This window comes from Achroia grisella, unplaced genomic scaffold (assembly GCF_030625045.1).
Source record: "Achroia grisella isolate CSIRO2021 unplaced genomic scaffold, CSIRO_AGI_Agris_v1 utg534, whole genome shotgun sequence".
NCBI lineage: Eukaryota > Metazoa > Arthropoda > Insecta > Lepidoptera > Pyralidae > Achroia > Achroia grisella.
Window position 1 is genome coordinate 980,152 of NW_026712920.1, and position 831,908 is coordinate 1,812,059.

An 831,908-nucleotide genomic window follows, 5' to 3' on the forward strand; every position below is an offset into this window, starting at 1 on the left:
CAATTTTATACTTCTATTCGCATAGTAAAATATTGTTTTATAATCTTTAAAATACAAAATCCGTAAGGTGATAAGTCCGCCATATGTACTTTTACCTTGGTATTTTGTGCTTTGAAGTTATATAATTAAATAAATAAAAATTAATTGAAGAGCACCTAAAATTCCTGTGGAACACCTGACCAGAGCAAACATCACTAACAAGATTTATATTAAGTTTTTTGGTCTTAGGTTAATAATATTGTTAGTAACAAATTAACATGACCTTGTTGATATCGTGAATAGAGCTGATTATATATTCTATGCAATTAGTATAATAAAATTACAGTAAATAATTATAATAATTCGATATCATCATCATTACATACTAAAAAATAAAGTCGCTGTCGCTGTCTATCCATCCCTATGTATGCTTAAATCTTTAAAAAATATCTTAAATAGATAGAGTGATTCAAGAGGAAGGTTTATATATATAATACATGTACACCCGTGCGAAGCCGGGGCGAGTAGTTAGTAAGTTATATATAAAGCGTCCGCCATTTTGTCATAATGTCATCCCGGGCTCAGCGTGTCGCCAGCTCCGACGAGGGGGGTCGCAGCTGTAACAAATTCAATTAACACCATGCTACAGTACGTGCCTTTGCTATTATTGTGTCTGCCAATGTCCTGCGGTTATTAAATATAACAATATATTGACTTCATATCGGTAATTTAAGTAGGCAGGTCAGGGGAACTGTCCAGCAACGCCAATAAGATTATACCTAATTTTATTTCTTTTCAGAACTTCGTAGTATAGTGGTTTAGCACTATTATGTTCTATTATTTTATCTGTGGTATTACATAATTAAGATACCATAGATTGTAAGAACGAATATGGTTTGTTTTTTGATCTATGGTCTACGTATATATGTAAAAGCCTCGAATTACATTGTCTAGTCCCAAGCTAAGTAGAGCTTGTGTTATGATAGATAGATATCTAATATAATAATAATAATATTCCTGGGCAACTCAACTCACACAGCGTCAATTAGTCCCAAGTTAAGCAGAGCTTGTGTTATAGGTACTAGGCAACTGATATAAATACATTTACACATTTTTTTTGCAACTACATACATACATAAGTAAACACCCAAATTATCGTAAATATATCTTGTATATAATATGAAAGTATAATATTAAACTACCCTGAAAAAAGATTAAAACAATTTTTGTTTGATTGTAAGCTATGTTTAGGTTGTAGGCTCAGATTAGGCAGTGAAATTACAGGTTAAGAGGCATGGCATGAGTACTCTGGAATGGCAACACATGTAGGTATTACGTAGAGCAGCGGTCTTCAACGTTTGACAAATCAAGGGCCAAAAAAATTTTTTTCTGCATAGCGGTCCGCATCATAGGTATTTTTATTTTCCATTAAAGGTACTTTTTATTACTCAATTGTTGTCGTTGTTGAGAGTGGGCCTATGCTGTTGGCGGGCCGCAGAAAACACATCGGCGCGGCGGGCCGCAAGCAGCTCGCGGGCCGCGCGTTGAAGATCCTTGACGTAGAGGATAATGCGATATCCGGAGTGAAGTATATGTATATAGACCACGGTTACGGATGCATTAAAAAATCTTATAATTTCTCGGCTTGTTCTACACTATAACACACATATATTATATATATATATAAATCTTCCTCTTGAATCACTCTATCTATTGCTGAAAACTGAATTAAAATCCGTTGGGTAATTTTGAAACATATAAGCGAACAGACAGTTGCGGCGTCTTTAATTTATGTAAGGACTAGCTTTTGCCCGCGGCTTCTCTCGCCTTAATTTATCCCCTTAGGGGTGGAATTTATCAAAATCCTTTCTTAGGGGATGCCTACGTCATAGTAGCTTTATGCATGCAAAGTATCAGCCCGATCGGTTTAAAATTGACAAAGTTTCATACAAACTTTCATCCCCTATTTTATTCCTTTGGGGGTAGAATTAATCAAAATCCTTTCTTAGCGGATGTCTATGTTACATCTACCTGAAAGGTTAATCATTGAGTACTTTATTATCTGTATTTATAGCACCTATCTATTTTATAAATAAAATTCTCGTGTCACAGTTTTCGTTCCCATACTCCTCCGAAACGGCTTGACCGATTCTCATGAAATTTTGTGAGCGTATTGAGTAGGTTTGAGAATCGGCCAACATCTATTTTTCATCCCCCTAAATGTTAGGGGTAGTCCACCCCTAAATTTTTTTTTTATTTTAAGGCAAAACGTTTGCCGGGACAGCTAGTAATAAATAAATGAATACATTATTAGCAAGAAAAATGACATTATTTAAATTTAAAAAAATAGACAATTTAGCGACTACGTTTTAGCCGCTATTATTTACGTTTATTGTGTCTTGTGTTCATGTTGCAGCAGCATCAGGAGAAGGGAGATGAATAGACCAGTTGTGGCTATTTACATGTTTCTATTAACGAAGTATCTACAATACATAAGAAGTATATTTACAACAGGCGATTCCATCTCGAATGACACGCCTGTTATTTTTCCTCTCAATGTCGTAACTAGGCAACGGTGTTGCCGCGCTATAATAGTTAATTCGCCACACCAGCTTCTGTGCATCCGAAATAGATATGTCAGTTACCAATAGAGTCATATGATAACGTGATGTACGTAGTGCTGTTCTTGTAGGTTATATATATTACATAAAAAAATCTACAACGTTAGTGACAAACACGGCATGTATTTTAATTAAAAAAAAAACAGGCATGTCCCATGCAAAGCCACTGTAGGTAAGTCAGTCACGATTAGGTAGGAGTCATGAAATAAAAAAAATACTTTCGGCCATCTTTACTTGCGTACCAGTTTCACCCGGAAGCGGGTCCCCCGGGGCCCCTCGTGTCGTCAACACCCCATTGTCACCAAGTCATTGTGCCAGAGCCGTAATTATGTAGCTATATAAGAGTGGGGCGCCATAATTTCAACGGTGATAGGGTGTGAAATGCAACATGCATTGTGATATTTTAGTAATGTGATGCTAGTTTGTATGGTTAGTAGATAAAGTTTACAAGTTTATTAATTATTTATACTTTACGACTATTATATCATAAAATATCTTAATCTTAATATTATAAACGCGAAAGTTTGTGAGTATGGATGTTTGTTACTCTTTCACGCAAAAACTACTGAACGGATTTTGATGAAACTTTACAGTAATATAGCTTATAGACACATCAGAATAATACATGGGTTATATTTTTTTATTGAAATTTATATATAAATTATAACGAAACTGAGTTACCTCTACATCATTGTCATTACTGCTAAAAACTGTATTTTTAATACAAAATAGGGTCGCATATCCCATTAACCGTTGACGAGTTATTTTGACACGATTCGTAATTTACCTCGTTGTATTGGATTCATGTTCATTCATGTACCTAAATGTATAAATGTCATCATCATCATCATCTCAGCCCGGAAGACGTCTACTGCTGAATAAAGGTCTCCAAAGATCTCCACGACGATCGGTCCTGCGCTGCTCGCATCCTTCGCCTTCCAGCGATCTTGACCAGATCGTCGGTCTACCTTGCTGGAGGCCTTCCCACGCTGCGTCTTCCGGCCCGCGGTCGCCACTCGAGGACTTTATTGCCCCAACGGCCATCTGTCCTACGAGCTATGTGCCCTGAATAAAAAATTACATATATATTGTATACAATATATACTTGTGTAGGTATACTTTATATAAATTAATTATTTGTTACTGTACTCTTGTTCTTTTCCTAATTTAATGCTTTTTTCATTTGTGTTGCCTTTATATGTAGTGATGTCTAATTTAACAAAATTAATCTGTTGTTCTGAAAGCCTATCTGTGGCTTAGTGAGTTTTTATGTTGATTCAACATGTGTTGAGTTTTGATTTTCTTTTAATAAATAAGTAAACGGTCAGACAAAAATTCTATAAACTTGCTTCTTTTGTAACTCTTATCCATTAACGAAATAGAAGCCCAAACAATTTTTTTTAAAGTCGCAGTGATTGTTTTATTTTTTATCTCTACAATTTGCAAAAAAGCAATGGCGTTTAAAATAAAATATTTAAATCTAAATTAAAAATGTATTTGCTGACGCGATGTAAAGTTAATTTTAATGCGTTTACTAACTCGTATATTGGGGGACTGACTGTTACAGATTGTTATTGAATTTAGTTTAACACCTAAATAGAAATATATAATACTTTGCATATCCAACGGCGAACATGCCGTAGACAGAGAATGCGACTATGAATTGCATAGACAGAGAAATGCAGGGTTGTAGCTATATCTACTTCTCCCTTTTATTAAAAAAAGAACGCCATGTTTTTAATTTATTTGTTTTTACTGTATTATCTACCGTATATTTTCAGTCCTTTTCCTTAGAGCTAATTTAAAAAAAAAAAGACAAGCATTTCATAGTTTTTATTCTAAAGTGTGTTTTAGTATTTAAAAAAATTTACGTTATTAAACGTAAATTTTTTTACGTAAGTAACCGTATTCGATAAAAACTAATGTCAAACAAACGTAAGTATTTTAAAATTTTTGTTAATAAATAATCACTATTTTGATTCTTTATGCATTGTGAATTCGCGCCATTTTGTTACCAGCGCCATATTATCTTTAGATGTATATTAAAGTCAGTATAGCTTTATAATTCCTTAGCTTACATTATTACAACTTATTTTTTTTTATTTTACATTTAAAAATATATTTTGTGACAGATTGTCTATTCCTATTAAATATCACAGATAATTAATACAAAATGAACGTAAATTGTAGATAATTCGTTCAAACATCGTAAACTGATGTCCGATCATTAACTAAACAAGGAGAGCTCGGGTTACTGTAACGTGGTTATTCCGCCCAATTACTCCCCATTAGCGGATCATTCCGGTTGGATCCGGTTTAATCCGCATATCAGGTTACCCCGCCACTGTTTAAAACCACTATTGTTTAGTTAATATTTTATGTGTGCTCTGTAATCTAATATAATGTACTATTTGAAAGCTTTTTCTGAAAGATTAGTGTTATAAAAACCGTAAAATCATTGTAGACAATAATAATGATAAAAAAATACAGTTTTTTAAGAAGATACTTAGTTAAAAGATATTTTATAACTGCGTTTCTACAAAAATCGGTAGGTTTATGTGAAAAAGTAGGACTATTTTAGCCTCTTGGGTGCTTATGTACGTCGAGGTCTTGTGAACATGACACGGTCTCGGTGGTCTAACGGTTCAGGGCATTTCCTTCACAGATCTCGGGTTCAAACTTTTGTATTCATGATTATATCATGATACAAAATCTGGGTGTTGTCTACGTATATTAAGTATGTGTTTACAAAAGAATAAATTTGAGTTTTATGTTATTGTATTATCGTATTAGAATGAAAAAAAAATCTATTTCTAATCACTTAACCTCACTTCATGAAAATTGTCATATATTGCGGACGAAGTCGCGGGCAGAAACTAATATTGAACAGATTATTTAATACTCGTTTAGTTCAATTATACTGCGTCTACCTGTCACTAGTGACAATTGGTTGGATCAGCTGCAATGGCCGGACGAGGGTTGCGGTGACGTCATCCTGGTCACGGACAATAGGGACAATCCGCTTATGACGAGTAAAAAGACCAGAATGAACTGCGAAAAGTAACTGATAAGAAACTCCGTGGTAGTATTAAGGCATATAAAATACAATAAAAATAGATACTAACATTATAAATGTAAAAGTGTGTCTGTCTGTCTGATATTTGTTACTTTGACCGACTGAACGGATCGTAATGAAATTTGACTTAAAGACAGTTGATGTCGTTTACCGTCTGAAAGGATCTGAATAAAATTTGACTAAAACTTATTAATATTATAAAAGCGAAAGTTTGTTAGTATGGATGAATGTTTGTAACTCAAAAACTACTGTACGGATTGTGATGAATCTTTACAGTAATATAGCTTATACATCAGAATAACATACAGGGTATAAATTTCATGAGAACCGCGAGCAAATTATATATTTATTGAGTTTCTTGCCAGTTCTTCTCCATTTGATCTATATACCGAACTCAACGGAAAAAAAATATAATGTAAAAACTTGAAGTTCATAAGCGGCTAAAATGTCCTTCATGAATAAAGTATTTTTCAATTAGAATTTCGAATTTGAATATAATTGGTGAATAATACCTAAATTTATGACCCTGGAAAATTAATACAGCGCCGTCTAGTCCCACGGCAAGCAGAGCATGTGTTATAGGTACTAGACAACTGATATAAATACTTACTTTTTTTTTTGTAACAGCGCAGACCGATACAAAGAATTCTACCCTATATATTTGTATTCATACAAATGTTTGTACCGTGCGAGGAACTAACCCGCGACCATCGGAAGGTAAGGTAGTTTAGTAAGTAGATTATCATAAGTGTCTGTAATAGGCATTTAGATATTTAGATTTTTTTTATATATTTATAAAGGTTTCATGGTTTAACTGCAATGTGTTAGAATCGAATAAATTCGCGGCATTATGTCGTACCCTATCTTATAATATTTATAAACGCGAAAGTTTGTCAGTATGGGTGTTTGGTACTTTTTCACGCAAAAACTACTGAACGGATTTTGACGAAACTTTACAGTAACAATATATATAAGTAATATGTCTTATGCATCAAAATAAAATATAGACTATATTTTTTATTGTTTTTTTTTGTGATTTTTGTCTTAAATTTATTTATTTTTATTTATTTAAAACAGAAAACATGTGTACCAATTCACTGAAGAAACGATGACCTTCAGAGAAGTATAAAACCGTGTTACGAATAACACATGCAATGACGTTACCCACATCACGTTTGTCTAATAAAATATAATTAAAAATTAACGCGAGTGAAACCGCGAGCATATCTAGTACATTTATAAAGGTTTCATGGTTTAACTGTAATGTTTTAGAATCGAATAAGTTCTCAGCATTATGTATTACCCTATAACAAATATATTAGTTAGTATTAGAGCAAATTTAAACGTTTTTGTAACGGGATGATGTGATCGCCTCCTCTCCCACAAGCGATTAGTTATCCCCACGCTTTTGTACAAAACATTTTTATTGTTCACAATTTGTGAGTACTTAATTCGTTTATTTTGACCTCTATTTCAATGTTACTAAAACACTCAACATGAAATCATGATATTGTTTAATAGTTGCTACTTTTTTTACACTAGCTGATCTAACTTCGTCTGTATAAGACTTACTCGACATTTATAATTATATTTCACATTATTGAAATAATATCTATTTAAAATTATACCTTATCTGTTATTTTGATGTATAAGCTAGGTATATTACTGTAAAGTTTCATCGAAATCCGTTCGGTAGTTTTTGTGTGAAAAAGTAACAAATATCCTACCATCCAGCTCTCAACTCACTAACTTTCGCGTTTATAACATTAGAAAGATACCTATTATACAGAGCCAAGACGGGGCGCTTTTTATAATATAGTTTGAGAGCATGATGGTCTAGTGCAGTGATTCCCAAAGTGGTCGATGACCCCCAGGGGTCTATGACAAACTGCAAGGGTTTTACGACAGCGGTCATCTTGTTGTTTTTACTTTATGTTTTTAACACTAAACTTTACTACAGTTAGAAATTTACAAAAAATCAATACCAGGTAAGAATGGGGGGTCTACCCAAAACCGAAAAATATGGCAAGGGGTCTACCACTCAAAAAAGTTTGGGAATCTCTGGTCTAGTGGTTAATTACTCATCCTCAAATCCAAAAATCGTGAGTTCAAATTGGCTGAGACTAAAACAAAGTTTGGTCATTTATTACGATTATTATCAAAATGAAGGCAGTATGATCTAATGAAATATGGTAATACGTAATCTCTAAAATATCGGCTTTACCTAAATATTTAAGTATTAAATGGGTACCAGGGGTTATTTAAAGATGTTATCTGTGTTTAAAGTAATGGAAGCTTAATCGTCACTTCCTACAAATATACATAAATATAAATACAAATACAATTATGTTAATAAAGTATAAATAGATAGACAGACCTAAATATATAATATATGTTTGTATTTCTATTTTACCTACAGGTTTTATAAGGTGTAATTGATAAGTGCATAGCGGAAACTAACGTTAGATATGACTAAGAGCAAACTCATGATATAATATATTTATAGAGGAGAAGGGGATTTTTAGTAATGGGAACTAGTAACTCTCATTGCTTACAATGTAGGTACCATGTTTGGTCGATGGCCAACGATGGGCCAACTGACCTGACATGCTTATCTTATCATCCTCCACTTGTGCCCCGCCAGCGTAAACTGTTAGCGCAGTCGGGTATACCATATATGGGAAACATGTAAAATTTATTTTAGCTATAACAATATCTTATCAAATTATGACTGTACTGCAATTGTTTTTGTGTTATTTTGTTGGGTATTGAAATATATTGTTTAAATTTGTATAAAATAAGTAACGTTTAAATGTAACATGTAAAATTATAATCATATAGAGTAATGTATGTAATGGTAGAGACACATAACAATTACTGAAACCTCGGAATGTATTCCTTGTATCTATAGTGTGAAGTATGTCACTTATTTATATTTTTTACTAATATTGTGAAACCTATTATTGCTTTGTACTTTCTGTTTTTATGTATTGTGTATGCTGTTGCTTTCAAATAAATAAAATCATGTATTGATAAAGTCAATATTACTTAAACACACAGGTGAAGTAAATATAAGCTATATAGCTATATATATATAAATATTTCTTATATTTTATTCTCAATTGAATCTGTATAGTAAAGTGGATGGTAGGGAAAAAATATTAATACAGAAATGTTGACGTGCATACGCGGCTAAAATGTCCTACAATTTAAACATTTATTCAGTTTATCTCTTATTCACTTCCGTTTCACGTAGTTGCCAGGAAACCAACGATTGAGGTAGAGTATAAAAAAGAGAGACAGAAAATTAAGAAGTAGTAGAAAGAGTATCATGTTATTTTTATTTTTTATTGTGTACCGCTACAATTTATGACTTGGGCCCCACACAGCGTGGAGGCGGGTGAGCAAATCCGCTTACGCTTGTGATTGACAGCTGACAGCTCCTGTGCAGAGGGTGTATACCAGTCGACAGTGTTACCGCCGTACAATGTGCTTATTTATTGTTTAACGATAACTTTTTGCGCAGGGATAGGGTGGTTAGTACAGGAAACAAAGTGTAGTTGTAACTAGTTGTGTCCTGTGGCGCTGCCTGCGTGTAATACATACCATGTTACTAGCTTATATATCAGAATTACAAATAGGCTATAATTTATTTATTTATTTTTTTGCACACAACAATGTATGCATGGCGTACTTAATGCCTGATGGTATTCTCTACCAGTCAACAGTCGCGTTGATCAGAAATAATAAGGCGGTGCAATTTAACAATTAATATATAAAGAAAAACAAATATAGATAAATACAGAAAAATAATATATATATACTTATAATTAAATATATAAATATGCATATATAGTCTCATGGGATATTTCTGCAGTTAAAAGTTAGGCTGAATACTGTTACAGAAATTTTGAATAATATTCACGCAATGATCTCTTCAAGGTGAATTTGGATTGACATCTTCTGAGGCCAATAGGAAGTGCATTCTAAAGATTGATAGCAGAAATAGTGAAAGATTGAGAAGAGAAATTAGAGCGATGAGAAGGAGTATACAGCAGGAGATTAGAAGAAGAGCGAAGATCACGAGAATGTGATGAACTTAGAAATTGAAATATTTCTTTGAGGTACTGAGGATATATTTAATGGGATATTATATAAATTAAAAATATAATGATAAATGTTATGTGCGAGTGATACAGAAAAAGTTGTGCGGGTCAGCTAGTAAATAATAAATAATTGTGGACAATTAAAACAGCGCCATCTAGTCTCACGGTAAGTAGAGCTTGTGTTATGGTACTAGACAACCGATATAGATATTTCGATTTTTTGTTGTTGTAAATACATACATAATATACATAGAATAGACCGATACAAACAATCATACGCATTATCATACATGAATACAAATGTTTGTGTCGTGCGAGGAATCGAACCCTCGTAAAGCGGTGTGCTAAACCGCTAGATCACCGACGCTGTGTTATTGAAAATATTATAATAAAAGTTTATGCTAGAAACAAATATATACCTATAAAACTTATACGTAAAATGAAAACAAAAATAAAATTATTATGTAAGTATAATAACATATCTAATACATTAACACTAACATACATGTCACACGTAAAAAATTTTTTATTTTTTATTTTATATAATGTGGCATTAAAAAACACATACAACCCTAAATATTATATCATAAGCCCTATGTTTAAGTAGCGATTTTAATTTATATGGCAAAACAATGTTTGCCGGGATATCTAGTAAAACTATAAAAGTATCAGTTCCCATGTTATACTTCACTATAAGTCAGTGAAAATGTTAATTAATAAAACATTTCATAATAGCTATTAATGTATGAAATTATGTATCTCTATGTATCTGAGTTAGACTTTTTTTTTGTTATTACACCGTATTACAACTAATTGGATGTTTATGCCAAGGAAAACAAGGGATTTAGACAATCTGCGCCGCGCGAAATCGTTGTGCCGTGTTTCCAATATACCACGTTATTTTATATGTTAGTTTTTACACAAATATCTTACAAATATTTCAGAATGACCATTGATGTATCAACAACAAAATGCCCTTTAAAAGTTTATCTTAAGGTAGATTTCCGGCATTTCTTATTTATTTTACTAGCGTACCGACCCGGCTTTGTACAGATGCATTACAAATCTTTTAATTACTCGGCTTTCTATATATATATTTTTTAAGGATGATAATGGAATGTTGCGCCCGCCTGCGCTAACGGTTTACGCTGGCGGGGCACCCGTGAAGGATGATAAGATGAACATGAAGTCAGATCAGTTAGCCCAAAGACAAATTCACAGGGAATGTATCACGATGGTTTCCAGGGGGAACCGCGTGGAGGTCAATCTGACATGGTACATTGCTAGCAATGGGTTCATTAGTCCACATTACTAACAACCCCCTTTCCCCCGGCTTTCTATATTATAATACGCATGTATTATACCTATAAACCTTCTACTTTAATTACTCTATCTATTACTGAAAAGTGCATTAAAATTCGTTGTATAATTTTAAAAGATACAAGCGAAACTATTCAAGGTTACTATTCCCAGCATACGAAGACACGGGCACAGCTAATAAATACATAATAAATAGTAATAATGATTTTCTCCCGCAATGACAAGTATATCATCTCAGAAAAGGGAGATATATAAAATATATAATATATATAAATCGACGAACTCGGTGGTCTAGCGGTCTAGTACACCGCTTTACGACCGATGGTCGCGGGTTCGATTCCTCCCACGGCACAAACATTTGTATTCATGAGTATGATTGTTTGTATCGGTCTAGGTGTTTTCTATGTATAATATGTATGTATTTACAAAAAAAACTATGTGTTTGTATTAGTTATCCTGTAAAATAAGCTTTAGCTAGCTTAATTTGGGTCTAGATGTGAATTATCCTGAGATTATTATTATTATTTATTTTCTCTCAGCTTCTGCTGGTTGTTTTTTTTACACTTACTTATTATTATTATATATCATTATAATAATAATAAGATGCAGAAAGCGGTGCTCTTAGATTCTGCCCGCATTGTACGCCGGTTTCTCTCCCTGGGGCCCTGAACCCCGGCCGACTGTGCTTCTGCCGGGGGTAAGTTGCCATCTCCTCTCCTTAAGAGGGGAGATGAGATTTTTTGGAAGTTAGGAATAATAATAATAATAATGATAGCTTGTATCACAGGGGCCACACTGTGTTTTATTTTTTAGTTTACTGTTTAAAATAGCTGATAATGTCAAATTAATTTATATAGTAATATGATTAAAAAAATGAATTCTTGTATCGTGCTATACAATGGAAACGCGTCACGGGATTAACGTCTCGCGCATCAACCGCGAACGTTTATTTTGCGTTAATGCACTTAGCTAATGCAAGCGAGCCCCGTCCCGCCGTATGGTATTCAATTCACAAGTAATGTATGTACGTAACACCTTACTAATCTTAGAAGCTTTTAGATTGAGGGGGCAGCCGCAGTCATCTGCAAAGGTTTTATAAGGATTACTTGTTACGACTTGTTAGATTGTTGATGTTTCATTTTCAGGTTCTTTATTATTAGTTAGTTAGTTAGCCTTTCCTTAATATATATATGTAATTTTGTGTTATATAAGTTTATATATTGAAAAGCGGAATATTGTTTTTTGTTTGCGTATAAAAAAGCTTTATAAATATCTACTTAGTAACTAAGAGCGATTTACATGCCTGCAGAGAAACCCCGATAAGAGTTTTGCAGGATAAAGATTGTAAACATTATGCAAATATATACCTATATATATTTGCATAATGTTTATATAATACATAATATATATATACAATAAAATGGTTGTCCATAAATGTTTTACTTTCTTAAATATATATTTTAATGGATAATACCACCAGTGAATATGATGGTTTCCACTGGGTACCGCGTGGAGGACAACCTGACATGGTACAGCAATGGTCGTCAGCCCACATTGTATATATTGGAAAAATTATACATTTTGAGCGCGTTTGACTACAATCTTGATCTTGAATCTACATCTGATGCAGTGATGATGCGGTTTATGCGATTTTACGATATAACAATAAAAATCTAAATATAAGGAACGACTTTTCAATATTACACTCTTAAGAGGGTATAAAATAAGGGCGATTTACCATCACGTGGATTGTGAGCTTATTTGTCACTGTAATTACACAAAAAAAGACATTTCTTTTTTCGTTTCAATGGCAACTGTAATTTAATGTTTGACAACCTCGGTGGTCTAGCGGTCTAGGTTCGAACCCGCGACCATCGGACGTAAAGCACACCGCTTTACGTCCGATGGTCGCGGGTTCGATTCCTCGCACGGCACAAACATTTGTATTCATGAGTATGATTGTTTATATCGGTCTGGGTGTTTTCTATGTATAATATGTATGTATTTAGGAAAAAAAAAAATTATCTATGTATTTGTATCAGTTGTCTAGGACCCATAACACAAGCTTTAGCTAGCTTAACTTGGGTCTAGATGATGCTGTGTGAATTGTCCGGAGATTATTATTATTATTATTTCCACCGTTTCACAATATAAATATCGGTTGTTATATAGTGATATAAGGACGGGCTTATATCACCAAGTCACATGTTCACTTCATTCTGTTGCATTTTCCAGATCTTCCTTCTAAAGCCTCAATATGACAAGCCATTACGCCATAACGCTTGTCATAAACATAATATATGGGCATTCTACAGCACTTATAGGTCTATAAGGTGGTACATCTGTTAAATGGCCATTAGAGGTCGCCCGTGTCATAAAGGCCGTATTAAAAGTCCAGCCGGGTGGCTCTGAATGCCTCGTTCACGTTTATTCGTCCTGACCACAAAGTTATACATGATTCATTGCGAGGAGAAGGCGATTGATCGCGGCTTGAGCGAGTTAACTCGCTATGTTACTTATTACGTATTGCTTTTATTTAACAGACTAATAGGAGATTTAGATAGATAGATAGACCATTTATTTGCATGAACAGAATATTTGTATAAACTTTACACTTTACAACAAACTGTCCTACAGTTTGGTGAGTCTAGCATAAGAATAAAATGGCCTTTCTTTGTTAAATAAAAAGAAATATAAAAAATATTTATTATTTTATTTATTAATAATTTATTCATAATATTATTATTATTACTTTATTTATATTAACTTTTAACTTTTAAACTCAAACTTTACTTTTTAATTATATAGGATTTAGGCTTGGCATCTAGTTCGGCTAAACATTTTGGAATTAACAAAAGATAGATATAAAATATGTTATGAGTAAATAGTAAACGATGAAAAAAAGAGATGTTGGCATACGTTTTAATACTACAGAGCGCAGTGACGTGTTTATAAAAATAGATATATATATAAAGAACACTTCTATTTTAAGCATAGTTAAACGAATATATAAAACTGTCTGTGATTCTCATTGTAGACCTACATACTGTCTCATTTTGGTATTTCATTAATAATGTTAGACATATACACCTACATAGTATATAATTTAAATAAATTGGCTATTAAAAAAAAACAGTTTAGTTTCTTGGCAGTTTATCTCAATTGAATCTGTATACTGAACTGGACGGTAGGGAAAAATACAAAAAAATTAACTATAATGTCCAATATGAAGAAATTATTATTGATTTCATTTGAATATAGAATCGATTGCCTTCAAACGTAATAAGATCCACAGATTCGCAAAACCGCGGTATTCAGACGCGAACAGTGTTGCCACATGTCACATAAACTAATCACCTGGTGATGTATGGTGACACAGCACTAATAAGTGTGCGGAGATACAATCACTCTTTGTGCGGTGGATGCTGCGCCCGCGCAGGATGACCACCGGTTGTAAATCCTGCAATTGCGGTTCACGTTAATTTTATAAGTTTGTAATAGACAGAAGGTTTAAATTTTTCTGACGGCCTCGGTGGTAAGTTTATCATATCGCTTTACTTCCGATGGTTCGATTTGGGTTCGATTCCTCGGACGGTGGAAACATATATGTATTCGTGAATATGATTGTCTGTATCGGTGTGGGTGTTTTCTATGTATATTATGTATGGATTTAAAAAAATATATATCTGAATATTTATATCAATTGTCTAGTACCAATAAGGTTGAAGAGTAATCGTCTGTCATGGTATGGACATGTAATGCGTAGGAACGAGGATAATATTTTAAGAAAGGTGTTACATATGAATGTGGATGGTTATAAGGGCAGAGGAAGGCCGAAAAAGAGATGGATGGACTGTGTCAAAGATGATACGGTAAGAAAGGAAGTAAACAACGCGATGACTGCGAACAGGGATGAATGGAAGCGAAAAACATATTTTTTTTTTAGTGGATGACAATGGAATGTTGCACCGCCTGCGCTAACGGTTTACGCTGGCGGGGCACCAGTGGAAGATGATAAGATGAACATGAGGTCAGGTCAGTTAGCTCATCGTAACAAATTCACCAGGAATTCATCACGATGGTTTCCAGAGGGAACCGCGTGGAGGTCAACCTGACATGGTACATTGCTAGTAATGGGGTCATGAACCCACATTACTACCAATCACCTTCCCCCCCGAAAAAACATATTACGCCTACCCAAAATAAATGGCATAAGGAAGAAGTAGATAATGATGTCTAGTACCAATAACACAAGCTCTGTTTACCGTGAGACTAGATGGCGCTGTGTTAATTGTTCAGGGATATTTATTTATTATTATCTTAATTATAGTGTTGCTGGCAGCTCGTCCATCATACTTATTATAAATTTTCTATATTTGATAACTGTTAATTTTGTCACTTTTGACTAGTTTCTTTTCCGCTGTGAGCCCTGGGGCCGTATTATGAACTCTTATTCCCATTCAGTTTAAGGCCGTAAACTGAACTGCCTGGAAACTGACTGGATTTTAAAGAGTTCATAATACGCCCCCTGTTGGGAAATCACACATTTATTAAAGTTATTCTGGTTTTTAATAAAATAGTATTCCCGCCCCAGTCATATATAGTCTTTTTTATTTCAGAGAGTTGCCAGATATTTGTGATTTTTAAAATAGTATTGTGACACTATGAAATAATCGGCGCGCACTACTAAATCTTTTAATGGACCAACCAGGACAATCCGATATATATATATACATAATACTAGCTGACCCAGCAAATGCTGTTTTGCCATATAAATGAAATCGCAATTAAAACATAGGGGTTGGTGATAGAAGGGTGAAACTTTAGGGTTGTATGTATTATTTAATCCTAAATAATAATTAAATGAAAATAAAATATTATGTCGAAAAAATAAAAAATATGTATTTAAGGGTGGATATCCCTTACCAATTAGGGGTATGAAAAATAGATAGTAGCCGATTCTCAGACCTACTGAATATGCATATAAATTTTCATAAAAATCGGTCAAGCCGTTTCGCAAGAGTATAGTAACTAACATTGTGACACGAGAATTTTATATATAAGATATATATTTTTTTTATGGAAGATAATAGACTGGTACACCTGTCTAGACAACACTCAGATAGATACAAAGAATCACAATGAATACATTTGCATCGTCCAAGGAATCGAAACCGTGACCATCGGAAGGCGGTTTACTAAACATCTAGACCACCGAGGCCGTCAAATGAATAGTCAATTTAATATCGCAATTTTTCTCATGCCACGTACCGGTGGGCACATTGCATTGGAATTCTCAGTTCATATCTTGTTCAGTCGTTCGCGAGTTCATATCTGTTGCCGGCACATAAAACATGAAATTGCTTTTGCTAAACTACCGTTTGAACAAAGGACCATGTGCGCATTGTATAGTTTTGGCGGTTGCCGTAAGTTACTAGAGATGCATTATTCATTACATAGTATAAAACAAAGTCGCTGTCGCTGTCTGTCCGTCCCCATGTATGCTTAAATCTTTAAAACCACGCAACGGATTTTGAAGCGGTTTTTTTAATAGATAGAGTGATTCTAGAGGAAGATTTATATATATAATACATGTATACCCGGGCGAAGCCGGGCCGAGTAGATAGTAATCTATAATAGAAAAATCGCTGAATGTATTGCTAAGCGCAAATCTCGAGAACTACTGAACCGATTACGCAAATTCTTTTTTTCGAATATTCCTTGAAGTACGGGAAGAAAAATAAAAAAAAAATGCCTGTAAAGATCTAAAAACAACACTTTTCTATACTACCATACAAAAAATTCGTTATAATACTCAAAAGTCAATTTGAACTTTAATACCATACCATAAAGTTAAAGTGTTAATGGAGAGGTTCAGTGATTATATGTATAATACATGCATGTATAGAACAATCCGGAAAATTCAAAGATTTGTAATCCACCCATGCGAAGCCGGGGTACCCACCCGGCTAGTAATATAATACCTTTAGACCAGTGTTTCCCAAAGTGGAGGGGGCTACCCGTGTGAGGCGTGGGCTCCACTTTGGGAATTGGATACTTTCTTTTTATAGTTTTTGTTTAACAAACAGTGTACGAACTTAAATGTATACTAAGAAAACCGCCACCTATTATTTAAATAATTAAATTATTTTTAAATTAATAAATTGGGGTAGTGTAGATGTTCTCTTTAATGTAGTCATTTTGTACATGTATGTTTGTTTGTATATATGTATGTATGTACAGACCAAATATTTTGTAATTACTTATATGTATATGTGTCCAACAATGTAATTGTTAGCAATAAATATTTTCTTTCTTTCATGACATTATTCATATAATTCTTCTAGAATTTACATGCGCACCAAGTGACGGACACAATATAGCCTATAGTATAAGTAAATTTATTGTATTATATTAAATATTGCATTGGTTATTATATTTATTAATTTATTTCTGATATCCATCCATATGATAATAATAAACAACTTATAAACTATGTTAGTAAATTACAATACATATATTGGTTATTTCAATTCATCTATCTAGGTCCACGTCCAGATGCACTGGCTCCGCAGCAGTGCAATGATCTCTAGTGGCCTTACTCTGGTGTTCACCATCCGACATATTTGCTATAATGTACTACGCTACTCGCTTATAACTTGCACCATACAAGAGGCGATAACAAAACGTCGCGTAACTGCGGAAGGCGCGACGGCCTCTGCCGAATGCCCCTTTGTGGGTGTCCAGAAGACCAGTGACAATGGACTAGTAACGCGTATTGGAGTGTGGACTGTAGCCGTGCTGGTGTCATCAATCGCCGTAAACCACAATACTAGAGGAATGTATGGTTGTTTATGAATTGCTCTAGACTAGTGCAACTATTTATACTATTGTTTATTATATAAATAGATATATTCTTTTCTAGCTGTACCCGCGACTTCGTCCGCGTGGAATTTAACTTCATTATTCTAAAATAAAAGATTTTTTCTAAAATATAAGTAGCCTAAGTTCCTCCCTATTACATCAGCTACCTGCCAGATAAGTCCCGTTGAAATCGGTCCAGCCATTTCAGAGATTAGACGGAACAAACAGACAGACAGACAAAATTGTAAAAAAAATATTTTGGTGTATGTACCGTATTCATATTCATATGCAAGTAGTAAAAAACAGTTATTTCAATATTACAAACAGACACTCCAATTTTATTTATATGTATAGATTCAAATGTAGAAATATTCTTTATTCTAATAAACTCAATACAAGCATTTTTAAATAGTCATATTTTTTATTCTACCACTCATTGGAACGCATATTCATCACAAGAAGAACGAGCAAGAAACTTGTATGTTGTTCTTTTGAATAAATAACAAGTAAGAGGCATGCGATAATCAACATATAAACCGTTACGCACTCATTTATAGTGCAATTAGATAATATTAACAGTGCTATGAATTTAATTTTTTTTCTATAAAAACAATTACTATATTTATTACTCTGAAGTCCAATGATATATGGCATTGAATTTTAAGGTAATCCTGTCTATTGGTCCGTCTTTTATACCGTTATATTTAAGAGCGCTATGAATTTTAAATTAAAAGTTTTTCCTACAAAAACATTATTATCACTTACAAACTCTTCAATTTTGTAGTAAGTAATTTTACAGAGAAAGTAAAATTGGGATTTAATCAAACCAAAAACCATTTATTAATTTATTATTTCATCAATTATTCAAAAATTTGACGTTCATTAGCGACTAAAATATCCTACATATTTCAGTCGCTTATGAACGTCAAATTTTGTGAATTAATAATTTTTTTCTTGCCAGTTCTTCTCAATTGAATCTCTATATGGAACTGGCAAGAAACTCAATTGAATTCCATTTTTTTAAAAGCCAGTTTATTTACATCGTACAAATGTTTGTACCGTGCTAGGAATCGACCCGCGATTATCTCAAGTAAGGGTGTCTTAAACCGATAGACCACCGACCGTACTTACTTAAAAATAAATTGTAAACAAAACATAAAACCAAATATATAGTCATCCAACATGTTGATGCAACCAAATGGCCTATTGAAATGCGTTTAACTGCATGCCTGGTAATTTCATGTACCATTACATTTAACTCTGCGGGCGGGTCTCAAAGACCGCGGGCCGTCTAACTAACCGTGCCTGAAGGGTTAGCTCTGTGATCGCAGACTACCCTCATTTCTGCTATTCTTGTTATCTAATCGAGCGTTGTGTATTAATATTTTGTGGTGGACAATATGGATTTCAAATTAACTTGTCTCCAACGTTAGAATTAATTCAAGAGTCTGTGTAGGGTTAATAATGCCATATTTAGTTAACTCTGTAGAGACTTTTGAATACTATTAACATTGGAAGGGTTCTTCGAAGAGTAACCTCGTCTAGAACCTGCCCAAATGCAGTGTAGGACGCCCCCTCCTGCCCACTATATAAAGCCACCAAACGTTATCTGTTGTGTGTTGCAATGTTAACTATAAAAGAAATAGGTGTGTAACATGACCTATACCTAAATGTTTATTTATTACTAGTATTTACATAATCTAATTGTACAACTAAGAAGAACCTAAAACTAAAAAGCTTGAGAAAGAAAAGAGATGATTATGATTACGTTTTTTTTAAATGGAAGACAAATATTTTCGGACAATTCTGCATGTGTTTAATATTACAGACAGCCTTGGTGGTCTAGTGGTTAAGCATTCCGCTTTACTATCCGGTGGTCGCGGGTTCGATTCCTCGCACGGCACAAAAATGTGTATTCATGAGTACGATTGTTTGTATCGGTCTGGGTGTTTTCTATGTATAATATGTATGTATTACAAAAAATCTAATTATGTATATCAGTTGTCTAGTACCAATAACACAGGCTCTGTTTACCGTGGGACCAGAGGGCGCTGTATTAATTGTCCAGGGTTATTTACTGATGTATAAGCTATATTAATGAAAAGTTTCATCAAAATCCGTTCCGTAGTTTTTGCGTGAAAGGGTAACAAGCAACCATCCATATTCAAAACTTTCGCAATTATAATATCTCTTATTTAATTTTATTTACTTAACTTAATTATTAGCTACCTCGGACAAAGATTAAGATTAAGTCTAGCTATTCAAAGAGGGAACGCTGCCAGTATCTTCGGAACTTTGCCTAAAGGGACACTTTTTAATAATATATTTTAGTTATTATATTATATTTTTTAAGGTTTTTAATTTTAGGTTCTTAGTTGTACATTTATAATATTAGTAAGATTATTAATATTGAATGCTTTACTTTCTCGTATTTAATTTAAATTTAAACCATCATCCTAACGGCCATCAAATTTAACCCTTCACAAATCACATTCGCTAAGCGACGTGTCGAACAACGATCCTTCGGGCCCGTAAACTGCGGCCGTGACGTATGACGCATTGTCTCGTGAACATTGCTGGTCAGAAACACCCCCAATAGGCATTTTAAGGGTTAAGATCAGTGAATAAGGTTTATAATCGGATGGTATTGTTAAAGTTCTAAGTTGCCACCGTAACATTGCTGGTCATAAAGACCCCAATAAGTATTTTACGGGTTAAGTGCAGTGAATAAGGTTTAAAATCGCATGGTATTGTATTTTGGACTGCAATAAAGTCCTAAGTTGCTACTGTGACATTGCTGGTCATAAGGACCACAATAGGCATTTTACGGGTTAATATCACTGAATAAGATTTAAAATCGTATGTCATTGTATTTTGGACTGTAATAAAGTGCTAAGTTGCCACTGTGATATTGCTGGTCATAAAGACCACAAAAGGAATTTTAAGGGTTAAGTGCAGTGAATAAGGTTTAAAATCGTATTGTTAAAGTTCTAAGTTGCCACCGTAACATTGCTGGTCATAAAGACCCCCAATAAGCATTTTACGGGTTAATATCACGGAATAAGTTTTAATATCGCATGCTATTGTATTCTGGACTGCAATAAAGTCCTCAATCGTGACATTGCTGGTCATAAACACCCCAATAGGCATTTTAAGGGTTAAGTGCCCTGAATAAGGTTTAAAATCGCGTGGCATTGTATTTTGGACTGCAATAAAGTGTAGTCGCGGCACGGTAGCGTCGTAGATTTTTACTTTCAAATTTACAAATGCAAAATAGCATATTGTATTCGATAGGTTATGTCGTTTTAGTGTTATTAGGGTTCCGTACGTAATCGATAAATGTTAACCCTTTGATGTTATTTTGTACATCTGTCTGTCATTGCTGATTTATTTATTATCAGAATCTAAGGTTTACGTTATTTATATTAATGATTATATTATGCAATTTTTTTTTATAGTTTTAGATAATATAAGTCGAATTTTAATATAAATTAAAAAATAATTTTATTTTCATTGTGAATATGACTTTGTTTAGCACATTTATGTAATGTCTAACTGTTGCTTGTTGGCTTCGCTCGCGTTAATTTATCCCCTTAGGGGTGGAATTTATCAAAATCCTTTCTTAGCGGACGCCAACGTCATAGTAGCTTTATGCATGCAAAATTTCAGCCCGATCGGTTTAAAATTGACAAAGTTTCATACAAACTTCATCCCCTATTTTATCTTCTTGGGGGTAGAATTAATCGAAATCCTTTCTTAGCGGATGCTTACGTTATAACACCTACCTGCATGCCAAATTTCAGACCGATCCGTCCAGTGGTTTGGGCTGTGCGTTGATAGATCACTATGTCAGTCACCTTTGAGTTATATATATTTAGATTTTTGTGTAAATATATTTCTGTATGAAGTAAAGAGTTGCATATTTTTTTTTATAATGACTCCAAAGCTTTGTCATTTTAAAATATTACTGCATTCAAATATACATGGGTGATCATATAAAAGTAGTATGTTAGTGCAATTTTATACATTTTATTTTATTTATGCGGCTTATACTTATGTAAAGGCCAGCTGCGGCCAACAGTATTAGAATAGTCCGAAAAAAAACGGTAAAACGTTTTATATTCATGAGTATGATTGTTTATCCGATACAAGCAATCATACTCATGAATACAAATGTTATGGGTGTTTTCTCTGTATATTATGTATGTATTTACAAGAGAAAATAGACAAGTATTTATATCAGTTGTCACCCAGAACACAAGCTCTGCTTAACTTGGTGTTAAGGGGGTCTTCCTATGTGACGGCCTGTTTTTTAGGGATATTTTAGGATTTTTTTTCTACGACCAGTAAATATTTAGAGCTTCAAGTTTTTTATCATTTATTAACACATATTTGGACAGTATAAATATAAAATTTCAGCTAAAAATATTCAGTCAAACTAGAGTTACAGCGCTCTGAACACCCCCGCCTCGAAAAAAAGAGCTCCCACTTCCTCCACGATTCCGGCTGATCGGCTTATCTGAAAAAAAAAAAAAACGGCGTTTTAATTTGTAGGCTTAAAAGCACGGAATGACCTATAATCAAATGAATATAAAAAAAATTGGATTTTTGATAGACATTTGAAATAAAAGTTGCAAATTAGGCGTTTTTTTTTTGTTTTTTGCTATAAAAAAAATCGAAGTTTTGAAAATTTTCGATTGATAATAGTTCATTCCATGCGTTTAAATATATTGAGTGTGCCCTGTAAATTTCAAGTAATTCGGTCCAGCCGTTTCTGAGATACAATGGAGGAAAGTTTGAAAAACACAGTTTTGAGAAAAACGCGTTTAAAGTTTCAAGTCCGTTAAAAACTATTAAAATATCAACTTACTCTCAATCGGCGATGCCTGGTCCATAGAGTATTCCTTCCTCTTCCTCGTGAAACTCTTTTAAAGCAGATTGTTCAGCTCTTGAGTCAATCCTGGCTTGTTTAACGACATCACTTACGCGCCGCTCAGAGCGTAAGATTCGCTTTTCATCCCGTTTCTCAACATACGCTTGGGCTTCACGACCAACAGGGCATCCCATAATCGACATAACTTTTAAAATACCTAGAAAACCTTCATTAAAGATAATAACTGCTAAGTAGCTAGCAATTTCAACAACTTTGGGACCAGAATGAAGATGTTTAGGAGCGAAAGTCCAAATCAAAGAATTCAAAGATTCGTTATTGTTTTGTGTCTCTGCTCCTAAACAACGAATTAATAATTCGTCTTTCGATAAATCTTCGAAAACCGGTTTGATAGCTTCTTGGACTTGCGGAATTAGAGGTGGTTTATCGTGATGAAATTGGTCCAGTTCATTATTAGCTTCAGCCTTACGCCATTTTTGGTGGGTAAAACGGTTTCCACTAAACTTTCTTTTTTTACTACGACCAGGATGAACATTTCCACTCGTACTTCCTTTCCGTCCACTCATTATGAAAAAAAATAATTTGTAGCTGTTGCTCTCGTCGAAGTTCAACCAAGACTAAAATAACTTCGGTAAAATATTATAACAATAGAAATTTCTGTTTAAGTCTGTAGAAACGTGTCTAAACTTGTATAAACAAATATATTAATAAAAGGGAGGCCAGGTATAAAGCCGACGGTACACAATAGGCCCGGTCTCTAACTGCTAACTCACCGCTCCGAACCGCTCTTTCTTTTACCTGCTGTATCTTTAAAACGACTTCGAATTTTCTAAAATCGCTTTACTACCGTATTCTAGACATGTTAAGGGAGCAATTTATGAAAAAAAAAATCGATTTTTTCAACCCATCACATAGGAAGACCCCCTTAAGAGGGCGCTGTGTGAATTAATATTACTGTTTATAATTAATTTTGTAAATGTATAGTCCGTGAATAATAATATTCTGAAAGAAATTTTGATTTAAGTTAACGGAGAAAAAGGAGCTTGGGACTAGATGGCGCTGTATGATTTCTCTTGAGATATGATACATTAATGTTTCTCTCTTGTGCCTATATCTATCGATATATATGTGAATGAGGCCTTTGTCTGTACCAATTGGCAAACAGATCTGCACAATGTAAATATAATGGAAATATTACAATAAGTTATTTCGAACTTAAGAGCGTATTCTTTATTCTATCTTACAAGACCGGCAACGCACTTAGAACTCCCCTGGTATTGCCTCCGCCCATGAGCACACGCTCATGGGCGGAGGTGATCACTTAACATCAGGTGAGCCGCAATTTAGTTTATCCCTTATGCTATAATAAAATGTTGATTTTTAAATAAAAGGCTGGCAACGAACTTAAAATTTCCCTGGTGCACCCATGGGCGGCGGTAATCACTTACCATCAGGTGAGCCGCAAGCTAGTTTATCCCTTATGCTATAAAAAATGTTTATTTTTAAAACAGTGTAATTTTAGTTGGCTGTATCGCTGTTAGATTTCGCTGTCAAATTCAAATTTTTCAAAATCAATTCATGTAGATCTATTGATAGACTCTTATGATATGTCCAATCTACCGTCATTTCGGTATGATTTCGAGATGAGAACTGACAAAAAACTCAGCTCGTATTCTTTTCAAATAAATATTGTACATGTTTGAATATTATGAATGAAACTCTTTATTGTTCCTCTCACAGAAAATACAGTTAGGTACACAATTATGTATAAAATGATTAAAAAAAAACAATAATAACATACAACATATTATTATTTCGAATATTATTTGTACAGAACCCTCGGTATAAGCTACCTATTCGTAATTTGCCGCGTTATATTTCATCGTTGCTCAACACTTGAGTGTTAGAGTTTGAACTTTTCAAAGATGGCGTGGGATTGGAGGCGTACGGTGCGTGTTGCGTTATTCATCTGGAATTGTCCATTGTTCGGATGGTGTTATTGTCACCATAGCTACCACCATTGTCGCTACCGTTGCTACATATGATTGCGGAGACTTTCGTTTCAAATAAAAATTTATACCCGATATTTATGGTGTTACAACTCACTGTTCCAAAGTATCGGTTACGGAAAGTATTTTATGGAGCAGGTATTAGTTTTTTTGTTATTGGTTATGAAAAATTTAAATTTTAAAATAATTGTATTTGAAAGTATTAACCACATAAAGAGGGAGATATATAAATAAAAATAATTAGGTATATCCTTGGACAAATTGTCCATTGTTCGGATGGTGTTATTGTCACCATAGCTACCACCATTGTCGCTACCGTTGCTGCATATGATTGCAGAGCTTTTGTTTTAAATAAAAGTTTATACCCAATATTTATGCTGTTACAACTGCCCTGTTCCAAAGTATCGGTTACGGAAAGTATTTTATTATTACTGTTATTTATTTATTCCAGGCGACTAGGTCCATATCATAAATACCTTATAGACTAACATACATATGAAATAATATTATAAAACTAATATACGCACTATCTTTTTAAATTTAAGCCAAAATCCGTTCAATAGACTTTGTCAGCTTATCTATGAAACGAAATGAATGTAAGCAATAAGCTTAAATGTGGTTCTTAAGAAGGTCTTTACTACATTACATGTGAGAGAGAATAACCAAATTGACAAAATGTGTGTACATTTTGTCAAATTGGTTATTCTCATAATTAAAAATTAAGTATCTATGTTTCTAATAATGTTATACATAGTAGTTAGATCTTGTCTGTGTGGTCACGGCACTGACGACGGCAATCTGCCACGGTAGCGCTGATACACCACACCCTTCGGCCAGTAGTCCTTCATGAAGTTGGGCAGCATGTTGGTGGGGACCCGGGCCACAAACGTCTTGAAATTCGCCTTGTGACTCGACTCCAGCTGCGTCACTCTCAATGTCAGGTTACTCTTGGTTCGTATATATGTAATCAACAATGGCCTGTTCCTTACTGACGTAATGTAGACAGGACAGGTACATTACCGTGGTCGGTGTAGCAGCATTTTATGGAACAGGTATTCAAATAATAATTGTGTTTAAAAATATTACCCCCATAAAAAGGGAGATATATTATCTTATTAATACTATAAATGCGAAAGATTGTGAGTATGGATAGATGTTTGTTACTCTTTCACGCAAAAACTACTGAACGGATTTTGTTGAAACTTTACATTAATATAGCTTACACATACTATATTAATTACAAGCTGTGCCCGCTGTTACACACGCATTAAATTTCAATATATAATTTATTCAATATATAATTCTGATCCATAAGCTATATTTCTGTACAGTTCCATCAAATTCCGTTTTGTAGTTTTTGTGTGAACGAGTAACAAACATCCATCCATACTAACAAACTTATACCATACCATACACACAAGCTTATGGGTCAGAATAATACATAGGTTATATTTTTTATTGAAATTTAACGTGGGTGAAACTGTGGAAATAGTACTAAATAGAATAGTAAATAATAAATAGAAGCTCTCCAATTCCCCACCAAATAACATTAATAACAAATAATACAGCAAATGGACGAGGTGACAACCCAAGAAAATATATAGATACCTACACGAGGAGTGATAAATCATAGTAATGGAACGACACAATGTTGTAACAATCAGAAGATGACGTCTCGAGACCACACCCCTCGAAGGTTTTATATCAACCAAACAAAGATGGAACTCCTCGGGATTATCGATCGAGGGTGGGTAGCGAGGGTGGCAGATATCAGAACAGAAGGCCTGTATACGAATTACAGATACTATACTTTAGCCACTTTCAAGTTTGGTACTGTAAACCATCTTAGCTTGCTTTACCTAGTGTATAACAATCATGATATAGTATAAAATAAAGTCGCTGTCGCTGTCTGTCCCTATGTATGCTTAAATTATTAAAACTACATAGATAGAGTGATTCTAGAGGAAGGTTTATATATATAATACATGTATACCCGTGCGAAGCCGTGGCGAGTAACTGGTTATATAATATATTAACAGCAGATACTATACTTTAGCCACGTTCAAGTTGGGTTATGACCTTCTGATATACTAGCTGTACCCGCAGTTTCATCCGCGTTTAGCACACAGCTTTTTTACGAATGGTCGCGGGTTACATTCCTCGCACGGTGCATACTTTTGTATTCATGAATATGATTGTTTGTATCGGTCTGAGTGTTTTCTATGTATATATTTACTTATTTATTATTTACATTGTGTTAAATTAAAGTTCTGTACAATCTAGTATGCCAGAAATAATCTCTTTATTAATTTAATTTTTTTAAATTTGTATTCACAAGTATTTTTTTTTACGTTCATAAGCGGCTAAAATGTCCTACATGAATAAATGATTTTTGAATTTGAATTTAAGTTTTTTTTTCATTCCTTTATATACACAACTACAAATGTATCAAAAATGTATACAGAATGTCGGAGGGAACTGGCTTTCGTGGCACAGGTTCACCTATATCGAAAGCCAGGGCTAACTATATTTAATTGTACCGTACATTTATGAAAAAAGTTTATTATTATTATTATTATTTATAAAAAAAATCTATGAGTGGATGTACTCATAACACAAGCTCAGTTTAACTTAGAACTATATGGCGCTGTGTGAATTGTCCTGAGATATTATCATATAATAACAGCTGTACGACTAAACTGTTAATATATCTTAATGAAAGTATTGAAGATAGATTTCAACGTGAAGCTTTTATTCCGCCCGCTCTTTTATCTTAAAAAAGCAGTCAAAGTCACGGATAAACGCTAGTTTAGAGATAATTAAAAAAAACATTACAATCGGGTGACAATTGTCTATGCAATCGTCAATAACAATCATTGGAATACCATCACCTCAGTAAATTAACGATAACTTTTTATCAGACAATTCCCATAACTTTTCTATAACTACATATTAATAAAGTTGGAGTGTTTGTTTGAAATATTGAAATAACCGTTTTTTACTACATGCATATAAATATGGTACATACACCAAAATATCATTTTTTACAATTTTTGTCTGTCTGTCTGTCTGTTTGTTCCGGCTGTAGTGTATGTGGAAACACTAGCAGTTTATTATCTATCGTCTCGAGCCGAGCGTACACGGACCGCCGTGCGCAAGAGGGAAGGGATTCCCTGCGCAAGCGCCGCGGAGTAAAGACGTGGAGCTATGGCTAACGAGCCGATATTACGTCGATAACAACTTACATACAAGAAGACATAAATAACAAATAAGTGAACACTATATGTGGCGACGAGGCAAAATGGATATAAATAAAGATAAGTACAAAATCATTTAATAAGTTATACATATACCTACGGGTACGGAGTAATTACAAATTTAGAAGGATTATGGTGGGGCCGCACGGGGAGCGAATTATATAGACCTATACAGAAAAAACAATAGCTGGGTAACATCGGTTTACGATCGATTTGCGCCAAGTACCTAATTATAAATTGTACTTGCTATACCTATAGTGTCTCTAGCTGGTAGGAATAGTCGTATTAATAATCATTGTAGTAATATGTTTACGTATATCCGTGATTTATTATTTTTAATGTGTGATAATTTATTTATTTATTAGCATACAAAACAGATTACAGTCAATATAATAATATAATTAGGAGCGTGTAGTTCGGTACAGAACTGGATTGTAATCCAACACTATGTATGCCTAAGAGCTAAATTATATAGACGCATTCAATATACGCTAGATAGCTAGATAAGGTTATATAATAAAAAGTAAACTAAATAGAAAATGATATATAACTACGTAATGCAATGAATTATCATGTTAACAGGATTTTATTTATATTAAAGAAAAGAAAATTGGTACAATGTTAAATATAATTTGTCTCTTTACGGTGGAAATTTAATTGTCTCCGGAACTGGACCAGCGTTGAATGGAAAATATCTATATTTCTATTCGAGACAAGAATTTCATTTCATAATGTGCAGTACAACATTATGAAATGAAATTGCGCTGACGTGGCACTGATGGAGTATGGTTGAATGAGCGGGGGGGGGATAGGATCGGTAGGCCCGTCGTGGTGGGTTCGTGTTAATTTGTCGCGATTGTTTCTGGGGGGAGCCGCGTGGAGGTCCCTCTGGCGTGATACATTGTTAGTAGTGGGATTATTTTAACAATCCCATTCCCCCTTCCGTATTTCCGTGTTGAAATAAAAAATCGGTAATGATTGTAGTTGCCGCTGCATGTTCGTTTCATGAGAGGACGGTGACGGTGAGATGTTTAGTGGGACATCATATTATGTGATGCAATAGACCTGTGGGTATGAAGTAAAATAGAGCACTGTGCGGACGACACGTTTGTTTTGCTTTATCTTTTCTAGGTGTCGATGCACTTTAATTACTTTTGGCAATAGGGCCGCCTTATTGTATTTATACAGATGTGGTGACTAGTGTTCAAATGTCACTATTCTCTTTTAGGGTATTGCTGCAAATGGAAGTGGTCTAAAGTTCCTCTTTCTAACTGTAAGGATCACATGATAACCTAATATTACATTTTGTACGGGATAATATTACGATGTTGTCGAGTGATACGATATTATTACAAATGATGGGGAGCTGACAATTGTACCTGCATTATAGTACTGATGTTGGGTATTATATACAAAACAACAATAGTAAAATCTAAAGTGGGGTGACACACACGGTTTGAGCAGTGCTTGGTGGACAATATTTATATTTGCCTTAATTGATTGCAAGTGTTGAAGTATCTGGGTAACAGTGTCCCATACATTTCGATGCGGATGAGTTGTTCGGAATACCTGCAGACTATTTTATTCTGGTATTCGAGCAGAGCCGCGAAGTAGTGTGGTTAAAATGTTTTTATTTGGCTTATGGATTATATAATTTATAAATAATAATTATTAGTGAGCATTCCAATGGATGCCGGTGGGAATTGCAATTGTTCTGCATAGGAAGGTTTTAAATGGAGATTAATTATTAGTTTGATATATTATGTTGGGGTCTACTATACATGTTGTGTAGTGCAAGGTGCCTATCTACTTGTCTGGCATATATTTAACAATTTGTGCTTTGTGTTAAAATGAAGCGCGCATCTACACTTGCGACCTAGAAGGCAATCTTTTGGTTTGGTGAATTTAGTGTCTAATGAATTTGTTGAAGAAAAACAAAAAACAACGTAGTCAAGAGGTTGAGATGCCGACTATTATATTGCGAGGAAGTGTGTCGCTAGTTATGGCCGGATGTAAGGTACAGGGGTGCTGTTTCTGTATGCGGTGTGTGGTTTCTATAGTCAGTAACACTAGAACGAGAAAAAGGATACCTAATTATGTATATAGAATTATTCTATTATTTTTACAGCAATGACAGTGATTAACTTTTAATAATAAGCTATAGTATAGTACAGTGGTGATGAGTATGTCTTTATGGAATCATATTTAAGATTCTCTCTAATTTAAAAATACCAGTAAATTAGAAATTGCACAATAATGGTTACATGAAATAGAACTACTATTAAGTTCTGAATTATTGTACCTACTCGCCTAATGCATTATGCGGATGAGTGAAGGGGTTATTAGAGTGGAAAAAAAAAAAAATGTTTTTATATTCTTTGAAGTTTCGGGAACATGGAATAGAATATGAATATTCTTTATTTAAAGAAGCTTGAATAAATAATAGGAATAATAGCCATAATTGCATTAATGTACCGCATTTAGTAGCTGTGGAATGGAGTTAGAATTTGTTTTGTGATCACATGCAGACAGCGCTGACAGCTGTTTTATATGAATGTGACGGGGATGTTGGAGCGATGAGGAGTCATTTTTAATTGACAGTTAATCCAGTTGCGGCTGGAGTTGTGTAGTGTCGCGATACGCGAAATAAGTGTATTAATGTGGTTTTGAGTTTTGAGATAGCTAATAGGAAATGATACCTGCTTCATTGTAGTATTTGTAAAATATATACATGTATTTGTTTATCGTAATAGTACTGGTGTTGGTCGCTCTCTAAATACTTTGGCCGCATTGCAGGGTAGCCAAAGACAAATTAGCGTGTTTTAACTTTTACATACGTACTACAGTGCAACCTCGATAAAACAAATCGAAAAAAAAAAATATATATATATATATAGTATATCAAGTAATTCGTTGAACTGAGATTTATTATGTTGAAGGTACGTTGGTCTAAACTTCGTTATAAAAAGGTAAAAAAAAAAAAAACCTGCTAAGCCATTTCAACTTGAATCTTTAACAATAGTGACGAGCAGCAGTGTTTACAAAACTTTACATTACTTTCCATCGAACAACAATTATTGTTCTACGAACAAAAGTACGTCGAAACATGTCCTGACATGAATCACATTTTATGAGATAAGAGATAAGTAGAGTTAGAGTCATACCATTGGTGGGAACATTATATAAAGGTTTTGGGTTAAGAAAATTCCTTAGAATGAGGTGTTTTTCCAAATTAAAAAAAAAATAATAATAATGTCGCAATGTAAAGGTATATTTTACATCGATTCTTATGGAAAATCCAAGGGATTACAAAGAATTAGTTAAATCAAGGAAGTCGTTATATACGAGGTATATTATTGTGAATGAGGTGCGTTATATTATGGCTGCACAATTATTATTATTATTACTAGATAATAATGTAAACCATGATGCATGATAGTAACAATTACTAACGATACATTATTGGAAAAATAAAATAGTTCTGAGGATACTATTAGTATTCCTATACTTTAGATTAGAATTATTTACTGGACATTCTTGTGGAGTAAATAAATCTGAAATATGTTTAATATTAGTAGTCATAAATGTATATATTGTGAAAATTAAATGGATAAGAGTGGCGTTTAATTGTGCTATAATTATAAAATTTGGTGTTTTGCAGGAGTTCATGATTTGCTTATAAATTGACTATTTGCTCAGATGACCTTAAAGAAATTAGCAAAGGAAGAAAAACAATGAGCATAATACTAATAACCAATACTTAAAGAGGATGAATTAAGAAGTTCAATGGAGTTATAATGACGGTGACAATAGCATTGATATTCTAAAAAAGGAGCTACAGAGGTAAGGTAGACTGGGCCGTCAAGCATTAAATTGCGTATTGACGGACAGGTTGCATTAAATTGCGTTGGCTGGGCCATCAGGCATTAAATTGCGAACTGATGGACAGATTGCATTAAATTGCGTTGGCTGGGCCATCAGGCATTAAATTGCGAACTGATGGACAGGTTGCATTAAATTGCGTTGGCTGGGCCATCAGGCATTAAATTGCGAACTGATGGACAGATTGCATTAAATTGCGTTGGACTGGGCCGTCAAGCATTAAATTGCGTATTGGCGGACAGGTTGCATTAAATTGCGTTGGCTGGGTCGTTAAGCATTAAATTGCGTATTAACGTCCAGTTTGTGTTAAATTGTCTTTGGCGGGGTCATCAAGCATTGTATTGTGTATTGATGAATGGTGTCCTATTCATTAAAGGTAAATTGATAGAATGTTGCATTAAATTGCGGTTGAATATAAGTAATAAAAAATTGCCAGTTTTAATGCATATTAATTATCGGAGTGAAATGGAGCGGATTCAGTAAAATATAATAAATCAAAAGTCATAGGACACAAATTAATTTTGGTCGAAAATATAATTTCTATAACTAATATAATTGACGATTGCTGGAGTACGTAGAGTCGCTGTGGTGATATATGTGGTATATGTCGATCACTCAAAGACTGGTCTGATAACCTTTCCTAATATTTTAGCACTAAATTAAAGCAGGTGATAAGAGAGATAATTTTGGTACGATGAAGAATGGTTATAGTTATACCCAATTAATACTACATGGACTGATATCAGATGTGTAAACAGAATATAGTGGAAAGTCGTTTGCAATTGTTGATGCAACTCTTGATATAATAATAATATTCTGGTATACCACCACAGGACCCATCAATATTTTATGGAATGATAATAATAAATAGTGGGGAGTTTTGAAGAAATTCCAGATTATGTTTTAGATAATCAGTTTTCAAATGTACATGATAAAGAAAAATACTACATGTAAATAACACGTTGCATGAGACAGAAAGAATGGAAAAAAATATAAGTATTTACCTTAAACCTACAAAATATAAAGTAGTGACTACTATGATAGAGATATTCTGGTCATAAACATACAACATTTTTTCAGAAGTGCTTTATACTAATCTTACATAATATTACACAATAACAAAGTGGAATAACGATTATATGAAAACAAATATAAAAGAAGAAAGGTGAAGTATGTGAAACACAGAGTAAATTGGAGTTAATATATAAATGTAATTTATATTCAAAAGAGGAGGAAAAATCACGGTGCTGGTTACGCTGGAAAGGCCAATCGCACTAGAGGCATTCGGCTTATGTGTGGCAGTATAGTGTCAAAATGAGTCCACCATCGTTGTAACGTAGCACACATGCCTCCAAGGAACAAATACCTAATAGAGTGGATTGATTCATGCTTGAAAAGAAAATAAACTTAAAAAGGAGAGAGATGTAGTGTATGTGGAAACACTAGCAGTTTATTATCTATCGTCTCGAGCCGAGCGTACACGGACCGCCGTGCGCAAGAGGGAAGGGATTCCCTGCGCAAGCGCCGCGGAGTAAAGACGTGGAGCTATGGCTAACGAGCCGATATTACGTCGATAACAACTTACATACAAGAAGACATAAATAACAAATAAGTGAACACTATACCGGCTAATCTCTGAAATTGCTGGACCGATTTTGACGGGACTTTTATTGGCAGGTAGCTGTTGTAATAAGGAGTAACTTTACTTAAGTTACTTTTATTTTAGAAAAATAAAGTTAAATTCCACGCGGACGAAGTCGCGAGTACATCTAGTATATCAATAAAACCGGTTTTACAGCTATAATTTTGCTGTCACGAACCGAACACCAGTCGAGGAGACAATTTTAATTGCGACCATAGTTATTTTAATGAAATAATTGTGCTCCCGCGCATAGAAGCTACTTACCCGGATAGGTGGCTAGCTTTTATTGCATCGCTCTGTGTGTAGCGTCTTATTTATAACACTTGTTAAAATACTTTAATATGAATATAATTGTTTTTTTATGCTATTGGAATGGCAAATATGTTGGTGGACCTCATGGTAAATGGCAGTTGTCGGTATACATGAACAGTGTAACGGTCATCATGATCTCACCTCCGAAACTGTGATAAATTCCTGGTGAATTTGTCGCAATGGGCTGACTAACCGGACCTATTCATCTTATCATCCTGCAATGGTTAGCACAGACGGATCCACTTATGATTATCAAGAGTTAAAAAAATACTTACCATTTTGTATCCATACTATAAGTATACAAGTGCGAGCTGATTTTGGTAGTCTGTAAAAAAATACACACTACGTTTCTTTTTTTTTTGGTTCGCTTTTCCCCTTTTTAGGGAAAGGCAAAAGGACTCAGCCCATACAGCCATTGTCTTCAGTAATATTTTCTTATATTATATTTTTTCTAATAATTGTCTTCAGAAGTTACAAATCTTGAAAAGTTGATATAACGTTATTTATTTAGTTTGAAAGATACCTGTCAAATTTACAAATCAGCAGGTAGTGACATTAGGTAGGTAGTTCAAATTAATGAAAATGATTTTTATTTCAACTTTACCCATCAAGCAGACATAGGTAAGCATTAAAATTAAACTACTTTTTTTTTTGAGGGTTGATAATGGAATGGTGCACCCACCTGCGCTAACGGTTTACGCTGACGGGGCACCAGTGGAGGATGATAAGATGAACATGAAGTCAGGTCAGTTAGCCCATCATGAGAAATTCAGCAAGAATTTATCACGATGGTTTCCAGGGGGAACCACGTGGAGGTCGACCTGACATGGTACATTGGTAGCAATGGGGTCATTAGTCCACATTACTAACAATTCCCTTCCCCCAATTAAACTACTTAGCTACGTACAGTTTTATCTGGACAAAATTATACTAAGTATAGGTATGTTTATATTTTATTATATATATTAATAGATATATTTATGTATATTTATGTACATTACGTGCACCACCTATCTTATCTTAATGTTACTTTCTCTACTGGTAGTCTGGAAGAGGTTGCTTAGCGATAAGACCACCTTTTATATCAGTTTATATAATATATCATTTTATGTGTTTTCTTTGTCTGATGCAATAATGAGTTTAAATAAATAAATATTTACTCCCAGTTCAGGATAACACACAATTCTCCATCTACAGTTGGGTTGAACTAGTTATTATTAAATTCCTTCTCAAGCTTTAAGGCTTATCGCCTTAACTTCTAAATTAACAATTCTTCAGATTTAATATTCTAGCGAGAAAGTAGGTACAGCGTAACAGAATATGCTGACACGATGGTCCGAATAAGAGGATTGTTAGTAATGTATTTATAACCTCATAACTAGCAATATACGTCAGTTTGACCTGGTAACTGTCCAGGTAAGTAGTCATTTGTCAACATAGACTAACTGACTTGAATGTATACAATTTATCATCCTCCACTGGTGCCCCGCCAGCGTGAACCGTTAGCACAAGCGAGTGCACCATTCCGCCTCCACGCGGTTCCTCCAGGTAACCATCGAGGTAAATTGCCATTTGCCAACTGGCTAACTGGCTTGAACGTATAAAATTTATCATCCTCCACTGGTGCCCCGCCAGCGTGAACCGTTAGCACAAGCGAGTGCACCATTCCGCCTCCACGCGGTTCCTCCAGGTAACCATCGAGGTAAATTGCCATTTGCCAACATAGGCTAACTGACTTGAACGTATACAATTTATCATCCTCCACTGGTGCCCCGCCAGCGTGAACCGTTAGCACAAGCGAGTGCACCATTCCGCCTACACTCTGTTCCTCCTGGTAACCATCGAGGTAAATTGCCATTTGCCAACATAGGCTAACTGACTTGAACGTATACAATTTATCATCCTCCACTGGTGCCCCGCCAGCGTGAACCGTTAGCACAAGCGAGTGCACCATTCCGCCTCCACGCGGTTCCTCCAGGTAACCATCGAGGTAAATTGCCATTTGTCAACATAGGCTAACTGACTTGAATGTATATAATTTACATCCTCCACTGGTGCCCCGCCAGCGTGAACCGTTAGTACAAGCACCATTCCGTTATAATCCATTAAAAATACTAGTTATTATTAAATTCATTCTCAATTCAAGCTTTAAGGCTTATCGCCTTAACTTCTAAAATATACAATTCTTCAGATTTAAGATTCTCGCGAGAAAGTCGTAACAGAATATTCTAACACAATCGCCCAAGTTTGTGGAATTAACTCGCTGCGAACTGTTAAGTAGATTACAGAGATGCAGTAATCAAATGAAATGTCGACACAATCTCGCGACGGTTGCAAACTCGAAAAATGCAAATTGCTCCGAGAATCCCTTGAAACAACCCAATCCTGGCAATATCCTATATTGGTCTGATTACGTGTTTTTATAGCGGTCAATCGCTATTGATTTTGCAATTGAAATACATGTTTAAGAGTCGATACTTAACTATAACTTTGCGTGGATAATCTTATATATAAAATTCTCGTGTCACAATGTTAGTTACGATACTCTTACAAAACGGCTTTACCGATTGTTATGACATTTTGTGAGCATATCGGATATCGAATCGGGCAACATCTATTTTTCATTCTCTTCAATGATAAGCGAGACCCACAAAAATTTCTTTTTGACAAAACTATTTATTTTATCAGGATTTGATATTAAAATAAATAAAGTCTTAAATTTTCACCCTTCTATCATTAACCCCATTAATGATAGAAGGGTGAAAATTTAGGACTTTATTTATCATTATTTACCAAAAAAAATTATCATTAATTATTTTTTAATAGCGACTTTAATTTTAAATTAAAATTAGCTAGTATTATAATACATTTTAATAATGAAGACCTATTAATAATAATATTCAAACAGCAACACACAAGTTTCTCGCTCATTCTTCTTCTGATGAATCTACGTTCCGAATGAGTGGTAGAATCAAAAATAAGACTAGTCAAGTGGTTGTATTGAGTTTACTTTAACAGAGATTATTTCAATATCTGTTTCTACAACACAAGCTCTGTTTACCTTGGGAATAGATGGTGTTGTTGTAAATTGTCCTAACATATTATTATTATTATTATAATCAATGTAATAAATCAAACATCTGTATTCGTGATTTCTTTTGATAAAAACAACATTGTTGCATGGCATTTCAATTGAATGCATACCCGCAATGAAGTAGGTAAGGGCCGAGCTACCGAACAAATCCAGATAAGAAATTATATTGTTATCTACTCTTATCTTATAAAGGGTTTAGGTAGTTAGATTTTTGTTGTTACTTAGAATTTACAGCTCTACATACGAATGTATACAAAATATAATCAATAACTATAATAAGGTTTTAATAAAATAATATTTTATGATAGGTGTTACATATGACTGTGGATGGTTATAAGAGAGGAAGGAAGGCCGAAAAAGAGATGGATGGACTGTGCGAAAGATGATATGGTAAGAAAGGGTAAATAACGAGATGACTGCGAACAGAGAAAAACATATTACGCCGATAAATGAGATAAAGATGAAACAGATGATGATGACCTAATTCATTCATTCATTCATAATTTAAGAGCCAAGCTATTGTCGGTGGAGCTCTTGCCACTGTCCACGATCTTCCATCAACCTCTATAAATGTTGGTACAATATGACTTTAATTTTGTTTTTAATTTACTTGATGTAGCTGTGCCTTGGTCTTCCCAAGGACAAAATTTAAAGATGATAAGAGATGATCGTGGAAAGTGGCAAGAGCTGTACTAAAAAGACCATGGCTCTTAAATTATGAATGATATAATGGACTGTTCCTTAATCTTCCCATTTATTCTCTCTATTTTTGCAAAAAATAGTTATAGGTAGGTACGTATATTTAAATAAAAATTAATAAATATATATTTGTATAAGTTTTTCTTACACCTATCACTGGTGTTCTTACTATGTCATTATAATGGCCTGTATGAAGGATATTCAATTACATTGCCTATTTCAAAATGTAGTTGAAACTATTATTAATTACTTAAATGAGCCAAACTTATAAAGGAATACAAGCATCCATATAGTATCTGAGATGTTGTCTGTATGAGAAAAATATTTGCAATAATAATTATAGAATGAGAGCCATTATAAGTGTGTATGTGTGTATGTACGTATAATACACAAATTATTACACAAGAATGCTTTTTTTTAATCATAAAATTGTCTGACATTCGTCTTAATGTCTCTAGCTCTATGTCAAATTTCATTAGAATCGTTGCGAATTTTAAACAAACAACCAGACATATTTATCTACGGTCTTATAATATTAGATTACACTGACATTTCATTCACGTGAGAATAAGTTAAAAAAAACCAATGTTTTTTTTGACGGCCCGATTCGAATCCAAGACTCGGGAATCTAACCTAAAACGGGTAGTAAGCCAGTGGGGCACAAATTGTTATTTTTCATACAACTGAAACTACCTATTACCATTCTGATACGTAATCCGAGTAAATATACGAGAAATACGACCTACAACCCTGGGGGGTGGTGATAGGGGGTCTGGGGGTTTAGGGTGCAGGGGTTGGGGGCACCTGTGTAGCGTTACAGCCGGCTGGGTGTGGTTTGCCGTTCAATAACTTAATACTCTGGAAAGGCTTTCACGCTGAAATCTCGCTGATGTTATACCGTGATCTACACGTTTTGATACTTGCTGAATATATTTTTTTATGATAATGGAATGGTACACCAGCCTACGCAAACAGTTTACGCTGTCGGGGCACGAGTGGAGGATGATAAGAGGAGCATGAGGTCAGGTCAGTTAGCCCATCGTGATAAATTCACCAAGAGTATATCTCGATGTTTTGTTAGTTAGTTAGTTCCGCGTGGAGGTCAAGCTGACAATCCTCTTTCCACCCATTGCTGAATATTTAAACAACTTAGGTTCGGGCCGAAGATTGTTAGTGGTGTGGTCTGTTGACCCTATTGCTACAAATGTACCATGTCGGGTGACCTCCACGCGGTTCCCGCTGGAAACCGTCGTGATAAATTCCTGATGAATATAATGAGCGAACTGACTTGACCTCATGCTCATCCTCCATTGGTGCCCCGCCAGAGTTAGCGCAGGCGTGTGAATAATTCCATTATCATTCATAAAAAAATAACTTGAGTCCTGAACCTTAGATCTCGGAGGAAACTACTGATATGCTAAACTGGTCTATATTACTATTCAATAAGGTTAAATTCATAAATATATATTATATCACGTAAAATGTATCAGTAATAACTAAACTTATAGGTAACTTATACCTATTTAATTTATACTTATCACATAAAACACATAATAGTTTTTTTAATTATGTAGAATAGAATAGAAAATGCTTTATTAAAATAAACTTAATTTAAGCATTTTGAATAGTCACCACAAATTTTTTAATCTACAGACATCCGAATGATCGATTCGGAAAGCTGTCTCCTCACAAGAATGAACAAGAAACTTGTATGTTGCACTTTTCGTTATCGTAATGTTATCATTATATTACAACATAATAGGTACCTATTAGGTAAGTAGAGTCTCTAGAAAGATATGTTTCTTTTGAACTACGTAATAAATGTCATAGCATAAAGATAAATTAAAATAACTGAAGTAGAAATGTCATATGTAAGTTGAGACGTCGTGTAACAGTTATGTTAATAAGTAGGTAAGAAATTATTTAACAACTTCAATATTGCTATTACCTACTTGTCAATTAGCGTTGATGTATATCGGAAATATTCTTCAACATCTAGTCGTATTTTGATTTAATGTACTGCAGCATCTGTAATTAATCAGCAGTCAGTCAACAGTGACGCGTGGAATAATCAGGTGCGTGAAACCTACCCGGCTGAATACGTGGATGTAGGCTATTAATTGCAGGTTTGCAGGTAATCGATCGAGGTAGAGACACGAGGTGCGTCGAGGGATCACGGCGGATCGGTCGGGCGGCGCGGGCGGTGTGCGTGACGGATCATGGCGGCGCGGGGGGCCGCGCCCCGCCGCCCTCGTTAAACGCGCCCGCCGGATATGCGCCCGGCGCGGTTGAAAGCTATCCGGCCCCCGAGCGGGCGGAGCGCGCGATTGGCCGCCGGGCTCCGCGCGCAGTAACCGATAGCCAATCGTGAGCGCGGCCGTATAACGCCCCCGGCGCCTCCGAGCCGCCGGCTCACACCGCGCGCGACTCCGCCGCGCACACTCGCACCGATGCGCGGCTCCTGGGACGAGTCCACGACGGCGGCGCTGCACGCGCGCATCCTGGACGCGCACCGCGGGCCCGCGGCCGACCGCGCCGCCGAGCCGGCCGCCTGCGCCGAGCCCGCGCCCGCGCTCGCGCTCAACGCCATCGAGCTGGCCGCGCCGACGCCGCTGCTGCCGCTGCCGACCCTCTCCTTCAGCGCTGCACAGGTCGCCACCGTATGCGAGACCCTCGAGGAAAGTGGCGACGTCGAACGACTCGCCAGGTTCCTCTGGTCTCTGCCCGTCGCACATCCCAATGTCGCCGAGTTGGAACGCTGCGAGGCAGTGCTGCGAGCTAGAGCAGTGGTAGCATTTCATGCGGGGAGACACCGCGAGCTGTATTCGATACTCGAGCGGCATCGCTTCCAACGTTCGAGCCACGCTAAGTTGCAAGCACTATGGCTCGAAGCACATTATCAAGAAGCTGAGAGACTTCGAGGACGGCCTCTGGGACCCGTAGACAAATATCGAGTCCGCAAGAAGTTCCCTCTACCGCGCACCATATGGGACGGCGAGCAGAAGACGCATTGTTTTAAGGAGCGGACGAGATCGCTTCTAAGAGAATGGTACTTGCAAGATCCTTATCCGAATCCGACGAAAAAGAGGGAATTGGCGGCGGCGACGGGTTTGACGCCGACGCAAGTGGGGAATTGGTTTAAGAACCGACGGCAGCGGGACCGAGCGGCGGCCGCAAAGAACCGCTCCGCGTTGCTGGGCCGAGGGTTCGCGTCGTCCTCGACTTACGACGAGGATTCTGCCGACTCGGAGATCAATGTGGACGAGGAGTAGCACGAGCACCGGCCACAGAGACTGATAGTGTAAATATTATCACGGTGATAAGATTTTTATACGGCGTGATGTTGGCGTTTCGACGCGGTTCACACGTTGCAGAGACGATTCTAGTGGCGTACAAACGATGCAATATAGACGAGAAGTTATCTTATTATTCTAGTTAGAGTCACAGATCCGTGATTTATGTGATGTTAAGGCATTGTAAACCAGTTTGTTAAGGGCATAATTGTATTGTTAAAAGTGTAAAGCGAGTGCTTGAAGTAATATCAGCATTTCTTCGTATCAGGTATGTACTACTCTATTTTGTAGTCACAGAAATAATTACTAGACTCTTGCCTTTAAAAGTAGGTCTTCGGGATTAGTTGGAAATTTTGATGCAATGGTTAGGAAAGTACAGTTCGAAGGTAACACAGGGTTATTATTTTATTGTTTCTAATCTCGTATACAATCATGCACCCCATGGTTTACCTAATTGTTAAGTGTAGTTTATTTATTTCATTTCCAATTGGAATAATTGATACGTTTAGAAAAGTTTTATGATTTTTTTAAAGAGAAGCATTTACTTTAAATATTTATACACGCTATTAATATTTTACCACTAAACATAGTCTCATATCACTTTTAGTTGTATCTACGTTAGTTGTCAGTAATGTACATAATTATGTTGATGAACTAGAATTCGTATGTACCTATATTGAAGGCTAATGAAGGTTTGTACCTGAACAAGAAACACTTTCTTCTTCTGCGAATTATATTTACCTAACTGTCTATTTATAGGTATCTATGAATTATTTATTTCCATTAAAGCAGCTGCTTGCAACAAACTCTAAATGCTGTAGACATATCCGTTTATTATCATCTGCTTAGTAATTGCTTATATTAGATTCAATTAGGTAATATTAAAACCGCAAGTCAATTTTTATTCTGTAACATTTTCAATTACATTTCTAGCAATATAATTGTATAAAATTAGATAAGATTCATTATTGGATTCAAGATTTACACAGTGTTTTAAATTAAGCAGAACATGTTTATTATTTATATCAATATTTCTATACGTAGAGTTATTTTTTATGTCTACAGCTGATTCTATAGTATAAACTTTGACTTCAACTCGGAAGTTATAATTTTCTATAAGTTGATCCTTACCGATATTTATTCCTACAATAGGACAATTGTATTTATTTTCCATTATTTAGATATTATTGAATTTTTATTTATATCTTGTAGATTATATACAAAATCTTGTGCATTATGGCTACCTACCTAATAAAATGCTAAATGGATGATTTAGGATGCGTATGTTAGGACTAGAGATTCATGAGAGAATTGTAAAAATGTATAATATAAATGCAAATTGTAAATACAATATCGACTTACATTACAGTCATTAAATTAAAATTGTTAATAAAATTATATTCGTAAACAAACAACTTGTATTATTTCATGAATTGGCATAACAAACTCCCGTTTCCTTAAAACATAAGTCTTATTGGGCATACATACTACTTATTGTAGTTATTTAGTAAATTAAGAAAAGAATTAAGTAAATAAGTACAACACACATGTATAAACATAATAAAAAAGAAAACAAGATCAAATCTGATTATATAAGTTACAACCATGCATCTTTATCATCATTACATAGTATAAAACAAAGTCGCTGTCTGTCCGTCCTTGTGTAAGCTTAAATCTTTAAAACTACGCAACGGATTTTGAATCGGTTTTCTTTAATAGATAGAGCGATTCAAGAGGAAGGTTTATATGTGTAATACATGTACACCCGGGCGAAGCCAGGGCGAGTAGCAAGTATAGTATAAAATGAAGTCGCTTCCACTGTCTGTACGCTTATCTTTTAATCTACGCAACGGATTTTGATGCAGTTTTTAGTATTAGATAGAGTGATTCAAGTAGAATGATTATATGTATAATACATGTACGAAGTTGGAGTGAGTAGCTAATTGACAATAAAATAGTTTTGATTATAATTATAAAATGATTATAACAAAGCAAAAGTTTTCATCAAAAACCACTAAACGAATTATAATGAAACTTTATAGGAATATAGCTTATACATCAGAATAACACATGCATTTTATGTGCGTATAAACGTGGTCTCAGTTAGTATTATATTAATAATTAAAAGTTGTATACCGGACAGACAACTAATAGTATTTTCTACCAGTATATATATTCATCTATGTTTTTTTAACATTTATCTCATAATTACTTACAAATAAATTAAATTGAAATAATTCACAATTTTTGCAAAATATTTCTTATCGTTAAGAATATATGTGCAACTAAATGAAATTACATAAATCACTTTTGCCACCTAATCTTTTCTATAATAAACAATCTACTAGTAAATGTGTTAAGTATAAAATAAACATTTTAATTTAAATGTTCTAAATAATTGAAGAATTATTTATTATTGTTTTATTGAACGATATATGAATGGCACAAGAATCCTTTTTTTATAACAAACATACTAACAATAAAAGTGTTAATTTTAAAATAAACATATTTAAGTATTCTAAATAATTAAAGAATTTATTTATTATTAATTTATTGAGCGATATATGAATGCCACAAGAAACCTTTTTTTATAAGAAACATGCTAGCAATAAAAGTGTTAATTTTAAAATAAACATATTTAAGTATTCTAAATAATTAAAGAATTTATTTATTATTAATTTATTGAGCGATATCTGAATGGCACAAGAATTCTTTTATTATAAGAAACATGCTAGCAATAAAAGTGTTAATTTTAAAATAAACATATTTAAGTATTCTAAATAATTAAAGAATTTATTTATTATTAATTTATTGAGCGATATATGAATGGCACAAGAACTCTTTTTTTATAACAAACATGTTAACAATAAAAGTGTTATGTTTAAAATAATATTTTGAACATAAAATAATAAATAATTACTTAAATTATTTAGAAATTGATTTTTAAGTTCTATATAATTTATTATCGGTTTATTGAGCGTACATCGCTCAATAAGCCGGTACATATGGTAGGCACGACAACTTAATTAAGTTAATGCTATAGATAACTTTGTATATTTACCATTCATCATTTGCGAAATGCATGTTCACAAAAAAATATAATAATTTATATAATTAAGATGTTAAACATTGTTTAAAATAAATAGAAATATACAGAAAATAAATAAAATAAACAGAAACCTTTAAATAAATATATATACTAATTATTTTAAAGAAAAGTAGATTTGAATAGTAGTTTTATTGGATTCAAATAATTTGGTTGAATATTAAATATATGTAGGTATATATGTAAGGTATTAAATATATTGTCAAAGCAAAGTTGGTCAAACCAAATTTCTAAAGATTATAAATAAATAAAAAACATATATGACCCATAATTTTTACATAGTATAAAATAAAGTCGTTTCGCTGTCTATTCGCTTAGATCTGTTAAACTACGCAACTGATTTTAATATAGTTTTTAGCAATGAATACCGTGATTAGAGGAAAGTTTATACATATGTATAATACATGTACACCCGTGCGAAGCCTGAGCAATATTATAAATGCAAAGGTACCTATATCTTTTTGTTTGATACCTTTTCACGAGTTAACGGGTGAATGGATTTTAAATTTTATTATAAAGATATCTTACTAATATTATAAACGCGAAAGTTTGTGTGTATGGTTCAAAATTTTTTCAAAATTCAAAATTAAAAAATCATTTATTCATGTAGGACATTTTAGCCGCTTATGAACGTCAAGTTTTTATTTTAGATTTTTTTTCCCTACCGTCCAGTTCGGTATATAGATCCAATTGAGAAGAACTGGCAAGAAACTCAATTGAATTACTTTTTTTTTTTGGTTGGCTAGATGGATGTTTGTTTTTAAACTTTACAGTAATATAGCGTATACATCATATTATATATAGCACATAGGCTATAATTGAAAAGATTTAATGTTATAAGTATAGATAATATATATATACATACTAGCTGTCCCGGCAAACGTTGTTTTGCCTTAAAATAAAAAAAAAATTTAGGGGTGGACTACCCCTAACATTTAGGGGGATGAAAAATAGATGTTGGCCGATTCTCAGACCTACTCAATACGCTCACAAAATTTCATGAGAATCGGTCAACCGTTTCGGAGGAGTATGGGAACGAAAACTGTGACAAGAGAATTTTATATATAAGACAAGATATAGCTATAATTAAAAATAAAGTAAAGATAGAATTCGACGAAAAAAATTTCGCCGAATTTCCATAATATCTTTTTAAAATAAGTGTAAATGTCAAGTAAGTGTGATGCAGACGAAGTTCCGCGGGTCAGCCGTGCACTTTGTGCGTATATCTAAGAATAGACAGGTATACGACAAACATGAACTATCTTCTATATAAAAAAATATTACAGAAGGGGGTGGCATCTAGCGTGAAAGTTCTCTGATAAAGTCGCCGGTAAATGCTAGGAAGAATAGAGGTATATATCTTGATAGAGCAAGAAAAAATTACCATGAGATGAGCCCTATCCTTAATTACCACTAATGTGGTATAAAATATTATACCTTAAGATAATTATATCTTCTGCTACATGAGTTTAAAAAAAATGAAATATTATAGGTACATAGTTATAAATATTTATTTTTAACGGTTTCCAATGTAGTTCGATAATTCTACGATTATAATTATAAATAATAGATAGAAATAGAAATAGTATCAGTTTCACAACAATAATGCAATATAAGTTTGTATTTTATTTATTTATTTAATTAATTAACACAATCACAGCTAATTGCCAACACGTTTATATTTTAAAACTATTTATACAACTTAAAATTATATGATGATAAAAATATTCTTATTTTAGTAATTATGGAAGGCTTCTTACTACTTACTTCTTCGTATAAACGTCAGCATCTTGGACCTTACCAAAAAATAAATTTAATAATTGCAATGCTCTCATAGTGGGAGAATCGCTAGCGTAGCTTGTGCGTACCGACGCATATATCTTTATAATTAAGCTGTATACCTATATATTTTGTATTTATTATAAATATTCGTCTTTTACAATCAGTAACTTTCTAGAATAAAGTGTAAATTATAATAATTATAATTATTGCGAGTCGGCGTCCAAATGAGGATCTCTATTGAAAATCATGTTCAAAGATCAGCGGGCGTATTATGAACTCTTATTCTCAGTTAGTTTACGGCTTAAACTGAACTGCCTGGAAACTGACTGGATTATAAAGAGTTCATAATACTCCCCCAGGACCAATTTAGGCCCGCCACCTTCTAGGCCAGTAAAGTAATATGGTTTATATATTATGTATATAGATGTGATGCATTTTTACTGTTTTTGTCCGTTTTTTAGTCTTTTGCTAATAGTCGTTTTTATTCATAAAGTTTAAAGAAAGAAAAAGAAAGAAAGAAAATTGTTTATTTGGTACACTGAAAATAATTTTAAAATTTTAAATTACATTTTTATATTAATAATTACAGTACCAAATAGGTCTCCGCTCAGCATATGTCGTGACGGAATGCCACGACGCTGGATTTCAGCGGATACCTTCATATATAATAAATATAATAAAATAATAATAATAATACACATACATACATAAATCTAGGCGGATAACACAGAGTAAACATTTACGACATACTATTTACTTTAAGAATAATTTATTATTTTTTTGGGCAGCTCAATACATTTATATGTCTTTTTACGCATTTCTTTGCTTTGTTGTCATTGTTTTTGGTATATGTGTTTATATATATTATTTTCTTTTGTTTGATTTTCTTGTTCGCTTTTTTTTCTCTTAATGATTTGTATTGTATTTATTATTTCTATTTATATGTTATAATAATTTATATGCTGCTGTGAGCATCGTCATTGTTGTGTTGTGATGTGTGATAGTAATAAATATTATTCTATTCTATTCTATTCTATTCTATTGTTAATTTGCAATTATAATAGGATTCGAGATAAGTAAAAAAGCATTAAAAATAAGTTTTTTTTATTCTACCACTCATTCATCACAAGCAGAACAAGCAGGTTGTTGTAAACTTTTTAAAATGTTCAATATTGCATTTTTAAGATTTCGTGTGAATACAAACTACCAAGTAGCAAGTTCTTTACGTTTTTCTATTAAAACCAAATAAACTTATTTTATTGGTTGATTTATTTATTGCAGTATAACGAAAATGTAAGGCATATCGAAACAGAATGTGGTTAAGTTTTTACAATATTTTTGTGACGCCCTGAAAGGTGATAAGAATATAGGCACAGGATCTCACAATATTTCTTTCTACTAATTTAAAACAAATAAGTTCATAACAATCGTATTGGTAGAATTAAAAAAAAATTTGGTCTAGCTATGGTAAACATGCTTCTAAACGAGCTGTGGTCGATAACGCGTTATTTATTTTCTTGCGTTCGTTTTACTTTTAACTTAATTGGTTTGAAACACCTTTTAGGTATTTACATATTTGAAGTGATCATAGATCATGATGAGGGAAAAATGAATTCATTCATTCATTAGACGGGCTCTGGTACTCTAATTACACTCTTGGGAAGTTCAAATTGCTTAATCGGTGTATATAACTCATTAAATCGTTCGATTGGTACTAATTATCGTTTTTAACATTTAACTAGCTATTCGTCTCGGCTTCGCCCGGGTGTACATGTATTATACATATAAACCTTCCTCTTGAATCACTCTATCTATTAAAAAAACCGCTTTAAAATCCGTTGCGTAGTTTTAAAGATTTAAGAGATTTATTTTTATACATAGGGACGGACAGACAGCGACAGCGACTTTGTTTTATACTATGTAATGAATATGATTTGAGAGTGTTTGATCTGCGAATTTAATATATTTATGTATTATATAGATTTGTGACTATATCTTTTGATTGAATAATCTCTATTTAATTAAATATAATAATTTAATAGCTGATATAATAACTGACGGCTTTGGTGTTCTACTGTCTTGTTTCCGATAATCCCAGGTTTGATTCCTCAAATTAACATTTGTATTGATGAGTATGTTTGTTTGTAACGGTTTGGGTGTTATCTATGTATATCTAAACTGTGACTTCACCGAACAGTCACTAGTATAAAAGTTTAAATAAAAAAATAATACTCATTTTATTAGTAACAGTCAGTTCCTCGTATGAATGAGTATATTACGGCGTATGTTGTATGCTCGATGATAAAGAAGCTATCTATGGGTAAAAGAGTTTTTTGAATTGTTGAAGTATTTTGTGCGTTTATCTATGGTATAGAATGGTAACATAATAGAAAAGGTGGACTTACCTACCACAAGCCTTCTCTACTACAAACCATAAAGTTTAAAAAAATAAATTACAGGTATAAATACCTGTACTTTATTTTTTATATGTATATTAAAATTACATATTTTTAAAAATAATTATAAATACCTGTAATTTTTTTTATATGTATATTAAAATAATTATCATTTAAGTTTTTCCATCATATGTTTAGTGCCGATAGTACAAGATCTACCTTATTTTGGATTACATTCAGTATAATAGTAATATAGTTTGTGGTCTCACTATTATTTATACTAGTGCATAGATTTTATTTTAAATCGGACCTGAGAAATATTAACTTTAAGTTAAACTTTTGAGACACCTGCATCGCTAAATACCCTCGTTTACTGAGAACGATTATCATCACAGCTTCGACATTAGGCACGTATGGCAACAGACGTCAGTCTATACAGCCCAAGCTCATTAGCTAACGATATGTCCGTTAATTTGTTTGAGTTGCAATTAACATGTCGAGTTCGATGCCCGGCTGTATGTTACTGTTGTCGAAGCTTTAAAACAATAATAAAAAAAAAATAAAAACCCGCGCTCTCGTTTGACAGCTCCGGCCGTTTACCAATTCGAATTTTAAATGATACTTAATTACTGCTGTACGATTGTTTGTTTTATCACAATTAGATAAGGTTTATTATTTAAGTTGAGTAGTTGACAAGTTGATAAGGTAAGTTTGTAAATGGCCGATAATAGCTCGGACAGTGTCAAAACAAACGATATTGTGGACTAATGTTACAAAATTAATAAGTCTGATTTGTAGTTTATTTTGTTAATACTCTATATTACATTGTGCATTGTGTTACGTGTCTGTAAACTGTCAAAGCATGAGCAACTGATCTGATATAGTTATACATAGTTACCTACTTATGTTTATCTATATATTACATATCCATCTTATATTGGATGTTAAATTATAAGTTTGAACATTATTAAGGGTTTAATTGAGATTACTGCTATACAACTTTCTTTTTATACTAAGATATGATATCACATTTATATTTTTTTATTGATGGAGCCGTATTTTACTAATAACAAATATATATTGTAACAAATTAATGTATTAAGATTATATTTGACATTGAGTAAGACTATAGACTATAGATATGTACCTATTAAAGACAAACAATTGGCTGTATGGTCTGAGTCCTTTTGCCTGTCCCTGAAAAGGGAAAACCGAACCAAAAATAAGACAAACAATATTAATCTATTCTCAATTTGACCACAGATAACCACAAACAAAAATTTATAGATATTATCTATTTATTCTGCGTTATTTAAAAATATATTGGTATTCTACAATCCTTCTCTATATATTCAAACTATAGAGTTTAGAAACTATAGAGCTAATACAGAATGCCTATATTTATTTAATTCTGTAAGTGTGCAAAATTTGAAACCCATCCATCCGCGCATTTTCATATAAAGAATGGTAAAAAATTTTGCTTTACATATCAACTATTTAATATAATAACGTGCACCACCTACGCTTTGCTTATCTTCATGTTACTTTCTCTACCCAAAGGTAGTCTAGAAGAGATTGCTTAGCGATAGGACCGGTTTCTGTATCAGTTTATGTAATTTATAATTTTATGTGTTTTCTTTGTCTGGTGCAATAAAGAGTATAAATAAATAAATAAATAAGCAAGAAGAACTATGTACGTTTGTAAATGTAGACATTTTGTTTAGTATCTACTAAGTTTACGTAAATAAGTACAAGAATGTTTCCTATTTATAAATGTATTTCCAAACAGCAGTATGAATTAAAAATATGATTGTGAAAAAATAAAAATAATCGTTTCAAAAAGGGAATAAAGAATAAGTTATCGGTTTTTTATTTGTATTAATAAACTTACTAAAAGGTTTCCTTTTTATATACAATAGGTATTTCTACACAACAGTATTTATTTATTTATTAAAGGAAAACCAAGGCTATTTATATATCTTATTTTATATCTTAAATAAAATCAATATTGACGTCATACTAAGCCACTGAAAGGCTTTCACTAATAACAACACACTAATTATAAAAAATTACATCACTACGTATAAAGGCAACAACACATTATAAAGTTAACAGAGAATATGAAATTAATTTTAGTATAAATTAAAAACTCATCATTATCTGCTTCTTCCTTATCCCATTCATTTGTGGTCGTCGTAATATGTTCTTCTCTTCCATTCATCCCTGTTCGCAGTCATCGCGTTATTTACTTCCTTTCTTACCATATCATCTTTCACACAGTCCATCCATCTCTTTTTCGGCCTTCCTCTGCCCTTAACCATCCACATTCATATGTAACACCTTCCTTAAAATATTATCTTCATTCCTACGCATTACATGTCCATACCACGATAAATTAAAAACTACAATGAAATTATAAAGGTCTCAAAAATAAAACACGAATAAGTTATCTGTTTTTTGTTTGGTGTTCTTGTAGAAACTATCTGTAAAGAGTTTCCTTAAATTACTTTCGTAATTTTCAATGCCTACTTTTATAGTATCTAATTTAAGATCGTTCATTAACATATAGCTAAGATAAGAAGATGCAATTTTGTTGTAGCTTATGTACAAGAATATTAATAATTCAAATTCAAAATAATAATTTCAAATAATGATTAAAGAAATCATGTAGGTCTATTACAGATTCTTATGATATGTCAAATCAATCAATAATATTAAAAAAAAAGTAAATTTAAACATTCTGTAGATTAGTATAAAAAAAAAGTTTTATTTGATAAATATTATTAAGATTTGAATATTATTTGTGTTATAGTTTTTATTTTTTATAATATATTGTCGACTATTCTTCCAAATTTGAATTTGGAAGAAAAGTTGGCATACGCTGAACCCTGTGTCCTTTTGCCTATAATTAAGTGCCCTTTAAAAACTATTTTTTTTTATGTAATTTTATTGGCAGCAATAGGTAATTTTTTATTATTATTCTTATAATTAGCATCGTATCTGTGATGCATCATAGTTCTAACAGACTATACACATTTTTTTGTCTTATTTATTTTAGGCCTATTGACGTCTCCATCCTCGCCGGGCACGGCGCCGGCGCTGTCAATCTGACAGCTTGTAACTCCACTTTTTTTTCTCTATTTTGTTTCTAAACAATACCATCCAGCCAGGTTTGTTTTACTTTTATTAGTTGACAAACGTTTTGTATTTTGTATGCCCGTTGATTCGGGGGTTTATTTTTATAATACGTCAAGTAGGCACGTAATACATCTGTGGTAGGATTGTTTGTTTTTCCACACTTGAATGAGGCAAAGGAAAGTATTGATTTTTTGAAACGATTTAATTAATGATGTGACGATTTTTATAAACTAAGTATAGCCCGCGACTTTGACAATTTTTTTTTGATAACTGAGTTGTTTTTATAAATAAACCTCATCTCTTTGATAATAAAGATTCTTAAAGATATTTATATAAATGTTTAACTGAATTCATAATTTCTTTTTGAGCGTCTGTCTATCTGTTTGTTCTTGCTAATGTCTAAAATCCCTGGACCACTTTCACTTGTATATAGCAATATTACAATAATTATAAGGAGTAAATTCGGCAACTTCAATTTTAGAAGTTTTGTTATTTGTAATTAAAAAATAGAGTAAAATTCCACGTAGACAAAGTCGCCGGTAATACCTAGTCAAGAATAAACTAAACAAAGCAATAACAATATCCACCAGTTACATTTAACACTATTTATATAATTACTAGCTGTGCCCGCGGTTATTGCCCCTATTGTTACTTGGTACAAAGGCGTCTGATGATTGTTACATGTATTATTAAGTATATAGGTATTACAAACGAAACATGAAATCCTTCCTTGTATTTAGTTTACCTAGATAACCTTTTGAATTTTCTCACACAATTTTCTTATCATTCTGTGGAAACTATACTTAAAATTTTATGAGAAAGATATTAAAGAGATAATTTAAGATATCATCCGTCAGTCATATCGTTCTTTGTGCTTAACAAAATTATGGTTTATGAATAGAGATTATGAGTAACGTTATTAGCTCCCCTCAAGGAGTCCCGTAGATAAATTAATTTCGCGTGTCGCCCTGGGCCACGTTGTAATTTCTGTCATCTGCTCCATCCATCACGGCAGACAGAGTATTACAAACACGCGAATTCGTTATCAACCATGTTTTAATGACAATTTTATTTCCCTATACATTTATACTAAAATACTATATACGACTTGAATGATATGAGATATTTTTTGCATTGAAATAAAACCTATATTTCAAGTTAGACCTCTATTAAATATGTAGTCTGGCCATTAATACTGTTGCAATTAAAAATAAACAAAATATTACATTTGTATTTGGAATCTGTAATTTTTTTCTCATATTCGTCCATCTAATTTTTAATTATGGAACAGGCAAAGATTCTTAGACCGTACAGCCACAGATAACATATGTAATAGTATGTTTATTATTAATTGTAACAGTATATATACATAGTCTATGTAAACATTAGAGGTACAGCCTAGTCTACTTTTAAATTTTTTCATATTTATGCAGGTAATGAGGCCAAAGGCCAATTCTTATGTAAAATTATTCATTATTGCTTTCATTCATGTTCAAAATTATTTTATCTGTCATTCTTCTATGAATTTAATATTATTGTTGTCAAATATTTCTGTGATATTAAAATGGAGTTTAGTAATAAAGAGAACTGAATCGCTGTGATTGTATTACATAAAGTTAACGTTTCGACTAGGTTGCACTAGCTAGTGACGGCTAGTGAAGCCGTGGTCACGAGCTGACTGACTAGCTAGTGCAACCTAGCCGAAACGTCGAGAGAGGTAAATACCTTTATTTGCCATAAAATTATTTGTGATCCGGTTAATAATTTAAATTATGTATATTAAACACGAAAGTTTAAAGATAACTGAGTAAGTATGGAGCCAATAATAACTTTAGTAGCTCTCAATCTGCTTAATATTAGGCGAATCTTTTGGTACCGGGCTATTGATAGCTACAATGAAACCTCTGTGACAGGAAAAGACATGGCCGTCCACATAGTGTGCGAATGAAAATGGCAATCAAAGCAGTGAGGGGAAGAATTCGAAGCAATCCTGTCAGAAAAAGAAATCAAAAGAATCTATCTCGGGATATGAAGATAGCTCCTAGAAGCATGTCGCGTATTTTAAAAGATTACTCAGAGTTTCAGCCTGTAAGAGATAAATAAAATAATAAATAAATAACCCCTGGATAATCAAGGACGTGCGAGGAATCGAACCCGCTACCATTGGAAGTAAAGCGGTGTTCTTAACAGCTAGAGCGCCGAGGTTGTCGATAAATATAACATGGGTGAAAATCGCAATTTGTTTCCGTGCAGTAGTTTTTTTTTCGGACTACTCTAATGCTGTTGGCCGTAGCTGGCCTTTACAGCTTCACCGGACGTTAGGGGCGAGTGCAGATGGCACTCCAAACCCGCGGAAGGACTTATGGAGCGGCTGAAGGCCAACTCCTGCCTGACGGATACGACTTTAGTCTGAGGGCACCACTAGGGGTTCGAACCTCGGGTCAGGCCGTCGTAATTTCGATCCCCGTTTGAATTGGAGGGGGTTTGAATGATGATATAAACATACCCCCAGATAGACTGGCCGGCAGACATGACGGCCTCGGTAGTCTAGCGGTTTAGCACACCGTCTTACATTCGACTATCCCGGGTTCGATTCACGATGGAAAAATTTTGTATTTATGATTAAATGTCGGAATAAAAAAGCACAAATTTAAGTTTAGGATCATCTCGATCAAGTCACCTTACCAGAAATACCGCATCGAAATCTGTCCATTCGTTTAGCAGTTATAATGCCACAGATACACAAACCTACAATATTTTTAAGTATGCCAAGTTATGTATACTTACAAGGAAAATATTCTAATTTGGACTGTCATTTATTTTTTTTGCTAATTATTAAACTCGTTAATAGTACATAGATCTTAATTATTTCTTTATACACAGAATTGTTTTTAAAATACTAATTAATTGAACGTATAATATCCTTAATGGTCATATAATGTTTTTAAAATCATCGGTTATTCTGTAATATTTGATAGCCGCGATGGTTTAGCGATACCACACCACCTTACTTCCGACGGTCGCGGGTTCGATTTTTCTCACAGTACAAACATTTGTATACATTAGTGTGATTGTTTTTATCGGTCTGGGTGTTTTCTATGTATATATAAAAAAATGTATATCATATATAAATATTTTATATTTTATTTTATGTATATTTATAAATATATTATCTATATAATTTATAAAATAACGTATTTATACATCTGAATCATTTCATCGTTACCCATAACATAAGCTCTGCTCAGCTTTGGACTAGATGGCGCTGTATTAATTGTCCAGGATTATTTATTAAATTTTTATTTAAATCAGTGCATATTCTATTTTTATATAACTATTAACTAATTGTTACACAGTTTACACTTTGGTTCAATTGTCATAAGGACAGTGCTATCTTTTATACAGCGTTCTAATTGCTCTGTGCAGGGGGAATGGGATTGTTAATAATGTAGATTAATAACCTTATTGCTAGCAATGTACCATGTTAGGTTGACCTCCACGCGGTTCCCCTGGAAACCATCTTGGAAAATTGCCATTTACCATGATGGGCTGAGGAACCTGACCTCATACTCATTTCATCCTCCACTGGAGCCCCGGCAGCGTACGATACCATTAGCACAGGCGAGTACTCCATTCCATTATCTTTATCATCATTAAAAAAAAATGCTCTGTGCATAAAAAAATATGTTGGTACACACAATCGCTTTGCGGTCATGACACTCGCAATATGTTGAAATATAAATGTATATTTAAATGTTTTCTAACCGCTGTCGCCTTGGTACATAAACTCTATGGTTTATGACTACACATCGCTACCCATAAATGTTTATGGGCGTACAGATAGATAGGTACAAATATATTAGATGCTTTATCATCACCTGCTTCTTCCTTATCCCATTTATTTGTGGTCGGCGTAATATGTTTTTCTCTTCCATTCATCCCTGTTCGCAGTCATCTCGTTATTTACTCCCTTTCTTACCATATCATCTTTCACACAGTCCATCCATCTCTTTTTCGGCCGTCCTCTGCCCTTATAACCATCCACATTCATATATAACACCTTCTGTAAAATATAACAATTATATTAAATTCTTTAACAATTTCTAAATGTTTTTAAGGTTGACCTTGCGTTAGGGATTTTTAAATTTAGTAATGTTTAGAAATGTAATCATCCATTTAGAAGATTATTTTAAACTATGCGACTGGTAGAAAAGTAGCGTCATCTATCAGGTCCAATTGTAATTTAAAAACATTCAAGAACCGATTGAAATACTGACAAAGTTTCATTTAAATCGGTTGCACCGTGTAGGCGTTAAGTGATCAACATACGTATTATATGTAGATAGGTATATAATATATAATGTCATAAAATGGAAGTAATTTAATATCCACCAATTGATTAAATAGAGTCAAATAGATTTTATATTGTAAAATATAGAGTATATCTAGTTTTTTTTTTAATAATGAAACTTCTTTTTAGTGAATAAATTTGATAATAATAAAACAATTACAATATATATCCTTGTCTCTCAATTCATATACCTAGATCTCAAATCACTGGATACGCAATATCTTAAATAGTTACATTCTCAGGCAATATCGCAGAAAATAATTGCGGAAGACGATTCTCTTAAATTCAAAGCACTCTAATATGTTATATCAGACTGCAGAGCAGTATAACGCTATGTCTGTGCCGAACGAAAAAATAAAGAGGGTTCGACTATGGCAATATTTAAATTTCGAATTAACAATTTCAAATATGGAGTTCAACGGCAATGAAAACATTTATTGGAGTAAGTGCGCTATTTAGCCGGTTTCTGTGTTTTGAGCAAAGCATCGTAGGTTCGTCAGTCAGGGGTGGCGGACTCAAGGTTGTTGTGAGAAGCAACACTCGTGCAACACCCGGGTTGAGTACCCCTGACACTGGGGTACAGGTGCAAGTCATGAAATGTAGAGATTGATTCATAATTTATTCAATATTATGGTAATTATAATTTATTTAATTTTGAATGTGTATATAAACAAAAACAAGCTAAGAACATTACACAAAAATGTATATTATTTTTTCTTTTTTATATAATAATAATAATCTCAGGACAATACACACAGCGCCATCCAGATCCAAGTTAAGCTAGCTAAAGCTTGTGTTATGGGTACTAGATAACTGATACATATTTATATAGATATTTTTTTTTGTATATACATACATATTATACATAGAAAACACCCAGACCGATACAAACAATCGTACTCAAGAATACAAATGCTTGTGCCGTGCGAGGAATCGAACCCGCGACCATCGGTCGTAAAGCGGTGTGCTATACCGCTAGACCACCGAGGTCGTCTTTATTATATAAAACCATATTAGACGTATACGTATACGTATGTTTCAAAAGAATTACATGTACGTGTAAAGCAGTAAGAATACGATACGATGCGTCACTATTTCTTCGGGATGGACGGATGAAGAAATAAACCATAAAATACTTATAAATAAATAATCCTGGACAATTAACACAGCGCCATCGAAATGGTATCGAATACAAATGTTTGCACCGTGAGAGGAATCGAACCCGCTACCATCGGCAGAGAAGTGGTGTGCCGCAACACCACCGAAGATGTAAAATTATATAAGCACAATTTATATGTATCCTAATAGATAGATAAATGCTTTATTCAATAATTACAAACAGATAGCATACGTGAGATACATTTTATAAATAGAAATAAAGTTTACAAATTAAATAATGCTGAAATAATAATATTACAAAATAAAATAAAATAAAAATGGATGTGGCTCTATGTGTCGCAATGATGAAGAGGCAACCAACTCAGCATGAAGCTACAGATAAGTCTGCAGCGCTGATATTCTGTTGGCTCCTATAATTAAATACATACTTACATACATATATACGTGAATATTTATATATCACACTTCGAGCGTTTAAACAATTATACAATTACAAAACATTATACAATATATAAATAGATTAAAAATGATGTGATGTGTTATGTTATACATATATTGTTAAACTATACATACTACGTACATATATAATAGGTGTTGTTGCATATATAAGGTCGCCGGCTAAACGCGTGAGTCAGACATTATTGTTCCTGACCATGCTTACAGACTTCGGTCGTTGAAAAAGACTCCTCAGTTAAAGGACCATGAAATAAAACATGCCAATATCTGATGAATTGCACCACCACCCTAGTCCGTTTTCAATTAACCGCTATTTGTCAAAGGAGTGCTGGCAACACCGACGCGACGTTTAGTATGTTTTCACAGTTTACTGAAGTGCGCTCCATGGGATTTCTCGTGAGGGTTGCAAGTGTCGTATTTCCGTGTTTCTTATTGGATTCTTGTTATGTTTTATTGTTGGGTGCGGTCTATTAATGCGTTTCCGAACACAGTATTAGTGTTGACTTTGAGTCGAGTGATGTTATATTAGTGTAGACCTCGGTGGTCTAGTGGTGTAGTAAATCGTTTTACTTCTAACGGTCGCGGGTTCGACTCCTCGCACGGTACAAATATTTGCATTCATGAGTATGATTGTTTGTATCGGCCTGGGTGTTTTCTATATATATTATGTACTTATGTATTTACAAAAACATTTAAGTACTTATATTAGTCGTCTAGTACCCATAATATAAAAAAATGGTGTTAGTCTTTGCGAGAATTGGCTTGAAATTTAATGTTCTGTATTTATAATATAACTAGCTTTTGCCCGCGGCTTCGCTCGCGTTGATAGATCTCTATGTCAGTCACCTTTGAGTTACATATATTTAGATTTACACGTAAATGATTAAGAATTAGAATTTGCATGCCTTGTGTATATGAGGCGAACATTACAAATGTTCGCCTCATATACACAAGGCATGACGCAGGCCTAACACTGTTAATGTTGAAGCAAATAAATTATCTGTCTGTCTATCTATGTATCAAGCTCTGCTTAGCTCAGGACTAAATGTGTGTGTGCAGGTATTAAAAATGGGACCCTTTTGAAGGGTGATGTAGTGTTTTTTTGTAAATTTAATTTATTATTGTGATTATTATATTCATAACAAGAGACACAGAAAAAATATTCTCAAGTATATATATGCCTTACAATGGCTGATCCAGCTTTGGCGCCAGGAGGGGGTCACGTAGTCGTGGTCAAGTTAAGAACTTATAATTTAATTTTGATAACAATAGATACAAATAAAAAGTAGGTATTTTAATAATGTACAAAATAATATTATATTAAATTAATTAAATATTAAAGGTATGTAGTTACATAAAGTCTGTATGGTGTCAAAATATGTATATAAATAAAATCATTATGTTCAATTAGTGGTCCACCTAAGTCCTGAAACCAGCTGGAGGGGAGGGGGGGGGTCATGTCCCCTCTGGATCCGCCGTTGATATCTTAAGATATGTATAAGGTAACACGGCAATGGAAATAACTGTTACGCACGAGTACTCGTTCATTACTGACTATCATTGAGTTACAGGATCTCTTACACCATAACGAATTAGTTATAATAATAGTGGTAGGTAGGTAGCTACACATCAGACTCAGGATCCGCTGTTGTCAGTACATCATCACCAGTAAATCTATAAGTTCATATCCCGGCGTTCCCCTCCTGGCAGTTCATTCGTATCGCATTATCGTGAAGTGATTTGTCGAGGGCGCTATCTTTGTACAGCAAACTCAATAACCTCGATTGCCGTCCACCCTTGCGTAATACGCGCAGAAGTTAGTCGTAAGTAGTTTTAGCTGACATGCATAGTAAAGTCAAAGTCAAAGTGATTTAAGGACATTTTCGACGTGCATAAGTACGTCTTACATACATACTTACTAATATTAATACTAGATTTATATTAATACGATATTTACTTACAAATATTAAGACAAACTTTCTGTCCCCAAGTGTCGTTTAGAAAAGTCAGTTGGTCTTTTATGGGAATAAGTATAAAAATTTACAATAAGGTACTAAAGGATATACTGAAATTACCCTTTAATAAATTCAAAACTTCTGTTAAATCGTATACTGAGCAAAGCCTCACTCCCTATTCCTCACTAAACGATTACTTGATGACGAGCGTGCATGACAATAGTTGATCATGCACGGGATTTTCATTTATTGTTAGACAGATATAGATATCAGGCTTAAAAAAATAACTAATTCAATTGATTTTCTTGTCAGTTCATCTCAATTGGATATATATACTGAACTGGACGGTAGGGAAAATAACAATGTAAAAAATTTGACGTTCATAATCGGCTAAAATGTACAACATGAATAAATGAGTTTTGAACTTGATATTGAATTTGAATTGACTAATATTGTAAATGCGAAAGTAATTGTCTCGATTTGAGATTTGGTACACACAAAGGATGTAGGCCAAAAAAGGAGATAGGATTTCTAATACGAAAAAAGGGTTGTAAGGGGTTGAAAGGGGAGATGAAAAGTTTTAAAAATAGAAATTTGATACTTTTTAAGCTGTTGATTAAAATATAAATAATAAAATGTTACCCTTAAGGAGTTAAGTAAAATAGGGGATGAAAGTTTGTGAAGCGAGAACAATGGCATCCATGTCCTTTTTGTATAATAATTAGCCTAAATAATCAAAAATGTTATCCATGATTAATATTTCAGGCGGAAGAAGCCGCAAGCACAGCTTGTATAGTATAAATATGACTAATAAATATATTATATATATATATAAATCAAATCAAATCGTATGTATATTTAGTTTTGGTGAGCATGAGATTGTTGCGTAAACATGTGCTAATGACACCTTACGGATTTAGACAAATAGAGAGAGAGAGAGAGAGACTCGTTCAATAAATATAGCTCATGGTCTATATTTATTGCTTTTGTGAGGGGGTAACTGTGTCCTGATACAGTGTCCCAGTGCCTCCGGCTACACCCGCCGACCCCGTAGTATGACACAGGATATTACCTCTCAGTAGGTACTGACCTAGTTACTAGTATTAACTACAGTCGAAGATAATGAAAATATAAATAAAATTGGACTGTCTGTTTGTAATATTGAAATTACAGTTTTTTACTACATGCATATGAATATAAATACGGTACATATATAAAAATTTTTTTTTTTTAATTTTTGTCTCTGTCTATTTGCCGGAACAAATGTTCCGGCTAATCTTTGAATCTGGACCGATTTTGACAGGACTTTTATTGGCAGGTAGCTGATGTAAGTTAAATTCCACTAACTAAACTACGAACAAAATTTCTTATTTTCGGATACAGATAAAACTAAAATTTAGAAATTATTATTTACGAAACTAATTTTAATATTTTTCTACACATCTGGGTAGAAAAATATTAAAATTAGGTTGTTGTTATAATAATAATATTATCTATTTTTTTGTTATATCTATAACAAAAAAATAGATAACATTATTATTATATATTTTTTTTATATTATCTATTTTTTTGTTATATCTATAACAAAAGAATAGATAATATTATTTTTATAACACTCACATACGCACTTCGATATTGAACTATAGATCAGTCTATAAAACTGTAATACATCACTTTGCTCAATTGTCAATAATTTCCGCCGAGTACGCGATATAAGATTTTTTTTGTATTAATTTCATTGGATTACGTTAATTTCGTTGGATTACGTTATCGAAGATTTCATGCGGATTCTTAATGTTTTTAAAAATATTCTGTAGTCTATGTTTATCAGGGGTCTATTTTTATAATATAACTAGCTGTTCCGGTTAGGACCAGCTTCGGGCGGACGTGGACTTCGTCCACGTGGAATTTAACTTTATTTTTCTAAAATAAAAGTAGCCTATGTTACTTTTTATTACATCATCTGACCTGACAAAGAAAGTCCCGTCAAAATCGGTCTAGCCATTTCAGAGATTAGCCGGAATAAGGAGATAGATAGACAGACAGATAAAAATTTTAATAAAAAATATTTTGGTGTATGTAGCGCATTCATATGCATGTAGTAAATAATGGTTATTTCAATATTAAAAGCAGACGCTCCAATTTTATTTATATGTATAAATGTAAATAATATCCGGAAAAAATCACATATTCATCATTAACAAGTGAAAATGTACTTTAACAAAATGTAGGTATTTAGGCACATTTCTTGTTACTCTCTGTTAGTTTAAAAATACAGTTCAAAAGAAAAGATATGAGATAGTTAATCTTTTTTGTTACACTCTTCAGTTAAAGAATACAGCTAATAAGAAAAGGTATACAGTTAAATATCTAAAGTAGTTTTATTACAGGCTTCCGTTAATCGACAAGTGTGTTGTGTGGGAGGTTTTTTATGACCGCACTAATCATGTTTTATGGGGAAATTATGCAAAGGTCGCAAATAGCGATGGGACCCGCTCACACGGTCTGATGGACGCACCATGGTATCTGCCGTTTACATTGCTCAATAAAATAATTACCTATATGCACTTGTTTTTTTATACATGATGGCAACGAAGCTTTTGACCCATCTGATGGTAAATGGTTACCGTAGTCTATGAACGCTTGAGATTTGAGAACACAGGCTCCATTATATCCATAGAATAGAATAGAATAAAATAGAAAATCCTTATTCAAATAAACTAAACTTAAGCAGTTTTGAATAGTAATAAATTTTACCTATATGCACTTGTTTTTTTATACTGATGACAATGAAGCAATGAAGCTTACGGTCCATCTGATGGTAAATGGTTACCGTAGTCTATGAACGCTTGAGATACCAGGCTCTATTATATCTATAGAATAGAATAGAATAAAATAGAAAATCCTTATTCAAATAAACTAAATTTAAGCAGTTTTTAATAGTCATAACATATTTTTTAATCTACCACTTATTCTGTCTCATCACAAGAAGAACGCGCGAGAAACTTGTGTGTTGCTCTTTTAAATAGTCCTTGAAAGTTTACATTTACAAGTCGAAACAAGTGAATACAAACCACCAACTAGCACTAATTTATTAGGATCAAATATAAATACATAATAAGATTAAATCAGCCGTAGTGATAAGAGCAGACCAGTCCCTATGAGCAGCAGCATGGTTTCTGCAGTTTATCATTGCTCAGTAAAATAATAATATCCAATTGTTTTTATACATAATGGCAATGAAGCTCACGGCTCATGTGATGGTAAATAGCCTATGGACGCTTGAGATACCAAGCTCCATTATATCCATATGTAACCACTGTGTAGCTTATAGTTTTTTTTTACAAGTAATATGAAGCGTCATTTTTTTTTATTTATTATCATTCAGAATTCAGAAGGATCATTACAATATTATTTATACAATAGGTACACTTTCTAGACAATATCAATCCTTTCAGTATTTATGCGTAGTCCTGGCTTCTGAACTAGCATTAGCCGTCTTATCTTCTACGATTGATGTAGTTCGCTTATATTTTTATAATAGACCAGCTGACCCGGCAGACGTTGGTTTGCCATATACATTCATAACGCTATTAAAAAAATAGGGCTAACATCAGACAAACATAACATCCTTAACACTTAGGAGTATATAAATTAGTTATAAAATTTCATAACAATCGGTCAAGCCGTTTCAGAGGAGTATGGTAACGAACATTCTGACACAAGAATTTTATATATAACAATTTACGTTATGTCTTCTATACGCCTTTTTCCACCATTGGCTGCACCGACCCCAGCGCTCTACACACAGTCCCAAACTATAATGTCCTACTATGTCAAGCTTGAGCGCATCACTAGTTTACCATCATCATTATTTCAGCTCGGAAGACGTTCACTGCTAAACAAAGGCGTCCCCCAAAAATCTCCACAGCGATCGGTCCTGCACTGCTCGCATCCAACGTCTTCCAGCGATCTTGACGAGTTCGTCGGTTCACCTTGTTGAAGGCTTTATATTTGAAAGTCTTATATTAATTATATTTGAATAAACATTACTTCTATTTCTACATAGGCGACGGTTGCCACTTACCATTAATGGTACCTTCAGATAGTTTGTTATTACAGTCATATAAAAAGAAAGGTAAGTCGAGTTACATAATTCGTTATGTTACTGTATGCTTCTACTAAATGAAGTTGGATGTAAAAACAATATTATACTGAGATGAGTACCCGGGCACTCAGACATTGAAGGCAATGAAAATACCGACAATGCAAAATTAAGGGCTAAAACCGACCAACTGGGCCCCGAACTGTTCTGTGGCGTGGTTCGTTGCCTAAAACTGGGACATCTCAAATTAATAACCAAAAGAGAAGCACTGAATCATTGGCAGGAAATGCCAGGATCAAAAGCTCTAATATCTGGCTACTCGAACAAATACTCCAATAGACTATTGCTATTGAGTAAAAACAATATATGCATGATGACTAGGGCCCTCACAGGACACTGCAAATTAAACAAGCATTGCAAACCTAGGCCTATGCACGACAAAAATCTGCAGATTTTGCAAAACTGAAGATGAAACGCCACGCATCCTATGTGGTTGTAGTCCACCCAAACGAAATATCTCCTTTGGAAAGTTTACACTCTTGCCTGAGGAGATAAAAACCATCGCTCCTAAGAATATCCTTCAATTCTTGTCCCTGGCGGGTCTAGGTAGCGAACTTTGAAAAGGGCGAGCACAATAGATATATATAGGTCGCAGTGCTAGGTACACCTGACAATAGCCCCAACAACCTAAATAAAAAAAACATAACTCGTTTTTTACAGCTCAATATCTTCTAGAATGTAAATTGTCTTCTGCGGAACCCTGTCTAAATATTCGTGTACATAAACATTCTCTGATCCCTGGTGTGGACAGCTTTTCCAATATCGATATCGATTAGACGTCTCTATTTTTACGCTTGATAGTGTTGCCATACGTTATAATTAAGTTATAACTAGTGCCAACAGACTGTACAGTTAACCCACAATTAACTTATTATCTCAGAAATGTCAGTATTGATTAAACTTTATCTAATAAATAGGTATAATCGTTCGTAAACACGTTATAATGTGCTCATCTTAATAAAACTACATTAAAAAAGGTTAATTTTTTATATCTATAAGTAACTGGAATATATACTGTAGTATCTTTCAACAGACTGTCGTTGTCTAGCGGTTCAGCACACCGACTTACTTTTTATAGTCACGGGTTCGATTCCATGTACAATACAAATATTTGTATTCATGAGTATGATTACAAATATTTGTATTCTTGTCTTGTATTCTACATGAGTATGATTGTTTTGTATATTTTTTGTAAATCTATAAGTATATTTAAGAAAAATCTGTATCTACATAATTACGTAAAATTAAGAAAATCTCAGAACCTTACTACGTTTTATTTATGATTATAGAGTTTCAAATATTTCGGTAGCCGAGGAATCGAACCCGCGACCATCGGAATTAAGTTGTGTTAAACCGCTAGACCATAGAGACTGTCAATACTAGAGTAACTAACTTTAACGATCATCTGTCAAATAAACAAACACGGAAATGACGCGAGGGTGTGTAATACAGTAACGGGGCGACCGGGCTGCGCGGCACGCTAACAGAATGTAAGCTGGCGCGAGATGCGTCAATTTTTGTCCAATCTCCCAGATTTCCGGAGACGGCGCTGGCTTCCGGCTGTACGGAAACGAAGTGAGACTAACCTTCGCTCGTTTATTCGCTCGCTGCATTATATAACCTGTCGATATAGTAATTGTATCTACCTTTTGTAATGTTTACAATCTTACTTTGATTTCCGCCTTCATACTTCATACCGCCTTACTTCCGATGGTCGCGGGTTCGATTCCTCGCACGCTACTAACATGTGTATTCATGAGTATCATTGATGTTTTCTATATACAATATGTATTTACGAAAAAAATATCTATGTATTTGTATCACTTATCTAGTACCCGTAACACAAGCTTTAGCTAGCTTAACTTGGGTCTAGATGGCGCTGTGTGAATTGTCCTGAGATTATTATTATTCAAATTGTATGTCGGAATGGAACTGTTCATAACATGACGTGACACAGTTACAGTTATTTAATTTAAAAAAATATATATGAGCTTGTGAAATAGATGACATAGTTTGTGCAGACAAAGTCATGGCTAAGAATTAGTATTGTACTAGCGGACCCGGCCACGCGTTGCTGTGGCTAAGGTTCTTGAATAAAATAATATTGCGACTATAAATTGAGATGCAAGCTATCCTATCATTCAAGTTGGATCAAATTGCACACAATGTGCAAATCAAATTTGCATTCGGTTTAGTAGTTTAGGAGTCCATCGCGGACAAACAACGTGACACGTAATTTTTATATATAACTAGATGTACCGGCGTATTCGTCTGCGTGGAATTTAACTATATTTTTCTAAAATAAAAGTAGCCAAAACACCAAAATAACATTTATTACAATTTTAGTCTGTGTCTGTCTATCTGTTTGTTCCGGCTAATCTTTGAAATGGCTAGACTGATTTTGAAGGGACTTTTTTTGGCAGGTAGCTGATGAAATAAGTAGTAACTTAGCTTAAGGTTATTTTAGCCAGCCAAAAAAGACATTTCAGAGATTAGCCGGAACAAACAAATAGAGGAACAAAAATTGTAAAAAATGTTATTTTGGTGTATATACCATATCTACATATATTCATATGCATGTAGTAAAACGGTTATTTCAATTTTATAAACAGACACACCAATTTTATTTATATGTAGGTATTATATGTATAAAGATAAAAATAACACGAATTATACTGTACGTACGCAATTACATGCAATTCCCCAAATCCGCATTTCAATGCCGTGGTAATACTAGGTACTATTATGCGACCTTGGTACTCGACCGCATTTTGTGTAAAAAAAATAATAAAAAAAACCACCACACCGAGTGGTAATGATCAATCCGTGATGTCACGCTGTAATATAATTATGTGAAGGTCGTTGACATCGTTACATTTTAACGCCTAATGGCCATTTTGTGATATACAAAATGGAGGTTTACTGTTTTTACTTGAAACCTCTTTATAGTGAAGAAGTTCAAACCTATTGAACTCTTATCTTTATGTATAAAAATTACGTGTCACGTTGTTTATCCGCGATGGACTCCTAAACTACTGAACTGATTGCAAATTTGATTTGCACATTGTGTGCAATTTAATCCAATTTGAAAGATAGGATAGTTTACATCTCAATTTATAGTCGCAATATTATTTTATTCAAGAACTGTCTGTTCGTTAAGACTATATGTTAACTATTTTATTGTAATCAAACATTTTAATGTGCAATTTGATCTAACTTGAAAAGTAGGATAGGTGTCATCTCAATTAATAGTCGCAATAAATAAAATTGGAGTGTCTTTTTGTAATATTGAAATAACCGTTTCTATTCTATTCTATTCTATTTGTCTGTCTGTCTGTTTGTTCCGACTAATCTCTGAAATGGTTGGACTGATTTTGACGGGACTTTTTTTGGCAGGTAGCTGAGGTGATAAGGAGTAACTTTGGCTACTTTTAATTTAGAAAAATAAAGTTAAATTCCACGCGGAGGAAGTCGTGGGAACAGCTAGTCTTATATATAAAATGCTCGTGTCACAATGTTAGTTATCATGTACCACTGAAACGGATTGACCGAATTTATGAAAATTTATATACATATTCAGTAGGTCTGAGAGTCGACTACTATTTTTCATACCTCTAAGTGATAAGGGTTGTTTGCACTAACATTTTTTTTTAACAATTTCCATTATAGTAATTTATAGCCGGGTCAGCTTGTTGTAATATATTTTATTAAGAAGGAATTCTTTAAGCATTTTATCAAATACTAGCTTTTGCCCGCGGCCTCGCTCGCTCGCCGTCCTTAGGGGTGGAATTTATCAAAATCCTTTCATAGGGGATGCCTACGTCATAGTAGCTTTATGCATGCAAAGTCTCAGCCCGATCGGTTTAAAATAGGCAAAGTTTCATATAAATTTCATCCCCTACTTTATACCTTTGGGGATAGAATTAATCAAAATCCTTTCTTAGCGGATGCCTACCTCATAACATCTACCTGCATGCCAAATTTCAGCCCGATCCGTCCAGTGGTTTGGGTTGGTTGATAGATCACTACGTCAGTCACCTTTGAGTTATATATATTTTGAACGGGACTTATTGAATTTGGTAAATGGTTACAAGCCCTTATGGCACATGGCTATAAGGGCAGGTACTACATAGTACCTGAGATTTTTTTTTAAAGTTTATAAAGTGTACAGTACCTGTATATTACAGGCTTTGCAGTAACAAGGGACCCCTAAAGCCGCGAAATCAGAACCTCAAACGCGTTTCAACTTTTTCAATCCACCGGGGCGTAGAACTTTTGGAGCGAGAGATTGAAACAATAACAGGGGTTGAAAAGTGAAATCCCGGGGGCGGCCGTCCCCTCAGCGCCCCACACCGCATCTTACCGTGTATTGATTCGATTTGCTCAGTTCCACGACGTTATATTGGATCAGAATTGATGGTTATTTTTTCGCTAGTTCTTTACCAATTTATTACTTTTGAATATTTTTATAATACACAAGTTTTTTCAGAAAATTCAAAAATAAAAATCAATATATCTTTATTCATGTAGGTAGGCTATTATAGACTCGTACGATATATCAAATCTACCGTCAGTTTGGAATACTTTCGTGATGAGAAGAACTGACAAGAATGCTGAGTTTCGTATTATTTTCTGATTGTGCATGTTAACAATAAAAAAAACATTTTTCAATTCAAATTTGAGAGAATACAGTGACCACCAGCATATGCTATAGCAATTTGGTAAAAAGCAAATAGTCTAATCAGTGTTCGTAACCCGCGTACGTTCACGAGTATGACAGATGAGCAAGCCATCATTGCAATCATATTAGCGGGAACACATTGATCTGAAATTTACAATAATAACAGAGCTATAAATTGTATTACTGTATCGCGGGAGTCCACAAAAGAATTTCCAGGTGTTAATAAGTACCTACTACATATCAGCGAGTACAGTAGAAATAACATATCATAAGAGTCTGCAATAGATCCACTAGAATAAAGATATTTTAATTTGGTTTGAAGGTTTTTTGATTTGAAAAAGTATTTTTTTACGCAACTTCGTCTGTGTCATATTTACCCCGTTTTTGCAAGATTTGCATTGCAGCTCCGCTCCTGTTGGTCGTAGCGTGATGTTATACCTCGAAATGGCTATCCAATCCAATTCAAGAATTTAAAAAAATAGTAATGTAGGTTGATGACCCCATAGATAGCAGTGGACCATATCAGGTTGACATCAACGCGGTTCCCCAACTGGAAACCAACATGATAAATTTGTCGTGATGGGTTGACTTGACCTGCTCATGTTATTTTATAAAGGGCATTGTCAGTAATGTGGACTAAAAACCCCATCGCTAACAATGTACCATGTGATACACGTGGTTTCCCCTCGAAACCATCGTGATGGTGAATTTACCACGATTTATAATAATAATAATAATAAAGTTTATATAATACCCATAGTCCTCTCATCGACAGGTATCATACCCACACACCTACATCATAGCCTGAAACAATTAGATATACAAAAAACACTTTACATCACCCTTCAAAAAGCTGCCATCTTAAATACTTGTCGTACAGTCCGAAAATTTCTCGAAATCGATGAAAATGATATAACACCAGTCACACCAGGCACACAATAAGTACACACACACTCACGCATACATACACGCGCACACACACATACACACACTCTGCACTTACTTGGTTTCGGCCCGTAAGTGTGAAGAAAACCAGCAATAGCTGAGAAAAAATAAAGAATAATAATAATAATCTTAGGATAATTCACACAGCTCCATCTAGACCCAAGTTAAGCTATCTAAAGCTTGTGTTATGGGTACTAGATAACTGATACAAGTACATAGATATTTTTTTTTTCGTAAATACATACTTATTATACATAGAAAACACCCAGACCGATACAAACAATCATACTCATGAATACAAATGTTTGTGCCGAGCGAGGAATCGAACCCGCGACCATCGGACGTAAAGCGGTGTGCTAGACCGCTAGACCACCGAGGTCGTCAACGATTGGCTAACTGACCTGACCTCATGTTCATCTTATCATCCTCCACTGGTGCCCCGTCAGCGTAAACCATTAACGCAGGCGGGTGCGCCATTCATCCATAAGAAAAATGTTGTACTGGAACAAAACATATGGCACTTTATAAGGACTCTGTGAATAATTGAATGATGATCTCCACCAGACAATGATAAAAAATATTAACTAATAAAAAATATACCGAAAGAACAAACGCGGAAGCTAAAAGAATTGCGAAAATATGGTCATTTGTGATCTGTACACTGATAAAGGTTTAAATAAATAAATATTATTATCCTCTTATATATAAAATTCTCGTGTCACAGTTTTCGTTCCCATACTCCTCCGAAATGGCTTGACCGATTCTCATGAAATTTTGTGAGCGTATTGAGTAGGTCTGAGAATCGGTCAACATCTATTTTTCATCCCCCTAAATGTTAGAGGTTGTCCACCCCTAATTTTTTTTTTATTTTTTAGACAAAATTTTTAGTTTCTATTTTTTTATGATACAACATACAATCCTAAATTTTCACCCTTCTATCATCAACCCCTATTTTTTTATAGCGTTATTAATTTATATGGCAAAACAACGTTTGCCGGGACAGCTAGTTATTTATAAAAAAAATCTATCTGTGATCATATCATATGTAAGAAGAATATTAACAACAATCGGTGGCATTAAAAATAATAGACATCTCAAAAGCAATATGGCACCAGCACTCAATCTGATTACTAAAAAAAATTAATTTGTAACTATGTTGCTTAACTGTCGACAATGGGATGGGTGGCGCCCATCGTAGCCTCTCGAGGCCTCTCGTACTCTCACTACTGTTACCAAATATCACGTATTTTACGGGACGTCCCACACTTCTAAATTAATATAATAAAAAAATATTTGTGAGATTTGTTTGTTGTAGTTTATGGGACACAGTCACCTAGATACATCAAAATAATAATTGCATTCAATAATGTCTAGTAAGACAAATTCAATATTGTGCACTGCTGTGTCTAAACTGTGTCACCCCACCTTACATTTTCCTATTTTTAATTAGTATATAAGATCATTATTTCTGTGTACACATTGTCAGTTTATCATCATCTGTAATATACATCGTCTCGACCAACAACATCTTATTATTTACCAGCAACATAGTTAATAGAGAAACTCAAACAATGCTTATGTTAATTTAATATCTTTGTTACCTTTTTGTTATATGTTCGTTAAAATTACACGTGACAGCATGTTTTTTTCGAGATTTAATAAATAATAGCTACTGCTGAGGGCAGGGCTGAGTTTTACAGCATTACCTAACGGTACGGGTCGATTGCACTTATGGAGCAGCTGAAGGAGTAGGCCTTCAGATACGACTTTCGTCTTAGATAGTTATTACAACATGATATCCGTAGTTACCTGCTTACTACTCGAGAATTAAAAAAGCTTATACTTAAAATTGACTGTTTTTGTCCATATTATTTTTACACAGTGCATCCATTTTGTTCTGGTCATCCTCTCCTTTTACATCCCTCCACATTCATATTAAGTACTTTCTTGAGTCTGTAGCAAAGTATAGTAAATATAAATAAAACGGGATAAAATATTGAATAGAGTAGAAAATCCTTTATAAAAATAAACTTAAATTAAGGCACTTTTGAATAGTCATACTTATTTTTTTTTAAATACACCGCTTATTCGAAGACACAAGTACATAAGTATTATTCTTCTAAGTAATTAAAATGACTTTTCTTTAATAATAAAGAGAAATAATTCCTCTATTTTCTTGGATCGTTTGTTTATCTCAGGTGTAAAAGAAATTTCTTGAGGATCTTGACCATTTTTAATAATATTTTTTTATACCAATTTACAGTCATTCTCATTTGTCCCCTTAGTCTGAAACAAGTTGGTGACCCTACTCTCAACGACATAATAATCGTCTGGGGCAGTGCTTCTGTGTAATGCCAAACCTCTTTGTTACAAACCGTCTTTCATCTCATTCTAACGATACAACCGTCTTGCTCGCACGCGGACGGTGATCGTAAGCTAATTGGACCTTTTTTTTCTAAACTGATAGTTTTGAGTAGATAATTTTAGTTGATGTTTTAGTAAGAATTTATATATCTTTACTAATATTATAAAAGTGAAAGTAACTCTGTCTGTCTCGCTTTCACGCTAAAAGTACTGTACCGATTTAAATGAGATTTGGTACACAGATAGTCTAGATCCTTGGAAAGGACATAGGCTACTTTATAATGCGAAATAAGGGTTTGAAAGGGGAAATAAAAATTTGTATGGAAAATCGACATTTTTGAAGAACTATGAAACTTTTTTTTAGTATTTTGGTTTAGAATATTCAATATTTTTTCTTAATTTGGTCAAGGTCACGATAATACGCGTACGATGTCGCGGGCATGGCTAGTTAAAAATAAATTGGTCTCTTTTAAGGGATATAAAATATACAGACGCTAATACAAATATAAAACTAGGTGTAAACCGCGACTTCGTCTGCAAAAATATTCATCCCCTATTCCACATTCTTTTAAACTACTTTATAAATACTACATAGGTCAGCGTTGTTTACAATCTATTCGAGGGGCTCAGTGGTCTAATGGTTTAGGACACCGCTTTACTTTCGATGGTGCGGGTTCCATTCCTCGCACGGTAAACATGTTCATGAGTATGATTGTTTGTATCGGTCAAGGTGTTTTCTACATATACTAGTACCCATAACACAAGTTCTGCTTAGCTTGTTAGTAGATGGCTCTGATCACTAGTGGGAAGGTCGTAACGCTTCCGGTAGCGGAGGTCAGGTTTCCACATTAAATGGTTGTAATGATGAGTGAAGTATGTGGTTTCACACATGCTAATAGTAGCGTAATTAAAGAAAATAACACAAATTTGTTAGATAAAAAAATAGACTTCCGCAAAGTAACATCTAATTCAATCAAATATATTAGTCTACATGTTTAGCACTTACTATCAGGCTGGCCGTTAGCTTGTTTGTCATTGAAGTATATAGAAAGAACAGTTTACTATCACAGCGCTGAATCTACTAAAACAGGGATGATCAACACGCGGTTCGCGGGCCGCTCGCCCCGTTAAACAAGTTTATACGACCCACAAGCATTTCTAAAATGGAATTTATTTTTTCGACTTCCTCCCATTAATTATAATAAAATGGTACATACTAAACCGAAACAATTTTTCTGACAAGTTACTAACTTGTTCACACATGTTGTATTTTTGTATTATTGCGTTTGTGACGCCGCATAGCTGTGAGTTTTTATTTTACATGTAAATTTATAGGTGTTTCTTTATGTGCACCTCAGACTTTAAACAGTGTCATATTTTGGAGATGTAGTAGGTCTACCGGATAGGGTGAAGTCCTATAAAGATCTCGGATGTATTATCAATGAACAAGATGACCACAGTATGAAATCAAAGGCCGTATTGAACAAGAGTGAAATGCATACATGAAATTGAGCAGTTCACTTTGCAACCGATCACTAAAAATAGGGTCCCGAGTTCCATTACTGCGCTGCTATGTTTTTTCTATTCTCCTATATGCCGTTTAAGCGTGGACTCTTACAGAAAAGAATACAAATATTAGAAATGTGGTTTTACAGAAGGATGTTAAAGATGTTCTTCGAAGAGTACAAAAAAAGATGGCACCTACAGAAGAAGAAACTTCATGTGCGGCCCGCTAAAATATTTAAAATTTAAATTGGCCCGCTGATGAAAAAGGTTGGTCACCCCTGTTCAAGAATCATTTCCAACATTAATACTGAGTATTGTATGATAAGGTGGCCGTATGTCACTCAAGCTACCGGCCACATTGTATGGAGTAGGTACATGTCATTAATCATGCTCCCTTTGTTATAATGCGATTTTCATTGTGCCTCCGCAACTCGTGAATCCATTTGTGTTAATGAACGCCGCAAGGTGGCCTTTTGGATTAATGATATTTTCATACACTTTTATTCCTTTTCTATCCATTTTATTGGCAATATGTTTATCTTTAAACAATAGTCCAATGTGTTATCCTATTTTACTTAAATATTTGTGCTCTTTCAATTGATGAGACTGGTCTAATGTAGCAGCTCTTAGAGGCTGTAAGAAATATAAATAATCTTCATTAAAATCAACTTAATATTTACTTTGGAATAGACATATTTTTTTATTCAGATTCGGAATTGAATGCAGCCACATCAGAAGAAGAATGAGTATATTTTAAAAAAATTGCCTGAATACAAACTGCATTTGGCAGTTTGTATTCAGGCAAAATTGACGTAAGTAAATAAATAGTTGGTTGAGTAACAAAATAAATAAGTTACAGTTATCAGAGTTGACCAGTTCCGTTCAGAAGCTTTCTGCGAATGTTTTTGCTAAGTCCTGGAATGGCATCCAAAACTTCTAAACAAAAAGGTCTCTTATGTCGGGAGAATCCTAGACTCTTCGATCCTTGCAGTTGTATAATGTATTTTCATCATAAAGTTCGAAATCAAAATAAGAACCCAAAGGGCTCAACCTTTTGTGTGCCCTCATATATTTTTTCCTGAGTTACTTATATTCAGATACAGTCAAAGCCAAGGTTTTGTAAGGTTGATAATGGAGTAGTGCGTGAGTCTGAGCTACCGGTTTACGCTGTAGGGGCACCAGTGGTAGATGATGAGATGAACATGAGGTCGGGTCAGTTAGCTCATCGCGATAAATTCACCAGGAATTCACCAAGCTGATTTCCAGAAAGACTGCGTGGAGGTCAATTTGATTAAATTGCTAGCAATGGGATTCATAAGGCAACATTATTAAAAATCGTCAAGACATTGTCAACACTGTGGTGAACATAACTCTTGGCATGTCCATATTTCGGGTAGTTATGTAGCTAAGTATACCTAAGTATACCTTTGCCACCACCGTAATATAAAAAACCTAAATATATTTGAACCCAACGTGGCAGGGCAAGCGTATCTCCACTTCTCCTACTAGTTTGGTTTGTTAACCGAGTTTTTAGCTTCGAAGAGTACTGACTCTTCGACTCTTCGAAACTTCATACTGATGAAGTTTACGTTGACATAAATGCATTCGAGACAAGATGGCAGCTGAGCATAGTTAGCCTGACGGTAACCTGGGAAGATGAAGAAAAATTATTGTCACCAATCTTCTTTCTTCTTCTTTCCTGAGGATGACATAATAGATGATGCTAACAAAGTGCATCGGCGCAAAAGAGAAAATAGTTAATGTGGGGTGATTAAGGAAGAATATTGTGACTAGTTTTTTATATTCCGAAAGTGACATAATAGATCATGCTAACAAACTATAATACATCGGACCAAGAGAGAAAAACTCGAAATCAAACCCTATACCAAACGACTCTAGGTCTGATTATGGCAAGCAAGTTATGAAGGTAAGACGATTGACTCTTTCAAGTTATTTATCACATACCAATATCCACAAACCGCTAAGTAATCCCTCTATTTTAAGACATATAAGTATGACCTTATTATAAAAAAAATAATAAAAAAAAGGTTGGGAAACAAGGATAATGTCGGTGTAAGTGTGTGAACGCGACGATGACGGTGCGGTACGCATGCGCGCCGGCGCCGGCGCAGCCCGCGTAATGGCGACTACAGACCAGGGTTGCCAAGCTTAAAATACCCTAAGTATTCGTAAGGATTCATAAAAAAAATGTTGTATCAAAATGTGAACGATAAAATGAATAGACTGTATATGTGTGATAAATCAAACAACGGATAAAAAATGCCAAATGTTTGTAATGTAAGTATGAATAGTAACTGCGACAAAGTCATAACAATATATAATGACAAGTATAAAAACTGTAAAGTCTCTGTAAAATGTCGTTTACATTCAAAATTGGTACAAAAATTGTACCTACTTGGGTCCCTAATCTAATAAATAATTTAACGAATTTTGTAGGATAAGGTCTCGAACTCGAATATGTGGGAAGAAATGTCCTCGTATCCAAGGCCTAAAATCTCGTTCTTATCCGACAATCCTCGTACGGTTGGCATCCCTGCTAGAGACTCCACGTAATGGCGTGCTGGGCGGAATTCGTCGTCGGATTTATATAGATTAAGAGATTGTTTGACGTGTTGTTTGTATTAGGTGGGAGAGCGTAGATATGAGTTTTTCTTTCTAGATTAAGACGAGATGCCCAATCTTTGTCGAATCAAAATACTTCCCGTACAATTTCTTACTGTCTCTCTTCCATTTTTAAATGTACTTTGATACCTAGGTGCTTTTTTATATTTATGATAATGGAATGCTGAACCTGCGCTAACGATTAACGCTGACGGCGCACCAAGGTTGGATGATAAAATGAACATAGAGTCAGATCCATATTCACAAATGTTGTACCACGATGGTTACCGGAGTTCAACGGTATATTGTGAGCAATAGGGTTATTATTCCCCCCCATTACTAACAATCCCTTCCCCTTATGCCTAAGTACTAGGGACATAGCCTCTATTATCTGCCTCTATGACCTTTGACGACCTCGGTGGTCTAGCGGTCTAGTACACCGCTTTATGTACGATGGTCGCGGGTTCAATTCCTCGCACGGCACAAACATTTGTATTCATGAGTATGATTGTTTGTATCGGTCTGGGTATTTTCTATTTATAATATGTATGTATTTACGAAAAAAAAAATATCTATGTATTTGTATCAGTTGTCTAGGACCCAAAAAACAAGCTTTAGCTAGCTTAACTTGGGTCTAGATGGCGCTGTGTGAATTGTCCTGAGATTATTATTATTATTATTTATTTTTTCTGGTTTTCTCCACACTTACGGGCCGAAATTATTATTATTATTATGCTGCTTGATTTGTAAACTAGGTTGGAGGGAATGTTATGGAGGTGAAAAGCAATTTACTATATCTCTACATTCTACTTACTACGATTTTCTATGAAAGCTGAATAAAGGGTCAATATTATTATAAATTACAGCATAAAGGAAGTGATAATCATTATAAGTTTATGTATATATAAGTTTCTAATTTAACATCCGGCGAGCCGGTAGCCAATCTCATACATATTGAAAAATCTTTGTAAGTGCGATTGCCTATCAATTTAACAAAAGGTCAAGATTAAAATTATTGTTTATATTTACAATATATTGGTAAAGGTTAGGTTACCGTTTATGTTATTTAATTATTAATAAATAATAACTAAAGTAACAGATTCTAATAAATAAAAGATTTTTAAAATCGGGTCTTTTATTTTTGGGCTTATCCAGTTAAAGCATACAAAAAAAAAAACAAATTATTCGTATGATTAGATACTAGATATCCATGCATATATAATATAAAAACTTGACGTTCATAAGCGACTAAGATGTCCTACATGAATAAATGATTTTTGAATTTGAATTTATAAGCAAAACCTTGTACCCCTTACGAAAATTACGCCTACGGAGGAGCTCATATTCCTCCATGGGCGTAATTTTCGTACACTTAATAGTTTACATAGAGAAAGAGTACAAATGCAATTATAATTATTTCTAAAATTATGCATATAAAATATATACATCTACACATATAAATAAAATTGGAGTGTCTGTTTGTAATATTGAAATAACCGTTTTTTACTACATGCATATATATATAAATACAGTACATACATCAAAATAACATTTTTCACAATTTTTATCTGCCTGTCTGTTTGTTCCGGCTATATCTGAAATGGCTGGACCTATTTTGATGGGACTTTTATTGGCAGGTAGCTGATATAATAAGGAGTAATTTAGGCTACTTTTATTTTAGTAAAATAAAGTTAAATTCCAAGTGGACGAAGTTGCGAGTACAGCTAGTCAATAATAAAAACATTACACACACTATCATGTATTTCATATAAACTCTTTTGTTTATTGTTAAAGTCTGTGCTCAGATTGAGAACAAATTAATATTGAATAAATTTGTCTTTAATATTATTTGTCTATAGTATATAATAAAGTAATTATGGTTGAATTTCGACCACTGGGTGACAACTAGTATCATTTAAATAAAGATTACTTTCCTTCAATTCAAATTAAGTCAAAAATCATATTTTTTAGTCAATTACGAACGTCAAAAAAGTTTTGTTTTATAATATTTTCGTTACCGTCCACTTCAGTATACAGATTCAATTTTCTAAAGATTCTCATGACAAGCATTGCACCTCGGAACCAACTCTCTAACAGTTCAATTACGTTGGTAGAATCTGTAAGGATCTGTCGAATCGCTCAGACGAAGGTTGTACAGCAAGTCAATTTCGCCGACACATTACAGCCCCGTCAGATATGTAACAACATTTCCATCAAAAATAATTCCCCGATACCAGAAATCGTGATAAGATCGCTTGGCGCATAAAGTCCTTAAACTAGTGGGAGAGATTTCGAGTGTTATCGCGTGTATATGCTAAATGCAAAACGATAAAGTTATGTATGCTAAATGGCAAAGGTATATATGGTAAATGGTAAAGGTATATTATGCTAAATGGTATAGGTATATATGCTAAATGCTAAACGATAATGGTAAGTAGTTTTGGAATAGCAAATAAATTGATTTCAGTTGACGTAAAGAGGTAACTGTCTCTTATAGAGATTGCACCAAAGCCGTCATGGAATTTTAACTTATGTATGTATGATAATGTCACAGGCGTCAATAGGCTACGGTAAGCATTTACCATCAGATGGGCCGTATGCTTATTTGCCACCATAGGACTTAGTATAAAAAATATACATTGTCGCATGTGGCAGACCGTGGGTGCATGACGCTGTGATATCCATGATGCTGTTTATGGGTTTATTTGTAGGTACTTATACATAAGCAATGATTGGAGCTTTCCCTCAAATAGGTTGATAGCTTGTTTACTTTTCTAGTTATATAAAATAATAATAAGATGTTTATTTTGGCATCATTGGTCCATTTGTTAGTTTTTTATTTAATCTATTGTTAGTAAAGTTCTTAACTCTAGCATTACAGTTACAGTCGTTACAAATTGTATGTTACAAATAATGCAAGATTAAAAAATAGCACTCTTTATCTATCTCACTTTATTGCTATTATAATTACATTAAAAAACTTGTGACAGTCAACTAGTTTGTCAACTTTGTTGACGGCTTCGTTGGTCTAGCGGTATCGCTGTTTGATTCGGATGGTCTCGGATTTGATTCCTCACACAGTTCAACAATTTGTATGATTGTTTTTATCACTGAGTGTTTTCTATGTACAAAACAAAATATCTAAGAATTTATATCAGTTATCTAGTACCAAGTACACAAGTTCTGCTTACCTTGCGACTAGATGACGCTGTAGAATGTCCAGGAATATTATTGATATGGTCATTAAAAAAGATAGCTTCAAATTATAGTATAGTATATGTATCTCGGCGTGCACATGCCTTATAGCTGTCGATTCGCGGATAGACTGGACCGTACTCATTACAGCATCAGAGTCGCACAGCGTGAGCTTGACTGAACACTGTATAAATTATAATGATCTGAACTATCAACCGCTACAAGTATGGAGGTATACCTGTATCGGTTTATACTTCAAACTAGCTGTACCCGCGACTACGTCCACGTATTATCACCTTGACCAAATAAAGAAAAAATATTCAATTATCTAATCCAAATAGGAAGAAAAAAGTTCATCGTCCTTGCTTCATAAATGATAAACTTACATCCCCTATTTTATTTTAAGAGTTATTTTTACAAATTTTGAATGTCATATTTATTTATGTTTCATCAACAGTTTAAAATATAAATTTCAAGCTTCTAATTTTAAAAATGACGATACTTCAATGCCCTTCTTTCCACGTTTCAACCCCTTATGACCCTTTTTCACATTAAAAAGTAGCCTATGTTCTTTCTCAGGGTCAACTTTCAACAGAAGTTAATAAGGCAATAATAAAAGAAATGACTAGACTAAGAGAATAAAAACCTAAAAATTTCTAGTAATATTGAGAATTAATAAGAGAATAACTAAATAATATATTTATTAATTAATAAAATAATACGACTGCATTCTCAGACGGAGTAGACAGCGACATTGTAAACTGTCGACGTCGTGGTGAAAGTACCTAGTATTCGACATTTTACTGACCCCAAAGTCGTGAGGTTGAATCTGTTGGATGCCAAAAATTTCATGTCATGACATTACTCCACCTTTGCTCATATTGTCTCCAATTAGTATCTAAAAGTACAATAAAAAGTTTAGTATATTTATGTACCATGTCAGGTTAACCTTCACGCGGTTCTGAAAATCATCTTGGTAAATTGTCGTTGCCAAGATGAGCGAATTCACCTGATTTCATACTCATCTAATCATCCCTCACTATTGCTCCATCACCGTAAATCGTTAGCGCAGGAGGGTTGAGGAACCGTTGATTTATCATCAATTTAAAAAAATTCAACAGTGGCTATGATCCCAATGCTAGCAGTAGGTATACCATGTCAGATTCAAGCGGTTCTCTCTGGAAACCATCGTAATAAATTCTTGATGAATTAGTCACGATGGACTGACCTGACCTCATGTTCATTTTATCATTATCCACGATGGGCTAACAGGCCTGACCTCATGCTCATTTTAGCATCCCACCAGCGTAAACCGTTACCACAGGCGGGTGCACCATTCCATTATCACCATTTAAAACAAAATGCTACAGTGTGATCACTATATCAGCTGTAAGTGCCAATGTGTAAAGGCGTCGCAAGTCTCACGGAGCCAGTTTGATTTCTAATGGCATATCGTTTGATCTCGTGATTCAATTAGTAGCAATGTACCATGTCATTTGACCTCCATGCGGTTTCCTCTGGAAACCATCGTAATAAATTCTTGGTGAAGTTGACACGATGCGCTAACCTGACCTCATGCCTGACTATCATCCTTTACTGGTGCACCAAATTCAATTTCATTCAGGTAGGTCTATTATAGAGTCATGATATTTTATTTCTATATATCCAACTGTTTAAACATAATTACATATCAAATTCAATTCAAATTCAAAATATCTTTATTCATGTAGGTCTATTACAGACTCTTATGATATGTCAAATCTGCCGTCGGTTCGGAATGATTTCAAGATCAGAACAACTAACAAGAAACTCAGCTCGTATTCTTTTCAACTAAATATTTTACAATAATACAGATTCATTTTTAAAATCAAATTTGGGAGAATAGAGTGACCACCAGCATACGCTATTGCAAAATCAAATAGCCTAAACAGTGTTTGTAACCCGAACAGACTAGTACCCATAAGCAGCACCCATGCAGCATGACATTACCACCAATTAAAACAAAATGCTACAGTGTGGTCACTGTATCAGCTGTAAGTGCCAATGTGTAAAGGCATCGCGAGTCTCACGGAGCCAGTTTGATTTCTAATGGCATATCGTTTGATCTGTTTACTTTCGAGTCATCGTAAACTCATATCGATTCTTGTTGCATTGACAGCTTACAACTTCGAATTTGATGGTTTAATATACAGATATTTTTTTTTGCTTCATAATTATTGGCTGGATCGATCAATATGTGCTTTGTTTGTTGGATTACAATATTTTGTTTAACATTTTTTACTTTATACGTATTATTATTATTAGACGTTATTATATTTGTATATGATCTCTTGATGGTAATTTCTCTGTTTGTAATTTCACGAGAACGACATATGTTTTCTAGCCGTTTCATCAAAATCCGTTCAGTAGTTTTTGCGTGTATACAATGTCCCATGAAAGATGTACTTACTTTTTTGAGACGAAAACTAGGCATATTTAATTTATTTTTATTCCTTGTATTAAAACCGTGTAAGTGACTATTCTTTGTAAATAAATTTAAGTTTTTACGTACGTACATTATATTTTCATATATATATTGAGAGGGAAAGCGTTCTCTAAGGGATTCGCGACACGGTAAATTATATATTGAACGAACTGCTCTTTTTTGTAATATAAAAATTGATTCTACAATATAGCTTCGCTGTTGCAGTATCAGTTAACTGTCTAATTTTTCTAGTTTTGGCCAGTGTGAATATATGTGGTCCCCACTGACAAACATCCATTCATCCATACTCGTGTTTATATTAGTAAGACTTATCTCAATTAACAATCTATAATCGGGTGGAATAGGCGATGAAAGCTTATACGGACGAAGTCGAGCGTAGCAACTAGTTTATATAAATAAATAAAATTAAAGTGTCTGTTTGTAATTACAAATTACATCATTTAAAAGTACATATACGGGACTTCTTCTTATGGTACTTTTCTCCAAATGTATCTTATTTTTCCCAACATTCTGAAGTCTGTATTTTGACAACAACTCAAACTGTCAAAAATTCCCTCTCAAAAACTATCGAATAACAAAATGAAGCAACAAAACGCGGCTTCACATCGAAACCGCCATGGAAATCAGTTAGGGCCTCGCCCGAAATCGAAAACAACAACTCATTGCGCCGTGATCTGTTTTTTCATCGTCTCAATAATAAATTTGGACACAAAATAAATAGTTAGACCCCGGCGTGCCGTAATTATGATGTTAATAAGTACAATGCCGCGATCCGAATCAATCCGCCGTCATTTACTTGACGTTTCAATCAACATAGCATTGTTTGTATTGTACGTTTAATATCCACAGATTGTGTTACTGATATACCGTTTTTTTGTGGGCGCATTGTGAGATGGCCGTCGTTTTTTGCTCCGTTTTGAATCTTGTGATGGTTTTCGTGGCCGGGAATTGAGATAGTATCTAACTGTATCGAGAGATTTATAATTTGTTATGAAATATTAGGCAGATGAGTTGTATACAATGGATATGAGCGTAATTATTGCATTGTTTGTTAATAAAATTAACGGTAGTTCGAACGTTGTAGGTTAATAATATAATAACAGTAAATAGTGGTCGCTCAGTGGTCGAAATTTGACCATAATAAATATAAAATTCAGTAAGATTATAGACAAATAATATTAATCTATTCTCAATTTAACCACAGATTTTAACAATAAACAAATCAGTATATATGTATGTCTGTATGTGGCAAATACATGCCGTTAGTTCGGAGTGGTTTCAAACCAAGAAGAAACGACAAGAAACTCAGATGTTATTTTTTTCTAATGAGCTTGTATTGAACATGATTATTCATTTTTAAATTGAAGACCTTTTGAATAATAATATGACCATTTGAGACTACTTATGTTAGACTTATACCATCGTACTACCCACCAGAAACTAAAATTGATGTTTTATTTCTGATTATCTGGATGAATGGCCGTCCTTCACCGTGCGTTTTACCAGAAACTTTTTGCTACGCACAACTACATTGTGGGTTACGTTGCCGCAATGGTATTTCCGAACCGATTCAATATTGAAACCTTCAAGAAAACAGCTCATTCCTTATTAAAAAGCTCGCAACGCACTTGCAATTCCCCTGGTGTTGCGGGCTCATGGGCAGCGGCAATCTCTTACTAGGTGAGCCGCAAGCGCGTTTGTCCCTTAAGCTATAAAAAAGAAATGTAAAACACTTTATTTGGATAAATATTTTGATAGTAACCGTAGAACAGAAGTAAAATGACATATATAAAGTATTTTTAATAATAAAGATTATATAGAGAATAGTGGATGGAAAATAGAATTTAAATACATTAATAGATTTTCTCTACGAGAGTCGTCAGTTGATTTAAGTTTATAGAAATCAATAAATTAGATATATTATTACAATGAGCGAAGTACTGTATATATATATATATATATCTCATGGCCTGGTAAATATAATTGTATGTACAAAAGTAAAAATAGATAACAGAAGAATGGCAATTACATGTAACATTATTCTACATAAAATAATAGACAAAATACATAAATCTTATCATAATCTTAATCATAATATTGTAAACACGAAAGTTTGTAAGGACGAATGTTTGTTACTATTTCACGCAAAAAATGCTGAACAGATTTTGATGAAACTTTACAGTAATATAGCTTATGCATCAGAATAACACATAGGCTATATTTTATATTGAAATTTAAGGCGGATGTAATCGCGGGCACAGCTAGTAATATTATAAAAGTAATAATATTATAATTGTCTCAATTTGTGAGTATTTAAGGATGTTTGACGCAAAAACTACTGAACGGATTGCGATGAAATTTTACAATATTATAGATTGTAAATCAGAATAACATTTAGGATATAAATTTCACGCGGGTAAAACCGAGGGCACAGCTAATTAATAATGAGGTGCGTCGTGCACAATTACAATTTATAGATTTCTATAAACTAGAATAATAAATAGTACTAGTTGATTATAAATTAACGTTACAGATCCGTGAACTATTTAATCAAACTATAAATTCCCCAGCACTCTGACATTTGATGTATGAGTATTACCGACTAGTTAATTACCTGAACGATCTTCAATATAAGAAAATTAATACTACAATTATTATGTTATGAAAATACGAGAATTACATCCTATTAAAACGTCCGCAATGTGTCTTAAATTAATTTACTACCCTACTGGTTTCCATAAACGTGAATGTATTAAAATTTCTCAAAAGAACTAAGTAGAGTACTTATTTATGTCTTCCTGTGCATGGCAACACTTGCTAGATATTACGGAATCCCTATTTCTTATAAAGCAATAATAATAAACTACTTATCCCCAGTTTTGGTCAACAAGTGACAGCTTAGCACTTTATACGGAACGTTTTACGAAAGAGAATGAAATACGATTAAGAATTATCTATTTCCCATAAATAGGTGTTGCAAGAAATCAAAAACATGCCACGTAGTGTTGCTATAGTAAAAAATAACAACAATGTGTGTAAGGGTTGAGAAATGAAGTAATAAATTTGCGTGCTTTTTGTCAATGGACAGTGCTCGGTCGCCATTTTGAATGCTCAAGTTTTTGCGCGGCAATATTTTGTATCGAAAATTATATTAAAACACCTGACTGGATCTACGGCGGAGGCGACAAAAAACGTCGACCGTTATGAATTACAATCTAATGACTCCTTCGATTCTTGAAAAAAAGTTGTAATAAAAAAAATAAATATACACGCGCTGGGTTTCAATTTTGGAGTCGCCACATGTCGACGGTGACTTGCGGATTTAAGCGAATGCTTCGATAGTCCACCATCCATTAGGATAATATTTGTGTAGTATATTAAATTAAGAATTTATGTAAATATATGTAAACTGTGGCTACAATAAGTAACTTAATCGATTTATTTTTATTAATCTTTGTAGCGTGCAATATAGCAATGCGTTCGCATTGATATGTTTTTATACTGTTTTTAAATTTTATAATCATATTCTTTGACATATTCTTTTTTGTTACTTTCTATTTATTATATATCGCTGTCATATTTGTCGCATTTTATTTTATCTTCGTATTTTATTTATTAAAACCTCAGTGCCTCTCACTCATCAGACACATCAGATACCTCCGCTTCAATCTTGATTAATAAAATTTGGACAGATTATGTGAATTGGTATGTTCATTAGTTTGTTATAATGTGTAGGATGATAGAACGAGTATGAAGGCTGGTCAGTAAGGTCGAGTCGGATATCTCTCTAGCGACGTATTCATCGCTTTGTGTGCAATTAACTGTGTACGATAGTCTCTGTTACTGAGAGACTTGAAAGCTATCATGCATGGTGACTCTCTAGCAGTTCATAAAGTTTGAAATGTATAAAAAAAAAAAACGAGTATGATGTTTTTTCGAGGGACTAGCGATGTATTCAGCAATTAACTACGATAGTCTCTGTTACTGAATGTTGGACTCTGCAGTTGGACTAATCCTTTGGCTGCGGACTATAGGGGACTCCAACTCCGCGAGAGGACTTATGCGGCTGAAAGCCAACTTCTGCCGGACGGACTAAAGTCTGAGACCCGGCCATCGTAATTTCAATCACCATTTGAATTGGACGGAGGATCGATTGGAGGGGCGAAGATGAGAAGGACCATCTAACGTGGGCTATAAGTAAACTTAATGTCAAACTCAATATGGATAGATATCATTCCATTCTGTCACTCATATCACTTGGATGGTTAATTACTTGGATATCAACATAAAAATATTGTAGAGGTTATCTTGGAAAAATATATAAAATTATTAATATAAGTAAATTATACAGTGGATGCGTGATATTACTAAGTGATTACTTCTGAAGGGTCGGCAGTCAGCCAGTACATTGTCAATAAAAACACGTCTTTCTAATAGATGTCCCAATATTGTGGCATATTTAAAATAATACATTGTTATAAATATTTATTGTTTGATTCCATCTTTACATAGTATAAAACAAAGTCACCGCTGTTGTCTGTTCGCTTCTACCTTTTAAATTACGCAACAGATGTTATTGTAGTATTCAGCACTGGACAGACCTATTCAAGAGAAAGGTTTATCTGTATACAAAATTTTATTTCAATCTATCCAGCTGTTTAAACAAAATGAATTATCAGATTTAATTTTAATTCAAATTCAAAATATTTTAATTCATCTAGATCTATTACAGACTCTTATGATATGCCAAATCTACCGTCAGTTCGGAATGATTTCGAAATGAGAAGAACTGACAAGAAACTCAGCTCGTATTCTTTTCAAATAAATGTTGTTACATGTTTACAATAATAAAGAATCATTTATTCAAAACTGAGAGAATAGAGTGACTATTAGCATATGCTATTGCAAAAGCAAAAAAAGTCCAATCAGTATTCGTAACAAGAACAGACCAGTCCCCACAAGCAGCACCCGTTCAAGAGTATGACGGATGGGCCAGCCATCATTGCACTCAACCGAACATATAAGCAGCCAATTCTTTACAAACATTTCGTTAAAAAAAAAAACAAAATAATAAAAAAAAAGTTAACGTTACTACATTCATCTTTTTTTAACTATTTTTGAATTCCCATATTCATAGCGATTATTTTTTTGCTCGTTGAAGAAGCTAAACAAGCATCTTGGGTTTTTCTCAACCAGACCGCAAAAATAAAAAAAACCATCAGTCATAATGAAAAGCAAAATTGTGTTGTAACAAAACATATAAACACAAGTGTATCCAATGAGATCCTCCACTTTTGTCGAGGTCTCATTATGCACTCAACCCTTTGAGATCCAACTCAAGAGGGCGTACAGACTGACAAAAGACAGTGGCATTATACTCCACTGAGTCGTGAATACCTTGGCCTTTATTGATTTAAAAAAGAAAACAGCAAAGAGGCAAATGTGTTTTATATAAAAAGCTATATTCGTTTTGAATAAACTTTTAATAGTAATCATAATTCAGGGGGAAGGAAATTGTTAGTAATGTGGACTGATGACCCTATAGTTAGCCATGCGGTCGCCTCTGGAAATCATAGTGATCAATTCCTGGTAAATTTAGCACAATGGGCTAACTGATCTTATGTTCATCTTATCATCCCCACTGGTGTCAGAGTAAACCTAGGCGAATTCACCGTTCTATTATCAATCAATAAAACTAATATAAAGGTATTTTAAATTAAAATAGAGAATAGTTTCTTACAAATCCAATTAACACTTGTCTGGCGAAAGTAAGCCGACCTCGTTGGAGATAATCTCTTAGCGCACATTTTCCTCTGCTCAATCCGTGGTAATCTCAAACCAGGGCTGCCAACCTCAAAAGAAATATTCCCGTAAGGAGTCATATCATATTTGACTTCCCAAATTTCGTACTTTTATCTATGGAAAATCTCATACAAAGAAGATTAAAAATCTTGGACAGGGATTACGTTTCTGTACTCACGTTTGGCCTCAACCTCTAGTATTTAGCTCTCAAACGCTGTACTTACACATCATTGTATTCGTTCCGTAGTTATTGCGTGAAAGATAAAAACATCCAACCATACTCACAAACTTTCGCGTTTATAACATAAATTAATAAGATTGAATGAGTAACGTTAGTTTTATTTTGACAGCCTCGATGGTCTAGTGATTTAGCACACCGCTTTACTTCCGATTGTCGTGGGTTCGATTCCTCGCACTTAGCAATTATTTGTATTCATAAGTATGATTGTTTGTCAACAAACTGGGTGTATTCTATGTATAATATGTATTGACTGACTTCCGTAGATAAAAATCTCGTACCGGGACTACGTTTTTCTTCTTACGGTTGGCTAAACGCTGTACTTACACCTAATTGTATTTGACTGATTTCCGTAGCCAAAAATCTCGTACAAAGAAGATTAAAAATCTCGTACCGGGACTACGTTTTTCTTCTAACGTTTGGCCACAACCTTTAGTATTTAACTCTTAAACGCTGTACTTCACATCGTGGAATTTTACTAATTTTCTGTAGATAAAAATCTCGTACAAAGAAGATTATAAATCTCGTACCAGGACGACGTTTTCTTCTCACGGTTGGCATCCCTGAAATATAAATTAACACGAGGGGACAAAACGCCACAATCTGAGCATTATTCCACCATTACTCGTGCTGTCGACTGATGTACTTACGTCATCCGACAGACCGGGGACGAATTAAAATAAATGACGTACGCATCGCGCCTCGGACCAATCACGGCGCCCCCGTGTTGCCAGTTTAAAAAATTAAAACACAATTTGTGGGGCGTAAACAGTCCCCGGCGCATCTCAATCTGTCAGAGTAAACAACATTGTTTATATTTCGGCTCCCGGTGCTCGTTCGTTTAATTAGTTTGTTCGACGCGACAGTTCGCTGTTTGGACATAGTTTAGGCTATATGCAGTTGTACAACTAAAAACTATTTGATATACAATATAACTATAGTTATAAATTGGAAATGCTATAAAAATTGCTACATATTATTTATTTATTTTTAATGCTTTATTACACCAACTTTAAGAGTAGATACTTTGAAAAATTTAACAATAGATTAAAGAAAGGAGAAGGTTCGGATAGCGGTCTTATCGCTGACGCAATCTCTTCCAGACAACCTTAGGAAATATAAAAATAAGAATTAAGAACTGGAGTTTTGCTTGTCTAAATCCAGTAGATATAGTCTTTTCAGGCGTTTTGTAACCTCTGATCTAGTTCATTGGGGTGGACACTCAGCCGAGCCTTGTATTTTGAGCATGTGCTAGCAAGCTCTCGTACTGTGATTAGGTTATAGGCGAGTACGGATGAATAGATATTTGTTACTCTTTCACGAAAAAACTACTGAACGGATTTTGATAAAACTTTACAGTAACATAGCTTATACATCAGAATAACACATAGGCTATAATTTAGAAAGATATTTAAATTGAGCGAAATATAATGTCAACTAATTGCGACGCAGACGATGTTACGCAAGTCAGCTAGTTAGGAAATGAATATGTATTTTTTTATTTTATATCTACCTGTATAATTTTGACGACCTCGGTGGTGTAACGGTCTAGCACACCGTTTAACGACCGATGGTCGCGGGTTCGATTCCTCGCACGGCACAAACATTTGTATTCATGAGTATGATTGTTTGTATCGGTTGGGGTGTTTTCTATGTATAATATGTATTTATTTACAAAAAAAAGATATATGTTATCTAGTACCCGTAACATAAGCTTTGGCTCTAATTTGGGTCTAGATGGCGCTGTGTGAATTGTCCTGAGATTATTATTATTAATTTAAAGACGAAGAAAAAATACAAATGATTATTTTAAGTTCATTTTATAGTAACTGTTGATTATTATTTTACAACCTTCCAGATCATTTTTCAAGATAAAAGATATGATAATTTCTCCGTGCTTGTCTTCTCTATTCTACATCTATGTACACATGTACATACCTGTAGTAGGTACTAAATCATCTGCTTCTTCCTTATCCCATTCATTTGTGGTCGTCGTAATATGTTCTTCTCTTCCATTCATCCCTGTTCGCAGTCATCGCGTTATTTACTTCCTTTCTTACCATATCATCTTTCACACCGTCCATTTATCTCTTTTTCGGTCTTCGTCTACCCTTATAACCTTCCACATTCATATGTAACACCTTTCTTAGGTTAGTTACCCAGTAGGTACTAAATATAGATACTTAAATCATTTGATCTACTGCATCTTTATAGACTGTGTGGATGCTTAGTTGCGTGTGCTTAGAGCTCGTTCAATTTGTGTGTAATTGTCAGCGACGCTGTCCACTTGTTAGAGATAATTCTCCCGTCCCGCGGCCGATGACGCTCCGTCCGTCTGTTTGTATTGACATCAATTCATTGTCAATGCGCTTTAATGCTTATAAACCGTTTAGTATAAAAAGTTGACGTCTCTCTTAATCTGTGTACAGAGTAGGTACCTATCCAATTTGTTTATTTTTTCTCGTTCTCAAGTTAGTTGAATTTTCTTTTATGTTTTCATTGTAACATTTTAATTGGTATGAAAGTTTTTATACTAAATGTATAACTATAAATATAGATGAATGATATAAATGTGTTTACGGAGAGATTGGATAACTGAATAAATTCCTCGTGTAAAGTTTATATGAGAATGCATTTATCTGATTTAGATTTTAAATTGGAAAATCTTGGAATGTTTCAAATTAAGTCAAATCGAAAATCATTTATTCATGTAGGATTTTCAGTCATTTATGAGCGTAATTTTTTTTGTATGATATTTTTTCATTATACAGATTTAATTGAGAAGAACTGGCAAGAAACTCAACAGAATTTCTTTTTTTAATGACAGTTTATTTATTGAATAGTTAGTTTATGAAATATTAGGTGTAGGTAAATCGATAGGTGATTCTTTTGGACGATTTGCGTAACAGGATGTTAGGTGGTGGTAAGGAGCACCGCACACGAGGCAGCGTTGGTGATAAGGCACGCCGCACACGAGGCAGCGACGGCAGCGCGCGCGGTATCACTCACGCTTCGTTTCGTGTAACGTGATATGATGCACGCTACTCGCAAGATTCGGGATTCTCGTGTTTTTGCACGGCGTGCGTTATGCACGCTTCGTTCGTTACACTACAGGACAATTGGAAAGGTACACCACAATTAAGACGGTCTCAATTTTCTGCAGGTTTTAGCACACAGATTTACTTTCGAAGGTCGCGGCTTCGATTCCTTGCAAATAACAAACATTTATCTTAATGAGTATAATCGTTTGTATCTGGGTGTTTTCTAAGTATATTATGTATGTATTTACAAAAAAAAGTATTTATGTATTAGTGTCAATTGTCTAGTACCTATAACACAAGATCTGCTTAGCTTGAGACTGGATGGATGCTGCGTGAATTTTTCTGCAATATTATTATTATCTTTTCATAGTATAAAATAAAGTCACTTCCACTGTCTATTCTCTTAGATCTTTTAAAACTACCCAACGGATTTTAATGCAGTTTTTAGCAATAATAATATAGTGATGATATAAATATAGTGATTTAAGTCGAAATGTATACATCTACGCCCATGACCCACACATATAGTTAAATATAGGTGAAATACAATATACATACTCTTCTATTTTGTGCCCCAAATTGAACACGTAAAACCGAAATTAATAATCTTAGTAATATTATAAATGCAATAGTTTTTGAGTAAGTATGATGGATAGATGTTTGTTACTCTTTCACTCAAAAACTATAGAACTGATTTTGATGATACTTTACAGTAATATCAGTTATATTACGTCATATATCAGAATAACACATAAATAAATAAATAACCCTGGACTATCAATACAGCGCCATTCTAAGTCAGTCCCAAGCTAAGCAAACCTTATATTATGGGGACTAGATAACTGACAGAAATATGTATATACGTTCTTATTAAAAACTAGCTGTTCCCACGACTTCGTCCGCGTGGAATTTAACTTTAAAAGTAGCCTAAGTTACTCCTTATTGCATAAGCTACCTACCAAAAAAGTCCCGTCAAAATCGGTCTAGTCATTTCAGAGATTAGCCGGAACAAACAGACAGACAAAAATTGTAAAAAATGATATTTTGGTTTATGTACCGTATTTACATTCATATGCATGTATTATAGTAAAAGACGGTTATTTCAATATTACAAACAGACACTCCAATTTTATAGTATATTGTATATCTATACATATAAATAAAATTGGAGTGTCTGAAAACTTAAAAAACACCCAGATCATTACAAACAATCATTATTACGATTACAAATGTTTGTTCCATGCGAGGATCGAACCGGCAACCATCGGAAATACTAAACCACTAGACCACCGAAGCCGTCAGGATCCAGTTTATCTTGTCCTGCACATCACTCGGTCAATACGACAGTATCGAGTTATCGGTATCGATTTCAGCTTCGCGTCACTGGGTTCGATGCGCCGGTCACCGGGCCACTGGGACCGCACCGTTTTTAACGGGTTATTTAGTGAAATAGGGCAGTTAGTTGCAGATTTTTTTATCTGCTTGTACGGACTGGTCTGCTCTTATAAATTTATTTATTTATTTATTTATATAACTTCAATGCACAAAATACCAAGGTAAAAGTACATATGGCGGACTTAACGCCTTAAGGCATTTTCTACCAGTCAACCATAGGCTGTGCAGAGAAAAACTGTAGGCGGTGCAAATATAATCAATAAAAACATTAGGTCAAAATAAAAAAAAATTATACATATACTAAAAGTAAATACATGTAAACACATGCATATACATACACAAATACACATATATATATAATATATAAATAAATAAATAGTTGTACAACAGTAAACAAAATTCCTAAAAATATAATTTAGAACAACATTTATTTAAAACAGAAAATGAAAAATAAACAAGAAACGTTTATGTTCTTCTTTAAATCTATACATTTATACATATAAATAAATTGAAGTGTCTGTTTGTAATATTGAAATAACCGTTTTTACTACATGCATATGAATATAGATATGGTATATACAGCAAAAAAACATTTTTTACAATTTATGTCTGTCTATTTGTTCCGGCGAATCTCAGAAATGGCTGGACCGATTTTTACGGTACTTTTTTTGGCAGGTAGCTGATGTAATAAGGAGTAACTTAGGCTACTTTCATTTTAGAAAATATAGGTAAATTACACGCGGACGAGGTCGCGGGAACAGCTACAGTAGGGCGCTGGGGTCGGTGCAGTCAACGATGGTGGTAATAAAAGGCTCAATATGAAAGTATAATAGTATATTATAAAAATACATGTCGTAACAAACCTAGTATGGTATCAGAAGGCAAGAGCAATAAAAGAATAACAAAACCATGCAAGCAACAATGACAATATTTTATATATATAATTCTCGTGTCACAGTTTTTGTTCTCATACCTACTCCTCCGAAACGGCTTGACCGATTCCTTTGAAATTTTGTGAGCATATTGAGTAGGTCTGAGAATCGGCCAACATCTATTTTCATCCCCCTAAATGTTCCCACCTTAATTGGGAGGTTTTATTTTTTTAAGGGTTGATAATGGAATGGTGCACCCGCCTGCGCTAACGGTTTACGCTGGCGGGACACCAGTGGAGGATGATAAGATGAGTAAGAGGTCAGATCAGTTAGCCCATCGTGACAAATTCACCAAGAATTCATCACGATGGTTTCCAGGGAGAACCGCGTGGAGGTCGACCTAACATGGTACATTGCTAGTAATGAGAGTTACTAGTTCCCATTGCTAACAATCCCCTTCCCCCCTTAATTGGGGATTTGGGCTATTGTCAGGTGCTATGACCTGTATAGATCTATTGTGCTCGCCCTTATTCAAAGTTCGCTACCTAGACCCATAAGGGACAAGAATTGTAGGATATTCTTAGGAGCGATGGGTTCTATCTCATCAGGATATGGTTGCCACTTACCATCAGGTAGCTGTCAGCCTGTTTGCCATTATAGTTGAATAAAAAACACGTTGTTAATTTTTCGAACAAGCGAGGCGATCGGTATTATTTTAAGAGAATTTAGTGTAATCACCGCTAACACCAAGCTGTTTTTATTAAAGTCACCTTATAACGGTGTAGACTTGAGGAAAATAGTTCGCGATTCAGAGAGCTCTTTAGTTCGCCGGTCTACTAGTTCTTTTTAGGTCGTTCGCTCCCAACTCGAGTCAGAGACAATGACAAAAGTGTCATTTTTTTGTGCGTTGTAAATATCTCGTTGTTTAGGTGCATAAGTTTTTTATCCGCAAATACAGTATATCTTGTTCTTTTTAATACAATGTGTTTTTATTTATTTCAGTAAATTTACTATATTGTATTTTTATTTATAAAACAACACACCTGTGATCTTGTGGTTTAACACATCGATTAACTTCCGATTCGCGGATTCGATTCTCTTGGTATTTTCTATATATATTATGCATGTGTTTCCAAAAAATATATTTTGAAGTATTACTATCAGTCGATTGGTACACATAATAGCTCTGCCTAGTTTAAAACTAGATGGCGCTGTATAAATTGCGCTGGGTTATTATTCTTCAATGTGATCTTGATGATCAATCTGAGTTTGCTCTTCTTCTATGTCTAAAATTATATCAAACGAAATAAAGAGAGGAAGATTTGCGATCCAGTGTAAACTAGTGGGAACTAGATCAAAAATCTTCTGCTCTTTTGTTAATTGGTAACATATACAAGGCTATATCGGTGAGATAGCGGCGTACGCAGCTCAGTAATTATGCATAACAATTGTGCTCTCCTCTTATGCGTATTATTTTATGGTACCAATGGAAGAGCGGAAGAGTTACAATCTAGTTCGCACTGGATTGCAATTCTTCCGCTCTTTAGTTCATCTTTAAGAGTTCCGAACTAGTTCCTTGGTGAAGTATACAAGGCTATAACGGTGAGATGGCGGCGTACGCATCTCAGTAATTGTGCATAGCAATGTTAACGAGCTGCGACCAGGGAAATAAATTTTCTGGATGCTCGCACCGACCATCCACCCAACAATCCCCACTAGTTTTTGTTACACGTCCAAGGAAACCTTTACCGAGCCGAATGAAGCAATAATACTTTTTTCCGATAATATTTCCTCTACTTGTGATTTCACTACTTTGTTGCTTTAAATGTAATATTTGTAATAAAAATGATGATAGGTATTATTTGACTTTATTACCAGCTTTATCATATAGGTTTACATTAAAAAAAAAAGTTTATTTAGTATTCATTATGACTAATATATAAATTAATTCGATTTTGACTAAAAATGTAGTCAAAATATAATTTTAGCATCGTCTGTCCATATGTATGCTTAAATCTTTAAAACTACGCAACGGATTTTGATGCGGTTTTTTTTAATAGATAGAGTGATTCTAGGGGAAGGTTTATATATATAAAACATTTACACCCGGGCGAAGCCGGGACGAGTACCTAGTAGAGCATAATCAAAAATATTGTAATTTGCTTGTGATTATGCTTAATTGGCCGTTCCATTATGATATATGTTTTTGCTGCTCAACAAATAGTGACAGCAAAATGAGTTGACTTGGTTACTGAGAACAATTATGAAGCTTGCAACCAAGAAAGGCAAGTTCGATTTCGGCCCGTCTACTTACACTGTGAGAATTGTGGGCGGGAATTTACTAATCTGTGGCCAGCCGGCGAGTAAACCATATATCATTGCTTTTTCATTCGTCTCTAATAGGCAAAGGAAACTAACTATGCTGCTTAACTATACTGACCATTAAGATGATGTATTACAATCATTACTACTGTTTCTATTTATAAATGATTAATGTAATAAATATATTTGCTTAGAGAGCGTTCTAGTCTAGTATAATATTCCAACTTAAACCTTAATCAATATAAGTTTGAGTCTGGTTTACACCAAGAAAATTAGTGATAATTTACTTTTATGACATACTCTCCTGTGATGCAAACACAAATAACAAATCCAAAGAACCGAAGACCGTGGAAGGCTCGTCTAATGAGTGGAATTGTTGTATCGGTTTGAGTGTTTTTATGTACAATATGTATGTATTAAAAAATATATTTATATCAGTTGTCGAGTACATAACATATGCTCTACTTAGCTTGCACCTAGATGGCGTTGTGAATTGTCCAGGTACATTATTTTTTTTTTAGCAAAATAAAAAAAAAACATTAACAATAAAAGAAAATTCTAACTATGAATCCTACACTATTTAAAATAGAAACATGCAAGTTTCTTTCTCGTTCTTCTTGTGATGAGACAGCTTTCCGAATGAGCGGTATATAAAAAAAAAGTTATGATTATTCAAAAGTGCTTCAATGTGTGTATTTGAATAAACATTTTCTATTCTATTCTATTCTATTGATTTCACTTAACATCAAGCACTGTTCCATTTAAACGTTTGAAATCGAGATAACAATTATCGAGGATACCGTATTAAATATCGTTAACGTATTACGTCGATATAATAATTAATGTAACCAATACCATACGGCCACAAGGAACAGATAATAAAGTCATTGCCAGAAAAATTGGTGAAGCGTTCACGAGACATTGGTTTATTGCAAAAAGAACGAGGGAATCGGCTAATGAGGCATAAAATTAGGGTCGGGATGTACGGAGAGCTACCCAGTGTGCTAGTATCACGTTACTATGCCGTAAGTTGTGAGCGACAGCGGATTCAGAGAGCATTTTTAAACACACGCATAACGGCAATATACAGGAAAGTAGTTAGTAATGGGAACTAATAACCCTATTATACTGTTTTAAATTTGACGCGGTCATTATTTATACGCATAATTAAGAAAAATCACGGGATCTTACTACGTTTTATATTTATTGACAATTATTTCAACCCCATGATCCCCTTTGTCAGCGGGTAGAAAAGAAATCTTTTTATGGGCAGACATATGCTCTACCTTCACACTTCTTCGTTTGTTGCTACTACTTCGATATTCATCTGCAAACTGTTACAGTAAACATTTTTCAATTTTGTATTGTTTTTTTTTTTGTTTAATTAAGACAATGTGATTTGACATTAGAGAGTAAATAATTCTCGATTGAAATTTTTATATCTGTATTTCAATCCCCCTCTAACCATTCTTGGGATATAATCCTGATGTTAATACTTTTGGTTGGTGTAGTTCAATCCAGTGATTCCCCCCGATCCCAACAAGTGTTCCGCTATGGCTGATTTACGTGCAAATAAATATAAAACGTGGTAAGATCCCGTGATTTTTACTAATTATACATATAAATAACCCTATTGGTAGGAATGTACCATGTCAGGTTGAGTTCCACGTGGTTCGTTCTGGTAAGCATCGTGATAAATTTCTGGTGAATTTACCACGATGGGCTGACTGAGTTGACCTCCATTAATATCCACAAATATAACATATTGTACACATACTATATTTTTACCTAAATATCTCGTCATTCAAATAGCGTTTAGTGAGTAAAGCTTTGCTTAGTACCTAAATATAATTCCAGTATATCCTTTGGTATCTTATTGTAAATTTTATACGTATTCCCATAAAATACCTATTGACTTTTCTAAACGACACTTGGAGATATCAAGTTTTTCTTTAAATCTAGTATTAATATTATAAATATTGCTGTTTTTTTGAAATAAGTGAAAAATTTTGTGCTCATATAGAATATTTGAGAAGCAACTTATTTATATAACACAAAAAGTAATTAATTCTGTTGGTAGTTTATCACTTGCGCCAAATACACTTCGGACCACATTATTAACACGTTTTACCGCGAAATGGCATGCGCTTTGTGCCCGCAATGTACGGATTTTTAGTAATCCGATATCAGTATTGTGGTTGTTTAGCGTTTTATTAATCCAATACCTTTTGCCTCGTCGAATGAACGGACCGAGGAACGCTTTATGAAATTTTGCACCTATTGTTTAAATAAGTAATATTATTAAACTGGGACAAGTCACAAAACACTATCTAGTCCCAAGTTAAGCTTGTGTTATGGATACTAGGCAACTAAAATACATAGATCCTTTTTTCTGTAAATACATATATAATGTACATACATAGGAAACACCCAGACCGATACAAACAATCACAGACATGAATACAAATATTTGTATTCATTAGTGTGATTGCGTTGTGATTGAGGCAATCAAACCCGCGACCATTGTAAGTAAAGCGGCGTGGCAAACCACTGGACCACCGTGGCCGTCAACTACATTATTAAAAAGGATATTCCTAAATGATTACTGAGTTAAAATAAGCTAAAGGTGTTTATCTGCGCGATATATATTTGTAAAAAGAAGGAATATAATTAAAGAATGAGTATAGGTGTTCAAAACTATGTATGTAAGGTAGTCTGCAACATTAGACGCAGGTTCGGTGCTTGCGTTGCTCGGATGGCACCTGGCTAAACGATTAAAACGGCCGGCGCCGCTTACATCTGACAAACTGCACGGCATTTCTTAATTTAGTTTACGTGGATACAAGTTTATCTGGAAGTATAGAGATCTACATTCTTATTTGTGTAAGTTACTGTCGTAGGTATTTTATGGGAATAGTTGTAAAAATTTACAATAAGAATCCAAAGGATATATTTGAATTACCCTTAAATAAATTCAAGACATTGTTAAATCATATTTACTGAGCAAAGCGATTACTTGAATGGCGAACGTGCATGTTAGACATAGACAGTTAGACACTTATATAAATATATATTGTAAACTAGCTGTCCCGGCAAACGTTGTTTTGCCATATAAATTAATAACGCTATAAAAAAATAGGGGTTGATGATAGAGGGGTGAAAATTTAGGATTGTATGTATTTTTGTATGTTGTATCATAAAAAAATAGACTAAAAATTTTGTCTTATATATATTGAAAAATAGATGTTGGCCGATTCTCAACTCAATACTCACAAAATCATGAGAATTTCAAAAAAAAAGTAATTCGAGAATTTTATATATGCTTTAAAAAAAAGTACTTTAATTAAGTTTCGTCTGAACTGGACGGTAGGGAAAAAATTAAAATTATAATGTAAAACATTTGATGTTCATAAGCAACTCAAATGTCCTACATGAATAAATGATTTTTGAATTTCAGTAGTGGGAACTTGTGAACCCAAGAAGGTATATTAAGGTTTCTTAAGGGTCTGGTGTTTCAGGCGTCCATAAGCCATAGTCCATACCAAAACCGTTTACCATCAAATGCGTTATCATATGCTTGTTTGCCACCTACGTGGTGTAAAAAGAATTTTTCATGAAGACTATTATATACTCAGACGTAGCTGAGTGTTTTCTTTTCTTATCAATAATCATGGAATGGTGCACCCGCTTATGCCAACGGTTTACGCTGGCGGGGCACCAGTGGCAGATGATAAGATGAGCATGAGATCAGGTTCGTTAGATAAATATGAATATTATTATTGCCATGCACATTTGTTGATTAAGTAATCGTTTAGTGAGTAATAGGCTTTGCTGAATAAATATAATTTAATAGATGTTTTAATTTTTAAAGGTAATTCCAGTATAACCTTAGGTACCTTATTCATAATCAAAATATCTTTATTCATGTAGGTTTACTACAGACTCTAATGTATATCAAATCTACCTTCAGTTCGGAATAATTTCGAGATGAGAACCTACAAGAAACTCAGCTCGTATTCTTTTCAAATATAGTATCTAAACTTAAAATTAAAATTATTCAAATATAGTACGCTCAACTTCATTCAAATTTGGGAGAATAGAGTGACCACTAGCATATGCTATTGTAAAGTTTTATACGCATTTATTTTTTGTAAACGAAACTTATGTCATCTAGTATACACAGATACTATCTAGTCATCTAATTCTTCAACAGAAACCGCAGTTAAAAACTTACAATTTACTTATAGAGTTTATTATTTATAAACGTTATGTTCACACAAAATGTATTCTATTTTAATTTCTATTGCCCACTGACATGCTAGCTCGTTTGTATGTCACTAATGAATACTTAATTGCCGGCATGTGAATGAGACTTTGTTGTAGGTTTCTGACCGCACAGAGGTCTGAAAAGGGCGTGTCTTTATTATAATTAGTTCATTATTGTGTCTACATGTTAAGGACTAGTCGAGGTTGGTGGAGAGAACTTAGAATAAAATCTAGTAAGTAGTAGTTAGTAGTAATTGATTTTTTTATTGTAATTATGAATAAAAACTATGGTAGAATAGCAGAACAGGTAAATACATTGAGCGGCAGATCGTTTTAAATTTAATGGATTTATATTTTGTTTAATTCCGCTTCAATTAGTATGTGTGAGACTACAAATATTCGGTGTGGAAACTTGACTACGATAACTTACTACCTTCTCTAATGGTGATCAAATTCTGACCGTTATAGAGTCTACACCTATATTGCGACACTGATCGAGGTCTCATCAGTCTCACACTAGCTAATTGTACCATAATTAAACAAAATAATATAAATCTATTAAATAGTGAAATCGACTTCAGAAAAATAACACCTAATTCGATTAAATGTATACGTTTTAATTTTGTTATACCTAGAAATTGTATCTGCTTATTCTTTGAGATAATAGTTATTCTTATTATTTCAACAGCTTCACACATTTCTCCCAACAAATAACTAGCTTTGTAATCTTTGGTTTGCAAGGTGAGATTTGACAGTAAAATGACATTTTCCTTAGTGTATCAATAATAATATTCCTGGATAATTCACATATACAGCGCCATCTAGTCCCAAGCTAAGCAGAGCTTGTGTTATGAGTACTAGACGACAGATATATATAATTGGATACATTATTTTGTCATTACATTCATAATATATTGTTGCCTCTTTCCTTTGTCAAAGTTGTATGTTATATATATTTATATATGAAAAGTGTGTATAAATGTTTGTTTGTATTATGAGAGGAGATCAATAAGGAATTTCATTTCATTTAATTTCAAATATAAATAGAAAACACCGAGGCCATAAACAAGAATACTCATGAATTGAAATTCTTGCATCGTGCGAGAAATCAAACCGGCAACCATTGCAAGTTAAGCGGTATGCTAAATTGCTAGACTACCCAAGCAGTCAATCGATATGTTTACTTTTTTGTTTTACTATTACTTATAATGTTAAACATAACGGTTTAGCACATCGCTTTATCCACCAGGACTTCAATCAATATTTGTTTTCTTTTTTTGTTTTATTATCATTACATAATATAAAACAAAGTCGTAGTCGCTGTCTGTCCGTCCCTATGTATGATTAAATCTTTAAAAATACGCAACGGATTTTGAAGCGAGTATTTTTTAACAGATAGAGTGATTCAAGAGGAAGGTATATATGTATATAATACATAGACACCCGTGCGACGCCGGGGCGAGTAGCTAGTTATTTATATATTGTTTAATTTTTCTCAAATCCTATTTAAAGGTAGGGTCGGCAACGAACAACGCACCCATGGTGTTTCGGGTGTCTATATGTTACAGTACCTGTTCACTATCAAATGGTATAAAAAAAAATATATTTCAGTATCAAAATTAATATTATTATTAAGCTTTTAAAGACTCCTATTCTATTCATTAATAACAAGATAACAAGTTCATCTTACTAGCTTTTACCCACGGTTCCGCTCGCATAACTTCATTACTGGCTGCCTTATGGCGCTGAAATAGCAAAATGTTGATATTTAATATTTGTTTTTTTTTAATACAAAAAGTGCTTGCTCTATGGTCTTTATAATACCTCCAAGAACACGTGTACAAAATTTCATGATGATCGGTTCAGTAGTTTTTACATGAATGCGTAACAAACATACCTACTTTCACATTTACAATAAGTATTTATTTCACTGAATAAAACACTTGATAAGGATATTTTTTGCACACCGTACCAACGTGTAAATGAATCTTTACCAGATCAGCATGCAATCTGATCTGCCGTTAATAAGACTGCGTTCGACCGAACTGAACGATGAAAATGTTCACTAATTAAGATGTACGCACTTACTGGTACTTAACGACCTCGGTGGTCTAGCGGTTTAGCACACCGCCTACTTCCGATGGTCGCGGGTTCGATTCCTCGGACGCCACAAACTTTTGTATTCATGAGTAGGATTATTTGTATCGGTCTGGGTGTTTTCTATGTATATCTTTACGGAAAAAAATGGCAAGAATTTCCTGCTGAAAGAAGTAAGAGTCAAAATAGGCTGCCTCGGTGATTTAGCGGTACAGGACAGCGCTCTACATCCGAAAGTCACGGGTTTGATTCCTCGCACGATACAGACATTTGTATTCGTGTTTGTTTGTATTGGTCTTGATGTTTTCCGTGTATTATCGCTCGGCAACGGGGAATTCGTTCCCACACGCTGGAACCTAAGCGGTCTCGAACTCACTCCCGTGTACAGTTAGATTGTAGTCCCGTGTATACATATATTACTAGTATGAAGTTTTTTTAGAAGGGTATATAAAGGTTTCTTAAGGGTCGGCAATCCGTCATGGGGATCCATGCGCCCTGGGGGAGGCCTGCGGATACTGCCGGTCTCCCACCGGCTATAACTCCTTGGTGTCCTCCGAGTGCCTTGGTACCGGGGTTACCGGATCGAGACAATCAACCGTGAAACATGAACGTCACACCTCTCGTAACCGTTTACCATCAGGGCCGTATGCTTGTTAGCCACCTACATACGGCCCAAAAATATATGTAGGTAACAATATATAACAAAATGTGAAAATGCAATATAATGTGAAAAGATAACTGCTTTAGTTACAATGTTGCTGCAGTTGTCTTACATTATTGGCATTTAACAAGACACGTACAAATTGTTACAAGAACACACTTATCTTGTTCATTAAGTTTTCATTATAATTGACTATTTAATAGACAGACAGATATAACTTTGTAAGGTGTCTGCGCCTCACTTTAACGAATATTTATAACTAAAATATCTTCATTCATGTTAGTCTATCAGTCTATTGGGGCCGTCCATTAATCACATGATCTTTTTTCAAGCATTTTTAACCCCCACTCCCCCCCCCCTACTCCCCCACCCCCACTCCCCCTCCCTCCCCACTCAAGTACACGTCTATTTTTAGTACCTACAAAGGATCTTAAATTTTTTAGAATATTATCTCTAAATACAGGTATAAACTATAATGTTATATTATTCTCCCCCCCCCTAGTGATATTAGGAACGAGTTTCATAATTAATGGATGGATGGTTTACTTGAAGTTTATACATACGTAAAAATCATATATTTGTAAAAATATAGAATACGAAACTACCCATTTAGGTAGCTGAGTTTCTTGTCAGTAACATAATTTTAAAGTATATACTTTATCCCGGTAACAAATAGGGTATTATAATATAATATTATATCATTAAAAATAAAATAAAATAAAATAAAAATAATATAAAATTAAAATATAATTGTAGAATAAATGTCAGTTAATATATTGCGGAAAACATATAATTATCCGTCCGTCCGTGAACAGATGTTTGTGGGGACTGGTCTGTTCACGTAACGAACACTGATTAAACTTTTTGCTTTTGCAATATCATAAGCTGGTGGTCACCCTCTGCTCCCAAATTTGAATTTGAAATGAATTTGTATTATATTAAACAACATATATTATAACATATAACATATAACATATATTTGAAAAGAATACGAGCTGAGTTTCTTGTCAGTTCTTCTGATCTTCTCATCTTGTCAGTCAGTTCATCTCGAAATCACTCCGAACTGACCGTAGATTTGACATATCATAAGAGCCTGTAATAGACCTAAATAAATAAAGATATTTTGAATTGAATTATTTCGATGCTTTACCTATATGTATCGTATGTCGGTGATTTACAAAGATTTTCCAATAGTGATGACTTGTAACAATCATCTGACCGCTAATAGGACTCGGAAATAGTTGTGACATCATCATATCTCTCATGAGAGACGTTTACAACACATTACAGATGCGTCATCCACATCAATTATAGTTCAACTTACGAGAAAACGTATTCAGGGGTACTGTTGAGATTTCTTAAAAAAACACACAAAGGTACATACATATTCTTTAATGATGTGAATGGTAATGGTAATGGTATGGATGTAGTTCCAACGAAACGGGGATGCGAGGATCCCTTGAGTAGAAACGGGGTATTAGTCTGCACTAACGGTGTACTGTAGGCGGGATGTAGTTCCAACAAAACGGGGATGCGAGGATCCCTTGAGTAGAAACGGGGTATTAGTCTGTACTAACGATGTACTGAAGGCGGGATGTAGTTCCAACGAAACGGGGATGCGAGGATCCCTTGAGTAGAAACGGGGTATTAGTCTGCACTAACGGTGTACTGTAGGCGGGATGTAGTTCCAACGAAACGGGGATGCGGGGATCCCTTGAGTAGAAACGGGGTATTAGTCTGCACTAACGGTGTACTGTAGGCGAGATGTAGTTCCAACGAAACGAGGATGTGAGATTTAGCACAGCTTCCTTACCCTCTCCCCTGTGTAGAAACGGACTCCCCGGGATGTATGATGATGTCTATAAACGCTGAAGACCGTGATATATCTTATTCCACATGTCATTGTCAGGTTAACCTCCACGCGGTTCCCATTGGAAACTTTCAATTCATCAAGACTTTATCACGATAGGCTATCTGATCTGACCTCATGCTCTTCTTATCATCCGCCACTGATGACACGCCAATGTAAACCGTTAGCGCAGGCTCCATTCCATTATCATCCCTTTAAATATGTATATATATATATACATAGACAACACCCAGACCGATACAAACGTTCATACTCATTAATACAAATGTTTGCATCATGAGAGGAATCGAACTCACGACCATCGCCGACTGTGGCATCAATGACTTCATAAAGTTTATTAAAATGTACCGATTGTTATCTTATTGCAAAACTTATTTTAGTTATTAACTATATCGATGATATTTTCTTTAAAGGAACTGGGGGAATTGCCACTACTCTAATTGGTAAGAGGTTTTAAGGTTGGCAACCCTTTTTAAGGAGGAGAAAATCTTCATAGTTTTAAGTACCTGTCCGGGATAACGGGTGGGATGAGATTTGTACTCACTAAAATCTCCATGCTGTTCTTCATTACGCCAAGGCAGTATACCACGGGAAATACGTTTATATTCTACTGCGACAGTTGTAACTGGCAACCCTAAGACGAATATTGTATTCTGTTAGTCTAGTACCTGTGGGTATGAATATTTCATTGTGCCTCAAATGTTGTGTGTGTCGCCGCCGCGTAACTAATGCGCGGTCGCAACCTCGCTCTTAAACGTTTTTCCCAATCTTGTCATTAGCGTTTGGGGCTGGTTTAAGTCACAAGTAGATAGCGTAGTATCTTATTAATATTATAAATGCGAAAGTTTCTGAATATGGATGAATGTTTGTTACTCTTTCACGCAAAACCTACTGAGTGGATTTTGATGAAATTTACAGTAATATAGCTCGGATATACATATATCGGAAAGGCTACGTTTTAAAAAGATATTATGTAAATTGTGCGAAGTATAATGATAAATCAAATAAGTGTAATGCAGACGAAGTTGAGCATGTCAGCTGGTAAGTAATCACAATGTTTAACTTAATTGTAAACAGTTATACATATTGGTCAATCTGTTGTGTTCATACAAGCGCTAAAAGGATATCTGTGGTTTTCTTTGGTAAAAGCAAGGCCTGGTTGCGAATTAACTTATATGATTCTCATTGTGTTTTGCGTCGAAATGTGGAGAAATAGAGTTTATAATATTAATAAGATAGTTTTTTTAGCTACTTCCGCACACAAAGATATTGTGAACACGAACTTTGCTTGATAGCATTCAATACGGCTAGTACCGGTAGAGAATGTCTATATTGTAGGATAATATAAATGACTAACTTACCAATCATTAGCAATATATTTCAATGTATTTGACACAGCAATAGAAAAACAATACAGAAAATAGTCAACAGTTGTAAATAGAAAACATGACTCAAAATAAGAAAGAGCTATAAAAGGAGGTCTGTCGCCAACAGCATTATCTACCAGTCAACCGTCCAGCTCAACGGAGTAAATATTTTCTGAAATGACCAAATAAAATCGTTCAAGGTTACAACTCCCCGCTACCGCTCATCACTTGCGGCATACACAAAAGTCCGTGGAATATCAAAGTTTTTCCCACTGGCGTGTAACGAGGCAGTGTATCAAATTTGATACATGCGGTATTCCGTTCACATACCACCACCGGCCGACCACGAATAAATGGACCGACGATAATGTTTATAGATGATATCTGTTGATGCGCTGACAGACTCTGATTGATGTCGAGTTGCGAACATGTTTTTAATCGCGTCGCTGTTCAAAACTCACGTTTAAATGTCAGGCGTTGATTCACTTTTCAGATGACTGTAGGTGACTGATCTGAATCGCCAAGATTAGATCTTTAACTGAATTGTATAGTAATAATAATCCTGGACAATTCACATAGCGCCATCCAGTCGCAGCTTATGTTATAGGTATATAGACAAGTGATGTAAATACATATATACTATAGCATTGTGCACGACGCACCTTCTTAGACCTTTATTGTATTTTTTTATATATATTTAAAATCAGTTTTTCTACGGTTCCATTTTTATTGTCAAATTTGAAATACATTGTCTTTACCACCAGTGACCGTTGTTTCTCTTATAACTAAAATTAAAAAATGAAGTATACAGTCCTTAGAAACATTAGTCATTAAAATATTATGTTTTTAATCGCGTCGCTGTTCAAAACTTACGTTTAAATGTCAGACGTTGATTAACTTTTCAGATGACTGTAGGTGACTGATCTGAATCGCCAAGATTAGATCTTTGAGTAGTATATAGCAGGGTACAATAATAATATAATCATATCTTAATAATATTATAAACCCGAAAGTTTGTGTGTATGAATGTTTGTTACTCTTTCACGCAAAAACTACTGAATGGATTTAGTTGAAACTTAACAGTGATATAGCTTATACATCAGAATAACACATAGGCTATAAATTTCACGCGAGTGAATCCACGGGCACAGCCAATAATAAATTATAATAACTCTGAACATTTCACACAACGCTATCTAATCCAATGCTAAGCTTTGCTTGTGTTGTGGGTACTAGACAACTGATATTTAGATATTTATTTTTTTGTTTATGTTATGACTACTGTACAACTAATGTAAATATAGTACAACTAATAAAAATATCTGTCGATGCGCTGGAAGACTCTGATTGATGTCGAGTTGCGAACATGTTTTTAATCGCGTCGCTGTTCAAAACTTATGTTTAAATGTCAAGCGTTGATTCACTTTTCAGATGACTGTGGGTGACTGATCTGAATCGCCAAGATTAGATCTTTAACTGAATTCTATATACTAGGGTATAAAATAATAACATCGTATAGTGTCTAGTATCCATAACATAATGCCTGATTAGCATGGAGTTATGAATACTTGACAACTGATGTAAATATTTAAATATACTTTTTTGTAAATACATGCATAGTATTGTTTAGAACTTAACTTAATGTTCTATCTCATATTGTATTATTTCACTGATAAAGGCTATAACTGAATAGCAGAGAGAGTGGACTCACTGCCCCCACTGAGTTATAGACCGTTTTGTCTCCTTTATTAGTTTTAAATTATATTATTGTAGGGGCAACAATTATATTATTTTTGTTTGAGACAAATAAAGATTATTATTATTAAAACAGCTGTTTAAATAATAGATATATAATTTCAGTTTAACATATATTACCAATAATTACGAAACAATGAAATATATTGAAGTTTGTCTATGACATATACTTTTTAATTGTCTATTTTTAATATAATTGTCATTGATTTCATTGTAGCGTAACGATGTCAGTTCACGGACCTATATAAAATATATACCTAATCTAAAATAATTCATTTTTATTATTTAGATATATGTATTGTTATACACAAAGTTGTGTTACAAACATATAAAACCTGGGTTCGAACCAGGGACCTTTAGATTTTACAGTTTTTTCAAGAGTTTTCTTCTCAACTTTTTTATATCTTAACCGACAATGCTCTTATCTTATTTTGTTATAACCAAAAAATTTTATTTAAAAAAAAAATGACTGACATTGTTGATTTGAATGACATTGACTTTTAAAGACGTATGTCAAATTGACGTACATCTTTAGAAAGTGACATTTCACATTACAGATTATATTAATCCAATAAATATCGATTTTAAATATATGTATGTTTTATACAAAATAAATTATAATTAATAAATAATGTTACAGTATATATAGACAGGTGGAGGTCGTGAATATATGGACTGCTGATCCTATCGCCGGTAATGTATGATGAAACGTTGACCTCCACGCGGTTCTCCCTCGGAACCATCACCATAAACTCTTGGTAACTTTGACTTGGCTAACTGACTGACCTCATATTCATCTTATCATCCTCCACTGGTGCTCTGCAGCGTAAACCATTAGTGCACGCGGTGCACCATTCCATTAGCATCCATTAAAATCATACATACAATAAATAGACAACACCCAGACACATACAAACAATTATACTCATGAATACAAATGTTTGTGCCGTGCGAGGAATCGAACCCGCGACCATCGTAAGTTAAGGTGCACTAAACTGTTAAATCACCGAGGCCGTCAAGCTTACCCTTTGTTTCTTGCTTCATATTTATGAGCACAGCTTGTCTTCTGGACATGGTAGATGCTTTATGTCAAACCTTGTCTTTATTTTCCATCAGGTGCATAGTTCCATTCCAGTTTCATAAAGAAATTAAAAATTTAACTTCATTTATTATAATTTGACGGCCTTAGTGGTCTATCGGTTTAGCACACCGCCTTAGTTCTGGTGGTCGCGGGTTCGACCTTGCACGACACAAACAATTGTATTCATGAGTATGATTATTTGTATCAGTCATACCATCTTTCACACAGTCCATCCATCTCTGAGGATTGTGTCCAATTTAACATACAAATTATTATCTAACTACTTAGAATTGATAATTGTTTCATCAGCATGCATTTAATAAGGACTTAAATTTATTTTGTTACCGCACTATGTCGTTTTTATTTGTTTGTTGTTTAATATTATTTGAATTGTTTAACTATAAACTAAACGTGTACAAAACGCTGCTGTATTTACTAAGCAATTTTATTTTTGCAAGAATATTGTCAAGGCTATACTAAATATTAGTTCATTAAACATTATTATCTCTTTTTCGGCCTTCCTCTGCCCTCACTACTTACTTACTACCATATCAATATATCAATATTAACCCTTAATTACCAGAGGGTCGCACAGACCGCCTCAGCGACATTAAGTGTTATTGATGTTTTAGACCCATCAACTACCGCGGGGCAAATTAAAGTAGCTATCACGCAGGTGTCAAAAGCTTTGCCGAAGTGGAGCAAAAAAGGTCATCAGCTATAAACCGCGGAGTCGGTGGATTGTGGGCACAGAGTATGTGACCGATACAGATGGTCCAGTGCCTCAAATAAAACTACTGTTCTTTGACATCTATATTTATACTAGTGACGCTTTCTCTTGCTTAATTACAACTAGCTGTACCTAGGACTTCGTCCGCGTGGAATTTAACTTTATTTTTCTAAAATAAAAGTAAGCCTAAGTTACTCCTTATTACATCAGCTACCTGCCAATAAAAGTCCCCTCATAATCGGTCCAGCCATTTCAGAGATTGGTAGGAATAAACTGACATTGTGTTTTGTAGACAAAAATTGTAAAAAATGTTATTTTGATATACATATATACCGTATTTATATTCATAATAAAAAACAGTTATTTCAATATTACAATAAGACACTCCAATTTTATTTATATGTATGGATGTATAGATTAATCTACGGGACTCTAATTTTTTTTAATGCTTAATGCAAGTAACGTAAGCATTCCGCATGTATTTTTAAAATTGATCAAGTATTTGTTATCTTTTATCAAGAAACATACTAAACCAAAATGTTTTATTATAATTTTTACCAATTATAACAACTATTGTATGGGCTACTAATACTAGGGTTAAAAGTAAAAAGTAAAACGGCACTTTGACAAAAGTAAAAGTGAAACTAAATTGGCACCTGCCAAAAAAAGTCCTGTCTAAATCGTTCCAGCCATTTCAGAGATTACCCGGAACAAACAGACCGAGAGAGAGAGAGATGAATCGATTTAGACAGAAAGAGACAAGATCAATAAATATAACTCATGGTCTATAGCTTTTTTGAGGGGGTAACTGTGTCCTGATACAGCGTCCCAGTGCCTCCGGCTACACCCGCCGACCCCGTAGTATGACACAGGATATTACCTCTCAGTAGGTACTGACCTATTTACTAGCATTAACTATAGTCGAAGTTAATGAAAAATATAAAAATATAAATAAAATTGGACTGTCTGTTTGTAATAGTGAAATAACCGTTTTTTACTTCACTATTACAAACAGACACTCCAATTCTATTTATATGTATAGATGAATATTAATTTGGACTTAGTATTACTTTTAATAAGAAATCTATGTCGTTAAGAGACGGTATCTGCCTAATTTTCACAAGGTGCATCTGTTACGGGTATTTTATACATTCAAGTGGGAGCGTTAGTGCGTTTTTTATTATTATGACAATATTAAATCAAACAGGCCTGGGCCTCCATGATTTATTGGCATCTCGATGCAACAGAGGCTTAGAAAAAGTGCTTTTTTTTAATCCAGTAAACTTGAGGCGGTAGGCATTTTATTCTGCTTTTAATTCATGACTGATCATTGTTAAATGATACCTTTATTCCTTACGTAATTATATTTCTGTCTTTTCTTTCTTCTTTATCTGTAATTTAATCGCGGGTTCGAATCCTCGCACGGTACAGACATTTGTATTAATGAATATTATTGCTTGTATCGGTCTGGGTGTTTTCTATGTATAGTATGTACTAGTTGTACCCGCGATTTCGGCTGCGTGGATTTAACTTTATTTCTCTAAAATAAAAGAATTTTTCTAAAAAAAAGTAGCTTAAGTTACTTCTTTTTACATCAGCTACTTGCCAAAAAAAGGGTCGTCAAAATCGGTCCAGTCATTTCAGAGATTAGCCGGAACAAACAGACAGACAGACACAAAAATTGTAAAAAATGTTATTTTGATGTATGTATTTATATTCATATGCATTTAGAAAAAAATCTAAGTATTTATATCAGTTGTCTAGTACTCATAATACAAGCTCTGTTTATCTTGGAACTAGAAATTGCTGTGTTAATTGTCCAGGGTTATTTATTTAGTTATATATATTAAATTAGTAACGCTTACAGCTTGTAACATGTTCACGCGTATGGCAACACAGTTTAAGATAAGTTAGCATGTAATAATAATAACTAAATATTGTTTTAAGTCAGCATCCACATGTTTAAAGCCTAGAGCGAGATTAACTTCGTCATTCGTGCAGCTTTACAATAGTTCGTTTTGCTTAAACAATACTTAAACGTGTGAGTCATTTGCTTCTAGAAAGATCTATGATGGGGTTCTAAGAATGCAGGACAAATGTCAGTCGGCGGGAAAATAATGGCGCGACAATAGGTTCTCGCAGATTATTTCATTATATACTAGCTATGCCTACGGTTCAATCCGCGTGAAATTTGTAGCCTATATGTTATTTTGATGTATAAGATTCATCAAAATACGTTCAGTAGTTTTTGCGTGACAGAGAGCCTCTCCGATCGATCCCCCGTCCAATTCAAACGGGGATCGAAATTACGACGGCCTGAGCCGAGGTTCGAACCCCTAGTGGTGCCCTCAGACTAAAGTCGTATCCGTCGGGCAGGAGTTGGCCTTCAGCCGCTCCATAAGTCCTTCCGCGGGTTTGGAGTGCCATCTGCACTCGCCCCTTAACGTCCGGTGAAGCTGTAAAGGCCAGCTGCGGCCAACAGCATTAGAGTAGTCCGAAAAAATAAAGTAGTTTTTGCGTGACAGAGTAACAAACATCCATCCATACTCACAAACTTTCGTGTTTTTAATATTAATAAGATATACTATCACAGATTACAAAGTAGATTGTTTTGTATGTCTATATCATTAGTATAAAATTAGCTGACTAGCTGCTGCCGCGCAACTTCGTCTGCATTACACTTACTTAATATGTATTACTATATTTCTCCCTATTCACATAATGTGTATTCTGATATATAAGCTATATTACTGTAAAGTTTCATCAAAATCGGTTCAGTAGTTTTCACGTGAAAGAGTAACAAACATCCATCCATATCCATATAGTTTGTTATTGTAAAGATACTTCATATTAGAAAATCATCACCAATATCACCAGGTAGGATGGTAGAGTTATAGCACGACTATGACAGTACCTATATATACCTTTATAGTACAAAGCTTTAAATATACATACTCTAGCTGTGCCCTCGGTTTTTAATTTTCAATATAAAATATACCCTATGTGTTATTCTGATGCATAAGCTATATTACTGTAAAATTCCTCAGTTTTAGCGTGAAAGAGTAATAAACCTCCATACTTACAAACTTTCGCAGTTATAATATTAATAAGATTAAGATATATGTACCTTTTCTTAGAGAAAATCTCTTACTGTGATGTGAAAATTCGATGGCGGTAGCCCAGCTATACACATTAAGAGAGAGAGTAGAGCTATCTCTATATAGGGCTATCTCTACTCTCTCTCTTAATGTGTATATAGATATCTATACATATCTACCTACACATTAATTTTCTGTGTGAGTGTACGTCTACATAAGTTTCGAGTTAAGTAATTTCTCTCGCAACTTGCACCATTCATAGAGTACAGGCGGCGGCGTAAAATAGTCACAGTAATTGTTACTTAAAATTCTCTAAGACGTTCATCTGAGCAGACTGTTAAAGCCAACTAAAAGGTAATGCTTCAAGTATTATATTGGTATTTACTATACGAATAGATATATTATGTAGCATCTTATTGTGTAATACATTTTACGTATTCGTTACCAAGTTATAATGCAAATTGGTGTTCAGTTCAATCAGGTTGTAACTGGAGCGGGTTCTTTATACAACTATTTAATAAAAAAAATAGTACTTTCACGTATGTAATAACAGAAATATTTATAGAAACAATGGTGGACAAGCTGCCAACAACCCAGGTAAAATTACAAGATATGGTAGCACAAGTCAGAACTTAGTACGCAGAAATAGCACGAATTGTCACTGATGGCGACAGTCGATGATCGCAGATCGTATGGTCGACTTAATAGGGTACATTCCTAGAAATGTACTAATTATTAATAATCCCTTCCCTCCAATACAGTGACAATTGCCACTTACCATCAGTTGATAATAATTACTTAGATGGTCTTGAATGGTCAAAATTCGATCATAATTAATTTAAATTATGGTTATGTTTCATTATTAAATAATATTAGTTTCTTCTCTATTTGGCAGATACGTGTGTGTATCAAATATATGGTAGTGTGTGTAATGCTAATGGTATTGAATTAATTTTATGAATAACTAGCTTTTGCCCGCGGCTTCGCTCGCGTAGTAGTAAATATTATTATTAATTAGGTGTAGTTTTTGCGGCTTTACTTTTGTTTAGCGTGTTAAAATTAGGGTCTACAAAATCTAAGAAGATTGATACCAACTTTCATCTCCTATTTTATCCCCTTAGGGGTGGAATTTATCAAAATCCTTTCTTAGGGGATGCCTACGTCATAGTAGCTTTATGCCGGCAAAGTCTCAGCTCGATCGATTTAAAATTGACAAAGTTTCATATAAAGTTTCATCCTCTATTTTATCCCCTTGGGGGAAGAATTAATCAAAATCCTTTCTTAGCGGATGTCTACGTCATAACATCTACCTGCATGCCAAATTTCAGTCCGATCCGTCCAGTGGTTTGGGCTGTGCGTTGATAGATCACTATGTCAGTCACCTTTGAGTTATATATATTTAGATTATTTTATTATTAAAAAAAACTATCGTATTAATATATGCATGTGTGTTATGTACGTGGTAGTATGTGCAACACTATCTTTATTGCTTAATATATTGTTACGCACAATTTTAAAAAATATTGCCAGTCTACAATTGTTCTCTCTATATAAACTGTAAGTGTGAAATTTCATACTCTTCCTTCCAAATTTCGTAAAAAGCGGTATCAAATTTTTGCTACCTAGTCGCAAGCTGAGCATAGCTTGTGTTTGGGCTTACTACGCGTTTGATATACATACTCAAATACGTTTTTTGTAAATGCATACATAATGTACATAGAAAACAGCTAGACCGATAAAACTAATACTCATAAATGCAAAATCGAACCCGCGACCATCAAAAGTAAAGCAGTGTGCTAACCCGCTATACCACCGAGGCCGTCAAACAACTAATTTCTTATCTTTACCTCCCATTGATTATTACCTATCTACATTTCATCGAGTATCTCCGTTCGAATACAGAGAGACCCTCGGAAATGGCGATGACAAGTGCCTTTCATAAAACTGTGATTTCTCGCCCAATTAGCAAGAAAAACAGCGGGCAATAATCCTCTAAACAACACTGGACATTGACGTATTATTGTATTTGGTCAAAATAATAACATCTATACTTTCATTGCGGTCGAAAAAACAATAGAGAGACACATTACACGATTCTATCACTTCTTATCTGTCACATATGGTAGTTTATTCTTTGCGTTCGATCGGCGTTTATGTCTGTATAGTTGTAGGTGTGTATGTAAACAGTAGGAGGCTTATTATGGGGCATCGTGAGAAGTGGACGCTTGCTCCTGACAAATTCGAGATGTAACAGTATTGTTCGGCAGCCGGCGGAGTGACGTGCTAAATTTATGGGAAGCTCTTCCGGGATATTAAAAGTAAAATAAATAAGAAATGCTCAACACTTCATTCCTAAACGCTAGACAGTTAATTCAAACATACAAAAGATCCATTGGCTAAATTTTATTCTCTCCTGATACTTATATTTATAATCGTGAGTATAATTCTTTCGTATATATATATATTATTTATTTAAACTTTAATGCACAAATCCATATAAATAAAATTGGAGTGTCTGTTTGTAATATTGAAATAAACGTTTTTTACTATATGGATGTGAATATAAATACGGTACATACATTAAAATAACATTTTTTACAATTTTTCTGTCTGTCTGTCTGTTTGTTCCGGCTAATCTCTGAAATAGCTGGACCGATTTTGATGGGACTTTTTCTAGCAGGTAGCTGATGTAATAAGAGTAACTTAGACTACTTTTATTTTAGAAAAATAAAGTTAAATTCTATGCGGACGGGTACAGTTAGTACAATATACATATAAATGTACATGTCGAACTGAACACGGTGATCTCTACCAGTCAACCATAAGGCAAACTGAGAAATTAGTAAGCGACGCATTATAGTAAAAACACTTACGTGGTAACTTTACAATAACACATATTATTAGACATACATACTTACATACGATACATATATATATACAAACTTAGATTACATATTTAGATGGAGGAAAATTACCCATGTATTATATATTACTGAACTCCTGGATTTATTGCAAAAAATATGTATATTTGTCTGTATTTTTTTATTTTTTATACCTACTACGATGGTGGCAAACAGGCATATGGCCTATCTGATGGTAAATTGTTACCGTAGACCATCTGTGGTAAATGTTCGCCTGAAACATCAGAGTGTCTCGTGCGCTTTGCCGATTTTTAAGAAACTTTAATATATTAAGGCTTTGTGGGGTCGGTAATAATTGTTATGTAAATAAAATAGACCCTCAACAAATAATTAGTATATTAGAATATAAGATTAACAAGAAAATGTATATATGGAACAGAGCTGTATAAGGCGAGTGACGTATGACGTGAGAATATTTCATAGGTGAACTACGGAACGTGTCGGTCTTATCTGTAAGCGGGCAGTTGTCATGAAATGAGGTAATGATGTGAAATGATTATCATACTAATATATATATGTCAATATATATATGTCCCCAAGTATCGTTTAGAAAAAGTCAATAGGTCTTTTATGGGAATAAGTATAAAAATTTACAATAAGATACAAGGATATATTGGAATTACCCTTAAATAAATTCAAAACATCTGTTAAATCATATTTACTGAGCAAGGCCTATTACTCACTAAACGATTACTTGAATGACGAGCGTGCATGGCAATAGTTTTCATGTTCGGGATTTTCATTTAATGTTAGACATAGACACCTATATAAATACCTATGCATTGTAAATGAACTGGATTTAAAAAAAAAAGTAATTCAATTGAGTTTCTTGCCAGTTCTTCTCAATTGGATCTATATACCGAACTGGACGGTAGGGAAAAAAAATTATAATGTAAAAACTTGACGTTCATAAGCGGCTAAAATGTCCTACATGAATAAATGATTTTTGAATTTGAATTTGAATTTGAATATACAGTACACCATAACACTCCCTTCCCGAGACCGTGTCGCGGGCGATAATAGTCCGGAAAGTGAACTGTCCTACCGCTGCGTATAGTAAGTGGTCTCTCAGGTGCGGATTGTGGTCGCTGTTGCATTGAAGTAGATTGCAGACTGGTGTCTTTGTCGCTACGTACTATATAAGCTGATTTCAACCGATCTATGGTGACGGTTAGCTCTTTGTCTTGGACTTCGATCTTGTACGTTTTAGATTCTCTGGAGAGAACTCTATGCGGCCCCGTATAGGGTTTCGAGAGCTTGATAGGATCTCTGCGTAAAAATACATATTCTGCACTGGAGAGATCTTTTGGAAGATAAAATGTTGGCTTATTGTGACACGGTGCAGGAGTTGTTGTAAGCTTGGCTTTCTTCCCTTCTTGAAAAACTCCATGTTGTAGTCTCTCGAGAAAACCTCAACAGGTAGTTCATTCCAGAATCTAAATGCACGGAGGAAATTCCTCTGAAACAGCACTGTCCGTGATCACGTAGGTAATTTTCATAGTTTAAATTCAGAATTTTCTTGCATTTCTGATTATAGATTTTTATGACAGAATATTTTATCTGCAAAGGAATTAAAAAATAAATTATTTTAATTAAAAAAATAAATAAAAAACTACTTATGAAGGATAAAATGGAAGCTCAAATTCAGCCACCATCACCAGCAAATTATAAAGGCTATAAAATCCGCCATTAGCTCTATACATGTTGTGAGAAATTAAATAAAACAAAACACTCTTAAGATCGTCGCAAATGACCGTCAATGAATATTTTTATTAGTGTCGGATCAAGTTTCAGAAGCGTATGAATTTCGTTAAGTTTCAATGAAAACACAGTAAGCAACATTTTCAGAATGCTTAAAAGTGAAAATTAAATTATATATATAAAAATAAATATATTAAAAGTAAATTAAAAGCAAAAATAAATATATTAATTATATATATTAAAAGTGAAAATTAATTTATACAATATATTTTTTTTGCGTTTATTAAACATCTTACTATTATTACAAATGCGAAAGTTTGTGAGTATGGATAGATAAAACTACTGAACGGATTTTGATGAAACTTTACAGTAATATATATACATATACGTACGTGTATACATTCACATAGATACACCAAGATTTTTAAAGACAGATCAATTTGCAATAAAATATCTGCTAAAAAGGACTCCACTCAGCATACTGTTGCAGCCAAAACTACAGCGCTGATTTTCAGCAGAGGCCTGAATTGTACTTTTTTGCTGCGTGTATGGCATATTTTAATGTTATTTTTTTTATTTGAAAGCTGCCTCTTCATATGTGTCCCCATTCAAGTTTGATCAAGATCTTACCAGTAGTTTTAGCGTTGAATAACCTGATTTCGTCTTTTTTTATGACGCGAACTTAATATTTTGAGGAACGTGTTACATTAAACATATGAATGTGGATGGTTATAAGAGGAAGGCCGATAAAGAAATGGATGGACTGTGTGAAAGATATTATAAGAAAGAGAGTAAATAACGAGGTAATTGCGAACAGGGATGAATGGAAAAGAAAAACATTACGCCGACCTCAAATAAATGGAATAAGGAAGAAGCAGATGATGATGGACCTAGATAATCAATATCATGACAATACATTCCTAATTTCTACGAGAGCAACCGATAACTTGAATTGCGTGAATAAAGTTACGAAAATTATTTAATACTAGCTGTGCCCGCGGAAATTTTCACCTATATGTTATTCTGATATATAATTCATCATCAAAAATTCGTTCTGTAGTTTTTGCGTGAAACAGTAACAAACATACATCCATACTCACAAACTTTCGCATTTACAATATCAATACAATTTTATAATACGCGTACCGTATTTTGATTTTTGAGAGTCGGATACATTAGCTTGTATTCGTATATCATGTTCCACGCATGGCAAAGAACGATGGTACTCCTGAATGGGAATCTTTTCTTTGAGACAAAGAGATTGGCAGGTATAGAAGTGAAATAATTAGTGCGAGTGTAGATTCATTTAACGCACCGTAATTATTATTTGAATGGGTAAGCAAATACCAATAGAGTTTGGTACAATTGTTAAGAGGTCTATGCAAATTTGATAATATTTGACAATCAAGATTTGATGACTTGACTTGATGTTGCGGGTCTATTTAAATATATATCATTTGTATTCATGAGTATCGTTGTTTGTATGATACTCATGAATACAAATGTTCATACCGTATGTCTTGGTGTTTTCTATTTACAATATGTGTAATGTATAAATACATATAATGTATAAATACATATATTTATTTACAAATAAAATATATCTATGTATTTATATTAGTTGTCTAGTACCCATAAAACAAGATCTGCTTACCTTGGAACTATAAGATGGCACTGTGTGATTTGTCCTGAGATATTACTATTGTGTACATTAAAAAAACATACCATCACGATTGTTGTCCTCAATGAATGCCAGTTGCATTGTCAACTGTCGATGTTCTGCTGAAAACAATACATGCCTATATTTCGCACGGTAAATTTTGCATAGTGGCAAATGCCATGAATTTACTGTGCTTGAGCCGGGTCCATTGTGTGGCAGAGAGGGATATTCCGAGCAGTTCCCGGGACTTGTGTCCCTGGTGTAGGTTTTAGGTATTCCTTTGCGGACGTACGTCAACACTCACCTTCAGCGCTCGTGTTTTTTTCCCTGTCCAGCCAAATCTGGTAGGAGCCTACTGGTGCTGTTATAGATTGTAAATAGATTATCTGTTTGTATAACTTGTATAAGTTATGTTTAAAAATGCAACATTTATTTAATAAAGGTATTACTATTAATTAATTGATTTATTTATTATTAATCTATATATATTTATATTGTTCTATACTATTTATATACGTAATAGGTTATGTTGTTCATTATTATCAATTTGTCATTATTATTATTATTATTATGTTTTTTCTGTTCTATTCTAGTGCCACCTCTTTCCACCTTTCTCTCTATACAAATGTTGCCTGGAAGAGATTGCATAATCGTTATGGCCGCCTTTTCTACCCTCTTAATTTTAATTACTCTATTAATTTTATTAAAAAAAAAATCTGAATTTTTCTGACGAAATTCCTGACGAAATCGCGGGAACAACAACAGAAACACACGCGGGAATAACAAATAAAAATTGTATATATTCTTGGTGCAATAAAGAGTATATCTATACATATAAATAAAATTGGAGTGTCTGTTTGTAATATTGAAATAACCGTTTTTTACTACATGCATATGAATATATATAGTGTACATATACCAAAATAACAATTTTTATAATTTTTGTCTGTCTGTCTGTCGGTCTGTTTGTTCCGGCTAATCTCTGAAATGGCTGGACCGATTTTGACAGAACTTTTTTTGGCAGGTAGCTGATGTATAAGGAGTAACTTAGGCTACTTTTATTTTAGAAAAATAAAGTTAAAAACCACGCGGGAACAGCTAGTAAATAAATAAATTACTTGGTGTCGTAATACCGTCTATTTTTTATCGTTATCTATATTTATACACGTCCATTTTAAATTTCATAATGCTTATCCCTTGCACCATAGTAATTGATTTTTGAATAGTATTCAACGCTAACAAGGCTGCTATCAAATATCATTCAACAAGATTAAACTGCGAACAAAACGGGAATATTAAATCGGTGTGATTTGAGCTGATCATTGGTTAGGATTAGACCGTGATAAATGATGCAGTCACTGAGAGATTTTAGAAGGCAGGAAGCTGTGTTTACTAATATATAAAAAGGTAAAGAGTTCGTTTGTTTGAACGCGTTTATATTTGACGGAAATGAAAAACACTTTTGCATTTCATAACCAATATTTTGAGGGTTATTTTTGTATGTATGATAATGGAATGATGCACCCGCCTGCGCTAACAGTTTACGCTGGCGGGACACCAGTGGAGGATGATAAGATGAGCATGAGGTCAGGTCAGTTAGTCCATCGTGACAAATTCACCAGGAATTTATCACAATGGTTTCCAGGGTGAACCGAGTGGAGGTCAACCTGACATGGTATATTGCTAGCAATGGGGTCAACAGTCCACATTGCTAACAATTTCCTATTCCCCCCATATTTTGAGGGTTATTTATATATATTGGTACATATATAATAACCTCAATATATTGATTTATATGTACGCTATTTCTGATGCTATGATTCTTAGGATTGGGAAAAAGAAAAAAGTCGGTATAAGTACAAATTCAAGAGATTACAAGAGAAATCGCAGACTATGTTTGTCTATACATATAAATAAAATTGGAGTGTCTGTTTGTAATATTGAAATAACCGTTTTTTACTACATGCATATGAATATAAATACAGTACACACACCAAAATAACATTTTTCACAATTTTTGTCTGTCTGTTTCGGCTAATCTCTGAAATGGCTGGACCGATTTTGACGGGACTTTTTTTGGTAGGTTGCTGATGTAATAAGGAGTAACTTAGGTTACTTTTATTTTAGAAAAATAAAGGTTAATAAAAGTTTCACGCGGACGGCGGAGCTAGTAACAAATAAAAGTGGTATATATTTTGAGAATGCAGTATAATTATTATTATCTTGTTTAATATATAATTGCAATTATATAAATATATAAATACATTTTAATTCTCTTTATAATTATTATGTTTGTTATTTTTTTAACTTTTCTTCTGTTTGCATATTACCTACCTGTTCAATATTTAAATCTTACCCTAGAGTTGCCTTGAAAAGATTGCTCCAGCAATAAGGCCCGCCTTATTGTAATTATATATGTGTTCTTTAATATTTTGTTAAACTTTTGTTTACTCTATGTTACAAATATAGTATATACCTATATATATTAAGTTGATTTACATTGTGTAGTAAAACGTCAGATCATTCTCGAACTGATTTTATTTTAATGAGGTAATTCTATATTCTAAAGCAATACAAACCGTGCAATATACCCACATAAATTAATATTATAAAATGATTACTATATGTATCCCTTAATAACGTAATATATTCATAAATAAGCATTATTTCTAAATCTGAAATATATATTATTATTATTATTTTATACATATATATATATATTCAACATGCCACTTTCAATGTGAATTTTGAGACGGAGGTTGTATAATCTTTATATTATTAGAGATACAGACAACAAACAAAGTAGGCACATAATTTGGATCACAAGAATAATAATCCAGTAATCAAAACCCGGCAATATCAAAGGGTTTATGAACAAAAGTGTTAATGTTAATCACAAACTTACAATGCGGGCATGAAACGCGTACAATTACACATTTCGAATGAGCACAGCTCACCTGTGTGTCTGTCTGTCCTCTACGATTAATCAACCGCGCGATTCTTGCCAATGACAGTTAATATCGACACTGTGCGTGCCGCAAGTGAGCGGAGGCAGCGGTTTTGTTTGCAAGAGCAAATATGTCGTGCCTTCATTTTCTATTTTCGTTTGTTGTTAAAAATCAATTTTGTTTTGAATCATTTTACATATTAATTTGTCATCATAAGGGTTATTATTTTCCATTTTTATTCGCAATGATATTTATTTAATATAATTTAAAATGGAAAATTACAAACTTGATGAGAATGATGACAAGTTTGTAATTTTCCATTTTTATTCGCAATGACATTTATTCAATAAAAAATAATTTATCTAAATAGTATCATTTCCCTTTTTTCTGTACCAATAGGTTTGGGGGTTGATAGTACACTCACACTCACACACACACACACACACACACACACACACACACACACACACACACACACACACTCCTATGATTACACCAACCTACTTAAATTGTAATATATCATAACAAACTCACTTAAAGTACACCTCAATATGGAAGAGGACACTGACTTCTGAAACACAGGTATTTTCTATACCTACCTCAGAATTCAGGGACTTCTTAATTATTTGTATTTGTAAAAAAAAAAAATATTTGACAATAAAGATATTATTATTATTATAATAGTTATTGTTGAGGAAAATATTTCTAATCAAGTTACTCAAAATCTTAGTCAAATTAAATATATATATATATTATAGTTAATTATATTTAAAGCGAGAATTCAATCTTAATATTAGTCAGAATGTGTTTTTACGACATATTCTGATACATATGTTTGTGTACTCTAAATAACCTACCAAATTTAATAGGCCTCTCCGGTAGAGGACACAACAATTCTAAGGTTCTATGACATCACTATTTAACTATAAAGCAGCCCATTGTTTCCTCTCTATAGTATTTTTTTTATTGTTTATATTTGGTATACATATTAGTTTATGTAATTGTTTATTCTGTGAGAGGAATAATAAAGAGAATTTCGTCCCATTTCTATTCTACCCGTATTATCCAAAATTTTAGAAAATGTTGTTCATGAACAATTTTCTTTCTATCTATACAGTAACAACTTACTATCTCCCTTTCAGTCGGGGTTTCGTCCTGCGCATAGTACAATTTCTGCCTTACTCAAAGTTCTAGATGACATTCACCTTGCTAAGGATAATAAACAGCTCACAATCCGTACTTTATTAGACTTCAGCAACGCTTTCAATTCTATTGACTTCGATATCCTCCTTGGCGTCCTTGATTCTTTTAACGTATCTCCACTGGTATTAGAATGGTTTGATTCATATTTAAGGGGCCGCAGGCAGTGCGTTCATCTGGATGGAATCACCTCAGACTGGTGCGAATTGACTGCCGGCGTCCCTCAAGGTGGCGTTCTCTCTCCCTTACTTTTTTCTGTTTTCATTAATTCATTGACAAAAGTACTCTCTTGCAACTTCCATCTCTATGCTGATGATCTGCAACTGTATCGCAGCTTCGAACTCCGATCCATAGATAACGTCATCTCCTTGGTGAATACGGATCTCGATGACATTTGTGAATGGGCTAAGGCATATGGTCTGCTCGTGAATGCTAAAAAATCACAGGTCCATCATTATTGGCAGCAAATATATGGTGAATTTATTAGATACAACGCACATACCGTCAGTAGTATATAATGGAGATATAATATCATGCGTTAAAACTGTAAAGGATTTGGGTGTTTACATAGACAGTGACCTTTCTTGGTCTTCTCACATTAAGCACGTTAGTAAGAAAATTTACGGGGCAATTCACTCCTTGAGGCGTCTTCAAAGTTTTCTGCCATTCAAAACGAAGGTCGAATTATCCAATACGCTCCTTTTACCTCTTCTTGATTATGCAGATGTTTGTTTTCTCGATGCCACTGTCGAATTGCTTAGCAAAATGGAACGTCTCCAGAACGTGTGCATTCGCTTTATTTTTGGTTTGCGAAAGTTCGACCATATATCACAGTACCGTAAACAGTTAAAATGGTTGCCCTTTCAACTACGACTTAACGTACACGTCCTCAGTCTTTTATACAATATATTGCATAATCCTTCTGCACCTTCCTATCTCCGCGAACGTTTCCATTTTCTCCATCCGACAGAAGTACACATTCGATCCCAAAATAGATTAGTCTTACGGACTCCTGTACACTCTGGGCAGGCATACTCAAACACTTTTGTTGTGTCGGCTATTAGATTGTGGAATTCATTACCACACGAACTGCGTGACAGCGCTAGCATTGGTATATTTAAAAGCCGCTTAAAAAAATATTACCTTTCACAATGCTGACGTATTATTATACATATATATGTATTACAATTATATATTAACCGAAACCTTATATATTATTTATGTACAATTTATGTATGTCTCTATATTTATATATTTGTGTATGTTTATTCCTTCTTATAGTGTGACTTATTAATATTTATATAATTTTAATGTCTTCCTTTCCCTTTTTTTTCTTCTCTTTTCTCGTACACGTATGTATGGCTGATCTAATGACCAAATTATCCTATAACATTTTCTAGGTTTGCTGGAAGAAATCTCTTTTTAGAGATAAGCTCGCCCTTGTACATTACTTTTATTTTATTACTGCTATTTTTTTTTTTCGTGTGTGTGTACAATAAAGAATAAAGAGGTTTATCATTTTATTTCAATATGAACGATCCTACAACCTAGGACAGATTACTTTGGAGGACTTTACTTCTAAATTAGGAGAGACGACCGTATACAGTGGGACAGTACTAACAGAAAGGAGATTTCAATATTAACTAGCTCACTTACATGAGGATATGTAATACTAATTTTGTGATTCTAGCTATACGCCATTTTTTAAACCCAGCGTTAATATAGATAGAATATAATTTATTTGGAACACACAGTAAAGAAAAAAGCATAAACAATATATTAAAGGACAACATGCATCGTTACGATATGGCAGCCTTATTGCTGAAAGCAATCTTTTCAATAATATATTCAAATTCAAATTCAAATTCAAAAATAATTTATTAATGTAGGACATTTTAGCCGCTTATGAACGTCAAATTTTTACATTATAATTTTATTTTTCCCTACCGTCCAGTTCGGTATATAGATCCAATTGAGAAGAACTGGCAAGAAACTCAATTGAATTACTTTTTTTTTTAAAGCTTCCAATAGACTATTACTATTGAGTAAAAAAAATATATGCATCGTGACTCGGATCCTTATTGGACACTGTAAGCTGAATAAGGGCATGGCGAAATTAGGCCTTAACGTAACATCAATCTGCAGATTTTGCCCAGCAAAAGAGGAAACGCCACTACACATCTTATGTGGTTGTAGCCCTCTCATGCATAAACGAAACGAACGAATCTCCTTTGGAAAGTATACACTATATCCTGAGGAGATAAAAAGCATCGCTGCTAAGAATATCCTTCAATTCTTGTCCCTGATGGGTCTAGGTAGCGAACTTTGAATAAGGGTGAGCACAATAGATCTATAAAGGTCGCAGTGTTACAGATGCACCTCACAATATCTATATATCGAAACCTCCCCAATAAAAATAATCCTCGCGTTGCAATTTCCGCTACCTCTCATAACTTAAGCATACCTTCAGTCGCTGTTCACGCTGCTTTTGATAGCGTATTGACGTGCGAGCTAATAGTGGCATGCACATCGCAGGTGGCATTATGCGAGTCTCAGTGAATCGGTGTGAATTTATTTCTGTCTGTCTGTCTATTTTAATTTATAACAACTTGTATGTATATCTAAGTATTCTGTAATAATGTAAAGTAACAAAATTGTTCATTAGCTGAAATGGGTTAATCAATTTAGTTATTTTTCTTCACCCGATAACAGAAAAGAATAGAAATTAAATAAAAAGAAATGTATTTCATCATCATCATCATCAACCCACTGCAGTCCACTGCTGGACATAGGCTTCTCCCAAAGCACGCCACTGGGCACGATCTTCAGCCCTTCTCATCCAGATTCTAGCCGCCACCCTAAAACCCGCAAAATTAACGGCTACCTCGGTGTCTAGCGATTTAGGTCACCGTTTTACTTCCGATGGTCGCGGGTTCGATTCCTCGCACAGTACAAACATTTGTACTCATGAGTATGATGGTTTTTATCGGTATTGGTGTTTTCTATGTATATTACGTATATATTTACAAGAAAAAATCTAAGTATTTATATCAGTTGCCTAGTATCCACAATATAAGCTCTGCTTACCGTGGGACTAGATGGCGCCAATTGTCCAGGGTTGATTATTTATTTAATACTAGCTGTGCCCGCGATTTCATCCGCGTTAAATTTCAATATATAAACTTCAATAAAATATATATTTATTATATGTATTTATTATATTCTGATGCATAAGCTATATTACTGTAAAGTTTCATAACAATCCGTTCAATAGTTTTTGCGTAAAAGAGTAACAAACATAGATACTCACTAACTTTCGCGTTTATAATATTATTAAGATTTCACAGCATACAAACCAACAGAATATATAATAAGCAAAGTATTTCGCATGAAACAAAACTCGTTCACACGTAATCCTTAATCCGTGACAGAGTGTCGAAGGATTTACTTCCTACCCCAAACAGAGGGTGGACATACCCTCCTACCACTGCAATCCTACCAAACTAGCTACAACGATATGTGAACCTTCCATCCTTGTCTAACAACATACAATGAAAAGAGAAGAGGGATATGTCCGAAACGTAATTGTGAGTTGTGACCGATACATTGGTACAGATTTGGGGATGCTGTGATTAATACAGTTCTTTAATCGATTACAAGTGACAGCCTGCGGTTTTCCTTGTTTGATTTGTCGGAATAAATACTTTTATTGTATAGAATATAACCACAGATTATATGAGGTGGGGTTTTATTAAGTGCTAAATCTTTTTATTATATGTATACTGGCTATTCGCCCCGGTTTCACACGGGTGTACATGTATTATATATATAAACCTTCCTCTAGAATCACTCTTTCTATTTAAAAAAAACCGCTTCAAAATTCGTTGCGTAGTTTTAAAGATTTAAGCATACATAGGGACGGACAGACAGCGACAGCGACCGAGGTCGTTGTTTACCTCAAAAATGTAAACGAAGTCGCGGATGAAAGATAGTCAAAAATATCATGTTTTTATACAATAAAGGAAGACAGTTTTATCCTTATTTTGGAATTAAATGGCGGCCTATTAAATTAACTTTTTTTTTTATTTTTTTGTATACATATTATTTATGAATCTGCATTAAAAAATACATACAAACCTAAATTTTCATTCCTTTATCAAACCCTATTTTTAATAGCGACATTAATGTAGGTATATGGCAATACAACGATTGCCTGATTCCAGTGTCGTAAAACATATTAATAAAAAATAAACAAACGGGTTATCACTATACAACGTTTGCTGGGTCAGGTTTTTTATGATTCTGCATTAAAAGAAACATACAAACTTAAAATTCCATCCCTCTATAATCAATCCCTATTTTTTAATAGCGAAATTAATTTATATGGCAATACAACGATTGCCTGATTCCAGAGTCGTAAAATATATTAATAAAAAAAAAACAGGACGGCTAGTCTTATAAGTTTAAGCAACCCTCAAAGGATGTTGGTGTAAATGAAAAGCACAACTCCATTACATCAAGAGTTAAGACAAAGCCTTCTAAGCACCCCTTATGGTAAGTGCACGCCATCTATTTGCACAATACAACACCCCTGTTGACATTTTATAGCTGCGACATGTTTGTGCGGGGGTGAGACTGTTTTCCTTTCAAAGTTTTGTCTACTTTTGTTAAGCAAATATTTGGGAAATTAGTCCGGTGTTCAATATCGCTAAGTATCAGATCAAGTGGATAAAAAGGGATGTAAAAAATGTCTGAGTATAAAATGTGTGCAGTCTGAATTTAGTTAGTTGGAAAATTTTCTATACAAACTCGTAGGTCTGTGTAGAAAATTTTCCTGGCAGATAGACTATGTGGTCTACCTAGGTTCGTATAGACATTATTAATAATAAGAATCATAGCCTGAAACAATTAAATATACAAAAAACACTTTACATCACCCTTCAAAAGGCTGCCATCTTAAATACCTGTCGTACTGTCCGAAAATTTCTAGAAATAGATAAATAGGATATAACACTAGTCACACCAGGCACAGAATAAGTACACACACACTCACACATACACACACGCGCTCACAAGCACGCACACACGCGCACACACACACACACACACACACACGCCTTTCTTACCCTTGGGCAATATACATTACGCCATTAAATCTTAAGTTAAGCATGGTTGTGTTGTAGCTACTAAACAACTGATTTAAAAATTTAGATATATATTTTTTTATGTATTATTATTGTATTGTATGTTGGACTCCAGTCTCCGCAATTAGCCTCTCATTCGGGCCGTTGTACGTGCAGAGCCAGACTGCTAAAGTAGTCAGCCAAGCTCCTCCCAAAAGCCAGAACTCTCTTGGTATCTTCACAGGCTTCACGGAGCGACCTCACCGTTCCGAGGATTGGTTTTCGTTGTGGGGCCACTGCTGTGCACTCTAGGATTACGTGAGTTTCCTCAGCTTCAAAGCAGCCCCGACAAAGAGGACTGTCTGTCCCCTTTGTCGGGGCTGCATCAATTGTGTACAGGTGTTTGTTTAATGGACAATGGCCCGTTATTGTCCCTATCTTATTTTAAGGTTATGCCTATCTAGATTAAGAAGGCGTTTTGTTAGTCGACAATCATATCTATAAAAGTTTTTACCATGCGAGGAATTGAACCTGCGACCATTGGAAGTAAAGCAGTGTGCTGCACCGCAAGATCACTGAGGCCATCGAATTACTATTCTTAGTAGTATCAAAATTCAAAATTCAAAAATCATTTATTAAAGTAGGACATTTTGGCCGCTTATGAACGTCAAATTTTTACATTATAATTTTATTTTTTCCCTACCAGTCCAGTTCGGTATATAGATATCAATAGCAGATAGTGGATATGAGCGAACTATGATTCATATAACCTGATAATAAACATAGCCACCACTGAGAATTTTCTTAATCTTTCCTAAAATTTACAAGTCATTTCAGAGACTTCAGTAATGAACGTTAATCAACTCTCACCTTTACAGAGAAAGTAATTAGGTTCGTATTATAAAATATTAAAATTCAAACAAGCTGCTAAAATCTCTAAATATCACAGAGATACAAGTCATTAACATTTCACGGGAGCTGTCCACTTGCCTCTTTGGAGGGTAAAACGGTTCGCTTTGACGGACATCTCAGTATACCCCTCTCTTTCTTACAAGTGTTAACTTGTGCGTAAATGAGAGAGAGGTGAAATAACTCGCTAGTGGTGTATGAAAATTGAATGCAAAGTCCTCTGTACAGGTTCTTTGTAAATAAAATTGGATATTCAGAGAGATTTTGCGGAAATCACGGCTATCCCGGCTCTGGTGGACTTGGGAACCTCTGCTTTATTACGTATCATGCTTACATATTGCCATTTGCTAAATGCTATGAAAAAATCTGTGAATTTCTTTATATGAATATCCATCAAAAGGTTACGTCACACGCTTTGCTACTCGAACAAATACTACAACGGACGGTCTCGGTGGTCTAGTGGTTTACCACACCGCTTTACGTCCGATGGTTCGATTCTGCGAACAGCACAAACATTTGTATTAATGAGTATGATTTTTTGTACCGGTCTGGTTGTTTTCTATGTATAATATGTATTTATTTACGAAAAAAACATAAATTATTTATTTGTATCAATTATCTAGTGCCCATAAAACAAGCTTTAGCTAGTTTAATTTGGGTCCAGATGACGCTGTGTGAATTGTCCTGGCATTATTATTAGCTACAGAGAAATCTTTCTGAAACTGGTGGACAAAACACTTAATAAGGTCCGACTTAGACTCCCTCAAATCCTTGTCAGGTACAGTAAATTAAGTTTCTGTTATGCGTCATGGCTCTGACAGGTCTTCACTTTACCTGATATACCTACATCAGGCTTTTAGTAAGTGTCAGATTGTAGTAGTTGGCAATATTTATTTATGACTAGCTGACCCCGCAAACTTTGTTTTAGCATAAATTAATTTCGCTATTAAAAAATAAGGGGGAAAATTTAGGGTTGTAAATGTTTTATATTGACGCATTATAAAAAAAAATTGTGCAAGTTTTAGAGGTGGACAACCCTTATCACTTAGCGGTACGATATTTATACGTATTTGTACATTATAAAGAAATAAAATTTTGTCCATAAATAAAAAAAAATGTTAGTGGTGGACAGCCCTTATCATTTAGGGGTATGAAAAATAGATAGTAGCCGATTCTCAGACCTACTGAATATGCATAGAAATTTCATAAAAATCTGGACATGCCTTTTCGGAGGAGTATGGTAACTAACATTGTGATGCGAGAATTTTATACTTATTAATTTTATATATAAGATTTTAAAAATAACATACAGAAAAAATGCTAAAAAATCTGATGGCAATAGAACTGAATATACAATGGCAGGTACAAACAGTGACAACTCTCCGAAATTTATTATCTCATATAGATACAGGTGTCATTCCAACATCCTTACACACTAGCCTTAACATATTACAAGTTCACCCACTTACTTTCATACCTCTCCAAAAAGCTGTAATACTAAATACTTGTATAATAGTCCGCAAATTATTGTCTTCCGTTTAAAAAACCTTCAATTCCTATAACTAGACCAATTCAAATAATCATACTCATGAATACACGTTTGTATCATGCGAGAAATCGAACCCATGACCGTCGAAAGTAATGCGGTGTGCTGAACCTGTAGACCTTCGAAATCGTCAAAATGCAAATAAGTATGAACTAAATGTGGTAGCTATATCATTCATAATGCCGTCACTAGAATATATCTCCTCTCCCTCTATAGTCTCCACTTTTTTCCCTCTTTTTTCATGTTGGTGGCGTTACTGTAAAGCCACTACCAACATGAAAAAAAAAGGATTTAACGGCCATTCTTGTATGAAAGCAGCGAATTAATGATAACACATATATTCTATTTTTTAGTATAAACAATTAATATAAGTGAGTTGTGCAATTCCTGTATTGGAGAATAGAATAGAAAAAAGAATAGAAAATCATTTATTCAAATAAACTTACATTGAAGCACTTTTGAATAGTCATTACATTTTTTTTAATCTACCGCTCGTTCGGAAATCTGTCTCATCACAAGAAGAACGAGCAAGAAACTTGCGTGTTGCTCTTTTGAATAATTTTATTATTACTTTACATTTTTAAGTTTAAGTGTGTGAATACAAATCACCAATTAGCACTAATTCAATTAAATACTCAAATAGAAAGAATATTGAATATATAACCAACTGGTTAAACAATTAATAAGAGGAAATCAGTCATAGTCATTAGAGCAGACCAGTCCCTACAAGCAGCACCCGTTCACGAGTATGACGGATGAGCCAGCCATCACTGCGCTCGACCATATTTTAGGGAGCCCAATGACCCGGCCCACCACGCCGCCACAAGTCTGGACATTTTAGTGAGCATGACTACTCAAAACACTAGACCACGTCAAAGCTACTCACAATTGTCATCTGATAGTTATAGTATTCACATTTTACATAAGAACTAATTAAAACATGTACATCTGCATCGAGCTATTATTTCAAATCTTCCCAATAGTCCGACAGACCTTATTAACTTAAATATACAAAATGTAAGCAATAACAATCCGACTAAAGGACTAAATGTTTTTTAACACCATAGAAGGGTAAGAAATATCGTCATCATAAAATTCCCTGAAGAATCGCCGCGCCCTCCGAGTATGACGGTCACGTGACTGCACCCTACAGTATGAAAAGATTTAATTTATTGGAAAGTGAAAATACTTTCCAATAAATTAAATCGGACGCAATACACGTCAAGTGTGATGGGGACGGAATGACCTCCTACAACGAAATTTGATTCCCTCAATTTTACATCAATATCGCATTTAAACCTAATCATAAAGTATAACGGGATCTTAGTATATTTTATAACAATACTAGCAGCCCGCCCTTGCTCGTATAATAAAAATGTTTTTTTTTAGTTTTTTATACGCTAGCTACTCGCCATGACTTCGCCCGGGTGTACATGTATTATATATATAAACATTCCTCTAGTATCACTCTATCTATTAAAAAAAACTGCTGCAAAATCCGTTGCGTAGTTTTAAAGATTTAAGCATACACATGACAGACAGCCACAGCGACTTTATTTTATACTATATAATGATAATTATTAAACGACGGCCACGGTGTGGTGTAGCAGTTTAGCACACCGCTTTGCTTCCGATGGTTGCGGGTTCGATTCCTCCAAAGGCACAAATAATTGTATTCATTAGTATGATTGTTTGTAACGGTCTGTATTATGTATATATTTACATAAATATATATCTAAGTATACATTATCAGTTGTCTAGTACCCATAACATAAGCTCTGCTTAGCTTGGAACTAGATGGCGCTGAATTGTATATAGGGATATTATGCATTATTATATATATATATATTATATTATATATTATTATACGATCTTTACAAATTGCAATAGGTATACCATGGCGTGATATTATTATTATGTATGTTAAATTGTAAAACATATATATAAATAATAAATATATATAACTCAAAGGTGACTGATTCACATAGTGATCTATCAACGCACAGCCCAAACCACTGGACGAATCGGGCTGAAATTTGGCATGCAGGTAGATGTTATGACGTAGGCATACACTAAGAAAGGATTTTGATAAATTCCACCCTTAAGGGGATACATTAACGTGAGATAAACCGCGGGCAAAAGCTACTGGACCGTAAAGTTGCACGAAATTTAAAAATATAAACTTTTAATCTATGGTGATAATATGACATGTATCTTATCACCCAATAATAAAGTATAAATTTAATGTGACTGTACATAATGAACGGCACTTAATTGTAAAACGAAAACACTGGATCCATTAAACGTGACCTAAACCACACATCAACCTGACATCCAAAGCTAGACCCAATTACAGACAACACCCGGTTAAATGCCAAGTATAAATTACACGAGTTGACATAATAAACAGCCATCCACATCAGGCATTACTTGAAAATATCTTTTATTTACTTCAATGCACAATTTTAATATATTGAAAATTTGCATAATTGAACACCTTGTATATTGGCGTGTTGTGACGTGTTGACTGGTCTATTGATAGGGATGCCAACCAATTAGGACTTTATAGGACGTGTTATCGCGTGATATGACAGTTGACGAGTCTTAATCAAATCAAAATTATTTGTAATAATTAATCAATACACACAATTATGCAAATTATCAATATATTAAAAACAAAATTGATAATTTGCATAATTGAACACTTTGTATATGTTGTGGCTTTATTATCACGTGACATGGCAGTTGACGAGTCTGAATGAAATCAAAATTATGTTTTTTATACTACAATAGTGGTAAACATCTGATGGTAAACAGTTACCGTAGACTATAGACGCTTGAATCCTGAAAACCAGGGGTGTCACGTGCACGTTGCCGACACTTACGAAACTTTAACATATCGTTCTTAAAAAACCGCATGCTAATCTCGGGAGAAAACTTTATTTACGCTTAAATATTATTATTATTTGAATAAAGAATTTTCTATTCTGTTCTAATTTAAAATACCATAGTAGGTATATCTACTTAACTGTAGACAAGGGAGGGAGAGGAAAGTTAGTAATATGGACAAGTCTCATTGCCAGCAATGTGACTTGTTCAGCTGAGCAGTAGATTAAAAGAAAGATAGGTGTAACTATTCAAAAGCACTTAAATTAAGTTTATTTGAATAAAGAATTTTCTATTCTATTCACAAACCTGCTCATTTATATAATTAGCAAGATATGATAACGTGTTTACACGTTAGTGTGAACAGTACTTAATGAAATAAATAGACAGCGACATCTTGTTGTCAATACCATAAAAACATAATCCCACGTCTCGTAGACATAGACAATTACTAGATAAAACGCTAGGAAATGTAAGATAACTGTTGATACTAATTGTCTGCCATTGTAAGTGTACGTGTAGGGTTGTATTTTTTGTTCTAACCCGTTTTGCTCTTGTCTATGCATTTTCTATTTAGCCCATTATCAGAAGTTATAATAAAACGCTAGTGGTCGGAATTCGACTATAATAAAAATCAAATTCAAATTAAAAAATCACATATTCGTGTAGAACATTTTAGCCGCTTATGAATGATTTTTTTTTATTATATTTTCTTCCGTACCGCCCTATTCAGAGAAGTCTGCCAAGAAACTCAATTGAATTACTTTTTTTTAAGCCAGTTTATTTGCAAAGTCTGTTTATATAGATGTCTATGTAGGTACTTAGTAATAACAAATATATATATTATAAGCTTTGTTGAATGTGTTAAAGCTTATTTAGTTTCACCTGTCCCATTGTCGGTCTGTTGGTCTGTAATAAAATCTTGCAAGTTAAATTTGATCTATTTTAAACATGCACTTTATTTTTGTTTATGGTATTTGTTTTTTTTTTTATTTAAAAAACACATTCTCATAACTATTAAACTTGTTTATATATGAAAGAAATATCCTATCTATACTTGTTAGAATATTTATTTGTTTATCTATGTATTTATACGTGCTGAATTCAGAAATGATAACTGTAGGTGCAGTTTGATACGATATTGAAACCTTCAAGAAAAGAGCTTATTCCTTTTTAAAAGGCCGACAACGTACTTGCAATTCCCCTGGTATTGCGGATGCTCATGCGCGGCGGTAGTCACTTACCATCAGGTGAGCCGCATGCTTGTTTGTCCCCTGCGATATATAAAAAAAAAGTTTACTATATACTTTTAAAGCATTTCATATAATTGAAACTTCCATAGAAATTATCATTAACTTAATAATAACTTCTAAATCATGCAACTACAAACATTAAATCTTATGTAGCCAGACGTATGCTATCGCGCCGCTCCGATCATAGGTGGCAATAGATATAAGGCCGGCCTTTTACCCAAGTTGAGGTTTATATGCTGTAAACACGCAAACCATCTTTAAGGCACCGCTGCGTAATTAAACACCTCCATATTAGAACTGTTCGCATCTTGCTGATGATCGGGACGGCCCGGCCGCGCCAATGTTAATTGTTACCCTACACTACGTGACACGTCGATAACTTGCAGTTCTGACACACGTGCGACACGGATGGTGAACTTGCATCTACTTCGCTTCTACCGTAGGATATACCTTTAAATAAATTTAAAACCATATTTATTAAGCTAAGTCTATTAGGGGGCGTTCATATATTACGTGAAATGTTTATGGGGGGGAGGGGTCGAGTCAAATCTCATCTAATGTTTCGGAGAGAGAGAGAGGGGGGGGGGGGTCTCGGCAAATATCACCCAATTTTTGTCTGATTGAAACAAAAAAAAATTTAGACTATTTTGGTCCATTTAATTCATATTGTATATGCTGATTACACTTCTAGTAATATTGATTACTAGTCTTAATTAGTCGTAAATAAAAGCACAAAGCAATTTTTTTTCTTTTTATAATAACAATTCAACGCGTTTACGTAAGAAACCCACATTTTGCAAAATCTCACGTGAGATTGGGGCATGGGGGAGGGGTTGAATAAAATCTCACGATACCTCACCATACAGATAATTAAAAAAAAACACCTCACGTAATTTATGCCCCCTTACTCACTGATTATTTATATGAGAAATGTGCTTGGCAATAGTTGTTGATACACGAGATTTTCATATAGTGTTAGACATAGACAATTATATCAATATACAAACTTAATAAACTGGGTTTAAAAAAATTCAATCGAGTTCTTCTCTGTTATTAATTATTATTGAATCTGTATACTGAACTGGTGGTGGGGAAAAAATGTTAATACATAAATTCGTCGTTCATAAGCGGCTAAAATGTCCTACTTGAATAAATCATTTTTGATTTGACGGGATTTGATTACATTATTAAATAAATAATATTTAGGTAATATTGCAAAGTGAATAAATTGAAGTTAGATTCAATAAAGAATTTTTTATCCTATCCTATCCTACCCTATCCTATCCTATCTCATTCTATCCTATTCTATTCAATATTGAATACTATAAATATTTTATTTATTTTTATTTACGTTTGACGAACTGCATCTCTGTATGTATTAGAAGCTAGGTCACAAACCCTTTGCTTAACGCGGAAGATCAGTTTTATCTGATGCTTTCGCGTTTGTTAGGCGGTTTGCACCTAAGTCAAAGGGGTATAGGGTAACCATAAATAGCGGTGAGGGCTGAAACGTGACCTCCACGCTTGTACCCGCCGTGATGTTAAACAATTTGAGATAACACTTAATAATAATAATTATCTTCGACAAATCACACAACGCCATCTAGGTCTAAGCTAAGCAGAGCCCGTATGGGTACAAGACGACTGAGTTTTACAATTATCATTTTTTTTGTGGCGCACTGAAAGGGCGTGGCAATATGCCACTATATATAACATATATATATGTTGTGTCATATTACATTTCTATCCGTTAAAACCTGTAAGTGGGCGTTCTGATTTAATTATGATTATAACTATGTTTGTAAATAGACTTGGTTTTCCGAAAATAAATAAAATATATACATAAATATTATATACAACAGGACCTTATAATATTAACGGACGGCCTCGGTGGTCTATCGGTCTAGCATATTCCTTTACGTCCGATGGTCGCGGGTTCGATTCCTCGCCTCGCTCGGACCAACATTTGTATTCATGAGTATGCTTGTTTGTATCGGTCTAGGTGTTTTCTATACATCATATGTATATATTTAGGAAAAAAATTCTTAGAGTTATCTTGTACCCATAACACAAGCTTTAGCTAGCTTAACTTAGGTCTAGATGGCGATGTGTGAATTGTCCTGAGATTATTATTATTATAATTCAGATATCAAAATGTGTCATCATTACATAGTAAAAAACAAAGTGGCTGTCGCTGTCTGTCCGTCCCTATATATGCTTAAATCTTTAAAACGACGAAACGGATTTTAAAGCGGCTTTTTTATAGATAGAGTGCTTTAAGAGGAAGTTTTATATATATAATACATGTACACTCGTGCGAAGCCTGGGCGAGTAGCTAGTATAATATATAACACATCTATATAAATAAAATGTAAACTATCGTAATATCAACAATTAACATAGTTTTTTATTTAACATTATACATAATTGTACAGTAATTCAATAAAAATAACTAACAATTTGTATCCATTACTTAATTTTAAGAATTGCAACGTTCGGCTTCCGTGAACACTGTGTTTATTTCACTTAAGGTGAGCAAAAACCATTGTTATTACTTTATAGCTTAGGGGACAAACGAACTTGCGGCTCGCCTGATAGTAAGTGATTACCGCCGCTAATGAGCACGCGCAACTCCAGGGGAATTGCAAGTGCGTTGCCGGCCTCTTGAATCACTCAATCTATAAAAAAAATCCGTTGCGTAGTTTTAAAGATTTAAGCATACATAGCGACAGCGACAGCGACAGCGACTTTGTTTTATACTATGTAATGATTTATATTAATTACATTACGTTATATTGTAATCATATTGTAATTTTTAAAATTTTCACAAATATTTCAAAATGTACCCTATTGTTATCTTTGAGATTATTTTTTATGTAATACCTTTACATAGATAGATTAGATATCTTGTAATTTGAATAAATTATGTTCTAATAATAATAATATAATATCACTAGATATAACACACAACGCCATCTAATCCCTAAACCTAATCAGAGCTTGTGTTATGAATACTAGACCAGTTGTCTAGTATTCATAACTAGAATTATTAATATATATATCTAAGTAGATACATTCATTTTTGTAAATACATAATATACATGGAAACTACGCATACTGATACAAACAATCGTACTTATGAATACAAATGTTTGTGCCGTGCGAGGAATCGAACCCGTAACCATCGGAATTAACCATAACATACACTCTGCTTAGCTTAAATCTATATCATCATATTTATTAAAGTTATTTTGTCGTTCGCAATAAACACGTGGTCTTCTAAACAATCTGTGGTTAAATAGTATATGTACCGTTTCAATCTCTTCCAAACTCTCTAAATATTCCCACACAGAACTCTGCATTTCGTAAAAGATTATTAACACGCAAGATTTGGTTAGAAATCACTAAATAACTGTCACCTAAGAGTTAGGGAGTGAAATATCGAGCTCCTAAACGAATCCCTAAGGACTTAGGAGTTACCTAAAGGTTGGTGAAAACGAATTTCATACTAGCGGACCTCTAAACTGACGTTAAGTGGCCCCTAAACTTAGGTAGACGTTGGTCAAAACAGGCATTAGATAACTAGATGGTTCTGTGGAATTTGTCCAGTAAAAATAATAAAAGATAATATAAAAATCTTAATTCTAGAATTCTTAGAAGATAACATAGAAATGGTATCAACGTCTATATATGATGTCGTAATGGCCGAAGAATTATTCATTCCTATAGGCGATGGTTACCATTTACCGTCAGATAGAACGGCAGCCTATTTGCCGTACCAGTTCTATAAAAAAATTAATAGTCTATAGTTAATATTTTGAATCTGTAAAGGACACCAAAGATTAAAATAAGATATCATTTTTAATAAAGATGAAAGTACGCCGGAGTTCGTTTCGTATTCGGCGCGTATCACTCTCTTATTGATTCCGAAAAAAACAAGCCACGGCGCACTGTGTGCAGATTGAGTTGTATTTCATTTAGGCGTTGGTACAAGGCCATAAGCTGTAGCGATTCTATATTTTTTTTTTTTGCAAGAGATAGTTTTTTTTTATTATATATAGCAAGATACGTTATTACAATTGAATAGTATACGTATCTAACTGAGCCGCGGTTACACTGATGTATAAGCTATATTAATCCGCCATTCCACCTCGCCGCCATTTTTTTATTGAAGTGTTTCGGCCTCGGTGCTAAAGAGAACCTGTAGTGGCAGTACTACAGATTCTGAATATATTATGCTCGCCCTTTTTTACAGTTCGCTGCCTCCGCCCGTGAGGGACAAGATGCGAAGTATATTCTTAGGAGCGATGGTTTTTATTTCCTCAGGTTAGAATGTATACTTTCCAAAGGAGATATTTCGTTTATACATGAATCGGCTACAGATGTGTAGTGGCGTTTCCTCTTCCATTGGGAAATATCTGCAAATCTTTGTTTAAGTAATGTAGTATGTTAAAGTATGTAATATTATGTTATCTGTGGTAAAGGTCTCGCCGCCGTAGCTACCCTTGTCGCAGGATCGTGTTCGCAATTAACCGCGATCCCAGCGGCGCGGTTGCACAAGCGGGAATCTTCTGTGACTTAGACCATTATTAATATTGCGGGTATGGTATAGTTGTACTTGTGCCGGCCGATATATCATGAGTGCGCGTAACAGCGGCGCCTGCGCACCACCGATTTATAGCGGCCGTAACGTTTAATTTGGACATAATTTAATTTGAACATGCCGCCATCCGAGTTAATTATGATATCTTGATATCGTACAGCCGTGTATGCTGGACTTAATGCGTTAGCTATTCAAAGGCATTTGCAGATATAAAAATTAAAACGACTGTACTTTGTTGCAATAGACTGTAATAAAATGCTAAATAATAACATGACTGTGGACAGTCTAGTGATAAAAAACATGTCATTCAAAAATATCCTAATTACTTTATTGAATATAGCTGTTTTCCGTGACTTTGTCTACACAGACTATAGTGTGTTTCAATATAATATATTAAAATGGTTAAAATAAAATTTTATCTTAGTAATATTATAAATGTGAAAGTTAATGAATAGGATGTTTGTTACTCTTTCACGCAAAAACTACTGAACGGTTTTTGATGACTATTTACAGTAATATAGCTTGTACATCAGAATAACATATAGGCTGTAAAATTCACCCGTGTGAAATCGCGGGCACAGCTAATAGTAAATAATGACGTGGTCTTTAGCACGACCATAGACAGTATAGTAATGACAAAAAATATGCCAATGAAGAATAAATTTCATTATTGAATATTTTTCGAAGTTTTTTGAAGTTTTCCGTAACTTTGTAACCTAATGTAAATGCTGCTAGACTATCAAGTCGTTTAACAGTTTAGCACGCGCGCCGCGTTACTTTCGATGGTCGCTGTTTCGATTCCTCGGAGGATGCAAACATTTGTATACATGAGTATAATTTATTTGTATTGGTCTGTGTGTTTTCTATGTATATTATATATGTTATCTAGTACCCATAACACTAGCTGTTTAATTTGGGATTAGACGACGGTGTTTCAATTGTCTTGGGATATTATTATTAATTCAGCGTGGCAGGGGGCGAGCCTACCGCGCTCACGGATTAATTTGGTTTGCTATCGGTGCTCCCATCACCGGAGAGTCAGTCAGAATTATAAACGAACACGCGAAGTTTTCGGTCACTACCATCAGATAGTATTAAAACAAATTATGGCGGAGAAATAAACAAACAGAAATGTGGACGGTAGGCGTATGCTGAGTTATGTCTTATAATTAAAGCCTACCATATACATGGCAATGGCTCGCTGTATAACTCCATTTGGTCGAGATAAACGTTCCGTTTCACGGGTGATAATTATTTACTGGTAAATTGGAAGTGTGATCGTGTGATATTGGAACGTACCTTGCATAGTACATACCATACTAACACCGTTATATATCTACTAGCTGTGCTCGCGATTTTACGTAGAGATATATATATATATATATATATAGCCTATGTGTTATTCTGATGTATAATTTTATTTATTCATATATTTTGTTATTATTATTATTATTATATTACTGTAAAGTTTCATTAAAATCCGTTCAGTAGTTTTTGCGTGTAAGAGTAACAAATATCAATCTATACTCACAAACTTTCGTGTTTATAATATAATATATAAGATATATTAATACGTGAAGTAAAAACTTTGTACACTTTTTACTAAATTTCTGGACGGAGAAGTGTAATTTCTTTAGTGTAACTTCGTGTAGGGAAATTTCGCACACCTATCAAAATAATAACAAAGCATCAAATATACATAAAATAAACCCATGTATTTGACATCATGCATATGTGGTATATTCTTTTGTTTATTGTTAAAGTCTGTACTCAAATTGAGAATAGATTAATTAGATATTAGTACTCACTGTAGTTTTTTTTTCAGACTACTCTAATGCTTTTGGCCGCAGCTGGCCTTTACAGTTTCACCAGACGATAGGGGACGAGTGCAGATGGCACTCCAAACCAAACGAAGGACTTATGGAGTGGCTGAAGGCCAACTCCCGCCTGACAGATAGGACTTTAGGCTGAGGGCAATGCTAGGGGTTAGAACTTCGGCTTAATTTCATAAGTAAAAGTATAAAATATAACAAACAACCAATAAGGATCTGTTGACACCTTGCAATGGGCAGGGCACATAGTTCGTAGGACAGATGGCCATTGTGGCAGCAAAGTCCTCAAGTGGCGACAGCGGAAGACGCAGCGTGGGAAGGCCTCCAGCAAGGTGGACCGACGATCTGGTCAAGATACGTGCAGCACAGGACCGATCAATTATACCGATAACATTTTCTTTTTTTCTTTTTGTTGATCCTTACTCCAGTTAAAATTATATCAAATTATACTCTGAAATGTAAATACATTATTTTTATTATACACACACCGCACAGACAGTCAACAATAATATTTCTCCTTTTTATTTTATATTTATTTTAATTATTATTTTCACGTACGTAAATGGGTTAAAGCTGAAAATCAGTGTTTTGTTCCCTGAACAGTGTTCCAACGACCTTTTTGTATTGCTACAGATCACACATAATAACACAATTTTATAAATCTTATGTTGTATTATGTATTGTCTATTCTTATGAACATGTTGTGTGTGATTAGTAACAAACAAATAAACGATATATCTATCTATCTATCTATCATCGTGGAGTTCTTAGGGGGAGGGCTTTGTTCAGCAGTGGACGTCTTCCGGGCTGAGATGATGACCTTGCAATACCCAGCATTGACACATTGAAAGTGTAGACATATCACAGCACAATTTTCTCTTCAAGAGTAGAAGATTTTGATATTAAAAAAAAAATCTGCACGTAAATCCTTTCTAAGAGATACTCATATTAAACACGTCAATTTTCCCAATCAACAACTCAACTACTCAACCATACAAACTGTTGGACTATGAAACCGCACTTTATTGTTCGTTCCCAATAAACAATACCCTGCTATAATCAATTGGTGCTAAATAACATAGAATCTAGAATTAATGGACAGAAACGAGTCATACAATTATGTATGGAGTAATGAGACGTTGTGAGGGGGAAAGGAATTGTTTAGTAATGTGGACTAATAACCCCATTGATAGCAAATATCATATCAGGTTGACCTCCACATGGTTCCCCTGGAAACCATCGTGATATATATTTTTTTTATTTATTAAATTTATTTGTTTCACAAATGTTTTTATTATCACATTTTTTCCTTTTTTTAGATTATAAATATATTATGTAGTACTTCAGCCGCGATTTGATACGGCCAAAGTTTTAATTGCATAATGTGTTCCTCTGGAGGGGATGCAAAATTATCGGAATAAATACATATATATTATATTATATTATAGTTATAGAATAAATATATATTTCGTGATATATTTTACATGAGGTTAGGTCAGTTAGTCCATTGTGGTGGGCTAACTGACCTGACCTCATGTTCATCTTGTCATACCGTTAGCGCAGGCGGGTGCACCATTCCATTATCATCCATAAGAAAAAAAAATGAAACGTGACCGTCTGTCCACGGCGATCCGGACGGGTGGACACCCTACCTCGGTAATTCATAATCCGTTTAGCATTTACACAGTAATGCCATTACTACTGACCATTCGAAAACAATATAGTGTTCTAAACCCGTCGCGGCTTAGTGGTTTAATGCTGCAACTTACACCAAAAGGTCAAAGGTTCAAATCTAGTTGACACTAAAAATTTATGTATATTTTATATTTTTAATTGATTCTCTGCTAATAAAACACAGATAACAAAAAAAAAAAATAATCGGACATATATAACTGCTTGTTATGACAGTCGTCAACTTAATTTTATTAAACCATATAAGTACCTACATGAGTCAAAACAAAACCAAAATCATTTATTCACTTGGGTCCCTTCGACCTGTGCACTGAGTTGAAAGTATAATAAATGATTAGTTATTATTATTATAAATTATTATTATTTTAATCAATTTAAAAAAAATCGTCTCTTAATTTCAACACTACGACCATTCTAAAAGTATACTCAAATAAAAACGTGTCTCATCAAATCGGTGTTAAGAAGTAACAAACTTTAAAAAAAACATCCGAAAAAACAACGAGGTTCTCACTTCTTAGTTAAATAAATTTATTTAATAATGAATACTTTTGATTTGTGACACTATTTCAACGGAGTTTAGATAGTCTTTTGTCTGGAACAAAACTAATTAAGGACCTCATCTTCCTTTTTTGATCAAAATGCAGTCAAACACAACCATAGAAAAACATATGATATCTACAACTCCATTATTTGTTTATTTATATATTTACTTTACACTAAATGAGCTGTACAGTCTCCCAATATGGGCCTATTGGGTAGAAGTACTTAGTGTATACAAATAAACACAATTATAAACAATAATTACTAATACATACACACTAATTACATAAGAAAAAAAGAAAAATAGTACCCAATCTTAATTATAACATTATCTATAAAAAACTTCTGTAAATGAACATAAAATAAGCGGTAATCCCTTGCACATTGTACTGAGCTATTAAAATCAACATTGCGATCAGATAAATCATTTAAAAAAAAGCGCTACAACCGCTATGCAAATGCGCTGCGCTCGCTGTAAGTTGCAAAAAAGATGATACTGATAAATATGCTTATGACCCTTTTACCACCCACCATAAGACCATACAGCTGCTTGATTCATACTATTGCTTGGGTGTATACTAGCGAATGCTCTGGGCTATGTTTTGTATAGAGCTGGAATAGTTGCGCGAACTCATAGAAAGCTGTATATATAATAAAAATTAAAAATTAAAAAGCCTTTTTATTTCTTGCTTATTACAAATTTATGGTGTTAGTAACTTAGAAATATATATTTATCACTATTTGTTAATTTATATTCAAGTATTTTTATTATTATTATTATTTACTATATGTATTTATTATTATTAATCTATTTGTTACTAATATGTATTTATATATTTACATATATTTAATTATCAAGAACCCCATTTTGGGTAAAGGCCTCCTCCAAAGATGTCCATTTGTCTCTGTTTTGTGCTACTAATGTCCAGTTTGAGCCAGCTACTCGTTTGATATCAAAGCGAGTCAAAGGTCTTCCTTTACTTCTCTTGCCTGGTGGTCCGCTCCATAAAGTTACTTGCGTTGTCCATCTCTGGTCTGTTACTCTCGCGATATGTCCTGCCCATTTCCATTTCAGCTTCTTTGCATAACTCTTAGCATTAATTGCTTTAGTTATCCCTCTAATCCTGGTGTGTCTTATTTTGTCTGATTTTTTAATATTAAGCATGCTTCTCTCTAGTCCTCTTTGACATACGTTGATTCTATTTGTAGCTTTAGCGGTGAATTTCCATGTTTGACATCCATACGTCAAGCATGGTAAGAGACTGCAATTCATAACTTTTGTTTATATAGCTATTGGCATATTACTTTTAAAAAAATTTTTAAGGCTCCAATATTTGTTGTATTCTTCTTTCTATTTCTAGTGTGTTGTTGTTTCTGTCAAAACTTATTCTTTTTCCGAGGTATACATATTTTTCTACATATTCCAGTGGCTCTCCATTAATTATAATGGGTACTTTAAAGCTGTTTGTCATTACCTTAGTTTTAGTGAGGTTCATTTCCAGTCCCTCCTTAATACTAGCACTATGTAAAGATTCTATCATGAACTGCATCTGGCAACCCGACTCTGAAAGTAATACCAGGTCATCTGCAAACCTAAGGTGGCTTAAATATCTTCCTTTAAGAAAGCTGTATATATAATATATATAATTCACAGTGCCCCATCTAGTCCCAAGTTAAGCTAGATAAAGCTTGTGTTATGGGTACTAGATAACTGATACAAATACATAGATTTGTTTCGTACTTCCATATTATGTATAGAAAACACCCAGAGCGATACAAACAATCATACTGATGAATACAAACGTTTTTGTCCTGCGAGGAATCGAACCGGAATTTTATCTCGCTGAAAATCCTATTCAAAAGAATCTATCTGACTAGAGATGATAAAATCTATGTCTAATAACAATGTACTTAAATAATACATAGAAAAAAATTTACTAGAATGCATATATATATATATTACAAATACATTCAGTAAGTATTCTCACTTCAATATACATCCTTAAAAAATACATTTATTTATACATACTTATATATACATAAACTAATTTTGCACGTCATTTCAAATGCATGTAATTTATAGCCTGTGTTAATCTGATTCAATAAGCTACAGTATTGTAAAGTTTTATTAAAATTAATTCAGTAGTTTTTGCGTGAAAGAGTAACAAACATCCATCCATCCATACATCCATCTACACACACACACACACACACACATCCGCGTATATATTTTTAGTAGAATATTAAGATCATAACACCTACAATACATTTCTAAGGACTAAGGTGTTACGCCTTAGCATCATGTAATTTTAATACTATAGTTATTATATGCGTAATACCTTTTAGAAAGCAAGTTGCTAATTACTTAATTTAATGAGGTAGAAGCATCTATGAATCTGTACGAAGGTAATGTATCTAGACAAGAATTCTAACGTGACCCCATAACTCGACATCTACATAAGGCAAGGTGCCTTAAGTAGATATCGAGTATACCTTCTTAGGAAAAATGCAACCATCTTAACAAAAACCGGTCGCGCTTAAACCAACCTCAAAATTAACAAATAATATGTTTTCTTTCAATTTTAGACAATTTTTTTAAAATTCTGGCATGGTAGAGAAAATCTGAGGAATTTTTAATATAAATTTCCGTTCGAAAATCGTCGAGAAAATATAATCAAGTTTCTGACTGTTTGTATATAAAATATAGTATATATGTATATAAATAGTTTTTATTACAATATTAGTAAGATTATACAATTTGTACTTACCACAGAGCAAACAAAAAAACAACCATACAGTGATGTTGCAATTTGTAGAAACACAACAATTAGAAATTCCAACTAGTTATTTACTTGTCTTTGATTTTATTTATCTATTACTTATCTGTATAAATTCTTCTGTATTTTACAGAAGTGTATTTGTCAATTTAAAATATTGTAACAGCATTAAACAATTATTGGAATGCCTAATTATTTATTAATATCCTCTGATCGATCCCCCGTCCAATTCAAACGGGGATCGAAATTACGACGGCCTGAGCCGAGGTTCGAACCCCTTGTTAGAATCTGTCAGGCTAATTATTATTTTATGGATCAATAAGCATTTGTCCGAAAAAAAAAAAAAAATTAATTGATTAATAAACATTCGGGACGAACTTCTTAGTATTCCATAGATTCACCGTGCGGATGCCGGGTCCATCTTGTGCCAGAGAAGGAAACTCCGAGCAGTTCCCGGGACTTGTAACCCAGGTGAGGATTAAGGGGCCGCTCTGCTGATGTAAGTTCAACGTTCACCTTCACCGCTCGTATTTCTCTATCCGCCGAGGCAATCTGATAGGAGCGTGCTAGCGTAGCTTTAGATACCCGTTTTAGTATCAAATATACAACATAACATTTACGTTAAAACGGGTTTTTATTTGCTACTTTTACTACTCTAAAGAACATTAATAATTCTCATTAGCAGTTATATAAACAACATAAATTGTGCCATAAATCTGTCGTTACACATTAAAACAACATAATCATAGACAACATCGGGTGTACACAAAATGACAATTAATTAAAGCACCATTATCTCTCTTCTTATTATCTATAGAATTTCTCATCCCACTTTTCTTAACACCGCTCATTGTTATCAGTGGGCATCGCAAAAAGTATCGCGCCGACAAAAGCCGATATAGTAACATTGCTGCATTGGAATCCGAAGGAACCTTAGCTCATTAACGCTTCTCTTGGGCAAATATCTACCACATTCGTAAAAGGTCTTATATCCTACACTTTATTCATTCTATACAAAACTCTATTCATATACCAATATAGTCTATATTAGAATGATTTATCTCTAATTTGTTTAATAACATAATGCTCTATGTGCCCTTCATAAAATGTGCAATTCAAACGCAATTTTATGCTTCTTACTTTAATGAATATAATCGATTATTGCCTTATGTCTTTCTGATATTGATTCGCATTTCATACAAAATTACAAAACGATTTCAGTGCAAATTATATTTATATAAAATTGAACTTTATATAACCTAGAAATTGAGTGGATAACACCTTGTTTATTGCTAGTTATTACAACGTTACAGGTAGGTTAGGTCATGCACGATGCACGATTAGTGTTTTTGCCCCGGCCGCGTAATTAGGGGCTATCGGCGGCACGTATGAAGACATAAATAAAATGGGAACGCTGAATTAGCCGCTTGCTAACTGCGCCGGTCTTGGCTTAAAATTTCGATCGCGCGATCTGCGCCCGCGCATCGCACTCAAAGTTGCGAGTGATCGAAGATTGTGTTGCGTGTGGTGTTTATTGGTTATTAAAATGTGTTATAAATAAAACTGATACTGTATCGCAATACTGTGTATCGTTTCAATTCATAACTTTTTAATGCTTTTTATTCGGTACATTTGATATACTTAATCGAATATTCGAATCTCGATCTTATTTTATACACTAGCTGTTGACCGTGGCTTTGTCTGATAGATATATAAATATTTACTTTATTTACATAAACTCATACACATTTTATACCATAGTATAAAACCTACTACAAAAAACTGTCTGCTTTTTGAGAGTGAAAATACAATTTAAAAAACTGAAATATAAATTCTTCATTCAATTAAACTTAAATTTAAGCACTTTTGAATTATCATACTTATTATTTTTTTCTGCCACTCATTCGGAAAACTGTCTCATCACAAGTAGAACGAACAAGAAACTTGCGTGTTGCTCTTTTAAATAATAGTTAGAATAGAATAGAATAGAAAATTATTTATTCATATAAACTTACTTTTGAAAAGTCATCATATTTTTTTTAAAACTACCGCTAATTCGGAAAGCTTACTCATCACAAGAAGAACGATCAAGAAACTTACGAGTTACTCTTTTTTACAGTTTGAATTTGAAGTGTGTGAATACAAACTAGCAATTAGCACTAATTCAATTAAGTACACAAATAGTGAAAATATTAAGTATAGAACCAACTGGTTGAGCAACTAAATAAGAGTAACTGTTGTAACTTTACACTTTTTAGTTAGATGTAGTTATATATTGTATGATAATATTTATATTGTACACCATTTTCAGGCCGAAGTAAAAGTAATTGAAATGATATCAAATTGATCGAGATTCCGCTTTAATAATATGAGTTGTCGTGAGATACTGCCGTTAAATGTTTTAAGTTTAAAGGCAGCAGTACACTGAGCAATAAAATAAATCTTATATATAAAATTCTCGTGTCACAGTTTTCGTTCCCATACTCCTCCGAAACGGCTTGACCGATTCTCATGAAATTTTGTGAGCGTATTAGGTCTGAGAATCGGCCAACATCTATTTTTGATCCCCCTAAATGTTAGGGGTACTCCACCCCTAAATTTTTTTTTTTATTTTAAGGCAAACAACATTTGCCGGGACAGCTAGTATAAAATAAAAATATCCCCCAATATGGCGCTAGATCTTAAGTTTGGTTAAGTTAATATATTAAATTTGTCTGCAAAACGAATACAAGAGGATTCTTTCTATAATTATTGGAGCAAAGAGGAACAAATAGTGAAACAGGTTGCTTTCTATTAAGCGTATTGAGATTTATCATAGAAATACATTGTGAACGGTTCAACTTTGATTAGGCAACTTTCCAAACCTACTAAATGTATACCTAACATTTAGTAGGTTTGGACATTTTACGTGTATCAGACACGTAAAATGTCACAATCAATCAAAAATATGTAACAAAACATCACCATACAAAATACAGGAAAAGAGGTATGACATCTTTGACCTCTAGATTAATGAAAGCAGACTAGACGAAAACTGTAGAAAGTGGATACACAGGTGACTCAGGTGATAGGTATCTCAGTCTCACCTTTTTCAGCCGCCAATCTTGCTTTGTAAGGTGTGTTTCGTTTATAGGGTCCTCTCGCCTCTCGCTATCCGTCCAATTCAAATCGAAATTACGACAGCCTGAGCCGAGGTTCGAACCCCTAGCGGTGTCCTCAGGCTAAAGTCGTATCCATCAGGCGGGAGTTGACCTTCAGCCGCTCCATAAGTCCTTCCGCGGGTTAGGAGTGCCATCTGCACTCGTCCCTATCGTTCGGTGAAGCTGTAAAAGCGAGCTGCGGCAAACAGTATAAGAGTGGTCCGAAAAACAAGTTATAGGGCGAAATTATTAGATTATAGGGCGTTATAGGTGTTAACACGGGTATCACATGATAACGTGGCGTCCTTTTTCGGACTACTACTACTATATAGGAGGTGAGTGCAGATGGCTGCAAATCCGCGGAAGAACTTATAGAGTGGCTGAAGGCCAACTGCAGCCTGATGAATATTTTAGTCTGAGGGCACTAAGGTGATGCTGTACATGAATATAGAGGATGGCTACCACTTACCATCAAGCCGTCAGGTTATTGACCATTACAATTATATAAAAAAACGCGTTAGTGTATCGCTGCCTTATTTATTACATGTATTTGCTATTAAAGACATGCGATCGTGTAAAAACTATTATTTAGTTATATCGCAATTATCTATAACAGTTAATTGTTTAGTTTTAATGATACTTTCAGTTAAATAATACCGTTGTACTGCACTTTCATATTAAATATATTGACGGGTTCGGTGCTCCAGCAGCAATCATCGGAAGATAGACGGTATGTTTAACACATGATCGCGGATTCGATTCCTCGCACGATGCAAACATTTGTATTCATGAATGATGATGATGATTGTTTGTATCGGTCTGTGTGTTTTTTATGTATAATATATATGTATTTACGAAAAAGAATATATATATACCTATTTGTCTCTGTTGTTTAGTACCCATAATCCATATTCTGTTTAGCTTAGGATTAGATGGGGTTGTGTGAATTGGCCAGGGTTTTTGTTATTATTATTATATGACTTGAGTAGAATAAAGTTGGCTATATGATAATATTACATAGTTATACTGAAGATGAGTTAAACCACTAATTAATTAATTAAATTATTATTATTAATCATCACATTAAAAATAACATAAAACGATTTTTTTATCACATTTAATTTATTAATTTAATGCATCCGCCTGCGCTAACAGTTTACGCTGGCGGGGCACCAGTGGAGGATGATAAGATGAGCATGAGATCAGGTCAGTTAGCCAATCGTAGTAAATTCACTATGAATTTATCACGATGGTTGCCAGGGGTTACCACATAGAGGTCAACCTGACATGGTATATAGCTAGCATTGGGTTATTAGTCCACATTACTAACAAATGCCCTTTCCCCCCTACAATAGAGGGGTACATCATTCATTGTCCGCTCGTTCAACCGAACAAAAATTTTTTTAAACTGAACTAATTTTCTCCTAATGATAACAAATAGGCAAACATAAATATTAAAAATGTCTGATTTGGATTCCATTGTTTGTGTCTAGAATACATAATTAAGTAATAAAGCATTAATGCTTCTAGAAACTTCGACCCTTGCAATTAGATAGTTTTTTTATATGTAACGAAGCATATAAATCATGAAATGCACGACATATGCATGGCGATTGCATATAATCGAAAATCAACACGTAGCCACCATTATCTTAACAAATCGGCAAAGTGTGAGTCGGACTTGCGCTCCGTGGGTTCCGAATAAATATTGTAAATTAATTTTGTATGTGTCATTTTATATACATAATTCTTATTCTTTATTCATCAATTACATACTCTGTGTATGTATTTGATGAATAAAGAATAAGAATAATGTCTGTACAATTTTTTTTCTGTATCACATGTATCATACATGTGATACAGAAAAATAATTGTACAGATAAAAAAAATAAGATAACTTTATGTGTCGCAATGATGTTAGAAAAATAATAATAAAAAAAGAAATGTCGATAATGATACGTTATATTATCACAGATATGATAAAATCTAATACCACACATAACATAATAGTAATACTAACTGCCCCGCACAACTTCGTCTGCATCACACTTACTTAACATTTATCATTATATTTCGCCCAATTTACATAATATATTTTTAATTTATAGCCTATATGTTATTCTGATATATAACCTATATTACTGCAAACTTTCATTAAAATCCGTTCAGTAGTTTTTGCGTGAAAGAGTAACAAACATCCATCCATAGTCACAAACTTTCGCGTTTATAATAATGTTAAAATTTCGCGTTGATTATAAGGAGAGGAAGCGAATTTTGTTATAATGCAAACAAATTCCATAATTTAGTATTCTATATAGATAGATAATTTATTTGCTTGGACATTTACAATAAAGATCTTACACGTGTTAGGTACAAATGTTCACCTCATATTCAGGAGGAATGTAAATTATAATTCTTAGTGATTTTCCAATAAATTACGTTATAGATACAGAAGATTAAATGTTAAGCCAATTCTCTCAAAGATTAATAGCATTTTTTAGCATTTTTTCTAGACTCTCATGGAGTACATATTGTATGAATAAATTTATGGGTTGTATGAATATATTAAAAAAGTTATGAGCACATGAGTCTAGTCGAGACAAGCCGCTAGTAAAGATTACAAAAATCGATTAACTGGCTATTTTACCACCTCTACGATCGATCTCCCATCCAAATTAAACGGGGATCGAAATTACGACGGCCTGAGCAGAGATTTGTACCCCTAGCGGTGCCCCCAGACTAAAGTCGTATCCGTCAGGCGGGAGTTGGCCTTCAGCCGCTCCATAAGTCCTTCCGCGGGTTTGGAATGCCATCAATGCCAGAAAAGCCTATTATAAGATAGATGAATTTATAGATGATAGCAATATATAGCAAGAATAAGTTTATTTGCGGACAACGCTTTCTTGATATATGGAGTGCCATCTGCACTCGTCTGTAACTACCATATAGTAATCGTGACCGGTGAAGTCATGCTCACTAAATGTAAAGGCTAAAATATGGTCGAGCGCAGTGGCGTCAAGTGCTGCAACATTAGAGTAGTCTTATTGCATATTTATATTTGACCCAAAAATATATTGTATTCAACTTGTAAATGTAAACTTACAAGGATTAATCTTGTGATATGTGCGATAAAAAAAATTGTCATGACTATTCAAAAGTGCTTAAATTAAGTTTATTTGAATAAATGATTTTCTATTCTATTCTATTCTATTCATCTGCATGAATCAGCTGCGGCCAACAACATTAGAGTAGTCCGAAAAAATATATTTACCAACTTAACAGTGCATGCATTATGTAGTGTATGCAAAATAGGTTTATTAGCCTTTAGTCGACAAACTCAAATGTTGCAAACATAAATTAATGTGCTCATACAACTCACACAACTGACACAACACATACACATTGGGTTAAATGTGTGTGTAATTATGTGTATACTGTGACCACAAAATTTATAGTGATGAAAATTTTAGTAGAATTAAATTTCGTAGGTTTATTAGAAACTATTTTAGATTACTAATAATTTATTTGTTTATTTGACGGTCGCGATAGTCTAGCGGCTTGGCACACCGCCTATCTTCCGACGGTCGCGTGCGAGGAGTCGAACCCGCGACCGTCCAATTCAAACGAGGATCATAATTACAACACCTTGAGCAGAAGTTTGAACCTCTAGCGGTGTCCTCTGACTCTGAACGATACATACATTTGTATACAAATTATTTTTTATATCGATTTGGGTGTTTTCTATTTTTAAGTATGTATGTATTTAAAAAATCTGTCTATGTATTTATATTAGTTGTATATATATTAAAGAGGCGGAAAAATCGCATTCAGACTCGATGGAAGTTAAAGAAATCGTCAATAAATAAGGCTTTTCTAAATTATAACCTCGTGTGAAACTACCCTCATTAATTTCTTGCTTAATAATCAAAACCTCAAATGAAAGTAAGTGCGACTTGTTTCACGCACATTTTATGTATGTAATTTGACTTATATATGTAAAAAATAAATATATCAATCCCGAAAATCCCGGGATTCATTAAATTAAATCCCAAAAATTACGGGACTAAAATATGACCGGAATCCCGGGATCGGGATCGAATCCTCTACTCCAGATGCGTCACCCTCATATACAGTACCTAATTGCAATGCTCCAGCTCACTCAACCTAGCTGCGAGGCGTCCTACACTACGTTTGCCAATTCGCGGTCACCATTCTATAACACGTCCACTCCAGCGAGCATCGGTTCTGCGACAGATATGACCATGTAACTCTAATCATTTAATAATGCTCATGTTGATTTAAATCAGGAATGAACATCACGCGGCCCGCGGACCGCTTGCGGCCCATTAAACGTGTTTATGCGGCCCGCCAAAATATTTCTATAATTGAATTTATTTTTTTTACTTAATCAATATATTGTTTAAAATTAATTATAGTAAATTGGTAGTACATATTAAACCGAAACAATTTTTTGTGAGGATGACTTGGTGACTACTCACTTGTAGGCGTCTTGTTCAAACATGCAATACGAACGTTTCCATTACTAATGTTTATATATACATATAAAAATTGAGTGTCTGTTTGTAATATTGAAATAACCGTTTTTTACTACATGCATATAAATATAAATACGTCATATACACCAAAATAACATTTTTTACTATTTTTGTTTGTCGGTCTGTTTGTTCCGGCTAATCTCTGAAATGGCTGGACCGATTTTTACGGGACTTTCATAGGCAGGTAGTTGATGTAATGAGTAACTTAGGCTACTTTTATTTTGGAAAATAAGTCAAATTCCACGCGGACGAAGTCGCGTGTACAGTTATAAGTAAAGTTTTGTACATTATTAATAGATTTTACATTATGTGCGGCCCGCCAAAAAATTTTATTAATTTTATAATTGGATCGATAGTTAAAAAGCTTGCTCAACTCAGATTTAAATAATTAATGATCCACAAAATATAATTAAAAATTATTGATGATACGGCCGCTAATTGGACGTGATGCGTGGATGATTAACTTTTTGTGCACAATTTTATTTCTAGATCGCGGTTACTGCAAATGTTTGCGTTCCTTTTTCATACAATACCTCGTGGTTATTGGCTTCGATAGAGATACCGATCTGCGGTTATATAACTAATTAATTAGATCCTATATTAGTAGGGAGTAATTATAGTAAAACAGTTTTTATCTTGAACCAATCGTATAAGCAACATAAGGTAAACTCATTTACATCACTCAGCAAAAAATACTACGGTTTGAAAGTTGGCAGTGCACATTTCTTTATAGGAAGGGGGAAGGAGTTGTTAATAATTTGGATTGATAACCTCATTACTAGCAATGTTTCATGTAAGGTTGACCTCCACGCGGTTCCCCCTGGAAACTATAGTGATAAATTACCATTGGTCAATATTGACTAACTGGGGGGAAAGGGAATTGATAGTAATGTGGAGTGATGATCTTATTGCTAGCAATGTACCATGTCAGGTTAACCTCCACGCGGTTATCGTGATAAATTCTTGGTGAATTTGTCACGATGTGCTAACTGACCTGACGTCATGCTCATCTTATCATCCTCCACTGGTGCTCCGCCAGCATAAACCGTTAGCGCAAGCGAGTGCACTATTTCATTATCATCCATTAAAAAATATGTTACAGCCCTCCTGTATTTTTTTTAAATAATCACTGAGGAAAGTTGCTTCGGTTAGCATTGTATAATTTGTTGCAGGATGGGGAGAGGGGGTTATTAGTTATGGAGATTCGTGGTGTTATTGCGAACATTGTACCCTGGCAGGTTGATCTCTGCACGGCAAATCTGCAACTGAAACTATAGTGGCTTTTAAAAAAAAACAAAACAAACACCAGCAATTCTACATTTCATTAACAAATATTTTGCTTACATTCTACTAATTGAGTAGTACTGTAGGATAATTTCATCTGGTTTTTAAAACTATACGATAGAGAACTAATTGTTAAAAATAACTTGAGAATTTTCTAGAACTTTCTCGAAGATTTCTTTTAAGGTTTATACCATAATGCGATGCTTGTAAAAACAATTCAGTAGGTAGTAGCACTTAAAACTGAATACCGACATTTAATTATATTCATATTACTATCTATTTTCCATAAACAAAATGACCTGCACTGTTGGTTTGTTGCCATGGCAACTGAATTATATCATAATCAACCATAATTAAAAAAATATACAAAAATAATTTAGTCTATATCCACCATAGAGAATAACATTAATAATCTGTGTAACCACATCAAAACTTAGCTATTTCTGAAGGTATTACGATCATGTAAGTATGTACATATAAATAAATATGAAGGTAGTAACAATACACTCTTTTTTGTGAACGGTCGGGTAAAAAAGCTCACGCGATCCGCGCTTGTTGGGACTAGAATGTAATTGAACCATTTAAAATTACTAATGTGGTGTCTGATGATTACTAATAAAATAAAAAAAATGCATCCATAATGTCATCAGAACAATTGACGTATCTGTAGTTGAAGATTCGATACGTAACATTAAAGTATCATAATTATTATATACTAGCTGTGCCCGCGGTTTCACCCACGTTAAATTTCAATAAATAAATATAGTCTATATGTACTGTAAAGTTTCGTCAAAATCAGTAAAGTAGTTTTTTGTGTGAAAGAGTAATGAACATCCATACTTACAAACTTTCGCTTTTATATCATATTGTTAAGATTATAGAGATATTTGAACTCATTAGATACATTTGAACCCAGAGAGGCAGTCGAGCTTACCCGAAATAATTTAGTTTGTTATAGGTGTTACCATCGACGGAAAGTCAATTAGTTATATTTCTAGTAAACGACAAAGTAGTGTGTAGTAACTTCTGTAAGTTACTACACTAAGTAAGTGATAAAGAAGCCAGATTCGTACTCAAGATCTTAGAGTCTACGTCGCGGTAGTAACCACTATACCTAAGAGTGTATGTAAATATGTATATAACCTAATATTTGTCCTAAATTATTATAAAACGATGTAGAGCGTAGTATTAGCGAATAGACGACATGCAAATGGGGCGGTCTAGCATAACGAAGATATTGCAGTTTAGACTGGCTTCCTACAGCGCGCGTGTGTCACGGAGGAACGGCCACCGCAAATGTTTCGATCATTGAATTTAAATTTCACTTAGATTGTGTTATAAACTACCTGAGTAGATTTACTCGAGACTACCACCTGGGGTTTTTTTTTATGGATGATAATGGTATGGTGCGCCCGCCTGCGCTAACGGTTTACGCTGGCGTGGCACCAGTGGAGGCTGATAAGATGAACATGAGGTCAGGTCAGTTAGCCCACCGTGATATATTTACCAAACATTTATCATGATGTTTTCCTTGGGAACCGCGTGGAGGTCAACCTGACATGGTACATTGCTAGTAATGGGGACATGAGTCCACATTACTAACAATACCCTTCCCCAACAGCCTGGGGTATATCACATTAAGGTTTCTTAAGGGTCGGCAACGTGATGTTACAGGCGTAGCCTTATGGTAAACGGTTACCATAGCCTTACAGAGAGGCAATTCAAATCTTATATTAAACAAATGTTATGTAAAAAAGCCTATTATAAGATAGATGAATTTATAGATGATAGCAATATATAGCAAGAATAAGTTTATTTGCGGACAACGTTATAATTTTAATTTTCATACTGCTTTCTTGATATATGATAGCGTAGCGGCTTTTGTATTGATTGCCGCATGCATCCTTATGTAAAGTGCGAATACTGTAACTACCATATAGTAATTTTTGTAGCTGTGACGTGGTCGAGTGGAATGAGTAGTCATGCTCACTAAAATGTCCAGACATGTGGCGGCGTGGTGGGCCGGGTCAATGGGCTCCCTAAAATATGATCGAGCGCAGTGATGGCTGGCTCATCCGTCATACTCGTGAACGAGTGCTGCTTGTAGGGACTGGTCTGCTCTTATCACTACGACTGATTTAATCTTATTGCATGATTATATTTGACCCAAAAAATTAGTGCTTGTTGGTAGTTTGTATTCACACGTTTCGACTTGTAAATGTAAACTTACAAGGATTATTTAAAAGAGCAACACACAAGTTTCTTGCTCATTCTTCTTGTGATGAGACAGCTTTCCGAACGAGTGGTAGATAAAAAACAAATTGTAATGACTATTCAAAAGTGCTTAAATTAAGTTTATTTGAATAAATGATTTTCTATTCTATTCTATTCTATGGACAGGCTACAGTTACCATAGTTAAATATTTTTTAAATACAAACATATTGTACCTATATAGAGAACACCTCGACCCATATAACAATTACACTCATGAATATAAATGTTGGTGCCGTATGAGGAATCGAACCAGCGACCTTCGTAGGTAGTATAGTATTTATTTTGATTTGTATTTGTTTTTAGTAGTATGTATTCTGATAGATATAGGTATTTTTAATTTATTAATATCATGAAGCCCCGGCTTCGCACGAGTGTACATGTATTATATATATAAACCATCCTCTTGAATCACTCTATCTATTAAAAAAAAACTGCTTCAAAATCCGTTGCGCAGTTTTAAAGATTTAGGCATACATAGGGACGGACAGACAGCGATAGCGACAGCGACTTTATTTTATACTATGTAATGATAATAATATTTTATGTTACTTAAATGCACAGCCCACTAATCTCAGTTTGCTCTATGGTTGACTGGGAGAAAATGCCTTGTGTTGTCCGCCATGTGCACCTTATTTTTGTATTTATGCATTAAAGTTTTTAATAAATAAATAAATAGATAAAGCGGTATGCTAATCCGCTAGACCACCGAGGTCAAAAATTGCACACGAGTGGCCGTACCACGGTAACCATCGTTCGGCCGGCGAACTAGATTTATTTCACTTGATGTAAACAGCACACGCGGTTATGCTTCCACGACTACTTAATTAGGTATTAATTAAAAATTAACAAAAACCCGTTTTAATTGTAAATTGCCTATCATATTCAGATTATAGATTGAATATGCATTTATTTATTTAAACTTTAATGCACAATATAAAATTACGTGCATATAATCTTAATCTTTATCTTATTAAAATTATAAACGCGAAGGAGTGTATAGATCGATGTTTGTTACTCTTTCACGCAAAAACTAATGAACGGATTTTGATGAAACTTTACAGTAATATAGCTTATACATCGGAATAACACATAGGCTATAATTTAAAAAGATAGTATGTAAGATGGGTGAAATATATATGATAAATGCCAAGTAAGTGTCATGCAGACAAAATTGCGCGCGTCAGCTAGTATAGTATAAAATTAAGTCGCTTCAACTGTCTGTTCGCTTAGATCTTTAAAACTATGCAACGGATTTAAATGCAGTTTTTAACAGTAGATAGAGTAATTCAAAAGGAAGGTTTATATGTATAACATATGTTATACGTATATTCTTTATTTCACTTTTTCTTAACAATAGAGGACGTATCTCTAAAAGAGATAGTTCTAGTCAACAGCGTGACACGTGAAGTGGTGTGTTGATCACTAAATTCTAAATAATAAATGTAAGAAAAGACAAAAATAAAAAGTAAACAGTTAAAAAGAGTTAAAGTCTAATACAATATTGTGATATAGTGATGCAAATCAGCACGTTCGATAGTAGAGTGTGCCAGCGTATGTTTTATATAACCACACGTAGGTCTCGCACTTGTTAATATATATAGTCTTCGTAATTAGTCTAAGCTAGAGTAAATTCAAAATGTAACAGTCAATATACAAGTTCCACCCTACTGTGTTTGTTTACATTCACCACCGCTGCTGTTATCACAATATATACTTACAAATATAATATGCATATAGACACAATATATAAATATTTAATACATAAATATGGATATATGTTATCTGTGCTAAAACTAATTACACTTTAGTATTGACAACAATTGGAATTTTTATAATCATTTACTATTTACTACTTTATACTATACGGAATATGGACGGTGAAACTGCAGTATATAAAGAAACGAATATTCATGAGTGTACAATAAACACTGTACAATTTTTTTTGTATTCCAATTACGATTAATTCAACAACAAGAGTTGACAACCCTGTAATTATCATAGACAAGTTTCGTATTGCTTCCTTACGGAAGTAATATATTAATACTATTTTTAGCGTTAATTTATGGTTATAAGTTTTTTACAGTGGCACGTATATAAATCAGTAGATAACATTTCAATTATTGACATCACATCCGGTTTTAGTCAAATTAACCATTCTAAGGATGTGCATTATATGCACGGCAATAAATATTATTTGATGATTGGATTTTAATCAAGGAGCGTTATTGATTTTTCCCGCCTTTTTTATAAAGTCGAATGCTTTGGCATTATACAGTAAAAAAGAATATATTGTTGTCGATATAAACTAGTTGACACATGCAATTTCGGTAGCTGCATATTTTCACGTTTGTCTAACATTTTTCATTGCAACTCCGCTCCTATTAAGGGTTGTGTGATGTTATATAGGCATTCTTCCGTAAATGGGCTATCAAAAACTAAATAATTTTCAAAAAATTGGTTCAGTAGATCCTGAGATTACCGCCCACTACCTCACGAACTACCTGTTTATAATTAGTAAAGATTTAGATGAGATTACAAATGAAATATTTAAAAAAATACTATTTAATTTGTTTAAAAATGAAGTTACGAATTTTCGAGCGTGACGTCAGAATATTTGAATATGGAACTCTAATAAGGCCTTTTATAAGCAGCATCACATGTATTATATTTTTTTCTTTTTATTGGCTTCAAACGTTGATATACTTGCCAGACAAAATTTAGGAAATTTGTTAGAATATTTTAATCTGTATCGTAAAGTAACCTACTCTGTACAACTTTTGTACTCTCTGTTTTTATATTATCTGTGATTATTTCTTTCACCTTGACCCCCTTCTTCCGGTTTGTTTAGTCAATCAAAGATGTAATCTTTTGATCCAATAAATTTTTAAATAAGTACATAAATATCTAATTATTTCACAATTGTCAAAAAAATTAAATGAATTTTGGATATGGAATAGCTAACATCTATATTTATATAATTTACGATTATGATAAACGAAGAAACTAAGTATCTATATACAGCCAAATCATAATCACTACATATATCCACTAGCTGACTCGCGTGAACTTCGTGTGCATCAGACTTACATATACCGTTATATTTTGCCCAATTTACATAATATCTTTTTAAATTAGGTATAGTCTTGTTGTTTTGATGTATTAGTAAAATTTATCCAAAATCCGTTCAGTAGTTTTTGCGTGAAAAAGTAAGAAACATCTATTCATCCATTCATACTCATGAACTTTCGCGTTTTTTTAATATTAGTAAGAAGGGGGAAAGGGGATTGTTAGAAAAGGGGATTGTTAGTAATGTGGACTGGATGGACTGATGGACTGATGATCTTATTGCTTGGAAGTCAACCTGACATGTAACATTGCTATGTTACATGTCAGGTTGACTTCCACGCGGTTTTCCCTGGAAACCATTGTGACAAATTCTTGATGAATTTGTCACGATGGGCTAACTGACCTGACCTCATGTTCATTTTATCATCCTTCACTGGTGCCCCCCCAGCGTAAACCGTTAGCGCAGGCGGGCGCCATTACATTATCATCCATAAAAAAATATTATTAGTAAGATCCGTGTAATCAATTTTGTAACTTTGTCAATTTTAAACCGATCGGGTTGAGACTTTGCATGCATAAAGCTACTATGACGCAGGCATCCCCTAAGAAAAGATTTTGATAAGTTCCACACCTAAGGGGAGAAAGTAACGCGAGCGAAGCCGCAGGCAAAAGTTAGTAGTTTATAAAAAACATAGTTTATATTAGGGACAATGCACTCAATAGTCTATACATTTTGCAGTAATTATCTACAGTAATTATCTACTGAACTAATTGCATATAAATATCGATCATCGCTAACCACATGTCACGCCGGATATGAACTGAACTGATCACGTAGTTGGCACGTGACTTCACTATGTTGTTTTATAAAGTTCCCGCCAATGTTATTTTTTTTAGATATTAATTACACTCAGTAATCTTAATAACATTATAAACGCGAAAGTTGTGAGTATGGATGTATGTTTGTTACTCTTTCACGCAAAAACTACTGAACGCCATAAAAATTTCAAGCCATAAAACCGCGAGCACAGCTAACTAGCTGTGTTATAACTATAACTACCTGTTACTGTTATGTATCTGTTATAAGTACTTCTGTTATCTATCTGTTATTTCTCTATCAATCACGATTATCTGTTATCCTTCAAAATAACAGTTGTCGGTACTAATTTTCATTGTGAAACATGACCTGTTCCACGCCGCCGTATTAGGAAAGTTCGCGTGCAACGCAACATTCTGTTATCTTTTAGACAGAATTGGAAATCTGAATATTACTGCGCGGCTTTATTTTTTTATTGTAATTAACAGTAATTAATTACTATAAAAATATCCTCAATATTTAATTATAATTATAGTTTATTTATATTTATCTGTTGTGTGCGTGCATATAATGATGAATGGCAAACATGCGAGTCAGTGGAATCTGTTCACTTGTCATTCCCTAACTATGTAATACTAGCTGTGCCTGCGATTACACCCGCATGAAATTTATAGCCTATGTGTTATTCTAATGTATAAGCTATATTATTGTACAGTTTCATCAAAATCCGTTCAGTAGTTTTTACGTGAAAGAGTAACAAACATTCATCCATTCATCTATCCATCCATACAAACTTTCGCTATTATAATATTAACAAGATAAGATTATATTAGTGTTTTTTTTATTATATTTATTTTACTTGGAGAAACCTGTCATTGAGACATACAATTCATTTTAGATATATCTATAGAAAAAATCTTTATTCATATCCACTGAGGCAACATTTATAGAATAGAATAGAATAGAAAATCATTTATTCATATAAACTTAATTTAAGCACTTTTGAATTGTCATAACAATTTTTTTATCTACAGCTCGTTCAGAAAGCTGTCTCATCACAAGAAGAACGAGCAAGAAACTTGTGTGTTGCTCTTTTAAATAATCATTGTAGGTTTACATTAACAAGTCGAAACGTGTGAATACAAACTACCAACCAACACTAATTTATGTTACAAACACGAAGGAACGTGTAAGAATATTATAAAAAACACACAACACTTTAAATTCCACGCGTAAAATATCTCCTCCGATCAAGAGCTAAGCAAACGGGAATCAAAATTACGTCGCCCTGACCCGAGCTTCGAACCCCTAGCGTTTCCCTCAGACTACAGTCGTAACTTATGATTTTTTTACTTGAATGGTATACATTCATACATACATACATCATTGCCTTGCCTTTATCCCATTATTTGGGGTAGGCGCAGTATGTCATTCTCTTCCACTGCTCTCTATCGGTCGTCATATCTGAACATACTATTCTTTTACTCATGTCATCTTTCACACAATCCATCCATCTTTTCTTAGGGCATCCCTTCCCTTTATATCCATCCACATTCATACATACGTACATGAATTACACATAACGGTAATTGGCATCCGATTCGAAATACTTCTTAAATGTGACAAAACCAACTGTTTTGTCACATTTAAGAAGAACAGTTAAAATATTTTTTATTATTTGTATCTTACGTTTTTTCTGAACTATGCTAATTCTGTTGTCCGCAGGCCTTTACAGCTTCACTGGTACAGCTTGATGCTTGTGCAGATGGCACTCCAAACACGCGGAAGGACTTATGGAGCGGCTGAAGGCCAACTTCTGCCTGACGGATATGACTTTAGTCTGAGCCCCGCTAGGAGTTCGAACTTCGGCTCAGGCCGTCGTAATTTCGAACCCCATCTGAATTGGACGGGGGATCGATCGTAGGAGTGTTTCGTACGTAATCTATCCTTACACATTTCATTAAGAAGATCTACAGCCGTCTTATCATGAACGAAACAAACAGACAGACTTTCGTATGTATTAATATTAGTATGGATGTAATAATTATGTTAATTTTATATAGCTATTACTTAATCAGCTCGTACCACTCTGTTATGTTAAATAAGTTAATCTATACATATAAATAAAATTGGAGTGTCTGTTTGTAATATTGAAATAACCATTTTTTACTACATACATATGAATATGGTACATACACCAAAATGACATCTTTTACAATTTTTGTCTGTCTGTCTGTCTTTTGTTCCGGCTAATCTCTGAAATGGCTGGACCGATTTTGACGGGACATTTTTGGCAGGTAGCTGATGTAATAAGGAGTAATTTAGGCTACTTTTATTTTCGAAAAATTAAATTAAATTCCATGCGGACGAAGCCGCGTGTACAGTCAGCTAGTATTAAATAAGTACAGGTTATCGTATTAAGGCCCCACGCATTTGCCTTTAATTACAAATAAGAGATAATGCCCATAAAGGTAATATTTATGTAACATAAGCGAATTGGAATAATCAATTTATTGATGCGTTCATATTTTTCATATTCAGTTATTGTTATAGTAATTGAGTTTGTAATTTACAATAATCTTATGATGAGACACGTTTTTTTTACTTATTTATTTAACTTAGGTTACTTATGGGTCACATTAAAAATAGCTTACAGACTAAAACAAATATGATGTAGCTATAACCACTGTCTCGCTTCCTTGAAATTGATAGCTACATTATTGTGGTTTCATTAAAATGCGTTCGGTAGTTTTTGCCTGAAAGAATAACTGACATCCATCCATCCACACTCCAAACTTCCGCGTTTATAACAATAGTAGAAGTAAGATAATAAAATATAAACTTATTGCCTGTACGCTCACGGGAATAACGACGGCAGTCTGCCACGGTAGCTCCGATACATCATACCTTCGGCCAGTATGGTTTCGGCCAGTCTTTCATGTGGGTGGGCATGTTGGTTGGACCCGGCCCACAAACGCCTTGAAACTCGCGTTGTGACTCGAATCCAGCTGCGTCACCCTCAATGTCAGATTAGTTCTGGTCTGTTTGTAAGCGAGAGAGAGGTCCACATATATAGAAATGTGGACTCGTGAATTGATACATTGGACCATGCCGTGGTTTTGACAATATCTCTGACAACCCCATCTATAATAACAATCATGAATATATTAAAAAAAAACAGGGTAAATATCTAGTTCGCATTCTTGGCTATTTTCTCCACCCATACGAATGAATTCCACAAAATATGTATCGATACAGAATAAATATAACCTTATCATCTAATTAAATGATAATAGACAAAAACTGTACCATTAGGGCATTGTCTGCACGCGGTACAAGTCACAAGCGATTGTGTTTTAATAGTTATTCATCATAATATTTTTTTTTTCACACAAAATTCTTAAAAATCACACATACGCAAGTTTTTTGCTCATTCTCCTTGTGATGATCTCGCTGCGTGTCTAATGAGTGGTAGAATAAAAAAATATGATTATTCAAAAGTGGTTATATTAAGTTTATTTGAATAAATATTATTTCTGTTTCTACTTCTATTATATACCAGCTAAAGCCCATGATCACTCTGCTTTTTTAAATAAGCCTATAAGCAAATATAAATTCAAATTCAAAATATCTTTATTCATGTAGGTCTATTACAGACTCTTATCATAAATCAAATTTACCGTCAGATCGGAATGATTTCGAGATGACAAGAAACTCAGCTCGTATTCTTTTCAAATAAATGTTGTACATATTTACAACAATACAGAGTCAGTTACATTCAAATTCGGGAGAATGAGTGACCACCAGCATATATTATTGCAAAAAACAAAAAATCTAATCAGTGTTCGCAACCTGAACAGGCCAAGCCCCACAGCACTCGTTCACGAGTATGACGGATGAGCCAGCCATCATTGCACTCAACCATATTAGAGGGAGCACATCGACCCAGTGAATCTGTTTTCTCGTAAAATATCATTGAAATGATATCGGCTCTGTATCACTAAAAACGGAACAAACAAACAGGAAGAAATAAAAATGAAAAATGGACAAAGTTTTCCGTTTATGATATTAGTATAATCATTGTTTATTTTCATAAACAAGTTACATCGAGATAGTTCAAATGCAATCTTCGAATCCTTTGTAGAAACTGTACAGTTGCATCATCGTTTCAGTAGTAGCACATTCAAATCAATTTATTCAGAAACATTGATCTATGATAGTAAATTGAAACTACAGATCCCGGTAGACGTGGTCCGCTAATAGAATGCCCCGAAAAAAAAACCCAATCACAACCAACCAGAAAATCATCAACATTATCATCATTACGTAGTATAAAATAAAGTCGCTGTCGCTGTCTGTCCGTCCCTATGTATAATAAATAATAAAATTTTTAAAACTACGCAACGGATTTTGATGAGGTTTTTTAATAGATAGAGTGATTCAAGAGGAAGGTTTATATGTATAATACATATAAACCTTAGAAGCCGGGGCGAATAGCTAGTTGAAATATAAACACAAAATTTCATCCAAATTAGTCCTACCGTTTAGAAGAAGCTATATGTGGAAAGAAGATTTGCAGAAGAATTATATACACATATTATGATATCAAATAAAAGTATGTACGTACAGACATGTTATGTACTTATCTTGTTAGAAAAAATAAACTGTATTCAAAATCTGTTACGCCTATTTTGAGTGTATCAATTATGAAATCAAATGTTTCCTAAATAATATTCCTTCAGACACTGTTAATAATAATTATTATATGAAACATAAGCGACAAGCGGAAGCGAGTTAGTGTATCCGCTCAGCGACAGAATAGTTGCTCGGCGCACGGAGTGGTGCGGTACAAAAACTAGCCCGGCCTGTTGTAACGGCAGGCGCGGGCGCATCGGCCGCAACGATGCTTCAGTGACGTCACGAGGATATATACAGAGTGGTTAATTCCTATTCAATGGTGGGGGAGTAGTTAGCCATATGAACTAAATACTCTATCACTTTATTTCAGACTGCTCTATTTATTTATTGATATCAAAACTATTCAAGCTTTACAGTTCCTGCTGTACTAATGCTGTAGACTACAGTTGGCCTTTACAGCTTCACCGGATGATAGAGGGCGAGTATGGATGGCACTCCAAACCTTTTATCCTGGGGATACGCTCGGGGTACATTAGCGCAAGCGGGTCCACCATTCCATAATCATCCATTAAAAAAAAAGTTTGATTAAAATCTCCAAAAATCTGATCACTCTCCACATCTATCCGCAAACTCAAAAATTTATTACGTTCCATAAATAAATCCTTGCTTCCATAAATAAAGATTTTTATGAGGGGCAGTCAATAACCGGTGTAAATAAAAACAAAAAACAGTATGTAACTTGAATTTAATATTAAGTTTTTCTTTTCTTAACATACATAATAAAAAATAAATATATTTATAGGCTAAAAAATTACAATTCTTTCTCACATACAAGAATTTCTGTCTGTCAATCTTTATTTTTAATTTAGACATACAACTATAAGTAAAAATTACTAACAGAAAACTCTTCTTTATAAAACTGCAGTACTTTTATATTAAACTGTAAATGTCAAATAAAAGACAAACATGAAGTAAAAAAAATATTAATGAGAATATCAGCTCTATATAGATTCCTCATATCACAAAACTGTTACAGAATAGCGATTTTTATGAAAATCAGTTGCAATTAGTTAAATAAGCAGCTCGGCGAACGGCGTCTGCCTATTAATTGCTATATTGATGAGTTATGATTCTTAATTAGTAATTGCACCCGTCTGTAGTCCCGCACCACTGCACTCGGCTTCACCCGCGACACGTCCTGCATTTATTTCGTCAATCCATTGGGTAGAGTGCGGTAATACCCACTCTGTATTTATTACATGGTAATTGCAACATTTTCTAAATATAATTCATATTATATACAGCAATAATGAAATAATTACTTATTCGGCTAAATCTATACATATAAATAAAATTAGAGTATCTGTTTGTAATACTGAAATAACCGTTTTTTACTACATATGAATATAAATACGGTACATACACCAAAATAACATTTTTTACAAGAGATTATCCGGAACAAACAGACAGACAGACAGATAGACAAAAATTGTAAAAAAATATTATTTTTTTTTACAAAATTTTTGTAAACTATCTGTCTGTCTGTCAAAATAATTTTTTTTTTTGTTCCGGATAATCTGAAATGGCTGTACCGATTTTGACGGGACTTTTTTGGCAGGTAGCTAATGTAATAAGGAGTAACTTAGGCTACTTTTATTTTAGAAAAATAAAGTTAAATTGCACGCGGACGAAGTCGCGGACTAGAGTAGTAGTAATAAGTAAATACAAAGTTTTCTTTTAGAGTAATCACCGCAGTAAACAGGTAATGTAATGTAAATTCGATTATATTTTTTTTGTTATATTATTTTTGTACTGCCAACAATTTTTCTACTACCTATGGATGACACCATGCGGTATTTTCTATACCTATCGCATGGTGTCAAGTCCGCCAAATATATTGTTACTTTTGTAGTGTGTGCATTAAAGTTATTCAAATTCAAATTCAAATTCAAAATATCTTTATTCATGCAGGTCTATTTCAGACTCTTATGATATGTCAAATCTACCGTCAGTTCGGAATGATATCGAGATGAGAAGAACTGACAAGAAACTCAGCTCGTATTTTTTTCAAATAATAGTGGAACATGTTTATAATAATATACAGTTTTTAAAATTCAATTTTTGGGAGAATAGAGTGACCACCAGCATATGCTATTACAACCTGAACAGACCAGTCCCCACAAGTAGCACCCGTTCACGAGTATGACGTATGAGCCAGCCATCATTGTACTCAACCATATTTGAGGGAGCACATCGACCCGGCCCACCACGCCGCCCGCCAATATATATATATATATATATATATCAGTAATCGAATATTACTGATATATATATATATATATTTTTATATAAATAAAATATATATATATATGTATATCAGTAATATTCGATTCTTTTCGATCCTTTTAACACAATAACTCACATGTGGTTTTTGATCGAATCACATTGATTTATGATACATCAATCTATCAATCGCTCAATTATAGATATCTGAAAATTACGTCTTCAATTAAACATTTCACACAAATTGACATCTGTTCTTAACACAGGTGTATATGAACACGAAATGTTTTCAACTGCTCAATAGATATTATCATTAATAGTAATTATCGTTGAAAATTAATAGTTTAAAGGACATATAAAAGGCAAAGCGACGTATTGATCGCAATCGCCGTTACGTACCAAGGAATACTTGTACACTGTACGTTTTTTGTCATTTAATTGTTTCTTTGTATGTTATAGATACGCACTTGTGAGATTCCTTGCAGTGCATTTATAATGTGTAAGTAATTTTCTTTTAATTACCATTCCAGAGACAACTGCTTCTTTATTCTTACAATATATATATACATATATATGTAACTCTGTCTGCCTGTCTGTTTCGCTTTCACGCCAAAACTACAAACGAATTTAAATGAAATTTGGTACACGGATAGTCTAGACCCTATGAAAGGGCATAGCCTACTTTGAAGGGTTGAAAGGGGCGATGAAAGATTGTATGGAAGTATAGCAATTTTTAAATTTAGTAGTATAAAACTTATTTTTTAGGCTGTTACATGTAAATAAATATGACATTAAAAGTTTGTAAACACCCTTAAGGGAGTAAAATAAAATAGGGCTAGAAAGTTCGTATAGAAAATCGTAACTTTTGGATCTAAAACGATGAAAGTTTTATCTTTGGTTTTTTGGGTTAGATTTATTGAATATTTTTTCTTTATTTTGTAAAGCTTAATATAAGGAGCGGACGGAGTCGCGGACAATAGTAGTTTTCTTTTAATTACCATTCCAGTGGCAATAAGGCTGCGTTTAATAAGGATATATGTTGTCTCACTAAAATGTTAAATAACGAGTGTGTGTGAGGCAAACGTATTGTTATATATTATACATTAATATCGCTATTAAAAATTGACGCTTTTAAATTCAATTTTTTTTTTTCAAATTCAAAATATCTTTATTCATGTAGGTCTATTACAGACTCTTATGATATGTCAAATCTACCGTCAGTTCGGAATGATATCGAGATGAGAAGAACTGACAAGAAACTCAGCTCGTATTTTTTTCAAATAATAGTGGAACATGTTTATGATAAATACAGTTATTAAAATTCAAATTTGGGAGAATAGAGTGACCCGCATATGCTATCGCAAAGAACAAAAAAAAATAATCAGTGTTCGCAACCTGAACAGACCAGTCTCCACAAGCAGCACCCGTTCACGAGTATGACGGATGAGCCAGCCATCATTGCACTCAACCATATTAGAGGGAGCACATCGACCCGGCCCACCACGCCGCCACAAGTTTGAACTTTATAGCGAGCATGACTGTTTCAGGTTACTCCACTACGTCAATTATATTATTTACAGCATAGGCTGTACCGATCACAGTTTTCACCCATTACAATATTAAATTTACATTATTTAATTTAAAAATATAACTAACACTGTGACGTCAGCATTTTATATATATATTATTTATTTATTTAAGTTATAAATACCTTATAGACTAACATACCTACATAAGAAATAATAATAAAATATAAATTCAAATTGTTCACTGAATCTACTTCACAAACACAAATTTCTCTATGCCACGGTAGTGCCGATACACCATTCCCTTCGTGAAGGTGGGCTCCTTCATGAAGGTGGGCAACATGTTGGTGATGGGTTGGCCACGAACGCTTTGAAAAAATCTATTCAAAGACCAACACACAAGTTTCTTGCTCTATCTTCTTGTGATGAGTCTGCGTTCCGAATGAGTGGTAGAATAAAAAATATGACTATTCAAAAGTGCTTGTATCGAGTTTATTTGAATAAAGATTATTTCTATTTCTATATAAAGCTCGCATTATGACTCGATACCAGCTTCGTCACCCTCAATGTCAGTTACTTTTGGTCCGGATATAGTCCACAATGTGCTGTTCCTTGGTGGCGTAGTGTAGGCGGGACAGATACGTTGCCGTGGTCGGTGTTACGACACGCAACAAGAAGTTAGGCCCAGTCGATGCAGTGCCACAATGGTTTTAATTATAGATAATGCTAAAGAAGCATATTATTTACGGGCATTATGTATTGGTAAGTGAAAATTCAAATGAATTTATTGAAATATTGCATTTTAGCTTGTCGTGTTTTTTTTGCTTATATCATGTATATTATACGGGTATTATTTACCTTTTTTGGTACCATATCAGGTCGACCTCCACGCGGTCCCTCTCACGAATACACCACGGTAGGCAAACTGACTTCATGCTCATTATATCATCGTCCATACAAAAAAATTCACATAATAGTATTGCCACACTTGTAGTATAAATGAACTGAATATATCATTATAATTTATGTGTTATTACATACAGACATACATAAATAAACATTAATATACATGTTCTATTATGATGTATGTAATGTGAAGTTTTTGATAGCATACCTAACCAGTTTAATTATGCTATACGTCTTAATATAAACGTTGTTTGCAATTCTGTTAACATTTCACGAATGTTAAACTAACATTTATATTCACATTGTATTTACACACAGACAACAATCAACTTGTTTATTATACACCCAATTAGGTACAACAGAAGAATGTGATAGACATTTTGACTAGTTATGCCCTCGCGCAGAAACTTAAATAATCATATTTTTTCGTACTACTCTAATGCTGTTGACCGCAGCTAGCCTTTACAGCTTCACCGGACGATAGGGGACGAGTGCAGATGGCACTCCAAACCAAGGAAGGACTTATGGAGCGGCTGAAGGCCGTCTCCCGCCTGACAGATACGACTTTAGTCTGAAAGCACTGCTAGGGGTTCGAACCTTGGCTCAGGTCGTCGTATTTTCGATCCCTGTTTGAATTGGACGGGGAATCGATCGGAGGATGTCCGTAATGCTCTTAATTTATATTTATTCAATTCAGGCTACTAATGAGCCATTTTTTTAATAGATGACAATGGTATGTTTGACCCACCTGTATACGCTAGCGGGATATACCAGTGGATATTTGAATTTATCTATTACAAAATAAAAGCCTATGATTTCCTCTTTCTCTCTTCTTATATATAAAATTCTCGTGTCACAATGTTAGTTACCATACTCCTCTGAACGGCTTGACCGATTTTTATGAAATTTTATATGCATATTCAGTAAATCTGAGAATCGGCTACTATTTTTTATATCCCCTAAGTGATAAGGGTTGTCCATCCCTAACATAATTTTTTTGGCCAATTTTTTTTATTTATATTTATTTATAATGTGACATTAAAATACAACACCAAATTTTCGCCCTTCTACTATCAACCCCTATTTTTAATAGCAAAACAACGTTTGCGGAGTCTGCTAGTCTAAATATATATAACTCAAAGGTGACTGACATAGTGATCTATCAACGCACAGCCCACACCACTGTACGGATCGGGCTGAAATTTGGCATGTAAGTAAATGTTATGACGTAGGCATCCGCTATGAAAGGATTTTGATTAATTCTACCCCCATGGGGTTGAAAGTTTGTATGAAACTTTATCAATTTTAAACCGATCGGGCTGAGACCTTGAATGCATAAAGCTACTATGACATAGGCATCCCCTAAGAAAGGATTTTGATAAATTCCACCCCTAAGAGGATAAAATAACGCGAGCGAAGCCGCGGGCAAAAGCTAGTATAATATAAGACTGAAATACCACAAATCTTATGGTGGTTTTATTTCGAATTAAAACCTCGTGAACGTAACAGTTAACGTGCTTGTTTCAACCATAACAACCCATTAACATCCTCCAGGCCACGGGTCATAGACTAGATGGCGATTAAAGTATCTATGACAGTTATTTATGGTTGATATTTATTAGCTAGCCTCGTAATGAATAAAGAAATTCCTCGTGTCATAAAAAAAATATTTATGAACTCAAAACGCAATGTAATTAGTCAAGGTTTTGACAGTAATTAAGAGAACTTAAGTTGTTAATTAGGATATATACTTTAGTCTATACTAGTTGACCCCTGCACTTGTCATTATATTTCGCACAATTTACATATCTTTTTAAATTATAGCCTATGTGTTATTCTGATGTATAAACTATATTAATAATAATAATAATAATAATCAAAATTCGCCATCTCAGTAAGCTAGCTAAATTTTTGTGTGATACAAATACATAGATAATTTTTTTTCGTAAATACATACATATTATACATACTCACGATACAAACAATCATACTCATGAATACAAATGTTTGTTATAATATTAACCCGCGACCATCGGACGTAAAGCGGTGTGCGAGACCGCTAGACCACCGAGGTCGTCTTTAATTTTAGTTTAATGTAAAGTTTCATCAAAATTCGTTCAGTATTTTTTGTGTGATAGAGTAACAAACATACATACTCACAAACTTTCGCGTTTATAATATTAATAAGATTAAAATGAAGCAATTAACTACAACTGATTTACTCTTATTTAGTTTCTCAACTTCTCGCTTGTGTATTTCATATTTTGGCTCTAATGTACTAGTGCTGGTTGGCAGTTTGTATTCACATATTTCAACTTTAAAACGTAAAGTTACAACTAAATTATTTATAAAAACAACACGCAAGTTTCTTGCTCATTCTTCTTGTGATGAGCTTTCCGAATGAGCGGTAGATTAAAAATTTATATATGACTATTCAAATTATATTTAAGTATATTTGAATAAAGAATTTTCTATTCTATAACAAACAAGTATGACTATTCAAAGGTGTTTCAGGCGTTCATAGGTTACGGTAACTGTTTACCATCAGATGGGCCGTATGCTTGATTGCCACTATCTTAGTATAAAATAAGAGGTGCTTCAATTTAAGTTTATTTGAATCAATAATTTCTTATTCTATTCTAAGTTAGAATACCATAGTATACCTACTTAATTGTGGACAAGGAGGGGAGAGGAAAGTTAGTAATGTGGACTGATCTTATTGTTAGCAATATATGATATATTCTAGGCGGTCCACTCTAGAATCCTGCGCTCTTCTAGAATGTGCAACTTTGGGCTAACATATCTGAGTTCTCTAAAAACCTCCTAACACATAGAAAAGTGTTTAATTTCTTTTTTTTTTTGTTATCTACATCCTTCAGCCAGCACTGGCTTAGAGTACTTCTTATCGCCTCAGTATATTTGTCAATTTCTCGTTAGATACTTATATATATGTATAAGTACGACTGTTAAAACTTATTCGTATGAGCTAAATTCCTGTTGTGGTGTTATTCTTAATAGATGTAATCTACAGTATAACCTTACTGCGTGACATCGAATGCAAAAATTGTTTTTGAAAAACATCTTATTTTATTAAGAACCGAAATAAAACAAAAACTATTTACTGAGTCAACGAGATTATAGTTTTATAATAATTTTCCTTTGCCGTCTCAGTCAGAAAAATAATATTTTCCCGCGCAATCTCACGTCATTCGAAACTTGACCTACGCGACACTATTCGAGAAAAATATTCGCGGTTAATTACGCGACGTATCGATACAGCGATGCCGTCGTCTGTGGACCGAGGCCGACATTTCGGCTATTCGATCGGGCCGAAACCGCGTTCCTTTTCACTTTTAATTGCACTGTATCATCGCATACTAAAATGCCCTTTAATTTTTTGCAAGCGGCGAACGTAATGACATAATCGTGCCGCTCCGCGGATGTTGCTACCTCTTTTTATCACTCGACATCTGCGGATTCCATGCCCGTTTAAGATAATATTGTAGGAGCTAGTGACGTTTTAATCTATCATTTATTATATGTACCTAGTGGTGCCTAGTAATCGAAATTCTACTATAATCTATACTATATATATATATATATTATTATAAAGCTGAAGAGTTTGTTTGTTTGTTTGAACGCGCTAATCTCAGGAACGAACTGGTTCGAATTGAAAAATTCTTTATGTACTTTTGTACACGTGATTTTGTACAATAAAGAATAAAAAAAACATCGGAATTAAAAGCATTAAGTAGATTATATATTACTTGATTACTTGTATGTTATTATATGTATAACTAGCTGTTCCCGCGACTCCGTCCGCGTGGAGTTGTACTTTATTTTTCTAAAATGAAAAAAGCCTAAGTTACTCCTTATTACATCAGCTGCCAATAATTACTTAACCGGAACAAAAGACAGACAAAAATTGTAAAACATGTTATTTTTGTCTATGTACCGTATTTATATTCATATGCATGTACTAAAAAAATGTTATTTCAATATTACAAACGGGCACTCCAAATTTATTTATATGTATAGATAACAAATAAGTTATATTAAGTTTACTATCGTATTTTTACCACGGGCTCCTAAACTAGTTCACACATAGTAAACTACGCTACTCTGTGCTCGATAAGGCCATCGGTCACATGCCAATGGCAATGGATAATAGATGGCCTAAAATGGCCCTCGCATCATGTCCAAATCGTTCTAAACGTATTTATGGATATCGCACGGCATACATAATAATGACCACAGACAATTGTGCAAGAGTATTTTTTTTTATTTTTTGGATACGTTAACATGTTACTGAAATATAAGCATTCTTTGTTTATTTTTGATGTAGCTTGAATAGTAAATATCTGATGACCTGATGGTCAGAACAACACCGCGGACATCAAATCATCCGCCTTCGATCGATCCCCCAATTCAAACGGAACTAGACGAACGGAACGAGATGAACGAAATTACGATGGTCAGTGCCAAGGTTTTAACCCTTGAAGGCCATAAGTCCTTCCTTGGTATGGAGTGCCATCTGCACTTGTCCCCTATCATCCGGTGAAGCTGTAAAGGCCAGCTGCGGTCAACAGCTTTAGAATAGTAGGAAAAAAATCAAATCATTGCTACGTCCCTTGTACATCTAAGTTGCCACTTCGGAAGACTGTGGGGATCTGCATCTACATCTTGTAAATTCCTTGTCATACAAAAATCTACACTAATATTATAAAGAATTAAGGTTGAAAGTATGGAGGTTTGCAGAGGAATTTCTGGATCTACTGAAGATATTTTGAAAATTCTTTAGTTTTGTCTTAGGAAGGTTATAGGCTATGTCTCACACTAAAACCAGTAGAAACCGAGCTGCAATAAAAAATGTAGCAAAAATGAGGGAAATGTAATGCAGAGGAATTTGATAGTAGCTAGGAAAATACAATAGCATCGTGATTCTATAGGTTACATTTGCCTAAATTTTAATTCAATTCGTTTTTTAAATCTTTATTACAGATTTAAAAAAAGAATTCAAAATACCGTGCTGTTATAGTTACGCGTGTTTTCATTTTTTTTTTTTAATGAGTACACATATATTTGGAGCGGCAAAGGAATTATATGCAATTAGCAATAACTTACGCAAACCTTTTAAAGTGTTTTGTTTTCAACAATGTACAATTATCCTCAATTAGACAGCGAATTACAATAAACTATTCGTTATTCGACTGTGTGACATTAATTACCGCTACGTCTGCAGAGCGTCTTTGAGTTACGTTTAAGTCGAAAAATCAGTACGCCGCTCGTTTTTGGAAACACTCGCTTTTGCCGATTCTTTTGCTTCATTTCATTTCATTAATTTCATTTCATTCTATGTTCTTATGATTATATACTATATTTATATAAATATACTAGCTGTCCGGGCAAACGTTGTTTTGCCCCCTAACATTTAGGGGGATGAAAAATAGATGTTGACCGATTCTCAGACCTACTCAATACGCTTACAAAATTTCGTGAGAATCGGTCAAGCCGTTTCGGAGGAGTATGGGAACGAAAACTGTGACAATTTTATATATAAGATTTAATTTAAATTACGTATAAATATGAAATTGTAATTAAATAGAGCTTTTAGTTCCGAATGCTCTTTGAAAAATAAAAATTGATTTGTCTGAGCGTATACCATCTTTTCTGTCAGTCTTTCCATTTTGTTTCTTTTTTAACTGACTTATTATAAATCTTATATGTATTTGAGATGGTCTTCCATATATTTATATATGACCAATACTCTCACAGTACAAGTTTAGATTTCGAAAAGTAAAAAATTCTTTCAAGTGTCATTAGAAAATATTTTTTGTTATGTATTATACGTACGTGTTACGTATTTATACGTATACACGGACAGAAATATCGGGATATGGAGAATATAAATAAATAACAATTATTGCAATTTGTACTTACTTATAATTATTGTATGTTAAATAATTTCTGAAGTAAATGAGTTTCGTTCGTTGCCTTGCCTATATCCCATTATTTGTAGTCGGCGCAATATGTAACCTCCACTGACCTCTATCAGCCGTCATATATGAGTTTACTCTCTTTTATAAGTACATCTGAAGTCATTGAGCATAAAAAGGAGTGTACTGATTTTGATTATTCTTTTTGCACTCCGTATTTTTTTATAAAACTTAGTTTTCATGTTGAGTAAAATATATTTGTTGTCGTCGTTTTGTTCGCGGCAACGTTTTCCTTTTTCTAGGAGATAAGAGATAGGTAGTGATATAATTTATATTCACATAAATTTTAGTTTTAGATCTGCAAATGTAACAGACAGACAGATAGACAGACTCACAATTAATAATATTAGTGTGTATGTAACAGCTGACGTTATATTAAGCCACAAAACACTTTTATCTCGACGTTTATCGGTACAACTTAAAAACGCTAAAGGGTTGTGTTCATATATCGATTTCGTAACAAAGGAGGTAATAAAGGCTCGCACAGTGTGGGTGTAGCGGAGCGGAAGAGTCATAGCCGGAGGCGGGGGCGGGAAGCTGATATTTATTGACAATGAGATAGCGGTGCCCCAAATATCTTCATTAGCGAATCGCTGTACTCATACAAGAATAGTGTGGATATTCCTTCTGTAAATTTACGAATACTGTAAATATTTGTGTATAAAAAATAATAATAATAATATTTGATGACAACAGCGCCATCTAGTTCCAAGCTAAGCAGAGACCATAACACGGTTACTAGACAACTGATATAAATACATATTACACTTTTTTTTTATACATATTTAATATACATAGTAAACATCTAGACCGATAAAAACAATCATACTCATGAATACAAATGTTGCAGTGTGAGGAATCGAACCCGCGACTCTACTGAATTTCTTTTTAAAAGCCAGTTTATTTACATTGTATATGTATGCTTATATAGGAGTCTATGTCTAACATTAAACGTAAATCCTGTGCATGAACAACTATTGCCACGCACGTTTGTCATTTATATAGAACTAGCTTTTGCCCGCGGCTTCGCTCGCATTAATTTATCCCCTTAGGGGTGGAATTTATCAAAATCCTTTCTTAGGGAATGCCTACGTCATAGTAGCTTTATGCATGCAAAGTCTCAGCCCGATCGGTTTAAAATTGACAAAGTTTCATACAAAATTTCATCCTATACTTTATCCCCATGGGGGTAGAATTAAAATCCTTTCTTAGCGGATGTCATAGCATCTACCTGCAAACCAAATTTCAGCCCGATCCGTCCAGTTGTTTGGGCTGTGCGTTTATAAATCACTATGTCACTCACCTTTGCGTTATATATATTTATATAGAATAGAATATAAAATCATTTATTCAAATAAGCTTACATTGAAGCACTTTTGAATAGTCATCACATATTTTTTATCTACCGCTCATTCGGAAATCTGTCTCATCACAAGAAGAACGAACAAGAAACTTACGAGTTGCTCTTTTAAATAATTTTATTATTACTTTACATTTTTAAGTTTAAATGTGTGAATAAATACATATTAAACGGCGTATCCACATTATGACCCAAAGAATTGATTATCAAATCTTACGTATCGGCTCACCGAGTGACCTCAAGTCGGGGGTGTCCATATTAGGGTCGGCGTGTCACGGGGCGTGTCGGGGGGGAGGGGGCCGCAGCGGGGGGGCAATTAATGGACCTCTAATTGTCGGTCGCATGATTGAGATATCCATAGTTGTGTCCGCAACGTGTTTTTATTTGTATACTAGCTGTGCTCACGGTTTCACTCGCGTGAAATTTGATGCCTATGTGTTTTTCTAATATATTAAGCTATAGGTATAGTAGATAATCTTTATGAAGGAGGACTACTGGCCGAAGGGTGTGGTGTATCGGCGCTACCGTGGCAGATTGCCGTCGTCAGTGCCCTGACCACACAGACAATTTTATATTAGTATTATAATATTCATTCATATTTATGTTAAAAAAATAATTATAATAAGAAGCCTGAAACAAATTAATTAATTAAAGAAAAATATTGTTGTTTTATATATGTTATATATAAAATTCTCGTGTCACAGTTTTCGTTCCAATACTCTTCCGAAACGGCTTGACCGATTCTCATGACATTTTGTGAGCGTATTGAGTACGTCTGAGAATCGGCCAACATCTATTTTTCATCCCCCTAAATGTAAGGGGTAGTCCACCCCTAAATTTTATTTTATTTTAAGGCAAAACAAGGTTTCCGGGGCAGCTAGTAACATATAAATATTTATAAACATACAACAAAACTACAGAAATAAGGCACAATGGGCGGCCTTATTACTGAAAAGCAATTTGAATTAAGAATTAAATAATTCATATAAAAAAAGATACAACCATTTATATACCTCCGTCCTACTAATATTATATTATCTGTGGTCCTACATACATACCTTTTCATAGTGATAAACTATATGTCATTAGATGAATTAAGTATTATGACATTCAAGCATATACCTACGTCCTACATACATAGCAATAGCGTAACATTTTCTGAAGACATCTAAGAAAATCTCAATTCTTAATTCATCTAATCACATATGTATGTGATTAGATGAACTAAGAATTTCGACATTCAAACATATACCTACGTCCTACATATATAGCAATAGCGTAACATTTTCTGAAGAGATCTAAGAAAATCTCAATTCTTAATTCATCACATATGTGATTAGATGAATTAAGAATTTCGAAATTCAACTATATACGTACTATATAATAGAATTACTTTTTCAATGTACCTACATAGACACTTCAGTCCGGCAGACAACAGCTTTTCAGTATTCACAGCGCGTGAAGGTTTTTCAGTTTACAAGGGGTGAGTTGTGATAAAAATTCATGTGGGGTTGATCTACGTCCAATTTGCATGTTTTATTGTAGTTGTACCTACTTTTTATGGCCAAATGCCATAGTGTAGAGAACTCGTGGAATTATGAGTGTAACTTTAAAAAAAACTGTCTTTGATATATATGGACGTAACAATTGGTTATATAAGGTGAGAGTTAGTAATTGGGAGTAGTGATCACATTGCTAGCTAATGTTAGTAAAAAAAAAAACAAAAATCAAAACCTTAGAAATGCACATACAGGATGTATGATGGTATCATAATAATAAGATATAGTAAATACATACACATTATAGAAAACACCCAGACTGATACAAATGTTTGCACAGTGCGAAATCAAGCTTATGCTACCCGCGACCATCATTTTTGTAAATACATGCACATTATAGAAAACATCCAGACTGATACAAACTACTGATGATGTGACCATCTAAACTAAACCACTAGGTCACCGAGGACTTCCATGCATATGCTACTAATTAGCAATTTAAGTATTATGTGCACAAAATTCTATCTCGTTTTTTGTCCTCTTCTCGCATTTGTTAAGACCCGTCTACAGAATAAATGCAGGTGTTTAATTAAATAAATAAAATGGTCAAGCATAAGGTCATGTACTAGATAATAATGAATAATATTGTATTCTAATAGAACTGGACATTTTAATCTATACATATACATATAAATAAAATTGGAGTGTCTGTTTGTAATATTGAAATAACCGTTTTTTACCACATCCATATGAATATAAATACATACACCAAAATAACATTTATTACAATTTTTGATTTGTCTGTCCGTTTGTTCTGACTAATCTCTGATATGGCTTGACCGATTTTGACGGGACTTTTATTGGCACGTAGCTAATGTAATAAATGAGGCTATTTTTATTTTAGAAAAATAAAGTTAAATTCCACGCGGACGAAGTCGCGGAAGCTAGTAATGAATAATCATCATCATCATCATCGCAGCCCGGAAGACATCCACTGCTGGACATAGGCCTCCCCCAAAGATCTCCACGACGATCGGTCCTGCGCTGCTCGCATCCAATGCCTTCCAGCGATCTTGACCAGATCGTCGGTCCACCTTGCTGGAGGTAATGAATAATATTGTATTCTAATAGAAGTGTGACATTTTAACATTTAATATTAAAGAAATAACTGTACCTAACTACGTTTTTATTATTACTAGTAGTCGACCAATGATTAAAAATCGACTATAATAAATTTAACATTCACTAAGACTATAGACAAATAATATTAATCTATTCTCAATTTGACCATCGACTTCAATAATAAATAAAAGAATACAAGTGTGTATGTGTATGTCAAATACATGGTAGTATATGTAACATTTTTAGTTTAGTTTAGTTGTTCCGGTTGCGAATAAAGATTATATATTAATTATATTTTATTATTATCAAGTGCAATGAAGAGTATAAGGCAAAGTTAATTTCTTGATAAGAGGATTCTCTATATATATTAATATACAATAAACTTGATAACATTATAAACGCAACATTATAAATGTAAATAAGAATGTTTGTTACTCTTACACGCAAAAACTACTTAACCGATTTTTAATAAAACATTACAGTATTATAGCGTATGCATCAAAATAACACATATAACGCAGGTGAACCGCGGGCACACACAGAGCTATTTATAAATGTTAAAAGAAAAAATATTATTAATATATTAACAATTGATTTCTTTTCTTTCTTACTTTCCTCCAAAATTTCTTATCAATTGGATTGTTAGGCTACAATGTAGCTGCATAAAATTAACTGGAATTGTGTCCGTTTACAAAAGAGAAGCTACATCATGTACCTATATTACACTACAATCTAGATAATAAAAGGTGATTTAGCAATGATATACAGCGTGTAGCCGAGCGGAGCAGGGGCGGGGGCGGATCTCTGTCGAGGTGTCGAATAAATCGCCCACAGAGATTGAAATCGACGTTTTTGTTTTATCTCGCGGGCCCGGATTGCCGCGGCCTCTTTTGATACTGATATGAAACCTGTGATATTAACGGGTTGATTTTATATTATAACAAAATAATTGTAGTGTCCGACTGTCCGACTCCGTTTGGGCGTTGCTGTATAAAGAGGAATGATAAAATAAATGATGTCTAAATTATACATTGTCTTTCAATGTATGGCGATTGTATGAACCGAATAAGAAATATGAGACTTTATTATATTTAAAAGAATAGACTAGAATATTCTTTATTCAAATATAAGATTATTTGAATAAAGAATATTCTATTCTATTCTAATTAATAAATAAGTTAACACTTTTGAATAGTCATACTTATTTCTTTTAATCTACCGCTCATTCGGAAAGCTGTGTCATCACAAGAAGAACGAGAGAGTAACTCGCGTGCTGCTCTTTTTAATGATTGTTGTAACTTTACATTTTTAATTTGAAATGTGTGAATACAAACTCCCAACTAGAACTAATTTATTAGAGTCAAGTCAAAAATTAATGTAACTATACTGTTATTTAATATTAACAGGTCACTGTGCAACTTCGTCTGCATCGCACTTACTTGTCATTTATCTTTTAAATTATAGCCTATGTGTTATTCTGATGTATAAAATACATTAATGTAAAGTTTCATCAAAATCCGTTGAGCAGTTTTTGCGTGAAAGAGTAACAAACATCATTCCTTCCATCCAGACTGACAAACTTTCGAATTTATAATAATAGCTAGATAAAATGAATCTAAATAATTTTTTTTTTATTGTCTCATTTAATTATATATTTTGTATTATATTATGTATATGATATATGTATGTATATATAATTTCAATAATATAAAAATTACTTCAAGTTATTTCTAATTTGTGTAATATATATATATATATAGATATTTATGATATGATAATTATATGTAGATATGTAGGTATATATTATTGTGTATTTTATTATAGTAATATATTAGAACATTATTAAATTTTAAATGATTTTTTTTATTTTTGGACATTTCAACATAATATTGTTAATTGCACATGTGTTACCCACTCACTACTAGCTATGCCTCACTGTTGGGTTGACTGGTAGAGATCTCTTTTAGAGATAAGTCCAACTTTGCTCACTCTAATTGCTATTTAAGTTTACTACTGTATTTAAAAGCGCAATAAAGAATATATAATATATTTGTAATTAATGTATTTATTGATAATATTGAATTTACATTTACCCATGAGCCGAGTATGTGGCCGGTATACTGTAACACAGGTTCCATACCATTCTCTTATAATATTTACAAATTATTTACTGTTAAAAAAATTGTGAATTGACAATTAACGCCTGATGATGCCTCGTTCAGAGGCGAAACACGTGTCGCGATATGGGTGTAGACTCAATAACGGTCGGAATTTGATCGCCACTGGAGAAGGTCGTAGCGCTGGTCAGGTTTCCACACCGAATATTCGTAGTCTCACACATGTTAATTGTAGCGGAATTAAACAAAATAATATAAATCCATCGAGTAGTGAAATATACTAATTGGATTAAATATCGAGATATAGCTTGGAAGCCTACTGCACTAGTACTAGCTGTGATCACGAGCTGTCGCAACCACGGCCAGTGCAACTATACTACCTATTTTACAATAATAGCCACTGATTAGAATATTTCCATGTGACAAAATTATAATAACATATGCTGATGGTCACTTTATTCTGCCTAATTTTGAATTTAAAAATGAATCTGCATTTTTGTAAACATGTATAAGACGTTTGAGACGTATAAGAGCTGAGTTTATTGTCAGTTCTTCTTAACTCGAATACTTTCCGAACTGACTGTAGTTTTTGATATATCATAAGAGTCTGTAATAGACTTACATGAATAAAGATATTTTGATTTGAAAATATATGAATAATGTGTACCAAACGCGAAGGTTAAAACATAAGCTTTTATCATATTTATGTCTGTATTTGGAATGTCGCTGACTTGTAACTAGAAATTTGTGATTTCTGATTTGAAACTTAGCGACACATATGTAGGTTAGTTAAATATCATATTTCTCTGATTTTGGAATGTCACTAAGTACTCTATGTACGTCTATGTTTGTCCAAATACATAAAAAGTGAATGTCGCTCCATTTTGTAGATGTGAACTGGTCCTAACGCATCATTACCATAATGCCAGTTAAATTCTTGTCCATTGTTTCATTATTTCGTATTAGGACCGAAGCAGATGTACAAAACATACAGCCGGCGTACACCTACTGATATTACGACACAAATTGTCACTTACAATAATCTATGGTGATACTAGGTATAGCAGGCGGTTTCGCTCGCCGTTTACTTTTAAAAGGAATTACGATTACCCTCGTCCCTTGTCATACTTTCTTTATTTACCGGTTATTGTTACACTTTTCTTTTTGTACAGCTAACAATGATAGCGTGATAATTCATTAAACAAATTGAAAGTTATCTAAATAAAAATAAAATAAAAAGATAAATATGTATGTATACATATATAAACTTCTGTAAACATTTACGCATGCCGTGGCAACCAGTAATGAAGTCAACACTATATACCTGAAATTTTTGCAAGTGATAATAATTGTAACCTCATAGTATATGTCTTGTGGGTCGCTCAAATAAATAAATAAACTGTGATAATATGTAGATATATTAGCAAACCGTATGTAAATATTTTAATTATGTATTTAAAATGTAGATTATAATTTTATTTTTGTTATTATTATATATTTGTATAGGCTATACTGTCTGTACAACAGCAAGAATTATGTCCGTATGCTTTTAAATGAATTTCATTTGTTTGTTAAAAAAAACCTAAAATACCTATCGACCTTAACAAAAAAATACAGTCCATGTTACACTACTCTCTGATAAAGTATTTGTCTATAGGAAAAATCTTTCCTTCAAATCATTTAATTACTTTCAATTTTATTCACTACAAATAATTATACAAATTATTTGCATTTCATATATATTATATAATATTTATTAGTAATCCTGTGATTGTTTTTTGACATAACTGCCCCACAACGCTTTCTGTATACCTAAAGGTTAGCTGGTGGAGAATGCCATATGGCATTAAGCTCGCCTTTGTACAAGTTATATTGTGCATTAAAGAATAAATAAATAAATAAAAAATAATAAGTAAATTATTTTCTGTTTGTTAATATTCAATTAACTCAATAGTAAAGTAGTCTAAATTTATTTATGTATATATAAAACTTCTTGTATGAATAGTGTTAATGTCATTTTATATGCGTTTATGGAAATAGTATAAAGTTTAATGACATTGCGCGGTCACCAGCTCTAAATAACTTCTTACCTTATCTAAATATAATAACTTCTATAGATTACTAGTAGTGACACAGTGTAATTGTAGTGTCCTAAACTAAGGACTTTTAAATTAAAAGGTTTCTTGGACTGTAAGTTAAATGTAATAGTTGAAATATAAAAAATACAGAGAATGATCGGATATTGTGCGCGCGTGTAGTATTCAGTGGCGAGATCAGAAGTGAGGGTCGGTCAGTCCGGTGCTATTCGCACCCCCTTGGAGCCGCACCTCGCAGCCAGTCCGGCGAGCCGACAATGTCCGAACAGTAATTAATAGGCATAATACATATTTAGACTGTTATAGATAATTAACAATGTTAAATGTAGCCAGTGTTATTTTTTTTTTCATCCCCCCAGGGTTTGGACTGTCGTCAGGTGCTTGGACCTGTAGCACTGGGACCTACATAGATCTACTGTGCTCACCCTTTATGTTAGCTGTTAAATGTGAGTGATAATTTTTTTTTTTTGGTTGGTATGAGCTCATGTCCGGTGCCTGGATCTGTAGCAATGCGACCTACATAGATCTACTGTGTTCACCCTTTATGTTAGCTGTTAAATGTCAGTGATAATTTTTTTTTGGTTGGTATGAGCTCTTGTCAGGTGCCTGGATCTGTAGCACTGCGACCTACATAGATCTATGCTCGCTCTTTTTAGAGTCCACTACCTAGACCCGTCAGGGTCAAAAATTGAAAGATATTCTTAGTACGAAATATGAAGAATAAAACTAGAACGCGATGCAACTTTCGTCACCTCCACTCGGTTCAACCTAATAACGATAATGTAATGATGCACCTGCCTGCGGTATACCCTGACGGGGCACCAGTGGAAGATGATAAGATGAGCATGAGGTCAGGTCAGTTAGCCTATCGTGGTACATTCACCACGGATGAACAGGAGATTAGTAAGCTATAACCACCGTGATAAAATCATGGTAAAATTACCATAATAGTTTCCAGAGGGAACCACGTTGTTCCCTCTGGAACAAACTCAATTAAATTTTTTTTTTTAAAGCCAGTTTACAATGTTGTTTTATAATTTTTTGTTCATAATGATCAGAGCCAAGACAGTCGAATATCATTATCACTTTTACTTCACATTCACAGAAAACATTATCTATTATTATTACTAACAATCCCACTAACTTCCCTCCATGATATTCCGTTAACGCAGGCGGCGTTCCATTAAAACATTATCCGTTAAATAGATCCACCACGATCTTATATTATTTTGAATACAAGGAGTGAGCAAGGGAAAGCGACGAAAGTATTCGCTAAAAAGTCGCATGCGCTGCTTACAATGTAAACTAATTACCGCCATATTCCGTGACTGAGCAAAAAATAGGTGTTGGCTATTTAATCGAACACTTCGCATGATCACCAGTGTCATAACACAATCAGCGTTTAATTATTCACTAGTAGTCCGTCCCGGTTTCGCCTATGAGATATTAACTTTGACTATTCTATCTTAATGTGTACAAAACTTAAAAGTTATTTATTTTTATTTATTGCGCCTTTAAAAATATACAATATGAAATACAATACACATACCTAAAAGTTACTCAAATCTCGATCGACGGTCACGATGGTCTAGCGGTTTAGCACAACGCCTCCTATCCGATGATCACGGTTTCGTTTCCTCTCACGATACAGACATCTGAATTCATGCGTAAAATTAATTGTCTAGGTGTTCTAAAAAAATATATATGGTAAAAAAATTAAAAAAATGTCATTGAGGGATATAAAATTCAAGCCAAGGGTACAAAATTACATAAAATATCGGTAAAGCTGTTTCGGAGGAGTTTAGTAAACACCATCATCATCATCATCATCGCAGCCCGGAAGACGTCCACTGCTGGACATAGGCCTCCCCCAAAGATCTCCACGACGATCGGTCCTGCGCTGCTCGCATCCAATGCCTTCCAGCGATCTTGACCAGATCGTCGGTCCACCTTGCTGGAGGCCTTCCCACGCTGCGTCTTCCGGTCCGTGGTCGCCACTCGAGGAATTTACTGCCCCAACGGCCATCTGTCCTACGAGCTATATGTAGTAAACACCGCGACACGAGGACTTTATATATTAGATAGATGTAAATATACAGTCATCACAAATATATTTGTAGCGTATAGCAAAGGCAGCAATCTCAGAATGCCGTCTCGGAGACAAGTAACAAAGTAACGTTGATATTGCGGCGTTCCTCGAGGCACTTTGTCTGTTGTATTCAATCCGGCGGCAGACCTCCTAAACTGCATTTTGATTGCCTATTTTGTGAGCGGTCCAGTAACTCCAACCTGCGGACAAAGGTCTATGAAATATAAAAGGATTTTGTTGACTAGATTGCATATTACGTAAATACATACTACCCAACTATACGAGGAATAATAGTGTCTCAGTGGTTGAAATTCCACTATAATTAATTTAACATTCAGTAAAACTATAGACAAATATTATAGACAACCAATATTAATCTATTCTCAATTTGACCACAGACTAGAAATAAACAAAAGAATGTCAAATACTTAGTAGTTAGCAGTCTGCACGCCTTCTTTATATAAACTATAACTTTGCTAATATATTCACGTACATTCATACTCATGAATTCATTATTTCTTCTGACTGTAGTCAGAATAAAATGTATATAAATATACAAATCAAGCCGTATAGTAACTATCGTTACTACAGTAACGTATATATAGTAACTATGGTTACTACGCTACGGCTACATTTATTTGCTTTTGAAATACTATACAAATTTAAAATATGTATAAAAACAAACCATTATACTCATGAATACGTTCTTTTTTCTGACTATAGTCAAAATGTATACGAAAAACAACTATAGCCGTGAACTAGTTACTATAGTTACTGCTGTAACTATATTGTAACTATTACTGTAGTACCTATAGTTACTATAACGTCTATATTTGTTTACTTCAATAATGCTATGTATAAGCATCACTTACGACGTTTGTATGCTCATGTATAAACCAATTGTATGCCCTAACCACTTCATTATCAGCCAACTGATATAGTAATTCACAGTTATTTGCAATTTTCTTTACAAACACACTAATATGATTAAAAACTGCATCGCTAAATGTACAATTTAAAAACTCATTTCACTTTTTAATAACACTGTAAGCAGCTGTTTACTCGACTCGCGTGTTAAGCGTGATATTCTATTACTGCCCGTGGTTCCGTACCACTTAGCATAATGTAGCCCATATTTTAATGTAACTAAAATGACAAGCAGCTAACAGACTAACTGATAGTAAGTTGGAACCATTATTATACATGCACTACGGACATCACGTTATAATATCACGTCCGTAAAATCTTATTGGTTTTGATGAATTGCCCCCTGTCATTCCGGCATACAACGATATGCCTGTTATATTATAATTTCACTGCCTTATCTCGCCGTTGAACCGAAACAGCTTACAAAGCAAGCTGCTTGGCTTTTTAGGTGATAAGTGAGACGGAAATTCATACGCAGACGACTTTTTACAAAGTCTACCTTAATAAAAAATTTACATGTTCATATTTGCTTCTTCCTTATCCCATTTATGTTAATTATTTCATTGTCATCGCGTTATTTTCTTCCTTTCTTACCATATCATCTTTCAAATAACGGCCTTCATTGCAGTGATCTTAATTTAATATTAGGTAACAACACCAAACATTAAAGAAACAAAGTTGCCTAATTAACGAGTAAACTATAAACTAACTAGTTAATTTAGTGACCACATCGCATAAATATACAAATAAATAATTATATTTTATAATTACTTACTGAAAAACCTTAAGAGATCTGCATATTTTTGATAAAAACCTTCTCTATAATGTTTGCTTAAAAACAAACATAATCAGATCCTAATGGGTGCAATTGTTTAGGAGCTACGATTCAACAGTCACACATATAGACACGTCAAACTTACAACACCGTTTTTTGGGTCAATCGTTAAACTGTCTGATCACAAATACAAAAATATATAATATACTGTAATATCTAGTCGTACATAAAATATTATATAATACTATTATAATAATAATCTCAGGACAGTTCACACAGCGCCATCTAGACCCAAGTTAAGCTAGCTAAAGCTTGTGTTATGGGCACTAGATAACTGATACAGATACATAGATTTTGTTTCTTAAATACATACATATTATACATTGAAAACACTCAGACCGATACAAACAGTTATACTCATGAATACAAATATATGTGCCGTGCGAGGAATCGAACCCGCAACCATCGGGCTTAAAGCGGTGTGCTACACCGCTAGACCATCGAGGTCAAATATTATTATAATAGTTTATGTACATGTAGACATTAGACTAAGGGACCCTAATAACAAACTTGTTTCGTTTACAAACACGTAATAAGGTAGAGGAGTGCATAGGTAATGTAATGACCTCTCTACTTACCAACCGGGTAATGTATTACTCCTTTACACGGCATTCTAAGGAATTCTTTACAGATATTTTAATTAGTATCAACAAACATACCAATATACATACATATGGCATTTAATCTATGTTTATTTAGGTATACTAATGGTCGCTGAAATTCATCATAATCTATTCATATAAATAAAATTGGAGTGTCTGTTTTCTAATATTGAAATAACCGTTTTTTACTACATGCATATGAATATAAATACATATAAATAAAATTGGAGGTATATACTACCAAAATAACACCAAAATTTTTTACAATTTTTGTCTGTCTGTCTGTCGGTCTGTTTGTTCCGGCTAATCTCTGAAATGGCTGGACCGATTTTGACGGGACTTTTATTGCCAGGTAGCTGATGTAATAAAGAGTGCCTTAGAATACTTTTATTTTAGAAAAATAAAGTTAAATTCCACGCGGACGTAGTTGCGGGTACAGCTAGTATAGTATATAATACCTAATAGTTTTTATTTTAAACCAGATAAACTGCTTTGGCTCATATGATCTCTCATATAATAAAAACAAAAGAGTATATTTGCGTGTGTGTGTCAAATGCATGGTAACGTATGTAATGTTCTTTTTATTGATATAATGTATTAAAATGTTTTTAAAGAAATAAACATTTTTACATTTACATTTTAATTTTCAAGGGCAATTCATAAATTGACTCTTTATTAAAGTTATATGGAATGTGAAAAAAAAAACAGTTATTATGCATAATTAAAAAAAATTAGCATTCTGAACTCCATCTCTATATGAACTATAAGTGCACGAAATTTCATAGGTACTCTTAATTTCGCGCAATATTCGTAAAAAAGGATTTTTGGTTTTTTTTTTCGGGCGAAGTGTTCACTTCACGTATTAATACATACATAGATGATGTATCATAGTATATGTATTTATAAAAAAAAATATCTATCTAAGTATTTATATCAGTTATATAGTACCTATAACACAAACTCTATGCTTAGGCTCTGCTAACCCCTGGACTAGATGGCAACAACAAGCAATAACCCTGAACAATTCACACAGCGCCATCTAGTCTCAAGACTAGATGGCGTTGTGTGAATAAACAACTGAGGTACTAAACAACTGATATTCAAATACTTTTTTTTTGTAAATGCATACATTACATACATAATATACATCGAAAACACCCAGATCAATACAAACATATGAGTATGATACTCATGAATTGAAATTGAAATTCAAAAATCATTTATCCCTGTAGAACATTTTAGCCGCTCAAAAAAATATTTGCTCCGTACGAGGAATCGAACCCGCGACCTCGAAAGCGGTGTGCTAAACCGCTAGATCGCCAAGGTCGTCGATAATAAACTATTAGAATATGATGCTCTCAAATTAATTATTAATATTATTACAAAGCTTGGAATTGAAACCTATTGTATCCCAGTTCAGTTAAAAGATCCATTATCCGCAACTAAACCTAATTATTTCCGCCCAAAATATTCCATCTAAACGTGAACATCCCGTGAAAGCAAGCTTTGTGTAGCTAACGTTGATATTACACGCAGTTACTGTAGTCTACGGTCACCAAACGTCCTGTTTTCCCAGGACAAGTCCTAGTTTATCTTGTATTCTGGGACGTCCTGAATAGTTTGTAAGTAGCGTCCTGGGCGTTTTAAATTATAAAATAATGTATACATACTGGCTGCACGCCCCGGCTTCGCACGGGTGTACATGTATTGTAATACATGTACACCCGTACGAAGCTGGAGCCTTATAAACTTCCATCTTGAATCACTCTAAAAACTACTCAACTACAAAATTCCTTGCGTAGTTTAAAAGATATAAGCGATGATATAAGCGAACAGACAGCCAATTCGACTTCACTTTATAATATATACAAAATATATAAAATATAATATAAAAAAATATTAATCTTTTAGTTACATGACTTTCATTTTACGTTTTTAACTACATATTAATATAATTATTACAACACTATTGCAGAACGTATTTTTAAACTGAAATGTCCTGGCGTTTCCAACATCATGTTTCCAACGTCATCGTTAGATTGACCTCCACGCGGTTCTCCCCGGAAATCATCATGGAAAATTGCCATTTGGCGCTGATAACTTTATCATCCTCCACTTGTGCCCCGCTAGCGTAAACGGTTAGCGAGCGCACCATATCATTACCATCCATTAAAAAAGTAAAAATCCTGTTTTTTTAATTTTGATGTTGGCAACCCTACGTAGCCAGTACACGGTTATCGGCCTGAGGCTGTCAATTATCTCGACAAAGCATCTCTGTATCGTCATCTCAATGTTCTCCTTCCTGAAAACGAAACATTGCAAACTTAATTCTCATTTGCTGCTGTACCAAGTAATTACTGTAAGCTTGAGAGTTTTAAATAGATTGTGTTGACTTTGTGGCTTTGTTATCAGACCTTAATTACCTAATTTAGTCTTCTTATAGACAGTATACGACAATAGGGGGGAAAGATGATTGTTAGTAATGGACTGATAGCACTGTACCATGTCAGGTTGACCTCTACGCGGTTCCCTCTGGAAACCATCCTGATAAATTCCTAGTGAATTTGTCACGATTGGCTAACTGACCTGACCTTATGTTCATCCTATTATCCTCCACTGGTGCCCCGCCAACGTAAACCAATAGCGCAGCTGGGTGCACCATTCCACTATCATCCATAAAAAGATATATATACGACAATACAATATACATATAACAGAACTGCAACCGTATATCTCAAATTATAAGATTGAAATTTGAAATACTTTACACAGACAACTGGTATTTTTTCGGACTACTCTAATGCTGTTGGCCGCAACTGGCCTTTACAGCTCCACCGGACGATAGGGGGCGAGTGCAGATGGCACTCCAAACCCGCGGAAGGACTTATGGAGCGGCTGAAAACCAACTCCCGCCTAACGGATACTTCCATCGTTCGGTACAGCTGTAAAGGCCAGCTGCGGCCAACAGCATTAGAATAGTGGGCAAAAAAATAGTTTAATTATGAAAATATAATAAATAAGCTTGCAATAATTTAATTAACTATAATGGTGCCAATTTTAAATCTTACTAACAATCCAGTGATGGGTAATATAGATAACAAACCAAGAGACGATAGACTCGCCCCTTCTAAAATATATTCAAATATACTTAACAAAAAATTTTATATCAAGTGTTTTATTCACAACATAATGTAGATAATGTAATTTACTAGGTACTGACTACTCCTTTTAGTTTTTAAGTCGTAAGTGTAATTGTAAATGTATGTATGTAATTTTTTGCATGATTATTATTTATTGTATGTATTTTTTTTTAATATAAGACAAGTATTTGGAATGTAAAGTTACTTACACATATTCCCGTCAAACAATATGTTACGCTTATTCAAAAAAAGCCACAGGCTCAGCTAGTCTTTTATAAACCACTTTACATGTCCACCATACATATATTACTCCCAATAAGTTATGTTCATTGAAAAATTATATCTCAACAAGCAAATAATTTACGTCGTAATCTGTTAGCAATTCTGATTTCACCGGAGCACCGAACCCCAAATAGGTAACTGGATACCCTAATCCCAACACAATTACGACGTCTGGTATGATCTAAATGAGAAAATAACCCAATGTTTCATGCGCCGCTTGCGCTGTTGAATAAGTAATGCAATCGAGAACCCAATTTGAGTCCTGCCGCAGATAGAAGACACGTACGTACACTGCAAATATAAGTTATTATTAATTTATTGATATTAAATATTCATTAAATACAATGTTAGAAACATTTTTGGAAATTTTTTAAATAAACTATTTGTCGCTTAGTTGTCCCCTCCCTCCTTTCACATTTATAATTCACTAGGTGACCCCGCAAATGTTGTTTTGTATTGTACATTAAAATCGCAATTAAAAAATAGGGGTTGATGGTAGGAGGTTGAAAATTTAGGGTTGTATGTATTTTTTTATGCCACAATAAAAAATAAAAGTAGGTATTTTTTTTTTCCCAAAAAATAAAAAAATAATATTAGGGATGGAACCCTTATCACTTAGGGGTATGAAAAATAGATAGTAGCCTATTCTCAGACCAGAATATGCGTATAAAATTTCATAAAAATCGGTCAAGCACGTGACATTGTGACACGAGAATTTTATATAGAAGACTAGCTTTTGCCCGCGGCTTCGCTCGCTTTAATTTCTCCCCTTAGGGTGGAACTTATCAAAATCCTTTCTTAGGGGATGCCTACGTCATAGTAGCTTTATGTATGTAAAGTCTCAGCCCGATCGGTTTAAAATTGACAAAGTTTCATACAAACTTTCATCCACTATTTTATGTCCTTGGGGGTAGAATTAATCAAAATCCTTTCTTAGCGGATGTCTACGTCATAACATCTACCTGCATGCCAAATTTCAGCCCGATCCGTCCAGTGGTTTGGGCTGTGCGTTGATAGATCACTACGTCAGTCACCTTTGAGTTATATATATTTAGATTAAGGATAAGGATTAAGATTACACTATCAAAGTTTAAAAACCAATTGTCTGCGTGTTTGTAAATTATGCGATATGTCGCAGACAGTGCGAGTACTAAAATAATTTCAGTAACAATACAATCTCCACGAAATCAAATCCCGACTATCATCTGGAGAGCATCAAATCGAATCAGGGACAATCCTAAGGACATATTGTTTGTTGCGGGGTGGATGCTGCGTCTATCTCTTGATACTCATCACAGGAGATACGAAGTGTATACCTATAGCGCAGATAACATAATATTACACATATAGTATCTATCTAGTTATTGTATTATATATCTTAGTTATTGTATTATATTTTTTAAGGTTTTTAACTTTAGGTTCATTGTTGTATACATTATTTTTATTTATTTATAAATTCTTTGATATTCTTTGATTAACATCTACAGTTATAATATCTTTGCATTGAACGTAAACTCTGACGGCTTCGGTAGTCTAGCTTTTTAGCACATCGCTTTACCTCCGATAGTCGCGGGTTCGATTTCTCGCACGATACAAACATTTGTATTGATGAGTATGATTGTTTGTATCGGTCTGGGTGTATTCTATGTATATTATGTATGTTCAAAATAAATCTAAGTATTTATATCAATTACAAGATCCTATCCTCTCTGTCCTACCAAAACAACCTGTCCAAACAATCATACTCATAAATACAAATGTTTGTACCGGAATTAAACCCGGGACCATCGAAAGAAAGGCGATCTGCTAAACCGTTACTACTACAATACGATATACGATGACGTATCATATTGTATGAAGTTGCAATAAAAAAAAATAGTATATCTATCAATTGTTTTAGTACTCATAACATAAGCTCCGCTAAGCTTAGGACTATAGCGCTGATAGCATTGTTTGAATCAGCTTACTCAAATGTTCAATAGCTTATAACTTTTTTACGAGTGAATAATACCTGAGTTTCTTGTGAGTTCCTGACTCTGTCAGTCAGTTCTGTCAGAACTGACGGTAGATTTGACATATCATAAGAGTCTGTAATAGACCTACATGAATAAAGATACTTTGATTGAGTGAAATAATTGAAATTAAACAAACACCAATTGTTTTAGTAAGATTAAAATTATTAATGAAGGTAACTGACGATGAAAAATCAGAGAGCCTGAACAAAATGGACGTCGAAACAAGTCCACGGCTCGCCGTTCGCAATTGTCGTAAAACTGAACAGTGTTGCATTGCAATGTACAAGAGCGGAACGTTGTTTAGGGTTACCACAATTCACATTAAAATTATGAATTTTGGGGTTGTAATGTAATGTAGTTTGATCTCAATTTATCTCAAACAGACTCTCATCTGACCCGTTGTGCGTGTAGAGCCGAGACTACAAAAGTAACCAGCCAAACTCCTCACGAAAGAGCAGAAGTCTCTTGGTATCTATACAGGCTTCACTGTGTGACCTCACCGTTCCGAGGATTTGTTTACGTTGTGAGGCACTGCAAGCACTCCAGGATTACGTGAGCTTGGTTGGAGCCTGAATTTTAGGGTTTAAACACAAACAGTTTTATGGTAAATGTAGGTAATTGTCTCTCTCAACGTTTCGACTAGGTTGCACTAGCCGTGGTGCTTACACTGACTTAAGAAATCAACGCTGAAATATTTATCTGCTCTTTTAAATATTGGTATGTAATTAAGTCTTTTATTTAATAGCGTATTCTTTAATAAAACCCTTTACCTTATTAACTTAAAACCATAGAGTGACGTGTATAACGAAAGCACAGATTGTTACATGTGTTGCCAGTCACAGTTTCCTTATAATTCCTATCTTATCTGTCCATTTTTTACATTTTTACGACAAGATAAGACGCATGACATCTTAATCCTTTGGAATTAAATTGACACACATGTACATATATATACACACAGCATGCATTCTTTCTACTCTTCTTCTGTTGGAGTAAACAGAAGAAGAGTAGAAAGAATAGAAAATCATTTATTCAGATAAACTTAATTTAAGCACTTTTGATTAGCCATACTTATCATTTTTTTAATTTACCGCTGATTGGAAAAATAATAATTATAGTACCAGTACTCTACTATGATATAAAATATCTGCTAACTTTTTAGCAGAGACTCGCTTAGCATATTTCTGCAGCCCAAACTACATTGCTTATAAACGTTGAAAAAAATAATTAAAATAAGCATTATTTGCTGGCAACCCTAGCACGAGCCGTAGGGTGCATTCAGGAGCGGAAATAACGCGATAATGCTCCTCTCTATCAACGTTCGTAATTAAAATTAGTCATTTTTGACGAATGCAATTCGCTCGTAACAATATTTGACGCGCCAGTGGACTGGTGTTGGGCCCGACTTTGATATTACATATTTTGCATTTCACTGTTGATGACGGCTGTGGCTGTCTAGCGGTTTAGCACACAGCTTTACTTCCGATCGCTGTTCGATTCCTGCAAACATTTGTATTTATGATTGTTTGTCATGATGATTATCATGATTATGACCGGTCTGAGTGTTTTCTATTTATATTATGTATTTACAAATATATATATATATATCTAAGTATTTATATCAGTTGCCTAGTACCCATAACATAGGCTCTACGTATCGTGGGACAAGATGGTGATGTGTTAATTGTACAAAGTTATTTATATATATTTACAACAAAACACAAATAGCTTAAGGTCAGGACTGTTATCAGAGATGGGGTAGTCAGAGACATCGTCAACTGTCGATGTTGTGGTGAATGCAACACTTGACTTTGTACAAAGTACCATAGAGATAACTCTATAGTCTGTCCTCATAATTATTTGTTTGTCTACCTTGTTAGTCTACCTTGATCGACTCCTCTCATATTCATGCGTATGAGCAACCGTTACTACCTCCAAAGTGGAGGCAGTTAACTTATAGGCTATTATAATACCATAAACAAAAACATCTGACCGCTTTTTTTTTCGATGGTCATGTTTCCGCACGGAATATTTGAGGTCTCACACATGCTAATGATAGCGGAATTAAACATAATAATATGAATCCATTCAGTAATTATTAATATCACTACAACCAGTATGTTACTGACGTACCTACTGGCCACATATATTTTATTATTAAGAACTTTCTAATAAATATTTTTGGCAAACAACAACACAGTCAAAAGGAATAAAAATAAAGAAGAGTGTATATTTTTTTTAAGTACTGCCAACAGCAAGGGACCAAGAAAGCGCCTAGCGAAATTAATCTAATAACTCCATTAGTCCGTTTCATTGTGATTGTCATTTTTTATGTTATAAATTAAGTTAGTTACAGTTAGTTAATATTGTCGAAAAATCATTTCTATTTAAGATATTATTAAAGTTATCTATCAAGTTGCCATACTTGCCATACTACCGAAATGACTTTAACAATTCTGATGCAAGTTTATATGCATATTCGGTAGGTTTGAGAATAAGTTGTTATCTATTTATTATACGCTTAAGTAACAGAAGTAAAAAAAAAAATATTTTTTATTTTTTGCGGAATTAAAAAATACATACAGTCCCAAATTTTCACCCTTCTACCACCAAACACTATTATTAGCACTACTATTTAATAGCGATATTAATTTATATGGCAACAACTTTAGGCAGGTCAACTAGTATACATTACATATAAAATTATTTGTCCTGACTGACTGACTGAAATGAATATAATATTAACAATAAAATATCTTAAAGAAAATATATATATATATGGAACAGAGCTGTATAAGGCGAGTGACGGATGACGTCAGAATATTTCATAGGTGAACTATGGAACGTGTCGGTGTTGTCTGTAAGCGGGCAGTTGTCATGAAATGAGGTAATGATGTGAAATGATTATAATACAAATATATACAGTACACCATAGACTATTAGAAATTTAATAAAGTTTGTTGCCAATTCTTCTCAATTGAATTTGTATACTAAACTGGACGGAAGCGAAAAACATTGATGCAACAAATTTATGTTCAACGTTAAACTGCTAAAATGTCCTACATTAATAAATGATTGTTTATTTTATTTAATTTGATTAAAATGCAACTAATACTATGCTGATAAACTGAAGTAGTGTCACGACCCAATAGTAACACATTCGCAAATAAGAAAAGTAAATCATACAATTGAAATTCATTTATCAACGCCTAACAGCTGTTCGTTCTGATTCATAAGACATTGACTTCGATTGTCATTAAATTGTTCAAGAGTTGTTACAAGTTCAAAAGTCAAGCTTTCATCTCCGGTGTGACTAGATTATACTGGGATTGTTACAGCAAATGATGGCATGTCTAAAGTAATAGGAAGGAATTATTTTTGTTTGTTAACGGTGTGTTGTTTAAACGCCAGGACACATGTTGAGCGGAGTGCGTTTATTCCTCAAAAATTCGATCTTAACGGATGGAGACTCGAATCTTCGTTAAATATCAAGCCGTTTCGAAGGAGTATCGTTACGAAGATTGCAAATCTGATCTCTAAGGTCGGTCCGCGATCTGCTCAATAAATAACTGATTAAGATATCAGCCTGTTATTCTATAATTTCACACCGTACAACCGAAATAGAGTTTACAAAATATAATATAACAATTCAAATATGTATTTGGATGTCTGTAAATACTTAAAGTGAGAGCTATATACATTAAATAACAATACCATCTATTATATACCACTTTGATAACAGATAAAGAAATTTTATTTCATTATAAAATAGGTGATATAGGTGAGATTGAGGATGTGGAGCTAAAATAAGTGCCTCAGACGTATTTTTTTGTTATTTTTTTATGGAGAATAATGGTTTACGCAGGCAAGGCTCCAGTAGATGATGACAGGAATTCACTGAGAATTAACCGCAATGGTTTCCAGAGGAGACCGCGTGGAGGTCGACCTAACGTGGTAAATTGTTAGTAATGAAACTACTGTTCGCCATTATTAAGAATGACTTTCTCCCACTTTTACAGTTTGCCTCTGGTAATAATGGCAGGCTCCTCCATTTCAACGTGAAGGTGAAATAGAGATGATCTAGACGAAGTCGCGGGTACTAGCTAGTATTATTATATAATTAATGTAAGTATCTTTTTATCTCTTATCTTTTTATTTGCATTCATTTTTTTGTATTGTTAAGTGAGTTCCTTAAACAACGGACCATAACCAACTGATTCTCTGTCGGATTTAAAAAAAAAAACTACAGATTTCGGACGGACGATGAAAACGTTTCGCGTGAAACTGAAGTAGGTAAGGTACTCGAACATTTAACGATGTGTCTTTCCGAATCTCAAGTGTTCATTAGTTTTTAAATGGATCATTCATAACATATACAGCTAGAGTTACTTAGCTCTCAGTCCAATTCATGTATATATTTCATTTCAATTTGTGATAAAAACATGTTATAAACAACATTTTTTTTTCTCAACACAGAGCAAAAAATCACAGCACAATCAGTCTCAAGCTTCAGGACTTGTGTTATGGGTACTAGACAAACGATAGAAAAACAATAGTTGAAGATAAGAATACTCATGTACCTACATTTTTTGTAAATACATACATAATATACATAGAAGGAAGGTTCATGCAAGACAGTTTCACTTAATGTTAGACATAGACACCTACATAAGTACAGAATGTAAAATAACTGGCTTCTAAAAACAGAAATTCAGTTGAGTTTATTGTCAGTTCTTCTCAATTGAATCTGTATACTGAACTGGACGGTAGGGACAAAATATTAATAAAAAATTTTTACGTTCATAAGCGACTAAAATTTTTGATTTGATTTGAAGCAGTAGAATTGAGAACCTTGATCTTCCAAAAGTCGCTTGAAAATACAATTTAATTATGTTAAAAATAACAAAACATCTCAAAATACAATTAAACACACATCAGCCCTTCGTTGACTTTTAAAAGTCAGTATTGAGAGGTCTATGAACGTTATAAGCATTTACAAAAGTTGCAATAAAACAATACATGAACGCTATTCTGAGTTTGATTCCCACAGCAGTTACTTTTAGCAATTTAAACGAACACAAAATATCCTTCAAACCCCTCTCGCAGTTGACTAATGAAGTGGTCGATTGCGAGCCCTCAAAACAAAAGCCGCTCAATTGATTTCTATTTTGCAAACAGCACTTCACTTAACTTTAAAGCACTCACTTAAAAAAGTATATTTTCAAAAGTCAACGTTTATTTCTGTTTCATATTCTAGTGCTGGTGTGTAATTATGCGTTTCACGTGGGAATTTGATTTAATTGATTTGAAAATAGTATTCGATATTTAAAATACTTATGTATTCCATATTTAAACTTATTACTTTTAAAGGTTGTGTGATCGATGAGTTGCCATTGATAAAAATGAGGAAATGTGATCTGGAAGAGATTATTTTTTATTTATTTAATAATTCCTTAGTTACTATTATTGCTATTTACATGCACTATGAATAAGTAAATAGGGAACACATAAAATACTTATAATGATATAAAAATTGAACTGTTATGGAAGTATTTGACAGCTGGTGTTACCAGCAAACTGTATTTGTAATTGTTCGTAATAAAACATAAATTCTAATGTAAAAATAGTGGTCCATAACACTATTGATTGAAATAATTTAAACAAATACTCAGTTTCAAATTATCATAAATGAAGAACGCGAATCCTGTGAATCAAATGTTTTTTTTAAATGTGTAAGTAGACAACCTTGTCTTATTGATAGAAAAAAAAACCTTAGTGATCAACTAAATTTTATTTTTTATAGTATTTTACACTTAATAAAAACTATTATTAATATAATTAATAGGGAATCATTTTATGTATATTTATATATTTTATTTGAAAACACTATTGTAATAATAACATCAGCTCATCCTCTTGACACACGTAATATAGTTATACACATCCTAGAATATACATCAATGTTGACGTTTTAAAAAATATCAATCACTTCCTGCGATTGAAGTCAACAACAATAACAGGATTTGCTGCGAAAAGGGCTGTTTAGTGAGTTCATTAACTAGTCGCTGGCCGAGAGGGGCACAGGCTGTAGTATGCGCAAGTGGTCCGCATTATGCTGTAATTATTACTAACTAGCCGCTAACTAGATTAATTTGTACCATGTAACAGCTACAGATAATTGAAATATTAATATATTTAATCAAGGAATTAAACAAAATAATCACCCTCCAGTAGTGAAATATTAATATCAGAATACTACCGAAAACAATGACTGTATGGGCAACAGCTACTATAAATATTTGAAATGTCAATCCAAAACAATAGCTGTATGCACAGAGTCCTTTTGTCTTTCCCTGTGACGGGAAAAAAAGGAACGGAAAAAATATAAAATGTCAAAATTGTTAAGAAATTTAAATTATTAATGATATATAACGATTAAAATGCAATAAGTATTTGTTATTGCATTGTTATTTTGTTATTGCACAAATAATTGATATAAAAATACAAGCTTAAAATCATTTATTTATAGGACATTTCACTCGTCTGCCAATATTTTTTTAATTATATTTTTTAACCCTACTTTAGGCTAGTATATTAATCTACAAAATTGGCAAGAGACACGTTACTTTTTTTATAGTAATTGGACAAAAAGTACATAACTTAACGATTATTTTTCCAAAGATTGTAAAATAACATTTACATAAAGTCCGTATAATACTTATTACGATAATAGTTCCAATAGAAATTCCTGCAGCTGCGCATAACTTAAGTAACGATATGTGACACAGAAACTGTAACTTACATTCGTAAGTGTCATATATTACTTCAATTATGTAAATAACTAATAGCTCTAAAATATTTGAAGAAAGAAAGAAATATAATTATTATCAAGTAATAATAATTTTGTGTAATATTATTGTAATTTTATAAAAGTATTTTAATATTAGGTTAATATAATAATATTTATTTATAAATGTATGTTACAGTTATATAACAACACAAAATTATACTTTTACGATATTAAATGGCAATCGATTGAATTTTATTAAATTAAATGGCAATATATAGACATTTTGAATTTGAATATGGTCCATACTCGGTATAAAGACACTGTGACAGATTACTGATACAGCGCTTATTCTGTAACCTTACGCCACACGGATGGCTGATAACCATGACCTTGACAGAAAAAAACTAACAATAAAAATAATAAAATGCGTATTCTCATTGCGTCGCCAATGGCAAAAGGAAAATAGTATTCTAAAAATAGAACGTTAGTGCTAATACATTAGAACATCGGTAGATACCCTACTTCTCCCTTCCTTTACCTCGGGTGGGAACTCTCCCTTGGTCCTCCATCCCCAGCCCCCATGCTGGGTTTTTATATAGTAATAGCTACTCGCCCCGTCTTCGCACGGGTGCATGTATTATACATATAAACCTTCCTCTTGAATCACTCTATCTATTTAAAAAAACCGCTTCAAAATCCGTTGCGTAGGTTTAAAGATTTAAGCATACATAGGGACAGATAGCGACAGCGACTTTAATTTATACTATGTAATAATGATATCGTTCCGACTTCGTACCTATGCATTACTAATCAAATGTAAATTAAATTGTAAATTAATGTAAATTAAATTGTAACGCTGTTGGTTTCTAATAAATAAATAAAAAAAAAAATAAAAAAATCTTTGAATGTTTCGGATTGTTCTATACTATAACACATATATATTATACACATAAACCTTCCTCTTGGAGCACTCCATCTATTGCTGGTAACTGCATTGAAATCCGATGTGTACCTAATTTAAAGGATATAACCGAACAGGCAGGGTCGGTGACTTTTTTTATACTACGTAAAGATAAAGTTTGTAAGTCTCTCTAATACTACTGACTGACAAAAAGTGTCCGTTCGATCGTTCGATAATTCTAAAGATTGCCTACATAAGACACATGCGAGCACGTCTACGGCAAAACCGGAGTTGAAGACAGTTACCGAAATCGACCGGGCATCATCATCATCATCATCATCAATTCTGAAGATATTTCCAGAGGATAAATAATGGATTACGGCCTCGGTGGTCTAACGGTTTACCACAGCGCTTTATTTCCGATGGTCGTGGGTATATATATTATGTATGTATTTACAAAAAAAATGTAGATATATAAATGTATATATTATAAAATGTATACATATACTAGTTATAGCTCTGCTTAACTTGGACTAGATGGCGCTGTGTGAATTGTTCAGGGATATTATTGTTATTAAATTTAATAAAAAAAATCAATTAAATAAACTAAAAAAACTGTTCCAATACTAGAATGTTTGTCAAAATACCTCCTTCCATTCAAGATTAAGTATGATTAGTAACAAATATACCATCATACTTTACATACACAATCCTACATGACTTATATTATCATACATAAAACATATACCCAAATTTGAATTTAAAAAAGAAACATTGTAAACATGTACAAACTCACTTGAAAAGAATAAGAGCTGGGTTTCTTTTTTTTTTTATTTGGTTCGGTTTTTCCCTTTTTAGGGAAAGGCAAAAGGACTCAGCCCATACAGCCAACCCAAAGCTGAGTTTCATGTCAGTTCTTCTTAGCTCGAATGCACTCTGAACTGACAGTAGATTTTGACATATCATAAGTCTATCATAGAAGTACGTGAATAAAGATATTTTGATTTTATTTTATTTGATACACTTTCGCATAGAGTCATCCAGTTGCGTTTGATTTTTGTATGCGCGATTTTTTATGCACCATCGGTCACGATCGCACAAGTTGCTTCGATATTACGATATTTGCTCAATCACAGGGGTGAGGACCTGGGGTGCGATGCAGCGAATATTTTTTACACCATCCACGTCGCGCCACGAATAAAAGATCAAGTGTCAACATTAGAAGATGTCTTGAATTAAATTGAATGTGAAATGGCGCTGATTTATCGCGTTAGTTTTTTTTTATGTGCCTGTGTGTGCATACAACGTGCCAATTATTGCCAGTCAAAAAAACTACAATATTTTTAAATCTAAACTATAATAAATAACAAAAGAACAGTTGGTATTTAAAACATCAGAAACACATTGAAAACCCTAAAATAACCATTTATCAATAATGAAACGAGTTAAAATAAATCCGTTACAAATGCTATTAAAGTAACGCATTCGGTTTCTAAACGTGGTCGTATCAAAGAAAATCGGTGACGGTAAGGCGGCCATTAAAGAAATTGGAAAAAGAAAAAATGTAAATGCATTTCCCGCCAGTTTTATGTTGCTATTCAAAATAGGAACGTATTACCGTGCCAGTGAAAAGAACTGTCTCAAATTACTTTACAGAGCCCGTCTCGTTTGCACGTATAGCTGTTTATATTTGCGTCCCTCTCTCGAGCTATACAAACTCGGATAAACAAATACAAAGGGCCTAATTGAGTAACTAGTAAAACGAGCGACTCTGTCGCGTCCCTTCATATAACTCGACTAAAATAGAAATGCGTCTACAATGATATGATAATTAAATTTTGAACTCTGTGACATTGAGATAGGAACTAAGTTAAGAATTATGGAGAGAATCATGAAAGTGGTCAGTATGTTAAATTTTCGTTGAGTCGTCTCTCAAGTGGTAAGGGAGTTCAAGTCCGGACAGGGAACTTAATTTGTCAACAATTTTCGATATTTGAATACGTTTCGCTGCTCAATGAGCTTCTGTCAGCTTAAATTGTTTTTCTTTCTTTTAAATAAATCGATTTCATTCCTTGAAGAATAAATTTGACTACTTTGTTAACGCGACTCTGAATACATTGTAAGAATGTTAGTATACCTCACATACATTTGGGTAAATCAATGAAATGAAATAAAATAAAAAATCATTCATTTTAGGACATTTTATCCGCTTATCAACGTAAAATTTTTGTATTATAATTTTTTTACCTATTATCCAGTTTAGTATATAGATTTAATTGAAAAGAACTGGCAAGAAAAAAACTGAATTTCTTTCTTTTCAATGCCAGTTTATTTACATTATGTACGTATGTAGGTGTGTATGTCTAATATTAAGTAAAAATTCATTGCATGACCAACTTTCATTCAAGTAATCGTTTAGGCTTTGCTTAGTAAATATGATTTAACAGATATTTTGAATTTATTTAAAGTTCATTACAGTATATCGTTTATCTTATTGTATTTTTTTTACTAATTCCCATAAAAGACCCATTGACTTTTTAAACGGTTACCTTTTTTTCGTGCCATAACAATAACACTCTTTTGGTTTAATATTTGTATCAGTTATCTAGTACCGATGACACAAGCTCTGCTTATCTTGGGACTAGATGGCGCTATGTGAATTGTTCACGGATATAGTACAATATAATAGTAATACTATGTAATATTATATTATCTGTGGTAATACTTATAAATATTTTTTTATAACGGTTATATAGACGAGGTTGCAGTCTGGAGATAGTGACTGAGTGTTAGGTATGTTTTTATATTTCTAGGAACTGTATTTATATTCGGGTTATTGTATATAAAAGTAGTATATTAAAATAATAGTAAATTTAGAAAGACAGAAGAAGAAACGAAAGAATATTATATCCTTCTTTCTTCTTTCTAGTATATTAAAATAAAAGTAAATTTCAGACATATATAGTTATGCAGAACGGTGTAAACTAATTAAGAACCAGGAGTACAACAGTTTATAAGGATACCTGCAGAAGAAGCCATTTTGTAGTTTTGTATTTTCCCGCGCAAACGTAATGCGCCACAGACGCAGAATATTCCATGGCGCGTAGCCGCAGTAGGATGACGAGCGCGTACAGCTATGCTGTATACGCGATGTTAATACTATAAGTATTAACACTGAGTAAATAAATTGGCATAGATCACCCACGTATGCATCTGAGCAGTCTGCACCCGACCACATCCGCCAATCAACGTGATCGGTACATCCTCATTTGAGCACAGGATGGGTCAATTCTCCCTCACGCCCATTTGTACTTCTATACAGCTATATTTGCTACTCATGCGCAGATTCTAGATATTTCCTTTTTCTTTTACTCATAGCTCGTTTATTTCCTTAAATCTCTCTATGGGGTTTTGGCACTATTAAGTTTGTATATTATAAGTTCTAGTTGATCAGTACACGTTTTTTTTTAGATAGAATTTTAAGTTGTTTTTTATGTCTTGTTAATTGTTAATTGTAAGCACAAATTTGTCACATAAATGTCGTAATTGCCTATAATTAAAGTTGCGCTTAGTAAAATAAATAGATTGTAATGTATTATATACAATGTAACAGTCTTGGTGTAAACCTAATAAATAATAAAAAAAAATACTCTAGGAGTGTGATCATTGTCTTGCCTTTATCCCATTATTTGGGGTCGGCGCAGTATGTCATTCTCTTCCACTGCTCTCTATCGGTCGTCATATCTGAACATACTCTTCTTTTATTCATATCATCTTTCACACAATCCATCCATCTTTTCTTAGGGCGTCCCCTCGCTTTACATCCATGTATGTATGTAAATATTTATTTATTATCAAACAAATTTAATAAAGAACAAAAGTATCATCAAGCTACAAGATTGTTTAGCAGTTGGTCTACAGTAAATTTTCATTCACGTATTGCTCTTATATCTTTATCTTCTGACTAAAGTTTGTCTGGAAGTCATTACATATCTATAAGACTGGCTATTGTACAAATCTATTTAAATATTTTAAATTGATCTAAACTTTTCTGTAAATAAACACGGACCGATTAAGTACTAAAATAAAAAATAAAAATATTTGTAGAAGAAAAAAAAGCAATAAAATCTGTGACCTGTAAATCGGACCAATTTGTAACTGTTAGAAGTATACTGTAAAGAGAGCGTCGGTATCTCAATCTCACCAAAATCAGCCGCCAACGAGCTCACAAAACAAATTTATAGACTTTTAGGCAAATTACGCAAAGAAATTGCAGAATAAGAGGCATGATATCTTAGTCCTCTGGGACAACGCAAGGGTTTCATAGGTGTTACTTAGATTAGTTTTATTTAGACTATGGTTAGTACCTACCATCAGGTGAGTCATCCGCTATGTTAACAATCCAAAAAAAATAAAAACACGCAATTAAGGTGATAGTCCAATAGGTTGTAAATGTCAAACGACTATGTACAAAAGACTACAGACTTATGTACAAAAGGAGTAATAATATAGATTTCACAACAGCAGTAGGTAAGTTATGTATGCAAAATACTTTATTTTTATACCTGGCAACATACAATGATTTTGACATGTCATTTTCACAATGGTAGTAATTTTGTTAATTTTGTGTCTCTCAACGAAAATATAAAAATTCATTCTAATCTAAAGATGAAAACCTGTCTTTAGCTAATAGTTGCGCAATATAAAACATAGAAGTAAACTGTATAACTGAACAGAGATTAAGTGCGTAGCGGTTTCTATGTTGATTGTCGCATGCCTAATCCTTGTTGTTAATTAAATATAAGTAAATCAATATTTATTTAAAAGAGCAACACACAAGTTTCTTGCTTATTCTTCTTGTGATGAATCTGCATTCCGAATAAGCGGTAGAATAAAAAAACTTGACTATTCAAAAGTGCTTATATTAAGTTTATTCGAATAAAGATTATTTCTATTTCTATTTCTATAGTTACATTAAAAATAAAATAATATTCAATGAAAAAATAATATATTCGAATTACAAAACACTTCTATTTTTAAAAGTTTTCCTTTTTGTTTTTATTAGTGCCAACTTGTCGACTCTATTTTAAAAAGTTACGTTAAATAATAATTGAACAGCTGCTACGTAAATTGTCTATGGAAAAAATATTACACATTCAATTCGCTCGAAGAAAATTAACAATTGTAAGTGTTTTATATAAATAAAATGTACAATAGTTTATATCGCCAAAATTAATAGCAGTTATTTATATACGTCACATAAATATGTTTTATAAACTTAATAGAAATATACTACATATTCAATTAGCAATTGTAAAGTTATAGTAAATGGTAGCCAGCTATCTAAATATATAACTCAAAGATGACTGACTGGCATAGTGATCTATCAACGCACAGCCCAAACCACTGGACGGATCGGGCTGAAATTTGGCATGCAGGTAGATGTTATGACGTAGGCATCCGCTAAGAAAGGATTTTGATTAATTCTACTCCCAAGGGGATAAAATAGGGGATGAAAGTTTGTATGAAACTTTGTCAATTTTAAACCGATCAGCCTGAGACTTTGCATGCATAAAGCTACTATGACGTAGGCATCTGCTAAGAAAGGATTTTGATAAATTCCACCCCTAAGGGGATAAATTAACGCGAACGAAGCCGCGGGCAAAAGCTAATTTTTTTTATAATTTGAATATGGAATGGAGTATTCATATAGCGAGGTATAATTGATACAAAGATGTCTGCGTAAGTACCTTTGTCTCATCCATATCAGTCAGTAGAGTAAAATCTTTGTAATCTGTGGAGGTAATAAGATATTGCAGTGAAATGCAGAATAATAATATCCCTCGACAGTTCATACACCGCCATCTAGTACAGAGCTTGTATTATGGGTACTCTATGGTTATAAATAATTTTATATACATATATATTTTTGTAAATACATATATAATATATATAGAAAACACTGTGACAAATATAAACAATACTCATGAATACAAATGTTACACCGTACGAGGAATCTATGCGTCATTTTATACATAATTTATGGTACAATATAGTACTACAAACAAAATGTTCTAACATTTTAAGAATGTCCTCAGAAATGGAGACACATATTGAATATGGTGAATTCATCACCCATCATCATTCCACACATGTATAACCTACAGTAGATATACCTAGTTATTATATTCTCAGCTCTTAGAACATTTTTAAGATGACAAAAAGTGGTAACACATCGTATGAATGTGAAATTCATCATCATCATCATTCTTCACATGTATAACCTGTAAATAAATTCATTATATAAATATTTATAGGGATTCGAACAGCGCTCCCCTCGTGCAAGCAGCCAATTAGTTAACCGCAGTGACAGAATCAATATTTATATTAACACCTGATGTTTGTTTGTGTGGTTCATACTAAACCACATAAATAGACTAGTTTTTATCCGCGACTTCTCGTGGAATTTAACTTATAAATATAATATAACTTATTTTAATAAAATAAATTAAATTTCTAAAATAAATGTAGCCTAGTTTACTCCGTATAATATTAGTTATCTGCCAGTAAAAGTACCGTCCAGCCGTTTCAGAGATTAGTAAAAACAAACAGACAGACAGACAAAATAAGTTTTAATTTATTTTTAAAATAGATAGTATAATATAGACATGTTTCGTTGCTGCTATTAAGTAATAATATAAATAAAAAGTACATACACGCTATACAAATTATTATACATCATATACCTTAGATATAGTAATATAAAATAGTAGATATATAAGTATATACACATCCCATACTGAACAGGGCCGTATAATTCGTCACCTTTGCCACCACACTTAAAAAAAATTATATGCATGTCTATGGATGATCTTAAGCAAGAACTAAGAACATATCTAAACTATTCGATTTCTACTGAACCGTCACACGTCACGCCACAAAACCGTTCAATAATAACGCCATAATTATTCCACGACAGCTCGACGTTAAAAATTATTTATGTTTATTTGATTAACGAAAAAAAACATGGCATCGCCACTGCTGCTTTCTTCGACAATTAACCTCCGAAGCGATCCGCTTAACTATACAATGCAATAAACGGAAGCTTCTTAAATTGTTTTCTAAAAACAGTTGGTGTGTTATGGCGGGAGTTTTGACAGGCGCACAATGGCGGCCGGCTACCGGCCACAATTATTATAATTCCCATAGCCGGCAGGGGTCAGTGAGTTGTAGTTTTAGTGCCAACGGACGTGGTTGTAGCCGGAGAATATTTCGTTGGATATTTCTATTTTCATAGACACAGTTGAGTAGCCCGTTTCACACGTACAATTTATCTATGGTTCTCTATTTTGTTTTTAAAAATAGAATACAATATTATTGTTTTAATACTTACTAGCTGTGCCCGCGGTTTGATCCGCATGTAATTTATAGCCTATATGTTCTGATGCATAAGCTATATTATTGTAAAGTTTCATAAAAATCCACTCAGTAGTTTTTTGCTTATATCCATCCATACCTACACACTTAAAAACTCCCACGTTTATAATATTAGTAAGACTCTTAAGGATATTGTAATCTAGTCGAAATGTGAGAGACCTTTATTTACCATAAAGTTATTCGTGTTAAGTTAACAATATAGTAATATTCTTATTTCAAAAATGATAAAAGTTGCTGTAAAGAGTCTGTATTGCCATTTATTATTATTTATACTCTTTGCATTATAATATTAGTTTAGGAGACTATTATCGATTTCTTACAGAAAGCTAAGATTAAGAAATTAGTGCTAAAAGGACAAAGCAGTTTTGTAATTAAAATATATTTATTATGTCGTGTATAGAACGGGCTATCGTCGGAAGAAACCTCAATAGATAGATAGATACAGTTTTACTTACGTTAAAGGGCATACATAAGGATAATGTAAAAACAAGTAGATACACAATGACATTGGTCGGTTAATAAAAGACAATATAGGTACAAAAAACGTGTGAGCAACGTAGTGTGCTCTATGATTCCTTAATTATCTACAGTAGACAAGAATTCCACATACATCTACTCTTATTCTCTCCACAGTTGATATACAAATAGTTTAAATAAACAAAAAAACTTACCTAAAATAAGCACTTTCGAATAATCCTTTTTATACTACAGCCGAATATTCGGAATACAGATACAGCAAAGAGCAATGCGAAGAAAATTGCCTAATGCCGTTTGAAACATGTCGCTGAAGCGTAGATTTTTTTTATTTTTGTTTATTTATTTTATTTAATTCAGGCTACATGGCCCATATTGTAAATACCTTATGTTAGTCTATAAGGTGTTTATAATAAGAATTTATAAGAAATTTTCCACGTATCAAAAAAAAACAATGAAGTTATAGATTATTATCGATAGATATTGGATATTACATCATATTCTGCATTTTTCTCGATTCTCAGATCATTAACCTGAGATAGGTTCGAATAAAACTAACTCTAACAATTTTATAATAATTATTGCGCTGAAGTTTTAACGATTTCAACGTGAAGTTCGTAACCTGTTCGATTCTCCGTCTTGTTGCAAAACAAATTACCCCATTTGTTATACTTTTCTACCCCATAACAGGGGTGAGAGAGTTCATGTGGCATTTTGTTGGGTTGCACTGTAAGCGTTTTTGGTAAAATTAATCAATTAATGTTTATATTATTTATTTACTCTTTACTACACCAGAAGTAAATTATACAGAACATAAATAGGAATAATAAGGTACAAAAGGCGTCTTCAGCAATCTCTTCCAAACAACCTTTTGGATACGTTAAACAAACAACGTCAGATAGTGGTAGGTGATACAAGAATGGGCTGGAGATATTATATATAAAAAAATGTAATTAACACATACTACCTACATATATACATTTTATATATTAATACATTCTTAAGTACATTTATTAATAACTATTTAATTTTAAAGACAACAATACTAAACTAATTATATAATTTACATAACTTAATTATACAACTACAACCTAAAATTAAAAACCTTAAAAAATATAATACAATAACTAAAATATATTATTAAAAGGTGACCCTTTAGGCAAAGTTCCGAAGATACTGGCAGCGTTCCCTCTTTGAATAGCTACACTAATTCTTTGTCCAAGGTAGCTGCCATCTCTTCGGTCTTCTGTGATGTCGACTAACCTTTTTGTTATTTCTTTGAAATTATTACTATCTTAAAAATTTATTTAAAATACATTCTTAAGTATGTATACACAAGTATAATATGTACTTGTGTATACATATATATAAATATACAATTATCATAACAAATATTAATTGATGGATTTACCATATAAATACTTTATAACAAAAGCATGTGCTTAGATACCTCTGTTTTATTTAGTTCTGACTAACTGTCTTTCTGCTCGAAGGGTGAAATTGGAGAATACTAGGAAAAAATTACGTAACCACAGTAAATGCTTACATTATTCGTTTTCTATTTATCGACGTTTGCCGTTCCTGTAACATCAGAATTTGCTTACATCTTTATTTCATTAAAGCTGTAAATTTAAAAAGGTTTTACAACATGGAATTTAACGCATTTACCCAAATAATAACAATAATATCTCAAGACAATTCACACAGCGCCATCTAGTCCAAAGATAAGCTGAATTTGTGTTATGGTACTAGATAACTGATACATATACATAGCTGCATTTTTTTGTAAATACATACATAATATACATAGAAAACACCCAGACCGATACAAACAATAATACTCACGAATACAAATGTTTGCACAGAACCTGCGAACATCGGAACTAAGACGGTGTGTTAAACCGGTAGATTGCCGAATAAAAAACAATTATTTATAGAATATACTTATTAATTAAAATTTTGTTTTTTTAGACATAACTTTAACTTGATTTTTATTAAAATTAAAAAGTTAAAATTTAGTAACAGAAACAAGATAAAGTTAGTCGTTTTTTACGTTAGTAACAGTAAATTTTTGTATTTCCAAAAATAAAATTGTTTAAAATTGAAAATTTTAACTTGTTTTGGGAATACAAAAACTAAGAGAAACATATTAATAATTAAAAATTATTAAATATAAATAAAACCAATTCACGGCATGTGAATCATTTCTAATAGTCCAAATATAGTGACATCCGCTGCCAGTGAGACCACGCCGCACCCCACTGTAATCGTGCACGACACTTATCACATTATCAAAAAGCGTCAAATCGCCGAATCCTTTGATCTGAGTCGTTCGCTAATTTGACAATTACACCGAACGAATAGGGATGGCTACAAGTACTTTAAAATGTATCGATAGTTATTTTACTTATTTCATTAGTGATGTCCATATTGTTTATAGTAAATACTCGTGTGTTGTATTGCTTTCTTTATATTTATCAATTTACACAGACAATATATTTTTATTCTCTGCCGTCATACCTAATGGCATACATTAGGTAGAGAAAAAAAATATTAATACAACAAATAAATTTCATCTTCATAAGCGGCTAAAATATCCTATATGAATAAATTATTTTTTATTTTGATTTTTTTTATTTAAAAAATATTTAAGACATAAATATATTAAAACTGTTGGTACCCATTATAATTTCTTTCTCACTATCTTTATGTTTCAAATTTTTATAATATTTTTATTGTATATTACCGTCCTGTGTATATAGCACACATATATAAACAGTACATTTCTACACACGAGTCTCAACATTATTCAACTTAATTTTTAATTTCGTTTAGAGGTAAGATAGATTTCTTTGATAAAAACCTTAAGAAAATATATAACTCTTGATTTTCTCAAATATTGAAAACCTTTACTAATGAATTTCGTTTGTATAATATATATTACTAGCTGTGCCCGCGGTTTCACCAGAAATTTATAGCCTATATGTTATTTTGATGTGTAAGCGATATTACTATAAAGTATCATGAAATGAACGGAATTTCACAGTAGCTTTTGCGAGAAAGAGTAACAAACATCCATATATAATCACAAACTTTCGCGTTTATATTAATAAGATATTCGTATTCATAACTTAATATCGATATATCGATACCGATCGACGCCAACCCTATTGTTACTTGGTACAAAGGCGTCTGATGACTGCGCCACGTGGCGGACTAAAACTTTATTCAGTTAACATTACCCGGCGATGTACCATGATACAGTTTCCGATTATTGGATAAACGTAGATTAGTCGCCTACACTAATAACCCTTATTTTACCGGTATTCTGTGGACTGGTTCATTCTTCTTGCTTCAATTTAACTGTTTCTTCAAATTTATCTAACATATGTTTATACAGTAATTAAAAGAGCGCTGATGACGAGCAGCGCAGGGCCGATCGACGTGGAGATCTTTGGGGGAGGCCTATGTCCAGCAGTGGACGTCTTCCGGGCTGCGATGATGATGATGATGATGATTACTGTAAATAAATTAATTTTATTTCATTTCACTATGTCGAGTAAGTCTAGCAATTCATTTAATTCAAAAATTTAAGTTTTTCTTACAAAATATGACAGAAAAGATTGTCTATCTGTTTTATTTTATTTATAACACGTTATTGCACCAACATATAAAGGACATGAACAAAATTAAAATAATAAAAAATGAAAGTAAGTACAAAAGGCGGTCGTATCGCTAATGTAATCTCTTACAAACAACCTTTGAAAAGAGAGTCTATCCTATGATAGAACGCTATAAAAAAGCTAAAATATAAATGTAGTTTGATTTTGATTAGCCAGTTACAAAAATAAATAAACAATTTTGATACTAACCTTTGTTTTAATTTTATTATATTACTAGCTGTTCCCGCGACTTCGTTCGCGTGGAATTTAACTTTATTTTTCTAAAATAAAAGTAGCCTAATTTACTCCTTATTACATCAGCTACTTACCAGAAAAAGTCCCGTCAAAATAGGTCCAGCCATTTCAGAGATAAGCCGAAACAAACAGACAGACAGCCTGACAGACAAAAATGGTAAAAGACGTTATTTTGGTGTATGCATGTAGTAAATATCAGTAGCTTTATGTTGAGTTGGATGTCTATTCACCTGTGCACCAATATTCTAACTAAACTTTCCATCAAATGAACCACAGCTTGTTTGCCATCCAATTTATATATATATTTTTTTTATAACACAGGGGACAAACGAGCATGCGGCTCACCTGATGGTAAGTGATTACCGCCGCCCATGAGCACCCGCAACACCAGGGGAATTGCAAGTACGTTGTCGGCCTTATGAAAGGAATAAGCTCTTTTCTTGAAGGTTTCAATATCGTATCGGTTCGGAAATACCATTGCTGGAAGGTGATTCCACAATGTGGTTGTGCGAGGCAAAAAGTTAAAATGAATGGATTAAGATAATAAAAGTCATGATAACAGATAAATGTACCGCGGCTGTCTTTATTCGTATCCTACCGATGCGATAACACTTATAAAATTATGATTTGGTTAATAAAAACAAACGATAATAGTAATTTAACCCCATACCAACACCACGCAAGGTGCATCACCTGCAATAATAGATATAAAATACATATACACGACTTATATCCCAGATGGGATAGTCAGAGATATTATTAACTCATCAAGAGTTAATAATATATCTGTATGTAGGAAACACAGCAACTCAAATTTCCATCAAATGTTAAAAGGGGAGATGTGAGGAATGGAAGTATTGTCATTCTTAAAGCTATAAGCTTGAAATTAATTTTTTAGGCAGTTAAATAAATATAATAAATATGACAATCATAGCTTGAATAAATAATACCCTTAAGGGAGTAAAATAAAATAGAGGATGAAAATTTGTATGGAAATTCGTTATCGTCGTCTATTCCACGTAGACGAAGTCGCGGGCACAGATAGTGTGTATAAATTCTACACCGACCACGGTAATGTACCCCTCTCCGATCGTTCCTCAGTCCAATTCAAACGGGGATCCAAATTACGACGGCCTGAGCCGAGGTTCGAACCCCTAGTGCTGCCCTCAGACTAAAGTCGTATCCGACAGGCAGGAGTTGGCCTTCTGCCGCTCCATAAGTACTTTCACGGGTTTGGAGTGCCATCTGCACTCGCCCCCTAACGTCCGGTGAAGCTGTAAAGGCCAGCAGCGTTAGAGTAGTCCGAAAAAAAAAGGTAATGTACCTGTCCCGTCTACATTACGCCACTAAGGACAGGACATTGTCGATTATATACGAACCAAGAGTAACCTGACATTGAAGGTGACGCAGCTGGAGTCGAGTCACAAGGCGAATTTCAAAGCGTTTGTGGCCCGGGTCTCCACCAACATACTGCACATCTTCTTGAAGGAGGACTACTGAACGAAGGGGGTAGTGTATCGATGCTACCGTGGCAGATTGCCGTCGTCAGTGCCGTAACCACAAAATCTATTTCAATATATCAATATATTAGTTTCATAATATTAATTTATATGTATGTTAGTCTATAAGGTCCATAATATGGGTCTGCAGCCTGAAATAAATAAAAATATATATAATTTAGCCTACAAACCTGTTAATATAAATAACAAAGCAGCATCGAAATGCGATAACCCTCCAGCCACAAAGACGGAGCGAGTGATGAACATGCCTACTAATTTCACTTCCAATTTGCAGATCACATTCTACCAGAATGTCTTATAGAAATCGGTGTACTTTGATATAGCATAATGTGGTGTTTCCTTGCACCGTTTCCTTCGCACAATGGGGGCTTTTATTTCATTCACTCATTCGTTCATTAGAGGAATCGCCGCGGCCATTATATGTTCATTTGGGGACGCATTCAGTGTTGGCATTCGGTGACACTTGCGGTTTCCTGAGCGTTTGTCAATTAGCCCTTTATTTTTAATAATGCGTGCCGCTTGGATGCCATCTTGCGCATATGCAGTTTTTTGATCAGAATAAAACAGTAGTATTGTTATCAGCGCATTCATTCTAGAGACGTCGAAGTCGGCACATCTCCTAATTGTTTACTATTTATTTATTACTAGACCCATTTTTTTTTCTTATGGATTACTATGCCAATATGACACCATGTCAGGATGACTTCAACGTGGTTGCTAGCTATAAGAGCAACACTAACAATCCCTAGGGGGGAAATGGATTGTTAGTAATGAGGATTTTTGACCCCATTGCTAGCAATGTACCATGTCAGGTTGACCTTCACGTGGTTCCCCCTAGAAACTATCGTGATAAATTCCGGATTAATTTGTCACGATGGGCTAACTGACCTGACCTCATGCTCAACTCATCATCCTTCACTGGTGCCCTGGCAGCCTAAACGGTTAGCAAAGGTGGGTGCACCATTCCATTATCATGTCTAAAACAAACGCTAATAATCCCCTTTCTCTCCACAAATACCATTTTAGAAATACATACAAATTAATGAATATTATAAAACTAATATATTGATATATGTATTCAAATTGTCTGTGGTCACGGCACTGTCGACAGCAATCTGCCACGGTAACGCTGATACACCACACCCTTCGGCCAATAATTCTGCTTCCTGAAGGTGAGCAACATGTTGATGCTCCTTGAAGCTCGCGTCCAGCTGAGTCACCCTCAATGTCAGGTGAGTCTTGGTCCGTATGTAGTCGACAATGTGAATTTATAATCATTAAGACAAGTTTTTTAGTATAACATAAAAAGCATGGGGGAATGAGATTATAAGTGATGTGGATTAATAATCCCATTGCTAGCAATGTAGGTACCATGTTACTTCCACGTGGTTCCTCCTAGAAACCATTGATAAGTTCCTAGTAAATTTGTCACGATGGGCTAACTGACTTGACCTCATGCTCATCTTATCATCCTCCACTGATGCACCGCCAGCGTAAACCGTTAGCGCAGGCGTTACAAATGCAACCGTTAAGAACTTGTCCACTCAACATATATAAATATGCATAGTAAATAAACTGGCATTTTTTAAAATAATAACTTCAATTGAATTTCTTGCCAGTTCTTCACAATTGGATTTGTATATTAAACTGAACGGTAGGGAAAAAATGATAGTATAAAAATTGACTTTCATAAGCGGCTAAAATGTCCTATTACATGAATAAAATTTGAACATAGATACTTTTTAGGTTTATTTTTAATATACTCAAGGCAAAGGTACTAAGAGAAACTGCTAAATGATCTACATTTAACCCTGAATAAAACCAGAGATATGTCAAAAATTTGAAATGATCACAATCGTGGGAACGCAAAAACGGACAGGTCAAGATACCCACCAAACACGCGTTCACAATACATCCTAAAAAATCATGAACACCAACGATTTACAAATTGAAATGACTATAATAGGAAACAGAACGCGATCCAACGCGTTATAAATTCACTCGGAGGCGAAATTAACTCAACAGGAGTTTATTTAAGGTGTCACCTTAGCACTTTGATCATTCGCAAGTTATTTTGCCGGTTCGCAAAAGGATTTTTCCTTTGTCAGCGTTCACATCGCGAAATGATTGACGGGTGATCCGCGCCGCGAGAATTCCGGCACCAAAACCCAATTGGCACACAGCTATACTGCCGTCAAACAATTTGCAACTTTACACCCATAGTGATAGGTAACAAAGTTTTATAACGTTACGCAAATGCAGTTTGTCAAGGATGTAATGTAACAAATTTACTTTTGTCAGCTTCAAAAGTGCATGTTCTATTTTCAACTGTAACATCTTTGTTTTAAGATATCAAATGTGATATCGATTGTAAATACAAAATGGCGGTGGTCTAATAAGCGCGCAGGTTCTCGGCGTTGGAAAATGAGTTTCCTCGCGCGGGGTACACTTGGGGGGCGCGGGCAGGGGGGAGGGGGGTATAATTGTCGCCGGATCAAAGCGCGGCGCGTCAGATCGTCGCAGCGCGGCGCCTTTTGATTGTTTTTCCCGAGCAATCGGCTGTTTTTTCCGTCGCCACCTGTCCGCGTAATAGCGTAATCGCGGATTATTTACGAGGACGCCTGTACGAATGTTAGCGGCAGAATGATACTGGTCTGGTGACTTAGGGACCATATATAAATATTGTCACACGTTTCATTTCACACAAAGACCTTAAAATTTTGTGACATTTCAAATCTAATATCTATTGAATTGAAATAGGAAATTAAACTATTAACGAAGTCTATAATAGCTAGTAAAATTTCAAAATATGCGACTTCACACAGGATTTACAAATGTGACCCAATGTAACAAGGATCAAGAAATCAGGAAATTCGTATGACGTAATAGTCCCGTAGATGGTCCCTTACATGATACGCGTTTATAGTAAAGTCAACGGCGGATCCAGGGGTCAACGGCGGATCCAGGGGTCATGGAGGTCATGAGCCCCCTGAGCTGGTTCCAGGACTTAGGTGGACCACTAATTGAACATAATTATTTAATTTATATATTTTGACACCATACAGATTTTATGTACCTAACTTTAAAAAGGAATAAGCTCTTTTCTTGAAGGTTTCAATATCGTATCGGTTCGGAAATACTGCTGGAAGGTGATTCCACAATGTGGTTGTGCGAGGCAAAAAGGTAAGATATATTTAAATAGTGCTTCTCTGGATGTCATCAAGAGAAGATGGCAATATGTACATGTATGTGTACAAGTTATTATGTGTTAAGTTTTTCAAGTGTACAATGAAGAATAAATATTTTTAAGTACAGTACTTACGTACATTAATAAAATATCAACTTTTTACTTGTATCTATTGTTATCAAAATTAAATTATAAGTTCTTGACTTGACCACGACTATGTGACTATGTGTCCTGGCGGCAAAACTGGATCCTCCCTTGAGTTAAGTTAATTACCTAATATTAAATACACATAATACTTATGTAATAAGACGACCACGCTTGTCTGGCGGAATAGCGTACTGCCCCATCAAACGATAGTTGTGGGTTCGATGCTCGCATAATACGATCGTTTATTTAATATCGATGTATATATATATCTATGTTGTAGGGTGTTAATTTTTAATAAGATTATGTGTTTCAAAAATATATTATAATGTTAACTAACCAATGTAATTGTAATCATCAGTTTTTATTTTTGGTGTTAATATTACAGCCTTTAACGTATATAAATGTTTTATCTATCTATATATATATAATAGTTACCACTTACCATCAGGTGGGCCGTCACCTTCATCAAGCAAGATATAAACCTGATTACCTAAATATAGAACCAGTTCAAGATAATCATTAATCATTCAGTTCATATCCCGTTTGTTTAATCAAAAAATCAATGACTATACCTTGTTATTATTCCTTTCCTTGATGAATTAAAAAGAGCGAAGTCATCCCTCATGTTTGTTTGTTCATATTAATATTGCTACTAGTTTTTACCGGCGACTTTGCCTGTTTAACAGGAATATCTTGGTTGACTTGGTAGGGAAAAAATATTAATACAAAAAAATGTACATTGACATTAAGATGTCCTACATGAATAAATGATTTTATATTTGACTAGCTGTTCCCGCGACTTCATCCGCGTGGAATATAACTTTATTTTTCTAAAATAAAAGTAGCCTAAGTTACTCCTTATTACATCAGCTCGTCCTCGTCGTAATAAAAGTCCCGTCGAAATCGGTCCAGCCATTTCAAACATTAGCCGGAACCAACAGACAAAAATTGTAAAAAATGTTGTTTTGGTGTATGTACCGTATGTATTCATATACATGTAGTAAAAAACGGTTATTTCAGTATTACAAACAGACATTCCAATTTTATTTATATGTATAGATTTGACTGCTATAAGAAAACGTATGTCCTTCCCCATAAACATTGCCAGATTTTTTTCAGACAATGTCCAATTAAGTAACTTTTTGAGTGAAATAAATGTTATTCGTTTGTTGAAAGTTTTTTTTATGGATGATAATGAAATGGTGCACCCGCCTGCCCTAACGGTTTACGCTTGCGGGGCACCAGTGGAAGATGATAAGATAAACACGAGGTCAGGTCAATTAGCCCATCGTGACAAATTCACTAGGAATATATCAAGATGGTTTCCAGGGGGATTCTGCTGTTGCTGTGGTGTCCACTGAATATAGATTAAATAATTAGTAGGAAGTCAAGAGAGATGCGTGCTTCCGTGCACCTCCTGCGTTTCAAACAATAGAACCGCGAAGTTGGAATGGCCATAGGTTGGTTGGAGGTTTTCCAGGGAGAACCGCGTAGAGGTCAACATACCATGGTACATTGCTAGCAACAAGAGCAGCAGTCCACAGTACTTACAATCCCATTCTCCCCAAGTGGGACTTTTAGAATTATCTTCTCTAAGCTTGTCTTAGACGTGACAATTCTATATGAATACAATATTTGGCAAGTTAAAAAGTGCAGGCAAGTAACGTAACGTAGTTTAAAATCAAATGTTACGTTTACATTCAACCGCTTCCCCTGCCACTCGCGCTGCCGGAAATATTACCGGGCGACAACTGAGTGTAAAAACACGCTGCCACTCGCGCTGCCAGTCCTTTGACTCGCACTCGAAAAACCGACAATCGAGGAGCGCCGGGCAGCGCCAATGGCATGGGAAGTGTTTCGACTCGTGTTGATCACTTCCCTGCCCACTCGGGCTGAGTGTAAACTGGGCAAAAGATGGGATGGATTTCTAGTAGGACTTTCTAATGACTGCAAAAAATGAAAAGATTCTTAATTGTATTTTTTTAATGTTTTAACCTGACAAATCAAAGGTTTTTTTTTCGGACCTAATGCTGTTGGCCGCAGCTGGCCTTTACAGCTTCTCCGGACGATAGCGGGCGAGTACAGATGGCACTTCAAACCCGCGGAAGGACTCATGGAGCGGCTGAAGGCCAACTCCAGCCTGACGGATAAAAATCAAGGGAAGGTTTTTATTCCATTCAACCGACTTCAAAAAATGGAAGAGATTCTCAATTTTACTGTTTTTTTTTTATTTGCCTTACTTTTTCTTTGTGGCCACACCTAACCAACTACTTCAAAATTATACTTACTCATATGTACACACGAGTATAATTTCGGAGTGGTTGGTTTCTATGTTTGCAATCAGGCGCCTATACCCAACTCGGAACGACATATATTGTTTTAAAATCGATCCCGTAACTCGAGAACTTGTGTTTACACAGTTTTAAAGACACGTCGACGAGGATGCTGTTAAATAGGGTTGCCACATACGAAAATAGAAAAATATATTTTCCATAATATAGTAACGAAATATGAAAGATTTTCTGGTGAATATAATGATGTTTCAGGAGTCCATAGGCTAAGGACAGTTTACCATCAGAAGGTCCGTATGCTTGTTTACCACTTGTTCTCCATTTAATGTATTCTGCACTTAATGAAAACTCTAGTTTTTCCAATTTTCCTTTATGGTGCAGAGACTTGGACAGTGAGGATGCAAGAACGCAGGAAAATTGATGCCCTCGAGATGTGGTGCTGGCGGCGAATGTTGCGTATACCTTGGACTGCTCGTCGAACCAATGTTTCCATCCTTAACGAACTCAATATCAGGGAGAGATTATCGTCGACTGTGCAAATACGAATTCTCAAGTATTTTGGTCACATTAGCCGGAGCGACCACTGTATGGAGCGGCTAATTATCCAGGTTCGGTTGAGGGCAGACGTTCTCGGGGTCGATCACCAACGAAATGGACTGACATTATAAGAACGGCTACACAGCAGTCCATGATACAATGTTCTCGTGCAAAAAGTACCCAAAAAGGAGCTCTTTCATTATTGTACCAGATGGAGGCAAATGCCCGGGCATTCTGCTGGGGTGAACCACCCCAGCGTCGTTCTTTTACCGGCCGACCTGCCCGCCGGCCGGAGGGCGGCTGCTCCTAGACCTCTTTCTCCAAGGACCACAACGATACCATATCACAAAATATACCATCATGAAAGCCACTCTGCCAAGAGTGAACGACTGGAGAAGTTTACCACCATCATAGTATAAAAAAAGAATTGTTCAGGACTACGTTGTTTATATATCCAATAGCCACATTATATGGTGACCCATTGGATGCAATGGGATTGCGGTGTTTAACAAGTGTCCTAGGCTAATTGCAAATTGCCATTTCTCACTACAAAGAAAAAACAACACGCCAGTTTCTTGCTCATTTTTCTTGTAATGAGTCTGGGTACCCAATAAGTGGTAGAATAAAAAAATATTACTATTCAAAAGTGCTTATATTAAGTTTATTTAATAAAGATTATTTCTATATCTGTAAGGGAGTTGGTGATAATAACAAAATAATTTCACGACTCACATCCTAGGTGGCGTAATTAGACTTTCCCAGAGGCATATCTCGGATTAATTTAAATTTTAACGGTGTTACCATCACCAGAGAGTAAGTAAAAAAATAAATTATCATAGAAAGTTTTTTTAGACCAAATATATCGTAATTTCGGATTAAAAGAACTTGGGCAATTTGTTTCTCTCATGTGCACAGGATCATAAACAAAAATTGATATTAATATAAACTTAATTATAACTTAAAATAGTAAAAAAAAATACCAGCTGTGCCAGTTATAGCAGGCTATAATAACTGAGACAAAAAATATGCAGAGTTTAATTAAAATCTATCCAGTCGTTAAGTAGTTTCCGCGAGACGGACACATAGACAGACAGACAGACCTTACCCAGCATTTATAATTTTAGCGAGCTACGATATTAACATAATTTTAATTAGTTCACTGTTATTTAGGCTGTTGAAAAACTTATTCAAAACTAGGGTGACCATACTTTCCACTTCGGGTGGGACAGTTCTATTTTCAGACTGTCTCGCTCTCCCCAGTCAGACCAAAAATTGCTCACTTTGCGATGATATCAATTTATCTTCAATCCAAATGTCTAGTGGTTGAGAACACCGTCCTACTTCCGATGGTCGCGAATTCACGGTGTAAACATTTATATACATACTCGTAAGTATGATTGTATCGGTATGTATTGTAGGTATGTATTTCCAAGTAGATTATGTATATATTTATTTTTGAAATATCAGTTGTCTAATATCCATAACACAAGCTTAGTTTAGGACTAGATGGCGCTGTGTGAATTGTCCTCGTTTCTAATTACTATCCTTTTAAATATCCCACTTTGATTACAAAATACTAGTCATCATTTTTAATTAAGTAAATTGATTATGTAAGTGTCCGAGATTGACAAAAAATCATGGTTACATTACTCGTAACTGACATTAAGGACACAATAATTTTAAGTGTCTCATACAACGAATGTTAAATTTTTGATATATTTTCCTATAAGGTTATAATTAATGCATTATACAACGAATATCAATTAATTTTAACAACTCGCCGTCCGTACGTCTAGTTAGTTGTAAAACATGACGCGTAATATTTATTAATTGCGTGTAATTGGTTGAAAATTAAATGAAAAAATGTTTATGTCTTTAAGAAACAATTGCATTTCAATAACGTGGTGTGGGATGACCTTGTAAGCATAGCAATTTCTGTGTTAGATACAACCCGTTCTTCCATGTACTTATTAAATCAAACTTAAAAAAACACTACGATAATGTGTTTTATTTTATTTTATTTAATAAGACAGATATATTTAATAAAACTTTAGATTAGTAAGATAGAGTATAATAACAATCTGCAATGTAAGTAGAAACGTATATGATCAAGAATATAATGTTACATAAATGTTTGTAAGTTTGTATGTTTCTAAATCCAATATATTTATTTTAGTAATTTTGCTATTTGTCAGTTTGTATTGTACACAAAATCCTAAATATGTAGTGCTGAACAATATTTATTTAAAACATCAATAATGCCAGTTTCTTTATCGTTCTTGTGATGTGTCTACTTTCCGAATGAGCGGTAGATTAAAAAATATATAATATGACTATTCGAAGATATTTCTTCGATTATTCATATATAAAATTCGACAATAAATTTATTCAAATAAACTTAATATAAGGTTATGAATAGTCATATTTTTTACTCTACCTTCTGCTACTCATTCAGTGCTTAAGTTTATTTGAATAAAGATTGTTTCTTATTTTTAAACTTTCGGGTTTAATACACTATAATAAAATATATAGTTATACACGAATAATTTTATCCTTATTAACCTCTCTCTTTACATCTTTATTTGCCATAAAATTATTCGTGTTAAAACCGTTTAACTATATTCATAAAGATATATAATTTGTGTCCGACGTAATATATATATTAATATGCATTTTGACAACCCTAATGCTGGTACGCACTGCAGAGAAATGTGACACGTTCAGAAGCTGTTTGAAAACATCTCTGGAGCAAGACAAACACATGCGGACTGCGTTCAATTCAACACAACAAGTACATAACCACAGTCTTCAAAAATATTTAATAATAATAAAAATCTCAGGACAATTCTCACAGCGCCATCTAGACCTAAGTTAAGCTAGCTAAAGCTTGTGTTATGTAGTAAACAAAACTGGGATATAACCATAGATTAATTAAGCATAACAGAGAATTGACTCAGGTCTAGAGCCAAATTAAAAAAAATGGATTTTCAAGGGTGATCAGCAATAATCGAGATGTTTTTTTTTAATTTTTAAAGCAAGATGAAAATAGCCTCGATTCTAGAATTCACTGTCGACTAGAAAAGGCAACAAAATAACATCTCTTATAAGGTATCTAAAAGACAAATTGTTACAATTACAATTACGCATATATCAAACAAACCAGCTATAACTCACACTCTCAATAATTCATGCAAAAAAAAATTAATAAGACGTATTAATGAATACGCAAAGTAGAAAACACAATTCACACTAACAGAAATAGATACATTGGTATACGAGGCAGTTTATAATCCACGATCCATAACAGACAGACAGATCGTTTGTTAAACAATAGACACGGTCATAGATTAATAATATTCTCAATACAGACAGTACAAATTGTATAGATAAGTTTATGCAACATGGTTAACAAATAACGCGCGCATTTTCAAAAATAGAATATCGTTTTTCCACAGGAATAGCAATTCACGTGAGTAGATACTTAGTAGATAAGGCAGTATCCTTTAAATTGTTAAGATTATTACTCTGTATTTTAAGTTTAGTAGTCTATGTTTCTTTATGCTTTTGTGATATTTGAAATTAATGGTGGAATATTAAAATTAATGTTAAGATTATTACTCTACTTGATTTTTAAAAATGGTACAAGATATTCAATGTAAAGTACTTAGCCTTTCTATTAATTGGGTGATTAGAGAAAACATATTATAGTTTATAATTTATTGATAAATGTAAAAAATACATTGAATTTGAGAACAACACTTCAGCGACATTTTTTTGGTTCAGTTTTTTCCATGTCAAGGAAAGGCGAAAGAACTCAGTCCATACTGCCATTGTCTTCGGTAAACTCCAGCGGCCTATAATATTTCTCATATTTGACATTGACACTTCCATTTGTCACAGACCATAGATGGAGTACGACTAAATTATGAGTCAATATATTCTATAATCTATCGAGTGTAAATGAAATAGGCATTAAATAATGAAATAGCATATCTGTTAAGAATGTTAACAATGTAGGAAACAACGACCGTAAGTTAATTATTATGCGTGCCATATACGGTCACTTAAAGTATTGTGTTCGCTCATTATTTTTTAGAGCGATTATTTTATAAGGCATTTACCAATTAGTACGACATGCGTACCGGCCAGTAATCCCGTGTGTGGAGTTTGTTGGAAAGAAACCGGCAAATTGTATTACGTGTTTCCAAATCGAAGGTTCTGTAGAAATAAATATTTACTTAAGAATGATGTACCCAGAAAATTGTATTAATTCTAATGATTTATATCAATTTTCTTGTATTGATTCTTTAAGTATAAGTAGGAATTTTGTGTGTATCTTTTTCTTACCATTTCACAACTAAACAGTTGGACTAAAGTAAATGAAATTTGGCTCAATGACTGAATCTATTGTTGAACAAAAATCATAATTTAGAGAATAATGTTTCTAACAATTAAGCTAATAAGAACAAGAATTTTGATATTTGGAACCCTCTCTTGTAACCATCTAACAAAGATATTTTTTTTTGTTTCCATTATGAAAATACCTACTAAATAATATATTTAAACTCAAATTAAATAAATTATTAATCGATAAATGTTATAGATACATAAATAATGTTTCTTTTATATGTGCCTTTTTCGCTACACCTCATTCTTCCTGTTTATTTATATTATTTTACTTATAATAATATTTAATATTTTGTCATTTAAATTCCATGATTTTTGTACCATTTAAGAACCTTCTTTGTACGCCACCTATCCTAAACATGTGGGATAAATCCATGCTTTACTTAACATGTGTTTATATAATCATGCAGGTTTCACAGATAAATAATCTACAATATGATTAATATTGCAGTATCTAAAACTATTCCAAACTTCAAATAGACAATTAATAGCAATGGTTCTAAAACATAACGCCGTAATAAACGGACCAAAGTCGTACCGTTAAATATTCTTTTTTTCGGACTACTCTAATGCTGTTGACCGCAGCTGGCCTTTACAGCTTCACCGGACGATAGGGAGCGCGTGCAGATGGCACTCCAAACCAAGGAAGGACTTATGGAGCGGCTGAAGGCCAACTCCCGCCTGACGGATACGACTTTAGTCTGAGGGCACTGCTAGGGGTTCGAACCTCGTAATTTCGATCCCCGTTTATTTGGACGGGGTGACGACGTGGACATCTTGGTATGGAACCCTAAAAATGTAATAATACTTTAATATTACATTTTTAATTGCCAGACGTATGAGGAAATGGCAGTATGTAATGTAATACATACATGGATTATATTTGTTATTCATTTTTTACCATTAAATAGAAATCTTAATTTATAAACAAGACGCGATTTATGGTCATAATGTAGTACTGTATTTTTTTTTGTGCGTTAAATTCTGAATTCTTTTTTATAGTATAGGAGACAAACGAGATTGCGGCTCCCCTGTTGGTAAATGATTACCGCCGCCAACAACAGGGGAATTGCAAGTGTCAATATTTTAAGGAGGAATAAACTCTATTTTATATATTTAACACATACATTATTATGATAATAATAACCCTGGCTAATTCATGTACCATGTACTGTACCATGTCAGGTCGACCTCCACGCGGTTCCCCCTGGAAACCATCGTGTTAAATTCCTGGTGAATTTGTCACGATGGGCTAACTGGCCTGACCTCATGCACATCTTATCATCCTCTACTGGTGCCCCGCCAGCATAGACCGTTAGAACAGGCGGATGGACCATGTAATGACATGGTCCACCCACCTGCGCTAACGGTATAAAATAATGTAGATATAAGCATCATCATATAAAATATATATATATGAGCTAAAAAAATATAAGCTGTTATAAATAGACCGAAATAGGTGTAGAAGACTTTTTACAAAGTCTAGTGTAACCTGATGATGCAGCTCGGATGAATAGATGGTACGTGATGGCTTCAGCAGATTACGGGATGTAGAAATGATAGATATTGCTCACTTTCTTAAGTTTATTGGTAAATATAATATGAACAACAATTTTAGTGAGTAAACCAAAAGTACGTTGCCTTGATCGATTTCTATTTTGTTTTTGAAAGTCTGTACATTATGTAGTGAATTCAAATGGATGGGTGTGCGCTCCAATCACAACGCTCCTTCTATATTGCGTTTTGTTACTGCTTGCTATACACAACACTAGTTCTTTTCGACCTTTAGTCTTTACAGCTTCACCGGAAAAAATGGAGCCGAGTTCAGATGGCACTCGAAACTCGCGGAAGGACTTATGCAGTTGAAGCCACCTTCTGGATCTGACTCCTAGCCATATCTATATACTAAAGTTGTATCTATAAATCAGGAATTAACCAGTAAAGGCCAGCTACGGCCAATAGCATTAGAGATTAAAAAACAATATTTTACTTATGTAAGACTGTCACCATGAACCCGCGGGCAAAACATACATTCTCGTTAAATGCAATGATCATTACGGGGTGCGACGCCCCCGTCCACCTGCAATTATAAGAGATGACTTAATTTCAATGGCTTCCTGTTAATTAAAAAAAGATTACTCCGTTTTTTTGCAACCGACATTTATGCAACTCATGGTGAGCGCTCGAGGTCGGGTCCCCACCCGAGCTTTTCACTTGTCATGTTTATTTAGTAGATTCATTATTAATTATTATTACCAAAAACTTATATTTAGTTTCTATTGATATTGACTCAATGTGTGTAATAATAGTATCCTAATTTACTTATAATATTGGCTAACTGCGATTAAAAGCACGGTCAAAATCGATCCGGTTTCAGAGAGTAAAAAGAACAAACGGAGATATTTAAATGATTTTTCATGCGACTTTGATATGCATTGAGTGAAAAGCTGTTAATTTATAATTACAAACAGACACATCAATTTCATAATAATCTAGGACAATTCACACAGCGCCATCTAGACTCAAGTTTAGCTAGCTAAAGCATGTGTGAAGGCACTAGACAACTGATACAAATACATAGATTTTTTTTTCGTAAATACATAGAATTTATACATAGAAAACACCCAGACCGATACAAACATACTCACAAATATAAATGTTTGTGCCTTGTGAGGAATCGAACCCTCGTCCATCGGAAGTAAGACGGGCTGCTAAATGACTAGACCACCGAGGCCCGTCGAATATATATAACATAATACTACCTCTATACTCTCAACAACTCGTATATTTATTATAAAAACTGTATTAACACGGTACTTGTGATATTTGCGGCGTGCTCAGCCAAATATTTTTCTCCATTACAGGGCACCGTCCTAAACAAACATCCTGATACCTTATGACATTAAACTTTGCAAAAACACCACAAGTATTAAATTACTGCATTTATCCTTTTCGGAAATTTCAAGTCTCACGTTAGGTGGCGCCAGTTTTTTTACTATTAACTTTTTTTTATGGGATAGTAGATAAAAGAGACAGATCATAAATATGATTGAGAATAGGGGAAAAATGTTGGAGCACTTGATACGACACGACGAACTTATGAATATTATTATCGAAGGAAAGAGAGGAAGGGAAAGACCAAGACACAGCTATATTAAGCAGATCAGGGAAAAAGTCGTGTCGTATCAACAATAAAAGAGATCGTTCAAAAATCGTGGAAAATGGCAAGAGCTCCACCGACAAGAGCGCGGCTCTTAAATTATGAATGAATGAATAGACCAAATGAGTTTAATGCTCACCTGGTGGTAACAGATTGCCACTGCCCATGAACACCCACAATAACGGGGCAATTGCAAGTAAGTTGCAGGCCATTTAAGAAGATCAGGGGAATTGCAAGTACGTTGTCGGCCTTATAAGAAGGAATAGGTAAACTATTTTCTTGAAGGATTCAATATCGAATTGATTCGAAAATACCATTGCTGGAAGGTGATTCTACAATGTGATTTTGCGTGACCAAAAGTATCTAGAAAAACGCTCATGGAATAGTACAGAGATGGGATTAGTGGTCACTACCACTACTTTGGCAGACATTTCATCCTGGTATACTTTGTACAAAGTCAGTAGACATGGATAGCTATATGACCCCTCCTCATTTCTACAGCCAAGCAACACTGAAACGCAAAAGTTAAATAAATTTTAGTAACTAAATAAAATTGACGGCCTCAGTGGTCCAGCGGTTTGGCCCATCGCTTTATTTCCCATGCACTGGATTTTCATTTAATATTAGACATAGACATCTATATAAACATACATTGTATATAAAGTGGCTTTTAAAAAAATCTATTGAGTTTCTTGCCAGTTCTTCTCAATTAGATCTATATACTGAACTGGACAGTAGAGAAAAAATTATAATATAAAAAAAAATTACATTCATAAGCGGCTAAATAGTCCCACATGAATGAATGATTTTTGAATTTAATTTGAATTTGAATAATTATAATTTTCTAAGAAATATCTTAATTGCTTCTTGTCATATTTATTTAGTGAGAGTCTAAAACCAGACGGGATCAAACGGAGGTGTCTCATTCTGTGGTGTGACGTGTGACGTGTTGACAGTGTATTTAGCAGTTCATTACAGCGCATGTCACTGTGATGTTAGTCATGCGATCACCTTACGACCCGCTATGATCAGGTTTCAGATTTATACCGTCCAAGCTATAAGAACTAGCGATTTTTTTAACTACGATGGTGATGCTATACTGAAGTGGCAATGGACAGGGCACATAGCTAGTGGGAAAGATAGCCGTTAGGGCAGTAAAGTGGCAACCACGGGCCAGAAGACGTAGCGTGGGAACGCTTCCAGCAAGGTGGACTGACGATCTAGTCAAGATCGCTGGAAAGCGTTAGTTCTAGACCGATCGTCGTGGAGATTTTTGGTTGTCTTTAATCAGCAGTGGACGTCTTCTGGGCTGAGATTATGATGATGACGACTACGATGGTGACAAACCAGCATACGGCCAAACTGATGGTAAACGGTTACCGTAGCCTAGGGACGCTTGAAACACCATATAATATTAACTGTGAACAATAAGCTAAGCAGAGCTTGTATTATAAATAGGTACTAGACAAATGATACAATTTTTTTTAATGCATATACAATACATATACAACACCTAGACCGATACAAACAATTATACTTATAAGTACAAATGTTATGTGTACCAGATAATTGACATAATTATAATAAACTTAAATTTTTTTTTTTGTAAACATACAAAGGAAATACCCGGACCAATACAATCAAACCCGCGACCATCACAAGTTAGGCGATGTACTTAACCACTAGACCACCGAGTCTGTCCGCTACATGTTATGCCTTAGGACACTCGTTACATCAGCCCGGCGGAGCTCTGAACAGCAGTGACGCGGGCCAACTGGCTGCCAGCGCCGGCGCCATCGCATCCGTTCTCTTGTTGTTCCTGTGCATCTTCATCTCGTATATAATTACTTATTACAGATGCATCTTATATATATATATATATGTATATATATATATATATATATATATATATATATATATATATATAAACTTAGTGGCCGCCGCTGTCTATTCGCTTATATCTTTTAAATTACGCAACGGATTTTAATGCAGCTTTCAGCAATAGATAGAGTGATTCAAGAGGAAGGTATATATGTATAATACATGTGTGTTATAGTATAGCACAAGCCGAGAAATGCAAGATTTGTAATGCATCCGTGCGTATCCGGGAGAGCTAGTTAAGTAATAATGTTTGTAATTGTTGAATAAAGAATTTATCTATCTAATATAATAAGGAATATGCATTTATGTGTTGCATGTTTATGTACATATAAATATAGATCAGTATATATATAATAACAACATCATTCAAACAGCCCCAAGATAAGCAGACCTTGTGTTATGGGTACTAGACAACTAAAAGAAATACTTATATTTTTTGTAAATTCATGCATAATATAAGAAAACACCCAAATAATAAAAAATCATACTCATGAAGACAAATGATTGCGCCGTGGGAGGAATCGAACCCGACGTAAAGCAGTGTAGAGCAAAACATATGTATTCCAAAAAACAAACCTTAAACATTCTTTGATACTTTAATGATGTGACACGACAAAACCCGTTGCTTAGTTTAGAAGATATAAACGAACACACAACGGCGGCGACTAAGTTATAAACTATGTAAAGATAACTGTAGGAGTATTTAGATATGTATTGTTTTTTTTATTACGTACAGAACAAAAAGCCATAAGAAAGAACATTATCAATCAAACAACGCCATGCTAGAATTCAATTAATTGAGAACACACCATACATTTTCCAAATCTAAACGTAAACCCGTGTTAATGAACCTCGACTGCAAATAACTGGACTAGTAATTCCAGCAAACAGCAGCTCGGTCATCTGACAATCAACCCTTCGCTGTTTGCGCGGTCGGAGCGGCCCTATGAATTATTCATACGCCGTGACAGCTAATTGTAATGAAATTTACGCCCCCCTCTGCCCCTCAAGTGAGATAAGCGTTGACTTACTTGATGCTCGGCGTTCGTATAATATAATGTAATAGGAAAAATGAACACAAATAGTTTAAAACATAAATATGTAGATGTACCTGCGACTTTTATTTTCTGAACTTTAATTTTCTAAATTAAAAGTAGCCTGAGCTACTCCTTATTACATCAGCTACCTGCCAATAAAAGTCCCATCAAAATCGGTCCAGCCATTTCAGAGATTAGCCGGAACAAACAGACAGACAGACAGACAAAAATTGTAAAAAATATAATTTTGGTGTACGTACCGTATTTACATTCATATGCATATAGTTAAAAACGGTTATTTCAATATTACAAACTGACACTCAACTTTATTTATATGTATAGATGTATAGATAACGCAACTTACGGCTCCAACTTGATGCTCATATTACTACAAATGTTATAGGATAAAAATATAAGTAAATAAACTGCAAATATGTGATTTTGGTTTTTATTTGATTAGAAAGAAACTAAAATGGTATTGAATTTATTATGGTAAAAATGAGATAAGTTCTTGGCTTACTTCATGCTCGGCGTTCGTACAATATAATTTAAAAAAAGTTACTTTAATATAACAATTTATAATAATAAATTCACTTAAAGTACACCTTAATATGGAAGAGCACACTGACTTCTGAAACACAGGTATTTTTTATACCTACCTCAGAAGTCAAGGACTTCATAAATTATTTGTATAAAATATGTGAAATAAATAAGTTATTAAATTAATACTATTATAATACAGGTAGGTATATGGGGAGAAAGGAATTGTTAGTAATGTGGACTCTTGACCCCATTACTAGCAATGTCAGGTTGACCTCCACGTGGTTCCCTCTGGAAACCATCGTGATAAATTCCTGGTGAATTTGCTACGATGAACTAACTAATATCTACCAATAATTGAATAGTTTTATCACTGCTGTATAGACATATTTCTATTTATTATTATCAACTTTAGGGCACATATGTATATAAGATATTTAAGAATTTATGAATGATAATAATGCATTTGTAGAAAATATCTAACTTAAAATTCATAGCGCTGACAATGTTATCTGATTGAACAGAGTTGGTTTCTATGTCGCATGCCTAATCCTTGTTAATTAAATATAATTAAAACAATATTCATTTAAAAGAGCAACACACAAGTTTCTTGCTCATTCTTCTTGTGATGAATCTGCATTCCGAATGAGTGGTAGAATCAAAAACTTGATTATTCAAAAGTGCTTATATTAAGTTTATATGAATAAAGATTATTTCTATTTCTATTTCTATTTCTAATAACAAATTTTATATTATAAATTTCTAAATATAAAACTATATCCCTAAGATAATGAGTCCATGTAAACCAAGCATTAATTGTAGCGTCAACGAGCAGAGTCTTATTATTTTATTAGTTCACGCGCGATTTAATCACGATTGTTGGTTTTGGTAAGTTAATAAGTGGGAATGGGTTGGATTGTACCCGCGTCCTCTAGCGGCGCGCGGTGTAATGTAACGCTTCGGTCAATATGACCGCGCACTGCAACTTAGGGTTAACTTTTTAGAAACATTACGCAATTATATTTATCACTAGCTGTACCCGCGGCTTCGCCCCTTTGATATTCTTAGCCTATGTGTTATTGATGTATAGCTGTATTACTGGAAAGTTTCATCAAAATCTGTCGGTCTAATTCGTTCTATTATATGATAATAATTTATTAGAAAATTTTTGAGAAACGTTGCGTAATTATATTTATTACTAGCTGTACCCGCGGTTCGCCCCTTTGATATTCTTAGCCTATGTGTTATTGATGTATAGCTGTATTACTGGAAAATTTCATCAAAATCTGTCGGTCTAATTCGTTCTATTATATGATAATAATTTATTAGAAAATTTTTGAGAAACGTTGCGTAATTATATTTATCACTAGCTGTACCCGCGGCTTCGCCCCTTTGATATTCTTAGCCTATGTGTTATTGATGTAGGTATAGCTGTATTACTGGAAAGTTTCATCAAAATCCGTCGGTCTAATTCGTTCTATTATATGATAATAATTTATTAGAAAATTTTTGAGAAACGTTGCGTAATTATATTTATCACTAGCTGTACCCGCGGCTTCGCCCCTTTGATATTCTTAGCCTATGTGTTATTGATGTATAGCTGTATTACTGGAAAATTTCATCAAAATCTGTCGGTCTAATTCGTTCTATTATATGATAATAATTTATTAGAAAATTTTTGAGAAACGTTGCGTAATTATATTTATCACTAGCTGTACCCGCGGCTTCGCCCCTTTGATATTCTTAGCCTATGTGTTATTGATGTATAGCTGTATTACTGGAAAATTTCATCAAAATCTGTCGGTCTAATTCGTTCTATTATATGATAATAATTTATTAGAAAATTTTTGAGAAACGTTGCGTAATTATATTTATCACTAGCTGTACCCGCGGCTTCGCCCCTTTGATATTCTTAGCCTATGTGTTATTGATGTATAGCTGTATTACTGGAAAATTTCATCAAAATCTGTCGGTCTAATTCGTTCTATTATATGATAATAATTTATTAGAAAATTTTTGAGAAACGTTGCGTAATTATATTTATCACTAGCTGTACCCGCGGCTTCGCCCCTTTGATATTCTTAGCCTATGTGTTATTGATGTATAGCTGTATTACTGGAAAATTTCATCAAAATCTGTCGGTCTAATTCGTTCTATTATATGATAATAATTTATTAGAAAATTTTTGAGAAACGTTGCGTAATTATATTTATCACTAGCTGTACCCGCGGCTTCGCCCCTTTGATATTCTTAGCCTATGTGTTATTGATGTATAGCTGTATTACTGGAAAATTTCATCAAAATCTGTCGGTCTAATTCGTTCTATTATATGATAATAATTTATTAGAAAATTTTTGAGAAACGTTGCGTAATTATATTTATCACTAGCTGTACCCGCGGCTTCGCCCCTTTGATATTCTTAGCCTATATGTTATTGATGTATAGCTGTATTACTGGAAAATTTCATCAAAATCCGTCGGTCTAATTCGTTCTATTATATGATAATAATTTATTAGAAAATTTTTGAGAAACGTTGCGTAATTATATTTATCACTAGCTGTACCCGCGGCTTCGCCCCTTTGATATTCTTAGCCTATGTGTTATTGATGTAGCTGTATTACTGGAAAATTTCATCAAAATCTGTCGGTCTAATTCGTTCTATTATATGATAATAATTTATTAGAAAATTTTTGAGAAACGTTGCGTAATTATATTTATCACTAGCTGTACCCGCGGCTTCGCCCCTTTGATATTCTTAGCCTATGTGTTATTGATGTAGGTATAGCTGTATTACTGGAAAGTTTCATCAAAATCCGTCGGTCTAATTCGTTCTATTATATGATAATAATTTATTAGAAAATTTTTGAGAAACGTTGCGTAATTATATTTATCACTAGCTGTACCCGCGGCTTCGCCCCTTTGATATTCTTAGCCTATGTGTTATTGATGTATAGCTGTATTACTGGAAAATTTCATCAAAATCCGTCGGTCTAATTCGTTCTATTATATGATAATAATTTATTAGAAAATTTTTGAGAAACGTTGCGTAATTATATTTATCACTAGCTGTACCCGCGGCTTCGCCCCTTTGATATTCTTAGCCTATGTGTTATTGATGTATAGCTGTATTACTGGAAAATTTCATCAAAATCTGTCGGTCTAATTCGTTCTATTATATGATAATAATTTATTAGAAAATTTTTGAGAAACGTTGCGTAATTATATTTATCACTAGCTGTACCCGCGGCTTCGCCCCTTTGATATTCTTAGCCTATGTGTTATTGATGTAGGTATAGCTGTATTACTGGAAAGTTTCATCAAAATCCGTCGGTCTAATTCGTTCTATTATATGATAATAATTTATTAGAAAATTTTTGAGAAACGTTGCGTAATTATATTTATCACTAGCTGTACCCGCGGCTTCGCCCCTTTGATATTCTTAGCCTATGTGTTATTGATGTATAGCTGTATTACTGGAAAATTTCATCAAAATCTGTCGGTCTAATTCGTTCTATTATATGATAATAATTTATTAGAAAATTTTTGAGAAACGTTGCGTAATTATATTTATCACTAGCTGTACCCGCGGCTTCGCCCCTTTGATATTCTTAGCCTATGTGTTATTGATGTAGGTATAGCTGTATTACTGGAAAGTTTCATCAAAATCCGTCGGTCTAATTCGTTCTATTATATGATAATAATTTATTAGAAAATTTTTGAGAACCATTACGCAATTATATTTATTACTAGCTACTCGCCCCTGCTTCGCACGGTTGTACATGTAATATATATATAAACCTACCTCTTGAATCATTCTATCTATTTAAAAAAACCGTTTCAAAATCCGTTGCGTAGTTTTGAAGAATTAAGCATACACAAGGACGGACAGACAGCGACAGCGACTTTGTTTTATATATACAATGTTATGATTCTGTGTATTTTAAAGGGCAAAACTCAAGTTATTAGTTCGTTCTTCTTGTGACGATGCGTTCCGTATGAGTAAATAAAAAAATGTGACTGTCCAAAATTGCTTGTACCTATTACATTTATTTATATAAAGAATATTTCTTTTTCTATTTATTCATACAGCTGCCTGATGTAATAATATTATTTTTTCTTAAACATCTGTAGGTACAATAATGTTATAAAGAGGAAAGATTTTTTTCTGTTTGCAATTAATATCTCCATATATTTAAAAAATACTTAACCGATTTTAATAAAAATTCCATTGTACGATGCCAGAAATTTTATAAAAATATTCAAATAATTTTGCATTTGTTCATTGCAAACTGAAAAAAAATGCAATGCGATTTAGGTATTATGTTAATATACCTATTTTATATCTGGAATGATTATATTTTATACTCACGAAGTTACAAGAACACAGGCCAAACCGAAGCAGGCCACTAGCTTTCTTTTCTACAGGAAATAGAGGATAAAAATACTATAAGAAATCCATATCTACTATCATCGTATAATTTCTATGCAAACGAAGTCGTGGACAATAACTAAGTACATATGGATCTTTTTCTACAGAAACTAAGCAGGTACGCATATTATACTATTATTATAAATTAATGAAATACAATACTTGTATCTAAATAGAAACGTAGATAAAAAAAACATACATACAAAGATATGCAAAGCAGCCAAAGCAACGGAAATAAACTTAAGCTCACGTTGTCTGAATCACCTAAATGAAGTCCCATTCCTTTGTTATGCGTTAAACTCAACAAACGAGACAAGACTAACGAAAATGACCGCAAAAAAATCTTATCTTAATACATTTTAAGTTCTCAACTCTCAATACAAGATCTTAACAATAGATAGGGCTCTGCCAACAGTAGGGTGTTGCCTCCGCAATGTCATTTTCTATAAAAACCCAACCATTTTAAATTCAGTACCCTTACAACTCAACTACAATCCATTTTGAACTCTGTACTATCGTAATAAAACACACTTTGCATATAACACGGTTTTGAGAATGCAAATAAATTGTTGTATTTTGTAATTTTGGGGAGAGTGGGGTGTTATCACTCTGTGTTGTGTGTCCATCTATTTACTAATGACTTCCGGCGTCAGGTGCGCCCCGACCTCCCCTTTCTAATGATTTTTTTATACACACAGCCAATGGAATGAAAAAAAGATACTTACCTACTCTGTAGAAACTCATTTGTGTGACAAGTGAAATATTTTATCTGTGGCCACGGACCGCGTCACGAGAGTTCCTCTATGTTCCATTTAATACTAATGAAATACACCCTGCTATTTTGAAATTAATCATCATTAATTCAACGTTCCATTTTAATTTGAATTTCGAACATATACCGCTGAGTTCTTGTTATAAATATCTATCTACTAATTACTTTATTTATTAAATTCATCAAATCGTAATATAATATTTTTAATTTGAATTTAGAACAGGTACCGATATTACGTTGAGTTTTGTTTCCTATTGTACTATTTTTTTTTAATAATTGTACTCTATAGAGTACCTACAGGTATCGTCATTGAATATTTTGAGATTACATTACAATCTCAAATATGTCAAAACTAAATTACCATTGACCAAATACCTAAATGTACCTAAACTAACCTTAGGTATTTAGCGTTTTACAAGGAATGTGTTCTCTTACCTTTTAACATTTTTTTTATGTTAATGATCTAACAAATTAATTAATAAATTAAGTAAACATTATTCTTTTCAGAGAGGAGAACAGTATGCATGTCGTCGTAATAGGATACTATTGCTATTAGGAGACTCATAGTCCTTACACAGACAGAATCTATAAGTATGAATAGAAAGAAAAAATGTTTATACAAAAAACTTGGCGTTCATAACGAGCTAAAATATCCTACATGAATAAAGAATTTGTGAATTTTCTTTAGCATAATTTTTTAATAAATCTTTAAAAAATAATGTTACGTAACGCTAACGATATTAGCTAAGCAAAATAAAATGGCTTCTATTAAGTCTAATTAATATTTGTTATCGACTCTAAGACTAAATAGTAGCAATATCTAGATATTTTTAATTTATTTTATCTACCATAATTTCTATAGTAAACAATTTGAATAACATATGGAGCTAGACTCAATAGTTGTATAGTTATATAGTCAACTCTAAATAATGTATGTAAATACCTAATTCACATGCTTATAACAACTGTTTTCGACAAGGAATATCAATTTCAATTCATTACCACACAATTTTTAACCATAACTCCACACATCAAAGACTACAATCGTTCGCGTTGCGTAAGAAAAACTAGGGTATCGCTTACAATACGCGTAGTAGGAAACAAAGCCGTAACGTCCAACAATAGAGTCTAAATTCTATGTACGTTTGCGAAGAAGAAGTAGAGTATCAGTTACAGGATTGGCTGACATCGACCCCGCCCAGTAGGGCAGTATCCATTTCACGCACACCTAAAGTCCACCCACAGTACCCAACACATAACGAGGTGTAATCAATACGTTCTAAGTGGCACATAGCCAATCGAAGACAATGGTCGTGAAGGGACGCTCGCCGCTCCCTACTATGTTGAATCTGTGGCTGTCATAAATCTAAGCCATAGACAACTTGTGACACATTCTAAATTTGAATTCAAATTCGTTTGCGTATACCGATCTAAAGTACTTAATAGCGTAGAGTATTAGGTACTTAGGTGCTGTCAGAAGTCGTTTTGGTTGTTTTTAATTCCAAATAAATAACAGAACTGGACAATTTTAGTGTTTAATTCAGTCAGAAATCGTAATTATATAAAAGAACAGTACGATTACTTAGTTACTTATGCATTACCTATAAATTGTAGATATATATTAATAGACATATAGCCTAACTCTCTGTTCACCACAGATGGGTGTATCTGCATGCAAATTTATAGCCTATTCCTGATATATAAGGTATATTATAGCTTATATATCGGGATAATATAAGTACCTAAGTTTCATCAAAATCCGTTCAATAGTTTTTAAGTGAAAGAACCAGAACAACAAACATCCATCCATCTACTCATAACTTTCGCCTTTATAATATTAGTAAGATAAACGTTTAACTTAGATAGAGGTAGTAGCTAAAGTATTATAAAGTTATGTATAAAAACACGACAATTATCTATATATTTATAGTGGTATAATGAAGTTTTTTAAGCAAAACTCCTTGCGTATCTAAAGTACGAAACTCTAGCCACCTTTGACTATATACAGCTACACTTATGATTTAAAAATATATAACAACTATACTGAAACAAAATAAACACTTGGCCGAAAAAAAAAATAAAAAAAGAATTGAAAAAAAAAACAAATAATTAGTGTATGAAATTGTATGAGATCTCAATTAGAATTCAAGTGCGTTTGCATACGTAATCGAGTCACGCACTGTCCAGTTGAAATAACATCCAGCATCCCGGCTATTTTGATAATCATACCGTAGACGCAAACAAATCCCGCGGACAATGGCGGGACGTGACCAGAGACAATACCGCCAAAACTATACAAACTGAAGTAGCCATAGACAAGAATGCGGCCGGTTTTGTAATCAATATGTATGACGAAGTTTAAGTTAGGTTATGGTTTGGTCAGCTGGCGTATTGGACACGAGTTAGTGTAAATAATAATATTATGATTATGATACCAGTGGATACTCTTTTTAGGATTCTGTAGTGAAACGATGGCTGTATGTTAGAGCTACAATGAGGGTCACTGGCAGTTTTGTATATTCTTTTATTCATATTTCAAATATGAGTATTCTTTTTATACATTTGTTTTTTTTTGTTGGTTCCGTTTATCATTGAATGGAAAGGCAACGGGAACTACGCCCATACAACCATGTCTGCATGTTTTTGATTTCCTTGATTTTCAATTTTTGGTATGTCTCTTATTGTTGAGATAATGTAGTTATATTTCCTGAAGAGACCGCGGGATATGTTCTTCACTATGGTAGATTTCAAGAAGTCTTCTGGATAGAGGAACTCGTTATAGGTAAAGAAAAAGTTTGACAGTTAAAAACTATGATTCCAATGATTGAGAATCTCCTGTGCTGAATGTAAAAAAAAGCTGAAGAAACACCTAAACTAATATAAACAATCAGGCTCATGAATACAAATGTTTGTGTCGTGCGAGAAATTGAACCCGCGACCATCGGAAGTGAGGCGGTGTGCTAAACATATTGTACCTTGTCTGTGGTTATGTAATAGGTATATATCAAGAGGACCCACTCACATTGCCATTTTTTTTATCTTTATTTATTAACATGAGACTATGGTCTCTTGTGCACGTCACATGTTTTGTCACTATTCTTCAAACAAATTACAACCACTCTCAAATAATGTACTGAATATACCCTTTTTTTTTTTATCGTATAGAGAAATCTTCAAAAGACCACCCCCCTGTATACTCAATATACGTAGGTATACAGGGGGATGGTAATAATAATAATAATAACAGCATAAATGCAATATGAAACATCGGAGTTCCAAGTTTAGCGGGCGCCTATAAAATATGCAGATACTACGTTGCCGTCGGAAGCGACCGCCAGTTTCCGGTGCAGACAGACCTCTTATCTATGCTTGCTCGTTGTTTATGGTTATTTAAGCGGGGGAATATGAATTTAATATTCACTATGTGGCAGTTATGGTTAAGGTATATATAGCTAAATGAATTTATATGTAACGTTAATGTTCTTGCAACTCTACTTTTCGAGAGTTTCTATACTTTTTTAAATAAAAGTGCAATTAATTTATCATTTTAACATTAAATGATAATATAAATATGTGTATGTAAGTATAATGTTATAGGAAAAGATATTAATTTGTCTTTTAAACCAAGTTTTGTCACACGTTACGCATGTAATGGTAATGTTCTTGAACTCTATATTCCTCTATAAATCTCTGCTTCTAGAGTTTCTATACTTTATTAAATAAAAATATAATTAATTTATCATTACGCATATATTATACTATCATTTAATATTAAAATTATATATACATACATAAGTATATCTATATAGGAAAAAATATACTTTTTTTAATCCAAGTTTTGTCACATTTTATTATGATTGTAATTTTAAAATTTAACATAAAATAAAGTTTTAAAGATTTTAATAGCTATTAGAAATTTCAGACATAATTTCATTTCAGTACAAGCAGCAAAATAAATAAGAAATTATTTCACATTGATTATATATAAGATCTGCAGGAGTAATATAGATTTTTTTAATGTAATTTAATTGGTAGATGGTCCAACTGATCGTAAGTGGCAACCGTCAAATATAAACATAAATACCATTCTATACTAAACTTGCTCATTCTTCTTGTGATGATACAGCATTTCTTATGAATGGTACATAAAAAAAAAGTTACTAAATAAATGACTACCCAAAAGTGCTTTAAATTAATTTGAATATTTTTTTTAAATTAGATTCTTTTTTTACTCATTTGTTTGTTGCTAAACCAACTCGTTGTGTTGCCATTCTTAAGGTTCATAGTGTCATGCCTTATTAGTCATTACTCTATAAATACTGCGATATTCACTAATCTTGATTGACATATACATTTTTATTAGTCTGTAATATACGCAAGATTGGCGGCAAAAATAGGTGAGCCATAGATAATTGATAGAGGCTGTGTATATTGTCTACCTCGTTTACATTTAAATTTGTAACACCAACTCAGTATGGCAGGTAAAACCTTGATATATGTCCTGTACCATTTCTACCTCGGTGTAAATAAATTCAAATTCAAATTATCTTTATTCATGTAGGTCTATTACAGACCTTATGATATGTCAAATCTACCGGCAGTTCGGAATGATTTCGAGATGAGAAGAACTGACAAGAAACTCAGATCGTATTCTTTTCTAATATTGTTTGCAATAATACAGATTCATTTTTAAATTCAAATTTGTGAGAATAGAGTGACCACCAGCATATGCTATTACAAAAGCAATTAGTCTAATCAGTGTTCGTAACCCGAACAGACCAATCCCCACAAGCAGCACCCGTTCTCGAGTATGACGGATGAGCAATCCATCATTGCTCTCGACCATATTAGAGGAGCACATTGACCCGGTCCATCAAGCCGCTACAAATTTGAACTTTATACCGAGCATGACTGTTTCAAATTACTCCACTACGTCTTTTATAGTAATTACAGGATAGGCTAAACATTTAAATTTGTAATACCAACCCAGTATAAAATAAATATGGCTGCAGATTATTCCAAGTAGTCAACTCGCGTATAATTGTCGCGCGCGTCCTTATAGCTCAGAGCCGGCGGCGGGCGCACTCGCCGTAACGAAGCCACTCCGTGAGTGGCAGCTGCCAGTCACATCCACTCGAGATTGTGAAGCATGTAGCAGATTTTTGAAATTCGAACCGTTTTTAATTTAAGAACCAAAATTTGAATTCGGTAGTACCAATATGCTAATGTTAGTATTTACTCAAATTGAAACCATAGATCTATCATTTTTTAGGCCTAATTCAAATGACTGAGTAAGAAATCACTATGTTTATGATACAGTTTTAGTTATTCGTCCCCGGAACAATTTTTTGTAGATAGGTCATTTTGTTAACCATTGGCATAAATTTAATTTGGGTTCCGCTTTTATAAAGTTGTGCCTAAACCCACAGATAAGATAATATTACATACTAAAGCGTAATCTTTATTTGGCCAATGTTAGTTTTTATTTAATTTAGTCAAAAATATAATCCTTTTTAGGAAAAGTTTATCTTTAATACAACATTGCTTTCACAAACTTCCTGTTTTGTTTTTTTTTATTCTGATTTTCCCTCTATATAAACTACAACTGATCCGCGCAACTTTTATCACACTTACATACACAATTTACATTATATATATTTAAATTTTAATGTGTTATTATGTGTTATGTGTTATTCTGATGTATAATCTGTAGGTATTACTGTACTGTAGTTTTGTGAAAATCCGTTCAGTATCCATACATCCATCCATACTCACAACTTTCGCGTTTATAATACCTATCTATTATTAAGATAAGTATGCGAAATATCAACTCTTCAAGCCGCGCAATTTTCCAAAAATCGATTATAAAATTTTCCTTCACATATTAATATATTGATATATTACTCACTGCCGTAATTAATTTAATTTACTACAACCAACAATCCATAGAGTAAGAGCAATATCTACTACCTACACCTACACTGTGGCAGTAAAAAAACTAATGATTCGCTCCCACTAAATCCCACAGATAAAAAAGAGGTATAGATCCACAGACCACTAACGAGGTCAATTTACGGGTCCCGTAATGAAGCAGTCGTCGATGACCGTTCTCGGCCTTCATCTGTCGTCTTGGCCTCGAGTCGGTTAATAATTATTATCAATTTAATTCGCCATTTTTATGAATTGCGACACTTCATTGGTCCGTTGTCGATTCTTGAGTTAACAATGTCATGAATGTACGGCTAATTTTAATATTGCTGTTTTAATTGACGTTGTCATTTTTAGATATTCGATTTAAATGTAATAAAATTTTAAATGAATAATGTATTTATAATGTAAAATTAAGGACTTGCTATTTAAATTTAATATTGTATACATTCTTGTAGATCATAGAGAATATAGTGCATTTTTTATAATGTAGGTACCTACCTATACAATAACATTAAATGTATACCTACACATAAAAAAATTTGAGTGTCTGTGAAATAACTGTTTTTTACTACATGCATATGAATATAAATGCGGTACATACACCAAAATAACATTTTTACAATTTTTGTCTGTCTGTCTGTCTGTTTGTTCCGGCTAATCTCTGAAATTACTGGACCGATTTTGACGGAACTTTTTTGGCAGGTAGCTGATGTAATAAGGAATATCTTAGGCTACTTTTAGTTTAGGAAAAATCTTTTATTTTAGGAAAATACAGTTAAATTCCACGCGGACGAAGTCGCGGGGTCAGCTAGTACATAAATAAAATTGAAGCATCTGTTTGTAATTTCAAATTTAAATTTTTCATATAAAAAGTACCACAACTGAACAACTAAACTAACTAATTAACTACTAAACAACTGATATAAATACATAGACATTTTTTTGTAAATACAAACATAATATGAATAGAAAATACCCAGATCGATACAAACAATCATACTCATAAATACAAATGTTTGTATCGTGCGAGGAATCGAACCCGGGTCCATCGGAAGTAAAACGGTGTGCTAAACCAGACCATCCCTATGGATGGCCGTCACTATGGATATAGACGATTTTCTCTATGGTCGTATCAAAATGTATCCACTCAATGTAATCTAATAACGCAAGTCAAAAACACTTACATTCACCCCGCGATGAACAAAATGGCGACTTAATATTTTTTACGAATGACTTTAAGGTTGAAAATCGTATAAAGAAATATTAACAACAGAGAAAATTACAATGTCATTGTACATATATTTCATACAATAGAAGTACATAGTTGGGTGTAAAATAACATTTTAAATAAATCTTTGTGATGGGGCGCCATAATAGCCATTACGAACTCTCGCAGCGACTGACGCACCCTCCGGTAGGAAATCAAAATGCGTTAGCTTGTGACACAGTTGCGTTTTGGACGTTATTATTACACCCTATATGGTATTGAAGAAATAGTTAATAAAATAATAATAATAATCTCAGGACAATTCACACAGCGCCATCTAGACCCAAATAAAGCTAGCTAAAGCGTGTGGAATTCATAGAAAACACCCAGACCGATACGAACAGTTATACTCATTGAATGGACTGCTTCGGTGCTGTAGCGGTTTAGCACACTGCCTTACTTCCGATGGTCGCGGGTTCGATTCCTCCGTCGGCACAAACATTTATATTCATAAGTATGATTATTTGTATCAGTCTGGATGTTTTCTATATCTATATTCTAGTACTTACCTACACATAAGCTTTAGCTAGCTTAACTTGGCGCTATGTGCAATGTCCTGAGATTAGTATTATTATTTTAATAACTATTTCTTCAATACCAATATGTTAATATATTAGTATATTATTTTTATTAGGAATACAAATGTTTGTGCCATATGAGGAATCGAACCTGCGACCATCGGAATTAAGGCGATGTGCTAAGCTAGATCACCATAGCCGTCATAAAATAATTTTTCGCGAACGAAGTCACGGATACAGCTAGAGGCAAATAATAAGAAAGTTAGATACATCTGATGGAAAATAATAACTACCGACCAATGCAAATTAGAAATATAAAGTAGGTATACCATACACGGCAACCATCAATCGTTACGTCGTTATGCCTCATAAGGTAAACACTAAATCAAATATAAATATTAAGTACCACACAACAATAACCAACGTTACTGTTCTACAACAAAAAAAAAGTATGATAGTGGTAAATCACGTGGCGAATCAATTTGACCTTATTTTAAGCGTCTACCTTTTAGCTACCTCAGTCTCAACTATTTCTATCGCAAAGTTCCTTGATGGCCGCTACAGTTCCAACTGTCGCAGGTTCGATTATAATAATGTCGCTTTAATTGTCAACAATTTGGTTTTTATCAATCTTGCTATTTGGCAGTTTGTCTGCACACAAAATCCTAAATATGTAATGTGGTACAACTTTTATTTAAAAGAGCAAAATGTAAGTTTCTTGGACATTCTTTTTGTAATGATTATGCCGCCTTTCCATTAAGTAAATGTGTTAGCTTATTTTTATTCAGTAATAAATATTAATCTATATATATATGTAACTCAAAGGTGACTGACATAGTGATCTATCAACGCACAGCCCAAACCACTGGACGGATCGGGCTGAAATTTGGCATGCAGATAGATGTTATGACGTAGGCATCCGCTAAGAAAGGAATTTGATAAATTCCACCCCTCAGGGGATGAAAGTTTGTATGAAACTTTATCAATTTTAAAATAGGGGATGAAATTTTGTATGAAACTTTGTCAACTTTAAACCGATCGGGCTGAGACTTTGCATGTATAAATCTACTATGACGTAGGCATCCCGTAAGAAAGGATTTTGATAAATTGCACCCCTAAGGGGATAAATTAGCGAAAGCCGCGGGCGAAAGCTAGTAATATTATCAACGCGAAAGTTTGTGGGTATGGATATTTGTTATTCTTTCACGGATTTTGATGAAACTTTACAGTAATATAACTTATGCATCAGAATAATACATAGGCTATATTTTTATTGAAATTTAACGCAACACAACCACAGCTATTATTTATAAAATATATTATTTATATGAAAATTAAAACATATAAAATATCATTTGACCGATCTAAGTATATTTGTTACGACCGTAGTAATTTATCGACGTATTTACCAATTCGTTCAAGAAACAAACGAAGTTACTATCAATTTCTAACGAGTGTAATCTGCTGATTGTAACATCGCCTACCATCTGAGCATTCGAGCCGCATCATAACGTACCAGGCTATATTTTTTATTGAAATTTAACGCGGGTGAAACCACAGCTATTATTTATAAAATATATTATTTAATGAAAATTAAAACATATAAAATGTCCATTTGACAACAGACGACCGTAGGGCAATATAATTTTCACAATAATTAATTATTGTAACATGTAATGCAGTCTGAATACTGCACGTCCAAGTAACACTGATGTGACCACACGTGCCGCTATAGTCAGGACACTCCCACTGACTATTAGTCTCGCAGTTCCCAATTGTCAAATGTGCGGAAATGTCCCGCTTTTGCAAACAGACAAATTACATAATTTTGACTAATTTTAATTATTGTAACATGGAATGCAGTCTTTATACTGCACGTCCAAGTAACGCCGATGTGACCACCCGCCCGCTATAGTCAGGACACTTCCACTAGCTGTTAGTCCCGTAGTTCCCAAATGTCCCGCTTTTGCAAACAGACAAGCGATATAATTTTCACAATAATTAATTATTGTAACATGTAATGCAATCTGAATACGTCCAAATAACACTGATGTGACCACAAGTGCTGGTATAGTCAGGACACTCCCACTGACTGTTAGTCTCATACTTCCCAAATGTCAAATGTGCGGAAATGTCCCACTTTTGCAAAAAGGCAAAAGACATTTTTATAATAATTAATTATACATTATTGTCATTGTGTTATTATCAATGATAGTGAAGAAAAAAAATAAAAATTAGAATAAGATACGGTGCCGGTGATGAAGCCTATGGACTCAAACAAAAGAAGAACATAAGAATTGAGGAGCTCGTGTGGCTAAAGACCATAAACAAGATTACAAAAGAATTGAGGAGCTTGTGTGGACTAAAGACCATAAACAAGATTTGACACCTGTGAACCAAAAAAATCTAAGTATTTAATTTATCAATATATTGATCAAGTGATGATCACTTGATCAATATATTGATAAATTAAATTAAGTTTTTTAGTGCTCAACCGTACCAATCATAAAAATTAAATTAATTGCATTGACAATAAAAACTGTAAAACAAAGTGATGGGACACTTGTGAAATAAATAAATAGCAAAATAATTAATTTACTTCAATATCAATCAAGATAATGTGATTCCGTTTTTTAGTTGCAACCGTTCCAATATGCCAAAAAAACGGTTACGTTACGTAACGTAACAGCGTTACCGGCCACCCGGCGCGTGCTAATGCTCGTCGAAAAAAAGGCAAAGGAAATTAAAAAAGTACAACTGCCCGCCGTCCGGGCCGTCGGTAAACTGAATTTCGTCGTTTTTCTCATTTCTGAACGAAGTGTGCAGAAGCGGTTAGCAATGCAGCGTGAATACTTATGAGGGACCAGTAATGGAATAACTAGATCGTATATTAATACTTGCCATATAACTTAATATCGCTATTAAAAAATTTATGGTTGTATGTATTTTTATGCCATATTATAGAAATAAATATTTTTTTACTAAAATATAATAAAAAATATGATGGGTGGACAACTCTTATCACTTAGGGGTATGAAAAATAGATAGTAGCCGATTCTTAGACCTATTGAATATGCATATAAAATTTCATAAAAATCGGTCAAGTCGTTTCGGAGGAGTATGGTAACTATTATGACACAAGAATTTTATATTTAAGATAATACTGCTATGTATAATATAATAATATAATTGTCGCTCAGTTGCCAAAATTCAACCATAAATAATTTAAAATATAAGTCATAAAATTATTAAGATTGTTGTAGTATAAAACTAATTTATGGTAACATACTGACAATGAGAACACATCATACATCTCATGTATATTGTTTATGGTTAGTCTATGGTTGAGAGAGACTTCTGTACTTACTTGCTGCGTGAACATTTTCTTGAAGTTTTGCTTCACGTAAATATTGCGAGTTCTAAACAGAACTCCTCCGAAACGGCTTGACCGATTCTTGTGAAATTTTGTGTATATATTCAATATTTCTCACAATAATACGTAAACTACTTTTCATACCCCTAGAGTTGTCCACCACATTTTGTTTTATTATACCGATAAAAATTTCATTTTCATTTATGCATTAAAAATATATACATCCCTAAATTTCCACCCTTCTACCTAAATTTTAACCTTTCTATGGGAAACAGTTACTGTTACCTATGGACGCCTGAAACATCAGTGGTGTCACGTGTGCGTTCCCGACCCTTAAAAAACCTTAATATATCCTTCTTGAAAACCCCCATACTGTAGTCTCTCTAGGAAACCTCGGAAGATAGTTCATTCCACAATCTAAGTTCATTACACAACATCTCAACAAATTCAGCTTATTATTAAATACGATTACTCAAAAGACTCATTCAATTTTCTTCAATTGACGTATTAAACACAGTACAAAAGCAACAGAATTAAATAATACAATTATAATAATGGCCGAATGTTTTACATTTCAAATACACAGAATGTCGCGAGTCCATTAACGTAAAACCGGTTTGCAGGCTCGTCTCGCGTGAAACACGAAACTCACTAATCGGATTTGGTAGGAAAACGACACCCCTATTAAATATATGCTGTACAATGCAAAATCAATGTCGAATATGCCAAGTAGTCTTGTGCTGCTCGACAGCGAACTGGTTCCGAAGAGCGCTTCTAAAGAACTACACGGACTAGTTTGCGAATACCTCGTTTTAGTTCGTCTGATATAGACGACAAAAATATTTATTTAAACTTTCATCAGTGTACAGTTTAATATAGTCCTTACTCCCAAATTAGCGTGAGCTGTATATAAGTTGCATGATATATGGAACGAGTTGTTCAAACAAGGGATTTTAGATCAATCAAATGTTTTAGGTATATCCACTATTTGAGCAATATATTATTGTATTTAACAATAAGATTAAAATAATGTACCAGCTAATTTCTTGCCAGCTCAACTGTCGTAGGTAGCCAAACTAAACAGAAAGAATAGTCGAAAAAAATATGACTTCTAAATATAGTTAAACAACTTCGACTTTTGATAAAATCTTACATGTACATATGTAAGATTTTATCAAAAGTCGATATACTATATATAACATTTATACAATATACTAATAAAATAATACAATAACAACAATATACTAATAAACCAATATAAAATACTATAAACACCAGAATATATATTTGTGTGCTAAAAATATTAGAATGCATATAAGCCTATAGATTGACAAAGTGATTTAAAATAAACTCGCGTAAGAGCCGTGTACTAAAGCTCTCCGAGTAACGAACTATTATGCGCAACACTAAACCCAAGTCGCCATTTTGTGCAGGTAACCTAAATATAATTTTGGCGGGAAAAAAACAAACTGCCAGAACGCGCCCTTAAATTAGAGACATATTCCATTACATGATACAATCGCAACAAAAATCCTCAAGTCTGTATTACAGCGAGCATCATATTTCTGTTGAATTGTTAGCAATAGGACACCACTCCTACCTGGACTATTATAAGGAATGATTTGATAAATATCTCAATAACGGTGTGAAATTTAAGGCGTTTATTTTCTAAATTATTTTATTGTGCTGTCGTTGAAAAAATGCAATGTGGTTATGAAATGGTTGTGGTAACCCGCATATACCCGCCTTTTGCTTTCAATTGAAAAAAAAGGTATACGTTGATTCTTTATGACATTTCTGTAATCTGTGAACTTTACAATAAGATTTTTTTTTATTTATGATACAATATTCAAATATGAAGAAGTTTAAAAGTAGACTAGGCTGGTCTAAGGATCTTTGCCTGTTCCATCACTGAAAAGGAGATGGACGAATATGGAAAAAAAAATTATGATACAATATGCAATAATCTATACCTACTAGTGATCGGCCAGTGGTCGAAATTCGAACACAATCAAAATACAAAGAGATCTTTGAACTAACAATAGCAAATAAACAGAAGAGTATATATGCGTATGTGTGTTAAATACATGGTAGCATGTGCAATGTTTTTTATTGATTTATTGTATTTTTTTAACATAATTTAAAAAAATATTAGCTGTAACACTCCTTCTCTATATAAACTATAAGTGTGCCCATTTTCATGCTCCTTCGTTTGCGCAATTTTTGTAAAAAGGGATACAAAAGTTTTGCTACACGTATTTTTCTAAACAATTGAAAAAAGATCATTGTGTACAAGACTTTCGTTAACAATTCCTTTTTTATTCAAAACATTTGCGTGATTACTTATTTATACATAATGATAAACGTTTTCTCTTCACAATCTGCAGTTATGACGTTACATTTGTTTATGTAAATTTATTTAATAAATATATTCTTTTCTATTCTATTCTACTATAAACAATTTTGTATAAAAACAATGTAACTAATCAAAAGTGATTATATTAAGTTTATTTGAATAAAGATTATTTCCTTTTTATGGACAAAAGAACAACGTGTCAATAAAATATATTCTGTTCTATTCCATTGTAAAAAAATCTTAGTACATAACCAAAATCGTGTATAAAGCAAAGCTACTGCAAAAAATCTTCTAGAACAGATAACAAATTTCAATCAGAGCGTTACATAGCTCCCAAGTGATACATAATTATTAATCATCTCACGACAGTTCCGCAGGGCGTCGTCCCGCCCCCTGTCGGGGCATTTACATAACAATCACACGATCCATCCCTCGACGGCTATGTGTTCCCTGTTAATAGATACTGCACAATGTGCCATTAACGACCATGCGATGCGACGATCTCCCGTTGCGGGCGTGCTGCGTGACTGCTGCGATTTAAGTTGACAGTGTGAGCGGTTCTTTATATGATTTTTTTATGGATGACTGACTCACTTACATGAAATTTATCATTATATTTCACCCAATTTATATAATATCTTTAAATTATAGATTATGTTATTCTGATGTATAAGCTATATTAATGTAGAGTTTCATCCAAATTTGTTAAGTAGTTTTTCCGTGAAAGAATAACAAACATCCATTCATCCGTCTATCCATGCATCATCATAAATTTTCGCTTTCTTCTGTCGGTATTATCCATCACAAACTCGCGATAAGTGCAGATAGATAAGAAGAAAGAAAGTTAACCAAGATATTCTTTAATAGCTCAGTAACTAAGAAGAATTAAGATTCTTTAGTTAAAGAAGGTAAAAATGCATCTGAAAACAATTTCGCTGACTTACTAGATTTATTCATCCGCTGTGACAGGAACCCCATCTTCACAACACGTAGCTGGATGTCGGGTGGATCTTATCGAACGATCATTTTGTTCCACCCCATGAACCACGTTGAAATCAAAAATACACATATACCTACTGGCAACACAGATACTGAACAGAAAATGTATTTTTATTATTGTCATAGATATTGAATTCTCCAGAATGGGGTAGAAGGAGATCGTTAGTAAGTCAGGGTGACCTACGCGGTTTTTTTTTTATAACATGATGATGATATCTTCTTCATTTTTGTGCAACGTCTGTTGAAATAAGTTTTGTACTGCCTTTCTTCATTAGTACGCACACCCAAAACTCCAGGTCGCGGTAGTATACTAACGCGACCTGGACTCCGCAATGGCGCTCGTAGTTCTAGCCCATTATAAAACCATACGTTGTACGTTGTTGTTGTATGGTTTTATAATGAGTAAGAATCCCATACGGGGTGTGTGTGTCCCTCTGGCTAAAGGAAGGTCTTTTGAAGATTTGTCTGTACACGTAAAAAGATACTTAGTTTAAAAAACTGATATTGAATAGCCCTAAAAAATATTTTCCAGGAAATGGTAAATAAATAGCGCTGCGTAGATAAATCCGTAGGAAACAACTAGTATAATATTATATCAACAATCCTATAATAAAACACCCTTGTCAAAAAAAGAAAATAAATATTATATTATATTATATTGACATACCTGTAACGAAATTCAATTGACAAACTGGAACAAATAAATGTGTCGATTTACCATTTTGCTCTCAAATTTCGTTAAGGCGCTTTCAAAAATGAGACTAACAATGTTAAATAAATAGTGTATAGCAAAGTTGCTGTTTTCGTCTGTTCACTCCTTCGCATACTTTTCCTATACCATACAATAGATTTTGATAGAAATACAATTATTTTGGAGATTATCCTTCGGAAGATTATTATCATAATCTAATTTGTATAACAAATTAACGGACCATCCAATTGCAAGTGGTAGGTAAACTGTATCGCGAGAAACTTGCCTATTGCTCTTTTAAATAAATGTTGTTTTAAGTAAATACACATCAACAAAGAAGGGGCATGCTACAGACAACATAGAAACCGCTAGGTTTTTTAGTGCAATCAGATAATATTGTCAGCATTATGAACTTTTAAGTTAATTTCTATTAAAACATTTATAAATTCTACAATTTTATAACAAGCATGCCTAGTGTTAATTTTAATTGTTACATTTTGCTCCATTTTCTTCAATTGTTGTACTACTACTGTTAGTCTGTTACATGCAACTTCGTGCGGGTATCATTTAACTTACTATATTACTAGCTACCCACCCCAGCTTTATATATGTAATGCATGTATACATGTAAGTATACCCGTTTGCAGGGGTATAAATGTATTAAACACATAAACTTTCTTCTAGAATCTAAATTCTACTGCTAAAAACTGCATTAAAATCCGTTGCGTAATCTCGTAAGACAAAGTGAACAGAAAGCACCAGAGACTTTATATTTAACTATGTAAATATGAAAATAAATAAAATTTCTAAAATAAAAGCAGACTAAGTTACTCCTTACAATATTAGTAATCTGAGAGTGAAAGTCCCGTTCAAATCGGACCAGCCGTTTCAGAGATCCAAACGGACAGATAAATTTTTTTTTAATTAGTGTCTCAATGTCGATACCGTTTATACTTACATATGAATTTAGAGAAAACCTTTTAATTTGAAATTTCAAATGGACATCAATTTTATTTATTTCTATACATTTTCACAATAGCCTTAAAAACAACCGAAAAAAACACTTTACTCGTACAATATTTTAGTTTCAATCACAGAGACAATATTACATATTTGAATCAACTGCCAAAAGGAGATCCTCAACTCAACAGTAGATATATTGGTTTGTTTGATTTTGTGTATTCATTTGAGACGTACAAATAAAGCATTATTATTATAAACATCTACTTATGAATCGATGAATGCATGAGCGGTATTAAACATTATCCTGGGATGCACTTCAAGTTGCATCGTTATCCGTGATGACTAGTTGATTCCTTGCGTTCGTCACTCGTCATTATGCACTCACGAGCTGAGTGCCTCCCGGCTCACAGAGTCCTTAATTTGTTTTCAAATAAACTCTCAATGCTTTTGTCATCTCTACTAACAATAAATACATGTTATTTTGATTTGATATGTATAAATATTTTTATGTTTCAAGCTATGGTTATACAGTATATTATTAGTATTCAATCAGTTTCGTATTTTAAACATCATTTTAAAAAATATTTACTTAAAGTACAAAAATCTTAAACGTGGCAGATAAATACAATAGTCATATATACATATATATTGATTAAATAAATAAATATATTCAAGCTATATTATATTACACAAAAGTCTTTCTATCAACACTTATTTTTCTTCTATTTATCACACATACTTATAATTCATTCATTTAATTGATTCTTCATTTTATATATTTAAATTCATCACGAATGCTATTTCTTTTTTTCAAGTGGCTCCACTGAAAATCAGCGCTGTAGTGACACGCTGCGGCACCAGCTGAGTGGAAGCCTTTTCAGCATAGACGATTATTAGTATTTAAGTTTTCTTTTTTACTCTGTACTCTTTTTTATGCTGAATAAAGGATTATTATTATTATTATTACATGTTTGTACATCCCGATTTTGTATGATTCATTTTAAGATAAATAGGTAAAGTCTGTTACTAGTAATTCATTCTATCTTCACAGGTAATTTCATTAGAATCTATTCAGCCTGTTTAGTCCTAGAAGGGTGACATTTTATTACTAATATTAATTAGAATGATTAATTTTACCGACTTAGCTTACGATCGCATCACGTAGCAGTCGTAAGCAATTTTATATTAATTGAAACAAAACAGATTGTATCTGTGCTAAAACTGTAAAGAGGAAAGATTTGTAGATATTTTTTTAATAGATGATAATGGAATGTTGCACCCGCCTGCGCTAACGGTATATGCTGGTGGGGTACCAGTGGAAGATGATAAGACGAAGACGAGATCAGATCAGTTAGCCCATCGCGACAAATTCATCAGGAATTTATCATGATGGTTCAGGGGGAACTGCATGGAGGTCGACCTGACATGGTACATTGCTAGCATGAAATAGTAACAAACATCTATCTATTCATACTTACTTTAACATTTATAATATTAATATGTAATATTATGTTACCTGTGACATTAGTAAGGTTCTAGTGGATATAGTAAAAGAAGTTTGTCATGAAAAAATCATAACAAAATTTTTACGTTCATAATGAGCAAAAATGTTATTTATGAATAAAAGATTTTTGAATTTGAGGGTCCTGTCCAACCAGCGTATACCATCATGGAGGCGGCATCATACCATTTACACCACCATGCATTTATCATCCACTAAAAACAACACGTTATATAATTCAAGACATACAAATCATACATACTACTAACCACAAACACATCCGTTTGCTTCGAATTATTGATAATACTGATAACAAAGTCACTCAGCCCAGACAAAAGATATCTATGTCGTAATTGCCCAGCATATTGGTGAAGACGTTGTTACTAAACGTACGTGTGAATAATCGAATATTATGTGTTAACGTTGAAATGGGTGTAAAGAATAATAACGTGCTTGAAGTGGTCTCCGGTTGGGAGGCAGTAGAACTAATATTTAAGTGCGTATTTATTGGACTGTGGCAATGCATAAAGATATCCGTGAAAATGCTGTGGAAGGGGCACAGGAGGAAATTGTTAAGAAATCACTCAACGATTGAGTTGACTGTGGACTCCTCTATTGGAACTCATTGTTATATTAAAGTTATGGTACGTCTTAAGTTCAAAATTATACATTTTTTTACATCCTACATTACTGACGACCGCGGTGGTCTAGCGGTTTAGCACACCGTTTTACTTACTATAGTTGCGGGTTCAATTCCTCACATAGTACAAATAATTGTATTCATGAGTATGATTGTTTGTATCGATCTGGATGTTTGCTATGTATATTATGTATGCATTTACAAAAAATATGTCTAAGTATTTATATCAGTTGTCTAGTACCTATAACACAAGCTCTGCTTACCGTGGGACTAGATGGCGTTGTGTTAATGTATTTATTTATTAACTCCTTATTACACCAAATATACATACAACGCAGGAATTAAACTTAACAGAGTAATGTATGTACAAAAGGAGGCTTCCAGATAACCTTTGGATATAGAAAAAAAAGATAGAAAGTGGTAGATGGCTCTTGAATTGAATAGTAATATAGATATAGTTAATAATATAGGAGAATGATATTACAACTGAATAATAGATATTATATTTATATACAAATGCAATATATATATACATATATATACACACAAATTTATAGGTAGGTAGTCTGAAAATGATCCGTTATCTTAATTTTATTTTAAAATCTACTGTATATAATTTTATATATGTGAGATATACTTGAATACGCTATGTGTATATCTAGCTGACCTATCAAACTTTGTTTAGCCACACAAATTAATATCGCTATTAAAAAATACATAATAATACAATTTAGGGTACCCAGACCTACTTATACTGAATATACATACCAGCTTACCTGGTATAACATCCAGTTACACAAAAACGTGTAGTTCTAATTGCTAGTAAATTTGAATGAATATTTTATTCCCTTATTACTTTATTATGTGAGGTATACATGTAATATTATCATATATATTAATACATGAAGAAAAAACTTTTAAACCCTTTTTGCGAAATTGCTCTGAGGAATATAAAATTTCATACACTTGTAGTTTAAATGTATAGAGACGGAGTGCACAAAATGCAGTGTTTCTCTTTAATGTATAAACTTCCTATAAAATTTCATATTGGATTTTGAACCAATCTGTTTACAAACAAAATAGATGAAGGATTGTTAGTAATGTGGACTAATGAATCCATTGCTAGCAATGTACTAATTCAGGTTGATCTCTACGCGGTTCCCACTGGAAAGTATTGTTATTTATTACTAGTGAATTTGCCAAGATGGGTCAACTGACCTGACCTCATGCTCATCTTATCATCTTCCACTGGTGCCCGGCTAGCGTAAAATGTTAGCGAGTGCGGGTGCCCCATTCTACTATCATCATTAAAAAAAAACAAATATGATCCGAGTACTAAGCAGAGGGATCATCTAGTACAGTGATTCCCAAAGTGGACGATAGCGGTCATCTTGTTGTTTTTACTTTATGTTTTTAACACTAAACTTTACTACAGTTAGAAATTTACAAAAAATCAATACCAGAAAGAAAGGGGAGTCTACCCAAAACCAAAAAATATGGCAAGGAGTCTACGACACAAAAAAGTTTGGGAACTTCTGATCTAGTATAATATATATACATGTAGTATATATTTCTTATGCCGTATCTTAGAGCAGGGATGGGCAACACACGGCCCGCGGACCGCTTGCGATGCGTTAAACATGTCCAGGCGGCCCGCAAGCATTTCCATGATTGAATTTATTTTTTCGTCTTTCTCCCATCTATATATTGTCATAAAATTAATTATAATAAAATATTATACTTATGTTATACCTACTAACAGATTTTTTTTTCTGACGAGTTACTCACTTGTCGGTGACTTATTCACACATGCAATTCGAACACACCGCGAGAAAATGAGTTTTTATTTCGCACTGAGTTTCGTATATAAAATCTTTTTTTTTTTTATAATTCTATTTTTTTGTTCTAATGTTTATTATTTACAGTACATGTTACAAGAGAGCACTGTAGCACAGGAGCACCTTATTTAGGTTACCAGGGTCCTTATTTTGTATTGCGCAACTTTCTGCCATTTGATTATCTAGCTAACTGACTTCAACTATTATGCACTGCTCCTTTATAATGTTGTTATGTTGTGGTTGTACAAATAAAGCATTATTATTATTATTACATATAAAAGAGTATCACTTAATGTGCGGCCCGCAAAAAATTGGTAAATTAAAATTGGCCCGTTGGAGAAAAAGGTTGCTCACCCCTGTCTTATACCATTACTACTGTTTGGTCTATGAAACTGATTTATCATACCTTCCTATATTAATTATTCAATGTTACTCGATATCTAAAGTACCTAATTTGTTATCTCTAACAGAACTTATTGAATTATTTGTAAAGGACTATCTATTTAAGAATAACCAATTATTTATCTACTAGTTTCTGCCTGTGACTTTGTCCGCGGGAACTTCATTGACAGAGTATAAAATGTAGTCATGTCCCTCTCCGTTCAAAACGCTACACGTGCACCAAATGTTATGACGATTGATCAAGCCGTAAAGGTGCGAAAAAATAAAAAACTAACTCACTTTCGCATTTATAATAATAAATAGCGACTAGCAGTTACTTGCAACTCTGTCTGTTTTTTTTAAATAAAAGATACAATATAATTAACTCGTAATACATGACTCTGTCTTTGTACTCCCGCTCTTTAGTCGCGAAAAGGCAATAAACAGACAGACAAAGGTGATCGCGGGTTCGATTTCTCTGATGAAGAAAACTTATTTTTTTGAAAATGAGAGTTTGTATCAGTCTAGGTGATTGATTGGTACATTTTTTTTATTAATATATACACAATATATATATATTAATAAAAAAAATGTTTTTACATATCTGTATCAGTTCCCGTGTACCCATAAGATGATGGGGCGCGTGAGTTGTCCTGGGTTGTTATTTTTATTAGTATTATAGGTAATATTACCTATGCCCGTATTTTCATATTGAAATCTGTGGCCTATGTGTTATTCTGATGTGTAAGCTATATTACTGCAAAGTTTTATCAAAACCAGTTCAGTAGTTTTTGCGTAAAAGAGTAACAAACATCCATACATACTCACAAACTTTTGCGTTTATTAAGAAATTTATATTTTTTGCAGGGTGTAAAATATCACTACGTAGAAAGCGGTCCGAAACATGGCCGAATAGTACTCATATTGGGCGACGCGCCTGACAATGGGAACCTATGGGGCCCAACATGGCCCACGGTGGTCAGGAGGCTGTCAGAAACTGGATATCATGTCATCAGTCTGGACCTCAGAGGCACGGGGGGCAGTGAAGGTGGCGCGAGATGGGACCTCTCACCACCTCAAGCGGTAGAGGAGTTGTCTGCATTAATGAGAGCACTTGGCGTCTCTCAGAACAAACCAGCTGTCGTAATTGGCTTTGGAATTGGCGGTATGTTGTCATGGTAAGCTTATTGTACTACTACTACTTACTTAGCCCCTCCGATTTATGTCCCGTCCAATTCAAACGGAGATACTACGACGGCCTGAGCCGAGGTTCGAACCCCTAGCGGTGCCCTCAGACTAAAGTCGTAGCCGTCAGGCGGGAGTTGGCGTTCAGCCGTTCCATAAGTCCTTCCACGGGTTTGGAGTGCCATCTGCACTCGCCCCCTATCGTCCGGTGAAGCTGTAAAGACCAGCTGCGGCCAACAGCATTAGAGTAGTCCGAAAAAAAAACTTTCTGTTAGATCCATACGTAATGAGAGGAAGGGATTAGTAAAAAGGTCGAGTCGTATTCATTGAACGGAACGCGAAGCGATCTTAGAGATCAGATTTGCACTCTTTAAATCTATCGATTCTCCTCCGAAACGCCTTGACCGATCGAGACCAAAATTTTATCGAAGATTCGAGTCTCCGTCGTGGTGGTCACACACACCTGGTGTGTAAACTACACACCGGCAACAAACTTAGTAATAATTCCTTCCTATTGCTTTCGACATTCAAATTCAAATTCAAATTCAAAAATCATTTATTCATGTAGGACATTTTAGCCGCTTATGAACGTCAAATTTTTACATTATAATTTTATTTTTTTCCCTACCGTCCAGTTCGGTATATAGATTCAATTGAGAAGAACTGGCAAGAAACTCAATTGAATTACTTTTTTTTTAAAGCCAGTTTATTTACAATGTATATTTATATAGGTGTCTATGTCTAACATTAAATGAAAATTCAGTGCATGAACAACTATTGCCATGCACACTCGTCATTCAAGTAATCGTTTAGTGAGTAATAGGCTTTGCTCAGTAAATATGATTTAACAGATGTTTTGAATTTATTTAAGGGTAATTCCAACATATCCTTTGGTATCTTATTGTAAATTTTTATACCTATTCCCATAAAAGACCTATTAACTTTTTCTAAACGATACTTGGGGACAGCAAGTTTGTCTTTAAATCTTGTATTAATATTATGAATATTGCTGTTTTTTGGAAATAAGTCAAGATTTTTATGAACATATAGGATATTTGAATATATAAATTGAGAAGCAACGGTGAGAATATTTGCCTCTTTGAATTTCTCTCTTAATGAGTCACGACTCTTCATACAGTAGATCGCTCGAACGGCACGTTTTTGTAATATGAATATATTTTTAATATCTGCCGCTTTTCCCCATAGTAATATTCCATAAGAGAGTAAACTATGAAAATAACTAAAATAGACTAATCTAGCAGTATCAGTATCAGTGTACTGTCTAACCTTACGCACGGCAAAAGCTGCTGAACTTAGTTTCGCTGCAAGGCTTTGAATTTGTGCACCCCATTGTGTTTTATTATCTAGTGTGATTCCTAGAAAGACAGTAGATTCTATAAATTCGAGAGATTCGTCATTTAATTTAATATTGCAATTAGTATTAAAACTTTTAGACAGAGAGAAATTAACACATTTTGTTTTTTTAGCGTTTAACATAAGATTGTTAGTTGTAAACCAGTGCAGGAGACGCCGCAAAGCACTATTTACATCGTCATAATTATTAGTCATTCTATTAACTTTAAAAATCAATGAAGTATCGTCTGCAAATAATACTATGCCGCATCTATCCTGCATGGCATATGGGAGATCATTAATGTAAACTAGGAATAAAAATGGACCGAGAATAGATCCTTGAGGTACACCCATTTGCACAAGTGACCCGTCAGACGTAGCGTTGCTAACCTTCACTTTCTGTATTCTATCAGATAGATAAGATTTTATTAAATTTAAAGCATTGTCTTTGACGCCATAAAAAGCAAGTTTTTTTAGCAATGTATTATGATCAACGCAATCAAAAGCCTTAGAAAGGTCACAAAAAACACCTATCGCATCCATTTTAGTTTCCCATGCAGCAAATACGTGTCTAAGCAACTCTGCACCTGCGTCTGTAGTTGAACGACCTTTGGAAAAACCGAATTGACTATTGTGGATTAAATTATTTAAATTGAAATAACTGACAAGCTGCATAGAGATTATTTTTTCAAAAATTTTACTGAGTGCTGGGAGTATAGATATAGGTCTATAATTTATTGGGTCACTCCTATCTCCAGATTTAAAAAGCGGTATGATTTTACTAATTTTCATTATGTTAGGAAATTTACCTTCATCTATACATTTATTGAAAATAAAAGCAAGAGAGGGCGCAATAATTTCCATTATACTATCTAGTATTTTAACAGATATACCCCATAGATCCTCTGTTTTTTTATTATTAAGCTGTTTGAATATTTTCATTATTTCTACTGATGATGTATGTCTAAAGTTAAATACAGCTGATGACTTGCTAACATTGTCTGTTAGTAAAGTTTCAGCAGCAGACGGGGAAGATTTTAGAGCCTGTGTCGTAATTAATGGAATATTAGTGAAATAAGATTCGAATGTATCCGCGACCTCTGTGTCGGAATTTACCAATTTGTTATTAATATTTAAAGCTATTTTACTATTTTGAAAATTAACTTTTCCAGTTTCGCTATTTATTACTTTCCAAGTGGCTTTTATTTTATCTTTAGATTTAGTTATTATTTTACCTAAATAGAGAGACTTAGCTGTATGACAAACCTTTTTAAATATTTTCGAATAAGATTTTACATGTTCATGAAATAAGGGATCGGATATATAGCTTCGTTTTTCGTAAAGTTCGTAAAGATTAGCCCTAGACTTATAAATACCAAACGTGGCCCAGTCACAAAACTTTGATTTTACACTAGTTGAAAAGGTTTTTGTTTTAAATTCACTGCTAGCTTCATGTTCAATTAAATTAAAAATATGTTCACATACAATGTCCGGGTCATATTGAGGTACTATGACACTAGATATTTTATGTTCAATTTTATTTTTAAAACGTGCCAAATTCTTTTGTGTTATTTGTCTGCATGTAATTGTTTGAGTCCCTTTGGATCCCTTAGTTTCAATTATAACTTTTTGTCCATAATGATCAGATCCAAGACAGTCGAAATTCATTTTCACCTTTACTTCACAATTACAAAAAACATTATCTATACAAGTGGCAGAATTTCCTGCGACCCTAGTGGGTTCTAAAAAAAGATTGTGCAAATTAAATGATTTAAATAAGTTAATCAATCTTAAGCTTATTGAGCATTCCGATAATAAATCAACATTAAAATCGCCACATACAAATAATGTTTTATTCCTCCGTGCGACTCGTCTCAATGCTTCCTCCATAGCCAGTTCAAAAGAATCAAAACAAGCCGATGGCGGACGATAAACGCAAATTATTATACAAGTAACTAATTCTACGCAAGATAGTTCAATTGTTTGCTCAATAGAAATATTTACAATGTCTTGACGGTTTTTATATTCTACATCATTTTTTAAAATAATAATTGACCCGCCATGAATGGCATTGTTCCTAGCAAAAAAACTAGCTATATTATAATGTTCAAAAGGACAAATTATTTCATATTGTTTAAGCCAATGTTCTGTCAGACATAACACCCGTACATTGTTAGATTCTAAGAATAGACTTAATTCTAATTCTTTGCTGGAGAAGCCACGAATATTTTGATGAATAATGACCATATCCTGTGGCTTAACCAATGTCGTAGATGTTAGTTTAAATTAACACATGTCACATTATTAGTATTATTACTAATATTACTAATTAAATCCGTTATACTACTTATAATGGGATCATAAATGTTATACGCTAGTAAACTAGCAATAGTCTTTTTTTGTTTTTTAGGAAGATAAAAATTACCTCCCGTCATATAATAATTTGTAACAAATTAGTTACTTTCAAAATAAAATATATCATTACAATGATATGTCATCGAATAAATTAAATTATTTATACTATAAATGAACTTATTCTGTTCATTAGTCAGGGATTGAGAGTAGGGAAATGCGCATAATAATATTTTACCTATACCAAGCTCCACTATATTATATAATGATTTTATTAAATTAACTATATCAGATTTACGCATATGCAAACAATTCCCTAACGCTATTACTAGGGTCGTGTGAATATCATATTTTTCATTTACTATATTTCTTATAATCTTATATATACCTGATCCCGGAAAACAATTATTTATTACTTGTTGCGAGAGACAGTTCGATAATAAACTACCTAAATCCTTGCCAAATTCATCTGAATAAATAATTGTTCTCCTGATGGTTTCATGTACAGTGCTGCATTTATTTACTTTTGTACTGTTTCGTGTGGGTAAACATGAAACGTCTGGTTCCGTGACGGATGAGATATCAATGTTCAACTGATTATGGTGGGACGGTTGGATATAGTTATCAGACTCTGGTGAATTACAGTGACATCTATCCGTAAGAGAAACAAACCGCTCCATGTTGTAGTTACCTAATTTTATTAAATTATCCAACTGATCAGAATATTCATGTATTTCATTCTTAGCTGATTCGTATTTCAAAGATAAATTGGACAACGAGTTCTCTAATAGTTTAATTTATTGTGATAATTCGTCTATTTCTAAATCTTTGTTATATATTTTTTCTTTACAATTATTTAATTCTATTGATAAGTCAATTTTTTGCTTCCTAGTAATAATTGATTTTAAACACTTTTTATGACTTTTCACTAAATTTTCTGATTTTCGAATAAATTTATTTAATTTTACATATTTTTTTAACTTATTACTACTATTAATAGGTACTTTATTAGGACTATAGGAGCTTGGTGTATTTGTCAAATCTATGGTCACAAGGGGCAGAGCAGATGTTTGATCACTAGTAGTATTTAACATTTCTGTATACAGATCCATGGTCTCGTTATAACTACTCAACCGCCTGTGATCCAACAAAGATTTATGTCATCATTTGATGTTTTTTTATGGATGTGCCCGCCTGCGCTAGCGGTTACGCTTGCGGGGCACCAGTGGAGGATGATAAGATGAACATGAGGAAGAATTTTTTCTTCATTGGGTCATTGGGCTCCCTAAAATATGGTCGAACGCAGTGATGGCTGGCTCATCCGTCATACTCGTGAACGGGTGCTGCTTGTAGGGACTGGTCTGCTCTAATCATTATGTCTGATTTCCTCTTATTAATTGTTTAACCAGTTGGTTATGTATTCAATATTTTTTCTTTTTGAGTATATAATTGAATTAGTGCTAATTGGTGGTTTGTATTCACACACTTAAACTTAAAAATGTAAAGTAATAATAAAATTATTTAAAAGAGCAACACGCAAGTTTCTTGCTCGTTCTTCTTGTGATGAGACAGCTTTCCGAGCGAGCGGTAGATTAAAAAAAATGTAATGACTATTCAAAAGTGCTTCAATGTAAGTTTATTTGAATAAATGATTTTCTATTCTATTCTATTCTATTCTTCAAATTTAAAATAGTATTACGTATTGTTTTAAATTTGAAGAAAAATTCTAGAAAAAATTATATACTGTTTTAATTTATACTATAACTAGCAACTCACCCCGGCTTCGCCCAGGTGTGTGGTGTTTGTATTATACATATAAACCTTCCTCTTGAATCGCTCTATTAAAATAAACCGCTACAAAATCCTTTGCGTAGTTTTAAAAATTTAAGCATACATAGGGACGGACAGACGGCGACAACGAATTTGTTTTATATTTTGTAATAAAGATTAAGAAAAGTCACAGGATCTTGCCACTTTTTATATATTTTGGCAATGTTTTAACCGCCATAATCACGGTTAAACAGAGGAGCGGGTAAATGGTAAATAATATGTATCTTTTATGGACAGAGCAGACATATGCGTCAACCTTCACACATCTTCATTTGTAGCTACTATTGAAACTCGCTCGATATTCATCTCGGCAAACTAATCACAGTATCTTCACGTACACTTAATACACTTTCTGATCACAATTTTTGTTTTTATTTATTTAAACCAATCACTGGATTCCAGGCATTAGAGAGCCTTGAACCGTCTTGCCGATTGAATTTTTAATATTTCTGTATTTCGATGGCCTCTCTGACCACTTGGTCATAAGTTTTTCCTAATTATACGTGTTATATATATTCATTAGTGTTAAATATATATACCTATAGGATTTAAGACTATTACACATTATTTAAGCCCCTAATCTATAAAATCTCGACCTACATACAACATTAATGTATTGGCTCATACATTATTAATCCAATTCTGACGTAACGGACGCAATGTGTCATGATTTTAATTTAAAAATTTTATTTCCTAGTATTATTATTATATAAGTGAAAGTGTGTTTGGATGGATGTTTGTTACATTGTCTCTCTGATCCATCCCCCGTCCAATTCAACCGGGGATCTAAATTACGACAGCCTGAGCCGAAGTTCTAACCCGTAGTGGTGCAGACTAAAGTCACACCTCAGAAAGGAGTTGGCCTTGAGCCACTCTATAAGTCCTTCCTTTGGTTTGGAGTGTCACCTGCATTCATCTCCTATCGTCCGATGAAGCTATAAAAGATAACTGCGGCCAACAGCGTTAGAGTAGTCCGAGAAAAATATTTATTTATGATCAATGAACGAACGGGAGACGTTGACTTCCCACAACTTTACCAAATATGTAATGAAAATCGTATAACTATATACAATACCTCACAATCCTTAAGTGGAAAAACAGACAAATATAAACAGCAACTTTGCTTTATACTATTCATAGATAGAGAGTAGTTTAAGTAAATGTTGAAAGAATGTACTTATTACCAACAAACTCTTATACAGTTTGAATACAAAAATTTTAATAAAAAAAATTATTCATGATATACATTTTAGCCGCTTACGAATGGTTACAAGTTTTTTATAATTAACGTATTTTTCCCTACCAACCAATTCAATATACAGATTCAATTAAGAAGAACTCAACTGAATTTCTCTTTTTTTACAGCCAATTTATTTACATTTCATACCATATAACTGTTTTGTCTAATATTAAACGGAAATCTTGTGTAAGAATCATTGCCTTGCACGTTTGTCATTTAAGTAATTGATGTAAATACCTACATAAAAATCTGCTCTAGAATACTATGAAATTTAATATGCAAGAATCAACCAGCAAGTAGTGAAACTTGTAATGTACCTACGGGTCACTCGTCTCGGAAATGAATTCTGCACCCATTAAGTTGGTAAACAATGTGACGGTGAAGATTAGAATCTAATTAATCATCACCAGAATCTAGCCCAAAAGGGAGATGATGCAAACCGCTACTACAAAATCCGTAAAAATTATTTATGTAATTACTTGATTCATAAATAAATTATTCACTAGTTAAAATCACGTATCATACCTACCTATACACGGCCAGTTCCGTATTGCGATAACAAAACATTAATTAACGTATTTTGGATTTAGATAATATCAGTTTAATGAACACAAAGATGATTTACATGTGTCAACATTGTTTTATCGAAGTGATCTTTGCATCTTACGGGTAAACATTTTTTTTTTACATAATAGCAATGACAAACTCTCTCCCCTAGGGAGGTGACCTCTTAGGGCGAGTAATAAAATTAAAATTACTTAAGCTTACTTAAAAAACTTGGGAAAATCTTTTTTTGTTTTTTTTTATTACGCATCTTACAGGTAAACATTTTTTATGTAATAGGAATGACAAACAACCGGACGGTAAATGGTAAGTCACTGTTACATGAACAGCGCCATTGATGTTATCATGCTAAAACTATAACAGATTTTGACATATATATTAACATAATATATAACATAAGTCTCTCTAAAATAATATATCCTCCAAATAATGAAATAATTTCTCAAATTTTTGCTTACATATTTAACTAACGCTCCTAAGAATATCCTTCAATTATATAAACAGGACGAACAGAATAGACCTATGCAGGACGCAGAGCTACAGTACCTACCTAACAATAGCCTAAAACCCTCAATAGAAAAAACTACGTAGGTTATAGAACGTTAAAAATTGTCTGAAGCCTAATACCTATATTTTATAGGTAAGGTTAATACATTTATTGCCATCAAATCCTCAAAATTGATACTATTATATTTATGTGTGATAAGTCTAGACTTATTTATCACGGTCTATTGTGCAGTTTACTGAACTGTTACGTATATTTATTTATTAAATAATTCCGTTAGTTACATATAGCACTCACATTTTGTTATCTCTGGCTACACCTGTTCGTTCACCTACTCCCGTTACGTTTCTTTGTTATTGTACCGTTTATTGTATAGTAAAAAGATAAAAAAGTAAAACTTATCTACTTACAATGGAAGAGTCATAATAAATTTAGATCTTAGAATGACTGAAAAACCTAATGTAGTGATTGTGACAACACCAATGGTTCCCCAGAGTCGGTTAGAATAGAATAGAAAAATTCTTTATCTATACATCTATACATATAAATAAAATTGGAGTGTCTGTTTGTAATAACTGCTATTTACTACATTCATATGAATATGAACACGGTACATACACCAAAATAACATTTTTTACAATTTTTGTCTGTCTGTCTGTTTGTTCTGCTAATCTCTGAAATGGTTGGACCGATTTTGACGTAACTTTTATTGACACTTAGCTGATGTAATAAGGTAAGTAACTTAGGTTACTTTTATTTAAGAAAAATTCTTTTATTTTAGAAAATGATAACTTTCATCCGTGTGGAATTTAACTAAATTCCACACGGACGAAGTAGCAGGGAACAGCTAGTTCAAAATAAATTTAGTGAAAATAAAAGTGACCTAAGTTACTTAGCTGATGTAATAAGATAAGTAACTTAGGTTACTTTTATTTTAGAAAAAATCTTTAATTTTAGAAAATGAAAGTTAAATTCCACGCGGCCGAAGTCGCAGGGAACAGCTAGTTCAAAATAAATTTAGTGAAAATAGTCACGTTTAATTTTTTTTATTCTACCACTCATTCAGAAAGCGGACTCATCTCTAGAAGAATGAGCAAAAAACTTGCGTGTTGCTCTTTTAAATAAATGTTGTTCAGCAATACACTTTTAAGTTGTTTAGAAACAAATAACCAAACGCTGTTAATTTGAAATTACAATCAGACTGTTCAAATTTATTTATATATTTACTAGCCGTCCCGGCAAACGTTGTTTGGCTTTAAAATAAAAATAAAAATTTAGGGGTGGACTACCCCTAACATTTAGGGGAATGAAAAATAGATGTTTGCCGATTCTCAGTCCTACTCAATACGCTCACAAAATTTCATGAGAATCGCTCAAACCGTTTCGGAGGAGTATAGGAACGAAAACTGTGACACGAGAATTTTATATATAAGATAGTATATTATAGTATCAGGTGAGTCGTAAATAATTTTCTCCTGTTTACTATAAAAATATGTAGGAAGGTGATAACAAAATACCTAATTAAGTTGACACAAATATTATTCCCGGCGCAGGGGTCAAATCCGTGAGCGGCCGAGAATTGTGTAGGTATACCTCACTGTTATCAACAATTGATAAACGACGCGATTTCATACATTCTTATTCTGTGTGTAATTGTAGTATGAGGCAAGAGTTGGCCTTCAGCCACTCCCTAAGTCCTTCGGCTGGTTTGAAGTGTCAAAAGTGTCGTTGTAAATAGTTAAAAAGTGAATCATGATAGGATGAGAGTATGGTCTCGCTTGTGAGCCCCTCATAGGAAATTAACCTGGAAATTATAATTAATTGGATAATCTAGTCAGAAACCGTGCGTAGAACCTACTTAATATTGCTGAAACGTTGCTGTCAATGAGGTCATTAACCTTAACACTTTTATATAATTGGTATGACAACATGTTGGCCATCCACCTGATGGTAACTGTCGTTTACAGTCATAACAGTACTGTGGACATCACGTTATCATCTGATATCTGATTTCCGTGAATAAGTTTCATAGGGGAAAGGGAATACTCCATAATCTGGACTAATAACCCCATTACTAGCAATGTACCATGTCATGTTGACCTCCATGTGGTTCCCCTGGAAACCATCGTGATAAATTCATGGTGAACACGGTGGGCTAACTGACCTGACCTCATGTTCATCTTAACATCCTCCACTGGTGCCCCGCCAGCGTAAACCGATAGGCGGTTGCACCTTTCTATTATCATTTATAAGAAAAAAAATAAGTTTAGTACAGCGTTTTCGTCTTTATAGATTTAGTACTTTTTGCTTCTAGGTATTTAGCCCACTGTCACGGTCACTTGATAAGCAAGATGGCCATTATTGGGGCACTTCATCCGAATCTCTACTGGCAGAATCCGCCAGTTTTCTGCAACGGCGCTCTACATTTCGTTCAGGTACATGATTAATCGAAAGTTTTTCACCTTATTAATAAAAACTAAAATCTATAAACCTACTTTAACCATTTAAATGTTCCGTTACTTAATTTTAGACTAGCTGGCCTACATAACTTCGCTTTTATCACGTTGTCATTGTTTATGTACCTAATATTAATATTTTTCATTATTTTTATTATAAAGTTATGTTTTTGCGTTATCATTGCATAGTATAATGACATTATTTTATGCATACGCTAGTGGTGGTCACTTTATTCAATCACTGTCATTGTATATGTTTATATACTTAGTATAATACGTATTATTATCAACGGCGGAACCAGGGGGGGTCATGGGGGTCATGAAGAAAAGAAAAGAGTATTTCGTCAGTCTACAGACTGACTAGAGACCTGACTAGAACTGACGAACGTCTGTTCGACTTGTAGATTTGACTTATAAGTGTTATTCTTTATACAAATAACTAGCTACTCGTCCCGCCTTCCCACGGTGTACATGTATTATGCATATAAACCTTCCTCTTGAATCACTCTACGTATTAAAAAAAACCGCTTGAAATTCCGTTGCGTAGTTTTAAAAATTTAAGCATACATAGGGACAGACAGACAGCGACATCGACTTTGTTTTATACTATGTAATGATTATGTATGTTTCAAACGCCGGAGCATAAGAATTTAAGAAAGGCTAAGGCGGGGTAGTTATGTGCCACAATGAAGGTTGGGAAACACTACTCTTGAAGTACCTAATGATGTGCAGGTTAATTTTCCAACAGGACACATTAATTATATTTTATGTAATGGCTCCGTTAATTGGTGTCGATGTTTATTGTCCTACAATTCTGGTATAATTAATGACCACTCTCACATCAAAACCTTTCCCCCGTTGATAAGGCGTGATAAAAGTTACACAAATTATAATTACCAAGCACCCAACATGTAATTATGAAACATAGGTATTTTATTTACACAGTGATAAGTTATTATGTATATGTATCTACAAGTGAAGGTAATATATGATTTTGATATGGGACATATTTTCGAAAAAAGCATCGCATTTTGAATATGAATTTTAATTTTCTTCTAAATTAAATTAAAAAAATCTCCACTTCTTTCTATATTAGATCTAATACATATCCATACTAATATTATCAATCGCGAAAGTGTCTGTATGTCTGTCAGTTTAGTAATAAAAAGATATTTTTTTATGACTCAATGTAGAAGTGAAAAAAGTTAAGAGTTCTCTTGATACCCACGAGGATAGCCATAGGCTATCGTTAATCTCAAAAAAGTAAACGAAGCCACGGGTAATAGGTATAATATATTAATAATTATGTACTTTGTCAAAATAACATTACTGGTTATACTTATTACTTATATGCATATAAATATATGTACAAACTAATATTACCTAATTATTAATAACACACGGTTACAAATACATATAAAAATGTCAAAGAATTCATATGAGAAATCATTATTACTCTTTGGATTAAAAAAAAAATATGTGTGGGTTAATATAGTTGATGGTTTTTCTTCTAGTGGCCATATTTGCCGGAGCGGTGGCTAGCTGAAGGCGAATTACAAGACGGCGAGGATGGTCGATGGACCAGCTCGCGGGCGTGTGATTGGACAGGCGCTCTCAACTATATCAGAGGTACAGCACTGAAATCTTATTTATGATCCCAAAATATATATATAGAAATAAGTAATATATAGAACTAATACTTGTTAATTATGTTAAACAATCACTGTAAAATTACATTTAAGCAATAAATTGCGTTTTATTTCATACTAGATGTGCCAGAGTCTGTTATAAATCTGCCAGAAAAAAGATTTAATTTCAAATAAAACCGTTCCTTTGCAAAAAGCTTACTATAAAATTGAAGAATTCGTTAACGATAATAATGTTTTTATAGAAAAACTTTAAATCCATAGCACTGACAATATTATTTGATTACACTAATAATGAGTGCGTAGTGATTTCTATGTTGATTATCGCATGCCGCTTACTTGTTATACTGTAATTATTTATATAAAAAAACATCTATTAAAAAGAGCAACACACAAGTTTCTTGCTCATTCTTCTTGTGATGAATCTGCATTCCGAATGAGTGGTAGAATCAAAATATGACTATTCAAAAGTGCTTGTAATTTGTTTATTTGAATAAAGATTATTTCTATTTCTATTTCCGCGGTTTCACCCGCGTATTCAATGAAATTCAATCAAAAATATAGCCTATATGTTATCCTGATGCATAAGCTATTTAACTGTAAAGTTTCATCAAAATCCGTTTAGTAGTTTTAGCGTGAAAGAGTATCATCCATACTCACAAACTTTCACTTTTATAATATTACTAGCTTTTGCCCGCGGCTTCGCTCGCGTGAATTTATCCTCTTAAGGGTGGAATTCATCAAAATCCTTTCTTAGCGGATGCCTACGTCATAACATCTACCTGCATGCCAAATTTCAGCCCGATCCGTCCAGTGGTTTGGGCTGTGTGTTGATAGATCACTATGTCAGTCATCTTCGAGTTATATGTATATATACTTAGATTAAGATTGCCATTCTTTCTTGCTATTGTTAAACAGGTGCCGCTTGGTGGCGCATCAGGTCTGGTCATATCGTGGAAGCACCAGTACTCCTGGTAGGAGCTACCACTGGCGCGGCTCTGGTAGTCGCTTCCGCACTCCACTGCAGCGCGTCCAAGATTCGCCTAGTGGATAAACCAGATCCAACCGACGAAAAACTGCCGGCGATAGTACTGGACTTTTTAATCGGTAAGATGCATTCATTCATATTTTTTATTTCTGAGACCTTTCTGTTTAGCACACCGCCTTACTTTTAATGGTCGCGGGTTCGATTCCTCGCACAGCACAAACACTTGTATTCATGACTATGATTGTTTGTATCGGCCTTTGTGTTTTCTATATATAATATGTACCTATCTATTTGTATCAGTTATCTAGTACCCATAACACAAGCTTTAGCTAGCTTAACTTGGGTCTAGATGGCGCTGTGTGAATTGTCCTGTGATAAATTCGTGGTCAATTTGTCACGATGGGCTAACTGACCTGACTTCATGGTCATCCTATCATCCTCCACTGGTGCCCCGCCAGCGTAAACCAATAGCGCAGGCGGTTTCCATTCCATCATCCATTAATCATAAGATAACAGAGCAACCACGTCTCAGATATATAAGAAAACTAGATTATTTTTCGGACTATTCCCCGTCCATTTTTATATATCCATTAAAAAAAGATACGAGAACCACAGATATATAAGAAAACTAGATTGTTTTTATATATTTTTCAATACAAAGGCAGTAGGTACAATTAAGGAATCACCTCACAATTGTAATCTAAATGCATGCAACGCCAGTAATAAAAATAATCTTTGTGTAATCTTTAAACAATAATATTGTAACATTATTGGCTCCTTATCTTAGAGATTACCGAATAAATTGAATAATAAAATATCTGCGGTCACCACACTGACGATGTTAATGTTAATCTGCCATAGTAACGCCGATAATTCTCTTTTTCTTTATACAATAATTATACTACATCAGGCGAGCCGTGAGCTTGTTTGCTAATCTAACTAGTACAAATAAATATACTTGAAACTACCTAATTTACAACCTTATTAAAAAGTATGAACTTTCCTCTTTTAAACTTTATAAACTGTGCCTGTGACATCATCCGCTTGGAAGAATAGTGGATTGGATAACATTTTTAATTCTTTAGACTAATTTATAACAAGCCTAAACAAATTTCAACGTTCTAGCCTCAAAAATGACGAATTTCTGTACAAACTTTCATCGCCTATTTTATTTTACCCCTTAAGTGTAAAATTTTTATAAGTTTTGAATGTCATATTTGTTTTTATTTAATCGACATCCTTAAAAATAAATTTCAATATTCAATATTTATTATATAAATTATTTCAATACAAACTTTCACTTCCCCTTACAATCCTATTTCCGCATTAAAAAGTAGCCTATGTCCTTTCTCAGTGTCTAGACTATCTGTGTACCAAATTTCATTTAAATCGGTTCAGTAATTTTGGCGTGAAAGCGGGACAGATAGACAGACAGCACCTTTGCACTTTCTGTTAGACCTATATTTAAAACTAAACCAAACTATATTATGTAACCTACTCCATTTATTGAGTATCTCCCCAAAAACGAGATATAATATCTACACAGGCATAAAATTCTATTTCGAATATTTGACAAAACCTATAACGTTTTAGACAGTGGAAAGGAGATGCTTCTAAAATCGCCTTACCCTCTACTCTTGGGTAATACTAGGATTTCCTAACATGTTATCACTCCCATTTAATACGTTCTGGGCTTGCACGTGATAATCGTATGATTTAAATACATGTACGATATTACGCGACACAAACAGCGTCCACTCTATTATCACACGAAAGTAAAATCAAAAATACATTGCTTCATTATCTGTGTTTATTTGCATATTTTTTTCTATTCTCTGTTGATACATCGTGCATTATTGTTTGGGTTTGAAGAGATAAGGTTATAATTGCCGAGATTAGAGAACTCAAGATTTGTTCGAACTCGAAAAGCATCCGGGAAAGATTTTCAAAGTTCTGAATGAATCCTTGGTAATTTTTATGTCAGTTACAGATTGAAACTAATCTAAATTAATATATAGATAAATGTTAATGTTAGTTGGACTCTGTTATCCGCATTGGGACTCTCATCTGGGCCGTTGTTCGTGTAGAGCCGAATCTACTAAAGTAGCCAGCCAAGGTCCTCCCAGAAGCGTGTCTTCCCGGTGTCTTCACAGGCTCACGGAGCGACCTCACCTATTATATATCAATGTGACCGATTTTTTTTACTAATATATAGACATTTTGTTCTGAGGGAAGTAAACTCCAAACCCACTGCAATTTGATATTTTTTTCACTGTGTGAAAGGTGGGTATAGGTTGGTAAATTAGTGTAAATTATTCCAGTGTGCAGACTTCTTTATTATGTCAGTCCATATAAAACACAAAGTAATGATCGTCTGAGCAAACCTCAGGCAAGTCCCCTATTAAATAAAATTAACTCCTAATCGATAAGAAAAAACCACGGCAATGCAAAATATATCAGACCAAATGACTAGTTCTGTGACAATTAATAATGTATTCATTTTGTTGCAGAAAAAAAAGCACCCATACTAAAGCAGCCTCAAGAAGTATCCAGAAGCATGTTAAGGGGTCTGCTGGGAGCGGTAGCCGACCGAGGGCGAGAACTCACCAGCAAGCTAATGCATGGTACCAACGACAACAGTTCATTAGTAATACCTGTTCAAGGATAACTTGGGAGAAAACAGTGGAATAACTTTTTATATACAAATACAAAAACATGACTGAGAAATAACGCAAGACAAAAAAGTGTTGTGTTGCTATCGTTTTCGTTGTCTTACAGTATCTTACAGTAAGAAATTTTGTTTTGGTTTTGTTGAATTCCATTGCTAGAGTCAATAACTAAAAATTCCCTCCTCCAGTGTGTAAGTTTGCTTTAAAGACGAGATTCGAAGCTGAAGTACTTGGTACTGAGGTTCCAGATTTTTTGCCACGAAGGATGTATACATGATGCTTCTAGTGACGTAAAATTTTATGATCTGTGGCAGCTTCAAATCAGAGAAATGCCTCGGTTGTTAAAATTGTCTTTCATGTGTGCAAGCGTAATTTTGTAATACATATTTAGAATCGAATAAGACAATTATAGGTTTTAGTTAATACTTTCGTTTATTGGTCGCCATTACTGTTAGTGTACATTATACTAGTTCAGATATTTTTAATTATGTTAAAAATATTATGAATCAAAAACAACATTATAGTTGTAACGATGTATAATTGAAGTCTTTAATACTTACCATTTTATATATTTTATAAAATGAATTGTAAAGTTAATTATGCATATATTAAAATATCTTTGTATCAGTAGTTAGTACTTAGGTAACATAAGATTGGAACTTAAATAATTAAAAAAGATTTATAGTATCTTCTTTCAGTTGTAATAATTTAAGTTCATCTCACTTTTCAGAATTATAAGCATATGTAAGCCTCGAACAATTTATGGATGAGTTTATTATTTGTTGAATAAGGTCATTCTTTATCTCTACATTATTCACAATAAAAAAAATATTATTAATATACTGTAGACATTATCTTTTGAGCCTATGTTGTGATTGATTGTATTACCTATAACGCCATATATATTATAACTTTATATTATATTATTATATTGTTACCAATTTATAGGTGGCAAACAAGAACTTGATGGTTACCATAGCCTATGGACGCCTGAAACACCAGGGGTGTCACATGCGCGTTGCCGACCCTTAAGAAACCTTAATATACCCTTCTTGAAAACCCCCATGCTGTGTCTCTCGAGAAAACCTAAGTTTAGCTCCTCTGAAACCGCACTGTTATTGTGGTAACCGTAATTAAGGTACTTTAAATACCACCAATGTGGTTATACACTCTGTACTGAATTTCACAAATAACCCTATCAAGTTCTTACGATTCTAATTGTGGTAATTTTTGTGAAGCTATTGTGGTAAACGTAACTAAAGTACTTTAAGTACCACTAATGTTCTTAAATATATTCTCGGTACTGACAGATTTTTCAAATAACTAAATAACCGTATCAAGTTCTTACCGGTTACCAATTGTGGTAACTTTACTGAGTTATTGTGGTAGCTGTAACTATACTTTAGTTAACTACTTAGTTAACTACTACAATGTAATCAAAATTTATAGTATGTATGTGCATCCATTGTTACTAAAATCCTGTATTTACAAAATATGATTATCATACTGTAAGAATGTACGTAGTAAGAAAGAGTTGCGAATTCATATTTGTGTGTAAGTGTATATATGAGTGCGTGTGTGTTTATATCTGTGCGAGAAGATTTCTGTAATTATTGAATCTCTACTGATACAAAGAGACGATGAACATAATGTTATGTAAAATCTACTATCGTTAAAAATATAATTATAAATTGATATTGTTTTTATCTTAGCGCTCGTATCACTTTGTTATCGCAAAACATTACCAAAGATAATTATTTATAAACAATTAAGACATTTCACCAACACATAGACATAATTAATTTATAAATTATCTTTATAATTTTATGTAAATAAAACTACAATAATAAGTGCAAACGCCTCTTTTAATACGCAATATGCCCACAAAAAGCTAACCATTTATAAATTTCGCTATCAATATATTATATTCACAATTCAATAGAATTTAAAACTGGTTTATGATTACAGTACATTGCACGTTCGACGCAATGTGAGAAACATATAGAAATATTATTAAAATTCACCTTCAAGACTGTTAGAACCGATGGGGTAAACAGTGATATTATGGCCATAGTTCAAGTCACTACCTCTTGATTTATTTTGTTTTATTATCGATATCTCTGTAACCGTAGTTAGTCAGAAATATAAAATTAAACACTTTGGTAAGAATAATTATAAGTAAGATACGAACTTACAACCTATAAGGTACATAAGATTATTTAATAATATTTCTATATTCATTATTTGTAATAATTACAAATTTTCAATTGCCTAATTAAAAGTATAGCAAGGAAGATACTTCATATCACATTAGCTGAAATAATGCGTAACAATATTACTACTGTTGGGAATTGACTTTATTTCTTTAATTAATTTGCTGTCCGTTGTTAAATAACCCGTTTATATGTGTGAAAAGTATTTAAACCTCTACTGTGAATAATATATTATATATACATAATTGACTGCCTCAGTAGTCTAATGATTCAGCACACTGTCTTACTTGCGATAATCACGGGTTTAATTGCTCGTATGACACGTTTCTATTCATGAATATCAGTGTTTGGGTTGGTCGGATGTACTATGTAGGTATGTTATGTATGTATTTACAAAAAAATATATTTAAGTTATAATTATTTGGTGGTCTAATACCCATAACATAATCTCGGCTTTGTTTGGTACTACATGGCGTGTAATTCACACAGCGCCATCTTTCTAGTGTTATTATTATTATTAAATAATATATATATTTTTTAATAATTATTATATAACATAAGATAACTTCAATTGTTTATAACTTCACTATTAATAACACTCTTCCCCAAAAACAGTTGAATAGTGACGACGTGAACAATTTTCAAACAGGTGTAATACATTCAAGACATTGAGTCTGATAAATAAATTGTTGAAACATCATAAATTTAAATAGCAACTGCATGAGACTCAAATAACGTACAAATTAATTTAAAAAATAAATGTCAACCGCCCAATACTCTAAATATAGTACCTACGAGTTTAAATGAAATATACACAAAACTATATCAATAGCTGTTATAGTTACGGTGACGATTTGTGGTAACTTTATTAAGTTACTGTGGTAATCATTTAAAGCACTTGAAATACCACCAATGTGCTTAAATATACACTCTGTAATGAATTTCTCAAATAACGAAACTATATCTACAGCTGTTATGGATAATTGACAATGTTAGCTGACATGTCAGTGATGACTGGAATAAATTCTAGAATTCTTGTATAACAGAATAGCAGAAGGTAGGTAGTAGACCACTTTGTCTCCATTCATACATTTAAACTTGTTATAACCATAAATTGTAACAAATCATTTTATAGTATGTAAAGATTTATTATCTTTACATACTATAAAACATAGTCGCCGCAGCTGTCTGTCCGCCTATATCTTTTAAATTACCAAAGGATTTTAATGCAGTTTTTAGCAATAGATAGTGATTCAAGACGAAGGTTTATACATATGTATAATACAGCGTGTTATAATATAGAACAAGCCGAGAAATTCAAACATTTTGTGTGGTAGCCAGTTATATACAAAATGTAAACAATAAAATTCTGTGTATATTCCATTTGCAACTCAGATTTGCAATTGTTGAAACAATATAGGCCGAGACACAATAATAGGCACACGTATATATATAGCACGTTTACTTACATTTTCTAGAAGTGTAAAAAATGAGATACTGTGAAGAGCGCTATACAATGTCGATTTGATTGTATAATTAATCATAACAAACCCAATCTACCTATTAGAATATTTATTAATTAACCCCTAATATATATATATATGTATTGGTAAATTTGTTAAAGTTCTCGCTATTACCCCACAACGCTTTCTTATTATGTCCTTAAGTTAGTTGGGAGAAAATGCCATAAGGCTCGCCTATTGTACAAAAGTTTTGTTTGATAATACAAAATTAAAAATAAATATTTGACACTTTCTTATTAATTAAGAAAACAGCATGAAAGAAAGGAACAAAATATTTCAATAACTAAATTGGGTTTATACATGGAACTTTAGTAATTGAATTTTGTAATCTACCGACCTTTTCACGGTTACAATTAAGAACTACAATGCGAACTAACCGCATCTGCAACTCTCAAATGGTTCATATAAAATTGCAAACCTATTTTATTCAGGTACAATTAAGAATTGTTACTAACAACCTTACTAAGCCCCTGGCTCTACACAATGAAACGAAATAAACGCTCTACGAAGTGAGGCAATTAACTTCAATATATTTTACAATTTTTTATTAACTTTTTAAATTACAAATCAAAACAACATTGCATAAGCAGACTAGATGCAGGCGATATATACTACTCAGTCAATTATTTAGAATACCAATGAAAGAGACAGATAATGGAAAGAGATAGACGTCGAAACTTGTTGCGTTTTATCAATAAATTTCATGTAGACATTCCGAATTACAACGTGCCTTTAGTCCAAGTAGTTCTTAACTTAATTAAAGTCGCTATAGTGCTGTATTTTACTCTAAAAACTATTATTTCCGTACACACAAAAATTATTAAGCAATAGATTACTGAAAGAACAGATTTAAATTTCGAATAAAAACCCGCGCAATTGTCATGACGCCATTTTGTGACGTCACTCGTATCACCTTTGTAAATTATGTCAGTAATAAGATGCGAGTAATGTTCTCTGTAGTCGTACTGCACTATAGGAGTTAATGAATAAGGACATGACAGATATGACGTCATATGATATTAAGAACCGCGCTCTTACCAGTATTTGTATTGTATTTTAATCAACAGATGACTCTCAGTTTTTTTGTCATAGTTCTACTACAGTGTACCCTTTTACATTTGTGTAATAGAACTATAGGATTACAAACATACAAAACGTACAGTTTTTTTTTTTAATTTAATTTTTTATTACAGTAATTTTTTTTATATACTGGAATAGCAACACAAGGTTTGGACCCAGCCTTGTTTTTTTTTTAATAATGATAAGAGTTGTCTCTTATCCATCGCTAATATACATGAACAATACCACGTATAACGACATCTCGTTGGAAGTCTAAAGACTAAAGAATTAAGCCTCCTGTACGGCATAACTTCACAGAATATATTATCAAGCAAATTACATACGGTTGCGACATCCATTCATATCCATTATTGTCTATGGAAGAAAAGGTTACTTCAAAATGCCTATCACACCTATCTAGAACATTCCATTGAACAATTTTGGCACGTTATTATTAGTACAACCTGACATCCATCTTACACAAATACTAAAGCCATAGTTTATCAGACCAATATAAACTTACAAATAAATAACTTTACACATAAATTATTGTACATCTTAATACTAACATTATACAAAGATTGTCGTAATGGCACTAGTTTTTTTTTATTCTATATTTTAGTCATCCGAATCTATTTGTTACTTAATTATAAAATCATTCTTTTTACAATTCCGTTATCAGATATTTAAGAATTTAAAACTTTAGCAAGTGGTCCAATTTTGTCTATGGAATTACTTTTTTTATATACAAATAAAACAAAGGAATAAAATCATAAATACATCAATCTTAGAATTATATTGTCGGTAAAACTATTTGAGATTAATTACTGTCAAATTCTTTATGATATAGATATGATAAGAAGGAAACAAAATAAATTATATTACGTTTATAGACATATTTTAAAATTAATAATACTTACCCCTAGTAGTTTAGTATACATTGAACTTACAAACACAAGTCTTCTTATTTATATTCTACAAAATGTATAAAATTTCAATACAATAAAAGTAATTTCTATTTAAATCTATATCTACTAATATTATAAAGAGGTATAGTTCGTGAGTTTGAAAATTCTTTTAGTGTTGAATAGCTCATTTATCTAGAAAGTATATAGTCTATATAACATCACGCTGCGACCAATAGGAGCAGAGTTGCAATGTAAATATTGAAATAACTGAGAAATATTGACGCAGATAAATTTGCGCGTAAAATGTATAAATGAACTATATAATAATGTTATTTTCCATTAAAATATGATTATAAAAATTCTATAACAGTTACAAATTAATAAAACATAAGCATTTTGTTCTAATAAATATGTCATTGGACCACTTTATATTATGTAACGTAAGAAGAATTATCTTTAGAAAACATTATCTACAGTATATAAATGCATACCTCAATTGATATAGTGGATAACTTAGTAACAATATAGTACAATACTCCAGCTAAATCTGATACAGCTAACATAAAAAATTGACAACAAACATATATTCTTACCACGTAACTAAAAAATACGACATAGAAACAGATTTGAATGGAATACCACAAAAATTAAGTTTCTATGATTTTTTAAAATAATTAAGTTTTAATTAATATAATTTAATTTAAGTTTAATTTAAGTAATTTAATACTTAAGACAATATTCATAGAAGTATATAAATTAAAAAAAAAACAATAATGAGGTTGAAATTCATGGAATATATGAAGTACAAAAAACAGTCATTTTGAAAATAAAACTTAATTATCGTATCGAGAATTCAATGATTTTCTAAGCATTTTGCTTTGACCATTTATCAATACATTAACATAAATAATATTAGCAGAAGTTAAAACTTTGTCAACATTTCGACTAATTAGATTAACTAACAAAGCGAGAACGTATCAATTTTATGTCACATTTTTTATGCCAACTGTACACAACCAAATTTACACTGTTGTTTCACCATTAACATCAACGTCAGAAATAGCTTCACTCACACAACTGTCACTATCGGCGGGCTTCAGCGTGACGTCACTATTCACTGTCACATCTAAGCCCATCTCCTTCCGCGGGGTCCTCTCTTTATCCCTACTGGTTATCTGCGTGTACAACTCGTCCAACTCACTAGCAAACGACACTGGGCTACTGTCACGATTCACTTCCGGACAACTCAACGCTGGCGTCGGTACGTATTTCCCTAGCTTCGGGTTACTTTTTATCGTCTTCCGCCAACCCGGATCGTAATTCACGTACTGGCTCTCGAGATTCGACACGTCTTCGTTACTGAAACTTATCTCGTTCGGACACATCGATGACGGCGAAGGGGCGTACAGGCCATGACTTCGTATACTCACCTCGGACATTTGGTAATTAGGACAGTAAATATCGCTTTCGTTCTCGAAGCCCTGTTCACTGGCGTTTGTGCTGCATGTTTCAAAGTCATACGTCGTTTTGGCCATGAAAAAACCTTCTTTATCTTCATCTATTTTTTCCTTCGAATCGGTCAAGTCGTTGTCTGGATTCTGGAGTAAGTTGTCCATTTCTCCCAAACCTGTCTCGTCTAAACGGTGCGGGGTGCTCGACCGGTTGATTTCGTCACTGTTCATAGTGCATTCTTCAGATATATCTTGTAAGGACTTATCTATACCATCTTTGGCGTCTTGCTTGGGTTGAATATAGTCTATATATTGGCCAAAGCTTTCTGTGTCAGTGATTTCATTGGTCGAGCATAAGGCACTGTGGGTCTCCTGAAACGAAGTCAGTTCTGAGTGAGTGTTTAATGTCTGATCGGAGCATGTATGTGGTAAGGCTATCTCTGAAGCTGAACTGTATTCTAAACTACATTGCTGTGAAATTGTTCGCATTTCTGGTTGTTCGCTTGCGTGACTTTGTAGACACTCTTCAGAGACACTGCTCCTTTGACAAGAAAATGGTTTTGGCGCATTAGCCTTAACAATCTGATGCTGAGGTACCTGAGTTTCAGGCACATTTGTATAAATATTCATAATCTGAACCCTAGGTTTAGTATCTTCGTTTTTGTTCCACGATTTCCTGTCCATTGAATATTTCTTATAGTTATCTTTCGGTTCCTCCTCCAATAAGTTTGGATTAATCACATTACGCGTTTCTTTGATCCCATTATTTGATCGCTCCACATGTATATTAGTATTATTGACTTTTGAACCTGAGTTAATAATATTTGCCATGCCACTGTAAGCTTCTCTAGTCGGTAACGGAAGGGAAATATGCGAATCATTATCACAATCTCTTCTAACAGGGAGTTCCAGGCAATTTCTCTTCATATTCTGCCTCTGTTTCTTAAAGAACTTCTTAGCGACATTCATTTGGTTAGGATTATAGAATATTTCTGGACCAACATTACCGTTTTCAGGATATGTCATCATCGAGTTATTTGATCTATATTGCTGTCTATGTAATACGACTAAATTTATATTTGCTGCTTTTCCGTTAGTGTTTTTAATATGATCTTTATGAAGTGTCTGTCCGTTTAATTCAGCTCCAGCTTTATAAGTTCCGCTATTATTTGTTTTTGAATTAGTTCTATTAGAACTTCTACTGCCAGATCTAGATCTGTTGTCATTGGGTATCGGAAGAGTCATGGGGGTAGTAGAAGTGGGTACACCAGGTAAATTCTGTTGATTAGTGTCAAAAACACTCCTATTCCTGCAGCACTGCTTACTCTTCTGCAGATAGCAATGCATCATCGACCATTGCGCTCTGACGTCACTTCTAGCAATCCCATAGAAGAATAGTATAAAAGTGCCCAATACGGTTGCGCAGACGGCGTAAATAATACTGCATATATCCTCCTGGTAGGGCAAATAGGCTGGTAGAGGTCTATACACTGTGATCGCCCCACAAGACCAAACAGACATGTACAAACACAATACTATAACTTGCGCACGCAACTGTATTATTGGAGTATGTTCTATATCATCAATTTCCGAATCCGCAGCAGACTTGATACTTCTTCTCTCCGTGCCCTCATTGGTCTGATTAGGTTCCCACATCTCTAAATCCACATTCTCAGTCGCTTGTGTCCCTTCTGATAATTGTACATTCATATTCCTGATTGTACAGCGTATGAGTAAGAATAATATAAGTAAGAATATTAGCAATATACCACCAGGTACAAATAAAGCACTTAACGCTGGAGCTGTACTTAAAAAGCATTGCGAATAACCTGCATAGTCTTTTAAGTTGACCGCTCCAGATATTCCGCATACAATCAAAGCTATCCCCCATCCTACTAAGTAGAGCCCTAAAATTGGCTTCTGTACCGGCACATCGGGAGGAATATCATCTTCTGGTGTCCTGACAGGATTGTGCGTCTTTGTCACCCATTTGTACATATTACTAGCTGATACGCACATCCATAACAAGCAAGAGAGAGACAGATAGTGTATCAGCAGTCCCAATATTTGGCATAACTTTATATCTTCCGTTTGGTATATGCCTAATGTGTACATGAAGCAAAGTAGGCCGATGGCTATCCAAGTGTTGATTAATGCGTGTTTGGTCTTCTTGGCCATTTGTATAGCTGGGTAACACATGATGTATGTAAGTGTAGCACAACTAACGCACCCGATTAGTATAAGGCTGCCGACGTATACAGCTGGATGGGAGACCTTGAATCGAGCTCCGTCCGTTCTAGCCCCATAAATACCAGTTTCAACGTTCTGCAGTAGTCCTACATATGCCAGTTTGGTGCAGCTTATGATAATCATATCGGATATAGCGTGAGTTATTTTGCAATCTGTAATTGGGAAATATAGTTTAATACATTACTAAAAATTTATACATAGTCCAGATACAAAATCATATGTATGTATGTATTTAAGTAGTCTATATATTTTTTTTTTATATTTTATGATATTAGTGGGCTAAATAATAAATACCTTATAGACTAACATATATATGAATTAATATTATAATCTTATATATAAAAATCTCGTGTCACAATGTTAGTTACCATACTCCTCCTTAACCGATTTTATGAAAATTTTATATGCATATCCAGTATATCTGAGAATCAAGTACTATTTTTCATACAACTAAGTGGTAAGGGTTGTCCAACCCTAACCTTTTTGTTTTGTGGAGAATTTTTTTGTAGCGAGCATTAAAAAATACATACAACCCTAAATTTTCACCCTTCTAACACCAACCCCTATTTTTTTAATAGCGATTTTAATTTGTGGCAAAACAACGTCTGTGGTGTCAGCTAGTATTAATACAAAATTGTCTCTGTGATCACGGCACCGACGATGACAATCTGCTACAGTAGCCCTGATATACCAATATTATTTATTTATTCCTTTGCACACAAAAATGTATACCTACATGGGGGGCTTAATGCCTGATGGCATTCTCTACCAGTCAACCTTTATAACATATTATGATCTGACGAATTTGTTAAATATTAGCAAGTGATTTACCCGTGGCGGTGTCATCCCAGCGCGGACTGCGCGCGGACCAGAGAGCGACACGTGCGGCCGACGGAGACGTGCGCGCGCGCAGCGTCGCTATCACCGGCTCCAGCAGCACCTCCCCGCCCCCCGCACCGCCCGCACCGCCCGCACCACCCGCACCACCACCAGACTCCCCTCCCGCTGTGGACCGACGCGCACCTTTAGTAGATACCTTTACACCTTCACTTCCCCGTCAAATCCCGTCCAATTCAAACGGGATCGAAATTATGACAGCCTGAGACGAGGTCGGAACTAGTCCGAAAAGTGCCATAAAACCCTAGTGCTCTCGCATCACTAGGGTTTTAGGGCACTTTAGCCTGAGAAGACTAAACTCATATAATATAATAATAATAATACAGGGCCATCTAATCTCAATCTTGTATTATTGGTACTAGATAACTGATACAAATACTAAGATACATTTTATATCATCATCATCATCATCATCTTAGCCCGGCAGACGTCCACTGCTGGACATAGGCCTCCCCCAAAGATATCCACGACGATCGGCCCTGCGCTGCTCGCATCCATCGCCTTCCAGCGATCTTGACCAGATCGTCGGTCCACCTTGCTGGAGGCCTTCCCACGCTGCGTCTTCCGGTCAGCAGTCGCCACTCGAGGACTTTATTGCCCCAACGGCTATCTGTCCTACGAACTATGTGCCCCGCCCATTTCCACTTCAGTGTCGCAATTCTTCGGGCAATGTCAGTCACTCTAGTTCTTCTGCAAATCTCCTCATTTCATATACATACATAATATACATAGAAAACACCCAAACACATCATACACATTAATACAAATGTTTGTACCGTGCGAGGAATCGAACCCCCCACAATCGGAAGTAAAGATTCCACGATTTTCCATCATATTCTTTATCGTTGACACAATGGATGCCTTACCCAACTGAAATCCAACAACCGGCGTAGTGATTTCCATATTCATGTCTTCCCTCTTGGTACTTCTTCCGTAATAGTCCTTCGCTCTGTAGCTCCAGTAGGGTCCGCTTTCGTTCTGCTCCGGCAGCAGAGGAAACAGTGATGCGTCCTCGTACATAGCCACCACTAGGTCTTGAGACTTGATCTGCAAGCTCCCTGATTCTGTTGTGCTGTACAGAAATGATTGTGGTATCTGGAAGATAATTATTTAGTTTTTAATGCCATTTTTTTAGCAAAGGGAACAAACTAGCTTGCGGCTCACCTGATGGTGAGTGATTACTGCATGAGCACCCATAACACCAGGGGAATTACAAGGTCGTTGCGTGTCTTTTAAGACATAAGCTGTTTTATTGAAGGTTTCAATATCCTACAGGTTTGGAAATACCATTGCTGGAAGATTTCACAAAGTGATTGTGCATGGCAAAAGGTTTCTAGAAAAACGCACAATCAAAATCGAACTCGCGACCGACTCGGGCAGTCATATACTGGACCTAGATGCAACACATTATAAATAAGATGCAAAAATAGTGAGGGTGGAGTACCTGCACGCTGGCGTGTATGTATGCGTCGGTGACGGTCAACAGCCGCTCCACGGTCCGGTTGGTGGTGGTGCAGTGCAGGCGCGGGGCGGCGGCGGGGGCGGGGGTGCGGGCGGGGGCGGGGGCGGGGGCGGGGGCGGGGGCGGGGCCGGGGGGCGCCGGGCTGTACCACAAGCACGTCACGCCGCTGAAGCCCTCGCGCACGGGGAACCGCTCCACGGCCAGGTTCGCCTGTACCCATATGTAGTGGTGTGATCGAATATGTGTTTAACGTAAGAACGATCAACATTAGGATCAAACAATAAGTTGAAGTAATACATTGCATCTCTTGAACTTATTTTTGGGTAAGGTCCGAGATGCTGACATGTACAAGTCTCGCCTTCTACAATTAAAACAAATAGAAAATATCTCTCTTTATATGGTCAAGTACATTACGATATAAGTTTGTTATGATGGTTATAACAAACGAGGCGGAATCCCAGCCGTAGGGAATTTCAGCCGAAGGCGAGAGCGTAGTAGAGTCAAATGTGTTAAAACGCACGTTTATCGTACGACGTTTTTCAATAGATTTAATTTTAAATAAACTCAACTTAATTTTAAACAAAACTATGATGCACACTGTTGCTTTCCTGCTGTTTTACTTTTTAAATCGGCGCGATTTTTTAAATCAAGTCAAGAGACTTGACTATTCAAAAATGCTTATATGAAATTTATTTGAACAAAGATTATTTCTACAAACCAAATAATTCCTTTTTATAATATTAGTATAAACGTGTGATCACCTTTTGTCCGTGCACGTTGTTGATGTATGCAGAGATGTCCTCTGCGGCGCTCAGCATTCGGGTGCAGGCGCCGTGCTGCTGCTCCGCCAGCGACAGCACCGGCTTGCTGATGTTCATCGCTGCACTTATCACGTCCAACAGTTTTGCACCTGGATATAAATTGTTATCTTTATTACTAATATTATAAACGTGGAGGTTTGTGAATATGGATTGATGTTTGTTACTCTTTCTCACAAAAACTACTGAACGGATTTTGATGAAACTTTACGGTAATATAGCTTACACATCAGAATAACACATAAGCTATGATTTACGAAATCTATATATATAAATAAAATTTGAGTGTCTGTTTGTAATATTGAAATAACCGTTTTTTACTATATGCATATGTATATAAATACGGTACATACACCAAAATAACAATTTTTACAATTTTTATCTGTCTGCTCCGGCTAATTTCTGAAATGGCTGGACCGATTTTGACGGAACTTTTATTGGCAGGTAGCATATGTAATAAGGAGCAACTTAGGCTACTTTTATTTTAGAAAAATAAAGTTAAATTCCTTGCGGACGAAGTCGCGGGTACAGCTAATATAATGATAAATGTCAAGTAATGTGATGCAGACGAAGTTACGCAGGTTCGCTAGTATTATTAAGCCTACTTAAAAGGCTTATTTATGCACACTATTATTGCGCCATATTCTCGGGGAAGGCATGTTTTGATTGCACATGCGAAAAAATCTAATTATGACAAATTTATCAGGAATTAACAACAATGGTCATTACTGCAACAAATGCTATTTCTAATCCCCATTCCTAGCCACTAGTTATACCAGTCCCATATGTCACTTAGACCTAACATAATAATCATTTTTGTTAAGTCCTGGTGATTTGTAAAGATTAGATTTTCGCATTTGCCTAGCCGATGGAGGTTAAACTATTAAGAAGCTACTGAGCTATCTTGCATTGGCATACCCGCTATAAATATTATTGTACAGTCGGTACAGTTGTACTTTTTTCAATAAAATACAGCCATATTTTATTGAAGAAAGTTTTACTTAATTTAACCCAGTTTTTTGCAATATTTTAGACATTTCATGAAGATAATAATTACGTAATAATTTCTTTTTATATTACGTAGGTGGCAAACAAGCATATGGCCCATCTGATGGTAAACGGTTACCATAGCTTAAGGATGCCTGAAACTCCAGGGGTGTAAGTGCGCGTTACCGAGATCCCGTCTCTATGTCACATGAGATTGAGCAAAATTAGAAAATACTCCCAATCCCCAATAAATGCCTTGCGTATTTATTGAATGTCCCCTTCAAAGAGATCAGTAAAATTAAAAACCAAGTTATTTACTCACCTAAGTCCCTTTCCTCGGTTATGTACTGCATATAATTTTTGATAGCATCCGCAATGAACATTACATCATCAGGATCTGTAATTTCAGCCAACGGATATGTCTTCTCCTGAATTAGCATCGCCAGTCTCTCCGTTGCATTCAAAGCAGAATACTGCACTAAACTCACATTCAATAAAGCAAATTGCTGAAGTAACTTGGTCACATTACTGATGTAGGAACATTCTGTTGTGTTTGCTGAGCCCCATGTAGCATTAGCATGGCAGTGCCTATAGGCTAAACCATCCCCATTCCTACAAGGTACTGCCGCAGTATGATTCAATAGCAGCTGAGGCCAGGAGTACAAACCTTTGTTGTTTATTGTATGATTGGTCATACAATAACGGGTTTTGTTTGAAAACACCAACACTTCAATAGTATGGTTGTGCCCTATGAAATTTGTATCGCTGTAAATACACGTCCAATTACCCATATGATGGTTTGTTATATTAGGAAAGTATACTGCTGTCTCGGCAATACCTTCTTCCATCATGTTTGTATTTGTAATATTGACATCGCAAACTTCTAACATTGGATGGACCCATTTCAGTTTATAGTCAGTCAAAGCTGATGCAAATGGTGCATTACATGTCAATGTAAGTGTATCACCTTCAAAGACAACTTGGTCATATGCTGGTTTCACTATTAAAGTCTTTGAAGGTAAAACATTGGTACATTCTGACAGATCTAAGTATATCCGCAGTTTTTTCACTACTTTTGTCGCCATGTTCTCAGGGAAGGCACATTTTGGATTGCCAACAAGTTTGACACTGGTGTTGGATGCCCAGTCTCCAACCCAGAGCATATTGCAGTCACATATCAAAGGATTATCTGATATATCTCTGTAATTAATAAACATAATAATTGTCCCACTGTCAAGCATTGCATATTATGAACTTATTTTTGAGTAAGATCGAAGATACTGATATATACAAAAAAGCCCTGCCTTCTATAATAAATAAAATTAGTTAACTATAATAGTTTTAAGATACAAACATGTTCACAATTAACTGAAAGTTTACATTGTGTTAATTCTATAAAAAATCAGGTACAGGTCTATTACAGATTTTTTATTTTTCCCAAAAGTAGATTAAATGTGTTAAAAAACTTTATACACACTACCACATGTTTGACACACACAACCCTAGAAGTATAGTCAATGATAATAGAATATTAATAAAACTTCAAACTTAAATTAATTATGGTTGAATTTCAACCACTGGGTGATCACTATTTATCAGTTAATACTTACAATTGTTTCAGTTCTATCAGATAGTCAAAAGTGCCAAACGCTAACACTGATATGTGATTTTGTGCTAAGATCAGTCGCTCCAAGTTGATAAGTCCCTTGAACATCTCTTTGTAAATCTTACTGATCTGGTTATTTGATAAGTCGAGCCTCTGTAGAGTTGTCATATTGTAAAATGCATCTGACTCTATTAAAGATATTTGGTTCTTGCTTAAGTCTCTGTAATATAAATTGTAAATAATATTAATTACTTTGAGGATCACAGTGGTCTAGAGGCTTAGTTTTACTTTCAATGGTCACAGGTTCATTACATACATTCCTCATTATCATTCATGATTATGATTGTTTTAATCGCTCTGGATATTTTCTATGTATTGTATTGTCATTATTGCTGTCAGGGTGTTTATCTATATGCATTATTATTAATCATAGAAAATGGCTATCAATTTGCCTAGTATGCATAATACAAGCTGTACTTTTTTTTGGTATTTGATGGTGTATGAAGATGTATAAATTCTATTGTACTCCTTGTTTGTTTATTTGAATGAAATTACAATATAGAATGGGTGCTAGTACTTAACAGTATGAACAAGGTACTGCCAATTTCACCAGGAATTAGAACAATACTCTATAGTTATAACTAATTTAAATTGTGACAGTATACTGTTCTCTGATTTAGGGTAATTCAAGAAACATATTTTACAAATTAGATCAAATTCAACTTACAATTTTTGTAAATTTGGTAGATGCAGTTCTCTTGATAATGTTGATATGGCATTACCAGACAAATTCCTGGAACAACAATCTCTCATTTAGAATTAAAGAAACTTTTAGATTCTTTTTTCAAATTATGTAAATTACTTACAGATTCACCACATTGGTCCATAATTTGCTTAAATCAATTTCCTTCAGTTCGGTGATCTGTGCCGGCGTCCCTCCACATTTTAACCTCAGGAGCTCCCCTGGCATGGGCTCGGGGGCTCCTCCAGGACCAAACATCAATGGCGTGTCGGTGGGTTTGTTGCTCTTACACAAACAGAGTGATGGACAATATCCAAGCACTCTGTACACACACACAAACACTAACAAAACAATCACCCGCCACTGCATGACGACTATTTCAGATAAAACTTTAATTAAATCTATGGCACAAAGCCAATTACGAGAAATAATCACATTTTAGAAAATATTTATTTCGTCAATGACAATGTTCAAGGATTTTCCCAATTTAAAGTGTAAACAGTAAGGATTTTCACAAGTGATCAGATAATTATAATACTATCAGTAAAGAGCTGTTCAAGATGTGTAACTTTGAAAAATAAACAACCGTGAAATAATAGACACAACAAGTAGCAACAAATCCGACATTTATAAAATTTTGACGGACTGAACTGAACTGATCGAAAATGAACACTTTGATTGATTTAGTTGAAGAGTGAGTGACTGGAACTTTGTACTGGATGTCATTTTTCAAACGCGTTCATAGAACGTCAAAATGATACCATAGACAACTGTCAAATCAGAACTCAAAACTGTCAGAACGTCAAACTTTTAAAACTTGAACCGTCTCTCTTGTTGACCGTTGCTTTTGTTTTCCTTTGGTTTTATTTTTACTATTTTCAAATGCCTATAATTATATATATTTATCATGATTGAACAAAGGTATTCAGATAATAATCAGTCAAAACGTGACATACCTTCCTTTATTGAACCTCGGCCGCCTCTTATATTGCATCCATTTATGAGGCCTCGCCCACAAAAGGGTACTAACTTGATGGAATTATACGAAGACGAATCTGTGAGTGAAGAACCTGAATTAGTACAAGTGTACCTACGGCTGAAGCCATATCATGCCCAGAATAATTTGTACGAAGTGCGCTCAGATAGAAATCTCATAACATCCGTGGACACTGCCACTGCTGGCCATGGCCGAAGAACACAGCACAACATATCAAAAATGTACACGTTTTCTCATATATTTGACTCTGAGACCACACAAAAGGTAAGTTTAATCTTTATAGTCCTTCTAGCCATAACCACAGACAGTTTTATAATTCTGTAATATGTGGAAACTACTGGAGATACTAATTGCATTTCAGTAGTAGGCTTGCATCAAAAGTAATAAAATATATGTTATATTTTTTTTTATACCACTTAGGTGGCAAAGAAGCATACGGCCCATCTGATGGTAAACTATTACCGTAGCCTATAAAAATGATGACCAATTTTTTCATCACACAATATTTGTAAGCAATTATTTGTTAATTAGGAGTAAATGTGTGGTCCTGGCTTTATTAAAACAATTTTTACAGGCTACTAACTTTTTTAAAAGCCTTCCAGGTTGTTATATGATTTAAATTTTGCTGCAATTCTCATGAAACATAGTGTTGATTACTTAATGAGCAGTAGCATCAATATTTTATCTACAAGTGGAAAGGCATAGGTATAAAACCATACAGTTTAATCTTAATTAATTTTCAATTTAAAGTTTGTGTTTTTTTTTTCAGGAAATATTTGAGCATGTGGTAAAGGACAATTTAAAGAAACTGACAGATGGTCACAATTTCACTCTACTGACATATGGTGCTTCTGGTTCTGGCAAAACATACACACTAATGGGCACAGTGGCATCTCCAGGTCTGGTACCTCGCTCCCTTGAGTATGTGTTCAGAGTGGTTGATGCTGCACAGCAACCTGTCTACAAACCTTCAGAAGGTGGAGCTGATAAGCTTAATAATGCTGAACAGGATTATGAATTACAGGTATTGTTTTTAGCTATTGTAATTATCTATGATAATTGATATTGAACACATTTTTAATGTAATTGGAATATACAAGCGGACTTGATGGTAAATAATATCAGTTGTTGATGTGGGTACTTTGATTATTATAATATAGGAGGTACTTAATAAAAATGAGATTGGAAGTAATGCAGTAATAGCTCAACATGGTTGTTTGTTTGATATTTCCAATACAGTCAGTTTATGATGACATTTTATATGCATATTCAATAGGTTTGAGAATGGGCTACTATATGTTTTTCATACCCATAAGTGATAAGGGTTGTCCACTGCAAAAAAAATATTTTTATTTTTTGGACCATATATTTTTCAACCTTTTTATAATGTGGCATTAAAAATACATACAACCTAAAATTTTCACCGTTCTATCACCAGCCCTATTTTTTAATAGTGATTTTAATTTATATCCATGCTCACTAAAATGTCCAGACATGTGGCGGCGTGGTGGGCCGGGTCAATGGGCTCCCTAAAATATGGTCGAGCGCAGTGATGGCTGGCTCATCCGTCATACTCGTGAAGGAGTGCTGCTTGTAGGGACTGGTCTGCTCTTATCACTACGACTGATTTAATCTTATTGCATGATTATATTTGACCCAAAAAATTAGTGCTTGTTGGTAGTTTGTATTCACACGTTTCGACTTGTAAATGTAAACTTACAAGGGTTATTTAAAAGAGCAACACACAAGTTTCTTGCTCGTTCTTCTTGTGATGAGACAGCTTTCCGAACGAGTGGTAGATAAAAAACAAAGTGTTATGACTATTCAAAAGTGCTTAAATTAAGTTTATTTGAATAAATGATTTTCTATTCTATTCTATTCTATTCTATCGCTAAACAATGTTTGCAGGGTCAGCTAGCGTCTCTATAAAATGCTTCATTTTATAGAGACACTAGCTGACCCAGAATGAAAGATCAAACTCAGTATCAGAGTTTCCAAAAAACTAGAACTGAATACTACAGCCTGGAACGACTAGAACCAAACACTACAGCCTAGAACAACTACAACCAAATAGCTACAACTATAAATAAACAAACATTAAATAACACCCCAATCCGGCTGGTCTCTGTGGGGAAAGATGACTATTACCCTCCAATAAAATGCTTATCTATCTATAATAATCATGGTTGTTCCAGTGGGTGAAAAGACTGAGGCAGGTGTCAGCTCCACTGAGAGACAAGTACCGACGCATGAGTGCAGGGCTCCGCAATGACTTCACAGCTAGCAGTTTAGACCTGTCCAACAGAACTAAGCACTATGTGTGGGTAAGTATTCTTGAGATATCAGTTTATTTTATACAAGCTATATACTGCTGTTTCTCTGTGTGAATTAATATATAAATGTATTTTATATATTAATCCAATATATGATCTATCAGTGTGCCAAATTTGATTTAAATATGTTAGTGATCTTTATATGATACAGTAACAAAGATAAGTTTTCAATAACTTTAGTATTTATAGTGTAGGTTTGTTAATAAATAGAATTACATTTATATTTAGAAGTTATTCAAAATATATCATAATATTTATTTACTATAGTTACTATAATTATTATAATAATAATAATCTCAGAACAATTCACACAGCGCCATCTAGTCCTAAGCTAAGAAGAGCTTGTGTTATGGTTACTAGACAACTGATATAAATTTGAAGATATATTTTTTTCAAAAATATGTATATAATATACATAGATTGGTACAAAAAATCACTCATGAATGCAAATGATTGAACAATGTATGTAGGAAATTGAACCTGCAACCAACAGAAAAAAGACAGTTTGCCACACCACTAGACAACCAAGTCAATATGCAATAATCTTTATTTTCAGGTATCTTTTGTAGAAATATATAATGAGGGAATATATGATTTGTTGGCAAGTTCAGACAGGAGATCATCTAGTAAACTGCAAATTAGAGAAGACTCAAGTGGCAATGTGTTTGTTAAAGTAAGTTATCTTTCTTGATGTCAGTACCTTGTGGGTTATACATACCAAATACCAAAGATATTCTGAATCTGAATGGCAGGGATAATGGGAGTTTTATCATGCAATTAACAGATTGTTAGTGGTAAGAATGGTCTATTTGTCTCACGGACAGTCTGCCACATTTGTTACGTCTAAAAGTATATAAGATTTCATTATTTTCGTTTATTTAATTTGAGCTGTTTTATTCTTGTTCTTATTGTGGGAGAATCGAACTAAGGACCATTAGGAAAGGAGTCAACATCAACATAATTCAACAATTAACATATATGCTAGAGGATTTAGCATATATGTTAATATGTAAACTAAAATTACAAAATTGTATAATTTTTTTGTTTGTAATAGATCAAGTCAAAATGTCTTGGAATTTCTTACATCTATAGCAAGCTATAATACCACCGGGTAATAACATGGTCTGCATTTGTTAAAAAAAGTTTGTAATACATTCAATCTTATAATACTGGCGCCTTTGCGAAGTTGGGGTGATGTTTAATATGATTTATACAGGGTGTGGTTTAGCTGATGTTAAATATTATGGTTGTTAATAATACAGGGTGTGACACAAGCGTTCGTACGTAGCGGCGAGGAGGCGTATGACGTGATGGTAGCTGGGAAGCACAACCTGCAGGTGGCCGCCACCGGTGTTCATGCGCACTCATCACGCTCGCACTGTATCTTCACCATCACTATGCTCACAGAAACTGGTATGGTTTTTGTAAATTGTTAATAGTAATCTTGCATAAAAACTTTATTTCTAACTTTTAACTAGTCATCAAAAATATTTGTTTTTTTTAATAAAAGTTTCCTATGATCATTCTAATACTTCCAAGAACATGTGTACAAAATTTCACGATGATCAGTTCAGTAGTTTTTGTGTGAAGGCGTTACAAACATCCCTACATTCACATTTATAACATTATTAAGGATTGTATAAAGTTGTAGCGTGATGATTATCACTTCACCACTATAGCGTTATGATGTGATTTATTTCCTGTGGTATGTATACAGGTGTAATATTTGAACTACATTAGTAAGTTTATTTTATATTATGCTACATTTCGTATTAGTAACACATACATTAAATGTGGAGTTGTAACATGGACTTTATTTACAATGGACTTAAAGTCATGGGGAGACGTAAACTAATGAGCCACTCCATTAGTTACCATTCCATCCAGTGTGGACAAAAATATTACAAATGTAGGCACCTATTTCTACAAAGTGCGAGCGAGAAGTATACCAGTGAAATTTCTCTACAATCCTAAAGATCTTAACCTGTTTAGAACTGCAGTAAACTTCATACTAGAAGCTGTACTAGCAGGCTCATATCTAGGTTGCGCAGGGAGTGAAATACGAGCTACGTACATCAGTAAAGGACTGCTCTGAGTTCCCTCTCTTCCACATGATGGATCCGGCACCTGCACAGTGAATCCATAGAATGCTAAGACGTTCATTTATCTTGAAGTTACTGGATATGAATATATGAGACTTACAAATGTAATTATATATAAATGCGTGTAGAGGGCGTGGCTCGCACCGCGTCCGTCCGTCTGTGCGACCTGGCGGGCTGTGAGCGAGCGCGGGCCACGCGCAACGCCGGCGCGCGCATGCAGGAGTCCCGCGCCATCAACTCCTCGCTGCACGTGCTCGAGCGCTGCCTGCACACGCTGCGTCGCCGCCAGCGACACGCCGGCGCGGTGAGTACTCTACTACTGGACTACTGGACTACCGGCGGTACGGTGTACTACGGCCGCGCGTGCAGCAGTCCCGCGCCATCAACTCCTCGCTGCACGTGCTCGAGCGCTGCCTGCACACGCTGCGTCGCCGCCAGCGACACGCCGGCGCGGTGAGTACTCTACTACTGGACTACTGGACTACCGGCGGTACGGTGTACTACGGCCGCGCGTGCAGCAGTCCCGCGCCATCAACTCCTCGCTGCACGTGCTCGAGCGCTGCCTGCACACGCTGCGTCGCCGCCAGCGACACGCCGGCGCGGTGAGTACTCTACTACTGGACTACCGGCGGTACGGTGTACTAAGGCCGCGCGTGCAGCAGTCCCGCGCCATCAACTCCTCGCTGCACGTGCTCGAGCGCTGCCTGCACACGCTGCGTCGCCGCCAGCGACACGCCGGCGCGGTGAGTACTCTACTACTGGACTACCGGCGGTACGGTGTACTACGGCCGCGCGTGCAGCAGTCCCGCGCCATCAACTCCTCGCTGCACGTGCTCGAGCGCTGCCTGCACACGCTGCGTCGCCGCCAGCGACACGCCGGCGCGGTGAGTACTCTACTACTGGACTACTGGACTACCGGCGGTACGGTGTACTACGGCCGCGCGTGCAGCAGTCCCGCGCCATCAACTCCTCGCTGCACGTGCTCGAGCGCTGCCTGCACACGCTGCGTCGCCGCCAGCGACACGCCGGCGCGGTGAGTACTCTACTACTGGACTACTGGACTACCGGCGGTACGGTGTACTACGGCCGCGCGTGCAGCAGTCCCGCGCCATCAACTCCTCGCTGCACGTGCTCGAGCGCTGCCTGCACACGCTGCGTCGCCGCCAGCGACACGCCGGCGCGGTGAGTACTCTACTACTGGACTACTGGACTACCGGCGGTACGGTGTACTACGGCCGCGCGTGCAGCAGTCCCGCGCCATCAACTCCTCGCTGCACGTGCTCGAGCGCTGCCTGCACACGCTGCGTCGCCGCCAGCGACACGCCGGCGCGGTGAGTACTCTACTACTGGACTACTGGACTACCGGCGGTACGGTGTACTACGGCCGCGCGTGCAGCAGTCCCGCGCCATCAACTCCTCGCTGCACGTGCTCGAGCGCTGCCTGCACACGCTGCGTCGCCGCCAGCGACACGCCGGCGCGGTGAGTACTCTACTACTGGACTACTGGACTACCGGCGGTACGGTGTACTCCGGCCGCGCGTGCAGCAGTCCCGCGCCATCAACTCCTCGCTGCACGTGCTCGAGCGCTGCCTGCACACGCTGCGTCGCCGCCAGCGACACGCCGGCGCGGTGAGTACTCTACTACTGGACTACCGGCGGTACGGTGTACTACGGCCGCGCGTGCAGCAGTCCCGCGCCATCAACTCCTCGCTGCACGTGCTCGAGCGCTGCCTGCACACGCTGCGTCGCCGCCAGCGACACGCCGGCGCGGTGAGTACTCTACTACTGGACTACTGGACTACTGGACTACCGGCGGTACGGTGTACTACGGCCGCGCGTGCAGCAGTCCCGCGCCATCAACTCCTCGCTGCACGTGCTCGAGCGCTGCCTGCACACGCTGCGTCGCCGCCAGCGACACGCCGGCGCGGTGAGTACTCTACTACTGGACTACTGGACTACCGGCGGTACGGTGTACTACGGCCGCGCGTGCAGCAGTCCCGCGCCATCAACTCCTCGCTGCACGTGCTCGAGCGCTGCCTGCACACGCTGCGTCGCCGCCAGCGACACGCCGGCGCGGTGAGTACTCTACTACTGGACTACTGGACTACCGGCGGTACGGTGTACTACGGCCGCGCGTGCAGCAGTCCCGCGCCATCAACTCCTCGCTGCACGTGCTCGAGCGCTGCCTGCACACGCTGCGTCGCCGCCAGCGACACGCCGGCGCGGTGAGTACTCTACTACTGGACTACTGGACTACCGGCGGTACGGTGTACTACGGCCGCGCGTGCAGCAGTCCCGCGCCATCAACTCCTCGCTGCACGTGCTCGAGCGCTGCCTGCACACGCTGCGTCGCCGCCAGCGACACGCCGGCGCGGTGAGTACTCTACTACTGGACTACTGGACTACCGGCGGTACGGTGTACTACGGCCGCGCGTGCAGCAGTCCCGCGCCATCAACTCCTCGCTGCACGTGCTCGAGCGCTGCCTGCACACGCTGCGTCGCCGCCAGCGACACGCCGGCGCGGTGAGTACTCTACTACTGGACTACTGGACTACCGGCGGTACGGTGTACTACGGCCGCGCGTGCAGCAGTCCCGCGCCATCAACTCCTCGCTGCACGTGCTCGAGCGCTGCCTGCACACGCTGCGTCGCCGCCAGCGACACGCCGGCGCGGTGAGTACTCTACTACTGGACTACTGGACTACCGGCGGTACGGTGTACTACGGCCGCGCGTGCAGCAGTCCCGCGCCATCAACTCCTCGCTGCACGTGCTCGAGCGCTGCCTGCACACGCTGCGTCGCCGCCAGCGACACGCCGGCGCGGTGAGTACTCTACTACTGGACTACTGGACTACCGGCGGTACGGTGTACTACGGCCGCGCGTGCAGCAGTCCCGCGCCATCAACTCCTCGCTGCACGTGCTCGAGCGCTGCCTGCACACGCTGCGTCGCCGCCAGCGACACGCCGGCGCGGTGAGTACTCTACTACTGGACTACTGGACTACTGGACTACCGGCGGTACGGTGTACTACGGCCGCGCGTGCAGCAGTCCCGCGCCATCAACTCCTCTACTATTGTGCTACTGGACTAACTAAACTAACAAATATATGTTATAAAGCTACAAAAATTTTTATTAAATAACAAGAAACGGAAATGAAATAAAAATTACCCGTAGATAAGAATTGAATTATTTAAGAACTTCTTGTTATCGATTCTTCTTAATAACTGGAAAGATTGAGAATCCGTTTTATTATAGAATCAAACCAGTCGCTGTTTTATTACCAGTTATCATGTATTTGTTTACCGTTGCTATAGAACACGACCAAACCACTCGGTGTGGTGCCCTACCGCGAGTCGAAGCTGACCCGGCTGCTGGGCGCCGGCCTGTCGGGGGCGCGTGGGGAGGCAGTGAGCATGGTGGTGACGCTGAACCCCGCGCCCGAGTATGCCCACGAGTCCCGCCACGTGCTGCAGCTAGCAGCCGTCGCCGGGGACATACGTTAGTGTATTCTCTATGCCTTTTTGTAATTATTTTGTGGCTACGCTTATAATGCGTTTTGCCAACACTCAACACCCTTCCATTAAGCGGTCAAGCATATTTAAATCTGTTGTCATATTTATATAAATGTTATCTGGAGAGCCAAAATGATTAATTTTGTTTATGATTCTATGACACTAGGAGAACAGATAGAAAAGGATTATGCCTTGTTGATACTCATGGTACATTAATAGATAATTTTCTCAGGAGATTAGAGCAATTCACAAAGTATATACCGAAATTACCTCTTAATAAATTTAGAACACACACACACTTATTGAGCAAAGCCTACTACTCACTAAACTATTACTTAATATTTATCGTTTATAAAATGAGCATGAACTCAAGAGTTTTGTTAACCCATCGTGGCAAATGGCAATCTACCACGATGGTTTCCGCATGGAGGTCAACCTGCATGGTATAGTACACTGCTAACAAGGAGTATAGTAGTAAGATTTTACAATAAAATATCAGAGTCTGTTATAAATCTGCCAGAAAAAAGATTTAAATGTCAAATAAAACAATTCCTTTGCAAAAAAGCTTACTGTAAAATTGAAGAATTCGTTAACGATAATAATGTTTTTATAGAAAAACTTTAAATCTATAGCACTGACAATATTATCTGATTACAATAATAATGAGTGCGTAGCGACTTCTATGTTGATTATCGCATGCCTCTTACTTGTTATACTGTAATTATTTATATAAAAAAAAACATCTATTAAAAAGAGCAACACACAAGTTTCTTACTCATTCTTCTTGTGTTGAATCTGCATTCTGAATGAGTGGTAGAATCAAAATATGACTATTCAAAAGTGCTTGTAATGAGTTTATTTGAATAAAGATTATTTATATTTCTATTTCTATTTCTATCAGTCCACAATACTAATAATCCCCTTCCCTAAATATAACTGTATGTTTTTTTACAAATGTAAGAATATTATGTGATGCAAATTTTCGTACTAATAAATAATTTTTCTATGCAGAGGTGAACAACACAATAGCAGAAACTACACTTGAAAGCAGTAGTCAAAACTCAACGATCACGTCGAGTGCTGAAGTTATGAGGCTACGCGCAGACAATGAAAGACTACATTATGAGTTGGTGCGGTAAGTACTATACTAAACTATCTGTGTCCGCGGTTTTACCTGCATGAAATTTATAGCCTAAGTGTTATTCTCATGTATAAGTTAAGCTATATTACTGTAAAGTTTCATCAAAATCCATTCTGTAGATTTTCCGTGAAAGAGTAACCAAATATCACTCATAGGCTATAATTTAAAAAGATATGTAAATTGGGCGAAATATAATGATAAATGTCAAGTCAGTGTAATGCAGACGAAGTTGTGCGGTTCAGCTAGTATAATTTATATTAGAATTGACAAAAATATAAAAATCATGGTCAAAATGAGGATATAATTTATATTATATCTCTGAGGCCGTGTGTAATGATTATTTTTATTATGATACAGTGCCCAATCTAGTATCAAAGAGCTATATGCGAACATGGAGGAGCGGCAGCAGCAAGCGGCGGCAACAATGCAAGAGTTGGTGGATGATGCCAAAGACATGACGCGGCAGTACTACGAGGCTCAGCTCGCAGCACAACGCTCCAAGGTACCTTCATCATCATCATTTCCTTAATATAAAAATCAAAAATCATTTATTCATATAGGATATTATAGCCGCTTAAGAACTTCAAATTTTTTGTATTATAATTTTTCCCTACCATCCAGTTCAGTACATAGAATTAATTGAGAACTGGCAGGAAACTCAACTGAATTACTCGGAACCTGTCTGCATTCTCATATATGCGTTATGATATTCTGCATTCCTGCAATAATCTGTAAGAAAAATCCTATGATAATCTGGAAGAAAAATCACGGTATCTTATCACGTTTTATTTATTTTCATTGAGTTCCCGATATTTCGACAGTGTTTCAATCGCCATGAGTATGGGTAAACTGAATAGCAGCGGGTAGATGGCCAATAGAATCTTTTGTGGGCAGATATATATGTCTACCTTCACACATCTTCGTTTGTTGCTACTATTAAGTACTTAAGTTAGTGTAAAGTGTAACTTAGGTACTTACTTATATTACTTATTCAGCATATAGGTTTTTATTTATACACGAATAGTAAAACTTACTGACCACCGGATGAAGTAGTAACCGTCGTCTATATATATCATGATGTTCTGATATGATAAACACGCTACTCCTCATGTATTCACTTAGCGAAGGGGGCTGTTCAAGTATTACGTAAGCAGATTTATCACAATTATTTACCCCCCATCCCCCTTGTCAGCAAAAGTAAGCAAAGCTCTTACCCCTCCCCCCATGCTTACGTAAACATTTCTCAATTAATGTATTGTTTTTTTAGCAAAGACAATGTGACGGTTGCCATTCGTGTAAAAAAGTAAATTACGACCGATGACGTAATCATCATACAGACTCCCCCACCCCCATGTCATCCAAAATAAGCAAAGAAAAGACCCCCCGCCCCCCTATAGTGCTTACGTAATACTTGAACGGCCCCAAGGACTCAAATGTCATGCTTCCATATCCTATAATTTCACCATTATCTCACTCTTCAATCAAAACAGCTTACAAAGCAAGCTGGTTGAATACTGAAATACGAGAAACTTAGATATTAATACAAACGATTTTTTTTACAAAGCTTACTTCGTGTCTAACATTTATACGTGGTCTAGAGGTTTAGCACAACGCATTATTTCTGATGGTCGCGGGTTCGATTCATCGCACGGTGCTAACATTCGTATTCATGAGTATGATTGTTTGTATTCTATGTCTAGTACCCATAACACAAGCTCTGCTTAGCATGGGACTAGATGATGTTGTTTTAAATATCCGTATTTTTATATTTAGATGGATGACCTTATAGAAGAATACGAGAGTCGACTGAAGGCGGCTGTTCCTGCTAACGCGGACTCGCAATTGCTTGAAGATAAGGTATACAGAAATCTGTTTTAAAACCAAGTTATAATAATAATAATAATTCTTTATTACGACGGGAAGGGTATTGTTGATAATGTGAACTAACGGTCCCATACTTAGCAAATGCACCATGTCAGCTTGACTCTCCCTGGAAACCACATAATAGCATCCATGTATATATATGCCAGAATATATATATATTGATATATGTATATATAAATGTATTGTTCAGTTTATTTTTATCATATTTCAGATTACAGAGCTGATGACAGAAATAGCTATATTAGAGGTAACATTCATTATATCCTTTCACATTAAATGCATGTAGAGATGACTCAAAATTCAAAATCCTTTATTCATGTCTATTGCTGTTTCTTATGGTATATCACATCTACCGTTAGTTTGGAATTATTAAGAGGTGAGAAGAACTGACCAAGAATAGCTTTATCTCTTGTATTGTTTTCAAATAAATGTTGTACATGTTTACAATCATACATATTCATTTTTAAATTCAAATTTGGGGAATAGAGTGACCACCAGCATATGCTATTGCAAAAGCAAATAGTCTAATCAGAGTTCGTAACAAAATATATGGCCACAATTTTGACTGTAGTAACATTATAATAATGTTGTAGGAGAACTTAACTGCAGAGCAGCTGGCACGAGCACGCGCTGAACAGGAAGTACAACACCTCAGAGCTTGTATCGACGAAAGAGATGGTATTATAAATTACATTACATATAATATTTTCATTGTAATCATTATTTTAAGACATGCTTAAAATAATGATTACACACACAACAATTAGATGTGCAGTCACATCAGTTGACGGTTTGACGGCCTCGGTGCTCTGCTAACCGCTTTAATTCCTATGGTCGCGGGTTCGATTCCTTTTGTTTGTTGCGTGTTTTCTAAATATGTATTTATAATAAAAAAATATATAAGTTGTTTAGTACCCATAACAGAAGCTCTGCTTGCTTTGGGACTAGGTGGCTTTGTGTAAATTGTCCAGGCATATTATTAAGGGGTATGGAATAGCCTCCAAAATTTTCGTAAATTGTAAATGTAATTTGTAAATAAAAAGCGTTACCAATATTGTGATAATAGTTGTAGAAATAAAACTATATTTAAATGTTAATACAGATTCTTTTATTTCAGAAAAAGCTTTTGAAGATACCAATTCAGAGAAACGTGAAGATGTAATGGTTTTGAGTGATAGTGAACATGACAGTGAGGAAGAAGATGATGACCCATGTAATGAGAGTCTTGAACCCACCTTTAAAAAGGAAGATATTAATCGCTCAATACTGATTAGGAAGAATTTAAATTCCCATAATACTTCTAGTGACTCAACTCAAAACAATAACCAATTTAATAAAAATGATACCATTTTTGAAAAAAGTAACGACACACTGATGGAGCATGAGGGTAGTGATGCTTCTGATGAAACTAGTAAAGATTCAACATGTGAGGCAGGTGATGACAGTCAATCTATACAAGGAGCCATAGACAAATCGCTTAATAATACTAAAACAGGACAGTGTGATGCTGAAAGAGAAAGCAATGGATTGCTAAATAAATTAAAAACTACCGATGTTAGAGGTACTTACTGTGTTCAAACATTTGAGGAATATAAAGTTGGCGACATAAATAAAGAAGAGAAGTTGCTTTCACATTCCAAAGCTCCTTTCTGTGTCAACTATGATTTTGAACAACTGAAAAATTCTGCTGTTCCGGTTATTGATACTGATGTTACTGAAAATGCATCAATAACCACAAAAACTGAGGAAAATGAGGAAAGCATTAAAAAGGACAATGATGTAAATATAGATATGAAAAAAAATGATATTAATGAAATAAATTCTAATCGAAAAGTATCACAGACTTTAGTAAATAAAATAATAAATTCGGCTAAATCTACACCGGGCGATAATTCTTTGACGCAATTTGAACAGTTGGAACTTGCAACTAACACCTGCATTGAAACAAAACAAGTAGGTAAATACCTCACTAATATCAGAATTCTTAATGAAAAAAGGACTTACTTTGATGAACAACCTGTTATAAATGAGAATAAAAACAAGGAAGAATCAAATACGAAACCCGGAAACACATATGATTTAAACTCTAAATTAGTTCTAGGAAAACATGTTAATATTGACCATATAGATGATAATATTAATCATAATAGTGATTGTGATATTAAAAAGAATCCTGAACTTTTAAACGACAATAATAATTTACTGCGCTCTCCGTCCATTGTAAAAGATGAAATAATAACCGACAATTTAAAACCTAATACTTTTAAAAAATTACTGGGAGAAAGCTTGACTAGACCAACGGATTTAGCATCTGCTCACAAGAGCATAGCTTTAACAAAAAAACATGACTCTGTTGATATATTCGAAGGATATGATTCACCGCAACAATTTAATAAAGAAATAGACGTGATTGAAAACGCACGTAAATCTATTGAAAAATTGGTATTAGCTCAAAAATCTGCAAGTAAAACACAACAGAATGTTAAAAAAGTAGATAAATTACTAACAAATACTAAAATCGTATCACCCATAAAAGATAGCAGACCGAGTATTTCAAATAAAATACCTACAATACTCGATAACCCTTTGAATAAAATGGGCATGGTGGAAGACAATTTAAATATACAACAAGGATCTACTATTAGCAATAATACAATAGAAGATTTCGATAATATATTCAAAGATATTACTGCACCTAGACCAACTGAATTTGATCTACTACTGCATCAAGAAACAAATGTTACAGGAATGGTAGATAATGAGAAAATCATGACACATAAAATTGATAAACTCACAATGAATGAAATCAAAATTGAAGCTCAAAAACCGACTGAAGTAGAAGATGTGAAATATAATTTAAGAAATAAAGCGTCTATGAAATCTGAAAGTCTTAAAGTTTCTAATACAAATATTAAGGATGTAGAAACAGATGAAGTATTATTTGAAAGTCAGGCTAAATGTGAAAGCAAAACTAAACCTAAAAGAAATTTGCGTTTAAGGAGACGAAAGAATCAAAATGAAGAAGAAAAATCTGATTCAGATAGTGCTAATTTGAAGGACATAGTTAATTTGCAAGAGGAATTCTCTGACGTTACACTGGACATTCCGCCGCCTGTGAAAATCGTTAAAGATATCCATTCTCCTGAGAAATGTAAGTTTGAGGATGAAAATAGGCCTCCTGTCTTAGAAATACAGAGTTGCCCATCGAAAAGGTTAGTGATATATGGATATTTCCATAAATACATTCATACTATACAGTCAAAAAACAATTAATAAATAAGAAAAGTAAAAACCTGATTATATTAAAACATCTACACAAATTAATGTTTTCTGCTTCAATTAACATTAATTTACGAAATTAGTTGCAAAAATTCATACCACAATTCACTTCTGCACTAAATAAAAAATAAAATATAATTTCAAATAATAGCCTTATTAAAATATTTTTTATCTGTGCAGCGTAACCCGAAGCCGTAGAAAGTTATTCACTCCGCGCGTAGAACCCCTGGAAGAATCTGTGGGTCCCGCAGGCGACAGCAACGAGCGAATCTACGTTCCACGACCATCGTACCACCGCGCGCGAGCACGCCGCAAGCTGTAAACGTTATACTTTAGTGGAGCTAAGCTTTTTCGTCCTTATATTTTTTTATCAAAGTAACAACCATATAAATAGCAGAGTTTATGTATTGACATTAATGTAACCCATATTAATTAAAAAATAAATAGTTATATTGTAGTTTTATTTTATAAATGATCTGCGCAACTTTCTTATGGCTTATGTACCTATTATTGTGATTATAAGCTATGAATATTACTGTAAAGTTTCATCAAAATGCGTTCATTCGTTATTGCATGAAAGAGTAACAAACATCCATCCATACTCACAAACTAGCATTTATAATATTAGTATAAGAGTATGTATAATGTTATCTGTGGTAAAGTAACATTACAGGAAGAAAACATATTACTGCATATTTAGGTTTGATACTGGCTCCTAATACTACTTGAAAGAACATTGGAAACTAGATTTCACAATTGCATGTACCTACCCACAGAAGCCAAAACGTTCTTTATTCGAGTTAATTGGTATAGTGATATCCTAAATTGTACTACTAATGCTAGTGAGTAATATAGTATGTATCATAAAAATACGACATAACTTTCAAATTATTTTTCTATCAAAATTAAAACAATTTTTATGAACAATGGCACATGATAACGTGATGTGGTAGCGCTGCTTATGTATATAGGTGACTGTAACCGATTACCATCGAAGTTAGAATTCACGATATTTTGGTGGGAGTCGGGATAGTAAAGTTCTAAAACCCAATGCTGTCAGTTCCAATAGCAAATACTGAAAAGTTATTTCCGTTCTTACCGTTATAATCTATTTTTCATCATTTCCTTTCTGGAAGCCGAACAGGAAACTATTTTTTCGGCTGTACGTGAAGTCACATCACTGGTTCATAGACAACTACTCCCAAATGTCAATGTCAAATCGAAGACATCACCAAATGCAACAATTTCGTCTGAATTCAGAATTGTTTACACACTTGTTGTTCAATATTCATTGATTTATTTTTATTTATTATTTGTTAAATAATATATTTCTAATTTATGAAATAATTTGCGATCATGGCAACTAACGCCAGAGTAGCCGTATCGCAAATATTGCGCAATAAAGACGAGGCTGGTGATGAGGAAGATGAACCAAAGAAAAAGTCACGAGAAGACTGGAGGAAAGCCAAGGAGTTGGAGGAAGCGCGGAAAGCTGGTACTGCTCCTGCTGCTGTCGACGAAACAGGTAAATAATCCATGAAAATAAACCTCAGTCTCACCTATTTAAGACCACAAACTGTTTGCTTTATAAGTTGTGTTTCGGTTGTTGGGTGCAGATTAAACGGTGAAATTACATAATAAGAGACATGATATCTTAGTCCTCACATGCCACAGTTACCACTTACCATTAGGATGACCGTCAGCCTGTTTGCAATTGCAATTATATAAAAAAATCAATCACGATAAACAAAAGCAGTGTCACTTCATAACCAAACTCATTGTATGTTGATCTCTGTTCTCTGTAACCTCTAATTTGGTGTCATTTTGCATACACCTATTTCCCTTATACTTTTATTGTTACATTGTACTTGTAATCATAATTAATGTTTATTTATTACACTTTTACATGGAATATACATACAGTTACAAGTATATCACTTGGTTTCCAGGGATAATGGTGTAACCTAACATGGTACATTAATAGCAGTGGGATCCTAATCCCGTTGTTACTGGAGTGGGAACACAACTACTATTTTAATAAAAACCAAATACTAGTAAAAATGTGTATTCTTCCCAAAAGGGCTCATAGCGAAGTAACAAAACAATTAGATAGTCAAAAGTGACATATAAAATATAAAGTTTATGTATAAAAAGAATGGTAGCCAAGCTGCCAGTAACACCCCTTTTTCCCAATAACTGTAAAGTTATCAAGCATCTACTGAAATGTGCCTTGTACAATGTAGGTACATCAAGGATTCCATTTACCATATTGTTGCTCTTTGACAGTACTGATAATCCCATCTGCAATATGTATTATATATTTCTTTTTTTTTGTCCATCTTGCTGCTTTATTCCACTTGAAGACTCAATATTTATTAGAATTTTTTCCATATATATCCTGCAATCAGTCAAAAACTATGAACAGATGTTGTAAAAGTTATGTCACAGGTAGAGTGTGATTCCGAGCAGAAACATGAGCATATCATTCTTAAGGTGGTTCTGATTAGTCATCGGGTTGCAGTACTGTACACCTTTTAAGGCGATGTATGTTGTCAGGGAAACAATTAACTATTAACATGTATTATATAAAAGTTAAATAAAAAATATTTATTTTAAAGGCAAGGACATCAACCCTCATATACCACAATATATATCCTCGGCACCATGGTACTATGGTACCTCTGGACCTACATTGAAACACCAGCGGCCCCAGGAGGACAGAGAAGCTGGATTCACAAAACTAGACACATATTATTACAAAGGAGTGGATAATGTAAGTTAATAATCCTGATCATTATAATTTCTCTTAACCATTTGAGTGCTATGGGCTTATACTCATGTACGCCTAAAAATGCCAAGAAAGATAATTGCTTTTGATGATATATATATTCCTGAAAAAAAATGTGTAAGTCTTCAAAAATGTGCCCAATTCTAATCACTTCTTCCCTGTGGAGCGCTTGATGGCAATTGATTTTGGGAGCACTGGCTCTTCTGGGGATTTTGGGACCATGCGCAGGAGCACATTCATACTGTACTGTAAGGGTTATGATTTCAGAAATACCCCTCAGAGCTTTGCCTGTGTGCTCATAACTTTATGAGTTATATATATATTGACTTAATATATATAGTATATGTCACTGGAATAATGGACCATTATATAGTAACAGAATTTCTAAAATCAATGCAGGTGGAGTTTGCGTTGCTTATCATAAAATCTGCTCTCTATCGTTATAATATTAGGGTACATATTATATTACCCCCATATTGAAAGATATATATATTATAATTACAGACAAAGGTAGTGACAAAATTCAGGAAAGGTGCATGTGAGAACTGTGGTGCCATGACTCATAAAAAGAAGGATTGTTTAGAAAGACCTAGAAAGGTAAGTGCATGTATAGTTTTAAATTCTACATTTTTCTATTTATTAAAAATAAAAAGATTGATAAACAACCTCTGCATGAGGTAAAAAACTAGTTGCAATATGGATGTAGAGTCCATAATCAAAACTTGATTACTAATAAAGAAGATAAGGCCAGTAGCGGTGTGCAGGTTTCCGCATTAAATATTTGGCTTGTGGTCTTACACAGTTAATAGTTTGAATTAAACAAAATAATCTAATTCCATTAAGTAATACTACTATATACAGTATAAATTAACTTTATTTCAATATCAATTCAATATTCGATAGTCTCGGTGGTTGGTTTAGCACACTGCTTTACTTGCAATGGTTGTGGGTACATACATTTGTATTCATAAGTATGATTGTTTGTATAAGTCTGAGTAATCCTATTGTATGCTATGGCAGTAAAATTACATATGGATGCATGGCAACACAGGAAGATCACCACAGCCGAGTTACTGGGCTGGCGTGGTACAGGTGAAGGATGATAATCAATTCTACATTTGCTAATATATGCACACAGGGCTGTCAGTTATAAGTTTCTAACTTATTTACTTTTTAAGTAAAAATATTCTGTTGTTTATCTTTTTACAGATTGGTGCAAAATTTTCAAATGCTGGTATTGCAGCTGATGAATTTCAACAACCCAGTCTGAATCTGAGTTATGACGGAAAACGTGACAGATGGAATGGATATGACCCGTCACAGCACAAGGCAATTATAGAAGAGTACCAGAAAGTTGAAGATGCTAAGAGGGAGTTACGGGCGCAGAAGTTGGAACAAGGTTAATTATTGTTTTTACATAATTACCCAACGATGTGTTTTTTTAATGTACGATAATGTAATGGTGCATCTGCCTACACTAACGGTTTATGCTGGCGGTGCACCAGTGGAGGATGATAAGATGAACATGATTTCGTTAGTCGTGACAAATTCACCAGGAATTTATCATGATGGTTCCCAGTGGGACTGCATGAAGTTAGGAGGCTTACTGGGGTTATTAACCCACAATACTAACAATCTCCTGCCCGTCCTTAATCAATGTGTTGACAAACAAGAATAGAATTCTTTTATTCCTTTGCAATCAGTATGTCTACTATAATCGGATTGGTTGACAAATGGCAATGAGAGTCTGCAGTCCATTGATTGCACGCAATGGACTGCAGACTTCTTATTTAATGACGCCCTCGGATATACATTCAGGAATTTAGAACTGGAGTAACATTTTAACACACAATTACACAAAGTGAATAAAAAAAAAAATGTTTTTTGAACGGGCTAGGATATGCATACAATAGGTATGATGAGGAAGAAAGGGGAGGGAGATTGTTAGTAATGTACTGGTGGCTACATTACTACCAATATCTGGTTGATATCTAGGGATTATTCTATACACTGAAGGAACTGATTTCTGATATACAGCTCACGCTAGTTTGGGAGTTAGGACTGCATCAAACTGTACACTGATAAAGGTTTAAATAAATAAATAAATTCATATATATCCACAGATCCCACTGCAATGGAAGATGACGATAACGCTGAGGAAGATGAAGACAAATATGTGGATGAAGTGGACATGCCTGGAACCAAGGTATGGTATATATATATTCTGTGTTACATGAAAGGTTTTGAAAATAAAACATTGTGTAAATAAAATTAACTATGAAGATTCACACAGCTCCATCTAGTGCTTGTGTTATAGGTAGTAGATATAAATACAGTTTCTTTTTGTAAATATATACATATTATACTTGAACACCTCCAGTCCACACAAATGATTATTTGTTCGTTCCTTGAGAATTAAAATAATATTCAGGCAGTATATGAAATATCATCATATATTTCCTTTGTTAAATTTAGTGAAGAAATATATAGAAATATATAGCATTGATAATCTGTGCCAATGTTTCATAGAACTAATCTGTGCCGGATACTGACATACTTTCTCTGTTCTTGTTCTCATTTATGAAAAAGTCTTTGTACTGTCTAAACACATGTTAGGTATGATACTGGGGGCTGTATTTATATTCGTTTTGTTGTATATAAAAGTAGTATATTGAAATAAAAATAAATTACAGAAACATAAAATTATGCAGAACAGTATAAAATAATTAAGATTCAGGTGTACAACAATTAATCAGTATGTCTGAATAAGCAGGCAGTCGTTTTTTATTTTCCCGCGCAAACGTAAAGCGCCACAGATGTAGAATATTGCACGGCGCGCAGCCGCAGTACGACAGATGACGAGCGCGTCATAGCTGTATGCGCGATGTTAATACTACTATGAGTATACATATATAACATGTGTTCATCAATGAAATAAAATCTATATGTGTATTAATTAAAACTGCATATTAATAACTGCCAACAATAATTTTTGCCTCTCAGGTGGATTCTAAACAGCGTATCACAGTGCGTAACTTGCGTATCAGAGAGGACACCGCCAAGTATTTGCGAAATTTGGACCCCAACTCGGCGTACTATGACCCCAAGACACGCTCTATGAGGGACAACCCCGACCCGGCGGCTGCAGAGTAAGCAAACCTAAACCGACTTTAAAATTGGATAGATTCTCAGTTCTAAATTACACTATTAGTCAAATAAAATATTAAATTAAACGATGACCAAAAAAATCAAGAGGACCGTTTTTGTGCAGAATATTTTACTCTATAATTTTTATTTAAAACATTTTTTCATATTTTTTACCATTATAGAGTTATTTTGAAAAAACTAAATCTTTTTCCACCCATATTATTTTTTAATTGTTTTATTCCTCTCTCGTCGACTTTTTTCTCGTCGAATTTCTTTCTGAATAATATTATTTAAGTATTTGCGGACTTATTTTTATATGTAGCGTCAAAATTTGTCACATCGTAGTGTAATTTAAAATTTAATTTTATGTGTGATAGTAATAAAAGTTAATCTTGACTCGATATGTGAACATACATTTTCTTTTGACATTTTATTATAGTGAATCATTATGATAAATAATAATTCACAGATCCGAGTACGCGGGTGAGAACTTCGTGCGGTTCACTGGCGACACGTGCTCGCACGCGGCGGCGCAGCTGTTCGCGTGGGACGCGCACGCGCGCGGCCTGGACGTGCACCTGCTGGCCGAGCCCACCAAGCTGCAGGTGCTGCAGCGGGAGTACCGCGAGAAGAAGGACCAGTTCAAGACGCAGGTACCCACCACCACATACACATACAATCATAACGCAGTTACAGATAGTGACCGTTCAAGTATTACGTAAGCAGATTTATTACAATTATTTACCCCCCATCCCCCTCAGCGATAGTAAGCAAACCTCCCCCCATGCTTACGAAAATATTTTTCAATTAGTGTATTGTTAAGGTTTCTTAAGGGTCGGCAACGCGTATGTGACTCCCCTGGTGTTTCAGGCGTCCATAGGCTACGGTAACCGTTTACCATCAGATGGGCCGTATGCTTGTTTGCCACCTAAGTGGTATAAAACAAAATTGTTTTTTTAGCAAAGAGCAGGGATGAGGGATGCCATTCGTGTAAAAAAGTAAATAACTACCGATGACGTAATCATCCTCTAGACACCCCTACCCCCATGTCATCCAAAACATACAAAGCTAAGACCCCCCGCCCCTCTATAGTACTTACATAATACTTGAACGGCCCCAAAGCAAGAGAAGAAGAACCAGTTCCTAAGTATCATTACACCATTAGAAATAGCAGGAGAAGTAAGACCAGTTCAAGACGCAGTTACCATCAACGACACACGTTTTAGAAGGGAGGTAATAGCAGGATGTATCTTGATACATCTTGCTCGACTTGGAGCATCCAAAAAGCGTTACAAAAGGTGTTAAAGATATCACGTGATTAATGGACGACTTTGTATTGTAGGTGAAGCAATCAGTGCTGGAGAAGTACGGGGGGGCGGAGCACCTGGCGGCGCCTCCGCGGGAGCTGCTGCTGGCGCAGACCGAGGTGTTCACCGTCTACAACCGGGACGGAACGCTCGCCCACGGCGCTGAGAAACAACTCGCCAAGTGAGGCCGCGACACATCTTATCTTACTAATGTTATAAACTAGACGTGCCCGCGGTTTCACCTGCATTAAATTTCAATAAAAAATATGGCCTATGTGCTATTCTGATGCATAAACTATACCACTGCAAAGTTTCATCAAAATCTGTTCAGTAGATTTTGCGTGAGAGTAACAAACATCCATACTCACAAACTTTCGCGTTTATAATATTACTAGCTACTCGCCCGGCTTCGCCCGGGTGTACATGTATTATATATATAAATCTTCCTCTTGAATGACTCTATTACAAAAAAAAAAAGGTTGAAAATCCATTGCTTAGTTTTAAAGATTTAAGCATACATAGGGACGGACAAACAGCGTGTGTGAGTGTGGTTGAATAGATGGAGGGATGGATGTTGGTGTTACTCCTTCACGCAAAAACTACTGGACGGATGTTGATGTAACTTTACAGTAATATAGCTTACACATCAGAATAACATATATATATGTAATTATAAAAGATATTATGTAAATTGGGCGAAATGTAATGATAAATGTCAATTGTGATGTCGACCAAGTGGACCATCGACGCCGTTTTCATTAATAAGTGTTAATTTTATTGTACTTATAAACATTATGATGAATATTCCAGGAGCAAATACGAAGAAGATGTGCTGATTAATAATCACACTGCAGTCTGGGGTTCATACTGGAAGGATGGACAGTGGGGTTACAAATGTTGCCATTCATATATAAAGGTATGTGTACCACAGTAAACTTTGTACAAAGTCATCTGCTTATTCACCTCTTACCTATTTCATTTCACCATTTAGCTTCTTCTGTATGCTTTATTTCGGTGGAAAGATTAAGTGTTAAAATTACTATAATTGTCTTTCGTATTTAATTCATATATTTTCATTTATACCAATATTAAACTTAGAATAGGGGACGCCCTAAGAAAAGATGGATGGATTGTGTGAAAGATGATATGAATAAAAGAAGAGTATATTTAGATATGACGACTGATAGAGATCAGTGGAAGAGAATGACATACTGCGCCGACCCCAAATAATGGGATAAAGGCAAGGCAATGATGATGATTAAACTTAGAATAGAAACATTCGAAAAATTCGCAAATCGCTTGCAATTCCCATGTTATTGCGGGTGCTTATGATCGGCGGTATTCACTTACCATTAAGTGAGCCGCTAGGTCGTTTGTCCCCTATGCTATAAAGTCATCACTATGACGACTTTATTCTTTGTCTTTTAAATATCACACAATTAAACAAAATGTTTAGTGAAATATCGAACATAGGCGACCAATAAAAATTGAATAAAAAAGAATATAATAATGACCCTGAACAATTTACACAGCGCGATCTAGTTCCAAGCTAAGCAGAGCTTGTGTTATGGGACAGATGAAAGAATGAGATAAATATGAGATAGCAGTAAAATTATAGGATAAACAGCCATGATGCCTTATTATTTCCGAATAGCAATATATGGGGTATAATTATATATTATACTACCTCTCCCTGCAAACGTTGTTTTGCCTTAAAATAAAAAAAAAATTAGGGGTGGACTACCCCTAACATTTAGGGGGATGAAAAATAGATGTTGGCCGATTCTCAGACCTACTCAATACGCTCACAAAATTTCATGAGAATCAGTCAAGCTGTTTCGGAGGAGTATAGGAACGAAAACTGTGACACGAGAATTTTATATATAAGATAATTATACCTCATATAATATTATATTAAATATATATTAATGAGAATGAACAAATCTAATTACAAATACCAATCGCGATTGATTCGACTTGTAACTACATTAACCTATTCGCGACTAAATTTAGAGTGACCGTCCACTTGCCATCCTGTTTTCTTGTACCTCTTGAATGCCGTTCTTTTGAGCCATCAACTGATGGGAAAGTACTGGGATATATTTTCCAAAATATCCCTGTATCCATGCCGATTGTGTAACTACAAGTAGGTAGTTGTATGGACCTAGGGGATTTATACCGGTAACACAGTAGTAAACAACGAAAACGTTATAACATTCTAAAAAATATAAAGCATACACACTACAAATAAAATGTTATTAATTAATTTTTACTTATATTGTTTAGATGTCATACTGCGTGGGAGAGGCTGGCAAAACTGTAGTATTAGATGTACAAGAACCAAATACGACTGCTACCAAAGTTACTGCGGAGAAGAAAGAAAAAGGTGGGTGTAAAAAGAGAAAGCATATCAAGAAGACTCCTCAATATCCTTAATCCTACTATTCGATAGCAAACACTTTTTTTTTATAATAATTCTCCTTTTTTCCTCTTTTTGAATAATGAGGTAGAATAATAATAATAAGGTAGATGTCTCAACTATATCAGACAGCAGTTTATACCTATCCTGTATAGAAACTAGTGATTAAAAGTTGTATAATATATTTTCAGCAAAATCAGACAAGTCTGACTCATCATCATCAGAATCTAGTTCCGACAGCAGCTCGTCAGACTCCGAACCAGAAATCAGATCCAAGACTGAGAAGACAAGCAAGAAGAAGAAAAATAAGAAGAAGGCGAAGAAAAAGAAGAAGAAGGATCTCAAGAAGGAAAAACGAGTGGAGGATAAGTTAAAGAAGGTAAAATTTCATATTTTAACGAAATACATTCAATATCCGTATATCAGTCTAAATTCATATAGTGTGACTCCCACCCTAAAATATATTTTTATTTTGTCAGATTTTTAGTAATTTTGTAATACTGTGAGTAATATTGTAATCTGTTAATTTTTTTATTTCATTTTTTTCACGAACTTCAATACATTTCCAAATGTCACACTTATCAAATTCCCCTGCCCTTCTATTATACCTTATGGATGGCTTTTTCCCTGCGATTGCGTCTGCTTTTTATCCTTCTTAACGAATGATGATCTTATGGATGACTTTTTACCTGTGATGCTTCTATTCTACATGCTTCTGCTTTTCTAAAACAGAATATCCGTTTTAGAAAACCAGATGCATGCATGAGCATGTAGATGTTCTTTTGTTTATTAGTTCGTTTTCATGTTACAATTAATCTTCATGTAAAATTTCATTAAGATCCGTTTTGGCCGTGGAAAGATAACAAACATACAGACGCACCTTCGCATTAGATAGATTGTAGCGGAATAGAAAATCCGTTTAACTCATACTCATATGTTTAATTCTATCACTCAGGCTTTGGAGAAGGAAGAACGCCAACAGAAGCGGGCTGACTATCTCCTATCTGTAGACGAGAGGAAACGTCCTTACAACAGCATGGTGGAGGTCAAAGCACCCACTGAAGATGAAATGGAAGCCTACATGATGAAGCGGCGAAGAGAGGAAGATCCCATGAGCCAATTTCTCTCATAAAAATGTTGCTGCAATTATTTAAGTTATAATTATGTATATAAGATATAATAAAAGGTTTATTTGACGAATTTTATAAATTTCATTGAATTCTGCCTTAGAATGTAGACAGAAAATACTGTGTAGATTCGAATCTTCGTCTATGTAATACAGCCAGAGTGAAATAGTTAAATAAAGGCCAAAAAGTTAGTAAGAAGTTAGAAGTAGGTAGAAAATGGGTTTTTTTAAGCAACCTTTTTATTTAAATGATAATAATAAAAATACGGTTATTTTCCTAAACAACTAGGTATCCTATTCAATTGATCCCATCTAATCCTTCAAAGGTTGAAGTAGAACGGAGGAATAAATAATGCACCATGTAATTTTAAAAATTGAACCGATTTCATATATTATAATTTATGTCTATTTATTCCTTTGTTTATAAAAATAAATAGATATAATATAATATCTTATTTTATTATATTAATGAACTAAAATGATAAACTTCTGAAGTGTGCTTAGGGCAGAATAACTTTCGTCTATAACAAAGTACCAAAGCAAGAATATGTATGTGCAAGATATATACATATTATATAATTGGCTGTTGAGTTTGAAATTTTCAAATAACAAATTTATATAACTATTTAAGGAACAATAAAATCCTGTTTTCACTACGATCATTCTGTTAATGTTGCTGTAAATAGTGATTACTTGCTCAGTGGTCTGTGTGTATTTAAATGTTGCGTACTCATTATGATATCACGCATTATATTATAGTATTCATAATCCGTCCTAGTAATAAACCGATTGATCTAATCTTAATACTTGCTTAATGCTTCGTTTATAATAGTAGCATTTTATAAATATATAGTAATATTTGGTAGTTTTTTGTTGCAGTAAATAAACATTTTTACCATACGGAATTAACGAATGACACTTCGCCATATTTCTGAAACGTCAATCAAATAATGTTTTGTTCGTGTCATTTTTTAATTTCATTTCCTATTTGATTAGTAGACCGTCCTATTAGTTTGTGATTGTTTTAATAAATATATCGTTATGATGGCTGAGGACACGACAGCCGATGCGACTAGAAGATTAAACGTTAAAAAACAAACGCTGGATGACGCTTACGCGGCACCGGCGAATTTCCTTGAAATCGATGTTGTGAATCCAGTTACTATTGCTGGTGTTGGGAAGAAACGCTACACGGATTACGAAGTTCGCATGAGGGTAAGTCAATGGACATCTTGTAATCAAAGTTCAACGATATACGAGCGCCTTACACATATCTGTTCTCTTTTGTGGGCGTATTTTTGCTTTGAGTTTGCTTGACGCGTCAACACCTCCTTTACACGGTTTTGGGAGTAACAAGATCTCTTTCTTGATTGCAGACGAACCTGCCAGTGTTCAAGGTAAAGGAGTCAAGCGTGAGACGGCGGTATAGTGACTTTGAATGGTTAAGAAACGAACTGGAAAGAGACAGTAAGGTGAGACGAATGCCATTAGTCATCTGCTGATAGTAGCACGTATTTGTGTTTGTTATCAGCATGCAATGCAGTGGTTAACGATACTTCATTAATAATAGCCATAATGCTTGAAATTTGTGTTTTTTTTTGTCTGTTTAAGTAACAGATGATTCATAATTTATCAGTTGTCATAATACACATGTGACGTTAAAAACATACTTTATAAACAAAGGAAATGTAAAATAATATACTTATCGTAATGTAACTCTTAAAAAATATCATTAAGTAAACACTGGGAGCTGAAAATAAGAAATGTATGCATTCTATACACTCATAAATAACCATTCTATTCTTAATTACAGTGTTATAGAATAAGTGGGTATCATATTAGATATATAACAAATGAAATGTAAAAGCATTACACTGCCATTCAATAAAAAGTTATGGCTAGTATCTGATCTCTCTACTAAACTAAATGTGCCATGTTCATACTTATTATATTTTGAAATAAACAAAGACAATATTAAAACATACACAAGTCAAGGACTTTTGACATCCATGTATTGATTTTGCTACATATTGTACAATTATAACTCACTATCAATTTTATAATAAACTATGAAAGCTATATAATACTAAAAGGGTCTTTCGTAATTCGAAGCAGTAGTTCCTGAGATGACATAAAAACAAACTTATTACTTTTATAATATTTGCATATGTATGTGTGACATGGATTGTTTATTGCTATCATTAAACAAGTTTCTAGTCCAAATAGAATAATTTTATTGCAACTTCCAAAATAAGTATTTATAGCACCTTATCAGTTAATGTGTAGTTAATTTATATATTTTAATAGTGATAAATAACAACATAATGCAAAACATTGTAAAACAATTGCAAAAAATTTAAAGGAATTGAGACAATGTGAGGCACCATACTCTATAGTAATACTAGGTGTCTCGAAAAGTTTTAATTTCTACATATAAATTAATGTTGTTATTAAAAAACAGGGGTTCATTGTAAAAAGGTAAAAATTTGAAGTTATATGTTTTTCAATGCTAAATTATAATAAAATAAAAACAAAAGATTTGTCAAACAATAAAATAAATATTTAGTGGATCAGCCTTATCATTAAGGGATATAAGAAATAAATGTTGGCTGATTCTCAGATCTACCGATATACACATAAAATTTCATAAAAAAAAAACTATAAAGCGTTCCGGAGGAGTTTGGTCACAAACACTGGGACACAGAAGTTTATACCACTCTCAACAGGACTATAATGATATCCCACCATATAACTTTTTTTAAAATATATTTGTTTGGATTTCATACAGATTGTGGTACCACCTTTGCCTGGGAAAGCCTTAAAGAGGCAGCTGCCATTCCGAGGTGATGATGGTATATTTGAAGAAGAATTTATAGAAGATCGCAGAAAAGGTATTACATCTTACAATTTAATAATTATATTAGAAACAATACTTTAATAGGATGGAAATTATACATATGTAGAATAAATAATAAGTTTTATTTTAATCACTTGTTTATTCTATTTGAAATTGGACCTGGAGTTCCCACTGCTGTAATTTAGTGTTTATATATTGCTATATTTTCATACCGTAAATTATACGAAATATGGCTAGCAGGGAGGATGAATGTGGGTGTTTGTGGGTATAGAGAAAGAGGCCCCATATATCTATACTCACCCCACGAGTCTTCTTAAAGTTTGTGTGATGCCATTCAAGAGGACTAAGATGTCATGCCTCATATCCTGTAATTTTAATGCATAATTTGCACTAGGGATGTTATGGATATGAAATTTCGGATACGGATATAGGAATTATTATTATACCGGATATGGATACGGATGTGGATATGATAATATTTCGGATTGTCTGTTAGCTGATAAAATTGTTACATAACGTGTCTCAATTAGGCTCCGTCCTTTCCGACCTTTCCGATATTATCCGAAACTTTATTTCGGATTCATCTACGGTTACGAATATTTTTTTTATATCGGATATCCGATAGTTTCGGTGATTATGGCTATTAGTGGAAAAAATATATAATAAATATAAACTAAATATATTTATTTATGTTTATTTTATTTTCTCTATCCATGCAAAGGTAGTCTGGAAGAAATTGCTTAGCAATAAGATCGCTATCTGTAGTTTTAATTATTAATATATATTTACTATTTTAATTATTTTCTATATTTGGTGCAATCAAGAGTATAAATAAATAATATATTTAATATTCCTTTCCAGGCCTAGAAGTATTCATCAACAAGATCGCTGGTCACCCACTAGCCCAGAACGAGAGGTGCCTTCACATGTTCTTGCAAGATCAAGTCATCGATAAGAACTACGTACCAGGCAAGATACGGAATACATAATAGCCAACTATGGAGCTTGCCGCATTCGACTTTTAAGACTATTCTGTTTATGTTTATAATTTATTTTTTTATTTGTTGTTTTACGGCTCTGGATACAAGTCCTTTTGAGCCTTATATAAATTACAGTCCAACTAGGATTGCCATCTATTTTTTTGTCGAGACAGTCCAGTCCAGTTGTGCAATACAGTTGTACCAATTTATAATTTTAACATATTCAAATTGAATAATAACAATTACACAAATTAAGTTTCATCTGTCATGATTATGATTATATGAGTACATAATTTGTCGCATCTGTCAAATACGAATTGACTTTAAATTGAGTCACAGAATCAAGGCCCTCATTTCGTTGCAAAATGCCGAAAAATGCACGGAAATAAACAAAAAGTGTTCATTTTCGGCGTAGATTCAATGAATACGCTGGTCTAAGTTAATTTACCTGTAAATAAAAAAAGTCTTGTTCTCTAGAACCAATGAATACAAAAATACGATATATTTCATAAGGTAGGCAAATTTTTAAAGTTATTTAGTAAATACAAATGTTTGCGTAATATATACGTATATTTACATTACTTTTTGTGTTTTTTGTAAATGGCAATCCTGAGGTATTTCTACCCCAAAGAAATGGAAATAAATCATCATAATACCGAAAACACACAATACAAAAAAATAGCTAAAGCCGAATAAAGAAATAAAAAAGGGAATTGTTTTAAAAGTCGAATGTTTATTACCGCTATGAAGTGATGAATTGTCGGATATAATAGTATCATAATCCGCAGTAGCATCATAGACTTGAAAAACTCGATCAGGTTTCCCGCCACTTCATTCCACAGACTAAAAAAAATACCATAAATAAATGTATTTTTAAAACGTTTTTAATAATATTTCATTTTGTAAAAATGGAAATGTGAAAATATAGTCTGATGTGTAATAGATCCGTTTGTTCATCATATAATTAAATCAATTAGAACAAAATTGTTTATATTAAGATAACGTTATCGTTTACAATTAAGCAATATTATTGGAATTGTTGAAATTGTTTATGTATTGGCTTCATATATTAATCAGTTATGTTAAGGATTTCTGTTAAATAAACGTCACTGGATAGTTAAATAAATTTTAAATATACTTTAGTTTTACTTAACTTCTTAAGTAAAACTTAAGTGGATAAATATAATATGAAAACGTATAAATTGTATTAAAAGTTTGGGATACTCAAAAAGCAAAACAGAAATCGTATTTCGACAGATTAAAACTTAAGCATTATTTTAAATCTCATTAATATAATTTATGATACAATTCATTAAGGTAGTTATTATTTATTGTCTTTACTCAGAGTTTACACATAATATACGTTACATATTAGAGGGGTTTCGTAATACAGATGTATTTATCCTATAATATGTTGACGTCATGCGAGAAATTGCAGGAATTTTATATAGATATATAACTAGATATAGTTAAGGATTGATTTCATGTTACGCCCGGTTTACATTATGCCAGTTACTGAGTCCAACATGACAGCATTCATATGTATTGTCAATAAATAAAAGTTTTTTTTTAATTTGAGGCATAGATATATATACAGATTAGATGCAGTTGATTTCCAAATGTGGACTGTGATTCCAAATTTGATAATTTGAATAATTTTGATAGCTATGTTGACTTTTCGTATAACCAAAATTTTAGAAGAAATATTTTCATCTGTCAACATTTACCATAGAAGTATCAATGCTTTCTTTGGCTAGTATTTACAAATTCAAAAATAAGTTTCTGACTATGTAATTCTTACTAAACTACCAATAATAATTATTTGAAATTTAGGCGAATTTTGAGCATTGTATTAGTGATATAACATCATATTTTTTTTTACAAAATGTATTAATTTCCCATTGCGAAAATTTGTATTGGCGATTAACATTCAAATGATTGATAATTCTAAACATCACTATTCTAATTTATATCTAATATCAACTCTACATCATATACGGTACTGGAATCAAACCTGTTTTAATATTCCATTTCCAAGCCAGTTAACTGGAATATTGTAATTTGGGTGCCATGACCAGTTCACGAACTGGCATCGGCCTGGTGTTGCACTATTAGAAAATTACGTTGCGTCATATCATTATTATTTGCAATAAATGATAATTTATGTTCTAAACGCTTCTCGAAGGTTCTCAAGCAGTTAAAAGGAAAGGCAAAATTAATCAAGTCTGAACCATTCGATTCCGTAGCCTAATATTATAAATTGAGGGTGTAGTATAAATAAATTGTGTATTGATGTTTGTTTGAGTGCAGACAGAACTAAGTGTTGGCGGTGACATATATATATACTCGACGGCCTCGGTGATGTAAGGGTTTAACACATTGCTTTACATCCGATGGTCGTGAGTTCGATCCTCGCATGGTACAATTATTTGTATTCATAATATTGTTTACAAAAAATGTCTAAGTATTAATATCAGTTGTCTAGTACCTTAACACAAGCTCTGCTGACCTTGGGAACAGATGACTGCATGAATAGTTAAAAAAAATGCTAGCGATCCGCCCTGGTTTCGCACGAGTGTAAAATTATGGGAATTTCTATTTATTTGGAAAATAAATTAGTGTCAAATTTACTCGCTGATTAACATTTCTGTAGAGGTGAAGGCGTGTATGAAATTGAAAGAATAGAATAGAATATTAAATCATTTATTCAAATATACTTACATTGAAGCACGTTTGAAAAAAAAATCTTATCAAGAAAACTACCATTTTAATTATTATATTCATCATGAGAAACTCAAAAATAGATATATTTTTTGAGTTTGTTATGATGAATAACTAAAAATGCTAGTTTGCATGTAAAAGAAAGATAAACGAATATTCACAATAGATGTAATCATTAATTACTATCTATCCTTGGATATTACAGATATTATCACTATAAATGTTATAGGTATACTTATGTATAATTGCTTTTATTGACCAATAAATTATATTTAATTTCGTAGCGTTAATATCATTGTAAGTCATATTATACTGGGAAAAATAGCGCCAAACAAAATTTTGAAAATCATGACCTATTTCCACAGCGCTCGTCCGAAACATATGGTAGTTGAATAGACAACTGTAGTAATTTTCCATTTAGTCTATGACTATTTTTTATATTGGGATGTTTGGGCTATTGTCTGTAGCACTGCGACCTACATAGATCTATTGTGCTCGCCCATTTTCAGAGTTCGCTACATAGACCCGTCAGCGACAAGAATTGAAGGATATTCTTAGGAGCTATGGTTTTTATCTCCTCAGGATAGAGTGTAAACTTTCTAAAGTAGATATTACGTTTATGCTTGAGTGGGCTACCACATAGGATGTGTAGTGGCGTTTCCTCTTCAGTTTGGCAAAATCTAAGTTCATAATTAAGTAGTGCTTGTGATATTACTAGATAACTGATAGTAATAATTAAATATATGGTGTAACGTCATTTGATATTTGTTCGCCGTCATAACGTCCATGCATTCTGTCCGCACTCAGCCCTATAAAACTTTACTTGTGATAACGTTATAAAATATACATTGATTTGTTTACATTTGATGGCCTCCAGTGTGCAAAGTTGATCGGTAGCAATTTTTAATTAATAGGGACCTGAAGGTCCCTCTATCATCAATTACGTCACATGTTAAGTAGAAATAGTGTAAAATATGTTAAAATACTTAGGTTTTTTTCACGGATGATAATGGAATGGTGCACGCCTGCGCTAACGGTTTACGCTGGCGAGGTACCAGTGGAGGATGATAACAAGATGAGGTCAGGTTAGATGTGGTTTCCAGGGAACCACGTGGAGGTCAAACTGACATTGCTAGTAATGGGGTAAGGTATTAAATATATAAAAACGAATTTTATTATTTTTAAACTTTACCACCTATGAATGTGGGAGTATATATTACTGAAATGGATGTGACGTCGACGACCTAGAATTGTTAATAACATACATAAGACCCCCGATCAACTAGTTCACTGTAGTGACGTCACGATGACGTCGGTAGGCAGCGTCGTTCACGTGTAACTAATTTGGAAATAGTTGAACACCAGTAAACATCGGTTACATTGTATTATGTGGATCATATATAGGTTAATAAATAAATTTGCTATCATGTCATATTATTGTTTTATTTGTCTTAACTATGACTATATACTGACTGCGCATTGGATATAGTAAGCAAGCATTACAGAAAGCTACGAACATATTAACTTTTCTAAATATTCGCGCCACTATTCATAAGAACCTTCTCCTGACAACAAATACAACAGTAAGAGTATTAACAAATACGGTTCAGCCGTTTACGCCTGAATCCGTGACAAAGGGATTCATTTTTATATATAGATAGAAATATATAATATCTTTATTCAAATAAACTCAACATAAAAACTTTGAATAGTTATATTTTTTATTTGGAACACAGACTCATAAGAAGAAGAATGATCAGGAAACTGGATGTTAATTGTAAAAATAATCCTAATTTATCTACTACTCACTACTTTAGATAATTTAAGTAGATATAATATACAGAGACTTGCACTATGACAAAAAGAAACACTTTATAAGTCACAATAATGTAATCATATATCTTACTAATATTAGTAACGCGAGTGTTGGATGGATAGATGTTTGTTACTCTTTCACGCAACAACTGCTGAACGGATCTACATGAAAATTTACAGTAAGTAATATAGCTTACGCACCATGAGAATAGCACAGGCTAAAATTTGAAAGGATATTATGTAAATTGGGCGAAATATAATGATAAATATGAAGTAAGTGTGATACAGACGAACTTGCGCGGGTTAGTTATTATTTTCCTATAGCTTGTTCAGATTTGACACTGTTGAGGAACCGGCCGCGCGCCGTGCTCACCAAGGAGTCGTCCTGTCTCCATAACCTCTGTCCCCTAATTTCTATCTCATCGTGCCAAGCCTCTTGAGTTTTCCTAATAAATACATTTAATTCTTATTATTAACATATTTAATCGGGTCTTAACACGAATCATTTTATGTTAAATAAATAGATTTATGGTAACACAGTCAGCTATTTTTGGGCCATGTATTTTATCTTTTCATGTTTCGTAGATACTTATTATTAATTAAATTATTGAATTATTACATAGTATTAATAAATTTATTATAAATTAAAGTCTTAACAATATATTTTATGGTAAATATAGGTTTAGTGTAGTTTGAAGGTATTTACCATTAATATGGTAAATAAAGGTATTTACTAACCATATTAATGGTAAGTAAATACCTTTATTTATTTTAATTAAGAACTATATTAGTAATAAATACCAAATATGAAAGTTTAAAAATAACTCGGCCTAGACGGTATCTTCGGTCTAGTGGTTTCGCACAGCGCTTTACTCTTGATGGTCGCGGGTTCGATTTCTCGCTCGATACGAATTGTATTCAGCGACTAGCGATATATAATAAACCACTAGACCACCGAGGCCGTCAAATATTATAACAATGAGTACCTGCAATTGTCAATGAGTGGCACAGTATTGGGGAATATGTTCTGCAGCAGCATCAGACAGGGCAGAACTACCACGGAGAGGAATTGAATCTGTTCAGCTGGTTGGTTGATGCAGCGGCGTCTGTCCATCATGCTAAGTGGCGTATAGCCCATCTCCCGTTCTTTATCTCCCTGAAGAACACTTCCTTCGTGAGTGATCATATATTTTATTTATATCAGGCTACTAGGCCCATATTATATATACCTTATAGACTAATATACGTATGAATTAATATTATATAACTAGTATATTGACATATTATAATAGCCTGTGTGGTCACGGCACTGACGACGGCAATCTGCCACGGTAGCGCCGATACACCATACCCTACGGCCAGTAGTCCTCTATCATGAAGGTGGGCCACATGTTAGTGGGGACCTGGGTCAAACGCCTTGAAACTTTCATTGTGACTTGACTCCAGCTGCGTCCCCCTCAATGTCTGGTTACTTTTGGTTCGTATATAATCGAATGTCCTACTCCTATATATATACATGTCTGGATATAAATTCCTACTGTTACAAATAAAAACAAATTTCTGATTATCGACAGATGACGATAAATTCGCCTTCTAAGAAGTTGTATTAAAAAATTCTAGAAGATAAGACTGAAGACTTCTTGTTGCGTTCACCACAAATTTGACTATCGATGTTGTTTTACAATTATGTTACTATATTTTTTTGGAGAGTTAACCACTTGGTAGTTTTTTTATAAGCAAATGTTCAACAGATTATCTACATATTGTCTGGAAGATATTTCGTAAGCGATAAGACTGCCTTTTGCACCCTATTACTGTATTAATTTAAATTCCTGTAGTACATCTGTTGCAATAAAGAGACTATACATAAATTTTGGATCAGGCGGTAGATTGATAGATTGAAGTACAATTACGACGGCCTCGGTGGTCTAGCGAGTAGCACACCGACTTACTTCCGATCGATCCGGTCGCGGTTACGATTCCTCGCAAGTCACAAACATTTGTATTTATGAGTATTATTGTTTATATTGGTCTAGGTGTTTTCTATGTACATTATATATGGTATTTACAAATATCTGTATCCCTATATACAAGCTCTGTTTAGCCAGACACTAGATGGCGCTTTGGGGATTGAGATATTTTTTTTTTTTCATTATAAAACTCGCACCTGATTATAAAATTCGGCATAAATTGATTCAGCTGTCGCCTTTGCAACGCCAAATGGTTTACAACAACCGGATAAATCACATGTTGTCATTAATATACCCTGCAACAAAAGGTCATTACATTAATGCAATATCTTGCGTGACTCAGTGGTCTATTACCAAGACTTACCCCAAAGGACGTAAGTACAAATCTGCACAATTTTTTAAAATTTTATTTCCACACTTACAGCTATTTTTACAGGTCTTAGCCTAATAAAAATAAATGTAGCTTATAATAGATAAAGCAATCTTCGTGAATTCATTCAGAGAATAAGAAAACAGATCTATTTGCTCCTCTGTATGGTTTAATATACGCAGTTTTTCTGTCTGATTCTGCTAAAAGGCAATAAAAAGAAATTTATTGAAACCACTGCGATATACTCGTCTTCAGACATTATCACTATACTACTGACAAATACAACGAAAAGGCAGAAATAACAGCAGGTAGTAAAACCTTCAACATCCTCCGATGTGAGTTATCAGTCCAGTCGTAAGCATGCTCCGCGACAAGAGGCGTGAGTTGCGCTCTTATTTGGAAGTACACTGCCAGGTCTGTGCACAGGATATTGTATTTTATTTCCTCCATAACACGATTGCGGTCCAAATCTGGTAACTTTCTGAGGATATTTTTGTTCTGAAAATATTTCATGTAGAATTCATGAAATATTTTAACAAAAAGACTAACAAAAATCAGATTATCATCAAAATGCCTGTTTCGATTCTATTTATATAAATAAATATAATTAAAGTGCCCCTATGTAATACAAAATTAACAGATTCTCACTAAATGCATATGAAAATATGAAAGTATATAAGGTACTTTCATCAAAATATTAATTTTTTTTTGCCTGTCTGTTCGTTCTTGCGAATCTCTGACTTTGACGGGACTTTCATTTGCATAAAGATAATATTATAAATTTTTTTAAATAATTTTACTTTAATTTTTAAAGTTTATGTTTGCCATTTCAGCTATACAATTAAAAAAAATATCAAAACCCTGTTAAATACCTCAATAATCTTCTTTGCGAGGAAATAGTGATGATTTTCAAGCATCGACGACTTGTACATTGACGCCAGCGGATGTTTGCACAGAGTTAGGAAATTGTTATTGTAACCTGGATGGTCCAGATCGTGGCACAGTCCTGCCAGCATCAGTGCTACCGTCTGTCAACAGCATCTTAGAATTTGAATAAGGCCGTTCGATATCGCCACATAAACTACGCCACAAGAGTCACATAATGAACGGGTGATAGATGTAAGGCATATTCAATAAATAAATAATCCTGGACATTTAACACAGCGCTATCTAGTCCTACGGTAATCAGAGCTTGGGTTATGGGTATTAGATAACTGATATAAATACTTAGGTTTTTTTTTGTAAATACATACATAATATACTTACATAACACCCAGATCGATACAAACAATCATACTTATGAATTCAAATGTTTACACCGCGTGAGGGATCGAACCTCCTACCAGCGGAAAGCGGTGTGCTAAACCGCTAGATCACCGAGGCCGTCTATGTAATACTATGTATACATACATCTATATAGTCAATGAATTTCCTTATTTATAGTAAGAAGGTTTTTATGAATGAAAAAAATAATAAAGTTGCGTGAAACAAAATAAAATTCATTGTGAATTCAATATTCAATTAATTCGAAGAAATAAGCATTTAGAGTAATAAATACTTCTTGCTTCTAAAATCGTTGTCACTCAGGTTACGAATAATTAGATTAAAGTACTAGAATGAACAGAGATTAAGTGCGTAGCGGTTTCTATGTTGATTGTCATATGTCTAATCCTTGTTGTTAATTAAATATAAGTAATTCAATATTTATTTAAAAGAGCAACACACAAGTTTCTTTCTCATTCTTCTTGTTTTGAGTCTGCATTCCGAATGAGCGGTAGAATCAAAGAACTTGACTATTCAAAAGTGCTTATATTAAGTTTATTTGAATAAAGATGATTTCTATTGCTATTTATATTACCTCCACGAAATCGAAGTATCCAGAATTGCTGTGCAATATTAAATACATGGTATGGGTGAAACAGAAGGCATGCTCCGAATTGTGGTAAGGGTTACGTCTGTAGCAGTTCAGTATTGTGACTGCAAAGTCTGCCAGCTGATGCCGCTCGAAGTTGTGGTCCGCAAATATCTCCATGAACATGTAGCAGATGAGACCTGGCATGTCTTCCTTGCTGCCTTCACTTATGTGGTAATCGTAACTGTTGAGGTGGCATTTACACATTTATAATAATAATAATATTGTCTCAGGACTGTTTACACAGCGCCATCTAGTCCCAAGCTTAGCAGGACGTGTTATGGGTACTAGACACCTCAAATAAATAAATAGATTTTTTTTTTGGTAGGTAACATATTTACAAAATATACCCAGACCGCTACAGAGTTACAAACACTCAAACTCATGAATACAAATGTTTGTACCGTGCGAGGAATCGAACCCGCAACCGTTGGAAGACGGTGTGCTAAGCCGATAGATCACTGAGGCTGTCAATATGATGAATATAGTTGTGTATAAATCAGCTACTTAGTAATTATTTACTTAAGACCATCACTTACCTTCTGAAGTTGTTTGGTGGCAGTACAATACCATTGGTCTCCATTAGTTCCTCAATATCATGCTTACAAGGCTTCAAGTGTAGACTGATCAAGTCTGAATACATCTTGTTTAAATTATCCTATAATAAATAATTACATATAGTAATTACTAGGATCGCCAACTGCACGTGAAACCTCTGACTCCGTAGAAGTACACACGCCATGGTAACCGTTCACCATCAAGTGGACCGTAAGCTTGTGTTAGGTTTTTTTATTAATGAAAGTTTTATATAAAATATTCCGTTAATATTGGCAAATAAATGTAAAGTGGCAACACTGTCTAATAGATTGATGCATGGATTGACATTGAACTGACGTAGCGGAAGTGGAAGGTTGTCGTAACAGAAATAGAAGGTTTATGCCGGTTTTAGTGCGGCAGAGACAATGGCATCAGTAACGATAGCAGAGTTTATGGAAATAAAAGTGGCCCATAAAACCTACACCTCAGTCACAAGTGTCGGGCACTACTTGGAGTTTCTCACCCTGCCTTACAAGAATCCGGTACCAATATGGTGGTTACCTGGATTGCTAAAAAATCTTCACTATCCTATTGGAAAGGGAATACAAATAACGAGCGGTCTGGTTGGAGTTTTACTGAACTTGTTTGCTACAATTTAAAAAAATATTATGACCAGAAGGAGACTGGGTGTGCTGGTTATTATAATTATAAAAAAGTCACTCACGTGATAAATCTTCTTTTGTTGCATATTGTAGAAGTGTACTATCAGGGAGCAATGGCTGATGAATACTTTGAATACAGTCTCGTCTTCCTTATTGAACGGCAATGCGTTTGTTTTATTTGTTAACTGCACTACACCTGGTGTATAAAAGGTTTACTCGCAATCGTTAAGAAATTTAAAAATAAGTAAAAAATACAAACCCCTAAATATATCTCCAATTCTTAAGTTAGATAAAGCTGTGATGCACCCTTTCTAGGTTTGTTAAGTTTAGCATTAGTTAATTATTTGTCCTCAAGGAAGTTCAGTTCCCCGGGGATTGTTGCCCCCGGAGCCAGGGTAAAGGGGCCCCGAGGCCCCAACCTGCAAACTTCTAGGGGGTTGCGTAAAACTTATGTTTGTTTAAAATGGTCATGAGTCAGTCATTCCAGTGCGTGGGAATAAATTCTTTGACGATATAGAGCGGTGCGATGAAAATGTTGGGCCATTAGCCTGATTGCCATATTATTGACATAAAAGAATATTGAATTCGAATTTTGTGAATTCCTTAGTTAAAATTAGTGTGTAAGGAAGTAATTTATTCACCAATGACTCCATGTTTGTCCACAATTGGTGCAGCGAGACACGTCCGTACGACTGCTCCCGTAGTAGGATCAATCTCCTTCACGAATCTAGGGTCCTTGTACGCGTCTCGCACATTCAGGAATTCTCCTGTCTTGGCAACTAGGCCCGCTGGCGTTTGTTCTTGGCTTAAACTGCAACATTATGCAACTGTTTAACATCTTAAATAACACAATAAGTAAGTTTGTTTGTTACCAATTTATTTCTAAATGACTTAAACGATCCATTAGGGAAATACATAGCGTTTGATAGAAAAAACATCTGTCAAGTTATATTAAAAATATGGGAATTTAAAATGTATTAAAGTCTTGCACAAGCAAGACTTTCAATAAAATACGGTCTAGCTTGACCCCTTCCTTCTTGGATGCATGGACGACCGACAAACAACTATTAAGAATGCGTTTCATGATGTAAAATCCCAAAATATAATAAAATAAACTTTCATTCTCCACTATCTTGAAATCATAACCATAAGGTTATGATAAATTTTCGCAGAAGCGACTTATGAGTATATAAGTGATATTGTAGACAAATTACTTTATTTTCATTCTCTTCTTTGGCATGTTTGTCTTCTCCGAGGCCCACCCATCGTCCCACATGTCGGCCTGAATGTGTTCACCCACGTGATACTTGTCGATGATGAAGAAGCTGCTCCTCATAGCACCCATAAACGACTTCACAATGGCCTACGTTAAAAACAATACACACGTCAAGAGAGAAGAGGATTGTCACTAATGAAGACTAGTGGCTCCATTATTAACAATGGGCCATGTCAGGTTGACCTTCACCTATAAGGAACCCATTCTTATAAATTCCTGTGTATTCATGTTAATTTTACCCTTGGAGGTACACTTTCCCCGCTAGCGTAAACCACTAGCGCAGGCAAGTGCACCATTTCAAAATAATTCGTCAGGGAGGAAGGAAATTGTTAGTAACGGGGATTCGTGGCCCCATTGCTATCAATGTACCATATTAGGTCACTACAGAACATAGTGGTCCTCTCTGTTCTGTGGTGACTCTGTAACACATAGTAATTACTATGGCCTTCGGTGTTTTTTTTCATAATGGATGATAATGGCGCATCCGCCTGCGCTAACGGTATATGCTGGAGATGATAAGATGAATGTGTGATCTGGTGTGCTATTCCATTATCATTCATATTAAAAAGTATAAATTGTCATACCAACATATCAGTCAACATGGTGTCGATAGAAGCCAAATCGCAGAAATAGTTTTGCAACAACGCTCGCAGTTCCTCATTGAGATGAGCAGTCTTCTGTAGCGTGACACGGGCTTGTGCCTGATGAACTGCAGCGCCGGCCCAGCATGCCACGCTTACTACTGTGTATACCACATTCTAAAAGGGTAGGAAAAGACTGTTGGTAATGGGGGGACAGGGGATTGTTAGTAATAAGGAAAGCCAGCGTAAACAGTTAGCGCAGGGGAGCACCATTCCATTATCATCCATTAAAAAAAACTGAGGCCAACCCTGGCCCCATTTTTTTTAAACCCGCCTGCGCTAACGGTGGCGGGTGTACTATACCATTATTATCCATTCCAAATAAAAAATGATTATGATGAGGGTTGGCCCCATTTTTTTAAGTTATAATAATGGAACTGTTCAGCCGCCTGCACTAACGGTATAAACTGGCGGGGCACCAGTGGAGGAGAGCCATCGTGGCAAATTCACCAGGAATTTATGATGATGGTTTCCAAAGTCAATCTTATTTGGTACATCGCTAACACTAAAGTTAATTCTAAATTATGTGGAGCCGTAAGTAAATGGAAGTGTACCGAGTGGTGAAATAAATATTAGAAATGTAAGCACATAGTAATTCGAGCTCACTTCATCGTAAGGTTCCGCGGTAGTTCTATACAACTCTAGCACAGCATAGCACTCCCCGTCAGGTTTTACCACCGGCATCAGCAATGCAACCTTTGCGTCTACCCACTTGAGCCCTTCTGCGAATCGGCGGTCGCGTTGCACATCTTCTAAAAGTAGAAACTCCTTGGTTGCTGCCACATGAGCTGCTGCTACTTTTCCTTCCTCTAAGAATGAGATATACGTATTTTTTTTATCTTACTCTGTTAAGTAAACTTGTCAGTTTGATTCTCTAGAATTCTAGATACATGGCAGCTCATGAGGAATGTTAACATGACGATGTGATGTCGCTGTTTTATGTTACTGTAGTTACTTAGTTACGAACGAAATATGAACATGCAAATTGTGTTTCTACACAATTTTGACAATAGATGATGCCTTGTATAAAATGAATGAATAAAATAGATGTTGTATAAAATGATTACTGACCAATGGGTATGTTGACTTCGTGTCGTTCTGGTGTCTTGGTATTGTGTGGCATCATGACAATTTCGTTTCTTAGACTATCAACAATGTATACGAAAACGCCTGAAAAGCAAACGCAAATAATGTGTTGTGGGCGTCTTAGGGATTTACAATTGAATGAGTAACCGTCGCATATTGGGGTGTGTTTTAGTTGACACTGAAATGAAGACGATATCGCTTACCTAGTATCTACTATACTGGATTAACTAAAACATTACAAATATTTGAAATTATTATCTTTGTTCTCTGTTCCGAGTTGGTTATAACTTGTTTTATATTTATGCTTTGAGAATGGTCTTCAAGTTCTGGTATTGTTGGAGAATTTTGATTTTGTAGCAACTAGCACTTTGCTACTGTATGCCATAGGTATGAAATAAGACTTTAATAATATTTCTGTAGAGTGAATATTCCAATGTTTGAGTTAATCTAGTATTGTACTTGGGATCCATGAGAGATGCCATAAAAATCTTGTTAACAATATCCGTGGTGTTGTTCACGTATACAAGCGACGATTACAATTTATTATCAGATTATTTGCGATTTCAATTACTAAATAAAAAATTGTACAATTAGATGTTATAAAACTTAAGGTGACAGTGTAGTTATGTACATAAAACACTAGTACCACTTCAATTTCACATACAAAAATGAGGGGGGCATGTTGGGAACTTACCGGCACTGTTAGTGACAGTCTTCAGAACCATAGCCGTTTCGTACAACAAAGAGTCAAGATCCACGCTGTCCTCTAAGAACACATTGAACCTGTTTATGTCTAGATATCTCCCGTCCCTTACTTCCTCATCTTTCAAACCTTTCCTTTCTATCTGCGCGTACGGAGCTATGACACGCCTGGTCACTTTATCCAGCTTATCAGAGGGGACTAAAAAATGCGAATGCACTTTGGACATGTTCGGACGTTTGTTATCGTCACTTTGATTTATGGTGTCGAGTCTGCTTTTGACGGATTTAGCATTTTTTGGCGTCGGGTCGTACATAATTTCGTAATATTTATATTACAATGATATATGAGGATTGTGTATTTTATACTACTTGTAATGTCAAGATAGCTGATTGACGTGTGAATTGACAGTTTATATTAGTTCTTTATATGAATTATTTTTAATCTTACATTATTAGTCAATAGATCAACACCCGTTATACTAGTAAACGAATGCGGCTCGTAGGAACTGGTCCAATCTAGTAACTGTGCTATGACTGATTTATTTTGTTACTCAACTAACTATTTATGTCTACTATTTGGCAGTTTGTATTCACACAATGTTCTTAAATATGTAAATCTGAACAACATTTGTTTAACAGAGTAACACGCAAATTCCGTGCTAGTTCTTCGTATGATGGGTCTGCATTTCGAATAAGTTATACAATAAAAAAATATGTTTCTTCAAAACTGCTTATATTAAGTTTATTTAAATATTAAATCAGTGCTATAGCCATTTAACATGCGGCTATAATTTATCACGGTCGTGAGTTCAATTCTTTTGATGCATAATTTTGATTGTTGTATTAGCCCGTATGTATTTACGGAAATAAATTGTTTAGTACGGTAGCAACGATGGGTTAGTATTACCACAGATAAGAGAATATTAGATAACAATAATCCAGGACAATCCATAGTGCCATATAGTCCGACGCTAAACAGAGCTTGTGTTATGGATATTAGACAACTGATACACATTTTTTATAAACATATCTATTATACATATAAAACACCCAGAACAATACAAACAACAAACATATTAGACATGACTACGTGATATTATCTTATCGGTAGTATTTGCGTACTGAAAAAAACAACTTATTTGTTTCACATTTTATTACAATTTATTAGAGAGGATTGTACCTGTCTTTTTTTTAATATATTGTACGAACACATAGGCAGTGGCGTAAACAAACCATCTGAGGCCTTAACAATCCGAAAATACCCTTCCTTTATCTAAAATAGACACTCGTTGCAATTAAATTGATTAAATACAATTTGAAATTAATATATAATGGAAGTAATTGATTGTTCCTGTAAGCACGGCCTTTTGAACCAGGGACCTCCAGGGCCCATGGTATGTTCCCGCTTTGCTAACCTACCGTTACACCACTGCAGTTAGAACACCTAATATTTACAAGCTAGAAGGAATTAATTGTGACAAAACATACTAATATATATATATTTAAATTGTCCAAAAGTGTAAAACAACGTAACAACCAAGCACTGCAATATAATGCAAATAATATAAAAAATATTTTCATTCGTCTAACACTGCATTGTGTATCACAAAATAATCTAATATATAAAATTCTCGTAATCTTCCGTGGTTATACTCCTTCGAAACGTATTGACTGATTTACATGAAATTTCATATGTATATTCAGTTTAGGTTTGTAACTAATTTTTATACCCCTAAGTGTTAAGGGTGAGCCACCCCCACAAATTCTTATTTTAATTTTTCGACAATATTTTTTATTTTTATTTATTTATTATTAGCTGTTCCCGCGACTTCGTCCGCTTGGAATTTAACTTTATTTTTCTAATATTAAAGGAGCCTAAGTTACTCCTTATTAACATCACATCAGCTACCTACCAAAAAAGTCTCGCCAAAATAAGTCCAGCCATTTCAGAGATTAGCCGGAACAGACAGACAGACAGAAAAAAATTATATAAAAAATTATTTTGGTGTATGTACCGTATTTATATTCATATGCAAGTAGTAAAAAAATATTATTTCAATATTACAAACAGACACTCCAATTTTATTTATACGTATAGATGTGGCATTAAAAAATACATATAGCCTTAAATTTTCACCCTTCTACTACCAACCCCTATTTTTTAATAGCGATTTTAATTTATATAGCAAAACAACATTTGCGGAGTCAACTAGTTAAATATAAGGACGTCTTCCGATACATTGTACAAGATCGGAATTAAATCAATCCATATACAAATTTCCCTGTACACGGAGGTATTAAATTTAGTTTAAACAACTTCATTGATCAATAAAACATGTTACAAAAGGCGAACTTAACACTAGAAGCATTAATGCACTAATTAATTTGACCAAAGTAAACTTTGTACAAAGTCTTAATTGCTACATGTGTAAATTATTTCAGCTGCCAAGTAGCGTGCTTTGTACACTGTGTTACGGGTGAGATAGGGTGTTGGATTTACAAGGTACTGAGCAGTGTTTCCCAATCTTCCTTGTGGCATGCCCCACCTTAGACTTCCTAAAATAATTATGCCCCTCATCCCCCTATCTAAAATACATAATTTTTAATATTATAAATTGAATTTTTCACTTACATACATAACTGATATGTTTTACGAAGAAATCACTATGATTATTAACGTTACACACTAAGTAAATTTTCAAAACATACAATTAATGTAATACTGAAATTCAAATTCCAAATAATTTTAACAAATTATTGAATATTAATTATTATTTTTTCTATATTAATTTAATTTTGATGATAAAACAAATATTTAAGAATTTCCTTGTTTCGTTTAACATGGCACGTTAGCACCAAGATCAAGCCTTTAAATGGCCCGGAGCAAAAGGGACTCGTGTCGAGTCCATTTTTTAATTACCCGGCTTCACAATCAAACTGACCCCGTATTGGGCGTGGGGCCCACGTTGGGAAACACTGGTATAGTGGCAAGACCTTAGTCCTCCAGAATCGCAGTTCATGAGCAGTACGATGAGTATTATCTGGTGACGTCATACCTGCATATGTATATTGATTAATAATAATAATTTATGAATTCCTCCTCTCAAACATGAAACTGGATGGAAACAAATACATATAGTACTTTTGGATAATACAATGCAAATTTACAATTACAATCAATTGTTGCGATGCGTCTGAAATAAGTACATATATGCTATAATACAGATATACTGTATATAAATCACAAATATCATAAGCAACAGTTTCCATTTTTCCATCATGCTATAGCTATTCTATTGTAACTACATAAGAAAAATAGCAATTATCTTACTGATCCGTGTTTAAAACACGGAGCAAGTGGGGTTGACATATTGTAAGAAATATATTCTCTACGTTAATCTCAGGACATCTCACACAGCGCTATTCAGTCCCAAGCTTAACAGAGTTTGTGTATATATATCGAACATAGCACAAACTCTGCTATCGTACATAGATATACATTTTTAAATATATTATATAGAGACAAAAAGGCGCTAAAGCACGCACGATTGACAGTCGGCGCGCGCGGTTTTTCTCGTTCGCTTTGTTTTCATTTACATGCACAGTCCTTTTATGTCAAAGAGCGTACGTGTAAAGGCATGTGTGTATTAATATAACCGGATATTCGAGCCGTGTTTGTGAGCCTTAAGGTAAAGTAAGGGACATTTCACCTAATCAAGCAAATACATCGCCTAAGTCACTATATTACAAGATTATTACTATCTGAACATTTACTACTGTACTGGCTATTAACATAGAGCTTGAAGTAGTGACGTGCATATATCGTATCGATAAAAAAATATGTATCTACAGATACGGATACCACTCAATAGCATCTAGAACAGTGTTTCCCAACGTGGGGCCCATTCCGCACAGGAGGGCAATTTGATTATTAAGAGGGGCAATTCGAAAATGGACTCTTTATAAAAATGATGAAAAGGAATAAGATATAAAATTTTTCATTATATGTTTTGAAAATTTACTTACTGTTTCAATAACAATTTCCTTGGGATTTCTCCCTAAAATGTATTATTTAAGTTTCCTAAGTGAAATATAATAAAATTATATGTTAATTGTGTGTTATTTAATGGCATAAGAATTTTAGAAATACTTTTTAGTGCCACGCATGGGGCGTGGCACTCGGGACATGGGACTAAAAAACTTGGGAAACACTGATCTAGAAAGTGACGATAAAAAATGCGTATCCGCGTACAGATACTCTCATTACTGTCTCGAAGGTAGTGAGTTTCTGACGCAAGTCGAGGCATTAACAACTATGCGACGAGGTATAGTAACGATATTTAATGTAATCACAGATAATATAATATATGTAACATATCAGGTCAATCAAAAAGTAATGTCCGTTACTTGTTGGTTATATCCATTAAGTCCGTAACTCTCTCGGATATCAATGGATGCGCATATTTGGCACATCACTAGTTTTACTACTAACATTTAATACATTCATTGAAATAAGTTTATATGAATGAAAGACTAGAAGTGAATGAGAATATGCATACTTAAAAAACTATTACAAAATTAAATCACAATGCAATCTACCTGTCTGATAACAAGACAGGTGAGAACAACCACAAATTGGTCGGAATGCTTCATCTCAACTGCCAGTTATTACAAATGCTAATTCTTAAACAATTCATTGTCAAGACAATATAGAATTGTACCATTCTCGGATTAATAGTTTGTCGATGTTATCCATCTACCACAGCATTTTATGGTTATTATGATCAAACAATTAAATGAAAAACTTTATATGTTGCATGTTATTAAAATGTAACATTCTCATGTATTGTTCATATATAATATACATGAGAATAATTATTATTGGAAGACATTATCAACGTAATTGTTGAATTCATGTCTGTACATTTGTGCGCGCTAATCTCAGAAACAGCTTAACATATTTGGATGCGGTTTTCACTAATCTATGGTAAGTTTCACTTAAAATATTTATGGTATTTCAATGGTTTGGAACAACACAATTATAAACCAATACTATAATACTATAGTGCATATATACGAGTATGTAGTCGCAAGTTCAACTAGTACCGAAATATAATTGACATATACATGTTTTTTGTAACTACAAATATTTTTTTTGTATTCAAAGAATAACATGTTTGAATACAAAGAAACAATTATGGAAATTACATGAGATTTTACTCAGCAAGCAAAACATTAATGCGAGAATAGTCTTAAATATAAGTATAAAAAGGCGCGAAAATTTGCATTCTCATGTCATTATATTATATATATAATAAATAGTGTACACTGATAATTATTGTATTCACCCCAAATTGAAGTATTAATATGCACTATTATATCTATGTACAATCAAATATGAAGAGAGTAAGAGCTGAGTTCCTCATCAGTTCTTAGCTCAAACTACATTCCCAACGGACAGTACATTACACTTATCATAAATGTTTGCAATAGACCTACAAATTGTAGAGATACATACAAAGATATTTTGATTTGATTGGATAAAATTCATAGAAACAAGTTCCATTCGTCCACTTTCCATCTGCACTGACATGGACAATTGTCTAATCGTACAAGACACAATTTTAAGGCCATGTTATCGGCTTCCTTTCTCGCTTAGCTGGCGGACCATCTATTGATGTTGTCTGTAAAAAAACATTTTTATTCAATAAAGCTGTGTATGTTACTAATTTTTACCCGCGGCTTATCTCGCATTGAATCCATTAAATAAGTATTGGAGATCATTACAATAGATATTTTGATTACTGGCTGTTAGATGGTGCTGAAGTAGAAAAATGTCGTTGGTTAATTTTATTTTGTTTTTTATAAAAAAAAATTGTTTTTTTAAATAAAAAGTATTCTATGTTCATTCTAATACCTCCAAGAATATGTGTATAAAATTTCATGATGATCAGTTCAGTTATTTTTGCATGAAAATGTAACAAACATCCCTACTTTCAGATTTGTAATATTATTAAAGTAAGGATGTATCCAAGAGAACACAAAAGGAAATGAGGGTGTCAGAAAAAGAGGTGGGATGACATAAGGGCAATGGCTGGACCAACATGGAGAAGGTAAGCATTGGACAGAGAACATGGAGTCTATTGGAGAAGGCCTAGGTATTAAACAAGCTAATGAACCTAGGCAGTGAAATAACAATAAACAAAAACAATATTAACTTTACCATCAGAATATAATATAAAGTCTATTATTAACTCTATTTTTTTTTTATAATACTGTCTTTCCAAAGATTGTCTGTAAGAGATTGCATTAGCGATTAGACCACCTTTTGTACTTAGTTTTTTTTTTGTTCATGTCCTTTATACATAATAAATAAAATATTAAAAAAACTGTTATGAGTATGATGGTTTATATTGGTCTAGGTGTTTTCTATGCATATAATGTATTTACAAAATAATATTTACATAACTATTTATATCCATTGTCTAATACACATAACACAACCTCTGCTTAGCTTGGGACTAATTGGTGCTGTGTGAATTGTCTAGAATTATTATTATTATATTTTCCAAGAAAACAATTTGTTTGTATATAAATAGTTTTAAGAACTTCTGTCTTAGTCTGTGTGTTTGTGTAGGCCATTCTCAGAAACTATTAATTGATATAATTGTACTTTTCATTGATAAATTGTAGAAAATAATAACACATAGGGTTTGCTTCAGTCAAATTAATTCACAATAACATTGAGTTGAACTGTTCATTATTATAAACACGACGCGCGTAATGCCGCGGGCAGAACTAGTTAAAAATGGTTTAGTAGTGATACATACCGAATCAATACACAGTTTTCGTTTGGACATATCAACAACGTTGTTTACAAATTCAGATTTGATATCTAATCTCACTAACTTCACGCGCCCGCACAATTGATCGGGAGCTGGTTTTAGTCTCTCTGTGGGCCATGGATGTAATTGTTTTCTATTACAATTTACATTATTTACGTTAATCAATACTGATTTTGGTTCAGGGCTCGTCTGACGGTTCCTATTCATTCTTCCTCTACCTGTATCTCTTGGTTTTCTTTGACCGAAGGGCACGCAATAACTGTGGAATATTTCTAATAACTCATGCCTAGGTATACTGTCCATATTTGTAAAATGCAGGTGCCTCTGTAAACAGTAAATACATATCAATTAAATTGTATTCCAAACAATAACAATCTATAAAAAAAAATAGATGCAGCAAATTACTTCATGTATAATGTGTATTAGTTGATCGTTTGTTAACAATTCCGGATGTAGTAACATGTCACACGGTACAGACATTATGGTTTTTATATATTACACCATGGCAAGACGTAATTATATGAATTTTAGGAAAATGTGTTTTAAAAACTTTTTGTTATCAATTTCATTGTACCACAAAATAAAACGGACTCCCTCCAAGAACTTTACATCAACTGTCAGTCGGTCAATCAGTCGGCTTATCAGCTGTTGCCTTCAGTCAAACTCTGTACGTCACAAATAAATGACGTTTGACGGTTACCACAGGTTAGGTGCGGTAACAAATGTAGAACAAGTAGTGAAAATTAGTTTTAACACATAAACGAGATTGGAACAGTTTCATATCTCGTTATATATATATATATACATATATAGTCTACGTCTACTCTTAAAACAAATACAATTATAAGAATAATAATAGAATGGAATAAAAAAAAAGATTATTTATTCCATTGTGATTCATTTGTTGTTAATCTTACTTGAAATATAAACAACTGTGTAGACAACTGCGTCCATATCAATAATATGTAATGGTAAACTGTGTATGTTTGTTTATTACTCTTTTGTTAATAAATGGGTGAAATTAATTGAATTTATGTGAAATAAATTATCCCATGAGGAGGTTAACTATGTCTCAAAAGATAATCGCAATAGCGGATAACACATAGTACCTATTTTATATATCAGAAAGTTAGAAAAGACTAAACTATTACAAAGAATTTAATACTTAGTGAATTTATTCCATTACAATTAAAATGTTATTTAAATCATCCTTGAAGTAATAATTAAGCACAGTAACACATTTTCAATTGGAACTAAATAATTTAAGTATCGGTTATCGTTACTAAATGTCATACAGACAGCACTAGTTGTGTTTTGTCTATGATTGTAGAACAAGAAAAATACAATTTTGTCTTCGGATATATGTCATATTTTGGTTTGGTCTCTCTGTCATTTGTGTGCTTCGATTGTTTGCTTTACTATTTCTAACGTTTATTTTATATTATCGCAAAGATTTTATTCGTATTAAGTTTCCTTTACGCCGACAACTACTCTGTTATTTTGAGCATTCGAACGCTTTCGCATAAACTCTAGTATTATAATAGTTGGATACTTTTGTTTGGTTTTAATTTTAAATTCAGTCAGCTCGTGTATATATACCTTCATGTTTCTATTAAATATTACTTGAAACAAATCTGTGCTTTAGTGATTTTTAAAACACGCAAATGCAAATTGCCGTTAACGTTTCGATGACAAAACTAGTTCGAGTTTCGGCGGGAGCGCGGTGGGACTATGTTGTTTCTCGGTGCCTTAACGATTGGTATGATAACTGGGCTGCAGAATGCCACCACCGATTTGCCATCGACGACCAGTGACGTCACGGAGGTCCCTGAGTCCACGGAAAAAGCGACCGAGATGGGGTTGCTGGAGACGACGAAGTTATCGGGACCCCAAGTGGAGGACTTTGTGAACGTTACCGTTCAGGAGCAGCCCTCGATGTGGGAGCTGTACCTACACCACTGCCCCAAATGGCGGCCGGTTAATCATGTATTTTTTCAAGTGGCCAATATATTTTTTCTGCTCTCATTCTTGGCGCCTCATACCCCAAGTGGGTTAATATGGCTGAGGGTGGCGCTGATCATTGGCTGCGCGTTCTCGGGCTTGTGGGCGTGGAGCGTGGAGTGCTACCTGGACGGTGTGCTGTGGAACAGTGCATTTATTGTGATAAACTTTGTGTACTTCTCAGTGCAGTTTTATTTGATGAAGCCCATCAAATTTCACAAGGACATAGAGGAGGTGAGTATCATTTTAATTACAAGTTCATTTCTAATTTTATTGTATGTATGAAAAGTGTTGTGGTTTAGTGGTTAATACCTCAACTAAATCCCAAAGGATGGAAGTTCAAATCTGGTTGACAACATAAATATTTGTTTATTAATTTCTATATCTGAATACATACAATACTGAACTGTATACAATTAAGTATAAAGAACTATTAGTACTAAAAAAATTGAGATATGGTTGTAGGTAGCCCACTGCCATGTTGGGTTAAGTTTTTAGTGAAATGTAGGTATGTCATGTGTTGCATTCATTACACAGGTAATGTAGACTTCTTATGTTTCTAGCTAAGTAAATTTGGTTTACAACAGTTATTGTGCCTCTGTCTACAACAATAACATTAGTGGAAGTATAACCATCACTCCTAAGAATTTCCTTCCATACTTGGCCCTGACGGGTACGGGTACGGGTAGCAAACTTTGAAAAAGGGTGAGCACAATAGCTATGCTATGTAGGTTGAAGTGTTACAGGTTTTAACATCAGACAATAACCCATAACCCTAATAAAAAAAAAATTCACTTGTGGCATCAGTTTGTTTGATTTTCCAGTTACATAAAAAACTGTTAATTATGTGTGCAATAATTAGATAATTTTGCTTATGTACACAATAATTAAACATCAAATAGGTACCATTATTTAAACAGAGTTGTTTACAAATGATTTACATTTGTCAAGTCATTATTTTACTTCTGACATTATAAAGCTACTGCTGTGCCCATAGTTTCACTCCCATGAAATTTATAGCCTATATGTTAATTTGATGTATATGCTATATCACTGTATAGTTTCAACAAGATCTGTTCAGTAGTTTTTGCTTGAAAGAGTAACAAACATCCATTCATACTCACAAACTTTCACATTTATAAGATATTTGAAATAGTTTGAAGCTACAGTTTTATTGAGAAACATAGTCTATTATAATGCCTAAGATCCAGATTTCTATTATTTAAGATTTTTATTTTGGACTACTCTAATGCTGTTGGCCCCAGTTGAATGTTACAGCTTTACCAGGTGATAAGAGGGCGAGTGCAGATGACACTCCACCTGGGGAAGGATTTATGGAGTGGCTGAAGGTCAACTTCTGGCTGACAGATACAACTTCAGTCTAAGGGCACTGCTAGGGGTTCAAACCTGGATCAGGCCATCATAATTTCGATCTCTGATCGAAATGGATGGAGGATCCATTGGAGGGGATTATTGAAGGTGGGGTTCGGAGGGGATTATTGAAGAGGCATATATTAAATGTGTATAACCCTGGACAATAACTGAAAAACAGTGATTTGTTGCTTGAGCAAACAATACACTGATGTGCTGCTATTTTTGTCTCACACGTTTTTTATACTTATATTGTTAACTGATTCCTGTAGTTGTGAATTTACTTTTCATCTTTTTCATTTATGTAACTGTACCTTGGGTATGTGCCATTTAATGCAAATAAAATTTTTATCTATCTATCTATCTATTAAAGGGCATCAAAGCAAAGATCCTCAATATCTGACATCTACTGGCTATTTTATTTTTTAGAGGATGATAATGGAATGGTACACCCGCCTGTGCTAACGGTTTACGCTGGCGGGGCACCAGTGGAGGATGATAAGATGAGAATGAGGTCAGGTCAATTAGCCCATCGTAAATTCATCTGGAATTTATCACGATGGTTTTCAGGGGGAACTGCGTGGAGGTCGACCTGACATGGTACATTGCTAGCAATGGGGTCGAGAGTCCACATTACTAACAATACTAATAATCCCTTTCCCCCCTCCACTGGCAATTACCTACGACTTTGTCTGAACAACCTTCATCCTATATTTAATCCCATTCTACAGATAATAACTTATCAACTATTATCGTAGGGTTAAGCTTTAAAATCCAGCTATGGCCAACAAGAGTTAGAAAAAAAATTATTTAATAATGCTAAGCTTAGATATATGTAGCCACTTAGAATCGTAACTTGATTTATGACACCGATCAACACAGTGGAACAGGCTACTTATAGAGAATTAGACTATATATGTATACGCTTGCAATTTCGCTAACATAGTCAACCTTATTTGGTCTATGGCCTTGGATAAAAAACTTGATTTTTATTGGCTCACAATACTATACGCGTGTTGATAAACTAAATTAGAGTCTTTGGTACAACATTTTACATTAACTTTTTAATTAACATATATTAACATATAACGATTATATGCCTTTTTCGTTCTTTTTTTTATCTTATTGGAATGGCAAAGAAGCTGACGGGCCGGCTTATCATTTATTATATTTATTTCGTAATTTGCAAATATTACAAAGCTAATTATATATTAGACCCCGCACTAGGCGAACTTGTATCGCGGGGGCCCCCAAAAGAATTTCCCGACGTTCCCGACCAGCTGTTCCCGCGACTTCGTCTGCTTAGAATTTAACTTTATTTTTCTAAAATAAAAGTAGCCTAATTTACTCCTTATTACATCAGCTACATGCCAAAAAAAGTCCCGTCAAAATCGCTCCAGCCATTTCAGAGATTAGCCGAAACAAACAGACAGACGGACAAAAATTGTAAAACATGTTATTTTGGTGTATGTATTTATATTCATATGCATGTAGTAAAAAACGGTTATTTCAATGTTACAAATAGACACTCCAATTTTATTTATATGTATAGATTACAGATCAGTAAAGTAGATTTGCAATATCATAAGAGTCTGTAATATACCCACACGAATAAAGATATATTAATTTGATTTAATTTGAAAAAACATTCGAGTTCAATTCTACATCTTGTACTGATTATATTTGAATGCCTTACTTTCTTTTTGTTTGTCAATAAAGAAAGTAAGGTATTCAAAATTTAATATACTACTAAATACACTATTTTATTATTGCCAACTTTTATTATGGTCAGGCAACTGTTGGCCTATATTTGATACAACACCAGCACCACCGAAATCATGTCCCTCACGTAACGCACGTAGTAAGATTTCATGCGTCTGAACCCTTAATTTCACTGCCAAAGCTCAACATATAACCAAAACACAATACATGTTGATTAGCGATTGAAAATTGTGAGACAGAGGTACACGTAGACAACTTAGGTACGGTAAAATAACATACGCGATTAAATAGAAAAAGGACATTGTTCAAAATTAGAACCTAGAATTATCTCCTTTTATATAAGTTAATTAAATTAAACGCGCCGTCTTAATCATTATCTAAATACTTTTAAAATCTTATATATTAAATTCTCGTGTCACAATTTTCGTTCCCATACTCCTCTGAAACGGCTTGACCGATTCTCATGAAATTTTGTGAGCGTATTAGTAGAAGTATCGTAGGTCTGAGAATCGGCCAACATCTATTTTTCATCCCCCTAAATGTTAGGGGTAGTCCACCTCTAAATTTTTTATTTCTACTTTAAGGCAAAACAACCTTTGCCGGACAGCTAGTGATATATAATACTTCTGGTAAATTTAAAACTTTAAAGGAACAATTAATAAATATAAATTTAAAAACTTTAAAAGCTTGTAAAGGCATGTCTTGTAAAAAATGTACATTTTAATACTGCCATTTTTCTATTTAACCGACGATATAGCACTACGAATGGAATTACCTACTCTCTTTTATGCCCTGTTGATACATTTTTTTCCTAAATATAATCTTATGTAATAATCTTCGCTTTGATCCATTAGTCGTACTTGTGGTAGGCGTTTGAGACATTTGTTAACTGAACTGACGGACTGAATGATTCTTAACGAAGTATTATATGAAGATCGTATCACGAAAACTGAGTTAGGCTATTTATTATCTCATATAAATATGAGCCTCGGTGATCTAGCGGTTTAGCACATCGCTTTACTTATCGCGGGCTCGATTCCTCGCACGGTGCAAACTTTTATATTCATGATTATAATTGTTTGTGACGTTCTGGGTGATTTCTGTATATATTATGTATGTATTTACAAAAAAATCTAAAGATTTATATCACTTGTTTAGTGCCCATAACACAAGCTCTGCTTACCGTGGGACTGGATGACCCTGTTAATTGTCCAAGGTTATTTATTTATTACTTAAGTAGCTTTGCAGTGAAATTACAGGAAGAGGCATGACATCTTAGTCTTCTAGACTAGCAACGCATAAACGATAGGGCACCATTTGATAACTAAATATGCGCAACGCTGTTCATGTAGGCGAGGTTACCACTTACCATTAAGTGGACAGTAAGTTTCTTTATAATTTTATTTATATAAAAACCTACTTCCTGTTAACATTAATTCTACGATTTTGTCATAAAATACCAGCAATTATGTTGCACGAAATTCATGTACCGTCCAACTCAGCGAACGGAACAGACGCTTTCCTTCATAATAATCGTACAGTAACCTTCATAAAAACATTTCCCGTATATTGAAAATGAATGGATAAAAGATGTTAATTCAGTTTTCTTCTTATGTAATGATAATTGTAAGTAGAGTGTAGGTTTCTGCACTGTCGAGCAAAACCTTCACGCGCCGAGGCCGTAGTGCCCCCAATTTCAATATAGCAATTTGACAGTTTTAATTGGGGTATTATTAATAATAATAATAATAATAATAATATTTATTCATGTGTACATTTTACATGTTTACCCTTTGTATTAATAGCTATTTCAAAAATGGAACTTGTGTGTAAAATGTAGGGAATAAATTTGTGGATGTATAATCGAAACGGTGGGCATTGGTGTAAATGAGAGTGTGTATGTATGAATATATGTGTGTGTGTATTGTTCATTTTGCAGAACTGTGTGTTAGCCGTAAGGTGGAAGTATTTGTTAATTATTTTTATTAATCTATATATAAGGTTATAAAGGCAAAGGAAGGCCGAAAAAGAGATGGATGGACTGTGTGAAAGATAATATGGTAAGATAGGGAGTAAATAACGAGATAACCGCGAACAGGGATGATTGGAAGAGAAAAGATATTACGCCGACCTCTAATAAATGGGATAAGGAAGAAGCAGATGATGACGATGTTAATCTATATACAGGAAAATGATTCCCTATTTTTTTATACTATATGATAAGGAAGAAGCAGATGATGACGATGTTAATCTATATACAGAGAAATGATTCCCTATTTTTTTATACTATATGATAAGGAAGAAGCAGATGATGACGATGTTAATCTATATACAGAAAAATGATTCCCTATTTTTTTAATATATAGGCGGCAAACAAACATACGGCCTATTTTTTTTAAGGATGATAATGGAATGATGCCCCCGCTTGCGCTAACGGCTGGCACTAGTGGAGGATGATAAAACGAGCATGAAGTCAGATCAGTTAGCTTGGCAAATGGCAATTTACCACTATGCTAGTATACCTCGGGGTACCACGTGGAGGTCAACCTGACATAGTACATTATTAGCAATGGGGTTATTAGTCCACATTAGTAACAATCCCTTTCCCACCTGTCAGACGGCATTCCCCGTGAAAGGCTGGACCAATTCCGCTAATTCTATTTTTATTGTGTTTGTTATTATCAGAAGGTTCTTAGAAAACGAAAGGTAAAAATATTGCGCAGTTTTTTTTTTCTATTAATTATACAGTTGAGAATTTAATATTATGAATATTGAATTCTCAACTGTATTATTAAGTCTATGTTTTGATACTATAATTGTAATGTGACGTCATAAAATGTAGGACCCTTCCGTCCATCCCTACCTAGAGGAGGGAACCCCGATCTGATTTTATCATTTTTTACGCGATGATTGTACTCTTCCAATTCCAAACTTTTGTTATACAATGTCACACTTTGTCCACTCCTCTCCCTCCCTTATCATGTTACATCATTTATGGATCACCTCTAAACACCAAGTTATATATTACCTTATTACCTAATATTTCAACTGACTGTACACCGCTATAATATTATGTAGTTTCAAAATACGAGTATGTAATTAAATGTAATATTCGTTCAGCGAGCGTGAACGACAATAGTGGTACCGTGGACATGGTGTTGTAACATGTGTTTTCTTTTTTAAAATCGGTTAACGAGGGTAATGTTAGAAGGGTGATATTTGAGGGTTGACTGAATGTGAATAAGGGCTGGGATTTGTCAGTTATAAAAAATAATTTGCTAGATACAGAAGATTTTTAGAATTTTTTTTGGGTGTTGGTGAAAAATTCAATATATAAAGTTATAGTAGATGTAGGTCCATCTTCATATGCTAACGGGAGCTCCTGACTCCGGCAATGGCGCTCGTAGCTACATAGTCTAGTTTTATAGTGGGTAAATTGGGTTAATTATAGTGGGTATAATATTCCAGTAGATGTAGATTATTCCATATAATAATAAAAAGTTCTATCTTCATTCCTTGGGATTATCAAACATTTAAAACTGCTTTTAAAACTAATCAATATTAATTAATAACCGATTACTTAAATAACAAATGAGCATGGCAATAGTTCATTACAGGATTCTCGTTTCATTTAGATAATCGTCTGCGTACTTCAGTCTCACCTATTTCAGCCGTCAACCAGTTTGTTTTGTAAGCTGTATTTCGGTTGTGGATTACGATTAAGCCATGAAATTACAGGATAAAATGGATGATATTTTAGTCCTTCAGAATGGCAATGCGTGAGCGGTATTAGCATCACATGATAACGTGATGTCTTAAGTATGTATACGACGGTTATAACTTACATCAGATGGTTTATTATATTGTGTGCTATTCCTATTACTTTAAAATCCTCGGAACGGTGAGGTAGCTCCGTGAAGTCTGTGAACACCAGGAAGCTTCTGCGCTTCTAGGAGGAGCTTGGCTGGTTACTTTACTAGTCTCGGCTTTACACGCACAATGGCCTAGATGAGAGGCTAAATGTGGAGAATAGAGACAGAGAGAGGGAGAGAAATATGGAGATATTACATTACATTTACAAAAATGTTAAAATCAATGATTAATTGGCGTTCCGTCAGACTTGAAGTTTCTTGCTCATTCTTCTTGTTCCTAATGAGTGTTAGAATAAAAAATATGACTATTCAAAAATGCTTGTGTTGAGTTTATATGAATAGAGATTATTTCTATTTCTACTCTTTATTAAGACGTACGACTCAGGGATCTAAATCTAGATAGTTAACAACCCTACTTGTGTCTGCCAAGATGCTGTGGTCGCATTCAGGCTTCAGTTTCGATTGCATAATCAAATAGTACTAATCTATTGTCTCTGCACCACGCTCTATAAGCCAGATATTGCTTCATCTCTTTAATTGCATCTGGAGTGTCAACTAATTCTGCTATTTTGAATTAATATCATCTCGTTTCAATATATACTTACTTGCTTTTCGATCCCAATTTAAAATATTTTTATTCCTATAAGTAGATATATTATAGACATTCCATAGGAATCTATATATTTATGGTCAGTTTAGAATGTCTATACATTCCACATTCTGGACTGACGATAAATAATAAGAATAAAGAGAGGAATATCGGGTGTAATTGTTTTAAAAAGATATGTTTTTGAAAAATAGAGTTTGTACTTTAAAGTAAGTGGAAAATCTATACATATAATTAAAATTGAAGTGTCTGTTTGTAATATTGAAATAAACGTTTTTACTACATCCATATGAATATAAATACGGGACATACACCATAATAATATTTTTTACAATTTTTGTCTGTCTATCTGTTTGTTCCGGATAATCTCTGAAATGGCTGGATCGATTTTAAAGGGACTTTTTTTAGTAGGCAGCTGATGTAATAAGTTAAATTCCACGCGGACGCAGTTGCGGGAACAGCTAGTGTATACATAAAAATAGAGGCCTAAGATATACTAGATCACTTTTTTTATCGCCTTGACTAATGCTAGACAAGCTAAGCTAACTGTGTATTTATGCCATGAAGTTTTAATAAATAAATACATACCTAATTAAATTATATGTACCAGTTGTAATGATCCCAGTAAAGAATTGTATAAAAGTATGGTTTGATCTCTTTTATTTAAAATACGGATGTGTACTCGCTTTTGATAGCTCAGGCATGAAATAATGTCAAAACGTTTGATCTTTACAAGTGAGTAGGTAGGAGAAATACATTACATAGGTACTATATAATTCACGTTATATATGGAGTATGGACGCTGGAACGATGGAAGTAAAAAGTTGCGACAGTAACATAAGTTGCAAAGTAATTCATTTCAGCATGTTGTAGGGATTACACAATGTTTCATAAAATGTATAGGACAGGTTCACGGATGGATGTAATGATAGAGGATGGCTGAGGAACAGATGGATGGATTCTAATTTTTATGCAACTGGAAGATATAATAATAATAATCTCTGGAATATGATCAAGGCCATTCTTGATTAAATCCATTTTGATGGTAGAGGATGACAGAGGAACAGATGGATGGATTCTAATTTTTATGCAACTGGAAGATATAATAATAATAATCTCTGGAATATGATCAAGGCCATTCTTGATTAAATCCATTTAAATGGTAGAGGATAACTGAGGAACAGAGGGGGGAAAGGGATTGTTAGTAATGTGGACTCATAACCCCATTACTAGCAATGTACCATTTCAGGTTGACCTTCACGCGGTTCCCCCTGGAAACCATCGTGATAAATTTCTGGTGATTTTGTCACGATGGGCTAACTAACCTGACCTCATGTTCATCTTATCATCCTCCACTGGTGTCCCGCCAGCGTAAACCGTTAGCGCAAGGGGGTACACCATTCTATTATCATCCATAAAAAAAACTGAGGAACAGATGGTTGGATTCTAATTTTAATGCAACTGGAAGATATAATCAATCAAATCAACAATCTCAGGACAATCACACAGTACCATCTAGACACAAGTTAAGCTAGCTGAAGCTTGTGTTATGGGTACTAGATAACTGATACAAATACATACATATCATATATAGAAAACACCCATACCGAAACAAACAATCATGCTTATGAATACAAAATGTTTGTGCCGTGCGAGGAATCCAACCCGCGACCATTGGAAGTAAGGCGGTGTGCTAAAGCGCTAGACCTCCAAGGCCGTTAATATAGATAGTATTTCTATGATATAGAGATCTGTGATGTAGACAGTATCTATGTTGAATTTTTTTTTATGGATGATAATGGAACCGGTCCAACCGCCTGCGCTAACAGATTACGCTGGCGCTGGTTTCAGTTACCCTATTGTGCCAAATTCACCAAGAATTTGTCGCGATGGTTTCCAGAGGGGACCGCATATAGGTCAATCTGATATGGTGGTCATTGCTAGCAATAGAGACGTTAGTCCACATGACATGCAATCCCCTTCCCGCTGTCTCACATATGTCTGCCACTAAGCATCTTGCATAGCAAGATGTATTCTGTTTAGTAACACATAGGTACTAAAATTACTTATAATTATCACTGAAATTAGGATGGAAAAATAAAGTACAAGATAAGTATAAAGAAGTAGAAGCCAGCCGTCACCTATTTTGTCGTTCTAATTACTTACATTTTTTTTTTTACAAAAACCGACTGCAATAACTAAAAAATAAATGATAACAATCTGAAAGTGTACTCTTTCAAATAAAAACGATTATATCAAATCGGTTTACAAATGACGGAGTGCTGAAGTAACAAACATTAAAAAAAACAGCCTACTTTTTTGGAGTTGTTTAAAAACAAATAGTTTCTCTTCTTTGTTGCGTTGTCGTGTAATAACAGGTTTATTCAGCTGTTTATTATGTGTACATTACTGTAGTGCAATTTAGTTATGGCAATCCTTTGAGGAATGGGTCAGTGGGGCACAACAGTGTGAATGACCTCGTGACGTCACGACTTGCAATAAAATGGGGTGAACTTTACAAGAGACGCGAATCGATGTAAAACTCACTAACGATGTTTGCTGAAGATTAAATTTTATTCTATAGGCATTAAGAATCAAAATATTACAGCTTAAATATAATTTTCCAAAATTATATTAGCTATATTTATGTGCTATTGAGGTTGACTTTGTAAAAAGTATATATAGCATATGCGTTGCGTTGATGCCTCAATCTTACCTATTAAAGCCGCTAAGCTGGTTATTTTAAGAGTCATAAGAAACAAGAAACGTGATATCTCAAGTCCTGTTCATGTTAGATTCATTTACCATCTGGTCAACCACCAACTTATTTGCCAGTGCAATTATATAAAAAAAATTGAATTAAATTTCATCTGAAAAACCGTCTCTATTAATTGTTTCATATATTTTTTGCTATACTTATGTCCTGAAAACCGTAATAGCATATTTCCTCGAGTTTATTCTAACGCCACCTACCACTCTTTCTCTTCTCTCCATTACTGAAAGCATGTCTGGAAGAAATTGCTTAAGCGATAAGACCGCCTTCTGTACCTTATTACTCTAACTTCATGTTCTTATATAGACTTAACAAATAAATAATTAAAAATAGTAAGTTTCTATTAAATGAATTGTGTTATATATACGTATTATATCATTGCTAGTTGTATATTAAGTCTCTTATTTTTTTTTGGGTCGCGTTTATGAAAGTTTACCGAATAAATTTTATTTTCTCTATCATCTCCCCTTTCAAACCCTTATTACCTTTTTTTGCATTAAAAAAAGCAAGTCACATGCTTCCTCTTAGGGTCTAAACTATCTGATTACCAAATTTAATTTAAATCGGTTCAGTAGTTTTAGCGTGAAAGCGCGACAGACAGAGTTACCTTCGCATTTATAATATTAGTAGGGATAAGGATGTAATGGATGTGCAGGGCCACTTATAAATAACACATGGTACTACATCGCGCCGAGCGCTCGCTTGGAAAATATCGATTTAATACTAACATTCTGCCCTAAATGCGATATCCAATTCGCTACACCGATATGTTAGTAAACAACCAGCTTTACTTAGCTAGCTTACTACAAAGTCGCCAGCTATACATAACAACCTTGTCTTCAGGCATGGTATCTAGAACGTACCACCGGCGTGCCCCAATCAGTTTCACTCGCATGAAATTGATTGATGATTATAGCCTGTGTTATTCTGATGTATAAGCAATATTACTGTAAAGTTTCATCAAAATCCGGTCAGTAGTTTTTACGTGAAAGAGTAACAAACATCCATCCATCCAGCGATCTTGATCAGATCATCGTTCCACCGTCGTCTTCCGGTCCGCGGTTGCTACACGAAGACTTTACTGCCCCAACAGCCATCTGTCCTATGAGCTATGTGCCCTGCCCATTGCCACTTCAGTTTCGCAATGCTTCGGGCTATGTCAGTCACTCTGATTCTTCTGCAGATCTCCTCATTTCTTTACGATTACGCAGAGAAACTCCAAACATAGCCCTCTGCACTGCTCTCTAAGTGACTTTGAGCTTATTTATGAGGTCCATAGTTAGCTACCACGTCTCTGTGTCGTATGTTATTACTGGCAACATACAGGTCTTAAAACTTGAGTCGTCTTGAGACTGCGGTAAAAGATATCAGAGGACGGGCGGTAGTGTTCTACTGAGTAACTACCATCATACTGCGATCGCCGACCCGCATGCCAAGCGTGGCGATTATGGCAATATCCCCATAAATGTAACAGCTAGCTAGCTACGAACAAAAATTCCTGCATCTTCAATGCAGTTTATCCAGTTAAATAAACGCACTACATATTACAAAACACTCAAGTCTCAAGTTCATAACTTTCCTACGATGCATCCTATTATCTTAAACTGTTTTCGTTATCTAATTATGTTAAGCGTCCCTCAAATTATGCACTTAATCGCATATTTAAATAGTTCACTAAATTACAGGCTTAAACCACCACTACTTGGAAGCATATCAAGATGGAGACTTCCGAAGTTTTAAAAAGTTCTAACTGGAGACTATTATGCAAACCCAATGAAACTCTATTACCTATTGCATAAAGTATATTTTTAATGTTGATGACAAATATATACATTTTAAATTTCAACATTAAGCGGAACATAATAATGATATAGTATTGAAAGAAGGGGATTGTTGATGTGAACAAATAACCCTATTGCTAACAATGTACCATCCTGGTTCACCTCCACTTGGTTCCCCCTGGAAACAATCTTGATAAATTCCTGGTGAATCTGCCACGATGGGCTGAACTGACCTGACCTCGTGCTCATCTTATCATCCTCCACTAGTGCCCCGCCATGATAAGCCGTTAACGCAGGCGGGTGCACCATTCCATTATCATCGAATAAAAAAAGATCACATAGTATTCTAGCTGACCGGCACAACTTCATAGTTTCACACTTATCCAATTTACATAATATCTTTTTAAGTCCTTTATGTTATACTGATGTGTAGGCTATATTACTGTAAGTTTCATCAAAACAGGTTCAGGTTCAGGAGATTTCAGGTAATGTTATAAGGAGTACTTTTATTTCAGAAATTTCATTTATTTTAATAAAAAACAGTTTAATTCTGCGCTAATGAAGGAAGTCGCGGTTAACAGCTAGTAAATAAATATTGTCATAAAGTTATCTATAATTACAAGTCCATAAACAAAAACCCTAAACCCCAGATCAAGCATAAAGCACGTTTTTGTCGTCAGTTTTTTTAACATAATACCTGCTCGCTGAATCTTTGCAGTATTTCTAAGGCCACGCCTCAATCCTGATAAATAGATTAACCACGACCCCTTATGTTTTTTATGGCTTTTATCTTCACACTGAGTTTTTTGTTACGGTCAAATGTTTTATGTTACACAAAAGATTTAAAGACCAAACGTTAAAAGACGTTTAGACGAATAACAAATGAAGGTCATTTTTAGGTTTCGACTAGGATATCTTACCGGCGCTGTAGAATTTGTACAAATATCTGTTTTACTTTACAGGATAGACTTGTACCTATCTCTCAGACAGGCTATTTATTATCTCATAAAACGTAAATGTAGTTGCAGGAAACAGTTTGTATTATATAAATCATACGAATACATAAATACAATAATATTAATAATATTCCCTGACAATTCACACCATCATCTAGTCCCATGTTAAGCAGAGCTTGTTTTATGTTTGCTAGAAAAGTGATCCAAATACTTCCTATTTTTGTATTAATATATATATAATATACACTAGCTGACCCTCACAAGTTCGTCTGCGTCGTACTTAACCAATTTACATAATATCTTTTTAAATTATAGACCACCAGACCACCGAAACCGTAGTACATAATGAACAACTTGATAAATAAATATAAAATGTATTTAAATTAATATAATAGAATAAAGTAATTGAGTAAAAAGAATATCTGATGTTCCATGGTGCTGGAACATCAGATATTCTTTCTACTTTTTACTTGTTTTTGTGTTTAAGCACCGGTTGCCAGTATCCAGCTCAGGTAGGTGTTGTCCTTCAGCAGCTCCATAAGTCCTTCCGCGGGTTTCGAGTGCCATCTGCACTCACTATCGTTCGGAGAAGCTGTAAAGGCCAACTGCGGCCAACAGCATTAAAATAGTACGAAAAAAAAACACTCAGCAAGTGCATGTTGTCAGTTTGACATTCCAGTTACGTAAAGAAATATTCTCTTTTATTACATTGTTTTTAGCCGCAAATTCGATTCTCGCCGTGTTTTTCTCGTCGGGTCGTCTACCTGCTTTCGTTACGTTACCTGCCCCTTTCAATAAATCCACTCAATACGATACAAATGATTGCTTTTGCATTGAAACATTTACGGTTTTCTTAGACTGTCTATTGTGCTTCTATTGTGCGGTTTTTACATTGTTACCAGTAATTTATAGTGTTACAATACTCTGTTTTCAACTGTATAAGACATTGTTACTGCAAATTACCGTTTTAATGTCAAAGTTCGTTCCCATTAAACGATGCGAAGGTGCAGTCATTTCTGCAAATGGTTTCTTATTGCAATCCATATAAATAATGAGAATTACCGTGGACAATCCACACGGCGCCATCTAGTTCCAAGTTGTGTGTTTATATCAGTTGTCTAGTACCCATAGTACTAGACAACTGATATAAACACTTATTTTTTTGTAAATACTTACATATTTTTATTAATTTATATATTAGCACACAAAACTGTTTAGGAGCGTGAAGCAAAAATAATGTTTGTACGTTTGTCTTCTATGCCTGCTGTAACAGTACATTTTTTATTTGATGTTAATGGTACATTGCTAGCAATGGGTTCATCAGTCCACATTACTTACAATTCCCTTTCCCTCATTAACATACACTTTGTAACGTCCACGAAAATTTGGTAAAAGATAGTTGCATATGAATTGCGGATTGATATTATATACTGCGGTTTTTGATATAATAACTCTATTTCAATAAATAATAAGGCCCAAATTATAACAGGTTACAACAGAATCCCGCCCACAATGACTAAACTAACGAAGTATTACACCAATTCGCCCACTCTAGAAAACGTTAATATCAGTTTTGATTTATAATAAAACAAAGAGTAAAGATTTATAACTAAACAATATTTTGTTGCTATAAATGTTACAAATTTAGTATGTTTCATATATTAGTAGTCGAAATACGACCATAATAAAAATACAAAAAGATCTTTGAATCTGCAATAATGAATATATGTATTTTACAATATGCTGTGTGTGTCAAATACGTGATAGTGTGTGTAATATTTTTTTTTAATTGATTTAATCTAATTTTTTCGTAATTAAAAAAAAATATTAGCATTGTGCACTCCTTCTCAGTATAAACTATAAGTGTGCAAAATTTCATACTTCTGCGTCCATGAAATTTTCGTAAACAAAGGTAAAAATTTTTGCTTCACGTATTAATATATAGATAGATGAGATAGATAATTATGTATGCTAAATCATAACACCACACAAACGCTTCATTTTGCTTTAATTCCTTAAAAATGGCATGATTCGTTTATCTCATAAAACACCTAAGAGGTAGACAGTAAGCACACTTAGATGCACAATTTATTCATAGAAACACCAAAAACCCATCTCGTTTATTATTCTAATGCTGTTAACCGCAGGTGGCCTTTGCAACTTCACTGGACCTGTGTAGAAAGTATTACAAATTTGCAAAAGGAGTTATGAGACATCTGAACGTCAACTCCTGCCTGATAATCCTTCAATTTAAAGGCACTCTAGCAGTTTGAAGAATCTCAGGCCTATATACAGTAGATACGATATTTTTTAGAATGAGACTGGAAATCGGGCGAAGGAAACATTTTTAGGCGTTGCACTGATTTCTTCGTTTCAGTGAAGCCGTTTTAATAATTGGATCGAATTTATCCTCACACCCTGCAACTTAAGTGGTCACGTACAGTGGGGTTTCAGAGAAATATCCTCACGCGAATATTCAGTCTGTGGAATAAATTACCTACCGAGTATTTCCCTAAAGACTACATCATGCGCATTTTTAAAAAGAGTGTATTAAACAAATCGAACAGAATTATTTTTGATTTGATTAACAAAATATTAAATACAAGCTACGCACCCCGGCTTCGCACGCGTGAACACGTATTATATGTATAAAACTTCCTCTTGAATCGCTCTATCTATTAAAAAAAACGCAGCAAAATCCGTTGCGTAGGTTTAAAGATTTAAGCATACATAGGGACGAACAGACAGCGACAGCGACTTTGTTTTATACTATGTAATTATTGCTAACTATGTAAATAGGGAATTTACATGCCTCCCAATAAAAGTTAAAATTGTGAAAATAAGTCCATACATTGCAGTCATTCAAGTATTTATTTTATAATAAGCTTTGGCGCAGTGTGTACATGTCTTAAATTTACCATCATTTAAATTTAAAACATTATTTGACAATATTATTAAAACGTACCTATACAATGCCCCACGAAAGATGTACTTACTTTTTTGAGACGTACTTGTCTTATGTACTTACTTGTGTAGTTATCTATATAATACAAGTTCTGCTTAGCTTGGGATTAGATGGCCCTGGGTGAATTGTCCATGGTTATTATTACTATGGTCTAGCGCTTTAGCACATCGCTTTACCTCCGATGGTCGCGGGTTCGATTCCTATCACGGTGCAAACATTTGTATTCATGAATATGATTGTTTGAATCCTTCTGGGTAAGTATAATATGTATTTATTTATAAAAAAAGTATCTTAAGTATTATCTGTTATCTAGTACTCAGAACAAGTTCTGCTTACCTTGGGACTAGATGGCGCTGTAACCCTGGACAATTCACTGTCCAGGGTTACTATTATTATTGTTCACATATATCTAGTTATACAAATATAATATATTCGTGAGTCAATTTAATAATTTTAGTATTGTCGTTGTTAGTTATGTCACTGTTTACATACAAATTGTGTTTACAATGCTAAGTTTCATATTTGCTTACGTTTGGCCTCAATTTCATGGTTTTGACACCTTGTTGCTGTAATATAATGAATAAAGTGAAGTAATCTATACAAATAAATAAAATAGAAGTGTTTGTAATTAAATTAACAGCTTTTCAATGCATGTAAAAGTATATACGGTACTTGCATCAAATATAATTTTAAAAAATTGTCTGTTTGTTCTTGCTAATCTCTGAAATGGTTTAACACCCATTTTAACGGGACTTTCACTCGTAGATAGCTAATGTTATAATGAGTAATGTGGTCCAATGTTATTTTAGTGATTTTAATAAAAAATGTGTTTAACAGACGAAATCGTGGGTAATAGCTAGTATTGATCATTTGTAAATAGACAAATAAGTTATAGTAATCTTTTTTATTTTTCCTTTTTTAACCATGATGGTTTTTAGGAGGAACCTCGTGGAGGTCGACCCGACTTCCATATGGTCTCACTAGGAATATGGCCCCCAGTCCCCCAACAATCCACTTTTACTCTAATCCTCTTCTCTCTACAAGTCAGTCAATATATACTAGATTTAAAAAATTCCATTAAATAAATTAAATGGTTGTAAAAAGAAATATTAAGTTAATGTATTGAACTTTAAATAGATTTTTTGTTTGTGAGCAATATTGGTCTCAATATCTCTGAAGTAGACACGGCCGCAGTTTGGCCAAAACACCGTTGTTTTTCTGATTTCATCCATCTTGAACTGCAGATGTGGCTGAATAGTTCAATTTGAATCAAATGTTAATATGTTTTGCAGATTACGTTTTTTTATACTATGACTATGACAAACAAGTATACGGCCCATCTGATGGTAAACGGTTATCGTAGCCTATGGATCCCCATGATTTCAATTTAAAACACCAATGATTTCACATGTGTATTGCCGACCCTTAAGAATCTTTAACATACTCTTCTCGAAAAGCCATTTTATAATTTAAGGCTAAAAGGAAGAAGTTCCTTTGAAACAGCATTGTTCGAGATCTTTTGGTTCCAGCGTGTGGGGATGTGTTCTAAATCCTAAGAATTTTATAAACGCCATGGATGTATGAATGGATATTTGTTGATAGGTGATGACGAATGGTTATAAGCACGAACATACGCAGAAGCAGGGACATCAAACACAAACTCTAACATTATTGTTTTTGGATTTTGTAAAGTTGATAAAGTTTGTTTATAATAGTTTTTCTTTCATATGTATGCTCAGATACGTTTTCATTCCGTTTTCATTGTACATACTTTATGCATGTAAATTATTATATTATATAGGAGACTCTCTACCCGAATTCACGAAGAAATGTGCGCTGTGGGACATATATAGTATGTAAAAGTTATAAACGCGTGATGAAAGTACGTGAGATATTGAGGACGGAAGGTTGACAACACTGGATTATTAGATAAGTTTTCCTTCCTTCACGTTATTTGCTCCTTCCCACCACTGGAATACAGGCGGTATTAATGAGAAAGTGGAGTGCCACAAGTTCTTGACATGTTTCTGTATATCGAATTGTTATCACCTCCGGGTTTAGGAGCGTAGTGTGGTACAAGATGGCGGCCTGTGATCAGTGACTCGGACAAAATAGGCATTGTACAAGCACCCCTCGAACGGAATGGACGAGTCACGTTATAATTGGGCTGCCAAAAATGTGGTCGAGCGCAGAGATAGTTTACTCATCCTTTCTACCCGTGAACGTGTGCTGCTTGTAGGAACGTTTACACTCGTATCATAAGGAGATAAAAGCCATCGCTCCTAAGAATATCCTTCAATTTTTGTCCCTGACGGGTGTAGTATAGCGAGCTCTAAAAAAAGGGCGAGTACAATAGATCTTAGTTCGCAGTGCTACAGGTCTAAGTACATGACAATAGTCCATACCCCACAATAAAAAAATACTCCCTTTATCAAGGAAGGATGTAGGCTATATAACATCGCACTACTGAAAAATGTAGCAAACAGTAGAAATTTGAAGCAGACGAAGTTACGCGGCTAAGCTAGTCTAAAACATGATCAGCCTACTAAATTTAATTAGAATTGATTTAGTAATTTTTGCGTAGTAGTAGATGAATAACAACATCTATTTCTGCTCACTAAATTTCACGTTTATAATATTAATAGGATTTCTCTAATAGCAAAGGTAATTCTAAGAACTCTGTAACTTATTAATTTAGGCGAGGCCTTCAGCACGAGTGAGTACAATATTAATCACCTATTGAATACGACTTAATCAAAAAGTATTCGAAACTTAACTAGATTGCTATTCTCCGCTAACATTATGAAATAATTCAAGTGAAAGAACATTGATTTGTTGTACAATCTTATTTACATTCAGTGAATTAAATTTTGGTTTAGCAAATTTAATTTGCGTGAATTGTTGATGTGAAATAAATGTACAAAATTCTCTCTATAATTCTCTCTAATCTTTATATAGTATAAAATGAAATCGCTTCCGCTGTAGGTTCGCTTAGATTTTATTAATTTATTTATTTATTTATTCATGAACAATGTACATTGTATTTGAATGTTGATACGATGGTTGATAAAATTAATAAATTTACATGTTGTCATTTTACAGAATGTCATTAATAACAAAAAAAAAAAAACATCAAAAATCAACTGAGTACAGGCATTTATCTATTAGTAGTGACTTCAATTTTTTTGTAAAGCAACTCAAACTATTCAATAATTTAAGATCCTTCGGTAACTTAGATCTTTTAATCTACGCAAGGGATTAAAAGCAGTTTTTAGCAATAGCTACATTAGATAGATTATTTTAACATAGATAGGTAGATATTCAAGAGGAGGGTTACTATGTATAATACATATACACCCATGCAAAGCCGGTTACCTCTTAGTAGCAGTTTTATATAAAAGGAATCATGAGAATTTCGTCTACCTACCTTCTACCTTCCTAAATTACTTTAATTTATAGCTTAAAGTAATTTTGGGAAAAATAATTCCAAATGACCCAATTTTACCCAGGAATTTAAAAAAGTGTGTTAATAATCATAGAGAAAAACAACTGTTCCTTTTTTTAATGTGATTTTTTTTTGCAGGTCTACGTGGCTCTCTTCAAGCCTCTAAGGGTGTCAAGAAGACAGTTTCGTCGCGTGCTCATGTGTATGAGGAATGTGCGACACCTCAAGTGCCATGAACTTTACGCGCATGAGAAGGTCACCAAAGTTGACAGTCTCTCGCTAGTGCTGTCCGGCAAGTGAGTTTGTTACGTTTTTGTCTACTACAGTAATATAAAGATTTATCCGCTCGAGGGCATTATCTCCTTTTACCGTTTAATCTTTAGGCGATTTATGCTTATTTTAGGGAATCTTTGATAAAAGGATACTAAATTGAATAGAGGTTAAGAGTAATGAGGAGCATTTCCCGTTTCCCAATCCGTTTGGGGTGTATTTTTCTAGACTTCTTTAGACTACATGTTTAGTATTCTAATATATACTAAGATATTCTACGAAGATTACTTCTTAATTCCTCCAGTTGGTTTACATGAAACATTACAACATAAACAGACACCGACAGTTTTTGCCTTTTTATGTAAAGATGTTGATATTAAACTGAGCCACAGCGAAACATTGCCTGGTGTAACTTCTTGTAATTATGGAATCATCTCATATCTGTTTTCATTATCGTATTTTCAATTTTAGCCTTTATTATTGTTAATTCTATTACAGTTCTGTTTTAATATAGATATTCATTGGCCAGATGTGCTAAGTTATATTTGTTTCTTATATTTCATTGAATGCTTTATAAATTATTTTAACTTAATTGAATTCCTACAATTTAGATTTATCGTTATATTTATATCTGGATCATTTGCATTTGTATTGTCTTTAATTGCGATTGTTTTCTAATTAAACGTTCTTGAATTACAAAACTACCTAATGGCTCCAATTAACCACTTTAGAGCATTTCTTAAAATGAAACGCAGTAATTTTTCTTTGTGAACAAGAATTTTGAAAGGATATCTGTTCAATATTATGTTACTAATAAAGTTATCCAAATGCTTAACAATCGTAGTATTGTTATGAAATTAAATAAATGAATTTAACTAGTCTTCTCACGTGTTAATTGGTTGAATTCCGACAGAATTTCAAATGAAAATTCCAATTTCTAATCGTTTGCCAAATCGTCTCGAGGGTAGCCCTGTTAGCATTAATTGTAATTCCAAGAACCGCATCTGGTTGTAAAATGATACGTTTTCGTTGGGGATGACATCATGCAGTGTAGTTTTGTGTAATGGCGATAATTCGCAGACTCATGTGATAAGCAAATGAATTGGTCGTATATACTCGTGTACATCCGCTTGTGTACAGCTGACATGTTGATTTACATAAAGAGTAATATATTACTCTTTATGGCCTATGTATAATGTATTTTTTGGTAAACTTTATGACCGTTTAGAAAAGTCTTATAAAAGCTACATTATTGGCAAGTAATGTGACATGTGTTATTTTACTAAGTATCGTTTAGAAATTATTTTTTTATGATATGGGTATGTCCTACATGAATAATGATTTTTTAATTTGATTTTAAAAAGAAATAAAATTACATACAATAATTGAATTTGTGCGAAGTAGGGACGTATCGTTAGTTTTAAATAAATTTGAAATTGCCTTGCCTAGCGACGTGCATTATTCTGTATTTGGCCAATTAGTAGATGACAATTATCCGAAGATTGAGCAACTCGGTCGAGGTTATTCTTGTTTAAACGTATATTGATCCAATTTGTCTTGAACAAACTCTTCATTGTACTAATTGGCAGCGTTTTAAGATAGAAATTAATTAATGTCGTCTAAAGGAAGCCAATTTATAACCATTGTGTGACTTTTTCGCCGATCCAAAACATATTTAATTAATAGAGAATGCCCATAACACTAAGCCTCGGTGCTGTAGCGGTTTGGCACACCGCTTTACTTCCGATGGTCGCGGTTTTGATTCCTCGCGCGGTCCAAACGTTTTGTATGTATTCATGAATATAATTCTTTGTATAGGTGTGGGGTGTTTTCTATGTATATTACGTATGTATATACAAAAATAAATGTTTTTGAGTATTTATAGCAGTTGTTTCGCCCTTAACACAAGTTCTACTTAGCATGAGAGTAGATGGCGTCGTGCGATTGTCCAGGACTAATAATATATTATAAAGAGAGAGGGACCGTATTTTTTTACGAGGAAAGTAAATCCCCGATTTTATTAATCGGATAAGTCTTATATTAAGTTTAGCCGTGACATACCGAAAATCAAATCTTACTACTATAATTGAACTTTTACATTATAACTACTTTGATATATTATAAATAACCTGGTTGCTTTGTCACGAAGTAAACAATAACTTAGGAAATAGGTCGAGCGTCGTGTTTAATTTTAGGCAGAATTCGAAGCAAAAAATCTATACTGTCATTATATTTACCACGTCCTCGTTAAGCTGGCGACCAGATAGTGAGGTTTCGCTGTAACCGACATTACAAAAGACGTATACACACTTTGTTTTCTTTTTATGTACGTTCCTGCAAGATTTTGTTAAAGTAAATTCAAGTATGGAATCTGAGCACTAGTATTAATTTTCGCTTCCATTATTTGTATCTACTTCTGGTTCCAATAATTTTCCTTTACGGCATTTTTTTGTCTATCTGGTACTGCAGTAAGTTCTATTCTAGAACGTATATCTAAAACTGCGTTAGCAGGCTCTTACCAGATTTGACTGAGCAGGGAGAGAAACATGAGCGGTGAAGATAAGTTTTGACGGACATACGTCGCTAAGAGACCCCTTAAGCCTACACCTAGTACACAAGTCCTGGGAATTGCTCGGTATGTCCAATCCATGGAATGGTAAAAATTCTAATAGTTTTGGAGGTCATAACTTGTGGTAGTAACCCACAACCAAACATGTTGGGGACTCGGGGTGAGCCCCTTTGCCCCGGCAAAAACTCAGACGGCAACAATTGAATTTAAGGCATAAGCATTTAAAGTTGCATAGATTAAAAAATCGAAATAATAATATATTTTCACGACTGTTATCCCAGATGGGACAGTCAGAGGGATTGTCAACTTTTGACCTCGTATTGAACGGAACTGTTGACATGTACCTACGCATTTCGCTAGGAATATTTAAATCCAAAGTGGCAAGGGGCCAGACTACATCTGTTTCTCGGATTAATTTAGTTTGTAACAAGCCTTCTAAGCCATCTGGTTAAAACGGACTGGAAATATGAAATAGACGGCCTAAAAAAGGTCATTAGTAACACAAACCCGGCGAAGTGACCTAAATAAAGGTCATCAATTTCGCGAATCAATAGGTTATAGGCTAATTTGTTTGGTAAATTTTTCTTCAAAACCTATATTTTGGAGGGATTATAGATAATATTTGAGAGACGTACCAGATAGTTGTCTGGCACTGTCAATACGTCAGCGAGTGAAGTTGTAAGACTATAAATCTAAACAGGTTTACCATTCTCGGTGCGAAATTTAGAAATTGCTATATTAAGATGTAAGAAAGTGCAAATAGAGTACAAAATAAAATGAAAACTATGCCCGGTGAATCACGATCATTGCGCAATCAGAAGCTACCGGTTTACAAAAGGCCCCAATCCTGCCAGTATTTAATGCTGATTTTGTAATCATTACGCTTATTAATTCGGTAATGTTGGATTACGTGGTTCAAAAGTCAGATCTCTTTAGTTTTCTAGATGCTGCTTGTGGGGCAAGTTCTGGCTGTTGATTGAATAATTTTGTAACATCGTTTGAATTATTTTAGGATAAAATAATGCAAACTAAATGATAGCATGTGTCCGTCCTCGGGATGGCATCTATCTTCTCGTCAAATTTTATTAGGATCTGTTCAGCCGTTTAATCGCGAATAGGGACCATAGTGCTAGACAGAAACACTTTCGAATTTATAATATTAGTATGAATGCTTTATGTTATTGAATTAGTATGAGTCATTGTATTAACTAAACATTTAATAGAAGGAATATCAAAGTGCCTTGTCAGTTCTTCTTGTCTTAATCATGATTATATTCCGAACTCTATTGTAGACTTGATTATCATAAGTGTTTGTAATAGATTAATATATGATTACATAGATGATTATATTTCCTTTGATTCTCGAAATTAATTATTCACAGTCCTATTATTATATTTATAAAACTGATACTAGCTAATAGAGTAGTCAGGGGTATTATAAACTATCAAAGTTGTGGTGAACGTAAAAGTTGATGCACTATTTTTGTGTCAAACCAGATACGGATTGTTTTGAAGTTAATGAATCGATGTATAAAACCACAAAACTGCGACCCTCTTAAATTGTCATCAAGATGGTCATACAAAAATTTTGAAATTTCATTAAAACATTTCCTTCTAGACCCAGTTAACGATGCGCGTTGATTCAGCAGTCATTGATGTCTTTATAAGAGTTGATAAATGATAGTCCATTTGAAAGCTTTTCAAAGACTTGTTTCTGACGATGCGGTTAGCCACTAACTCCATCTATTTAGGCTAAATTTAGCAATTAAGGTTTATGTTTAAGACGAAGTAACGACCCAAAACTGCTTTATTTATGCCTATATGTTATTCTGATGTATAAGCTATATTACTGTAAAGTTTCATAATAATCCGTTCAAATAATTTTTGCGTGAAAGAGAAATATTCATCCATTCATTCTCATGAACTTTCGCATTTATAATATTAGTCAGATTAGGAAAATAATAAATTGAGAGTTCATTTCGAGTATCATAATTATCATCTGCCCCAATTATGTAATTCGAATAGCAATCAAGCTGAAGGTACATAACGGTAGATGATACTTGAACTTGTATACTTGAACAGCACAACGGACATCACGTTATCATGTGATACTGTGAGCTGTGAGCCTGTCATACCCAGGTTGTCGTTCCAGAGGGCTATGATATGATGCTATAGTATTGTCGCCTTGCTTAGCGGCTGATATAGATGAGACTGAGGTGTGGGAATCTCAGATATTTTTGCAATAGAGCTCTAGTCTAGTTACGCTGGTATACTTATTACAACTTATCCTATATAAGCGACGATTTCCTCTGCTGCGCAACCTAGTAGGTAATCCCGCAGTTGTAGATCGTATAGGATTTAATATTCCACCGAATTACGTGAGAAGTGTTACACATCGGCGTGTCCGACTATTTGCAACTGCGGCAGCACGCACAAGCCACGCTAATCATTGTCCCACTATGCGAGCATTGCAATTATTAAATTTATTTTTAGGTAAGGTCCAAGATGCTGACGTATACACAGAAACCTTGTCTTCCATAATAAATAAAATAAGAATATTTTTGTCATTGTATAGTTTAAGGACTATATAGTAAAGTATAATAGTTTTAAAATATAAACGTGTTGGCAATTAGCTGTAAGTTTATATTGTGTTGATTAAATAAAAAAATAAAATAAATAAATTGTATTTGCGAAATTTCACACTTCTCCCTCCGCGGAGTTTTCGTAAAAAGGGGTACAAAATTTTTGCTTCTCGTATTAGTATTTAGATAGTTTAGATATAAGTGTATTTATATCTATTATGAGTGTTACATCAGTTGCTATAATTTTGTATTGCTGACTCATTTGCGAGCGATGACTCGTATAGATAAATGTTTGCAACAGGAAGGTATGTGCTATAATTGTGATACATTGATTCACCAAGTAGGGATGTCAATTCTTCTAGAATTTTTTTTGAAGTGAAACTTCTATATGTATAGAGCAGTGATTCCCAAGGTAGGGCCCACTCCCCACAGGGGGGTCATTTGATTGTTAAGGGAGGCATTTCGAAAATTGACTTTTTTTAGATTATATAGATCAAATTTTTCATTATGTTTTGAAAATTTTCATTAACAATTTCCTAGTGATTTCTTCCTATTATTTAAGTTTCTTAAGTGAACTATTCAATTTAATGTTATAAATTATGTATTTTAAAAGGGGGGCGGGGACATAAAGTTGTATAACACTGATATAGTGTGTATTAAGATTTTTCGGTCACGAAAAAGCGTTACCTTCGCGTAGAGCTGGTGACAATATATCGCGTTATCCGTTGAAGTTTCACTTTACTATGTGTCCCAGCAGACATTCCTTTTTTTTATGTAACTGGAATGCCAATCATGCTAACATGAAAGACATCACGTTATCATACGACGCCTGTGATATCATCTTTTATTATTAATTTTATTCTGTTTATTATTCATTAGGACTAACAAACAGTAACACAATATATTTTTAAATGTATTACCAACGACGTTAATCACAGTTTACTAAAGACAAGTTAACTGTTTGGCAGCAGAAATAACTTAGTTTTCTACTTAGATCACTTTAATCAATTATTTATATTTCACCTTATGTACAGTTCACCTCGATAAATTGAGAACTTATTATCTAGGTGAACTGTACTTTTTGATCGCCTTGGTGGTCTAGGTTTAGCACACCGATTTACTTCTGATGGCAGCGGGTTCCATTACTCGCATGATGCAAATATTTGTATTCATTTGTATGATTGTTTGTATCGGTCTGGCTGTTTTCTATGTATATTATGCATGTATTTACAAAAAAAATAAGTATTTATATTTATCTAGTACCATAACACAAGCTCTGCTTACCGTGGGACTAGATGGCGCTGTGTTAATTGTCCAGGATTATTTATTATCTTATATACAAAATTCTCGTGTCACAATGTTAGTTACCATACTCCTCTGAAACGGCTTGACTGATTTTTATGAAACTTTACATGCATATTCAGTAGGTCTGAGAATCGGCTACTATCTATTTTTCATACCCCTAAGCGATAAGGGTTGTCCACCCCTTACATTATCTTTTTTTTTGGGCAACAATTTTTATTTATATTTATTTATAATGTGGCATTAAAAATAATTACAACACCAAATTTTCGCCCTTCTACCATCTATCCCTATTTTTTAAAAGCGATTTTAATGTATATAGTAAAACAACGTTTGTAGGGTCAGCTAGTATTAGTGTTCTAGTTATCTAGTTATTACTAGCCAGTTAGTATTCTATAAAAATGTATAAACAATTCATTCTATAATACAATGGCCAGTATTAGACTTTCAACAGAAACAGGTAAAAAATAAATAGGTATAAACTTGAAATGCTGTGATTAATGTAATTGCGAGGAAATATATTTGTAATAATGTTAATCGTGGCCGTGACTTGGTTCGACTTGTGAACCCTGAACTGAACTGAACTGAACTGAACTGAACTGACCTGAACCCTGAGCTCGTAAATAATACTTCACGTTCTTGTTTTTATCTGCCCATTAAAGTGTATTGTGACGTCGTTATGCCTGGTTTCTGGGTTCCGTAGCGTAGCGGGTTACAGACAGTGGCTTCATTTTTTATATATAGTATTTTTTTTTTGTACATGATAATGGTGCACCCGCCTGCGCTAACGGTTTACGCTGGCGGGGCACCAGTGGAAGATGATAAGATGAGAATGAGGTCAGGTCAGTTAGCCCATCGTGATAAATTCATCTGGAATTTATCACGGTTTCCAGGGGGAACCGCGTGGAGGTTTCTGGGTTCCGTAGCGTAGCGGGTTGAAGACAGTGGCTTCATTTTTTATATATAGTATTTTTTTTATATGATAATGAAATGGTGCACCCGCCTGCGCTAACGGTTTACGCTGGCGGGGCACCAGTGGAAGATGATAAGATGAGAATGAGGTCAGGTCAGTTAGCCCATCGTGATAAATTCATCTGGAATTTATCACGGTTTCCAGGGGGAACCGCGTGGAGGTCCACCTGACATGGTACGTTGCTAGCAATGGGGTTGAGAGTCCACATTACTAACAATCCCTTTCCCCCTATATATGGTATTCTCGTGTCCCATTGTTAGTTACCATACTTCTCCGAAACGACTTGAGCGATTTTTATGAAATTTTATATGCATTCAGTAGATCTGAGAATCGGCAACTACGTATTTTCCATAACAACTAATAAGGGTTATCCACCTCTAACATTTATTTTTTTCTAATATGGCATTTAAAATACACGCAATCCTAATGTTTCAGCCTTCTAGCTCCAAATCCTATTATCTAATGGCGATATTAGTACTTTCATTTATATGACACAACAACGTAACTATAATAATAATAATATAATAATAATCTCAGGACAATTCACACAGCGCCATCTAGACCCATGTTAAGCTAGCTAAAGCTTGTGTTATGGGTACTAGATAACTGATACAAATACATAGATATTTTTTTTTTTTTGTAAATACATACATATTATGCATAGAAAACACCCAGACCGATACAAACAATCATACTCATGAATACAAATGTTTGTGACGTGCGAGGAATCGAACCCGCGACCATCGGTCGTAAAGCGGTGTGCTAGACCACTAGACCACCTGGGTCGTCACTGGTAATAATATAATATCTCACAGGACAATTCGCACAGCTATATCTATTCCGTAGCTCAACAGAGCTTGTGTTATTGGTTATGATAAGTGATATATAATAAGTGATATAAATACATGGATACTTTTTTTTTGGTAACCGTACATAATATATATAATAAACACTAAGCCTGACGCAAACACTCATGAATACAAATGATTGCATCGTGCGTGAAATCGAACCCGTGACCATCGGTAGGAAGACTTATTACCATTGTGTGCTAAACCACTAGACCATAGGCTAGAATCCAGGGTTATAATACATATATAGATGGTTAAATTCACGAAATCTCCTCTACACAGTTTCTACGAGTTAAAACGTTGATCCGATGTGTCCCATAAAAGTTTAACAGCTACATCTCTTATTCTGAGCTATAAAAATCCGCGTACATAAGTCCAAGTAATTGCTACGGTAAAAGCTGTATTTACGAGGGGCAAAATCAACACAGCTGCGAGTTGGCCTTATACGGAACAAGTTTCAACTAAGCGACCCTTTAATGGCACTCAGCCTGATGGTTGTACAGTATTGGACAGGGCTACCAACCGTATGAGAATTCTCGTATAAGACTTAACGGGAAGGCGCGTGTGCACGCTATAAAATTATGACATAGGTGTTGTTAGTTTTTTGAGTTGAGATAGGCCAAATAAACAAAATCAACACAGTTGCGAGTTGGCCTTATACGGAGCAAGTTTCAACTAAGTGACTCTTTAGTGGCACTCAGCCTGATGGTTGTACCGTATTGGACAATGCTGCCAACCGTATGAGAATTCTCGTATAAGTTTCGTAGGCTACCAACCTCCTTGCATTCACAACAGCCATATAACACAAATACATTTACTGAAGAGTATATTGTCAAAATGTCAAATTTATTTATTAGACTTAAGGGGAAGTAGTGTGTCCACGCTAACGAGCAAGTTTCAACTAAGTGACTCTTTAATGGCACTCAGTCTGATGGTTGTATAGTATCTGACAGGGACGACAACCGTATGAGATTTCTTGTATAAATCTTAAGGGGAAGTCGTGTGTTGTGCTATAAAATTACGACGTAGGTACTCTACAGTATTCGTTTTATCTGTATTCAGAGACCTTGCGTCTTGCCCTTACCCAGGCGTGATAGCAATACTTTGAATCGATATTTTGTCGTAAATATTTTCATGCGGCTCTATTCGGCTTTCTGTATTATTATTACAGTAAATATTTATAACAGGATTTATGCTGTTTCTCAGAAAGTTAATTAAAATTCCAGTTTCTTGCGCATTTTTTAAAATTTTTATATCGTTTTGGATTGTTCATGCGAATGAGGTGAAGATACGTCCTTTTATATTTTTGATGAAAATAGATTTTTAAGTTATTTCTAATTTTAAAAGAAACTTGTTTAATGAAAATCTGACTAGTGTGAATCTTTGATATAAGTATTATCCTATGCACGAAAATTAATCGAGTTTGATTAGTTATTGGATAAATATTTCATAGGATTTCAACGTTTTGAATGGAGAGCGGTAAGGAATATACATCCTTAAATGTTAACACACTGTATGACCACGCGTGGTTCTGCTGTATAGATGGGAAAACAGGGAAATATTTAATGTATTTTATTATTTGTATTTTGTGTAATATATGTAGATATCTATAGTAATTGTATATGTATGTATATATATATAACTTTTATTAATATTTATTTTATTTATTATTGTATATTTTATTATAATTAGAACATTATTGAATTTGTTGAATTTTAAATGTTTTATTTTTCTCAACTTTTAAACATTTCAACATAATATTGTTAATTGCACAGGTGTTACCTACTCACTACTAGCTATGCCTCACTGTTGGGTTGACTGGTAGAAATCTCTCTTAGAGATAAGTCCACCATTGCTCACTCTGTATATGTTTAAGATTAGAACTGTATTTAAAAGTGCAATAAAGAATATATTAAGATATCACACTTTTTTAGAATACAGACGTATTCTCGCTTTTTGTATGCTAAGTCGAGGTTTCCAACGACCATCTTCCTTTCTTATCGTATCTTTCCTAATTCCTTTCCCTGACCATCCATTTTTAAAAAGCCAGTAAGTCAAGACTTGCTTCCCCTAGACGGTGCTCATGGGCAGCGGTAATCATTTACCGATTTGCCGCAAGTTCTTTTGCCCCTATGCTACAAAAAACGAGATTTCGATAGGTCGGACTTTAATACGAGAACATTTTCATCGTTGTACAAGTTTGTACGATAGTTTGAGCTATACGAAACGATACAAAATAATAATGTACGGCTGTACTAACTATACTGTACTGCACTAAAAAATTATTGCAAATGATGTAACAATACTAATATAATTTGTTGGTTATTTGCAATAAAATAAGTTAGAGAGCCAAATCGAGTTAATATACGAGATTTTAAAGGATTTTATTTCTAGGCTAAATGATTTATGGTTGGCAACCCTGGTACTGGCAGGTTAAGCTTAAATGGGAGATAAATATAACGGTTCATATATGTCATTAGGGTTAGAATGAAAAATGCAAAATACAGATAACATACTATCGACAACAAATATGAATCCTAATCTACGAAGAAGTTAGTAGTGATTTTCTTACTCTTTAATGCGATGACAGATATCATGAGGGTTTTATAGAGGTGCCGATTAGAGTTGCAAAATCGATTAATCTTTACTTACATATCCATATTTTCGTGCTAATATTAGACAGGTTAAGGTGTGTCTATCTATGTTTGTTACCTTTTCACAGATAAAGAACTGAACGACTCTTGAAGACCCTATCCTTTATCTAAATATATATAACTCAAAGGTGACTGACGTAGTGATCTATCAACGCACAGCCCAAACCACTGGACGGATCGGGCTGAAATTTGGCATGCAGGTAGATGTTATGACGTAGGCATCCGCTAAGAAAGGATTTTGATTAATTCTACCCCCAAGGGAATAAAATAGGGGATGAAAGTTTGTATGAAACTTTGTCAATTTTAAACCGATTGGGCTGAGACTTTGCATGCATAAAGCTACAATGACGTAGGCATCCCTTAAGAATGGATTTTGATAAATTGCATCCCTAAGTGGATAAATTAAAGCGAGCGAAGCCGCGGGCAAAAGCTAGTCTCAGATATTAATCTGGAAGGGGCTGAAATAGGTTACGAAAGTTTCTGCAGACGAAGTCGTGGGTGACAGCTAGTTGTATTATACGCGCCATAATCATACTGTACTTATAGCAGGATCATGAACTTCGACTTCTTCCAACTTTTTAATAAGTGGAGCAACTTTGATGGGCAAAGAAAACTTCTCCAATCAGTTAAAGTTTTCTGTTGTTGTGTCTATTGTCGTAGATACTGAAATATAAATGTAAAGAGATGATGAAGACGGTGATTGTTTAATGATCACGGTTATTGTCATCAGAATGACATGTGTAAATTTTATTAAATCCATTAATAATATTCTTGGAAATTTATATTTCTTGAATGTTTAATGTTGAATTATATTTTAAACACGAGTATGTACATATATTTTTCTATTCTTTTTAAGGTGTAAGTTTTCAGTACTGAGTTTTGTTTATGAACATCCTTTTTAAACATATATAAAATCGTTATTATTAAAATCTTCCAAACAGAACAAATGGAATAAAGTAGACGAGAAAATCGTCCGTGTTTCAGAATAAAGCTATTATCGTCCATAGACAATTTCTAGAAGCTCATCGTTTCAATTATGCACTATTCATTAACTCCATTACACTCCGTCGGTTCTTTTACATCGTGCCATTAGTGTGTAATAAATATTATGAATAATGAGCTGTCGCTATTGGAATATTTGGATAATGTTGGGAGATGGCAGCGTTAAAGGTTTCGATGACGTCAACGCAACAACCCTGTGCCTTTGTTAGACTTTATTAGAAGTAGGGTTGTCAACCTTCCCCATGGACCCGGTGAAATGGTAGGGAATATTTTTTTTTTCGAACTAATCTAATGCTGGCCTAATGGTATACTCCAAACTTGCGGAAGGACTTATAGAGCGGTTGAAGGCCAACATCAGATTTACGGATACGCTAAGTGCACCGCTAGGGTTCGACCCTCGGCTCAGGCCATCGTAATTTCGATCCCTGTTTGAATTGGACGGGGGATTAATCTGAGTGGTTTTTGGGTTTATTGCTGTTAAGAATCCTGGCAGTACCCTAAATTGTAGTAGTAATATACTAGTAAAAAGCTTGGCAACCTTCTATAGTTGACGAGCGAGTTGCACAAGCGGCTTTGACTCAATATCTCTACCGCGATATAGAATAGGAGTATTCCTACAAGGTTTTTAGCTTGTAGTATTTTGGTAGTTACCTTTGAAACGAGTGGATCTCCATGATGGATTTAACACGCGTAAAATTCTAGGTAAGTATAAAGTTTTGGGAATGACTGTACATATTAAAATTTTATATTATATACGAATATTTTTATATAATATTCGTATATTGGTTCTGTACAAATTAAATTAAACGTAAATACTCAATTTGCACGCTAAAACTTTACTCATAACTTTTGTTGTGTGCCCCACCCCTGCTGAGTGTGCCGAGGTGTTTCTTTTGGAGGACTCCCTCCAAAAGTAACACTTCGGGGTTTTTATCGGGATTGTCATCCGGTAGAAGTCTGGCAGCACCCGTTTGTCTCGATGACAGATATCTCCAAGCAAGAATTCAGTTGGCATCAATTAGGACAATCATTTCAAACTCGTATAGATTTTAAAAACCTCACAGGTTGGCAACCCTGTTAAGGGCGACCTTTGTACGCCACTGAGCTCACTCGGGTATTATATTCGGGGCACACAACCGGGATAATGTCAAGGATCACGAATAGCTTTTATAATTATTTCGCTGTAGACGTGATGGAATCCCACCTAGGAAACGATTTGATTGTGATGACGGAATATTTATTATGCTTTGTTAATTTAAGGACTTTTGTTCATTTTTAGTACGACAGATCATTCGTACTTTAATCTATAATATAAGGAAAAAATAGATAGGTATTTAGTTAAAAGGTTACTCGACAATTTGAAAAAAAGAAGTGAAGTTAAAAACAATTTTTTACCTTGGCATACCAAACTCGCGGCCTCCGACGAGCATTCTGATAGGACAGACCCAATGAGATGGAACCTACCCTACATCATCTATAGGATGAGCTAACGACTTAGTTCAGTCTCTAAACTGAACTGGACGGTAGTAAAATTATTTGAATTTCGTAAGAGACTACATGAATATATGACTGGCTACATGTCCTATATTAATATTTTTTTTTTAATTTGAATTGAATACTGAAATGAAAGTGATAGCAGTAGCATTATGTTTTTAAATATTTGGAATTTTGTCTGTTTGGCTAAACAAGAAATTTTAGAAAATAACTTTACGAATCACTTGGATATTCGCAATACCTGGTTATCTTTGGCTCTAGTAATAACTATTAGTATCTTAAAAGTGCAGGTTCCAAATACTACTCTAATAAAACTATTTATATTTATATAATTTATTAGTACAGAGGCAAATGTTATTTTTTTATGTAAGTGTATTGCACATGGTAAACAAACTCACAGTTCATTTAACGGTGGCAACAGTAATCATGTCATTACTTGACCCCTATTGCGTTGTTATCGAATCAGCCGGTTAAAGTGGTTAAAACACGACCTCGGTGGTGTAGCGGTCTAGCACACCGCTTTACGTCCGATGCTCGCGGGTTCGATTTCTCGCACGGCACAAACATTTGTATTCATGAGTATGATTGTTTGTATCGGTCTGGTTTTATGTATAATATGTATGTATTTACAAAAAAAAATTATCTATGTATTTGTATCAGTTGTCTAGTACCCATAATACAAGCTTTAGCTAGCTTAACTTGGGTCTAGATGGCGCTGTGTGAATTGTCCTGAGATTATTATTATTATTATTAAAACAATTGTGATCCCCTAAAATTCTCATTTATATACAATTTAAGAACCACGTTCTTGTCGATGGAGCTCTTGATACTTCCCACGATTTTCCATCATCTTTAAATGTTGATACGACACGACTCCAATTTTGTCTTTTATTTGCTTGATATAACAGTGTTTTGCTCATACAAAAAGTGAAACATTACATAGCTATATCCAGCCCCTGTTAAATACTGTCTTCTAACGACCAACCAGAGTTTATTAAACTTTTGTTATTAAACTTTTTAATGTTGCCAGTGTTTGGTGTATTACTGCTAATACTATCATAAAATTAGGTCCCCCGTCGCGTCTATCCGTTTATTGTACTTATGTAATTAAAAAACTTTGTTCAAAAGAGATATTTTTTTAACATACAGTAAGAGGATAAAACAAATTGACTTCCAGGTTTACTTTCCTGTAACAAAATCTGCTCTTTCGCTTTATAATCTAACTGCCTACGCGCCCTGGATTTGCACGGGTTTACATGTATTATATATATGAATCTTCACCTTAAATCACTATCTTTGCTGAAAGTGTATTAAAATCCGTTGCGTAGCTTTGCTTAGTTTGAGACTAGATGGCTCTGTGTGAATTTTATTATAGTAGGTGTATTATTATTATTTGAAGAATTGATAATGAGCTATTTTCTAGACTCTTAGATGATAGGGACTACCTTTATCACCTATTGTAAAACAACTTTTGCCGGGTCACCTAGTATTAGTAAAGAAAGTGATACCAATTATTATATTTTTCCAGATTGGTGGTGTCACAGAACCAGAGGGCGTTACATATAGTGTTTCCCCACCACTTCTTAGACTCGCCAGAGTGGTTCGGGGTCTCCACTGACGAGTTCTTCCAGGTATTTTTTTTAATCTTGACAGATAAAGTTATCACAGCTATTAGAAAAAAAAAATTGATCATTGTTTATGCATTTATAGATACAAAACATTTCAAAAGATATTATGTAAATTGGGTGAAATATAATGATAAATGTCAAATAAGTCTGATGCAGACGACGTTGCGTGGGTCAATAGTAAATAATAGAGTTATCAACAAAGATAGAATACCATATGCAGCCAATAAACAGTATGGTATGGTACCACCAAATAAGACCAGTCGTTCACCTCGCCCACCCCACGCGTACAGTGGTACAAGGATAGTGAAAGTGTCATAAAACAGCGATTGTTTACTAAATGGCTGCGTGTGCGCAGCTGTTGCTTAAATCAGTTGCGGATGTAACGTGTCCATTTTCATTTATAATTGGATCCGTGTAATAATTAGTTTTTTATGTAATTTTAATGGCAAACAAGCTTACGGTACACCTGATGGTAAGCATAACACGCGGTGATATAGATAAACTTCATGGGCATCACGATATCAATACGCTTGTGATGTTGTTCATGTTTTCATTCTAGAGTACTGAGATGTCATTTCTAGTATCCAATAATTTCACTGACTAATCTCACCCAAAAGCAGCCCCGCATCTTAATTTTAATATGCGCCACACCCTTAACCCCTCCCTGCCCCTCGCCCCTTCGGCCAACACTTTTGCAATATACATATTAACATACAATTCGTACAAATGGGATTGCTGTTAATTATTATGGTTTTTAGCAGTTATACCTTCATTTTCAAATGCATTGAACACAAACGATGCATTTGAAATAATTTGCTTGACATCCGTCTATTCAGTTGTCAAAGATGTGTCAAAAATGATGAGCTGTGTATTCGTCTGCTGGCAATCTTCTGGCTGCCAAAAACAGAAACACAGCTTACAAAGGAAGCTGTTGAAATAGGCGTGACTGAGGTACTCAGAAAGACGACTTTGTAAAAAGTCGTTGCAGATGTAATATTTCCGATTGCTATAATTGTATCCATACATAAATACTGTGCAATTGACGACCGCGATGGTCCAGAGGTTTGGCATACGTTCTTGTTTCCGATGGAGCGGGTGCGATTCCTAGCACGATACATCATCTGCTCCTTCCTTATCCTATTTATTTGGGGTCATTATAATGTGTTGTCGGCGTTTCCTCACACGATACAAACATGAGTATGATTGTGTGTGTGTGTCTGAGTGTTTACTTTATATATGTATGTATTAACAAAATAATAACTATGTAGTTATAACAGTTGTCTGGTACTCATTACACAAGCTCTGCTTAGCTTGAGAATAGATGGTGTTGTGTATATTGTCCAGGGAGTAAAATAATTAAAAGGCACACCGCCTTACTCCCATGACGCGGATTCGATTTCTGTAAAATACTCCGCTTATCTTCGGAGTACTTGGGACTAAATGGCGCTAAGTGAATTATTAAAAAAAAATGTACTCAGTGTACTAATGTGTCGTACTGATGAACATTACAGGTGTCAATAATGGCTATGGAAGAGTCTCGAGTGCTGGTGTGGCATCGAGACAAGTTGAAACTGTCCATCATGTCGGATGCGTTCCTGCAGGCGGTCTTCGACCACATACTAGGTCGGGACGTGGTGCACAAGCTCATGCAGGTATGTAATGTATAATAATACTTATAGAAACTTGTAACTTTCCTGTGTCCTGCATGCTCATTGTTTTTTTATTTATTTCCTTTGTTTGTGGCAGTATATGATATTTTATTGTCAGATTATTACATATGTATTTATATATGTGTATGTATATATAATATATATATGCTCCACCCATGGTTGACTGGTAGATAATGCCGCATGGTGTTACGCCATATGTACTTTAAAATTATACATTAAAGTTTAAATAAATAAATAATAATATACTACACGTACACTTCATCAAACGCCGTAAACTGCTGTACTGGGTCACAAAATGAGAAATGAAAAATAAAACGTCCCATTGGCTTTTTGGCGAGATATTGCATCTCTGTGCATTTTCTGCCGCATATATCACGGGGAGTGTTCTGAGGAATTGTGCGGATTAATGCTCCAGCTGCTGAGTTTCAGCACCGTACCACTCGCCAGAAACTGAAGTACTATGTAGATCATCTGGATGCCGGTCCTCCACTGCAGTTTTCCAGGAATTTCTTGAGACGCACAACCACATTGTGGAATCACTTTCCAGCAATGGTATTCCCGAACTGATACGATATTGAAACTTTTTTTTCTTTTTTGAGCTTTTTCTTTCTTAAAAAGCCGGCAACGCAACGTACGCAATTCTCCTGATGTTACGGGTGCTCATGGGCAGCGGTAATCACTTACTATAGGTGAGCCTCATGCATGTTTGTCTGCTGCCAAATGTCGCATTTGAGGATATCTAAATTTGTACTTTATCCCTTATACCGTAAAAAAATAATTCCAACTACACAAAGCACTCTTTAGCAAATGCGAGGGTTTCTAATTTTTTTTTATATTCTCCATTGCAGGTGAGCGAAACTATGGCAGTGAGTAACGGCCACCTGCCAAACAGTTACGAAGAAGGTGAAGACAAACCGATGTTGGTGGTGAAGAAAGCGGGCGATGGTCCAGGCATCACCGCACTCTTAAACAGACAGCTACAAGGTGTGTATCCAATGATTGCTTCACTTGATATATGAACAATTGTTTTGACATTATAATCTCAAGCTGTATAAAATTCCAAATATAGAAAAATCAACTGTAATTGTATTAGGTGTAAAGTAGATTTTTCATAATTTGAAATTAGTGATTTAATGCAGTTTAGTATTATTCAAATTCAAATTCAAAATATCCTTATTTATGTAGTTCTATTACAGACGCTTATGATATGTCGAATCTACCGGTTGTTTAGAATTATTTAGAGATGAGAATTACTGACAAGAAACTCAGTTCGTATTCTCTTCACAAAAAAGTTGTACATGTTTACAATAATACATATTCATTTATAATTTAAATTTAGGAGAATAGAGTGACCATCAGCGTATGCTATTGTAAAAGCAAATAGTCTAATCAGTGTTCGTAACCGTAGGTATATTATAGAAACGATTTCACACGGGTGCATTTTTATTTTTTGGATGGTAGCAACAATATTAATACTAAAAACTTGACGTTCAATTGTTATAAATTATTCTTAATTTGTAGAATATCTAGTTGTTGTATTTTATATGCGTAGTCTTATTAAATACCTATCGCTGATAATGTAGCGTTCTTACCATTTACCGTCAGATTGACCGTTTATTTAATTGCTACTATTGTGGTATAAAAAAGGGCGTCACGCATAGACTATGATGATGCATAGGAAGTCTATGGACGCGTGAAACATCAATTAGTGAACTTGAATAGTTAGAAAAAAAAAACATATTAATATCAAATACTGTCCGTACTGTGGGCCTAACTGAAAATCAGCTGGAAACTGTTTCCAGCGTTATGCTGAGTTGTGGTCCACATTGACTGTTTTGTGATGTGTGCAAATTGTTGTTTATATATTTTATTGTTGTGTCTGGACGAGTCCATAAATTCTATTCTATTATGTAGATAACCAATAATAAATAATGTCAAAACAACTGTACAGAAATGTTTTTAGAAATGCATGATGGTCCGTATCAACGTAAATTAATTTATTATTAGACTGAAGCTAATTCATTCGAGCGTACCAATTAAAAGGTTACATCATTAGTGTATCATTTATTATTTTATATTATTTTATCTGCAGTGATTGTAGACGATGACGGTCTGGTAATTGCTTAGTAATTAGCTCCAGGCATTCGTTAATAATAGGTGTATAGGACTATGAACGCATTTTACTATAACATCCTCAATAATAATAACCCTAGACAATCCACATAGAGTCATCTAGTCCCAAACTAAGCAGAGCTTGTGTTATAGTACTAGACAACAGCCAGAAATACTGTATAAGACTCCATGTAGACGTAGAAAACTCCATGGCCAATACAAATAATCATACTCATGAATATAAAGTTTACAATGAGCGAGGATTCGAACCCTATACCATTGGAAGTAAAGCAGTATGCTATACAACTGGACTACCGAGGTCGTAATATTTCTTTTTTCTTATTAAATAACGTCAACTTCAGTAAGGGTTGCTAGCTTTAAAATAAAGGTGTAATCTAGTTCAGGCGCTAGCAATTAAAACAAATCTATTATTCTACTTATGTTCTCCTACATTTGCATAAGTTCCTGTATTTTCTTCAAGTAGTAAACAGATTTTTTATAATATTAACATGTTTCATAAATGCATTTTTATCTTTATGCGCTGCGTTGAGTGTGAATAATTCTTTATTTAACATGTTTGTAAAATGCGTTCTCGGTTCAATTATAATTCGAAATTTGTGCCCTGTAAGAGCACTCGCTAAAAATTGGTGAATGGTGTATATGTCGTTACACGTCATAATATACATAATCTAATGTTTTATAACTTAAGCATGTCTGTTTTGTTGCTATTATTTCTAGCTTAGTCGGCAAATGCTTGCTTTTCTTTTTTTATATTAAAGTTTTTATAACTTTTTTACTAGTTTAGAGTGTTATCAAGCAGACATGCTCAAGTTAATAGCAAAACCAATAAGGTGGTAATTGTTTATGTAATTAATAATTTCATACGTTATTTGCCTTTTTGGTTGATATTAATTTGTCAGTAGCCACATTTAAAAGTATTAAAGTTTTTTTTTATTATTATCAACTAGATGCCAGTCACGCATATAATTTTATGATATAATATATAGTTCTGTAATATAATTATAGTCTATGGAATTATGTATCTTTCAAACGGTGAATTTCTCAAGTCGGTAGTGGTTCTGGAGGTTATTTTTTTCATAACTAGAGTAATTTTTTTTATAATATTAGCATAGATTTGTTTTTGTGGCTACTGTCGAATGATAGCATAAATGTAATGACAAGAGGACTTCTACTTTTTTAGATATTTACAATTTAGAGTATTGTAATTGGCTTTAACGGTTTCTAGAATTTTCAACTTCGCACAGGACCTACATAGGTGCTCAAGGATTTGAAAGTATACTATATAGCCTATGTTACAGATAATGCAGGTTTCTGTAGATGTAAATAAAAGAAATAACAAACCACGATCCGACTTTGTCCCGATGTATTTTTATTGATTTATAATATTAATGTTCTGACATTATTATAAATAATATATACTCTTTGTTATTCGCTGATAATGTAGATTTTTGTAGGTGTAAATAGAATGTCCATTCTTATTGGCTGAATCTGCATTCCGAATATGGCATGGCAGTAAAACTAAAAATGGCTATGCAAATCTTTATAAGTTTATTAAATAAAGTTCTACTAGTATAAATAAATTAAAATTTTTGAAATTACAGATATACCTATATGATATAGTTAAGAGAAAAGTTTAATACCTTTAGTAAATTAGACGGAAGGTAGTAAAGTCCTCTTGTTGTCCGTACCGTGCATCGTATATGTTGTGCTTGTGCTGACGTGCGTGGTGTCGCCGCGCGAGCAGGCGAGCACGCGCCCCTCCTCCGCGCCGCCACCGCCGCCCCCGCGGACCCCTTCGCCCCCGGCTGCTGAGCGCGGATCCCCCTATATCACCCCCTTATTATACAACCCCCATATGTCATATACCCTCCTCCAACCCGAATCCCAATCTCACTACACCCTTTCCTTTATCATTGCCATTATTTCACTACCCTATTGATATATCTGACTTTGCAATACATAAGGGTACCGCTTTTTATATCTACACAGTGGTATTAATATATAAATGATATGGGTGTCACTATTGCTTAGGTTAACACTAATTTACTCTTTATTCTTATTTTATAGTATATTTATTAAGCTTAAATATTATTATTTTATATGCGCTCCGTTGGGTGTGAAACAGTCCTTATTTTTATAACAGCATAATATTAATTAGTGTTCAGTAATAACTGAATACAGTAATAGCTTCGATATTATGTACCAAAACATATATTCATTGAATGTTTAATAAAAGCGTCTACACTCGACACGAGTTGTCATCAGATCGATCGTACTAATCTGTTGGATCTTGCCATTTCACTATTGACAGTTTTTAACGTCCAGTGACATTTCTCTAAAATAGGTCACTTTTATAGTACAACCAAGAAAAATTCAATTAACAAATTCAGTCGTTATCTAGGCGCTTCTAAACTATACCCAAACTCTATTCATTGCCTGATGATGCCTCGTTTATAGGCACTTCCAGTAGCGGTGGTCAGGTTTCGGCACTGAATATTTGTGGTCTGACACATGCTAACAGTTAGTGGAATTAAACAAATGAATTTAAGTCTATTATAATAATATACATTCTCAAAGGTTATATTATTATCACATGTGAGGAGAATGTACTGTTTTGATACGATTATTCGGATATCAAACCATGTGTAGGCGCTATAATTAACAAGTACAAGAGGAACTAATATTGTTTTTTATTTTCTTTCTGTATATCCTTAGAAATTCCATCACCGGCTCTTCGCACAGACATCGAATCTTAATCCTTAAAGTCCAAACTACAATAAATATACATACAGTTGCATTATACGTAGTGTCTATCTATGTAGAATTAGATTGTTTATGTAGAAAGGAATACCACTTATATTAGTCTAACATATATATACTATATTTCATCTAATTCTACTAATTGCACGTTATATTTAATAATTTTATGTGTAAGTATTACGTATTAACATATCATGACATTGTTTTGTAAACGAATTTGTACTATGTAGTTATATATATTAATGTCATTATTGTTTGTATTTTGCATGAGGACGTCTCCATATTACGATTAAGGTTACCAACTTTATGTATTACTAATTATTTAGACTATATTTTCTCTTTCAAATTAATAACATGAAAAGGTAAAGATTAATAGCTAAAATAGTCACATATGTATTTTTTTGTGAAAGTAGTATTTCTCGGGAGATTTAAACATCTTGGGGATTATGATGTATTTAACATGTAGACATGATATTTCCATAATGATTCACAATTGGTAACCTTATCTACCTTATCATCCTAGTCCGATAGTGCTAATATATCTAATCTCTTTATTTAGAATATTATGCATGTGATGTATTAACGTATGTTTACAAAATGAGCAGATACTACTAAACTGTATTTTATGAATTTGTTTTATTAGTATCTGGTTATTAACCCTATGTGTGCTTTATTATTGTACAATATACGTAGTTGTTATTATTAAGTCTAGTTTATGTAAGGTATAATGAGCTTTATAAACGATTACTATCCTTATCGTCCTATCCTTAAACTCCAAATTCCTAAAGCATGTTTGGAAGATCAACATACGAAGGTAATTTTTTTTCTTTTCGTTATTGTTTTCACCCAAACGCACCCAATGAACAATCCAATGTTTTGTTTTACCAATGCTTCGTTTCACTGGGAGAGAATATAAGTATTTTGATGTCACTATAAAGTTGCTTAAAATGTAATAACATTAAGGAAGGGACGATGAGATCAATAAGAGATATTATTTGTTTGTACATAGATAGTTGTATCTATATTGTAAAGAACACGTTTAGAATTCACGCTATAGATAATGCTTAGCAAAATGACACGCACAATATCATAGACAAAATATTCTGGATAACGCAACAATTAACTGTGTTGTATATGCTTTACTCATAATAGCTAATTTTAATCTCCAACGCAAAAGCCGAGCCAAAACTAATGGACCGATTTTAAACTTATTTCTCATTTAAACATAAGATACAGTTTGGCCATATATAATGTCATGTGTGTGTCCAGTATGTCACGCTGTTGGGCTTTATTTTTATTTTAAATAATTAAAAGAAAAGTTTTATTGTTCATGTATGAACTGTTGCAGTTAGAAATCGTGTTATATGATTCATTATTAGAACTGTTAGTAATGAATCATAAATCATACACGATTTTCTATTATTTTTATAACAATAAACAATCGTATTAGTTTAAATTCGTATAAGAAATCGTAGCAACTTTGATATTAAATCCAGGTCATATGTTTTATTTTTAATAAATCTTACTAAGTTATTACAAAATAACACTTATATTTTTGGCTTCAATTTCACATACAATAAAAACAATTAACACCGTCGCTGTATTTGTGTGTGTGTTCAATTAAGTCACTGTTTTATATATATTTTACAGTATTAGAGAAAGTTTTTATACTAATTCCTTTGTCTCACGCATTCATTCTGTCGAAAATAATTTTCTTTGCATTCTGTATTCTAAGTGTGAAATGTGGCAGTGAAGTTACAAGGTTCTTTAATTTAAAATATCCTTATCATATGAACACAGAACGCGAGAGTCAAAGACAGTCGCATTCTGGCAACCTGACGACTGATTGTACTGACTGTATATCAGAGGCCTAAAATAGGACTGTAGTTAGGTGACACAGAGGAGGCGTAATTATAGAACAGACGATATTTTTTATTAATGAGAACCCTGAATCATTATACTTTTTGTGCAGCAACAGATCCAAACGCATGGCGACTCGGACGGATCGAGGAGGCAGACACCGAGACACCAGTGTGAGGACGCGCTTTGCACGTAGCGGTGCGCCCGCGCAGAATGCAACACGCCCGCCGCTAGTGCACGTGAGAATTAAGACTACATATTGACGCGCAATAGTGTCTACAAGAAAGTGATGGACATACTAATACGGTGTGGCCTTTCCGCTTGAAACTAGTATCAATGCAATGGATTTTGAAAGTGAATTGCCAGCTTTATGTCGAGTGATAAAACGCATTCCGAAATTGCCGGTCGTTATGATTTGCAATGCACAACTTTACAATGCAATATAAATTGTTTTATGCACAAATTTATCGTTAAACACAAAACATATTTAAAACAGTTTACAGTGTCATTCCAATGACAAGAAATAAATAATGTATAAAAGTTAATGAATAATAATTATGGTTGCAATGAAATATAAATTAATTACATTATTGACTGAATAGTTATTCTCATATCAAAAAAATACTCTAATCAATTGTTATAAAAAGCGTTTATTAAGTAGGTACAGAATTCTTCAAATATCTCTCAATTGAATTCATGCGATCATGCGCTCCGGTTAGTGTGAATAGGGCCTAATGAAAGTTTGCGTTATTTTTTATAAAGATTGGATATACTGTGGTGTTTATAGAATATATCAATAATAAGGTATCTAAAGCCATGATTTTGCGAAATGGAAACATGATAATAATTATTTTATGTATATAATATACATGTACGTAGATAGATATATAATTGATATTGGCCGCTCCTTTTGTATATAATGTACACATTGTCCCAACATTAATCGTAGCAACGGAATATTAGATTTCTTGTATATATTTATATTATATAGATATAGTATCTGGTGTGTACAAAATATCAATATTAAACGAATTTAAACGAAAATGTACTTTGTTCTAATGCAGCTAGAATTCAAATTGTGTTTATTTTTACTATATTTTGATCGTGATGTTTTTTTTAATACTGATTTTTAGTTCTAACTTTTGATGATCTGTACGTATCTAGTAAATATTAATGTGAAATATAAACATTTGGCATCTGAATTTAAACTTTGCAGCTATTTAAATATCGCCTTCTAAACGGCATTAATTAAAAAAGGAGAAATCGATTTTATTATTAGAGCATTAAAGTCCAATTCCCAATATTATGGAATTGAATATCGCATTTAAGACGAAACTGCTATAACACGCGGTGTATATTGACTGACTGATCTGGTTTTTATATTAATTGATCGTTAAAAGTTGTATTTACTAATTATATTTATAATAAACCATAAACAAACAACAGGTGTCTTAATCCTACAACGTTTTGTATTGCAGTTAGAATAAGGGATGCAAAAGGTGTTCGTAAAGAGTATACCAAGATAAGTCAAGTCATACACATTCATGTTGACCTCCGTGGTCTAATGGTTTAGCACATGACTTTAATTTTGATGGTCGCGGCTTCGTTTCCTAGTACGGTACAGACATTTGTATTTGAGTATGACTGTTTGTGTTGGGCATTTGCGATGTATATTATGTATGTGTTTACAAAAATATGTATTTGAGTATTTATCAGTAGACTAGACAGTCTAGTAGTGGTAGTATTTTAAGGAAGGTGTTACATATGAATGTGGACCGTTATAAGGGCAAAGGAAGGCCGAAAGAAAAAGAGACGGATGGACTTTGTGAAAAATTATATGTTAAGAAAGACAGTGAATAACGAGATGACTGCGAACAGGGGTGAATGGAAGAGAAAAACATGTTACGCCTACCCCAAATAAATGCGATAAGGAAGAGGCAGGTGATGATGTACGTATGACTGCGTCAAATTTAAAACGGTTTTTTTTATCTAGCTTTTAACTTGGTATACTCTATTCTAACCCAATCATAATAAAGCACAATTTGCAACTAATTTAGTATACTCAATGAAGCAATAAATACAGTTACATAATAAAGGTATTGATAACGGTGAGCTACTCATGTAAATGTGTATACATAATGTATGTTTGTTGGTTTGAATGTTATATGAATATACGACATTCCAAATTATATTATGTTGGGGCTAAATTGAATGTACGTAATTAATGTTAAGTCGCATTGACACGAATAGAATATGTTCAAACAAGTACCGGATTAGTTTAGTACCAGAAGTAGCAAATGTGTGCACTGAGGGACCCAGAGGTCCCGCTGTCTGAATATAATACAACAAAAAAATAATTTAAATATTTTTTAATTTGTACAACTTCTAAACCATATAAAAATATATTCATTTATAATAAAAAAACAATATTTACTCTAAAGAAAAATAAAACACAAACTGTGGGCCTCTTGGCAGAATTTGCTACGGTCCTCCCATTACCTTAATTCGGCTCTAAATAAACGAGTATGAAGTAATACGCATAGACTGGCGGGCTGTTTGAATCCACATTTTGCCACTGATATTGCCGATAGTTCCCTAACATTATTGTTCAAGTACCTTAGTTTACTCCTTGACGCTTATTGAAATAGTCTGATATAAACTAAATAAGACTGGTATCTAAGTTTGGAAGTTGTTACTCAGTTGACCAGTTAGCTTTGATAGGAGAAATGATGAACCGAATATATTGTAAACTAACAGTATGTACAGTATGTATTATATCCCAAAGCATTCTTACGGTACCTACCTACCCTAGGAAATTGGGCTATCCAACAGCGAAAGAATTATTCAATTCAAAATAGCAGTTCCTGAGATTAGCGTTTTCAACCAAACAGAATTTTCAGTATATAGGATTTGTATAAATATTTTTTTATTTGTAACTTGCAGCTTATATATACCTATATGTTCCTAACTGGTACGAGTATACTATGTCTGAATAATAATAGGTTCTGGTCGTGTCAAAGTGGCTTTGGAATCGCACTGCCAATGTAGAAATTGATTGTATGCTGCTTTGGTATTTGTAGATACGCTACTCATATTTTGGAGATCTGTATGATTTTGTAAAACAGTCCTACATGTGTATATATGTATACAGAAAAATGCAAATTCAGTAAATTGTCACTACAAACTCACGTGAATTCGTTACGTCGTTTTTTATATGAAAAATACTACACTATCAGAGCTATAGAATCGTAAAATTAAAATATATTTTAATAAAGAGAAAAATATGTTATGCTTGTTAAATATCAGTAAAAATTATATAATATTCTGTATAGTTTTGAGATTAATCTAATAAAATCATATGTCATTTCCAACCCATTTTATCTGAGTGTCTGATCTATCTTATTTCCTTATGCATTTCTATGTGATTCATTTCAACAAATACACATAGGACTGTTCATATCTGCACAGATCTTAAACATTAAATAAAAACTATTTGCTTAAAGACTTTTTTAACATTAACTCGGAGACAAATCCTTGGCATATTATACACTTGAATCTCTAATATGATTTTTATGATTACTGTTAAACTGTGATTTTTTTGGCACGACAAATTGTGATTATGTATAGATCTATTACTTGCCTTGATGTATTTCGTATAAAGAGCACCTGGTGTGTAGAATGCCTTAACAAATTGCCAATTGTGATGAATGCAAATTATTGATGTGTGGCATAAATATAATGGAATAATTGTAGTACTTGTTGAGACAAATAGAGATTAATGAAATAAAAGTAACAAATTGTGTAAAAATGTTTTTTATTCTTGCCACCCTTCTGCTAAACGAGATTTCTACAGCAGTTTGAGCATTAAGTTTGTCATGTAAATAAATAATGATGGAAGCTAATGGACACAATGGAATTAACAATCTCATATTTACATCATCTATATTTATAAATGCAAATAAATAATTGTAAAATATTATTCTATACTATCATGAATCATCAAAGGTCATCCTACCAACACCATGTTGTTTAATATACCTTCTGTACTGTTTATATTTATTATTTTCTGCCAACGCTTTTTTAGCCTCTTCATCCTTGATCTCTTTCCAAACCTTAAAATTCTCTTTTACCCACAACTCTTCCTCTAAAAACTCCTCCTTCTCTTCATCATCTAATGCATTGAATTGGTGTTTTCCTAACTTCATATATTTCCTAATTAAATACATCTTTTCCTCCTCTCCATATGGTTGTTTTAAAATGGTGAATTTCCAAAACCATCTCAAATACCAATATATATAATATACTATTGTGTAAGGTAGGATTATTAGTTGCACCCACAGTATGTCCACAACCTCGGGCTTTGCATATGCACCTTTGATGTCCATATTTTCCTCTATCACTCTCCGAATTATCCTGTCCTGCTCCTCTTTCTGTTCTGCCTTACTTTTCTTATTCTTTTTCCCTTGTTGATCCTTTATTTCTGCCTTAGCTATATCCAATGCTTTATTTCTATATTTTGGTACTGTCATAAAGTATTTTATAGCAGTGTCATATTTAGACCAGGCACTATAGTACTGGATGATGGATATTAAAGTTATAATGACTGATATTACGATCCTAACATCTACTTTGGGTGCCATGCGGCGCCGGTAGTATCTATAGTAATGAGCATAATACTCTTGAGGATTATCCAACATGTAATCATAATCTGCGCGCTCCTCGTCATCTCGTAAAATTTCATAAGCAGTGGCTATTTCCTTAAATTTCTCCTCGGCCAGCTTTTTAGCCTCTTCAGTTCTATGTAAGTCAGGGTGATGCTTTTTAGCCAATTGTCGGTAATTCTTGGCGATCTCATTCTTTGTAGCCTCTCTTGTGACTCCAAGTACATCATAGCAATTCACTTTTCCACAATAAATACCTTCCAAAAGATGATCGTGCGATGATACCGCGGTGATCTGGCACGTTACAGCGATGTACAAAATATATTTTATATATCGAATCATTTTGTGGCTTACAACATAATATATAATATCAATTTAATGACTAGATCAACTTATAAAATACACAGTTCTGAAATATTTTAACTAGAAACTATAGAAAACTTAAATAACAGTAGAAAAACAATTGAATTTTACGTGTGCAGTACAGAGCACAGATAAGTGATACAGAGTATGTTAGTCTGCCTAACAGTAGTGACAGCTCCCAAATTTTGACAGAATCGTACCGTACATACAGAATTTACAGTCATCATCATTACTAACTCCCTAGGAGAGACCAAGTGGATGCCTCCAGGCGAAACTTTGCCCCGGCAGCAACAACCCCCGGGGCATTGGATGGTTAGACACTCGTTGGCAAATATTAATAAAGCGTAAAATTAATATTAATATGTACAATAGAAATAAGATTAGAAATAAACTAAACTATATATATATATAATATACATTAACTTAAGATTTTGTATATAGGCCATATTTTTAAATTATTTAATTTTATATTTTATGTTAATAGATTTTACCAGTTTGGAATATAATCTCAGTGAAAATTAACCTTTACTCGAACGTTACATGTCAGTCAGCACTGCTGTCATTTTCCATATACTAGCACAGAATTGTCAATATTATACAGTTAATCTGTGATGTATGTTTAAAAAAATATTCAAGGAAATCTAAAAATCAAAACAAATCATGTGCCAATTTTATTTATCAAAATAAGATAAAGAAATGTTGGAAAACGTTTTAGAGAGTTTCTACGAAATAATATCGGCCTTTATAACGGGAGTGCATAAACCTGTAAAAGGACAATTAATTAAGAAACATTGTGAAAAGCTTCCAATACATGGCGACATCAGTTTTCCGAATGCTGTAAAATCGTGGCATGAATACTTAACTACACCCGTTGATATTGATCGAGAGTTCACATTACTAAGATTTGTGGGTAAAGAAGAGAAGGATTTAATTGAACAGTCTCAGAATTGGGTTTTACAAATACAGAGAGTGAATGAATGTAGAGAACGTGTTTACATATTTCTCGAAAGAACGCGCGCTATACACGTGGGGTTGTTGGAAGCTTTGAGGAATAACGAATTTATAGCGCAAAGTATACGAGAAGGAACATCAAGAGTTCTTAATGATCCGAATGATGAAAATGTGAACTCCATTACATCTCTGCGGGTGAAGTGCCTTACAAAAACAATACAAAACTTTTGTAGTATTCATTTAAAGTGCAAGCAGTCATCGCCTGTTATTTTAATTAGTTCCAAGTCTTCCAGTTGCGATGAAGGAGTCAGGAAAGTGTTGTGTGGTGCAGTGCTTAATGCAAAAACTGGTGTCAAAGAAATAAAAATTAATGCTGATGAATTTATTAGGTTTGTTGACTTTGTTATTATGTGATCATAACCAAATACCTATTTCATAAATTGGGTAAAATGATATGTAATGTAAAGTTACTTGAATATTATAAAGTGAGAGTAGAATTTATTATGAGGAAAGTAAACTCATAACCACTGCACCAATGTAAGGAATTCTCTATAATTCGAGAGGTACATTATTTCATAGTGATTAAGTTATTGCTATGTTACTATATACAAAACTCACAAGTTCTGAATTGAGGAAAGGCTACTGACTTATGAAGTTTGAAGTAGCTTTTGTCTATACCTTGTTCTATAGGACATCACAGAAACAACTAACTAATCAAGGATATGGTGTACAAAGTTGTGCCAAGATTGTCAAAGTGTGATAAATTGTGTTCAAATTAATTTGCCTATTATTTATATGTACAACAAATATTTGATTATATTTTCCAATAATTAATCTGTACATTCAATTTAATACAATGAAATAACTATTTTAAAATAAGGCAAGGCGAAATTACCTTAATAGCACAACAATAACTTACTATTACAACAAAACATAATAAAACAAATATCTTTTTTAGAATAAGGCAAGGTGAAATGACCTTAATAGCACAACACAAGTATGGAGTGAGGGTGACCACAGATTCTAAATGGAAAGATTTCATAGCACATATTGGAGAATCTGCAGTTGTGTTTGAGTTACTGCAAACGAAACCTAATAGTGCAGTCAAAATTAATTTTGATTGTTCATCAGCTGGTTCAAGCAAAGGTAAATGTTTATTTGTAACTATAACATTTAAATTAATAAATTTGCTCAGGTTTTTAAAACCAGCAGTATTTGCAGATACTACATTCATTCATTTCATAACTGACTACACTGTGGTTGATGGAACTCTTGCTATTTTCCACAACCTATCATCAATCTTGTTAGTTGTTTATATGACACAAGATAGGAGACACTACACAAATATTAAAAAAACTTGTAGTTATGGAGCTAAGACTTAAAACACATTCTTCTAGAAAATGAATTAACAATTCATACATTGCATTAGTAAACTAACTTTTGTGCAACTTCAAAATGAAATAGAAAAAACTGTATTCTTAAATTCAGATATTACAAAACTGCCAATGATAAATATAAAAATCCAAATAAAGTAAATATCCATGAAATAATCATCATATACATAACTATATAGAAATCTAAATAATTTTATTCTTATATTTCAGGAGCAGCATTCATTTTGTATAATTGTGCAAGATTACAAACAATACTAAGGACTTATAATGACAGAGTTATTGAAGGTCTATATCCTAGTTTACCTAAATTTGAAGATGTAGATTTCTCCTTGCTTACAGAAGAGGTAAATATAACTACAATAATTTCAATTCGCATATTGCATGGTGATCCATCTATTTTGAATGTAAATTTCTTTTTAATTTGAGCTCTTAAGGCATGAGATTTTGTAAAAGCAAATAAATTCAAAAAATAAAGTAAATACACTATTACATTGGTCAGTAAAGATATACAAAATAAGAAATATACTAAAGGCACCATAGAAAAAGGTTTAAGTAGTAGACAGGAAAAAATAGTCCTGTTTTCTCAATATAGTGTTTGATTTTTTTCAGGATGAATGGTGTTTGGTTTATAACTACATTTTAGGATTTCCATCTGTTATCAGCAACTGTGTTGAATTAAACGAGAAGTCGTGTGAATTTCGACCTCACCATCTCTGTAATTTTCTCTGTTCTATGGTCAGGGAGCTTAGTCAATATTATAGAAGAGTAAGAATATTAACAGTAAGTATTTTGTCTATGGTGTAACATAAAAAATTCTAGCTATTATCCCCAATAAATATAATTATAATCAATTTATAGTATTTTAGAATCTTAATATTTTAAAACTCTGTGTCACATAGTTTGTGTTAGATGGAATCCTAAACTACTGAATCGATTTTGAAGAAATTTAATTTCTACACTTGGTAGGTTTCGAATAGGTTGTTATCTATTATTTATACCCCTAAATGATGGGTAGCAAATTAGATGGATGTAGTAGAAGCTGGAATGTACAAAAAAAAAAATTTGTCTAGCTCTGGTGGTTGATTAGAATGTATTTATTCTATAAAAATTACATATTTATACATGAAATTGATGTGATTTTGTTTTTTACTGGATAATAGAATCACTTAATAAAAACAATAATAATACAATTATTAAAGAATACACTCAGCTTCTCATGTATATGACAGATTTTATTTCGGTTATTTATAAAGATGTATGTATTGTAACTCACGCTTTACAATATCGTATTTTATTACTCCGTCATCACAAAAACTAATCACTTACCTGCTAACAAATAATTGTCTCATAATGTTTTTTTTTCTCTTACAGGAACCAAGGAAACACCTGCTTCCCGTAATGTTCGCCCGCATACACATGCTGAAAATAATAAACGACACCCTTAAGACATGTCTACATATTTTAAACATTAAAAGTGTTTCACAAATGTAAACCGACATTTTATTTTTATATACAATCATTACCTACCACAGTTGATATAGAAAGTACATAAAATTAAATATTTATTTAAGATATTCAAATGTTTCGAAAAAGTCAATAAGGATTGAGGGAAAGACACTTTTAGAATTACTGGTCTAAATAAGCCGCTCTGCTGTGGCCGTTTACTTTTTTGCTTGCAGAATTTTGTATAAATACCCTGAAATCTAAACACTATTATCTGCAGTACTTAATATCAGTAACTGTAACTACTATCAGTAAGCAATTATAAACGAGGCTAATAAAAGCTACTGCTTTAATTGCAAATATTGATTTAAATCTGTATGAACTATATGTAGGTAGTGGCTGCACTCCAGTGCAGCACAAATTATTCAAAACAAGATGAAACTTGCTCAGTACACCACTCCGCACTACAAAGAGAGCATAGAAAAAAAATGTTTTGTTTGGAAACACAAAGTTCACGTGATTGACCCAGGTATTTTATTGTGAGTATTGGCGCGTCGCGATTGGGCGACCGAGCGGTGCACGACCGTCCCCGACAAATCACGAAGCGGTTTACACGATCGCGCGTCCCGACTCGCCTAGTGTGTTTTTGACATCGGTGAATGCAGTCGTGAGCCGCGGAGCGGATAAACATACTTTTATTTATAGTTTTAATCGAATAAACTCGTGTAACATTCGTGAATACGTGTGCAAACCGGGATACAATAAATATGAGTATTGCTGCACTGATCCAAGCTGCTGAATACATCGAAAGGCGCGATAGAGGTGAATTGGATTTTCTTTGTTTGAATTGTCAATCGAGTGCACTACACACGCACACGTCAACATGGCTCCCGTCTATTTTTGCCATGCCATAATCAGCTGATTTTGACGGAATGGCAGTTTTCTTTGTTGCAGAAGCGGAACACGGTTACGCGTCGAGTTTACCGGCGTACGAAGAGTCTCGGACTGGAAACAAGCGTCCGAAGACGAAGAAATCGCAGGGCAGCAGGTGAGTAGAGTGACAACTCGCTTTCAAACAGTGTTAGTGCAGTGAAGTGAAGTTTATGTGAAATTAGTGCATCCGTGGACGGTTACATTGTATGTTTTCTGTTCCAGGACCACTCATAACGAGTTGGAAAAGAACAGGTTAGTGGTTTTATGTATTTTATGACTGCCGGCTTGTCGTTTCGTTCGCGCGTGGCGCAGTGACCTTGCGAGCGTCTAATCCGATAGGGAAAGAGTGCATGGACGTAATAAGAGGAGCGGGCGGGGCAGATGCTCGTAATCGTAACCCATTTGGCAGTCTGTCGCGGCCGGCTGCTGCCTACTTACGTCACTTTGATCTTCCTCGTCACCTTAACCGGCAATGCACCGGCCGGTTCCTTGACACGTGCTTTGATTATCTTACGATTACACTGTTTATGTAGCCTAGGCCGTGCGCACTGGCCGCCGAGGATGGCTTGCGAAACAAATATATTACACCTTATTTACTGGAAGGAACCAGTCGCTACATTTGAATAGGAATTTAGAACCGGTAACTGTATACCGTAGGTTTGTAACTAGTTATTTTCGTTTACTAACGATATTAGTACTAGACCTCTGTGTTAGTGTGCTCCTTATTTTTATTTATATATTGTATTTATATATACAGTTTAGTAATTTAGTGAAGTAGCGAGTAATTTAGTATAGAATATTCTATATTTACGGTATTATGAAATCAACAAAAGTGTTGTTCAATTTGGCTGCTAAATCAGTAATTTATCAATGAAGTTATTATATCAGTTTAAATAAGTACAGTAGGAATGATTTGGTACGATGACTCAATTTTGGTATACAAATGTATACTTAACAGGTAGTGAGCGAATTACGTATCCACAATTTTTTGTCAATTAAGTTATTTACGTACCTATCTAGAATTCTAGAAACTTGGTGACTACGAAGCTTATTAATTCGATTAGCTATTTTACGTGAACCGAAGATTTTGAACTTCAAATTTTGTTGATGTGTGTTTTTGATAATCACGCGTCACAAATAATATTATAATTATATATTATGACTATAGGTAAATAAGTAATTTCAGACAAATTTATAATAGATAACAAAGAATATGTTGATTGTCTGTGAATACTTAAGATTTTTTATTATAATGAAAATAGATTGTCCATAGTTACTTCTGTTGCCATGTTTCCTGTAATTAAAAAAAAAGAAATAGGTACTTGCACAGATTCACACAAATATTTTGGCGGGCGGGTTTGCATAGAGTGCACAGATAAAACCTTCTAAATTAATCTATGCAAACAAACGCGAATATGCCATTCATTCATTTACTCGTAATAAGAGTTACGCTCTTTTCGGTGATATCTAAGATCTTCCATCATGGTCTTTAAATGTTGATACGACACGGCCCAATTTTGTCTTTAATTTGCTTGATGTAACTGCGTCTTGGTCTCCCCTTCCGCCAAACTAGAGAAATTTGTAACATAATTTTAATACGTACAATAATTCAATTCTTTGTTACGCTAGTATAAGCTCCATAATATAATGTAATGTTATATATAAAATTCTCGTATCGAGCTGTTTGTTACCAAAGTCCTATGAAAAAGTTTTCACCGATTTTTATAAAGTTTTACATGCATATTCAGTAGGTCTGAGAATCGGCTACTATCTATTTTTTATATTCCTAAGTGATACGGGTTGTCCACCTCTAACATTTTAAAAAAAATTTTCGACATAATTTTTTTTTTTATTATAATGTAAATCTAAATGTACCCTATTTTTAAATAGGGATTTTAATTTGTATGGCAAAACAACTTTTGCTGGGTCTACTAGTAATACCTATTTTAGTTTCGCGTTTAGTCTCTCATCTAGGCCGTTGTGCTATCAATCCAGATCCAGGTCTATTAGTATACTAAATTACATTAAATTCTAAAGTCATTTTTGCGATATAAATATATTCACGCCTGTTACATACCGACCTAATGTTGTGTTGTGATTACACATAAGTAATTGTGATAATGTATGTACATTACGTACACATGTATGAACATGTACCTACCTGTATGTGTATAATCTTATCAGTTTTCTCGTAATATATGTAACATTTTTATATCTTACTTTTAGCATACCCAGGTTATTTAAGTCCTAGGTACGTAGTAAAGAAATAGTATATATGTATATGATTATTCTTCGTATGGTAAAGAATCTGCTTTACCAGTAGATAATTAGAACTAGAATGACGAAATGAAATGAAATGAATGTTTTTTTTTTCATTTTTCTACCCGTAATTGCAGAAGGCAGTGAAACATGTTATTTATTCTAATACCTTTGTTACACTTAAATTGAATTAAAAATTATATAGACACAACTAGTAATATATAATTATAAGCCAAAAGCTTATAATTATATATTACTAGTTGTGCCCGAGGTTTCATCCGTATGAAATTTGTAGCCTATGTGTTATTCTGTTGTATAAGCTATATTATTGTAAAGTTTTATCAAAATGTGTTCAGTAGTTTTTGCGTGAAAGAATAACAATCAAACATCCAAACTTTCACGTTTATAATATTAGTAGGATTATAGAAAGAAACATAAACACTTCCTTATTATATGTACTACCTAAATCATTCTGACGTACCAAAACAACATTTTGAGCAATAGATTCACTAGGTGTTTTTTAATAATTTCTCGGGAAGTCCTCTTAGCAAATAACATTACAAATCCCACGGTAAGTTCATCGTGGGTTCAATTCCCGTATCGACATACAATTTTTACCTTTTTTTGTGCGCCATCGCGAGCATCCTCGTGCGGTCGGGCTACGCCCCCCATTGTTACATAGCGTGAGGTGACTATGCAATGAAACCGCAATTAAAATTGATTCCAGTATTATAGATACTTGATTAATGTGTAACAAGATGTACTGACAATAATAATAGTTTATTTCAACATTTACATATCAATACAACACAGTTAGTTATACATTGGACCCTGCGAGGGAAGTTACCTTCGTAACGGTAGGGAAGAAAATATAATATAAAAAATTTGACGTTCATAATCAGTTAAAATGTCCTACATGAATAAATGATTTTTTAATTTGACTTTTAATTAACAGAGTAACAACTGTTGTACAAGTAAATAACTTAGAATAACAGAGAAACAAAGTATATTTCTGATCAAGATAAAATAATATAAAAACACGTTTAATACAATAATATAGGTATATATATACGGTATGTAAACATTAATTTGAAGACAGACAAAATAATAATACACTCTGCTTTCGAATATTTAATCTCACTTCGTTTGCCGTACTGTATTAGGCGAAACTGTATCGCGGAAGTCCACAAAATAATTGCCAAACGATGTTATCCCATAAAACGATAGTACGTGAAAATAATTAATTGAAAAAAGCAATCCAAATGTATACAATAAAGTATATGTATAAAATGTATGGTAAATATAAAAAAAGTAATAAAATTACCTATATTTATTACATTTTTTATATATTAGAAACTACAATAATGTGTGAATTTTGGGTGGCACGAAAGTAAACATATTCGCGGCTGATATAGATGAGACAGGGCTACAAACTTTGTACAAAGTCAAAATGAAAAAGTGTTTATTTCTTCGTAAAGCTTCGTAATCAAATTACAAAAATGCAATGTTGGGATGACGTAGTAAGCCAGCAATGTCTGTGTCAGGTACATACTCCGTTCATATCCATTACAATATATGTTTTTAAAAATAAAAATTAAAAACATTAATCTTACTTCTTTTTAGTATTATAAACGCCAAAGTTTGTATATGAATGGATAGATGGATGTTTGTTACACTTTCACGCGAAAAGTACTGAAAGGATTTTGATGAAACTTAACTGTAATATAGGTTATACATCAGAATACCTATATTATTTCATTAAACTTTTTAACTAACTCCCAATTTCTATATGAACTTTAAGTAAGGATAATCTATTTACAATCATTATCCTTATTACATAGTATAAAACAAAGTCGCAGTCGCTGTCTGTCCGTTCCTATGTACGCTTAAATCTTTTATGTATGCCTAAATCTTTAAAACTACGTAACGGATTTTGAAGCGGTTTTTTTAATAGATAAAGTGATTCTAGAGAAAGGTTTATATGTATAATAATACATGTACACCCGGGCGAAGCCGGGGTGAGTAGCTAGTTATTTATAAAATATTTAAAGGAGTTACTATTTAATAAACAGTACTGTACTGTAACTGATTATTTAAATGATGTACTTTAGTTTTTATATGTAAGTAATATATGAATGTCACTATATAATTATATGAATTAATAATATTAAATTATATATAATATTAAATATTGATAATTAGTTTATAATAATAATGTTGTTATGTCTGGGAGGTCTAACAGGGTCCATATGGATCTACATGTACCAATTAACATCTTTCACTGTAAACATAATGGAATGCAATAAACATTGTATTGAATAAAACATCTTTATATATAAAAATGACATGTCAAGTTGTTTGTCCGCGATGGACTACTAAACTACGGAACCGATTGCAAAATTAATTTACACATTGTATGCAATTTGATCCAACTTGAAAGATATGATAGAATAGAATAGAATAGAATAGAAATCATTTATTCAAATAAACTTAATTTAAGCACTTTTGAATAGTCATAACAATTTGTTTTTTATCTACCACTAGATCTCAATTTATAGTCGCAATATTATTTGACCTTAGCCACAGCAACGCGTGGCCGGGTCTGTTAGTCATTACATAGTATAAAAATCGCTGTCACTGTCTGTCCGTTCCTTGTACGCTTAAATCTTTAAAAAGATGCAATGAATTTTGAAGCGGTTTTTTAAATAGATAGAGTGATTCAAGAGAAAGATTTATATGTATAATACATGTACACCCGGGCGAAGCCAGGGCGAGTAGCTAGTAGGTTATAAATTTGACGCGGGTGATACCGGTACAGCTTGTATTTTTTTTTTGTATTATAATGAAATGGTGCACCTGCCTGCGCTAACGGTTTACGCTGGCGGGGACCAGTGGAGGATGATAAGATGAGCATGAGGTCAGGTCAGTTAGCCCATCGTGACAAATTCATCAGTAATTTATCACGATGGTTTCCAGGGGGAACCGCGTGGAGGTCAATCTGACATGGTACATTGCTAGCAATGAGATCATCAGTCCACATTACTAACTATCCCCTTTCCCCGGTACAGCTTGTATTACACTTACAATTTGTTTTTACAATTAACAATCCAAATTATCTTTATTTGCTAACATTAATTGGTATATTAATTGTAATTGGAGTTGAATCGTCGGCTGTGCCTATCAGAATGATTTCATTAATACTCACAATTACTCACACAACTCCATCCTGTATTGTTTCCATACAAACGTTCAACACTTGCAGGTGTATGAGTGTCTAATGCTACAGGTTTTGTATTAAATTATTCGCAATTGTTCGCATTGATTATTTTAAATTAAGTAATTAAATTTATTATTTTATCACAGATAATTAATGTCGCAATTGATTTCTTAGAGTTTCAATATCTAATGTGCCTAACGTTTGGACTGACATACTTTTTTAATACATAGTCTAAATAATTCTTAAGTTGATATTGTGGCATTATTGTATTGGAGAAGAGAAGTTAAAAGTAATCGTTGATCTTGGTATGAGGAAATAATATGCAGAATAGAATTGGCTTGGAATAGAAGAAAGGTTGTGGTTATCTTTAATTCCATCACAACCCTTCTACAGAATGAATAGAAATCTCATACATTGTTCAAACGTGACCTAAAAAATTGGTTGTCACTTGGTCATTTTTACAGTGTCCAAGTATAGTTGAGTAAAATGAATACTTTCACATAATTTGCATGACTATATGGTAAATATTGGTGATCAATAATATTTCATGTAATATAATATCTACTGTACCAATATTTCTTAAATAAATTATATAATTCATAGATGTTTTTTTTATTCATTTGTTTAATAACAATTGTTTCCATTAATTGTAATAATGTTATAGTCAATGTTACACTTACCCAAGATACATAGTTATTTACCGTTCGAAATTTAAAAATAATATATTTTCGAATATAGTTTTTTTTTTGTAATGTTTAATAATAGATGTAGGTTCTGGCAAACAAACAGACAGCCTTATGTGTCATGCCTTGGGACCTAGTAATTTCACTGTATACTATCTACTCCCCCTTCATAGAATACATAACCTACATATACATATAGTAACCTGCTTGGCGGCTGAAATAGCCGAGACTAAGGTACAAACACAGTCGACTTTTTATACAATTGTAAATGTATATTTTTTTCCAATATTGTTTTTCTTAGTAACTGAAATAGGATTTGGAAAACAAACATACAGCCTTATGTGACATATCTCTGAACCTTTTAATTTCACTGCCATATCACACCCTTCAAAGTATACATATAAACTATAAATTAAGCTGCTCTGCGGCTGAAATAGCTGTACAGGCACAGTCTACTGTGTATATAGTCTCTTAATTGAGAATATTGATATTGAGTTGTAATATTTTAATAGTTCGTCTTCGATCAATAGGCTGTGAAAGCAGTTATTATTCATAATTGAAATATTAATACCTATAAATATAGTCTTGCTATTTGATTATGATTTAAAGTGATTGTAAAATGATTTCTTATATATATTTGTAATAATCATTAGCGATAAGCCGCGCTTCAAATTTGATAACAGGAATACTATGAACAATTTTGTTTTTATACAAGAATTCGATACAAACAACAATTTGAATTAGTATACTTATCTATGCCAATATTATAAAGAGAGAGAGAGAGAGAGAACTAATTTTGTTATGAAGAAATTGAACCTATCACGTACCAATTCAAACAAAACGATTACATGGGCTCCTATATAGGTGCCATCCATCCCTCGCGAAGGTTTTACGGTACATTCGTTCCACCGAGGAATTTTTTATAACGTCATAGTAGCTATGTAGCTGTGATTGATCGACAGTTACATAAACGGTCATATGATAAAAGATTTTCTCGCCAGCCCGCTTTATCTATGAACGTATAAAAATATTTTCAGTTTCACCCCCGTTGAGAAATATTGCCCAGGACGACGCATCTATCATAACGGTTCCGGTATGGCTTTGAAAAAATATATAATAAAACGTTTTAGCTGATCATTTGTCGAGTTTTTTTTTCTTTTTAGTGGCAAAGGAAACGCTTATTATCGGCGCACATTGTCTATGCTTGCTTATAATTGAAAAAGACGTGTGAAGTTCATGTCAATCAATAATTATAGATTTTGTGTACGTATTAGATTTTTTAAATAATTTGTTGATTTTTTTTTTATAGTCGTCATTGGAAATGCATTTTGTTAGTCAGATATTGACTATTATTTCTAATTGAAAATGGCTTGATGGGTTAAAGGTTATGTTAATAACAATTGTATATATTGTGTACATTATTTAAAACATTAAAGTTGCGATAGAGTAGGTACTTTGAAGTTTGCAATCATAAGGAAAGGAAGAATTGTGTAATATTAGTATTAATTTAGTCTGCAATATAAATTTGGAAACGTAATTCTAAAACAATAACAATCTTTTATCTTCTTGCAATATTATTCAAGTTTCTTTTAAGTTATGTATTTAATAATAAATTAATTAATCTTCATTTCAACAATTTAAGCAGTATAGCCTTTAGGTCTTAGCAAGAAAAAAAACATCGTCGAACGTGTCTATGCGTTGTATTTTTTTCTATGTTTTTATTTCTTGACAGCTGATTATGAAATTAAATTGCCAAGGTGTCCAGAGGGAATTAATTGACAGTTTCGACATTTGAATGACAATTGATTGTTAGCTCTCTGTAATTATCTAGATGTTTTAATGCATAATTAAGTGACTCCACTGCTTATTTAATGACATTAGCAGTAAAGTTTTGGTCTCTAATGTTCTATTTTTGAAACAAAAACTACTTTTTCGTTTTCAAATTCAAATTCTTATTTATTCGAATTCTTGTTGGTACAATTTAAAACTTTGTTCCATAAAAATAAAACATCTTTAATGGTGAAGCAAAATTGTATGAGACTAAAGTACCACCTGCTGAATGAATGACTGACTGACGGCTGACTGAATGTAGATAGTCTTTATGGGTTATAGAAATCTTCCAGGAGACCAAAGTAATTTACCAATTAAGATAGTTTTAAAAAAATCAATATATTACGTCATGTACGTTAAAGGTCAACAAAGTGTGGCATGAGGTGTCGTAAAATTAGAAACATTTAAAAACGTGACCCTTGGTGTTTCATGCGTTCATAGGCTACGGTAACCGTTTACCATCGGATGGGCCGTATACTTGTTTGCCACCTACGTAGTATAAAAAAATATCTAATACATAAATGACGACCTCAGTGGTCTAGCGGTTTAGCACGCCGTCTTAGTTCAGATAGTCGCAGGTTCTTTTCCTCGCACGATACAAACATTTGTATTTAAGAGTAAGATTCTTGCTATTGGTCTAGGTGTTTTCTCTGTATACTGTGTATGTACAATAAAAATGAATGTATGTATTTATATCAGTTATCCTAGTACCCTTAAGACAAACTCTGCTTGGCTTGGGACTACATGGTGCTGTGTGAATTGTCCAAAAATATTATTGTATATATTATATACTCTATACCTGAGGTATGTTAAACCATTAGACCACTGAGGTCGTAGAATAATAAAAATAATTACTACTTTAAGTGGAAAATTGATAAATAAGTTTTAAAACATTCGTACAAACTGAGCGGTCACGAGATCAATTTAGTATGAAACGTTCAAAGTGGTCCACTTTGTTTCTCTTTGGAAATAAGTTATGTATTGGTTTTCATGAGTATTCTATCTAAATTTTAGCTTAGTGCCTTTTATCGCATACGACTAATCCTATATTGCTCTTAAAACGCAATAATATCTAGCTACTATACATATTTTTTTTACTTATTAGAATAGAATATAATTTTATTGACTCGTGGCAAGACGAGTCAATAAAATTACCAAAAAATACAAACAACAATACACATTACTATAACAGAGTCAATGTGGACAACAGCTCAGCATAACGCTTGAAACATAGTTTCCAGCGCTGATTTTAGATAAATCATATAATTTACCTAGTATACCTATTTACCTAGATGACTACATGTAAGATTGTAAACTACATCATCTATTTACATAATAACACATCATCTATTACAGTACGTAGCAACATCAGCAATTATGTAATTTAAAATTGTTTTTCTCAGATCTCTAATAGACTAACAAACTACACACCGAGTGACCGACTTATACGTAATCTGTATTTTATTTTCATTATAAACGTCAAAAATGACATCTGTCAAATTTGTACAAGTTTTGGCGCGAATCGTGGTGTCGAGTGCTATCGTATTCTCGGCCTTACACAACTGTCTGTGGTAATGAACAACTCTGTTCCGTTCCCAAGGTCCGCACTACTAATAATATTCTAAGCGTTATTTATCTTATGATACCGCGTATCGCAGTCTATTCTCGCTCCTCGTACACATCCTAAATATTTACATGTGCGCATATCTTTCAATGGAGTTCACAATTTTACATCGTATAATTGTTTATACAACGTCGGTTGTTCTCGCGTGACGCGGTTTGGAGTTGTCTATGCCCGCGCTCCGCACCGCATGCTGTTATTCAAGTAATTTTCCTCTAAACCGGATTTTTTTGGCCGATGGTGATAGAATTGTGATTCTATCTACGCTAATGATAAATTGGCGGCCGCAACGAGAGCATAACAAATGAAGATGACATCAAAGTCAAAATAAAAAAAATGTATTATTTTTTACCCTGATTTTGCGCATGAGTGTCATTACTGTTATTATAGGGATCACTAATTTTGAGTAAATAAATTATAGGCAAAGTGATAGTACAGTTTTCTGTAGGAATTGAAATCGATTAATTATGTTTCTAGTTTTCTACTTACCTATTTAAAACTATAAGTCAATCATTTATGCATTATATTTATTTATTAACTCTTTATTGCTCCAGAAAGAGAAACAATTATACAAAGAACAAACAGATAATAAGTAATAAGGTACAAAAGGCGGTCTTATCGCTTAAGCAATCTCTTCCAGACAACCTTTGGGTAGAGGCGAGAAGACAGAAAACTATATTGTCAAAAACCAAATCATAAGACATTTATGGTCACTTTAATTTTTTTTATCACTATCTCTACTGTTTATTTGAGCTGTCTACCAGTTGAGAAGAGTTGTCAAGAAACTCAACTGCTATATTTTTTTACTCTTTAATATTGGGTACTATCTAAACGTAGGTCTAATATCGATTAGTTTGATCGGACGTGCAGACGTGCCGACTGCGAGTGTAAACATGATCTTTAAATTAGCCCATTGAATTGAAAACTTATAAATATTTATTTACTGAGAAATTATTTATCCTAGAAGCAATTTGAAGTACCTACTATTTCTCAATGACTGTTAATGCTGTCTCGATTGGTTATTCCACAGAATTTCAGTTGAGTGAAGTCATTCAGTAATAATTGAATTGATTTATTAATATTATAGTGTTCATTATATTATTACCCTAACAGGGAAGGTCGTGGGTTTGAATCTGACCAAGATAACATGTAACATTTTTGTTGTCGATTTGGACTTTTGACGGACTATATTTAGTTGTTAGTTATGATTAATACCCTGGTATTAATCATTATCTGAGATTATTATTAAACGAAAGACGGAGGTGGCAAGCCAATGCCATGTTAGTCGAATAGACCCAGCGAAATGTTGGCATATCAAGTGTTGCGTTCATCACGATATTGACATTTGAAATGATTCTGACTTACCCCATCTGAGATATTATCCTCATACTATATTATTATTTAATTACATTATAGTCTTTCCTAAAGTTTTGTTAGTAATGTGGATTAATGAACCCATTGGTGGCAATGTACCATGTCAGGTTGATCTCCACGCGGTTCCCCCTCGAAACCATTATGGTAAATGGCCACTTTTCAAGATGAGCTAACATTTTTTTTGTTCGGGGTTTTGGGCCTATTAGATTGTGCTCGCCCTTATTCAAAGTTCGCTACCTAGACCCGTGAGGGACAAGAACTAAAGGATATTCTTAGGACCGTTGGTTTTTATCTCTTCAGGATATAGTACATACTTTCCAAAGGAGATATTTCGTTTATGCTAACTAAGCTAACCCCTGATGGCAAATTCCCGAGAAATCTATCACGATGGTTTCCAGGGAGAATCGCCTATCAGGGTTACAGCATCAATCCACATTACTAACAACTAGATGTCAGAACTCCTTACCTTATTTGTACGTGGGCAGTTCGGCTGAGTTGCCAGTTACATAAAAAAAAGTAGAATCGTCAACAAGGCTAAATTGAGTTCAGAATATTAACAGCAGACTGCTAATTAAATTGCAAAAACAAGGCTGAAACTAGGTCATTTCTGCACAAAGAGTTGTATCCAATTTATATGGTTCACTTATTTATTTTTAACTACGAACTTTGCATGTTTGCAACAAACAACCTTTGTTATTTACTGACGAAATTGAATCATTTTTACAATTGAAAATTTTCAGTGCATATAGTATAACATCTAGAACTAAAGCTGTAAAGGGGGGGGGGGGGGTAAATAATTGTAATAAATCTGCTTACATAATACTTTAACGGCCTCTATGTTAGAAAAAGGATAATAAAATTTAAAAATGATATAAAATTCATCAAGGAGTTAACTATAGATGTAATGATAGCGCTAACGTGCTTCACTGCTTACTTATTGTAATATAATGTCTAGATCCATCGAATGGATAAAGGACAAGCCCGTTCCCATTGTGTATTGTATTACATGTTTGTAACTGACGCGCTAATCTACTTTAATTATATATAGTTTGTTGTTAAGTTGATACCATTTATCATTTATAATTATGGACGCTACAGTTTCTAAAAATAGCATACATAAATAATATCGTATAGGGACATGTACACACTAACAAAGTAAAGCTTGGATTATTTCAAGATAATTGATGTACCAAATTTAATAGTACACTATTTTGTAAATATATAATTTATATTATACTAATATTGCAAAAAGAGAGTTGATTATAAAAAAGAGAGCCGATTATAAAAAAGAGAGAGAAAGTAATTCTGGAACTACTGCTCCGATTTTTTTTTCCTGCGACTTCCTTGACAACACATAATTTTACATACAAAAATGACCGGCAGTTGAAATTCGATCGCTCAGATTCTTTCAACGATAAGGTCAATGTATTTAAATATCTTATCTACCAAGAGACCAAGGAAAAAAAAGAGTGGAAGGTAAATTCCGGAAGTACTGCTCAGATTCTTTTATCTGCGTGTTGACTAAGCTTGATTTTACTTAAAAAAATTATCTGTAGTTAAAGCTCGCCCAGAATCCTCTCAGCATAAGTTCAATGCATATATCTACTTACGTTTAGTAGTAGCTGACGCTCCTGCGAAAACGTGACGGAACATAAAAAAAGGTAGAACGAAGCTCGGTCGTGAGGATACTGGTTCGTAGCGTAGGTCAATGTAATGCATATGTCCTATGACGTCATAGTGTAGACGTCATCGTGCATTGAACGTGGTTACTATGTGTTTCGAATGAGTGATAGAATAAAAAAATGCGAATATTTAAACTTATATAAAGTTATATACTGTTTTAAACTTGACGCGGTCATTATTTATACGTATAATTAGTAAAAATCACGGGATCTTACCACGTTTTATATTTATTTGCTGAGTTCCCGTTTGCTCAGTTTACCCGTGATCATGGTGGTTGAAACACTGCCGAAATATCGGGAACTCAGCAAATAAATATAAAACGTGGTAAGATCCCATGATTTTTACTAATTATACGTTTTTATATAAAGTTTATTTTAGATATAGGAAATAATTAAAATAATTTTACATGAACTGGTAGAAAAGACGTTCATATCACTAAGCAATATCTTCCAGACTCCTTTCGGTAGAGAAAGTAACATAAAGATAAGAAAAGGGTAGGTGGCGCACGTACTGAACATAAATATGTATATATATGTAAATATACATTTTAATACACATATGTATTAAAATGTAATTAATACTCTGTCCAACCCATGTTCCCCACAGAGACGTGGTCGCTAACTATGGGCCCCATGAACAAGCTCAGAGTCACTCAGAGGGCAATGGAGAGGGCAATGGAGAGGGCAATGCTCGGAGTCGCTCTGCGTGATCGAATCAGAAATGAGATCCGCAGAAGAACCAGAGTGACCGACATAGCCCGAAGAATTGCGACTCGGAAGTGGCAATGGGCAGGGCACATAGCTCGTAGGAGAGATGGCCGTTGGGGCAGTAAAGTCCTCTAGTGGCGACCACGGACCGGAAGACGCAGCGTGGGAAGGCCTCCAGCAAGGTAGACCGACGATCTGGTCAAGATCGCTGGAAGGCGATGGATGCGAGCAGCGCAGGACCGATCGTCGTGGAGATCTTTGGGGGAGGCCTATATCCAGCAGTGGACGTCTTCCGGGCTGCGATGATGATGATGATGATGATCTGAATAGTGCAGTTCTTCAGACAGAATGAAGGGGACCACGAGACAAAGAGGACAGTATGAACTTAAAGGGAAAGAAAATGGGATTTGACAGAGAAACTGGCAGGTGATTGAATGCACCGAATGCATTACTTTAATAAAAAATATTTCTATTTCTCCACAATTGATAAATACATAGAACTAAATTATTCAAATATTCCTTCCGTATCTACACGGAAGGTGATTTTTTTAATATTCATAGGCATTTGAAAGTTATTCCTTATGGGTTATATAGATTACCAAAGTAAGTGAACATGTTAACAAGACGATAATTCTTAATTAGGTACTTATAAAGAACCGTTCTCACTGCATCAGGTTAAGTTTTAGAGAGCGTACTTACACCTCAGGAAAGAAGATATTAAGGTATTTTGTGATTCATATATCATGCTGCATGTTCTCTTCTACCATATATAATCAAAATATAATAAAAAAAAAAAAAATAATAACAGTCACAGTTAAAAAGTTTTTAACACATTTTAGACACATTTTTTACACATATGCGGTATGGAAAAGCTATAACTGAAGTAACTATTATTAATCTATTATAGTTAAAGGTTTTATATTTATAATAATATTTTATGGTAAATAAGGTATTTATCTCTTACGATATTTTAGGTTGCATTACTCGCACGGTACAAACATTTCTATTCATGAGTATGATTATTTGTACGGGTCTGGGTGTTTTCTATGTATATTATGTATGTATTACAAAAAAAATATAAGTATCAGTTGTCTAGTATTCATAACACAAGCACTGCTTACCGTGCGACTAGATATGAAAATGCATTAGTATAAGTTCTATATTATAGTTAAATTGTAAGTAATAAGTAAAAATGAGTGTCCTTATTAGCCAACAATCTGCAAGGCAGTTTGGCGATAATTGTAAAAATAAATTTTATATATGTAATACTTATAACAAAATTTTAAAAAAAGATGGTGCTGTGTTAATTGTCTAGGTTTATTTATTTATTTATATTAATTACGGCGACGCAGCGGCGATCTGAACACGACAATGTGAATGGCACATAATATTTATGATTCAGTCAGGAAATGACACCAATAACTCAATAATTATGCGAAAAAAATGAACATTGTCGCGCGTTGCAACGACTAACTGCTCATGTTTATATTAGCGATACCTTGTTATACTCGTACATAGCTATATATGACTATGTTATCTATATCTACTTACCATGTACACAGTCGAAATTTATTGCTCAGTTCCGCTTTTGTGGAAAGGTTTTTACTAGTAAAAACGCCCGGCTTCGCTTGGTTGCTCATACATTTATGAGGTTTAAATCTATTGACTGGAATTATGTATATTTACTGTTTCAAATATGTCGCGGTCATTATTTGTATGTATAGTTAGCAAAAGTCATGAGAATTTGAATAAATTTTCATCCCTTATATGGATGTAAAGTAAAATCAAGGGTACCCTCACCCTTGACATTATTTTACACCCATACATTTCTACATACACATATTTCACAAACTTTGAATGTTATATTTAATCAACAGCCTAAAAATAAGCTACTAGCTTTAAAAATGAGAATATTTCCGTAAAACCTTTTGTCGTGACAGACAGAGTTACTTTTGTATTTATAATATTAAAATATTTATATTAAAAATACATATTTATGAATTATATATTATATTTAAAATATATAGATATTTAAAATACATATTTATAAATTATAATAATATTTTTTAAAAAAAATTACATATCCAATGGTAGGTAAGTAATGGTATATGTAATTCGTAACTTCCGTACATATTATAAATGTATGTACTTGTAAACATGTAAAGAATTTGTGCATTTCCTACACTCCATGTAACTATCAGGACACCTTACATTTGTTATCGTATCGATAACATTACGCGGTCTCCTTAATGTATTATATATGTATATAATGTATGTACGCTTATATTAATTGCTGTGAGTAAGCTTTGTTTATATATCTGTTTATTAATTAGACCCGCTGTTTATATCTATCCTTACTAATATAATAAGAAAGTAGGGATGTCTGTTACGCTATCACGCAAAAACTACTGAACTAATCATCATGAAATTTTGTACACATGGTCTTGGAGGTATTAAAATACTTTATATATTATTTTTGGATAGATTAGGATTTTTATTAAAAAAAAAAACATGTTTTTATAAAAAACAAAAAGAAAATATGAACAATTTGCTACTACAGCGCAATGTAGCAGCCAGTAATGAAGCAAGCGAAACCCCGGGTATAAGCTAGTGACTTATATACATATAAATCAAAATATCTTTATTCATTTAGGTCTTTTACAGACTTATGAGTTGTCAAAATCTACCACACTATCGGAGTGCATTCGAGCTAAGAAGAACTGACTAGAAACTAAGCTCTAAGCTCTCTAAGTAATCAAGAGACTTGATGACTTGACGTAACGTGTTTTTCCTGGTGATATCCATGTATTTAAGTTGACAGTTGCCATCAGACTAACCATCCAAAATTATCATCAGATTAACCTTTAGTTATATAAAGAAATTGTTATAAAAACATTTAATGTGACTAGAATGTTCTAAAAGAATAAATATTTCGAATTTTAAATTTACTACTCTCTCTTCTCTCTATAGGTAGGTACCCCACCTATAGAGAGAAGAGAGAGTAGGTAGGCAGGCAGGTACCCTAGGTACCCCATTTCGAGTTACCGTGAAATAATAATTATTATTATTTTACGAGAGACTTCTAATGTGCACTGATGACCCCATTGCTAGCGATGCACGATGTCAGGTTCACCTCCACGCGGTTCCCCCTGAAAATCATCGTGATAAATTCCTTGTGAATTTATCACAACGGCTAACTGACCTGACCATTGGTGGCTCGCCATCGTAAACCGTTAGCGCAGGCGGATGCACCATTCCATTATTATGCATTACAAAAAAATATCATTTATATTTTATATTCATTATCCTAAAACTTAGAAGGTATGGAAAATCTTGAGACGCTCTTAGAAAAAAATGTACGGAACCACTTGTTTACGCCACGTAAGTACAGTCGGATGAATAAGTGGATATTATACTAATTTATGGCATGTGGCAACTTGGTTGTTAGTGCTAACAGCCATTTCGTTCGAGATGAATGTGTCTTTTTTGTGAACTATTTGTTATTACACGGCCGTGTTTATGTTCGCGTAGGGTTGCCATCCGTCCGGATTTTCCCGGACTTGTTCTAGTTTAAAGGGCATCTGGGGAGCGCGAGGGGTTTAATTGTCGTCTAGCTATTTAGCATACCGCCGTACTTCCACCGGTCGCGGGTTTGATTTTGAATGTATTCACAGTACAGCTTAGTTTTTTTAAGTTACGTAATAAAATAATACAATTTGAATAATATATTAAGTTTTTCTTTATTATTGCATGAAGGTCGCTAACTTTAAGGGGGTCTTCCTATGTGACGGCCTGTTTTTTAGGGATATTTTAGGATTTTTTTTCTACGACCAGTAAATATTTAGAGCTTCAAGTTTTTTATCATTTATTAACACATATTTGGACAGTATTAATATAAAATTTCAGCTAAAAATATTCAGTCAAACTAGAGTTACAGCGCTCTGAACACCCCCGCCTCGAAAAAAAGAGCTCCCACTTCCTCCACGATTCCGGCTGATCGGCTTATCTGAAAAAAAAAAAAACGGCGTTTTAATTTGTAGGCTTAAAAGCACGGAATGACCTATAATCAAATGAATATAAAAAAAATTGGATTTTTGATAGACATTTGAAATAAAAGTTGCAAATTAGGCGTTTTTTTTTTGTTTTTTGCTATAAAAAAATCGAAGTTTTGAAAATTTTCGATTGATAATAGTTCATTCCATGCGTTTACATATATTGAGTGTGCCCTGTAAATTTCAAGTAATTCGGTCCAGCCGTTTCTGAGATACAATGGAGGAAAGTTTGAAAAACACAGTTTTGAGAAAAACGCGTTTAAAGTTTCAAGTCCGTTAAAAACTATTAAAATATCAACTTACTCTCAATCGGCGATGCCTGGTCCATAGAGTATTCCTTCCTCTTCCTCGTGAAACTCTTTTAAAGCAGATTGTTCAGCTCTTGAGTCAATCCTGGCTTGTTTAACGACATCACTTACGCGCCGCTCAGAGCGTAAGATTCGCTTTTCATCCCGTTTCTCAACATACGCTTGGGCTTCACGACCAACAGGGCATCCCATAATCGACATAACTTTTAAAATACCTTGAAAACCTTCATTAAAGATAATAACTGCTAAGTAGCTAGCAATTTCAACAACTTTGGGACCAGAATGAAGATGTTTAGGAGCGAAAGTCCAAATCAAAGAATTCAAAGATTCGTTATTGTTTTGTGTCTCTGCTCCTAAACAACGAATTAATAATTCGTCTTTCGATAAATCTTCGAAAACCGGTTTGATAGCTTCTTGGACTTGCGGAATTAGAGGTGGTTTATCGTGATGAAATTGGTCCAGTTCATTATTAGCTTCAGCCTTACGCCATTTACACCAACTGTCTTCGCCTTCTGGACAAAATTGATGCTGAGGGTTTTCATCAGAAGAACATTTGTGATAGTACGTTGCCCAAACTTCCTTTCTCATATCTTCAAGCGAATCTGGATGGCGTCGAATTGCTAATCCGTAGAATTTTGTAATTTCTTGGATAACTTTATCAGTAAGTTTACCTGCTCCTTTTCCTCCTATTCCTTTATTGGTTTTATCCTTTTTAACAGCCCGAAGTCTGTAGAAACGTGTCTAAACTTGTATAAACAAATATATTAATAAAAGGGAGGCCAGGTATAAAGCCGACGGTACACAATAGGCCCGGTCTCTAACTGCCAACTCACCGCTCCGAACCGCTCTTTCTTTTACCTGCTGTATCTTTAAAACGACTTCGAATTTTCTAAAATCGCTTTACTACCGTATTCTAGACATGTTAAGGGAGCAATTTATGAAAAAAAAAAATCGATTTTTTCAACCCATCACATAGGAAGACCCCCTTAAATCCGTACTGGGTTGAAAGGAAACGAATCTAGGGCTGAAAGAAATACATAGTGCATTTATAATAATTAAAACTATGCTTTTATGATTTAATCTTTTCTTGGACTGATTTTGAACTTGGCAACCCTATTTTCGTAGGTAATTGCGGCTGCTCCTAAAAATAACCAGTTAATTTATACTAATTAGAACTAAGTTTTAATTCTTGTCCTGACTTTATTTTTAGTATGGCAACCCTATTTTGGTAGGTGATTGTGGCTGCTCCTGTATGGTAATATGTTAGGACGTTATGTTTCATGCGTAAATAGATTTGTTTTTACATATTTTTCTTTATGCTAACAGCCCGTTCCCACTATATGCGGATTTGTGCGTTATTTCCTTTGCCTCTCTTTTTTGTTATTCCCAATACGTTTTAAGTACAGTTGGGTTCCTATTTTAAATCATAGGCGGCTTTATATTTTGGCAGCAAACTTTTTTTTTTCTATTTTTGTTTATGGTTACCTAATCTAACCTGCCAGGCTGCTGTAGGATAATAGCATTTGGATGAAGTTAGCCCAGTGGCGTGCCTTGCGAGAGGCCAATGTCCAGCAGTGGAGTGGTCTACACAGTAGGCTGATAATGATGATGAAGTTAGTTGGGCATCAGTGAAGGATGATTGGATGAGCATGAGGTCAGCTCAGCTCGTCCATCATGATGAATATACTAGAAATTAACCAGAATAGTATCCAGAGTGAATCGCGTGTATATCGACCTGACATAGTACATCGCTAGCAATATCCTTCCTGTTATGATTTCTCTCTTTATATTTTAGTATGAATTTACAATAGTAACTTTGATTGTACAATAAATAAATCAAATATTTATAACATAAATAAATAATATTTATTATACGCATAGATTATATTACAATCCGAGTTAGCAACTAATATAAATATGCTATAGAACACAAATAGTATGTTTGTTTATCATGTACGCGTGTACATAGCAATTTAGATGGAAAAAGACATATGTGGCTACTTCGTATTTCGGTTGATCATAATCACGCAGACAAAGTAGCGGGCAGAACCTAGTTTTTACGGTAAATGTTATCGTTGAAAGAGATTTACATGTAAAATCTTTTATCATGTTTGACTTAGGGATTTTGTTTAGAATCACATATGAAATGTTCATGGAAGATTCCAGATTTCCGCGTCTTATACTGAGATTTACCCTTTGTTTTGTTATTATTCCCTGATCTATAATGTACAACCTTTTCCTATATTTTTACATTTGTGGGCCTCAGTGGTTTAGCGGTTTACCACCCTTCCTTAATTCAAGTAGAGTACGATTCTAAAATGTTACATATAGCTATGCGTATATACCGCCATACTTCCAATGATCGCGAGTTCTATTCTACGCACAGTACAAACATTTGTATTCATGAGTATCATTGTATTTTCTATGTATAATATATATGTATTTACGAAAAAAAAAAACAATCAAATTGTATCAATTGTCTAGTACCCGTAACACAAACTATAGCTAGCTTAACTTGAGTCTAGATGGCGTTGCGTAAATTGTCCTGAGATTATTATCATTATTTTGTATAGTGTAGCATTAGTAAGTGAGATTGTTTGTATTTTCAATGGTGTAAATTGTATGGTGCACATGCTTGCGCTAACGATTTACATTGGCGAGGCACCAGTGGATAATGATAAGATGAGCATAAGGTTAGGTGACAAATTCACCAGGAATTCATCACGATGGTTTCCAGAGGGAACCATATGGAGGTCAACCTGATATTGTACATTGCAAACACTATGGTTATTAGTCCACATTACTTATATTCCTTCTTCGACGCAGTTTGTATTGGTCTGGGTGTTTTCTATGATTATATGTATTGATATAAAAATATCAGTTTAAGTATACATTTCAAGCCTAGCTTAGTTATTATGTACTAGCTGCGCCCGCGACTTCGTCCGCGTAAAATGACGATACTTCCATGTAACCTTTTAACCCCTTGCAACCCTTGTTTTGCATTAAAAAGTAGCCTATGTCCTTTGTCAGGGTCTAGAATATCTGTGTACCAAATTTCATTTAAATCGGTTCAGTGGTTCGGCTTGAAAGCGAGACCGACAGACAGACATACAGATAGAGTTACTTTTGCATTTATAATATTAGTAAGGATTCACAAAAAACAATTGAAGTATTTCTACATTTGTATTCATGAGTATCATTGTATTTTCTATGTATAATATATATATGTATTTACGAAAAAAAAAACAATCAAATTGTATCAATTGTCTAGTACCCGTAACACAAGCTATAGCTAGCTTAACTTGAGTCTAGCTTACATTGCGTTCAAGATAGCTTGGCCTGTTTGGGTTGTCCTGAGTTAATAATACTAGAATATTTCATGGAAAACAAATAAAAAGCCGCAGTGACGTTTGTCGTAGTTAGTATTAGCATATTGTTTTCGGCACGATAGAAGTCTAAAATTAGGTTTCCCTAACGGCTTATCATAAGCCTGATAAAACGTTTGTGATGCTAGGTATGTACCTACATTATGTGCACAATATGTACAATGTACATCTTCTATTGATGCCAAAATTATTTAAAACTTTCCAGTTTGATGGCCTCGGTGATCTAGTTGTGTAGCACACCGCTTTAATTGGTCGTGGGTTCGATTCATCGCACGGCATAAACATTTGTATTCATGAGTATGATTGTTTGTGTCTATCTGAATGTTTTCTATGTATAATATGTATGTATTTACGAAATAAAATATATCTATGTGTTTGTATCAGTTATCTAGTGCTTAACACAAGCTTTAGCTGGCTAAACTTGGGTTTAGTGGTTTTGTGTGAATTGTCCTGAGATTATTAATATTTTTAGTTGTCGAATTGAGATCATAACACTTTTTATTGGGGGTGTTGGGCTATTGTCAGGTGCTAAGACCTGTAACATTGTGACCTGCAAAGATCTATTGTGCTCGGCCTTTTTCAAAGTTCGCTACCTAGACCCGTTAAGGACAAGAATTGAAGGACATTCTCAGTAGCGATGGTTTTTATTTAATTTGACATTGACAGGTTACTACTTTCCAAAAGTTAGGCTAATTATGTATAGATATGTATGTCATTCATACGTTAATTAACAACCTTTAAATCTTATTTATAAATAACATTTAAGCCAATATTATTTCTGCATCCGGAATAGTTAAAAACAAAAAAAAATACTCTAAACGAATTTTTCTAGTGTACTAGTTTAATTTAACTATATAATACATTATACCGTACAGCCCCTCCAAGTCACACATTCACCGCTGTGTTTCTATATGTAAATGTATACCAGAATTTATGGCCAGCCACAACAATTGACTATGAGCGCAGCCCGCGCAGACCGGGCTGAAAAATCTATTGCTGTCTTGAAAACCACGATGAATTTAATCACGAGAGAATAATAGGAATAATATGTTAAGTGACTTACGTCGTTGTGGGGAGTATGTAACGCTATCACGATTTAACATAAATAGGGTAGACAGAGATTTCACAAGTTTCTTGCTCATTCTTCTTGTGATAAATATGCATTCCGAATGAGTGGTAGAATCAGAATATGACTATTCAAAAGTACTTGTAATGAGTTTATTTGAATAAAGATTATTTCTATTTCTATTTCTAAGAGATTTTGTCAACTGTCGCCAGCGTTGCGAAAAAAAACATTCAATATTTCAATAATTTGGTTCTAAAGTAATTTTAATAAATGATAGAATCGTGATATGCTGATAGTCGTTTAATATAGCAGAGCGAAGTGACAGAAGTGTATATAAAGACAATAGTCAAAAATAATATTTTTATTTTAAAATAGCTGTACCCGCGACTTCGTCCACTTGGAATTTAACTATATTTATCTAAAATAAAAGATAGTTTCTAAAATAAAAGTAGCCTAAGATACTTCTTATTACATCAGCTACCTGCCATAAAAACTCCCTTCAAAATCGGTCCAACCATTTCAGAAATTAGCCGGAACAAACAACAGACAGACAGACAGACGAAAGTTGTAAAAAATGTTATTGTAGTGTATGTACCGTATTTTACAATTTTATTAAGATACATTACACAGAATAACAGAGCTGTAGTAAGCAATCACAGCATATGCTTAGATATATTGCCAATTTATAGCGTACACATATAATTTCATGTAGTTTTATTGTTATTTTATTATTTCATGTTATTGCCAATATATTTTTTATCTTTCTTTCTAAATAATTCTGGCAACATTTGCTCGGGCATAATATCTCCGGGTATGAAACGATCGACGAGCACGGTTGCAAATATCTCTAATTATGAAGGGACTTTAAATCTCTTAATTTGTTCAATACCATAATACCTACTGTTTTTAATGACTTAATAAGGGAGTTGAAATTATTCCCTATTTCTATTTCGACCTTTGCAGGAAACAAGGGTTGGGGGTGAGTTTGTAATAGAAAAGTTACTCGAGCGGAGCGATGATGGACCAAACATTTTATATAATAACCCCATTTTAAAATACTACCCTATTCTTAACGTAATCATATATTATTAAAAAAAAACGATCTTGTTTAGCGACGGGGTCTGTGGTTTAGCGGTTGTACACACCGCTTTACTTCCGATGGTCATAATACCATTCTGTTGAAAGTAGCTAACAAATAAATAAAATATTACTAATATCGACTTTTAATATAATAAAGTCATTAAATAGGCTACTGTATATTAGTTTCACCACGCGGTTCCTCCTGGTAACCTCTTTATTCACCACGAGGTTACCAGGGGGAACCGCGTGGAGGTCAACCTAACATGGTACATTGGGGTTATTAATCCTCATTACTAATATTACACTTCCCCCCGTGTAGTAATATTGTATTTACCCCCACATTACACAGGGTGCCTGAATAAGCGATATGCTATAAAAAAAAACAAAATTTGCCACTGACCTGGCCACTTCACCAGCATCTCTATTTCGTAGTTACTCAGACCATTTTAAGCATTTAACACCAAAAAGTGGTAGGTACTTTATTAGGGTTTGTACAGTAATGGCCTAATGCACAAAGGCGCTATTCCAGCTAACTGTAACGGCGCGCAAAACTTTCGTGTGCCACTGTATTTTGCGGTTCAGCAAACTTTCACCACGGCATTGCGCAGGCCGTCTCTATACATATTAACCTAATAAATATATTATTGCCTAAAATATTCAATTTTTGTTATACTCGTATATATGTATATCTTATTAATATTATAAACGTGAAAGTTTGTGAGTATGGATGGATGTTTGTTACTGTTTCACGCAAAAACTACTGAACGGATTTTGATTAAACTTTACAGTAATATAGCTTATACATCAGAATACTATATAGGCTGTAAATTTCACGCGGCTGGAACTGTATATAGTTAGTATATATATACATTTTACTGTGATATCAATCTAATTTGGTTCGAACACTGTTCCACCGATTTTTAGTAAGTTTTTAGTAAGTAATATATATACATAGATACATACATACATAAGACGGCAGTGCCGACATGGCCAAGATGGGTTGCAGATCGAAGAAAATGGGAAATTATGCAAGAGGCATACGTCCAGCACTGGACTAATAGATGTTGAAGGAGAAGCAGAAGATGTATATTGTAACCCTTAGGTTATTTTGCGTTCTCATTATATTTTGTTTTACACATATCTGGACCGCCAGTTTCTACCAGTTAAACATGACTGGTAGAAAATGCCGCATGGTTATAATTCCGCCATACTCTTGTAAATAAGTACTACCTGTGTCGTGTGCATTGAAATAAAATAAATTAAATTAACGTTACATTTTATAAGACTTACATTATTATTATGAGAACTGTCCTTTTGTCTTAGTGATTCAACCCTGATTGAACTATCATTACTACACGAATCAAATACCTTGTTTCTATGAACAATATAATATTCTGCTTGGTTTATACCAACCTTTATGATAATAATACGATAATGTAAGCGTATTACATTGACGATCGTTCATGATACGTATGAAGAATAGATAATTATGTTAAACACTAACTTTAAAGCTAGTGCAACTACAACCGGCATTCGCCCTCTTTATTTGCAATGCATTTACGTTACAAAAAGGCTAAATATTTAATAGATCGTTCGCATCAGACCACCATTTATTACCGTCATGGTCGTTCAAAGCGGACGGTGACGTTTATTTGATCATCTATTCACTTGGTGGCCAGTTGTTTAATGTATTCACTTGTTTATTAATCGATTTCAAAGGAATAGGCTTTAAATTCATTTGTTTTATGTCTATTAAAACTCTTCCTACAGAAGAGTGTACGTCTGTTTGAGAGGAATTACTTTTTTTTTTATTAGTAATACCTAATTCCCGGATATTAAATTCTAGGCTTGTTACCTTAATTACTTATTTACTATATACTACACTACTTATTTACTACGGAATGCAAGAGTACTTTTAGAATATATTTTTACATTTAAATAAAATTTCGAGGACTTTCAGTTTCTTTATATATACAATGTTTATTTATTTCAATTACTTGTACATTATATGAAAATGTATTACGGAAAATATTTTTAGCAGTTTCCCTGTGGCCCAATGATATGAATGCGACCATATTTTAAAATTATAAATATTATAGCCTGTGTGTTATTCTGATGCATACGCTATATTACTGTAAAGTTTCTTGAAAATCTGTTGAGTATTTTTGCGTGAAAGGGTAACAAACATCCATCCATAATAACTTCACGTTAATAATACTAGCTGTGCCCGCAGTTTCAGTATATAAATTTCAATAAAAAATATAGCCTATGTGTTATTCTGATCCATATTCTATATTACTGTAAAATTTCATCAAAATCCGTTAAGTAGTTTTTGCGTGAAACAGTAACAAACATCCATACTCACAAACTTTCGCGTTTATAATATTATTATTAAGATAAGATTAATAAGATGATGTAATACGATGATTAAATCGGAAGATAATAAATTAATTAGTTTTTTTTGTGATGCCAAATACACTTGCGATATTAGACATTTAGATGTTAGACAGCAATTTCATTATTGCCTTGTATGTCCGTACCTAGTTTATTATGCGCAGACAACTTTCGAGGTGGTACTTAACCTAGAAAAGTACTTCGTGCCTTGAGTGTCTTGTAATGGTCTACTTGCCTCGACTGCACGCACATGGCGTTAATACGCGGGATCTAGAAACTTTACCTTTTTGGGGATCGAGAAAAAATTCAAATTCACTCGGAATTCACAGCAATGCTTGGAATCAAGGAGTTATTTATACGTACAATTAGGAAAAATCATTAGATCTTACCACGTTATGTTTATTTTTATTGAGTTCCCGATATTTCGGCAGTGTTTCAACCGCCATGATTACAGTAAACTACTAGACTAGACGTATTCGTCTACCTTCACATGCCTTCGTTTGTTGCTACTATTAAAACTCTATACTCATCTCGGCAAACTGTACCTACTCACGTTATTTTTACTTACACTTATATAAAAATAAATAAAACGTGGTCTCTTGATTTCGTAATTGTAATTGTACGAATAAATTACGAGTATGATCGTATCAAATTTAAAACAGTATATAAGGAGTATTATGCTCAAGGTTAAAAATAGTTTTAATAATAACATACTAACAGTCAGTGGAAATAACTATAGAGTATACGGACCAATTTTGATTGAATTCACAATACAATTAAAACTATATCTTATAAGAGTTGACATTGAGAAATAAACCAAAGTTGAGTCTGTAATCACCGGTAGTGGTTTTAAGAACTTGGATCGTTACATACGAAAAATATTTTCTACTACATGAGGTGCGTAAATATGTTTATGCAAACTATTGGGAATAAATATGAAAAAATTAAGAACGAGCTAAAAAAATTGCCTGTTCAATTTCATACAAACGTCATTGTCTTAGTGATTCAAGCCTGATTGAACTATTAGTTAGAGTATAACAAATATAAAGTTTGATTTCGTTTAAGATATTCTAAATTTAAATATTTAAATTCAAACGAAATTCGAATAGTCTGATATTTCAGAGTAGGCACTAGACCCCCCAATGATGCCATTAGTTTGTTTATTATATACAAACATTTTTAATTCTCAACTTTTAAATCAAACTACTGTCTTAATTGTAAAGAAAATTGTGCGAGCGAATGGGTCTGACCGCCCTCATTCGCATATGTGCCGATCGAATTGTCATAGCCATTATTTCGCTGAGAATGGCCACGTGGCGACGAGTAATTGACGTATCGATTATAGCGGTAGTGGCAATAAACACGGCGAGTCCTGCGACATGACTCGGATTGGGCGCGGCCGGGTGCATGTGAATCGATGGAGCTAGAAAGAGCGCTCGATGTAAACAGCACCGGTTCACCTTGACTTTTGGGCGAGTTCGGGGCCCGCGGCAGTACGATCATGCACTATACGTGTACATGTTCAAGACTCGCTCGAAATCGCAAGTGAACGGACTGCACCGACGCCGTGGCCTTGGTGTCTTTTTTCTCATTACGATATTCGGCAACCGAATGACGTAATTCACTTAGACGATTGTGTAAATTGATTCTATCTTTGCCGTCGGGGAAGATTTGCAAATTGAATTTGGCCCGTGAATTGGAATCTTTTGGAAAGATGCGGTTGGTGCCAGTTGCCGCTGGCGTAGGGAGGATCGTCTCCCAGAACGGCATTATTATTGACGGCAAAATACAACGGTTGTATTACAAATCACATTTCATTGCACTTCGCAAATTTAGTCGTATTTTCGTGTTTCGCAACCTTGGCGTGTAAATAATTTTCAGTAATCTGCATACGAATTATGACGAGATGTTTTTGCAGCACGTGTGCCAATGTGGATTCGTGTATATTATGCTTGTTAGCTCGTCGATTCCAAAACGCGTTTCATACACTGTTGATATTTCCACTTTGATTATTATCTTGTAATTTCATTATAATAATATTGTACATGTGTTCAGTTATCGAAGAAGTTTATTTAAGCTTACAAATTGTGGAGTTCCGCGGGTGGCAACGGGAAGAGAGGCACAGAACGGCGACGCACAAGGAGGCGGTAATCACGCCGTACCGGCTCGTGATTACTGCTATTGTCTTCAGGAAATCCTCGCTCCTTTACCACTGCCTTTGTCCCGTCCGCGTCCCTCGATTAATTGAAAGAATCTAAAAAATCCCTGCGGACCCGAGGAATTAAACATTTGATCTCCGCTAACAATAATACGACGACGGACTAACGAGCCCGCCCGTGTGATCCATAATTAAAATACGGATGCGCCTCTATCGGATGTTCCGACAAACGAATTGATACCTTTTTGAAGTTATTTCCGAATATGATGACCCTCGAAAATCCGTGGAATCAAAGCGGGACGAGACCATCGGATTTCGTGATTGAATCGCAGCGCGACTGACCCCTTTTAATTTGGTGTGTTGCGTAGTAGTGTGCGTTAGTCGCACTAGAAGGTTAAGCATCGCTGATCTGATAGGTACCGGCTTAATCTCCGGCCGACAGGGACGTTAATTGGGTGTTCGAGATGTGCAGCTGATTATATAGGGCTCAGTGAACACTAACAGGGCCATCGGATTTTTAGTTCCAGAATTGACTGAGGGCGCCTAGATACGGGCATGAAATGAAAGTTGGTTCGGCGGCCCCACGTGTTAGGCCATCAATCAATACACGTAGCTGGCCTCGGCCCCCTCCCACCTCCATCATCCCGCCACTAACTAAATAACAAGCAGATAAGGGAAAACGCATTCGTCCGCTACTTGAATGTAATAGAACTTATCGGTTTGGGACCAACTGATTGTTGATATTTGGTAATGTAATTTATTTTTTACGTTAGATCTCCGTTAGCTTCCGTATGTTTTGGCTAATTGAATACTGTTGCAAATTGAATTACGTATCACGTTGCACCGACACGCTGCTATATGTACTATACTTATATGTACTAGTATATGTATTTACAATTATATATAATGTTCTCAATAATACTGGCATTTTGCTCTTTAGTATGTTCCTATCTCTTTAAGTATAATAAATTTATTACATTAGCTACAATGAACTTAATGCGGAATTTATTTATTTACTAGTGGCACGATCCGGTTTTTCTCGTGCGCTCATAACTAAGTGACATTTTTATATACCAATATAATACTATGTTTAGACCATGGGAAGAATATATACTTTTTACAAAGTGAAAGTATTTATAACGATCCTTTTTAATGGTTAAATGTTTGAGTAACGAACATGCAAACTTTATTCATAAATATACACACACAAAAATTATAATAATCACAGTTTTGGATTCCGATAATTTGAGAACTCTACCATAATTGTTTTGAAATAGTTTTTACGGTACGGAAAACGATTATCTCAAGAGAAGCTGCGTGCGTTGGTTAGTCCTTAAAAATACCATCTCTAATCCATCCAAAGGTCTTTTGCCGTGGTACAAATATGGCGAAGGCAGCTTTCAAGAGTGGAGGTATGTCTTCTAAGCCAGTGGTCCTCAAAGTTGCATGTACCGTGATCCATGATACAAAAATCTTCTAACTCGGTGCTCATCTTAAGACGGCCTTAAGTGGTCTAGATTATCTTTATTATGTTAGACTTTATACAAAGTCTGACTGTATATCTCTGTGTCAGCGATTAAATGCGCTAAGTAGCTTGTTTTAGTAAGAAATTTTTCATTTTAAAAGGTGGGATGTGGCAGTAAGTTTATAAGTACAAAGACATGACACCTAGCGAATAACAAATCATGACGGAATACCATCTTTGGCACATATCCGTTTACTACCATGCCGTAGTAGTTTTTGTGTACATGGGATACAGTTGCCGCTGACCACCAGGTGACTTGTCGTTATAGCTGGTCTGGTATTTCAGCTATATATAAAATAAATTCTCATAAAAAATCTCTCAATATTTGTCATCCGTCACGCGCGTCATTTAGAACCTGTACGGGTATTGTCCCGGTCAGTGTATGTTTTATGACCCCCACAACATTCGCTTGTGACCCACCCTCGCCCATAGTTTGGGAAACGCTGTCCTAAGCCGTTGTTCCTTTGCCCATTTGTTACGTGAACGTTTTGTTTATGGTTTGTTGCGTGGGCTGTGATGTTCGCACCGTTGCCTCTTGTGAACCGTGTGACTGTGGGCGATTACTTTGTTTGTGTCCGTGATATATGGCCATAGGGATTATCTTGCGTTTCTTTTGGAAGTCTTCAACGAGTCATAATGTAACTGTTATGTGGTAGCTACGGAGAGTTACAACTTATTTTTTCCTGTAATCTGTTCATATAATAATAATGTAACTGAACGCTGTTCGTACGTGGAAGATATATGAAAAGATTGAGGGAGTTTATAATATAATAATAATAATAAGCCAGAACAAACATAGCGCCATCTAGTCCGTAGATAAGCAGAGCTTGTGTTATGGGACAACTGATAGAAATATTTATAAGTACTTTTTTTGTAAATACATAAGGAGTATGTATTTATAAAATACATACTCTAAAATATATACACTTTGGTATTGTTAAAAAATTGTGCACAGCAGTGTCCCCAGTCGCTCCTCCGATCGATCCCCGTTCGATTCAAGCGCGGATCAAAATACGACGACCTGAGCCGATGTTCGAACCCCTAGCGGTGCTCTCAGACTAAAGTCGTATTCGTCAGACGGGAGTTGGCTTTCAGTCGCTCCATAAATTTTTCCGCGGGTTTGGAGTGGATCTGCACTCGCTCCGGTGAAGCTGTAAAGGCCAGTTGCGGCCAACAGCATTAGAGTAGTCCGAAAAAAAACTTTCAATAATTGGTTGTAAAAGAAAACCATATTTTTAATCAATATTTTCTATTCTATTCTATTTCGCTAGGTTTACAACCTAGCTCACATTATTTTTAATCATCATCATAATCTCAGCCCGGAAGACGTCCACTGCTGAATAAAGGCCTCCCCCAAGGATCTCCACCACGATCGGTCCTGCGCTGCACGTATCCAATGCCTTCCAGCGATCTTGACCAGATCGTCGGTCCACCTTGCTGGAGGCCTTCCCACGCTGCGTCTTCCGGTCCGCGGTCGCCACTCGAGGACTTTACTGCCCCAACGGCCATCTGTCCTACGAGCTATGTGCCGTGCCCATTGCCACTTTCCCACTGGCATTTTTAATATTCATGTACTATTATTTTAAATGACCAGGACCGATCGTCGTGGAGATCTTTGGGGGAGGCCTATGTCCAGCAGTGGACGACTTCCGGGCTGCGATGATGATGATGATGATGATTATTTTAAATTACAAGTGCCATAAAGAGTATTTATAAAGATAATCTGTGAACACACGGTTATTAGAACAATGCTGTGGGCGATAAAGCGTTAATTTTTTCCTTTTAGCTTCTGTGCCCAGAAATGATTTTATCGAATATAGATTATTTAAACATTTTAATTATTAAAAGTCAATATTAAAATAGGTAATCGAAAAACAAACCCTCAACCGAAGGATAATTCCTGTGGATCGCTGACTCAGCACAGACGCACTAATCCTCCCTTATCTTTCAATTCATTTAAAAGGATCTCGATACGGCCTATCGATTTTCATCGGGCATCGAATAACCTAATTAAATTTAATCGAGTGATGGAATCGATTACTGAAAACCCGTACAAAGCATTAATACTTACCTTACAAGCTTATCTCGTATCTGATACTAGGAAGTGTGCTATATATATCAAGTTGCTAATTGTTTTTTGTAACAGTTTCAAACTGACAGTCTTGTAATTATATAAATCTTTACTGCTTACAAACTAGCTTGGAGTTTTGTAAAGTATTTTTTATTATAATTATTTATCGGTTTTATATTTTCCGGTTTAAGTAAAAAATATTGGATTATTTACAAAAACGTATTGTAAATCTATATATATAACTCTTCTCGTGTCACAGTTTTTGTTCCCATACTCCTCCGAAACGGCTTGACTGATTCTCATGAAATTTTGTGAGCGTATTGAGTAGGTCTGAGAATTGGCCAACATCTATTTTTCATCCCCTAAATGTTAGGGGTAGTCCACCCCTTAATTTTATTTTTTATTTTAAGGCAAAACAACGTTTGCCGGGTCAGCTAGTGTAATATAAATAAGTATATATACTAATATCTTTATTGTGAATCATTGTTCATGTAAAGCTGTTGCAAAAACTCCAAAGTATCTCTCTGTCCCAGTCCAAGAGGTATGACTATGTTTGTGCGAAATGATGAATAATTTGATGATTTGACGAATATCATCAAATTGTGATTTATTAATATTAAACTCAAATTTAAAAATCATTTATTCCCTTAGGACATTTTAGCCGCTTATAAACGTCTTATTTTTATATAATTTTTCCCTACCACCCAGTTCAGTGTATAGATTTATTTAAGAAGATCTGGCAAGATATTCAATTGATTTTTTTTTAAATAGCATGTATATTTACAATGTTTGCTTATATAGATGTCTATGTCTAACATTAAATGAAAATTCCGTGCATGAACAACTATCGCCATGCACGCTCGTCATTCAAGTAAAAAATATATTCCAACATATAGGTAAAAGCATAACTCTTGAAGTAAGAAATACTTATATATACATAGAGATACTTTGGAATGTTTTTATTAGGTCAGATTGTTAAAATTAGATGTAAGTCACCAATATAAGTAATAATGACTAAAAACAAGCATAATAGTACACAATATGATTAATGGTTATGTTTGTCATTAAAATAGTCATTAATATTCTAATAGCATTTATTAACTAACCTATGCTTAACTTATTATTATTTTACATTGACCTCCGTGGTCTAGCGGTTTAGCACACCGCCCTACTTCCGATGGTCGCGGGTTCTATTCCTCGTACGGTGTATTGTATTCATGAGTATGTCTGGGGTGTTTTCTATGTATATATGTATTTACAAAAATGTAACCTAATGTATGTATAGCTTATCATTATAATATATTGACCTCGGTGGTCTGACGGTTTTGCACACCGTTTTACTTCCTATAGTCGCGGGTTCTATTCCTCGTACGGTGTACAGTTGTATTCATGAGTGTGACTGTTTGTATCGATCTGGGTGTTTTCTATATATATTATGTGTAACAAAAAGTGCATCTAAGTATTATATCAGTAGTCTAGTACTCATAACACAAGCTCTACTTATCTTGGGACTAGATGACGCTGTGTTAATTGTCCAGAGTTATTATTATTATTATAATAAGACATAATCACAAAACTGGAATTGTTAGCAATTGTATTGTGTAATTGAGCCTTACTTGTTTTCATAGAGACGTTTCATTGGGAGCTCTTTAAGGGGACATAGAATAACATCGTATCGTGCACTAGTTCCTGATGAATGGGCCGCGTTTCTATAGAGCTTTCAGTTGCTACTTATAAGGGAAGTTTGGCAAATAAATTAAGTGATAGCGAATCGAGATGATGGCTTAGGTTACGTTTCAATGTATTAGTGCTGTAATTGTTTACCGTTTTGATAGTAATTCTTATCCGTCAGAAAATTAGGTTGTGATTTGTAAAGCAATTATTTAAGGTTATGCTGCAAAAAGTGATTTCTGTCGTGACGAAATCATTAGGAAACTAAATTAAGCATAAACAAAATAATGCCTCAAGTTATTGATGGAGGCTGTATTAGTATGGCTTTTTATTGCTTCCATCACCGGACAGTCAGTCAGAATTGTAAATTATTTTATCAGCCAGATTTGAACTCAGTTTCGGTATTATAAAACAGAGTTGTTAACCACTAGGCTATGATGGTCTTTTAGAGATTATTCATCCTTTTGTGATATATGTTGTTAACTCAGGCGAGTGCGTAATTCCATATTTAGCTTTAATAAAAAATATAGAAATCGACTACCAATTAGGTTTTAACTAATAACAATATACTAAGTAAGGTGGGCTGGTACCTCATTAGTAGAATAAGTTGGCTAATAATTTCTCTAGAATAATTTATAATCTTGTTTCTTTGCAATTACTTGCAAGGCTGCAGTGTTTAAGAATTGCCTTCCTGGAAGTAAACCATGTATATATATTTTTTTAATATTATTCAGAGTTGAATGATACACAAATATGGTCTCAGTGATTTAGCAGTTTAGCACACCGCTTTACTTACTATGGCAGCGGGTTCGTATCCTCGTACCATGCAAATATATTCATGAGTATGATCGTTTGTATCGGTTAGGGTGATTTCTATGTATATTATATACTAGCTGTATGCGCATGTAATTTGTAGCCTATGTGTTATTCTGATATATAAGGTATTATTGTAAATAGATTGTCATCACAATCTGTTCAGTTTATGCGTAAAAGAGTAATAAACATACTAAAAATATTAGTTTTTATAATATTATTAAAATTTAACTGTAATAATAGCGCCAATGAAGTCCCTATGTGATATCGAGGGTAACTCATGCGTTGCCATTCTAGAGGACCAGAGTGCTGTATCATCATGTCTCCTATCGAGTAATTTCACTTACCTTATAACCCTTCAACGGAAACAATATTTTTTTATGTAATTAGAATAGCAAGTAAGCTGACGGACTATCTATGTTTGGAATGGAGAATTACTACTTAAAAGAAAAGCAAAAGCTAGTATGTAGGCCTAGTCATAAGGTAAGCAGAGCTAGTGTTATGGGTACTAGACAACTGATATATAATAGTATGTATGTTACTCTTTCACGCAGAATCTACTAAACGGATTTTGATGAAACTTTACACTAATGTAGTTTATGCATCAGAATAACACATTGGCTATATTTTATATTGCAATTTAACGCGCGTGAAACCGCGGGCACAGCTTGTAACAAATATATGTTCGGCCCTGTGCCCCCACCCCCACCCTGGAGCCGACCCTGATGCTGGTGCTCGCTCCATGCAAGGCAAACAGCGTCGATAAGTTTACTTTATCTTAATTGTGTTAATAATTAGGTGGGAGTTTGATAACTTGGCCGGACAAGCCGTTGTTTTGTTAACTCGAATAATAATAGGTTTATATTTTGTTTTGTTAGTGTTTCGGGTTTGTTTTCGCAGCGGTATCTTTTGGTGGCGTTGTGTTGACAGTGGCAAGTCGTGACATGTTTTATTTTTGTTTTGTATAAATCCTAATATCATATAGAATATAGGTAGAAAAACTTTTATTTGCGTTAAGGTGTTCTATACTGCGCCTTGGCACACAAGGCACAGTATAGAATAGAATAGAAATAATCTTTATTGAAATAAACTTAATATAAGTATTTTTGAATAGTCACATTTCTTTTTTTATTTTACCGCTCATTCGGAATGCGGACTCATCACAAGACGAATAAGAAACTTGTGTGATGCAGTATATGAAAAGAACAAAAATAAAAAGTAGATACATAATTAAATTGGAGTAATGCAGTGTGTGCGCATCGCCTATGGTCAGGTTGACTTCCATGCGGTTCCTTTTGGAAAATATCGTGATAAATTCCTGGTGGATTTGTTACGATGGGCCAACTGACCTAACTTTATGCTCATTTTTCAGCCCCCGAATGCGCTAATATATAATTTTATTATTATAATATATATATTAAATTTGCAGCAATTCCATAATAATCCATAAAAAAATCTATTGTAGTGTAATTAAATTGGAGAAAGGTGTGAAACATCACAATTACAATATTGTTCAATTGGAATTGCTTTTAATAGTAGTGGGGCTTGGACTGGTATAGAAACTAGAACGTTCTCGAATGTCCTCTATGATATGTGGCGATGACAACCGTCTCTGGGGGACTTGGAGTGTTAAAGGTGTGAATTTCACTACACGTGTTTATATAGCGTCATACGATTTGTACCAAGGAACTTCATAAATACTAGTAAAAGTGCAAATTCAATCTATAAAACTAGCCGTTCTGGGAAACGTTGTTTTGACATATAAATTAAAGTACTAATATTACTTTTAAAAATAGGAGTTGGTAAAAATAAAAATTATCATTGTATGTAAAATATATGTAGGCCGATTCTCAGACATACCCGATATGCACACAAAATTTCATAAAAATCGGTAAACCTGTTTCGGAGGAGTTCGATAACAGAAACCGGGACACGATAAGTATAAAAAGCAGGAAGCAACCATTATTATAAATAAAAACTATTACAACTATTTCTACCAAATTTTGTACTCGTAAACAGTACAATACTGGATTGATTGACACAAAAATGTACTATAGTTAAGTTAGATTTTACATTTAAAACATTAGAGTGAATTTTCCGAAGGATGTAATTTTTGAGATCCTGCAATATGAACTCATAAGATAGAAATAATACATGTTCGATATGATTGTTCAAATTTCACCAATAGTTTTTGCTTGAAAGTTTATATGTATGTACAATATTAGTGGGGTATATTTCTTTACTAGTTATCATCTGGCTTCTTCTTTATCCTATTCAATTGTGGAGACGTAATATGTTTTTCTCTTCCATTCTTCCCTGTTCGCACTAATTACGTTATTCACTCCCTTTCTTACCATATCATCTTTCACATAGTCCATCCATCTCTTTTTCGGTCTTCCACTGCCCTCATAACCACATAATCCACGTTCATATGTACACCTTCTATATTTCTTTGCTAGTCTACTCCAAAAAGGCGAAAACGAAATATAACTGTAACAGGCGTACTCGAGGTAAGATGGGAGTATTCGAATAGCTGTAGAGCGTCGGAGGCACGGCGCGCCACTCCGGCAAACTTTGTTGTTATAATTGTTGACTCAAGTTCCAATCTGCCTCTTGTTTTAATTAGACTTCTTATGTGAGAAGCAGACTAACTTGCCAATTTTGTCATATTGATGCTTCCGTCGATACCTCGCTTTAATATGCGAAAAGCGTGGAGGTGACATTTTGTTTTGTGTATTTGGAATAGCAAACTGATAGAAAATGATAATCATTGCCTATATATTTATATGAAACTATCAGACCCGCGCAATTTCGTCTGCATCACATTTTTTTGCTATATTTTTTATTGCAGCTCTGCTCCTATTGATCATAGCGTGATATTTAGCTTAAAGCATTACTCGATAAATGGGCTATTCAATACTAAAAGAAATTTTAAAATCGGTTCAGTTTATCCACAGTCTCACAAACTTTACCTCTTTATACTTATTCTAGTAGTGTAGACAAGAAGATCATAAAATATATTTTGGTATACACTGTTGTTCTTCATGGTTGGCCATAACGGAAATTCTTCTTAAAAATGTAATTCTAAATAATGTTTATTTAAAAGAACAACACGTAAGATTCTTACTCATTCCTCTTGTGATGAGTCTCTGAATAATTGAGAAAAATATGACTATTCAAAAGTGCTTATATTAAGTTTATTCCAATAAAGTTTATTTCTATTTCTATTGTATCTGCACCTTATGGACTACACTGTTTTGAAGGGAATATTTTGTTTGAAAAAATACACTATATTCTTTCAATCGTAGTTGGGTAAAATTGAATTTCTTGAATGTTGACCACTTGGAGTAATACGGGGTTACAATTTATAGTTTGGACTCGCGAATCGACGAATGTGTCTGAAGGTAAGGACATCTCTACCACTTCACCGCATCATCTACACAGTTTATTTTAAAAATATCTCATTTCACGGCATCGTCCAAATTACGGTTACGTAATATTTCATTTAAACGGCCCGATTAGTTTTATGAATGTTTAAATTAATAATTTTTGACAATGAGAAATGAGGTTTTTCCCTTTTGGGAGCAACAAATAAGTGAAACGTTCTCCGGGGCAGCTGTGTTCCTTTGAATCAATATTCCCAGAGGCGACGTAGATCATTCCGGATGTCTTAGAAATTAGTTTGACCGCCGGCTATATCCGGCGATATAATCAGGCGAACAAAAGAAGATCGGTGTCAAAGTGTCCAAAGAGAATTATTTAAATCGCCCGGCAACAGAATTGTAGTGGAAACAATCCGCTTGAGCAAATTACTACTTGGCTTCAAATAACATTATAATAGCGGCCCGGGGTACGCGCACATTATTTGTCCATTACAGTGAGTGGAGCACGGTTATGGCTCTTACGGTGTTGCCAGCAAGATTACAGAAAACACTCTATATAGACCCCCTAAAACTACTACAAAAATTTTGTATTGTAACCACTAACTTAATGGCTAAATTACAATTTGTATGCGAATAATTGTAATTTGAAAACTATGCTTTGCATTACTATAACAATCTAAAAAATTTACCACTAATGTCAATATTTCGATATGTATGTCTACTATTATTATATAAAAATTTAGTGCTGTATTCAATCAAAAGATCATATTTAAAAAAAATTTTGAATATATAAACTTAGTCTTCACAATTAAACAAATGGAAGAATAGTAAAGTATAATTATTTAGTTGAATTATATCGAAATAAGTTATTAATATATAATGATTATACGGCTTTATCAGAATGTAATATAATTAAACAACAAAGTTTTTCAAGTCCGCTAGCCATTAGACTCGCCAAAGGAAGAATAAAACTCAACAAATCTAGTGGTAAAATCTACTAGGTGGCAACACTGGCCTTCTAATATGACACGTCACAAACAAATTCGAGTGAGCAATAATCTGACTGAGCAAGAAATGTTAAATATCAAACAGCAAAGAGATAATATTATGCTAATGTTTTTCTAAATATTTTTAATTTAAGAAATTTAATATTTAATTATATTTCTATCATTTTGATACACAATAAGACGTTGCTATATTTTTGCCATCAATCAACGATAGGTGGCATAAAACATTGGTTGTGCAAATAAAATATATAAGTACCTAATAAGATATCACAACATGTATAGAAATTAAATAAAATCGATGTGTCCATTTGTAACTTCAAATTAACTTTTCATTAAATGCATATGATAGTATATATGATACTTACATCAATAAATTAATTTTAATGTTTAGTTTCTGTATGCTTGTTCTGGCTAAACTCTGAAACGGTTGGATTGATCTTGACGGAACTTTGATTTGCAGATGTCAATGTAATGTTATTTGCAATAAAATATATAAGTACCTAATAAGATATCACAACATGTATAGAAATTAAATAAAATCGATGTGTCCATTTGTAACTTCAAATTAACTTTTCATTAAATGTATATGATGGTATATATGATACTTACATCAATAAATTAATTTTAATGTTTAGTTTCTGTATGCTTGTTCTGGCTAAACTCTGAAACGGTTGGATTGATCTTGACGGAACTTTGATTTGCAGGTGTCAATGTTATAAGGAGTAATAATTAAGGCAAAATAAACATCTATTTAATCCGGTTATATTTCTCTTTATTATTACATAATATATTATAACATATTAAAAAAAATGGTAAATTAAGAACCAAATTTGCAGGTAAATATGGTATTTCGATTTCTGTTATATAAAAAACTAGATGGTATTAAAAACATTTTTAAAGGTAAATTAAGAACAAAATCTGCAGGTAAATATGGTATTGCGATTTGTCTGATATATAAAATATCTGGTGGCATTAAGGGAACATTATTATGTACATCTAGTTATGGATACAGCTAAAATGGAAGGCAAGGGATCTCAACACCCGGAAGCTTCATAATTACCCCGGGCACTTGGGAAGTGCTTCAGACGCCCCAAACATGAGAATACGTACAGAATCGCACAGATAGACAGCTTTAATGGCGACGCTTGTATTATATACTTATGTTCTGAAGATTACTCTCATTATACGGATCTTTCTCTTTTATTTCCCATTCAATTTTTTTTCTGAAATTGTAATGTCAAAGAAAGTCAGCAAACGTTTGAAATCCACTTTAAATGGCCACCCTGCTGTTTATACCGCCTCAGTGGTCTAGCGGTTTAGCACATTGTTTTACTTTCAATGCTCGTCGGTTCGATTCCTCGCATGGTACAAACATTTGTATTCACAATTATGATTGTTTGTAGCATTCTGGGTGTTTTCTATGCATAATATGTATGTTTTTATATCAGTTGTCTAGTACTCATAACAAACTCTGCTTAGTTTAGGACTAGATGGCGATTATCACATTATATATATACATTTACTTATCACATTCGTATCTACATTATATACGATCAGGACTATGGTCATAAACCGTAACAAATGAGCGAGGAACAGACCTGAATGAGTTTTGATACCCGCCGTTATTCATAAAGACTAAGTTGTAACGTGTCCATACCTTGTACACGTAATATCATTGCTACTATATATCTCAAACATTATAGCAGAACAAAAGCGAACTGCTAAGCGGCAAAATTAGGTGAGAATAAAGTACTAACGCCGACGACTTTTTACAGTCTAATCTCAGCTTTAATCCGTAATCTTTTCTATTTTATTATCGAGGTTGTACATCAGCTTTTTACATTTCCGATTCTCGGATTTGTGTAGAAGCCTTTGACTACTAGGCTTGATAGAAATAAACACGATCCTGTTTCATTTGTATCCGCTTCGAAGCCTAAAAGGAATTTATTTTCTTATCGCGGAGTGTGCTCGTTTTCCACCTCTTTCAATAGACGTGAGACTTGTACAGTCTAGCTTGCCAACTACTTTTGGCTATCACATCGTTACCGCTTCAGAGTCAAAGCCAAGTTCCCCACTTCCTATGTCTTCATATTTCTGTCTAAAATTGCATTGTTAACTAAATACAGCTAGTTGGTTCCCGCTAAATAGATGTGTTTTGGCTGGACTACGTAGTTTTGTATGCACTAAATATTGATAATACCTAATATTCGGAATCAATTTTGTGTTTTGATACTGCGTCAAAATGTTCGAAACCACCCATGGCAATGCGTCACGCTCAATAAATCCAACAAATTCAGCGCCAGTTAAGTGACAAAAGAAATTTGTGGTAGCAATAATGGTCTAATGATATCACGCGATTCGCCTCAAAATAACTAAGGCGCTAAATGCGCCTTCTCACGACACAAGTACAAACTCATCGTGTGTGAAGTTTCGACTCGATTCTCCCTTTCACGGATATTATGTAGATCGACTGTTTTCCTTAAATTATAATACATTTGATATGCTACTATTACTGTTTCGTAACAATACGTGAGCAAGTAATAGTATAATAATGAGTTTAACGGCGAGATGCGGCACTCGACATTGGATTTGCAATTACTGTGCCTTATTATCGATAGTAACAAGAAATCAGAGAAGATAAACTGGGTATTATTAAAGGTTATTGTTAGTGAAGTAGCATGATATTATACGAGTTGTAGGCAGCTAGTTTGTCCAGGGCTCAGGCGGTGGCAGCGACCGCGACCCCGCCACCGCTGTCGAGTTCACTCTAACGGTACGCACCGGTACCGACTCGCTGGCGACACCGTACGTCTCGTGCCCTTCTTTTGCCGACTCTACACATAAAAACATCTTTAATAACGATACTGTGTGGATGAAACCATATTATTCAGTCTTAACTCGTTCGTTCAACACTCGAGAAAGTTTTATACAGTCACGTACATATCTTTATCGTTTCCTAATTACCTTGTTCAAACAATCGTCTGCAAAGCGGTAAAAATTCTAACGTCGTCGACACGAAAGTCAATTCTAGCGAATTTGCATAAAGCCCGAATCAAGCTTTGACGTTTCGATTTTCGCTTAATTAACGCTCGTTGGGGTTGGCTCTTCTCGAAAGAAAGAGTTGGATTTTCCTCTCGCTCCCGTTCGTTTCCGCGGCGCGTTGCTTTAGCTTAATTTCGAATTTTAGGTCGGACTTTATTCGAAGGCAATAAATTGATGTCGTCCAAGTTTCTCCCGCCTTTTGATAGTCAAATAATTTTATCTTCATCAACGTTTCATTTTGTTATCGTCGCGTAATGAAGACATTTCATTTCGCAAAATAATTTGCTCGTCTGGGGACCGTCGATTTCGAAATTTCATTTACATTCGTTACATCGGTTACGTAGTTCCCGATGTAAACAGAGGCTCTATATGTATAAAGAAGTTGGTGGGCGAGAGAGGCGAGGCAGGCGGCGGGCGACCGGCGTCGACAGAGACGCGCTGCCTGCCGGCGGCGCTCGGTCTCCGTCGAGACGTGCCACGACGTACGTGACTGTAAGATGACCGAGGAGACTCGAGGACTATTTGCATAATAAGCCCGTCCGCCGCTCCGAGAGATTAAACTTCGGCGTATGACGTCCTAGCTGCAGCTCTCGTATAATTTAATAGTGGCAAACTGATTTCCAAGTCCCTATCTAGACCCGTCGCCCGTCGCTCCATGATTAGATGCACTGATTTACGTTACGAGTACGCGAGGAACAGCCTGCGGCGATTTGTAACAGACTCTCTTTGTGCTCCGTGCATACCAACACGAATATCGGAGATCCGGATCGGAAATAATTAGCCAATATCTGCGAGGTTTGCATACGAAATATATCTTTGCAGAGCTTTGATACTCAATTATTTATACAATGTACAAAAGCAGTTCCAGCGCTCACGTGGATGCACGTTTAAATGGCCATTAAAATGTCACAGGCTTGATGTGGGTAAACTGAACGGCGCCCCTCGAGGGAACATGGACAATTAATTATTTATAGTTCTTACAAATGAAGAGAGCTGGGCAAGGTATAAGCTGTCGACTTGAAATTCATCGCCGCTTCCTTAACTACCGAACATTTTTGATAAGCAGGAATTAGACAATTACTATATTAGTTTTAGGTAATTTTAACATTAATTGCGAGCTTACAGTAATTGAATATGTCTTATTGACTGCATGGTCTATATATTTTCGGAAGGTCGATTGACGGACTCCCTCCTCCTGCCGCTACTTGGAGCATTTAACGTCACTTTCCCTGGTATCGTCTCGTCCCGCTCCGCTGAGGGTTGTCGTTTGGGTCCGGTAATAAATGCCCGTCCGGCCCACTCTGCCGTTTCACTTTTCTCAATTTCGTTGACCCCATTAACAGAGACGCGCTTCGTTTGACTCGTAACCCTCCCAAACTCTCCATGCCCTTACATTGTCGCATTCATTGTTAATTAAATACTTTTGAGATATGAAATTCATGAAATTTGTTAATAGATTTATAGTTTTTTAGAAGACTCTGATGTTATTCTTCGAAGCCTTGAGTTTTTAACATTTCTCCCTGAAATAAGATACTCGTCAAAGACTTGGCGAAATAAGGGTGACACATTGATATCGATTATGCAGTTAAGACAAATTATGTAAGTGGGGAAGCGCAGAAAGCGCCCCAAGTCGTCCCAAGGGGCTGCCGGGACAAAGCGTGGCCCGCTTCTTAATTACTTGTGACGCTCGCTACAGATATCTTCCCTTGACTTACACAGCAAAGGGTGACTGTCGACCGTTCTTGTCACGCAAATCACTACTCTACGTGTAGTAGTTAAATCTTATGGCATTTGGAATATGCACATATTCGCTGACAGGAAACAAATCATAAGGGTACTAGTTTAATATTTTATTTACATTTGTACCTTATATATATATCATTATTATATATGTAAGAATCCTTTGACTCTATATATCTTTGATGCTAAGAAAATAATTTTCAGTTTACCATTAACAGGCCTAGTTTTTAGTTCATCTCATTTTCTTTCGTTTTCATGCACCTATACTTAGTTTCCATACTCCTCCAAAACGGCTTGATCGATTTTGATGAAATTTTTGATATATGTATATTCGGTAGGTCTGAAAATGCTATGCTGTGCTATGGGCTTCGCCCGGGTGTACAAGTATTATATGTACATATAAACCTTCCTCTTGAATCATTCTATCTATTAAAAAAAAACTGCTTCAAAATCATTTATTAATAATCGATTTAAGCAAACATAGGGACGGACAGACAGCGATAGCGACTTTGTTTTATACTATGTAATGATTATGTTGCATAAAAATATATATGCATTTCTAAATTTTCACCCTTCTACCACCAACCCCTATTTTATATAGCGATATTAGTACTTAATATATACGACTATACAACGTTTTCCGGTTTATCTGGTAATTTATAAAGTTTTCAATGTCGGTCTATTGCGGCCGGATGGTATTGGACACGAATTTCATTTAGAACCGAATAGGAATAACTGGGAATGAGTTTACATGGAAGCAATCAAAATAAGGGGTTGGCCGGTTATTGCGAAGTTTGATTTAATTAGTAGGTACTGTCTGTATAACGGGGCTCGTCAATTGGCGACGGTTTTTGATGATAATTTTCTGTGTTGGCTCAACTTTCATGTAAAATTATGACTGGCAACACATTCCCGCTTCGCGCGGGTTTGGTGTTTACAGCAACTGCAAATATTATTTTAAAGTCTAATTTAAAAAAATGGTTTGCGCTTTTTTTGTGTTTTAGATGAAGATCTACTTTAATGAAAGTCGTAGATTTGTATTTATATAATATTTGTTAATTAATTTGTATTATTGCAGTTGTCTGCAATCTGAATCGAAATTGGTTGGTTCATAATGTTAGTTTTTTTAACAATTTTCTCCCATGTGGGCTGTGAGATAGTTTGCCATTCTAATGTCATAAAAGGTAAAATCAAAATAATATAGGCATGTCCATATTTTTTTATTACTGTTTCTAACGTCCGGATAGTTCAGTTAAGAGTAATATCCAAGAAACTCTAAGGACACAACTTTTTTATGTCCCTTTAAATTTATTTAAATTAATATACTGTTTAAATAGTGCATACGTCTAACATATTGAATGTATCGAAATGCTTGACTAACTAATAGCAAACACAGTCAATTCCCAAAATAAGATATTTCATTTATAAAAAAGATGTGCCTTCTAGATGACTAAAGTTATTGTTTTATCCGCATTTATTCTCTCATTTGGGCCATTGTACGTGTAGAGCAGAGACTACTAAAGTATTTAACCAAGCTCCTCCCAAGCTCCTAAGAAGCGCAGAAGCTTCCTGGTGTCTACACAGGTTTCACGGAGCGACCTTGTTGTTCCAAGGATTTGTGTTCGTTGTGTGGCCACTGCTACGCATTCCAGGATTACGTGAGCGGCCATTTCTTCGGATTTAAAGCAGCCCCCACAAAGAGGACTGTCTGTAGCACCTATTGGCCCATTATTGTCCCTACCATTATTTTAAGGTTTTTCCCATTTGGGTAGTCGTTTTGTTGTTTTTGGGTAGTCGTTTTGTTAATCATTGCTTTGCTACTGGAATTTCATGAATACGATGGTCGATGTAAAAGATCTTAAAGAGGTAATTCTAAAACATTCGCCCGTTTTCGTCGTCGTGCACAATTTTTACCGAGAAGCCAAATGCATTGTCAGCAACGTTGCCAAGTCTAATAATGAGGGTGACATGTCGTCAGTGGTTCACTTTACTCCAAATATGTCTGATTTCTATAGTGCCTCGCCATTGGGAATTATGGATACGTGGACTGATTTATTTTGTTACTCGATTAATTGTATATTTGATGATCTCAGCGGTCTAGCAAAACGTCTTAGTTCTCAGAAATGGCAATGCGTGTTAAGTATCACGGACGTCACAGAACAACGTGAACGTGGTAGGGTTGATAATGATGACTACATATCGTCGGTTAAATAGAAAATGCCACTATTCAAAATGTACATTTTTTACAAGACAAGCAATTATAGTTTTTAAATTTATTTAAATTATTATTTTTTTCCTCTAAAGATTTAACAATATTTACACAGAAGTATATTAAATACATTTTAAAACTATTTCGATAATGATTAAGACGGCGTGGTTAATTTAATTGACTTATCTAAAAGAAGGCAATTCTAGCATCTAATTTTGAAAAATGTTATATATAAAAATTTTCTATTTAATCAATGATGTATGATGTTGTCGACTATTACCACTAATTACATAAAAAAACTATCAGAGATATATACAAATGGTTGTATTATCCAGTTATAATAGTAACAATAATGTGTAACGAATCAGTAAAAGAGGAGAAAATGAAGCAAAATTATAATAATTACCTCAGACAAGTCAAACTGCGACATATAGTCTCGAACTAAGTACCTAGTACTTGTGTTACTACTGAAAACACATTTTTTTTGCTTATACATCCCAAACACCCAGACTGATAAAAGCAATCATACTCATGAATATATATGTTTGCATCGTGCGTGGAATCGAACTAAAGCTGCAAGTAAAGAGGTGTGCTAAACCGTTAGACCACTGCTACCAAGAAGCAAATATATTAACTATTACCTCAGTATATATTGTTTTAAATAATCTAAGTTTAAATATCGAGTGATTTCAATAGTAGCAACAAACGAAGACGTATGAAAGTAGAAGAATATGTCTGATGTATGATTTTATTTACCATCTACCAGCTGCTCTTCAGTCTACCCGCAATCATGGCGGTTGAAACACTACCGAAATATCCGGAACTCAATAAAAATAAATAAAACGCAGTAAGATCCCGTGATTTTTCCTAACTATTTCCTCAGTAATTCGTATTAAAAAACAGAAATAAATTATTTGCTGCTGCCTCGTGGCGTACGGATGGGTTTTAAGCCCTTCTATTGGGTTCTTAATTACATTTTAATCTTTATGCCGCTTTGTGTAGCCGACGACCTTTATATTAATATTCATTAATGAATGAAACTCTTATCTATTAATTTTCAATATAATATAACTAACATCTTGCCCCGACTTTACCCGGGTTAGCAATATACATATATTATAAATTAGCTTAGCTTTCTTTCTAACTATTTACTTGCCTAGTAGTAGTAAGTTTAGTACTCCTAAAGTAAGTAACGTGACTTAACTAGCTTACTGGCACTGGTCTATAAAGTTTAAAATAATTCTCTTAATCGGCTTGGTAAGTTCCAAGATTAGAGTTTTATATCAACAAACAAATAAATCGTTCAAAAATATATATTACTAGCTACTCACCCCAGCTTCGCACGGGTGTACATGTATTATATATATATATATATATAAACCTTCCTCTAGAATCACTCTATCTATTTAAAAAATCCGTTGCGTAGTTTTAAAGATTTAAGCATAGATAGGGACGGACAGACAGCGATATCGACTTTGTTTTATACTAGGTAATTATTATGGCTTTATGTAAAGGAGAGGCAAATTTATCAGTCAAAAGTCAATAGGACTGCAAAGTAATACATTTTAAATATCTATTTCGAATTTTCAACGATTAAAACTATTACATCCCACTAGTAGTTTTAATATTCATTTACAATGAAAAAATACAAATAAAGAGTATGGGAATATGTCTAAGTTCAGTGGAGCACAGACTGTAATCGTTGCGTCCAAAAAAAAAAACATAAATAGATATTCGCGCCTTTTTTTTTCTTTTACTTACCTAGGAATAATCTGTACTTGCGATACTCTGTAAAAATATTGCGCGGGAATTTTAAAATTCGAATAGTCTATTTATCTAAAAAATAACAGTTTGAATTTAGAACGTATACTTTTTCATACCCTGTTATTTATGCGAGCCATTTTGCCCAGCAAAGCAATGGAGTAAATGGCATTATTACTTCTCTCTCTACGGTAAGTGCGATATCTCAGCTAGTTATATCTAACTAGAATGTACGCCCATTGCAGTTTGCTGCCGAGATAAAAACGTGAGCCGATCTATCATTATTATTTATCTGGGTAACTATATACGTAGAGAAAAACAACAACGCACAATGCCCTGTTTATTATAGCCTTTATTCATCTGAGATAGGGTTGGTAATGGCCTGCACCAGTGAATCGGGTTCCACAGGTAAATGAATTCGTTACACTTTCCCACGCAGTACATGTGTAGGGTTCTCAATTTGTGTTTGTATCTGCGGTGAAAATCTTTCATGTTATTTTTATATGAGGTATGGAAGATACTGTTTGGGATGTGTTATTTATTTATATTTTGGCTTCAATGGGTTCATCATTCCGTTGAATATGGATACGAAGACCACATGTATTGTTTATTATCTCAAATTTTGTATTTTTATCTTTTTATTATTGTATCCAAAAGCATAGAAATAATGTGCTCACCTCTCCCAAACTATATAATAGTTTATACCAGAATTATAATGAGAAATTAAAAAAAAGAATTTTGAAAAAAAGAATATCTGACCATTTTTTATTGTTATTGTGAATGTATCTGTGAAAAGTTATAAAAAAAACGATGAGATGTTCTAGAATTTTCGTCTAAAATCTTGTACGTTACAAAAAACATCTATAATGAAATTAACAATAATAAAGTTGATTGATTAATGCTTTTTAAATATGCTTTAGTTTTAGATAAACATTGGATATAAAAATGTTCAAAGTTTCTTAAAATAATATTCATAATACTATGAAAATTATTTTAAATAATAAATTGCCCTATATAACAATTACTAGCTGACTCGCGTTACTTCGTCTGCATCACACTTCATCATCATCATCATCGCAGCCTGGAAGATCCACTGCTGGACAAAGGCCTCCCCCAAAGATCTCCACGACGATCGGTCCTGCACTTCTCGCATCCATCGCCTTCCAGCGATCATGACCAGGTCGTCGGTCCACCATGCTCTAGGCCTTCCCATGCTGCGTCTTCCGGTCCGTGGTCGCCACTTGAGGACTTTATTGCCCCAACGGCTATCTGTTGGGGCAATAAAGTCCTCGAGTTGTATCACACTTACTTGATACTTAATATTATATATGGTCCAATTTACATAATACCTTTTTAAATTATAGCCTGTGTGTTATTCTTACGTATAAGCTATATTACTGTAAAGTTACATCAAAATCCATTCCGTAGTTTTTGTGTGAATGTGTAACAAACATCCATTCATACATACTCGCAAACTTTCGCGTTTATAATTTAATAAGACGAGTATTGACACTTTCAAATTAAATACATAGCTCAAAATAAAAATACAAATTTGATAACTAAAACAGGGTTTGAACAAATTTTGCCTTTATGTAAAAAGGGAATAAGGGCGAAATGAAAATATATCGAACTCGTGTACTACGTTGTATGTAATGGTCTGGTTTTTCCGCTAATTCGCAATGGGCAGCCGGACATAATTTCAACAATTACTCCCATAATTTGTACGCTAACGATCACTTGATTGAGCACTTATTGAAGGCTTTACCAAGTGGTATATTACGGACGCTTGCTCTTTAGTTACTTTAGTATTCTTAGAAAAATTTTACTCTAACACCAAATATGTACTACTAGCTATGCTACACGGTTTCACCGTTAAATATATAGCCTATGTGTTATTTTGATGTATAATTTTACTGTAAAGTTTCATCAAAATCCGTTCATCCATACATACTCACCAACTTTCGCGTTTAATATTAAAAATAATTAATACTATTTTTATGTAATTGAAATAATAGTACCCATGGAGAATCCAAACAGCGCCATCTAGTCTCAAGTTAAACAGAACTTGTGTGAAAATAATATGAAATAACTGAAATATTTATTATATATATCCTTCTAGTATTTACTGTTTGATTTAGTATATATTTATGTTGTTTATCATATATATTAATATTTTTTTATATTTATGTATATTGTATTAGTATCTGTATTTTGGACATTATATTTTTATGTTTAGTTTTAATTATTTATGACATTTTTATTAAATTATTATAAGCACATTTTGACCCACTCAACACTTCCTATGCCACGCTCTATTGGGTTGACTGGAAGAGATCTCTTTTAGAGATAAGTCCTCCTTTGTTAACATTAGTTGTAATTAATATACTTACAAATATATTTAAGCGCAATAAAGAATATTTAAATATAAACAACATACACTTGAATACGAATATTCGTATAGTGTGAGGAATCGAATCCGTAACCATGGGAAATAAGCTGACGACCCCCCTGATGGTAAGCTGTATCGGTCACCATAATACATGAACAGCATGAGAAACGTCACGTTATCATGTGAGATGTGGTTCTCTCCACAGTCAGTGGAAATTTAAACTGCTGTCAAACATATCTTAGAATAATAAACATCAAGTGCACAGAAATTTATAAAAATGCGGAAATATACAGAATTAGCTTAACCGTGTAACATATAAAATGAGACTTATAAATGTTTTTATTTGTTAAGAAAAGAATTGAAAATTCTTTATTCAAATAAACTTAGTTTAGGCACATTTGAATAGTCATCACATTTTTTTTATTCTTCGGCTTTTTGTTAAGTGGTTGGTTAATATACAGAATTAGCTTAACCGTGTAACATATAAAAAGAGACTTAAAATGATTTTTTTGTAAGGAATGGAATTGAAAATTCTTTATTCAAATAAACTTAATTTAAGCACTTTTGAATAGTCATCACATTTTTTTTATTCTTCGGCTTTTTGTTAAGTGGTTTGGTTAATATACAGAATTAGCTTAACCGTGTAACATATAAAAAGAGAATTAAAATGATTTTTTTTGTAAGGAATGGAATTGAAAATTCTTTATTCAAATAAACTTAATTTAAGCATTTTTGAATAGTCATCACATTTTTTGTAATCTTCGGCTTTTTTGTTAAGTGTTTTGTAGGACAATATCTAAAATTGTAGAATACCTAACCTACGAGTATGTAACATTGTTATTGTTAAACAATTTATAGTGGCGTTTGATCCACCGAGATAAGGAGGGGGCAAAATTGTATGAATATGTATATTGTCCATCTAATAAAGTGGCACCCGGCCACCCTAGCTTATCGATTTGGGTTGTTAGAGTGACCTCTTTACATACATTTGTTGGGACTGTCCTAATAATTTATAATAAAGATTTTTTTTTATTTATGATTTTTGATTAGAAGAATAGTGTATATTTTTTAAGGCCTACTATTTTTAATAACCTGATTATTAGTATAGTGTAATGGCCTAGCTACTATTTGCGACTACGTGCGCATGGAATATAAATTTTATTTAATAAACTAATTATTAAATAAATTCTCTTAAATATAAGTAAGTTACTACCTAGTAAGTACTTATATATATTGAATGACTTAGATAAGTTACTGTTAATGAAATTCTCATCAAAATCCATCTAACCGTTTCGGAGATTGGCAAGAACAAACAGATGAACAGATATTTTTTTTTATGTGATTCAGAATATTTTTATGTGCATTTAGTGAAAAGATATAATTTAAAATTATAAACAGACACTTCAGTTTTACTTATTTGTGGTAACACTTCTAGTAATGTTACACGTCAGGTCTACCTCATTGCTTTACCTCTGGAAAGATTAACTGACCTTCCAACTCACCCTACCATCCCTCACTGGTGTCCCATCAACGTATACCGTCGTTACATTGCTAAGCCATTCTGCATTGCTAGCAATGTACCATGTTAGGTTGACCTCCACGCGGTTACCCCTGGAAACCATCGTGATAAATTAATGGTGAATTTTCCACTATGGACTAAGTGATCTGACCACATGCTCATTTTATCATCCTCCACTGGTGCCCCGCCAGCGTAAACCGTTAATGCAGGCGGGTGAACCATTCCGTTATCATCTATAAAGTAAGGCATTCTACATTAAAAAATTACCGTCCTCATGCTCATTTTATCATCCTCCACTGGTGCCCCGCCAGCGTAAACACTCAGCGCACCGTTCCATTACCATTCATAAAGCAAGGCATTCTACATTAAAAAAAATAGAATATTATTAGTGACATTGGGTTATTTCACAACACCATACTTGCACTTGGCTTCGTGTAAATAGATAGGAAAATGAGTTTTGTAAATGAACATGGTTCATGGTTTGTTCCTCAAATATTTAATGACACGTTTCTCATGAAATGGCCGATTACTCAAAACGCAGAGCATGGCGTTAGTTCCCTTGTTAATGCATAATGATTATAGATATTGAAATATTAGACCTACAAATATATTTACTCAATTACCAAATATTAATTAAACAGATTGGTTTAAAAATAACAAGAGTTTAGTTACTTGACATTTTTTTAAAGATTAAGATTAACGAAATCCTGGCGAGGCGTGAACTATTTGATTATATATTTGTCGATGTAGATGAAGTTTTTACATAAATATGTAGGAATTACTATGTTATGTTCCTATATGGTTTTGTTAAATATTAACCATAAAATGTCAATATATTTGTATATACATAGTACTAAAGAAAGCTTAATAAATTAAAGCTTATCCCTTCTTTTGAAGGGTGAAATAATCTAGTATAAAAATCAACCTATGTTTTTATATACATTTTTAAACGTGTTATTATTTTTAATAATAAGTGGTACTGATTTAAAATGTATATACGAATAAATTCTTTAGAATTATTTAGAAATTGAAATTATTAGCTAGCAATTAAACTTGTTACAGAAATAATTTTTCATTACGTTTTCAGCCACAATTGTTATCGTCTTAATGAATTTGTGTATTACTTCACTATTTACTTAGGTGATAATTAACAATATGTTGTTTATTCTGTTCAGAATTTCTGAATCACTTTTATACTCGTATTGCACAATATTAATAACAATCACGTATATCGGACCATTCATAAATATGTGCCTACACTTGTAATATTTCTGTCAACCCTCGAGACTCATAGTACCTCTCCAGATAGCATTTATAAGAGAAATGTATACTGTATGGCAATCAAATCGTATAATCTTCCAAGAGAGATTAGAGAACTGTGCTCTCATACATTGTTCAAACGCAAACAAAAAATTTGGTTGTCACATTATAAAAAAATATAAAATAATATGATTTAAAAATACATCAACTAAAAATCTCCACCCTTCTATCACCAACCCCTATTTTTTAACAGCGATTTTCATTTATACGACAAAATCAAATTAACAAATCATTTGTTCATATAGGACATTTTAGCCGATTATGAACGTCAAATGAATTATTTATAATTATTTCCCTACCGTCCAGTTCAGTCAAAACAACATTTGCGGGGTCAACTGCCTATACATATATAATATATATATATATATATATATAATATTGTCCACAATAATCACAGTTTGTGGGCACAGCAGCCATTACGTCGTTCGGCCGGCCCGTCACAAGTTATCGTTTAAGTGTGCGATTTCTATTCACAACGCGGGCACGCATCGTATTGCGTATCTACTTTCTATGAGTTTTGTAGGCGGAATGCAAACTCAATAGTAATTTCTGCAACAAGGTGTTTTGGTACTTTCGTAATTAGCACGAGTGGATATGCTCTGTTATTTATTTTATTATTATTTCTAAGTTTCTTTATTAATTTGTTATTATAACAAATTGTGGTTGTGAAATTACTGATAAAGATATGAATCTTAGGCGTCTAAACATCCCTGGACAATTAACACAGGGCCATATAGACCCACGGTAAACAGAGCTTCTGTTATGGGTACTAGACAACTGGTGTAAGTACTTAGATATGTTTTTACATACATACACACTACCTAACATAATAACTATAATAGTAAATTAATCCCTCGGTGGTCTAGAGGTTTAGCACACCGCTTTACCTCTGATAGTCACGGGGTCGATTCCTCGCACGATACTATAATTTTTATTCAGGAGTATTATTGTTAGAATTGGTCTGGATGTTGTGTATGTATATTATGTATATATTTATAACTAAAATGTGTCTAAGTATTTGTTACAGGGGTGCAGTACATATAACATAAGCTCTGCGTAGCGTGGCAGTATATGGCGCTGTGTTGACATTCATTTTGGAATAAAAAATATAATCCATCACATTTAAAATAAGTGTTCTTGTTGCTAAGTAACAGTTATGACTAAGGTGCAATGTGATGAAACCAGATTAAATTATATTTACTGTTATATATCCACTGAATATCTTCATCAGAATTGTCCTGATATATTGTGGAATGAATGTTTTATAATTAATTATGTAATATAATAACAATATTCAGTATTAATAGCTACGTAAGTTTCCATTCATCAATTAAGAAACTGAGCAGAAGTTTTAAGTAAAGAAAATTATTTCCGACTTCGTGGCCCTTACAAGTGTTCTGGATTAATTAACTAAACTTGTTTTCTAGTTCAAAAACAAATTAACAATCTATTATTTATTGTTGACATTGTTTACTAACTGACAATGTAGAAATAATCTTTAATTAAAAATTATATATATTATTAGTGATACGTTTAGGTTTCGCAGGAATGCATTACAAATCTTTGAATTTCTTGGCTTATTCTATACTATAACACGTATGTATTATACATATAAACCATCCTCTTGAATCACTCTATCTATATCTGGAAATTGCATAAAAATCCGTTGCGTAATTTTATAGATTTAATCGAACAGACAGCGGTGGTATTTTTGCATACTATGTAAAAAGGTAATCTGTAACATACATAGTATATATCCTTAAAACTAAAAGCGATCATATAAATTTTTATTGTATGCATAGATATAGAGATATATAGCTGGAATTGAATATTAGATAAGCAAGAATTGGAATGAACGTGAATATAGAAGCGGTTTTTTATCGATGAGTTGGTTCCAGACTAATTATGTCACGATAAAGTTCGCTGAATGTTTAGAGAAAAAATATTTAATATTATTTTCGATAAAAAATCAACAACTATTATTCTTTCGTTCATATTTTCGTATGCCGCTTATTTCTACACGCGCGGCCTAAGAAAACATTTTTGATGAATTCAAAGAAGAGTGTTTACTTTTAGTAGAAGGGAATTACGGGCGAGAAGTTTCGAATTTCTGGTTCTAGTAATTTTCATTGTAATTTGATAAATAAATTCTTTTAGATTTCGATTAGTAGCCTGAGGGCGTCGTGGCTTACTGACTTACTACCCTGAATTAAGCTCAAAAGGTCGTATGTTCCAATCTAGTTAACATAACAAAAAATATGTACTTTATTTCTGACTAACTCTCCAGTGAAGTAAACACCAATGTCAAACTGAAAATTAATCCCAAAGGCGGCGATAGGCTTTTCTTCTGCCATACTTATTTTTAAAGTCACATGTTTAGTACATAAACGGGTTAAAACACGAATAATTTGGTAAACATAGGTATTTACCTCTCTCAACGTTTCGACTAGGTTGCAATAGTCTTAGGCACGAGCTGGCGTCGAGAGAGGTTAACCTTTATTTACCATAAAATTATTCGTGTTAACCGGATGGTAAGTGGTAACCGTTATCGATATACAAGAACAGCGCCAAAGACATCACATTACTGTTCAGGTATATTATTATAGTCATTATAATATACATGTGGTATACACGTAAGGTGTTACATATAAAAGTGGATGGTTATAAGGGCAGAGGAAGTCCGAAAAAGAGATGGATGGACTGTATGAAAGACGATATGGTAAGAAAGGAAGTAAATAACGAGATGACTGCGAACAGGGATGAATGGAAGAGAGAACATATTACGCTGACCCTAAATAAATGGGATCAGGAAGAAACAGATGATATAGAATATAGAGTACAGAGACTGATAAAAAAATAGGAAAGCTTTATCCATGTTTAGTGATAATAAGCGTCCTTACTCGTTAATTAACATGTATTATCTAGAGCTACAATGTATTCTGTCAATGACATTACTATCATCAGTACTTAGAAACCATTAGTTTAATCTTACACGTACTATTATTTAGGAGTCCGTAATTCTCTTTTTTTTTATTTATTTATTTCAGGTCCCAAGTAGTGCCCACAAGCAGCACCCGTTCCATCAATTCGTGAACAGGTACTGCTTGTTGGGACTAGTCTGTTTGGGTTACGAACACGGTTTAGACTATTTGCTTTTTACAAAATTGCAATGCTATGTGTAAAGTGGTTAGTTTATTATCCCAAATTTGAATTTAAAAATGAATCTGTATTATTATGTAACGGTTTTACTCGTTAATTAACATGTATTATCTAAAGCTACAATGTATTCTGTCAATGACATTACTGTCATCAGTACTTAGAAACCATTAGTTTAATCTTACACGCACTATTATTTAGGAGCCCGTTGTTATATATTTATTTATTTATTTTTTACGGCCCCAATCTTATAAATACCTTTTAAACTGACATTTAAACCTATGAATTAATATTATAATGATAATATAAAATTGTCAATCTGCTACGGTAGCGCCGATACATCACCCTCTTCGGCCAGTATAAAATCAAAATAAAATTTTGAAATATTTTTTTCACGTAGGATATAGAGTTTTTGTAATAATACTAGTTAGTACCTATAATAATATTCCATAAGGCTATGAAAATAAATAATGTAGACTAATCTAGCAGTATCAGTAATAATAATAATAATAACAGCACACAGCCTTTCTGAAATAAACGTGACCGTATACGTGATGGGGGGCCCATCACGTATACGGTAGGATACAGTAAATACTATACGGTGTTAAAAATTAAGTTTATGTTAGTTATCGGTGATGGACCGTAACTGATTGTTTTTTCTTATGAATTAAATATAAACGTTTATGCATATAAAATATAAATGTAAAATTCTACATTTGTTTAAAATGGATTCAGCTGAGTCTCTTGCTTCTTTTGTTGTCAGCTGAATTTGCATTATGAATGAGGCGGTTGAATCCATGAAAAATGAGTATTTAAAAGTGCCTACATTAACTTTATTTGAATAATCATTACTTCTAGTCTGTTCTTTAAATTAAAAAAAATAAATTTTAATGAATTTTCCACTAGAAAGGATTTTTCTTTCGAAACAGTTTTTTGGAAATCGTAAAATGTACTAAAATCTATGTATTTGTTTCATATGATTGTATATATAAATAAATATGATCTATTTTAGTATATTTTTATATATTCTTTCTAATTCATTGCATTTATGATTTGTAATTCTACATTTAATATATTTTTTAATTTGAATTTAAATCTATAAGAAACCGCTTCCGTCACACAATATGTATTTCATATCTCTTGAAGAAGTAGAAAGAAATCAAAGAAAAAATATGCATTTAGCCATAAGCTCATTGTTACCTCTGTGTTGTAATTATGTTGTTTCTTATATTTGTTATACATATTAATGTCTGTAATTGTTATATTCTTTCTGTAAGAGGAACAACAAAGAGTATTTTTTCATTTCAAATACTACAACAAAATTACTGAGTACTTCAAAAGACTTCAGTTATAATAAATAGGCAATCCAACAGATAACTCCTAAAGTAAGTCTAAGTCTAGACCCAGGCACTTCCGTCGGATGTCGTTGCTATTTACTTATTTCTCTTATGTGGAAGCGTTTTGCCCAACCTAAATATTTCGGGAGCAATTCACTTGCCCTAGCTCAAATTGGGCGGTACTCGACGTATTATCGACGCTCAGAAAACTATCGTCGCTAGGGTTGTCACCTACTACATTAATATTCTTAGATTTATTATTCTTACATTAATATTATTAGATCGTTGTATCCTGCTATTTTAATTGTATTTACTGACAGCCTCGGTGGTCTAGTAGTCTCATACCGCTTTACTATCCGATTGTCGTGGGTTCGATTCCTCGCACGATACAAACATTTGTATTCATGTGTATGATTGTTTGTATCAGTCTGGGTGTTTTCTATGTATAATATGTATTTATTTACAGAAAAAATGTATCCATGTATTTATATCAGTTGTCTAGTACCCATAACACAAGCTCTGCTTAGCTTGGGACTAGATGGCGTTGTGTGAATTGGCCTGAGATATTATTATTAATAAAGTGTTACAAACAAAAACTAATAAACAAATATGTATTACTTTTGACCATAATGCATTGTATCACATTTTTTAATGATGATAATGTGATAGTACACACGTCTGCACTAATGGTTTACGCTGGCGGAGCACCAGTGGGGGATGATTAGATGAACATGAGATTAAGTTTTTAGATCATCTTGACGAAATCATCCGGAATTTATAATGATTGTTTCCAGTGGGAACCGCGTGGTCAACCTGACATGGTACATTGCCAGCAATGGGTTTTTTTGGAAACTGTTGTGTGGTAATTCCAGATGAATTCGTCACGATAAGCTAACTTCATGCTCGTTCTATCATCCCCCACTGGCGTCCCGGCAACGTATAAGGCACCATTGCATTACCATCGATTAAAAAAAACCCAGGCTATCTATTTTTGAAGTACTTAGTAATTCAAAAGTTGGTAACTTAATTCCGTTTTCAGGATCTCGTAATGAAATCGTTATTTTAGTTATTTAGACGCTCTCCATCGCTCACGATGTTAATTAGGTCACTGTGGCCGTTCTTAGTTGAATTATTTTAGGAAATCTATTTTAAGATGTCACAGATATTCTCAGCTATATCATACAAAAAAATATATTTTCATTAATAGTACAAATTAAATAAACAAATCATAGTACAAACAGTTATTTCACAACAAAGATAACGTATAAAGACTAATTACAAAGATGAAATCTATTCTTATAAAGACTGATTATAAAGGTTTAGTATTCGGTACAACGGTCGCGGGTTCGATCCCGAAATATAAATATTAATATGAACATGATCTGATTATTATTTAATGTATATATTTGAATAAAGATTTAAGTATGTATGTCACTCACATTTTTTTTCTAAATATCCGATATTTAATATGATGTTTTTGTTTCAGGTATGACCATGACTCTCTGATATATATATAGAAATAAGGCAGTAAGTGAACTAAATGTATCTTATATTAATAATATTATAAACAGGAAAGTCTGAGAGTATGTATGTTTATTACTCTTTCACGCAAAAACTACTGAAAGGATTTTGATGAAACTTTAGAGAAATATATAGTTTATGCATCAGAATGAAATATAGGTTATATTTTTGTCGACATTTAACGCGGAATTTGAATAATGATTATTTCTATTCTATTTGTAATGTACATTAATTTTTACAATGCAAACGTAAAAGCGTCTGTCACGCGCACGTTTCTTCTAAATAAGCGTTGACAACCCTATTATGGCATCGTATCGCCTTCGTTTTCCTCCTCCGCCCACTTTTGTGATATATTGACGAGTTTCCGACGTTATGTTCGCTGAAACTATGGAACCTCCAGATCTCGTTCCGATTGGTACATCAGCAATGTCTCACTCAGTGATAAATAAAACTTTTTTTTCTGTTCCTTTAACTTTTCCTTTATAAATTGCCAATGTCATTACTCAAGATGACAATACTGTCTTATATAGCAAATAGAATTGCATAAGTTCAACTTCTGTCGTATAAGTTTCTTGTGGAGAAATACTTCTTCTTTCTTCTTTTTTTATATTTTGAGTGAACACCTGATAGTAAGTGGTTAGCGATTATATATGTATTAATAACATTACATCACGTTATCATGTGCCATCCGTGGTACCACTTATACATTGCCATTCCGTAGGAAGAACATGTCATGCCTCTTATCCTAATTTCTCTGACTTCACGCTTCATCCGAAACACCTGACAAAGAAAGCAACTTAGCATCTGAAAACGGTAGTAAGTAAGTAAATCGTTTTAGAAAGTCTTCATCGGTGTTATTTCAGTATTTTATTATGGGGAAATTTGTTGAAGCACCTTTGACTGCAATCTCATATGACCTAAAGTGAAGATGGCGGTCTAAGCTGTTAACCCTCTTTCTTTCCATCTTCTTTCTACCTCTCAGAAATTCATCGTGCCGTATCAAGTGTCCTAACATTTTTCCTGAAGAATGGCAAATTATAAGAGGTACCACGTGGTTGATAATACATTTTATCCAAATATATGGCAACTCAATGGCTACTTTCCCACATGTCCAAATATGTGGGAAGGTAGACATTGAGTTGTTCAGTGAGTTTGTTTGCTATTCCTATTATATAAAAAAACTTGGTAGGTGTAAAAGTAAATGTGTGAAGACATGCAAAAGGCATACTGAGCGCTTTCTCAAAATGCGTCCGATAATGTGGCCTGTCGCTAGAACAGCGCTAGACAAGCAACAACCGACTAACAATGTCAATGACTAAGACTTTGAAGCCTGTTAGCTCAAGTGACTGGAACTCGATGAGTCCCTGAATGGCAAATTATGAGTGGTACCACGTGGTTGACAATAAATTTTATCATGTCTAAATATATATGCGAAGGTTGCCATTGAATTGTTACGTTACATTGTTTGCCATTCATCATCTGCTTCTTCCTTATCCCATTTATTTGGGATCGGCGTGTTTTTCTCTTCCATTCATCCCTGTTCGTAGTCATCTTGTTATTTACTCCCTTTCTTATCATATCATCTTTCACACAGTCCATCCATCTCTTATTCGGCCTTTCCTTTCTTAAAATATTATTGATGGTCTCTGTGGTCTAGCGGTTTAACACACCGCCTTATTCCCAAGGGTTGCGGGTTCGATTCCTCGCACGCCACAAACGTTCGTATTCATGACTATTGTTTATATCGGCCTGGGTGTATGTATTTACGAAAAAAATCTATATAATTGTATCAGTTATCTAGTACCCATAACACAAGCTTTAGCTAGCTCAACTTGGGTCTAGATGGCGTTGTGTGAATTGTCCTGAGATTATTATTATTATCTGTGTTTGTTTGCAATTCCTATTATAAAAAAAAGCTTGTAGGTGTAAAAGTAAATGTGTGAAGACATGCAAAACGCGTACTGAGCGCTCTCACAAAATAATACCCGATAAGTACGGCCGCGGTCGCTGACCCCGCTAACAATGCTATCTTATTGTTTACATTGGTCTACGCATATGGACAACGGCGAAGCGGTATTTTGTACGAGAGATTATTTTATGAATTAATTACTTGACGAGTTTCAGTGCAGCGATCACTTTTTTTTATTTATTACTAGCTGTGATAATGAAATTAATGAAATTTATGACCTAAGTGTTATCATAATGTATACGCTTTATTACTGTAAAGTTTCATCAAAATCTGTTCAGTAGTTTTTGCGTGAAAGAGTAACAAACATCTATACTCATAAACTTTCGCGTTTATAATATTAATAAGGTTTATTACGACAATAATTAATCTAACATTTTTTTTTTCACTTTTAATTAATTTATATTTAACGACTGACGAGGAAGTAGACTGGTACATTGTTAGCAGTAGAGCCTCATCATTATTTAGTATAGTCGATGGATTTGTTATCGGAATTTGTATGAAATCTAAAATCTCGTTTCACATTGTTTTGAGATTCTCCGAATTGACTCCTGATTTTTACAAAACTCTGGTATTTGGTAGATTGGTAGATCAGAGAAGAGGTCTTTGGCTGTTTTTATACTGCTAGATCATAAACCCTCAGGTTCTATAAATATTTTTATTATAAATATTATAAACGCGAAAGTTTGTCAGTATGGATGGGTGTTTGATACTCTTTCACACAAAAACTACTGAACGGATTTTGATGAAACTTTACAGTAATATAGCTTATACATCACACACACAGAACTAGAACACAATAGGCTGTAAATTTCACGCGAATGTATCCGCAGGCACAGCTAGTAATCTATATGGCAAAACAATTGCGGGATCAGTTAGTTGTAGTATAAAATAATGAATCTTTCACTGAGGTCACTTCTCATTTTAGTTCTATCCTAAATAATCTACATAGGTACCCTCACTAGGGGTGAATTGATCCTCTCAGTTCAAGATGGATGCCAAATGTATGGAGTCATAATAGATCAATTGTATATTTATGAAACTGATGATGCATTTTGAATCGTATTATGTCTACCTAAGTTTTATGGTGGGTAGGCGATTGTCAGGAAATAGGATAGCTTCATTGCTAGCAATATACTATATTAGGTCAACCTCCATGCTGGAGGTTCATCCATGCTCCATGTTCCATCCTCCATGCCTGCATGCATACTCCATGTTCCATCCTCCATATCTGCATGCAAACTCCATGCTCCATCCTCCATGCCTCTTGGAAAACATCGTGGACAATTTCTGGTAAATTCGCCACTTTGGGGAAACTGACCTAACTTCTTTACACTGGTGTCCCGCCAATGTATACCGTTAGTGTAAGCAAATACATACATCTTATTATCTTGGATAAAAAGTGTTATAGTTAGCAGGGGTACCTCTTTTTTTTTTTTCATGGATAATAATGTTATGGTTTACCCGTCTGCTCTAACGATTTACTGGCGGGGCACCAGTGAAGAATGACAGGATGAGCTTGAGGTCATGAGTTTATAGTGGTTAATTCACCAGGAATTTATCGTGATGGTCCAGGGGAAACCGCATGGAGGTCAACTTGACACGGTACATTGCTAGCAGTGGGGTAATCAGTCCACATTAACTAGCCGCCAAGCAGCTTGCTTAGTAAACAAATATACTGGTATATATATATATATATATATATATATATATATATATATATACATATTTTAATTTAGCGGGATTAAAACCTACCATCATTAGAACCAATTAGGCCATACACCACCAGATCACCGAGTTACATTATTGTATAACGTAATACACCTAATTTCCTACACATGAATACAAAACTAATGTGTACATTGCGATCATTAAGTGCGAACTAGACCTCCTAGTCCGTCGATTTTATATACCATCATATAATTTATAATGTTAAATTCCCCCAAGACATGCACATGATAGTGTAATAAACCTAATAGTTACGTAATTATGTATGACGGACGCGCTGGCCTAGCAGTTTAGCATACCGCTTTGCTTCCGATGGTCGCGAGTTCGATTCTTTGTTATAAATATTTGTATTCGTAAGTATTATTATTTGTGTCGGTCTGGGTATTTTCTATTTATATTATGCATGTATTTATTAAAAAATCTAAGTATTTATTTTTGTCTAGTATTTAAAACACAAGATCTGGTTACCGTGGGACTAGACGGCGCTGTGTTAATTGTCCGGGGTTATTTATTAAAAAACCAACAGCTTACAATGCTTACAGTAGCAATGCTTGCAACAGCAACAGCTTGATATATTGGACATTAAATCGACAGTACATTTCTAGAGGTTAAACCAATAACAGGTTGTCAGTGACTTAGCAAAATAAAAAAAAAAACAAAATGCGACAAACAATAAATTTAGAAGTACAAATCAAGTAATATGTATTTCATAATGTAATATTCCCCCAAGCACATGATAGTGTAATAAACCTAATAGATACGTAATTACATATTTAAACAGACATGCTTGGTCAAGCGGCTTATCGCTGCAAAGATTTGCATTATGGCTACTGCGCTGGCGCACTGAACTGTAGGCTAATTATCTAGCTTCGATCGCAATTATTTTCGTATGTAACGTAGTGAAAATGATGTCAGTAATGCGATTCTATTGACGCCATTTGACGCTGTCAACTAGCATTGAAACTAGCTTACGTAATATCAACAAACTAGTTTTATCTAAGTGCAGTTTGACGAAAGTTAGTAATTCGTTTTATGGAAATTGCCTAAGGTTTTACAATACTGCCTATATGTATATGCCTGTTTTATACACTGTCTGTACTCAATTTGCCAGAAAAAAGATTCAAATGTCTTGTAAAATATTTTCTTTTTAAAAAAGCTTATTATAAAATTGAAGAATTTATAAATGATAACAAAATTTTTGTAGAAAATATCTAACTTATAAATCATAGCGCTGACAATGTTATCTGATTGAACAGAGATTAAGTGCGTAGAGGTTTCTATGTTGATTGTCGAATGTCTAGTCCTTGTTAATGTAAATCTACTTAAAACAACATTTATTTGAAAGAGTAACACACAAGTTTCTTGCTCATTCTTCTTGTGATATGTTTGCGTTCCGAATGAGTGGTAGAATAAAAATACTGTGACGACTATTCAACAGTGCTTATATTAAGTTTATTTGAATAAAGATTATTTCTATTTCTATATTTCTATTGCAACGTAAACGCAACTTTACATTTCGATAAAAAATATTTCTATTGAATGAACCATGGAAGAAACTAAACGCACACGAATCGGTGGAACTCCTAGCAAGGAAACTTTAACCTGAGCACAGCAGAGAATCGGAGAGTGAAATTCATGAGGGAAAACGGAGGATAGTCGAGAAAGTTCATGAAGAGGAGTCGGCCGAGCGCAGTGATGGCTGGCTCATACGTAATATTCGTGAACGAGTGCTGCTTGTAGGGACGATGATCATCCTCTACTGGTGCTTGCCAGCGTAAATCGGTAGCGCAGGCGGGTGTACCATTCCGCAAATCATTGAATAAGAAATTTTATAAAAATGAAAAAATGTATTAAAATCCTAAAAAGTAAAAATAAAATACAACAAAACATTGTATAATCATATATAAAATGTATAATAAAAATAATAATGTGTAAATAAGTAACTAAGGTAATGCCTGGAATTTAATATCCGGGAATAGTTATTAATATTAATAAAAAAATATCATCCATAAAAAAAACGCTACGCATCGGAAGCATACGGCCACGCGCGTTTGCGCAAATCATTGCAACCTAAATACACTAAAAACGGTCGTCGACCTTACAGTGTTGCTTCAGATTATGCACCGCGCACTATAATCGTCGTAGAGGTAGGTACACCTTAACACAATGTATTTGACGGCCTCGGTGGTCTAGCGGTTTAGCACACCGCCTTACTTCCGATGGGTGCGGGTTCGATTCCTCGCACGACACAAACATTTGTATTCATAAGTATGATTGTTTGTTGGGTGATTTCTATGTATAATATGCATATAATTACGCAAGCCTCTAGCTTTAATAATGACGATACTTCCATACAACCTTTCATCTCCATATCAACTCCTTACAACCATTTTTTCGATATCTGTATAATAAAATTTCATTACGCGACATACAGACAGAGTTACTTTCGCATTTATAATTAGTACAGATCAGATAAGGATATTTTAAAGGAGAATATTCAAACATATTTCAATTAAATAACGTCAGCTCTGTAAGTTTCCATTAGGTGGGTCTTGTTTGCTTATCCAATTAAAGTCAAAGTGAAAAAAAGTATTAATAAAAATTAACAAGTTCGCAGCCGTCTGTGGGTATGTTGACAAAACCTCCTAAAACATTTCCATGTATACTATGTGCGCTGTAGCATGGTGCGGGTGACAGTTTCAGTAACGTGTCGTTTCACTATTGAAAGTTGCCGCGATTTACAAATTATGACTTAGTGTTTCAGCTGTACCACATTCGTAATATATTAAATCATTAATAAGTGTAGTAACTTAAATTTAACCCATAGAATGTTCTAGTCTCACCTACGACTCACAAAACGTCTATTAGACATAAATAAGCAAAACCTTAAAATAATGATAGGGACAATAACGAGCCACTGTCCATTAAACAAACACTTGAACACAATAGGTGCTACAGACAGTCCCCTTTGTCGGGGTTGCTTTGAAGCCGAAGAAACTGCCGCTCATGTAATCGTGGATGGCGTAGCAGTGGCCACACAACGAACACAAATTCTCGGAATGGTGAGGTCGCTCCGTGAAGCCTGTGAAGACACCAGGAAGCTTCTGCGCTACTGGGAGGAGCTTGGCTAGCTACTTTTGTAGTTTCGGCTGTAGACGCACAACGGTCCAAATGAGAGGCTAATTGCAGAGAATAGAGTCCACATTACATTACATTATGTTCTAGTCTACAAATACAGGCTACAACTGTCACCCGCACCATGCTACAGCGCACATAGTATAACGTGTTTGCGTAAAGCGGGGCTCCTCGCAACCACTGAGGGCCCCGTACCTTTCACAATTAGATTTGGGTTAATCGAATTCGCTCTAACTCCGAGCTTTGGCTTTCTAAATATAGACGTTTGTGTTCACAAAACGATGAGGTGTATTCACAACTTGGTTTGTTAAAACTGCGGTTAGGATTGAATAGTAAACAAATTGATGGGTAATAAAAATAATAAATCTGTAATATTTATAATAAGAAAACAATTGACGGCCCATCCAGTCCCAAGCTAAGCAGAGCTTCTTAGTATCTATGTACTAGACATAAATACATAGATATGTATATAGGAAACACCCTGCTCGGGAGGGGGGGGGGGTTTGGGGGGGGGGGGGACCTCCACGGGTCTCTGGAAACAATCAATTTCTGGTAAATTCGCTACGATGGGCTAAAAAAAACTGACCTGACCTCATCCTAATCTAATCATCCCCCATTGGTGGCGGGGGCCAGCGTATACCGTCAGCGCAGGGGGGTAAATTACATTATCAGCGCTAAAAAAAATCCCAGACCACTGGAGGGAGGAAGAGATCATCAGTCCACATTACTAATAATCTCCTTACATTATAAGTAATGTGGACTGATGATCTTACTGCTAGCAATATCAGGTTGATCTCCACGCGGTTCCCCTTGGAAACCATCGTGATAAATTTTTGATAAATTTCTAACTAACGTGACCTCATTTTCGTCTTAATATCCTCCACCGGTGCCCCGCCAGCGTAAACCATTACAATAAATATCATCCATAAAAAAAGTTAATTTGCTAATCTACATTAACTAACATTATAGAACTGCGTCCACACTGAGTAGTCTACGTTAAGTGCTCGTTATACGATTAGTCCGCACTATCCTATCTCTCCATCGTTGCAGAGTTCCACCGCACTACTCCCATGGGACTAGTCCGCCTTTGGCGAGGACAAATGGAGTTTTCGTTTGCTTAACTCGATGTGAATTATCAAACAAAATTAGCCTCTTGTACGTGGTCTGTGTTTGCTGGTGATCCTTTGTATGGTTCGGACCTGGAGTTTGTCAAACATTCTTGTTGACTGAAGTTGTGTCGTAGACTATTCTATAATGCTATATTTTGATTGCTGTACTAAGTATTAAAGTGAGTTGTATCGTGTTAGACTTTGTAGGAAGTCGTATAGATGAGTAATACATTCAAGCCGAACAGATACGATAACAGATACGAGTAGTGACTTCGACCTCAACTCAAAGACCTAAAGGGCTGAAACACCGACCTGGCACTTAGAACGTTGTATTACGGACCTACTTCTAAATGCATTATAACAGTTCACCACATAACTGTATTGTAGAATACAAGTTAGTCCATCTTAGGCATTCCAAGACGGGATATCATGTGTATAGGAGATGTTTACCACTTACCTACCAAGAGCCATTAACTTGTTTGCCTGGTTGCATAAAAAATGTTGCCAAGGCCTGAAAGTACAAAAAACAGTAAAACTCATTATGACTTTGGACAGAATTTAATGAGGCTAATCCATACTTGCCCTTAGTCCACATTAAATCCTTACTTTAGTCCTAAACAAAGCTGCATATACACTTTAATAAAGTATCAGTTATCGGTTTGCCGGGACCCACGATCGTCAAAGAATATCAATATTTGGACAGACTAACCCTCTATAATTAATAAGGAGCCGAATGTTGACAATACCGACTAAATTAGTAAGTACACAGTGTATAAAAAGAAGTAGCGGTTTATGGACGTACTGGCGTGCGTGTAGATGACACCGTTTTAGTTTTATGTTACTGGAATTCATTTGTGACGCCTGTAGTATCTTTCATATATTGATAATCCATTACTTTACGTTCATTACTTACCTTTCAAAACGGAACCACTAAATGAAGTAAGCTGTTTAGTACCTTAAATAGGTAAGATTCTATTAGAGAAGAGCGACAGGATACGAGGAGGGTTTTTTAACTGTGGCTTTCTTTGTGGCGTCAACCTTTGCTTTTTTGCAACCGTCGCTAGCAATATATCATGTAAGCTATTCCCCTGGAAATCATTGTGTTTAATTTTTAGTGAATTCGTCACAATGGGCTACTAATTGACCTGACTTCATAATCATTCTACACCTACCCCGTTATTGCAAAGCAGGATCATGCCATTTACATAAAAAATGGGAGATACACATGTACCTACGCAGACATTTATACAATGCGATTTTAATACAAAAATTTAGAGATTTTTGTCAAAGGTAGACTTAGCTTAGAGGTTTTTGTCCTAAAATCATTGTTAACGTGTCGGTGTTGCCATGTTTTCGAACGTTAAACCCGCCACAAGACATAGATACAATCAAATTACTGCCGCACACAATTTTAGAACGAAACGAAGACAATAACCGCAGCGATAAACAATTTCAGCATTAGGACCATTATCATAATGATTATGAAGTATAATGATTCCCTTTATTGATGTACCGGTAATGTGATGGCAGGGCCACACGCTATCAGCTGTCAAATAACATACAAGGAAACCTACTCGCCTGTAAACGTAGCTACAATGTATATCAAGCATATAATTTGAGCTATAATAGCTTAGTTAGGTGTGGTTAAGGATGTAGCGGACAGTGATGTATATTAGCACTAGCTGCCCCGGCTTCGTAGGGGTGTACTGTACATGTATTATACATATAAACCTTACTCTTGAATAACTGTATTGCTAAAAATTTCATTAAAATCTGTTGTGTAGTTTCAAAGATCTGGAAGCAAGTTCATTTTATACTATAAAGATGAACCGTCGTGTCGTGGACGTAGATGAAAATGAGTGTTTTGCTCCTTGAGTGATGTCCTCTTGAATCACTCTATCTATTGCTAAAAATTCCACTAAAATGATCGTAGTTTATAAGATCTAATTCAGCGGAAGCTACTTCATTTTATATTATGTAAAGACATAGATGAAAATCTGTGTTTTGGTCCTTGAGTAATTCTCCACACTGATCTATAAGTCATTTTTTACGCTTATTCAATAGCATTTTGCAAATTGCATTGATGTATATATTCTGTAATGTACCAGCTTTTTGCTGTGCAGGTTTTTTTAATGGATGATAATGGAATGGTGTACGTCTGCGCTAACAGTTTACGCTGGCGGGGATCATAACATATTCATCAGGAATTTATTACGATGGTTTCCAATGGGAACTGCTTGTAGGTCAACTTGGCACATTGCTGGCAATAGGGTTATTTGTTCACATTAGCAATGTGTACAATCCCCTCATCACCAGGAATTAACCACAATGGTTTCTAAGAGCAATCATGTGGATGTTGAATAAACATGGTACGTTGCTAGCAATTGGGTTACAAGCTACCGTCCAACAGAAAATCAGAATTGCGTAACTTCCACATGCATAATGGCGCCATCTAAATTCTCTTAACGTGTCTATTTTTATGTCATGATTACGTAATTAGGGTTAACAACCAATTAAAATTAAATTTAAAAGTCGACCTTGCGCTCTTATCTCTAAATAATTCTGTTACAAGGTCTGAATGTATAAATAAATGGAAGCGTAGGGTTAAAACTCTTTGGTTTGTTTTTTTTATTTTCTTACTGCACTGGAAAGGCAGGTAATTGAATGTTATACATTTTTCTAAACCTATCTATATATTTTATTTGTATAATTTTTATATAGAATTTCATTAGTTGCTTTTGATATTATAATGTTTAAGATTTTTAATTAATTATCTGAAAGTAGAGCCTTTTCGGCAATCTTCCTTCTCTTTTTGTCTTTTTATAGATTTCGTTTTTTACTCCTCTTTTACTGTTACTCACTTTTTTATACTATTAAATATTAATAGTAATATTTTATTTATTTTCTCCACAAATTCATGGTTATTTACATTGATAGATTTTGATACGGTTTCAGTCATAATTTTAATATAACTAAGTAAAAATATAAAGCCAGCAAAATAAGATCCAGTCAAGTGTTGCGTTCATAACAGTACCGTCAGTTGATAATGCCTCTGACTACCCTATCCGGGAAATTGTCGTGACGGATTTTTTTTTATGACTAAGAAAATAATTATTTATATATATATATAATCATTTATATACATTATTTATAAAGTACGTAAATATTCTTGTAACGAAAGCGTTACAAGAATATTTACGTACTTTGGCTTTTTGACTTTTAATCCCTGCCCTACTGAAAATAAATTGTAGTCGTAAGGGCGCGGTCGCGGGGGCGTCCGCAGAGGGGGGCTTCGGGCGCGGCCGTGACGTCACCAGCCCTACGGTCGTCGACCCGCGCTCCAAACAGCTGACACGTCGCAGCACTCGACTCTTGATTGATGTTTGTGTATCTTCACGCTAGTTCCGTGAAGGGGTAGCCAGATATGCTTCCGGGGTTTGATTGATTAACCGTATCGTTAGTGTCCACTGTATTATAGTACTACTATAGGGCGTGATTATAGCCAATAAGGGACCATCTGTAATTATGTCACATGAATGTCATGATTTTTTTACCCTCTCCCACCCTTGTCACAGCTGTGTCACATTTCTGTGACTACCCACTCCCCAGTGTGCCGTTACATATTTTCTTTCTTTATTAAATACTAGCTGTACCCGCGGTTTCACTCGCGTTAAATTTCAATATATGAATTTCAATTAAAAATATAGCCTATGTGTTATTCTGATACGTAAGCTATATTACTGTAAAGTTTCATCAAAATACGTTGAGTAGTTTTTGGGTGAAAGAGTAATAAACATCCATACTTACAAATTTCGCGTTTATTAAATTTATTTTTTTATATTTTCGTTATTAGTTCCGATTTGTATTTTAATACTTAGATATATTAAATAAATATCCCTGGAGAATAAAAACAGCGCCATTTAGGCCACGGTAAGCAGATCTTGTGTAATGGGTACTAGACAACTGATATAAATACTTAGTTTTTTGTAATGTATTTACATAATATACATAGAAAACACCCAGATCGATACAAACAATCATACTCATGAATACAAATGTTTGCACCGTGAGAGAGAATCGAACCTGCGACCATTGGAAGTAAAACGGTGTGCTAAACCGCTAGACCACCGAGGCTGTCTATAGGCTGGTGATAGGGTATCAAATTCAGGTTCATTTAACCAATAAATGTAATATTTGTAACTTTTGTAAATATTATTTGTAAATGTCATTTATAATATTTGTAACTTTTGTAAAAACGCGTAATGTTCCAATTGGGCGAAATATAACGATAAATGCTAAGTATGCCTGATGCAGATAGTAAGCTAGTACAAACTAAGTGTAAATAGACAATCTCAAACTAATGAAGAATCCACTTACATTATAACTTTCTGGTAATATCTAACGGTGTAACACCACCTGCGATTAAGGGCTGCCATCTGCAGACACGTAGCTTGCACGCCCATTAATTACTACGTATGCTTTTGTGCCACCCCTGCATATTAACATTTTGGAGTTAGGGGTATGGAGTATTTTACCTTAATGAGGGTATTATCGACTCTGGCTTTGATATGAAAGTCTTATCGGCCGACGAACAAGATGGAGTTACAAAATTGAATGGATTTTATTGTGTTTGTTTCATCAAAATCTCCTAAACTTTAATCTATACATATCAATAAAATTAGAGTGTCTGTTTGTAATATTGAAATAGCCATTTTTTTACTATATGCATATGAATATAAATACGGCACATACACCAAAATAATTTTTTTTTACATTTTGTGTCTGTCTGTCTGTTTGTTTCGGCTAATCTCTGAAATGGATGGACCGATTTTGAAGGGAGTTTTATTGACAGATAGCTGATGCAATAAGGAGTAACTTAGGCTACTTTTATTTTTGAATTTTTTTTTCTATTTTAGGAAAATAAAGTTAAATTCCGCAAAAACGCTCAGACCGATACAAACAATCATACTTATGAATACAAATGTTTGTGCCGTGCGAGGAATCGAACTCGCGACCATCGGTCGTAAAGCGGTGTGCTAGATCTCAGGCCATTGGAGTCGTAAAATAATAATATAATAATTATTTATTAAGCAGTCCCCATAAAGAAAGTACTCATTTCTCAAACACTACCATCCTCTAATTTCTAATTTCTCTCCAAATTTCACCCGGACGTTTTATAAGCGAAAGCTAAATTATCTTTATTTTCTCTATAATTAGTTTAATTACGCCAATTTGCATAGGACTGATTTGTACTGACCGAGGATTTGACTTGAAATGTTTGCTCAGATTTATCTTTAATTTTAAGAGGGATTTTTATATTATTTCATTACTAGCTGACCCGGGAAACGTTGTTTTTGCTATATAAGTTACGGATAGAGCCACCCTTATTACCTAGGGGTATAAAATAAGAATAAAAACCTACTCTGAGACTTACTAAATATATAGCATAACAATAATAAAAATCGGTAAAGCAGTTTCGGAGATACAAACACTGTCATGAGATTTTTATATGTTGGATAAATTAATGGATATATTTATATTGTAAATATATACATATTGTACATAGAAAAAACCCAGATGGATATAAACACTCAATATAAGACTCATGAATACAAATTTTTGTGTCGCGCGAGGTTTGAACCCGCGACCATAGGAAGTAACGCGTTGTGCTAAACTGTTAAAGTTAATGGTAATGGTAGGAAAAGTGACCTTTTCTCAGGTCGACTTCAACGCGGTCGCCTCTTGAGAACATTGCTTTTGATTTCTGCCGATTTGATCATCATTGCATCATTTATTATTTCTCATCCTATTGTAGTTCACTAATTCCCCGTCATTGTATATCCTTAGCTAAATCGGGTACACTACTCTATTATACGTAATAAAAAAAAAAACAAAACACTACACCATTTGTAATTAAAAAAAATAATAAAAAATAATATTGATACTGCAATCGGTCGAGTGTATAATTCATGAAAATAGGTATGAGTCACAACATAACCGTGGCACGTGTAGCATTAAATCAACAAGTATGTATGCACAGGGTTTAGTGAGCAATGAACTTTATAAACTATACAATAAAGGTTAGAACATACTATAGACGAACTGTGAAGCTAACGGATTGAGACGTTCGAACACGTCTGATGCATTCTGATCGAAATGACAGGTGTGGTCGTGTTTGAGACACGTCTTTCAATTCGTGATACAATACTGTTACAAATAAGGTTAGTTGTGATTTGTAACAATCGATTTTATCCGGATATCCGTATCGTAAATAATAAGATAAGAGTTTCGAGAAATAAATGTTATAACACACTACACTTGGTTTCTGTCCATAAGCGGGGTATAAGTCATAAACCAGCAAAAGCTTTGAAAAACCTACCTAACCCAGTCCAGTCCCAACCTAAGAGAGGGCCAAGTTATGGGTATTAGGTAACTGATAGGTACGCTTAAATATATTTTTATATACATTAGTAACACCCAGACCAATACAAACAAAAATTCTCACATATATAAACGTTCATAATGTGCGAGGAATCGAACCCGCGACTATCGTACTAAGGTGGTATCTAAACCGCTAGACCACTGAGGCAAAGTAATAGAAATGGATCTTAAGGTCTGTAGTTTGCGTCAATACCTCAGTCTCACAAATTTCATCCGCAAAGAAGCTTGCTTTGTAAGTGTTTCGTTTTAAAAGTGACATACGGCAATGAAATTATAGGGTATGAAGACAAATGGCAATCCATGAGAGGTAACACGGGTGTTACATGTTAACGTGATGCTGGTAGTGCTGTTTCTGTATATACATGAACAGCACTAACTACTAACCGCTTGATGATAAGCGGAAAAACAGAGGCATTTCTTTAACTGACGACACGACGTCACGTTGTGATGAACGCAGCACTTGAAACATTTCGCTGAGTATTTGAATTCGAAATGCTCTAACGTAGTCTCTAGGATTAATACGATATCTATTTTTCAAAGAATCAGTCAGTCAGAAATATAATCTGTATATTATCTGCATTGGAATTGGAGTATATATATATATGTATATAATATACTAGCGGCCTGTTCCTGATTCGCAATGATGCATTACAAATCTTTGATTTTCTCGGCTTGTTCTATACTATTACACGCATGTATTATACATATAAACCTTCCTCTTGAATTAAACTATCAATTACTGAAAACTGAATTAAAATCCGTTGCTTAATTTAAAAGAATTTTTAGAAGATTTCATTCTATACTGTGTAAAGTGTAACAAGACTTCTCCACGATAAATGTTAATTGAAAATTTACTTTCAAACTAGGAACTTTTCTAACATATGAAGCGAATTTTGAAAAGGATGTAAATATCTCCTAGGTCCTAGGTTATTTCTGTGTTTGAAATTATATTCTGAGTAATTTTTAAAAGAGTTACAAACTAGGTTAACTCTTTTAAAACAGGGTGAAATGTATGAGAAATTTCATACTCTTATGTCCGCGCAATTTTCATAAAAAAGGGTACAAAGTTTTTAATGATAATATAATGTTAAAGCAAAGGTAGTTTGTTTAGTTTGTCTGCCTATCCTCACCGCTTACCATAATTATTTTAATACGGATTTCACTATAATATAGATTTCCTTCCGACCGTTTATATGTTTGTAGTTCATACATACATACTTATATTTGATATCGTCGTATGAAACCGAGGGGCGTTAGTAAAACGAATGAAAGATTCGTCAGACAGGCCAGCTCTTGGATCTAGGCCGCAGTTAAATTAATAAAATGTCTGCCATCTGGTACAAGATGGACGCGCTTACCGGAGCCAATTTAAATAGTTCGCAGTCGAATTTGTTTCTAAGTGCATAAACTGTTTATGATGATAGTTTAGTGTCGGTCAGAACGCTGGAGTTGTTAGATTCGTTAAAACATAACGTTCGGTAGGGGTAATAATTATATTACGGCCTCGATAGTCTAGCGGTTTAAACCACTGCTGTTTAACTTACTTCTGATGGACACGAGTTCGATTCCTCGCACTGCACAAATATTTGTATTCATGAGTATGATTGTTCGTATCCTTCTGGGTGTTTTTCATATATATACTATGTGTGCATTTACATCAGTTGTCTAGTATCTGTAACAAGCTCTGCTTAGCTTAGGACTAGATAGCGCTGTGTGATTTGTCCAGAGATATAAAGTCCTCACCTCCATTACAGTAATTTTGTTAGAGTTTTTTAAGTGTCGTGAATTATAAATGAAAGTGCTATTATATACTTACTATCTGCTACTACTTCTGATGTTTTTTGATATTAAAGATAGTATGCTAAAATATCTTATATTTTAGGAAATAAGTCAGTACTCAAATTAAAGTCTATTTAGTTTAGTTCGTCTATCATTAGGATTTGCTCAGAAATCGTCTAGTCGTAATTCGTAAAACGTCTAATTATATATATTTTTTAATGAACGGATTGAAGATGGTATGGTTCTCCGTCTGCGCTAACGGTTTACCCTGGCTGGTCACCAGTGGATGACGATAGGATGAGCATGAGATCAAGCTGATGATACATTGCTACCAATAGGATTATTTTTCCACATTACTCCCCTATTTTTTTAATATTAAATTTTATAAAATCCCAAGTCATCTGTGTGCTACTGGCCTTAATGAAACGATTTCTATATGTTACAAATTTATTAGCATAGCATACAACGGACTGTGCTTCTTTCATCGCCTATTGTACGAATAAGATTATGGTTACTAGTAGGGTTTCCAACTATGCCAATTTAATTGGGATGTCCCGTTTTCCATAATCAAATCAAATCAAAAAATATTTACTCATGTAGAACATTTTAATCGCTTATGAATGGGATGTCCTGATTTTCAATTCTGGTTTTCTAATCAAATAAAATTGCTTTATTCATTTTAGACGCTTAAGAAAACGTCAAATTTTTTTGATTTAATAGTTTAAACTTTAAAGTCTATTTCTCAACCTTTCCATTCCATTTTATTTTGATTATTGCAGTTTATTATTGTGCGTGCGATATATTAAAAAAGTTTTTGAACCGTCCCGATGTTTAGTGTTTTATATCCCGAATAAGTTATCAGAGCTGGTCATACTGGTAACTAGGTTCATTTACACGGAGCAAATATAGTAACCTCGATTACAAAACTGGTAACTTAATCTTTAAACGCATAATTAATAATTACTACCATTGTTTCGCAGTTTTATATGGGACGAACATTCATATTATGGGTTGGGGAATAAAAAATTAAAATGGCAACCTCGTTAGTACCTAATCATTAATTCTTGGACTGTACGTGTACGTCTGTATATGTAAAAAATCTATTCAAAACAGCAACTCACAAGTTTCTTGCTCATTCTTCTTGTGATGAATCTGCGTTCCGAATGAGTGGTAGAATCAAAAATAAGACTAGTCAAAAGTGGTTGTGCTGAGTTTATTTGAATAAAGATTAATTCTATTTCTGTATATGATAATAAAGTGATGATAGCAACCTGTATTTTTTAAAGCCTCGATAGTCTAGCGGTAAAACACACCTCTTTACTTCCGGTGATCACGAGTTCGATTCCTTGCACGGTGCAAACATTTGTATTCATGAGTATGATTGCTTGTATCGGTCAAGGTGTTTCCTATGTGTATTATGTATGTATTTTAAAAAAATCTAGATATTTATATCAGTTGTCCAGTACCCATAACAGAAGCTCTGCGTGGAACTAGATAGCGCTGTGTTAATTGTCCAGGGTTCTTTATTTATCTTCCACTGGTGCCCCGCCAGCGTCAACCGTCAGCATACGACCATGCAATTCCATCATCAAAAAAATCTTACATTAAAACGTGTTTAACTTTATAAATACGATAAACGAGTGTTACGTTAATCGGCGATTCGCTACGTAAACATATGCGCGTACGCACAATTACGATGTAAATGTTTAGTGAGCAGTTTGAAATTGAACGTTACCGATTTCACAATCTATCAAGATGTTTGAGGCCAATACTATATAATTCATATTGGACGATTATTCTGCACGCGCAAATCCGTCTTACACGTGTTGCAGTTCCTTGGTGTTCCAATACTTACCAGTAATCAATTAATATTAACTCAAATGACAAACGTACATGAAATCAAATAAAAATTAATTTAGTCATGTAGGACATTTTACCAGTTTATGAACGTATGATTGTTTGTCTGGTCTTGGACTTATACAAATAATCATACTCGTGAATAAAAATGTTTACATCGTGCGATTAATGGAACCCGCGACCATCGGAAGTAAAGCGGTGTGCTAAACCACTAGACCTCTGAGGTTGTCAATAGGCTGTAGAATTCACCAGGTTCATTCAACCAATTAATACAATATTTGTTAATAATTCTAAGATATATTGAACTTTTTGAATTCGGTTATATTTTCGACTAGTTTCGTCCGCGTGGAATTTAGCTTAATTTTCTAAAATGAAAGTAGCCTAAGTTACTCCTTATTACATCAGCTACCTGCCAAAAAAAAGTCCCGTCGAAATCGGTCCAGCTATTTCAGAGATTTGCCGGAACAAACAGACAGTCAAAAATTGTAAAAAATGTTATTTTGGTGTAGTACCATATTTGAATATATCATATGCATGTAGTAAAAAACGGTTATTTCAATATTACAAACAGACACTCTAAATTTTATTTATATGTGTAGATAAGTCTAAGTAGTGTTTTTGCAATAGATTGAATAAAAGTTATGAACTGTTTTATATATCATTTTTACTGTCTGTTTTTTATAATAACTATTGTTTTATATATGACATTAGTGAGTAAAGAATTTGCGACTGCACGTGTTATCTTTCGCTCTCTCGTTGTTGATCTCCTTTCGAATTTATACAGTTTCGTACAAGCAGTATAAAAATAATAATTATATGTGAATAGAAATAATTTATGGAACTAAATCTTAAATTATAATTCATCGCTTTTAAACTGTTAAACAAAGAGAGAAATTGTTTTAACATAGGTAAGTACAAAACAAAATTATAACTTGAAAAAATGAATATTTCATGCTGCTCCAATATTATTCTTATCAACTTCAAGAAAGTAGAGTTTGTACGAAGTTTTATTTTTTTTATGAAATGGTTACTTTTTTCACTGTGTAATATACGTACGTACTGAGCGCCAATTTTTAACGGGAAAGCATCTTTTTAAATATTTGTTTATTAACAACAGAAAGCAACTTTTACTTGTGGTAAAATTAATATTTGGAATTTCATGATATTTTTCCGATCAAACACCAAACGTGGCAACTATTATAAATGCCTATTTTATGTAGACTTTTAGATGCCTAGAATTATTCCATCTGTACCAAAACCAGGATTGCTAGTCTTAAAACACTTAGTCTTATTGTAAAAAATCAATTGTCTAATAAAATCTCTTACATTAGCTCAAATCAAATCAAATCAAAATATCTTTATTCATGTAGGTCAATAGACCTACATGAAAAGTCTGTAATAACAGACTTTTTTATATGTCAAATCTACCGTCAGTTCGCAATGATTTCGATATGAGAACAACTGACAAGAAACTCAGCTCGTATTCTTTTCAAATAAACGTTGCTTAATTTGGCTCTTTCATTTTGATCGATTTTGGTATGTCATAATCTCGTACAAACTGAAACACTTAGCCTCGTACTAAGAAATTACCTAATAAAATGTCGTGCATTATCTCAATTTGTCTCTTTCATTTTGACCGGTTTTTGTAGGTCATAATCTCGTACAAATTAAAATATTTACTTAGCCTCGTACTAAGAAATAAGTTATCTAATAAAATTTATAATCTCAATTTGGCTTTTTGACCGATTTTCGTAGGTCATAATTTCGTACAAACTAATAATGGGAAATTACCTCGTACCATAGTCACAAATTTGTATGAAGATCTTCGTACAGTTGGTATCTGTCAGATATCGCTAGTATATATTCAATAATATATTAAGCATATTGTACATACCAGACGAGACTAACAAGTCATGTAATAGTATTGAAGAGATTCATCCCGCGCGAATTCAAAACGGACCTAATCTAGTCGTGGAGTTAAAAAAGCATGTTTGCAAGGATTCTCACGCTGCAAGCGGCGCTGGGCGCGCAATCGAAGTCAATTCCTCGTGGTCACACACTCGCTCCATTCGCCTCGTAACCTTGCGTACGATGATAAACAGATGACGTCACGTGCTATTTTTAACCATGTTTGTGTCGAGAGCGGTGTGCGAACGCGCGCGTGCGCCGGGGTCAACGCCCTGCCTGCCTATCTGAACCAATCTGAAAGTCGACTGCTAACGATACGCTTCGTTCGGCCTATTGCTGATTTCTACAACTCTGCCACGGTGGGTAGAAACCTTGAGGTATATACAGCATAGAAAACCGTCAATATGACGTTTTTTTTTTTTTTGATATGGGATGGTGCATTCGCTTGCGCTAACGGTATACACTGGCGCTGCTTTCTACAAACTATAACTCGGCTGCTGTGGGTACAAACCTTGAGGTATATACAACATAAAAAAAAATGTCTACATGACGGTTTTGTCAATATGATCGATATAAGATGGTGTGGCGCCTGTGCTAACGGTAACACTGGCACTGATTTCTACAACTCACTCTGCTACGGTCGGTAGAAACCTTGAGGTATATTGCACTAACGGTATACACTGGCAGGGCACCAGTGGTAGATAATAAAGAGGAAGGCAGCTTAGTTAGCCCATTCTTACGAATGTACCTGGAATTATACACTTTGCTTTCCATAGGGGATTGCGAGGATGTGAACCTGTTATCTAGGGCCAATAGATCATATTACAGAAAATGGGATTGCTGTAATGTGGACTAAAATGCATCGATAGCTAAGTACCTTGTTACCTCCAACTGACTTAAAGTCCTTCTCATCTAATTCACCACTGGTGCTCAATCAGGGTAAATCGTAAGCGCAGACAAGTGCACCATTTCATTATCATCCATTAAAAAAAATAGATTACCAACATTCGTTTCCCCCGTATTGACAGTTGATTTCGAGCAGACAACGTAAGCTATTGTATTATGATGGAACATACACCTGGCTAAAGTTGATAAGAATGAAGGTAGAATAGTTAGGTCACCGTTACATTCACTAGGAATGAATCAATATGGTTTGTTGGGGTGACCGCTTGTAGGTACCCTGAGTAGTAGCTACTAAAATTTGTCTATGCCACTAATTTTAAGGAAATATTAATTTTCATGTGTATAAACAATCGTTATTATAATTATATTGTGCATTAATATATTTAGATTCAATTTAGAGTATTCTGCAAATAAATGATTTGGTTTAATGATTGCTAGAATAGACTCCAGGCAGATTAAATGGCTTAGGACTTAATGAATACGCAGTAATAGTTACAGCTATTTTTGCCGCAAAGCAGCTTTACAAGTTGTATACCAGTTAGAAGGGTGTGGAAGAACGGCACTGAGTTATTACACTATAGTCTTCAGAAATAGTAAAGAACTTGGGCGGGGCCATCAGAGATTTACCTTTTCAGTTAAATAAAAAGTTAATTGAAAAAAATGTCATTGCAGAAACAAATCTTTGCATGATGAAGTCATACAGCCGCGCATGCAAATGTAGCAGCGATAGTAACGAGGCTGTATGGCTTATGTCTTTGCCATTCCCCAAATAAAGAAGCACAAAAAATAAACTGTTACTATCAATTCGAAATTTGAAACTCAATGAAAATGCCGATAGTTGCTCATAGGGATGACTGAGCATTTCCCGAATTGGCATTCGGTGGGGAACGCTTTGTTCGTTGTTATCTGAGCGCACAGCAATGCCTGTAAGCGCTAGTGAAAGGGCGATACGCGGCGGGCGCTGACAAAGGGCGTAGTTAATACGATCCCGGTGCTTCGTACCCTGGAACTCCGTTTTACGGGTTACGCTCGCGCTCGGCTGGAACGCTTTCAATTTACCGGGACTTAGCGAATTCTCATTTTACTCAAGGTCCACTTTCACAAAGGCGTCTATTTCACAACACTAGCCGAGCGTAATCCATATTGTGAGTAGTTAATGCCATCTGCGAATTTTTCTCCGATAAGATAATGTTTATTACCTAAAACATTATCTTTTAGGTAATACCCATTAATAGGACAACGTACATATATTTATACTAATATTTAAAATGGTAGAGTACAATTTTTCATTTGAAGAGTATATACTCAATGAAACATGTTTAAAATATATATATCATAGGCGATACACTTTTTTACAATTATGCAATAAAAACAAAATTATTAGTATCAATCGATAAAGTATTACAAAATATTATAATTATTTATAAAAAATCTAGTAATAAATATTTGGCGGCATTTCGAATTGACATAATTAATCCTCGTAGGAAATAAACAAACGCCATCCATCTGTTCTGTTCCTGTAAATGTGACAGTTTGAAATTTCAAAATTAGAAGTTACGATGGATTCGAATTTCGAATTACATTTTCATAAATATGTCGTGCGATTGCAAGCGCACTTGTAAAATTGCCGTCTAAAGCGAGTGGCAACCATTAATTTGTTGGAAACAAGTGACCGGAGACGATTCGCTGGAATTGCGTGCTGGGACGAGAGGAGTACATTGACCTCGCATGATATTCGTATACCTACCACACTGGCGCCATTCAACATGCGTACACGCTTAGAAGCGACCCATAAACTTAACGGTCCCCCGGCCTTTGTTACAGGGATTGGGAGTCTGTAGTTTCTATTAACAAGGACATTTTGCTTGACTTGTTACCTTAATACCGCGTCACCGCGCCCCGCTGAATATTTACGTGCCTCGTTCGGCTCCTGTTCTATTTTTCTCTCCTTTATTTGTAAGTTCAAATACTGCCGAGCCACGGCTGGGCCTTGTTACACGCCGCTATAAATTTATTTGTAGGCCGTCTCGTTATTGGAAAACATTCTTATTATGACTTACATAATGTAGTTCGGATTAAATTTGAAATAAATAATGTAGTTTATACGCGGGTGTATAGAACGATCGGCGACGGAACGGTTTGTGATTACGTATATCACAAATACGAGAGGTATTATTTTCCCGCGAAAACACGGCTGTTCCATTTTCGCATGACTTTCACCCGTGTCATAGAGGTGAAGCGAATAACATTCTAAATTTAAAAATATTTAAAGATACGCCTAGATTTCTGGTAGTACGGTTCAAGCGTGGTATGTAATGTTTTCACGAAAATAACTGCGACCTTCGGGCACTTAATTTATTTCGCGTGGTGCGCTGTCACTCGTACGTCGTGATTCTTGTGATACGTCGCTGTGAGTGATGCGACGTGAGCGGACGCATAACGAATGCTTTTAGATTACGCCACTTACAGTCTCTTTTCTACATTTGTACGTCGTTGTTGTCTATTAAAAAGTGTGTCATAATTGAAAAAAAAAACGAAGTATAAAAGTAAAAAACAAGTACAAATTAAAATTGAAATCTGCATAATTTGAATTTTAAAAATAGAACGTCCTTACCTCTTATAGTCTACAACTTATTGTCTATGATTAAAGTTAGCAAGGCTTTCAGTTCAATGACCAGTGTCGTAATAATGTACTTCGTATTTTATATTTACAACTGCTATTACGTAAAAACAGAATACATTTCTTTGTTTTTATGTAACAGTCATTTTGTATCAACTGTTTATATAAACATCTCAATTTATCTAAAAAGTATAATCAGGTATAGATTACAACAAACATTCAAAAGTAATCAATACACGTAACAGTTCTCGTTCTACGAAATCATTTAAATGACTAATACCATAGAGAAAACAAATAAAATACCATAAGGTGTTAACTGAACTAATATTATAATAAAGAAGAAGTAAAGATTAGGTTTATTTGCTTCTAATGAATAAACTCGAAGAACATTACCGATTTTTCACATGGATAGAAGTACCTTCCATTGTAGACAGTGTAAACGTTTGCTCTTTATGCTATATCTTATTAAAAAAAAAACTAATATTAGGACCCATGCCATACCCTAGCGGTGCCTGATTAGAGAATACCTGATTATTTTAGGATAAGACGATGTGAATTTATCGCGGTTATTATTAACAAAAAATTGTTTTTAAAGATTACGTAACACACTACGTAACTGCCAGTAACAATTAACATTTTTTTTTTCTCAATAAATAACATATAAACATTCCAATAACTGAGCCCACTATAATTGTATAAGTGCCCTCAGGTTTGGCAGGTGCAACCCGGTGTCTTAATGTGTTCGTTGATTTGTAACGCACTCGCCTTGATTTATTGATTTAATGCGTGCTCGAATCGATTTATGGGGCAATGCACACTTAAATTTGTATTCATAACGTTCTGAATTGCTTTCTTTGGCCTAATTAAATGTTACTTTTTTTATTCGGGATATTGCCAGTACAGTTACGTCATCAATTTCGCGCCAAACAACAACCCGTTCAAGAGTTACCGTTGTTTGTTTGATACACAGAAAAAAATGCCTAATAAGTAGTAATTTTTATAAAGTAATCTGCGTGAGTACCTGTGTCTTACCCTTACTTAGGCATCTTACTTAATAAGCTATGCTCTTTTTATACTACGATAGTAGCAATGAAGCATACGGCTTATCTGATGGTTAACGGTTACCGTAGTCTATGGACGATTGAAACAGCAGGTCGGTCCTACCCCAGGTCGTCCATAGCCTACGGTCTCCGGCTTCGTACGGTATACAGTTCCTCCGCGCGAATTTCGTACAAAGGGGTACAAAGTTTTTGCTTCACGTATTAATATTATGATATCTATATACATGATACAAATTAAAATATAAATTATGGAATAATTTGAATTTTAAAAATAGAATGTTCTTACATTTTTTTATATTTCTTGTACATGCCAGTCCCATTGTACCCTAAAACTAATTACTACATTACCTCACCAGTTAGCAAATTGCCACTATCTAAAGAATCGGCAAAAACGCTTTGTATGGCTCCAATATTATAGTCTATCATTAAAATTAGAAATACATACTCTTCTATTAAATGATTAGGGGCAGAACACATCTGTAGCGTTAATTTGTCGGACCTAATTTGTTCATGGGCTGCCACCATTTCAGAAATAATTGTGTAAAATTAGCATTAAAATGGCCGCCCAGTGTAAAACGACGTGATCGTGTTTAACTTTATGCGTCAATTGGATTTATATGTAAATTATGGTATCGTTGTGAGAATTGGTCAAGCTGTTTTTAACTAGTTAATTTTATTATAGAAAAAAAAACAATTTGACGGACTCGGTGGCCCAGGTCGCTATACCACATCGCCTTACTTCCTATGGTTGCGAGTTCGATTCCTTGCTTCGTAGAAAAAATTGTATTAAATATTTCATGTCAAGTGTTGTGTTTGCTTATTTATTTATACTTTTAATTTTTAATATTGGTAAAATAAAATAATATATAATCGATTGTAGATAGGTATCAGTTTAATTTTTTAAATTTCTCATTTTTATTCATAATGACTATGGATAAACAGAGTTAACTGTAAAATTACAAAATTTTTTTTTATATTTTTATTTACCAATATATACTGATTTTTATCAGACATTCAGATACCTCTAGGACTGATATGTCTGTGTACTACAATTAGATAAAAGAAAATGCGACTAATACGACAGCGATGTATAATAGAATGTTACAAAAAGAATATTCCAAAATATATGATTATAATATTGAAAAATAATATAAAAAATTATAAAGTTATTCGATTCATATACAATTAGTGAGTTAATGTAGTCAACATTAACTCACTAATTTATTTATTAAGTGTGCTATTTATTAAGAAGCTATTTCAGCTATTTTTTACTTCACCCTAATATTCTTTTTGTGGATTTGAATTACACGTTTCATAGCACATGCCTACGTCTTAACATATTTAAGTTGTAACATCAGATTTTCGGTGGCAAGTCTATATTTTTTTTATATAACAGGAAAGTCAAACCTTGACAGTCCCCTGGTTGTAAGTGGCAATTGTCGTCTATGTACTGTTGGCTGAAATAGGTGAGACGGTACCAAGATGACTTTGTACAAAGTGATAACTCTGAAGGAAAATAAGAATAAAATAAGTTAATTAAAATTATGATGAAGCCATAAGAAAAATATTGATACTTTTATAGCAGTGTTTACTCGATGCTGACCTTCTGATGGTCGCGAGTTCGATCCCCGCTCAATATAAACATTATTCATGAGTATATATCTGTTTGTATAGGTCTGGGTATTTTTCTTCGAATACATTGTGTACATTAAATTTATATATTATATATGTTACAAAAAATATTGATGTATTTGTATCCGTTGTTTAGGACTCATAATATAGTCAGTCAGACATACAAATTGCCACACTTTTTTTTAAATGTCCATATTTTTTTTTCATTATAATGGAATGATGTACCCGCCACCGCTAACGATTCACGCTGGTGGGGCACCAGTGGAGAATGATAAAATGAGCATGAAGTCAGGTCGGTTAGCCCGTATTGACAGAAGACAATTTACCACGATGTTATCCAGGACAACCTGACGTGGTATATTGCTAACAACGGGGTTATTAGTCCACACTACTAACAACCCTTATTTAAACTCTTATCTTTCAATCTAAGTCACATAGTAAGCAACTAAGTTAAATTCCTCTCTATTTGAGTAACAGATGTTTAAATAATGTTAAAAAATCCTATACACACATACTAACCGTTAACCCTCCACGCGACTCCCGATTGCTCCCAATGTAAACAATACCGGTCAATTCGACCGTCCGCCAATCAATACTGCGAGTTGTCGACAGCGACGTAATCCCTCTGTAACTAATGATGAACGCGCACTAACGACTAAACTTCTTTCTCCGTTTATTTCACACGTATTAATCTGGGCTCACACACAGGAAACAATCAGGTAAGCAACTAAGTTACGAATGTTGTTTAAATGTTAAAAAATCTTATACACACATACCTAACTGTTAATGTAAACAATACCGGTCAATTGCGTCCACCAATCAATACTACTGGGAATTGTTAACTTCTTTCTCCGTTTATTTCACACGTATTAATCTGGGCTCACACAATCAGGTAAACCGAACGGCTATTTGCTGCGTACCGCTTTCTCGAATTCGCCAATAGCTGCTTTTACGCGCAAATTAGTTTTCACGCAGGAAGGGTTAATACAAAAATAGGTAAATACTTTCGCGCGCATCCTGATTATGCTTGATAGAACGATCATGTAAAGACAGCAAATCGAATGGCGTCATCGGCAATAACCGGCCGGTCTGAATCTGATAATGTGAAGCCACCCTTATTAATGATAAACCGTACCCGTTAGCTGCACTGTAAGGGTTGATGGAGTTATTAATAAGTTTTGTAGTTCGACCATTTATACCATTTTGCGATTATTCTTGACATCTGTGATGATGCAGCATTTGAAGTGTTAGTTGTTCATGTACTAATTCATTTTTCTTCAATAAAATAGGGTACAATGTTTTAGTAATATGAAATAAAACTATTTATAAAGTGATAAATATTTTAATGGTAATGGTATAGGTATATTCTGATTACGGGAAGATATTTTGAGAGACTTTTTTATAATATTATCATATTTTAAGTCTTTTGTGTGCTGTAATCAAAACTTGTGTGTCTCTGTTACAATATAAATCTTAAATAAAATATTACTTTATAAATAACTATATATTATATACATATATATATATATATCGCGTTTTAAGAATGACACAACTCAATTTTTAATTTTCTGTCTCTACAACATATATAATATAAATCTTGAATGCAGAGAAAATATTAAATAGCATATTTTTTTTCGTCTTTATAGAATAGCTTTTATGATGGTATATATATTCTCTTATTCTCCTCCTTGGTGATAAAGATCCCCACATTTTTTCCATCTGGTACAGTTTTTGGCTGTACAAGAATATACTGCAAAGGTCTTTATTTGTTATTCATAAACCAATAATAATACAATTTTTATTTTAATGTGAGACATATATACTAAAATAAAAACAATACTAATATTGACTTTCGGAGTTTCTTGTTAGTTCTTGAACTATGACTCAAACTCTAGGGAACAAAATTATAGGTATTAATAAAAAAGATTTTTAGTTTTTATCATATATTTCTCATATATAGACAGGAATGAGTTTTATTTGTATTATGTGTATAAATAAATGTTTTAACACTTTCTAAGAACTGTCATAATTGTATACAACTTCTCGAATTTCTGTATCTATGTAATAGAGTTTAAAAATAAATAAAATTAACACGTCAAAGCAACACGCGCCACCTGACGGCAGTGTTCTCAAGTTACGTCACCATGCCAACTATTAGGACTAATTAGAAACACAATATTATGTTGGATCCCATAATCCTAGTTAGATAATGAATATGGATTTTGCACTAATTAATACTTGCAAACACCTGCCTGGCTCAAATTAAGTTTGTGTTTTACACAATTGTTTTATAAGCTAACTGGCTACTCGCCCCGGCTTCTCCCGGGTGTAAATGTATTATACATATAAACCTTCCTTTTGAATCTCTCTATTTATTAAAAAATAATTTAAAATCCGTTGCATAGTTTTAAAGATTTAATCATACATAGGGACGGACTGTCAGCGACAGCGACTTTGTTTTATACTATGTAATGATATTATAAACGCGAAAGTTTGTAAGTATGGATCCATAGATGAATGAACATTTATAACTCTCACGCGTAAACTACTGAACGGATTTTCGGACTGAGGTGGGTTGATATCACTGTTTCCAGCACCATATACCAAGTCAGTGAGATATACGAGTATAAATTGATATAAAAAATGTTTTGGTGTCGATAGAAAACCATTTCTCGGTCAGATTTGAATTCACGATCTTTGGGTGTAAGACGATACTAAACTACTAGGCTACGACTCTCTAGGTCAGATTTGTAGGTACCACCTTTGTGTTAAGTCCATAGTGAACCACTGGGCTACGTCGCTCTCATTATTACTAGCTTCTAATATCTTCCAGCGTGATTTATTTTTATGTTGCCTACTGATGTTATCCCGTAGAGAAAATTAGGCGAAAGCACATTAAATTTTATTGCTCTCAGATATATTTCAGTGATAAGTGGTAAAGTTACAATTAGTTTGTTTCAGTTTACATTGCGTCAGGTCTAGCCTTAATTATGTTAAACTACGGACGTACAACTATGTTGAGTGCCTCGTTGGTCTAGCGGTTTAGCCTTTCGATGGTCTCGGGTTCAATTCTTCGCACGATGCTAACATTTATGTCTTAAGTATTCGGTGTTTTCTATATATGTTATCAATGTATTTATATAAAGAATGTATTTAAGTATTTGTATCAGTTGCTTAGTATCTATAAAACAACTCTGCTTAGGTTGGGACTGAATGGCGCTGTGGGAATTGTATAAGGTTATGACTAGTGTAAGTTTAACATTATTCAATATAGACTTCTTAGCATTAGTCTAAATTAAAGTCATGCATGTTCTGAATCAAGCTGACTTTATGATATCATATCTTATAATATGTCTATTAAATCAAAAATAATTTATTCCTGTAGGAGATTTTAGACGTTTATGAACGTCCACTTCAGTATACAGAATCAATTGAGAAGAACTGGCAAAAATACAAATGGTTTTCTTTTTAAAAAAAAAAACAAAAAATCCTTCATTTACATTCTGTAAGAGAGAAAAAAGTAAAAGACTAGCTGGCTATTCATTCTTGGCGTTCGTATTTTTTACTGGCCAGTAACAAAATCAGGAAAAATTATATTTACATAATTTGTTTTGGCAAAATATCTTTGGAATAGTCTTTTATTTAATAGTGTCACAACATAAGCGAGTAGAAAAGTTCTCACAAAATCGCAAAGATTAGTTTATAAAAAGTTTCGCAAACGATTCCGTGAAACTTCGCGAAACCGAGGCAAACATACGTATACATGCCTGAGTTGAATTATGAAAATGGATGCGTAGATCCATTTTCATAATTCAAACAATGACAATTTTTATATCGTTCTCTCTACACTAATACAACATTGTCATGAAGATAGAAAAAACTACATATTACGAATTACAATATCATATAAAAAGAGATGTTTAACTATGTTGCTTAACAAACGTAAACAGACTTAAATCTACAGAATAGGACCACATAAAACCTTAACCATACACCGCCCGCTATAAATACGTTCCTATATTCTTAAACGCATATTTAAATCCTTCGTCACGGTTCCTCCAAGGTTAAGGATCTACAAAGGGAGGGAGATGTCATTCATCATGAGTGAATGTACTGTGCAATGGGTTGGAATGTGAAATGCCTATTCTCAGGATGGGCGTCCTTATCTCAAACAAAGGATAAGGGAGTGGCCCAAACGCCGAGTCACGCTTACATTCAGATCTGTCGTGTTTTTTACGCGGCCAACACCGGCCATTATGTGCCCAATTTGAACGACATCACGATTAAGATTTCGCGCACCATACTAACTTGTTGCGTTTACTGCAACACGTAATTGCCTCCGCTTTTCGTTTTTTATCTCTTATTCCACATCACAAAAGACCTCGCCAGACGCTCTTAGTAAAGTCTCAGTAATAATTCGTCGGCATAACGTCTCCGCTGCATTTCGCTGGCGACGTCGGCACGCGATCGCTCAAAAAACGTATGCGCCAATGTTTGCGGCGACTATTAAATTGTCACGCGAAAAACGCGAAATATCGCACGGAAGTAAATAAAGGGCGTCGTGAGGCGATAACTCGGCGTGTGAGAACAAAGAATGTGCGGAGCGGCGTGCCGCGTGGAGCGCACGTGAGCAGTATCGATCGCCGCGGAGCCCTGCGCCCTGCGCCCTGCGCGCCGCCGGCCCCGGCCGCGGCACCGCTGGAGGCCCTCGACGCCCTGCGTCCTGCAACCTACTGTTTACATCGCTGCATTTGGCGCGTATGAGCCTCCAATTCGGACGCCGGACACTCACAACAATGACATCCCACTGCCTACTACTTAAATTGCTCCGTGTTTATTCATAATGCGTTCGTGCTTAAACAACTCGCCCGCTCCGGAGTACCGTGCCGGATTAAATATTAAACGGCCGTGCTAGACGTGTACGATAATTTTTGTTTTATTCCCTCACTTAATACCTATTTGCATAACGCTGCTTTAATTCCATTTAAAGGCTCATGAAATTTAAATTCTTTGTTTCAGGTAAATGCAGAGTCATGGGACGGAATTATATCGGAAACGAGTGAGCGTAACCTTTACAGGTGAAATATGTCTCGATAAATATTACAAGAATGAAATGCAGACTTGGCGACTAGTAGACGCGAGTTCTTGGACGTTGATATTTTATTTAGGGAGGAAAGCGGAGGTATCGTTTCGTCGCGCCGCGCTCTGAGTGGATTCGCCGCAAGCAGATTTCGCCCCCGACTCTACGCTCGCCTCTCGTAACATTTTTAAAGGAGCACAGGTGATATTTTGATAACCGAGAGGCTCGCTCCTTTATTGTAACGAACGCCTCGCGAACTTTACTCGCACATAACGAATATCGTCGACGTCGGTGCTCGGCACTCGGGGCTCTTGTAATCTAAAACTTTCAGAGTATACAGTATCTCGAAGAACGTAGAAATGACGACGTTTTTACTTCAAGTCGGTTCTAAGAAATTCGTATTGTGAAGATTTATTCGGGTTTCCGTCGCTTTGCAGCGCGGATCTTGTTTCACTATTTTGTAGCACTTTGCGATTTGTCTGGTTCTCGTTTTCCGCAACCGCTGCTTCTTACCTAACTTTAACATATTGTTAGGAATTTATCTCAGAATAAATTGTTACTTATTGCTGCATACCTACAACTATTAACAGAAAATGTTGGATAAAAACAATGAGAAACATTTCTAGAACTCTTGACGGAGTCGTACAGAACGTTATTAAGACTAGTTAAGGCTAAATGGTGTTGTCACACGGGTGCGGGGTACAAAACAGCTGTAAACAAAAACCAGTCCTGGCGGTGGATGATCGACGATGATTGAGCGAGCAAAACAGTGTATACCGTAAATGGGGTGACTTGTCTACGGAGTGCTCTCTTTAACTTTATTTTTGTCTAGTGGTGGAATTTTAAGAGAAGGGAACGTAAATATTTGCAGTTTGCTCAAGTATTAGTGATACAAGTTCATATTCTATCGGGAAGCTTTAATGTCTGAGGAAAACTATCATAATTATGCTTCATTAAAAATTTAATATGATTAATGCCTTATTGATGAAGAGAGTGGTGTAATGATATACACATTTTATCTCTTTTACTACATTATCCTTATCAATATAATCGTTTTCCTTATATAATTGTTGTATATTCACGTCTCTGATATTTACAATAAATATGCTTTGCCATCGTTTATACTGCTTTTAATTTATTTAGTTGTTACAGTACAATTTATATGACCTAATTGATGGGATTATATCCGACAGAGCGCTTCTAATGCAACCTGAATTATATAAATTCCTTGTTTACGCAATATGAATACAATCCTGTGAATTCAATTAATGGATTCCCGGAAATAGTTAACACAAACTTTACAAATATCGAGAGTATTCTGGTGAATTCCACCATCAGGGTCGGTAACGCGCATGTGACACTCCTAGTCTTAAGCGTCCATAGGCTTCGGTAACCGTACCTATACCATCAGATGGCCCGTATGATTGTTTGCCACCATCGTGGTATTTAAAAAAAAGGGAGATGCTTCTGTCGACTGCATCAGTACCTCAGTCTCCCAAGCAGCTTACACAATAAGCTGTCGCTTGTAGCAGATAAATTACAAGATAAGAGGCATGACATCTTAATCCTATGCAACCCATGAGTGGTATCGGTGTCACATAACGTGGTGTCAGTACACCCGTGCGAAGCCGCGGCGGGTAGTTAGTATATAATACTAGGTGTGCCCGCGGTTTTACCCGCGTTAAATTTCAATAATAAGCCTATGTGTTATTCTGACCTATAAGTGATATTACTCTAAAGTTTCATCAAAATCTATTCAGTAGATTTTGCATGAAAGTATAACAAACATCCATACTTAAATTTTCGCGTTTATAATATTATTAAGATTAAGATATACGAGCTGATTACCACTTACCATCAGGTGGACTGTCAGCTTGTTTGCTATTCCAATTACATATAAAATTCCGTGACTATACCACCTATTGATATCATACCTCCTATTAATATTGCTGTCACGCAGCTTACTTGTATTTAGATTTGAAGGTGCATCAGTGTTATGATTTCAGAAGCAGGCATGATTGATAGATTGTTACATCTTATTGTTCAACACATCGGACCGTTTTTTACGGAGTGACAAGGAAATAGTCTTCACGACAATTTATCTTTTTATCCAACAGATTCGCGGCCATTCATTTGATTCCAGTATCCATCAATCACAAACAGTCTCTCTAATTGTAGATGTACAATTGTATATAAATACATGTATATTGAGAGATGTCTCAATATTTATATATTACCTACGTTTCCGTTTTTTATTGCCATCAACATGAAGCAGTGCAGATGTTAGCGATTGATATGTAGATTAATATTTGTGCTATTCAAATACATGCTATAGTGACAAAATATTTTAGAAAACAACAAATAAAATAATAATTTATATGTTCTTTTTCTGAGTTTAGAAATTATATATCAGCATATAATATATATTATAGATAATAACACTGTATAATTCACACAGTGCGATCAAATTCTCAGCTAAGCAGAGCTTGTGTGATGAATTCTAGAAATTGATAGAAATACTTTTTTTTTGTTAAATAGCAGCGAAGCTAGTATCTTATTTTTAGACTGTTAATTAATATTAATAACTTTTTTATTTGGCGTTTAATAATTAGCCTAAACAATTAAAATGCTATCCAAAGTATATTCCACCCGGACGAAGTTGCGGGCACAACTATTAGGTATATATGGCATCAGTTTAGTATGTACAAGTTTATTATACATACGTTGAGGGATTTATGCTCGTAAATCACTTAACGAGAAGATCTAAGAAACTGTACGTTTGATCGTATATTGAAATTTCTCCATCATCATTATTCCACTGCAGTCCACTGCTACACACTTTGGCCTTTCCCAAGGCACATCACTGGCACTTTTTAATAACAACAAACTGTGTAACACCTCCTAAATTGCCTCACTTATAGAACTGTGAAATGTGTGCATATAAAACTGTTTACACGCTATTAAATCTAATCACCCAATTCAGAAGCAGGGTGTTATTAATGAGTTGATTATAATTACTCGTAGTCCTGCTGTAGCACCGCGGTCGCCTATTTCCGTCAGAGAAACAAATAACTTTGAAGATTAAAGTGTCGAAAAGCTTATAAAGGTAGTATACTGCACAGGTGTTGAGATATTGCCGCTCGCTGCGATATGACAGGAGAGCGGACGCCACTAGATTGGATCAGACACCGCCCAGTAACTCATAGGGTTGCCACTCGTCTCAATTATTTTATCACTGAAAAAAATAGATAATCTTTCAAATGTTGTCAACTTGGAAGTTTGTGAATGTGCATTGATTGGATACTTCTTACTCTTTCATGCATAAACTAGAGAATGGATTTTAATGAAACTTACAATAATATACCTTATTCAATTCAATTCAAAATATCTTTATTCATGTAGGTCTATTACAAACTCTTATGATATGTCAAATCTACTGTCTTATACATCAGAATGACATGGCTATAAATTTCACGCGAGTGAAATCCCGGGCATAGTTAGTCTTCTATAATAATATCTCAGGATAATTCACACAGCGCTATCTAGTCCCAAGCTACGCAGAGATTATGGTATGGGTACTATACATTTAAATAGATACGTTTAAATTCATACGGAATATAGAAAGAAAACAGCCAGACTGCTAGAACCAGTAAATACATTCATGAGTAATTAATAAATATAGTCTTCTTCTAATATGTAATATTTGGTTAACCCTATGGCTGCTCGAGTTTTCAGACGAAAATAGAGACCGCATAATAACAGGTAATGTCCGGCCGAGTTTTTCCAACGCCACAAAAAGCGCACCTTGGCCCTCATTCTACAAATTAACAAATTTGATGTAAGTAAATAATTCGCACTGTGACTTACTCTGCAGATTTTTTGTAAATGGAAAAACTAGGCCTGAGCTTAACAACAATCTGCAGATTTTGCCAAGCTGAAAAAGAAACGCTACTACACATCCTATATGGTCGTAGCCCACTCATGCATAAACGAAATATCTCCTTTGGAAAGTATACACTTTATGCTTAGGAGAGATAGAACGCTCCTAAAAATATCCTTCAATTCTTGTCCCCGACGGGTCTAGGTAGCCAAAGTAAAGGGGCGAGCACAATAGATCTATGCAGGTCATAGTGCTAAAGGTCTTACAAAATAAAATAAAAAAAAGTACGGTGCAGAGACATAGACCCTAACTGTAGCCTTGGTTTCCAAATTAAAAGTCGCACAGCGGGCGACGGAAAGATCTATGGTCAGAGATTCTCTAAGGAACATGATCCAAAACGAGGACATTTGACGGAGAAACAAAGATAATGACATATTTTGGAATATTTTAAAATTGTGACTCACGCCTCTGGCAATAAGGTCTGAAAAGGATTAATCATTCTCTAAGAGAACTAGCTGTTTATTAACTTCTACCAGCGACTTCATTCCTTAGGTAATGTCTTTAACTCTTCAATGTTTACTTTATAACACTACTATTTTTCTTCTTTTGGTTTGTGTTGCCGAATATAAGAATAAATAAATAGGATTTTCGGAAAGGATTAAATGATTATGAACTTCATTTTTATACTAATATTATTAATAAATGAAGCTAATGATTCATAAACAGAATAATTAGTATTAGTACGTTTTGTTTGTATATAAAGTATTCTCATAATTTTTGACATTAAGTAGTTTCTACAAACGTGTGGAAGGTGTGTACACATGGAAACTCAGTTTGTGTACAGTCTCGTTAACCCAATACGTTATATTAACACTTCAAATTGAAAGGTAATGATAAGAACCATCTGTTTTCACACTTGACAACTGTGTCAGTCATTTATTTGCTCTTCACCATACAATTACACAGCAAGTATTTATACCTATCGTTGTTTTAAATATATAAGTTTAGGTATAGTGGGGTAAATTTTGAAATTACGCTTCGAAATTTTGAAACTAGGCTTCCAAGCTATATGCGACTCCTATTCAATGCCTGATGATGCCTCGTTCAGAAGCGAAACACGTGTCGCAATATGGATGTAGACTCAATAATGGTCGGAATTTGATCACCATTAGAAAAGGTCGTAATGGTAGTCAAGTTTCCGCTCTGAATATTTGTGATCTCACCTATTCTAATTGCAGCGAAATTAAACAAAATAATATAAATCTATATGGTATATTAGTAAGCTCTACTTATAAAACTGCAAATTATAGTTATCGCGTTGTTACTTTTTAAGATTACAAAAAATAGAAATAACCACAAGAAGGGTTAATAATAATAAAATAATAAAAAAAATATTAAGGTTTCTTAAGGATCGGCAACGCGCTACGTCACACGCCTGATATTTCTGGCGTCCATAGGTTACGGTAACAGTTTACCATCAGATGGATCGTATGATGAAAAAGAAAATGAGATATCCTTAATTCTAATATGAGATATAAGTACTCTTGAATAATGTATAATTTAATTGTACCACTCATTCGGAACGCAGACTCATCACACGAAGAAATTAAACTGATTAATAAATTTAACAAACTTTCAATGGACGCAACAAATTTCATTGTTTAACTGATGCTAGACTAATACGTGCTTGTACGATTTAAGTTTAAATCTGTTATTTATGGGAATAGAAATTAAATAAATAATTACAACAAGGTCATTACTGTCTGTCTCTAAAGTCTTAAAGAAGAAAACGAAAGATTTTACCGTCCTAGTCATAATTAAGTTCAACTGACTTCATTGTAGTCTATAAAACAATGCTTACATTTTACTTATTGATTTCTTTTGTTTTAGCATTGGCTCTAGCGAAAGACGCTGTAGAATCGACTTCTGTACTACAAATGTTAGTTAAGTTATCTTTAATGGTGCCTTTTGTTTCAAATTCTTAGTCTCCCATTTTAATTAACTAACTGTTTTTATAACCTAATTAAGCAAGTAAACCAACATACTATCGAAGTATGACAGTAAAATTTCTGAGTATTGCGAGGTCGGCTCCAATCGATTGATCGACGGTCCATTTCAAACGGCGATCGAAATTACGACAGCTTGATCCGAGGTTTAAACCCCTAGCGGTGCCCCTCAGACTAAGTTCGTGTTCATCAGACAGGATTGCCTTTAGCTGATCCATAAATTCTTTCGCGGGTTTGGAGTGCCATCTACATTCGTCCCCTACCGTTTAGTGAAATTGTGAAACTCAGCTGCGGCAAACAGCATTAGAGTAGGCTGAAAAAAATCGTGGGTGCATTTAATTATTTTTTATGTTCACTCTATCGTAGGTGATTTATAAATTTATCAATAGCTTTATATTCGTCTTTGCTCTATAGTCAGAAGTCCGCCAATTTGTAATGACAATTAATTATTATTACACAAAATCAAGAATTTACAAAAAGGTGCTAAAACACGTGCGATCACAGGACGCGGAATTGTGCGAGCTGGCAGCGTTCTTTGTTTCTGGAAGGAAGAGAACTGCGTGAAAACCGATTCACGCGTGAAAGAGTGAATAGTTAAAACAAAAGTATACTGTGACTTAAGACGTTAATATTATAAAAGAAAAAAAAACAATGCGCTTGTGATGGTATAGTAAACGCTTATGCACGAGGGTGGCCGGTTACTATCAAGTGCATGCATTGTATAAAAAATAGATATAATGCTATCCGCACCCTCGGCATTACTGGCGTTCCACTCAAATTTACGCCTTGCGTTCGCGCCCACGTTAATTTTAACGTCTCAAACCAGTAGGCACATGTAGTAGGCATCAGGCACTCAACGCCAGCATTGTGTAGGAAACGTGTAAATTGTTTACCGATATCAGGGAAGCGATACGTTCGCGCCGGCTCTGTGAGCGACTAGAATAAACACGTGAAGTGTCTCGGTCCGTTTTACAAGAGCTTTCATACAGTTAGGGTTGCTATGTGTTCGCAGTCGTGCCTGGACAACGAGCCTCACTGAGTATTTGCCAGGCACTCGAGCCTGGAAATGTTTATGCTATTTTACCCATTAGTCTTTAGAGAGACGAGATATTTTGCTATCTATAGTGAGAATTCATTGAGTTGTAAATTTGGGAGATGTGGTTGACTTTATAGTATAGATCAGGTTTGACAGCCCTACATAAGGGGTATTTGTGACCTATCGTAATTCTACGGATGCTTGTAGGTTGATAGTGTTTATTTTGGGTATCGGACTACGAAATTGGTGTTAGAATTGAACTGTTAAGAAACAGTTAATTTTCATACTAAACGACTTGTTACTGTATTTTATGTTCATATAGAGTAAATTTGAAATTGGTTGTTGTAATGGCATAATAATGATTAATGTATAATATATGAAGCCTTATTTGAATAGATTCTTTTGATAGTCAACATTTTTCGTAAGTATATCCTTATAAAATATGCATTTATACAAAGCCTTAATAAAATTATTTATTTATTCATTTATGCTATCATATACATTATATATGTTTATAGATCTTACAAAATAATAATAAGGGTGCCTACTTGAACCCCGTTAGGGTGTATCAAGTCTTTTTTTGGGTAGCTATATTAATAATAACTCTAAGTTTGTTACATTTCCAAGTTAGCATATAAATCATAACAATATCATGTCAAGAGTACGAGATATATTAATGTCAAAATAGTGTTGCTTACTTAAATTTAAAAAAAATATATACAATACATATTTAAATTTAAATATGTATGTATATATGAACAGTTTGCAGTTGTGGCACATAATTTTAATTAACTGTCTAGGAAATTGTCAGTTGATAAAAACATATTATTAATATTCATTGTTTCCTATTCAAAATCTAAGTAAGACGGACTGCTGTTTTGGGCAAGTCGGTTGGCAGTCTTAGTACAAAGAAATTGTAAGGATGTACCGTGAGAGACTTTTACTAAGATATCATGATTAAGTGTATCACGTAATCCACTGTCAGAGAGAATAAGTGAAGTTTCCGAAACCTGCAGGTATATTACACAACACGCAGAATTATTGTGACCTACGTGATTAGAATTTAGGACTCTGCTACTAGGTTCTTCTCTTTAAGAAAGTTTGTAGGATAACTAGTCAAATTTAAAGGAAGACCGCTATATTGCAGTACAAGGTCTAAAAAAATTCCACGGTCCCCGATCTCAGCTTGACATCAAAATAAAATTATACCAGGATGACTTATTGATGGCTGAGTTAAACGAGCTATATGATAAGTTATTCCCGGGCAAGCTTCTCGTAATTTCGCCTCGGCGAGGGTAGCAAAATGTCTACGTTAAATATTACGTCACGATTCAATTTGCGGTGAGCGGAGCGAGGCGTATTTGCTGAACGATCGAGTACTCTGTCCCGCTTGCTCGTGCTGGGACTGTGAATATTTGTGTAAGGTGGCTTCTGGCGTGTATGGATCTTGAAAGGTTTTCCCAATTTACTAGTTGAATTAAGAACATCAAATGTTCTCAGGAACTCCCACAAAAATGTGACGACTAATTTATACCCAGTTTATGAATTCCTGTCATACAGCGATTGAATCCAACGCTTATTGCAAGTTGAATAGTCTGTAATAGTCAGAAAATCTAAGTTAACCGCCAATCTAGTTACGTGATACTAGATATCTTAAATGTGGTTATTCCAGTATCTTATTACATTATTGCTATTCAGTGCTAGATCTGGTGTTTGTAACGTAGTATTAGAACTATATAATCCTTGTCATAATGTAAACGCGTTCTTGTCGAAATCCATCGTTTCAAACCGTCGTTTCAAGCCCGCAAAAGTTTAAACTAAAATGTTTAAGATTAAGTAAAAGCAAGTGTTCTAACCCATGGCCATTTATTATTAAATTTTCTATATTCACAAACAAAATTTTACTGGATTGTAAGTATACATTTATTATGATCTGAGAAATTAAACTATGGACTATGTTATTAAGGAAATTATCTTGCAGAAATACGTTCCCGGACAGGATCCAAGTAAATTTCCTGATGTTTCTAGCCTAGAAACTAGTCTCATTTTTTTGGCAAGAGAAATATATTCTCGCAACTGACCGTAAACAGAAGGCTCAATGGCTTACGTTATGGGTTAAAAACAACCTCTCGTCGGTCTATTGACCTTTACAACTTCACTGATCAACCTACAGCCTATGTGGCTGAGGCTACAAAATTATCGTTTTGGACGTAGGTTTCTTGTATGAAGTAGAACGAAAATTTTGATTATATATTGGTATAGAATATTGAAACAACATTCCTATAGGGGTTATATTTGGAATGACAGGTTGTGTAAAATTTATAGAAGAGTCTTAAGGCAATTTATTACTTGTATTTATTGTAAAATTTCAATAACATGTGGTCTAAGTTTTTGAATTTTTTTTGAATTTGTAAATTACTCGACGAAAATTTGGCGGATAATATAATTTTTTTAGCATTATTTTTGTAGATGAGTTTGATTTTAGGCTTTTGAATAAAAAGATGATAAAATCATGATGATAATAAATATACCTCATAAAAGATGATGAAATGTTACATTGAGATTGCTATCTTTGAAGTTATTGTACATATAGATATTATTTACCCGTGCGAAACCGGGATGGGTCACCCAGTCTTATATAAAGAGCTCCTAAGCCCAATTTATTGCGTTTCAATTCTGCAGATATTCACAAGGTACATACGTCTTTAGGTTGGGTAACTGAGCAAAAGTTATTACGGGGCCCGAACAGTTTGCACAACTCCTTAGTGTACGGGTAGCTCCTTACGTACGCATGGAGGGGGATTTTCGGATAATTACGCGCTTTCTTATTAAGCCGTCCGTAAATACTTTCGCGATGGGTAATTTCGTCCTGTACACGTTTCGAGGGTTACTTTTTAGGTAGCTTTTGTTAATTTTTTTGTTATAGGCATTGTAAAGAGCTATGGTATTCACGTATACATCTATATACTGATGTTTAGTACCATAGAGTACTTGCCTTCTTATTCTTTTTACTGTTTTAAGTGTCTGATTTGCAACGTTTAGAACAGAATACACGTTCACATCTATAACATCAGTTTAGTACCATAGAGTATTTTTCTTTTTTTTGTTCTTTCAAATTACTGATTTACAATATTTAGAAGATAATGGTGACGTATTAAGTACATTAAGAACATTTTGTATTTAGTGTTTTATTTTATTAAAGAGCATTGCATATTATTTTTTTATTGTAGTTTTCCAGAGATTTGTATGCTTTTCGATTTTTTTAAGATTAAAATATCTCCTATTGTTTATACATTAGTGTTTTATGATGTATTTAAAACTTTCTGTAGTGGTTCCTTTGTGTCAATATGAAAAAAATAACTTAAGAAAAAATTACGTTACATAATTTGCATGTAATTTACTACTCTGAAGTTATTTACATAAAAATCATTATTCATTGTCGAATGCCAAATCAAGCCGCTTTATGTTTGTGAGGAATCAAGCGTAATCAACTCACTGAATCGGTCGTTCTTTAGCGGGTGGCGCGGTAACTTCTTGATTGTGGTGTTGTATTTATTACTCGACTTGTCGAAAGGGGGTTATGATTTCCGGGTATATGTATTCATATCCAACGTAATGTATTACGTACACACATATATTAGACTTGAAACATATATAACTGTAATAATAACTTTTTACATATATATTTAACTAGCTGTGCCTGCGGTTTCACCCGTGCCATATTTAAATATGCATATGTTATGTTATTCTGATGCATAAGCTATATTAACCTCCAAACTCCTCTTGAATCACTTACCAACTTTCGTGTTTATATTATTATAAACCTTCCTCTTGAATCACTCTATCTATTAAAAAAACCGCTTCAAAATCAGTTGCGTAGTTTTAAAGATTTAAGCATACATAGGGACGGACAGACAACGAGAGCGACTTTGTTTTATACTATGTACATAAATATTAAGATTATGATTATAGTATTTGAACTTAACGTAACACATTTAAATGATCGGCTGATTATTGTCCACGTTTTAACTTGAACTTAATCTCGTTGAACCATAAAGATACATTTAAATATGTTCTTATGTAAGTATGTCCGGATTTTTGGCGCCACGTGTATATTCAATGGTTTGATTGAATTTGATAAACCTTTTTGGGTATTTAATCTGGGTTATTTTTATATTTTGTTGCATTTTGTTTTCATTAATTATATTTGCACCGTTGTTGTCGGTGGACTATCTACGGTTGTCTCGTAGAAAATGCCGCATGATGTAAGTCCCTAAAATGTACTACCTTTTATATTGTGTGCTTTGAAGTTTAATGATTAAACAAGGATATTTACGTATTGTTGTTATATATATGTTATATATTGCAGTTTTAAATATGTGATTTCAAATATATGTACATATATATGCAAAAGGAGGACATATCTCTAAAAGAGATCTCTTCCATCTCTTATAGATAGCCTACTTAAAATAGTGCGAGGATTTTATAAATTTAATCACTTTTTCGGCATAGTTGCTAAAATCATTTCGATTATGATTGTACCAATAATATTTAAAAGATTCATAAATGTTATATTTATAACTTAAGTAGCTACTCTGTGAAATATACAGCGTATTGTATATAGACAGACGTACAAGTTCGATGCTCTATATGTTTATAGTTCGTAGAAAATATTGAAACGTAGCAAAATAAATTAATAAATAGCCTAGAAAACTTCATAACACAGTATATTTCAGAATCTAAAGCATTGCGACACGAGAACTCATATCGAGTTATTGAAAACGACTCTTTGTAATGCGGCCAACTCTGAAAATATGAGCCAGTCGTGACATAGTGGAACTAAATGATTTTTATATTTATAAACTCAATGTTATGTACTTACTAGTTGACCCCGACAACGTTGTTTAGCCATATAAATTAAAATCGCTATTAAAAATAGCGGTTGGTGCTAGAAGGTTGAAATTTTAGAAGTATGTAGTTGAAGGTCTAAAAAATACATACAACCCTGTATTTTTAATGCTACATTATAAAAAAATTAAAAATTGTCAAAAAAAAATATTAGGGATGGACAATCCTTATCACTTGAGGTATGAAAAATAGATAGTAGCTGATTCCCAAACCTACTGAATATGCATATAAAATTTTATAAAAATCGCCGTTTCCATTTCCATCCAGTTTCCATATGACATGTCATCATCCTGATGATCGGCAACCCATGAGGTCTACGAGCGTCATCATGACGTAGACAAGGTTGTCACTTTCCATTGGATAGGTAGTCAGTTTATTCGTCATTCTGTTTGTAATGCAAACAGAATTAATAAAATGAAAAGGGGTCTAATATGAAATGACAATTCTGACAATTCTGGCGTTTTAATTTACGTATACGAATCGTATATTATTTTGTCGTTTAAAGTAGGTGCCCACGTTCTCATCATTTTTTGCTGAGGATGGAAAACTGCTCGTGTCTTTGATAAAGATATACACTTTTTTTTTCTTAAATTTAAAGTAATTTCTGTCACTTTCTTTATGGCGATATCCGTTTAGCTTATGCCGAATTAGTATCAATGAGTGTTTATTATTATTATAATGAGTCGATTGATATAATGAGTAGTATAGTCCAATATTGCTACCCAAATTTTTCTAAACATAAGAAATTATGAATCATGTCACAAAAACAATTTAGTTCAAACCGTATCAAAATTTAAAGTAGGTATATAATAAAAAATAAATATAATGAATTTATGATCAAGTTAAATGTTGATAAATGAAGCCTATTATAGAATCAAAGAATATTTACAAGATGAGTAGTATAAAAACGTCCCTTTCTCTTTCACGTTGCTATCTAAAAGGTGTGAGTGGATCGGAAACACAACAACTATATTATTAAAAAATCAGAATAATAGTAATTAACGTGTATATTTACCAAAAGGGCTCACAGCGAACAAGTAACAACTAGTCGAAAGTGACATATAAAAAACAATTGTTAAAAAAAAGTTCATAAAAAAATGGTGGACAAGCTGCCAGCAATAAGGTGCATAGTGTACAATGTGCTTAACAATACGGAGTTCCACTGTGGATAATAGATTACTATTTCCCATTAACAATTCTATTAATTTGCTTAAAAAACATCCAGTCTGTTCTATTTGGATAAGAATAACAGCAAATGCGAGTAGACTGTGACAAGTGTGTAGTTTGTCGCTTTGCGTTTTCCATCCGCGGTGCATAAATCTCAATTTACATAATATATCTCGGCAGTTCGATGCTGTCTACGATGTATGCGGTCCTGGTACCTACGCGTATATTCAGCGTTCTCGTTTGGAGACCGTTGTAGCTTGTTGGCGTACTATTCCGACTTGTAGATCACATACGTGAGTTCGAATCTTGAGGCACTATAATAATAGTAATAGACAACTGATACAAATACATAGATTAATTTTGTTTTATAAAAAATCATTTTTATATGCAGTATACTTTAAAGGAATATCTTCTTTTTTATTACACACTATTGAAATTGTAATTATAGGCTACTAGCGTTTATACGAGATTTTTACCTACGATCGAATTAAAATAAATAAATTGAGCTAACAATACATCCAATGTTAAAGATTTCTTAGTACGAGGCTAAGTATTTTAATGTTGGCAACCCTTCTTAGAATTACGACGGACCACAGCAATCAATCTTTGGGATCCACTTAAATTCGTGGCAGTAAAACTGATGTAACACTGACGTAAACCGTAAACAAGGGACACACGGCCGTATTTGTACTCAAATACAATACTCTCGTTTCACTGATAATCCCAAAATTTAAAGTAAATCGAATGGGCCTTACTTTCTTTTATTTAACTCATGTATTAATTAAATGTTTTTTGGTATAATAAAACATTGCATACGTTTGTATTCATGAGTATGATTGTATGTATCGGTATGGGTGTTTTCTATGTATAATATGTATGTATTTATGAAAAAAATATCTATGTATTTGTATCACTTATATTACAGGTTTCAGGTAGCCTAAGTTAATATAATATAATAATAATAATATCTGAGGAATAGATAGAAGACTCATACTAGTTTAAGTTGGGGCTAGATGGCGCTGTGTGAATTATCCTGAAATTATTATTGTTCAAAATCTATCCTGTACCATCGTAAGCAGTAAGCACAGATTATTATATTAGAGTCCGTTAGTTTCTGATCCCGCGCTTTTTCTTTCCTATAATAATAAACCTTAGTACTGGATGGCGCTATGTGAATTGTCCAGGAGTATTATTATATGGGCCGTCAGTATGATTGTCATTCCAGATTCAAAAAAAGAATATATAACCACTTTATATTCAAGTGAGGTGGTGCGTCATATGTTATCTTGATTTACGTGGAGGTAATCACGTGATCTGTGTACTCACTCGGTCACCTCCCATGCAACACTGCATTACTCTGTGCAAGGTTATGATATACGGCCTATACTATTATATCATGCCGTTTTCCTTATATGTTGTATGATTTTTTGTATCTACTTTATTCACTCAGCGCCATCTAGTCCCAAGGTAAACTGTAGGTAAAGCAGAGCTTGTGTTATGGATACTAGACAACTGATATAAATGCTTAGATATTTTTTTTTATAATTATATACATAATATACATAGAAAACTTCCAGACCGATACAAACAATCGGCCTGGGTGGTCTAGCGGTTTAGCACACCGTCTTACTTTTGATGGTCATGGGTTCGAATCCTCGCTCTACAAATAATACTCATGAATACAAACATTTGTATTCATGAGTATTATTTGTAGAGGGCTTTTCTATGTATAATATATATGTATTTACAAAAACATGTGTATGTATTAGTGTTGATGGTCACAATATTCCCTAGAATTGAATTTAAAAACGAATCTGTATTTTTCCAATCATGTACAAGCTCATTTGAAAATAAGAGTTACTTGTCAAATCTTCTTAGCTCGAATGCACTCGGAGATGACTGTAGATTTGATATATCATAAAAATCTGTTATAAACCTACATGAAGAAAGATACTTTGATTTTTATTTTCAGGCTACTAATAGCCCTTATATATAATAACTTATATATGAATAATGACTAACATATATATGAATTCAATCAAGATCAATTTGATTTGATTTGATTGTCAGTCCTGTAATATCCAACACAAGCTTTATGCTAAGAATTATTTGTTATAACCATGGTTTCCCAGCTTCTATTTCATTCCAAGTAACATGTTAAGAAACCAAAATACATTATACACAGAGAAGCATCTTCGTTAATTATCCCCGTTGAAAGTGTGCGCAATGTAATTTAAATCGTTGCTTTAATTAGGATTCCAATCAACCTTGACTATATTACAGCGCCAATGTATAAGCCACTCGGAGGAAAGTCGGCAAGACGAAATGCTATATTTATCGCTGTATCATGTTGTACAATTTAACACGATTGTTTTAATTATTAATAGAACGCGTTTATTTGTCCACTTTAATTAACATAAAATTAATTTCATTTGATATCCTACAACTGGATATAAAAAACTTAATAGAAGCATTTATTCCTGAAGAACAATTTACCCGTATATAACGTCAGTTTATTCATAGGAATATTAACTCTAAAGCCGTTTTTATGATAGTTTCTGTATAAAAGACATGAAATTCGAAATTCGAATATTAATGAACATCCAAATACTTAAAAAAAAACCGCAAAATTACCAAGCTACAAAATACATAAGAATTCCACAGAAATGACAGTTTTTGTATAAAACATACTATAATTCGAAATTCAAATATTAATGAGCAGCCAGGTACTTTATACTTTAAAATATAATTAGCAATAAATATACCTCCAAAATTTTCAAGCTAAATAATACATAAAATTCGAAATTTAAACATTTCCGTTCTATTAATAAAAGTAATTTTATTTTATTTTTCATTCATTTCAGATAACAGTTTTTGCAAGCATAAATTCGACATTCAAATATAAAAAAACAGCCATGTACGTTACACAGTAAAAAAACTAACAAAATGTATCCAACCAAAATTAAATAAATCGACCAAAAATTCTTAATTTAAACATTTTTATCTATACTTTATACTCGTATTACATAACCTAACTCGTTTTCCCATGACCTAAGAAGGACTGACATACAGCTCAACTGTTGTTGTTTTTATTGTCAATGTACATAATACTTCATTTATTTGACTGTATGTATGTCATTACTAGGTAGCTTCAAAGTATAGATATAATGGTAAAATGGCCTGTCTGAGCTAACGGTGCAATAGTGAAGAATAAGAATGATAAGATGAACATGAGATCAGGTCACTGTACCGACAATGATAAATTCACCAGTAAATAACCACAATGTTTTCCAGGAGAGACCATGTGGTGGTCGACCTTTCATGGTACATCGCTAGCTATACACCATTTCCTATCACTAACAAGCCTTCAAACAAACGGCATATTGATATTTTGAAACCGATTTATAGCAACTTAATATTTTCTTAAGTATATTTTTTTCATTGGCGGGCGACAGCGAGGACGTACCCGTACCTCGCGGTCCACTGTATCATCCCCGTCAACTCCTAGATAGCAAATCCCACCCTCGTTATAAAAAAGCTTATCACGAATCCACCCGGCATAGTTACTGAACAAAATTGGATCCGATAAAAAGTTTCTGCCATTTTTTTCTGACTCGTAAAAAGATAGCAAGCGGCCCGCCTTAGGCGAATGTCATTGAATTTTCAACAACGATTTCAGAAGATTGTTGTACGGTCTCAAGGGTGCTTGTAACGCAATCTATTTACCGTGAGTTAGGATCGGGGCCTTATAAAAACTAATTTTTACTGATATTATACGAGGCCGTGTCTGCCAATGTTTTCCGTTGCCAAAATATCTCTCTACGTTTAGGATGTTAATGCTTACATTTTACAAGTTCGAATTACTTGGTCCATTCATTTTTTATATTTATGCCCTTGCCGCCTTGGCCAAATGCGGCGTAATGCGTTGATTGTATAATAAAGCCTGAGAGCTTTGTATTAATACTGTCGTCTAATGGAAAAAGCCCATGTAAAAATATATCTGTGTAGAAACACAAGTATCTACGTATATAACATGTGTATTAAACGTAGTGATTATTTGCTCCTAGTCAGTTTTGAGTACTGGCTGATTTATGTTTGAAATTCGAATCACGAATATACATAGTTTATTGCAATTTTGGTGGGATATGTTATGTCAGTTATATGCACAGAGTAATCATCACAGTGTTTTGTAAGATTTTGCACCGCCTCGATGAATTGAACCAATATTGAATTAATAATTATAAAAAAACCAAAGATAGCACACAAAAAAAATGTTTTACTCGAGGCGGGCTTTTATATGCGGACAAAACCATGCAAACAAGTACTTGAAAATATGCAGTATCGAAATAAAAATTGTTATACAATACATTTTTACAAAATTAAATCTATAATCTATGTGTTATTCTGATGTAGAAGCTATATTACTGTAAAGTTTTATCAAAATCCTTTGAGTTGTTTTTGCCTTGAAAGAGGAACAAACATTCATCCATCTACCCATCCGTACCTACTCACAAACTTTTGCGTTTATAATATTATTAAAATGGTAATTGTAGAAATTACACATTATATTCAGGCCAAAACAGGCATAAACCAATTTGGTAACTGCGTCGTATATAAAAAATAAACTGTAGGACGAATAACGAAAGAGCTCATACTAATAACAACAGAAGTAAGGGTCGTAAATGAAGAGAAAAAGTCAACATTCACGTTGACGATAAAAACTTCAATATTGTTATTATATAAACGACGTACACTATTACTAGACGAGACAGACAAAAAATCTCCGCATATAATTTTATCTGATTATTTGCAGTAGGTTAACGACACTCGCCATTCTTACTAACACTGTGTCTATATTGTATGTACTGTATTTCTTAACTCTATCTCAAGTAGTTCAGCCGCATAGCCACCAGAGTGAGGCGTTTTGGTTGAAAAGTGAGATATGGAAGTGAAATTACTGGGTACATAATACTAATATTAATATCTCAGGACAACTCACATAGCGCCATCTAGTCCCAAGCTAAGCCAACCATCACTGCGCGCGACCATATTTTAGGGACCCAATAACCGGCCTACCATGTCGCAAAAAAAATAAAATAAAAATCGACATTATAATATAGAAATTGTGGAATGGAATTTGTTTTTATTTGAAAATTGGAAACCAGAAATGGTATTTCCACATCGATACGATATTGAAATCTTCAAGAGAAGAGTTTATTCTTTCTTAAAAGGCCGGCAACGCACTTGCAATTCCCCTGGTGTTGCGGGTGCTCATGGGCGGAGGTGATCACTTACCATCAGGTGAAACGCAAGCTGGGAACAAACCATAACGCCATAAAAAAATCGTGAGATTTCGATATAATACTCATACAGTACCTGATTGATCTGTTGACAGGAAAATGATTTCCTTTGTTATATGCAATATAATAAATATTGAGGAAAATGTAAAGAAAAGGAAATGTGTCAATAGAGAATCAGGTGGTATTCATTGGGCACGCTAGCTACAAAGTACAGAAAACAAATTTGTAATAATAACAACAAAAATAACAAATTAAATATAACAAAGCGAATTTCTTGGCGGCACAAATAGCTGAGAGCTACCCGCTCTGACGACAGTCCGTTTTGTATGTAAATAAAAAAATAATAGTGTTCTATTCTGCCATGCAAAATGAAATATAAATAATAACATCCTAGACAATATACACAGCGCCATCTAGTCCTAAGCTAAGCAGAGCTTATGCTATGGGTACAAGACCACTGATATAAATACATAGATAATATGTTTTTGTAAATACGTACATAATGTAGATAACACTCAGCCCGATAGAAACAATCACACTCATGAATACAAAGGTTTGAACCGTACGAGGAATCTATCCCGCGACCATTGAAACTAAAGCGGTGTGTAAACCGCTAAACTGTTACTAACAAAATGGATCATGTTGTTTGAAAATAAATTATTATTATTATTAAACCACCGAGGCCATATAGTTACTCTTCAACCGAAACAGTTTACAAAGCAACTTGACTCATCTACTCGGAAGACTTTGTACCAAATTGTCAAAATGACTTCCACCCGGTTCCTCCTGGAAACCATCATGATGTATTCTTGGAAAAATCATCAAGACGTACTAACTGACCTGACTTTATGTTCATTTTAACATCCTCCACTAATGTCCACCCACCAGGGTAAACCGTTAGCGCAGGCGAGAGCAACATTGTCATCCATTAAAAAAAACTTGAGTAATATTTTTGTAAATGTGTACTTATCTGTACATTCACAACTTATTTTAGACATATTGTAAGTGGCATTATGTAAAACAAGGGATTCGGGAACCTCAGTAATTTACTAATGGAGATTCGAAGACGTGCATAAGTTATGGAAATTTGCGATTCCGGGGACAATTCGACTCTTCTCCAAAGAATATTACGACGGTCGCATTTTAAGGCGTTCCGGGGCTTTGTATTTTAAAATAAGTGCTTCAGGGAGGCGTCTTTGAGGACCTAGGATCTTAGCTTTTATTAGATCCTATCTTTTGCGCGCCACATCGTCATTTTGCCTTGTGAGTATCCTATGTTGGCTTGGCTTTACATCCCTAGCCACTGGATGGAGAAATCTACAAGTCTTAGTTAAAACATCTTACATACGATTTGGCGGTACTCTTCCTTGTTCAACCGAAACAGCAAGCTGCTTGGCGGCTGAAATATTATATAATATATAGTCAGAGGCATCCGCGCAGACAACTTTTTACAAAGTGTAGTTCAGTGACAATTATTCATAAATTTTCACTAACAATGAAAAAGTAAAAGAACACTTCCGCCATTGTTTGCTGTCCTATTAAAAACCAAGTTAGTGTCTGTCCATATTATAAGTCGTGAAGACAACACAATAGTTATAATGATAAGTAGTTTCAGTCTTTGTTCAGGAACGTCGGGAGACTACAAGTGTTGTCACGTTTTAATGAGATATTCACTTGTTTGTTCTAGAAAATTCTGCAAATTTAAATATGGAATTTAGCATTGTGTATACGTCAGGGCATTAAACATGAATAACATCAACTTTTTTTTAAAATAAGTGAATGGTCAAAGAGTAAAAGAGTTTATACTCTGAGGGATTATCTTAATAATAATACTGGCCTCATATAAGTACCGAGTGAAGATTCCTAAAAATATTTTTCTTTGTGGATTATTTGTGTACAATTTACAAACAAAATAATATTTTGCCATTGCTATGGCAAAACATATGATCTTATCCTTTACAAGTAATATAGCTTATAATTAAAAATACATAAGCATAAATTTGGTGCTGGTGAAACCGCGGGCACAGCTCGTAATAAAGTAAAATGCATAGCTTATCCATTACTCTGGAGCATCGTCATCGCGTCACTGTGAATTGATGTCTGTAAGGGATCTATCAGCATTATGCCATGACTAAAACCGTGATTTTCAGTGGAACCCAGAATGACTGGCAACAACTGTGGACAACTAGATATTATTATATCAGAATTCAATTCCAAAAAAACAGATATAGGAACAAGCATAAATAAAATCGCGAACACAGCAGCAACAAAGCTAGATAACAGATAATGTTGCGTGTAGAGCTGATCAATAGAAAGGATTAGTTTACAGATAACGTAACGGGGGTGAAATGTTTGTTTCACTCTTCAGCCGGTGATGGATCGATTTGTGTTGTTTTACGATTTTCAACCGTATCGTTTACACGGTCGGTTTGTTTTATGTATCTTGATACACAAACTCGTAATTGATATTGGAACCTCTTTTGCTTAGCGGTAAACGGGATTGTGAAACGAATTGTGTAGTGTTTTTTTTTAATTTGTCTTTGGTTTTAGTGATGTGTACTATCTCTATACTCGAAACATTTTGTATTCAATCTGCATTTTTGTAAACATATACAAGCTCATTTGAAAAGAATAAGAGTTGAGTTTCTAGTCAATATTTCTCAGCTCAAAAGTACTCCGAACTGACGGTAGATTGGACATATCATAAAAGTCTGTAATAGACCTACATGAATAAAGATATTTCGGTTTGATTTGATTTACAAAAAAATGTATCTAAGCAGTCTAATTAATACCTATAACACAAGCTCTGCTTGGGACTAGATAACGATGTGTGAATTGTCCAGTATTTCCAAGACCAGGTTATTATTATTTAATTTATTTTAAAGCTTGACGGATAGAGGATTGGTAGTAATGGGGACAGCCTACTAAAGTAATCGTATAGTAGTATAGATTTAGTTGCTTTAAAATTTTAGTTTACTTTTTTTCGGCTATGCATTCCGGATTTCAGTGATCTTAATATCTGCAATTATCTTATTCAGATTTTGTTCTTGTTTCAGGTAAATACTGAGACCATCTGTAACGACCACTTTACGTCAATACGATTAAATAGTAAGTAGGGAATAAAAGTGATTATTAAAGTTTGTTGAATTTGAAGATTTTATTAAGTAGGTGGATAGAGCATTGCTCACATTTTGTATAGCCCTATTTTATCTATACCTGCATCGATACCTAGATGGCCTCGGTGATCTAGTGGTTTAACAGACCGCTTTAACTCCGATAGTCACGGGTTCAATTCCTTTTACGATGCAAACATTTGTATTCATGAGTGTGATTGTTTGTATTGGTCTCGTACTTTTCTATGTACATTATCCATGCAGTTACAAATAAATGTACTTAAGTATTTATATGGTGTTTTCTATGTATATTGTGTGTATGTATTTAATAAAAAATGTCTATGTATTTACATCAGTTGTATAGAACCCATAAGATAATCCCTGGTTAGCTTGGGACTAGATGGTTTTGTATGAATTGTCCTATTTTAAGAAACACTGGCGTACACTTGTTTATCCTTTTCTTTATTATCGGCTATTTACAGATTTACTTTTTATCTTATTTGTGTTATTTTCTTATATATATACTGAAAGTGTAAATAAATGAAAGTATTTATCTACTTAAGGCAAGGACACGCAGCCTATTGTCCGTAAGATTAAGTGAAGTGCAAACAAATGATTTATCTGTCTATCTATCTTAGGGCTAAACACGGGCTTATTGTTCATAAGATTAGGTATTTGTATTGGTTACGTAAAACGCAGCAACCACGTGGCCGGCGTGGCGCGTAGTGCGTGCCGCGGTAGCCGGGTGAGTGCCCTGTTCACTGCCGCCGACCGTTACACGAGGCGCCGCTGCAAGTGACAAGCGGAGGCAGGAAATTATATAAGATAAATTATATAAGAGACATGATACCCTGGTCCTCTGGAATAGAAACGCTTAGAACAACATTTATTTAAAAGAACAATACGCAAGATTCTTGCTTTTAATATACATAGGAAGCCTTCCAGACTAATACAAATAAATATATTCATGAATACAAATGCGAGCATCGTGCGAGGAATTGAATCCGCAACTATCCGGTAAAGCGGTATGATAAAATGAATAGACCAGTAAGGTCGACTAACTATATGACAACGTGATGCTTTCACCCACCTTGCGAAATAAAATCACATTAACACATAACATTTTTAGAAAGAAGAATCGCTATTTAGCGATAAGGCCGCCCATTGTTACCTCTATATTGTAGTTATGTTTTTCTTTTTTTATATTTGATGTACATATTAATTTATGTAATTGTTATTTCTTTCTGTGAGAGGAACAATAACAAGTTTTTCATTTCATTTATTATAATGGTAATATTAATAGTTATCATACTAGTTAGTTAATCATACTTCTGTTGATAAATACATTATGAAATACTAGCATTATTTCAAATGCTCATCGTCCACGAATAGATTTTTTTACATACACTTACGACGCCATTGAATGTGAGGAACGATTCTAAGTTATTAATAATGGAATGAATAGAAGTGATTACAATATTTTAAATAAAATGTTGTATATGAATGGTTATAAAGACCGAGGAAGGCCAAAGAAGAGATGGATCGACTATGTGAAAGATATGGCAAGAAATGGAGTGAATGACGAGGTGACAAGAAATGGAATAAATGTAAGAGAAAAAAATAATATGCCGATTCTAAATGATATGGGATTAGCAGTTGATGAGGTTAAAGTTTAACATGGTTTTACGTTTCAATAAAGGGTCTACCTGGTTAAGCATATGAAATCTGCGCTAGCGTTTATTGAATCTAGAGGAAGAACTAATACAATACAAATACAAGTTAAAATTACATCAATAGATGCCGGCGTTTTTTCTTTTAATGGAGAATAATGGAATGGTCCTTTCTCCTGCGTTAATGGTTTAGGTTGGTGGGACGCCTGTGGAGGATGATAATATGAACATGAGGTCTGGTCAGTTTGCCCATCGTGGCAAATTTACCTATATTGTAAATTTATGCATATGTTGCCCCTGCTAGTGCACATTTCAAATGCTTAACCGCCAGGCCCTTCTGATAGGTAGTAACACGCGGCCGCTCGTGTCTTGCACCACATATCTTGCTTGGATTAAGTTGGATAACAACAGTACACGGATTATCCGCGAGCTGAGGCGCGCATGTACACCCTCTTTGTTTAGAAATTACTAGGGCTTTATCTTATTCGTCTTAGACATAAGTTGCTGCGATGAATATTAAACAGTGTTTAGTGTAGTCTTAACCTTATTTTTTCATGTCACTGGAAGCACAAGATGTTTGATTGGAAAATTGCAATCGTTGTCTATATACTTGAAACTATGGAAATTACGTTTTTCGGTGATACCTGTAATATGTAACTGGCTGCTTAATCTGCGCCTTTCAAATTTATAGATAAACTATCTATCGACTATCAATAATTTACATTATAAATTTGAACAATAATAATGTAATATTAATATAAATATACCAATAATAAAAATAATAATGGAGATATATACAATATATATAAATAACAATAATAATAAGTAAATAAATTCGAAATAATACAAGATGTATGAATAAAAAAATAATAATAACATTGTTGTAGTTCTATTGTCAAAGACCATAATACTTCTGTCTGTGTGTCTCAAAATAGTAGTGTGTGAGTTTTTTTATATTTATTGATTTAATGTATTTTTATGCATAATTAAAAAAATATATTAGCATTCTGCACTCCTTTCTATATAAAATACAAAGTTTTTCACTCACATATTAATACGTGAAATATGTGAATCATGTATAGATAATGATCAAATAGAAAACACCAAGTGTAACAAATCAAATTATACTGTGCTAAGAGAGGAAAGTGGGAACGCCTCCAAGGTGGACCGACGATCTGGTCAAGATAGCTGGAAGGCATTGGATGCGAGCCGCGCAGGACCGATCATCGGAGTTTTTGGGGGAAACCTTTGTTTAGCAGTAGCGTCATCCGCGCTGAAATGATGATGATTATGAAGAGAATATCCACTCAGATGATTTTCTACAAAATCTACATCTTATAATATTTACATACTGAAAAGTATCTCGGTATGGAGTTTGCAGAAAGTCGTTGTTTGTCGTTGTAGCAAGCAAAGCTGATATACAGTATCAACTTATTATACCTACCGCTTACGTATAATGACAAATTTATTGGTGCGTAAAATGGTTTTATACCGGTCTCTGATTGTTATGGTATCTTGATTTGTCATTTCGCGTTTGCGAATATAACGCTCTGTAAAAACGTCATCTCTATTTATAGCTTTAATACACTGTTATAAAGTTGCAAATTGCACGGTTGCGTCCAAATTTAATAATATACCTTGTTAGCAGTTACTACTCATTATTTGGACATACAAAAGAATATCTTTACGACTGTTATCCGAACAGGGTAGTCAGTGACATAGTTAACTATAGAAATGTCGAGTGTTCTGATGTTACCTATATATTATCGCAATACTCGACATGTGCACGTCCCTAATGCTGTCTCAGACTAGTTTGACTTGTTATCGGTGTTTTCATCTCCGGAGAGTCTTCGAAATAAATCTTATTAATATAATAAACGCGAAAGTTTGTGAGTATGGATGGATTTTTATTACTCTTTCACGCAAAAATTACTGAACGGATTTTGGTGAAATAGTACAGTAATATAGCTTATACATCAGAATAATATATAGGCTATAAATTTCAAGCTGATGAAACCGCCCGCAACACCTACTAATTATATAATGCTGAATATCAAAGTCCTCTCCGCTTACAACCCTTGCTACATCCATATACTTTAGTATTTATCTCTGTGATATCGGATATTCCTAATTGGGTCACGTTAGATCTAATGTGTTGCGGTTCAATTTTGTTACTAATTACTTTCTAAATAAAGTATTATGTAACTTCAAATGGTTTGAAGTATTTTGGATCGCATCCAAAGACCACATGTGATGTGATTTGTTTATCATTATCACTGCCAGATTTATATATTTCATTTTAAAACGACTCTGCGATAATGGGTTCGATTCTGAAGTGTCTAAATTTATATTCAAAATTCAAATTCAAAATATCTTTATTCATGTCTATTACAGACTCTTATGATATGTCAAATCTACAGTCAGTTCGGAATTAATTAGAGATGAGAAGAACTGACAAGAAACTCTGCTCGTATTTTTTTTAAACTGTTGTACATATTTACAATAATACAGATTCATTTAAATTCAAATTTGGGAGAATAGAGTGACCACCAGCATATGCTATTGAAAAAAAAAGCAAAAAATCTAATCAGGGTTCGCAACCTGAACAGACCAGTCCCCACAAGCAGTACCCGTTCACGAGTATGACGGATGAGCCAGCCATCATTGCACTCAACCATATTAGAGGGAGCACATCGACCCGATCCACCACGCCACCACAAGTTGGAACTTTATAGCGAGCATGACTGTTTCAAGTTACTCCACTACGTCATTTATATTATTTACAGCATAAACTGTACCATTAACCCATTACAATCTTTAATTTACATTATTTAAATTAGAATATGTCATTACTAAATTTAGAATAAGTTTCTTTAGTGTTTGGGCGTTCCACAAGGGTCAATCTTAGGCCCCTTTCTCTTTTTAATTTACATAAATGACCTTCCCTTTATGGTAGAGAAAATTGCAGATATAGTGCTGTTTGCGGATGATACTTCGTTAGTGTTTAAAATTGGACGTCAAACTAATCAATTAGACGATGTAAATTGTGCTATGTCTGCTATATTAAATTGGTTTAGATGTAATAACCTATTATTAAATTCGAGCAAAACAAAGTGTATAAAATTTACACTTCCTAATGTAAGACCAATACATACACAGTTATTGCTTAATGACGAAATAGTAAATTTTGTTAATGATACAGTTTTTTTAGGTATAACAGTGGACTCGAAATTACAATGGGGGCCCCATATTTCAAAATTGGCCAATAGACTCAGTTCAGCTGCATATGCAATTAGAAGAATTAGGCAATTAACGGACGTGGCGACGGCTAAACTTGTATACTTTAGTTATTTCCATAGCATTATGTCATATGGTATACTACTGTGGGGTAAAGCAGCCGATATAAATACTATATTTATTTTACAAAAGAGAGCCATACGTTCTATTTATGGTATGGGTTCAAGAGAGTCATTACGTCAGTGTTTTAAAGATTCAAATATCCTCACCGTTACTTCACAATACATTTATGAGAATATCATGTATACACGGAAGAATTTAGACAGTTTTAGAAAACTTAAAGACTGTACAAATAGAAACTTACGTAATAAAAATAAGCTAATTTTACCTAAATGCCGCCTGCACAAAGTCAGTAATTCATTCTATGGTAATTGCGTAAGATTTTATAATAAACTGCCAGAATCTGCACTAAATCTGACAGAGAGGCAATTCAAATCTTATATTAAACAATTTTTGTGTAAGAAAGCCTATTACAGGATAGACGAATTCATAGACGACAACATATCAAGTAAATAATTAGTTTATTAGCATACAACGTTATAATTTGTTTATCTCATTGCTTTCTTGATTCAATTATTTTAGAAATATGAAAGCGTAGCGGGTTTTGTAATAATTGCCGCATGCATTCTTATGTGAAATGTGAATACTATAAACATCAGATGGCAATTGTGAGTAGCTATGACGTGGTCTGGTGTTTTGAGTAGTCATGCTCACTAAAATGTCCAGACTTGTGGCGGCGTGGTGGGCCGGGTCATTGGGCTCCCTAAAATATGGTCGAGCGCAGTGATGGCTAGCTCATCCGTCATACTCTAATCACTATGACTGATTTCCTCTTATTAATTGTTTAACCAGTTGGTTATGTATTCAATATTTTTTTCTTTTTGAGTATTTAATTGAATTAGTGCTAATCGGTGGTTTGTATTCACACACTTAAACTTAAATTGTAAGTAAGAATAAATTATTTAAAAGAGCAACACACAAGTTTCTTGCTTGTTCTTCTTGTGATGAGACAGCATTCCGAATGAGCGGTAGATTAAAAAAAAAAATGTTATGACTATTCAAAAGTGCTTCAATGTAAGTTTATTTGAATAAATGATTTTCTATTCTATTCTATTCTATTCTTTATAATTAATTTAATATCTAAAACGATTATATAAGTTAATTTTAATATCAACAGAAACATTATTCTAAGATCCAGAATTGAGTGGTTTGGTTTATTTATTATAAACAATGTTAATATTATATAATAAATTTTAATTATTAAAATTGGTTTTACGATAATTGTTTCGATTCTGAAGTATCTAAATTTAATTAATTAAGATTTAGAAGTTTAATATTAAGCTTTATTGTATTTGAAATATGGTTTTACGTTGATAGTCGATAGAGAGGTGTAGTGTACCACGGTGTAAATATTTTAAAATTTAATAATATTAATAAATACGTTTGTTATGACATCTATTGCCTATTTATTAGTTTTTTTTTCGAATCTAATGTTAGTTTAGTTCTTATGTATTTAGTAATAAATACACTTACAGTGGTTATGATGTGTAAGACCGCTACCTAACAAGTACAGTAACAAAATGTGTATCATTGGTAGATCAAATTTTTTATCTACTAAATGAGTATGTTCATTATTATTGCCTTCAATAAAATATTATTTTTAATATACACTGTAGATTATCTATAAATAATATATCTAGATATTTAATCTGTGCTCAAACTATAAATATAAAATACGGTGAAAGATATAAGCTAGAATTTGACAGCGGTAATAAATCTTCAATTTTCCTTCTAGACGATTCAGCCGCGTCTATGTCATGACTGACAGTCGATTGCTCACTAAAAGAGAAACTAAAATGTAATAACAGATCCTATCGACAAGCAGCGCTGAAACGATGACACTTTTAATTTGAAATGTTTATTTTAATATTTTACTTCTTGATTGATACCAGTTTAGAGGATAACAGCAAATCAGCGAAAGAAGCTGTAAATGAAATGCTGAATAAATGTTGTTGGATGCTAATTTCATAAAATTCTTCCATAATTCATATTTTAATAATTACACGGTATGACGAACGCGAAGAAAGTTTCATCATCATTTTTGACCAAAATATATAATAAAATCTATGTTACATTTCCATTAGGCCTTTTCATACTTAAATGTCCATACATTGATATGATGGCTAGGGCTACCTTTTACCGTCATACCGCTCGCCATCGACAGGGAATTTATCCCCACACGCTGGAACCTAAGCGATCTTAGACATTTCGGTTTCAGCTTTCAGTTCAGGCCGTATGCTTGATTTCCACCATCGTATTATAAAAATTATATTTAATTATTTACTCCATTATTATAAAAGAGAAACTAAAATGTTATAGCAGATCTTATCGACTAGCATCGCTGAAACGTTGACAGTCATGGCGTGAGTCGTAAAACGGCGCAGATTTCGAGTCAGCCATTTTTACTGATAATACGCAATCCCTGATGGAATTGCTGACTTCTCCTTCATCAGAATGCTAGTGTTTTTGCCAACAGTTTTGAAAATGGTATTAGGTAATAGATGTCAGATTCAGCTTGCTAGGTTATTGCGTCCATTAAAGTCGCGTGTTGGCGCGCTTTTGAAATTTATTATCTCACTGGTACATTTTAATTTATGCCGCTTTTAATTTGTAGTGATGTTTATTGTAATGTATTATTTGCTGAGTTTTCATGCCCGTCTAGAGGATTACAGTAAATCAGCGAAAGAAGCCGTAAAATGTTGCCAGTTGATAATTTCGAAAATCCTAATTTTACTGTTGCTGAATCAGTCTATACATAGTATAAAATAGAGTCGCCGCCGTTGTCTGTTCGCTTATATCTTTTAAATTACGCACCAGATTTTAATACGGTTTACAGCATTAGATAGAGTATATTAAAGAAGATATAAGAATACAATATTTAAGTCTCAACATAACATTATGTCACTGCTGTCCTTACTAGGTCATTATAATGACCTGTATGAAGCAAATCCAATAGAGAGATAGAAGATGATTCAAGATAAACGTTTATATGTATATATGTATAATACAAGCGTGTTAAAGTACAGAACAAGCCGATAAATTCAAAGATCTGTAATACATCCCTGCAAAGTTGGGACGGGTCGCTAGTACATATGTTATAAACGCAGAGACTTAAACCATGAAGTAGTTACTAGTTGTACTAGTAGTAGTACTTATTGTTAAGAGAGTTTTATGTTTTCTTACTAAAATTTCACTGTTACATGAAAGAATATTAGCGTTCTGCACTCCTTCTCCATGCATAACTGTGACATTTTTTTTAAATGGTATAAAGTTTTTGCTTCTCGTATTATTATATTTGAAATAAGCACCTACTTACAATAAAGCAACTTATGAATTTTATATTATTGCAAAAAGTTTCAATATTAAGCAAATTCCCACTGAGGGCGCCTTGTTTGGAGTAAATCTTTACGATGAGGATCGTACCATTAACTTCATCTTAATTTACTTTCCCAACAAGTCTATTGTGATTTTTTCCTGAAAGTTCCGAGGGGAGATATTTATTGATACTGATATTCATAGTAATAGCAGTTCAGCGGTTGTTTGGAATCTGCTGCTCCGTTGCTATAGTTACCAATTTAGCTTTTTAATGAAATGAATTCACTCGTTGAAATTTATTTTCCTTGTCCAGTAATAGGAATACGCTAAAGAAAGAAAGACTCTTTATTTTTACTCAATTTTTTTATGCATAATATGGGAATTTCTCAAATAGACCCCAAATATATAGTCAAAAGTATACATCACTTATTTCACCTTCATTTTGATCTGTTGGCCTGCAATCTCTTTGTAGCTTAGTAAATTTCAACGTGGGAGCACGTTGACCTATGGACCCTGGTGTTTCAGGCGTCCATAGGATACGGTCACTGTTTACCACATGGACTGTGTTGTGTGCTTCATTGTCACCATAGTAGTATAAATAAGGCTTTAAGACAATGTAAGGCTGTAAAGTCAATGCTTGAATTTATTAGGGTTGTCGTCTCTTTTAAACGTATATCAAGTCACTACATTTATAATACAGTTCAGGATCAGAATTACTTTAATATGAATATCTTCATTCTATGTAGTAATAGACGTCCTTGATAATCTATCGGTTTAACACCATACTACCGATGGTCCCTGGTTCGATTCTTTGCATGATGCTAACATTTGTATTCATGAGTATGATTGTTTGTTTAGTTATGTGTGTTTTTATATATATAATGTATGGATTTACAAAAAATGTATTTATGTATTTTCGTTGGTTTTCTAGTACCCATAATACAAGCTATGCTGTACTTGGGATGGAGCTGTGATAATTGTTAAAAATATGTTTTGTTGTGAAACCAATGGCAACCCTATACCGTCCGGATATCGAACCGGCGCGTCCACAGTTCCACACGTTTCGGCTGGCAACAGCCCGATGCGTGAAGTTTATTGGTTTCTTGTTCAAATATTATTTCCTATGCCTCCTCAGTGAGTCACGAGTATGGGTTGCAAATGTTTACTATAATAATCATGTTTCTAATGAAACAATGTTGATATCACATCGCTTACACAGATAAAAAGATAAGAGACAAGTTTCTTTACGCGAGTTCTTTCGTGTATCCGTGTTTAATTAATAGCCCAGAACAATACACAGCGCCATCTAGTCCGAATCTAAGCAGAGCTTGTGTTGTGGGTACTAGACAACTGATAGAAATATATAGATGCATTTATCCTTACTTCCTTACTAATATTATAAATGCGAAAGTAACTCTGTCTGTCTGTCTGTCTGTCTCGCTTTCACGCCTAAACCATTGAACCGATTTAAATGAAATTTGGTATACAGATAGTCTAGACCCTGACAAAGGACATAAGCTACTTTTTAATGTGAAAAAAGGGTTGCAAGGGGTTGAAAGGGAATATAAAAGGTTCTATGGAAGTATCGTCATTTTACGCGGACGAAGTCGCAGGCGCAGCTAGTTGTAAATACATAAATTGTACACATAGTAATAAAACCTAGACGGGTACAAACAATCATATTCATGAATACAAACATTTTACCGTGCAAGAAATCGAACCCGCGACCATCAGAAGTAAAGCGATATGCTAAATCGCTAGACCACAGAGGCCGTTACCTTCGTTCTTCTTTATGCAAAATAAAATAGGTTAATTAGAGAATACGAGAATAAAATGTTAGGCAATAAATGGCAAGGCATTGAGATCTTTATGAAACAATACAAGTGTGTGGGTGAACCTTAAATATTATGACATTTATATATCATATTTTATATAATTTAAACATTTATTTTTTATTGCTTTCCCTCCATATTTGGTCGTAGACTTGTTCTCCCAACTAGTTTTGACAATAGCACGCTATAAAAATTTATCTAATGCATATACCACGAGTCGCCACGTCTTTTGTACTCTGCGTCTTTGTAATAACGGTCAGAGTTGCGTGTCATTGGTTAGCGTGATATCATTCGAATTTATGATGGCAAACAAAAACTTGTTTCCACTATATGTAATGTCGTTTTTGTCGGCGTCTGTATACAGTGACATGTTCCGACATTGAAAGTTGTATTGTAGAGATCAATCTGTTAATATACGCAATTAATTTTAATATTAGGTCCTTTATTAGGCAGAGTACGGGCAAGTGTCCTGAAGGCAATTGCTTGTAAAATAGACTGTCCCATTCTAAGATAGTGGGACAGGTAATACATTAAAGGTTACATTTTTATTTTGTTTCTATTTTGTATTTTATTACTAACATAGGATAAGTTATGTTATTAAGCTGTTACTAAAAAAATGATTCATGTTGTCTGAAAAATAAATAATAATTATTATTAATAATAATAGCACGGTGACATTTGCTAGGAATGTTAGATAGACCTCCACGCGGTCCTCTATGGAAACAAATGTGATTTATTTCTGGTCAATTCGTCACGATGGGATGGGAAACTGACCTTACTTTATATGGTAACCAGCACAGCGGAGTACCACAGCGAGCATATACCATTAGTGAAGATGGATGCTACATTTCGTTATCGCACATTAAAAAAATATAAGTAGGTATGTAGCGCGGTGGTTATCACCTCACCACTGTAGCGTTATATATGATGTGATGAGGTGTCGCTACATAATATATTGTTTATTGTAGTATGTAGGTAGTGAGTATACTGGTGAAATAATTGTACTATTTATTGTACATTAGTAAGTTCGTTGGATAGTCATGGCTTACTAGTAACGTACATTCGACGCGGAGTCATAATGCGGTTTGACTTTACATTGAACTTAAATGTATGTTATCTGAAGAGATATTGAGGTTTCGAGTGTTGACAGCAATATTACAAGTGTAGGCATATGTACATATAACAGAAATATTATAGAATAGAATAACATTTATTACATCACATCATAACACTGATGATGATCACCGCAGCATATAAATTATTATATACATTGAAATAAAACAATGCATTAAATTGGATATGACTTCATTATATAAGACTTCAACTCCTGACGCCTGGCGGGAGTTGAAGTCTGATCTGATCTGAAAGTCTGAGGGCACCGCTAGGTGTTTAAACCTCGTCTCAGGCCGTCGTAATTTCGATCCCCGTTTGATTTGGACGCGGGATCATAAAACGGTAAACGATCGAGTGTTTACGCTGCATGCGCGGGTGCCTGGTAGCTCCTCCCGGATACGACTTTCGTCTAAGGGCACCGCTAGGGGCTCGAACCTCGGCTCAGACCGTCGTAATTTCGATCTTGATTTGGACGGGGAATCATAAAACGGTAAGCGATCGAGTGTTTACGCTCCGTGCGCGGGCGCATGGTAGCTCTAACTCCCGCGCTGTTATTTTTGAAGGCGCTATTTCTGTTCGCGGCCTTGACATTGCGTATGCGTCACGCCTCACCGGACCGACTGCCGCGCCGCGCCCGCACCGCTCCCGGTTATGACGGTCCGATAATTTGTTCGCGTTTAAATGAGTGTTTGCATTGTAATAATAATAACCCTGGACAATTGACACAGCGTCATCTAGTACGAAACTAAGCAGAGCTTAGATAAGTGATATAAATACATAGATATTGTTTGTAAGACCACTATAAACAATCATATATATTTTCTATACGCAACTTCTTTCGCGTATCTAGTGATTTTTACTAATTATACGTATAAATATTATAATGATAACCCAGAACAATTCACGCAGCGCCATCTAGCTCTAAGCTAAGCAGAGCTTGTGTTATGAGTACTAGAAATACTTGAATATTATTCTTTAATTTTGAAATAAACTCTTAGAAATTTTTAAAGTATTTTAGATTCAACTGTTAATCACTTAGAAAAATATACATTCCACCCTTAACGTGACTGAGTCATAAATTTTCATTCTACATACTTTCCCTTCGTTTCTGTTGGGGTGCAACGCACGAAAGGCGCCATGAAGGGATACTTCACAGCCCTACAATTAAACAGATACGGTGCCGGGGAGTTGTCAATAACTCTTCAGCGAGGATTATTCAAGGATGGTTCTAGGTAGCAACACAATAGGTTGCATGCTGCCGAAACAATGAAATCTCCATTTCAAATTTAAAGGACTTTCACAAGGTCACACTTGACATTTTGGCTTAAAAATGGTGAGTAATTTGCTGGCCTGTTGAAAGCGTGACGGGAGTGTTCATATCAGGTATCTACCGGGGCTAAAGTAACATCTTATTAATGTTATAAACGCGAAAGATATAGATATAGCTTGATGTTTGTTAGTCTTTCACGCAAAAACTACAGAACGGATTTTGATGCAACTTTATAGTAATATAGCTTATGAAATATCTTTTCAAATGCCTATGTGTTATTCTGATGTATGTTATATTGTTATATGACTGTAAAGTTTCATTAAAATCAGTTCAGTAGTTTTTGCGTGCGAAAGAGTGACAAACTACATCTATCCATACTCACAAATTTTCAAGTGTATAATACTAACAAAGTATATTGTACTCTTCATTACATAGTATATAACAAAATCGCTATCGCTGTCAGTCCGTCCCTATGTATGCTTAAATCTTTAAAAATACACAACGGATTTTGAATAGGTTTTTTTAATAGATAGAGTAATTCAAGAGGAAGGTTTATATATATAATAATAAATGTACACCCGTGCAAAGCCGGGGCGAATAGCTAGTATAGTATAAAATATGTATCAGTTGTGTAGTACCCATAACATAAACTCAGCTTAGCTTGAAACTAGATGGCACTGTGTGATATTATTATTATTATTATTATTATGTTGTAGTTATCGCTGAGCGAGTTTAAAACAGCTTCCAACCTCACCATTTATGTACCGTAATTAAGATGGGATACGGCACTAAACCGGATCTAACGAATGTCAAACTGTTTAATTTATAATCCAATCCGTGCGTTTAACTTGTAAATGGCTTATCTTTTTCATCATTTAGTTATATAGAAGGCAAAGAATGAAATATTTGTCCTGGTTACACCGCTATTGGGTTAAGTTCTTTAAAAAAATATTATGTTGATGTGTCTGTGTGTATGTATGTGTGTATATGTATACATGCGGCCAATTAAATTTAAACTATATATAGGTATATATAGGTAGTAGTAAAGGACTTTAAAATGAATAATATTTAGTTTATTTATTTATACACTTTTTTGCACTAGTTACAGAAACATATTAATTAATATAAAAATAAGTATATAGTATATACAAAGATGAGTACAAAAGGACCTTATCACTAAACAATCTCTTACAGATTATTATCAGATATAATCTTACATATTATTTACTTCATAAATTTATATTATTATTGGTATACTAGCTACTCACCTCGGCTTTACCCGGGTGTACATCTATTATACATATAAACCTTTCTCTAGAGTCACTTTATCTATTAAAAAAATCGCTACAAAATCCGTTGCATAGTTTTGAACATTTAAGCATACATAGTGACGGACAGACAGCGACAGCGACTTTATTTTATGCTACGTGATGATGTGTTATTTTCACAGCTTTTGCTGGGTTATTACGCTTTGTGGTGTATATTATTATTATTATTAATAAAAAGCAGCTTTGGTTTTTTTTATGTAACTAGACTGACTAAGAATCTGACGGTTCATCGTTAAATGGTCTCAGTGGTCTAGCACCACGCCGCGGCGCTTTCGATTCCTCGCACGGTACAAACATTTGTATTCATATGGTTGTTTTCTATGTAAAATATGTTTGTGATTAATGTATGTATAATCATTTATCTAGTACCCATAACACAAGCTCTACTAAGTTTGCGATTAGAAGGCATTGTTTGAATTGTCCTCAGATATTATTAAATAGCAATTAGCAGTTGCGGTACATGAACAGCAGAATAATCATCACGTTATCATGTGATACCCATCACACGTTGACATTCCACCGTGCTCTGGTATTTAACTGCCACATCTCAACACGACACTAAAAACAGATTACAAAGCAACCTGTTCGGTGTCTGAAATACAGGAAAAGGGATAGAAAAAGTAGATATTATGATTTTATATAGATTTATTTTACAATATACTTCATTAAGGTAAGCTTTCTATCATTGTAATTTTTAGGCCCCAAATTTAATTAGTTTATTGTATTGTTTATTTATTTATTTTCTTATAACTGACCATAGTAACAGTAAAATGACAGTTTAAAAAAAAAAAACAATAAAAAAGTCGATACAGCATTTAAATGACGGTGTCGTTATAAATAATAGGTTTATTTCAAAATCGGTTTACAATCTAAGTTTTTTAATGGCTAGCTTGATTGGCCTATCATATATGAGTACCCTAAAATTCCATAAATATAATAAATATGTAAATTCCGACACAATTATCATCAAAATAACGCAGTCATTATCATGATTCTTTTTTATCATAACATCAACACAATTGTAGATATTAAGATAAAAAAGAATCACAATAATCAGCTATACAATAATAGTCCAAATAGTTAATTCGCTCGATTAAACCTAATTTAGTGGAAACAAACTTAGCTTCGCTAGCAACATTTTTTTTTTATTTTGTAATAAAAATTTAACCCCGCACTGTGCGAACCTGTATCGCGGGAATCCACAAAAGAAATGCCAAATTAAGTAGTTATAAAGTGTTATTAATTATTTGTAAATATAAGAGACCAAACTGTAGAGTAGATTTCACATATCATAAGACTCAAAGCATTAGACTCAAATAAAGATATTTTAAATTGATTTTATTTAAGAAAATTTCAAATGAAATCAACAATCATTTCATCAGGTATGACATTTTAACCGCTCATTAATGTCAAGTTCTTGTATTTATACTTTTTCCCTACCGTCCAGTTCAATATACAGATCAATTGAGACAAACTGGCAAGAAACTCAACTGAATTTTATTTTTTTTAAAGCCAGTATGTTTATTCCTATTCAATTCTACAATACATAAAGAGAGAGAATTAAATTTGTTCACTTTTGGTTTAAAATATTGCGTACACAAAATAATGTACTCCTTTTTGAAGTAGGGTGAGAATAGAACTGAGGATCGCAAGGTTACGAACTCTACACCCAAACGATCCGGCGTTGCGTAATTTACAATTTTCAGTATTGTAAAGCAAGATTGTCCAGATAATCCATTGTTGCTCGAACCGGAGTCAAACCTCGACCGTCACGCTATTGGGGCAAAAGGGTGTTATTTTTCGAGCCTGTCCAACCGTTATCTTGATCTATAAATTACTCTATTGCTTTATTGTTCCTGTTTTTTTTTATGCAACTTCTTTCTGACCCTTTTCGACAGTGGTAACTTTGTCTATAAAAATCGTAGGGTCTATGGTCACCTATAATTGCACACAGACGATAGGGTTATTGTTTGATGCGTGTATTTTAACGTCGGAGGGTTGGATTTGAGATGTAATATTTAAGAAGACTCATTGAAAGTCTTCGATGTAATATACAAACAAGAAATAAATTAATATGGAGATAAAATGGCGTTATGTACAAACTGTACTATGGATTTCTTGTAATTTTTTTTTAATTTGGAACTTGTTATTGTACGAATTCTGCACGCGCCACCCTTACTATGTGATGCAGTATTCAAAACTACTCTGTTACCAAGATCTTCAATAGAATAGAATATTGCAAATAAAAAATGTTTTTTTTTCACCTTAGACAAAAACTTTGCTAATCCAGACAATCCTAGATATCCTATAAGCTAAATAATAGAATTAAGTAATAAAACATTGTTTTCTGTTTTCCAGCTGTAGTTTTAGAGTCGATTTTCCAAACAAACTATTTTTACAGTTAATACGTTTCCATATCAAGAGTCTGATATGACAGTCTTTATACTACCCTAATCAACTGTTAAAACCTATCTCTCAGTTTATTATCCCACGCATATTTATACCACATATATTCTTTTACACGTGTTCTATCGTGCACATAAAATTAGCTTAATTAACTATTATTATAATATAACTATTTATTTGGCGACCGTATACTAGGGTTGTCACTTAATTTTTAATTAAAGAAAATTGTATTTTGTGAAAATTATAAAAAAAATGTACAGCCTTATTTTTTACTAACTAACTACGCAACTTCATGTGCACCACTCTTACTTGAAATTTATTATTATATTTCACCCAATTTATGTGTTATTCTGATGTATAAGCTATATTACTGTAAAGTTTCATCAAAATCCGTTGAGTAGTTTTTGCGTGAAAGAGTAACAAACATCCATCCGTCCACTTCAAACTTCCACCTTTATAACATTAGTAAAACTAGTAAGATGTTGTATTTAGGGGTGGGAACCCTAGCATATACCTTCATTTACATAAACACAGAGCGACCACTGCCCACGTTGACATTATATGAAGACAAACACCTGTGTCCTTCCATATTCATAGTGAATTAGTGACATTTAATTCTGCCCATCCCCTCTGGGAACGTGGGGATATTGTTATCTCTACACGGGGGAACTGAATAATGTAGCGTTGTGTGACAACTTTTCACGACCAAATCATGTGAGCCTTGGTGGTCTAGCGGTTTAGCCCATCGCTTTACTTTCGATGGTCGCGGATTCGATGACTCGCACGGTACAAACATTTGTATTTATAAGTATGATTGTTTGTATCGGTCTGGGTGTTTTCTATGTGTATTATGTATTTACAAATGTATATAAGTATTTGTACCAGTTATCTAGTATATAACACTAAGCTCTGCTTAGCTTGGAAATAGATGGCCCTGTGTGAATTGTTTGGAGATATATTTATTTATTTATTATTCTTTATTGCACCATAATAAGAAAAAAACAATATTTAGAATATGAGTACAAAAGGCGGTCTTATCGCTTATGCGATCTCTTCCAGATAACCTTTGGGTAGAGGAGAAAATACAGAAGGTATTGGATGGCGCATAATGGAGAAGAAACATTAATAATATTAATATATAAAATAAATATACAATAATATAATACAAATAATATAGAAATATATATATTATATAATAATAATAATATTAGCGTCAGGTTAACGCTAGACCACACACTGCACAGACAGATACTAAATCAGAACAGCTTCAATTGGAATGTCTAAGACATCTACTCCCTGGACCTTGCTCCAACAGATTACCGTTTTTTTTCAAAATTTGGATAACATCTTGCAAGGGAAAAAATTCAACTTTGATAGAGCAGTCCAAAGCGCCATCAAAGATTTAATTGATACTCGTCTGAATGGTTTTTTTTGTAAAGGGATCAATGAACTATCTATGAGATGGCAAAAGTGCGTAAATAACAATGGTACATACTTTGATTAAATAAATTTATTATATTTTGAAAAAATCTACGTTAGGTTACTACTTACAAAACGCCAATTTCATATGTTAGGACCTAATATACAAAATTTTATTATGTTATTAAATGTCTGTATTAAAAAACCTGTAACCGTCACGATGTGCTTTGAAAAATTCATACCAGACCGAGTCCAGTGCTTTCTTCTACTCGGCTGATATTCTGCCTTTGGCCCCAGTTCTCTCTTCTCTCTCTTCGAAGCGCGACCGGCATTCGCCACCGACGAGTCTGATTCGTATTTACAAACACATTTTGAGCCCAGATGGCGCCATATCCTCAAACTTTATCTTATTCAAGTGATGGTAGTTTTTAAGCGAAATTCAAATGGGTTTATATATTTTTTGTCATGTGTTTTTTTTACGATAGGTTTACGAAAAACAAAATTGAAAGTCGCTACCATCGGAAGTAAGGTGGTGTGCTAAACTGCTAGACCACAGAGGCAGTCAAAATGTTATAATCTATAAATGAATATTTTTGTATAGATGTGAATAAATCTAAATAAAGGTGACTGACATAGTGATCTATCAACGTGCAGCCCAAACCACTGGACGGATCGGGCTGAAATTTTGGCATGCAGATAGACGTTATGACGTAGGCATCCGCTAAGAAAGGATTTTGATTAATTCTACCCCCAAAGCGATAAAATAGGGGATGAAAGTTTATATGAAACTTTGTCAATTTTTAACCGATCGGGCTGAGACTTTGTATGCATAAACCTACTATGACGTAGGCATCCCCTAAGAAAGGATTTTGATAAATTCTACCCCTAAGGGGATAAATTAACGCGAGCGAAGCCGCGGGCAAAAGCTAGTATTATTTATTATAATTCGTATTAGAAACTGCAAGTTGCACATTTAAAAAGATAACAAAGCTTTGTTTACGTCCGTCCGCCGTCCGCCGTCCGCCGTCCGGAGTCCGGCACAATAGCGAGTTTCCTCATTAATGCTATTTCCGATAACGGTAAAGCCAAATACAATAGCAACGGCGACCCTTGTTACGGAAGCCAATAGAAAAAGATATATAATATCCATTTCGGACAGGGTTGGCACCTCTGATTATTTTTAAACCACATCTATACATATAAATAAAATTGTAGTATCTGTTTGTAATATTGAAATACCCGTTTTTTACTACATGCATATGAATATAAATACGATACATACACCAAAATAACATTTTTTACAATTTTTGTCTGTCTATTTGTTCCAGCTAATCTTTGAAATGGATGGACCGATTTTGACATGACTTTATTGGCAGGTAGCTGATGTAATAAGTAACTTAGGTTACTTTTATTTTAGAAAAATAAAGTTAAATTTCACGCGGACGGAGTCGCGGGCACAGCTAGGTTAAAATATAATCGGATATCTTGAGATTAATTAATTGACTATCGTCATGGCATTGTGACATGTACAACTACTCGCCCCGGTTTCGCACTGGTGTTCATGTTTTATATATACATATATAAACCTTCCTCTAGAATCACTCTATCTATTTAAAAAAAGGCTTCAAATTATTATGATATATAAAAAGAAGAATTAAAAGTAATCATATTTTTATATCAATTTGTAATTCATATTTTCGTATATATACTATATAGTTAATATTGCATACATTTGTGTGGTCTAATAAGTAATGTCTCATAAATATGTTTTTTGTTACAGGTAAATAAAGTGATACTATATATATATGCTACAAAATTACCATATAAACCAAGTAAGTGTGCATAAATTCGCCAACAAGCATTGAAACACGGGATTTTTAAATATTATTTTTATAGAAATATAAATAGAAATAATCTTTATTTAGATAAACTTAATATAAGCACGTCAAATGGTCCTATTTGTAAGAATCATATTAAACTTGTATATTGATCTTTTACACATTAACAAGGATTAGGCATGCGACAATCAACATAGGTACATAGATGCATAGCGACGCAAAGATTGAGTATCTTTGTTGTGCAATCAGATAATATTGAATATGTTAAACAGCGGTATGAATTTAAGTTAGATCAACGAAACATTATAATTATTTCTAAACTCTTCAATTTTGGTGTGAGATAAATAAAAAATGTCATAACTTCGTAACGCCCGTGGTCACGCGTACAAAGTTACGCACAATAGCCAGTGTTCTCTACGAAACCTAATAATATTTTTTTTGTAAACTTGGAAAATAACTATCATTTCCACTTTTGCTAAACACTTTTAAGTATAATTTTTAGTGTTCTTTGTTTATTTATGTCCAATAAAGATGTATTATTATTATTATTTACACTACATTTTCTCAGCGTTTGCTGGTTTTCTGCGCTTTATAGCGTACTAGCTACTCGCCCCAGCTTCGCCCGGGTGTACATGTATTATATATATAAACCATTCTCTAGAATTACTCTATCTATTAAAAAAAACCGCTTTAAAATCCGTTGCCTAGTTTTAAAGATTTAAGCATATATATGGACGGACAGACACAGTGACTTTGTTTCATACTATGTATGACCACACTTACGGGCCGAAACCAAGTTACTATTATTATCATCATCAAACTTTACTAATAAATATTTTTAACGTATCAAGCAACCCTATTTCGTATGCTGCATAGTCTATATTTGCAATATTATACCGAGAATTGCAAAAGGATAGTTGGTAATAAACGTAAATTAACTGTGCAATTGCGGCTCCCACGTTATGTGAATAGACTTTTGTTTGTCTACCTCCGCCTGGTCATCTTCTCCCATTAACCTGCTCATTCTCTCCCATTTGTTACGAGTTCACATAGTACACGTATGTCTTTATCTATTTTTTTATATTATGAGTCTCAGGGGGTTGGAACTAAGTAAAACTAAATCTTTATACAATTGTTTTTATATTATCATTTATAATAATTATAATAACTCTTCATTGCACTTAAATGAAGAAAGGACAATAAGTGCAGTACAATAAATATGTTTTACAAAACTCGATCTTAACGTTACTAGCAATCTCTTACAGAGAACATAGACAATTACTTATATATAATTCATTTTTTTATTTTTATTAGTTCAATTTATTAAATTAATAATTAATAAGAGAGAAGATAAGAGACGCACATACATTTTATGAGCCTAAAAAATAAAGTTACACACTAATATCTCAATATATATAACTCAAAGGTGACTGACACAGTGATCTATCAAAGCACAACCCAAACCACTGGATGGATCGGGCTGAAATTTGGCATGCAGGTAGATGTTATGACGTAGGCATCCGCTAAGAAAGGATTTTGATTAATTCTACACCCAAGGGGACAAAATTGGGGATGAAAGTTGGTATGAAACTTGGTCAATTTCAAACCGGCTGAGACTTTACATGCATGCTACTATGACGTAGCCATCCACTAAGAAAGGATTTTGATAAATTCCACCCCTAAGGGGATAAATTAACGCAAGCGAAGCCGCGAGCAAAAGCTAGTATGATATAATTCAGGTACAGGGTGAGGTAATGAGATTTTAGTAAATTTTGAAATATAGTATGTAATTATGCTGATCGAATGGGAAATGGCAAGGAGTTCTAGAGACGAATAGCTTATACAGTGACAGAATTCCGCCGCCTTCGAGTACCTCTGCACTTCGTAAGGCCAACCTTAGGAAGTGCAGAGGTACTCGAAGGCGTTATATAATGCTGTTAGCATTAAGCCCGCCTATTGTATAATTTAATAAAGTTTTAATAAATAAAAAATAAAAGAATCTGTGTAATATTTAGAAGAAAAATTTATATGATTTTACCGTTAGAAATACTGCTGCAGTTGAGAAGAATTGGAAAGAAACTTAGCTATATAGGTGAAATCGGTCTTTTAGAGTTTATCAATTACTTATATAAAATAGCGCTACTCAATATAATATTATAAGTATTATTAAATACAATCGGATCTGTTCACAAGAGTTTCATATTCAATTATTCAAAATCCATTAAAGAATGTTTAAGCTTTACTAAATAGTATGCAAATTGGTGCATTAAATCGCGCATGCCGCGGGTGCATAAATCATATGGGCGTATTGTTCACCGGCACAGAATCAATAACAGCTGTTATGCATGCTACATGCACTACATTCAAGTGGCATGCGAGAGAAACCACACTGAATGACCAACCTCTGCGATTTGATGTAAGTCCCCATTTACATTTAAGTGACTTTTCAACATGAAAATGGACGGCGAATGTTTTGATTTTGCTTTCAACCGATATAAAGAAAGGAGAGTCTCAATTGGACTGTATTTTTATGGCTGTTACCTCAGATTTGTTCTGTTTGAATTGACATTGGTTGTATTACTTAGGTGTGTATATGCTTAAATACATTTTTGTTAGTTCATACATAATTTTACATAGCAAACATCCAAACCGATTCAAAGAATCATACTCATGATTCTCGCAATTTGTATATGAATACAAATTTCGAGGAATCAAACCTGCGACTATCGGTAAGGCGGTGTGCTAATCTATTATATCACCGAGTCCATATTTTTTGTTTTGTCTCAAGTACAAAAAGGAATTGAAATCATCATTGATTAAACTCTAGGACACCGCTAAACATATATGTGTTTAGCCATGTTATTAAGTCTAAACTGTGTAGTCTAATCTAAGTCTATAAGATTAATTAATAATATGTTTTCCATAGACATTTTTTTCATGCAAATGCCTAAAAAACAATATCCATATACGCAAGGGACTCAAAAATTAGAATAGAAAGAAAATAATCGAATATGAAAAAAATAATCAGTATTTCATTTCATCGATTATATCAAAAGAAAGCTATTAATAAATCGATTTATTGTACACATTAACAGATCCATAATTAGATACCTATCTCTGTACACTCCATATGGGATAACAGTCAATATATATTGAATAGATGATAGAGGAGATGATGATGATGATGTTCAATCAAAACTGAAATAAACAACCTTGCTTAAAGAAATCTGTTCAGTTTCTTGCCGGTTCTTCTCAATTGAATCTGTATACTGAACTGGACGGTAGGAAAAATATATTAATACAAAAATTTAACGTTCATAAGCAGCTAAAATGTACTACATGAATAAATGATTTTTTTTTGGTTTGATTGTGATGTAACAGCTACTATGTAATTGTAGCAAGCATACCAATTCACGTATTGCAAAACAATACCCGGATTTCGAGATATTAGCATAATTGCCCTCTCGTTTCCATGTTTATCTGCCGCATAGTATTTTTGTTCATATATACTTATTGTTAAATCAATGCTGGATTTTACAGCCAGCGTTGCGGTCACAGGTTGTAATGTATTCACGAATAAATTAATAACAAACTATGAAATAAGTAGCGTATATTAATATTGCTTATTAAAATTTTGCGCATTCATTGCATTTTCGCATGAATGATTCTACAAGTCTTTAACACTCGACGCAAATGGTGTGTTTTACGTTTGACTTCTGTGACATGGCTGTATGGACCGTGCGAGGAATCGAATCCGCGACTATCGGAATAGTATATCGGTTAAGATCCGGTGGTTTAGCACAGCTAAAGCGAGGCCATTTATAGTATGATCTTTATAATTTTCCCTAGTCTTTGTTTCTTATACTGTGCTTTGTTATGTATCTTATGATTTATCTTAATTATGTTATATAATTCGTATTCTGCCAATTATCAAACAACAACAAAAACTCCGTTGATCCAATGCGAGAGCAGTGTAAAAATTATAACAATGCGTATCTCGCAAAAGTTTGATTAAGGCAAGTGTAAGATGAGTGGGAATTCGGAAGGCCACTGACGGATAATCACTCACTTAAACTTCACTCATAAAACACAATCTATCACTGTCTGTCGGTATTAGGCGCGAGCGAGACAGCCGACACAGAAGCGGCTGTTCCGTCTATTACATCTCGTTATCACTTGCTTTTTATTTAATACCGCCTTTGTAATTTCATATCATCATACTAATGGTCGAGTTGTTTCAGTTATTGAAACAATGCACATTTACGGAATCGTGTTTGTTTCAAACTATGATTATTATGATTGAACGAATTTACTCCATAATTATCACAATACGCTTGCAATTTGGTTTACCAGTTGATTATTTTTAGAATTATGCGTCAAAAAATTAATATTTGACTAACGGTGTTACATATGAATATAGAAATTATAATAGCAGAGGAAGATCGAAAATGAGATAGATGGACTGTGTGAAAGATGATATGGTAAGAAAGGGAGTAAATAACGTGATGACTGCGAACAGGGATGAATGGAAGAGAAAAACATATTACACAGATTGCGACAAAAATAGGATAAGAAAGAAGTAGATGATGATGATGCATCAAGAAAATATTAAAGACAAATTAGCACAGTTTTACTTTTTAGGACGAATTTCAAATATCAATTTCAAAGATATATCTTTAGTAATACATCTTCATGATATATAGATAGGAAGGCATAGGTACCCACCTTTGTCTATCTATTTTAGATGGTAAGCAGCTTGTTTTATAATCTGTAATTCGAACGAATACGGTTGTGACTGGAGCAGCTATTACACAACAACTATTAATAAAAATCTTTAATAATTGTAATAAATATGTATATTTCCCAAAAGGGCTCACAGCGAAGAAGTCAAAAGTGACATATAAAAACAGATATGAAAATACAAAGTTTATAAAAAGAATGATAGACAAACTGCCAGCAACAACGGTAGTGAAATTATTGGATAACATCTTATACCTAAATTATAACATATCCTAATACGGTCGGTGCAGAATGTGATCTTCCATCGGTCTCAATCAGCTGTCATAAATATATTTCTGGTAAATTGACTACGATGGACTAACTACCCTGACCTAACACTTATCTTATCCTCCACTGGTTCCTGCCAGCATAAACCGTTAGCGCAGGCGGGTGCACCATTTCATTATCACCTATTAAAAATAGCGTACTCATATCAAACACTTACGAAACGTCTAGCCATCCAGACTGCCTGGCTACTAGTTTCGCCTAGAAACCGTCTGTAGATGTAGCTATCTATGATCTATGTTATAACGCCATGTGGCTTTAAAGCATTCACACACGGTCATAAATCGGTATTGATATCGAATATGATGAGTACCTAAAATAATAAGCGGCTAAAATGTCCTACATGAATAAATGATTTTTGAATTTGAATTTATCTTATGCTTAAGTGAGTGTACAAATTGCAAACTACATATTAATACTTGAATCAAAAATGTTGTACCCCTTTTTCCAAAATATGCGCGGACGGAGGTGTATGAAATTTCTCACACTTATTATATAGAAAGAGAGTGCAGAATGATAATATTTCTACAATATTTAACATAAATATGTGTCGTCAGCTTATTTACCATTCTCATCGCCACGAATTTTACGACTATCTATAGATTATTTTATTTCTATTCTACGTTGGTTATAATTTTGTATATTTACACTATACATATAAATAGATTTGTTATATATTTGCTACTGTTTAGTCTAATATATTTGTAATATTATGCTTCATACGAGATAAATATGTAAGTACTCAGAGCTCGGGGAAGCCTTATAAAAAAAAAACGTTAAGCGTTATGGCGCAGCGCGGTGCAACATGCGTGACGTCACCGTCGACCTTGCTTGAGTTTTTATCGCGCGCTGACTGATCTGTAACAAGAACAACATTATTATAATTGACTGGCTTTTTACAGCGGTTTTGGCTGCGTGGAACACATCTCCGTTCTTTTTTATAATGATCTCCCATTTCCATGGGAATTCGATGAAGGTGATAAGACTGCTATTAATGCGAACTCGTGGACTTATAAGCAATGTACCATCTGCTAGTTATTTTTAACAATACTGTTATAATGGGTACTTAATATTTAATCAGAGAAAGAAAGAAACATACTTATTCAATGACGATAGAAACAAAATAAGCCAAGAAGAATAAATTTATATTTTTATCAAATGGGTATTTAAAATGCACAACAAAAAACAATGTTTACATTATATATATAAAAAAATATAATTTTTATGTATACATATATGTATATATAAAAAGACAGATAGATAATATGATATATGAGTATTATAACTTATTATAAAACACTGAATTGGCTCCACTCAACTTTATGACATATTCTATGTGAACATGCCACTGGTTTTCACTGACACTAATATAAAAAAGAGAGAGTATCGCTTAAAATATTAATCATACTAATTAAAACAAATAAACACATTAGAAAAATCCATAATTACATTGTCTTTATCTCATTATTTGGGGTCGGCGCAGTATGTCATTCTCTTCCACTGCTCTCTATCAGCCGTCATATCTGAGCACACTCTCCTTTTATTCATATCATCTTTTTTTAGTGCGTCCTCTCCCAACATCACAGAAAAAAAAATTGGAGTATAAATTAAATCGTAGAGAATGTAGGTGAATGTATTTTTTTTATTTTATATATTATACCTATCACAGCGTTATCAATTATCACACTTTCACCGACCCATTCACTTATCACCTGCTTCTTTTGAATGTTTTTGTTTGCCAATATTACGTAATGTTATTATCAATCGACCTGTTTTTACATGATGAATTTCTTACCTTATCACTGTATTATCTTTTATACCTAATAGGGTCGTAGCCTTGTGAACGACATAAGTGGGTAAATATGTAATACTACATACATAAATATAAGTTTTTTTGACGCGGTCATTATTTATACGTATAACTATTAAAAATCACACGTTCTTACAGTTTACCAGTGACCATGGCGGCTGAAACACTGCCGAATTATCGGGAACTCAATAAAAATTAAACGTCGTGAGATCACATGGTATTTACTAATTATATATAATAGTAAAATACATATAAAATACATCACATTGTACTTTATTCATGTATTATATATGTATTATTGTTTTAATGATTTGTAATTACCTTCACGTATTTCGATTCTCGAAGTTTAATGCATATTCATATGTTTAACAATAATAATTCTCAGGACAATTCACACAGCGCCATCAAATCGAAAGTTAAACAGAACTTGTGTTACGGGACTTTATGGGAACTAGTAGAACTAGCGATCTGTGAATTGTGCTGAGAATTATTATTATTATTAATAATAATTATAAGTAATATGAATACATATATTTTTGTAAATACATACATAATATACATATAAAACATTTACAAATAGGTTTATCGTAACTAACTAAGGATATAAGGGGATTGCTAGTAAAAAGGATTATTGATCCCAACTTTAATTTTTTGAGGTTATTTCCACAGAGATTTAAAAGTTAGGTTTTCTATTTTCGAATTGAATTTCTTCGAATTAATGTTTATTTTTATAGCTGGACGTAATGGAAACTTTTGTTTCCTGAATTGCGATCTATTTCTAATCACAAATCCCTAAAAGCATTAAGCAAAAATTTCCGTATCCCACAACTATAAGCTAAATGTGCCTTGTTCCATAAATTCGTTTAAAACTTAGAAACATTCTCTCACGTCCAAAGTGTCAAAGTGTCAGTCGGTACAGTCGACGGCGAAAACATGTGAATACGGGAACATATAATTGCGTGTGACGAGACAGGAACTGTGTAATTCAATTTAGTTATTGCTCCATGTATTTTCTTGTCTTTATTTAAAGAATGAACAGAGCCAAATGACCAGAGGTAAACCTCGGATCCTGCCATCGCTAGAGGAACTCTCATTTTTTTCTCTCTTACATGCATTGCAAGCTGCTGCATGAGAGAAATATGTTTCTTTATATGTGATGTTGAGATATGGTAGTCAAATTACTGAGCACGCAAGTATATATATATATATGTGATCTGTCTACTTAAATTAGTAACAACAGTAGTCTGTTCGCAGTCAAGGTTTTTTTAATAGATGATAATGAACTAGTGGACCCGCTTGCGCTGAGGGTATATGGTGGCGGGCACAAGTGGAGGATGATAGGATGAGCATGAACTTATGTCAGTTAGCGCATTGTGGGGAATTCACCGGGAATTAACTACCATGGTAGAACCACGTGCAAGTCGATATGGAAAAAAACAGAATATAAATCGACAAACAATTTTTTTTTACGTTGGTCAGATTTAAACTTTTTTTTCTGAGTCGTGGTAGTAAACTCGGCCACGTCGAAAAATTATCCGAAAGCATTATATTTCTGTCTTTCTCACTCAATTAGTAAATGCTTTGAAAATAAGCTATGTAATTCACATATAAAAAATATAATATCTAACACTGGATCAAACTCTTCTGACATACAAACAACAGGTGTTCACTGATCGTTAGTATTCATTAGGTACCCACATACAACGACGGTTGAATGTCAAATGTACTGATATTATGTTTTTAGCGCAAATCACTTTAGATTACTGCGAATAGATTTTTTTTGTAGAAAACTGTTGATTAGATTACTTGGAAATGATTATCCATACTAACATTATAAATGGAAAGTAACTCTGTCTGTTTGATTTTGAAAAACTACTGAAGCTGTTTAAATGAAATTTGGTACACGGATAGTTTAGACCAGAGGTTCCCAAATTTTTGTGCCCTCGCCATATTTTCGGGTTGAGGAAGCCCCATTCTTACCTGGTATTGATTTTTTTTTTGTAAATTTCTAACTGTAGTAAAGTTTAGTGTTAAAAACATAAAGTAAAAACAACATGGGTCAGCTAGAATGTTTCATATGTATTAATATTGTACAATATAATAATATTGTACAAGTCATTGCCTGACAATAAGAATATAATGTAAATCACTCAGATGTACGAACTACTCTTTTTTATTTCCGTCGATGGGCCGCGAAAAATTATGAAATAATTCCTACTTTAAACGAAATAGCTTATAAAGGTTACACAAAAAAATTGTAAATTATTTTACTGCGTTCCTCTCTCGACACTCGTATCTTCACATTAAGAAGTTTTTATTCCTCTTTCCTAGTGCTTTGTGCCGTGTTTTATTATACAAAACGTTTGTAAAATCGTAAAGCGTCAGTTTAATGAGGTTTATTTTTAAAAGTTACTGATGCAAATATGCACGTTTATTATTTAAAATACCTGCAATGTTTTTAAAATAGTCATTTACAACCACTTTTTTAAAACACTGCTTTGAACCAGTTTGAAGATTTCTTATTTATTTAAGCTTTATCATTACATAGTATAAAATAAAGTCGCTGTCGCTGTCTGTCCGTCTCTATGTATGCTTAAATCTTTAAAACTACGCAACGGATTTTGAAGCGGTTTTTTTAATAGATTGAGTGATTCAAGAGGAAGGTATGTATAATACATGTACACCCATGCGAAGCCGGGGCGAGTAGCTAGTTGACTTATAAATGTCATACAAAAAACAGACTTAATGGTATGGATCTCTGCCGGTAGTCCTAAATAAAAATAATAATAAAAAAAAAACATCTCAAACTGTAGTAGTCCTAAATAAAAATAATAATAAAAAAAAACATCTCAAACTGTAGAGTTTGAGATGTTTTTTTTTATTTAGGACTACTAAGTTTACCAGATATGTCCAAAGTATGTGATATGTCCAAAGTTAATATTAATATTAAATCTGAACAATTGACACAGCGCCATCTAGTCCAATCTTTGTTCAACGCAGAAATCTTACTAATATTATAAACTCGAAAGTGTGATTATGGGTGGATAGATATTTGTTGTTCTTACAAGCAAAAATTACTGAACGGATTTTGATGAAAATTTATAGTAATATTGTTTATACATCAGAATAACTCAGGCTATAATTCCAAAAGATAATATATATAAATTAGGCGAAATATAATGATAAGTGTTCTATACTAGCCACCAGTCGCTAGTTAGAATTTTTATATATATGAAATATCTATTGACATGTGTCACAAATTTTCTATTCTAATAAAATAACTTATGTAGATATACGTATTTTACAATAAATGGCCAGTAAGTGTGATGCAGGCGGAATTGTGCGGCTCAGGTAGTCAATTGTAAATAACAAATATATTTTATAGTATTATATTATAATTATGATTTTTTTCCCCTTTTTATTTGTTTCACATTTTTTTTTACATATATATTTTAATTCATAGGCTCCCGCTGCGATTTGATACAGGGGAAGTTTTTAATAGAAGTTTTCACTATGTTACGTATGTATAATTATGATTAAATATAGTGTTGTAAATTGATACATAAATGTGCATAATAAGTTGCCTCTAAAAAGTATTTTTTACTTTAATTGATGTAAGTTAAGTATTTGACATCATAAGAAAATTTTTAAATGAGTTTCAAATCTTACAAACAACCTCGTACGCGTTTGTATTTTTTTTTATTATATTTACCTTCTTGGCGCCGTGATTTGACAAGACGCCAGAAAAAAATATTTTGCTCAATATTACTCGGAATGTTTCTTATATATAAGAAACATTCCTGAGTGTAGCAATATCTACACTTTACTTTATATTTTATAGAGCAATATAATTTTTTTATCATTATGGCTGTATACGTACATAAATATATTATATAGGCAGCGCGCATGCGAAGCTGCGCGCGCAACTTAAATATGTCAACTGTCTTGTCTCATAAAATTAAATTAGATAAACGTTTGCTTTGTTATTTTATTTAAATATATATAAAGATAATCCAGATCAAGCCCATAACTGGTGACCCCGCTCTTGGACAGAACCGTAAGGATATAAAATACATATTTTTAAAGAACAAAATTACATATAAAACACAATTTTACTGATATATATGAACACCATGTCTTTGGAAAATACAATAGCTACCGAACCATCTGAACTGTTCAAAGTCGGAATACGCGTTCCTCCTTTCTGGCCGGAAGAACCAGAAAAGATAATCCAGATCAAGCCCATATCATCATTACATAGTATAAAACAAAGTCACTGTCGCTGTCTGTCCGTCCCTATGTATGCTTAAATCTGTAAAACTACACAACGGATTTTCAGAAGGTTTTTTTTAATAGATAGTGATTTAAGAGGAAGGTTTATATATGTAATGTACACGAAGTGAGTAGCTAGTTATAATAATATAATAAAAAAAATTTAATAATCACTCATTGGTGGAACAGTAAAGTAAAAAGTGGCGACCGCGGACCGGAAAACGCAGCGTGGGAAGGCCTCCACACAAAGTGGACCGACAAAGTCAAGATCGCTGGAAAGGGTTGGATGCTAGCAGCGCTGGACCGATTGTCGTGGACATTTTTCGGGCAGGCTTTTATTCCGCAGTGGACGTCTTCCGGGCTGAAATGATGATGAAATCATTATTATGCATTCTTGGTGAATTTGCCACGATGAGCTAACTGACCTGACCTTATACACATCATTCTCCACTGGTGCCCCGTATAGTGTTCGAGCGGGTGCACCATACCATTATCATCCTATAAAAAAAGAGTCTATTACTAACAATCCCCGTTCAAACCTACAGGCCTTATCGACCAGTAAAAGTGATGTAATTGATAAAAAAAACCTTCTTATCACTAGCCTATGTGACTCCAATGATAAACAAATATTTGTAAGTCCAATATGTTGTGTAGCTGTGGCATAACACACTTGACATTGACCTTGGTATGATGCCCGCGAATTGACTTTGTACTCATTATTTTTATATAATTGGAATGAGGAAGGTAATGGACCACCTGATGGTAAATGGGAAGCATCGTTATTGACCACCTCGGTGGTGTCGCAGTTTAGCATGATACTACTTTAATGGTAGCGAGTTTGATTCCTTGGATGGTACAAACATGAGTATGATTGTTTGTATTGTGTGCTATATGTATTTTAAAAAAATATTTAAGTATTCTATCAGTTGTTACCCATAACACAAACTCTTAGCTTGGGACTAGATGGCGCTGTGTGAATTGTCCTGGGTTATTATTGCTATTATATACTGACATAAACAGTACCACCACGACGTCATATCTGCATTACATATATGACGTCTGTGGATAGAAATACTTAGATACATTTACTTACATACATACATAGCAATCATACTCAAGTATACAAATATAGCACCGTGCGAGGAAACGAACCCGCAAAAATAAAGTAAAGAAATGTGCTAAGCTACTAAACCACCGAGCCCTCGTTTACCTCTCTGCCATTTTTTTTTATTGAGGGTTTTGGGCTATTGTCAGGTCCTAAGACCTGTAACACTGCGACCTACATAGATATATTATGCTCGCCCTTTTTCGAAGTTCGCTACCTAGACCCGTCAGGGAGAAACATTGATATTCTTAGGAGCGATGGTTTCTATCTCCAGAACATAGTGTATACTTTCTAAAGGAGATATTTCGTATGCATGAGTGGGCTACAACCACATAGGATGTATAGATGACGTTTCCTCTTTTGGTTCGCAAAATCTGCAGTCTCTCTCTCTCTCTCTCTCTCTTTGCTATTTCAATTATGTAAAAATAGATTTGTTTGCTGGAGGAATATAGCAATGTTTAAGTTGTTGTATGTTTATGGGGAGCGTCGGCCAACGGCAACCGTTCGCCAGCATGCCCCGCTAAAGCAGATTTCAGCGACTACAACGCCATCTGGTTTGAGTGAGATAACCACCACAATATATTTTTATTTAATAAATATTATTTATGCTTATAAACTTAAGGTAAATATATAAATAGTATATCTAATTATAATTATGACGTAAAATGTATGTTCTAGAAGTTTGATATAATCTTGTTTATTATTGAGTACAAGATTTAAGTTCTGATTTGACCATAACAGTCCCACCTACCTACGGACTTTAAACAGAACCACCACATTGTGTGCACAGACCAGTTCGGTTTAGATGCTCGATGTGAAAAATACATATAAGTGAAAGAAGAAATTAATAGTCTCTCGTTGCTACTGCCGCGCCGTAACGTGTATTATTGAAAAAAAAAAAATTGTTCAAATATATCGTATACATAATTTAATAGTGACGCCATGGAATGTTCCAGAAGAAGTGCAAAATGTATATAAAGTGAAACAAAACAACATCGATGTTCCATGCGTGATTTCCGAATTTGAATTTTATAAATTTATTTTAATTGTAATTATATGGCTATATGCGATCGTAAACAAGATTTATACATGTTTGCATTATTCTCGATATAAACGTGATAAAACCTAATCCAGTCGCTGGCGATATCTCTATAGTGGTGGTTATCGGAAAGCGATGTCAATATCGGACATCGAACCGACGTACGTGCAGTCCCAGATACCAATTGTTAAATGACCTTATACAACCTTGGATGATAACGTTTCATGTATATATAGGTGATTGAGTATTAATAATAGTTAACCAGGACGATTCACATAGTGAAAAAAGAAATGAAATAAAAAAAATCCTACAAATGTAATAAATAGATCTAGATATAAGAATATACATATATGTACATAACAATATACTACATACAAACATATTATGAGCATACACATATTTTAATAATATAATCGCGAAAGTTTGTGAGTATGGATGGATGTTTGTTACTCTTTCACGCAAAAACTACTGAACGGATTTTGATGAAACTTTACAGTAATATAGCTTGTACATAATTTTTTTACCACATCGTACTCATGAATACTTCAGTTTGCACCGTGCGAGGAATCGAACCCGCAACTATCGGAAGTAATGTCCATCAATATATATAAAGATATATATTACACGTGTATGTCGTTATGTACGTGCGCCACTTCACGTTAACTGTGTTTATGTTTACTTTATCACTGTAATAATTACTTACGAAATTATCTTCGTGACGTAATTCTAGGAAAAACATCTGATCTTGTGTTAGGAAATAAATTCTAGATTCGTAATCATAAATATTAAGTAACCAATACGGTCGGTTTTTCTAAACTGTCTTGTCTATATTAATATTATAAATGTTATGATGTCTGTTTGTTTGTTACGTTTTTAGCACTAAACGTCTGAAAGGATATTAAAATTTGGCCTGAAGATAACTTATATCTTAAGGATAGATATTGGAATAAAGGTGTGAAAAGCCGAATGGATTTATTAGTTTATTTCATCTTATTTCTTATTGTTTATATTATAAATGCGAAAGTTTGTGAGTATGGATGGATGTTTGTTACTCTTTCACGCAAAAACTACTGAACGGATTTTGATAAAACTTTTCAGTAATGTAGCTTATACATCAGAATAACATATAGGCTATAAATTTCACGCGGGCACAGCTAGTAAATTATTATATAGAGAAGTAAGATATAAGTTTGACGATCTCAATGGTCTATCGGTTTGACATACCGTCTCACTTCTGATTGGCGCGGGTTCAATTTCTCGTCCGGTACATTTGTGGTTATTAGCATCGATCTGTGTGTTTATGTATGTTATATATGTATTTACAATAATAGTGTATGTAGGTAAATATGTCTATCAGTAGTCTAGTACCCATAACACAAGCTATGCTTAACTTGGGACTAGTTAGTGCTGTGTGAAGACTGTTTTCTATGTATATTATATGTATTCAAAGTAATAGTGTATGTAGGTAAATATATAATATATATTTACCTACATACACGTATATAAGGGGGAAAGGGGATTGTTAGTAATGTGGACTCATGACCCCATTACTAGCAATGCACCATGTCAGGTTGACCTCCACGCGGTTCCCCCTGGAAACCATCGTGATAAATTTTTAGTGAATTTGTCACGATGGGCTAACTGACCTGACCTCATGTTCATCTTATCATCCTCCACTGGTGCCCCACCAGCGTAAACCGTTAGCGCAGGCGGGTGCACCATTCCATTATCATCCATAAAAAAAAATTGTCATCAGTTGTCTAGTACCCATAACATAAGCTATGCTTAACTTGGGACTAGTTAGTGCTGTGAATTGTCCTAAAATAAAAATACATAAATAATAGTATGTATATTTTACTCTGTCAATACGATAATATCAGTATGTATTTATCTGCAAAATTATTGTAATTAATTGTTATTATATATAAATAATATTACAGATTTTGCTCTGTCATGTAGTTTATCTTAGTTACCTAAAATGTCTTGTTTATGATAACACTACCACACCGTCTCGATGTGACTCCCGATTAATATCTATACATATAAATAAAATTGGATTGTCTGTTTGTAAAATTGTAATTACCGTATTTTACTACATGCATATGAATATAATAATAATAATAATAATCTCAGGACAATTCACACAGCGCCATCTAGACCCAAGTTAAGCTAGCTAAAGTTTGTGTTATGGGTACTAGATAACTGATACAAGTACATAGATATTTTTTTTTCGTAAATACATACTTATTATACATAGAAAACACCCAGACCGATACAAACAATCATACTCGTGAATACAAATGTTTGTGCCGTGCGAGGAATCGAACCCGCGACCATCGGACGTAAAGCGGTGTGCTAGACCGCTAGACCACCGAGGTCGTCATAAATACAGTACATACACCAAAATGTCATTTTTTACAATTTTTGTCTGTCTTTCTGTTTGTACCGAGTAATCTCTGAAACGGCTGGACCGATTTTGACGGGACTTTTTTTAGCATGTAGCTGATGTAATAAGAAACTTAGTCAATGTTTATTTTAGAAAAATAAAGTTTTATTCCATGCAGACGAAGTTGCGTGTACAGATAGTTAAATATAAAATCTCATGTCAAATCAGTTATTCTCAATACCAACTATGGTTGACGGGAAAATGCCGCATGCTGTTAATTCCCCTAAATGTAATGTATTTTTTTTTCGCACCACTTTAATGCTATTGGCCGCAGTAGGGCTACAGCATTAAGCAAATTTACAACTTCACCGGACGATAGAGGCCAGTGCAGATGACACTCTAAACCCGTGTAAGAACTTAAGGAAAGGCAGAAGGCCAATTCTTACATGACGGATACGACTTTAGTCTGAGAGCACGGTCTCGGGCCGTCGTAATTTCGATCCACGTTCGATTTGGACGGGGAATCGATCGGAGAGGCGTGTGCATTGATGTTAGATAGTATTTACTTGAATCTTCTACCTATCTATTACATCTCTAACATAGGTAACAGGTGCTTTGCTGCCATCTGGCGGTTGCGAGTGGTACTCTAATTGTGACGTCACCACCACACCTACAGCGTGACCAATCAGCGGTAACGGCACGCGATCGTCGGCCGGTGGTCGGTGAAATTGTTACGTTGTGTTGGACAATTTCTTTACACGTATCACACGAGTGGGCACGACGTGAATTTATAGGTGTTTTTTTATAGACTAGCTTTTACCCGCGGCTTCGCTCGCATTGAATCCATTAAATAATTGATTTATAACTTCATTAATTGGCTGCTAGATAGCGCTGAAGAAGCAAAATGTTGATGTTTTATTTTTTGTTTTTTTTATAGAAAACATTTGTTTTTTTTTAATAATATATCTCCAAGAATATGTGTACAAAATTTCATGATGATCGTTTCAGTAGGTTTTGCGTGAAAGCGTAACAAACAAGCCTACTTTCATCATTATAATCTTAGTAAGGATTAATAGCAACGGTGCTAACTATGGGCCTCATAAATAAACTCAAAGGACAATGCTTGGAGTTTCTCTGCATGATCGTATCGGAAATGAGGAAATTCTCTGAAGAACCAGAGTGACCGACATACCCGAAGAATTGCGAAACTGAAGTGGCATGGGCATGGACAGGGCACATAGTTTGTAGGACAAATAGCCGATGGGATAGTATAGTCCTCGAGTGAAGGAGGAAGACGCATCGTGGGAAGGCCTCCGACAAGGTGGAAGATGATCTGGTCAAGGTTCGCTCAAAAGCGTTGGTTGCGGGCAACGCAGGACCGATCGTCGTAGAGATTTTTAGGGGAGGCCTTTATTCAGTAGTGGACGTCTTCCGGACTGAAATGATGATGATAACCACCAAAGTACACCTGGAATGGTGCACACCCCTGCATTCACGCCGGGTTTACGCCGAGGGGAGGATGGGCACCAGTGGAGAATGCTAAAATGCTAAAATAAAAAAAAAATATAAAATCAGGACAATTAGCTCTTTTTGGTAATTGGCAATTTACCAAGATGGTTTCCAGGAAGAACCGTGTAGAGATCTGACATGGTCCATTGCTAGGAATGTTCATAGTCCAAATTACTAATTATCCCCTTCCCAACAAATTTATTGGTTTATGTAAGGAATTTGTATTATAGGTAGAACAGAAAATACTCTATTCAAAATAAACTTACATTTAAACACTTTATCTATTCTTTTAATAATGCATGAATTAATAATATTATAGGTGGCTATTCATTTTTACGACTATTTTAATTTTTATTTATCGAATTAGATGTTATTTAGCAGACGTGTATTTAAAATATAATAATACTAGAAACTTTACTTGCATTAGCGACTAAAATGTCTTATACGAATATTATGAATGATGAAATGATTTATGAATTTGAACTTTAATACACTTATTATAAGTCATGCGAAATTTGTAACTCTGCAAAGTGCATCATCATTCTAAATAGAAATTAAAATGCGCCTTACCGCATGGTCTTGGTATAAAGGTGACACCATACGGCCTTGACTGGCATGATCTTTGAATTTGAACTTTAATTGACTTACTATAAATGTCTTGCGAAATTTAAAACTCTACAAAGTGCATCACCATTCTAAATAGAAATTAAAATGCGCCTTACAGCACGGCCCTGGTGTAAGGTGACATCATACGGTGTTGACTGACATGATTTTTGAATTCGAACTTTATATGATTTATTGTAAATGTCATGCGAATTCTCAAATTCAATAAAGTGCATCACCATTCTAAATAGAAATTATAATGCACCTTACAGCACGACTCTGGTGTAAAGGTGACACAATACGGCCTTGACGGACATGATTTTTTAATTTGAACTTTAATAGATTTATTATAAAAGTCATGCGAAATTTGAAACTCTGCGAAGTGCATCGTCATTCTAGATAGAAATTAAAATGCACCTTACCCCACGGCCCTGTATAAAGGTGACACCATACGGCCTTGACTGACAACGCCCGCGCAGGCGCGACCGAGCATACTCGGCCTGCACTATCGACTCTCGCCTCTCGACCTTACAAATGTTCGTTGCATTTGTGTAAGGTCGTAACTCGACGGAATTATTTTATTACTTACTTAATAATGCTAGCTGTCCCAGTAAACATTGTTATGCCATAAACATTTAGATACTAATGTCGCTATTAAAAAATAGGGGTTGGTGAAGGTTGAACATTTAGGGTTGTATGCATTTATAAAAAAAATATACAAAAAATAAAACCAAATGTTAGGGCTGGACAACCGTTATCACTTAGGGGAATGAAAGCAGATTCTCAGACATACTGAATGTACGGGCCACCGCACATGCCTGCTTACTGTGTAATATACACATGCAATTTCACCTCTAAATGCATTTCATCACATTACATTTGTTTTAGTACTAAAATTAGTGTTCAATTTGCATTCAACCAAGGCGGTTTTATTTAGCAAAAACCCTAATTTTCAATCACTCAATTAATATATCAACTAATATCATTATGACGGAACTGTGGGCTTAAATCACACTGAATATGCATGTAAAATTTCATAAAAATCGGTCTAACCGTTTTGGAGGAATATAGTAACTAGCATTGTGACACAAGAATTTTATATATATATGATTACAAGAGAACTGAAGTCTATAACAGGTGTAATACCCAGTTTAGGTTATCATTGTCCTAACATTGGATTACTCAACTTTCTGAGATGTGGTTGTCTAGTATTTACTTGATTTATTACACTTTTTTTATTTTTAATATTGTAATTTATATGGTACGTACAAATAAAACATTTTATTGTTGATGCATAAACTGTATTACTGTAAAGTTTCATTAAAATCCATTCAGTAGTTTTTGCGTTTATACTATTACTAGCAGCTCGCCCCGGCTTCGCACGGATGTGCATGTATTACACATATAAACCTTCCTCTTGAATCACTCTATCCATTAAAAAATCGCTTCAAAATCCGTTGCGTAGTTTTAAATATTTAAGCATACATAGGGACAAACAGCGACAGCGACTTTATTTTATACTAGATACTCGCCCCGGCTTCGCACGGATGTGCATGTATCATAGATATAAACCTTACTATTGAATCACTCTATCTATTAAAAAAACCGCTTCAAACCGTTGCGTAGTTTTAAAGATTTAAGCATACATAAGGACAGACAGCGACAGCGACTTTGTTTTATACTATTTAATGATGATGATGATGGTATAGTAATAAACTTCATTTCATCGAATGATTTAACTAACAGATAAAATAGAACTCAGTCAGATACTGAACAGACGTCTGGTCGGCGACCTTGCAACATGGTTGCGCCCGCGCAGCGACGGCGACCTCGCTCCGTGACTCAAATGCACTGCTGTTTGTTATTGTTATAACAAAATCATTTGCTACGCTCGAAATATCACGGTCTCGGTGGTCTAGTGGATGGTTTAGTAGTTCCGATGGTCGCGGGTTCGATGCCTCGCACGGTACACACATTTGTATTCATGAGTATGATTGTTTGTATCGGTCTGGGTGGTTTGTATGTATATTATGTATGTATTTACAAAATTTAAGTATTAATATCAGTTGTTTAGTACCCATAGTACAGGTTCTTCTTAGCGTAGATCTAGATGGCGCTGTGTAAATTATCCAGATAATAACTCTGTTTAAAAGTCATTCTTTTTAACATTTTTTATATAATAATCTTACTAATAGTATACTAGCGAACGTCTGTGAGTATGGATGTTTGTTAGTCTTTCACGGAAAAACTACAGAACGTATTTTGATAAAATTTGACAGTAATATAACTGGATAATTCACGTAGCGCCATCTAGTGTCAAGTTAAAGAGATCTTATGTTGTGTACAAGATAACTGATAGAAATATTTAGATACATTTTTTTATAACTATATACAATTTGACGATGGTTTAGAACACCGCGTTACTTCCAATGGTTGCGGGTTCGATTCCTTACACGGTGTAAACATTTGTATTCATAAGTATGATTGTTTGTCTGGGTGATTTCTATGTATCTACAAAAAATGTACTTGAGTATTTCTAACAGTTGTTTAGTAAATGTTATTATTGTGTATTATATTTGTATACATGTAAACATATGGTTTCTCCCATACGTTTACAAATCCCATGCTGTTGTAAATTTGAATAGCTATTCAATTGAATTTTCAATCCGACTGCCTATGGATTAACACATAAACCTATAAAAAAAGTTCTATATTACCCTAATATGTACATAAAAATCTATTAAACAAAATGTAGTGGGGGCGCAGTAGTATTATCGGTGAATCGGACAGAAAAACAAATAAATTCTTTTATTATTGCGACAACCTAGCATAGCTGACTCTATAAATAATATTTTTATCGCACCTCCACTCCGTATCGTGTGTTTTAAACATGTAGAAACTTGTAAAATTTACAGTTAAATGTCGTAGTTAGGGTTACCAGTCACCATCCGTCCGGATTTACTTGGAACGGTCCGACTTTCATGCTCTTGTTTCTGGATCTGGAGTTTGTGTTTTATTACTTTTCTTTTTTATGTAATTTATGTTGTAATTGCCAGTTTACTGCCTTATCTTCGACCTGACATTTTCATAGTTATCATTTTACTTGAACATTTTATGATTAGGTACTATTAAATTTCTAGCTATCTTTGTGGTCTACCGTACGTTGTCTTAAGCAGTATGATCTTCGCGTCCTACCCTTAGAATATAAAATATATGTGATTCTGAATAAGTCTATTTTAGGTTTTTTTTATGTATATTATGATTTAAGTATATTTATTTTATGTAGTGTATGTGCAGTAGTAATGTAGTATATCTTTTGACATTACGATTATTGTCCAGGCAATTTATTTTAATTTTTGTTTAAAATGAAAATAAAGACTGTATTTTTGTTTATTATTTAGTTCATATAACTCAAATATACATTTTTTGGTGGCTGTTGCAGTTTAATTAACTTTCTGATTATTGTATAATAGAAAAGTAATAAAAATCTAATCAGGACTTTTAACTTTTGTAATGGTAACCCTAGTGGCAGTGACATTTAGTAACTAGATTGAGTACAGAATGGTGTTGTATATGAAGTTTATGTTAATATTTTCATTTTGTTATGAAAACATTTTGACACGGAATGGCGTGTTCACTCTCTTTACACAAGCCAACTGAGAATTAATGATCTGCATTGTTACGATGCATTATTTAGGATATTCTGTTACAATACAGAAACTTGCATATGTAGCTGACATAGTTGTATTGTAACCATGTTTATATCTGTTTTATAATACTAACCTATGGCCACGACTTTGTCAGCATAACCATAATTAAATCAAATCAAATCAAAATTATTTTATTCATGTAGGACATTTTAGCCGTTTATGAACGTACGTTTTTGGTTTCATATTTTTTTCTGCCATATCAGTATATAGAAATAGAAATAGATATAGCTCAATAGTAATTGAGAACTGGGAAGAAACAAATCTGATTTTTTATTTTATAAAAGCCAGTTTGTTTACTTGCATAGTCGTCTATATAAGGGGATTTTCATATATGTCAAACATTATATGAATTTCCCCTGTATGAACAACTATTGCCATGCACGTTTGTCATTTAAGTAATCGTTTCGGGACTAATAGGCTTTGCTCATTAAATATGATTTAACAGATGTTTTAAATTTATTACAAGCAGCAATAATATTTCTTGCTCATTCTTCTTGTGATAAATCTGCCTTCCAAATGAGTGGTAGACTTAAAAAATATGATTATCAAAAGTAATTTATTTGAATAAAGATTATTTCTATTTCTATCTCAACCTCCTAAGTTTCAATAACTATGACTGATTTATTGTGTTACTAAAGTAAGTATTTGTTTACTTATTGTTGCCGATGGCAACCTTTTTGATAGTTTTTATGTTTTTTATATATATTTGAATTTTATATTTTGACGTTCTGTTTTTATATACTATTTGTTTTCTTATGGCAGTTTATATTCATAAAAAATGCTTAAAAGTGTAATTTTGAAGAATTTATTTAAAAGATCAACATGCAATTAACTGCCTCATTCTTCTTGTGATAAATCTGCATTCATAATGAGTGGTAGAATAATAAAATATAATTATTCAAAAGACGTTTATTTGAGTAAAGATTATTTCTATTTCTATTCGAACCTCACTCCTAAGTTTCACTTTTTATTGGCTCGCCTGCAACGCTGAACAGTCGAGGAAGTAAAGATTTCCTATCTGGTTTGTATTACAGCCAAACTGCATGCGAGATGTGTCACTAAATATAATTTAATAGAGTTGAAATTTTATCATCGAAAATAATATTTATAATAATCTGAGACTTATTGTCTAACTGCATAGTTATTTATAAAACAAAATGTATAAGCTTATCTGTCAAAATTGATTAAAATGTTACGATCTTGTTTTGTAATACTTTATTGTACAATAAAATTATAAATAAAAGGACACAATAGACTAAGAATAAATGCGTACAATGGCGGACTTATCCCATCTTCCAGTCAACGAATTCTTGTCTCCAGTTCTGAAGAGTTCTTTAACGATTAGAATGTTTTTGTAGAAAAACTTAAAATTCACAGCGCTGACAATATTATCCGATTGCATTAAGAATTAATGCGTAGCGGTTTCTATGTTATATCTAGAATTTCGACCACTATATAATTTCGTATGCCTATATCGATCATGTGACCATGACGATAAACTTACCTAACTTAGATCGCGCCGTATTTTGGTACTTATATCTCGTATTCCTCCAGATTCTATTTTCTTTATACATCACCTCGTATAAACACTGTAGCAGTGTAAGCGAAATTGTGTGTTACCCATGAATATGTAAGGTCTAATATTCACTGCAACAATTCCTGTGCTATCTCCATTTTTCATTCTAATTGACAAGTGTACTCGTATAGTGAGTTGTGAGCTTCGGTGGCTGCAACATTCCGAGACCCTCAACATCCCCGCAATGAGAGCGGAAATAAAAGAACATCTGAAATGTTACCTTAATTCGTTACATATAGAATCGAAAATGGTATTACTTGTGATAAAAATCAGTAATATAATAAATATACATATAATTTGCAATTATAAATAAGGAAAGATCTCATTGGGTAACTGGGAGTGCATAATTATATTGCAATTATTGAGAGGGGTAAGTTATAGCAATCAAGTAATAGAGTTTATGAAACTGAGCAACTTATATTAAGAAGTCTCGTATGAAATATTAAAGTATATTTTATTTAGAAATGTTGATAACCGACAATTATAATAAAATTAAGGAATTTTCTCTATATTGCTGAAACAAATTTATACAAATAAATATAATTTTAGTGTCTGTATGTAATTTCAAATTAACAGCTTTTCTATATGCATATGAAAGTGTATACGGTACATATTTAAAAAAAAGTGTTTGTCGATTTGCTCTTGCCAATCTCTGAAACTCTCTGGGCCGATTTTAACGGGACATTTACTCGCGAATAGCTAATGTTATAAATAGTAACTTAAACTACTTTTAATTTAGAAACTTGATGTTAATTCCACGCGGATGGAGTCTCAGCTAACAGCAGGTAACAATCCGGCTCGAAGGACTATAAACAATTTTGAGTCTGCTGTGATCCATACAGGCCATATATAAATTCTTCAAGAATTTGTGTAGTCAAAATGTAATGTACTAAATTGGTTACTCATATCTTACTTAATTGCTACTTGTTTTTTTCTCGATTGTTACGGTGCGTTGTGATAAAAAATCGAATGGAAAAATTTGTCGTCGTCGCATCCACGTCTAAATTTATTTTTATGCAATTTCGCGTTTTAAATTTTGCACTCACTATTTTGTCTCTAGTTCGATTGTCGTATAGAAAGAGCGCGTCAATAGCTGCTGGGTTGTTTGACGAAGTGAATCAAAAACTATATTGCTGCATCTGGCATCCGGGTGGGTGTGCGTGCAGTTTCGATCGTTGCTTTGAGTTTCAGAAATTAAAAATAGAAACTCTATTTAACTTTAACGTACTACGACATGGAGAGGTTAGTCAGCAAAAAGTAAAATACTAGAATACTATTAAAAAACTATATGTTGAACAAATTTATTTTTCGGAACACTCTAATGTTGTTGGCCGCAGCTGGCCTACTTTACAGCTTCACCGGACGATACATATAAATAATCATATATCATTGTATTAAGACGTGAAGCAAAAACTTGGACTCTTTTTTTACTAAAATCGCGCGAACACACTTATTAAACTTCGCACACTTATAAACATATAGGTTTCAGAATGCTAATATTTTTTAATATACATAATAAATACATGAATGGACTAAAAACATTACATGTACACTACCATATATTTGACACATGGATAGGTTAGGTTACACATGGAATAGTCCTCGTAAAGAGAACCTTAATAATGTTCAAACTTATAATTTAAAATAATTGTGGTCTAATTTCGACCATTGTTCGACCACTTGTCTAAATAATAAGACGAATTAAACATTAAAACTAGAGTTGAGATGTTTACGGTGGATGCTATTGTTGTTACAGCAATGAACTTAGGGCAACCAAAATTGCTGATAGGTGCTGCTAAGAGGTCACCTCTTAGCAGCACCCATTTGTGAACTAATGACAAATAACCAATAAATAATTAAGCTGCTAAGAGCTTGCGTTATGTATATGGTACATACTTTTTTTTGTAAATACATAATATATAGTTACATAGAAAACACCCAGACCGATACAAACAGGCAGACTCACAAAAATAAATGTTTGACCATCGGAAGTAAAGCGGTATGCTAAACCTCTAGACCACCGACTCTAATCCATTCCATCAATTTATACGTAGGTACTTTGTAAACATTTGTAGCTTATAAAGTGTAGGTAAATCTTGAAGACCTAACTCCAATCTGGTGGAAATATCCAGCACATGCATTATAAGCATCAATGTTTAATGACCTGGTAGGGTAGGATCGTTGACGTGACGAGGGTCACCGATTGTGCTCCGATAGTCGGCCGGCTGTCCATCAGTAGGTACCATGTTCAAAGCTCACGTATCGATCCGAGCCGATACTAATCTCGAGTGGATTATCGACAGAAAAGGTATTCCGCAGTGCATTTAAATGGATTTTTGGTGATGGAAGCCTTCCGAAATGTTTGGAGAGAATATTTGGTTCAATTTCCAATGGATCATCTATTAGACGAGAATATCACTGTTCAACGAGAATATTCGAATCTGAATTAGTATACGATGTCGACTTCCGGTATTTCTGTTTTTGTACTTGCTTCTTGAAATACATTTCCTGCTCATGGAGCTCCACTTTTTGCTGGCTTAGGTCGTTCGAGACATGATCTTATCCAACCTAATTAACTTTTTAGTATCCGTCTGAACATTCTAGATTTTTTTTTAATCTTAGATTTATTTAGAGACTTTTATCATGACGTCCAATGGTAGCTTATGCCTAATTGTATCGTCTACTATATAATGAAACTAAAAATTGTGCTGGTGATGATACAGGAGAGCATTCTATATCGTACTCTGTTTATACATCTTCTAGTATCTGACATCCTCGGTGGTACAGCGGTTTAGCACACCGCTTTACTTCCGATGGTCGCAGGTTCAATTCTTCGCACGATACAAACATTTGTATTCAAGAATATCATTGTTTGTATCGGTCTGGTTTTCTATATATATTATGTATGTATTTACAAAAAAAATATCTATGTATTTATATTAGTTGTCTAGTACCCATAACACAAGCTCTGCTTACCGTGGGACTAGATGTCGCTGTGTTAATTGTCCAGGATTATTTATATATGTTATCCTGGCTTAAGATCCAGGGTATTAATATAATTGCGTGGCACATTAAAACATAAAAGAGAATTTGACGCTCACACCCCCATATGAAGTATAAAATATCAAATTCCCTTAACATCCATGTTTAACGATGCATTCGGCCCGTTGACGAGGGTGGTCCAATTGTGTTAGGATAGAACGCCCCTGTCCGTCTGTACATCTACAAAGCTCCTATCGATTCCTTATCCAATTGCAATCTGTTTGAGGATAATGCGAGACGCCTTTGTAATAGTCTTGAGAAGTTTTTATGTCCTGACATGACGAAATTTAATGAATAGTTGTGTCCGATATGTGTGGCATAAAATACCCTGACATCACCTGAAAGGCTCCTGGACTTTTTATTGAAATTTTGATTAGGAATAATCCTAACTATCAGTGGCCTAGCGGTTTAATTCCGTTGTTCGCGAATTCTATTCCTCGCACGGTACAAACATTTGTGTTTGTTTGATTCGATCTAGGTGTTATGAATGTATTCCCAAATATATTTTTTAAGTATTTTGATTCATAACACAAACGCTGCTTAGCTTGGGACTAAGTAGCGCTGTGTAAATTGTTCAGGGATAGTATATTATTACTATAATTTTTGTGTTTATTTGGTTCGATCTAGAGGTTTTATGTATGTATTTTCAAAAAAATATTTTTGTAAGAATTTTGATTCATAACACAAGTGCTGCTTAGCTTGGGACTAAGTAGGGCTGTGTGAATTGTCCAGGTATAGTATTATTGTTATATTTTGAATTAAACATCTAGGATGCACGCGTATGTTATTTTGTATATGCACCGTATTTATATTCATATGCATGTAGTAAAAAACGGTTATTTCAATATTACAAACAGACACTCCAATTTTATTTATATGTATAGATAATACAACTATTATATAATTGCTAATTGGCACTATAGGGGCAGTGTCAACGTTAATTGCTGATCGCTCGCTAATCGCGATTACGTTATATGAAAATAGCCATTGGCAGCGATTATTATGCAATTTCGGCTAGCATAAACAGATTGCAGGATGCGTAATCAGATGGTTGGTATGTGTACAGTAAAATTTATTGGTATTTGTGATTCAAGATTTTTGGTCCACATGGGTGTGATCAGTGGAAGCAAGTTATGTGGTAGTCCTAGATAAAAATCAATAAGAATATCTTTATTCATATAGGTCTGTTACAGACTCTTATGTTATGTCAAATCTACCGCCAATTCGGAGTACTTCCGAGCTGAGAAGAATTGATAAGAAACTCTTATTCTTTTCAAAGTTTGTATGTTTATAAAAATACAGATTATTTTTTAAATTAAAATTAAGGAAAATAGAGTTTCCACCAGAATATGCCATTGCAATTAAGTCAAAAGGAAACAGTCCAATCAGTGGCCGTAACCCGATTGCGTGAGCTTTTTACCAAATATATACATATTTTGTTTTTATAATTAATAATAGATACTATAAGTAGATAGTCATTAAAACCTAGATTTGTACCCGTAACACGCGTACTACTTATTTTTTTAATTTATATACATGAACCGCACTATGTCCATCATCTTCTGAAGCTCGCAATACCAACTCTTTTGTTACCATTCCAAAGGACTAAGATTCTATACCTCTTATATTCTATCACTCTTCAAACGAAAAGGTTGACGGATTATTTTTTTTAGCGGCACGTTAAAATCGACGATTTGTTTTGAATGTTCGAGATACAGACTGCGAAATTTAATTAAGAATAAGTTGATGTGCCGAAATGAATAAATAATGTATGGAGCATCCGAGTACAGATGTCTGGACGGGAGAAAATTGAATTTTTTACGATCCGCTGTAATCACACAATAAAACTTGTTTATTTATAGACACTTGTAGTTATGGCCGTTTTGACGATGTCGTTTTTGCGGCTTACTGTACTACTATTAATTAAGTATATAGCTCGCACTCTTTCGATGAGTTTTTCGCGTATTTGTAGCTAGGATTTTATGACAGATCGCTGTAAGAGCTCTTCAGTTGTGATAAAATAGAATTAATTAAATTTATGTTTTACTTAGTAGTTTGTTGATCTTGACAATTTTAATATGTAACTAATGGCAAGCCTTTGCTTCGCTCTTAGTTTGGTATATAAAAATATAGAATACATAGTCTATGGTGGTAGTCTATGTTTAAAAACAGTTAAAAATAAATTAGCGAAACATACTATTTTTGTTCATAACAAAATTTATAAAGTTTCATTGAAATCCATTCGGTAGTTTTGCGTGATAGAGTAAACATCCATCCATCCATCCATCCACACTCAAAAACTTTTTTATAATATTAGTAAGATAATAGTGTTCAGTTTTTCGGCGACTTTGGGCGACCGGTAAAAAAACTGAACACAAATATAGTTTACTAGTTGTACCCGCGGTTTCAAAATTCATAGCTATCTGATATATATATAATATATTATTGTAGTTTCGTTTCATTTTTTTTTCTCGGACTTCTTTTATGCTGTTGGCCGCAGCTGGCAGCCTTTACAGCTTCACCGGACGTTAGACCAAACCCGCGGAAGGACTTATGGAGCGGCTGAAGGCCAACTCCTGCCTGACGGATACGACTTTAGTCTGAGGGCACTAGGGGTTCGAACCTCGGCTCAGGCCGTCGTAATTTCGATCCGTGTTTGAATTGGACGGGGGATCGATCGGAGGGGCCAGTAGTGTTTGCGTGAAAGAGTAACAAATATCCACACTTCATTCTTCATCTATCCATCCACACTCACAAAATTCTGCATTTGTAATATTAGTAAGAGCAGTTCTCGTTCATATATTCAGTTTTTCTGCGACCGGTAGTAAAACTGAACACTAATAGTCTTTAGTAGTGTTCAGTTTTTCGGCGACTTGCGAATACGCGTCTCTGAATGCTTTTAATATCGATATTATGAAGTGTATTTTAGCTTGCGCGCAGATGCGGCCGGCTTATAGGGGCTTGCCCGCCAAATTAATTTGCCCGTAATAAATTCCGCCGCTGTATAGGAATTATGAAGGTAATATAAATTACAGTGTAGCGACCCGCGCAATGGTTATTGTTTTCAGGTGAATTTATATTTTCTCAACGAAATACGTTGCGTCCATTCAAATTGTTGAAATCTGTTGGAAACGGGAGCGTCATAAATTTGGTAAATTCCAACATTTGAAACCAAGTGGTAGAGGTAATGAGATGGTTTCAAATACCGTTTGAATGCTTGTGGTGTACGGTCTACTGCTCTCTAAATAACTGGGGTGGCAACGGGCAAGTTAGATAGATAGATAGAAAATTTATTTGTATCTCAGTACGCATATATAGATTAAATTACAAGCAGTAAACATTACAGAACATATAGACTAATGCAATAAAATATGGGTACACATTAAGGTATATGTATGCCACAGCAATATAAAGTGGCTCATAGCTCAGCGTGGGAAATCAAGTTGTACATATGTAGTCCCTCTGGTAATAATAGACAAGGATAATTTATAGAACGCCATCTAGTTCCAAGCTAAGAAAAACTTCTGTTTTGCTTATTGTTTGCTTTTTATTTTCATTGATGTAAAGTTATATTGGTAGGCAACTAGAAAGAAAATCCAGATTGTTATAATCTGCATTATCTTTCTTTTCTAGTTCTAGTTCTTTAAATATTCTAGTGCACCTTTCATGTCTGTAAGTCGGGATTATTTTGTCTGTATATTTTTGGCAGTACATGTATTGAAATTAATGCAATGTAAAGTTCTCAGCGAAATGCGGGCGCGCAATTGTTTGCAGACTCGAGGCATCGTGCACATCGTGTCATGCACACTGTGCCACCGTTCCATATTGCATTTGCTTCATAAAAGTCCTGTTGGAAAACGTTTTCGAGGTGTTTGTACCACTGTTTCTCCGTTATGAAATTCGTATTGTTTGTTCCAAATTGCGCACTATATGAGGTATTACAGCTTGAAGCATTCTCAGCTGGGCAATTTCATATATATAGTTTTAGATTCTTCAGTAATGTCTAATATAAAAGCGTTTAAATTACATGGTACGTATGCTAGACACTTAGTTACTAATGTCACATGTGTTTTTTGTACAACAACAAGCATACGATCCATTCATTCATAATTTAAGAATCTTGTCGGTGAGCTCCCGCTACCTTCCACGATCTTCTATCAGTCTTTTTAACTGTTGATACGGCACCACTCCAACTTTTTCCTTAACTTGTTTGATGTAGCTGTGTCTTGGTATTCCCCTTCTTCTCTTTCTGTCTATTTTTCCTTCGATAATATTATTAATTACTTCGTCGTGTCGTATCAAGTGCCCCAACATTTTTCCCCGCCTTATTCTCAATATCTATGAGCTGTCTCTTGTTAAAGACAAGTATAAGAAGCCACCCTTTCAAGCTCTTCCTCATTTCTCATACGCATCATTCCATTCTAGGATCTAGAAGTCTGTTTTTTTTTTGTAAAGAAGATGTAGAAAAGATGTAGAGGAGTAGGTAAAAAGGGATTTAACGCAATTGAACCTCTAAGGGAAAAATGGGGTTTCATATAATATAGTAGTTTGTAAAGGGAAACAATATTGAATACGACCCATAGGATGGTAAATTGTTACCGTAGCCTATAGACGACTGAAACACCATGATGATATCCGCGGTGCTGTTCAGGTATACAGGCGACGGTTAGCACTTACCATCTGGGGAGTCGCCACGTAAAGAGCTGCTCAAAGATTAAAGAAATAGATCATTTTTTTACAGTAAAATAAACCGAGTTTCTTTATGTGTTCGTCCAAATTGATTTGCTATAAAGAGGCAAAGCGTAAGACAAATGATTCGCTCGTAAGGCTCAGCAGAAACAATCACAGTTAAGAAAAACAACGTCTATAAAATTTGACTTGTCGATTTGTCTCTGTCGGAACTAATACGCTTTGGAGCAAGAGGGTGAAACGTTGAAATTGTTATGAACTAATATTTACAAATGTTACTATTTTCACGCCAGATCTTTTATCGGGTAGGCAGAGAATACCAAGTGTTATTTTAATTTAACACCTATTTGTATAAATGGCGTGAAATATAGTGAAATAATTTTTTTAATTATTGACGTATATTTTAGATTTATTGATTACAACCTTACATATAGACCAAAATCTAATAGTATGTCAGTATGAGAGTCGATTTTTTATAATTTGTATCATGAAATCAGTCTCTAGACTATTAACCGATTATTTGACCGTTGTAAAATCTATGAATATGAGTATAGATCTGCAGTTTTTAACTGAAGAAGAAACGTCACTACGTGTCCTATGTGGCTGTAGCCCACTCATGCATAAACGTAATATCTCCTTTGGAAAGTTTACACTCTATCCTGAGGAGATAAAAACCATCGCTCCTAAGAATATCCTTCAATTCTTGTCCCTGAAGCGTCCAGGTAGCGAACTCTGAAAAAGGGCGAACACAATAGATCTATGTAGGTCGCAGTGCTACAGGTCCAAGCATCTGACAGTAGCCCAAACAACCCAATAAAAAAAAATTGTATAGATAAAAAATGTATTTTCAAGACTTTCCAAGATGAGGTAATTAGTGTCTCTTTCAGATATATAGGTTTATTTGCATTAATATTATATCATAATTTATCAGTAGAATAAAATTAGGGAACTCTAAAACATCAATAATGTGACCCAAGATTCAAAAATAGTCTAAACGTGCGAAGCTAGACCTAGCATACAATTTTGAATAAAATACAACATTTTTTTCATATTATCGGTGGTTCATATAATACAAAATCTAATTAACTTCAAAATATATATTACATTTTTTTATCTGAATTGATAGTAAATTCTGTATTTTTCGTACTTACCACAAACACAGCTTGGGCATTTGTCGAGGGGCATCGATAAATTGGCCATAAAAAACACATTGCATCCTCTATGGCTAAAATTTCGCGCTTTCTATCATGTGCGCCTGCAAACGACATTGCATTGTCTGCACATTTTTTTATCTAGAATATGGTGTCGTGTGTTTTTGACGTAACTTTTTTTTTAAATATGCTTACGCCTTGTGTTTGAGATTTTGCCTTCTGTCTTATCTTTTACTGTTATTCTTTTTTTTTATATGATTAATTGGAATAGAAAACTTTCGTGATAGTCGAGCTGGTGGAAAGTGATACTGTTGCATATAAAAGTGATTATCAAGAATATTGAGTCATGTACTCATAAAGCTTTTGATACCATCATACGTTGCATACTTAAGAATAATACAATCACATTGAATAACGATTATTTCTATTTCGTGGATTTTAGCGGCAGAATTTGATGACATGGGGTGAGTATTATCCAAGTAGAAGATTCTGTACAAAGTGTAAGGTACCTTAAACAAAATAACACATAGCTAAAATATCAAAAACATACTTGCATTTTTTTATGTTAGAGAATAACAGCATTCGTCACACAAGCTTTAGCTAGTTTAACTTGGGTCTAGATGGTGCTGTATGAATTGTCCTGAGATTATTATTATTATGTGTACAAGACAAGCCTCTAACATTAGGTTTTCTACGTTTTACACACAAGCAGACGTGAATAGAAAAATCGCTATACGGTTGCAATGGCGGTAGCAAAGGAAACGCGAAAAAACTTAGCAAATCTGTCCCAGGCGTGCGTAGTGTTGACTCAGGCATTACTTGAGCAAACGCTTCGTAGAGTTTTTATTAGAGATGCCGGAACCCGAGATCCCTTGTCACGTGCTAAAGTGGTGCCTGCAAACATTCTTATACAAGTTATACACGTGTAGGGAACGTTCGATGTTACCATTGACTTTTTATGATGTCTTCTTTTACAACGCTCTTTACTGAAAGGAAAATCTCGATTCTTTTATTTTTTGTCTATGCGCATAGTGCCTAATTAGAGCGCGGAATTGAGTCTTTCTTTGGATCAATTCTTTAAACGACTGTTATCCACAAAATGCGTTATGACAGTTATTGTATGCGTTCCTATTCATAAAGAATAAAGTACTATGCAGATTCTTCTATAATATCACTGCTATATTAACCCTTCAGACCAAAAACTATAATATTAGTACTTTTTTTTTTCTATATTAAATCATTTTATACTCATCTAAGTTCTTTGTTTATGGATTTGAACAAATAGAAACCAAATTTTTAAGTGCCAAAATACATTAATAAAAATCGATGAAGCTTTTTCTGAGATTAGCAAAAACGCACTGACAGACAAAATTCAAATAATCATTGTTTTCGGTTTTATTAAGACAAATGAAAATGAAAAAAATTATAAAGACCTCCAGTAATAGTTTGTACCATATCTTTCATGTATAGGCAGGGATCGTTTACATCATATGTTTAAGTAAGATTAGAATCCAAAACTTGATAATGTAATACACCTCTTATATATCTACAACTAGTTACCCACCCCGGCTTCGCACGGGTATACATGTATTATACATATATACCTTCCTCTTGCATCACTCTATCTATTAAAAAAACCGCTTCAAAATCATAGTTGCGTAGTTTTAAAGATTTAAGCATACATGGGCACGGACAGACAGCGACAGCGACTTTGTTTTATACTATGTTATAATGAACATAGTATAAAACAAAATCTTACATGTACTGATAAAGTCAATAATAGCAATTAGTGAATATTTGATGCAATTGCATGGGCGTGGTAGCATACGATTGTCACGTCACACATTTCGTGATATATCACTTGACAGGGATGCCAGCTGTAGGTTTCTGGTACGAATACGAGGTTCTTACCCTTCAGTACGAGGGCATTATGTTTCTCGTACAAGTGTGTACGAGGTTTTAACCTACGAGTACGAAAATCCATTATTGGTAGGAGAGATAAATTTACTTTTATTAAAAGAATACTACAGATATTTGCATGTCAAATCAATTACATATTATATAGAAATTATATATTAAATTTATACACAATATTTGTTGCATTCCATTATGTTTACAGTGAAAGATTTTGATAATTAGTTATTAGAAATACATTTATAATGAATAACTAATATTAGAGATGTTAACAGATATGTTAATTTGAGATATACTGCGTCAGCGATTGTATCTGTTTATTTAGATTAAACAATCATACACATAAATACAAATGTTTGCACCGTGAGCGGATTCGAACCTGCGTCCACCGAGGCCGATATATATATTTCGTAGGAGACTAAGGGTTTTAAGTTTGGCAACCCTGTCACTCAGTGACACTTTGAAATGTTACTAGATATTACCCTATTAATATTGATGGGTGTTCCACGTCACACTTGCTTTGTAGACCACATGACGGATTACTCCTACAGACAGACATGTAGATATATATTCATGTATATGACAAGGAAAGGGATTGATAATAATGGGGATCAGTAGGGCCTCTTCTAGTGATGTACTAAGTCAGGTTGATCTACTTTAACGTGATGCCCTTTGGAAATCATCATAATTTTTCGCGTTGTTAATATATATATGTATATATATATATACATATATACATATGTTAATGATTTATGTTTGTGTATTTATATTGTTTTTTCTCAATTTGACAAACTACAGTAAATCTCTGTTGACCAATATTTTCTCTCTCATTACTTACGTAAATATTATATAAAACATAAAAAATACAATAGTCGTCATGAGCGCGTTGAAAAAGCCTATTTGTTTTCCATCCCAAATGCTACATATATTCTAAATTTCATTATATTTTGTAAATTGTTTTAGGCGTATAATCATGACAACGAAATGAAACTCATATCTGCATTTATATTATTAGTTAAAATTTTTATAATATTTGATTGTACGAAATTCAAGGCGTTTTAAATCTGTAGCTATTTATTTTTAATACCGCGGTGGTAAATGGTGCGGTGGTAATGGTAAGTGGCTACCCCCATGTAGACGCTTCAGCGATCAATTATTCGGCTGGCTAGGTTGTGGTTAGAATATAGATCTGCAGAAATCCAGTATCGCTCTCGGTATAAACATCTAAATATGTTTATACCGAGTATTTATTTTAAATATGACTGCATGGTATCTTGATGTTCAAAAATTCACTTGTGGATGTATGCAGAGTTTAATTAATTTAATCATCATTAGCCCTCTGCATTCCACCGCTGAAAATAGGCGTCTCTCAAGGCATGATCTTGGGCCCTCTTTCTGTTTATTACTCGCAACTTTAAGTAACTGTATGTTTTCGCTCCATCTGCGGTGCGATCTACACAAAGTTTGTCTACTTGCGGTCTCCACTCTAGAACAAGCCTACTAGAACAAGAAGACCATAACTAGTATCAGATGTTATTTTGTAAGTAGATATCTAGAAAATGTCGAATATCTAACTTGGGAAAAATCTGAGCATTTCAAATTTCAATGTTTAAAATTTTGGGATTGTATTTAATTTATATAAATTCGACTAGCAAATTATATCATGTATAGCATGAATATCGTTAAAAAGTATGCTATGGAATCTAGGATATGATCTATCTGTGTAACAAATGTCATTTGAATCCGACCAATAGCTTTAGAATGACTGTAAGAAACATGTGTATGTTTCTTACAGTCTTACAATTTTCGTATTTATAATTTAAATACCACTTACTATATTCATTTGTTCTATTTACTACCTATAGTATATAGATAAAAGACGCTGCAGAATTCGAAGCCCGAAACTCTCCGCAAAATAGTAGGTCGGTAAAAATAACATTTCGTTTATAATAATACATAGAGTCCACCTAACAGTTTCCATAATATTATCGAAATGTTATTTCCACTCCGTTCCTTCATTTCCCGTCGCCGTAACCCCCTTCTGAAACATTAACATAAACAATTCACAATCTAAATTTGAGTGCATTTCTGGCCAACAAGAAAATTACGATAGCCAATATCGCTGATAACCGGGCTCAAGTAGTATGTATACCAGGGTTGCCAACATTAAATACTTAGTCTCCTATAAATAAATTAAAAATCTACAAAGAAAGAAAAAATCAAATTGCGATAATCTTGTACAATATCGCAATTTAGTTCTCTAACCTCGTACATCATAGGCTTTTGACCTATTTTCGAGATCAACATTTTCGTACAATAGCTCAATTTGGCCCTACAACCTCGCACAGTATAGTATTTTGACCAATGTTCGTGGATTAAAATCTCGTACAATTCGTACTTGTGTGAAGACAACCTACCAAAGCCCAAAAGTCTCGTATTTCTAAGAAGATCCACGTTCGGTTGGCATCCCTGATATGCACCTCGCTTGTGTGGTGTTTATGTTAATAATTTGGCAAAGAACCCCGACCATTTGCTGTGGGTTTTTCACAACTATAGCAATAAGAAATTTGTGATGTAGCCGACATTTTTTTAAATATTGGATGGAAACCTTAATAAAAATAACAGTAAACAAATTCACGCATTTACCGTTTCTTTATGTAAATGGAATAGCAAACAATAATAATATTATCCATCTACAATTCACACAACGCCATCTAGTTAGCCTAAGCTAAGCAGAGATTGTGTGATGGGTACTAGACAACTTAAATACTTAGAAACTTTTTTTTTGTGAATACATACATAATATACATTGAAAACACTCAAACACAAACAATCATACTAATGAATACAAATGTATGTACCCTGCAAGCGATCAAACCCGCGACCATTGGAGTTAAAGTGGTGTGCGGTATACCACTAGACTACCAACGCCGTCTATCAATAAGTAGTATAACTACTATTTCTTTAAGTATATGGGGAACCCAAAAAGGATTTTATATAAAGGACTTAATCCACTTCAGAAATATGAAGCAACTTTTATGTTTACAGTCAATATCGTTGATAGCGGAGTTCCAAAATGTTCCGTGCATAGTGTTTATGTTAATAGCTTGGCAGATACCTCCCAACGACTCGCCAGTCGAGTCGCACTGCGCGCGCCTTCTGTTATCGGTGAGGCTGTTTGTTACACCGACATGTAATCTTTAATTATTCATTTACAATTTTACAATTTACGATTTGCAGTCATTACAAAGATATATCTATTTTACATAAATTTATGATATTTTGTTAAAGTACATATTTAAAAATCTTTTTGACATCGTTATCAAGTCTCTTTCAAATGTATAACATATATGTTAAAGTAACCAATATCTGTAGAAATAAATTTCCTATACCGGAAGTTACATGTTACATAAGTCTACAATCCGATGCAATATCCAACTCTACATCCAATATATATCCACAACATTATATCCCATAGTTATTTATTTAAAGCATAAAGTTTATAGTATAATCATCATCTGCTTCTTCCTTATCTCTCTTATTTGGCGTAATTTGTTTTTTCTATTCCTCCCTGTTCGCAGACATCTAGTTTTCTTACTATATCATTTTTCACACAATCCATCCATCTCTATTTCTGCCTTCGTCTACTCTGATAATCATCCATTTTTATATATGATATATAGTTATAGCATATAATTATAAAATGTTGTCCTAATAATATACTATAGCAACGTTTAATTTAAAGATTTTCTTTAAACATGTTTGGTTTAGTAAATATTAGTAGATTCATCTTTAGTGTATAAATATATACGGCAAAATTTCAATTGAAAGTATTGCTATTGTACTTAGGTTAGGGTTGAAGCAAAGTCTCTAAATAGAGATAGACTACTAATAATACCTACATCGTACTTTTAGTCGTATTTATTCCAGTATAGGAGTATATATTCAATAAACAGCAACAGGAAGCGGAACTCTAAATCCGCTTCAGGCAAGACATGTTTGCACCCAACTTGCTCGGGTTTATCATTTGGCGATTTTAATTCCTTCATGTCTAAGCAGAACCTTACATTCCATGGATACTAAACGTGTATGATTACAAAATGACGTGTCGACACGAATCTCTCAACACGTCTTAATGCGTGGCGACAGCGTGTCAGCGTGACACGTCTATTTGTAGCTCATTAAGTCATCGGTAAATGAGTGGACTAGCAAAAAAATTGGATACCAACGGATTCATAAGATTGTACAGAGTTAGGATTACAAACAGTAATGACGTATTTATTTAAAAATAACCGACCAATCAAAAATTATTTTTTGTGCCATGTAAATTAAAGTACTAATATCGCTATAAAAAAGGGGTTAGTCGTAAAAGGGTGAAATTTATGAAAATAATATTTGGGGGTGCATCAGCCTTGTCTTTAAAGGATATGAAAAATAGATGTTGCCCGATTCTCTCACCAACTATAAACTAATATACTATTATATACACAAAATTTCATAAAAATCGGTAAAGCCGTTTTGGAGGAGTTTGGTAACAAACACCGCGACACGCGAATTTTATATATTCCTAGCTGTGCCCGCAGTTTCACTCACGTGAAATTTATAGCCTACATGTTATAATGATGTATAAGCTATATTACTGTAAAATTTCATCAAAATCCGTTCAGTAGTTAGAGTAGTAGAAAAGAGTAATAAACATCCATCCATACTCACAAACTTTCGCGTATATAATATTAATAAGATATTTATGAAAAACAGTCTTTTCTGAGATGGTTACAATGTAAGAACAGACTGTTTTCAAAATACTTAAGATTTAAAAAGCAGTCTGTACGGTGTAACCTACAGCTAGACTCAATTTCTCTGTCAGTTGTGCACCTCCGCCTGTTATTTCTCTGCACAATTCTCATTCCCTGCCTTGGCACATGTTAGTAATGTAGATTGCAAATATTCTGTTATCTGCGCGATCTATGAGTTTGTATATATCCTGTAGACGCAAAGATTTCATATTAGCAACTGTGAATTAAATCTTAGAAGCTATTATCGAGAATGAATGAATGAATGAAAAGCAAAACAATAAAGATTGTTCCTCTCACAGAAAGAAATAACAATTACATAAATATATTTGATGTAAATATAACGAAAAAAAAACAACATAAATATAATTATAATTGAATATATATAATAAAAACGAATATTTTTGTTGTGGGTTACCCCTCTATATTCATTGTCGGTTGAGACGATGTATATTACAGATAAATAGAGAACTGACCAAATGTACATAAAAATATTGATCTTATATACAAATCTTATCTATATATCTTATATACAAACTTAAATAAAATAACGATAGTACAATTAAGGTGGAGTGACATAGTTGAGCCACGGCAGTGCTTAGTAGACATTACTGAGTTTGTCTTACTAGTCATAATTAATTGCAAGTGTTACATTGACGTAACTAACTGTAAGTAACTGTGTCCCATAATTGTCATATAAATAAATTGGTATAAATAGATTATTTAATCTAATCCTCGTACTTGGATATCGAATTACATGATTTTACGAAATAATATGAATTTTATACTCCAACTGCGTAACTGTAAGAAAATAGACCTCGTATTTTTCTCACATCTATCCAGTTATTATATTTAACAAAATTCCATATAAAATAGACGGACAGAACATATGCGCCTCATCGCGATTTCAATATTTTATTATATACTAGCTGTGCCCTTCGTTTACTGCGTGAAACTTATAGTGTGTTATTCTGATGTTTAAGCTATATTACTGTAAGTTTCATTATCATTAATAATCCGTTCAGTAGTTTTTGCGTGAAAGAGTAACAAACATCCATCCATACTCACAAACTTTTCGCGTGTTTAATATTAATAACATGAAGTGAGCTACAAATTTTATTTATAATTGAGTTTGGTCGTCTGGGTAGATCTTAGATGTCTGCCATCTTATCATGTCTGTCTCGAAGCATCTATGCGTGGGTTGCCCTTTAAACACTGTTTTCTTTTCATCTTCCAATCTGCAGATCACTAACTGAAGAGCAAATTGAAATTGATTTTTGTTAAGGTTTCCAATACCGAAGTTAACAACCTTATCTATCAACTAAATAATTTCTGAAATATATAATATTTTGTGAAATATATTTTATGTTATTGGAATAGCAAAGAAGTTGGACATATCACACCGACCTCAAATAATAGGGATAAGGAAGAAGCAGATGATGATGATGATGGAATAGCAAATAGCTGAACATATTACACCGACCCCAAATAACAGGGATAAGGGAGTAGCAGATGATGATGATGATGGAATGGTAAAGAAGCTGAACATATTACGCTGACCCCAAATAACTGGGATGAGGAAGAAGCAGATGATGATGATGATTCCATCATCATCAAGCTGGCTGTGATGTTATTATGTTGGCATTATTTATATGTATAGATAATACAACTATTATATAATTGCTAATTGGCACTATAGGGGCAGTGTCAACGTTAATTGCTGATCGCTCGCTAATCGCATTTACGTAATATGAAAATAGCCATTGGCAGCGATTGTTATGCAATTTCAGCTATTGTAAACACGACTCAAATTTTATAAATAAAATTGGAGTGTCTGTTTGTAATATTACTTTGACTTTATTATTAATATAATATTAAAATAATATTACTTAGATTTTATTAATTGGAGTATTATAATGTATAAATGTATAGATTAATGTTATGTATATATTATTATATTTTGTTCGTACATTAAACCTTTCCATGTATCCATAAAGAACACGTGTCAAACTATTTAACAGCTGTTTGAGTACTGTGTTTATACACGGGTTCCGATTCATCTGAAATTTCAGTAAAGGTTAAAGGTTACAGTATTTTACAGTATTCTTTTCAGTTTACTAAATTGTTTTCATTGTTTGTTTTGTTTATGGATAATATATATTCATTTGTACTATTTAAACATACTTTTTTTTTATAAATATCATAATAATGGGTTTTTATATGATTATTAAAGTCAAACCCGTTTCATTAACACAGTTAAAATTAAAATTAAAATTTTAATATTTATACACATATATATAATAATAAAAAACGGTATATATATAAACTAGAATAAAATAAAAAGATAAATATGTATACATATATATACTTCTGTAAACATTTACGCATGCCGTGGCAACCAGTAACTAAGTCAACACTATATACCTGAACTTTTTGCAAGTGATAATAATTGTAACCTCATAGTGTATGTCTTGTGGGTCGCAGAGCTTGTGTTACGCATACTACACAACCGATACAAATATTTGAAATCATAAAAACAATCATAATATAAATAGAAAACACCCATACAAACAATAATTCATATTCAGGAACAGTGTTTCCACAGTGCGAGGAATCGAACTCGCGACCACCAGTAGTAAACCGCTTCACCACTGCAGCCGTAAAATTGTATTAATGTGAAAAAAGTTTAAAATAGTGTCATATTTCTTGTTTCGTTATATTGTAATGTTTATTATTTTTGTTACAGGTATGTCATGCATAACAACGGTGGCAGTTACAGAATGGTAATTTTTTTATTGTACTGAATGTCTCGCCAAACTACGGAACAGTTTGTTGGCAAGATATAGCGTCTATATATTAATACTTATATCAACATATATAAACATTAATACACATTTATACATACAGATACTTCTTCATTATTGCTAAGATTTTTTTTGACATATCATGAAATGAAATGTAATGATCAATTATAAACTTTCGTGTTTAATATACATTATTTAAATTATTAACCGGATCTTAACCTTGATTTTATGGCAATTAATACCTTTATTTGCCATAAAATTATTCGTGTTAAGACCAGGTTAATAATTTAAATAATGAAATGTAATGATATTTATTCGGCAGAAGTTAAATTAAAACACACTAAACAAAAAAACTCAGAACATTGCAACAATTATAAAAAAAGTCCCTTTACCATTTATTATTACAAAATTACGCGTGTATGCGTGGGCGTGCATGTGTATCAGCTTAATATTGTTTTTTTTTATTTGTTTTCAATACTGATCTGCTAAAACTCGAATTTTGTTGTATCTCATCAAAATTCAAAAATCATTTATTCGTGTAGGACATTTTAGCCGTTTATGAACGTCAAGTTTTACATTATAATTTTTTTTCCCTACCGTCCAGTTCGGTATATAGATCCAATTGAGAACTGGCAAGAAACTCAATTGAATTATTTTTTTTTTTAAATCCAGTTTATTTACAATGCATTTATATAGGTGTCTATGTCTAACATTAAATGAAAATCCCGAACATGAAAACTATTGCTCGTCATTGTAATCGTTTAGTTATTCACTAAACGTTTAGTGAGTAATAGGCCTTGCTCAGTAAATATGATTTAACAGATGTTTTGAATTTATTTAAGGGTAATTCCAATATATCCTTTGGTATCTTATTGTAAATTTTTATACCTATTGTCTTTTTCTAAACGATACTTGGGGACAGCAAGTTTGTCTTTAAATCTAGTATTAATATTATGAATATTGCTGTTTTTTGGAAATAAGTCAAGATTTTTATGAACATATAGGATATTTGAATATATAAATTAAGAAAATGAGAATAAAATGATATTTATTCTAAATTATCGTTTATTTTTAGTACCTAATACCTTGCTGGTCTTTCCTCGTAATAATTGATACATAGTCCATGTTGGAAAAATATAAATTGGTGCCTCCTTTTTGAAGACCATTGAGATCGTCAAATATATATTTTATATTGTTTCTACATAGAGTTCTGGTTTTCTTAAAAGAAATAAATTTAAGAGTGAAAGAAATAAATAAAAAATATTTATTCAGTGCTTTTCAACAATGTTACAATATAAAAAAATCAAACGTAAAAAAGATTACATAAAATGTCTATATAATTAAACTTAATTTATTATGTTATCTACATTTAAATAAACATAAAATACTAACATATTTTGCATTTTCATATAGGCAGTGAAATGGCTCCACTCAGCTTTATTGTATGACTTACGTGACCATACTGCTGGTTTTAAGGAAGAAAAAATCTTAATATATATATCTCAAAGGTGACTGACATAGTAATCTACCAAAGCACAGCCCAAACCACTGGACGGATTGGGCTGAAATTTGGCATGCAGGTAGATGTTATGACGTAAGCATCCGCTAAGAAAGGATTTTGATTAATTCTACCCCCAAGGGGATAATGAGGGGAAAAGTTTGTATGAAACTTTGTCAATTTTAAACAGATCGGGCTGAGACTTTGCATGCATACACCTACTATGACGTAGGCATTCCCTAAGAAAGGATTTTGATAAATTCCACCCATAAGGGGATAAATTAACGCGAGCGAAGCCGCGGGCAAGCTAGTATATATATAAAAAAGGGGAGAATCAATTTCAGTTCGAAAATATATTATTCTGTTTGCAACTGCAACAGTCAACGATTACACACAATTAATTTAATTTAAATTAATTTACTAAATGCCATTTTAAATTGTGTAATACCCTATGAAATTCCCTAATTTACATATAGCTAATTTATTAACAACATCCTTATGCAGCATGTCGGGCCAAACAAAATACTAAGTGTAGACATAATAAACGTAAATACTGGGATTAAATTAAAACTGGGTGTTTACAGATTAGCTTGCTGACTTATACTTAATGTTCAGATTTTGGATCCAGGGTTGCCACATCTTAAAAATTTAGTACACTCTAGGCACAGTTTTAACAATAAAAAAATATTTGAACGACTATTATAAAGATTACGAGAACATTAATTATTTAAACTGAAAACTAATTCAAACTAGGGTTTCTGAAAAGTCGTCTGCGTAAGCAAGCTGCTTAAAAAGCAGCTTGCTTTTTAGGCTGTTCCAGTTATAGGGTGCAGATTAGACAGTAAAATTACAGAATTTAAACACAACAGCTTAGGAATTCCAACGCATAAGTGGATCACACAGGATAAAGTGATGTCCGTAGTTCTTTTCTAATTTTGAAGTTTCAATTACATAGAAAATATATTATCAGAAATAATAAATGGCTGTACATAATTTACAAAAGTATTTGAAAGCGATAATTGCACTCTTAGTAAAACAAGGAGGGACGTTGGTTCATTATATATAGCGTATTATTTCGTCCCGTCTGCAATTTACAGAGCAGTCTGTTATTCTCAATCAACTCAGCAATAGCTATACATGTTTAGTTATTTAATAATTTCATTTACAGCTTCTTTAATTTGTCTAAAGCAGAGGTTCCCAAACTTTTTAGTGCCGTGGACCCCTTGCCACATTTTTCGGTTTTGGGTAGACCCCCTATTCTTACCTGGTATTCATTTTTTGTAAATTTCTAACTGTAGTAAAGTTTAGTGTTATAAACATGAAGTAAAAACAACAAGATGACCCCTTGCAGTTTGTCATAGACCCATGGGGGTCGATATAGATTAGTTACTTTTAAACTTTCGTGTTTAATATACATTATTTAAATTATTAACCGGATCATAATTTAAATAACGATATAGATTACTTTGGAAATCACTGGTCTAAAGTAAAAATAAATAAACTAGAGTTAACGAAGTACTATTTTTACGTGTTGTACAAAATATGTTCTAATCTATGTTAGCACTAATGCACTGATGTATACAGAAGAGTTAGCATGCAGTTAATCTATATTATCATACAGTCAAAATATTGGAATTTGATAAGCAATTTTGATAAGCCGTACTAAGGTTCATTTTACCTTTTACACACTTTGTTATTGATTATTTCAAGCGCTTGCAAATATCAGTTCCGATCCTAGAATTGAAGCTGACCTTCTACAAAAATAAAACTGGCTTTGACTCGTTTCAATTGTGGACTCTACTTAGCATCGAACTGTCTTTTATGGAACTCATTAAACCTGGCAGTATGTGATTTGTTTTTAGTCTCGGTTCTCCCGTCGAATTTGCCATGAAAGTGCTTTTAAATTTTTAACTCTGTTAAAAAAGAAATAGATACTCAATTCTAATGTAGGTCTTTGTGTGTTTCTGTAATTAAGAATAATATGTAAGAGTATAATTTATTTTATGATCAATGCAGGTTGCTCTCAATGTCTTAATAGTACGTGAAACGAGTATAAAAATAATGCACTTCATCGAATTACCCAGACAAGTTTCACGCCATTTAATGCAATGATTTAAAAAAAATATTTACAATTTACTTTTTATAGTGAAAATAGATCACCTTCAAGATTATTCTGTCTGGCTTTTAGCTTGCTAAACCCTATCTATATTGTTGTATAGGGCAACCCTAGCTACGTCTCGTCTCTCCCCAGTAGGGCAGGCTTAATCCTGGAATCAAGTAGGTCTTAAGACGGTACATACGTACATATAAATTGTCACGTCACAGATACGATGGATAAGGCTTTAGTTGGGCGTTTTATAAATGAGGGCATATGTAGGGTAATCTTACTTCGAAGTATGTAGCAATGCTTCGAAAACACAGTACACTGTGTCCACTTAATAGATCGCCACTTATTTATTGTAATCAAACGACAAGAAACAAAGATCTATACAAATTTAATTAGTCTTCTAATTTTCTTGTATCTAAATTGCATATAAATTGATCCATGATTAACAACATATTCTGTTAAAATTTAATCCTAATTCCTCCACCACACAAACAGACAATATTCACCTTGTTACGATTTCGTTATATATAAAAACTAGCTAACCACCCCGGCTTCGGGTGTACATGTATTATACATGTAAACCTTTCTCTTGATTTTATTATAAAAAATGTCAAAATCCGTTGCGTAGTAAGCATACATAAAATTACTTTGTTTAATACTATGTAATGATAATAGAATTAGTAATAAGAATACAGTTAGACAACTCATATATAACCAATTCTATATAATAGTACAAAACTATGCTTTATCTGTAATATTATTATTACTTCTACATATTAATTCAAAAGAAATCAATAAGTCATCAAAAGGTTTTTATCGCTAAGTAATCTCTTACCGATAACTTGTAGGTAGAAGGTATGAGAAAGATATGAGAGAAAGAGTAGATTGTGCATATGACAACATATATGTATATATCTATACATATGAATAAAATTGGAGTGTCTGTTTGTAATATTGAAATGACTGTTTATATATAAATACAGTACATACACCAAAATAACATTTTTTACAATTCTTGACTGTCTGTCTGTCTGTTAGTTCCTGCTAATCTCTGAAATAGCTGAACCTATTTTGACGGGACTTTTTTTTGGCAGATATACATGGCTGGTGTAATAAGAAGTAATTTTATTTTAGAAAAATGAGGTTAAAATCCACGCGGACGAAGTAGCGTGTACTGCTAGTTGTTATTAATTGTCTTTTATTAACCAACTATTATGGTTGTAAACCAACATAGTATAAACCAACATATTACAAGGTCGGTTAATAAAAGACAATTATATCTACTTTATATTTATTAACATTGTTATGAGACGCTCACGTTTGCTATTATAAATAGTAATTCGGCCAGAAATTCCATTTGGATCTGATCAATACCCAAACAGTTCTCAATTTCCTTTGCAATAGGTTTGCTTACTGAGGACATAGAGACGCGATTATGTGATATTACAGCGCTATATAGGATTCAATATATGGTTATAGGACGTACCTACCGCTGATAGAATTTCGGTTCGGACATAAATCTCGATCGACCGCGGATGGCCTATGCCGCTGTGACTCAAACGGTAGGGTTGTGTTTGAAGATTTCTCTTTATACATACACAATTAAAATATCTTCATATATTTAAGTAAAAAAAAATTGTCTATGATTTAACTTTTTTATAGTTAATTTATCTACAATTGTCTATTGATCACGATTGCCTAGTGGTTTAGTATACGGCTTCCATTTCTCTTTATACATACATAACTAAAACAACAGCCTTCAGCACCCCTGCGCCATATTTTTTAAGTTAAAAAAAATAATTTGTCTCTGACATAACTTTTTAATTGTCAATTTATCTACAATTGTCTGTTGATCACAGTGGCTTAGTGGTTTAATACACTATTAATATTTGTGTTCATGAGTATGATTGTTTGTATCGGTCTGGGTGAGTTTTTATATAAATTATGTATATATTTACTAAAACAAGCATTTGTCTATTACCCACAACACTGGCTCTGCTTAACTTGCGTCTAGTTGGCGCTTCGTGTATTGTCCAGATTATTATTGTTATTTATTTATACATTTTATGTTCTCGAAATTATTCGGTACTATAATTTAGAGTTACGGATCACACTGATCAAGTAAATCTAATTTCTTTAGTTAACTGTATCATCCTCCTGTAAGAACTCTAATTGTTCTAAGTGTGTATGTATGTATGTGTATATATATATATATTTAAATAACTTTAATATATACATAGGTAAAAAGTACATATGACTTAACATCATTTTTGTGCAGAGAAATGCAAACAATAATATATTATTTTATAGAATATAATGAATAAATATATATATATATTGTCAATAAATATTCCTACAAATATACACAAAAATACATATACATATACAAAAATTTACACACATAAATATATGACCAATAATCTGACAATGAAATAGTGATTACAGCCGATATATATATATGTAAAATGTACATTTGTGAAATGTGTAAATGTTATAATTGTTGTCAATAAATGTTTTTCTTTCTTTCTTTGACTATGCTACAAGTATTTAATATTGCTGCTTTTTTAATTATGATATATTCGGCGGTAGACTTAAGACACGTAGGCTGTGTTGTAGGTTCGTTGGTATTACACCTATACCTGAGATCACCAGAGGGACTATGCACCCATTGCGCAAATTTACAGCTTTTTGTAGAAGTATAGTAAGTGGGTGAAGCTGTAATATGTGAGGCTAGTGTAGAAGGATGTTGGAATGACACCTGTAGACGAGTTAATAATTGGGAGTGTTTACTGTTTACTGTGTGGTCGCAAATTTCAACAAGCTCTTATTGTAGTGATCGAATATGAGGAGATCCGCAGAAGAACCAGAGTGACCGACATAGCCCGAAGAATTGCGACTTTGAAGTGGCAATGGGCAGGGCACATAGCTCGTAGGACAGATGGCCGTTAGTGTGTGGCGACCACGGACCTGGATGTTGGAATGGACCGACGATCTGGTCAAGATCGCGGGAAGTTGGAATACCGATCGTCGTGGAGATCTTTGGGGGAGGCCTATGTCCAGCAGTGGACGTCTTCCGGGCTGCGATGATGATGATGATGATGACTGTTTCTACCTGCTATTGCGTTTTTAGTTCTATTCCCAGATTAGTAAATTAAGTATTTTTTTCTGTATGTATTGATAGAAGATTATTATATGTAATTTCGTTTACATAAACGCCGCAACCCTACCAGTATCTGAAATGTATCTCGTCCACGCCATTTGACGATTTGGCGCCTAGCGTAGTCTTTTTGCAATTTATGCTACCTCAGATACCTGCTGCGAGGTTTGTTCATAAAATATATGATATATTAATACTTGCGGTGACAAGTGATATAACTGAATCAGGATTCCTTACTAATATATAAAATAAAAATATAATCTATATATATATATATAACTCAAAGGTGACTGACATAGTGATCTATCAACGCACAGCCCAAACCACTAGACGGATCGGGCTGAAATTTGGCATGCAGGTAGATAATATGACGTAGGCGTCCGCTAAGAAAGGATTTTGATTAATTCTACCCCCAAGGGGATAAAATAGGGGATGAAACCTTGTCAATTTTAAACCGATAGGGCTGAGACTTTGCATGCATAAATCTACTATGACGTCACCCTTAAGGGGATAAATTAACGCGAGCGAAGCCGCGGCCAAAAGTTAGTATAAATATAAAATTAGTAAGAACAAAGTCTATCCCTATGTTAGTCGAATCGCAATTACATTTGATGAAATAATTCCATATACGTTCTATTATATCACCGTATTTAAACGATTTAAGTTAACAAAGTACAACAATAATACTAACAAACAAAACGATTGTTTATAGCATACCGCTTTACTATCCGATGGTCGCGGGTTCGATTCTTCGCAAACATTCGTATTCATGAGTATAATTGTTTGTATCGTTCTGATATTATGTATATTATTGTAAATATACAAAATTATTTATATTAGTTGTCTAGTACCCATAACACAAGCTCTACTTACTGTGGGACTAGATGGCACTGTGTTAATTGTGCAGGCTCATTTATTATAATAAGCGTACTGTGGAATGCAAGTGGAAACAGAGATAGGAATATCATAGGAATTAGAATACTCATATGATATTGTAAAATTAAGGGGATTAAACCATTTTGAATGTTCACGGCACGAAAAAGAATAGTGGTATGGTAGAGACAGGCGTCAGATGAAGGCGCGTCCGCACGCCAGACGTCTGCAGTCGTCGACAGCATCGCGATCTTGATAGAGCCGCTGAATTTATCACCGTCCTAACGTTGGTGCTAACCTCAGATAGGGTGCCTCAGAGAAATGTACAGTCAACTCTATACGTACATTTCTTTATTTTAGAAGAATGGAAAGAAGAATTACTAATCATATTTTTTTATTTAATCACTCATTCGGATTGCAGAATCATCAAAAAATAATAATAATCTCAGGACAATTCACACAGCGCCATCTAGACCCAAGTTAAGCTAGCTAGAGCTTTTGTTTTGGGTACTAGATAACTGATACATATACATAGATATTTTTTTTTTTGTAATACATATTATACATAGAAAACACCCAGACCGATACAAACAATCATACTCATGAATACAAATGTTTGTGCCGTGCGAGGAATCGAACCCGCGACCATCGGTCGTAAAGCGGTGTGCTTGACCGCTAGACCACCGAGGTCGTCAAATAAACAAGACACTTGAGTATTTCTCCTTTAAGTTCTTACTAAATATATATTAATAAGGATTGGGCATGCGATACTCAATCTAGGAACCGCCACGCACTCAATCTTTGTGCAATCAGATAATATTGTCAGTGCCATGATCTTTAAGTTAGATTTTTTGTACAAAAAATTATAGCTAATATTTTTTTTATAAATACATACATAATATATGTAGTAAATATTAAGACCGATGCAAAAAATCATACTGATGAAATGTATGTACCGTGCGAGGAATCCAGAGGTTAGACGGTGGGCTACACCGCTAGACTGCAGAGACCATCAAAATTTAATCTTGTGTGGTCAAAATAGACAGACATAGTGGTCAAAATTCATCAGAGATGAACTATACTTATTTTTTATAAATATTAATTCACATTCATACTTTTTTGACTTGTGACTTCCAGATTAAAACTCACGACCTTTGCGATCTATACTAATAAATCACTCTGCCGCAATGCTTGTCATTGAGAAGTACTTAATAATGATTGACATATTTTTGTTTTCTGGATCGCACGATTTATATGAAGCTGACTGTACCAGAAATGGTATTCGTATCCAAGTCGTGGATAACGCGTGAGTAATTTAAAGAGATTTGTGATTGTCAATCGCTAACCATATGTTATTCTTTAGCTGCTATTGTTTCAGCGCCTTTTTTGTTTAAGATGAATTTAGACTAGTTTCCCTGATATAATTTAAATTCAGGCTCTATGAAGAAAAATCTAGTGATTTAAGACTGAACATTTCCGCATCCTATAATTTATCTATAGAAACTATATGTCTCCGGAAATTTCATCATAGAGAAGGAGTGTAGTATAGAATAATTATAAAATAATGAATAAAAAATACATTAAATCAATAAAAATAACATTACACACACTACCATGCATTTGACACACACACATAGAAGTATAATACTCTTTAACAATAGAAAATTAACAATATTGAAACTTAAAATTTAAATTAATCATGAATGGGCGACCATTAGTATTAATATCTATGATATTTCGCTTATAGGGAGATGTTATCTTAAACTGCTATTTAAAAACATGTTAATAACAAAATTATGCATATATATTATATAGCAACCATGCCAAATTTCTTAGCCGATTAAGTTTTAGATTCCCAATGTTGGCACGACGAGCGCTGGCAGTAAGCGCTCCTAGATACATTTGCGCGATTCGCCCATGATTAATGATGATCAAGTGAATTTCTACCCGATGTGGGTCACGATAGGCTTTAAACTTGCTTGCTCTGGGTGCACCGCTTAATTATGTATGTAGTTCACAGTTTTAAATAGCGATGCGCTGACTTTAAGCGATTTATGTTGCACCTGCAACCATTGTTTTGTCAATTTTTGTTTCTAAATTAATGATTATACATTAAACGTTTTTACTGTATTTAGGTACATCAGCCCTAGATGCTGTTTTCCAAATTGGCAGATATAATATAGATATACATAGAAAACGTCCAAATCTAAGTCAAAGCAGCAGTAGGCGGTCCACTCCACGAGTGTACCAGAATGACAGGCAGTAGGGGGAAGTAGCGACCTGTTGTGTAGCAGATGACATCTGCCTGTCATTCTACGACATAATGACCACGACCGTTCTGACAAGAGCGTATCGAATAAGAAGAAGAAAACGTCCAGATCGGCTGGGAGGAGGTTGGCTGGCTACTAGTAGTCTAAGCGCACAACAGACCAAATGAGAGACTAAATGTGGATAACATAGTCCAACATACAATACGATACAAAGTAACCTCACCAATACAACTAAACTATAGCCACGAGAACAACAAATAACAACAAATACAGCCATAAAAAACAAATAACCATACTCGGACTAAAGCAGTCCCCTAACCAGACCCCAATTTCATAAATATTTTCCTCTCGGCTGAAAACTTCTAAAATGGTTAAGATAGTTATATTATGAAGGCTGATGAAAGTCAGCTTGGATCCGAGGGTAGGTTGACACAAGACCCTCGCAAACATTGAAACTTTCTTTTTTGATAAAATTACCTTAATCATTACTAGAGAAGTTTTCCATGTAGAGAATATTGGTCATATTGGCCTGTTGCCTCGCGGGCCACTTCATATGTTAAAAATATATAAGAATGATCTACGACCATCAGAAAGAGAGTGTTAAACAGCTATTGAAAGGACGCCAGGTAGAGGCTAATTGACTGCAATAAAACAGATGTTCCTACTTAAAATTAATGTCGAAAAAAGCATAGAGGGTCTATAGAAACTGCATTATAGATTACCATCTGTAAATCTCTACCTCCATCCTAAATATCTTCTGAAAACTTACTAGAACGTTTGAGAAGTACGTCAAAAAAAACGCTTTAAAAGTAGTTTAGTAAATGCGAGTAGTTTCCATATAAAATTGGCTATTTTACCGGCGTTACTTCATTTGTCGATCTATATCCTGACAGTCTTATATATATGTGTTGCTGTGTTATTGTAACCAATCCATCCATTTTATATCACATACATCCCATCTCTATGAAGTATTGTCTATGTTCTACATTTAATTACTACTATTGTTCTTATCGAGATTGGGTAGGACGGGGCAGGGTTACGGTCCAATCCAGGGTCAATCAAATAACTAGATTCGATCCCCGGTCTACTTCATTTATTACTATTTAAACGACATTTGCCCTAGTGCAAGGTCAAATGTCGAGGTAATTAAATTGAATCTCTAATCTATGTACATAAAATTCCTTTTCGTTTGTACTTTCGTATATATACATATATATTAACAGTCTCAGTGGTTTAGCACACAGCCTTCTGATGGTCGCGGGTTCGATACTATATATATCTAAATATATATAACTCAAAGGTGACTGACATAGTGATCTATCAACGCACAGCCCAAACCACTGAACGGAACGGCTGATATTTGGCATGCAGATAGATGTTATGACGTAGGCATCCGCTAAGAAAGGATTTTCATTAATTCTACCTCCAAGGGGATGAAAGTTTGTATGAAACATTGTCAGTCAACGCGAGCTTTAGAAAGTTAGTTAGGTACATATATTTCTGTTAGTTGCTTGAGATTAGGCGCTGTATAAATTGTCCTGAGATACTATTTCTAATTATTTAGCTCACCACTTTATCTCCGATTCGATTCCTCGCATGCTACAAACATTTGTATTCATGAGTATGATTGTTTTTATGTATGGATTTTAAAAAAATCTAAGTATTATTATTAATACCAAAATTACTTGCAGAATTTACTCAGTCCTTACAAATGGTTACTTATTATACACTGTAATGACTGTTATATCCACTCATATTAATAAATATGATGATCAAATTCGATGGTAGTCGTTTGTTCGTATGTTTATTTGCCGTAAAAAAGCCCTAAAACTAAAGCTACGAAAATATGCCTAAGCCAGCAACTACTAAGACAGAACGTACAATAAATAGCATATACGATGGTGGTATGGCCACTGACATTCATTCAGAATCGTAAATAAGGTTTCTTATTATACAACGAGTATTTCCTATCACTAGAGATTTATTCATAGTTACGGAGACGTCATTGGGATAGAGCTGCCAAATACGGTTATCGATGTTTTTATTAATCTATTTGTTTTGTCATAAAATATCGATATGTGTACGTCATTACGTCACGACATAAATTAGAGCTGGTTGGTAGTTTGTATTCACACGTTTCGATTTGTAAAATGTGAACTTACAAGGATTGTTTAAAAGAGCAACACACAAGTTTTTTGCTTATTCTTCTTGTGAAGGTTTTCGAATGAGCGGTAGATTAAAAAAAAATGTTGACTATTCAAAAGTGCTTAAATTAAGTTTTTTGAATAAGCGATTTTCTATTCTATTCTTGAGTTTATGTAAGGAAACAATAAACTGTTAGATATTTGTAAAAAAATTATGATTTCCATTTTTTTAAATTTTATTATACATTTTTTATTAATTTAAATAAACAGTTTTAACAACGAGTTTTAACAGGAATGATTATATGGTAAATAAAGGTATTTACCTCTCTCGACGTATCGACTAGGTTCCACTAGACGTACTCATGAGCTGACTATATTTACCATAAAATTATTCGTGTGAAAACCCGTTCAATTATATTAATAATTGTTATCTTTTATTGACAAATAGTCAAATGGCTTACCCAGCGGAAGTAAAGACATCAATATGTATACATGAACGACATAAAATATCATTGTTTTACATTCAGTACTATACTAAGGTGCAATACTACCAACTCAGCGTTCCTTGTAATTTTCCTGCCATATGTCACATGTCAAAATCTAAAACACCGCCAGCTTGTTAATAGTCAACTGTCATTATATACGTGACAGGCGTATCGTTCTGACATTTATTGTAACGATAAATTATTTAATTACTGTCATATTGGATATAGCCTGCACTTTCTGAAATATATATTTACATAGTATATAATAAAGACACCGCTGATGTTTGGTCGCTATCATTTAATTTACGTAACGGATTTTAATGCATTTTTCAGTAATGTTTAGATTGAATCAAGAGAAAGTTTTATATATATACTAGCTGTCCCGGCAAACGTTGTTATGCCATATAAATTAATAACGCTATAAAAAAATAGGGGTTGATGATAGAAGGGTGAAAATTTAGGATTGTATGTTTTTTTGTATGTTGTATCATAATAAAATTGAAACTAAAAATTTTGTAAAAAATAAAAAAAAAATTTAGGGGTGGACTACCCCTAACATTTAGGGGGTTGAAAAATATGATGTTGGCCGATTCTCAGATTTACTGAATACGCTCACAAAATTTCATGAGAATAGGTCAAGCAGCGGTTTCGGAGGAGTATGGGAACGAAAACTGTGACACGAGAATTTTATATATAAGATATTAGCTACTCACCCCGATTTCGCACGGGTGTACGTGTATTATATATCTATATAAACCTTCCACTTGAATCACTATATGTATTAAAAAAAAACCGTGCTTTTAAATATTTAACCATACATAGGGACGGTCAGACAGCGACAGCTCTTTATTTTTATACTATGTACATAGTGATAATTCAGTTATTTTCAAAATTAGATTCTGTTCGGAGATTTACAAAATTATAAGCACCTGAGGAAACCGTCCTCGAGCTACTAGTGACGTATATTTTTATTTTATCGATAACAGCACATCACTAGAATGGACCAAGAATCGTAACTTCTACAGCCACCGATCAAGTTGACACATCCCTTGTTGCATTAATATTTATGAGAGCCAACCGGAGTGGTTGTCTGTCCTTATATACTCGGGTTCAGCGTTGATTATTCATCGCAAGTTATCCCTCAAATGTACGAGTAAGCGTCTCAGTACTTACCCATGCAATGTCCCATTGATTTTAACTCACTCCGAGAAGTATATTTACAGTATCTAGCAATATTGACGGCCTCGGTGGTCCAGCGGTTGAGCACACTGCTTTACTTCCAATTGGTCGCGGGTTCGATTCCTCGCATGGTGCAAACATTTGTATTCATGAGTATGTTTGTTTATATCGGTCTTGCTGTTTTCTATGTACATATATTATGTATGTATTTAAAAAATATATCTAAGAATTTTGTGTTAGTTGTCTAGTACCAATAACACAAGCTTTGCTTACCGTGGGACAACAGAGCGCTGTTTAAAATGTCGAAAACTAAATCCAAGGAATGAATTTTGAATTTTGAATTCCTGGTGTTCATGGGCAGTGGTAATCGCTTACCATCAGGTGAGCTGTAATTTGTTTCATATGCTATAAAAAAAGTCCATAATATTTTCCAGGCATTGATATCCAGATTTTTTTATCTACGGTTTACTACTCTGAATTACAATGTAAAGGTCGTAAATTCAAATCTAGTTGACGCAAAAAAGTGTCATTGTTTATTTCTAATTAACTCCGGTACTGGAAACGTCCATAATAAACCACCAATGAATGTACGGAAATATACATTTTAATATTAGTATGCATTCACATATAGACTTCTCTATCTATCAGTTATTCAGTAATATGTAAAATTCGTAACAAAACATCGATAATATCTGCTAATAACTAAATCGCAATTATTATATCAAGTATAGAAACATTTTCACGTCATAATATTAATAATGCATTCACATATAGACTTCTCTATCTATCAGTTATTCGGAAATATGTAAAATTCGTAACAAAACATCGATAATATCTGGTAACAACTAAATCGCATTTATAATACCGATCGCGTAAATAAATAACGGTAATTAAGTACCGACATTTATACCTTTGTCGTGTACGGCCCGTCACGTACCGTAGTAACGACGCACGTGCCAAATCTCGATACGAACGATTAATAGCTCGATTTTATTGCCTATATAATTAGTAGCTAAAAAGTATCGAGTAGAATCGGTAATTAAGTCTCTAGAATCGTGCATACATGAGGCACGAGTGGAAAAGTTATTTATTTTGAATTAGCTGTGGTCGCGATTTCGCCCGCGTAAATTTATAGCCTGTGTTGTTCTGATGTATAAGCTATATTACTGTATAACTCGATTTTACTGCCTATATAATTAGTAGCTAAAAAGTATCGAGTAGAATCGGTAATTAAGTCTCTAGAATCGTGCCTACATAAGGCACGAGTCGAAAAGTGAAACTATTTCGAACTACCTGTGCTCGCGGTTCTTTTCGTGAAGTTTATAGCCTATGTGTTATTCTGATGTATAGGAATAAAGTTTCATCAAAATCCGTGCCATACATAAGGCACGAGTCGAAAAGTTATTTATTTTGAATTAGCTGTGGTCGCGATTTCGCCCGCGTAAATTTATAGCCTATGTGTTGTTCTGATGTATAATATATTATATAACTCGTATTGATTGACACTGACAAATCGATAGTGACAAGTGACGATATTTATCATTGCCGTAGATGGAGAATGTTATATATTATATCTTTTTTTTTTTTAATTAGTAGCTAAAAAGTATCGAGTAGAATCGGTAATTAAGTCTCTAGAATCGTGCCTACATAAGGAACGAGTCGAAAAGTGAAACTATTTCGAACTACCTGTGCTCGCGGTTCTTTTGCGTGAAATTTATAGCCTATGTGTTATTCTGATGTATAAGCAATGTTACTGTAAAGTTTCATCGAAATCCGTTTAGTAGTTTTTGTGTGAAAGAGTAACAAACATTATACTTACAAACCTTCGCGTTTATAATATCTATACATATAAATAAAATTGGAGTGTCTGTTTGTAATGTTGAAATAACTGTTTTTTGCTATATACATATGAACGTAAATACGGTACGTATTTTGGTGTAAAATATTATTTTTTTACAATTTTTGTTTGTCTGTCTGTCGGTCTGTTTGTTCCGGCTAATCACTGAAATGGCTGGACTTATTGTGACGGGACTGTTTTGGCTGATGTAACAAGGAGCAACTTATTACATCAGTCTAAAATAAAAGAACTTTTTAAAAGAATAGTAGCCATTATTTTAAAAAGTTCTTTTATTTAGAAAAATTAAATTAAATTCCACGCGGACGAAGTCGCGGGAACAGCTAGTTTGTAAATATAATCTTACTTTCTTTTAAACTCACATCACACCCTCCTAATTCCATCATTAAATGAAGGAATTAGGTAAGGTAGGTGTAATTTGGTGGTGGCACCCTAAATATAAGGACTTATAGAGCGACTCAAGGCCAACTCCTTCCCGATGATACGACTTTAGTCAGAGTTTGAACCTCGGTTCACTGCGTCATAATCTTGAAATTTCGATTCCTATTGAAATTCGGTCTTTGTATCAAAAGAACCAACGAAATTTGTTCATGTCAAATCCTTACAGTCGACATCGGCAATGCCACTCTCTCTCTCACACTCTAACATCTGGGTTAATAATTAACCTAAGACAATTCGCACAATGTCATCTAGTCCCAAGCTAAGCAGAGCTTGTATTATGGGTACTAGACAACTGATATAATATTCAAATAACCGTATGCTTGTTTGCCAACGTCGTAGTACCTATATATAAAAAAATTAGAAAAAAAAGTAGAAAAACTTGGTAATAAGAGTTGCTTCAGCCGTTGCTGATGTAAGCAAAACTTCAATGAGATATATCTATATAGCCCTGGTTTTCAGGTAGCCCCCATTACTTAGCGCCTCGTCAGGATTTCACGATTTTATATAGAATTAGCTACTCGCCCCGGCTTCGCTCGGGGGTACGTCTATTATATATTATTATACAGATAATCATTCCTCTAGAATCACTCTATCTATTAAAAAAACCGTTTCAGAATCCGTTGCGTAATTTACGCATACATAGGGACGGACAGACAACGACCGCGACTTTGTACTATGTAATGATACTATATATTGGCGACATGTCCCGGCTCCGCATGGATGCCTTACAAATATATGAATTTCTCTGTTTGTTCTATACTATAACACGCATGTATTATACATATAAACCTTCCTCTTGAATCTCTCTATCTATTGCTGAAAACTGCATTAAAATCCGTTGCGAAAAAAGGATATAAGCGAACAGACAGCTGCAACTTTTTTTTATATTATACTAGCTACTCGCCCCGACTTCGCACGGGTGTACATGTATTATATATAAACCTTCCTCCTGAATCACTCTTTTAAAGAAAAACTGCTTCAAAATCCGTTGCGTAGTTTTAAAGATTTAAGCATACATAGGGACGGACAGACTGCGACTTTGTTTCATACTATGTAGTGATAAAAGATAAATAATTTGAAAAATAACTGAATAAATCTCGGCAATATACCACGGTACAGCCCAGTTGTCACGTAACACGATAACGACGCACGTGGAAGATCCAAACACGAGTCGCGTTCTCTTGTCGCAAACACGCTATTTTACTGCCTCGATTATTAGTACTGTTTGATTGTCGATAGATCTATACACCCTTCAGTTTATAGCCAATTGTAACTTGACGGGAGTTGTAAAAATATTTGACAACCTCGGTGGTCTAGTGGTGTAGAGTGCAGCTTTACTAATCGATGGTCGCGGGTTCGATTCCTTGCACGGCATAAATATTTGTATTCATGAGTATTATTGTTTGTATCTGTCTGGGTGTTTTGTATGTGTAATAAGTGTGTACTTACGAAAAAAAGCTTTACACAAGCTTTAGCTAGCTTAACTTGGTTCTAGATGGCGCTGTGTGAATTGTCCTAAGATTATATTATATTTAGTCAAAAGCTGCAAATGTTAAGTTACAAACAGACACTTTGTTGTTTGTTTATTTGTATAGATGAGAGCGTTGTGGCCAAGCGATTTACTGCCCCGAATTACGCCCAAGAGCTCGTAAGTTCAAATCTGCAAGAGAAAAAATAACCTACACTTAAAATAACGTTCACTCGCAGATAGCTAAAATTATGATGAGTAACTTAGGCTACTTTTGTTATTGTTGAAATTTTATGTATTTTATGTAGCAGTTACTATATCTATAAAATTGGAGTTCATATTGAAATAACCGTTTTTAATACATGCATATGAATTTAAATGCGGTACATACACCAAAATAACATTTTTTACAATTTTTGTCTATCTGTCTGTTTGTTCCAGCTAATCTCTGAAATGGCTGGACCGATTTTGACGAGACTTTTTTTGGTAGGTAGTTGATGTTATAAGGAGTAACTTAGGCTACTTTTAATTTAGAAAAATAAAGTTAAATTCCACGCGGACGAGGTCGCGTGTACAGCTAGTAATAAATAAATATAACAGAAGACTAAATAGAAAATGTCCGAGGCGCCTCTCAAAGTGCACGAGAGAGCACTTTTTCTTGAAACAATTGTGCACAATTTGCAAGTCATTTGAGATTAACTACTCCTGACTAAACATAGGATTATAAATGCATCAACTTGTTTATACTTATTCAAATGATAAATGGATTTATCATATTTTTTGGAAGGAGGTGGAGGGAGGGGCAGGGGCTCCTGACCTGACTATGCTATAAATACTATAAATGACGTAGCGGAGTAACTTGAAACAGTCATGCTCGGTATAAAGCTAAAACTTGCGGCGGCGTGGTGGGCCGGGTCAATGTGCTTGAGTGCAATGATGGCTGGCTCATTCGTCATACTCGTGAATGGGTGCCGCTTGTGGGGACTGGTCTGTTCGGGTTACGAAAACGAACACTATTTGCTTTTGACAAAATAACAATAGCATATGCTAGTGGACACTCTATTCTCCCAAATTTGAATTTTAAAATGAATCTGTTTTATTTCAAACAATATTTGAAAAGAATACGAGCTGAGTATCTTGTCAGTTATTCTAATCTTGAAATCATTCGGAACTGACGGTAGGTTTGACATATAAGAGTCTGTAATAGATATATATGCAATAAAGATATTTTGATTTTTATTTGACTCTCACCTGTCAGAAGTACAATTGGTAAATGGTTAAAAGAAATAAAATTGTTTTTAAATATAAAATTATTTTTTTTTTTATAAAATTAAATTTTTGTTCGGATTATCGCTTATAAGTCGATACATAACTATTATTATTTTCTATAATTTTGTTTATGAGCTATTTTATTTACCCTAAGGGCACCGTTGAAAATCAGCGCTGTAGCTTCGGCTGCAGCGATATGCTGAGCGGAGTTCTGTTTAGCAAATATTTGTTAGTAATGTATCAATTTTAATTATTGTTTTACTATATTGGAGTGGCGGTGTGTATATATATTCATTCATGTATACATACTACAAAATTAATTTAATGTATGTATGCTAATGTATGCTAATGAGGGCTATGCTCGGAGTTACTCTACGTGATCGAATCAGAAATGAGGAGATCCGCAGAAGAACCAGAGTGACCGACATAACCCGAAGAATTGCGACTTTGAAGTGGCAATGGGCAGGGCACATAGCTCGTAGGACAGATGGCCGTTGGGGCAGTAAAGTCCTCGAGTGGCGACCACGGACCTGAAGACGCAGCGTGGGAAGGCCTCCAGCAAGGTGGACCGACGATCTGGTCAAGATCGCTGGAAGGCATTGGATGCGAGCAGCGCAGGACCGATCGTCGTGGAGATCTTTGGGGGAGGCCTATGTCCAGCAGTAGACGTCTTCCGGGCTGCGATGATGATGATGATGATGATGCTAATGTTGACTGTTTTGCTAAATAAATGTATATTATTATTATTATTATATATCTATAACTCTATACATTATACAGCTTTCTTTTTTCTTTCACGGTTCATTACCTATCTGATTTGAGGTTCATATTGCAATACGTTTAGCCGTTTATGCGTGCGTGAGTGAATGAGTGGTAAACATACAAAATTGAATTGGCAGTGCACTGTCAGCATCGCCTTGGATGTCTATTAATCGTTGCTTTAATATAATAGTAATAACACTAGTCAATTTACACAGCGCCATCTAGTCTCAAGCTAGGCAGAGCTTTTGTTATGGGCACTAAAGAACTGACATAAATGCATAGATGCATTTTTTTGTAATATATGGAATTACCACGACATTCGGTATTGGTGTTTTATATATACAAAACTCATGAATACAAATTCTTCTTTTTCTTTGTTTTTTTTAGCGCCATCTAGTCCCAAGCTAAGCAGAGCTTCTGTTATGGGTACTAGACAACTGATATAAATACATGGATACATTTTTTTTTACAACTAAATACATATTATACATAGAACACACCCAGACCGATATAAACAATCATACTCATGAATACAAATGTTTGTACCGTGCGAGGAATCGAACCCACGACCATCGGATAGTAAAGCGGTGTGCTAAACCACTAGACCACCGAGGCTGTCTAAATGTTTGTATCGTGCGAAGAATCGAACTCGCGACCATTAGATGATACCAACCATAGATGATAATGCATGTTTGTTATATAATATTATATAATATTATGTTATATTATATAATATTATATTTAATCTTTATTGCACTTGTAAAACAAATCTGTACAATTTGGCGAGCTTAATATCATATGGTATTCTGTACCAGCTGACTATTAGGTAACAGAAAGCGGTTGATAGGCAGTGGTGGGAAACGACTAACCTATGATATTACCTAATATAGGTAAATAGATCTACCTAATAATGTAAATATTTTAACAAACATTAATAAATATGTACCTAATATAAATATATATACAAGCAATATTATATAATTACATAGTATAATATCGTTGTCGCTGTCTGTCCATCTCTATATATACTTAAATCTTTAAAACTATGCAACGGATTTTGAAACGCTTTTTTTAATAGAGTGATTCAAGAGAAAGGTTTATATGTATAATATATGTACACCAGGTGAAGCCGGGGCGAGTAACTAGTTATATATATAAAAATAAAAATATTTAAACTAGAACAAGGGTCGAGAACCTCAAACTTTGTCTTTCCTGATAACGCGAGCTATCAAATTATTATATCGATAATAAACTCTCCTGTTTTCTATCTGAACTGTTCAAACCCTTTGAAGTATCTTTAATAAACGATTAACTGTCCCATTTGGATCGCCTTTTTATTTGTTCCAGAGAACGCTCCTGAAAGGGAGAGCGCTTTTAGAAAAATTCTTAGTAATATAGCCCTTTGATGGGCAAAGTTGATATTAAAAGTGGTATCGTTAGATTTTATTGTTAAACTTTGAAGGGTGATCTGCTAATGGATTATTAACTTGTTCTTAAGTTTGCTTTGGTTTCCGTTCAACATAATTGTTGTTAATTTTCATAAATATCTCATAAATAATTTTGTATTGCTGTAGCATACACAGGCAGGTTTGCCCTTACTGGATTGTTATGTAATGTTATTATATTGACGACCTCGGTCTAGCGGTCTAGCACCCGCTTTACGACCGATGGTCGCGGGTTCGATTCCTCGCACGGCACAAACATTTGTATTCATAAGTATGATTGTTCGTGTCGGTCTGGGTGCTTTCTATTTATAATATGTATTTACAAAAAATATATATAACATAACATAAGCTTTAGTTAGCTTAACTTGGGTCTAGATGGCGTTGTGTGAATTGTCTTGAGATTATTATATATTATTGTCCCACTCCGATCGATCCCCGTCAAATTCAAACGGGGATCGAAATTACGACGGCCTGAGCCGAGGTTCGAACCCCTGCCCCTGCAGTGGTGCCCTCAGACTAAAGTCGAATCCGTCAGGCAGGAGTTGGCCTTCAGTCGCTCCATAAGTCCTTCCACGGGTTTGGAGTCCCATCTGCACTCGCCCCTAACGTCCGGTGTAGCTGTAAAGGCCAGCTACGGCCAACAGCATTAGAGTAGTACGAAAAAAAAAAATATTATAATTAAGCCTATATGTGTGTACTAAGGTACAGATAAAAAATATTATCTATCTATTTAAATATAATTTTTCTAAGGCGTGTCGTGATTTGTTGTAAATTGTAAGTGGGAAATGTATAATTTAAAATCTTTTATTATATATTAATACGTAAAGCAAACACTTTGTATCCCTTTTACGAAATTGCGCAGACGAAGTATGAAAATTAGCACACTTATAATATTACTAGCTACTCGCACCGGCTTCGCATGGGTGTACATGTATTATATATATAAACCTTCCCCTTGAATCACTCTATCTATTTAAAAGACGCTTCAAAATCCGTTGCATAGTTTTAAAGATTTAAGCATACATAGGGACGGATAGACAGCGACAGCGACTTTGTTTTATACTATGTAATGATGATGATAAGGAGTGCAGAATTCTAATGTTATTGTAAAACATTACACTAACTACCTATTTATTATATATACACATGTGTATATACTCTTTTGCGACTCGGAACTAAGTCCGAGGCAGTCCAAATAGCCGCTATATTTGTAAATTATAAGTTAAAGATTATTGTAATCTTAACCGCCAGTATCGTTCAATCTGCACGATGTACGCAAAGGGTGAACTACTCTGAGTGGAAAGCAGTTACGTACAGACGGCTGTACATAATTGATTGTAATCGCGCAGAAGTTCTAAGTTGGCCGCTGCAACTGATGACCGCACACTTGAAACTAATTCCAACCTCTGCATTGTCTAAAGCGTGGATCCGAAGCTTCTAAATGGTTAGGTAGTCCATTTGTTTATACCACTGTTCAATTAATATTTGCATGTAACCTATTTTGTTATTCTTATGTGCCAGTATTAAAAAAATAATAATGTAATTCATCTGTCAAATTAAATATGAAAACAATGGCTGTATAGGCTGAGTCCTTTTGCCTTTCCCTGAAAAGGGAAAAACCGAACCAAAAAAAAAACAAGTCAAGATTTATCATTAGATTGATTTTATTAAAACATTTTATTTAATATTGATTTCATATAATATTGAGATTGCTTAGCGATAAGGCCGCCTTTTGTACTCGTCATTGTTATACATATTTTTATAGTAATTAATATTTTCTGTAACTGGTGCAAAAAAGTGTAAAAATAAAAATAAAATAAAATACAGTATAAGGATGAAATAGAAATAATCTTTATTCTAATACACTTAATATAAGTACTATGCACATATAGAATAGTCATATTTTTTCATTCTACCACTCATTCGGAACGCAGACTCATCACAAGAAGAACGAGCAAGAAACTTGCATGTTGCTCTTTTAGATAATTTAGTTGTAACTTTACGTTTTTAAGTTGAAATGTGTTAATTATACCTACCAACTAACACAAATTCATTAGAGTGAAAATATTAAATACACAACTAATTGGTTGACTAACTAAATAAGAGTAAATCAATCGTAGTGATTAGAGTAGACCAGTCTCTACAAGCAGCACTCGTTCACTAGTGTGACGGATAATGATGAAGAATATAATATCTAAATAATATAAAACACTTTTTTGCTACGACAGTGGCATACGGCACATCTGATGATAAACTATTACCCATAACACGAGCTCTGCTTACCTTGGGGCTAAATGACGTTGCGTGCAATTATCAGCAATTAACCGTGGTCTTGATATTTTATACTGTGTTATAAAATGTTGTTTTGTAAATATATCAGAATTTCAGAATTTACAGATGTTAGAACAGACAAATCCGATTAAGAAGTTTAGTAAAAAAAATACCAACCTCTCAATTACGTCCGGAAATATCTCAATATACGATATTAAGACATTGTTCAAGACAAATACCTTTTTTTATTCGGATTCGTTCCTTTATAGCGCCGGGATTGCCCCGGATTGTTCTGCGGAATTCCGCACATTGCTGTTGGGAAGAAACGTATCGGCTCCGCGGACATTCCGTCCGCCGTTACGTGGGCATGCTTTGAATGGCAAAAGTGCGGAACACGGCGTGTCACCGGCGTTTGATTTGTTACTTTGATGTGTCGGAACGTTTCCAACGCAATCGCACATTCGGTATTATCTGTGAATTCAAATTTGGAATGTACTGTTATATAGCGAGTTGCAGAGTTTTGAATTCTTGAATATACATATATGGCATATTCGATATGGGTTACCTATAAATTCGAATTTGGAATGTACTGTTATATAATGAGTTTCTGAGTTTTGAATTGTTGAACGAGTATGGGTTATCTATAAATTTTTGTTATATAATTCTGAGTTTGAATATATATCGCACATTCGGAATGAGTTACCTATAAATTCGAATTTGGAATGTACTGTTATATAATGAGTTTCTGAGTTTTGAATTCTTGAATATATACATTCGGTATGGGTTATCTATAAATTCAAATTTGGAATGTACTGTTATATAATGAGGTTCTGAGTTTGAATTCTTGAATATACATATATCGCACATTCGGTATGGGTTATCCATAAATTCAAATTTGGAATGTATTGTTATAACAAGTTTCTGAGTTTTTAATTCTTGCATATATATCACACATTCAGTATGGGTTATCTGTAAATTCAAATTTGGAATTTACTATTATATAACTAGTCTTATTTTTGGATTCTTGAATATAATTTTTCAGCGAAGCGAAACTAATGGCCTTTTTTTTCAATACAGATAATTTTCAATTGAGAGAGAGATTTTAAATTAAGATCACTACAATTATACCCATGTTACATATATAATTGAAGAGATGGTTGGGACACAATAATATACCCAGGATTTTGTACTGGTCTAGCTGTTTAGCACACCGCCTCACTTCCATAGGTCGTGGGCACGGTTCCTTGTAAGGTACACACATTTGTATTCATGAGTAAGCTTGTTTGTATCTTTCTGGGTGTTTTGGTGTATATATGTATGTATATACAACTAAATATATTTGAGTATTTATATGAGTTATCTAGTACCCATAACCCAAGTTGAAGATTGGGACTAGATGAATAGAATAGAATAGAATATATACTTTTTGACGCTATAATTTATTGCCTAAGCTCTCATTATTTTCGGCTACTGGCGGTGACTGTACAGTAAATCAACGAAATCACTGGCCGCCTGACCAATTGTGCCCATTTGACATTTATGGTACAATTTATATTTGCGCCGTGAACAATGCGTCCCCTTTATCTATTGCCACAATCCCGGGCCTAAGGGTATTATATTATCAAATATATTGGATCATATCTGCATTCTACAGTTCTAAATATAGGATTTTTTTGTTAATACTTGCGTTAGCGATAAGACCGCATTTTGTATTTAGTTTTATTATTAAATCGCCATATAGTTCCAAGCTGAACAAAGCTCGTGTTACGGATACTAGATAAGTGACATAGATATTTATGTTTTTTTTTTGTAAATATTACATATACATGATATACATGAATAGAAATGTTAGTACCGTGTGAGAAATCGAACCCGCGACCATCAGATGTACAGCGCTAAACCACTGGATCATCGAGGTTGTCAATTATAATATTATATAATGTTTAAATGATTCTTTTATCTTCAAATTTACTTATATATTAACTTAAAACTTTAAGGCGACTTTCTAGAAATGTTTGTTAAGTATTTTATACACTAACTCGCCTTATATTTTATCAAACGAATAAGTTTTATGTAAGGACTCGTGAGATAGCCCGCGGCTTCCAGCGCGACCTTTTATCTCCCATCCCCATGGGTAACTATGTACTTTCAGAAACCCTTTCTTTTCTATATACAAAACTAGGCGTCCAAAACGAGGCGCGCCAATGTTAAAAAATAGGTCTAATGATGTATCTTGTTTACTATTTTCGCTTTGTCTAAATTTTAGTTGCCTACACTTCAATTTCATTCAACAATCTTAGATCCAACAACTATATTGTATATATTTCTCTCTAATCTATTGCCAACATAACTCACTTGTTCTACCCACTTTTGGTCTCAGATTTAATATTGTCAATTCACCCTGATGGCAGCTCACAGCATAGTGTAGTTGTCAATTTTTAAACCGATTGTCATTGTTAAATGTCAATCTTAACCACAGTGTAATAAGTCAATCTTGCAAGTGTAGGTGAAGTTTTTATTTATTCTGTTTTTGGATACCAGCTCTTTGCACTTATGTTATAGTAAATTATGGTTATATTCAATTATATGTGATATATTGTCATATTAATTTAGCGCTTTGTTCTTACAACTGGCGGGTGGAGTGCCCATGTAATGATAGTACTTTCTAGAATACATATTTATTTATATTTTTTTATTTTTTTTTTTTTTAAAGTATATTTATATATATATATTTAGGTGTGATATATATATATTTTTATTATATATTTAAACATTAATTTATACATATACAATGCTAAATGATATTGATAGTGACGGTGATGAAGACGATTTTTTCTCCATATCATCGCATAATTTAAGCAGTAACAGTAGCATGTTTAGTTTTCCTTGTTTGTCTGATGTCTTGACTGGTTGTTTTTCAGATGTTCCTAAGAATTTTAACGTTATTCACATTAACGCCCAAAGTATTCCGGCACATTATTCAGATTTATTGGCGTCCCTCGACCAGCATAATGTACATGCTATACTAGTTTCCGAATCTTGGCTGAAACCTTGTCTCCTCTCCTCATCTTATTGTCTTCCAGGATTTCAACTTATTCGCAATGATAGAACCAGCGGCGGCGGTGGTGGTGTTGCCATATATTTACGTTCTCACCTTCCATTTTCTATAATTAGCATGTCTGCACAGCCACCGCCACCAGATGCTGGTGAACACTTGTTTGTTGAAGTCCTGCTATCCCATTCAAATATACTTCTTGGAGTCTACTATTGCCCTTCCATGCACATCAACTATTTTTCCTCCTTGGAAAAGTTGCTTGAAGACTTCACACTAAATTTCCGTCATACAATTATAATGGGCGATTTTAATACATGTCTGCTTAAAAGAGATAATCGGTCTACTACATTACAATCTACAGTGCAAGCTTGTAACATGTATATTCTACCTCTTACAGCTACTCACCATTTCCCCAACTCCGCTCCATCTCTTCTTGATTTAATATTCGTCTCCTCCTTGGAACATGTGGAAAAACATGGTCAATGTGATGCTGATGCTTTCTCTTACCATGATCTTATTTATTTGTCTTACAAAATCCGACCTCCTAAAGATAAACCCAAAATTATTTTTCAGCGTAATTTTGGTGGTATGGACATTGAGGGATTGCGTAGTGACGCCGTGGAGACGGACTGGTCACCTGTTATGGCAGCTGATTCTATTGACGACAAAGTAATGCAATTCAACATTATAGTGTCTAAGTTGTATGATGTACATGCACCTTTAAGAGCCATTAAAATAAATTTGCTCCATGGCTCACAGATGAAATTAGGGCACTTATGCACAAAAAAGTTACAACCAAGGCCAAATTTAAACGTCGTCCAACTAACGATAACAAAATGAAGTACTATGAAGCCAGAAATCGCTGCAATAGAATGTGTAGGGATGCACAACGTCGCTATATTCATAACTCAATTTCTGATCAGGAACCTGCTAAAGCTTGGAAAAATATTTGCATCGAAACTTAGACATAAATTCTCTCAATAAGCATTTTTCCTCGTCGTCCATTATTATGGATATAGATGACAAAACTAGTACAATTTCTTATCTTTCATCACTTCCGACTCCAAACTATTCTCCTTTCGTTTTTAATCAATTCACAGAGTGTGATGTTAAGAAAAGCATTATGGCAATTTCCTCTAGCGCTGTTGGTGTTGACTGTATCAGTCGCAATATGATTCTTCCTATCCTCGATAATCAATTATTTGCCACATCCTTAATCACTCCGTAATAACTAGTGTTTATCCTAAAATCTGGAAAGAAGCGCAAATAATCCCTCTTCCAAAAAAGGCCAATCCCGCATCTCATTCTGATTTCCGTCCCATCTGTATTCTACCTTTCCTTTCCAAAGTCCTTGAACGTTTGATTCACAACCAATTCACCTCGTTCCTTAACAAAAACAACCTAATAAATCCTCTTCAGTCTGGTTTCCGACCTGGTCACAGTACAACAATTAAAATCACTGACGATATCAGACTAGGTATGGAAAAAGTCAGTTAACTATATACACTCCTTGACTTTAGTAACGCCTTTAATACCGTAGATTTTGATATCCTCGAGGAATTGCTACGCTCTCTTAACATAAGTTGAATGGTTTCACAATTATTTGTCTGGGCGTCGGCAGCAAATCCGCATTGATGATACAGTGTTCCAAAGGTGGCGTTTTATAACAGTTTTTATAAACTCAATTTCTAACTTACTAACTTCTTCCTACCATCTATATGCAGACGACTTACAAATTTATTATCAGGCTCCACTAGAAAACTTCAATGACGCTATTTCCGTAGTTAATAGTGATTTGACATACATTACAAACTGGAGTAAAGCTTTTGTATTAACAATTAATGCTACAAAAACTCAAGTAGGCAGCTCGCGACTAAGTAACAGGATCGACTGGTCAGCAATCGCTGAAATTAAAGTGAATGACGAAGTAATTCCCTTTAGTACTTCTGTCAAAAACCTGGGCATTCATATTGACAGCTTTTTTAATTGGAGACCGCAAATTCAAGCAGTTAGCAGGAAAATATTTGCAGCGTTGGGGTCATTACGGAGGTTGCGCAATTTCCTGCCCATTGCTACCAAAATTACGCTATCTCAATCTCTTCTTCATCCTATACTTGATTACGCCGATACATGTTACTCTAATCTTACAGAAGACCAACTTAATAAGCTTGAGCGACTTCAAAATACTCTTATAAGATTTATTTTCGGTCTTCGAAAATTTGATCATGTTTAGTTTCGCACTAAACTCAAGTGGCTATACTTTCGCCGGAATACTCACATTCTTTCCCTTCTCCATAATATCCTTTATAACCCTTCAACTCCTAACTAAGCGGTTTGTTTTCCTTCATAGCTCTAATAACGCCAATCTTAGGTCATCGGAGAATCTCCAGTTAAAGACACCAGTACATCATACTGCTTTTTACGACATGTCCTTCACGGTACTTGCTGTCCGACTATGGAACGAACTCCCACTTCCCATACGTAAATTGACATCACTGCCTGCTTTTAAATCGAGCGTTAAAAAATATTATTCACGAAACTTATCTGCATAGTAACGTCGCTATTGTATAGATATTATTTAATTTATTTATATGTATATATGTATGTATATATATGTGTGTATGTATATTTTATATATAATGATTATTATGTAGTTATATGTATGTGTATATGATATGTAAATTGTACATCCAACAACGAATTGTTATACCTCGACCAGACACAGTCTAATCACTCCTCTCCATCCTAAGGTTGCCTGGAAGAAATCGCTATTTAGCGATAAGGCCGCCCATTGTTACCTCTATATTATAATTATTTTGTTATTATTTTCATATTTAATGTACATATTAATTTATGTAATTACTCTTTCTGTGAGAGGAACAATAAAGTGTTTTTCATTTCATTTCATTTCATTTTCAAAACTAGTTGACGTAAACGAAATGTCTCGTTTTTGAACATTTTCTAAAGATACTCCACTTCTATTGGTAGTAGTGTAATGTTATAAAGAAGCCTTTATAATATTGGTAGTAGTGTAATGTTATAAAGAAGCCTTTATAAATGGGCTATCCAATACATAAAGAGTTTTTAATACGAATCAGTACAATGTGACATTGTTTAACCAAACATTTCTGCTTCGTAATATTAGTATAGATTTTGTATGTATTGATTTTTCTTGAACATTGATATTTAATAGACGTTTTCTTCTGTCTCTTCCGTATCCTGTTATATATGTAACTCTAGTGATTTTCCAGAACGTTGATGATACGTTACATATACTTTATTCGGAGTCTATTATATTCGTTTTACTTACTTTATGTCTAGCAGTTTTAAAATGTCTACACTATACCAATTTTATTGCCTCATGATATCTGCTATACATTTTGTAGTACTGTATAATATAAACTATAATAACTAATAAAATTTCATTAATTGTTTCAGGTAATTTACAAATTCAACAGTAACAAAATAATGCTGTAAAGGTATAGTACGTAAATGATACATAAATAAAATTGTATATGTTCATGAGCATCTATCATATTTTAATTTTAAATGTTATAATAGATTAAAAAGCCAACTGGCCCTACCAGAACCTAAAATAGAAATGTTTAGGGCAAGTCCGTATTACCGATCCATTGTAATATATAACAAAATCCCGGAAACCATAAAACAAGAAGGTAAAATAATTTTATTAAAAAAAAAAACACTTAAAGAACTACTAACCGAAAAAGCTTATTATACAGTAAAAGAATTTTTAACAGACGTACTATAGGAGCTCAGTGGACACTACAACAGACTTAAATTTTAAATTTCATTTTGGGAATGAGTCATCCACGAAATTGCCATACTCTTTAAACAAAATTGAACTTGCCTTCCGGCTCGAAGGACCACGATGTTTAAGATTCTAGAAGTATTATACAAATAAAAGAAGTACCAAGGTTAATTGACAATTTAATTTTTGCATTACAATGAATACATGAAATGATCAAAACGAAATTATGGCGCGTTTTAAAATTGACACAGCGCCATCTAGTATTTCATACTGTAAACTATTACGGCCAATACTTATTACAAATTTAAACACAGAGTCCATGTGTATTGTTGATTTATGTATATGCAATTGTAAATAAATAAAAATATTAATGTAAAGTTCAGTAGTTTTTGCGTAAAAGAGTGACAAACATCGATAGTTACAAATTTTGGCATTTATAATATTATTAGGTTTGAGGTAATATCATCTATTTTTATTTAAAGAACCGAGAAATTGGTATTGAATCGAAACCGAAAGCGAATCGTAAATTTCAGTGTTTATCGATTTTATCGATGCATCATACCGGCAGTAAATCACAAAAATCTTTTCCGAGCTATTTACCGCGGGCGCGTGTCGTACGCTGCACCTCATTAACCCAGCGGGTATATGTCAGGGTTGTCACACGTTAGAAATATTACTCACTTTTACATATATTCGATATATAATAATAATAACAAATACACACACACACTGCACTTATTTGGTTTGGGCCCGTAAGTGTGGAATACGCTACAAAGCAAAAGCTGAATTAAAGAGACAGTAACAATAATAATAATAGTAATCTCAGGACAATTCACACAGCGCCATCTAGACTCAAGTTAAGTTAGGTAAAGCTTGTGTTATGGGTACTAGACAACTAATACAAATACATAGATATATTTTTATTTTTTCGTAAATACATACATATTATACATAGAAAACACCCAAACCAACACAAACAATCATACTCTTGAATACAAATGTTTGTACCGTTAGGAATCGAACCTGCGACCATCAGAAGTAAAGGTGTGCTAAATCGCTGCACTACCAAAGTTATCAATTTCTTCAATCGTACTCATGAAATATAATTGATTGTAGAATTGCGAAGAATCGAATCCGCGACTTTTGGTTAGCATACCGCCTTACTTCAGATGGTTGCGGCTTCAATTCCTCTCACAATGACGTTGTCAAGTGACAGCCGATTTACCACTTATATCGTTACTATCCTACTCTTATCCTGTAATTTTACTGCCTAATCTCATCTTACTATAGGTATAGTGGTTCGCCGCCATAATTTCGATGATCGCAGGTGTGATTCCTCGCATATACACATTATCATGTGACAGCTGAGATACCACTTATATCGTTACCGTGCTACTCTTATTCAGTAATATACTGCCTAATCTCAGCTTACAATAATACGTGCCAACCCTAAATCCAAACCGACCATACAAGTATCGAGGGTGCGAAATTCTCGAATGTAAAGTTTCTGCGACCCCTCCGACGACATTTTTCGGGGCATTAGAGCGATGACTATAAAACTTTATTTACGAGCGGCATATGAATGCTTGCCCTTTTTATTATGTTAATTCGCCGAGGACCGGCTGCGGGTAGTTGAGAGCTCAGAGCCCAGGCTCGAAGCCCGGGCCTCCTAATTTACGACCGACCCAATGGAGACGCGAACTATAGACCCTGAACAATAGTATTGTTCGTATATGCAGGTGATGCTGCGGTGACTTTGTAGAGTAAAATGCACTGTATTAAAATTTGTTGTTTAGTATTCTGTTGCATTTATCTCATGAACTTCTTATATATGAGATATTTATAATGTATGATAATGGAATGGTGCACCCGTCTGCGCTAACGGTTTACGCTGGCGGGGCACCAGTGGAGGATGATGAGCATGAGATCAGGTCAGTTAACCCATTGTAGCAAATACATCATGAATTTTTCACGATGGTTCTCATGGGGGCCGCATGGACCTGACCTGACTACACAGCGCCATCTAGACCCAAGTTAAGCTAGCTAAAGCTTGTGTTATGGGTGCTAGACGACTGATACAAATACATAGATTTTTTTGTAAATATATACATAAACGTCAAACAATCATACTCATGAATATAAATGTTTGTGCCCTGCGAGGAATCGAACCCGCGACCATCGGATGTAAAGCGGCGTGCTAAATGGACCTTTGAATTGCTAGACCACTGAGATTGTCGTAAGTTTGACTAAAACTTCAATAATGTAACTCAAGGTGTAACAAAACGTCCTGTCGTGCCAAATCAGGACGGTCCGCTAGTATAGTACATATAAATAAATATGGTCTAACACAGTGAGAGTTTGTCACAATAATTTAACGAAATCCAACACGCAGTATTATTGTTTGAACGAATATAATATGTCACGGTATATGTGACAATCGCTGAATTTACGAGCGGCCGTGGCCCGCCATTTGCAATTATTTGTACTGTGACAACAAAAGATTATTGACGTTATTTTTTTTTTTACTTATAAATATAGAGGGTTATTCCAAGGAATATACAGCATCCATCGGTGCAATAATACCTAATTTATTTTATTTTTATTTCAGGCTACTAATGGCCCATATTATACATTCCTTAGTGACTAACATACATATATAATAACTAGCTGTGCTCGAGATTTCACCCGCGTGAAATCGATAGCCTATATATTATTCTAATGTATCATCTATATTACTGTAAACTTTCATCAAAATCCGTTCAGTAGTTTTTCGTGAAAGAGTAACAAACATCCATCTATACTCACAAACTTTCGCGTTTATAATATTAACAAGATGATATAAATAAGTATAAATATAAATTGTCTATGGTCACGGCACTGATAATCTCCCGCGGTACCACCTATACAACAACAAGTTCTTATTTAGTTCGTATTTGTTATTATTGCACTATAATGGAATTATAACCTGTCTACGGTAACGAGGCATCATTGGAAAAGAGAAAATAAAGATGAGGTGGGATCAGTTCGCCCATCGTGGCAAAAGGAAGATGATTGCATTGCGAGGAGGTCAACCTAACATTGCTATTGCTAGCAATGGGGTTGTACCCACATAACCCTTCCCCCAAACAGTTCATATTGTCTCTACTCGGCACAGAAGCGCAGTTCTGCCGGAAATAATCTGTAATCCAGCATAGGGCGGTGGATTGAACGTGACACGGGCTTATATGAACGCTTTCGAGAATTTGGTCCAGAGATAACGAGCACAGTTTCAAACTCGCAGTTTTCCAATTCACGAAGCTAGAATTTAATTTAGTTATTTCTCTTTAGTTGGTATAACGGGTGTAGCCGTAGGTACTGTGGGTGTATACTTTATATTTGAAAAATATTTTATTAATATAATTAAACAACAAACGGAAAAAAAGAGCAAATAAAAGTACATATAATTAAACATAAATAATTAAAAAATAAACATAAAATAAACATTTTTTACAAATAATTGAAAGCCGATTTCAACGTTTAGACTAAGTTGCACTAGCTGTGGTCACGAGCTGACTGGAGTAACTGCGCTGTCAATGTTGATAGGTGCCAGCAGTTCAACTACCGTCATTAGGTTGCCCAACGAAAAAAGACGACACACAGTATCTAATAATCAGGGTATTCGTAGACCTATTGACCGATGTTACCGAACTTTGTGTGAATTTATAAATCACTGTATTCCACGCAGATGATAACTTTAAACCATCTTCCCGGTTAAAATTGGGGTATTTCTGTGGCCTCCAATGACAATATTAATAATTATTGTGTATACTCGTATATATGTGTGTATGTGCATATGCATACATGCGTACACAGATTCCAAATATTTAGCAATTGCTTAAATGTGTATGCGTGCAACAATGTAACGTGTGGCAATGAACTTTTTATCTTTCTATCTTTTTCTAATGTGTTCTAAATGCGAATGTTTAGACATAAGAATTTGCTATCTGTATTCACAAAATTTTTAGTCCTAATTTTTTGGTAAAAAATGTTGAAGTTTTAGTCATAATCAATTATGAATAAAAATGTTATTTATGACTGAAAATAATGGCTTATCTCTGAACCAAATTTGAATGTAATCCATTTAGCGATTCATCAAGAAGGTCATTGGCGCGTGGCACAGCGATGATGTGCTGATAGCCCGAGGGTACGACTGGACGGTATCGATTAGTGTTGCCAGATGTCCCGATTGGCACGGGACGTCCCGATTTTCAGGGGTCTGGGGACGCGTCCCGATTTGTACCTGATCGGGACACTAAATGTCTGATTAAGACTAGACAAGACTGATTACTTGTTATGTAGGATTTAATACATATTTAATTTACGTAATTAATATAATACTATATTTGCACTAGTAGTTTAAATAAATTTAACCAGACTTACAAACTTGTTTTATGTTTACTGTCCCGATCTGCAATCTTAAATCCCGATTTTTTATCTCATGTACCGATTTAAAACAAATTGCACCTGACAACACTAGTTTTTTTTTCGGACTACTCTTATGGCCAACAGGTCGCAGCTGGCCTTTACAGTTTTACCGGACGATAGGGGGCGATTACAGATGGCACTCCTAGCACGCGGAAGGAGTTATGGAGCAGCTGAAGGTCAACTCTCGCCTGACGGGTACGACTTTAGGCTGAGGGCACCGCTAGGGGTTCGAACCTCGGCTCAGGCCGCCGTAATATCGATTCCCGTTCGAATTGGACGGGGAATCGATCGGAGGGGCGAACAACACTAGTATCGATTCACCGGTGTGCGAGGGACGCGTAACCATCGTAATTCACAAACTGGTGTAATTGCAACCGTGAACAACTAATGGCCGGCCGACCGTTGCTTAATGGCCCGTACCGGTTTCATTACGTACAGTCAGCTCCGTAAACGTATTACGTGACAGTGGTCAATAATGTCATAACACTTGGGGAAATTTGGTTAGTGAATTACGGCTTTGGCTGTCGGGCAGTTTGGCACATCAATGATCGCAGATTCGATTCTTCTGCGATACTAACTTTTGCATTAATGAGTATAATTGTTTATTCTAATGGATGATAAAGGAATGGTTTCACCCGTCTGCGCTGCCGGTATACGCTGACGGGGCATCAGTGGAGGATGATAGGATGAATATGATTGGGTCAGGTCTATTGATCATCGTAACAAATTCACCATGATTTGATGATGATGATTTCCAGGCGAAACCGCGTGGATGTCTAGCTGACATGGTACATTGTTAGAAATGGGGTCAACAGTCCACATTACTGGATAATTTGGGTGTTTTCTATGAATATTATATATTTGTTTACAAATAAAATGAATTCAAAAATGATAGCAGTAAGCTAAATAAGCTTACTGCTATCATTGATACAAAAAATAATAATAATAACGACTTGGGGCTATTCATCCAGTGACGGAATGCAAATGCATTATGGTATATTTGTACGCTTCATTTGAAAGATATTCTTCAACATTTGTCGATATCTGCTAGATCTTATCACGTTTGGTCGAGCCGTTAAAGCGAAAAACAAAACTTTTTCTTCTACAATATTAGTAATAATATACATTTCTTTACATTAAAATCATCTATTAGATTGAAACTGCAATAATTTATATATATTTGCATGTTTATTGCATAGTTTGTTGTGTCGGTGTTGCCCTTGAGATAATCTACTCCATCCTTCACGCTGTCTATATTTATACGAGGCTGACTGTACTTCTATCCACGATGCCAAAATTTTAATCTGAAAAAGTACTCCGGAAAATTCTGCGCGTTGCCTCCCCCGAACGCGAAATCCGGGTTTCTTAAGTGCCTCGGTATTTTCGTTCATAATGGACCTTAAACAGCTTTTAGGGGATCTTTTAGTGCTTCATTCGTTGGGAGCGTTAACGATGTAGAAACGATAAGTTTTAGATGCGGAATAAACATGATACGGGCACGTTAATAGGTGGGTTTTGATGCTGCGTACAGTTACAGCGGGTGAAGTACTTGGTACAGCTCGTGACTCCGGGCCGACGATATCCTTCCACTGCGTTCTATGAAAAGGTACACGGTTTAATCTATATTTAAAGTCGACTTTGAATAAAGTTGTCAGCGTGGGTATTTAATTAAAAATACATATCTAAGACTACTTCCTTAATATTTATTTTTATTTATTTATTTATACTCATTATTGCACCAATTACAAAATAAAAAAAAAATAAAATAGAAAATATACATTGATACAAAAGACGGTCTTATCGCTAAGCAATCTCTTCCAGATTACCTTTAGGTGGATAGAGAAATAAAAATAAAAATAGGGTAGGTGGCGCACGTAATAAATAAAAATAAATATATTTGACTCAAATACATATCTACATACACATAATATTTGAATTAAATTCAGTGTGACATTTTAATTTTTAATTTACATTTAGTTTATTTTATCTTACCTTAACATTTATGTATGTTGTTTATAATATATAGTTTATGTAAGTGCATTCAGTTTATATTATGTTTAAAATGTATGTAAACATTTTAATTCTTATTATATTTATTATTATTTTCCTTCATAACCATGTTTGTTATTATTTATATTATTATTCTCTTTACTCTTTTTTTAATATTGCTCACCTGTTCTATAATTAAATCCGATTCCCTAAGGTTACTTAACAATATTGCATTCAGCAATAAGACCGCCTTATTGTATTTATACATATGTTCTTTAATATATTATTTAAGTCTTTTATATATATTTCTACCGACAAGCCCCTTATTTTTTTTGCAATTTATTTATTTATTTATTTATTTATTGAAACCTTGATCAGTGTACAGTTTGATGCAGTCCTGACTCCCAAACTAGCGTGAGCTGTATATCAGGAGTCAGTTCCTTCCCAAAACATTTTTATGCTGTGTTTGGGTTTGAAGGGTGATGTGGCAATAGAATTACATGAAATGGTAACCACTGTCGTCTCATGATGACATGTTGTGCGGAGCAGCTAGTAGTCAGGGTTACGACAGCTTCTTTGTCATTTCGATTACTTAAAAAATACTATTTCTGCCGTCAAGGAACTCGTTTTATAAACTATATTTCAACTAACTGTGCTCGCGTTTTCTCGCTACATTTGTAACATGTGTTATGTGATGTATAAGCTATATTATTGTAAAGTTTTATTAAAATCCATTCAGTAGGTTTTCTATCAAAGAGAGGAAACACCCATCCATCCATTTGTCTACTTTCCACAGTCACAAACTTCATTAGTAAAATTTGTTGGGAGAGATATGACAACGAAATTACAGGGTATCGACTCTCAACAGGGTTTCACCTTACAAGGATCAATGTGACACTGTATTGTACAATAAATATATAAATAAATAATCAGTCCAAAAAAGCAAATACCCATATGTCGTGATATGGTCACGTGACATGACATTCTCTTCATATCTCTTCTCTCTTTTATATAATCCTGTCGGAAAAGGATAAGTCGTTTGTTCGTAAAGTGGATTATTCCCGACGAATTCACATAACTTTGTTTAAAAGTTTATGATATAGAGCTACAATATATTCGTACAGCTGTTCGAGAAGTTTGTATTCACATTCAGTTTGTATATACCATTTATAGTCGTTCAATTTGGATTTTATTACATACTAATTCCCGTAAGATGGTCTGCTTAGAATTAGTACTTTGGGTATTTATTTTTTTTCTTTTAATCATCTATTTCAACTCCTTTCAAATTTATCTTTTTAATTTGAGGCAGTAGTTTAAACATGATAAATTTACAGACAACCTGACAGACAAAGTTGCTCTCGCATTTATTTTATTAACTTTTATTTATCACTTTCTTCTAGATTACATAAGGCAACAGATAGGCTTTGTTCGTCCTCATAAAAAGTTTAATTTCATATCAAGATTGAATTTAAAAATGTTGACAAGTCAAACAGACAGACACATAGACATACTTTCACTTTTTTAATATTAGTATAATTTTTTTTTTTTATAATATCAGGACAATTCACACAACAAGTTAAGCTAGCTAAAGCTTGTGTTATGGGTACTAGATAACTGATAATGTACATAGATATTTTTTTTTTGTAAATACATACATATTATACATAGAAAACACCCAGACCGATACAAACAATCATACTCATGAATACAAATGTTTGTGCCGTGCGAGGAATCGAACCCGCGACCATCGGTCGTAAAGCGGTGTGCTAGACCGCTAGACCACCGAGGTCGAGTAAGATATAATTGGTATTAAGATGTAAAACTATAGATGTCAAATGTAAATAACTATTTATAATAACCAATGAAACAACAACACGTTTCCATCCCCTGTCTTAAAAAGATATCAGTCCCCTGGGCGCTACAGTTGGCGTGGAGTGTTTGCGGTGCGAACTCTAGTTGCGCGCGCTCTCGACAATGCTCTCGACACTCGGCGGGTAACGAGGGATTAACGGGTAACGGAAAGTAGTTGTATGCTTGTCTGAAAGTATTGCGTAGGTCAGGTTGATGTGTGTATGTGTTTACTGAGATGTGTTTCGATTTTGTGTTGCAATGAAGCCAGGGTATAATTCATATTAGTGTTACATATATATTGTATATTTTAAATATATACTGTACTTGATGATAGCTTCAGCAGATTACAGAGTTGTAAAAATTATAGAATTTGCTTACTATCTATACATTTAAATAAAATTGGAGCGTCTGTTTGTAATATTTATATAACCGTTTTTTACTACATGCATATGAATATAAATATGGTACCAAAATAACATCTTTTACAATTTTAGTCTGTCTGTTTGTTCTGGCTAATCTCTGAAATGGCTTGACCGATTCTTTTGGCAGATAGATGATGTAATAAGGAGTAACTTAGGCTACTTCTATTTTAAAAAAATAAAGTTCATTTCCACGCGGACGAAATCGCGGGTGCAGCTAGTCTTGAATATATTTGGTAAAACTATTATAAATTACAAATTTGGTTCAGTGAACAAAAAGTACGTTGCATCGATCTATTTTATTTTTAAAGTCTACGTCAAGTCGTAAATTCGAATTGGATGGGTGTGCGCTCCAATCAGAACGCTGCTTCTGTGTTGCGTTTTGTCGCTACTTTACTGTACATGTATATTATATTTATATATTATAGTTTTTAGCCATAACTGCCCTACAACACATTCTATTTCTACCTAAAGGTTAGCTTAGAAAATGCCACATGGCATTAAGCTCGCCTTTTATAACACGTGATTTTGTACAATCAAGAATAAAAAATAAATACGAAAATTTTACTAATTATTATATTTCTATACTTGAATCTAAAACTTTGTACGCCTTATTACTAAAAATTCGCTGACGGAAGAGTATGAAATTTCGCACACTTATTGATTATATAGAGATGGAGTAAAGGATGCAATTTTTTTTATTATGCATAATAATACATTTAATTAATAAAACATCACATACACTACCATTATTACACGATATAGGCATACCACTATTATTATAGACGACCTCGAGGTGTAGCTTAGCACAGCGCCTTACTGCCGATGGTCGCGGGTTCGATTCCTCACACGGTACTAAAATTGGTATTCATTATGTTATGATCTATTTATGTTGTGTATATATTTACAAAGAAATGTATTTTAGTATATTACTAGCTGTCACGGCAAACGTTGTTTTGCCTTAAAATAAAAAATAATTATTTAGGGGTGGACTACCCCTAACATTTAGGGGGATGAAAAATAGACGTTGGCCGATTCTCAGACCTACGCTTACAAAATTTCATGAGAATCGGTCAAGCCGTTTCGGAGAAGTATGGGAACGAAAAGTGTGACACGAGAATTTTATATATAAGATTAGTTATATTTATTATTATAATTCTAATGTAGTTTTATATAAAATTTTCTAACAAAAACTACCTACTCAATGAAACATCATACGTCATTGTTTCCCGCTTAAATCCCGTATCAAGAATCGGTATGCGATCCCGCGAATTACCATTAACGTGTAAACTTTATATCGATTCAAGTTCGCTAAAGTCGAGAACTTCCCTAATTAGGACTTCTCACTTCGCCAGTATGTGACAGAGGGGGACAGAATGAGCCTTTGGCGTATCAGCTTCACGCGTCATTACCTCTGCCCAAGTTGCATCCACGTTAGCATTCATTACACTTATATGTCTTGCTTCTATCTTTGTTGCTTCGAATTATGGTGTAAGCAATTTATATGTAATTTATTTAATGTTTACTTTAAAAATGTTATTCAAATTATATCGATAACATCTAGGTATAGTCTGTTCTTTTTTATATCATAGACAAATTTGACATTACTACCCCTATACCATAGACTAGTATTATTTAATCTCTGACTTTGTTTTACCAACCCGACCTTACCTCAGCCCAAGTTGCATCCACGTTAGCATTCATTACGCTTATATGTCTTGCTTCTATCTTTGTTGCTTCGAATTATGGAGTAAGCAATTTGACATTACTACTCCTATACCATAGACTAGTATTATTTAATCTCTGACTTTATTTTACCAACCCGACCTTAATTTTATAACAAGCTGTCATTATATTAATATAATTCAAACTAATTTTAGTGTCAAGTCTGTTACATTAACTAGATAAACAGATGATACAAAGTCTGGCGAGATCAAGCAGGTCAATGGCCCACGATGGTTTTGTACTTGAATATATGTATATATATATGGCCTTGGTAGTCTAGCGGTTTAATACAGCGCTTTACTTCCGATGGTCGCGGGTTTGTTTCCTTGCAGGGTACAAATACTTGTATTCATGACTATGATTGTTAGTATAGCTCTGGGTATTTGTATATTAGGTATGTATTTATAAAAAAAATAATCTAAGTATATCGATCAGTTATCTAGTAACGATACCGTAAACTCTACTTAGCTTGGGACTACATGACGCTGTTGAAATAGTAGGGATATTATTATTGTAATATACTAGCTACTCGCCCCGGCTTCGCCTGGGTATTATATATATAACGAGTATTATAAATATAAACCTTCCTCTTGAATCACTCTATCAATAAAAAAAAAACGATTCAAAATCCGTTGCGTAGTTTTAAAGATTTAAGCTTACATAGTGACGGACAGACAGCGACAGCGACTTTGTTTTATACTATGTAATGCTATACAATTTCTTCACTAGAATTAAAATAACGAAACAAGATATAAAAATTTTTCATACTATGATTTCTATGGATTATGATTTTAAAACGAAGAAGAATTATCCACTCTTTCTATTGTTTATATATTGATCCACAATAGGCTTGAAAAATTGTAAAAAAAAAATTATTTTGTTAGAAATGTAAAAAAATATTATATTATCTCGTACGTATTTAAGGTAGGCATAAATTTTTGGTTCCAAAATAGATTGTAGGCTATTATAATAAATAGGCTACATTCTATTCCAGGATGACGCCTAGGTAATAAGGGTTGCTCTATCCATAATTTTTCTTTGCTATAAATCATATAGATGACAAAACACATTTAGGAGTCTAGTCTAGATAGTATAGCATTTATGTCCTATTTCTCCTAACGTTATTCCACAATAACGCATAGGTGATAAAGGTGGCCCTATCTAGAAAATTTCTTTACTATATATCATTTATAAGACACGTTTAAGGGTCTGATAGAATAGTATAAGTGTCCTATTTCTCCTAACGTTATTCCACAATGATGCCTAGGTGATAATGGTGGCCCTATCTAGAAAATTTCTTTACTATATATCATTTATAAGACACGTTTAAGGGTCTGATAGAAAAGTATAAGTGTCCTATTTCTCCTGACGTTATTCCACAATAACGCATAGGTGATAATGGTGGCCCTATCCAGAAATTTTCTTCACTATATATCATTTATAAGACACGTTTAAGGGTCTTATACATTTAACGATATATAATACCATCCAGTATGTAAAGATTCTATTCTCTAATCAACAAGAGAATAACATCAAATTGAATGGCAATAACAGCTGTGGAATCACCGGAAGTCACTATGTAGGTAGGATAAATACGTACATACTGACTTCCGGCGAGTCCATAGCTTGTTAAAGTGGTCTACACGACTCTTAAATAGGGGCAATATCGGAGTGAGTGGTGGATATAGAATCATTTGGCGGGCGCAATTTAGAATATATTTTACACCCAAGATGGGAATGCTTCTTTGTCAATTTTTCTATATGTATAACTTAAATTTAACGGGATGTTTAACGGGATTTTCATTTAATGTTGCACATAGACACCTATATAAATGCATTGTAAATAAACTGGATTTAAAAAAAAAAGTGATTCAATTGAGTTTCTTGCCAGTTCTTCTCAATTGGATCTATATACCGAACTGGACGGTAGGGAAAAAAAATATAATGTAAAACTTGACGTTCATAAGCGGTTAAAATGTCCTACATGAATAAATTATTTTTGAATGACAAACAAGCAGATAGTTCATTTGATAGTTAGTGGTATATGTACGCCTATGTACCTGAATAGTAGTACAGATATCACGTTATCACGTGACACCCGTGATATCTCATTTGAGGAGGACCTGCATTCAAAACATTGCGTATAAAGCAAGCTGTTTTTCAGCTAAATAGGCGAGACTGAGTTTTTACAGTATCCTTTCTGGAATGCCCACCTAATGATTTGCCTACAATATAAGCTTGGATATTCAGTGAATATATATAGCAGTAAATATAATTTGTTCTATACTAGCTATTCGCCCGGGTGTGCATGTATTATATATATAAACCTTCCTCTTGAATCACTCCTATCTGTTAAAGAAAACCGCTTCAAAATCCGTTGCGTAGTTTTAGAGGTTTAAGCATACATAGGGACGGACAGATAGCGATAGCGACTTTGTTTTATACTATGTAACTAGCTACCCACCCCGGTTCCGCCTGGGTGTACATGTATTATACATATAAAAAAAACCTTCCTCTTGAATCACTCTATCTATATAAAAAATACCGCTTTAAAATCCGTTGCGTAGTTTTAAAAATTTAAGCATACATAGGGACTGATATACAGCGACAGCGACTTTTTATACGTTTTATACTATGTAATGATGTAATACAGTTGCACGTATGACATAAACGTGATTGATTAAACTTTTTATTTCACAACCAATGCGTAATAAATCAAGGGTGTTTCACACCACTACTATGATATCGCCCTGATTTTGTTGTGTGTGTCTGATTTCGTCCTTGTTCTGGTCGTGTGTAGACCGTTAAAAATTAGTGCACATGTTCTAATAAATTTTATGACGATTTAATTTACATACGGGCTCCGTATGTTGTCCGATTGTGATTGTTACTTATTAGGTCCAATTATAGGGACGATGAAGTGTTGTTATTAATAAAAAATAAAATTATAGAATATTCGACCGCCGATAATATCGATAAATACATGCATCAATTCATCACTGATTTTTCAAAGCGAAATATTAATTTAATAGTTGAGATATTGCTATAAATGTAGGAGTACAGCTATATCATAATTATTAAAAAATTTGGGAGCTTGAGAAGATGATTAGGGCCCATGTATGGGACACAAATTAGGCTATTAAAATATAATATATTTGAAAAAAAATAGCTAATACAAAATAGAAAGATCGAATCTGCGACCAATGAAACTACTAAACCACTCTTACGTAACTTACTAATACGGTACACGCTCTGGTATAACATACCAACAAAATATGTTACACATTGCCAAACAGCCATACATGGCTTTTTGCTTGTTTGCCAAAGTCGTACTATAAAAAAAACATATCAAAATTGTGAAATATAAATTCTTGTACTACACATATCTCTCTCTTTTCTCAAATCACTTCACCTCATTTTTTTGCACTGAACAGTCAATTTCTATGCTATATAGCATAACTTAATAGCAAAGAAAGTATTGTACAGTATTAATCTGAAAATGAGTGTTTTGCTCCTTGAGCGATTCTCCACACTGAGCTATGTACCAATTTTGTATTGCTGTAGCACACACATGCAGGTTTACCCTTATTGAATTGTTTTATTATAGGTACTTGTCATGTGATGTTATAATTATACACACATATATTAGCCTATATGTGTGTACTAAGATACAAATAAAAACTATTATCTATCTATCTATCTATCTATGTATGTATTATAATGTAAGCGAATAAATGTACCATAAATGATATACTGTAGTTTTTATGTAATATTTAATCAATGTCATATTATAATATGTAAATGTATGAATAATATTAAATTGTATCTTATAATAGGCTATAATAATATATTTGTCATGTTTGCGTGCCCTAACAGGGTCCATAATGATCTAAAACCAATTACATCTTTCGCTGTAATATTATGGAATGCAATAAACATGCTTGTTTGCCAAAGTCGTAATATAAAAAAACATATCAAAGTTGTGAAAAATAAATTCTTGTACTACACATATCTCTCCCTCTACCCAAACCACTTCACCTCCTTCCTTTACACTCAACAGTCAATTTCTATAATACATTCAACTCCGCGCTTCTCATTAAATCTGACATATGCCCCGTTCATGTGTGCATGTGTGCTTGTGTGAATCGAACAATTTTCCTTTGACATTTCAATGACATCTTAAAAGAGCTTAGTACTATTCATAACGTGAATCAGCTTAAGAAATCTAAAGTGTTCCTTATTGCAATGTGGTAAGAGTTGTAATAGTGCGTTTTGTGTTTTGAATCGATGGTAATGTCAGTTCACGGCTTGCATGCTCTCAATGTTTTATAGTGGCGCGGATGTACCAATGGAATTGATGGTAATATATTAGGGTTCCGTCTGTATATATAAAAATGTGTCAATGTGTATTTAAGACTATATAAAAAACATACGTTTACTTTTTCAGAGATAGGATATGCCTATGCAAAAACCACAAACAGCTATGGTCCCCTCCAATCGATCTCACGTCCAATTCAAACGGGAATCGAAATTACGACGGTTTGAGCTGAGGATCGAAACCCTAGCGGTGTCCTGAGACTAAAGTCGTATCCGTCAGGCGGGAGTTATTTTTCTGTGTCTGTATTCGTGATGCAATTTTAAAAAAAAAGGTCTTTTAAGATCTGTTTAATATAGCAAAAAATAAAAGTTATTTTTCTTATTATGTAGGCGCTAAGGTGTTCATAATTGTGATGTTAGCTCAGCCATAGCTTCTAGCAAAGGTAAAAAATACATAAATAGATAGATTTTCCCGTTTAATTATATATACGTAAGTGTTCTGTCTATTTGCTTGTTTATTACATATCTTTTCACGACTAAACGGCTGATTGGATAAAAACGATATTGAAATTTGAAAGATAGATTCTATTAAGAGGATATAGGGTATCTTTTATCTTAAAAAAGCAAGCGGAGTCGCGAGTAATAGTTAATAGTGAAATAAAGGTAAAGGAATGATGATCATTTTCGTCATGGATTTAATATTTCATCATCGTTTGACGGTGCTACCGACAGCCCGCCGCCCTAAATTCAATATGGCGGATAAATGAAATCAATCGTTACTAAATTTATTAATATCCAATACGCATGGATTTCGTATTAAATTGTTATACTTATATAGTAAATTGCATTTATATGGGCATATTTTTTTTCTTCACTCTATTACAAACATATAAGAAGTATATAAGAAATAAACAACATATAATTTTACGTTCATGGATATTGTGACAAAAATTGTTATTGTCTCTTCACTTTATATATATAGATATATATAAAGTGAAGAGACAATATATAATATACAAAGAGTCAAAATATTAAAGTGAAAGATCATTTTAAATAACGAAACATTAAACAGTTACGAACATGAATTTTCAAATTCAAATTACAGTTCTAAATTATTTAACTTTCTAGCAATAACTTCTCTATGTTCCGAATTTTAAAAATAAAGTATACCAACTCGATCATTTAATGAAATTTTTGAAAATAGAACACAAAATGATTAAATATTTTGCTTGCTCCGTGAGCCCACTAAGCAAATGAACACTACGTTTTGTCACTATACTTATGACAATGAAACCTAAATTGAATCTATGTAACCACCTGTTTATGGATGTTTTATTATCTGTCAAAATTATATATTATCTGTGATTTACGTCTAGGGTTTAGATATAAAATTCTAATTTCAATATAATACTAGACTGTACGATAAGTAATAAATAAATTTTTAAGTCTCAGTCTCATTATATATAAATATTTAAGTATGGATCAGCCGGAAACAAGAATAAATACCACCTTTCGTTCAGTTCCTTATCTAATAATGTATATTGATTACAAAATTCCGTCCAAAAAAGCAGTGTTTTAAATAATAACGCGCTCATTCGCTTACATTGTTCTTAATAAATCACAATTAAGTGTATTTTAAAGGTAAAAATTAACATTGAATTATGTCGCCCAACTGCGGCGTACTATTATTATGGGTCCGTAATTTAGCTTCGCTTTTTAATAACGCCATAGCTTAATATCCATAATATTAACATAAATATTAACCACCATTTTACTTGTCGGGGAGAGATTAAATTGTCCAGGAACAGTCGAAATTTTGTCGTGTTTATAAAATTGTTGATATTGTTCCGAGGGTAACAACGCTCGACGGGGTTTCGTGGAAAATGTACGCAATATTTTATATTTAATTTAATAAAGCGAACTTTGAACGCATTCATTTCGTGATATTGAATTACAATTTACATTTAAAGTGGAACAAGTGTAAGTGCTGTCGCAAATTGCAATTGTAAATTTCTTGTAATTTCTTGTCATTCGATATTTGTAAAATAATAATGATTGAAAATCTCAAGCACTCTTTATAATATTTAAACTATGTCTGATATATACAATTTATTATATATGTATATAGTTGTTTTGTTTGTTCATTCATATTATTTTTTATTGTATAGTTGTAATCTAATTAATAAAGTTAGGTTAAATTTACGTTATTATATAATTATTTTAACCTAGTCATTATTTCACTTAAGTATTCAATTACTTTATTAGCGAATAGATAATATATATTAATATAATGTAGGTATAATATATAATATTATTAAACAATATCTGATTAACATTAAAATTGATATGAAAATCCTCGTAAATAAATATGGCCAGTAGGCATGGTAATAAGAAAACCATATTTTTTATACTTTGAATCTATATTATACCTTTTAACTTTTAACTACTACATTGTGGTTTACTTCCTAAACAAAAGGGGAAATGGAATAGTGTTTCTAAATTAAAACGCATGGTCACCATTGTTTTGTCACCCTAAAGGCTAACCAGTGAGCAGTAAATTAAAGTTGTCACTGACTGACCATTGGCACGAAACCTTGACGGACAATGTGCCACGATTACTATTATTACAGACCTCAGACCCCACTGCTGACAATCGCGGCCGAATATATAATTATTTACGATAACATAAAAAACCCATAGACTATATAAATATTTTATTTTTAATTTGATTCATACGACCAAACTGGCCACTTAGAAAAACTGTGAATTTTAAAAACATTCTACTTTCAAATTAACTTTCTAAATTATATATTATACTATGCTACTTATTTCCATGTTCTAATTTTAAAAGGGACTTGTTTAATTTAAGAATCTTTTAAAAATCGAACGTATTTATTTAAAAATCAAATACGGGCATGCGTTGTTGTTTCACTTAGTAAATTATTGTGAAATAATATTCTGCACAGTAAATATATATTATACAATAAAGATTTTATTCTGCATGACGCATGCTTACTTCAAATGTAATGTATACAGCCAATTGAAATCAAAGCCGTACTAAAAAAAGTGGTTACACAAAATTTATTAGGTCTAAATGGCGCGGTCAATGATATTGATATGATTTATGTGTGATGATGACATGAATTCAATTCATATTCGGAACAAAGAGTTATGGTGTAAGACACTCGGCTCAGATGGAGACGCGAGCGGCGACACAGTGGCGTCAAGAGGGGGCAAGGGAGGGGATGGAGCGGCCTTACGACAAACTTACAATTTTCTTTCATTAGCCAACTTTCCCGGTGCTTATTACATTTCACTCAAAGGTGAAAAGTTGGAGCTTAACCTCAGGGTTGACAGTTGGCTGGAAATGAGTACGTTTCTTAGAAAACTCAACAAAGATTAATTGGAAACTACCCTGTTTGAGAACTTTAAATTTCGAACTCCAGTATCGCATGTTTAATTCTTATTTCAAACTAGCTGACCCGGCAAACTTACCGCCTCAGTATTAAACAATGTGTCAAAATTGACATTTATTTCCTGTCAAATGTTTGTAGTACGTTCCGAAATTTATTTATTATACATATGTAATGAATAATTAACTGTCTGACTTGATTATAAACGATAATCATTTATACCTATACATACACAATTATACATAGATTGAAATACTAGAATAAGATATATAATGTTAGGTATCTAAATGTGTATGGAAGAGCAGAATGTACCTGACACAGGCATTGCTATGCTTACTACCTCACGCCAACTACCGTGTTATTGTAATCTAATTGTTTTTTAAATAAGTAAACATTTTTAAATTTTTTTTCAAAATAACGATTAAGGAAATTGATTTGTTAATTTTACATCATAAATTTAGTTGTAAATTTATTATTGGAACGATGTTTGACAGAGCTTAGCTTAGACTAGCTGTGTGACTTGTCTTGAGATGTTATTATTATTATTAGTGTTACTACGGGCCTTACATTATGACGTGATGTCCTTTTAGTGCTGTTCATGTATCTTAAATCGACAGTTGCCACTTACCATCTTTCTATTTCAATCCAAAATATTTCCAAAAAATAACATTTATATTAAATTTAAATGTTTAATCGTGTGCCAACCCTACTTCACACATGCTTCGAGAATCAAGAAGCTCCTCGGGTTCACATCAAGAAGTTTTTAACCTTATTTCCTTAAATATAAAATTTACTTCACATTAACGGAACGTTCAAATTTCATGTTCTTTTTATGGGGGGAAAATAATCAGAATTGCGCTCACGACTTTGCGTAACTCCCATACATTTGCATTGGGAATGTCAAGTTATTGATAGAATTCTGTGTAATGTTGCATGTAATACCGGACGAGGTTTTTTTTTTACTGTGTATTGTACCAAATACAGAGAATAATTAAGAGATTGCATAAGCGATAAGGCAGTCTTTTGTACCATTACATTACCCTATTAATTTTGATTTTTATAATATATCTAGCACAAGAAAGAGTATATAAATAAATGGAATGAATGGCGATCTTTGGAGAAAATTTGAGCCTATAAGGTACTAACCATTTCCTCAACTAATAATATTTATTAAACAATATCTTATAGACATTAAAATTTGTATGATAATCCTCGTAACTGAATATGGCTAGCCGCTTTGGTAACAAGTTGTGGTAGTAAGTAACCCATATTTTTTGTACTACTTTGAGTCTAAGTATTAGGTACTATCAATTTCCGCAATTTAATTTTTAACTAGGATGATCATAAGGTATCTTTTTTCTATTAAAACGTTTGGTATCTTTTTTTCTCTAAAACATTTTGTTTTAGAGATATCTTCACGCCAAATATTATTAAGAACTATACAATCTAACTGACATATACTCTTTTAAATAATATCTATCAGACGTATACGTGTTTCAAATTCAAAATAATTAAAAAGTTGAAAAAACGGGAAGTTTCTATGTAACAGTATTTATGGCCAGACTAGTAAGTGCCTATTGATACCCGTATCTACAGGACGTTCATTAGAGACATTATCAGGCATTGAATAGAGTTTGAATATAGCTTGGAAGTTCAGTGTTGACTGTTTGACTACACTGGATTATTATTATCATTATTAAATATGATATCATCCACTATAGGTATATAGTACCTATAGGTACCCTTATCTACAGGACGTTCCATTGTTTCAGACCCTAATTTTTCTTAACCATTGAACATAAACGCCTGCGTAAATTACATTTTGAATGTCAAAGCAGATTATACAGGTAGGCGAGATAGGACCATAATTCAATAGGACTATTAGGGCCAGTTCGACCGCCATTTTCAGTTGGTAAATCAAGGATGACAGTTCTTAGCAATATTTCATGAGTTTGAATTTAATGGTTACCAGTGTAAAGGTCAAAGTTTGCGGATACGGTACGGATTTGGTTATTGTAAGCATGGTCCCTAGATTTGTGAATAAATTTTGCCTAAATAATCTATGATACATAATAGCGACAGTAGTTCCGTGTGTTTGTTACTATTTTGCAAATAAACGGCTGAACGGATTGTAATTGGAGGCCCGTTGCTACGACATGGGTCAGGACAGGGAGCTGGTCTAATATCTTGCCATAAGTTATATTAAAGCAATTATATATGAAAAAATATTGTCAAATATGTCAAGAATATTATGGTGACCAAAAAACAACCTACTTTTACGTCATTTCTATAAACAATCCAAGAGTATATAACAATTTTTAAAAATGTGTCATCATCAGGACATAGGCCTCCCCCAAAGATCTCCACGACGATCGGTCCTATTTTTAAAAATGTGTAAACCATTATAATTCCATTATAATGAAATTTCAGAATAACGAATAAATATCTTTATATTTACTGTAATAATAAAGTCAGCCGAGTAGAGCGGAACGTAAATATTTACGGCAAAATTTTGATTGAAAGTATAGCTATTTCTTTAGCTGAGAGGCAAAGTCTGAATAGAGATAAATCAAATACTGAAGATAACATCGTAATTATTTGCGTGGACATACTCTTCATAGGATGTAATTTCAGAATAACGAATGAAATGATTTTATACCTATATAGTGTAATAATAGAGTAAGCCGAGTAGAGCGGAACGTAAATATTTACGGCAAAATTTCTATTGAAAGTCTATTGCTATCTTCATAGGCGAGGGGAGAGGCAAGGTCTGAATAGAGAAAGAACGAATACTGTAGAAGATATTGTAATTACATTGTGTGGATACACTCCTCATAAGATGTAATTTCAGAATAACGAATGAAAATTTTTTTATATACTGTAGTAATAGAGTAAACCGCGTAGAGCGGAACGTAAATATTTACGGCATAATTACGATTCAAAGTCTATTGCTATCTTCTTGAGAGAGGAGACACGCAACGTCTGAATAGAGATTGAACGAATATTAAATAAGACATTATAATTATATTGCGTGGATACACCTCTTAAGATAAAAAATTGGTTTTATTGCCTCCTCTTAAGATAAAATATCGTTTTCTTTTTTAATTTTATTTTTCCTTTCGGAACCCTAAAAATATACACATTCATTTTACTTCTGAAGAATTCATATTCCGATATCTGTAATTACGTCGCTGTCCACTAATTTTCACTTTTCCTACTGAATTATTGTTTTACCGTACTGTATTATTTGAATATCTAATTGATAGTCGTACAATCGTTAAATATTGCACAGTTGTAATGGAGATATCACAGGCAAAGGGAGGGATTGTGAATTTTTCAGTCAATAATTGCAGTTTGCGACCATGTCTTTGATTGTTGCATTGGTACTATGTAATTATCTAAAAGTAGTTTGTGGTTAAAAATTGCAAACATCTATTTAATGGTACAGGTAGAAGGCTTTTCAGTTTACAATAATTATAGGAGTATGGCAAAGGTGATAATATATTTATCACCTTTGTAACATATCCAAGAATAAAATGAAAACATATGCTAAAGAACGCTAAAATAATACTGTTTAACTTTCTTAAGCCTACTTTGACCTATATTTGACAATCTTTTTGAAATTATATGAAATTAATTTAATGAGAGTTTACATTAACAATAAATATATAACACAATGGCTATAAATTTCATGCGTGTGAAACCGCGGGCACAGCTTGTATAAAATAATTTGTAATAATACGAACATAATTATAGTCATGATACTATTGTTGTCACAAAATGTGGGCCAAGCATTAATATTGCCAATTAATTCCTGCACTAGAATGTGAGGTATTCCTCAATATTGGTTGGCCCTTAATCAAATCACTCCATCCGTCTATCCCTAAATTGTGCGGTCAACAATAGTGTCTATCAAACTTGTTTGAAATACCTCACAAATTACGCATCATTCAACCCGATCTTAAGATTGAGTAGCTATTTCAATTTGTAAGGAAAACTAGGGTCGGGTGGCACTTGACGCGGGCGCGGTTAACTAAAATACAATTATTTTTATTTATAACTTTCCTGAACTATCCGATTAGCCATGTGAGCAGAATACTGGAACACGGGATATCCTAGTCAAGACTCTGTTCTTTTATGTGTATAATATTCATTCAAATCCGTTTGCCCGTATTTAAAGTATACATTTGTAAACATTCAATATGACCATATTATTTCTGAAAGCAAGCGTTGCATGGAAAACATTCAGGGGCAAAAGCCTATTCCTTCAATTATGCAGAATATTGAAGTTATTGAATTATTTATATTTTTGATACTGTATAAAATAATACCCTGCTTTTTTCCCTATGTATTTATGAGAGAGTCTGTCCTTGTGATATAACCTATAACTTATGTTTATATTTTAACAAATCTGGTAATACACCTTTTTTTTGTTTATATATTTTAGTATAGTTATTTTAATTATATAAGGTTAGGGATGCTTTTTATACTATTTCAAGATAATGTATAAAAATGTCCCAAGTATAATCATATCCGCTTCGTCAATACTGGGACCACACTTTTTAACCGACCCAAGAATTCTTGTGGCTTCCCATTCCAAAATTAGTCAGAAACGATTTCGCGATATCCCATTAGTATCCAGGTGACGGGGCTTCGTTCAGCGGATGTGATACGCCATTGGTATCGATCGTCTTTACATATCGTAAGCTGCGGTTTCCCTTTTCGCTGCCCACAAAAAAGGATTTATTTCGGATTTCCGAAGGGTTGTTTCCGTTGATATGGAATTTCCTTCTTCGAAATTTAATTTTAACTGCTTCAAAAGAGACTAAATTACAGAACGGAACCGAACCTTAGTCCAATCAAGCGGATATAAAGAGGTGAAAATAGCAAACTGTGAAGTTTTTATCGGTTTACGATTCTCATGCTTTTCTCATATGATAAAAATAGGAAATTTGTAGAATTGTGATTGCAATATCCTGAAGACTTAATTCATATGTTTTAATCGATACATATAAATAAAATTAGAGTGTCTGTTTGTAATATTGAAATAACCTTTTTTACTACATGCATATGAATATAAATAGAGTAATGGTAAGGTACATAGACCTTTACATTTTTTTTCTGTCTGTCTGTTGTTTGTTACACCTAATCTCTGAAATGGCTGGACCGATTTTGACGGGACTTTTATTGGCAAGTAGCTGATGTAATAAGGAGTAACTTAGACTACTTTTATTTTAGAAAAAATCTTTTGTATTAGAAAAATAAAGTTAAATTCCACGCGGACGAAGTCGCGTGTACAGCTAGTACTGTATAAATAATTAATATGCTGCTTATCTGTTTCAGGTACTAACCTAGATATTAATATATACGTCAGGTGAGATCGTAATTAACAATTGCGCCCAATTAGCGAGCGATTCCGACGTTGATTAATATCTATTGAAACAGACTATAATATTAATTATGTGATTCGACATGTGACGACTATGTATTGCCTCCCAGGCATATAATATAGATATTGTCTCCAATTATAATCCACTTAGATTAATTTAGTCATATAACATGTGTACGCTTATTTAATTTGTATGTAAGCGGTAAATAATTGTAAAAATCAACTGTAAGTGAATACAGTAGAGGCTATATCAAATCAAATCAAAATCAGAATGTCTTTATTCATCTAGGTGTATTACAGGCTCTTGTGATATGTCAAATCTACCGTCAGTTCGGAATGCTCCGAGATGAGAACTGACAAGAAACTCAGCTCGTATGCATGCATGCAGCATGTTTCATTTTTAAATTCAAATTTGGGGGAGAATACAGTGCATATATATTTTGTTGTAGTAATAAGAAAAAAGACTAGGTAAACGGAGAAAATATATTAATATAGACTACTGACAATTAGGAATAGAAAGAAGGAATTGAAGTATCAAAAACAAGAATGTAATATAAAAGGACTATAAATTCAAATACAAATTTAGTTTATAAAATACATATCTGATTAGCCAGTTACAACACTCCCCCTTAATCAGAAATAAATATATTATATAATATAAATAAATAGTAGTCTATATTAATATATTTTCTCCGCTTACCTAGTCTTTTTTCTTATTACTACAACATATATATATAACCGAGCGAAAATCATTGTCAATTCAGTTCTATTCGGACGAAGTCGTATGTAGCAGTATATTAAATAAATGAATCATTCAACTTTATGATTGACACAGAATGAGAATGAAAATGGGCGCCAAATATTATGAAATCCGAGGACTATTTGACCTAACCCCAGCATTGTTCAATATTGAAGTTAGGCTAACAAATTAGTAATATCAGATAAGATAAACTTTATGGCTACAGTACCAAACTTCTGTACAGTCCTCACAATGCCGTCCCTCCCCTCCAAAGCGTGTCTTCAGTCGAACAAACACCTTTGAAGCCAAATATTTCTGTTTGACCATTGTTAAAGTTGGATTCGAGTTAAGGTTACCATTATTACAGAAAATTACGGATAAATGTCTTAATTCTTCAAGAAAGTCACGCACTTTATATACTGCACCACCTATATTTACTTTAAGATTCTTTCACCCAGGTTATCTGTAAGAGATTTCTTTAGCGATAAGGATGCATTTTATTAGCATATTTATGCGAAGTGCTTTTCTTCTAAATATTATTCGGTGGACAATCTAAATATATATAACTCAAAGGTGACTGACGTAGTGATCTATCAACGCACAGCCTAAACCACTGGACGGATCCGGCTGAAATTTGGCATGCAGGTAGATGTTATATAGGTATTCGCTAAGAAAGGATTTTGATTAATTCTACCCCCAAAGGGACAAAATAGGGGATGAAAGTTTGTATGAAACTTTGTCAATTTTAAACTGATCGGGCCGAGACTTTGCATGCATAAAGCTATGATGCCTATGTAGGCATCCCCTAAAAGAGATTTTGATAAATTCCATCTCTAAGGGGATAAATTAACGCGAGCGAAGCCGCGGGCAAAAGCTAGTAAAGATATATATTATTATTATTATTATTTATTTAAGAATTAAGGAATTTATAACTGTGATATTTTTTTATTACTGAATTAGTTATTGTTTTGTTAATTATTTACAATATATATGTTAAATATCAATTTTACCAAAGATATCTCAATTTTGGTAAAATTGATAAATAATTAGTTTTAATATTCTTTCTTTAGAGAATATCAGACCGACCAGAAGAACAATATTTGGACTATGAAATATCTCCTAATAGAATATTGTTTCCAGAACCCGAAAACCAAACGTGGTTTCGGGCACTGGAGTTTGGGTACGAGTAGTTACTCTTAGCAACGGAAATACCGAGTCCCAAGTTCAAACCGACGTCACTTCTGACCGACTCTTCTGTGATAGAAACATCTACAACAAACCATTAAACTAATCTGAGAGACGGTGATAACACATCGGATTTTTTTTTATTGAGAGTTTTGGGCTATTTCAGGTGGTAAAACCTGTAGCACGGCGACCTACATAGATCTATTGCACTCGCCCTTTTTCAAAGTTCGCTACCTAGGCCCGTCAGGGACAAGAATTGAAGGAAATTCTTAGGATGATTTTTATATCTTCAGGATATATTGTATACTTTCCGAGGGAGATATTTCGTTTATGCATAAGTGGGCTACAACCACATAGGATGTGTAATGGCGTTTCTGGTTCTGCTTGGAAAAATCTACAGATTGCTGAGGCCTAACATCGAATTTAACGCACACGTGACACGTCTGGTGTCTCAGGCGTCCATAAGCTACGGTAATCATTTACCATCAGATGGCTGTATGCTTGTTTGCTAAGTTCTGTTGTATGGTAAGTGTTGCGTTCATGTCGCTACAAAGGTAACGTCTGACTACCCCATCAGTAATTCCAGTCCTGAACGTAGATATATTTTAAAATAATAAATGACCCTGACTTTTCAAATTCAAAATGGCATCTAACCAAAATTCGGGCTTTATCCCGGCAAATCCGGACTTATAGCGACCCTGATTGGGCCTTTCTAAATGGGATTGCGGTCGGAACCGTGAAATATATCAAAATGTTGGCCCTGCCGACTATTCCATTGTCTTCTCAGCGTAATGTTACAGCTACAACTCTGTCGTTTGTTTGGGTCTCTGGGGCATGCAATTGTTCGGACATTCGAAGGCTGTAAGCAAGTTATTACGAATTGTTTAGGCAAACTCAATACCTATTTCACTTTAATGGATAATCTTTATAAGAGTGTATCAAGTTTTTTCGTTAACAAACCAGAAATCAAAGATGGTACATGACTTTTATTCACCAAAAATTTACTTGCATTAGTAACAACAATGTTCTAAATTTGTATTAGATTTTTTCTTTTTATTTTAATTTCATTTATTTAGAGACCTTGTAGACAACTTTTTACAGTTTAATATATGCCACTCATGCTTTGCCATTTCAGGAGACTGGCATGTCATGGCTTTTAACCAGTAATTTCATTACCTAATCGGATCCTGCAACCAAACAATTTACAAAGCGAGCTGCTTGTCGACGAAATAGTTAGAGTTCCCCTTCCAAACGACTGCAGACGACTTTTTACAGTCTGCGTCTAGTAATAAATGTTCTTTTGGTTTGAACTATTTATTTAAAAGGAGGCTTAAAATTTTCAATTCCAGTAATATGAAAAACAAACTATCTCCCACTAGCTGTAATCCTGTTTGCGTTTGTGATACGAGCAAATTCGTCGGTTCGCAGCCTTCGGGCACGTACGCAAATAGAGAGACAGTTTGCGTTGTATCTCTGCCTTAGTTGGGCGGGTCGAGAATAGGGTTGGTCAATATTTATCGATGTTTTGAAAAATAACTACATTTTATATCGATATTGATTAAGTTTAATTTTATAACATCGATGTTAAGGCCTTGATAACATCAAAATAAAAATTCAAGAACAGAATAATATAAGAAAAACACTTGCTGTATAAAATAAACTTAATCAGGTATTTTAATAATGGAATGATGCATCCACCTGCGCCAACGGTTTGTACTGGCAGGGCACCAGTGTAGGGGACAAAATGAGCATGGAGTCAGGTCCGTTAGCTCGTCTTGGCAAATGGCAATGTACTTTGTTTAAATTAATTGTGTTAAGATGCGGTTAACAATATAAACGTAAATATTGGCCTAGAGGAACCATTGATGTTTTCTGGCATCTATTTTTTTAATACTATGATGGTAGCTGGCAAGCATACGGCCCAACTTATGATAAACAGTTACCGTAGCCCATGAACGTCTGAAACACCAAAGAATTTACATGCGTTATCAACCCTTAAATATGATAAATACATATTTGTCGTACATCAATACTTAAAGATCAAATTAACAAATTTCGATGTTTCGCTAACAGAGGTCATCCCTAGTCGAGCCTCAGTAAATAAGCCTGATTTGTATAGGCCTGTGTTCGGAGCTGACAGTCTGAATATCTAGCCGTTTCTGGATACCTGAGCTTTTATTTGAAGACACCTAAGACGTGAATAGAATGGATAGAAAGGATGTTGCAACATGTTATTTTCATCTGTATAATTTTGTCCTGTCTGAGACTTTATTTACTATAATAATAATCTCAGGACAATTCACACAGCGCCATCTAGACCCAAGTTAAGCTAGCTAAAGCTTGTGTTATAGGTAATAGATAACTGATACATGTACAAAGATATTTTAGTTTTTGTAAATACATACATATTATACATAGAAAACACCCAGACCGATACAAACAATCATACTCATGAATACAAATGTTTGTGCCGTGCGAGGAATCGAACCCGCGACCATCGGTCGTAAAGCGGTGTGCTAGACCGCTAGACCACCGAGGTCGTCAAAAATAATTTATTTACCATAAAATGGATAAATAAATTATTCTTGTTAAAACCCATTTAATCATATGAATAATATTTTGTCCTCGTTATCCTGAGAAGAAGCTATTTCATTGAGAGTCTATTGTAAATAGTCATCCGCGTGGATGCCTTAGTCTCACCTCTTTCAGTCAGGGAGGAAACAGATTGTTAGTAATGTGGACTCATGTTCACATTACTAGCAAGGTATGGTACATGGAGCATGGATGGTTTCCAGGGGGAACCATGAGGAACCCAACCTGACATGGTACACTGCTAGCAACGGGGTTATTAGTCTACATTAATAACAATTCCCTTCCCCCCCTATATGTACATCTATTTTATTTCTTTTAACATTTAGAGACTTTTATCTATTCTATACATATAAATAAAATTGGAGTGTCTGTTTGTAACATTGAAATAACCGTTTTTACTACATGCATATGAATGTATATACGGTACATATACCAAAAAAACATTATTTATAATTTTTGTCTGTCTGTCTGTCGGTCTGTTTGTTCCGGCTAATCTCTGAAATGGCTGGACCGATTTTGACGGGATTTTTTTTGGCAGGTAGCTGATGTAATAATGAGTAACTTAGGCTACTTCTATTTTAGATTTTTTTTTAAATAAAGATAAATTCCACGCAGTCGCGGGAACAGCTAGTACAAACTAAAAGTATACGCCAGTCCAATTGTACCCTAAAATTAATTACTACATCACCTCACCTGTGAGCAAATTGCCTTAGCCGCACTATTTGTAAGATCGGCAAAAACTCTTTGTGTGATGACATCCAATATATCTATTTTATATGTACATAGTTGATTGTCCGATGATTAATGAACACATTACACTGTAATATGTAAAAATATTCAGACGTTCGTGGTGCACTTTACCTACTTATATTAAAATTCATGGGTTGGTCTCGGAAACAAAGCTATGAATTTTCATAGTTTAAAAGTGTACGTAACGTACGCCCGAAATTGAACTTTAAAGTTGCAAATTTTAAGGAATACATTGCTAGAGTGAATATAAATTGGAATTACATGTAAAAGCAGAGACACATAAACATACATGAGAGAGAGGAAGTATGGAATAATGGAGTAAATAAAAGAAGATTTAAACTGAATACGTTAGCTACACACTACCTGCATGTAAATGCTAAACAACTATATTATTGATACACATTGCTACCTTCCACTATTTAAAATGGATCTTTAATATTTGGGCTGATGATGAATAGAGAATAGAATAGAATAGAAATAATTATTATTCAAATAAACTAATTTTATTCAAATAAATATTTATAAGCACTTTTGAATAGTCAAGATTTTTTATTCTACCGCTTATTCGGAATGCAGATTCATCACAAGAAAAATAAGCAAGAAACTTGTGTGTTGCTCTTTTAAATAAATATTGATTTACTTATATTTAATTAATAACAAGGATTAGGCATGCGACAATCAACATAGAAACCGCTACGCACTTAATCTCTGTTCAATCAGATAACATTGTCAGCGCTATGAATTTTAAGTTAGATATTTTCTACAAAAACATTATTATCATTTATAAATTCTTCAATTTTATAGTAAGCTTTTTTTACAAAGAAAATATTTTATGACACATTTGAATTTTTTTCCTGGCAAATTGACTACAGATGATGATTGAATTTGATGATTGATGCTTTTTATATTTAACGATTAGATTTGATCTTCAAATTGGAGTAAATTAGTTATAACAGCCCTATATAATATAATTTGTGGAATATGTTTTTAAAACTCTGTAAAGATTAAGTTAATTAAAGAAGAAGAATTTAAGAAGTATTACAAATGGTAACAATTTTGGATTACAATATGAAAATAAATATTTTTTATGTAATTGCAATGGGAAAGAAGCTAACGGCTCACCGATGGGAAGTGGAAGAAACAAGGTCTAATATCAAAATGGTATACAAGGTCAAATTATGCATATAGTGACGTAAAGCCGCGTAATTTTCTTTTAGTACTTTACTGAATTTATCTACCCAAGCTCCAAGTAGTACTTATTGCAGTTATTATCAATTACACTTCCTTTCACTTTTGTATAAACAGCTATCGAATGTCAGATTTGTCGAGTCGCTGCCTTTTTTCTCCCGAGATCTCTTCAATTCGGAATATTTAATTAATTAGCAAAATGGCTTAACGTGATTACCTCGAGAGATCTTTGTTTATTTTATTTTGTTACAAAATCCATAGCTCTTTAATAAACCCTTTTAAATTTAAAAGGTATATATTTTTTATTTATTATTTAAAATAGCTAATTGGATTCATTATCTCATCTGACTTAATGATGAGATCGAGAATAGTATCCGCAAGTACTTGAACGGCGTCTTTACTTTAGTTTGAAGAAAAGGCAAGATATTTTTAATACTAATAGGAATAATAATAATCCTGGACTTGTTTAATTGACGTATTAAAAATAATCCATCAAAATTATTGTATATTAAAATATAGTTCTTAATTTAGGTTAACTGTAAATATGGTGTGATATCCTAGACCTAGTGTTTGTTAAGTAGAAATATTACGGGCGGGTATTGCTTATTTAAGTTTAACAAAAGGGCATAAACCCAGTTCAGACAAAGCAGCACAGTAATTTGTCACTACCTTATATTAATATGATTCATATTACTACTTAATTAAAACGCATTAGAAGTTTCTTATGTTGGAGTATAGATGGCACCACGAGCGTATTGTAAAATAAACGATTATATTTTTTATTTCTCTCCAATAACAAACAAAAATAAAATTTAATAGCTAAGAAATAAAGAGGAATACTTAAAAACTTCTCTTATATACGTATATAATAAATCTTACAATGAGATTTTCATTAAACAACCAACTGAAAAATAGTATTTTGATCGTAGAAAAGTTTCGGAAACTTCAAAAGCAAAATTTGAAGTAGATGTTAAACTTTTAGTGAGAGATTTATGTCCAAATTCTTCCGTGATTAACGATCAGCAGTTTTTGAGTTATCTTTTAAAAAACTGAAATTACAGGATATGTACAAATTACAGGATAACTATTTCCTTTTGACAAAAACATAAGATATGCTGGTCACTACGTTCTCTCTCATTGTATGTAAAAATATCACGAGCTGACTGAGCTGGGGTCAGCTCGTGACTGCGGCTTGTGCAACCTAGTCGAGACGTCGACAGACATAAATTCTATATTCTCTATTTATAATAATATTATTCGTGTTGAGGGCCGCTTAACTATATTAAAAATATATCTACATTCGTTACTATACTCAGTCACTAACCCGTAGTTGAAAATCTACAAAATCCAGCTTTAATAAAACCTGAGCGTGAGAGCTCGTTTGTGAATGATCATATAATCCGCACTAATGAAATGTTTTATGCGGCGATAAAAGAAACGTCAGTTCACATATCATTGAGCCGACGTTAGTGGGGTCTTATTGCACTATAAAAACATGCGTGATGAATGTCCTCTGTTATAATATTTAACAGGAGAATGGGTTTATTGGATCATAGTGCGGAATAATAGTGAATAATGTATTTTTTATCACCTTTTCACTGTCGCGTGTTTATCATATTTACGCCGTTTGGTTTGTTTTGATGAGATATTCAATCGATTGCCAAAAGGTGCGTTTAAGACTGAAAATGCTACTGAATAGAGATATTTTACTCTTCCCTAAAATTGAATATTTTTCTTATGAGTCTTATTGTTATTAATATAAAGTTTATTTTGGTATTTGTTGTTGCGGGTTAGTAATACGATGTTGTCGGTTGAGACGATGTATATTAATAGATGAGACTGAACCGACAAAATGCACATTATAATATTGATCTTATATACTAAATAACAATAGTAAAATGTAAAGTGGGTGACATACTTTGTGCAGTGCTTAGTAGGCCATATTTAGTCTGTCGTAATAGCCTTAATTTATTGCAATTATTGCTGATACGATTGTCTTGGAGTATCCTAGGTAACTGTGCCTTATATTAGCCCCAAAATAATAACTAGTAAGTTTATTAGTAAGTTTGCTGATGTAATTAAATGTAATTATTGATTAAGCAAGTCTGCATAAACCCGAAAACAACGTGGTGAAAAACTGCCGATCCATGGCTACAAAAATAAGAGGACGAGGTAGGCTACGAACTACAGAGTTGACTAATGTCGATAGAGGCATGAAAGAGTTGGGTCTGTCAAATGAGGATGCTTACCAGCAAAATGCATGACGTCTCAAAATTAGGAAAGACAACCCACGTAACGGGAAGTGGCATGAATGATGATCATGAAGATGATGAAGAAGAAGATTAAGCAAGTTAATAGTATTCGCTTTGTTCTATGCCTTGCTGAATCTGAATGTATAATCAATTACTCAAGAGCTTAGTGCTTGAGAGCGGAGATTTGCTTTATATAACCTATATATATAATGTAATATGTTGCCATGGAGTTGATCGGATTGCATAGCTGGAAGTAGGTCACAGGAACTCAAATATTACAGTACACTCTAATCGAATATAACCTCGTTTAACATAAATTTATATGTATTAACGGTTAACTGAGAGATAATTAAGGATAAATGTAACTTGATTGTCACATGGGCATAAGATTTTAATTCTGTGCATGCATTTTTTTTATAACACAGGGGACAAACGAGCATGTGGCTCACCTAATGGTAAGTGATTACCGTCGCCCATGAGCACCCGTAAGACCAGGGGAATTGCAAGTGCATATAAGATGATAACTGATTCTGTATTTGTATAAGATGAGGTCAGTTTTTAATAGTGTATAAAATAACCTGTAGAAATGAATGTACACCAAATGCCAAGAAATTATTTATTTAGTTTTTTCTTGAAGAACTTAGTTCACTATAGTGAGCATGCATCGTAACGAAAGAAAGTGTATAAAAGAAGCTGTAGAAATGAATGCAAAGATATATTTTATTTAGTTTTTTCTTGAAGAACTTGCTTCACAATAGTGAGTATTGAACTTAACTTATTCTTAGTAGTTAAATGTTAGAAATACAATTATAATCCGTTTCCCTCAGGTTACCTTGAAAAGTTCGCTTTCAGCAATAAGTCTGCCTTATTGTAAATGTATATTTATCCGAACAATATATAAAATGTTTTTTCTTTACTGCATATTACATATAAAGTATATTATATAGATATAATATCTATAATTTGTATTGTTAGCTTGCTAAGCAGATTCGTCTGTATCAGTTATTTATTGTGAATGTACATCTAGTTCAATTATATATTAAATCTTTTGTTTTTCGTCTTACTTTTACTGTCTCGGCTTGCAATTGTCTCATCCTCAGTACATATAAAGTATATAATGCGCCATTACTTTTGTAAATGATAAAGATAGATATATAAAGTATATTATATACTTTATATATCTATCTTTATCTATATATCTATAATCTGTATTGTTAGCTTGCTAAGCAGTTTCGTCTATATCAGTTATTTATTGTAAATGTATATCTAGTTCAATTACGTTGTAGGTCCCATCTACTTACATTCTTGTCTTTTTATTCTTTCCCTTACTTTTACTGTCTCGGCTTGCAATTGTCTCATCCTCAGTACATTTGTCTACTAAAAGCACTTGCCAACAATGCGCCATTGCAGGCACTTTTGTAGCAGACTACCCACTCTCAAGACGCTAAGCTCCTTGCCGCCTGCGCTCGCCTCAAACTTACGTATGGCGTAATGAATGCCTCAACTAATTGTACGTCGCCCTATGTTTCATACAAACCCATCCCCTCGTTCTCCAGCACTCAACCCCCTGGCCGCCCAACCCTGCGACCGCTATGAATTAATTATCAACCCATTTTGCACCGCGACACCCGCTCTAGCTGCACTGTGCAGTAAATCAAGATATTGTGAGACATTCTACAGCGGTCTTAGCTAGGAAAAGAGGTTTTATTTGTCTTTCCAATGTTGAGCGATTTATTTTATTGCTGGCTGAGTATTTTCATATGTAAATTGTAACTGGGCACATCATTTATAATCGAAAATAGAAATACAACAAAATTTATGTACTTACAAAATTATGCCTTGTGTCAAACATTTTGGGTAATAATTATTTAATTATTATCACATAATTGCATTACTTAATATTTTTACATTAGTCGTAAAAACATACATTTATATATACATATATATTCATCAATTATACATATTTGAAATTGCTAATGAATGAACAGGTGCACTTGTAATTATTATAATAAATTAAAACGCTCAAGATACCTTACGTACGCCCACGAGTGTACGTAATGCACAAGCTCATAATATAGCGCCATCATATGCTTTCTCTTTGTAACTTATAATTATTTACACACACATGACATTTATCATTATATTTAGCTCATTACATAACATCTTTTTAAAATTATAGCCCATATATTATTCTGATATATAAGCTATATTACTGTAAAGTTTCATCATAATCCGTTCATTAGTTTTTGCGTGAAAGAGTAACAAACATCCATCCATACTCACAAACTTTCACGTTTATAATATCAATAACATTTGAATATAGTAAATATATTCTGTTACCTAATATTTACAATAATCATAAAATTAATGATAAATAAGAATGCGCATGTTACGTCGATTCGGGCATTTTACCACAGAAAAATATCTTCGTCGGTAATTTTGTACCTATATCAGACGTCAAGCAGCTTGCTTTCGAAGCTGTTTGTTTGTATCGGTTGAAGGATGAGATATGGTAGTGAAATTTGACAGTTTCCACTTACCATCACGGGGGTAGACAGCTTGTTTGCCCATTGGGGACAGAATATAACTAACCTTCTTTCCATCTGCAGTAAGAAACTTGGTGACATCATAGGTTATTTAATCATTATCAATATTGATAAAAATGCATAACTTATGACTTACTGAATTACAGGAGGGCAGGCTGTTCTTTTTTATTATCACATCTGACATTATTATTCTTAATAGTTAAATTGTGCATCAGTGCCTAAATTGGTAATTTAGCTAATTTTTCTGTGCTAATTCTAACTAATTCTTCTATGTAGATAACTTTACAAACTCTAAAAATATTTAGCGTTTATAAAGTTATAAATAAGCGACAGATGATTATGTTAGAATTAAATATATAGTCTTAAGAACAAAGATCTTAAAGATCGTATTACTACACAAATCATTAAAAATATTATTAACATATATTATAGTTACTATTATCAATATAACTAGAATTGGATATAATATTTTATGTGTGAAAGAAACATGTGCATATTTTGGTCCCTTTCAGTGAGAACGTTGTATTTCATAAGTCTACAAAACGTATACATAAAATGCACACAACAAACATTTCAAAACCACCCTACGACTACTCGGGGTGTTACTCAAAATCCTTAAGACGGTTGTCGAATCCAAATATCTATTCAGATGCATGGAAGCGACATTTACCTGGCGCTCGGAGCTCTGAAAAATACGAGGCGACGGCGCGTGCATTGAAATAGCAGATCCGAGGTGAGGCAGCCTCGGAGGTGAGGCAGACAGGAGTGGAGAAGATTTAACGACACCGTCAACCCTCGCATCACAAGATGACATGCCGGTGCATCCCGCTCGGCGCTTTGTTTCGTCCCCATTTAAATTCATCTGAACATTGCGCCGCTTTGTCCCGATGCAGTCGCCGCGATTTTAATCACTTAAGCGTGTCCCCTCGGCGGTGCCTCTTCAAATAAACTCGTAAAAGTTGCAATAAAACCTCCAGTTTTATGGAATGATGCTCGCGCTCCAACCCGAGCTCATTATTTGGACGTCACTAGAATTATGCCTGATTGCGGCCCCTTGTTTCGCCAATTAAGCGGCCGCGTAAATTGGACCGAGTAACAGCATTTTAATGTTGTCTTTAGATTGATAGCGGTTGGGCGATCACGTCGCGTCTTACTGATCTTGGGATTTAGTGAAGAAACAGTGGAATAGCAAGCAATGTACATGGAGAATCTTTTTGTATGTCATTGTATAGGTATCAATGGCAAATAAGGGGTGTTCTTAGGTCAAATACAGGGCAGCTGGCTGGTGGTAGACTATAGTGGTATGTCATAACTTAGACTTTAAAGTGAAAAATGAATTGGAAACTGTTACAGCAGAATTAGAAAAACCACGCAGTCGATTGTCTTAATTTTTTATTGTACACAGAATAATAACAATCAATAAATTTGAAATATACAAATGAGATGCTTAATGGTGAGCTTATCTCTAAAAATATATTAATTCCAGCAAATCTCAAAATGTTATAGGATAGGTGTACTGACTAGAATAAACATATATAACCTACGTTTATATAAAAAAGCAAATATTAGGATACTTGATGACCCGCGCAACTTCGTCGCATCACAATTACTTTACATGTATCATTATATTTTGCTCAATATGTTATGTGTGTATTTTATACATGATATAATAAATTTGACGTTCATAGGCGGCTAAAATGTCCTACATGAATAAATGATTTTGAATTTGAATTTGAATTCAATATTCAGAATAACTTTTGAAATTATAACTTATGTGTTACTCTGATATATGAGCTATACTACTGTAAAATTTCATAAAAATTCTGTAGTTTTTCGTGAACGAGTTACAAACATTCACCCCATCCATACACACAAACTTTTGCGTTTATAATATTAGTAAGAAGTAAGTTGCTTATAGATATAATGACTTTGTAGTCTTACTCGAAGATTCAGAGGGTCATCATAATCATCATCATTTTAACCCGGAAGATGTCCACTGCTGGACAAAGAGGAGGCCTCCCCTAAAAATCGCCAAAAGAGAAACTATTAAAATTATTTTTTAATAGTTTCAACATAATTATAGCCGTTGAAAAGTATATTTACATAGATTTTCTTATACAAGAAAATGTCAAATAAGCATAAGCACAGCCATATTACAGTAAAATGGATTTTGCACTCGAACGTAAGTAATTCACTCTTAAGAAATAACTTCGCTGGAATATAAAATCCGTGCAGCGAACTTGGATTGATGTTAGAATCGCGTTCATATAATGCCAGGAATCTTAGTATTAATTCAAAAAAGCAAATGCATAGAGTTATTCACGTTAATATATTTATTAAGTGCAAACACGCGATTTCTGTAGAGGCTGTTGTTATGAATTGCGTTATTGTAACTATTTTTTTTGCGTGTCCTGTGTTTTATTCTATTGTTTCTAGTGGTTTCATTATGACATCGCTTGCATATGTCATCTATGTTTCTGAAAAATCTTCAATCAATTCTATCTGTTAGTGAGTAATAATACGATGTTGTGGATTGAGACGATGTATATTACAGATGATAGACTGACAAAATGTACATAAAAATATTGATCTTATATTCTAAATGACAATAGGAAAATGTAAAGTGGGATGACACGAGATGGGAGATGGGACACACTTTGGACACGCCAGTGCTTAGTACACAATATTGAGTTTGTGTTAGTACCCATAATTATTTGCAATTATTATATTGATGTATCTAGGTAACTGTGTCCCATACTAACTATTGGAGTATTTAATTATGTCTCTAGTATGAGACGATGGGAAATCGTCACCATTGGTTTCTAGTTTTGCAAGCATACACAAATAAACACACGGCTTGCCTGATAATTATTACTACTGCGCATAAGCCCCAGAGTAATTGCAGGAGTGTCGCTGTTCCTTAAGGAAATATATTCTCTGTTCTTGAAGGTTGTTGTATAAGTTCAGAGTGAATATAATATTCAAGTTCAATTGAAGTTTTGCCAGGATGAACCTTTTTAAGCTAGCTTTGGAATGCTATCGACCGCCTCGATAGTCTAGCACACCGCTTTACTTCCGATGGTCGCGGGTTCAGTTACCGTTGCAAACATTTGTATTTATGAGTACTATTGCGAGTATTGGTCTGGATGTCTTCTATGTGTATATACATACATTATATATTGATAAAAATAACAGACATGTAACAAATTCTTCTATATTTATAACGGAATTTGATTTCGGTCTAGATGACACTGACATCTTAAAAATCTGGCAAAAATTCTGCGTTAATTTAATTTGTTTCACCATTATTATTTATAGCATATCATAGCATTTCGATTGGAAGGATTCATTGTGGATGAAAGTTAGTTATGGAAATATCCTCAGGAATATGAATGTACGTGAACAAGCAGAAAATTAGTAGGTACCTCGAGTAAAATGTGAATACGGCACTTTCGCTTTATAACTTTGAAATGAAGTCTGTATGAATAATTTTGCAATTTTTTCGCCATAAAATATCAAATAGACAGTAATATTAATAATAATAAAATACGTATATGTTTCCCCGAGGGGAGTATACGGGTCTCTTACCGTGACGTAACTCGCGGCATATATACTGCCTACTTTTCTCTCCGCACCTTTATTTTCAACGTGATGGGTTTCCCTTAGAGGCTATCACAGCTTTGTGGTTTATTACACACTCTATGGTCTAGCGGTTTACCCTTCGTCTTGCTTCCAACGGCCGCAGGTTCCGTTCCTCGCACGGTGTAAACATTGTTTTTTATTATTTACAAGATTTACACGTACATATGTAAATGTATTTTTACAATTATCTCCAAACTGCTTGACAGTTTGTTGGCGAATAATTTATATTCATGATTATGTTTAGTTTTATCGGTTTTGATGTTTAATACATAGAGTATTTACAAAAATATTTTTTTTATTTATTTATATCAGATGTCTTAATACCCGGAACACAAGCTCTGCTTAGTTTGTGACCAGATGACGCTGTATGAGTTGTACTCAGATATTATTATTATTACATGGGTACATTTAGTGAAACGCTGTTATTTTGAAATTAAACAAAGAAATCGAAAGATTTTTAGGGAGAAAGTAAGACAAATCAATTTCTTTATTTTTATAGTTTTAATTAAACGGATCTTAACGAAATTTGATATGAAAAATTATTATACCACGAGGAGACATAGGGGTGTCTTTTACACCATAAAAGATACCGCCGCGGCTAACAACTCGTCAATTGTAAGTGCTGAACCGAAAATAAACAAACGACGGAGCAAGTTAAAATGAAGCCTATAAAAATGATCGTCATATCCCTATCACGCCGAAAGTTAATTACATAAATATTTTTGTCAGATAACAGCTGGTTTTCCTAAAAAAAATAGCATAAAAGAAACTTAGTCGAAATTCCTCAGTGAACAGTTTGTTTTCTACAAAAAAAACAAAAAAGATTTTAACTCGCCGACTACGAATGTAGCAATCAATTCATTAGTTACAAATCGCCAGACGTACACCCGTCTCGTTCGCACTCGTACAACTTGTATCAGTGGAATGAAATAGCACGCATTAAAGGCTATTTGTATTTGAATAGTTAATTTAGTTGGGTTCAACTGACGCAAATGGCGCGCTCTGCGAAATGTCACGTGGGCTGAGTTTCCAATTGTTTTTAAATCGGTACCGCCGTTAATGAGGGTTGGCAGATTTAGGGGTTGGTTTCTTGTTTTATGTTATTAGAATAATAAATTGACGTCTGCCAATTATTATTGCGGTGGTTTGGAAATGGAATTCGAATTTTTAATACAGAAAATGACGGTTTCAACCGACATTGAGAAAGAAGTATTGTAGAGGAAGGAAATCAAGGACGAGTATGTAACGCGATGAGAGCAAAAAAAGGCACTAGTGTAGTCACAAACATTGTACTGACTAATATTATATATGATATCAATATCTATATCAGTCAGCTCGTGACCACGGCTAGTGCAACCTAGTCGAAACGTCGAGAGAGGTAAATACCTTTATTTGCCATAAAATTATTAGTGTTAAGACCCGGTTAATAATTTAAATAATCTATATTAGATATTATAAAAAACATAGGTAATAAGAAAAATGTATAAAACCGTTTATAAAAAGTAAGTTTTCAATGTAATTGTATATTTTGTGTGATATTTCAGCTAAATTTGAAGATTTCACATTTTTTTATACCACGATGTTGGTACAGACACTAGATTGTGTAACAAATAGAAATTAATCATTTATCAAGATACACTTACTTTTTAAGGGTATTATTTCTATAGTATTCCATTCTAGTAACAAGTAATTTATATCTAAGGCCACAAGGGTTTAATTACTAAGGTAAATTAAATTATATATTTTTTTCACAATATTTGATATTTACACCATGTGACAGCCCTGATAGAGCAGCTCTAGTCAAAATTCCCAGCAGACAACTGTCATATTTTACGAGAATATTAAACCCGATATTGCTTTAGTACTTTTCAGCACGGATCCCCAAAACAATATTTAATCATACTAGGTGTATGATTAAATATTGTTTTGGGTTATTTAAATATTTTTCAATTTATTTATAAGTTGCACTCATTTATTTATTTCTGTGGACATAATATATAACCCTGGACAATTAACACAGCGCCATCTAGACCCACTGTAGCAGAGTTTGCATTATGGATATTATACAGCTGATGTAAATATTTAGTTTTTGTTTTTATAAATACATACATGATATACATAGAAAACACCTAGACCGATACAAAAAATCATACTCAGAAATGTTTTTACCGTACGAGGAATCGAACCCGCAACCATCCGAAATAAGGCAGTGCGCTAAACCGCTAGACCACCGCCTCAAAGCTTTATAAATATAACATTGACTTACTTAATGTTTTTCATAATGCTTTCAGTGAAAGCTGTTTTTTTTTTAAATTACAAACATACACTTCAATGTTATATATTTGTATAGATTATTTTTATAATGCCATCAATAACCCAGTGAGCCGTCGATGTGTTCGCTTCATATTTTATTCCCTTTGATCATTTTAGTGTTCTATTTTGCTGCCGTATGACCTTTTCGTCCCTTGTTCAATACACCGTGACATACGCTATGACATCGTGGGGAAATCTATTTATACACCTTAATTACCTGTTAAAATATTATTTTCGTGTTTAAATATCTATTTATCACTTAATGGATTTATTTTATTTGGTGTCATTCCGCTACCATTAGCATCTGTTACACAAAACATACAAGTGTTCACACAGACTGAATTGTCCATGCATATAATAATAATAATAATCTCAGGACAATTCACACAGCGCTATCTAGACCCAAGTTAAGCTAGCTAAAGCTTGTATTATGGGTACTATATAACTGATACAAATAGATTTTTTTTTCGTAAATATATACTTATTATACATAGAAAACACCCAGACCGACACAAACAATCATACTCATGAATACAAAATGTTTGTGCCGTGCGAGGAATCGAACCCGCGACCACCGGACGTAAAGCGGTGTGCTAGACCGCTTGACCACCTATTATTAAGTACGCTTATTGTCTAAAATTTGATTAAAATAAACCCTTAGACCATTTTCAATATACTCGTAATGTCGTACCCACAAATATTTAAATTGTGCGTTTTACTGCACTTTATGCCACGCCCAACCTCATTGTGGAATCGTCTTCCAGCAATGGTATTTCTGAACCGATACGATATTTAAAGCTCCAAAAAGAGCTTATTCCAACTTAAAAGTCTGGCAAGTGCCCGCCTGCAACCAAGCTTCCGTAGCACACATAACACCCCTGGTGCTCGTGGGCGGCGCTAATCACTTACCACCAGGTGAGCTGCGAGCGCATTTCTCTCCTGTGCTATAAAATAAAAACTAAAATGTTTTAACAGAATCACAATACTGCTGTATTTTTATGACATGACTAATCTAGACTATGACGGAACCCTGGATGGGTTTATGCAGTTGGAGAATGGCCAGTGCAGGTTGCATATGCAGCCGTTACTTTTTACAGGGAACCCAAGCGGCGCAGTAAAGATAGCACGAGCTCTACGTTAGCCTGCAGTCACACCGACCTGTAACAATATTAAAACGACTCGGAAATATAAAAAATAAAAATAATAAAATAACCCTGAACAATTAACACTGCGTTATCTAGCTTATTGCGGGTAAAGAAGAAAATTCATATTCTTGACGGCCATGGTGGTCCAGTGGTTTAACACACCGCTTTACTTCTGATGGTCGCGGGTTCGATTCTTTGCACGGTACAAACATTTCGTATCGATTTGCGTGTTTTCTAAGTAATTGTGTATATATTTACAAAAAATATATTTAAGTATTTATAACAGTTGTCTAGTACGTACGGACTTGATCTCTTTATTGGTCTTTGTCTGGTTGTATTCTATGTACAACTTTTATGTACTTCCAAAAATAATGACGCGACCATCAGATGTAAACTGCTAGACTAGTGAGACCGTCGATAATATTACATCCATGCTCACTGCTTTCCAGCATACAGGAGATACAGAACCTAAACCTATTTGAAGTTAGTTAAAATCTTGTCTATTCCTCGTGTGAACAAAACAACAGTGTAATTGCGTCCAGTTGGTGTCGGCGAACGCCTCTAACTACCGATATAGCCGAAATGCGACGATTTATCGGCAAACTGGATGTCGGCCGTTACGTCCACGTTACGTTTACGGCTCGTCTGCGGTTTAATACCACATTTTATTGTGATAACGGCGAACCGTAAAGTTAAAAGGATAGTAAATATCATATTAAATATATTTGTTGATACGGTCTAATGGGCGGAAAGTTGGCAGTTGCGATATTTAGTCTAATGTGTTTTTGGCTGAAATATAGTTGATAAATGTATATGTATAATTAAAAACTAACTGGAATCAACGTTTGCTTGTTGCCATACGCAAGTTAAACAACATGATCAGCGTAGTAAGAGGTTCAATGCATTAACATTAGTTGTATTGTGGCGTTTTTCATAGATATACTAGCTACTCGCCCCGGCTTCGCACGGGTGTATTATATATATAAACCTTCGTCTGCCGCCTCCTCACCGCTTTAAAATCACACGGACAGACAGCGACAGCGACTTTGTTTTATACTATGTAATGATGATGATACAGAAGTTATACTTAACAGTGTACGAATCAGTCAAGTGTTCTCTTCCAAACAACGTTAGGGTATAGGATAAAAGTAAGTAGTATATTTATGTGAAAGAAAATCGTGAAGTAAAATTTTATACCTGCGTAGTCAAACGTCATTTTATTCATTTTATTCTAATGTGTATAAGGTCAGTCCATGTTCGTTCCGCCAAGATTGAAGATTTATTTTATTGAATAAAATCTTAAATTATTAGGAAGGAAAATCTCAATCTCAAGTCTCACTATACAAATGTTTTATGCCACTTTCTTCAATATTGCGGTCGTGTATTCATTTGTTTGACGTGTCCCTTAAATGAGTGGCTCATTGCAGGACCAATTAGGATTAAAAAGTCGGGATTGGGACGTGTACCTTTATAGGGAGAATCTTTCATAAAGACGCACGGACTTTGTTTAGTGTTTTAAATAAAATTGTGGATACTTAAACCAAGAGTACCTTCAAAATTTATATGTGTATATATGTACATGAAATATCAAAAGAAAAAATGTATATTATAGTTATTTATGTATGTATTTATTACTTGGTAATCCCTCGATTTCGAAGTCATATATTTTTAAATTATTAAATTGGAATAAAACAAGCACAGAATTTTAAATTTGATTTCTACATTAGTTAAATCCACACCCAAACCGGTTAAGCCGTTGCGGAGATAGCGTAGCGTAAGCGGCGCAAAAATTGTAATAATCTTATTTGGGATATTTTACTTTGAAATAGATTCTCAATAATACTTTGTCTTATAATTATATCTTTGTATATATATAACATAAACAGTGATTACTTATATTTCTATTATATGTCTAGATTCCTTTCTCTTATACTACGATGGTGGCAAAAAGCGTACGGCTAATCTGATGGTAAACGTTTGCCGTATCCTTTCTCTACGCGGTGATATGTTTAATTATTTCATATCAATTGTTTAGTATCCATAGTACATGACCTATTTAGTATGGGATCAGACGGCAATATATTCATTGTAATGGATTATTATTATAGGTTGACAACTAATAAACAAGCTCAACTACAAAAGGTAAATCTATATAATTTAAGTATATAATTCAAGTATATGCATCTGGACACCTATAAATATATTCCGGAAGAAACCAAAACTTGAATATGAAATATTATTACCTAGAAATAGGAGATAATAGAACCTACGACCATTGGCAGTTGGAGGCAATGCGCTAAACTCCTATACACACGGTGCATTTATCTAAAACGCAATAAAATAGTGGCAACACCATTAAACATTTAATGTAACTAGATTGCAGACGGACGAAGCAACTCTTTTGTAGCACTCTAATGAAATGGAGGTTTCTTCAGCGCTGTAAAAATAAAGAAGGGTGCTGAGGGGGTTGTAGGGGAGGGGGTGTACGAGCGCTGTCGCGAAGGCACACTCTTGATTAATTACTGCTTCATTCCACCTCGGTTTGAATCTCCGAAGTTTGTATTTATGGTTAGAATATTTTTAACTTTTAAAACGGTTTGGTGCAGATTAATGGGTACTTAGATATTACTAAGAGAGTATGAGGTTAGCATAAAACATAAAGAGACGTAAGGGAATTTCGTTTCAGTAGTGAAAAGACTGATATAAAATAGTAGACAAAATAAAAGAAATACGATGGAATGTAATATAAGTAGTATATATTAGTTTAAGTGATATGAGAGATGATATAAAATTATGTGATATTATTATTGTAACTTTTATAATAATAATATCAGCATTGCCTTCATTGCCTTCTTTCTTGTTTTCGTTGTCTTTATCCCATTATTTGAGATTAGCTACTAGAAATACAACATTGAGATAAGACGAGAGACGAATACATCATCTTCTTCATTATATTTAAAAAAAAAAACCTTATTTAAATTTCACATGATGTGTTCAACTATCAAAGGTTGTCTGATTGGAGATTTCAAGTCAAGCAATTTGCTTTGTAGAATGTCTTTTGGTTGTAGGATCAGATTAGGTAATGGAATTACAAAAATAGGAGTATCATGATATCCTACTCCTCTGAATGACTCATGAGTATCATACGATAACGATATGTCCGTAGTAACGGTATCGCTTACCATCAAGCGAAACAGCAGCTTGTTTGTTATTCTAATTAACATAAAGAAATCAAGCAGGAAAGTCGTCTGGAAGGGGGTTTCAGCCGTCAAGGAATTTGCTTTGTAACATGTGTTTTGGTTATATGCGATTAAGCAGTAAATTTACAGGATAAGATGCACGACATCTTAGTCTTCTGGATGTCACATGTCCCAGGAGTATCACACGATAGCGTGATGTCCTTAGATATTGCTGACCATCATGAGGTAGGCCGTCAGCTTGTTAATTCTAATTAGGTACATAAAAAATCAAGTAGGTACAAATAACTTCCATTTAGACACAACATTTCCAGCAATATATTTATTTAATTTCAAGTGAGTCACTTGAAATAAGATGTATAAGAAAACGAAGAAATACCGTCGCACTTTCTCTTAAATAAAACTTCAGGTCAGTACGAAAGGAAAGAGTAGTTATTTTTAGAAACAATTTTGCAATCATATTTCATCGAATTCGGTGTTACTTTGCGGAAGTCCATTTCCTTAGTTAATGGATATTATTTTGTATGTAGATCAAATAATAATTTGATCGCTGATATGGAGGGGCCTGTTCTAGTAGCGGTGGTCAAGTTTCAGAACTGAATATTTGTGGGCTCATGCGTAATAAAATAGAATAATATAAATATGTATATTATAGTAAGTAATTTTACAATCATTTTTACGCTTATAGTATAGTTTTATGATATTATTTTTGCTGCTTTAAATTGTATTATCTATGGTTTCATTATTACATATAAAAACTTTAATAAAAAAATATTTTTTGTAAATATATACGATATCATGAATACAAATGTATGTCTTGTGCGAGGATCGAACTCGTTACTATTGGAAGTAAGACAGTGTGTTAAACCGCAGAGCTAACATCATCTAGCAGACTTGATAGCTCATATTCACAGACATCGACTTAAAATTGTACAGTTACAACGATTATTTAAAAGAGCAACACACAAGTTTCATACTTGTACTTCTTTTGATGAGACCGCTTTCCGAATGAGCGGTACACTAAAGAAAGATAACTATGAATATTCTAAAGTGCTTAAATTAAGTTTATTTGAATAAAGAATTTTGTATTCTATTCCATTCTATTCTAGCAATTTATTTGGTATACGTTTTTTCAGTGAAAAACAATATTTATATAATAATTATCTAAATATAGAACTGAAAAGGTAAAATCTATCTCAGCCATGATAATTTAGCGAAGATCTTGCAGACAAAGGAACTATTGCAACATTAAATATCTATAAAGTGCTGCGGGCGGTCTGTACTTTGAAATAAATTGCTTATTGCTTAACGAGTGGCTGACAAATGCTTCTCTTGAGAGCAATAGAAGGAAACATTGGTACAATCGACTGGAGCGTTATATACTTCCTTCTCTTTCTATTTACTTCCTCTGCAGTTTATATACACTACCATTGTTATCATTATAAATGCCTATATATATTCATATTAATAAAATTATAGTTTCTGCTACATGCAGTCATTTAAAAATAACAACTTTTCACTTATTGCAAAGCATGCTACATAAAAAAGGAATATAAAATTTTTGTCTGTTTTATTACTGCTAATCTCTGAAATTTGAGGGGCTCTCACTCGCAGATAGCAATGTTGTAAGGAGCACCGTACGATACTTATTACTTATGAATAGATAGAAATTTATGTATAGCAGATAGAAATTTGTAGCGGCGTGGTGGGCCGGGTCATTGGGCTCCCTAAAATATGGTCGAACGCAGTGGTGGCTGGCTCATCCGTCATACTCGTGAACGGGTGCTGCTTGAGTGGACCGGTGGTTTGTATTCACATACGTAAACTTTAATTGTAAGTAAGAATAAATTATTTAAAAGAGCAACACACAAGTTTCTTGCTTGTTCTTCTTGTAATGAGACAGCATACCGAATGAGCGGTAGATTAAAAAAAAAAAGATTATTCAAAAGTGCTTCAATGTAAGTTTATTTGAATAAATGATTTTCTATTCTATTCTATTCTATATATATCCTTAAGTATATTGATATATAGATCTTTATTGTGTTATATGCAAAAACGTATGAGACATGTATATTTACAAAACTATACAACTCTATATAGTTTTGTATATTTAATAAAAAGTGCACAATATTTATGTATTTTACACAAATTAAAGTTACAAATAAAATCTGAAACTTATATTTTAGCATTCACACCTGCTATGCTATGCTAAAAACACGTTGAGTATCAAAAATAACGTATACCAAGCTATTCGCTTATATTGTCAAAGCTAATTATATTGTGGAAACAGAACATTAGCATTTTCCGTTCTTAAACTCGCGTATACGGCGCGCCTTATCCGAGTTTATTGAAACAAATGGAGTGACGTGTTTACTCGCGATGAGTAGTGTAAACGATGTCGTGGGGTTGCTAATATAGCAAGTCATCGCTTTTTGTGCGATGGCTCTAGTGAATAAATACGCTAGCGTTATTTTCAGCATAATATCGATAGGATCTTCATTTAACATTATTTTTATTAATATCATAATCAAAATCATTAACCATACTTTGACGGCATCAGTGGTCTAGCGGTCTAGCACACCGCTTTACTTCCAATCGTCGCGGGTTCGTTTCCTCGCACGGTGCAAATATTTGTATTATACATTCATGAGTATGATTGTGTTTATGTATATTTTTAACGTTTTATTGCACCAGAAGTAATTTGCAAAGAATACAACAGAAGTAACAAGAGTCTGTCTTATAAGCAATCTCTTCCAGACTACCTGGGTAGAGGAGAGAAGAGCGAAGAGAGAAGAGAGAATAGCGCAAGAATGGACTAGAGAAAAATAATTATGTATGTATTTACAAAAAAAAAAAGTCTTTATATCAGTTCTCTAGTATCCATAATAAGCTCTGCTTATCGTGGGACTAGATGGCGTTGTGTTAATTGTCTACGGTTATTTATATTTATTTATTTACTACACTACGGCTATCTCACGCTCGCCATCGACAGGGAATGCCCACACGCTGGAACCTTAGTGGTCTCGGACTTAGTTACTTAGCGATTTCAGAGGAACTTCCTCACGCGTACACATAAATTGTGGAATGAACTACCTGCCGGTGTTTTCTCTAGAGACAGCATGGTATTTTTCAAGATGTATATTAAGATTTCTTAAGGGTCGACAATGCGCACGTGACGCTTCTGGTGTATCAGGCGTGCATGGTAACCGTTTACCATCAAATGGGCCGTAAGCTTGTTCGACACATATAAATAGAGTATATAAATTTACTAAAATAGAACCTTACGGCGCCTTACGTGTATGCACGTCAAAAATTAAGTTACGATGGCGATATTGTAAACTCTCATAGTTCCTATCACCTGATGTGCCGGTCTCTGAAAATAAAATTCAAACCAATATCTTTGTTGTTGTGTTACATACATCTGTTGTTACCTTTTTATATTATAACCGTACTCGCATCTTCGTCTGCGTGGAATTTAACTTTATTTTTATAAAATAAAAGTAGCCTAAGTTACTCTTTATTAAATCAGTTACCTGCCAAAAAAAGTCCCGTCAAAATCGGTCCAGCCATTTCAGAGATTATCAGGAACAAACAGACAGACTGACAGACAGACAGACAAAAACTAAAAAATGTATTTTGCTGTATATACCTTATTTATATTCATATGCATGTAGTAAAAAACGGATATTTCATAATTACAAACAGACACTCTAATTTTATTTATATGTATAGATATATTATTATTATGTATGTTATCTAAATCTCTGAATTTTAACATCAAGAACCAATAACAACAGTACTAATAATGAGTAACTTAGGCTACTTTTATTTTAGAAGAATAAAGTTAAATTCCACGCGGACGAAGTCGCGGGAACAGCTAGTCATCAATATAATTAGAATTGGCATCATATTTTTATATTTGAAAATATCTTATTTTAAGTACAAGTAGAATTGTCTTGGTTATTTGCAAATTTTATTGCACCGTATAGATAGATCATATGGTAATCATAATAAATCGTCACCGGAACGGACAATAGAAACTTTGCTTGTAACTTTTGATTGAATGAAATCAAGCGACTTGTTTCTCTCTCTCTAAGCTCTTTGTTTCATCCTTAACTAGGAAAACTACTGTTCTTATAATGAGCAAACATATTTCTTCTTTGAGGAAAGTTCTAAACATATTCTGGATTTGGGTATTTTTTGCGTGATTTCTGACTTTGATTTTTTTCTTGTGTTCTATATTATTATTATCTAAAAACAGCACACAGTTATTACACCCTATTGATCTACAGAATATTAAACTGACTACAAACAAAATCTTGCTGATATATTGAGTGTAAGACGCTTCGACATCCAATGCTTTCTCAAGAAGACAGCATAATACCTACACACATGAAGAACTACCATCGAAAAGACCTGCCATATCAAATTGCGGGTGAAGTAGTTAATAAACATATCCAATGAGAAATTAAACACAACAGAAGAGTATCAAATAATAAAAAAAAAGACAAATTACAAATGAATGAAGAGATTTTCATTATGGTTTCTTAAACAGTTCAAAATAAACTAAACGCTTAAATCTCTCTGAAGTTTTTACACCGATTTAAACCTATTTCAGTCATAACCACAACATCTTTACATAGTATAAAAGAAAGTCGCCACCGCTGTCTTTTCATTTATATTTTTTAAATTACATAACAGATTGTAATGCAGTTTTCAGCAATAGATAGAGTAATTCAAGAGGAAGATTTATGTGTATAATACATGCGTGTATTAATACATTGTATAGAGCAAAACCGAGAAATCCGAAGCCGGGCGGATCGCTAGCGATATTTAGATTATAATTTAGAATGTATATATATTAATATTATAAAAGCAAATGTTTATATGTATATGTCTGTTATTTTTTCACAACTAAGTGCCTGAAATGATCCTAATAAAATTTGACTTGAAGTGAGATGTTATTAAGACAACGGACAAAAGTTATCTGTTACTCAAAAAAGCATATAAAGTCGCGGATAATAACAAGTATATTAGTATATAGTATTATATTATATAAATATATATATAATTATTATATTATATAAGTGTTTTATACAGGGGTATGTAAAAGTTTGAATTTGATATGTGAATTTATTTTTAATCTTTATATAAAAGAGTCACAACTAGCCGGCGACTCAGTCACCAGCCAGCGCCAGCCGCGGAAGTTGAACTAAAAAGTGCAAACCAACTCGGTAAGTGCTCGGTTAACTCGCGGTAGTTTAAGAGGTAACTCGGCGACTCCTTTTTACCGCCGCAAACTTTAAATTCAATCAAGTCCGTTAGAAAATTCTCAAACAAAACACAGTTACTGGAGTTCGGTTGGTTTTTTGTCGGTTTTAAAATTCGGATCGTCGACTCTACTTATTCATGGATCTCGTGGAATTCTCGTGAAATGTTTGCTAAAATGTCTGGTAATAATAGCAGAGCTTCACGACTTTTATTCTGTATAGGGTAATCAGAAGCATTATCAATGATATCGTTCAACATTTGACTTGACATGTTTTTTATACACAATATTAAATAAAGGAAAAGAAAGGAAATAAATCAACATCCAACTCCAAGGATCAAAATCCAAGGATCCAACATACGATACTACAATTATATTAAACAAGCATACGTCCTATCTGACGTTATTGTAGCCTATGGACGCCTGAAATACCAGGGATCTGATGTTATTGTAGCCTATAGGCTATACGCCTGTATGTTTGTTATGTATACACCCTGGTGTTTCAGGCGTATACGCCTGTATACGCCTGAAACACCAGGGTGTCACGTACGCGCTGCTACCCTTATGATATTATTTTCGCTAGGTATATGTATTTCATTTATTTAATTAGTATTTAAATTCATTTATTGGTACCACCGCCACATAGATTAAATTCGGTTCCTTATCAATATTCCGGAATGAAGATAATATTTTAAAGTGTAAATTTAGACTATATATGAATGTGGATTGTTGTAAGGGCAGAGGAAGGCCAAAAAAGAGATCGGTGGACTGTGGGAAAGATATGACAAGTAAGGGAATAAGGGGATGACTGCGAACAGGGATGAATGGAAGAGAAAAACCTATGCCGGATCCCAATTGAATGGGATAAGAAATAAGCAAATGGTGATCAACATTCCAAAAAATCAGTCGGAAATAAATTGACATCAGTATCCTGGTATCAAAGTCACAGCCTTTTTGGTAAATCGAGTTTGTAAACTGGTAGGCCTCTACGAAAATATCTGTAGTTGAAAAAGTACTTATAATGAGGATTGCTCCGCTCAAGGGTCGAACTGATTGACAGAGAGATAAACATTTTATTACAGAGAGATACCAGCGAAGGGGCCGGGGGCGTCTATCGATAATAGGGATCTGCTATGTACATGTTTGGAAGACATAATAAAAACTGGGACATGTTTTAGTGGGATGAACGTGACCATTTATTCTTTGACTCAAAGCGGGACATTGGTTTATGTATATCAATTAATAGAGAGTCACTGAAAAAAACAATTTCTTAAAGTTTTTTTCAGAAAAAGTCAACTTAAAAGTTAAGTATTATCAGATGAACTAATTTATTTTAATATAGTTAGTAAAGCTTTTAAGTATGACGAAAATTCTCTGGTTTTAGAAATTCACCTTAATTAGTAATAATAATCAACATCGCAACCGGACCGGTTGCGATGTTGATTATGCTCGACTACACAAATTTTTGCAGAGTTTCCGAAACGGGACTATTCTGAATCTCAGGTTTAATTTTGGAGACACCGGAACTCATAATTATAAAAAGGGACAGTCCCGTTTAAAACGGGACGTCTGGTCACGATAGAGATGACGTATCACGTGGCATCTAGCTCGTCTAGTCGAGATTGCTGATGTTTTCTCGTACTGATGAGTTCGTCTGATTATAGTTATTGGCTACCGTTCTGAATAACATATCGCGTTTTATTTCTGCTACGTTTTGTTTTAGTGTTATTGTAATTTTTATATAGGTATGTATAATAATTATATGTCACGGCTATTCACACAACGCCATCTAGTCCCAAACTTGCTTAGTTTAAAATTGTTATGCCTCTCCCCCTATGTGACATACACAAATTATAACATTGGTTTAAGGAAGAAATCACTAAGAAATTGTTAATGAAATAGTAAGTAAATTTTCAAAACATATAATGAAAAATTAAAAGTGTGTTATGATTACAAGACAATTGATATAAATACATATATTCTTCTTTTTTTTTCAGTAAATACATATTTAATATATATATAGAAAATAGCCAGACTGATACAAACAATCATACTCATGAATACAAATGTTTGTATCGTGCGAGGAAACAAACCCACGAAAATCGGACTTAAAACCGTATGCTAAACCGCAAGAACACCGAGGTCGTCATGTATTAAGATACGATTGTACGATCTACTTGCATTTTTTAGTATTACATTTTTATGCTACTGAAATGACTATGAGAGTTAGCACTGGGTTTTTACAAGAAGGGTATATTATGGTTTCTTAAGGGTCGACGCGTGACACCCCTGGTGTTTCAGGCATCCATTAGCTACGGTAACTGTTTACCATCAGATGGGCCGTATGCTTGATTGTAGTATAAAAAAAGAGAAACAAGTTGATGCTATGTGACAACTGTTATCAATAATAGCTGTAGTAATATCCTTGGACAATTCACAAATGCCATCTAGTCCCAATCAAGCAGAGCTTGTGTTATGGATACTAGACAATTGATACAAATATATTTTATGACTTTTATACAAAAAGAGATCTCATATGCTAACACATAAAGATATGTTATTGTGTTAATATGTAGACAATACAGCTATAAAACACCCAGACGGATACAAACATTTTTTTATGAGTACAAATGTTTCTATTGTGCGAAGAAACGAACCCGCGACCATTGTAATTAAGACTGTGCGCTAAACCGCTAGATCGCTAAGGCCGTCAATATATACAAGCGCGGAGAATTTGTTTGATTGATATAGTAATAGAATATTATTAGCATAAAACCTGGTCAATTAGTCTAACGTGAAAGAAGTATCTTCTATCCTTCTAGTCTTCTATCAGAAATAGAAGGACAGAAGAGATAGTTCAAAGGACAGAAGATACAATTAGCCATTACTGACAACCCCTCATTTCCTTCAGTGTAAGACATCTATATAATATTTTATATATATATTTTTAAGATCGTTGTATCTTTAGTTAATTTAAATTAACCTTTTTAAAAGTCGGTTAAAGAAATACAGAAAAACATACGAATTCCAAATCTCTTCCTCTTCGAAATTTGGTTGATAAAAATAAACGATTTTGATCAGAACCCCAACGTACCAAAACAGTGCCAATTTCCCGTCTAACAATCGCTGCGAATGTTTGCGATGCATCTTTTGCATTTTTCTGTGCGCGCGTTGTAAAGCGAAATTGATTCGGACAAAGTGGGTGATGGGCGGGACGGATATCGAAAGCTCATTTCCGGCGCGCTAGGCGCTTCCTACCGTACCACCCCGCATCGCTACCCCATCGCCCCACCCCCGTCCCGACCCGGCAGTCAGTGGTCACAGTGTAGAAATATTGAAACTATTAACTCAATAGTATAGTGACAGATTTCATTATTATTATAAACTATATGAGTTCGTTCAGGTTTTTTTTTCTTACATTTTGTATTCTCGAATTTCTTCGGTCTTGTAGTATAGAGTTACGGGTCATATATTATTATTATTATTACATTATTGTCGCATTTTCGCAGCTTTTGCTGGTTTTTGACTACACTTACAGGCCGAAACCAAGTAAGTGCAGTGTGTATGTGTTTGTGTGATGTGCGTGCGTGTGTGTGTGTGTACTTATTGTATGACCAGTATAATGTCCTTTTCATGTATTTCCAGAAATTTCCGGACAGTTCGACATGTATTTAAAATGGCATGGCCTTTTGAAGTGTTTTTATTATTATTATTATAAACTGAACTAAATGAGTTCGTTCTGATTTTACTATCATAATTATAGAATAAATTTTAGCCATGACATCAAAAAAGAGTTAACCACACTACTTAACAGCGGTATTTAGCAGGTTCTTATTGATGGCCTCGGTATCCAACTGTTTAGCACCCCAATGGTCGTGGGTTCGATTACTAGTATATTTTTTTGTGTCGGTCTGGGTGTTTACTTCGTATATTATGTATGTAAGTACAAAAAATGTATTTAAATGTTTATATAATTTGTCTTCTCAGCAGAACTTGCCTGTTTTAACACAAGCTCTGCTTAGCTTGGTATTAGAAAGCGGTGTGTTAAGTGTTAAGAAATATGAGACAATTACTTATATATTTTTTTCAAAAATAAATAAATATTGAAATATTGGCGCGGCTACGTAATATTATTAATAACCAAGAACATTTTTATTAGTTAAATTTATAATACAAATAGTATGGTCTTACTGTAACTTTTTAAACTGTGGCACCTTCGTAGCCGGTCTCTACGAGCCATTCAGTGCTGGTTTCCTTGCCTACGGAACCGACGAATTACTTAGTGTTTACCGTACACGGGACCCCAGCGTGGGACTTTGTTAATATGTAACGTTATTTCACTGTAATTCGACTATATTGAATATGTAGTTTAATAGAACATTAATGAATAATTCTGTTCTTTATCCAACTTCTTTGTACGTGTAAAGTTATTTGTATTTGAAATTGGTAAATAAAAGAAAAGAATTAAATATTTAAAAATAGAACACTTATACTATTCTGTCTCTTTGTACGGTTAGACTTATTTGAAATTTATGAATAAAAAAAGAATTTAATATTTAAAAATAGAACACTGCTATTCTGTCTTTTTGTACGGTTAGACTTATTTAAAAATAATAAATAAATAAAAATAGAACACTACTGTTCTATCATGTAGTAACATGACCTGACATCTATGGGAGTCAGAATAGTACTTATATCGTAACGCACTTATTTAGTAATACACATAGTATTACTAAATAAGTGCGTTATGATGCTTATAACACACGAGGCGAAATTTCAGACCGAAACGAAGGCGAGCGCGTAATAGAGCCGAGTGTGTTATGTACGCACGTATATCGTACGACGTTTTTCAACACACTTCATTTTAAATACACTCAACCATAAAACTGTGATGCATGCTGTTGCTTTCCCGCCGGCTAGCTACAAAATTTAATAAAAAAAAAATAGTGCGGTAATGGAATAAAACTTCTCTATTTGCGTTTATAAAGCACCCGTGTTTTTGAGCGACTTTATATATAAAAATCCGAAATTAGATCCACTTAACGAGCAAGTGTGTTGAGAATAAATGTAAAGCATGCATACGTAATTTTTTTCAAATGATGATAATGGTTTGGTGCATCAGTCTGCGCTGACGGATGAATGACGGAGTGAAGAATGATAGGATGAGCGTGAAGTCAGGTCATTTCGCCCATCGTGGGCGAATGTACCAGAAATTTACCACAGTGGTTTCCGGGGGGAATCGCATGGAGACCTACCTAAAATGGTATATTGCTAGCAATTCACCATTTTAGGGCTACTTTCCTCTTTACTACCAATGTAGATTTCAATTTTATTCAATATTTACTTTAGATTTTAATATCCTTTAGTTACACTTCAATGTCCTCATTGATACTAGCGTGAATATATAAAGTAAATAAAGATTCATTTACTAGTGAAAATATCTACGAACTTGGCTGAACTTGCCACTGTATACCGCTATTCAATTTAACACCTGAAATAAAGAGGGAATGTTGGGAAACGCTTTTTAGAAACTTGGCCAGATGCCAGAGATACCTGCAAACGTTTGCACACATATTTGAAGTTCTTTCTATACTAATACTTGTTGACCCAACAAACATTGTCTTGCTATATAAATTTAAGTACTTATATCGATATTAAAAAATAGGGGTTGATGGTAGAAGGGTGAAAATTTAGAGTTGTATGTATTTTTAATCCCAAATCATAATAAAATAAAATTAAAGAAAATTGTCAAGAAAATAAGAATTCAATATTAGATTTAGACAAGCCTTATCACTTAGGGGTATGAAAAATAGATAGTAGCCGATTATATATATATTCAGACATACTGAATGTGCATATAAGACTTCATAAAAATCGGTTAAGTAGTTTTGGAGGAGTATGGTAACATTGTTAACTAACATTGTGACTCAAGAATTTTATATACCAAGTAAAGTTTGAGAAGTTGTAGGGGCGGTACTTTCTGGATTTACTGAATCGATTTTGAGAAATCTTTCTTCTTATATAACCCTTTTATACGGAAAGCTTATAGGTTATATAACATCATGCTACGACCAATTGAAGTTATAAACATTTACATCCATAAGTATGATTGTTTGTATTAGTCTGGCTATTCTATATGTATATATACATTATTTTTTCTGACTCTGACTTTTTTCATCTACACCAAAATTATATTATATTCAAAGAAATATTACATTTACATAATATATTTACTGACATTTGCAACACAATTGTTTAACCCGTTATATACTACTTATTATATAGTAAAAGCTGTGCTAAAATTAGGGCTAGATTCGTTTTTACTTTTATTATTTAGGACTGTGCACATTATTCTGCGTTATTAATATGATCATTATTAACTTTATTTTTTAAAAAACGTTGACAATCTTTATTCATTAAAAAAATGTTGACGACCTCTCCATTCTTTTAAAAAATGTTGACGACCTCTTCTAAGGTTTTGTGTTTAATGTAAACCATTTTGTCTTTGTGCAGCGAATAATTCTTGATAACTGCAACGTACTTTTATGACCGTATATGAAAATAAGTTTTGTAAAATATTGTATATTGTGCCACGTTGCTGCACAACGGAGTAGTATGAAATTTCGCACACTTATAGTTTGTATAGAGAAGGAGTGCAGAATTAAATTTTAACCTATCAACCATATTTATGATGGATAATTTTTAAAATAGCTATATTAGTACTTTTATTTATATGCGAAAATTACGTTTCCGGTCAACTTACTAGTTTTTTTTATTGCAAAGGGACAAACGTCACAAAGTGAATATATAAACAGACATAATGCCGCTTAATCCGCTCCACGAGCTTTCACCCCCTAATTGAATATATTCGCGTTTCGCTTATCGCTCGCTAGGGTTGCCACTATGCGAACATGTGCAATTAATAACTAATTTAAACTCCAATAATGAGCTACAATTGCATTCAGTTTTTCATATAATATTATCCATTATAAATACTATAAGATCAATTGAAACATAATAATATGATAAAAATAAATTAGTGTTTTTATAACAATATCAGTTAAAATTAATATTTAATATATTACACCTTCTATATTTTAAAATACCGGCAACTTATTGAATAACAGAACATAAAAAAATATTGATTCCCATATTGATGTTATGGGTGCTCAAGGATGGCGATCATTTACCATCAGGTGAGCCGTAAAACTCGTTTGTACGGCTCTGGATACAAGTTCTTTACAGCCCAACTTAAAGTTTTACAAAAAAAATAAAAATTATGTATAAAAAAATATTCATTATCACAAATAAAGTAACATCAATCTCAAGCATGTTTAATATGAATTTCATCTAGTATATATATAAACTTATATTAAACAATTGCTTCGCTCAAGATAATAATTGTAACATATGTTTAGTAAATAAAATAAATAATAAACAATTTCTTTCTTTAGTTTATAAAGTTCTGGACAGATAATATAAATTATAGCGTTGTATATATATATATATGTATCCTTCCAATATTATTCTCTCTATACAAAACATAATATTACATGTACTAACCGTAAACATATATATTTTGAGTTTTGTAACGATTTTCTGAAATTTATTTAAAACTCAATACATATGTATATATATTATATGTTTGCACCGTCATTGGTGACCTACTCTATTAAAATATATTATATATCGAATTTTGAGGCCTTAGTATATAATTTGTAAATAGCATGCTTGTTTACATTATCATAGTTAGCATACTGTAAGTTTGTTGGTTGACGGGTTACTTGGCTATTTGCATGCAAATTGAAGGCTCTATGCATATGTCACTTTAGTAATACGTTGAGCCTAGCGACTACTCACATATACAAGTATGCACTTTGTTCGGCAAAATCGACCGAAGATTAACAAGACCGAAGGGTCGAATTTTGTATATGTAGCACGTGTGCAAACCTATAATGGATCAGTAGTATATAATAAGAAACGCCACTATACATCCTATGTGGTTGTAGCCCACTCATGCATAAACGAAATATCTCCCTTGGAAAGTGTACACTCTATCCTGAGGAGATAAAAACCATCGTTCATAAGAATATCCTTCAATTCTTGTCCCTGACGGGTCTAGGTAGTGCACTCTGAAAAAGGGCGAACACAATAGATCTATATAGGTCGCAAGCACCTGACCATAGCCTAAACCCCCCAATAAAAAGAATATCTTACTATGATAATATTATAAACGAATAAAGTTTGTGAGAATGGTTGGATGTTTGTTACTCTTTCACGCAAAAACTACCAAACAGATTTTGATGAAACGTTACAGTAATATAGCTTATATATCAGAATAACACATAGGCTATATTTTTATTGAAATCCGCGATTTCACCCGCATTAAGCGAGGTGAAACCGCGGACACAGCTAGTAGTAGTAATAAACAGACCGAAATTGCACCGACGTAGAAGGTTAAACATTTTAGTCAAACAAAGTAACTTGTGTTGTATCGAATGCTATAAATACGTATCTTTTGTACAAAATACTTGATACACCAGCCTACTACAGAACCGGGCCAAAAATGAAAGCAATCTCTTCACAAAGTTTCTTGTGTTCCGTAAGACTTTTCAATTCACTTCTCCGATCAAAGAGAACTTCTCAAGTTTGTGAGGAATCAATTTTTTTGGTGCTTAGTTGTACTCAAGTTGCTTGTAACTTATCAATGGGATATTCGTAAACAAATTTCTGAGTTTTATTTATGTTATACTAACTGATGCCTGCGGCTTCTTCACTTCACAAAAGGAAACGGAAAGACATTTGGATGTGTCATTTAAGTTTGCATATCTCTCGATGAACTCGATGAAATTTCATGCATAGGATAATACAACTAACATTAAGGTTTCACACTAGTCAAATTTTCTGACACAGTACAAAAAAACTTGATTTTCACCAAAATAAATCTGTTTTTAGCTCATTTGTATGATCAATTCAGGACAGTATAAAAATAAGAAAAATAGTGCCAGATTTTGCGATTATAATGAATCGTCAGAATAATGAAAACCTTTTAAATATATTGTAATAAGTGAATAAATAGATTAGAGCCGAAAGTTTGTTTCACTGCCAACAGTTATACTTTGCACTATACATAATTAACTGGTTGAAAGTACGGCAAATGTACTATATTTATAAATAAACATATGTATTTCGAAATGAATTAATAAAATATTACATCCCTTACTTTTTGAAGTGTATTTAAATATTATTTGCCATTCAATTTTCGTGTAAAGACCCAACTAACTATATTAAGAAATATATACTTGTACCCTTGTAATACTTCTGTCAACACTTGTAATATTTCTGTCAACAGTCGGCGCACTCCGACTAGTTTACTTCACCAGATAACATTTAATTTAAGTATAAAATCAGTTTACGTGCCGACTCCGCGTCGAATGTACGCGTTACTAATAAGCCATGTAGCACACTACCAGATAAACTTCATCATCATCATCATCATCGCAGCCCGGAAGACGTCCACTGCTGGACATAGGCCTCCCCTAAAGATCTCCACGAAGATCGCTCCTGCGCTGCTCGCATCCAAATAAACTTACTAATGTACAATAAATGATACAGTTATTTCACCAGTATACTCACTACCTCCGTACTATAATAAACAAAAATATTATGTAGCGACACCTCACCACATCATACAACGCTACAGTGGTGAGGTGATAACCACAGCGCTTATACTAAATGGCAAAGTTTAAAATAACCGTCGACCATTCATAATGTTCATTACTTGTCGGTCTGTTTGTAAAGAACATTTTGACAGTCGATATCTCATTGTCCTCAATCATCAGCAAGAAAGCGTGAGCATTCCCGACTTTTTAAACGAGTTAAGCGGTTGCGGTAAGCGTATAATCCATTAGCAAAGTTTACCCTTCGACGGAGCTTTTAGTAACTTCACCAAAGATTTTTTGGTATATTGTTGTGATTCGAGCTCGCAAATAAGTTGTATTTGTTAAATAGGAAATGATGAATGTTAGTCAGAAAACGAGCTGGATCTGAAGTCTCTACTTACATTAACTCATGGAGGGAAATTTGAGATATGTACAGATATTCATCAGATGTACATTTTATTTATATAGTTTTAACGGGTTTTAATATGAATAATTTCATGGTAAATAATATTTACCTCTCATCCGAGGTAATCCGTAAAATATCGTCTGCGTGTCTACCTCATTCTCACCTATTTTCATCGCCACAGAGATTGCTTTATCATGTTTCGATTGGACGGTTTAGAATAGGTAGTAAAATTACACGATAAGAGGCACGACATCTTACATCTTAATTCTCTGGAAATGCAAGGCCTGAGTGGTAATACGAGTGTCCTATCACACTCACTTACCATCATGTCGACCATTAGCTTGTTTACCATTCCAGTTAATTAAAAAATAACACAAATAAAACAAAAAAATCTCTCTTCACTTGTATTTGTTGCATTCGAATCTCTTTGCGTAGCACGTAACCGCTACGAATGTAACTCACCGTGGACCGACCGCTACGCGCGTAGTACGGATTTCGTAGCCACATGTTAGTTGCTACGAAGCGTAGAGATCTACGAAGCTACTATGCATGTAGTTGTGATTTAGAAGTAACGGGATATTGCGGTATCATATATTTTTGTGTGTTTTAATCAATTTTAAATAAGGATGTTTTATCTGAATGTTTTTTTGTGGTTATAAGACATTTTATACAGATGCTACGATTTTGATACTAATTTTATTATTTAATATATCATACTAAATTAATATTTTTTTTTTATATATCTAATATATTAAAGAGATATTGTTTAATGGTATTTTTTTCTGTCATCACGATTATGACTGATAATAATCTCAGGACAATTCACACATCATCATATAAGTTATGTTATGGGCTAATACATTTTTTTAAACGCATACATAGGAAACACCCTGAACGATACCAATAATCCACTCATATGTGCGAAAAATCGAACCCACGACCATCGGAAGTAAGGCGGTGTGCTATGTGCTAAACCGCTACACCACCGAGTCTGTATACATAATAATATATTAACATTTAAGAAATAATATGAATATATTAATTTTATATAAAAATATCACAAGGTTTTTATTCCTTTGTAGCAGTTTCTTAGCAGAGAAACACTAACTTTTTCAGGAAAAAGTATCGTACAACGTTAATTGATTTTAAACTTTCCCGATTTTAACATATTTTGTAATTAATTAGACCGTGAACGAAGGATGTTCGCGTGAGGTCTTTCTGGATCTTAAATTCTTGAAAACTAGTTGTTACCCGTAACTTTGTCTGCACAATTTTAATACCCTATTTCACTCCCTTCTAAATTATTTTTGACATATAAAATAGCCTATATCTATTCATAAAATACATTATATCTTTGGGTTAAATTTCATTATAATCCGTTCAGCAGTTTAGCAATCAAAATGTATCAAACAGACAGACATGTTTCTTTAGCATAATGTATACTAAATATGTATACTTAAGAATGTTTATATTTATTTCATATTATCTGCATCGCAATGCAATTTGCAAAATTAATGGAACTATTATTCTAAATTTTGAAATCTCAATATTTAGAAATCAATCGATTTAAGACGAATGAAAGAAGAATGAAGAAGAAATTTTTATAATTTATATACACTAAGATACAAGCTCTTTTTCACTTGAGTATTTTATGTACTAGAGCGTCTAACAGTTGAGTTTCTTACCAGATCTCAACAACTAAAATGTCCCGCTTGAATAAATGAAATTTGAATTAGAATTAAAAAAAAAGTTAATTACAACATAGTTAAGTTCACCGTATCATCTAGACACATAAAAATATAGGCACACTACGTGTAACAAGGCATGAAATAAATTATTCTGGTGTATTTATACATAATTTAGTATCAACATCTAGTCGTACGAGGAATGAAGAATCATTTTCTAGATTAATATTTAATCATTAATCGAGACGAAAAAGTTTGAGCGTAATGTTCCCGATATACGTGGAACTTTCCCCTACGGCCATTAATAAAATATCATTACACAAGTTTTTGTCTATGGTTTACTATGAGAAGACATTTTTATTTTATTTATTGATTTATTATAGGAAATCCAAGGTTTACTTACTTGCTACTTACATAGGAAGACTTCTAAATTGTATATTAACAACTTATCACTGCACAACTTATGGTTGACTAGTAAAAAATGCCATTAAGTGTTAAGTCCGCCATATGTACTTTTTACCTGTGTATGACGTGCATTAAAGTTATTTAAATAAATAAAATTATATAATATTTCTATATATTTTGTATTTAAATTTTATCATATTCAGTAGGTACTTAATATGTAAAATTTTGAGAACGGATATGTTTATACATTTTTCTGGTTTTTCTGTTTACATTTTCTAAAATGTAATTACGTTAAAAAATAAGATAGTTGAATGTCTTGCTAATTTTCACAACAATTTAATAAAAAATCGAATTATTTTTATTATAAGTTTAAATTATATATAAATATATATTCTTACTATACCAGATTTAGTAATCAGAGACATTGCCAACTGTCAACTTCTTGCTTTCTAAATGCAACGCTTGACATAATAATATGTCTATTTTAAGTAATTTTTCCAAGTATAATTGAATTCAACGTTGTAATGGTAATAATTTAATTCTGTCTATTATCTGTTGTTTTTCCATTGTTGGATTGTCAGTATATATTAATAGAAAAAAATATTTTTCGTATCGGCGAGAATTGAACTCAGGATTTTTGTGTATATATCAGAATCTACAGCACTGAAACAAACAAATAATATACTATTTTATTATAGAAAAGTATCATGAATATGTTTTTTTCGAAATCGGTCTCTAAAAGTACACTAACAGGCGTTTCTATATAAAACCACCCTCTGGTAATAAAATATTTTTTTCCTCCGCGAAAGTATAACTCGTGTTTTTGACACAATGAGATCGTTACCTACGGGTTTGCGCCGTTAGTATTATTGCTCGTAGGCTCCGGGAGGTCATTCCTCTGCTGGTAACTTGTACACCCTTATTTGTCCGATGAAACTTTTTACTTCCCTTGCCTATTCTGTATTGCTATTAAAAAAGTTTGCTTGCTAACGTAAAATTAGAAGATTTTATGATCGTCGAAATGTAAAAGACAAAAACCATATTTTTTATGTATATATATATTAATATGGAACTTTGTACCCCTTTTTATGAGAATTGCGCGGACGCAGAAGTATGAAATTTCACACACCTATAGTTTATATAGATAAGCAATGCAGAATGCTAATATGTTTTTTAATTATGTTAAAAAAATACATTATCAATAAAGTAACTTTACACATTCTATCGTGTATTTCACACACACGTATATACACTCTGTTTATGGCTATAGTCTGTAGTCAAATTGAGAATAGATTAACATTGTTTAACATTTAATTTTATTTGTCTATAGTCCTACTGACTTTTAAAAATAACCATTGTAAATTCATAAAACAATATATTTAAATTTATTATGGTCGAATTTCGACCGCTGGACGACCACTAGTATATGATAATACGAAAATTGATGACATGACAATCTTCTATGCTGTGCTGGTGTCATGCAATTAACTCTGTAATTAAATTGCTTTATCTACACCCTTCAACTGAAGATCGATACAGTCTACTAGAATGCTGGCTGCTGAAATAGTCGAGATTGTTACCCATGCAGGTACCGTGCTGTTATAAAGTATACATAAATGACATTGAGGGTGACGCAGTTGAGTCGAGTCACAACGCGAGTTTCAAGGCGATTTGGCCCGGGTCTTCACCATCATGCTGCACCACCTTTATGAAGGAGGACTACTGGCTAAAGGCGTGGTGGTAGCTTTATTGTGGGAGGTTTCCGTCGTCATTGATTATATTTATATTATTATAGCTGTGCCCGCGGTTTCATCTGCGGGAAATTTATAGCATATATTTTTTCTGATATATAAGCTATACTGCTGTAAAGTTTCATCTAAATCAGTTGGGTTGTTTTTGCGTGAAAGAGTAACAAACATCCATCCATACGCACAAACTTTCGCGTTTCTATTTATATAAGATTACATATGTATGTTAGTCCATAAGGTATTTATAATATGGACCTGAAATAAATAAAAAAAAAACAAGAGGACACACACCCCTACCACTAGGGCTCCTCCCAAAACCGTACTCGATTTCAACTTTGATGACTCATAAATAGAATAGTTTATACGGCTGGCCGCTTACCCGGTAGCGCGTAGCAATTACCGCGATTGTCCGCCGCATTATCATAGTGGAGTGTGCCCAATTTTGCCTTGATGACTTTTTTACGAGTTTTCGAGTCTACGTAATTTACGATGTCGTAAACCATGGTACGGCCCCCGATAACAATGTTCCCGTGTTGCACTAAATTAAAGCCTGGATTATATAGTATGTGAACATACAGACATATCTTTTACTTCATTAACAACTAGCTTTTACCCACGGCTTAGCTCAAATTGAATCTATTAAATAACTTCATTAATAGTTGCTGGATAGGGCTGAAGTAACAAAATGTTGATATTTTATTTTTTGTTTTTTATAAAAATAATATCTGTTTTTTTTTTTAATGATAAGTATATGTTCACTATCTATATATATCTATCACTATATATATACTTACAAGAACATGTGTACAAAATTTCATGATGATCGGTTCAGTGGTTTTTGCGTGAAAGCGTAACAAACATTCCTACTTTCACATTTATAATATTAACTAGCTACCCGAGTTACATATATTATACATATAAACGTTCCTCTTGAATCACTCTATCTATTTAAAAAAACCGCTTCAAAATGCGTTGCGTAGTTTTAAAGATTTAAGCATACATAGGGACGGACAGACAGCGACAGCGACTTTGTTTTATACTATGTAATGGTAATGATTAATAAGGATGTTAGAATTTTAAACCTATAATAATATATACATATATTAAACCTATTTATTGACGGCTGAAGTAAGGGAACTTGGAAGTACCCACGCAGATAACATTTTATGTAGGCTTTCTCTGTAAATAAACTAAATCACTGTTATATTGATGTCCTTCGTGATCTAGCAGTTTAGCACACCGCCTTACTTCCGATGGACACGGGTTCGATTCCCCAAATTGTACAAACATATGTATTCATGAGTATGATTGTTTGTGTAGTCTGGGTATTTTCTATGTATATTAAGTATTTATTATTTGTAACTAAGGTATTTGTATCAGTTGTCTAGTACCCATAACACGAGCTCTGCTTAGCTTGGGACTAAATGGCGTTGTGTGTAGGAATTATCCAGGGATATTATTATATGGTGTCTGCTTGGAATGTAACAAATATCTTTCTGGAAGCTTCCGTATGTCCTTCTTTTGTATTATTTTACAATTACTATCAGTTATCAATTAATTATTATGTACAGTCTTTGACGGCTCCCCATGAAGCCCATGGCGAAGTTTTGACAGTTTTACACCACTTGACCCAGTTTAACACGAATTATAACCGATTCAGGTCAAACTGTAACAAATTGACATTCAATGGAGCACGTTGCGGTTTTCACCGAAGGTTCATAATTGCGTGTCACTAATTTTGAATGATTAATTTCAATAACAGTGGACATTAAACGTAAAATACAATTATTAATATAATGGTATTTTGACACGAATAATTTTATGGAAAACGAAGGTATTTACGTCTCTCGTCGTTTGAACTAGACTACACTAGCCGTGATGATGAGCTGGCTGGATTAACAACGATGTCAATGTCGTTGGCAGCAGTTTATTAACTACCGTCACTAGTGAGAGTTAATTCATTTACCTCAGAAATGAAACAACCATTACTTAGATAATTTATGATTTAATAATTAAAATATGACAAACGTCACTTCCCTTCAGCTCGTGGTCATGTCACGCAAAACTCACAAATTCGGACCTTATTAACGATAGATATAATGACGGGGGATTGACTGGAGACTGACAGTATCTATTGTCGTAGAATGACACTATCAACGTAACATATGACGGCTGTATGGGATTGGACTCTTTGCCTTTCCTATATGGATAAATAAAACAAAAAGAAAGTAACGTATGACATGACACAAGGAAACTTTGGCTATTAAGAGGAGACGTCTATAATCTTACACTAGATTGTCCAACGAAAGATCGCAACACATAGCACTCACGGTATTCCAAAAAGTGGAGCAGTGCTAAAAAGAAAATGTTTATGGTCGCTCACATAGGTTGCCACTCCGAAACACTAAGGTGTTTGGTATTTGTACCCTGTTATTTCACTACAACATCACATCCTACAACCGAAACGCAGCTTACAAAGCTATCTACTCAGCTTGCTTTGCTGTTGAAGGGTTTTAGATATGGCAGTAAAATAGCAGAGTAAGCTCAAACACCTTAGTCCTCCTGAATGGCAACCTCAACTGCCACGAACACATGACGGTGACATTCCTTGATACTGTTTATTTATATAAGTGATTGTTACCACTTACCAACAGTGTGGCAGCAAAAAACTATTATAATAAAATAATAATAATAAACTATAATGGCATTACAAAATGGCGCTCAAATGATTCCAAATGGCGGGAAAATGTTTGGAAATGAAGCCAAGTCAATTTTAATATCTACAGCTTTTGAATACTAAATCGTAAGTTAGCAGCGAATTTATCGAGTAACTCCGTTTTACGAGACTACATTTCCCACCGAGTTTCCGAAATGGATCGTTAAAACCTTACAAACAATATAGTTATATGTCGCACGTATTATTTCACAGTTAAAATAAACACCGGTGATGTCATACCGGTTTATTAGCGGTTGTAAATCGTAAACGGCGGATGCGAAAACCGGTTTCTACCTATATACGGTTTTGAGGTTTCCACTGGAATTCCTTTGTTAAATTACTTGATAGACGTGTGAATATTTTGAATGTACATTATTAAGTTATTCAGGTTTAATTTACTTCAGGATGGATAATTAATATATGCTATGAATAGCTTGCGGTTTTACTCGAAACTCCAACGTTTATGTTAGTACTATACGAGTAATTTTTGAAAACTTTGACCGAGGCAAATAGAGTCTGTTTGTCTGTCTCACCTATTTTAAACGCCATGAACCTGTTTTATAATTTGAAGTTTGAAGGGTAAGATGACACTTTATTGCGTTATCACATCCATATTATATCTAGGATATAGAGGCATGACATCTTAGTCCTCCAGTCCTCCAGAATGTACGAGAAGTTCCATAGTCGTCATATGATGACGTGATGTCCGTGATGCTACTTTATAGTTTATAGTAGCTATTTATAGTTTTATCACGCTCATGTTATACCTCTCTCAGACAACAGCAACTAGAAGAGAACAGCTTTTTTAGCGATAAGGCCGCCCGCTATTACCTCATTGTGTTTATTATTGTGCTTTTATCTTTTTATATGTAAATGTGTATGTAACGAGGAACATTAAAGAGTTTCATTCATTCATTCATTCATTCATTTAATTCACTACAATTGTTTGTCGTAGTAATTTTTTCATTACATTATCTAAAGATACATGTATTTCTTAAAGAAATAAGTAAATTATTATATGTAGATGATTACCAAATGAGTTCGTTGTCAAATTGCGGAACATGCCCACAAAGGGAAAGCTGAATTAACAACTTTGAACTCAAAATTGAAATCAAGAAATCACAAGTTTCCTTAAAAGCAATCCAATTTAAAATCAAGTTATGTCTAACGGTATTCGAGTAGGTTTAAAACAAAGCGCACCTAATAATATTAAAACTTTAGTATACGACAAGTTGAAGGTAAAAGGTAGTAATTTAGTTGATTGCGTTGTACATAATATACTTACATTTTCCCTTGAAATCAGCGGAAGTGCCCTCTATAATTGGAGTCAAGCATTCTTAAGGGAGTTGTGCCTTTTTTAATATTTCCGTGTTTTATTCCCAAGGCTAGTATAATGTTTATTGAAAAATATGAACATCAATATTTATTATTATGGTTTTATACATACTGTTGACTTTGCACAAAGTAGTCAGCGTGGGTACTTATGTATACCTCGACTATATAATCAACCAAACAGCTTGATTTAAAAACTGTTTCGATTGAAGAAGATATGACAGATAGACTAGATCTACTAGAAACCGCATGAAGAACCGAACCACATGATGACGTGATGTCTGTTCATATATCTATATATATATATATATATATATATATATATAAGCAGCAGTTACTTTATTTTGGACGCAGTCTTTACAATTTACCCAAAACCTTTTTCATTGTCAACTTATACGTACTATGTAAGTGTATATTTGTTGTAATTTTAACTCTACTTTATTTTTCGTTATATATACATTAATAGTAAAGACTTACATACTTTTTTTAAAACAACATAATATATATATATATATAGAGAAAAGACTCAGATACAAATAATCATACTCATGAATACAAATGCTTGCACTGTGCGAGGCAACATTTCCGCGACCATCAGAAGTAAAGCGGCGTGAACTAAAACGCTAGAGCATCAAGAAATAAAGAAAAAATAGTTCATTTGAAATAATAGAAATAATATACCTAAATATAGTTCCTATAGTTATAGTTGTTCATGATAGAATAAATAAGGCAACAATAACTATACTCAAGACTACAATTTATATTAACGTTACTACAGAGATCAGATCATCAGAATCCGTCAGTATTTTTCCAATAGAAGATTTCCCACAATGTGCGGTCGGGCTTAGGCGCTTTCATCTAGAAAATTGAATTTCACTGAATATTACAATAACACCACAATAATATTCCACCCCAGGGGAGGCTTAATGAGACATTAGCATTTAGCCATCCGCTGGTCCCTTTGATGAATGGGAATATCTATTCCCGGTTCCCTCCGCAAATGAACCAATTAAATGTGTACGTTAATTCAATTTGAGCTAACGACTTCAGTTAGAAAAATTTTGGGGTAATGGGTATAAATGTAGAGACAATTTTCTGCGAAATATAAATGTATTTTCAGAGGAGTTGAAGATTATATAACATGATTACACGGAATGAATTTGTATGGAATTTGATATGATTATGTATTAGGTATATGTTATATACAAGTGTTGGAGTAATACTCTATTAATGATTATTTTATGTTTTGTGTTTATTTTTAATTATCTACATGGTAAATTAAGTTTAATTATATATACATTTTATTTAATCTTTTTTTTTCATTTGTTTGTTTTTTAAGTTATAACATTGTTAAAAGCACTAAATAAATAAATTTTCTTTCTTTCTTTCTAATGCAATACCTATACTAACAATAATATATGAATGTTTTAGTATTCATATATTATGAGGTATATCACATATATTCTCGCCCAAGATTTAAAGCAATCCTTTTTCCAAGTGTTTGCGTTATTGCATTTATAATTTGCAGATGTTTTCTCAATCTTCAAAATATATAGTATCGTAAACATAATTAAAGTTTGTAAACAGTGTAGATTCCAAAATGGCGACTATGTGTGCATAAAATAAGTTTCGTTACTATGTAAATACTATACACATAACTACTTTCTGTGATATAAAATTTAACTAAGATATTTATTCATAATGTTCATTCTCCCTCCTGATCTAATTGAAACATTACAATTGAAAAGTCATAATCGATTACAATGTTAATAATTAAAAAAAACTGCTCGTCATTATCTAACAAATTAGATGGGAAGTCTTACAATAAGACTACTGTAATCCATAACTGGAGAACCCTAAAACCGAAAGTTAATACATTAACGGTAAACAATTACTAAAGTGTCGGAAATTATAGAGAAAAACAGAAAATACAGTTTTTCCATTCTCTCTGGCTATAAAACGCGGATGCTTGGTTATTTTAGTTGTGGGAGCGTTCCTTTAGCGCGCTCACCTCTCGCCGAATTAGTTTCGCCTTTTCCTCCTAAGGATTATTATTTTTTCCTCCATTCCTCTCCCGTCCCGGGGAAATAACATCGTGATAAATTAACAATTTGTACGCACACAAGAAACAGCTATGAGGTAAGATAAAGTGACTGTGAAATTACAGCGCTTCATAATTAGATAATGCAGTAATGAGGCTACGAATTACGTACACACATACGTTCACATGTTGTATATTGTGATACAATTATATTGAGAAAATTATAAGAAAAGATTGCTTTTTATTGCAAGTTTTTATATATATTAATTTATGTAATACGTTCGTCATTCCGGGTTACAACCATCAAACTGGCATGTGTTAGTCGGAATGCAATTAAATACATCTTAACAACAAATATGCAATAATAACATTAAAAAAAAATATTTAGAAATTTCCAAAATTACATTTCTACTATAAATATCCTATATTTATTTAGATAAGTAATTTGAAACAGAAAGAACTAACAAGCTGCCCTCAGACTCAGACTGAAAATGCTAACCAAACAACAGATGTATTTGTTTAAAAGATAAACATTTTCAGATTCTTTCCTATTTATTTTCCATTAATTCCTTTATCGTTCCATTATTTTATGACATCAAATTACCACATACAATGCGGTTGTGGTAAATTGTGTACTATTATTATTACTTTAGCGAGAAACGTTATTTCACAAATAATGTAGGATATAGTTCCTTAATGCTTAATAATAAAAATTAAATTGGTTAGTAAATCAAAAAGCCCAAGGCAAAAATTGTAATAGGAGATAGTTTGACCTAAAAATGAATATTTATTATAAAATGTAGTCAGATTTTTTTAATGTACTTATATCTATTACAGACGCTTATGATGAGTATCTACCGTCAGATCGCAAAGTAATTCGAGACAAAAATAAATTACATGAAACTCTACCCTTAATCGATTCAAATACTATCATAGTCCGATAACCGATGTATTTATTAAAAAATAAAAATCGTTATCTTATTCTAACAGGGAACGTTAATTTCATAATAAATGCAAGCGACAAATCTTTTATTCTCGATAATAAAAATGAAATTGAAATTAGTAGATATACCATCAAAGTGGAATCTATGATAATAATAATAATAATCTTACGACAATTTACACAGTGGCATCTAGTCCCAAGTTATAACTAAAGCTTTTTTTATAGATACTAGATAACTGATAAGTACATGGATATTCTTTTTTCTTAAATACATACATATTATATAGAAAACACATAGACCGATACGAACTATCATACTCATGAATACAAATATTTGTGCTGTGCGAGGAACGAACCCGCGACCATCGGAAGTAAACGGCGTGCTAAACCGCTAGACCACCGAGGCCGCGCTGATAATGAGTGTCTACTGTTAGTTTGGAAAGTAATTCGACAAAAAAGTCTACCTCTACTCTTTTCAAATACTATGCTACTGTGAACTTGTAACGTTCCCCCCTTACCTATAAAAATGAACTAAACACCCTCTCTAAATATCAGAGGAATCCCCTAAATATAATAGATCATATACGCAATGGAACACTTAATCTTTAATCATTTGGCCATATAATTAAATTATTGTGATCGTATAGTATCGGTGGACCCGTTGTGTATATGTAGTAACTATAGATTCTTTTATTGGTATATGATGGAGTAATAACTGCGAGATAAATACATATCTCAATAATACAAATTATGATACAGAGTATGTGTTATGAATATTAATTATAAGGTATATATTTGAATCATTGAACCATTATGGTTTTAATAAATAAGGTGGGATATGCAAGGTAGGGTTGCAATACGCACCCTTTGAAAGTGAAATGGGATGAGTATTCTCAGCACCAAAACAAAATTAATTTATATTATTAATTCAACATTACAAGTGGTTTCACCAAGCTTGCGATGCTTAAAGCAGGTAGATAAAATATAGTTGCCATAGGCAGATCGAAACTGAATTCAGGATCACTCACGACACAGAAGCTTACTTATGGATATTGACTCCTTCGGTTCTATGTGGCGATAGAGAGACTGTCAAAGAGACTGCCCGATCTCGAAACTAAATCCCAGCATCACTCAGTCACGTAGCTTACTTAATGGGGAATACCCTTCGGCTATATATAATGTGACATTGGAGATCAGACTGAAGATACAGTACGAGTCGTAACAGAAACTAGGAGGTCAATCAAATACCAGAACTTACTAATGGATAATCCTTTCGGCCCTATAATGTGACATTGGAGATCACCAGTAATTGCAGTACGATAAATAATAATAATAGATTAGTGTGATAGCTCAATGCCATCAACACCACAATATTGGTCAATCCAATATATAATATTGATAATTGCTATATTACAAACATAGCATGTATAGTTTATAAATTTACTTAATACCAAGAATACTCAAGGGATTAAGAATTAGATATTTGTGAATAAGAGCTGGGCTCTAATACGATTGATTATATGTAAATTAGAATTACTTGCATGGCGAAGTAATCTTTATATTGATGAGATATTATAAGCGAGAACTATAAGTCCCATATCTGAAAATAGATGTCTGGATGCTCCACATAAAGAATCAACCAGAAGGTAATGTTTAGTTTGTAGAAGGACTGCATGTCCTGATATAGTAATCAGTAGAATTTGATTAATCACATAGTGAAATAATCATAATAATATAAATAATAGTGACAGAGGTCTGTGACCTGGATGATTGTTATGTATAGACAACCACTATGTGGATAGTCGATATGATAGAGGACCGGAGTCCTGGATATAAAAGCCAAGGCTTGGTAATTGATAAAATGTTTAGCCATAAAATGGATAGTCATAAAATATATTTTCATTGAGGACCGAAGCCCATAGATGTGTTTATGTGTATGTATTTATATTTATATATGTCTGTATATATACACATATAATATGTATATATAAATTAAAGGACTAAGAGTCCTAATATTATTAAACTGAACATTCACGCTCAAGTAATTAGTATTTGTTATTAAGGCCAAAGACCTTAAAATAAACCATTATTTTATTAAATTGACTGGAACAAGAAGAATAATATTAAATATATTAATTAATAAAGAACCAAAGTTCCTTAGAATTGATTGTAGAATAAAATGTAATATTATTATTACCGATATATATGTATATGGTTGGTCTTGTATTTAAATATATTCAAAATTATATAATAATTTTGATAATGCATCGCCACATGGGATTCCGAATTGCCCAATTGCCCAATGGGTGATTGATAGAAATGACTGGAGATGTTAAGATCCCATGTCTTATTTACAGGTTTTATATATTATTACATTGTAGTTTTATTAAATAAGAAACAATATAGTCTTATTATAATACTGGCTTAATTAGCAATTATACTTTTATATGTACATGTTTATTAAACCCACTAGTTATGATGACGATTAGCCTTCATACCGGCCACTGATGATTCAGGGAGAGAACCACAAGTGGTGCCCGAGACTTGTGACTCGGGTGTAGGTTTAAAGAGCTCTTTTAGAATGCATTAACACTCACCTTCACTACTTCTGGGAACCTCCCAGAATTCATCTAATAAACCCCCCAATGCCTACAATATTCACAGTTACATATATATTAATGTAATCTCTTACAACCCTAATTATTAATTTATGCTATTCATATAAAATATATTTAACATAAAGGTTGTTACAACATTAAGTGCATATACACTTAATATTACTAATCTCAATGTGGTGATCTAATAAATGCATTCTTATACTTCAATATAATAATTCTATATTATAATTTAGCAATTCCTTTATTTATGAAATGCAAGATATATCTATAAGGAAGTCATAGTGAACCGCATTGCTATTGCTTCTGCTGGTTAATATAATTATATTCAATGGTTAATTCGTCTATTAATTACTCATTTAATTTGTGCAGTGTATAATAAGTTGTAATATAATAAATATAATGCGTCCTAAACTTTACTCACACAATGCTGCATATCCAGAGTAGCAATATATCTCTATATTGATACACCAGCCATACAACATGCATACGATAAAACTTAGGGTGTGTGTCCTAGATAACCACTCAGTTATCAACTAAATAGAAATCCCTATTGGTTGTAGAAATCTCCACAGGGATCGTGGTCTAAAACCTTCATTACGAGCTTTGACTCATCTCTCCTCAAATGATGGAACATGTGACTTCATCATAGATTCATCGATCTGAGCCTCTCTCTCCTCCTGATAAAAACTTCCACAACCTATTTATTATAACTTCATTTACTTGCTAAAGTCTCCATAGAGATTTACGGTTCACATTTGATCATCATAAATTATTGGAAAATGTTACTTCAATAGTTTATTCATCGATACAAACATTTGCCTCCTTCTAATAAAGCCTTCAGCAAAAATATATATAAGACTCAAGGATCTTCCTCTCACTACATCTTCCGTGTAATGTAATACATATTCGAAATAGTAAACGTAATTTACTATCCCAAACAAGGAACACCACACAGCAAGACATTTAGTGTGAATAATGAAATATTTGAAATAAGTAATAAATAGTTGAAATAAGTGAATGAAATATTTATTTTTGATAAGTAACTGAACTATTATTAGCCATCATTATAAGTATAATAGGGTTTTACTATAACTTCCTTAATTTACTTTTAGTTTAGTCGTAGTAAATTTATTATTAATATAATTCTCATATAAAATATCAGAGTTATCAACAACTGTTAAAAAACAGAATTACATTCATTAGCATCTAACGAGTAAATATACACATTTAATATTAAACTCCTAACCTTTTAACCTAACTAAAGAAAATAAATCAATATAACTCAGATTTAGGTACAAATTGAGACTATTATCGTAATATAAGAAAGACACAAATAAATCATGCTCGTTAAATTTTATATTATAAGTAATTAAACTAAATCAATGTATTCGTCAACATATTAATTCCACGCAAATCATAAAATAAATAAACACATGTACATTTCCTAATTAACTTGGCAGTTTATCTAACATATCCCAATAATACAGTCAAATGAAAACAGACATACAGTATATTATGAGCACAATAAATAAAGTGAAAGAATTAAAATGACTTACCAATATGTTGACAAGAACGGATATTAAAGTATTAAAATCACTTACTAAAATCTCCTCATTTACGAATAGTAAAAAAGTTAAATATACACTTGTTACTCCTACGGAAGCTCGCCGACGACTAACCTTTCTTTTGATTCTTCATCCTTCCTAACAACCTTCTATCGACTTTGTTTTTGCCAAATATATATATCTAAACATAACTCAACGTGAGAACTTCGTTCTTAGGCATTTCACACTAATTATACAGTATGATTTTTAAATTTATTTTGTAACACTTTTCTTTATCCTAAATTTTATTTTGTTTTACAAATATTTTTCTTATATAAAATATAAACAACCATTTACCGAGTTTACATAATATATTTACTTGTTTATTAATTTAATGCTGATATAACATTATAATAAATCGCAAACACATATATAATATGTAATTAATATTAAAGTCTGTAATAAAAATAGAAATGTAATTTATAATTTACTTAATAAATCATTATAATTAGATAAACGTTAGTATTCATATATAACCGCTCATTCTGTTGATACTATTATTTTACATACTGTGTTTTTATGAAATTCTAATAAATTCCTTTCTATTATCAAAACCTGAACTAATGTTTCAATACAATTAATTCCTTAGAAGTCGTTTTCTATTTATCTATTTAAATCATGATCTCTTACAACGTAGTAAATTGGAACATCCTATGCATGCATGTCGGCTTTCTTTTGTTAAACACAAAGGATGCCGTTCTATTGTCCTATTTGCTAGTAAATATGTTTACAGAAAAATATTTAACAGTTCTTAATAGTTTTGTTTTTAACACACGTGTAATATCTGTAGATAGTGTGTTTGTCGGCCTTCTTTTGACGAACACAAAAGGATGCCGCCCTATTGTCTTTTCTGCTAGTAACCATGTTTACATATATGCATTTAACAATTTTTAATGGCTTTATTTTGATACACATGTTATACCTATAGATAGTTATAGCGAACTATCCTTTTTCTGGTGTTGAAAGCTAAATACACAATATTGATTTTATTTAATATTTTGTACTATTTTACATATAACTTATTTTATGTATTTTATTTATCAAATAAGACGATGCTTCTACTACAATTATTTTGTCAATTAAATAACGGAATATATGCTAATTTATTCTATGTTTAGTTATCAAATACAATTTTTGAAGTGAATATTTTTAATATGTACATTTTTATTGTTATTTCCTTTTATCGCCCATTTTATGCAAAATATGACGTTAAAACTAAAATGAGTACTAGGCGAACCGTCACAGTCGACCCCCTAATTATCATGGAGTTTATCAGAATGATAATTACATTAGATTTTCCTATATAACATATTTTATTTTCATTATATAACTTATAGGTTTAAACTTTTGACAATATCCTTTATATTTATAAAGCTGTTTCGTTTTTTTTTTTTAGAATGACCGCCCAACTCCCCTCCAAACATAATTATCATTATTAAGTTCTCATTATAGTAGTTCGTTTGTTAGGTAAATAATAAGACATATTTAAATGTGTATTACTATTCAATAATCATCTTAATAATTATGTTTGAGTCATTCCCTTAGCCCATCATAACATTTATGTTTCATTGTTTCGTATTTTTATTATGACAAGTATTAAATTACAAACTAAAATAATTAGTACAATCTTCAAACCTTAATCTTATTAATTATAATATCTACTTAAATGAATTGTATTATAATTTCCTTTAATCTTTTTAGTTTTAGGACACATTAATGTATACACATTAACAAAAGGTATTGCTGCAACCACATAAGGTCCTTCATACAAAAGTTCAAATTTCTTTGTTATTTTTTTTTGAGCATCAGATTTATTCAACTTCTTAATCTTCACTAAATCACCAATTTGCAGTATCAACAATTTATGACTCTTATTAAATTTTGTTTGCCGGTTTTTACTGTTTTCTTTTAAATTTTTCTTCGCCTCTTCTCTTACTATATTTATATCTATTTTTTTAGAAGTGTGAAGTAGAGCTTTATCCAATGAAACAGTAGTACTAATGCCATAAACTATTTCATTTGGAGTAAATCCTGTACTTTCATGAAAGGTGTTATTGTATAAATCCTCAATTTTCCTCAAAATATTATTCCAACCTTTATGATTGTTATGACAATATGTTCGAAACAATCGTCCTAATTCTTTGTTCACCCTTTCAGTGGTATTAGGTCTAGGATTTCTAACTGTAGTATGGATAGGTTTAATTTCATGATCTGTTAAAAGTTTATTCCATTCTCCACTACAAAATTGACTGCCTCATATTTGGTTTACTGAATCTTCCTTGTTGGTTTAATGTAAATTGTTTATTTATGTTATCAATACGCCTTAAAAATTCTGTAGCTTCCAGTATTGAATTAGCATGACTCGTAATCCATGCATATTGTACATCTTTAGGGAAATGATGGATTATGTCATTAACCAATTGGCTCTCTTGAATTGGGTATGTTAGCATTTTTGCTTGACCACATAATGAAACAAAATGTCCTAGCATTGTGGTTCTGCTACTATCCCATTTGTTTGTATTGCTGATACAAAATATCTAAATTATGATACATTTCTTTCGATAATGCCAAATTTGACTATATTGATAATTTTGATGGTCTTTTCTATTAATGGATTATTGAGTATACTACTGCAGAGGCAGATGCCATTTCTAATAAAAGGTAGGAATTCGAAAATAATTATTCATTTCTAATGAATCTTTCTATCAAACCCCTATAATTTCAAATTATAATCGACCCCCAAACTGCTAGCAACTTGGAAACAATAATTAATAATTAGTTTTATGCATAATATAGTTATATCAGTATTTCTATCGACTCCAACCTCTTAGTAATTTCGAAAACAATGACATAATATCTATTTTGATACATGTATTATTTATATAATTAATTTTGTTGTAAATATTTCTATCGACCCCCCATCCTTTAGTAATTTCGAAAAACCAATAACACAATAACTAGTTTGATTCATATTATTTATATAATTAATTTTGTTGTAAATATTTCTATCGACTCCCAACAAATTTAAATTATAAGCGACCCCCAATTGATTAATAATTCGAAAACAATAATTAATAATTAGTTTTATGCATAACATAGTTATATAAATATTTCTATCGACCCCCAACCTCTCAGTAATTTGAAAAAACAATAGCATAATAACTTTACGTTTGATACATATTATTTATATAATTAACATGTTCTAATTTATAAGCGACCCTACAATTAATAACATGGTAACTAATTTGATACATATACTTTACATAATTATTTACTTGTTGCACTTATTCTATCGATTCCCAACAAGTTCTAATTTATAAGCGACACCCAATATTTTAGTAATTCTGAAAGCAATAAAAATAGTAGTAGCTAGTTAACACATTTACTTTATGTAATTAATTATTCGTTAAATTTATTCTATCTCCTCAACAGTTTTAATTTCTAAGCGACCCCAAACCTTTAGTAATTTCGAAACAATAATACATATTAACTAACTTAACACATTTACTTATATTTTAACCAGTGGACCAATTATCTAACTTCGATCGCAAAATTTCGCAATTATTTATTGTTGTGAAAATGACGTCATCTGTAAAAGCAATTAGATTCATTAGATTCGTACTAGTGGATTAGTTACCTAATATTCCGCAAGTCACCTAATATTCCACTAGTCACCTAATATTCCATAAGTCCCCTAATATTCCACTAGTTACCTAATATTCCACAAGTCACCTAATATTCCACTAGTCACCTAATATTCCATAAGTCCCCTAATATTCCACTAGTTACCTAATATTCCACTAATTTCCTAATATTCCACAAGTCACCTAATATTCCACTAGTCACCTAATATTCCACTAGTCACTTAATATTCCACTAGTCACCTAATATTCCATAAGTCCCCTAATATTCCACTATTTACCCAATATTCCACAAGTCACCTAATATTCCACAAGTCACCTAATATTCCACTAGTTACCTAATATTCCATAAGTCCTCTAATATTCCACTAGTTACCTAATATTCCACTAATTTCCTAATATTCCACAAGTCACCTAATATTCCATAAGTTACCTAATATATTCGTAAATTTATTTTCATAATAGTATAACATATTAAATTACATATATTTGCTACTCTCATCATATTTTAAAACCAATTCACTCAGTCACAGACTCCAATTGTGATCAAGTGTTCGAAGTGATCTATTTTAATAAAATTTTACTTATACCCCAATTTTGGCATCCTGGTAATCCTGGTCACGGCACCAATTGTAACGTTCCCCCCTTACCTATAAAAATGAACTAAACACCCTCTCTAAATATCAGAGTATCATCTAAATATAATAGATCAAATACGCAATGGAACACTTAATCTTTAATCATTTGGCCATATAATTAAATTATTGTGATCGTATAGTATCGGTGGACCCGTTGTGTATATGTAGTAACTATAGATTCTTTTATTGGTATATGATGGAGTAATAACTGCGAGATAAATACATATCTCAATAATACAAATTATGATACAGAGTATGTGTTATGAATATTAATTATAAGGTATATATTTGAATCATTGAACCATTATGGTTTTAATAAATAAGGTGGGATATGCAAGGTAGGGTTGCAATACGCACCATTTGAAAGTGAAATGGGATGAGTATTCTCAGCACCAAAACAAAATTAATTTATATTATTAATTCAACATTACAAGTGGTTTCACCAAGCTTGCGATGCTTAAAGCAGGTAGATAAAATATAGTTGCCATAGGCAGATCGAAACTGAATTCAGGATCACTCACGACACAGAAGCTTACTTATGGATATTGACTCCTTCGGTTCTATGTGGCGATAGAGAGACTGTCAAAGAGACTGCCCGATCTCGAAACTAAATCCCAGCATCACTCAGTCACGTAGCTTACTTAATGGGGAATACCCTTCGGCTATATATAATGTGACATTGGAGATCAGACTGAAGATACAGTACGAGTCGTAACAGAAACTAGGAGGTCAATCAAATACCAGAACTTACTAATGGATAATCCTTTCGGCCCTATAATGTGACATTGGAGATCACCAGTAATTGCAGTACGATAAATAATAATAATAGATTAGTGTGATAGCTCAATGCCATCAACACCACAATATTGGTCAATCCAATATATAATATTGATAATTGCTATATTACAAACATAGCATGTATAGTTTATAAATTTACTTAATACCAAGAATACTCAAGGGATTAAGAATTAGATATTTGTGAATAAGAGCTGGGCTCTAATACGATTGATTATATGTAAATTAGAATTACTTGCATGGCGAAGTAATCTTTATATTGATGAGATATTATAAGCGAGAACTATAAGTCCCATATCTGAAAATAGATGTCTGGATGCTCCACATAAAGAATCAACCAGAAGGTAATGTTTAGTTTGTAGAAGGACTGCATGTCCTGATATAGTAATCAGTAGAATTTGATTAATCACATAGTGAAATAATCATAATAATATAAATAATAGTGACAGAGGTCTGTGACCTGGATGATTGTTATGTATAGACAACCACTAGATGGATAGTCGATATGATAGAGGACCGGAGTCCTGGATATAAAAGCCAAGGCTTGGTAATTGATAAAATGTTTAGCCATAAAATGGATAGTCATAAAATATATTTTCATTGAGGACCGAAGCCCATAGATGTGTTTATGTGTATGTATTTATATTTATATATGTCTGTATATATACACATATAATATGTATATATAAATTAAAGGACTAAGAGTCCTAATATTATTAAACTGAACATTCACGCTCAAGTAATTAGTATTTGTTATTAAGGCCAAAGACCTTAAAATAAACCATTATTTTATTAAATTGACTGGAACAAGAAGAATAATATTAAATATATTAATTAATAAAGAACCAAAGTTCCTTAGAATTGATTGTAGAATAAAATGTAATATTATTATTACCGATATATATGTATATGGTTGGTCTTGTATTTAAATATATTCAAAATTATATAATAATTTTGATAATGCATCGCCACATGGGATTCCGAATTGCCCAATTGCCCAATGGGTGATTGATAGAAATGACTGGAGATGTTAAGATCCCATGTCTTATTTACAGGTTTTATATATTATTACATTGTAGTTTTATTAAATAAGAAACAATATAGTCTTATTATAATACTGGCTTAATTAGCAATTATACTTTTATATGTACATGTTTATTAAACCCACTAGTTATGATGACGATTAGCCTTCATACCGGCCACTGATGATTCAGGGAGAGAACCACAAGTGGTGCCCGAGACTTGTGACTCGGGTGTAGGTTTAAAGAGCTCTTTTAGAATGCATTAACACTCACCTTCACTACTTCTGGGAACCTCCCAGAATTCATCTAATAAACCCCCCAATGCCTACAATATTCACAGTTACATATATATTAATGTAATCTCTTACAACCCTAATTATTAATTTATGCTATTCATATAAAATATATTTAACATAAAGGTTGTTACAACATTAAGTGCATATACACTTAATATTACTAATCTCAATGTGGTGATCTAATAAATGCATTCTTATACTTCAATATAATAATTCTATATTATAATTTAGCAATTCCTTTATTTATGAAATGCAAGATATATCTATAAGGAAGTCATAGTGAACCGCATTGCTATTGCTTCTGCTGGTTAATATAATTATATTCAATGGTTAATTCGTCTATTAATTACTCATTTAATTTGTGCAGTGTATAATAAGTTGTAATATAATAAATATAATGCGTCCTAAACTTTACTCACACAATGCTGCATATCCAGAGTAGCAATATATCTCTATATTGATACACCAGCCATACAACATGCATACGATAAAACTTAGGGTGTGTGTCCTAGATAACCACTCAGTTATCAACTAAATAGAAATCCCTATTGGTTGTAGAAATCTCCACAGGGATCGTGGTCTAAAACCTTCATTACGAGCTTTGACTCATCTCTCCTCAAATGATGGAACATGTGACTTCATCATAGATTCATCGATCTGAGCCTCTCTCTCCTCCTGATAAAAACTTCCACAACCTATTTATTATAACTTCATTTACTTGCTAAAGTCTCCATAGAGATTTACGGTTCACATTTGATCATCATAAATTATTGGAAAATGTTACTTCAATAGTTTATTCATCGATACAAACATTTGCCTCCTTCTAATAAAGCCTTCAGCAAAAATATATATAAGACTCAAGGATCTTCCTCTCACTACATCTTCCGTGTAATGTAATACATATTCGAAATAGTAAACGTAATTTACTATCCCAAACAAGGAACACCACACAGCAAGACATTTAGTGTGAATAATGAAATATTTGAAATAAGTAATAAATAGTTGAAATAAGTGAATGAAATATTTATTTTTGATAAGTAACTGAACTATTATTAGCCATCATTATAAGTATAATAGGGTTTTACTATAACTTCCTTAATTTACTTTTAGTTTAGTCGTAGTAAATTTATTATTAATATAATTCTCATATAAAATATCAGAGTTATCAACAACTGTTAAAAAACAGAATTACATTCATTAGCATCTAACGAGTAAATATACACATTTAATATTAAACTCCTAACCTTTTAACCTAACTAAAGAAAATAAATCAATATAACTCAGATTTAGGTACAAATTGAGACTATTATCGTAATATAAGAAAGACACAAATAAATCATGCTCGTTAAATTTTATATTATAAGTAATTAAACTAAATCAATGTATTCGTCAACATATTAATTCCACGCAAATCATAAAATAAATAAACACATGTACATTTCCTAATTAACTTGGCAGTTTATCTAACATATCCCAATAATACAGTCAAATGAAAACAGACATACAGTATATTATGAGCACAATAAATAAAGTGAAAGAATTAAAATGACTTACCAATATGTTGACAAGAACGGATATTAAAGTATTAAAATCACTTACTAAAATCTCCTCATTTACGAATAGTAAAAAAGTTAAATATACACTTGTTACTCCTACGGAAGCTCGCCGACGACTAACCTTTCTTTTGATTCTTCATCCTTCCTAACAACCTTCTATCGACTTTGTTTTTGCCAAATATATATATCTAAACATAACTCAACGTGAGAACTTCGTTCTTAGGCATTTCACACTAATTATACAGTATGATTTTTAAATTTATTTTGTAACACTTTTCTTTATCCTAAATTTTATTTTGTTTTACAAATATTTTTCTTATATAAAATATAAACAACCATTTACCGAGTTTACATAATATATTTACTTGTTTATTAATTTAATGCTGATATAACATTATAATAAATCGCAAACACATATATAATATGTAATTAATATTAAAGTCTGTAATAAAAATAGAAATGTAATTTATAATTTACTTAATAAATCATTATAATTAGATAAACGTTAGTATTCATATATAACCGCTCATTCTGTTGATACTATTATTTTACATACTGTGTTTTTATGAAATTCTAATAAATTCCTTTCTATTATCAAAACCTGAACTAATGTTTCAATACAATTAATTCCTTAGAAGTCGTTTTCTATTTATCTATTTAAATCATGATCTCTTACAACGTAGTAAATTGGAACATCCTATGCATGCATGTCGGCTTTCTTTTGTTAAACACAAAGGATGCCGTTCTATTGTCCTATTTGCTAGTAAATATGTTTACAGAAAAATATTTAACAGTTCTTAATAGTTTTGTTTTTAACACACGTGTAATATCTGTAGATAGTGTGTTTGTCGGCCTTCTTTTTGACGAACACAAAAGGATGCCGCCCTATTGTCTTTTCTGCTAGTAACCATGTTTACATATATGCATTTAACAATTTTTAATGGCTTTATTTTGATACACATGTTATACCTATAGATAGTTATAGCGAACTATCCTTTTTCTGGTGTTGAAAGCTAAATACACAATATTGATTTTATTTAATATTTTGTACTATTTTACATATAACTTATTTTATGTATTTTATTTATCAAATAAGACGATGCTTCTACTACAATTATTTTGTCAATTAAATAACGGAATATATGCTAATTTATTCTATGTTTAGTTATCAAATACAATTTTTGAAGTGAATATTTTTAATATGTACATTTTTATTGTTATTTCCTTTTATCGCCCATTTTATGCAAAATATGACGTTAAAACTAAAATGAGTACTAGGCGAACCGTCACAAACTGTGTTGTTTTACAACCGATATATTCATTAAAAAAATAAAAAAACATTGTTATATTCTAATTAAGGAAAACAGGGAACGTTAATTTCAGAATAAATGCAAGGAAACAATTCCTTTATACTCGATAATAAAAATGAAATTGGAATTAGTAGGTGTACCATCAAAGCGGAATAAGGCAGTTGCGCGCACAGGGCGCGCGGGAAACGTTGTCGTGTCGACTGTCGCTAACTAAGCTTATTTGTACCACTACTACGTTAATTCGAACTTATATCACTTTAAAATAATCGTAACAATTAAAAAAAGGTTTATTACACCCACAACCGCCCCATCCTTCGTCCAATTCAAACGAGGATCGAAATTACGACGGCCTGAGACGAGATTTGAAAATAGAAAATTATGATTTTGACTTATTTTAATAATACTAATAATTCCCCTGGACAATACACATAGTCCTGAGGTAGGTAGAGCATAATGAGTGTTTAGGGTACTAGACAACTGATATACCTAGATATTTCTTTATTTTAAATATACATAGCTACCTAATGTACATACAGAACACTCAGATCAAATAAACAATTATACTAATGAATACAAACGTTTGTACCGTGCGAGGAATCGAACCCGCGACCATCATTATTAAAGCGGTATGCTTAGCCACTATAGCATCGAGCCCATAATTTTTTTGTTAATAATATGTAATTATATTCGGAGTTTATTAATTCGTATACGTAACTACGACCCATGGTAGGGGCACCGGCAGCCACAAATTGCGGCGCGGCGTACATTTCGTTTGTGCTGAAACGGGAGAACGCTTCCACCTAATGTAATATGGTTTTAGTGGCAAAATTATAGCCAGGGCATACTGGCTCCCGTATTTACTGCCTATGTAGTACAATCCGATTGTGTTATTTACTACCTGTAGCCAGGGACGGCCCCAGGGTGTGGACAGCGGCCGTGATTTATAGCGAAAAAGTATTCCTTACAACGCTTTGATAAAGCAATTCTTTCAGTTTGTTTTTACTTCATTAATTGCTGAAACATTTAACAGTTTAGTCAAACAGACATTAATGTTTACATTTTCTCTTTATATAATCCTATATTGACCTTCTACAGTTTAATCATCATCATCATCATCATTTCAGCCCGGAAGACGTCCACTGCTAAACAAAGGCCTCCCCCAATAATCTCCATGACGATCGGTCCTGCGTTGCTCGCGACCAACGCTTTCCAGCGATTTAGATTCTAAAAAAAAGAAACTAAATATTGATCTCAAAAAGTAATCGTTTCAGAACTGACGAAGATATGGCATAATGTATACGTATATAATCAAAATGAGAACCATCTTAATGTCACTAGAAGAACAAAATACTGGTTTAATATTACCTCTATTTTGTCTTTTACATAATAAAATATACGAGTACATGTTGAAATAAAAAAAATATAACAATGTTTTTATTTATAAACCTTTGTTTCCACCACTCCACAATTGCTCTCCGTCATTCAAAAGATGATTGGAAGAAATTCCTCTTTTGATATAAGTCCTCCATTGTACTCATTCATTTCTTAAGATCATTGTATGTTTTTTACCTTAAAATTTGTTCGCAAAATACTTTTTTATATAATTGGAATGACAAATAACCTGACAAACCAATATGAGATATGTAGCAACCATCGTATACATTAACAACACGGATATCACGTTATCATGTAACACCTACCGAAATCTACCGTTAGTTTGAATGCTTTCAAACCAAGAAGTACTAAGAAGAAATTCAGCTCTTATTCTTCTCAACTAAGCTTGTACCATTATAAAAATCAAGTTGGACTCGTTCACAAGTATGACGGATGACCCAAACATCGTTGCACTCAGCCATATTAGAGGGAGCATTGACACCATATCTTGCCTTTTCTCTTATACTTTTACTACCGCATACAGAGGCGTACCTCTGTATCAACCATTTCGCAGACAAATATATACAAAGATTGCTTCAGTAGTAATATAACAAGCAAATTTCTTGAATAAGTATATTTTTACCCACAGGGATATCTATCTGGTTGCTTTATGTGGCTAACCACAGAAAGTAACCAGAAAGATATGCCTCTGCAATCTTAAAATCACTTATGACAATCGTTTTTCCTGGATGGGTTGAGTCAAGTAAGGGAGTACATATATAATTTTTTTATTGGGGGTTTGGGCTACTTTACCTGTAACACAGGTCTCAACCTGTATACATCTGTTGTGCTCGCCCTTATTCAAAGTTTGCTACCTAGACCCATGAGGGATAAGAATTGAAGGATATTCTTAGGAGCGTTGGTTTTTATCTCCTCGGGATATAGTGAAAACTTTCCAAAGGAGATGTTAACGCATGAGTGGGCTACAACCACATAGGATGTGTAGTGGCGTTTCCTCTTCTGCTTGACAAAATCTGCAGATTGATGTTAAGCTAATTTCGCCATGTGTTTATTCAGCTTGCAGTGTTCAGCGAGGGTCCTAGTCATGATGCATACATAATGTATATATTGTTTTTACTCAATAATTTGCTTCGCCCGAGGACGAAGTAACTAAAACTTGACTTACCAACTACCTCTCTGTATTATGCCATGGGAAAGTCGCCGTATGCTCTATAATGATACTTGAATCTTTCGTTTCAAATTACCAATTCATAATAGCTTGTAATGCAATATTAACTGCTGCACTTAAGAATATAGGTCTACCTACATTAGTAATAAATTGGAAACTTTCCGTCTACGTAACGAGCTGTCTTTATTACATTATATATGTTTTACAACGTATATAACTTTATGTTACACTTTTTTACGTATGTATTTTACGTATGTATTACGCTCTATCTATCTTCACGCTAGCTCCCCTTACGGCGTAGGTAGAGAGAAACGAATGGCATTGATTTACGTATAAAAAAATTAAGTTAATTGCTATTATAGGTATGGTATTCATTGTTATTATATATATTATAGGTAGCTATTATAGATATTGGATCCGTAGTTAATCTGGTAGATATACATATCTATATTTAAACATTCTACAGCTGTATTGGCCATTTGTACTAATATTTAATTAGGTAATGTTTTTAAAATTGATCGTTCTACTGCTTAAATACATATAAACAATCATACTCATGAATACAAAAATTTGCACCGTGCGCGGAATAGAACCCACGATCGTCGGAAGTAAAACGGCGTGATAAACCGCTAGACTACGGAAGCCGTCAAATTTCTTTTATACAAAAAATATAACAGAAATGTTCTGTGAAATAAAGGTATATAACTTTCCATGTTATTCATAACGTAACACGGACCGTTGCGTAGGTTAGACAATAAATGGCTTCCTTGTCTTGTAATAAACTAGTTTTTTTTATATCTAAAAAATTAGACAGCTAGAGCTAGCCAATTCTTGGAAAGAACATACAAATAAATAAGAAACACAATTTAGGTCCGAGGGCCGGAGAAATGGCTGGCCTTCGAACCCAGACAAATGATATCCGGACGGACAGTACCTTTACTTATTTGTATCCTAAAACTATAGTATAATATAAAACCAAAGCGTTTGTTTGTATGTTAAAAACTACCTATATAAACTTTGTACAAACTCTTCTTATCCGGTACCTCTATACACAGCGCCATCTAGTCCCAAGCTAAGTAGAGCTTGTGTTATGGGTATACTAGACAACTGAAAAAATCACATAGATATTTTTCATTTTCATTCTTAGTAAATACATACCAAATATATATAGAAAACACCCAAACAAATATATTTAAGAATACACAAACAATTATACTTATGAATACAAAAGTTTGTGCCGTGCGAGGAATCGAACCCGCGGTGTAACCACTAAACCACCGAGGCCATCGAATATACTAGTTCTCGAGAATGACAACGCATGAATATCACGTGCGTAGTATGATAAAGTGATGCCTGTGGTACTGTTCACGTATATACTCGTAATATATTAGCTTGTTTCCCGTTGCTTTGCTTTTTAACATCACGCTACAACCTTTAGAAGCTAAAAGAACACAAGTAATGCTAAGTAATCCGGTCGATGCGGCATTTCAACAACCAAGCGCAACTCCCATTTTTTCTTTAAATAAATTACGGATGTAACCGTAAGAAACAGTAGTAAATTCACATTCAAAAATCATTTATTCACGTAGAACATTTTACCCACTTATGAACGTCAAATTTATGTATTATATTTTTTTCCCTACCGTCGAGTTCAGTACATAGATCCAATTGAGAAGAACTGGCAAGAAACTCGATTGAATTACTTTTTTTTAAAGCCAGTTTATTTACAGTAAATATTTATTTTACTACTGAAAATAGCAAACAAAACTGACACTCCGTGTTAGATTAAGTATCCGTACAAAGAATAAATAAAAATCGATAGTGGACTGTATTTTAGAAAAGAAATAATATTAGATAAGGGAACAGAAATATGATTTCGCCTAGGTAGACGTCTTTCACACTCCGAACATCCAAACTTACTCACTTTTCTCATAAACGTCCCAATGTGCCTATAGCACACTTTATTGGCCTTGACCTCTAGAGTATATATTTTATTAAAAACATTTATAATAAATCATTTAATTCAGTAATTTTTTTATTTTAAAATAGAAAAAACACGTCCTTTTACTTCCACTTCTTATCTTTAAAGGATTTTTTTTATAAATGTGAAATTTAAATGGCCACACGTTTTTATTGGTGGCCAGTATAATTAAGTACCGTTTGCTCTAGAAAGCAAGTCACTGATACAACCTGCTTATATTAAAGTATTCGGAATAAGGCGCACTCCGTCTGATGATAAAGGGTATAGATAAGAAAAACATAGGGGCGTCTCGAATTGTCCCTTTGCTACCCCGCTGCGTTACCAATCTCATAGACTAAGATGTTTTGCAATTTACGGGACTGGTCACTACACGATGGGGACGCTTCGAAGGGTAGAAAAATGGGAAAATTATTTTTTCACCTGCGAATATATAAATAAAAATAAATTCAATTCAATATATTTTTATTCATGTAGGCTATTACAGACTCTTCTGATATGTTAAATCTAACGTTAGTTCGGAATGATTTCGAGATGAGAATAACTGATGCTCTGTTCGTAATTTTTCAAATAAATGTTGTACTTGTTTACAATATATATAATACAGATTCATTTTTAAATTCAAATTTGAGAGAATAGAGTGACCACCATATGCTATTGTAATCAGTATTCGTAATCAGAAGTGACCATTCCCCACAAGCAGTACCCGTTCACGAGTATGACGGATGAGATCGCCATCATTGCACTCAACTCAATATATCTAGTTACCAAGTTCCCAATATCATTATCTGACCTTGTTATTTCTTTGTTTGTTGCAGGAGAGCACATCTTAGAAGCTGCTTGGAAAAACTTAAGGATATGGTACCACTAGGCCCTGAAGCATCACGACACACCACATTAGGATTATTAACAAAAGCCAAAAGATTTATAAAGGTAACAATTTCATTAATTAATTAATTCTGTTAACGTAAAAGTAACGTTATAGGTAACAAACTTGTTTAAGGTCATTTATATACGTTTAAATTTTTTTTTATAATGTATATAAATATAATTTCAGAACGTATTTTACTTTTGTAACAGTACACTCTATCGCTAGTAGGTAAATAAGATATTTATTAAATGTTTCGTGGAGTACAAATCTCAAGCACGCTACAAAGTTTTCCTTGTCTTGAAACGATATGTTTGTAATTTGATCACCTCAGGCCCTGAGGTATAAGGATCAACTTGAATAATGACACATTATACTCGTACACCATATTGTACTTTATTTTCTGTTTAATAAGAACAAATTTTATTTAACAACATCTTGACAAAATCTGTTTCTACGAAGTTTAATTTAATTGAAATCGATAGCAATATTATTTGAATATTCCTATGGAAGTTCCCTTCTAACTCCACAAAGGGTAAGTTCTTAAAGTCAGTGTCGTTGCCGACTTCCCGTTCTACGCAATAGTTAGAAGAACCTTCCATAAACAAAGGGCGTAAAGGGTTCGCACGCTTCCGCCCGGCGCCGTTTCCGGCCCGCCACTTCCTGGCCCCTCCCCGCCGCACCTCCGAGCCCTTGGGACCGCCACTCTCCGGAGGCGCTTTTTTTAAGTTGCGTATGCTTTCAGTGGTAATGGAAAATGCTTTGTTACTACAGTTTGATGTCGCGGACAGGTTTCCTGTTTAGCGTTCGTTATGTCATTTTTTTTGCATGGAAACGTTTCTGTTGTCGCCATTACTCTGGATTGCGATGGTTGCGGAATGGAGCGTCTTTGTTCCCGCTTAGGGATGATACGGACGAGTTTGTCTCAATAAGGAAAGGAATATTTTGGTAAAAAATATTTATTATTCTGTCTTGTGTGGATATATTATAATTAACATTTTTTTGTTGTTTTTTGTTCAGATTTTAATATTAATCATCTTTATTTCTCTCAAATAATGAATTGTTACAATTGCTGCTTATAATAGAATTAAAAGGTTTAATCAAGACAAAACGGTCTACATTTCAGCCTATATCGGTAAATTATTAGAACAAAAAAAAATTGCAATTGATTGAGTTTTTTTTTCTATTCGACGCGTCAAAGTTATAACTTGTTTGAAACAAATGTTTTGTATGGTTCATTCTTTATATATTAAGAATCTTTCTTCTTAATTCGAAAGTCCTCCAAACTAACGGACACATTTGATATACCGACGGAACTATCCGAAATTATCGTAATTTAAAAACCCAACATTACAAGAATTCTTTCAGATTCTTTTATTTCAAAACATCGTAACCACAGTATTTTTAAAAAATTGAAAATTGATATGTATTTAATCAATATTAAACTTTCTATCTCTATAAATATATATGTAAGTTATGATTTTTTTAAACAGTTGTGTAAAGTTAAATTTTTCAAGTTAAGTACAACTATTCCGTTTTCTTCCATCGATGTCATAAGAGTCAGAAATAGACCTACACGAATAAAGTTATTTTGATTTGATTTGTACTGCTAGTTACTTTTGTACAGTTCAAACAAACAAGTACTTTATTATATTGATATTGATAAATAAGTCGTATAAACCAACTCCGGCAATATCGCCTCCACTACGAGTCGTAAAATACACAAATATTGCTGTTTTTGCTTGTGTTTACTTTGATTTTCAATAATGTAAACACATGAGTAAAATTAACCGGATAAATATATTGGTTTCTTTTATTACTTACCTTATTTAGATAGTTATATATACTTTTAGTAAAGACTATACATATACATACAACCCTGTTACACCCAAAAGGGTCGTGAGTTTAAATATGATCGACCCATAACAAAATCATTGTTTGTATTATATATATTAAAAAAAATGATAAAATCGTTTTGTACACTTGATATATTTATTGGTGATACCGCGGAATGTTCGAGAAGAATAATGTGCATAAATTTATAAAAAAGAAACATTATCGCCTTTCTATGATTGACGTTCTATTTTCAAAATGAGTTCTTTTATTTTTATAAAACATTAAAAGGCTTTTGCAAAAGAAACCTATAATAAAACCTACCTTTTTAACATTAGTATTGATATAGAGTCTAAATTGTATTATAGATAAGAGATAGATATCTATATAGATATGTTAGGTCCCTACGTATGAAATTGGCGTTTTGTCGTGATCACCACTGACCGTGACCACTTTGATCTCAAATATCTCCTCTTTGAATTCCAATTTCAAATTTATACAGCTCATGCATTTATTTTTCGAAAACCGTAATTCATATGTTTTTTCCATCTCTAGTTTTTTCTTTGCGTCACTCAGTTTACAAAATGGAAAACTTAAAATATCGCGTTATTTACGAGTCTAAGTTCCGCCGTGGCTATGATGTGTATGGCGGTGGTTCTATATGTGACCTAATATATATATAATCTTACTAATATTATATATGCGAAAATTTGTGAGTATGGATGGACGTTTCTTACTCTCACACAAAAATTACTGAACGAATTTTGATGAAACTTTACAGTAGTATAGCTTATACAGCATAATGACACATAGGCTATAATTTCATGCGGGTGAAACCGCGAACTCAGCTAGTGTATAAATATTGTGAGGTTTATGACTAGAAATGAATAAATGGGCATCAAAATGACAGACAAATTTATAGCAAGACAAACATTATACGCCACTAGTATCGTTTCACAGTTCGGACACATAAAGCGATTGTCTGCGAGCGTCCGAGCGGTATGAGAGATGGCCGGACATGCCGGACAGTCCGGACGCGGCGCGCATTCGTCACTACGCCATTGTGCCTTTGGCTTTAGTATGCTGCCACAGCTGCGAATTTATGTGATAAGCGATTTACAACTTTATCACTATTATCATTAGATTTATAATAACTTTGTTTTAGGTAGACTTCGTGCAAAGTCGTCTGTGTTCTAAATGGCGCTGAGACTAACTCTGAATTTTCCAATTCAGTTCCATTTAGTCTCACGCTAAGCAGGGCTTGTGTTACTAGACAACTAATAGTATACTTAAATGCAATTTTTATTAAGTATATATATATATATGTATATACGTAATACACATAGAAAGTATCCAGACTGATATAGTATACACAGAAATTACCCGACGATATATATAAATACATACTCAGCAATATTAAAATTTATACCAAAGTAGCTGTTCCCGGGACTTCGTCCGAGTGGAATTGAACTTTATTTTTCTAAAATAAAAGTAGCCTAATTTACTCATTATTACATCAGGTACCTTCCAAAAAAGCCATATCAAAATTGGCTCAGCCATTTCAGAGATTAGCCGGTATAAACAGACAGTTAGACAAAAATTGTAAAAAATATTATTTTGGTGTATGTACCGTATTTATATTCATATGCATGTAGTAAAACACGATTATTTCAGTATTACAAACAGACACTCCAATTTTTTTATATGTATAGATAAAAGAGAGAAAAAAATACGTAAGCTAAGACAATTTACACAACATCATGTAGTCCGAAGCTAAACATAGCTTGTGTTATAAGTACTAGCCGACTGATATAAATACATAAACAGACACGCTTTCGCATTTAGTAATTAGAATAGAACAAAATCATTTATTCAAATAAACTTAATTTAAGCATTTTTGAATAGTCGTAACATTTTTTTGTCTACCGCTCCTTCGGAAAGCTGTCTCATCACAAGAAAAACGAGCAAGAAACTTGTGTGTTGCTCTTTTATATAATCCTTGTAAGTTTACATTTACAAGTCGAAACGTGTGAATACAAACTACCAACCAACACTAACTTTTTGGGTCAAATATAAATATACAATAAAATGAAATCAGTCGTAGTGATATGAGCCTGTAGACCAGACCAAGCAGCACTCGATTTAATAATAATATTCGAATCAAATAGTAAGCAATGTCTATGTTATTCAAATTCTCCGTCTTTTTCACATAGGTATTATTCAAATAATTTTGTAAGTTTGTAAAATACTCATACAAATTTATGGGGAAGAGATATTCGCGCCTCGAATAAAATATCGAGGGAAATTTGAATTTGGAATCTCTTTTTTTTTTCATTACGCATATTATTTCAAGGTAAAAAAACTTTTTGGTTCGAAACTTCTTGGGAGTTTAAACATGACTTGATAAAATGCTTCTATATTTTCCTTATACGCTTAAGCCATGTATTTCTCCCATAGGCATTCTTGGGCTGTTCGGTCTGGTATACCAGAGGTATCCATAACGTTCCTCATGAGTAACATGACCATTTTATAACTTGTAATGATGCTTAATTCAATTAATACAGATAAAATAAGGGTAGCTGTATAATAAATTATAGCATATCTATCTACCACGCAATATTCTTGCTCTGTCTAAGCGCAAATATCTTCTTGATATGATCTTGATAATCATTTGAGTTTCTTGTCTGAGACTATTTTCTGAACTAGGAAATAAAAGAAAATTAAAAAGTGTTATGAGAACGTCAGGTGCTGTCTGAAATTTGTCTAATTCAGAAAATAGCCAAGAAACTCGATACTAAATAAAAGTAAGTATACCCGTTAAACTCGTGCTGCTTGTAGGGACTGGTCGTTCTGATAACTATAACTAATTTATTTTGTTACACAAGTTACTATTCATTTATTTATACCAACTTTGCTTTATCAGTTTTTATACACACAAAATTCTTAAGAATATACGAAACAGTGTGTATTTAAAAGAGCAACACGCGAGTATCCTCAATCTTCTTGTAATGAATGAGAGGTAGAAATGAAAGAATATGACTTTATTTTCATATGTTTTATATTAAAATTATTTGAATAAAGATTATTTCTATTTGTATTTCTAATCCATCGACTCTATGTCGCTCGTATACATCAATGTCTGCACAAATCGACATGAAATATCTCATTTTGTTTCGGCAGCGACATTAGTCCACCCCAGAAGGTTGAGTGGGTCGTACATCACATATATGTGAGCTATATTGTGTCTGATAAGTTTAGTAATCATAACTTGATGTGTAGCAACACTTAATGAGCTGTGATAACTTAACATAGTCCTCACCACAAGTATTCGAGAACCTGAATTATGATGAAACGGAATAAATACTTCAATCTTACGGAAAACTCACATTTCTGAAAATTGAATACACGCCCACGAACATATACAAAGCATATTTATTTGTTTTATTCATTTTCGGATAACTAAGACTAAAAACATAGTAATAAATAAAATTAAATCAGAGAGGACCACTTACAGGTGTTCCCATATAGAAATATACGCAAACACACAACTACATATTCAGTCACTACATTCGTTATATTCACAGATAACGTATATCTTTTCCACATAAATCTTTATACACAAAAATTTACTGTCTTTCAACATTCCTTAGTTTCGACTATCTGTCAAATAAAATATGTAAAAATATATATACAACAGAAGTCACATCAGTTTAAGCAGAAATACAGTTTACAAAGCAAGTTGCTGGGGAGAAGGGTATTGTTAGTAATGTGGACTCGTGACCCCATTACTAGCAATGTACCATGTCAGGTTGACCTCCACGCGGTTCCCCCTGTAAACCATCCTGATAAATTTCTAGTAAATATGTCACGATGGGCTAACTGACCTGACCTCATCCTCATCTGATCATCCTCCACTGGTGCCCCGCCAGCGTAAACCGTTAGCGCAGGCAGTTGCACCATATCATTATCATCCATAAAAAAAAAGTTGCTAAGCAATAGAAAAAGCTTAGATACAGATATGCTACTATCCTTTATTGTACTAAAAACTAGTCTACCTGAAGTAAAGTTTCAATTAAATTACCTACCGTTTATCTATGCATATCATCTGGTTTCTAACACCGTACCCTAAGTTATTTCTTATTACAAACAAAAATGCTAACAGACATTCCAACATACGATCCTTGAAAATGAAATATGTAATCCAAAAAGTTGGGCCGTAAATATTTTTTTTGTGTCAAGCAGACGTTCGGCACGGCCCGCCGTGTATTGCATGACACAACGGAAACCTGTACACGCATTTATCAAAGCGTCGCTATTAATTACAACGAGGTACATTGCGGCAGGGGACGTACTGGTCTAGGCACGACAATATTCACCGCACGGAATGTAATTCTGCATACTGTAATTTCACTGACTAGTTATGATGACATATTATTTTTCCCACTGGATTCGAAATCCATCTGGGTGGGTTAGCTGATGTTAAGTGATAGTCATTGCTTATACATAGATTAATCTTAATGGGAATGAATACCAAAACTGATATTTTTTAAAAACACATTTTGAAATGTATTTATATATTATATATTGATATTTTGACGACCTCGGTGGTCTAGCGGTGTAGCAAATCGCTTTATGTCGGATGGTCGCGGGTTCGATGCCTCGTACGGCACAAACATTTGTATTCACGAGTATGATTGTTTGTATCGATCTGGGTGTTTTCTATGTATAATATGTATGTATTTAGAAAAGAAAATATCTATGTATTTGTATCAGTTATCTAGTACCCATAACATGAGCTTTAGCTAGCTTAACATGAGTCTAGATGGCGCTGTGTGAATTGTCCTGAGATTATTATTATTATTATTATATTACTAGCTGACCCTGATATTACAGCCTATGTGTTATTCTGATACTCTAATATAAGATACGACTGTAAAGTTTCATCAAAATCCGTTCAGTAGTTTTTGCGTGAAAGTCAACAAACATCTATCCATACACACAAACAATTAGTAAGATAGTAAATATTATTTATAATAATTAATTATACTTTCCAGAATATTTAGTAGTTTATGGCAGGCAAAGACAAACTTGAGACTAAGGCAGCTTACAAACTTTCGAGGCCAAAGTGCGCCCCTCACACGATCAGTGGCAGAATGCGATAATGACGTCACAACATGGCCACTGCAACAGCAAGTCGGCGATAACACACGAATTACCCGCCTAATGAAGGGATCAGATAGCCTCGGCCCGTTCCTGATACCGGCTAACTGCGGGCGGCGGGCAGGGGGTAGGGGTCGTCTGATGGAACGCAGAGATTTGTAACTTCTAAGTGAATATGCGAGTATTCCCAGTGTAGCCAATGTTGTATACACTTATTATTGTATCTATCGTTTTATCAAGCCATGTTTAAACTCCCAAGAAGTATCAAACCAAAAAGTTTGATCACAATGAAATAATAATAATATCCCAGGGCAATTCACACAGCGCCAAACTGATACAGCCATATCGTTATGCCAACTGGATCTATATACTGAACTGAACGGTAGGGAAAACATTAAAATTATAATGTATAAAAATTGACCGCTTCTGAACAAGCGGCTAAAATGTCCTACATGAAGAAATGATTTTTGAGTATTGAATATTGCCAAAACTTGACATTTATCATTATATTTCGGCCAAATTACATATCTTATTAAATTATAGCTTGTAAAAATCTGGTATTTTTTTATTACTCATATTATTATGACTGCCTCGGTGGTCTGGCGTTTTAGCACACCGTCTTACTTCCGATAGTCGTAGGTTCGGTTCCTCGCACGGTACTAACATTTTGTATTCGGTATTGGTGTTATCTATGTATAATATGTATACATTTACAAAAAAAATCAATGTATTCACAAGTGTACGTGCTATTTAATAACTTTTAAATAACACTTACATTTGGTGTTGTGGGTGCTTATGGGCAGAGGTAATCGCTTAATCATCAGATGACCCGCAGGCTCATCTGTCCCCTATGCTATATATATTTTTTTATTTTACCACTCATTCTACAAGCAGCTTCTGCTCGAAAGGAATTGCCAATAAACTTGCCTGTTGCTCTTCTAAATAAATGTTGTTTATTTTACCTTTAAAATTTTGTATACAAACTACATTTTGGTATCTGATTATAATTCATATGGGACACAGTCACCTAGATACATAAAACAATAATTGCATTTAATAATGTCTAGTAAGACAAATTCAATATTGTCTACTAGGCACTGCTGTATCTAAACTGTGTCACCCCACCTTACATTTTCCTATTGTTATTTAGTATATAAGATCATTATTTCTATGTACACATTGTCAGTTTATCATCATCTGTAATATACATCGTCTCGACCAGCAACATCGTACTATTTACCCGCAACAGTGGTGACCCCGACGTGATCTGCCCGACGTGATCTGGCCGACGTGGTCGAGACGATACCTGGGAAAACGACGAGATCAAACAAGAGATCTCTGTCTGACGGCATCCTGCGCACCACCAACGATTGCACATTTCCACCGGCTTCCCAGAAGCGGGTCTCACCGGCTCGGAAATTCAAGAGGCATAAAAGTCGTTGGCCATACTGCGCAACAAGGATCCTGCCGTGCTACTGACCCCCAGTAAACACAACTGCCTGCTGGATATAATCTCTGGACGAAAAATTGAAACTGGAAAAATAAAGCAAAAATGCTGTCTACAAAAGTACAGCCAACAGTCACCGCCGACGTCATTGCACACCTGTCGTCACTAATTGCGACACTGCGATCAGAAATTGCTGATATACGCGAAAAGCGCTCGCCACACACAAACAGACGCAGCAACTACCGATCTAGGTCAAATTCGCACCTACGGTCATTGCGTAGTCAGAAAAATGACTATTATTTATATTATATCATCGCAAATATAAAGAAAAGGCATACAAATGTGACATGCCGCGCTCCTATAGACAACAGTCGGAAAACTAGATTCGATGCAGAATAAGACGGAACGCTGTGCTGTTCATCCGTCTAACCGCCTAGCTATAACCGACTCTAACAGTGGCTATAGAATTTTGGTGGACACCGGAGCAAAAATCTCGATGAATAAAAAACAAGCAGAGAGCGCTAGCGAAATCAAATTATTCGCCGCAAACAATTAATATGAGCAAATGCGAGTTCTTCACAAATGAGTTAGATTTTCTTGGTTATCATATAACGAGCCAAGGGATGAAACCAACGCAAGAAAAATGGCAAGCAATCGACGAGTACCCTAAACCCACGACAGTCGAAGATTTACGTCGTTATTTGGGTATAATGAATTTTTATTGTTACAAAAGTGCATAATATCTTAAATTTTACAGTTAACTTTTATAATTTTTTTTTATGTGTAATATATATATATTTTTTCTCTCAAGGGGGGAATATCTATGGGACACAGTCACCTAGATACATAAAATAATAATTGCATTTAATAATGTCTAATAAGACAAATTCAATATTGTCTACTAGGCACTGCTGTATCTAAACTGTGTCACCCCACCTTACATTTTCCTATTGTTATTTAGTATATAAGATCATTATTTCTATGTACACATTGTCAGTTTATTATCATCTATAAAATACATCGTCTCGACCAGCAACATCGTATTATTCACCCGCAACAATTCACTTGGATTTAAATCATGTTGTAAACCAAATAATCAAACTATATCACGCATCCTTTACTTAACAAATAACTGCGTTAAATTTAAAATAGCCCTATACGTATTACCAGCGCTATATTTATATTTAACATCCGATGCTTAATGAAGCCGAAACTATTCCTCAAATCTGCCAGAGCCATTACTTAGACGCCCAAACTATAATGTATATGAAACGCTGGGCGGCGAAATAAGTAAGTTTTCCGATTAGCGCCCCCCAACAACCCTCGGTGTAACCACCCCCGCTCCCTCACGAGCCCGCGGAAATTGTAAATCTCGATTGTTGGCTTCACTGGAATTTACAACTATTATAGCTGAGGGGAGAATTGAATAATTATTTACGCGACTTGTTCATAACTTTATTTGATAATGGGATTACGCAATTCTGCGTAAGTTAGCGTTTATGACGGTGGTTTAGCGGGTATGTTGCTTATGGTCACAAATTCGATTCCCGTAATTAATAGAGCAGGAAGGAGAGTAAGACTGCGTATACGACTAATTATTTATCGTAGCATTGAAGTCTCCACGCCTTTTCTTCTTCTCATGTAGCTCTTTCATTCATTGATATTTGAGAGAAAATATTTACACATTCTTCCATAAATATCGTTGTATCGTATCAAATACCGAAGACGAAATACCTAAATACTTTACCTATAACTTTAAAAAAAACACGTCCTACTTACTCACTGTTATTGTTAATAATAATATCTCAGGACAGTTCACACAGCGCTATCAGTCCCAATCTGAGTACCATCAGTCCCAATCTGAGTAGAGCTTGTGTTGTAGGTACTGGAGAATTTATATACGTAGATATATATTTTTTGTAATAATATACATAGAAAACATCCAGACTGATACAAAAAATCATACTCATGAATGAATGTTTGTGCCGTTCGAGGAGTCGAACCCGCGACCATTACAGTGTGCTAAACCCCAAGACCACTAAAGCTGTAGAATCTATAGTTAACGAAACGGTACACTGGGGGGGAAGGTGATTGCTAGTAATGTGGACTAATGATCCCATTGCTAGCAATGTACCATGTCAGGTCGACCTCCACGCGGTTCTCCCTGGAAACCATCGTGATAAATTTCCGGTGAATTTGTCACGATGGGCTAACTGATCTGACTTCATGTTCATCCTATCATCCTCCACTGGTACCCCGCCAGCGTAAACCGTTAGCGCAGGCGGGTGCACCATTCCATTATCATCCTCTAAAAAAAAAAAAACGGTACACTGTTCTTAAATTAATCTATATTGTTCTCACAAGAGTCGTAGAGTCGATTGATAATAAAAGTATTCGCTTTTCATCTATTACGGGTGGTTCCGTAATTTATTACCTTCTTATTCGTCATAAATGCTTCCGTCGATCTCAATACGATATTGGTTCGCGCGTCGTAAACATATACTTACGATCGCAACGCTATTCCGTATTCGATACTAATTTGCTTTATCGATGAATCGACAGTCGATTCGCGTAGAAAACTTTTGTGATTATCCAAGTGGAGTGATTTATTGTGTTTTTGTCTTTATTACATTCGATTGCGATTGAAATCAAGCGTTTTCTATTGTGAATACGGAACACTAATTCATTTTAATGAAATTGCTAGATTCAGCTTAGTGCTGGAAGCAGTGTTTTTTTAATTATAAATAGTATAGTATTTTTATATCTATATATTATATAAATATGTAATTTACACAACCTGTAATTACTTAATATAAACGATCAAAACATTTCTCATTACAATTTTAGTATGGACTAGAATTAATCCTTTCTCTTGATCTGGATCTTAACCGAGATCTGTATAAAATGAGTAAGTCATATTACATAAAAAATTTTTTAATAAATTTCAAAATTCTAAATTCACTCTATTGATGTATTGTCACACCCATTGCCTAATTCGGAACCGATATTTGTGAATGATTTTGGATCATACACATTAATTTATGAATGAATGATTGAAGAAGAATGAACTTCTTCAATCATTCATTCATAAAGGACTATGTCTTATAGAACAAAATTCTCAATGACACGGGTAATGCATAATTGAGAATTTTATATATTTTGATGACTAGCTGTACCCGCGTTATCACCCGTCTGAAATTTATAACCTATGTGTTATTCTAATGTATAAGCTACTGTTACTGTTAAGTTTCACCAAAATGCGTTGAGTTGTTTTTGCCATTGGATGGATGGCAAATACAACTACTCACAAACTTTTTCGTTTATAATATTACCAAGATAAGATAGAATCAATCATCAAATTTCAATCCGAACAACGTGCGAAATCGATCAGTTCTGAATTGGATTCGTTCGTTACGATCGTTCACTATTAAAACGTACCGATCTATTCCGAATAAGGCGAGCCGGGTCGGCTCTTAAATAATTCATATGAGCCTGTGGCCTTTAGAAGTTGAGTTGCATCGCCACAGCTTATCGGTTACTTGAGTTGGTTATATATTGTATTGGATGTACTCTTACAGATACTGAAAGCTAAAGCTTGGTATTGAGTATACATATTACAAAAACCTCTTAGGCGTGTAAGAGGGGTGTACATATATTATCTTAAAATTAATACAACGTTCTAAGAATGATTATTGTAGGCATCTATATTTTTTGTTGTCAATTTAAATATTGTATTTGTTTATTTTTTAATTAATAGAATAATAGACGGCATGTAGACAATTTTCAGCATATTAACTGATTTACTACATTATACGTTTCTTTCCTTTCTTTAGCCTTTATATTACATTTTTTAACTGTTGTAAAACCTTAACACACAAATAGATAGTACATGTTTCAAACAGTTTTCGCCTTGTCCGAATCTAAATATATATAACTCAAAGGTGACTGACGTAGTGATCTATCAACGCACAGCACAAACCACTGGACGGATCGGACTGAAATTTGGCATTCAGGTAGATGTTACGACGTAGGCATCCGCTAAAAAAGGATTTTATTAATTCTACCCCCAAGGGGATAAAATAGGAGATGAAAGTTTGTATAAAACTTTGTCAGTTTTAAACCGATCGGGCTGAGACTTTGCAATCATACATCTACGTAGGCAATCCCTAAGAAAGGATTTTGATAAATTCCACCCCTATGGGGATAAATTAACGCGAGCGAAGCCGCTGGCAAAAGCTAGTTTTATTATAATAATAATAAAATTGTTCGCGTTGAACTAAACTCTTTTATTATTAAAATTAATAATAATTCTAATATAAAAGTTACCTACGTTACTCCTTATAAAATTAGCCATCTGCGAGTAAAAAGTCAACAGCAAGGTAATATAGAAAATGACTCAAATTTATTTATTTTACATACTTTCTAATAATGCACTTAGTGAAAAGCTGTTATTTTAAATTCCGAACGAACACTTAAATTTTTATAGATGATTTTTAGTGTACGAAAATTCTTAATTCTTTATTCGGAAAACGTAGGCTATTTCTAGCTATAAGGAAGTTCGTCAATAAATTGGTCTTTCACTGCGCACTCGAGGCAAACTGACCCTCATCTTGCAAGTAGAAATTATGTAAGTCTGGAATATTCTGGTGGACTTTTAGTCCTTAGTTACGCCAAGGAAGGCGGCAGCTAGAATACGTGGACAGAGTGAATGAGCGGAAGAGAGAACAGAGCCTTACGGAAATATCGGGTCAAACTGTTAAGAATTTAACTGTAATTCTTCGCATTCTTAAGACACCAGTAATATATACTCTAGCTGACTCGAGCAACGTCGTCTGTATTATACTTACTTAACATTTATTCTTCTATGTATTATTTCACTTAATTTATTTAATATCCTTATAACTTAGCCTGTATGTTACTTTGACGTATGATTTACATTATAGTAAAGTTTTATCAAAATCAATTTGGTAATTTTTGCGTGACAAACATCCAATCCATACTCACATACTTTCGCGTTTATTATATTAATAACATTGATTTTTATATATTTAATATAGCTATTTATAACGTCTCTTACTTCTAAAGTTTGTATGAAGTAAGTAACCGTATTTCGGAAATCAGTTTTTCATATTATGATGTATATATTTGTGAGCGAAATAATCATGACATTTTTACCAAATGGAACATTTCATTAAACATTACAATTACAATTCTTGTGATTAATTCGTTGAACCAAACAAACAATCTTGCTTTTCTGTTTATATACGTATATAATATATAATATACATATATGACGGCTTCAGTGAACGCTTTACTTCCGATAGTCGCGGGTTCGATTCCTCGCACGGTGAAAACATTTGTATTTATGAGTAAGATTGTTTGTAACGGTCTCGGTGTTTTTTATGTCTATTATGTATATATTTATAAAAAAAAATCTAAGTATTTTTAAGTTTATTTCTCATATGTCCAAGAATATTAAAAAAAACATATGAACTCCGCTTCCGCCTATGCTGCTATGTCCACATACCAATTGGCCACATTTTTCCTTGCAACAGCACCCTAATTAGGTTTGCCGTCGATATTTATGTGCTACCAGAGGTCCCGACATCAGTAACCCGAGATCCGCGCTGCCCTAAAGTTAATTACGTCCCTGATTAATACCATTGCTATTCAGATGGAGAATTGACATCTGGTCAAATCGTTTGACATTCAACTTGTTGGTGTAGGCATTAATTTCTATTTTATACCAGAGGTAGGCTCTAAAAAATCGTCTTAGTGGATCTCAGTTTCTCCCATTTCAACCAACAAGCAGCTTGCAGTGTAAGCTGTATTTTGGTTCAAGAGCAACCACACTGTTTATTATTATTTACACTATTTTCGCAATTTCTCAGCTATTGCTGTTTTTTACCACACTTACGGGCCGAAACAAAGTATGTGCAGTGTTTTTTTTTCGGACTACTCTACTGCTGTTGGCCGCAGCTGGCCTTTACAGCTTCACCGGACGTAGGTGCAGTGTATGAGTGTGTGTATTATTATTATTATTATCCTCACTATCGTCTCACTCTCTCTATAATATATTATATTATTAGTATGAAATAATATTAATAATATAATACAATTTCATTTAGTGTTTAATCCTTAGACAATTCACACAGCGCCAACTAGTCCCAAGCTAAGCAGAGCTTATTACGAATACTAGACAACTGATATAAATACATAGAGACATTTTTTTGGACATACATTCGTAATATACCTATTTTTGGCATATATTCAATTTGAAAGTGTTATCTGTATATACAAACCCGCATCAATTAAGTTTATTCGCAGGCAGATGTGCATTTTTAAAATTTTTATTATTCAAATTGAAACAGTTTTCAAATTGAGTAATTCTAAAAAATTTCGATTCTATTTTTAAAAATTAATGTGTAATAGCCTATGGCGATGCCACAGAGAAATATAAAACAGTATCTCTGAGCAAATAAACACTACGTTTTATGAGTTTTCACAGCTCTCACAAAAATGAAATCTAAATTGAATCTATTCAACCATCCGTGGTGTTGAAATCTTGTTCCAAAAAAGTACTTGCACATATTTGTTCTAAGTCCCCAGCACTTAAAACAAATATGTGCAAGTACTTTTTTACCTGCTTTTGAGGACTAAACTTTCAGAATTTATGTATATATTAACAACATATATACTTTATTAAAAAAGTGTATACAGTTGATACAAAACTTTTTTTTCTGTCTCCGAAAATATTTTATTCTAAATTAAAAAAAATATAGATTCCAATTTTAAAAATTGACACATAATTAGATTTAAATCATTAAGACGTATTTCTTTTTAAAATAGAACGTTGTTCGAAATGTTCTATACGTGTTTTTTGTGGGGATATTCGATTTGATCATTCGCGAGTACAATACAATATACGTTTTCCCGCATCGCCATCCGCCATTATCGGCGCTGGAGGATTTATCTCGTGTCTGTGAGTGACAAGCCGCAGACGTTGCTGTATTTGGTATTCATATAACGAGGATCATTTTACTTTGTAACCAGACATTGTGACGTAACACAATTTTATATGGGATATGTTTTTAATTAAATATAATGATGTGGTGACTAGTATAAAGCAAAATCCCTTTTGATCTATATGTTTTTTCGCTAATCTATTCGAAACTACGCAACGGCTTTTGATACTCTTTGACGTATATAAAGCGCGCGCATTTGTATCTATGACATAGCTCCTAAACGGCTAATTTTTTTTTAAGATCGAAATGCTTCTGCTACATTTTATTAGACTTTTTTTATTCGGTAGTTACATAAAATGTTTCATTTTATAATTACGTCCTGCTAATAAAGGTCATAATTTGTTTGACTAACCGCGAACGTGAACACCGCTATTTTATTCCCTTCACTAATAGAACATTCTAGAATTCTCAGTACTGTTTCCGGAAGTATATAAACGCGTGATTGTCATACTATTTGACAATCGATGGCTGCTGTCATTTTACTCGTGAGGATTACGTCGTGATTGATTCATAGGATACTGTCACACATCTCAATGGAGCACAATTGGGATGTCAATATGAATAAAATATATTTCCTTGAATATCATATTTTCTACGTAACTTATTTAGACCTTACAAAGCTTTGAAATTGCTTTTTTTGTATATCAAAACTAGTTTGTAATATTAGTATGCGACTATACGCGTAGATTTTGAATTAGGCGTTCTATTTTCAAATTTAGAATTTAGATTTTTCGGCGCCAATGCTATTTGTATTTTTTTTAAACATCAGGAATGTTTAAAAAAAATACAAATTACATTGGCGCCGAAAAATCTAAATGTAATATTAGTATGCGACTATACGCGTAGATTTTGAATTAGGCGTTCAATTTTCAAATTTAGAATTTAGATTTTTCGGCGCCAATGTAATTTGTATTGTTTTTAAACATTCCTGCCAAGAGAAAAAATAAATAAAAAAATTTTGCGTTCCTATTTTAAATATTATAATTTAGGTTCTTTAGTACCAATGGAATTGATATATATTGTATATAGGAGATTCGATTTTTAGAAATTCGAATTAGTTAGAAATATTTATACGATAGAAAATTACTTCTTGTCATAATCTGACCCCATATGGATATAATATTTAATATTAAACGGATAGTCCATTCGGCAGGCGCCAGGATTTTATGACAAACAATTACTGACGGCCTTATGGAATTTCTGAATAATATCTATTTATTAATATTGAAATATATTAAAGAAGTATCATAATTTCGACAAAATTGCTACAAATAAGCATGTTAATGAAACGGGACGTTTTAATTCAACAAGTATATAAATACTAGCTAACTCGTGCCTTTGTCTGCATTACACTCACTTAAAGTATAATCATTATATTTCAATAATTAACAATTTCCAATCCAATTTCCATTACCATAATATCTTTTTAAAATATACCCTATATGTTATTCTGATATATAAGCTAAATTACTGTGAAGTTTCATCAAAATCCGTTCAGTAGTTTTTAAGTGAAAGAGTAACAAATATCCATCCATATTCACAAACAATCGCGTTTGTAATATTAATAAAAGTTATAAAATGTGTTAGGCGTGAAAAACAGATTAATATTGCCTATTTTTAACTTATCTAAAAAACAAGAAGTCGCGGCAAAAAGCTTGTATATATACATAAATATTTAGTACATATGTTTCAAAATTAGTGCTGTCATTCCCCAAAAAGTTTTTTTTTATTTTAGCGCTCTTAAAATAAAAAACAATTTAAACGTCCATACGGCTAGCCTTATGTGACAATAATTTCTTTACGCACAGCCAAAGATGAATAACCCATTAGTTAATTTCGATGCCTCGTTATCATCGGTATTGATATATTCTCTACCGATCCCATTTCGTACTATGACCGTGAATATATTCTTTAAACCTACTTAGATGGCTTATTTTGATAAAATTCTAATCCTAGACAATACATTGTATAGAAACGTATGCTTGTCTTTAATTTATTAGGTCAATTAATTTATTACTTTAGCATGTATGTACCTATAAATAAAATTGGTTTTTCATTGACACTAATTGAAATCGTACGTAATTAACCCAATTTAAAGGACACAGGAAAATCAATCGAGGTCTCTTTGTCAAATGTACGGTTTTGTTTCCAGAATTGTATATATCTCTTCTCTTCTCTTCTCTTCTTATTTTATTTTGTTTTCTGTTTACTTAATTTAATTTTTATATAATCAACAATTGACCTGGTATGTTTTTATCAAATCAAACTAAAATATCTTAATTCGTCTGATATGTCAAATCTACTCTACTCGCTGATCTGTAATAGTTAATAATCATCTGGCAATTCTTTTGTGGACTCCCGCGCTGCAGGTTCCTCTAGATCGGGGTCCAATGTACAATCAACTTTATAATATTTGTACGTTTGAAAATAAATAAATAAATTAATTTCAAACAATATTCCTCTTTAAATAGTAAGGTAAAACATTTATTGCGTGTTACATGACTTATTTTTCACGAATGGCATCGTTTACTGTCCATGTATATAAGCGAAGGTTGTTATTTCCATTTACGACCTCGGTGGTGTAGCGGTTTAACACTGTTTGAATTCCGATGGTCGCAGGTTCGATTCCTCGAGCGGTACAAAAATTTTGTTCTTGAGTATAATTGTTTGTGATTTGATTGATTTCTAAAAAAATGTTCTATCGGTTGTCTAATACATATAACGTATGCTCTGCTTAGTTTGGAATTAGATGGGATTTATACTTTTTATTGATGTGAATTACACTGGGTTATTTTTATTATTATTTAAATAAAAGGAAACCTCTGAGATTAAAGATATATCTATCTATCTCTAGTTGTTCAAACAAAATATGCTTTGTCCTTTTCGCACTTTATACAAAATCTTCTTTTGGTAATGTGTCACCCGATGTAATTTATCGATAGATATTTTCAATTTCTTTTTTTACAATACGAAGCCCCAGTCTGTATCTAAAATTTCGTCCTGAATAATCCGACTACTTTATCTCAAACAAGTTTCATCCTAGCCTAGAGCGAGGCCCGGACGATAGACACCATTTTTGTATGATGAACATAAAAATTGCTTGTAAAGGCAAAACAGCATTTTATACCCGAGAAAGGATTGAAAGAGGTTTATTCATTTACCTGGCATAAAATAATATTCACCGTGTTCTATTTTCAACCTTAAAACGAGAGCGACAGAGTTGAATAGAAAATTGCAATTTAAAAACTGTTTTTGTTCTTAATTTAATAAAGGAGGGAAAACGCTCTGCATGTTGGAAAAGTTTTTTTTTAATATTTCAAAAAAAGAAACTTGCATCCGAAATACTAACTTTATGCTATTTGTTATTTTTTATTCGACAGCTGAAGGCAAAGGGATTTTAATAAACGGCTTTTTTAGTACCTACGTGGAATCTAATGTTAGGTATCTATAAAAAAAAATCTAGAAGCTGCTACTCTATCATTGGTATATTGTGGTTAGCTACCATAACATTTAGTGTTAGTTTTTTATAATCAGTTCACGAATAGTCAGCCTATTATTTTTCAGATTATCACGCATACAAAGTTGTGAGTATAACTAGAGGGCTATATGACAAACAAATACTGCCATTATGTATTACGGCTTCTAAATCCATAATCTAATATTATAAATATTCTTACCTTTTCAATAATAAACACTTGATCGGATCCTAATATATATTTGATATGAAGATAGGTTTCTATATTGAATACGGTCATATGACCTGTGCCTTTGCCCTCTTTAATATAAAAAATAGACGAAGACGCGGGTAATAGCTAGTAATCTATAAGGATTTAGGTCATAAATAATTTTGATAATAACACTCGATATAACAAAGCTTACACAACAACAAAAAGACATCACTCATAAACTTGAGCTATATTGTACGGCGGTATTAATTTAGCACTATGGCAACACCGTTAATGTCCGCCTGCAACCCCATGGGCGTCCTTGCCGGCTTTATTGCTCAAATTTTCTTTATAGCCCAAACTTGTGAATGGCAAGTTTCCCTTAGCCTTTTTTTAGAAAAAAAAACAATTAAAAATCCTTTAATAATTTATATCTACATTCTTTTCTGACACATTCTTTATTTGAAAAATTAAACGAGTTTGATTAATCGTTTTTGATACGGTCTTATTAATAATTATCTGAATATACTTTGTACAAAGAACTCTTTGTACAAAGTCAACAAATACCACTTACCGTCAGCTTGTTTGGCATTCTAATGACATAAGGTAAATTAGTATATCATAGTACACAAATATTATTTTTTCCTAGTGACGTAAGCCTTCACATTATTGTTTTTGAATTTCGAACTTGTAAGTATCCAGCTGCTTAAAAGTTCGAAATTCAAAAATTGATAGATTAGTATATAGAATTTCGAATTTTTTAGATTCACAAAATACTTTTTGAATTTCGAATTAATTTGCAATGAATTATGTATACCCGTGCATTCGCTAATTGGCTGACCTAATTGTGTCAATGGTTTTTCAATATGTCGGCGGTTGACGGGTACAACTGGCAATTAAAGTTCGGCACAACTACATCATCACGTTATAATGTCATGGGGTGATTGATTATACAAATCCCACTGAATATTGAAGGCTTCTTAATTAATCATAGCAATAAATCGATACGCAACTGTTATTCACGGTTCTATGTCTAATTCATTCCCTTTCATTAGATATTGAATGTGGAATATTGTTTACTGGCTGACCCCGCGAACTGAGCTCTGCCTCAGAATTAAATAATAAGTCAAAGATTTTTGAAGTTTACGCAATATTTCTGAAAGCAAGGTGCGTTCAAACAGAAGTTTCTATAACTTCAAGGAATGTTTCAGTGATGAGAAAATATGAAGAAAATGCATGGAAAATAGTAAATGCAATAATTTTATTTTCCCATACAAACTTGTATGGGATTAAATCTTATAATATAAAATTCTCGTGTTACAATGTAAGTTACCATACTCCTCTGAAACGGCTTGACCGAATCTTATAAAATTTTATGTGCATATTCAGTGGGTTTGAGAATCGGCTACTATCTATTTTTCATACCCCTAATTGGTAAGGGTTGTCCACCCCTAAATTTTTTTTTATTACTTTTATATAATGTGATATTAAAAAATTCATACAACCCCAAACTTTCAGCATTCTACCATCAACCCCTATTTTTTAAGCTATTTTAATTTGACAAAACAAAGTTTTGCGGGACAGCTAGTATTGTTATATAATCTAATATGTATAGCTAGCTACAATTTGGTAATGGCGTAGTGGTAAGTGACACGAAATGTCTACCGTCTTCAAAATTAATATTACTTTTCTATGGCACTAAATGAAATTATATTACAATTTCGCCCGTGCCAACTGACACGCACGAAATTAAATTGGCATTCTCCAACACCAATGACAGCTTGACTTTTATCTATTGTGTGATATAGAAATCTCGGAATGGACTACGCCAAATAATTGGCATTTGAAATAAAGAACTCTGGGCGGGAGGGGGGGGGGTCTGAAGGGGCAGAGGGGGGGGGTGAAGGGGACAAAGACTGACATTGTATATATGTATATAAGGGTAAAGTTCGTGAAGTCTATAAAAATATATTTTCATTATTATTAGAAAACCAAGAGATACAACACATCCTTGCATATATACAAAACCGTCAGATGATAATTAAAGTTAAAATTTTGCATTTCAAAAGTCAAAATCGTATTATTCTAGTAAATATATATGGTCCTATATACATTTTTGTCTAATTGACAAAAATGTGAAATATTTGACCTTTTTTTTGTCTAATAATCAACAACGTCCAATAGTCAATGTTTGTCTAAATAACATCTGTTTGGTGAAGAATTATAGCAGGGCTTGTAATACAATAATAAAGAAATTATAGAATCGTTTTGTACATTAAATATAGATAATTGTGACCACGTGGAAAGTTCTAGAAGTTTCTATAAATTCATAAAAGAAACAAAACATTATCGGTGTTCTATATATGACGTTCTATTTTCAAATTTAAATATTCTATTTTTAAACACAATTAAAGGCTACTTGCGATCGCAAACACCGGCCTGCATTGATATTAAAATATTGTAACTTCATACCAAATTTTATTAAACCCATTTATCGTGACAAACAGACAGTAAAAATTGCTCATTTATAATATTGGCATGGATGTGTACTTACCACAAACGTAGCAGCGTGTTCGTCACCCGACAGGAGTCGACTTCCCACCGCCTAGGTGTCGGATGTCGGCGGTAATTGCACAGTCTCTCGTGGCGCAACCCTGCCGAAATGAGTGGCCCCGGGCGAGGCTCGGCTCTATTCAAATTGGCGTGCTTATTAAATTTCCCCGGGTGAAAAAGTGATGTACTGTACGTACCTACAAAACTACGGTTGGAATATTAGTCAATTATTTTTGTTCAACGACGGATATTTCAAAGAATATCCCTTGTAGAGCACAGAGTAATGTTTTTCTGACTTCATCAAGTAATTCTCAAATGCTACGCGTTTTATATAGATAAAAATATTTTTAATTTACAATGAATGTTAAAATATATACATAACTTGTTAGAAATCTTAATAGTCTAAATTATAATGTGTATGGTGAATACATTAGTCTCGAAGATGTATTATCCTGCGTAATTAACGCCCTTGATGGTGAGCTGTTTTAGCACACCGCCTTACTTCCGATGATCGCGGGTTCGATTCCTCGCATCATACAAACATTTGTATTTATGAGTATGATTGTTGGTATCGATCTGGGTGTTTTCTATATCTATTATATAAATGTACACATATATCATAAAATTGCATTTAAGTATTGTGTTTATATCAGATGTCTAGTACTCATAACACAAGCTCTGCATAGTTTTGACTAGATGGCTATGTTAAGTATCTAGAATTACTATTATTATTGTTATTTTGCTATATACTTTTCAGTATTATCCTCATTTGAGGGGTGATAGCTTATCTTTACGCGTATAATCACCAAACAATGACAACTGTAAAAGTAATGATTATGATTTTTATTATTACTACATTTTTTTTATGGATGATAATGGAATGGTGCACCTTCCTGCGATAACGGTTTACACTGGCGGGGCACCAGTGGATGATGGTAATATATAAGGTCAGGTCATTTAGCCCATCGTGGTAAATTCACCATGAATTTATCACGATGGTTTCCAGGCCGAGCCACGTGGAGGATTATGTACCATACATGCATGTACACATGGAGGGCTATGTACCATACATGTACACGTGGAGGAGCAATATACCAGACATTGCTAGGAATGAGTATATAAGTCCACATTACTAACAATCCACTTCGCATTATCACCGTGTTATTTATGAAATATCCGCCTAGTAAACAGTGGCGGTACATAATTAAACATTTATTTTGGAGGTATGATTAGAAATGCGAGGGTTGACGGGGCGCCGGACCCGTCAAGGAAACTGTACCCACGTAAAGTGTCAAACACACGCTCCTCCGCGAGTTAGGTTAAACCTCAACACGAAGTTGCCACACAATTTTGAATTATGCAAGATACATATTTCAAAATGTTTTTTTTTTTTTGTTAAATAGTGTGATATTTTTACAAGGAGATAATAACTCTTTTTATATTATTATTAGGTACTAGCTGTATACGCGACTTCGTCCGCGTGGAATTTAACTAAGTAGCCTAAGTTACTCCTTATTACATCAGCTACCTGCCAAAAAAATTCCCGTCAAAATCGGTCCAGCCATTTCAGAGATTAGCCGGAACAAACAGACAGACAGACAAATTGTAAAAAGTGTTATTTTGGTGTATGTACCGTATTTATATTCATATGCAGATAGTAAAAAACGGTTATTTCAATATTACAAACAGACACTCCAATTTTATTATATGAATGTATAGATAAGCTATTCTAATGCTATACTACTACTGTAACTCTTTCACGCAAAAACTACTCAATGAAATTTTACAGTAATATAGCTTATACAAACACATATAAGCTATACATTTAACATGGGTGAAACAGGGGCACAGCTAGTATTAAATATACATGCAAATGCGTGAGTAACTAAATAAGATATTTGAACCATTAGAAAATTATACAATGGGGTCATCTGTGCACATTAGTAACAATACTCTCATCCGTAGACGATGGTTAAGTGACGTCGGTTTATTTGTCATTGTAATTAGATAAAAAAAATTGTATCGCTATTATATATTAGACAGCCTCGGTGGTCTAGTGGTTTAGCACACCGCTTTACTATTCGATAGTCGTGGGTTCGTTTCCTCGCACGGTACAAACATTGTATTCATGAGTATAATTGTTTGTATCGGTCTATTTGTTTTTTATGTATAATATGTATGTATTTACAAAAAAAATGTATCCATGTATTTATATTAGTTGTCTAATACCCATAACACAAACTCTGCTTAGCTTGGGATAAGATGGCACTGTGTGAATTTTTCTGAGATATTATTATATCTATATATATATAAATGAAAGGTGACTGACATATCTATCAACGCACAGCCCAAACCACTGGTCAGATCGGGCTGAAATTTGGCATACAGGTAGATGTTATGACGTAGACATCGGCTAAGAATGGATTTTGATTAATTCTACCCCCAAGGAGATAAAATAGGGGATGAAACTTTGTATGAAACTTTGTCAATTTTAAACCGATCGGGCTGAGACTTTGCATGCATAGATCTACTATGACGTAGGCATCCCCTAAGAAAGGATTTTGACAAATTCCACCCCTAAGGGGATAAATTAACGCGAGCGAAGCCGCGGGCAAAAGCTAGTTATATTATATTAACGGTACAGGATATAAATATCTTCATATAGACGAGGCTATACAATAAACACTCGTTATATGTGATTATTGAGGTGGAATTATTTTTTGTTCCTCTCTTCGGCTCCGTCCTCGTAAATCTACGGGTGGGAGAGGGATTCTGTGCTATAATTATCATAGAGGTACACAATTTATTTATATGTATGACTCTGTTATGGTCGTTAACGAGAACAGCCAGTATTAAGTTAGGAGGAAAATTTTCTTGGCGGCTTTTATTTTGTTTACGATGTCGCTGGCTGTCCTTACGTTTTTGAATTGATTTATAATATTTGTAATGTTTATTTTTTTTAAACTTTGTATTTGTTATAAATGTATACAACAACTTATCTAAAAAAAGTTTTTTCTTAGTTATTCGGATCAACTTGACTGAAAAAATCTTCAAAAAAGCGACTTTTTTTAGATTACTTCAATACTATCTAGCTACTAGCCCATGTATTATTCCGATATAATTGCTATAATACTGTAAAGTTTCATAACAATCCGTTCAGTAGCTTTCGTGTGAAAGAGTAACAAACATTCATCTATCCATCCATAATCACAAACTTTCATACCATATCTTACTAATATTATAAACGTAAAAATTTGTAAGTATGGACGGATGTTTGTTACTCTTTCACACAAAAATTACTAAACCGATTTAAATGAAACTTTAAAGTAATATAGTTTATACAACAGAATAACATATAGGCTATAATTTAAAAAATAATATGTGAACAGGGCGAAATATAATAATAAATGTCAAATAAGTGTGATGCAGACGAAGTTACTGGTTCTGCGACTGGGTCAGGTAGTTTATCCATAAAAAATGCAGTTGCTGATACTTTAATTTAAAATATACTCTGTCCGTACTACCAGTAATTAAAACAATTTTCATTTGAAATTCAAAATGAATACCACGCCACACCAGCGTGCTACCCATAGTGTTTATTTAATTTGTATTAATCGTTTCAATATCCACCATAGACTATGAAAATAGTGAAATACTTTTTAAAAAAAGGGAATTGTGGCGTGTTCTCTGAGCAAACATGTTCAGCCGTTGTCGTGATATAGGTCTTGTTCATTATTTATTATGATATTCATATGATAAAACATTTGGACAAACATATTTGATGCATTTCACATAATTAAGGATTGTTATAGTATTAATATTTGAACAGTACAAGCTTTGAAAACCTAGTAGTCGAGCGGTTAACATACCGTCCTGTTTCCAATGGTCGCGGGTTCAATTCTTCGCACGGTGAAAACATTAGTTATGAGTACAATTATTTATATTGGCCTAGACGTTTTCTAGGTATATTATATATGTATTTACAAACAATGTATTTAAGTATTTATATCAGTTTTCTTGTATCCATAATACAAGCTCTACTTACTAATATATCATCTAGAGGTATTTGATCACTCCTCGATAAGTTGTCAATCGTAAGCTACATATATACTTAATTTTAAGATATTGCAGAGTTTTATTCACGAACTTTAAACAATTTGTTGAGTTCTGGGTAAATTTTAATCAATTGAATCTGTATACTGATCTGGATGTTAGGGAAGAAATATTGATACAAAAAATTTCACGGCATTAAATGACAAAAAAATCCTAAATAAATAAATAATTTTTGTTTATTTTGTGTGAAATAATATTAATATTGTTTTGATATACAAATTTACTTTTTACTAAGCATTATTGAATATATATAACATATTATGGTATACTTCCAAGAAGGTTAGGCTAGATTTATTAGTATCATTATATATATTTCCTCGCCCTGCAATTATTCTTCCTCGACGTCGACGTGTTTTTGTTTTAACATCTGATACATTGAAATTATATCCCTGCAATATAGCTTGTAAAAGACTCATTTAATGGAAACTACCGCGTTTCGTTCACGTGAAACATTTTATAAATTACCAGTTGCCAGTTACTAGGACTATTAAAAAATAATTGTTAGTTTGGACCGTGTGTAATGGATATATTCCTATGTTGCTCAGGGAATTTGAGCTTTATATACATGTAGGTGTACTGTGAAGTAATTAAAATCGTTTAGACAGTAATGGTATTATGACTATGTATTTTTAGACATATTGATTGCAAACTGCGTGTTTTTTAGTAGTATTATACTTTTACTTTATTAATTTATCATTTATACATTGTAATTTTTTATCAAGTTTAATTAATAATTAAATTTGTTATCAATTTTAAGTAATAATTAATTGCCAGGGCGTAACTTAACACTTTGTGTATTTATGATTTTTCAACCATTTATAAATGATGTAGTTAATCAATGGATCTCATAATATTCCATTGTTTTTATTATTTTTAACAGTAAGTTATTGAATTGCAATTGGAAACAATGAAAACGTTTTTGTTTTAATTTAATTATTAACTAGTCAGTAGGAAAGTAGTGTAAGATGTATGTAACATCGCTCATTATCCTAAGAAATAATGTCGATTTAAAAATATATTGTTCAAGGTTTAATTTTAAGTATACCTGCAACGAAGTACAAGAATACTTTTTTAATGTTTAAATCCTAATGATATATAAAAATAAGAATTTCATTATTATGTTGATTAAAAATTGTATTATTCTGCTATGTTGTGTATCAAATTTATATTAGGATTTCTTTTTAATTTAACAAGTAAGTGGAGACAAAATCGATCGTTATAATTGGAGAGATTTGTCCTTAGATAGCATATTTGACACTTGGGCACGTTTGCACATAACGACAGCCCGTGGCCCCACCTATCTTCAAATTTAGATGTCTCTCACGGATGCTGGGACAGATAAGCTACTAGTCAATCCACGCGGCTTTACCTGCGATGAATTAGTAGTGCAAGTATACCATTTCAAATTTTTATAAAGAGTTTTATATTACTACTTTAGATTTTCATCCCCTTTAAAGTTAACAAAACAGTAAACATATTGTCATTGTTGTATATTCCATACTAATATTATAAACGTGTCAGTCTGTCTGTATCTTCTTATAATGACTAAACTGAAATGAATCTTTATTAAATTTGATATGAAACTATTATATTACATAAGCCATATTGTATGACAAAAAATAATAGAAAAGGGAGTGAAATAGGGGTGAAATTGTGCAGACAAGATAGTTACACTTACTAATATTATAAACGCGTAACTTTGTGACTATGGATGGGTGGATACATAAATGTTTGTTACTCTATCACACAAAAACTGCTGAACGGATTTTCATGAAACTACAATATATAGCTTAAACATCAGAATAACAAATAGGTTATAATTTAAAAAGATATTATGTAAATTGGGCGAAATCATTATCATTACATAGTATAAAACAAAGTCGCTGTCCCTGTCTGTCCGTCCCTATGTATGCTTAAATCTTTAAAACTACGAAACGTATTTTGAAGCGGTTTTTTTTAATAGAGAGAGTGATTCAAGAGAATGTATGTATTTATTTATTTATGTGTATAATATATGTACACCCGTACGAAACTGGGGTGGGTAGTTAGTATAATGATAAATGTCAAGTATGCAGTATTAGTAAGATAAAGCGTAGCTATGTTTATATAGAATCTATATATACATAGCTACGCCTCACTGCAATCAATACGATTATTTTATGTGTACATAAGGAGACAAGTGTAACTGTAAGTGTAATACAATTCCCTATTGAAATGTTTCCAACAACAAATAATCTGAAGATCGCTACACATCTGAAAGAAGCTCGTCTGTTTACTTATATTAGATCACTAATAACTCCATTTCAATAATTCCCTTCAACGTCTACTTACGTACACGCAAAAATAACGCAAACCCCTTTGACAATTCGAGATCGTAAAAGGGCCCCGTTCCGCGTACTTCATAGCTAGATAGTTGTTCCCACAGGCATTAATTCCGGAACAAACTCGGAACAAGCGACGACTGGAGCAAGGGGACGAGGGGGCGACTGGGGGTGTTGGGGGTAAGCAGACGCCTCACGTGTGAGGCCTCACTAATTGAGTGTAAAATAAACCAATGTCGCTGAAGTAAGGCTGTTATTAAACCAAACTTACTCCTCTTGGCTATTATTGTGTTGGCGTACACGTTTCGAAGGGCGTGTTTTCGATAAAAGCTACTGTTGTTCATCAGTGTTGTAACTCGTGTAATTATTAACAATTTCGTTGAGCTTCTATATATATATTGAATTAATTGTTAATGAAATCTCAACTTGTTCACGTCGAACAATAAAGCGTATGTATTAAAAATTTAACAATAGACTTTGAAATACTGAAAATAACTCAAATGATGTGAGTGGAATTTGAATAAATAAAGTTACTAAAATAAAAGTAGCCTTATAACATTAGCTATCTGCAAGTAAAATCCCGCAAAACCGTGCAATCAGTTTTAGAGATTAGCAAATATTTAAATTAAATTTTTGATGTAAGTATGTACTTTCATGCATATAGTGAAAAGGTGTTAATTTGAATTTCAAAAAGATCTTAATTATTTGTATAGATTTTGTAGGAGAATTTAATGAGCTTAATATGATTTCGTCTCTCACGAAAATTATTATGATTGTCTGAACAAAAATAATATGAATGAAATTCCCGTACATATTTTGTATATACTTGGACGTCGCTAAAGAAGTATACAGCTCATCTGTAATAAAAAAATATTGAGTAACATAGCCTCTATTATGTATGTAACTAGTATCATATTTCTAAGAATTTAATATTCTTATTTACAAATTACATCTATTTGTAGGCCCATCCTTATCTGATCAAATGTATTTCCTTGTATATAACTTTTGTCATAAATTGAGGTAAAAATATATTCGACGTATCTCTTATTTTAGGTATTCTATTACTCGTTACATTGGATCAGTTCAATAAACAAAATAACCAATGTACCGACAACACGCGACTAGAAAATGGGCCGGGAGTGACGTACGAAATGCCTCACCCAGGGTTGCCAATCTTATACACCAAGATCACAGGCCTTTTTTTTTAATTCTGCCTATATTGTAACATTTCTGTCAACAATGAAGACCCTTTCATTAGTACCTCTCCACATAACATAGATTTAAGTCAGTTCGCATTACAATTCCGCGTGGAATGTACGCGTTACTAATAAGCTATGTAGCACACCAAATAAACTTACTAATGTACAATAAATACTACAATTATTTCGCCGGTATACTCACTACCTAAACAAATAAAATATGTATTGACACCTCATCACATCATATATAACGCTACAGTGGTGAGATGATAATCACCGCGCTACAACATATTGCAAATTTTCATAAAGACGGCGGGCAAGGCTGTCCGCCTTGCCGGAGGGATGGCGAGGGAGTGTGTGAGATTCTTACTGACTAAAAACCACATGGTGTACCTACAAGCAGTCGATACTGGAGTCATGTAGTCGCTTAACATTCAACCGCGACTACAGCGTGGTGTGAGCCCCTACTTGTATGTTAGAGCGACCTATAGAGTAGGGCGAAACTCTATAGTAGAAAGGTTTGGGTACACGCGCATACATCTGGGCCCATTTGATTGAGTTCCTAAGAACCAGACGTTACTTATTTTCTGATGAACCAAACATATAATTCAGTAATACTAGGATTATATGCTTCTTCTTCTCTTCTACTTCTCCGCTACTAGTAGGTATCATATAGAGAATGGCCATCTGGTCAAACTATTGTGTTTTCTGATGTCTGATGTTTATATTGGCCAAATTTAAAAACGATTTACACATTTCCAGACCGATCTAAGGGAAGGCATGAACACCTTGCCTGGTACAAAGAATTAAAAATAATCTCTATCAGCTCTCTAATCTTACATTAGAGAATTTTGACCTATTTTCTTTGGTCAAAATTTCGTACAAACTTGTATGAGGATGGAATTGTCCTCGTACCGAAGACCAAAAACCTCGTATTTGCCCGAGGATCCTCGTACTTTTGACATCCCTGGCCTCACCGCAGTTTGTTTCCTCACAGAAGAATTAGAGCTCTGTAACGTTGCTCAACGGAACGATTCTAATATGTTAATAGGCACGGTTCCGTACTTTATTTAGTTTGGCCAATTTGTTCTTAACCCACCCCGCGTTCCGTCTGATTAATATGCAGGACTAATTAAAAGGCATCGTCGAACGAAACTCATCGCAACTCATGGGAGTGGGCACTTTTCATTCGTGTAATGCAGGGGTTCCCAACCTGTATTCTACTGGCCACTCTCCCTGTGCATATTCAAAACTATGGTCCGTGTTTAAATTTCACTTACATGTTTAGTACAATCAAACGTCCTTAAGCCGCGATAAACAAGCGAAGAATCACAATATGAAATGTAATGATCTATCAGTTTATTTATTACTCTTGGTTAGTTTCTAAGTAACTGATATTATAAACAGCTAATATTCAACTCAATAGACAGGGTCTACATACATTCATCAACAGCACCAGGAACATCTTGTTATTGTATCACGCTCGTATTACCCCTCATGCCTTTCCACTCCTTACTGCTAAGGTGTCATGCCTTCGGATCGTATTGTAATGACATTTCTCACCATTTTAACCGCAACACAACTTACAGAGCAAGTTGCTTGGTGATATATGAGACTGGTACTCGTACACAAGACTTTAAGAGAAATCTGACTGAGTTAATTCGTTTTTAAATCGTGTACCTCATCTAAACAAGGTTGGCAATCACTGGTGTAAAGGAATGTGCGGAAGTTATTCTGCTAACTTGCGAGAACTGCAGTAAAAAGGGCCGCCAGCAAATTCGGAGCTTACGTCATCCCAGGTAATGTTTTACTCGGCAAATGAACGTTGTAGTCTAGTGTAGTCGCGAACGAACTAGTTCGGAAGAGTACACTCAAAGAACAACGCGAACTAATACGAGGATTCCTCGCTTTTCAGTTCATTTCATAGAATACTACGTTTGGTCATCTTTAATTTATATATAATAAATAAGTAAAATCATGACGAGGCCAAAACTGTTTGTATGTTAATGTTTCATTTATAAATAGGAAATTACTCTGTAATTTTCAAAGAATAAGTTGTTAACTATGGGAACTACTATGTTACATATGGGACTAAAGAAAGTTAGTCATATTTTGCCTAACTTTTTTTAGCCTATTGAAAATTTTCAATATGACACATAAAATTTTCTTATTTCATTCATTCAGCAAGTAATAGATGATAAACGTTGTATAGATGATATAGATATTATTGTCGTACTATCGTTATATAGCTATCTACAAATGTTTACACATACGAAGTCGCAGACAGCACTAGTATAATATATATAAATTAAAAACTATCTACTGACTGTAGTTATTTTATAATAACCACGGTTTTGGCATTAAAGATAAAAACACCTACAAAACCTAGGAAATGACCTACTGTTTTGCTCTGACTTGAAACAAGATCCAACGAACTCGCAGTAGAGCCGAGAACTATATTGGGGGCTCTAAATCGCGAACTATAATGCACAAGACTACAATGTTGAACGCGAGTAAATTATGCGGCAGGGCCGGGTAGGTGGCTTTAAAATTAAGAGGATTATCCACTGCGGACGGAAGGAAAACCGCGGGCAACTGTTAAACACGCCGCCGATGGATGTCGCTCTTAACGTTGTTTACTTTTTTATTTTCGTGATTTAGATATCAGGCTCAGGTAAATCTTGCCTAATCTTATTATAACTTTTAATAGGGAAAAGTCATTTTTGATTAAGGTAAGTTGATGATATAAGTCGTTAAATAAATATAGAACCATATTTATAAGCATTTCTTTTTTTGGGAAATAAATAAGTGATTTTATTTGTATTCTATCACTGAACTTTGCATTTATTACCAGCCTACTACTGAGAACAAGTCTGTCAATAGGACGAAGGTATGATCAAAGAGCATCATGTTCCACAAAGATATTATCAAAAAGCACCATGTACCTCAGAGGTATTAGCATACTATCGCTACTTTGACTAAGTGACTTGGTATAAGGTATTATTTCGAGATTTCCTTTTGTACTTGATGTTCTTTGTTCCGTAGTCGACTCCTACAGCATCTTAGGAATGAATCGGAATATGTATTTTTACTCTGTCACCGAGCTAGGTTGCTATAGCAACACGAAATAAAAATTTCCATTTTCTAATATTTCTGCGAAATCATTATCAGACAGAAGCGATCAATTTTGCTTTTACGTATCGCAATATTTCGAGTAGCGAAATTTTAAAGCCCACACTTAAAAGGCGACCCAAATAATTAAGATGAAGATGATAGGGTGTGGATATATACGTATGTACGCAAAGAGGCGAATACTGGCGTCTCGTAAATCCGCGATTACGTTCCCTTGCGAAGGTTTTAATGAGCGCACGCGGTTCGTTCCTCGCTCCTCGACGCTCCTCCACACTCCTCGTCTCCTCGCCTCGTCCCATGTGATCCGATAAGCCGCCTCAATTGCCAGGAACTTGAGAGACACGGGCCTCATTCCGTCGATACATATATATTACGTAGCACTTACATCATAAATACGTCCAATCAACTGTGTTAATCGACATTGATCGCTGATAGTACAGAAATTAATTTGAATTCGTGATTGTATTTCCTCTCCAAGGACTGACGCTTTTAGGACTGGCATTTACAAGCGGATTAATGTAACTGGTCTTTAATAGTTCGCTTTTAATTCCTGTTTACGAGGCTATAAATATTCTACTGGATAAATAGCGTGCTAAGTATTTTCTAGCGTTCTTGTTAATTTTGCAGTTGCTTCTCTATTCTTGTTTTTATAATTGTTTTTATCGATTTGTTGAAATGCTTTGTCTGTTGGTTATGTCTTTTAGTTATATCATCGACGTTGCTTTCCTTTGCTATTGTACCATTATTTGGTGTTGGTACAATAGGTGTTTTTTCTTTTTCATTGATTCCTTTCAGACGTAATCCCCAGTTTATATTATGTGTGTTCATATCATCATTCACTAGTGCATTCAACCTTTTTTTTGGTCCCCTTTTTACACGTTCAAGATCATATTAACTAAAACGACGGCTTCGGTGGTCTAGCGGTTTAGTACACCGTTTTACTTTCGATGGTCGCGGGTTCGAGATATCGTACGGTACAAACATTTGCATTCATGATTGTATTGGTCTGGGTGTTTGGTTTAAGTCTAAGTGTATATATTACCAATTAACATTATGACTAAATTGAAATTATATGTATCTTTAGATAGTATAAGAAGAAGTCGCGTCCGTTCATCTGTTGCCTTAGATCTTTTAAACTAGCTATAGATAGTAATTCAATATAGAATTTATATGTATAATACATGTACAGCCGTGCGAAGCCGGTATATGTAGCTAGTAATATTATATAATAAAATTGCGGTACATCGACGCAGTGTACATAAGATTCTGGCTGTTTCCTCTTTGAATCACCATCGTATATTTTTCAAATTTCATTCCAACATCAAGAAGTTTGTGTTGCTGTTGATTTGGAAACAGATAATTGCGGCAATATCTACAGAAAAGCTATCAGTTGAAGTACCCTAGGCAGCAACCCTGCAGGCAGTTCCATTATATGTAGCCACCTAAATCAACAAGGTTCCGTATATTTAGCGGCGAGGCTCACAAAAACCCAGCCACCGCTCCATTCCCCATGCAGATTGGAAAAGTTTTCAAATAACCAATTAAATTATAACCGATACTTCGCTTGTCTCGAGAATACAATGTTTAAAATTCATCAACCACCTAATTTACATGTTTATTTCTTATACTTTGTTAACTGAAGATTCGCAGATACCGGTGGCAATGGAGAATTATGCATTTATTCTAACGTTCTGAACTGTTATATAGAATGTTGTACGTTGATTGATAAAATTTATGTAATTGTAGATAATTCTGAGTAATTTCATTGTCTTTATTAATATTTAAACCTAAATATATGTCCCTTTTTGGCGGCTGAAATGACTGATGCTTTCTTCATAATCTATTTAAGTGAATATCTATTCTCATAAATGAATGCTAGTAAAATCTATAAGACTAATAAAATCTTGCTTAAAACATTTTTTGTGATGCATACAATATCTATATATGATGGCCTCGCAGATCTGGGTAGTTAGTTCGTCTAGTTGAACACACTGTTTTATTCCGATGGTCGCAGGTTCGATTCTTCGTACGGTACAAACATTTCATCTGTATAATTATTTCACAACTAAGATTGGGATAAGATGGCGTTGCGTTGTGCTTAGCTATCTCTATAATAATAAATATTATAAACGGAAAAAACGTAATTACGGATCGAGTAAATCCATTACCAGGATCTCGTCACTAATTCGAACTATCGGAAGCTCAAAAATCACATTAAATATCCCCATTTGTATAAAGTATTGAACTGAAAAACAATTTAGTTCGCCATCCCCAAAATCCATCGTGTTATCGCGAACTTGTATACTCAAAGTCTTCCAATATTGCAGTAAATCAGTGCGTTTTCTAAAAGACCACACTTTTATAATACAATGTTTAAACCCTACCGAACGTAGAGACAGGAATGGACGAAGGGCGGCGAGATTTATGAGCGGATATTTCATCTGCGGCCAGCGGCGATAGCGTGATGTGACCACCCCGTGACCCCACCCTGTGCCTCCCCAAGCGCTTGGACGTTTAAAAAAGTGGTTAACATCTTTATGTATATCACTGGGTAGCTGTTTGAAATGGAATCGTCCGCGCGTTATCTCCAGATTCCTTTACAATTTATCTATTTATGGTTTCTCATGCATTAATGAAATCGTTACAAAATTCCTATAGTATTAGTAAATTAGATGATACCTGCGACTTCGTCCGCGTGTAAACTAACTTTCTTTTAATTCAATTTATAAATTTTCTAAAATAGACGTACTTTGTCTGCGTGGAAATTAACTTGTTTTTCTATAAATTTAACAAAATTTCTAATATAAAAGAAGTTTAAGTTACTTCTTATAACATTAGCAACCTGCGGGTGAATGTCCAGTCAAAATTGGTCGAACCGTTTCAGAGATTTCTAGTGGATTGTAAGATGAGCATGAGGTTAGGTCTGTTTGCCCTTCGTGATATAATAACCAGGACTTAACCATAGTTTCCAGAGGGAACCGCTTAGAGGTTTACCTGACATGGTACATTGCTAGCAATGGGGTTCTTATTTCTCCCTAAAAAGGACTTTGGAAAAGAGAACCAAGAGTTATTGGCTTTATTACTTTTATATTTGATCTGTCTATCTTCACGCTAGATCAATGTGAGGATTGGAAAGAACTCTTGCTGGGAAGAGAGAGAGATTGGAGTTCCATTGGTTCTATCTTTACACAGAATGCTTTCTTCTATAATATTCAGAATTCGTCTCAGGCCAAGAAGTTCCGGAGATTCTCGTGTTCTTTATCAGGCAACATACTATCAATTTAATATTATATTATACTCTTTTAAATTTGACGCGGTCATTATATACGTACAATTAGGAAAAATCTCATGAAACTTGATAAGATCCTGTGATTTTTTCTAGCTGTAAGTATACAAGCTATTATTTTGAAGAAATATATATATCTTAGTTACAGTAGAGATATAAAAGGAGATATATTTCACGCCAGCAGCCTTATATAATCGCATGAAAAACCTGTCCTCGCTTGACAAAACTGGGTCAGCTGCTTATTACGTAAAAAACCATATTTCCTGACACGATCGCAAAAAAAAACCATTTCGCTCCACGTTCACTGATATTGCCTATCTAGACTGTTGATAAATTCTAGATAGTTCTAGTAGCCGTTATCACACATTATATGTAAGAGAAATAGATATGAATCTTGACCTGGTATCTATAGGTTTTTTTAGTTATTGAGTAGTTCTAAACGACCTGTCCTTGCTATTTAATATGGATGACGACACGACATCATTTATGGAGGCATTTGTTGTATTTGAACTCTAATTTCCGTTTATTTAAAGATATTCTATGAGATTGTTAATTTTTTTTAGATAGTTCTAATTCTTTATTCTCTTTTTCTTTGATCGAATATCATAGAAGTTAGATTTTTATTTTCCCTTTATTTTTGGACCTTTTGTAACAGTTAAGCTCTAATTTAGTGATCGAGCTCTAAAGATATTCTATAGATATTGAATATCAATATATATCAAATAGATTTTATATATTTTTTCTCTTTATTTAGGAGCTTAAGGTTACAATTCTGAAGATATTAGCTCTGTTATAGGTTCTAAATTCATTACATACATAACATATACGTTAATAGAAAATGAAAATACTTCATTTTACTCTAAACTACGCTAAATAATTCGAACCCTTGTTACAAAATCTGTTTATTAATGCCTTGAAACGTTCAGGTTTTAATATAGTCGGATCTTAATAGTGCCATGGACAATCTAGTGACGGTAGTTGGTAAACTGCTGGCAACTACCGACATGACATCGCTATCTTCTAGTCAGTTTAATTGAACCGTCGAAAGAAGTAATATATGGTTTCAATTCATATACGTTAGAAGTATAAGATGCTTAAGCATTTTGTTTTACGGTACGCTGAATAACTTGGACCGTAGTTACAAAAACTGTTTATTAATACTTATAAACTTTCGGGTTTTAATATAGTCAGGTCTTAATAATGCCATGATCTCTTTAGACAATTTAGTGACGGTAGTTGGATAAACTGCTGACAGCTTGACATTGACATGGCTGTACTCCATTCAATTTTTGATCACATCCAGTACAGTCCAGTCGAATAGTCGAAAGAGGTACTCGCCCGGGTGTACAATGTACATGTATTATACATATAAACCTTCCTCTTGAATCACTCAGTCTATTTAAAAAACCGCTTCAAAATCCGTTGCGTAGTTTTAAAGATTTAAGCATACATAAGGACGGACAGAGAGCGACAGCGACTTTGTTTGTTTGTTTATATGTTTTGTATTTCTATATAGTAATATCTTTACATTATTTGTATATAATAATGATATTATTATATACAAATATTGATAGTGTAATAGAATATTTCACAAATGGTTCACATTACCTCTACACGTTTATTTCTAAATCTACAATAACATCAAATACGGATATTTTCATATTTATTACATTGATGATTATTAGCTACCTATAAAAATCTAATTATTAGAGGATTTCTCAGAATATATACGCAGATCTAATTAGCAACGATATTATTAATGTTTCTCAGGATGCTTACTCCAATACCTCTACTAATTATATCGCTAGATTCATTTCACAATTGTTTATCTTAAGTTTGATCTGACATTATACTGACTTGTTTTTTTTCGGACTACTCTCTTTGCTTCTCCGCAATGGCAATACATGACTGTTATCATTGATAACGTGATATTCCTAATGGGATTACTTGCCATCACGTGCGCCGTTAACTTGATAATTTGACATTTAAGCAACTAAAGACAACACGTTTTGAAGAAATTATAATTTTTTTTTTTAATTTTGAAGTTCATTCTTATGAAATGCTTACTTTGAAATAAATCTATGGTCGATATAAAATTTTCTCTTTATTTTCATTGTAGTTTTGTGTGTCAGGCAACCATTTTTATTTGTATAAATGAGATTTTATGTTACGATTTTAGTACTAATATTACTTTTATTTTTATCTTATTTTACACTATATGTTATCTCAAGCGTCGTCTGCTTTTTAAGATAAAAGATAGAGAATGTCCGTCCTCAGGATACAGTCCATCATCATGTCTTTCATTGAGAACTATTCACCCGTTTAGTCGTGGTATAGTAATAAGTAATAAATAGACAGAACGCAGTTGACAGATTTTACCGCTAGTAAATAAATAACATAGAAATAGAAATAATCTGTATTCCAATAAAAGTTTATTTGAAGAAAGAATGAAGAAGAAGAATAAGAAGAAAGGATTATTTATATTAAGTAATATAAACATTTTTGAATAGTTATATTTTTTTAATTCTACCACTCATTCGGAACGCAGACTCATCACAAGAAGAACGAGCAAGAAACTTGCGTGTTGCTCTTTTAAATAAATATTATTGAGAATTACATTTTTAAGAATTTTGTATGAATACAAACTGCTGAATAACAAAGTTATTATTATAAATAAATAGTTATATTTGAGTAACAAAATAAATCAGTTATAATTATCAGAGCAATCCCTACAAGCAGCAGCCGTTCACATACAAACAGCAATAAAGATCATAAAGATTCATATAAAACAACTTTCAAAAGAAGTTATATTTTGCACGGTTCATTTTACAGATTACTGTAATTTGAAACTTCTCTCGCGAATACCTCGGGGAGTAGAACAGGCGAAACAAAACTAATTTTTGGAGTTCACTACCGCTCTGTAATCTATTTACTTGCTCAGATTTGAGTTGAATTTGTATTTTGTATTCTATAATACATTCACCATCTTCAGTCTATTCATTGAAGTCGACATGAAATCAACAAAATAAACGTGTATAATTTATTTAAAAAATCCTTGATTATTTTATTACAAAATGAATCTGTTTAGAACAGATAGAAATATATCTAATAAAATAAGAAATAATTTAGTCATATACAACATTTTTAACGCTTTTGAATGTCAAGTTTTTTGCTTAGCTGATGTAACGTTTAACTCAAGTATTTTTTTTAAAATGGAGTCTGTTATTGTTACAGAGTATGGAAGAAAGAGAAAAGCGGCACACAACCCACAAAGAGCAATTAGCGAGGGAGCAAAGATTCCTCCGGCGGCGGTTGGCGCAGCTCCGATCATCCCCTCGAGATCACAGCTTGCGAAGTCTCTCTGAGAGCTCGATGACGCACGGGCATTCCACACGAGCAGATTCATTCTCGTCACTGGAGTCGTCATCGGGCGTCTCCACAGCTGAGAGATCACCCTCATCAGTCTCCGAGAGCGGTAAGTACGAGTACAAAGGTTCCTCCAGTACACTTAGATGGTGCAACTACCTGCCGAGGTTATATCTAGAGACTGCAGTATGGGGTTCTTCAAGAAGAGTATATTAAGGTTTCTTACGGGTCGGCAACGCTCACCTGATACCACTAGTGTTTCAGGCGTCCATAGGATACGGTAACCGTTTACTATAAGATTGGCCATATGCTCGGTTGCCATCTACGGTGTAAAAAAAAATACTCTCTTTTATATACACTTACGATCAGAGACATAGTGAACGCAATACTTATTCTATATGGCTGGGTATAATTTAAAGCAACCTGGCAGCGAAACGCTCTGAACTGGACTGTAGGGAAAAATTTTTAAGATAAAAAACGTGACATTCATAAGCGGTTAATATGTTCTTCATGAATAAATGATTTTTGATTTGATTTGATAGTGCGATGGAATGGAAAATTATTAAAGTTTTCATTTCAAATAACTGTTTAATCAAGTTTTAAAATCATTTCAATTTTCAAACTTCGACACAGTCTAAGCAATTATATTTTTTTCTATATATTTCTTGTAAGTTTTTCAATTACCGGTCTATCTAAGAAAGTCGTCGAGACTCATGATTTTCCTTTTTCAGTAGATTTTACAGTTTGTATTTAAAAAGAGTTTTAACATGAAGGTTATTTATTAGTTTATAAACGACGAACTATTCAATTTCTTTCATACTAGCTGACCCCGCGAATTCCATACCGCCTCAAAATTAAATATCATAATATGTCAATGGTTTTTGAAGTTTTGTTACGCAATAAATTTCTGAACGCGCTCTATTTCACAGGTCCGAACAGTTTCTATGGGAAAATAAAATTGTTGTTTTTACTATTTTCCATGCAATTTCTTTAGACTTTCTTACCACTTAAACAAATTCAAATTCAAAAATCATTTATTCATGTAGGACATTTTAGCCGCTTATGAACGTCAAGTTTTTACATTATAATTTTTTCCCTACCGTCCTTCTAAGACTAGCTGGGCCCACGGTTTCACTGGCGTAAAATTTATAATGTATGCGTTTTGGTGATGTATGTATTTTATGGTAAAGTTAATTAAAATTCATTCAGTAGTTTTTACGTGAAAGACTAACAAACATCCATCCATCCAGACTAATAAACATCCGCGTTTATAATATTAGTAACATGTATACACATAAAATTGATAGGGAGACATATATCTTAGAACATCACCCAATTTTACGGCAGATCACGTGAAGGTACGGTTTCCGAATTTCACACAAGTGCCGTTAAATTTTCTTTAGTGGCGTTAAGAAATGAGAACGGCGCCATCCCAAAGGAAATAGCAGGTCATCCTGGGACCAACAAATATTTTATTCAATAGACTGAGAACGATATACGAATGATAGTGAAGGAGGTGGAAATGTAATGAAACTGCTCGGTTTTAACTTTAACCATGGGTTATAATTTTAACCGTGGTATACTGATTAACAAGAGTCCATAACTTTTTTGTTCGTTAATCGATTACAATAATATAAACATTAAATTGTTAGTGAAGATTACCGCAATACATTATGAAAACCACACGCAAATCTGTTAAGCCGTTTTCTGAGATTAGCGCAAACAAACACATTCAAAAGTTTATGTACATTTCGTAATGTTATGCCCTATATAACTTATATTATAGTAATAACTCTGAACAATTACCAGAGCTCCATCTAGTCCCGCAATAAGCAAAACTGATATAAATACTTAGATGTTCTTTTGTAAATACATACCTAAAATACATAGAAAACACCCAGATACATAGATACATACAAACAATCATACTCACGAATATGATATCACCGTGCGAGGAATCGAACCCGCGACTATCGGAAATAAAGCGGTGTGCAAAAACCACCCACCGAAGTACTCTAATTGTGATGTTCATGTTTCAGTGCTTGTTTCCGATTCCAAATCCGATATAAAATGATGATAATTTAGTACGAAATTTCTTTAAATAAAATTTAAGTGACTTTTCAAGTAATCTTGTTCAAATGGCTTATCTTTTCATTTATGAAGATAAACTAGATTTTTTTTCATTATCCGACGGATTTAGCTAGAAGTAAATCTTTAACGATATTATAAAAATAAAGTGGGTTTATTTGTCATCTTAACGAGTCATCCAATCATGAAACTTAGTATATAAAAACATAGCATGACGGCCTCGGTGGTCTAGCGGTTTAGCACACGAGCCTACTTCCAATTGTCGCGGGTTCGATCCTCGTATGAAACAAATATTTCTATTCATTTGTATATTTGGTTTATTGTATTTTATGAGCATAATTTACAAAAATATATTAGCATTCTACACTCCTCTATGTAAACTAGTAGCTGTGCCCGCGACTTCACCCGCGTTAAATTACAGTATATAAATTTCAATAAAAAATATAATCTATATGTTAATCTGATGCATAAGCTGTTTCACTGTAAAGTTTCATCAAAATCCGTTAAGTAGTTTTTACGTGCAAGAGTAACACACATTCATACTCACAAACATTCGCGTTTATTATTATTATAATATTTATTATTATTATATTTATTATTATAAGGGGGGCTGTCTGAAAGTCAGAGGTGTACAGATACACAATGAGGTTGTCCTTATATCAGCAGCAGCTCCTGTTGCCAACTTTGTATAGTTAATTTTATAATTTTGATAATCTGTTAATGTTGTCAAAAAAAGGTTTTATCTATCTGATACGGACATAATACGAACAAACATCGGCAAAACAGCGTCATTGTGAGAGGCTTAGTCAAGGGCTGGAATAGGCCCTCCCGCTATATTGTTACCTTTTATTTATGCATTAACTTTTGCAATTTAACTGTCAGAGACACACTTATTCTGGGGATTCGCGGACGCACATAAATCGCTGATCCATTGTCGACCGCCCAGCTAAGTTTACTTTCATCATAGCAGTATTCTTTTATTGTGCTTTTTATTCCTGCAGGATTGATATGGTAAACAGGCGGGTTTTATTGACCGTATAAATAGTTGTGGAAGGCGATTAACCGTCTCATTAGGCCGGGTAATGTCGTATTAGACCTTATAATTCGCGTCGACGCTGTATTTATGATGACCTATTGGGGAGGCTTTTGCTCGGCTCGTTTGTATGCAGATTCTGATGTCGTAAAAATAAATATTTGCATCTCTATCGAATGTTTAGGGTAAATAGGTCGCTCTCTCGGTTTAAGCGATGTAGTGTACTTAGTATTGATTCTTGTGGCGCAGATTTTGGGGTTCGTTTTTGTTTGTTTATTTTTTTCTTGTAACGCAATAGATGCCAGTTATTCTTGTACGTAATATATTAATGATAATAATGTCTACTACATCTACTCTATATCACTCTTCAAAAGAGGAAATAGATGAAAATGAAAATGATCTTATCACCAATCACATAAAGGAAAGAGCTCACAATGAGTACAAACACACTCTTTATTTTTAAAATTTAGTTTTAAACATGGAATGATGGTATGTATGTAATACCACCACACATGTTGTATATAACTGGCTAATGAATACGGTTAGCGTGCACGCAGCGTGAACGCAGCGTGCCCGTCACTTCCCCGCCGGCAATCGTATTACAGTAATCCAGTGTGGGAAGTGACGCGAGTAGACCGCTCGGCGCCCGCCCGCCCGACGCGCGCCAAACGCTGTATATTTACTCATATGTATCTACAATCTATGTATAACCTATTAATTGCTATACTGAAATGAGACCTAGTATTTATTATGCTATTCCAATGATGTTTGCCATTCGATGCATGTAAATAAAAGAAATCAAAAATAATTTATTCATGTAGGATATTTTAGCCGCTTATTAACATCAAGTTTTTGGATTCAATTTTTGTCCCTACCGTCCAGTTCCATATTCCATTGAGAAAAACTAGCAAGAAATTCAACTATATTTCTTTTTTTTTTTAAGCTTATTTCCATTGTGTATAGTAGGCATATAGATGTCTATGTCTAATTGCTTTTTTTTAAAGCCGGTTTATTTACATTGTGTGCTCATATAAGTGTCTATGTCTAACATTACACTACACGTCCTATGTGGCTGTAGCCCACTCGTGCATAAATGAAGTATCTCCTTTGAAAGTGTACACTATATCCTGAGGAGATAAAAATCATCGCTCCTGGGAATATCCTTCAATTAAAAAAAAACGAATGTTTAAATTCCCTGATTAGTCTAGGTAGCGAACTTTAAAAAAAAGCGAGCACAACAGATCTATGCAGGTCGCAGTGATACAGGTGTACCACCTGACAATAGCCCAAAACCCTCAATAAAAAAATCCTTTAAATATGCACTCGTTATTTTATATAACAAACTACGAAATTTTACATTTATAATATTAGTAGGATTATTATATATACATATATATATGTATGTATGTATGTATGTTGTTTGCATATCGGCGGTGGGGTTTGTTTGCGCTCATTGAAGTAGAACTCTTCAGAGGCTGCGCTCAGCCAAGTGGTCACAGATGTAGCGTTCATATGAACAGGTCAAGTCACACTGCATATATGTAATATATATATTTTTGACTGCCTCAGTGGTCTAGCGGTTTAGCATACCGCCTTAGTTCCACTAGTCGCGGGTTCGATTCCTCACACGGCACAAATATTTGTATTCATAAATATGGTTGTTTGTCTGGGTGTTTTCTATATGTAATATGTATTTGATTTTACATTTATATTATCTCTGGTTTTTCTATAATATATAAATACTCAGTATTCGTGACATTTTTCAAAATTGCATTACATTTCGTCATGTTGAAACCAACGAAAAACGTAAGCGGTCGTGTCTTTTTTGCAAAAATAATCGCCAGCTATTCCAGCATAGAGCAAGGACGCCATTAGCGCCGGTGATTTACGACTAGCACGCGGCTTATCGTGCTCTCCCGTTTATTAATTACACCTAGCACTGTACATTACCCCCACACCTACATTGTTCGTCAATTCAACGCACCCCGCGGGTAAAGTGCAGAAGGCATCAACAACCCCATAAGTGGAGGTGTTGTTTATTGACGATTTTTATAGACTTCAAAAATATATGTATATCAATGTGATTATAGTTTTTATGCAGATATAAATACGAAATATTTTCTTTTAATAATACAGTTCATAATATATAATGTAACAAACTCCGACCGTTTTAACCTACTACTAGTATTTTTCTGCTAGAAAACCTCTGCTGGAATAGAATAGAATAGAAAATTCTTAAATTTAAACACTTATTAATAGTTATATATATTTTTTAATCTACTGACATTTGAAAAGCTGTCTCATCATCATCATCAAGAAGAGAGAACATGAAACTTGTTCTTGTAAATAATTGTTGTAACTTTACATTTTTAAGTTGAAATGTGTGAATACAAACTACCAACTAGCACTAATTCATTAGAGTCAAAATACACAAATATACAGGGTTTTATTAATCAGTCGTTTATGGCTAAATTTATTGAGTGTCATATCAAAAGTGCTTATATTTAAGTTTTCTATAGAAACAAAACTACATCCAACACATCCTATAGTTACTTACTGTAGAACCTAACGCCCGTTCGTAACAAAGGCGATCTCTTTTGGCGCCAACAGTGTGGCATATTTATTTTTAAACGCTCTAGAAAGCAGTTTAGGGGTCTCATTCCAACGGAACGAAGGAAATAAACTGGCAAGAGATGTCACAGCAAGGGGCATCCGCGGAACGATATACAGCGCCCGGATAGTTCAGGAATTATTTCAGGTTTGGCAGCGGGCGGCTTAAGAAAAAAATAGCCACAATATAACCTATCCGGAGACGGTGCAATAAGTATTATATAAATAAGAAGCTGTAAATTTTATGTAACTTGCCAGCTATGATAATGTATTATTTTTTAAAGGACAATAGGTACTTTTATTTATGTACTCTTTATTGAACCAGGAAAATTACATTAATAGAGTAATTAAAGTTAAAGAGTACAAAAGGCGGCCTTATCGCTTATGCAATCTCTTCCAGTCAACCTTTGGGTAGAGGAGAAAAGACAAATGGTAGGTGGCACTAGAATAGAAGAGAAAAAAAAACATAATAATGACAAATTAATAATAATGAATAACATAATATAGGTACTTATAGAGTTGACGTTTTGAACATAGTCATCTGCGTGCATCCTTAAAAAGATGTAAGGTAACCATCCTTATTTATGGCATACAAAATATATTCGATAAATTTTCAACAAACGCGTGTTTCGCCCATTCCTGTCGCCAAGAAGGTAAACTTTATTTGAAGGTTCAGATACATATATAAGAAAAAATACAGAGTGAAGAATGTGCTTATTTATTTGTTTATTTTCTTTGAATAGGTAACATTGTTCTTAGGAATAAATACAGAATACACACACTGCTTTGTTATCTAGTCTAAATTTCTCTAATTCTAGTCTAAGTTCTGGATTATCGGATTACCCATGAGTCGAGTATGGGGGGAGAATACTGTAACAAAACACTACAAACTAAGGCCAGGAAGGGAAACCAAAAAGTACAATAAAATGAAGTAACAATTTAGAATTTGATATTCCAAATATAAAGTTTTATAATTAGAACATAGACTTAGTGGCCAGTAGTCTACAGTACTAGATCTATAATGTTATTCTTGACTGTACATTCACAAAATAAACGAATAGCAAAATTCTCCCTTTGTTTGTATAAACAAATATTTTCGTTAATTTACGACCACCAATATATGCCGCGAATAAATCAAAACTGGTCTGTTTTTCGGTTACACTATGTATTCTTCTAGCGAGAAATTTCACAATGAAAAAACGTTTATTTTCATTTTGAATATAACCTAAAAAATTAATCATTCCATTTCAAATTATACATTCGATTCTCTTAAAATTTATTCTTATCTGTTATAGGCTATATATTTTTATTTCACGATATGATATATATTTCTAGCGTACAATTTCACAACGATAAAGTTTATTTTTCATATTTAATGTTTAATTTTAAAGGAAATTTTGCTGTTCTATTTTCAAATCGATTTTCGTAAAGTTTATTATGTACCTCTAATAGGGGACAAGCAATTATAATTACGTTTTATAAGAGTTTACACTACGCTTATGAAATTGAATCTAAATAACAAATTCTTGCATAGATTGTTTTAAGTGAGGTGGACTACATGCCGATAATACATTCCAAAATTAATATACACAAACAATTACTTGAAAATTATCACTATCAGAGTTTCAAGCGACGCAAGCGTACTAAATTGGTTTATTTCATTTTCAATATGAAATACTAGCTGAGCTGGTTTCAAATGCGTGAAATTTATAGCCTATGTGTTATCCTGATGTATACGCTATATTATTGTAAAGTTTCATTAAAAAACATTCAGTAGTTTTTGAGTGAAAGAGTAACAAACATCCATACATCAATTTATCCATCCAAATAAACTTTCGCGTTTATAGTAATATTCTTTTTTTTTTGGAGGTAAGTTTATTCTTCCAATTTTAAAATATACACTACATTCCATTTGATTAAATGTTTAAATCACAACTATAAAGATTATTATTCTATTTTTTAAATTCCAACTATAAAATGAATAAACTTTTTTAGTTTTCAAATTTGGAATGTCGTGAATTTGCACACAAATGGCATAAGAGAGCCGTACGTCGTCATTCGTAACGAAACAGATCATGATTGGAGCGGAAAACAGTCTGCATATCAAGATATCAATCTACACATTCGCTGAGACGACATCCTATCGGGAGATCGATGGAACGTGAACTGGAGATGAAACGGATGCTGGATGGGTTTATAGCTATCACCACGTTTGCCGACATGCACAGAGTGTATAAAAGTCACAGATGTGTAACGTTCTTGATTGAATCTCGATTTTTTTTAGCCAAAAGTGCTATACGTATAATACCTAATATATGTTACTCAGAGGTATTATTACTGAGACATGATATTAGTTATATGTAACTTTGCGCTTGCAAATGAATATACATAGGTATTCACTCAGCACTGAATGTTACTTCGTCTTTAAACAATTATATAAAATTCTGTATTCTTTTAAGAAGAACAAACACATTTTATATTCTTCTCAATCAAACTGTTTTTGAAACTGGATGAAAAAGTAAAATGAAATAGTATTGTTCATACTCCATACTAATATTGTAAATGTTAAAGTGGGTATATCTGTTTCGTTAACGGCTCAACGGGTCGTAATGAAATTTTATTGAATTATCTCCAAAAGCAAACGAGGTCGCGCGGAATATCTAGTGTAGCAAACTATTATTTTATAATATAATAATATCTCTGAACAATTCACATAGCGCCATATATTACCAACATAATTAACAGCAAATCTTTTGTTATGGGTATTAGATAACTGATATAAACTCAGACATACATAATATATATAGAAAACACCCAGACCGATACAATCATACTCATTAATACAAATGTTTGTACCTTACCAGGAATCTAACCCGCGACCATCGAAAATAAAATGGTGTGCTAAACCTCTAGACCGTCAGCCGTCGATTTTCAATATTAATTTATAATGTTACAAACATAAATCAAACGAAAAGCAAAACCGGATGATAAAGTTAGCTAAATTGACAGAGTAATTCCTCTGATGCTACCTTAGATCTAGATAGATAGATGCATGCAGTCAGCGACGTAATCTTGAGGTTCGCTTGCATGGGACAGGTGGATAGTAGTGATAACACGCTATCAGGGTACCTGCACGCTAATTACTAACCAACTTTAATTAGGTCGGAAATGAAACACGCTATGACAAGTTCTGATTTATGTACGTGTAACTGGCAGTTGTGAATTTTGTTAAATGTGTTTTATTTAATTATACTATACGAAATAAGCAGCCCCGGCATCATGAGCAGATCATTGCTGCATGTAACTTTTTAAAATGTAAACATATCTACACATATAAATAGAATTGGAGTGTCTCTTTGTAATATTGAAATAACAGTTTTTTACTACATGTATATGAATATGAATGCGGTACATACACCAAAATGACATTTTTTACAATTTTTGTCTGTCTGTCTGCTTGTTCCGGCTAATCTCTGAAATGGCTGGACCGATTTTGACGGGACTTTTTTTGTGCAGGTAGCTGATATAATAAGAAGTAATTTAGGCTACTTATATTTTTTTTAAATCTGTTAGTTTAGAAAAATAAAGTTAACTTCCACGCGGTCGAAGTCGTGAGTATAGCTAGTATATAATAAAAAATGATCATGTTACTTATGAGGAACGTTATGGATACCTCTGGTATACCAGACCGAACAGCCCAAGACTGCCTATGTGAGAAATACATGGCTTAAGCCAGATATATATAAATAAAGTAATATTGTAAAATTCCACGCGAACGAAGATGCGCGTACGGCTAGTCGCAAATAAATTTGATTTATTTCAATATAATAATAAATTTGATTTATTTCGATATAATTGGAATGTTAGGGGCGCCCTAAGAAAAGATGGATAGATTGTGTGAAAGATGATATGAATAAAAGAAGAGTATGTTTAGATATGACGACCGATAGAGAGCAGTGGAAGAGAATGACATACTGCACCGACCACAAATAATGGGATAAAGGCAAGGCAATGATGATAATTGGAAAGTTAGATATTATCAAATTACGTCAATTCGGATTTCTTCTGTCTATATATACAGATGCAATGTACGTTATGTATAGGGATATCGTATCGATCAATATGTTCAGTAAACCATGAAATAACCGCAGCCCCTCACAAGTTTCGCAACTGTTACATGGAATTTCTGCAGAGAAATGCTAAAATGCATTTCATCGAGGCAGTCACAGGCAACATCAAAGATGGCAACACAACAATAACCTATTACAGCACTGCACTGCACTGGGAATTTCTCTTTTGGTGTTATAGGGTTGCCAACTACCAACATTGTTTTTAGTTATATATTTTTATTGTATACTAGCTGTCCCAAAAACATTGTTTTGCCTTAAAATAAAAAAAAAAATTAGGGGTGGATTACCCCTAACATTTAGGGGGATGAAAAATAGATGTTGGCCGATCCTCCGACCTACTCAATACGCTCACAAAATTTCATGAGAATCGGTCAAGCCGTTTCGGAGGAGTATGGGAACGAAAACTGTGACACGAGAATTTTATATATAAGATATAATACATACATATTATATACACCATGTGAGTCTAGATGAACTATGAAATTAGTATTCCTTTCTAAGTAATTTGTCAAAATTGATTTTTAAAGTTAGTGTTAGGAAAATAGAGTGACCAGCATATACAATTGCAATTTTGTCACTTAACCCGAACAGACCATTCCATTCCCCACAAGCACCCGTTCACGAGTATGACGGATGAGCCAGCCATCATTGAGTTCGACCATACTAGAGGGAGCACATTGACCTGACCCACCACGCCGTAAGTTTTACCTTTATAGCGAGCATCACTGTTTCAAGTTACTCCTCTACGTCAAATAAATAATAATAATCTCAGGACAATTCACACAGCGCCATCTAGACCCAAGTTAAGCTAGCTAAAGCTTGTGTTATGGGTACTAGACAACTGATATAAATACATGGATACAATTTTTTTTTGTAAATAAATACATATTACTTGACGACCTCGGTGGTCTAGCGGTCAAGCACACCGCTTTACGACCGATGGTCGCGGGTTCGATTTTTCGCACGGCACAAACATTTGTATCCATGAGTATGATTGTTTGTATACATAGAAAACACCCAGACCGATACAAACAATCATACTCTTGAATACTACGGTTTGTACTGTGTGAGGAATCGAACCCACGACCATCGAATAGTAAAGTGGTGTGCTAAACCACTGGAGGCTGTCAAATATTATGTAACGATATATTTTCCTTGTACATGAAACAGTATCAATGTACCAACAATTATAATTTGACACCCCTATTGCGGCTCAATAGGGTTGCACGTATCTATATATCTTATATATTTCACTTGGAGCTTTGACACACAACTATCATATGTTGTACAAAAGGAATACGATAACGATGCAGCTGGTCTTAAAAATACATCTTCACGGCTGTACCTCCAGATGGGGTAGTCAGTACCATTCCTGACTGTCACCATAGTGGTGAACGTACATATTACATATTATATATTCGCACGGTTGCATTACAAATATTGAAATTTCTCGGAAAAATTGACTTTATTTTATACTATGTAAAGATATATTTATATATATTTGTTCAGCAGTGTATATGACATATATACATATATACGTTTATAGACATGGAGTATATATTTGTATATCGGATAAATTTGGTTTGATACTGGAGTTTCTGTCACCGGAGAATCTGTTAAAAAATTAAATATACGTACATTTTTGGTTTTAGCCAAATCAAATCAAAAATAATTTATTCCTAAGAATATTTTAGCCACTTATATTTACGTAATTTTTGTTATATTGTTTTCCGTACCGTCCAGATTTGAATTCAAGGCTTTTGAGTCCTTGGAATGCAAGACGTGGCAGCAAACAACTAAGTAATACTCTGTTACCGAACTTTTATATTGCCCACCTAATACAATATTCGAGTAACGCAAATAATGTATGAAGTAAATATTCACACACAGTCTTTATTTTAAAATATATTAAAATTTAGTTCTTTTTTTTTTCATTTTTGATTTAATGGAGTGTTGACGTGGACTAAAAAATGTGTATAATAATGTTATGATTTAAAGGTAGTAAAAGATACATAAATAAATACCACTTACTAAAACAACGTATCACTAACTTTCATTTATATCTAGTATTAATATTTCATTAATATATATATCAAAGTCAAAATCTAAATAATTTTTTATACAACATTTCTGGCAAGAAGTTTTCGAAAAATAATTTTTTTATGACTATAAATATACGGGTTAAAATCACCACCTTAAAGATAAAAGAAAATTATAACCTCCCTGCAAATAGATATTTTTATGTATAAATAAATGCTATTACTCCGTTATTCCGTTAATTAATTCATAAATGTGCAGACGAATAAATAAATAAGCTCAGTAAATTATTTTTCTGAGAATTTTTTATTATGAATAATCCTTGTCAGAATATATTAAAAAAAAAGTATTTCTTTAATTGGAATGCCAAACAAATGATGGTAAACAGTAACCGTCGCCTATATAAAGTCTGTAATCCTGCTCATGGAGATTCGTCATCTAGATGCTATTTCAATTCTATAAAAAATCTTGATTTATTTATAGCTGCATGTAAACATTCATTTGACATTAAAGCTATTTAACTTTTTTATTGTCTATTCCCATAATAATGAAACGTCAAAGTTCCCGCCAAATTTCGCTCACATACAGATAAGTAGATTAGATATGCGATCCCTAACGTGTTCTAATCACGAGAACCCAAACTGGATACGTGACTAGGTAGAATGTAGGAGATTAGACATCCATATTTGTTGCTTGTTTATTGTAGTAGCTACCAAGGAAACATAATATCAAGTGACTAATATATATTTGCTTCATATATCATAGTAGGAAATCTGAATATGTCAAACAGATATGTATACTAAGTAATATCCTAGAAAACATATAAATAAGAATTTATCTACGCTAATATTATATCATATTTCCTAATTAATATTACCATATATACATGAAAAGCAATTCGACCGCATATAAATGAACCACATAGCCATTTTTAGTCCCCTCCGATTGATCCCCCGTCCAATTGAAACGGGGATCGAAATTACAACGGCCTGAGCCGAGGTTCGAACCCCTAGCGGTGCCCTCAGACTAAAGTCGTATCCGTCAGGCGAGAGTTGGCCTTCAGCCGCTCCATAAATGCTTCCTCTGGTTTGGTGTGCCTACCGCACTCACCCCCTATCATCCGGTAAAGTTGTCAAGGCCAGCTGCGGCCAACAGCATTAGAGTAGTCAAAAAAAACATATTTACTTTATAAATTTATAACTTTTTAGCATTTATTGCCGTATATTTGTTTCCAATGATATCTACAGGGAGCTCTTACACATATTTTTTTGTTAACTACAAGTGAGTTCATTAAGTTCTTTTACGTACTTATATGTAACTAAACAGTTTATAACTAAACTGTTTAGTTACATATAAGTAGTTGTTTTGCGTGTAACTTTGCAATAACGATTTTTACGACCCACCGTTTAAATATCATAAACAAAATTAGTTCAACATACTGGTTAACACTCCCACAGGCGCCGTAAACGTAAAGCCAACGCGATATAAAGCTATTGACATTTACGAATTCCTGCCCGATGAACATTTGTTTTACCTACTTACATAAAAATGAACTTACATCATCAAGATAATTTATTATCCTCACTATATTGGGTACGGCTGTTATAACCTACATATGCTCCTTGTGTATAATAATAGTAATAAATAATACTGGACATTTAACACAGCACCATCTAGACCCGAGTTAAACTACCTAAAGCTTGTGTTATGGGTGCTGGACAATGAATATAAATACTTAGGTATTTTTTTATAAATATATACATAATATACATAGAAAACAACCAGACCGACACAAACAATCATACTCATGAATACTACTCAGCGCTGCAGTGATACGCTTCAGCACAAGCTGAGTGGAGGCCCTTTCAGCTCATAGCTCACTCCATATTATCACGCTGAATAAATGATTATTATTATTATACAAATGTTTATACCATGTGAGGAATCGAACCCTCGACCATCGGAAGTAAAGCGGTGTGTTAAACCGCTAGACCAACGAGGCTGTCAAGTATATGTAATTAGCGTCAGCATCATTTCGGCCCGAAAGACGTCCACTGCTGAACAAAGGGCAAAAGATCCCCCAAAGATCTCGACGACCACCTGCGCTGCTCGTATCCAACGCCTTCCAGCGATCTTGACCAAATCGTCGGTCCACCTTGCTGGAGGCCTTCCCATGCTGCGTCTTCCTTGCGTGTCCGCGGTCGCCACTCAAGAACTTTACTGCCCCAACAAAAAAGTACATGTAATGTTTGCCCAAAAGTTCTTTCAAACATTGGGATTACTATATGAATATATTTATTTTATGCTGGGTGAGATAGCAAGGCCCTACGCCTCACATCCGTAGCTAAAACCTCCTGCAAGATCTAATTTGCCCTTCAATTTATACGGAATTGAATTTCTTTACGCGTCAAAAGTCTTATGAGATCCTAATTTCACGCAAATAGGTTTCTGTTTTTTTCGTATTTTTTTGTATTTTTCATCCGCATTTTACGACTAGTTGATCGAAGTGGATTTGTTTTTTTTCTTGTAGAAATATCAGTACACGATGCATCGTTTTTGCAATAACTACATATGTTTTATTATAAATGTGTTTACACAATATTCTTTTTTGTTTTTTCTTTTAATGCTTATATTAATTTTGCCAATTTCAAAAAGAGCCTTAAAATTAGTACTTTCATGTTTACAATATTAAGTCGGTACGTCCCAATTTTGTAGATAGTGTTTCCTGCCGATTTTTTTTACGAGATGATGTACAGTTTCAGGAATATGAATATCTATAATTTTTATATGAAACAAAATATTTATTAGAATAGCAATATTGTTCCTTTTTATAATAATAAATCTATTTATTGCCAAAAATAACATTACACAATTTTAGCTTCTGTTTTGCTTATATTAAAATTCCCAACAATTTTCTTGTATTAATACATTAATGTTTATAATATTAAGTATGTATGTATGTCTCAACTATATGTTGGATTTTTTTGTTCCCGAGATTTTTTGCTCTTAACACATTACGATAATAGATAAAGAAGCACTATAATTTCAGTGAGCAAAACATATAAATTACCAAGTTTCGGAAGGACAAAGTTACATGCCTGTAGCATCAGCAACAGGGAAGAAAGATTTATAGGCGTCGGAGACAAACAGTCGCTAAATTATCAGCAAGAGATTTATTGACCATCCACACACACAGGTGTGGATCTGATTTGACCGGAAATGAACCTATACTGCTACTCAAACGTTTGGGATATAGAAAATATTTTTTTAAATTTCGATCATAAACGGTCACGTTATGTTTACATATAATATAACAAAAAATAAAATCCTGATGCAATCAATAAACTGTATGTCTGTTTGTGTGTTAAATAAGATCTTTCATAGACATCTATTAATATCAAACATCGACTATATTTTACGTCCAGACGTTAAGTAAACATGTGCGGAAAAGAAATAAACATATTTTCATTTTAGTATAATAATAATGACAACAATCCACACAGTGCTATCATAGAATAATAATAGTCCCAAGCTAAACAGAGCTTGTGTTATGGGTACTAGAGGACTTATATGCTTATATATATAGAAAGGCCAATACAAAAAAAATATACTAATGAATACAAATGTTTCTACGGCGCGTGTAATCGAACCCGCGACCATCAGAAGTAAGATGGCGTGCTAAATCGCTAGACCACCGAGGCCATTAAATATCAAAATATTTTATTTATTATATTATCAAATATGCTACTTTTACGTAAATCTAGCTGTATCGACCAAACGACGCCTCTGATAACATTTAGATAAACATTATATGAAATTGTAATACAATGTATTAATAAGATTCTATTAAGATCGCCAAAAGGATGCTGAATGAAACTGTGCACCAATGAAATCTATCAATTCTTTATAGATGGTGCCTACATATTGTTTTCTTACGGCGCGGTGGCTCTCTCCCACGCAGAACTCGTTATTTCCGGTTCCCGTGGGATTTTCCAAAAATCTCTACATGTAAGAAATATTTATTGGAAATTCCCCAATGTTTTCGCGTATACCAAATACGGAATTAATGATTGACAGCTAAAAACGTTCAGAGTTCACGATTGATAGCTTTTTCTTCTTAAATTATAATAAAATACGGCGGCCTACGACGACGGCCTCAGTCTAGCGGTTTAGTACTCCGCTCTGCTTCCAATAGTCGCGAGTTCGAATCTCTACACGGTACAAATATTTGTAGTCATTGTTTTGATCTAGGTGTTTTCAATGTGTACAACCACATTGTTGAATACCTTCCAGCAATTGTATTTTTGAACCGATATTGAAACCTTCAAGAAAAGAGGTTATTCCTTCTTAAAAGGCCGGCAACGCACAGACAGACACAGAGAGTATTTACATAGTGAGAGAAGGTAGGAGGCGTACTAGATACTACATTTATTATACTTATAGATAAACATACTTTTTATAAGCATATAATAATATCCTTATCCTTATTTCCTTAAAATATTATAAATGAGAAAGTAACTCTGTCTGCCTCACTTTCACGCCAAAACTACTGTACCGATTTACATGAAATTTGGTACGGAGATAGACCCTGCGAAAGGACATAGGCTACTTTTTAATGTGAAAAAATGGTTGTAAGGGATTGAAAGCGGAGATGTATGGAAGTATCGTCATTTGTAAAACTAGAAGCTTGAAACTTATTGTTTAGGCTGTTGATTAAATATAAATATATATGACATTCAAAAGTTTGTAAGAATGTTTCCCTTAAGGGGGTAAAATAAAATAGGTGATGAAAATTTGTATGAAAAAACGTAATGTTTGAAGGCAGAACGATGAAACTGTTTTCATTTGGATTTTTAGATTAGATTATTGAATATTTTTTCTTTATTTGGCTCAAATCACTAACACTCTGACGAAGTCGCGGGCACAGCTAGTAATAAATAAACTTACATACATATACTACATAATAAGAGTATATAGTATTTGTACTATGTACTATATGTATATATATATGTATGTATATACCTAAAATAAATGTAATTTTATCCGGTGCATAAAAGTTTATAATTGATAAATTCCATTGTGTCTGCGACAATATAAAACTGCATGAAGGTTATCTCACTGGATTTTAATTTAAAATTCACCAGACTATTCTGTTCAATTTTAAATTAAAATTCAATACTGTTGTAAAAAATATCCTCCGTCGGTGAGTTAAAAATATATCAAAAAGGTCTTCTATATCGGTCGTCGATACAGTTTCTGAATAAAAAAAACGTGTTCGCAAAGTCTGCGGTTGGTATCTTGGTATCTCCAGTACTGAGGCAGTTAATAACCAAATTAATACATATATTTCTATCTACGGCATTATATGTTTATGTACTTATACGTACATTATATCCAGGGATATAAAAACAGTATCCTTTCCCTTACTTAGTGATGGTAAAATTGTCATTATCAGCTATAAAAATATATAACTTATCTTGACTTAGGAAGTATTAAACAAGAATATTAAGTTATATATTCTTGATATGAAGATCTTAGTATAACTTGCATCAGCAGAAGTACATGAATATCAGTGTAATCACTATTTAACGGGCTCAGTGGTCTAGCTGTTTAGCACACCACTTTTCTTCCGATGATTAGATACGGGTTTGATACCTCTCACGGTACAAGCATTTCTATTCATGAGTATGATTGTTGGGTTGGATCTGAGTGTTTTCTATGTATATTATTAATGTCATTAGAAAAATTGTCTAGTACCCATAACACATGCTTTTCTTAGCTTGAGACTAAATGCCGCTACATGAATTGTACATGGTTATTCTTATTATTTTATTTAAATAATTATAACTATACTTCTGTGCATTATATATAGATCTATATGGTGTAGAGTATAGATGATTAATAATCTCTTCTTCAGATATAGAGATACACCAACCAACATGTACATTGGTCGGTATTTTTTATTATATTGGTCGGTGTATCTCATAGGCTATCAGTTAATTAAACATTCCAAACTGAATAAAAAGCACTACAACCAGATCGTATATTAATTAATTAACGAGACTCATAAACTCTGAGATCTTGAAGCGAACTTAAGTGGTCGTTTTCGCTTTTGATCCGCCCAAGAGTTTCAGGTAGATAGAAATTACTTCTTGCAGGGACTTATTAATTTCTCAGGCACAACCCAACCCAACAACCGTAAATAACAATGTTATTACATCCCCCAAAGTTGTAAACACCCACGTAATACCCTAACGTTACCTGTAAACTGTATTCTCTTTTAGTGCTCAACATTAGGGCTTTTGCAGAGCGAAATTATTAACAAAACTAACGAAATAAGTAGTGCAGGATTAAACTCGGTGCTGGCCTTCAAATAGATTATGTTTTTAACATCTACACAGTGGAGTTTGTGTAATAATGTATGTTTAGATTAACTTGTATATTAAACTAGCATAATATATTTTAACTTAACAGTTTTGTATATTTGTACACATCATGTAAAGGAGATATTTATTTACCATGATAATATTGTTAACTAGCTGATCCGCGAACTTCGTCTGCATCACCATTACTTGTTATTTATCAGTATGTTACACACAATTTACATATCTTTTAAAACTATAGCCTCTATGTTATTCTGATTTATAGCTATACTGGAAAGTTTCATCAAAATCCGTCTGTACTTATTTGCGTGAAACAGGAACAAACCAACACTCGTACAACCATACTCACAAACTTTCGCGTTTATAATTTGTAAGGTGATCTGCCGATATCAACGGTGTTACAAACGTGTTGGTCAACAATAGACTGTTCATACCTAGGCTGCCTTTTAAGACGTGTCGATTGCCAACCTCCCGCGATTATTAAAAAAAAGCATATGGCATTATCATCTTTTTGTATTTAGAATACGAAAACAAAAGAATGCTTTCAGATTGTTCGAATAGTTTTATTGTATCGTCTATTCAAAGGTGACAAGTCAGTTGTACAAAAGGGAATCTCTAAGGAAAACGTATATCTCACTTTCTTAATAATATTACTGTACACTTCTATGTTACATAAATATATGTAACAAGTATTTTTTTCAATGAAATGACAAATAAACTGTCTGCCTACCGGATAGTGAACGGTAATCATCATCATTAAACATGAACTACGAGCATCAATTTATCACATGACACTCATGCGTTGCCATTCCAGAGAAAGATGTTATCCTGTAATGTTATAATTATTTGCTATTATTACATTGTATAAAACAAAGTCGCTGTCGCTGTCGCTGTCTGTCCGTCCCTATATATGCTTAAATCTTTAAAACTATGCAACGGATTTTGAAGCGGTTTTTTTTAATAGATAGAGTGATTCAAGAGGAAGGTTTATATATATAATACATGTTCACCCGGGCGAAGCCGGGGTGAGTAGATAGTATTATATAAATAAAATTAATATTACATATAAGATATCGTAAGTCAATTTCAAGTCTTTACAATTTAACTTTGTCGTAACTATATTATATGAGTTAGCCAGTATGAGAATGGACAAGTTTTCTAATATAATGAGATGAAACTTTAACGATAGTTTCTACCTTTCACTATTTAATAGTATTGCTTTGTTTCTGTCATTAAATTCTAAAATGCTTTAAAAATTGAAGAAACTAATAATTGAAATCTATTTATAATTACTATACTCTAGTATGTGGTGGACACGATTTGATTTTGCGTTTTCTTTGTCACTAGTATTCTTTATTTCTCTAGGTGTCGCCATCTTGGAAAAAGAAGTATTAAATAACGGTATTGTTACTTCATGATTATAGGAATGGCGTACAGATATTATTGTGCCATAACAATGCACATTACATCAAAGTGTATTTTATTTAACTGTTTGTGATCTTTAATAGAACACGCTTAAGTACCAACATTTTTAGATTTTCTTCGTCTAATCTTTTAAAATACAGAGGGAGAAAATTCTTACACATTTGCAGACAGTCCTGTGGACATTTTACTGGTTTTTTTTAAAGTGAAATACGCTACATACTTGACGAGTGCTGCACTGCGCTCCCATTCAATTTCTCTGCGAAAATAAATTTCCGCGTCGAAATATTGTGCCGCAAATTGTAAGCCGGCAAGCATTTGCAGGAAACGGTTTATTGAATGTGGAATTTGCGTTCATTTATCTACTGTATGGTGCTATCAAAGATAGCCACCGTCGATGTCGCTTTTGTGCTTTATTCATTGCGCTTTGATCCTATGTGTTAGCTTAGCGCCCGTATCGATTGGGCGCATATTTGTACGATCATATAACACTGTCCTATGTTGGGCGCCACTAGTCGTAATGGCGCCCAACATGGAACAGGTACTATATTATTATAATCCAACTTTTGCGGCCATAATCTCACTAATTAGTCGTCCAAATAGCCATAATGCATTTCGCAAATTTAATTTTGAACCTACAAATATTTTATCAGAAATTATTAACAACTTTTGAATTGTATTTGAGGATTAACGTCGGTATGTGGGAGTGTGCCGGGTGGAGTTCGATTGGCCGCCATTTAACATGTATTGCAGGAAATTGGCGCGAATACGCCGCCACCATTCCGAGCCTATGGCTGGCAGGCGTTTGTGCTGTAATTACTCTCTGTACATTCGCCGGTTCAATCGACGTAGACTTATATTAAGCTATACAAACGTATACAAAATGGAACGTGCTATTGAATTTCTGAGTATTTTGTTACGAACTGTTTGAATATTAGGGGAATACGGCGTTATTATTATTATAAGGGCTTTAGTCGTTTAATATAGGTTGCGATAAAATATACTTCGTGCCTCTGAAAATACACTTCGTTATAATGTTTGTGTTTAAACTCCTAAATTCGCCACTTCTTGTAAAGTATATATATAATACTGCTAACACTACTTGTATAGAAAATTTCACGATTGATTGATGATTAAAACTAATTTTCACATTTAATGGGTAATAAATATTTTTATGACCAATTGCCAATGTCTAAATCAGTATACAATACTACATTTCTTATTATTTTCATTCAACTAGTAGTCGTTATCTGAATATTGTATATTTCATACACTGAAATCTATCTTGCTGTTACAATAGGTATCAAATATGTTTATTCAAAGTATTCACTTACCAAATACCATCAACGAGATTATTTTCAGGAGAGCCTTCCATTTGCTCTCATCAAATATTCGACATTTTTCATCGAAACCAACAAACGTAACTATTTTAGAATGGTACTAACGTATACAATTCATGTACATTAAGTTCTTACAAACATAGCTGTTATTATTGGAAATTAATGTTCTATTGCGGTTGAAATACATTCGAATTCTTTATTTATGAAGTATAGGTAACAAAGATCTTAGGCTGAACAACATGTTTCACTGTCTTTTGCAATTGCGCGTACAAATATGTGATCTAATGAGATTGTTGTTACAATATCAAATAATTATTGTTCGTCGTCCAAAAATTCATCTAAACTATAATAGATATTTTCTAATAAATATTCAATAAAAGCCAATTTTATTTTAATTGTCTTATGTCATCTTTAGACTCTTAGTTATTTTATTGTTAGGTACTTTGTTGTTAATATTTTTTTTAGTAGTCGAAAAAATTACATAATAATCCAATATATGTAGTTAGGAAATACAATCTACAATACAAAATCTACTAAAATTGACTGTATCAATATTACATACTTAGACCACCACATTACCACTTTTTTAATGAGATGAAGAATGAAACCTGTTACTGCTCGATTTCTACAAACAGATCACGATTTAGTTAGTTTTGAGATATAACAGGGTTACGACTACGTATTCTTTTCGAAATTTTTACCCAACCGTACCCTAAAAATGGTAACCACCACTGAATAAGGCGTCAAGGCGTTAAGTATTTGAGATTTAGATGTTTCAGAACTGTTTTCACCTTCGTCCTTGATATACCTATTATGTATTCTTTATTTTATTACCATGAGTAATAAAATAAAGAATATATACCTTACTTTTTTCTTCCTCAATTTCTGCCGTCTTGCAACTTTTAGCTTTATTTCATTCGAAAGGTAAGATGAGGTAGTGAAATTACAGGACAATACATTTATAATTGTCTGAAATGATAACGCGTGTATGTATTTCAAGATATATATTAAGTTGTTCAGGTAAATAAACGATGGATAACGTTAACGAAATTACAGTTACATAAAATAATATAATGAATGTTGAATAATAAATATTTGTGCAATTCTTAAATGGAAGCACAGAGTAGAAATCCCTATGCAATTGTAACGCTGCTTCTCTGCAAAAATCGGATTGTACTAATCTTCGACGCAGCGCATGAAAAAATAAACGAATGGTCTCGCTCTGAGGATTAGCGTCGTCTCTACCACGTGGCTATACTTATCTGTCTAGAAATTCTAGGGTTGCATTTAAACTGAACGTAAATGTGAATTGAGGTATCGTTTTTTTTAAAACCTCATGCGAATATAGAGTTGTTATAAACAAGACCGTGGCATCCTCTATGATGTATTCATTTCGTGATGGAGATTATTCTTAGTTTAAATTTATGAAGATCTATTCAGACGTTTTAAATTCATCTGGTTTTTTGTTATGTTTTACGCTTTTAAGCTTTCGGAGATTTTTTTGCCATTAATATTAATTAATTTGTTTAATGGCTGATAATGGATATACTTACCTGCGCTCACGGTATACTCTGACAAGACTCTAGTGGATCATGAGAATGAAGCCAGGGCAATTAGCCCATCGAGACCAATTTACCAGGTTCTTTTCAGAGGATCATGACACACGGTCAATTATTAATAATTTGTTTACTCCTCACGAAATATCCCTGAAATATGTATCATTAAAAACGTATAATGAATATAGTGCTATACCTCTTAAAACCAGTCATTTTGATGACGCTCTGGCCTGTAATCATTTTGCAGCCGATAATCTATCGTTACAAAGGAAATTAAATTTCGTTAATGTGACAAGCCATTATGGAAGCGACCCCTAAAACCTTCTATTGAAGGTCGATTCCGCAGAACAGTCGCTCGCATAGTTTGCGACGGCTTCGCCTTTTGTGAACGTATTAAAGGGGTGGTTTAATTTCGGGTCAACATAATTGTTGGTGGCTTTAAATACCGAATAGTTGGTTCAAATGTTTGGAACAAGTTGGTAGCTACGAAAGTCAATATGTTGATAGGTTAAAGTAATTTTGTAATGTAATGTTATTGTATTACATACGTGTGCTTTATGTATCACTGACATATTTATTTACACGTCCACTCTCGCCCGTGTCTAGTAGCGAAGTGGTCTTACAGATTTTTTTCCGCCTATTTTTTATTATTCTTTTATTGAGGGCTTTGGATTATTGCCAGGTGCTAAGACCTGTAGCACTAGGACCTGCATAGATCTATTACCAAATCCCTAGGCTTAGACCCGTCAGGGACAAAAATTGAAAAATATTGTTTGTTACTCTTTCACGCAAGAGCTACTGAACGGATTTTGATGAAACTCACAGTAATATAGGTTATACACATCAGATACATTATACATCAGAATAACACATAGGTTATAATTTAAAAAGATTGTACGTAAATTGAGTGAAATATAATGATAAATGTCAAGTAAGTGTGACGATGAAATTGCGGGTCAGCTAGTACATGATACTTTTCTCCGTTTACAGATGAGGTGGACGTCATTGGATACACGTCGAACCAGAGCGACAGCGAGTCGCTGGTGTCTGGTCACAGCGGCGACAGCGGCGTGGGCGTGGTGCGAGCGCGACGAGGCCGGGCCGCCTCCCCATCGTCTTCGCCCGTGGCCGCTCCGCTCCACTACACCAGCGCGCGCCCGCGCCGGTCGGCACGCTCCACGAGGGTTTAGGTATGTAGCTATTCCTCAATACATAGGATGTACCATGTCAGGTTAACCTAGACACGCTTTCCCCTCTATAAATTCTTGATGAATTTGTCACGATGGGCTGTAAAGGCCAGCTGCGGCCAACAGCATTAGAATAGTTCGAAAAAAAAAACTACTAGTGTCTGCGACTTCATGCTCGAGTCTATTTGGCTTGTCACTTATTGATGGTAAATGAAAGGACATAAAATATACCTACATATAATTAACTTTTTCCCCATTTTCAAACGGGTATGGAATATTACTACCCATATTTAACAACATATTCTTCTCTCAGACTGAAGTCGTATCCATGGTCAGGCGGGAGTTGAAAATGCTCTGTAACCATCTGCACTCGCTTTTAAATTAAGTTGGAACTTAATTTAAAAGAAATGCGGCCAACAGCCCAGAATAGTTCCCATCGCATCACATGCTCGAGTGTATTCCGCTTGTCACTTATTTTTCGATAAATAAATAAATTTTCATTGACTTTTTCTCATTTGTTACTCCTAGTATTAATATCTTCAAGTTCCTGAATATTTGTGTCTATAAGTTTAGTCAATTTACTTAATACTGGCTAACATGTCGCTGTTACTGATTTGCAGGTGGGCAGTAGCGGCGCGGGACGCGAGGGGCGCGGAGCGGGCGCGGGGTGCGCCGACGCTCATCGGCGTTGTAACTTCGTAACGTAAAAACGTAGAACATTTTGTTGATACATGTACTAAGGCGAATGTTGTTTCTGTGACTGATCGGAACGGTGACTGGCACATGTGACAGAGTGACAGAGTGACTCGGCGTCGACGAGACCTGCGCCCGCGCCGCACACACCCACACAACACACAAACACTTGTAAACACACCTCTGCGAACCATCACTGAGTACAAAATTGCCAAAAATTTAGAGTCAATTTATTTTTCACATTTCAGAATTGTATTTTATCTTTTTTTATTTAAATTCGTGAGCTTGGCTCACTGCTCTGTCGCAATATTATAGCTAACGTGAATCAATGTCATATACCACGCGTTTAGTTCCCGCATTATGCTCACATGTTTGTGTTTAGAACACTTTTAAAATGTGTGCGATATATAAATATATTATTCAATAATATATTATTTTACAATGTTAACTTTACATCCCATGTTTTACTGTATTGACGTATAGATATAAATGTATTACGTTCAGGGGTCGATTTTCACAGACATTTTTAATACTAATTACGAGACCCCATTAGTACTTCGATATCAGTTACATTATAGATATCATGTTATTTTTGTATTTACTGAATTCTCTAGTGACACATTCGAACACAAATTGTGCGAACATTGGGAAAAGGTTTTGTAAAAACTCTCTACGTACTTATTGTTATTGATTTTCACAATAAAAAAACCAAGTTGCTGTAATGGCAAATGTTGTATAGATGTATCTATTTTCTATTTTGTATATAATTATTTTCTTGTATAAATTATTAATTAATCAATTAAGCATCAGATCTGTGCAAGTATCACTGGGCTCACGACCACAGAGACCCGCCAAAAGTTAATAATTATATTATTTATATTTACATCTGTATCCGAGAAATATAGAAGTATCATTTGAGTTAGTTTACACTCTATTCCAAATTTAAATCATAAACGTCAAATGTTTTGTTCTATTTGAGTCAATTCTTTATTTAAATTAGTGTGTTAATTTTGAATTCATATTTGGAATAGAATGTAATAAACAATTTTTAATGTCTAAAACCGGCCGCTAGTATTTCATTCTGATGGATTTCTAAAATCAAGTCTGTCAATATTATTTTTATAAATTTACTCCAAAATGTAGTAATACTATCGTGTAGTTTAAATCAATAAAATCTGCAATATATTGTTAGTATCGATTACGTGTTACTTGTCCTCAAAAGTATTACTACATTTTGTTGTGTTACTAACGGATTATCGATAGATTAGGGAGGAGTATATTCTATCGATGATCGCGGATTATATGGCATCACGGTCTTTGTACAGTGTGCTAGGGTCTGTCTCATGAAAAACTGAGATTAAGTCTCGCCCAAAATTTAAGTTCTTATTTAAATTGTTGAACTATCTACATAGAAATAATTAGTAAGTTAAAGTAAATATGTCTCACTAAGAAGTCATTTGAAAGGAAATTATTGATTGTCTTTATCGATAATATCAGGAAATAAAATCAATATCGAGGTAAATTTGTACATAATGTGGATACCTCTGTTTTACTTATATCAGCTTCTAAGCACCTTATTTTGTAAGCTGTGTTTCGGTTGAAGGATGAGATAAGGCAGTGAAATTACAGGATAAGAGACATGTTATCTTAGTCGTACGGAATGGCTACGCTTATGCGTAATAGTGCTGTTCATATATGACTGACAGTTACCACTTACCAACAGATGGGCTGTAATAATTATTTCTATGTAGATAGCTGGAAATTAAAGACATGAACACATGTAAAGTAAATTGGCCGCCATTGCGAGGTGTAACTAGTAGTGCCCAACCGAGGGTGCACAAATAGTGACAAATCTTTTAATGTTACATTACGGCTATGAGTCCTAGGTGTTATGTCACATCTAGTTTTTTATTTTAATGTCCGTATACATGTCCATCACTGTCATACATATGTACATACCATTATACATATAAATTATATGAATATTATAAACTGAAAAAATAATAAAAAATCTATTATTTTTATATTGAATTCCTTTAGGTATTATACATAATATATTATTTTATTCGCAAATATTTTATGCATTATTAGATGGTAATAAAAAAATTATCAAATTTAGGTTAGTGAATTCTTTATTTATACGTATTTTAAATGAAATCTATTCCAATTGTTTTAGTAGGAAAATATTAGGACAACTATGTCTGAATATGAACGAATAAAAAAATATTTTAAAGACGTGACTATTAAATTTAATGAAAAGTTTGTTATTGATTTAATTGTAACATAATACAATGAGGTATTTTTTCAAGATGTATCTACGTCTCGTTTACATTAAATAATGAATTATTTTAACAAACAACCGACTTTAATTTTAACAATTTAATATGGGACCATCCTCAAAATGAACTTTTTTAATATGATAAAAATCATTAAAATCAGTTCGTCACAGTGAAGTTATTGTAGTTTGAGAAATTAGAGACAAATAACAAGACATTAACAATAATAACATTGAAGTTTATGTAGGTACCTAATTATTAATAATATATTTATGTTAGAAGGGATGTGGCCAATGCAGTGAATACATTTAAACTTACACCTGTCTCCTAATAATAATAATAAGTGAGGAGAATCAGACAAACTATGAAAAGCAAACAGCCCACCTGATTGTAAGTAACCATTTGTAAATAACAAGAGAAACATCACATCATAAGAAATAATGAGTTAACGCCTCTCGCGCGTACTTCTCTACAATTACAATATTATGCTTTAATAATTTCGATGGTTGTTTTTCTATCATATCGATAATAAATAATCACGCATGTGGTCGTCACAACACTATCATGCTGTCACGTAAGGAACAAATAGTGTTCGTTTTTCAAATTATTAGGCATTATAACGTGCCAGAATTGCTCACTACGCATATAAAAGCATGACGTAAGCATGCTTACATGTTTGCTATTGGGCATGCGTCGCCGCCATCTTTTTTCTCGTGTGTATGACAGTGGGCGTGGACTCCGCGAATCATTCACTATTAACCATCATATTGTTAAGTATTAATATTGAATATTAATGATCTCACTTCATTGTCACACGTTAATTTTGGTAATATGTCATTTCGCGGTGATACAACTGGAATTCTGGTGGAATTCTACGGTATGTGAAAAATGTGCGAGTGAATAAAATGTTTATTAAATGAAAATATATTTAGAACAATATGCGTAGATATTTAATATTTTCACTTGCACATTTTGAAAATGTTCTTTTTTTAAATTATGTTTTACGCGACTTTTATTATATATTTTAATAGTAAGTAAATTTATGTAATTACCATTGTAAAAAACATGAATAGGTTTTCAAATTAAGTAAATATATAAAGTATACATTGTTCATATATATATATATATTTACATATATATATACTATTGTACCAATGTCTGTTGGTCAAAATCAATGTAATTTATTATTTTATAATGAGGGAATGACATAATTACGCAAATGGCATATATGTGGACATATTGTACCAAAAACTGTATGGAGCATGGAAAAACGAACTGTGCATGCATATTTTGAAGCCATCAGCGAGGGTACGCATACATCTTGTTAATTATTGTAGTATCGTAATCTAAGAACAATAACTAAAGAAATCACAACCTTACCTAGTGACTAACCATAAATTATGTCACAAGAATTTCATTATGTAGTTAGTTCATTCACTAGGCTCTATCAATGTAATTAAATAAAAATTATTCTGAACTCAATGTTTGTTGTAAAAACTAATTTCTCTGTACATAGTATATATAATATATAATGACTGTCTGTTACCAAAATAAAGAGAGAAGATTACTCTCGCCCCCGTCCTTGTGACAACTAGTCACATTTATGAGTGTGACATTATATTATATATTTGACAATTATTTTCTAAATTTAACAAATTAATGGACAAAAGTTTTTGAATAAGTTTTATTTCCATTTAAAATATGTATTAATTAAATGTATATTTTGAAATGTGACATCACGATACACCTTGTCACACTTTGTCAACGTCCCCTTACCTTGTGACGTAATTTATGGTTTACCTTAGGGTGTTATTGAAGATCGTGTACAGATGACAATATTGTCACAGGTTATTGTTGTTAGATGTTAATTAATTGTTGATTAATTTCGTTGATAAGCATGACTGAAGTTCATTATATGTATGTATGTCCATTATTCGAGAGCTACATTCGGTGGGCCGCGCACACGTCACGCGCTTCCTTCCTCATTGGCCCGGCTGAATGTATATATTTCTTTTTAATATATTCATAAATATTATTGTAAATTTGTTTTAGGTATGGATGTTATGATAAGGATAGTTGTAATATCATTTTTTAAGTAATACATTTATTTTAGAAATGACAGTCTGATCTCTTAAAGTAATGCGTGATATGTTAGGCGCGACGCCGTCTCCGTCGGACTCCCTTGTACTCAGCGCCACGCTAATTTTATATACCTACGTCGGCTCGCATTTCCAGAGACAATATCTATTTATTTATAATTAAATTAAGTAGAAATAAATTGAGGCACAGTAATAATTTATGAAAAACTGTTCCTATTACTGATGAACGTAAACATCACAAGTTTTTGTCTGTTAATGTAATAAAAACGATTTACAATTGTTACCAGAATTCGAACACTGGTCAAAAGTATAGGGCTATATATTAGAGCTAGTGTTATTGTTTGCCTAAAAATAATGAAAGATTCCTTAGGTCCTACTATTAAATTTCAAACTTGTCAAAAATACTATATTTTTTAATCCACTGAATGAATTCGTCATAAAATTTTGGCAGAGTGATCATGGGTAAGCACTTTTTGTAAGATAAGCTACACCAGTTGCCCACATTTGTAGGTTATATTTCAGGTTGGACTGCCATATTTGATAATAATTAAAAATTGTCACAACTGTTAATCAACTAATATAATATGCGAGCCGACGCTCAGGAAATTAGCATAGTAAATCGTGCCTCAAGGACGTCACCAAAATTATTGTATCATTCGGAAATTATTTATGTATCACAAATTATTTAATACAGTGCTATGTTGACTGATAGTGCTACAGTAGAGCCAGTGTTTCACTTCACAGTAATCGCATACCTGCTTAATACTCTCCGAGACTGCATCACAATATTATTTCTAGTATCGATATTGTATAGTGTTGAAACCCCGATATTTTGCAACCGAGTGTAGACGGGTGCAAGCGGCGACGGGACGCTTCCAGAGTACAAATTCTGTATAAGCCCCTACTAAGTACTAAATGTTAATTTTAAATGGAACAGGGAGAATGTGCCGTCGTTACGAATCTAGTAGGTAATTGTAGCGCGGGCGATAAGGCCAATGGATCCAGTCATCTCTGCCTTCGGTGTTGTTTCTTCCTTAACTAAATCTACTTGATCTGTATCCTATTGCTACAGTGATTTTATTTGCTAATTTCCAAACTATTCTTCTCTGTCCGTAGCGACGCTAAGTCGAAATAATTGTCTCACTGTAACGATAGGGTATTAGAATTGTGCGTTGCACTGTACGCGCGCACTTCTTATTAGATAAGAAATGTGTTATTAGAAATGAAATTGCAATAAATTGTCCCCTGGCCGCCGCGGCCCGCCGCTCCCCAGCTGTATACTCAACTTAGTCGCTGTGAATGGGGAAGTCGGTTGACGCAAACTGAAAAGGTTTGCGTTCTGACACCGGAGTGTCCTAATAAATTATTCAAGCGGCTTAATATATGGTGTCAACTGTACCCGCTTCCCTATTAGTCCGGCGTTTTAAAAGATATCAGTGCAATTGTAAATATTGGAGCCAAAATTTTTATACAAATTATTTCATAAATATATTCTTGGACCAAGTAGCTCGGGGAGCGGCGGCCGGTTGGGCCGACTGCGCGAAAGATGCCTACGCTCGCGTCGTGGTGACCGTGGTGGCAGTCGCGCGGCCGTCGGCCGACTGTCGCGCGACTGTCGGTCGACAGTCGCGCGACTGCCGGCGAGCGAGCAGGCCGAGCGCTAGCCACTGCCTGTACCAGCAGTGTCGGCGAAATTGCAGTCATTCGTTGTCTGGACGTAGAGGCAAACATTAGGTACTATTGTGACTACTGCTGACGTGACTTGGCAGCATTATTCAATGTAATTGATGAAAAGTGGCACACTATTATTATATGTAAAAAAAAGTTATAGAATTAATTTAATAAAATTATAAATATAACTCACTGTTTATTATTTGACGCCTTTATTTTTTTATAACCTTCTTATCAAGGTAGACCTGGGTACCTACCTCAGTCTCACATATTCAAACGAAGCAAATCAATATCAAAACAAAACATATGTATTGGTATCATTTGTAAATAATTCGGTGACATAAATATGTACAATATACATAGTTACAACCTGTCTTGTCATATCCCCTCCTCCCTCTTCCTGATACTGCTGTAAGTAACGTAGGTAAATATACATATACGGTACTATGAACAATCTATTTAATTTTTTGTCTGTTTTTTGTTTGTTGCGAATATAGTCTAATCACGTGACATAATATTATAAGGAATAACTTAGGCTACTTTTATTTATTGCAATAAAAAAATAAGATAAACTCCACGCGATTCGTCACAAACGACAGCTAGTGTAAAATAAAACAAAGTTGGTCGGAATCAAAACATTTTATTTCCTATATCGACACAAACTGGGAATATCGACCAGCGAATTACCAGCACCGTATTACAACTTACAATACACTGATTTCTCTGATCTGGTCATTGACGTGTCATTTTATAGATATACAAAAAGGCTTCAATCTTTATGTTATCCCAATGAGTAGCTGAAGAAAGTAATAAAGTGTTTGTACACTACACATCGTACCTCACAAAATAAAAAGTCAAGTAGCTTGTAAATGAAGCCACAAACATTACTAATATAAAATATTACTCCATCCAGTAAAATCCAATTATCTCTGTAATTAGAATTCTATGCTCTATTACTACGGTTTAATTTAAATAAATTCACAAAATTACATATCAATTAATGAACTGAAATGATGAAGCAATTTTTAGAGAAATTAGAATTCCACATTCTGCTACTACAGACAAAAATCTTATCAGTTGCAATCATCAGCAATTCCCCGTGATCGCACCAGGTAAGTAATAGTTAAAAATATAAATTAATCATTTGCAATGGATAGTCAAACAATACTTGGTCAAAATTTGAAATTTTTTATCCCTATTAAATCCTTTCTAAACATCGTGAGACCCTACAATCAGTGTTGCCAGATGACTATGTATTCCCCCCAAATCCTCCCTATATTTTGAAGAATAAATAAGTCTGTATGACCTTATTTATTCCTTATTCCTCTTTATTGAACCTGTCGCCTGCAATATAATTTTTGACATTGAAATATCTACCTTTTATTTTGTGTTTGTAACATTTTTATATTGAAAAAGAAAAGGCTAAGACGAGAGTAGACATGCCAAAAGCGTAGAACTTTAATCACCCCCTAAATTAGGGGAATACTTGCACCGGTCATCAAAGCCAAATACTGCCAAAGACAATTGTACCTTCCTTTTTTGTGTGTATTCTGAAGAATAAAAAAGTGTATAAGTGTGTATTTATGTATGTGTAAAAGTGTTTCTGCATAGCTCCTGTTTTGTTCAACATGTCTATATTATTTTATAAAAGAAAAGGCTAGGAAGTGAATGGACATGCCTAAACGTCTTTAGCAGTACCTGGCTTTGATGACTGATGCAAGTCAAATCAAACTGGCAACACTACCACACTGGTAGTGTTGCCAGATTGCTGGTTAAAGCTCGACGCTTTGGGCATGTCCATTCACGTCCTAGCCTTTTCTTTTGTATAATATAATAAACTTTAAAAGTAAAAGAACTCAGTACAATTGTCATTGTACTGAGTTCTTTTACTTTTAAAGTTTATTGGATGGACACCTCTGTAAACAGATCAGACAAACCCAAATATATACATACGAGAACGCACGTCATTGTGAAGTTGGCGTAACCATTGTGAAAGTATACTACTGGGCGTAGTGCAATAATATAGTATACAGAGTTATAATATATATATCAAGCCATTAATGCCCTTTGACTGTATATATTGTGTATATTTACCATCACGCGGACTATCATCCGTTTACCATAACGCGGACTGTATACTTGAATACAACCGTCGTTGTACAAACAGGCTCATTTATAATAATTCGAAATACTGTCTCACTTTGACAAATTAATTCTATGAAACATATGTCTTTTTTACAATTACTGCAAATACTACTCTAACGGAGTTTTATATTATTCTTACAATTGTTCTAATTTTCTTGTTACACTTACAATTTTTGTAACATTACAATGTCTGCAAATATTACCTATATTCGAGTCAATAGAGTTTCTGTTCCATTTGACCTGTTCATAACACCGATCATTTACAATTTCTTATCTTGGTCTTCATTACAATTACAATACACATATAACAAACATATTTACACAATAAATAGAAGACAGATTTACGCTAAAATCAAATTTCAGCAAAATATCTTAATGATAAAATTGATCACTTCTAAAGTGATAAACATATATATTAATTTGACAATAAAGAACAGAGCAGTATAAATATTTAATAATGAACACAAACTTCGCAAACTATGTTTACACCCTGCTAAATAGAACAAAAAGATATAGACCCGAAAATCCAGTTGTCACTACAAATACTGTTACTGTAAATTCGTGAAACTTTTGTGAATTAATAAATCAAATGTTTTGCAAGTAGTAAGTATTATTAAGTAGTAAGTACTACATATGATGGTAGAATGCTAACGCGACCTCCCGACTCCTACAAACCCGCTAGTAGCTACACTGTGTGATTTTAGTGGGTACGAATCCCACACAAACCCTAGTCTCTCTCTGACAAAGAACAGTCTTTTGAAAATTTTTCACATGCTACAGAAAAATACTACTTATAAATAGTACTTACTACTTGATTTACGGTTTAATATCTATTCCGTTACATCTGTATTATGGTATCTAAAAATTATAGTAATATATGCATTTCCTAATATATTACTTTGTAACTGTAAATAATTAAAAATGAATCAAGTATATATTAGCTATTTACATATCGATATTGTGTCGCACACTTATGGATATAAAGGTCATTTTTCGTCGCCAGTTATTTATAGAAACGTGTGCTACTTGTGAAAGCTACCTTTCCTTATAAATATCAATTCCATTTTAATTAATATGACAACTCTATAGCTTTTTAGATATAACATATATCTACATAAATATACATTTATATAGAAGATTTTTCTATTGATTTTCATTTAAAATTGTTGATTACATTATTTGCCAATTTTCACGTATCTTTTTTAAAAATTCCAATAGTTTTTCAATTACCTAACCCTGCCGATGTCGACCGATATAAAATTATTTTTATATTTTATGTATAATTCATGTGCAACCCTATATTTCAAAAATGCTAGAAATGACGAAAGTACCGCATCAAAGCCGTTTAAAGATAGGACTTACTATATTAAATTTAATAATTACTTAATGGGGTTTCAAAGTTGCCACTTCCGTTACTAACTACACCACTAAATATTTTATTGTTAATGAAATTCCAATATCCATTACAGAACAGCAGAAAACTTTATAATAATGATCATAATGTTATTTATTCAATAATTTTAATTAAATAAATTAATAATAAGATTAGGGCTAGATGGCGCTGGGGGAATTTTACACGGATATTATATTATATATACTAATTATACCCTCGTACTGATGACCAAAAATCTTGTATTTAAACGGGTATCCTGATATAGTTGACAACCCTGAACGGTTGTTATTGTTGATTGGTTAAAAGAAAACGAGTCATATTTCTTGAACGATAAATCTCAAAATATTAAAACTATCTAAAAAGTACTTCGTCATTATTGAAATTTCATTAACGTTCTCTGTATTTCAAACATCGAAATTAAAATCTACTTAAACGTATTACATCAAACACCGTAGTATAATATTTAATTGATTAAAAAATATGAGCATACAAAGTAACAATATTTACAAGAGTACAAACATGTGGCAGATGTATATAAATAGATATATATTATTAGAAAGTTGGCCAAAAATGTAAAATGTAATCACTTCATTAAATAAAAAAAAACATTGTATTAGAATGGTCTATAGCTAAATTCAGTTAAACTTCAGGTTTCAATTTGTATTTCAGCATTTTATAATAATATTATAGCATTACATAGTATAAAACAAAGTCGCTGTCGCAGTCTGTCCATCAATATGTATGTTTAAATCTTTAAAACTACGCAACGGATTTTGAATCGATTTTTTTTAAGATATAGTGATTCAAGACGAAGGTTTATATTATAATACATGTACACCCGTGCGAAGCCGGGACAATTTTATTATTATTAGCGAGTATGACATATAAAACTAAGATTTTTAGGTAATGTATTTAACGATAAACTGCGATAAACCTTTTTTAATGCCTATAACCCTACCTACTACCCTAATAGGGATAGGGTTATAGCCATAAAATTTTTGTTAATTGAAATTAGTTCTTTAACAAAATAACATTAATAACTTTTGTATATGTTTACAATTCTGATACATACAATGGGACCGTTTAAATGTAATTTATAATATGACATATTAATAAAATCTATATTCGATGACTTCTAAAACGAATATAGTAATTATTATAAGGTGTCTTAAGCTTTCTGATTATACACAAATAATAAGAATATATTCTACCTGTTAGATAATAATCAAATAAAGCTTTTAATTCAACAATAATACTAACTTACAATGTGCTATCTATTATATTTGTTATTTAATAGCATCAAATAATACTACCGTGAGCATTTATAGAAATTTAAGTACTACCTACATGTATGTTAACAAAATAATAATCCATTCAAATTTATATCTCATATATATACTATAGCAAATAGGCAATACAGCAAATATGTCGAATTGTCTACTCCAGAGGTAATGGACATCATTGCACTGCTGCGGATCCAGTGCATTTGGACTTGGATATAGATATATGAATTGAAAGACACATATATTGTAGTTTACTAAGATAGTTCATAAGTTGTTTTCTAACATAATGTGGATATGGCTATGCGAAATAATTAAATATATATATATTAAACAGTAAAATATGTTCAATCATAGAGTATTAATAAATGAGTAATAGTTTTTGGCGGGACATAAAAATGTACGCCATTTTGTTTTCATATTTTGTCTGAAGACATAACCAGCTTTAATTAATGGTTGAAAACGCTATGGTTAGCTAATTAAACTTAACTTACATTGTTGTAGCTAAAATCTAATTTTTTTATGTAAACGCGTTACTACAAAAAACTTGAAGAAACTTTTTTTTTAAGGTATAATAACGTAACGTACGTACGTGTTTTTTTTTTACATAACATCCCTATAAATGAGGATACTGTGATTTTTTGTATACTTACTAATTGAAACGGTATATTTTCTATTTAGTAATTATATATATGTATTTAGTTAAAGTGAGGTTCAAACAGGCACTCTACTAGTTTATAAATAAGATAATAATAAAAATGACTTGATTCTAATCATTAAGATATCTGCGCAATATCTTGTTGTGATGATAAAGCTATGACTAACTATATAAGTAAGCTATGGTTTAAATTAAAAATACGTAATTAATATATTTTGTTAACAATAATAATGTATTCGATTCTCTTTACCGACCTACTTTAAACAAAGAACAATAGTCCTTAAATATAACAATTGAAATTCATACATAAAATCACAATTTACATTAATAAAATATTACATGAGCAAAAGCTCATTAAGTACAATCTTCACAATATCGACCATTGACACCTACTATTTTCATACACCACCGATGTAACAAAGATGGCACATTCATTCGTAACACCATTCTGGCACAAATAACACTTATGGCACACTTTCGCGTAATCCTACCCGCCGTGCATCCCTCTCTTTATGACACTTGCGTATTTTAACGCAACACTATCAACACGCAACTGCGTATTCGTGCCCGCACTACGTAGTGAGGGCGTCGCTTAACTTTTATAGTATCACTTGCGTAATTTACCCCAATCTCACATGTACACATGCTGACAAAACGCAATTGTGGTCTTGTACGCACTATGTAGTGTGTTTACGTTACTCGTCGCCTTTATAATTACACTCAACAGCTACTTTTATACGACACGTTCTTTCACCTGCGATCAGGAGCTCATTCAATTTAGCGCGAGAAAGCCAGCGCCTGCAATCCTAATTGATTCCATTTTACTTATTTGTTTTCACTCTCTGATTCATGTCTTTACACTTTCTTTTAAAATTTTCCTTATTATTCCAAATATTTTACTTTCCAAAGACACGTTTTAGATTTATACATTATCAATTACTCTATCTGCTAATAGTCTGCCAATTTGTAATGATCATTAATTATTACAAAAAGGCGCTAAAGCTCGCACGATTACAGAACGCGGGAATGCTAGAGTTAGCGGTGTTCGCGGTCTTTCTCGTTCTCTTTGTCTACATTTACATACACATTATTTCCTGCGTGAAAACCGATTCGCGCGTGAAAGAGCGTAGGTGTAGAGGCAGCTATTGTCACTATATATGACAACTTTTACATGCGTAAACTTATCCGAACTACGTAGTGTGAGTGCGTAAATTGTCGACGGTATACATAACACTTGCGTAATTGTACCCAATGTCACCAGTACATATTGTGACAACTATCACCTGCGTAATCATGTCCGAACAACATAGTGTGTTACTTGTCACATTGCGGCACAAGCTGCTCGCTGTCGTCATCGCGGCGGATGTGGGGCCTCCTCAGTGGCCGTGGATGTTGTAATAGCGAGAAACGCTCGCTCTGTGGGCCCGGCTTCTTAGCTAAAGCGTTACGGAGATGGGTCTCACCTGAAATGTATGACGAAGAGTATAATTTAGAGAGACGAGGTTCTTAGCATTAGCAGAGAGAAAAACCTCGGAGTATCTCTCTCCGCCACACTATGGACGGTTAGTTCGCGGTAATCGTGACTCGGGTGTAAATATATGGAGCCCCTTTGCGTAGATCAACACTCACCTTCACCGCTCGTGTTTCTCTTTCTGTCCATACAAATCTGAGAGGAAAATGCTAGTGCAGCTTTAGATGCACATTCTATTATAGAACTGAGGTTCTAGACAAGACAAGATGTTTTTGAAGATTGTAGACAGATTTCGATGCACTTGCTCCCATTTCGACATAATATAAATTAACCAATAAATAAGTTAATTCGTTTATAATATTTATTTAGTTTCATTGCAGTATATTGTTAGATGGTATAGCTATGTCATGAGGAGACCGGAAGACCACTTGACGAGAAAAGTTCTCAACCTCAATTGAGGACCGAAAAAGCGTGGACGACCCTGATGAACATGGATGTCAGTAGTTAGTAAGGACCTTAAGGACAACGGAAACATAGAGCTAGCTGGCTCTATGTTTATAATAACTGGAGACACCACTGGAGAAGAAAGATTAGGAGAGCCGACCCCAAATCAAAATGGGATAAGGCCGGAAGAAGAAGATTGCAGTATATTGTTTCCCATGATACAGTGAGCTTTACCAGTATTACACATTTAGTGTTTTCGAATATAGGAAATTATCTGATCTGGACGATGGAACACCTACATTCTCTGGGATCTTGTCCATTAAACAAGTTCCGACGGGTGCAATACCTAGGATTGAGAAGAGCTTGTTTTAGGAGTTCAGCCTTTACGTTTTTTCTACTGTATCTGTATAAAACTGCCATTATATATACAGGCTAATTAACCTGACTTGCAGCTCATCCTAAAACATATGCCCCCCAGCGAATATGCGCCAGTTAGCGCAGTCCCATTGACCCATTACTTTACTACCTATTAAAAAAATACTAGAGAGGACATACCGGGTAGTGATAGCGGTCGTCCACACAGCATGAGGTCGTGGGAGCGCGGCGACGCTGAACGTGATGAGCGTGGTCTGCTGCTGTTCCGCGACTCCTCACCTCGGTCTCCACGAACTCCTCGTCGGGGAGATCGAGACCCTAGCAGCTCCTGTATCGGCCCACTCACGTATTATGTTGCATGTTATGAAATAGAATTCATAATAATATTTATCCAAATATAATCAATATAAGAACTTTTGAATAGTCATATTTTTTAATCTACCACTAAGTCTGCGTTCAAATGAGTGGTAGAATAAAAAAAACATAAATAATCAAAACTGCTTATATTTAGTCCTGAAAATAATCACGTAATATCGACGGTTTGAATTTATATTTAGCTTTACGTCCGATGGTTTATTTCGCACGAAACAAATATCATTATTTTTATTGGTCTGAATGTTTTTTGAGCCAAGGTTCGAATCCCTAGTGATGCCTCGACAGAAAGATTATTACAACTATGTGCAAGATCTATTTAAGCAATATAAATAACAAGTGAACGCTGTAATACAAAACTTAATAAATTATATTAGTAGTTATTTTAGTTTTAATCTAATTCTACTGAAAAGTATAAAAATAAATATAGCAATATTTTAGAATACTCAGTTGTTCATATCAATATTATAAAACAACATTATATTTGCTGCTAAATAAAATATGTTTTGTATGAAATAGTGCTTTAAATTTTTGTAGTATTGCATATTTGAAAACAATAAAAGTAGTATTAAGAGTTGTTCAGCAATTTTCTCTTTACAACTTCCTTATTGCAATCACCCTGTATCTTCAACTGAGTATAATAAAAATTGTTATCTTAGCCTTAATAAATATACTGCATTACATTAATATAAGGAAGTACAGGTAAAGTGGAACAAAAGATCGAAATTATTGCATAACTAGAGTCCTGTCCCGACTTCGCTCTGGTGCTCATATATTAATGATTTTTGTATGTATTCACATAATGAACAGCCTGTATCACTCTAGAATAGTCTAGAACAAGGGCCACCTATAAATTACGTCACACGTTGTCGAAATGTGACTTTGTGTGACAAAGGGTAGTCTTAGGTTTCGTGACGACATATTTCTAAATCTAATATATCTAAGTATTAAAACATGAATTTTGAACTTTTGAGAACAGTGAAAAAACGATGCAGTTGTTTTACAGTTTACCATCTTGATAATAAAAATCGCTCTTTATAATATTAGCATAGACTATCAACCCATTTCTACCTGAGTGGGGTGCGAGGTAGGAGGGTATAATATACACAATATGTAGGGGTTGAATGCACAGCGCCAGTAAATATAATGAAATATGAAAGTAAAAAATATATATTTGGTAAAAGTATGTAATATTATGTTATCTGTGGTAAAAGTAACAAGGCACTCACATACGATATATCAAAAATAAAATTACGAACAATATTAAACATTTCTTTATATAAAATTCAAATTGTCTTCTACCAATAACGGTCAGATATAAATTCAAGTTCGAACACAATAAGTATTCTATATTCATCTGAAATAATGTATATAAACTCGTGTCTTTCACAAGATGAAATAAATTTTAAAATAGTCCCAGATATCCCTCCATATACATACATTCTAATTTATAAGGAATAAGTGCCAAAGTCCCCAACTTTGGCACTTATTATCAAAATGTGCTATAAATATTTTTATTATCTCTCATTAGAAGAAAATTGTGTTATGGCCCTTTACTACTCATTTATTATACGTAATATATTTTATTTATGCAAAACTATTGCTTTCTTTTAATTTAATCTATACATATAAAAGAAAGTCATGTTAGTTACTCCACTTATAACTCAAGAACGGCTGTACCGATTTAGCTGAAAATTGGCAGGGAGGTAGTTTAGAGCCAGGAGAAGGACATAGGATACTTTTTATCCCGTTCGACAGCATTCCCGTGTCAAGTCATGAAACGTCAGTCACTATAAAACGTGGTATAACAAAAAAGAATCAGACTTGGAATAACAAAACGCAATTGACAACTTATATATATAATATATGTACACCCGTGCGAAGCCGGGGCGAGTAGCTAGTGTTATAATAAAAATCACGGCATTTAAATATGTTAGAATCAAAGGTAAGTACATAATACACTTAAAGTAAATATTTAATTGTAATTTTTACGAGAATATTATTATAGAAACAGCGAAGTTGCATTCCAATTCCATTTTTCATTGCCTTATGTTGAATGCTAACAATATCCAATGAATTAAATTACTAGAGCAGATTTTATTAAGGGTAGTAAACACCTAACAATTTCAGTAATATTATAGAGTTTGTGAGTATGATTGAATAGATGGATACGCAATAGATTTTGAAGCGGTTATTTTAATAGATAGAGTGATTATAGAGAAAGATTTATATATATAATACATGTACACCCGTGCGAAGCCGGGTCGAGTAGCTGGTATATTAATAAATACAAAAATATTCAATTATGAGCACCCGGGCAAGCCGACATAGGCTTCTAACAGAGGCTAAAGTAGGCTCCTAATAAATGTATAAAAAAACACAATAGCTGCCTTACAAGAAATATTCTTTCTGGAGCGATTAGGAACGCGCATGTTTTAGGGCGAGAAAGTCAGCGCGCCCAAACATATTTTATTATTCACAGATACGTATAAGATATGATCAATAACTCTATAATTATGTCTTTGTTTCATAGTCAGATGTCCGCCATTCTGCAATGATCATTAATTATTACAAAAGGACGGTAAAGCAACGCACGACTGAAAAACGCGGAAAGCGCGAGCTGGCGACGAGCGCGGTGTTTCTCGTTCTCTTTATTTACATTTACATGCACAATTCTACGTGCATATTCCCGCGTGGAAGAGCGTGTAAAGACAGCTTTGTTACATTAGAAAATAAAGGCTAAAGAAAAAAAAAGTAAACTAAAAGTTAAAGTTCGGCCGCTCAGTGTTTGCATTTCTGAGAGGTCGGGATTGACCATTCAACTGTTTGTTTTTGTAGTAATGTGACCAAATAACCTTGAATCAGCGCCGTCTAATGTGATTTTAAAACATATTGTTTTTATATTTGTTTAGTAACAAATAGTTAATAATTTTAGCCAAAATTAATAGGTTAATTGTAAGTTGGAATAATGATTAAATTTTTAATGTTATCACTCGTTAATAAGGCAAATAAAAGATATTTAAAATTTTGCCGTAAATTGTACGTCAGTTCAAAGTTACATCGGCCATTCGATCCTGCCCTGTCTGAAACGCAAACTCTGAGCGGCCGGACTAAAAGATAATTAGTTAAAAGAAAGACAAAGTAAATTAGTTTCTTTTCTATCAACGCATAAAGTTCACTATCGTTTTGTTCCACGTGTTGATGTGCAGAAGCGATTAGTGCAAACATACAGGAAGGACAACACATAAATATATTTGTTAGTAACCTTATCCTGGGAATTGACTGAGTAAGCGCTATACGAGACGGGGCTGTCAGCGAAGTCAAACGCACTCGCAGCGCGGTATGACAGCGGGTCTTCGGTAGCATGTCGGTACAAACATTGTATTAATGCTGGTAGTAAGGTGTATAGCCATGAGTATGTAAATATAGGGACTTGTAAGCAGGGTTGCCAACTGTACAATATATATATAATTATTTATTTTACTTTGAGTAACTTTATTATACCCATCATGTGTATGATATACAATTTTCTAATACAAAAAAAAAGTAATGGTAAATGGTTACGGTAACCAATGGACGCCTGAAGCATCAGCGGCGGCACATGACATGGCTGGTGCTATAAAAGGTTTTGTAATATGAAACTATTAAATAAAAATTGTGATATTTACATAAATAAATAAATAACATTGAAGCGTATGTTTGTAATTTCAACTTAATGTATATGAAAGAATATACGGTTAATATACTTATGTAAAATAAACTAATTAAAAAAAAAAAGGTCTGGTCATCTGTTTGTTTCACAATGCCTATGTCTACCCCGTACAGAAGAAGTCGTGACGGTATGGTATATATGATTTTAATCAGTTTCACGAAAACTATCCATAACTTGATGTACCTTTGCGAATAATCTGTACACGGGACTTGTGCGTTAAAATACGAGGCAATACTTTCAAAGTTGGCAACCCTGCCTATAATATAGGTAAGTTAATTAGGTTAGCAAAAGGAATATAAATAAACTACATATCAAGCCGGGTATAGTAATTCTTGCTCGAGACGAATTGCAACTTTAACACCTTGCAATAACCACGTTGTTAATCAAGAAAATTTCTACTATCACCTCGAGTTTGTCAAATGCTTGTAAGCTTATTCCAGAAGATTATATATCATCAATAGCTACAAACAAAATATACTCTTGTACATATAAATTTAAAGCCCATTTCATTTTGTCCCGGTTTTAATACATAATGAAATATTATTGTCAGAGGCTTTCTGATACTTTGCAATAGCTTATTTAGACCATGTCTTACCAGCGAAGTGGTCCAAATCGTCGACCACCTTCGCTTTGGTCTACCATGACAAATTAATAAAAAAAACTATAGTTACCGTGCGGCCAGCTGCTGATGGGTGGTGGTGATCTGATCATGTGTTCATGTACTTCCTTCAGGGTGAGTGGATCGTCTTCCACGAAGTCTAACGCGGTACTTCCAAATTCCTGAATATTTTATATTTATTTAGATGTCTAAATATTAAGGACCATTCAAACAGAGGCAATTACGGAGGCCACAGCCAGAGGTCGTTATAGAAATACAATTTGTAACTGTATATTTAATTTTAATTTAATATTAATACATTAAATATTCTAATAATTAATTACGTCTATGTGATTTGACTTCCGTGACTCAAGGAGCAAAGGAACGGATACTATGGAAAAACTTAGAGTAGGCCTATGTCACATCACGACAAACTGTTAACATTCAGATAGAAAAAAAAAACAATGAATTAATATCTAACAGGACCACAGGTACTGCAAAATATATGTATAAATTTGTAAAGTTAAAAATGAACAGTAATATTATTATTATGTGATACTTTCACATTGGACGAATCAAATCTCAAATCTATTGCTGAGGTGCCCACCTCGACGAGGGAGGTCAGGTGTTCACGTCGGTGCCTCTGATTCGGCAACTTTCTTAAAAGCGGACCGAACATGGAACGGTGACTGTGCTGATGATGTAATATGACAAGGATGCCACACTATGCAGATCCAGGGTTGTCACTCTATGTAACAAGCCTAGGTGGTCCAGCTAAGTAAAGCTAAGCAATCACGATTGTGTGCACTGAATCCCTCGCCCCTCGGTGTATCCGCGTGAAAAAAAGTGTCGTGTAAAGGCAGATTTCGAAGGATGTTTGTACTTTTTTACACCTTTGTTTACATTATTGATTACTGAAGTTTTACTAGGAATTTCTTTTTTTGTAGTAATAAATATAGCACTTGTTACTCAGGTATAGTGTAGCATTTCATTGGAAAAGATTTTTCTTAATTGAACCTATACTTTTTGGGTATATTCATTACAAAACATACAAATTTTTTCTCTTAATAATATCGGTGTAGAAAAACAACACATGTAAGTAACGGGATCTATTTTTTTGTTTTTGACAAAAAAAAACAATTAAAATTAAGTATTCATTACCTGTGACATGAGTATAGTGTCATCTGACTCACACTCCTCTGTGTGACTCTCAATTAAACTCTCTCTACTGGCCATTACTTGCTGCAATTAGATAAATAAAGTATTAAATAGCATGCTATTAGCTTCTGTCTGTGAATTTGTCCACATAACACACTAGGAAAATCCTCAAAATAATGATATGGACAGTGCCCATATCATAATTTTGAGGTCTTTTCTATTTCCATTTGAGCAAACTCTATAATACACAAAAAGATGCTGACGAAACAGCCACTTATGTGATCCTGAAGTATATAGTGGCTAGACATAATTCAAATATCTTTGGAAAGGTGTGGTCTCTCCGTGAACCCTGTGAAGATATATATAGTATTATTCTAAGAGGAATGTAGCTATTATAGTAGTATATATACAGCTGAGACTGCTGTAGTAGTCTCAGCTGTATATATACAACAGCCCAAACAAGAGGCTACTATTTATTCCATACATATAGACAAGGCCCCACCCCTAGAAACTAGCAATGCTATGAACTTGTAAATATCAAACATCATAATGATACTTTTAATTGTTACCATGTAGAAGTTGTTGAATTATTATTAATGAGGATTACACCCTTATTGCTCTTAAAATACTATATCAGGGCAACCTCCCTGCTGCCCCTCTGGAAACCATCATAGACAATTTCTAGAAATTTCACCTCAATAGACTAACTGACCTGACTTTGTGATCATGGTATCATAATTTACTGGTGCCCCATTAGCATATACCATCCCAGTTACGTCCATGAAAAAGGTGTAAAAGACTTACTTTTACATTAATATTATAGTTAAAAAGAAATATGAATAACTGTATAATATAATATGAGAATATTTGACAAACAATAGTACTATACAACAAGTTACTGCATAACAAAATATTAAATAATCAATGCTGTAATTAGGTATTATGTGAACCAACTGCATTCTTACATAATGTGCCTTGTAAATTTACTATTTACCTGTAAATATGGATTGTCCTGTCTTGACAGCCTTAGTGCTTCCATATCTTGGGCTATGTTTCTCGTCCGTCCAGGAGTTAATAGAACAGCAGGAGAACCGCTCATTGGGGGAGACAAAACTAAAATGTTCACGCAACATAAGTAATTATAACAATTTACTAACATCTACATATGCCTACATTATTAAACATATAAACTAATTTACCGGAAAGAGAATCGGTACTGCCTTCCATTTTTGTAACAAATAATTGTTAAAATAATGTTAATTTAAAGAGAATCCTGAAGGTAAATTGGATAGATGAATACTATCGAATATTATAAACTTTTCACTATAAACTAATTTGTTACAAAACAAGGATGGAAAAATATACTCTCTGAATACATTTAGAATACTTTTGATTTATTTATTTGCGCATTTTATGTTTTTAAGAAGGAAATTCTACGAAAAACTGATAAAATAGATTGTAGCAGGTTGTCAGTTCATTTGACATGACAGTTTGATTGACATTACCTCATTTTGACATAACAGCAATAACTTTGTCGTAGATGAAGAATAGACATAATTTTGTGTGAAATGGGGAATTTAACTGTATTAATAAATCAAATACGAAATAATCATCTAATACAAAATTAGAAACAAACAAATGAATAAATTATTTTCTATAATCGATATTATGAGGTTCGTGTAAGAGGTGTGAGCGAAATCAATTCTTTACCTTTGTTGTTTTCTATTTGTAACAGCTAAATAGTTGTAATGTAAAACATATATTAGAGAAAACTGTTCTTTTTTTTATAATAATCTACATTAAAGGTATATGTCGACTAATTGTAGAATAAAAAAAGTACGGTCGTTATTACCATATAGTATGTTGCATTCATAGGGTAAGAATAGGCAATACCACAGATAATATTACATAGTAATACTCTAGTATAACAGAGTCAATACTGCCTCATATTCATCTATTAAACACTTTCCGCCTTAATTTTATGTATTTATTTCACTATAAAAGTTGTTATACCTACTTATTGTTCCGTATTTGTCGATTCACCACTCCTCTGATTCTAAAATCCTATCTATGAAAGTAAACTTACAGGGTAGTCGACAGTCAACTTCAAAGCAGCAATAACATCTGTATTAATTCTCTTTTCAAACTATCTAGAAACAAATTAACAATATACGCATGAAATTTCGTCCAAATCGGTCATGCCATATAAGAGTCAGATGAAAAACACATGTATAGAATTTTATATATTACGATAAGCTTAACCGCACCATTGTAACAACTACTTTCAATTTCAAATATCTGAACATTTGATGTTTAAATGTTTTCTAATATATGGTAGGTTACATACTTATAATAACCAAAAGTAGCAGTCCCGCGCAGTTTCGGGTCACATTTTTAATCCGACACTAAAAGATTACCCTGAATATACAAATTCAAAATTATAAAAAATATATATATACTCTGTGACCTGTTTTGAACCTCGCTAAATACGCATGGGAAATTAATAAAACAACAATATTAAATATGATGTATGAATTTATTAGTAATGTGAACAAAGGCACTATCCTAGCTAAGAAGGCACCTTTCAGCAAATATTGTTTCAATGCGTTGTAAATAATCATTTCAATGTCTTTAACAAATTTACCAAAGCATAAACTATTTACATTTGAATTCATGCAATTTATAGTCAATATATTGTTTTTATAACAACAGCAAACAGTGCTAATAACTATACTCATTTTGAATTATTACTAAGTGAGAAAAATATTAAATTTACTTTGCAAATTTCAATAATGAATATTCAATTATCATAATTTTTTTCGATTAAAATTCGTTGTCGGTGAGTACAAATTGTGCAGCGCTCCTGTATCCCAGGATCCTGTTCTTGATCCCCTTGAGCTTAGATATGTAGTGTTTGTGTATCTTCGTGTTGGTCCTCTTGTAGCGGAGGGCCGTTATCATTTTATCCACAGTGTAATGCAGCCACAGTATATTTGTGTATGGCTCGAAATTCTTCCAATCATTTCTGCAAAGAGAAACATAAAACTTTATAAACATCTATATATTTACAATTATTTACAAGCTCATTTAAAAAAAGATATTTTGTTTTTACATTTGGGATATTCCAAATTACAAAAACTGTAATACAACCTCCAATTAAATAAACTACAAATAATACTTTTTCGTTACAATATTCTAGCGGAATTAAACATAATCATATAATTTGAATGAATTGAAATTGTAATAATCATAGTTTTTTAGTTCTATCACTTTCATAAAGTTCTAAAATAGTTTTTTGTATACATGTTCAACTGACAGACAGTAAAATTATTAAATGCCTCAGAACTGGTATTAAATTATTACATGTAGCGTATCTAGAATGCTCACCCCAACTTTTCCCTCATGAGGCGGTAGACCTCGAACTGGTAGTCGCCGACTGCCTCGAAGAGCGAGTCATCGGCCGCGAGGTCGTTGTAGAGCGCGGCGCAGTCCGCCGCCAGCGGCAGTGAGAGCCGCGACAGCGAGTAGTCGATGATGGTGGCGGCCACCCCGCACCGGGCCACGCGGTGCGCGCGACCACCCAGCACGAACGTCGCCCACTATATACAAAATATCATATTTATTTATTCAATTTTATATAAATGTAAATCATTGGGACAGCCTCGGTGGTCTAGCGGTTTAGCACGGTGTGGCTGGAGCGGGAACAAAACTACTATTTTAATTAAAAATCGAATAATAGTAAAAAATGTGTATATTTCCCAAAAGGGCTCACAGCGAACAACAAGTAACAACAACATATAAAGAAATCAAAAGTGACATAAAAAACAGATATCAAAAATACTAAGTTTATAAAAAAATGTTAGACAAGCTGCCAGCAACACTGCTTTATTGACGATGGTCGCGGGTTCGATTCCTCGCACGGTGCAAACGTTTGTATTCATGAGTACGATACTTTGTGTCGGTCTGGGTGTTTTTTATGTATATTAAGTATGTATTTACAAAAAGAATATCAGTTGTCTAGTACCCATAACACAAGCTCTGCTTATATGTATGTGGGACTAGATGGCGATGTGTAATTTGTCCAAGTTTATTTATTTATAATTGTAAAAATGAATTTTAAATAAAAATCAACGTCTGTTGTTTTGTTCACTTAAAAGACATTGATACTGTTGTGTTATGGCTTTATTCTAAAAATATATAATATAGATATAAGTACATATACCTATTTTACAGGACATAAGCATTAAATAATTAATATACCATACTATTTATATATATATAACAATCCCCCTACATAAGATTAATTATAAGAAACGTAAACAAGTTACTAGCGAGAAGAAGAGATATATAACGAGAGAAAGACAAACGAATGACGACATGTTGTACGAGACACTGTTGGTTAAGAACAATGGAATATAATATGGTACCTTCTGATCAGTAGGAGCTATGAGCACGTTCCCCCAGTGAAGATCACGATGCTCAAATTGGAAACTCTCCTCGCCAACCGCTAAACCGAAAGCCACCTGGAACACGAATTGTTATGTTGTTAGAATAAAATATAAGTGAAACGATGTAAATGATAAAGGGTCTGACAGATACCGATAGTGAAAAATATATTTATCTTACTAATATTATAAACGCGAAATTTTGTCAGTGTGGATTGATGAGTGGATGCTTGTTACTCGCAAAAACTACGGAACAGATTTTGATGAAACTTTACAGTAATACAGCTTTTATATCAGAATAACACAGGCTGTAAATATCATGCGGGTGAAACTTTTTTTTTACGGACTACTCTAATTAATGCTGTTGGCCGCAGCTGGCCTTTACAGCTTCACCGTACGTAAGGGGGCGAGTGCAGATGGTACTCCAAACCCGCGGAAGGACTTATGGAGCGGCTGAAGGCCAACTCCTGCCTGACGGACACGACTTTAGTTTGAGGGCACCACTAGGGGGTTCGAACCTCGGCTCAGGCCGTCGTATTATCGGTCCCCGTTTGAATTGGACGGGGGATCGATCGGAGGGGTTGGGTGAAACTGCGGGCACAGCTATGTATAAATAGTTGTTTTTAAACTTTCGTGTTTAATACACATTACTTATATTGTTAACCAGGTCTTCTTAACACGAATCATTTTATGGTAAATCATTGTATTTACCTCTCTAGAAGTTTGGACTGGGCATGGTCACGAGCTGTACCACAATATTATTCGTCTTAAGACCCAATTAACTATACAAGTAAATATATTAGTATATTACGAATATAGTAGTAGTTGATGTATATGAATATAGCACAGATCCGTCGTGATATGGAATGAGTGAATCGTGATGAGTGAATGGCACTTATTATTTCTGATATCTATATAATATGATATGTTATTAGACGGATTCCTATTTGATGATATCATTTATAGATATGGAATCAGGTAGATGTCTAATCACTTAAAAAGTGTATGAACTTCGTAAATACATTTTTGGTGCAAAAATAGGTTTCATAGAATTCTTTTTTAGTTATATTTGTTTTCAAATTAGATAAATAAAATAACAATAAATTCCAATATTACTATTTGCACTTCCGTAACCCCCACTAACCACTTCCTTGCGTCACACGATGTTTTAAGTTGACTGGAAGAGATCTCATTAAGAGATAAGTTTTCACAAATTTCTTTTCTAAAATGTATTTGAAATCTTGTATTTTAAAGTGCAATAAAGAATATATATAGTTGCAATGAGGTCGTAGGTTTTAGTTTTATAGTAAACATATAAATACGATCACTATTATTTTCAGAAAGTATTTCTAAAAGAAAAATAAATTTTCTAATTTCGTCTTTAAACACAAAACACCGTCACATTGTAGAACTTGCATAAAATTTAATTTATTAGATGAAAATGTTCGAAGAGCAGTGGGAGGGTTGTTAATTAAATTTTCCTTGCCTTGGCAAGGCCTTATACATAAATACTGCACTGCATATTCCTAGTCTTTACATAATATAAAATGAAGGCGCTTCCGCTGTCTGTTCGTTTAGATGTTTTAAACTAAGCAACGGATATTAATGCAGATTTTAGCAGTAGATACGAGTGATTCAATTCTGTGTCCTGTATAATTAGTATTAATTAATATTATAAACGAGAAAGTTTGTGAGTATGTTTAGTTACTCTTTCACGCAAAAACTACAGATTTTGATGAAACTATACAGTAATATAGGTTATACATCAAAATAACACACAGGCTATAATTTAAAAAGATATTATGTAAAATGTGCGAAATATAAAGATAAATGTCAAGTAAAGGTGCAGACGAAGTTACGCGGGTCAGCTCTAGTATTATGTATAATAATCATTTCACATCATCATCTCATGCACGGATGCGATCAAAAAATGTACACAGACAGATAATAGATTCTATAATAGTTTAATACAACAAGAATAACTGTTTAGATAAGACCGCCTTTGTATCAGCAGTATATATATATTTACCATTTTAATTTTTTTTGTTATGTAATTGGTGCAATAAAGAGTATAAATAAATAAACAAAGAATACGTTTTATACGATATGACGCGGGTAACACCGCGGCATACTACTAGTTAGCTAGTTACATATACAATACTAAAGACTTAACGTATATAACAGTACGCCATGTATTCTTAAAACTAAGCATAAAACTCAGTCATTGACCTGACATTAGAGATTTTACATACAAAAAAAATATGCCGAATAACGAAAACATATGTGTAAACAGACGGGTTGTTACACCGTCGTACGAGTGAAAGTACAATGTCATCTGACGAACATACAACCAGGGTTGTCAATCCTTAAACACAGCATCGTACTAAAACAATCAAATATCGTATATAATTATGGATATTACTTCAAACTGATCTTTGAATTTGGACCGATTACTGGTCAAAATTTCGTACAAACTTGCAGCAGGATAGGATTGTCCTAGTACAGAATGCTAAAGATATACGTACGGGATGAGAGAGCCAATTTGAACCAATATACGTGATTTTATAGTATAAAATTGAATATTCTATAAAATTACATATATTACTTCAAATTGGCTCTCTCATTTCAATATCCTTAAACTTTGAACGATTATAGATCAAAATATTGTACAAACTTGTACGAGAATAAAAAACTCACGTAGAATATATTGTATTCTGATCGATTACTGATCAAGATCTCGTACAAACTTGTACCAGGATAAATGATCTAGTATAGAAGGCAAAAAATAATCGTGAAATATCATAATAAATAGGATGGATAGTATATTTTTACACAAAAATCGATTAATAAATAATTTATTATTTTGGTTAGTATAATAGTTATTTTAAATTAAATTATAACCAATTTAGTCTTGTCTTTTAACACTTGTATGAATTGAAATATTCTAAAAAAATTGGATATTTAAAAATATTATTATATAATCCATTTTTTAAATAATTATATACCAATGCTTTCTTTTCTCATAATCTATTATTTTTTCACATCCCTATCTATTACTCTCTACTAGAGATAAGCGATTGTTCCAAAACATTATATTCCAATTTGTATTAATGACTTGGAAGAAAATTTCCATTATAATGGTGCTGGCCAGTGAAAGTTAATAACGCATATTTTTTTATGCGTAACCCTGCATTTGCAATTCAATTTTTTTTATATATTACGGCAAACAAGCATACGGCCCATCTCTGGTTATCGTAGCTTATAGACGCCTGACACTTTAATCTCAATTAAATCACACAATCGCGTATCTCTAATATGCACACACACACAATTAAAGAAATAAAAAAAAAAAACAAAAACTCTGGAAACATCAAAAGCTGGCATAGTCTCTGCAGAGGATAAGTGAAAATCTAGTCAAGATATGTACAGTCACTTGAACTAGAAATTTACTTATCATCCGAAGAAACTGATCATGGTCATGCTGGTGCTGTAAAGAAAAACAATACACTAAGAGGGTTCCGTACTAACATATTTTGTGTTTTATGTATTAAAAATTCAATCGCATTAATAAGGAAACGAGCTCATTAACTATAGGTCAAATCTAAATTAAATTGATATGAGATTGGATGATAGGCATCAGCTTCCAAATAAAAAAGTAATCATCCAAATAGGTTTACATAAAAAAAAACTGCGTAACACGTAAAAATCACAACAAAAAAACAGATGAAGTGAGAACCACCAAAATTTTTTTAAGTCGTTTGCTACACCTATTTCATCTTTCGGACTGTCTAAAACTTTGATTGCATATTTTATTGACAGATTTATTAAAATATTATCATTACGAAATGTTTAAAAACATTTTGTAACAACAGTACCTACGAATTATGATTTGCGGACAGCTTTGGTTTTCATTTTACGTGCTGCAGAATCGCATAGAATGCATATGGTGAACATATGCGAAAATCTTAGGCTGATAACAGACAGTCGGTTAGTCGTCAGGTTGAGAGCTTCCAGTAGATTATTTAACCGGATGTCCGGATAAACGTATCAATGAAACCTAATAAAACACTCGTCAAGTTTAACTAATCACGGAAGATGTTCTGAAGTTATCAGAATTATTTACTTCTATTAGGCCGGAAACATATTTTAGTAAAGTTTGGTTAGTACGACACCCTCGGAACACAAAAACAAAACAAAGCCATTGTCAATTATTAAAACAAATAAAAAAAACATTAAGGCCGCATTACAGTAATTGTAATAATACTAAATCAATATGCTACATAACATTTTACAAACAAATAACTTAAAACTAAATAACTTAATATAGATCTGTTAGCGATAAAAATTAAATTGCTTGTAAGCTAATATTAGTAATAATCTATCTGTGTGCCAAATTTCATCGATATCCTTTTACAAATACCTATAGAAACATACATATTTTAGGGCAAAATACGTTCAGTAGTTTTTGCGTGAAAGAGTAACAAACATCCATCCATACACAAACTTTCGCGTTTATCTTAGTCAAATTTATGCACACATATAATCTGCTACAACTAATTATAGCGAATACTTAATTAATTACAGTTAAACTATTACATTACAACAAAACTGGTTTAAATATAAAATAACGTCATGAAATACGTCACAATAATTAACATAACTTGAATAATTATTATTAAGCTGATTGTTTTATTGGCGACAATACAAATCCAACAGATTTTACTATTCCTATATACAAGTGGGAGATAGCACGGAAAATCAGTTAGCCTAGGATGGACTGTTTACCAGGAATTGACCACAATGATTTTAGTAGTACATGGGGCCGTTAGCTCCTATTACTAACAATCCATATCCCGCTCCAAATGCGGAGGAAGGAGATTGTCAACCTGACAAACCTGAGAGAAGAGAAGGTCAATCTGACAAGGTACATTGCTAGCAATGTACCTTGTCAGGTTGACCTTCCCACGGTTCCCTCTGGAAACCATCGTGATAAATTCCTGGTGAATTTGTCACGATGGGCTAACTGACCTGACCTCATGCTCATCTTATCATCCTCCACTGGTGCCCCGCCAGCGCAAACCGTTAGCGCAGGCGGGTGCTTCATTCCATTATCATCTATAAAAACAAAATTCCCGCTCCCACCCGGTGGGGAAGGGGATGTTATCAGGTTGATCTCCACGCAGTTCCCCTTGAAAACCAATCTGACAAATTTCTCGTGAATGGTCACAATGGGCTGATCTGACCTTCACCTTATTATGCACCACTAGTGTCCCGCCAGAGTAAACCGTTAGCGCAGGAGGGTGCATCATTACATTATCACCAATAAAAAACTCAAGCTATATTTAGCTTGGGACTAGATGGCGCTATGTTTGTTCAGAGTCACTATAATTATGATTCTATAGTGATATGGGATACCGTGTATATGTATACTCCATAGTGATATGTGATAGATACCATGTATATGTATAAATAACTCGCAAATTTATGAGCACTCGGATGAAAACGGAGAGTATGGCTAGACATCAATAAAAAACCAAGCGTTAATATTTCTTTTATCATTATTATCATAACATGTAACATGTACACTCGTACATCTATTATTACCAATACAAGGTATTCGATCGACATACGTCAATTGATGACTCACTACAATCATAAAAATGATGGCGATGAATAAGCGATCAAATTACTAATTTGCCTGAACACAGCATATTATGAAATCAGTACAGTCGTCGTCATAATTAAGAGACCACTCTGTTCGATAATATGTCCACCATGAATTACTTTATATATGTATGTATACTTTTATAATTATTTTAGTTTTATTTATTTATTTATTTTAGTCTGCGTCGGTGGTTTAGCGGTTTAGAACACCGCTTTACTTCCGATGGTCGCGGGTTTGAATGCTCGCACCGATACAAACGTGTGTTATCTATGTATATTATGTATGGATTTACAAAAAATGTAACTATTTATTTCTTCTATCAGTTGTCTACTACTCATAACACATGTTCTGCTTGGCTAGGGACTAGATGGCGCTGTGTGAAATGTTATAAATGTGAAATGTGATCATTTTTTATAAATACACACATTATATACAACATAACAAATAACACCCGGATCGATACAAACAATCGTACTTATGACTACAAAATGTTGGCACCATGCGAACAGTCGAACTCGCGAACATCGGAAGTAAAGCGGTGTGCCAAACCGCTAGACCACCGAGGCCGTCAAATAGTATTAACATGGTAAATAGCCCGTTTATATAATGTATACATTAATATTAATATGAGACGACAGGAGAATACCAAGACGAGTAGCTTATAGTACTAAAAATCAAGCTCAAACATTGTACTACAAAGCTCGCTACCTTTATTTTAGATTTATTTTTAAATCCAAATGATTTAACTTTAAAACTATGCTATTTTTTATCTAAATTATTAATGCGCCATATAACCTTCCCATTAGTAATATCCTTTACAAAGGTTGTCTGAAAAAGATAGCAATAAGACCCCCACTGGTATCTTATCTTTCAACGTTTATATTTTATTGATGGAATAAAGTAATAAAATAAATAGATAAACTAGATAATATAATAAAAATTAATAGTCTATCTCTTTCACACAATCTATCTGTCGCCTAGCTGTCTGTGTTCAAATATGACGTAAAAAACCTAAGGAATTTAGATGGTATTTTCTCTAATATATTGCATTATGTATAGCCAGATTTTTAATCACAGAGACTAAATTGACGGGTGTAAATATCAAATTTTCACTAATGTTACCAGTTATAGAAGGGTAGTGCTGTACCTCTATACCGATTTATTGAACCGTAATTTTTCCAGAGAACATTCCACAAAACATTTCAATACTTGAATTTATATCCAAATAAGATAGAAAAAAGTAATAAAATAATTACACGCAATCTGAAATCGTAAACTTCCATCGTGGATATCCTGTAGAGTGATCATATGCATTTTATGAGTATAATTATAGAAGTTATAATAAAACGGGTTTTGGACGCGTGTTGACCCGCAATCAAAGTGTAATGCAATCAGATGTTGAAATGTTCAATAAAAAATGCATATTAAATAAACCATATAAATACATTATACATATATCATCATAATATCCATCAATTATCATCAATTATCCATCAAGATGGGCTGGGGGAAAGCAATTGCAAAGTATAAGAAAGGAGTCCGTAATAGTTTTTTTCTACAGTCCAATACAATTTTGTACTGTTCTTAACTAGCAATCAAGATTGCAGAGTAAATAAACAACAATATTAGTTAGTTCTTAATAATAATTTCTAATTCTTCTAAATTCTTCTAAGTTTTAAATAATCATTGTATAGTATAGAATAAAGTCGCTGTCTGTCCGTACTATGTATGCTTAAATCTTTAAAACTACGCAACGGATTTTGAAGCGTTTTTTTTTAATAGATAGTGATTCTAGAGGAAGATTTATATATATAATACATGTACACCGGCGCGGAGCCGGGGCGAGTAGCAAGTAATAGCATAATTTTAGTCTACAAAATGAATTGAAACAGCTATATTCAATTTCATCACAATGTTAATAAATAAATAAAATAAATAAATAATTAATTGCTAGAGTTGGTCAATTTTTTTTAATGGATGATAATGGAATGCTACACCAGACTGAGCTAATGGTATACATGACAGGGCACGAGTGACAAGGTGAGTATAAAAGTCAGGTCAATTAGCCAAGGGGTACCGGTACCGCCTGGAGGTCAACTTTAGATGGTACATTGCTAGCAACATTAACAACCACAATACTGACAATCCGTTCCCCACACTTGTGTTCAGGTTCCATTTTTTTGTAAAGTAATATCTGTCACTTTCTTTGTGACGACATACTTTTGGCCTATGTTTTATTCCTGTATGCGTATTTGTGTGTTTTTTTATATAACGATTACACTTTGTACTACATTACTACATTTTATACATTACCTAGTAGGTTATATTAGGAAGTTTTTAAACTAAACGAACAAATAAAACCCAACGAAATTGTAATAATATAAAATAGAAGCTGCTTATTGAAAATTGACCAAAATAGTTTACCTGCAAGAATAATGCGTGCGCTTGCTCCGCGCTGTTGAACTGGTAGCTTTCCAAATCTTGACCGGCGTTGGCTAGCTCCAGCACTATATACTGCTGGTCTATAGGCAGTATAGCTGGATTGTCGTTCTCAGAGCCTTTACACTCGTCGTACAGTTCCCACAGGTCGAGCAAGCGTGACGGGTAGCTGCCGTTAACACACCTCACGGCTAGTACCTACCGACAAGTAGAAAAAAAATTTATTAATAGGTTCATAACAATAACCGCAGATGGTATCGGCTATCAAAGCTATCGCAAAAAAAAATCCAAATGAAAATATCTTTATTCATGTAGGTTCATTACTGACTCTTTTATGTGTGTCAAATATGTCAAATCTAACGTCAGTTCGGAGTGATTTCATGCCAAGAAATTCACCTCTTATTCTTTTCAAATAAGCTTGTACATGATTTCAAAAATACAGTAAACTCTGAAAATATAATGACCACCAGAATATGTTATTGCATTTTTGTCAAAAGGGATATTAATCAGTAGCTATAACTGGAACAGACTAGTTCACACAAGCAGCCCCGTTCACAAGTATGACGGATGAGCCCGCCATCATTGCCTCTCAGTCATCTTAGAGCACATTGACATTAAAATCATAATAACACAAACGATCTTTGGACATAAATAATGATAGAGTGTGATTATTATAAAATAATACGCATTTTATTTGACACCTAATATAGCTATTAATATTGTATACTACCAATACCTAATCAGATAATAGAATGGAATTTGTATCTAAATATAATGACATATGGTATGTTATCAATATATTAATATTTTACATATTTTGTTGTATTATCTTTAAAAGTATAAAACATGAAAGTGGATGGACGAAAAAGAGGACAACCAAAAAAAAGATAGATGGAATGTGTGAAAGATGATATGAATAAAAGGAGAATAAGCTCTGACTATAGAGATCGGAGTCGTGTCGTATCGACAATTAAAGAGATTGGTGGCAGATCGTGGAAAATGGCAAGAGATCCACCGACAAGAGCGCGGCTCTTAAATTAATTAATTATGAATTATTTAATTCTGAATGAATGAAGATATGATGGTCGTCAGTGATCAGTGGAAGAGGATGACACTGCACCGATCACAAATAATGGGATAAAAAGCAAAACAACGATGATAAAATTTGTTGTATTATTTTTACATAGTATAAAGTCGCTTCCGTTGTCTGTTCACTTAGATCTTTTAGGCTACGCAACTGATTTTAATGCAGTTTTTAGCAATAGATAGAGTGATTCAAGAGGAGGGTTTATATGTATAATACACGGTATAATACAAGGTTTATAAATATATTACTAGCGTGTCAAGCCTGGTCAAATCAAATTTATGAATAAACTGGCGAGCAGCACCGTGTGTATATTTGTATTTGGAGCCACTTTTGATTTAATATAAAAACTTTTCGTCAAAACCTGTCAAATTTGGTTCATATATTGAGATTACAATTATTCTGCAAAATATGTGTTAAATTTCATAAACATATCTCAAACGGTTATTTAGATATTAATGTCCAAAAATCGTCATTTTTTCACTGAGTCAACTATAGATCAAAATGTATATAACCCACTTCCAGATGACCTAGGAAGTATCAAATTTGGTATGCAGATAGGTAATTAGGTGAATATAATTCGCACACAATAAAAATCTGAAACTGGTAAATTGTTATTACGTATTACTACAAGTTTTTCACTTTAATATATTAAAATTCTATGAAAACGTCGATAGCCAGCTACAATTGACAATATATTAAAAAAAATCTCATCTTGTACTCACGGAAATAATATGAAAACGTCGATCATTACCAATTTACGTTGACCCCTTCACATCAGTGTCGATAACTATAAATTGACAAATATTATATATGAGATTAAATATTTTAATTGTTTTGCTATAATTTAGATTCTGTCTAAAATATACTCGTACTTATAACTTAGTTATATAAAATTTAATTTATTATGTTATTAACTGAGATTTGGTATTAATTATTGTTTCAATATTTTAGTCTTGAAAACATCGATAGTGTAAACATTATTTTTATAAATGGTATTAAATAATAGGACAAACTTTATTATGGAAATGTCGTTAAAAGGTAGACGATATCAATGTTTTGTTTCTGGATATCTAACCGTCATAAGCATGCTTTGTAGTTTACGACAATTTATACTTTCTTAAATTATACTTATATATTTGTGATTATATATACATTATTTTAGTATATATACGTATGGTATAGGCATAGTTTAAACCAAAAATGAATAAATTATTTTTTATTTTATTTTATTTTTTATTATTCTTTTAATGCATACATAATATACATAATCATAAAACATCCAGACACAAAAATGAGAACTTGTTTGGTAACAAATTGTTTTCTTGAGAATTCAATAGATAACAGTCAATTTGTTACATAATCGTCTTTACGAACTATAGCGTGTCAATACCAAGTTTTATTATTTTATTATAATAATGTATTGTTGATAGAGAACAATTGTACACATATGCTATTACTATCCACAAATCACAAGGCCTTAGTTTTGGCAAAAAGTGTCTTTCCTCTATATTTAATAAAGGGCAGGTTTCACGTTGGACTCTTGTTATAGATGTATTATTACAATCTAGATCCAAGTCACGAGAGCTCTATTATATGCAAAAACCATCTGTGGAAATATACCGTCATTTAAAACCCAAAAATTCCTGATACTGAATTGGTAATGCACTTGAACATTTAAAAGTTACAAGAAAATAAGAAATTCCAAAATTGAACAAAAAAAGACAATTGTGCAAAATATACGAAAATACAGTAATTTATCAAAAATATTAATTTAGTTATAAATAAAGTATAATTTATGTACTAATAAAAAGTAATGATATCCCATCAAAAATATAAATGTTAAATGTTAGTTTGTTACACAGATTTATATATTATAGATAGACCTTGATATTGCTATTTATCGACAAAAAGATGAGATTAAATATTGAAAGTTCAATGAACTGTATGAAATGTATTTTAACAATATATATCATGTTTTCTTCTTATAATTAGGAAATATACTGTAGGTAAGGACTAGTTTTTTTTCATTATATAAAACAACCAGACCAATATACTTAGTTCACAAGTTCTAAACATGTTACTTGTCGGTTCCTATTTAATATTAATAGTAACTAGCGATCGAAAGTAAAATAATTGTATATGACAATTGACAAAACATTATTATATATTATATAAAGAGAGAAATGATATTTTAATTGTTATAATATACATTTAAGAACAGTTCATTGAACTTGGCAACATTTAGATCATAATTTTGTCGTAGAGTCAACAATCAAAATATATATCATAATATTACTCATTATCATTTCACATTTATGTTTCTTTATGGGACAATAATATATGTTACACGGTATAATACAAGGTTTATAAATATATTACTAGCTAAGTAATAGATCAGTAGCAATCTTTCTGGTCAAATCAAATATTATGAATATCAATAAGCTAGAAAAACCTCTGATACTTATTTATTTCTTTATTTAAACAGTCATCATGCAGTTATATATGCAGTCAGACTGATACAAAATCTATATATGTATGATATCAAATTCTATTTTCAGCGGTTATCACACTTTAGTTCCAATGATCGTGGGTATGATTCGCACACAATACAAACCTTGCATTCGTAAGTATTAATTGCATGTAGTTGTACACGTATTAGTACAAGTATCGTGGGTGTTTCTATAAAATCACAATATCTTTGTTCATGTATATTACAGTCTATTACAGACTCTATTATATGTCAAATCTACCGTCAGTTCGGAGTGCTTTCGAGCTACGAAGAAATTGAACTGTGTATATCATATATTAAAAAAAAAAGTATTTATGTGTATCACTATAGGTATTAAATGACTGATAGACAGAATACTTATTTCTTTATACCTATACTATTTTATATCTATTCAATTATATGACGAAATTTCACAATTTCGAGTATTATTGCTCGATACTCGAAATTGTAAACAATTGACAAACGGTATTATATATTAGATTAAATATATTTTAATTGTTTTGGTATGAAAAGATTGATCCAGCCGTAAAATGACTGACCGCATGGACTTTAACCTTTCATATCGTAATATAAAATAATTTAAATATTGACCTGGTATATAATCTGTTGCTAAGACAACATATTATATATACAATATGTATAAGCATTCTTTCATGTTTTTAATTTTGAAAATATTGTCTATATACTGTAAATTAGATAAATTACTAACACCCGATAACACGTGATATGGTAACAAAAAGACATCCGGACAAACTTTATTATGGAAATGTCGTTAAAAGGTAGACAGACAGATACAAAGTTAATTATAATTAAATAATAATGACCCAGCACAATATACACAGCATCATCCAATCCCAAGCATGCTTTGCTTGGTAGTACCAACCAGTACTGGACAACTAACAAATATACTATTCTTTTAATGCATACATAATATACATAATCATAAAACATCCAGACCAAGACAAAAGACCATACTCATGAATACTAATGTTTGTATCGAACCCGCGACCATCTGAGATAAGGCTATGCTAAACTGCTAGACCACCGAAGCCAATTCTCGTATAGATAGAATTATTGTTATTCCTACATGTGAAATTCTCCAACATACCAGTTTAACGCTGAGTTTACAAGCTTGGCATTTGCTGGAGCCGAAACATTCTTTATTATTTTTTTATATTGAAGGTTTTGGGCTAATGTCAGGTGTTAGCATTGTCATCTGTAGCATTGCGACCTATATACATCTATTGTGCTCATAGACCAAATAAACACAAATATCATAGGTCAAAAATTACTTAGCACTTACTAACTACATTCCATAAGTGTAAGTAACTCTGCCTATCGCGTTTTCACGCCAACACTACTGATTCGATATAAATGAAATTTTGTACACAATCTAGATCCTGAGAAAGGAGATGGGCTACTTTTTAATGCAAAAAAGGGTTGTAAAGGTGGGATGAAAGTTTCTATGGAAATATCGTCATTTTTAAAACTAGAATGATTTTAATTTTAGATACTTATAAATACATAGGCTAAAAGTTACTTAGAACCTAGTAACTACATTCCGTAAGTTCATGCAACGAAATTCCATTGATTTGTGCACAAGACCGGATTGGTGGCAAACGCATATAAACTTGCGCAAGACGACCCAAATGTGTCACATATTTGTGCTTGTATAGGTTATTGATTAATGTGTAAATATAGAGCATTACAATTGCAAGTAATGCTATGATTAAATTACAATGCTTACTAATATTATAAATGCTAAAGTAATTGTCCACGCTGCTTTCACGCCAAAACTACTGAACCAATTTAAATGTTAGTTTGTTACACAGATAGATATATTATAGATATTGAGAAAGGATATAGGCTATTTATCATGCGAACAAAAATGGTTATAAGCTATTGAAAGAGGAGATGTAAGTTTGTATTGAAATTCGTCATTCTTGAAGCTAGAACGATGTAATGCATGTTTTATTTGCTTCATAATTAAAAATGCTATACAAGGTCACGAGGACGAAGTCGCGGGCACAACTAGTTTTTTTTTATATTATATAAAACAACCAGACCAATATTTTTTTTAGTTTAGTAGGTGCTAATAATCAATTTTGCTTATTCTATTTAATGATATGATAGAGTGATTCAAGGAGAGTTTATATGTAAAATACTTGGTGTTATAGTATAGAGCAAGCCATTTAAAAAGAGAAAGACATTTAAAATGAACATACAACTAAATATATTTATTCAATAAGAACAATTTCTCAGTTGGACTCAATTATTTGCTTTTTCTTTTAAACAAATCTGAACACGATCATAATGTTGTGACACTAGAGACAACGCTAATCTCGGGCACGTGTCAATATGTGCATAATTATATCTCATTATATTTACATTCAAGTATAATATATGAAGACAAACTATTATCTTTATGGTACAAGACAAGTAATATATGTATTGAAACAACAAGAACATGCGGTATCTAGTGAGATTTCATACTTTTGTCATGACACCAATTTAAATACTAACGTGCATATAAAATTGAACGAAACTTAATGATTTTTTTAATACCTCAGGACAATTCACACAGGCCATCTAGTCCTAAATTAAGCTACCTAAAGCTTGTTTTATGGGTACTAGACAATTGATATGAATACATATATTTTTTTTTGTAAATACATACATATTATATATAGAAAACACTCAGACTGATACAAAAAAATATAGTCATGAATACAAATGTTCGTTCCGTGCGAGGAATCGAACTGGCGATCATCGGAAGTAAGGCGGTGTTCTAAACCGCTAGACCACCGAGGCCGTCAAAATTATCATGTATTACATAAAATTATTACTGAACCACTACTGAATATCAAAGGACAGTCATTTATAAAAAAAATAAAGCTTTATCTATTCTTTTTTGTCAGTAGTGTAGTGTGTATGTTATGGGTACTAGATAATTGATATAAATACTTTAAATACTTGTAACCAGACCTTTACAATCATACTCTTGAATACTAAATGTTAGCACCGTACAAGAAATCGAACGCGCGGCCATCGGAGGTAAGAGGTGTGCTAAATCTTTAGACCACCTAGGTCGTCACTTTTAATAAGAATGATATCCAGAGTATATTATGTAAATTAGGCCAGTGTATACACAAAGAACATTTAATCGTATGTACATAGCCATAGGACTTAACTTTGTGTTCATTAATCTGTCACAAAGCAGTGATGTAACTAACAATATTAACAAAATACTTGACCTAAATAAAACTATTCAATGGACATTGTTTTCTTTTAATAATATCTAGATAATATATCGTTTTAATTAGCAAACGAGCAATGCAGCTGTGTAAAGATAAGTGTCTGTCTGTTATCACTGTGCCAGTTGCATTATCAAATAGTATATAGTAAGAGTAACAAAGAGGTCCCTTAATCAATAGAAATGATTCATAAAGCTTCTGTCCTTAAGGCCAGACAATAATACTACCGAGATACAGTTGTTTTGCCAGGAAATGTCCTAGTTTTTGTAGTGTCCTGGGAACTCTAGAATAGTTTTTAAGCAACGTAGAAATGATTCATTAAGTTAACGATAGGCTCATGTCTTTAAAGTCAGTACTACCGAGGTTAGAGTGGCCAAACGTCCAGTTTTCCCAGGACATGTAGATTTTGACGGGACGTTCTGAATAGTCTTTTACTATTGCAACTCTATCACTGTGTTCTCTAATTTTCAGTCTATCCAAGACATACAAAAAATATATCTTTCCTCTTTATAAAGTTATAGTATAGATTTTAAAATACCAAATTTTCAACTAATATTTTGTTACAATTGAAGCTAATTTAAAGATTCTAAATTAATATTAGCATTTACAGAATTAGGCATTAACTGAAACTAACAACAAAAACGTTTCTGTTCGACCGACCGAGTCAAGAATAGAGAATGTGGTAACAAAAACAGCAGGTAGAAAGACCAATTATAGCAGTGTGAAAAAAAAACAAAAGCGGATAGAAGACCTGACCTTAAAGCAGGTAGGGAAAGGTACAGAATCACCACGTGGACTACATAATAGAAATTGAAAACGTAGCAACATTCTTTTAACGAACAGAATAGTTAAGTTTGTGGTATTTTTAATGTAGTAGGTACAAATACTTATGAACGCTAGCTTATTATTATATACTAGATGTGCCCGCAGATTCAGCGGCATGAAATTTATATGTGTTATTCTGATATACAAGCTACATTACTGTAAACTTTTATCAAAAACTGTTGAGTAGTTTTTGCGTGAAAGAGTAATAAACACAGATGCATCCATTTAAACTCACTAATAAACAAAACGAGGTAACATATATAATATAAAATGAATAAAAATATCAATAATATAAAATGAATGAATATAAATAATATAATATAAAATGAAAGGACACACTTTCCTTCCTACCGTTTCATATTATAAGTAAAGGCGTAAAGTTCGTGAGAGTGGAAGTTCGGCATAATATCGGGAACTACTGATTCGATTTTTTTAATTCTTTCAGTGTTTGATAGTCTATTTATCGTGGAAGTATAAAGACTATATAAGATCACGCCACGACAAATAGGGACGGAACTGATTAAAAATGTTGCAAAAACGAGAGAAATGTGAGACAGACGAAGATGCGCGGGAACAAGTTTCATATAATTTCCGCCAAATTTCATGAGACTTATGGTAGTAATCTAAATATATATATGTAATTATATAACTCAAACTTGACCGACGTAGTGATCTATCAACGCACAGCCCAAACCACTGGACGGATCGGGCTGAAATTTGGCATGCAGGTAGATGTTATGACGTAGGCATCCCCTAAGAAATGATTTTGATAAATTCCACCCCTAAGGGGATAAATAACGCGAGCGAAGCCGCGGGCAAAAGCTAGTGTAAGATAACTATAAAGAATAATGTAATAATTAAGTACAGATACGGTAGTAAGGTAAGAAGCAAAAAGGAAACTTACTTTCACTTTTGTATTAGTTAAGATGTAAACAGAAATAAAAAAAAATCATTTTATGTAGTTAGGTAACAGAATCATGACTAAGCTGATAGTCCACCTAATGGAAAGTGGCAACTGTCATTCATGTTATCATAGTTTGATTCGATGAAAATTGTAAACCGTAAGAGATTGCTATAAGTGATGAGGCCACCTTTTGTTAGTATATTTTCTTATTAATAGTTTATTTATTGTGAATATTTTTATGTACAATAAACAGTATTATATTATACTTATTGTTTGATGGTGTCTTTCAGCCTTAAATATAAAATTAAATAGAAATTTAATCATCTAAAACTTACCTCATTGAAAATATCAGTAGCGTTCTCTACTGTATGTAGATCCAATGCTTCAATATCTTTCCCTTCATCAAAATGTCGTTCAATAGCGGCTATGGGAGCGCGTAGTGCGCTCAATTCCCTAAAACATAACAATTACATTTAAAATGACGTAATTTCATACGAATATTAAACAATATAAATATTCATAAAATAATACAATGCTGAATCATTGTACGCAGTCTTCTCAACGTTTATTGCGGGTAATTTTATAGCAGATAACAATTCAGAATCCCAGCAGAATCATAAATTACAACGATTCGAGTGTTTATGTTTTTGATGATGCTTATTAATAACTTGATTACATAATGTTGCTAAGGACTCGCGTTTGAAACGTTGAGAATTATAGTTTTGGGATTATTGGCTCTCACATCACAAGGTGCAAAATGTAGGTTTTATGGTTGCGAAATATAAAGCTTTCTTATAAAGAGGGGATCAGTAACCTCAAAGCACTATCAGGTATACCTCTGCAGTTGCACTTTAGAAACATCATTGTTTAATCAAATCAAAAAACAATATCCCTTTCTTGATGTACAATAGGTCTATTCTTATGATATGCTAAATCTACCGTCAGTTCGAAGTCGAAAGCTAAGTAGAACTGATACGATATTTAGCTCGTAATTTTTTTCAAATGAGCCCTGACATTTTTACAAAAATACAGATTCATTTTTAAATTCAATTAGGGTAATAGTGTCCATCACCTAATTACAATTATGTCAAAAGTAAAGTGTAATCAGTAGCCAAAGCAGAACAGACCAGTCACAAGCAACATCCATTCACAAGTACAACAGATGATCTAGCCATCATTGCACTCAATTAATTAACTTAATTCTGAAGTCTTGTTTATCCATCTTCTACTGTGGTAGCCTTTCAGTGTATACCATACTATAATAAATTTTCAGACTTTCAGTTCATCCTGCCATCCAGTATGGTAGCCACTCAGTATATACCATTCTATATGTATGTACCAATATATATTTAAAAAAATTACTTACATAGCAATCACAATCTCAGATATGATCTCGTGGAAATCCTTCTGATGTTCTCCATTGACCTTCGTGGTGCCTGCGATGGGGACAATCTTCATCACACGCGCCCGGCCATCTCCAGCTCGCCAAAGAAATACCTCCCCGTAAACACCCTCGCCGATCTTGCGGCAATTCTTTAGCACCCTATCAAATATTTATTAATATTATTATCAACTATTATGACCGGCACAACTTCATCTTAATTTTTCTGTAGAAGAGTAACATATATTGATCAATATTTTTATCTAAATACAACTTAAAATTTTCTTCCAAAGCGGCTAAACAATGTGTATTTGCATGTGTGGAATATACAGACTAATATCTCGTCAGAGACCTTAGTAAGCTTAGGCTGGAATTTTAGTTTAATTCTAAGTATTAATATTTTAAATTTATTATTTAGTTGTGAAGATATATGTATACACTCTGAATTTCACTTTTAACTTAAAATAGTACATAAATATTAAAAATAATGTAAGCAAAAATGTGCTTATCTCTGAAATATTTTGCTATAATTTTTACTTCTTAGAAGAGAATAGTATACTTTCAATATGAATATTGAAAGTGTGTATTGTAGTGAAAGAAATGTATTGAAAGTAATATCTGTAATGCTGCCCCACATACATATTGTTAATAAAGGTTAAGTAATAATAACATTGGCAGAGGTCATGGCAAGATAGGTAATGTAGATAACAATAAAGATATAAATGAGGGTAGGACATGTTTTTTTGATAATTTCCACAAAGAATACAACCTTATTGATTTTTTATTAAAATAGTTACATTTCATGAATATTATAGGTACATTTAGGTATGATATATCCTTCACTACCAAAACTTATGGAAATATCAGAAAAAATCATTTGTTGGGATAAATTTCTTAACAAGTTTTTATTAAATGTGGTTTTCTGTATGTAATTTGGCAGAATATAAAAGATAGCACTCAACTTTGTACAAAGCCTACCTCAATGACCAATATTTCATGTTTTCTTTATCTTCGAACTATATATTCCCTTGTTGCACAAGCCAGTTCTTCCAATACCCTCAGTTGAGGGAAAGGAATTTTTAGTAATGTGGACTAATGACCTATTGCTAGCAATGTACCATGTTGACCGGTTGACCTCCACACTTATTCTCCTTGGAAACCATTGTGATAAGTTCCTGGTGAATTTGTCACAATGGGCTAACTTGACTCATGCTCATTCTATCATCTTCCACTGGTGGCCCCGCCAGCGCGAACAGTTAACGCAGGCGATTGCACCATTCCATTATCATCCATAAATAAACATACTTGGATGAATAAAAGTGGTGACAAATATTATTTACTTGTATATTCTGTCACAAAGCAGTGATGTAACTAACAATATTAACAACAATACTTGACCTAAATAGGTGTATGGACATTGTTTTCTTTTTAATTTTCAACCATAACCAAAAATAAGACGATAAACTGTACTCACGGATCTGGATAGCATTCATCAAACAGTATAGCTTCTGTTTGATTGCAGCGTCGCAACACGTAGTCTCTGGGAGTAGTTACGCGGCTTGCAGTCTCATGGAAATGCTCTAATATAGTGACCTCGGGTTCCGACTCGGCGATCGATAGTTTTGATAACTCAATAACCGTATCATCACAGACCTCGGTCAGAAATCCTGCAAATAATCCGTTCATCAGATGTCTAGGCGTGACACATACGAGGAAGTGAATGACGAACTTTCGCTGCGCGTAATCGCGTTACGTAGTGGGAAATCACACGAGCCAATGCGAAATGACGACCAAATAAAACTATTCAATAACATACAAACCTGTGTATTGCAGGGAAAGATGCATGCACTTGGCTTTAGACACTGTTTGTTGAACAAAGGCGTAGAACCAAGCTATTATCCCGTTAGGGATAACAAATGGCAGTCAACACGATGTGCTTAATATAACACTAGTTTTACACTATTTTATAGTATAAATTACTATTATTTTATAATAATAATAATTAAAAAACACTTATTATATTTTAACACGTGATTGTTAAATAAAAATAAAATAAAAATTATGGACAAAGACACCACAAGCGTCTTCTTCCGCGAAATCGACGTAATGTCCAGTGTTGCCAGAATGCAGCTTCGATTCAGAATTGCCAACCTCAAAATCGGAACAGCAAATTGATAAAAAATTAACACTTTATGGTGAATAACATCAAAAATAAAACTTTAACATTTTTCGATTTTTAGGTTGTAGTGAAAAAACTAATCATAAATTTCTGTAAACATAAATCTTGCATGAATTACACAAGATTTCAATTTATGGTCAAAATTTGGTCTTCACAGCTCGGTAACAATTAGAAATAACACTGCACAGATAATAAATATTAAGGTATGTACGTCAATTTATACTAATAACAGTAAACTACAATTATTTTAGGGTTATACACAATAATTCACGATATGAACCCGCGCCTCGACTACGCTTGAACGCAGTATTTTCTTGTTTTTGAAATGATATATTTAATGACACAAAATTCCTAATTAACAAATTATATGCTCCTATAAGGTATAGCTTCTAGAATTTAATAATATATTTTGGTATATTATCTTTGACTATATTCTTTTTATGATTTTGTATCGATAATTTTTTTTTAATATTGTCGTTCAGCCGAACACATAGTATCTTAATGTTGCCAGTTATACCAATAAAAATGTTATATTCGAATTGATTACTTGCAAATGCCTTCAGTAAAAATGTTAATATTGTTGATTATTACGACGTTACGAATATAGACTTAATATTTGTACTTAAAATAATAAAATATATAGTACTTATTCACATACCTGTTAAGTCATTGATATCACTTGAACACAGACTAATTCGGGAACTATTGGCTTCCTAAAACAATGATTAATTATTGTACTTTCTTAAAACAATGTCTATAGCTGAACATTGTATTGTATGTTTGTTAAACAACAAATGTTGAATTAATATTACAAATATGAATGAAAATGTATGTTTGTTACCTCTTATATATGTTTTATACATTATCTTATAAGTGACTCTTATTTTTCATAATATATATTAACTCCAGTAAACACATACAAGCTATGAGGCATACAAAGGTGATGAGAGAGATGATTAATAGGATGATGGTAATATCTCGTTATTTTCTACACATATTTGTAATGTACCAGAAAAACAGCCCTTTTTACAGTGTCTCATATAAATCACAACCATAAGGTATTGTACTTTAAATATTAAATATAAAGAATAGTATCCTCTAATAATATTTTTAGAATAAAATTAAACCTACTTTACATTTTTCAATAACACAATTGTTTTGTTATATGCCATAATCCTTTATTAAGTAGTTAATTCTTAGTTAAGTATAAAAATAACAACCTAATTGTTCATACCTTTAAAATCCTAATAGTGCTTCTGTTTGGTTTTGATACAAATGTACTTCTCCGACTAATAATGGAATCACTGTGTAGTGAAGCTGTAATATTAAAACAGAATTTTAAATTTAATGCAATATAAAAAAAAATATATGAAATGTTAAATTCAAATTTTCACACCTGACATTACACTGAGACTTTAGATGGAAGTGACAGGTGTCTCTAAAAAGTTGTGTATAAAAACATTTCAGATAATAATAGAAACTCTTTGACAGAATATCTGTAGGTGTATACAAATTAATACAATATATTTATAAAATCAAATTTGAAGAGTTAATAAATGATAATAATGTTTTTATAGACAAATTCTAACTTATAATTTATAGCACTGTCAATATTATCTGATTGCACAAAGATGTGTAGTATTGTGTAGTGGTTTCTATGTTGATGATAACATGGCTAATCCTTGTTAAAGTTTGTATACTTAGAACAACATTTGAAAGAGCAACATGCAAGTTTATTGCTTGTTCTTCTTGTATTGAGTCTGCATTCCAAATGAGTGGTAAAATCAATAAATATAACTATTCAAAAGTTCTTATATTAAATTTATTTCAATAAAGATCATTCCTATTTCTATTTCACTATAGATTTTCGTGAAATATTGTAGTAACATATGAGTTCAATTTAGTAGACTAATCATTAAATTTTCTTAACTTTTGGTTTGTGGAAACAAAATATGTTTGCTAGTTTGCATTTCTCTTCACTTAGTATTAATATCAACTAAATGTGAGACTTCACTATTCTCACAAATATAATAAATGCCAACATGACATATGTAATCAAATTCCTTACAAAAACAAAGAAAATAATTTACCTGTAAAGTCTTGCATTTCCATGGTACTGATGACACTTTGTCTATACTTCCGTCCTTTGGTATGAAGAGGCTCATCATCTAACAGAGAATGATCAGATCCAGCCATTGTCATTCTTCTATAAATACTTAAAGACCTCTCCCATTTCTTTCCAGGTTGTAAGACTATAGATGGTTTGTTTTGTAAATTAAATAATTTAGCTTCTTGTGAGCAATTCAAAATACTATCTCTTATTTTTGCACTTTGTCTAGTTGTAACTGATGATATTGTTGGTTCATCATTCATGTGTTGATCAGATATATTTACAATAAGTTCATTATTATATAGAACTACAGCCTCATTTTCAGCTACTGTTAAATCATGTGCAATGCAGTCTAACTTTTCTTGGCCTGTAGCTATATTACTCAGGACAGTTTTATCACAATCAGTACCACTTGGACTGCCATATGAGTCATTCAATGAAAATATCATAGAATCATTTGTGATTTCATTGCGTCGTCTAGTTGTGACAAAGCTTATACATCGGTCCTCTTCTGTATTACTATTTGAATCTGTGTTATTGTCATCAGATAATTCTTCTATAACATTTGCAGTAATAATTTGACTAAAATTATTCTTATCACTATTTTGTGATATACTAGTATCAGCAGTTGAGGAATTATTATCTTCAAAACTAGCATATTCCTGATTGTTACTTTGACTGCTATCATCACTTTTCTCTAAACTTAGTTTATTAATTTCATAATTTGGCATTAATTCAAAATATTTTCGAAATACAGAATCATTCATTCTCTCTATAACAATCATTGGTTCTTGGATTACAGATCCATTACAATCTTCATCCTGAGATGCACCACTATCACATGTATCATACATAGATTCATTTTCTTGTGAACTTATTGTGGATTCTTCACTAGATATATTAGAAAGTTCTTTATCTCCAGGTAGATAATCGTTATTCGTTTCAGATATAAAATTATCAATAGTTTCAGATAAAATATTAATATTACTCTCAGCTTCATTAGGCATAACACTAGCATCCAAATTGTCAATACAAGAATTATTACTATAGCTCCCATTACTTTTGTCTATATGTCTATTATTAGAAAAGCCTAAAAATGGTTCTAGCTCAGTTATTTGAAAAGAGCTCAATTCAATGCTAGATGTATTTTTTTTATTATTATTATCAACTACTTCTTGTAAAGTATTACAAACATTGTGAGGTGTAATTTCATTTACTAATGAACAATTAGGTTCTATATCTTCATCAGGTGGAGCTTCCATTACGAACTGTTTATTTTCTAAACTTTTGTCACTAGCAACATGAGTAATAGGAGAAGATATATTGGTTAATGGAGAAATCTTTTTTATACTATTGACAGTCTTCATAAGAATTGGAGATTCCTCTAGATGAATATGTTGTATACTTGTTCTCAATTTACTCTGATTTTTCTCTTCAGAAAACAAGGTACAATTTTTACTTTTTTCTTTTATAGGTAACCAGTCTAAATTCTCATCAATATTTTTTGTACTAATGGGTGAAAATTTATAGATAGATGCACCTCTATATTTGTCTTTGAAAGGTGTACTACACAATGGAGAATTTTGAAATAAAGGTGACTTAATATTCATTGTTAACCTATTTTTAGTGTACATTAAATATTTTTGAACACCAATAGAATTTGTCCTGCGATAATTAGGACTTTTTAATATAGACATATTTTTTACTATATTATTTATAGATTCATCTAAATGTTTAGGACTAGATTTTCTACAATTTTCAATAAGTAGCTCATGCATTCCTATATCTGTTAAGTCTTGTGCCTTGCAGTCTTTGGTGGTGTTTTCTTTATCTGAATCTGCAAAGAATAAAAAAATTTTTTAAAAATTCTCCAAAGCATTATTACAGACACAATAACCATGATATATTGATGATGAAGAGATAATAGGCATGTAAATACTAGTATGTGAATCTCAGAGATTAGTCTTGTGATTATGAACACAGAATGAGTGTGAAATGGTATAGTACTTTTGCACAAGTGACAATTTATTGTTTTTGAAAGAAAGTTCACAAATAAGCAAGTAAAGATTAAAATACTGAGTAGTTAGAATTACTTTATTATTAAGGCAATAGATTCAAAATGTTGTACTTATGAAGTATTTGAGCTGAGCAAGGAAATCTATGCACGATAATCAATATATTTCAGATATGTTAATATAATAAGATGAAATGGCTAAATTAAAATTATTATATTGTAATATTTATAAATATATATATTGTACATGATTGCATAAATAAATAAAACGAAAATTACCTGTACTATCACCGCTGGAATAATTGTATTTCTTAACTTTTGTAGTTTTCTTTCTACCATATTTTTTTCCTTCACTAAAATAAGATAGAGATTACCAAAAGCAACACAAATTAATCTTTTATATCAGCTATTATAATTATATAATAAGAGATATAAAAGATTAATTTGATTCTATACCGATATTAATATTAAATTTAATACAAATCAATAGTTCTAATAGTTTTAAATTTGTTTCTTTGACTGCTTCAGTATTCTCTGTAAAATGTTATGAACAGAGACTTATGAAGATCAAAACTACAGAGAAACTCTATGAAATTAATTGTTAGTTTGTAATTTATGGTTTCTCTAATTTATTTTCTAGTAATTAATAAATAAGAAACAAATAACAGTCATATAAACTTACTTTCGAAGTTTATCAAACAAATTATCTCTATTGACATGAAGAGAGTCGTTCTTTCTCGAAGGGGTGTTTAACAGTAGATCAAAAGGATCAGGTGCTTTATTTACATATAAAGATTTATCGGGCGTAAGACATGCCGCTTCACTGAGAGTCTCTTGTCGCGATGGTTCTAACTCTTTATGTATTCGTTTTACATATTTTTTCTTGCGGACTCTATTTGCCGCAACTCCGTGATAGTTGGCCGTACTCACCGACGACATTTCTCGCACACTTTGCTTAATATTTTGAATATAAAACGCGTCGAAAGCCGAACTTTTCTCGTCCATTGCAAACATCATATCTCTGTGATCTAATGCACCACCAACTTCCTTTTTTGACTTGTATGTACGCCGCATTATGTTAATTATATTTTTATTCGCAGAATTGAAAATACAATTAAAAATTAATAGATCACTGTCGTAAACAAAACATCACCAACATAAATAAATATTTTAATAGATTGTATTTTTTGTTAGATTGGTTGGTAGACCGAATGAAATGTATGAAGTTTAAAATTAACAGACGTCAACGTCAAAGCTTATTGCTATAAAAAAAAAAATTATGTTCCTGCCAGAATAAAATATAGGATCAAATAACTACGAGGTTTCTATTATTATCCTTTTATGTATATTATAATTTGTATATCAATAATAAATGTTATGACTATGATTATGTTATCAATATAATTTTGTTAAGCGAATAGTTAGACTTTGTAAAAAGCTGGTTGAATGGATTTCTCAATATCAACTACTTCAATCGCCGATCCAGATAAGACTTTGAAATTACAGAATACCACACGGGGTTAAAAAAACTACTACGGAGTAGTAAGCGTAGATCGTACAGTTGCAAAATATCTCCATTCCCTTCTACAGGATAGTATTTTTTTTTGTATTGATGATAATGGAACGATGCTCTACGCGCTTTCGTAACAATGAGTGTAAAATCAGGTAAGTTAGCCTATTGTGGCTAATACATTAGGAATTAACAGCGACAGGTCGATCCAACATGGAATAACAATTAGGTACTTTCTTTCATCAATGTGCCGATTAAACAATATGGAAATAGGAGGGAAGGGGGTTGTTAGTGATGACCCTATTGCTCTCAATGAACCATGTCAGTTCGTCCTCTACGCTGTTCCCCTGGAAACCATCTTGATAAATTTGCCACGATGGACTGACTGACCTGACCTCATGCGCATTTTATCATCCTCCACTGTTGCCCCGCCAGCGAAAGCAGATGCACCATTCCATTAGGAATTAAAAGGAAATAGGCTATACAAAATAAAAGATATTAAATTTCAAATGCCTTATTTCAATTTTAAAAATATACATAGTTCCTGTAATATTAAGTTGATACAGCCAACTACATTATCACTAAACATACACATGTAATGACCACAAAGAATGATCGACAGTTTAAAAGTCAAAGATTTATGTCTTTGGCAGAATATTTTTCGTATGCTAAATAAGTGATGGCATAAAAATATACATACATATAGGTAGGTATACAATTAAACCTCGATAATTCAAACTGATTACACAATTAATATTTTTTTTAAAGTATACATTACAATATTGTAATTACTCAAGCTCGAGCACTATCGTCAAATCACCTCTGTCAAAAGCGTTAGGTTGGCGGGAAGAGATCTCTTTCATAGATAAGTCCACCCTTGCTCGCATTTTTGTATAACCATCTTTATTTTTTACAAGTACAATAAAGTATATATTATTTCGAATAGAGTCGAACAATTAAATGGTGAAACAGACTTGACTACCTCTATATTAACAAAACGGTGTAAACATAAGCATAGTCATACCACAGACAAAATATATAGCTCCTGGCCAGGGGGAGTGGACTTTTAGACCGGCACACATCAAAAGTTAATGTAAATGTATAATATTGTAAGGGATATTTATTTAAAAATAAACATGGTTTATTGAGAAATTTTGACAATTAAGAATTCTTTGAAAATTAAAACAATATATAATTTAATAACAATTAAGATAAAATTATATAAAAATACTTTTAAAATACGTAGATTGTAAATTTTCATGCTAGATAAAACTGGCAAAACTGTGTAATATTGTATTATAACAGACCACGTTTTCACCAAATAAATGTAAACAAATAAAGTACCCAGATTGTAGTACAGTCACGGACAAAAAAAATTCAAAGGGTAATATGTACCCTAAATATTTTCATACTTTGTCAAAGTAACATTATTAATAATTTTAATTATTCAATCATTTTACACAATATCTATAAGTAAATTGTTATTAGAACTATCTGACACATTATTAGATTTAGGATCCGTTGGATGGTATGGTTGTTACGCCTTGCTCGCTTTGTAATTGCGCCCATAGGCACGAGTCATGTACGGTAGATTCTAATATGTGAGCAGTTTAAGCAACAAACATGTTACATTTCATTAGCACTCAAGTTACAGCTCAAAATTGTTATTAAAAACATTCAATTTTAAATTATCGAGGTTTCACTATTAGGGCCTGCACAGACGACAGATCGTTCCGATTTTCGCTCAGTGTTCTTCGTCATAAAAATATACTGAAGACTCGTTCATAGGTCTTTGAATTTATAGCATAGTTTATCTTACTTAAACGTTACAGAATTACGGAATCTCTAAAAATATTTTTTCTATTATTTTTGCTTAGTTTTAGTGTAAATAAAATTTTATTTTTTACAGACTAATATATGTATATTACTTAATGAAAATGTTAAGTGCTAATGAGAGAAGATGATCTATACGTATAGAGGGTTTAACAGATGGCCCATACGTTTGAAAAATAACAAATTAATTAAAAAATATTAAAAAATAGATCACTTATTCTAATTAGTTTTCAAATGGAATAGCGTTAATTCGAAAACAATACGACAGATATAGATACCTTTTTGTAACTAGTCACCGTTATGTAATGCTATTCTTTTACGAACAAGAAAGTGCCTTTCGGATTTTTTTATTGGAATTGGAAATTAAAACAAGCTGACGGCCCACCTGATGGTAAGTTGTAATCATCAACTGTGGACAAGGACAGCACTATGGACATCATGTTATCATGGGACCATTCCAGAGTATTAAGATATCACATCATATTTCACGTTCGGATCGGATCGCCGGTCGTCTGCGCAGGCCTTAATCATCATTTAAGTAATCTAGTATAATAATATTATTTTTATTTATTTTACACGATATTGTCATAACTATTAAAGAGGCTACACACGACATTAATAGTATATTACGATATAAGTGCGTTATGATGGTTATAACACACGAGAAATTTCAGCTCGAACCGAAGGCAAGGGCGTAATAGACCCGAGTGTGTTAAACATGCACGTATATCGTATGAGGTTTTTCAACACACTTGCTTTTAAATATACTCAACCATAAAACTTTCCCGCCCGTTTTACTTTTTTAAATCATCGCGCTATCTACAGCTGCCGCGCGGCGGTCTGTTCGAAATTTGAAAAAAAAATTAGCAAATAATGTGGTTACGGAATATAACCACATAATAACTTCACCATTTGCGTTTATAGCGGACGCGTGTATTACGAGCTGCTTTGTATGAAATTAAATCCACTTTACGGGCAAATGTGTTGAAAAATCAGCCACAATATCGGAGCAAAGGTTGTTAGATCGTCTCATGTGTAGCAAAATCTCTTCTCATCAGCCAATTTAACCCCACCACCATTGCTCCAATACTGTTATTAGAGTCGTGAGTTTTAGACCGTACTGTACTAATAAAACGAGACATTTTTCCTTGCAGCTCCAATATTAATTGCTATTCGTGAGTAATCAATAAAACTTGCTGTAAGTACATATATACTAGTCTGTGTATAACATTAATATAAATACGAGAATTATTATCAAAATTATACATATAATACTGTGATGTGATGTTTGAAGAGATAGTTATCAGAAGCTTAGCTTTTACTAATAGTTACAGGGGGGGGGGGGGTTCATAGTTGTATGGACTATTAACCTGTTAACGGAACGGGACGTAAACACTTGCGTATTCCCTCCGATCGATCCCCCGTCCAAATCAAACGGGGATCGATATTACGACGTTCGAACCCCTAGCGGTGTCCTCAGATTAAAGGGGGAGTGGGCCTTCAGCCGCTCCATAAGTCCTTCCTTTGGTTTGGAGTGCCATCTGCACTCGCCCCCTGTCGTCAGGTGAATCTGTACAGGCCAGCTGCGACCAACAGCATTAGAGTAGTCCAAAAAAAAAACACTTGCGTGTACGTGTTATATATATATATATATATATATATATATATATATATATATATATATATATATGACATATATTCATATCCTACACGTACACAGGATCGATCGGAGGGGGCTATGTTGATGTGACTGTGTATATGTATATGTACGTGTGTACATGCATACATGCTGCCAATTTAATTACTCCATGTAATGCATGTTAATGTTAATAATAATTTCTAAATAAATGTGTATTATTATTAAATATCATTTAGATCGGTTTTGCCGTTTAATCGTAAAAATGTAACAGATTAACACACTTTCGTATTTATAATACCAATATGGACTTTAAAATTATATATATTAAGGTTGTTATTCCTTCGTCAGTTATATAATTAAGAAAAGAGTACATTATATATACTGTTAGTGCATTTAGTCCTTGTAACCTAATCTATGCTGATATTGTAATAAATAAATACTTATTTATACTAGTCTGTAATGATGTGATCTCACAAAAATAATTATGCTTGTTGCTTCTAATAGGACAATAAAATGCACTTAAAAATTCGTTAATCGAAATACAGGATGTGTATAACAGAATAACATAAATAAAGTAGATGTCTGTATTTATTTTATTCTTAATTCATGCGGTCGGTTTTGAAGTCTTATTTTGTACACTCCTTAAGTTATCATTTCAACTGTCTTTACATGTTCAGTAGTTACAGTTTTGATGTTTTTGGTTACAAGTGTAAGAATGTGACTTCAGAATCGACCTCATGTTGTAATTGTGATGTATTCGTCCTTACAAACTATGTAAATCGGTACAATATACAGCTACCTAATTGAAGTAGTGAATAAAACACGTAGCTGTTATCACAGTATTACTATATACAAGTATATAATTAAATAAACTGTATATTTACTCGAGTTTTTCTAACGGTACGCAGACAATAAATAAATAATTTGCTTATAAAAAAATCACCTGTATATGAGACAGAAATAGAATATTATATAAATTGCACTTCTAAATAAAGACGATGATCCACTAAGATAATATTTTTAGAGCATACTTCTTAACATTACTTGAAGAGTACTGTAATATTTTTTATACTAAATGCTTGTGAGTGTGATGGCGTTTTTTTTACAGACAATAAACTTATTCAAGTGCCATTAAAACCTAACATAATACATGAGTAATTTTTTTATTAATTTACACGTTTTATTTTGATGATATAAACTTAACAAATATTTAGTAACAATAAAAATTACAATTTATGGATTTTACAAAATAAACATTTATTTATTTGTCTATGACACGTGAGAGATGTTTAGTTACTTTCGGTTCAATGTAACTTTGTGTACAGTAACCAAAACCAAAAAACATATAAATGTAACTCATTTAAATTGAAGTACTTAAAAATAAACAACAAAATAAGTATAATAATTTCATTCTCTTGACTTTGAATCATAAAAAAATATATTTTATTAAAAAATATTTGAGATAGAGTATCCATCAATAATTGTTATATATAAAATTATATACAAGATATATCGCAAGGTTAATAATACTATGCATGAACTAAAATCCTTTGGAAAATGGACTTAACAATTCAAAAATATAAAGTTGATTTTCCAAAAACATTTATTTTATTTAACGTAAATTTTTAAGCGTGCGATATACAGGATACATAAGTAGGTAAATGTATAAATATAAAAGAGGTTCAAAATCAAGAGAAAGATATATGTATACAGTATAATACAAAAAGCTAAGGCCCCACAGAAACAATTTTAGGCGGGCCGTGCGTGTGGTGGAATGATATTATTCAATTTGAACCTTATTATTTTTAAAACTTAAGTTAATTTTTCACTAACATTTTTGGGAGTTGCGCTCTGACGAATTTGTGATACTCAAGCTGAAGACATCTAGGTGAACTTCGAAATTGTAGCGAAGACCATACATATAGACATAGTTAATTTAACAAAATCAAAAATCGCGATCAGAAAATATGTTGAGTGTACGTGAAGATACTGTTAGTATAGTTTGCCGAGATAAATATCGAGCTAGTTACAATAGTAGCAACAAACGAAGGCGTGTGAAAGTAGATGAATATGTCTAAACATAACACATTTTATTTACATCTAACCTTGAATATAGCGGTTGAAATACTGCAGAAATATCGGGAACTAAATGAAAAATAGAGGACAGGAAGTAAGTTGCACCATGACGAAATCCATTATGATTGTAGACTCGACCGATCGCAGTATCTTTACAGCTTCTCACTCTCTTCTCTCTCACAGATGGCACTCCAAATCCGCGGAAGGACTTGTAGCGACTGAAGGCCAATTCCTACCAGACGGACACGCATTTAATCTTAGACCACTGCTAGGAGTTTGAACCTCGGCTCAGGCCGTCGTAATGTCGATCCCCGTTTGACCTGGACAGGGAATTGATCGGTGGGGCTGATTGCAGTGTCTGTTATATTGTGGGTCGGTGTTTATCAGTCGACCCGTCCTAAAGCCACGCCATGGGACTTTAGCATAAAAGGAATGAACATAAAACATTATGTTTAACATTATATAGCTTATTCACAGTTTGACATATGTATGAAATAAGTACAATAACAAATTTAGTTAATTTAAAAAATATACAATTTGTTGGGATAATATTATAATATGAATTTCAAAGTGGACCCTGAACCTAAAATTTATTACACAGCAAATGAAATGCATAAATAAATTAATGAAAAAGTTGATCCTTTTTGAGTAACTTAAATATGCTTCATATCGTATTTGTTATTGTAATAAGTGTTGAAATACCGACTTTAAATGAATCAAGTGAAAACTCCATTTTGATATTTGATAATTAAAATAATATATGTGATTTCACAGTATACGTCTGATATTAAGAACATAAATGGCTATTATCAAATTTAAGTGTTTTTTTAATCTACGTATAGTTTAATTCAGTAGATGAAATTTCTTTTTTTAATCTATGAAAATTGAATATGTCATTAATTAGTTTGTTTGTTCAGATCAAAACAACAAACTATTGTATTTGGTATTTAAACAATCTGGAGTCAGTTATAGAAAAACATGGAGATTACAGTAGTATTTGTATAACCTTGACCTCCATGACACTACGTAAGTACTTAATGAGTTCTTAAACTTTAACACCCAGAAAATATCAATTTATTCCTTATAGTAACACTAATTATTGTAAAATTTTAAGAATGTATGTTTATCAATGTCAGTGCAAGTGAAAATTAGTGCACATTTATTTAAACACATAGATTTATATAAATATGCTACACATACAATGATCTGTGGCTACATCTTTACAGTAACAGCTGTTCGGATTTTTGCATTTGTTTCAAATAATGTATACTCAAGAATGAGTGCTGCTTGTGGAGCCTGGACGTTATAAGCTGATTGAATTACCTTTATTTAATGAAAATTAATATAATTATTTATTTAACCTAATGTATGACATTTGAAATGAACGACAGCACAGTTTCTTGTCAGTTATTGTCTCGAACTTTCAGAACGGACGGAAGATTTGACTTATCATAAGTGTATGCAATTGGACCAACGTGAATAAACATATTTTTTTTATTTGTCAATATTTATTAAAACTCAACTTTCAAGAAACTATTCTTTGATTTCTATTTAAAAAAAAAAAAAACTATAATTCCAATGTATATGAGTAATTGCACGACATGTATATAAGTAATTGTTTGCATATATTAATTTTAAGTTTTATAGGCGTATGCGAGCGCGACGTCTAAAACAATTTTCCTGTGAAAATCTACGTAACAATCTGTAATGGTTCTTAATAACTCCTTTATTAAGGACCATTGCAGGTTGTTACAGAAATTTCTGTTCAATCAATTCAATTGTAATTGAATCCTCATAGAGGAGGTGCCAACTCTTTAGAACGCGTATTTTTTTTTTTCGGCGTACTCTAATGCTGTTGGCCGCAGCTGGATTTTACAACTTCACCGGACGATAAGGGGTGAGTGCAGATAGCACTCCAAACCCGCGGAAGGATTTATGGAGCGGTTGAAGACCAACTCCCGCCTGACGGATACGTAGGTCAATTACATTGAACATTGAAAAGTTATTAAAAAAAAGATTTCAGATTTTGCATTGTAAACTTGAATACCCTAATAGGGGTGAATACTATACAAAAAAAACCTCGAACATTAAACTAAAAGTGAGAACTAAAGATTAATGATTTGTCATAGGAACAGGTAGACCCGATGAAATATTAGTTGTTCCGATTTGTCGATTTGTTACGGAGCTCTAAAAAGTTTGAAATAAACATCCACTTTTAGAATTATCACCTCTATGTACGTAAATAGAGAATGTGCATTAAGTTGACTTTTGACTTTGCTTTGTCATAAATTAACATATTAGAATGCATAAATTAAATTATCATCTAGCAATAGTATGTTAGCATTTTAGAAATCGTTTTACCATTAGTAATCATTTTCGATGTTTTCACTATTCAGTTATCAGTACATTGACGTTGCAATTATTTTGTAACTTGCTGTGCTCGCAGTTTCACTTGTATAAAATTTATAGCCTATGTTATTCTGATGTTTATGTTATATCACTGTACAGTTTAATAAAAATCCGTTTAGTAGTTTTTCTGAAATCTGAAAGTGTGACAAACATCCATCCATCTAACCATCAATACTCAGATAACGATCGCATTTATAATTATCTTGACTAAATATATAACGAGAATCTTGCAATGCAAACCTTCCATAAAATAATAATTAAATGACCGTGAAACTCGTAACAAAAATTTGCGTTGTTTTGAAGAAACGGCAGTAATGGACAAGCATTTTTATGTGAATAGAGAAATATGTTAATAGATTAATGTCGATATGTAGATGTTAATTTGCAATTATAGAACATTGGTATGATATTTACCTAATTCCCCATCTGTTGTGCAAAAATCTTACACAGTTGTGAGACTATTAGTGTAGCCCCAGATTTGTGCTTGCTTCAAGTTCTTATAATATCACATAAATTTGAATAAATTCGACTGTACATATACCTCAATGGGCCAACCATAAGTAACGTCACACTTATTTCGTGACTGTTTGATCCCTTCCAACATCCTTGTCACGATTGGTCACATTTATGAAACTCCCATTTCCCAATTTTATGTCACTTATTTCGAAATTAGAACTACATATTTTTACTAACAGTTCAAATTTTGTGTTTTAATACTTATCGATATTGAAATGTGACGCACGTAATTTAGGACCCCTTCAACCCCATTATTACACTATGTCACACTTTGTCAACCCGTTCCCTCTTAAAGTGTGATGTTATTTATGGCCCCTAACTACTAATTAATATTTAAGAGAACACATCTATGGGGCGCGGCGACATTGTGAGTGCAGCGTGAGTGGGACTTGCCAGAGGATCACTTAATAGAGATTCATTCCTCTTTGCCTCGCTTGTAGCTTGCTTTACAGCGTCTTTGTATGGACCCCTCTTTTTTTTATTAAAGCGTATCTGAAACCAATTAACACTGTTATAATTGAAAATTAAAAATAGAACTTAAAAATTACAGATTCCACTTTTTTTTTCTTGTTGTAAAAGACTACCTCAATATTACTAGGTCAGTCTTGAATTTTGGGTGGCTTTTTTAAAGAAAACATTAAGATTCTTATATTCCGTCAAGTGAATTTATTAAAATTAATAAAATTGATATTGAGATACTGTACTCCAAACAATCATACTCATGAATACAAATGATTGCAATATGCGAGGAATCATATCCACAACCATCAGAAGTAAGGTGGTGTGTTAAACCGCTAAACCACAGAGACTGTCAAGATTGTGTTATGGATACTAGAAAATTCTTAGAAATACTTAAAACATACATAAAATGGAATAATCTATAGTTTGAAATAGAAGGATGAATGTAAAGTTAACATACCTTATAGTCTTCTAAAAATGGACTCAAACTATCACATGGCATCAGTGAAGATGTAGTTGATGCATACCATGCCACATGGGCCTTGGATGTTGTAGTAACACTAAGAACTCGGCCCGGCCACCATGGGAAACCAACTACCTTCCCCCAAACTATATCCCCAGGGGACACCCGCAACATCCTCCCACCGACACCTTCCATACTATTCTTTGGGAAATCTGGCACCACTTCACTTTCCCAATCCTCAGATCCACTCTCCAATACCTCCTGCTCACTTTGCTTCTCATAAGAGTCTCTACTCAACCTCCTCAGACTAATAGACAGTTTCTGATTGAGGCAATTGTCTTTTATATCACTAAAATAATCAATAGAATCCATGTCTGCACATTTACTTGTATTTTCGTCTCTTTTCTTTTGTGACTTGCACTTCTTTTTATGTTTCACTTTATGCTTATGTTTCTTTTCTAACGGATCAACTGTTGGATGATTTGAAACATTGTTACGTGGTGACAGTGCCCCAATATGCTTTGGTGACTGTTCCGTCCACACCTCTACATCACTGCTGCCTACGGTGTTATTTTTTTTTGCTTGTTTCTTTGCCTTCTTTAGTGCTTTCTTTGCGGCCTTCAAATCAGGTTTGGGTGGTTTAGATATATCACAAGAAACACCAGAATCCTCATTGTAATCACCTGACAAGGGTGGGATCTTCACAACTGTGCCCTCACCTTCACCGAAACATATTTTAAGAGTCCGTGCACTTGAAAACATTGAACTAAATGAAATATCATTGTCACTTTCATCTCTCTGATCAGCTCTATCACATAAATCCCCTTCGGATACACTAACAAAGGCAAGTTCACGTGTTGCCCGAACATTCTCACTAGTTTTTTCACTTTTTGCCTTACTTATTGATTTATCACTAGCCTTATTGGAATTTTTTGGGGTACTTTTAATTGCGCTCGTTATTTCACTCGGCTGTAGCCTGGACAGTTTGGGTATAAGCATGCTGCCCATCAGGTATTTCTTCTCTACTTTAGATGACTCAGAATCGTGGGCGGCGTCGTCATCCGAATCTAGTTTCCGCTTTTTAGACACGTCCACATTTTCACTATTTTCATTACAGATCCCTTTGCAGTTGGAACATAAAACCTTGCGGGGTCGCAGACGCACCGTCATCTTTTGTTTCTGTTGCGTTTTACCCTTGGGACCAGGTTTTTTTGGCTTCTGAATATTGTCACTAGCGTATTGAGGTTCTTGATATGTGAACCTTTGACTGGCGGAATGTAGCTTATCATCTTGATTACCGGTGGATACGCCTTCTTTAGTAAATGCTGGATGCAGACTATAAACTCCAAACGGTAAATTACTGGAAAAATATTAAAATAGGCCTCAAAATTAGGAAGCTCTCTTTAGTAATCGATATTGTGACACCACTAAAGATTTAATATACCTACCCTTTATTAGAGTCTAATAGTACACCTTGAAACTTTTTGTCTTCACTGCAATATGAAACAACAATCAGATCAGCTAATGCTTCTTCCACATTTACTAAAATCTGGGAATTCTTCCGAATCGTCATATCGGCTGTTGCAACGACAGCCGCCATATTTTTAACCATAAACCCATAGACACGATATTTGCTCTTTTAATATCAATTCCGCAGCAAAGTAATATTTTGTAAACAGCCATATTAGTCAAAGATAGACAATTGTATTTTTTTCAAAAGGTAATTTAACAAGTTTACATATCATATTTAGACCTCATAAACTTGAGAGCGTTAAGAGCATGGCTCTTAAATTATAGATGAATGAATCTTAGAAATAAAGAGTAGTTAGGTAAATTAATGAAATAATAATCAAAGCGAGATTGTTTATCCTTTTCCATACACTTTAAATGACTTTTGCTCATTTACATGTAAGATATTTTATATTTATTTATACATCATTTACGTATCTTCATTAGAACGCGTGACTGTTTATTACCAAAATGTACGTACGTAATTCTATTGCAACAAAATATAAATCTAAATCTTTAAAGTATACATCGCTGAATAACGCTTGGCTAATCAAAAACAAGACAAAAAATTCTTAGGATTTGATTAGACAGTTTATAAAATGACAACTAACTTGACAATAGACAATTTGAATTGAAATTTTGACATGTGATAAGATAAAAAACTCACTTGGTGATTTTGATTTTAATCCCAGTTGTTTTTTGCGTTTGTCTTGTAGGTATCAATTCATTTTATCGAGTGTTTATACGCATACAATTCTCGGAATTGTATAGAAGATATTTTAGTGAACACTTAAGTTATTGTAAGTTTTAATATCACTTTTAGCTAAGGTTACAGCTGTTACAATTATTTATCTTACATAATCTGATCATCAATTTATGTTTACAATAGAATTAAATATTATTATATTATTGAATTATTTAATTTGTTATTATGATTAATGTTTATTTTATAATTATGTGTTAATTAAAAAATGGTACATCAGTAGTTTATACTTACTATAAATATATTTTAGTACAGTTATAATAAACATTTTTTTTCTACTAGAGCAATCAATCAAGTTATTGCTCTCTGATGATATTTTGTCACCGAATCCGATGAATGTATGCACAGCAATCAATCATAGTATAAACTTAATGATTATCAAAATTAAAAATTCCATGATAATAGTTTATTAATAAAACAATTTTATTATAATGGTATAGTTATATAAATAATTCCCTTATATTTCTACTATCTACTATATTATCTATGTAAATATTCCTATTAAAAACTCTCACATATCTTTGTTAATACCTTAAAAATATACACTATATGTATATAATAAAATGACCTAACATACATAAACATACCAATGAATTTATTTGTTGGGCAATTCAAATGATATGAATATTCTTCTCCAATAGAAAATGTGTAAAGATTTGTTGATTACTTACTAAACTTTGTGCATTCCACTGGACTATTACTATATGGTCCATAAAGAAATAAAAAATTAAATAAAGAAAGATTAATCTGGGTTTTTTTTATTCTGTAATGTCTCTAGGAGAACTTGTTTTATATTTTCTGTACATATTGTTTTGTCATTGGTTCTATTCAATGTTATAATTTTAACAATTGATTCTAATAGGGTATTTAAAATTTGGTCAGAATTAAGTAGGGATATAAACCGAAGGTGAAGTTTTGTACTGCCTAATTGAGGAAATGATTTCTCTCTAACTACTTTATTTTTAGTCTTAATATCTTCATAAAATTAATTCTAGCAGTCAATATCTTCATAAAATAAATACTTTTTTTATTCTTTTTAAAATTGGAATAGTTATAATTGAGGAATCCTATCAACTTAACCCTTCTTGTATTGGTTATAGATTATATGTTTATTTTTTTAGATAATGTCAGATCAAAGAATAGACATTACAAAGCCTCTATGGGATCAAAGCACATTCTATGGGAGATTCAAGCATTTTGCATTCATCTCCAATCCATTGTTGTCATTGGTGTCTGAAAAAGAGTTACATGAAGCAAAAGAGTTGTACTTCCAGTACAAGTAAGTTAATTATAGAATACTTATTACAGATCACTTGTAGATACTCTTGAACAGGTGCTGCTTGTTACTTTGATATATATATTTAATTTGTTACTCAAGTAACTATGAATTTATTTATGTCAACTTTGCTATTTGTAGTGTGTTTCACACAAATTTCTTAAAAATGTAATTTTGAAGAGAATAGCAACAGACAAGTTTCTTGCTCATTCTTCTTGTGATGACTCTGTATTCTGAATGAGTGGTAGAATAAAAAATATGACTATTTTAAAGTGTTTATATTGAGTTTATTTGGATAAAGATTATTTCTATTCTATTCTACCAATAGTATGTTTTAAATATAGATAAACAACCTATGTAAGGTTGCACTAAAAAGTTGGGATGAATAAAATACTGGATATGAAAAATTTCATGCATTTGTGGATTAATGATACAAATATGTCACTATTCCAGTTTAAAGCATAATTTTGTGTTTCTCAAAAAATATCTGGAAGGGGATGAAAGTTTAGCAAACAAAGTTGTGTTGGACAGCTAATTAAAAATGAACAACATTGGTTTGTATTACAAAAGTAAGTTTATTTCAGAGCAGGAAAAGAACCAAGAGACACACCTATAACAAAGGTTGTAAAGGCGAAACAACTGTATGAATCTGCATTCCACCCTGACAGTGGAGAGCTGCAGAATGTCTTTGGAAGGATGTCATTCCAGATGCCCGGTGGGTGCCTTGTTACGGGGGCAATGTTGCAGTGGTACAGGTAGTTTTTAATCTTTTCATTTAATTTTTAATGTATTAGGCAATATCTATTAGAAATATGACATTATAAAAACGGCTATACAGCAGTCCATTGTACAAGTTCTTGTGCAATCAAAAACTGTACCAGGTGACAAATTGCAAGGATCTATGTTGCTAGGACCACAAGCGAAAAAGTTACCATCATAAAAGCCACTTCCACTATGCCAAGGGTGTATGGTGTACTGTATATAAATTTTTATAATAATCATTTCACATCATTACCTCTTTTCATGACAACTGGCCGCTTACAGACAAAACAGACGCATTCCATAGTTCACCTATGAAATATTCTCACGTTATCCGTCACTCACCTTATACAGCTCAATTCCATATACACATTTTCTTGTTAATCTTATATTCTAATATTAATATATAATTAATATAATTAATTATATATTAATATTAGAATATAATTAATATATAATTATTTACATAACAATTATTACCAGTCATTCACTTATGACTGAAGAAGAATTAGAAATATAATCCATCACATTTAAAATTGGTACTGTTCCTTAATGACACATTGGAATATGATTAAAAAGATCATTGAAGATAAATAAATATATTTACTGCTGGATTATCCATTGAGTATCTCCATCTCATTCTGATATTATAAATGAGAAATGTGTTTGTCTCTTTCTTTCCATTTCACAACTACTCTGGGAAAAACAACTACTCTAAGTAGTATGAATTGACGGCCTCAGTGGTCTAGCGGTTTAGCACACCGCCTTCCGATGATCGCAGGTTCGGTGCCTCGCACGGCACAAGCATTTGTATTCTTGAGTATGATTGTTTATATAGGTCTGGTTGATTTCTATGTATAATATGTATTTACGAAAACAAATATTAAAAACCAAGGAACAATATTAGTTATGCACTATTGTATAATACATATCAGATAACAAGTTTATTATCTATGAAATAAATAAACACTTATAAAGTGACGCCATTGACAATTCTAATTAAACAGAAATAGTACAGGGTTGTTAACATATTATATATTAATTACATGTACATATGATTATACAATAGTAATTATTTATGTACTACTAGCTGTTCACGCGTCTTCGTCCGCGTGGGCATTTAACATTTATTTTTTTTTAAATAAAAGTAGCCTAAGTTACTCCTTATTACATTAGCTACCTGCTAATAAAAGTCCCGTCAAAATCGGTCCATCCATTTCAGAGATTAGCCGTAACAAAAAGACAGACAAAAATTGTAAAAAATGATATTTTGTACATATTTATATTCATATGCATGTAGTAAAAAACGGTTATTTCAATATTACAAACATACACTCCAATTTTATTTATATGTATAGATTATAAACACCAGTATGTCATGTATTCTGTAATTTTTGTACTAAAAAGTGTTTTACCTACCCTTTACTAGAGTAGAGTCTAATAGTACCTACACCTTGAAACTTTCTGTCTTCACTGCAGTACGAAATAATTATCAAATTACCCAAAGCTTCTTCTTTTATTAAAATCTGGGAATTATTCTAAATCGTCATTTCGGCTGTTGTATCGACAGCCGCCACATTTTTACCATAAATCCATAGACACGTTATTTTCTCTTCTAGTATCAATTCGGTAGCAAAATAATATTTCGTAAACAGCCATATTACAAAAATCCTGGTTTATATTATATTATATTGCATGTGTGTACTAATACATACACCAGGATGTATGTGACAGGGTACACCTGTAATTTCTGTAATAACATATAGGCTATCAATTTTATACGGGTGAAACCGCGGGCACAGCTAGTCGATTATATTTTCTAAGTGACACATAATATGTTTTTGGCGCGAAATTGAGTGATTCATTCATAATAAATTATTTTATGTTTGTTGCCAAAACTATGCTAAACACTTGTATGCACTTGTTCTTACATAATTGTTTGTTTATAAATAGGACGTTTGCCTTGAATATGAGCGGTTGTAATTACGAGTTTTCTGGCTGACCTTAGGTTTTCAAATTTAAATATGTTGCTAAGCTGAACATACGTAATATTGAACGGCACGTAACTTTATTAGAGGAATTATTGTGACTATATTTGCATAATAATAATAAACCAGTTTTTACCCAGTGGTCAAAATTCAACCATAATAAAAATTATAAAAAGATATTTATACCAGCAATAAAAATTGAACAAAAGAGTACGATCTTTTTATTGATTTAATGTATTTCTTATGCATAAAAAAATATATATTTTCATTCAATACTCCTTAGCTGTATAAACCATAAGTGTGCGAAATTTTATACTCCTGCTTGCGCGCAATTTTCGTAAAAAGGGGTACAGAGTTTTTGCTTTACATATTAGTAATGATTCGAGCCTGGTACATAGTAAAAAACGTTTACTTAAAAGACGGAATCACTTCAGTTAATGCAATTTCGTTCAATTTAAGATATTGTTTACTTGAATGCAAACATATATTCAAAGATACTTCAAAGAACTTCATGATTTGACAGATATTCAAGCATTGACTGAAGTAAATTTCGTATATATTTATTATATATATTATTTATAATATATTCTGTTTATTGTATGTATGTGTATATACCTATGTATCTTATATATACAATTCTCGTGTCATAATTTTAGTTACCATACTCCGAAACGGCGTGACCAATATTTATAAAATTTAATATGCATATTCAGTAGGGCTGAGGTCTGAGGCTACCATGTATTTTTCATAACCCTAAGTGATAATGGTTGTCCATCCCTAATATTTATTTTTTGAACAAATAAATATATTAAAAAACACATACACCAACTAACTATTTTTTATTAGCGATATTAAGTTATATGGCAAGACAACATTTGCCGGAACAACTAGTATATGTGTATATTATGACATGTTGTTTAACATTTATTTCTATTTGCACAACCAACAATATTTCTCTCCACCACCCATGGTTGTCTGGTAGATAATGCTACAAGGTTTTAGGTCCGCAATATCTACTTTTACCTTTATATTATATACATTAAAGTTTATAAACAAATAAGTATTCTTTTAAGCACTCTTTTTATCGTGTATACAAATGTATTTACTGTAAGTTATATACTTATAAATATATGTACAATATAAATCTATTTATGTACTTATCTTATGTGATATTAAGTCACAAAATACGTCAATTATTACTTAAAAAATAACCTTTGTCCAGTCATAAAGCCATAATATTTAACTTGGTTCCATATAATTAAATATTATCGATGGCTGACTAAAGTTCACAAAACCAGATAAGTTGTCGATATATTATTTATTTAGATACCAAGGTTGTGTATCTATAACTATTATTTAATAATTTAATCTATTTACATATGTACGGGTTCGCAACAAATACTTCATAATTACTTTACTTTTGATGGTGATGGCGGATTCAATTCCTAGCACGGTATAAATATAATACAAGTTTAATAACTTCCTATTACTAAAAACTTTATAAACGGCTAAAATGTCCTACATGAATAAATGATTTTTGATTTGCTACCTCTGGTCATACCAAAAATCGCAACACGCCAGTTTCTTGTTCGTTCTTCTTGTGATGAGTCTGCGTTTCGAATCAGTGGTAGAATAAAAAAAAATGACTATGTTTATTTGAATAAAGTTTTTTTTTTTTCTATTTCACAGAACAGCTACGGCAGTGGTATTCTGGCAATGGGTGAACCAGTCGTTCAACGCTCTCGTGAACTACACGAACCGCAACGCGAATTCGCCTCTTACAACGACGCAGATGGGCGTTGCTTATGTTTCAGCGACTTCAGCCGCTATGGCTACAGCGTTAACGTTCAAATTTGTGGTGCAGAAGCGTGCTACAAATCCCATTTTGGCTGTAAGTATTTTTTTTTATTAATTTAATATGTTTTACGGATCTGGATACAAGTCCTTTTGAGCCTATATTTGTATACATTTTTTGGGGTTATACCACTTGAGGAGTTGTGAATAAAAATACTAATACTGTGGTAGTAATTTAAATAACTACTTAAGAAATCTTTTAACTATATAATGCAGTCGCTAACACATTTTAAGGGCATGTAAATGTACACAAAACGACGTATTCAGTACACCGGAAGTTAGGTGGTAAAAACCGCTGGTCTAGCGGTTTCTACCACCTAACTTCCGGTGATCGCGGGTTCGATTCCTCGCACAATACAAATATTTGTATTATGAGTGATTATTTATATTGCTTTGAGTGTATATTACGTATGTATTTATTACCTATATTACAAGATCTGTTTAATTTGGTCTAGATGGCGCTATGTTAATTGTCACGGGTTATCATTATTACATCATATAAATAAAAAAGTGTAGTATTAACAATATAATTTATATACATGATGTTTAAAAATGGACTGTAAATATACACGTTTATCTCTGTCTATTTATCAACGGTATTAAATTAACTCATGCTGTAGCTATAGTTTGTTTACTCTCTTATAATCAATAACCTAAGGTTGTTTGTGAGATATTGCCGTAGTGATAAGACCGCCTTTTGTACCTCTACATTCAGATCTGTTTTTATCAATATAATGATTATTAGTGATTAGGTTTGTTTATATTTTTATGTTAGGTGCAATAAAAAGGTTAATACTAGTATTCACTATAAATACAACCAGCAAAACATTATTATTATAAAAAAAGTAATATGGAATTTATTAAATCGATATTTATTACTATATCGATGCGATAACAAATTAAAATCGATGTGTTTGTGATTTTCTATGATATTCTTTCTTATGGATGATAATGGAATGGTGCACCCGTCTGCGCTAACGGTTTACGCTGGCGGGGAACCAGAGGAGGATGATAAAATGAGAATACGGTCAGGTCAGTTAGTCCATCATGGTAAATTCACCATGAATTTATCACAATGGTTTCCAGAGGGAACCATGATCAACCTAGATAGTATTGGGGTAATAAGTCCATTAATAGCAAACCCCTTCATTCTTCTATGAATTATTTGAAAGATGTAGATGCAAGCTGTACGGTCCACAATTGCAATTATGATATGGTGCAATAACGATATACGCTGTTGACAGCAGTAGAGGATGATAGCATGAGAATGAAGTCATGTCACTTAGTGACATCGTAGTGAATTCGCTATTTTAATTAACGATGGTTAACCGCGTGTAGGTCGACCTTATATGATATATTACTAGTCAGTAGTTCCCCTAACATATTCCATCAAGTCAGGTCAGTCGCATCGTAGCGAATAAGCTAGGAATTAACCATAGTTAACCGCGTGGAGGTCAACCTGACATGCCGGGGGGAAATGGGATTGTTAGTAATGTGGACTAATGAACCCATTACTAGCAATGTACCATATCAGGTTGACCTCCACGCGGTTCCCCCTGGAAACCATCGTGTTAAATTCCTGGTGAATTTGTCACGATGGGCTAACTGACCTGACCTCATGCTCATATTATCACCCTCCACTGGTGCCCCGCCAGCGTAAACCGTTAGCGCAGGCGGATGCACCATTCCATTATCATATACAAAAAAAAAACCTGACATGCCAATAGTTTCCCTAATATACTCCATTTGCAGTTCATTTTTAAACACCATATACATATATTATATTTCAGAGATTTGTGCCGTTCGTAGCGGTCGCTGCTGCCAACTGGGTGAACATTCCGTTGATGAGACAGAATGAAATTCTATTAGGTACTTCTTATTACAATTTTATAAGTCTCGTCATATTCTTTAGTTCTGTTATTTATTCGTTGTCACCCTACACTTCTATATTAATATTCGCATCGGACAGATAGTGTCTTCTGTTTGTAATTTTAAGGCCCATTTCTACTACTTAATATTATTCATAATAGTTATAAGATCAACGTTTAAGGGTAGTATTACAACTCATTCGCTCAATCATTTACTTATTACAATTCATATTTTTTTAATATCCGGGGCTTTATCACAATAAAATAAATCGTTCACTCGTTAATCTCCACAGTTTTTTGAAAACTAGTAGTTTAATTTCTAACATGACACACTTGTAAAGATTTACATCACATATAGATATATTTTAATTATTTTTCTTGATGTTTTCTAAATTTTTATTTATATGCCCATTAATTCATATCCTGCTTGTAGATGAATTTTTAAATTAGAATATCTATTTATTCTTTATTTTTACATGAACGCTAACAACTATACTTGTACCGCCATCTATTGGTATTATTTTGAATTAAAATTTCTTACTACGTGGTGTTGGAACCGCCTTCCAAATTTTTATGCATAAAATACTGTGTATACAGTATTTTATGCATAAAAATACTGTGTATACAGTGTATACAGTACTACTGTGATACTGTGTATACAGTATTTTATTGTATTGTTTTTTTTATTGTTGTAATATTTATTGAAGTTATAAATACAACAAGAATGATTTTCTGAAACATCCGCGAAGACAAATACTATGGGCTCTCGTATGCGACGTCCCTGGGTATACGTATATATGTATATTAATACACGTGAAACAAAAACTTAATGAAATACGCTCGGACGGAGAAGTATGAAATTTCGCACGCTTATACTTTATATGTATGGAGAAGAACTGTAGAATGCTAATATTGTTTTTTAATTTTGCATAAACAATTCATTGAAAAAAGTAAAAAAAAACATTACAGACTACCATATATTTGACACACACACGCATATATATTCTTTTGTTTATTGTTTCTTATTGCTAATTCAAAAAGATCTTTTTGTACTTATTATCATGGTCGAATTTTGACCACTGAGCGACCACTAATACCTACTAATTATCATAATTAATATATATTTGTTTTTTCGATCTATTGTAATAGCGTAGCTTGTATACTGATAAATGCTACATAAACCGATATTGATGTACGTTTAAATTATATAATAACATATTTCAGGTCTGGATGTGACGGACGAGGATGGTAAAATAATAGGAAAATCGCAGCTAGCTCCTGCCAAGGGAATCTCGCAGGTCGTAACCTCCAGGTAATGTTAAACATGTTGTACAGGACTCATTACATTCGGGCCGCTGGCTGGCACGACAATTTGTATTTTTAAATATTTATATTTTATATGAATATTGTCATTGACACTATACTATATTATACATAGTTTGTTACAACATATATGTATTAACTGAATAAGTTTGAGGTTGATGGGAATAGAAATACTTTATTCAACAGTAAAATTTCCGTCTACTTCCTACCATATTTGATTCAAGAATACATGTTTTCTTTTTATAACTATGTGGCAACAGAATAATTATATACAGCCTAAACATTCATATTGCATGTTTAATTACCACCATCGTTGGCTGCACCGACCCCAGCCCACTACACACAGTCCCACATGTTTTTTCTTACATAGTCAGAATGTCTAACAAGCCGACGGTCCACCGGTAAGCGTGCTCTACATGAACAGCACTACGGACATCACGTTATCATGTGACATCGCTTCTGGACATTACTGTTAAGTTATAGTGATAAGTAGCCGAAAAATCTATATCGGTGGTATATTATTTATCTGTGGAATATTGATATCTTTGGTATATATCTATGAAATGTTGTTATCCATGATATCATACCCAATAAAAGCACGGTTTCGTCTTGCATCTTCTTGGAGAAAAATCCGACCGAGCAACAAGTCTACACAGTGTTTCAGTTATTGTAATCCCCAAAATACCAATAAAAGGCTCTTTGCCCATGGTATTTCCTTAATTACCATTATCTGTTTTCTGCAAATAAATAAATTTAGTTTCATTTCTTAACAAGCTATTCGTCTCTGGAACTTTCGTCCTTACCATTTCCCATTCGAACACAATCACATGTTATATTTCAAAATTCACTAAAATCTCATTATCTCTCCATATAATTGAATTATATCTAAATTTCCTTTTGTTCTCATCCCATATGCATAGTCTGTTTTTTTTTTAATCCCGTAGATAAATTTGACATATTCAAATTGCAGGATTGTGATGTGTGCGCCCGGCATGCTGCTGCTACCCGTGATCATGGAGAGAATCGAACACCGACCCTGGATGCAGCGCATCAAGTGGGCGCACGTGGGCATACAGACCGCTATTGTTGGCATGTTGTGAGTATACAACTACATAAATTACGGATGCCACAGCCAGAGGTTGAAAAAAAATGCAATTTATAACTATATATTTAACTAGCTGTACACGCGACTTCATCCGCATGGAATTTATCTTTATTTTTCTAAAATAAAAGTTACCTAAGGTATTCCTTAGTACATCAACTACCTACCAATAAAAGTCCCGTCAAAATCGGTCCAGCTATTTCAGACATTTGTCGGAACAGACAGACAGACAAAAATTGTAAAAAATGTTATTTTGGTGTAGATACCATATTTATATTCATATGATGGAGTAAAAAACGATATTATTTCCATATTACAAACAGACACTCCAATTTTATTTAAATGTATAGATTATAATATAAAATTGTTACATCACAAATTTCTACGTATCATTATCATTATATTTTTATACTAAAACAAAGTCGCTGTCGCTGTCTGTCCCTGTGTATGCTTAAATCTTTAAAACTACGTAATGTATTTAGAAACGGTTTTTTAATAGATACAGTTATTCTAGAGGAAGGTTTATATATATATAAGACACCCAGGTGAAGCCGGGGCGAGTAGCTAGTATTATTATATAATTAAATATACTTTTAATTCTTTCCCCAGCCTCACGTTCATGGTGCCCACTGCGTGTGCGCTGTTCCCACAGAGATGGTAAGACTAATTTTTAAAGTATATAGTTTAATTGTTTACTTTTGACTTTGTATGCTCTGTTTGAGACAAATATAGCCTTAGAACAGTGTTTCTCAACCTTTTTAGTGCCCTGCCCCATCCTAGCTTTTCCAAAATTCTTATGCAGGAAATTATTGGTTGCTCCACAGATGGGCCCAAATTCCCATCTGTGAGAAGTCCCGTAATTGATCTCACATATGGGGTGTTAATGTTATTTTGATAGCTAACAGTTGAAAGGTTAAACAGTAAATAAAGTAAATTAGTAGTAAATTTTCAAAATCTATAATAAAAACATAAAATTTCCATTCCATATAATTTTAATAAGAGTCCGTTTTCGAATAGCCCCACGTTACAATCAAATTGCCCCTCTGTGGAGCATGGGCCCCACGTTGGGAAACACTGCCTTAGACAGATATATGATTATCGTCATACCATTTTTATCTTATTCAATTTAATTAAACGCCGTTTAGTCGTTGACTCGTGAAATCCACATCGGTAAAAATATACTAATCTTTATGTAACTGACTGTGCATAAAATGTGTTTTTATTTTTTAGTAAACTGTCCATAGACACAATCAAGCGCTTCGAAAAGGACAAGTATGATGAAATTGTCAAGAATACTGGCGGGAAACCACCGAAATACGTTTACTTCAACAAGGGCTTGTAATTAAATACATGTTGTTAATGAAATACAAGTAGACGTGTAAGTAGGTAAAAAATGATGATTCTTTTTGCAATTGTTGGGTGTTTATTACGGTTTACTCGTATCATGGTACTAAAATATTTAGTCACAGCGACTATTTCTTATTCTTTGATTTGTGAGTAATTAAAAAAAAGATATCTATTAAAAAAAAATAATCAAATCCGTAATAAAATAATAAAACTACACGTTTAGCGTTAGATTGTTTTGAAATCGTTCAAGCAGAATTTTTAATATGTCAATTGCTTTTTATACATGAGGTACTAATAAATAGACACAAACGGAAAATTCTAGCATTTTAAATTATTATTAATGCTTCAGCAAAGCCTGTCATATATGCATAGATTATTAAAAATATATATGCTAGTTACACAATATAGAGTAGAGTAAATTCGGCAGCTAATCTGCAGATACCTACGACACACGAGAAAATGAATGTCAAATATTTTAAGTTTCTATATTCTGTGGTCAGTCACAGTTATTTAGCTCATTTAAAAATATAGAATATGCTTTAAGAATGAAAAATAATGTTGGTTTGAAAATTGGCGGGAAAAGCTATCGAAATAAAAAATAGATTATGTATCCATCGAAGACAATAGCTGTATGGGCCCTTTGCTTTTCCCTGAGACGAAAAATAATAATATATATATAGTAGGTATACACATCAAGTCGCGGCTACTTTGTTAATAAATATTTAATATTGAGTTATTTTCGATTGTTGATAATTTGTTACATAATTTTGCTGAAGAATTAAAGCTTTATGATTTTTTGGCACAGAGTAGTTTTGTTTGGATTTTTGGCAACTTTATGCGTGAATTAAACATTTGAACATTGTGTGTTATGGTTTTCATGTTTAATCTACTTACTTTTTTTATTGTTAATTTAAAATATTTTTGATTTGTTTGTTTTTGGAATGTTTTTATTACAATTAAGAACTGTGTGTGGTTGGTGGAGCTGTATAACAGTTCAATTTACGACCACCAGTAATCATACCTTACTGTCAATGTGCTGATTTACCTAGTATAGTTTGAAAAGATTTTTTTTTTTTATTATGAGATCTGGTCAGTTCATATCATATTTTTAATATATAGCCTGTTTACAAAACTGCAACATGTTATTGTAAAAAACCTGTTAATAGATATAGTATTCTATAATTGGTAATATTAATTGATTGTAAATATTATTATTTACAATAATATAATAATGATTATGCTTCATTTTGAATACATATACAAATTCCAATACCAGGGTTAAATGTATAATACAGTGTATGTGCACACATTTAGCCCTGGGTTTGGAAATATAAAATTTCTGCCATAAGAAATCCTTCCAACATTATGTTAGAAATACGTTCATAGACATACTATGATGCGACAAACAGGTTTATAATACACTATTGTTGCAAACAGGCGATTTTATTTATATTTTTTTGCTATTTTTTTTATTCATAATGGACATTCCAAGTGACGCCTTGAAAACGCTTTTTAATATTCCGTTTTATTTTATTATGTTTTATTTAATTATGATTTTGAATAAGTTTTTTAATCTAGTCTCTTATTTACTGTAGCGCTCAATTTATTTTTTGCGATGTAAACATTTTTAATAGTGTTGTAATTTGGCTAAAAGGAATTTTATACAGAGCCGTAAAATTACTTTAAAAAAAAGATTGTTCTAATTAAACAATTATAATTATTGCAGAACATTCTTAGAAATGACAATCTTGTTATTTTTTTTTTGCATATGTTTGATAATTTGATTATATTATATTACAATTCAATTTGTTTAGAAATTAGATTTTATTTAATTGGTTTATATTATAGAGTAATTAAAAGAGTGATTTGTAAATTTTAAATTAATTCTTATGCTGTACCGTTTATTTTGAAAGACTTAAACAAGGTTAATTTTAATAAGAAAAATATGTTCATATTTAAAGGGAAAAGTTAATTAGTAAAATCTACTTAAACCTTATTTATACAGTTAATGTAAACTGAAATGTAACATTTTCAGATCAGATATTAACATCAATTAAATTGACTTTATGTTAACTATTCGCTTATTCATAATGACGTCAAATATCTAAAAACCTTTTTTGTTATTGTCTGATTTCTCTTTGTCTTGTCTGCTGATTTTCTTATTTGAAAGAATGAGACGAAATATTGTAATAGTTTAAATGGGTTTTTAGGTTATAGTTTATTTGAATAAGCGTTCTAATTATCAGCTTTGATGAACGATTTTCATATTTATCTAATGTTTTCATGTATTATATAAATAACCTTTCCTCTTTTAGCGGCAAATAGTCACTCTATCTGCCGCTAAAAACTACAATAAAATCTGTTGCATAGTTTAAAAAATCTAAAGCGGAAGCTACTTCATTGTATACTATGTAGAAATTTATTTATTATAAATAATTGCAGTTTTATTATTCTTAAGTATATAACTGCTTATGTTAATGCCAGGTAACTTACGTGGTAGAGAGAAGTCTATATATGAAAATGTTAGAAGGAACGTATAAAAGGCAAAATTTTGAAAAATGTGGATTTGTTTTACATGTGAATTCTGAGTTTTGTGTTCAAAGGCAAAGTGCTCAAAAACTAGAAAACCGATACTTGATATTATTAATTAGGAATATATTCTCTGTTGGCGCTATTTGGAGCACCAAATTTCCTACAGTCCGGCCGCTCAGTTTACGTTTCTGACAAGTCAACTCGGTTTTTGATCATTACAAAAACAAACAGTTGACATAGCCTTGAAACAGCGCAGTTTGATGTGGTACTATTGTTTTTATATTTGTTATGTAGTTAATCGTTTTAAATAATTAATACGTTTATTGTAAGTTGGAATAATTATAAAATTTTTAATGTTGTCACTCGTTAATAAGAGAAATAAAAGATATTTAAAATTTTGCCGTAAATGTACGTCAGTACAAAGTTACATTGCCCATTCGATCCCGGCCTGTATGAAACGCAAACTCTGAGCGGTCGGACTTTAATACAAGAAATGTAATATATATTATATTAAATTTGATGCGGTCATAATTTATACATTAAATTAGGAAAAATCACGGGATCTTATCAAACAAACAAAAGATCAAAAAATGTATTAAGTATACGTGAAGATACTATGAGTGTAGTTTGCCGGGATACTGATGTATCGAGCTAGTTTCAATAGTAGCAAAAAAAAAAAGACGTGTGAAGGTAGACGAATATGTCTGCCCATAAATTATTTGATTTACCATCTACCCGCTGCTCTTCAGTATATCCGTGATTATGTCGGTTGAAGGACTGCCAAACTATCGGGAACTCAATAAAAATAAATAAAACGTTGTAAGATTCGTGATTTTTCTTAATTATACAAGAAACGTTACTTGTAAAAGACGTAGATTAGAGAATATGTTACAATTACTTAATTCAAATGAATAATGTTGTTATAAATATGTATTGTATAATAAAAATACAGTTTATTTCAGTTGATTTAACAATTATTACTAATATCGTAAAATAACTGTTATATACTGCTTTACTAATTCCATTATGTAAAAAAATGTTTTGTTTAATCATATACATTATTAATTCCATTTTTTTTTCTAATATTATTGTGTGCTCTATTTTTTCATTTTTTTCTCTATTGCTTATAAAATAACACTATTATATTATGCTAAATAATTGTATCTTATTGATATCTTATTGAGAATGTGTATGATGTTTTATTTTCAGCAATATCGTTGCAATGGAAAGAGCAATATAGTTGTACAAGATAATTAAATTTAGTCTAGTAAAGAAGTTAATGTTCGTGATTGTACTGTTTCATTAGATGCCTAGTGAATGAATGAACGATAATATAATTAAACGATATTTGAATTTCGAACGATATTTTAATTTTTTAAAATTAATTAATATTAATAATAATTTATTATTCGCTGCACATAGATTTCGTTTTTGACGGTCGCGGTAGTCTAGCTTTTTAGCGTACTGATTTCGATGGTCGCGGGTTCTATTACTATGTGGCTGAGTGTTTACATTTGAAATTTATTGAAGTTGCAGGTGTAAACACAATTATAAAATTATAATGATGCTAAATTATTAAAGATTATAATGGGTTGTGTTACATAAGTTATATTGGGTGGGTTGTATGTTTATTGTAATTGTTGTTGAGCGGAGCGCGTTTATTCTTAAAAATTCGACCTATCAAAATTTTTTTCAGTGGTAAACGATGGAGGCCTATATAGACCTTCGATGAAATTTTGGCTCTCGATCGGTCAAGAGGAGTTTCGGAGGAGTGCAAATCTGATCTCGAAAGATCGCTTCGTGCTCCGCTCAATAAAGAAAATTAAATACAAGATTTAGTTGTACCTTATCAGTAAAATACATTATTGTCCCGATAATTATATCTTAAAATGAAAATGCTTTAGTAAAAGATGTAAGCCCTCATCTTAAAGGTTAGGTTACTTGTTGTGGTAATTTTATATTTTGCTAATTGCGTATATTAATAAGCAGAATCTAGAGGATTTTGTCATTACTGTAACGGGCAGTCAATTAGTCACGTGATGTTTTTTTTATTGACAGTTCTTGATCCACCTCTGCCCTGGTTTATACGTGGTAAGGTTTAAGGCTAACCCTCTCCACCTCCCCCAACCCCCAATATCATGTATATTTTTAGTACCTATGTGTGCTGTAGCGTGGTGCGGGTGACAGTTGCCTGTATTTGTAGACTTACATTTTAACTAGGTTAAATTTAAGTTAATACACTTATTAATGATTTAATATATTATGAATGTGGTACAGCTGAAATACTGAGTCATAATTTTTAAATCGCAGCAACTTTCAAGAGTGAAACGAAACATTACTGAAACTGTCTTCCGCACCATGCTACAGCGCACGTGGTGTACATGGAATCGTATTTTTTTTTAAATATCTATAAATAAAGGTATAAAGAAAATTTACTTGGCATTTCTTAACCCTCTTAAGTGGTAAGTTACCACGTATGACCTCTCTCCTGGATCATAATCGTAAACCTTACCACGTATGATCCAGGAGAGAGGTCATACGTGGTTTACCCCCCACCCCGTCCTCCATTTCTTAACATCAGATATATTTTTAGTGCCTCAAAGAATCGTGAAAATTTTTAATATAAAGTATAATTTTATTTTATTCTAGACGTGTCGAGGTTGCATACTCCTGTGTTTGACGATATTATAAATATACGTGAAATCTTACTACACCCCTCTTTCCCTTTCGTGGTTTTTGCCCATTTACACCCCTATTCGAGCCTCACGTGATTTAATAGACATCCTGTTAATATTAATTGACCTCTTTGCATACCTATATCAATAGTTGCTCCACTATTTTGTGTTTATCTAGTCAGTAAATTTTTAGTTAATTAATAGAAAATTAAAGATTTGAATCATAGTCCGAAATTAGAAGGTTACACTGCATTTCCACAAAAATATATTATTATTGCTATACAACGTTAACAATTTAATAACTCACAATTTAAAACAAAATCACTATATAATACAATACTGCATTTATTAAAAAAATATAAATTTTACACAAATACAAATTTTGTCATAAAGGCTCAAAGTGTACAATACAAATTATATTTTAATGGAAATGCGGTATCAGTAGAATGTTCATATGAGTTGTTAATAATATTTTTATGTATGCATTGTTTCTTATATTGTTGAATAATTCATCTCTTGGAACTTTAGCTGCTGTCAATTGTTTACAATTTGTATACAACTTGTTTAGTTTTGTAGTATGGTAGTATATTAAATGAGTTACTGCATTAGTAATAGGGTTGTTGCATTCAAAGCTGAGACAATAAAATATTATAAGTAATGTTGATTTTTATTATATTTTATATCTTTCATTTTTAACCTTGTGTTGTTAATGTTTGATGAAGCAACATGATGATTATGCAGTTAACAGATTCTTCTTCTTCGTCCATTTTTCCTCAATTAGAGGTTCTATGATAATAATAAAATAAATAAATAATCCAGGACAATAACCCAGCGCCATCTAGTCCCCATGGTAAGCAGACCTTGTGTTATAGGTACTAAACAACTGATATAAATACTTAGATATTTTTTTTGTAAATACATACGTAATATACATAGAAACCACCCAGACCGATACAAACAAACATACTCATGAATACAAATGTTTGCACCGCGCAAGGACTTGAACTCGCGACCATATGAAGTAAAGCGGTCTGCTAAACCAATGTAAATCTTTTACCACCCTTATAAAACTATATATGATTTTATTTAAATGAAATAACAATATTATGTAGTTTAATATTTTTTTATTAATCGATAAGAGAAAGAAATAACCTACTTTTCGTATTCTCTTTCATAAAAAAAACTCGTCTCTCATATGACGCCCCCCACGCTAAGTCGCTGACTATAGGGATATATAATTCTTGCTAAGTAACAAGCCACGTCGATTGTTAATGAAAAAAAAAACATATATTACGTATATGAAATCTGTATTTATATTAGAACACTTAAAATTAATTAGAAATATTTGAACTCGACGGCTACATACAGAGCTCACAAGTATAAATTAAGTTTTATTTTACAGTACACTAAGTATATTACAAATATATAAGGCACCAGGCGACGCTTAATGAGTATATAACTTCAGTTCTATTTGTTGGCACCTAAAGTTCAATATTTAACAAAAGTACGTTATTTTTTTTCATACATAAGTAATTTAAGTCGATTGAATATATGAGTAGAGTCGATAGATTCTGTCATTTTGAACTTCACACACCAATAATTTTGATCAGAATCTCAATAAATCGATAATAACATTAGAGTCGATAGATTCTTATATCTGTTTGCACTACACATGCTTCAATAATTCTGATTTGTATTTTAATAAGTCGATAACATTGACGGTGGGGCAAC

General features: G+C 33.6%; 16 protein-coding genes across 21 annotated transcripts; 9 read left to right on the plus strand and 7 right to left on the minus strand.

Moving 5' to 3' along the window:
- The first annotated feature begins 38,697 nt into the window (after positions 1–38,697).
- On the plus strand, positions 38,698–42,448 carry LOC131847447 (homeobox protein SIX6). Its single transcript, XM_059197035.1, is given in 4 exon segments — positions 38,698–38,705; positions 39,865–39,946; positions 39,949–39,987; positions 39,990–42,448. Coding segments are annotated over 4 exon segments (1,164 nt in total). The 3' UTR covers positions 41,025–42,448.
- Positions 42,449–255,464: 213,016 nt separating this feature from the next.
- On the plus strand, positions 255,465–275,655 carry LOC131847453 (epoxide hydrolase 4-like). Its single transcript, XM_059197042.1, has 6 exons — positions 255,465–255,738; positions 258,821–259,131; positions 269,297–269,417; positions 270,953–271,067; positions 272,003–272,191; positions 274,583–275,655. The coding sequence occupies exons 1-6, from the start codon at positions 255,523–255,525 to the stop codon at positions 274,738–274,740; spliced, it is 1,110 nt and encodes a 369-aa protein (XP_059053025.1). The 5' UTR covers positions 255,465–255,522; the 3' UTR covers positions 274,741–275,655.
- A 5,572-nt stretch (positions 275,656–281,227) lies between these two features.
- Positions 281,228–291,026, minus strand: LOC131847423 (adhesion G protein-coupled receptor A3). Its single transcript, XM_059197003.1, has 10 exons — positions 290,782–291,026; positions 290,643–290,708; positions 289,920–290,135; positions 288,632–289,509; positions 287,266–287,414; positions 286,487–286,714; positions 285,909–286,137; positions 285,139–285,150; positions 284,977–285,096; positions 281,228–284,297 (listed from the first exon to the last, which is right to left on the minus strand). Exons 1-10 carry the CDS (start codon positions 291,024–291,026, stop codon positions 281,467–281,469), a joined length of 4,974 nt encoding a protein of 1,657 aa, XP_059052986.1. The 3' UTR covers positions 281,228–281,466.
- Positions 291,027–291,470: 444 nt separating this feature from the next.
- LOC131847433 (kinesin-like protein KIF20B) lies at positions 291,471–306,234 on the plus strand. Its single transcript, XM_059197016.1, has 15 exons — positions 291,471–291,918; positions 292,424–292,678; positions 293,850–293,978; positions 294,544–294,660; positions 295,250–295,400; positions 296,218–296,393; positions 296,736–296,750; positions 299,402–299,585; positions 300,611–300,734; positions 301,098–301,242; positions 302,514–302,597; positions 302,836–302,871; positions 303,218–303,302; positions 303,742–305,836; positions 306,084–306,234. The coding sequence occupies exons 1-15, from the start codon at positions 291,565–291,567 to the stop codon at positions 306,223–306,225; spliced, it is 4,092 nt and encodes a 1,363-aa protein (XP_059052999.1). The 5' UTR covers positions 291,471–291,564; the 3' UTR covers positions 306,226–306,234.
- A 903-nt stretch (positions 306,235–307,137) lies between these two features.
- Positions 307,138–316,758, plus strand: LOC131847429 (pre-mRNA-splicing factor Slu7). Its single transcript, XM_059197013.1, has 12 exons — positions 307,138–307,428; positions 308,522–308,676; positions 309,196–309,288; positions 309,901–310,090; positions 310,815–310,897; positions 311,695–311,840; positions 312,308–312,491; positions 313,181–313,326; positions 313,956–314,061; positions 315,432–315,531; positions 315,756–315,943; positions 316,520–316,758. Exons 1-12 carry the CDS (start codon positions 307,260–307,262, stop codon positions 316,694–316,696), a joined length of 1,737 nt encoding a protein of 578 aa, XP_059052996.1. The 5' UTR covers positions 307,138–307,259; the 3' UTR covers positions 316,697–316,758.
- An 865-nt stretch (positions 316,759–317,623) lies between these two features.
- LOC131847435 (sorting nexin-12) lies at positions 317,624–320,641 on the plus strand. The gene is made up of 4 exons (XM_059197023.1): positions 317,624–317,905; positions 318,067–318,162; positions 319,479–319,581; positions 320,409–320,641. The coding sequence occupies exons 1-4, from the start codon at positions 317,732–317,734 to the stop codon at positions 320,534–320,536; spliced, it is 501 nt and encodes a 166-aa protein (XP_059053006.1). The 5' UTR covers positions 317,624–317,731; the 3' UTR covers positions 320,537–320,641.
- A 4,610-nt stretch (positions 320,642–325,251) lies between these two features.
- Positions 325,252–334,577, minus strand: LOC131847440 (cAMP and cAMP-inhibited cGMP 3',5'-cyclic phosphodiesterase 10A-like). Its single transcript, XM_059197028.1, has 14 exons — positions 334,212–334,577; positions 333,503–333,601; positions 333,038–333,240; positions 332,375–332,548; positions 331,729–331,877; positions 331,156–331,325; positions 330,577–330,710; positions 329,855–329,973; positions 329,262–329,499; positions 328,276–328,431; positions 327,722–327,901; positions 327,231–327,329; positions 326,050–326,219; positions 325,252–325,509 (listed from the first exon to the last, which is right to left on the minus strand). The coding sequence occupies exons 1-14, from the start codon at positions 334,531–334,533 to the stop codon at positions 325,374–325,376; spliced, it is 2,349 nt and encodes a 782-aa protein (XP_059053011.1). The 5' UTR covers positions 334,534–334,577; the 3' UTR covers positions 325,252–325,373.
- A 4,016-nt stretch (positions 334,578–338,593) lies between these two features.
- On the minus strand, positions 338,594–341,667 carry LOC131847418 (uncharacterized). Its single transcript, XM_059196998.1, has 3 exons — positions 341,470–341,667; positions 341,050–341,388; positions 338,594–339,903 (listed from the first exon to the last, which is right to left on the minus strand). The coding sequence occupies exons 1-3, from the start codon at positions 341,542–341,544 to the stop codon at positions 339,844–339,846; spliced, it is 474 nt and encodes a 157-aa protein (XP_059052981.1). The 5' UTR covers positions 341,545–341,667; the 3' UTR covers positions 338,594–339,843.
- A 784-nt stretch (positions 341,668–342,451) lies between these two features.
- LOC131847428 (blood vessel epicardial substance-like) lies at positions 342,452–388,755 on the plus strand. Of its 4 annotated transcripts, none has more exons than XM_059197010.1 (6): positions 342,452–343,299; positions 362,696–362,853; positions 377,780–377,882; positions 379,391–379,531; positions 380,398–380,533; positions 386,415–388,755. In XM_059197010.1, exons 1-6 carry the CDS (start codon positions 342,796–342,798, stop codon positions 386,477–386,479), a joined length of 1,107 nt encoding a protein of 368 aa, XP_059052993.1. In that variant the 5' UTR covers positions 342,452–342,795; the 3' UTR covers positions 386,480–388,755. The 4 variants fall into 4 exon arrangements, with proteins under 4 accessions (XP_059052993.1, XP_059052994.1, XP_059052992.1 ...); XM_059197011.1 differs by lacking the exon at positions 386,415–388,755 and adding an exon at positions 384,398–384,670; XM_059197009.1 differs by lacking the exon at positions 386,415–388,755 and adding an exon at positions 383,427–383,969.
- Positions 388,756–390,099: 1,344 nt separating this feature from the next.
- On the minus strand, positions 390,100–391,458 carry LOC131847413 (dnaJ homolog subfamily C member 25 homolog). Its single transcript, XM_059196992.1, has one exon. It carries the CDS (start codon positions 391,303–391,305, stop codon positions 390,292–390,294), a length of 1,014 nt encoding a protein of 337 aa, XP_059052975.1. The 5' UTR covers positions 391,306–391,458; the 3' UTR covers positions 390,100–390,291.
- A 480-nt stretch (positions 391,459–391,938) lies between these two features.
- Positions 391,939–395,162, plus strand: LOC131847455 (DALR anticodon-binding domain-containing protein 3). Its single transcript, XM_059197044.1, has 5 exons — positions 391,939–392,666; positions 393,236–393,423; positions 393,882–394,015; positions 394,281–394,451; positions 395,043–395,162. Exons 1-5 carry the CDS (start codon positions 392,023–392,025, stop codon positions 395,160–395,162), a joined length of 1,257 nt encoding a protein of 418 aa, XP_059053027.1. The 5' UTR covers positions 391,939–392,022.
- Positions 395,163–395,771: 609 nt separating this feature from the next.
- LOC131847450 (max dimerization protein 4-like) lies at positions 395,772–751,895 on the plus strand. 2 transcript variants are annotated; one of them, XM_059197037.1, is made up of 7 exons: positions 395,772–395,936; positions 396,054–396,162; positions 396,270–396,299; positions 688,184–688,298; positions 727,202–727,442; positions 750,923–751,122; positions 751,740–751,895. In XM_059197037.1, the coding sequence occupies exons 1-6, from the start codon at positions 395,882–395,884 to the stop codon at positions 751,120–751,122; spliced, it is 750 nt and encodes a 249-aa protein (XP_059053020.1). In that variant the 5' UTR covers positions 395,772–395,881; the 3' UTR covers positions 751,740–751,895. The 2 variants fall into 2 exon arrangements, with proteins under 2 accessions (XP_059053020.1, XP_059053021.1); XM_059197038.1 differs by having other exon boundaries at positions 396,069–396,162.
- An 11,383-nt stretch (positions 751,896–763,278) lies between these two features.
- On the minus strand, positions 763,279–772,880 carry LOC131847442 (uncharacterized). The gene is made up of 7 exons (XM_059197030.1): positions 772,664–772,880; positions 772,459–772,577; positions 771,468–771,548; positions 770,380–770,488; positions 769,262–769,350; positions 765,805–765,952; positions 763,279–764,797 (listed from the first exon to the last, which is right to left on the minus strand). Exons 1-7 carry the CDS (start codon positions 772,689–772,691, stop codon positions 764,649–764,651), a joined length of 723 nt encoding a protein of 240 aa, XP_059053013.1. The 5' UTR covers positions 772,692–772,880; the 3' UTR covers positions 763,279–764,648.
- A 1,101-nt stretch (positions 772,881–773,981) lies between these two features.
- LOC131847419 (uncharacterized) lies at positions 773,982–801,469 on the minus strand. 2 transcript variants are annotated; one of them, XM_059196999.1, is made up of 12 exons: positions 800,959–801,469; positions 800,556–800,629; positions 798,243–800,099; positions 797,387–797,469; positions 796,811–796,865; positions 795,448–795,640; positions 793,959–794,135; positions 792,928–793,045; positions 783,999–784,211; positions 775,892–775,987; positions 774,852–775,063; positions 773,982–774,489 (listed from the first exon to the last, which is right to left on the minus strand). In XM_059196999.1, exons 1-12 carry the CDS (start codon positions 801,348–801,350, stop codon positions 774,288–774,290), a joined length of 3,672 nt encoding a protein of 1,223 aa, XP_059052982.1. In that variant the 5' UTR covers positions 801,351–801,469; the 3' UTR covers positions 773,982–774,287. The 2 variants fall into 2 exon arrangements, with proteins under 2 accessions (XP_059052982.1, XP_059052983.1); XM_059197000.1 differs by lacking the exon at positions 800,556–800,629 and having other exon boundaries at positions 800,959–801,082.
- A 3,861-nt stretch (positions 801,470–805,330) lies between these two features.
- On the minus strand, positions 805,331–812,781 carry LOC131847451 (PWWP domain-containing protein 2A-like). The gene is made up of 3 exons (XM_059197039.1): positions 812,630–812,781; positions 811,179–812,541; positions 805,331–810,751 (listed from the first exon to the last, which is right to left on the minus strand). The coding sequence occupies exons 1-3, from the start codon at positions 812,779–812,781 to the stop codon at positions 810,593–810,595; spliced, it is 1,674 nt and encodes a 557-aa protein (XP_059053022.1). The 3' UTR covers positions 805,331–810,592.
- A 558-nt stretch (positions 812,782–813,339) lies between these two features.
- Positions 813,340–825,129, plus strand: LOC131847443 (sideroflexin-2). Its single transcript, XM_059197032.1, has 9 exons — positions 813,340–813,490; positions 814,575–814,732; positions 815,314–815,484; positions 819,166–819,367; positions 821,121–821,199; positions 822,423–822,510; positions 823,492–823,617; positions 824,233–824,280; positions 824,854–825,129. Exons 2-9 carry the CDS (start codon positions 814,578–814,580, stop codon positions 824,963–824,965), a joined length of 981 nt encoding a protein of 326 aa, XP_059053015.1. The 5' UTR covers positions 813,340–813,490; positions 814,575–814,577; the 3' UTR covers positions 824,966–825,129.
- The last annotated feature ends 6,779 nt before the right edge of the window (positions 825,130–831,908 follow it).

Excerpts from the sequence above, each read along its gene's own strand:
- LOC131847440 (XM_059197028.1), bottom strand. The coding sequence starts at position 334,533 with ATGTACGACCCGACGCCAAAAAATGCTAAATCCGTCAAAAGCAGACTC. Across the intron at positions 330,711-331,155 it reads GGACAAACATGGAGTCATTG|GTGTAGTGCAGTTAACAAAT; the intron begins GTGAATAAATTA and ends TTTATACACCAG. Across the intron at positions 327,902-328,275 it reads TCGCAAAGAAGATTATTGAG|AACAAAAATATCCTCAGAAA; the intron begins GTATTTAACAGG and ends AAATATTTTCAG.
- LOC131847442 (XM_059197030.1), bottom strand. The coding sequence starts at position 772,691 with ATGGAAGGCAGTACCGATTCTCTTTCCG. Across the intron at positions 765,953-769,261 it reads CAGTCAATTCCCAGGATAAG|GAGCTGCTAGGGTCTCGATC; the intron begins GTTACTAACAAA and ends GGGCCGATACAG. Across the intron at positions 764,798-765,804 it reads ACGACCGCTATCACTACCCG|GTGAGACCCATCTCCGTAAC; the intron begins GTATGTCCTCTC and ends CATACATTTCAG.
- LOC131847433 (XM_059197016.1), top strand. The coding sequence starts at position 291,565 with ATGATTGAACAAAGGTATTCAGATAATAATCAGTCAAAACGTGACATA. Across the intron at positions 299,586-300,610 it reads AGCCGTCGCCGGGGACATAC|AGGTGAACAACACAATAGCA; the intron begins GTTAGTGTATTC and ends TTTTCTATGCAG. Across the intron at positions 302,872-303,217 it reads CAGAAATAGCTATATTAGAG|GAGAACTTAACTGCAGAGCA; the intron begins GTAACATTCATT and ends ATAATGTTGTAG.
- LOC131847443 (XM_059197032.1), top strand. The coding sequence starts at position 814,578 with ATGTCAGATCAAAGAATAGACATTACAAAGCCTCTATGGGATCAAAGC. Across the intron at positions 821,200-822,422 it reads ACAGAATGAAATTCTATTAG|GTCTGGATGTGACGGACGAG; the intron begins GTACTTCTTATT and ends AACATATTTCAG. Across the intron at positions 823,618-824,232 it reads ACCGCTATTGTTGGCATGTT|CCTCACGTTCATGGTGCCCA; the intron begins GTGAGTATACAA and ends TTCTTTCCCCAG.
- LOC131847419 (XM_059196999.1), bottom strand. The coding sequence starts at position 801,350 with ATGCGGCGTACATACAAGTCAAAAAAGGAAGTTGGTGGTGCATTAGAT. Across the intron at positions 800,100-800,555 it reads TTCCAGCGGTGATAGTACAG|ATTCAGATAAAGAAAACACC; the intron begins GTAATTTTCGTT and ends TATTCTTTGCAG. Across the intron at positions 797,470-798,242 it reads GGAAATGCAAGACTTTACAG|CTTCACTACACAGTGATTCC; the intron begins GTAAATTATTTT and ends TTAATATTACAG.
- LOC131847429 (XM_059197013.1), top strand. The coding sequence starts at position 307,260 with ATGGCAACTAACGCCAGAGTAGCCGTATCGCAAATATTGCGCAATAAA. Across the intron at positions 307,429-308,521 it reads TGCTGCTGTCGACGAAACAG|GCAAGGACATCAACCCTCAT; the intron begins GTAAATAATCCA and ends TTTATTTTAAAG. Across the intron at positions 313,327-313,955 it reads GCTGAGAAACAACTCGCCAA|GAGCAAATACGAAGAAGATG; the intron begins GTGAGGCCGCGA and ends TGAATATTCCAG.
- LOC131847413 (XM_059196992.1), bottom strand. The coding sequence starts at position 391,305 with ATGATTCGATATATAAAATATATTTTGTACATCGCTGTAACGTGCCAG.
- LOC131847435 (XM_059197023.1), top strand. The coding sequence starts at position 317,732 with ATGATGGCTGAGGACACGACAGCCGATGCGACTAGAAGATTAAACGTT. Across the intron at positions 317,906-318,066 it reads ATTACGAAGTTCGCATGAGG|ACGAACCTGCCAGTGTTCAA; the intron begins GTAAGTCAATGG and ends TCTTGATTGCAG. Across the intron at positions 319,582-320,408 it reads TATAGAAGATCGCAGAAAAG|GCCTAGAAGTATTCATCAAC; the intron begins GTATTACATCTT and ends ATTCCTTTCCAG.
- LOC131847418 (XM_059196998.1), bottom strand. The coding sequence starts at position 341,544 with ATGTCTGTACCGTGTGACATGTTACTACATCCGGAATTGTTAACAAAC. Across the intron at positions 341,389-341,469 it reads TAATACACATTATACATGAA|AGGCACCTGCATTTTACAAA; the intron begins GTAATTTGCTGC and ends TACTGTTTACAG. Across the intron at positions 339,904-341,049 it reads GAAAACTGTGTATTGATTCG|ACAACATCAATAGATGGTCC; the intron begins GTATGTATCACT and ends GTTTTTTTACAG.
- LOC131847453 (XM_059197042.1), top strand. The coding sequence starts at position 255,523 with ATGGGTGTAAAGAATAATAACGTGCTTGAAGTGGTCTCCGGTTGGGAG. Across the intron at positions 271,068-272,002 it reads CGCTCTCAACTATATCAGAG|GTGCCGCTTGGTGGCGCATC; the intron begins GTACAGCACTGA and ends ATTGTTAAACAG. Across the intron at positions 272,192-274,582 it reads AGTACTGGACTTTTTAATCG|AAAAAAAAGCACCCATACTA; the intron begins GTAAGATGCATT and ends ATTTTGTTGCAG.
- LOC131847455 (XM_059197044.1), top strand. The coding sequence starts at position 392,023 with ATGTTGGAAAACGTTTTAGAGAGTTTCTACGAAATAATATCGGCCTTT. Across the intron at positions 392,667-393,235 it reads AATGCTGATGAATTTATTAG|AATAAGGCAAGGTGAAATGA; the intron begins GTTTGTTGACTT and ends TATCTTTTTTAG. Across the intron at positions 394,016-394,280 it reads TCTCCTTGCTTACAGAAGAG|GATGAATGGTGTTTGGTTTA; the intron begins GTAAATATAACT and ends GATTTTTTTCAG.
- LOC131847423 (XM_059197003.1), bottom strand. The coding sequence starts at position 291,026 with ATGCAGTGGCGGGTGATTGTTTTGTTAGTGTTTGTGTGTGTGTACAGA. Across the intron at positions 290,136-290,642 it reads CTACCAAATTTACAAAAATT|AGACTTAAGCAAGAACCAAA; the intron begins GTAAGTTGAATT and ends TTTATATTACAG. Across the intron at positions 286,715-287,265 it reads ACAACGTGCACGGACAAAAG|GCGAACCTGGCCGTGGAGCG; the intron begins GTGATCACACGT and ends ATATGGGTACAG.
- LOC131847428 (XM_059197009.1), top strand. The coding sequence starts at position 342,796 with ATGTTGTTTCTCGGTGCCTTAACGATTGGTATGATAACTGGGCTGCAG. Across the intron at positions 377,883-379,390 it reads CCACTGACGAGTTCTTCCAG|GTGTCAATAATGGCTATGGA; the intron begins GTATTTTTTTTA and ends TGAACATTACAG. Across the intron at positions 379,532-380,397 it reads TGGTGCACAAGCTCATGCAG|GTGAGCGAAACTATGGCAGT; the intron begins GTATGTAATGTA and ends TCTCCATTGCAG.
- LOC131847450 (XM_059197037.1), top strand. The coding sequence starts at position 395,882 with ATGAGTATTGCTGCACTGATCCAAGCTGCTGAATACATCGAAAGGCGC. Across the intron at positions 688,299-727,201 it reads AAGCCAAAAGATTTATAAAG|AGTATGGAAGAAAGAGAAAA; the intron begins GTAACAATTTCA and ends TTATTGTTACAG. Across the intron at positions 727,443-750,922 it reads CTCATCAGTCTCCGAGAGCG|ATGAGGTGGACGTCATTGGA; the intron begins GTAAGTACGAGT and ends CTCCGTTTACAG.
- LOC131847451 (XM_059197039.1), bottom strand. The coding sequence starts at position 812,781 with ATGGCGGCTGTCGTTGCAACAGCCGATATGACGATTCGGAAGAATTCC. Across the intron at positions 812,542-812,629 it reads CTATTAGACTCTAATAAAGG|TAATTTACCGTTTGGAGTTT; the intron begins GTAGGTATATTA and ends ATATTTTTCCAG. Across the intron at positions 810,752-811,178 it reads CATTTTTAGAAGACTATAAG|ATACGCTTTAATAAAAAAAA; the intron begins GTATGTTAACTT and ends AATTGGTTTCAG.